General features: G+C 34.7%; 4 protein-coding genes across 4 annotated transcripts; all 4 read left to right on the top strand.

Moving 5' to 3' along the window:
• The first annotated feature begins 274,514 nt into the window (after positions 1 to 274,514).
• On the top strand, positions 274,515 to 275,837 carry LOC138705678 (uncharacterized). The gene has a single exon (XM_069834259.1). It carries the CDS (start codon positions 274,550 to 274,552, stop codon positions 275,828 to 275,830), a length of 1,281 nt encoding a protein of 426 aa, XP_069690360.1. The 5' UTR covers positions 274,515 to 274,549; the 3' UTR covers positions 275,831 to 275,837.
• A 30,977-nt stretch (positions 275,838 to 306,814) lies between these two features.
• On the top strand, positions 306,815 to 996,551 carry LOC138706233 (uncharacterized). Its single transcript, XM_069835277.1, has 4 exons — positions 306,815 to 309,559; positions 720,946 to 721,097; positions 984,868 to 985,216; positions 989,291 to 996,551. The coding sequence occupies exons 1-4, from the start codon at positions 308,839 to 308,841 to the stop codon at positions 989,626 to 989,628; spliced, it is 1,560 nt and encodes a 519-aa protein (XP_069691378.1). The 5' UTR covers positions 306,815 to 308,838; the 3' UTR covers positions 989,629 to 996,551.
• Positions 996,552 to 1,005,833: 9,282 nt separating this feature from the next.
• On the top strand, positions 1,005,834 to 1,034,075 carry LOC138706232 (probable citrate synthase 2, mitochondrial). Its single transcript, XM_069835276.1, has 9 exons — positions 1,005,834 to 1,006,013; positions 1,007,075 to 1,007,227; positions 1,010,775 to 1,010,972; positions 1,016,382 to 1,016,567; positions 1,017,446 to 1,017,645; positions 1,022,097 to 1,022,229; positions 1,024,001 to 1,024,201; positions 1,027,696 to 1,027,800; positions 1,033,627 to 1,034,075. Exons 1-9 carry the CDS (start codon positions 1,005,942 to 1,005,944, stop codon positions 1,033,963 to 1,033,965), a joined length of 1,587 nt encoding a protein of 528 aa, XP_069691377.1. The 5' UTR covers positions 1,005,834 to 1,005,941; the 3' UTR covers positions 1,033,966 to 1,034,075.
• A 6,996-nt stretch (positions 1,034,076 to 1,041,071) lies between these two features.
• On the top strand, positions 1,041,072 to 1,057,971 carry LOC138706231 (uncharacterized). The gene is made up of 3 exons (XM_069835275.1): positions 1,041,072 to 1,041,335; positions 1,044,787 to 1,044,956; positions 1,055,699 to 1,057,971. The coding sequence occupies exons 2-3, from the start codon at positions 1,044,907 to 1,044,909 to the stop codon at positions 1,057,524 to 1,057,526; spliced, it is 1,878 nt and encodes a 625-aa protein (XP_069691376.1). The 5' UTR covers positions 1,041,072 to 1,041,335; positions 1,044,787 to 1,044,906; the 3' UTR covers positions 1,057,527 to 1,057,971.
• Positions 1,057,972 to 1,127,500: the final 69,529 nt, after the last annotated feature.

Below are 1,127,500 nucleotides of genomic sequence, written 5' to 3'. Positions count from 1 at the left end.
AAGTTGCCATTCTTATTACTGGCGTTACGTAGTAGTATATATCACCTATATAATTGAAGTATATTTCGATTCTATAAAGATAGTAAATCTACATGTTTAAGGGCAAAACGTATTTTGAGAGCGGAAAGTATTTTTTTCTACTTGCTATTAAATATAAATAATGGAACTGGGACAGGAGATTAGATGCTTTAAAAATGTATGGCCGAGTCTGTTGCTTTCATCTGTCCACTGACGTCATAACGGAAAATATGTGTAAATATTAATGTTACGTTTGTCATTGCAAATAATATACGTATTGACACAATTTTAATAAATTTAAGTGTTGAAATATAGACTATCATTTATTCTGAACATTCTTAATCGCCCTTAAATTGAATTTAGCAAATTTTCGGTGTTCAATTGAAATATTAAACATTTAATTATTATTGCTGAATTGTCCTCTTTGTACTATTGAAGTTACGGATGGTTTCACGTCTATTAAATACAGAGTGAACACAAAGTCTTTCCCTGGCTAGAAACATATAGACTATTATTGGAAAACTACGTAAGATACAGGGATGCGGTTTTCAGCAAATTAGGTACAGACCGATTATTTAGTCCTGACAGCTCATCGACGCAAAGAGGGGAAGTAATAGGAGTAGTGGGGAGAGTTCCGAACTAGACATAAGGGCGAGCGGTCGGTAAAGGAATGCAGTACAGCTTAACTGTACTGGAAACACAACGCTATACCGTATGCGTGACATCCGATCGCTCTGACTGGAGGCAACAGACTAACCTGAACATCCCTTGGCGTAACTTAATGGACTCGCCTGACCCAGGCGCACATTGCCGGCGACTATCAGGACTAAATAATCGTACTGTATATCTCAACTTTCAAAATAGTTTTGTATACACTTCAAAACGTGTTCTGTTTGTTGTCCGGAGAACGTCTTATCGATATCTGATTTCACATAATGTTTTCACCAACATCTCGATTTTCTCACCCCCAAATCGGAACATTGTGTCTGTTGACTTTTTCAGAAGTGTGAAAGATTGCCTCATCAGAAAAATAAACTTGTTTAAAGTAGTTACTGTGGTTCAGCAAATGCAGCGTTTCTGGGACGAATGTCTGGCAACAAAGCTTGCATAATTTGCACTTTGTACGCGTCGAACTGCAGCCGTTTGTGCAAAATTTTAACCACAGTACTCTGAGATATGCCAAGATTTTTAGGGACGACGCTTCAATTTTTTCGGACAGTGTCCAAAAGCTGTACGAACAGTATCAGCAGTCTCATGTGTTACTCCAGGTCCTCCACTTCTCTGATCTCCAACACTATCAGTATTTTTAAACTTTACATACCACCCTTTGATGGTTTTCACATATGGATTTTGCCCATACTTCCTCCGGAAGTGTCGCTGAACTGTAATGTGTACCTTCTTTCGTGATACCACAAAACGTACTGAGATTTTTCATGCATAGATACCACTTTGATACTGAATTGTACTGTACTGCAGTGCTACATGTAAGGAAAGAAATCGCTGTGAGTCAAACAATATCATGCTGTAACTTTAATTTTTCTGCCTTAAATAGTTTCTAAGTTACAATTGTTCATAATCAGTGAAAGACTTTTATTTTATTGGGTTATTTTACGACGCTGTATCAACATCTAGGTTATTTAGCGTCTGAATGAAATGGTGATAATGCCGGTGAAATGAGTCCGAGGTCCAGCACCGAAAGTTACCCAGCATTTGCTCGTATTGGGTTGAGGGAAAAGCCCGGAAAAAACCTCAACCAGGTAAATTGCCCCGACCGGGATTCGAACCCGGGCCACCTGGTTTCGCGGCAGACGCGCTAACCGTTACTCCACAGGCCAGTGAAAGACTGTATGTACGCCTTGTACTACATTGACATTCAGCAAATTAATATTCTGGCACATATTATCACGACGCCACGGTATCTTTCTAATTACCTATCAGTCCCTATTGCGTACAACCACTCTCTAAGATTACTGGATGGCTATGTGTGAAATAATGACATTTCCTCCTCTGTAGTTCAAGTGGTAATTTACTTTGTTTAATATTATCTCTGCATTTCGTACCGATTTACAAGCCAATGCTTTGTAGGAAGACATATTACACTATATATCTGGAAGGATCCTAGACTCTCACATTGCGGTTCTCCCCGAGCGTGTGGTCAGAATGATGGAGGACCACCGCAGACATGTTACAATACAAGGGGCAAAGAACATGTCGTGAGGAAGGGTGATGTATCTCCACCAATGTCGGTAAGAATACTGATGATGATGATGATGATGATTGTTATTATTATTATTATTATTATTATTATTATTATTATTATTATTATTATTATTATTATGGTAATAAAATGGTACTGATCATTATACTGGACGATAAAAGTGTTTACCTTCTGCTCTTAAACATGGTAATATAATGGTACTGATCATTACACTGGACGATAAAAGTGTTTACCTTCTGCTCTTAAACATGGTAATATAATGGTACTGATCATTATACTGGACGATAAAAGTGTTTGCCTTCTGCTCTTAAACATGGTAATATAATGGTACTGATCATTATACTGGACGATAAAAGTGTTTACCTTCTGCTCTTAAACATGGTAATATAATGGCACTGATCATTACACTGGACGATAAAAGTGTTTACCTTCTGCTCTTAAACATGGGTCAGTCCTTTGAAAAGAATGCATGAGTTCATTTTGCTGTATTATAGTTATCTTTCAGGTTACATGTATTGTTTGCGTATTTTTCATTTAGGGGTACCCTAGAAATAAAAGTCACAGATTTAAGTCCGGGGATCTAGGAGGCCACAAATACATGCCGATTATTGTAAAGCTGAGCAGCTCGCGTAATACATATATATGTTTTGGGATGCATGCGGGATCGTATTGTTCTGCATAAAATATTAATTTATTCTCCTCCAGCCGAATTAAAGAAAATTGATTCAATATTTCATTTGAATAACGTTCTGAATTAATAGTAGCTTAAAAAATCGGGATGTGACTGTGTCGGGGACAAGGTCATGGGTTTTACGTGAATACGTCTGACTTAAATCGACAGATCTAGACGAGATCTGTCGCTTGGCACAAAAATCGGCGCAATAGCGTATCGGAGTCGCGAGATATACTACCAGGAATTATTTTGCCTATGCCCCAGATGGCCATCAGTCGCCGCGGGCGCCTCGCGCATGCGCGGCGCCAACTCAAGGTCATGTTTGCATTATAGTTGTATAGCTGAGGCCACATTTATTTCAATTTTATTATTATTACAGTCCTCAGTTTGGTTACTTTGAATTAAAGTTAGGTGTTCTCGATCACACTAGCTTCGTACGGAGAGCAAGTTGCAAGTCAACAGTTCACGCTCCAGTAAACCAATTAGCCTTCCCGGTTTCATCGGAACTGTGTGTTTACATCTGTTTATTCGTGTATCTTTGTGTGTAAGTTGGTGAAGAACAGGAACAGTAATCGTGTACAAAATAGTACTTGGATTTAATAACAATAATAACGAAGTATATAATTTAAAGGCAGATTATATGCAATAAAAATAATTTTTACTAGTGATAGACGGAACTTAAAACAGAAAAAGTAAACAAATCAGGAGTCAGTTCCTTTATTTTCAGGAGCTATCACATTTCGTACCATACATGCAATGCGAAAATCATTCGAGCTAAGAGAAAGATATATTTACTCAAATATTAAACTATATCAAATATCTATACAATGCAAACAGATGCTCTCAGAGACGTTCTGAAGCAATATAGGTCAATATCGTGAGATGCGGAACAAATGTAGCGATAATATTAGTGTAAAAAGCACATTGTAATATCTACCAAGTCGTAGGGACATAACAGAAATCGAAGTCTTAAACAGTTTTGAACTCAATAAACAATTCAGGCTCCACATAGAATTTTTAGTCGCCATGGCTGGCTGTCGCCCGGAATTTGTCTACCCCTGAATTTTACAATAATTAAAACTCGTCTAGAAACTTCAGATCTAATTAAAGTTTGAAATTAACAAATGATAAATATAAACACAAACTTAAAATGAAACAAATTAAGAGTGCGTGTTTCACGAAACTCTACAAATTATTATCAATGACTGTGAACATTTTGTGTTTCAAATGAGAAAGTTTGTCTACTTCTTTCTGATAAAATCAGGGTTGCCAGATGTTTTCAGACCCATGTCGCCAACAATACATCAACAAGGAGGCAGAAAGTAGCTGATTATGTCTGAAGTTGATAGTGAAAAAAGTAATAAACTTAAAAAAACCTACAGTGTAATCATTAACATAAATTTGTAATAATTGTATTGTTAATATTATTTAATACAAAGATGCAGGATCATTAAATGACATTGTTCAGGTATGATGTGTATCTTTGATAGGCCTACTGAAGAATCAAACTTTATCATTTCTTCATTTGATGCAAAATCAACGCAGCACATTTTGTGAGCTTGAAAGTTTAGGCTTACTCTAATCCTTAGTATGCTGTCAAGCCTGTGAAAGTTTTGTACGCAACATTGAACGTTACTTTGACATCTATTGAAAATTAACGACACTACAATAACTGACGAATATTACGAATACTTACGTTCTAAAGAATATTACGTATGCTTTGGATCATAGTTTTGAGAAAAAAATATGCTTTAATTAAATTATTTTTATAATTTTAACATTAAAGACGCCAGAAACGTAGCCATATCGCCAAGTGGAAATTTTCATCGCCATAAGGAACATAAAAGACGCCACATCTGGCAACTCTGGATAAAATACATTTTCTTCTTTCTTAATAAAGTGCTCGCTACCAAATTTTCCTATTAAAGTACGAACTCATTTCCAGCCGTCTAGCTTTGTTTTATTTTCGCATGTTCACTGAACAGCAGACCTGAAATAAGCAGCGTTGGAAGACGTCAAGCTATACTCCATACATACCTTCGCTGTTGTGGGTTACTTGGAGAATTTAGATAACCAAATGCAGGAATCTAGTTATTAGCCACGCATTTGGAGTGTCGGAATGTAATCGTTACATCTTCGTTTCCATCCTGGTACCTCATGTGCCGGTCTGATTTTAAAGATGTATTCACATCAAAAATAGGTCCATGATACGGTCTGTACTATCAGCTAACATAGAGCGTATTCCGAATCTCAGCGCTGATGGCATCACGATGTTCCAAATTTCACCGATGGCTTCACTGATGCTCCACCGGTGTCGCACCGGTGCCATCACCTTGCAGAGGTGGTGGCAGTCTCCATCAGCCGCCATCAGTGAACCTGATTGGTTCTTGTGTAGGGCGGGAATTGCAGACGAATGACATCGTGCACTGTTGTGTCATGGAGGTGTGTTCTGCTTTGGTTTTGCTGTATTGTTTATAATGAGCACAACGTAAAAACAATATGTTAATGGTTTATGAGCGAACATGTCAACAGACCAGTTATTACTACCGGTTCAAGAAATAAATTGTTTATGCTCTCTTTTCTTTGAACGAGATGGCAGTACGGAAAATGTTCATGAAACTTGCGTTAGCTAATCATGCAAGAATGAGGGTATACGTATTTATAAAATATTCAGATGTCGTTAAAGTTTTGGTAGAAGCTGTATTATAATTACAGTTCCTGCATTGAAATGACGACGTTAATTTTAATTATATAATTTTGCAATAATCTTGTGAGACTTTCTGAAAATCGAACTAAGACCACCACTGTGGAGTAACGGTTAGTATGTCTGACAGTGAAACGAGAGGACCCGGATTCAAATCCTGGTTGGGACGAGTTACCTGGCTGAGGATTTTTCCGGAGGTTTCCCTCAACCCATTGAGAGCAAATGCTGGGTAACTTTCGGTGCTGGAATCTGAACTCATTACGACTGAAGATAGTTAACCATCGCAGTTGATAAAGACTTGTAAAATAAACCAATTTAAAAAATCGAACAATATTTAGAGTAACCTGTCTCTGAGAACGAAATAGGGACTCCCACATATAAAACCTGTAAACCTGTTCGTAAGATACTAAGAGAGAAAGGACGGTGATGATGACATTGTGACTTCACTTAAAGGTCTGCAGAGGGATCTGCATTGTCTGTATAGTTACGTTGTTATAGTTGAGGAGAATGCTGTCTCTGGGGTAGCATAGAGAATTTTATGTGCTTTCGAAGAGATGTTCAGAAACTTTCTCTGTTGAGCTCAATAGAGAAAGGGATTTTAGAACTTACGTCATGGTCCCTCATCAAAAATCACGATCTAAGCTTAAATAAATTCATATCGGCCTCAAGAATTCTTTATTAATGACTTATCATCTGTAATTTGTTGATAATTGTCATTACTTTGAGATCCCTGCAGTTGGGCATCTGTGATGCACGTTAAATCTGTTATTTATCCAAGTCAAGAACTATACTAATGTATCACAATGTACTCTTCTATTATTTACACGATCACAACACAAAAGAAACACCGATGTATGGTAAAAATTAAGAACTTAACAACTTTAGTAGGTGATGAAAAAATATCAGTGAAACTGAATTCAACAAGTGGAGAAGATAAACAATGACAGACTATCCATACTTTACATTGTAGACTGACAATAAGATCGTTGCAGGCCCAAAAAACAAGACGATAAGAGTTTCATGGAAAAGGATGAACACTTTTGGAATGTTGTACTGCTGATTATTATTATTATTATTATTATTATTATTATTATTATTATTATTATTATTATTATTATTACCATCAACTGTAACAAATATAAATGATACTCAGGAGGAAATTAAAAGCAGAATAAATATGGGAAATGCCTGTTATTATTCGGTTGAGAAGCTTTTGCCATCTAGTCTGCTGTCAAAAAATCTGAAAGTTAGAATAATTACGCATATAAAAAGTTATATTACCGGTTGTTCTGTATGGTTCTGAAACTTGGACAGTCACTTTGAGAGAGGAACAGAGATTAAGGGTGTTTGAGAATAAGGTTCTTAGGAAAATATTTGGGGCTAGGAGGGATGAAGTTACAGGAGAATGGAGAAAGTTACACAACGCAGAACTGCACGCATTGTATTCTTCACCTGACATAATTAGGAACGTTAAATCCAGACGTTCGAGATGGGTAGGGCATGTAGCACGTATGAGCGAATCCAGAATTGCATATAGTGTGTTAGAGCAGAGGGAAAAGACCTTTGGGGAGGCCGAGACGTAGTTGGGAGGATAATATTAAAATGGATTTGAGGGAGGTGGGATATGATGATAGAGACTGGATTAATCTTGCACAGGATAAGAACCGATGACGGGCTTATGTGAGGGCGGCAATGAACCTGCGGATTCCTTAAAAGCCATTTGTAAGTAAGTATTATCTTCATCTTCATCATCATCATCATCATCATCATCATCATCATCATAGTATGGTAATGTGAAACTCATGGTGGGCAAATTTTGTCATGTCCCTTTTCCCTACATAATTTGTCCACATTTCAAAGCTCCCTATTTCATCGTTGCAATAAGAAAGGGGAAAATTCTTCCCTGTAACAACCCATGGGGGTCACATTTATCGGATGTTTTACCGAACAAGTAAGTACGAAAATTTTGAACTTGAATCAAGTTAAACGTTTAATTAAAATTATTATATATATTATTTCGTTATGGAAGGGAAATAAAATCGTAAAATTTGAGCCAACCGAGAGAAAATATATATTTTCCTATGCATGAATTTAGGACGTAGACAGAGAGATGATCATGTTTGTCTTCTTCGATTAGAGCAAACAGATGAAGACTGTCACTTGTTGGAGTTGCTGTCGCTTTGCCATGGTAACCATGTGAGTGGCGGGTGAGACACAGTATCGTCTTCACATTCCCCGGCCGAAGGGTTGGGATCCTCCTGCATTCTTTCACTTCAGATATAGAATAAGGGAAGGCTCTGGTCGCAATATTTGGAATTTCTGAACTGAATATTATGTGATCTTTTTATGTTATAACAGAAACATTGTCAATGCATTTCTATCACAAATGTTCACAACATTTAGCCAGCTTAGTTCGAGTTGAACACTGTTATGATCACTGGTTCCAGGTAATACTTGTGAAGAGAGTAATAGTTGTGAAGAGATTATTAAATAAATAAATAAATAAATAAATAAATAAATAAATAAATAAATAAATAGTAATTTCTTCTGTGCATAGGTACTGTATGTTCTTTTGTTTCCTTATGAGTACCCGCTAAACAGAAATGTTATGCGTTTTTCGTTTGAATACGTGTAACAAGTTTGGTCCAGAACTAGTGTGCCATCCCAGAAAGTCGATCAAAACATTTTCAGGCCTGTTTTGACGCGTCTATAATTTCTAAAGTGCACAATATATTCCATTGAAGTAAATGGCGATCGACAGACGAAGAATCAGTGTATCCGACGTGACCTTGATTTGATGCGGGTGACGTCATCTAGCGATACGCGGGAGGAGAAATTGAGGGTCGAATTAATGGGCCGCGTGGCAGCGGAGACAATTAGAAGAAATAGGACGTCCGCAATGGTGTCTAAACGATTCGTAATGAACTAGGGTACAGTCTTAATTGAGCATTAATCAGCAGTCGACAAGTTAAATTGAAAAAATTCGCGAGTGAAATTGAGTGAAGAGAAAAAAAAATTCACAATGTCGAGGCAATGTCTATGTTTTTCTTTTTCTCTTTTTACTTATTACCATAATATTAATTAATGAAACGACTTAAAAGTTTGTAGAATGCCCCCTGAGCACGAGTATATACTCTTTTGGAAATGCTAGAGTGATTTTCATATGTAAAATAATATGTAACTTATCTTTGTTCTATCAATAAATTATTATTATTATTATTATTATTATTATTATTACTTACTTACTTACTTACTTACTTACTTACTTACTTACTGACTTACTGGCTTTTAAGGAACCCGGAGGTTCATTGCCGACCTCTCATAAGCCCGCCATTGGTCCCTATCCTGAGCAAAATTAATCCAGTCTCTATCATCATATCTCACCTCCCTCAAATCCATTTTAATATTATCTTCCCATCTACGTCTCGGCCTCCCCAAAGGTCTCTTTCCCTCCGCCCTCCCAACTAACACTCTATATGCGCTTCTGGATTCGCCCATATGTGCTACATGCCCTCCCCATCTCAAACGTCTGAATTTAATGTTCTTAATTATGTCAGGTGAAGAATATAATGCGTGCAGTTCTGTGTTGTATAACTTTCTCCATTCTTCTGTAACTTCATCCCTCTTAGCTCCAAATATTTTCCTAAGCACCTTATTCTCAAACACCCTTAACCTATGTTCTTCTCTCAAAGTGAGAGTCCAAGTTTCACAACCATACAGAACAACCGGTAATATAACTGTTTTATAAATTCTAACTACCAGATTTTTTGACAGCAGACTGGATGGTAAAAGCTGCGCAACCGAATAATAACAGGCATTTCCCATATTAATTCTGTGTTTAATTTCCTCCCGAGTATCATTTATATTTGTTACTGTTGCTCCAAGGTATTTGAATTTTTCCACCTCTTCGAAGGATAAATCTCCAATTTTTTTATTTCCATTTCGTACAATATTCTCGTCACGAGACAGAATCATATACTTTGTCTTTTCTGGATTTACTTCCAAACCTATCTCTTTACTTGCTGTTATTATTATTATTATTATTATTATTATTATTATTATTATTATTATTATTATTACTATATGCGTCGTAAATGAAAGCGGACGTATAAGCAACGGATATCTTACATTTAACATCCTATCCCAAGAAATGTATTCACGAATAAAACTTGCGACTGTGTCTCTGATACAGCCTACTTTAGTTCGATTTTCTTAATGACCCCCTGCGTACACGTGATCAATCATTAAATGGTAACAATATCCAGTATTTATTTACTTTCTTCTGTTTGTATATAACTTCTTCCTTTATGATTCCTCTATATGTTTATTTAATCATGTAGTTATTTATTTACACGCATATGAATTACATTTTGGCAATGCCTCCCTTTGTAGAGAACGCTTTGACATACATAACATCCTGTTTATTCGGCTTCCTGTGAGTTCATTGCAAACAAATACACATGGAGTTTGAATTAATTTATTGTCCACAGCCATCATGCCCACAATAATGTTTGCTTCAGATGCATAAATAAGCTAGTGCATGTCCCTTACACAATTGTAAATGCGCTGATACGCTTTAATCTGGCGCTATGCTCTGCTATTTCTGTGCACTTTGATCTACTCGGCACAGACCCGAGTTGATTTGTTGCCATGGGAACGTGCGTCGCTCGCTCTTTAAACCTGCTCTCTCTTTTTTTTGGGGGGAGAGTTATTGAAAAATTTAAGAGGCTACATAGGAGTACAGTCTCACTTAAAATATTGTAACTACAAATGATAATATAATTTTTGTCAATCTACAAGGTGAGTAAAAAGTGTGGATATCTCCATGTAGATGTCCTAATTTAATTTTATATTAAAATAAAAAGTTATAGATGGTAAAAAGGAATATTTTGAACTTATTTTCAGAAACTTTGTTTTTTAATTATGACTGCGCCAAGGAGTATTTTTTTAAGGTACCATGTACACTACATGGTGCTTATTTTAAAGAGTTAGATATACTTATTTTTCTACTTTAGAATCTTTCAGGCCTCAGAAAGCACAAAATACAAAAACATTTTTATAAACTAAAAAAAAGTATTTATGGCTTAGAAAATAGATAACATTAACTCTAGAACACTATCCATGAGTAAATTTTACTCACTTCGCACAATTTCACTTTACTCGAGAGCCCTGATTACTTTGAATGTCCATTGTAATATTCTTCTTTCTGAATTTCATGTTCAAATTTACAGAGATAATGTGCTTCAGCAATAGAGTAAATACTGCATAAATTGATGTTTGAATCTTAATTCACACAATATCAAATGCTCAAATTTCTTATCCACATGAGAGAAACATGAAGGTAATCATAAAGTACTCTCAAGATTTTAGTGGTGATTGAAAAATATATGAGTAAATTTTACTCATTATTAGTAGGCACGGGTGTAGTATATCGTTAGTATTCTAGGGTTACATATCGCATAGAATTTAAAGAAGGATTTTTAGTAGGTTATTTTATGACGCTTTATCAACAGCTTAGGTTATTTAGCGTCTGAATGAGATGAAGGTGATAATGCCGGTGAAATGAGTCCGAGGTCCAACACCGAAAGTTACCCAGCATTTGCTCATATTGAGTTGAGGGAAAACCCCGGAAAAAACCTCAACCAGGTAACTTGCCCCGACCAGGAATCGAACCCGGGCCACCTGGTTTCGCGGCTAGACGCGCTAACCGTTACTCTACAGGTAATCTATGGCAAATTCTCGGCCTCATTTCGCCGAATACCATCTCGCTATTACCAATCTCATCGACGCTAAATAACCTAGTAGTTGATACAGCGTCGTTAAATAACCAAGTAAAAAACAGCCTTCACGGAACACTTTCATCCATCGCTCCACCGTACGATATGACTGCTTCACGCAGTCTCTGATAACATTCTTGTGCACTACGTCCTCGTATCACTTCAATTTTGATCAACGAACGTTGTTTCAGCTTCGTAAACGTGTCGTCAGGGCGCTTGTACTATCCTTCTGTACTTCAAGGCGTCACAGTATTTACTGAATATCATCACAGTCTAGTATATACAGTCACGAAGCTTAATACGTAGGGAGTATGCATCCATAGATAGTTGGTAACCACTAGGATCGCTACTATTGCCTCATCGTAGATAATGCGAAATAGTATCGGCACAGTCTATTGTTCCTAGTACTGTCATCAACTCAAGCTTCGTGACTGTATATACTAGACTGTGATATTATCATACAACAGATAGGCTAACACTCGTTACACTAGCTCGTCTGACCTCCCATTCTGTTCCAGACTATCTGACTTACGTGCCTGACGTAGCAGTAGTATTCTATTACTTTTTATTGGAATTCAAATTTTGCAAACTTACGCTGGTTGCATATTGAAAATATTACCTAGGGCCTATATACGAGTAATATCATAATAGGGACGGTATCATGAAGTTTATAATAATGTTGAAAATATGCACAAAAAATGAACATTAAATATAAAACTGTTATAGATTTTTAAAAGGCTGTATATAATCAATACTATGTAACTTACCATCATATTTCACATGGCCCTTTACTTGCATATTTATGGAAATTTTTTGGTATTTTGCTACGAGTTTCAATATTTATTTTGCATAAAAAACTGGTCTATAGAAATCAGTCGTTTTTCTGAATCAACGTCAATCCATAATACTCACAAGATCGCACATATTGTTTGCATGCTGCAACTGATTAAAAGGGAACGAATTTCTTTCGAAGTTAAATGCAGTTATTCCTCAGTGTAATAATATTTGTCTGTTCATTAGGCCATATTATATACTGTGCAATAATTATTAGATTTGGGCTGCTTCTGTTACCCTAAAATATTCCGGGATTTTTAATACCGCCATAACATGCCTGCGGCTTCGAGAACAACCCAGTCTCATATTATACTGTAAAATTGCATATTGTATGCTTGGCGGAGAGATAAAATGTTGCATGGACATGATGCTATAATTATATAAGCCCATTTCAGTGGGAAAATCCATAGGACGTATCTGCATTATTTGTCTCTCTCTTGTGCGAGCACGTACTGATACGGAATTAGCGAGTCTTGATGGAAGCTCACCTGTATGTAGGCAACAATTTCGTACTACTGTCCACAAGTAGCATATATAGGAGCTCTTGTTTACTGCATATGTGCAGTGTGTTGTAAGCGAAACATACTATAAGGGAGCTCCAAATCTTATTTCCGTAGGCCTATCTGTACATTTAGCTGTACATGTAATTGTCTACTGTAGCATATAATAAGTAGGCGCTTTGAGTGGCTATTTGAACGGATAGGATGGTGCTAACTGCCAGCTGTGAGCAATGAATACCGAGCAAGCTGCTGGAACAGAGGCAGCGAACACAGAGGTCAGTCCGTCTTGATTGATTTTATTTCAATCACTCTCCGTCCTCGGGGAGCGCACTGGAGTCTGTATAGTGAGGCGATCGGCATCAGTTTTGCGTCATTCTGGGAAATTACAGTAACAGACGAAAAGCAAACTCTGCAATATATTACAACTGAGAACAATTCTCTGTGTGTGTATTGTACAGAGACATCATTTTATTTTTACTTCAATTTTTATTGTACCTGAGTTTTTGAATGTACTTCACTCCCACCCCTTCTACTAATGAAGTTCAACCGTCCTCCACACAGATCCAAGACCGCATATACAGTCATAGTAGCCTTACTGTCATAGTTCCAAAAAATATGTTCACGTTTTCCAGTGACGAAAGAGCTTTCAATATTGCAACATTTTCCATTTGCCTACGTCGCCTCCCGGTTTCCCCCACCTGCTTCTATTCGCCTCTATATAAATGCTAGTGGCTGGGCTGTCTTAGCTCTTTTCTGAGAACATTAATTTCTGTTAGGAATTGGACGTCTAAGTAATGTTCAACCAATACAATTGTTTAAAATAACTTAAATAAAAGGGCCTCGTTAAGTAATTAACTGTCACGTGATTTCCTCCTTTTCTACGACGCTGCGACGAAGCCACTTTGGACGGACAGTAGATAGCATGTCTGAGTAATTTTATCTTTTCGGATCGGGCAGAAGTGAAGATTGAATTTACAGTACGTAAGGTCTTTTTTTATAGAGTATGTACAGGATTATTTCAACATGAGTTACTGATAGGAAGTACGAACCTGGTAATTGGAATTACGTACAATAGTCTATAGTGCGATAATATGCACATTAGAACTGAAGCCTGTATCGAAATGAACGGCCACCATTTAAAAAAATGTTTTAAATATCCATATTATGATTATTTTTCAATTTAACTTCATTCTCTATAGGCCTAGGGCACACTAATGTGTTGTAGACAGTATAATATACACTGCATAATGAATGGGTCCGCATGGAAAGCTCAGTTCGTGAGTAAAATCACTCATTGTTAATACTGTACTGTATGTTGATCAAACAAAATCCTAATGAAAATTATCAAACTCAAAATATCGATATTTCCTACTTTACATAAATGGATGAACTACTTTTCTTCCCTTCTATACCTAGTAAAGTGATTTGTTTGTATATTATGCCAGTATCATCAAACTCCAGTCGTGGAAGGGGGTAGTAAACGGTGTTTCCGGTTCTTAATCGTTGATACAAAGGTATAGCCAGGTTAATATTAGAAATGTTAGTAAAAATATAATGATGTCCCTGTATATGTATTTTAAGTGTGTGCGTTCTTATGTCTGTGCGTTTTTTTGAACTTCTAAAGTTGATATTGGTAATAAATTAATAGCTACTACATTTTATTTATATTAAAGATTTATACGTTCCATATCATGGGTGCCCAAACACTGTCAGAAGAAGGGAAGGTGGACTCACCTCCTCCTACTCTCTGCAAGAGAACGACGCGCTCATGCACGCTTTACGTATGTTTAAAGTCGTCTCCACTAACTCATTTCTTTCAGTGGCGGATCTGCAGGTTGCAATATCTTTCTTGATTTATGAAAATAATAGCCAACATTCACTTTTGCACATGGGAGGAGTGGTAGTAGGAGGAAGAAGAATAAAGTGCATAAGATTTGCCAATGATATGGCGTTGTTAGCAGAAGAGGAAATTATACTAAAGGATATGCTACTGGAGCTAAATGACAGCTGTGAGCAGTATGGGATCAAGATAAATGCAAATAAAACGAAGAGCATAAACATAGGAAGAAAAATAAAGAAGATAAACTTGCGAATTATGAATGAGGCAGTAGAGCAAGTGAACAGCTTCAAATGCTTGGGGTGTACTATAAGCAGTAACATGAGCTGCAGTCCACACCTGTGGAGTAACGGTCAGCACGTCTGGCCGCGAAACCAGGGTTCGAATCCTGGTCGAGGCAAGTTACCTGGTTGAGGTTTTTTCCGGGTTTTTCCCTCAACCCAATACGAGCAAATGCTGGGTAACTTCAGGTGCTGGACCCCGGACTCATTTCACCGGCATTATCACCTTCATTTCATTCAGACGCTAAATAACCTAGATGTTGATACAGCGTCGTAAAATAACCCAATAAAATAGAAAAAAAATGAGCTACAGCCAGGAAGTCAAAAGGAAGATAGCAGTAGCAAAGGAAGCTGTTAATAGAAAAAGGAGCATCTTCTGCGGGCCTCTGGAAAATGAACTAAGGAAGAGACTAGTGAAGTGCTTTGTGTGGAGTGTGGCATTGTATGGGGCAGAAACATGAACATTACGACTAAATGAAGAGAAGCGAATAGAAGCATTTGAAATGTGGATATGGAGAAGAATAGAACGTGTGACGTGGACAGATAGAATAAGAAATGAAACTGTGTTGGAAAGAGTGGGTGAAGAAAGAATAATGCTGAAACTGATCAGGAAGTGGAAAAGGAATTGGCTGGATCACTGGTGTTGAGAAGAAACTGCCTTTTGAAGGATGCCCTGGGAGGAATGGTGAACGGGAGAAGAGTTCGAGGTAGAAGAAGATTATCAGATGATAGACGACATTAAGATATATGGATCATGTGAGGAAGCAAAGAGGAAGACAGAAAATAGGAAAGACTGGAGGAAGCTAGGTTTGCAGTGAAAGACCTGTCCTTGGGCAGAAAAATGAATGAATGAATACACCTTTGCTTTTGTTTTTAAACTAGCTTAACTTTCTTGGATTGAATTGTATGGCATGATTTACCGTACGTTTACTTAATTGTCAGTGCCACTCAGAAATATTGGCAATTGAGCCTTACCTGTTCTGTCGGATGTTTCGTTTAGAACCGAGAGAAAAATAAGGTGGTGACTTAATTTTTTCCTTTGAATTTCGCGAAAGACTTTCAGATTTAAACATATCTACTAAATTAAGGCATACTTCCTCACCTCCTATTATGAAGCAATCTTTGATAAATTCTCCTCGACTAAATGACTTCATAGTTTTACAATAATTTCCGCAATCCTATATGAAAACTTGACAACAATCTCAATATTAGGAACATAATAATAATTTTCTGGTTTCAAATTTTTAAGTTTCTATGATCTGACTTCGTCTGAAAATAAACAATGCTGAATAATAATATAACTGTATAAATTAGATTAAAATGTAATTAAGTCATAATGTACACATTAACAATTTACAGTTCAACGTTGCTCTTTACATACCGAGAGAATATTTTTTTCCATAGGTGGTATTTATGAACTGTCTTGCAATGTTATAACGGGAGACACATGATAAATGTTTATTGCAAATAAGATACTTAATACTATCGCAATCTAGAATACAGAAGTATTCTTCTTCCCATGCATTATGAAAGTTATGTCTTGATGCTGAAGACTGCATTGTTACTCATTTACGTCCGTCCTGATCTTTCGTTTAGAAGTACGAATACAGTGCAGCTCACAGTTGCCTAGTACGTTGGGAAGAGAGAAACTACGGTTTAAGGAGAAATTCACTCACAGGTCTCAAGTGGGCACCGCTGTTCTGTACAGGGTGATTCACGAGGATTTACCGTCCCTTACTGAGCTTATTTCCGAAGACATTCTGAGCAACAAATGTCATATAAACATTTGTCCTAATCTCAATATTTTCAGAGCTACACTAATTTGAAGTTGTTTGTAAAATACTATTATTCTTGAGATTTAAGGGTAAAAGAATATTACAGATAAAAAATGAACTATTCAGGAGTGTCATTTCTTTTCTTAGCTAGTATTCTGAAGCCAAAAATATGTTCTGAATTCCATAGTTGCTTCGTACAGTTTTTTTTTTTCAATTTTTATTTGTAAAATTACATTTTCTTACGCATTTATCACAACAATTGTTACAAATCACGCTGTTCTTGTAAATTCTTCAAGACTGTACATTAGGATACATAATTAAACTGTAAAGAATTAAGTTCCTAAAGTCGTATGATTTGTAACAATTTTTGTGATAAGAGCGTAAGAATGATGTAATTTTTAGTTAAAGATTGAAAAACAAAATATGTACTAAGCAATTAACAATACATTTTTAGCTTCAGAACACTAGCCTATTAAGGAAATGATACTCCTGAATGGTTAAGTCTCTATTTCTAATGTTTTTTTTACCCTTATAACTAAAGAAAACAAATATATTTTACTAACAACTTCAAATTAATGTAACTTTGAAAATATTGAGATTAGGAAAAATGTTTATATGACATTTTTTGCTCAGAATATCTTCGGAAATAAGTTCCGTAAGTGACGGTAAATCTTCGTGAATCGAGTTCGGCTTCTTCATAGGTCTAATTTTATAAAAGTTAGAGTTAACTTTAAACACATTAATTTTATCAATTTTATTAAGTGACAAGCACAAGAATGAATTCTTTTCTATTTACGCAAATATGAATAAAAAGTTAATTTTCTATATCCAATCCCACATCCAAATACACAATGAAGAAACACGCATACAAAACAACACATAAAACACTTATATACAAACACTAAACTTAAAAAAACATTCACACAAATAAAACCACACTAAATACCCTTTTTATACTTTGTATGTTTCTATGCGTGTGTGCGTTTGTGTGTATGCTTTTTATGTCTGTTTGTATTTATCTGTGTGTATTTTAATGTGTGCGTTTATGTGTGTGTGATATTTTATGTGTGTTTATGAACACAGTGTTTCTGTGTGTATGCGTGTGTTTCTGTGCGTACGTAATTGTTTCTGTGAGTGTGTCTGCTTTTGTGTGTGTGTGTATGTATGGGGATGTTTATGTGTTGTATGTGGCTGTGTATTTATATAAGCATGAGTGTGGTTTTATGTGTAATGATTGTGACTTCACGTGTGTGAGTGTGGTTTCATTTTTGTTACTGTGGTTTATTTGTGTGAGTGTTTTTTTAAGTGTCAGTGTTTGTATGTGTGGTTTTGTGTGAGTGTGCTTTTGTGTGTGTTGTTTTGTGTGCGTGTTTCTTTAATGTGTGTGTATGTCAGGGCTGGGGAGCGGGAGCGAATCCAAACTCTAAACTGGGATGCTTGTGGGTAGTATTCATCCGTCACGGCATCAACGCTGCACGGTATTCGGCGGGGAAGAACGTGGTTAAAGAGAAGTCATATGGCTCTCCGTGAGAGAGTAGAATTCGCTCTTGGTGCCCAGCTCTGGTGTATGTGTATGTGGGGTTGGGTACAGAAAATTAATTTTATATTCATATTTGCGTAAATAGAAAAGAATTCATTCTTGTGCTTGTCAATTGAATTAAATCGATAAAATTAATGTGTTTAAAGTTAGCATTAATTTTTATAAAATTAGACCTATGAAGAAAACCGAACTGTTGCAAAACACACGAAGTAGCCTCTGTCATGGGAAACTGTGTTTTATTTCAATGACACTCATTCCTTTTATCTTGGATAAATACTCAAACCTGTCTTAATTTTCTTGTATTTTATTCACACATTCTACAAGGTTGTTTCCGATCTCTGATAACGAATTTGTGAATGATATCATGTGCGTCAGGAGTCACACGACAGCTCAACTGTGGCTCGAGGTGACAGACCAGTAGTGAGTGATCTCATAGTCAGAGTGCACGGCGACTCACAGCAGAAATTCCCAAGAAAATCAAGCTTTTTTGGTAGGGATACATAACAATCCTTTCCGGTGCCAAGTACAGTTAAGTGAAAATGAAAGAAGCCTGCAATAAACGAGGCTTCGTTATTTCCAAGAAAGGCATCTTCTGTGTACTTAATAAGATTGGTAAAGCTCGAATGGAATTAATTTGCATCATCTCGTGGGGTGCGGCGACTTGTGACGGGGAGTGGAATTGCTTGCTTTTTCCACTCTGGAATTAATCCCATCCGAGCTTTGCCAGTCTTATTAGGTACACACAAGATGTCTTTCTTGGAAATAACGAAACCACGTTTTTGCAGGCTCCTATGATTTTCACGTAACTGTACTTGGCATCGAAAAGTGTTGTTATGTACCCCTTGGGCATTGCTACTGTGATACACCGTGCACTCTGATTATGAAATCACTCACTACTGGTCTGTCACCTCTAGCTGCAATTCAGCTGTCGGTGTGATTCCTGATGCACATGACGTCATTCTTATTCGTTATCAGAGATCGGTAACAACCCTGTGTATTATATTTATTTAGAATACTTAAAACAGAAATTGAAACTTCATCTGTAAACATGAGCATTTTTGAACTGGCTACAGTAAGCCTGAAATAACTTCAAGCTTGCTTACAGCAGCAACTTTGGACAGTGATTCAAAAAACTTTCCAAGATGCTGTCGGCGCATGAAAACTGACAGCAAGAATTTTTTCAGCCACGATGACGTCACGAAGAAGATTTTAACATGTGGTATTTAAAGAACCCGTATCCAAACGATTCTGCTCAAGTCCAGAGTTCGTTACCGGCCCAGTACATCTGCTTTGAATGGGTCAACAACCCTACTTTCGCAACGCCTGTCGAACTATTGATCCCAAGACTCAGGGAAGATTAGCATCATGTAACTATACCAGCGTAGCGTTTTGCTGCATACTCGGAATGTTCAGTATTGTAAAGCAAGCTCGGATCCAATTGATTATATATTATATATTTTTATTTTCTATGTCATTCCAAGGAGCCAGACACTCAGATAAACATACACACTTGATGTGTGTGACATTTTATAATTACAACCTCTGCGGATAATTTTTACTCTTTTCCGTACATGTAAGAAATACGTTTAGGTATATTCTTTCCCTACAGTCCTATATTTCAGTACCAATTTTAACTACAGCTTTGGTCCCCCCAAGAGCAGATACTATCTACTCGCGAGTTTTCCTGGTGATCCGGAGTTGTACTCGGGCGCGGGTTCGATTCCCGCTTGGGCTGATTACCTGGTTGGGTTTTTACGAAAGTTTCTTCAACCGTAAGGCTAGTTTCAGATAATCTGCAGCGAATACTCGGCCTCATCTCGCCAAATACCCTCTCACTATCATCCTTTCAATCGATGCTATATAACCGAGTAGTTAATATGGCGTCGTTAAATAAGAAAGTTAAAAAAAAACTATTATAAGCTTTCTATTATTGGCAGCACTAAACACGTCAAGCTTTAAAATACAATACAATAATAATTATATATATATATATATATATATATATATATATATATATATATATATATATACATTTATGTATGTAACATATGCATGGATTAACCTCTGAACGGGAACTCACCTGAGACTCAAGTAAGTTTCATACATTTTTTTTTTCAAACAAGAAATAAATGAAGTTCAAACGTGACAAAGAAATCTGTTGTATTTTCGGGACAAAAAAATTCAAATCCACCATTAAAAATAATCTATGGACGAAAGAGAACTAATAATAATAATAATAATAATAATAATAATAATAATAATAATAATAATAATAATAATAATAATAATCTTTATTAGTCATTAAAGAATACAATTATAATTGGCTTCGTCATTATTGAGATACACGAAATAAACAATTATTATGTATTACGAAACTCATCTACGCTATAAAAACTACTTTCAATTAGAAAAGTCCTAATACATTTATTAAAATTAATAGCTTCTTTTAAGTGTCTTGGTAATTTGTTATAAAATTTAACACCTAAAAGAACAAAACTATCAAGTGTTTTAGTTAATCTGCAAGCAGGAATTGCCAAGTTAATTCTAGTGTGTTATAATTATGTATATCTTCAGTTATTTGGTACATCAATTTATTCATATGTACATATTTTACACATTGAAATATATATAAACTAGGAAGAGTTAATATGGATAATTGTTTAAATAAGGGTTTACAAGACTCCCATGGAGTACATCCAAGAATAATGCGAATAGCTCTTTTTTTGTAGAATAAAAATATCTTTAGCACCACTATTGTTTCCCAATAATTAATAATACTGAGGAAAATGCATAATATGCACTTAGTACAGTTTTCATTGTGGTACAATGTTTAAGATTTCGTAACATAAAAATGTCCATACTTAACTTTTTAGAAATTTTATTAGTATGATTAATCCAATTCAACTTACTGTCAATATGAAAACCCAGTAATTTCACTACAGTAGAAGGTTTAACATCTCTTTTTAAACTAAAACATATAGTCTGGGTCTTACTTAAATTTAAACTTAATCTACTTGCCCTGAACCAATATTGGTAATCACATTAAAAAAACACAAATTTCCTAAATTATCGTGTAAATAATCAGTTTGAAATTAATTCACATTCAATTTTTATGAAAAGTTTTTTTTTCCTCCTGTAAAATTATCATATGTGGACTTGACCGTTTTTTACACCAAGGTCTTCAATTTAAATACACACTCCTCTGCAGACTGTCTTCAGGTGACCAACTTCTTACCCTAAGCTATGCATTTTCTTCCTCTTCTCTGCCAGAGCTTCACTCACTCATTTAACATCATACATGAAATGAAATGTGTATTTAAAATCGTGTCTTATGCCACGCATATCATGATCGTTTAAAGAAGATATGCCCACGCACCGAGTATACAAAGAACCTATATGCCCTGTGCCTCATTCAGACATACACAGGAAGTGTTAGAGACACTTCTGCTTTAAAGAGCACCTGAAGATGTAGTCACAGCATCCGGGGATTCACCGCGCGTTATCCCCAGCATTGCACGATATCGATTTCTCAGGCCAGGGTCGGTGCAGACTAGTGACATGGCTTTTGTGGGCAATTCCTCTCAACACATAAAAGCTGAATTGCTTCTTGTCATCACGAGACTATTTATATTCCACGGGTTTTGTTAAAGTTATTTATATATTGAGGGAGGTAAGTAGTTTTTTACTAGTCTAGGGCGAGTTTAACAAGAAAAAAGTGACCCAGAAGATTCTTTATGGAGATGCATGTTCTATTATATATGAAGAGGTACAGTTATTATGGAGGATTTAGCTAACATTAAAAAAATTGAAATAACCATAAAAATAAATCGTGATTGTACTTATCCGAATATTGCGTGTAATACGAATAATTGTAATAACTCTAATATTAATACAGTATACATTCTAAGTAAATTGTATGATATGAAATATGAAAAATCTGAAATCCCATAAGGGCAACGGCCTCCTACAAGATTGTAAGGTGAGCTGAAAGTCTACTACACTTTGGGAGCCAATCCAAGAAAGCTTAGACTATACTTACAAATTAAACACATAAACAAACTGTACCAACTAAACACGAAAAACTATACAGACTAAACACATAAATTATACAAACTAAACACCCACAAAAAACTAAACAAACTGAACACAAAAATTATAGTCTGAACACACAACTATCCACACTAAACGCATAACAAATTTTACAGAAACTAAACACACAAAAACCTATACAAATTGAACACATAAATTATAGTCTTAACGCAGAAGATTTATACAAACTTCACACATAAATTATACAGTCTAAACACACATACTATCTAATCTAAACAAACAACAGCCATACAATTAAACACAAAAATTATACCAACTAAATACATGAACTACTATACCAACTAAACACGGACTCAAACTATCCAAACTAACACACACACTAAGAACTATGTATAAACAATACAAAACTATACACAGTTTATATAGTGTTAATAATTTCTTCCAATCTTTTCCATGCCTGCCTGTCCCTCTCTGTTCTCGTCCACTGCGCTCCAGTCTCTCTCCGGAACACGTCCGACCACCTTTTCCTTGGACGTCTTCTGCTTCTTTTCCCAATGCGTGGGTCCCACATGGTCGAGACATACGTCCACCTGCTGCAGTCCATCCTACTCACGTATATAAAAGGTTAAATAAACTGTCATATAAGTAATAGAGTCTGGGAATATGTAGATTTTTATTCTCCTACTAGCCATGTCCGTGCACTTCGTTGTACTTGTTAAGAGTTAATATTGACTTAAATCTAAATACAGTTTTATAATTACCTAGTGAATAATAAATTTTTATATGTTGTAAGTCGTTTGCTCCTGAATCATTTTGAAAGTTGTATTTAAAACTATGAATTTAACTGTTATTTTAATGCAAAACTTTCTGGAATTGTTCAGTCAATTCTACTTTCAAGATTGATACTATATTAGACCTAATAGACAATAATTGGTCAGCGTCTGAAATGAAATATACTTTTAAGAACCTGGGGCTCTTATTCTCATCTGTAAGAAGATTTTCAATTATATGATAAGCCTATGCTTGAACTAGAGCTGGGGACGGAGCGAGTGGAACTGTTGAGTAACTAAGTTCTAGCGGTTTAATGTGCGTCCAGCGGAGCACCGAATTTACTCTGTTAATCGTAGCCGTTACCGGTCAGTTCAAAGAGAGTTCACGTGTTTTACTTGGTTCTAGAAGACAACACGTAGGTACTATTATATTTCAATATTTTCTGCTCCAAGACAAATTATTTCCGAGAGGAGATCATTCTTATCCCCAAGGCGGGATGAAACCCTAGTATTGAAGAGGAATTCCTCCTATATATGACCTGTCAAGTGAGCCTAATGAACACTAACAGTCTGTACATATTACTGTATATAATAATAATAATAATAATAATAATAATAATAATAATAATAATATTATTATTATTATTATTTTATTATTATTATTATTATTATTATTATTATTATTATTATTAAAGTTGAGAATAACAGAGAAGGCTTGGAATTGAACGAGTTACATCAGCTCCTTGTTTATGCGGATGACGTGACTATGCTAGGAGAAAATCCATGAAATATTAGGGAAAACACGGACATTTTAGTTGAAGCAAGTAAAGAGATAGGTTTGGAAGTAAATCCCGAAAAGACAAAGTATATGATTTTGTCTCGTGACCAGAATGTTGTACGAAATGGAAATATAAAAATTTGAAATTTATCCTTTGAAGAGGTGGAAAAATTCAAATATCTTGGAGCAACAGTAAAAAATATAAATGATACTCGGGAGAAAATTAAACGCAGAATAAATATGGAAAATGCTTGTTATTATTCGGTTGAGAAGCTTTTATTATCCAGTCTGCCCTCAAAAAAGTAAAACTTAGAATTTATGGAAACAATTATATTGCCGGTTCTTCTGTATGGTTGTGAAACTTGGACTCTCACTTTGAGAGAGGAGCAGAGGTTAAGAGTGTTTGAGAATAAAGTGCTTAGGAAAATATTTTGGACTAAGAGGGATGAAGTTACAGGAGAATGGAGAAAGTTACATAACGCAGAACTACACGTATTTTATTCTTCTCCTGACATAATTAGGAACATTAAATCCAGACGTTTGAGAAGGGCAGGGCATGCAGCACGTATGAGCGAATCCACAAATGCATATAGATTGCTAGTGTGTACGCCGGAGGGAATAAGACTTTAGGGAGGCCGAAACGTATATGGGAGAATAATATTGAAATGGATTTGAGGGAGGTGGGATCTGATTGTAGAGAGTGGATTAATCTTGCTCTGGATAAGGACCGATGGCGGGCTTATATGAGGGCGGCAATGAACCTGCGGGTTCTTCAAAATTTTCTAGAGCTCCTTCAGTAGAGCAGCGTAACCCGGAGTGAGACTAGTGGCCAACAGGCTTGGAGCCCACATATTTAGTTTCTTGCAGCCCCGAACCCCTTGTAAGGACGCGTTTTGCGTACCTTTTAAATTTGTCCTCCCAATTCTCCTCTTTCAATTCAAATTCAAACCTGCGGGTTCCTTAAAAGCCATAAGTAATTATTATTAATTTTATTATTATTACTATTATTATTATTATTATTATTATTATTATTATATTAGAGTATTTGATTAATATTGAAATATGTTGAAAAAAGGAAGTGCATTATATTTTTGTATTTGTGTTTATTGGATATATGCTACCTCATCAATCATCATTTTATTTATATTTATTTCTATGATTCATGTTACCTAATTACTTCAATTTATCAATAATATTACTCTTCACCAAAGAGAGCATGGTTGTATGGAAGGTTAGTCGTATTATAAAATAAATAAACATTACGTTCTTCAGTTCAAGGTTCCACGTTTTGTAGATTATTTTATCCACTTTCCGTAATAGTAAATAATTCTGTGTGTTATTTTTAAGTGCTTTAGGCATCGCTGCATGGAGTCCGTTTCTTTTTTTATCTTCATTTTTATTTAGCTGCAGCTTTTAACGTTTACGTCAGATGTTAATTTATTAACCGTTAGTATTATAAATTATTTTATCAATTTTATTTTGTCTGTCATATATAACAACACTGAAGGTTAAATAGGTCTTTCATATAACATAACTCCGCAAACAGCTGTAATCACGCAAATAAAATTTGCAACTGCCATTTTGTAATGAAGAGAAGCACTTTTTTTCTCGTGAATTGGCAAAGCGAAAGCGCTTTACTACAACGCTTTTAAAAACACGCTTGGTTTCACTTTCAAAGTACGTTCTAAAATCGACTTCATCTATCCGAATTTTAAATCTGTCTCCATAAATTTGTACTCGGTACTGTACTCGGATCAGCCGAGTAATGACGTCACAGTACCTGCTCCGAACCGAACCGCTCCGTTCCCAGTCCTAGCTTGAATTTTTAATGATTGCGTAAAATTTACTTTATGTATTTCTTTTACATCAAACGATGCCACTTGAAATAAGGTGTTGTACTGTCTTATATTATTTAAAAAGTGTGTTGATAAGGAATGTACCCCTATAACTAAGTTTTTAATTGGTTGTGCGGGCTCTTGAATCTCAGGAGGAACAACGTTTACAGCAGCACAACATAATCCATTTGGCTCATTACCATTTTTTGCATTGCGTTTATTGCATGGTTTATTAATTTTAACGTAATTCAAATGAGCATAGTTAGGCCTAATATTTGGGTTATAAAATAATGGAATGCTAAGCTAACGTACTATTACTGCATACTAAATCAATACACTCTCGTTGTTCGTTAATTCTCTGAGATGAAAAATGAATGTGGTACATAAATATTATTTTAAGAAACACTGGAAACGGATATGGGTAAATTATGAGTGCAGGAACACTATTTCGTGACACTTTGTAAAATAACTCAGCTCCATTGAGCTCGAGCATAATCCCCCCCCCCCCGCCATGGAACTGTACAATCATTAGGGATAGAGATCTTGCGAAACATTGGCAGATATTAATAAAACTGCTTGAGAGTGAGTGAGATGTATCGGACAACTCAGTGAGTGGTAAAGGGTCGAGTGAGTGATTAGTCTGAATTTCATATTAATAAATATTTTCCCCTCCTGGACATATCTCACTCGTGACTCTGAGTTGTCACTCGCATTTTATCGCCTAGACATAGCTGTGCAAGTTATCAATGTTTAAACTAGAGCTCCTTGCAGAGGGAAGTCTTCGTCACATTCGATTTGTAAATATACTTTTGTTTCGATCCTAGAGGAGGAAAGTGTGCAGTTTCAAACTTCATTTGTTAATACTTTGAAACAACACCACATATTATTCACTAAATCAGTTACCGGAAATGAGAAATAGGAAGTCTTTTCCTCTTCACAAAAAAAAAAAAAAAAAAAAAAAAAAATCTTATGAATGTGTATCAATATAATGTGATGATAAACTTACCTATATGTGTACGCTGTATATTATTAGTATTTCATGTCTAATGACTCGTCTGAGTGATACAACCTGTTCGGTAATTCTACTCTATCTTCCTTCACTTCGTCCTACAGCAATGAAACTTCATAATCTTCAAATAGGTGTTTAGTTACATCGTGCGATATAAGGCAGCACAATATGATCAAAGACACTTTCCATTGTAACTCTTATTTTGCTACGGAGAATTGGAAATTGTTGCTTCACTTGGCCGAAACACCTCTATAATCGCACGTTATTTCGTTACCGTATATATTTATTGTAGGCTCTTTGCTGTGGAGTGATGGTAAAGTAATAAGCCAAGGAGCAATTCTGTGGCTCCAAGGCAAAATGTGTTAGGCCTCTATGTCATTTCTTTCACTTTTCAAGAGCGAGCATGTACAGATATAATTTGAACAACCTTATAAAATCGTAGGAATCGTGTTTCATAACAATGGATTAGACAAAAAAAATAATAGAGATATACATGTTATCTTTTGCCACAATAAAGATACCAGCAGGATGCACACATTATCGCAAAATCTCATTTTCAACAAAAATTTAAATATCATGTTTTGCCTTGGAACCACAGAATTCCATAGCCCATATCACCTAGAAGAAGTGCATTGGCATTATTGCCAATCATTACTCTAGAAACATCCGAATTTCTCCACATAGGCCTAATATAGAAATAATTATCCACGCTTGTGAATTCTTCCTTGACATTGCAGGTAGCTCGTACATTAAGGCTATCAACACTTTTTTGTTTTGCTAAAATACTCATCGGCATGTTGATTTTTTAAAATAAAAATATTGGTATAATTCACAGCTTCAATTGCGTCAGGAAATGAATACTTCCTTTTTGCATTCTGTAATTCTTGGACAGTTGTTGGAAATTGAACGCAATTAAATGCTTTTAATTTCAAAGAATCTGCAACTTCCCAGCAGTTAGAATTTGTTTTATAAAAGAAAGCTATAAGGATAATGACTAGGGTACATAGAAGGACATCATGTAAAAAGATATTCCAAAATTTAGAAGTCTTTACTGTACATTGTGAGTAGGTCTACACTCTTTCACTGAGTTCACACCTGTGGAGTAATGGCTAGCGCGTCTGGCCGCGAAACCAGGTGGCCCGGGTTCGAATCTCGGTCGGGGTTGAGGTTTTTTCCGAGGTTTTCCCTCAACCCAAATTTGAGCAAAAGCTGGGTAACATTCGATGCTGGACCCCGGACTCATTTCACTGGCATTATCACATCTCATCTCATTCAGACGCTAAATAACCTGAGATGTTGATACAGCGTCGTAAAATAACCTACTCCAGGGTAACTTACGTTAGTCGGCAGACTCGCTAGCTGCTGATCAGGAACTGCACTCGGGCTTGGGTTAGATTTTTCCTTGGACTGATTACCTGGTTGAGTTTTTTTTCCGAGGTTTCCCCAAACGTAAGGCAAATGCCAAATAATCTATAGCGAATCCTCGGCCTCACTTCATCTCACCAAAAAATTGTTTCACTCTTGTTTCGTATCTTGAAGCTTTAATGCTAACACAAGATCTATGGAATACAATGAAATGAAAAGTGACACGGTACCATGGGAAATGTCCATATCCTCTTGAACGCCCATTTGAAAACCTGGATCGCCCACAAATAGTAAGAAAATGCTCATTTTCATTTCATTATCGAGAGCTCTTCCTCTTCTGTCATTTGAATCTTGCAAGAAATTCCGCGCTGGTCACTGTACGGTCTCCTTCTTAAATTTGTACAAATCTTTGTAACTATGTTTACAAGCTTGTCTACGATGTTTATACCTTTTCTTCTGCGTTATACAACAATAATATACCTCGTCATTACGATTTTTTAACTTCACTCAACCGCTTTGAGTCACCTATTCAGTTAAATCAGAAAGTTGATAGTATAAACTCAATTATATGAGTGAGTAGTAACGTTTATTAATATAGAATGGTGACTTGTCTCTCGTCTGTTGCGTCATCGAGAGTTGTAACTCAAGGATCAAAGGTCAGTGCCAGACTGATTGAGAGATAAGTATGTTTATTAATACACATGCGAGTTAGAACTCGGAATTGTCGAGTGATAAGTAACAACTCAAAATTATTAATATCTCCCATTATCTCTGTACTTTTCGAAATGGAAACGAGAACCCATCTGGCATTTGCCTTTTAACTATCTAAATACCTAGTTATGAAACCACTAAAATTCCCTAGTGAAAATTTCATTGCAATATATTTGTTCTAAGTTAGAAATTCAGTTTATCCCATATAAATGCATATCATAAAGCTAGCGAGTGATTTATTTGTGTAAATAATCTTGTAGTTAGTATTGTAGCACAATCTAGCATATAAAGTCACGAAGCTCAATACGTAGTAAATATGCATCCGTAGATAGTTGCTAACCACTTGGATCGCTATTATCGCCTCATTACAGACAGTGCAAAATAGTACTGCACAGTCTATTGTTCCTAGTACCCTCATAAACTCAAGCTTCGTGACTGTATATAATAGATTGTGATTGTACTTAAAATTATATTTTTAATTTCAGGGAATATTTTATTTAAAATATTAATTTTCGGGATTAATGAGAGATATGAACATCCAGTTGGTACTAATTTATTTAAAATTACTTGACATCAGTTGACAGCTTCATGCCTTCTCTTATATCTCTATAGGCTAAATTCTTCTGCACTGGAAAACGTCCAATAATTTCACATAAATAAAAATAATTTCTACTTCGTATGCTAAATTGTTGCATGATAATTTGCTATAAAATTATGAGCAACCTTCATTACAATTTTTAAAGGCATAAAATTGTCGACATCTGAAACCGAAAACAATCACAATCAATTTTTGTCGATCAAATTGGTTAATCCTGAGGTCTCCCAATAGCAAATCCAATGATTTACCACTGAGCCACCTTGCTTGGTTCTTTTTTTTTTCTCCTATTACTTTATTTCTCTTAGGAAAATATTTGGGGCTAAGAGGGATGAAGTTATAGGAGAATGGAGAAAGTTACACAACGCAGAACGGCACGCTTTATATACTTCACCTGACATAATTAGGAACATTAAACTCAGACAGAAAGAAGATAGAGGCTGCAGATATGAGATTTTTTAGATCTGTTGCGAGGTTTACTCTCTTAGATCATAAAAAATCTGAAGACATACGTGCTGAACTTAAGATTTTTAACCTCAATGATAAATTATTACAATGTAAAGAAGACTGGAAAGAACATATTGAACGTATGCATGAAGATAGGTTCCCAAAATTACTTTTGGACTATTCCCCAGTTGAAAGGCGGGGTATATGTAGACCTTATAATAAATGGGAAGATCAATTTCTCTGGGAAGCAACGGACCAAATGGCCCGAACCTTGATGATGATGATGATGATGATGATGATGATGATGATGAAATCTAGACGATTGAGATGGTCAGAGCATGTGGCATGTATGGGCGAATGCAGAAATGCGTATAGAGTGTTAGTTGGGAGGCCGGAGGGAAAAAGACCTTTGGGGGAGGCCGAGACGTAGATGGGAGGATAATATTAAAATTGATTTGAGAGAGGTGGGATATGATGATAGAGACTGGATTAATCTTGCAGAGGATAGGGACCACTGGCGGGCTTATGTGAGGGCGGTAATGAACCTCCATGTTCCTTAAAAGCAATTTGTAAGTAAGTAGGCCTATTACTTTGTCTCTGTTCTCCTTTTTTCCTTATTTTATCCATTCATATTTCATTTCCTTCTATTTCTTTTTGTCTGTCTTCATTCGTCATCTTTTTCTACATTTTATTTTTCTTAATGTTCGGTGTTTGAATCTTTCAAACGACTTTCAACTTATGGCCTAGAGACGCAGATATGGCTGCTGTTATATTTGAAGTTAGCTGGATGTTGGGTCTCAATCTATGACAAGGTTCTAATAATCATGGCAGAGATGTTAATCGAACTTATATCAGCATTTTATTTCCGAAATTATTTTGAAACTAAGTGAATGTATTCATTTATTGGGATGTAGGGCGGGTGTAGTCATCTAAATGGTTTCCTACGAGGTATTGATTGTATTTTATGTGGAAGCGCTCTCGTTTTTTTTTATTCCGCATATCTCTCATGCAGTTGAATTATATTTGTCTATTGAAGGGGCTTGAACGGCGTGCGATGTGCAGGTAGCAAGTGACCAGTACTCGCGGAAATGTAAATATTATTGTTCACAGTCTGACCGCAGAACGGAATATAAATTCATGGAATCGAATTTATTCTGTCTAAGTAATGATTACAAAAATATATTTCAGTGTGTAAATGGAAATACGAACTTCATTACTTTTTATGGATCTGTATGTGTTTAAGCTCTCTTGAAAATCTGTAGGCCTAAAGACAATAATTTAGTATTCTATAAAGAGTAGGAGTAATGTGCTGTAGATTTTAACAGTTTATTCTCTGGATAGAGTAAAAAAAAATCTAATACCATATTAGTCGAAAATGAATATTTTTCCCAGAACAAATAATTATCCTTCGAATGTTAGCATTGTCTATTCCATAAATACATACTATCCGTACGATTCTGATTTTTACTTTTATCATTAGAGAAACTAAAGAGCAATGATTCATACATTTCTAATTTTTCAATAAAATGAACGGTTTTCTTACAAACTAAATATAAATAATAACACGTATCATTATTTCCTGTCATTAGTAAATCTGACAACTCTATTGCAGTGGCTAAGGGACGTAACTCTTCTGTTGTGATCAAGTGCGTGTATGCTTTCGTACGTAAGCCGGCGATGAGCTGTTGCCAAATTTCGCAGACTTTCAGCCTAATTTTTAAATTAATCATGTGCTTAATTATAAACTACAAAATAGGATTTCTATTTATTTGAATATAATTGTATTGTCTCCTTCAATCTATACAGTTATATCACTTCCACTCTGTATAGTCGTCAATCATTATTATTAAAGGAGCTATAATCATTGGTGCCTGGATATATGTTTACGATAACTTGTACGTAAGAACATGTAAAAAACATAAATCTAGTAATATTTCAATGCAGGTACAGAGTGTTGCAGCCATAATTTTATGTAATTTTTTTCAGTTTCATAATATATTATATAGAAATAATTTAATGGATGAGACGTAAGTTCTAGGTGTATAGATTTTTTTACTCATTATTAGCTATTGTAATATATATTTTTTAATTTGTATAGGCCTTCAGGGTGTTTCAGAAATACTTTTACAAACCTTGGGGGCATGTTCCTCACACCAAAACAAGAAAAAATGTTCATGTAAACATATGTCCGAAAATCCTTAGTTTTTTTAGTTATTAATGAAAGAACATAATGAAACATCTGTTAGATATTGTCAGCTTGGTATCAAGTTGTAGAGTGAAAATATTCCGAAGAACTTTAAATATAGTATTTTAAAGTAAAATATGACCTGCATTTGAGATCGTCTTCAAATCTGTAACAACTTCGTAACATAGTTTAAGAAATGAGATTTCAGAGTCAAATTGCTTTGATGGAGGGGAGTATAAAAAATATCGACATCAAACAGATTACACTTACGTCTTATTGTACGTTCAAAGCGATCCTCAATAATTCACTTCTTTATGATTTACTTATGAGATTCCTGTTTACAGTGTTTCTTGAATTATCAGTGAGTAGCGAGCCAGTTTCCGAATCTAAATTCAAGAATTTTGATGTCGATTTATTTACGGGATCATGGCTCTCAAGTGAAGATATTACGGGATTGATATTGTTGAAGAGGTTCTGATAGAATTATGTAGATGCTTCGACCTGCACGAATAGTAGGTCTATATTAAGAAATAGCGTCTCTAAATCTTCATATTACTGAACGGTTCTGGTGAACAAATCATTGTCAGACACAATTCGAAGAAATTTGACGAGGCGTTCTGCGAAGATGTCTGGAATTTCACGAGAAGTTCAGTAGAAACGTCTATTACCTCGATAAGGCTGGCCTGTGGAGTTATCTACCTACAAGGAAAGGAAATTGGCTTATAAGAAAAACTGCTCAACGAATTTTTACCTCTTATTCGTTACAAGTTTCTTTAACGTGCAGTAAACCTAAGACTAGTGCCGCTTATGATTAGGTTTTCTCCGAAGCGGTTGTTTGCGCGCTTTCAATCGGAGACCTCCTGTTACCTCCGATTGATGCCGCGCAGGTTGTATATGTGCTGTGGCGCAGACATACACTTTGTGCTGAGCATTCCTTTAATCGGATCAGGTAGTGATTCGAGTCCGCTGACGTCCGCGTATCTTTTAAAATAAGTTGTAATTTGTTGTTGTTTATTCTTTCTTTTATGTCAATCTCTCTCTCTTTCTTCGGCTCTTTTTTTCTTGTGTTGCTTAAAGTGCTACGCTAGCTGACAGATTTTTTTTTCTAGTTTATATGTGGAAAGACGTATTAGTTTTATGTCATTGATCAAATTAATAACAATCAATCTAACTGCAAAACTAACGCAGAAGTAAAGCTTTTCAGTAGCTAATGTAAACATTTATACTTTCATTCTCCTAGAAACTCTCGTTTAATCGGAAACAGGGTTTGTCAATTATTATTCTAATCCGTTTAGTTTAACGTAAAATATATTAAGGGAGCTTCAGAATGGAACAAAAGAAACGTGGGCTATCAATGGGATAAAGTTTAATGTCCAACATAATTTATTCAGATTCTTCACCGGACAGGATTATGATTATTGTGTTAAAGGGTGTCAGAATTTGAACTGCCTCTTCTAAAACGCGCCACTCTTGCTCTGTAATAAAAATATAAGTGGATATCAACTTAAGGATAATTGTAATTATATTATTACCACATGTTTCTTTACTTTCATTCAGAAATATTTTAATCCAAACAGCAAAATATAACTCAAGTCGTCTTGTAAATATTTCAAATTATTTTTTATTGCCTCGAAAGTTACGTTTTAGAGAAATTTGAAGACTTTTTCCTAGACTGTGAGCCTTTGGGAACAATAGCACTAAAACAATTTAAAAAGAAACCGTATCAAATGTTTTGCGTAATTGTTTTCATCAAGTTCGCGATTGTGTGATCGCTTCAAATGGTCTAACAAATTCGAAGTTCCACCACCCTTAGAGTAAATTCACCCACAAAGTTTACAGTGTACGACTTTATTATTATCTTCAACAAAATTAAAGAGTTTCCATGCGACGGATATCCGATTTGGTGCCATTTTATTCCATTCAACTACCGTCAGTCCGTACGCGCCGGTCGTCCTTGAGCTAACTGTCACTTCGCTCCGAACCACCGCATCCCTCCGTATGTCCCCTGTTCCAGCTACGATAGTACCGGAGATCACCGGTGGAGAGCTTTATTCGTAATCTCCGATTCCTCCGCGGTAGTAGTCAATCCGACGAGCAGCACTGCCGGCGTAAGAGACATAAGAGATTAGACTTCAAATTTTCTCCGAGAAAATCATGCTGAGTATTTCATCGCTTCTTCAGAATACATAATCTGTTGCTGGTTTTGAAAGTGAGAGCTTCGTGACCAGTCGACGATCAGTCTAGGTAGACAACCAATGGGGTTAAACGAATACGATGTTGACGGAGACAAAACCTTCCATTTTGTGCACAGCTAACTTGATATTTCTGCTTTAAGCTCGTGTAAATCCGCTTGTGTGGCTTTTTATTCAAACCGCTTTCAGGATTTAATATCCCTGCGCTGTCATGCGGACTTATTTATAAAAGCTCATAATGCTGACAGTTTTAGATTATTAACGTTGGATTTTATTACCTTACTTACGGCTTTTAGAGAACTCGGAGGTTCATTGTCGCTTTCACATAAGCCCGCCATCACTCCCTATCAACAGCATGATTAATCCAGTCCCTATCATCATATCCCACCTCCCTCAAATTCATTTTAATATTATCCTCCCATCTATGTCTCGGCCTTCCAAAAGGTTATTTTCCCTCTGACCTCCCAACTAACACACTACAGGCCTATGCATTTATGGATTCGCCCATACGTGCTACATGCCCTACCCATCCCAAACGTCTGGATTTAATGTTCCTAATTGTCAGGTGAAGAATATAATGCGTGCTGTTATTAGCTTCGTGTTACACAATTAAATACGAAAAAAAGTATCTTATGCGGAAATTAAATATAGATACATGAACTAAAAATTGGAAATAAAGAAAATGAAGGAAGCAACAACTTCGAATTTTGGCAAAATATATTAAGGTAAGGGCGAGTCACAAAGATATCGAAAAGTGTCTAAAATAGACAATATAATTATTATTTCGTACTTTATTGCGTGCATAAGAGTGGAAATTAATTCATTAAAGTTTATATGTAGAGCGTTCGCTTAGGGTCAGGGCTGAGAATGCGAGTCGAAACGGAATCTACTGATTTCACGCCACCTCAAGGTCACGTAATGCGCGTGTAAGTCTCGCAGTTTAGTTCTGTAGTTGTCTTTATCGTAAGAGTGATAAACTGATACGTCTCTTCGAGATGAGTACATCGTGTCTACAATATGCATAGTCTCTTAAAGATCAAGACGTATTGTTACGTTTGTTGTTATTTCAAATGTAATTTCAATGTACCTTCATTAAATTAGATTGTTAGACCATTGAAATGCCAGCCGAAAGATTCACGCTATAACAGTAAATTTTTATGTATAATACATATTATTATGTGAAAAATAAACACATATCGATGTCTGTAGGCAATTTAGAAAGATTCCCTGGCGTTCTAATTCCAAGCAGAGAAATAGGCAACTTGTTATTAACTTAAGGAAAACGGGATGTTAAAATAAAACGCTCTAATTTCTGAGCCAAAACGAGAGGTCTTAATAATAATAATAATAATAATAATAATAATAATAATAATAATAATAATAATAATAATAATAATAATAAATGAATATGAATTAATGAATAATCTCCAAAGAGATCTCTGCGTCGTGTTTCACAGACAGTAAGGGTTTCCAACACCTCAACCCACACAGCTACTAAACGTTGAAGACTGGAATCTTATTATAGTCCAAAAATTATGTCCTCATGACAACGTATCCAGAGTAAATTTCAATAATTGAACTTTAAATAAATTCTGTAACACAGGTTAATTCACATTATGAAATAAAAATGCAATTGTGTGCATATTAGTATTATTGCACACAATAATCATGGACATATTTAATATAGGCTATCGTCGTTGTTCCTGCAATAACTCCTATGTCCAAATATGACAATTTTCAGTAGAAAGAAAAATATATTTATTCTTCTATGGCAGTAGTGCATAGGAGATTGTGAATTCTTACATTTTCGAAAGAAAGAAACATAATTACATATAGGAGATTTTATTATTTGCTGTATCACTATTTAAGTTATTTAATAGGGCAAAAATCTGAAAATCGATAGATATGTCACATAGGAGTTATTGCAGGAACAGCGACGATATGGGTTATTTAAAAATGGAACTTCTCTTAACGGACACTTCGAAATTTGCCCACAGAGTTACATGCACTTTTATAGAAAAATACCGGATATTCTTTGTAACGGAAAAGGACACCTAATAAATACAATTTCTACTTGAAAAGTTCTCATTAACAGACACGAGAAGCATTAAAAACATCGTTAGTCATCTTCTAATCATACTTGTAATTTCTTAGATCTTAGGACAATAGGCCTACGTCACTCGTGCTTATATGTTAAACGTTTCAATCAAATGATTCACTTCGGATTTTTTGGTTGTATTTTCATAATGTAAATAACAATAATAATAAATAATGAAATTTAAACATTCCTTATTCAGAATTATCATTACTATGAAATTAAAAATAAATAAGGCATGTATCTAAATGCCGGTAGTTTCTTTTATTCCATTTTCCTATAGCGGACACTTTTTATCTGATATTTTTTAATATCTACAGTGTTAAAGAAAGCACACATTGCATTTAATTGGACCATATTTTGCAGGAAGGAACCAATCTACATGGTACCTAAGCTGAGAAAAATGTACTCCAAAATTAAACGTAAATAATAAATTCATAAATAAATAAAGCTATATATGCTTATTACTTTAACCAAAAGCATATTATAGGACATAGTTTTCATCAAAATACGCACCTTTGGAATTATTTAATTACTGAGATATTACATCTGTTTGTGGTTTGGTTCCTTTCTGCAGAATGCGGTAAGATTCCAGTTATAGACGTTTCACGCAATCATTTGGTTTTCCTTAACCCTTTGACACCTGAATTTAAACATTTCTGCGATACGTAGCTGACAAGGATTTAAATTTCAGAATATGCTAGTTTAATGCATGTATCCGAATATAAACTCTTAGGCGGGCGCGTCTTTTCTGGTAACACGACTAGTAGCGCGGAGCATAATGTGCGCCACTTACTTACTTACAAATGGCTTTTAAGGAACCCGAAGGTTCATTGCCGCCCTCACATAAGCCCGCCAGCGGTCCCTATCCTGTGCAAGATTAATCCAGTCTCTATCATCATACCCCATCACCCCCAAATCCATTTTAATATTACCCTCCCATCTACGTCTCGGCCTCCCTAAAGGTCTTTTTCCCTCCGGTCTCCCAACTAACACTCTATATGCATTTCTGGATTCGCCCATACGTGCTACATGCCCTGCCCATCTCAAACGTCTGGATTTAATGTTCCTAATTATGTCAGGTGAAGAATACAATGCCTGCAATTCTGTGTTGTGTAACTTTCTCCATTCTCCTGTAACTTCATCCCGTTTAGCCCCAAATATTTTCCTAAGCACCTTATTCTCAAACACCCTTAACCTATGTTCCTCTCTCAGAGTGAGAGTCCAAGTTTCACAACCATACAGAGGAACCGGTAATATAACTGTTTTATAAATTCTAACTTTCAGATTTTTTGACAGCAGGCTGGATGATAAAAGCTTCTCAACCGAATAATAACACGCATTTCCCATAGTTATTCTGCGTTTAATTTCCTCCCGAGTGTCATTTATATTTGTTACTGTTGCTCCAAGATAATTTAATTTTTCCACCTCTTCGAAGGATAAATCTCCAATAATGTGCGCCACACAATTTTTAATTAAAAAACGGCCTTTTCTATAATGTTAACTGAATATTTTTAAGAGCGTTCTTATACACTTTATTATTATTATTATTATTATTATTATTATTATTATTATTATTATTATTATTATTATTATTATATTTTAATTTTAATACAAAGCGAACACTGTGGAATGGAGGAATAGGCGCGCGGAGAAGAAATAGGAACTTTTCACCTCCACACCCAACCGGAAAATCACGGTATGGCGCACACCAGCTGGAGGGTTAAAGTCGACTTCCGGTAAACTCCTTTTAATTTCATGCCATATTTGCTCCATACCTGGAGCACAACTTTCACTGTAATCCTCCGATCAGACTCACCCACTCTAATCTTAGGTCATATATGGATTTCACGAAATTAATGTAAATTAGTTTAATCACGGTTTGTGATAAAGATTTACGTTTGTGTATGCTTTGCATGGCTATATCTTTTTTTATTCTAAACCCATTGCTTTACGAACATCTCACGTGGGAACTATCTACTGTGCTAACCCCTTTACCCTTAGACGCATTCTCATACACATGAGCTTGCCTTCCGTGTAGGTCGCAAACCCACACGTCTCTAGGCCAGTCATATCCGTGGGTCGCTAGCGGGCGATCGTAGTTTGCTATGGATTTTAGAACGAAATGGAGAGTTGACCGAATCGACATGACTGTGAGGATCGTAATTATACTGAAGATGAACGAAATATGTGGAAGACGTGCTTGTACTGACATCACAGAATAAAGTAGGATAAGTGTGGTGATGTCTCAAATACTCTTCTCAAGATCTACTCGTATGTGTTGTGCAGCAAAGGAAATATCATTAAAAGTCAGGTAAGACAATCAAAATATCGAGCCAGTTTGTTAGTCATTTTGGCTAGTCTCATAAATTGGAACAACTTATCCTGCATGTAGTTTTCGTAAAGTGTTAAGACAAATTTCCGTATGAACTCTAAAGGAAATAGACCACGAAGTTTCATGATCCGCGTCATACATTTCGGCTTTTTCCTAATTAAAGCTCCATAAATCGGAGACTTGGCTTTCGCGTGTTTCCTTGGGTATTTCTGGGAGAGCGTATTTCACTCGCCTAGTCTAAGGACTAGCGAGGATAGCGACGCCCGCATCTCACCAACCGCCCGTGCTGCTAATTACGCTCTGCGACATTCTTCCTCCTTATCTGGTAGGTACGCTGGCGTTCAGTCCCGCGCCTTGGGGACGTGGACTAAGGCATCCTGCCTAGGACTCGCGTTACAGAATGCGCGCTGGTTCGAGTCCTAGTGAGGGAAGAAATTTTTTCATGAAATTTTGGCCAGTGTGGGACCGGTGCCTACCCAGCATCGTGATGCACTTGGGGAGCTAAGATAGGTAGCGAAAATCCGGTTTCGCAAACCTGCTATAACGGCTGGGGATCATCGTTCTAACCACACGATACCTCCATTCTGGTTGGATGATCGTTGACCTCTGCTTCTGCATGTGGACGTGAGACCAGCAGCCGGCTGGTCGTTCTTGGCCCTTCATGGGCTGTAGCGCCATGGATTTACTTTATGCTGGCGTTCACAGATATGTAACCTCCAATTTTCTGATCGTGTAAGCAAACTTTCTAGCAAATTGACAAACTTTGAAATAGTTCCGCTAATTGAGGAGTTTGGGGGAAACCAGGTAGTTCCAATTTAGTACTTTTTGAGATAATAAAGAAAAACTTACCGCCAAACATTAAGCATGTACAGAAGAGGCAGATCCAAAATGCATTATAACTGTGAATGTAATTCTTGGAACTTCTTGATTCTTCGACCAAATGATAGAGCGTATTTTTTTGTCCTCTGTGCATAAATAACTCAAAGACGAAAAAAAATTATTTCGGAAAATGTTAATGTAGCCTATTGTAGATTAAATATAAATTATTCTCATAATAACAGTATCAGTGGTTTCCTGTTAAACTTAGTGCTTTTTATAATAATTAGAGATGAGGGATGAAATTTTGAATTTTATACTGCGGGCATAATTATTATGTACTATTGGTGAATCTCACTTATGTTTGCCATCTATTCACATAGATAATAAATAAAGAAACGACACTTACAGGAACAAATTATCGATCACTATCCATAGGTGGAGATCAGGTATCTTTAAACGCTAGTGCTTCCTATTAGGTTATGTCCGGTTTTGACTCCCTCCCCTTCAATTATTTTTAAGTTCCTTCAACGGAATGGCGAAAAACGGAATGAGACAAGTAACCAACCGGCTTAGAGCTCACATAAAGTCCTTTTCAAAGCCGCAAATTTCCTTACAAGGATGCGCGATCATGTATGCCTCTCCACTCACTCACTCACTCACTCACTCACTCACTCACTCACTCACTCACTCACTCACTCACTCACTCACTCACTCACTCACTCACTCACTCACTCACTCACTCACTCACTCACTCACTCACTCAACTTCCCACCCACCCACCCTCCCTTCCTCCCTCCCTCCCATTCATTCATTCATTCATTCATTCATTCATTCATTCATTCATTCATTCATTCATTCATTCATTCATTCATTCATTCATTCATTCATTCATTCATTCATTCATTCACAATATTAAAAGTGAGACCAATGGCAGAATAAGTCCGTAAGAATCGAATAAGAGATAAAAGAAATGAAGAGAATGTAGTTACGCGTCTGTCTGGCCAAACTTGTTTTTATCAGCCCAATGGCAGACCGAATGTCTGGCGCCCTATAACTGAATTGGAAGTAGTTGAACTCGTAGCGAGAAAAAGAGTTGGGCGCACGGTCATGCATAGGAAAAGGGAAATGGAGTTGAAGCGAGGAACCATTTCATTATTAATTTTTAGAAAAAAGGATGTACGTTTTTTTCTTTGATCTGAACGGAACTAGTATTCTTCTGCAGACATAACATAATATCTTAACAAAATTCATTAATACAGGTTATAACAAACTCATATAAAATATCAACTAGAAACGACACTGAACTGCGTCAAATGAGATACTCCTTCATACTGTTACTAAAGTTTAGAGGATATATTAGACTCATTAACTGATCTAATTAAGAGATAAAACTACATCACTTCAAGTAACTTACATAAACAGAATTATTATTAAGTTATTTATTTTGTATGCACATATTATACAGAGCGTTCGCTTCGGATCTGGGCCAAGAGAGCGGGCCGAATCGCAGTCGGCGAATGTCTCATCAAGGCTTCGTAATGCGCGTTCGCAGTTCCCTTCGTCGTGCGTTGTGCAAGTGATAAGCATGTTAGAGATGATGACGTGCCCTGCAGTGTGGTAAGTAGGCCTATATTAAAGAACAAGACATGTCGTTAGCTTTTAGTGTTATTTTTTGAAAATGTAATTTAAGTGTATGTACATTAAATTAGAGATTGCTAGACCATTGAAATACCAGCCGTAAAGTTTACGTTTACAGCAATTTTTCTGTATGATACATACTACATGAAAACCGAATCATGTCGATACGTCTCTAGGAAATTTAGAGAGAGATTGATTTGTGTTCCAATTCCAAGTATAGACACAGTTCCACTACTTTTTCTTATATTATTTATTTATTTATTTATTTATTTATATAACAGAGCACGAAATGGAAATATAAAAATTGGAGATTTATCCTTCGAAGAGGTGGCAAAATTCAAATATCTTGGAGCAACAGTAAGAAATATAAATGACACTCGGGAGGAAATTAAACGCAGAATAAATATGGGAAGTGCGTGTTATTATTCGGTTGAGAAGCTCTTATCATCCAGTCTTCTGTCCAAAAATCTAAAAGTTAGAATTTATAAAACAGTTATGTTACCGGTTCTTCTGTATGGTTGTGAAACTTGGACTCTCACTCTGAGAGAGGAACATAGGTTAAGGGTGTTTGAGAATAAGGTGCTTAGTAAAATATTTGGGGCTAAGCGGGATGAAGTTACAGGAGAATGGAGAAAGTTACACAACACAGAACTGAACGCATTGTATTCTTCACCTGACATAATTAGGAACTTAAAATCCAGACGTTTGAGATGGGCAGGGCATGTAGCACGTATGGGCGAATCCAGAAATGCATATAGAGTGTTAGTTGGGAGACCGGAGGGAAAAAGACCTTTAAGGAGGCCGAGACATAGATGGGAAGATAATATTAAAATGGATTTGGGGGAGGTGGGGTATGATGATAGAGACTGGATTAATCTTGCACAGGATAGGGACCGCTGGCGGGCTTATGTGAGGCGGCAATGAACCTTCGGGTTCCTTAAAAGCCATTTGTAAGTAAGTAAGTAAGTTTATATAACAGAGCAAAGCCCCAATTACAATAGACAGTACAAATATTTCCTTTAAACATAAACTTGGAGATAACATGAAAAAGAGATAAAAACAGATACAAATGCACCATAAAAATGTCAATACAAATGAAAATTGAGAAAAAAATAGACAATGGGAAACAGAATCACTAAAACGCTCGAATTCCTAAACCAAAGCGAATGGTTATGACGAAAAAAGATATTATGGAATCGGTACATAATTAGGGCGTTCTCCATGGAAGCATCTACAGTCTCTATCAAAAGTTTAAGAACACCCATTCAAAAGTGATGTTTTACTCCTGTTCTTATACTTACAGTAGAGCGTCTCATTTAGGCAGTGCATTCGAAAGCTCGAATTCATGACCTGCGCCCGGTAGAGCACTGTCTGTCGGGGCTGTCCATTCCGCTTGACAGTGCAGTGTATACTGGTGTACGTTGAGTAGAGGACATGGGGAACAGGAAACGCAGTCTTACCGTACAACAAAAGTGTGACATTATAAAGTGCTTACAAAATGTTGACGTTGTGTCTGACATAGCGAGTAGGTATGGTATAGGTATGAGGACAATATTAAGAATAAAACAAAATGGAACGGAATTTCTAGAAATAGCAGAAAGAATCAAGAATAGTGATGGTGATGCAGGAAGACGAAAAGTAATTAAAAGTAGTACATCTGCTTTCCACGAATTTGACAGTGCAATGTTACAGTGGTGTAAAGTACAAAGGGCACGGGGAATTCCTGTGTCTGGACCACTACTATGTGGAAAAGCTCTAGACTTGAATAGAAAGATGGGAGGTGATACAAATTTCAATGCCAGCAGTGGATGGCCGAAGACTTTTAAATCACAGCATGGCATTCGAAAACTTAACATACAAGGTGAAAAACTAAGTGTCAATAGTAAAATTTGATTTGTTATAATGAATTGTTTCAACGTTACAATTGCTTGTTTGTTAAAATGTGTATATGATAACGTTATGCAATTTGTGTGTTTTTGGAAAATATAATTTCAATTAATGTTCCGCTATATATGTTGTAACTACGAGTAAAACCTTGTGCATTCCTCGTGTTCATGGTACGGCTCGTCCTTCCCCCACACGTTACCTGCGCTTTGTTTACGTTTTCACTGTGCCTAAACGAGACGCTCTACTGTATATGAAATTCCCTGATGTTTATACAAGGATGTAGGGGAGAGTCGGGTAATATCGGACAGTGCGTTTCTTTCATCTACCACGATATGGTAGTACCTGAATGACATGGTTACGTTTCTCTATGCGACATCACAGAAACGTAACCATGCCAATCAGGTACTATCATCGTGTGGTAGATGAAAGAAACTCGCTGTCCGATATTATCCGATGTCCGATACTACCCGACTCTCCCCTAATGCCTGTGAAAAAATAGTTTTTTTTATTGCAAACACAATTTCTCTATCTTTCAAGCTGTAGATTATGTAATAATTTTTTGCTATGAAAACACATTGAAAAATTACGTTTTTTGTACGAGAAAAATTAATTACTCTAGAATGAATGAACTCTTAGATCAATGAATTTTGGGAAAGAGTTAGAAATATCGGAAAGGCTTCTTGTGCATATATTACTTTATGTTTAAACGAATTGTGATAGTCGTTCACGCAGTAAAATCCAGATTTTTATTTATTTTCTTTAGAAGACAAATTGTCATTTTCTAAAATTCTATTGAGTTTGAAATTCCCAGCAAATCCACCCAGGACTGCCACTGCCACTTATATCATAACATTGGGAGTTGTTAATGCTGGTCAATCTGCTTATTCCCTCCATTTTAGTGAACAATTATGAAATTTACTATAAGTGTGAAAAGTTAGATTTCTACCTTGGAAAAAAGTGAAAATGGGTCGAAATTCAGGAGTGTGGACGTGAGGTGATAGATTATTGTAATGTGGAAGAATGACTTGAAATAATATCTGACTCTTTTCGAAAATTCATTGATCAAAATACATCCATTCTGGATTAATTAATTATTCATACAAAAAAATGTAATTTTCCAGTACGTTTTCATAACAAAATAATATATTGTTATATAATCCACAGTTTGAAAGATAGAGAGAGAGATTGAATTTGCAGTAAAATAATTTCATTTTTCACAGGCTTTTGGTCTGTTTATAAACAGTAGAGGATTTTACATAAGTATAAGGACAGAAGTGGAACATATCTTTCGAAGGAGTGTCCTTAAACTTCTGGTAGAACCTGTACAATGTACATCTTGTTTCACAGGGGGCGTTTCACAAATTACAGTCCATATGGCTACTAAACTTTTAAGACTGGAACCTTACAGAATGTCTATAGCCCAAGAATTACAATAAATCCCCACAATATAGACGAACTTAAAGACAATATTAGGCTATATAAACAAAAATTGAAATTATAAAATTACGAAAGAATTTCTGCGAGTCAAGTATAATTTCATCGAAAGGTGTTGGGGATATGTCATATGGAAACAGACACTACTTTGACAACTTATTTTACACAGGTTAAATATTGTGTGCATGCTATTATGGTTAATAAAAGTTTTGTTTCTAAATAACGCGACAAGTTGCAAATCGAAATTGTCGCTGTCTATGTAGCGCACCCTTCTCCACGCATACCTGTGCTTTATCGGCCTAGAACCAAGCCGAAAGCCATAGAAATAATATAATTGTGCAAAGTCTAACAGCTTATTGCTTGGATATAGCACAACAAAGAATCATAGCCTACACATATTGTCGCTGTCTATGTAGCGCACCCTTCTCCACGCATACCTGTGCTTTATCGGCCTAGAACCAAGCCGAAAGCCATAGAAATAATATAATTGTGCAAAGTCTAACAGCTTATTGCTTGGATATAGCACAACAAAGAATCATAGCCTACTCATATTGTCGCTGTCTATGTAGCGCACCCTTCTCCACGCATACCTGTGCTTTATCGGCCTAGAACCAAGCCGAAAGCCATAGAAGTAATATAATTGTGCAAATTCTAACAGCTTATTGCTTGGATATAGCACAACAAAGAATCATAGCCTACTCGTATTGTCGCTGTCTATGTAGCGCACCCTTCTCCACGCATACCTGTGCTTTATCGGCCTAGAACCAAGCCGAAAGCCATAGAAGTAATATAATTGTGCAAAGTCTAACAGCTTATTGCTTGGATATAGCACAACAAAGAATCATAGCCTACTCATATTGTCGCTGTCTATGTAGCGCACCCTTCTCCACGCATACCTGTGCTTTATCGGCTTAGAACCAAGCCGAAAGCCATAGAAATAATATAATTGTGCAAATTCTAACAGCTTATTGCTTGGATATAGCACAACAAAGAATCATAGCCTACTCGTATTGTCGCTGTCTATGTAGCGCACCCTTCTCCACGCATACCTGTGCTTTATCGGCCTAGAACCAAGCCGAAAGCCATAGAAATAATATAATTGTGCAAAGTCTAACAGCTTATTGCTTGGATATAGCACAACAAAGAATCATAGCCTACTCATATTGTCGCTGTCTATGTAGCGCACCCTTCTCCACGCATACCTGTGCTTTATCGGCCTAGAACCAAGCCGAAAGCCATAGAAGTAATATAATTGTGCAAAGTCTAACAGCTTATTGCTTGGATATAGCACAACAAAGAATCATAGCCTACTCATATTGTCGCTGTCTATGTAGCGCACCCTTCTCCACGCATACCTGTGCTTTATCGGCTTAGAACCAAGCCGAAAGCCATAGAAATAATATAATTGTGCAAATTCTAACATCTTATTGCTTGGATATAGCACAACAAAGAATCATAGCCTACTCGTATTAGTCCCAAATATAAATTTTTATTCAGAAGAAAATAATTTTACATTAAATGCTAACGCCTTTACTCGACAGGTAATTACCTTTCGATTATTTTAACCTTGTGATTAGAGACACTGGGAGGGAATTATTTCTTCTTTTTCAATTTTTAAATAAACATTCTATGCGTGTATAGGCCTATATGCTACTGTATGTAAATATTTAAATCTGTACAAAATGGAAATACCTACTGGTATAGTAATTCCAAATCAATGCCGTAGGATTGAGATTACATCTAATTATTATAGATACTCATGGACATATTTTATAAAAAAAACGGTCAACAAAATTTTACCTGATAAACTTAAAAAAGAAAGAAAAGATACATAAGAATAGGCTACATGTGAAGCATTCATTATGCATTTTTCTCGTCTAAGGATATAATACTTCATCTGATATAATTAGCAATATTAAATCCATACGTTTGAGATGGGCAGGGCATGTAGCACGTATTGGCGAATTCAGAAATGCATATAGAGTGTTAGTTTGGAGGCCGGAGGGAAAAAGACCTTTGGGGAGGCCGAGACGTAGATGGGAGGATAATATTAAAAAGGGATTTGAGGGAGGTGCGATATGATGATAGAGACTGGATTAATCTTGAACAGGATAGGGGCCGTTGGCGGGCTTATGTGAGGGCGGCAATGAACCTGCGGGTTCCTTAAAAGCTGTAAGGAAAGATATAATACTGTGTTAGTTATCACTTTCGTTGCATAATAATAATAATAATAATAATAATAATAATAATAATAATAATAATAATAATAATAATAATAATAATATACCTAACACTAATAATAATAATAATAATAATAATAATAATATACCTAATACTAATAATAATAATAATAATAATAATAATAATAGACCTAATAATAATATATTATTAGTACAATTCACAGCCAATCAGATTTTAGTAACGTCAAGATCAGGGCCTGCAATACTTATTTCGTTCAATCATAAACACCAAGTACTGACTTCTTTCGTCCCAACCTCGCACCTAATTAATGTATATACAGTAGTTTGCTGTGTACGGAAGGAGCAGAACGTGGCGCTACACGACGGCCAAATCAATAACATTTCTGACCTAGTTTCGCTCCACTCCATGAGAGGACAGTATAAGCTCACAACGTGCTGCCATCTGTAATACCGTTTTGGAACTTACACGTTTGTGTTCATTGTGCCATGCAACAAAATGTAAGGACAATCAATGACAGGTAAAACCGCGAATGTTTACGAAACTTTAGCGACGTTTTCTTTTTGAAAATTGAAGATTTTTATTAGTAGTAGGGACAGGAACAAAATTGAATAAGTTGTTATGGATTTTTTCTCAGCTGGATCATAATTAAATCATAATTAACATTTCTACCAGGAAATATGAAGTATTTCCCTATGCCAAGAAGGCGCTTGGAGGGCATAGAACTAGAAAATATAAATAAATGCATATTGTCAGTTCAGTAACACGCTTTCGGGACAGGCTGTTATCTTTCAATGTAGCAATAAGTGGCATTGTTTAGGGGACGGATTGGAAGGGGATTAATAATAATAATAATAATAATAATAATAATAATAATAATAATAATATAGTATTATTATAATTATTATTATTATTACTAGCCGTACCCGTGCGCTCCGCTGCACCTGTTAGAAATAAATACAAAGTAATTACATAATTAAAATAGGACGTTTGATCCAGGGAACAAATTTTACAACAGCGCAAGATAATCTGCTTGGCTCATTACCCAACTTTTTTTGCATTGCATTTATTGTATATATATTTTATGTATTTTAACACGATTCAATTGAGCATAGTTAAAATTTGAATTATAAAATAATGGATTGCTAAGCTAACGTATTATTACTGCATACTAAATCAATACACTCTCGTTGTTCGTTAATTCTCTGAGATTAAAATGAGTGTACATAAATATTATTTTAAGAAATACAGAAAACGAATGTACAAAATAGCCTATCAAATTTTCTGTGCATAAGAAGCTATTTTAATCTTACCTGTCCTCGATTTACTCAGACGTTACTGTAATAACATTATAGCATTATGTCCATCTAGAGAAACTACACTTTCCAATGGTGAAATAATAATTAATTATACAAATCGGTTAATCTAGCTTCTGATATTACTTCATACAAAAACAGAAACATTCTCTGTAGGCTATGTGTAATAGCTTTCGATTGTCGATGTCCAAGGCCCCTGTTTCGATTGTTGTTGTCCAAGGCCCCTTATAGACGAAGTCATTTGTTCTTAATTCATTGCACCGTCTTAAATGGCGTTATTTTTAATTTTAAAACTCATTTATCTCATTAAATATGAGTCCTATCAAAATTTTGTAAATAATAAAACTTATCGGCAATCATTTTTAAAGAAACTTTTGTTATGTAACATTTTTCACAAAAATTAATAATAAGCGAGATATTTCGATTTATTTAATTCAGACCCCCTTATAATCCCCCTTTTAAATAAAGTATTTTGAATGCCATGTAGCCTAAAATCTAAGTTACAACGAACTTAATTTATATTCCAATTTTCATATAAATCGGTTCAGCCATTATCGCGTGAAAAGGTAACAAACATACAGACAAACATACAAACAAAAATTTCAAAAATACGATTTTCGGTTACAGGGTGGTTAATTATATATGTTGGGACCAATTATTTTTGGAAAATCGAAAATTACCAGAAAAAGTTTGGCTACAGATTTATTATTAGTATAGATTATTACTACTACTATTATTATTATTATTATTATTATTATTATTATTATTATTATTATTATTATTATTGAGGTAAACATTAACACAATTCTAGAATATACAAATGAGAAATAGAAACAATGCTTTTTAGTAAACGATTACGCAGCAGAAAGTGCATTTAAAAGTGAGTATGGTGTTCATTTCCAATCCCAGTAAATCTATTTTTTTGCACTTTTTTCAGGAAATGAAAAAATGTTTTCTGGCAAAATATTCAATGCTTGGTTGGACATCTTGTTGGTAATGTCTCAAATAAGAATCTGTTGTTCCCGTGTCAATGAAATGGGCATCATTCATAAGAACTAACAAGGAAAAATTAAGTTTCGTTATGGATATAGTGACTTATTGAACTGTATATGGAATGTAGTGGAATATGGAAAACAATAAAATGGATGTGTTGACTTTTCTAATTGCAAACAATACTTAAACAGACTTTGCTTTCTAGACAAAATACTTTTTCTGTTCTTGGAGCACAATTAAATAAGATAAGAGCCTCTGTAAATATTTTTTTAATAAATGATATAATAAAATATCGTAAATAGGAAGAACATGTTGACCGAATGGAGAAAGGTAGATTGATTCCCTAAAGAAAAACTTTCATATTACCCAAGACGCAGAAGGAATGTTGGTAGACCTGTTAGAAGATGTTTTGATAGTAGTTAAGCTAATCTTGAAATAATTATATTATTATTATTATTATTATTATTATTATTATTATTATTATTATTATTATTATTTTACTGTCTGATCGTGTATTGTCATGAATCCTTCAATCTCCGTATAAGTATTATTATTATTGTTCTTATTGCTATAAGAGTGACTGCTGTCAACATCGCTGACTATAAAGGACTCAAATCAATTGGGGATTGAGATGTAGGGCCTATAATATAAGAATACTTTACTACATCTGTCTCATCTTTTATTCATTTTATATGGCAAGAACTTCGCTACTTTCCAGTGCTTTCAAAGCGACTCTGGGGGCCAACTAACCCCCTCCCAGTCAACGGGTATAAATGGAGCCATCCCCAGGAAATGAAGACGCAGAAATGCAAAGTTAAAACCCTTCAGCTCCAGGATTGTATGACAGTCTGGCCCCAGGCTCGCTTGCCAGGGTCAATTCCTTTTTATGCTCTCTCCTTTCTTTATTACAACATTACCGTTCCTCTTTACTTACCTTTTTACAATGCCTTTCGGTATTTATGTTCTTACAGTGTCTTTTTTTAGTTTCGTTATATGTATTTTTTTTACTGCATCTTTCTCTTCTGTGGCAAGTAGAGTTATCCAGTCGGCGAGCTTCACGGCTGCGGACTGTAAAGGTTTCTTTTTGATCCTCGGAACCAGGCCAGGATTTCTTCACTGCAACTATCATTAGTAATAGTTCTACCAGAGAGCGTAGGTAGCTCTTCTTCTTAAGTAAAACTACCAGAGACCCGCCTTGGTAGTTGAGTTGGCAGAGCGCTGGGTTAAAACGATGGTGGACCCCAGTTTAATTCTCGGCGATGGCGGAATTGTATTTGTAGTAGACAAAGTCAATGTGTGTGTGTTTTTCTTGGAGTCTTCCGTCTTTCCATGTCATTATACCAACACGCTCCACTATCCCAGTTTCATTATGTCCTTTTCGAAAACAGGGCATCTCCTATGTTTGCTTGATGCAGAATCGGCCGTCCGTCACACTGTGGGTATCCCTCGCGTTTTGTCCTAAGATTAGTAGATGGCAGTATTTGTGGATTATAGACGAGTTATAGAACTGCATAACTGTAACCTTCTAGATTATTAGCTCACTCCTGTAAGAGATATAGCAGCTTATATACTATATATCTGTGAGGTAAGGCAGACCTCCAGGTGTTTGGTGTACGGATTTGAAGGCTGGGTCCACACCTGTGGAGTAACGGTCAGCGCGTCTGCTGCGAAACCAGGTGGTCCGGGTTCGAATCTCGGTCGGGTCAAGTTACCTGGTTGAGGGTTTTTCCGGGGTTTTCCCTCAACCCAATACGAGCAAATGCTGAGTAACTCTCGGTGCTGGACCCTGGACTCATTTCACCGGCATTATGAGATGTTAAATAATCTCAGATGTTGATAGAGCGTCGTAAAATAACTCAATAAAATAAAGAAAAATTGAAGGCTGGAGAAGAATGCGTTGTGTGATGCGAATGATGAGAAGCTGGACAGTACAGTCAGCACGTTACTCACTTCATCACGGGTGCACGGAAACCCTTTTTGAGTTGCTGGGGTGCAATTAGTGTCCGCCAAATAAGAAGTAAATCAAACTATTTCCAAAAAAAAAAAAGTCCATAGAGCTTAGTAATGCTCCGTGTGCAGCCCGATAAGAATCTTCACCTGTACCATGATTTAAGCATGGCAACTTTATTCTACTTGACTATTCAGCTCGCAGTTTCTTACCAAAGGGAATAGTAGTTCGATCCTCGACAAATGCAGTAATATTCGTAATGGAAAATTTTAGCAGTCAAATTTAGATAACTTCCCTTTCTTCTCTCATCCTTATTTTGCTGCTGTTTGCTTATCCGCACGTGCGATTTAACAGGGTGTTTAAAAAAAGTGTTCAATATTTTAGGAGGTGATAGTATGCAACAAAACAAGAAAATGTCTCATAAACATGGATCCTACAACACATACTTTCTGAGATCTGAACACTTGTTCATAGGAGGTGCTCAATATGAAAATTCCCATGCAACACCGATTCTCAATCAACTTATGGGCAGGCGTTCTTGGTGATAGATTAATAGGGCCATACGTGCTACCACAGAGATTAACTGAGGATCGTTATCAGGACTTCCTTATTAACGTATTAAAACAAATTTTAAAGAGTGCATGATTCCTTATGCTGAAGGGCAGAGGAATGCATTGCTATGAATGGACGTCACATTGAGCACCTCCTATGAACAAGTGTTCAAATCTCAGAAAGTATGTGTTGTAGGACCCATGTTTATTAGACATTATTTTCTTGTTTTGATGCATACTAGTACCTCCTAAAATATTGGATACTTTTTTAACACTCTGTATATCGATATCTCTGCCAAAACTGCCAATAATTCCCAAAAGCCAGTCTCTAAATAAATGGTATGTCGAATGAAAAAAATGTACGTACAACATTAATACAACTTACTGGATACAGTTTTATAAGTTAACGGTGGGATCAAGAAATAAACATTATCTTTGTAACCATGTGTCGAAATTGCTTTGTTACCAAGTTACATGGCGTCAAGTTGGAACTTCGTCCCAACCATCGAGATCACCGAATTCGAGACTATTTGATTATTTGTTGTGGAGAAACGTAAAAATTTCTGCACTGTATCAGTGGTACACCAGCACGTAGGACACGTCACCCAGATCGTCAATCCCATGCTAAGTAATCTAGTAGTTGATACAACATTGCTAAATAATCAACTAAAAAAAGTCACCCAGTTCGGGAACGAAACTACAGTTGTATTGGTTTGAATAGAGTATGCATCTGTAAATTAAGGATATGCAATATAATTATTTCTCGTCATATAAAACGACATTCCGAAATTAGTTCCAGCTCACAACACATTTTTCATTATCATTCGCTCAAAGTGTATCGTACATGTCTCTTATCGCTTTAATATCGCAGAACTCGCGATTAAAAACAAAACTAGTTGTTACACAGGTCTGTAGCCACCAGAGTGCTGCAGAACAGCGCTTAGAACCGGTTTATATTCGACCGGTTGCAGATCAACCGGTGAGGTTGGACATTCGTTCGAATATCCGGCCTTGAAGCGGTTGCGTGTGGCTAGACAGAACCATAGATATATAGGGCAGAATACCAAGCGCATTTCACCATAAAGGAACTGTGATGACATTTTGTAACTACACAAATGGAGTACTTGAAGGAAATGTACTTTTCCTAATTAAAAAAAGAAGTTAGCTTGAAATTCGTAGGAAAGAGGGATGAAGTTAGAGGAGAATGGAGATAGTTACACAACGCAGATGCACGCATTGTATTCTTCATCTGACATAATTAGGAACATTAAATCTAGACGTTTGAGATGGGTAGGGCATGTAGCACGTATGGGCGTATCCAGAAATTTATATAGTGTGTTAGTTGGGAGGCCGGAGGGAAAAAGACCTTTGGGGAGATCGAGACATATGGGAGGGTAATATTAAAATGGATTTGAGGGAAGTGGGATGTGATGATAGAGACTGGATTAATCTTGCACAGGGTAGGGACCGATGGCGGGCTTATGTGAGGGCAGCAATGAACCCGCGGGTTCCTTAAAAGCCATAAGTAAGGAAGTTAGCTTGAAATAGAGTTATAATAATTGATTGGACACTTTGGTACATTTATCTTCATAACTAAAATATAAATCAACTAATGGACACCGGTAACAAAAATGCATAGATGAAATCTGACGTGTAAACAATTACAAGAATAAAATAAATTACAATTACTTACAAAAGAGAAGAGCAAATAAGTTACTCTCTATTGTAACGTTCATACTTTAAGCTCAAAATACTTAGGCTACCTCTGAAAGAGTAGTTGTTAATAGAGCCTAGGTCTTTTAATTATTCTAAGTGGATGTATTATTGTTTCTCTAATAAATCGTTTTTAGGGAGATAAGTTATTAACAATAATAAAGTCCACACCTGTGGAGTAACGGTCAGCGCGTCTGGCTGCGAAACCAGGTGGCCCGGGTTCGATTCCTGGTCGGGGCAAGTTACCTGGTTGAGGTTTTTTCCGGGGTTTTCCCTCAACCCAATAGGAGCAAATGCTGGGTAACTTTCGGTGCTGGACCCCGGACTCATTTCACCGGCCTTATCACCTTCATATCATTCAGACGCTAAATAACCTAGATGTTGATACAGCGTCGTAAAATAACCCAATAAAAAAACAATAATAAAAGCACTCTCAAGTCTAATGATTGTAGTATCATGATGCGTGCTTCAATCAATGAGGAGAGAGGAGGAAATATCATTTGAAAGATACACTATGATAATCGCGTCCTTGCAACGATTCTTGGAACTCCTAGATGGCTCAATACTATCTATCTTTCATGATCCAGAGCCGTCCAACCGAGTGAGACGCGGACATTCGTTAAATTAAACATTGGACCACTCAGCGAGACGGAAGAGCTTCGCATACTGTCTATAGCGCCAGGCGTTCAGTAGCAATCTGTCTGTTCTATCTTTCGTAACCGGTTATGCAGGACTCTAGTAACGACTCTCAAAGACGAGATATTACTGAGCACGGCTAATTTTCGGTGTCCTCATGCCCGGAATTGGTTCATGGCCTAACTACTAATGACATTAGCATTAGTTATGTGGCTCATAGTGTTGTCATAGTAAACGTTTGAAATTATGTTATTTTTATTTCTCCACGGATCCTGCAACAGGTGCTCATATTTGGTGCGGGGAAAGACGTGTTCTGCGAGAAAATTTCATTTTCGATGCGCTAGCGCAGGACGAAGTAGATTTTGTTGCGTCTACTATAGAAGCAGAAACAGTCGTCAGAGGATGTATGAGGAGCAACTAATCAAATCATACCAGTATATCCTTGAAAGAAATTCGTAACACACAAAATGTAAAATTAAATCTGATGATGAAAATGCTATTTGTTGTAACTTCTGATTATTGAAATGTTTTCTGAGAGAGAGAGAGAGAGAGAGAGAGAGAGAGAGAGAGAGAGAGAGAGAGAGGGGGGGGAGTGGTAGGGGTGTGAGTGGGGTGGGGGTGAGGGAGGGTGAGAATACGTTTTAAAGCAATTTAAATTAGAAAAATGATGAAGTTGTAGAATAGTATGAAATAAAAAAATTCACACATTTTTTCCTACATTTTTATTAGTTGCTCCTCATTTGATAATCCCTGTCGCTTTATTTTCATAATATGAAAGTTGATATCATGAGGTTGAACATCTCCACCAACTACCATAAAATGAATAAATTTTAAGTACAATCAATATTAGTTTATTTCCGAACTGCATTTGTATTTATTGTACAGTAGGCCTACCGTTGAACATACATGCTCGAGTGACTGAAGATAATTGCTTACATGCCTGCTGAATGAGTTTATCAAAAAGATTATCTTTAAGAATTGGGCTTCTACACGTGATTTTGTGCAGAATTGTAAACGATCTATTGCTATTTATTCTGGAATCTCTCCATATACGCCTTATGACTAGTCTCCTTTGCCTTTCAAGTGGAGCATTTAGTATAGACTCCAGGCGTTTCCCTGGTTCGAGATAACTTGTCTATATCCTATGTCATGTGTATTGCATACACTCAGGACAGTCCAGAAACTTACTGATTGCCCCTTGTATAAGTGGTTATTGGTTCTCATGAACTACATCCTAACGTAAGGAACACTTATTAATGTGCTGAATTGTTGTAAGGAAGCAATTACGAAGTATAATAATTAAAATTATGTTCTTTTATCTCACCTTTTGCCTTGGAAATTGACCTTTTTAAGATAATTTTTCTTCACTCTGTGTTTTAAATATAATTAATCCTGGGCCTATATATATATATATATATATATATATATATATCCGTAAAGGTCTGTGTTTTTTCAGAGGGATAAAATAAATAACAATTGGATTCTGTGTGGCTCATAACGCGCCCAAAGCAGCTTTAAATTGTCACATTTCTGAGATGGAGCGGTATTTTATACATGCAATAATTCAGTCGTAAAATAACCAATAGAAAAGAAAAACATCTCTTACTGCAGTGACTGACCCGTACTGAACCATACGATATTTCATAACAACAGAGACTGTCCTTGTATAAGTGGTTATTGGTTATCATGAACTACGTACAAACGTAAGGAACACTTATTAACGTGCTGCATTGTTGTAAGGAAGCAATTACAAAGTATAATAATTAAAATTATGTTCTTTTATCTCACCTTTTGCCTTGGAAATTGGCTTTTTTAAGATAGTTTTTCTTCACTCTGTGTTTTAAATATAATTAATCCTGTATATACTCGTAGACGTTTGTGTTTTTTTTTCAGAGAGATAAAATAAATACCATTTGGATTCTTGTGGCTCATAACTTGCGCCCAAAGCAGCTTTAAATTGTCACATTTCTGAGATGGAGCTGTATTTTATACATGCAATAAGTAAATCGTAAAAGAACCAATAGAAAACAAAAACATCTCTTATTGCAATGACTGAACCGTATTGTACTAGACCTATACGATATTGCAAAACAACAGAGACTGATGACATCCATCGTGTCTCACTGGAGTCAAGTTCACTGTCTCTTTCGCTTGTGATATATGATTTGCCGCTTTTCATATCGTCCGTAAACCGGCAAACGATATCTCTCCTTCCGCCAAATGAAATAGCAGACAGATATCGGGGCGACATATAAATATGAGACTGCCTCGATGCCACATTTTTCATAAACTCCTATAGGCCTAATATGTACTCGCCTACAATGGAAGTCCTATCTTCCACGTAGAAGCTCTATTCACTGGCCACTCTGTAACTGTTGTGTAGTTGAGCTTGCTGATCTGGCGAATCACGTACACTTCATCGACCGCTTACACTGATTAACGTTCATGGATTAGGTAGCAGATGTATGGAGAAACTCCCTTAATTGTGTGAATAGTTCTACCGGCTTTGCGAAGCTATACATCGTTCAACCGACGTTCATTTGTTTCTGTACGCTGTAGGCTACTATTTTTCTTTGCTGCGAGATTAGCTGCGTTGCTATTGGCAACAGATTGAACTTGATCTCTTTAGCTTAAGAGACCGTGCGTGCGTGACTGATAATGGATTAAATTCTGATGTGTTGCACATGGTTGGAATCCCTGTGGATGTTGTGATGGCATGTTATTATAATTCAATTTTCAAATTCAATTTTATATCAGAACTGAGATGATAAAAACGAGAAATAAGTGTGAATAAAATTGTTTAGATAGACGGGAGGTTGTTATCAAGAGTACAGCGTTCAAATATTGAAAGTTGATTTTGTGTAGATTATGCTAAGAAAATTGGAACCATTCTGAGGAAATTAGAATTATTCTGAGCAAATTTTAACAATTCTGAGAAAATTACAACTTTTCTGAGCAAATTAGAACAAGTTTGTGAGCAAATTACAACAAGTCTCTGAGCAAATTAAAACAATTTTCTGAGCAAATTATAACTAATTTTCTATGCAATTTAGAACTAATTTTCTGACCAAATTGGAAGTAATTTTTTGAGCAAATTAGAACTAATTTTCTGAGCAAATTAGAAGTAATTTTCTGAGCAAATTAGAACTAATATTCTGAGGAAATTGGAACAATATATTCTGAGCATGTTAGAACATTATATTCTGAGAAAATTAGAACAATATATTCAGAGCAAATTAGAAGAATCCTTTGAACAAATTAGAACAATTTTCTGAGCAAATTAAAACTAATCTGAGAAAATTAGAAAAATTGTGATTAAATTAGAATTCTGCTGAGAAGAATTAGAATTATTCTGAGAAAATTAGAACTATTTCGAGTAAATTAGAACAATTCTGAGAAAATTACAACTTATTGGAGAAAATAAAAAAAATAACTGAGAAAATTAGAACAATTTACTGAGAAAATTAGAACAATATTCTAGGAAAATTAGAACAAATTTCTGGAAAAAATAGAACAGTTTTCTGAGAAAATTAGAACTATTCTGAAGAAGTTAGAATTCTGCAAGGAAAAATTAGAACTTTACAGAGAAAATTAGTACTCTCCTGAGCAAATCGGAATTCTGTTAAGATAGAATTGCTGAGAAAATTAAAACTCTCTTGGGAAAATTAGAACTCTGTTGAGAAAATTAGAACTCTGCCGAGAAAATTAGAACTCTGCTCTGAATATTAGAACTCTGCTGAGAAAATCAGAACTCTGCGTGAAAATTATAACTCTTCTGACAAAAGGAAGACTGTGCTTAGAAAATAAGAACTAGACTATGCTGAACAATTTATGTCTAGCCTACCCTGAAGAAATTACGAAATTACGAAAGCTGCTCCGAGCAACTTCATATTACGCCTACCTTAATGAAACAGTAAATTGAAACTATACTGAGTATATTGAAATTATGCTGAGCAAAATGAAAACTATACTGAGCAAATTTAAATTATACTGAGCAAATTGAAATGATGCTGAGAAAATAAAAACTCACCTGAAAGAACAAAATTAACTTAACTCAGAACTAATCCAAGAAAATCACAACAAACCTAAGGAAAGCGATTAAACCTTTGCAACTTTCCTTCCATTGCCTTTTTCTTTTTTCATAAATGAAATGCATATAAGCAAGTTGCAAGATTTAACTGGGTAGCTTAGTTGGTAGAGCGTTGGTACGTTTAACCAAAGGTCCCGCGTTCGATACCCTACCCCGGAACAATTTTTCCCTCGAAAATTATTCAAATAAACTTTACAGGGAGTTATACCTGAAAGCTCGATTTCCGCTATATGATTGAATATTGACATTAAGTATGAAAAAATAATATAAAGTTTAATTTAGTTTTGAATTTGCATACCGGAACTATTCTCGTAAATTCAGAACTAAATTAAACTTTATATTATTTTTTCATGCCTAATGTTTAGTCAATATTCAATCATATAGCGCAAATCGAGCTTTCAGGTATAACTCCCTGTAAAGTTTATTTGAATAATTTTCGAGGGAAAAATTGTTCCGGGGTCGGGTATCGAACCCGGGTCCTTTGGTTAAACGTACCAACGCTCTACCAACTAAGCTACCCAATTAAATCTTGCAACTTGCTTATATGCATTTCATTTATGAAAAAGGAAAAAGGCAATGGAAGGAAAGTTGCAAAGGTTTAATCAGTGAATATATCATTTACGATGCCAACTAGATTATACACTATCTACCAAAAAGTAATTGGGCACTGTTTTTGCCCCTTTAGAACCTCGTGATACCACCTCTTGTTGCTATAACAACAGCCACCCTGTCAGGCATTCTCTTCACTAGTTTGTATAGGATATCCACTGGAATGCGTCACCATTCCTCTTGCAACATGGCACTCAGTTGGACAATGGAAGTTGGCCCCATTTTTCGGCGGATACTATGCAGTGGTATGCAGACAATATTGTTCACCGGTTGGACAGAGTCCTGATCTCAATCCCATTGAGCACCTTTGGGACGAATTGGACCTGCGATTGAGGTCTCGGGAAATGCGGCCAACTTCCATTGTCCAACTTAATGCCATGTTGCAAGAGGAATGGCGACGCATTCCAGTGGATATCCTACAGGTGGGGAGCATGCCTGACAGGGTGGCTGCTGTTATAGCAACAAGAGGTGGTACAACGAGGTTTAAAGGGGCAAAAACAGTGCCCAATTATTTTTTGGTAGATGGTGTACCATGTTTATGAGAAATCATCAACGTTTGCAACAAAACTTCAAAAGAATGGCTTTGAGTTCGATTCTTGCTGGTTGCATTGACTAACAAAACTAGGCTTGTAACTACCAAACAGAATGTTTCCGGACATAGATTCCTACAGTATATGAAAGTTGTTCATAATAACTCCAATATCATCCCTAAGAGTTTGTAACATAGTCACTGAATCACCCTGTATGTCGTAACATGGGCCTTACGAAAGTTTCGTTCCTAGTGACTAGACCTAGAATTTTAGGCACCTCAAATAGGCCTGAATTTATAAAAATAGACGCTAAAACATAGATTTAGGCACCTAAAAATAACATTTCAAACAGCTAAAAATAGTATTTTATGCAGCTAAAATGTAATTGCTATCCACACAAACCACAGTAACTATAAAAATAAAATGCCATTAATTAGTGACTATTATGCATTACGGTATACAGTATAGTAACAAAAACAGTAAACAAATATTGCGGTTAGAAACTTTATTTTTGTTAAGTCTTACGTTATGAATACCGGAACGTAATTTTTAATGAATTCATCGGACCCAATGGTCTGAGGCTGCTGATACATAAGTGCTTATATTACAATTTAATTAATTAACTTACCAATGAATTTACAATTAACACATTATTCATAATTGGCATTGAAATTACATAACAATATTTTTCTCTAATTTTCAATTGTGAAACTCTGCCTTTTCTTAGAGAAAACCATTTTAAGCCTATAAGCGAAAAAACGCTACCCAGCGATACCGAAGCAATCAATGGATGCATATTTAAATCTAGCAATATTTTCCATGCTGATTTCTTCAGGGAGAACTACATCCTCCCGATTCATCACATTTCTACTGTCTGCTCAAGTGCTCAACAAAACCAGACATCTTCCATGAATTTCTTCATTTCTACAACCATACTATTACAAAACATTTAAAACATACCCACTCCATTACATTCAAAACTTTCTCTTTCACTGCTACAAGAAAGTTTAAAAATATATACACAATGGGCAATTTTAGGTTCTAGAAACCTTAAAAATAGGTCTCAGGGCAAAATAGTCATTTTTAGGCACCATAAAACCGCTTTCAAATTTCTATATTGTATATAAAATGTGAAGATATTTAACTAGTTTTAGTTTATATCTACAGAAAAAATAGGCATTTAACCTAAAATCCGAGGCCTACTAATAACATAGCAGCGTTGTCTTTTGTCAACCCTAGAACCCGTATTGAGTCATTACTTTATCACGTAACCTAAGCTGACTCAATGAAATAGTTAATTAACCAACTTTGTCTTCCTTTACTAAGAAAGTAGATGGATAAGGAAATGTGTAGCAAATAGTTACAAATTACAGGTAAAGATGAAGCCTAATTACATGGCAGAGTGTTGATAATTAAGGGATTTTCGTCTTTACTTGGTGTGGCGCCAGATTGCAAGTCTCAGCATATTTTTCTCTTTCTTTTTCTTGCCTGCATCTGATTTTCCCCATTAATATAAAGAGTTAATTAGTAGAGCTCTGGCTGTGAATGGTGCAGTGTTTGCGTTTCTTGCTCCAATTAGGCTAATTGCACTTTACTCCCAAAGAAACCTCATTTTCGAAGTTTCGTAGCGAGAGATGATACATTTTCAGTTATGAATTATCTGAATAACATGCAGTATTATTTTAAAAACACCATCGTTACAAACAATATGATGATAATTATTTTTATAATAATTACTATGGAAAATATATTATATGTCTTTCACGTGTTAAATTTTATGTTATCTTGTTAACATGTTTCGGCCTACTATTGGCCATCATCAGAACTGGTTGTTGCTGGTCTTGGCGCTTTTTGTGTTGTTTCCTCTGGGTGTGGATTTGTGTAGTATAATATGGAGTCAAAGAGTGTGCGTGTTCTGAAATTGAGTTGTGTGTTGAGAATTTCATTTGGATGTGTTTCTGTGTGTTTATACACATATCTGTGTATGTGTGTCGATAGGGTACACTTAAATAAATGGAAAACTTATATTATGTTTTGTAATTAAATGCATGGTTAATTAGAAAATGAAGTTAGAAGTTTCAGCAGTCCGGCAACATCGCCGCTAACACAGTAATCTTTCTTCTAGTAATAAAGATGTAAGAGGCCAACGAACTTAGGTCTGTCTCTATACACGAAAAAAAAACCCTCTGAAATCTGCTGAGTTACTTCACTTGCACTATATATAATACACCTTGAACCGTAAGTATTCAGGGGGCTATTCTTTGAGCTATTTCAAACAGAAAAGTTCAGTGTAATTTTGCTCGTTTCTTCTTTCTTTTGGAGATGAAAATTGTTTTATGTGAAATATTGTATAGCGTGTTTTGGGAAAGCCATTGATTTAATTCCCAATATGCTAAGTCACTTTAAGAGAGCAGTGTATTGTTGTAATAAATGATTTTAATGATTTTAGTTTTGTCCTTTAAATGTGTAGATTAGATCAAAATTTAACTATTCGTTCTGCAAAGGAATGTTAAAATATAACGTCATAAAGATCACATACAAAGTTGAGAAATTACAGAGCAGCTCAATCTATTCAATCTAAATAATAGAATCCTAGGGTGCTATGCATAGACATTTCGCTAACCCGCGCTATGAGCGTACTAAACTAGCCCCGGCTATCGACTGATTACTTGTACAGGATTCATATCACGTCACGTCACGTCACGTCACGTCACGTCACGTCACGTCACGTCACGTCACGTCACGTCACGTCACGTCACGTCACGTCACGTCACGTCACGTCACGTCACGTCACGTCACGCCACGCCACGCCACGTCACGTCACGTCACGTCATGTCACATATATCGCTAACACTGGTTTATGAATACGAAAAACGTTAGTTCGCTGATCATCCACCGGAAGCCTGCGCTAAGAAAGTCTATGAATATGGCCCTTAGAGAACAAATAGAACCGATTCCATCATGAACAGAGACCAACAAAACAAGTATTGCACTACCACCTAAAAAGAAAACGTGACTAAGGAAAACGTGAAGAAAGAAGCCCGAGACGTCACTGGAAAGATGATTTTTGAGACGACAAAGGTGTAAAAATGGCCTATCCTGATTGTTGATGATGATGATGATGATGATGATGATGATGATGATGATGATGATGGTCTGTTATATGCAGGAACGCCTGAAATGTTCAAACATATGAACGATTAGCTTTGCGTATTTCTCATCTCATATTTTCAAATGTTTTTGCACGACTCTGAATTGAACAAAAATATACAGTTTCATAAGAATCCTGGCCCTAGTTATAATTATTAGGGTACGGATAATAATACTGATAATGTTCATAATTGCAAAAATAATATATTTTCCCTAGTTATAAATAAAATTGAGTTAATATGTGAAATTATTGAATGTGTTCTTCTGGAGACTTTTTCCCGTTTTACAGGAACTGTGGACGTTACGAAGACGTATTTCCTCTTCTAAGGAGTCCATGAACTGGAGCTTTGCGCAAATGTGACATTCCCAAACCATTTTTCAGTCATGTTAAAATCATTTCACTTCGCCAAACTACTCACAATGACGGGCGGATATCGAGCTACAATTTTATATTCTTTGACCAGGAAATCCGCTGCTTATTATGTCATCACATCTCCGCTTTCAATACTGATAGCGTTCAATTTTCAATACGTTCCTGTTGCAGTTTAGCCCTGATGCCTGTAGTGTTTCAATGTAATTATTACTTTTTTCTGTGTAGTAATATGTATGATTTTAGGGTGAATTATAAATGTAATTAGCGCGAGTGATAACGTCAGTGTTTTTAAAATACGAGAAGAGAGTAGTATACCATTAAATAAATACATTTTCGATTTATATATTTATAATTTTACTTATTGCTATAAACCATTCATAAGATCTTTTTACACGTATTTTCTGTTGTCGCAGTGGTTACTTTATCCTGAAATATAAATGATAACGTGGATATATTTGTTAATACAGAAAAATGACCTCTTCTCATATGAAGCAGGCATTTACTTGAGCCCAATAGAGACTTGAATTTTAGAAGTAGGAGGCAATAAGTCTCGAGTGTAGTTTATAATAACTAACAATTATGTCTATGTAGTAATAACAATAGAGTTTTTAATTAAACTCTTTGCATCATAATAACACTGATTATATTATATTGACGTCACTGATTTAAATATTAAATTTCAAACAAAGTTACACTGTTATATCACAAACAGTGTAATAGAATCAGTAAAGTAATGTCATTAATACATATATGTTGTAAAAATTACATATTCATGCGTGCAAAAGAATTACTTATTAAAACAGAAACAGATGGGTTAACATTTCATGAGCAGGAAATAAAATTCTATTTCTATATAATACGTTGTGCATTTTACCATGCGGTGTTTTAAAGAAATAATAAAGTCTCCATACATCGATAAATTCCCTTGTTGATTTACGCTTTCTGGAGCTCATGGGAACCCTGGTTCAGCAGGAAACAAATTGCCTCGCAGGTCCCTGTCCAGCTCCATCGACAGCTGGAGTATGCGTATATGTATGTATTTATTCACACTGCAAATGGGTATATACCTGGTGGCAGTAGTAACTAATTACACTCAGTAATGACATTAATAATTAACAAAATAAAATACAATTAATAATAAATTAATAATAATCATAATAATTAATATGAAGCACGATCACTAAAAATAACATTTAAAGTAAATCTAATTTGTATCTTAACCCTAAGTTCGAGCTAAAACCCACGAGTATGATATGTTCATATCTGCACAAGTACCTTTCAGCACTACACTCATTTCGCTGTCAACTCACCCACTGCACTGGAACTGCGACACATTTCACTGATTCTATCCTGATGCACTAACACTTCAAAAAGATTTCACTGTTTAAATACTTTGCACTGCCACTATAAACTATAAAACTTCACTGACACTAACACACTTCATTTACATAATACACTTCACTGACACAACACACTTCTTCACTGATACAACACTTCAATTAACAAAATATCAATTACACAGTTTAAAGACTGTGTATAATATACTACCGTCTATTAATAAAGTCCTTAAGCCTATTTTAAATACATTTTTGGTTATTAGTAAAGCCTTTAGTAAGTTTGCAGGTAAAGTAGTGAAACCTGCTGTGGCAAAAACTTGATTTTACATGCCAGTGCGGATGAAACGCTCTGACGGGTAGCATTTTCCGGTACTGAGACTTATTGCGGAGAAATCTATAATCTTTATCCACCGCAGGGTCCACACCTGTGGAGTAATGGTCAGCGCGTCTGGCCGCGAAACCAGGTGGCTCGGGTTCGAATCCCGGTCGGGGCAAGTTACCTGGTTGAGGTTTTTTCCCGGGGTTTTCCCTCAACCCAATACGAGCAAATGCTGGGTAACTTTCGGTGCTGGACCCCGGACTCATTTCACCGGCATTATCACCTTCATTTCATTCAGACGCTAAATAACCTAGATGTTGATACAGCGTCGTAAAATAACTCAATCCACCGCAGGTAAATTCGTTCACAAATCAAGGAACATGGCGATGTAAGAAAGTTAATCGATTATTTTGGCTTTGTCAGTGTTCTTTTATGTCGTGTAAATATACGACACATTCCCCAGCTATACTTTTCCTTCAGACAAAAGTAATGCTAAAAATGTGCAATCATCGGCGATTTAGAAGGCCTGAACGAAAATTTAATAACCATTAAACCACAGGGAAGGAGAAAAATTGCAATTTTACATCTAGAAATATATGGCATCTGCACATGAAACATCTGGCGGATTATCTGAAATTGTTATCGCTTTAATCCCTTTCTGTAAGAACTATAATGATGGAGATGCTGTGATCAAAAGAATACAGAGTGGAAGGGAACATTTCAGGGATGAATCAGTGCAGTTAGTTAAACGCAAAAGTATAATATCACTTGAGGTCTTTTGTGAGCGGATTTTGAGGAAAGTAGTACTCTTAATTGTATTTTGGAATACGTATTCCAGGAAAACGAAATACGCTGGAGAGGTGATTTTGAGGGATTTTTAGAACAAATATCAACAAATGTATCCTTAGTTCAGGGATGTCAAGGTCAGAGCACGTGAAAGACTACGTGCTCCGAAGCGCTCACTGGTTCCAATGAATCTATTCTGCAGGCAGTAGCAGTGAAAAAGAAGGGGTGTGCAAAATGAAGTCTATTGGCCTAGCACTGCAAGATGAATTAAACTGCTCCTCAGTAGTAGATAATGTGTTACGCTCATACAAGAAAAGAAGAAATAAAGGCATGTTTGGAACATGTACCTCTCTAACAAATGCAATTAATTATAAAATAGTAGGATATAACATAGCTTCTCTTTAACTTAAGTAGTTTTACATAATGAGGCTTATAATTAGCCTAATTATTGTTATTTATTGTTACATAATCATGTAGGCTACTACTTATATGAGCATCATCACACTTCTAGAAACAATTTTAAATTCCTGACTTGTCGCATAATTCAGAAGTGTTTTTTTCTGATTTTTTTTCCGACACCAGCCTTCTTATGTCCGATGAAATGTTGTTTCCAGAGCAAAATAATTTCTAGTGGGAGACCTGAATTGGCTAACATTCCAAGTCCATTGAAGTACATTTTCCAGGCCTGCAAAGAAACTAGTATCCTTAGTTGGTTTGTTGCATAACATTGACGGTTTGGCCTAAGATGATCGGTAACAGTGTGTAACAGTAACATATTCCAGCTTTGCGTTCAGTGAAGGTAGATGCTAGACTGAAGCGAAAAAAAAGGTTTCTTTAACGATGCTCACAACTGCAGAGGTTATTTCAGCGTCGTCGGTGTGCCGGAATTTTGTCCCGCAGGAGTTCTTTTACATGCCAGTAAATCTACTGGCATGAGCCAGTCGCATTTAAACAACGGAAAAGAGGAAATGCACAGCGACCAATGTTCCACTGTGACGCTTTAGTTTACTGACCCTTTCGTGCAGTTAGTGCATAATTATGACGTGTTGTCTTGCGACTCAATCGCCACTGTGACACCAAGACGTGTTGCAATGTTGTCATCTATTCATTTTTTTTGTAAATACTTTAAAAGGTAAAGGTAAGGGCAACCCCATGGCAGCCAGGACGGCCCAGAGGGCGGGTGGCGAGAAGTTAAGGCTCCCACCTTTACAGACAATCAGCAAGTTAATGGCAGTAGGGATGTCAATCCTACATGCATGCCGCCTTTATCCCCAAGGAAATCCACCTGGTACTCATTTCTGTGACAGGCTGAGTAGACCCCAGGGCCATAGTGTGGCTGGAAGGATTATATCAATGGAAAAATCCATGAACGCGTCGAGAATCGAACCCGGACCTTCCGGCTTTGTAGCGTTGCGCCTTAACCGTGACGCTACCTCGAAGCCGTTGACAAATGACCAGAATGATATTACACTTTTATGTTTAATTATTATCACGTCATCGTCTTTGAATAGTATCTTGTAAATGGATGTTAAGCAGGAAATTAAAAATTACAGTCTAGTTGTGTTTGTGGTTCGTACACCATCGCCATGTTGCGCAGAAAAGTACGGTCGGAAAGCAATGTGAATAGGTTGGCTCAGATTTGCATGAGGCAGGCAGAATAAAACAGAATAGCTATTACTGCGCCACTCAAGTACAGGCCGAGTTCATTAAATTTAGCGCAAGTGCCTCTTAACGAGTTTTCCGCATCTACAACTGCGAAATTAATATTAATTTCCGATTTATTATACAGCGGAAAGTTCTGCAATCAAGATAGGAAGCACAAGTATAATTGATATGACGCTCCGTGGAAATTCGCTCTTGCATTTTCTGTAATCAGCTTCGTTTGCTCTGAAAATAATAATAATTTTACAGCATTCTCAGACATCTGTGATAAAATGTATTGAAAACTTAAATAAGATTAAGATTAATTTATTGTCCACGAAACATTTTTGATCTTAGAATTTTCTTCTTAATATGGTCTGAAAATCTGTTAATATTGCAGTTTATAAATAGAAAATGAAAATGAGTAATGAAAAACAAAATTGTAACAAAATGAAAATAAAAGAAAAATGATAAAAGAACAGAATTAAGGTAAAAGAAAAGAGGCGAAAGAAATAGAGAAAATACATAGTGGAGATCCGTTGTCGAAATCATCATTTATCAACATCATTGTCTCGTCACAGATAATTTTTGCACAATAGCCTTCGTTTGAATTTCCTGACAGGTTTATCTATTCAGTGTCAATATTTGTTAGTTTCTTTTCCCAAGAGTGTAGTGTTTATAATTTACTTGTCGTCGGATCTTATTGCATGTCCAATCCATTTTAGCCATTTTTTATTTTATACGGTACAGATAGTAAGGGCGCTAAATAGGGATGTTTTGATTGATGAAGCAGGGGAGTAAGTTAAATATATACGTTTGAAATCATTTTGTTCTTTTTTGAACGGGTTTTGAGAAGGTAACATTTTTACTGCAATTTTGGAATGCATATTCCGGCGCTGGAGGAGTGATGAATTTTGTAGACCAAGTACCAATAAATGCCTACTTACCAGTTTGGTGCGTAATTTCATTTCGTGTCGTTCATAAGATGTGTGAAAGGCAAGTGTGGATTTAACGGATAATCGTACAGAGTCGTGTCCTTCCCGAAGCGCTTCCAGAAGAACTTTTGTACATAGCAATTTGCCCTTCCGGTAGGACAGATTCTTAAACAATATTTTCCATATGCTGTCCTTCTAGCAGGACTTATTTTTATAACGTCCTACAAAGGACTTTCCACTAAAAATGACAAATTTTTTCCTAATAATTTTTCTGAACCAAATTTTGAGAGCATATTTACTATGTAAAGAGCTAACAAAATCCAGATCCTGAACTCCCGAATGTTTTTGACTTTTTAAAATTTTTTTCTCTTCTTTTTAGAAATATATTCAAATTTAAGTTTTTAATAGAAAATCTCAATTTTTAAGCTTATTTTTTGGTTACATTTACAAGACATAGAGCAACATTTTCATGTATTTATTATATGAAATATCTCACTTATTCACTTTGAAAAAAAAAATTGAAATTTGTAAAATATTACTTTTTCTATAATCATGAAAAAAAATATTTCGTAATAAAATAAACTAGCATCATTTCTCACAAAATAAATACATAGAAACATGCAGCACACTTTAAACAATACTTGCAGTGAAATTTCAAAACCTAGTAAACCAATTGCTAATATAGCAAAGATTATTCATAGATTTCCGAATGCTTCCTTTTTACCTCTTTCATGACAAATAATGTGTGTAATTATTTCGAATTCTGGTAGAATTAAAATATATACTTCTGGGTGTCCAAAGAAGCGGAATAGGTGTTGATATAGAATTGGATCACCTCCTCAATCATCTGTTGATTCATTTATTTTTAGAATACAGTTAATAAAAACATTTGTTGAAAAACTTTCAATTACGATAGGTATAAATCTGCGATTTGCTCCGCAAATTGATTAATATTTGACATAAAAATGTCTGTGTTAGTCCAGAAAAATAAATTTACATAAAAATCGATATGAAAGTAAAATGAATATTTATGTAAATTAAAATTTTTCTAAGCTACATTCATCTAGTAACTTCAGGGAGCCAAATTTAGAACAAGAAGTTACTACATTTGTAATCAGAAATTTGTAAAAAGAAAAATAATAAAATTTTTGATGAAAAAGTAATTTTGATAGCCCTCTAAATGCCACGTCCCAATTACTGCTTTAATTAAAAAACTTATTTGCAATCAGAATTGAACAAAATTCCATTTGGGGTATGCAAATATACATTCTAAAGAAGTGAAATAGTCAATAAAAATGTTTTGGTCAATTTTCATGACTTTCAGTGGAGTCTTCCCTTAATGACTGGTGAAACAAGCGGGTAGAAAGAAATGCACAGCCACCAATGTCTTTCTGTGACGCAATGTCGCGATCAGTTCGTTTTTATTTCTGTGGATATCTAAATAGACTGTCCACAAACGGCCACAATAATATATTGCTTTATGTTTAACTCCCCTTCCCGATTCAAATATCAAAAGGACTATATTTAATCTCCTTCCAATTGAAATAGGTTAACAATTAACTTTCTTTTTTCTTTAATGTTTCAAATCACATTATATTCTACATGTTTATAGTATTCAGGACCCTTGTGGTCACTCAAATTCTTTGACCTCATGTCTTTAACGAATAAATAAGTAAAATTGGTAAACCATGTACCTACTATTGTATCTTATCTCCACTCTCAAATTATCTTTACTAGCAAAAAATATGACTGTCAATATATTTCTTTAAAAAATCTGATCAATTCTCCATCGGTTTTCGTTAATGCCTCCATTTCCATTCGAAATGAATTGAAAATCACTCCAGATTTAGTTAAAATTCGATAATAAAAATTGATAGGTTTGTAAATGTTTACCAAATGCCACAAGAATATCTCTCAAAATAATGAAATATTGTCAACCTAGAGAGATAAGACAAGGAAACATCTAATACGGGCATTAGACAATTGAGACCGGAAATGATCAACCAATGATCCAAATTAATATATAGTCATATGATGATGATGATGATGATGATGATGATCATGATGAGGACGACGACGGTGACGATGACGAAGATATTAAGATGGGTTTGAGGGAAGAAAATACAAGGAAGTTGATCGAGTTAACAGATTAATTGGTTCACAGCGAACTAAAGAAATATGAAGCGGAAAAATAGGAAATAAAATGAATACAAAAATATTAAGGTAGATGCAAAAAGAAATAGAATAGGAAGAGAAGAAAAATTATATGTAAAAAGAAGAAAAATGAAATGTAAAAGAAAAGAAATAACGATGAAGGAATGTGAGAAATGAATTAATGGAAGGAATGAGTGAAAAATATAAAAAGGTAGAAAATATGTAGAAGGGAGGGAAAACAAGAGATTGAAGAGTAGAAGAAGAAAGGTACATGAAGGAAAAAGAAGTAATAAATAAGCAGATAAAAAGTGTAAAAATAAACGACAGAGAAGGACATAAGAAAGAATGAATTATATGAACTGAACATTAAGGACAGGATTGGAAACGAAAATAGAATAGAAAGATACAGAAATAAAAGATGTAATATAGACGGAAAGAGATATGGAGAAAATATTCAAGGACAACGAAGAAATGGGACATAAAAATATCTCTACTTTATCAAGGATACACCTGCATGTAGAATACGTCACCCACTTTCTGAAATGAATTTAAATTGTGTTGGTTTGAATGTTTCATTTTTGTTTCGGTTTAGAAATGAAGAGAATTGGTTTATGACAAGACTAATATTTCATGAAGGGAAAACTATACTTTCTATTCATATGAAACGACATTCCAAAATTAGCCCAGCACACAACAAATTTTTCACTATGGTTAACTCAGAGCTCAGAGTATATCACTTTAATATTGCATAACTCGCGGTTATAAATTGAATGAGTGGTGTCAAAGACATGTAGCTGCTCTCGATGCCGAGATGTTACTGAGAGAGACGGCGCGACACGTCTAATTTTATACCCAAGTACGGCACTCTCATGCTCGTAGCAAGGAGTTTTGACGTCATTGGATGGGATCAAACATGGTACCGGTATATTGGTTCATGACACAACTACTAACAACATTAAGATCGGCTGTGGCTCATTAGTGTTGTAACAGTAAGCGTTTTAAATTCTATCCTTTTTGTTTCACTAGGGGTCCGGAAAGGATGCCCATACTCTCTGCGGGGAAAGATGTAATAAGTGCAAGTTTGTGGAAAGTGATAGAATAGAATAATGAAAGAGTATAGCGATATCAAATTAAAGAAAGAAAACAGACAGCTAGAAAGAAAGAAAGAAAGAAAGAAAGAAAGAAAGAAAGGAAGAAAAAAGAAAGAGAAAGAAAGAAAAAAACGGAAAGAAAGAAAGAAAAACGGAAAAAACGAAATATGGAAGAAAGAAAGAAGGGAAGAAATAAATACGGACAGAAAGGAAAAAGAATGGGAAATGAATTGAAAGGTAAAGATAAAGAGGAAAAAGAAGAAATTGGAGATGGTAGTCAAGAGAAAATAAAATAAACACGAAGAAAGAAGAAGAGTATGGACAGCAGAGGAAAGTAGGCCTAAATAAATAGAGGAGTGAATTAAAAAAAAAGATAAAATAAAAGAGAGGAAAAAGAGAATAATTTTAAATATAAAATATACAGGTGAAGAGAAGGGAAAGTTTAGAATATGGAAGAGAAAGTTAAATTAGAAAGAAGAAAGGAAGAAAGTAAAAGTGCAGAGAGTTTGATAATGAAAAAAACAGGGATGAAATAACAGAAGTTAGAAGTTAAAGAAGGAAATTGGGAATGAAAAGAAGGGAAGAAGAGAGTGAAGGCAAAGAAAATTGCGAAAAAGGAACTAGAGGAAAAGTTAAGAAATCGAGATAGGAACATTCATATGGCCACCAACATGTAACATAAAGGAAGCGTTGTGTACATCGTAGGAACCTACATAAGAAGAAAACATAACTGAATTTTCAGAAAATTGGTTGAGATAAAGTTGATGTACTAGCTTCGAATATATGAATAGTTGAATCTGTATTCAAAAAGTATGCATCTGCTGGTAGTGTCATGTTCTGGATGTGGGATACTCTTAAATTCAAGGAAGTCTGAGTTTATATCCTTGAATGCTGTTGTCACTTCTCATGAAACCAAAAAGAAACGATTTCGTCTGGAAACTGGGATTAGGATCCGATCCAGAAGGAAAAGGCATGAATACAAGTCACCGCGGGTCGTAAGACGAACGGAAATGACTTCAACGCGACTGAGAAACGTCTAGCAAACGTGCATGGAAGAGTGTCGCAAATTGCGCAGAACTGCAGTTCAGTCTGATGGAAACTTCTCAGAGTAAGGAAGCAGTGGCGTGTGTCTAGCTTCCGCAGATCCTACGAAATTGAAAATTTTCTTAAATTGAAACACGTTTCATAAATTTTCATCCATTTTCAGTTTCTTGTTATGCGAATATTAAAATTGATTTTGAAAGTTTCAACAAATGAATATTATTGGCATTACAAATATCCTATGAGTGTTTTTGGGTGTGCCGTTGATAGTGACGAAAATATTCTTCGCCATCAGACTTCGATTCCAAGTAATGACATACCGAAGTGTCGTCGATTGTCACAGCTCTGTGAAAGAACTGGTGATTCGTTTGGTTGGAAATGATGGTTTCAAAGTTGAACCATTGAAAGATTTTTGGACACTCATCTACTACATACTTTCGAAAATCTAGTGTTGACGAACAGGTTTTTCGGAGCTGTATGCTTCCTTGAACAAGTACTATCCAAATTTCACGAGAGGATCCCTGCGGAGGGGAGTATGGTCCTTGCGGGGTAAGAGAAGAGTAAGCCAGTAACTCAGCGTTCTTGAAGGAGCAGGTGGATGGGAGTGGTGCCATTGGCCGGTTGAGACATGCAAGGCTTAATCAATGGCCGACCGGTTCCGTGTCGGGGATAGGTTATAAGAGTGGGGGAATACGAATAACTCGCATTTCTTGCTGGGATCTTCCCGTGAAATGCAGACTGTATTAATACTCGACCGTATTAACTTACTTTCAACCCGGAGAGGGGAAGCGGAGCGCTGTCAGTCGGCTCTCTTTCACCAGTTGCAGAAGCGATACGAAACAAGGGAAAGTGACCGTACAGTTCTTCTTCTATCACTAGACAAGAAACCGTCATTATAATGAGAGAGTAATAGAGCCCGACAATAATAGAAAATGTAGTTGAAAAGTAGAATAGGTCTGCTTACGTTCATCTACCTGGCAGAAGGTGAAGTCCGTCTGAAGGCAATGTTAAATCTCGTTAAGATCAGAATCTGTGACGTTACACTGCACTTCGACTGTTATTAGAATTGTCATTTCGAACGATGGGTTTCTTTGATTCGACTGTATTTTAGTCACATGGTCCCATTATTTTTTCCATCACAATAACAAGTAATATTGCCTTCTAATGTGGAATGCTTTACGTTGCAATAGGCAATAAAATTCATTGACTTCAATTTTCTTTGGAGATTTAATTTTTAACATAAATATTGCTAATGTTGGCTCTATAAAATGTGAATTAATACTTTCCAGTTACTTAATTCGGTTCTCTGCGAGTTCATCTCCAACTGCAAGGGGGAGGTCAGGTATTCTATGCTGAATCCACGATCTTACTTTCAACTATATTTTACCGACAGTAAATAACTTCTTAGTTGATACAGCATTGTTAAATAACAGATTACATTCTTACTCAATATTTAATTAAGTTTGTCATTTTGTTGCGATTCCGAAATGATGTCGGATAGATCTAATATAGTGCAAACGCTCCGTTAATGATTTATAAAACACTCTGTAACATTGTCAGATAAAAGCTGGGTCCTCATTAATATTTTATTACTTTGGTACAGTCGGCGACCTCCTAGGGATCTGTCACAACCACACGTGAAAATAGATTGCCTTGAATTTAAATACGATGACCTCTTTTATAGGTTAACATTAACATTTGCGGTAACAACGCCGGAAAGGAGTTAAGGGGTCAACATACGTCAACAATAAATTTGTGGTTGTTTTGTCTCCATTTAGTAAATGAGTTAATGATTACCTACTAACTGCAAAATATGTACCGGGTGGGCCACTTATTTTCCCCTTTATCCAAAGTTATAAAATTGCTCACATTTGTAGTGAATTTAACAAAAGCGACACGAATACTCTCATCTATTCGTAATTAAAAAAAAATTATAGTTTGCCTGACATAGGGTCACTTAGAGATATCACGACACTATAAGAAAAAAAAAGTAAATTTTTGGGACCAATTTACGCAAATTTTATTCTAATTTTTCCTGTAATACGTATGGACATGTTTTACGTATATTTTACGTATCTGGTGCCAACGTGATCATTTTATATCACTGTATTTAAAAATAAATACAAATTGATGCCGAAGTGTCGACTTCTCCCATAACGGGGAGATTTCGACATAGTATGACAAACATAGAAAACATTTTAAAATCCATCATTTACAACATAAATTTTGTTCCTGAAATATAAATATTTTATAATACCTACCCTTACTCGCGTTGGCCACGTGTGAATTTTTCATCTATGCAATTTTCCACACATACCTCGCGGAACCATTATTTTTTGACATTCTCCAACACTCTGAACACAAAGCTCTCTAGCATTGTCATCTTCGAAATAAGGCCCACTACACGCAGAACAATAGTTTTTTTTTGTATTGTTCAGTTTGTTTGATGAACTAGCTCCCTCCCTCTACACGCTGAGCATTAAATGGCTTCCTTCTGTGGGAAAGCCTAACTTCTGTTTGCTGTTTAGTCTCCTTTAGCTGTTTATTATATTTGTCAGACATTATTACGTCTAGTCTTGCAGTTTCTTCCTTTTTTGCCACCAGATGGAAGTGTTTGCAGCGGAACAGGCGACATTTCTTCAAAGGAAGTATTAGTAGGTGAGGAATTAGGCAAGCCTAAATATATCCTTGTGCACATGGTGTCTGTGGTGTTTTTGCGGAAGTGGTATTGTCTTCTTCAAAGAGAATTTCACATCAATTTTCGGCTGGAAGTAGGTCGTACTCAAACATGTCATCCTGCAGTACGTCAGAATGTCAATTCTCTTAGGTCGTTAATAATTGTTAAACCATATATCCTTTAAAATGAAGACGAAGGATATGCCGAACTAAATTGTGCTTCGATGTTTGTATCGAGAGTTGTGCCTTTTCTTACTTCTCCGATAAAAATTAAAATCAAAATATAGGCTAAAGTATAATTAAGATTCGTTGAAAGAATAGTTTCATACATGCCGGCACACAGACACAGACACAGACACAGACACAGACACAGACACAGACACACACGAGTGATGGCGACAAGTATAGTTGTGCTGTAGTTTGTGCTTGTGAAAAACAGTGAAAAGTGTGTGAAGTGGGTGAATAGTGGGTTACAGGTTCGTCCAGGCGAAGCTTCGGGGAAAGTTGCGTGTGATATATTGTTCGTAGTATTAGACATGCAAGTATAATAAGAAAAATAAAATGTTAAATTAGTCGTTCGAGGGATTGCCGAGTGACCTAGGCGACGTTGATCGCACGAAGGGAATCTAGGTGGCATTGGTGGAGGGAGAAGCTGCACACCTGCAACTGCTCACGGGCTGGAGAGAAGATGTACGTGTGCAGGCGAAGGACCACTCTAGTGCGATATTCACATTAAAATAGACACACACACACACACACACAGACATTGGGAATAAGACCGTAAATGTGTAAAAATGGCTGATCCAGTGGGTTTAGAAATTGATAATGCTCTAAATAAAATAGTGAGTACTCTGGAATTAAGTGGTAACATAAAGAAGGAGCTGAAGAAAACTATATTAGAAAATGTAAGCACCCTAAGGAATCAATTTGTAACACTAAGGAGTAACCTGGAAAAGGAAAGTGACCAAATCAAAGTACTAAAAAGTGAAGTTAGTGCGACTAGAGCGGAACTGGATGCGTACCGGAAAGCTAACAGGAGGGGCCCAGCGATTAAATCTCCCGGGACCATTAACAATACACCTGGCAATGGCAATAATAACGGGGAGGGTTTGACATCTAACGGCGCGATCCGTAAGTCATACTCGGAAGCGGCAAGTGGCAGGGCAAGCGAACGACGGTATAGGCTTATAGTTAAATCCAAAACTGACCTTTCGGTCGACGCAATAAAGAATGTAATAAGGACTAGCATCAATCCCACCGACATGAAAGTGGGAATCTGCTCAATGAAGGCCTTTCGAGACGGCAGGGTAATGATTGAAACGAGAAACCAGAAAGAAATAGAGCTGGTTAATACTGCGATTAATGAAAAGTGTTGCCAACAGCTGGAATCGAACATCCCTCAGCTAAGGAACCCGAACCTAATAATTCGCAACATTCCTGAAAATATCACCCTAGAAAATGCCGAAGAAGTCATCACCACACAGAATCCTGAACTTAACATGAATCTAGGCGATATAAAGCCTAAATTTATCTACAATACCAAGAGGAAGTTTAGGAATCTGGTAATCGAAGTAGGCTCACAGACCAGGAAAAAGCTGTTGGAGACAAGATTGAAAGTAGGCTGGCTCATATGTTATGCGGAAGATTACCTTATAGTGACTCGTTGCTTTAAATGTAGTCGTTTCGGGCATCGAGCCAGCGTATGTAAAGGTGAATTAACTTGCCCTAGATGTACAGGAAACCACAGCTTAAAAGACTGCCCAGTTCAGGATACCAGTAAATTCAAGTGCATTAATTGCATTAATTATAACAGATATTGCAAAAACCAATCTGTCTGCGTGAACCATTCTTCGATGGACACGAGCTGCACTAGTTACATAGCAGTTACAGAGAAATACAAACAAAATATAGATTACTAGTATGGCCAGTAACATTGCATACTGTAATAGGAAAGCGACAACACATATTCTATTAAATTGCAGACAGGCCAACTTACAACATTCCAAAGCCGCTATGTACAACCTTGACCAACAGATCGTGCAACAAGGTGTAGATTTAGCGCTTGTACAAGAACCATACCTGTATCAAAACAATATAATGGGAATATCGCGCGGGCATAGAATATTTTCTTCAGGCACAGGAAAGAAGAGAGCTTGTGTGATAATTTCTAATAAGCAACTGGGTGCCATATTAATACACCAGATTTCAGACGAAGATATGGTAGTTCTGGAAGTTTCTTTAGGTAAACAACGCATCTTAGCAGCAAGCGTGTACTTCGACATAACTAACGACATAAACAGGGATCTAATAAAATTAGAAGCACTTCTACAATACGCAAAGGGTAAAGCAACCTTAATAGCGATAGACAGTAACGCTAGATCAAAGACATGGTATGATGTAATAACAAACCAAAGGGGAAAAATCATGGAGGAATTTATACTAGGATCGAATCTGCACATACTCAATTGCAATACAAACGTTACTACATATGAGTCAAGTAGAGGAACTAGTAACGTAGATCTGACAATCACCAATAACATGATGCTTCCACTTGTACGTAACTGGACCTGCTCTAATGATGTTAGCTGTTCCGACCACAGACTGATCGAGTTTAGTATAGAATATGGGAACAGACTTACCAATGTATATAGTTATTCAGGGAAGAGATACAGGTGTAAAAAAGAAGACTATGTCAAATTTGAACTAAATATACAAGGAGAGATTAAAAAAGCATTTAACGTCCAAAACCATGCTGATGGAACAGAAGACCTAGATAATATATTACAAATAATAATATCAGATGAGACGGATATGGAGACAGTAGCTGAAAATTACGAGAACGCCATCACATCAGCCTGTAATAAGTCATTCATAACATGCAAGACATCGAGAAAGCCTTTACAACACAAATCAGTACCCTGGTGGACACAACAGCTATCGATACTGAGGAAGAAAACCAATGCTATGCGCCGGAGATATCAGAAGACCAGAGGCAATGATCAACTTAGACAGCAACGCAAACTACAATACCTCGGCGGGAAAAGGGAGTATGAGTCCGCCATTAGGAAAGCCAAATTTGAGTCCTGGAAAAAGTACTGCAACGTAACCAATGCGTCAAATCCGTGGAACGCTATCTATAAAGTGGCAGCCGGGAAAATGAAAAACAATTACACCTTATCAACATTAAGGAAACCAGATGGCACGTACACAAGCGACCTCGAGAGCACAATAAACTACATGATGGACTCATTCATACAAGATGACGTCGAAAGCGATGACGAAGTCCAGCACAGGATGACAAGAGCTGGGACAGCGGTCTTACCTAACACGGTGGATCACAGGCCATTCACACAGCAAGAAGTAAGTTCTGTTATAGAGAAAATGAACACAAATAAAGCTCCTGGAGAAAATGGTATTACAATGGAAATTTTCCGCCTTGTGTTCAGATCACTACCCAAGACTACCACAGCAATATATAATGGATGTTTACGGACAGGATGTTTCCCCCGGATATGGAAAACAGCGAAGATTATCCCGATCATAAAGCCAGGAAAGGAAAACGCTGATGACATCTCCAAATTTCGACCCATCAGTCTGGTAAACACAATAGCAAAAGTCCTAGAGAAACTGGTCATAGCACGGATTTCGCACCACTTGTATTCTAACAATCTAATGAACACAAACCAATTCGGTTTTACCCCACAGACAGGTACAATCGATGCGCTTATGTGTTTGAAGGAAAATGTACTGCGAAGCATGAAAGACAAAATGCCTGTGGCACTTATCAGCCTAGACGTGAAGGGGGCCTTTGACGCCGCGTGGTGGCCAAGTATTTTGACTTCCTTGAAATCTATGGAATGTCCCAGAAACCTTTACAATATATCTAAAAGCTATCTTAGTGACCGAAGAGCTACACTAACAGTTAACAGCGTCACAGCCAGTAGAGCCCCAAGTAAAGGTTGCCCACAGGGGTCTTGCATTGGCCCAGGCTACTGGAATATACAATATGATTCTCTTCTTAACCTAAATTACAGTAAGAACACTAAGGTAATAGCCTATGCTGATGACCTTCTGATGATTATTCAAGGAAAGAGCCTCCCTGAAGTAGAAAACTATGCTAATATTGAAATTCAAAAGGTAGCAAACTGGGCCAGGAGTAACAAAATAGAATTCAATGACCAGAAATCCAAAGTACTTGTTATTAATGGAAGAAGACGGGTGGGTGAAAGAGGGATTAACATCTACATAAACAACAAGAAGTTAACACAAGAAGATAGCATAAAGTATCTGGGAATTACCATAGACAAAAACTTCAGCTTCACCGAGCACATAGAGAATGTAACTCAAAAATGCATTAAATTAATTCACGCCTTACGTAAATCGGCAAAAATCAACTGGGGGCTTAATACCGATGTACTAAGAATTATTTACAAAGGGGCAATTCTACCTTTGATTTCATATGGGGCACCGATGTGGATAGAAGCAATGAACAAGTCACACAACTCAGCAAAAATAAAGAGAGTACAGAGATTAATAAACATAAAAATGGCGAGAGCCTACCGAACTGTATCTTACGAAGCACTGTGTATCTTAACTAAGGCTACACCTATCTTAATAGAGATTCACAAGATCGCTAGCTGTTATACATTTAAAACTGGACATCGATTTCAAGGATATGAGATAGATACAGCACTGCATTACACCAAATGGCCGCATCCTGCAGATATAGTTGAATTCAACGACAAGCAAGAAGATATGAACTACACAGTAGAAGTCTTTACAGACGGAAGCAAAAGTAATTCTGAAGTGGGGTCGGGAATTGCTATCTTTATAGACCAAGAGCTCGCACATCAAATGCAATTCAAATTACATAGCCAATGTTCGAACAACCAAGCTGAGCAGATAGCTATTTTGAAAGCACTTGAAAAAATATCCACAATCGACAACCTACAGGATAAGCAGAAGTCAGCTATAATCCATACAGATAGCCTCATAACATTAGATTCGCTACGGAATACCAACAACCACAAAAATATCATTGAAACAATCAGAAAACAGGCCAGAAAAATGAAGGAGCAGAGATGGACTATCCACTACACATGGGTCAAGGCGCATGTCGGTATTGCAGGCAACGAACTAGCAGACAAATTAGCCAAGAGAGCAGCAAGGAATAAAGACCTAGAAGTGTGCTACGAGAGGATTCCTGAAAGTGAGTGGCTAAGAGTACTACAAGAGGAAAGCATGTCTCAATGGGAAAAGGACTGGCAGACAACAACTAAAGGACCAGTCACCAAATCATATTTTCCCAGTGTAAAGGACCGACTCCGGGTCAGTATCCCCTTGAATAATAATCTTACGACATTCCTAACCGGCCACGGAAAACTAAGGGCCTACTTCCACCGTTTCCACATATTGGACAGCCCCGAATGCCCTTGTGGGAAGGGCGATCAGACAGCTGAGCATCTAATCTTCCAGTGTGCTATTCTTGATAAAGAAAGAAGTGTGTTCAGAAACAACATCCTAAAACTAGGTGGTCACTGGACTAACACATTGAGTGAACTAATGCTTAAATATAAGAAACAATACATAGAATTTGTTCAATCTGTAAATTTAGAAAAGCTATAACCCCAAAAGGAAGAAGAAGAGAGCAAAGAAAGAAACAGAGTTGTAAATAGTGTATACTCGTATAGTAGTGTAATAACAATATAACAAGTGCAATCAGTAGCCATAGTGAAAATTGTGTAACTATACAACACTCATCTCTTAGTAATACTAGCGATATAGCAGTGTATCAAGTATAAACATAAATGGGAAGGAACTAGATAATTATGAACCACACTCAAAGTACATTGAAGCCATATGTGACATTTATCTAATAGTGATTATCTAATAGTAATTTAGAATTGTATCGAATGATCAACAAGGCATGTAGTATTACTAACCTTGTAATGGAACATGCTGTCCAATAAAAAAAAAAAAAAACACACACACACACACACAGAGAAAAACTGATGGACGGTCAGATGGACAAAGTGGCACTAAAAAGCTCTATGAAGGATTGCGAACTCTCCTAACACCAAACACACAAAAAATTTAATAGACGTCCCCTCAGGTCATGTGAGGAGGACTGCAAGCGAAATTAGGGAGAACTCAGCACATGTCGAAATTTCCCTAAAACACAGTGCCTATTGAAATCTCCCTGAGTTACACCTTCATTCGAAGATGACAGCATATCCGAAACAAAGATAATTGTTTGACGTCTTCACTAACCAGTAAAATGTAGCATATATATTTTACAATAATTTGTGCATTTACTAATAACACGCACATCCAGTGAAAGTACAGTAGTGGCAAAAAAAAAAAAAAAAAGAAAGAAAACCGGACCGACCCTTGTAGCTAATTTCAGAGCCTTGATCACTCCAGAGCACGATAGACTGGAAACTAAGATTTTTGTGGTTCGAATCCTGCCTGGGAAGGAAACGTTTTTTTGTTCCTTATTCAAATTTATTCCCAATACTTTTCCAATACAGCTTCGTTTCTCTCTGTACACTTCACACACTCCATTCTTTTCCATATCCACATTTCAAATGCTTCTAGTCAGTTGTCTTCACTTCGTCGTAATGTCCATGTTTCTGCCTCATATAATGCTACACTCCACACAAAGCACTTCACTAGTCTTCCTTAGTTCTTTCTCCAGAGGTCCGCAGAAAATGCTACTTTTTCTATTAAAAGCTTCCTTTTCCATTGCTAAACTCCTTTTGACTTCTTGGCAGCACCTCATGTTACTGCTTACAGTACACCCCAAGTATTTGAAGCTGTGCACTTACTCTACTACCTCATTCAGAATTCGCAAGTTTACCTTCTTTACTTTCCTTCATGAGACCATAGTCTTCGTCTTGTTGGCATTTATCTTCATTCTGTATTGCTCTCAGCTGTCATTTAGCTCCGGTAACATATCCCTTAATATTATCTCCTTTTTTGATAACAACGCCATACCATCGGCAAATCTTATACACTTTATTCTTCTTCCTCCTACTATCAGTCCTCCCATGTTATGAAAACAGTTTTGCACTAAATTCTCCAAGTAGATGTTGAACAGGGTAGGTGATAAAGGGCATTCTTGTCGTACTTATCTCCCTATTTCACTTGCTTCTGACATTTCTTCACCTATATTACGTATTTATTTATATAATCAAATGAAATGTGTACTTAAATAGGTAAGATATGTAGAAGTTTGGAGTAGTCTATGTGCTGACAAACGGTATATTTTATATTTTCTATACGTTACAATATTTAGCCTACATATTTGTTAATGAAGAAAATTTTTTTCCGGCACAAGGAATCGTATCCAAGACCCTCAGCTTAGCGCGCTGAGTGCTCATAGTATCTTATATATGTTACAGTGACCTAAACTATTGTTGAAATGGCCATAAAGTCATTAAAATATTCGCTCATGTATATACTGTTCTCCAACCAGGAGATAAACCGTGGAAGGAATGTTCTTACTATTGCGTCATCTATTGGAGCGAAGTAGATAGGTAATATCAGAGTTATAACGTCAGTTTAAAAATCATGTGCTCTCCTGCATATGTTATTTCCTGTATGGAGGGATTAAAAGATCAGGAGATTAACCGTGATCTAATTTTGTAACTAGGATAGTATAAAAAATGTGTATATCAGTGTTAATGGTTTGTGCTTCGAGAGATAGCCAATAGAGATACGAGTACCCACGTGTGTGACCTTATGACATCTTATGACATCAACATTCATTCACAGCATCACCCCGCTCCGACTCATTCCCTGGAGACTTTCTCCTGGTTGGTGTACAGTATAATATACATGTCTAAAATGCAGGTAGTAAGGCCACCGACGATATAAAGGAGGAGAGTTCGGCCGGCACTGTGGATCGGTTTTCGGCATAGCTCAGATGGTAAGAGTACTCAGCGTGCCAAACTGAGGGTCCTGTATTCGATTCCCGGTGTAGGAACACATTTTTCTCCATTAAAATTATCTACGTAATAACTACGTAAAAATCATTTGCTTACACAATATTCAATAGAGGACGGTGAGGTCCTCTAATAAGAATATATATTTAGCCTAAACTCGTAAAACTTGACATTTATCAGAATGTAGGCTATGCTACTCCGTTCAACCAGAAAACAAACTCTAGTGTAAAATCTTTGCTCAACATTAAGAATGCATGTGGATAGGATATGACACAGCGCGGTATGTAGAGTTCCGACACTTTATCTTTATCTCCGATGATGTCATAGCGGTGGGAGTGGGGGGCTCATTACAACTCATAACAAAACTATCAGTTTAAGCGTGCATGCTTAACATTGGTATCGGAGGAGTTGAGAGGAAAGTAGACTTTATAAATTATTATTATTAATTTTTTTTTATTTTCTCTTTTTTTTTTCAATATAGTCTACATCTGATACTTAAAAATGTATAATTATGTAATTTATATAACCGCTATTTCTGGAAATGCAATAGTGCAAGGAGTGCTATTCTATGCATGCGAAACCGTATTTGAGAGAGAGAGAGAGAGAGAGAGAGAGGGAGAGAGAAAAGAAGAAGTAGGAAAGACAGAGACGGAAAACTCTCTCTTCATTGCAGAGTATTCCCCGACTAGGTGATTTGTCAAGTTTCAAATTATATTTTATTCTCTTTTCTGTGGTGCACAGTTAACGACTCAGAAAACTTCACTTTCAGAATTGGGGTGTTACGTGTTGATTGATACTTCTCCCCTTTCGCTACGGAATGTAACATTAGAGTAGTCTAAAGGAAGTAGAGAGGAATGAAAGTGACTGGGACAAATCAACTGCTTTCACATGCAGATGACGTTACTGCATTTCAAGGGAAATAAGATATTTGCTTTGCGTTCTGAATCTGTTGGTGTGGAACGCTTAATATTTCTCTTCCGGTTGCGAATTCGCTCTGAATTTTCAACAGATCTGACGCTGGTGATGAAGTACTTGGAGATTTGAATAACAATTTTTTTCATAGCACATACTCGACTGTGTAGGTGTTAGACTACTTCCATTTTTCATACATCATTATGTGAAAAGTAACTCCATTAAAAAAAAAACTTATGAACTTGAAGGAACTTATGGAATAAAGCTTTAATTACAATAACAATACATTTCCATGTGATATTAAGAAAAATGAACATGTAAGTATGTAAGTTAGTGGGACCCGTCGATCATATTGTCAGCATGGCACAAGACAACCACTTACAAAACCAGATATACACAGGACATGAAAGACATTCTTTCTTATAAAAATAGAGAAATCTACATTTTCTTATCGAAATCGAACCCGGGATCATCGTATTTGTATCCACAATAGAAGATATGAACGAATAAATAAACAAGAGTCCACACCTGTGGAGTAACGGGTAGCGCGCCTGGCCGCGAAACCAGGTGGCCCGGGTTCGATTCCCGATCGGGGCAAGTTACCTGGTTGAGATTTTTTCCGGGGTATTCCCTCAGCCCAATATGAGCAAATGCTGGGTAACTTTCGGTGCTGAAACTCGGACTCATTTCACTGGCATTATCACCTTCATCTCATTCAGACGCTAAATAACCTAAGATGTTGATAAAGCGTCGTAAAATAACCTTAAAAAATAAAAAAAAATAAAGAAGAAGTGATTAAGGGCCGGTTTCACCAACAGATGTTGAAACTTAAGAAATTAATAGACTGATTTAACAATAAATTTAACACAACTATTTCATTGCACAGTTGTTAAATTTGAGAATTTATTAAACTGTTTGTTAAGTGAACATCAGAATTTCATGTGTTAAAACCTCAGCTATGGCTGTTATAAATTACGCTGTAGATGCAGAATTGCTGTCAGCGTATTCCGAATCTCACGGGACTGGTGGATATCAATGAGGTCACGCCAAAGAGTTTGTAATACTTACTAGAGACACATACCCGTGAGTGGCAGGCAAGGAAAATGTCACAAATTGAATCGGCTAGCATCCGCCATTAAAGGGAGTGTTTGTGGCGCAAAATTCAAAAACAGTACCATAATACATTGATGTAGCCTGGTGATTGACACTGTTTTAAACATCTTTTACAAATGATGAGTCGTGATGAAATAAACATGAATGCAGAGGAGCGCTATATTTATTAAAGTATTATAATGGTTCATCTTTGCGATATTCTAAAAAATAAATTAAATCACCCATATACACACGGGACAATTATGTGAAATATTGAATAATAGCAAAGTCAGCATTAATTTTCAGTGTTACTAGTATTGTTTTAAGGACATAATAATGGATATTTACTGTAATATTTAAAATGATCTATATTTCAGTCCTTTCATGCAAAGGAAGAGGAAGATATATGGTGCTGAGAAAATTTTTAGTGGTGAAATATGAGATCATAAAAATTCTGGAAACAGATTTAAAATATAATGAGAATAAATTTTATCATAAAACAATCTATTCATTGTGTAGTTGATGACCACCAAGTTAGAGGTCAGTACAGGCTTTTTAATGCAATTGGTAGCGGTAATAGTACGCCTAACAGAAGTGGTAATAGTAGGCCTAGTAGTAGTGGTAATAATAGACCTAGTAGTAGTGGTAATAATAAACCTAGTAGTAGTGGTAATAATAGGTCTAGTAGTAGTGGTAATAATAGACCTAGTAGTAGTGTGGTAATAGTAGGCCTAGTAGTAGTGGTAATAATAGACCTAGTAGTAGTGGTAATAATAAACCTAGTAGTAGTGGTAATATTAGGTCTAGTAGTAGTGGTAATAATAGACCTAGTAGTAGTGTGGTAATAGTAGGCCTAGTAGTAGTGGTAATAGTAGGACTAGTAGTAGTGGTAATAGTAGGCCTAGTAGTAGTGGTAATAATAGACCTAGTAGTAGTGGTAATAGTAGGCCTAGTAGTAGTGGTAATAATAGGCCTAGTAGTAGTGGTAATAATAGGCCTAGTAGTAGTGGTAATAGTAGGTGTAGTAGTAGTGGTAGTAGTAGGTCTACTTTTTGTGGTAATAGTAGGTCTAGTTTTTGTGGCAATAGTAGGCCTAGTAGTAATGGCAATAGTAGGCCTAGTAGTAGTGGTAATAGTAGACCTAGTAGTAGTTTTAATAATAGGCCTAGTAGTAGTGGTAATAGTAGGCCTAGTACTAGTGGTAATAGTAGGCCTAGTACTAGTGGTAATAGTAGGCCTAGTACTAGTGGTAATAGTAGGCCTAGTACTAGTGGTAATAGTAGGCCTAGTACTAGTGGTAATAGTAGGCCTAGTAGTAGTGGTAATAATAGGTCTAGTAGTAGTGGTAATAATATATCTAGTAGTAGGGGTAATAGTAGGCCTAGTAGCAGTGGTAATAGTGGGTGTAGTAGTAGTAGTAGTAGTAGTAGTAGTAGTAGTAGTAGTAGTAGTAGTAGTAGTGGTAGTATTCGGTCTAGTTTTTGTGGCAGTAGTAGGCCTAGTAGTGGTAATAGTAGACCTAGTAGTAGTGGTAATAATAGGCCTAGTAGTAGTGGTAATAGTAGGCCTAGTATTAGTGGTAATAGTAGGCCTAGTTTTTGTGGTAATAGTAGGTCAAGTAGTAGTGGTAATAATAGGCCTAGTAGTGGTGGTAATAATAGGCCTACTTTTGGTGGTATTAGTAGGCCTATTAGCAGTGAGACCTAGTTAGTAGTGATAATAATAGACCTAGCAGTAGTGGTAATAGTAGGCCTAGTAGTAGTAGTAGTCATAGTAGACCTAGTAGTAGTGGTAATAATAGGCCTAGCTAGGCCACCAGCTATATTTGCACTAATTTCTTTGCATTTAATACAACCAAAAACAAGTACATACTGTACAATACGGAAATTACATGATTAATTCATTTATTGTGGAACAAAACAGATATAGCCTGAGGATTTTCTTATGCACTCTGCCATTATAATCCACTGTAATATGTCACCTAACCGTTAGAGACATTGTTGAAACCAACTTTATAAACCTGATTAATGTGTTTCTGGGAAAACTTTATCCAAGAAATATTCCGACATTCTGTAAACACATTCAAAGGAGGAACTGCATTTGGAACATTCTTCCAAATATTAAGATATGCATGCTTTCCTGGGCATCCTACAATATTAGCTATGTTCGAACAATTGTTTGCGGCGCAGTATTTCACCATTTTCTTATTATTTCCCTTCAAGTGTACTTATATTTATTCGTACTCTTCAATAAGCATGAACTGCTCGCACTCCCGGCGAAGCATCAACTCCCTTTAATGGCGGCCGAACAGCGGTTCAATTTTGAACGCGAAACTAGCGCCGTTGGTGTCTCTAGTTATATATTACAAACTCTTTGAGTCACGCTGCAGCGAAATAGGAACAAAACTGTTGGAAGGTTCAATGGCTAACATGGCTGCTGTACAAGTTGTCTGTGCTACTCTAGCAAGATTTTGCGAAATTTCCATACTGTCATCTTGTTCAAAGAAAAGAGAGCATAAACAATTTATTTCTTGAACCAGTAGTAATAACTGGTCCGTTGACATGTTCGCTCATAAGCCATTAACATATTGTTTTTACGTTGTGCTCATTACAAACAATGCTGCAGTACACACCGCCATGACATAACAGTGCACGATGTCATTCGTCTGCTAATTCCCGCCCTATACAAGAACCGATCAGATTCATTGATGGCGGCTGATGGATACTGCCACCATCTCTGCAAGCTGATGGAACCGGTGCGACACCGGTGGAGCATCAGTGACGTCATCATTGAAATTCGGAACACGTGATGCCATCAGATTGCTCAGCGCTGAGATTCGGAATACGCTCTGTATTAGACCTTTTAAATGTACCGTATGTCGAGAGGTGTAAATGATTAATGATTTCGAAAAACTACCTGAGGACGAATGTTTACTGAAGTTTAGACTCTCATAAACGGTTTAAGGAAGATAGTAGACGAAATTCGCGAGATGTTAGAACACACAACGAAAATACGCCTCCTTTTCTCATGTTATAGATATTAATTACATTAGTTTCTAATGCTACAACTAGAATGAGAAGATAATAAGTAATGTTTTAATCAATTGAAGAGAGGCCGCAAGATGTTACGTTGATTAGTTCTTGTGGAACTTCCCCATAGCAATTGAATGCTCGCCATCAGTGGCTTGATTTTCACACTGTTGTCTTGTATTCGAAACTGTCTTTATATTTGGTTACCAATTTCATCAACAAAGGATTTTCTATACTAGTAAATTTGAACCCTTTATTTCTTTTCACACTGTCACTTTTGAAGTTAATTTTCAATAGTGGATAATAAATGTGAAATATATTGTAATATTGCACAGTTTTTCGCGTTCAGAAAAGCTTTGGTTGTGACATGGCCTCCCTTATTGTACTACTTCAAATTTTAGCGAGAGTTAACAAAATATCAGTTAACATCCATCTGGAAATCATTGGTGGGAGTCTAATACACGAAAGAAAGCTAACATACTGCTAAAAATATGTTAGAGGATTTTAAAAATTTATTGATTAAACCAACCCTTGTTATTTTTTAGATCTTTACGTTGTTTTCAGAGGAGTATAGTAAAGTACAGTACAGTTTCTGATTTTGTCATTCAATAATTAATTTCATACCCATGGTCATTTAACAAAAATGTTTTTTTTGGTCTCTTCCACCATTCCTGAGTATTGAATTTAATACACCCCCTATTTTTATATACTTTATTTTGTAAATTCTTTCATTTTTGCTTAAACTACTTCAATTGTACTGTTGAATGATTGTAACAAAATAAAATAAATTAAAATTTAATAGAAACGTCAGAGATTTATAGTGATTTCATATCATTATATTTCTGTAGTCTAGCTTCGCATACATATAAAAATATCTAAATGATAACAGAAATGATTTCAAAATAAATTACAGTTCTTTCCAAACCAGGAGGTGGAATGAACTATGACGTAAAAGAGATACTCCAAAGAGCTATAGTTGTGCGTGTTTGAGTCACACGCCTGTTAAGGATTTAAGAGTATTGAAATAGCTAAGGGACACACGATGTCTATCGAAAATACTGTATATTATCCTCTATGTCTCTGTCTCTTTCACACACAGAGCACACGTACAAACTTCATCATTCCATTTACATTACTGGACCACTGCAGTATATTAAAGGATTCTATACATTAAAGCATTGGCTTAAAAACAATAGAATTATTCCCCACATTAAATCCCTTGGGTCAGAAAATCTCTTAAGTCTTATAGGAATTCCACTCAGTGCGGAACGCGTTTAGCTGGCAGTATTTATTAGGGATTAACCATAATAATCCGTGAAGCATAGTTCAGAATTGAATGGGTCTTCAACGAAGATAATTTTACACAGTGATGAAAGTATTGCGATTTTATCAGAAGAAGGAATTAATAAATCTTCTGGCAATATTTCGTACGAATATCTGGTAAAAATGCGTTAATATTAGAATTTAATTTATATTTAAATGCACTGCCCTATAGGCGTCACATGGGTTCTTGGTGGTTTGTATTTCGGATGTGGAATGCGAGAATGAACAAAAAGCTTCTCTATCAGAAAAGAAATCAAGATAAACCGGTACCTTAAATTTGTTAAACATATAATAAAATAAAGGTCACATTAATCAATTGACGTCCTGTTTGTTACTTGCTTATGAATTTTATTGTCAAAAGTTGGAAGATTTCATTTTATTAGAGACTACTAGATTACTACTCCCGCTATTTTAAGTTCAGTGTAATTTCATTTGGAATCTTAAAACATGTCATAAATATAATATATTTAAATTTTGAAGCAAGTTCTAATATGTCTTTAATAAATTCATTGGACCTACTGGGCGCGCCAATAAAATGTACCTGATTTCAATATTTGATATTTCATTATGTGGTACGACACTGTTCTTTTGTTTTTTGGCAATTGTTGTGCAAGCTTGGAAGAATTCATTATGGTTTTCGATACGGTAGAGAGAATTATAATTACTACATTTAATTTAGAAACAAAATTAGTGATAGAGACACAAAGTAGATATCGGAATCACTTTAATTGCCGATTAGCACCAACTCCAAAGACAATACTGAATATAGCAAATAAATTCAATGAGAAAGGGACTGTTCTTAACCTTAATAAACGAAATCTAGGAAGACCGAGGACGGAGAGGACACCAGAAAATATTGAAGCTGTACAGTTGTCAGTCAAACAGAGTCCAAAAACAGGATACCGAAGACGTGCGAAAGAACTGAGTCTGCGTCCAACATCCATCAGGAGAATTTTGAAAGAAGAACTCAAACTGACCCGGTGTAAATTGCAAGTGAGACAGTCACTAACACTTCAAAACAAGCGTGAACGTTTTGAAATGTGCAATGGTTTTAGCCGAGTAATGGAAGATAATGAGGAATGGGTGAACAATGTGTGGTTTACAGACGAAGCTCATTTCCATTTTCATGAATTAGTGAATTGCCACAATGTGAGGTTTTGGAGTTCAAATCCACCAGTAGAAATCATGGAACAGCCTCTCCACAGTCTAAAATGTACTGCATGGTTTACTCTGGGTGCAAAGAGCATTATTGGTCCTGTATGGTTCTCAGATGAGGATGAAAATACGGTGACAATCAACAAGGAGCGCTATCAGAATGCCATCAGGTCATTCGTTGCTGACTTGGGCGCTATGGGAATGTCGATTTGCAGTGGTTCCAACAAGATGGTGTCACTCCACATACTGTTAATACAACCATGGCGCTGCTGCAAGAACTTTTCGACGATCGGATCATCCCCAGAAGAAGCGACTTACCTTGGGTTCCCCGTTCACGGGATCTCAGTCCTTTAGATTTAATCTTGTGGGACTATGTGAGAGACAATGTGTATGCAGAGAAAATTAATTCAATTTTCCAGCTGAAGAGAATAATTAAGCAGTTTGTCCGTTCAATTCCTGTACAGATATTTGAGAGAGTGATTCAACATTTCGGCATACGCTTAAATCTGTATCTTGCTCTAAGAGGTGATCATGTTAGGAATGCTGTTGTGAATGGATAACTCTCCCATCTCTCTTTTGTAACTATATTCATAAAATACATCAATTTTTAATAGTTTGGAAATAATGTAAGTTTTAAATCCAGTACATTTTACTGGCGCACCAAGTAAGTCCGATTCCCTGAATTGGTTAAGATTTTTCCTTCCATAGGGACAGACTGTATAGGTACAAGTAAAAAGTATGGGAAACTGCTAATAGTTTTATTATTTTGAATTTTATCACATGGAGTTGCACTGGGGCGTGGGTTCGATTCTCACTTGGGCTGATTACTTGGTTGGATTTTTCCGAGGTTTCTCAAAATGCAAGGCGAATGTCAGGTAGTCTATGGCGAATCCTCGTCCTCATGTCACCAAATATCATCTCGCTATCACCAATCCATGAACGCTAAATAACCGAGTAGTTGATAAATAACAAACTTAAAACAATACAGAGAAATTTATTGAAATATTTTACTTACCGTATACAATGTACTGTTACAATTTAAAGAGTAGCGACTTTGTAATTGCAAGATATTGCTAAAAATGTGAAATACTTGATATTAAACCTATAAATTCTTGGGATTTAAGTGTGCATATCACGACAAATTTGGCAAAATAATTTTTAACAATACGGAGGAAGTACATGTTTGAGAAGTTTGCGTTGAAATAAATCTATGCTCAGTAGCTTGGTGACTTGGTAGTGCAGCTTTAATGCTGAATGGGGGATAATGGAGTTTTATATTTATAATGACGGGGGAGGCTTCCGATTGAGCAAACATGGATATACCCTGAGGAATCCTCGAGTCCCTCTTCCTCCCTACCACAATTCTCTGTGAAACAAAACAGCTTTGCAAAATACGATGTGCGAAATTTAATAAATCAATGAGCATGCCGATGCTGCTTTGTCTTCATTAAAATTTTATTGTTGGATGAGACGGAGAAAATGGAATCGACAAAGGAGGTTATGAAGACGAACACAAATCAGTCTGCCTGGATGAGAGGCATTTTCCATTTTAAACGTGCATTATGGTCGTAACCACCAATATCACTAACACCGCCATTACGCCATTTTTTTCTACTTATTCCATTTTAACTTCTTATTCTGTGCTGCTTCTGTTTTTCTTACGTTTCTCATATTCCCCTTTCTTTTATTGTTGCTATTAGTTATCTGTTCTTACATTTTTTTATTGTTTCTGATTAATACATTTCTTATATTCTTCCCTTATCCTTGAGTTTCTTACTTTTCTTTCGTTGTTCTCCTCTTATTACATATCTTCTGCTTTAATTTTCATTCTTTTCATTCATTTCTTCTTCTTGCGTTCCGTCCTTATGTTTCTCAATCGTTTCTAATTATTTTCTTGTTACATTTCTCTCGGCTTTTAAATAATAATTTCTTCTATTCCTTTCTTCTTGCCTTCTTTATGTTTAGATTAATCTTTACATTGTAAACAATAATATTTTAATAATTTTTTATTAGGTTACTTAGAAATTTCTTCAATAGAGGTGTTTTTTCCCTATTATTTAAGTTCACATTAAGTAATACAGCAATGTACCAGTAGGTGATATTGTACACCCATGATGGACACTATTAATTTATGTTTGATGTGTAAAATTATGCACATAACTACAGAAAATAATATGAAAGAATATGAAAGTGATTATATCAGTCTTGAAGAAGAAGGAACTAGTAATAATAATAATAATAATAATAATAATAATAATAATCATACAGGAATAAATTGTGAACTAATTAGACGTGATTTCAATACGATGTCAGGACACTTACAGCAAGACAAACTTCACATTCTAAAATGTAGAAAAAATTAATCTAGAGTCGTTACTGTCAATGCGACATAGTTGGTAGACAAGCCTGCAGATTCACTGGTGCTGCAATGTAGTTGCTGTAGATCAGTTGCCGACATGTTCCGTGCTCTGTGACGCCATACGATGGAGCCGCCTCGCTCATTGCTCGGCAATTTCTGCATACTCAGCACAGCGAGGAGAGAAAGTTCAACTGAACAGTGGCGGTACTGCGCCTTTGCACTGTCAGAGTGCCTTCCATTCCTCTGAGATAGTATGCGAACAACACTATTGCAATACATTTGTACGAAAACAAAACTGTACAACCGTGATAAATGAATGTAACAAAATATTTTGCTTTGTAATCAATTTAATATAGTTACAATAACATGAAATTTATAATACAGCCAGCTGCAGAAGCGTTAGCATATATAAATGAGGCTCCGAAACTGCTATAAACATATAGAAATAAATACTTTAAGACAGTTATCGGTAGAATCAGTCCTCTGTGACTTTATCCCTCAGAGCAATCGTACTTTCTTTTAAGAACATCTGCATCCAGAGCTCTGAGGGCGAAGCTGATAAGCTTCAATACTGAACTCTATAGTGACGACCTATAGGCCTACATCTAATTTCATGTTTATGGTTATTTTATACAATTTTGCTCGCTTTTGTTTCTTTTTCGAGACAAAAATGGTTTTATTCCTTAGCGTACTTTGGGAAAGCCATTGATTTATTTCCCAATATGCTCAGTCGGTTTAAGAGAGCAGTGTATTATGATAACAAATCGACCCTCCCAAGTACTAACATTGTAACTCAATTTTTTATGGTTTTGAGTTATGCTAGTTAATATGGTCTTAAATTGTTTCTTTTTCTTCCAGTACTATCACTGTAGCTCTAAACCTTCCCAGTGGTATGTAAAATCTTGTTACTATCTGTGTACACTGATTTACATAAGCATTTTAAAACTTCATTTGTCCTGAAAATGGAAGAAAGTGAGTTACAATGTTAATACTTGTGAGGGTCGAAATGATTGAAATAATTTTAGTTTTGTCCTTTAAATGTGTATAAATTTGATCCTAAGAAATGTAACTTTTCGTTTAGCAAAAGGAAATTTACAATGTTTACGTTTGTTCGGATCAAATTTCTGCACATTTAAAGGAGAAAACTAAAATTCTTTCAATAATTATTAATCATAATACATCGCTATCTTAAACTGAGTGAGCATATTGGGAATTCAAATTCAAATTTCAAATTTATTTACAATTTACATTTGAATTGAATACATATGAATAGATACCCGAAATGAGCATAATGCTCGTGCTCGGGTACAGTCCGGTAGTCTACATAAATTTTACAGGGTTCAAATAATAATGCTGATGATATAAATAATAATAATAATAATAATAATAATAATAATAATAATAATAATAATAATAATAATAATAATAGCATAATCGTGACAGAAATGATACAAAGATTGTAATAGAAAATAATTCATTAATAATAATAATAATAATAATAATAATAATAATAATAATAATAGTGATAAAACAAAAATATTTACAATAATAAATCATATACTAAGACGGATAAAATAAAATATAAAACCACTAGCGAGAGTTAACACAACTTAAATAAGCATATAATAACCGGAAAAAATGCCAAACTCGAAAATCAACAGAAAAGTTCGTTGTATCGCAGACCACAGCAACCGCCGTATTGACATTGTGTTGTGCATATAGTAGTGGGGAGCTGAAAGTCTACGTAAGTGCCGTTCTCTTCGAATCTTCTAGTAAAATCATGGGAAGTTAATGCTGAAAAAACAAAATATCTACGCGTCAAACTGTTCATTATTACCAGGATAAATACAAATAATACTGAAATATATTAATCGAGTTTCAGTTATAGATCTCTCCTTTTGTGCAAGAGGTATCATATCAAAATATTTTATGAATGGCGGGGAAAATATAAATTTCAATAACTTTCTAGTGACAAGATATAGTGACAAGTACAATCAAGAGTATCTGTGGCGATGCTAAGGAATCATTTATTGGAGATATACACTGTTATTAATTAAGAAAATGATCTATTTATAAACCAATGGCTCTCACAAGAATCCTATTAAATATTTCATATATTTTTTTATCTCGATAACGAAGTAAAAACGAGCAAAATTGTATTTAACTTGTTTGTTTGAAATATTTCAAAGAATAAGCCCCTGAAATCAATGACATTACGTACGGGTCATCCTGTATAGATACAATACAACGTATAAATAAAACTAGAACTTAACCAATTCCCATGAACCACTTATTATTATACAACTGTAATAGTTTGCCGTTGTGCGATTGCTGTGCTCCTCTTCAGGAGCTCATCTAGTCCGACCTTGCTCCGACGTCACAAATACACAACCTGCCGACCACTGCTCTAGATCCTTCAGCAGTTGTGGCTTTAATGGCTAACGAGGTTGCAACATGACTGCGACTCCTGAAGTGTTCGTAACAATCCACTGTCTGAGCGCAGTAAGGAGACCCTTTGTGTACGATGTGAAGAAAATGTGTAATGATACTGTGGCAATACTATTATTTAGATGGGAATTCGGAAGATGGAATTATTCAAGGATGCTGCTTTACTTCCTTGTTGACCTATAGCATTGAACTTGTAATGATAAATAGATCAGTACTACTCAGTCGAGATATGCGAGGGTTGTAAATAAAATAGTGGCAACATAGACACTACGAACATATTATTGAACTTACATGGAAAATACATTTACGTCTCTTCAATATAACCACCAGCGTGTTCCTGTATATTTTTCCAAATAAGTGGTAATCGTTCAGTGCCGTTAGCGAGATCATTTCTGTTGATCTCTCTGATGGACTGTCCTACGGCATGAATCACTGATGCAATATATGGAAACCTCTTGCCTCTAAGCGGTTCTTTCAACCTTGGAAACAAGTCGTAGTCACAAGGACTCATACCAGGGGAATACGTAGGATTTTCCAATACTTTCCATCTTCCATTCTAATGACATGTCCCAACCATTTCAGGCTGCGAACTTTTATTTTCGCAACAATGTAAGCTGGTTTATATTGTATATCCATTTCAGAATTACATCTTATTCTCCACTCGCCATTTCTTATCTGTTAAGGCTTCTCGACAGGCTGATTTTTACAGATGCGAAATTTTGAATCCCACTATCCAACCCGCAACTTGGAGGACGAGGAATCTATCATCGAGGTTATTTCCCCGTAGCCTTTGGAGAGCCAACTTCCAATAATGCAAGGCAGCAGCAGCTGGTCTCTTGTCCACCCCGAGTATTTTATTTATGCTTCTCATCATATACGATGAGCATTCCCCTATCTCCCATCTGGGGAGGCACCCGAATGGGAGACCAGCAACGCCACACTTTTTAGATGTTGATAATTAATAATTTATTAAGTCAAGATTGCCGACGATATCGGTACGCTTACTTCATGACTCAGAATAGAATAAGGAATTAAAATATAGCCTAGTTCTCGTGATTGGAAGCGGATTTTATTGTCATTATGTATCGTGATACCTTTTGTAAGGTTTGCAGAAAATAAGAAACTCCGATATATGAAATGATGAGCTGGTGTAAAAATGTTTTGTGTAAGAATGTCTCTATTGGTACAGAAAATTTTACAGAATTTTAATTAATATGGCATTACAACAATTGCTTCGCAGTTTGTGTGACGAGAAAGTATGAATAATTTAATGAAAACTATTTTTATATTGTCTTCGAATGCGAAAAATAATGATAATAGCCAGTGGGTTGCAAAAATATAATTAATCGGACCTCAGACGATTCATGAGCAAAGTTTTCTCTGCTCGATATAGAGGTGTAGTTATATTTATGAGTGTCAGACCTCTCTCCACTTCTACCTAATGGAGCCTAAAAAGCATTCTCTGGTAGCCGACTGAACTTTAAATAATTTGTTCGCTCTCTGTGAACATGGAAATTTATCCCTCGCTACATAGTTTGAAGCGCACTTCTTAGTATTCGAATTTTAATTAATTCAATTATTAAACTGCAAACAGTCGAGTGGACTTTAACGGTTAAGTTGGATACATCCCTTTAAGAGTTTAATCATGTGTGTGTTCCTGCAAAAGCGGTCACAGGTACATGCAATTTTTCAGTTCGTTTACTTTCAAAATTTTCGAGCGGCCAGCTGACGGACTCTTAACACATGTATACCTATAAGTCATCCATTTTTTATTGCTTATGATCGCTGTGACGTTAGAGTTGTGATTGTGTCCATTGTACTGACATTTTAAAAGTAGGGGCATGAAGGATTAGTAAGGTAAATGTACCTAGTGGTAATTTCCCGACGTATATAACATTGACATGATTAGCTTTCAAGCAAACATTCTAATGGGGCAGATAAAGAAGTAATTTCTTTCTTTCACCATATTAATAATCAGGCTTCGAGACTTTGGACCCGATACAATAAGTTAACTGTGGATCCACTATAGGTTGTTGACTCGCTGCAGGTAGATAGAGATGTGTTGAGGTAACAACGTTGCTATTTAGAGTAGGTACTGTAGTATGGGGAAACACACATATGTAAATTCTGAAAGTAAATATACATTACACAATGATAATGTGAAAAGAATGTGAAAAGAATTTATTCTCCTGTCTTTTATAAGCATTTGTGTTTAATTATACACAGTGTTAATGGTGGAAATAAGCATGTAGCAATTTTAATTTTTTCATTTATCCTATTGGTCGTCTTTAGGAAGTGCAGTTACAGTACCGAATTACAATGTACTACAACATACATTCTCAGTCTCTCAAACGTAAATCTTTTTCGGTTATCTGCCAAAGTTTGTACTGTAGAAAGATGCGCTCTACGTCGCATGACGTGATAGGAGCAAAACGAAAAAAAACCTAACATCATTGCAGTCTCTAAGAGACAGTCCTTCATTATCGGGTGACTCTATGTCCACTAATTTGCTGTTTATGTTACACAATGTTCCATATCCGTTATTTTTACATGAAACCGATTTCCACTTCTGTTTTACACGTTCAGTAACCGGTGTACTTGATGTTTCATTAATTCTCTGCATCATTTTCTAAATTAATTTGAGGGCTTCCGGCATCTCTTGCTCTGACTTTTCTAACCGTGTAATAGTTTCAGACACAGTTAGTATGAAAACCAAATCATTCGTCAGAACCTTCAAATCCAGAGCGTTTTCCTTTGCGTATTTGTTGGCATTCATTCTACAGTACCTCCACTCACTGTACGCTTTACCACCACACTCAGTACGCCGTTATGCGGATTTCCCACTGAACTGCTCTATTGGGTCTGAAGTCTCGAAGCCTGTTAATAATGTAGAAACAAGTGCCTTTACAAATTCTGACCACTGGAGCGCAATTACGAGGGCCCTCAGAAAGTAAGTTTCTCTGGCGCTGTTTTCCAGAAAGAAAACACAATTTCATGGAAAGATTTATTGAACCAGATATAGCAATTTTTTAATCTATTTTTTTTAACATATTCTCCACCCGAATCGAGACATTTCTCATACCGTGGGATTAACAGAGAGCTGTAGACGACTGTCACACTGGTTCCGGTTCTAGGCGGCAGTCTTCTATTACTCAGGGATACAAAAGTTGATCCTGCGGTATGACAAATGTCTCATTTTTTTATGGAGAATATGTTGAAAAATAGTTCAACAATATCTGTATCCGGGTAACAGGATGAGACACTCTTTGAGTTAGCTCATCCCAGGGGGTGGTCGTCCCTGCCCATATTTGAGCCCCAGGTCACACTGGCCCGGTGTGTAGTACCTGGCAAGGGCCTCTTGCACAGGGTGACGTGTAAAAGCCTCAAGAGACAATATGGTGCCGAGGAGGCACCCATTCTTCAGGGATAATATGAAGACCCATCTCCGGGGAAACAGGGGAAAGTCCTCAACGGTCCTGGAGCGGAAGAGGCAACCCTCCTATTTGGGGGATAATACAATAGGAAGTTATGATGAGTAACCTTGAGATGACAACCCCATCACTTATCTTACCCTGCGGGATGCCAGTAACATACTCAGGGGACAATATTACTACTAAAGTTCTCATGAAATTTTAAAATTTATATACTTCATGAGACCGGAACGAGCCAAACAAGGCTTAAACCATGTGGCTGATGATGAATATATGTATTTGTTCCAATAAAACTTACCATGAAACTGCGTTTTCTTTCTGTAAACGGCGCCAGGGAAACTTACTTTCTGGGGGACCCACGTAATTGCGCTCGAATGGCCAAAATTTGTATAATCACTTGTTTTGACATTATTAATATTATGGAAGAAAAATAATATCTGCCCCCATGAGAATGTTTGCTAGTTAGTGGCAAAATTTTATATATCCCACTGAGTGCATTTTTTTTCTCTGACTGTACCCAGGGTCGGCAGCATGAATTACTCGATAAATATTTTACGACGTTCCATCAACTGCGATGGTTATTTAGCATCTGTGTGAAATGAAGGTGATAATGTCTGCGAAATTAGTCCAGGATCTGCGCCGAAAGTTACCCAACATTTGTTCTCGATGGGTTGAAGTAAAATTCCGGAAAGCTTCAACCAGGTAACTTGTTCCAGTCAGGATTTGAAACGGGCCCGCTTGTCATTGTCAGACATACTAACCGTTACTCTACAGCGGTGGACTATTTTACGTAATACATGTTATGCCTATGAGCAGGTCCTTCACCGCAAACCCAGCATTCTCCAATCTTTCCTATTTTCTGTCTATTACACGCAAAATTCTGTATGTCGTATAGAGAATCCAACTTGTATACGATTTCCTACGCGGCGCAATAAATTATTTTCATGGAATAAAGTAATAAGTTACATACTCTCCCATGTGCTTCTAGTCGCTGCGTTGCTGATTGTTTTAATTATCGAGCCACAGAATATACATTTTTCGTAGCTTTTTTTTGGGGGGGGGGGATGAAACCAAGTTTGTCATATTCGCTGTGCAAAGGTTTTCTGATTATGACCTGTCTTCAAGTTTTCTTTTTAATACAGGTTCTTATTAACCTTAAAATCACTGATTGCGATTATAAACTCTTTCTGATGTTCAAAACTATGCTGTGAATTGAAGTTGATTATGTCATCCCATCCTTTTAAAATGTGTAGACTATCAGGTTACAATATGATAACGAACACTCTAGAAGTGTGCAGTAAAATTCAAAGGTGCTGCGTCTGGGAAAGTGCCCACAGAGAGCTCTCAGTATAAAAAATATGTTTTAATTTTTAGTATTGGCCTCTGTGAACGGAACGACTTTTTCGATGAGCGGATGGAGGGAAATAAATGAAGTCAGCATTACGCACAAAGACATTATCCATTACTGCCATAGTATAAGGAGTTTGGCAAAAAATATATATGCTGGTTGGAACTGTGGAAAACAATAACAAACTGCGCATGGTGACTAGTCAAGTCTAGGATCTGTCTTGGCGCGGCAAGTAGCTAAGCAACACGCGGAAAGAATGTGTGGTGTACATATGTATTTTCAAAAAATTAAATAAATAGGACTTAATATGAATATCTCGAACATATTACCGCACGTAAAGTAGGCGTGTAGCCTAGGAACTCAAATAACGATTTAACAATGTTTATTTTGTGTATTATAATAAGTTTTCAATTTATTATATTTTGTACATTTATTATACTCATATTTATTAGGAATTTTTGGCCCATTTTACGCGTCACGTAGAAATTAATTTTTTACGCGTAATTTTCCAACTCTGTCATACCTTTATATCACAAAATTGGATTTCCTCACAACAGTCACTTGCTTGGCAAGTACAGTAGTGGCAAAATATGCGGACCGACCCTTGTAGCTGATTTCAGGGCCTTGTTGACTCCAGAGCTCGATAGACTGGTAACTAAGACTTTCGTGGTTCGAATCCTACCTGGGAAGGAACCTTTTTTTTTGTTCCTTATTCAAATTTATTCCCAATACTTTTCGATTGCTGATAAAATTCATGTTGTGGGAATAATAAGCTAATTAAGTAGTAAAATATCGCTACAATCGAAAAGTATTGGGAATAAATTTGAATAAGGAACAAAAAATAGTTTCCTTCCCAGGCAGGATTCCAACCACGAAAGTCTTAGTTACCAATCTATCGTGCTCTGGAGTGAACAAGGCTCTGAAATTAGCTATAAGGGTCGGTCCGATTTTTTTTTGCCACTACTGTACATTGTTTATCAAGTTGGAATTCCAAAAAGTCGTATGATATTTATGTTGAATTAGGGTTATACTGGAAGTTTCCTACAAATACATTTTGCACTTTCTGAAAAAGAACGTGATAACATTTGAAACGTTCAGTTAGTATAATTTACCTTACTTAGACTGTATTCGTATGCGTGCAGTCGAAGAGTTATCTGAATTTTAAAACAAAACACTGATGATTCGTCGCCTTATTTCAGGGGTGGGATATCTTTGAAAAAATCGAAATTGAGATAAATATGCCAATTTTTTTGACAAATTGAAGATTTTTCAATGCTTTCATGGAAATAAACTAAAACTGACATGTCTGTAAATGCAATAAAGAAATATGTGTATGTCTCAGTATTATCCTTGGTTTACGATCCTTCATAAAGCTGTTTTCCTGTCTAACCGTATGTGAGTTTTAACAAACTGTTTCCAAATCGTCTTTCAGTTCCTGCTTCGATATTTCATTTTAGTGTGGTTAATACTGTGAAGTTTGTCTAATAAATACGAGTAATTATATAGTCTTCTCTTTACATATGAGGGGAAGGAACTGCCACCCTACTCCATTATCTCCTGACTTAGCTGCGTCATAAGTGATGCCTTGTTGGTATCATTTGTAAGGTTTAGCCCTGTCTTCGGACGATTGACTAAACAACGTCTTTGTGCTATCTATGAAAAAGGGCACGTATCCAATAGGAATGATAATTATTTCTTCTGTCACTCTTAAAGCTATTGAATAATTCATTATTATACTGGCATTGTGGATATAAAGGCTCTAAAACGTAGCCTATCGACATGATAACCTACTTATGTTATTCTTCGCCTACAGAATAGATTTAATTAAAAGTTCTTTACATTTTTGTAGTTTCGGAAGGAATCAGAAATGAGATGTGCCATGTATACGTGTTGTGTGACGTTTATTGCTTTAATGTAACTTAACGTTGTATCCCCTGTGAATAACTAAAGCTGATATCCATAACGAAGTACACGGATATCCCATTTGCCATCTACTAGCGAAATGCTTGTACATGGCGAGGAAAGACAGGGTAATACAGATGTATGGGATTATGATTTACAATGTGAAACAATATGTGACACTCTAATGTTCGCACATAGCGATACACCATTGTGTGTTCGATGCTGATATTTCATCCGCAGCTCTTTATCGTGATGACAATAGTTTCTAAGTCCAGACACAATATGTAACTATGGTAACATGTAGGTAGAAACAGGATTCTGGAAATGTTATAATATATTTCCTACTAATAAACTAGTAATTCTTATATTTCGGTATTTGTACATTTTATTTTGAAAACGTGCCTGTATACTTTGATGAAATAAAACTACAGTTTTCGTGTGCGAGAAAGAGATTTACTTACGTACACAGATCTTGGAAAATCTCATTTAGGGGGTTAATCAGATTTATTTGACTCCATTCTCAAGATATATTTAAATTAGGTTTAGGCGTTTTCGCAAGAATCTAATTCGTCACCGATGTATTTCGTCACCGCAGGTATCTTGAGTTAATATTTTCGCATGATGTATGATTCGAATTACACTTCCATATCATTTCACAAAACAACTGGTACTGAAACATACAGCGTATTCCGGATCTCACCGGTCCGGTGGCATCAATGACGTCACGTTGCAGCGAAATAAGGAACAAAACTGCTGGAAAGATCGATGGCTGTCATGGCGACTGTACAAGTTGTTGTCTGTGCTACGATAGCAAAATTATGCGAAATTTTCGTACTGCCATCTCGTTCAAAGAAAAGATAGCATAAACAATTTATTTCTTGAACCAGTAGTAATAACGGGTCCGTTGACATGTTCGCTCATAAGCCATTAACATATTGTTTTTACGTTGTGCTCATTACAAACAATACAGCAGAACTAAAGCAGAACACACCGCCATGACACAACAGTGCACGATGTTATTCGTCTGCTAATTCCCACCCTATACAAGAACCAAACAGATTCACTGATGGCGGCTGATGGAGACTGCCACCACCTCTGCAAGTTGATGGCACCGGTGCGACACCGGTGGAGCCTCAATGACGTCATCGGTGGAATTCGGAACACCATGATGCCATCGGATTGCTCAGCGGTGAGATTCGGAATACGCTCATAGATAACTCTGGTTGTGCATTAAGTTCCGTTATGTGAAGAAATGATTGATGTATTGTGTGATGTGGTTCGAATGTATAGAGAATAATAGAGCCTATGTCTTATGAACACACTTCAAGTTTACAAGAAATCGAGCAGGAATTTTAAAACATTTTTTCAAAAGGACTAACAAACATTGAATGCCAGCAATCACATTTTCAGCAGAATTCTACTGCTACATACACTGCTGACGAATCACTAGATCTTATTTAAGAGATTGCTGAGGTTAGAGTTACCAACACATATCCGAAAATATACATGATTAATTTTTTTTCATTAAATCCAGACATTTGAGATGGGCAGGGCATGTAGCACGTATGGGCGAATCCAGAAATGCATATAGAGTGTTAGTTGGGAGGCCGGAGGGAAAAAGACCTTTGGGGAGGCTGAGATGCAGATGGGAAGATAATATTAAAATGGATATGAGGGAGGTGGGATATGATGATAGAGACTGGATTGGTCTTGCTCAGGATAGGGACCTACGGCAGGCTTATGTGAGAGCGGCAATGAACCTGCGAGTTCCTTAAAAGCCAGTAAGTAGTAGTAGTAGTAAGTATAGGCTACGTGATTAATTAAAAATTTGTTGGGATTAATTGGATAGATGCAATGCAGTTGCTGACTTTAAATAGCGTCGTTCTTACTGTTCTATCTAGCTGTTTGCATCCTTGCTGTTGGATCCAAGATTCGCAGGTCGATTATAAAATCTCTGGCATTTGTTCCTTTTTGAGAGAAATAAAGCCGTCTCTAATAGAGAGCTCAAGACAACAGTATTCTGCCCATCCTCGTCCATGTAGAATAACCTCCTCAGTTGAAGAGGTTTTAGAAAATACCACGACTGCGACGACTACATATTAAATCGTTGGTGTTTGGGTAAAGAGGATTAAGTTATTTTTTATGCAAGTGGAGTTTTGTTCCCCAGGGGAATAAACAAGGTAAATTCTACGTGTGGGTGTGCAAAAAAAAAAAAACAAGAGAGTACTGGCATTTGATGTATTTTATATGTGTAGAAAATTATTTGCAATAAGACTCTGATGTTTAATTTTTATTTAATTCAAACTCATTTCTATTAATTATCTCGCTGTAGCCAAACACCATCGAAATAGCTATGAACACTTTTTGTTTTAAAGTACCGGTATTTCTAGTTTTATACAGGTGTCTGGAATGAAATTAAGAATTGTGTCCGTTTTAAAAATAAAATAAAATGACACTACTACTATTATTGGGTGACAGCTAACACAATATTGTGTAAATAGAGCGGTAACCCTCCAGATAAGCGTATTCCAAAGAAGTTGAGTAATGTAGGTTCGCCGAGTATCCAAGTTTTCGAGCATGCAGCTCCACTCGTCCCTAACCAGCCTCCTCCGTGCGTAGCCAGCCTTCCACAATTATCTCTAGATTTTTTATTGAATAATGTAGGAACTGAACGAAACAAGAATCCTGACAGCCTGAGAACAGACCTAAAGTGTAAACCACTCAGCTACCTCAGGAATATTACAATGTCATACTATAGAGGATTAAGAAAAAAAGCATTGACCCGGGGCTATTCCATCAAACGACCAGTTACCATAGAAACGTCTATCTACCACATAGCTTCTACAACAGGGGTCGTCAACTCACTGCACTCTCGAGCTAGCGTCTCTTACCCATAGGTCTCTTACAGCACCAGGGTGCAATCGTGACTGCTGATGGGTACGGGCTATTCCATATGAAATCGATCAGTAAAAAACCTCGCATTTTTTATACCCTAATTTTTTCCCTGTTTATACAAGGTGCTGAGGAGAGTTCATTTGCAAAAATATACTATCGAAAGTCAAACTGGTTTCGTATTGTTGAGCGACAAATTTAGCGTATTTTAGAAAAACAAGCCTCTTTCAGCGCTCAGAACTCTGGAACCATTTACTGCAGAACATTGAACTAGAGCTCATTTTGAAGCTGACAATTGGTAGGTTATGATAAGAAGTAATCCTTATTTTTATTGTATACAGAGAGACAGATAATCTGATTTTACTTACTTTTAGGCTTTTTGCCAATTTGTAAACATGTAAAAAAATATTGAGAAAAAACTTTGCATTATTAAGAGGGATTCGGCATTGTTTGCTTAGTGCCACGGCAATAAGTTTCGGGGGTATTAAATAAATTATTTTCACACGCCTGGACTTGAACGGCGCAGTATCGGACGCACTGGCCGAAAGATGGAGATAAGCTAGCGTTGGGCGCCATTTTACTCCTGTGTTTATGAAAACCTGTGATAAAGCTAGCCCAGCTATGCGCTACTAGACGATACGTCACGTGTTTATGTCTCCTGGCCGTGGTTCCCTCGGCTAGCTCCCGCCTCACAGTCAGCTGGTTAGCTCACGCGCGTACTATTTATTTTCTTTATTTGATATTTTCAATACTTTCTTATCAACGTTGCACCAGTAAAAAATATGTGTTTATTGTACTTTCAATGCGGAGTCTAACCATATATTTTAAAAATATTTTTTTCGTGGACAAAGGGGTCTTAATGAAGAAAAATTTTAATTTCTCCAATTCCATAAAAAGTAAGAAAAACTGTTTACATGTCAATATAAACTATAATCTTTCAGCATCAAAATAAACCATGATTTTGATCATTGGGTTAAAGGGTTTCGGAGCTACAACAGTTTAAAGTTGCTAATTTTATGAAAATACGATAAATTTAAATATTTTTGATTTAAACACTATGAAGTTCTGATGCCTCAAACTTTGCACAAAGCATTGTATCACAGTTGTCTACGAACAGAAAAAGTTTCATTGTATTTAAAAATTGCAAGGTCAATTTTCTCTATATTTCGATCGATTTGAGTTGGAATAGCCCGTATGCTCTCTACCTGCAAATCATGTTGCTCCGCTTACCCTTTATCCATTTCAGCGAGTGCTGACGACACTGTTCTACATTGTACTAGGCAAGGCCCATAAACCAATGGTTTTTTTCTTAACGTGAAATTCTCTATAAATAGCATTTTTGTTATTAAACTATTTGAAATGTTAGGAATAGGGCCTATTTACAATAAATAGGCATACAGATCTTCTTCAGAACACTCGATTCTGTGTCCAACATTACCAACAAAACTACTTGCAATACGTTATATCGTCTTGAAAAGCCAAATAAGTTTCCGAGGTGTGTGCTATAATACCTACGAAGGAATTGAGTGACTAAGAGTTTTATGTTCGACTCTCAGACATTTCGGATGCGATGCCACGTACAGGCCGTTATGTTATGAAGTGGAATAGAAATGGGGCCCTGATCGATAACTACAGAAAGTCAAGTGCCAATCCTTGGCAAAGACCTCAGCCACAAGCAACTGTCGTATTCTTAAAAGAGGAGAGTAAAAGCTTGCTGGAGTGCCTTAAATAGCAACGGCGGATTTCTATAGAACCAATCATTTCAGAATCTCTTCCTATGACAGTCCTCTCAAACATACAGACTCTGTCTCCTCTGTATTCTGTCTCTTTCCCCCTGCCTCTGAAGTACTCTCCATTTCCATTAGCTCCTCTCTCTCTCTCTCTCTCTCTCTCTCTCTCTCTCTCTCTCTCTCTCTCTCCATTATTCACATCTATATCTGTCTTCTTCACAAATTTGTTCTTTCATTTCGTCTGTGAGATTTTCCTGAATCGTAATACATCGTAATATGTGTTTACATTTGAATCGCCTTTTTATACTTGTATGTTGGAAGATTGTAAACATATTATAATTCAATACTTTGTATGGGTGAATTTCTTTTAATACCTTGCTTTAAATGCTTTGCCACAAAGAAATTACAGACTTTTGTCCTTTTCTTTGCTTTTCTCTTTCTTTATCCTTTTCGCCTCTCCTAAAGTAACGATATTCCATTATGGTGAGGGAGGGAAGATATTGTCTCTGAGTGAACACATAATCTACAAATTTTGGGTCTCTCTGTATGTGAGGTAGGCACAACGGAAGACCACCGCAGAGACATCACAGAACAACGGACAACCATTCAGTTCCGTAGGCAGAAGATAAATTTCTTCCATACTGTGACTTAAAACTGAGAAATCCTACAATCATGCATAGACTTACGTACACCTCCAAGATACGGACACTCCTCATATACGGACAGATTTTTATGTCCCAACTGAAATAATATAGAAATAATGATAAATTTTACTCTCGTTTACGGACACTCTCAGACACGGACACGGACAGCTGTTTCACAGTCCTAAAGCTTGCTTTACCTTCTGACTGCGGACAGAACATGGATTTCAATACATAATGTGTTACAAAAATGGAAAATTTAGTTTTGAGAACTGTACAGAAATTCCTTAACATGAAAGGAGACAGTAAGGGTCTCGTAGGCTACCACTAGCCAAGTCGGCTACCCCTTGTTAGCTGGAAGCGGGTGGATAAACGAAGTCATAAAATTTAACCTGTCTGATGGGTCCAAGATTTCCGCGATCGTGAAATTGCATTCGACACACGATAGGGTTAGTAGGATTATTCTCTTTACTTCAATCAGGTGTTCTGTTTCGAGAGACATGGCACCTGAACGTAAAGGTTAAGTTGAAAATTGTAAATTATAGTACTGCTTAACTGTAAACCTAGAATAAAATTGCATGGCACAGTACTTTATTTTCCTTTTTCGGTCTCATCTACTGTAGTTTAAAGTTGCAAAGAATTTACTGTAGTACAGTACAATGTATTTAGAATTAAACTACAGTAATACATTTAATTTAAAGCGTGAAGGGATACATAATGCATATTATAAATTTACTGTTAGATTGGGGAGCCTCCCTCCCAATAAAGGACACCTCCTAGTTGCGGGTAGATTGTTACGTCTCTTCGATGTCCGTAAATGAGAGGTTTCACTGTATACAGCTAAATGCAAGTATATACAGTATGTACGTGCGTACATACATACATACATACATACATACAGTACATACATACATACATACATACATACATACATACATACATACATACATACATACATACATAAACGTACAGACATCTTAACGGTATGGTATTGATAATTTTGTCATCTATTTGGCATGAAGAGCGGATGGAGCATCCCTCTTTGTTGGGATGGTACATAAAGAAACTGGCTTAGAAGCTTAGAGATGGTAGCGCCCTCACTAATCTTTTGCGTATAGCAAATAATAATAATAATAATAATAATAATAATAATAATAATAATAATAATAATAATAATAATGAATTAAACATTTGAAAATGAATCAAATTTAAATTCATAGGCAATATTTGATATAGTAGGCCTATCACAAGTTCACTCCTTACGTCAACGTAGGGAAAATTCAAGCGAAGGGAAATATACAGGCTGTATCACGAGGTTTTCCCCGGTTTATGGAGGCGATTTCTGGTGTTATTTGGAACAAAAATGTAAGTACAGTAATGGGGTGACATTCATAATTAAGGAGTTACAACAGATTTTCGAAACACGCCATGGTGTAAGTAGCGCAGGACTAACGATGTGTGGGGGGAGGATTGGAACGATAAAACAGTAAGCAGTAGATAAGTGAAGCGAGTGGTACGTTCCCATAACAAGCACGTTGTTGATAATGCAGTCGCTGTTTATATATGAATTTACGAAATGCGACACGTGCGGTGCACACCCATGCGAATCTTTGCATTCAAATGCAGGGAAGAAATTTTGAACATTTGCTATAAATTCACTCTACATGCAAGAGCGTGGTACAAAATGAAACACTTGTTTGTATTCTAACTATGATTTCCATTTTTGTCAGTGACATCCTCAAATAAAAAGTTTTTTTCTGCTTTTTTTCTAATTGCCGTAACTCCTTAATTATGAATGTCACCCCATTACTGTATTTACATTTTTTGTACCAAATAGCACCAGTAATCACCTCAATAAACGGGGAGAAAACCTAATGATACACCCTGTATATATTTTCAATAAAATAGGTACAGTTACCCTTAAAAAGAATGAGACGATTCTTGGTTGTCGGAAGTTAAAGTTCTACAGCGCGGTTCACTCGATATCGACGTATAACGATAAGTACCATGACAAATAGAACAAGAATTGTTACAAGGACCACAACAAGGACAAGGATCAGAATAAGGATCACGAATAAGACAGCCATTTAAGGCCACTTCACAACATAGCTCGGGTAACAAAATATCATTGCTTCTCTGTACCGAATGGCAAATGCCTGCTATCGGATCTACATTCTGGACTTCTGCTGTCACTGTCTTGTCTCGGTAGCTCATATAGTAGCGTGTCGGTTCCACCATATAACCGAAACGTTTCGTGTTCGATCCCAGGTAAAACTTTTTTTTTTATTGAGGTGTAATTAATTTGTTAAGAGTTCCTCGACTGTATAATTTGTCGAAAAATATGGAATAATTTATGCTCAATTTTTGGGTCTACAAGTGGGCTGAACCTCGTCAAAAAATAAATAAATCTTACTTGGAAGTTAAAAGTATTCTTCCTGAAACAAAAATCATAAAACACAAAAAGAGGCCTGTTAATTTAAAATCTTGTCCACATACCATCATACATTTCTCCAATCGAAATCCACTCGATTGGCAGCGAAGGCAAGACGGTTGACAGCTTGTGCTTCCCCCAATATTTCCATTTGCGCAGCCCTCCGGCTCCTAATACCGCGGTTCCTCAACCTGCTGATCACAGTCTGTGAAGAACCGGGAAAGTTAGATGCTGCTCTTATTTCGTTAGCAATCCGAAAGGGGTCCAGTCGAATTGTCTCGAATAAGAGAGCATCCTCTTCCAATGAAGAAATCCGTGGACGCCCAGAAATAGGGTTGATTTTCGACCTCCCCTGAATCTTGGTAACGATGAACACACCTCGCGGCTGTATTTCCAAGAACACCGACCAAACGGCCAGCAGATCTAGCCACATATCCAGCCTCAACTAGAGCTATAACTCGCTGTCTCATGTCACGTCGGTTCGCCATTACGATGAGAAATGAGGGATGACGATAATGCTTTAGTGTAGGCAATGACTATTTAACGTGATATAGAATTATTGAAATAAGGGGCATCTTGCATAGTAAGAGTTAATAAATCAACCCTAAATTAAATATTTAAATAACAGGATATAACAGAAGTCCAATTATTGTTGCGAAACTAATCAAATTAAATCTAATTACATTAAGTAATCAAATCCCAAGCTATGACATCACATTGCTACAGCTAAATTGTATGTTATTAACATAAGCATTGAATAGGTCCGTGGTTGTGCGTTGGACGACAAAACCAAACATCGAAAGTTCGAATCTTGCCGAGGAATGTAACTTCTTGCTTTTTATAATGTAAATCAGACTTCTAACTACATTAATTCATATTTCTTACATTATTTATTAATATTTATAGCCAACATTGAATTTGTAAAGAAAAGACTTTAGAAATCTCATATGGAATTTGTGATCTGTAGTGACGGAACTTTTCCGTAAAAGTAAATTAAATTCACTCCTTGAAACTGGAAACCTTAGTCGTAGAGTCGTTTTCCCACCAGCATACAAGATGAAGTAGCACAGCAATTGATAAAAGTTTTGTACACAGAATTAGACTGAATTCCTATTCGACAGAACCTATAATCAATGGCTTGTCTGAACATGATAAACAAATCCTAAGTGTTTCCAATCTCACTGAACAATTTCAAAATATTAATTTAAAAACTAAAAAAGGGTCGTAAATGCTGTATCTAGTGACTACTTACATTTATGTCTACAAAATGAATCTTTGAAAAACGTATATGATACTGGTACTACTGATATTAAGAGTAAATGTATTGTATTTTTCACTTAATTTCAGAATCACTTCAGTGGATGTTCTCCACTCAATATGAAAAAATTCAAAAGTAAAAACATGTAGATAACGCAGGGACTTCAAAATCTCATGTATTAAAAAGAATAATCTCTATGTAATGAGTTGCAATGTAATGATCCTCATGTTCTTAAATACTACAAGAAGTACAGTGTAATTTATCAAAAATTATGAAAGAGGGAAATAGAATACATTTGAATAGAAAAGTACAAAATTCAGATAATGCAATTAAAGCTATTCGGAATATAATTAAAGTTAAACTTGTAGATATCCTAAGAAAGAAAATATTTTTTTCATTAAAACCAGTGATTATAAAGTAGAGGATCCCAAATCTATTGCAAATTCTTTTAACGTCTTATAGTATATAGTACAGAAATATTATTGACAAATTAAACATTCAAGGTTTTGCAAAAGATACTGCAATTTGTTACTTAACACATGCATTTAATAATTAATCTGAGGACTTTGTAAAACTCTATTTCAACATTATTTAGCAATTTCAAAGTTATTTAGACAAAAAAAAATCGTTGTGTAGACTAGGAATCGAACTCGCACTCTTCTACACGACACGCAGAAGTCTTAGCGTCTGAGCTATTGAAACGACACGAAAGCGTTCCTTTCTGTGCGGAGTGTCAATCTAATCATGAAGGTCCATTGTCGCTTTAACTACACGATTTATGTATATATTTACCTTTTATTTACGTAATACTGTCATATTTTTTGCAGTTTTTGAAGTGAATTTCGGAACGATGCTAGTAACAAACCAAATAGCCTGAATTTAAGTAACTCAATATTCGTTATCTTGTGTATCAGTGCTCTGGTCTCCCATCATGCGCAGTGTCTTGCATCTGAGACTTAGGAATACTCAATCGTCTCATCCTTTTCTAGGGAAACTGTACATATCTACACTTCACTTACAGGAATCAAATCCGAACCTCTGGATTTGTAGTCAGCAAGCCTATGAGACAAATTTGATTAATATCAAGTGCTTTAAAATGATAGAGAAATTATTACGAAGTGCGTAAACGCCAGAAGCTGAACCGTAACGGGAGCAATCCGTATGCACAGAGGTTCTCTTGCATGATATTGATTGAAAATGCAAATAAAATTACGATATATGAATAGCAGGAGGCTTTGAAATCCCAATAACTAAATCAAAGCGTCCCTCTATCGTTATCAGAGTTTTTGACAATACCTTCTGTAACAGAAGCGGTTTAATTATGAGTCGGCAGATCCTCTGACGGCAACTAGGTGCGGAGATTAAAGTCATCGTGTGATCTGAAACAGTTGACGGATGTCTGCCATATATAGATATATTGATTTCGACATCACGCCTCGAAGCGCTCTGAAAACCTAGTGCGTTTTAATTTCAGGCCGAAGGTAAAATCTGTATGATGAGATTGCAGCGCGAGTATTGTACAGGTACATCATTTTATATTTATTAACATTTCTAATACTAACGTGGCTATATCTTTGGATTAACGGTTGAGAACCGGAAACACCGTTTGGTACCTCCTTCCACGACTGGAGTTCAATGATACTGGCGTAAAATACAAACAAATCACTTTACTAGGCATAGGAGGGAAGAAAAGTACTTCATCCATTTACGTAAACTAGAAAATATCGCGATTTTGTGTTTGATCATTTTCATTACGTTTTCGTTTAATCAAAATACAGTACTGTATTAACAATAAGTGTTTTTACTCACGAATTGAGCTATCCATACGGACATATTCATTATGCAGTGTTTATTATACTGTCTATAGCACATAGCGTATAATATAGAGAATGAAGTTAACTTGAAAAATAATCATAATATGGATATTTAAACACATTTTTGAAAATGGTGGCCGTCCATTTCGATACAGGCTTCAGTTCTTTTGTGTATATTATCGCACTATAGACTATTGTACCTAATTTCAATTACCAGTATCGTCCTTCGTACTAGTAACGCATAATTCTATACCTTACGTACTGTAAATTCAATCTTCACTTCTGCCCAATTCGAAAAGATAAAATTATTCAGAGATGCTATCTACTGTCCAAGTGGGTTTGTCGCAGGATCGTAGAAAGGCGGAAAATCACGTGACAGTTAATTACTTAATGAGGCCCTTTTATTTCAGTTATTTTAAACAGTTGTATAATATTACGTAGACGTCCAATTCCTAACAGAAATTAATGTTTTCAGAAAATAGCTAAGACAGGCTAGCCACTAGCCTTTACAGAGGGGTGAGCAGAAGCGGATGCGGGAAACCGGGATGCGACGTAGGCAAACGGACGACAGTACCTGTGCGAAAATATAATTCAATATTGAAAGATCTTTCGTCACTGGAAATCGCGAACGTATTTCTGGAATGTACTATACTCAGAACTCAGTACTGTTTACTGCGACTTCATACGCGGGCTTGGTTCTGTGCGGAGGGCGATTGGAAGTTTACTATTAGAGGGGGTGAGAGTGAAGTACGTACATTCAAAAACTCAGGTACAATAAAAATTGAAGTAAAAATAAAATTGTCCCTTTATTTTATCTGTACTCTATAAGAGTCAAATACAGGTGTCCTCTATGGACTTGCGTTTATCATTCTGACCGTTGGATCCAAGAATCGCGACTTTAAACCCTGTCGAGAACAATGGATTAGGATGATGAAGTCTTTAGCAAGGCCTCCTCCAGGAAATGTGATTAATGAAACCAAGGTAAGAATGAGTTTTTAATTTTATTTCAGCATATTGTCGGGATAATTATGCGTACACACTTTCAGTTATTTCCGTGATCATCATCATCATCATCATTATCAATGGATTTGCATGTACTCAAAATTAAAACTGACATCGACAATACGTGAGTGAATGTCATGTGGTTTAGAACCGTTTAAAAGCTGTGTTCACTACACTTTGAATTCTAACAAAGGAATGATGAATACAAAGACTGGAGAATGTATCTAATGAAGCGCGCTTGTTAATTTATTACTAACGATTCAGAGCGTTCAGTTGAACTTACGTTTGAAAAGCGAAGACCATACCACATTAGTCCACGTTATGGAATCTGTAGCTAATTACAATTAATGGCTTTAAGTTAATCAGTTACACAACGATCAGTACTCACTACTCTTGATTGGTAAATCTTCGTGAACCGCCCTTATTTATATTTATGTGTGAAGGTTGAAATGGATAAATTTTAAAGGCGTCCGTGCCAAAAAAAAGTGGTAAAGAACGTGTGAAATAATGAAGACAACACAAAACGAACGACAAACAATTTTGTATTGTATTTATTTACATTCCATTGTATTCGTACATTGCTTCACAGCTAGAACATGGAACATGTCAAACGGAAAAAAAAAATCTTAATATTTCTATAAAATCTTAATTATAGTCACAGTCTAGTTGAAGTACTGTATGTAGGGTATAGATGCCTAATTCCGTGATACCCCTAATCCTGTGATAAAATTTCAATTGACTGTCATGGAGTTGTGGTCAATGACTTTTAAGTTTTTGAAATACCTAACATATGCCAGGACATCTTTTCTTTTCAATTCTATTGACTACTTTTGAATAAAAGTAATTGACTGCAGAAGCTTTTGTTCAGTGAAAGGTGGTTGACCATTAAGTTTTTTTTTCTCTTGTGACCGCTCCTGAAGAAACATTTTATATTTGAAGTAAGAATTAATATATCATTATAAAAGTGATATAGTACTATAGATCATAGTCAGCTGAATCAATGTGTATGATTATTTAAACATTGTGAGACAATAACAATATTACAGGAGCTTTTCCATTTTCGAATTTATTTTCATATTTCTCCTTCTTGGCTCCCTCGACCAGTGATGCCAACACTAAATTGTGAAAATTAATGTCTATGAAAGAAAATAGTTTGTGGAAATAACGATAGAAATAAGTTATAGAAAACATCAATTATAATTTTAATAAAATAATAGGGCATATATTTAACTTAATTACTGCTGTTGTTAGGAATATAAGTAATGAGTAGACTTCGTGGAATTACCACGAGAATCGCAAGGTTTACTGCGCACGCGGTATAGACTGTATGAGAAGGGGGCGTGCACAGGATGGAGTATGCCTCTAATGTAAACACTGAGCAGTATACTACGGTTACAATAAAACCTGTATCCTGCATTCAAGAAATGAAGTGAATGATCATTGAAGTAGGAAATGTCTAAACATGTAAATACACAATTATTTTATAGTGAGGTATATTATCTCTTAAAATTTAATGTAAGATACTCACATCATCCTTGAATATGTGCATTGGAGTGAAGAGTTACGTACATTTCCAGCGACTGCAAAGTAACCTCCTCCGATGGACACTTAAACAGTTTTTATTTTGGAAAAATGTACGTTCAACATCACACGATGTAATACGTACATATTTGAAGAAGTCACTACTTTTTAGTACACCAACTTCAGACGTCTTGTCGTGACCTGATGGTACATCATTTATAGTACAAAGTTGTGAATAGGCAGAATTTTTAGCAATAATATTTCTCAACTTACATTTCACTTTTTCTGAAATTAGTGAATTGTTATTTTGGATAACGGTTTGTGATACTTTATCCACCATATTAAGGGCTTCTGAGAGTTGTAGTTTAGACGATTCTAACAGGGTGTTGCTTTTGCACACGATTTTAAAATTAGAATCAATGAACAGAATATCTTCCAATAGCTGTTCAGAAGGCAATGATTTTACAGCTGCAACAGTGGAACTGTCTGTGCATAAATTACCTAAATTATTTTGCCGTAATGTTCTGCATAATAATTAATAGCATCCAACCACGTTCCCTAACGGGTCAAGACTGGCTGCGGAGGTAAGGGTATTCCAGGGGCAATTATTTGCAACAGCAACACTCTCATTGTATCATTGATTGAATTCGTGTCTGCACTGAACAAACGTTCAGCTTTGACTAGTCCAACCACAGTAATGCGAAAACAAGTGCTTACATAGGTATACATTAGCTGTAGCTGCTCTATTTGGACCGGTCAACTCTTAACATGAACTGCTTATACTACGAGACCGGGCGGTCGCTCACCTCCTCTATACTACCGTACATCGGCAACCTGATTGCATGTTGCGCGCGGCAATTCAACTAAGTCTAGTAATGAGAAATAATTGCATTATAATTCAATTTATTCAAGTTTAATTTTGTATTGAATTTAACTTTCAGTTTATTTAGTTTATAATATATTAATAAGTAATATGTATTCTCGTAGTTACAAAAGTATTTTCTATGAAATTTGTCACTTAGGCCCTTTTTCTATGTTGTAATGTCTTGCTTAATCCAGGTTATAATAATATACCATGACTTTAAAGTGTTTTTGCAAATACACATTTGTTTTCCGAGCAGTTAATGAGGATTATTTTGGTATCACGGATTTAGGATATCACTCACGGAATTAGGAAACCACTATCACGAAATATGAATCCCTGTCACGGATTTAGGAGCCACTGTATAACAATGAAGGTCCAAATAACGTCATTTTTAGCACAAGTTTGGCATAAATATAGAATTTATTAAATATGTCACGGAATTAGGCAACCTTACCCTACAGAAGAGTTTTACAATATTAGTAGAACATAAAGTTTTAGTATCAATACTTAATACTACAACACAGAAATATTCATGAAGTGTTGTTGAATGTTATGAATTCATCTACAGAATAGAAGAGTGAGAAATTAGGTACTTCTTTAATTTGGCTCTAAATAATCTTATGTTTTGAGTTTGATTTTTTATACCCATAGGGAGATTTTTTAAAATTATTACTGCCGTATAACGCAATCTTTTTGATAGTACGATGGACTTGGTGATGGAGTATGAAAGATAGAGTAGCTATAAATAGTAATGCATCTACATCAACTGTAAATGTGCAAACTATAAATTTGATCAATGTTTAAAAAATATGTTATTATGAACCTTTTTTATTTTAATAAACATTTTATTAACACTAAATCTTGTCACATTTGCAATGTGTGTGACAGGCTGTGACACGAAGATGGTCTGAAGCCTGCAAACGTGCGTATTTTTCCTGTCTTACTTCATAACAATTTCACTGATCGCTATGGGTGAAGTAACATTAGGACTGGAACAAATCACTTTGTATTCAATTAATCCTTTATAATCCCTATTGGCCATTGCGTGCAGGAAATAAACCAAGTGAAAGTTCATTCCGGCAATGCGATTACACACATTTTGCAGCTCTAATAACATTTGCAATCACCCGATACATCCGTAATGTTAGTACTTCACACAAATTGCAATTAGACCTAACCATAACAGTCCCAACACATCATTTTACGAACAATGAGATATGTAATGCAGTAATTTACAGTTGTATAAACCTCGTAGTCAAATATTTATGAATGCAACAGGGGCAGATCTCCATGTCGAATTGTGCTAGGATTCTTTAACTCCTTGCATTCGTACATGAAGGGGCTATAAAATGTCATGAACTCATGAGTATATTTTCAACACGATCAATGAAAACGATTTACTTAATTATTTCGTGAAGAAAATTCGTACTTCTTTCTGCTTAAAAGTAATTTATTGTCGTAGCGTTTTTACCGAATTTCCAAAACGTGAAACATGTTTTTGTTAGAACTGTTCTTGCTCTGTTTATGCTCTTTGTCATAAGAAGCCGACAGCTTATCATAATTGTATACAAAACAAGAACTACTGAGAAAATAAATGTGCTGTATATTTTATATTTTGAATTTCTAAACTGACTGAGTTTCAGTTCAAAAACTTTTCTACCTCCTTCTCTCTCTCCCTCTCTCTCTCTCTCCTCCTTCCTCCCTCTATCCCTCTCTCTACATCTCTCCCTTCCTCTCTTCCCTCTCCTCTCTCTCTCTCTTTCCCTTTGTCTCTCTCAAATGTTCAGATTTTCTGGAATTTCGTATTAGCACAGTCTACTATATACAGTCACGAAGCTTGAGTTGTGAGGGTGCTAGGAACAATAGACTGTGCCGGTACTATTTCGCATTGTCTGTAATGAGGCGATATTAGCGATCCTAGTGGTGAGCAACTATCTATGCATGCATATTTACTACGTATTGAGCTTCGTAACTGTATATACTAGACTGTGGTATTAGCGCGGTTCGGATAACCGGCTTCGACTATACAGAAAATTAATGTCGCGTTGGATAAACTAAATTCGCATTTTATCAGGTAGACCTCTCCGAGCGATATACGACGACACCAAACTCGATTATGTGACATCAACCGGATGTCAAGCTCACAAGCAAACATTCTGATGGGAGCAGATAAAAAAGTTAATTTTTTTCTTTCATTGTTAATAATGTCAAAAGAAGTGCTTATACAAGTTTTTGGCCACTTGACCGCAATTACGAGGGCTATAAAAAATAAGTTAGCCAGGGGCCGTTAACAGAAAGAAAACACAATTTCATTGGAAAAATTTGTTGAAACTGACACAGCAATTTTTTAGCTATTTTTAAACCTATTCTCCACCAGAATTGGGATCGACAGAGAGGTGCAGACGGCTGTCAAACGCTGGTTCCGATTCCAGACGGCTGACTTCTACGACACAAGGATACAAAAATTGATCCCATGATATGAGAAATGTCTCAGTTCTAGTGGTGGATATGTTGAAAAATAGCTCAAGAATTGCTGTATCTGTTTCAATATATCTTTCCATGCAATTTTGCTTTTTTTTCTGTAAACGACCTCAGTGAAAATCATTTTATGGGCGGCCTCGTAATTGCGGTCGAGTAGCCAAAATTTGTATAAGCACTTCTTTTGACATTATTAACATGGTGGAAGAAAAAAATTTAACTTTATCTGCCCCCATCAGAATGTTTGCTTGTCAGATATTTTCGTTCGTTGTAATTTCATACTGGTACGACCCTCGTATACAATGTTCAATAAATCTTATTCCCCTAGGGATAATTTGTTGCCCATAAACAATAAAAAAAGCTCCATATATCATTCTATTTATTCTGAAATTATGACACTGCATGCTGTATAATGGAAGGCTGGGAAATAATGATGACATTATCGGTGTTTCGTTTGGAAGTAGATACTGTCGAACGTACTGATTTAAAATCCGTTATTCACACGTTGCAACAAAATATAAACGTATTGAATATTAAAGTCTGAATTCTCTCTAATAGCATTTTGTTACCTAATTTCAGAGAAAACGAATTCAACTAACACATTAGCTTATGAATAGAAACAGTGAAGCGAATTTCAATGTATTGTGACGTCATTGAAATTGAAATATATAAATATTAATTGACTTCTGGGTATGACTAAATCAATACGCTATAATAAACAAGCAGTGATGTAAATTAATTTAATGATATACTATTTTAACAAACTGAAATATTGATTTCTTTACGTATGATGGACTCTCTTCTAGAACAAACTAATGAACTCAATATAAAGTATATTAATTGATTTTGCACCAATGTGAAATTAGTAAACGTCGCGTCGCATCGTACAAAACAATAATTACATTTAGTGTAACAAACGTTGGTGGTAGAGAAAACTGAATCATTAACAATAAATTACTTGATGAACATAAATAGAAATGAACAGTGTCATTTCCTGTCTGCACAGCGCCCCAGGGTTTAGCTGTATCGAAGCGATGGTCAAACATTGAAGGGTGAGAAGTAAAAGCGAAGAGAAACATAAAAGTTCCAGTAAACATGGATCTGCAAATTAACAGTTTACGAGATAATGCCACTTTTTTCGCTGGTTGGGGCCGCCAGTGAACGCGAGCGCCTCGATGTGGAAAAGCGGGAACATTCATACTTCGTACTCATACCACAGTTTAGTATATACAGTTGCGAAGCTTGGGATGATTTTTTGCATTTCTAGCGATAGTTGCTAGCCGCTTGGAGCGCTGTGAGTACTAGGAATAATAGACTGTGTCACTGCCATCGTGATCTAATACAGGCCGTAAGGCAGACCATGTAACTCGCTTAACCTGATAACGAAGGTGGGCGTTTCAACCATATAAATTAGTTGGAATGCATAAAGAGTAACATATATTTCTCTAAAATGTAGTGTAATTGCATTAATAAAACTTAAAACTACGATTATGAGACACTTCAGACATAAATCACTTGCGAGTTAAGATGAAATATTATTTTTGGTGTGAAAATTACGTTGTTCGTATGTGTAATACTTGCCTTTATTTCGATTAAATATTGCGAAATTCTTGTACATTCATTAATGCACGATTCAATAATTTTCAGTTTCACCGCACGGATATTTAGATATGTTGAAATTATAGGTTATGTTTACTGTCCCAGTTGCCCCTTTCTGTCTAATTTTAGTGGTCTCCAATGCCCTGCCATTCATATGGAAATATTATAGGTTATGTTTACTGTATCTTATATTCCTAAATTCGCAATTATACATTATAATTAAGCATAATGTCATGTATGATACTCCGCACATTCAATTTGTCTGTATTTTAATATTACAATTGAGTATTGAATTATTGTATTTATCTACTACCTAAGAGACGAAGTAACAATCGTACGTACACTAATTTCAAAGGAGTGGTATGATAAATTTTCTGTCTTTATTAAGGAAGGTAGATGTGCTATATTAAATCACAATATAAATTCTTTTTTATTAAACCTCAAAATAGCTTCCATTCTAAACTTAAAATGTTGATGCGAAAAGATTATGTTAACATGTAAAATTCTCTTCACATTAAAATAACACAGTTTTGTAATTATTTCTGCAATATAGGCTATTATGCAACAAGAAGTAAAGGGAACTTATGGACACATTACACTAAGTAAAACTTAGTTATGATACGCAATAAAGTTATAATATAATAATTCACTGAGCTCCTACACTGAAATAGAAAACCCGAACATACATTTCGGCTTGGTCTAGATCGAAAAGGCATTGACTGTGCCGTATATCGCATTGTTGTGAAAAGTTGTGTAAACTGTGAATTGTTCGTTATCGGTTGTAATAACTGTAAGTGGCTAAAATACAATAATTTGAAAGGAGACGTTTGTAGCACTATAAATTCTAAGAAAAAGAGGTCAGCGTTATCCTTCTTCCGAAAGATCCAGGAAGGTGAGTTTATAAAATATAATATATACTTTATGAAAATAATATAATATCGTATTTCAATAGTGGAAGGAAGGTGTTAATTTTTCAAAAGAACACGATATCAAAAGCATAATACATTTTATCGTCTGCTAGGGAAAGAGTCTATGATGAGGCGATAGTATCGATCCTGGTGGCTAGCAACTATCTATGGATTCATATTTCAACTGTCTATGTTTGCATATTTACTAAGTATTGAGCTTCGCAACTGTATATACTAAACTGTGCTCATACCGTACTCTCACCATCCCATTTCCTTCTAGTGTGAGATGATATGTATAAACAGACGATATGGATAGGTAGAGAGGTACAGGAGAGCGTGTACCTAGAATACCGGATTTAAATCTTTTAGATTTCTGTCTATGGGATTATGCAAAACGCGTAGTTTACACAACATCACCACGCCTGAAGGATTGCAGCATCAAATTTTAGATGCCTTCCAGCAAAATTAATGAAGAATGACTCAGGATTGCTCTTTCTACACTTACAGGAACATATTTTAGAAAATGGATCCCAGATTCCTCGCGAGAATCATATTTTTTTAAATTGTTAAACTGACCATAAATGTAAATAAGTATCTACTGCCGTAGCTCAGTGGGCTAAGGACTGTTGGTCCGGAGTCGCGCTCGGTCGCGGATTCGATTCCCGCTGATTTCTTGGTTGGGTTTTTTTCTTATATCCCCAACCGTAAGGTGAATGTCAGGTAATCTATGGCGGATCCTTGGCCTCGTCTCGCCAAATATCTCGCTATCATCAATACCATCGATGCTAAATAATCTAGTAGTTGATACAGCGTCATTAAATAACCAAATAAAAGAAAGTACTACATAAAGAGCAGATGTCTTTTTTATTTATTTATTTTATTTATTTTAGTATGTTATTTTACGACACTTTATCAACAGCTTAGGTTATTTAGCGTCTGAATGAGATGAAGGTGATAATGCTGGTGAAATGAGTCCGGGGTCCAACACCGAAAGTTACCCAGCATTTGCTCATATTGGGTTGAGGGAAAACCCAGGAAAAAACCTCAACCAGGTAACTTGTCCCGACCGGGAATCGAACCCGGGCCACCTGGTTTCGCGGCTAGACGCGCTAACCATTACTCCACAGGTGTGGACTTAGAGCAGATGTCAGCACACAGCTTAAGGTTACCAGTACAACACGACTTTACATAAAAATGTTGTAATACAATATTTAACGGAGTCAATAATAATAATAATAATAATAATAATAATAATAATAATAATGAATCAATAGGCAAGATGTTCTGTACACTAGGCCTAAGTTCTATTACATAACTAATTGACTAATTCATGCATGTGACGTTTATTTCATACTACAGCTTTGATAATAAGCTATTGCACATAGGCCTACTTATATTTCTAACTAAAACATTAGGTACGTGTTTCTATTTTACAGGTGTAGGCCTATATTATGTGATATGGAAGCGAATAAATAATAATTGTTCATTTCTCGTGCACATCAAAACAAACGTATTTACAATATAGGCCTAATTTAACGTCTTATACAGACAGTGTTTTGTTAATAATAGTTAATACTAATAATTTTCTTTTCATCTGAACTATTACTACAATATGCATTTGTATTTCTGTTGTCAAATAACTATACAACATCTTTAGTTACGGTATCAAATTGTTACAGTTTTCTTTCGTTTCATGTCAAACTAACGGTAACCAAGCTTGATTATGTCTTTAACGTGGTCGCTTTAAATGTTATTAAGATTTTTTTTCATTTATCCATTCAGATTGACTTATAAGAGACACCAAACATATATATTAAACATTCAGCATTGTATAGTGCAGCCGTCTGCTAGCCGGTGCTTCTCCCAAAGCATGGCGGCGGACGCGAGCTTCAATTTGTCCCTACTCTAAACTTCTGCGCAGCCTCGGCTGTAGGGGCTCGTTTGTAACTGAGATACACTATATTCTGTTGTTTCTCGTGTTAGAAATTCCTCCTTCAGTTTTATATTATTAACTTTCGGAAATTTCTTTTTCAGTTAAAAAGTGAGTTTCTGATGAACAGCTTACTTTGAATGCAGAATTACTTCTCTCTTCTCTTTCTTCTACTGTATGAGTTGGATCGGAGTCGAAGTTGGAGTTACCACTTAAGGTCCCAAAATCTGGACACTTTGGTACAGGATACTCTTCACTATGTATTACAGGGCTTATTACAGATGGCAGATTGTATTAGATAACTGTATATACAGAGTGGAAGTGAAATAATCCTGCAGCTTTGCAGAGCGATTTGGTCATATTGAATATAACAAAAAAGTCTAATACCATATCGGTGAGAAATTTATAGTTTTCGAAATAAAAAATGTTTTATCCGAAAACTTGAACGTCGTCGTTGTGGATAATTACTATTCATATAATCTTGATTTCTGCCAATACCAATAGAGAATGCATTAAAGAATTTTTTTTCCTTTGTCGTATTTCAGTACAATGGACGGTTTTCGTGTAAATTAAGTGAAAAATATTGCAAATTTATTGCCTGACTAACATTTATACACGTGGCAAACTGATCAGCTGTTCTCGATTCGATAGTCAAGGTGGTATTGTCCCAGTATTACGTGATCCCCGATCTTAAGTGAAGTTGGCGTATCGTACGTAACTGGCGTGTCGTTCTACGCGCGTATGCAGAGAGGTTTCAGGTAGGATATTAAATATTGTAAATAGTGAACTTGGTGATTTTGAAAGTTTTGGTTGAAAATAGCAAAAATACGAATAAAAATATTGTAAATAGTAAACTCATTGTTTATGAAGAGCTAGTTAAAATATTGTAAATAATAGTAAAGTCAGTGTTCATGGAAGTGCTAGTTAAAATATTGTATATAGTAATATCAGTGTTTGTCAAAGTACTAGTTGTAGCAATACGTGAAGAGTGCATAAGAGGAGCAAGGAACAAAGTGCTGAGCCACACCTATAAAGGGGCCCTACCGGCAGCACAGGAGGCCTTTTGCCAACATGGAACATTGCGGCTATATCATTAATTCATTACCCAATGCAGAGATATTCACTGTATGCTAGCTGGTTAGCGGTCAACGCAATTCCAACGTTTCGCAATGGAGGTGACAATAACCTGAAGAAATTGTTGACAGGGAAGAGGAGATTTTAAATTTGGTCGAGGAAAACCTGGGCTGAAGCAGTTTCTTGATTTTGCAATATGAAGCCTTTGGTTAATATCTCACTTCGGAAAAGTTCAATGTCTCCGTGTGGAATCTTCGGCACTGCGACGTTGCCAACGAGTTTATAATTTCGATACAATTATTTAATTAACAACACAGTTAATCTGAAAACGTATATTAGATTTTTGTTTATTTTCATGTAATCTATCCCTCCTTTCAATGCGCAGGGTTATATCGCTTCCACCCTGTATTGTTTTAGGTGTGATTCCTTTAATGTTAGTTAAACACAAATAGCAATCAGTTGAATGGTCCTTCTATTCCTATTCTTCTTTGACTTTCCCCTTTTAGGAGTTAGTCTTTTGTTTCCAAAATTGCCGGTCATTCCAGTCTCCTATTTGTAGTCCACGTTCTTCCATAGCATTAGCTATGTGAGATTTCCATTTCATAGCTAATCTTCCTCTTCTTCTCTTACCTCTCGGAGAGTATTGTAAAATTTTGTTTGGGCCATCGTGTTTCTGACATACGCTCCACATGTCCGTACCATTGGAGTTGTTTGTTTTCCAACTTTTTTGTTACTGAACAATTAATTTCCATTTTGTCCCAGATATGTTGTGGTTTTACTCTGTCTTGTCTTGTAAGTTGTAAACTTCTCACAAAATCCAATTCCACAGTTTTTATTCTATCCTTTGTTTTTTGTGTAATTGGCCACATTTCCGCCCCATACAACATTATATTTTCTACTATACCTTGAAACATCATTTTTTACTACCTTTGATATGTTCTTGCTCCATAATAATCCATGTAATATTTTTGTGGCCTGTTTACCTAAAGCAATTTTACTATCTAGATCCTTTTGACATGTTCCTGTTGAGGTTATATGTGTACAAAGATATTTAAAACTATCACATTTCCTTATTATTTCATTATTTATAACTATGTTGGAAACTTCCTTTCCTACACACAGATATACTGTTTTGTTATAATTAATATTTAGACCCCACTTACGATATTCTTCATCAGTTTTCCTCACCATATATTCCATATCCTCTTCATCTTGTGAAAATATCACCTGGTCGTCGGCAAATAACAATGAATGTAATGTATTGTCTCCTATTAAAAAAACCCATTCCAGCACATTTCTTGTACCATGTTTCTAGTGCTTGGTCTATATATACATTAAAAAGCATTGGAGACAGAGTACATCCTTGTTTCAAACCTTTCGTCAATATTATTTCTTGAGTAATTCTCCTACCTAGTTCTCTCCAAATAATAATAAGAATTACAAATTGCATTTGATGTGTACAATTTTTCAATCCAGTGAGAAGCCCACAGTGCTGCCAATCCAATCATATTAAAATTTCTACATTTCACTAAACATTCTCACTTTTATAAGTTACAAAAATTAGAACAAAGAAAGCCTGTTATATAGAAGTACATTAAATAAAAGTGAATGTTACAAAAATATTATGACTGATGGAAAAATTCTGATTAGATATTTGATTGAATATAGGATAATAAAACTGCACTGGAATCAGTATTATGTTTTCTTGTGAAAAAATCATGTTCACCAGTGTAATTTAACAAATATAGCTATAACAGACAGATGAAATGTCCGAAATAACTTTTCCATTATCAGTAATGAAAAAAACGTGCACATGCTATTTGATACAATACTACCGATCATAAACGCACCCCCACCAAGACACCAAAAAGAAGAAGCCGAAAACAAGCACAGGACTTCAATAGAAATGTGAAAATGGCCGAAATGAAACCAAACTAGTCATTAAGTAAGGTAAAATACGAAAATATTTTCTATTAACACAGGGAAATTATATATTAAATGAAGAATTTACCATATCACTGGCGATAAAAGTGTTAAAAGTGAATAATCAAGATGTATATTCGAGAATAAAAGTTAGTTCACGTATAAAGTTATGTATTAAGATATATTCACAAATGTTCATTCATAGGTGTCTGTCGTATAAGACTCGCTTTCATCTCCGGAAAGCGACGAGATGCAAACGGGTTAATGTAGAAGGTATGTTTTGTATCTAGCGTCGCATATTCAAAGAAGAGGCGTATTCTAATCCATCATGTGGAGTAGATTATAAGGGTGATCGTTCAAAACTTTGTCAGGAAACAAGTATGCCGAGCAATCTCAAAGTCATTACTCAATCCTGACAGACAAGAAACTACACAACACGTTTTTCTCAACTTCTGTTCAAAACATTACGCCAGTAATAAACAGACATTGAGTTCGCTATACTATGTATAGTGTTCAATCAATGCCACATTTGTAACATTACAACCACGAATGTGTTTAAGACAGATTATATTTCATCACGAGTATAAAATTATAGATCTCTGCTTCAACATGAAATAACTTGAAGAAAAATAGTTTTCATTTTAATTTAGCTCGATTCTAACCCCATGATATAATATATGTTATTGGCTCATTTTGTCCGTCTCATTTTTTTTACTTCGTTCCCTGTATTATTCACCACAGGTTTTCGTTGTATCGCTAAACATTCTGCAGTTTTAATTGAAACGTAAGCCTGCAAGACGTCTTTTGCAAAGGCGGCAAATAGAGATGACTTGCTGGTAATTTTTCCCTGAGATATCTAATTCTAGGAAAGGATTTTTTTATTAATCTGCAAATATTCCTACATAGCTTTTCATTCCTTCTTAGCAACTATATGATATAAATTTGGATCTTTCGAAAAAATCCATAGCTGAATGTTGAGATTGAAACTGGTAACTTGGGTTATAATAGTAAACACTGTATCACAGAGTACGAATACCGCGATACTACATTTTCAGCCAGAGTAATTCATGTGTTACCCTGTTTCATTCGATGTGAAGGAATGAAAGAAAACTAATAATTCAAAAACTTTCACTGGGAAAAATTAAAAATTTCACTATTATGAATATAGTTAAGCCCTGATGTGCAGTGAGTAGTATATAATAATAATAATCCGTGGCGCTACAGCCCATGAAGGGCCAAGACCTACCAACCGGCTGCTGGCCTCACGGCCACATGCCGAAGCAGAGGTGGACGATCATCCAACCAGAATGGAGGTATCGTGTGGTTAGCACGATGATCCCCCCAGCCGTTATAGCTGGTTGAGTAATATATAAGATAACCTAAAATCTACCGAAAAATTTGTAGTGGTTATAGAATACACTTAACTAAACAACGTGAGATAGGAAAAATGTTCTTTATAAAGTAACAGGATTTTAATATTATTGCACTTGCACTTTATCTCTTTGCTTTAAGAAATTAACAAAAAGCATAATTATTTGAAACAGTAAAATACAAGGTAGAATGTCATATCTAATAATGAAATAAGTAAGCCTGCATGATACAAAATTGAACTAATCTAAGAAAATCAAATTAGTGCACATTTAGTTCCAAATGTATTCTTCCTCCTTCAAAACAGGCTCTAGATATAATTGGTCAGTGAATCCTTATTCTTATTAAATTTAAATTATTATAATTATTCATGTTTGTTGCAATTCCTCCAAAGCAAGATACAAAGCGCTAATAGCTTTAAAATAAGAATATATTAAAAACCAAATTACTCTCCTACTTTGCGGAAAAGGATGAGCTGTACCGGAAGCAGGTCGCTACTGTAGATTTGTTGTCATCAGTTCGTGATAAAATTACAAACGTAAGAAATTTCATGAATAATGCGCGAGTCACCCGCAATTATCTCATGACTTCCGTTCTTTCGCATTGACATGATAATCTCCTTGAATTACAGGCGATTGCATAACTTTCGTGTTTAATGTTACGTTTTCATTCAATTATTATTATTATTGTTATTATTATTATTATTATTATTATTATTATTATTATTATTACTAGTACTACCATTATTATTATTATTTTCGTAAACCTTGGTTTACCTTCACCGTGCTACCTTCAACATTCATGTTAAATTGTACAATCCAAGTAGATGCATATGTCTTTTTTTTGCGTTAAAGACAAATATTTACCTGGACCAATGGTCCTGTAAATTTGTGAATAAAATGTGTTTCCCTTGTGTCAAGAATACAATAATAGTGGAATAAAGATTGGTATTTTACGGTGGATAAAAAAGAATACAAATTAAGTATTTTTGCTCGATATAATCAGAGACATGTACAGCCTTAGGGCCGTATTCAGGAGCGTTACTTCAGCTTCAGTTTCACTTACATCTGATTTTGTAGGTAGAAAGCGCAAAATTTGTTTTCAGAGTTACAACTTAACTTACACTTTAGTCTCAACTTAAGCTTGTAAGATTCAAGATACGTGAGAACCAACTTTATAACTCATTTAGTGCTATAATTTTCCTGAACAAATATTGGGCTATTTGTTTACTATGATAATAATATTGATGATAATAATAATAATGATGATAATAATAATAATAATAATAATAATAATAATAATAATAATAATAGTAATAATAATAATAAATTTTATCACTGGAACAGAGATACATATTTTTCATATTAAAAATCTCTCTAGTACGCTAAAAATATTATATCGTCGTTGTTCCTGCAATAACTCCTATGTGATATATTTATCAATTTTCAGTTTTTGCTCTATTAAATAGCTTAAAAAATAATAATACAGCAAATAATAAAATCTCCTATATGTAATTATATTTCTTTGTTTCGAAAATGTAAGAATTCACAATCCCCTATGTACGGCTGCCATGGCTGCCATAGGATAATAAATGTTTTTTTTCCTCCTACTGAAAAATGGTATATTTTCACATAGAAGTTATTGGAGGAACAACGACGATATACTCGTGCTCTCGGGACATTCCACAAATATTATGAAGCAGAGTTTAAATAATTAAAAAAAATTAGGGATTTTCAGCCCTTTTTTCCTGCTTATTACTGTTGGACAATTATTTATTCTTAAAACAGAATAAGGAATCTAACATACTCAGAACCTCCAAGCTTCGTGATCCAAAACAGCTAATCTTCTATTGTTCTGTGAGCACAATTGCCTTCACTTTTATGTTCAGAGTAATGAAATAAGCATTCATTGATTTACCAGCCTTTCAGGAATCTCTCCACCTCTGTCTGCCACTCTTAATCATGCAATCACGTAAGAGCTTGTCTGCTTCTCTATTTACAGAGTCAGTTACAGACTACAGTCATTTTGTACCATTTCAGAATTAATTTTTGACTTAAATTTGTTGATTAGGGGCTGAAGTAAAACACTTTATCTTTGAACAATCTTATTTACGTTTATGTTCAATTTTTTCTCCGCCGAAGAAAAATCGCCGTAATTATTTAAAGTTGTCAATTCTGGAATTTTAGAAAGAAATTGAGGAATGACAAAATTTTAACTCTCAATTCAGCTTTCAAAATATACAGACATTTACCAAAACTTATTTTTCTGTGCTGCACTCTAATGCTTCTGTGGAATGCATATTTTCTATGGTGTCTGACATTAAAAAAATAAGCAAATAAATAATTAACAGACACACCACTTGTGCGTATCAAACTAGAATGCGCAGCATGAAAAAGGTGTGCTATGACTATCCTGTGACACAAGAAATGCTTAAAATTATTCATTGAAATCATGTACAAACGTGACAAGAGAAACGACGCAATTATTTCACTTGCAGTGGGCGAAAGAGAAGTGGAAAATAACGAGGAAATACAATTTCAATTACGAGTTTAAATGTAAATTCAAACTTTTTTTTTAATTTATCGCATATTGAATAGGCGTAATTAATACATGCATACCAAATGGAACCGTTGAGCTTTGATTTGACCAACGGATTTTTTTACTGATTGTGGGGATTTTTTAAACAACTGTAGGGATTTCCGTCTGTAAAAACCTGACAACTCTGCCGATACGGTTGAACGCGTTGCCTTAGTGTACTTCATACCGTTTAGTTAAGTGCACTCAATAAACATGAGAATTTTGTCGATACGCTTTCGGTTCATCGTATATTTTCTTGAACATACTTATACAGTATTAAAGAAAGAAAAGTCTGTTCTGGTTTTTCAGAAGTTATCAGTTGTTACTTGATTGTACTAACAATATGTCTAACTTCTGTGTACATCGAAGTTGAAAGATTTCCTTAAAATTTATTTGTAAGTAATGTTAATGAATATTTTTTCGATGTTTGTTAATAAAACCACAAGGCTATTAACTTCTCTGCTTTGCTGAGGAACACGTTTTCATTAACGTCAGTTTAATTGAACTTTTCAACTGTTTAAATCTGCGTTAAGAAGATATGTAAGGCAGCTATAATTCAGCCCCGTTGAGAAAGTGATGTAAGTAAAAAGGGTAATGAGGGTTAAAGTAAACATTCTGTAAAATACAGCGCAAAGTAACAATTAATATTCAATTCATTTAAACTATTAGTAGTCAGTGCATAGCACGAAAGACATATTAATGCTACTTTGCGCTGAATTTTACAGAATTTTTACTTTAAACCTCATTACCAGAGGGCGGATCAGAGTGACCAGGTTCCGTGACTTCATGTTACTGATGCAGAGAGCAGAATGTCTCGGCACGTGTTCCCTAGGTACAGACAGTGGGTAAAGAATTATACAGTATGTAGTAGGAACATCGCAAACAGGTGGCGTATGCTACTACTAGTAAGAGTAAATGCGAAGTTATTATGTGGGAATACGACTATCCGATGTAGTGGCCTACTGGAAAGAAATATTTACTAACGTGTGAGACGATAGAAAAGGTGAACCACACAACAATGGCAATTGTATTTTCTAATGCCATGGATATTTTTTGGCCTAATGGTATCAGGTATAATAATGTATTTCTTTTAACCACAGATGCTAAGCCCTATATGATAAAGACAGCCAAGGACACAAAAATAATGTATCCTAAGTTGGTTCACCTAGCTTGATTAGCACATGGACTCCATAGAGTGGCGGAAGTAATTCATTCTTCTTATAGTGACGTCGATAGCTTTATAGGTAATGTTAAGAAAATTTTTCTGAAAGCACCTTCCCGAATACAAAAATTCAAGGAAATCGCTCCCGGGGTTCCCCTTGCACCAAACCCCGTAATAACAAGATGGAGTAGTTGGCTGGACGCTGCCTTCTATTATGCCACACATTATGTTCAAATTGTGGAAGTGATCAATAGTTTATATTCTACAGAGGCAAATGCAATTGAAATAGCAAAATCCCTAATTTCAGTTGATCTTTCGAGCAATTTAGATTTCATACGGAAGAACTTTTGTCACTTACCGAAAGCCATAACGTTGTTACAAACATCTGATTTACACATGTCAAAGACTATAAACATAGTGGAAAAATATCTATAAAACTTAAGGAAACTAAAGCCGGAGAAGTTACGAAAAAAGTGAACGAGAAACTTCAGAATGTGTTAGCAAAAAATAATGATTTTTCAATCATGTGTGGTGTGCGAGATGTGTTGCTGCAAAAACAAACAGAGCCCTCCAGATCAAAAAGTGAAAGAAATATATGAGATATTGAAATAAGTTAGTATATTATTCGTATTCACCTATTACGTCTTACGATGTCGAAAGGAGTTTATCACGATATAATTTTTGTTTAAGTAAGACGCAGAAACGTTCACTTTCGACAAACTCCACATGTACATTATTGTCCACTGCAATGCACAGACTACGTAGTATTCACTTTACACGTAAGTACAATGTAGTGTTTTATAACGGAGTAAAAATTCACAACGTCATGTACAGCACAGTGTACGTATTCTTTTGATACAACTGTACGGACATTGCAGGTACGCGCCCGTTGTGTACTTCTGGAGTCACCGTCTCTGCTTCAACATAAACAGACTATAGTAAATGGTTAGTAAACTTGTAGGAACAGTCACTCTGATCCGTCCTTTGCTCATTACCCAATTTTGACTTACACCACTTGCGCTGTGAACGGCTCAATTAATGATATAGCCATTGTATTCATTGTTGTTATATTTTAACTTATTTCAGGGTCTCCTATAAAGTTTAACAGATTTACAGTATATTTCTGGAATCGCTGGTTTCCAAATGTTTCATATCTATATCAGAGAAGTGAATAAATAACCACCTTTTATGTGTTAAAGAAAGTTGTCCTCTCACTCACCTCAAATATAGAGTATTTTCAATAGTTCGTAATATTTTCTCTTATTTTAGGTAAAATATTTTGTTACACATTCAGAAGTACAAAGTGATTCGTAAAGGAGTTACGAAAGCCTTCAGGATCTTTAGGCGTAGGTAATTATTAGGCACAACGAAATTATCTCTAAGCGTTTCAGTGTAAGTAGATCTATTGTGAATCCGTCATAGAATGAGTTGGGTGCCTATTGCAAGGATGCAGAACAGAGCGCCAGTTGTGGCATAGCCTACGTCATAAGCAGGATTACATCATTCATCCCTTCCTTCAACCTCACGAGTCATTTACGTAATAAGGTGGAGGGAAATTTGTATTCACTATCTAGTGGTGGAATTCAACGCAATGTCTTTCGGAAAATACCAGCTTAAAGAGAAATAGAAAAATGAATATTTCTGCATTCAAGACAAATACAAAGCAAGCGAACCTTCGCTGCACGTATGAGTTCTGTGTTTGGTTTTACATAGCCTGTGTATGTGAGCACACATTCTGGAAAATTAACTTCATTAAGAGCGATCATCGTTCTAAATTGACATGCACATCTGATTTCCCGACTCAGGCTATGTTCGAATACGGAATTAAAAAATGGGTCAAGTCTTAGCACTCTTCCTCTATGTAGGTAACAAACTTCGCAAGATTGTCCACAAGTAGCATACATTTAGGCGCTTTTGTTTACTGCGCCTGCGCAATGTGTTGTATCTGGAACTTAGTAAAATTAGATGGCTCAAATTTTGTTTCTGGGTTTGTACAAAGTTGCATATATATATAGGGGCTCTCTTTACTGCACATTCGCAGTATATTGTATAACCGAAACTTGTACAATACGAGAGCACCAAATTTTATTCCTTATTTGTATGGAGGATACCTGTGAATATATTTAATAAGCAGTCGCGAACAGCCGATGAGGGGTGGTTCTCCAGCTTGGGGGTTGGGCGAAGGGCTAACAACCCATCACCGTAAAAAACAGCTTGTTACGAAACCTTCAAATAAGGTCAGTTTCTGTCAGATGCGTTTCCAATTCACTGTGAGCTAAAGCAAGGAGATGCACTATCACCTTTACTTTTTAACTTTGCTCTAGAGTATGCCATTAGGAAAGTCCAAGATAACAGAGAGGGTTTGGAATTGAACGGGTTACATCCGTTACTTATCTATGCGGATGATGTGAATATTTCAGGAGAAAATCCACAAACAATTAGAGAAAATACGGGAATTTTACTTGAAGCAAATAAAGAAATATGTTTGGAAGTAAATCCCGAAAAGACAAAGTATATGTTTATGTCTCGTGACGACAATATTGTACGAAATGGAAATATAAAAATTGGAAATTTATCCTTTGAAGAGGTGGAAAAAATTCAAATCCCTAGGAGCAACAGTAGCAAATATAAATGATACCCGGGAGGAAATTAAACGCAGAATAAATATGGAAAATGCCTGTTATTATTTGGTTGAGAAGCTTTTATCATCCAGTCTGTTGTCAAAACATCTGAAAGTTAGAATTTATAAAACAGTTATATTACCGATTGTTCTTTATGGTTGTGAAATTGGACTGTTACATAGAGAGAGGAACATAGGTTAAGGTTGTTTGAGAATAAAATGCTTAGGAAAATATTTGGGGCTAAGAGGGATGAAGTTACAGGAGAATGGAGAAAGTTACATAACACAGAACTGCAGGCATTGTATTCTTCACCTGACATAATTAGGAACATTAAATCCAGACTTTTGAGATGGGCAGGACATGTAGCACGTATGGGCGAATCCAGAAATGCATATAGGGTGTTAGTTGGGAGGCCGGAGGGAAAAAGATGTTTGGGGAGGCCGAGACTTAGATGGGAAGATAATATTAAAATGGATTTGAGGCAGGTGAGATATGATGATAGAGACTGGATTAATCTTGCTTAGGATAGGGACCAATGGTGGGCTTATGTGAGGGCGGCAATGAACCTGCGGGTTCCTTAAAAGCCAATAAGTAAGTATTTGTACAAGCGTGTGGCTTAAGTGCATTGCGGATGCAACTGCTCAGTAGCGAATTTTAGGAGGAACTTTGCACCATTTTACAAACTGGTCATCACAGTTAACCATTTTTTCTTCTTACATTAGTTGTAATTTTCATTTTTGAATATTCTCTCAACATTCTTAAACACTTTGTATATGGAATCGTTCAGAGTAAATGTCGTGTAAGTTTTTAATTCTCATTTTTAAGGAATCTAAATGAATAATATTCTTTTCTGTAAAATATATTGTTCCATTTCTTATTTTTGTTATTGCATAATTTGTATATGTTAAGTATAAACATTTATGCAGTGTTGAGAAAACATCTGTGTACAACTTTGAATATATATCTTTTTTTGGTTATTATTGCGCTCCAATTTTACATGGAACTTTATTTAACTGAGATAAGAAAGTTTTGATTATTATGGATCTTATTCCTAGTTTATATTATATGGACGTATCTGGTATACCACAGTGAGTCGATATCAAGTTTAAGACCATACGGATTTCCTATAAATTCCGTTGTTGTCCGGAGTGTGGGAGCGCCTGTGATATTGAACACAGCACAATTTTCGATATTTGTTGGAGACGTTCATTTGTGCTCCTTTCTGCTTAACAATTGACAGTCGACGTCGTGTCCACATCCGCAAAGAAACTTCGACTTCTTGTCACAGACGTAATTACGAAGGCTTCTGTGGAGCTCAGAGGCTTGGATCTGTGAGCGTTCGCGGAAGCCTGGCAAAATGAGTTACCAGCTTTGAGGGGGAATTTGGCTTCGTCTTTACAAACCGCATATGAAAGAAGACTACGAAAGTCGAAATTAAATTTTGTTTATTTTAAATAAGATGTGCGCAACTTTGAAATTGTACATGTTACAAAACAATATATACGGCTTACGTAGTAATATGTGTGTACTTTTCTGAGAATCCCAGTACGGAATTTTTCTTTGTTAACTAAAACGGTGATTCCATAAGGACTATACAACTTTGTAAGCTTATAGAAACTTATTTAGAAAACCTACAGATTTGGTTTTAATGCCATGTAATAGCAAAACTCACCAAGTTTTCACTCAGTATGGTTCAATGTGACTTCCGTGGGCCATGCGACAGACATCCCACCTGAACTGAATTTCTTGCCAAACTCACTGCAGCATATCCGGCGTCACTAACTCAACTGCGGCGGTGATTCAGTTTCTGAGCTCAGCTAGATTGGCAAGTAAGGATGGAACGTACACTTGATCTTTAAGGAACCCCCATAAGAAGAAATCAACCGGTTTCGAGTCGGGAGACCGAGATAGCCATGATATCGATCCTCCACGACCAATCCACTGACGAGGAAACCTCAAGTCGAGAAAATCACGGACTTTTGGAGGAAGTGTGGAGGTGCACCACCCTGGTGAAATTGGATTTTTCCTTCTTGATCATCTGCATCTATCTGCGGATGGGAAAATTTAGTAGCATATTCAGATAGACAAAACCATTAATAGTTTTTTCCTGGAAGAAGAAGGGGCCGTACACTTCAGTTTTACTTAAGGCACAAAACACATTCACTTTCGGGCTGTCACGAACATGTTGCAGATGGAGATGTGGAGGTTCAGAGCCCCAGATCCTGCAGTTATGGGTATCTACTTTACCAGTGACATGGAATGTCGACTTGTCGCTAAAGATTACGTGGTTCAATAATGTCTCATCTTCAGTCCTACCAAGCATTTCTACACAAATCTCGTCGACCCATCTTATCTTCATCAGTAATTTGTTGCACCATCGTAAATCAGTATGGTTTTAAGTGCAAACGTCTCGTTAAAATGCGCCACGTGGTTGGTTGTGGAATCCCAGTCTCACGAGAAGCACGCCGCGTTGATTTTCTAGGACTTCGAACAAAGCTTTCCCCCACTTGTTCGATCACAGCATCAGCCACACGTGAACGTCCGAGAGATTTGGCATGGGTAATACAACAGCCACTCTCAACAAAAGTACGGTGCCAAGAATAAATTGTTGCCCTGGCAGGAGGATCCTTGTCATACTGGGTACGAAATCCACGTTGAACCACTGTCGCAGATTTCGTTTCTTCAAACAAAAACACACAGCGAGCTCGCTCTGCACATGTGAAAGTTGCCATTTTGAAATTAACGACGTTAGCGCACGCGGTGACAGAACTAGGTACTACAAAGCTATGCCAGAGAAAACTTGGTGAGTTTTACTATCAGATGGCATTGCAACCAGCTTCGTATGTTTACTAAATAAATTTCTATAAGCTTACAAAGTTGTATATAGTCCTTTTGGAATCACCGTGTAATAGTCGATCGAGGCGAGTGGACGGATTATGAACTACTATCACGATGACAGTATGGTGTAGGTTGAAGTGCGTGTATGTCCACTGTATTTATGACGGAGCGTAATGACATTAAAGTTATTCATGAAGAAGCTCGGCTTGTTTACGATGTCAAGTTCTGTGATAAAGAGAAGGTCTGGAGGTAGCTACCTATTTAACCATGCAGTAGATACGTGATTATTTGTTACTCGATTAAATGCATTTTCACGACACAATTTTTATTGTTTTGAACTGGAACTTCTTTATTATATAATTCAGTAATAGTATAAAAATGTAATATAGGCTATGCTACATTCTGCACTCGTATTGTTGCTTGCTCAACCTCAGATAGATAATATGAGTTAATATTGCTTTCTTACATTATCTTCATCATTATCACTTTCATATGAGTTAATCATCTATTGTTTCATTGACCTGATTATAATGTCATTCGAATGTTTGCTCTTCTTCAATTTCGTCACTTAGTTTATGGTACTTTGCTGCTATAAAATACATTAAAATGTCTGAAAATCATATAGAAAAGCAAAGGAGAAGTACCTATTACCAAATTACAAATATAGCCGTCGCGGCTGTCTAGTAGCTAGAGCGCTGGACTCACAAACCTGTGGACCCGAATTCGATTCTCAACGTACCCCGATTTATAACGCATGTAGGACAAACCCGTGATCAAGGTAACACAAGGTTTTTTTTCTGGGAGCTCCGGATTCATGTGGGTGAATACGAACAGAGAAGTACCCGCCATTACTATATACACACACACACACACACACACACACACACACACACACACATATATATATATATATAATCGGAAAGATTGGAAAATGCTGGGTTTGCAGTGAAAGACCTGCCCTTGAACAGAACACTATGAATAAATGAATATGAATATTGTATGTATATATATATATATATATATCTGTGGTCGGGAGGAAAAAGGTCTTAAGTCATTTTTTTGTGAAAATGAGGTTGTTATATATTCTGAAAGCGGAAGCAATTCTCTACAATCTGGTAAAACGGTTAAAGTCAAATAAGACTCCTGACTGGATTTATGGAGCGTTACCAAATGCCCTAAGTACTTTTTGAATCGAGCACACACAGAATTAAGGACTTAAGAATATTTAATACTTCATTCCTTACAAACAATCACATGTTTACTTTCTATGCTTCCCTATTTAAAAGGTCTAACTTGTATTTTAGCCACTTTATCACATACTGATGCCCTTTCCTTTTAAAACTTTAAGCACCAGGGTAAACAGTCCTATAATTGTTTAAGACCCATTTTGCATTCCTAATAATTTATATTTCTCATTTATTTTAACATGAAAAACGTCTTATGTTCAAATAGTCCCTTCTACTCAGTTTGGGTTCTAGTCTTAAAAGGACTTAAGTGCGGCTATTTTTGGAAATACTCAAGAAAATTATTAAATGAGCAACATTACCTATTTTAGAAGAAATAAATAATATCCAGGAAAAACTTCTTAATTAAAAAACTCTATAATTGACACCAATTTCAATCTTTCTACTGCTCTCCTGGAAAGCATAAAATTTTTACTTAAGACCTTTTTCTTCCTGGCCACAGATATGTGTATAATATTGGTTAAAAACGTTAATAGGATAAGACGGGGAAAATAAAAATGAGCACGTCTTTGTTATTTTCATTCACCTGAAAATTGGACATACTTAAGCTCGTGGGTGACGGATGTCCCTCAGTTGAGTTTGCAGGTCGTTTTTGCTACATTACACAAAGATCGAACATAAGGGTTGGTCTCATGAACAACTATTCAGAATGGCGAATGCGTAGACCAAAATGGAACCACGTAGCGATAGATCGAAATTCACTGGATGAAAACTGACCCCCGCTCTCGTGTACAGCAGCGTTAATCATTCGGACAGCATTTGTGAATGTAATGGATTGTAACGGACTTAAGAATATACAATTAAAAAATACAGTGGCATAATGTTTAGACAATTTTTCTCCGTTTCCTTGACAACTCTGTCGCTCTCATGTTAGAAGAGGATATTTGACTGCGATCGCGTCGTGTTCTTTTAGTTTTGTATTTTATTTGTGTAATCTTGTGTGTTTGTATGTTTGATACTGATATAATATATTTAAGAGGGAAGGGAATTTAATTTTGACTGAAATTTTTATTTATTTTCATTTTTCCAATTTAGCCTAATATTTGGTTTTCCCTCTTCAAAACTGTGTAATATATTACATAGACTATCCTAAAATCGTAGGTCTATCCATTTCAACTTTTTTATATTTTGAGAAGAGGTATACAAGTTTTAATTTTAACGCTCATTTTCTAAACAAATTGAAGATTTTTGGGAGAAAATTATGCTTTCTTTATTCCTGCAATTTATTCTTTGAAAATTTTCTCTTTAAATGGTTTATAAATTATCACATATGATTAGGACTACACAAAAATTATATCTATGTCATTTCTTCGTAGTAGGGGTGGCCATTGCATATAGCCTATAATCTTATTGTAACGCTAATTTTCCAGTATGGTTATTTACGCACAAATTGAATCTTTTCTCAGCTTATATTTAATCTAGAAAGCTAAAATTTTCAGAACTTATTATTTCGATGTTTTGAATGTTTTTGTAATTTGTTAAATTTTGAAGACGGTATCGAGTGTAATGTACTGAAAATCGTTGAAAAAATATAGTACGAATAGAGAAAAAATGATTTCTCTCTAAGGAAATAAAATTTAAAAAGCTATTGTTTCAGCATAAAATCTTTAAGCTGTAAGAAATGAACTTTACACTCTAACTTGAAGAATTTTTGAGAAAAATTTCCTTATGTAAGATATAATTTAATAATACTAAATTTGCAATTCCGTATCCTCTTAATGTATTGGCTTTTGGGTGCAGTATGTAGTAATCCATGTCTTTTCTTTGTTACTATACTGTGGCTGAGGTTGACTGTGTGCTCCACATAATTGGATTTATTGTATGGTTCTTGTATTGCTTTAATGTGTTCTTTGTATCTAGTTTGAAATGATCTACCTCTTTGTCCGATGTAAAAATAGGAACAATTACTTTGATTTTGTATAAGCCTGTTACGTTGCATTTCTTGTTTACTTCTCTCTATTGTTTTTATATTTCGGTAATGTGTGTTTTGTTATGTAGATTGCATTAAATTTTAAATTTCTGCAAAACGACAAAATTGTTTGTGTTCTTCTGTTGTGATCTTATATTAGTGTAATGAATTTGTTCCCTTTTTGTGCTTTGTATCGTTGATTATGTCTTTTTACTTGACTGTTTAACGACGCTGTATCAACTACGAGATTATTTGACGTCGATGAGATTGATGATAGCGAGATATTTGGCGAAATGAGGCCGACATTTGCCTTAAGTGTGGCTTTTTCACTATTGCGTTAATTATTTCAAAATTATATCAATTTTCATGGGCTATTTATTTTACAGCATTCAGTTCATTCTTGTAATCATTTTGGCGCATTAGATATTTATTAATCGGTGTACCATTGATCGCAATACTGTGTTTTTGTTACATTGAGATGTTCGTTGTAATATGTACAGTATGTGTGATGTTTTTGTTGGTTTCTCTATATTTTCAATTTATGGATATGTTCTGTTTTTGTTATTGTTACATAAAAAATGAATTATTGTTTCCTTTATAGGTTCAATAAAAAGAAGAGAGAGTTGTAAATAATTGAATCCAATGTTTTCATTAAAAGTTTAATAAAAAAAGAGACATTTGTACACAGTTGAATGGAAACAAATACAGTAGTCACTCCTGAGCTAGAAATTGAATCTAGGACCATAGACAGTCTATGTAGCCATATATACTACTAAGTAAGAGACAGAGAGAAAATCTGCAAAATTTTTGTTTGGAATTTCCTCGTCTTTAATTCAAACAGGATTGGAAATTGATGGAAGGCACTAGTTTGCGTAGCTAGAATAACAAAATGCTTGACGTAGCCGCCAAGTCTGCTTAGCTCTATTGACAGAAATCTTCCTGCATATTTTGCAAGCGCAAACGAAGAGGCTGTACGTGGAATACAAATTATTATCAATACGGGACGTACGGTATGTCAGGACTTCGTTGTGTTTAACCCTGCAGAATCTAATATTGAAATCAACCTGGGAATGATCGACATCTGTAAACAAGGTTCTGTGCAAACAGATTTCTGCGTTTGATTTGAACTCCCAGTCCCGAGCTAATAAAAATCAATAGACGAGCGCTTCGAGTGATACGTTAACAGTATTAAAAGGCACCCTAAAATGAACAGGCTCAACTGGAAAGAGAACACTGCCTGTGAAGTACACAAGGCAGGAAAATATGAGATTTTGAACTAGAAAACTATCCCTACTTTGTTGAGTTATTATCGCTCTAGGGTTCGTGATCTCAACCTATACAGGGTGATTCACGAGGATTTACCGTTACTTACGGAGCTTATATCCTCTGATTGAGGTTCTGGCTGGTATGTACAGTAGTGGCAAAAAAAAACCGGACCGACCCTTGTAGCTGATTTCAGAGCCTTGTTCAGTCCAGAGCACGATAGACTGGTAACTAAGACTCTCGTAGTTCAAATCCTGCCTGGGGAGCAAACTTTTTTTTGTTCCTTATTCAAATTTATTCCCAATACTTTTCGATTGCTGGTAAAATTCATGTTCTGGGAATAATAAGTTAATTAAGTACCGGTAGTAAAATATCGCTGCAATCGAAAAGTATTAGGAATACATTTGAATAAGGAACAAAAAAAGTTTCCTTCCCAGGAGGATTCGAACCACGAAGTCTTAGTTACCAGTTTATTGTGCTCTGGAGTGAACAAAGCTCTGAAATCAGGTACAAGGGTCGGTCCGACTTTTTTGCCACTTCTGTATATCTATTATCAGGCAGTACATCTCACTTGACGATATGTATCAGAGGAAGAACAATTGTTTGTATGCATCTGAAGTCTGATATATAGTGATAGTGCAATATGTAGCTAGTGGGTGATGTACCTACTCTATTGTCTCCTGGTTTATTGCCTCTTGTTATCACTTGTGAGGTTTAGACCTGTGTCGGACAGTTGACTAAACGATAACAGTGGAGCTTATTTCCGAAGACATTTTGAGCAAAAAACGTCATAAATAGAAATATTTGTCCTAATCTCAATATTTGCAAAGTTACATTAATTTGAAGTTTTTAGTGAAGTACTATTTTTCTTTAGTTTTCAGAGTAAAACAATATTAAAAATAGAGAATGAACTACTCAAAGATCTCATTTCTTTTGTTTCTCATATGCAAGGAATAACAAAAATGTCAACAGATCACTTGTGCTCCAAGCCTGTTGTTTGAGACAGAACACACCCGCTGTCATGCTGATAAGCAGAGCTAGGAAGTTGGTACCAAAACTGTTACGTTATTTCAGCTTGGACTATATCTCTACCAAATGAAAAGTAGAAGCACAACTCTCATTGTCAGTGAGCCAGAACGACAAACACGTACAGCCGGGTGGTAACCAAACTTGTGCCCTAATCGTCCACGGCCTTAGAAAAAGGAAATAATAAGCGAATAATATGGAAAACAATAATGTGTAATATATACTTCGTAACTCTCAATCTAAGATAATTTACTTACATATAAAAATAATATGCAAAGTATGCAATCTTGATTCTAGCCTCATTATAACAAATAAGAATGAACACGTTCATTTTATCAAAAGAAACACTTTGTGTTCAGAGAAAAAATAGAAACAATATTTTGTACTCTGAAAATATTTATTCTACGTCACAAAGCGTTACTGGAGCAAAACTGAAATATGATACAGTATTTCTTGCTATCATCAGGTGAACAACTACTATTTTGTGAATCTAATATGTGGCACATAATATTACTCCCCTAATTGTTTTCAAGAAAAATTTTCATTTCTATTGTAATGACAGCTAGGAATTTCGTATCGTAATTCCGATGTTGAACTTGGACTGTAACGCAACCGAATGCATAGCAGCACGAGACGTCAACTTTTAATAAAGGATAATCCGGGGAAAAAAAAAAAACGTATTACACATTCCTGCTTGCATAATTATTTAATAACAGATGAATTTACTTTTTTTTAAATCATGCATAATATTAACATTACGTAAATAATCTATACTAATAATAAATCTGTAGCCGAAATTTTTCTGGTAATTTTCGATTTTCCAAAAATAAATGGTCCTAACATATATAATTAACCACCCTGAAATCGAAAATCGCATTTTTGAAATTTTTTTTTGTATGTCTGTCTGTATGTTTGTTACCTTTTCACGCGATAATGGCTGAACAGATTTATATGAAAACTGGAATATAAATTAAGTTCGTTGTAACTTAGATTTTAGGCTATATGGCATTCAAAATACATTATTTAAAAGGGAGGTTATAAGGGGGCCTTAATTAAATAAATCGAAATATCTCGCTTATTATTGATTTTTGTGAAAAGTATTATATAACAAAAGTTTCTTTAAAAATGATTTCCGATAAGTTTATTCTTTACAAAATTTTGATAGGACTGATATTTAATGAGATAAATTAGTTTTAAAATTAAAATAACGCCATCTAAGACGGTGCAATGAATTAAGAACAAATGACTTCGTCTATAAGGGGCCTTGGACAACAACAATCGAAACAGGGGCCTTGGACATCAACAATCGTAAGCTATTAAACATAGCCTACAGAGAATGTTTCTGTGTTTGTATGAAGTAATATCAGAAGCTAAATTAACCGATTTGTATAATTAATTATTATTTCACCATTCGAAAGTGTAGTTTCTCTAGATGGACATAATGCTAAAATGTTATTACAGTAACGCCTGAGTAAATCGAGGACAGGTAAGATTAAAATAGCTTCTTATGCACAGAAATTTTGATAGGCTATTTTGTACATTCGTTTTCTGTATTTCTTAAAATAATATTTATGTACACTCATTTTAATCTCAGAGAATTAACGAACAACGAGAGTGTATTTATTTAGTATGCAGTAATAGTACGTTAGCTTAGCAATCCATTATTTTATAATTCAAATTTTAACTATGCTCAATTGAATCGTGTTAAAATACATAAAATATATATGCAATAAATGCAATGCAAAAAAATGGGTAATGAGCGAAGCAGATTATCTTGCGCTGTTGTAAAAGTTGTTCCCTGGATCAAACGTCCTATTTTAATTATGTAATTACTTTATATTTATTTCTAACAAGTGCAGCGGAGCGCACGGGTACGGCTAGTACAATAATAACAGAATAGTTCACTTTGTTCAAAACCTAAACTATTGATATAAATTAACAATATTCTTCAAACTATTCACGACTGTACACAGCTCCACAGAATGATACTGTTGGATATGTGAACTGTGTATCGTCTGTAGCGAGCGCGAGCAGGGCGAGGCGCGGGTGACATCTGTATTCCTCACTCTAATCAACTGAAATCTACTATTTTGCTACGAGCTTCCTATCTATGCTGATAAGCAGGGAAAGGATTTATATGTAAATACATATTTACTTATAAAGCTAATATAATTTATATTTTGCATTATCTTTATGTTTCACAATGTGTAGGGTTGAAAAATCCTACTTTTATTTTCCATATTTTTCCATATTTTAGAGTTTAGTACATATTTTCGTTAATTTCCATATATTTTCCATATTTCATATAAAACAGTCCATATTATATTAGGTTTAACAATAAAACAAAACAAAATTCCATTAACTTTTAAAAATACATTTCAACAATAGAGATTTAAACACATGTTCAGTAATCCCTTTAACATCAGAGTTATTTGAAAATTAGCAGTCCTATCAACAATGGGAAAGTAAGTTACAAAACTGTATTAATTTAATTTAAAATTTTTAACAGACTTCAGTTGTGCAGCTCAACAGTTAAATGCCAGTCAGAGTACACATAGGTTCAGTTTTGTAAATCATACTATAAAGACGGTAAATATGCCAAAAGTACGTCATTCAGTCAATTTAAAATCAAAACTAACAAGTTACATTTCAGAATTTAAAGAAGATGGTTTATCAACTGACAATAAAATATTATTTTGTAATTTGTGTCAGTGTGCAGTATCATCTACACAAAAGTTGCTGGTGCAACAACACATTACAACTAGTAAACATCAGGCCAACAAACAACTAAATTCCAAGCAGAGACAATTGTTTTTAACACAACCAACAACATCGAATGTAAGATCTGAGTTTAACATCGACCTGTGCCGTTCTCTCATCTCTGCTGATATTCCTCTCTACAAACTAAAGAATAAGGTCTTCAGGGAATTCCTTGAAAAATATACTCAACATACAATCCCGGATGAGTCAACACTTAGGAAGACGTATGCTCCATCCATCTACGATGAGACAATACAGAAGATAAGAGATGAAATTAAAGATAGTTCAATTTGGGTTTCCATTGATGAGACTCCCGACAAAGAAGGTAGACTTGTTGGTAATGTAGTTATCGGTTTGTTAAGTGAACAATATTCTGAACGAATTCTTTTACATTGTGATGTTCTAGAAAAGTGCAATAACAAAACTATAGTTAAACTGTTCAACGAAGCTATGGGTATCCTGTGGCCAAAGGGTATTATGTACGATAATGTGTTATTCTTTATTAGCGATGCTGCCCCTTATATGGTCAAAGCTGGACAAGCATTATCTGTTGTATATCCTAAATTGACTCATTTTACTTGTGTGGCGCATGCATTTCATCGTGTGGCAGAAGTGGTCAGAGACAATTTCCCTAAAGTAGATTTGTTGATTTCATCAGTGAAAAAAGTATTTCTCAAAGCTCCCAGTAGAGTTAACGTGTTGAAAGAAATGTACCCTGAAATTCCATTGCCACCAAAGCCAATTTTAACTAGATGGGGTACATGGCTAGAAGCAGTTGAATATTATGCCGAACATATAGACTCTATTAACAATGTTCTCCTTGCATTGGACTCTGAAGATGCAGTCTCAATTGATACTGCGAAAACAGTTACCTGTGACATAAGTGTGAAGAATGACTTAGCTCACATTCAGCATACATTTTCATGCATCATAAAAACGCTCAAAAGTCTCCAAAATAGGCACCTTTCACTATCTGAAAGTTTTGAAATTATAAATAGTACTGTGGAACAACTGAATCGTGGTAGAGGTAAAGTTGCAGATGCAGTAAGAGCTAAGGTGGACACTGTACTTTCAAAAAACCCTGGATATGAAGAACTACAAAAGGTTGTTGCTGTGATGAGTGGTGAATCAACAGTGAAGATTAACTTGGACTTATCCCCAGCAGACATTGTGAAATTGAATTATGTACCAGTTACTTCTTGTGACGTCGAACGCTCTTTTAGTCAGTATAAATCTATCCTCAGAGACAATAGAAGAAGATTCACTTTTCAGCACTTGAAAGAAATGTTTGTAACCTATTGTTATGGTAACAGACAATAAAAATTGTGTTTTGTTGAAACTACATTGGAAGATAAGGTACGTCCATTATATTTTTTGTTTAGTTTGATTAAAATGTACCAATATTTAACGTACATAGTCATTTTTTTATAATTTTAAGTCCATATTTAATTCCATATTTTGGTAAAAATCCATATTTAATTCCATATTTTGGTAAAAATAACTACATATATATTTACATATTTCATATATTTTTAGTCCATATAAATCCGTTCCCTGCTGATAAGTAAACACGGCAGAAGAAGGCAGAAAGTGGAAAAGAAAAGGAAAAACGTGAATCTCAGGTAAAAGCAATGGAGGACAATAAGATAGAAGCTAGTCTTTGCGTATTACCTCTTCAAAGATTAACTCCATTCCTTTGTTCGTCACTGTCTCTCCCGTGTTTTTATGAGAGTAACTGGGGGAGGGGTGTTCCGTCTCAAACAGTACGTTTGGAGCGCAAGTGATCTTTTCACATTTTCCGGCCATTTCTGAGCATGAGTGTACATAGACCAGTGATCTCTTGCCCCGTTTCTGTTCACAGGTTTGTTTTATAGCTTTTGTTTCGGAACATGATGTCATTATAATCATCATGGCCTCATTTTCACAAAACTAAGCCATGAATGAATTTAAAATATCTAAAACTATATGTACAATATATAATTTACAAATATCCTTCAAAATGAAATTGATCGCTGGCATGTAACACATCTCTTTACCTCGGGGGTTGCAGCCTTTTCAATTTGGTGCGTGGACGTTTAATAAAAAGGCAATCTGTTACATTAGCTGTGTTAATCTGTAATTTATGTTATGAAATTCTCTTCATTAGTAGTAATGCAGCAATTTACAAGAGCGCCATGTAATTTTCCTCTAATCTAGTGGGCAGGCATCTCTTCCCATATATGAATTCAAAATAGAAAATGCATTAATATATAACATCAAGTACATCAAAGCCGATTGAATGCGCATCAACGCTTGTAGAATTATACATTATAAATTTACATTCATGTAATTTCCTTTCGACACAAAAATGAATTACTCCAAAACATTTGTGTATGTTTTATTCTGTGACTCTTTTCGTATGATACACACAAATAAACAAGCACGAGTACCGTGTTGCGTTGTTTCGTCACGTTGATAAAGTCTGCGATTAGGAATAAAATTGTATGTATCACATATGTACTCAGAAAAGCTAAATTTTATTGTTCAGAGAAGAACTAAGTCTTTCATTTAAATGTTTTTTTTTCCTCTGTTCCTGATATTCTTCATATATTTTACAATATGATTTGCTCTTCGTTCATTCATTCATTCGTTCATTCATTCATTCATTCTTAATTTGTTCTTCCGTTTACCCTCTCTCTCTCTCTCTCTCTCTGCACATCTTTCTTCCTGTCGTTATTTACTATTTCATTTATTTCTTCATATTTTCAATTTTTGCTTCCCGTTTTACTCGAATCTTAACATTATTGCTATTCCATATTTCTATTTTTATAGTTTTGCTTTTCCTTATACAGCTTTCGTCTGTTTATTCGTATTAGGTTTCCTTTCTGAGTATCCATCTTTAGCTCTACCTCTTTCTTTTCTACCCTTTCCTTTTTCTCTCTTTAGTTAGGCTTTACGATATTTTCTCTCAATCGATATACTATCTACGTTACTTTCTAAATAACTCTTCTCTTCTCTTCTCTTCTCTTCTCTTCTCTTCTCTTCTCTTCTCTTCTCTTCTCTTCTCTTCTCTTCTCTTCTCTTCTCTTCTCTTCTCTTCTCTTCTCTTCTCTTCTCTTCTCTTCTCTTCTCTTCTCTTCTCTTCTCTTCTCTTCTCTTCTCTTCTCTTCTCTTCTCTCCTCTCCTCTCCTCTCCTCTCCTCTCCTCTCCTCTCCTCTCCTCTCCTCTCCTCTCCTCTCCTCTCCTCTCCTCTCCTCTCCTCTCCTCTCCTCTCCTCTCCTCTCCTCTTCTCTTCTCTTCTCTTCTCTTCTCTTCTCTTCTCTTCTCTTCTCTTCTCTTCTCTTCTCTTCTCTTCTCTTCTCTTCTCTTCTCTTCTCTTCTCTTCTTCATTGGATGTGCCTTTTTTACTATTGCCTCTTTCTTTCTTTCCTTCCTTCTCCAGTATTTGTTTGTTCATTTATTTCTTTATTACTCTTCTCTATTATTCTACATTTTATATTATTGCTCATTTCTGTAATTTACGTCTGGTTGTTCAGTCCTTTGATATTTCTGTCTTTATCATGAACAGAATGGAAGTTCTTTTGGAAAGTGTATGACAGAATTCTCAAGAATCGAAGCCCATCTCTTTTGCGATATACTTCGCCCAGAAAACCTAATTTTGGCTTCTGTGGAAGACTCCTGGGACCGGCCTGTCCACAAGAAGACCTATCGCTTGTCACAACGCATCAACAAAAACAGATGAACATCGTCCCTTGACGAATGAGACAATTTCTTGGCAAATTGAGTTACGAACAAGAGCTTCCTGAAATACAATAAGAAGAGGACTGGGCTAAGAGATACAAACACGCGAGATCTGGGGGATTTACTAGAAGGCAGGACTGCTTTAGACAAAGCTTATAGCCTTCGTGTGAGGAAAGTTTCAGGTTTGATGAACGTATTTCGGAAGAAATAGCTCGGAAACAGTTTCAGGTAAACACGCGTTGAAATAAAGTTTTCAACTCCCGTATTCTCTAAGCTATAGATTTGTTAACTTATTCGTTGGTGACTGAACTACTTATCCCTAACTTAATCGCTAAATCACTCACACGCTGACTCACTCATTCATTCACTAACTTGCTAACTCACTCAGTCGCTAACTCGCTAACTCCCTTGTTAACCCGCTCACTCGCAAACTTGTTCTATCACTCGGAACTCTCTAAATCGCTCGCTCACTCGATAGCTCACTGTCTAATTTTCTAACTCACTCGCTAACTTCCTAACAACTCGCTACCTCGCTCGTTAATCCTTAAATTGACAATGTATCCTATAGGATACAACAGGTTAATAGGCTATATGCTATAATTTTAATAGAACAATAGAAAAAAATTGGTAGGAAAATTAAAGTTTCACAGTACTATAATATTGCACAACATATAAAATATGGACATTGCGATAGTCGTTTTCTTTACAGTCCGACACGGTTTAATAAACTAGTCTGAGAAAAGAAGTTTGCCAATTCAAGGGTTAACACGCTCACTCACTCGCAACTTGTCTACTCACTCACTTGCTAACTTTTTTAATTCATTCTCTAACTCGCTAACATGGTCACCAGCAGTATGGACACTTCGCGTCGGTACCGTTGATGTAGCTGGACTGATTTCAATGACCTTCAAACCAGTTTGAGCGTGAGATTCTGCTTTCTCCCAGGAGTTGGCACTGACATCACACCAGCTAGCAGTCGACACAGCGGAAATATAACACATACTATTAATACATCTAGGTACATATAAAATAAATTGGACTGATGAAATAATAAATCCTTCATTAACTGTAATGTGTAGACTGTAGAGTTCCTTTATAATGAGAGTTGAGACGTTGACCCCAACAACAATTAAAATATGTAATGATTTGATAGCGCTGAAAATGGAAAAATAAAACTCCTATGAGAAGTAAAACCATATAGGCTACCTAAATTATATTGTATACAAATATTAAACGAATTTGATACCTAATTTTATAATGTATTATATTATTTTATAATATAATTTATTATATATGAAATATAAAAATATATTATTACAACTAGTTTGTCACTGAGAAATAAGGAAAAGCTGTTAACTTAAATTTATTTTAAGCAAAGCGTTACTGGATTATGCAATAACGTAGGCGATGTTTGGATCCTGTGTCTCAACTCTATACTCAGTTATTATCTTAGGGTGTGCTCGGTTACACTAACCTCTAGCGCCGGCACGCAGAGAAACAAAACACAGGCAAATTCGCTCAGTGTACATTCTTTGTAGGCCTAATCCCTATTCTCTGTGCTCACTTACTTGGTCCCTCGCTCACTCACTTCCTAACTCACTCGGTAGCTCGCTCAATCACTCTTTCAATCGCTCACTTTCTAACACGCTCCCTCAACCGCTCAGTTATATTCTTGCTCACTCGCTCACTCATTCACGCACTCGTTAATTCGTTAACTGAATGGCTGCCTAGAATAACGTTGTAAGTCAGTTTTTACAGTTTGTCAGGAAATTAAAAATATGTTTATTCCATACTAACATTGTTAAATATTACAAAATATGACAGTGTTAAGTGTGTATTAATACTTCAGTAAGTGTTCACACCATTTATATATATATATATATATATATATATATATTTATTTATTTATTTATATATATAGTGCCTTCATCTTCCAAATAACACAACTTTTTGAACATTTACAGTAGAAAAATGTTGTATGTCAATCCAGAAGAACAACGTTGTAAAGTAAAGAAGCTTAAATATACTGTTCATAATTCCTGGTAGATTCTTTATGGTTGTTACATTTGAGAACATTAAATAATAATAATAATAATAATAATAATAATAATAATAATAATAATAATAATAATAATAATAATATACATATTTATATCATAAGAACTTGAAACAAATTACACAACTTAGATGATATGTTTAGGCATACAATATCAATATTACACACACAAGAATCCTTTTTTTCTTTATTCTGTTATTAGGCCAGGGTAGAATTCAGACTAACCATGACCTTATTACTTTTAACTATTCTCCTTTAGCACTCTATAGGCCTACATTGGCTTACAACCTTATTCTAATCACCGGTCCAGGTCGTTTAACAGCTGGTTTAATGTCATCTTTCTTAGAAGTATATTCTTCCTCTGATCCTTTAGTGCCTAACTTACATTGTCCTTCCATTGCATGATATTAATCTTACGTTTTCTTTTTTTATTTACGTTTTTATGAAACCATGTGACAAGCTACAAGTATGATTTTCCGCCATTTTATTTGCTTTACAACGTTATTCAGCTCAGCAACACATTCAAAATACTACAGCTCTCGAAGTAGTGTGAATATCAGCAAGACGATGGCAGCACATGATGCAAGATGTGCGATACAACATTTTTCAGCAGAAAACTCAGTTTGGCCAAAAACGGACTTACAACGTTATTCTAGGCAGCCATTCAACTTTCTTCGGACAGTTGACTAAACAACAACAAAATGCAATAAATAAACATCAATGTTTATTTAATTAATTTTTTAGTAGTTATTTTACGACGCTTTATCAACAACTTAGGTTATTTAGCGTCTGAATGAGATGAAGGTGATAATGCCGGTGAAATGAGTCCAGGGTCCAACACCGAAAATTACCCAGCATTTTCTCATATTGAGTTGAGGGAAAACCCTGGAAAAAAACCTTAACCAGGTAACTTGTCCCGGCCTGGAATCGAACCCGGGCCACCTGGTATCGCGGCCAGACGCGCTAGCCGTTACTCCACAGGTGTGGACTGTTTAATTTATTTTGATATGATTTTTACATGACGAATTATTATGAGGATATAAATTAAACATGGACAAAGCATTGGTGTAAGAAAGTCAATGCATAATCAGAAAAGTGTACAGAAATTTAAAGTGCACAAAATATGTCGGAGGAGAATATGGCATTGAACGAAATGTATGTCGTTTTCGGAGTGTTCGTAAGAACTTCCACCTCTCTGACATATAATTTAATTTAAAATAAATACATTTACAAACCTTTCTCCTGTGCTGCGTCGCAGTGACACACACTTCCGCCAGACGTCTCTTCAGACACACTCAGCAGAAGCTCTTGGAACGACTTTTACACATCTGACAAAATGCGTTCTTCACTCTTCCCTCTCTTAATGCGCCTCGGGCTTTTTCCATTTTCATAGTCTCGTTTGTGGCTTTCTCGCTCCTGACTCGAGATATCTCTTGCACTGAAAGAAAAGTCCTCGGTCTCACTGTATTTTTTTTTTTCACCTACCAAGTCGCGAAGAAAAAAATTCGCTATTTGTTTACACTCAGTAATTCCTGCAGAACAAACTGTTCTATGTAAATGGCACATATTAGCTCATTATCTATTTGTGTATTAATTTTAAGCTTATAATTCACATAAACATGTGTTTTCAGATAATGTTCTTTACCGAGGCAGAAATGACATTTTTTTTCTATATAATATTTATTTATTGGGTTATTTTACGACGCTGTATTAACATCTCAGGTTATTTAGAGTCTGAATGAAATGAAGGTGATAATGCCGGTGAAATGAGACCGGGGTTCAGCACCGAAGGTTACCCAGCATTTGCTCGTATTGGGTTGAGAATTTTATGTTCATTTTATGTAGAATTTCTCCCTATTCCGCTGAACTAATATAATAATAATAATAATAATAATAATAATAATAATAATAATAATAATAATAATAACAATAATAATGATTTATTTTAGCTGGCAGAGTTAAGGCCGTAAGGCCTTCTCTTCCTCTCAACCAGCAAAAAGTATACGTACATATGTATGAACTTACAAAGAATTCAACAATTTGATTTAGATAAGAGTTACATGTATACACGCTCCATTTACGAATTAAAGAACAAAATACCATGAGCTATTAATTGAACACTGAAATACAAACTATGTAGCAGAATTATTAAGCTAAAATACTGTACATAGAATGTTAATATATTTCAGATAATGTTACATAATAGAAAGAGATTATTATGAGACAATTTTGAAAATACAGCACTATCAGGATGCATGTCTAAAGGAAGAGGTAATAATGTAGTCAGTGATAGTTTAAGTCAGTGTGATTGGAGTGAAATGTTAAGAAGGTTAAGTTTTAAACTGGTTTTAAAAGTGTTTATTGTCTTGCAGCCCCTAATACTTTGTGACAGGGAATTCCATTATCTCGAAGTGGATACTGTAAAAGATGATGAATAACTAGATGATCTATGAAGAAGTAGACTTAACGCGCCACAGATAAGTGATCTGGAATTTACGTCGTGGTTAGAGTATAGATAAGAGAAACGAGACGAAAGGTAATTTGGTGTTTAAGTGTGCAGAATTCGAAAGAGTAAAGACAAAGAGTGTAAAGTTCTACGTTCTTTAAGTCGGAGCCACGAAAGACTTGCGAAGGACGGTGATATGTGATCATATCGTCTGATGTTGCATACGTATCTGACGCATACGGAGATATACTTTCAGAGGTTTGAACTCGGTTGCTCAATGTGAAAAGTCGACGTTCTAACTAACCTTTCGACTTACGTTGCGCCAATGTGTCTCTTCCTGTTTTTGGAGGTAGGCTCTTTTATTAGTTCCTGTAATTGTAATAAGTAGTGAAACATAATTTACTATCACATGAGTCCCTCCTATATTTTAACTCATTTCGTCACATTTGAATTGCTTTATATCAGTTAATTTCAAAGGCATATTGGTTCCGTTAAGTTCAATGTTAATTGAAAAATGAGTTCTATATATTGCCACCTTTTCTAATAATAATGATAGCCCGCTCCTTAACGAACAATACCCAAATTCAAATAACCCGCTGTTTAAAATCACACGCAAGTAACGGTCATTCATCCACTAGTCGTGCAACGTATACAGGTTTCGTCATACGCTACCACTTAATGTAAAGATCAGTCGTGTCGCCGGCCTCATGGATTTCAAGACGTTCTTCCATTTTTTGTAAGTATTGTTTTAGAAGATTTAAATAATACTTAAATGCTTCTAAATATTCTTTCATTCTATCCTTACAATTTACAGGATTTTTCCTGCTCTCCATAACGGCCACACGACCGACCTGTTCGTAGCATCTTCAAATCTATCTTGAAAACTGTATCTGCAATGACAGAAGAGTTTTGCTGTTTTCTTGGTTCACACACGCCTCTTTCAACACAGTGATTCTACACACATCGTGGAGGCTTTTTGCTACATTCTATTCTCTGTTTTTAAGTGATATTACAGTTGTAACTTTGGTTTTTAACGTCATATACCTAATGTTCACATTTTTATAACATGTTCCATTCGACCTACACGACCTGAAGATGCCAATCAAAATTGGCGAAAACGTTTGTTTTTAAAATCTGTGTAAATGTTATTATAACATGTTTTATTGTGTTTATGTTAAGTATTGACTGAATAGAACTCATTTTTCAATTTATATCAGTTGATTACCTTAACAGTTACGCAATAACCTTTCCGAATGCTTATGTTCCCGTATTTACGTTTCTTCTGTTGGCAACATCCTCTCCCTGTTTCTGTCGTGTTAAAAAGTTTTGATGCAGCTGTTTGTGTGTCATTATGCAAAAGAGGAAATTAAATGGGCTGTAGTTGCACATTTAAAAAGTTCGCTGCTGTAGTCAGCAAAGTGCGAAGTTCTGTTACAGGCGCGTAACACAATGAAACTATCGGATTTCAGTTCTGTGTGGAATTGTGCCGCTCTCACAGGCTGACACTGTGCTGTGGACACAGTTGTACCAGCTGAATATGCAACTTCTGTGTGTATTAATATCATATCAGTATGAATTTTCATTTTGTGGACTACCAAGTACAAATTTTATTGGCTACATGTTCTGAAATATGTTTCCCATGCAAGTTAATGTTACTGCAGAGCATTTCCGATTATATAGTGGGACGAGTCAGACTGGATTAGAACATATCAGAGTAAGAAGGGAGAATGAACACAATTTCAACATTCGTTTTTCAGAACAGTTAGTAGGTCCTAATATCATTTGAAAATTAAAAATTGACCAGAGATTCCGTAAAATATGGGCTTACATACACAAATTACAGTAATAAAATTCGATATTAGGCCTACTTACTTTCTTCATCAGTGTATTGTATTTTATTTTATGCTCTACCATGCCGAAATGTAGTAATTATACACCTGGTAGCAGTCCTTTAATGCATGTCGTTAAAGTACACCTATTCATTAAAGTTCAGGTGTTCAGCCAATGACAAGTCAGCTTTGTACCGTTATAAAACCGCAAGTATTAATATCATATCAGTATGAATTTTCATTTTGTGGACTACCAAGTACAAATTTTATTGGCTACATGTTCTGAAATATGTTTCCCATTCAAGTTAATGCTACTGCAGAGCAGTTCCGATTATATAGGCCTAATGGGACGAGTCAGACTGGATTAGAATATATCAGAGTAAGCAGGGAGAATGAACACAATTTCTATATTCGTTTTTCACAACAGTTAGTAGGTCCTAATATCATTTGAAAATTAAAAATTGACCAGAGATTCCGTAAAATATGGGCTTACATACACAAATTACAGTAATAAAATTCGATATTAGGCCTACTTACTTTCTTCATCAGTGTATTGTATTTTATTTTATGCTCGACCATGCCGAAATGTAGTAATTATACACCTGGTAGCAGTCCTTTAATGCATGTCATTAAAGTACACCTATTCATTAAAGTTCAGGTGTTCAGCCAATGACAAGTCAGCTTTGTACCGTTATAAAGCCGCAAGTATCGATTATTCTCGGATATGCAATCGAAAGACAATTAGCGAAAAGTCATTGAGGCTGGAAATCCAATACTGTCGCAGAAGGTTATGTTTTGTTACTATAATAATTAGCGTTAATTGTAAATAATATTCAAATAAATTCAATTTGTCATCTCGTTTTTCAATTCTAAATCAATTTCCAAGTTATATCAGACTAATGTTCATCTTATTCTCTGTCAAGGCCAATGACATTCGGACTCGGAAAAAAATCAATACTTTCGCGTCTGCGCACACATCTCACAATTCAGGTCAGTTCGCACATAGCCATAAGAAGACCTGATTTTGAATAATTTCAAGTTAGAAATATGGTCGAGCATAAAAAGTCGTATGAAACTTGCCTATAATGGTAATTAAGACGCTCGTATGAAAATTATGAAAATCGCTTGCGCTCGTTTCATAAAGGAATATACTTGCGTCTTAATTACTACCATTATAGGCTCGTTGCATAATGTACTATTACATTACTATATATAAATGTGTCTCAGTGAAACGTACAGCAAAGTCCGTATAGGCCAATTTCTGTTTAAAGCATTTCCAATTCACTGCGGACTAAAACAAGGGGATGCACTATCCCCTCTACTTTTTAACTTTGCTCTAGAATATGCCATTAGGAAGGTTCAGGAGAACAGAGAGGGTTTAAAATTTAACGGGTTACATCAGCTGCTTATTTATGCGGATGACGTGAATATGTTAGGAAAAAATCCGCAAACTCTTAGGGAAAACATTGTTGCAGTGCTCTGGAGTAATCTCCTCCAACATGAAGAACCCGCCTCCACACCTCAGGGAGACGACGCATGCCATCCACAGCTAATCTTCGAACAGACTGCTCCACTGCTGCTATAAGTGCCTGTTTGGTTCTAAAGCGAACTCTTCTAAGTGGTAATGCACGGCACGATATGGTGAAGTCCCTCTACCACAAGCTTCCAGTAATGCTGTATGGCGTTGTCGAGCATTCTTGCCTCTTACAATCTGAATTTTAATGAATCTGAATTTTGTTCGTATTTCTAAACATTTTAGAGCGCTACAGACAGCAGTCTACAAATTAAACTCACTACAAATATCTCATAACTGATATTCTTGTCTTAAAACTCACAGATAACATATATCAGATGCTCTTCTTTCTCATTGTTATCAGCTTGCATAATTTACCTCTGATAGCGCCACATACAAACATTGTTGCCACTAAGTATTGATGATCCATGCATTAATCTTTGTGTTTGAATATGTAGTCTTGCAGATGAAACTTTTCTTGGTGTGTGAAATGCTTCCTCTTAGACGTAATCATTTGATATGAATTCAATAATATATTGTTCATCTACAGATAAATTTAGGTGCTGTTACCGCTCGGTACACTTTTTTCAAGGGCAGTTATCCTTTTTGCATTTCTTTTTCTCTTTTATATGTTGCCATTTCATAACATGGGAATGGTCAATCACACACACACACACACATCTGGTTCGAGTCCTCATAGGGGAAGAAATTTATTTTCTCCTGAAATTTCGGCCAGTGTATGGGACCGGTGCTTACCCAGCGTCGTGATGCACTTGGGGAGCTACTATATGTAGCGAAATCCGGTTGCGGATACCAGCTATAACGGCTGGGGGGGATCATCGTGCTAACCACACGATACCTCCATTCTGGTTGGATGATCGTCCACCTATGCTTCGGCATGTGGGCGTGAGGCCAGCAGCCGGCTGGTCGGTCTAGGCCCTTCACGGGCTGTAGCGCCACGGATTGTGTGTGTATGTGTGTGTGATCAGGGCTAAAAGATAACAAACAAGAATTGACCAAGAAGAAATAGCTTGTTGCGATGTTTGACTAATCTTTATTATTCCACAAATATATATATATATATATATATATATATATATATATATATATATATATATGTAAAGAACTTAATACTACAAGTATACAACAAACAGAACATTACAAAGAAACACTGGAGAGAGAGGTTTAAGTACGTTGTGAAAACAGAACAGGCTAGTAGGCAGAAACCGTGCGGTTTACGATGATAACTATAGATAATAATAATAATAATAATAATAATAATAATAATAATAATAATAATGATAATCACCACGGCATGGCGCGTCCTCAGGTCATGGATAGAGGAGACGGCCTCCAGATATGGAGGGTAGCTGCGAATATATTGAATAAGCAGTCGTGGACAGCCGATAAGGGGTGGTCCTCCAGCTTGGGGGTTGGGCGAAGGGCTAACAACCCATCACCGTAAAAAACAGCTTGTTACGTATCCCTATAATAAGCCTCGGAATAGGACTGATTCTCTGGCACGACCACAGCAAAGGAATAAGGATTTGAGATTTGACACTTGGAACGTAACTAGTCTTTATAGAACAGGAGGGGTAACATTAGTAGCAAAAGAACTAGCTAGATATAGAATAGACTTCGTAGGAGTACAAGAGGTTAGGTTAGATGGGAATGGCACATCACAAATAGGAGATTACTTGTTGTATTATGGGGAAGGAAACAATAATCACCAATTAGGAACAGGGTTCTTTGTTCATAAAAGAATAAAATCAGCAGTAAAAAAGGTAGAATTTATCAGTGACAGGTTATCATATTTAGTACTTAAGGGTAGATGGTGCGACATCATAGTTATAAATGCTCACGCCCCTACAGAAGAGAAAGACGACCATATAAAGAATAGCTTCTATGAGGAATTGGAACATACTTTTGATCAGTTCCCTAGATATCACATGAAAATTTTATTGGGGGATTTCAATGCTAAAGTAGGACGGGAGGATATTTTTAGACCAACTATTGGAAAAGAGAGCCTACACGCAATTCGTAGTGACAATGGAGTTAGATTAGTCAACTTTGCCACATCGAAAAATTTAATTGTCAAAAGTACAACATTCCCCCATAAGGATATACATAAATATACTTGGACTTCTCCAGATGGATTGACACACAACCAAATAGATCACATCTTGATAGATAAACGGAGACATACTAGTATAGTAGATATTCGAACTTTCAGGGGTGCAGACTGTAATTCTGACCATTATTTGGTGATTGGAGAATTAAGAGAAAGATTATCAGTAGGCAAGCGAGTAGAGCAACAAGTTAATATTACTAAATTCAATATTTTGAAATTAAAGGACGAGGAAGCTAAGCAAAATTATCAGGTCGAAATTTCGAATAGGTTTGCCACTTTAGAAAGTTCCGACGAAGTTGAGAAAGAATTAGATGTTAATAGCGTGTGGGAAAATATCAGAGATAGTATCAAAATTGCAGCTGAGCAGAGCATAGGTTATTATGAAACTAGGAAAAAGAAACCGTGGTTTGATGAAGATTGTTGCATGGTAGTAGAAAGAAGGAAACAGGCAAAATTGAAATTCTTACAGGATCCAGTTGAGGAGAAGAGAGATAATTATTTCAATGAAAGACGGGAGGCAAGTCGTACACTTAGGAATAAAAAGAGAGGTTACTTGAAGGAAAAGCTGAATGAGGTAGAAACAAATAGTAAGAATAAAAACATTCGAGATTTATATAAGGGTATAAAGGAATTTAAGAACGGATATCAGCCAAGGGTAAACGTGATCAAGGATGAGAATGGTGACTTGCTTGCAGACTCTCCATCAATCCTAAACAGATGGAAAAACTATTTTGCGCAACTACTAAATGTACATAGGCCAAATAGAAATGATCGGGACGAAATTGAAATACAAACTGCTGAGCCATTTATACCCGAACCCACGCTTTCAGAAGTCGAAATTGCGATAGAAAATCTGAAAAAGTACAAGTCTCCAGGTATCGATCAAATTCCAGCAGAATTAATACAAGAGGGTGGGAGTGCATTATATAGCGAAATTTATAAACTTGTACTTGCTGTTTGGGAAAAGGAAATTGTACCAGAACAATGGAAGGAGTCCATAATTGTACCTATTTTTAAAAAGGGGGACAAAACCAACTGTGATAACTTTCGAGGAATATCACTTTTGTTGACGTCGTACAAAATTTTGTCCAATATTCTTTTGAGAAGATTAACTCCTTACGTAGATGAAATTATTGGGGATCATCAGTGCGGTTTTCGGCGTAATAGATCGACTATTGATCAGATTTTTTGTATTCGACAGATAATGGAGAGAAAATGGGAGTATAAGGGTACAGTACATCAGTTATTCATAGATTTCAAAAAGGCTTATGACTCGGTTAAGAGGGAAGGATTATATGATATTCTTATTGAATTTGGTATTCCCAAGAAACTAGTTCGATTAATTAAAATGTGTCTCAGTGGAACATACAGCAGAGTCCGTATAGGTCAGTTTCTATCTGATGCTTTTCCAATTCACTGCGGGCTAAAGCAGGGAGATGCACTATCACCTTTACTTTTTAACTTCGCTCTAGAATATGCCATTAGGAAAGTTCAGGATAACAGGCAGGGTTTGGAATTGAACGGGTTACATCAGCTTCTTGTCTATGCGGATGACGTGAATATGTTAGGAGAAAATACACAAACGATTAGGGAAAACACGGAAATTTTACTTGAAGCAAGTAGAGCGATCGGTTTGGAAGTAAATCCCGAAAAGACAAAGTATATGATTATGTCTCGTGACCAGAATATTGTACGAAATGGAAATATAAAAATTGGAGATTTATCCTTCGAAGAGGTGGAAAAATTCAAATATCTTGGAGCAACAGTAACAAATATAAATGACAATCGGGAGGAAATTAAACGCAGAATACATATGGGAAATGCCTGTTATTATTCGGTTGAGAAGCTCTTATCATCCAGTCTGCTGTCCAAAAATCTGAAAGTTAGAATTTATAAAACAGTTATATTACCGGTTCTTCTGTATGGTTGTGAAACTTGGACTCTCACTCTGAGAGAGGAACATAGGTTCAGGGTGTTTGAGAATAAGGTGCTAAGGAAAATATTTGGGGCTAAGCGGGATGAAGTTACAGGAGAATGGAGAAAGTTGCACAACACAGAACTGCACGCATTGTATTCTTCACCTGACATAATTAGGAACATTAAATCCAGACGTTTGAGATGGGCAGGGCATGTAGCACGTATGGGCGAATCCAGAAATGCATATAGAGTGTTAGTTGGGAGACCGGAGGGAAAAAGACCTTTAGGGAGGCCGAGACGTAGGTGGGAGGATAATATTAAAATGGATTTGAGGGAGTTGGGGTATGATGATAGAGACTGGATTAATCTTGCACAGGATAGGGACCGCTGGCGGGCTTATGTGAGGGCGGCAATGAACCTTCGGGTTCCTTAAAAGCCATTTGTAAGTAAGTAAGTAAGATAATGATAATAGTAGTAGAAATATAATAATAATAATAATAATAATAATAATAATAATAATAATAATAATAATAGTAATATAATAATAATAATAATAATAATAATAATGATAATAATAATAATAATAATAATAGTAGTAGTAATAATAATATTTATTTTATTTATTTAGAATATTAACGTGCAAAAACAAGAGCACAAGGCCAATTACAGTTTAGCACGATACAAAACAGAACAAAACAAGAAATGATGATGAGAATGAATGATAGAAAATGGCAATGAGATGAAATACAAACAATATAATAGTCTACATCAATCATTGATAAATAATAATTATAAAATTATAAATTTAGTACAATGAGATAATTGAAATAATGGAATAGTTTACATTAATTAATTGACCAAATGCAAGAAATAAAATGGGCAAATAATTATAAAATTAGATCAGTGAGTTAAAAACTCAAAGTTATACTACACATTAAATGGATCCAAGTTGAATCCATGCAAATTAGCATATTTAATGCATCTGCAGACCGGAGAGAGAGATTTAGGATTCTTATTATAAAACAATTTATGAAATCTTAAACCATTAGCAGGAATACGAAGACTGATATTGCTTACGAAAGATTCACAATCAATATCACCCTTAATGACTTTACAAAAAAATAAATAGTCAAGATCCTGACGTCTGGTGAACAAACTACCGCAATTGAAATAATTGCATTTAATCTCATAGTTATAATCGGAATTTGGTAAAAATCTATAAGAACACAAAGAAATCAATTTTCTTTGAATATTCTCCAATTTAGCCGAGTCAGTGGAAGTAATGGAGTTCCATACAACAGATGCATATTCAAGCTTGGATCTAACCATCGTATAGTATAAAATTAATAAACACATAGGAGTGGAAAAAGAATAAGTTATAAACCTAATTAGACCAAGCATTCTTAACGAATGGGTATAAATATATTGCACATGATCATGGATATATAATTTAGAATCAAGTAGGACACCAATATCTCTAATACAATCTTTCTTAGTAATTACGACATTACTGAGAGAATAGTTAAATTTTAGGGAGATAGTTTTCCGTGAAAAGGAAATAACAAAAGCTTTGGATTGATTAATTTTCATTCCATTTTCAACAGACCATTGTGAAATTGAATTAATGTCATTTTGAAGAATTTGACAATCGACCAAACTATTAATTTTGCGAAAGATTTTGAGATCATCCGCAAATAAAAGGCAGCTAGAACTTATTCTTTTACTTATATCATTTATAAATAATAAAAATAAGAGAGGTCCCAATGTAGATCCTTGAGGAACACCGCATAAACTATTAAATGGAACCGAGAGAGAATTACCTAGTCGAACACAAGACTGTCTATCTGCTAAATAATTTTCAAACCAATTAACGTAGTTAGTGGAGAGACCAAAATTACTTAATTTATTTAATAAAATTTTGTGAGGAACAACATCAAATGCTTTGCTAAAATCAAAATAAATTGAGTCAATTTGACCTTGATTTTCAACTATAGGCATTATGAGATTAAGATAGGAAACTAAATTAGTAGTAGTAGATTTCCCTCTTGTAAATCCATGTTGGGCCGAATTGATCTTATTTTTGACATAAAATGAAATGTGTTTGTGAATAATTCTTTAAAAAATTTTAGAAAAATTGTTTAGGATAGAAATGGGTCTATAATTAGTAACACTGTTTTTATTACCATTTTTGAAAACTGGAATAATGGATGCTTCCTTCCAAAGTGACGGGTAGATTCCTGTTTTTAAGCTAAGATTGAATAAAAAAGTTAAAACAGGCAAGAGAATATTAGAGCAACCCTTGATTATAAAATTAGGAATGCTATCAGTACCTTTACATTTATTAGGCTTTAGCTTTTTAATAGTTTTATTTACTTCATCGAATGTAATATTAGGCAGGGACAAACAGTCAGTGATATTAGAATCATAAGTAATGAAATTAGAGTTACAATTTTGTTGAACAGATTTAAATTGACTAGCAAATGCATTTGCAATTTCTTTTTCATCTGTGATGTGAACGCCATTTATTATTAGTTCTGTGGGATTACTATTAGCTTTTCGAAAAGTTTCTACATATTTCCAAAATTTATTTGGTTCGTGCTTTAGGTTATCATCAATTGATTGTAACCATTTGAATTTATCAGATTTAATCATGGCTTTGACTTGTGTTTTATAATTAGAAAAAATTTTATAATGACGATCAGTTTTATATTTTTTGTAATTTTTATGAGCTTTATTTTTTTTCTTTATAAGCTGACGTAAATCGTTCGAAAACCATTTAGGATAGTGCGATTTTTTAACAAAGGTGACAGGGACACAAAGGGATATAGCATTGTTTACAATTTGAGACAAGGAATTTGCAGCAGTGTTTACATCAGTAGTCTGATATATGCTAGTCCAATCATAATTGTATAGAATAGAATAAAGATTCAGATAATCACCTTGAGAATAATTTAAATAAGAACTGATTAGAGAGTGTTCCGGTAACGATAATTTTACTTCAGTATAAATAGAGATAGATGGATGATAAGTATCCTCTAAAACTAGAGAGTGATCGGCAAGTTTAACTGTACTGTTTTTATCATTAGTAAAAACCAAATCAAGAAGCTTTTTACTCGTAACGGTAGTGTTAATTTGAATTAATCCAAGAAGGCAGGACGAGGAATATAAATCCTTAGCCTTAATTTTAGAGTAATAATGAGTATCATTAAGATTAGAACCAGTTGTCCAGTCCATACCAGGAGTATTAAAATCACCAAGGATTACTATTCTAAAATTATGAGTGTCGAGATTTTTTTCAAGAAAATTAAGATAAGATTTTAAGTGAATATGATCTGTATCAGGAGAGAAATAATGGTTACCTAATAACAGATTAAAACCGTCAGTCATTCTAAGTTCAACCCAAACGCATTCACTAATAATTTCTAAGTCAAAACGTCTTTTAGTAAAAGGTAACAGGTTGCTAATCGCTGTTAGGACACCACCACCTCTTTTTTTGTTAGTGTCTTCAAACAGTCTATCTGCACGAAACACAGTATAGTTATTTGGAAATAAATTAGAATTAATAACTGACTCAGATAACCATGTTTCAGTGAGACAGATAATGAGATCATTATTACTCACTATATTCTGAAAAATTTCATCAACTTTAGTGTTAAGTCCTCGAACATTTTGGTAGAAAATCTCGAGATGATTAATAGAACTGAACATTGAAAATGAGAGCGAGCAAGACTAAGACTAAGAGGCATTTCCCTGAGAATCAACAGAGTTCAAATTAGCAGAATGCGCAAAGTGCTGCTCAGGCTTTAATTTACCATAAAATGGTGCAATTAGGCAACCAGCAGGCCAAACTTCAGGATTGTTAATGGAATCGAAATCCCTCACATCAACAGTGATGTGAAAGGAAGAATATGATTGATATTTGGTTTTTAGTTTAGTTACAGCAAGAGATCTTAGCTGAAGTTGATTCTTCAGGGAGTCCTCTATACTGTTTGTGTTGACTTTGGAACTAAATCTCGAAACAAATAGAGATTTAGTTTTAATTCTCTCAGGGGCCATTTCAATGCTACTCATGGCCAATGTTCCAACTTTAGGTTCTCTTTTTTATATTTTTTTGCGAGTAACTAATTGAAAACCAATATAATAATAATAATAATAATAATAATAATAATAATAATAATAAAAGTAATAATAATAATGATAATAGTAGTAGTAATAATAATATAATAATAATAATAATAATAATAATGATAAAAGTAATAATAATAATAATAATGACAGTAATAATAATGTGCATCATACATATATTTTTCCGTCGATTTATTATTTGTGCAGCATAATGTATCTGAAAATAATTATTTTTATTCTGTGTTCCATATACGAAGAGAATCAACATGATTTTAAACCTGTGAGCATTTTAATCCTCGTCCTATATTCATTAAGTAAATAGAATTTACGTGTATTGCTCCGTTTCCATGGCAACACGTGGACAACTTCCTCGTTATATCTCAATTAAATGGAGAGTACTTCACCAAGCCAGTGCTCTCGTTACAGTCGCTTGTTTAATGACGATGACGTGCACATTGTTATGTAAGCTTATTATATCGCGTCAAACAAAAAAAAAACCTTTTTTTTCAGCTCCATTTGCTTTTAAATAGACTTTTGAAGAATCGAGAGCTTTCGTATTAACAACTATACATTGAAATACTTGAGTTATAATGGCTTAAGTTTATTTTTAACGGTAATGAGTGCAGAGTATTTAAGTGAAAGTGTACCTAGGTTTAATATCGTGCGAGGGAAGCAGTAAATGAGTATATTGACGTAAAACCTCTTGTAACTCAGGGCAGAATGACGGATGCATAGGTAATAACGAAGTCTGAATACATGTGACATTCGCAGGAAGACTAGCGATATAATTTATGATAATAAATTAAGTGATTTTGGTGTAGGACAAACGCTCATTCTCTGTGCAAAATTACCTTTACAAATCACACAATATTTTATATAGCCTACTATGAGAGTTTTTAATTTTGTGAAATGGTGTTTATGTTTGCAAGGTGGAAGTGAAATAATCATGCAAATTTTCAGAGGGAATTCCTTATGTTGTATATAACAAAAAAGTCTAATGTCATATTTTTTTAGGAACTTCGTATTTTTCTCAGACAAACATTTTTTTTCTCTCAAATGTTTACACCCTCAAATTCGATAACTATTGCGAGTCGATGATGATAGGAAATCGAATAAATAATTATTTATGGTTTTGGCGTATTTCAATAGAATGTATAGTAGTGGCAAAAAAAAACAGACCAACCGTTGTAGCTGAATTCAGAGCCTTGTTCACTCCAGAGCACTATAGAGTTTGCTGGGCGGAAGAGAAGGTCTACTGGCCTTAGCTCTGCCAGATTAAATAAATAAATACATTATTATTATTATTATTATTATTATTATTATTATTATTATTATTATTATTATTATTATTATTATTATTATTATAGACTGGTAACTAAGACTTTCGTGGTTCGAATCCTGCCTGGAAAGGAAACTTTTTTTATTTCTTATTCACATTTATTCCCAATACTTTTCGATTGCAGCGATATTTTACTACCTACTTGATTAACTTATTATTCCCAGACCATGAATTTTACCAGCAATCGAAAAGTATTGGGAATAAATTTGAATAAGGAACAAAAAAAAGTTTCCTTCCCAGGCAGGATTCGAACCACGAAAGTCTTAGTTACCAGTCTATCGCGCTCTGGAGTGAACAAAGCTCTGAAATCAGATACAAGGGTCGGTCCGGATTTTTTTGCCACTACTGTAAAGTTTTCGTGTAAATTTGATTTTAAAAGCCAGACACTTGAATTTAGCGTACAATGCAGAGAGGTTACAACGTTGCAGTTAGAGAGTGAGTGGAGGTGATGTTTACCGTATAGCCTGATAGGCAGAGTTCGTTTCCCTCTTGCACAAGTAGCCTATTGCGAGAAAAAACCAGCACAGTGTGTCTTAGTGTCTTGGCAGCCTTCATACCGATTTTTGATATTCAGTGTGGATGTGTATCGGGTACCTGAATGTCGAAATTTACGAACACGGGATATCTCGATATGCAATTAATTTACTGGAAAACAAGACGTGAAGCTCAAAAGCTTTATGCCGAACGATATCAGGAGAGAAATGTGTCAAATCCAGATAAATTTATCGCTGTCTTTCAGTGTGTCCGTGGTAGCAGCAATGTAGGGAAATACCACGCTGTCGTAATCGTGGACCGTAAAGGTTAGAGGCGGTGTTGCTAGACGTCTAAAACTTGCAAATTAATTATTTAATGAACCGTACATTTAATCACATAACGTATTTTAATTTGTTTATTCATTCCAATGTGCTGTATCGTTCCCGTTAATTTGCATGGTTATTCACTTCCACTCTGTATAAGAGGAAGCCTGTTTAAGCATAATATTTAAGGGATTAAAATAACCACAACAGGTGAATTTTTTGGGAAAGATGACGATGTAGTGAAAATGACGATAACTATGATGGTTATGATGATGATGATGATGATGATGATGATGATGATGATGATTTCATGAGCTCGTTGGTGGTAATGATGATAGTTATGGTGGTAGTAGTAACGGTGGCGTGGATTATGTTAGTATCGATTATTTTTAGGGTCGTGTAGATGCGGGTGATTGCTATGAATTTGGTGGAGGTGACGAATAGTGATAACGTAATAAAAATGGTGACCATGGATACGATAATGATTATGATTATATTTGTCAGTGGCGTATACTGGTTAAAGGGTTTGGGCTACCGCTGACCCCATTATTACACAAAATATATCTAACAATTACTTTAATTTTAATTACTATGGTAAAACTAATAATACAAAATTATTACATTATGTTATATTATAAACTTTTTCTTTTGTAATTTCCTTGGGCTACCGCCGGTAGCCCCGGTAGCCCGCAAAATACGCCCCTGATATTTGTGGTAATGAGTTGACTGTGATAATGGTAGGCCTAGTCATGAAAATGACAATGACTTTGATTTTGATGAAAGTGATAACGATGATTATTTTGTTAATGGTGTGATGATGATGATGAAGATAGTGATAGTTGGTAATATTACTAATGGTGATGGTGGTAATTGGGTGATTATGACATTCACTATAATGAAGAATTTGATAACGATGATGTAGTTAGAGAAGATTTTGATTACAGTGATGTTTGTAATGGTAATGATTTTTATGTCACTGTTGATGGTAGTGGTAATGAGGGCAGTAGTGATAGCAATGTTTGCAACTGCAATGTGAAACTATCAGAAAAGAAAAAAATATATAATCAAGATTTTAAGTAGAGGCAATTGAAACCTGTAAATAGAGCTTCCTGTTTGTCATAATTTTCTTCACAGTAGAGCAGGTTTAGCGTGGCTAAGATTGGAGACATGGAAGGGTAATATAATTGTCAACGAAGAACGAGAGCGCCTTTGTCCACTGTGCGGAGAAAAGGACTCCTGGACATATATTTTATTGCAGTGTGACGAATTGGAATATTTCCGGAGAAAATATCTACTACCCTCGATGCTAAGTCAGAATAGGAGTTCACTTTCATGTCTTGACCTCATGGGGAATAGAGAATGCGAACAAAATACTTGCGAGACAGATTAGAACTTCAGCTGTTGAAATTTGTGATGCGAACTGACGAAGGGATAATGGTAGCTACTCAATTATACACTTTTGTGCCTGTTTTAGGTTAGGATATATTATGTGTTTTGTTTGTGCCATTTGTGTGTTTTTTGGAGAGTGGTTGGATCTAATCATAGGTGAGGGGGGTGAAACCTACAAAGTAGGACTTGTTTTACACAGCACGTACGGTCAGAAGACCAGTGCGTTGGATTTAAGAGAAAATTCTGATAATATACTACATCGTATGTATAATATTGCTCAATAAATCCAATAATTTTCTTCAGAATATTAATGATTTGAAGATTATGATCTTTATGATTATGGTGTTTATACAATTGTTTTGAATATGATAACGACGGTTATGTTGGTTATAATGATAACTGTGATGGTTCTGATTATGATGTAACGTTTATGATTACAATGTTATGATGATTATGATGGCAATTGTTATGGCAGTTATGATTGTAATGATTACGGTTGTGATTACGATGTTTATGTTTGCGGTTATTGTGATTATGATGGTTATTATTGTTATGATTACAATGATGTATTGTTACGAACATGGTGATTATGATTATAATGGTGATGTTTACGGCTGATGTGTATATGATCATTATTGTGGTTATGACATGATTATACTGAGCATTATGTTTTGTTGCGGTTATGATTATAACGATGATGAGGATGATTTTGAGTACATGATAAAATACTATCAAGTTTCGGACCTTGTTGAACATTTCCAATACAGGGTTAATGAAAGTTATGAATGAGCATTATGGATATTCAGAAGATAGACTCTTTGTTCGCGGGATCAAAATGGCGGACTTGCATCGACGATGAAAATGGGGTCACATAAAAGACGAAATTTAGATCTAACATTAGTTTATTATGGAATTAATATGGATGATCATTTTTATTTGTCGGGAATAAAGTGTACGATATTTCTATAGTTTTGAAAGAGAATATAAAATAATTTCTATTTATAAGTATTTGCAAAAGTAAGAAAAACTTTGAATATTGTGTTCCTCTTTTTGTGCTTTCCTTAATGATTGTTAGGAATCACCGTGGCGACGGAAATCGTGTGAGTGTAGTGTAGCTACCTCCACTAGCTGGCGCCAGTCGTGTCTCGGATGAAAAGACTGAGGTCTCTCACTCAACTGTTTTGCAGTGCGCGTCTTTCTCACAGTGCCGCCACTGTCTGGCTTTCTCATCTGTTTTGGTTTTGTTAATTTTCGAACCTTGGATGTTGTTTAAATCCGTATAAACGGAACATTGAGCAAACACTACCATTTGAGTTCATGAGCAAAAAGTGGAACATTTCCTCTCTCTGGATGTTATTGTTTTGTTTCTATTTCTTTACGAATCGCTTATAGCCGCATAGAAACACAACGCATTCAGGAGCATCGAGTTCAGGAAAAGCAATAAAAGACGATCTGAATGCTTTTTGAACTAGAAGACGTTCTTTTGTCTGTACGTATGTATCTGAATTTGTACCGTTAACACTTGGGAAGCCACAGATAGGACTTTCGAACAGGATTCGTATTCCAACGCTGCGAGGGCTTAGGTTCGAATCCGCCTTTGAATTATTACTTGCTTGGATTCCTTTCTTGGTTTTGCCAACTGTAAAATGGGAATCGTTTCACCAAAGTATCGTACTTCAATCACAAATTCCATCTAAGATAATCACGCACTTGACACAGCGACGTAAAATAAACGATAAATATCTTAACTAGCATACGGTGGAATTCTCATAGTGTGGGAAGAGAAGGACGCACGTTCTCCACCTAAGAAAAAGTGACGGGATTTATGAAATCCGTTGATTGCGTGAAGCGTCTTAGTTCTAGGTATGTAATGTTTAGGTTATGTAAAGCTGGATTTAAGTATTAACTAAATTCTACTATAGTCAGGATGAGTACATCCTATCCAATAACACTAGGAAAAAAAAATGTTGCATTACCTCCGGAGTGAAAATAGCTGATTCATATGGAAATCCATGGACTAATTCCGGAAATGCCTTTGGAGATTTCATAACGGGCTTAATTCTTAAGATATCGAAGACAAATAAAATAAAAGTAAATTATGCCATTTTTAATTGCCAATTTATGAAATTTTGGTATTTCTAAGAGCAATGTACTACTCTTCTTCAACTTTGAGCATATTAACTGGGAGCTAGTTCTTGCAGGTAACAAAAATCACTGCATTCTCTATTGTAATGTATTGCATTTATTAACATTCCATGGCATTCTTACATTGCTTCACAACTAGAATATGGAACAAGTCAAAAAATGTAATACTAAGTACTATAAAGTCTTCATCTATAATCACAGTCTAGTTGAAATATATACAGAAGAGGTTTACAATATAGTCCACTAGTACATCATAATCAAATACCCTATTGCTGAATCCTAAGAACTAGCAGTTCATTTATTTCCTCTCTTTAAATTTTCGTTTAATTATTTATTAAGTGAGATAAGTAATGAATTATGTTAAGCATGCTTAGGGTAGTCCCCAGTGTGATTTATAACTTATTATTAAGGGAATCTTTAAGTTATAGTGTTTTAGTAAAAATATCGTTACAATTAAATTTTATATTGTGAGCACATCAAGAGCCTGGAGATGGTAGGTCACTCTGCAAATAACAGGATCTGTCGCTGAACCAATGTTCGAAGTACGATTCGAACAAAGATTGTGGTCATCGATAATTTATAAATATAATCTAAGAAACTAGGGGACAAATTTAAAGAGAATGTAATAGGTTCCGTCCATGGTCCATTTATTTTAGATTTCATCTCAATATTTGTTTTACCGCCAGAGAAAAACCACGGAAAAAAAAGTTGGGATGAGTTGTTGTGCTTGGCTTACTGTGTGACTTTAATGAATTCTCGGGAAGAGCCATCAAATCGGCTTCTAAGAGGAATTTCTCAGTTGAATAACATAAAATTCAAATTTACAATTTATTTTCAGTGCGATAAAAGTCCGCAGTGCAGTACCATTATTTACACTGTAATATTATTTCATTAACCCTCGGATTCAGCGTGTTGTCGTTTCATGCTAGCACGTACAACATGCGTTTTGGCCGTTTATGATTATCAAGCGCATTAAAGCCGGTTGTTTAGGCATTTATAACAGTTAAAATAGGAAGGCAAAAAAAGGCAATAAAACATAAAAAGGGCACAATAATTTTTTAAAAAGGCGTTATAAATTTAAAAAAGACATAATATATTTTAGCAATAAATTTAAATTATATCAACATAACTCACATATTTACTTCGTAGGTGACGCATGTTGACTTATAATTATAAAAGATTTTTTTCGTGATTAACTAACTTTTCACAAACCTTACATAACAGAAGAACCGAAGAATTCCAAATCTAGGAGTAGACGTTTCTCTGCGGATGATGCTGCATCAATCAAACTGACCAACAAATTCAGTGCTCTTCAAGCAATGAATGTTGATCAGGAGAACTCAGACCCAGTATCGACACTAGTAAAGGTAAGTCAGAAAACAGATAAGGTTAATGATTGTAGGAGTAAAGTATTGATTTTAGGAGGCAGCCATGCAAGAGGTATTTCCTCACTTTTGAAGTCGAAACTGGGCGATGAGTTTGAAGTATCTAGTGTATGTAAGCCTAATGCTCCTCTCAAGAATGTTGTTCAGGATATGATGAAATTGAGTTCAGATTTTTCTAAGAGGGATCATGTAGTTATAGTGGGTGGGCCAGGTAATAGTATTGATAACGATTGTAACTATTCTATTGAGAAAGATGTCAACAACATAATTGAGATGAGCAGCCATACCAATGTGGGATTTCTCAGTCTTTTCAGCAGGTACGACAAGCCGTATCTTCACAGGAGGGTGCGGAGTGTGAATGTGCGGCTTGAGCGGGCTCTGATGAGGCCTGGGGCATCACACATTGGTTTGATAGATGTAAGCCCTATAAGAAGATATGAATATACGTCACATGGCCTGCATCTGAATGGTAGAGGCAAGGAGCACCTTTCGGTTCTTATTGCTAATAGCATCAGAGGCAGCCATGTTAAAAAGCAGAGTTGTAATATTCCTGTGTTAGTTAATGCTAGGGCTTCTCCTTTTTTAGGTTAAACCTCCCACCAGTAAGGTGTTTGAAACAAGTTCAACTAAATTGTAAATGCTCTGATGTTTCTAGTAATGAACACAGTAACTTCACTATTTTTCATCAAAATATTAGGGGATTAAAACAAAAAACTGATGAATTGATCACTTCTTTAGCAACTCAAAAGCATAAACCTCAGATATTATGTATAACTGAACATCATATGAAGCAACAGGAAATACTACAACTGTCTTTACATGGATATGTATTAGGTTCTCATTTCTGTAGAGATGTCTTCCAAAAAGGGGGTGCCTGTATTTTTATCAGAGAGGATCTATTATTTAGTAAAATTGATATATCTGATTTTTGCCTTGAACAAGATATTGAAATCTGTGGAATACAAATTGGTTATGAGATATCAAATTTAATTATCTTATGTGTTTATAGGGCGCCAATGGGAGATTATAAGAAATTTACAACTAACTTAGATTCATTATTGAAAAGACTTTATAAACCACATACCGAATTTGTAATCTGTGGTGACATAAACATAGATTATCTATCAGAAAGCTCACGTAAAAGAAAATTAAACTCACTTCTTGAAACTTATAATCTTAGTCACACAGTAAGTTTTCCAACCAGAACACAAGCTGGAAGTAGTACTGCCATTGATAATATATTTATAGATAAAAGTAGATTGAATTCCTATTCAACAGTACCATTAGTCAATGGCCTGTCTGATCACGATGCACAAATTCTAAGTGTTTTCAATATGAGTGAAAAATTCCAAAGTGTTAATCTAAAAATAAAAAAAAGGATTATAAATGCTGAATCTCTTCATCATTTAAATACATGTCTACAAAATGAATCTTGGGAAAATGTATATAGTACCGATACCATTGATATTAATACTAAATTTAATGCATTTTTCACTACATTTACGAATTATTTCAATGAATGTTTTCCAGTCAAGGTGGTGAAAAAATGTAAAAGTAAAAACATGTGGATAACTCAAGGAATTAAAATATCATGTGCTAGAAAAAGGAATCTGTATTTAATGAGTAGGAATAGTGATGATCCTCATGTTCTTAATTACTACAAGAATTACTGTAAAACTTTGACAAAAGTTATAAAAGATGCAAAGAAAATGTATCTGAATGAAAAAATACAAAATTCAGATAATAAGATTAAAACTATTTGGGATATTATTAAAAATGAAACTAATCGATATTCAAAGAGTGAAAGTATTACTTGCATTAAAATCAATGATAGTAAAATAGATAACCCAAAATCAATTGCAAATCATTTTAATGACTTCTATATAAATATTATTCAGAACTTAAACATTCAAGATTGTCCAGAAGATGCTGCACTTGGTTACCTAACTGATGCATTTAACACTGAGTTTTTAGGTCTCAAATTTATTCCCACTACCGCAGCAGAAATCATGCATGTGATAAAACAACTAAAAACAAAATATTCCTCTGGATATGATGAAATTCCAAGTAAAGTTCTGAAAGCTTGTTCTGAAATATTATCCCATCCGTTAAGCTATCTATGCAATTTGTCAATGCAATGTGGTATTTTTCCAGAAAGACTCAAATATTCAATAGTAAAACCAATATACAAAAAGGGAGATAAATGTACTATTGCTAATTACAGACCCATATCATTATTAACAACATTTTCAAAAGTGTTTGAGAAAGTTATGTATAATAGATTATATCATCACCTGGAGTCCAACAATATATTAGTTTTAGAACAGTTTGGATTTAGAAAACAAAAATCGACAGAGAATGCTGCTTTTAGTTTGGTGGATGAAATACTAAATTCATTAAATTCGAAACTACATGTAGGTGGGATTTTTTGTGACTTGGCTAAAGCATTTGATTGTGTAGACCATAGTATATTAGTAAAAAAATTTAAATTTTATGGTATTAAAGATGAGATGTTGGGTTGGTTTACATCGTACTTATCAAATAGAAAACAAAAAGTAGAAATAAATGTACCAAATAGTCATAAAGTTACTTATTCAGAATTTAGAAATATTAAACATGGTATTCCGCAGGGGTCAATTTTAGGTCCATTGTTGTTTCTAGTTTATATTAATGATTTAGCCTTGACCATAAACAATTCATCCCATGTAATTTTATTTGCAGATGATACAAGTGTAATTATTTCAAGCAAACAATACGATCATTTTATAAACACTTCTAATACAGTGCTGAATCTAATGAATGAATGGTTCCATGCAAATAAACTAGCACTTAATGTTGATAAAACCAGTGCAGTCAAATTTAGTACACACAATAGTGCTCAGGTTTCCTACAGTATTCGATTAAATGGAACTCATCTCAAAGAATCTATAAGCACAAAGTTTCTTGGTTTAGAATTGGATAATCACTTGAACTGGAAAACGCATATAGAATGTATTACTCGTAAATTGAGCTCTGCCTGTTATGCATTAAGATCCTTATCTACTATTGGTGATATAAACTTACTTAAAATGTCATACTTTGCATATTTTCACTCTGTAATGAAATATGGATTAATATTCTGGGGTAACTCGTCTGAAGCTAAACATGTTTTTGTTTTACAAAAGAAAGCTATAAGAATAATGGCCGGTGTGCATAAAAGGACCTCATGTAAAAATATTTTCCGAAACTTAGAAATCTTGACTTTACCTTGTGAATACATTCTTTCCCTAATGATGCTGTATATTAAGAACCAAGATAAATTCAGTACTAATCAAGACATTCATCATTTTAATACAAGACATAAATCAGATCTTCATCTACCCTCTGTTAGTCTAAGCTGTTTTAAAAAAGGAGTTCGCTATTCATGTATAACAGTCTTCAATGCACTGCCTAATTATCTTAAAGATTTGAAGAACAACGAGAAAAGGTTCAGAAAAGAATTAACCAAATTTCTACATACTCATACCTTCTACACAATTGATGAATTGTTTATGCTTGTGAATTGAATTATTCTACTTAAATGACATGTACAATTTTATATAGGTCAACTACAATATGTTTTTATATTGACTTAATCTGTTTACTATGTATTGTATTTTTTGTTTAGCATAACTGATGAATTGTATGTACTGTATACGTCAACTGATGAATTGTTTAAGCTTATAAATTGAATTAATCTACTTCATATGAATTGTATAGCTTAACGAAAATAAGTTTGTAAATTGAACTAATTTGATTGTATATGTTTGTATAGTTTGGCTGATGAATTGTATATGTTCTTAAAATGATTACTAGTCTGTGTAGCTCTACTGATGAATTGTATATAGACCTACTGTAAATTGAATGGTAATATGTATAGCTCAACTGATGAATTGTTTATGATTATAAATTGAATTAATCTACTTGATATTAATTGCACAAATTTGTATAGCTTAATGAAAGTATGCTACTTTGTATTGTATATATTTGTATAGTTTTGGCCGATGAATTGTATATGCTTTAAATTGAATAGTAATCTATATAGCTCTACTGATAAATTGTTTGTGTTTGTAATTTGAAGTAGCTTGCATTATATGTATTATCAATTTCTGTATATCACAACTGGTTGAATTGTTTATACCTTAAATTTAATTAAATTGTTTTGTATTATAATATAGCTCAACTTATGAATGATCGTTTGCGTTTGTAAATTTAATAATCTGATTGGCTATGTATTGTATACTTTTAGTAGAGCCATCGATGTAGCTCAGTCGGCAGACTCGCTGGGCTGCTGTTCCGGAGCTGCGTTCGGGCTTGGGTTGGATCCCCCTTTGGACTTTGGTTTCTTCCGAGGTTTTCCACAGCCGTGGGACTGAAGCCGGATGGTCTATGGCGAGTCCTTGGCATCAACACCTTTGAGTTGATTACCCCCTTTGATTTGATTACCTGGTTGGGTTTTTCCGAGGTTTCCCCCACTGAAAAGGCAAATGCCGGGTAATATTTTGGCGAATCCTCGGACCTCATTTCATCTCACTACATCTCGCCAAAATGTAAAAAAATTTGTACAACATTGTAAAAATTGTAGAAAATTACTAAATTGTAAAACTATAAAAATTTGTAAAAATTGTAATTGTAATATTGTAAAATGTTGACATGTTCCACATCTTAAAGCTTCATTGCTCATGTAAGATCTATGGAATAAAATAAATGAATGAATGAATGAATGAATGAATGAATGAATGAGAACTGTCCCATCGGTTGAAAACACATGGGCACCAGATTCACTAACATAGGCATGAAGTTTATTTTGCAATGGTTTACTGAATTTAGGCTTTCTAGCTATCCGATCTTATACCTTCTGTCACCCGACAATAATGGTGGGTTTACACATGCATGGATTCATTGGCGCCAATAGTTATTGGCACGCAAGTAAAATCAACTTTCACGTTTAAACCTTTACTGGCGTGCAAGTTTAGACACTGCATGCAAGGTTTCGAAAAGTTAGTGGCATTCTAATTTTTCCATGGGCCAGTGGCGACGCATGCGCAAGGGGACATTTCTGTTGCACGTGTAAACATGAAGTTTCTCATTGGCACTCCAGTATTGTACAGTACATAGTCCACTGATGTCTTTGCATCTGAGTAAGCGGAATTTTGAGATAGTCACAGAGTTTCTTTACATATATGAAAAACACCGACGTTTGTGGGATCTGAACTCTAATATTTATAAAAAAAAAAAGAAAAATAGATAGAGATGCCAGAATAGAGGCTTACAAAAACATAGCAAGGGCAATGAGAATTGATGGATTCGAAATGCCGAAGTGAAAGCAAAAATAAAATTCATACCAGATGCGTACACTCCGGAGGTAAGGAAAGTAACACGAAGCATGAAATCCGACGATGGTTCAGATGACATCTACAAACCTAAGGATTTTGTATCAAGTGGTACAAATAATATAAAGACAGTCTTCAGAAATTTTGAGAACTTTGTATAAAAATATTACAATCTTAATTTATATACAATTTAAGACTGGAAATTCAAAAGGGGCTAAGTTCCATCTACTGAAACATGAGATTTTAACGTATGTGCGTGCTGTTTATCTATGCAAATACTATATTCATTCATTTATTCATAGTTTTCTATCTAAGGGTAGGTCATTCACTGTAAACCCATCAGTCTCCAGTCTTCATTATTTTCAGCCTTCCTCTTAATCTCCGCACATGATCCATACATGTTAATGATGTCTATCACGTGATTTCTTCTTCTGCTCCGAACTCTTCTCCCGTTCACCATTCCTCCCAGTGCATCCTCCAATACGCAGTTTCTTCTTAGCCAGTGACAAAGCCAAATTCTTTCTCTCTTCCTCATCAGTTTCAGGACTATTCTTTCGTCACACGCTTCATCCTTCTCCATATTCAATTCCAATTGCTTCTCTTCATGTCGCCGTAATGTCGATGTTTCTGCCCCATATAATGCCACATTCCACACAAGCACTTCACTAGTGTCTTCCCTAGTTATTTTTCCTGAGGTCAGCAGAAGATACTAAATTTTTTTGTCAAAAGCTTCCTTTGCCTTTTGACTTCTTGGCAGCACATCATGTTACTACTCATAGTACACCCCAAGTATTTTGAGCTGTCCGCTTGTTCTACTTAGCGCAGTGTAGATGATATCTGAACTTCTGACTAGAAGTTTGATATTGTAACTTACACTTTGGAACAGAATACAAATATTAATGATGATGATGATAATATAATAATAATAATAATAATAAATTTATTTATTCTGGTGGTGTTAAGGCCCTTCCACGCCACTAGATATATGTATACATACAGCGTAAAAACGAATATTTTATAATGAAGCAAAATAATTTCCAGGTGCTAAATATACCAATGTAATTTCCTATTTCAATTTTGGAAGTAAAGCATCTCGTATGTTGGTAGCAAACTTTTGAATATAATGGTATTACTAGATGTTGTAGTAGTCTAAGGCGTCCTGCTTAGGACTCGCGTTACGGAATGCGCGTTGGTTCGAGTCCTCATGGAGGAAGAAATTTTCTCATGAAATTTCGGCCAGTATATGGAACCGGTGCCCACCCAGCATCGTGATGCAATTTGGGAGTTACGATAGGTAGCGAAATCCGGTTGCGAAAGCCAGCTATAACGGCTAGGGACTGTCGTGCAAACCACATGATACATCCATTCTGGTTGGATGATCGTCCACCTCTGCTTCGGCGTGTGAACATGAGGCCAGCAGCCGACTGATGGTCTGGGCCCTTCATGGGCTGTGTCGCCACGGATTATTATTATTATTATTATTATTATTATTATTATTATTATTATTATTATTATTACACATTGTAGTAGATTATCAGAATGTTGTCATTTGTAACATTAGTAGTTATCTGTTGTTGAAAATTCTTTTAGAATTCTCGCAGATGTATCTCAGTTCTCCCTCTGAACAATCCACTTTTTCACCCATAATATGCAATCTTCTTTTAAGTCTTTTCTTTATTCCAAGTTAGAAATCCTCTCCTCAACCAACAAAGTTACGACTATTAGGCAAGCGCTATGAACAAGTTCAACTTCACTTGGCATGCTATGTCCTCGTGCAACATTCAGGTATAGTAGCCTCACTTGAAAATGGCACTGGCGAGGTAAAATAAAGAAACCCGTGTAAACCTTTACTGGCGCAAAAGTACGACTGGCGTGTTAACTGGCTCCAGTAAATCCATGTACGTGTAAACCCACCATAACTGACTGTTCCTCACTCAAATTTGTTTCTCCTACAATAATAAGCACGTGTAGCACGAATTTGTAACAGTAAGATTTGAAAATATGAAAGCAAACAATTGGAAATGCTACGTGACAACTTCTATGAGAAAGAGTTTAATATTTAAAAATATAAAGCTGATTGTTGGTATCGTGAAGACATGACAATATTATATTTTTTGTAATTGTAGATTGTCGATCATTATTCATATTACACCAATAGTATTAAAGCACGATTATTAGCAGATTAAGCACCGAAATACATTACTTTTATTTAGGCCTACTATTGTTAGTAAAGTTAGTCATTGTTTAAAATATTTAAATTTCATACACATTATGTTACAATTAATTAGAACATTGCAAATAAACAAAAAATATTGTTTTAAAATGACAGAAAAGGCATCTATTATAGTCCCGTCGCTCTTATTTCCGGCAGTCAATCGCGTTGCAGGTCGGCTACATTTAAACGTGTGCGTCTTGTGATTCACTGAGGAAGATGTTATTCATTTCTTAAGGCTCGATAAATACTTAACATAATCGCCCGCCATTTTGGCTCTTTTTGTTGGCGTTCGCATAAAGCATACGAAGACGTTATTTGCCGCTTAGTTATTTACTGAATTACAGTGCGTTTGATTTATTATCATAGGAGCTACGATATGATAATGTTTAATGGTGTGGCAAATAGATTCGTCGTATGGTAGCTCGGCAACGAAAGAACAAAAATGGCGAACGATACTACCTACCTAGACTTTATAGAGACTTCACTTCCTAAGACGTAAGCAAAGAGGAGGAGTCACGCCGGGAATAACAGCGTCGCAACTATAGTAAGAAAGATCATAAAAAGGCAAAATAGGAAAATAAAAATTTGCCTTGTCACTTTCATTTACTCCAAATCACATTTATATCTATGCAAATAATGATTTTCTTCCACCCAGTAAAAAAGGCATTTTGCCAAACTTCCGGGCTCTAGTTATAATTCTCTAGGATGGAGATTAGAATGTTTTTGCTAGTATATAACATTTGTTGTATGTTCGAAATGTTGAGTTGCTTACGAAGTTCATTAAAGTTGAAATTTTCACTTTACTATGAATTAATGTCACGTGGGTGACATAAGGTAGCCCAGAAGTTAATTCTAAAGTTTTGTTCTGAAAACTTGTATTTCTGGTAAGTGTGTCCCAAAGTCGGTAAGTGTGTCCCAAAGTCGGACAGAGATCTATGTCGAAATTGGTATAATTAAACTTCAGTATACTATCTGTCTTTATATTTATGACTTTTATTTAAGATAGGATGCAGTTCCGCAATAATAGCATGGCCTCATTGAAATTTATTTTTAATGTGGGACGAGAATTTTCTTCTAATTGGCCTGATTCAAGGCACATTAAATAGAGAATAGAGCTAGAAAGGCCGCTTTGAAAACCAGGAAGTACGAAGGTTATCTTACACATTATCACGAATCTCATCGGACCGGTGGACATCAATGACGTCACGCTGCAGCGAAATAGGAATAAAACTGCTTGAAGGTTCAAGAGCTATTATGGCGGCTGTGAGAGTTGCTTTATATGCTATGCTGACAGGATTTTGCGAAATTTTCATAGAGTCATCTCGCTAAAATAAAAGACAGCACAAACAATTTATTTCTTGAACCAATAGTAATAACTGGTCCGTTGTCATATTCGTTCATAAGCCAATACATTTTTTTACTTTGTGTTCATTACAAAGAACACAGCAGGCCACACCACCATGACACAACAGTGCACGATGTCATTCGACTGCCATTCCCCCATTAGAAGAATCATTTAGATTCAATTTTATTGATGGCGGCTGATGGGCACAGCCACCACCTCTGCATGCTGTTGGAAGCGTTGGAGTATCAATGACGTCATCGCTGAAATTCGGAACACAGTGATGCCATCTGATTGCTCAGCGCTGAGATTCGGAATACGCTGTTACACTCAGGTTTCCATGGTACCACATCTGACGTCGGAGCAAACTTTTCACATCAAAACTTACAATTTTTCTCTCCTTGCAGGTCGAATATAGGCGTTTCACGTCAAAAACTGTATGATTTAAAATTATTTCTCTACAATAGATCTGAGCAGTGTTTTTCTTTGTTTTTCAGGGTAACATCTCCCGAAAAATGAATTGAAGCTGTGTCGCGTGCACTATACGTCGATTGCTGTTAACAGGGTGAGTACATACCTCTTTTGAAATATTTAAATTGTTACAGATTTTCTGCTGCTGATAAAAATTACTATGCTAAATTTTACTTCTGCTTCTATATAAATTTCCCGAATCGTTTATTAGGCGATCCAGAGATCTTTTTGATATTATCATTGCGGTTTTCTTCATAACACTTTTTTATTTCTTGCGGTGCTGTCATCACTCGTCCTATCCTTTATGGGCTTGATGTAGTTTTCCAATGCGATATATTTTCATAACATTTATAGTTTGCGAAATTAGTTATGTGCTATTATTAGCTAATTAAGTTCTAAGCGGATCAGATGTTATTCTTAACATTTTTTTTCTTTTCAAACTGGTTTAATTTTGTTTTTGTTTTTATTTTTTTGTTTTATAAACTTCTTCACTTCTGACATGATTTTAATTCAATTAATTGTATAGAAAAAGGCGTATAGGTTCCATAAATATTTCTCAAATTAATTGCATATTAATAGGCCTGCATAGTATCTCTATATATGCCCGTCGTTCTTAAAACTATTGACATTATTATAAGCATTATGATTTTCACAAGTAATGGGTGGCTTTTCATGCACACCGAATCGGACGCCACCTACTTGTTGTAAGACCAGAGGTTGGGAATCGTGCTTGAAGGCTGTGTTTGGGTGTGGGGTCAAATGCTGCTTGGATTGATTACATAGTTTTTCTGAGGATTTTTTTCCAACTTGAAATCGTACAAGTAAACCAAGAGCGAAACCTTAGACACATTTCGCCAATATATAGTCTCGATACCACCAGTTCAATCGACGACAAATAACCACATTTCATACAGCGTCATTAAACAGCAGGTTAAAAGGAAATATATTTTATTGTTATGTCCGTATTTGTTAGTTGTTTGTTGTGAACAGTTTAAAATATATTTTCACAATTAATAACACATTCCAATCATTGTCTCCGAATGCACTTTCTTCTTTATATATTATTTTTATTTATTGTAATATTCACGTTAATGTACCATTGAGAACTAAACGTTACGCGTAATTTTATGAAAGATTGATAAAGAATGTGCGACAGGAAGACGAGGCATACGTGCATTCAGAGACTGTGGAAGGAAGTTGGAAGATCACTAAAGCGGAAAGGAGGAAATGCACATTCACCAATGTCCCTCTGTGTTGCGATAGATACCTAAACCTTCAGTGCAGTTACATACAGACTCACAGCTACTGTACGTGAGTATGTGTTGCAATGTTGCTACCTATTCGCTTTTACTTGTATGAACATTTCAAAATCCATTCAGAGACGACAATGATATTAGATTTCTATGTTTAACTTTCTTCTCTGATTCTTCTCTGAAAGAACTATACAGTATTTATTCTTCTTCTACCAGGTATAAAGATTTTTAGAGTTGCTCATGAAATACTTGGAACTTTGTACAGTATAGTTTTCATATCTTATTTTAGGTACCAAAGAAAATTCCTTTCATTTTTAAATTCTGAAGAGTATAGAGTATGGAAGTGTTAAATTGATTGTAGTACATTTTCCCCTATTTTTTTCAGGGACATTTTTTTTTTAATTTGTATTCCCGATCGTTTGGAACTCCCAATTCTTTCTTTCTCAATCCAATATTCACATTCATTTCTTCCCTAAAGAAATACGATTTGTACCAACCAAAAATGCAATTACAACCCTATTGAATTTCTTCCTGTGGTCGAATACTTTCAAAAACTGTATGTTCGAGGAACTCTTGCTCGAGAGAGAAGAATGGCAGTACCTCCACAGTTCCCTCCACCTTTATGGAATCACAATGATTCTGTACTATGAAGTCTTAGTCGAACCAATAATTTAATTGAACGCTGGCATAACAGGTTTCAGATAGTTGTAGGTCATTACAACCCAGGTTTCGATAAATTTTTGAATGAACTCCATAAAGAACAAGCAGGTACGGATACTACGATCCATCATCTAGAACTAGGTCAGAAAATTAGAAAACTGACAAATCTCCAACAATAATTTCCCTAGGGACGCTTATGTAAATCTCACATTGTGGTGAAGTATGAAGAATAGGATCACAATATTTAAAATTATCTATGAACAGTTAATTATAATGTGTACATTCTTTGTTATTACTTTTATTATGTATTAATAAAATATTACTTTGGGAAAAAGAAAGAATTGAAAAAACTGTAATTGAGAATTCATTCTTTGGGAAATCAAATTTGTTGGAAAAATAAGCATTGGAAATGAAATGGATTGGAAAAAATTGGTTGGGAAAACTGTTCCCCTTCAATTAAATTTAATCCTAAATTACTGTCTGGCTGAAAGAAAATTTAAAAGATTTTTTCACAATTACATCTTAAGAAATTTTACTTCTTAGCCAATGCCTAAGCTGTATATTCATTTTTATAACAGAAAATTATCCTCTGATTAAGGTTCTGGCGTCGGCCTGGTTGGCGCAGTTGATATAGCGCTGGCCTTCTATGCTCGAGGTTGCGAGTCCGATCCCGGGCCAGGTCGATGGCATTTAAGTGTGCTTAAATGCGACAGGCTCATGTCAGTAGATGTACTGGCATTTAAAAGAACTCCTGCGGGACAAAATTCCGGCACACCGGCGACGATGATATAACCTCGGCAGTTGCGAGCGTCGTTAAATAAAACATAACATTTTTTAGGTTCTGGCTGGTATGTACATCTATTATCAGGCAGTAGATCTCACTTGACGATTTTTCAGAGGAAGAACAATTGTTTGTATGCATCTGAAGTCTGACTAGTGTAATATGTAGCTAGTCGGTAATGTATGCAATGGAGGGGGAAAGGAAGCGGCCACCTAACCCATTATCTCCTGGTCTAGTTACCTCATAAGTGGTGTCTCCTTGGTATAACTTGTGAGGTTCAGACCTGTCTTCGGATAGTTGACTGAACAACAAGAACATTAGAAAATTAACCAAAATTAGTTTCAGTAAAAAGAAATGCCCAGCTGAATTTTTTATAAATATACTTGCATTAATACAGACATGAAGAATTTAGTTCCTCTGAGCGACTGCCTTCGTACCCCTTCTACCCCACCCATCTTTTATGCCAGTGTGGTCATAGCGTTCTAGTTGCGCTTGGCTATATCAACATTCATTCTTGCGGCGGCAGGTACACAATATTCTATCAAGAATTACAAATGAACAGATAATAAAATTCTTAGAAACGAACCTTTGGAAAGTAAGAGAAAAACGAATGAGGGAAATAAATAAGTTAAAAGACATGTAAAATAAAATTTTAAAATGTATGTGTGCATATAATGTAAGAAGGTCTACGTAAGTGTATATATATATATGTATATATATATATATATATATATATATATATATATATATATATATATAAATTGTATATTGATAAGTGAGTGATAGATATATGATCGAAGATCAATGCTATCATTCAACATTGTAACGCACTGCAGCCAAATAAATGAGTGAGTGAGTGAGTGAGTGAGTGAGTGAGTGAGTGAGTGAACAAATATTCAATACGCGTACTGCAGTTTGAAGAGAACTGGGATATGGCAAACTCTAAATTCGTGAAGAAATACTACTTCCAAAAGAAAAGGGAATATGATTATGTTGTTGAAGAGGAAAGAACTGCTTGTTTACTGCATCCCATCCAATTTATTTCTACTCGATATTTCAATATTAACATTTCAACAAAAACCCATATTAAGAATTATGAAATGCACAAACTTTCGGGTAAGCTCATTATTACGAACTGTATAGTGAAGATTTATTTATATACTGTTAAATTAAGGATATCACTCGCTGTGTTCATTTTGTATTGAAATGAATAGTGACATTTATATTAACTTTCAATGTTTGCTATTTAAATAGTAGGTGCCAAATCTAGGGAATCGGGTAGGACTATTTTCAAAATACTACAAATAATGCCTATGGCTTGTCAGAATATCTTTTCATTAATAATCTTCCTCGTATGTAATCGTGAAAACTTTGTAACTAATTCAACAGTTCACAGCATAAATACACGTCAAAAAAATGATTTTCGTACTCCATCGTGCTATCAAAAAGGAGTGCGTTATATGGCAGTAAACATTTTTAATAGCCTCCCTATCGATATAAAGAATGAAACTCAAAACTAAAAATTATTTAGGGCCAAATTAAAGAAGTACCTAATTTCTCATGCCTTCTATTCTGTAGGTGAATTCATGACATTCAATAACACTTCATGAAATTGATACTAAAACTTTGTGTTGTACTAGTAGACTATATTGTAAATCTCGTCTGTATATATTTCATCTAGACTGTGACTATAAATTAAGATTTTATAATAGTATTAAGTTTTTTAACGTGTTCCATATTGTAGCTGTCAGCATATATGAATACCATGGAATGTTAATAAATACAATACAATATAATACAAAATGCTACAAATTTATGTTTCCGTAAGTGATGACAGGAGGAAAGTTTTGGAAAATCTAAAACGCAGGCTAGGTGCAAAGAAATCTCAGAGAAACTACCGACAGAAAATCTACTATAATCGTAAATCTTGAAATGACATAATGCATTATAAATACAATGACTTTATTACAATCCATTTGAATATTACAGTGTCTCCACTGATGGACCTTTCACACGCAAACAACTCTAAGCAGAAGTCGATCATCCCCGATCATGAGATTGACGTTATATTTCCCCTACTTACGGGTTCTGCAGGCCTACATTAATACATCACTTTGTTTCCAAGAGAACTGTAATGTTGTATCTCTAAATAAGTAGATTACATTGAAATCCTAATAAAAGGAACGTTTCGAAGTATAACAAACTATTGGTCCATGCCTCAACAGCAATTTATTTTCTGCACTGCTGTAAGCAGAATTTTACATTCCAATATTTTATGAGACAGACTCTTTAAAGAAGAAATGGCATAGTTATATGACTATAAAGTGTTCGTGTTTTAGTTACAGTTTTGTGCTGAGCATTGCTACGAAGTCTATGATTTAATACAGTTGAAAATTTGTTCAACCTGGAATTATGTCGGACATTTACGTTTGTTGAAGTGAATTTAGATTCTCAAGCTGCTTACCGATCGCAGCGGAAGAAACTGCTTTCACATTACAGCAGCAAACTTTCCGGGAAATTGAATGACTGGAGCTTCTTTCATACCTGTATGTATGAACTCCATACATTATCTTCAAAAGTACCATAGGATTCTTCTGAAGATGTGGGAAATAGAATTCTTAGATTGTTTTGCAAGTCTTATGTATTTTTGGAAATATTTGAAAGAGAATATTTTACTTTTATGAATAATTCTCTGCGCCGAAGAATTCAGTAATAAATTATCTAGAAGAATATTTGTAGCCAAATAGAGTATAGATTTATACAAAATATGCGATCTTATATTTCTATCTTTGCTTTATGAAGATTATCTTTTACGAGTAAAATTTAGAAATTCAGGAATATAGACATTTGATAAATGTTTTATTGATATTTTCTCGGTTTGATATAGTTTTCTGTCATGATTGCGAATTTTTTTATACGTACTTGCACTCAACTTCTAAAAATTTGAATATTTTTCTCCCTCCAGTGGCGTATATTTGTGTGCCTGTGTCATCCACCGAAGCATTATCATTCAGAAGTGACGCTCTAAAACTGTACTTCTTTTTGCCGCCGCTCTAGCGTTTCCTTCTCTGAACTATCAGCATATTCCGAATCTCACCGGACCGATGGACATCAGTGATGTCATGCTGCAGTGAAATAGTAATAAAGCTGCTTGAAGGTTCAAGGGCTGTCATAGCAGCTGTAAGACTTGTAGCTATGTGCTACTCTAGCAGAATTTTGCGAAATTTTCATACTGTCATTTCGCTCAAAGGAAAGAGCGGTAAGCAATTTATTTCTTGAAACAGTAATAATAACTGGTCCGTTGACATGTTCGTTCATAACTCATAAGCCATTAACGTGTTTTTTTACGTTGTGCTCAATACTAACAATACAGCAGAACTCACCGCCATGACACAACCAGTGTTGCCAACTCAGAAATCCATTTACCGCTGCACAAGCTTAAAAAAACCGCTAAACTCTAGCTGAAAAACTCAAGATTTTTCTTAACACATTACTTCCAAATATAAAATACAACCTATGCAGTTTTAAGAACTGGAGAATTTTATAAAAATGTAGACTAAATTATGGAAAGTGTGTATGATTTTGTAGGCTCTATGTTCTTTGCAAAATCGTATGGACAATTAAATCTGAATATTTTGCATTCAATATCACCTTACACCATTTACATCGAGCTTTCCAACTAACACCGGCAACTTCTTCCACCCAATCTTTCAACACATTGTTTTTTTACGCGGCATATTTCTTCAAAATTGAATGAAGTAGATCAAGAATATACTGGACACTTCGGAAACAATCACATTCACAATCACACCAGTCGGTTCGAAATCTGATTTCACACTGAGCTGGAGACGTGCCTGCCAACAACGAGTTTGGTTTTAAGTTTTAGGCGTTGCTTACAAGATTATAAGTATGTCTGCGTTACATAAACTACTATACTGCGGAATGATAAATTAAATATATCATAATATACTGTAAGTTAACATAAATTAAAATAATAATTCAGTTCATTCTCTACTCTTTATGATTAAATATATAAATTCATTTACAAAAAACAATGCATACATGACTAGACTAAGAGTTTAACGAATGTGGCATACCTTATTTGTGCAACAACAATGAATGAGACAGGAAATGGACGTGGTTGTACCAAATCGAGTTAATATAAAACGTCGATATTTTATACTCTCACAATGAAAAATTGTGACAATACCGTACTAAACTCTGGTTTATGATTAACTAGTATTGTTGTCCGCAAGTACATTTGTAAAAAAGAATTACAGAATATCTTTACAGAAAAAAAAATTTCAAGATGTCGTCTCCCTCTGCCAGAATCATAAAAAAACGCCAAATAAATAGCTAGCCGCTGTCGGTAAAATTTTGTAGCTAATCGTAGTCCTGAAAACACCAGATTTAACTACAAAACCGCTGACTTGGCAACACTGGACACAACAGTGCACGATGTCATTCGTCTGTCAATTCCCGCCCTTTACAAGAACCAATCAGAGTCATTGATAGCCGTTGATGGACACAGCGACCACCTCTGAACTTTGATATTAGTCACTTTACTCAGAAAAAAATTTCCCTCTATATATTATTAACAACGTTATACTGGATAAATGCTATCCGTACGAGTCTGATTTTTACTCTTATCGTTAGAGAAACTGATAAGGACTGATTGATCCCTTTGCAGTCTTTAATAAAATGTACTTTTCAAAATTAAATAAAAATATTAACACGTATCGTTATTTCCTGCTGTTAGGAAGTCAGCAACCCTACTGCAGTGTAAGGGACGGAATACTGCTATTCAGACCGAATGCGTGTGTGTGTTCGTGGGTGAGCCGGCGATGAGCTATTGCCAAACCACACATACTTTCAGCCTATTTCTCTAATTAACAATTCACTTAATTACAAAACACGTAATAGCTTTTTAATTTATTTTAATGTATTCTATTGCCCCCTTGACTTTTCTGATTTATGTCAGTTTCATATTGTAAACATACTTCACTCGTCTTCGTTTGTACCAACGAGTAATTTACTGCTGGTATCCAAGTCTGTTTTCCAAGTTAAACAAGACTAAAGATTTTGTTTCGGGAAGTGCAAGATTATTGTTAAAATCGAGACGTCAACAAATTTATTATTCTTTGTGATGATCTTCTACGGCTTTGAAGTGTAAGCTAATCGTATATAAATGTGATTCAAGGTTATGTGCGCACTTTGAAAACTTTTCTTGTAGCCTACCTATAGTATTCTCTTTGTTCTCTGCTGCACAGGACTGAATTAAGCATTCCCTTTTCTGCTTTATTTTCTGCAGTCCTCTAGCTTAATTTAAAATTTGATGCATCAGTTGCTTGTGCTGTGGACAAAACTACCATTTGAATAGAGTTACCGATACTCTCCGATTTTTAGTTAATATACTCCAATTTTACAGAGAACTCTATTTTACCTGAGATAGGTATGTTAGGGTTATAAATACATAATAATAATAATAATAATAATAATAATAATAATAATAATAATAATAATAATAATAATAATATGATATTGATGAATGAAGTCTCCTATTGAATTAATCTTACGTTTCAATTATGAAATTAATAAAATTTTACTAATCCATAAATTCAGCAAATCTGTATAACGTTTTATAATTTATACACATGAATGAATGAAATGCAATGAGATGAAATTAAATACTAAAATACAATCTTACAGTATATTTCAATTAACAAGTTTCATGAAATGTATACTATATTATAACGTAATTAATCCTAATATTCACTAGAATGTAGTTTAAATTTCTGTGGGTTGAAATCTCTGAAGATGTTACACAGTTTTCCGTTAAACAATGTTGTTACAAGCAGCTTCTAAATTTTATACAAATTTATCGTGAATCTATTTTAAATTATTATCATAATTTATTTCTATCAATTGTTAATTAAAATATTTATAGCAAAATATATAAAAACTATAGAAAAAATAATTCAGTGGATATATACAAATTTTATCATGTGTTCAGATTACAACTTTTGTGAACGTAATTTATATCTCATAAAATCTTGATAACAGCATTTATTTCGGAACACTTGTATTGGTGGGGAGTACTTCGTATCGCACCTGTCTAATCGACAAACTAGTTCAAGACGTTGCAGTTCAAATTTGTGACACTCAAATAATAACAAATGTTGGACTGTTTGCAGGGAGTCATCACATGCACAAATATTTTCACCTTCTGTTTTTATCTTTAACCTTTCGAAATAGCTACCAAACTTGCCATGTCCAGATAAGAACTGAGTAAGAACAAAGTTTGGTTGCATTAACTTAGAATTTACACTATCGTAAATCGTAGGGAAGAATAATTCCGTAGTTAAAGCTCCATTTGTGCTGCGAACCCTATAATAATCATTCCATTCATTAATTACACGTTCTTTTAAACGCTTCTTTACATAAGACATAGGGCATTTTGTGTACATATATTCCAGATCCGAAGGGGCAGCCTGTTTCGCCAACACATCAGCACGCTCGTTTCCAGTTGTTACAGCGTGTCCACGAACCCAACATACACAGACATGCGTTATATTTCTGATGTTATTTCTTATTTCAATTGTGAGAGGATCCAAGATATAGTTATTGTCTACTGCATGGATTGCTGCCTGAGAGTCGCTGTAGATGCGAGCACTACGATTTTTTTAGTTAATGCTAATGCAAAATTATGACGACAAAAATGAGTGCATTTAATTGGCCAGAAGTAGCTTTACCTTTTCAACTCCCAAACTACTTTCTGAAATTTAAATTTTGAATGAACTGCAGACGGAAGAAGAACTGTGTATATTTTCATGACAACTCACTATAAAAGAAACTGAGTCGTCATTGCGTAGAGGACTGTATGGTTGACATAATTATGGAGACGCTAATATTTTTCCTCTCCTTCCACTAGTGAGTGAAGCTCAAACCCCAGTGTATTCGATTCGATTTGTATTGATTGTGTTTTATAGCTGCATACCGTACTGTTCAATCAGAGTACATATACAATCAAATAGAGTGCAATTAATTTTACATTTCATTAATGCCAACTGTCAAGTATTGAAATTATGTTGCTATACATTTTATTTATTGTAATCATGGATGCATAAATGAACATGTTTTCTGTATTAATGAATTTAATTTGTTTTTTTTTTCCATTCCTCATATTTTGTTTATTTCAGCTGACACTGAACAGTTGAATAAATTGTTTATATTAGGCCTACTGTTTTAAAGAATAGCATGTGTTTACTATGTGCTAACAAAATATAATTTCCAAAAAAATAATGAAAAAGCTCTCCAATTTTTCCTCTACCGGTACTGCTTAGTATGAATTTTATGATATTAAAATATCAACAGACGAAATTAAAATACGCCTAATGAATTTTGAGAAATTTTGTACTGAGATGAAAAATTCCGCATGATAACACAGTTATTCAATATGTAAGAAATTTTAATCAATCTAGAAATGTATAAGAAGATATAATATTAATATACAGGATGATTCACGAGATTTACCGTCCCTTACGGAGCTTATTTCCGAAGACATTCTGAGTAAAAAAATGTCATATAAGCATTTGTCCTAATCTCAATATTTTCATAATTACATTAATTTCAAGTTGTTTGTAAAATACCATTATTCTCGAGTTTTAAGGGTAAAAGAATATTACAGATAAGGAATGAACTATTCAGAAGTATCATTTCTTTAGTAGCTAATATTCTGAAGCTAAAAATGTTTTGTGAATTCCATAGTTGCTTCGTACAGAATTTTTTTTAATAATTTTTAACTACAAAATTACATTTTCTTAAGCATTTGTCACAGCAATTGTTACAAATCACGCTACTCTTGTAAATTCTTTAACACTATATATTAGGATGCATAATTAAACTGTAAAGAATCAAGTTCCTAAAGTCATATGATTTGTAACAATTTTTGTCATAAGTGCGTAAGAATGATGTACAATGCAATTAACAATACATTTTTAGCTTCGGAATACTAACCAATTAAAGAAATGACACTTCTGGATAGTTCATTCTCTATTTGTAATATTTTTTCACCCGTAAAACTAAAGAAAAGAGGCATTTTACTAACAACTCCAAATTAATATAACTTTGAAAATATTGCGATTAGAACAAATGTTTATATGACATTTTTGCTCAGAATATCTTCCGAAATAAGCTCGTAAATGACAGTAAGCCCTCGTTAATCAACCTGTATTTACCTAATGATAAGTAAAGACGGAATATTGTAAAGAAACGTGTTGTACAAATACTTATCCGATCAAAAAAATGACATTTTAACATTTTGCAAAAAAAAATAAGAGAAACTAGACTGAAATTCTAGAAAAAAATTGTTCTACGAACTCTAGGGATACGAAACATAGATAATAACAAAAATATTAAAGTAAAGTACATAGTTTTGAAATAAGAAGAGATAGAAGGACAAGAATAAAATAGTACCTGTTAAGAGAAACTGGCAATAAGCCTAACACATGAAGTGGAGAAAAAGAAGAAGGAATAGTTTAGGAAGTGTGTGAAGTGATGATGAGTGTAAAATAATATTACATTGAATCAGCCTTAGGAGGCTTAGTCCAATTTCGAAGGGGGAAGTCAGCATTCTGTGAGGCACACAGAACCCCTAAGACAGTACAAGAGTGCGATCGTTCGGACTTCAAAAATAATTACCGCTATAGGAGAGTTAAACATAATACATTCACTGGAGGGTGCAGTGTAACGGCTGGTTCACAATAAACCGGGAACGGAATCGAGAACGAGAATGGAAATACATTTCTTTTAACAATATTTTCGTTCTCGTTTTCGTTCCCGGTTTATTGTGAACCAGCCTTTAGTCTTCATACTAAAAATGTATTAAATATAAATAACCTTAAAAATTATATATGTATAATAATCAGATTGTATGCGAAAAACGTTGCGACAGAATGTAATACACATGTATAGAAACAAAATTATAAAGAAAAGAATACAATGTAATTGATAGTTGAAACGCTTTACACATCGATATGACGCCAATGAGTTGTTTGGATTAATTTCAGACATTTTGTTCTATCTGCCAAGAAGGAAATAAGGCTAAAGGCTCATCCACAATAAACCGGGAACGAAAATGACAACGAGAACGAAAAAGGAAATATTGTTAAAATAAATGTATTTAAATATGAGCATTCGCAATTAACGAGAAGCTTATCGGAGCCCGGGAACGGGAACATGAAAATTAATTGTGAATGCTCACATTTAAATACATTTATTTTAACAATATTTTCGTTCTCGTTCTCGTTCTTGTTGTCGTTTTCGTTCCCGGTTTATTGTGGACCCAGCCCTTAGATTTCTAGAACGTTTACAAAGAAAAACCATGCATTACCGGAAACAGAGCAACTGAAGTTGAACCCAAGACTTGCCGACGCTGTTAACTCTGTTGTTAGCATTTTTTATTTCACTATTGCTGCACTATTGTCGTACTGCTGTTTTCTTTTCTGATTACACTGAAGTTTTAACGTACGTGTTGTAAAAGGATAAAAATAAGCGTCATCATGTCTGATCCATTTCCTTTGAAACTTGTCTCCTAGTTCTCGGATTCCGGACAAAAATGCCGATGAAAGCATTTCGACTTTTTATTTTCTCTGTCAGTTTCATGTCTGTGAACTTGAAGCTACCGAGCTTCCAAATGGAATTTCCGCCTCAAGGAATATAATGCAGACTTATAAGTCCAGTGGTTGAAGGAAACAATATCTGTACTTTGTTTTATGACGGAATTTCTTCCTTACAAAACCCCAATCTAATAAAACAATTTCCGAGAACAAATGTACGAAATCCGTATTTGTTATGTTTTTTACTCGAGTTCTTTTATGTTCCCTGTAACGTGGCTTGAATGGCTTATAGAACTCTGTTTTCTTATTTTCTCTCTTGTCTGTTTATCTGAGTTGAACAGAAGTACACGGTGAAATATTATCTTATTGAAGTTTGAATTATTTATTGTGATTTATTGCAAAGTTGGCCGCTGGGTTTAGTGGACACGGTGAAATGAATCTCCAGGTTTTGTGAAATATTGACATAGCAGTCGGAGGTTAGATGAAGAAACCTGATCTAAACATAGTTTTACGTTACAATCCTGCAATTGGTTAGATTGATTTTAGAGCCGAAACTGCGAAGTTGAGGATCCACCAACAGACAACAATGTTATTATATTAGAACATAGGCCTATTATACCTTATATATTGTATCATAACTGTATAGAGTAAACATTTATTATTGCAGATGTGCCAAAGGAAGTAATTTTAATAAAAATATCACACCCCGAAGTGTCGCGTTTTATCGTTGGAGGATGTCTAAGAAGACGGTTTAGACATCCCATTACACATTGTACCCAAGTCTTATACCTGAAAGAACACGATATTATTTTGGAATTTTGTGCCGCAGTCGAATATTTAAAAAACTCTAAAACGAATACACTACCTGGATTTTCTATTAAAGGTTTATGATATGTATTGTGATAATTGGAATTTGTTTTCGAATTTTGGATATCCTATTAAGGAATTGTTGTAAACATTTTAATCATCGGAAGTTGTTTTTATTTAGTATTAGAGATGTTTAGCCGTAATAAAAAGTCGAAGACTACGTTGACTTGGACACGTTATACGGCGTGATGAAGACTCTCTTCTACGAAAAGCTTTCGACTATTCTCCAAGATGTACCAGACCTCTTGGTAGACCTCGTATCCGTTGGCAGGACCAAGTATATGATAATCTTTGTACAGTGGGAGGACGACAAGAAGATGCAGAGAACAGAGATGAATGGCGATATATCGTGAATGAGGCTAAAAACCTCTTAGGCTTTGAAATGCCCTAAATTGATTGATTGATTGATTGGAGATATATAGGAAGAATTGTTATAATCGGAAGTTGTTTTCATTTTTCTTTTGAAAGTTTAAGTTACTGAGATAATCTAAAGAATTTTTCGATATCCTATTAGACGTTTATAGTTTTTGCAATACTCGGTAGTTGTTTTTGATTTCCTTTCAAAGCTTAATTGCAACCATTGTAATCATGGCAAGTAGTTTTGGATTTCCATCTGAAGCTTTATGTTAAAGTAATCGCCGGATGTTGTTTTCGATTTCATATTAGAAGATTATTATAAGCATTACAATAATAATCGAAAGTTGTTTTAGATTTCCTTATAAAGGTTTAGTTTAAGTATTGTAATCTTCAGAATATACTTCCATTTTCTTGTAATGGTTTGCCGTAGGTATTATAGACATTGGAAGTCGTTTCGGGTTTCCTTCTAGAGGTTTATGTTGTAATGTTCAGAAGTTGTTTTCAATTTCACATTAATTTGTTACAATAAACACTGCAATAATAAGATGTATGTCAAATATAGACATTATATGTCGAAAACAATAATACTAATACAGAATAATGAAACAACGGTATAACCAATCAGATATTCATCTGGTTTACTAGACATTTCGTAAGAGTCACACAAATTTCTTAACATACTTTCACACCAGGGGTATTCAAATGATGGATTCCGGTCCGGATCCGGAGTCCGAAATCTTTTCCTTGGTACCTCCACGGTTTATACGATGTAAAGGTTAGAAGAAAGGAAAATAATACAATAATAATTAAAATCAGTAAACATATTTCTGAGAATACTGTACGGTTTAAACATCCCTAAATCCGGAAACAATATTTGCTCCAACGATGCATAAACATCAGTGTAACGTTGTGAATTATTTTAATGAACGCCTTTGACTCTCTCCTGATAGTGATTCATACCCTAACTTGTGCAAGTTTTCAAAATATGTGTTGACAATATTTGGGTCGCCGACATGTTATATGTACGAAAGTACTTTTTCCAACAGTTTCAGATCCAAAATAAGTAATGAACACTTGCGGGACTGGTTAACCATCGCTGGAACTTCGTAGACTTCGGTCTTCGAAAAGATTTCACAGTAAAGGACATGCCACTTCACTTACTGATAAAATGAGGTTTGGTGCATCAATTTTATATTTCAAAAATGCATATTGCAATTGAATTTAAATTGTTATTGATTTAAAAATTTGTTTCTGTGTGAATGTATTGTTTATAGATACTCCACTAGTTGAAATACAAAAATAAATAAAAAGTAGATAGAAGTACAATGTTAATTCGTGATAATATATGCCGTAGTTACTTTTTCTGTAATTAAATGTTCATAATTACTTTTAAAAGGTATTATTGTCACAAAACACAAGAAAAATTATGAATTAAATCTAGTAACAAGCAGACGTGTTGCTATAAAAAAAACTTCTGGCAATCTGATGACGAGAATATACCACGAGAAACAATGTCTCCTTCCATAAAAATCACTCCGTCACATTTCAACGTTGGCGTCACTGCAGTATGGTTGTGGGCGAGTCTACTGAGGCAATCGACGTGGGTATATGATGCGAAGCACTGCCAGTTGGATCATTGAATGCGCATCCTCGGGTCCAGTGATGGCGGTCATTACCATGTATTTCCATATGTCACAGAGTAAAAAAGTAGCTATGCGTTATGGGAAATATATAATGTGGGCCTTGAACTGTAATTCGAACTCATTTCCAAATATGCGTCAATAACCACTGGACGTTTACGACCCCCCCCTGGCCTCGGGGCCCCCCGCAACGCGGAGTCTGTCGGGATGTAAGTTACGCCACTGGTTTCATTTATTATGGTTCGTTTTGTTGCTGATAAAAATTGTCTAAAAAACTGCTCGCATGAATCTGAGTAACTTTTTTCCTTAACTGTTCAATCTCTGAATTTTCTATGTTTACTGTCTGGAATACCGACACAATCCGAATAGTCTGATCACAGAAATCTGGAATTTATCACATAATATCTTGATTGGGCTGTATAATATTCTACTACACCATATATGTTAAATGTTATATTTTATTTAACGACTGCAGAGGTTATATCAGCAACTGCAGAGGTTATATCAGCGTCGCCGGATGTGCCGGAATTTTGTCCCGCAGGAGTTCTTTTACATGCCAGTAAATCTACTGACATGAGCCTGTCGCATTTAAGCACACTTAAATGCCATCGACCTGGCCCGGGATCGAACCCGCAACCTTGAGCATAGAAGGCCAGCGCTATACCAACTCGCCAACCAGGTCGACTACACCATATATATCATACCATCAAATAATATATCGGTGTGTATCCTATCGCTTATCATATATCATACCATATACTGTAATGTACTATATTAATATACCATATCATTTATATATATTATATATCATATGATAAATATATCTTATCACATATTATGTAATCTTCATATGAAATGAGTCAGAGACAGGATTGAAGAAATGAAGAGTTCAGAACCATATTGGGCCAAATGCCATTTACTAAACACGGATAAAACAAGGGTTAAAGTTAAGTGAATACCATAGTTGAATGAAAAGTGATATATCATTTAGTTTTAATGTGCATACTTTGTATTATTTGCTATATAATTCATTGAATTACGGTATTTACTTAACTTTGACCATTGTTTTTTTTCCGTTTTTAATATATGGCGCTTGGCCCACTATGGCTCTGAACCCTTCAAATGTCAGAGGGAGGTAAAATAGTAAGAGAAGTACGAAAAGAATGTCCTTCATCACTTACCATTTTCAACATTTACTCGGACAATTTAGTTAAGAAATGTTTGCAGAACATGGGAAAGATGTAGTAGGAGGAAGAAGAAAAAAGTGCGTAAGATTTGCTGATGATACGGCGTTGTTAGCAGGAAAGGAGAGACACTAACATATATGCTACTGGAGCTAAGGTTAGTTGTGAGTTATATGAAAATAAATGGAACCAAGACAAAGACATTGGTTAACGAAAAGAAAAATAAGGAAGATAATCTTGCAAATTTGAAAAGAGGCAGTGGAACAAGTGGACAACTTCTAAAACTTGGGTTGTGCTAGTAGTAGTAATATGGGCTCCTGTCAGGAAGTCAAAAGGAGGATAGGAATGGCCAAGGAAGCTTTTAATAGAAAAATAAGCATCTTCTGCGGACCTCTGAAAAAAATAATTAAGGAAGAGATCAACAGAACTGCTTTGTATGGAATTTGGAATTGTATGGAACAAAACATGAACACTGCGAAGATGTGAAGAGAAACGACTACAAGCATTTGAAATATGGATATGGAGAAAAATGGAGCGTGTGAAAAGGACAGAATGAGAAATAAAGCTATGCTAGACAGAATGGATAAAGAAAGAATAATATCAAAACTTATCAGAAAGAGAAGAAGAAATTGGCTATGTAACGGGCTAAGAAGAAACTGCAAACTGAAAGATGCAATGGAAGGTATGGTGAACTGGAGAAGAGTTCGGTGCAGAAGAAGATATTAGATTGTAGACAACATTATGATATAATAGGATGGATTGTATGCGGAAACTAATAGGAAGGTGGAAAATAGGACAAATTAAAGAATACTGGATTCGCAGTAAGATAGAGAGCTATGAGTAAACGAATAATGCTGTGATCTAAGTTTCTTACCAGTCCTGCTATCTCATTTGTGTTCGTTAAATTACTTGAAGCGACATTATGCGTGTAAAAACACGGGAAAAACTACTGCTTTCTACAGTGTTTTTACTTTTTTTCCAACCACAAGTTTCTCTAACAGTCGTCAATATTTGAACCCAGTTTTCCGGAGTGGAAATGCGATGCGCTATAGACGTTCGTTACGCTCTGTTAACGAACCTTATCTTGTGCATTAAAATGTCAAGACAACTGCCTGTCTCGCTACATACCGGCAGCTGAGACAGAATAAAACCCATGTCACGTAGGTAAGGAAGTAGATCTGTCCGGAACTTCAAAGCGATGTCTCGTCTCTTCTCGGATCTCCTCTCTCTAGACCTGCTGAAACTGGAGTTCGACCCAGGAGGCAAAACGTCGCCACTGAATTCGGAAGGCTCGTCAACGCTAGAAAAGGGTTTCTTACAAAAAGGAGCTGAAATTCGACTCCCGTGAGAGGTTGTGGAATTTACAGAGGACAAAGAGGATGCGAAACAAGTTTTCTCCGCATTCTTATCTTCCTCTTTTCAGCAAAGCTCCACAAACAATAAAAGATTCAACAAAGCAATGAATTACCTTGTATGAAAAATTTGTGCTTAGTAAGGCGTTTGTATGGGGACAGCATGTTTACGGAAGGACGGCTAATCAGGAGGATTAAATCACAGCCAGTTTGCGTTGGTTTTGGAGGATCCGATTGCGGAACATCGAAAAACATCTTTTAACCCTGATAAACTGAAAAGATGTCCGAAAAGTAACTTTAGCTTAATGCAAAAACTAACATTTAAACTATCGATAAAGAAAAAGAATGTTGATATTTCTGAACTAAGCTTATAAATTAAAGTTGGCACCACTGATATCGTAACGTTCGCTTAACGCAAAAAAAAACTTAAACTATCCAGTCTACATCTGTGGAGTAACAGTTAGTGCGTCTGGCAGCGAAACCAGGTGGCCCGGGTTCGATTCCCGGTCGGGGCAAGTTACCTGGTTGAGGTTTTTTCCGGGGTTTTCCCTCAACCTAATATGAGCAAATGCTGGGTAAATTTCGATGCTGAGCCCCGGACTCATTTCACCGGCATTATCACCTTCATGTCATTCAGATGCTAAATAACCTAAGCTGTTGATAAAGCGTAGTAAAATAACCTACTCCTAAAATAAAAAAATAAACTATCCATAAAAAAAGGAATGTTAATATTTCTGATCTAAGCTTATAAATTAAAGTTGGCACCACTGATATCGTAATGCTCCTTTGTCTGTTTCAGTAGGCCTACCTGCATCTACTCACGAACGTTTTCTACAGCAACATGGACGTAAAAATTGACAGTTATTGAAACCAAAAGAAAAAAATAAGTGTTAATTATCGAAAATTATAAATTTGGTAAAATTGTAAATTTTTATGAACGTCAAACGACGTACCATTTCTGTCACTGAAATATAGCCATATTTTTAACCAAGCCGTGTACAGTCCTAGGCCTATGAAAATTGGAAAGGAAAATGTGGCTCTATGTTACAACAATAATTTACACACTCCTAAGTCAGTCACCACGTGTTGCCGCAAACATGCCCTTAAAACTAGCAGAACCATTTGCCTTTTTTGACGCAAAAGGATTACGTTTCTAGAAAATTACCACAAACGTGATTCTCGTTCTTCTCCATCAGAGCCTTCATAGTCCTCTTGGTATTTCAACTCGTAATGTCGTTTTATAGTGTACCTTCTAATAAAGAAGTATTATTTGCATACGAAGCATTATATATGATTTACTACAACCCTACATAAGAACACATTCTTCCATTCTACGTATATTAAAAAAATCTGCTCAAAGTAGGTGATTCAGCGCGGTTCATATCTACGGATTTAAACACAGTTTTTTTTTTTCTTGGACTTCAAATTCTTACGTCTCCGCCTGCCAAAGCACTGTGCTAGCAGTTCAGGGCACGAGATGCCCTAGGCCCGAGCTTGTGGCTAACCTGTGGCAGCTGCCACCAGTGGTCGAGCTTGACATGACTGACTTAAAATATTAAAGTTATTATACATAACGTTTCTAATTAACAAGTTTCTTTTTTATTTTCCACATAAAAACCCTATTTTACATGAGTATATTAGGGTTAAATTTTTCTTTCAACTTGAGATAATATAATATAAATACGCTTTTAACATTTTTTTCTGTCGATGTTATAAATAAGAGAAATATAAACTTAATTTTACGACAGTTACAACTAGCAACACAGACACATGAGAAGTCTACATCAATCATAAAAGAAAGCGCTTAATTATACAAAATACATTTAAAGAATGATATCTGTAGATACAAAACATAATTGAATAACAATAACATAGAATCTGGCGTGAAATAATACATATAGCGTCCATAAGTGAACAAATATTATTATACATACTAGAGCAATGTGGAATATACAGACATAATCATACAAACAAATATTTCATACACAAGTAAATTTGTAATTTACACACACCCTTTTATAGCTTAGCATAAATGGACAATTCATAGTACTTTAGGGTTAAAATTTTCAAATAATACACACAAGACAAGAACAATAGTGACACTTACAATTTTCTGTTGATGAGGTTAATAAAATTAATGAATATTTTGCGACAACAATTTCTACTGAAAATGTTGTACAATGGCTTATTGTAGCTCATATTACATTTATTTAGGTGCATTTCAATGCTATATATTCTATATCCATAAAGTGGGCAATCAAATAACAAATGTTCTACTGTTTGTTCACTTCCACAAACGCATTCATTTCCGTTGTCTACATTAATATGAAATCTCCTGAAATATGAAAGAAATTTACCATTGCCGGATACAAATTGTGTGAGTATGAAATCAGGTATAAATAACGTGCACTTTAAGCGACTATGTACATCGGGGAAGAATATATCTCTTGTGGTTGAGCCATTATTACTATTTTTCCACTGTGAATTCCACATATTCATTATTTGTTTTTTATACTCAGCCTTTGCACGAGATAAAGGACACTTTTTGTATGCAAAACCACCTTCGCTGGATGCTGCTAATTTCGCCAGTTCATCAGCTCTTTCATTTCCAGTGTGACCATCATGTCCCTTTATCCAAGAGAGACAAATATGGTTATTATATCTTGAGAGTTTGGTTCTTATTTCTGAGGCCATCGGATTTAAATTGAATTTATCTTTAATGGAGAGCAATGCTGCTTGAGAATCTGAATATATGTGTAAATCAGTTCTGTTGTCTATGCACCATGTAACTGCTTGTTGAATGGCATAAAGTTCACCTTGAAAGATAGTGCATATTGGAGCCAGTCTGTATGTAGATGTAAATTAACAAGTTTGTTTCTGAATTGATTACCGGAACTTTTCTTAAGGTGAAAGGCGGCCGTAGCATGATATTTACTACTTCATTCTATGGAGAAATTAAGAAATTCTACAAGCCTCACTAGTTCGCGCACAAATATTTTAATTACAATCTTACCTCACTTGCTTTTCTTCATCTCATTTTATTTTATTTCATATTACCTTAGTTCGACTTACAATAGTCTTATATCTTCCTTCACAATATATCAACTCACCAGGACGTTAAAATATGTCAAGCTTAGCGAAGGTAGAAATTAGGACTGTCTCGAAACTTTCCTCCTCGGTCATAGGAGTAATCAAGGATTTCAGCTGAAAACATAAAAGTTGTCGCAGAAGTGTCTTTATTTCACACGCCGTGGCACCGTGGAAATCCACATGGGACACATGAAAAAAGCCATCAAGTACGTTGAAGTATTTATGTGAGGCTGGTATTCTTGACGCCAACTCTGTAGGGCAGCCTCAAAGGACCAGCTTATACGGACTTGCTTCGAAATGTTCTCTCTGTTTTCCTAGAATATATTCCCTTGGAAATTCTGAGCAACATGATGTATCAGCATGGTTCATTACTGCTTAACACCCAAAAGAGAACTCGACAGAATGTTTCCTCAGTGATGGATCGGTAGATAGAGATAGAGTACTGTGTCTTTGTCAGTAAGATATCCGAATTTAAATCCAGAACGCTTCCGTTTGGTGCCATGAAGATAACGTAGGGTCAAGTAGGGCTAATAATGATGATGCAGTAAACAAAATGGGGCTAATTGGATACAGACTTTAAAATGTACCTAATGCTCAGTTTGAAAATGTTTAGAACTGCTATTATGTAACTACATTTTATGCTCTTTAAGGAGCAATATTGAACGAAGTTTAAAACAAAATACTGTATATTATCAGCCACATAAATGCATTTTTAAAAAAGGTTGTTTTATTTGTTGAAAAACTTTGATGTGATGCTCGGTTGCTTTTGTTATTGCTCATGAATGCGTAAAGATAAAACAATTTTTAAAATTTCCTTTTACTCAAAATAGTGTCAGCTTCATTTTCTAAAGAAAAGCTGTGAATGTTGATCAGTTTAGCAGTAATTTTGTCAATGATAATGGCTATTATGGTACCATAGAAGGACTATTACGATAATATTTTGTTTGCAATGAAAGTAATTGACCAAATTTAACAATTTTCTAACTTAAAGTAATTTATTACCTCTCGAGGAGTATTTAATAACTTCTCAGGTCCTGAGGGATGATAAAATTGACATGTGAGCACCTACAATACAGTGTAACTTAAAAAATTACACATGTAGGCTTATTTTTACTTATTTACCGAACAATTTTAGCTTAATACTCATTCTTCGTAATCCAAATAAATGTATGAATAAATAAATAAATAAATATTTAAATAAATAAATAAATAAATAAATAAATAAATAAATAAATAAATAAATAAATAAATAAATAAATAAATAAATAAATAAATAAATAAATAAATAAATAAATAAATAAATAAATAAATAAATAAAATTTAATAATCATTATTCAAACTGCTAAATTGAACACAAGTTTACAAAATAAATTGATCATTATTAAAAACGTATTTTAATTTATTTTAGGAGTCCAAAATGTATCACAATGTTCTTAATTTACGTCCGTACACATAAAAAGAAATTATTAGAATAAGCAGAAATTTTCTAGCATCTGCTGCAAAGTATTAAAGTTTCGGTAAATTACATAAATTTTTTAGTGGAAAAGAGGTCATTACAAAAGTTATTAAATCTAAGTCAATTTTAATGTGATTTCAACTAAACTTTTACAGGTGATACATTAATAATTTGTGTATATCTCAGTAGCCTTACTTCATTGCGTTGTATGATATGGCCAGATTTATAGTCTTCTGAGTGTATCACAATAACCAACATAGAAAGTTATTATTATACGCTGGTTTTGTTTTAATCTTAACTATTAGGCTATTACAAATAAAAATTAATTTAATCCCAAATCGTTCATATAGGCCTATGTCTATGTTGCACATGACTTAATTTTCTCAGATTTGTATGGGTATTATGTTTTGATACAAAAATTACAGCAAAAGATTGATTTTTTTTAAATCATAATAGGTATCCCTACTTGACCTTATGCTTTCACATTAGGCTATAGACTGCACACGTTTTGTAAAGAATGCATTTCTTTACTATGCTATAAATTAGTGTTTACAGTTCTTCTTGAGCTATCATTCTATAGACATATGTATATAATTCTTGTTCGTTATTTAATACTTCCGCATCAAGTGAACGGTTTTCTAGCGCCGATAGAGTTGATGATAGCGAGATAAGTTTTCGTCATTGTATTACGAGTACATTGTTGAAATGTTTGGCTTTGCTTATATCCTAAATTCTTAAATGTGTGCAGGGGAAATATTTAGCCATTGTAATGGACTAAAACTTAAGTTTCGATAAAAATGTAGATTATCTGTAGTCATTGCACGAGTGCTGTTTCATCTTACTGGTAATTTCACGAACCCGAGAGACGGGTGAAATTATACTAAGGTGAAACCACGAGTGTAATTTAATAAGATTATTAAAATAAAAAAAATTGAATAACTTGCAAAACCGAATTACTTACGTAAATGATGATAATTATTATACAATACAGCAATAAGATAGCAGTTTGTTCTTCAATATTTCATTTCAAGGAAACATAAATATCTTTCACAGCATACTAAATACAGTACTATTGCCAACCACTCAGAGCGGAAATGCGAAACATCACTGTCTTAACCTCAAAAGTAAGATAAGCTGAAATGTTACATTCATCATCATCATCATCATCATCATCATCATCATCATCATCATCATCTCCTTCATGGATTAGATCATTACTGATCTGTTCCGGCTCCAAAGTATAGTTCATCACTCCATCTTTTGGTTGGTCGTCCTACACTTCTGTGACCTTGAGACTTATAATTTAGGATCGTACGGGGCAGCCTTTCTTCACTCATTCTGCTGACGTGTTCAAACCATTTATTTCTATATTCTTCTATTTTTGTTAGTATGCTGAGTATTTGTAGTTCTTTGCGGATATCTTCATTCCGTTTCCTGTCTAAATGATACATTAACAGAATAAAACCACGAAATGTTTTTACGGACATTTATTTACTACTTGAATTTACAGTTATCGAAAACACAATTTTCGAAGTTAAATTTCGTTGGCAATTCTTTATTTTCTGTTGTTGACACTGAAGTATTGTACGAGACGTCTTATCAGATAAGATGCTTCCTTACAAAGAGTCTTATAAAAATGACAACTGTGATTGGTTGATTTTAATGGGTTCTGAAACGTTATTGGCCAACGTCGCAAATTGATCCTGTAAGTTGAATAATCTTTGTCCTAAACCAAGAAAATTTATATATATATAAATTTTTACCAGCTGCCATCCCATCTGACATGCAATATAATTATTATTTATTTAGCTTTAATCCAGTTCTTTATTCATTAGTCGGCCTGGGTAGCGTAGTTGATATAGCGCTGACTTTCTGTGCTCGAGGTTGCGGGTGCGATCCCGGCCCAGGTCTATGGCATTTAAGTGTGCTTAAATGCGACAGGCTCATGTCAGTAGATTTACTGGCATGTAAAAGAACTCCTGCGGGACAAAATTCCGGACACTGGCGATGCTGATATAACCTCGGCAGTTGCGAGTGTCGTTAAATAAACCACTTTTTAATTTAATTTATTCATTATAAAACAATAATTTAGGAAGGTACAACTAAATATATTATGTTGCACCTGAATCGCCTTAATAAGGGAATAATTAAAATTTGTTTAAATAACCATTTAAATTATCTAACGAATTTCATATATATAAAGTTTTCAAAGTCATAAGAATAAAACTGAAGTACTCGTCAAATTAACACAGGCTACTTATTACACAACAAGGCATTCTATTTCTCTCCGACTAACAAAATTGAACCTGAGTGTAATACTGAATCTGGTTTGAGGTATAGCTCTAATTTCGGTCTAAGACTATATAATTCTTTTATTAATAATTATCCTCACTTAACATTAATGAATAATTTTGTGTTTACAATGGAAGTATTCAAATTTTTGCAAACTTTTATCCAACAGAAAAAATTATTTTTAAGAATATTTCATGCTTTTTATATTCCAATTGATTATTTTATTTGGTTTTGTAATGTACGCCGTTTTATATTTGTGCATTATCTTGTTGTGCTTAGTGTACATCATTTTGCTTTTACTCGTAGGTTTGCAAGAACATTCACTAACACAGGCTTTGGCTTTTACGTAAATGAGCTAATTATAAATTGTATAATTTTAATTTTGTGATACGTGTATTATAGAAAAGGTAATGGACTTTTTTTTTCCGAATAGATGCCCATTTAAACGTTCCAAGTTAAAAATAAAGTACAGAACAGTAAAAAGAAAACGTGTATACACGCAATCCTTTGGATTCTATGAATTACAGCCACTCCTCAAAAGTAAAGCAATACCAAACATTCAAAGGTTTACTCGATAGTTTTTTCTTGTGTAGCCAATGGTATGATTTGTAGTTAAAGCCGCAGCAGTAGTCTTAATTCTAGCAAGTGCTTGAACTTTGCTCTCTGCGATGCCTAGCATATCAGCAGCATTGTAACACATACAACTGTTACACTGTAACAGATGGCAACATCATCATTCTTTTCTGCTTGGATGACTGTCATGTAATAGAGTAGGTCATGCGTGTGTTAACAGAAACAGAGGGTCGGTTAAATAGTTTTTCAGACAAGAGTCTGAACGCTTCAGGGATGTGACATCACAATGCAACGCCTTCATCAAACAAACGTGTTGTTATATGTTTGATTAATTGGTTTCCATAGAGACAGATGTCCACAGCTTAGATTAGTATTGTGCTCATACGTACTGGACAAGTATAATAGTGGATTTTTCTTTTCTCTGTTTTGTCCCTCACAGTAGTATCTAACACGTCGCTAATGCATAATTATGATATGATTTTCGTGAACTTTTCATTGCATCAAATAAAAATACATTATTTTGATCTTTTAATTATTTTATTTATACACTTTCATCGAAATACGCTATAAAGTAAGTGGTCATAAGTGAAAATGTATACGACAGACAGAAATAAATGTACCGAGGTTTGGTAGTGCATCTCTTACAATTTATGTAACAAAGAAATCTTCCTCACAATTACATTACTTCTGCTAGAGAACTAACGGAGCTCGCGACCCAGTCTTGATGGTGTAACCATTCCACAAAATACAGGGTGTTCATTTCAAAGTGTGCCATGACGTCACTGTTGGTGAGTCAGCGATTTGAAGCGAGTTTCAGCTTTTATGTCAGAGAAGTTGCCTATTAATCAAGGCCTTCAATCTGAACTTGAGAACGTGTACGGTATAACTTGAACGTCGTAGCAACAGATGGCGGTCTGTACGGTCTGTGTGCTAACATAACCTCTTTCGAACCGTGTTTTGCGCGGGTAAGTCGTACCCAGGGTATTTGCTATCATCGGTTGCGTACGGCAACATTCCACAACACAAATCAAATTCTCCGTGTCCATGTTGACCGTCGAAGTTAATGCCAACAAATACTGTACGTAAGTAATCATCTTAACTCTCTCCCCATATCCCGACAGTAAGAAAAAAAACTCACCTCAGTACGTGTTTCCAAACAGTTCACATTCCTGCCACTACCGGCGTTACCGTATGTATCGGTAAGTACTCTTCTGAATGAACGCTGTACTTGCCAGGCAACTTCTCTGGTACACAGGTAATACGCCTCTGAGTAAATGTAGGAAGATTGAATTCTCTAGGCTCATCGGCTAGCCACATGACGACATACAGGGAGCCATGACACACTTTGAACTGAACACGCAGTGTAGAGAGTGTGCTGTAACACCAACACGCCTGTCCAGAGGCTAAATTGGCAGCCCCACCATCGAACTTACTTCCTCCAGGGAGGATATCTTTCTACTAAAATATCTCTAAAAGTATTATATCGTCAAGGAATGGAAATAGAAACCATATGGCATATTACCACTCAATAGAATGTATCACAGATACTTTATTTACATTCGCTCGAATAGAGTTCCTGAAACTGCGGTCGAAAAACAGAGCTGGCGCCACTCGGCGACGAACCACTGAAGTAGAGGAAGTATCGTCACTTGTTGCTATAAACACTATGCCAAATGACTGATCTATTCCATCTCATACATACCTACAATGGACTGTTTTCGTGATAGACTGGGATATTGTTTAGCTGTTAATGGTTATTTTGAGCATTTGTGGTAAAGTTTGGTTAGTCATATGTTTTTTTTTTTTTTTTACTTTTATGACTTACTCAACATGATTTTACATACTTATTTATCTCAAGTTTGAAGACCACGAAACAAGTTTTATAAATAGTTAAAAGACATGAAACGAGTGACTGGGTAAAATTTATAAAGGAAATTCGGAATATGTTAATTTTGATATAGGGTGTCATTTAAAAAAATTAAGTTTACTGACACATCGTGTATGCCAGAATAACTAACGTTTTTGAACAATGGTATCATTTTGTATGGTTTATGTCCAACAGCTCTTGTATAAAACTTCTTTTTTGCAAAATTAAATTTTAAGAAGTTATTATTCTATACTTATTGTTCACTCTATATCCTAATTTGCTTTTCATAAAAATGCTCATTTTTGTATAAATGATAAGTATTTTAATGAGAAGTAAAATATACATATTATTATACGATTACTATTTACCGGCACTGTTAGAAATGTGGTTGATTTCAATGAAATAAATACAATTTTCGTGCTGTCTAGATCTAGAACGTTGTAAATTTCCCCGTAAGAGTTACTTCCACATTTATTTTGAAAGTATGGGGCGTGTAGGGATTACTGTTATAAATTTGAACGAAACGAAATGAAGAATTGTCAGCCATTTCCTCCTCCGTAGCTAGAGTAACATAAACTTCAGACTTTGCTGAATCGGATTGACGCTTTTGCAACTTTATCGACCCGATTCCAGGCCAGAGTGGGACATACATGTTTTATGGCACCATTTTTAGAGAAGAGGCGCCACAACTATGGATACAGACGGGAGTTTGACTACACACGAGGGGAGGAACTGAGTTCAATCATACTTATAGAATTGTTATCAGATGTGAGATTTGCTTTTCAGTGGTATATGAAATTACTTTACATAAATTTCTTGGATAATAATAATAATAATAATAATAATAATAATAATAATACTATCATCTTTCTATGTATTGGGCCTAGTGGCCCGATACAGCCTCTTTGCCAACGTTTTAATGATATGCTCAAGGATCTCTTGCCCATAGGACGATAATGAAACATTTGGCTTGAAGTTCTAGATCGATGCATTCTGTTTACATGCAATTTCCAGTTAATCTCTATATATCAATATTACGCATTGTCCAGGCTTCACTGGCATAACATGATATATGTCTGGTCAATGTTTTGTAAATTCTAGTGAGCGTGGGTTTCTGTAACAGGTAGGTTTGAATATCATACTATTGGTACCTACTGTTATGTTAATTTTTTTACTTAATATGTGATTTAGTATCAAAGATAACTATAGTGTTGTACTTGCTCCAATAGTTTATAATTAATGTAATGAGGACTAATTATTTTGCTAGAAGAGGCCAGTAATGTAGTAATATTTAAACTGACTAAATAATATCATGCTGAATTACATGATTGAAAAAAGCCGTAGTCAGCAGTGTTCTTAGACAATATTAAAAAGAATACGTAATCAGAAATAATATGGTTGAGGACAATTGGGATGGACTTTTTGGGCTTCTACAGTTTTCAAATTCCATTATGAATTTTTACCGCGTAATTATGCAATCAGTACAAGCTTTACTAATTGCTACAGCTAATTAGGTGTTAATACATTTCAATTACTGGTTTGTTTAAGAAGTTCCTTCCTTAACACTTCTAATCTGATTGAGTTATAATTTTACAGACAACTAAAATAAGTGTAAACAAAAATGTGTCTCTGTTTTAATATCGTATGTATATTTTAGAGTTGACAAATTTTTATACTTTTACTTTTGTTATTTAATAAAGATAGCATTACATTATTATTATTATTATTATTATTATTATTATTATTATTATTATATAAATTCAATCTGTCGAATTAGTATTATAGAAATTCAACCAGTCGAACTGTATGCTAAAACTCAATAGTTACAAAACTAAGATCAAATTTTAATTATTTTCTTTCTTTAAATATTTTCAGCGGTTAAAAACCTTATGAAAATGAGAATTTTATACACGGCAACATACTGACATGGAATTATAAAACAGCAAGGGAAGCTTGTATTTAAGTTTAATTACGATGTGCATGCCTTTTTGATTATGACAGCTGAACACATAGAGAAGGGTTGGACAGGAACACTGATACCATTTTCTGATAAAGGGAGAATTGAACTATTTACTGATGGAAAAAATTAAAACTGGATATTTTGTCCAAATTCCTATGTACTCAGTCGAGGCTGTGCTTCAATAAAATGTTAGAAAATTATTATAACCAATTACATTATGAAATTAGACTTAAGACATTGCCACGAAAGGTAATATTAATTATTAGTAACATATCTGTGAACCTTAAAATATTGCCGACAATAAATGCGATCAAAATTTGCCATTATTATGTGTTCCGCTTGCTGAGATAGTTAGCTTTATTATGTTTAGCTAAATGTTGTACTTGCAAAGCGCAACGCAATAAAGGAAGAGGCTAATGACAGGAAGGCACAATTTCCCCTACAGGATATGGCTGTCCTGTTGCAGGTAAAATGGATCATACAAGCAATTTCCTCATCTAGATTTCATGTTTACAGTACCAAAAACATAAGAGCCAAAGTATAATGTTCTAATAGAACCTCAGTCTTGCAATGTGAATTCAGTATTTCAAATACCATATGTTACGACTTTGTGAAACACAAAGAAGAAGAGATAAAATACTTTTGATGTAAATAATATTATTTACAACATAGGGAATTAAAGAGATCCTACAACGAAACACGACAAATTTAATTTCGATATTTTAGCTTAACTGTTGGTTCCCTCCATTCAGTTTTAATTTTTCATTATCAGTATTTGAAAAGCACGTATTTATAATACAACGCCTAAAAGATATTTATGAATAATTTTGAAACAGGAAAACAGTTTCAGGATTATAGACCATATTGGATATAAATGGATTAATAATACAGAACGTAGCAGACACAGTTTCAGGATCATATTTAACATTGAATATAAATGTATTAGTAGTTTCTAAAATAATAAACACAATTTCAGGATTATATTACATATTGGATATTTGTTTAAATAAATGCCAATGTGTAAAATTGAACCTTCTAATTCTCATTAAATTAGCGTATGTATTACGATATTTAATTTAAATAATATGTAATCGTGCGTATTCAATAACCCTATGCAATGTAATTCAATATTATCTCCAAATTGTTCATTTGTTAGCGAGTGCTAGGAAGTTCTTGGTCGAAAGTCAGTAATTATTTTGTGCATATTAATGTGAGCAAAAAGTAGGGAACATTGCATGCAGCTTCACATACGAAAGGTATAGAGGATGAAAAGGAATATTTTGAACATATTTTCAAGACTATTTGATTTTTAATTTACAAAGGAATGCCACAGAGTTTTCTTCTTAATGGTACCATGTGCTTATTTTTTTTATTTTTATTTTTTTTTTCAGTTTTTTATTCTTCAGGTCTCAAAAGTTATTAAATATAAAAACATATTTTGTTTGTAAATAAAAAGGATTAGAAAATGTATACACAAACCATTGAAATTTAGCTACGATATTAAAACGAGACAGAAATTAAAGAAAGAAAAATAATTTAAAGCAATTTAACAATGTTCTAATTCTGTCACGTGTTGATACCAGTTCATTGGTGCTCCAAATAGTCCCATGGCTAGTGTATTAGAATTGCGTAGAAGACAGTGTACAAAAGCCTCAGAAGTTATGCTATATTTGTGGGCGTTGGAAAGTCATAAAATAGATTCGTTTGTATAGCAGCTATATTTTACATACTTCAAAGTCAACGTTGGTGATGTGGATGAATCAATTGCGCCTCATAGTGCATGTAACAGTTGTGTAGGAAGATGGCATTATTGGTATGCAGGGAAATGGAAAGCAATACGATTTGCTATACCAATGATATGGTCTGAGCAGAAGAATGATTATGATGACTGTTATTTTTTAATGTGTAGTGCTACTGCTTATAACAAGAAAAACAAGAAATCAATTAAGTATCTGTAGGGAAACGAACCATGATAAATAAAATTAGCACGAGGTTATCTTCTTTTGTGTTTAATCAGTAGCCATCTTGGAGGTTTTTCTTGATACACAGAAATTTACAAATAGTACAATATGGCGTTTGTGGCACATGACAGCAGAAAACTGTATAACAAAATGGCCTTGCTTCCACTGAAACAATACAGGTGGAGACATCCATACTATAACATTAAAAAACACAAAACAATAAAAAAAACAGCGGAAACTTGTAATGCGCAAACAATATTCAAAGCTTCATTCGGTTTTGAGGCCTGTTCCTCATGGACTCGACTTACCTGTACCTACACCACCAGCAAACTTGAGTGACAAAGAATCTGAAAGCAGTTTCCCGGATGCAGCCGCTGAGGAGATGTGTTCCAATCCAGAAAATTTTAATTTCACCGAAAATATTTGCCGAATTCGAGGTGATTAATTTGGTAAGGGACAGAGGACGGACAAAGACAGAGGACGGACACTGGAAAGATTTCTTTTCTCAATCGAACTATCAGGGACTGGAATGCTTTACCTGCAGACTTACTAAAGGCTTTACCAACAACCAAAAAGTATTTAAAAATAGACTTAAGGACTTTACTAATAGACGGTAATTATACACAGTATTTAAAGGGTGTAAATGATATTTTGTTATTGAAGTGTTGTATCAGTGAAGAATTATGTTGTGTCAGTGAAGTGCGTTGTGTCAGTGAAATGTGTTGTGTAAGTGAAACGTGTTCTTGTCAGTGAAGCTTTATAGTTTATAGTGGCAGTGCAAAGTATTTGAACAGCGAAATGTTTTTGAAGTGTTAGTGAAATCAGGATAGAATCAGTGAAATGTGTCGTAGTTACAGTGCAGTGAGTGAGTTGACAGCGAAATGAGTGTAGTGTTGAAAGGTACTTGTGCAGATATGAACATATCATACTCGTGGGTTTTAGTTCGAACTTAGGTTTAAGATACAAATTAGATTTACTTTAAATGTTATTTTAAGTGATCGTGCTTCATTTAATTTAGGATGTTCCCTGTTATTATTATTATTATTATTATTATTATTATTATTATTATTATTATTATTATTATTATTATTATTATTATTATATATTGTTAGTATTAATGTATATATTGTTAGTATTAATTAATAGTATTATTATTATTAATTGTATTTTTAATTAATAAGTTTATTATTGTCATTATTGAGTGTAATTAGTTACCACTGCCACCGGGTATATACCCATTGCAGTGTGAATAAATACATACACATACAAAAAAAAAGGTGAATTGTTGAGCTCAAGTCTGCATGAGAAGAACATGTTGATACTTGGAGTAACATTTTCGTGGTACAGAAATCGTGAAAAATTTTTCCGAAATCATTATAGACAGAAAAATAGGCTATATTAAACTAATGTGAGAAATTTCTTAAAAAATTGGAAGAGGAGGTATATGAGCCCAACAGTTGGAAACGTTTTACTAATTCTTCGAAAAGAAGTCTTACGGAAGTTTTATTTCATAATGACTATAAATGAGCGTCCATACCACTTGCAAATTCTGTAGTCCTATCAGAATCATATGAAACAATAAGGTTTGTTCTTGATAAAATTAAATATCCTGAGCATAAGTGGCAAATATGCAGTGACCTGAAGGTTATTGGTCTACTATTGGGACAAGAAGTTGGGTACACAAACTTTAGGTGCTTCCTGTGTGAGTGACGCTATCAGGGACATTGAAATATAAATAGGACGGCAGATTACTGTTGGATTTTTTCACGCGATGAACCTTCCAAACATTGTCGAGGACTTCACACACGCACTAAAGTTCCATGGAAAGAGACAAATGGAAATCCAGGTCTTCTAACATAACTATATTCTGGGGTAAGATTCTTACTCTTTCTAATTTCTTTTAATAAGTTCTTTCCTTGTTTACAATACGAGTATTCCTATGAATACTTTAATGTTTTGTTTATTATTATATAACTTATATAAAATTGATGTAATGTGTTAACGATTCAGATATAAAAATTACATAATGTCAGTGAACACATTGCAACTCCTAATTTTATGTTGCGGCAAAATAACGTTTTGCTAACTTAAAAAAAACACTAACGTAATAGGGAAAAACAATATGCATTTTTGAATTCAGCATACCAAAATTAGTCAAAGTGACGTATTTTGATCTATGACACAAAAAGGTTTTCATTTATTCCATAGTGTAATTAATTAAAATTAAGTAGAGGAGTTTAAAAATAATATTTTTCATTCGTTGGTTTAATATAAAATAAGCATATCGTATTTTCTCTTCTTTTTTCTGATGGAGTTTTAAATGGTTTAAAATTTTGTTTTAGAACATGAAACAAGAATTATTATTGTTTATTTTCTCTAGAACATTAAATTCAAATGGGATAGCGTAAACGTTTCTTAATCTTTTAAATTTACTTTAAATAAGCGTATATTATTGTCTGTGTTCACTGAACATTTAAATAAAATAAAGTTATGGAACTTATTTTAAATTCAAAGTTCCTTTCTTTAACGTGGAATGAATATTCTTCAGTCTCTGTTCCTTAAAAAAATTTAAACACAAAAATTATACGGTATATCATCTGCATTTTTCTTACAATCTTAAAAACAATGTACAAGACAATGACCTCCCACTTTCATATTCAAAGTAAGCCAAGTGAAGGAGCTGTCCAAAGAACACAAGAATCTACTAGGAATTCCTTACTGATTACAGCGTTACACGATCGCACAATTCATGCCTTTTCAAATGCACGTTTTTCTGGAAAACTATTCAAAATACAGGAAAGTGTTATTTGACATTTTTTGTTGCTCTTTAAAAAGGGAATCATCCACCAGAATAAATGGCATTGCTCATGGTTCACCTTGTATATTGGAATCGTAAATTTTGGGCAGTTTTTACAAAATAATAGCTTATAGGGAGTAAGAGCAGCTTGATTTTGTACGTTTTGAGACCTGCAAAATAAAAAATGAAAAAATAAGTACATGGAGTAATTAAAAGGAAAATAAACTCTTTAGCACATTGTTTATAAATTTGAAAAACATGGTTTTTGAAAACATGTTCCAAATGTCCCTTTCTTCACTCTCATTGACTTTTGTACAGTATATAGAGTATCTTTATAAAATTAAAAATAGGAAACCTACATGCAGTGTTTCATACACTCACATTGCATACTATGTATGAACGTTATTATTGAATCTTTTATGTTACTTACGTCTAAAACTTAGAGTGACGGATTTTGTTAAATAAATAAATAAATAGATAAATAAATAAATAAATAAATAAATAAATAGACGAATGAATGAATGAATGAATAAATAAATTTAATAAACATTTAAATAAATAAACATTTTAATAAATAAGGAAATAAGTAAAGGAATAAGTAAATAGATAAATGCATAGAAGGATGGATATGGATGGATGGATATATGGCTTGATGGTTGGATACATAAATACATGGATACATAGATACATGAAGACATAGATGCATGGATACTTGTATACATGGATACACGGATACTGAGATAAAAATTAAGTTAATACATACCTGACTGTTTCTGGATATGTGTTTCAGAAATGCATTAATGCGGAAATACGAGACCTGAATCAGGAATTTTTGTACATTCCTATAGGTATACTCGTATTATATATTAGATTTATAGGAATACCGTACAGGAAAGAGAGGTATAATATTGAGAGACAGAAAGTAGGAATGGGGAAGGGGAACAGGAAAGGTGAGGAAGAATTGAATTGAATTTCTCTGAGGCTTGGATAGGTATCAAATCATTATGTCGTTTTATTTTATCGCGTACATATTGAATTTATCTATGTCAGACCATGTAATACGTATATCGAAAGTGCAATGAAAATAGCAGAGGGAAACTAGAAGCCCCGTCCATAATCCTGACATCTCAATTCTCTTCCCAACATGAATATCGTTTTCTTCCTCTGTACAATTTTCTATCTTGCTAACCTATATTCTGTATAGGTAACATAGCAACGTTACGAGCACAACATATTGTGGAAAAATTTTTATAATACGATTTCCTTCTGTATTTCTAACTGCGGAGTAGATTATGGTGCACTTTCTCCTCTCTCCACAGAGTGTTTGAGAAGTGGTGGGCAAAAATTTAGGGACGAAATTTGAAAATAAAAAGAATAAAAAAAGTTCCAGTAAACATGGATCCGTAAATTAACCGTTTAAGAGATAATGCCATATTATGCTGGTTGGGGTTCGCTGAATACTAAGTACTAATTCCAATAAAAGCAGTGATAATTTTATTTAATTTATCAATCACAGGCGGTAAAATTCATGCTTTCGGATTTAACTCCACATAAATGTGATTAAACATACACAAACGAAACATTTTGTTTCAGCAACAGTAATGTTTGTGGTTAAACAATATACAGTACAGTATGAACATTTTAACTGAAGAATTTTACAGCAGGTGTTCAAAACGCTGATCATGTACTTGAATATATCTGTCTAATCTTCTCCGCAATGACCCATGAATGCGCTCGAGCAATCCTGGAAAATTCTTCATTTAATGGAAGGCATCTACAATCCGATGCTGAAATTTTTCAGGTGTGTTCATGTTTGTCGTGTAAACTAGGCTTTTGTAAAGGGTTTAAATCCGATGGTTAGTTACAGATCCTCCTCTACCTACCCAACGTTCAACATATCGTCTGTTTAGGTATCGCCTCACACTTAAAAGGAAATGGAATGGGGAGCATGAATGTTACCGCTTTACCGTATCCAGGCGCTCAGTTCACTGGCGGCTCCAACAACAACAAAAACTGTGTGTGTAATTGGAAGTAGGTTATTGTAATACTTGGTAAAGTAGATATTTTGTTTTTATGAATTCCATTCTGAATACTCGCTTAAAACTTTACGTTATGTATATTTCAGATTATTCATGCTGGTGTTGGACACTAGCTAGATAGATTGGTTAGTTGATTGCTGACCATCTATAGTCAGTTTATGCCTTCTTGATCTCTGCTGAAAGACTGGAGAACATAATATAATTATTTTCAAGATGTGGATGCCTGCAGTCCCAAACAAATTACTGCTTAAGATAGAGTAATAACACAATACTATAAACAGCAGAGTTGAAAATTTTGTTTGAACTCTTCTATTTAGATGTTAGTTCCTTTCACGAATTTAATTTACGAAACAGACCTTTTTGTTGAGTTTTGTCATTTCTGCAACTTTTATTAAATTTTCTTGATCATTTTATGCTAAAATATTTTTTCACAATTTTTTCAGATTTTTATTTTGAAAAATATGCTCAAAATGTTTATATTTTTCATTTAACAACAAGTTATATTACTAGTAAACATTTAACTGGGACTCACGACAAGATAGCCAATTTCCTAAAAGTTTAAAACGAAGATACGATTCCCTATAATAAAATGGTCCGTTGGTTTTTTCCTGGCCAATATACAGAGGATTTGTCTCCATTAGGGTGCTTATTTTTGAAGACATTCTGAACAAGAAATGTCATATAAACATGTTTCCTCAGTATTTTCAGAGTTATACTAATGCCTTTTTATTTAGTTTTAAGGGTAAAAGAATATTACAAATAGAGAATTAACTATTCAGAAGTATCGTTTCTTTAATTGGCTAGTGATCTGAAGCTAATAATATGTTTCGTCCACAGATTTGTCTACACGTGAAATAAAAAAAAAGAATGAAAGTAAAAAAAAGAGAGAGAAAAAGAAGGAAAGTAAGAAAGTGCTGTTGATATTCTAACTGGGCGCCAATTGTGACATACGTCACAAGCCGGAATATGTCATTTACCTCTTCCTTCAACCTCACGCGTCATTCACATGATAGGGCAGAAGGGATTTATATTCACTGTCTAGTAGTGGAATTCAGCGCAGTGTCGTTCGGAAAATACCTTTATAAAGAGAATGGGAAATGAATACTTCTTTATTAAAAACAATCACAAAGTGCAAATGAATTATATATTTGGTTCTTCAGGCGTATGTGAGCAAACATTGTCGAAAATTAATTTCATTTAGAACGACGATCGCTCTAAATTGACAGATCACAGATGCACATCTAATTTCCATCCTCAGGCTGTAGGCCTGTATATCTTCAGTATACCTTAATACAGTGGTCGTCAGCACTCGCTGAAATGGGTAAAGGGTAAGCGGAGCAACGTGTTGTGCCCCGTCGTGCAGCAGAAAAAGGTAGAGAGCATACCCGCCAGCAGCTACGAATGCACCATAGTGCTGTCTTCTCCGCGGGTAAGAGACGCTAGCCCGAGGGTGCTGTGTGCTGAGGATCGCTGCCTTAATATAACGAAACTGGTGAAGAAAACAAGAATGCAGGCAGAGATGTGGCTCACGTTGATATTCTAATTGGGAGCCACGTTGTAGTTGAAACTAAGTTAATTACAACAATGATTTTCCTTTATATTCACATGTGAAATTAGATTTGTTTTAGTTTTTATTATGAGATCACTGTAGTCAATTTTATGTGAAATAGAATATATATATATATATATATATATATATATATATATATATATATATATATATATACTTTTCAAAAATGTTATAGCTGTCTTAATTTTTACATACAATCATATAGGCTATACAGGCCTAAATACTAATACAAGGATAAGTTATTTAATCTGTTTTTTTATAGCAGTATGTTTTGAAAGGAAACAGGGCATGTCTCCCTAATCTGCTAGGACTACAATAAGGATATTTTTTGTTTAAAAATTTAGTATTATCTTCAGTTCACTTTAACCAATTTAATTTAAAAGAGAAATTGTACATTTAAGTATTTACAAATGTCCTCCTTTTTTACATATAGACGTGTTATATTTGTTTATATACCATTAGGTATGTAAATTATTTAATTCGAGTATATTGGTTAAGTTTAAGTGTTGCAATTACTGTGGTCGGAAATATATTTTCGTCATTCTGTTCATGAGCACCAGTCTGTTGCAATCCGCCACAAGGTTGCGGACGGATCACGGAGACGACATTCAGCGCCGCTATAAGTATTGTGGATGGGGAACAGATGCTTTCTCCATGCTTCCACCCCTCTATCACCAAGTTCTTCCCTGTTCTAACTTATATAGAATAAATCAAGTGGTTTAAGCACAAAGCCAGTCGTGAAGTTGATGACATTTGTTACAAAATAAAGAACGAATTATCTCATTTTCACTAGGAAGCATAAACTTTCATGGCAGAATATATCACAATGCCCTACATACATACGATTAGCATATCAAAAAGATATCAGTCATAAACTAAATGCTTCTTTATTCATAAAATGACAAATATTTACAAAAATTTTGCTTCACTTTCACTTTTTTATATCGAACGTAAAGAGATAAATTATGATGACATTAGTAATTATTAAACATATACAAATACTGGCTTTACTTGCAATCTAAGATACTTTTATATTATACTCTAAATAAAGATAATGAAGTCCATTTCGCTTACTTATTTATAGCATGCGTACTGTATATTATTGCTATAAACTTTTCTGAATTAGGCTTCTAGATTCTGACAATCGTACAGCTGTATATTCTTCCTCTAAATTTCTTCTAATCTTATATCTATAGCCTATATTATTCCTCCTAATTTTTCTTAAATAGGTTTCTTGAATCTGATAATCCTAGATTAGTATATTTTCACTTCAAACTATTCTGAAATAGGTTTCTAGAATCTGATAATCCTACATTTGTATATTTTCACTTCAAACTATCCTGAAATAGGTTTCTAGAATCTGATAATCCTACATTTGTATATTTTCACTTCAAACTATTCTGAAATAGGCTCCTAGATTGTGACTATCCTATATCTGCATATTTTTACTCCAGACATTTCTGGAATAATCTCCTGCAACAACCACAAAATCTATTGGAATAATAGAAGTAGAGTACATATCAATATTGGGTTATAAAGATATTATTTAGCAGTGCATGGCAAGAAATTGTAAAATAAGGTTATAGACCTACCCATTGAACTGAATTTTTCTCTCACTGACGGAACATCAATATAATTATTATTAACATATATGTCAGAAATGCTTTGAACTCATACGTTCGCGAGTTCAGTGACGAGCGGATTTATCTAGAGAAGTTAAAAATTACGAGTTTTATTAGTTATGACTGTTTCACAAATAAAGGGAAATCAATACAACTAATGGAACCCAAAAAATGAGATTATATTTCAAATCAACTGAATGGTATCTTAATCTCACAACACTAGTCACTGCAGTTATTATCTGTAGGGTATACTCGTATGTACGTGAACGACCACAATTATTATCAGAAAATTCAGGCTCTAAATTTCTAAAATTTTGTGATGAAATGAACTCACAATTGGACAAAAATTACAAGATACCACAACAAGGCTTATTAGAAATATCTGATAAAAATGTTTAAAAAGGTTACTAATAATATTTTTAAGAATTCACTTTTTACTTTAAATTAAATTTTCTAAAATTTGAAAATTTCACACATATTATCTTATAACTCCAAACCATTAGAGATAGAATTTTGAAATTTTGTACACTGATTTAACATGAATTTATGCAAAAGATAGACTACAATAATTCCCACTTCTTTGAAAGTAGAAAAATTAGGTCCCAAAACAGTTTGTAAATTTTAATATATTTTATATAGGACAAAAAAGAAATGAATTGTACTGAAATTAACAACTCTACATGTCTGAGAATAGTCTACTTTTCAGAAATAAGTGTTTAATACATGCAGGAAAATATTAAAGATGTCAGAGAGACCATAACAATGTTATGGTTACCAAATTATGTAAGTGCAAAATTTCTATGTTTTTATCATACTCTGATAAAACTGGTTTGAAGAATATTATTAGTAACCTTTCTTATACTTTTAACAGATATTTAAGTTCTAATAAATTTTGTTGTGGTACGTTGTACTTTTTGTCCAATTCTGAATTCATTTTCTTATAAAATTCTAGAAATTAAGAGCCTGCATTTTCTGATAATATTTGTAGTCGTTCACGTACTTCTATCCTGAAGGCCGTGAACATATTTACCAAATATAAATTAAAAGTGGCGCTGGAGATTGTAATAAAGAACAAAATTTAATAATCGAGTATAATATATTTTTATATCCATTTCGGATTTTTGAGGCATAGTTTCTAGTATTATTTTATTTCCTAATTTGTTACTTGATCAAGTACTTCAAGTGCCATATTGTTGTCCGAATCTAGCGCTTGTTTTCACAGCTGTATGCCACAATCGCGATTATGTTTATTATTTATTTATTTATTTATTTATTTATTTATTTATTTATTTATTTATTTATTTATTTATTTATTTATTTATTTATTTATTTTATTTAAATTTAAATATACAGAATAAAGAATATATAATTACAAACAAACAAGAGAAATAGAAATAAAATAATACAAACAATATAAAAAAGAGATACAGTAGTATTAACAAAATTTTAGACCGAATGAGCAGCGCTCGTGTTCGGTCGCAGTTCAGATATAATATTAATAGGCCTATAAGAGAATATAAAATAAAATAAAATAGGAAATAGAATTAAAATTACAGTTACAGAAATTATATAATACAATATTAATATAAAAGAAATATAGGAAATAAAAATAATAATAAAAATAAATAAGTAAAATAAAATAGGAACTAAAATTTAAATTACAGCGGCAATGGAATTATATAATATAATATTAATACTAGAGAAGAATAATATTGCACGTGAAAAGTAGGACTATATATTTCAAAATTATAGAATACAAATATAATATAGGTTGATTAATTCATACACATAGGCTATAAATTTATTTAATAAAATTGAAGATATTAACACGTTTTTAATTTTTTTGTTATATGTTAGTGGGTTACATGTTAGAAGTTCTGGGTGTAATTTAGTTAAAGCATTGTACAACCGAGGGCCAAAATTAATGCTATACTTTAGACCAGCAGATGTGAGACATTTAGGTTCTACTAATGTTGAATTAATATTTCGTCTTGTGTCATAATTACTCGTATGTGTCTGTAACACAAACTTATTACGATTTTTATGATAAAATTTTAACAGCGTATACTTATAAATTTGTTCAATATTAAATACATTAAATTCAGAATAAATTAATTTAGTTGGATAATCGAAATGATTCTTCAAACAAATTTTAATTATTCGTTTTTGTAGTAAATTTAACGGACTAAGATTAATTTTTGTACTTCCACCCCAAACAATTATACCATTGTGAGAAAATATTGTATAAGCGCCTATGACCTTATTACAAAAACGTCAGATTTTGGGAGGAACAGGAAGAGATATTTCCTTCTTTTCAGAATGGATGTCAAACTCAACGAAGTATTTTCTATCGTACTTAACTGCTGTAGTGTTGTCTTGCTTGGTTTCTTATTTATTTCATTTTTTTTTTTCATTTCATTTATTATATTAGATCTTACATTAGCAATGATGCTTTAAGATGTGGAACAAATCAAATTTTTACAAGTTTACAATAACAAGTTTTACAATTTTTTTTTACTATTTCAATTTCATTTTTTACCATTTTTGGCAAAATGTAGTGACATGAGGTGAGGCCGAGGATTCGCCAACATATTAGCTGGCGTTTGCTCAACTAGCTAATTCTCTGCTTTAGGCTTACAACTGTTTCATAAAACATGGCTGCCCAGTAACCTGTGCGTTTAATGCTTCATATGCATAATTTCCAGACTAGTTTAAATCATCTGTGAAATTTTCGTTAGTTACAATTGTACTTGAAGCCTGTAGAGTTCACCTATATGATATTTCACCATCTCCTGCCCCGTTATACGTATTTTTCGATATTTGAAAACTTCTCGCATTATGAACGGCATACTTTGTTTGCTGTCATAACAGTCAACATTTGAACCACAGTTAACAGTTATGGAAGTTTTATATGATAACTTATTCTTATTGAATTTGGTATTCCCAAGAAACTAGTTCGATTAATTAAAATGTGTCTTAGCGAAACTTACAGCAGAGTGCGTATAGGCCAGTTTCTATCTGATGCTTTTCCAATTCACTGCGGGCTAAAGCAGGGAGATGCATTGGCACCACTACTTTTTAACTTTGCTCTAGAATATGCCATTAGGAAAGTTCAGGATAACAGAGAGGGTTTGGAATTGAACGGGTTACATCAACTGCTTGTCTATGCGGATGACGTGAATATGTTAGGAGAAAATCCACAAACGATTAGGGAAAACATGGAAATTCTACTTGAAGCAAGTAAAGCGATAGGGTTGGAAGTAAATCCCGAAAAGATTAAGTATATGATTATGTCTCGTGACCAGAATATTGTACGAAATGGAAGTATAAAAATTGGAGATTTATCCTTCGAAGAGGTGGAAAAATTCAAATATCTTGGAGCAACAGTAACAAATATAAATGACACTCGGGAGGAAATTAAACGCAGAATAAATATGGGAAATGCCTGTTATTATTCGGTTGAGAAGCTTTTGTCTTCTAGTCTGCTGTCAAAAAATCTGAAAGTTAGAATTTATAGAACAGTTATATTACCGGTTGTTCTATATGGCTGTGAAGCTTGGACTCTCACTTTGAGAGAGGAACAGAGATTAAGGGTGTTTGAGAATAAGGTTCTTAGGAAAATATTTGGGGCTAAGAGGGATGAAGTTACAGGAGAATGGAGAAAGTTACACAACGCAGAACTGCACGCATTGTATTCTTCACCTGACATAATTAGGAACATTAAATCCAGACGTTTGAGATGGGCAGGACATGTAGCACGTATGGGCGAATCCAGGAATGCATATAGAGTGTTAGTTGGGAGGCCGGAGGGAAAAAGACCTTTGGGGAGGCCGAGACGTATATGGGAATATAATATTAAAATGGATTTGAGGGAGGTGGGATATGATGGTAGAGACTGGATTAATCTTGCTCAGGATAGGGATCAATAGCGGGCTTATGTGAGGGCGGCAATGAACCTCCGGGTTCCTTAAAAGCCAATAAGGAAGTAAGTAAGTAAGTATGTTAACAGTTATGGACGTGTAATTTACACATCTGGCAGTCGATATAAAATATTTATAACATGTTATAATTATAATGTTTTAGTAAATGAGAATTACCAATATAGCATGTTCTTTAATATTAGCTATGAGAAATTCAGGGCACTCGAATCCTAAAATATAGGCTAATTAAATTTTTATCATGATATTTTTGTAACTAGCAAAACGGTTGCAACTGCAGTTAACTGAAACCCGGTCAGCATGCCATTACAGCGATTATTTTACGTGGGTCCTCCCTATCCTTCACCACAATTTGACTGCAGTCGCTGATATTCCAACTGACTGTCTTTAGCAAAATATGTTGGCAGGATATATATATATATATATATATATATATATATATATATATAATAATAATCACAGTGACTTTTGTATACTCGTACAAGAAAGGTGTTGCTAAATCTTACTTAGGAATGCTTTCATTTATCGCTATTATCGTGTTTACTTTGGCGCTTTAGTTATGTCGTCATTGGCGATTATGATAGTTCTTGTAAATAATATTTGACGGAAAAGTAATCCACCGGTTTTCACTACATACTGTATAAGCAGTTATGTTTGTTACACCTGTTTTATAAGAAACATGAAATAAAATATGTTCATCGATAATGCAGTATGATCCACAATTATCGACGTAGAAGTCATGATTGGTTGGTAGCTAACATTTTGTCAAAAACATATTGCAGTGGTACAGCAGGATTTCTTCACATGAAGAAAATATATAGCAAACTGTTAGAACTGCAGCTGTTGAAGTTTGTGACACGAACTGAGGAAGGGATAATAGTATCTACCCAACTATACACTTTTATGTCTGTTTTAAGTTAGGATATATTATATAATATGTTTTGTGTGCATTTTCATTTTAATATCTGTGTTATTTTAGAGAGACGGATATAATCATAGGTGGGGGGGGGGGGGTGAAAGCTACAAAGTAGGGCTTGTTTTAGGTACAAAGCACGTACGGTCAGAAGACCCGTGCATTGGATTTTAGAGAAAACTATGATAATATAAAAATCTGTATGTATAATATTACTCAGCAAATCCATCTATCTATCTATAACTAACATTTTGTTGCATATCATTGTCCTATATGAAGTGACTAACGTATAAGTGAAAAAGTCAAAGTAATTATTACTATTTCTTGTATAAAATTTCCAAGATTTCAATTGCGACTTCGTTTTTGTTTCCAAGCCGTAACATAGTGATAAGTATTAAAAATTTCCCACTTTATCGATCTTTGATGGTTTAAGGCGATTATCCGAGACGCTCCGGCTACTCCGAGGCAGGTCTCAGCGGAGTTGGCTCCATTTTGCTTTCCACAAGTGAGAACTGATAAATTGAAAAGGAAAGAAGCCTTACTTCAGTGTTAACAACTTTCGAAAATAAAAAGTCAGATGACGTTCGAAGTAGTAAGTGTAACATGGGTATATATCGTAGTAGAATTCAGACCCATTTTTATTATTCTAAGTGTTTGTAACGGACAAATTCCAGTATTAACCCTGCGTAGAGGCCAAGAGGTGTGCGAATATTGCCTAGGACGGAGATTATAAAATCAACTACTCGCGTAAATCTGTTTGCGCTGCTGTGTCCATGACAAGGAGGAGATCAAAGCAGTTGAGGCAGAGTGTTTCATTGGAGTTAAATCGCTCGCTTGAACTCGGTCGAGTGTCGCACCCTCGAGTGAAATAAGATTGGTCGTGATACGCTCGCAATAAATAGAAGCACAGTACAAGGTCATCTCACCGACATGTCTTATCTTGTATGGAAGGCGACAGATAAGATACATTATGTTTTGCTCACACGGTAAAAATAAGGCTTTATTTTCTGCGTTTATGACAAACGTTTATTGGAACAGTCAATAGAACGTACCAAAATAGTAACACGAAGTTATAAATAAAATAGTATGAAAAACTTCGATGTACAGTTATTATTGCTAATTAATAATTGTTCAATATTTGATTTACCACATAATGATAGGTCCATACATAGTGTTCCGCCTATATACTGCGACAATGTAGAAACGTTTTACAAAATATTATTGCTATACCAGTAGCCTAGATTAATAACAATATTAGTACAGAAAATACAATAAAACGAGTAATCATTCTGCAGGAACTGTTACAGACGCAAAGATTGATTCACTAATTATTATTATTATTATTATTATTATTATTATTATTATTATTATTATTATTATTATTATTATTATTACTAGAAAACTTGATACGGTTCTTGCATTATCGTGATTGTATTCTCCGTTTATAATAATTACATTTACATCCAATAACGTCTATCAGATGTGGCAAAAACAAAATCAATCATGTGTGGGGGAAAAAAAAAATACATTTACCTACAACATTTATATTCCAATTTAAAGCAAGTTTTGTAGTTGTACTATGGAGAGGTTAGTTAAACACTGCGAAGTTTTGAAATGATAAACATCTATGATGTTACTATACAGTTCATCACTGTAACAAGAACGAATGTTTAACTCTCGGCTTATACCTTTCGAGGATTTATCACTCGCGACAATTTTACCCATCATGCATGTGCGCTACCTATCGGATTATGCTATGAACTACTTGGCGCTCGAGCGAAAATGTCCGAAGCAGACCTCTGAGTGGAGGACTATTTGCTGCACATTTAAAATATCACTTCTGGGAAATTATAAATTTTAATCGAGGTGGGTGGGCAGGCAGGCAGGCAGGCAGGCAGATAGATTTATTGAGTAATATTATACATACAGATGTCATATTATCATAATTTTTTCTAAAATCCAGTGCACGGGTCTTCTGATCGTACGTGCTTTGTACCTAAAACAAGTCCTACTTTGTAGGTTTCATCCCCCCTCACCTATGATTATACTCACCCACTCTCTAAAAGAACATACATATTAAAATGAAAATGGCACAACAAAACACATTATATAATACATTCTAACCTAAAACATCAGCAATATAAACACCAGGGGACTGTGAAGCTTCACCTCAGAGCGATATCATACCACTTAAACCGAAACATTACGGTTCCTCTTGAGCAGGGATGATGTAATTTTCTTAACTTGATGAAATCGTGTAAATTCTGTGACTCCTCATTTACTTGCACACATTTAGTAACCATTATCATTAATAAATTTATACTGCAACCGCTATTAAATAATTTAATTTTCTAATAAGTTTTTGTTAATATCGAATTGGTTAAAAAAATGGACGTTGATGGACATTATTGCGTGGACATTTTGGTATAAGAAAACTGGACATATTTTTAGTGTGGACATTTTTGTCTGTGGATCTATATTTAGTGTAGACATTTTTGTCCTTGGACCTAGTATTGACTGGACATTAATGTAATGAACATTCTACTATGGACATTGTAACCTGCAAGCAATAATTACAGTATGTAAAGATGAAGATGCCTTACTATTACATTATATTTAATATTTTTAATTTTTTTACAGACATGGACTTAATAATACCTTGTAAAATGATAAAATGTGCCAAGTAATTTCATAATTTTATCTAACGATAATCATTTATATCATAGAAGCATTTATACTTTCAGAATTATTTTATTTATTTATTTAACCTGGTAGACATAAGGCCATCGGGCCTTCTCTTCCCCAATACCAGGGGATTACAATTACAATATTAAGAATACAATTACAATTAATATTAAATTTACAGATACAATAAAAATCAAAGTACTGAAAGATTAACTGATTAATAAAAGCTAGACAGTTTATTGTGAAAGTTAAGAAGAGAGAAGCATTTCTCTTATTGGTTAAGTACAAATTAAACGTATTTTACGCAGTAAGAAAATGCTTGATAAGCTTGCTTTTGAACGCTACTAAATTCCGACAGTCTCTGATGTCACTGGGTAGGGCATTCCACAAGCGCGAGAGCGAGATTGTGTATGATGATGAATACGATGATGTCTTATGTGTTGGTATGGCTAGTATGAGACTATTTTGCGTGCGTGTGAAGAGATTATGATATGATGACAGGTTACTGAAATGGGAGGCAAGGTAGGTAGGTGTAAATGTGTGAAGGACTTGGAAAAGGAGAACAAGAGAATGAAAATTTCTGCGTTCGTTAAGCCGTAGCCAGTTTAGAGTTTGGAAGTATGGGGTAACATACAACGTTGTTGCTCTAGACTCCTCTCTACCTGTTTCAAAGTGCCTCCGGAGCAAACGCGGTTTGAGGGTGAGTGGTAGAGACATTTGTGTTAACGGAGTGAGTACGGGGAGGCTGGTTTCGTTAGCATAATGGCTGTCACCTGCGAGTTCAAACCTCCCCGACCCCCTGATTTCCCTCATAATCTAACTAAACTATTAATTTATTACACATAATTGTATTCTGTCCCAGCAGCGACAAAACAACGAACAAGTGGTTACGTTCATGAATGCAACTGCTGTCTGCCCGCATGCAAGAACTGGTTTTAAATTGGTTTTGACTAAAGAAGAGTAAAACCAACGAGAATTGTTTCTTAACTGAAGAAATCAATGTTGCCAGAATTTGCAAGTCAAGGACATAGTGTTTGTATGTGATGCGCGTTCTCAAGTGACAGGAGAACAAATATATTTTACGATGAAAGAGTAATGGAACGGAGAAAATTTCTCTCCGGCGCCGGGATTTGAACCCGGGTTTTCAGCTCTACGTGCTGATGCTTTATCCACTAAGTCACACCGGATACCACCCCGGCGTCGGACAGAATTGTCTCTGATTAAGTTCCAACTCTTGGGTTCCCTCTAGTGGCCGCCCTCTGCACTACGTCATAGATGTCTGTGAACATACGACCGAAGTCCACACCTGTGCTGAGTTGCACTCGTTATGAGTGACTAGTTGGCCGGGATCCGACGGAATGAGCGCCGTCTTAAATCACGAAGTGATTTACGCATATCATATCGTATGATGACGCAGAATATCTGCATGGAAAATATCATTTGTACTTCGGTACATTAAAATAATATATATAAAATATATTTTAGTTCGTAATCTAAATATTTTTGCTATAATATGTCCGGCAGATTTGATACCAAAAACAAATTACATATATATCTCGCAAATCATTTACCGACATAAAAATTTTCACTTATAAGAACTTAGTTTCCTAAAATAATATTATTTTCATATATATATTGTTCTCATTGTTGACTTTATTGTTGGAGAATTTCTAACTTTTCATGTTCTTGCCATTTTGAAATGTTGTAACTGTGAGATTGGGGAAGTGAAACCCACTGTGTGTTATCAACAGTAATCTCACTAGAGGTTTTGATTTATCTAAAGAAAATCAAAACTCGAGTGCGATTTAATTGACTATTACACGATTAAAAGAAAGTATATATATATATATATATATATATATATATATATATAAAGATTAGAAGTAACAAAGTACTCCAATACAATAAAATATTAATTGGCTTACGAAAATACAACTGTCTTCAAATGTATTATTGTACCATCTCAACATTACAGATATTACGCTAGATGCATGCTAGATGGCAGTAGTGAATTATGATTACTAGCAATGCCTTCTTGTCGAGAAGTTCTCGATCTATATCACGATGGCAGTGTTACTAGTCACGAAGGCTTTGTTGATTCAGTTTCATTTTTATTAAAACAGTTTCATTCCACTTCGATTATCCGAATCCCAGTAATCAACGTCACTTGACAGATGATTTTCAATAAATCTTAATATTAAACAATCTCTGATACGTGACTATCCATAATATCATATAGCAGAAGCTATAACATAACTTAAATAATATACATGTGTTAGAAAAGTTTTAATTAACGACGATGACAAAAAATAGACATGAATAATTTTAAAAGGAATAATTATTGAATGTACAATTTTCAAATTTGAATGTGGTTGGTGGTTCAATTGATGTTATATTGGACGTGTGCGTAATAGAAGTGGAACTCGTTGATGTAGGCCTACATAGTGTATTCGACTTATTCAGGATTTCCGAATAGTGCTCTTCATTTATTTGTAAATAGGATTTCAGAAGATGCATAGGTATGATCAGTGATTTTTATTAATTCTTGTTCTTGAATGCCAATGCGAGTCATATTTGAAACTGCTGTGCATCGACTGGAGTGGTTTGTAATTTTCTATGTTTTTTTTTTTTTGACGTCCAGACCAGCGCAGTTTCAAATGTTGGCAAACAAAGAAACAAATGCTAGGGACGCGATAAATTAAACAAATGCTAGGGACGCGATAAAATTAATCAAATGCTAGGGACGCGATAAAATTGTGCGATAAGCAGCCATGATTGGTTGAAATACGTCCTTTCGTACCGTTTTATTGGTCAAAAGTAGTATGGCGTAGTAAAAGTGTAATAGTCACTAGTAATACTCCAGATCACATATATAACAGATTGTTCATCCGTTTGTTAAAATCGGTAGCACTTTGAAGAGAACAACTGCCAGGATCACCACCCTTAAGCAAAGCAAATGTCAAGTAATCTATTTTCTCGGCCTCATCTCGCCAAAAAATTTTGAGTAGCGACTATCTTCAAGTAATTTCTATTCTTTCTTAATATTTATCTCGTTTTGACCCCCATCTAAAGTGAAAAATAAAGTTTTCCGCAAACCAACTTTTGAAGGTGTAAATATTTATTCTGAACAGATCACTTCGAAGTTAGTATTTTTTTCTTACTCTCCAATAAAGATTTTTAATTCGAATTTTTTTCCTTTTCTTTTCTTAGACATTGAGATATCTATAAAAAAAGTTACAGTACGATTGATTTACTGTCTTAGAAGCTAGGACATGGTAAATGCTAACGGAGAGAGAAATTCCGTCCTCATCTCCTAGCTACAATAGGCGACGAAATAACCAAAATGGTGGATGATACCTAGCCTTTAGATAGCCCTAGTTTCCATGAGAAACGAAGTTCTGTTCCATGAAATGAATTTTTATTTTTATTAGTGTAGGTCGAATATAAACGTCACACGAAATTCAAGCAGAATTATTATAGCTTTAGACACTGCCTTGACGTCTCTATTTCAGTACATTTAGACCAGTATGGTGCAACACTTGTGCTTCACAGTGCTCTCCATCACACTTTCTATCTTCCCTTATTTCTCAACACACTAGACGAAATATAAATATTTGTATTGAAACTAGTAATAAAACTTTTGACTTATATTTATAGAGAAGATAGTGAATTGCTCAGAAATTTTCAACTACAGCAAGACACTCAGTTCATAGGAAGCACACATCTAGTTCAATTTATATATTAGAAATTGCATGAATCTAACTTCTGTTATTCTGCAACATATGATGCAACTTCACTTTGTTAACCAGTCGAAAGTTTATTCAAGTTAGAGTCACACGAGAACTTTTACGGCATCCATTCCGTATCTTATACTTTATACTTTCAACTACATATTTAAGAAGAACTTTAGTTTATAGTAACATTTAACGAAGTGAATATTTACGAAGAGTGTTTCGCTGTACGTTGTCTTGTGAATAAATTTCAAGTAACAGAATTTTCTGATCGCATATTTCCGAAACATTCATGCATAGAATGAAATTTACCTGCTGTCTGGCCATGTTTGCTTGTGGCACTATGACAATAGAATACCCGCCGCTTCCGATTGATATGGTTACACGTGAACGGATAAATGACGACCATTGCAGCGTGATTCCATGCCTGCAGGTGTGTGCGGAAATAGCCTCTCTCATGCATGGCAACCCATCAAACCTACAATCAGTGCTTGTGAAATGTTTCATCCTGGGGTGACAACGCTCTTTATTGGTTAATTTCAGAAAGTTGTAGTTACAGTATCGGCACACTTAAAGAAATAAAATATATGCATTTTTATCTGTTACTCTGTCTAAATTATATCTTATTGTTATAAATTAATTTCAGAATCAATAGAACAAGTCCACACCTGTTTGGCCGCGAAACCAGGTGGCCCGGGTTCGATTCCCGGTCGGGGCAAGTTACCTCATTGAGGTTTTTTCCGGAGTTTTTCCTCAACCCAATATGAGCAAATGCTGGGTAACTTTCGGTGCTGGACCCAGGACTCATTTCACCGGCATTATCACCTTCATCTCATTCAAACGCTAAATAACCTGAGATGTTGATAAAGCGTCGTAAAATAACTTACTAAAATAAAAATAAAAATCAATAGAACAATGAGTAAAGTTGTATTTTACGCACCAAAATCATAATGCATACCAGTTTTAGTTTCTCGTGAATAGCAATGTATACCACGTGCTTAGTCTAGGAGAATTAGCGATGGGACTCATAATTCGTTGCTTGAATTATTTCTTGGGCTGAACACCAGGTTAGGATTTTTTCCTCAAGTTTTCTCCAACTGCAAGGCGAATATCATGCAATCCCACGATGAATTCTCGATATCATCTCGCCAATCCCATTTCACTATGACCAATTCTATAAACGCTAAATTACAGCGTAGTTGATATGGCGTCGTTAGAAACTATTAAAATAGTGATATAATATTATTAGCTATTGGTATTTTGTGAAATAATAATTATTACTACGTCTACTTAAAAGTAAAATTCATAACTGAAATGTCTTGCCATTTGCATTTACGCAAAATGTTTTTTTCTGCAATTTTGTTAGGTGAGTACAAAGTTAAGTAATATTAATTGTGTACCCTACGTCTTTTGAATAAAGAAATAAACCACAGTCTGGAATATCATCGATAACATGGGGTCTTGTAAAGAAATCAGATGTTGAAAATTTCAATAAATACAGCGTGTCCACACTAAGAATATACAGAAATAATAGCTTATAATTTCACAACTGTATCTTACAATTCCTTAAGATAAAGCTCAATCAATAGAAAAACTCTCCAAGATTTCGTTTCATACCTTTTCCAATGGCCATTGTTGTGTGCAAAGTTTTGTTTCAAGTTATTGTTGCATGGCCATTGTTGTGTAAACTGTTTCGTTTCAAGCTTATTGTTGCATGAATGAAAATTTGCATTTATCAGTCTACTTCCTTGTCAATAGAGATGTGGACGGTACAGCAAAAGTTCAATGCGTGCTCTGGTTTGCAGAATTGAATTCAGTTACGCGTGTTCAGCGGCGCATATGGAAGGAATGGAATGTGGATCCTCCTACAAGAAAATCCATTTACGGGTGAGATAGAACTCTACGTGATAATGGAAGCTACATTTCAAAGACATGGAAACATTCTAAAAACATGTGGTCGAAATTACTGTGATCAGGTGCGTGAATCATTTGCTAGAAGTCCACGTAAATCAATTAGGTAGGCAGGCTGTTATTTCTGTATACTTGTAGTGTAGACTCAGTGTATAATAGAATAAGTAACTATTTAGCATCTTCACAGATTTCTATGAACTAAAACGATATACATAATATCATTGGATCACACGTGTGAATGTGACGAATACCGAATCACTGCAAATGAAATGAAAATCTTAAAAACTGCCTGCGGGCTATACTAAATTAGACAAGAAGAGAGGTAGGCCTAGTATAGAAATACTGAAAGAATTAAATTTTGTCCTATGTTAGAGAATATTCAAAATTATAAACAGAAATAAAGAACTCATGTACCTACAAAAATATCATGCCAAATACTCATAACAAGCTACCAACCTTTAGGAAAACTATCTTCGTGCCGTCATGAGACGATGGATTCAGATCGTCACAGGTCACTAGGCTGAATACATGATGGGAAGAAGAAGATGCATTGATTGTGTCTAACTTTTCAATGATGAAATAATAATGAGGTTCATTGCCGCCCTCACATGATCCCTCCATCGGTCCCTATTTTGTTTGAAATAATAATAATAATAATAATAATAATAATAATAATAATAATAATAATAATAATAATAATAATAATAATAATACAGTACAACCCACAATATATAATCACAGTCTTGTATTTTTAACTATATTATTATTATTATTATTATTATTATTATTATTATTATTATTATTATTATTATATTTTAATGACGACATTAGGGAATCGATTAATCTTTTACAATTTCACACTCACAACTTGGAAAATAAGAAGTGTGTAACCATGATTCTCTTTGCTATTGATAAATGGATATTTAGTAGTAGGGAAGGAAATCTACAAAGAAATAATAGGCCTATGTCTTAAAATATGACTTGTGAAGAAAATAATACCAAAATTGTTTTGCATCATAATGTTCTGTAGCAGATCATCAGATTAAAATTCTTAGGATGCAAATTGTCTTATCTTCGAGATATGAATTTAAAAGAAAAATAGAAAAGGTTTAGTTATATTGGAACAGTATTAAATAACATGTGGGAGAGGATAACATGATTATATTTTATAAAATACTCTCAATATTCTGCCTTTTGTATGGATGTGAGTCACGGATAGTTAAGGATAACAATGTATTCACTTCAGTGGAATGACATTTTTAAGCCAAATTCCAGGATATAATCCTATGCTAATGGATCAGAAACCAAATGAGAGAACAAGAAGTGAATTGGGTATAATTTTAGTCTTAATGATGAAATTGAAGACTACAGGGACCAGGAAAGATTACGTAAGTAGAAGATACTCTATTATAGATTGAGAAGCCTAAAGCGATTTATGAAGACGTAAGAGAAGATGGAGCGAACAATAGTGGGTAATATAGACGTATGGCCATCATGATAGAAGATGAAGGGAAAGAAATGTTTAATAACGAACCAAGTCTTTGTGCTTCCAGTCCCTATTACTACTTGTTCATAGAAGTTCGGGCACATCTCCTCCCGTCATTTTCTTCCCAGTTCCTTCTCTCCAGGTTTTCCGTGTTCTTCCTGATTAGCTTCTCCCCAGTGCTGAACATTGGTAGTGTTCCCTCACCCATTATTCGCACATGTCCGAGTCATTTCAACTGTGTATTTTAGGTATCGTCTGTCATATTACGAAAGACAGTCATGATTTATTTATTTTTTTCTATTTTCGGTTTTCTGGCAGCTCTCCTCCATAAATACATCCAGGTGCCTGATAGCTGGTGTCATAATTTCAATTTCTGTCATCTACAATAACTCACTGCTGTGCGCCAGAGTAATTTATTATTCCATAACATATTTTATGTTTATTTCTACATATTGATTTACGAGTACGAAGTAACGTAATATCTTTAGGATATAATTCCTGAAGCGTTTCGAGTAAAAATTTCATATAAACAGGGGTACAATACAAAAGGATTACGGAAACAAGCTAGAACTATGTTCCCATTAATCTAAAATGGTATTCTTGAAGTCGGAGGCGATATTTACTGTATTTCTCCAAAGTATCACCCTTTGCTTCTGTACACTTTTACGATCGCATGTGAATAGCGCGCGTTACTCCAGAAAGTTTTTCGCGACTATCACTTATGCGTGTTGTGGCATCCGAAGTCAAACACGAGTAGAATAATGCTCGTATATTTTGTTTTCACTTCTTTATGGCAGACAAAGTCTTTTATGCAGTCGAGAACACAAAATCTTAAGATATTTAGGTCTGGAGACATGGGCGGCCAACACGATCAACTCATCGCTCTAAGATCATAGAAACTATATCGACATATTCAACATTTTGATATTTGTACGGGTATTGAAAATAGAGCAATCAACTGTCCACACATAAGTATTTACGTTATTATACTGAGCTTCCAGTTAGAAGCTGTTTTCCAATAGCTGAAGTAACAATTTAATCTTACAATCTAGTGGTTCGCTTATTTGTACCAAACTGATAAAACTTTTGAACCGTATGGAATTGGAATTACATTGTCAGGAACGATTTAAAATAAGCTACTTTGTGAATTATTCTGTGGCTCAGTCGGCAGACTCGATGGAGTTGCGCTCGGGCTTGGGTTGAATCCCCGTTTGGTCTGATTGCCTGGTTGTTTTTTCCGAGGTTTCCCTCTGCCTTGGGGCGGATGCCGGGTGGTCTCTGGCGAGTCCTCGGCCTCACCTCACTTCATCTCGCCAAAAAATTTATAATCTTGTAAAATGTTGACCTGTTCCACATCTTGAAGCTTCAATGCTAATATAAGATGTATGGAATACAATAAATGAAATGGAAATGAAATATTTTCGTATCATAGTATAGTCTGAGTTGAATAGTTTTAGTTTAAAAAATAACAGTACGTAGTAAAAAAATAATCTGTGGCGTGGCAGCCCATAGAGCGCCAAGGTCTCTTGTTCACATGCTTCAGCAAAGATGAAAGATTATCGAAACAATACTGGAATAACATGTGGTTAGCATGATGATTCCACAGCCGTTACAACTTGCTTTCGAAACCTGATTCGCTAGGTACTCACTCTAGGTCGCCGAATTAGTGATGATGCTGGGTTGGCCGAAATTTCGTGAGAAAATGTCTTCTTCTATCATGGTGAGTACATCGTTCCGGTTTATGCTATGCTGCTATGCTATGGACAATGATAGCAGAAGTAATATTTGGGAAGTAGAAGTATAAAAGCAAATGCAGTGAATGTGTAATGAAAGAAGTCGTTAAAAATATTACCTACATCTTTCTAGAATCAATACAGCACAATGAAACTCAAATTATTTGCACAAACTCAATGAAGTTGCAGTTATATATATCATAAAAACATATTTACCCAACATAATTTGATTCATTATAAAAGTATATATCCGTTCAATAATAATAAAAATAATAATAATAATAATAATAATAATAATAATAATAATAATAATAAAATAAAACTGATGATTGCTAGATAATATATAAGCATAGCCTATATATATGCTACAGAAATGGAAAAGAATAACCCAATAAAAGGACAAATAAAAGCAAGATGATAAGTGGAAAACAGTGAATAAAATATTATTAAGAATTAAAGTAAATGAAGTGAAGAAAAGTGATTGAAAGTGAAGAAAGAAAGAGTGAAATGGAATGCTAATAAAGATAAAGTGGGAAATTCAGAATATATGGCAGAAGTAGTTAAACAGAAGAAATAAGAAAGCAAAGAGATGGAAGAGAAGAAACGCGAAAAAAGTGACTGAAAAGGGTAAAAATAAGAAGGAAAGAAAATAAAGAAAATTGAAATAAAAAGAAATTCTGAGGGAAAAATATGAAGAAAAGGAAGGTTAAGGATAGAAAATAATATGGAAATGGAAAATAGACAAGCTAACGGAACAAAAAACAGGGTTAATATGTAAAGATGAACTACGATGAAGATGAATATAATAGAATGAAATAAAAATGGAGGAAAGAAAAAGAAAACAAGAAATAAAATAAGTAAAAAAGAATGTGTGTAAATAAGAAATATAATAAAAGAGAAGAAAATGAGAGAATGAAAGACAAAGAAAGTGAGAAGAAATGGAGAATACATGGGGATTGCGAAGGACGCAAAAAGAGTTGTAATACTCATAAATGAAAAGGGAGTGTGAAGAGACAGAACAAGGAGCAGATGGGACTAAAGAAGTAGGAAGGATAACAAGAGGAATCTTTAGTGGAAAGAACAGAAGAGTGGAGGAAACAGATGTCATAAACAAGAAGAGAAAATATGAGTCTGAGGACGTCAGGAATGAAGAGAGCAAATGGTGAAACTTCCGAAGAAAGAGAAGATAAAACTAGTCGGAAAATAGTGGACAGAAGAGAAAACGAAAATAAGCAATACAAAGAGAATGCTGTGTGAAACAGGAATTCTTTAGATAACATATGGAAATAAACGGTAAATGGAGTCGGAAGTGAAACGCACAGCGAAAGCAAGACTTAAGAAATCCCTTGACCAACCCAAGAGCGGGCACAGGATGCGACGAGACCCAGCAAGTGGCACGGAAATTACATTTTGCAAGCAGAAAGACTCAAAGGAAATAGACCTTGACGTCACATTCCTTCTTATTTGGGGACAATTTCCTCAGCACTGCCTGCCTGCATTCTGATGCCCTTTCTGTAAAGTTGTTAATTTCTCATGTAATTCAGCTGGAAAAGAAAAATACTGTTATGAAGGTGGAACGTTATCATTATACATTTTAATCATTCCGAAATTGCTCAGATTTATATTTTTAATAACATTTCTCTCTAGTTACATAACGGTATTCTGAAATACACATTATATGAAGAGTTCAGAGCCATAGTGGGCCAAGCGCCATTTATTAAAAACGGAGAAAACAAAAGTTAAAATCAAGTGATTATCATAATTTAACGAAACATTTAGCAAGTAAGAAAAAGTATGCACATTAAAATTAAATTATATGTCTATCTACATTAAATTATGGTAGACTGAATCGGGGGGAGATGACTGTCGGGGGAAGAAGCTTATTTTTTTTTGTAGTTTTACGTTCTTCCAAGAGAGAACGCCACGCGCATGTCTTAATGATCACTGCGACAGTTGAATGTCTGTAGAGTGGAAGCTAACTCATTTTTCCACATGTTCTTGTTGTGAGAAGAAGAAAAGCAAGAAAACAGCTCATTTTTCTGCTATAAAATAATAGCAAAGGTATGTTAAAATTTTAATACATCCTTGAATTCGTAATAACTGTCAAACTTTTGTAATGGATATTGTAGCAAAGGTCTAAAGTTTGTATTGTTAACAACCAACGACCTTGTTCCGCCATCTTAGGTTGCGTCACAGCACTAGGAATCGTACCCCGATACTTGGGGAAGATGATCACTTTTTTCGGGGTAAGATGGCAACTTGTTGTAAGAGTTTATTTTTTGTTTTATTGCAGGGAATGTGTAAACATTACGTAAGATCCTCTGGTAGAAGTCAGTGGATTGAGGACAGTGTTTAACTTGCGATGGAACATGTTATAACCAGAGGGTATGAACTGTTTTAGAGCATCGCAAGCATGCGGGATTTTTTTTCCGTACTCTTAAACGCCTCCTAAGAAGGACTGATGACAAAAAATGTACCGGATTGAATTAATTGTGTGCAAGAAGTGATTTCACGAGTCTTGCACACGGCAATAGGCTAAAATATGTGCAATGACTGTGTTCCTAAGTAGTGATAAACGAGTGAGAAAGTGTCCATGAGCTTTAAATTAAGTCAATTTTGTTATATACATGTGTATCAAAACAAGTTCAGGTAAAATACATATCAGTAATGTGTTAATTGAATTTGCCATCTTACCCGACTATCGGGGAAAGATGCCTACAGTGCAGGTAAGGAGAAAACCTGTATCTATAAACAAAGTAATTAATGTTTTCTGTTTTGTACCAAAAATATAGTTTCAAAATACCTTCCAGACTCTGATATTTCAATATGAAATTCAAATCTAAATGAACAGTATCTCAAATATTCAATCAAAGAAACAGTCAGGCATCTTCGCCCCGATCCACTCTATTTACTTAACTTTAACCCCTGTTTTCTCCGTTTTTAATAAATGGCGCTTGGCCCGCTATGACTCTGAACCCTTCATATTCGGTCCTCATTACTTTGCTCGACAGGCGCATGGGCACATCCTGACATACATCCGAACGCTCACACAGCCTCGCAATTTCACATGGAGCAGATATTCATATGACAATAGAAATAGGAGAGGATGGAAGAACGAAAGAAATGAAGGAGATAAAATTATAGAAAAGTAAAATTAAAAAGGGAATAATATAAAAATGACCGAGCGAGTTGCTAAGACGGTAAAGTTTCAGACACGCATTTGGAAGGTCCGGGGTTCAAACCCCGTGGCCGATCATTCTGACTTTCCATGGTTTCCGGATGGAAATTTACGTATTATGTATGACTCATCACCATCACAGTCACCAATATTATAAACATTAATCAAAATCTGAAATCAGTTACATGAAAAAAAGCCATATACAGGGTGTATTTAAATTCCCATTACAAATTTTTAAGGCTTGTAGTGGGGACCGAGAAGATTAAATTTTGCATAGGAATTCAAGTCCGGAAACGTAAGTACCGTTTCTCTGCTTCAAGTGAAATACCACCACAGCACACGTTGAACTCTCCCACTTCTGCTGCTTACTTTACGTTGTTCTTACAGCTTCTGCGTCCATTTACAAGAAGGGCTTGATGTGGCGACAATAAACCTTGGCAAAGTGTGTGTGCGAAAGTGTCTGACGGTGTGGAAAACGCTCCTCATATAGCTGACGAGCAGCCCTCCCATTACACGGATTTCGCCGTACAGTAACACCATATCGGCATATTCTCTAAACGTGTAGTCAACCATGTTCAACAGTATGAAACTGCCAACGCATTACAGCTCGACGCCTTAAGCACTAAAGCAGGTACGAAAGTCAAGTAATCAGCGCTTCTCTGGGCAGTAAGTAAATGACATTGCAAACAGACCTGTAGCGAACACGTGACATCAGGTAATCCTCGAATGACGTACGTACACCCTGGCCATTGGCACAGAAAACACGGGAGAGTTCAACGTATGTTTTGGTATTGTTTTGCTTGTAGCGGAAAAACGGTACGTTTCCGGACATGAGTTCCTATGCAAAACGTAACCTTCTCAATTCCCACTACAAACCCTCAATACGTCCTTATAACACACGGCAATAGAAACAAATTATTTATTTATTTACTTATTTATTTATTTATTTATTTATTTAGTCTGACAGGATTAAGGCCATAAGGCCTTCTCTTCCATCCTACCAGATAGCACATATAAATACAAAAAAGAAATACAAACACTGATGAAAATAATACGTATTAAATTAAAGCCCATTAGAGGATCAACACTATATAACTGTCATCGAGCTAATACAAGAAAAAAAGAAAGAAAAACAGAGATAGCAATGATGATAGTGATAACTGATAATAATAATAATAATAATAATAATAATAATAATAATAATACTAATAATAATAAATACATTACATATTAATTGTCAATTTTACAACAGCATAGTTACAATATTTACTATATGTCATGGGTTAAGCCGAAGTTACGCAACCTGACAGGTGTTCAACAAGCAATTCCATGAACTAGAATGTGATTTTTTAATTTAAATTTGAATTTTGATATTGTCCGACAGTCTCTGACATGGTCAGAGAGAGAATTCCAGAGGCGTGGAATCGATATGCTGAAAGATGATGAGTAGAAGGATGTTCTGTGCAGAGGAATAGAGAGAAAGCACATGTTCCGGGTTCGAGGTAGTGAAAGGTAAACAAGACGAGATGCGAGGTAAGAGGGTGTGGAGGTGTGGATGATTTTAAATAGTAATAGGAGGGAGTTGAAGACTTCTTTCTTTAAGTGGATTCCAAGACAACAATTCTAGTGACGTGTTACGTGATCGAATATTCAACAATACTGAAAACGGATCACTGATATACCAAAAGATCCTGCACACGCGATATGACCACAGATGTTAAAACGTGTATGAATATGCTAAACGTATGTGTGCGTGCGTGCGCATGCGCTTGCAGTGACACTGTTTTGTTTAGCCGCGGGTTTTTCATTTTCCCGCCGTCCGCCAATAGGAGCTTATCTGCGGCCAAGCGTCCAGCCGGCCACCCGGTCTGCCAGCACTGAAACATTTAGTATAGACCTATGAATTTGTACTTAGCCAGCTCAGAGTAGGTGTTGAAAATGTTTCCCACTATCTGTTACACACTGTTGACACCGTCTTATGAAATAATTTTTATAATATAATCTTTAAGCTGATTTATTCTATGCGGGTTTTTCCCATAAATCTTATTTTTAAGTGACTCCATAGATAGAAGTCGCATTTGTGTTAAATCTGGATTTCGTGGGACTCACAACTTTTACTGATAAATCTCCTTCCGGAAATTCAACGAAATTCTCTATGGATTCTTTGGCAGTTTGAGCAGTGGTGGAGTCTTGTTGGAAATATACTGAGGAACGTTCTCCGTAAGTCAGTTCATCTAACACTGGGTCAAGCAAGGATCTCATTCACATAACGTTCGCTGCTAATTGTGCCCTGAGTGGAAATAGTCCGTTCATTGCACACCACACGCCTATTTTTTCACCGCAGAAAGGTGTTTCGATTACAAGATTGGGTTTCTCATGACTGTAATACCGATGATTTTGTGAGGATACGTGTACATTTAAATGAAAATAGGTCTCATTACAAAAATAAATTAATGTCGGATGAATTTCCTTAGAATTTATTTTCTCTAAAATCCAATTACAAAAATGCAATCTCTTGTTTGGATCTTGTTCATTTAACTTTTGAAATGCCGGAATTCTGTTTGGCTTTAATTTAGGTAAGTAATTTTGTTGCTTGACGAGCGGACTCGTAACTCACTTCTGTTTCCTGCGCCAGAGGCTTAAGAGATTTTTGCGAGTGGTGTTCTAGTCTCTGTCCTATCTCGTCTGTAGTATATAAGCAGAGGTAATGCGGCGTGACTGAAATTCTTGCATTTTCATTTTAAGTTCATAGCGTAAATCTTCACTTTCCTTATCCACGACTCGATTCGTATGCTTCAGCACTCAAAACCCATTGATAGTGAGTCGTATAATAAACATAGCGGGAATAGTGGTATGTTAATAGATAATTTTCTCACCCTACTGCCCTTTAAACGGTTAAAACTATGTTGACGTTATTGATGAAAGAGCCTATCAGAGCCACTCACCTCACATTATTTCAATAGCGGACCCGCTATCTTTAAACGGATAACATGAAGTGAACGAAGTTTACCGTATGCCTAATTCGGTGTTAAAAATGGCATTTCGTTTGAAATTTACCACTGTGGGTGATATTAATTTATTTAGAACAGCTCAAGATGGATAAATTATTCAGGCCGAAGTACAGGAAGACTCAAGAAAGAATTTTTCGTTGAGATTCAAACAGACAAAAGATTGAGTCGCGAGTCCTCCGCCAGGCAAAAACGCTCCTTTGTTTAACTCGCCGCAACTCGGAAACCAGTAAAGATTTTGAGTAGCGACCTCCTTTAAAAATAATTTCCATTCTTTCTCAACATTCCTCTTGCTTGGCCCTCCATACATAGTGAAAAATATAAATGTTTGCCGCTTACCAAATTCTGAAAGTGTGATTGTCTATTCTGAATAGATCACATCGAAGTTAGTACTATTTTTCCTCACTTTTGAAAAAAGATTTCATTTACAATTTTTTTCTATTCTTTCCTTAGACAATGAGCTATCAATTAAAAAAAAATATAGCGCGATTGATTACCATAGTACCTGTGATATGATAAATGTTTAACAGAGTGAGATATGTCGTATAATAGTCTTATTTTAAAGGAACACGAGAGCCGAACTCTTACTACTCTTTCTGAAGTTTTGCGAACGTGAACATACGTCACCAAATACGTCACTACTGACGTCAACATAGCGTTAGCCGTTTAGTGGGCAACAAGAGTGCGAAAATTCTCTATATGTGAGAAGTTTTGAAACAGCTGATTGTAATAAATTGTTTCTCATCATCGCGTCGCCATAATCTGCGACAGACGGCGGGTTTTGAATTTAGTGCAAAAAAGATTGACATGCCTTTAAGTTCTCTTCCTCCAATAATTTTGTTTTCCACGAGTCAAAGTTTAAAAATATTACATGTTAGAGAAAACAAGACCGACAGTTCGTACGGTAAAACGTGGATAATGTACGTAGATGTGATAAAATGTGGATAGATAGAATGAGGAATACAATTTTAGGGTATAGATTCTCATTATTTCCTGGCCTAGTTTTTTTTATAAATGGTGCCTTGTGGGTATCACTTGTGAGGTTCAGACCTGTTCTCGGACAGTTTACTAAACAACAACAACAGTAACAGTCTCATTCTTGGCGGAATAAATTACTAAAACTTGAAGGTTCTAAAAATATAGTGAAATAAATATTTTAGGCATTAAACCTTTGAAATAGGTATTAACAATCTAAAAAAGTTTTTTTTTGGATAATACAAAGCTCTATCAAATTGCATAGATAAAAAAATTTGATTTACTCATCTCTGAATCATATTATATAGTGCTTGTTGGTTTGGTTTCTACGAACATCTTGAGGCATGCAGCGACTTTTAGGATGGTAATTTTTCACCAAAATTGGAAATTTTGTTTTCTGTCTCATATTATAGTCTGATTTTTCTAGTTTTTAAACATATATAACATGTTTAGGTTTTTCCACTATTGATAGAGGAAATTTAATTTTCTCATACTCCATTCGCAGCTGCTTGCGAAGAAGTGAGTTAAATCAATCTACGAAAGGCTTACAGATCCCAGTATGCAGAGCAGGTGTTTGCAAGACAAGACTCGGAATGCAAACGAGTCTTTCAATGGTTAGATTTGGAGACGTTGCCCCAAAGAAAGGTATATAGGTCGTACAACCCTGAAACTTGGGGTCATGGATGCTATCTGTCACTTCAGTTGTGCCAACGAAGTTGAATTGGACATATTCCGGAAGATGAACATCACCCAGGAAAATACACAGTGGCTGGTGTGAATGCTGCAGACGAGACCCGAACCCTAAAGGTCAATATACAGTGCACTCCTGAGCAACAGCAGCGAAGACGGTACCGGAGGGCTGTGAAAAAGAGGAAAATTGACCTCAAGACAGAAGAAGAGGGCCTCACCTATGTTGCAGGAAGGTTTTAAAAGCATAAAATTATGTTATTTGTTACCTAGCTAGAACTTAAACTTTAACTTCATTTTTACCCTATTTAATTTTTTTCAGCATTTTTCAGTCTTTGAGCAAGTAAAAAGTACGCTTAGAATTGAGCTACCGACTTCACTGAAACACAAAATTTAAACTTAAACATAGAGCTACGTTGTAATCTAAAATCAACTAATTTAGTTCAAAGCAAAAGCATTGCCTCCCTATAAAAAATAATAAAATATCTTTTTTACATGGTAGAAAAAATCCATAATAAAATGTGATAAATGCTATTAAGTTCATTATTCACTGTTTAGGGATCAATTGAAGAGTTTAGAGCCATAGTGGGCCAAGCGCCATTTATTAAAAACGGAGGAAACAAGAGTTAAAATTGAATGATTACCATAATTTAACGAAACATATAGCACGTAATATAATGTATCTACGTTAAAATTAAATTACATGTAAATTTTCAGTAAATTGTGGTATTTACTTAACTTCAACCCTTGCTTTCACGGTTTTTAATAAATGGCGCTTGGCCCGCTATGGCTCTGAACGCTTCAATTAGGTGTGAAAAGAAATGAATGCTCTAGGTCACTTGGAAGCGAAGAAATGCTTGCCGAAGGAATATCAGATTTTTTAAAAAATTTTGCCCTGTACACCCAAAATTTCTTTTATTTTCTGTTCCCTTTTGCATTGCTTTCATTTAACTGTAAGAAAGTAGTGAGTGAATTTTGAATTATATTGAGGGGAAATTGTAGGCCCCCTAAATTTTTACTCCAAGAGTCGATGCATACCTTAAAACTACTACATAATTTAATTGTCCTACCTTTATCGACTACATCAACAACTTGTCGAATAATTCTGTAATTTGTTAATTCTATCAAGTTTAGTTACTGTTCTACACGTTTTGTAAATATGCCAAGGCTTCAGCAACACGCTGAATATCTGTATGCTTTCTAACACCTTATTACCAATAATACACTTCTTATTCTCTGATACAATACCTTTTTTTTAATCCTTTCATTATACACCAGCTCGGAAATTCTCTGCAGTCGAATTTTATTCTAAATGCTTAGTGATATCCTTTGTTCGATAAAATCGTTTCACAATATATACAAGTTGTTGTAATATGTTCACATTATTTGTCATTTTGCATTGTTACATCATGATTACGCTTACTGATCGCAGAAAATACCAGACTTATTGTGTAGTTTATGAAATAAAATAAAATTAAAACTGAAGCCTCTCCTTTTTTGAAGACCCGTATTTTTTTTCTTTTTGTTGCAGTTCACTGCCTTTACTTGTGTGCTCTGTCTCTGTAGTGAATGTTGAGCGAACTGCGGAAATGTATAGAAATGTTTGCCTTTAGCAAATGTAGCAATTAAAGCTGTCCATATCGCTATTGTGATGACGGGAAAGGACAAATGAAATATCTGAAGCGACAGGATATTCCATATCCTGGAACAGCAGCTGATGTATACAATTTTACTGGTTCAATGTAAGCCATTCAGACGAGTTTGCAAGCTGAAAACGAACATATCACACAAATATCAGTGACGAAATAATTACACCATTATAAATGATCTGACTGTACCACATAGTATCTTATTTTACATTTTCGCAGCAATTTATTTTCAGCAGTTTATTTTATTTTCGTCTCTGCTTGGAATCTCCATCTTCAAGTAAACATTGAAATAGTAGTTTTCAGGGATTAAGGTAATGTGTCAGCGTCGTATATTTGACTTAAATCTCGTCTCTTTTTATAGCCGTATTGCAGGGTAATGTTGCCTAATTTCGTGACATATTTAATAAAGTCTATATTTATGCCACAATTGTACAAAACTTTTGCAAATAACACGTAAATGACGTTATTTGGACCTTTAGCTACAGTTTTTACAACATTCGGTGTCAAGTTTCACAAGTTTGATATATAATATATGATTCTTCATTGTTATACAGTGGCTCCTAAATCCGTGACAAGGATCCAAATTCCGTGATACTAAAATAATCCTCATTAAATGCTTAGAAAACAAACGTGTATTTGGAAAAACACTTTAAAGTAATGGTAGGCTATATTGTTTTAATATAAATCAACTTTAGTTCTTTTTTCGTTAACAGCTGCCAGTGTTCAAAATTTAAAATTTAGCGATAAATATAGACTAATAATACACAGTGAAAATTGTTTAGATCCCAAAAGTTGTAAATGTCCACCTTTGAAAGAAGCCACGCATGTCAAATATCTGGGTATCATTATTGATCAGAATTTAAAATGGCCTCATCACATTACTTATCTTTGTAAGAGGCTTCGTAAAACAATTTATAAATTCGTTAATCTTCGATGCTACTTACCTATTAGAGTTCTACGAAATGTTTATTTGGCCATTATTCAGTCTATCATTCAATATGGTATAATTTTTTGGGGTGGAAATACAAAAATTAATCTTAGTCCGTTAAATTTACTACAAAAACGAATAATTAAAATTTGTTTGAAGAAACATTTCGATCATCCAACTAAATTAATTTATTCTGAATTTAATGTATTTAATATTGAACAAATTTATAAGTATACGCTGTTAAAATTTTATCATAAAAATCGTAATAAGTTTGTATTACAGACACACAATTATGACACAAGACGAAATATTAATTCAACATTAGTAGAACCTAAATGTCTCACATCTGCTGGTCTAAAGCATAGCATAAATTTTGGCCCTCGGTTGTACAATGCTTTAACTAAATTACACCCAGAACTTCTAACATGTAACCCACTAACATATAACAAGAAAATTAGAAGCGTGTTAAAATCTTCAATTTGATTAAATAAATTTATAGCCTATGTGTATAAATTAATCAACCTATGTTATATTTGTAATCTATAATTTTGAAATATATATTAGTTCTACTTTTCACGTGCGATATTATTCTTCTCTAGTGTTAATATTATATTATATAATTCCATTGCCGCTGTAAATATATTTTATTTCCTATTTTATTTTACTTATTTATTTATATTATTATTATTTTTATTTTAATATTATATCTGAACTGCGACCGAGCGCGAGCGCTGCTCATTCGGTCTCAAATTTTGTTAATACTACTGTATCTTCTTTTTATATTGCTTGTATTATTTTATTTGTATTTCTCTTTGTTTGTTTTGTAATTATATTTCTTTATTCTGTATATTTAAATTTAAATAAAAAAACCCGAAAATGGAAAAGCTCTTGTAGCAATGTCATTATCTCACAATGTTTAAATAATCATAGAAAGTGATTCAGCTGACTATAATATACAGTAATATATCACTTTTATAATGCTATATTAATTCTTACCTCAAATATAAAATGATTCTTCAAGAGCGGTCACAAGAGAAAGAAAAACTTACTGGTCGACCACCTTTCACTGAACAAAAGCTTCTGCAGTCAACTGCTTCTATTCAGAAGGCGGGGTAGTCAATAGAATTGAAAAGAAAACATCTCCCGATTTTTAGAATATTAATATATTGATTGTTAGTGCCATCTTTAATCAATGTAATTTTATTGGTGTAGTGTTATTACCATGACAACAACCAAAGAAAAATAAGCTACAGGCGCATTATAACGCAAAGGACTGTGGGATGAGGAGAAGCTACAAAATGCCGTGTTTATTAAATTTATCTATATCACTAGACCACTAAGTAAACATATTCTCATTAAGTTTACTAACCTTTCTGTTATGAGGAGGGGTGGTTTGTTACCTGCGGGGAGACTACCTGCCGCCTACGCTACTGTCCTAGAGTCGAGGGCAATTCGGAAGGCGGTAGTCTGCTAGCGTTTACGTCGAGAGAGACAGATAGAGAGAGCAAGGCAGCGTACAACATTGTCACATCGTAATTCACGCGCACTTGCAATACAAATAGTGCAGGAGAGAATTTAAATTATCGAAAGACAATAATGACCTTAGCCGTTGATTACTGTAAGTATGACAACAAACAAAGCCTCTTCCCTTCACTAACAATATTCTTTGTACGTTTCTCAATCCCACACCACATGCTTCTGCAGTCGTTTCTTGTACGTTGGCAACGTTGCAGTCAGCATCAAGATGGCCGGCAGCGTTCTGCTCGTCAACGTTTTTAAAATAATTATACACCTTAAACGCTATTTTCCGCGCCTACCTGTGCAATACTTGTATTTTTACACTCTCTTCTTCCATTTATTTATCTTACACACACACACAGTAAATGTTAGTTTTACTTATTCAATGTATTGAAACACTCACACGCGAACAAACGAATTCGGGATGTACTTGTTATAGACTGGTTCCGATTGGTTCTAATGTACAAACTTGTGATGTCACATACTAGAAATGCTGCGGCGCATATAGCAGCCGACCGATTTCCGAACTGCCGTCTAATTCTAGAGTAAGTACAAATACCAATTTAAGAACGAAAAGTACTGTACAGTATATCGGACAAAAGTTTTGCTAGTCAGTGTACGTTATCCTACTTGGAAAGGTCATGATCTATTTCAAATTAGGCTCGTAATAAATTCATTTTGAATAAACTATATACGTTACCCTACTTGGAAAGGTCATGCAATGCTTTTAAATAGAGTATAAGCTTATAGTGCACGTTCCTTCATTATAAATTTATATATACTCCTGCAATTTGTGACATATATAAATATTTCACGTATAACGAGAGAAGAGTTTCTCATCTAGAGGATAAAATATTTTTAGCTTTAAACCAAAACTACCTCCGAAAACCCACCCGTCCATGTATCAGCATCAGTGGATCCTAACAGAATGAACTCAGTGAAGCAAGAAAGGAGGATCCTTTATATCAGGATATACACTGCTCCATTTGTCAACTGTTAGATGAAATGTGAGGAAAGGAAAGACCCACATTTTGGAATTGTTACTTCTTCTTTCGTTTTCCCAATACACTGCGGTGAAAAGTAGGGTAAAGTAGAATGATTGCCACTTGAAAGCTCCGGTTACATTTTGAGAAAGCTTATTTCTACTCCCTTGCTGCGATGTTACTTGTTATTCGTCATCTTTATAACACACTACAGCGATTTGCAAAGTAAAGTAAAATTAATAATATGATGTGTTAGTGTCCCTATTTTGCCATTAAGTGAAAAACATAATAATTGAATTTTGCAGTAAAGTGAGGTAAATACTACCTCATTGAGTTGTATTTTGATAAACAGTGTTGAAATAGTACTTTTAAGAAGTTATTGTTATTTATTTCTTAATTAGATTTAAGCAATTCACAGAATTTGGGGGTGAAACGAGTTTGCTCTAACCTAAAATTGAATGGCTGATTTACAAAAGGAAAATGCTAGTGCCTGAACAGAATTTTATGGAAAAAACTGTTTGGAGGAGAACTGAAGTGATATACTTTAGAGAAAATATAATTTTTCTTGGTTTGTAGAACTAGTTGAAGTTAATATATTTTTCTAATCCCCACAACATGTTTATTGTTATTTCATAATTAAAGCCCAAAGTATATGCGATGTTTTCCCTTTGCATCTCACCGATTTTTAAAAAATAAGCTAAAGTAAATATTTTCAATGAAATTCATATATGTTACAATCAAACATTCAAAGAAAGTGTCAGAATAATATTTTAAAACATCTATTTACTTGAAAGGAAGAATTCAGCAGAAAAAAAAAACAACAGAACCTATCCTCCAGTCCTCTTTCCTTTCACTCACAAAGTACAGTCAGTCAAGCTCTCCTGCATCTTTATTTGCAGACCACAGCAATATATGGTTGTAGAACTCCTTGTGCTCATCTGAAATATACTGAACTGTATTGGCCAAATCTCCAAGTTTCTTCTGGTTAATCGAAATTTTATTATCATAGGTATATGCTGCTGATAGTATCACGTCCTCGCAATCTGTTCAGTCCATTTTTTAATCTGAATGTTTGGACAAACCGTTTACAGTTTTCCTTTAGGCGAGTTGACTGTAATGACTAATCTGAAATCATTTCGATATTGAAGACTTATTGTTTACTTCTTGAATATAAAAGGCCAGTACTCCTTGTAATTGATTATCTGCTGAGTTTGCACAGATCTCACTTCAAAGGCTGGTCCGTTCTTTTTTGCATTCTGGATAATGTTATTTTACAGGGCTAATAAGTGCAGGACGGAAAACATTATTGAAATATTTTCGTTCTGGATGTCATTGGAACATACAAAGATTATTTTAACAGAGTCTAAGTGAAGGAAAATTTTCTTTCTTTATACCAATAGATGGGGTTTGTATTAAGGAACAAAATGCCTATATCAGTTTGAAATGACCAAAAAGTGGAATGTTTTCCTTTTACATCTCACCGGATTCAATTAACTTGCATATTACAAACAGCGTAATAACAGTCTAGTATATACAGTCACGAAGCTTGAGTTGTTGAGAGTACTAGGAACAATAGACTGTGCCGGTACTATTTCGCATTGTCTGTGATGAGGCGATAGTAGCGATCGTAGTGGTTAGCAACTGTCTATGGATGCATATTCCCTACGTATTGAGCTTCATGACTATATACTAAACTGTGACGTAATGTTACTCGTAGTTATTCAGTAATTATTATCTGTATCGCTCAACTCATTGAGCTACTGGGAGTGCGTTGTGAAAATTTAGTTAATTTGAAGGTTCCATATATGGAACATTTTTATCAGGTCCTAATTTAACTGCCACCTTGGTCATACAACACATTGTGTCTTAAAGTGCGATGATAACAGCGACTCAAGTCCTGAAACGAAAGTTTAGTTTTCAGAAGTAGTGTTGATATATATACAAAAGTATTTGGGAATTGATTAGAGGACCTAAAATGAAGCAACAAAGTTCATTATGTATATAGTCGATTTCTGTTTGTGTTTAATTACAGATAAGCCTACATTTAACTTCATGTGGTTCAGTCATTACACTAGTGGATCATTTTTATTAAATCAGTAGGCCTAGTAAAGAAAAGAGGATCTACTCATTTATTGCCACTTGGTAAGTGAAAATTAGGGATAGTTTAATCTTCGAGATGCATGACGCACATTTTTCTCTAGCTGTTAGAAGAGTTCAATGTTATCGATTCCATAATAAATCGATAGTTTGTGGCGAACTAACATGCTGATCTGCTCGTTCCCCAGATCTTAATCCATTAGATTTTTACTTTTGGTGACATGTAAAAGCAATTGTGTATTCAAGACCGAGTGAGAGCGTTGATATCCTTTGCTATAGTGTTGAAAAAGAATATCACCAGATGAAACAGGCACTTGGAAGAGCAAGACAGTCAATGATGCAGCGCTTAGGAGCCTGTATTAGAACTCATTACGGCCATCTTGAGCACTGTACAATTATGCACACACGTTGTAAAAAAATATGTAAAAATGAAGTTGTAATAAGCAAGCATGTATGAAACAAAATATACCTATAATTTAAAAAAAGCAAAATCCACTATGCATTTACATGCAATTTTTTGCTTGCTTTTAGGTTCTCTATTCATTCCCGAAAACTTTCCCATTATGATCACTATTGAAATTAAAAATGTATGTTTCAAAATTAATTATGATTTTCCTAATAAAATAGTATATTAAATTATAATTTCTTCATTTTACGATAATTTGATGATCTAATAATGCTGTAGAGTAACAGTTTGCAAGTCTGACCTGAAACAAACTGGCTCGTATTTAAATCCTGGTTGGGATAAGTTATCTTGTTGTTATTTTTCCGAGGTCTTCTCTCAACTCATTAAGAGTAACTTTCAGGGCTTGACTTTAAACTTACTACGCTGACATTATCACCTTCATTTCACTCAGAGCTAGACAATCATCACAGTTCATAAAGAGTCGTAAAATAAATCAATTTAATTATATGACCGAGCATAGTGGCTGAGTAGTGAAATATAATAATTGAATTCGGGAAATCCCGGGTGCAAATTCCTTGCCAAGCCGATCTCGTGGTTTTTTTTTAGTCTTTTCTCGTTTATAAAATAATTATGAGTTCAGATATTTAAAAAGGTTAATGTCCGAGTGGTTCCTATTTCCACTAAGAATCTACTGATATTTCGCAAAATAACCCCTGATGATTGTGCGAGTACATGGTAAGCATCTCTATATAAATCTACTAGATGGTGGTTCGTGGCGTTCTGACAGATGGTAGCAATTCAGTCCCAGTGTATCGAAGATCTAGTAGATCTTGATTGTATCACCAAGAACATATAGACATTCACTATAAATCTAGCAGTTAAAAGTCATTATGAATTAAACCAATTACAAAAAAGATATTATAAGGTTAATATTTTCAAAGTTTATGTTGTTTTCTATACAATGAAATGATGGCAGTTACAATTAGAAAGATAACAAACATGAAAGAATATATATATTGAAATCGAGTGCATTTTTTAAATCATGTATTACACAATTAAAGAAGTATACAATAGAATAAAACAAGTTTAAGTATGGAAAACATTAAATTTAGTAGGCCTGGCGTGAAACCTTGCAAACACTGCATTTCAGATATCTTCACCTACACGCAGTCTGCCATAAAACTGCTGATTTTAAGCAGATTTTCTTTCGCAACCATTTTGTAGAAATTTTAAAACTAATATATGGCTTACTGGAAAATTTTCTGGGTTTCTTCTACATATATCGGCTGACCCTTTTGCCTGCATCTCTCCCTCCCTCTCGCCCACAATAATAAATTATTTCCACTCGGTGGTCTTTCGTCAGTAAAATGGCTCAACTGTAATCGGAAAACGATACTGTCATTACTTCTATACTTTATGGCCAATAAATGCAATATTATCTCTTAACAACCGTAAATTTTGTGTTGTAATGCCTCCTGAGAATATCATGTTACAATGTTAAAGACATATCACGAATATCTTCTTCATAATTGACATATTGTCAAGCATAAGTCGTAACAAAACAAGAAAGAAACGGATAAGACATCTTGTACAATCAGTATTAGCTCACTCGGTGCAAGCATTGAACGCGACGTAAAAGTTTCTCACTTGAGGTGTGTAGTTAGTGGTACCGAATATGGCAAAACAAATGTTACACAATCAATTACCTACAGAATATCTTCGTACAATAACCAGATCTATACTAGAGGAGCTTGAGTTCGAAATTCAAACTATGAAACTGAAAGTGTTACAAATTAAAGCTTCTTTATGGACCTCTTCAGTATTCAAGGTTATGGCCGAAGATTCTACAAAGAAAAATTTATACATCAAAAGTTTTCCCTTAGAATCAGGAAGACGTCAAAAAAGTTATTGTAATGTTTTGTTCAAGAATGAAGTCATCTTCTATACAGCATTTGTTCCGGCATTCAATTCTTTTGTGAAAGAACATCTTCCAAATCTCCAGCATTCATTCCTACCAGTTCCCAAGTGCTACAGAGCCATGTCAGATGGTGAGAATGATGTCGTTGTCATGGAAGATCTGACTTCCAAAGGATTTACTACACCCGATCTCCGGACGATTTTGGGAATACCTGAACTCTATTTAGTAATGGGGCAACTCGGACGGTTTCATGGTGTGTCTCTAGCTATGAAAACACTAGATCCTACAAATTTTCAGACGATAAGAGATTCTGTAGTAGAAGCAGTATTTTGCAACTCCGTGTTGGACGAATGGGGTGCTGTGTTTGAATATTCATTCCATGATGCACTGAAAGAAGCCGAAAAACACTTTCCTGAAGATAGTGATTATGTGTTAAAATTCAAGAGATTTATTATAGGGCTTCTAGATCGGATGACTGCCTTATGTCACTCTGATCCTAAAGATGAACCTTATAACGTCTTAACACACGGAGATATGTGGAACTGTAACTTCATGTATCATTACCCCTCGTTACCAGAAAACCATGGTCCGGATGACATGCATTTAATCGACTTCCAGCAAATAAGGTATACATCACTTGCAATGGATGTTGAGCGGATACTTTTTATATGTATGGACAAACGAACAAGAGACACTCATCGTGAAGGTCTTCTCCATTGTTACCATGACAGCGTGTGTAACACTTTGAATCAGTTTGGTTGTACTGCTGAAGGAGTCTTTCCTTTTGAAGATTTGGAAGTACTTCTCAGGAAGTGTGCAGCTTACTCAGTTGGAGTCACCATATTTACTCTACCACATGCTCTAAATGAATGCGAAGGATGTGAAGAAGACTTTAAATTTGAAGGCGATGAGTCAGTATTGTCTATTTTAATGTCTACATTCACTAATAAGACAGATGAATGTCGTCGAAGAATTTTGGAAGTAATAGAAGAAGCAGTTGACCGTGGCTATATGGATGACTATGAAGTGTGAAGAACAAACAGCGTGCATTAATTTCGTGCTTTTATGTGGCATTTATACACATATAGATTGTTGAGTAACCAATATCGGAAGTGCTCATATACGATATTAGATGCAGTAAAATTGAAACTAAATCTTGGTCTTAAAACCACGGAATATTGCACCATTAGGTTTTAATGAAACGATTACAGGAAATATTGCTCTCGATTGCAAATATTCGGCACGTATACGAATCCTGTCCCTGAAATAGGATGACTCCAGAAAAAAAAATATCAGCTAGTTCTTGCCCTCTAATATCGAATCTGAACAAATATCATGTTATAAATACCACTGTTTCATCCTATTATCGCGTACATTTGCAGAAATGATTATGTTATTAAAATCAATTTCGGTTTTGGTCCTCAACATAACAGGTGGCGAGCCAATACCTTACACACCTAGTGATTCAGCTACCAGAGTAGTGACACTTATGAAATATATGCTGTGTGTTGGTGTTAATGTAAGGACCAGTATTGTTTTTTTTTTTTTCCAGGAATAGGGGGTTTTTATTTTTGAGCATGTCTCAAGGCGATCATATGCATATTATGTTGACTGGATTTATGAAATTTGGAATAATTATACCATTATAAAAATCATAAAGCGCTCGCTTAATAAGTTATGGGAAGTGTTTGGGCTAGGAATAAGAATAGACGAAAGTTAAATTGTAGGAGATGGTTGTCGCACTACAGTATTTTTCTGTACGCTGGGATACCCTTACTGCAATAGTCAGGTGACTATAAGGAAATTACGTCCCCATATATATCATGTCCAATGTGACCAGGAACTGAAACAACGAGATGTATCAAATCATACGGAATAATCTACATGGTTTTCTTCACATTCTGGAACAACATGGAATAACGGTGTTAGATTAATACTTTTTAGTCACGAAGCCAACTTTCGCCTTACCGGACACACAATTAATTAAATTAAAGGTTATTGGTTCTCTGTAAACCCACATTTGACAGATGAATTAACAAAGTGAGCTGTTTTAGAAAATTGTTGGTTATTAATAATCATTTGTTAACTAACAGGCCTTTTAGGCAAAATCTCAGTCGAATACATTATTAATTGAATTGTTAATTTCGTATTATTATTTCCGCTTGGTCATACTTACGACTATTGATGATCTATCACACTAGTTGATTGATTTCAACTGATCTGAAAAATGTGGAGCATAAACAAAGAGTTGAAGTCACCGTTGCACTATGTGTGGGGGATTCACCGATCTTAAATGCAGGAAGGAAGAAAGGGAGGGAGCATTTAGAGTTTTGTCACTAATATGTTCATTGCAACAGGTGATCCCTCAATGGATTTGAAATAACTATTTTTGGCATATATTCTAATTCATCTTTCAAACAAATTAATTACCGGTATTTTATTTTCAACAAGATGAAACTCCCTTCAAATTATTTGGAGGGGTGAGGTCCCTCTATTAATTTCACAGGGGTTGGCGAAGCCTCTGGATTATAATTTGAGATGGCAGAAAGTGCCTTGCCCTCTCCCAAAGTCGGCGCCTATGAGCTGCAGGGACGCAGTTAGTCTCGATAGACAGCGTGCGGATACCATAGGTGAACGAGCCGTCTACTATTAGAAAATATCGTTGTTACAAAATGGCGCTATCGAAACCTCAAAGAGCTTTGTATTGTACTGCCAAAGACCAAAACTTGATGAACTGACTCGTACTCGCCTGACCTAGCACACTGTGACTTCTTTCTATGGGGTTATGTAAAGAACAATATTTATATTCCTCTTGCGAAGAATGTCCTACAGGATGTACGGCGTCGCATTACTGTTGCGGTGTAGGCGATAAATGGTGACACGATGGCCCAGAGTGTGAAAATGAAATATCTACTTGATGTATGCCGTGTGGTCAGGGTTCACATACCTTTAATTTGTAAGACATCAAACAAAACTTGAGGAGATTACCTGTCCATTAGTACATATTACTTTGCTGTATCATAAATATAGTTTATACAGTACATTTACTTTTTCCACGCTCGCGAAGGTAGAGCGGAAGGGCTAATGCACATAGCAGCTGTTCACATGAGGGCGTGGAAATATACATTGTATGTACTGTATTTACAGAGATAAATATTCTTAAGTCGGTGCAATAATTTTGAGACAAAGTATAGTTGGAAAATGTATCATATATTAGGATTGATTTATATGTGCAAATAATTATTTTGTGCAAACTTGGGTGTATTACCGTTAAAAAAAACATTTTAAAATGGAGATAAATATATTTACTTTTCGGGGTATATTATTGGTGCACAATAAAGTATACATTATAAGGGTTCAGAACCATAGTGGGCCAAGCGCCATTTATTAAAACCGTAGAAAACAAGGGTTAAAATGAAGTTATTATCATAATTCAATGGAAACATATAGCAAGTAATATAAAGTATACATATTAAAACTAAGTGATGTGTCAATCTTCATTAAACTATGGTATTCACTTAACTTTAACCCTTGCGTTCTCCGTTTTCAATATATGGCGCTTGGCCCGCTATAGCTCTCAACCCTCCAATTACATATTTTTTAACATAGCTAAAAAAATACATTGCACATGAGTATCACTGTCAAACATAAAATATTTATTTATTTAATGCAGCAAGCACTTGATACAAAGTCATTCGCTTATAAATGAATAAGAAAATACCAAACAGAACATAGTTAATGAAAGGTAACACAAGGAGATCAAGAGTCTTGGAGTAGATTCTTGCTTCCCAGTACTTTTCCCATATGTTGTTCTTAGTCAAGGCTGGGCATATCTGAAGGTGGCGTAGATCCATAGGAGATGATAGAGTGCAGAGTGTGCAATTGGGACTATTCTTAATGCCGATACGATGTAGGTGCCTAGCCAGGCAATCGTGTCCTCTGCAGAGTCGAAACATGGCTACAGCTTTCTTCCGCGGCCAGTCTGGAAGATTGCTGATTTCAGTCATCCATTGGCTATTCTGGGATCGCTGATTCAAGAGTTGGACATGTTCGGTTTTATATGCTTAATGTATAAAGTGGGTTACATTATTGTATATAAAATTTATGTGAATTGTTACGAACGTGCGGAGCGTGCCATGAAAAGTAGTTTTTTTTTTTTTTCATAATCCTCACATTAACTCCCAAATCTATATTGGCTATTTCTATACTGTATCTTACCTTTGAAATCATAATGAATATTAAGATGTGGTGGGAGAACAATATTGCATTAATAAATGTTTAATAGATTGATGGAATAGTGAGTGATAATAGTGATGGAAGAAATAGTTGTTAGAGTTAATAATTTTTAATCTAATTTCAGATATTATTCCTTTGTTGCAAATTTTTACAACTAAATGCATGTTTACACTGTAGAATGCCCACACTGAATAGGACTTTATATCTTTAAATATCTGAATAAGATTTGTGATTAAGAAATACGTTCTTTGAACAGCTTTTATTATTGAAATGCCTTTGGTTGTACCAAAATTTCATAATTTCTTTATAATTCATAATCATTCTTATCACCAGTGCAGTACCAATCCTAAACTATTGCATCGTATCCCATTTCTTAAAGAACCTGCTATGGAACAAGTCACCACTGGAATTGCAAAGTTTTCAAGAATGAAGATGTCTCAAGCAATTGGTCAATTATGAACAATGCCATATATGTCTGAGAATATGTTGTGTTAGATTTTAAGACTGTAAATATTTTAATAGAAATGGATAGAATGATGAATATAATTTCAAAATGTATAGAACAGGTGACTAATATAGGGATATATCCTGCCACTGCACAGCAGAAAACTGCCAAATCCAAGAACGGATTTGAACACCATTTGGTTCCTTGTCAACTGAAATTTCGACACAGTGGTTATATGTTGCTACAAGTGTAAAGTCTGAAGCAAATTTGTTATGTATATACTCTTAACTTCTACATGGTCATTCTGATTTATGTAGAAATTTTAGGTCGTTCTTCAATCATTATAATATACACATGTACGATACTCTATGGCTAAGGAATTGCTTAATAAATCTATTTATAAATATGAGTCTTGCTTGCTATTTATTCATTTTTCAAATTCAAAATAGGGTTCTGTTTCAGAATAAAAATCTTTGCAAATTACAATTTATACATTTTAAGTTCTGCAAAGTTAGTTTTTGACATTCACCACAAAATACAAAGAACTTTAATCATTGGGCTTTATGTATTCCCATTTTGAAAAAAAAATATATTCCACGAGATTTGTGTTAATGATGGGGAATAGTGATATATTACTTCATTAAAATTTTTTTAATAACTTATTAAGTATTACAACTCTAAAGAAAAGACTCGAAACAAATTCAATAAAAATTTTAAGGAAAATAAAACAGAAAATAGTTGAGGATGTAGGTATACCTAACATAACTAAAATATTTGACTTAAAAATGACAAAATAAAGGAATAGAGGTGTGGTTATCATGGCGCTCGTTATAGAGTTGCCAATAGTTAGGTACATATTCTGGTTGGAAGGATGTTTCTGGCATCATTTTTCTAAACGATTAAATTTTTATGGGTGCTTTAAGAAACTCATCTTTATGAGAAGAAATTATGTTATTAATTGCAGAAAAATAATTCGTATCTTCCTTTACAAAGAGTCCACACCTGTGGAGTAACGGTCAGGGCGTCTGGCCGCGAAACCAGGTGGCCCGGGTTCGAATCCCGGTCGGAGCAATGTGCCTGGTTGAGGTTTTTTCCGGGGTTTTCCCTCAACTCAATACGAGCAAATGCTGGGTAACTTTCGGTGTTGGACCCGGACTCATTTCACTGGCATTATCACCTTCATATCATTCAGACGCTAAATAACCTCAGATGTTGATACAGCGTCGTAAAATAACCCAATAAAATAAAATAGAAAACCTTTACAAAGAGCTATAGACCATGACCAAGGCAGATTGCTTCGATCATATCGCAATATAAATTTTCTTTAAGCATGTAGGCAGAATTGTCTGTCACCAAGAACATAAATTTCTCATGTCTATCTTCTCTTGGCCAAAGGAAGGGTATAGCATCTCCAGCAAGATAAACTACAGTAATTCGTCTTCTCCAGCACTTTATATAAGATTAGTTGCGGTCTTCTGTTTGTATGGACTGTAATTTACCCAATAGGCCTATGACGTTATTAATGAGAGCTAACAACTATATTTTTACACAGTCAACGACTGTGAAACAAAAGCAGTGGTTACCATTTTCTATTTTAATATCTTCAAAATTGTTTTCGTGTAATTGAGTCAAACAGTTATTGCACAACATCTATTCTTGTGATATATTCGGTCGCTAATGTCCTCAAGGAAGCCTTAAAGTTGCAGTTTCGTAGTAGCCTACGTTTCGTGGTACATTTGCCGACGCTGATATCTCACATAAATTAAGATTTAAATCTCCACTACACTATCTACCACAGTAGGGATAAATGGTTATACCTCTTGTTTGTTCTACTTCTTTTTACATTTCCTAGATTAGCTGCAGAATAATTGTGTTGAAGTGAGTGCTACTACTTGACGTCACTTGTGTCAAATCTCCATAAAATTACCTTATTGCAGGAATAGGGCCTTTTCAAAAGTTTTAGAATATTGCGAAGCTTTTGTACATTTTAATAAAAACATGAAACAATGCCATTTCTTAAGGTATATGTACACCCACAAAACGCAAAAAGTGATGAAAAATTAGAATTTTCGAAATATAACTATTTTAATAGTGAATTTTCTCCCCTTAAATTTGATATAAGAATTTTCGATTTATGCCTTATGGTTTTTCAGATAAGTCCCATTTTCCAAAATTCTGCTTCATCAGCCACGGTCACTTCTACGATGATCACTCCAAAAGTAATGCGCAACATTTTTTAAAACTTATTTTTTTTTCTAAACCTTTGCAATTTATGGAGCTCATAGATACATCCTTCCTGCATAAGGAAGTTGAAAGGTGTGGGGATTATGTGAAAAAGTGATGTATTGTTCCTGAAGGATGTATCTACATTCTATGAAAATAGGAAAGCTGTAGGATAAAAATGTAATTTTTAAATAAATATTGTGGATTACTTTTGGGGTGATCCTTGTAGCAGTCAAGCATTGCTTGTAAAATAAACTTGTTTCTAGTCTCAAAATAGATGCATAGATATCAGGGCATGGTCATTAGATTAAAAACACTTTTTTATATAATAAATTAATTTATAATCTTTTACTGTTAGTCATAAAACTGTAAATTTCTGTCAGTGATGTTTTACGTCATTTTAATGAGTTCAAAAGTAGGAATTAAAATTCTGAGGAGGATGGGCATAAACCCTCGGACAAACACCATCGCAGGATTTGTAGCATCAATGGACAATAAGGACAAAAATGCAAAAAAAATTCAACACCTGAAGTTACAACAAGGAGGAGGTATTTGAGAGGCAGAAAGAAGCTGAAACTGGACCGACATGAAGCTGCTTAAGGGGTGACATATGATGATGCAGTCTTCTAGGCTCTGAATGTTTGTGGTTCATTTCCTGTAAATAGTAATTTTAGAATATTTAATTATTTTAAACATGATATCTCGGTCAAATGTGGTGATACCAAGAAAATATTTGTGTCATTTTGAAGCTTGAAATGTCCCCCAGTGCCTGACAATGAGTAAAATAACATTAATATAGTTAATAATGATCTATGGAATTTTTACATGATTTATGTAACATAAAATATTAGTATAAGTTGCATATATGGTAATATTTAATTAATGTAAATAAAAATTAAAATTGCTCTATGTCAGGCACTAAAGAATAGTTTTAGCTATAAAACAGTGAAAAAACTGTGACTCTATCTTAAAAACTGCATGGGCTATCATGTTTCAAGTTGTATGTCAAAATTATAAACAAAATAATTTTTATAAACAATTTAGACATAATTTCAAGGGATCTGTTCACGTCATTCTCTTTCTGGTACCATTCTTAATTGTATAAAAATTTTACAGAGGAAAATTATGCAAAACAAATTTTTTTGTATGTAAAGGTGTACATATATATTAACAGACAGGTATATTGAAGTCAGAAGAATACGGTAACTTTACTAAATGATTTTGTCAAAAAATGGAATAAAGCAAATTTCAGAACTATATGGATTCCAATATACCGCCCCATATTCCATTAGTGGGCGAACTAGAGTTCCTTGGCCCTATCGCTTCCCTTCTTCAGTGTTGGTGTTATGAGTCATTCCACGTCAAATCGCACAGCAATAAAACAGGACCTTCTCGTAAATGGTAGAATTTTTTTTCATGAATTCCAGACATCAAACAAGGAGACCCGTATTGTTTTATTTGTAAAATTATTAATTATTTGTGTAGTTATGACTATTTGAAATTACGCAAATTATGCGCGCACTGTTACAAAAACTCACTTGGAACTCTGTGTCTACATATAATTGAGATTTTCTGTTTGGCGCATTTGAAAGACTAAATACAACACTTTTTTATTACTTTAGGCTTATCACAAATAAATTTAAAATTTGGCCTAATTTTTTAATCATTTATTTTTCAAAGCAAATATACTATATTATAGAGCCAAGTTAAAAATCTGAAAGAAATATGGACTTGTTCCCTGATGTATTATCTGTAAACTACTGCATTTAGAAATATGGGATCTGCACACATACATTTGTAACAATTTATTTTCCGGAGGCATGCACGCACTCGCGATCCCCAGCTAATGAACTGCTTGTGGCCGTGGGCTAGAAGGCTGCATTCATTCATCAAATAATTAATACCTTAAGGAACAGTAAATATCTTATCTAAAGTTATTTTATTATTGTCAGCTCAGCTGAGAGGGGGAGCCCTTCACAAAGCTGTATGTTTATACTGTAATATTGCCAAGTGTTTAACGATAGCAAGGCTGGGTAAGGCAGTAAACTTTATGACAGTAAACAGATGGCAGGAGACAAAATATAGAAGAAAAAAATAATCAGTCAGGGTTTGAATTTCATGGAGTGGTGTGACTTTTATACAACATTAGTGACAGCAAAGATCGCGTAATATATAAGAAGTGTTTAAATCCATTTGACCTTCCTTATCACGCTTTTAAAAAGAAAAATACACTAAGACGCGTAAGTCGCGACTTATTGATAAAGCTCAATTTAAAGGAGTCTTTGAATGTGCAAATATGTGATTCGTTCCGTAAAAATCAATCAATTTCCAGATAGGTCAGGTGAAATTACATGTGAAGCCGGTTGTTCTTGTGATATTAAAAAACATGAATCAAATGAAAATGCGGACAGAGAAAGTGATTATGCCAGTTCTTCTTCTAGCAGTTATATGGATAAAGCGCTAGAAATCAGTAATATTGAGGAATTAAACAAGAGTGTGATGTCAATAGAATCCCTTATTAAGAAAAGAAAACTACAACGAAAACGATACCCCCGTGGAAAGTTTAAAAAAGTAAAAGACTCCCTAGAAGTAAAATTTTTCATGTAGAAAATGCATCGTCATCCCTTCAAAAGTCAGCCATATTTTATTTTTGACGGAATGCAAAGAAAATATACAACCAGAAAATTACATAGTTATTGCAGACTTTTTTGAAAATTATTCATTTGTAATAGAAGATTAAGTACAAGGTGTGCATTGGAACAAATGCCAAGCCACAATATATCCTTTCGTAGTATATTTCAAAGAAGATACAGAAATTCGTCACAAAAGTATTGTTATCTCAGAAAGCATGAAACATGACACCGATTCCTTTCACTTTTTTCAATCCGAAGCAATCAATTTCTTAAACCAAGAATTCAACGATATGAAAAAAATCATCTACTTTTCCGATGGATCAAGTTCACAATACAAAAACAAAATAATTTTAAAAATAATTTTTTACATGAAGAGGATTACGGAATTAGCGCCGAATGACACTTCTTTGCAACGTCGCATGGTAAAGGTCCATGTGATGGCATTGGAGGAACTGTTAAAAGATTTGCCACGAGAGCCAGTCTATACAAGATCCTATAACAACACAAAAAAAAAAAAACTGTTTGATTGGTCACAAAAAACATTTCTAACGTGTCATTTATATTTTGTCCATTGAATAAGCACAAAGACCACACAGCAAATTTGCAGGCCAGATACATAGCCTAATCAAAAACCAATAACTGGTACATTAAAATTGCATTCTTTCACTCCGTTGTCAGAAACTGAAGATTTAGTAAAACAATTTTCTTTCGAGAAAGAAAGTAGGCGAATGAAAATTTAAAGTGTAGTGTGAATGAAAACAAACGTTTAAAAAGCATAATGTACAAATATTTGAAGATATAACAAGTAAATTAGCAGTATTTTCTCGAGTGACTTGATCCATACTGGGTGTAATGTTGCAACATTCACTCGATCATCCAGCGCCGATAAACCTCCCAGCGCGCTTCAACGCTTCCCTTCCACTGCTGCTGCACCGACCGCTACACATTTTGTCGTGAGTAATTAAATTTCCATTAAACTATTGGAGATCCCATTGTGATTTTTTCTGGAATTATTAAGAATACTTCAGTGCACCTAGTAGGCATTTTTTTAGATTTTTAATAGGGCTATTTCACATTGATATCTAACTTCTAAAAATTGAATCATAAAAAAATATTTGTAATAATTATATTAAAATTAGTTAGTAAATATTTAACAAAAGACGGTACTTTAAGCTTTTAAATTCATTAAAAAAAAATTTAACATCAATATCCTCAGAAATATGACACTTTAAAATATGTTGCATTGTGCGTCATTTTTAACGAATTTTAGCATGCAATATTTTAAAAACATGTGGACTTAAGAGGAAATAAAAACACACTTGTTGCTTTATTAGACCCATAGACTTTGTAAAAAAATATAAATGCAATCAGAAATATGAAGGTCAAAATTTGTATAATTTTGTGCGATTTGACGTGGAATGACTCTTATACAGGTTGAGTCGTAATTGTGTAATATAAGAAGTATTGTATATTCCAATATAAACAGAGTTTGTCACATAAACGTATAGCCTTGAAGGCTTTGTTATCGATATATGGGATCACTGTGGAATGCGCGATTTGGTGTTACGTCGAAGCTATATCAATTGCTCTGACTGCACTCTACAGTACACAGTAAGCACAATTATTGTTATTGAAGAGAGAGAATGATGGTGTGACATTTTGATTTTAAGGTAACGTTTACATTCTTTAGTTAACTCTTATGTTATGTTTCGTTTTCATTGTGAATGGGCTTTAAGGCTTCCCATACTTTCCCAGTTATGCGCATAATTGGTTTCATACTCCCATCCAAGGTTGGAATGGAATATAATGACTGTTAAGTTAAATTCCTAAGTATTTAAAATTTCTCTCTTAGGGAACCTTTCACCATCAATGTAGTAGTGAATACCAATTATTTATTTCGTTAGGCCACCGATCCACGCCTTGTTCCTATTTTTATATTGTTTATCCCACTCTTACCCACATCATGAAAATCTCTCTGTAATGTCACTCTGTTTCAAGAATCTTATTTTTTGTCCATCTCTTTTGAGGTCTGCCAATGGATATTTTTTCCCTCGGTCGATAATTTAGAATTGCCTTTGGAAATCTGTTGTTGCTCGTTCTGTTGACGTGATTTTTCCAGTTTTCTTGATATCGCCAAAGGTTTTCCACTGGTTCAGCTTCGAGTTCCTCCATGATATCCTCATTCCGCTTGTGGTCGAATTTAGTATATCCCACAGTCCTCCTCATGAATCTCATCTCAGTTCTGTGATTCTGTTAATATCATGAGCTCTTACGGTATATGCCTCAATTCCATAAAGAGAGAACTGGTCTTGCGAGAATATTATACAGGAGGATAACTAATAATTCTGTATATGATTGTTATCAGCAAATAGAGTAACTTGAAACTTTATACGAATAAGTAAATTATTTATATAAATTAGAAAGAGTAGAGGCTCGATGACTGGCCCCAGACGCACCTCCTAGTTTACATATGTACGAAAAACCTTACCGATAGTTCATTGCCAACTTTAACTTGCTGAGATCGCCCATCTACAAATTCACGAATCCAGAAGATTATTATTCTATCTACCGTAAATCTATAAACAATTTCATTTATTGAACGGTGCAAATAGCTCGGAACATTCTCTATTAATTAAAAACTTAATTTTTAAAACATGTTCATACAGTAATATTCCTTTTTCTCACCCCCTGTAACTGTTGTATATAGGGTTTCTTTATAAAATTAAAAAAAAAGAACTACAAGCAGTGTTGAATATTTTTCACTCCATTTGTATATCAGATACCAGTGATAATTATTGCAGAATAGTGATTCATATTAAGATCTCGATTACGAAATCCTTTCAGAAAGGTTATTGGATTATGGTTCATGACTCATTGGCAATTCTATTACAGTAGCTGTCGATTACAAAGACACATGGAATTGAAGTCATGGGTTATCATTTAACCCAGCACATCACAGTAAATGTATTTGGATTTGATATTGGATATCGTTTTGAAGATTCTTCTAAAAATCTTTTCAAGGAAAAGCACATATTTTACAGTTCTGTACGAGTTTCTACGAAATTGTTTTACATTAGTAGTTTGAGGTGTACCAAATTGCCGATTCTCCGTTGAGTTTCACCGATACTTACAGCCGAGAACCAAGTTGCGTGTTTCGTCTTTTTTAATCTATATTATTCGATACCATTTCGTAATGCTTATGACAACCCATTTTTTACATTATTATCTCTTAGCAACTGTAAATTATCTTCTGCTTGATTTGTTGGGAAGATAAATGTAACACCAAATGAATTATTACGGATTTGTTTTAATAATTGTTATGACAAGGAATTATGCAGGGCGTAATGGTTAAAAATGTCACGAACAAGTAACACAGCTTAAATAAGTAGGAGTCAGTGAAAAAAATTCATACACGTGTGTCAGAAGTTAGTGGTACCGATTAAGGCACAAAAAATATTGCACAGTTAATTACCAACAGAATTTCTTTTTGCTAGAATAAAATCCATACTAAAAAAGCTTGAGTTCGGAATTGTAACTGTGAATCTGAAGGTATTACTCGTACAAATTAAAGCACCTTAATGGACCTCTTCAATATTCAAGAGCTTAGCAGAAGATTCTAAACAGATTATCAAGTTACACATTAAACATCTTGCCATAAAAATAAAAATTTTGAAAAAAAAAAAGAGTTTATTGCAACATTATTCAAGAATGAAGTATCGTTCTACACAACAGTTATTCCGGCATTAAATTTTTTCTTTAAAGAACATCTTGCAAGTTTCCAGCATTCATTTCCTCCAGTTCCCAAGTGCTACAGAGTCATGACAGATGATTAGAATGATGCCATTGTCATAGAGGACCTGAGTTCTGAAGGATTCACTACACTCGATCGCCTGAAGATTTTGGGAATGCCCGACTTCTGGGAAGATTTCATAGTATGTCTCTAGCTACGAAAAGGGTAGCCTATATCCTGAAAATTTCCAAAGATAACAGATTCTATTATGAAAACTACATTTATGAAGTCTGTGATGCAAGAATGGCGTGGTGCGTTAGAATTTTCGTTTGATGTTGCACTGAAAGAAACCCAAAAATACTTCCCTGAAGATAGCATCTCATAAAAATTTCTAAGTCTGTGATACATTTTTGAATTTATGGAATAGGTAATGCTGTGAGATATACTATCAGAATACTCGTTTCATTGAATCAAAGACTTCAATTGGAATTGGTTTCTTGTTTCAGTTATGAATTTCAGTAAATTGGACATTTGTTCTGTGTTACTAAAAGTGTAAAGTTTGTAGTGTATCAAGTTTGTTATAATATGTTAAAACTTATGGTATTTCTGGTTTTATTGTGGATGTAAGGTTGCTTTTCTTTACTCATTATCTTGAATTGATTGAATATATCTATGCGGTGTTCAATGCTCTGTGTGTATGGAATTACAATTGAGGCGGTAGCCGGAAAAGGGGTCCATAGGTCTATAGGCCCTTTTTCGGGAGAATGTTTAATTCGTTTCTCCGTGTTCAAATCTACTTGCTTACGTAGTTTCGTTTCAATATCTCGTACACAGAGGGCAGGGTAGCTAATTGAATGAACCCATGCACTCTTGCGTAGTTGTGGAATGCAGTAAACACGAACACAGTCAGTTTGATTATTAATTGGATGAACATAAAATTCTCTCCCTTTCCTAATTCGCGCTGTTCTTCTTACATAAGAATTGCCTAAAAGCAAACATTGCTATGATCTCATCGCCACTCACCGACTCTGCGCTATATGGCCGCACCAACAAACTTTCCACTCCACTCCACTCCTCAATTTTTCGAAAGGGGTAAAGCGCCGCTCGACGCTTCCATTGTAGCCGCAGACGCTAGACATGATAAAGGAGTAAAAGTTTAATAGAGTGCATCACTCGACCTCATGCTAGAGAGTAAGGAACATTGAAGTCATAATAATGTCCTCAATTACTTCAATTTTTAATTTTTATTTTCAATACTAAACAAATAATGTATGTCAGAAATAATATCAATGTTCGGTAGTACGTGTAGGTGTAAGCAGCTTTCTTTTCTTTCACGAATCTTAACAAATCTAGCCTAAGGAGTCGACTGATGGACAGTCTTTTATGTTCAGTTTTCAAGGATTGCAACTGCTAATGTAATATTACCTGATACAGAGAATGGTATATCTAAAAATAAACTTCAAACTTTTACAGCAGATCCTTCAAGTGAGAAAATGGTCTCCTATTTTTCAGTTTGTGTATGTATTTACGTATCAGTATTTGTTTTTTTCTTCCAATGCTTCGTGACGCAATATAGTATGGGTACATATTATTTTCCCTTAGAGGAATATATTATATTATTTAACGTGAAGTATTGTTAATTTATAAATAAATAGTCATAAAATCATAACTATATAACACAAATATTTCTAATTTCAAATAATGTTTGTTCCTTATTTCTTTGTTTTCATACAAGTTATTACATAAATTCATTACAATTTATTTAATTCTGATGATTATTATTGTGCATGACGTATAACATAAATTGTCTCATTGTATGATTGTGATTTTTCCCTACAACTACAATTTCTTCCTTACTGTAACACTTTCTACATCCCTGCCTAGGGTCTGTTTCATAAAAGGTAATAGTCTTGTAAAACTAGCGTTTGATTTGATATCTTGTCTAGTTTTACAAGATTGTAGTTCATAAACTACTCCTGTACGTTGCAAGTAACAAGTTGCATCAGGTATTGTTGCAAGTCTTTTCAGGACAGTGTACAAATGCCTTGTTTCATAAATAACTACTACTTTTAAGATGCAATGATAATAATAGCTAAAGCGTACTAGTCCGAAGTTAGTAGATACAAGTTTACGTTAAGTTTTCTGAAAGTGGTCTAGTGATTCAGAAAACAATGAGTTTGATGTTTTTCAAGGGCGACATGGAAGGTTGTATAGCTTAAGAATAAACGTTATATTCGATACTTATATCAATTTAATGAACAAACGATTTGCTTTCTTTTGTAAAAGTTGAGACTGCGGGTGTTTCCTGTAACCCATGTTCTTTTATTTTCTAAAAATTGTTTGTAAAATAATAATAATAATAATAATAATAATAATAATAATAATAATAATAATAAATTTAATAATGGTAATAATTAGAACAATAATGACAATAATAATGATGACGATAATAATAAAATTACAACTAAACACTCAAGCTGATTATAATCAAAGCTTAAATGTGATAAATTAATATATATATATATATATATATATATATATATATATATATATATATATATATATATATAAACCATAATGTCAGTACAAAATTAATTTAGACATGTCTAGGGTAAAAACATACTCTATTCTTGTCTATGATTGAATCCGTAGGCGTACGTTTGCTGCTTGAGTGAGGTATGAAGTAGCTTCAGTACCTTCAACTGCATCATTATTTTCATCATCAGTAATTTTTCCAGGGAATCAGGCATCTTCAAACTAGTTTGATGGTGACCCTTTCCATACAATGTCCAAAACCAACTTCTAAATTTCATTCAACACTGCCACAGTTTTCTGTTTCGTTTATGTTTATACATATTATGTTGTAGGGTTATGGTGTTTTACTTAACTCTGCCTCTATGCATCTCCACAGCTTTGCACTACTGCTAGTATTTATTCCTTGGAACTGGCTCTGTACTTGAAGTCAGTTCATGCATCTCTTTCCACTTCTCGGCTATAAGTTGTTTCATCTTTTCCACGGTAAAAGCCTAAAAAAGAGTGTATTTATTTTCATTTATTTTGTGTAGTAATATGACATTCGCGTGCTGTTTCCCAGCCATGTTAATTCGCGCTCTGTGTTGTGCTGTGGTGCTTATTTCTCAATTGACGTCACGGGTGTTGTAAGACGGCTCTAGTCATACAAGTGTACGGTGCATTTTTGTGAAACAGGAATAACAAGAATTTATTCCTTGTATCCCTTACATTAATAACTTGTTGCTTGTAGCTTTGTAACTTTCATTAAACAGGCCCCTGAACGCTGATTAGTCGTATAGTTACATCCAGACTTACAGAGCGGAGAAGGTGGTATATCCAGTAACTTCAAAATCATAAGTAGCCGTGCTGATTTCGTGACATCAATACACTAATATATTACTGCTTTAATTTATTAGTAGTAAATTTTTAGTTTATGGAAATCAGTGTGGTTATTTAAAGGAAGGCTTTAGACTGAACCGACCAAAAATGACACTTTTCAATTTTAATAATCCATTTAAATTTTTCCGTTTTTTTTCTGAAACAGAATAGGCCTATATGTATAATTGAGTAAAATTACCATTTACGCCCTTGTATGACATGTTTTGAATCGTGTTACACGACATGGCACCGAAAATAAAATTTATTTTTATTGCTGTTTTTCTCAAAACGATATTTTGCGATCTTCAATGTTCCTTTTCTCAGACTCTACAAGTCTAGGGTGACCAGATTCACATCGATAAAAAAGAGGACACAAAGCTTCAAAAAGGAGGACATTGTTCGAAAAAAGAGGACAGAAAATATGTATTTAGGTTTAGGCTTATTATACTTTAAATTACGTCAATATCTATTTTATTACAAAATATTTACAGTACAGATTTAGGCTTACATCATATTTAAAAGTATATTAATATCCTGTTCATTACAAAATAATTATGAAAAAACTTAATAAAGATTTTACAGTTAGCTACATATGAAAGTCAAGTTAACTATAATTATTGAAGAGGACCGACAATGTATATTTAGATTTAGGTTTAGGCCTGCATTATACTTAAAATTATGTCAATACTTTATTACAGCATGCTCGTGATAAAACTTAATAATATAAAATGATTTTATAGTTAGCTACATCATATGAAAACAACGACTATAACTAGGGGCAAAGAGATTTATAATCGTTATATTCCGTCAATGCTGCTACCACCTACAACCAAATTGCTTGAAAAAACGTCAAATCAGATAATTTCAAAATATCAGACATACAAGTTACGAAAAGGAGAACATTTCTTCATTTTTTTTAAATCCGCCCGGACCACGGACAAAGACCTAAAAAGGAGGACATCTCCGGACAAAAGTGGACGCCTGGTCACCCTATAAAAGTCCCATTTGATTCAAATTGTACACAGATACTTATTATACTGTACTTATATCAAATAAAGAACAATTGTATTAATATGTCATAATACTCATTCATATTGCATTTTAATTTTTTTTTTCGATTAGAAGTGTTGAACATTGCAAATAGACCTAATGTTTTATGTAATGATAATAAAGAAATGAGGTTCTCTCTTCTAAGATTGTCACGTGTGGCTCCTAACATGTATGAACGAATATTCACACTTCTGATTGCGATAATTTTTTAGAAAAGATATAGTAAAGCCAATGTTTTGAGTTACCAAAAAACGCAATTTTAAAGAACTTATCAACATAGCTAAAGAGTTCAGCCAATCATAATGTAATTCATTTGACATACGAAAGACATACGTACAGTATAAGCATTTAGGAAAATTTGGTCATTATTTGTTGAGCAATTTGGAAGAGAAAAAATTAAATTGTAACCTGTGAGTTTTGGTCACTTCAGCCTTTAATCTCCCCGTAACCCCCATAAATCAGTTTTCCAAAGTCGAAACCTAGCTCAATCGCTTTCTCACAACCGGAAACGGTACATCACCCTACTTCATGGAAATCTTTACTGCTATTTACTTACTTACTTACAAACTTACTTACTGGTTTTTAAGAAACTCGTAGGTTCATTGCTGTCCTCACCTAAGCCCGCCATTGGTTTCTATCCTGAGCAAGATTAATCCAGTCTCTATCGTCATATTCCACCTCCCTCAAATCCATTTTAATATTATCTTCCCATCTACGTCTCGGCCTCCCCAAAGATCTTTTTCCCTCCGGCCTCCCAACTAACACTCTATATGCAATTCTGGATTCGCCCATACGTGCTACGTGCCCTGTCCATCTCAAACGTCTGGATTTAATATTCCTAATTATGTCAGGTGAAAAATACAATGCGTGCAGTTCTGTGCTGTGTAACTTTCTCCATTCTCCTGTAACTTCATCTAAGCCCTTAATATTTCCCTAAGCATCTTATTCTCAAAGTGAGAGTCAAAGTTTCACAACCATAAAGAATAACCGGTAATATACCTGTTTTATAAATTCTAATTTTCAGATGTTTTGACAACAGACTGGATGATAAAAGCTTCTCAACCTAATAATAACAAGCATTTCCCATATTTATTCTGTGTTTAATTTTCTCCCGAGTATCATTTATATTTGTTACTATTGCTCCCAGGTATTTGAATTTTTCCACCTCTTCAAAAGATAAATTTCCAATTTTTATATTTCCACTTCGTACAATATTCTCGTCACGAGACATAATCATAGAATTTGTCTTTTCGGGATTTACTTCCAAACCTATCTCTTTACTTGCTTCAAGTAAAATTCCCGTGTTTTCCCTAATCGTTTGTGTATTTTCTCCTAACATATTCACGTCATCCGCATAGACAAGCAGCTGATGTAACCCGTTCAATTCCGAACCCTCTCTGTTATCCTGAACTTTCCTAATGGCATACTCTAGAGCAAAGTTAAAAAGTAAAGGTTATAGTGCATCTCCTTGTTTTAGTCCAAAGTGAATTGGAAACGCATTTGACAGAAACTGACCTGTACGGACTCTGCTGTACGTTTCACTGAGACACATTTTAATTAATCGAACTAGTTTCTTGGCAATACCAAATTCAATAAGCATATCATATAAAACTTCTCTCTTAACCGAGTCATATGCCTTTTTGTCTCTAGTGCTGTTTTCAAGATAAAATTATTTAGAAATGTACAAGAATCGCTTGTTTGATAATATACGATTTTTCTCTTCGAACACGTAGTAGGTGCTTATTATGTTAGTAATTACTAGGAAAGAATGTGTGCTATTATTATACTGGATTAGAGTCCTGATAGCAACTTGTGACATATTATATTGGATATCAATCATAAGGTCAAGTAGAAATAAATACATTAATTTTGATTTGATCCATACAGCACAGTAAATTCATCTGTATGATATTCGACATCAAACATCACTAAAAAAATAACTTTTATTTTTCGCCGGAGACGCTTATGTCTTACAGCTCTGTGCTAATTTCTACAAAGTTATGTAAATCTTATTAATAATGTTGTAATAGTTGCAACTCGATCATATAATCAGCATAATATATTTTGTCAATTGTTTTTAAAATGGTTACGTTTAACGGCAAAATTAATCCTAAATTCATGTTTCCGAATAAGGATTAGTTTTTATTCTCCATGCAGATGTAGAGTCCATAAAGAAAGTCTCTATCAGTAAGTTAGAATTGAGGTGCACTATGAGTATTGAGTCGATTAAATGTCTCATTTTTTTTTTTACACAAAATACTCGAAAGTTAAGAAATGTTGACAAATTTTTTTGGTGAGATACCGGAGAGGGAAAGTGCATTTCCCTCTATTCAACTGGATTTTGCGACAGCAAAGTAGCCAGTTATTCTAAGGACGAACCTTATAGAGTACTTTAAGATAAAACTATCAGCAGTGATGTGTGACTCCCAAGATATCCCCAACTAACCTCTTGCGAACTCTATCTCCGGTAAACTCTAAAAATGTGTATGTACAAATACAATCCATACATCCTAGAAAAAAGAGAAAATAGCATCAGTTAAAGAGCGCTACATTTCTCAACCGCAGAAAGTGTTTTAGCACCTCTTGTACACATGCGAAAAATGTTTGGAACAAGAAGAGAGACAGTTTCAGCATTTTCTTTCTTATTTGGGTTGAATACATGATGACTTTACTCCTTTAACAATATTTTACGTTAATAATTTGGGCATGTATTGTGGGTCTTTATCACCATGGCATGGCGCGTCCTCATGTTGCGGATCGAGGAGACGGCCTCCAGATATGGAGGGTAGCTGTGAATATATTGAATAAGCAGTCGCGGACAGCTGATGAGGGGTGGTCCTCCAGCTTGGGGTTTGGCAAAGGGTTAACAACCCATCACCGTAAAAGAAAAACAGCTTGTTATGCAACCTTCAAATAAGCCTCGGAATGGGACTGGTTCTCTGGCACGACCACAGCAAAGGAATAAGGTTCTGAGATTTGATACTTGAATGTTACAAGTCTATATAGAACAGGAGGGTACCATTAGTTGCAAAAGAATAAGGTGCTTAAGAAAATATTTGGGGCTAAAAGGGATGAAGTTACAGGAGAATGGAGAAAGTTACACAACGCAGAACTGCACGAATTGTATTCTTCACCTGACATAATTAGGAACATTAAATTCAGACTTTTGACATGGGTAGGACATGTAGCACGTATGGGCGAATTCATAAATGCATATAGAGTGTTAGTTGGAATTCCGTTGGGAAAAAGACCTTTGGGGAGGCCGAGATGTAGATGGGATGGGAAGATAATATTAAAATGGATTTGAGGGAAGTGAGATATGATGATAGAGACTGGATTGATCTTGCTCAGGATAGGGACCTATGGCGAGTTTATGTGAGGGCGGCAATGAACCTTCGGGTTCCTTAAAAGCCAGTAAATAAGTAAGTAAGTAATAATTTGGGCTCTGTCATAGCAAAAGTCTACGAAGGTCTCCTCCGAGAGAAAGGTGCCGCGTTGCGGTTTTTCCACAATCTAATCTACAAGCCGTTAATGTCGTAATATTATGTCAGCAAAAACATTTCTACAAGGCTATCTATTAGCAATCTTAAAATTTGATTGTTCTTAATCTATTTTTAGGAGAAAATATTACTCTTAATAACGTATTACGGCCTACATATGCTTTTTGTGATAAATAAGACAATGAAATATACCACGTCTAATAAATCATTGTAACGAACAGGTAATATATAGTTTCGACAAAATACATTGGTTACTCAGTCCAAGCATTCAACGTGACCTAGACGTGTGTCGCGTGAAGTGCGTAGTAAGTGGTTCCCAAATGGCAGAAGAAATAATCTCTCTCAATCAATTACCAACAGATTTTCTCCGTACAAAAACCATATCCATACTAGAAGAGCTTGACTTCCAAATTGAAACTCTGAAACTGAAAGTATTAAAAATTAAATCTTCTTCATGGACCGCTTCAGTATTCAAGGTCATGGCCGGAGATTCTACAAAGATTATCAACTTATACATCAAGAGTCTTCCTATAAATTCACAAAAACGCCAAAAACAATATTGTAGCACGTTTTTCAAGAATGAAGTCCTATTTTACACAATAATAGTTCCGGGATTCAGTACCTTCTTGAGAGAACATTTTCCAAGATTCCAACATTCGTTTCTGCCAGTTCCAAAGTGCTACAGTGCCGAGTCAGATGGTGAGAATGATGTCGTTATCATGGAGGATCTCACTTCCAGAGGATTTACTATACCCGATCGCCTGAAAGTTTTGGGAATACCTGAACTCTATTTAGTAATGGAACACCTGGGAAGATTTCATGGTGTATCTCTAGCTATGAAAATAATAGATCCTGAAAATTTCCAAAAGATAAGGGAGCCTTTGACAGAGTCAGCATTTATTAAGAGCACGTTGGACGAATGGGGTGATGTTTTAGAATTTTCGTTTGACGATGTACTGAATGAAGTTCAGAAACAATTTCCTGAAGATAGTGATTACGTCTTAAAGTGGAAGAGATTTAGGAATGGTCTCGTAGATCGGATGACTGCGTTATGTCACTCTTACCCTGAAGATGAACCTTATAACGTCATAACACACGGAGATATGTGGACCTGCAATTTTATGTATCATTATCCCTCATTACCAGCAAACCATGGCCCAGATGAGATGCGTTTTATCGACTTTCAGCAAATGAGGTATACATCTCTTGCTATGGATGTTGGGCGAATATTTTTCATATGCATGGACAAGCAGACAAGAGATGCTCATCGTGAAGGCCTTCTTCGTTGTTACCACAGTAGTGTGTGTAATACTTTGAATCAGTTTGGTTGCATGCCTGAAGGATTCTTCCCCTTCGAAGTTTTGGAAGTCCTTCTCAAGAAGTGTGCTGCTTACTCAGTTGGAGTCACCATGTTAACTCTGTCACATGCACTGAATGAGTGCGAAGGGAGCGAAGAAGATATTAAAATTGAAGGAGATGAATCATTAGTATCCATTTTAATGACTATATTCACTAGGAAGTCAGAAGAATGTCGTCGAAGGATATTGGAAGTAATACAAGAAGCAGTTGACCGTGGTTATATGGACGACTATGCAGAGTGAAGATGAAGCGGTGAGGCAAGCAATTCATACTTTTATGTGGTGTTTGAAAAGCATATTTAGTTAAATAACAATAAATTGTTAGTATTTCTTTACGAAAGCAGTGACAGTGCACTACTACTATTTATTGTTATAGATAGGTTTTACATATAAAGGGCTAACAACTTACAATAATAATTCTGGATGGACACAATTTGGCACTTTGGGCTGCAAGAGTTTTTAAAATAGCCTTACGTAATACCTTATTCTATTTTGAAGTTAGTTTTTCTAAATGATTATTATATTCTTGAAATTATCTCCACGACCTTTTTGTATTTACTCACATTAGTTGCATACTGTCACCCTCTATAAAGTCACTTAAAGTACCGCGTTTCATAATTACTACTACTACTACTACTACTACTACTACTACTACTACTACTACCACCACATGCACCATTATTACTACTGTCACTATTACTGCTCCTTCCACCATTACTATTATTACTTCCATAATTACTACTACTTTTACAATTACTACTACAACAATCAATTACTACACCTTCCACCATCTAATACTCCTCCTTCCACCATTACTCTATTACTACTCCTCTTCTCACCATTATTACTAATCATTTCACAATTACTACTACTAACTTTCCACTAGTACTACTACTGCTCCTACCATTATTATGACTATTACACCTCCCACCATTATTAATACTAATCCTACCACTATTATTGCGACTACTCCTACCACCATTATTACTGCTACTCCTTCCACCATTACTACGACTATTCTTTCCACTATTACTACCACCATTATTACTGCTCTCCTACCACAATTATTACTACTACTCTTTCCACCATTACTATGATTACTCGTTTCCCCATTACTACGCCTACTCCCTCCACCATTACTACGATTACTCTTTCCACCATTACTTCGACTACTCCTTCGACCATTACTACGACTACTCCCTCCACCATTACTACGACTACTCTTGCCATCATTACTACGACTACACTTTCCATCATTACTACGGCTATTCCTTCCACCATTTCTACGATTGCTCTTTCCACCATTACTACGGCTATTCCTTCCACCATTTCTACGATTAATCTTTCCACCATTACTACGACTATTCCTTCCACCATTTCTACGATTACTCTTTCCACCATTACTACTACTCTTTCCACCATTACTACGAATACTCTTTCCACCATTACTACGACTACTCCCTCCACCATTACTACGACTACTCTTTCCACTATTACTACGACTACTCTTTCCACCATTACTACGACTACTCTTTCCACCATTACTACGACTACGCTTTCCACCATTACCACGACTACTCTTTCCACCATTACTACGACTACTCTTTGCACCATTACTACGACTACTCTTTCCACTATTACTACGACTACTCTTTCCACCATTACTACGACTGCTTTTTCCACTATTACTACGAATACTCTTTCCACCATTACTACGACTGCTTTTTCCACTATTACTACGAATACTCTTTGCACCATTACTACGACTACTCTTTCCACTATTACTACGACTACTCCCTCCACCATTACTACGACTACTCTTTGCACCATTACTACGACTACTCTTTCCACTATTACTACGACTACTCTTTCCACCATTACTACGATTACTCTTTGCACCATTACTACGACTACTGTTTCCACTATTACTACGACTACTCCCTCCACCATTACTACGACTACTCTTTGCACCATTACTACGACTACTCTTGCCACCATTACTACGACTACTCTTTCCACCATTACTACGATGACTCTTTCCACCATTACTACGACTACTCTTTGCACCATTACTACGACTACTCTTTCCACTATTACTACGACTACTCTTTCCACCATTACTACGACTACTCTTTCTACCATTACTACGACTACTCTTTCCACTATTACTACGACTACTCCTTCCACCATTACTACGACTACTCTTTGCACCATTACTACGACTACTCTTTCCACCATTATTACGACTACTCTTTCCATTATTACTACGACTACTCCCTCCACCATTACTACGACTACTCTTTCTACCGTTACTACGACTACTCTTTCCACTATTACTACGACTACTCCTTCCACCATTACTACGACTACTCTTTGCACCATTACTACGACTACTCCCTCCACCATTACTACGACTACTCTTTCTACCGTTACTACGACTACTCTTTCCACTATTACTACGACTACTCCTTCCACCATTACTACGACTACTCTTTGCACCATTACTACGACTACTCTTTCCACCATTATTACGACACTCTTTGCACCATTACTACGACTACTCTTTCCACTATTACTACGACTACTCTTTCCACCATTACTACGATTACTCTTTGCACCATTACTACGACTACTGTTTCCACTATTACTACGACTACTCCTTCCACCATTACTACTATGAAAATATGAATTGTTTGAAAACTTCATATATTTGCTTAACGCTCAAATTTTAATTACAATTTTTGAGAAATAACTTATTCTTTGTGATACTGAAAAAATCCGTCTCCTGAGAAATGTAGAAAACGGATTTTTGTACTTTCCATTTGATGTATATTCTGGATTGCGGTTATGAATGTAACTTGACAAAGGAATTGAATCATTGCTTTACGCGTAAAGGGTATCACTATAAATTATGTGTGATTCTACCAACAATATATTTTAAAAATTACTGAATATCAGGCATTTACATATTACTCTTTCATTTTACCTTGATAAACATAATATATATAATGTCAGTGGTTCCCAACCTTTTTTGACTGGCGACACACTTCATTGAAGGCCCACTATATCGCGACACACTTATTTCTTTTTATTGATAATAATAATACAATAATCACAACCAGTGCCTTTCTTCTGGAGAAAAATGTGGTGGAACTCTGTGTAGAATATTTTATAGCGGACGGGGAGATGATTAGACCTACTGTTCACTGCACGGGAATTTTGTCGTTTTTAAGCTTCTTTTCGTCCAACTAAGACTTTCAGGGTGCTATTCATAGACATTTCGTTAGCCCGCGCTACGAGCGTGCTAAACTAGCTCCGGCTATCGACTGGTTACTTGTACAGGATTCATATCATATCATATCATATCATATCATATCATATCATATCATATCATATCATATCATATCATATCATATCATATCATATCATATCATATCGTTAACACTGGTTTATGAATACGAAAAACGTTAGTTCGCTGATCATCCACCGGAAGCCCGCACTAATAATGTATATGAATACGGCCCTAAAGGTCTAAGCGAAATTCAAAGAAAAATTATATTAAAAACAAAATTATTCACACGTATTTCGGTCTCATCACGAAAAATGCAAGAAGGTGCCGGAACGCCGTTTATGCGCTTTCCGCCAGAAAAAAAAGCACTTATAACTCCTTTGTAGTGTCGGACATCCAGTGTTGTAAATAGGTCGATGTTAACAAGCAATCGAAAATTCTGAAAACACAAGCAGCAACTTGAGCGGCATTAGAAGAAAACAAAGTTATGTGTCAAAACTCCCAACCTATCTATGCTGGACGTCCGATAAAAAATTTTTATTACGGTATCGTTTTTGAAAACTCACCTGTTTAAATTAATGTTAATGTGGGTTGTACAGAGTTATGGTTGACAAACCAACACGTAAATCATCTTCAAGGTGCAGCAGTCTGTTCCTTGTTTAGATTTCACTATTTTCATGGTAAAAATGCTGACTCACTTATTATGGCGTTGAAAACGGCAGTTATAAATATATTCTAGTTTATTCGGCACCATGGACTGATTTGACAAAAATTTCCATATATAACATACTCAGGATTTTCTGTACATTCATTGCCACGCCACGTAAAACCATATTGCAAGTATTCATCTCTAAATTTAAGAAGCGCAGTACGTTTTTGTGAACCCTGAACGGAATTTTCGCTCACATTATTTGAATTAGATCTGTTGTCATCTGAAGCAGTAATTATGAGAGGGAGAGACCGATTTATTAGCGAAGTGATATCTCCATATTTTTATTACATGTATTCGCGGGGATGTTCTGGCGACTTCGTTAGAATTAGCTTCCCACACAGGTGTTTCGTCACTTGTCAGAATCGGACAGATTTAGGGCCACCTTGGGCAGGGTTCTGCATTGACACTCGTCGAGGCGTAAAATCAGAGAGTTAGACTGGACCCGTGGGAAAGCAACTGCAAGCTTGGGTTTTCCAAAGAACGGGTATTCTTGTGAGATATACAAACTAATTAGATGTTATGGGAAATCCAAAGTTTAAATTTAGAGATGACGTATTTCGCGCCCAATAAGGAGAAATCTTGGTCCAGCTTATGAGGTCACTTTGGACCAATAGAGACTAGATTTTAGGCCGGTTAAGTGACGTAGTTTTTAACCAATAGGATAGTTAGTTTTAGCGTAGGATAGGTTTTTATAAATAAGGGTGACGGGGAGCGGAGATGAACACACAAGATCACATCGTGTCGGCGGCCCTACATACAGGGCGCGAAGGACAACATCTCATCGTGTCGGCGGCCCTACATACAGGGCACAATCACTACTGCTTTTCGTGTCGACGGCCCTACATACAGGGCAGAATAACTACTTCGTTTCATGTCGACAGGATAACTACTTTTCTTCGTGTAGACATCGCGACATCTTTTTTTTTTGTGTCGGCGGCCCAACTTAATAGTCTTTCTTCCGGCGAAGACTCGATAGATAGAACTTTGTCATCGGCGAGACCACTCGTCAACGTTTAGGAGCTTCGATCATAGTGTACTGGACAGAATATTGAATTTATAGTATCGGACAGAGCTTATTCAGAGCCGCCATCGAGTCGATACAGAAGTGCGACCAACGATTGAATGATAAGTCAGCCGGAAATACATACTCTAGGGTTTACCAAGTGAATACGACAATAAACTTATAGTTTTGGAGTTTACACTGCCTTTTATATAAGTAGCCGGCTTGATATTATTCCCGACATCATCCTACACCACAACCGTACCTCGGCTACCCTGAGCGAATCTCACGCAACACCGAGACGCACCCACCCTCAAATGGCGCCCAACGTGGGGCCACAATAACCACCCACCCTCACATCTAACACAGAACTTGATTCCGATTGTCTTTTTCGAATTAAAAATTTGTCCATGATAAAATCTGAATAAATCACTTTTCATAAAATAGTCGCACTATCATCTGCTCACACGTATATACTGAAACTGACTAATACGTTCTGACGATTCTAAACTGTTTATTACTAAGTGGGAAGAGTAAACGAAATATTAAACGTTGCTGCAGTGATCACTTGCATTCGAATTATCGCCAGGCAGAAAAATTAAACCGAGCATTGTTGCAGGTGTTTATGTTCCATTGGTAAAGTCTGTCTGAAAGTAAAGATTTCGTTCTAAATTAAAAAATGCGTTGTAAATAGATTTTCTGGATTATATAAAATGTATTTTTCAATTTCAAAATTTCGCGACACACTCCATGCAGCTGCGCGACACACCGGTTGGGAACCCCTGTATTAAGTGATAATCAATTTGGTTTTCGAAAAAAAAAATTAAGTCCAAATAATGCACTAGGCTATATCAAATTACTAAAAAAATTGTTAGAGTATTATTTGATCATTTGATACAGAGAAACACGCTCTCTTAATTGAGAAATTAGACTTATTAGAAATCAAAGATAATACTTAAAATTTAATAAAATTGTATCTCAGCGACAGAATTCAAATAAAGAAAATTGACAGTTATTGAAGTGAACCTTCAGTTATTATTATTGTTATTAATATAGGTCTTCCCTAAGGCACAGTTCTTGGCTCTATTTTATTTTTAATATAGAGAGTGTTTTTGGGCTAGTGTTACTAACTTTCAGGGATGATGGGGAAGGGCACATGTATCAATTTGAGATAAGGAACCCTAGTCCGGAAATGACTGAGTCGAAAGTTACAAGCAAAAATAGTTGTGAGGAAATGGAATAATTTTATTCCTCTGTACACCTTATTTATGTGTATTCATCTTTACACATACTGTACTCATCTGACGTTGTTCAAGTTATCTGCAGTACTTACAGTATTCCGTTGAGTGCGCTGTCTGAGGGGTGGGGACAGGAAACTGCAGTAAAGCAATGCAGATAACGTAATGTGTAACGGACATGGTTGGTCCTGATATGCACGTCTATAGACAGCAATGTATGTGTACAAGTTGCAGTGTCCAGTCGATCAGTCCTAGTGAAATGGAGGAGTACACGAGAACGGAATAAGCAGACCTGAATTTCGAATACGGATGAGCCAATGGGAACAGTAGACAAGCTCACAGATTGTATCGATCAAAGTATCCACGTTGGATACATCGGGCCCATACCATCTTTCCACGACTGCTTCAAATTTTAAGGGAAGGAGGGTACGAGATGCCAAATTACAATTTAATTTCCACACAACTATTTTTGCTTATAACTTTCGACTCAATCATTTCCGGACCATGGTTCCTGATCTCAAATTGATACATGTGCCCTTCCCCATCATCCCTGAAAGTTAGTAACACCAGCTCGGAAACACCCTGTATATTAATGACTTATTAAAATTTGACTTACAACAATGGTTTTCATTATTCTTGTGCAGATGACACAGTTTTACTTTTTGGTGGAGAAACCTGGTATGATGCATATACTAATTCAAATAATGACCTTAAATTAATAAAAATGGTTTGACATAAATTATCTTTTTATCAACGAAAACAAAACCATAATTATCCCATTCTATTATCTGAAAAATGTAACAAACATCCTACATCTATATTAAGTATTAAATTACATAACTCTGATTGTTGCCTTTAACATTGTATATGTCCGATTATTATTAAGGATTCCTTTGAAGTTAAATATTTAGGCAAAATTTTCAATTATCATTTAAAATGAAACTAACACATACTCGTAATTACCTTTGTAATAAATTACGTAAACTAATATATATTTTTTTCTTTCATTGAAGAATTACTTGTCAATAAGTAGTTTATTACGCAATCTGTAATTATGTATGGAATTATATGATGGGGTAGCAAATTTAAAACCTATTTCAATCCACTTTATTTATTATAGAAGAAAATAATTAAAGCATGTCTTCATAAACCTGTTGATTATCTACTTCAAAAATTCGTTTTAGAGTTTAAGGTTCGTAAAATAAGACACATTTATTACATTGTATTAATAAAATTCATACATAAAAATCGAAATAACTTTGAATTATATTCTAATAGTTATGAAACAAAATGTATGAATTCTTTAACATTGTGTGAACCAAAATGCAACATTGCTACATTATTTAATCTTAGTAGTAATTTATGCCGAAGAATATATAACAAATTGATATTTAAATAGCCTAATCTTGTCAATTGTAATAGTTCTAGTATTAAATTTAAAAAGTTATGTATGGATTTTATAAATGATGAAAAACTGTAAATTTACATTTATATATTCTTATTGTGTAGCAGACATGAAACAAATTGCATTATATACATCCTAATATAAAATCAGGAATCCGCCCCTGAGCAAGAGTTCTACTCTTTCAGAGGTGAGCTAAAATTTTATCTGTGTATACTATTTTTATGTTACAAGTATTAGCAATATATATATATATATATATATATATATATATATATATATATATATATAAAAGTAATTCTGTGTGTAGAAAATGTTAATAATTTTTAAGCTGATAGGGCTACGCCATAATGAAAATGGCGATCTTAAAATTTTTTAACAATTTTTTTTTTGTGATTGTGATTTTATAATATATATTTAGATACTTATATATCGCATACATAAAATCGGGTGAGACTTTTGTTAATTTATTATGTAAGTATAGCAAATAATTATAATATAACTGCCATTAAATTGTTATGAAAATAAACTCAAGTTTGTTTCCACATCACATCACTACGTTTCAATGTGGGAACAACGTATAACACGGGAGATAGCCACACGGTAATTAAAATATTGCCATATTGTGAACCTTAAATAATATCATTAATTTCAAGGGATTATTCTCTGAGATATTTCAAAGCAAAAAGCTTCAATATAATTTTGCTCGTTTTTGCTTCCTTTCCGAGATAAAAACTATTTTATATTAAATATTTCACAGCATGTTTTTGGGAACGCCATTGTTTGAATTCCCAATATGCTCGGTCAGTTTAACAGATCACTGTATTATGATAATAAATGATTGGAAGAATTTCAGAGTTATTCTTTAAGTGTTCAGATATTGTAACTTTCCGTTCTGCAAAGGAATTTTAAAATGTTACATTTATTCGAATGAAATTTCTGCACATTTCTAGGACAAAACTAAAATTCTTTCAAATATTTCTTATCTTAATACACTGCTCTCTTAAATTGACTGAGCATATTGGGAATTAAATCTATGGCTTTCCCAAAACATGCTATGAAATATTTCACATAAAACAATTTTTATCTCGAAAAGGAAGCAAAAACGAGCAAAATTGTGATAAACGTATTTGTGTACTCTGTTACAGTGATGGCAGCTTCTTGAATCGTACGTTTGAGTTCCTCAACATTCCTTAGATAACGTGCAATCTGTTATCTAGCCCAATGATGCCATGGAGAGCGCAATCGTGTCGCCCATATGCGCTGTTCAGAACACGTAGGGCACGCAGGTACAAGTCACTGGTGAACACAACGGTTGTACATTAACATTGACGAAGAAGTCGTTCAGTAAATTTCAGGCTGACTAGACTCTTGACTATTTATGTAGTGAAAGATGAGGTGATGCTTTTTGTTTGGCATGTGTAAATTATTTAGTTACAAAAAGAAGCAGTGTGAAATGCCTGAAATAAATTACTAGTCGATCTACAGAATGATGTAGCCTATTGAAATGTTGTTTTTATTGACTGTAAATAGTATGAAATATATGTATAGACGTACTGCAGAGCTTCTTCCTCACAGCATTTTATTTAAGTTTACAGAATGAAGTACACACAAAAGGGTGTGTTGCTAATAGCGTAGATTCGTTACATGTTACTTACGAGTTCCAAATCCAAAATTTACCGAATTCGACTATTTATCTGACATGTCGTGTTTTGCATAGACTACAATTCTGTAAAAAAAAGAATATCCAAAGTCCGAGTCTAAGTCTGTGTTTTCGAATTATACAAATATTTATTTCAATAGGTATTTTTATATTGCAAGTCTATATAGTTTCTTTGCTCTCCTGAAAAAAATTATTTCAATGGACTTTGGATGTTTGCCAATTTAGGTCTTCCGTTAGACAGTATTGACTTCAGCAATGACGCACCAGCAAAGACACATTATGGTCGTGAAGTTCTTCCCACATTTTCAAAGCTTTTAATACTGATATATTTGGGTGGAGGAAGATTTGCGGCGCAGTTTATTTTTATATTTAGCAGTATGTATATTTGTGAACAATTTTGCTCACTTGTAAACCTCACAAAACCAAGACTAAGATCAGGATTATCAAATGATAATATGCGGGCTAGGCTACATCTCGCTGCACAAAACAACATTTCGTCCGACATAAGAAGGCTGGTGTCGGCAAAAAGCAGAAAATGCACTTCTGAATTAGGTGAGAATTCAGGAATTTAAATTTGTTTCTAGAAGTGTGATGTTCATATTATAAATACATGATTATGTAATAGTTACATAATTACATTACTTTGATAGGCCTCATTATCTAAAACTATTAAAGTTAAAGAAAATATGTTGTTATTATTAATTGTTGTAGTCTATTATTTCATTTTACCTTATACAGAATGCACTGTGATTTATTTTTTCTTTTTTTGTAAGTTTGAAACAGAAAAGCAGCGTTCATGTACTATTTGTATTATTGGATAACTATATAACAATAATTAATTAGATGTTACTTATAATCTGAAAGTATATAAGTTAATTATTAAATTGTACTTCTTAATAATTAATTTAATGTTTTAGAGGGGAATATGCTGCAAAACATGTTTTCATTTCTTGTTGTCTGAGATAAGTTAACATATTATCTATTGCTTAAAATCAGTTAATTCACCTAGCAGTGGTAGGCGAATAAAATTCGTTTTGCTCACCCCTTCTTGTTCATCTCTGCAGCCTGCACAATAGTTTCATTGGAACTAGTGAGCATTTGATAGCACGTAGGATCGTGTACGTGCTTTTGAACTTGACATCCCTGATCTAGTCCTTAGGTAGAAGTCACACGGAGTCAAATCTAGTGACCTTGGAGATCATGTCCCAAACGTTCATCCCTATCTTCAGCAAATCTTTGAGGAAAATTGGTGTTAATGTAATTACCATAGGTAGGAAATTCATACAAAAACAGTAGATTTCAGTTGAGTACAGAGATGAGTATAGATGTCACCCACGAGAATCTATGGAATTGGCTTCTGCACCGGGATATTCGATGGCCCCTCATATTAGAAGGTAATTACAAGTAATGGGTCCGATATGGAAACTCTCCGAGACTTCTGAGGAAATGCTGTGTTAACTATAACTTCTAATAATTTTCTCGTTGGAAAGGTGTAAATTTCTTAACTGATAGAAGAGAGGAAAATAAAACTTATTCTGAGTTATCCTACCACAGAGCTGTCTTTGTTGAATCGAAGTCTAGAATTGAATTTTATTAAGTAAATTTCTGATATGCACTGGTATATACAATATTTCGTTTGTTTGTTTAGACATTAAAGAATGTGTTTCTTAGGTGATTATATGATGGTGTAACTGAATTTACCTCATTATATTTAATACTCTATTTGCAGAGAATAATTTGTTATTTAGATTTTCAGTTATAATTATTGTCATTTGTCATTCAGTCAACATAGCATACTGGTGTCCTATTTCACAAAACATATTTTCGACTTTTCATTTTTAAACGTGTATTTTCTATAATTTAATACATTTGTGTTTCATTCTAAAATGCAAAGAACTTTAAAAATTGAGATTTATGCATCACCCATTTTACCTGTGTATGTAATAACAATTGTAATAAGTGCAATGAATACAAATAAATTTAATTTATATTCTTTTATTTACTTATTTTATTACCTATTTATTACTCGCCTATAATTTCTTTTTTGTATAAATAATGAATTTTTATTTACATTCACCTTATTTTTTTTTAATTTTGAATTTGAAGATAGTTCTATTAATAAAATTATTTTTGTAAAAATGCATGAATTCTGAAGTATTGCAGTTGTCTGCTGTTATTCTGCATTGGAAAACTTAAATACTTAATTCAAAATATATATTCTTTAATCAAACTAATTAATTTAAATCTTTATATCCCACTCACATATTAAGCTGCAAAAATTGAATGTTTTTTTAAGTTTTACTGTCTCTTCAAGTATTAATTGTGCACTTTATAATTATTCTAATACTGGGTGAACAGTATAGAGCAGAACAGGTTTCACGCTTCGCGCGCCTTGAGTCCCCCACCTCCGCGCGCATAGCCGGCCGGCCGTAAAATGTGTTCTGCTCTAAACTGTTCATCCAGTAGTATCACAGAAGTAGTATTTTATTTGAAAAATAACCTTCATTTTGACTCCGCAAACCAGAAATGAAAAAGTGTTTTTTTAAATACCTTTATGCTCAACCATGCCGAAATGTAGTAATTATACACCTGGTAGTAGCCCTTTAATGCACCTCATTAAAGTACACCTATTCATTATAATTCAGTTGTTCAACCAATGAGAAATCACCATTGTACCATTATAAAACCGCAAGTATCGATTATTCTCGGATATGCAATCGAAAGACAATAAAATTAGCGAAAAGTCACGGAGGCTGGAAATCCAATACTGTCGCAGAAGGTTATGTTCTGTTACTATAATAATTAGCGTTAATTGTAAATAATATTCAAATAAATTCAATTTGTCATCTCGTCTTTCAATTCTAAATCAATTTCCAGTTATATCAAGCCTAATGTTCATGTTATTCTCTAGATTATATCAAGGTCAATGACATTCGTGCCTCGGAAAAAATCAATACGTTCGCGTCTGCGCACATCTCACAATTCAGGTCAGTTCCGCTCCTCACTTACATAATCATAACATGAATACTTATGACTAATTTCAAGTTAGAAATATGGTCGAGCATAAAAAGTCGTATGAAACTTGCCTATAATGGTAATTAAGACGTGAGTATGAAAATTATGAAACTCGGTTGCGCTCGTTTCATAAACAAACCTACTCTACTACTAATACTACTGTATCTTCTTTTTATATTGCTTGTATTATTTTATTTGTATTTCTCTTTGTTTTGTAATTACATTTCTTTATTCTGTATATTTAAATTTAAATAAAGAAATATATAAAAAAGTGTGCAGTCTCGTGTCTTAATTACTACCGTTATAGGCTCGTTGTATAATGTACTATTATAGAAAAGTAAAAGCATAAATCGAAAAGATGCCAAATTATCTTGCGATTTTATGCCAAGGTTATAAATAGATCGTAGCCATGTTTTATTCATTACTTACATGTTGATATTGTTGGTATATATTAATAATTTCTACTGGCACATAACGTTCTCTTATTTCTGCCGTGACAAGTGTGTTTATTATTGAGGTGTACGTAGGGGAATCGACAGAAATTCCAATATTTTCTTTATTATTTATTTTTGTAATTATCAGATTTTCATATTGTGAAATTACTCAAGGAATACCCCAGTTAAACGTTAAAAACACGAAAATGTACGTGCAAGATATCTGAAGTTTTGGACTGCGTCATAGCTTACAAAATTGAAGGAGAGTGTATTTCTGTAATACTTGTTCAATATTATCGGATGTAAGATGGAAATGCATAAAAGTTTTCAGTGTGTGAAACGAACAGCTTTGCAATTTCCATCTATACAAACAATGTAATGTTAGTTTTTCGAACTATAAAACTTCATATGCATATGTGTGGAGAAACATGGATTAAACCATTTTTAAGTAACTGTGAAAAACGCTTGGAATCAATAACTTTTATTAATACTTTCATTATTTAAATATTTTCTTAAAAGCTAAGCATTACAACAGAGAATATTTCCATAACATCTGTTCAAATAATTAAATTAATTAATTAATAATAAATAAATATGTAAGTATGTAAATAAATAAACTAACAAATAAATAATCAATAAGTAAAGGACTTAGTGAATGAGTATGAATGAATAAGAAATGTCTGTTTAATTTAAATGTTTTCAGTAATTTTAATTAACTGGTTGTAATGCTAATTAGATATTGATTAAAATGGGAATCCAAAATCGTTGTTTTCGGCGTCTGAAACGATTTTCTTATTTACAATACTAACAAAGTAATTTCGAACTGTGAAACTTTGATAGATATGTGTGCAGAAACATGGATTTGACATTTTTTAATTAATTACAGAGGTTGTTCGAAATATGTAACTTTTATTAATACTTTCACGATATAAATTGTTCCCTAGAAGCTGAATAGTATAACGATAAATATTTTAATAATCTCTGTTCGAATAGGCCCACACGAAATTGGTACAAGTATGTGTTTATTTTTACTGTTTTCAGTAATTTTTAGATGTTAGTTGTAATATTCATTAGACTTATTAACCTAATTTAAGATACCACGCACACACAGAACTCACTGTTCATCGATAAAAAATACATCTGGCATACATTTTCCACTGAAAATAACTGAGAAGTAAACAAATTTATCACATTCCTTTCACATGTAAATCTTCGCAGTGCGTCAATATAGCTACTTAACCGACTACTGCAGAGATTTAATGCGCGGATGTAGACGAATTCCTGGATTTCCTTACATTTTTTTTTTTCCTCCTGTTCGTAACTGCTGGGGAGAAACTCTTATCTTGCGTCTTCAATGCCGCAACTTTAATGAAAAACGTTGAATATATTTTCATGAATGATAATTAACAAATTTGTTATTGTTTACTGTATACATATAGATTTATTGTAACATGAAATTTTGCTACAATGGGGACCGATTTTTTAAACCGAAGTAAGCTGATTTTACATTACATCGGCCTGTACAGTATGTAGTAATGACTAACTGCTCTCAGCATGTAACATCAGTCGATAACAGTACTATATTGCACTGCTGTGAAAAAGAGAAATGTAACTTAGGCACTGACGGTTGAGGGTAATGTAAATTGCCTCCAAGGTGGCTGTTTACCTTTTCACAAGTACATAAATTACCTCCTGTTTACTAGCGATGTTCTACGTAAGTTGCCTCTTATTTGCCTAGGACAGTGGGTGCAAAGTGAACGCAACCCACAAGACAGGATTGAAATGGCAACTACATACTGTGGGAGGGGTTGCACTCTACAGTGCATTGACGGATTTACAGACAGTTGCGCCACTACACTCCTACCTACCATATGTAATTAGAATAGTCCATTCACGTGATATTTAATTAATCATTTTTCAAAGCAATTTCTTGTAAATTGGGATCTATATCTGTGCATGCTATTTTCAGTTGCCCAAGGAGATGAGCATCGCTTAAGCGGGATCTGTTTCTGGACTTTATAAATTTTATTTTAGAAAATAGCTGTTCCCACTGGTAGGTTGATGAATACATACCATTATTTCCCATAACTATGGTCCTGGAACACAACTATGGTCCACGATACAACCATTCAAAGATCATTATATAAGTAACATAGACCATTTGTAGATAGCTGCAGTGACTTGAATTCAAACTACAGTACAGCAAAAATATAGATAAACGAGGTACTACGTTATGGAGTACAAAATTTGAATAGTTGTATCGTGGACAATAGTTATTTTCCAGGACCATAGCTATGGGAAATGACGGTACTCATTATTTTTGAAGCAAACTATCTAAGCAGTAGATATGTAGTACTGGACATCTTTTAAAAAAAATTAGCCCCTAGTAGACCTTCACATTCTGCTTTCAAGAAGCCAGTACCTCTAACTGCAATTCTGGGATAACATTTTCAATTTAAACATGAAAAAGAGTGGCAAAAATATTGAAATCTTTCTCCATCCTTTGAAAATCATTGAATCTGTGTTCTTTGAACTCGTATAACAGGTGATCTAATTTAAGAATGTACATATTTAAGTTCGCGTCCTGAATATTTGTAACTTATCCTAAACATGAGAAATGAAAGAACCGCCTTTCTTGTGAGTGTGATATCCTCTCGATTCATATGATTCTGCGAAAGACATTATATCACTAATGAAGCTCCGAAGTACAGCAATCCAGTATAATCCGCCACGTACACGCGCAATATTTTCATGGAGTGGGGGAAGGGGAAGGTAGGGGGTACGTTTGATGCTTCGCTGAGGTCTGACGTCACTGCGGCAATGCCGCAGGAATGCCCACCATTGGCTTAGGACGTCGAAACTTCAAATCCGCATCTCATACGGTACTACATGTTCATCCGTCTAATTGACGTCATTTCATAGAAAACTTAAGTCTTTTCGATGTCGACTATCCAAATGTTTATCACTTCATTGAAGTCCTTAAAGCAGCGATGACCAAAATTCGAATTGCAGTGATTACATGCGACAGACAGCCTGTGAAATAAGGAGACGGAGGAAAGGTACTTGGCATGAAAACTACAACCAGTGGTGGTTCCTGTACTAACATTTTGATCAATCCCGCGGATAAAAATCTCAGGCTTTGCTGCATCAATAATGTCACTGCTGTCGTCAAGATCCAGTGAATAATATACGATTTTTCTTGCTGTTTTTTAACTTTCCTCATGAATACTGTACAATCTGTAATTTTCTAAATTCTTCTCTCGATACTTGATCGAGAAATTCGTAGTTTTTCAAAATTAAAAACTTCTTATGGACAAGTTATTTAAGCTATTTTAATCATTACTCTTTTGAGAAATTCTTAGCATGGCAATTAATGCTTCTGTTTACTCCTAATTGAACCGTTGAGCAAAGTAAACATATATTTTGTCTGACAGAATAACAAAAAAGTTCTCCTCATTCTTTACGAAACCACCTCTTACTGCTTGTAGAGACAGAGTTTGTAGAGCGACATGATACCGCCACTGCTTGCCTTCAGTACGTGAATGGAAAACACAGCAATGCACAGGAAACTCCGCGTACCTGTTTGAATGTCTGTGATTACACGATGTAATCACGACACCCGCTTTGATCACCGCTGCTGTAGGTGGAGTTGAGCTATTGCATATCGCTGCCATTTCTGTGCTTCTGCAAGGTTATGAAGAGTCCAGAGTGCTGCAATTTTTTTCATGTGAAGGATTTTCTTCAGACTGTGCTACACAGCTTGAAGATTGAGTCCAATCTGAATGGATAATTATTCTCTTACAGTACAGCGATGGTCAACAGCAAGGAGACCTCGCACTAACTCCACTTGTTCGTCACATATGGACGGGCGACCTGTGTGAGTCACATGTCCGTCTCATTCCGATACGTACGAAATAGAGACCCATCTTGCAACTGTCCGACATCGTGCCATAAGCTTCAAGTAACTCTTATTTACAGTAAACGTTCACGAAGTAAAATTCTTTGAAAAATTGGTACAGTTTTTAGGAATTTAAGAATTGAAACAATTAATAATTTTACTGCTCCCTCAATTGTTTTTTCATTTTTTTATTAAATTGTGGAATTCAAGGGTAGAGATCTTCTTTCAGCAATTAAAAGTATTATCTAAAAAATGTAGGCAAAATATTACTTACAGAATTTTAACACAATTAACGGGGGTTCCTACATTTTTTATTGGCATCGTATTTCTTTTTATTTGATCCATTCGAAGTCTCATTTGAAACTTGCACTTCATGTATTCTCTTTACTCCCTATCCTAGTCCATAGTCCTAGTAAGCTTATATTAAATTAATTTTCATCATTTTACTAGCTATCTCAAATATTAAATTAATTATAATTCATTGAATTAAATTAGCTCATAAATTAAGTTACTACTTTACCTTATAGATTTATCTAAATTTAAATAAATGTGTAGTGAAGATTATTGCTGGAGAATCTTTTAAGTGTAGTGAAAATATTTGTAATTTAAATTTATGTATTGTATTGATTAAGGCTGGTTGAGTGGAAGAGAAGGCCTTATGGCCTTAACTCTGCCAGCGAAAATAAAACATTATTATTATTATTTTTTTTCTGCCTCCTCTTCCTTCTCCTCTTCCTCCTCCTCCGCTTTATTCGATTTTTTTTAAATTTCTCATCATGATCTTCCTATCGTGTTCTATTTTTCTTTGTTCTTTGGTTTGGAAAATTACTTCGTATTTTTCATGTACAGTAGTGGCAAAAAAACCGGACCGACTCTTGTAGCTGATTTCACAGCCTTGTTCACTCCAGAGCACGATAGACTGGTAACTAAACTTTCGTGGTTCGAATCTTGCCTGGGAAGGAAACTTTTTTTGTTCCTTATTCAAATTTAAACCCAGTACTTTTCGATTGCAGCGATATTTTACTACTTAATTAACTTATTATTCCCAGAACATGAATTTTACCAGCAATCGAAAGTATTGGGAATAAATTTGAATAAGAAAGGCAAAAAAGTTTCCTCCCCAGGCAGGATTCGAACCACGAAAGTCTTAGTTACCAGTCTATCGTGCTCTGGAGTGAACAAGGCTCTGAAATCAGCTACAAGGGTAGGTCCGGTTTTTTTGCCATTATTGTACTTTTCACAATCTTAACACTTTCTTCTTCCTCCTACATGTTCATCTCTTTCTTTAATGGCGGTAAGAGAAGTATTTTAGTCAGTTATTAACGACTCCATATCAACTACTGTGTTATATCTGTGGTGTTTGGTCAAAACATGATAACTCCAAAAAAACCTGTTTTGAGATACAAACATTATTATTCCCACTTTTCCTATACAAATTATAACTGTAGTTTAAATACAAATGTAAATGAAAATAACATAAGATTAGATTGAGATATCACGGCTATACCAAACGAAACAGAACTGTTTTTATATAGGGCTGCGCTTTCAACTAAAAGGCCATTTTTGGAGTTAAGTTCTGACCAAACACCACAGATATAAGCTACCATGAAATTGATAATGGTGAAGTGGTATGTGGTGAGATGAGGCGGAATACCTGACATTTGCCTTATAGCTAGGGAAAATATCGAGACAAGCAGGTATAATTGAACTCGCTCCGAATCAGCAGGCAAACGCGTATAGTGCCTGATATACGTCGTGGCTAGTGATGGAGGTATCCGTACTATGAGGATACAATTAGAATGACTAACTAAAACGAAAAAATTCTGGAGGACATTTCCATACACACATCTTCGCATAAACCTCGCAGAAACTTCTTGGAATTTCAATCTAATTGCTTTAGTGAAAACTAAAAATTCATGACCTTATTAAACAACTCCAGAGCTAACTGGTAAGTTTTAACAATACGTAATCGATAGTAGCATGACAATGCTTACAGTAAATTTAACATTATGTGATCTGAACAGAACTGTTCAAATAGCCTCTATCGATCACTGTTACTTCATGAAAGTTGATCTATCGTTTTTTTTCGGTCTGTCGCAGAGAGTAACTTACGTGAGGTTTCCAAGGGAACGAAATGTAATTTAGACCACGGCTACCAGATGTCGGTAAAGTAATCAAGGTACGTATACGTGATAACAGAAAGGAAATTCGAAATGAAAATTTATAACCTACACAGAGCCCAGAAGCATTCATGAAGAATTATTGACGGGAGGGATGAGACAGTTTCTTAATGAGAATGAAATATTTTTTAATATCTCACCAACTCTGTGTATTACGTAAATACTCTTTCCCCAAAAATGAAAATAGTTTGTATGTTGCGTTAGTGTCGAACGATATTATCCGTTAATAATTTCGCCTTATAGAAAGGTTCGTAACGGTGGAAACCTTTCATAATGAGAATTACATATTTTATAATTCCTAGTTAACGTTTTGTATAGTATGCAGTATCCATTTTCCAGAAAATAAAGATTGTTTAACCTATATTAAAATAGTGTTACAAGACATCATTCGTAATCATTTTCGCTTATTCTAGCCTTTCTTTCTTTGTGTGTTAACAGGTTAATTCCAATAATTGTATCATTTTTTTGTTGCTGAATTCCACAGATACGAAAAATATTATAACTAGTGGCTTGTGCAGCAAATGCTGGAAACTAAGTTCATTAGACGTTCAAATCAAAATTTTTCAGATTTATTTTCAATGAAAAATACCAGACATTTTGAAAGTTATTTGCTTCCATAATAATGAAACGTACTTCCTCTGAATGGTTTTTTATGCCAAATACTTTTTCTTGAATCTATCCACCTTCAGTTTTTGAGTTTCAACGCGAAAACGCAAGTAACAATGTCAGGACAATCAGTGGGTTTTTCATATGAGAGTAAAGAAATAGCTATTTCAGGTCATTGTGGATTGTAGGTGAAAGTTAAAAAAGTCAAGTTTGCTATGCTTTCGAACAATAGACATAGGATCTTGGTATAGTTGCTGTATGTAGACCTTGAAATGTAAGAGATCTTGCTGAAATTATCGGTAAATAATACCGTCTTTTCTTAGGAATTGTAATTTTTGCGCTCTCTCGAGCCAATACTGAAGAGAATGACGCATATAAGTACCTACACCACACCGCCATTAAGTATAAGAAAAAGACCCAACCCCACTTGATTAATAACTATAAAAATATTTGATTTTTAATAACAATAATATTATCTTACGCAAGTTTTTATTTCTAATGGTAAAAATGTCATGAAACCATATTAAGTTTTGTAGATTTTAATATCTAATACATAGCTGTACTCAGAAAATTACACACCGCAGAATCAGACCTGTAAATTATTTTAGTAAGTGTCGAAGTTTTTAATAACCAATTCAATTTGAACTCTAAATATGTCAGCAATCCCTCAGGTCATGGTCTTCGTGTAATAGCCTATTCTTTATTGTAGTATGTGTTTTGTTTTATTTTGAAATGCAATTAGTTTTCAAAACTGACGAAAGATGGATTTTTTAAAATAGGAAAATGATGTAGAAAAATTGATATTTCACTGAAAACTGCTGTTTTTCTGAAAAACGTTGGGTTCTAAGCTTCAAAATGAGGGGTCATATATTAAAATCCGTTCAGCCGTTTTCCGGTAATTTCCATTACCAGTTCAAATGATATATATATATATATATATATATATATATATTTAATTCGCCGTTCGTGATCTTGCACATATTTAAAACGACGTGGTCGGCGCGGCGTGACCAAATTGTATTAAACAGCAAAAGTCAATTACAGACAGTTATCGACACAAAAGTTAAATCGTTCGTTACTACATAATATACTACGCTAGTGGAAATTTTAATAAAAGTCAACGAAAAGTTAAATCTAATAAGTTAACAAAAAATTGTTCACATATTATGAGATAAAAATGTTAAGTAACATCGTAAACTCCGCAACAATAGGCTATCATTTAACAAAGTTAAAAAAAAAAACTTACCACATTGGATATAGATTAATTATAATTATATTAAAAACTGCATGTAGCTAGGAAACAAATCACACACTTCAATTAAATTAATTGATGTATCACTCTTCGCTGTCGATGTGTAATATTCCTCTACGCAAGTTTGCACAGTAGGCTACATGTTTGATTGGTGTACGAAACCGACAGCAATATTACATGGTGTGTTTATTTACACATATTTCGTTGAATATGCGACATGAAATTGAGTGTGCTTATAGTACGATGCGGATAGATTATAAAATAAGATAACGTAAAACAAAATCATACAATTCATAATCCATAGTGCTTTATTTTTCCCTCCCATTGGCTCGATTGGCTATTGGTGGTGTTTGTAATTATAAATTCAGGGAATCTGTATTCGATTGTTTGCAGAAAATTGAAAAAAAAAATGTTTTTCTGATTCAAAATGCTTACAGAAACTAATATGGAGGACTTAAAACCATCGCTTAAAGACAATACTCTTTTTACTATTTTTTAACAATAATTTACTGTTATGAAAATATGCAGTTCTTGAGTAATATTTCAGTCATTGCATGCTCACAAGTGTAACAGTTATAATCCTACTCATTTTTTCAAGTTCAGAGTGTAGATTGTAATATTAAATTTCATTAAGGAGTGCAAAGATCTCAGTAATTCTAAATATAACACATTAATGTCCGTAAGTAAAAATTGTAACTATCTTCCGTTATGCAAAACTAGCTTTCAGGTAAAGATCCCTGTGAGGCATAATTTAATAATTTGAAGGGAAAAATTGTTCTGGGGCCAGGTATCGATCCCGGGATCTTTGGTTGAACGTACCAACGCTCTACCGACTGAGCTACCCAGGAACTTCACCCGGCACCGTCTCAATTTTCCCTTTATGTCCACATAACTCGAGTGGGCTGACAAGACGCCAGAAACGCATATCGAGTGCACACAAACTCTGTGTGACTTGAAATTGTAGTTTTCTGTTAACGTACCTACAGTAACGTATATATTATGCAAATCTAGCTTTCAGGTAAAGATTCCTGTGAGACACTATTGAATAATTTCAAGGGAAAAATTGTTCCGGGGCCAGGTCTATCCCGGGATACGTATCAACACTCTACCGACTGAGCTACCCAGGAACTTCACCCGACACTGTCTCAATTTTTCCCTTTATGTCCACATAACTCGAGAGGGCTGACAAGACGCCAGAAACCCATATCGAGTGCACACAAACTCTGTGTGATTAGAAATTGTGGTTTTTCGTTAACGTACCTATAGTAACGTATATATTATGCAAACCTAGCTTTCAGGTGAGGCTCCCTATGAAGCAGACTTGAATAATTTTAAGGGAACAATTGTTCCGGAGGCCCTGTATCGATCCCGGAAACTTTTGTTGAACGTACCAACGTTCTACCGACTGAGCTACCCAGGAACTTCACCCGACAACGTCTCAGTTTTTCCCGTTGTGTCCACAAAACTCGAGTGGGCTGACAAGACGTCAGAAACCCACATCGAGTGCACACAAACTCTGCGTGACTTGAAATTGTGGTTTTCTGTTAACGTACCTACAGAAACGTATATATTACGAAAATCTAGCTTTGACGTATAGCTCCATGTGAAGCAAAATTGAATTATTTCCGTTGTATTACACTTCACAAACAGATCAATTTCAGGGGAGTGCTAGAATTTTGTATATTCACAATTTCATTGTATTATATTTGTCTGGAAATATGATGATGATGATGATGATGATGATTATTATTATTATTATTATTATTATTATTATTATTATTATTATTATTATTATAGAAACAAGCTTTTAGATACAATGAAGTTCCTGAGAGGAGATAAAGGAAGTATAATATTAAATACTTATAATAATTAGAAACTATACTTATGATTGAGGTTATGATTGATATTATCAGAGAGTACATCTCACTTGACGATGTATCAGAAGAAAACCATTTGTATGTATACATCTGAAGTCCATATGAAGTCTGATTAGTGTAATATGTTACAAGTCAGCGAAGAACATAAGACTCGAAAAGAACGAATATACTCGGACCTTCCGAATAAAAGTTGGAGTCCCCTGTGCAGTATTATATCCCCCACTCTGTACAACATCTATGTGGCAGATATTCCCCTCCCTACTAATCCGCTAGTAGGACTGGCACAATATGCAGACAACGTCGCATATTGGTCCATCCACACCGACTCCCCTCCGTTAGAAAATTACAAAACGCAGCACTCAGGCGGCATCTAAATTGGACCAATACGTGGCGGGTCACAGTCAACACAGACAAAACCAGATATGCGTTTTTCGTCCAGATACTCAACTTATAGGCTACTCCGGCGAAATCTCACATATCTAGGAATACCGCTCACCTCCAAACTCTCCTGGACCAAAGTAGCCAAAGAAACCTGGAGGAAATGTAACGCAGCCACCAGAGTAATAAGCTACCTAAGTGGTATCAATCAACCAGGCTGTATAACCGAAACACTCATCTACCCTTACAAAGCATTCCTTTTTCATACATCCCTCCATTTTCCTTACACAAGCCCCTCCAACGATCCAATCAAAATTCGAAGCCCGAGATATAAGAATCCTTCGCCACATCTTCCACCTACACAGACGCACCAGAAACAACACAGTTTACACTGCAACAAAACGAAGCCAATCTTCACATGTCTAAACCACATAAACAAGAAGTGCACACTTTCGGCAATAAACCGTCTTTATACACAACACATCTTCGCAAAAGCCATGGAACACAAACAACATAACAACACTGGAGAAACTGCGCTAAAACTACCACCAGCCCCAACCACCAAAGCAAAACATACACACAAACAAAACCGCAAACACGTGTTAGAAATTTGAATACTGTCTGAGAGGACGCATGACAGTAACAGAGAGGCAGGCCAATAAAATAGATTTGCCCCATGAAAATCTCCATAACCACCCAGACACGTGTGTGTGTGTGTTTTTGTATACATTCCTACTCACTAATCCCCTAAAAATTGCCCAAATTACAAAATTAGACCTACAGAAGAATAAACCAAATCAATCACTCCATTCTGTTTCACCCATTTACCTACTGGCACTTTTGCAAGAAATAGTTTCGTAGCCTATGTACGTATGTGTAGCTTCCTTTTGAAAGTAATAATATTGATAATACAATTTATTTTTATTTGTTTAGTATGCTGTATCTTTTGGCAACCCTTACTGAAAAACAGCTATCATTGTGGGATACATGCATGCATGCATACATACATACATACATACATACATACATGCATAAATATATACATGCATACATGCATACATACATGCATACATGCATGCATACATACATACATACATACATACATACATACATACATAGGTTATTTATGTACAATGGCTCGAGAGGGCGTCCTGAGTGTGTAAGACTTAGCGGCCTCTGGCTCAAAGCCAGAAATGTCGATAAACAACAACAGTCAGTGATGTATGCAATGGAGGAGAAAAGAAACTGGTTACGCTACTCCATTATCTCCTGGCTTAGATGCCTCATGAGTGATGTCTTATTGGTATCACATATGAGGTCCAACCTGTCTTCGGACAGTTGACTAAACAATATTATAAACGAAATAATGAGGCAGGAAATGAAAACTGCCGCAATTTAAGGGCTTATACAAAATAAATTTGGGAACGTCATATTCAACATCTGGAGTACAAATGATTGCCAAATATCCTCTATGATAATATACCAATAGAAAGACGAGAACCATGAAGACTAAGGGAACTATGAAATATTGATCATGAACTGGACGACGATATTATACCATGATGATGATGATGATTATTAGTGATGGGAGTATTCGAATAAAAGAATAGAAATTATTCGATTCTTGTAAGTTCTCAACATCTTTATCTTAAGTTTCAGATAGCTACAGCACATGATTAGAATAATAAAAATACATTGCTGTCACAGGGCACTGCTTTCGTTATCGCTGTCATGCTGGATGTTGGCTGAGAGAACCGAGAAGCGAGAACCTGTTGGTGAGTAATCAAATCGTCATTCGAAATTCAAGAACTTTTATTCGAATAAATTATTCGATACTTAATATTATTCGAGAATAGATTAATCGATTCTTAAAATTATTCGATTCTGCCCAACACATGATGATGATGATGACGATGATGATGATGTTATTAACTAAATTCCCATTTCCCACATCTCATCTATGGTCGTTTGTCAGATATAATGTTACTTACGCTTTGTAGTTATCAGAAATGACGTAAATATTCAGTTCAGTATTTTACAATTACAGTTGGACGCTTGGTTGCATTAAATCATAATTAGTGTATCGTGTTACGGCAGTCTACTACAATTTTATCTTTGATAACTATCTAACAAATAATGTATACATTTCATGTGGCGACAGCATAATTTTATTTTCTTTACCAAATAACATACCTTCGTGTCTGCAGCTCTGCTTTAAAATGTAAATCTTATGAGACGAACCCCATAGACCGAAGACCGGATATTTCTTCAAGAACCATATAAGGGAACATGTCACAAGAGACCTAATTCACACAAGTTGATGATGATAGCCCAGACCAACGATCGGCGCGCGGGCATAGAAAATGGGTAAAGGAAGAGAGCAGCGAGCCCTTCGAGGAGCAAGTGAGCTCTTTACGTCATCTGAAGGCAACAGTGGCGGGCCAGTGATCTTCTTATAATATTTTGATAAAGGGATACATTTTGCAGGAACGTGCAGTAACAGAAGATATAGTGAGACGCATCTTACGATGTAAGATGAAGTTTACATTTACAATGTTTCTTTCCAACCATAAGCAGTGCTGACTAGATCAGACGCTATGGACAGTACTCTATAACAGAGTCGCCAGTATGAGAGGAGAATTTCAAGCCTTTGGCGTGAAACGAACTCGATAGCTCGGTTGGTAGAGCGCCTGACCGGAGTACAGGAAGTCGCAGGTTCGAATCCCTCTCGAGGTTGTGAAATTTTTCTTTCATACCATGGCATGATTGTGACTATATAAGTATTTAAATATTCAGCATATTATTAATTTCAATTTTCCAACCATAACTACATTTACTATGCAATAATAAAAATATATTAATACAATTGTTGATAACAATAATACAGATGAGAGGCTGGAGGGAATAAGACCTTTGGGGAGGCCGAGACGTAGATGGAAGGATAATATTAAAATGGATTTGAGGGAGGTGGGATATGATGATAGGGACTGGATTAGTCTTGCTCAGGATAGGGACCGATGGCGGGCTTGTGTGAGGGCGGCAATGAACCTCCGAGTTCCTTAAAAGCTGTAAGTAAGCAACAGTGATACATAAATGCACATGATAATGTGATAAATATTGAAATAAAATATTTATTAAAAGCATGACTCTTTACGCATATATAATAATTATGCAAAATAAATATTGTAATTTGATGTATTCTGTATTTCACAAAGATTTCAATGAAAACTAAAAATCAGAATTGTAAAGAAATCCAGTAGGCCTACATCACTTTCATATGATTAAAATATATATAAAGACAACATACTTACATATTTCTGAATCCTATAAGCATTTATTCATGAAATGCAGCTTGTGAAATGTTTTATTTATATTTATTCATTCATAGTTTTCTGGCCACGGACATTCTTCAATCTTTCCTATATTCTACCTGCTTCTTAGTCTCCGCATAGGCATGATCCATATATCTTAATGTAATTTATCATCTGATATCTTCTTCTGCCCCGAACTATTCTCTCGTTCACCATTCCTTCCAGTGCATCCTTCAGTAGGCAGTTTTTTCTCAGTCAGTGACCTAACTAATTTATTCCATCTTCTCTTCCTGATCGGTGTCATCATATTTTCTTCACCCACTCTTTCCAACAATGTACAATTTCTTATTCTGTCTGTCAATTTCACACGCTCCATTCTTCTCCATATCTACATTTCAAATGATTCTATAGAGACTAGTAACTTCATGTCTTTACATCCCTGTGAAAATAGAAATAAGTTGCCTTAACTATAACTTACTTCATTTATTTAAGTTAAAGTTCAATGTAATTTTATGCATGTGGACTTTTAAAATTTGAAGACTTGAAAAAGTTCAATACTAACTAGTTTAATACAAACCTCTAATTCAGCGAATTGTTTTTCCCATAATATTTAACACGGGCGGCATTAAAATGACGTCTTGTATTACAATTCCGTATATAACGAAATTGAACGGAACGTAAAAGACAATTGGCTTTATCATTTTTTAAACAAAATAATAGCTTCCCCATTCCTTATTGCAGCTGTATCTTTATACTTTAGACCAGTGGTCATCAGCACAGTGCACCATCTGGCTAGCGTCTCTTACCCGCGGATAAGAGATGCACGCTAATGCATCCGTGGCTGCTCCCTCTTGCTTCTGCAAGACGGTGAATATTCCGATAAACTCCTTACCCTTTACTCATTTTAGCGAGTGCTGACGACCACTGCTTTAAACAGTGCCCTTTTGAAATATTCTGCAAACCGCTCGCCATTGATTATTTACGTTGCACAGCTAACGACTGATTAGAACAGAATGAAAACAGAGTCGTGGTCTGGGAGTGGAGGAAATAGGGATGGTAATGTTTGCGCTCTAGGAAGCGCATGTTTGGCATCCGTGGCAGATATAAAGTATCTATCATGCCACGGACTATCAGGTCGGGTCTCCTCATCCCTCCTTGCTATGTTGAATACGCCACTGATCCTATATAACTGAGAGGTACTCTAGTCTCATCGCTTGCCCAGCCCTGACACAGAGCAAGCAGCGTGTACCCCCACACAGAATATGCTCTTATGTAGACAAGCAGTTTGAAAAGATGAGTATACTGTAAGCAATAAATTCTGCATGAGATAGGAAACACTGTACATATAACTCCCCATTCCAGTAGAGAGTAGAGATTCTGAACAGAAGAATTATTTCATCGCATAATCTGAATTTTTGCGGCGTATTTCTCTGGAATACAGAATGTAGAATATTTCAATAGATTCTCAAATAACCACAACTTCGATCTGTAACGCTCATGTTCACGCCATAGTTTCCCTCGAATTGTTCGTAGTTACTTATACAATTTTATGAACTCTTGTGCAGTAATTACGTAACAATATAGGTCTGCAATCGTACCCGCATTCCGAACTATGATAATTGTATTGCGGCGACATTCTGGATTGTTCTGGTTACGTCAGGAGTGTGCGCGCGCATCTAGCGAGAAGGAAGGACGGGGAAACGGAAAGTTGAGCTTCGGTAGGAGCTGTAGCGCGGTACGGAGCGAGGGGAGAAGGCTACGGTGACGGCGTGGAGCGGAGAGAGCAAGGGAAACATCTAGAAGCATATTTCTCTCGAAGGTTCTGAAAACCACGCGAATCGAAGATTCTGGAAAAGTTACGGTGTAATAAATAACACCGTGAGTGCCTATAGAAGAGTCAGCCATCTTCAAGTCTTGTCTTGGACAGCAGCGAGCAAGGGGGACCTGAGTTCGACGTGCAGTGAAATTGAACAGTGAGCTAGAAGAACTAGCCAAGGCAAGCGAACTGAGAACTGACAGTTCTGTTCTGCATATAGTGCTTGTGGACCTTAATTGAAATTAGGAGTACATTGTTGTTCTTCTCTATAATACACATCATGTGGAATATTCATTGTTGTAGGGTGAATTATTAAAAAAAAAGTCACACTGTTGCCGGGTGTGTGGTGGTTAAAGTAGAATAAAAGTCATAGTATTATTAATATGCTCATATTTCTTTTCTTCGGTTGATCGAAAGGATTGCTCACAACATGGGGCACAAAATTTATTAGAAATGACTGCGTCTTCATTGTAGGCGGAAAGACACAACGAGAAAAATGTCACGTTTTATGTGTAACAGGAAGCAAGGGATGTTATGCCGTCGAATTATGTAACAGTAGGCAATGACGTCACGTATTGAACAAACAAAAGTATAAGACGAGTACTTATCAAACGACAGTGGTACCATGAAAACAAATGAGAACGTAGGACTATAGTCTGTGCATTCAGAACTGACTGATCAAGGTGATTTCGCCTCCTCCGCACTGTACCCCTTTTCCTAAGCTATGTTTGGTCCCCTTCCCCTCTAACATGTATAGTATAACTTTTTAAAAATCGATCAAAACTCAATCTATCGTTGATCGATTTAATATTTTTATCGACTAATATATTATCTACTGAGCTACCATGTGGGACCCCCTCATAAGAAGGAGACTTCAGGGCAGACCTCGGCGCAGATGGGCAGACTTCTTCAGAGAACAGGCAGGTCAACAATGGTCCAGAGAGGCAAGAGACAGAGGAAAGTGGAAACTACTCGAGAGATATTTGTGCATAGACAGGAAGTTGTGAAAGGCAGTAAGAGAACCATTGTTAAAGGAATTCAAGTTCTTAGACTTAAATATCACGTCTAACGTGAACTAGCTCGTCACGTTAGACAAATAGAGCTTTCCCTTATTTAAGGAGGCCTTTGCCCTTCACGGGATACAATAGGCTATCTTTATCGTTATCTTTATCTTAATATATTATGTGTCTATATAGCATTTTGAAATCAATAAACTGCAATGTAACAGGTTGGAGAAGAGTTAGTCGAACACGTGCGCGAAATAATACGTACATATTTATGTTCAGAGCGGGACTAATATAAGATAAATTAACAATACATATAATATCTATAAACTGTACAACTATAACATAGCACATAGCATCAATTATAATCCACAACGGGGTATTATATTAGTGTAGTTATTAATATAAAACTAATAATAAAAATTCCCCAGAAAATAAAGACGTAGTACGCAGATAATGGGATTTAAATGTATGTTGCTTTTTTGTGAATAAAATAAGCAGTCCAGATGCGAACAAATCTTCATTTTCGAACGACGATGAATTGTTATAACTTTTCTTCTCCGTTTCATCTCTACTCCATAATGATATTATTATTATTATTATTATTATTATTACAGTTATTATTATTATTATTATTATTACTGTTATTATTATCATCGTAATCATCAAAACCATCATTATCGTAACGGTTTTCTTCTTGGTTGCATCTCCATAATGCTGGGATTATCATCATAATAGTTTTCGTCTCCGTTGTATTGGCATAAGGATATAATTATTATCATAATAATAATAATAATTATTATTATTATTATTACTATTACTATTATCATCATAATCATCATCATCATTATCGTAACGTTTTTCTTCTTGGTTGCATCTCCATAACGTTGGCATTATTATCATAACAGTTTTCGTCTACGTTGTATTGGCATAAGGATATAATTATTATCATAATAATAATAATAATTATTATTATTATTACTATGACTATTATCATCATAATCATCATCATTATCGTAACGTTTTTCTTCTTGGTTGCATCTCCATAACGTTGGCATTATTATCATAACAGTTTTCGTCTACGTTGTATTGGCATAATGATATCATCATTATTATTATTATTATTATTATTATAACAGTTTTCTTCTCCATAATGATATTATTATCATACTAACGTTTTTTCTTCTCCGTAATGATGACATTATTATCATAGTAACGTTTTTTTTTTCTCCGTTGCATCTCTATAACGATGGCATTATTATTATCATAACGGTTTTCTTCTCCGTAATGATAACATTATCATAATAACGTTTTTTCTTCTCCATTGCATCTCTATAACACTGGCATTATTATTATCATAACAGATTTCTTCTCCATAATGATGACATTATTATCATAGTAATGATTTTCTTCTCTGTTGCATCTCTATAACGCTGGCATCATCATCATCATCATTATTATTATTATTATTATTATTATTATTATTATTATTATCATAACAGTTTTCTTCTCCATAATGATGACATTGTCATAGCAAAGTTTTTTTCTTCTTCGTTGCATCGCTATAAAGCTGGCATTATTATTATCATAACAGTTTTTCTCCATAATGATGACATTATTATCATAGCAACGTTTTTTCTTCTCCGTTGCAACTCTATAACGCTGGCATTATTATTATCATAAGAGTTTTCTTCTCCATGATGATGACATTGTTATCATAGTAACGTTTTTTTGTTCTCCGTTGCAACTCTATAACGCTGGAATTATTATTATTATTATTATTATTATTATTATTATTATTATTATTATTATTATTATCATAACTGTTTTCGTGTCCTTAATGATAACATTAATATCATAGAACCTTTTTTTCTTCTCCGTTGCATCTTTGTAATGCTGACGTACTACAATTTTGTACGCGTAGGTTTTATTTTAGTTTATATCCTCACTTTCTTGCCATAAATCGCAACGACCCCCGCTGGATCGTTGTCATAGTTTTCTACTGGATGCACGGAGCTGTGGAGTCTGGGAATCACCTCACACCTGATAGGTTGCCTAGCTACATCACCTCGTGACTGCAGCGAGCAGGCGCAGCATGGACGTGTACAGACGACGCTGGTGTCTGGGCCACGGGACGCGTGGTGGTCAGTTTGCTCCCGGTGGAGACGGCAGACGCCACGACGCGGATGTCTCTCGCGTAGGTCACAACTCCGTCGGCAACGTGCGGACTTGTAGAACGTGGTGATCTAGATAACACGCTCCAAACCTCTTGTGTACTTCCTTATTTTGGAATTTTCAATACAGAATTCTCTTGTGGGAATGATTATAAATGATTAAAGCTGTGTTATAAACTTTTAAACTGTGACTTACTTTGTACTGAAATGCTAAAAATCGCCCAATATTAAACAAAAAAAGACTAAATGCGTTTATTTTTAAGGAACTTATAATCAGAATTCGTGTGTAAGAAAATATCTGAGACTATTTACAACATTTATAAATTGGATGTTTTTAATGTGCTATTACTAAACGTCTGGTGTTTCGAAGAAATTTGATTATAAAATACTTCATAACATCTATTATTTGAATATGAATGAATTATATCATTCCTTTTTTAAATTCTGGAAGTGTATAGCGTTTTAGGTTATAACAAAGTACAGTATCAAAAGTTTGTCTTATTTTATGAAAAATATATAGCTTGCTTATCTACCCATATGTGCTTGAGGTGGAAGAAATAATAAACATTTATTGTGAAAGTGTTCCGATTTTGTAGAAACAAATGAAAGACTTATCTCATGCATAATTCATTAAGAAATTGTGAAAAATTCTAACGAATATATATCGAGAAGAACTTAGAATGTTTGTGTTAAACCTGTTAGAAGATACATTTCTCAAGAGAACGACTAACTATACATAAATAAATAAGACTTTAGTCTCAAGTGTGACAGCTATGAACATTCCATTGAAACTGTCTCTCAAAAGAAACACACATTCATTAATCTGCTTCTGTTTGTAGACGAAGAAACACATGTAATAATATTTTGTGCGATTGTCCTCGAAAATTCAGAACTGAGGAAGAATATCGTTATCTATTTTCTACAAGAACGATATACTGTATTTCATTAAAATATTGAAAATATTTGTGGATTTAGATCTTGAAATTATTCGAAATTTTATATTTGGACCGTACAAGGAACACAAATCTTAAATAAATGTCAACTCTATTAAAAGTATACACAACTATTTATTTAAAATACTCATGTGTTTTACTTAAAATAGAGAGTAGAACGACATTTAACGTTCTTTATAAACAGTGCAAATGGACACATATTTTGTACTAAAAATTTCGTAATCTGTACATATGTTCTTCCAAACGATTTATGTTCAACTCGCATTGTGTTTTACAGTAAAATCTGATGTTATATAGAATTATATGTTTGCCAGATTAATCCTGAAATTGCTGAACCGCTTCCCGTGGATTTCAATGCTAATGTGTTTGATTGATGTTATTTGAAATCTGCCAGTAGTTTGTACATTGCTAACGGATGGCTCAAGCGTAGACACCACGACAAGAACAAACTCTCTAACCTTCCTGATAAATGACGTGTGATTTGTCAAGAGTGGTCGAGTAGGAACAGTCATTTGTTACGTGTCTCAGTGGAATGTATTGAAAAGTAACGTTTGAGTTCAGTGTCGCTTCATAAAGTGAAGAGCTTCCAGATATTATATCTTCCGCGAAATTTAAAATTATTTATTTATTTACAGATTAAGAGTAATGAAATTTAAAAAGAATTTGTCATGAAAAAGACAAATTAAAATTAAATTACATTTTACTACAGTTAAAATTATAATACATAAATTTATGTTACCTTACCATCATGCAGGATTAAAGGTTGTAAATCCTGTATAGCAGTTTTGACACTAAAAAGGCGAATGCATTAATATGTTCACATATAAATGACTCCTATTCGAATGAAGCACAGAAACAAATATTCGATTTTTTCAGCTCTGTCTTTCTCTGGATGGTATTAGTTGTTAAATTAACTTTTTTAGATATAAAGTTTTAGTATATTTATAATATAATAACTGAAATATTAATGTCAGTTGATTAAAAAACCTCTTGTTGATAAGAAGCTAGAATAAGGGGCTTGTATTTGTAATGTCCGACAACGTTAGGACATGTTATCAGGAGGCCGTCTTAAGGACGACAAACAAGACTTATTCTCTGTTAGCTTTGATGAGAACCATTTTGGTGACAGTCAGGATGCTCCTGTATACCAAAATAATGTATTTTCTAATTCTCAAGAGGTTAGTTCAGTTCAACAAAGACACACATTCTCAAAACACGAGACCTCCAGTCTTGTTCAGGATGAATTTTCGGAAGGTACAAAACAAAACGGAAGTCATCGAAATGATGAAGATAATCTCACAAGGGACCCCTTCTCCCTTTGTTTTGGTCAAGAACTGCCCTCAACAGAACAAATCAGTCAAGACTTTACTCCAGATGACGATTATAACGAGGAAGAAGCTGTTTTTGCAGAACAAGTTAGTGATGCTGTCGGTGATACTTCTGCGCTGTCAGATAGTTACACTTCTCAGTCCGAGTCCTCTGAAGAAATGCCTAGCCAGAGACAGGACGGGGCTGAAGACTCGGAAGGCAGTGACGGCGACGAAAATGTCAAGGACATTATTTCTGGCGGTTTTGTCGGCCATCATGTTGACGACGAGATGTTTCCCTGCGGCCAAGACTTGTTCGCAGGAGGCGTTAGTGTTCAGCAATGTGTGTTCCCAGAAAGCTTATCGTCGCAGCAAGATCACAACATTGGAAAGGAAATGCTTCCAGGAGGTCGAACTGCACAAAGACTCGATGCTAGACTCCCTCCCCGCCAGCTAGACATGGGTGAGTCATTTATCACATTCATATTCACTCGTAGGTGCAAATAATATTTTCATATGAAGTCATGTACATTTTAAATTAAAATACTTATATTGGTTTGCATGTCAAACTTTATATAAAAGTTACTTAAACAACTCTGAAGCTATTTCTAATATTACTATAAACACTAAAAGCATTTTAATATGCAGTAAGATCCGAAAGTCTTGTCATCCCTCCCCCTTTGTTTGTATGTTGATGTGAATCCATTTTGAACATGTCATAGCAGATGAGCTATTCCATCTCAAATCGACCGAAATATAGAGAAAATTGACCTTACAATTTCTAAATAAAATGAAACTTTTTTTGTACGTAGAGAACTGTGATACAATGCTTTGTGCAAAGTTTGAGGCATCAGAACTTAATAGTGTTTAAATTAAAAATATTTAAATTTATCGTATTTTCATAAAATTAGCAAATTCAAACTGTTGCAGCTCCGAAAGCTTTTCACTCAATGATCAAAATCATGGTTTATTTTGATGCTGAGAAATTAAAGTTTATATTGACATATAAACAGATTTTCTTACCTTTTATGGAAATGGAGAAATTTAAATTTTTCCTCATTAAGACGCCTTTGCCAAGGAAAAAATATTTTTAAAATATATAGTTAGATTCCGCATTGAAAGCACAAAAAAACACATATTTTTTACTGATTGTATGTTGATAAGAAAGTATTGAAAATATGAAATAAAGAAAATAAATAGTACTCGCGTGAACTAACCAGCTGACTGTGAGACGGGAGCTAGCTGAGACAAGCAAGGCCAGGAGAAAAACTCGTGATGTTTCGTCTAGTAGCGCATAGCTGGGCTAGCTTTATCACAAGTTTTCATAAACACTGGAGTAAAATGACGCCCAACGCTCGCTTATCGTCAGCTCTCAGCCAGTGCGTGCGGTACTGCGCCGTTCAAGTCCAGGCATGTGAAAATAATCTATTTAATACCCTCGAAACTTATTACCATACCTCTAAGCAAACAATGCCGAATCTCTCTTAATAATGCAAGGCTTTTTCTCAATATTTTTTTACATTTTTACAAATTGGCAAAAAGCCTAAAAGTAAGTAAAATCAGATTATCTGTCTCTCTGTGTGCAATAAAAATAAGGATTACTTCTTAACATAACCTACCAAATGTCAGCTTCAAAATGAGCTCCTGTTCAATGTTCTGCAGTAAATGGTTCCAGAGTTCTGAGCGCTGAAGAGGCTTGTTTTTATAAAATACGATAAAATTTGTCGCTCAACAATACGAAAACCGTTTGACTTTCGATAGTATATTTTTGAAAATGCACTCTCCTCAGCACCTTGTATAAACAAGGAAAAGTTAGAGTATAAAAAATGCGAGGTTTTTTTACTGATCGATTTCATATGGAATAGCTCAGATGTGTGACAATGGTTGATACTTAATGTTCCAGCTTGTTTAGTGATCGAGAACATCAGTATGGGCACCATCATTATCACGGCACAAAATGATACAGTGCCATTTTCTGTGTGAAATTTTCCGCAGCAAAGACGGTGTGATTTCCATGAATGCCTCCCTAACAGCTTGCTTTAAATCTTCAATCGTCTGGTATCGATGTTTCGAGATGTTGCTGCTTAATTATTCCCCAAAGGGAAATCACACCGCCTTTGTTGTGGAAAATTTCACACAGGGCATAGCGCCGTATCATTTTGTACCGCGACAATGATGGTGCCCATACTGATGTTCTGGATCACTAAACAAGCTGGAACGTGAGTATCAACCATTGTCACACATCTGCTATGACATGTTCAAAATGGATGCACATCAACATACAAATAAGGAAGGGGGTGATAAGACTTTCGGACCTTGCAGTACAGTGTGTCCATACAGTTATTTGGTGTGGTTTTAAATGATTATACAGGATGTAAGGGGTATAACAGTCATTATTTTAATTGATCATTGTTCATGTCATAAGGAAGAAAAAAGTCCTCACAATTTTTTTTCTAGTTGGAACATTGAACTAATTATTAAAGTTTACAATATTAGGCGTTTAGCAATGTTGCTGGGTGGGGACGAGGGAGTTTACAAGTATACGGTACAGCTCAAGCGGATACAGACATACCGGTACAAAACAGATGCTCTGTTCTAATGCAGGGGCGGGCCGTTGTTTACATAAAACGAACAGCAAATACAAACTTTCAATGTCGTTAATAGAACTTAATGGTAAATTTCCATTTTATGTAACAATATTGGGAAAATTGGTCCTATTTTATTGTAATTACGTCTAAAAAATAAACAGTAATGGTTTACTGCCCAAAATCAAACGAATTTTTTTTTAATGCAACATTTCAATCTCTCCCGCTTCCACAAAGCAGTATCATTTTTAAAGAAATTTCTGTTTCTGTGATTTTCGAAACGAGGTAAGAGACTCATAGTTTCTAATAATCGTTGAGAAACTGCTACAAAAATTTGCCGATTAGGTAACCTTCATTGCGGAAAACATTGACGGTACATCTTACTGCCTCACTTGAATTACGACGACTTTCTCCATAAATGAATAAATATCATGATATTCCTAAACTGTGAATGACATTGTAAGTTGTTTATTGAATACTCTGTACTGAACTGCTATCAGTTCAGCAGTAGAGCTATGTACAGGGAGCTTGAACTCAGCTGACATGTACACTGGCTCGCAAAACTTTTGTCCGATATACTGTAGAGTCTTCCTCGTTCTTAAGTTGGTATTTGTACTCACCCCAGTCGGCAGGTAGCCAACCATGACCCACCCCTCCTCACAACAAGAAGGTTGACGACACGTAAGCTAGTTGATTCTAAACTGAAAGAGAATCCTAGTGTCATATTTGAATAAACATGACATATTGTAGATCCTCCTCTAGCCACAGTTCTTTGCGTTATGATGCGCGTATAGTTTATTTTCGTTGACTATTTTCATAGAAATAACACTACGTAAATTACATTAATTAAAGTTGGCTCTAACAATCGACAGATTAATATCCTAAAAAAATCGTCTAAATAATTATATTAAGACAATTTTTTTTGGGACTGTCTATAATTTAAACCTTAATTGTCAATTGTATCCCGTGGAATATGCAGTTTAATTTACATTTTTCACACAAAAAATAGGTATGCAGATTAACTCTCATATATATAGTAACGGAACGAAAATGTGGATGTAACGAACAAAAAATAAACAAATCATATAGAAAATAGCAAATGTCTGTGCTTTCAACACCAAACATGATATTAGCTGACTGCTGATTTAGAACATGCAAAACATTTCTCCATCTGTATATTTTTATAAATAATAGAACGGAGAGGAAATTAGTGAAAATTTTTAATTTCAAGTAAAATCAAATTATAGTATGCCAGAAATAAACTTCATTATTTCGTTTCTTCGCACTCCAGCTGGGTTTATGACATTTATTTGAAAACTGAATTTTCATCAATTTAAGTGTTAATGAAGAAACATTTTTGTAATGAAGAATGGTAGCTAATACAGTAAATGAAATACAGCTTTCCTTTTTAATTTGTTATGATTAATATAATCAATAGCCACTCCAGTTACCATCATATCGTATAATGTTGTCTATTCTTCTCATGGAAGTTACCAACCCATTTATATAGCATTCAGACGTAAATACATCATCCCGAGCATCCTGTAGTATTTCCCATAACTGTTGTGACGTTTGGGATCCTGCGTTATCCAGGGTATCATTCACCGTACGCTGAACTTCGGCCCAAACATTTTCCAATGATTGAGATCACGACTTTTTGGAACCCAAGGTACGAGTGAAAGATTAATTATTACAAACTGATGTTATATTGTATTTATACGTGCAGGAAAGATGAAAAATTATCCTGGAATGTTCTATAATACTCAAGATAAATAAACAACATGTTTTAAACATTTCGCTGCAAAATTGACTTAATTTTTTCATTTATGTTAGGTTACATATACCGTTATTGCTCTAAAATCTTTTGGGTTCGATTAGCTCGGTATACCTGGGACTCAGAATTCGAATACCTCCCTCCCCAGAACATATTGAGTGGGGTATGTAGGTATATTGCCAACATAACGTCTCCCAGAGTTCACTTCCACGTTATTTCATAGGACAAAAGTTTTGCGAGCCAGTGTACGTACGTCTGTGCAGAGTACTGCCTGCTGAACACGTTGCCACGTCTCTCAGGCCAGAATATTAACAAATTTAAGCATGCATTTTTATTTAATTTCACGAAAACGTAATAGAACACACAAATTATGTATTTAAACTAGTATTAACTCTTTGTTAGATATGCCTACCGATGTAATTGTTTTAGTAATTTTACAAACGATATAAGCAGTATAACGCGAATAAAATAAGAGAAGAAATATTTTTATCTGGGAAAACTATCAAGTTTTGACCCTATGTTGTATGGACATTTTTTTATTCTGCAGACCGTCCCCGACGACTGTGAAAAGGACGACACTTATATTCCTTACACTGTGTATAATAACAATGGAACACAATAAATATATGAAACAATCACTAAATGAAAGAATAACGCTCCAGAATTTTACTTTGTATACATTGAAATTCGATATGGTTCATCCCGTAGCCCTGCGAATATCTATGTGCTATTCTAGTTCCTTCCACACACGATCAAGAAAATCAGGACTGACAGATGAATATAGCTTCGCCGATTCGCTGTTCCAAATTGTTAATTTTGTTAATGACTACACTGTACACTCTTTGCTTAACATACTTAATCACATCAATAAAGTAAGAAAAATAACGTCCGAAGATCGTAGTGGTCATGCTTTTCATCCTTCACTCCCGATTCTTCTCTGTAGAAATTATTCGTGAGCTGTAGACGATGAGCATGTAAGTACTTGACTCACAGTCCACGAGACTCTTGTTTCGTCAAGTGGGGCAGAACAAAACTTGGACCACTTTAACAATTACACTAATAGTTACAGTTTAAATTATTTACACTATGTGCACTATAATACGCTATTTTTACTATTTACACTATATCGAAGAATGTAGGTCTACATTGATCAAACATGATTTACAGTATTTAGCTTATGTACAGTATTGTGTATTGTAACGGAAGATATTTTATTTCCTAATACTATATCATATTTTGTAAATTCTATACAATAGTGTAAGTAATGTTTGATTAATGTAAGCCTTCAATCTTTACGATAGCGTAATAGTGAAAATAGCATATTTTAATGTGCAAGTGTAAAGGGCTGACAGACATGGATTACTTTCAAAAGTCGATTGTCAGACAGACTGTTCTTCGTCTCCACAATATGAACTTTCTTCAAATATTTGTAGAATATTTATTTTTAATGTATCAATTTTCCTTCATTATGTTAATCATTCCTTCGATCCAAATTGTCTTATTTATTGAAATGTGGGCTACTTGTTCAGCTCTTAGAATTGCATGTAACTAAACACATCTACATTTCGCTCTTACTATTATCACTGTTTTTATTATTATTATTATTATTATTATTATTATTATTATTATTATTATTGTTGTTATTATTATACCATTGTTTTCTCTATTGATGTAATTTATATTTGATAATGTATTTTTATACTGGTTGAGTGGAAGATAAGTCCTTATGATCTTAACAATGCCAGTAAAAATAAATGAAATAAATAAACGAATAAATAATTTAAATTGTAGGAAAGGTCATCGTAATATCAATCTCTATCAAATTTCCAACAGTCTTCGAGATCAAGTTTTAAATCACTAATAGAACATGAACTGCTACACAAGATGCAAGTGTTCCCTCAATGTACCTTTGTCACGTGCCAGAATGACGTCGCTCCAATATAGTCTATAAACAACTAGCCTTATCTCCGTACGCCCTGGGACAGAAGACGTTATTAGTTTACATCTCATTTAGTTTAAGTTACCTTGATACTTTGGAGCCCTTTTGCTATTCTGATTCACTAGAAAGGTAGTGCACTTCATGAACTGTCAGATAGGACCAAAAACAAAAGTAAAGAAAAAGTGACTTAGCTTCTTTTTTCCGTGGACTTTTCATTTTATTTCTCCTTTCTGTAGACATCTAAGAACAGAGAAATTCTTTTCGCCCATTGCCACTGGAAGTAGGTACGCTATAACGTTAGTTAAAAGGAGCATTTAGCCAATACAGTTCACAGTAGAACAAGAAAGCGGGCAAACACTGAACCGAGATTTAACAACACGCTGCTCCAAAGCAAATCTCACAATATGACGTGTACAATATTATTTATTTAATGTTTTCATTTAATATTTTGTTGCTTGTGGAACTACCTCGATCCCTCTACAAGTTAACTAGTCTGCGGCATTGGACGTTTGGGTCGATGGCGGAATGGATTACCTGTACCTGAATTATAGAGATCTTTGGGGTGCATGTTTGTCTACCTGGTCCAGTTCACCAGACAGACAAGTCAACTTAACCTGTTTTGTTAACTTGCTTGTTTTCTATGAAGTTGAGATAAAGAGAGGATATTGATATTAAAATTAACTATGTTATTTCCCCCAAACTCAGTAATGTGTGTCTTACATGATTGATTCAAACTTAGAGAAAGTTACGGGCTTAATATTGTCAGATACAGCTTCATCGAACTTATCGAAAGTGTGATTTTTTGCTGTACAGTGATATTAGAGATTCCAGAGTCATAAGTGTGAAAGTAGATCATAATTAAGCATGAACTAGTGACTAAAGGGAGTGGTAGGCTTATAATTATTTTTTTAAATTATGGTTCATTTAACGACGCTCGCGACTACAGAGATTATATCAACGTCGCCGGTGTGCCGGAAATTTGTCCCGCAGGAGTTCTTTTACATGCCAATAAATCTACTGACATGAGCCTGTCGCATTTAAGCATATTAAATGCCATTGACCTGGGCCGGGATCGAACCCGCAACCTCGAGCACAGAAGGCCAGCGCTATACCGACTACGCTACCCAGGCCGACGGTAGTAAACACTTTACGTTACAACAAAAATAGTCTTCTTCCCACACTGTACGGAATGATCGTTTGCTTACAGAAGGTTTTGACTGAGTCATTGTTCCCCACTGTTCGTGCGTGTACTAAGTACTTGAACTACCTTCCGCAGTCATCCATCGAGCTTCGGACGAGGAACAGCACGCTCTTCATTGGAAGGTTGTGATTACAGATTATAGTCGGATGTCAGAGAATGAGCATACCTGTAACAAAGTTTATGTCGTACATTTTGTTGTAGAAATACATGTTTCATATACATTGCCGAGAACTTCACTGTTCCGTTGACTTCTCTCACTTGACATAGGCTATTCATTTTCAATTGTATAGCCTTACTTACTTACTTAAAAATGGCTTTTAAGGAACCCGCAGGTTCATTGCCGCCCTCACATAAGCCCGCCAACGGTCTCAATCCTGTGCAAGATTAATCCACTCTCTATCATCATATCCCACCTCCCTCAAATCCATTTTAATGTTATTCTCCCACCTGCGTCTCGGGCTCCCCAAAGGTCTTTTCCCCTCCGGTCTCCCAACTAACACTCTATACGCATTTCTTGATTTGCCCATACGTGCTAATGCCCTGCCCATCTCAAACGTCTGGATTTAATGTTCCTAATTGTCAGGTGAAGAATACAATGCGTGCAGTTCTGCGTTGTGTAACTTTCTCCATTCTCCTGTAACTTCATCCCTCTTAGCCCCAAATATTTTCCTAAGACCTTATTCTCAAACACATTTAATCTCTGTTTCTCTCTCAAAGTGAGAGTCCAAGTCTCACTAACATACAGAACAACCGATAATATAACTGTTTTATAAAGTCTATATTCAGATTTTTTTGACAGCAGACTAGATGACAAAAGGTTCTGAACCGAATAATAACAGGCATTTCCCATATTTAATCTGTGTTTAAATTCCTCCCGAATGCCATTTATATTTGTTACTGTTCCTCAAAGATATTTGAATTTTTCCACCTCTTCGAAGGATAAATCTCCAATTTTTATATTTCCATTTCGTACAATATTCTGGTCACACATATAATCATATGCTTTGTCTTTTCCGGATTTTCTTTCAAATCTATCGCTTTACTTGCTTCAGGTAAAATTTCCGTGTTTTCCACAATCGTTTGTGGATTTTCTTCTAACATAATCACGAACTGTATAGGCCTACTTGATAAATATAGAGTCAGTGGGTATTATTACACATTGAACGTTATAGACTGCTGAGATATCGAGTAAAAATATTTAAACTATTTTTTTATTAGAGACATTCAAATTTTATAGTGGTGACATCTGTTATTAAGAGTTAACCACAAAATATTGGAGAGACGTGGCATAAAATATGCCTTCCATCAACTGAATTTGTAATAAATGAATTAATTACAGATAATCAATCTACTAGAGGACAGTGACATATTTACGGAGCGCGTCAGCTGCTCTATTTGCGCTCTTTGATTCAAGTTCTGTGTAAATTAAAGGCCTTCATTAAGCAAAAAATATATTGAATGGTGACATATTTATAATTATTCATAATTTTAGAGCCGAAAATGGCAAAAATTTAATTCATAAGTTAAAAAAAAAAACAGCAAATGCTGCGGCGTAGCTCAGGCGGTAACGCATTTGCCTGCTGATATGCAGTTACTCTTGAGCGTGGATTCCAGTCCCGATTTGGCTGATTACCTGGTTAGGTATTTCCGAGGTTTTCTCCAAGAGTAAGGCGAATATAAGGTGACTTATGGCGAATCATCGGCCTCGTCTCGCCAAAGACCATCTCTGTATTATCAATTCTATCAACGCTAAATAACCTATTAGTTGATACAGAGTCGTTAAATAACCAAATATAAAAACATTACCGCCGTTATTCTCTACTGTTAATAATGAAATAATATTCAAACATACCTATGAGATCTGAATATTAGTTGTGAAATAAAATTTTGTAAATTAAGAGTTTCGTGATATATCTTACAAAATCCGTAGACAAAAACGGCTATTATTATTCTGAAAATTATATATCCTTCGTTAAACGTGTCTTTCCAAAAAAATTTGAAACAGCGCTTACGCAATTAAAACAATTGCCACGAGCGTCATGTAGCATCGGGCTCTATGTTGATGGGATGCACCATGATTTTCAATACAGTGAAATAAAATAAGTTCTACTGTAATTGGCAAAAACAGGAGACTAATTACCATGACTACCACATGAAGGAGTTCAAAGAAAAACTTTATCTGAACTATATCAAACTCACATATTGTGTGAAATCATCTACAAAGATAATATCTTTAAAAAACAGTTTTTCATTTTCATATGTTGGTAATGTTGTATGCAACATGCATGTATCTCATTTATATTGTACTGTACTTTTTCCCTTTCTCATAGGATACTAAAAATATCGAAACGCGAACATCTTGTCTTATTTTATTACTTTCTTCAACTACTGTATTTTGCGCTAATATTAGTTCATGCGTTCGCCAGGAAGTTCAACAGGTGAGCTCCGTGAAGCTTTGTTTGTGCTTTGATATAATTATTTGTCTCCCTTCATCAACATTAACTGGTAATTTGGTTGAATTAGTTGGTACGGTGAACTCCAATTGAGGTAGGCAGATGTTCAAAGGGAAGCAGACGAGGAATACTATATCAAACCAACATTATGTCTTACATACTACGCATACTCCACATTTATAAATTAGTTACTCGTATCAAATTCGTAACAAGTACCCGGAAATTGTACACAAATATATAGCTACGTAGGCCTACTGCATGTGCAAATACATATGATTATATTATATGTATACAATCTGCATGCACATCTATACAAATATGTATTAATGAATATATGCATACATACTAATTAATTTCTTAATACCTTGTCCGATTTCACCAATCAGTGTAATGTAAATAATTTAAGAGCAAATAAATAAGCAAGAATAAAACCCATTAAATAAATTACAAAACAAAAATCGGTTCTAAATAAAAAAAAGATAATATACAATAAGAAAAAAAAGTAAAAAACGAATTTCTTCAGTTCTACCAAATTTATTTATCTTTTGTTAATATTAATTTAAAAATACATATAATGAAATATAATGTATAATGCAAGATAAGATAACACAGCTCGGTGCGCAACGGGGAAGTGAAACTCAACTCAGAAACCTCTTTTTCGCTTACACTACCTTATAAAGAAACGCACAGTAGGCACTGTGCATCTACGATGGATTTCAGGCGACCAGCGAGAGCCGAAAGTTTGTGAAAGCTATGATGCCCGCTTAATACTAAGTTATCCGTCATTGAGCTATGCTTACTTTCCAGTCTACTCGTTTCAACCGGGAAAGGTGGAGTGGGGAGTTTGGGTGGATGAAATGGAATGAAATTAACGGGGGGGTCCACTATAGTCCATGCTATTTACTGAAAAATCTTTAAAAATTAAAAGAAGGTCATTATTACAAAATAAAAATTAATAAAAAGAATTGAAGGCGATTGTGAAGCTAGAATGTAAATTAGCTTGCTTTAGTTAATTTATTGAAGGGCTTAGTGGAAAAAGGGGCTATCTCCCTTCTTTGCCCAAAATATTAGATGGCTGCGTATTATGTAAGCTCAGACATGTAGCCTTAATTCTTGATGCTGTAAAGTATGAGATAGCCACTTTTGATTATTTAAAGATGAAAATATATAAGCTCCTGAAAGTGATTTTAAAATATTCATGTCCACCGCTGTGGAGTAACAATCACATTGCCTGACCGTGGACGAGCGGGTCTGGGTTTAAATCCTGATTGAGACAAGGTACATGGAGGTTTTTCCGGAGTTTTCGGTGCTGAACCCTGGAATCATTATGCCGACATTATCACCTTCATATCATTCAGACGCTAAATAACCAGAGCAGTTGACAAAGCGTTATAAATTAACCTACTAAATACCGGTATATATATATAAAAGGCATTCCGGGCCGTTCTTTAAAATATCGCTCCCGATTTGCTAAATGTTTTTCGATGTGACGAAGAGTATGACAGCTTTTTTCGACCTCTAAATCAATGAAGGTCTGTAATTTGTGGAAATTAAAAAAAAGAGATAAATGAAGGCAAAAAATCTCGAATGTTAGGACAAAAGCAAGGAAAACACGCACAACGTTGGGCAGTAATAATATGTACTTCAAGAGGTGGTAAAATTGTGCTTCGTAAAGTACTGTAAAACAAAATTTTATGTACATAAATATTTATGTATTTATTTTTGTTTATTTATTTACTTATTTATTTGTTTATTTATTTATTTATTTACTTAGGCCTATTCATTTATTTGTTTTCTCTGTGTATTTATTTATTTATTTACTCATTCAATCGTTGATTTATTTATTTATTTATTTATGTGTTTATTTATTATTTATTTATTTATTTATTTATTCATTTATTCACTTATTCAATCCTTGATTGATTTGTTATTTATTTATTTATTTACATACTTGGTTACTTACATACTCTGGTGGAGTTAAGGCCATAAGGCCTTCTCTTCCACATTTATTAGAAGATGAGGTAAATAGTTGCTGATTCTTATGAACTATGGGAGAGAAAATTGATTGAAAACCGAATAGACCTTAGGGAAACAAGAAAGCGCAATAGAAATACGGCATTAAATCACGATGTACAATGACCATCAGGACATGCAAAGTTGCATTTTTATACTTGGTTGATCTATACGACGGGAATAGTTTGATTTAGAGACTTACAATAGAAAGTCTTGGTTTCAGCACATACAACTTCATTTATTCTGCAGATAATGGAATTGAGCTATAGAAAAGTACTCAAAAGGTATATAATTAAAAAAATGGGCAAATCTAATCAGGAATGCAAGGAAACAGAAGCAGATTCTGTACGTTTAACTACTTCAAATGTTAACTAACAAGAATGAACAAAATTCGTTTTACAATAGAAGTGAACTTCAGAAGTGTGTTTACTTTACATTCCAGTTCGGATATAAATTAGACCTGCGTACCTGTACAACAGAGGAGGCAAGATCTATCCTGTGACCTTATCAAGTGCCGTGGCTATATCGCCAATGAGTATGGAGGGGGAAGATAGGTTTTTGTCCAAGATGAACTTCCGTGTTTGTAGATTCGTATAATATTAATAATCGTAAAACAAAGTCTATTTCTGATAACATATTCTTTTCACTCTCGCACAGTTCATGCCAGGTCTCGCCTCCTCATCTATACAATGTTATTAGGCTTTCTGAGGCTGTCACCTTCCAGCAGAATGTAGGAAAGCCACCGAAAATAATAGGCACAGAAGTGGAACCTAAATATTCTGAAAAGAAGATGTATCACACCTGTAAAACTAAGTGGCATACGATCAGTGTTACCTTATTTTGTGCGTCTCTTTTCCCGTGATTTTTATTTAAATTTTAAAATCATATAATAGTTGTTGTGAAATAGAAGGCAGCGATAAACTTGCTGATTAGAGTGGCATATGATTCATGCTTTTAAAAGTTGCTATTGCTCTTTTGTTGTGAAATGTCATACTGTATCACCGAGAACGATGGTGTGGTGGTTAACACGCCCGCCTGTATTTCTGAAGTCCGCAGTTCGATCTCAGGGTCGGGCATTCTGACTTGAGTTTTCGTGGTTTTTTTATGTGTCTCCAGACGAATGCTGGGATATTATCGATTACAAGGGCCAAGACCCGCTTTCTTCCTAATCCTACAATCCTTCATAATGTCATTACGTTTTATCTTTTCACCTTCCGCGACAGGTCTGCTATCTCTCAGTGAAGTATCGCAGCTAGCTGAGTGTGCTCCCTCTATCGAAGGAAAGGGTTCTAGAGCCAAGCCTCTGGAGAGTAGAAGAAGTCTAACTAAAAGTGTTATATGTTACAATTAAGTAAAATTTCCCAAAACATTTAAAACCAAAATATGCCGAACATTCTTAGTAATTTACTTAAATATTTAACCAATGCGGTATTACGATTTTTCAATTTTTAATATAATCGTTGTCGAGATGCAGGAAATCTCACAAAAGAAAGTTTTTCTGGTATACCTTCATGTTTCATGAAGCTCTTCAACTGTACACAGCATGTGTGTACGTGCAGGGTCTCCCATTGTCTTATTATATTGTGATACATTTTTGAACTCCCCTTAATGTGTGTAATCAATGTAACATGATTAAAGTATGTAGTGTTATTTGAAAAATTGATGACGTCACGTCTATCTTATACCATAATGTAGTTACATGCACCAAATCTCCACACTCATGTTAGCCCCTAGTTCTAACAAATCGCTCAAAAACAAAAATTCCAATACCTATCCAAACAAAAAATGTTATAGCCTAATAGGTGCAGAAGATAAATGGGACATTCTGTGTATATGTATATATGCCCCGCGCCGCGGCGTCGTAGTCTAAGGCATCCTGCCTGGGACTCGCGTTACGGAATGCGCGCTGGTTCGAGTCCTCATGGGGGAAGAAATTTTCTCATGAAATTTCGTTCAGTGTATGGGACCGGTGCCCACCCAGCATCGTGATGCACTTGGGGAGCTACGATAGGTAGCGAAATCCGGTTGCGAATACCAGCTATAACGGCTGGGGGGATCATCGTGCTAACCACACGATACCTCCATTCTGGTTCGATGATCGTCCACCTCTGCTTCGGCATGTGGGCGTGAGGCCAGCAGCCGGCTGGTCGGTCTAGGCCCTTCACGGGCTGTAGCGCCACGGATTATTATTATTATTATTATTATTATTATTATTATTATTATTATTATTATTATTATTATTATTATTATTATTATTAGCCGTACCCGTGCGCTCCGCTGCACCCGTTAGAAATAAATATAAAGTAATTACATAATTAAAATAGAACATTAGATCCAGTGAACATTTGTGTTTGATAGAAGGATAAATCGTTTAATATGTTACTTAATTTAATTTGCATCCAAATAATTAAAATGCGATCATTTTTGTCCAGAGACCACTCATTTGGTGCAATGACAATTCCTTTAACATGTTCTTAATTTTTATTACATGCAACCATAGTTTAATGAACATTGACATCATTTAGATTTAATGTGTATACTTTATTTTACTTGTTATATATTTCCATTTAATTATGGTAATAACTTCATTTTAACCCTTGTTTTCTACGTATTCAGTAAATGGCGCCTGGCCCTCTATGGTTCTGAACCCTTCAAATAACTTAAATTATATTATATAATATTACATATTATATTATAAATTATATTATATTATATTATATTATATTATATTATATTATATTATATTACATTATATTATATCAGAAGTTACTGTAATAACATTATAGCATTATGTCCATCTAGAGAAACTACACTTTCCAATGGTGAAATAATAATTAAACAAATCGGTTAATTTAGCTTCCGATATTACTTCATACAATCACAGAAACATTCTCTGTAGGCTATCTTTCATAGCTTTCGATTGTTGCTGTGCAAGGCCCCTTATAGACGAAGTCATTTGTTTTTTAATTCATTACACGGCCTTACATGGCAGTTTTTTAATTTTAAAACTCATTTATCTCATTAAATATCAGTCCTATCAAACTTTTTCGAGGAATAAAACTTATCGCAAATTATTTTTAAAGAAACGTTTGTTATGTAACATTTTTCACAAAAATCAATAATAAGCGAGATATTTCGATTTCTTTAATTCAGACCCCCTTATAACCCCCTTTTTAAATTATGTATTTTGAATGCCATATCGCCTAAAATCTAACTTACAACGAACTTAATTTATATTCCAATTTGCATCGAAATCCGTTCAGCCATTATCGCGTGAAAAGGTAACAAACATACAGACAGACATACAAACAAAAATTTCAAAAAAGCGATTTTCGGTTTCAGGGTGGTTAATTATATATGTTAGGACCAATTATTTTTGGAAAATCGAAAATTATCAGAAAAATTTCGGCTACAGATTTATTATTAGTATAGATTATTATATATATATATATATATAGATATATATATATATAGATATAGATATAGATATATATAGATATATATAGATATATATATATATATATATATATATATATATATATATATATATATATATCTGGTCGCCCTCGTAGCGTAGTCGGTAGGCCTATAGCGCTGGCCTTCTATGCTCGAGGTTGCGGATTTGATCCCGGCCGAGGTCGATGGCAGTTAAATGTGTTTAAATGCGACAGGCTCATGTCAGTAGATTTACTGGCATGTGAAAGAACTCCTGCAGGACAAAACTCCGGCACACCGGCGACGCTGATATAACCTCTGCAGTTGCGAGCGTCGTTAAATAAAACATAATTTAAATTTTAAATGTACAGACAGGGTGGCCCATTTAATAGCGTTTGAAATATCTCAGATATACACAAACCGACAATTACAAATTAACTTACGTCGAAGGGGACATCTGATACACGAGATGTATCTTTTGTACATATGAAATACTTTTCAAGATATTATTAGAGTCGATTTTCTTTTTTTAAATGGGAACCAACTATGTTTTGTTGTGCAAATGTTGCGTTAGCTCTGTCTAATAACAACTAGCTGCTTTACCGACTGTTTGAATGTCACCAGTAAGAGTAAAGATAAACAACGTCTGACCAAGGATCGAACAGAGGGAGGACAATTCTGGTTAAAGTTGTGCGTCAATTAAATCACAATCACAATGTACTGTACATTTTAATACTATGTAAATGTTGCACATGGTGAAGTGAGACATAAAAGTATTGACGCACAGCTCTAACCAGAATTGTCCTCCCTCTGTTGGACCCTTAGTCAGACTTTGCTTAGGTTTTCCTTTATCTGTGACATTCAGACAGTCAGTAAAGTAGTCAGTTGTTATTGGACAGAGGTAACGAAACATTTGCAATACAAAACATAACTGGTTCTCTTTAAAAGGAAAAGTTGACTAATATCTTGAAAAGCATTACGTATATCAGATGTCCCCTTCGATGTAATTTAACTTGTAATTGTCGGTTTGTTCATATCTGAAATATTTCAAGCGCTATCGGAGGTGAAAGAGTTAAGTGGACCACCCTGTATGTATATATGTATGTATGTATGTATGTATGTATGTATGTATGTATGTATGTATGCATGTATGTATGTATGTGTGTATGTGTGTGTGTGTGTATATATATATATATATATATATATATATATATATATATATATATATATTCTGCATAAAATCAATTTATTGATACGAGTGTTTTCTATAGTTCTGTCCCAAATGTGCATTGTTGTACATATTTGTGTGCCTTGTTGAAAAATGTTCGCTAACGTCCGAAACGTAAGAAATGGTTGGCGAGAGAAAATTTCATACGTAGATAATTTAACGAAATAATATAAAATTATTGATTAAGAAGTACATTTTACGGGAACGGAAAAACATTAGTTTACGTAATTTGGGCACATCCAGATTGTTGACCAGGATTTGTATTGAAGTGCAATTTAGTGTTCGTAAAAATTCAATTCTTATATTTGTGAAGAACACTTTTATAAAATGTCTTTCGCTGTTTTGTTTATGATTACCCAGTTACAAATCTGCATCATTCTTAAATTGATAAATGACCACATGTTTATTATTTATACTTCTACAGTACTTTTAATTTTGATTCTTCATCACTTTATTTTGTCTCGTACAATGTAAGTAGAAAAATGAGATACTGAGTAATTGTATGAAATGTCATAAATCTCGCAATTCCTGGCCTTAATTTGAGTTTAATTTGAAAATAAAACAGTAAGAAAAAGAGCTGCAAGAACATCATACCTTAACCTTCAAATTATTTAATTTTAGCGTCTGCACGTGAAGGGAAAAAAAGAGGATGACAGGAGAGAGGGGGAAATGTTGGTTTAGTGAAGGCAAAGTTTTTGAATTAGACAAGATTATATCCGCAGATAGAGGAGGGACAAATCTTCTTCCTGCTAGCATACTTCGTAGAAGTTAACCAAGAAATTATGATAGGAGATCTAAAAGAACTTTACTTCAAATTCGCTTTCTCTTTCCAGAAAATAAACATACAGTATTTTAGAGATATGCGCCTTCGTATATCAGACTATTAATTTCTTGAAATACCTTCTCTTCCTAATTATTTTCTTCTTATCTTCACGTTCTAATACTGTGCATCGTTCCCAATTTTATTTAATATATTAAGGATCACTTTTTTAAGTTTATTAATTAGAGTATAATGTGATATTTTAGAGTCCACATCAAATCTACGTGACATTCACTCAATTTGTTATATTAAAAGACTTTTCAAACTATGTAACGACTTGTAAATAAACCAGATAGAGAAGGAAACTCTTGCTACCTACACTTAAAGTACATTTTGTGAATCTTTTTGAACATCAGACAGATATGAACCTACAGAGAATTACTTTCTGTATACAGAAATTACTTTATGTAGATATATGGTTTTATATTAAATTTCCTGGGCCGTGGAAACTCAGTAAAATCATTTCATATTATCACAAATATTATTTAATGGTGTTGATGGCAGAACCTGTCTAATAATAACCTATTAATTCACCCATTCACTCATTAAGACAGAGTGTAATAACTTCTATTTCTTTTAAAAAGTTACGTAGGTAACAATATTTTAATGTAACAACTAAATGGGGCAACTAAGACAGTTTCTTGGACTTTTATATTATAAAGTTTGGCAAAACTGCAGTAGAGTGGATTCTAGCTAATAATACACAACTTTTGCTCTGCGAATTTGCCTTTAATTAGCGTTGCCAATCATGCGATATACAGTATTATCTCGTTCTGCGATATTTTTAACCCAAGTGCGATATGCGATAACACTTTTGGGATAATGCAATAATTTTATTTTAATCGTATCATTACTCACAATTCATTCCACCTAGTTTTGCGTAGGAATAAATTATCACATTAACAGAACACATTTGAGTTTATTTCATTCTTTTGAATAAAGGTTTCAAATAAGTTCCGCTTTCTGTCACAATTCTCAGGGGAGGGCCCGAATTCTTCCCCAGTCAGTAATGGTAAGCTTGGGTAGTAGTTTGCTAATTAATCACAATAGTCCGTTCGTAGCTGCTGTTGGTGCTTTTTCCTGTATGAGAATTGATTGAAATTTTATTTAGTATTGTGTAAAGTTTTGATAGTATATTATTATTATTATTATTATTATTATTATTATTATTATTATTATTATTATTATTATTACTTAGGCCTACTTACTTACATAGCTTTTAATGAACCCGGATGTTAATTGCCGCCCTCACATAAGCCCGCCATTGGTCCCTATCCTGGGCAAGATTAATCCAGTCTCTACCATCATATCCCATCTCCCTCAAATCCATTTTAATATTATCTTCTTATCTACGTCTCGGCCTCCCCAAAGGTATTTTTCCCTCCGGCCTCCCAACTAACAATCTATTTGCATTTCTGGATTCGCCCATACGCTACATGCCCTGCCCATCTCAAACGTCTGGATTTAATGTTCCTAATTATGTCAGGTGAAGAATACAATGCGTGCAGTTCTGTGTTGTGTAACTTTCTCCATTCTCCTGTAACTTCATCCGTCTTAGCCCCAAATATTTTCCTCAAACACCCTTAACCTATGTTCCTCTCTCAAAGTGAGAGTCCAAGTTTCACAATCATAAAGAAAAATCGGTAATATAACTGTTTTATAAACTATAATTTCCAAATTTTTTGACAGCAGACTGGATGATAAAAGCTTCTCAACCGAATAATAATAGGCATTTCCCATATTTATTCTGTGTTTAATTTCCTCCCGAGTACCATTTATATTTGTTACTGTTGCTCCCAGGTATTTGAATTTTTCCACTTCTTTAAAGGATAAATTTCCAATTTTTATATTTCCATTTCGTACAATATTCTCCACACCTGTGGAGTAAAGGTCAGCGCGTCTGGCCGCGAAACCAGGTGGCCCGGGTTCGAATCCCGGTTGGGGCATGTTACCTGGTTGAGGTTTTTCCGGGGTTTTCCCTCAACCCAATACGAGAAAATGCTGGATAACTTTCGGTGCTGGACCCCAGACTCATTTCACCGCCATTATCACCTCAATTTCATTCAGACGCTAAATAACCTAGATGTTGATACAGCGTCGTAAAATAACCCAATAAAATATAAATAAATAAGTAAATAAATAAATAAATAAATAAATAAATAAATAAATAAATTCTCGTCACGAGACATAATCATATACTTTGTCTTTTCGGGATTTACGTCCAAACCTATCTCTTGCTTCAAGTAAAATTGCAGTATTTTCCCTAATCATTTGTATTATTATTATTATTATTATTATTATTATTATTATTATTGTTATTATTATTATTATTATTTTGTATTTAGAATAATTTTTGGAAAATCCGATAATTTTTAGACTACAATTCCGTAGTTTGGTCCTTAAAGGATGGTAACGCTGTCATTAATACTTCGAAGTAATGTTATCGGAAATAGCGAATTAAAACAATATTACAACTCTGTTCACTTCAATTGTTGCACTTTACGTTCGGTTACTAATTGTGCGATAGTCTGTAGTCTCTGTTCTTCAGGCCTGCAACAAATCGTAAAGCTGTTTAGAGAACTGTTCTCATTCATTTGAGAATGTTCCGCATGACTAGAAATCTTTTTGCATTTACAACTTCTATAGAAAAATATGAAAGTCTGTATTACAACATGACAAAGGCCCTTGTGTTTTGTTTCAAACCAATCGCAATTATTTTTCCAGTTCATTTTAAAAAGCTTCGTATGTTTCATTAGACGGAGTATTGGAAATGCTCTCGTCTCTGGCAATACAAATAATATGGACGTATGAAACACAAACAACGCAGTACAAATTTGTTGTTTGTTATTTAATAATTGAATGGGTATCTGTAATTTCACTTTCTGGAAATCAATATTTACTCACGCATGAGTACTTCAGAATATTCATTACGGATGATAATGTAGAGATATATGATAGTAAATTAATTTCAGAACACTGTTCATCTATAACAAGATCAATGGCGAATGAAGGACGAATCAAATACAAAACATATTTTCTATAAGTAAGAAACCATGGAAATGTTTCATACATTATACTCGTACGGTCGTCGTAAACAGCCCAACAGATGGACTACATTTAACAAAAAAATTAAATAAAATTAAAACCTAATGTAATGTAGATAAGTATTTACACTGCTAGTAGACAGTGGCACCTTAATTACACATAATATATTGTATTGTATTCATTAACATTCCATGGTATTCATGCATTGCTTCAGAGCTAGAATATGAAACAAGTAAAAAAACTTAATACTATTATAAAGTCTTAATTAATACATAATATTAATTAATACATAATACATTTGTGTAGGCCTACATAAATTTCATATTGGTACTGATATTCTGTCACTTCACTTTCATCTCACTCACTGCACTGGCACTATGACACATTTCACTGACACTATAGAACACATTTCATTGACACTATAGCTTATCAGTGATCGAACTATTCACTGCCACTGTAAACTGTAACTAATCTGACTCACCTCGCCTCACTGATACAACAGTTTAAATAAGACAAACAATCGTAGCCTTATTGTTTCGTGGAATCATACTTGTAAACAGAAATACATTAAACTAAACATTTCGGGCCATATTCATAGATATTTTTAGCGCGGGCTTCCGGTGGATAATCAACGAACTAACGTTTTTGTATTCATAAACCAGTGTTAGCGACATGACATGATATGAATCCTTTACAAGCAAACAGTCGATAGCCGGGGCTAGTTAAGCACGCTCGTAGCGCGGGCTAGCGAAATGTCTATGCATAGCACCTTCTAGTCTAAAACCATTTTACATGATATTTTAAACTAAATTACAATTCAAACCAACTGAATAACTGTTCAGGCTAAGTAAATACATGTTACCTTAAGTAATGTAACGTATAATTTTTTTAATTTACACATTTTACATAACTTTTTAAAGTTATTTTGAATCCCCTTAAGGAAGGACAACCTTCAAAGACCGCTGCAGGTAGGTCATTCTAATCACTTATATTTCGATTAAAAAATGAGAATTTACCTACATTCGTTTTCTGTTTCTTACATTTTATTTTAAAATCATGATCGTTTCTACCATAGTACGTTGCCTTCTCCAACCGAGCAGTTATGTCTACCCATGCTTTTTGACCTAGATGTGCTGTATACAATTACGTTATTCTAGGTTTTCTACGTCTGTTTTCCAATGTTTTCCACTTAAGTTCTTTTATCATATGATTTCCGTGTTCTCTTTTCCCTTTAACAAATTTAGCTGCTCTATACTGGATTCCTTCTAGGAAATTTATTGATATATTCTATAGGGATCCTAACATGTAGTTCCGTATTCCATTAACGGTCGCACTAAAGTTAGGTATGCTATTTCCCTCGATTTGGGGCTAGCCTTTTTCAAGATTCTCATAATAAAGTGAAGTGCCCTCCATGCTTTACCGTAACATTATCAACATGCACTCCCCAAGGAAGTCTGGAGTTTAAATATTATATTCCTAGGTATTTCAGCAGTAAAAAAGATCGAATTTATCAGTGACAGGTTATCATATTTAGTACTTAAGGGTAGATGGTGCGACATCATAGTTATAAATACTCACGCCCCTACAGAAGAGAAAGACGATCATATAAAGGATAGCTTCTATGAGGAATTGGAACATACTTTTGATCAGTTACCTAGATATCACATGAAAATTTTATTGGGGGATTTCAACGCTAAAGTAGGACAGGAGGATATTTTTAGACCAACTATTGGAAAAGAGAGCCTACACGCAACTAGTAGTGACAATGGAATTATATTAGTCACCTTTACCACATCGAAAAATTTAATTGTCAAAAGTACAACATTCCCCCATAAGGATATACATAAATATACTTGGACTTCTCCAGATGGATTGGCACACAACCAAATAGATCACATCTTGATAGATAAACGGAGACATACTAGTATAGTAGACATTCGAACTTTCAGGGGTGCAGACTGTAATTCTGACCATTATTTGGTGATTGGAGAATTAAGAGAAAGATTATCAGTAGCCAAGCGAGTAGAGCAACTAGTTAATATTACTAAATTCAATATTTTGAAATTAAAGGACGAGGAAGCTAAGCAAAATTATCAGGTCGAAATTTCGAATAGGTTTGCCACTTTAGAAAGTTCCGACGAAGTTGAGAAAGAATTAGATGTTAATAGCGTGTGGGAAAATATCAGAGATAGTATCAAAATTGCAGCTGAGCAGAGCATAGGTTATTATGAAACTAAGAAAAAGAAACCGTGGTTTGATGAAGATTGTTGCATGGTAGTAGAAAGAAGGAAACAGGCAAAATTGAAATTCTTACAGGATCCAGTTGAGGAGAAGAGAGATAATTATTTCAATGAAAGACGGGAAGCAAGTCGTACACTTAGGAATAAAAAGAGAGGTTACTTGAAGGAAAAACTGAATGAGGTAGAAACAAATAGTAAGAATAAAAACATTCGAGATTTATATAATGGTATAAAGGAATTTAAGAACGGATATCAGCCAAGGGTAAACGTGATCAAGGATGAGAATGGTGACTTGCTTGCAGACTCTCCATCAATCCTAAACAGATGGAAAAACTATTTTGCGTAACTACTAAATGTACACAGGCCAAAATAGAAATGATCGGGACGAAATTGAAATACAAACTGCTGAGCCATTTATACCCGAACCCACGCTTTCAGAAGTCGAAATTGCGATAGAAAATCGATCAAATTCCAGCAGAATTAATACAAGAGGGTGGAAGTGCATTATATAGCGAAATTTATAAACTTGTACTTGCTATTTGGGAAAAGGAAATTGTACCAAAACAATGGAAGGAGTCCATAATTGTACCTATTTTCAAAAAGGGGGACAAAATCAACTGTGGTAACTTTCGAGGAATATCACTTTTGTTGACGTCGTACAAAATTTTGTCCAATATTCTTTTGAGAAGATTAACTCCGTACGTAGATGAAATTATTGGGGATCATCAGTGCGGTTTCAGGCGTAATAGATCGACTCTTGATCAGATCTTTTGTATTCGACAGATAATGGAGAATAAAATGGGAGTATAAGGGTACAGTACATCAGTTATTCATCGATTTCAAAAAGGCATATGACTCGGTTAAGAGGGAAGTATTATATGATATTCTTATTGAATTTGGTATTCCCAAGAAACTAGTTCGAATAATTAAAATGTCTCAGTGAAACATACAGCAGGGTCCGTATGGGTCAGTTTCTATCTGACGCTTTTCCAATTCACTGCGGGCTAAAGCAGGGAGATGCACTATCACCTTTACTTTTTAACTTCGCTTTAGAATATGTCATTCGCAAAGTTCAGGATAACAGGCAGGGTTTGGAATTGAACGGATTACATCAGCTTCTTGTCTATGCGGATGACGTGAATATGTTAGATTAAAATACACAAACGATTAGGGAAAACACGGAAATTTTACTTGAAGTAAAGCGATCGGTTTGGAAGTAAATCCCGAAAAGACAAAGTATATGATTATGTCTCGTGACCAGAATATTGTACGAAATGGAAATATAAAAATTGGAGATTTGTTCTTCGCAGAGGTGGAAAAATTCATATATCTTGGAGCAACAGTAACAAATATAAATGACACTCGGGAGGAAATTAAACGCAGAATATATATGGGAAATGCGTGTTATTATTCGGTTGAGAAGCTTTTATCATCCAGTCTGCTGTCAAAAAATCTGAAAGTTAGTATTTATAAAACAGTTATATTACCGGTTCTTCTATATGGTTGTGAAACTTGGACTCTCACTCTGAGAGAGGAACATAGGTTAAGGGTGTTTGAGAATAAGGAGCTTAGGAAAATATTTGGGGCTAAGCGGGATGAAGTTACAGGAGAATGGAGAAAGTTACACAACGCAGAACTTCACGCATTGTATTCTTCACCTGACATAATTAGGAACATTAAATCCAGACGGTTGAGATGGGCAGGGCATGTAGCACGTATGGGTGAATCCAGAAATGCATATAGAGCGTTAGTTGGGAGACCGGAGGGAAAAAGACCTTTAGGGAGGCCGAGACGTAGATGGGAGGATAATATTAAAATGGATTTGAGGGAGGTGGGATATGATGATAGAGACTGGATTAATCTTGCACAGGATAGGGACCGATGGCGGGCTTATGTAAGGGCGGCAATGAACCTTCGGGTTCCTTAAAAGCCATTTGTAGGTAAGTAAGTATTCCTAGGTATTTACAACATAATATGAAACTGGAATTATTACAGAGTGAATAATAACTTTCAAGGAAATCAACCATATTAGAAACATCTATATCATGAAAAACCATAGAAAAATTAATAACATTGATGACATTGGTTTCGTCCACACCTGTGGAGTAACGGTTAGCGCGTCTGGCCGCGAAACCAGTTGGCCCGGGTTCGATTCCCGGTCTGGGCAAGTTACCTGGTTGACGTTTTTCCGGGGTTTTCCCTCGATCCAATATGAGCAAATGTTGGGTAACTTTCGGTGTTGGACCCCGAACTCATTTCACTGGCATTATCACCTTCATTTCATTCAGACGCTAAATAACCTAAGATCTTGATATAGCGTTGCAAAAATAACCTAATAAAATAAAAAAAATGACATTGGTTTCAGCATGCCATGTATGAAATTCGTGTAATTAAAAAATGTGCATTTTCACATTGTCATTATCCGCGAAGTGAAGTAAGCTTTTAATTAAACAATGGTTAGTTTAACTTTCCACGATGACACTTCATACAGATAGCTTACTCTACAAAGTCATCAAATTCGAAATTTCGTAGCTCTCTACTTACTCTGACACCTACTCCGGGAACCTATAACACAAAATCGATTATGAAGAGTGCTTCAAGCTTCCATCCCAAAATCCACTGATGCTGGATCGGGTTCAAAATTATTGCCTGCCAGTCGGCATGTAAGTTCCTAAGTTAACCTGTGAACACATTTAGGTCATATTAACTAGCAGCTGTATCTCTATAACGGTTGGTCACAAAATATTGTAACTCTTATTCAAAACAATAATGTAATTTTATTCTCACACCAATAATAATCACTTTCTACAATTTAATTCTACTCTCGTCAACAATGGGATTTGCACTCCACACAGCAACACAGTATTCGTTATTGCACTCCACAGACGACAATGAAAAATTACTTGGATTATTGAGAACAACAATGAACTGTTAATCTTAACTAACGTTCACAGAGCACTATTTACAAATCAGAACTGTCAGTTCTCAGTTCACAATTCGTTTGCCCTGGCTAGTTCTTCTAGCTCAGTCACTCAAGTTCACAGTATCTGGAACCCCAGACCTTCAGAGACAGTCCACTGAACTTCGAACTCAGGTCCCCCAACTGCGGTCCACTGCACTCAAACTCAGGACTTCGGACGCTCAAACATTGCGGACACACTCAAGTGGAACTCCGGTCTCGAAGCTGGCTTCACTGCTACACAAGACTGGCTGGCTTGCTGTCCACAGTCTATAACAACAACAACTGCTCAAGTTCACTCGAGTGTCGTAATTTATAACCAAACCGTAGCTTCGAGAATGTACAATGCTAGAGCTTTCCACGGATGTCCAGAGATGGCACTCTCGAATTCTCTGAATATCTCCCCTCTCTGCCACGGTCGCTCTCTCCTCTCCTCTCTACGCCACAGCACATGCCCTAGGAAGCAGATGCGTGCGCAACTTCGCGTCTCCCGATCCTTCTACGCGCGCTCTGCCCTCTGTGGGACGCGTGATCGACCCTCGGCTGTCACAATATTTTGAAACTCTCATATAAGCGTAATTCGGTATTATATTCTGATTCCTCCGGCAACCTTTCATTTGACACTTTATATTATGTAGAATTAAACTGGGAGCAACACTAACACTAACAATATAAATGATACTCGGGAGGAAATCAAAAACTGAATAAATATGGGAAATTCCTGTTATTATTCGGTTGAGAAGCTTATATCATCCAGTCTACTGTCAAAAAATCTGAAAGTTAGAATTTATAAAACAGTTATATTACCGGTTGTTCTTTATGGTTGTGAAACTTGGACTCTCACTTTGAGAGAGGAACATACTGTAGGTAAAGGCTGTTTGAAAATAAGGTACTTAGGAAAATATTTGGGGCTAAGAGGGATGAAGTTACAGGAGAATGAAGAAAGTTACACAACACAGAACTGCACGCATTGTATTCTTCACCTGACATAATTAGGAATATTAAATCCAGACGTTTGAGATGGGCAGGACATGTAGCACGTATGGGCGAATCCAGAAATGCATATAGAGTGTTAGTTCGGAAGCTGGAAGGAAAAAGACCTTTGGGGAGGTCGAGACGTAGATGGGAGGATAATATTAAAATGGATTCGAGGGAAGTGGGATATGATGATAGAGAGTGGATTAATCTTTCTCAGGATAGGGGCCAATGGCGGGCTTATGTGAGGGCGGTAATGAACCTACGGGTTCGTTAAAAGCCAGTCAGTAAGTAAGTAAGTAAGTGTGGAATAAAAAAAGGTAGGGTTTTAAAGCTAATTTTGAGCAAATCACCATCTCGAGTTATATATTTGAAAAGAAAACCATTTATTTTAAAACAAGAACATTTCATGTCATACATATTAATTATGCATTAATTTACTCGTAGGTTTTGATTATGGTAAAAATTCGGGTATTAATTAAAAATAAATCATATGCGTTCAGGCAGACAAGTAGATAGTGCGCGAGGTACCAACTTCGCATTATGATGGGTGCAAATCACGTGTATTTCAGTAACAATTTTGAAGTACATTTTCTGCAACTTCACGTTTTACCTGTGTGTACGGAATCCGTTGTTGAGAGAGAGAGAGAGAGAGAGAGAGAGAGAGAGAGAGAGAGGAAGATTTCAAAGAAAGTATCTGTGCATGCATAGGACAGCATTCCTCACACTCTATTGCATTTCCAGAAACAACAGTATTATATATAATGTGTTATATTATAATATGTAACAATTATATATTTTGAAGTATTAAAGTATGAGTAAAGCAAGACATGTTAAGAAAAATATTCCTCTTACAAATAATTAAACTTATTCTATATCTCCTCTCATGTTGTATGTACATTATTAGGTTACGTCCATTTTCGGCTTTCCTTTTTAAAATTCTCTATTGCTCCTTCAAGCGGAACGACGAAATTCGGAGACGAGGTCAATATGCTTCTAGATTACATAATCACTTCATCTCGTTCCCAATTTCCCTTGCAAGGATGCGCGAGAACGTATATTTTAAATATATTTCTCGTCCTATTTCCCCCTTTCATTCGTTCGTCTTTCTTCCTTTCTTTTGTTCGTTCATTTGTTCATTCACTGGCTGCTTATAATCTGAGAGTATAAACTGTGAAACAATTCGAAAAAATAAACGAAGTAGGAATAATCTTGTATGTAACAATAATTAATGTCCCTTAAAAGAGATTTTTTTTTTCCTTGTTTGTGACTCAACCACCTCATGGGTCACTTTATCCCGCTTGATTCTTTAAGTAGGTCTTTTGTTTTTTGGTTGTTGATTTTAAATCGATACCTATCAATTTTCTACGAAAAGTTAATGTATTGTTCATGTATTTTTCCTTATACATATATTTATACAATGGTGTTCAAAGATACGTGACCCCTACTAATCGATAGTGTTCGATAATTTGTTCATGTAAGTGTAGCTTCTTTAGTTATTACTTCTATCCCAGATTACATATACATTGCTCGTTCCTATGTTAAAGTCGGTTCCACTTGAAGAGAACAACCACCAGGAGCGCCACCTGTCCGTCGTAAACGAACACGAGATGGCAGTACAGTCGCTAATGCAATTCAAATGGGAGTTATGACGTGACTCCTTATGTAACAACTAGATGGCAGCATAGTAAACCTGACAAAAGTTGTTACCGTCAAAGCCTATAACGCCGAGCAGTCTGGGTATATATGATCTAGGCTTCTATGAACAGATGATGAAGGTAATAGTCAGTGTTGCGTGTTGCCAATCTTACATAAATATACTCTCATTATGGAATTAAAAAATCTTCATCTCCCTCTGATGATTGTAAAGCAAAACTGGATTTAGCGGAAAATGGCTGATACTGTCAATTATGAGAATAATTTCTGCTTAATCTACATCGTCATTTTTCCCAACACTTTTTAACCATCCCAATAGTAGTGTCACCTATTGAGAACTAGCAGAACTATTTCAAAGTTTGTCAATTTGTAATATCTTTGGTTCTGACTTATCCCGTTGTTACAAAGTTCATTTACACGATAAGAAAATTCTAGGTCAGATATATTTGGACGCCAGTGTTAACACACTGAATATAAACAAAATCCGATATATGGTTGAAAAATCGTTGTAGACAGAGATATAGACTGCCAAACTGTATACACACAACCAGTTCTTTATACCTTGACTGCCGATATCGTATTTTTGTGAAATTATCGGAATCTGCTTGTTGCAACGTTGAAGTAGTTTCTCTTCTATTTCATATAATAATGAAGTAAAATGCATTTATCACTTAATCCTGTGAGCTACGTGGTTGAAATGCATACCTATATAATTGGTTCTGGGGCATGCTGTGCGCGCAACTTCTTTCTTTACTCTGTTTGTAACTATGAGCTCATGAAAGAATCGTAAGTGAAGTGGCAACATATAAGTTACATGATCCCCATTTCTAAACTTCTCCATGAAATTGAAGACGAGTAACTCAAACAGGAAATACCTGGATTAAATTACAACTTCTCCGTCGCAAACGAAGCTACGTTCATTCGTATTGTATTTCATAATTTGGTCACATAATTATGGTACTAAAATTCAGAATGTTGTTTCTCAGTGTTCGTGAAATTCAATGTCTGCGCATTGTCTTACTGAAAATGAGAATACTTTTAAGACATTTTTTAAATTATAAAATACAGTGTTAGGAAGAATGGCCGAAATGTTATTTTAGATGGCAGGCCTAATAATTTCTACAAGACTACTCTGACGCTATACCTGCTATTTAGCAATACATTGAGCTTAGATTTTTCATTCATTCATAATTTTTTGCCCAAAGATAGATTCTTTACTGTGAACTCAGCTTTCTCCAATCTTCTCTTTTCCGCTTACCTCTTAGTCTCCACATACTTCCCATATATCTTATTTTTTATCAGATATATTCTTCTCCTTCGGACGTTTTTTTCCGTTCATAATTTCTTCCAGTGCATTCTTCAGTAGATAGTTTCTTTTTACCCAATGGCCCAGCCAATTTTCTTTTCTCTTCTTGATCAGATTCAGCATTATTCCTTCTTCACCCACTCTTTATAGCTCAGCTTCATTTCTTATTCTGTGTTTCTGCCTGTCCATTTCTCTATATTCGCATTTCAAATGCTTCCAGTCGTTTCTCTTCGCTTCATATTTATATTTCATACAATACCACACTTCACACATAAAGCACTTCATTACTGTATTCTGATTCGCAGAGCATATTCAGTAGGTAAGAGCGTTGATGCGTTCAACCAAAGATTCCGGGATCGGTAACCGGGCCCGGAACAATTTTTCTCTTGAAATTATTCAATTCTGCTTCACAGGAAGCCTTACCTGAAAGCTAGATTTGGAACTTAAATTAAAGTTAATAGGTTGAAATGAAGGAAAGAATAGAAGTATTATTTGGGATAGAAATAGGTTATAGTTAAAATGAAGGGAAATACGAAACTGTTGTAGTATGAAAAATTACTATACTCAGCGCATTTCGAATTGACGGATCATGGTTACGTAGAAACATACAAACTACGCACGAGTCGCTGAACTGTGAAGTGGAGTATTGGTAATCTCGGCTGTTCCAGCTGATTTTAGTTGAGGAGAATGGTCCAGAAATAGGGTAAGCACGCGTAGCATAGGCAGTCCATTGCTTGACCTTGATCCTCCAGTTCGAAATGCGCTCACAATAGTGATAAGTACGGGTATTAGTAGATAAGAATAGAACATAATAAATGGAACTGGGAAGAAGATCGACTGAAGAGTAACTAAAATTGATAGTAATTATAATATGAGAGAGTAAAATCTAAACTCTCATGTGCTACAGTCTACATTATTTTATTCACTAATGGTATATAAATTTAATTACTGACACTATCTAAAATTAATTTTAAATTGCACGCCCTTTCTTTGCAATTTGTAATTTGTAATGAAGATACAAATGAATGAATGTAGAGTTTCATTGTTGCTAATGTGTTGGTTGTTGTGGACAGAGAGATTTGAAAAAAATTAATTCACTTCTGTGAACTAAAAACTTTTAATTAACTGCTCTGATTAAAGTCAATGCTTAGATTGCTAAGGATAGAGAAGGAAAGACCAGTTTAGAATTTAGATACCAGTTAGGGATAAAATATATTGTGTTATAATGAAGAATAGTATAGAAAAATAATCTATGAGAGAAATAGAAGGATATAGCAGTCTAGTATATACAGTCTCGAAGCTTGAGTTATGAGGGTACTAGGAATAATAGACTGTGCCGGTAATATTTCTCATTGTCTGTAATGAGGCGATATTAGCGATCCTAGTGGTTTGCAACTATGTATGGATGCATATTTACTACGTATTCAGCGTCGTGAATGTATGTACTCAGTGATGTCAAAGCAAGCGCTTTTTTCTGACCTTGACGTCGTGCGCGGGCATCAAGCGCTAAGTATGGAAAGAGGAAGGGTTGTGTATATGAATAAGCAGCCTGTTGGATTAAGAGCAGTGGTGCACAAACTTCAAACGGAACGTGAAATTTGATGTCATTTTTATATGGCTTCTTCTTGTCCACACCTGTGGAGTAACGGTCAGCGCGTCTGGCCGCGAAACCAGGTAGCCCGGGTTCGAATCCCGGTCGGGGCAAGTTACCTGGTTGAGGTTTTTTCCGGGGTTTTCCCTCAACCCAATATGAGCAAATGCTGGGTAACTTTCGGTGTTGGACCCCGGACTCATTTTACCGGTATTATCACCTTCATTTCATTCAGACGCTAAATAACCTAGATGTTGATACAGCGTCATAAAATAACCCAATAAAATATATAATATATGGCTTCTTTCTGTTTGATATTACCTATATTGTCTGTAAAACAAATGTACTAACACCAATGTTTTAATATTGCAGTTGTGTTTTAAATGCTAATAACATAATAAAGAGTTAAAAAGGAATACTCACATAAATTCCATAGTAGTACAACTACACCGTACTAAGTGGATGAAACACATCATTCACAAAGAAAGTGATATCCCAAAAAAAAGAGACTGAGTATGACATGATAAGTTGGAATTGATATTAATGGTAACTTTAGCCTTATAAAAATTATCAATAAAGTAATCAAAACAATATTACAGTACAAAGCAAAGTTACCTAAGTGCTGTATATGTTTCAAGTGTAATTAAATTCCATAACAAAACCCTTACCGCATTATGCTTTTAAGATGATATTTGTGAGCAACTTCCTATCATCAGAATATTAAATTATTTTCTCGTAATGTGCTGAAGCTATAGAGCTGACGTTTTTACAACACATGGACACATATCTTTTACTTATGATGAAACAGTAGTTGCTTTGTTAATTCATTTCCTTACAAACAATTTCCATGCGAGTATTTTCAAAATTTTCAGTACACTATCTTCAGTAACATTTATTTACGGTATATTAGATTTACGAAAAGATTGTGTAAGGCTACTAAATAAATAGACCTATGTCTGAAAATTTCACTTTTCTGTAAAAAAAAAAGTTGAGAAAATATTTATTTTGAATAAAAAAATCAAACTTGTGAAAAATGAGCATTATAATTAAAACTTACATTCTTATAATGCACTTATACTTCTCAGACAAATCTAAAATTTAACATGGATACAGTTTTAATAAGTTCTCTTCCTTTATCTATTGAATCAGCGCTGGCCATCCCTGAATATAGCTCGACCAAGCGACATATACTACCTCGTTCGTCTGTCTCTTTCCTTTCCGCTGTAGAGCGCTCAGGCTCTCCTGGGCTCTAAAGCGCGCGCTTGCTCCTATGGGCATCAATTGACATGACTGTACTAGACTGTAGATATAGTTAATAGTTAAGGGACGAGTGAAAGAGACAGACAGTATTGTAGCAAGACAGAGATAGATAGCGAGTATTAGGCATAGTGTCAAGCAGTGATTAATCGATAAGATGGAATGACAAGTGCAAGAGAGAAAGGATTATGACGCACTTTACAACAAGAGGATATAAATGTATTAGTGTGATCTTAGGTATAAAGAGCGTTGTGCAAGAAAGTGTATGCATACCTGTAATTTGGCACCGTATAAGAAAATGTGAGGCCCATTGTTATGTGAAAGAAATTATAGGTATGAAATTTAATGATAATAATTATGTAGAAATTTGATGGGTATAGCGTTAGACCATCGTTTGACAGAACACACAATAAACACACGTGGACAGAGAAGCATCCATTCTCAATAATTGTGTAGATAAATATTCACATCTTAAAAAAAGATGTGAACTATTTTTGCTGAATTTAAAGTCAACTCAATGTTCGGTGAATATTTACAATTAATTTTCAATGAATTAAAAGTGAACCAATATACTGTAAGTGATACATGAATTAAGGGTATTCAATTAAAATGAAGAATTCATCTCACCTCAACCGTTTCTGCAGCTTATTTGAGCATATTTCATTTTATTAATGACATCATAATTACGCAAATGTGCAAGACAACCAACTTATCAATATTACGAGGAGAAATTCGTCTCCTCAGCCTTGTGACTAATACTGCGGACGATTCTTCTTTAGACGAATTTCTTCGCCTCGGAGAAGAAAGATTTCCTGTCTTCATGAATATTAAAAGAACAAAAGATGATCAAATTAAAAAAAAAAAACAAAGAGGGGAAATTTGGTGTGAGCAAGAACATAATATCATCGTGGCTGTCTCCATGGCAACTCTTTAAGAGCTTAATTTCTGTTGCTCTTCCAGAGAATGGTAAAACTTTATGCAGGTTAGGACATGGCTGCCATGTTTGTTTAGACTCAGAAGTTTCTGTTTTCTAAATACAAAATCCTTTGTAGTTATTTCTATTTCAGTGAATATGATTAAAGCTTAACTCGTGCTCTGACTTTTTGTCGTACTTTTAGAGAAGTTAAAAAGAAAGAGCGAAAGAAACAGAAAAAGTCTAGTGTAAGGAGATTAAAGAAAATAGGGTATAAAACTGATTTTAATTCTGCGGAATAGTCTTCATGCATACAAATGATTTTAAATGATCAGATTACCAGCAACTTTTGAATACTTAGATTAACTCTCTTTTAAACTAGTGCTTTCTCGTCCCTACGTCTTTCGGATTAGTTTACAAACTGGAAATGTTACCGGGTTTAATTTTAAAAGCATTTTAAACAAGTTTTGCATTGTATTCAACTTCAAAGAAAATACAGCTTATATTATAATTCCCTTTATTACGTATACTATAGAAACGATGTTCTTTAGTTTTATGACATTCTTAAGAGAAGGTCCTACGGCCTTAACTCTGCCAGGTTAAATAAAGCCATTATTATTATCATTATTATTATTATTATTATTATTATTATTACTATTATTATTTTAAATATACTTCAGTAATCATAGAATGTTGCGAGATATTGTTGAAATTATAATTAGAATATCACATTTAGGAAAAAGTAATGGTCTTGAATGTTTCAAAATATTTTATTTTCCTTTCATTATTACCAGAATTTCAGACGCGCTTGAAGAATTTAAAATAATCTTCAAAGTTCAGTTAGCATCAGATTTTAAGCAGTGTCTGTTATTCAAAAGGAGTGAGGTACATGACATAATGATTTTACAGTCCTTTGAACAGTCCAGAGCTGCGTTCGGGCTTGGGCTGGATCCCCCTTTGGTCTTTGGTTTCTTCCGAGGCTTTCCACAGCCGTGGGACTGAAGCCGGATGGTGTATGGCGAGTCCTTGGCATCAACCCCTTTGATTAGATTACCCCCCTTTGATTTGATTACCTGGTTGGGTTTTTCCGAGGTTTTCCCCAACCAAAAGGCAAATGCCGGGTAATATTTTGGCGAATCCTCGGACCTCACCTCATTTCACTACATCTCGCCAAAATATTGTAAAAAATTGCACAAAATTGTAAAAATTGTAGAAAATTACTAAATTGTAAAACTATAAAAATTTGTAAAAATTGTAATTGTAATATTGTAAAATTTTGACTTGTTCCACATCTTAAAGCTTCATTGCTCATGTAAGATCTATGGAATAAAATGAATGAATGAATGAATGAATGAATGTATGAATGAATGAATGAATGAATGAATGAATGAATAATAATAATAATGTTTTATTTTCGCTGGCAGAGTTAAGGCCATAAAGCCTTCTCTTCCACTCAACCAGCCTTAATCAATACAATACAGAAATTTAAATTACAAATATTTACACTACACTTAAAAGGTTCTCCAGCAATATTCTTCACGAATGAATGAATGAAAAATTGGTTTCGGCTTGAAGTATATTATATTTGTGTAAAGCCTATGATCTGTGGAATATAGTTTTAAAGGTAGATGACCCAACGACTTTACACTTCGTTGAATTGCAAACATGAATATCAGCTTGAGGTCCATTACATTAATTTGTGGAAAATCTATGGATCTAATTTCCTAAGAGGAAGAACCTTGTCTGAGTATTAAAATAGGTAATTTGTTAGAAATTAATGTATTAGTAACATTTATAACAAAGGATTAAGTGTCCCAGCGTTCTTGAGGAGTTGGTAGATCTTTCAGTATCGGCATCATCGCCTTCAATCGGCAATACTCTTGGTACAATGCATCACCATTTTCAAAGTCCAGTTCTGTAATAACTTGCAATATATTTACAACTTCAGTAAGGGCACAGAATGTGGAAGTATTATTAAGGCTTAGAAAAATGATTTTCTTAAGAACTGAAGAATCGTAATCGAACAATTTTTGCAAACAGTCAATGATCCTCTGATACACATTCAGTGCTTACTTCTTAAAGAGATGCATATCAGAATCACTCAAGTTATTCAAATATTGATTTACTACCAAGCCTTGCAAACACCGTCTCATCTCTAATAATGAAATATCAGTATGAACTTTCAGAATATAATATTGCAATGAGCAAAATTCCGGACATTAAGCGTCCTGAAAAGAATTTAAGTTATTTTTTTTTCCTGCATGGACGACTGATTTCCTGACAATCTGGAAAAATTCCGAACGATTGGCAACCCTACTCAATTGCAATTATAGTCAAGATGTATTGTATAACATTGCCTGGTGTTAGTGAAAAGAATACAACCGTCATTTCAGAAATATTTAAAGAGAGTAAATTTGAATCTATCAATTTTTTCATGAGATGCTTACTAGAAATTGTAGCCTACACTGAGCTGCAGAAGAAATGCCGAGTCGAAGACGCTATCGATTTGAAATATCGTGTTACGAGGACTTCGCTTAGGAAGCAATAGAAATAGAGCTACACAGAAGGCATTGAACATAAACTCTAATATTTCTCTGTTATCATTACATCATGCAACTTGTTCATATGTATATGTCACCAATAAACTATAAATAAATTATGTATAAAATAATTATAGCCTACAAACACATCTGAACTGGCATGCATTTTCTAAAGAGTTTTCATTCCCTAAAAGGGAGAAATGTGTAATTAAATGTTTCAATTAGATTCAATTTCCAGTTCTGTATCTGTATTTATAATAAAATTTTATATTTCCGTTCCAAACTTACCGTTAAATAACTTTATGTTCGACCATGCCGAAATGTACTAATTATACACCCGGTAGCAGTCCTTTAATGCATGGTATTAAAGTACACCTACTCATTAAAGTACAGGTCTTCAGCCAATGATAACTCAGCTTACATGTGTTCAGCCAATGACAAGTCAGCTTTGTACCGTTATAAAACCGCAATTATCGATTATTCTTGGATATGCAATCGAAAGAGAATTAGCGAAAAGTCACGGAGGCTGGAAATCTAATACTGTCGCAGAAGGTTATGTTCTGTTACTATAATAATTAGCGTTAATTGTAAATAATATTCAAATAAATTCAATTTGTCATCTCGTTTTTCAATGTCGAATTCAATAATCAAGGTTATAATATTATAATACAGTATTATCGAGTTTAACGGGACTACGTCAAGGCCAATGAAATTATTGTTCCTCGGAAAAAATCAATACTTTCGCGTCTGCGCACATCTCACAATTCACGACCTAGAATAAGGTCACTTCCGATCTTGTCAGATACCTACAAATAAAATGTATACATCTGAATACCGGAAATTTCAAGTTAGAAATATGGTCGAACATAAAAAGTCGTATGAAACTCGCCTATAATGGTAATTAAGAAGCTCGTATGAAAATTATGAATCTCACTTGCGCTCGTTTCATAAATATCCATACTCGATTCTTAATTACTATCATTATAGGCTCGTTGCATAATGTACTATTATGTAATAATATTCACATATAAGTACATAGAAACAAGTACATAGTATCCTTAGTCTCCCTAATATTATTATAATTTTTTAGAATGGTGAAAAATTAATATCTTCTCATACAAAGATTCTGTTCATATTAAAGTCTAATTGGCTTAGTTTTAAAGGGAAGATGAATTTGTCAACAAACTTACAATAGGTCTACTCATGCACACAAATGTACATATTTCTTACTTAATTTTAAATATATTATTTACTTAAGTCACAAATCACTTCACACCGTAATCTCATTCCCCTGCATTTGAATGTTTGAGCAGTAATAAACTCAACCAATATAATTTTAGTTTTGTCCTTTATATGTGCAGAACTTTGACCAGAACAAATATAACATTGTAAAATTCCTTGCAAATCAAAAAATTACATTTCAAAGAGAAAATTAAAATTCTTCCAAACATTTACTATCATAATACATTGCTCTCTTAAACTGACCGAGCATATTGGGAATTAAATCATTAATAGATTTCCCAAAACACGCTTTGAAATATTTCATACAAACAATTTTTTTAAAGAAGGGAAAAAGGAGCAAAGTTGTATTAAACTTCTTTGTTTGAAATATCTCAAAGAATAACCTCTGAAATTAATGACATTACTTACGGTTCACTCCGTATTCACTGTAAGATGTAGGTAGCGTTCACAAAACATTGCTTAGTCATTTATTGCTGGTGTTTTTGTAGTTTACAAATTTGCTTGCTGCTTTGTCGTAGACTTTTTAGTTTTTCGAAATAACCTGCAGAAATGTCTCCAGTAACAATCGAGTTGATTTATCCGGAAAAAAGTACAATTTCGTGGTTCGATTAACAGCTGATCAGTAATTTTGTATCATTCGATTAAATTTAATATGCTTAAATTTAAGAGTTAGTATCACTGGTGTTATTTCCCTTCAGAAGAAAAGACTGCTGAGAAGTTCAGTAACTCCCTAAAATTCAGTGCCCGAGTCCGAATCTGAAAATATGAACTTCTAAAGCGACAATGTACTACCAGAGTCTAGTATATATAGTCACGAAGCTCAATACGTAGTAAATATGCATCCATACCTAGTTGATAATCACTAGGATCGCTACTATCGCTTCAATACAGACAATGCGAAATAGTACTGGCACAGTCTAGTGTTCCTAGCACCCTCACAACTCAAGCTTCGTGACGGTATACACTAAACTGTGATACTACTCAGAACGAATAACTTGCTTCTTCACATGACAATTAACATCTCAAGTTTATACTCACCAACTAGTTGTCGTGCTTAAATTGGCTGAGCTAACATTCATATTCAACTCACCGCTAGCTTAACGGATTTCTGTGCCGGATATTCGGGTTCAAATTTAGCAGGCTCCCATATGAATGTGTGGTGGACAGGGAATTAGAGTTTGTGTTGGAGCTCACATGAGAAATTTAATATGCACCACCAGCTGGAGGAGCATCAGTGGGGTTGCATTGGTGTGCTAGTGGCCATACAAAGTCACTCTGTGCCCAGATTTCTGTACTACCGCTCCACACAAGCACTGTAAATGTTGCTAAAAGTTGTTTCAGAATACAGTGGATTCCGCTTAATAGGACTACGTTAGAACTATGTGTTTTAGTCTAATAAACCGGCTGGTCCTCTTAACCGGAATTAGATACATACATATTGACGTGTACTGTATTTTGTTCCTCTAAGCATGGTCCTACTAACCGCAAGACATATTACGCGGAATCAACTATAGAGGATGTTAAAAAAGTATCCAATATTTTAGGAGGTGCTAGTATGAATCGAAACAAGAAAATAATGTCTAAGAAACATGGGTCCTACAACACATATTTTCTGAGATCTGAACACTTGTTTTGTTCATAGGAGGTACTCATTGTCACGTCCATTCATGGCATTGCATTCCTCTGCCCTTCGGCGTAAGGAATCACACACTCTTTCAAATTGACCTGGTAGTTCTTGATAACCAAAAGTCTAGGGGATTTAGGTTTGAGGAACAAGCAGACCAAGGCGTGGAGCCTCCCCAATCAATCTAGCGGTTCTGAAATGTCAGCGTCAGATGTTCACGTTCATTGCGGAAAAAAATATGCTGGTGTGCCATCACGCATTAACCACATCTGTAGTCTTTGCTGACATGGCACATACTCCAGCAAGGTAGACAATACGTTAGTAAGAAAGTCCTGATAACGAGCCCCAGTTAATCTCTGTGGTAGCACGTATGGCCCTATTAAATTATCACTAAAAACACCTGCCCATAAGTTGATTGAGAATCGGTGCTATACCTTGTTTCTTCAACTCCATGGAGATTTTCATCAGCCCACACATGCTGATTACGAAAATTCACAACACCATCTCTGCTGAACGCCGCTCAAATCCGCAACCAGACTTTTGTCTTCAGTATTCCTTGCTACGTGTCAATATTCCATGCCACAGGTGTCAACTACTCTATGATTATCTGGTAGTCTGCTGTATTGTAAGGCACAGAAATGCATTACCATGAATGGAAGTCACATTGAGTACCTCCGATTAACAAGTGTTTAGATCTCGGAAAGTATGTGTTGTAGGACCCATGTTTATTAGACATTATTTTCTTGTTTTGATGCATACTGTCATCTCCTAAAATATTGGATACTTTTTAACACCCTGTATATATAAATCTATCTATCTATTGCACAAAATAAGTTCGACGTTGTTTGAATGTGTAATAAATGAGGGGTTCACAACCAGAGTGGACCAAGTCCTACTGGAATAGTTCTGAGACATTGAGTCTTAAAGTTCCTGGGTCACGCTTAGCAACCTTCACCTTCCATAGGAAATGCTGCCCTCTGTGGAGTAACAAATGAGTTATGGACTTTGTTTGTTATGGCAATGAATAAATCTAAGTTTTCTTCATCCGAGATTGTATTAATCCACAAACTGATCACTGGTGAACTTGGTCCACTCTGGTTGTGAGCCCCTCAAGTGGAATTTCGGGGGATGAAAACATGATTTATTTACATGTTCTTAAATTGCTTGCCATTTGTGACTATTTAGGATAATAAACTTATCTCTAAATGTTATATAATTATATACAAAAATAAATTATTTTCATTGGTAGACAAAGTTGAAACAATAACGTACAGTATCTTCTTATTTTACTTGAGCTGTATTGCAAAGTTTTGTAGTACCGTATGTTATTTTTTTTTTCGGAAAGTAGACTTTATTTTTAACATGTTAAGAGGACTTGCACGTATTGAAAGTAATTACTTTTATTTTGTTACTAATGGTGGGTATTCGAGTTTTCGCCATTCACTCTTATGAAGCCAATTCTATAGACCAATAAAATTTACCGACAGAATCGTTGCCCAGGGTGCGCCATATAAGGCTTGTCTACACTATATGTACTCCCTATAAGATGAGTTGATAATGGAGATTTGTTGAGATGCCATAGATAGGGGAACCGGAGCTTCCGGAGGAAACACCTGTGCTGAATCAATCACGGGCCTGTCCAATAAAAGTTATACATCGGGGGTACAACGAGAATCGAATCCAGGTCACAGGTTTATAAGTTCAGCGCTCTAGCCACTAAACCACCATGGCGGCGTAAAATCATTACAGGGTTGTTTCCGATTTCTGATAACGAATTTGAATGACGTCATGTGCGTCAGGAATCACACGACAGTTGAATTGCGCCGAGAGGTGACAGACCAGTAGTGAGTGATTTCATAATCAGAGTGCACGGTGTATCACAGTAGTAATGCCCAAGAAAATCGAGGCTTTTTGGGAGGGGTACATAACAACAATTTCCGATACCAAGTAGACTACAGTTACGTGAAAATCATAGGAGCTATCAAAAAACGTGGTTTCGTTATTTCCAAGAAAGGCATCTTGTGTGTATCTGGTAAGACTGGCAAAGCTTGGATGGGATTAATTCCAGAGTGAAAAAGCAAGTAAATCCACCCCCTGTCACAAGTCGCCGCACCCCACGATATGATACAAATTAATTCCATTAGAGCTTTACCAATCTTATTAAGCACACAGAAGATGTCTTTCTTGGAAATAACGAAACCTCGTTTATTGCAGACTTCTTTTATTTTCACTTCACTGTACTTGGCATCGGAAAGGGTTGATATGTACCCCTCCCAAAAAGGCTCGAATTTCTTGGGAATTTCTGCTGTGAGTCGCAGTGCACTCTGAATATGAGATCATTCACTACTGATTGTCACCTCGCGCCACGGTTCAGCTGTCGTGTGACTCCTAACGCAAATGATGTCATTCAAATTCGTTATTAGAGATCGGAAACAACCCTTTATAAATCTGTCAATATTTAATCCGTAGATGCAGAAATAGTACTGCCATAATTTAATGTAATTTTTACAGCCTTATAATGTATCATTTAGAACTATTTTAAGGCGTGAAACGTAACTCATAGGTTTATAATTATTTGAGTCACCATTATATACTACAAAAATTGTTTAAATTTGCATGCATGAGTATGAGAGCACATCTAAAACCAAATTAAGAAGGTCGATGAAGAAAATTATTTTATATATTTTTAAGTACGGACTTGAGATTTTGTAAACATAGTCCTTTTGATATCTGTAATGATGTGTTTAAGGTTCGTGTTTATAGGTTCAGTAGTTTAAGAATTATTTAAAATAAATAAATATAATTTGCATATTTTAAAATTTTTCATATCCCCCAAAATTTAAGCATTATGTCTAAATGTTTTACAGTACCTTCCATCTCTTTAGAAAGTTTCTATGTTCTTACAGTTTTTCGTTTTACCTTGTCAAATTAGTGAAAGAAATTAAACCGATTCTTATTCAAGTTTATAAAATTTACAGGGTGTAAGCACATATTTTATTTTGTATCCAATTTTTTTTTAATTCTAAAAAGAAACTTTAAATAATAATAGACTATAGTTTAGAGAGCAAACAGTAAACATTTCAGGCTTCCTAGCATATAATTTGTGGAATCCTTAGCAATGTGCATGCAGAGAAGTGGAATGAAAAAAAAACACTGGAAAATGAGTTCAAAAGTTTGCATGCATTTTAGACTTAATGAGTGCAGCCTTTTTAAAGACGGTGTAATTAATTATAGAACTGCCGTAGGATTCTAAAACTTCGTCGGAGTATAAAGTAGGCATCATAGATTTATTTTCTGCAAAAAATGAGAAATTGAATTTTGACGAAAAATTACCAAAGTTCTACCAATATCCTTCCTTAAGTAAGAAGCTAGTCTTTTCTGACAGTATAAAACAGAAAATTATAATAGTGTTTCTGTAATGAGTAATTTTGAAAAGATAAATATTGTAAAAATCACTAATTAAAATTTAATAATTTCTGTAACTGCAGTAGAAACCGGTACTCTTACAACAATATCATAATAAATATCCATTTTATCGTACTAGTTTTCTGAAAGTGTACACAAAATTTCAGCTTTCTAACGTAATTTGTATTCCACCTTTGTGTACTGTATACACATATATGAATACTTTTCACATAGAAGATAGCCAAAAGTCGATTTCCCCATATTCGTTCTTAGATTTCATACTTGTAGACATATACAGCTGCCATAACTTCAATAAACGAATATCTGATGTAATGAGTGGTGGGTTGACAACCATGTTCGTGCGTCAACTATTTGCCAATGTCATGTCTTGTTATTGTTGTTGTTTTGTTTTTTGTTGTGATATTTGGCCTCATGGGAGAACATAACCTATAAAAGCTGTTGCTATTGTTAGGAATAAAATAATTACACCTACTGATCAGGTATATAAGAATTTATATGATCCATAATATATTCCTCGTCCAATGTGTAAATAAATGCAAATAAAGAATATAGATGCTCCATTTGCATGTAAAGTTCGTAATAGTCAACCATAATTTACATCACGGCAAATGTGAGCAGTTCTTGAAAAAGCTATTTCTCTGTGCAATAACTGGTAGTTTCTTGTTTCGAATCGCAAATTAACCGCAGAACAACGTGTTTTTATGCTACAACGTTAGTGGAAGCACAGCAAGAACACATTGTGTATCGAAAAACAGGGCTCCATTTTGAACAAAATCTGTAAAAGGTTATGTAGTCAAATATAAATTGAATGTAATTAAATGTAAGGAAGTGTTAGGGAAAGCGCCTATTAACCCGTCCTGTATAATAGTAAGTAACGAAAGTACTATGCAACCATGTAATTCATAATTCTCTTCTTAAGGGCTGGAAAAGTTGAATCAAATAATGCTTTAAATTTTTGTACCTCTGCAGTTTATATATTAGTAAATAGGTATGTAAAGATTTTTTTTTTTCATGTGTTCACGTACAAGTTGCCTTAACAATGTACAGAATGTCCGAAAATATCCCACAATAGGACTAATCACAGTAGCCTATGTGTTACTATGTTATTCACAGTAGGTTTCCTGTGGATGCTCCACCGAGCTCCACACGTCTGGAAGAGAAACTGTACTTGTTTAAAATACGGGCCACAAGCCGGGGATATAGCGCGGCACTTACCATCGATCCTTCAGCGTAGATGTTCCATGTCTCTAAACTTGACGCTTTAGATCCGTGTCTTCACAAAACGCAGACAGCAAAATCCAGGGGAGTCAAGTCTAGTGGCCGTGGAGTACATTCGATGGAACAACAGTGACCAACCCAACGGTGAAAATTAACGTCCAAGCAATCGAGCACTTGTATGGCGTAATATGGCGGGTAGTCACCTGGTATGAACCGCGCAGGCCGATTCGGCATTACTTGACAAACTTGTTGCTATGGCGATGTGAGTCGATATATACAAGATTATAACAATTGACATGATTATATACCCAGATTACTCGCCCTTATAGGCTTCGACGGCACCAACTTTTTTCAGATTTACTATGCTGCCATTTAGTTGTTACATAAGGAATCACGTCATAACTTCCATTTGAATTGCATTAGCGGCTGTACTGTTATCTCGTGTTCGTTTACGGCGGACGGGTGGCGATCCTGGCGAGAGTTCTCTTCAAAGTGCTGCCGATTTTAACATAGGGATGAGCTATCTGTTATATATAGGCTATGATCTAGAATTAAACATTGTGTGTGGAGCCTGACGAAGCACGTATAAAACACTTAATCTGTTTTGTTATATGACGCGGCTCTTTTCTGACGTACTGATTATTGCCACATATTGTAACAGAGCTCGAGGAAAGTAAAGGGACAATATTCATTGTTTTTAATTCTGCTTAAGTTATGTGAAGTATTTCATTTTTGTACCTAGTTTTGTAAATTAGGTAATAAGTGTATTTTAGTACTATAAATTAGATACAAATAGAATACTATAAATAAACATGTAAATAGAGACTAATAGCTTCATTCCGCAGTAATCTCTTTTAGTTAGATGCCGACTCGGCGACAAATTTATTTTGCACTGAACTGTACTTTAACATGACGTGTTGTTGCTGAGAAGATCTGTTGGTGTTGACGTCCCTCTGCTATTGTGAGTCGATTCCTCTATAGTCAAAGTTCATCCAAATCCTGGATAAAGGTCCCAACTTCCCAGGTCTACTTACAAGTTGCCAGTCTGCATCAACTGTAGAATGCATAACGCTAACGGCAAGTAGAAATGCTTACGCAAGTATCACTACATCGTCAACATATTAGCTATACAGGGTGTTAGGGGTCTGAATACACAAATTTTAACAGGGGTTTCTTTGTATGAAATAGAACCAAAACTTCTAAGGAAATTTTTTACAACGCATAGTTCAACCAATAAAGAATAGATTGTGTGGAAAATTTCGTTGCCGATGTTTTCATATCTTTTTAAAATTTTAAGGTTTACTATGAATATCACGATAGATATTAATAAAAGATGAACAATTTATGTCTTCGTCTTTTTTGCATAAAGTGAACCGTTTATTCACAAATGAATGCTACGTACAATAGTAATGGTTTAGTTACACGGAACGTAGGACTACACATAATACAATTTGAGCAATAATTTGTTAATAAACGGTTCACATTATGCAAAAAAAAAACAAACAAAAACATAAATTGTTAATCTTTTTAATATCTATCGCAACATTCACAGTAAACTTTAAAGTTTTAGAGAGATATGAAAACATCGGCAACGAAACTTTCGACACAATTCATTTTTTATTGGTTGAACTATGCGTTGTAGAAAAATATTACATTAGAATATTGGTTCTGTTTCTTACAAAGAACATACTGTTAAAATTTGTGCACTCAAACCCCTAATACTCTGTATTTAAAACCGACTTTTGGCGTCTTGCAGTTGGAATTACTTTATTTATTAAATACAATGCGTACAATTCTGTCATTTTTATTTGTTCTGGACGCCTGGCTCCTGCCTTGGTTTTTCTGAACCGACACCTCGCACGCATCGTTTCAGAAAAACTAATTCTTAAGGATGATAGTGAAGTATTGGTGGAAAGTGAAATGATGATATTAATGATGAGGGAAAACGGGAGAACTTCGAGAAAACCCGCTTTGTTCATCACAAATTTCTTTATGACCAGGACGGAAATCGAACCTGGTCGCCATGTTGGAAGGCAAAAAGGCTAACGACTCGGCCACACGGACGAGGTTCTTACAGCTGGGTTTGGAAAATTTGTAGGTAACTTATTTTCTATTCTATTTACTTGTCTAGTACTTTAAACTCCCACAGGGGTTTGAACTTCGTGTTGTAGAAAGTTAATTCGTTAAAATTAGTTCAAGACCACAACAGGTACCGTCATTTCCCATAACTATGGTCCTGGAACACAACTTACTATGGTCCAAGATACAACTATTCAAAGAACATTGTAGAAATAACATAGACCGTTCGTAGATAGCTGCAGTGACTTGACTTCAAACTACAGCAAAAATATACATAGACGAAGTAGGCTACTGCGTTATGGAGTACAAAATTTGAATGGACCATAGTTTTGTTCTAGGACCATGGTTATGGGAAATGATATATGAACACCAGATACAAAGAAAAAAAACATCTTTTATACAGATCGTCCTTCATAATGGTTGAATCGATAGCGTTTCTAGGTACAAATCAGACAGGAACATGTTTCGAGTCCTGTCAGGAATTTACGTATTTCCGTTTATTTAGCCATTGACGTACATTAGGAACAATGAGCTGGACTTGTAACCAGAAGTGCGCTCTCATATGGATTTGAATCCCACTTGAGCTGATTGGGTTTATTCTGAAGTTTTTTTCAATTGTAAGGCGAATGTTAGGTACTCTCATGATGAATCATCAGTATCGTCTCGCTGTCACCAATTCCTCTGACGCTAAATATCCTCACAGAAGCTACAACATCGTTAACCCTTTGATGCACGCATTTGGGAGGAAAATAAAAAATTGTGTTTGCAATGAAATTAAACTTTTATTTGTCTAAGAGAAGTGCCTCAAATTTTAAAAACTTGAAAAACTTCCATTTTTGACACAGAAAATGGGTGGTTTCACGGTAAAACCAATATGCAAAACTGCAGAACACGAGGCCTTCAGACTTATTGTGAATGATACAAAAGGAAACAGTTTCTGGTCTCATTAAGGCTAAGTGCCACTTCACATGTATTGCAGGTCCATTTACTCCTGTGTGGTTGAACTTTAGTCCTACAATAAGCACAGTCTTGAAGATCCACGCACAGGCATATGTGCCACCTTGTCGAATCTTTTTTTTTCATATGGGACCGTTGGCTTGAAGTTGTGCACAGATTTCAGTAGGCCTACTGTCTTTCTCCCTCTAGGTTTTGCAATATTAGCTGCGACCAAACCAATAACAACAGCCAACCTGGAATTCTTCAGAGTCAGTTCTCTACCTTCACCTCTCAACGAATATACCAAGAAGGCATTAGTCACAGTGACATCAACAAAATGCCAAAAAAAAAAAAAAAAAAAATGCGGTGCCACTATTTTCTGCATTTTCTATCAATCTCGTAGAAGAACTTAACATATCAGCTTTGCCAACATAACCCATATGTTTGTTGTAGTCCTTCACGACTTATGGGCAAGCAATTTCAGTGGTTGTTCCATTCTTCTCTTTCCTTGAAACAGTGGCGACAATAGATGGATCGTGGTAATTAGAAAGGAAAAGAATGGACCTTCTATCCTTCCACTTGAGCCAGGACACTCCAGAATATGAAGTACGGCTATCACTCTCACCACGTTTCATGTCGCGGTCTCTTCTTTCGTCGTGTGGTAAACCAATTTGCCCATGTATAACTGTACCACATGCATAGGCCTACATATTTTGCTGCCTTAGAGATCATCAGATTCAAACTTGTGAAAAAGTTGTCAAAAACAATTTGTGATTGTCACTAACCATCTCTTCCTTGTATTATGAACGAGGTGACACAAAAATGAAACATTTTGTTGGATGTGGTAAGCATAACTAGCCTGTTTGCATGGTGGTTACGTTTTGAAACCACCACATTATTTCTACATTGACGCCACGAAATTACAATCTTGTTACTGAAATATGTTCTACAAGACCGAAAGGCAAATAATACTAAATAGAGACTTCCGTAACTGTGATATTTTAGCATACAACTGAAATAAAAAAAAAATCACACTCCAACTATACACACCAACATTGGCTATCTTAGTGAACAGGCTGAGCAACATAAATATAGGGAAAATAAAACTCTTCTACAGTTACTAAGGATCAGTGAACGCAGCGCAGTAGTTTTGAAATAAAAACCACCCTGTAAGTAGGCGGGAAACTCAAATTTAAAAGGTGGTTACGTACTGTAACCACTGCACTTCAAAGGGTTAAATAGCGATACATGTTGCTTCCCTTCAGTAGAAAGAGTGTGTGTCTTTTCCTTCCCTTCTCCCCGTGTAAAGAGGTGATTTTGAATTAATGAACGCTGTTCTAGTGTTGGTACTTCCATGGGAATACGGTATGAGTAAACTCCAATTTAAAGTTTAATTGCATGTAAGCCGCTAAGTTGTATGAAAATGAAGCTGATAGTGACGAACCTGTTGTGTACTAGTAGAATCATCGACGTTTTCCTGCATTTGCTGCAATTTGGAATTATTCTTAACCTGAATCCTCACACACTATTTTCGTTGCAGATCTGCTGACCTTTCGGTACGTTAGAAAGACTCCGTACCATACCTCGAGAACAGAGATTTTCTCTATATGTGGTTATCTGTTTTTTGTTCAATCATTGCAAGAATGAGTATAAAGGAAGTCATAAACGAAATAATAAAAGTTATTGTAATGTTAGTAACATTATCATCAAAATAAAGTGAACAAGTACACAACTTTACTATTCTGTATATATTTAGGCAGAACTTTGCATGGATGTGATCACCTGTGGGCAGGTATATAGCTTTACTATGCTGCGTATCTTTAAATAGAACTACGTCTGAGTGCGATCAACTAGCAACAGATATTCTGTGCTGCATACGTGTGGGTTGTGCGAGAATTGAAACAAGAAGAACATAAGTAGATCAAAGAGAACACAAGGTTAATGGGATAACAAGATGGTCAAAGAGAAGGCATAGAGAACAAAGGGAAAGAAATGAGAACGTTAATTTGCAAGACAATAAGAATAAGGGGCATACGAGAACAAAACTAAGACAAGGAGAACAAGGGAATGTTAAGGTGAAGAAGGGATAGATAAGGGGAACATGGAAAATAGGAGAAGAATAAGGGTAACAGAAGGAAAAAAAGGGGAGCATAAGGATAATTAATGGAACACAAGGAGAACGAGGGATAGATAAGGAGATGAATGGATAGATAAGGAGAACATGGAAAATACGAGAAGAACAAGGGTAACAGAAGGAAAAAAGGGGAGCATAAGGATAATTAATGGAACAGAAGGAGAACGGGGGATAGATAAGGAGAAGAAAGGATAGATAAGGAGAACATGGAAAATAGGAAGAGAACAAGGATAACAGAAGGAAAAAAGGGGAGCATAGGGATAATTAATGGAACACAAGGAGAACGAGGGATAGATAAGGAGATGAATGGATAGATAAGGAGAACCTGGAAAATACGAGAAGAACAAGGGTAACAGAAGGAAAAAAGGGGAGCATAAGGATAATTAATGGAACAGAAGGAGAACGGGGGATAGATAAGGAGAAGAAGGGATAGATAAGGAGAACAACGGATAAAACAAGAACAAGGAATAGATAAGGAGAATAAGAAATAAATAAGAACAAATGATAGATAAGAATAACAAGGAAAACATGAATAGAAGAGCAAGGTGAATAGAAGGAGAAGAAGAGGAACACAAGGAGAACGAGGGGAACACAAGAGGAACAACTGGGAATACTAGGACTACAAGGGGAATAGCAGGAGAGTAACGAAGGGTATTGCATTTTTATATGAAGGTTAATTTTCCAAGTTATGTTTACCTTATACCTATTGAGAAGAAAACGTAATTCTATTTGTAAGCCAAAATTAAAATTTATTTTACATAAATACCATCATACTTGGTGTTACCATTCCAGCCGTCCACCGCCGTCTGAGCATGAAACGAGCGGACTCGAGTTAAAATCCTGGTTGGGACAAGTTACCTGGTTGAGGTTTTTCCAGGCCTTTCCCTCAACCCTTTAATAGGAAATGATGGGTTACTTTCGGCGCTTGACCCTGGACTCATTTCGTTGGCATTATCACTTTCATTTCACTCAGATTCTAGGTAACCATAGCAGTTGATGAAGCGTCGTAAAAGAATCAAATAAAAAAAACCATGCCAGTAGATGGATCTGAGGTTCGCGGGTTTGAAACCAGCCGAAGTCATTGGATTGTAATTTGCGGCAAAATCCTTCGTACAGCTTCCTTCTGCATGGGGGGTAAATCTGTCATCCTTGTTGTAAATTCACGGCACGTGAAAGGACCATGTCGCTCACAGATAGCTCCAGAAACAAAAATTATCTGACATTCTTCCCCACGTTGATTTACCTTTGCAATAGAAAGAGTCGCTAAATGAAATACCACTACAATCACTACTTAAATATCCTCATTTCATTAAATAAACTGCAATAAGGAACTTTTTTTTCAAGGCAAATGTAATTTCTTTCTTAAATCGCGTTTCCGTCGTCGTTTTTCTTAATTTTATTTTCATTAGATGACTTTGTTTTTATTTTTCTCAGATTTCTTTTTACTCCCACATCTGTGTTACAACGCGTACAAACTTTGAGTGCTATAATAACGTACCATGCTGTTTCTTCTTTAACAAACTTAAAATATTTCCATACTTTTCTTTCCCAGTTGAAAACTTCATTATCATGCTAGAAAGGTATGTGAAGGGTAGAATTACATTTTTTTTTCTGAGAATGACGAAGAGAATATGAGAACTCTTATAAAATTAACACTGAGTGATGGAGAAATATGAATAGGCTATATGAACAACCGGTTCAATTTTTGTTCTCAACCGTCATAAAAACATTTAAGGACACATTCGACTTTCTGATCCAGTATATATTATAAAACTCAGCAAAATCAATAAGCTTAAAAATTGCTTAACAAGGGCAAACGCTTTAAAGATAATTTATAATTATATCAGTACAATTATAAAACTTGGCGAAATCAATGAACAGAAAAAACAGCATATGAGAGAGAAAATTTTCAGGACATATATTTATTACATCAGTACAATAAACAAATTAAAAAAAATAGCAAAAGAAATAAGCTAAAAATAAATGTTAAATATGGGTAAATATTTCATGAAAATTTATAATCCCATCAGTACAATTGTTAAACTTGGAAAAAAAAAATGAATAAGATAATAAAATACCCTAAGGATAAAATTTCCGGAAAATTGTCATAATTATGAAATAGTAAAACGACGATTGGATTCGACAAAATGTAGAAAGGAATAAAGCGATTCGGGTTCTATCTGGTGAGCAATTTATCTCCCGAATTCTTATTCAAAACATTTGTGGCAACTTCTTCAGAAATGGAACGTCACTCACATGAGATCCTTTTGAAAAATGGAGACGATATTTTTCCGAATGCCATTTTTTCACTTTTTTTCATGATATTTGAATGATTATTGCTTTTAAACCCTTAACTTTTAGGATTGTTCACAGATAAAACTCATTGGGGTGGCTTAGGGAAATGAGAGTTCGACACATTCCTGTTGTCCTTGAACACTGAATGGAGTCTGTCATAGAATATTTGACTGTACGCGCCATAGCAGAATAATGTTGAGAAAAAGCACAAGTGTTCTTTCTCCGCGAAGGTAGACAGTTTCAGAACCTCCTTTATTAATTTGGCTAAGTAACTATATTGTTCGTATTTAATAATATTTTACATTGTTAGCTTGACATTTCTCGAATCTGCGATACTGTGCTGTCTCCGTAACTAGTTTCTGATAGTGCGCCCACGATGACTAAATGTGCTTGTTCCCGGTCTGGAGATAATTTACTCACCTTGTAGGACTTCAATCGTGCTACTCTCTAATATACAGAGTGGGCCATTGATTACTGTACCCCCACGAATAGCATATATATCGTCATTAATATAACTTGTAAAAACAGATATTACCATCTAGGCCTACTAGGTAACTAGGACATTCGATAAGTAATGGCAACAATGCTATAAATGAATGCTCCTAGCGGTGACCATTGAAATCTTGTACTTGATTATTTCATAAATTTACAATATTGAAAGTCTAGAAGTAGCCATATTTTTTAAATACAGCAACTGTTTCTGATTTATAGTAAACAATACAGCCCTAAACGTACGAACAAAAGTGACTAATAAAAATCCAAGTTGCAAGAGAAAAACATGCAACTCAGTGCTTTAGGGCATTACAAGAAGCCTGTGGGAGAGACGTCCTATCATACTGAACTATTGCAAGTTGAGTGAAAGCGAGGCATTTGCTTTCAATAAAGTTTGACATCCGAAGAGCTTTAGATTCATCAGTGGGAGATATATCCAGAAATCATGCTGCAGATGGGTCCACCGTCTTCCAAGATAATTTGACAACGTATTGTTGACATGGCAGGAGACTATACGAGTATTTGATGTATGTAATGTCAAAAGTAACCTAAATAAATTTAGTGTGAAACAGTAGGCTTAACTATGTTGCCATTATTTTTCGAATGCCCTTATATTAAGTGTGTTACAGCAACAATAAATAATGGTGAGAGATTTGTACAATCCATATATTTGTGTGGAACGTTAACGTGATTGTGGTTGTGTGATTGTATGGGTTCGGATGTTTGTGGTTATGATGTATATGTAATAGACGGTAAAAGATGTAATCGTAAAAAACCTTTGTTTTATCAGTTTCAAATAGTTGTAGATTCCCACTTGATGAGAATAATCTTAGCATAATCATACAAAAAAGAACTTCAACTTCTAATGAATATGCAACCAGTGCGAGATATTAAATACAGCATTTGTTGCACAAGCCACTAGCAATAATATTAGCTGTGATACATAAAGGATTATATTCAAACCACATTAAAGGGTTAGGTACAGCTTAAAGGAGTACAATTTTGTAAATATTCAACTTTTTTCCTCCATTACTGTATCTTGTACAATAATGAAAATTAGTATGTGTAAAACACTACCCTTCTGCTATACGATAAACATAATTTTAAGATTAATTTTTTTTTTTTTTTTTTCAAAATTTAAAATTCACTGTGCAGTGTTGAAGCGTTTCACTCATAACTAAAAAAGTGTCCAACATTCTGTGATGAAACTTTTTGTGTGTATTTATGCATATATCTACAATATGATGCAAAATCACTTCTCTGCCTTTGACAGATTGTCTGATAAAAAATAAATTCACTTTTAAAAATAGTCAAATATCAGTATTTTCTTCTAACACAAAATAAAAAGATATTATTTATTAAGGAATGTAGTTTAAAGAACATGATATTGTAAACATGAGTTTCAGCAATAAAATAAAAGAGAGTCAACCTGAAAAAATTAACAAGTTTATGAGTTATGAGGAAAATCCTTCATCACTGCACAGTATAAATATTTTTTGTCTTAAATATATTTTTTTCACATAGCAGAAGGAGAGTGTTTTACACAAAGGCCTACCAATTTTCATTATTGTACAAGATGAGCAGCTGACTACGGACTGGAAGGTCCGGGGTTCGATCCCAGGTGGTGACAGGATTTTTTCTCGTTGCCAAACTTTCAGAACGGCCCCGAAGTTCACTCAGCCTCCTATAAAATTGAGTACCGGGTCTTTCCCGGGGGTAAAAGGCGGTCAGAGCGTGGTGCCGACCACACCACCTCATTCTAGTGCCGAGGCTCTACCTCCATGCCCTCCAAGTACCTTCATGGCATGTTACGGGGATACCTTTACCTTTTTTACAGTAATGGAAGAAAAAATGTTGGATATTTACAAAAATTTTACTGTTGTAAGCAGTACCTAACCCCTTAATTTTTACAATAGTATATTGGGGAATAATATCTTGAGAATCAGAGCGGCCAGATACCGCTAAGGATTAATGACTTATAGGCTGAATTGGCGTGCTCCCGCTAAGAACCAAGATACGGGTAGAAGAGTACAGAAACTTAACGGACTTTCTCCCGCATAGGTGTCCACTTAAACATTCCGTGTTAATAATAGACAAACGGTTGGCAGCAGTGACTGGAAAAATAAATAATCTCGCCAATATAACGATGTGTTTTCCAGTTGCACGGTATCTTGGACTTAAAGAGATCGTAAAACGGCAGATAAGAGAAGCTTTTCGACATAAGATCGCTTAGTTACGTTCAGGAAACACGAAAGATCTAACACTAAGTAAACAATGCTATAAATTATGATACAGTTCCAACTGAGATACGTCTTGGTAGGGCGTGTTAATTACTTTTTATAGTATAGGTTGTTCAGGTTGGAAGAAATGACGAAGTTAATATTCTGTTCTTTTCACATATTCAACTCAAATGTTCAATCTATCATGCAACTCACTCTGAATGAGATTTTCAGTAAAATTTTGTCACACTCCTTACATGGAAATTATCCACAGAAATATAGGTTCGCATGGTCATTTTAATTCCATCATGACTTCGTTATTCTCGGATCATTTCGTCCTTCATGTACAACATATCCAGTTTGAAAGGGTCGTTAAATAACCATTTCACACCTAAAGATTAACTATTACTCCGAACTCTGCGAAGCTGTTTTCCAAGTTGAGCTATTAATTCTCTCTCTAATGCAGTGTGTATACCGCCTCTGTCTGCCTCAGCTTACATTTAGCAAAATGGACTGATTTATATTCCCGTTCATATATACCGCGGTAACGAGTTCGAAACAGCTTCACCATAGCGCGGGGTAGCGATTTTTTAAAATAACAACTGCAATGCTGTATCAGTGGGAACCAGGCCATATGTATGCAGATATTATATCAACATTCATTTTTCGATAAAACGAGCATTATATTTTTGTTCACAGCAACAGTCCAACTTTTAGTAATTATGGTGGTATTCTAGGATTTTGAAACTTATTTTTTTTTCATACTTTATATACTTAACTTATTACCTGATTCATAAACAAACTAAGTAAAACACAAAAGAGTACAGGGGTAAAACAATCAGTCACTATTCTCACAAGGGTGATATTGTCATCATCTAATTCGGTATATAACTGCAAACTTTAGTGTTTTTCTTATCAGAACTGGTAAAGGAAAATTATCATCACATCACGGGTACAATCACCTTTACCTATTTTTTCATTAGGAACAGCAATAAATTTTGCAGTAATATACTGAATAAGAAGATGACATTATCCTTAAGAAAATTGTTTTTGACTTTGTTTTTCCCCTGTACTCCTCAAATGTAGGATTTTAATTTTTAAGTTAATTTTTTTATTTTAATCTTTTTATTTACATTTATGGTTCACAGAAAAAGTACATATATAATCATTTAAAAAACTTACATATACACACTTTATAATTTTACATATATATACGATTATTAATACAGTTTCTAAAATTAATGTTTAATAGGGTAAACATTGGTAATTTCGTGGCAGTGGTTATTTCGTGATAGTTTTTCTTTGCTCTTTTGTGAACTAACCAATGGTGTTACGAGATCCAAATTTCCGCCAAGGGATTGCATATGTTGTCCAGTTTCCAGAAACATACAGCTAAGCTTTGTGTGATTATTGTAGTTGCTTCAGTGAGCTTTTATGTTTGGAGAGAGCAAATTTGCGTCGACTTCTCAGGCATACAAATTTTGTGGATGTTTGTAATTACATTACAGGCTTATTACTAAAGGTATGCATATGATATTTGGTACAAAGATTTATTGTATCTTCATGAAATTTTAGGAAATGTTTTTGGAATTTTAGATACATCTGTAGTCGCCATATAGGCTTAGCTTTACTGATAGAAATCTTAGCTGTTTGAGGCGAAATTTTGTTGAGCATTAAGTGTTACATTTTATACCATTTTAAAAATTGTATTACAATAGGAATTTTAGAAATTTGAAGAGAAGATGTGATAACAAAAAAGAAAACGGAGACGCAATGGGTTCAGTGTAGCTTCTGTTTGATTTGTTATCATGCTAAATGTCAATGATAAGTGCTAGATGACTTACTTGCAAGAATTGTGACAGAAGATGGAACATGGCTCCACCATTTTGGACCGGAGACAGAGGCAGACAATGGAGTGGCATCATGCAAATTCACCAAAGAAATAGAAATTCAAAAGTACACCTTCGGCAGAAAACGTTATGGCTACTGTGTTTTTCGATTCAGAAGGACTCTTGCCTGTGGACATCATGCCACACGGAACCACCATTAATTCTGACGGGTATGTTGCAACTCTCAAGAAACTTCAAGTTAGACGGAGTCGTGTTCGACGACATCGGGAGAAGCAGGATGTTCTGCTATTGCACGACAACGCACAGCCATATGTCAGTCACAAGACCACAGACCAGATCAGAAAATTCAGATAGACAACACTGAAACATCCGCCTTACAGTCCTGAACTGGAACCGTGCGATTGCCATCTCTTTGGTAAACTGAAGGATCCCTTCGCGGAACGAGGTTAAAAGATGACTCCCTTGTGCACGCTGCTAAAGAGTGGCTCAGACGTGTTGGTCCAGACTTTTACCGTGCTGATCTACAGGCCCTCGTTCCTAGGTTACATAAGGCAGTTGAAAGGGACAGGGATTATGTGGAAAAGTGACATTTTGTTCCTTAAGGATGCATCTACATTCTGTGAAAGTAGCAAAGCTGTAGGATAAAAATATAATTTTTAATAAACGTTATGCATTCGTTTTGGAGTTACCCTAGTAATATAGGCTATAGTAAAGTCCGTAATAAAAGTGTTCACCCTTTCAAGGCAAAGAAGATCCCTTTTCAATTTCAGTTTTTACTTTGATTTCATTCTTATTATGTGTTGATATGTATTTCTATGTTTTCTTTCTATGAATATTAGACGGAATTGCTATGTTTGAAGTCTTGTAACAATAAATGAGAATTTCATTTGACTTTAATGACTTTTTCCACAATTCTTCTACCTCTCACGAAATTATCAATCCAAAATCACGAAATTACCAAGGTTATCACTAAATAACCAACCTTTCAGCTTAAGTTGTAAAAGTGGTTTTTGGCACGTATTCAAGAACGTATCCAATCTTTTACTCGTATGTATCCAGATTTGTACAGCAAGTTATCGTTTTTTAGATGAAAAAATCGGAATAAGGATATATTTACACATTTGCATTTTAAATTAGTTTTCATGAAATTATCACGAAATTACCAATGTTTACCCTATAAGATGTTTTATCTTGCACTTGCGTCCAGTTTTAGTGTAAGGCTCAATTCCCTTTAGTACTGTATAGCCTATTCTTACAATTAGTATTTGTTCACTTGCTTAAGTTGTACGTCACGTTTCAATCTACAATGTACAACTAGCATATATAAATCTTCTATTATTCTAGTAACTTCCATTCCTCTTTCGCTACAGAAATACTTATATAATTCGTATAAGCTCTCTCTGGTTGGTAAGCCTTCATTTTTAAATTTAATTTCATAGTATTCTTTTGACATTCCTTTAAAACTATTAAATTTAGAAATAAAAAAGATAGCTAAGTAGTTTCTAACTAAGTCGAAAATGTAATTATTAGTGAGTCTAGAAAATGCGTACCCGCGAAAATTGAATTTACTTTTTAACTCAGTAACTTTATTTCATTCAATATCTCCTTCCTTTTATTTTTTATTTTTGCAATTTTCTCTGGGTTTTTAGTTTCAGTGTAAGTTAGGTTTATTTATACACGCTTTAACATCTAGGTCGTGTCGCGTGTGTAGGATATTTGCGTATTTCAGTAGGCCTTGGATTATTTTTGTGATTCTGTTTCTCTTGTCATTTATGTTACAGAGTGTAGACTTATGCCCCTATAGCTTCCATTCATTCAACTGATTTAAATTTTTAATGATTATGTTGATATTAATAGTGGTGAATAAGACGGTAGTCAATCGTCTATACAAATTTCCAAACTGGTATTTGCCTTTGTGACTGAAGGAAACAATGAAAAATCAATCAGATTGCCAGGCCATTGCATTTGAACCTGAGACTCCTGAATGGAGTCTCGTTATAACTGAGCCACCTCGTACATTCTTGATTTGAAATTTTTTCAGAACTTTAAACAACTCATATGTTTAATTTTATTATAATTATTAGACAGTATTTATTTCTGATAAGAAGTTTCGAGCTTTAGCATCATGTCGCATATTAAGACATCCAAAGTTTGAGAGCTAGGCATCGACTCTGTCATCAAGAAACGGGAGAAAAAATAGACCTACTTTTAAACAGTGAACTATAAGATATTCATACCATGCGTTTCTTCGGCTCCATTCTGAAATTCCATTTAATATATTTTACGTTAAACTCTATCGATTATACCAATATTGACAGTAACTATTTTGTGAACAAACGAATGTTTCTAGAAAAACAATAATTGTTTACATTAGCTATTGAAGAACTTTACTTTTGTTGTAGATTTCGCAATAATTGAATTTAATGACATTAATTTGATCAATAACATAAAACTGACACGCTCTTCCATAAATGCTATGAATTTAAATGCAGAAAAAACCTGCAGGCTAAAGTGTACTTCAAGCAAAGAAAAAAGAAAGATAGTCAAAAAATAGAGAATAAACAAAAAATTACACAGTTATTGAAAAAATACTCGGTTTCGAACAGCTACATGATCCGAATAAAGGAATGCTCAGCGCAAAGTATATATCTGCGCCACAGAACATATACAACCTGTACGCCATCAATGGGAGATTATCCGGAGGCCTCCGATTGAAAGCGCGCAAACAACTGCTCCAAATACAACCTAATCATGCGTACTACTAGTTGTTGGTTTCAAAACAGTGCTTCATACCTTACAGTGGGATGTACTACTGTGTTGCCAGTTCTCTCGACCACATACAAAAATGTTTCAAAATTTAACTTAAACCTCTCATTGTTTCGTAAGTTTATCCTATATGATTATAAGACATTCTTGGCCCAAAAAGTTTTTGGATCAAGAATATATACTCCCTCTTCATCACTATTTGAATCAGAATTATCAATTTGGATTATTTGACAGTTTTTGTTCTCAAAATATGATCCTACACTGCATTTACTTTTTACCAATAATTAAATTATTGCCTAAAATACACTCATAGTACTAACGCTATTAATATTAGTAAATTTTATTATCTTTGCTGCCTTATGAAAAACATTATTAATATTATGAAATATTGTTAACTACTAATTTTATAAAACAGAACACCAATAATATTTACATAATATTAGTAAATATTATTTACTTTTACCAATAAAATTTATTGACTAATATTATGAAACAGGCCCCTGGAGTTAATTTTCTACTGGTGTTTCTATACTGTATAATTCTGGTTAGAACAAATATTGACATCTTCTTTTCTCCATTATGTGCTCAAAGTTTGTCTCCGTGATTGCGATCAAGGGCTCTTTAATAGTCTGTGAAGGGTAGGTGTGTCTCTAAACTAAATTCCCTGAGATACTGGATTACCTGTTTTATGTAAAAACATCGTCAATACACGATCGGTCTTTCCGGAACTCAGTTTGTTTTTCAATAATTTCGAGATAATTTGAAACCCTTCATTGATCATTCTGTTCTGTTATAGTTTATAAGCAGCTTGTATAAGATTAGTGTGTACTTCGAATTTGAAGAGCAATTCTCAGAGTCGTTAAATTTGTCCCAGCGCTCAGTAAACCAGCTCAAAATAATGTTGAGCTTAGTGTCTTATTCATAAGTGCTCAATGGGCAAAAGAACGAAATGAGGTCGATGTAAACAGTATAGAAATTATGTCACAATGCAAGTAGAACTTAATCTGCATCTACAAGAAACTTGTAAGTAAATTTGTCAAAACAAGGAACTCTTGTGAACTGGGAAATACAGGGTGTTTCCGGGCTAGTGTTACAAACTTCCAGGGATGATGGGGAAGGGCACATGTATCAATTTGAGATAAGGAACCCTGGTCCGGAAATGACTGAGTCGAAAGTTACAAGCAAAAATATTTGTGTGGAAATTAAATAATTTTATTTCTCTGTACACCTTATTTATATGTATTTATCTGTACATCTTACACATACTGTATTCATCTGACGTTGTTTACGTTGGCTACTTACAGTATTCCATTCATTGCGCTGTCTGAGGGATGGGGACAGGAAACTACACTAAAATAATGCAGATGGCGTAATGTGTAACGGACGTGGTCGATCCTGATATGCACGTCTGTACACAGCGGTGTATGTGTACAAGTTTGTGTCCAGTCGATCAGTCCTAGTGAATGGAGGAGTACACGAGAGCGGATTAAGCAGATCTGATTTTCGAATACGGAGGAGCCAATGGGAACAGTAGACAAGCTCACAGATTGTATCGGTACAAGTACCCACGTAGGAGACATCCGGCCCATACCATCTTTCCACGACTGTTCCAAAGGTTAAGGGAAGAAGGGCACGTGGTGCCAATTTACAATTCCATTTCCACACAACTATTTTTGCTTATACCTTTCGACTCAGTCATTTCCGGACCATGGTTCCTGATCTCAAATTGATACATGTGCTCTTCTCCATCATCCATGAAAGTTTGTAACACTAGCTCGGAAATATTCTGTATAATGAAAGAAAGAGGTTGGTTGTATACATATGGATATCGATATTTATATTTTAAGGCAATTACTTTCAATACAACCATGTGGCATATGATGTAGTCGTATCTCAATTAATGAATACAAAAGTATTAATAAATAATTCAAAATTTAATTAGCTGCCATCCGTTTATATTTGTTAATTTTCTTACTAGTTTATTTTATGACACTTTATTAAGTCCTACGTTTATCTAGCGTCTGAATGATATATAGTTGATAATGCTAGCAAAATGAGTCCAGGGTCAAGTGCCGAAAGTTACCCAGCATTTGCTCTTAATAGAGTGAGGAGAAAAACCCGATAAAACCTCAACCAGATAACTTGTCCCAACCAGGATTTGAACCCGGACCCGCGTCTTTCACAGTCAGGCATGCTAATCGTTACTCCACAGCAGTGGATCTGCTAATTCTGGAAAGTCTATTTCTGCGAAATACTTAAGAACCTTCTCTTAAACTTGATATAATTTCCAGAAGAGAGATGTGTACGGTACCGGATTTACGTTGATGTTAAATTCAATTATGAAACGACTGCACCGATACGGCTGCAGATTCAATTTTGCTTCATACTCGTTTCTTCCCCACACAATGCACGCTAAGAGAGAGTCAATTAATTCTCCTTACTACCACGAAGAGCAGCACAGTCGTTTAGAACACGCAACAGTACAACTCGGTTCCTAGATACTTCAAAAAGCATGAAAATACGTTATTCACTTTTTCTTTACTTTAATGTCTGTACTACTAGCGAGGATTTAGTTCTTTGCCAAGTATTCAGCAAAGAAATGAGGAGAAAAGCCCTGCGAACATGATGAGTTCGTCTTGGTCGTTACTGTATGCCGCCATATGGAAGAGCAACTACAGCTTATAAGATACTCTAGTTTACCCATTCATTCCAAGTTTTCTTCCCCAAGGACAGGTCTTTTATTGTAAACCCAGCATTCTCCAGTTTTTTTTCTATTTTCTGCAGTCCTCTTAGTCTCCGCATATGATTAATGTATCTTAATGTTGTCTATTCATCTGATATTTTCTTCTGTCCCGAAATTTTCTCCCGTCCACCATCCCTTCCAGAGCACAATTCCTAGGCAGTTTCTTCTCAGCCAATGACACAACCAATTCCGTTTTCTCTTCTTTATTTGTTTCACCATAATTATTTCTTCACCCACACTTTCCAACACAGCTTCATTTCTTATTCTGTCCATTTCACATGCTCCATTCTTCTCCATATTCACAATTCCAATTCTTCTAGCCTCTTCTTTTCACTTCGTCGAATGTCTATGTTTCTCCTGATACAATGTCACACTCCACACAAAGCATTTCACTAGTTTCTTCCTTTTCCAGAGATCCGCAGATGTTCCTTTTTCTATTAAAAGCTTCATTTGTCATTGGTAGTCTCCTTTTGATTTTCTGTGAACAGCTCTTCTTACTTCATCCCAAGCATTTGAAGCTACCCACTTGTTCCACTGTGTTATTTAGAATTCACACTTTTACCTTCTTTATTTATTTCCTGTAACCTTGGTATTCGTATTGTTTGACTTTATCTGCATCCCATATTGCTCACAGCTGTCATTAGCTCCAGTATCACAGCCCTTAGTATTACCTCCTCTTCTGCTAACAATGCCCTATCATCAGCAAATCGTATACAGTTTAGTCTTCATCCTCAGGGGCCCAAATAGGCATAGCCGCTGACGTGGCCTTTTTAAACCACACTGAGTAACTATCACATCTCCCATGTTCTGAAAATATTTCTTTAGTAAATCCTTCAAGTAGATGGTAAGCAGGGTAGGTGATAATGGGCATCTTTATATTACTCCTCTACCTATTGAACTTTCCTCGGACATTTCTTCGCCTATCTTGACTTTGTATCGTTTCATACAAAGATTATCGAATAGTCGCCTCTTTTATCAATCCACGCCAATTTTCTTCAGGATCCCCATAAGTTTATTCCAATTCACTCTGCCAAAAGTCTTTTACAATTCCAGAGTACTACATATACCGTAATTTCCCATAACTATGGTCCTGAAACACGACTATGATCCACGATACAATCATTCAAATTTTGTACTCCATTACATAGTGCCTTGTGTATCTATATTTTTGCTATACTGTACTTTGAAGTCAAGTCACTGCAGCTATCTACGAACGGTCTATGTTACTTCTACAATGTTATTTGAATGGTTGTATCGTGGACCATAGTTATGGTAATGACGGTACGTCTTTATTCTTCTCTAGATATCTTTTCATAGCAGTCCAGTTGCATCTTTCGTACCTTTTCCCTTAGTGAAGCAAAATTGCTCTTCTTGCACTCTCCTTTCATCTTAGAATATGAATATAGATTCAGTGTTCGCAGAAGAATCTTCGCTCAGTGGGATGTCAGTCTGATAATCTTGAACTCGTTAAATTTTTTAGTATTATTTTTCTTCGGTATTGGCAGCAACACTGTCTTCATGAAATCATCAAGACATTCGCCTTTCTCATATATTTAATTGTTTACTGTGTTTATGAAATGTATTCTCATATCGACCAAAATTTCGTCTGTTTCGTACCTGTGTTTCTTATTAAATAAAATTAGTTTAGCAGAATTCCATATGTGTTACTTAGTAAAACTTGTATTTAGTTTATATGGTAGAGAGTACGTATGCAAATCTTAAATTTTGTCAATAATGCTTGAAACGTTACTTGCGTTTCAAAGCATATGAAAGCATATTGGGTTACGTATACATCATCAGATGTTAAAGGTGAATGAGTATTTGATCATTATGACGCAGTGAAAACGACAAAACAAACCAAGGCTGAATATAAGTTAATAAATAATTTAATATAATTAAATAAAGAATACAAACACACATAAATATAATGCATAATAATAATAATGCAATAAATAAGTGAATAATAAATAAGTAAAGATGATTAAAACTAACAAAGACTATAATGAGAATCAATCCAGCACAGAATATTCCAGAATACTCGTTCAACTGTGATCAAGTACAGAAGATAGAAATTGTAGTATCTGCTAATTCTGTACGGTACTTTACAATTATTCATTAAACGAAATCAGTAAACGAGAGGAGGAGTCATTCCAATAAGTTACAATACATTTTCATACTTCATCTCTGAACGAGTCTCAATTTTTCACGAAGTCACATATAATATCAAATACTTAGGGTTAGATTTCAGTGATAAAATAATTATATTCATCAGTTTCGAAATAGCATTGAACTATTCATTTTACTGTTCTGCTTATGAATAATCAAAAACTATCTATCATCAGGCAATACATTTGGTCAACCTTAATTTATCCTTTCTAAGGTGCTCCATTAAATCGTCTTCTGTCCAAATTTAATTTCAGTAAAAGGAATTTTAAATCTTCCACTGATATTCCACTTGTAATATTATACTCTTCTAGGAAGTTTCGAGGTCTTGGTCTTATGAGAGTCCCATGGGAAGCTTTTCTACAGCATTTTAATATTAGGAAAAATGACGTGAAAACATGGTTAATTCCAAATAAAATCGTCTTTAGTGAAAATTAATGAAAAAGAAAATTTTATGATATAGGCTAATTAAAACTCATTCGGCAGCTCATAAAATAATATTAATTTGATCGACGAGTTCCTATCAGATAAGTCACAAAGCTCTTATGTTACCGCCTTATAACCTGTATTAAATCCTATCGAAATAATGTGAGTGGATGCCAAGCAGTGAGTGTGAAGTAGCAAAACAATTTTCAAACTTCGGGACGTAGAGCAATACTGTGTCATCAGTGATTTGAGGAAATTGGTAGAACAGAATGGAAGAAAGTGTGTCACCACGATGAAAATTTTGAAAACCATTATTATGAAAATGACAGAGGTTTTAAACGGACCATCAGAAAAATCCTCATTTAGGGCAACAGCGATACCAATGATGAAACAAGTGACAAGAGCGACAAAATATATAACAAATGCGTATCAGGGGCGGAAGGATTAGGAAGTTACTATTTTTAATAATTTTGAGTTCTCTTTCATGTCATCCATGGTAAAGAAGTAAAATTAAATATATTTATTAGACGTTAATCTAGGCGTAGCGAATAATAACTGTATAATATTTGGTAGTGACTGTACACTCTAGTGCAATCAGATCCAGTCACAGACACAACACTTCAGTTGCGATAAGGAAACCCAGGCATGTGATTAATTAGTAACTCGCTTTCAAGCTTTCATTAACAAATTACACGATTCAAACGAACCGTTATAAAAAATTGTATCAGAATGGCGCAGTAAGAATAGTATTTGACTGCACGCGTTAATTACTTTATCAGTCTATTGATAGGTCTTACTTAGCAGTCAGCTCTGGTTACGTGTCTCATTCGCAAGATAAATAATACATCGCTACAAGCATGCTTTCACTCGGAATCTGTTGATTAACACCATAAAACCACCTGGAAAGAAAACATTTCTTTCTCACAATAAACGGTTCCCGATATTGCACAACATGCAATGTTTACGTTTTCTTTGCGTGTATGGAAGTACATAGTGAACCGTACTTGTGTTTTATGATGCTCAGAATTTTCCAACAAAAGAATATTGTGTATGTTAACCTCTTAGTTCAGCTTCAGTAATATTAATGATTGTAATATTTATGTGAATAAATAAAAAATTTTGTGGATATCAATCAAATCGAAATGATAGCAGTCCAAATCTTGGATTTAAAATATTTCGCATCCTAATCAATTCAAATAAACAAAATAGAAAATGTAAATTAATGTTAAAAATACATAATTGAATTTTAAAAAAGAATATTCTGCGACACGATGTGGTAGCTATCAAAACGATACAAATTTATTGAAAATAAATAATATATATTGAATATTATAAAGATGAAAGGAGATGGTGATTGATGATGTTCAATGAAGATTTTAAAATGGTTGATGCAATTGTCTGAAGAGTCTTTTCAGGAACCTTTAATTTTCTGTACTATATATTTTATAAATTTCGACATCTAAATACCGAGAAAGTGAATAGATTTTCCCGGTGTCAGAATTGTAAATCGTCAACATTTTGCAGTAGAAGCTGCTTTGCTATTTATAAGTGATTTAGAATTTCATGACGAATATGTTACTAAAAAAAGCTTTTAGATTAAGGGCCGAATTCATTGTGAACACTTATACATGAGTGATACTTATATCATTAGTCATTGTCAGACTCATTTCCCAGCTGCCCCTCGTTCATAAGTGAGTAATCAAATAAAGCCTAGATCATCTTGGCGATTTTCTCGTTGGTTCTATAGCTGCGAGTTCCCGCTGATAGTAAAATCACTGAGATAATCATTGTCAAATTGCGAGTTCCCGCTGATAGTAAAATCGCTAAGATAATCATTGTCAAATTGCGAGTTCGCGCTGATAGTAAAATCGCTAAGATAATCATTGTCAAATTGCGAGTTCCCGCTGATAGTGAAATCGCTAAGATAATTATTGTCAAATTGCGAGTTCCCGCTGATAGTAAAATCGCTGAGATAATCATTGTCAAATTGCGAGTTCCCGCTGATAGTAAAATCGCTAAGATAATCATTGTCAAATTGCGAGTTCCCGCTGATAGTAAAATCGCTGAGATAATCATTGTCAAATTGCGAGTTCCCGCTGAGAGTAAAATTCGCTAAGATAATCATTGTCATATTGCGGGTTCCCGCTGATAGTAAAATCGCTAAGATAATCATTGTCAAATTGCGAGTTCCCGCTGATAGTAAAATCGCTAAGATAATCATTGTCAAATTGCGAGTTCCCGCTGATAGTAAAATCGCTGAGCTAATCATTGTCAAATTGCGAGTTCCCGCTGATAGTAAAATCGCTAAGATAATCATTGTCACATTGAGAGTTCCCACTGATAGTAAAACCGCTAAGATAATCATTGTCACATTGAGACTTTCCGCTGATAGTAAGTCACTAAGATAATCATTGTCACATTGAAAGTTCCCGCTGACAGTAAAACCGCTAAGATAATCATTATCACATTGAGAGTTCCCGCTGATAGTAAAATCGCTAAGATAATCATTGTCACATTGAGAGTTCCCGCTGATACTAAAACCGCTTAGATAATCATTGTCACAGAACTCTGGCGTCTTGTAAATAGAAGAGTGAGTAGGGAAACTACAGTATTTTATTTTTGTGTATTGTGAATGCAGTTCTTAATGGAATTTTAGCGTCTTTCAGATTTTTAGATTTTTTGATAACTAATGTAAGTCACATAATTTTAGAATATGCACTGTCTTTACGCTCTCGTTTCATGAAATTATTGCTCGAAGCATCACACGGAGCTTTGTACTTCTGCAGCGCTTTAAAAATGTTATTAACTGATCACCTGACAACTTAATCATTTTAAATGTTGAAACATACTTTAAAAAATGTACAATCACAAATACAGTTCACAATTTCAACAGTCTACACAGCTAGTGTAGCCAGACGTTCTGTATAAACAGTTGATGTCCTATACTTTTATTGATTTTGTCCTGCGTTCTATATTGACTTTGTCGAAATGTCTGTATTTATATACATCCAATAAATTACACAAATTCTGTCATTAGACATCGTATAAAAATAACTGTTGAAGAATAAAAAAGAAAAGCATGTGAACGATTCGCTACTATATCCTTCTCTACCAGCATTTTGGGCTGTTATACAAGCCGAATAGTTGCTGCATGTGTATCACGTGACTATCTAGCAGCAAGAGAAATTGAACATGCCCATCTCTTCTCGCTGCGAAATTTCATCTCGCTTCGTATACGACAAGTAACGATTTTTGTTATACTGAGCGATTTTGCCAGCGAGTTCTCGTTGCTACTTCGCTCGCTGCTATAAAGTAGCAAAGTGTTACCTAAGCTTAAGTTAGCACTCATTCCAATAAGCGAGCTGCTGGTAGGATGCCCACTTAAGTGCCATTCGTATTGATTTCTGACCAGACTAGTTGTTCTTTAGAAAATAATAATAGTGACTCCGTGAAATATCTTGAATTTTATGCCGGACATACACTGCGCAAAGAAAAACGATATTTTTAGGTATATGGGGAATGACTTAGATCAGCGGTCATCAGCACAGTGCACCCTCGGGTTAGCGGATAAGAGACTGCAATATGGTGCATCTTTGGCTGCTGGCGGGTATGCTCTCTCCCTCTTTCTTCTGCACGACGGGGCATATTACGAAGCACTACTTACCCGTTACCCATTTCAGCGAGTTCCCACGACCACTGCCTTAGATGTTATGAATATAATTTAAAAGAAAAAGTTTTCGTTTCATCAAACGGGCTATTTTGAACATTTTGGTGACACCAGTAATAGATATTGTGACCAGCAGATGTTTACTAAACTCTCTCAATTCTTGTAACAAAGACAGTAAAGCAGGTTTAGCGTGGCTAAGATTGGGGGCATGGAAGGGTAATAAAATTGTCAACGAAAAATCAGAGCGCCTTTGTTCACTGTGCAGAGAAGAAGTCTCCTGGAGAAATATTTTGTTGTAGAGTGTCGAATCGGAACATATCCGGAGAAAATATATACCACCCTCGATGCTAAGCCAGAATAGGAGTTCGCTTGGATGTCTTGACCTCATTGGGAATAGAGAATGCGAACCAAAGACTGGATTGTTCCTCTTGAAGGACAGACAGATTATAACTTCAGCTGATGAAGTTTGTGATGCGAACTGACGAAGGGATAATGGTATCTACTCAATTATACCCTTTTATACCTGTTTTAGGTTAGGATATATTATATAATGTGTTTTATGTGTGCCGTTTTCATTTTAATCTGTGTGTTCTTTTGGAGAGTGGTTGGAACTAATCATAGGTGAGGGGGATGAAACCTACAAAGTAGAACTTGTTTTAGGTAAAACACGTACGGTTAGAAGACCCGTGCATTGGATTTAAGAGAAAAATTTCATAATTTAGTACATCTGTATGTATAATATTGCTCAATAAATTCATCTATCTACTAAACTCTCATCTTACTAACATTATTGTTCTGAAGTTTTAAGCAACTTCATCTTTTCAGGTGAATATGTACAATGATTTGCATTAGTATTAATCTTCAAACCTCTGTAATGTGAAATATTTATTTTATTTTATTAATTAAATACAAGGAAATTTTTCCCATATCTTTCTTTCAGTTTGTTTGTTTTATATTATTTCTTTGTATTTGCATACTTAATTCTGTAGATGAAATCTTTCTTGTTCAGTGAAATGCTTCCCCTTAGGCACAATTTTAGATTAATAAGACATGTTATAATAATATTCCTTACAAAGATGAACTCAACACTGCAATAATTAAAACCTGCCCATGATCTTCTGTTCAGTAATATAAAAAACAGTGATGCAAAATGCTGCAACATCACAGGGTGCAATGCTGTCATATGAAATATTGTTAATTGTCACTCATTGTATCAGTGTAACGTACATCTGCTATACGTGTCGTTTATGAATTATAAAAAGATATTAGTAATTCGCTTATCACTTACAACTTAAGCATTCCAGTCATTTATAACTCTTAACTATGAATTCGGCCTTTGGTCTACACCGTTAGTTGGAGCTTTTCATATCTTGTAGGCCTACTTGTTTTGACGGATTATAACCAAATGTCAACGTTACGACAATTTTTTCACAGACTATAGGTGAGAAGACGTACCATGGGCACCACGGAAGGAATCCACTTCGGTATTATTTTCCTTTGCAGAGGGATTATTTGTTCTATTTGCACAGGACGTAACGGCTCGTAATCTCGTTAAATATAAAACTGAGCTCTTGTTCTTCAAATTGCTGGCTCCCTTAAAACTGCCAGCAGGAATGGCTCTCACGCTCATTAGATGGAATTAAATGCTGCTGAAGAACGCACGAGGCCGATTTAGACATTGTGTCGGTTACTTTCCTTCATTTCCTTTACGAGCATTACTGTGTCTACTCATTTATCTTTTCACGTAATTTGTTGCACACGGTTTCCTTACTCAGTTTCCTGTTTTCCCCTTTATTTTATTTTCTCTCTTCTTTATTTTCTTGCAATATTACCATGCTACTTATTTTTCTACCTACTTTTTCTCTGATTTAGTCATATATTTCCCTTCATTCTCATCTATCTTCCTTCTTTCCTCATTAGTTATTTTAATTTTTCTCCCCTTTCTTAACTGTTATTCACATTTTACTTTATTTATTTTCTTATTTTACTTTTCCTTACACTTTTCTTCCTTTGCAGAATGCATTTATTAGTTGTTATTATCTTATCTGCTTCCAGGTTATAATGTCCATAACAAAATGTCCACAAGTACAAAAGGTCCACAAGAAAATGTCTATAAACTAAATAGTCCAACATTTGATGTCCTATATAGAATTTATCCATGGAGTAGAAAAGCCCAACATCTATCTGGTCCACCATAGTGCATGGGATTTTTTGAGGTTTTGTATTTCCTTTAGTATATTGCCTAATTGCAATAAGACTGAAGATACTTACGCACTGTATATAATGAGATAAAAAATTATTCAGCACATTTAAATCTCACTTGCAATCCTACATATACAATGTCTGATTTTGAAATCGCCAATATGAAGCTTGTCGACTGGCATTCCATTAGGCAGTAGTGAATGGGTGTCTTTTCCACTTCAGTCAACAGGGATCTGAGGGCACAATATTTGGATATTGAGAACCCTGAAGTAAGAAACCAAATACAGGAAATTATGGGAATGCCGTTTATTCCGCTAAATGATTTGCAATTTATTTGGGATTTATTAAATGAAAGATTTGTGAACGATATCTTGGACTTAGCATATTACATTGAAATTACATATATTACTGGTCATCCGGCAAGAGGGCGAAGGCAAGCAGTTCCCCCTAGATTTTCTCCTGAGACATGGAACGTCTATGAATTAGTAATTAATGGAAGACAGCGTACGAATAATGTGGTTGAAGGATTCCACTCCCAATTACAACGACTTGCGGTAGCACATCACGAGAACATTTCGCGATTCGTTAGCCATTTGCAACAACAGAATCTGAAACAGAACATTTAGTAAGCCTGGTCCTTGGTGGGCATACAAATATTAAGCGGCCAGTAAATAGACGATATATCAATAAATCAAACGAGAATTTTCAACATTGTCGGTAATTACCAAGATTACAAAGATAGGAATGAAATTTTTCGATATCTTAGAGCGACATCATACCATTTGAAATTATATAGTGGCCCTCAAGGTGAACAATAGATGTATCTTTTGTATTACGTAACATAATTGAAATGACAATAAATTTCTCGGCACATTCTGTGCAGTTTTCCTTTTTAGACATTTTAGGGAAATGGACGAATTTATTTGTGGACATTTTAAAGCGTAGGACATTTTTAAGAAGAGAACTTGCTGACAGTGGACCTTTTTAGGTAAGGACATTTTTATGGCATGGACGAATTTTCTATACGGACATATCTAAACGTCGGACATTTTCGTAGAGAGGACTATTGCAAAGTGGACCATATCTCACTTAACCCCTTATCTTCTTATCTTCTTTATATCCCTTGTTAATTTTTTTGCGTGTGCATTTCTTCAACTGTTTACTCACATACCTTATTTCAAGTTATCTTTCGTTTCAATCTTGCTTGCTCATTAATTTTAATCGCATATTTTTTTATTTTTCTTCCTGTCTACTTTTAAATTTCTTCTGTTTTCTTTTCTTAGTTTGTTCTTCCCTACACATTTTCTCCAAATATTTTTTATATTCTTTCGCTTAATAACTTTTTAAATTTTTCATTTTCCTTTCTATTTATTTTTCCTTTATTTTCGTACTTTTTTCGTGACTTTTTTATTCTTATATATGTTTTGTTATTTTCTATTCTATAATTTGCCTTGCTGTTTTTTTTTCCATTTTATTTGTCTTTCTCACTTTTGTGGCTATTTAACGACACCGTATAAACTGTAGGTTATTCAGTGTCGACGGATTTAGTGATGGGTATGATATAGTAGGTCTTTTTATCGAGCTAGGACCGAGAATTTGTCGTATGATTACCTAAAATCCGCCTTACAGTTAAGAAAAACATCCGAAAATAATCAGTCCAAGTGGGATGCGAACCCACACTCGAGTGCAGCTCCGAACCAGCAGGCAAACGCATTACCGCCTCTTTCAAATGCTTTTTCTTACTTCATTATTTGGAAACATATTTTTTTCGTTCTCCGGTCTTTTATTTCCTACTTTTTTCCAACTGTATTTAATAATTGTTTCCTTCTTGATTTTATTTGTATATTCAGTTTTTATATTTATTTAGCTGTGTTTATTTTGATTTTTACATTTTTAGCTTGTTTTTCTTTAGGCTATATTTCTTTTTGTATTTCTCTCTTTCTTTCTTAAATTATGAAGTATTTCGGATTTCTTTACGTCCTTATGTTAATTCGGTTTACAGATAAGATTTTTAACCCCTTACCGCTTAGGACAGTTTTGCACACTCCGGTTTTATATTCAGATAACTTAAGTAGTTCTCTCTTTCTCAACTGATGTCACATATGGTCAAATCCAGTTATTGACAGTGTGCCATATCTGTCCCAGTATGCAGTTTGAAATATTATACGCTTATATTATAACTTATATGAATATAAAACCGGTATGTGCCATATCTGTTCCAGTATGCGGAAAGTAATTGTTAGACTTAGAACGTTGAATTTATTGATTGTGAATATGTTTTCCAAATTTTGACATTTCTTTTACAAGAAATAGTTTTTAAATGATCCACAACTGAAGAATCGACTAAGGCTTTTGCTACAGGCGAATAATAATACATCACCGTTCATCGTTTTAACCCAGTTGGTGTAAGGCCACAGAATAGAGTATGAAGTATTTCTGAACAATGACTAGCAAAATGTTCATCAATCTTTTGCCTCCGATGATTATTCTTTTTTCTCAAATAATTATCTTATTCTAGGGCTCATAATTATATGTTGTATGACTGCATTCCTTGTTTAACGAATCTCAGATATTTTTATGAGAAAATATTTCAAAATATTTTGGAGAAAAGAAGTACAGTTAGGTGCTTTCGTCATGATGAAAGCTGAAACTCTCTATTTTCCTGCAATATCGGATTGGGTATTAATATCAACACATTCCATCGGCAAATATATCGTACTATCAAAAAGGATTGCGTTATATGGCAATAAACATTTTTAATAGCCTTCCTATCGATATAAAAAAATCAAACTCAAAACACAAGATTATTTTGGGCCAAATTAAAGAAGTACCTAATTTCTCACATCTTCTATTCTGTAGGTGAATTCATGACATTCAATAACACTTCATGAAATTGATACTAAAACAATGTGTTGTACTGTTAGACTATATTGTAAACCTCGTCTGTATATATTTCATCTAGACTGTGACCATAAATTAAGACTTTACAATAATTTTAAGTTTTTTTACTTGTTCCATATTCTGGCTGTGAAGCAATGTGTGAATACTATGGAATGTTAATAAATACATTACAATACAATACAATAGTTTATTTATAGGCCTTCTGCATATGAGACAATAAGAGAAAACTTTCGGAAAATAATTATAAAAACCTCCATGAAATTAGTACAAAATGTTATTTTCGTGTGTGTGTGTGTGTGTGTGTGTGTGTGTGTGTGCGCGTGCGTGCGTGTGTGTATGTGTGTGTGTGTGAACACTACAATTGGGTATACACCCGGTGGCAGTGATATATATATAATATACAATAATTACAATTACAATAATACAATAAGTACAGCAATAATAAAGAATAAAATAAAATAAAATAAACGTAAATTTATTTCTAACTATAAATAGGTAGATGCAATAAACCTAGGACTATAAAAAAACTATTCTATGATAACGCCTACGATAAGGAAAAGTAAATCTAACTTTCATGTACTTCTATTTCACCCAACTATTACCAATTTAAGTAATTACATATCACCTTAATTAATTGCATACCAACTTAATTACATATCATCTTAATTAATTACATATCACCTTAATTTATTTACGTATCAACTAAATTACATATCACAATCAACTAAATTGCATATCAATGTCCTGTCTGATTCAGATATTGGCGATGAGTAGATTTTGTTCTATTACTTTCGTACTTCATGAAAGAAAACGTCATCGAGGAATGTAACGAAGCGACATTATTTTGCCTTGTGTGTCAGTCGATTTATTTTAAACCTGTTCAGCTGCACTAACTCACGTAGCCTATGTGGTAAGTCTCAAAACAACGTTATTCCAGTTTACCTTGGATATAAACTACACTAATAATTTAATTAGTTGCGCTCATACCATTGTAATTTCCACATTTCCCACTGACACGAACCGCTATAAAGTACCTAGTCAAACGATTAGGAACGCTAACCTGATTTACTTCATGCACAGAATAAATCAAATAATCTGGCCTAATGCAGTCGATTTCAAACTGCTCTATTTCGGTTAAAATTAGTTTATTTAAATACAGTTCTTGTCGAAGGATATGAGGAAAGCTAACCTAATTTACTTTGAGAATAAATGACATAATTATTAATCAGAGAGTGAGACAACCGGCTCGAAAATACTCTTCCTGTTACGAAAATATATTTGTAAGTAGAAAAAAGTCTTCTTTGTTTGTTTGTTTGTTTGTTGTTTGTTTGTTTGTTTGTTTGTTTGTTTGTTTCTTTCTTTCTCTCTTTCTTTCTTTCTTTCTTATTCTTTTTAACCTGACCTTTTTTTCCGAATTACACATTATTACTAGTAGGGGAGAGACATGAAATAAAAAAAATATTTATTTAGTTCTCACTGCACGTGCAGAAGTAGGCTAATTATGGAAGAAGAAACGATAACTGATGAAATGGCTCAGGTCACGGAAACTGCAACCATTTACACACCAGACGTTATGCACAGCCTGACAGTCTCGACAATTTCGATCATAAACCTGATTTTTAACTAATTGCGTTTGGTGGAACCGCGCTTTCTGCCCTCATCAGCAATTCTTTGTGCAACAAGTAGTTACGGTTGAATGCCAGTTCCAGGCAGCGCAGCTGCAATTTGTCCAAGTCATAAATTGATGCATCAGATACATTTACAGGGATTTATGTAACAGCTGTAGTGAGAAATGTGTACCGCACATAATAATTGCAATGAGAGAAAATATATTGATACGCGCTTGTCGTACACATGTATAATTTAATGCTATCATCCTTCCGCAATGCAGTTCTGGGCATGAGAAGGGAAGTAAAAAGGTCGGAGAAACCCCCGCCCACGTACTTTTCGTTCACACCGCCATATAAAAAAACTCATAGGAAGGCTCTGTGCTTCAGTGGTGGATTTTAGGTAACCGGGGAGATCCGAAAGTTCGTAAAAGCTATGATGCCCCCCTGATACAATCCGTCACTGACTTTGCTGCCTGCTCGTACCGCATCAAAACATTAATGTCTCAGTTGGAGAAGGTGGAGTGAGGAGTTGAGGGTTGTCTGCATGACTCAATTGAGGTATTAGCGCCCAGTTCTGGTCTTTTGGCTACTTCTGCTATTCCTCAAGAGAAGAATAGTGCATTTAAACCTGGATAGGGGCGGTTTGTTCTTTCGGATAAAAAAGAAAAAGAAAACTTAAGCCGTGTTCTATATCGCACTAAGGGCCGGTTTCGTCAATAAATGTTAAAATGCACTAATTGTTTGTTAACACATGCTAGAGTTTAAAAATTATGTTAATTCTTCGTTCATTTCGGCTCCACCAACCATTTTCAGATGGATGTTAACTAATATTTTAATTTTCTCGAAAACTGGGACTTCTCGCAGTATGGATGAGGGAGACCGTGTGAGAATCTAAAGCGTTTCTGAACACATTTCAGTCGCTTCACATAGAGAAAACCTGTGGAATATTACGATCTTTTTGGCAGTTATTATCTATTATTGAAATTGAACCGTTAATCCGCGGAACTGTTGTTGCGAAAAGAAATAAAAGGTTCAATTTTACTAATATGCAAAAATCTATGTTAGTTGAATCGATAACTGAATATTAAGGTAGTTTAGAATGCAAGAAACAGATGGTGTCAAAATCATGGTCAGGGATGACGAGTGGATGCGGATTACTAATGCATGCAATTGTCATGGAAGGTTACCGCAAGAACTAGGCAACGCAACGTAACATTTTGCGCCTGCTCTTTAGTTGATGGAAACGTTATATAGGTATTTTCGTCTCATTCTCACTGCAACATTAGAAACTAACGTAATATCTGTAACATGGGACAGAGAGAGAGAGAGAGAGAGAGAGAGAGAGAGGGGGGGGGTATAGGCTAGATTCATTGTATATTACAATCTCTCGCGATTTTAGTTTATAATCTTCCTCACAACTATTTTCGAGAATCTATATTTCATTAAAACTTCATCCTGAGCTATTATTTCGAAATTATTTATCATTTAGACCTATACCAGTTGTCGTCAGCAAAGGGTAAGCAGAGCCGTCCCGTGTGGCCCTTCGTGCAGCAAGAAGAGGTAGAGAGCATACCCGTTAGCAGCTACGAGTGCACCATGGTCCACTGTTCTCCGCGGGTAAAAGACGCAATGTACTGACGACTGCTGACCTATACTCTCTCCCGACGACGACGTACGGTATACAGGCTGTTTCAAAGGTGATGGTCAATAATTAACAGCTGAAAAGCACAAACTGAAACAAGCAAAAAAAAAAAAAAAGCTCCAACATTGGTCCGCAAATTAACCGTTCATGCAATATTCCGTAAAACAGAGAAGGTTCTGGTTGTTAGCTTCAACAATTTTTTTAACTATTTATTAAGTAAGCAACAGAATTTTCTTCTGTTAAAAACTGAACTATGACTGATTGATAAAATTACACTGTAGATGCAAGATTATAATTAAATGATCGGACCAATAAGTATTCCGGATATGATAAATTAATATACTATGTATAGCTGTTAATAAATTACAAATAGAACTGTAACACATTACAATAATTATAATAGTAAGTAAAAAAGACAATTATAATTATAATAAATTACAATAATTAAATAAAGGATATAAAGGATATAATTGAAGAATGGGAATGAGAAAGGATAAATTAAAGAATGGGGATGAGAAATGATTTACTTTAAGAAAGGGGATAAGAAAGGATATTATTAAAGAACGGGAATGACAAAGTATATAACTGAAGAATGGGAATGAGACAGGTTATAATTAAAGAACGGGAATGAGAAAAGATATAATTAAAGAACTGGAATGAGAAATGATATAGCCTTATTGAAGAATGGGAATGAGAAAGGATAATTGAAGAATGGGGAAAAGAAAGGATATAATTGAAGAATAGGAATGAGAAAGGATACAGTTGAAGAATGGAAATGAGAAAGATATAATTGAAGAATGGGAATGAGAAAGATGAAAGATATAACTGAAGAATGAGAATTAGAAAGATATAATTGAAGAATGGGAATGAGGAAGAATATAATTGAAGAATGGAAATGAGAAGAGATATAACTGAAGAATATAAATGAGAAATGATATAACTGAAGAATGGGAATGAGAATGGATATAACTGAAAAATGGGAATGAGAAAGATATAATTGAAGAATGGGAATGAGAAAGATATAATTGAAGAATATAAATGAGAAATGATATAATTGAGGAACTGTAATGAGAAAGGATATAAGCGAAGAAAAGAAATGAGAAAAGATATACTTGAAGAATGGGAATGAGAAGGGATATAACTGAAGAATGGGAATGAGGAGAGATATAACTGAAGAATGGGACTGAGAAAGGATATAAGCGAGGAATGGGAATGAGAAAGGATATAACTGAAGAATGGGAATGAGAAAGATATAATTGAAGAATGGGAGTGAGAAAGATATAATTGAAGAATATAAATGAGAAATGATATAATTGAGGAACAGGAATGAGAAAGGATATAAGCGAAGAAAGGAAATGAGAAAAGATATAATTGAAGAATGGGAATTAGAAGGGATATAACTGAAGAATGGGAATGAGAAGAGATATAACTGAAGAAAGGGAATGAGAAAGGATATACGCGAAAAATGGAAATGAGAAAGGATATAACTGAAGAATGGGAATGAGAAAGATATAATTGAAGAATGGGAATGAGAAAGATATAATTGAAGAATATAAATGAGAAATGATATAACTGAAGAATGGGAATGAGAAAGGATATAAGCGAAGAAAGGAAATGAGAAAAGATATAATTGAAGAATGGGAATGAGAAGGGATATAACTGAAGAATGGGAATGAGAAGAGATATAACTGAAGAATGGGAATGAGAAAGGATATTACTGAAGAATGGGAATGAGAAGAGATATAACTGAAGAATGGGAATGAGAAGGGATATAACTGAAGAATGGGAATGAGAAGGGATATAACTGAAGAATGGGAATGAGAAAGGATATAACTGAAGAATGGGAATGAGAAGGGATATGACTGAAGAATGGGAATGAGAAATAATATAGGCGAAGAATGGGAATGAGAAAGGATATAACTAAAGAATGGGAATGAGAAGGGATATAATTGAAGAATATGAATGAGTAATTATATAGTTGAGGAACTGGAATGAGGAAGGATATAATTGAAGATTGGGAATGAGGAAGGTTAAGAAACGGCGTAACTGGGGAATGAAAAGAAGGAAGAACACAACTAAATGTTGGAAATGAGAAGGGATGTAACACTGGAAATGAGCAAAGTTATGAATGAAGAATAAAAATTGGGAAAAGATGTAACGGAAGAATAGAAATGAAGTGTGGAAATAAGAAAGGATAGAAAAGTGGAAAAATGGAAATATAAAAGGTTGTAATTAAAGAGAGAAAATCGAAATGGACGTGACTGAAGAATACAAATGAAGATATAATTTAAAAGTGTAAATGAGAAATGATATAAATAAATTACAATGGAAATGAAGAAGGATGTAACTGAAGAATGGAAAAGAGAAATGACACAAATGAAGAAGAATAATAGAAAATGAGAAAAACTATAACAAAGCAGTGAAAAAGAGAAATTATATTACTAAAGAGTGGAAATGAGGAACGATGTAACTGTAGAGTGAAAGTGGGAAAGGATGTAAGTGGAGAATGAAAATGGAAAAGGATATAAGAGAAGTGTGAAATGAGAAATGATATAACTGAAGGGTGCAAATGAGAAGAGATATAACTGAATAGCAGAAATTAGGAAGGATAGAAAGAAGGAATAATATAATAGAAAGAGGACTGTAATTACGATGGATGTAACAGAAGAATGAAAGGAAGAAATATGCAACTTAAATATGAACATGTGAAAGAAATGTAATAAAGAAGAATAGGAAGAAAGAGCAATTGAAGTAATTGCAAGGGATTGTTGGAAAATGTGAATAGTGCCTACTATAGGTGGAATATAAAAAGAAAGGAGATAGTTTCTGGTTAAAGAGAGATGGAAAAGAAATATGATAGATTCATGTTTGGAAATGCCCATGATTACATGTCACACAGACACTCACTCCAGGATATCTGAGCATTTCCACAGATGTTATTAAAGTTTGGCGCACTCTAAAATCCTATGATAAAATTAACAGAATTGTGGAGATTTTTACTTCTAATGTCAGTAAAATGCTATATTGTTGCGAAACGTAAGAAAAACACATAAAGGTTGAGTGGTGATAATGGGCTATATGTAAGAACTCTCTGCCCAGTTCATTGGAACAGAGAAATCCATAAAGTTGCAGATGGGAAATAACATTACCTCATAAAGGCAGACTCCCAGCTGTCATAAAAGCTCTTTGTACAACCCCGAGTGTCACGAGTTAAAATCCGTGACTGCGGTAGTTCTGAATGAAGCCGGAACACCAACTACGGTGGTATGATATTAAAGGAGTACTTACGGTTCGTATTTTGAATGTTATTGCATCTCTTACGTATGATCCAAAATATAATATACAGTGTTTTGAAAAGTATCCAATATTTTATGTGCTAGTATGCATTAAAAAAAGAAAAAAAAGTCTAATAAACATGGGTCCTACAACACATATTTTCTGAGATCTGAACACTTTTTCATAGAAGGTGCTCAATGTGACATCCATTCATGGCAATGCATTCCTCTGCCCTTCGGCGTAAGGAATCACGCACTCTTTGAAACAGACCTGGTTCTTCTTGATAACCAAAAGTCTAGGGGATTTAGATTTGATGAACGAGCAGGCCAAGGTGTGGGGTCTCCCCAATCAATCCAGCAGTCCTGAAATGTCAGCGTCAGGTGTTCACGCTCATTGCGGAAAATCTGTGCTGGTGTACCATTCTACATGAACCACATCTGTAGTCTTTGCTGACATGGCACATACTCCAGCAAGGTAAACAATACTTTAAGAAGAAAGTCCTGATAACGAGCCCCAGTTAATCTCTGTGGTAGCATGTATGGCCCTATTAATCTATCGCCAAGAACGCCTGCCCATACGTTGATTGAGAATCGGTGCTGATGCCTTGTTTCTTCAAGTGCATGGGAATTTTCATCAGCACACACATGCTGATTACGAAAATTCACAACACCATATCTGCTGAACCCTGCTCATATCCGCAATCACACTTTTCTTTTCAGTATTCCTTGCGACATATCAGTATTCCATGCCAGGGCTGTCAACTACGGTATGATTATCTGGTAGTCTGCTGTATTGTAGGGCAGAAAAATACATTGCCATAAATGGACGTCACATTGAGCACCTCCTGTGAACAAGTATTTAGATCTCAGAAAGCATGTGTTGTAGGACACATGTTTATTATACATTTTTTCTTGTTTTGATGTATACTATCACCTCCTAAAATATTAGACCTCTATCATTATAATTTAAGCTTCTTTTCTTCCAAAACAAAGCCAATCCTTTTATAAAAGTTTGTGTTATTTTGCATGCCACTTAGTTTTTAGAACGGTGGATAAAGAGACTAGCCCACTCCTTTCATGAAAACGGACTGAACGCGTTTTGGGATCACATTCTTCAATTGTACGAATTGTAATATCATTATTTATAAATTATAAAACTGGTTAAATGGATTGAGTGAGTTTTGGGATCACACTCTTGAATTATCGGTTATTATTAGGACAGTATGGGCCATAGTTTTTAAGGTGAGGGTTTCATTTATTTCTCGAGATGTTGATGGTACTGCTACATCTTCGGAAGTTGAACGAATGTCCTCTCTGTTGTGCAAATACCTCGTGCACATTTTCCTATCATCTTTTCATTTTCCCGGCATTAACTTAGCACAAACGGTCCTCCATGCTTCTTCAATCTCTTATGCTCTAAATCCTCAACTAATCTTTGAGTCATAATAATTAACTGATTACAAAACTTGTAATTAAACTCATATTTTGATCGTATTAATACTAATTTATTTACCACAAACAACAATGATGTTTACACTGAAACAATATAACGTACAAACTGCCTTGGCGTTGTCCTGGGTAGCATAGTAGGTATAACGCCGGCCTTCTGTGCTCGAGGTTGCGGATCCGATCCCAGCCCAGGTTGACGGCATTTAAGTGTGCGACAGGCTCATGTCAGTAGATTTACTGGCATGTAAAAGAACTCCTTCGGGACAAAATTCCGGCACACCGGCGACGCTGATATAACCTCTGCAGTTGCGAGCGTCGTTAAATAAACCATAATTAAATTTTTAAATTGCCTTGGCAACGAAGTTCAAAACTTTCTTATAGGAGAAATTTGTACTTGTCAAAACAAATTTATACAGTATTAAAAATTAAAAACAAATTTACTTAAACGACGGTCGTCCAAAAATATTACGCAATACACATGCGTTAAGTGCTTCACCTAGTTTTTTTCAAAATGTTTCCTCGATTCTGCTATAATGCTCTTATCACACTTGTATCGTAATATACTATTGTCCAACATAGTGATGGTTTTTCTTCTGTCTCAAATATTATAATATTTACAATCCTTTAAAGTTTGAATAACCCTGTATGTAGGCTGTTAGGATTGGTCCGCAAGTACACATGAATATCAAAGTGTTTTTCCCCTTTCTTCGAAATACAGATTTAATAATCTAGCAAAGTAAGTTTAATTGAGCTATTTTCAGCTCGAAGCTTGAAATTGTTGGAATATATTACTTTGTATTTTGACGTCAGGTACTACCACATTCTCTCTTGTGTTGTCTGAAAGTCATTCTAATTTAATGATCCAGGCCGTTGCATTTGCTTTGAGTAATAAACTGCAGCGTCCAACAAAATGTGTCACTCCCTCTTTTAAAAGTCATGCGTTACGAAGTGTCGGCCTCTCATCTGCATATTTCACTACTATACGACACTTTCTCAAGTTCTTCTATGTGCAAAATTGCTTTAAATCTGTACAGAATTGCGGTGGCTATTCTGTTCTTGCTCTACCGGCAAGGTAAATTAACGTATAATGAAAGAAGTGTCGCCTTACTGCTTGTCATCAAAGGTTAGAGATTCGATTCTATGTGTACATTACTGTATATTGTCTGTTGTTTGAATGACTCTTCAGTAGAATTTTGCTAATATCATTGTTTAGTCCAATTTATTTTATCCAATTTGGGGAAATGAACATGGAACAGTGACTTGGACTATATCTACAAAAATTGAGATAGAATCTTCGAATCCAATAAGTCTGATGTATCAAATTAGCAATATTAAACATCCTTTGCAAAGTATTTTTCATTATTGATCATTATTTGACAAATTTTCTTGTAAAGCATTGAATTGGAAGAAAAATTTCACATGTACGTACATGTATGTACACTGTACAATACATACAGTATGTGAGACAGGAAAACATAAGGCTTACTATTAGATTACAGGACGTTACTGAATAACACATATATATTAGGGTTGACAAAAGGTGATGAGATTAACACTTTTCAATTCCACCTACGATAGAAGAGAAAGTCGGCCTCGGTAGCGCAGTCGGTATAGCGCTGGCCTTGTGTGCTAGAGGTTGCGGGTTCTATCGCGGCCCAGGTCAATGGCATTTAAGTGTGTTTAAATGCGACAGGCTCATGTCAGTAGATTTACTGGCATATAAAAGAACTTCTGCGGGGCAAAATTCCGGCACACCGGCGACGCTGATATAACCTCTGCAGTTGCGAGCGTCGTTAAATAAACCATAAAAAAATTGAAGATGAGTTCGCCTTCGCCTATAGCAGCCACAATTTGTAGATTATCATAATGGAACCCTGCAGGCAGGATACTGGACTTCCATAGAAGGTAAAAGAGAGAACATCATGAATGACGTTGATGAATTTTGAATTAGGAGCTGCCATTTCTATAGATTGTCATTTATGAAATACTTTTCGAAGTGCCAATATGGAATAATAAACGCTACAGAAATAAATTTTAGAATTTCATATAACTACACTGTCTGAAACATGATGATTTTAAAATGCTTTTATATCAAACTGAGTCACATAACTTGATACTTACGGATTCATCCATTATAGCGACATCAATCACGTCTAATTCACTGCCCGTCAATTTTTGCGTTGACAACATGCATTTAAGTTACGATATCGCTACATTACTAAGAGCCGGAAATTAAAAACACTCATTGAAGCTACGAATTTTGCGTGTTTAGTGTACCTTATAAAAAATTCATATTTACCGAATACATGTCAATGCAACTTTCTTAGTTGCTATTTCTTCTAAAGTATGCAGATTTCGCCGAATGGCTGCAGCGTCAACATTCACTTCCGTACACCTGGCTTCAAATTACATGAAATTCAAGATTTTAGTACTCTTTTATGTTAATGTTATGAATCTCATTAATTTCTTGAAATCATTATTTAATATTGTGTACAAATTTACGTTGTTGTTGTTCAGTCAATTGTCCGAAGATAGGTTTGAACCTCATAAGTAACACCAATAAGACATCACTCATGAGGCAACTAGGCCAGGAGATAATGGAGTAGGGTGGCCAGTTCCTTTCCCCCTCAAATGCACACATCACCGCTTAGCTACATATTCCACTAATCAGACTTCAGATGAATGCAAATAATAATTGTTCTATGAAACTTTTTAAACATAGATATCCAATTGTAACTCGTACGAGGTAACCCCTGGCGTAAGCAACCCGCATCGCATATTCTATAAGGTCGTTTTTCCTATTTTATATGGAAAGTTATTGACTTTAGCAGAGCATGCTTGACGTGCAATATCTCCTGGTTCTACAGGCGTTTGGACAGCCATTATTTAAAACATCTCTCTCAAGAATGTTTGGATTTTAAATATAATTTGTATAAAAATGTTATTGATTTCGCTTACGGAAACTGTTATTGTAGACGAACTCTTTACCTGTCTCTATTATCCTATGCAAGATAAAGTATATTACATTGAAGCGATTTTGAATTAGTCACATGAAATAGAAACGTTTTATAGTAGTTGATTATTGAATATAAACATTCTGTATTTAGAAGGCATTGCAAAGTGTAGACCGAGTGGCAAACATACGGTACGAAAAAAAAAACACTTTTTGGCATTAATGAGACATGCCAAACACGTGTGTCTTCCTGAAAATCTCGAATTCTAATGTTTTCCAACAAAACAATACTTTCCTGTGTACTTCGAGTAGTGGGAAGGTAAAAAACAAACCACGATTTCAGCTTATAACAGTGCTATACTTTGTTCTTTGCTTGTTTGCTTTTTTTGTTTTTGTAAGCGATGAGTAGGGTACGCTAGAACTACTTGTTGGAGGACTTGGACCCTTTTAATCAGCTTAGCGGAATGGAAGTTTCCTAACTTAAAGCAAACATTAAAGAGGGCTTTGTAATTCTTGTAACACACAAAGACTTTCAGAAATCAAATACCGCTCCGTTCATCTCCCTCATTGTTTACTTAATTCCTTCGTTTATCATTTTATATTCTTCTCATCTACCCGGTGCTTCTCATTTTGTCTTTGTTCCTCTTCTTCGTATCATTAATTCATTCTAGTAGACAGAGTTTTCTTTTTCTGATTACGTATATTGTTTCATTTATATTCTACATTTTCTATTATCCCTTTCATTATAATTGTACGTAATTATTTCTACATGTTTTCATTGTTTTTATTATATTTTTCTTTATTTTTAGCATTTTGGATACGCCTTAATTATGTATTTAATTTTGTAGCTCTCCTATTTTTACATATTTCACTTTTTTTCTCTTTATTTTTGATTCTCGCATTGTTATTCTATTAATGTGTTTCTATTTAGCTTTCTTTCATCGCATCTTACTTTCATATATATATATATATATATATATATATATATATATATATATATATATATATATCAATCTTCCTCTACTTGGTGAGGTTGCCAAAGACAAAGAATGTTAAACAGTAACATTGGGCAAAAAAGGCACAAAATTATATATACTCTATTTTCGGAAATGAAATGATGAAATGATTAGCCTAAAAATGTCTCGTTAAGAACAAAGGCCTCCTCCTATAGAGGGAGAGCTCTATTTGTCTCACGCGGTGAGCTACTCCGCGTAAGAGATGTTTATAACCTTGGAATTGTTCACTGGGTTCACATTCTGCACTGTTTGGTATTGTTCGCTTGTTTCTGTCGCAATGGTTTTAGTCGCTGTTCACTTGTCTTCTTAAGTTTCTCCAGTCTTCTCTATGTATTGCTCTGCTTGACCAATGGCTTCCTACAAGTTCACTGAAGAGGTCGGCCCATCTTCTTCTTGATATTCCGCGTGATTTCTTGCCAATGCGTGGATCCCATAGTGTGACTTTCTGCGTCCATCTTCCGTCTCTAAGTCGTGCAACATGGCCTCCCCACTTCCATTTGGTGTTGGTTGCTTATACATAACATTAATTTATAATGAATATACTTTTGGAAAGAATAGACTTTAAAGATGAGCAGTACTTTTTCTTATGTTTTCTTTTAGGCTCACTTAAAATGTCATGGAGATCAACATGCTTTGATGCGAAAAATGTGGTTCTTGAAGACAATTCATTACTTCAAAATGCAGAAACTGAATGTTGGTAAAATTAATACTCCCTCTGTCCCATAATAATTGTCCGGTACGCTTTTATTTCTTGTCCCATAATAATTGTTCAATGTCCATAATTTTACACTGGCGTTTACATAGGAGCAAAATGAAACACATGAATGAGTAATACAACTGTATTACTCCAGAATCAGTACAAAATTGTCACTCAATTAGCAAAAGAAAAAATTATTAGTCCGGAATCTGTAGAAATTGGCCAATCATTGAGCCAAAATAGAACATGAATATTACTTGTACAACTTTATGACTCGAAGATCAGTACAAATTGGCTAGTCTTTGAGCCGAAAATAAATACTTCTAGGAGTGCAACTTTATTAACTCCAGAATTAGTACAAATTGACCAAGAAGTGAAACAAAGAAAAATATTCTCCTATGAGTAAAGACGAAAAAACTGCCTGTTAGACCCGGAAGGTTGTCATTCTAACAGTTTGTCTAGAACCGCAGACCTATTGCTGCAGTGCTACTGTATCCTCATCGTAAATGTTCCGAGGACACTCCAAGCGAGATGGCGGGATCTTGAGGTGGTCCAGGTGCGCCTTTTGCATATGGGGAATCTTGTTTTTGTACCCGTTATTGACTTTCATTATTTCAACGAGACAGGACTGCAAAGTGAGGAAGACGTTGTTGAGCCTGTCGCGTGTCAGCTGAGAGAAAGCTGTTCTAATGGCGGGGATCAACTCATCAATAGTTTGAGGAGCTGACTGATGCTGGAGAGACTGAATTCCCGGAAGTAACCCAGGTCTAAATCATTCATATCCGGACTGTTTGGCGGTTGGCACACGAGTTCCAAAGTAATTCCACTGGCTGCTGCAGCGTCCATCCAGGTGCGGTCATTGGGAGCGATATGCGGACGCGCATTGCCCTGCTGAACTGATACCTGAATTCTCCCTGTGCGCGGTCCAGGAGGCAATTTTGCATTTATTGCTGGGATTAATTTGGTGATGAGCATGGATCCACTTTCCAAAGATTGCCGCCCCCGTTGCCAAATGCAGCGTGCTGTTCTTTTACTGACATGAAATTTCTCGGCCGCACCTGTTATGGCATCTTTCTTCACTACGTCAGCCGTAGTGTTTTTCAACAAAAACTCCTATACCGCCTGCCGTTCACTGTCTGTAAGGTTCTTGTTACCCCTGTCACTCACTACCGCCAGTTGTGTTCCCAGGATGTCCATGTGTGTTCAAACATACGTACTCACTGCAGGAGTATGCTCTACTAACGATTTCCAGCTTGCTTTGCTACTCTGGTTTGTATATAGTGCCACACCGGTGAGTTGAAAACCAATACCTACTTTCGGTGATCTTCTGGGTGGTGTGTGTTGCTTGTTTCGATAAGATCACGCCATTGCTGTGCATAACCTTGTGCACTGATCTACTGCGCTTCTCCTCATGCGTGCACTTCTCATTTGCCCCGTCGTCTATAATTACTGTAATACTATTTCGACGTACCGGACAATTATTATGGGACAGAGGGAGTAATAGTTAATGATCCTTCAAATAATCAAAATTAAAAATGATGCTCTATATGACCGCCATTTACTCGCACAACAATTTGTAGGCGTCTTCTCCATTGTCCAATAGATCTGGATATCTGTCTTTGATCAAGCCGGTCCTAACATTCAAGAAGGCGTTGTCTTAAATGTTCAGTAATACGAATTCTTGTTTTGTAGTAAACTGCTTTTTGTAGCTGACTCCATACAAAATAGTCCATAGGATTAAGATCTCGTTTGAAACTCCAGCGAAAACCATCAGAGAATCTGAGAAATGCGATTTTTCACGTAATAATCTCTCAGGAGGGATATCATGTCCTTATCTTGCTAATCAATCGTACACTTGAAACAGCCCATTCTCGCTGAGCGTAGTTCCTTACAATTTGATAGGCAGATAAGTTTATCATATTGGTGCAAATGTTTAATAAAAATCTTGTCTGCGTTCGTTAAGCGACCCATTATTCACAAAATGAGAACTCCAAACGGAAGAGAACAAATGATGATAGCACAACAAACGGCTTGGCCTACTAAACTCGTAAGACCATAATGCTTATTTCGCCATAAACGATTGATTTTGCACTACCTTACAAAAAATAAAAAAGTAATGTTTAATAAATGATAAAAAATTAAATATTACAGTACTTTCCCGGTCTACAAGGAATGTGAAATTTGCCTGTGAAATAAACATTCAAGTGAAATATAACCATTTAAATTTTGTACCTTTTTTGGCCCACTGTAGTATGTGTGTATATACACACACAGAAGCAGCAAAGTTATATATATATATATATATATATATATATATATATATATATATATATATATATATAAACTTGCTGTTTGAAAGGGACGACAGAGTACACGTAAATGAATAAAGAAAACTATATTACGTTTTGTGATTAAATGCACGGTTAATTAGAAAATTAAGTTTGAATTTTGAACAGTCTGGCAACATCGTCGCTAATACAGTCTACTCGTGATATAAAAGTAAGAGGTCAACAAACTCTGTGAGCCTCCGTACGTATGCTGCATTCTGCCGAGACGTTGCCACAAGTTCGCTTTAGATGTTTTTTAAATTAAATTTTGCACGAAAACTGTTCACGCTTTTGAAATACGACAAAGTAATAAATTATTCATTATTAGTTTTCCTATAGATATGGACAAAAATCACATCCTCCTCGCAATAGTTACCCAATAAGAGATTGTTAACCATTGGCAAGAAACATTTATTTCTGAAAAAAAAAACTATTAACTTTCTACCAATCTGATATAGTTTTTTGTTACATACAACATAAGCTATTCACTCTGGAAATCTGCAAGGCTATTTCACTTCCAGCAAGTATATAGGCTACATAGACTGATATTTCTCTAATAATTCTTCTTCCTTTCGAAATGTTTGCCTTATTTCTTACTCCTTTTGATATTATCTTTTTACTTCAGTAGTGTAATTCTTTACTTGCTTAATTTCTTTCTTATTTTGTCCCCTTTATTGATTTCGAATTCAATTTTAAGTTTAGTTATTTTCTTCATTACACTCCATTCTACTTCCGCTCTCCATTTTTACTCTTGTTTACTTATTATTTCTTCTGCTTTCTTGGTGTACCTTTAGTTTTTCTTTTCTATTTTCCTTTGTCGTTTCACTGCACCTTCCTTTATTTTTTCTAATTTGTTTATAATTCAACATTTCAGATAATTTTCAAGTGAAACGTTTGTGTTCGGGTGTCAAATGAATAAAATATTACGAAAGTTTCAACATCTCATTTAGTTAGTTTAGCAACGGTAATGAGTTACAGCACACTATTCTGACGTCATTTTCTTAATAACGGATCAGACCCTTGCATTGATATGATGTTTGCTAGAAAGATAGACTTAACTTTCTTGCAAAAATTATATTTATTTCTCTTATAATGAACCCATACTAATGGCTCTCCAACAAATCAATTCACGTAAAACACATTAATTCCATTGTAAATAAATGTCTTGTGTAGATATGATATGTGGTATATATTCAATAGAGGAAAAATAATAAATTTAATTGTATTATATTTATTTCACTCCAGTCATATTCACAATCCTTATAATAAGAACCAGTTCCTTAACACTGTAAATATCACAAAAATAACCAACGGAATGCATAAACGTTTTCCGGAATTACAGATAATACTGTGAATCCCCTTCCACTTTTTCTCTAGTTATTTCTTAGTTTTCGCCACGTATTTCTTTTCTTCTGTCTTAATTTAATTTAGTTTCAGCATATCTTTGTAAGACATGTAGAGTAATTCTCATTTAATTAACTTATATTTAATTTCTATAGAGTCTATTTTGTATTTCCATTTAGCTATTGCAGCTATGCATTTTGTCTTTCTTTTTCTGATTCTTTGGCCTCTCTAACTTAATTTATTTCTTAATTCCTACCCTCCCCTCTTTATTCCAACTTGCCATTCTTGTGTTATTGCTTGTGTTTCATTTATTTTCTAATTTATAATTTATTTCCGTTTTCTATTTTTATCTGTATGAATTTTTATTTTCTCTATATTTTATCTGCAATTGTTTCTACTGTATTTCACTCCTATTTCATTTTTCTTTCATTCCCCTCTCATTTTATCTCTCTGTTTATTGTAGAAGTAGGTAAAACTCCCTCTCTTTCTGTAATAGAGAAGTGAGGGAATAATACTAAAATCGTTGAACTAATTTACTTGTGGTTTCCTCTGTAAAATCGTGTGTTCACAGCAGACATGTTGCATAAATATTCACTCGTAATGTTTCCTCCTCCTAAGACCCTCGTGGAGTACATGAAGCACGGAGCTGAAACCACCTACGGGATGGAAACCCTTGTAACTCTGAAGTTATAGCTTTCAACAAAAACAATGACACAAGGAATTGTACAATTCAGATGCGCTTGCGCTTCCTACTTTTATTATGCCATTTAACCTAACAAACAAATTACATAGTATGAGATAAACAAAGACTGTACCCTATTATTACATTTATATGCATACTTATATTTATACGGTATGCGGCAAAACAAACAATACTGAAATTATTCCTCATCTGCTATTCAAGTTCCCCTAGCAACAAAGTATTTATTTATTTATTTATTTATTTACTTATTTATTTACTTATTTATTTATTTATTTTCTTGCTTGCTTGCTGGCTTGCTTGGCTTGCTTGCTTGCTTGCTAGTTCAGTGTTCTGATGATTTCTGCAATAAAATTATGGTTCTCACAACAGAGAAGAAGGTGTTTATTGTGGAACAGTATTTCCGGTGATACGGAGTAGGACGCAGGATAGGCTTAGTTTGCTTCACGTTAAGGAACAGTATCAGGATCCACATGCAACATATGGTTTTCAGATGAAAGCCATATTCACCTTGATGGCTACATCAACCAACAAAACACTCGTTTTTTAGGGTTTCAACGGGCTGTCGTTATACAGAAACCACTGTACAGTGCGAGGGTTACGATTTGGTGCGCCGTGTCCGGTCATGGAATATTGGGCCCTTATTTCGCCGAGGATGCTGCACAGAATCCAAAAACAGTAAATCAGGTACTTTACAGAGGCCTCATTACTTTCTCATTCGTGCGGGATTTGCGCCGTTTTTGTGAGGCCAGAAACTTACCCCACCAACGACAATGGATCCAGCAAGATGGAGCTACAGCCCACACCGCGGGGGAGTCATTTGCCCTTCTGCAACGACACTTTGGAGATCGCTTAATTTCTCGTGGAAATCCATTCCCGTACCCTTCCTGCTCCCCAGATCTCACGGCCCCAGATGCCTACATATTGGGCATGTGATAGAATCAATTTTCAATAAGCATGACCTACCTACAAACATTCCCGAATTACGGGAGAAGAAAACATAATTTTTTGTGTCCTTGTAGCAACCTTGTTCATCAACATGTTCAATAATATTCAGAAATATTACGAACAATGTGTGACACGTGATGGTACACATTTTGAACACATAGTATACCAACGCAATTAAAGCACATTTCAGTGTCGTTTGTTTTGTCGCATATTGTATTACATTTATATGTATATTCACTTATACGCTCCATGAAAAAAAAAACTGACGAGAAGTAATACATTCTGCAGCTCCTTAAATATTAATTGCATAATACAATTATTCTTAAACTATTGACATTTAGCAGCAAAATCTAAAAATAATTTTCGAACTAGTTTAACTACTATAACACCAATTTTGAAACTATAAAATGCATTATCAAAATACGTTACTGACTTTATTATTTAAAATAACTCCCTATTCTCATATCTCTACAGTTTAATAAAATGAAACCCCAGCAAAAAAGTAAGAAATAGAAAGAATATATAATATAATAGCAAGCCTAATACAATTCTTCTATAAGCTTACACTTGTGAAATTCAACCATGGCAAGATCATTATAATATGTTAAACATTAAGCAGTCTAAACGATGTTTTTATTATAGTAGGAGATATAAATTATTGTGTATTAAATAGAAAGAGGAGAATATGCGAAGAAAGAAATTTGCCATTGGAACTTTAAAGACCTAAATTCAGCAGTAGAAAAGTTTAATTAACATAATACATTTCGATAATGCCAACAATAAACCATCTTTCCTGCCAATAAATAAGCGATAGACTAAGTTCATACTTGACTGTTTTCGGGATAAATAAACATGAAGCCGACATTTGAAGTTCGTAATAAAAATGTGGTAACTATAATTTTAACATGGAACGTTTTAAGCGGGCATGTATTCGGAAGAAATGTCCCTTATCATTTTTCTAATACTGAGCGCGTATCTTTCTCCTTTTAGGGAGCGCGCCGATGCAACTCGCAACATATCGTAAAGGATGCAAATACTCGTAAATTAACTCTTAATATTACGACATGCATTATGACTTTTAATTTATTTCACATGCATCAAAACCCTCAAAACCGTGACGCATTCAGTCACACAACCACGAACGGCTTAAATATAAAAGCAATTACAGACTGCCATCTTTTTTGTGATACTAATTCCTAATGATGATACAGATAATTATTAATTGTTTAATTTTGACTTCAATACAGGTACAGAAATATATTTATATCCAAAAGCTACCACTTAAAACATTATTAATAAAAATGCTTCATTTCCGTTTGTTGTTCTTCGCTCAGAATTATAGTTCACGCCGTTACGTTTTTATGCGAACATTACTTTGAAAAGAAATTATCTGTTCTCTTTACAATATATAAAAAAACTATGAAACCTTAATTATTGTCATTTTAAGGTTATGTAATTATAGAAGAAGCATATTAATCCATAGATTTCATTATGCAATTCATAACTAAATTGTTTTCGTAATCATTTTACTTTTAGACTTATGGAATACCTATGTCTGGATTATTTTTTGTATTTATTTTCTATTACAGGTTTAAAATCATAATTATCTGCCATTTTCAAATTGAAGACTTAATACATATTCGTTTTATAATGTCGGTCTTAAAAATTCAGGAATATGTAGTTAATTTTAGGGAGTGAAGACTGAAATGTTTAATGGATAACTTGTAGACGAAAAATACGTAAAACGACGCACACCAGTATTCATTAATCATTGAATACTTCTATTTGATTTCTAAAGTTCGTAATTAAGTAAAATAGGTTTTCCTTCAACAGTAATTGAGTAAATATCCAGCATTACATTGCAATGATTTGGAAAATTCCATAATGTTGAATCGTGCTCAGTAACTACAATTCACAAGCATAAAGTAGAAGACAAACTCTAAACTTGAGCTTAGATCTATTCATGTCTTTGAACTTTACATCATTGCTGTAGGGGGGAAGCAATAATATCAAAACGTGTCTTCTACAAAGTTGCCTTTGTCTGAATACTTCACATACGTCTGTTCATTATTGGATTAATTTGGCGTTTGTATGATGTTGTTTCGAACAGGGTTGGTTTATTCTTACCTTAGCAGTCAATATTACGATACTGACAATGAAACGAGTATTATAATTGTTGATGGAAGAAAAATATATTATATGAAAATTTTGTTATGCAAGTTGAAGAAATAACCATACGAATATCAAAAGGAATCTATTTCTAGACCTTCCATTTGCAAGTGAGAAAGTATGACTTAAAAATAACAATATTGAATGTGCAAAAGCAGTAGAAAAATCACGTAAAATAATAAATTGTTATTTTGTTCTGAAATATTCAATTTGGTCTGTTAGTTTTGTGCTATCGTATGTATAATTCTTTTCATTTGATTATCACTTAAATCTTAGTAATAAATTTATTGATTTGTAATTGTTTTATTAAATTTTGTGATTTCATTGAAGTTTGTTGTGCTGTATTTTAGTACAAAATTATTATTAATAGAAACTGCCCCGAACACGGACTTTCTCAGACGAGTGTGTGCTATGTTTAGTCTTTGTATTCCTTTTGCATTATAGTATGTAGCAAAGAATTCAAAACTATGCGACAAAGGAAATTGGAGAATAAGAATATATAAAGAACTTGCAGAGCTTTGTGAAGACTTAGACTTCGTAACCATGATATTTAAATTGCGTAAGTAAATATAGCCCAATTGATCTTTATTAATCATTCTGGAAGAATGTATGCGTAATTAAAATTGTAGTTTGATCCAAAATTTAATTTTGATTTGTTTGAAGATGCATAGGTGAGAGGAAAAATTTCTGAAAAGATGGGGAGATGACGTAGAAATAACTGAATTTTGTGGGGAAAGAACGGAGAGCACTCGGTTTCGAAAAAAGAATAAAATAACGAAGAAATTTAAATTTTCAGTAAAATCTCGAATAATGGTTCCAGCATTATAATGATACATTTTAGATATTATATCTATGTAAATATCGGATTCATTTAAAAAAATGCTGATAACTAGATTTCGACGTATATATAGAAATGTATTAATATGCATTATAATCAAGCATTACAACTACCGTAACTCATGCCAATAAAATTACTTTAATGTACGCTTAGTATACCGTCATTTCCCATAACTGTGGCCTGGAACACAACTATGGTCCACGATACAACCATTCAAATTTTGTACTCCGTAACGTAGTACCTCGTGTATCTATATTTTTGCTGTACCTACTGTAGTTTGAAGTCAAGTCACTGCAGTTATCTAAGAACCAGAGATGAACAACGATCGAGAGAGCAAGACTAACAGCGCCCGCAAAGCCGAAAACCCGCACAACAATGTTGTATACGTCGCGTCGTTGACGTAAAGACTGCTTGTGAGTGTTTCGAGACGCCGAGATTGATCACTCCCGAAGTCCCGAACGTCAAACACCTTTCAATCGCCACAGTTGTTTACACTTGACTGAATTTTTATCTACTTTGGCAACTGTTATATAATATGTATAAATAATCAAGTAGCCTATTTGGAACATCATCTCTACCTTTCCGTGTATAATAATCCGTTTCTCAATCTTTATTTGATTACTAGGTCATTATTAAAAGGCTAGAAATGTTCTTTTCATATGTTTGAGATCAAGTGCGCAATCTAAAATAAAAATATATTAACGTTATGTTTTATGTTTCTTAGAAATGCAAATTTATTTGAGAATTGTTTTTTTTTTCTATTTATATAACCATAGGTAACATATAATAGTACCAGAACATTTTGATAACTAAGAGTTCACACCTGCGGAGTAACGGTCAGCGCGTCTGGCCGCGAAAACAGGTGACTCGGGTTCGATTCCCGGTCGGGTCAAGTTACCTGGTTGAGATTTTTTCCGGGGTTTTCCCTCAACCCAAGATGAGCAAATGCTGGGTAACTTTCGGTGCTGGACTCCGGACTCATTTCACCGACATTATCACCTTCATCTCATTCAGACGCTAAATAACCTAGATGTTGATAAAGCGTCGTAAAATAACCTACTAAAATAAAAAAATAAATAAGATACTGTTCTGTTTTGTCTTTTTATTTCAGTCATATATGTTATTCATTGTTACGAAATCTTTCCACGCCGACCAAATGCTATTTGGAGAATGATGAGCGAGACTCGAAGCGCACGAGAATAACGAGAACACAGCGAGCGAGAGCGGCAGTTAGTTTTGTTCATCTCTACTACGAACGGTCTATGTTACTTCTACAGTGTTCTTTGAATTGTTGTACCGTGGACCATAGTTGTGTTCCAGGACCATAGTTATGAGAAATGACGCTACTTTACAGTGAAATCAATATTAAATTTTTATCTGTGAAGAGTCTCACTTTGTTATTGAATAATTAAATAACTTATTTCTCAGGACATAATTCTCTTCAGAAATTGTTACAGATAGCCACCCGTTTTATAAATGAAAATGATTAGGTTTCCAAATATACTTTTCCAATGGTAGTCCGAGTAAATCAAATTGCGACTTCGTTCACAATTCGAGCTTGGTATAAATAAATGTCATTAAAATATGCAAAGTGCGCTATATATTTTCATTTTGTTATATTCATTGCATTACATACACTAGCACTGCGGGTATGAGATGTGAAACAAGTGAAATACAGGAATATGTAATACACAATCGTAAATACTCTAGTGTGTGTATGAATAGAAAACATGTAAAGGAGAATGAAATATGCAGTAGCATCGACAAGTAAATGTGTATATTAAGTCGTTGAGTAAGGTATAATTTCAAAGCATGATACTTTCACATGTTCCGAAACACCTTATACAAAGTTCAATTTGCATATAAATTTGAGCTAAAACTATGACAAAATTAGAGCGAAATGTTTCCCAGTTGCAAAATTGGTAATGTGAATTTAATTTCAGGCAGTAATTCTCTTTGAATCACTATGTGGAACAATAAGGTTACTGTTGCGTGAATTCATCTCTCAACTTGAAGCTTCCTCGTGACATTTACCTCGTACTGTTACCTCTAATCCTAGTTGATGATGTGATAGAAGAAAAGCGATCTAAGGAACAAAGCTTTTGATATTTGACAAACCGAGGTATAGCGTACGAAAATTTGCCGTGTCATCTAGCCTAGCAAAGTGTGTTTTATTTCTAAAATACTCCATGATGACACTTCACTTCTACATTTCACATACTCGTTATATTCTTCTATGAAATATTCTGTATAATTCATTCTTCCTACGTACATAGGTGTTTTGTTTTGGATGTATCTTAAATTTTTATTTTATTATTTATCATGTAGAACGATCCCAACGAGTATGATCTCCCTCTCACTACTGGCGCATTATGGTGATTTTTGAGCAAGAAGCTACTTGCATACTGAAGCCCATATATGTGATGATTTTAGAACTGTAATACTTTTCACTTCGTTAATGAATATCTGGTTAATTATGTCAGGGGAATATAATGAGAAACCCATATGAGAACAGTGCCATCTGGAATGTCTTAATTTCAGACACACACTTCAGAAAAAAAGATCAGTTATAAAATTGTGTTGTATGTGTTTGATGTGATGTGTATATTTACGTGTAATATATTTGAATAGCAGATTTTTGTGTGTAATAAATACAATAGTCGATGCATTTTATATTTCTATACAGGCTGTATCTATATATGTGTCCATAAATGTGAGGGCATATTCCTGACACCAAACCATAACAAAAAGTTCATATGAACATGGGTCCGCAAACTCTTCGTTAGGGAGTTATGGGTTTATTGGTAATGGTACATTTGATACATTTAACAACACACATTTACAAAAATTGCTCAAAGTGACCTCTTCCTGCTTCGATTCCTGCCCTGAGCCTGCGTTCCATGCTTTTCCGTATTCTGTGCAAATGTCCTGGTGTGTTACGGATTTGACATGATAAAGTTGACGTGCTGCTACCGTATTCCCATCTGCTAGGCCATATATGTAGTGCATGTCCGTCATTTTTCTCACGGAATACATCTTGTGGTGTGATGAATGTTACTGTGAATAACACACAACAGATAAAAGGCAATCAGGCAAAACAAAACAAATGTTATGACCAACTGTAATGAAGAAGTGGGGAAAAATGCAAGTTTGAGGTGAATTACATAATCAGGGGTCACTACAGGAAATTCCTTTCATAACTCCCTAATGAAGAGTTTGCGGACCCATGTTCATATGAACCTTTTGTCATGTTTTGGTGTCAGGAATACGCCCCCACATTTATGGACACATATATAGCTACACCTTGCATACAACGGAATCATTTCGAAAAGTCTAGACTAGTTCTTGAAAACTTCAATAATGATTTCTTAATATGTATTCTGAGATAAAGATAATTCAAATAGTAAACGACAAAAAGAAGTTCGCATTTCTCAAATCAACACTTTTTACTACCGGTACCTACATAAAATTAGCTTTCAGGAAACGATGACTAGCTGGTAAGATACTTTACTGAAGTAACTGAACGCTGTGATCATGTTTGGAATGCAAGTATACTCAAATCGCTATCGCTTCTCTGGAAAGAGAGTAACAAAATATTATCACGGAAAATTTAAAGATTGTCACATGTAGGTAAAGCTATGTAAAATTTTGTAACCATTAATTTTAATTAATTTATTTATAAATCATCTCATCATTGGTGAGCTGTCACAAGGGGCAAAGAGTACTTAACCATATAAGTTCATTGAACCATTGATTTTGTTTTAACAATGAAACTCCTACAAGTACATAGCCGCAAACACATTTTGAGATTAGTGGAAATATAACTAGTTTTAGAGAGGTAAGTGTTACAAAAAAAGTAAAGAATGCTAATGAATTTAGTTTGATTTCGAATATAGGTGATGGTTCAGGAAAGCAATTGATCCTTTCAATGTAGCTAAGGTTACAACCAAGCCTCTTAAACACATCTTTCATGAAGAGAGTAGCGGTACCTCTTGCTCCAAACAGAAGTCTGAATACTTCAAGCTCTTTTGGCTGGTATATTTGGAGGTAATAGGGAATGGTAGGATTGTAGATATTCTTTTTCTCTTTACCCATTATTACAGAATAATAATTAATCATGAAATTCAAAATCTAAAAATAACGATTGTGCTCTTCATGATCCTTAGTTAAATTGAAAAGTTAAGGTCTGCTGTTATGGAATTCATGTTTTTCTGTACGTATGCAATATATATAGGGAGGGAGGTAGGATATTAGAATACGATGGAAGGGAGTGGATTAATCTTGCTCAGGGTAGGGACCGATGTCGGTCTTATGTGACGGCGGCAATGAACCTCCGGTTCTCTAAAAGCCATAAATACGCAAGGAGAAGTATTGTCAATGGAATAATTTTATTTTAGCAGTTATTATTTAAGTATGTGTAGTGTCTTATCATATTCTGAAAATGTTTGTCTTTTGGTTGCAGGTATGTCAACTTAAAACTTCCTCTTCTTTTTGACTCACTTCATATGAAAGTATCGACTCAGGAGTAAGTACAGTCGCCACTATGTTATATCTTATAGAAAAACGCACTAAATATTTTCAAAATGATATTTGTTTGATGAAATCTTATGGGTACCATAATTCAATTAGCAATTAACCAGAATTCGTTTAATTTTTTATGACATTTTTAATGAACGGCCAAGGCCTGATTACTTTGTGCCATTTTATTCCAATCTGTGTGTTCTTTTGGAGAGTGGTTGGATCTAATCACAGGTGAGGGGGATGAAACCTACAAAGTAGGACTTGTTTTACACAGCACGTACGGTCAGAAGACCCGTGCATAGGATTTAAGAGAAAATTCTGTTAATATAGTGCATTTGTATGTGTAATATTGCTCAATATTGTGGTAAATGCATCCTTTGAGATCATATTAATATGTTTTGAAGTGTATCTCATAATTACTAAAGCTGAAATAATGACTAACAAAAATCAATATCCTTCTTGAAATCACGACTTACATAGTTATTTTCTGAAGATAAAGTGAGCTCTTTCGAACATATCTTAACACTTTTCACAGTGGTGATTATGTATTGAATTTTTGCGTCTACCAGAAGTTAAGCAGTAAGTGGCCAACATTTCAGAACCCGGTATAATTACAGACATAAAACATTTATTAAATATTTTGATTTTAAAAAGAAGTAAATGTTTATTTTAAAGTTTCATTAACACGTTTTGAGTATTTTAATGTCGTCTATGTTTTAAATTCGTTTCAATAACTGAAATAGTAATAAAATATTTTTTTCGGGATTGAAAATCCTCATGGAATTTTTTCCATATAATTATTTTGTGGCTCTTATGTGCTTTTCAGTTTCCTAAACACATTCTGAATATTTTCATAATGATAGAATGAGAACGAAGAGAAGTTAGGCCGATGGAAGACGGCTGGAATTAGATATAAAATGTTAAATTACCATCCTCTGGCAAACCGACAAAGAATGATTAAAAAAGAATTAATTTCTGGCGAAATAAAAATGTCGTAAGAATTAAGGATATATTTATATATAAAATAATAGACATAAAACTATTTTCTTCTTACATATGATAGATACTGTAAACGAAACCGGAAGTTACAAATTGCTGCCTTCGTATGTTATTGAAGTAGAGCTTGTAGCAGGCTCTGGAAGTCGATATCGAATTGCTTTGTAGGTTATGAGTTGTGATTCAGCAAGCAGAATGTTCAAAATATTGGGTCCTGTTATGTTACGGTCCGATGGAAAGAAATATAGAAACATTTCAACCTCAGTTTCTTTTCTCCTTTTTATTGAATGCAGACTTTATTTCTTTCTTGTAGCAGTACATTATAACCTGCTTTCTTTCAAGAGGAACTGAAGCTTAGGGTTTTCTAGAAAGCTCTTCACATATATCGGCGTTTCTTTGTACAAAAAAAAAAGTCTTGTGTTATTCAGGACATTTTATTGTTCGCCACATTGATATATTGATAATTCCATCTAAAGTCTATAATAACTCACTATTTATAAAAGAAAGAATTTAACAATCTGCTTTCAGAATATATCTAGCGCCGTACGTAATAGCTTTGACGATGAGTGGAATTGTGTTACGTTTGAATCGTGTCTAAAACAGATACAGTTTTCCTTTTTAATGTGATGTTCTGTGTTGTTTAAAGTAGATATCCTCCTTTTTCCTGGCCTCAAAACTTAATTTGTGTGTCCAGCGCAGATCCAAGAAAAACTAAATATTTTATTATGATGAGTTTTTATTTAACGTTCATAAGAAGAATTTTGGGTTCCTATCTCAATGTTTAAACTTAATATCTCAGTTATTTGCACTAATCAAGTATAAACACAGATTAAGAGAGCCTTTGTCTCTGATAATTATGATTAATGAAATATGCAAACAATTCCGGATGATACCGTCTCATCATACATTCATAAAACTAGAGTTTATCTTCGCAGTGCAATCAACTTACATAAGCTACTTACAAATGGCTTTTAGAGAACCCGGAGGTTCGTTGCCGCCCGTATATAAACCCGCCATCGGTCATATCCTGAGCAAAATTAATGCATTCTCTACCATTATATTCCACCTCCCTCAAATCTGTTTTAATATTATCATCTCATATACGTCTCGGCCTCCCCAAAGGTATTTTTTCCTCATATCTCCAACTAACACTCTATACGAATTTCTGAGTTTACCCACACGTGTTACATGCCCTGCTCATCTCAAACGACTGGCTTTAATGTTTCTAATTATGTGAAGTGAAGAATACAATGCGTGCAGTTCTGCGTTATGTGACTTTCTCCATTCTCCTGTAACTTCATTCCTTTTATTGTTAGCCCCAAATATTTTCCTAACCACTTTATTGCCAAACACCTTTATCTGTTCCTCTCTCAAAGTGAGAATTCAAGTTTCACAACCATATAGAAGAACCGGTAATATAACTGTTTTATAAATTGTAACTTAAACATTTTTGACAGCAAACTAGATGACAGTAGCTTCTCAATCTAATGATAACAGTTTTTTCCCATATTTATACTGCGAATAATTTCCTCCCGAGTGTCATTTATATTTGTTACTGTTGCTCCAAGATATTTGAATTTTGCCACTTCTTCGAAAGATAAATTTCAAATTTTTATATTTCCATTTCGTACAATATTCTGGTCACGAGACATAATCATATAATTTGTTTTTACGGGATTTACTTCCAAACCTATGGCTTTACTTGCTTCAAGTAAAATTTCTGTATCTTCCCTAATCGTTGTGGATTTTCTCCTAACATATTCACGTCATCTGCATAGACAAGAAGCTGTGGTTACGTGTTCAATTCCAAACCCTCTGTGTTATCCTGAACTTTCCTAATGGTATATATTCTAGAATCTAATTGACTATGCTAATTGATATTATATCAGAGGTTCGATGGTGAAATCCTGGCTGTCTTTTAGCTGAAATCGCCTACTATTTTTCGCGCAAGTCAGATAACGAACCTCATCTACAAAGACTATTTTTAAATTCATGTTGAACTGCTAGATATGTATAATGAACTCCCATTTTTCATAACAGAGACTCTCATTGTAAATAGCCTCTTCGATGCAAGTTAACACAAAATGTTGCAGAAGTAATCGACCATTTCAACATATGTTAGCAGCAACACCAGATGCCATGCCTAAACGATAAATAGAGAAATCCTGTACTTAATCGGAATGGAGAATTAATACAAAAAATTGTTGGTAATTCACCACGAAAACATTTAAGAAAGCAATGCGGTAGACAATTAGCTGAAAGATTAAAACGTAGGCTTTGTACGTTGGTAACTCATATTCAAAACTATGTAAATTCAAAGCAATAAGATGGAAAGAAGCAGTGTTCGATAGTAGGTTTTAACAAAGTACTGTTTCCTTACTCCATATTAAACTAATGCTCTATTAATCATCGTGAATCTGGTGCCAAATAGATCCTTCTTCCATGGCGTACGATGGACAACGCTATGATGACAGAGATCTACGTCATCATTCCTAGGTGAAGAAGCTTATGTCATTTAAAATTGGTGAAAATCGGCTTACTCATATAGGTATTTTACGAGAGATTCGTCTCCGCCTGTGATCTAATGGTTACTGTACTAGTAGTTAGACCCTACGTTTGCGGATTCTGATACAGCTGAGAGGATGTGTCTTTTAAAAGGCAATACGTTTTGAGCATGCTTCCTTCGAAAGAGCAATAAATGTTTGATTCTCTTGTCGTAGATTAGAAGCGGGTAAAGGAAAAATGCCTCTATGAGAGGCTACAGGTAATATTTGCCAACTATTACTCTCTATTTTGTATTTCGACACTAGGTAACGTCTGCATTTGAAAGCGTTATTAAATACTATTACTGGTTACCGGAGTAGCTCAGGCGGTAACGCCTTTGCCTGCTGAACCAGGGTTGCGCTTGGACATGGGTTCGATTCCCGCTTGGGCTGAGTACCTGGTTGGGTTTTCCCCAACCATAAGGCGAATGTCGGGTAATCTATGGCGAATCCTCTGCCTTATCTCGCCAAAATGCTATTTCGCTATCACCAATTATTCCTTCGCTAAGTAACCCAGTAGTTGATACAGCGTCGTTAAATAACCAAATAAGGACTACTACCACTACTACTACTACTACTACTACTACTACTACTACTACTACTACTACTACTACTACTACTACTACACAGCGTTCCATTCTGCTCCTAATTATTTGATAGGCACGCACTAGCCATGCTTACTTGGGCGGCTTATGTTGCATCATTATCTCTTAATCAGTGAATTCATTGAGGTAGCACACACAAAATTTAGCTTCGATTGAAGTGGAGGTGATGACGATGTGATAATATATATTTTATGTCAACATTTACATCCATGTAATGTGGACCTCAGAATTTTGTACCCAGTGCCACAATTACATTCATTACAATATATCTTCTGTAGACGCTCTTATAATTTAGATTCATACCTCTTACTTAAATTCCCTCATTATTTTATCCTCCTCTTTCCCTTACACTCATTCACTATTTACTAAAATCTCTTACTTTTGTCCTCATCTAAAGTGATCAGTATTCCCACCTTTAAAACCTAACGACTTAATTTAAATAATTCAAAATTGACACTTTTACAACTCCTTTCTTGATTTCCAGTTCACTTATATCGAACACACTCTGTTTCTAATAATACTTGTTGCTGATCTTTACTACGTCACTATCCATTCGGATCGTTATTACGTCTATTTCTTAAGCGCATTACATTTTCTGTCTCACTTATTTTCTTCATGCTATGCTTCACTATCCAGGCTAGCCTCCTCGCCTATTTTCATTGCCTCTGTCTTCTCACTTATCTTCCTACGAAACTTCTCAAATGTATTATCTAATCTACTTACCATATCCTCAGTCATCACTAGACCAGACACTTTCACTTCACCCACTTTTGTCATCTTCTCTTCAGTTCTCCCCATTTCAGCCCTTGCATTCACAGAAACACTTGAAGTGGAGATGGAGAGATGAATTCGAATAGGGCCTAGGTGCTATTCATAGACATTTCGCTAGTCCGTGCTACGAGCGTGCTAAACTAGCCCCGGATATCGACTGATTACTTGTAAAGGATTCATATCATATATTATATCATATCATATATCATATCATATCATATCATATATCATATATCATATATCATATCATATCATATCATATCATATCATATCATATCATATCATATCATATCATATCATATCATATCATATATCATATCATATCATATCATATCATATCATATCATATCATCATATCATATCATATCATATCTCGCTAACACTGGTTTATGAATACGAAAAACGTTAGTTCGCTGATCATCAACCGGAAGCCTGCTCTAAGAATGTCTATGAATATGGCCCATAGATTACATTTTTTTTCAGTCCATATTTATTTTATTTATTTATTTATTTATTTATTTATTTATTTATTTATTTATTTATTTATTTATTTATTTATTTATTTATTTATTTCATCAATCTTTGTTCACGTCATGGCGGATTAGATGTATTCCAGTTCTTAATCCGCCATCACTCTCAATACAAATATAACACAAACTAATACATAATGAACCTATAAGTATCCTCTGTTTACAATAATAAAACTAATAATAATAATAATAATAATAATAATAATAATAATAATAATAATAATAATAATAATAATACACAACTAATACTAAGTATAGCTCTTGTATTTAAAACTCCTACCTTAGCTTTTTCATTTTATACTCAATCTCTTAAAAATTATTCTGTTAACTTCATTGACTACTCTTCGTAGTTTCTTATCGTGTGACTACTCAAACATTTATAATTCCATCTCCGTTAGAGCTTTGACTTTCTCTTCCCATCTAATTTTAACTCTAAAAATAAATTTTCCTAATTTATGCAAATTGCTGGCGTTTAGGTGACCATTCATATAGATTACATTATATTCATCTAACAGTTGAGAAAATCAGAGAAAAGATCGAAAAAATTAATTATTCTAAGCGGAATTTAGGCCCGGTCCAAAGCAAAATTATATGACAAGAGTGCCGCTTGGTATTTACACGCATGTAATATTGATATTGCTGTATTGCCACATTTTTCAACAACTAGTTAAATTATTGTATTGATTTTACTGTTGCTTTCTAATTTCATGAAACGTGAACTCTGTAGAGTGACATAACAAATCCCAGGAGTTCCATCACATGAAATTGTTTTGTTCTTTGATTTTCCATTTATATTTTAATCCTCTGCACTTTACAATACAGAAGCTTACTGCTGTTTTATCGTATGTGGGTATTTTCATTCGATATGTTTTAGCAATTTCATTCCAACTCATGCGTTTCTTTTTTGTAATCAATTTGCAGTTGCTAGATTGAACTGAATGCTGACTGAATAATTCTCGAGGCCAACTGAATGCCATATTGCACGTACGAGATTAATTTCAGTCCCTTTGAAGGTTTCGACCGTATGTTAAACAAATACGAGTATGACGACAATCTTCATATTTATCTTCTTACTCTCTTGCCGAAAATTAAGCGATTATGACATTCGATATGGATGTCATAATCACAGTGCCACTCCAAGACATCCTGACGCTATATGATTTCTAGTATTTTACATATTCTACAGCGATTCTCTGTTTATTGAGTTCGAGTTTACAGTATTTTATGTAAAAATAATTATGGTTTATTTAACGACGTTAGCAACTGCCGAAGTTATATCGTTGTCGCCGGTGTGCCGGAATTTAGTCCCGCAGGAGTTCTTTTACATGCCACTAAATCTAGTGACATGAGTCTGTCGCATTTAAGCATACTTAAATGTCATCGTCCTGGGCCGGGATCGAACCCGCAACCTCGGGCACAGAAGGCCAGCGCTATACCGACTGGCCACTCAGGGCGACGTATTTTTTTGTATGAAATGTCCACGTCTGTGTTGCAATAATTCAGCTTCAAATTGCAGGTTTTCAACCTTCTGATACATGTACCTTATGTATTTTTCAATCTTTTTTTTAATTATTTCGATTATTATTACTATTATTATTATTATTATTATTATTATTATTATTATTATTATTATTATTATTATTTGTAATTTTTGTCATTTGTGCTGAACTGTTATTGGCCTCTGGTTGTTGTACAGCACACTAAAATATTAGTAAATGAAAAAAATAATAATAATAACAATAATAATAATAATAATAATAATAATAATAATAATAATAATAATAATTATTATTATTATTATCATATACCATTATAATGTACTCTATTAAAAAGTTGTTCGAAGGGGGAGGTAAATATTTCGCTAGTTACGATTTTACTGGAATTTCGACTTTTTCTCTCATAATCTTCAGTCCCTTCAGAAAGAAAAATTGGCATGCTTAATATACACCATTCTTAGTCACTAAGTAATTTTTAATGTTTTTTTAGAACTTATAGTTTTTGTTTTAAATTATGAAAAGTTGTGGTGTATTTTGTGGTCGGAGAATTTTGCATATTCGATAAGTACTTGAAGATATGTTTATGAAACTTTGCATGCATATATAGTTCTTCCATATGATCAAGATAATCTGAAATATTTAATGTGGAATGTAATAGTTTATTTGAAAAGTGATATTGATCTCTTTTTTAAATTTAGTATGAAATAAATATTTAAAAAAATAAACTATACATTCGACATTACACATTTTAGAGAATGTTGTTAGCATGAGAGAGCTATACATGAATGCAAGGTTACAATAAAAGATTTCAAGTACTTTTTGAATTACGATGTACCTAATTGATGTCGGGCTGAACAAATTTTTCAAGAAAAATTCATAATCAATAGAGTATATCTAGGCTATTAGATTTTAAAGTACATTAAATTTGCATATTGAAGTACAGATAGGCTATATTGAGCATACCAATTTTTATTTCCAAAGAACCAAAAGCAAAAGATACTGTGGAAAAAATATTGAAATATAGTGTACTTCTCCCCACTTAAGTTACCATTGGACAAGTAAATACTCTACAGGTATAGATGACGCAAATTACTAGTATGGGGTAATAAAACCTTAGGGCTTCTCTAGAAGGAGTCTATAACTAATCTCCACTCAGAATCTGTCGCAAAAGATAATGACACTTTCCTCGGAAAAGTAAGGAAGTAATCGTAGCTCACCGTATTTGGATAAAAAAAAAGACAAGCTTCATCCACAGAAGCTAAGCTAAAAGCTAAGAAGTTTACGTAAATGCTGTCATAAGTATAAATATTTCTTGTTTCTTGAACATTTTAATAACGATTTCGATTCACTGTTTTCGTTACAAACTTTCCCTCCTGAACCACTTTCTTAAGATTCAGGATATGAGAATATAGCCTACTATTCAAAAGTTTACTTGCCATTGGTGCTGGAACTTCGGATCCATGCAGAACTGATCTGATGGCAGAGAGAGAATATCAGAATATGCTATTGTTTTATAGTCTTTGAGCTATCTCTTTCAACGTTCACAAGATAAATGTTACAGTCGTCCAAGTGATTTTTCGGTTCTCAATATCATGGGAGGAAAGGAACTGGCAACCCTACCCTATTATCTCCTGGTTTAGTTGTCTCATGAGTGATATCTTATTGGTGTCCTTTCTGAGGTCGTCGTCGTCATCATCATCATCATCCTCTCACGAGTATAGATTTAGTAGTCTCTTTCGATCTCTAGGTGGATATAATCTCTTAAGTGTTTTACAGGTCCGTAAAGTTTTCTTTTTCTTCTAATTTTATATTCGAAAATAATTTGCGTGAGTACAAGGTGATTGAGTGGTCAGTAGTGGAGCGGCATAACTGGTTTAAATGATTCAGTAATGGAGATCTAAGATAAACCTCACTCAAGACATAACTTTTCTAGAGAATGAGGCTATATCCACCAAACTGGAACAGCAGCCACTCACCAGTCGCAGTTTATTGTTAATAAGGATTGGTGTTTCTAAGTCCACAGTCTGTCGTCACTTCACCAATTTGAATTATGTGTAAGTAATGATTACTCGATCCGCATGAATTCACCGAAACAGTTTTGAGAAAAAAAAAAGCTTTTGAGACGACCTAGTAATTGCCTATTTAGTTTTCCTTAGAAACTTGTAGAAAATTATAAATGTGTGGATGATGGTATTAATTTGAATTGAGAGAATTCATAAGCGTATGCAATATACAAAATTCAGAGGACAATTTTTGTGTAGGGTTCATGTTATTTTCATAAATGTGAACCTCGATAGCTATCTCCGATAATGGTAAGATAATTTTCCAAGTAAAAATTTGCGTATACATGTTTAGAAAGTTTTTGTATTGTACACTATCTACCAAAAAGTAATTGGGCTCTGTTTTCGCCCCTTCAGAATCTCGTTGTACCACCTCTTGTTGCTATAATAGTAGCCAATCTGTCATGCATGCTCTCCACTAGTTTGAGTAGGATATCCACTGGAATGCGTCGCCATTCCTCTTGCAACGTGGCACTCAGTTGGACAATGGAAGTTGGCCGCACCTCCCGAGACCTCAATCGCCGGTCCAAATCTTCCCAAATGTGCTCAATGGGATTGAATTCAGGACTCTGTGCAGGCCAGTCCAACGGGTGAACATTATTGTCTGCATACCACTGCATAGTAGCCGCCGAAACATGGGGCCAACTTCCATTGTCCAACTGAGTGCCATGTTGCAAGAGGAATGGCGACGCATTCCAGTGGATATCCTACACAAACTAGTGGAGAGCATGCCTGACAGGGTGGCTGCTGTTATAGCAACAAGAGGTGGTACCACGAGGTTCTAAATGGGCAAAAAGAGTGCCCAATTACTTTTAGGTAGTTAGTGTATTTACTCAGTCGTGTAGGAACTACAACGGACAATGGGGTATAAATCTTGAAGGGAAAACAAGAAGAATCTGAATCCCACTCGTAGTTAAGGAATACCAGGGAAGAATCTTCATTTTTAATACTCCTTATGCCACTTATGCTGTAGTAGGAGTACAAGAAGCTATGATCATCCTTTTAGCCAGCCATTCGAAATAAGTAAATGCTCACAATGTGGAATGGAGGGAGAGGAACGTAATATCGCTATTCCCGTCTTCCATAAACTCTCGCTTTTGTTGTTTATATTCTCTAGTCCATCCATAAAATCATAATATTAAAAGCATTATGCATTGCTATATACCTACTTTTATGGAAACGGGCAACTCCTTAACCTGTAAAGTCCTTGCCGCGTTAGTATTAAAGCGGGCTATATCCCATTTGAATCAAACGTAGAGATATTGCGAAATGGAATAAATGTGTCCTACGAAAATCTGTAAGTTCCTTTAAGTGCTATTCAAACGGCACTCACCTTCAAATTAATATATAAAACATTACGTAATAAGATGTTTCCTTTATATTACTCACAGAGTCGCTTTCGATTATTTATTACAGCGTATTTCAAACTAAGGGTAGCGATTCCCAGGGGGATTCACTCATTTCATTCATTTATTCCATATTGCAAAGTCGGGACATAGGTACACCTCTGGCAGAGGTTTCAATACCTAAAAGAAATTTAATTGAAATTATATGCGGACAGGGGACAGAGACAACTGGTAAACTTATCGCCTCAAACGCCACCTAGTATGCAATAAGATATTACTAGGACGCGAAAGAGGAGAAATTTAGTTCAGAGGCTCTAATTAAAGCTTAGAGGTCTTTAACGTGCCGAAAAACTTCGAAAAAGAACACGCGACTTAAGGCTTACGAAGGAACTTGGCTCCAAACTTTTGCGCCCTGAAAAATCCATCGACCCCAGCCGGGTCAGGGGCACTTGTGGTGTCATATCACTTTGCCAGCGAAATAAAAATAACCAGACATACGAGTATATAAAACATGTAGAATAACAAATCTAACAAAAGAGCACGTAAATGTTATGAACACATAGATTAGACATAACATATTGCATTAAATCTTACACACACCATAATACTTTGTTTTTAACAGGCTATACAAAGCTTTAGCTTTCAATGTATGAACTCGGTAGCTAGCAATATATTGTTACTTTCTGTCACTGTTCCTCTACCCTTATTAAGCGATTTTAGCCTTATGCATTCTGAGCCTCTATCATTTGCAGACATATTAACACTAATGTTAAACTCTCCTAAGAATATCTCTAAAAAGGAATTATATAACCTGCAGAGCTTCCTCTCATTGTAAGCTTTCCAGAGCATTATTTTTCTATTCTGATCTTAAACAAATAAAGTGAAAATGTAAGACAAAATATTCAATAAAATAAAAAAATATTCTCGAGTATACTGTATACCAATTCACAGTATCAGAACCATTCCTACACATTATATATCAACCTCATAATATTTAATATTAATGGGTTAGTGCATGGCTGGACGATTCGTGTTCGCTCGAGCGACCTATAGGTACCTGTCTCATCCTACTCCCGCAATTCCATGCATCATAGAAAATATTGTCCCTCCCATTGAGGGTTAAACGCAGTAGCGCTCAGAGAGAGGCTAAACGCCCGGACCTGGGAATGTGTTGATGTAAATCATAACATAATATGATATATAACATGGGCCATGTCTCAACAGATATTTGTTTCCGGCACATGTTTATAGGAACTTTTGTTCTAGTTTCGACCTATACTACCTCCTATAAAATATGCGACATTTTTTAAGCACCCTGTATATATCATATACTATAATAAATGAAGATGTAGGTCACACATTATATACATAATACAATATAACATGGGCCATATCTTAACAGATATTTGTTTCCGGACACATGTTTCTAGGAACTTTTGTTCTAGTTTCGAACTATACTACCTCCTATAAAAATATGCGACACTTTTTAAGCACCCTGCATATATCATATACTATAATAAATGAAGATTTAGGTCACACATGTAAATAATACAATATAATATGGGCCATACCTCAACAGATATTTGTTTCCGGACACATGTTTCTAGGAACTTTTGTTCTAGTTTCGACCTATACTACCTCCTATAAAATATGCGACACTTTTTAAGCACCCTGTATATATATCATATCTATACTAATAATAAATCTGTAGCCAACATTTTTCGGGTAATTTTCGATTTTCCAAAAATAATTGGTGTTAACATGTATAATTAACCATCCTGAAACCGAAAATCGCTTTTTTTGAAAATTTTGTTTGTTTGTTTGTCTGTTTGTCTGTCTGTCTGGATATTTGTTACCTTTTCACGCGATAATGCCTGAACTGATTTACAATATATGAAAATTGAAATGTAAATTAAGTTCGTTGTAACTCAGATTTTATACTATATGGCATTCAAAATACTTTATTTAAAAGGGGGAGGGGTCATAAGGGGGCTTGAATTAAATAAATAGAAATATCTCCCTTATTATTAATTTTCATGAAAAATGTTACATAACAAAAGTTTCCTTAAAAATGATTTCCGATACGTTTCATTCCAAGTAAAATTTTGGTGGGACCAAATTGCACCAAAAACGGATGTTCTCTGAACCAAATGATCATATTTTAATTATTTGCATGTCATAACAATTAAGAAATATGTTAAAGGAATTATCATTGCACTAAATGAGTGGTCTCTGGATCAAAATGATCGCATTTTAATTATTTAAATACAATTTAAATTAAGTGACATATTAAACGATTTATCCTTCTATCCAACACGAATGTTCCCTGGACCAGATGTCCTATTTCAATTATGTAATTACTTTATATTTATTTCAAACAAGTACAGCTAGTACTATAATAAATGAAGATTTAGGTCACACATTATATAAATAATACAATATATTAAAATACTCGTAAATATTGATATAATTGATAATTATCAATTATTAATTATATAAATATTTACCAGTATTTTCTATTTCTTCTACAGTTTTTCTTCAATAAACACAACGGAATATCTAGCACCGTACAGAAAGAAGACTTGCTGCGCCAGCTGCAATATTATCTAACTTGATCATGCCAGAAGGAGGTAGCGCCAGACTTTCCTTATCGCCTGTGTAGCCTACACGGCGCAAGGATCGTATTGCAAGTTAGAAGTCATTCGTGCGCTTTTTCCTTATAGACTCTGCAATCTAGCAGCTTAAGGACAACACATGATGACCACGAGAAACACAGATAATTCTCCCTCTTGGAAAATCCGATTCTGTTGTATTCGTAGTTATCACTTGAGCCAGAGCATAGAGGATAGTGGTTATGATCGCTAGAGTTAATACTTGTTCGGTATTCTAGAATACATCCAGTTTCCTGTCTCACAGCGGGAGGGTCCTTGATTACCGTTCTTCAAATAGTCTGTCGCTGGCATTGTTGAATATGCTAATGCGGCGTGCATTGTCTGTGTCATTTATCACCCGTACCGTTATATTGATTGTCTTGTAGTTGGCAAGACGCAATGCTTGCATTCATGCCAAATTACTCCCTTGTTCCTGTCACACAGCCAGTAACTGGAACACACCGGCTGCATTGTGCTCGAAACAACACAGTTTAGAAAGAAAGCAATCAGTTCACGTCTGGACTCCCGGCCCGATTACGGAACTATAACAGACGCTAATAGGTTCTTTCTTGTCTGTGTTCATTTGAAGTGACTGTGTTGCAAAGGAGACAATTATTCGTGTAGCATTAATTTATTAATTTTCCTACATTTATTAATAACTGTAATACGAGTAAATTACGTACTTGAACTTAAAGAGAATTATTCCGAATATCATAAATATGGTAGGTTAGAATTAGGTAACGGATTTCTAGATGATAAGATATATATATAAAATTCAATGAAGGACACTTAGATGTTAATATAAAATTAACAATTAATAATTTAGTAAATATTCCATACATAAATGTTCTGCCCATGGGCAGGTCCTTCAATGCAAACCCAGTACTCTCCAATATTTCCTATTTTCTATCTTCCTCTTTGTCTCGCATATGATCCATAAATCTTAATGTCGTCTATAATCTGATATCTTCTTCTGCCCCGAACTCTTCTCCCGTTTACCATTCCTTCCAGTGCATCTTTCAGAACATAGTTTCTTCTCAACTAGTGACCCAACTAATTCCTTTTTCTCTTTCTGGTCAGTTTCAGCATCATTCTTTTTATTCAGCCACTCTTTCCAACATAACTTCATTTCTTAATCTGTCTGTTCACTTCACACGCTCCATTCTTCTCCATATCCACATTTCAAATGCTTCTATTCGTTTCTCTTCACTTCGTCGTAATGTCCATGTTTTTTGCCCCATACAATGCCACACTCCACACAAAGTACTTCACTAGTCTCTTCCTTAGTTCTTTTTCCAAATTTCGGCAGAAGATGCTCCTTTTTCAATTAAAAGCTTCCTTTGCCATTGCTCTTCTTCTTTTGACATTCTGGCTGGAGCTCATGTTACTGCTTATAGTAGGCTATATTCCAAGTATTTGAAGCTATTCACTTGCTCTACTGCAGCGATGTCAGACAGGGACTAAACGGAGCGGAGCGCTCCACTAGACTAGTTGCGTGCTCCGGTGTTTCCACAGACATAAGCAAGTTCAAGCTCCGATCTAGCTCCACAACCCGTATTGGAGCTTACAACTCTGGCACTACTGCTCTACTGCCTCATTTAGAATTCACGCGTTTACCTTCTTTATTTTTCTTCCTATGACCATGGTCTTCGTCTTGTTTGCATTAATCTTAATCCCATATTGCTCACAGCTGTCATTTAGCTCCAGTAGCATATCCCTTAGTATCTTCTGCTAACAACGCTAAATCATCAGCAAACCTTACATACTTTATTCCCCTTCCTCCTACTTTTACCCCTCTCATGTTCTGAAAATAGTTCTTCGCCAAATTCTCCAAGTAGATGTTGAACATGGTAGATGATAAAGGGCATCATTGTGGTATTCTTCTTCTTATTTCGCTTCCTTCAGACATATATCTTCCTATCCTGACTTTGACTCGTTGTTTCATGTATAGGTTACTGAACAGTCTCCTGTCTTTTCAATCCACACTTATTTTCTTCAGGATGTCCATCAGTTTGTTCCAATCCACTCTGTCAAACGCCTTTTCTAGGTCCTAAGATACTATGTACACTTCTTCATTCTTCTCTAGGTGTCTTTCGCCGATTGATCGTAGTAGTCCAATTGCATCCCTTGTACCTTTTCCTTTTATGAATCAAAAATGTTCTTCCAACTGTCCTTCCAACTTAGAATATAAACGGCGATTCAGTATTCGCATGAGAATCTTCGCCGAGTGCGATATAGTATAATATACCTGCATTTGTGCCCTAACTGTAATCTGCAGAAATTTTTCAGCATTTTTCCTCATATCAGTGACTTTTTTTTTTAAGCGTATCCCTGTCGAATGGGTTCTAACCCCATTGCAGGAGGCCTGTGCCCAACATGGGACATCATGGCTAACATTCATTCATTCACATTCAGAATTATATTGAACTTTAAAAAAGAAAATAAAAACAAATGTTCCAGGACTCAGAAGACTAAACTGCAAAATGCATTATTGTATTTTGTTTAGAAAGGGTTAAGTTGCCTGACGAAATACCTGCATTCAAGAAAAAGGTTAAGGAACTTTTAAAAGCAAATGATACGTCCTAATAAGATTAGAAAATCCATTCACTTTATAAGGGCATGACAATGATTATTCGCTTGGGCTGATTACCTGGTTGTGTTTTTTCCGAGGTTTTCCCAAACCGTAATGTGAATGCAAGGTAATCTATGGCGAATCCTCGGTCTCAACTCTCCAAATATCTCGCTATCATCAATCTCATCGACGCTAAATAACCTAGTAGTTGATGCAGCGTCGTTAAATCAACTAAAATAAAAAACAATGATTATTCCATCATAACTGAGCTACTGGTCTGAAAAATATTTTCTCTGCAAACTACAGTGTATTGTTCGAAGAAAATACTTCTGGTAGGTAATGACCAATACTTACAAAGAGCGTATTCCGAATCTCACCTGTGAGCAATCCGATGGCATCACGGTGTTCCGAATTCCACCGATAACGTCATTGATGCTCCACCGGTGTCGCACCGGTGCCATCAACTTGCAGAGGTGGTGACAGTCTCCATCAGCCGCCATCAGTGAATTTGATTGGTTCTTGTATAGGGCGGGAATTAGCAGACGAATAACATCGTGCACTGTTGTGTCATGACGGTATGTTCTGCTTTAGTTCTGCTGTATTGTTTGTAATGAGCACAACGTAAAAACAATATGTTAATGGCTTATGAGCGAACATGTCAACGGACCCGTTATTACTACTGGTTCAAGAAATAAATTGTTTATGCTATCTTTTCTTTGAACGAGATGGGAGTACGAAAATTTCGCAAAATTTTGCTAGCGTAGCACAGATAACAACTTGTACAGTCGCCATGACAGCCATCGATCCTTCCAGTAGTTTTGTTCCTTATTTCGCTGCAACGTGACGTCATTGATGCCACCGGACCGGTGAGATTCGGAATACGCTGAAAGTCAGTTAGAAAGAGGGGAAAAAACTTGCAAACCATTCCATTTGATGCGACTTCACTTGAATTTTAGTGAACACGTCGGGTTAATAGTGAAATGTCTGTATGGGTTTATCCTCCGGACCCTTTACAACCGCAGATTACATTTGTTGTTTTATATTCGATTTCATATATGTTATTTGACATTTGGAACCCTATACACCCGAATATGTTATAAAATGTTATTGTTTTAAAATGTGATATACAATTTTATTAATTTATTGGTTCGTTTTGAATACTACCTAGAGTCGGAGAACTGCTTACTTTTATGATTTTTTACAAATCACCTTGTGTATACTACATTTGTGTGCCTCGTTTTCCCGTGACAACGCTTTTCAGTTCTGTTAGCACTTTGATTATTGTATATTTGTGTCTTTGTTTAATGAAAAATTTTAGATAAGGGCGCAAATAGCCATAGTAGCTGACGCGCCCTTTTTAAACCCCACTATCTATCTCTGTAGGAGTAACGGGAGTACCTCACTAAAACACACCTCGAAATACCATCTTTGTCACCATAAGGGTGTATTCCTAATAAATTATGCTTTCATCCTTGTTAAATATTCTCTGATATAATTTTTTTTATCGCAATGAGGATCTTATTTCTGTATTTATTTGCCCTTTCTTCTTGTGAAGGTTTGTCAAAATCTCCATTGGGCCATTTCTAGTCTAGCCTTGTCCTCAGATATCAGTATTCAGTTTTCACCTCTATATTATTGTGTAAGCTTTGCAGCTATATATTTTGTATGCTTGGTCAGTTACCTCTATTAATATTTTTGCTGACATTTTTATCGGTACAGACATTTACAATATTACATTTGTTAACTTTCTTGTCTACGTCTGCATTGCTATCAACTATTCCTATTTCTCAGCCTAGATACAGTATGTAAATGTTCTTACTTGCGTAATAACTTACATATCCCTTCAAGGAGAATTTTTACATAACAGCACATGTCCTCTTGCCCTCATTGCCATTATTTATCTTTAACATTATGGATTACACGACATTAGTATTTTTCTTTGAAAGCTATCTTATCTTTCCATTTTTCAATTTTGCCATTTAACATGATAGCGTACGGAATCCGGTGTCCTAGATGGATATGATGAGTCACAACTTTCTCTGTAAATTTTATGATTATCAATAATAACTTCAGTTGCGAGTCCGAAATTGAACAAATCATCCTGTACGGGACTGTTTCTTAAACCTGATTACTGATAGGTAACTCTTTTGAATTTACGTAAAGATTTTTTTTGTTGCTACAGAATACGTCTGTTACGGTATCAATTAATATTAGAGGAGAAAAATTCGATCCCGCGCCGGGGATTGAACCCGGGTCCTTGGTTCTACGTACCAAGCGCTCTAACCATTGAGCTACGCCGAAGTTCAATCCATAGCACCGGATCGAATCCCTCTCCTCCAGTGTTTTTCCCATTATGGCCTGATTCCAAGTTCGAATGTAAGTTGATACTCGTATTTTTATATTAAGTCAACTGCCATTATACAAGGAGCGCACTCAGTTGAGTGACTTGGTGGCCGGCATTCCATAGTAATTACACATCTGAGTTAACAACGTAGTATCATTTTGTACTTCACAAGAAGTGCTCGAAATGGAAATGACGGCCACCAACATTAAGTACTTATATTTATTATTTTCATTTAGTAGGTATATTTATTTTTCTTAACAGAAAATTATCTTTCTATGTCTCTGATATCAATGTTCTCTGGATTTCCCTTCGCTTCTACTAATAGTTACACTTAAGTATTTACAAACTTATTACAGTATTTACAATAATTATTTTCATGTAGGCAATCCATCATCTTTTATTTGTTGACCCATCGTCCACAAGGTGGTCCTCTCTATCGTGTATGTATGTATGTATGTATATATATATATATATATATATATATAACATGACATGAGTCAACGACAGACCCTTATAAACCACTCGAAGAATTAAACACAGTACGTGCAGTATGTTGTTAACTCTGACATTTAAATTATATGAAAATAACATAAGAATGTAAATAAATGTAAATAATAATTCTGCAGTGCTTGGGAAAAGTGACATAAGTCAGTTTCCACAAACTTTTTTTGATAATTTATTGACAACTTACACTGGTTTATGTCGATTTGATTTTTTTTCTGTATGAATTATTATATTGAGAGAAATACTTAAGTATTTTTTTCCAAGCGAGCAGATGTCAAGTTGTCAATAAATTATCAAAAAAGGTTTGTGGAAACTGACTTGTGTCACTTTTCCCGAGCACTGCAGAATCGTAAATGTAAACAATGCGCTATAGCGCTAGATATCTTCAAGCTCATATCTCTTAATCTAACTTCGTACACCTCAATCAAGAGTATTTTTCTCAATTCCCTATCTCAAAATATTCTGTAGAGCATCCCATATTTCCTGTTTATTTTTTGCACGATTTTACTTAATTAGTCTATATATTAAAGGCGAATATATATAGTAAATGTAGATTATGCCAAGAACATGAAAATTCAAGAAACCATGAAATTTGAAGGCGTGTTATAGAGGCATAACCCGAACGACTCTTTAAGCACAACAATTTAATGTTTATAGACAGAGGTTTGTACCTTTATGATTACTTTTCTTCTACTAAACACATTCCTTGGAAAGATATGGCCTTTACATAACGCTCTACCCTCTTCTGAAACACATATTAGATACTATACTTTCCAAATACAATAGGTAGTTGCCCAAGAGTTTCCAGTTCTCGATCACTTTGTGAGATCTGGTCTGTGAAAATTATGTTGCAGCGAAGAACCGAAGATTTCGATGAGGGCTTCACTTCCGTTCCAACAGTAGGTGGACTACGTAGACTTGCAACGTCTTGAAGCAGAAATCAATTTTCTACCTCAGTGAGCTCTTTAAATCTCTTCTAAGGGAACTGGTTTTATATTTGCCATTAATATTTTGATTCTCGGATACTCACTGCTGCAGAATAAATTGTCTTCATTCAAGAAGGAGAATAATTATGATTTTAACAGAAGACGAATTCATATGAATATTTTTTCTGAAAGAAAATTTGCTCTGTGTTTCAAAGTCGAAGGCTGCTGCCTATTTTCAGGAAATAATAACTCCCTCAACTCTGAATATATGTTATAATAGTGTTAGGAAATTCTGTATCAGTTCGTGATTGTGCTTCAATTTTACTCGTATTCTTTTCTCGTTTTCAAAAACAACAAATCACACTTAATTTTATGAGATTAGGTTGCAATATAATAGGATATAGAAAACTTCCGTTAAGAAGATATTTAAACTTCAATCAATAAATGCACTGCACTTCTCATATCTCCATTTGTAATTGCTGAACGTCAGCGAAGCGTGCCGGTATGAGGCTTAATTTTCGCATTCGTTTTCCTATTGTTATGTTTCCACCACTTGAAAACCGCTGATCATGCCAGTGAAACTTTTCTATAAGCCTGATTAATGAGATGAGTTTTTGCACCACTTTTCCCAAGTGGAAAGCACAATTTAATACAGCAACACTGGCGCTCCTCTCACGGAATAATATCTAATTGCTCAGCCAATCTAGAGCAGTTGTATTAAAATTGCAAGAGCAGTATTGTACCTATTGAAAATGGTATATTATACATATGCATATTTATTATATTATAGTTGACAGAATAACTACATACATATAATCATTTAAAACCTTACATTAAGCAATTTATAATTTTACACATAGATATATAAATTTTAATAAAATATATATAATTTAAATACTTAAAATAAGATGTTTTTGTTCTATCTTGCACTTGCGTCTAGTTTTTGCAAGAGTCAGCTCATTTTAGTATGTTTTTAAAATTAGTATTTGTTCCCTTGCTTGAGTTGTACTTCGCGTTTAATGTGCAACTAGCATATATAAGTCTTCCCTTTTTCTAGTATCTTCCATTCCTCTTTCACTACAGAAATACTTATATAGTTCGTATAAGGTCTCTCTAGTTGGTAAGCCTTCATTTCTTAATTTTACTTCTTAGTATTCTTTTTTCGTACCTTCAAAACTATTACATGTAGAAATAAAAAATAGGGCCTATAGCTAAGTAGTCTCTAACCAAGTCAAAAATGTTATCGGTGAGTCTTAAAAATGCATACCTGCTAAAATTGAATTTCCTTGTTAACTCAGTAACTTCACTTTAATTTAATAATTCCTTTCCTTTAGTTTTTATTTTAGCAATTTTCTTCGGTATTTTAGTTTCAATGTATTTGTTCATTAATAAGAGATACTGGCTTTCCTCCAGTTTATACTGCAACACTTGATACTTCTTTCCATGCATAATTCTACATCTATAACACAAAAACAAGCGTATAAACATATTTATCTAATTATTACTTTTTTTTAAATGGTATATTGTAATACAAATGCGGAAAGTGGTCTAGGTCTATTGAAGAATGAGTATGGAAGTTAGAGCACTAAGTTTGAAATTTATTGCGATAGGCCTATAAGCACACTATTTTTTTATATGAAAGTGATAGAATTAAACAGATCACGGAAAAATTAATATAAGTCAAAATTACAGTCTTCATAATTATTTATCTAGAAACGTGAATTGTAAGAAAAGTTTCGAGAAGGCGGTGATCACGAAGCAACAATAGTGTTTTGTTAATGTAAACGATAGTTATAGTAAGTAGAACTAGAACTTAACTGTTAAGTATGGAATTCAATTCTTTAGCCACACTTTGAATAATGGGTAAAAAGTTATTAATTCTGGTGATGAATATGAAACCAATAGTCAGGGTGCGAATTAACGAGAGGGATGGTGGGGATTTTCCTCCTGTTAGAAAGTTATCACCCTCTCATAAATTCATATCAACATCCCTGCCAGGAATAACTTCTATGCCCCCTCACAAATTATAATTTTATAGTTTTAATACGAATATACAGTACTTTACAAAGTATGAAGTAAGCAAAGGAAATTATATGGATGTATTGTCATCACCGGCAAGCTGACAACAATCAATAACTTACTTAGGAATTACACATATTATCTTAAGCCTACTCATGGATATAATTGTTAATTATTATTATGATCAAGATGCAAGACAAGCAACTCAGTGCGACCAAGCGTTGAGCCGTATTGAATGAAGATAATAATGTTATGTATGGTATTCTCTATCTAGGATTCTTTCCCTCCCTCATCAGAAATCTTAATTCACACCCTGCCAACGGTTAATATTAATGCTAAACACCAATAATAATTTGCAAACAACTGTAGAAGTGTTTCATTCGAATAGTATTACTAAAAAAGATTAATTATTAAAAAGTTTTTCTGTAGATTCATTTAGTTGGAAGCGTGCGGAAAGTGAATGAAGATATTTTGAAAGTTTTTGTAAAAAAAAAAATCTTACTTTCAGTCCCAGTTTTCTTGTCGGAAATGCCGTCTTTCCATACTTTCATAGAAAAATAAATGAACGCTATCATAAGAATGCAAATACTTTAGTTACCAAATGAGGCTTATTCAGAAATGAAGTATGGTAATCTACCAATTTGAAAAAATCAGCAAATTATTTTTCTACCACAGTATGTAAATTACGTCACACACACAGATATCAGTAGGTAAAATAACTGTTCATAGCACTTACACAAAAAAACTATGGCTATTTACTTTATGCACCGCAGAAAAATACAAGATTCAATGTACGGGTACATATTTCATTCGGTAACAAAATCTATTATAATTATAAATGATGCTACACAAATATCCACATACATTTTGCTATTACTGCAAACAAATATTATTTATTTAATCAACACAGCGGTTAGGAAAAGTTGAATGCTAAATCTTGTTGCAATGAGTATACTACAGATGTAACTTCAGAATAATAGAGCTAAAATGTAAATGCGAATGTTACTTAATAATTGTGTTACGTGTAATATTTACGTAAAGAAAGATCGAGGCAGTGCATTAATTTTTTATTGAATGAAATTTGCATATTGAATATTGCATTTTCTTCGTAGTGTGTAAAATGAATAGCAGTGCATATTACGATTACTTACTTTTTTATGCACTTGTGTTTTAAATGCTCACTTGACGCACTGTTAAGATTAGGTAAGATACCACTTTACGTACTATTGTTGAAAAAATATTTTATGAAATTATTGAGTGTTGTGGTCTCGTATAACTAAAGGACTCGGCGTTATTTAAAACCACCATCTACCGATAACAATGTCCTTACCTCATTAGCTGCATAAATAACTAATATTTATCTCTTCTGCTATCAGATTCGACAGACGTGAGGGAGGTTTCGGAACTTCCTATTCCTCCTATGTTAGATTTTTTCACTCTACCGTATAAAGGAATCTGTAATTTTTTTTCAACAGTTTTAACAATTTTTTCTAATGTGTGAAATGAGAATATTGTAATTTTATTAAAAATGTGTGGGATATAATATTTAATGAAATACTGAAAATTAAAATATAAATTATTCATTTTATAATATTTTCTTTCCAAATATTGAGTGTAGAAGAAAATCTCCGTATTAAATTTGAGGACACTGTGGTAAGATACAATGTAGTAAAATTATGTGAACCTGTCTTTCATAGAAGCTGAGGAAATTAAGTATAATTGAACATTGTAGAAATAAGGCGTTCCGAAATTCTTTAAGCTATTTTCTCAGACAGTCGCTGGAATTATTGAGGCATTTCTCATAGCCGGGAACAATTTGTACACCTTCTTTACGAATCTGGAATTTTCGTCCCCAAAAACTCGCACCTGGGACATTTCGTCATACACAATGAAAATGTCACTGAAACATTTCGTCCACCAAAGGAAAATGTCACTAGGACATTTCACAACATAAAAGAAAAAAGTCACCGGGATATATTTGTAATAGTAACTTTACAGGATCTTACTGTTATACGTTTTCTAAGTTGCCTACTTTACAGATTTAGACTCCTAAATCATGAGTGACGTTCCACGATTTACTCCGACCAGTACAGAAAGGAAGAGAATCATATACAAAGGTTTTATGATCGCAAAGCACAGGAAACTGAAAGCAGGTATATCATGGATATTTATTAATAGAGATGGATGCAACGGGACATTAGTAACATCATCAAACGAAGAGGAGGCAACAGTTTTATCGGAGGAGAAGCACATCATGCACCAGACTGGGGACCTTGTAGAGCAGCAGATGTGAAGTATGTTTGAAGAGAGAGGCAACTGAATCCAGTAGCAGAACTGCAACACAAGTACAAAATGCAATTGCGAGTTCAAGTAGTAAGACAAATATATTTTCAAAGAAGGGTTTTTAAGAAGACGGTTAAACATATTACAAGGATTAATATGCCTCCAAAACCACACTCAGTGGAGAGTATCATCAATCTGCCTGTGAAATACAGAACTACGACAGATGGTTTACGTTGATTACTTCGTGTAGACACAGAGAAGGGGATCATATTTTTTTTTTCTTCCGATGCCCATATAACCAAAATTTCAGTGGTTTTTATTATGACCAATTGGTGCGTTGTGTCTTAGGCATATGACTAAAAGTACGCTGGTACCAACTATTAGTGTGACGAAATGTCGGTGACGAAATATCCATGGTATGAGTTTTCGGGTAGAAAATGTTCTGGAATCCTTATTTACTGATTTCGACCAGATATAATGTTCGTCACTTCTGGACTATGTCTTAGAAGTAATCTTTCTCCTCAAAGTGCTGGTGGACCAGGCACTTCTTCAGGTATAGAAAAAAAAAGTTATTTGGCCAGAAGTCAGGGCTTTACGAAATAAGGTTAATTTGTTCCCATCCAAATGAGGTGATGGTGTTTTGAGCTCAGGAACAGATGGCGATCGAAAGAATCCCACAAGCACAGTCTATACTCGTTTATGAAGCAACCGAATCCATTTCTTAACCGTGCCGCCATTCATCGAGTGTTCAACATATTTCACGTAGTGCAACTATGGGGAAAAAATGGCTCCGAAGGGCCACTTCAATCAAAGCCTCCTTATCTCACTCCACCGACCATCCCCTCCATCAACCATCCCCTCCGCCTGGTGCTTCGTACAGACACGCTTCATTCAGTGGCGGGTATGGCTTCGATCTCGGGACGTCAGTTTCAGAAAGAGTGACAGAAAGAATTTTTTGTTACTTACAAAAAAAAAAAGTCTGCTGCCTAACATGTGGGTTTAAAATTGCGCATATAAAACGCTTCAATATTAAACGCCACTTTGATCGGAAGCATGAAGCGGACTGCGATGATCTTATTTGTTTACAATTTTAAAAGCTATTTTCGTAATATTTGTGAAAAGATAAAAAACAAGATATATTTATGGTATTTTCGGGGTTTAGTTACTTATTATTTTATTAAGTATCTGGAACTGAACTTGCTTATTTAAATCTTTGAGTGCATATTAGGCCTACTTGATGCGTCCTCTTTCCAAGAAAGATTTTCAGAAGTAACTGCAATGGACAAGGAGATGTGTCTGTTCAATAATTAGTTTGTATTTGATGTTAGTCAAGCAGCAGAGCCACTATACAGCTGCAAACGAGCACGCCAGTAAAGTCTTTAGGAAAAAATGGATTAGATCTTTTTAAATACCTACCAGAGAAGCGATTCCCTAATCTGCGCACATTTTCATGCGTATTATATATATGTTTGGCTCAACTTACTGTTGTGAGCAGTTTTTTCTTCCACAATGAATATGACCAAAAGTATCTCCAGGTATAGGATCACAGACATGCATTTTAGTCTCAGTATTACTGTTGAGTTCTACTTCAGAGCTTGAGTTGAACGTTCTAATTTAGAGCCAAATATATCCATTTTAGTTAATAACAAAAAACTCCGAGAGCCAAAAAAAAAAAAAAAAAAAAAAAAACGAAATTTAGCAGTATAGGCCTACAATAGTATTTAGTTTCATTCATATCTCATATATTTTGTTTAATATGTTTTAAAGTTAAATGACAATGGAGTTTAGTTACTTTTAGTGTTTTTACAAAGAAACAATTGATTATGTTAATCATTATATTGTGTTTAATATGTTTTAAAGTTAAATAACAATGGAGTTTAGTTACTTTTAGTGTTTTTTACAAAGAAACAATTGATTATGTTGATCATTATATTGTGTTTATTATGTTTTAAAGTTAAATTGCAATGGAGTTTAGTTACATTTAGTGTTTTTACAAAGAAAGAATTGATTATATTGATCATTATATTGTGTTTAATATGTTTTCAAGTTAAATGACAATGGAGGTTAGTTACTTTTTTATTGGTTAAAAACAATTTATTACATTGATCATTATATTTTTTAATATATTGTACAGTTAAATGACAATGGAGCTTTTTTTTCTGTATACTTTTTAAAAAGAAACAATTTATTATGTCGATCACAAGGCAGTTCAAGAATTTTTCGTGCACATGTAAAGAAATGCTTATACAATTGAAGAATATATAATTTGCCTGATGACAGTGGCTGTAATAATTATTGTATGACACATGTACTTCATATAAACAAAAGACTGTAAAGATTTTGAAACAAGAAATAACAGCGGAGAAATTACTGATGCGCAAGTGTGTCGAACCCACCACTGCACTTGACTTAGCAAAACAACTGCATTACCCCTCGCCTGCGAATCAAACGAATGTGGGGTGAGTAGGAAACTTCCCTCCCTACTTTGGTGATAGTCCCCATAGCTGACGTAGTGCATAGTGGTAAATTTTACATGACTGTAAATTCCGAACTTAAAAAATGAACTTATTAAATACCTCATCACAGCCTGCAAACCATTTAACTGATAGAAAAAGTTCACCGCTGTGGAATAACGGTTAGCGATCTGACCGTGAAACGAGCTGGCTGGGACAAGTTACCTGGTTGGGACAAGTTACCTGATTTGCATTTTTCCGGGGTTTTCCCCTCAATCAATTGAAGAAGAATTCACCATAATTAATTGACATATCATCGTCCATACCATAGCCCGGATTCAGTTCACGGTTCGGCGTGCTGTACTTGTACAAGAGAGCGGCCATTCGGCTACCCAGTCCTTCGCAGAATAGGGGTGGTAAGCACAATACACCTCAGGCTGCAGTGTAAGCCTTCGGGCTCCTCCTATGTACCAGAGAAAAAAAAATTGACAAAAATGTACACATAAAGTGATTTTCACCAAATTGCTTCTAATGATTACTAGGGAGCAACATCGGCATTGCGGGAGAGGGATGCGGAACGATACCTACTTTGTGAACAGGATTCGGATATTTTAGGGGATATTAATATTTTATTTTTAATCCCACTATTTTAGCACATCAGTAAGTTTCTCGAATTTTTACAAGAGAGCTAAGTGACTTATGAAATATGAACAAATTTTGACAAAAATTGTAATTGGTACTATAGGGGAACAACTTAGAAAACTTCGTTTGTCTGCGCATGCATCAATCTTAAAGAGTAATGCAATATATTATTCACCTCCTCCTTTCTAATTGTCAGCCAATTACGGGAGAAGGCGTTACTTACGTAGGCTTTTAATGAAGCTGAATGTTATCCAATTTTTTATACTTTATAATAACTAAAAAAATAGTAGTCAGATTCTAATGAGGAAAAAAGCGTGTTGAAGAGAATTGTTTGCAGATTTTTAAGGTGTTTGAGTCACCGCAATATAACAAATGTAAGATTCCTTAATTAAGGTTAGTTTTCTACTACTGTAGTGTGGGAAAATATGTTTTTGAAGTAGAAAAGCGATCAGCGATAAACTTCTTTCCTTGAATAGATAAGTGGGTAGTTGCAGTGTATGAAATCGTCTAAATATATTTTACTTTATGTTGAAAAAACCCATGTTAATAGAATCAGTTAACAAGATATCATCACTTGTTAAGTTTATGTGTGACTGCTCGCGGTCCATCAAGTAGCGCGTACATAAACATTATTTATCTTCAGAACCCAACCATGCTTCAAAAATAAGCATTTATTGTTTTGATTGGTTTTATTTAGTTAAAGGGACAGATTTAAATGTTTAATGAGTTGTCTCCAGTCCTTTCAATTGAAAGCAGTATCTAGGCCTAATACTTATAGAACGATAGGAGAAAGTGTTACGATGGTGATATTGCTTGTTTTTCTTGCCATAAGCCTTAGAGCAGTGCCTAGCGAGGAGTGCTAACAGGACCGCCAACTATTCTTCTGGGGTTTGGTCAGCCTGCATGTGAATATTAATGCGTTCTGATAAATATTAATACTGAAACGACAGAGATGCAAATCAGGACACGATCCACCTCCCCACGGATATCGAATTAAATCCGTCTCTCATCTGGTGTCCCTGTCCCTGTCCCTTGAAGCTTATACCGCCACAGTCGGACTGATGATGCTAAGCTGCACCCGGCACAGAACATTTCAAGTCACTCCCTGCTGATTTCATGAATACCCACATTATAGTTAGCCTGTGTGTATATTTTTGGTTACTCATCTTCACATCATTTATTCTTTTCACTAGTACGAGTATTATTTATGTGCTTATTTATTCATTTTATTATATGAAGTAGGTAATTATTTCCTTCTTTATTACTGGCTCATTCCCAAATACAACGAATCACTTTCTTTGCCCAATGACGTAACAAAGAGTATGTTACTTAATTGCTTACTGACTTATATTAAATTAATAAATATTTCATTCAATAAATTATTTTATTACTTTATTTTGTATTGCACTTTTACCTAATGATTTTGTTAATTAATTTTTTATATTCTACATATTAAAAATATTCCTTATTTTCTTACAATTTGCATAGTAAAGAATTTGCTGCTTTTTACTTACTCCAGCGGTGACCAAAACTCGAACAGTAGTGATTGGATGCGACAGACAGCCTATGAAGTAAGGAGATGGAGAGAAGGTAGTTGACATGAAAACTACAACCAGTGGTGGTTCCTGTACTAACATCTTGATCAATCTCGACGATAAAAATCTCAAGCTTTGCTGTATCAGTAATGTCACTGCTGTCATGAAGAGCCAGTGAATAATATACGATTTTTATTGCTCCTTTTTCAACATTCCTCTTGAATATAATCAGGAATTTTTTCTAAATTCTTCTCTCGATACTTGGTCCAGAAATTCGTAGTTTTTCAAAATTAAAAACAAGTTATTAAAGCTATTTTAATCATTACTCTTTTGAAAAGTTCTATTCTATTAAAAGGCTTTAGAGCACGAGATATTTCAAATCCCATTAGGTAGCTGACTTCCTTACATTTACTTATCTCATCTTCCTCTTCCTGGCTATGATTTAAGACATGTCAGTTCCTGGCGTTCAACAGTTCGTTGGCACATAATATTCAATCAGTTTTTCTACAATATTATTATTAAATGAATAACTAATAAATAGTCACCCTCATCTAAAGATTAAGAAGATTAAAATTGAGATAAAACCTAACAATTTTATCCTTCTAGGTAGAAGATCTAAAAATATCAATATTCATGCAAGTACAGAAGAATGATAGAAACACCTACTTAGTGGCCAGTAGTAGTAGTAGTAATAATAATAATAATAATAATAATAATAATAATAATAATAATAATAATAATAATAATAATACATTATTCAGCGTACCAATTATTGTTTCTATATATTTATAATTGAACATTTGAGCAAAGTAAACATATTACATACAGTATTGTCCGACAGGACAACAAAAAAGTTCTCGTTTTCATTTTTACGAAACCAACTCTTACTGCTTGTAGAGAAATAGTTTGTAATAATAATAATAATTATTATTATTATAATAATTATAATAATAATAATTATAATTATAATTCATCGTGCAGTTATTTTCATATCTTTTATTCTAGAGAGATGTTTTCTCTAACTTTGTGCTGTTGAATCACAGCCAATTGACTGTGAACGTGCCACAACTCTTTTATCTTTTTTAAAGCAAATTTAAGAGAATCAATGACCCATTTCCATTCCGCATTATATCTTCCTCTTTAACGAATTTCAGTTTCTTTGTCTTAGATGAGGAGGAAGAGAAATTGAAAATGTCTCAAGGCGAAGTAGAGAACAGATTATTTTGTCCTGCTTTGTGGAGGGGAGTGTTGCCCTCTATTGATCTCGCAACACTATCCTTGTCTCAATGAGTTGAGGAAGATGAACGAGAGAGAAAGCGTTGAACTACTGTACAGCGTTCATGACTTGATAACGAGAATGAAGGAAACCTCTACCATAGTTGATGAGATATTTTTAATAGAATTACGTGTTACTTTTCAAATCATGTGGAGATATACCAGCGTACATTTTGACTACCGGGAGTGACGAAATCTTGTTAGAGGGGTTTCATGGTCGAAACGAGAGAGTGGGGGCAAGTTATATAATATGATTGAAAGGTATCTGCGAGTACTATACCATCCGTGGGTTTCATTCACTAATGTTTCGCAATAACAAAATGGCGGTAACCTTCAGTAATGGGTGTAGTGTTAACTGTTAAGGGTTTTATCTCCAGAACGAATGAATGTAGCTCAACGAAACAAAAACGAAATCGTAGGTAATGAGTATCTGTATAATAACAAAACGTGATATGTAGGTTTGAAAAAATAAGTAAATTGTGTGTTAAGAGAAATTATTTTTAAGACGGTCACAAAATCAAAATGACTGACAAATCAGCGAAAGAAAAGCAGCGAGCCTACAGGAAACGTGAAAGATAGAAAGAAAGGAAGCCACTGAATCCTATATATATCTTTGTATCTGTAGTAAAAGTTTAATTGAATAAAAACACTTACCGAAACAAAAAGGGAAGCACTTCAGTTTATTTTAATTTAAAGCATTCATACAAATGGCTGTATATTTGCAAATAGAAAATATTTCAATTGTTAATTAAACTAAAAATCGGTAAAAAAATATCGGTATATTATTGTGGTGATCATAATATTTTCAGTAGATATGGTTACTAATAGTATTAACTTAGATAATATAACTAATGAAAAGTAAGAAAATTGAAGTGTTTCGCCCTCTCTGCCGGTGAGTGTATTATGAAATTAAATTCCTTTTTCATTCGTGCACACTCCAAATATCATCGCACTCTCTCACAATTTGTATACATAATATAAGCATATATGTGTAGCTGGCATTCAAAATGCAACATAAATAATTCTACCCTCACTTTCTCACATTTTTCAGGAGATGAAAATGAAGTTTTAAAATGATCGTGTAAATTAGTGTATACTGATATGTAGAGTAACAATAAGATTTTACATACAATTGGGGAGGTTTAAAGTTACAATGATAGTACTAGAAGAAAAAGAAACAATTTAAGACCATATTAACTAGGATAACTCAAAACCATAAACAATTGAGTTACAATGTTAGTACTTGGGAGGGTCGAATTTTTCAGGAATGGCGAAATACATTTTATTACCAAACTACACAACAAAATTATTTGCTTTTATATTATAATGTATTGTTTCCTGTTCAGAAATCTGTTGTATGTGCATAAAATGAAATTAAGACTATTTTTCATGACTTATAATGAAATATAAGCGGGACATATTATTTTTTGTAAGAAATGTTTGGACATACTAATTTATGACAGGATCATTTATTTAATATTACACAAACCATTTATCTAAATGTGAATTAGATATTGTATATTGATATATGTATGAAAAATTATAAAAATATAATACGGGAAAATATTTGTTGTGCAATGTTACACATTAAAAATTACAAAATTACAACAGAAGCAAATATTTTTAGTGCAATCTTACACATTATGGTTCTGTTCAGGCATAAAAATAAAGCAAATTACGAATTCGTTTTTTCATGTCTAAGATACAAATATTGTAAAATTGAATTTGTCTACTATAATATGCTTTCTGAATAGATGTCTTGGGCAGAGGTTGGACCTGATGCATGTCAAAGCAAAGACTGGGTGTGTTCGTAAATGTTTCTTTTTTCAGAAGATCATAGAAACACTTCAATCTATTAGTGTGATTTTTTTCTATTAAAAACTAACATTTCCTTAAAATGTTTAGAACTCTGCTTTCTTCTTTCGGAATCCACAATTTTTGTCTCCAACAACAACAACAAACAATCCTTATCATAGTCCATTTTGAACAGAAAGAACTCAGAAAGCTGCTGCGGAACTTTCTCGTTGGCTGACAAGGACACGTTGCATATTGTTTCAATCATGACAGTGGGTGGACATATTACGAATAGAATGAACATCATCTCGCGCTTTAGAAACTAGGGGATTTGATGCGATATGTAAGGAGTATAATACGTTATCGAATGGAGAATGAAGAGAATTACGTGTTCCATTTGTTATATAAAAATATACTATGTTGGACATGTTGCGTTATGAAGGCCAGATTCACACACACATGTATATCTCGGGACTCGTGATCAGATCACCACGACCACACCATATAAAATTTAATTGTACGTAAAATTTTGCGGAACGATTCGCAACACACCCTTCGCTTATTTTTCCGTAGAATTACTCTTTATCCGCACTACTTATTGCGAGCAGGGGTGACTTGAGAATTGACTGTCACTTAAAAATGCAACTCAATCTAGCCGCCATTGCTCGCAAATGAATATATGAGGATCGTTTTTGCAAAACTTGCTAACTGAAAAAACTAAATGTTACAGGAGAGACAAAAAACTGAATGGAGACAAGTAGGTTATAGATACAACCATCACACTTTGACACACTATAATGAAGGGAAGTAATTCAATTTTACTAAGATGTCTTTAACATCGTGTAGAGGCCTGCTTTATGTTAATGAATCCTCCAAAATCTCAATTTTGCAAATTTTGTAGTTAGCAAGTTTTGCAAAAATGGTCCTCATATGAAGACAGATAGTCCTTACTATATCGTTGAATTGAGCAAGGAACACCGTATCAAATGAAATAGGCCTATGAACGATCGCTGCCGGATGATCCTGAGTGAGCTGGCAACGTCGCGAAAGTTATGCAGCACAGTAAATCAGTGAAGCTGTCGACAAGCGATCTTAGACACAAGTAGTTCTTTTTACTGGATTATTTAACGACGTAGAATTAACTACTGGATTATTCAGCGTAGATGAAATTGGTGATAGGGGATAGTATTTGGCGAGGTGAGGTCGAGGATTCGTCATGGATTACTTGATATTTGCCTTACGGTTGGGGAAAAGCTCGGAAAAAACCAACTATGTAATCAGCTCAAGCAGGAATGCAAGTCACACACGAGTGCAACTCCAGATCAACAGGCAAACGCGCTACCACCTGATCTACGCCAGAGGCTCACACGTAGTTATACGTAAATGTGTGCACCATAGTAAGCCTATTCACCAGCCGATACGTGATGGCACCCACACGTAGTTCTACGTAAGGATATGCAAGTATAGTAAAGCTATGAACTCGTCAACAAATGAATGCACCCATGCTTAGTTCTACGTAAAGATATGCAACACAGTAAAGTCATGCATCTGTCGACAAGTGATCGCACTCACACGTAGTTCTACTCATAGATACATAGTGTAGTAAAGCTACGCATCTGTCGACAAGTGATCGCACTCACATGTAGTTCTACGTAAAGATACATAGTGTAGTAAAGCTACGCATCTGTCGACAAGTGATTGCACCCATACGTAGTTCTACGTAAAGATATGCATAGTGGCAAAGATATACAGCATAGTAAAGCTATGCACCTCTCGACAGGTGATAGCACCCAGAAGTATTTCTATGTAAAGAAATGCAGCGTAGCAAAACTTTGCACCTGTCGACAGATAATCGTGCCCACACGTAGTTCTACGTAAAATATGCAGCATAATAAAGCTGTAATATCTGTCGTTATTTTTGTGCTTTATCATAGATGTAAAACCAACCAACATTTCGGTACTACGTATCGACTTCATCAAGAAAGGCCCACTAAAGAGGGATCCATCTCTTGGAGTGCAGTTTTGGAAAACAGTGGGCCAACTTTGTGATGGGTTGAAAAATAATAGATTTTCCTTTCTTACTTGTCTTTCATGATAACTGAGTCTGTAGCTCCTAAACGTCGAATGTTTCTCCACTTGTGACAAGTGTAAAAACCCAAAAATATCGTACCATATTGAATAACGTAGTCTCAAACCATAGGCCTACTTCTCTCACATGTTGATCTTCAACGACAAATCTTTTAAACCAAGTCCAGATCTCGGAGAGTTCACTGCGGTAAAGTTGCTCATTAGAATCCTCGTTTCAATGCTGTTGTTATGTTTCACTTTACGTTATCGAAGCGGATAAATAATTACTATCGTTAATAAATATCGTTCATAATATGCCACGTTATTGTATCAGTGCCGTAAAATATTAAATTTGATCCAGCAAGAAATTCAGAACGCGTTACGAAATAATACCGAACATATTTAGATGCATGCGCGTGTTGAGTATGTTATATTTGTAGTTGAGTATTTATGATATTCATACTTGTATATTGCTGTAGTGTTTTGTTTGACTCTAGCTTAATGAGCTTCGAAATCGACATTGCGTGGCAGTCACATTTCTCATCACTCCTCATTCAAAGCTTTCGCGTAATAAAACTTTATTGGATACCAAGCTGTAGACAGGGCCATATCAACAACGCAAATATCATTACGTTACGGATTTGAGGCAATATTTCATCTCTTTCATGTTTGCTCTGTGAAAAAAAAGAAAGGAAATATGATTACTTTTTGACAACCCTTATGTTTTACACATCATATCTTGCATCAGATTTGTTGCAAGATCACCCCGGATTTATTTGAAAAATACGTTTTGACATTCTGAACTATATCAAAGCTATTATGTCCCGAGGACCACGATGATCAATGAATTTACATAATGCTATTAGGGTTGTAAATTAAAACTTTCAATAAATAAATAAGAATGTGTGAATTTTACTTTATATCGATAGTGAGTTCTGTTAGTCTGAAATGTAATATAATTCTGTAATAAAAATTCGCAAACTTAAAGAACATTTATTATTTTTTATTAAATGCAAATAATTCGTGATAAAATTGTGACATAATATGTAACTCGAACCTTTAATTTCATTGTTGTGGCATCAAACAGTAATACGAGGCGCTTCCAGAAAGTAAGTTCCCGATTTTTTCCCCTTGAAAGTAAACGTAATTAACCCTGTCAATTGCGCATGCGTAACATCTATGACGTATCAATCATATGCCAGCCGGACAGGTCCCGCCTGGTGCCAGTAGCGTGGCAGCAGTGGTCCGAAATGGAAGCTCTTATTCCTTCTCCCGCCGCCTGCGAGGTTCGGTCGGTGATAAAGTTCTTTAATGCACAAAGCATTGCGCCAATTGAAATTCATCGGCAGCTCTGTCAGGTCTATGGGCCGAACATCATGAGTAAGCAGATGGTGCGTCGCTGGTGTAGGCAGTTTTCCGAATGTCGTCAAAGTGTCCATGATGAAGAGCGCAGTGGGCGACCGTCCCTCATCAATGATGATAGTGTTGAGCTGGTGCGGCAGTGCATCAAGGAGAACCGTCGCTTCACGATTACGGAGCTGAGCAGCCATTTTCCGTAGATATCGCGATCCTTGTTGCATGAGATTGTCACTAAGCACCTGCTGTTCAAAATAAGTGTGGGTGCCGAAAAACCTGACACCCGAACACAAAATACAACGTTCAGGAGCAGCACTGACATTTCTGCAATGGTATCACAATGACGGCGACGAGTTCCTCGACAGGATCGTCACGGGCGATGAGACTTGGATTTCGCACTTCACCCTGGGAACCAAGCAGCAGTCAATGCATTGGCGGCATAGTGGATCTCCAGTCAGGACTAAATTCAAACAGACGCTGTCGGTACGGAAAGTGATGTGCACTGTGTTCTGGGACAGGAAGGGCATTCTGCTCATTGACTTCCTTCCAAGAGGTGAAACAGTGAACGCTGACCGTTACTGTGAAACACTGCGAAAATTGCGACGTGCCATTCAAAACAAGTGGAGTGGAATGCTTACTGCAGGTGTTGTGCTCCTCCATGACAATGCTCGTCCACATACGGCTCGACGCACAGCAGCTGTTTTGACGGAATTTGGCTGGGAGTTGTTTGATCATCCACCCTACAGTCCTGATCTTGCTCCCAGCGATATGCACGTTTTCTTGCACCTCAAGAAATTCCTGTCCTCCGGTGAGCGTTTTGGCAACGACGAAGAGCTGAAGACGTCTGTCACACGCTGGTTCCATTCACAGGCGGCAGAGTTCTACGACAGAGGGATACGAAAGTTGATCCCACGATACGACAAGTGTCTCAATTCTGATGGTGGCTATGTTGAAAAATAGCTGAAACATTGCTGTACCTGTTGCCAATAAATGTTTTCCTGAAAGTGTGTGTTCTTTTTTTAAAAAAATAGGGAAACTTCCTTTCTGGATGCGTCTCGTATTTATCATCAAGACATGCACTTAAACATTATTTTACTTCGTATTTACGTTCCTGCTGGCTGCATATTCGTCAGTCTCTTTAGAAATTAGCTATGATACTCTATATATTTCTAATAAATGATGCACGTGAAGACATTTTGTCTGATGTATTGTGTGAATGAACAACAGCTATGGTTTTCGTTGTTTGTGCCCAGGACAATAAATATGACTGTATCTCAGCCAAATATTCATTTAAAATTACAAGATTTGAAGCTGAAAGTCCTCAGACACAACAGCACTGGTATTCAAAATTACATTTGAATATCTCTATTTTAGAATAATGACTGAGTAAAATGTATCATATAAATATGCATAATTAATCAATTAGCAACCAATATCTCTGAAAATAATAAAACCACGGGATTGAAACTTCTGGATACATATAACAACATATTCAGTAACAAATCAGTGCAGCTTCGAGTTTCTGGGCAACAAAAACATAATTTATATTAATTTTCTTTTACGCAGCTTAATTTTCATAATGCTTTCTTTCAATATTGACACATACTGGCACAATTTCTTAAGTCTGCTTAGTGTAATATGTAGCTAGTCGGCAGTGTATGCAATGGAGAGGAAAAGGAACTGGCCGCCCTACCCCATTATCTTTGGCCTAGTTGTCTCATGAGTGATGCCTTGTTGGTGTCACTTGTTGGGTCTAGGTCTTTCTTCGGACAGTTGACTAAACAACAACACTGGAACAGTTATCCATGAAAATATACTCATGAATTTCATCATGCACTAAATTCTTTCCCAATTTACTTGTAAATACCTGTTGAAAATTACAAAATGATAGGCTTAATACTTTCCGACATAACTGTATCTAAAGTACAATATGAGAGCTGCGATGGTTTGTCTTGTGCGATACCTGATTTATGATCGAGTGGTTCTTCCAATCTTTGAGAGTAATGAGGAAGTATATGATATCTATCTCCGAGGTTGCAGATTACAAATCCGTCCGTGGAAAGTCGTTCCTCTTTGCAAGGAATCATATTAGACGTTACAGGAGCAATGCATAAGAAATTCGATTCAGTTTTTGCGATTAATAAAATTAGTTTATATCAGTTGAGGGCTCCCAGAAGGATAGCGATTAAGGTGATATGTTACACAGCCGAAAGTTGTGGGTTCGATTCGTGATGGAGTAATGAATTTTTTAAAGTGACCTAATCTTTCAGTCATATTGAAGTTAGTAATTCAGATAAGTTGTAAGTATATATAATAAAGAATTGTTTTTAATTTCAGTCGACAACATATCGAATAATACAGAAAACATTTTTTTGTTTGTAAGTTTCACATCATTATATATTTTAAAATATTTCCGATTTTTTGAAAATCATCATCAGGCGAAGATACAAAATAGAACAATTGAACATAGGTGAAATACAAAAATATATAAATATGCATACATTATTAATAAAACTGTTTAAAACTAACATGGCATAAAATTTGTTTCTAAAATAATGTCTGTATAATAAAACATTTTATAAAATTTCAAGCTAAAAGTTATTCAAAGTGATAAACACACTATAGCATTTCTTGATGTTATAAATTAAGTTTCAAATATAAAATGTGTGTATGTGTTGATAATTAAAATTTAAAATTTCAAAGCCATTAGTGATGCCATGTTCAGACGAAGGTTACAAATATTGGTACTTTTAACATCATGTCGCACACACGATTCGAGTGACTAATAACTTATAGAACACCAATATTTGTAACCTTCGTCTGAACACGACATCACTAATGGCATTGAAATTTTAAATTTTAATTATCAACACACATATATTTTATATTTGAAACTTATTTTATAACATCAAAGATGCAAATAGTGTGTTTATCACTTTGAATGACTTTTAACTTGAAATTTCATAAAACTAGTGGCTTGTGCAGCAAATGCTGCTGCAAACTAAGTTCGTTAGACGTTCAAATAAAAATTTTCCAGATTTATTTTCAATGAAGAATACTTGTCTTTTTTATAGTTATTTGCTTCCATAATAATGAAACATACTCCCTCTGAATGGATTTTTTTAGGCCAAATACTTTTTCTTGAACCTATTGAACTTCAGTTTTTGAGTTTCAACGCGAAAACGCAAGTATAAATGTCAGGACGATAGCAGTAGCTATTTCAGGTCATTGTGGATTGTAGGCAAAAGTTAAAAAAATGTCAGGTTTGCTAAGCTTTCGAACAATAGCATTTTCATATAGCTGCTGCATATAGAACTTGAAATGTAGAGCGTAAAATCATTTTATCCTACTAAGAGATCTTGCTGAAATGATCTGGAGGCTACAAACATTTCTAGGCCTCTTATTTTATCAGTAAGTAATACCTTTTTATCTTTCATTAGGAACTGTAATTTTTGCGCTCTCTCGAGCCAATACTGAAGACAATGACACATATCAATATCTACACTACACCACTATTAAGAATATGAAAAAGACCCAACCCCACTGGGTTAATAAGTAAAAAAATATTTGATTTTTAATAACAATGTTATTATATTACTTAAATTTTGTAGTTATATATAGCAGTCACTCATTAAATTATAGAAATGAAGATCTAAATTAAGATATTCTCTACATTTACTTACATAAACTCAAAACGTTTCACTTTCATGTCATCAATATTATGTACAATTAATGAAAAATTGATGCATCATAATATTAACTGTAATAATATTTAATTTCTAATGGTAATAATGTCATCAAGTTTCAAGTTTCGTAGATTTGAATATCCAATACACAGCTGTACTCAGAAAATTATACACTGCAGAATCAGTTTTTAATAACAAATTGAATTGAGCTCTAAATATGTCGGCAATCCTGCAGATCATGGCCTTCGTGTAATAGCCTATTGTTTATTGTAGTGTGTGTTTTATTCTGCAATTCAATCAAGTCGGCCGTGATTCAATAAAATTAGTTCTCAAAACTGACAACAGATGGATTTTGGAAAATAGGAAAATTATGTAGGAAAATTGACATTTCACTGAAAACTACTACTTTTCCGAAAAACTTTGGATGCCAGGCATGAAAATGAGGGATAACTCATTAAAATCCGTTCAGCCGTTTTCCCGTAATTTCCATTACCAGTTCAAATTATATATATATATATATATATATAATGTTTTATTATACAGAAATGATTTGGAAACAAATTTTATGTCATGTTAGTTTTAAATAGTTTTATTAATAATGTGTTAATATATATATATATATATATATATATATATATATATATATATAGTTTTGTATTTCACCTATGTTAAAGGATTTTTTAAAAATCGAAAATGTTTGTAGATATATAATGATGTGAAAATTAAAAACAGAAAATTGTTTTCTGTAATAATCGATAATTTGTTGCCTGAAATTAAAAACAATTCTTTATTATGTATACTAATCTTTCAGGCTGTTTAGTGAGTTTCAGGGAGTTGTACTTTAAGGTAAAAGTGTTAACTATGCAGAATTAACATCCTTACTGCTATCCTGCGAGCCTTCCTGGTCTGTAATGAGGAAAATTTACTTCTATTTCTAATTTAAAATCATGCCACTCTGATTGCAAAATTGTACAGAACTAATTAATAAATTGCTTTTTATTTGTTTTTGTTATTTCCGACCAATATATATTTTGTAATTATATTTATTTTTCAGACGTTATTGCTTTCATAATTTACTGTTACTTTGAATTTTGTTCAAGTGCAGTTTCTATCGTTCATTATAGAAATATACACATCGTTCTAACTAGAACTGAATATAACGCCACAGCTGTACGAACAAAAAATACACAAATAGTTTTAATTAAAGTACACATGAAACACTAAAAGCTCGTGCTTCAAAACATGGCCACAAGTGTCCGCAAATATAATTGGCTTCATTGATAGAGTTTAAAACGAGTCTAGTGTGTTGACAACAAGTAATGTCAATTGGAGCTGTTTTGTATTTCTTTGTGCGAGTACAACGTGCAGAACAGTACTGGAAGAGAGAGATTCAGGGCTACAGCGCAAGGCTTAAATTAGAACACAGGTTATACTTTTTATTACATGAAAATTTCGTCCTTGCTCAGGTTTCTCTCCAATAGAGCAATATAAAAAATTCAAGTACATTTATAATATAAATAGGGGAAGGAGGGGTAAGTTAACGAACGGGGTAAGATGACGAACGGCAAAAATACACGATAATTTCGAGAGATGGCAACAGCTACTAGAACCATAGCACTTCTCTTCTCAATATGTTTCCAGTCGTTTCTCTTCACTTTGACGTAAAATTCAGGTTTCTGCCTTACATGGATTTTATGAAAAATGAAAAATTGTAGCTAAATTTAGATTTATATATTCTTATTGTGTAGTAGACATAAGACAAATTGTATTATATATACTTCCTAATTTAAATTCAGGAATCCGTTCTACTCTTTCAGGAGTGAGCTAAAGTTTTCTCTGTTTATATTATATTTTGTTACAATTATTAACAAAATAAATAAATACATACACACACTACATACATACATACATGCATGCATGCATGCATACATACATATATAATGCACCATTCTCCTGCATGCATACATACATACATGCATACATATATAATGCACCACTCTCCTCGCAAACCTCTAGTCTCTTCCTTTTTTCCAAAAGCTCGCAGAAAATTCTTTTGTTCCTACTAAAAACTTACTCTGTCATTGTTAACGTTATGACAGCAGTGTAAGTGTATAATTAAATAATTAATGGTGTCATAATATGAAAATAATGTGAACTAAAAGGTCTCATTTTGTGAAAAGTAACAATAACGAAAGGTGTCAGATTATGAAAAAGTATTAATTAAAATATGCCTAAGTACATACACACACAGATATATATATATATATATATATATATATATATATATATATATATACACTATACTATAATAACACGTGTTCGACTGTTAAAACAGTATGCAATAGAAGCCTATAAACTTCAAAAGTAACTAATGCAGTTACTTATTTGAACATATGAAAATAATCTGAAATAAAAGGAGTCCGAAAGGAAAATGCAAACAATATATTGTTATAGGTACTTTTAAATGGATTCAGAATATGAAAACTTTCTGAAATAACCAGTGTATGAAATAACGAACTGTCTAGAATTGTGTGTATTTTAAATGGAAAGTAACTGAAATAAAAGGAGTCGCTACATCAAAGCTATCTGAAATGAATCGAGTTCGAAAAAGAAGAATAACTAAAAATAAATAGATTAATGTGAAAACTAAATAAATTAGAGGTGTCTTAATACGAAAATAATCTGAAGTAAAAGGAATGTAAATGTTAAAAAAATTGATATAAGAGGAGTGTAGGCCTACACCAGAAAAATCTGAAATTAGAGGACATAAGATTTTAGAATGAATTAAAGTAATACTTGTTAGAAGAAGATATGCCATGAAATAACAGGAATCTAATAGTGAAAAGTAATTACAATGGAAAAGATACCAGTTTATGAAAACAACCTCAAATAAAATTACGCTACATTTCAAAACTAACTACAATAAAGGAAGTCTGAATATGAAAACAATATGAAAAGAAAAGAGTCCGAAGGTACGAAAGTTAGCTACAATAAAAGGTGTTACAAATAACTGCTATAAAAGTTGTAATAATATAAACATAATCTTAAATAGTGGGAGAGTAAGTGCGAAACATTCTAAAAATGAGTCGGAAAACTGCAGTTTGTAAATAGTCGCTGAATACAATATATTAGCATCTTTGAACAGCTAAAGAAAACAAGCATGACAGGAAAACGCATGAGGAGGAAAGGAAATTAACCAGCAGAAGTGACGACACACTTCTATGTCTGTTTGTCATTATGGTTCACCGCTTCTCTCTCTCAGCCACCGTCCGATGAAATGATACCGAGCTACGTGTATCAACAAACAGAATTTATTACGGTTGTAGCCACGTTACAAAAAAGTTTAAACTGTGCTGTAGTGTGTAAGCAGTCTTTTTGCACGCTGGCAAGAACTATGCAAGAGAAAGCTTCACGTCAGCTCTAAAGCGTCCTTTGAAAGTTTTGACACTACTAAATACTGTAAAAACGAGTGACCTAGGAGCATGTTCTGCCAGTACAAACTGTAAAGGCCCATTCACAATGAAAATTAAACATAACCGTAACATAAACACAGAAGTTTGCGGCCAGGTTATCAAATGGGATCATTCACAATGATTCACATAAACATTGACATAAACATTACCGTTAGACTTTAACATGAAAGTTTGCAAATTCCAAACTTTCACGCCTATGCTTACGTGATTTGCAAACAGTACACAATCGTGGAGCGCTGATGTACATATACGACAGAATATGAGGAAATGACGTCGTTGTTATGTTTCCATGGCTACCAAGTATCTTTGCGATTATGTTTATGTTCCCATCGTGAATGTTCTTGATTTTACCGTAACGTTTACATTTTTAGTTAACGCTTACGTTATGTTTAATTATCATTGTGAATGAGCCTTAAGACGCAAAGAATTGCGTAAAATATTCTGTTCTACTGGTGCTTGTGCAACTTTTGCAATTTCTTTTAACGAAATCAAGACAAATGCTTCAGATGTATAACTACAGTAGAGATAGTGTTAATTTCATCATCATCGTCATCTTTCAAGGTTTGAACTTTTAAAGTCCATTACGTCCTCATCAATCAGAGTCATCCATCCAACGTCTTCTGGGTCTTTCCACATCTCTTCTCCCAGTTGGATGGTAGTCGAACATAACTTCCGTTAGCCTTGAGTTATTTGTTCTTCCTACAAGTTTTTTTTTTCCAATATGCCTTATTTTCTTTAATTATTTCCATCATATTATATATTTCTAATGCATTCTTTACATCTTCACTTCTTTTATGATCTAATAGGGAGTATCCTGGAACTGAGCGTAGGAATCTCATATATGAGCTCTTCCTTTTGCCCATGTTTTACTGGAATAGAGTAATATGAGGATCGCCATTGTCTTATAAATACGTATTTGTTTACTATTAAAATATGTAATCACATGTCTTCCCCAAACGTTCTAATATAAATTGTAAAACTATTCTTCAACCATCAACATTTGCGCACACGTGTCTTTAAGCTTCTTTACAAAGATACAAAAGTATCTAGGGCAGTTCCACCAGGTCTTGAATTTGTTTGTGGAGAAATCTAAAATTGTGAGAGATTATTTTTCTTGCATAAAACTTTTTGTTTAGATAGTTGTAAGATTACTTCATGTTTAGATCTCATTTTCCACACCATGTTAAATTATTATAATATAATTAATTCCAGAATTGTATACCATAATTTAAAAGTAGTAATTTTTTGTTATCCTCTCTTATGAAATTAAACACTTGACACTTTCGTAAGCATCGTGAAGGGGTTAATATAAAAATTGTGACATCAAAATAAAAATTTAGAAATTTGTTCGATTAAACTGATGTGTTTTAACCCATTAATATAATATTATAAAATAATTTAATCATGCAGACATATTTGGGCTCAATAAACTTTTGTGTGAAGTAATTTTAGGCTTCAGGCTTAATTTGGGACTTGATAATTTATCTGAATTAATCATTATTGTCTGTGATTGTTCTGGACAGTTTTATTTTTTATTTAATAGACTATATTTACGAAAATAATGAAAAATAAAAGTAACTGGAAGCAATTTTGAGTGACTCTCTATTATTAACCGTTAATTTTAAGTAAATAACTACTAACTTTTCTTTTCAGCCACCGGCGTGGCTCAGTGGTTTAAGGCGCTTGCCTGCCGGTCTGAAGTTGCGCTCGGGAGCAGATTCGACCCCCGCTTGGCCTGATTATCTGGTTGTTTTTTTCCGAGGTTTTCCCCAACCGTAAGGTGAATGCCAGGTAATCTATGGCGAATCCTCGGCCTCATCTTGCCAAATATCATTTCACTATCACCAGTCTCATCGACGCTAAGTAACTTAGTAGTTGATACAGCATCGTTAAATAACCAACTAAAAAAAAACTACTAACTTTTTCTTAAGATCGTCCACCTCTGGTTCGGCATGTGGGCGTGAGGCCAGCAGCCGGCTGGTCGGTCTAGGCCCTTCACAGACTATAGCGCCACGGATTGATATTATTATTATTATTATTATTATTATTATTATTATTATTATTATTATTATTATTATTATTTTAATTTAATTGGGTTATTTTACGACGCTGTATCAACATCTAGATTATTTAGCGTCTGAATGAAGTGAAGGTGATAATGCCGGTAAAATGAGTCCTGGGTCCAGCACCGAAAGTTACCCAGCATTTGCTCGTATTGGGTTGAGGGAAAACCCCGGAAAAAACCTCAACCAGGTAACTTGCCCCAACCGGGATTTGAACCCGGACCACCTGGTTTCGCTGCCAGACGCGCTGACCGTTACTCCACAGGTGTGGACATTATTAGTATTATTATTATTATTATTATTATTATTATTATTATTATTATTATTATTATTTTTATTACAACTTTTTCTAAAAAATATTATATTTCAAGTGAATTATTCACTCATTGTCTCATCCATAATGTTTGTACATAATTTCATAAAATAATTCGTAAGGAATTAATTTAGGCCAGCGTTCTTGAACATTTTTCAACATGTGGCACACTTAAGTTGTAATTTAAAATCTCGCGGCACACTCAAAATCTAAACCAGTGGTTTCTAAAATATTATGGTTTATTTAACAACATTCGCAACTGCAGAGGTTATATCAGCGTCGCCAGTGTGCCGGAATTTTGTCCAGCAGGAGTTCTTTTACATTCCAGTAAATCCACTGATATGAGTCTGTTGCATTTAAACACGCTTAAATGTCATCGACCTGGGCCGGGATCGAACCCGTAATCTCGAACATAGAAGGCCAGAGCTATACCAACTACGCTACCGAGGCCGACAGCGGTTTCTAACGAGGTGGGACTTTTTACTTTAAAAACATATAAAATACCCTATTTTTTAAAGTTGGTTCATAGTCACAATTGTGGCGGAAGAGGTCGCAGTTGGGATTGGCGATTCGTGGAGGGGGCCGACCTGAAGACAAGTGAGGGTTTCCTGCTCAAATCTGGGTACGCAGCGAGCCTTAGTGTGGTCAGCCAGTGAGGATTGGGAAATGCGCATAACTTGAGGGTCAGCGAAATAAATCTAACAAGCTCACAGTGGTGGGTCATATGTCCTCTCCCTTAAATTCAAATTCAATTCAATTCAAAGTTGGTACCATATTCTAACTTTACTGACCTGGTAATCCCGACCCCGCGTCAGTCATTCTCTTCTCTGCCGCTCGCACACCTACACTGCGTTCACTGAAAGTTGACTCTTATCGATTCGCTTTTTTTTCTACTATACTTTTTCATTTTTATTTTTTCATTGCTTGTTACTACAACCTTTAGCCTAATAGTTTAATTTTCTCGCTGCACACCAGCGGATCATTCACGGCAAGTGGCTGTACAAATAAACTGGCGGTCTGAAACTGAAATTACTAAAATAAACAAATAAATAAATCTTCCTCAACTTGGTGAGATTGCCAAAGACAAAGAATGTTAAACAGTAACATTTAAAATGACATTAAAAATGTTTTACGAGAAATTCATTTACAAGAAACTAAAATTTGCAGTAGATAATATTTCACATAATGAACATTTATAAGAGTACAGATAAAAAATGGACTGAGCAAATTCAACTGTAATTTGAATTGAAATACAAATGTCAGCGTAAAATCTGCAGAGAACCCTTCAAAGCTATAATAGAAATTTCCTTAATTGTTGCTGTTGGGACTCCAAATTTATGACACAAATTGTTACGTTATGGTCCCTCTAGCGCCCACCATTAATCCGATGACTTCTACATCCCTGAGTTTGTATGATGTTTTGTAATAAGGGATAGTGGGTTCATAAATTCTCCTTTTCTCTAGATTAACCTCCTCAGGTTGATTCTGATCCGTCTCGAATCTGATGGTCGGATTGAGAATATAACCTTTTGTCTCTCCAGGTTTAAATGTTATAATATCAATGCCCCGATGACTTCCAGTACCTGCTATTCCATGGACTTCTTCATAGGTAGTGTAGTCATTGAACTTAAGGCATGTTGCGATTACAGACCTGATTTTGTGATGTCTGCTGTTACGAAGAGTTTCTCCAAATGGGCATAAACCCAAGACATGAGCCAAAGTTTCAACATCACTGTGGCATCGCCTACAGTGGTTATTGTCTTGAGTTCTGCCTGGAACAGCTCGTACAGGAGCAACATTACCGGTCATCTTCAGCGCATCTCTCCACTCGGAGCTAGAAAGGCCTGTATGATGTCTGACCCAGCTGTTTTCGGGAGTGAAGTCTTGATATAAGCTGCTTTCTTTACCTTTCTGTGGCAATTGACACCATTTATTAAATTCTTCAAAGCGCAAAATTTTCCTGAGTTTTCTTGAGTTAATTAGACCCCTTTTGTTCTTAAGGTGTCTGGGGAGATCAAATTGTTACCCAAAGGTAACTTGCCGAGGTTAGTTTTCAGTTCACTCTCTAAATCTTTTGTATTTCTGTACTAAGACTGCTAAACGTTCTCTTGTAACAAAAAATGAACAAATAACGAATTAAAATAAAACGAAAAATAAACATTAAGCAGCATTGAAAAAGTGATGTATTTTACGTTTTAAATTTCATGATTGGCATGTAAGTTATACACAGGAACATATTTTGTATTTATTAATTCTACATTTCACAAAATTTAATACATATAGATATCGTTACACTAAACATTTATCTGCAATGAAGATATCTGCATAGATGTAGCACACTTGTCGCAACCAACCAGCAATATAGTCTAAAAATTATATGACGTATTTTAAGATCTCATACGGTGATTGATGTACTAAGGTGGCACGCATCACAGTCGTCTTAAGAAGACAGCTGACTGTTTTATTATCTTCTCCACTGCCTGCTGCAACTTCCGTGATAAATCGCGAAACCATCCAGTAGGCTTAAATAAATCCCAAAACGTCTTGCAAGCCGAAAGGGATGTAGATACAAGCTTTCTGGTATCAAGTGAAACTAGATTTATCTTCCTTGGCTAAGACTTTCTCACGCTGCTTCCTAAGACATTAAACCACGAATTGCCCCTGCATTCTAAGGATGGTTCGATTCGGCTATATTTCTATTCTGAGCTGGCGTTGTTGGGTCGAGTGGTTATCATGTTTGTCACTGTATTCGAGGTACGTAGATTCAAACTCTTTTAAGGAAAAATAAAATTTTTGATAGTGATAAAAGCCGATGACATTACTTCTCTGACAAGGACGTGAACTTAAGAAGGTTCTTGTTACGCCTCTACTGTGTACATAAATCCTGACCCTGAATGAGCGGACTCCAAATCAAATAAATTAAATTTTCCGCTTATGTTGAACTTTATATCTACATAAAGGACGTTAAAAATAACGTTTACAACGTTTCAGGGATAATAGAGCAGGTAAAAACAAATATCTTTTATAAGTGACAAAACTTTGGCAGATGCGCCGTTTATTGTGTACGTAAGTTTTAGTATAATCCATAAGGAACAAGACCAATTGTCGTTTCAGAGGAGGTGTTCAAACTGCCGTCCATTGAATGCATTACACAACTGGTATCTTCGTACTATGGATGTCTGCAACGCTCAAAAAGGCCATCATTGTCTCGAATAACATGTGCAGCTTCAACAACGCGAGCAACTAAGTCCTCTGCCGTATCGTTCAGTGTCTCATACACAAAACGTTTCACGTCTCCCCACAAAAAGAAATCCTGTGGAGTTAGGTCCGGTGATCGAGGTGGCCACGGTACCGGCCCACCCCTGCGAATCCAACGATCGGGGAATGTGGCATTTAGGTGGTTCCTGACACGACGATAAAAGTGTGGAGGGGCACCGTCATGCTGAAACCATATTCGTTCTTTGATGTTCAATGGGATATTTTCTAAAAGTTCTGGTAGGACGTCGCGTAGAAAAACAAAATAACTATCACCACGGAGACTGTTAGGCAACAGATAAGGCCCTACAAGATGGTCGTGCACAAACAGAACTAATCAGTGTGTATTGTGACGGAAGTCATCTATCCTTCAGTCCATCTAGCGGCAAAACGGCGCATCTGCTAAAGTTTTGTCACTTACAACAGATGTTTGTTTTTACCTTCTCTATCATCCCTGAAACGTTGTAAACATTATTTTTAACACTCTGTATACTGCCTTCCATAATGTCTTACAGGCAAAGTAAACATTGTCAGCGGAGAACGGGAGAATAATAATTGCTATTCAACTAATGTCAGAGGTCACATCCCACGCTTATCCTCAAGTTGGGCGGTCTGAAGCGTTCTAGCTCCGCCCAACTTCAAGACAAGTCTGGAATGTGACCTCTACCATTGGTTGAGTAGCAACTATCTTTCTCCTTTCCTTGCCTGTCAGATATTATTGGAACACAGTGTAGTGTAAGTCAGGAGGCGAGACCTGGCATGTGAGCTATGCAATAGGGGAAAGAATGAGCTACCAGAAAGAGAGTTTGTTTCGTGGTGGTTAATATTATACGAATCTACCGACACGTAAGTAGTTAATCTCAGACTGAAACCTATCTCCCTTCTCCATATTCATTGATGAATAGCCACGGCACGTGATAAGATCACAGGACAGGTCTTGCCTCCTCTTGCCTGTACTAGTTAGTCTTCTTCGTGCATCATGGCTTAACAAGTTACTTGTTATATTAAGATATTACTATTTAGTTAAAATCAATCCATGAATTATGAAATGTAACGTATCTAAGGTTAGGTCTACGAAGTCTATCCGGAAAGCATCCAGCGATTTAATAAGAAAAGGAACTTAAACAGGATAATAACGTGATGATGATGATGATGATGATGATGATGATGATGATGATGAGAACAATAGTGAGTCGGCCTGGGTAGCGTAGTCGGTATAGCGCTGGCCTTCTGTCCTCGAGGTTGCGGGTTCGATCCCGGCCTAGGACGATGGCATTTAAGTGTGCTTAAATGTGACAGGCACATGTCAGCAGATTTACTGGCATGTAAAAGAACTCCTGCGGGGCAAAATTCCGGCACACCTGATGCTCATTATAACCTCAGCAGTTGCGAGCGTCGTTAAATAAAAAAGGTAAAAGGTATCCCCGTAACATGCCATGAAGGCACTTTGGGGGCATGGAGGTAGAGCCCCATGCTTTCCATGTCCTCGGCAATGGAATGAGGTGTTGTGGTCGGCACCACGCTCTGACCGCCTTTTACCCCCGGGAAAGACCCGGTACTCAATTTTATAGAAGACTGAGTGAATCTCGGGGCCGTTCTGAAAGTTTGGCAACGAGAAAATATCCTGTCAACACCTGGGATCGAACCCCGGACCTTCCAGTCCGTAGCCAGCTGCTCTACTAACTGAGCTACCCGGCCGCCCCGTGAAATAAAACATAATTTAATTTTAAACAATAGTGATAACAGTAAGTAATAATAATAATAATAATAATAATAATAATAATAATAATAATAATAATAATAATAATAATAATAATAATGTTTATTTCTTAGTCTATTTAATTTCCCGTTTTCCGTCTTACACGCCACTGTAAATAGGGAAGGAAGTATCTCTGAATCGCATACTAGACATCTCACAAGTGCGGGCCTCCCTTGTCAAGGGATTAGTATAGCAAAGGGCCACCGCAAAGGCATCACAGGACAATCGCAAAACAACGGACAAACACCAGTCCCGTGGAAGAAGTTATATTTTTTTCCATTGACCACGCCGGGAATCGAACCTTGAACCACAACGGCGGAAATAATAATAATAATAATAATAATAATAATAATAATAATAATAATAATAATAATAATATAACTGCAACAACAACAACAATATTCCATAAATTCTCTTCCAGAGCAAGGCCTCTTGCCATAAACAAGACAGTTGGATTTATTACGATCTCGGGAAGCCAAACCGAAAATGTCCAACCAGTGGCTGTCAAAGTTTCTCCATTTTCTTTACCCTGCGAACGTCCCTGATTCCAATTCTTGCGTCTCAGGCTGTAGTTCTTTAGCCTCATTCTCGTAACGTGTTCTGCCCATTTCCACTTCAGAAAACTGGCTGTGACTGTCTTTAATTCTTGTTCTTTTCCTGAATTCTTGTCAGAATAATACATCTGAGACTGAAGTTTTGCCCATTCTGCTGATATTCGCTGGAGAATTCCTTCTCTGCTGCTATTGCTAGACGAGACTATTTGACCTAGATCTCGGCAATCCTGAATGCATTGTTAGCACTCGTTGTTTGTTATTACATATTCCTCCATGTGGTTTGTCATTTTTTCTTGTGTTTAGTGTCAAGCTTACTTAAATGTTGTTGTGAAGTTCAGTCATTTCTTCTCTCAGACTTTTCTGAAGTTGCTAGAAAGTAGACGAAAAATTTCATAACAGTAAAAATGTTGCTACCCCACATCACTAGAGACCTACGTGTGTCTAATATAGATTAGAAAGGCCCAAAATGGGCTTAGACTTACATGGACACAGGAGTATACAAATTTCACACATAGAAAGAAAGAGTTTTATACCTGAATAAGAGGGCTTCAAGTACAAATTGGCCATCGCGTTTTAGTCTTATTATATTTGAAATGCGATAGCAATACTTTTCTCGTCTATCATCCGAAACATCTCATTGGCAAACAATAATATTTTAAATTTAAAATGTTGTCAAATGTAACAATATTGTAACTATGATTATTACGCAATTAATGTGTTTTATTGCGTATGCCCCAACGAGTATAACTCATATAGGCCTATAGGGGCTATACAAGAACACATACATATGTTGTACACTTTAATTTAAGAAGTCATGAAACTACAGTCTATGAAAAACATACGATATCCCATTAAATAAAAAAACGAATAAGAACAAACAGTAAGATAATAAAATTTGGGGCAAAAAGAATAAAAATTTCGAAACCATATGATATATTAATTCAGGGGTTCCCAACCGGTGTGTCGCGACACACTGATGTATCGCGCAGCTCCATTAGTGTGTCGTGAAATTTTGGAATTGAAAAATAAATTTTATTGCATCCAGATAGTCTCTTTACAACGCATTTTTTATTTGCAACGAAGTCTTTGATATGGTACATTTTAATTTGAGACAGACTTTACCAATGAAACGTGAACACTTGCAACAATGCTCAGTTCAGTTTTTCAACCATAAGGCCACGCATAGAGAAACTCTGTGCAACCCACCAAGCGCAGACTTCAAGTTATTTTAAATAAGCGGGTTTTTAAAAACAGTAATAAAAATCTTTTATCGGACATCCAGCATTTGGTTTGGATTTTTGACACATAACTTTTTTTTAATGCCACTCATGTTGCTACTTGCTCTTTTAGAATTGTCGATTGCGTTTTAACATCAATCTATCTACAATACTGGATGTCCGACACTACATAGAAGTTGTTATCAGTGCTCTTTTTCTAGCGAAACGCGCTAGAACGGCAGCTTTTTATTGCATTTTTCATCATGGAACCGATATACATGTGTGAATAACTATGTTTTTAACATAATTCATCTATGAATTCCGTTTATATCTTGGAAATCTTAGTTGGACGAAAAAGAGGTTAGAAACGACAAAATTCCCATGCAGTATCTCTCTTGATCCTAAAATTACAGCAGAAGTTTAACGTTTTTCACACAGCTCAGGACTAATTTTGAAAATGTTGATCCCCATCTCCCCGTCCACTATAAAATATTCTACACAGACTTCGACCACGTTTTTCTCCAGAAAAAAGTAGTAGTTATTATTATTATTATTATTATTATTATTATTATTATTATTATTATTATTATTATTATTACTACTACTAAAATCAAGTAAGTGTGTCGCGATATCGTGGGCGTTCAGCAAAGTGTGTCGTCTGTTAAAAAAGGTTGGGAACCACTGTATTAATGAACTGATAATGAAAATAAATTATTTTCCAAGAAACGTATTTTTAATAATTCTTAAAAGACAGGAAACTTGGCAAAATTCTGTGTTCTGAGGGAAATTGGTTAAGAGTTATTCAAAATGCTTAAACCCTTTCGTTCCATAAGATAATGCTCCATGCTGAGAAAAAAAAATATTTTCTTTTTTCTTGTTAAATAAGTATGTATATCTCTATTGAATTGAAATTATTATATTGCTACCTATTAAATTGTTAGTAACTTTGTACGTACATAAGCAACACTTAATTTGATAATTAATTCTGTTGATAGAACGGAGCAAAACTGACATAGATATTTAACTGGAATCAAATAATGAAAACCTAATAGATTTCTTAAAGCTCTTTTTTAATAATTTGTAAATGTCTCAAAGCAGTTTTTTTTATTATTTCCCCAAATGAATGGCATATACATTAAATGGGAAGGATAAAACCATAATATACTGTAAATTCAAGAGACAAGATGTAGGCAAATATATTTTTAAGTTTTTTCAAAATATCAGAAATTGGAGCAATTTTGTTAGAGGCAGCCAAAATATGCTTACCCCATGCTAAATGTTCATCATCACTCAAACCTAAACATTTAATTAAGAGAAAGGTGGAAATACCGGTAAATTATATAAAAATATTCCAGATTTTCAAAATTCAGTTCAATTACTTCACAACTTTTTAAAGAAAATGGAGTTATATAGGTTGTTTGAGAATTCTTCTTTTAATTTTGTTTATATCCGAATTTGCAATTCAATTCGTTTTTGTTTGTGGATCGAACACGTGTCGCCTGAGCCAGGACTCCTACTGTATATTTACCAGGGGGAAGCATGCAACACTGGGGTGGGAGAGAATGTCAATAGGGTGTAATTCACTGTGATTGCTCAAGGGACAGATTTAAAAGCAACTTGCCAGGTACTTACCACAGAGACAAATAGACTCTGAAGGCAAATAATAGAGTTATATTTGCAAATAATTTCTGCATATTAAGCTTACTCTGTATATGTGCGGAAGTTGTACAGGTATGTATGTACTCGTATCTTATGTCCTTTTCGACAACTTAATTAATTAATTATTTACAAGAAATAATAAACGGACGTATTATGATATTGCAAGTGATCTATTTTGTTATAGTCACTGACATTTCTATTGTACCCATCCTATCATAATGACATTTTTTGTATGTAGTTGGTGTGTCCAATATTCTTTAGAGAAGATTAACTCCATATGTAAATGAAATTATTGGAGATCATCAGTGCGGTTTTAGACGTAATAGATCGAATATTGATCAGATTTATTTTATTCGACAGATATTGGAGAAAAATTGAGAGTATAAGGGTATAATACATCAGTTATTCATAGATTTCAAAAACGCATATGACTCGCTTAAGAGACAAGTTTTATATAATATTCTTATTGAATTTGGTATCCCAAAGAAACTAGTTCGATTAATTAAAATGTATCTCAGTGAAACGTACAGCAGAGTCCGTATAAGCCAGTTTCTATCTGATGCTTTTCCAATTCACTCAGGACTAAAGCAAGGAGATGCACTATCAACTTTACTTTTTAACTTCCCTCAAGAATATGCCTTTAGGAAAGTTCAGGATGACAGAGAGGGTTTGGAATTGAATGGGTTACATCAGCTTGTTGTGTATGCGGATGACGTGAATATGTTAGGAGAAAATCCACAAACGGTTAGGGAAAACACGCGAATTTTAGTTGAAGCAAGTAAAGAGATAGGTTTGGAAGTAAGTCCCGAAAATACAAAGTATATGATTATGTCTCGTGACCAGAATATTGTACGAAATAGAAATATAATAGTTGGAGATTTATCCTTCGAAGAGGTGGAAAAATTCAAATATCTTGGAGCAACAGTAACAAATATAAATAACACTCTAGAGAAAATTAAACGAAAAATAATTATAGGAAATGTCTTATTATTCGGTTGAGAAGCTTTTATCGCCTAGTCTGCTATCAAAAAACCTAAAAGTTAGAATTTATAAAACAGTTATATTATCCTTAAACTCTGTTCACCTCTCAAAGTGAGAGTCCATGTTTCACAACCATACAGAACAACCGGTAATATAACTGCTTTATAAATTCTAACTTTCAGGTATTTTGAGAGCAGACTGGATGACAAAAGGTTCTCAGCCGAATAATAACAGACATTTCTCATATTTCTTCTGCATTTAATTGCCTCCCGAATGTAATTTATATTTGTTACACAGAAAAGTAGTAGTAGTAGTAGTAGTAGTAGTAGTAGTAGTAGTAGTAGTAGTAGTAGTAGTAGTAGTAGTAGTAGTAGTAGCAGCAGCAGCAGCAGCAGCAGTAGTAGTAGTAGTAGTAGTAGTAGTAGTAGTAGTAGTAGTAGTAGTAGTAGTAGTAGTAGTAGTAGTAGTAATAGTAGTAGTAGTGGTGGTACAAACTACGGTATAAGACTGATCCAGTTAAGCGAAAATGCAGAAATATATTTTATCAGGTTTATATTAAATAGGCCCTAATTTATTATTTGGAGAATAGCAAGTGGAACTGTTCAAAGTAATTTTCATCACTGTGTTCTATATATTTACAATAATGTTTTGTACCTATACTCATAGCTGTGAAAATTACACAGATGGATCTCATAAAGAAGAAGTATCAGGCTACACAGATGTTGTTTGTGCTTTAGTTACTTAGTTGGAGGTTTAGAAGTTCACTATAAAAACTTTAAACTTTCTCGGAAGTGTTCTACGAGTATATTCCAGACTGAATGATTTGCGGTCAAAGCAGATGTAGAAGAGCACATAAAACGAGGGAGGTGCAGATGTGTGTAATCACTCCTAGTTAATTTTGATGTGCATGGAGAAATACATATAACTTAAACCCTTGACTACAAGCATTAGAAAAAATCATGTTTTAAATACGTATGATTAAGATAGATCCGAAGTCAAACGGCAACATTAGGAGCTGATAAAGCTATGATCTGGCCAAACAGGCCGCCTGCTGTGTTTAGTAATCGTTCAGTCGGATCGGAAAAAACACTGAACTAAAAGTTTTACGTCATCCTTGACGATCGCACAGCGCATGTAGCCTAACATTAGATCTACCAACCTACGAGAGATGAATTACGAGAGGTGTGAATTTAGTAGGGATATTCTCTTTATAGTAGTAGTAATAATAATAATAATAATAATAATAATAATAATAATAATAATAATAATAATAATAATAATAATAATGGGATAAAACATATCATTAAATACGAGCCTCTAAAAGTCTAAATCCCGGAGATTATTGTGTCAATGCGGGAGAGCAGAAGTCATGAGCTAATTTATTGCGGGTGACTCTCTCATTATGCATGAAATTTGGTTGCTCTGTAATTTTTAGCACAAACTGGTGAATCTACAGTAGCGACCTGCTTCTGTTACGGCTCGTCCCTTGGCCGTACTATACGAGTAGTTATGCTTTCGTCGATTGTCTGTCTCCATTCGTTTTAGGAAAACTTTGGAGGCGAAATCACGATCTTTCTGGATCAATTGAGTTGAATAATAAGTTATGTTTCAATTTATTAGCCTAAATATATAATACAAGGTTGTTTCCGATCTCTGATAACGAATTTGAATGACAACATGTGTGTCAGGAGTCACACGACAGCTGAACTGTGGCGTGAGGTGACAGACCAGTAGTGAGTGATCTCATAATCAGAGTGCACGGCGATTCACAGCAGAAATACCCAAGAAAATCGAGCCTTTTTGGGAAGGGTACATAACAATCCTATCCGATGCCAAGTACAGATAAGTGAAAATAAAAGAAGCCTGCAATAATCGAGGTTTCGTTATTTCCAAGAAAGGTATCTTTTGTGTACTTAATAAGATTGGTAAAGCTCGAATGGAATTAATTTGTATCATCTCCTGGGGTGCGGCGACTTATGACGAGAGGTGGATTTGCTTGCTTTTTCCTCTCTAGAATTAATCCTATCCGAGCTTTGCCAGTCTTATTAGGTACACACAAGATACCTTTCTTGGAAATAACGAAACCACGTGTTTTGCAGGCTCCTATGATTTTCACGTAACTGTACTTCGCATCGGGAAGGGTTGTTATGTAGCCTACCCTTCCCAAAAAACCTCGATTTTCTTGGGCATTGCTAATGTGATATACCGTGCACTCTGATTATGAAATCACTCATTACTAGTCTGTCACCTCTCGCCGCAATTCAGCTGTCGGTGTGATTCTTGACGCACATGACGTCATTCAAATTCGTTATCAGAGATCGGAAACAACCCTGTATTGAACACAACACGTTTATATGTTTCTGCTGGCTATACGAGATGAGTTCTCCAGAGAAACGGGATAGCTTAAAAGAATTAAAGATTGAACCAGTTCTAGGATTCATCACATTAGAGAGAAAGAATACAGGAAGAATCCCTGACATGCTCCTGCGTTATCTTCGGTGAGGAAAGAGATCTGCTGGACGTACGGTTAAGAGATGGCATGAAACCTTAATGGACCACTTGGTCTGATAATTGGCTGAAAGAAGAAAGGGATAAGGATGATATTTATGTGTAGGCCTACTATAAAATATGAAATTACCTGTACCTATAGAAGTAAAATCCTACTATATGCACTATAGAATAGGGTTAATAAAATAAGGAATTAAGGAAAACATTGTTTAGCAACTTTATTGCTTTGCATGTTTCGTTGCACAGTACGGCATTGCCGTCATAATCGCTTTCAAACTTCACCTCAATCTTCTCCTTATGTAGTGGCCATCATTCCTTAGTTTGGTTTCATACACAATGCCTTTCTTTGTCCCCACATTGAGAAATCACAAGATGTAATATCCGGCGAACGTGCTGGCCACTCAATAGTGCCTCTTCTGCTTGTACATTTATTATAATGTTGATTTAGGAAATAGCGTAGAATTAATCTAATGAGATGAAGCGTCTCATTTTACCGAAAATACGACTGTTGTCTATTGCGATAACTATTTTAACACATTTTTAGTGAAGTTATAGTTCTCTCGTAAAAATTATACCTATCACGTAAGCACTGCGTATATTCCTCCCACTGAGTGATTGCAGGTACTTTTCACTCCTCTTTGATTAGATATGTGGATTCTCGGAAGACTAGTAAATACAGTTACGCATATTTATCCTGCCATTTAACTTCAAAGTGGCTCAACAGACCAAAATGTAGGTTTGTAAAAGTTAGGATCAACTTTTTAGTCCTACGCCATTCGCAGAATTTAGGCGTCAGTCGTAACCGTACTCATGTACTGGTTGTAATAGAATAAGCCTCCAAGGTTTCATGTGCAAGAATTTTAATGTTCTTTCAGTATTCTATGAGAAATGTTTAATTACTTTTCATCAGCAACTCTGGGCGTTTTATTGGATACTGGATGAAAGACTGCTGCAGCTTGTAGGTTTCTTTGTTGGTAATTCACCTTGGCCGGTCCTATAGTGGTAAATATGCAGCAAAACCTTCATTTAGCTTATAAATTAATATCCTGCATGTGGTTCGTCTCGCACCATAGCTACGTAATCTAAGGCGTTATGTCATGGCGTTATGAAATGAACGCTATTTCGAGTCTTTGTGGGGGAAGACTTTTTCTCATGAAGTTTTGATCTCTAAAAAGTTGTGTATCGCGACTTTCTGTGTATGGAAAAGGTGGTCGGAGTATGGTGCTGATAACACCACTTCATTTTAGTGCTCAGTTCATGAAAACATGGAGTTCTAACTTATGCCTCTCATACACCTTCAAGGTGTCTACATGAAACAATATGTTTTATTTTTTTGTAGATTACATTGGATTATATTTTATTGAAGTCATGAGTATTATACAAATACTATAGACATTGTCATAATAAAACAAAACAGAGTCAATAAGGAGGAAGGCCGTAGTCACGAATTGGCTTACTGTAACTTAAATCTCTTTTAATTCGGAAATTTGTTGGCAGTTGTAGATGTCATTATTGAAGCATGGGATTCGATGAAGTGCTACTAGTGTGTCCTTTCACTCCTTCAAAAGAATAGCCTACTAGGCATCCTTATAAATCTATTGATACCATCTGTAAGCGAATCGCGATGTTATAACACGCCTCATCTATTGAGTGAAAACTATTGAAATTATAATAAACTATTACTCCAGTAATGAATATTGAAATGTAATTATGAAGAGATACAAGAGATCCCATGGAAAAACCATCACGAAACTTGAATTTTTCTACCATAAATACAACTCCTCCATGACCGGAAAAGGGCACGTTTAATTTTATACTGATTCTCATGCACATTATTTATATTTCCTTACCATCCAAAAAAAAAAAAAAAAAAACGTAAACCAAAATGAAGTTTAGTGAAGATTTAATATATTTTATGCATAGATATAAAAAAAAAATCTGTCAAAATATTTTTGAGAAAATTATGTGAGACAAACATAATATTAATTAAATAAATAATGATGGTGTTTTGAAACACTATCCAATTTGAATGTTATTGAGGGCCTTGGGCGTAAAACATGGTAACTGATATTTTTGTCAAAAATGAGATATATTATGCTATCTTACATTTTGCGTATAATGAAGTAACTAGTTTTTCAGTATCTCAATAGATGGCATAAGTATCCAGATTTTACTCTCCTGGTAACTATACAAAGTGTATAAAAATATTTATCTACCTAATAACTTCAAAAGACTAAAACGTCTTTTGCCATGTTTTACTTCAAACTCCTCATATGTGAAGTTGGGGGAAGGACTAGTCCTGGATCAGCGCCAAGCTAGGACAACGCTTTAGATAACACAGGACAAACAGAAAATAAAACACGCACAAAGCCCCAGTAGGAAAAATAACCATTTTATTTTCCTGTCGGGTATTGAACGCTGGTCCGTTGGTTTTGTAACTTTAAATACTGCTGTTGGAGTACTAAATTAATGATACTTAATAGTATTTAGTACAACTATAAATTCAATACGGTTCTGGAGGGCGTATTGTGTTTTTTAAAATTCAGGGATATAAATCCCTCCTAAAACATTTATCACGTTAGATGTATTGTTCTAGCCTTTTGTTTCGCTCTTAGAACATTCTGCTCCTACACAAGGGAATCTATTGGGATTTAGTACTGCGTCGTTAATCCACATACATTAGAGCCTTAGTTACATCTGCAACCACGTCCTCCACTCCCAAAGCTAGGAGTCAAAGCCCCTTTGACTGACACGAATTCAGCAGTTTGTGTTTGGCTCGCTGGCTGGCTCCTGATAAAAGACTACAGTAAACGCTATTATTTTGTTTCTTTGAGAGTACAGATTCAAATAAAATATAACTTTGTTATTCCGTGAATCTTGCTTAATATATCCTGACTTACAAGCATTATTTCCGAAGATTTATTAACTGCCATATTGTCATTGGATCGGAATTTTGAGAGCTCTAATCCACTTCAGAGAGATGGGATTTTACAAGGCGATTAAAATCTTCAGTATGGCTTTCTTCTGATTAAAAATTCTACCGAAGGCGAAAGATTTCAAAGAATTATTCATTCATAGTTTTCTGCCCAAGGGCAGATCCTTCACTGCAAACCCAGCATTCTCCAATCTTCCCTATCTACCGCCTTCCTCTTACAAGCAAACGTTCTGATGGGGCAGATAAAAAAGTTAATTTGTATCTTCCACCATGTTAATTATGTCAAAAGAGTTGCTTATACAATTTTGGCCACTCGACCGCAATTACGAGGGCCGTAAAAAAATAAGTTCTCTAGGGGCCGTTAACAGAAAAAGAAACACAGTTTCATTTGACAAATTTATTGAAACAGATACAGCAATTCTTGAGTTACTTTTCAACATATTTTCCATCGGAATTTAGACATGTCTCATATCATGGGATCGACAGAGAGAGGTGCAGACGCAGTCAAACGCTGGTGGTTCCGATCTGAGTCGGCTGACATCTACGACACAAAAATTTATCCCATGGATGACAAATGTCTCAGTTCCAGTGGGGGATATGTTGACAAATAGCACAACAATTGCTGTATCTGTTTCAATAAATAATTCCATGCAATTGTGCTTTTTTTCTATAAACGGCCCCAGGGAAAATCACTTTCCGGACAGCCTCCTAATTGCGGTAGAGTGGCCAAAACTTGTACAAGCACATCTTTTGACATTATTAACATGGTGGAAGAAAAAAAAATAACTTTTTTATCTGCCCTCATCTGAACGTTTGCTTGTTAGTCACCGCATGCGATGCAAATAATAAAAGGATGATGAAATTCTTCACATGGCTTCAAAAAGGAAAGTGATAAATCAGGGAGATTCGTATGTTATATTTAGAGCATGGAAAAGATAGAGGGCTCCAGGCAGAATTTGTGTGTTGTTTTTCTCCTACGTAGAAAACCAATATCATACCTAATACAGTAGTATTGTATCATACATTCCATAGGAAGAAAGGTTAAGATTGGGTTTCAATTTTGTACATTAGAGCAGGGCGCGAATTAACGGGGGGATATGGGGGGATTTCCCCCCGTGTTGGAAAGTTATCACCAGGGAAAGGGATTTGGAGTATTATAACGAATGGTGAAACGTAGTATAGATATTCGTAGCTCAGTGACTGTCAAGCGAGCTGCATGGACGAGTACAGTCCACTTCATACAAACTTACACGCAACGTGCTGTAAACGTATTTCAGAATAAACAATTGTTATAGTTTAATGACATATAGTGGTCTACATACATAATCTGCATTTCATTTTGAACTACATGTGTTTTTCTTGGCAACGCACAAGACACCAATAAGCAACATTACAAATATACATAATTAAATACCAATCTCTACGTTCTCGCGTGTCAGTGGAAATGTTGATGCCTGATAGACAGTTGTTTTCTGTACGGAACTCGCCTCTGTATATGTATGTTTTTCTGTCAGGAGCGTGTTAAATTAAAACCTTTATTTACAATATCATGAAATACGTTAATATGTATACAACGTATACTACAGTATTTACAATATATACATTATACTACAATATTTACAACATAGCCTATTACAGTATCATTAAATGTTGATCAAAATGTAGAACCAAACGAAATGGCATTTTCAATTAATGCTATGTTTTGTTGATAAAACAATTATTCCTGTTGTGCCTTGTTATAATAAATTGTAAATATAATTTCCAAATTTTCAAAATACAACTTTGCTCTGTTGCAAGGAAGGAAATTTTTTAACATGGAAAAACTCCGCTCTACATCTGCAGAGACAATTGCAGAGAACTTGAAACAAGATACGTCAATTAAATTCACATGTTGAATTACGTCATTGGGACACGTCTTTGTTAGAACATCTGAAATCCGACTAAGAATACTATACCTATCATTTTTAATCAAACTATGTTCATTTTTTCACCAACACGTTTTCCTACTTCACATTCTACTGCACTCAGTTTATTTACAATAGTCCTCATAATATTTATTTGCTCAACTAGTTCTACTCCTAACTTTTCTAACCAAATAATGGTATCCGGTAAATATAAAAAAATTGGCTTAATATCCATGACTTCTTTTTAGATTGCTCTATCATTTAGCAGTTCCTTGCGTATTTGAATCGCAGCCGCGTCATCGGGAATTGTTTCCTGAATTTTGATAATCGATCTGGAGCTTTTACAAATATAGGCTAGTCTTTCAATTTTGCATTGTTATTTGGTTTCACTTTCGGCATTGTACCTGCACTTCACTACTCTGAACTGCAAACCTGCACGTTGAAGTTCTTATGCGACAACTGTCCCGTTCACCTGTTGTTGACGTGCAGAGAGCTGCGAGTATGTCACGGAGGGGAGGACTTGGTATAAAGGGTTGTAAACAAATGGCTGTGTAGATGCCAATACTAGCTTTTACTACTCCAAATTCCGTTCCCTAGTTATCACCCTCTCATAAATTCATACTAATATCCCTGCCAGGGAAAACTTCTATCTCCCCTCACAAAATATAATTATTTTAATGCGAGTATATGTACTTTATGAAGTATAAAGTAAGCAAAGAAAATAATATTGATGTAATCGCCGGCAAGCTGACAACAATCAATAACTTAGGAATTACACATCTTATCTTAAGCCTGCTCACGGATATTATTATTATTATTATTATTATTATTATTATTATTATTATTATTATTATTATTATTATTATTATTATTATCATCATCAAGATACAAGACCAAGCAACTCAGTGAGACAAGCGTTGAACTGTATCGAATCATAATAATAATTTGATGTATGGTATTCTCTATCTAAAATTCTATCTTCTCCTCATCAGAAATCTTAATTCGCACCCTGCATAACAGTACATGGAAGAAGTCTGCACTTATTGAGAGAGGGGTTTAAGTGAAATTATTAACCCTCTACAAAGTTACTTGACTTGCGGACCAATGATTCTGCAGGCAATCATCTCGAATTTTATTGCAGACTTCTTTGCAGAAGAATCGGCAAATAATTAAATTAAAATTGAGGATATAATGCGGTATATTACAAAGACGAACAAATTAAACCAACAGGCTGCACTTTATCCCAAGCTAGATAGTAGATGAGTCACCGAAATAAAGTTACACCTAGTTATAAGCAAAGCGGAATTTTGAAAATATTCCTTCTTTATTCGGCTGCATATATCAGCAGATTCTCAATTAATAATTGGTTTTATGTTATTGCCAGTCTCTTACACGTTATTTTTCATTTTGCCACTTTTAAATTCTCTACATTATTTTTAATTTCAATGTATTTCTGCCACTTTTAAGGAATTTGTGTGTTTAGAAATAAACAGAGCATATTTCATATTACTTACGGCTTTTAAGAAACCCGGAGGTTCATTGCCTCCCTCACATAAGCCCTCCATCTGTCCCTAACCTGAGAAAGATTAATCCAGTCTCTACCATCATGTCCCACTTCCCCCAAATCCATTATTATAATATCTTCCCTTCTACGTCTCAGCCTACCCAACCATCATTACAGAAAATCAGTAACAGCCCATTAATGTATTTGCGTCTGTTTAATTCTAAGTACAGGCTCTACGTAAATATCATTTAATGAAAGACGGAGTAAATACAATAATTCTCTGTAACAGAATTTAATAGTATCAGTACAGGGATAGGCTTTCAGGTGTTATGTTTTTTTACTTTTTCTACCATATATTTTGCAGCGAAGCACATGTGTGTAAAACGCGTTAACTGATGTTACTTTATGTTATATTTTATAACATAACGAAATGTAAGGAAAAAGTAGAAATCTAAAAATACAATATTTAGTTTTATTCAGTTTTCGTTTCTTTCCTAACTTATCAAACAATTGGTTTCATACACATAACTACCAAGATTAGGCATTCACATTATTCTAAGTTTAATTTGATTAATATGAGAAACAATTATCACAAAAAAGGAGCCACTACCGCTAGCCGCCTTTGTGTCCGCGGCAAAGAAACATGAGTGAAGCCTTGAGCCACGATTGTGCGTTATTGACGATGACTGCGAATAAAATATATATACAATTGCGCACTATAATTTTTAGAAACTACACAACGATTGAGCAGCCTATTAGCGTTATTTTACATTTCATTCGGTAAATAGTTTTATTTTATCATATTGTGACAGCGACGTGAGATTCGAACTCACGACCAGCGTCCCGCGAGAGAGAGCATATCGCGCGGGCTTCATGAAGCATGAGGGACAGCGCGACGAGGGGAAAGGGAAAGGCCCACGCGACGAGGGGAGAGTGCACGCGCAACTGCTGCATGCGGAGTAAGGGGGAATGGACCTTCCCGACCCTTCCAGAAATGCGTCGAAGTGGAGATATCCAGATAATTCTCTACACACCTGTAGAAGGTTCTCGCAACTATGATTTTGCTATAAAAGAAGAAGCGCCAGCGAACTCGAGCAGAGTTTTTCGGTTATTCAGTCAGTGAGTAAGCCAGAGCAAGCAAGCCAGCCGGAGTTCGACTCGAGTGTGCGTCCGCATCTGCGTCAGCATCCGAAGGCCTGAGTTCGAGTGCAGTGGACCGCAGTTGGAGGGACCTGAGTTCGAGTGCAGTGGACCGCAGTTGGAGGGACCCGAGTTCGAGTACAGTGAACTGTCTCTGAAGGTCTGTGGTTCGAGATACCGTGAACTCGAGTGACTGAGATAGAAGAACCGTGAACTGAGAAATGGTAGTTCTGATTTGTAAATAGTGCTTTGTAAATATTAGTTAAGATTAACAGTTCATTGTTGTGCGTAATAGTCCAAGTAAATTGTCATTGTCGTCGGTGGAGTGCTATAACGAATACTGTGTTGAGTGAAGATCCAATTGTTGACGAGAGCGTTTAAGGTGAATTGTAAAAGGAATTATTGTTGTGACGAATAAATTACATTGTTGTTACTAATAAAATTCACACTGGTGTCAGAATCGGGACATTATCGACAATGGAGAACCTACAGCAAATCCTGCAAGCCATCGCGGAAATGAAAGCTGAAATGAAAAACGACATAAGTGCAGTAAAAGCAGAAATGAAGAACGATATCAGTGAAGTAAAAGATAACATGAACGACATGAACAGGCACATCAGTGAGGTTAAGAACGACATAAGTGATGTGAAAACGGAGATGAAAAGTGACATAAGTGAAGTGAAGGGCGACATAAGCGGAGTGAAAGATGACGTCACTACGCAAATTGAAAGCGTTTCAGCCCACGTAGATGGAATTGTCGCCATCGTGAAAGACGAACTCAAAGCCGACCTTGACAACCTAAACAAGAATTTTACAACTATAAACGAGGCAGTAACCGAATTGAGACAGGAGGTAGACCATTTCGACGGCAAAATCCGCGATCTCGAGCGCCGTCAAGAGCAGACGAGCGAGTTGCTGGACAAGACGAGTGAGGTGATGGAAAAACATGCTGAAGAAAACAAGCACATCCTCGCGTTGGTGGATCGCCAGGCTAGAGAACATAAACAGATAGTTGCCGAGGAGGTTCGACGTGCCATACAAGAAGCGGCCACAGAGTTGAGAACTCCATATAGTGGCCCTGCAGAATCATCGCCTTCAGCCAGACATCACAACGTTAAGACGCCGAAGTTCGACGGTACGACGTCTTGGGCGATATTCCGTCGCCAGTTCGAGGCCACCGCAGCACATAATGGGTGGACCCCAGCGGAGAAGACTACTCAGCTGCTGACCGCGCTTCAAGGTCAGGCGTCGGAGATTCTTCACAGCGTTCCAGAAGATGGGACAGCCGCTGAGATAATGGCGGCTCTAAAGGGACGTTATGGTGATCATCAACTTGCTGCAGCATTTAGGACCCAACTAAAAACGAGGGTCCAACAGTCAGGCGAGTCCCTACAAGAATTCGCGATGGCGGTGGAACAACTGGCCCATAAGGCCCTCAGGGGCCTACCTAATGATTTCATCGCTGGAGAGGCGGCCTACACCTTCGGTAGCGGAGTTCGAGACCCGGAAATAAAACAACAGCTACTCTTAGCAGAGCATCGCACCATCAACGCAGCTCTGGCGGCGGCCCTCAGGATGGAGGCAGCCAAGTTGACTGCGAACGTCTCGGCATCGCACCGGATTAGGAGCGTCGCGGCGGCCGACGTCGAGGAGCGTCAATCGAAATCACCAGAGCGACGAAGACGAGGAGTGCCTACCTGCTGGTCCTGCGGCGAGCCTGGACACCTGAGGAGGGACTGTGACCGATCTGGTCACAAACAGGAAAACTAAAAGGGGCCGATGCGATGAGGGGCACGTCGGCGCCGTCATCACCATCCCCTCGGCTGATCTTGAAGACGGTTAACAGAAGATGCGACGATGGGCTGATTGCTGACGGATGGATAAGAGGCCGCCCATGCAGAGTACTGGTAGACACCGGGGCGTCGCTCACTATCGCCAGACCGGAAGTCGTGCGTGGACTACCTGGGAGGACGCCGCTGCGCCGGTATAAGCTATGTACTGCCTCAGGCGAGAACCTGCCCATCCAAAAAGAGGTTTTCCTGGACTTGACCTTGGGAAAGAGGAGACTGGAGATGTGGGTGTTCGTCGCCAACATCACTGAAGACGTCATCCTGGGACTCGACGCCATGCGGATCTTCGATGCAACGGTGGATGTCAGGCGCCGTATCCTGCGGTTTGGTCAGGATGAAGTGTTCCTGAGGGACGTCGAAGACCAACCCATTGCAAGCAGACTCACCTTGGAGAATCATGTGACAATCCCGGCAGGCTGCGAGATGGTGGTGACGGCAAGACTGGACGGACAGCCGAAGAGAAACCTGCTCCTCGATTCGCAAACAACTCCGATAGATGGGGTTTATGTGGCCAGATCCCTACTCCCGAAGCAGAAGGTGGTACCGGTGAGGGTCCTGAATGTCACCAATCGGGACAAGGAGGTGCCTAGTGGAACTGTACTAGGTAACGTCGAGCCGGTGGTATCTGTGACGTCGCTGGCAGAAAACGAGGAGTGTCATCGACCACGTCCAGATCTAGACCCATTACTGAAAGAGTTGGCTCGAGAATTGCCGGCGAATTTAAGCAAAAAAGAAAGAAGACAAGTCCACGATCTACTGACAGAGTTTCAGGACGTGTTCAGTCTGTCTGAAAACGACTACGGGAGAACGGAGTAAGTTCAGCACCGCATTGACACCGGAAATGCTCGCCCAATCAGACAACCTCCTCGACGCGTCCCTCTAGCTAAACAGAGGGAGATTGACAGCCAACTGGAGGGCATGAAAGCAAGAGGGTTCATCGAGGAATCCGACAGCCCTTGGTCATCACCTGTAGTGCTGGTGAAGAAGAAGAATGGGGACCTGCGTTTCTGCGTGGACTACAGAAGACTGAATGACGTCACCAGGAAAGACTGCTTTCCCCTCCCACGAATTGACGACACCTTGGACACCCTGGCCGGAGCAGAGTGGTTCTCGACGTTGGATCTCAAGTCAGGATACTGGCAGGTGGCGCTACATCCTGAGGACAAGGAGAAAACGGCATTCTCTACAGGCCAGGGACTATGGCAGTTCACCGTTATGCCGTTCGGCCTCTGCAACGCCCCGGCTACATTCCAGAGACTAATGGAGTCCGTAATGAGAGGCCTGACATACGACACCTGTTTGCTGTACCTTGATGACGTCATCGTGGTGGGCAAGACTTTCGGCGAACAGCTGTTGAACCTGAGGAAAGTGTTCGAAAGACTGCGACAAGCCAGACTGAAGTTGAACCCGAAGAAATGTCATCTATTCCAGAAGAAGGTCAACTACTTGGGACACGTAGTAGGGACCAACGGAGTGGCCACGGACCCGGATCAACGACGTGGTGTACCGCATCCAGCGACAAACTCGAGGGAAGATGATGGTGGTGCATCTGGACCGATTAGCAGCCTACCAAGGGACTGCCCGGGACGAGCAGCCCTAAGGAGGGAGCAATGTGACAGGGACGTGAGATTCGAACTCACGACCAGCGTCCCGCGAGAGAGAGCATATCGCGCGGGCTTCATGAAGCATGAGGGACGGCGCGACGAGGGGAAAGGGAAATGCCCACGCGACGAGGGGAGAGTGCACGCGCAACTGCTGCATGCGGAGTAAGGGGGAATGGACCTTCCCGACCCTTCCAGAAATGCGTCGAAGTGGAGATATCCAGATAATTCTCTACACACCTGTAGAAGGTTCTCGCAACTATGATTTTGCTATAAAAGAAGAAGCGCCAGCGAACTCGAGCAGAGTTTTTCGGTTATTCAGTCAGTGAGTAAGCCAGAGCAAGCAAGCCAGCCGGAGTTCGACTCGAGTGTGCGTCCGCATCTGCGTCAGCATCCGAAGGCCTGAGTTCGAGTGCAGTGGACCGCAGTTGGAGGGACCTGAGTTCGAGTGCAGTGGACCGCAGTTGGAGGGACCCGAGTTCGAGTACAGTGAACTGTCTCTGAAGGTCTGTGGTTCGAGATACCGTGAACTCGAGTGACTGAGATAGAAGAACCGTGAACTGAGAACTGGTAGTTCTGATTTGTAAATAGTGCTTTGTAAATATTAATTAAGATTAACAGTTCATTGTTGTGCGTAATAGTCCAAGTAAATTGTCAATGTCGTCGGTGGAGTGCTATAACGAATACTGTGTTGAGTGAAGATCCAATTGTTGACGAGAGGGTTTAAGGTGAATTGTAAAAAGGAATTATTGTTGTGACGAATAAATTACATTGTTGTTACTAATAAAATTCACAATATCTAACATAATAGGTCAGTTGATTAAATTTTACATTTCATTCGGTAGGTAATTTTATTTTATCATATCTAACAGAACAGGTCAGTTGATTAAATTTTACAATTCATTCGGTAAGTAGTTTTATTTCATCATGTCTAAAAGAACAGGTCAGTTGATTAAATTTTACATTTCATTCGGTAGGTAGTTTTATTTTATAATGTCTAAAAGAAAAGGTCAATTGATTAAATTTTACATTTCATTCCGTAGGTAGTTTTATTTTATCGTGTCTAAAAGAACAGGTCAGTTGATTAAATTTTACATTTCATTCCGTAGGTAGTTTTATTTTATCGTGTCTAAAAGAACAGGTCAGTTGATTAAATTTTACATTTCATTCGGTAGGTAGTTTTATTTTATAATGTCTAAAAGAACAGGTCAGTTAATTAAATTTTACATTTCATTCGGTAGGTAGTTTTATTTTATGATATCTAACAGAACAGGTCAGGTGATTAAATTTTACATTTTATTCCGTAGGTAGTTTTATTTTTCCACATCTAACAGAACATGTCAGTTCATTAAATTTTACATTTCATTCGGTAGGTAGTTTTATTTTATAATGTCTAGAAGAACAGGTCCGTTGATTAAATTTTAGATTTCATTCAGTAGGTAGTTTTATTTTATGATATCTAACAGAACAGGTCAGGTGATTACATTTTACATTTTATTTGGTAGGTAGTTTTATTTTTCCACATCCAACAGAACATGTCAGTTAATTAAATTTTACTTTTTATTCCGTAGGTAGTTTTATTTTATCATGTCTAAAAGAACAGGTCAGTTGATTAAATTTTACATTTCATTCGGTAGATAGTTTTATTTTATAATGTCTAACAGAACAGTTCAGTTGATTAAATTTTACATTTCATTCGGTAGGTAGTTTTATTTTATAATGTCTAAAAGAACAGGTCAGTTAATTAAATTTTACATTTCATTCGGTAGGTAGTTTTATTTTATGATATCTAACAGAACAGGTCAGGTGATTAAATTTTACATTTTATTCCGTAGGTAGTTTTATTTTTCCACATCTAACAGAACATGTCAGTTCATTAAATTTTACATTTCATTCGGTAGGTAGTTTTATTTTATAATGTCTAGAAGAACAGGTCAGTTGATTAAATTTTAGATTTCATTCAGTAGGTAGTTTTATTTTATGATATCTAACAGAACAGGTCAGGTGATTACATTTTACATTTTATTTGGTAGGTAGTTTTATTTTTCCACATCCAACAGAACATGTCAGTTAATTAAATTTTACTTTTTATTCCGTAGGTAGTTTTATTTTATCATGTCTAAAAGCACAGGTCAGTTGATTAAATTTTACATTTCATTCGGTAGATAGTTTTATTTTATAATGCCTAACAGAACAGGTCAGTTGATTAAATTTTACATTTCATTCAGTAGGTAGTTTTATTTTATGATATCTAACAGAACAGGTCAGGTGATTACATTTTACATTTTATTTGGTAGGTAGTTTTATTTTTCCACATCCAACAGAACATGTCAGTTAATTAAATTTTACTTTTTATTCCGTAGGTAGTTTTATTTTATCATGTCTAAAAGAACAGGTCAGTTGATTAAATTTTACATTTCATTCGGTAGATAGTTTTATTTTATAATGTCTAACAGAACAGTTCAGTTGATTAAATTTTACATTTCATTCGGTAGGTAGTTTTATTTTATCGTGTCTAAAAGAACAGGTCAGTTGATTAAATTTTACATTTCATTCGGTAGATAGTTTTATTTTATCTTATCTAACAGAACAGTTCAGTTGATTAAATTTTACATTTCATTCGGTAGGTAGTTTTATTTTATCGTGTCTAAAAGAACAGGCCAGTTGATTAAATTTTACATTTCATTCGGTAGGTAGTTTTATTTTATAATGTCTAAAAGAACAGGTCAGTTGATTAAATTTTACATTTCATTCGGTAGGTAGTTTTATTTTATCGTGTCTAACAGAACAGGTCAGTTGATTAAATTTTACATTTCATTTCGTAGGTAGTTTTATTTTATCGTGTCTAACAGAACAGGTCAGGTGATTAAATTTTACATTTTATTCGGTAGGTAGTTTTATTTTTCCACATCTAACAGAACATGTCAGTTCATTAAATTTTACTTTTTATTCGGTAGGCAGTTTTATTTTATCATATCTAACAGAACAGGTCAGTCGATCAAAATTTTACATTTAATTCCATAGGTAGTTTTATTTTATCTTATTTAATAGAACAGTTCCCTTAATTAAATTTTACTCCTAACTTTTTTATTAATATTATTTGAGTATTGACAAATTGAGATTGCGTTATTGACGAATAAAATGTTTAATTTCTTTGTTTGTTTGTTTGTTTGTAAGTTTGTATTACAGACACACAATTATGACACAAGACGAAATATTAATTCAACATTAGTAGAACCTAAATGTCTCACATCTGCTGGTCTAAAGCATAGCATAAATTTTGGCCCTCGGTTGTACAATGCTTTAACTAAATTACACCCAGAACTTCTAACATGTAACCCACTAACATATAACAAGAAAATTAGAAACGTGTTAATATCTTCAATTTGATTACATAAATTTATAGCCTATCTGTATGAATTAATCAACCTATATTATATTTGTATTCTATAATTTTGAAATATATATTAGTCCTACTTTTCACGTGCGATATTATTCTTCTATAGTGTTAATATTATATTATATAATTCCATTGCCGCTGTAATTATATTTTAGTTCCTATTTTATTTTACTTATATATTTATATTATTATTATTATTTATTTTAATATTATATCTGAACTACGACCGAGCACGAGCGCTGCTCATTCGGTCTCAAATTTTGTTAATACTACTGTATCTTCTTTTTATATTGCTTGTATTATTTTATTTGTATTTCTCTTTGTTTGTTTTGTAATTATATTTCCTTATTCTGTATATTTGAAATAAATAAATAAATAAATAAATAAATAAATAAATAAATAAATAAATAAATTTCTTTGTTTCAATCGATTTTGATAAATTGGCGTAGCTTTCTTATAAATTCAAATTATTTAATGACGTCATTGTTGCTGTCGTACTATTACATTATTGCACATGTACCATAAATATGTCATTTTATGAACTACTGTGGACGACAATAGAGGTAGTTTATAGCACTGATCTGCAAAAGTAATAACATTACTTAATTGTTCATTTTTACGTGCTAACCAAAAACAATTATCCAATTACTGTAGCACAATAGTTACAATATTATCACAACAATAATGCTGAAAATAGTAAAGATTAACAATAAAAATATGTTGTGTGTTTTAAAATTATGCAACAATTAAGTTTGTTCATAAATTCAATGGATTGAATTTACTGCTGTATAACTTTGCAGTTTTAATGCATCTTGAGACAGGCAAAAGAGATTTAGAATTCCTGTTGTAGAAAAGTTTGTGAGTTCTCAGCACAGAACAACAAAACAATAGAAGTGCACGGCGCATGTTACGACAGAGAAGCAGAGAACAAATGGTGTGCTCCTGGTGGTCTGGCTGTGAAGCTTAACATTTGAAAATTTTGAGCGCGATATTGGTGGTTTTGTTGATCAAATTATGAATATTGTTAAAGATGAATGTTATTATTTTTGTGTGTTAATATTATTTAATTAAGGTAATAAATAATTTCAAGAGAACAAGTATAAATAAAACATTAGTTGTTCTGATTAAATTTTCACATATTTTCTTAATTAAATAACATAAACATACAAACGACTCATAAAACAGTTATCAGGCTCTCGTCTGAAAAGAAATATGACGGATGTTTTATTGTTCTGTGTGGCTTTCTATTGTCTACGAGATATATCTCGCATGCAACGGTGTTTCCCACTAGCATCCAATCAGAAAATTCCATTGAAACGTTTAGCGTTTCTGGTGATCGGGCAACAAAACAACGGCCTGCACAGTCTTGCTACCGGAAACTCCACTCTCAGTTTCACCCTCCCCTCCCCCTCCGGTTCTCAGTCCTTTCATAGCAACATAATAGCTAACGTTGGCTACGAATGTATCAAAGGTTATGTCGCTTTTAAGAATTTTTCTCGTCAACTGTTGCTGGAATCGAGGTGCAAAAATCTATTTGAACATAGAGGTACCAATTTCCGTCGAATACTTTATTTCCCTTATTACCATTGTTGCCAATTGTCTGTAAATCAATAGTGAATTGTAAAAACAACATAAGTAACATAAACTGAAACTTTAGGAAAACGATAAGAAACTGTTTATTTTATGCCACCTTCACCTCACATTCTTGTTGTTTTATATAATATTTAGTAAACTATAAACTAATTATGGATGTTTTTTGTAACTTTCTTATTAATAATAGCTAAACAATAATATGTTGCTGTACGTATGTTGTTTTTCCACTTAACGGAGTTTTTTAGGTAAATATTGTGTTAAATAATGGCGAAAACATTTTTTCATCTACAATTTCTTGTATTTTAACGGTTTTTAGTATAACAAATATTTTCAGTAATTAAAATATAAGAAATAGATTTTATTTCTTCAGTATGTCTTAGTCTTTGTGATCACTACTGTCATCAGGTTTGTCGGTTGTAGGCCATATCAAAATAACATTGAAGAAATTCATTTTGTCTTCAGGAATGTATGGAATCACTTTGTTGAGGTCATTTAGGTTTTAAATGTTGATAAGTATGCGTTCAATGTATGCAGTAAGAGTAGGTGCAGCTATAATTTCCTCTTGACTGCTTTTATCTGTAATTCTTAGTGTGAATGATTGAAAGGGAATGACCCGTCAATGAACTCTTTGCATCTTTTGAACGGGCAATATGGTTAAAGTTGGATGTTTTGAAATGTTCCTTTATATCTTTTGGAATATTGCGGCCATAGGAGGAGTCAGACATACATGATCTTTTGTAAAATTTTGGCCAAAAACAAAGGATATCATCCTGCTCAACAAACTTTACTGAAAATTCACTTGAAGCATTCACAACAATTTCAGCTACATCTGTTACTATGTAGATTGGATCCAAAATCTATTTTAGCCTTTTTTGTTGTCCCAAATGCTCAGTCACCTTATTAATGTGTGATTTACGCTTTTTCTTAATGGACTAAATTGTTTCTTCAGCCAGAAACTTATCCACGATAGTCGAAAACAATTTAAACAGTGCTTAATAGGAGTGTTCTAGAAACAATCTAAAAGTAACTGAGAGGTTATGTTTGTACTAGCATTTGTCAAGCCAAAATGCAAACGCCAGGTTAGCCAACTTCTACTTTGTTGTAAGAACAATATAAGTTTCGTCACTTGTGTCGTTTTTACACCAAAGCCGATTTTTGTCACTACATTTAGACTATTTTCGTGTGCCGCATAATTATATGTTGTTTTTGGACCAAAAATGCTTTTATATCCAACCTTCTAGATTCGCTAATATACAGTAACGGGCATTCTAAAAATATGTCACTTGCGTTGTTTTACACTTCACGATTCAAATATGGGTGCATTAACCTCCCGCCGCCCTCTGGGACGATTTGACCTGTAATAAGGTTGACTTTACCCTTACTTCTTAATTTATACGACTCTGTTAAAGAGAATTCCAGACTACTTAATGCATATTATAGTTTCGATCTCGTTAATGTAAATTAAAGTGTTAGAATTTAACCAGAAGTAAAAAAGGAATAAGGTACTGACCGTACTAGATCCAGCATTCTAATTACTTTATTATATGTGTTATAGATAAGTAATGCACTTGCTTGTAAAAATAAAGTTTTCTCTCGAGTACTTCAAGATCTTTATCACAATGTACTACGTTAATGCGTCTATTATTTAAGTAATAGTTTAATTTGGGAGAACTAGTTTTCCTCATGTAGATTATTACATGAACATTAATTCTTATGCCGCTATTTTCGAACCAATTTGTAGTAGCGTCAATATCATGTTGAAAAGATGGCAGTCACCACTAATTTTAATTAGACGAATAATAATCAGTCAAAATTGTCTTTTACAGATATCATGAATGAAGATTATAAACAGAAAAGTTTCTTTGTGGGGAGCTGTGGCACTCCACGGGTACAATTTGTTAAAGGAAGCCGATATTTTTTTTTTAAAACAGGCGTACGCATGTTTGCCTTTGACTTCATATTACATAGTTTTCAAAGTAATCTACGAAACTTGAAGAAAGACCACTGCATCCCAACTTATGAAGCAAGATATTATTTATTTATTTATTTATTTATTTATTTATTTATTTACTACTTAATACTTACCACTTATTTAGTATTTTAGTTCATTCATTCATTCATTCATTCATTCATTCATTCATTCATTCATTCATTCATTCATTCATTCATTCATTCATTCATTCATTCATTCATTCACTTATTCACTGATTCACCACTCACTCAGTTACTTACAAATTCAATCATTCATTCATGCGTTCGTTCCTTTATTTATTTATTTATTTATTTATTTATTTATTTATTTATTCATTCATTCATTCATTCATTCATTCATTTATTTATTTACTACTTAATACTTACCACTTACCACTCACTCAGTTACTTACAAATTCATTCATTCATTCATGCGTTCGTTCGTTCCTTTATTTATTTATTTATTTATTTATTTATTCATTCATTCATTCATTCATTCATTCATTCATTCATTTACTACTTAATACTTACCACTTATATACTTATTTATTCATTTAGTTAGTTCGTTCATTCATTCATTCATTAATTCACTTATTCACCACTCACTCAGTTACTTACAAATTTATTTATTTATTTATTTATTTATTTATTTATTTATTTATTTATTTATTTATTTATTTATTTATTCGTTCGTTCGTTCGTTCGTTCGGTCGGTCTGTCTGTCTGTCAGACACAGTCAGTCAGTCACAGTCACAGTCAGAGTCTGTCAGTCACAGTCACAGTCACAGTCAGTCAGTCACAGACAGTCTCAGTCACAGTCAGTCACAGACAGTCTCAGTCACAGTCAGTCAGACAGTCACAATCAGTCAGACAGTCACAGTCAGTCAGTCGTTCGTTCCTTTATTTATTTATTTATTTATTTATATATTTACTACTTAATACTTACCACTTGCTTATTTACTTACTTATTCATTTAGTGACTTTTTCATTTATTTATTTATTTATTTATTTATTTATTTATTTATTCGTTCACTCATTCACTGATTCACTCACTCGCTCACTCAGTTACTTACTTACATAATTATTTATTTATCTAAGCTGGTGGCGTTAAGGCCATCAGGCCTTTTCTACCTCACCATTACAATACAAATAGGCATAAAAAAGGAAAACAAACATATATGTGGAATTACGTCGAAAATTTTGCTGAAATCAAAATCATGAACCACTTTCTCCCCATACAGGTACAGATTGATTTAGGTTTAAAAGCAGTTTAATTTACTGTCGATGTACGTAGATGTAGTTAATTCATGTTGTGTATGACTTTGTTTTCACATAAAAGTAAATGTGCTTGTGAAAAATAATAATAATAATAATAATAATAATAATAATAATAATAATAATAATTTATTCTGAAACCTAAGGGGGAAAGTTAAATATTGGTTAAAGAACATTCTGTTTATTCGCAAGCAAGTTATCTAACGTTACCAAGAAACGTCGCTGCTCGAGGATTAGAATTGAGCGTGTTTGACAGCGGTAATCTTGCTGTGTACGTCACCCCGCCTGTCTGTACCTGCACTTCATAATAATGCCTAACTTATCCCAAGTTATTAAAACTTGTATAAAGCACGCAGAGCAGGACTGGATTATGTGAACTTTGTTCCTATAGCAACGGAGGAGTCGAGGTAGCTGGCTCCCTTACCGGCTTCAATCACCGATTGACTTGAGACGACATGAATTATTATTATTGCCAACGTGTCGATGAGATTCTGTGAGTTCCACTGAGAAAGGTCTAATATATTTTCACATACACGCATCATGGATATATACCCGAAATTTACAAAACTGAAGTAAATATTGTGTTAGAGAGCCTATAAAATTAGTGTTGCTCCATATGTAGGGACTGATTCCTCGTCTGCATACATACATGCATGCTGATCAGTGATTGCCTTTTACGAGTAGAGATGGGTGAGTTGAATGTGTCACTAAACTGCAAGAGAAAAGAGTAGAGGTTGCGCGCTGGCGGAAGGCACGTATTAGATAATTATACCTCGTGCTAATCAATCTGCAAATACTGTTTGCCGAATTGATTGGTTCAGGCTTCGTTTAACGTTTCAGTAATTCCTTACTTAGTAGTTAACAGTTACAAATCAGATATCGATACGTTTAAATGTTTAATTATGAATTATAATTACTTAGTTCAATTATTAGTTAAACATTTTCATAATTGATTAATGTTCCATTTTTTAAGGGAGGAGGTATAACTTTCTGGATAAAAAGTGTTACTTTTCAAATCATTCCTTTCTTTATAGTTGACATGAAACATTTCATTCTCTGCAGAGAATACATTCATGCAATCACATATGCACATATGTACACATACATACATACATACATACATACATGCATACATACATACATGCATGCATGCATACATACATACATACATACATACATACATACATACATACATACATACATACATACATACATACAGAGCGAAGATAAAAAATAAAAGCGATAGTGCATCTCCTTCCTTTAACCCGCAGTAATAACTTCTCTATTACTACTCAAAAATCATTACAGTTTCATTTTTATGGGAAGTCCACACCTGTGGAGTAACGGTTAGATCGTCTGGCCGCGAAACCAGGTGGCCCGGGTTCGATTTCCGGTCGGGGAAAGTTATCTGGTTGTGGTTTTTCCGGGATTTTCCCTCAACCCATTACGAGCAAATGCTGGGTAACTATCGGTGCTAGACCCCGGACTCATTTCACCGGCATTATCACCTTCATCTCATTCAGACGCTAAATAACCTGAGATGTTGATAGAGCGTCGTAAAATAATCTACTAAAATAAAAAATACATACATACATACATACATACATACATACATACATACATACATACATACATACATACATACATACATACATACATGCATACTGTACATACATACATACATACATACATACATACATACATACATACATACATACATACATACATACATACATACATACATACATACTGTACTGCATGATACATATATACAGGGACATAGTTTTATTTTTACTTCAATTTGTATTGTACCCGAGTTTTTTAATGTAGGCCTACTTCACTCCCACCCCTTCCGCACAGAACCAAGGCAGCATATGCAAAGTCGTCTTACGGTCACAGTAAACAGTACTGAGTGTGAATATAGTACGTTCCAGAAATATGGCCGCGTTTTCCAATTAAATAGGACATTCTTTATTTAATCATATCTTCATACAGGACTGTGAGTCTTTTTGGTTCGTCACATCCCGATTTTCCTCACCCGCTTCTGCTGGACTGTCCTAGTCCTGTTTTGAAAATATTTTCTGTTAGGAATTGGACGTCTACGTAATATTATACAACTGTTTAAAATAACTTAAATAAATGAGTCTCGTTAAGTCATTAACTGTCACGTCATTTCCCCGTCTCTAAGACTCTGCGGCATAACCACTTGGACGGACAGTAGATAGCATGTCTGAGTAAATTTATCTGTGCGGATCGGGCAGAAGTGAAGACTGAATTTACAGTACTTAAGGTACACTGTTATAGAGTACGTACAGATTTATTACAACATGAGTTACTGGTACGAAGCACGAAACCGGAAATTGGAATTAGGTACAACAGGCTATAATGCGATAATATGCACAAAAGAACTGAAGCCTCTATCGAAATGAACAGCCACCATTTTCAACAATTTGTTTAAATATCTAGATTATTTTTAAACTTTAATGCACTCTCTATAATGTATGCTAATGTGCTACAAGACAGTATATACATTGCATAATGGATACGTCCGCATGGATAGCTCAGTTCGTGAGTAAAAACACGTATTATTGTTAGGCCTATATTGTATTTTTATTAAATAAAAGCTAACGAAAATTATCAAACTCCAAAACGTAATATTTCCAAGTTTAGATACATACAATGGATGCACTAAGTTTCTTTCCTCCTATACCTAGTAAAGTGATTTTGTTTGTGTTTTACACCAGTATCATCAAACTCCGGTAGTAGAAGGGGGTAATAAACTGTGTTTCCGGTTCTCAACCGTTAATCTAAAGGTATAGTCAGATTAATATTAGAAATGTAAGTAAAAACAAAATGATGTCCCTGTACAATACAATATTAAAATCTTTGCTGCTCATTATATTTTTCAAAATCTTATCCGAGCGTAAACATTGTGAAATGGGATAATAATTGGTTATTTTAACAACGCTGTATTAACCACTAGAGCCTACTTTATTTAGAGTCGATGAAATTTTTTATAGTGAAATGGTATTTTGTGACATGAGTTGAAGGTTTCGCCATAGATTACCTAGCATTGATCTTATGGTTAGAGAGAACCTCGGGGGGAAGAACCCAATCAGGTTCCTGATCGCAAGGCAAAAGCGTTATCACCTGAACTACGCCGATGGCTAACGTTTTCAAATAGTGGGATGCACAAACCAAATAGCATAATCTCAATTAATAAAGAAGTAGAACAAACTAGGCGAATACGAAACTTGCGTATTGGCTCTTCAGCTATGCAAAAAGTTGACCTATATTTCCACCTCATATACCGAAAATCTAATCGAGTTTCATCACATAGTATAGACCTGTTATGAATGTTACAATAACATCCATTATTTATTCAGAATCTTCAAAATTTAATGTACTGTACTAGTTGCTGCAATAAAATATTCTCACAGGTCACAAAATAAACGCCTTTGTAGCTAATTGAGTTTTGAAGATTCTGAACGCGAATTCTACTGTGCAGTAAAGGAAGAACACCATTGACCTTTCGTATTCATAGAAATATTTTCTTTTCCTTCTCAGGCAATTTCTATTCAAGCGGAAGATATTTCAAAGCTAGGGATTCAGATAGGCCTTTTTATATTCTTTCACGTGTAGCTGTTGCGGCAAAACATTCATCCATACAGAATGATGCTGTGGGGTTTATATGACGCTATTTCACGCTGTGTGAATGATAGAAACATGAATCAATCATGAAATGAAAAGGGGAAAAGTAGGCAATTGCACGTCGCCACTGTTTCTGAACTTCGGGATTAGATGATATGAGCTCGTCTGTTGCCATAGAAACAGAGTTTATGCGATTTTCTATATACATTGGGCTTATTATTATTTCACAAACTAAAGCTTCCCTTAAAAATGAAACTGTAATGATTTTTAAGTAGTAATAGAGAAGTTATTACTGCGGGTTAAAGCAAGGAGATGCACTATCGCTCTTATTTTTTATCTTCGCTCTACAGCATGCCATTAGGAAAGTCTAGGATAACAGAGAGATTTTTGAATTGAACAGGTTACATCAGCTTCTTGTCTATGCGGATGACGTGAATATGTTAGGAGAAAATCCACAAACGATTAGGGAAAACACGAGAATTTTACTTGAAGCAAGCAAAGAGATGGGTTTGGAAGTGATCGGAAAATACAAGTATATGATTATGTCTTGTGATCAGAATATTGTACGATGTGGAAATATAAAAATCGGAAATTTATCCTTTCAGGATGTGGAAAAATTCAAATATCTTGGATCAACACTAAGAAATATAAATGACACTCGGGAGGTAATTAAACGCAGAATAAATATGGGAAATAACAGTTATTATTTGGTTGTTATCTAGTCTGCTGTGAAAAAATCTGAAAGTTAGAATTTATAAAACAGTTATACTACCGGTTGTTCTGTGTGGTTGTGAAACTTGGACTCTCACTTTGAGAAAGAAACAGAAATTAGGAGTGTATGAGAATAATGTTCTTAGGAGAATATTTGGGGCTAAGAGGGATAAAGTTACAGAAGAATGGATTAAGTTACACAACGCAGAACTGCACGGATTATATTCTTCATCAGACATAATTACTTACTTACTTACCTACTTACAAATGGCTTTTAAGGAACCCGAAACTTCAATGTCTCCCTCACATAAGCCCGCCATCGGTCTCTATCCTGTGCAAGATTAATCCACTCTCTATCATCATATCCCACCTCCCTCAAATCCATTTTAATATTATCCTCCCATGTACGCCTCAGCCTCCCCAAAGGTCTTTTTCCCTCCGGTCTTCCAACTAACACTCTGTATGCGTTTCTGGATTCGCCCATACGTGCTACATGCCTTGCCCATCTCAAACGTCTGGATTTAATGTTCCTAATTATGTGAGGTGAAGAATACAATGCGGGTAGTTCTGCATTGTGTAACTTTCTCCATTCTTCTGTAACTTCATCCCTCTTAGCCCCAAACATTTTCCTAAGAAACTTATTCTCAAATACTCATAAACTCTGTTCTTCTCTCAAAGTGAGAGTCCAAGTTTCACAACCATACAGAACAAACGGTAATATAACTGTTTTATAAATTCTAACTTTCAGATTTTTTGACAGCAGACTAGATAACAAAAGCTCCTCATCCGAATAATAACACGCATTTCCCATATTTATTCAGCGCTTAATTTCCTCCTGAGTGTCATTTATATTCGTTACTGTTGCTCCAAGATATTTGAATTTTCCCACATCTTCGAAGGATAAATCTCCAATTTTTATATTTCCATTTCGTACAATATTCTGGTCAAGAGACATAATCATATAGGCTACTTTGTTTTTTCTGGATTTACTTCCAAACCTATCGCTTTAGGCCTACTAGCTTCAAGTAAAATTTCCGTGTTTTCCCTAATCGTTTGTGGATTATCTCCTAACATATTCACGTCATCCGCATAGACAAGAAGCTGATGTCACCCGTTCAATTACAAACCCTGTCTGTTATCCTGAACTTTCCTAATGGCATATTCTAGAGCAAAGTTAAAAAATAAAGGTGATAGTGCATCTCCTTCCTTTAGCCCGCAGTGAATTGGAAACGCATCAGATAGAAACTGGCCTATACGGACTCTGCTGGACGTTTCACTAAGACTAAATTCAATAAGAATATCATCAGCCATAATTAGGAACATTAAATACAGATGTTTGAGATGGGCAGGGTATGTAGCACGTATGGCCGAGTCCAGAAATGCATATAGTGTTAGTTGGAAGGCCGGAGGGAAAAAGACCTTTGGGGAGGCCGAAACTTAAAAGGGAGGATAATATTAAAATGGATTTGAGGGAGGTGTGATATGATGAGAGAGACTGGATTAATCTTGCAAAGGATAGGGACTGATGGCGGACTTATGTGAGGGCGGCAATGAACCTCCGGGTTCATTAAAAGCTATAAGTAAATAATAGTGAAGTTATTGCCGTGATTGGCTCCAATGACAATATTTGTTTTACATCAATATTGCCATCATCCACAGAATCACTAGTGTTAGTCTACAACAGCAGCAGCACCAACAACAACAATAACCATATTGATTAATATATAATTAAAATAAACTACCATTGTCTCCTGTACAACAGCTATTAATATAAATATTGTTTATAAGTATGTACTGCGTACATTTGGTACTGACACTATATTTTCATCTTTATTCAAAATTATTGTAATGTAATCTGTTCCTCAGCAAGAACTACAGGGATATTGGCGCCGCTGATAATGTTGTTACCTGAAAAACAGTAATTTAACCGAAAGTGAATGTGAGGAACTGATTCAATTTCTATATAAGGCTATACAAAACTATTAAATTTACATTCGTTAATTGAATGCCTAATGCTACAATCAAGCATATTCGACAGTGAAATAAAATGAAATTATTTTAATGTGTTCGTTAATGAATACTTGCCATTATTTTCGCCCTTGCAATCATATTGACTTGACAGTGGTTCAACTTGTTGCTGAATTATTGTCAACACTTTTGAATTGGTATTTCCTGTAGAATTTTTTTTACTTGATTACTTAAGGGCTCTGTATAAACTACGAGGTTATTTAACGTCGATGGAATTGGTGATAGTGAGATGATATTTAGCGACATGAGGCCGAGTTTTCGCCTTAGATTACATGAAATTTGCCTTAAGGTTGGGAAAACGTTGGAAAGAACCCAACCGAAGGTTTTACTGACCTATGTTTTTTATACCTAGCAAGATAGGATATTTTGCATCGTAACTCATATATAGGCTATATATAATGTTTTTTTTTTCTAATTTTAAGGCGGTGGATTGATAAATTGAACGTGAAAACGGGTCAGTATTCATTTAAAAGTATCTACTCATTACTTAAATTGCAGGATGCTTTCAGCGTTGCGCTTCTAAGTATATAACTAAAATGAAGAAATTAGTTACACAAAATTGTATGGAATGAAAAATAAAACAAGTGGAACAAATTACATTACTCCTAAACTTCGCAGCGAATGAGGAAGAAGCAATTCGTAGCTTGAATATAAAAGTTACTCTGTGCTATAATTAACGTCGTGTCATTAAAAGTTATTTCAGCGACGCTTGCTGCAGGTCACAGAGATAGACAAAAAGAGAGAATGACAAAAGAAGAGAGAAAATAGTAAGAGAGACACACTTTGTTACAAAAATCCTCTTGATCTCTGACTTAATTATTTACTTATATTCTATCTTATTTTCTCTCCATACAACTAGCAATGCATTTGTATAATCATTCTCTTCTATCTTAATCTGGAATGAAGTTCGTTCCTATAAAAAAAGGTACTGTGGACTTAAAATTGATGGTAGTTGAAGTATAATTTCATCTTCGAACACAAAAACAACACTAAAATATTTCGATCAGGGGCTGATTTAGGCAGGAGCCTCTGCTCAGGGCCTTATGATTCTGGGAGCCTCAAAATGCAGATACAAGCTTCTTTTTTAAAGAATTGTGCAAATGGAATAGACAGCAAATCTGCCGACTGAAAATCAGAATTGAGAAAATAAGTAATTACCTTAAAACTAAGAAATGGAAACCTAAAGAAACAAATATTAATATGGGAGTACGACAAGGCTGCTGCACTTCACCCACTCTATTTAATCTATATTTGGACAACGCAATCCGACAGTGGAAACAGCGGCTAAGTACTTTACATATATCAAACAACTACGATACAAATAACTTTATAATAACACTCTTATATGCGGATGATCAGGGCATAATATCGGATAATGAAGATTCGATGCAGAAAGCCTTGTTTGAACTCCACAAAATAATACAGAATTATAATTTTGACATCTCCGTAAGTAAAAGTAAGGCGATGGCATTTCAGGGACTTCAACCTATAAGATGTAAATTTGTACTAAATAATATGCCAATAGAACAAGTAAATAAGTTGAAGTACCTGGGTTGCTCGTTATCATTCATTAAACAAGTAGATACAGAAAATAAAATTGAAAATATTTCGAGAATGTGTGGTACAATTAAGAGAACACTGAGGAACAAAGTCAGAAAAGACACAATGATAAAGTTCTATAAAATAAGCTATCCAGGGAGCGCTATATGGAAGTGAGATATGAACAGTGTCATCTAGAGATAAAAGTAGATTACAGGCAACAGAGATGAGGTTTCTGAGGTCGGTACTGGGCGTAACAAGAAGAGAGAGAGACTTAGAAATGAAAATATAAGAAATCAATTGCAAATTTATAATATAAATGAAAAGATAGTAAATTATAGACAAAAATGGCTGGAACACATAGAGAGAATGGGCTAAGATAGATATCTCAAACAAATTATGCATTATGTACCTAAAGGGAGGAGAAACATCGGTAGACCGAAGAAAAGATGGCTCAATCAATGAGTACAATTAATCTGGAGCCGCAACAAGCTAAAAGGCTTAAAGATTGGAGAAGAAGAAGAAAAGAAGAAGTAATTACCTAATTAATTATTATGTTAGAAAACGCATAAAAATCACTTTATTGTTTCAAGTTTAGAGTCAAACGTTCATTGCAGAGTTTAATGTGTTCAACTTGTAAAAGTTTGCTACCATGTACAATTTATTCAAATTGTGACAATAGGTCTATTTAAATAGTTAATTAATAATGAAATTAGGAAACAAATTCAACAACATTGTCAGTACCATTGTATTGAGTATTAAACCAAGTCACTAGTGCTTGTGTTCCTTGCAGATTATCTAGTGTTTATTGGCATAGGACTATTATTGGTGTGTAGTAAAATGTTTTTATAAGAATGTCCATAATTAAAAATGGAATTCCCAAGCCAATTATTTGAGTTAGGAGCCAATAAAAAAACGAAAAATTATTGAAATTCAACAACAGGAAAAACAACGCTGATCATTGAGCAAGTATGTTCGTTCAAGTGATACTAGCAGTAACTCCTTTACCCACAGAGGCCTCCAGTTTCAAAAAGTTAAGAATGATTTAACGTAGATTAATGAACATTTTGTCATACAGAGACAACAATCCGCCACAGCTACTAAATTGTGGAGAGCCAAGGTATTTATTTTTATAAACCTAAGCCGGAATGTATGAAAAATACTCTTTTCAAACTCATGAATTACTGCACTAAAGGAAACAAGGATCATTACCGCCACTACTAGTACAACCAATGCAGTCAGCTTTGATCCTGTCTTGTGGACACAAATAATCACTGATCCCTTATGGGACTACTTTATTTTTAATTCTTCTCCTCAAAATAGAGAATTAATAAAAACCTCTGTGAAATAAATGCATGGTCAAAGGAGATAGGTGACAGAATTTAAATAAAATAAGATAGTCCTAGTTATTATATATGAAAAGAAGGGGCTTCATAAAGAAAATTAAGCTCCTGGCCTCTTGTAAATCAGGTCCTCACTTCGATTTGTAGTTAGATCGCCTAATGGGGAAATACCTATCAATACAATATGTGTTTTTGTATTAAAACAACCATAGTTCGGGTGTAAAAATGAATGCGTGACACCACAGCAGTCCCTGCCTGCTGGTCGTGCTACGCTCCTGCTTTCTAGTTGTACTGTTAACCTCATGTTCGGTTTCAGTAATGTAATTACAAATAAATAAAAAAAATAAAGAGTTCAATTATCAGGACAAACGTTGTCGGTACTGGTGCTTCAGTTAATGAAGTGCAATGTAATTTGAAATTGACTAGAAGACTCGGGGTAATTGACTTGTCCGGTTTAATAATTCAATTCGGATGATTTTCTTTCTCTTTCTTTTTTCCGCTTTACCTAGCTAACTTTGATCTTATTTGAACTTGTTTCCTTTCAAGCGGTCAGTAGCACAGTGGGATAATGTTCGCGTTTCAATTACTAAATGGCGAAAATAGTTATGCTGTGTACCTGGAAATGTAGTCTATGAAGTTCTTTGAGCATTTGTTCATAGGTCCAGTCTTTGTTGGTCATAATACTTGGCCAAATACTTTGGTTGCAAGAAACCTTACAATATTAACCGAAATTTGAGTATTATTCGCACCTCGAGTAAAGTAATTCGTATGTCGAATATCACATATTACTTTCAGCCAATCAGAGCCCGTTGTTTGGAGTTGCACAACGACTTCGTTGAATGAAATACAGTATTAGTTGTGATTTATGGCATGACAAGAAAATCAAGTCATACAAAGATGCAGCGTTAAAAACTAATGTTTGGGAATCAGTTTCACATGAATTAAAATTGAGAAAATAACAATGCAAACATTTCAGCTGTTTGTGCAAGAGAAATTATCATCGAACGCTTTGAGCGACTTGCCAATAAGAGGGTTCGAACTTATCAGGCTAGAGAAATGGAAAAGATTATTTAACGTTCTCAGATAATTAACGATCAACGAGAACGTATTACTAGAATTAGACAGCGTACTGGAGAGTTAGTATGCAGTACTAGTATGTTAGCATTCCATTATAATCTAAATAGGTGTGTGTTCCTAATGCCTACTCACTTCACTTGCGTGACTTGGGTTCCGCATATTGCGGATAGATGGCAGGGCTGTGACCCATTTTCAAGTTGTACACTTCGGCGGACCAAGTTATGTATGATGTGTATCTGTGAAGAATTATGTCGTGTACTAGGGTGAGTTAATATAAGTGTAGTGTAGGCAATGGGTGAGGATGGTGAAGGTGAGGAAGGGAGAATGGGAAACCCGGTGCCGGTACGTAGCCTACTCCTGTCAAATAGCATCAAGGGCGCCGCCAGGCTTACGTCCCCATCCGACGGACGAATCACTATCAACAGTGACATAGGTCTATGCCTTCTCTTGATATGCACTGCGGAGAGATTTGGAATTTAATCCAAGCATATTGGTGCACAATTTAGTGATTAGAAGTTGTGCACCGCCATCTCTCCTAGTCCCGAAGTAGAAATTTTACATGAAAATGTGTGACCCCGCCGGGAATCGAACCCAGGCGGCTAATCTGGTGACAGACGCGCTACCACAGAGCTAACTCGGGGAACACAATGAAATATAAATATAGAAAACGTTGCTCATTTTTGGTACGTAGGCTATAGAAACCGTTAGAATAAACCCTTCCGAAAGTTCCCTACAACAGAGAATTTTATCAGATCTAATAATCAATATCTGATGCTCCTGGTACATCAAAGAAAAATGAGACACTCTCTCCAATAACAGTTTGAAGAGAGATCAGTCGCTCATGCGCCACTCACTAATTGTCATCAACAATGTAACCAGGCTTGGCGCTGGTCCAGCAAGGAGGCCTTAACGATGGCGCCACTAGTCTCTGCGGAAAAACAAAAGAAACGCTTGCAGCGTCTCCAGAGAACTTTATTTTAACGATGCGACAAGTGAAGTGCTAGAAAAACAAGAAAACAGTTGCTCCTCGTAATCCAGAGATTCTACGTCACAGAATTTCGTCACCCTTCTAAAATAAATGTGGTAAAATCCATGAGTTTAGTAGAAGTTTGTTTTATTTCTTCGTCAATAAACTTTGAAGCAGATACCCTGGAGAGTAATTTTTCGGTCTTTTTGTTCTTATACGACACAGAAATTGTTTTTTATTAAAGAGACTTGGTAATAAAAGAAACAATTGCCTCATTTTAACAAGTACAGTCAAGGCAACACGCATCCGAGCTTAGTGACGTATGTAAGTAGCCTACATGACTTTAAGACCATCATAATTTTCGTTACTTTCCCTCTTTTGGAATTAAATGTAGTTGTCATACAAAACAAAAATTAGTTCTTCTAAACAAATCGAGCATATTTGTCACACTTTAACTATTGTTTATTAAGAAATCATGGGAAAATAATTTCTCAAATTTAAAGTGAAATAAACAATTTTAAATCCAATGCAATCATTCCTGTGTCCGAATCTACATTCAAATATTGTGATCAATACTCCTCAAGATTAAAAATGAAGTTGTTTTATGATAGCTAATAAACAATTGAATAGGAAAATGCAAAAAAAGTGAGATGTTAAAAATAAATAAATTTTACAGAATGCAATGAAAACTTTATAATTCCTGCAAATAACGTTCTGTATACATATACAAATTTAGTTACCGTACCTATGCCAAAATATCTAGACTGGCGCAGGTAAGTTAATTTTTATATGTAATATACACAATATGATTTTCAGGAATTAGAACATGTTTATTGTCTCCTGTAATTATTTCTGAATATGTCATCTGTGTGCATCTTCTGATTCAATTTCAAGTCCAACACAGTCATTCCTGTGTCCGAATCTACTTTGCAATATTGTGATCAGTACTCCTCAAGATTAAAAAATGAAGCAGTTGTTTCTTGACATCTAAAATGGTTGATGAGAAATAAAGTAGGGTAGCCTACATTAAATCACATTGATTGATTATAAACTGCATGTAAAATATTTGGTAAGAACTTTGACTTTATTTTAAGATTTTATAAGGCAAAGTTAAAGTATGATTTTATTCAAAATCACTATATTATAATGCCCAAGGTTGCGGGTTCGATCCCGGGCCAGGTCGATAGCATTTAAATGTGCTTAAATGCGACAGGCTCATGTCAGTAGATTTACTAGCATATAAAGGAACTCCTGCGGGACAAAATTCCGGCACATCCGGCGACGCTGATATAACCTCTGCAGTTGCGAGCGTCGTTAAATAAAACATAACATTTTTTTAACTATATTATACAAGTTGCATCAGACATTGCTCTCGTTCATTGTTGGCGCTAAGGAGTTTTGTGTCCTGAAAAGTCCATCTACTCCAGCTGAGTATTTTCGGAATATACACTGAGTTAGTTACATATTGGACCGCAGTTATGTAGGTCTCACGCCGGGAGGTTATTAGTGTTATCATGTTAAATCCTGGATTTTACCATGCATTGTCAGTTGTTAGGTCGCGTGAGAAGTCCAGAGAATGCACTCAAAAAAAAATTAAACTTACCTGAACTACAGGTGATGCTGTAAATCAGTCATGTCAACCGATGCCCATAGGCGCAAGCGCAAGCTTTAGAGCTCAGGAGAGCCTGAGCGCTTTACAGCTGAAAGGAAAGAGACAGACGAAAGAGGTAGTGTATGCCGCTTGGTCGAGCTATATACAGGGATGACCAGCACTGATTCAATGTATGAAGGGAAGAGAACTTATTAAAACTGTATCCATGTTAATTTTTAGATTTGTCTGAGAAGTATAATTACATTATAAGACTGTAAACTTTAATTTTAATGCTCATTTTTCGCAAGTTTGCTTTTTTTATTCAAAATGAATATTTTCGCTACTTTTTTTTTTACAGAAAAGTTACATTTTTAGATATGTTTGTTTAGTAGCCTTACAGGTACTGAAACAATGTTTCTTAAATTTAATATATCGTAAATACGTATTACTAAAGATAATGTATTACAAATTTTGAAAATATTCGCATGAAAAATGTTTGTAAGAAAATGAATTAACAACGCAACTACTTTTACATAATAAACAAAGGATATGTGCCCATGTGTTGTAAAAACGCCAGCTCTTTAGCTTCAGCAGATTTCGAGAAAATAATTTAATATTCTGATGATTGGAAGTTGCGCTCCAATATCACCTTAAAAGCATACTGTGATAAGAGTTTTGTTATGTAATATTAGTTACAGTTAAAACATATAGAGTACCTAGGTAACTTTGCTTTGTATTATAATATTGTTTTGATTAGTTTATTGATTACTTTTATAAGGCTAAAGATACCATCAGTTCCGCGCCGTGGCGTAGTGGTCTAAGGGATCCTGCGTAGAATTCGCGTTACGGAATGCGCGCTGGTTCGAGTCCTCGTGGGGGGAAGAAATTTTCTCATGAAATTTCGGCCAGTGTATGGGACCGGTGTCCACCCAGCATCGTGATGCACTTGGGGAGCTACGATAGGTAGCGAAATCCGGTTGCGAAAGCCAGCTATAACAGCTGGGGGGATCATCGTGCTAACCACATGATACCTCTATTACGGTTGGATGATCGTCCACCTCGGCATGTGGGCGTGAGACCAGCAGCCAGCGCCGCGGATTATTATTAAAGGTACCATCAATATCAATTCCAACTTCTCATGTCATACTCAATCTCTTTCTTTGGGATATCACTTTCTTTATGAATGATGTGTTTCATTCACTTAACTACCATGAAATTTGCGTGAATATTCCTTCTTAACTCTTTATTATGTTATTAACGTTTAAAACACAACTGAAATATTAAGAAATTGATGTTAGTACTTTTGTTTTACAGACAATATAGATAATAACTTATCAAACAGAAAGAAGCCATATAAATATGACATAAAATTTCACGTTCCGTTTGTAGTTTGTACACCACTATTTTCTTAATTCAAAAGGCTGTTTATTCATATACAATATCCTTCCTCCCTCCATACCTAGAGCTTGATGCCCGCGCACGATGTCATGGTCAGATAAATGCGCTTGCTTTGACATCACTGCTGTAAATGCTGATCCTTCTACACAGAAGAACTCTCAGAATCTCTTGAAGATATTTATTTAACACGAACAATTTGTTCTCAGGTAATTAAAAAAAATATAGAAAAATATCTGCGAATATTGTCCTTCAATTCCTGAACCGCAAGGAGAATTATTTCATAAGTACATATTTTACCCTACAAACACACGACATATGGGATCATATTGGAGGAATATACTCGCCACGAACTAGGATACGACTTATTATTCTGCCCCTAGATATACTGTACTTATTAATTCAAACAAATATAATGTTTGTAGCTTGAGAGTGAGTGCTTGAGAATCTCCTTTCATAATTCAAATAATATTTTAAGGGGTGAAAATGATATAATCGTAAGTCACTCTGACAAACATTTACAGGAGAGCGTATTCAAGGTTTAGAGTCCAATGTTGTTAGGTGCTGTGTCATAATTTCTCAACGTATACTTATGTCATTATTGTTGAGTAATTTTTATAATATTTACTGGTAGCTTCCTCATATGAATTCGCATAAAAAATTGTCAAAGTGTGGCTTTCGACTATCTCATTCTCATTCCTTCATTTCATCTTCGTTCAGTTTCGGAAAATATTCACTCACTAGTGTATTAATATACGAAGTCGGTTTCAAAATAAATGAGGCAAAAACAAAGGTCATGATATTAAATAGAGAAAGAAGGAACCGGGATGTAGATATACAGATCTACAACCAAAAATTAGAAGTGGTAAATGAATTTAAATATTTAGGTGTAACTGTAATGCATTCATTCATTCATTCATTCATTCATTCATTCATTCATTCATTCATTTATTTTATTCCATAGATCTTACATGAGCAATTAAGCTTTAAGATGTGGAACATGTCAACATTTTACATTATTACAATTACAATTTTTACAAATTTTTATAGTTTTACAATTTAGTAATTTTCTACAATTTTTACAATGTTGTACAATTTTTTTTTTTTTTTTTTTTTTTTTTTTACATTTTGGCGAGATGTAGTGAGATGAAATGAGGTCCGAGGATTCGCCAAAATATTACCCGGCATTTGCCTTTTCGGTGGGGGAAACCTCGGAAAAACCCAACCAGGTAATCAAATCAAAGGGGGTAATCAAATCAAAGGTGTTGATGCCAAGGACTCGCCATAGACCATCCGGCTTCAGTCCCACGGCTGTGGAAAACCTCGGAAGAAACCAAAGTCCAAAGGGGGATCCAACCCAAGCCCGAACGCAGCTCCGGAACAGCAGCCCAGCGAGTCTGCCGACTGAGCTACATCGATGGCTCTACTAAAAGTATACAATACATAGCCAATCAGATTATTAAATTTACAAACGCAAACGATCATTCATAAGTTGAGCTATATTATAATACAAAACAATTTAATTAAATTTAAGATATAAACAATTCAACCAGTTGTGATATACAGAAATTGATAATACATATCATGCAAACTACTTCAAATTACAAACACAAACAATTTATCAGTAGAGCTATATAGATTACTATTCAATTTAAAGCATATACAATTCATCGGCCAAAACTATACAAATATATACAATACAAAGTAGCATACTTTCATTAAGCTATACAAATTTGTGCAATTAATATCAAGTAGATTAATTCAATTTATAATCATAAACAATTCATCAGCTGAGCTATACATATTACCATTCAATTTACAGTAGGTCTATATACAATTCATCAGTGGAGCTACACAGACTAGTAATCATTTTAAGAACATATACAATTCATCAGCCAAACTATACAAACATATACAATCAAATTAGTTCAATTTACAAACTTATTTTCGTTAAGCTATACAATTCATATGAAGTAGATTAATTCAATTTATAAGCTTAAACAATTCATCAGTTGACGTATACAGTACATACAATTCATCAGTTATGCTAAACAAAAAATACAATACATAGTAAACAGATTAAGTCAATATAAAAACATATTTTAGTTGAGCTATATAAAATTGTACATGTCATTTAAGTAGAATAATTCAATTCACAAGCATAAACAATTCATCAATTGTGTAGAAGGTATGAGTATGTAGAAATTTGGTTAATTCTTTTCTGAACCTTTTCTCGTTGTTCTTCAAATCTTTAAGATTATTAGGCAGTGCATTGAAGACTGTTATACATGAATAGCGAACTCCTTTTTTAAAACAGCTTAGACTAACAGAGGGTAGATGAAGATCTGATTTATGTCTTGTATTAAAATGATGAATGTCTTGATTAGTACTGAATTTATTTTGGTTCTTAATATACAGCATCATTAGGGAAAGAATGTATTCACAAGGTAAAGTCAAGATTTCTAAGTTTCGGAAGATATTTTTACATGAGGTCCTTTTATGCACACCGGCCATTATTCTTATAGCTTTCTTTTGTAAAACAAAAACGTGTTTAGCTTCAGACGAGTTACCCCAGAATATTAATCCATATTTCATTACAGAGTGAAAATATGCAAAGTATGACATTTTAAGTAAGTTTATATCACCAATAGTAGATAAGGATCTTAATGCATAACATGCAGAGCTCAATTTACGAGTAATACATTCTATATGCGTTTTCCAGTTCAAGTGATTATCCAATTCTAAACCAAGAAACTTTGTGCTTATAGATTCTTTGAGATGAGTTCCATTTAATCGAATACTGTAGGAAACCTGAGCACTATTGTGTGTACTAAATTTGACTGCACTGGTTTTATCAACATTAAGTGCTAGTTTATTTGCATGGAACCATTCATTCATTAGATTGAGCACTGTATTAGAAGTGTTTATAAAATGATCGTATTGTATGCTTGAAATAATTACACTTGTATCATCTGCAAATAAAATTACTTTAGATAAATTGTTTATGGTCAAGGCTAAATCATTAATATAAACTAGAAACAACAATGGACCTAAAATTGACCCCTGCGGAACACCATGTTTAATATTTTTAAATTCTGAATAAGTAACTTTATGACTATTTGGTACATTTATTTCTACTTTTTGTTTTCTATTTGATAAGTACGATGTAAACCAACCCAACATCTCATCTTTAATACCATAAAACTTCAATTTTTTTACTAATATACTATGGTCTACACAATCAAATGCTTTAGCCAAGTCACAAAAAATCCCACCTACATGTAGTTTCGAATTTAATGAATTTAGTATTTCATCCACCAAACTAAAAGCAGCATTCTCTGTCGATTTTTGTTTTCTAAATCCAAACTGTTCTAAAACTAATATATTGTTGGACTCCAGGTAATGATATAATCTATTATACATAACTTTCTCAAACACTTTTGAAAATGTTGTTAATAATGATATGGGTCTGTAATTAGCAATAGTACATTTATCTCCCTTTTTGTATATTGGTTTTACTATTGAATATTTGAGTCTTTCTGGAAAAATACCACATTGCATTGACAAATTGCATAGATAGCTTAACGGAGGGGATAATATTTCAGAACAAGCTTTCAGAACTTTACTTGGAATTTCATCATATCCAGAGGAATATTTTGTTTTTAGTTGTTTTATCACATGCATGATTTCTGCTGCGGTAGTGGGAATAAATTTGAGACCTAAAAACTCAGTGTTAAATGCATCAGTTAGGTAACCAAGTGCAGCATCTTCTGGACAATCTTGAATGTTTAAGTTCTGAATAATATTTATATAGAAGTCATTAAAATGATTTGCAATTGATTTTGGGTTAGGCATGACAATGAAGAGAATATAGAAATCCAGAATCGAATTAAAGTCGCCAATAAAGCATATTATTCACTTGTCCCTCTCATTAGGTATCGTGGAATTAATTGGAGAAGTCGAATTGATTTATACAGAGTGTTTAAAAATACGGGGCATAATTTCAGGTACAGTATGTATTTCCCACATGTAGACAATCAAAATAGTTCATTACAACATGTGTCCGGAAATACTTCATTTCCGAGTTATGGCCTTCACAACATTCCGCAGGTCGTTGTCATTACAGAAGATGTTCAAAATGTCCACCTCCTGCTTGAATACAGACCTCACATCGACGTCTCATTGACCTGCGAACACGATCCCAAACTCCAGGAGCATTGCGTATATCCTCAGAACATGCCACAATTCGATTCCGAAGGGATTCCAAATCAGGCACCGGAGACGAATAAACCAATGATTTTAAATGGCCCCACAAGTAGAAATCGAGAGGGTTCAGATCAGGTGAGCGTGGAGGCCAAGCAATTGGGCAACCTCTACTATCCATCGATCAGGAAACCTTCGATCCAAGTACCGGCGAGCTGTACGACTGAAGTGTGCAGGAGCGCCATCATGCAAGAAGTGAATGTGTTGACGATTGACCAGTGGAGTGTCTTCTAAAACATGAGGTATGGTTCCGGTGAATTTCAATGTTGTGAAGGCCATAACTCGGAAATAAAGCATTTCCGGACACATGTTGTAATGAACTATTTTGATTGTCTACATGTGGGAAATACATACCTGAAATTATGCCCCGTATTTTTTAAACACCCTGTATAAAACAATGATCCGTAGTAGAATTATATATGGAAGTGAAAATTTGAAGGTCTGCAACATTATTATTAATCAAAACAATATCGTCTGCGTACATCATTGATTGCAGGTATATAGGTCTAAGTTTCAAATTTACAATTGTATATCTTCTTGTTCTTCTTCTGCATTGTTTTATAATTTGATCATTTAATCCTGCTTAATATTGATTTTCAAAATATAATATCACTCTCTGAATACTTCTATTTTCTGTTTCAGGTAAGAGAACATACTATTATGGATGTTTTCCCTTTACATCACATGAAAATCAGCTTTCATAAGTAAGTACATCTGTGATTGCGTCATTTCTTACTTATAAAATAGCTTTCAGAGCTTGATATATTTTATCAATTTAATTAATTAAAAATTATTAGCGCCAAATTTCAGATATGTAGCCTAATATGTTTTCCTACAGATTATAACAGTAATGTCTCAAAAGTGGTTAATTTTGTTGTGTGTCATCAGCTATTACGTGCATCTCTGACTCTGTCGTAGATTATAAAATTCGGGATGGTGCTATAATTCAATTACAATTTTACATTTACTTTATTCCTATGATATTTGCATTCAGCCCATTTTACGAAAGGACTGAGCAAGTTTTCAAGTGACATGCTCAATAACACACACTTTTAGACAAGGATTGCCGTTGTTTTGGAGAAAACAAATTTAAAAAATTCATAGAATTCTAAAATATAGGTTATACATATATATGAATTATAAAAATGGCCAAAGAGATCGAGCGAGTTTTGACACCACACTCTTCAATTTTATTTTATGCATACATATGCACGCGCAATCGAGTTTTTGTTTGCTATTGCCCATAATATTCTTCTTTTATTTTTTTATAGCTTTTCTAACTAAACTACAGCTCTTTGTGTTAGAGTATAGAATTACGTTATGTCTAAATTTGCGACGAAAAGAACAAAAAATAGTCGCTAAACTGGAGAATTACGTAGCTACGGTAGTTACGACCAACTAGAACTAAATAAACAATGTCGCCAACATAAGAACATAACGTTGGCCTGTGGCATCGTTAGAAGGAGAAATTTGTTCTCTCTCTCTCTCTCTCTCCCTCTCTCTACCGCCTTCGTTCTGAACATTACAAAAGAGATAGCACCACTGTTAGTGACAAGGTTAGTTAGAGTTTGATGAGCAGATACTAGTCTAAATCAGACACACGGACAGTGATAAGGCTTATTAATATTTTGAAATATACTCTAGTTAGGATTTTGAAATGTATTCTCATTAGAATTGTGTTGTTCCTTATCAATATTTTCAAATATAGTGACGTTAGCAGTAGATATTATGAATAATATTAATGACAATATTTGCGTAGGCTGCCTCCGTGATCTCTTGGACACCATGATGGCTTCCAGATCTGGAGAGACTGGGTTCGATTCCCGGGCTAGGTTATCGAGAAATTTTCTTTGAAGAAGAAAAGTTCCCTATGTTTTGTGAAAATAAACTTTTCATTTTGATTTGATTTCTCATACTGTAATCCAAGTAATAAAAACTTTACACCTTTTCAAAACATTTTTATTTCAAATTTACCATGTTGCAACCTTTCCCAAAAATCCCATTATTATCGATGCTATCTGTTAGTGAAACGAGCGGGCTTAGATTCAATTTATAGTAGGGACAAGTTATGTGGTACAGCTTTTTTCGGAGTTTTTCCTCTATCCTTTAAGAGCAAATGCTGGGTAACTTAAGGCGCTGGAACCTGAACGCTGACATCACTTTTATTTCACTCAGAAGCTAGCTAACCATCGCAGTTGATAAGACGTCATAAAATAAACCAATGATATGAAAAGAAAAGGATGAAATGACTATCAAAGAGTAAGTGGAATCTCGATACGACACTGCAGCTGTGAGCGCCGACTACGATTATGCTATCTGAGGTGATATCGTCATTGTAGATCGTGGTGCTCTACACTCTTTTTTAATAATGTGATATAAGTAGTTAGCAGATAATTTAATATAGAAACATACATTCCCTTATGATAAAATGAAATAATACCAATATGAAGATAACCAAACAAAACGAAGTACAAAGGACTAGGGCACAATTATCAATAACAATCCAATGCCTCGTCGAAAAAATCAACTTACACTTCTTCGAAGCACACGGTAACTTTAATATTGTTATTTAATGCAACAAGCGAAATAATATTTAAAAATTCATACCCCATATATGACTAAAAATAAACCAAGTCGATGAATTTTCCTTGAGAGAAGTTTGACTCCAAGGGAGAATAAAAATGAAATGAACAGTAAAATAATCAACAGAAGTGGCAGGAACAGAGTACGGTATGTCTGGAATCAGTAACAAAGATGTGTGTAGTGGAATTGTTGGGAAAGGAGGATAAACGTGCACTGTAGGTTCATTTCAAAGGAAAGTAGAGTGTGAGAAAGTTAAAAAGAAGAAGCGGAAGACAATTTATTTTGTACAGAGATAGCGTTGGAAAGGAAAGCAGAATTTATCAAGGAAACGATTAATTAAAAATAGACCGACAAGGAAACATTGATTTCATCGCCAGAAAAATATTTCCAAAATAGTTCTGAACTGTAAACTAATAGGATAGATCAACATTCAGACATCGGACAAAGTGGTCTAAATTGTGCCGAGGAAGAAAAATAAAGAAGGAGAAGATAATAATAACAATAATAATAATAATAATAATAATAATAATAATAATAATGTAATTAATAAAGTACAGGGTGATTTAAAATCTCTGCGACAAACTCTGAGGGGTGATAGATCTATACACCATGTGAAAAGGCAGCGGAAATAGCAAACTCCCTCGAAACAAGATTTCGGCCAAATGTTTATCCTGAAGATCCAAACTTCACCAGAGATATTGAACTTCGAGTTCATCGTTATCTTTTAAAACCACCTACTGCTGTGATAGAGGATATCACTCCACATGAAGTAACCTCACTCATTAAAGGACTGCCTTCAAGAAAATCCCCAGGCTTCGATAGTGTGACCTCCTTACATCTAAAAAAAAACTTGCCAATTACTGCAGTTACACTACTCACATTTATACTTAACTTTTTCCTCTCAGCGGTAGTCTTTCCTACGAGTTGGAAAAATGCTAAAGATATCACCTTGCCCAAACCTGGTAAAAATCCTACTTATCCGCAAAACCTAAGGCCAATTAGCCTACTGTCAACTATAAGTAAACTATATGAACGTATCTTACTTCGACGTATCTGGAACCATATCAATCTACATCAACTTATTCCTCATCAGCAATTTGGTTTTCGTACTGGTCACTCCACTGTGCTTCAAATACAACGTGTTGTTGAAAATATTACAGCCTCACTTCAACGTAAACAGCATACAGTCGCTTTATTTCTAGATGTCAAAGAGGCATTTGACAGAGTGTGACATAATGGTCTCCTCTGTAAACTCATTCAGTTCAATTTTCCTGACACTCTTGTGCATTGCATTGCCGACTATCTTACTTCTCGTTCATTTCAAGTTTACCTTGAACATGAAATTTCACCCAGTACCCCTATCAAAGCTGGAGTTCCTCAAGGCTCTGTCCTTGGCCCTATTCTTTATCTTTTGTATACAGCTGATTTTCCTTTGCACAGATCTTGTCAAACTGCCTTTTTTTGCCGATTACAATCTGGTGTATTATTCTGCTAAGAGCCTTCCTTTTATAATCCGCATTCTCCAAGGTTATGTTCGTCAATTTGAAGATTGGTTTACGAAATGGAGAATTAACATTAATACTGCTAAAACTCAAGCCGTTATATTCTCTAAGAGACGATTCCAACTACCTCAAAGCATCAGTGTATTCGGAAACTACATCAATTATGAACTCGGCGTCAAATATTTGGGTATTCATTTAGATAGAAGGCTCACGTTTAAACAGCATATAGACACGATTGTAGCCAAAGCGCATGTTAAACTTTTGAGACTTTATCCACTATACCGTAGCTCTAAACTTTCACTCAAAATAAAGAAAGTCTTTTACTAATCACTCATCAGATCCGCCATCTTGTACCCCTGCGAAGCTTGGGGTTTTGCTGCCAAGACTCATCTATTAAAAATGCAACGGGTGCAAAACAGAGCAGCAAGATTGATTACCAATTCACCACGTGGACTTCTCATCGCCCAACTTCATGAGGACCTGGGTCTCGAAACCATCCAGAGCATCATAATCCGACGCATCACTCACCTCTACGGCAGATATCTACAAGAGCATCCAAATTCACTCCTCAACGCTCTTGGAAATTATAACATCATAGGCCCACACAGACGTCCAAAAGCTTTGCTAGCCAATTGATCCAATAATTTTTGTTGTGTATGTATGTAACTTTTTTGTTCAAATGATTTTGTATTATTTGAGGCTGGCCTCCTCATATTTCTTATGAAATCCAGATAAGGCAAACACCTAAAGAAGGTGTGTTACTTGAAACAAATTGCATAACTAAAGTTATGCGTCACGTCATGTGATTGGTTGGTTGGTTGGTTGGTTGGTTGGGTGATAGATCTAACAATAAGGAACGCTTTTTGTTAAACAACCTATGTCTTTTGACGCGTCGTTTCGAAGTTACCGCTGAAAATGTTTTTGCGAGGGAGTACGTCAATATATGCGAATGTTGCACCCCTGTTTGTTTTTTTGTTGAGATGTTTGTAAGAGGCGTGAAGGCTTATTGTTTGTTTACGTTTAATGTTCAATACCTTTTCCTTTCAGTTCATTCTAATCCTCAATTGAGAATGGATGTCTACGCGGTCTTCCACCAATGCGCCGGGGACGAAGAGACCCATCGTCTCGAAGGCGCTGATAAAGTCGAGCAAACATTGTGTGGTGAGGGTGATTTCTGCTTTAAAACTGTTGTTGGTACATGTGGAGAGCTCTTTTTCCGTTTCCGCGAGCCTCCTCGACTAACTCGGAAAAGGTATAGACATCCATTCTCAATTGATGATTACACTGAACTGAAAGGAGAAGGTATTGAACATTAAACGTAAACAAATAACAACAACCTTCTCGTCTCTTACAAACATCTCAACAAACAAACAGGGATGCATACATTCGCATACATTGACATACTCCCACGCAAAAAATTTTCAACGGTAACTTCGGAATGACGCGTCAAAAGACATAGGTTGTTTAACAAAAAGGGTTCCTTATTGTTAGATCTATCAACCCTCAGAGTTTGTCGCAGAGGTTTTGAGTCACTCTGTATAATGGTCTTCGTCTACGGCCTAGTGGTTGCTATGCAGGGTGGTGGATTCAGTTCACGTATTAAATCTCAACTGAGGACGATGTAATTCCTATCATGAATTCTTTCTGGAAGGAAATAAAGCTGTGTGCCAGGTGTCTCAGATTTACGGCACGTAAAGGAACATTCACTCTGTTAGAGTGCAGTTGAAAAAATTGGTCTGCTGTGTGTCGTCCATGTTTAAATTCGACACTGAATAAACTGTGGAATTTATAGCGCCTTTAAATAAACTATTATTATTATTATTATTATTATTATTATTATTATTATTATTATTATTATTATTATTATTAAAAGCAGTTACTACATTCTTACATTACTTCATCTCCACTCCTACGATAAACTGAAACGTTGTAACAACGAAAAGCTGAAAGCTTTCTTAAGTAGCATATAGCTTAAGCTATGTACAGTATAAGCTTGTATTTATTTCTACGCCCAGGGGCCTGTATACCTACACTATAAAGCCATCTGAATTTTATTCCTCGCCTTGTACAACGCGATGATATTTCATCGCAAAGTGCATCGTTAAAAGCGCGTAAAACTTGGTGTCGTTTGCACACCCCCTGAGCCAGGAATTTTAAACCTCACTCACTGTTCTTTAACGACCAAACCCGAAAGAGGGTCTTGCTCAGCAGTTGGGGCGGCTCTTCACTTACACTAACAATGCCACCCCACCCGTTCCGCACGCAACAATAGACGCTGGCATCTTATCAGGATCAGTAGGCATGGTACAGTCACAAACTAAAGTATACAGTGCGATGCAAATGACAATATATTCGGTTGTAAAATTAAAGAATTTATTATTATTATTATTATTATTATTATTATTATTATTATTATTATTATTATTATTATTATTATTATTATTATTATTATTATGTGCTGGGATCATGTCCAAAAGGCGAACTTCTCACTAATGCAAGACATCACAAAGTTAGAAGCGCATTGGCCTCTACCCTAAAATCCTTAGGATGACAAGTTCATGAAGAAATCCATTATCTCTCTACTGATGGTTCATATCCTAGAGCCGATATAATTGCATTAAACGGATGTACGTACCCCTGATTGAGGTTCTGGCTGATATGTACATCTATTATCAGGCAGTACATCTAGCTTTACGATTTGTGCTAGAGGAAGAAAAATTTGTTGTATGCATCTGAAGTTCGATTAGTGGAATATGTAGCTAATCGGCGATGTATGCATTGGAGGAGGAAAGGAACTGGCTACCCTACCTCCATATCTCCTGGCGTAGTTGCCTCATGAGTGATGTTTTATTGGTGTTACTTATGAGGTTCAAACCTGTCTTCGGACAACTGACTAAACAACAACAAACAGAAGTACACAGGAAGCAATCATTATCGATCCGACTATCAGATTTGAGAGAGGTTTACAACATGCTGATGAAGTGGATTAAGAGAACAAGTCAATCCATGAGCCCTGCATCCATTACCTGGCATTGAAGTATAATCTTTCAGAAGACAATTGGTCAGTTATTGGCTTATTATTTGGTTGTAGAGGAGGAATTTCTAAATTATCATGGACATTTCTAAAAAATCTTAAAGTTCCTTTCACCTGGTTGAGTGATACTTCCGTTTCAATAAATAAGGACTCTGAAGATTCTTCACCATCATTTATATTTCAACCAAGCTAACAATTATTAATAATTCTCTTTTTTTCAGACTTTATAATCAGTGAAAATTATTTAGTACAAATCCATATAATTTAATTTTTTGTTACTTGTTTAATTTTTTTAATCACTTACTTTGTAAATACTTTTCTGTAATTCAGGATCCCTGTGGTTACCGATATTCTTCGGCTGATGTCATTGTGATTAAATATATTATTATTATTATTATTATATTATAATATTGTTATTATTATTAAACTATTATTATTATTATTATTATTATTATTATTATTATTATTATTATTATTTCAGTGGGTTTGAAATAGCTAGGAATATTAACCAATGTAAATATCGCGTACAGTCCTACTCATAAACTTCTCAAAAACGCGTACTATAAACAAAGCAGATGTCTTCTATGCTTCAAATAGCTCTTTATTTAGTTGGTTGCTGAAATTCCTTTTCACAATTTTCTGAGCCTATACTATATCATCCATTCACAGAAATTATTATAGTAAATATTACACTGTTTAAGTTAAATACTTCTACAACTTGAAATCTCTTGAGAAGTTTGCGTTATTTGCTTTGAATTTCTATTATCATTCTTTGTAAGTTGTAATAGAATTGAGTATTTGCTTCAACAGTATGTTTATTTAGGAATGATGTTTATGAATTTAATTTCCTAATTTCTAAATAATAGATAGTAGCTTTTGAAAATATGTTTGTTTATTATTTCATCTGCAGTACACTATAGACTACTTTGCTAGATTTATTTCTCGAAATACTGATTTTATTTGTGCAGACGGGAATTGGACTTAGTAATAATTATTATAATGGACAAAGTAATAACATTTCCGGAGCCTTAAAATAATTTAGGATATTTTCAGAATTTTCTTATGAGTGCTGTACTGACCGTCGACCAAATGGCATGAATAATTTAACAACAAACTAGTACTACTTTTATTCTTTTTTAATTTGCTATAAATTATTCATATTATTTAATGAATGAAATTATGAACAGTTATTGTGTCAACCTTGTCACTCGCATTATAAGTAAGTTTAAATCAATTATGTTTTGTATTTGAATATCCTGCTGACATCATCACATAATATCCACTGCCTCGCTCACCACTTCCACCCACATAAGCCTCTTGAAGAAAGCTTTCATGCGTCCGATCCTCAAAATGAAAATCCCTTTATTTCAGGGCTGCCAAGTGTCTGCTTTCAAAGCTGATATCAGCGTTTTCTAATGTTTGTCATCTTGTCAGCGCGCAGTCCTGTTTGTCAGCTTTTTTCACAAGTATTGTGTCAGTCTTTATTATGTATTATTTGGTTTATTTCACTTTTCAATTTACCGAGATGACAAAATAAAACTCAATTTCGTTCCTCGATTAAAATAGACAGAACTCTCTCTCCCTTTGCATGCTGTAAACTGAACTATTACGGAAAGTGCTAAGAACAAGTGTTTGATGAAAAATATTTTAATAAAGCCAGATGCGCCACTGCAGAATATAATAATTAAAGTAATTCTTAGTAATCTGGTTGTGTTATTTGCATGTTTCACATTTCCATTGCTGTTATATTATAATGTATTTACTTATAATTTGTCTTCTGAAAATAATAATTAGTGATGTCAATATTTTTTTCGTTGTCAGATTTTTAATACATTTTCCAGATTATTTCAGAATTTTAACTTGGCAATCCTGTTATCTGAAAGTAATTTCCGTCCTATAACATCCCACCTGGTGGTCTGTCAAATGTTCTGGATCGAATTATTCACAAAGACGTTATGAATTTACCTAACTGAACATGCCTTACTTGACGATTACCAATCCGGATATCCACACCTGTGGAATAACGGTGAGCGCGTCTGGCCGCGAAACCAGGTGGCCCGGGTTCGAATCCCGGTCGGGGAAAGTTACCTGGTTGAGGTTTTTTCCGGGGTTTTCCCTCAATTCAATACGAGCAAATGCTGGGTAACTTTCGGTGCTGGACCCCGGACTCATTTCACCGGCGTTATCACCTTCATTTCATTCAGACGCTAAATAACCTAGATGTTGATAAAGCGTCGTAAAATAACCCAATAAAATAAAATAAAAGTAACCAATCCGGATACAGGAATGGACATATAAATTTGCAGCACTTTTTACTTAGTTACTTTACGACGCTTTTTCGACGTCTGTGGTTATCTAGCGTCTGAGTTAGAAGAAGATGATAGGTGATAATGGTAGCGAGATATGTCAGGAGTCCAGCGCCGAAAATTAGGTACCCAGCATTTGCTCTTAATGGATTGAGGGAAAACCCGGGAAAAGACCTCAATCAGGTAACTTTTCCGAAACAGGATTCGAACCGAGGTCCACTGGTTTCACAGTCAGGCGTGCTAGCCGTTACTCCACAGCGGTGGACTGCAGTACTATTTAAAATCAATGAAAAGCCTTGGACGAACTGAAATTAATATTACTGACATTACTTGATTTCAGGAAGGTTTTATTAATAAAGTAGACACAGACCTTATGCAAATTAAGACTTCTCAAACTTCCTGAAATTTCCGTTACTTTGTATGAATCCTACCTTTACGAACGTCAACAATGTGTCTTTGCAAGCGGTCATTCTTCTGAATGTCTTATCGTGTACTCTTCATCATTTATATTAATAACGAGATTAAAATAATCAAGCACTGCAGATACAGTGTTATTAAGATTCTAACCTAACACCACAGAAAAACAAAGAAATGAAACACGGAAACATAACAGCACCTAAACGCCAAAAAAGCTACACGAAAATATAGAATACCGTACGTTCGTTTCGATGTAGAAAGGAGTAAACGCAGTCGTTTTTGACGTTTATCATATTTGCAACGGTGTAGATGCTTTCCTTTCGTCACTTTGTAGAAACAGTGTACCATCACAAACTTTACCCTGGTTAAACGAGATGTCAGCTAATCATGTGTAAGTAACCGGCGATTATGAATGGTGCACAGAAGGCACATTTCAATCACCATTACTTTTAGCCGTGGTTTTGTAACTCACAGTTACTACGATTTTAATAGAAGTTAACGCACATCACCATGTTGTTCAGCAAATAGTTAGGCCTACTCCGTGTTTAGTGGAAAAAATTTAGGCGATTCTCGAATTTTTAAAGAAATTATATCTTATAAAAGAAATATACATGAAATTGATTATCGGTCTGTCATAAAGTATCTCTTTTTTAGATAGTTTTCAGGCAAGGAAGCTTAGGCGAATAGCTATAGTGTATTGTAACTACCCAAAAACTAATAGACTAAATGTTGCAGACCACCACTGTGGAGTAACGGTTCAAATCCTGGTCGGGACAAGTTACGAGGTAGAGGTTTTTCAGGAGTTTTTCCTCAATCCGTTAAGAGCAAATTTTGAATAACTTTCGGCTCTGGACCCGGACTCATTTCGCTGGCATTATCATCTTCACCTCATTCAGACGATAGCAGTTGATAAAGCGTCGTAAAACAACTAATTAAAAAATTAATGTTGCAACACTGATTGTAGTTATCATCAGCAGAGCAATATACTGTAATATCCACTTGCACATCGAAGAGGAATATTACACTAAGAAAAACCATACTATTTAACCTCTGAGCAACCCTTAGCTATCAGATGACGAAGATTATCTCTCTCACTTTTCCATGCTCGTACACATGCCATCTGGAAATAATATTGAATGAATCAAGATTAAAGCAAGATGCATGAAGATTTTGTGTCTACATGGAACACAGTTTTTAACGTCCTCTTCACTCTGTGTATATTAATTATTATTAAATACCAGTCTTGCATGCATTGTTTGATTGCGTGAAGTTGAAAGAAGAGTTAAACCGTATAGATGCACCTTTTGCATTCAGCACAATAAAGCGATCGCCACGAGCCAAATTTGCTAAGTTACCTCCATGAACCGTGTCTCCTGAAATAATCTTCTGTTTCTCTAAAGCTCTGGTATAGCCTTTGTACAGTCGATCACGGTGAGTGTGAACAGAACTAGATTTTTTTTGGATATACCGTCATGAAATCCTAGAACATCCTGTATTTATAATGTGAATAATTTTTTTAGTAATTGTGTAAATATTTCACTGAATATTTATTTGTGTGATAGTATTTTATATAATTTGCCTTGATTTATAATTTTTTTGTCTAAAGGAAATTGTACCAGAACAATGGAAGGAGTCCATAATTGTACCTATCTTTAGAAACGGGGACAAGACTAACTGTAGTAACTTTCGAGGAATATCACTTTTGTTGACATCGTACAAACTTTTGTCCAATATTTTTTTTGAGAAGATTAACTACATATTTAGAAGAAATATTTGGAGAACATCAGTGTGGTTTTAGGCGTAATACCTCGACTATTGATCAGATTTTTCTATTCGACAGATATTGGAGAAAAAATGGGAGTATAAAGGTACAGCACATCAGTTATTCATAAATTTAAAAAAGGCATATGACTTGGTTAAGAGACAAGATTTATATACTATTCTTATTGAATTTGGTATCTCCAAGGAACTAGTTCGATTAATTAAATTGTGTCTCAGTGAAACGTATAGCAGAGTTCGTATAGGCCAGTTTCTGTCTGATGTGAGGGCGGAAATGAACCTCCAAGTTCCTTAAAAGCCATAAGTAAATGTATGTGGCTTTAATTTCAAAGAACTGTGGAGCTTATTTTTCTTTCTGTCAACGATATTCTACCCTAAGAGTCTTTGTGTCTCTAAATAATGAAAAACACTGACGCTAAAATTATGCTTTAGAACGTGTCGTCCATTCTGATACATCACATTCCCTGTGAAACTCAATATAATTTATCGGATGAATTGATGTAAGATGAAATCAATTTAACTGAACACTTTCTTAATTAGAGAAAGAAGACCTCAATAGAAACAAAACCGCAAGGGTCTCCAACTGAGTTAAATTAACTGAAATCTTGCCAACAGAATCTATGTTCGAACTTTCGCTGCCAAGAAACCGACTCCGAGGACCTCTGGCGCCGAGAGGATGACAAATGACAAACTGTGTCCGTTCTATATATTATCCAATACTGTAACAAACTTTGACGCTGCCATGGAAACAGATCGAACAGACGAAGAATGGGACAGAAACGAAAACTCTGCAGATATGGCATCATAATTTATTTTATTTGGGAAGTAAAAAGTTATACTAGAACATATATTCATTTATTTCTCTATTTACTCGTGTTTTACGTCGGTAGGGATATGTGGAGGAAGATTCTTAAATACATAATTTGAAAAAAAAGACCTAATAATATTTGCACAATCGTGTTTTTAGTTGTACTTTAGCGCTATTGTTGACAACTTGTTACTACTTAAAATAGTATTTTTATTGTACCAATGAATTACAGCCTATTTTTCATAATTCTTCAATATTTAGCCTATGTCCAAGGAAAGGCCAGAATCATTGTTTTCAGTCATCTTAGCTGCGATAATGTATTCATTTGTTCATAGTTTTATGCCCAAGGGCAGATCTTTCACAGCAAATCCAGCATCCTCCAATATTTCCGGTACTAATATAGCACAGTAACTACCCTTGTGAACAACTTTCCAACAAAATTTAAAAAATAGTTGTCCTGGGTCATCAACTTTGTTGAAGGAAATATTGGTATGCTCGATCAGTTCATACAGATCCCTGCTCAATTCTTCCGCAGGCATTGAATTACTAGTTGAAAGTATGTAGATCGTCAAACTCACTTCTTCCTATCAATTGATTTTATATTCTGATTCAGGTCTCCCATAGAAATAAAATAAGCTATCATTTGTTAAAATCTGAAGGGGGACAAAATGCAGTATTATTATTAGTATCGTACAGTACTGTGCATGTTACTTTCATACTACGCTCATTAATCCTTCACAATAATTTCTGAACTGTATTCATCGTTCTTTAGCTGTAATCACCAACCACTTCCTTAGTCATCTGTTCACCTCCTGTCTTGAAGAACGAATGGAGGGTTGACTGTTTCGTTGCATTCGTCTTCTTTTCTTGCTAGATTTCTTGATAAAACCTCAGATTTTCCATCACATTACGCTGAACTTTTGAGAAAAGTTCATGGTCCGAGTCTTCGTCACCCAACATGTGGAACCCTTCCTCAATAAGCTGAAACGTTGCTGCCAACCCCTTCAGCGTCAAATGTCGCTTCGGTTCTTCTTCTTTCTTGTTGCTTCATTTTCTTGAGGATTTTGAGAGTTCTGTCAGATCCTCATTGCTAAGTTCTTCTGCAAGACTTTCTAACAGCTCTTCCATGTCACTTGGTTCCAGTTCCGGGACACCTCCCACTCTTGCTGTATTCAGAGTTTCTTGATTCACAACTGTCTAAGACATGAAATTGTGTGGCACATTGAGGCCATAGTTATTTTCACACACTATTCATGCATTTCTGGGAAACCTCCATCCAGGATTCTGTAATGTTTTCTATTTCTTTGAGGATATTATAGCTCCGCCAATATTCACGAATTGGTTTATCTTCACCGTCGGTGGCCTTGACAAGTTGATCAGATTTCGGCGTAGGTAATATGCTTTTAAAGTGGCAATGACGCCCTGATACATCGGTTATATTAGAACTGGAAAATAACCACAACATTCTCATGCAGGTCATTTAGGTTTACCGGGTGTGACGGTGAGTTGTCGATAAGGAGCAAGATCTTAAAATCAACATTTTCTTTCACGCAATATTCTTTCCATCCAGGCACGGCGTACCTTGTAAGCCATTGGCTGAAAATGTGTCTAGTAATCAAGGCCTTTTTGTTTGCCTTTTAGGTGACAGGAAGGTGTTTTTTTGAACACCCTTAAGAGCACGGAGACATTCAGCTCTAGAAATTAACAATAGCTTCATCTTGAAATCAACCATATGAATTTCCACAAAGAAACAAAGTCAGACGATCCTTCGCTATTTTAAATCCAGGAGCTATTTTTTCTTCTTGTGAAATATAGGTTCTAGAAGGAATGCGCTTCCAAAATAGTCCCGTTTCATTAACATTGGGAACTAGCTTCGATGTGTATCCACCATCTTGAATTATTTTATATAATTTTTTATACAATCATTCGCTGCAACACTGTCGGAACTTACAGCCTCACCAGTAACTTTAATGTTGTGAAAGCTATAGCGGTGTTTGAAGCGCTGAAACCATCCTCGAGCAGCATTAAATGTTTCTTCATTCTGGTCTCCTCCTTCACTTTTCACGTGTTCAAACAGTGACTTAGCTTTGCCTTGTATGACCGCTTAACTAACCGGAGCATTGCGTTGGTTTTGGTCTTCAATCCACATTGCAAGCATTTTCTCCATTTTTTTCCATTATCACATTTCGTGTACGAGTTACTTTAGAAGCACTGACAGCAGAGGCACTTTCAACAGTTGATTTTATTTTTTCTGCGTTGTTTCTCATTATATGGACAGTAGTTGGAGTCAAGTCTAAAGCAGATGCGATGTCTACAGCACGCTCACCCGCTTCAAATCGATGTATTACATCCATTTTCATCGACAAGTTTATAGATTTCCTGCTCTTCTTCGCCTTCTCTAAAGTAGAGACAGATGACGGACGTTTTGAACTCATTCTGTTACATATAACTCAGCGTAATTAAATCACTGTCGTACACACTGCACAGCAAAAAATAACTTAAACATGCAGCGTACAGACTCTCTTCTTCACGTCAAGTGTAAACTGTTTTAAGAAGTCTGTAAGAGACTGAGAAAGAAATGAATATACCTACTAAAAGTCTATAAACTTACACTTCAATGCTTACTCGTTACGAACAATAAGAAAAGAAACATTCCTACCCCCGCGCAGCAGGTATCTTTCCGCTCCATTGCATTCCCGTTATACACTAGCGACGTTAATGCGAAATCACTACCAACTTTAAAAGGGGACTGGTGGGTAAAGTGACACGACGTAATAACGAAACGACATTCGTTACGGAAACGTAAAGCAGACCTCCTGTATACGGTACTGTGTTTGTAACATATATATAGCTCAATTTATGTAAAGCTACCGGTTGTTGTTTATGGTTGTGAAACTTGGACTCTCACTTTGAGAGAGGAAGAGAAGTTAAGGATGTTTGAGAATAAGGTGCTTAGGAAAATATTTGGGGCTAAGAGGGATGAAGTTACAGGAGAATGGAGAAAGTTACACAACACAGAACTGCACGCATTGTATTCTTCACCTGACATAATTAGAAACATTAAATCCAGACGTTTGAGATGGGCAGGGCATGTAGAACATATGAGCGAATCCAGAAATGCATGTAGAATGTTAGTTGGGAGGCCGAGAGGTAGATGGGAGGATAATATTAAAATGGATTTGAGGGAGGTGGGATATGATGATAGAGACTGAATTAATCTTGCTCAGGATAGGGATCGATGGCGACGTTATGTGAGGGTGGCATTGAACCTCTGAGTTCTCTAATAGCCATTTGTAAGTATGTAATTGAACGATTCTACATGAACTGCATGATTTTCCAACATATAGAAATTAATGATAGCGATAAACTATGCTGGTGAGATGATTTTACCTCTCGCCATGGTATTACCTGATATTTGCGTTAAAGTTTGAGAAAAACTCGGGATTATTTCTTTAATTGAAATGTTCAACAAATTCAAGACATGTCTTTTGCAATAACCGTCTTAGTAACACTTATTTTTGATAACATTGAAAATAATTCGGAAATACTGTACTTCCTTTTTTTTTTTTTTAATATTTTCCATCACAGTAAACACAATTGTGGTGCTAATGTCTGTATGTTAAAATATTGCTCTAGCGTCGTAATAATCAAAACCTGACCTTTATTCACATTAACTTTTCTACTCACAATTGCCTCAGAAAGAGACTTTGTAAATTTCTGAATCACTCTGTAGTGTAGATGATATAACAAAACATGATAAATAGGAATATTATAAATCCTGACGTTCATATATCATGCAGTAACGAATGTTACATTCAACTGAAATAAATGGAGTTTGAAATATTGATGTGCAATGTAATTTAATGTTTTATACACGTATTGTGATCTGTTAATACCAGATGAAGGTTCCCCGCTGGAATTGTTTCATTGGATATCATGTGAGCTGCTCGCCATTTGTAAAACGATTTGTAATTCTCTCTCAATTTTTTGTGTTTAAATTATTAAACCATTAATACCATCCGTCCTGTGGGCCAGCCACAGTGGACTCAACTGAAACTTCCCACAGAGAGCTTAATTATTCGATAGCTGGAAGTGGACAAAACGAATATGTATTTTTTTCGTAATAATTCTACCTTTTCTGCGACTGTACTTGAATTCAGTTTTGAAAGTGCATCAAGTTTAAAATTGTACTTTCTTTTCTCATTTCGAGGCTTTTTTTTTTTTCCACTCAGTTTTATACACAATACAACCTGCTATTTTATTCCGTCTGCCTAATTTTTAAGACGTCGAGCAGAAGACGTGTTATGTATGATGAATGGAAATCACATCGAACATCTGCTATGAACAAGTTAAGTTTTAATATTTCGGATGATATCTATTAATTTCATTACACTTGTTTACTAGACTTTTTTTAATTGTTTTGATGAGTTTTGCCAATACTTAAAATATTAGAACTTTTTAAACACTGTTTGTAAATCTTTACATATAGGCCTACATACAGAATCCTCCATTTATAATCATCCCGATATACAGGATGTTTCCGAGGTGGTGTTACAAACTTTCAGGGATGATGGCGAAGGACACATGTATCAATTTGAGATAAGGAATCCTGGTCCGGAAATGACCGAGTCGAAAGTTACAAGCAAAAATATTTGTGTGGAAATGGAATAGTTTTATTCCTTTGTACACCTTATTTATGTGTATTTATCTATACATCTTACACATACTGTATTCATCTGACGTTGTTTACGTTGTCTACTTACAGTATTCCATTCAGTGCGCTGTCTGAGGAATGGGGACAGAAAACTACACTAAAGCAATGCAGATAGCGTAATGTGTAACGGACATGGTCGATCCTGATATGTACGTCTGTAGACATTAGTGTATGTGTACAAGTTGCAGTGTCCAGTCTATCAGTCCTAGTGAAATAGAGGAGTACAAGAGAGGGGAATAAGCAGACCTGATTTTCGAATACGGATGAGCCAATGGGAACAGTAGACAAGCTCACAGAGTATGTCGGGGCGGGTACCCACGTAGGAGACATCCGACCCATACCATCTTTCCACGACTGTTCCAAAGGTTAAGGGAAGGAGGGCACGTGATGCCAAATTACAATTCCATTTGCACAGAACTATTTTTGCTTATAACTTTCAACTCAGTCATTTCCGGAGCATGGTCCCTTACTCAAATTGATACATGTGCCCTTCACCATCATCGTTGAAAGTTTTAACACCACCTCGGCAACATCCTGTATACGTCTGCTGTTTATTTCTGTTGGCGGGAGGAGAAGTATCGTTTATTGTTTTACGTCCGATATAATAAGGGGCGAATCATACGTCACGAGCGTACGATATCATGAGCTTGACTCCAGTCAGACGTGTCCAAAGTCATCACTCTTTGTAGTTACTCATAACTGTACGATATACAGTCATCTCCGGACATGGTGAACCTTTGTAGTTACTCATAATTTTACGACATATAGTGAACCTCTGTGAACTTGCATATTTCATTCACTATATCCGAGGTTCACTAAATCCGAAGTGTCCTTCCCTTAAACTTAAATGACAGGAATGAATGAAATTATGAACAAGAAAACAAAATACTGTAGAGTAATTAAAATATTTTATTTTTGTAGAATGGATTACACTGTATACTGTTACTCACAGTTGATTTACTTAAACTATGCTGTCGATCCACGTCCGCTTGCGAAAGACCACGTTCAATGTCACATTTAATATTAGCCTTATCTTCCAAAGAACACACTTTACACTTCGACATTTTTATACAGTACATTCACTGTTTGAACACTAGAAGCAGACTGAACAAGTAGAAATGACAAACGCTGCTATGGTAAGACTGCGTACTCAGCCTTGGAATTTCCCAGGTCACTTAATGGAAACTGAGAGGGGGTTGATGGAGTTTGAAAGCCATCGGAATCTTACCTTCATTTATGCTCTGAAAATAATTTTCGTGCCCTTTTAATAAAAGAAGGCAATTTCATTTTCCGTTGTTTCGATGTTATCAGTCATAATAGAAATGTTTCTGAGAACAAAAGGCAACGCTCTGACGGTGGAGGATTAGAAATAACAATAGAATAGTGTGCCTGAGAACAGAATGTCAGCCTTTCGACGGTGGAGTGAGGAAAGGTCACGCTTTGCCTGGTTTTACAGTACAGCTCATTGTCTAGGAATCACTAATCCTATCTTTGTCCTTTGATTAAAGGAGTAAGAAACTTAGAATGTTGTTCTCAACACATTCTTACAATTTTATACAAGAAAGTCTGACTTCAAATAAGAATTTGTCAGGATACAACTCTTGTAACTTCAATTTTTAAGGTTAAGTATAACCAAAGCGAAGATTCACAACAAACAGAAATATTAATGTGCTTTTTAATACATGCGGGTCGGGGCCAACGATTTAGGTTCACTATAGCCGAATGTTGACTATAACCGAGTTCACTATATCCAGTGTTGATTGTATTAACGTTTGCTACAATTTGAAATCGCGTAAATTTTTTTACGATTATTATGTGAAGCTTAAGTTGCAGAAGTTGTAAAATGAAAATGGAGAATGTAATAAGAGACGTACTCGGTTATGGCATAATTAGTAGAGGATTGTGCCTGCGAGGTCGCCTTATTTTATATTCATGCGATTTTTTTCTGTGGTAACTATGAAGGGGAAAGTATATAGAAAAAAATCCGTATACAGTAGAAAAATTAAAATTCAATATATTACTTGGACTACGATAGCTAGGATTTACACCAGCGGTACTTCAGAGTGTGTCTCAGAAGGATAAGTCAATTGTTCTCTGGATTTTATGGACGGCGTTTTCAGACTGTCATGTAAACGTAGTAGTGAATTAAATATTGGAAGGATTTTCTGTTGTTCACACACAAATACACACCGGCTTCGCTCGTGGAACCTGCTTGCTTGCTTGCTTGCTTGCTTTCCGCCACAAAAAAACACAATTTATTAATTACGGCGCACGACCAAAACCGCATTTCTAATTTAAGTTTCGTACCCTCCAGAGATGTGACACCTCAGTTGTGGTACCAAACTGGTACTTTACTTGAAACGCGAACATGTTTGTTTCAATTTTCTCAAAAATGGCTCTTACCGTTTTCTTTAAATTTTGCACATGAACTACACGTACCAATATTTAAAACATTTATTTGAAACTATTTTTGTATTTACACTAATAACGGAGATGTCCTATATCGCGCGACTATTGAATAATCCTGTATATTGTTGGTTACATCACTTGTAATTTTATGAAGGAAATATTCCAAATGATACATTTACAAGTAAGTACACGTTTGTTTTAATTTCTATTAAGAAAACTCTGGATCATCTATTCTGACCACAGTGCGTCGACTGTTCTATCCTTGAAGAATAAATGGTAAAATGCAGCAAATATAATAATTACCATGTGTCTAATTTACTCGTATATAATTTTATCCGTAAAGTAACGTTTTCTTTTATCACACAGTATGTTTTATATTCTCGGACGCGGGACGTTGTGCTGCACTATGTGTCTTCTGTGCTTGCTCTTTTCTACTTCAGGATTGTCTTATTATCATCATACGAACAGAAAGTAGTGCCATTTCCAAATAAATACTATACAGAGTGAACCGTAAGTAATGTCATTCAGGAGCTTTGTTTTGTTTTCTTTTTGTGATAAAAATTACTTTATTTATGAAACATTTCATAGCCTGCTTTGGGAAAGCCATTTAATTCCCAATATGCTGTCAATTTAAGAGAGCAGTGTATTATGATATTATATGATTGAAAGTATTTTAGTTTTATCCTTTAAATGTTCAGAAATTTGATCCGAAGAAATGTAACATTATAAAATTCATTTTTAGAACGAAAAGTTACATTTTTGTTCGGATCAAATTTTGTACACTTTTAAAGAACGAAACTAAACACACTTCAATCGTTTATTATCATAGTACACTGCTCTCTTAAATTGAATGAGCATATTGGGAATTAAATCGACGACTTTCCCAAAACACGTTATGAAATGTTTCATATAGAACAATTTTGATGTCGAAAAGGAAGCAAAAACGAGCAAAATTGTAATATAATCTAATAATACTGTATTTAGAGTTCGGTCTAATTGACATTTCACAGTTTAAAATCAATAGACTGTAATATGTCAATTAGACTGAACTCTAAATAAAATATTATTAGATTATATTACATTATATTGACTATCGGAATATCTCTATCATCTTGCTTTCTAAGATAGAGCAAAATTGTATTAAACTTATTGTTTGAAATATTTCAAACATAACCACCTGAAATTAATGACATTACTTGCAATTCAACCTGTACATCTCTCGAACATCGAATCTTTGATATATCTGTTTCATTAATACTGCTATATAGCGTAATTTTCTTTGACTGCGTTTGTTTCCTCCTTTAATATTTATCGCGAAGTCAAAAATATTTATTTTACATTGGGGTTAGAAAATCACACCATGATTTTCAAGTAATTCTAAATCAGCGTTTGAACTTTTCTGTACACCCCTGACTAACAGCGACATGTATTAACTCTATTGGCAGTTTGAGAACTCTCTTACAAAGAGAATTTTGTCTCTGAAATAAACCAGAAGCAGGACGCCAAAGTCAATGTCTGTTTCAAGGAACTATTGGAAACATTTCCATCGTGTTCGGTGACAAATTAAAGTCGAACGGAATGCGGGGCGTTTAATGAAGCTTCTGAAGCCACACTATTGTTGTAGCCGGTTGAGTAATAGTTTTACTATCCCTGATTTAGCGACGCTGCTCTGCTTCTGTGTGAGAGGAACAACAAAGCCGGCGCAATCCAATTACAATAACATGCGTGCTTCTGGCATTGAGGCTCGGACCCCTGGCTATTGAGGACGCAGTCAGGGTTAATTGTACATTCTATCGATTGCACGGCCCTCTGTGACTGGGATGCTTCCTTTGTTGAACCGATTTCGAATTAAATTTGTGTAGCTAGAAGGAATTCTATAGCAAAAAAAAAATACTTTATGTGGAAGCGAATGATATTTAGTAGCAACAATCTTGGTATGTAACTTTTCATAAACGATTGAATACTTTTTCATACAAAGCAGTTCTCAACAGAACATTACATGGGTATTTAGATACAATACTGTTCATGTTACATCACTCATTACAACGATAAAACTCTTGTTACATAAGAACATCAAGAGAGAACAAAGTGTATCAAAGAAATTTTCCGTGCAGTCACTTAGTATGCCACAAATCTCAGATATGCCTAGATAACACTACAAATCTCGTTAGTAGAATAACTTATATGTTGGTTTCCTGCAAATCCCCAACACTAACATCATCGTAGTCACCACCACCACCACCACCACCACATAATTATGAGAAGTAGATTCTTTATTCGCTCTTGTAAGGCTTAAGCATCAAAACTATACTTAGATAAGTATTGATACTTGAAGAGTCCACTGCAAGAATGATGGATGTCACTTTCTTGTCGAAAATGAACCAAGACTGTCAATGCATAGCTTAAGGGTATGTGTACGTGAACGATCACAATTATTATCAGAAAATGCAGGCTTATTATAAGGAAATGAACTCACAATTGGACAAAAATTACAAGGCATCACAACAAGACTTATTGGAACTTAAATATCTGATAAAAGTATAAAATAGGTTACTAATAACATTTTTAAGAATTCACTTTCTACTTTAAATTAAATTTTCCAAAATTTGAAAATTTTCACACATATTATTTCATAACTCCACAACCATTAGAGATAGATTTCTGAAATTTTGTACACTGATTTAACATGCATTTATGCAAAGGGTAGACTACAATAATGCCCATTTTTTTTGAAAATAGAAAAATTAGGTCACTAAACATTATGTAAATTTTAATATATATTATATAGAACAAATACAAAATTAATTGTATTAAAATAAACAACTCTACATGTCTGAGAGTAGTCTACTTTTCAGAAATAAGTGTTAATTGCATGCAGGAAAAATATTAAAAATGTCATAGAGACCTTAACAATGTAATGGTTACCAAATGACGTAACTGCAGAATTTATTTGTTTTTTTTTTTTCATACTCTGATAAAACTGGTTTGAAAAATATTATTAGTAACCCTTTTATACTTTTATCAGATATTTAAGTTCTAATAAGTCTTCTTGTGGTATCTTGTAATTTTTGTAAAATTGTGAGTTCATTTTCTTATAAAAGTTTAGAAATTTAAAGCGTGCATTTCCTGATAATATTTGTGGTCCTTCACGTACATATAACCTTAAGACATATAGAATGTACATAGAGAGTTATATGGCATTAACACTGATAGTCATTGTCTAGTAATGATGGGAAAATCACAGTTAAGCTTTGAGCGCTAAGCATTTCAAACTTTCAATTGCTTCTCCTGCAAAATGTATTCCAGATGACATCAATCATTCTTGGAGTGGACTCTTCACTTATGAGCAGCGTTGCACAGAACACTTGAAACGGAGCAGGATAGACACATTACTAGAAATAAGTCCAGTCTCAATGGGATGCAGCCAAATCTCTAATTTTCTGCAAGGTATCGAACTCGGTTGCACTGAATTGGTGGCCATGAACTCTATTGTCTAAACTGATACTGAAGATTCTATATTATTATTATTATTATTATTATTATTATTATTATTATTATTATTATTATTATTATTATTATTCATTTCATTCATTTATTATCTTCCATAGATCTTACATGAGCAATGAAGCTTTAAGGTGTAGAACAAGTCAAAATTTTACAATATTACAATTACAATTTTTACACATTTTTACAATATTTTACAATTTTTACAGTTTTACAATGTAGTAATTTTCTACAATGATGAGGTGAGGTCCGAGGATTCGCCGAAAGATTACCGGCATTTGCCTTTTGTTTGGGGAAAACCTCGGAAAAACCCAACCAGGTAATCAAATCAAAGGGGGAAATGAAGTGATGCCGAGGACTCGCCATAGACCATCCGGCTTCAATCCCATGGCTGGGGAAACCTCGGAAGAAACCATTCATTGAGACCAAAGGGGGATCCAACCCAAATCCGAACGCGGCTCCGGATCAGCAGCCCAGCGAGTCTGCCGACTGAGCTACATCGATGGCTGTACTAAAATATACAATACATAGCCAATCAGATTATTAAATTTACAAACTCAAACGATCAATCATTAGTTGACCTATATGTATAATACAAAACAAGTAAGTTAATTGAATTTAAGGCATAAACAATTCAATCAGTTATGATATACAGAAATTGATAATACATTTCATGTAAACATAATAATAATAATAATAATAATAATATTATTATTATTATTATTATTATTAATTACTATAATTAGCTATTAACATTATTGCCGATAGTATTATTAATAATCTGCGAAATATCATTGATGCACTTTAGCTGATTTGCCTAATGGATTTTGGTTTTAGTAATTCCATAGAGCACAAATGAATTTCAAACCGCGAAGGTGTATTGAAGGGATTTGTTTGTGGCCAATTATGTGGTGGTGTTAGGTTATTCAGTCGGATTACATGAAGTAACCGCAGTACGATGTGATATGCTTCATGTTTGTCTGTAGAGTGTTTTCATATGCCATGAGGTTCGGAGAAGATTAACAAGGACGAAAATAATATTAAGACAACATTGCTAACATTGTACAAAATAGTATACTCATAGTAATTACTATTCCTGCCCACCGGTATGTAAAGTGACACCAAAAACTTTTTCCTTGGATTATGTCCTGATTGTACCTATGCAGTGTAAAATATTACCATGGCAACTAAGACTTACGATTAAAGAAAGCCTGCATGATATAGTCAAAGTCTAGCATATACAGCAGTAGTGTCAGAGTTGTAAGCTCCAAAACCGGTTGTGGAGCTAGATCGAAGCGTGAACTTGCTTATGTCTGTGGAAACACCGGAGCACGCAACCAGTCTAGTGGAGCGCTCCGCTCTTTTTAGTCTCTGTCTGACAACGCTGATATACAGTCACGAAGCTCAATGTGTAGGGAATATGCATCCATGATAGTTGCTAACCACTAGGATCGCTGTTATCGCCTCATCGCAGACAATGGGAAATAGTACAGGCACAGTCTATTGTTCCTAGTACCCTCACAACTCAAGCTTCGTGACTGTATATACATTTTCTCAGGAACCATGACCAAATTTTATGGTGTAGGAGTTGGTATTACTTGATTGTGGTGTGATGCAATCCTTTATTATTAATTTGGCTGAAAATGTGATATTTACCATGAAATATTTGAAAAAAGAAAAACTTTTGTTACACTCTGTACTAGACTGTGGTATAGTCAAAAAACAAGATACAATAAAAATGTAAGGAAAAAGTTTTTGATTTCACTATATATCTGCCGCTTTTATCTGTCTGTACTATAGTGATTCTTCCGCGATTCTACTATGCTCTGTTATGGAAATGTTGTATCTCCTATAAAGTCCAGCCTTAGTTGAAATAACATTCATTAAGTCGAATATTCCTCAAAGAAGAATATTTAGACTTACGAGATACTTTAAAAGGCAAATTGAATGAATCTCGTATATACCGCGGAGTATGGAATATTAAAAAAAAAACTACGAACGCTTATAATTTAATTTGTGTCCACACTTTACGGCGTTCAAGTGAAATATGGCGGCTATACATTGTAAAATGAGTTCAGTAGTTTTAACATTTTTATAATAAAATTGTTATACTTTCAACACTAGCACCAGTATAGGTACTTATATACAGAGTGAACAGTAAGTAATGTCATTATATTCAGCGAGTTATTCTTTGAGATGATTCAAACAAAATAGGTTAATACAATTTTACTAGTTTTTGCTTCCTCCTCGAGACAAAAACTGTTTTATGTGAAACATTTCATTGCGTGTTTTGGGAAAGCCATTAATAATAATGTAATAGAATTCCCAATATATACAGTCAATTTAAGACAGGAGTGTGTTATGGTAATAAGTCTTTGAAAGAATTTTCGTTTTGTCTTTTAAATGTGCTAAAACTTAATTCGAACAAATGTAACTTTACGTTCTGTAAAGGAATTTTAAATTTTTCATTTGTTCGAATCAAATTTCTGCACATTTAAAGAGTAAAACTGAAGTTCTTTCAAACATTCATTATTATAGTACACACAGGGCTCTTAAATTGACTGAGCATATTGAGAATTAAATCAATGGCTTTCCCAAAACACGCTATAAAATGTTTCATAAAAACAACTTTTTCTTCGATAAGGAAGCAAAAACGAGCAAAATTTTATTAAGCTTTTATGTTGGAATTATCTCAAAGAATAACCCATTGAAATTAATGGCAATACTTACGACTCACGCGGTATAAATGAACATAGTATATTATTAAATTTTACCAGTACTAACTGATTTATCATACGTATTACTCGACCAAGGCCAGTGGAGTCCTGCAGCCCGGAGCCGTGGCGCTACTACTCCTGCGTTCGTAATACCGCATCGAGATAGTTCACATTACGCCCGCGGCTCCATTCGCCTTGGTCGAGTAATACTTCCTTTATTAGTAGTTTTAGATCTGTAAAAATAGTCAAACATCGACTAGTGCTGACTTTCGTTTCTTGGTCATCCAATAATTTGCAAACTAGCCTATTTTCGGTAAGATAGACACTAATAATAATTACTCAACATAGTGGTGAAATGTTTCACACAAATTTGCGTTGAAATCTCGTAGTAATAAATGCAGTGCGTTCGCTTTCCCCTGCAGCCGGGCGACTGACCTAATTGCGTTCTGTTTCAACAGTGAGTTTGCTTTAGCCTACTCTTTTTTTAAGTTAATACTGTGTACTAGAATGTATTTTCTGTTTGTGATTATGTATTCAGTCTTTTTTTATTATATATTTTTTATTATTGTTATTTTAAAGTTAATACTGATAGTGTATATGTATTCAATCTCTCTTTTTTACTTAATTATGTTTATCATTATTTTTAAGTTAATATTTGTATACAGGTCTGTATTTTCCTGTATGTGATTTGATCCTGGTTGAGTGGAAGAGAAGGCCTGATGGCCTTAACTCTGCCAGGGAAAATAAAACTTATTATTATTATTATTATTATTATTATTATTATTATTATTATTATTATTATTATTATTATTATTATTACTACTACTACTACTACTACTACTGAAGCGCTTTAAAAAACGCCTCAAGGCCAAGCGTGGTGGTTTCCGTGAGCAGTCAGTTTACGCTGTCTCTGAATAATCTTCACACTATAGACGAGTTGGAAAACGATATAACGTTCACGAGGATTTTTAATGAACTTCAGCGTGTGAATGGAAATTTTATCAGAAGATGTCAAGAATGGATCAATGCATATGGATACCACTTTCAGCATCTTTTGTAACAAGGTTAGTACTCAAGTGATAACAATAAATGAGTAGAATAAGCTTGAGGATTGATACACGGCGCTAACTAATGCTCCGCGCTTGCTGGCCGACCGCAGGGGGAAGCGAACGCACTGTACTTATAAATTTTTTCAGAGTACGATTGCATAAAACTGAAAGCAAACGGACATGTAAATCACTCTGCACCTGTATGATGCATCAGCGATTATGGTGCTGATTTTTCTGAGAAGCGCACTTCTCATCGCCATTTCAGAATTCCTCAATAATTCCCAATTAGTTCCATCGTAACTCAGAATTTCCAGCAAAAAAAATGTGAACACAATTCCTAAAAGTTTCTGTAACACGCTTAATAAAATGTGTGACTGTGGTGTAGGTTTTTTCCAACTAATGCCAATAATCATATTATTTATGCTCCATAATCACCATTTTTATCCGATATCCTCCGAATAGCCCGTGTGTTTCAGGGTTGTTTGCCACATAGGTTGGGTTTCCTGTTTCTTGTCAGTCATATAGGCCTACTCTTAATGCGGGTGGCATAATCATGCTGGCGTTCACAAGCTTTGAGTTTATGACGTCACATCTGCACAAGTAAGTGTGATGACGGAGGAGGAACCCCACCGTTGCGAACTTTATGAATACTGCATAGTTTTGCGCATGACTGGTGTATGTGCTGCGTTTTGCATGTTTCATTAACTCAACAGTAAGTCTTAATGACGGCCATTTCTGGACGTTTTTGCATTTGTCCTCTTTTACTTTGTACGTCTTCTTATTTCTTCACCTGTTTCTTTCCCACCTGCCCATTGAGTTGGCCGTTTGTTTGCTGTCTTTGCATTTGACCGCTTGTTTCATTTTCTCGTCTCTCATTTTTCCACCTGTTTTTTTGTTATGCATTTGCTCGCCTGTTTCTTTTTCTCATCTCTCATACTCATATGTATTTAGTTTCTTGTTTTAATTTGTCTGTTCCTTCCATTACTTCGCCATTCATTTTTCTGCCCTTTGCTTTTTCTTTGATTTGTTCTTTTTTCTTCTTTTTCATTTCTCCGTCCGTTTCTCTTTCTCGTCTTCCACTTGTTAGCCCATTTTTTATCCTCGTCTTCGTTGTGTTTTCTGTTTTTGCTTTTCTTATTCCATTTCATTTGCCGTTCCATTCTTTTTCTCGTCCATCACCAGCTTCCCTGTTCCTTTTCCCTGCTTATCGTTTGTCAGCCTCCGTATTTTCTCATCTATCATTTACGTCCCTGTTTATTTCTTCTCCTCTTCCTATCCCTCTCTCCAATGTTTGCCTGTTATTTTTTCCGTTTTATATTTACCCACCGTTTTTTTTCGTCTTTCACTTGTAAGGTCATTGCTTTTTCAAGTCTATTATTTGTTCTTTTTTCTTGCTTTTCATTCCTCCGCCCATTTGTTTTTCTCCTCCATGTCTCTTTTATCGTTTTTAATTTTTTCGCACCTTTGTTTTTCTCGCCTTCCATGTGTAAGCTGATTCCCCTTTCTCGTCCATAATTTGTTCACCTGCTCCTTTTTGCTTGTTTAATTTGTCCAGCCCTTTCTTTTTCCATGTTCCATTTTACGTTTTCTCCTTGTTTTCGTCTTTTGTTTGTCCTCATATACTCTCTCGACTGCCATTTGTAAGCCTGATCCATTATCACACTTTTGTTATATTCGCCTGTTTTTTTTTCTCGTCTCCTTCTCCACCTCTCTCATCTCTCGTCTTTTATTTCGTTATTCTGTTTTCTCACATTTTAAAATCTAGTTACCTGTTCTTTTGTCGTCTTTCATTCATTCGCCTTTTTTCTCTTCTTTCATTTGTTCACCTGTTCTCATCTTTCATTTATTCTCGTATTTTTTCTCACTTGTAATTATTCGTCTATCCTTTTTCTTATCTTCTATTTATCCGTCTGTTGCTTTTGTAATCTTCATTTTATCTGCCTGTTGTTTTTTCATCATTCATTTGCCCACTTGTTTCTTTTGCTGTCATTCACATTTCTGCCTATTGTTTTTCTCACCTTCCATTTTTTCTCCTATTCTTTTTCTCATCTTCAATTCTCCGTCTCTTCTTTTTCTCATCTCTTATTTAGCCCCCTCATTTGTCATCTATAATTCGTCCGTTTCTTGTTTTTTCAACTTCATTTACTCACATATTCCTTTTGTCATCTTTCCTTTTCCCGCCTATTCTTTTTCTCATCTTTCGTTTATTCGCTTGTTCTTAGGTTTCGTTTTTTCGACTTATTCTTGTCTCATTTTTATTTGTCCGCCTGTTATCTTTCTCGTCTTTCATTTGTTAACATGTTTCTTCTCCCATCTGATTTGTTCGACTCTTTGTTTCTGATTCTCTCTGCTCTTTTATGTCCTCGTCTCCTAACATCTCGATATAACTATTCAATTTGCTTCAATACTTTGATATAAACTTAACGTAAAACAAATGACGTGCGAAACCTGTAAAATATGAGAGCAAGAGCAAAGAACATGAATTGGAGAATTTGTTATGATCCAGGGTTAATTAACCATATCCGTTTCCTCTGTTTCCTGTTTGTCTATGTTTATGCGGTAATTTCTTCTTATCCTCGTTTATTCCCTTGTGAATTTCTTTCTTTTGATATCCGTGTTTTTGTCACTCTTTCTTTATACATTTTCTGTATTTGCCTTGCACAAAGTACCTCTCTGAAGAAATAACTAGCGAATACCATTCAAAATGCTGCCATGATAATTTAGGTAAGAGCATGATTTGTACAGCAGTTTTTATGAGGAACTCTAGTTTTTTCACATTCATTTATATTTACGTATAATTCGTCGTCATGTGTATTTCATTTCTTCATTTGTATGTATCCAGTTCATAATTGATCTTTTTCGGCATTTCGTTAGCTACTCATATTCTATGCCTCATTAGATATGCTTGAGATTAATTAGGTAATTTTTATTGGCAACTGCAATTGGCAATAAAATTACAAACTACATGATTCTAATTGTAACGAAATAGTTCCTCGCGTCTCTCAAATTTTATTGGCAACTGGAATTAGCAATAAAATTACAAACTACATGATTCTAATTGTAACGAAATAGTTCCTCGCGTCTCTCAAATTTTTGAAAAATTAATACTGCAACTTGGAGAGCGACATGATATAGATGATGGTGATAACTTGTGTCGAAGTGTCGTATTGATTGGTTTGCACTGTTTTCAATCTGTCTTGTTTTAATTATTTCAAATGTGAAATGAACAGTTTCCGTAAATATACTTTATTGTTGTAAGTTTACGATAAACTGGAGGATAAAGTTTTCAATATGTTTTGTTAAAAAAACTAGTAAGAAGATTCTGAACGCCTCCCAGATGTGTAATTCACTGGGAGATTTCGAAACTCATCATATCTCATTAGACCTACATAAGAGGTTGTCATTATAGATCGGTGAAACCATTCCTTCCCTTTCTGTTTCGACAGTTTTTTTTTTGGCTTTCCCGCTGCATTTTTATTGAAATTCTCTAAAGCCTCTGCAATTTTAAATAATATTTTCTTCTTGCGTTCTTAGTGTTTGATGAAACGGAAAGTCAACTGCAACAGATTACATGCGAATGATTAAATAGTGAAAAATCAATTTAAGATGTGGGAATTTATATAAACATAATAATAACTGAGAACAAAAACGGCATATGGTAACACTAAAAATGTTGAGTTTCTTTAAAATTAATTTCGAATAATAGAAATATGAATTCCATGCTTTCAGTTAAAGATTTCAGTTGGTGTACATAATCGAAACCATCGATTTTTATTTGTGTGCACTTATAGTAGTAAAAGAATATATTTTTAAAGCAAAATTTTTAATAATACTGCCATGAATTATTCTTTAAATTTATGCAAGCAAGCAAACACTGAAACATTATCATCTCTCTGTATAGTTAGTTATGTGGAGAAAGTTTTATAATCACGAGATGCCTGAAAGACTATTTGAAACTACGGACAGCTATTCAAAATCTATCCATCCTCCTAAACCATCTATCTACAAACAGTCTAGCAGTTTATTCGAACATTAATTCACCCTTTATTTACTTATTTGTACCTGCCTGCATCGAAATATCAATTCACTCCACCATATATAGTACAGACCCAGAAACAAAATTTGGGACTCCTGAATTTTTCAAGTTCTAGTTATAACATACTGCGCAAGCTCAGTGCTTACTGTGCTTACTGAGTATGCGCAGTATGTTATAACTGGAACTTGAAAAATTCAGGTGGCCTAAATTTTGTTTCTGGGTCTTACATGCATTCATTTACAAGCATATACACAAACTAACGTTTGCACAGCATCCATAAGTGAATACCTATGTACGACATACATACATACATACATACATACATACATACATACATACATACATACATACATACATACATACATACATACATACATACATACATACATACATACATACATACATACATACATACATACACATAACATTCTTTGCTTCGCTTGTACAAGTAACTTTCTTTCTCATCATTTCCTCCTCTCTTCCTCCGTGTTTTTTAAGAACTGCTATTACAGACCTATTGAGCAGCCGAGTCAGGCTTGGTAGTGTGAGGGATCAACAATATCCCCAATTTTCTTCTCACTATGACAGGGTTCAGAGTGACGATACTTGAATTTTTTATGAGGAAATATTTTTTTTCACAATTTTTGTGCGAGCTATCGGGAAACCAATGAAACGTTGATACTCATTTAAATCATATGCCTCTATGTCTATATATAGACTCGATATTCGTCCACTCAATTCTCTCACATATCCACACAAGCACAAATACTGAAAGAGTAATTTTATTAATTATCGGAATGAAGATCAATTATGCACACAGAAACTTGGAGCTAACTGTAATTGCAGAGCTTTCCAGGTCTGTCAATAAAAGAGGAAATTTTGGACGAGTGGAGCACCTGATGACGTCGTACGTGCAGTCGTGGTAGATAAATTATTAGTATTGAAAAATTCATGAACGTAATGCTGAATCTCTGTAGCTAACTGCATTATAGAATAGCCCTGTCTCTTATTGATAACATTTTACTGCTCTGGGTATTTTAAATGCAGCCTGATACTTTTCTAGCGTTTCCTTTTGGGCCTACATAAACGAGATGGTGTAACGATATGACAGAGATAGAAATAAAATGAATTCTGACTGATAGGAAAACTAAAAGATACCGGGGAATTCTGATAGTGGCCGCCTTGTCCACAGATCGCACAGAATCTTGCCCATAATACCGAAGATATCCAAGAGGGGATTATCAGTTGATTAAGCTAAAATTATGCCCAATGCATGTAAACAGGTGAACAAAAGGAAATGTAGGTCAGTTACTTAGGAAGGAAAGTATACTGTACGAGTAAGTTGGTTGGTCCATAAACATGTAGGCCTAATTCAGCTACACTGGTAGATACGTCAGTGGATACTCCGATATCTAAGTACATGGATATAATAGTAGAATGTTTCAAATCAGTGGTATTGAGGGTAGGTACATAGGTTTTTGTTTTTTGTTAATACAGAACGTGCCGAAAAAATGTATACACACTTTGACAGGAGATATCTATTTAATATATTTCAAAGCTGGATCGAAAAATAACAGTAATGTGTAGTATAATGTTTTGTAAACAGATGATCTCACATAGTTACGCTAGCGTTGCTGCGCGACAGGTCAACAACAACAAAATGGAGCTAAGATCAGCAACAAATTGAACTATGACCGGACCTACAAGTAAATAGAAAATAAAAAATGAACATCAATTCATTTGCCATGATTTAGCAGTATGGTTAATGTCCACAAATCCTTGGAGAATCCTATTGCGATTTCTCACTGTTCAATGGATATCCATCTCTCTTTAATATGAGGTATTGATTGTACACAGCGAATCAGTAAGTTAAAAATTTAAGTAGAGACCTACATTCTTAATGAGGCTGCTAATGTTATCACTTCTAGATGATAGTAGTAGCCAGGTATCAAAGTTTACACAAGCAAAACAAAGAAGCAGCAATTGAAAGATGGCCGCACTCCTGAACGTGTGTACCATTTTCAAGCAGCGCTCCGTTGTGCAATTTTTCTGGGCAAAAGATCTAGCAGCAAAGGAAGAATTACCGCCAACGTATGATGATCATTGGCTGTTACGTCAAGCTCACTACAATTTAGATGAAGTTCTCTGAAGTGTGAACAAGTATCGAACACCGACAGTGGAGATTGTCACGATGAGAAATGTCCATCGAGTTGTCGACTTGATCCGAGCAGACAGGATGAAGGGGACGATATGCTAACAAGGATAATCACAGGTGATCAGTCTTGGGTGCATCATTGCCACCTGGAGACAAGGCATGTATCAATGTCTCCTATGCTACATTTGTACAGAGGTTCCGTCATCTTTCGATTGCTGTTTCTTTGTTTCACTTGTACGCATATCAATAGTATGCTCTAACGAAGACAACTTCAGACGCTTCATTCAAAATTATAGGTCGCTACTTCAATTTGTAACTTATTAACTCGCCCTCATATCGTTCTTGCATAGCGTTTACTCTACTGTAAGTATGTCTGTATACCCTTACGCCATAAAAACCATATGGCCAGAGAAGGCCGTTACTTCAGAATACCAAGTGTTGGGCTAAATTTCTTTCAATTTTGATGACTAAATATACAAAATAATCAGTTCTACGATGATGATTATGAAGATGATAGAGAAGAAGAGGAAGATGAAGAAAAACATGATCAGATAACGATGAAGAAGAAGATGATGATGATGATGATGATGATGATGAAAAGCTGTACACAATTTATAAGAATTAATTAACAAGCTAATAGGAATAGCTTCTCTACACATACGGTACGGTAATTTGCCCTTTGTTACCAAGAAGTCACTTACAGCTCCATTTTATGATCTGAGATGCAAGTACTGTACAACTAGTTTCGCCATACTTTGTCATGTGAAGGGTTTGCATATCGTATACTTCCAGACTTTCCAACTTAGTTCAGAAGCAAGCTATTGTTCGCTGTAGAAAGCGTTTACTTTCCTTGTCAAGTTGTTACAGAATAGACACTATTTGAAGTTGGTAAGTCCATTAAGACGTGTAGTGTTAGCAGAGTTTATATTTGAGTTGTATGCTCATAAAATCCTGTAATATGTTTCAGGAGGAATTTAATTCAGGCTCACACAAACTTTCTGTCATTGCAGCCGCTACTCAGATGATGCTTAAGGGCTAGAACAATGGTTGAAAGAGAAGGTCGTTCCTACCGATGTATTAATAGGTTATATTGCTATATAGAGTGAACCGTAAGTAATGTTATTAATTTCAGGGGGGGTAATTCTTTGAGATATTTAAAAAAAAAGAAATGAAATACAATTTTCATTGTTTTTGCTTTCTTTTCGTGATAAAATTATTTTACATGAAACATTTCATAGCATGTTTTGTGAAAGTCATTGATCAAATCCTAATATGCTCAGTCAATTTAAGAGAGCAGTGTATTATGATAATAAATTATTGAAAAAAAAAGTTTTGTTCTTTAAATGTGCAGAAATTGATCCAAACAAATTTAATGGTGTAAACTTTATTTGCAGAACGAAAAATCACATTTAAAGGACAAAACTAAAATTCTTTTAATAATTCATTATCGTAATCACTCTTCTCTTAAATTGACTGTATATATTGAGAATTAAATCAATGGCTTTCCCAAAACACGCTATGATACGTTTCATATAATACCATTTTTATCTCAAAATGGAAGCAAAAACGAGCAAAATTGTATTAAACTTATGTGCTTGAAATATATCAAAGAATAACACCCTGAAATTAATGATATTACTTGCGGTTTACTCTGTGTGTATATATATAAAGAGTGTTCCAGCAAAAGCGTGCAAAAATTAAACAGGACACAGGGAATGCTCTACTGAAGTTTTCGAGATATGGTGGTCTGTAAAGCCAAAGGGCTCAAACATATGGGGGAGAGCGTGAAGGCTAGGCAATCCATGGTGCATTTTTTGTATATCTATCGTCCACAAGGTATCTCTGTCTCATCACATTTGTATTGTCACATAACAGAACATGCAATGAGTCAACGATAGACCTTTTCGCAACATTTGGAGAATCCAACAATACGATGGCGCAGTACTAGTACATCTGGATACTAACATTTCCTGGTCACTGGATTGGAAGGGGAGGCCCTACTCCATGGCCTGCGACGTCACCCGAACTGAATCCACTCGATTATTTATTATGGGGGTATCTAAAATCACTTGTGCACAGTATGACACTGGGTTCCAGTGGACACGGATATGGAATTAGTTGCCAGGGTTGTAGTCTCCTGTGATGTAATTAGAAACAAGCCAAGAATATTTGAAAGTGTGCGGCAGAATCTCGTACGCCGATGTCATGCTTGCGTTGAAGTTGGTGGCAACTGTTGTGAGGTATAAAATGGTATGATAATTCTGGTTTGTTAATGGTTTGGTACTGTACTGTAATAACCGTAAATAATGTAAAAACTAAATGCAAATAAATACATGTACAAATTAGCTGTAAATAATAGGGATAACAGTAACAGTTATAGAATGTTTAAGCTCATATTTCCTTAAACTGGCTTCTCAGACCCTAAGTCCCTATGTAAAAATGTTCAGTAGAGCACCCCATATGTTCTGTTACATTTTACAGCTATTCTTTTACTGCAAACCCCGGTATATATTCATTCTTTATTTTCCCATCTATACACACACTATCTAATTACAAGTCTATCTACATATCATCAAACAATAATCTACTGGTACATATACATATATTGTCAATTTATTTCAATACCTATGCCAATATACGTGGGGTGTAACTTTAATAGTGGCAACACTGCTGTAAAGGCGAAACGAGACGGAGTTAATTGTTGTCACTTCTACCACATGTTAGTCTATGTCTGCTCTCTTCCTCCCCTAAAAGGACTCTTCCGTCCGACTCTCAGCTCAGGCGCTATGGAGAGTTGAAGTTAGTCTCCTGTTAGTTACACTCTAAGCTGTTGTGTTTCGCCATGTTTACAAGGCAGGAAAAGCGATCTTGGCTGAATGTTAATGCACAATATTTCAATAATTTTGTTTAGCATAATCTGAGACCAGAACCCTCCCATCATTTTGCAGGATAACGCAGGGGTGTACACGGCACAGCTTGTAGCTGATTTGTACTGTCGCTGGGGAGTGGGAAGTGCTTTTTTATCCACCACATTCACCGGACTTAAGCTCCTGTGATTATGACTTAATCCCAAAGATGAAGGAACCACTTCGTGACGTTCGATTCCGGACTGTTCCCGATATTCTGCAGGCAGTAGGGCGGTCCATCAGAAACATCAACAGAACAGGAGCTCCGGCAAGGATACTACGACTTCCACATCGCTGGCAACGAGTTGTGGACAATGCTGGTTACTACATTGAAGGACTGTAGACGTTTCACAGATGTATCACTTGTGTATTCGTAATAAATAAATAGTTGGAATTATTAAAGTTATAAGCTGTATATATTCCTACGTATCAAGTATTCATTTACCCAATTTTCAGGTGTCTACTTACTAACATATACATACAACGATGTACTTATTTACCAGTACAACTGCGAATAATAATAATGATATATCAACAATCCTACGTCGCTACCTGGAGATGTACCAATGTATCCAAACACAATACATCTCTCTACGTACCGATATAGAAATACACCTAAAAATACTCTTCTCTACTGCTTCTACCTATATGCCAATCTGCCACTGTACTTGTGTTTCTCAGTAAATTGTTGTTGTTTAGTCAACTATCCGAAGACAGGTCTGAACATCACAAGTGATACCAAGAAGGCACCACTTATGAGGGAACTATGCCAGGAGATATTCGGGTAGGGTAGTCAGTTCCTTTCCCCCCTCCATTGCATACATCACCGACTAGTTCCTCAGTAAGTATAGTTATGTATTTGTTTTGTTTTCCTCTATACCTGGAGTAGGTATACGTACAATTGTATTTACCTATTACATGTAGGCCTGCCAATCTTTCGTACCATTGCGCTTATGTATGCCCACTACAATACGACTACATATTATCTGTTTACAAATAAACCCATGTATATTAGTACCTTATCCAACAGCTTATGTAAATTATCACAATGAAACTATGTGTCTCGTTATCAAGGAACCTATAAATAAACATATGATTTGCGATTGTACGACAATTATACTGCTCTCCTTATATTATGTTGTCATTTTTGGTCTTTGAAGATCACATTATTTATTTTATATTCGAGTCCTCTAAACTATAATAATAATAATAATAATAATAATAATAATAATAATAATAATAATAATAATAATAATAATAATAATAATATATAATATATATAATAGTTTTATACGAAGTAAATTAGAGTACGCTTCTATAGTTTGGAACCCTCACTGTCACTCGCACTCGGTCAGAATAAAATCCTAAAACTGCTATATATGACAAAACATTCATGTTACAACATATTCCAATCTTATGAATCCATGCTGGTTGAATTTAATGTTCCATCTCTCAGTAGTGGCAGGATAAGAGCACAGAAAATGTATTTGTTCAAAAGCATAAATGGTTTAATAGACAACCCTGATCTTCTACAGCTAATTAATTTCAATATTGGTAAATCAAATTTGAGAAAGCGATCTCTCTTTTATTTACAGACTTCAAAAACACAATCTCATAAAATGTCTCCACTTTTATTAATGCTTCGAACTTACAATCATCTATCAAATAAACAGAATTTAGATTTCTCGTTATCGTACAATATGTACAAGAAAAAGTTATATACAGCAATGGTTTCATGATATGTTGGATTCTAGTTGCATGTTGGTTGTAGTTGTAGTCAGGTATCATGCTGGTTGGAACACGTATTCTGTAGTGGTGAATTTCTTAAATAAATAAATTAAGCATATTAGTACTACTATATAATACTGTATACTGAATGTATTAACATAGCGTTATATTTACTCTATAATTTGCCAATTATAGCTACATTTTACATTTTTGGCTATGATATCTATACTTAACTCTTTTGAATTTATTTTTATTTGGTATTTTTCATTTATATCTATATCTGTGTCTTTTATTTAGGTAGTATCTATTTGTTTTTTTTTTCATTTTTAATTTTTAATTTGTAATTACACTTGTATCTTGCATTTGTTTCTGTTTTATCTCTTTTTTCATGTTATATGCAATTCTGTGTTTTTTAAAACACATCTGTACTGTCTATTGTAATTGGGGCTTTGCCTGTTATAGATATAAATAAATAAATAAATAAATAAATAAAAAAAAAAATAATAATAATAATAATAATAATAATAATAATAATAATAATAATAATAATAATAATAATATTCATCATCAGTCACCGGCGTAGCTCATGCTGCAGGCGAACTTGCCTGAAGAACTGGAACTGCGCTCGGGCTTAGGTTCGATCCCCGCTTGGGCTGATCTGTTGGGTTTTATCGAGGTTTTTCCCAACTGTAAGGCGAATACCAGCATTCACATGATGAATCCTCGCCCTTATCGCGCCAGATACCATCTTGCTGCTATCTCGACGCTAGTGCTGCTTATGATTAGGTTTTTCTCCGGAGCGGTTGTTTGTGCCCTTTCAATCGGAGACCTCCGGTTACCTCCGATTGATGCCACGCGGGTTGCATATGTGCTGCGGCGCAGACATACATTTTCCGCTGAGCATTCCTTTAATCGGATCAGGTAGTGATTCGAGTCCGCTGACGTCCGCTTATCTTTTATATAATTTGTAATTTTTTGTTGTTTATTTTCTCTTTTTTTTATTTACCTCTCTCTCCCTTTCTTCGGCTCTTCTTTTTTTCTTGTTTTGCTTGAAGTACTACTGTAAGTTAGCTGACAGATTTTTTTTATAGTCTTGTCGCTGTTATTTCCGGTGTGACTCCTCCCCTTTGCTTACGTCTTAGGTAGTGAAGGCTCTATAAAGTCTGGGTAGGTAGTATCGTTCACCATTTTTGTTCTATAATTGCCGAGCTACCAGATGAGGACTCTATTTGCTTCACCGTTAAACATTATCATGTCGTAGCTCCTGTGATAATAAATCAAACGCACTGCAATTGAGCAAATAATTGAGCGGAAAATAACGTCCTCATGTGATTTCTGCGAACGCCAACAAATGAGCCAAAATGGCGGGCGATTATATTAAGTATTTATCGATCCATAGGAAATTCATTACATCATCAATAGCGAATCACAAGACGCACACGTTTAAATGTAGCCGACCTTCAACGTGATTGACTGCCGGAAATAAGAGCGACGGGACTATAGTTTAGAAATTCATAGTATATGTGGAAAAGCGTATTAGTTTAAGTCAATGATCAAATTAATAACATTAAAATTAACTGAAAACTAACGCAGAAGTAAAGCTTTTCAATAGCTAATGTAAATATTTATAATTTTCCTGGAAACACTTGTTTATTCACAAAGAGTTTTTTCAACAAACAGTTTTTTTCAATTATTATTCTAATCGGTTTAGTTTAACGTAAAATATATTAAGGGAGTTTCAGAATGGAACAAAAGAAACGTGTGGTATCAATGGATTAAAGTTTACTGTCCAAAATAATTTATTCAGATTCTTCACCGGACAGGATTGTGATCATTGTGTTAAAGGGTGCCAGTATTTGAACTGTCTCTTCTAAAACGCGTCATTCTTCCCCTGTAATAAAAAGTATAAGCTGATATCAACTTAGGGATAATCGTAATTATATTATTACCACACGCTTCTTTAGTTTCAGAATGAAACTCAATATTTTAATCTAAAAATTAAAATATAATTCAAGTTGCATTTTAAATATTCCATATAAGTGATGTATGTTTTTTATTGCCTCGAAAGTTACATTTTACAGAAATTTCAAGACTTTTTTTCTAGACTGTGTACCTTTGGAACAATAGCACAATATGCTGGATCAATCTTAGAGGGTCCTTTTTTTGCTGAAATTCTTCTGTTTTTTCAGTTTTTCATTCGCAATGTTACTATGTCTACACACCAAACCACGAAATTATTTATTAGAACCTTTATATATATAAATCAAAGTAAACACGCTTTTTAAAAGAATTCAAAAGTGTTTTGAACAGTTAAATTTACTTATTTGAAAAAAGTGACGATTGCCGAAAAGTGAGAGAGAAATTCATCCGCATCTAGGGTCTTATAAATTCCTACTTTCACGGTAAGATTCAAGATGTGCGTACCACAGCCTAGATGGCTAAAATTTAATTTTTTTAACGGCAGCAACCATATTTGGGGCATTGTCTGTGACAGTGGCAGAAACTCTGTTGTTTAGTCCCCATAAATTAATGACTTGAATTCAACCAGCAATTTTGTCGGCTGTATGACTTCCCTTGATGGTAGATAAGTCCAAAGAACAGAAGTTAATTGGTCACCTGTCACGTAGTGGCCTGTTACTGTTACGTATCCATTTTACCTGTCGGAGGACCAACAGTTTTTTAAGTCCTTTAATTCCGTTCGCAGTTTATTCTGAACGCTGTCGTATAAGTCGCCTAAAATAACTTGCAATATTCACGTAAAAGTACATACCAATTGAAAAAAGCAACTAAGAACCCTGGTTAGTTAAATTATAATGAATAGTTTTTTATGTTTTCTGCACACTATCACAATGTTTTTATCACGTAAACCACGTGCTCTATTTACTTACATGAGAAAAAGTGTTACGACACTGCAGTGAATATCTTGGGTTTAAACCCTTGACGAGATATTTAAATCCGGCATCTTCGACGACGCTGAGTGGTTGCATATCATTGGACATAAACTGAATTAAAAGTTCATACAATTTAACTTTTTCAGCACTGTTCGATAGTTGTGCTGAATGTTAGAGCTGTTGTCCAACATAATTGTCGGCGCTTTCTTCAAGTTTGCGATTGTTCGATCGCTTCAAATGGTCTAACAAATTCGAAGTCCCATTAACCTTAGAGTAAATTCGCCCACAAAGTTCACAGTGTGCGACTTTATTATTATCTTCAACTAAATTAAAGAATTTCCGTGCGACGGATATCCGCTTTGGTGCCATTTTATTCCACTCCAACTACCGTCAGTCCGTACGCGCTGGTCGTCCTTGAGCTCTACGTCCTCCAACTTCGCTTCCCTCCGAACCACCGCATCCCTCCGTATGTCCCCTGTTCCACCTACGACAGTACCGGAGATCACCGGTGGAGAGCTTTATTCGTAATCTCCGATTCCTCCGCGCTAGTAGTCACTCCGATGAGCAGCACTACTCGACGCCAAAGAAACTAGCAGTTCATACTGCGTCATTAAGTAATCGAATAAAATCATCGTTATTGTTTAGTTACATTGGAGTTTTGTCGCTTGATCCGTTCAGGCTCACGTCAGAGTTCATGTTTTATTTAATGAATAACTATAGTTTCTTTATTGATATTTGGTTTACATGCTGCATGCATTTCGGTTCCTGTTAAATTGCTGTATTTTATCTAGAATTGTACCAGAATCGTATTCAAATTGGACATTTAATATATAACTTTCTCAATGAAAAATTAGAGAAGGCTAACTTAGAGAAGATTATATTTAACTCAAGAAAATCTTTGCCTGGGGTAAGTGTAACTATACTCATTTCTTTCAATTTGCCGTAAGAAAACGTTTTTAGGAATACAAATAATTATTTTTATTTAATTTGTGTCTTGTTTTGTCATTTAAATATCTGCAGTGTATTAAATGCCCAAAATATAAAATTCTCATTCTACGTGTATTTTGATTATTTCAATTTGTCTTACGCAAAAGTTCTTAGAAATATGAAGAATATTTTTATTTGGTTTATGTGTCATTTTGCCATTTAAATATTTGCAGTGTATTAAATTCCCAAAATATAAAATTCTCATTCTACACAGAACGTAATATTCTTTCATTGGCCTATCCTTTTGCCCCAAGACATATTCTGATCTTTGCTGCAGAAAGATACTACGTTGCACTAGCCCCAGCACTGGGGGCCCTTTTCATCTAAGTTAGGTAAGGTAGTGATGGTCACCTCTTCAAAATTTAGACGAATTTTAATTTCAATTCAAATTATTAAATGTCGAAGTTGAACTAATAAATTTATGGGTTCCACTTACCCCTATTTCCCTTAAATATTTAAAAATTATTATAAAAAAATTTACATTTGATAACAATTAATCTTACAGTAAGTTTTTTCGTATATGAATAAAATTTGAGATTAGCTGAACTAATAAATGTATGGGTTCCATTTACCCCTATTCAGTGTTCTTGTATATTAATAAAATTAGAGATTCTATAATAGCCCTACTTTTGCATATATACCGGCTAGACGTGGTCCCACATCACTTCGTCCCTGAAGAAGATGGCAGAGCTAGCCGTCGAAAGCTTGGAAGCTAATCTCCAACTCACCTGGCTGAGAACCCGAGAAGAATTATTCAACGGAAATATTGTTAAAATACATGTATTTAAATTTAAGCATTCACAATTAAATTTCACGTTCCTGTTCCCGGGCTCTAGCAGGCTTCTCGTTAATTGTGAATGCTCACAATACATTTTAACAATATTTCTGTTCTCGTCGTTTCCGTTTTCGGTTTATTGTGAACCAACCTTAAAGGTCACAGGGTAAGCAACGGATTGGGTTCGTCTTGAACTACTGATTCTGCCCGTTGTTTGACCGTTAAACTGTCATAGAACTTGTCACTCTTTGAATTTTCAAACATTTCTGAACTTAAAGAAAATTATGCGGAATGTTGCAAGCTGCGACCACGTTAATCTTAAAAGTGGTAATGGCATTCTGAAATTATAAAAAAAGTACAAAGTGTGTGTGTGTGTATATATATATTTTTTTTTTTTTGCGATTCAACCATCCACAGGACATGACCTTTCTTCGTATGTATTTTTTTTATAACTGTGATATTCTTTCAATCCTCAAATATTTCTTATGCTATAATATCTTATTGACCACTAACAGGAAATAAAATTGATGTAATTTTCCTATTGTCACCAGTATCATCGTCGTAAATATAACATGTATATGAAGCATTTATCGACCCTTCGCGTTTTCAAGTCTCTTCTATATTTGGATTCAACATTTTAGTAATGTTGGTAGCCTGTTCCATGTTATTCCTTTCAAATGTTTTATATATTCTGTTCAATATTTAAGAGGCGTTTTAAATGGACTTTTTCAGTTGCTGCTTAAGACGTAACTCACGCTTTTTCCGAAGATAAATTTACCTTCATGTTTAAGTGAAACGGAGAGATATGAGCCTCTAACTTGTTCAAGTCGTTGCATTAGTCTTATCCATTAGATTCAACGAGGATTTAAGAACAAGAGGCGTAAAATTGTGGGAAACTATAACAGAAGTCTCACGAAAATTTAGTACAGTATTCCTTTGGTTTTAATTTTTTTTTTTATTTTCCACGTACAAATCCTATTTTACATAAGTATATTAGGGTTTGAAGTTTTCAACCAAGTAATGGTTTTAATTAGTAATGACATATGTTAAAATCGGAAGAAACAATTTTGTTCTCCTTTATACAGAATAATCTCTCTTTACGTTCATTTATTTATCTAAAGCTGGGTCTTTTTATAACCTGTGTATTAGACCTTCTTCTCTTTAATTGTCTAAGTATATCCTCATGCATTCTCGATTCCTTAAGCAACATTTGACAAAATTATTTGCAAGTACATGAACTGAAATGAGAATAGAATGAAAAATTATTCAAGATGTTTTTCACGTTGCGAAATAGGAAACCTACATCGTATAAACCGGAACATTAACGTATTCTCAGGAGGTGTAACCTAAGGCCAGGTGCATTTCTGACATTCTAATGGATAAAAGGAAGAAGTAGCAAAGCTTTTAAAGTAGGAATATCCATTTTAAGGCGTAGAATAGAATACCTAAACAGCTCTATGAAAGACAGTTGAAAGACGATTATGCAAATAGAAGAGAACGGAGTTCTTTCTTCTTAGACTCCAACGATGCAGGCTACATTATTCGTGCAATTCTTACAATCCTCTTTGCTAGTTTAAGAAAATCTTAAATTAGGTGCAGTAATCACTTAATGTTATGTTCTTAACTTGTACAGAACACTTTATTGGAACTAGGAAACGTTGATTTAGAGATTTTAGAACGTGTTTAATTACGAAGTAGAATAATTAAATATTTCAACAGCTGTATCTTATTATAACCTTAAATGTCTCGTAGGTTATATTTATTTATATCTTTCTTTTTCCTCGCCAAGATAACTTGGAATGTTCTTTCTATAAGACAAATGTATCAGAGGTTTTATAGAGTATTACGTATTCGAAAATGTATACAGGGTGATTCACAAGGATTAACCGTCTCTTACAGAGCTTATTTCCGAAGATATTCTGAGCAAAAAATGTCATATAAACTTTTGTCCTAATCTCAATATTTTCAGAGTTACACTAGTTTGAAATTGTTTGTAAAATAACACTATTCTTTAGTTTTCAGGGTAAAAGAATATTATAAATAAGGGATGGACTATTCAAGAGTATCATTTCTTTAATTAGATAATATTCTGAAGCTAAAAACGTGTTGTAAATTCCATAGTTCCTTCGACATAATTTTTTTTTTCGATTTTTAACTACAAAATTACACTTTCTTAGACATTTATCAAAACAATTGTTACAAATCACGCCACTCTTGTAAATTCTTCAAGACTGTACATTAGAATGCATAATTAAACTGTAAAGAATGAAATTTCTAAAGATATATGATTTGTAGCAAATTTTGTGATAAATGCGTAAGAAAGATGCTATTTTTAGTTAAAAATTGAAAAACAAAATCTGTACAAAGGAACTGACAACACATCTTTAGCTTCCGAACACTAGCCAATTAAATAAATGATACTTGTGAATAGTTGATTCTCTATTTGTAATATTCCTTTACAAATTCAAAACTTTTCTTAAAACTAAAGAAAAATGATATTTTACAAACAACTTAAAGTTAGTGTAATTCTAAAAATACAGAGATTAGGACAATTGGGGTGCTATTCATAGACATTTCGCTAGTCCGCGCTACGAGCGTGCTAAACTAGCCCCGGGTATCGACTGATTACTTGTACAGGATTCATATCATATATCATATCATATCATATCATATCATATCATATCATATCATATCATATCATATCATATATCATATCATATATCATATCATATATCATATCATATATCATATCATATATCATATCATATCATATATCATATCATATCATATCATATCATATCATATCATATCATATCATATCATATCATATCATATCATATCATATCACAACATATCATATCATATAATATATCATATCATATATCGTGTCGTGTCGTGTCGTGTCGTGTCGTGTCGTGTCGTGTCGTGTCGTGTCGTGTCATGTCATATCATATCATACAGTATCATATCACTAAGAATGTCTATGAATATGGCTCTTGATGTTTATATGACTTTTTTGCTCAGAATATATTCGGAAATAAGCTCCGTAAGTGACGGTAAATCCTCGTGAATCAGTCTGTATATGGAAATAATTGAAAGAAAGAGACAGTATTTGAATCGTCAAATTTATTAAAATTAGGCCTACTTGGTTCTTTGTGTTTGCTATATGTTTATATCAGTATGTACTCAGTTTAATGTAATTATGAAACAACTTAATAAAATTAGTGAAGCATAATTTGATTGTAATATTAGCTTAATGAATTATACCAAATTGTCATATGCAATATTATTTTTATTAAAATTTGTGCTCTGATTGTCTTCGTATATCGCGTCGCAGCATGTAAACCCGCATCGTTTTGTATGGTTTTGTCACAAATTGACTGCATTTGATCGGCACAACACAGATTGCGATCTCTTGGCTCTATTTCCTGCACATAGCTTCAATCTTCTCTCTCTCACTCTATTGCTAGAAGCCAATTTTATGGCGTCTTGTGAATCCAGGCTAAATGCTGACGCCAGAAAATTGATTTCTGGGCAAGTCATTACCATTCATAGTGGAGATTGGTATCGTCGAGAGGATCTTAAATTCTCCGAAGAAAATATATCCCTTACCAACATCATAAAAAATTTAATCTCTGTATAGAGGTTACAGTTAAAGAAGATGAACGATCCTGATGCTGAGACAGGAGTAAAAAGTTCAATTATATTTGGAACTGGAAAAGTGTGGAAAATTAATTAGCTTCGCGCCTCGCAGTGAGTAAGAACGTATTCGAATGTGACCATAAAAAAATCTAAGATGAAATTTGCGGTGTGCAATGGATTTACGACCATTCTGTTATCATAACTATAACCACTATCTTATTTATCAACATTATAATTCGTTCATTTTAGCACGATCACCACTACTACCACTACCACCAACACCATCACCATCACCATCACCATCACTACCGTCTTATTTTCGTTCACAGATTAGTTACTGCAAAAATGGTATTTCTGAAATGAATGGAGGGTTTTAAGTTCAAAAATACCTACCTCAATATGCAAAACTCGTCTTTTGGCTTTCACATTCGATAAAGATTCATTCTACTGCTCAGTCAAATGCAAATTTAACCTATAACTTTAATGGTATAGACTTGTTCTTTTTGGCCCATGTTTGTTTCACGCATTTTACTTATTTTTGAGTAATACTGACTAAGTATGTAGCTTTTATATGAACATTCTGTGCAATTATCTCGTGAATGTTTTATTCTCTGATTACGTCCGACGCATTTCCCATATTTATTCTGCGTTTCATTTTCTCCTGAGTGTCATTCATATTTGTTACTTTTGCTCTAAGTTATTTGAATTTTTCACCTCTTCAAACGATAAATTTCCAATTTTTATATTTCCATTTCGTACAATATTCTGGTCACGAGACATAATCATATACTTTGTCTTTTCGACATTTACTTCCAAACTTATCTCTTTACTTGCTTCAAGTAAAATTTCCGTGTTTTCCCTAATAGCATGTGGATTTCCTCCTGACATACTCATGTCATCCGCATAAACAAGTAGCTGATGTAACCCGTTCAATTTCAAACCCTCTCTGTTATCCTGCATTTTGCTAGTGGCATATTCTAGAGAAAAGTTTAAAAGTAAAGGTGATAGTGCATCTCCTTGCTTTAGCCCGCAGTGAATTGGAAAAGCATCATACAGAAACTGGCCTGTACGGACTCCCCTGTAAGTTTCACTGAGACACATTTTAATTAATGGAACTAGTTTCTTGGGGATATCAAATTCAATAAGAATATTATATAAAGCTTCCCCTTAACCGAGTCCTATGCCTTTTTGAAATCTATGAATAGCTTAGTTTCCCCATAAATAGAAATAGTGTATGGTGTGGAATGTAACGGAGGTCATTTTGATCTAGTATTCTTCAATTTCAAATAAGATTATCCTTAGATACATAATACGCTAGTTATGCGATACATCATTTGCAAAGTTGTAGTGCCTTGAAACAAGGATGTTATCCACGGGAGCTGGCGATCTGCCCGTCAGACTCTTGTGTCGAGAGACGACAGGAATCAGTGTGTATAAACGTAATGCTATCATACCGGGGTACCACAAATCGATGTACTTTGAGAATGTTTTTGCAGCTAATTTCAATCAATGTTATTGTTTCCTGATACGACCACACTTTATTCGTACATATGCCAGAAGGCCTACGTTGAGGCAAAATATACAATCACATTTTCGCTCTAATTTGTGTAAAGAGTGATTTTAATTAATGTATACAGAGCACATTTTGTTAATTATGATGAAAAGCTGATGGTTTATAAAAGAACATAGAACGTTAATTAATTAGTTGTGGCTAGAAGTCAAACCTCGAAATTTCCAGACAGCCAGAATTTCTTCTTTATTAGTTCATTATTTATCGACGCTGTATTAACTACTAGGTTATTTAGCGTCGATGGGATTGGTAATGGCGAAATGGTATCTGACGAGATGAGTCTGACATTCGTCATTGCGGAAAATCTCGGATAAAACCCAACCAGATAATCAGACCAAGCGGGAATCGAACCTGCGCCCAGGCGCAACTCCGGACTGAGATACGCCGATGGCTAGTCCAGAACTTGCTATAGGTAATTACTGACAAAAGAATATAGAGTTTTATTGCATATATAGAGCATTCCACTTTAAGAAAAAAAAACATTGGTTTTATGTGCCTTGCCTAGTACATTGTAGAAGCTGTGTGGTAGATAGGCGTTTCTATGGCAACTGGTCATTTTATGTAGTAGCCTCATATACTCAATGCTTTTTTCAACATGGAATCTTCCATAATAATTTCGAAATATTACTCATTTTATGAAATAACAAGTTACTTTTGAAAGGATCTCAAACTCTTGACACAACTATAACCTACAGAATTGAAAAGCCTGGGTACAACCCAGATGAGAGTAATATTTTATGTACAGTACTGTCATATATTTAAGGAATACCCCGGGGTACACTCGACTCCCATAGACTGGATTCTATATTTCCCCGGCGATAAAAAGCGATTTGTGTTGATATTGATCACATAACTCTCAGAGAAAATTAATTTCCTCCGAAGTACAAACACATATTAATTTTCTCGTACGAGATAACACATTGTTTTTGTAGGGAGAAAATAGTAATTATTATACTGTTGTAATTTCTCAGTTCCAATATAACATACTCTCTCGACTACCGTTGAGCTCCGAAAAATGTTCTAACCGGTAGGAACAGAGTAGACAGAAAGCGATAACTCAGGGATCCGTAGCAATCTCCCCTCTTTCAGGTTAAACATTGTGTTTGTCAAGTGCGATTCTTTGGAGAACGAATATCTCGTGTACAGTCGGGAGTAAAATACAAATTTCATTATCCGTATGTATTAGGCTGAGTATGTGCTTTGTTATTAGAGTTTTATTAATTATATTAAGTATATTTTAATCAGTTACTTTATGAGATCTGTGGAAAGGATACGCAAATAAAATTCTTCGAAACGATGGCCATACTGCTGCTCTGTACGGCAGTGAGACATGGAGCCTGAAAACCAATCACAAGAGTAGAATCCAGCTATGTGAAATTGAACTTTTCAGAGGAGATAAAGAATGAACAAGTTCGGACCTTATAGAAAATGAAACAACCTGAGAAGAACTGAAGATATTTGTCGTTGAGTGACAAAATCGAAGAGTGTAGACAAATATATCACCATTGTGTTCTAAGAATGGGAGATGGAAGAAGCAGCTCACTTGGACCAAATGAACAAATTAATTTAAAATTAGATATTCGGAAAACGTATTATTTGACTTTCTTGTGTTAAATGTTACTTTACCTCGTTAACATGTTTCAGCCTGCTATTGGCCATCTTCAGAACTGGTTGTTGTTGGTCTTGGCACTTTTTGTTTGTGTTTCCTGTGAAGGTGTGTTTGTGTAGTGTAATGTGGAGTCAAAGAGTGTGTTCTGAAATTGAGTTGTGTATTGAGAATTTCATTTGGGTGTGTTTTTGTGTATGTGTGTATTTCGTATTATTGTAGTGTATTTAATTTCTGGCTTATTGGTTGGATATGTAGAATTTCCATGTCTGTGTTGATATCTCTATAGGTGTGGTTAGCATTTATGATGTGTTCTGCATATGTGGAAGTGTTTTGTAATTTTGTTATGGCTGTGATGTGTTCTTTGTAACGTGTTTGAAATGATCTGCCTGTCTGTCCTATGTAGAAGTTTTTGCATTGAAGTTTGTATACGCCTGTGTGGTTGTATTTGTTTGTTTGTGTTGTTTGTGCGTTGAGATGTTTTTGTAAAGTATTATGTGTTCTGTATGCGATGTTGTAATTTAATTTCTTGAATGAGGTTGCAATTTTGTGTGTTTTTGTTTTGCATATTAGTGTGATGTATTTTTTGTGTTCTTGTGTTTGTGTTGTATTTTTATGTTTTTTGTGATTATGTTTTGTCTTTGTTATTATGTTGTCTATTAAGCTGGGATTGTATCCTTTTTCTTGTGCTAAGTATTTGATTGTGTTTAGTTCTTCTTTGTAGTCATTTTAGCTCATTGGTATGTTGAGTAGTCTGTGTACCCTTGTTCGGAATGCAGTTTGTGTTGTGTTTGGTGATTGGATGTGTTGTGTATGTGTCTTGGTGTTGTTGTTGCTGTTGTTGTGGGTTTTATGTATACTTTGAATGCGTGTTTGTTGTCTTTTGTTATTGTGATGTCTAGCTAATTTATGGATTTGTTTTCAATTTCTAAGGTGTAGTGTAGCTTTGGATATATTTTCTTTGTGTTGATGCAGGTTACACACTCTTTGACTCCACATTACACTACACATCCTCACAGGAAACACAACAAAAGGTGCCAAGACCAACAACAACCAGTTGTGAAGATGGTCAATAGCAGGCTGAAACATGTATTCGAGGTAAAGTAACATTTAACACAAGAATGTCAAATAATACCTTTTCCGAAGTGATATAATGTTAAAAGTAGTGTAATTAAGATGTAAATATGCACTAGCTGAATAACAGTAAACTACATAGGAAAACAGTATGCCACAAAGTCACTTTTTTGGAAATAATGTCACTCGTAGCTTACACAGTAGAATTAGAAGTGATGAAATTTGGAAAAAATGGCATGTCGAGAAATGGTAACAGAAATTTAAAAAAATACCAGGCCAAATGAAGTCAGAACATTCAGAATATGCCAGTTAACCGCAGATGTAACACGAAAACAAAACAGTGTAGAGACTAAATTAGCTGCATTTAATTGATTTAGATAGGAATTAAAGCAGATTGAAGTGACTAAAGAGTAGGGTTTGCGCAATCAACACTCCTGAAGAAGCTCAAGAAAATAAAAGATAGTATTGCAACTGGTAGGACTCTCACTTTGAGAGAGGAACAGAGATTAAGGACGTTTGAGAATAAGATTCTTAGGAAAATATTTGGGACCAAGAGGGATGAAGTTACAGGAGAATGGAGAAAGTTAGACAAAGCAAAACTGCACGCATTGTATTCTTTACCTGACATAATTAGGAACATTAAATCCAGACGTTTGAGATGGGCACGGCATATAGCACGTATGGGCGAATCCAAAAATGCATATAGAGTGTTAGTTGGGAGGCCGGAGGGAAAAAGGCCTTTGGAGAGGGCGAAACATAGATGGAAGGATAATATTAAAATGGATTCGAGGGAGGTGAGATATGATGATAGAGAATGGATTAATCTTACACAGGATAGGGACCGACGGCGGGCTTATGTGAGGGCGGCAATGAACCTGCAGGTTCCTTAAAACCCATTTGTAAGTAGGAAGAGAAGACCTCACGGCCTTCACTCTTCCAGAATAAATAAATAAATAAATACATAAGTAAGTAAGTAAATAAATAAATAAATAAATAAATAAACACATGGATGAGTGGGTGGCGGATGGACGGTTTGACGGACGGATGGATGGATGGACGAATGAATAAATGAATAAATGTTTCATTTTAAAAGCCCAAATTCAGAGTTCTCTCTTTTAAAGTGATACTGAATGTAGATAGAACCCTTTTATTCTCAGCCAGCAACATGTCTTTCTTCAAAACCTTTGAAAGTTCTTTTCTATGAATTAAAATACTTTCTGTATACTTCATATAATGACAGTGCAAAAAAGAGTCACTAAATAAAGGAACAAAATTCCTGCTAGCTTGCTTGAAGCGACAGACTGTTTCTCTAAACGTAGTAGAAAGGCGCGATTCCTCGAAACCGTTGAATTCAAAAGCCACGCTTCATTAGAATTCAGTTGCACTCTATTCATTCTACGGACTGGAGAAAGACTGTAGGGTGTATGTCGTATTTATAACAACTCATAAAGAAAGGATCTTAAGCTGCCACAGATGTAGTAAATAGACACACAGTCTCCAGTTCAGATGTTCAGTTGACATAGAGACGCTTCTGTTTTAAAGAAGGTTAATGATTCAGAAACCGAGAAGTAAATTCCGAAGAAAATTAAAACAGAGAGCTGAGAACCGTATAACCGATGAGACCAAGTTAAAGGTTCAGCGGATAAAGATGATGTATTTTTTTATTAGGTTATTTGACGACGCTTTATCAACAGCTTTGGTTATTTAGCGTCTGAATGAGATGAAGGTGATAATGCCGGTGAAATGAGTCCGGGGTCCAACACCGTAAGTTACCCAGCATTTGCTCATATTGGATTGAGGGAAAACCCCGGAAAAAACCTCAACCAGATAACTTGTGCCGACCGGGAATCGAACCCGGGCCACCTGGTTTCGCGGCTAGACGTGCTAACCGTTACTCCACAGGGGTGGACAAGATTATGTCTGGTACCGTTTTACTAGTGATATTCTTTTGCCTCTGCGAGGTCGGCCTGTCATGCAGGCGGTCCGAGTTCGAGTCCCAATCATGTCTGGGATTTATCATTGTGGTTGACTAGCTTGCAGTTGAGGTTTTACTTGCGTTTTTCCATTTTTTCATGTGTGTTGGGCAGTTGTGTGATTATTGTGAGTGCAGTTTCTTTTGAGATACAGCATACAGTTTCTCGTTATTTGACCTAGAAAAGAAAAAAAAAAATATTTGTGTGCAAGATATATAAGTATGACTCGGCTTGCGTCCACACCTGTGGAGTAACGGTTAGCGCGTCTGGCCGCGCAACCAGATGGCCCGGGTTCGACTTCCGGTCGGGGAAAGTTACCTGGTTAAGGTTTTTCCGGGGTTTTCCCTCAACCCATTACGAGAAAATGCTGGGTAACTATCGGTGCTGAACCCCGGACTCATTTCACCGGCATTATCACCTTCATCTCATTCAGATGCTAAATAACCTAAGATGTTGAAAAAGCGTCGTAGAATAACCTACTAAAATAATAAAAAAAAATTACTCGGCTTGCAAGATCTGTACGGAATTTATTTCGAAGTTACCTTTACTCGACCTCCGACGAGGCAGACAGTACATAAGTTAGTGAATACATTTCAGAACACGGATCTCTCTTAAACAAAAGAAAAGAACACACTAAAAACGGACCAATTTTAACAGAGAGTAGATTAGATGACAAGAAACCGCTAAAAAATTAGTTCAGTAGACTGGCGTGGTTGTGTCATCTACAAGAAACGCAAAACGTTTATTACATCTTAAAACTTATCACTGTACCCTAGTGCATGCTTTAAAAGTAGATGATCCATTTTTGCGATTAAGTATCTGTCTAAACCATATACATTTCGAAAACTGAAAGATAGTGTTGAGTTAGGAATTTTAAGAATTTCAATGGAAGAAATGGAAAGAATGAACGAGAATACACGTATATATTTACGCGATATTCCATTTGTGTGGGACAAGTGGATTAACATTTTCAGCGTCTGTTGTAAGGTAAGTGTGTTGTAGTTTAATTGTGCTATTACGGTACTAATTCTGGCGGCTGCAACAACAGTCCTCGCCGAGGATCCGTGCGCCGATACCTCGGTAAACCAAACCGATAACAACTCTGTGATATGCGACTCTCTTAGCGTACATTTAACTTACATTGTGTAGTACGTTGTTGTTTAACTTAAGATGTGCATCCTTGAAAGACGAGAAGGTAAAAGAATACGGTAGAATATTGTTTGTTTGTTTGTTTACTCAGCTGTCTGAAGACAGGTCTGAACCTCACAAGTGATATCAAGAGGGCAACTAGGTCAGGAGATAATGGAGTAGGGTGGTCAGTTCCTTTCCCCCTCCATTGCATATATCGGCGACTAGCTACATAACGCTGGCATATGCTGTACTTTAAATGTGACGTATATGAATTGTAAATTAAACTCTTTGCACCATTATACATTCCTTTAAATATTAACTTTGTAGATACTTACTTCAATCAGGTTCATCTGTACTTGAACTCAACACAGCTAGTTTACTTGTAAGACTGCTGTATCGAGGATTTTTGGAGATTCCTATAGTCGACTACTATTGAACTTTTCAGTTTTCAGCCTAAACTTTCGCTCCATAATCACACATTGTCTACTATAAGCCATGTCTGCTTCGTGAAGCATGAAATTCTATATAGTTTTTCTGTTTGATTATCAATCCCAGGTCAGTCATAGGATTATATTTGCCGTGGTTGTTTTGCACATGAAATATTGCATCAACAACCAGTAGCAATTAATTGAATTAGTGCAAATTGATTGGCTTGTCTAGTCCCTCCGGCTCCGACATATGGCTAGCGGCGAAACAAATTCGCTAGATATTCATTGAATTCGCTCGTGCAAGAAGAGTAATTAATGTATAAATTATACAGATCATTATATTTCTAGCCTAATTATGAAGTCCAATTACGACGATGAGACTACTTGTTTGAAATATCAACAAATGAAATTCTGTATTGTAATATCTGGAGTATATTTTCCGTTGAATTTAACAAGATCTTTCTGCAAAAAAAGGAATTGGATGCGGTCTTCTGTAAGTGATATGTATGTGTGATATTTACCTAAATTCCTCCAGGTCCTATTACAAAATACGGTTTGTAGGACCTATATAATTTTAGCAAAATCTGAACGTTTATTTATCAAACAAATTATAAAATTATTTAATTTCCTTACTTCAACTACTCATTTGATATCTCGTTTTCCAGTATCGTTTATTTTCTAAATTACCAGCGAAGACTCTATATAATATGCTCATAGTATCATGAATTTTAAAAGTTTTACTTCATTCGTATTCTATTCCTGTTCTGGACTATTTGCCTGCTTTTCGTGCTGTAATGTTCTGTGTTGTTATACATATTTCGACAAGTGCATATAGTACGATTATTTAGTCCTGACAGTCGCCGAAAATGTGCGCCTGGGTCAGACGAGTCCATTAAGTTACGCAAAAGGGGTGTTCGGGTTAGTCAGTCGCTTGCATTCAGAGCGATCGGATGTCACGCGTGCGGTAGAGCGGCGTGTTTCCAATACAGTTAAGCTGTAGTGCATTTCTTTACTGACCGCTCGCCCTTATCTCTACTCCGGAACTCTCCCCACTACTCCTATCACTTCCCCTCTTTCTCGTCGCCTAGCTGTCAGGACTAATAACCGTCTGCACATATATGCAGAAGATGAATCGGAATTAATAGTAAATATTTTAGAGGTGATAGTATGTATTATTCTGAGTAAAAAAGTTCATAAAATATGTGTCCAGTTTATAAACATTATGGAGATAGATCTGTTTGAATGCTGCGAATAATAAACCTTACAAATGGTATGAAGGAATCACAAATTACTACATTATTGATTGTATACAAAGGAATATTATGTATCGCACTTCTGAAATTGTCTAAGGGCACTGTTCATAACGGAGCAGAGAAAACAGTTGTTTGTAGTTCCTTTAGCTACAAGGATGGGCTAGTTCTATCAGTATGACGGAGCCTCGGTACATTTAGTCGTCAGTTGACACAGCATCTAAATCTCACATTTCCCGAACGATGGATTGGCAGCGGTGGTGACATGCATTGGCTACCGAGGTCCCCAGACCTCACTCCTGTCCATTTTTGACTGTGCGGATGAATGAAATGTAAGTGTACAGAAATAGAGTAAACGCAAGGGTCAAGTGTGAAAGCTTCCATAAAAAAAATGAAGGCATAATTAAGATGGGAACCAATCTGCATCTACACATTTGTCACGTTGGTAGAATGGAACACTTGATGATTTTAATGTTTCAACCACCTGCAGCACAATTGTTTAAATTTTAGCTCAATTTCCGGTTTGATTACATCTCACATCCATTCGTCATGGCGTTTTGATTGGTAAAGATGGCAATTTCAGACCAAAAAAGAGCTTACTAGTTAGTACCAAGGTTAACTTCTAATATAAGTATACCCACCACAAGCAGGCCAGAAAATATTTTTACCGTCTACGAAACCATGAAGCGCTATACAACAAGCGGCATTAGTCGCGTTTGCGTTTGTTGTTGAAATTAAAAATATATGTAGTACTTTATCTGTTAATTTTGCCCTTAAAATTATTTTACATAGCAAATAATAAACTAAGTATAGATTTTTTTTGCGAATTTATATGACTTCTCTCATTTCATTTATAGGTCAATTCCCTCTATTTTATTTTTACATTTAACGCTATATGACAGAAGTCATCAACACAGAGCACCCTTGGGATAGCGTCTCTTACCCTCGGATAAGAGACTGCACTATAGTGCATCCGTGGCTGCTGGCGGGTTTGCTCTCTCCCTCTCTGCCTGCTGCACGACGGAGCATGTTATGTTGTACTGAATACCCTTTACCCATTTGAGCGAGTGCTGACGACCACTGCTATATGGTAAAGTTTATTATGAAATTTCTCTTTGTACATATGAAGAAATGACCTGCTGTAGTATTACATTTTGATGTAGCTGATTATAATGAATTTTATTCATACAAATGGAATACCACATTATCGTCCTCTGAATGTTATGTTATGGTAATGGATCTCTCTTGGATCTCTACATTACACGAGAGAGAAAAACTACTTCTGAATCCGTCTGTCCTTTGGTCTGGAATAACTTCCTCTGCCAAGTAAGATAATTAAAATTTCAGAGGACGAGGGCGAAATTGGAGAGAGTATATAAAAGACAATGAAGTAAAGAAGTGGATTGTAGCGACATTTGCTGAGGTAGGGATGCACAAAGATTTTAATGTAGCCACTGAAACACATATGACATTTGGTAATTTGTTCTCTTGATTATATGAGCCATACCTGAATGTTGAGTTGTTCTATACAGCCTATATGAAGGGTTCAGAACCATAGTGGGCCAAGAGCCATTTACTAAAACCGTAGAAAACAAGGGTTAACATGAAGTGATTACCATAATTCAATGGAAACATATAGCAAGTAATACAAAGTGTACACATTCAAACTAAATGATATGTCTATCTTCATTAAACTATGGTATTCACTTAAATTTAACCCTTAATTTCTCCGTTTTTAATAAATGTCGCTTGGCCCACTAGGGCTCTGAACCCTTATATACAATAGACCTAACTAAATATCACACAAATGGTGAGTTATGTGAACTTTACTCATTATTATGAGCCATAGCAGCAGGTCTAGTGCATTTTGTACTTATGTTGAGAGACTGCTCTCGGGCGTGGGTTCGATTCCGCTTGGACTTGGGCTTTTTTCGATTTCATACAAAGACCATTTATCATTAAAGGCAAATACTGCGTCATCCTAGAGCAGCGTTTCCCAAACTGGCGCCGTGACCTCAAAGAGGCTTGTGGTGCCACATCCAAGGGGATAGAGAAATGAAATGTATTACTCTCTTACAGTCAGCAGTTACAAATTGTGATTGTTATTGTCTTCATTATTAATAAAACATACTTAACAGAAAAGTCAACTGTTGGGATGGATACAGAATATTCCGTACGGGGGCAACTTTCAATAATTTAATGGTGTCCCTACATCTGAATGTTGCAGTTATTTTGTAATAATAGTATTATTATTTGACCAGTATTGTATATTTAGCCTATTCATAATATGACATTGAGTGTAACTTTAATAAATTACATGGTGTTAATTCATATTAATACCATAACATTTAAAAATAAATATCATAATCATTTTGTTCATAATTTAATCTTTTTACAGATTTTCTCTATTTCATAATATTCTTATTGTATAAAACTGTTTATTGTCTGTATTCTCCAGCAATATTTCCGTGGATGTTACAAACTTCTGTGATGTGTAATATGACTTTCAATAACATACAATCGTATTGATGGAATAACGGTCTGTGTTGCCCGTCTGACAGTAAATTTATGAGCGAAGTTACGATGTAACATTTTTGTTCTTTCTGCACAATTAGCAGATTGTAACATAGACCGTTATTCGGCCCAACGCTTCAATTATGGATAAATGCTGAATCAATACCCTATGTCTGGCTACACGAAACAACGTAGACTATTCACATAGCATGATAGTGATGAAGAAAAACAATACGATTATTATCTTTCCTACAGTTTAAATTCTTGATTCATCTATTTTGTTGATTTATTTTTACTGACAAAGTCAAGGCCTTAAGGTCTTGTCTTCCACTCAATCAGTAGGCCTATAAAAATACATAACAAATGTCATAAATAATAGCAATAGAGAAAACAATGGAATAGTAATAATAATAATAATAATAATGATAAGAAGAAGAAGAAGAATACTAAGAATAATAATCGTAATGATAGTAACCAACGCAGAACTGTAGGCATTGTATCTTCACCTGAGATGTTTAGAAATATTGGGCCGTATTCATAGACATTCTTAGCGCGGGCTTCAGGTGGATGATCAGAGAACTAACGTTTTTCGTATCCATAAACCAGTGTTAGCGATATGATATCTTAAGAATCCCGTACAAGTAACAGTGGATAGCCGGGGCTAGTTTAGCACCCATTATATCCAGACATTTGAGATGGGCAGGGAATGTAGCAATATAGGCGAATCCAGAAGTGCATATAGAGTGTTAGTTGAGAGGCCGGAGGGAAAAAGACCAGGCCGAGACCTAGATGAGAGGATAATATTAAAATGGATTTGAGAAAAGTCGGATATGATGGTAGAGACTGAATTAATCTAGCTCAGGATAGGGACCGATGGCGGGCTTATGTGAGGGCGGTAATGAACCTCCGGGTTCTCTAAAAGTCACAAGTACCAACTTTCTAGCTCTGGTAATGAGTGTTTTGTTTTTGTTTCTGTATTTTCTTTATTTCCCTTCCTTCCTCCCACCAAAAAAGAAAAAACAAATATCAAGGTTTATTTAACTTAAAATCTTTGTTTGGGAAAAAAATTATTCGTCTGAATCTTGGAGTGATAGCTGAGATATAGGGCCACTGTAATTATATAATAACAGATTTCTGAGGCTATATTCTTTACAGAAGATCTTAGTTCATTATTTTGGTTAAAACTCCAATTTTACTCGTAGAAAATGTTTCACATCAATAATTATGCTAAAAATCAATTAATTCGGTTTAGGCCTACTTGTAATTGCGGTCTTCATGCCTTTTCTAGAACAAATCTCCCGGATTTTTGGATTTAAAGACAAAAGGAACAGTCCCTGGCTTTCAGGGACTATAAATGCCGTACTTTTCTTCCTTTCACGAAAACGTACTTTTACCTCTTAGTCCTGCCTATATTATACATAATTTTCTTTTAATTTCTTTGCAGTGTCTTGGATAGTTTTGAAAATTTAGAAAAAATTAAATTTGATAGAAATTAAGAGTATCACTTTTGCAATATTTCTATACCAGAATTGTAAATTAGAATTTAAAATTTGGGGGCATCAAGAGTCAAAATTGCTCCAAAATTTGATTTTTTGTGAAGACTTGATTTGGGATTTTTGGAACCCTAGAATGATTATGTGACCGATTTTTATTTTTCAATTTTTAAAATATATAAAGTCGAGACTGAAGAGGTTAAGGAAGCAATTTTCTTCTTCATTGCTCTTTTAACATAAATAGTATATGATCTGAGATTAAAACTTCCAGAAACTGTTCCTGATATTAAGAACCTAGTTTTATCATGATAAGGCCATGCTTCTCATTAAGAACATATCTTGTAATTCCTTAAATCTATTAAATGTAATTGTGAAATTATACCTACTTGAATTCAAGGAAAATCCGTACATTTCTTCTGGCAGGTGGTACTTGAATTTTCAATACACTGTCTTAGAGGTACTCGAAGAAAACTATGTAGTGAAGAAGCCCTGATACAGAGATTTGAGACGTTTTTATTTTTACCGGAAATATAATTTAAAAACACGGTAGAGAAGTTTAAAAAGCACTTACATTTTATATTTCGTAGGCCTACTATTTTCCAAGATAAATCTTTGTTTTCTCAATAGCAAGTTTTCTTGCGAAACCTATATGACGAACGTTGTATGGAGCGAGTGACCGTTGGACTGTTCAACGCTGTGGAGTAACGGCTAGCGCGTCTAACCGTGAAAACGACCGGGCCCTGTTCAAATCCTAGTTGGAGTTCTTTCCGGAGTTTTCTCTCAACTAACTGAAGCAGAATTGCTGATAACTTACAGCGTTGGATATCGGGCTCATTTCGCCGTCATTAATTCACATATCATCATCATCCATACAATAGCACAGGTTAAGTTCACGATGCGACGCGCTGTATTTGTACAAGAGCGCGGCCGTTCGGTTACACAATAGGAGTGGTAAGCACAATAAGCCTCAGGCTGCAGTGGAAGCCTTCGAGTCCCTCCTCCATACAAGATAAAAGAACATTGAACTCCATGTAGTTTGCGCCGAATCTTAGAATTCAGATATGACGGGATAAAACTTGTAAGAAAAATGAAAACATCGTTTATAAAGTAATTAAAAAGATTTATGAAAGCCACATTGCTATTATTACTCATTACTTCTTCTGTGGTGTTCTGTGGAAGCATATCTGTGTGCCGTAACATGTTTCTTTGCTTTGTAAGACGAATTAGCTTTCTCTTATGTCTTTCTGCTATAAATCTCTTTCAGAGTTTCAATTAGGCGGATTGTTAAACTTGCTTTTAAATGCAAATTTTCCGTTAACTCTCCGAAAGCTTTTCAACTCCTCGCAAGTTTTAAAAATTAAAAAAACTCTTTTATCCTACATGAAAACCGTTCTCCCTCAGTTCACCCTTTCTGACATTGCTCTGCTGTTATTAAATATTGTATGCTCTAGTACTCCACTTTCTGTTCTCGACGTTTTTCTTTTCCTTCGTAGTTATCACATTTCGCCGCTCTTTGTGCGTGTATATATGTTAGCTTTCTGCTTGTGATATGACTAACAAAAGACTAATTTCAGCAGTCCGTAATAGGCGTTGATTAAAAAACTTTTGCAATATACAATGTGTCAATATTAGATCACACAATGATGAAATTTTCTCTCTTAACAGAGTTTGGTATTGTCCCCAAATTAACGCGTAATACTGCGCCAACCGACCCCTCTAACGCCTGTCCGTGAGCCACTCAGTTGTTTTCATCAGTTGGATGCGAAACAAAGCCGAACAAAGTTAACCGTGTTGTTCAAACTCGTGTACAGTGTAGAGGGAGAGGAGCTCAACTTTAAAATTTTCCTGCTGTAATGAAATTTGTCACAGCTCAGAGACTGGTATTCGAAAGGTAAGAACTCTCAAACGCTCAACATTGTTGTCGTTGTTGTTATTATTATTATTATTATTATTATTATTATTATTATTATCATCATCATCATCACCACCACCATATAATTATAATTACCGAGCGACTGGCGACCTCTCGTGCCGAATACATAGACGTAGTTCTACTTTTGGTAAAGAAATACGAAACAAATCAAATACGTTTCTTCAAGGTTATATTTGACCACTACTGTGTCTCAAGGCGGACAGAATTCATTTATGTAATAAAAAAAAACACGTTTGAAATATAAGCCACTGGTCATCTCTCCCAACATGTGTGGATGAGATGGCTATAGGATATATGGATAGATGACCACCATTATTTTTAAGTAAATCCATTACAATTTTTTTGTAAAATAAAGAAGTTTTGTGCAATGGGGACACAAATATAGAGTCTAAGTGCATAATTATGATTGGAATTTTTCAACAACTTGATTTTTTTGTTTTCTTCCTGTTTTAGTGAATTTTCTTTAAAACAACACAAATAAATTGAAACGCTTATGAACATGTTATAATAATAATAATAATCCGGGGCACGACAGTCCATGAAGGACCATGACCGACCAGCCGGTTGCTGGCCTCACGTCCACATGCCGAAGCAGAGGTTGACGATCATCCAACCAGAATAAAGGTATCGTGTAGTTAGCACGATGATTCCCCAAACCGTTATAGCTGGATTTCGTAACCGTTTTTCGCTACCTATCGTAGCTACCCAAGTGCATCACGATGTTGGGTAGGCACCGGTCCCATACACTGGTCAAAATTTCATGAGAAAATTTCTTCCCCTATGAGGACTCGAACCAGCGCGAATTCCGTAACGGCTCACCTCTACCGAGTACATGTGTACTTGAGGCCAGCAATCTGATAGTATGTCTTGGATCTCTATAGACTGCCGCGCAAAGTGGACTATTATTATTGTGACTATTCTTATACTATTTATATACGTATTCATTTACATAAGTATTGCCTTTGAATTTCTGTTTCTTCATTCATTAATTTATTTATTTTCCTTATTCTTTGTTTCTTTTCTCTCTATATTGTCACGTTTTCTTCGGTGCATTATTGATTATTTATTGTCATCTTTTCTGTTATTTATTTGTCTTTAGGTCTTTTTATGTTTATTTATTTATCTATTTATCTATTTATCTATTTATTTATTTATTCCATTCTTTGTCTCCTAGTCTAGGGTCAGCCACATCACAGGCACAGTTTCATCAAGACTACACACACAGTCTTTATATGGTTTTGGGAATCAGAGTCCAATTGCGGTAGATCTGTTCATGAACAGTTTCTCTTCGATTATTACACGTTAAACAAAGAATTAATGCAAGGAAATATGTGTACAACCAATGCGAAAATGAGATAAATTTCAATTTTCGTGGCGTGAATTGAACCTGAACTCATTTGAGTTGTGAATTGGAAATGCAGCTGCAGGAATTGAAACTAGAACAAACGTCTTCAGATTCTGCTATATCTGGTTTATTGACAGGAGTGTTAATATCAGTCGGGTCGATGTCTGTCAGATCAGCTGAGTTTCCGACGATGAGAGACGAATACAGCAGTGCCACTTATCGGGTAACATTCCTTCCAGCCAGCTATCCTCGTGCTACTTGAAAGCTCTGAGTCAATATGCGGTTCAGAACGAGAAGTATCAAAATATCGAAGTACTGGTATTAATTGTTTAAACTCATCAGAGTAAGGGAACTAGGTCTGAAAATCACTTCAATTAGTAATAAATTATTTAAAGTGATTGCTATCTATGTAAACTATTCCTCTTGCATGTAAAAACATTAATGAAAAATTCCAAGAATTATTTATAGGTTCAAAAAAGTCAATAAATACAACATAATTCCATCCTATGTAGAAGAAAATTCTATTGAGCGATATTATATGTATCTATATATAAATAAACGGTTCAAACTTTGGTAAATTACTGGATTATGCAGTATTATATTTGTGTACATATTTCTGTTGCAATGTAGAAATTGCTAGAGACAAATTAAACACCCTCAGTATATGAAAATATAAACTCCTTCACACATAGTATAAACTTATTTACGCAAATATGTATAACCTTAGACAAAGAATGACAAGCTAACATACGTTAAATTCTCTTCGGAAGACTCCGGTTTATTCCGTGAAAACTTAGGTTTACCTACACGCCAAAAAATATTACGCACGACTTTGCTCCGTTTTTCCATTGTTTCGGTTATTTGTTACTTTTTTGGTCTGTATAAACAGGGTGATTCACGAGGATTTACCATCACTTACGGAGCTTATTTCCGAAGTCATTCTGAGCAAAAAGTATCATATAAACATTTATCCTAATCGCAATATTTTCAAAGTTACATTAATTTGAAATTGTTTGTAAAATAGTTTTAAGGGTAAAAGAATATTAGAGGAAAAGAATGAATTGTTCAGGAGTATCATTTCTTTAGTTAGCTAGTATTCTGACTCTAAAAATGTGTTGTGAATTCCATAGTTGCTTCGTATATATTTTTTTTAATTGTTAATTACAAAATTACATTTTTTTACGCATTTATTACAAAATTGTTACAAAATCACGACACTCTTGTAAATTCTTCAAGATTGCACATTAGGACATATAATTAAACTGTAAAATCTCAAGTTCCTAAAGTCGTATGATTTGTAACAATTTTTGTGATAAGTGTGTAAGAATAATGTAATTTTTAGTTAAAAATTGAAACACACAATCTGTACAAAGCAATTAACAACACATCTGTAGCTTCAGAATACTAGCCAATTAAAGAAAGTATACTTCTGAATAGTTAATTCTCTATTTGTAATATTTTTTTTTACCCTTAAAACTGAAGAAGAAAAAAGGTATTTTACTAACAACTTCAAATTAGTGTAACTCTGAAAATATTGAGATTAGGGCAAATGTATATATGTCTATTTTGCTCAGAATGTCTTCGGAAATAAGCTCCGTAAGTGACGGTAAATCCTCGTGAATCACCCTGTAGATCAAGTACTATAATTAATCTGTAACAAAAATATATTCAAGGGTAAATTAGATGCAAAATAAACATACTTTCCCTAGTCGTGTGAACGAAGCCGTGGCCGAAGTGTACTTAGACAAATTCACACTAAAGAGGATCGATGATTTTTTGTGTCTAAGGCTGCAGACATACATACAATTTTGATGATACACACGTACGCATATTTATGTACGTACCTGTGTGTGTGTGTGTGTGTGTGTATATATATATATATATATATATATACACACACACACACACACATATAGGTATATATATATATATATATATATATATATATATACCTATACCTATACCTATACCTATAAACACAACAACAGGGATATACAGAGTGATTCACGAAGTTCTCCTCTGGTTTATGGAGGTGGTTCCTGAGGTTATTTGGAACAATAACTGTAAATCTATACTAATAATAAATCTGTAGCCGAAATACTTCTGGTAATTTTCGATTTTCCAAAAATAATTGGTCCTAACATATATAATTAACCACCCTGAAACCGAAAATCGCTTTTTTGAAATTTTTGTTTGTATGTCTGTCTGTCTGTATGTTTGTTACCTTTTCACGCGATAATGGCTGAACGGATTTCGATGAAAATTGGAATATAAATTAAGTTCGTTGTAACTTAGATTTTAGGCTATAAGGCATTCAAAATACATTATTTCAAAGGGGGTTATAAGGGGGCCTGAATTAAATAAATCGAAATATCTCGCTTATTATTGCTTTTTGTGAAAAATGTTACATAACAAATGTTTCTTTAAAAATATTTTGTGATACGTTTTATTCCTTGAAAAATTTTGATAGGACTGATATTTAATGAGATAAATGAGTTTTAAAATTAAAATAACTGCCATCTAAGGCCGTGTAATGAATTAAAAAACAAATGACTTCGTCTATAAGGGGCCTTGGACAGCAACAATCGAAAGCTATGAAAGATAACCTACAGATAATGTTTCTGCGTTTCTATGAAGTAATATCGGAAGCTAAATTAACCGATTTGTATAATTAATTATTAATTCACCATTGGAAAGTGTAGTTTCTCTAGATGGACATAATGCTATAATGTTATCACAGTAACTTCTGAGTGAATCGAGGACAGGTAAGATTAAAATAGATTCTTATGCACAGAAAACTTGATAGGCTATTCTGTATATTCGTTTCCTGTATTTCCTAAACTAATTTTTATGACCAAATGAGTGGTCTCTGGATCAAAATGATCGCATTTTAATTTTTTAATTCAATTTAAATTAAGTAATATAATAAGGGATTTATCCTTCTATCAAACACGAATGTTCCCTGAATCAAATGTCCTATTTTAATTATATAATTACTTTATATTTATTTCTAACGGGTGCAGCGGAGCGCACGGGTACGGCTAGTAAATTAATAAGATCACATTCATAATTACGGAGTTACAACACATTTTCGGAATGCGTCATAGTGAATCGAGCGCTAGGCATGTTTGTTGCCATAACTACGTGCACTTTGTTGATAGTCACATCTGGGAGTGGATGAAAGACATCGTGTATCAGGTTAAGGAACAAACACGAGAAGAGTTGCTTTAACGTATTCTGGATGCCGAGGCGACAATAAGCAAAGAAATTAGTGAAGCTGCGAAATGCTACACGTGCGTTTCACATCCGTGCCTTGAGATGCAGGGAGGCATTTTCGAAAATGTGATTTAAATGTTTTAATTATTTTTATGCTCGACCATGCCGAAATGTAGTAATTATACACCTGGTAGCAGCCCTTTAAGGGATCTCATTAAAGTACACCTATTCATTAAAGTTCAGGTGTTCCACCAATCAGAAAACACCATTGTAGCAATATGAAAGGGCAAGTATCGATTATTCCCGGATACGCAATTGAAAGACAACTAGCGAAACGTCACGGAGGTTGGAAATCCAATACTGTCGCAGAAGGTTATGTTCTGTTACTATAATAATTAACGTTAATTGTAAATAATATTCAAATAAATTCAATTTGTCATCTCGTTTTTCAATGTATAAATCAAATATAAGGTTATATCAAGATTAATGTTCATTTTACTCTCTAGATTATATCAAGGTCAATGACATTTGTTCCTCGGAAAAAATCAATACTTTCGCGTCTGCGCACATCTCACAATTTACGAGATATTGCACAAGGTCAGTTCCGCTCCCCAGTCAGATAAGAATAACATGAATACTTATGAATAATTTCAAGTTAGAAATATGGTCGAGCATAAAAAGTCGTATGAAACTTGCCTATAATAGTAATTAAGACGCTCGTATGAAAATTATGAAACTCGCTTTCGCTCGTTTCATAAAAATACTCGCGTCTTAATTACTACCATTATAGGCTCGTTGCATAATGTGCTATTTACGTTTTTGTTAGTGAAATCCTGAAATAAATGTTTTTTTCTGCCATTTTCAAATTACAGTAACTCTGTAATTATTAATATGATCCCATTAATTTATTTACATTTCTGTTCCAAACAACCTCAGGAATCACCTCCATAAACCGGGGAAAAACTTCGTGTATCACCCTGTATAAAGAGAGCGTCCGTACATACTCCTACATACATACATACATACATACATACATACATACATACATACATACATACATACAGTCCACACCTGTGGAGTAACGGTTAGCGCATATGGCCGCGAAACCAGGTGGACCGGGTTCGATTCCCGGTTGGGCCAAGTTACCTGGTTGAGGTTTTTTCCTCAACCCAATATGAGCAAATGCTGGGTAACTATCGGTGCTTCACCTCGGAATCATTTAACCGACATTATCACCTTCATCTCATTCAGACGCTGAATAACTAGGATGTTGATATAGTGTCGTAAAAATAACCTAACCTACATACATACATACGACTGAAAGGAAAAAAATGCACGTTAGATAATTTTGAGAATCGTACGACACTATTTTCTTTAACAAATATGAAATTCTTGATAAGTTTGTACAAATATTAATCAATGTGTTTTCCTCATGGTAAATTAGACTCTATGAATAGCCCTAGAAGTTTTGTATAGTGTAGACTCAGTAATATTTATATAAAGGCTATTTTCATAATATTGTATTCTGGAATACGAGTAATAATCCTGCTGTATATTTTGTAATGTGACGTTTTGTGACAGCATAATAGGAAAGCCAATATATTCTGTTTTCTTTTAGCCCTGAGGGATATTTTGTTTTAGCTACAAAATTATAACTGGGATATTCCGCTTTATAACTGTTTACAGAACAGTGAATTTTGTTATTTGAAATCAACGATTTGCAACTTAAATGCATCATGTCGCATTGTAGCACACACGTATTAAACACATAGTGCACAATCTGGTGCCTGTTGCTCGAAGCTAAACATTGTGGTCGAAAGCAACGCTTTTTGTTTTGATCAGGGATTCATATTCTGGTTCGTTACACATGCGTGGGAATTCACAATTTACATGAATGAAAGTAATACTGGTACTTTCCATAGCCCGCGCTACGAATGCGAGTTTGATTATGGAAAGTTAAGTGTGTAGTCATCTTCATTCCTTAGTGATTGATTGTGTCACGTGTCATTATCCCGTCTTCTGCTTTATAAAATGCCTCGTTGCCGTGGCCACGTATCTAATGAGTCATGCTGAATTGGACTCATGTGTTGGTTTGTATCATGATTCCCAAAATTTCTGAAGGTGTGACAAACGTTTAGGCGAAACTTTTGTTTGAAAACCTAACCCTCCTACTACCGTGCTGTTACGTAACCCCACTCGAAACATTCAAATCTCTGTAAAAACGAAAGAAACGATAACTTTTCTCAAAACCTATGGATACCATCTAACTTCTAATATGTCGGTAGTTCTACCTGCATGACTAGTAATCGGAATATGCAAACCTATTTTCCAATAAAATTCCATTTGGCTTCTTAGACTAGCCTTCCTTGCAGATATATTTTTCTAACTCTCCAACAATTTGAATAGTGATTTGCAAGGCCAAGATGTTAACATAACTGTCAGAAATAAAATCGACTGATTTGTAAGGAAATTTAATTTCTGGTCGATATCACTCGAAAAAATAATATGTGATTCATTCCATTGCATTACAGAATTCATGGAAAATTAGCTACGTAACATACATCATAACACGAAAAATACCGAGTTTGTTTTTATGAACATGCAATTAAGTTTGCGCTACTTCAAACAACAGATTTTGGAATATTTTCCACGTAACTTTTGATGTTCTTAATCATTATTACTAGCTTAGAGGTGGAAAAATTCAAATACCTGGGAGCAACAGTAACAAATATAAATGATACTCGGGAGAAAATTAAACACAGAATAAATATAGGAAATGCCTGTTATTATTCGGTTGAAAAGCTTTTATCTTCCAGTCTATTGTCAAAAAATCTGCAAGTTAGAATTTATAAAACAGTCATATTACCGGTTGTTCTTTATGGTTGTGAAACTTGGACTCTCACTTTGAGAGAGGAACATAGGTTAAGGGTGTTTGAGAATAAGGTGCTTAGGAAAATATTTGGGGCTAAGAGGGATGAAGTTACAGGAGAATGGAGAAAGTTACACAACGCAGAGCTGCACGCATTGTATTCTTCACCTGACATAATTAGGAACATTAAATCCAGACGTTTGAGATGGGCAGGGCATGTAGCACGTATGGGCGAATCCAGAAATGCATATACAGTGTTAGTTGGCAGGCCGGAGGGAAAAAAACATTTGGGGAGGCCGAGACGTAGATGGGAAGATAATATTAAAATGGATTTGAGGGAGGTGGGATATGATGATAGAGACTAGAATAATCTTGCTCAGGATAGGGACCAATGGCGGACTTATGTGAGGGCGGTAATGAACCTCCGGGTTCCTTAAAAGCCAGTAAGTAAGTAAGCTTAACAAATATGACATTAGGAAAACTCGTAAAACTTTCCCAATTTCAAAGAAATAGTTAGTGATGAATTTTTGCATTGAATATGGCCCAGACAATGAAGAATGGTTTTAAAAGTTTGATGGAAAAAGGCATGAATGAAATAAGTTCTTTTTCCATCAAACCATTCAACTGCAAGTATTGCCTTAAACTTTATTTAATAATACGGGGGGGGGGGTAGATACACTGGTGATATCCTTAACATTAATGCAATTTTTTTTTGTGCTAAGGCAGGCTACATTTCAAACTGTTAACTTCATTAAAAGTACCTCTTTGAGAATTTACTTAGTTCGAAGATATTGGTTTTAGCGGTGGCTCTTCTAAGGGCAAATAAAATTAGTTGTGGCTTTGGAAAACGACTGATAATATGTGATTTAATTCTGTAATCGTATATTGAAAATTGTTATTGAAATGTTATTGAAACAATACATAGTCTACGAATTTAATATTCTACCCAGAGGAAGTATGCAACTTGAGCTGAACTCAGAAAAATAAATTAGACAAAATTATCTCAATTTATCTTCATTCGAAAACCAGACTAGAAATCCAAAGCTGGACTGCATGTTTAGTAGTAAAAGATGCTGACAGCAGTTACCAGTGTTTGTCGCAACGTAGTGGCGTAATTGGAGCTGGGGAGAAGGGTCTGAAGGCAAGTTGTTGCGGGCTACTTGTTCCGATTTGAATGGCCATTGCAGAGGTCTTCATTAAGAACTTGGTCACAACCGGTCATTAGCACAATGGAGCTAATCCCGGCTCATGACGTCATAGCCTGCAAGCGTCTTAAAATTCAATTGCCACACTCGACCGCTGTAATTACTGGGATTGAGGTTCGAGGGGACGTCTTCTACTTCAGGACTGTAAGGCGGAGGCTATAGTGCACAGTGTGAAACTAGGACAAGAAAGTGGTTGTTCTGTCAATCCGGTATAATTGAAACGGAGTAAGTAAATAGATCGATTAGTCAATAAGTGAGTGTGGGGAAAAAGAATGTATTTAACTTCGGTTTTATTAATAACATGTCAAATGCGTGAATGGTTAAAATGATGAAGAAGCTAGTTATTGCGTATAGGCCTATGAGAAAAAACAATTCTTGAGTTAGGAAAATAATAAACGACTTTGTGGGCCAATTCAGAAGTCATCATTGAGATTGCATCAATAAGTCAGTAAATGAGTGAATGAAGCAATGAGTTATGTAAATTATTGAGCTGGAAAGCTAATGAAAGATGTCTTGAATAAATAATGTGATAGAAAAATGATTTGTCGGGCAGAATTGTTGAATGAGAAAGTGTCTGAATGGATTATAGAACGAGTAATTGTTTGAAAGAGTTTGCGATTAAAGAAGATGCAAGATTTTTAAAGAAGTGGCTGAACGAATAACTGATTCAATGATTTAGTAAATTACATAAGCAGCAGGATTATTGAATAAGTGATATAATGGCTTATTCTACGATTAACTGATTGAGTGAGTCAGTATATAAGTAGCAGATTTATTGAATATGTAACAATTGGGTTATTGAAAGAGAAATTAATTGAATTAATAAATAAGTAAATTTCAGGACTATTTAATAAGTGACTGAATGGGTTACTGAAGGCGTAATTAATTGAATTAGTAAATACATAAGTTTCAGGATTATTGCATAAGTAACTGAATGGGTTATTGAACAAATAACTAATTGAATGAATTATTAAATAAGTAGGCCTCTAACTTGTAGAGTTATAGAAGTAGTAACTAATTTTAAACTTAACAGATATATAAACTTGTATGCAACATTTCATTGCGATATATCTTGAAAACTTGAATATTAATAACTAATTAACTAGTTAATTAATTAACTAATTGAATAAATCAGTAAATAAGTAAATTCCTGGATTATTAAATGAGTAACTGAAAGGATTGTTGAACGAGTAGCTGATTTACTGTGTCAGGAAAAAGAGAGTTAAAGGATTATTGAATAAATAGGACCAACTAAATGGGTTATTATTTGAAGTAGTAATTGTTTGAAATGTACCGATGATGAGTAATTTTTTTCTTTTAGTCAACTGTCCGTAGACAGGTTTTAACTGCATAAGTAGCATAAATAAGGCATCACTCATGAGGTAACTAGGCCAGGAGATAATGGGGTAGGCTGGCCAGTTCCTTCCCCCTTCAATGCGTACATCGTCGATTAGCTACGTAATGATGAGTATAAATATATTATGTTGTAGAGAAATGATCGGAATTGCGGCAGAGGAAACGGGTGTATTCTGAGAAAATCTGCCAATATTCTATGTTCATCAGAGATTTCACTTTATATAATTAGGATTTGAAATACAGATTCCAGTGTAAAAAATCTGTATTCTCAGCAGTGAGTCATAGTGAGTCCAAACTCTTCGGCAACCAAGATTAAGAAACTTCGCTGCAGATATAAGTCAATAAAAGAGTAAGGAATAAAACCCGAATATCCGATTTCTGAGAGAAGGCACAGGAATTCGTATTCCCACTTCAGCAAAGGTCAAGAGTTTTATGACTTGTTCTTGGGTTCTGAGAGCCTGGATATGGTCTGTGATGGATTCTAATCAAATACTCGAGAGCTTTATAAAACGAAGACAGAGTGAAGGAGTAACGTCAACTGCCAAGACTCTGCGCTCACTGCCTACTCGCCACGAAATAAAACAAAATCATATTTTAAATTTACGAAACTAGGATTCTTTAATAAACTCATTTTTTAATCGGATTTTGACGAACTTCTATTCAGTTTGTTTGTGATAATTGTACATTTTTATTTTACACATTTTTTCATGTTTTATGTTACTTTTGTAAGATACTGTAATACAATTGACTCGAGTGATAACTTCAAAGCCAGTTCCTTCCCTCCTCTATTGCATACATCGCCGACATATTACACTAATGAGATTCAGATGCATACGAATAACAATGACTGATGACATCAATAATAATAATAATAATAATAATAATAATAATAATAGTAATAATAATAATAATATTAAAATGGATTTGAGGGAGGTGGGATATGATGATAGAGACTTGATTAATCTTGCACAGGATAAGGACCGATGGCGGGCTTATGTGAGGGCGGCAAGGAACCTTCGGGTTCCTTAAAAGCCATTTGTAAGTAAATAATATTATTATTAGGGTCTAATATTGTTATTATTGCAGTGAACTCATCTGCAGAATAAAAATTGAATTCTTGAAAAATTAAAAAGAAAATTAAGAGTATTGCAATTGATTGTACGAGTATTAAACCTCCATTTCCTTGAATTGTGCTAAAATCTATATCTATACATATAATTTTCTTCTATACATATAATTTGAACTTGTAATGGAAATTACGGGAAAACGGCTGAACGGATTTTAATGAATGACACGACATTTTGAAGCTTGGCAGCCAAGGATTTTCAGAAAAATAGTAACTTTCAGTGAAGAGTTAGTTTTCCTACATAATTCTCCTATTTTCCAAAATCTATCTTTAGTCAGTTTTGAGAACTAATTGCATTTCAGAATAAAACAAAACACACACTACAATATACAATAGGCTATTACACGAAGGCCATGACCTGCAGGATTGCTGACATATTTAGAGTTAAAATTCAATTGATCATATTCAAAACTTCAAGACTTTCTAAAAATAATTCTGCGGAGTGTAATTTTCTCAGTACAGCTGTATATTCGATATTAAAATACACAAAATGTGAGGTGATGACATTATTACCATTACAAATGAAATATTATTATAGTTAATGTCATGATGTTAATTTTCTATGTTTGTGCGTGTGTGACTACAAAACTTGCGTAAGATAATAATATTGTTATTAAATATATATTATTTTTATAGTTATTAATCAAGTGGGTTGGGTCTTCTTCATATACTTGATGGCGGTGTGGTGTAGATACTTATATGCGTCTTTCTGTTCAGTATTGGCTCGAGAGAGCGCAAAAATTATTGTTCCTACGAAAAGACCAAAAGGTATTTACTTACTGATAAAATAAGAGGCCTAAAATTTTTTTCCAGTCAAGTTTATTTTTAATTTGGAATGTATCAAAAATTTTATCTTATAGTTGAAAATTAATTTTGTTAAGTATGGGAGAATTTCTTTTTAAGTTCGCTAATTTTACAACTTGTAAAGAAAATCTCATAATCTGTTACTTAGCTCAGGAAGCATATTTTTGCTCCTTAAATTTAAAAGAAACATAGGCCTACATACATAATTTCGAAACTCAAAAAGTATTAGAGAACTTTACCCCCACAGAATCTTCGTAGTTTTGAGTATAAGAAGAGCGGAGTGCGTTCACCCTCAATTGCTTCACACAAAGCGAGAGAAACACGCAAATTTAATGGTCTCTTTTATTGAAATTCACAATTTCAGTAACTCTGACCATTATAACTTTTGGATTTTCTGCAATCATTTTTACCGTAGAAACTTCTTCATGAATAACGCAGTAAGTTCATTCAGCTTTAGGTGTTAATTCTCCGAGTGAGCAATAACACAACTTTCAACACCCGCCATAGTGCGAGCAGCATCAGTGTAAGCCCCACAAAACCATGAAAGCATCAAAGACACTCTAGAGTGCATTGTGCACAAGTTGATTTAAAACTAAAGTTATTCATGAACTGCATCCCTATTTATGTCGAGTGAAAAATAATATGTTTAATTTATTTGCAAAGTCTATTTCATCATTAGGCTAAAAAAATTATTGCTTCGTTTCACTCTCGAAATTGGCTGCTTGTACATCATTTTTGTAGACTTATTATATCTTCCTTTAAGGGGGCACATCCAGCTTAACTGATCAAAAAGAAATAAATAATTTGTTTTGTCCAAAATCTGAAGTATAGAATTTCCCCCTTTTGTATGTGAGAGAATTTTCTAAATATCTCTTCATTAGTTTCCGATTTATGACCAAACATATACACCAGGAGGCAACTACAGTACACCGCCTGCCTGTTGGTAAGTTTATCGTTCGTTTTTCGAATTTTAAAATTTTCAAAACTTTTCCTTCATATCTAAAAAACTATTAAAGATAGTTTCATCAAATTTTGTATGGTTACTGTGTATTTTTCAGTGAACATTTTCAGGAAAAGTAAAAAATAATAATAATTTTTAATTACACTGCAAATGATTTACTAATTCGCGTTCTTGCCAGAACTTTCTCAAATTGGACGGACACAAACATGGGAGGTAAGAGGGAAACGGTGATTAGTTGTAAAATAAGTGCCAACATTTAAAAAATTTGAAGCATGGTAAAAAATTACGCATATTTTTAAATCCAAGTAATGGGTCCTGTAAATGAAGATGTTAATAATAACTTTGTACATTTTCAACTTAATTCAGTACATAGGACTTGAAGAAATGAAAAAAAAAATAATTTTACATAGTTTTCATGTATTTAAGCTGGATGTACTCCATTTACTTATTGTTCGAGAGCCAAATCGTGTTGATTTCTTTAGCTACTGCCGTTTTATTTGTACATATCGTGATTCAGCCATGTAGTACATTCTGTCAAATCAGCCATTTAGATAGAAGATCCGATAAAATTCCATGAAAGAGCTTACCACGCCTCCTCGGACAAATATCATCTGTACGCCAGTCACAATACTACATCACACTGCAACGTTGTCAGTGGTTACTATTAAAATTATGATGTTTATTATTGGAATGAAGAGTAACGATGGACTGAGTGAGGAAAATGGGAGTACCCTGAGAAAAACTATCAGGAGTCATGGCTTTATCCGCCACAAATACGACTCCCCAATCAGTGGAATTCAAACCCGGGTCAACATTAATCGTTTTCAGTGCTCTCTGCCACCGGCGTGGCTCAGTCGGTTAAGGCGCTTGCCTGCGGGTCTGAAGTTGCGCTCGGGCGCGAGTTCGAATACATGGTTGGTTTTTTCCGAGGTTTTCTCCAATCTTAAGGTGAATGCCACGTAATCTATGGCGAATCCTCGGCCTCATCTCGCCAAATACCATCTCGCTATCACCAATCTCATCGACGCTAAATAATATCGTAGTTGATACAGCGTCGTTAAATAACCAACTAGAATTAAAAAAAAAATTCAGTGCTCTGCCAGCCGATCTACCATTGCGACTACCTTCAAAATTGCTATGATGGGGTTCAAGCCAACGATCCGTAAGTTCATACATCATGTTATTTTAGTATTTCACTTGTCCCTCTATCCCTCGTCTGCAAACAAGTGTAACTAAATTCCTTTAATACATATCCTGCAGCGCCTGGTGACGGGTTGATTATTATCTATATTTATATTACTATTTCTGTTTTTTATACACTTCGTAGATGTTACTTATGTTGTGTCGGAAACAAATTCTATTTATACGGATCGAAATCCGAAACCACTAACTACTCGTGTTACTGAATCACAATTTCATCTTTTTCGAATGGTATATTATTTTTCCATTGTATCATGATATAAGTAGATTAGACCCGTTCATTGACTCAGAACTTAATAAATCATTGCGTTCCCTTGTTTCCAAAGCAACAAATTTATTTTACGCCGTGTAACTGCTGCACTAGACAATGTCAGTGGTGGAAACATTCACTGTGTGAACATGTGTGCAGTAATTTTGTTTCCGTAATAAATTTATAGATGACGTCATAGTCGTGCATTGCAAAATCAAGATTTATTGTAAGCCATATATCAGAGCAAAGTTAGTGATGCTAAACTTAGATATCTTTGTCACGGAAACCTTGTTATTGTTATATGAGACTACATTTACTGAACTAAATAATTCTTGGAAATACCTCTTTCATACTATTGATGAAATTACTCTTATCACAAAGAGAAACAGAATATTTTAGTCTTCTTTAATATAGGAAGAAACACTCGTTTAGATGAAAATATAAGTGTTTTGAAATTGGACGGAATGATATTAGTGTGTAACATGGGAAAACAAGAGAACCGTAAAATATCACCGAAAAATCTCAGATTTGATCGGGATTCGAAGTGAATAACCTGTGCGACAGACGATTGACCTAGAATACTCAGAGGAAATGGGATTCTGGTGTCGTTCCGAAAAGCTGAATATTTTAAATCCCAGTATCCTAAATACTTAAAAATATCTTCTGTGTGTATATTGTTAAGTGTATGTTCTAAGCTTCATTTTAACCTTTGCATTGTGTAATCTTTGGTTCAGTTACCGTAAATAGTTCCAATACGTAAATTATACACTTTTTGAGGCATTACCCAGTGTAGAGACATCACTCGATATGATCATATTTCGTACCTCGAAGGATGATGAAACCATAATCTGAAATAAAACATTAACTAGATTATTGTCTACTCTAAACTGGCCGCAAGTCGAATTATTTTGTTCTAAGCGTCTAGCCAAGGAAAAGTGAAGGATCACCGTGTCTTGTACTTGTGCTTCTATAGCCTGAGAAAGAGGATACTTAAATGCAGATTTACGTTATGTTTAATTTTGTTTTTGTTTACGGTTAATATTCGAAGTTATTTCTTCGGTTAACTATTTTTAATTTTGGATATAACCTAGTAACTAGAAAAGACCATGGCGAAAAATGAAGGTATCAAGAATTGGTTCATAAGTTTTGGATTTAATTTGCAATGGAACGTTGTCCGATTCCCAAAAGCGTTTTTTGTATAGAGCAGTTAATAAAATAGAATTAATTGGCGCATAGATGAACAGTTCAAAAAATATCCTGTCTTCATAAAAAGATGGTAAGTATTGCAGAAAATATTGACAAGGTAAGCATTGCAATGCAGCATAGCCCTAGTTGTTCAGCAAGGCGATACTTTTTAACACTAGAGCTTTTGAGAAGAAATGTTAGAAACATTTTTCATTGTGGCTCAAGATTCCATGATTACAAACTTCAGGTAGGTCAAGATTTGACCGATCTTGACAACGATAATCCCAAAGAATGCTGCTACACTTTATTTGGTATGACACAGGGACATCCAGCTCTTGTTATCTGTGTGTGATATGACCAATTTTTACTTGTCAGATTTCATCAACAAGCAGAGCCTTAGACAATGGTCAGTCGAAAATACAAGAGAAAGCCATGAAATTGAACAAATTTGTAAGGAGTTGTGGGTTCATGTAATGACAAGTTTCCAGAAGCGACTTCAGCAGTGCATTGCAAATGAAGGTGGCCTCCTGAAAGATGTGGTTTATAAAAATAATTAATTTGTGTAAATAAACAAATTCCAAAAATATACATTAGGTAATAGATTGTTTAAATACATACTTGATACTTTCCATAAAGTTTTATTACACCTAAAATTAGTTAGCTGAAAATGCTTCACTTTCTATATCCTTGCTACTTTTAAAGTTTGGCTTTGAGCTGTGAGATACAAGAACAATTCGACTATAATCTCGAATAAGATAAATCTCAAGAAATTTCTATACACATATTTACTGTAGTTTGTAAGTATGATGTAAAAAGTCATTCGAAAGCTTTGGGGAATACGTACTTTGGAAGAATACATAATGTTCAATATAGAACAACATTTAAATGGTTATCTATATAAACGTAACTGAATCGTCACAAAGAGGAATGGCCAAAGTTCCAGAAACAAAGTTTTAGAAAATTAAAAAACATTGATTTGGTAATTACCAAATTTCTGAAATTATCTGAAACCATTATTATGACTAGTAAAGTGATAAACTTTCTCAGGGCTAAGTTATTTTTAAAACCATTTTACAATTTGATAAAGTTTAAATTAATTATGAACTTGGGATCTTTCTCTCCGTTATCAGTGAAGGGAATTTTTTACTGAATATTAAATTAATCAGATGAAAGGCATGAAACAGCGAAATAAACATCTGAAAAACAAATAGAAACAGCCGCAGGATGGTTTACACCACAGTCTTGTACGCAATAATAGTATTCAACTTGGAAAGTCAAATTATTAAGAAAAAGAGAGAAAAGTGCCAAGTCCCTGGACATAGAACCTATCTCTTTGGAACAAAGACATAGGCAAGCTCACACTGCAGTTAATGTTAGTAGGACAATGTGGAGGATGTATTTATCTAGAATGATCATTTTTCTGGCGGTGACTCATTTTCGCATTTTTATGGCTTTAGATTCTATCTCTTTGGGACGATTTAATTAAACTTCAGCACTCAGGATTAACAGGCACGACTACACAAAAAGAAACGCTTTGGTGACACGTTAATTATAACTTAGCATTGGAAGAACTACATAAGTATTACTTTTCTTAACTCATAGACCTAATTAACAGAGAATTTGAAAACACTCTACTCGGCTACCATTTTTTGCATCATTTGTTTATTTTAATATTTAATAACACTTTAACATTCTGGCTTTTTTAGATCAATTAATAGTTATCTGCTCTTAAGTTGGGTCAGTAATGCGCCAGGTCGCTCAAAGACAAAAAATGACATCACATTGACATTGGTTAAACGTTTATTCGCTTGGGGCACATTACTAATCTTCTTCGCACAGTTGAAGCTGCATCTCAGTGGCTATGAATATAGTGACCGAAGGATTGGTAATGATTGCATTATATTCCACATCAGTGGAGGTGTGACGTCGGTATACAAATGGAGGACTTCAGGAAGGAAACCGCTGGAAATATAAACAGAGAGGACCAATACAAAGACCTCAGTAACATCAAAGCAACGAATATCCGGACCACAGCAGAGCGGACGATACAAACGAGGCCATTGAGTCCAATTTCCGAGCTCTCGTTTTCCCTTTACTTTCTGTTCACCACACTAGAGAGAAAGTCTAATGATGCGTGAGATGAAAGGATAAACAAATTGCACATTAAGGACAGGTACGATAGTGGGTTGTGTATACAACCTTTGCTATTATACATGCCTTCCAGACAAACGTCGGTAGTGCCTTTTGGCGTCCATGAGGTGGCTGAGAGGTCTAGATTACCAATCTATCACACAGGTGGTCCGGGGTTCGAATCCCTTTGAGACATTAAATATTTCGTGCTATTTTTAGCGGACAAGGTGGCAATTGGGGTTTTCTTGACTAATCTCCATTCCGTTCCCAACTTTTAGGAATTTCCCTGATCATAGGTTGACGCGACTTTGCAGGTAAATGAGCATATGCCTGCTTCAAACCTGGGTACGCGGGTAATGCTAGTAATGTTAAATGATGTGTGAGAATGCGCCCAGATGAATTCCGTATGATGGACGTAGCGTTGAGATTTACGATTATTATGATAATAGTAATAATAATAATAATAATAATAATAATAATAACAGTAATAATTTGAACTGCAGAAATGAAATTCCTTAGGTCTGTTAGAATATACAAGACGAGATAAAATCGAGATTCAAGAATAAGAAACAAATTAAACATAATTTCAATAAATTATAAAATAAAACACTACAGATATAAGTGAGTAGATAATAATTTACGTAGGATGGAGCATACCAGAATTTATAAATGGTGATATACAAGACTAGATGCCGAAGAAGCCCAGGACGTCCAAACCTGACTAGGACAGAACAGATTGAAAGTCCTAATCCTTAAAAGGAATAATAATAATAATAATAATAATAATAATAATAATAATAATAATAATAATTACAAATGGCTATTAAGGAATCCGTAGGTTCATGGCCGCCCTCACATAAGCCCGCCATCGGTCCCTATCCTGAGCAACATTAATTCAGTCCCTACCATCATAATTATCTCACCTCCTTCAAATCCATTTCAATATTACCATCCCATCTAAGTCTCGGCCTCCCCAAAGGTCTTTTTGCCTCAGGTCTTTCAATTAACACTATATGCATTTCTAGATTCATCCATTACGTGCTACATGCCCTGTCCATCGCAAATGTCTGGATTTAATGTTCCTAATTATGTTAGGTGAAGAATTCAATGCGTGCAGTTCTGCATCGTGTAACTTTTTCCATTCTCCTGTAACTTTATTCCTCTTAGCTTCAAATACTTTCCTAAGCACCTTATTCTCGAACAGCCTCAGTCTCTGTTACTCTCTCAAAGTGAAAGTCCAAGTTTCACAACCATACAGAACAAATGGTAATTGTTTTACATATTCTGACTTTGAGATTTTTCTGAGAGCAGACTGAATGATAAAAGCTTCTCAACCGAATATTAACAAGCATTTCCCATATTTATTTTGCGTTTAATTTCCTCACGAATGTCACTCTTGGTTTGTCTCTCCTGGTTGAGTGTTAGAGAAGGTCGTATGGCCTTAACTCTGCCAGGTTAAATATTATTATTATTATTATTATTATTATTATTATTATTATTATTTATTTATTTATTTTTGTTACTGTTACTTCAAGGTATTTGAATTTTTCCACCTCTTCAAAGGATATATATCCAATTTTTAAATTACCATTTTGTACCATGTTCTGGTCACGAGATTCCCTACATTCACAAACCTGACCAGGACTCGAACCCACACCTGCTGCGTGACAGGCCAAAGATCTGACCCCTCAGCCACCGCAGGGGAAACCATAATTGTGCCAATTCTGTAATGTTATCTTATTATCAACGTCCTATTAGAAACTGTTCCCGTTTCTCACACCATAATTGCACCATTTCTGTATCCTTATTATCGCAGTTCTATCAAAAATTGTTTCCGTTTCTGATACCGTAATTATCACCAATTCTCTTTTCCTAACTTATCTCTTAGAATTTAAACAGTTTATGTGGTATTGAAAGAGGAATAATTATAGTTCTAGGAAGAGTCTTACCTGCAAAATTTGTCACTGTTTCTTCGTCCATCAAGTATCAATCCTTCTGTCTCCACCCTAATGGAAGAGCTCACTTGCGCATAGCTGTGTCAATTCAATTGCCCACGAACAACGCGAATAATGAATGTATTTCATTATATCACAATTGCCACGTGCGATGTTATTTATACTAGAAACAAACCGACACACACCAACAAAAAAGCACGTGATTTATTTTCGAAAAAACCACGGAAATATAATATTGTATGTCACCAGGACTAGGGTTGCCATGGAAATCAAACGCAACTGAAATTAACTTTTGCATGAATTGCAATGTGTTTTACAACCTTGTGTTCGAAAAACAGCCAGAGATAAAATCTGACTGTTCCCATTTAGTGGTGTGCTGTGGAAATATATGAAAAGGATATATGATATATTTTATTTTTAATATATGTTTCTATTTATCTTAATCGGGTTCAACCGTCACGTTTCCACCGCCCCCAGTGTGTTCCACACGTAACAAATCACAGACCTTGGCGTAGCTCAGAGATAACAAACTGGTCTGGTGATCGGAAGCTGAGTTCGGGCGAAGGTTCGAAACTCGCTAATGTTTATTACATGATTGAGTTTTTTTATAAGCCTTTCCCAAACTGTAAAGCGAATGTTAGACAATCTCATGGTGAATCCCCGGTCTAGCCATGCAAAAATGAGATATGATAATGCCAGTAGTTACCGCTGATTGAGGTTCTGGCTGATATCTACGTCTATTATCAGGCAGTACATCTCACTTGACGGTATGTGTCAGAGGAACAATTGTTTACATATATATATATATATATATATATATCTGAATTCTAATTAGTTTAATATGTTACTAGTCAGCGATGTATGCAATGGAGAGGAAAAGGAACTATCCACCCTACCCATTATCTCCTGGTTTAGTTGCCTCATGAGTGATCATTTATTGGTGTCACTTAAGAGGTCCAAACCTGTCTTCGGACAGTTGACTAAACAACAACAATGCCAGTAGATTCCTGTTGGGCAGTGACCTCCTAAGGTAGGCTGGCTCCGTTGATCCCCATGGTGATCCCAGTGAGCTCTATAACAAACTGGAGGCATAACTCAGTGCTTTAAAAGCGTGACGCGAATGCTGAGCGGCAGAGCGTATTGCTATCTCTTTCTAACATAGTATTGTCTTTGTCTCTCTTGCACTGAATGCTATCTTACACTAACGGTATTTTTATTGCTTACTGCGCATGTGCAACATCAACCTCACGAAAGACTCATTGAAACACATCAGTTAGAAAGAGAGAGCAATACCCTCACCAACATGGCAGTTACAGTCACGCTTTCAAACAGGAAAGAGCATTGCGGTGGTGCCTCAAGTTTAGAATAGGACTCACTGGGTGACCCAATCCATGGAAGATGTAGTGTAGTGTTTACCCTTTTAACATTGACTATGAATTTAATGAATTAGATAATATTACTGACAGTATGACCACAAACTCCATTGTACGAGACAACTTAGCAATTGATACAGCATCATTAAGTAACCAATTAGAAATAAAATAAGTATTATTACACTGCATATTTTCTTTTACATCGTAATAAAATGGCTTCTACTTTCGTAAAAAATGCAATGACAGGGTGTGAAATTTCGAAACAGATTTTAATCAGGTTCTCCTACACTCGAATGGATATCTTCCTTACGGATTTGCAACTGCCGTCTTCTCTGGGGTGTACTTATCTCCACCCTTCACACCACAACCCGGAGTTTAGCAGTCTAGGTCATAGAGGACCAGTAAGCTGGCATGGATTGTGTTTTCATGACATCAGTTGCAAGCTTCATACAGTATATCCAGTCTGAAACGCGATTCTTTATACTACCTATTTTGTGTAACGTTTCCATGGTAACCAGAATATACCCTCGATAAATTTCCGATTCTGTAAGACACGCTCATAGTTCAGTTACCTGGCGGCTTCTCAACACAAAGGACCGAAATTCAGTTCCTGACATACATTGGAAGTTGTCGTCGTCGTCATCAGCTTCCATGGATTGGGCTAATTGGCCTGTTTCGACTTGAAGGACTTCTTATTCTTCCCGTCTTGCGTTGGGATGTCCTCTCGTTCTTTCGTTTATAGGTTTATGTTTGAAATTATTTTTCTGTAATGTACTTGTGTTCATTCTGGTTGTAATTCATAGTAGCTAGGTCTGCAAGGAAAACTCTCATTAAGAGCTGCAGCTTCAAATTATAACAGCCTCACACATCATTATTTTACCAAATGAGAAAATATGGTTCGCAATACACGAGCCAACAGATGTTCACCGAGGAGCAAGAGTACCAATTAGTTAATTATAGCATTAAATGTACAAATATTAATATTATGCGAAGACGTGGAAAAATTCAAATATCTTGGAGCAACAGTCACAAATATAAATGACACTCGGGAGGAAATTAAACGCAGAATAAATGTGGGAAATGCCTGTTATTATTCGGTTGAGAAGTTTTTGTCATCTAGTCTGCTGCAAAAAATCTGAAAGAATTTATAAAACAGTTATATTATCGGTTGTTCTGTATGGTTGTGAAACTTGGACTCTCACTTTGAGAGAGGAACAGAGATTAAGGGTGTTTGAGAATAAGGTTCTTAGGAAAGTATTTGAAGCTAAGAGGAATAAAGTTACAGGAGAATGGAAAAAGTTACACAACGCAGAGCTGCACGTATTGCATACTTCACCTGACATAATTAGGAACATAAAATCCAGACGTTTGAGATGGGCAGGGCATATAGCACGTATGGGCGAATCCAGAAATGCATATAGAGTGTTAGTTGGGAGGCCGGAGGGAAAAAGACCTTTAGGGAGGCCGAGACGTAGATGGGAAGATAATATTAAAATGGATTTGAGGGAGGTGGGATATGATGGTAGAGACTGGGTTAATCTTGCTCTGGATAGGGACCAATGGCGGGCTTATGTGAGGGCGGCAATGAACCTCCGGGTTCCTTAAAAGCCATTTATATGTATGTATGTATGTATGTATGTATGTATGTATGTATGTATGTATGTATGTATGTATGTAAGATTAATTATTGTATGACTTACATAAATATACGTCAATTAGTATATGATTATGCTCGTCATTTAGATTGCAAGTATATACCGAAGCATGAGATAATAGAATTGTCTGACTTTAGGGCTTCATGAAGCTACATTACAACTCAGAATGAGAAAACCTGAGAACACCAGTCTGTCAAGAGCTACATCTACAATGTCAGGTTTATGTGGAAATCTACAACATATAGTAGCCATAGAAGAAAATTTCATTGAGTAAATTTTTTTCTGACGTAATATGCTACAAAGGAAGCCAAAGTTATACATGTTGGACCTAGGTCTAGGTTGAACAAGAAGAAGAGGTACATGGGCAATGTTAGGTGTATGTGGAGATTTCGACAAACATGGGACTTCACATATCCTAGAACTGAAGACTGCAGTAAGAAAGTAAGACAGATGAAAGTTATATTGTCATGAAATTCACATATTTCAGAATTCGGAAAGAAGTGCTCACACTATCACAATGAAGCACTTTGATGTGGACTTAAGTAGTTTTAAGTAAAAAAAAATTATGTTACCATAGCAGTGCTCTTTACATAATATTTTTTAGCTTTAATTAGTTCTTTAACAGATGATTTGAACATTGTGCAGAAGGTAACTCATACGTGGGGCAGTTTTGAACAGTTACAAAAGTTCGTTCTGACTTAATTTACGTTTCAGATTTATGCAATTTCTGCAAATATAAAATTGTAAGTTGTTTATTGAGCAATGTCTTATAATTCTGTGCCACTTAAAGTTGAAAAAATTGGTAATGGATGTGAATAAAACATGTAAATACAAAAACTGTTAAATTGTGCCCTCTCTTCCCCTACGTAACGACAACATATTGCTATACCGTCTCTCTATTTCTGATGTGAATATAAGCTACTAAGACCTACACAGCAGTCATATTAAGAGGGATGATATATAACATGTTTTAATCGATATTAATAGCATTGTGTAATGTATTGAGGGAACAATCACTAAGCCTACTTAACCTCCTGAGTCCTGAGAGTGTAGTATAATATACCATAATTCATACATGATTATGATATAAGATGTACTCGTATGTGCAGAGACCCAAATTATAATGTAATATACCTGCATTTGTGCCCTAACTGTAACCTACAGAATTTTTACAGCATTTTTCCTCATCTCCGTGACTTTTTTTTTTTTAAGTGTAGCATTATATTTCACTTGTCTTCACGCTTTCAGTTCCTAACTGCTACACGAAATCAGCATCAATCTCTCCTTTCTATTCCTCGTCACAGAACTTCCCTATACTCATCCTCCTATATTGTATCATTGCCTCGCCTCTGGAATTCGTTATCTAATGACGTCAGGGATTGCCGGACACTGTCACAGTTTAAAAGTAAACTAGAATAGTACATTATGCAACGAGCCTATAACGAAGGTAATTAAGAAGTGAGTATGGATATTTATGAAACGAGCGGAAGCGAGTTTCATAATTTTCATACGAGCTTCTTAATTACCATTATAGGCGAGTTTCATACGACTTTTTATGCTCGACCATATTTCTAACTTGATATTATTAATTTTATTGTATCTGACCTGGAGCAATGTCCCGTATGTTGTGAGATGTGCGCAGACGCGAAAGTATTGATTTTTTCCGAGGAACAGATATCCACATTGACCTTGCTGGGCCATAAGAACTTACAGAGATAACATTGAAATAAAATTAGACATTGAAAAACGAGATGACAAATTGAATTTATTTGAATATTATTTACAATTAACGCTAATTATTATAGTAACAGAACATAAACTTCTGCGACAGTATTGGATTTCCAGCCTCCGTGACTTTTCGCTAATTCTCTTTCGATTGCATATCCGAGAATAATCGATACTTGCGGTTTTATAACGGTAGAAAGCTGACCTGTCATTGGCTGAACAGTTGTAACCTGAGTCGTCATTGGCTGAAAGACCTGACCTTTAATGAGTAGGTGTACTTTAATGACATGCATTAAAGGTCTGCTACCAGGTGTATAATTACTACATTTCGGCATGGTCGAGCATAAAATTATGTTTTATCTCACGAAATCCGTTTCTGAGAAGTTGCTAGATTTATGCCGAAGTTTTTATCTTTAGTACTTTGGCAATAATTTTCTTTTGTTGGATTAATCCTTTCTCTTGTCTGTGTGCCAGGACACTAGATCAGCTGATAACAATGATGCTGAGTGACACAGTTATGTTTTTACTTTTTGTGTGTTCATTTTTTGCATAATTTAATATGTTAGACTAATTTTTATTATTTTCAATTTCAATTTGTATGTTCAGTTGTTTTTTATGTCATATTCATTCTGTCACTTGTTATTACTGTAGATTAATTACATTCATGTAAAATTTTTTTGTAGTTGTATTTTTTGTGGTGTGGAAGAAAAGGCCTGATGGCTTTAACTCTACAAGAGTATATATATATATATATATATATATATATATATATATATATATATATATATATATATTTAACTTTAACTTTAAAAATAAAACCACAAATATCTCGGGACTTAGGAGGATATGTACTATACACCAATTTACGCTAAACTGATTAATAATAATAATAATAATAATAATAATAATAATAATAATAATAATAAAAGTAAATACATTATTCAAATGAATTTCTATTAAATATAGTTATTAATTTACAAAGATGAGGTGAGTTTTCTTGCAGATTCAGTTTGCTATGAAACAGTCTGTACCAGTTACCACGACGACCGCAGTCTCAGAACCTATTTCTAGTGGTCTAGTATAGATTCCGCCACTATACAATAACTCGCTTACATAATGGCTATCTACTACGGGAAAGAAAGGCGTATGTCACGCCTCATTACTCATTCAGCCATGTTATTAGAACCTGTGGCAACACAATCTTGTTGCATTGTTAAGAGATAGACACAAACTAAATTTGGTAGTCCAGTAGAAGCATCCAGTGCAAATTCAACTCACTGTTTCTTAGCAAGGAGTGCTGGGTTCGTTTCCAGACACTACGTTCCCGATGTTATAGTGAACACTAAGCTTGTTACTAGATCCTAGGAGTATTCCTTCAGACCTGACCTAGGGCGATAGAGTTATAGAGGCAATAACATTATTAACAAATCTCCTTTAGGAAGAAAAGCAAAGTTGAGAGGCGCGTTTCGTATAGTCACAGCTTAGACCTTATTGAGAGAACTCCAGACATCATTATCTGGTTATTCATCGCCCACATCATAATACTATAGGGACATCATTTTATTTTTACTAACATTTCTAATATTAACCTGGCTATACCTTTGGATCAAAGATTAAGGACCGGAAACACCGTTTGCTACCCCCTTCCACGACTGGAGTTCGATGATACTGGCGTAATATACAAATAAATCACTTTACTAGGTATAGGAGGGAAGAAAATTATTTCATCCATTTACATAAACTAGGAAATATCGCGATTTTGAGTTTGACAATTTTCATTAGGTTTTTGTTTAATCAAAATACAGTGCAGTATTAACAATGAGTGTGTTTACTCACGAACTGAGCTGTCCATGCGGATGTATTCATTATGCAGTGTATATTATACTGTTTACAGCACATTAGCGTACACTAGGCCTATAGAGAATGAAGTTAAATTGAAAAATAATCATAATATGGATATTTAAACACATTTTTGAAAATGGTGGCCGTTCATTTCTATAGATATAGGCTTCAGTTCTAATGTGCACATTATCGCACTATAGACTGTTGTACCTAATTCCAATTACCAGTATTCGTATTCGTATCAGTAACTCATGTTGAAATAATTCTGTACTTATTCTATAAAAGAGAACTTACGTACTGTAAATTCAATCTTCACTTCTGCCCGATCCGAAAAGATAAAATTATTCAGACATGCTATCTACTGTCCGTCCAAGTGGTTATGCCGCAGGATTGTAGAAAGGGAGGAAATCACGTGACAATTAATTGCTTAACGAGGCCCTTTTATTTAAATTATTTTCAACAAATGTATGGGTATAATATTACGTAGACGTCCAATTCCTAACAGAAATTAATGTTGTCAGAAAAGAGCTAAGACAGCCCAGCCACTAGCATTTACAGAGAGGCGAATAGAAGCAGGTGGGGGAAACCGGGATGCGACGTAGGCAAATGGAAAATGATGCAATATTGAAAGCTCTTTCGTCACTGGAAAACGCGAACATATTTTTGGAACGTACTGTTTACTATGACCGTAAGGCTACTATGACTGTATATGCGGTCTTGGATCTGTGCGGAGGACGGTTGAACTTCATTGGTAGAAGGGGTGGGAATGAAGTACATTCAAAAACTCAGATACAATAAAACTGAAGTAAAAATAAAATAATGTCCCTGTATAAAACTGGTATATGAATGTAGCCATATGTCCATGGTTTGTCTCAGGCAAAAAATCCTGCTGATGAATATTGTTCTTGCTCTAATAATATCCCACATATGCAAGGCGAAATTCTATGCACAATGCTTTGTTATTATTTATTAGTTGATGTGAAAATCATGACTAGAAACCTTGCAGTACTGAAGGATGTCATGAATAATTGGCGGGCGCTGACATTGGACACATTCGCTAAATCAGCAATGTGGCGAACGATCAAACGTCTATATTCTCTGACCAAGCCGTCAGCTCGCCGTGTTATCGTCCCTTATGGTAGTTAACAGTCTCCAATATTCTGTCACGGTGCTCGCTGTCTGATAATCTCTGCTCCAAATTTGAGACATTTCGACGTGTTACAACACACATATAATTTGGACTGTAAACGTTCGATAGTTGGGTATCAATGAATTTCCACATCAGAATTACTCCTCGTACTCAGTTTTAGACAACGTTCTGAAATTCATCGTTATTTTAAACTTCCAGTTTCTTGCCCATTGTAGTATTTCTGTGCTTTCTGTGGACATCCATACCGACTATCACGGTCACTAGAGCAGCGGAGAAACCAAAATAATTTCAGTCTTTTATTACGTAAACCAGTCTTGCGATTGTGACTAGTAATTGCGAGCGAGAGCTATTTTATGCCCGCTGCGCGCGCGCGGAACTTTTTTACCTGTAAAAATTTGCTAAAGGATGTACAGATCTTAGAACACAGCGCATCATGACGGAAAGGAAGCGCTTAAAGCTTTCAAGGAAGAGTGAAAGATACAATATTTATGCTTCGAACATGGTGATGAAGTCCTGTGTTTGTTGTGTAAAAAAATATCATTTGCAAAAAAGCAACATAAAACGGCATTATGAGACGCAACATGAAAAAAAAATATAGGCATTATTCAGGAGAAGAGAGAAATAAATTCATTTCGGAATTTACATCGAAGGTAAATTAATTTACATTTGGGTCAGTAGATAGTATCTAGATTCCTTTTATTTCTTTATTTTAAATGTATTGTTGATGTTTTATTTGTTGCTTGTTTCTGGATATTTACTTTTATTAGACTACGTGTTTCTTTAATTTAGAAATAATATTTGATCTTTGATTGCACTTTAACTTATACTATTACTAAGCTCAAAATGCTAATTCACTTTTATTCCAATAACTATTTTCAGGATTTTTAGCAAATATGAACTAAACATTTTGAAAACTTTGATGCAAGGAGCTTTTTTAGTAACGTCAATATAAAATATGCTTAAAGATATAATTTCAAAACAATTAGACCAAATTGCACCGAATTTTGTACAGATGATATTATTATAGATCTCTTTATATATTTTAATTTCACAAATTTTGCCCGAAATTGTGGAAGTTTTAAAAGTCATACATATCCCCTTACATGATTGACCCCAAAAATTACGATGGCTCTCAATATCTTAATTTAATCAATTTGTTTTTTCGTGTTACGTGCATCTCACAAATCACTCTAAGAAAACTCATTACATAATCACGACTGGAGAGTAAGGACTACTTTTTCACAAACTCACAATCAATATAGTCTATTTCAATCAATATTTCCATTATTATTTTTTCAACAAATACTCAAAAGTACTTAGAGATCACACACGTCGAGCAGGTAGACCCTATTAGTTTCTCCTAACCAATGAAGTGAAGTATTTACATAATAAATAATTGCTTTTAACAACATACAATTAAATTTCCCTATTTCTCTTTTTGTTCCTAAAAAACCCTTCCCTTTTCGATGTGTTTATATATGTACATGTATATTAAATAACTTAGTAATTAGCCCTATTACATATCCAGAAATTTAGTAACGCAAGTTATTGTAACAATTGCTGCCTTTATCCGCTGCATGTGCATGTACATCCCTGTTGTCTACGTTACGACGCCAATAAGTGGATGCGCTATGCGCTCGTGATCAAGGTCGAGTCTTCTACCATGATTGGGAGCTAATATCGTCTCGTCCCTGACGTAAGCTTTTAACACAATTGGAAATTACTATCTGACGATGATACTAATGATAAGAAGTAAATAAATCAGTGACAGAAACGGCATAAGTTATAATTATTGTTTTTATACTCACTAATCTATAAATATTAAGCCTAATAAAATTTTTAATCTATATATTTTGTTATTCATCTCCGAGCTACGCGGTAGCGTCCTGCTAAAGCCTTGGTTTTTCTGAACCGACGCATGCGATGTGCGAGGTGCAAGGTCCGCCTCGCACAAATCCGGACTACACGAGAGATAGTGAGTGGTTTCTACAACTGCGAGATGCGAGGTCTGACAGTGCGTAAAGTTATTACTTACTTTTTATACACTAGTGTTTTAAAGACTCATTTTACGCACTGACAGCGTGGGTAAAATGCAACATTACTTATTATCGTAGAAAAAACACACATAAGATTGCAACCTCATTCAAGAAATTAAATTACAACATCGCATACGGAACAAATAATACCCTACGAAAACATCTCAACACACAAACAACATAAACAAATATAACCACACAGGCGTATACAAACTCAAATGTAAACCTGCAACAACTTCTACATAGGACAGACAGGCAGATCATTTCAAACACGTTACAAAGAACACATCACAGCCATAACAAAATTACAAAACATTTCCACATATGCAGAACATATCACAAATGCTAACCATACCTCCTGAGACATCAATACAGACATAGAAATTCTACACATTCAACCAAAAAGCCAGAAACTAAACATACTAGAACAATACGAAATATACAGACACAAAAACACACCCAAATCAAATTCTCAATACACAACTAAATTTTAGAACACACATACTCTTTGACTCCACATTACACTACACAAACACATCCCCACGGGAAACACAAACAAAAGGCGCCAAGACCAGCAACAACCAGTTCTGAAGATGGCCAATAGCAGGCTGAAACATGTTAACGAAGTAATGCAAAATTTAACACGTGAAAGACACATAATACGTTTTCCGAAGTGATATAGTGTTAAAAGTTGTGTAATTAAGATGTGTAAGAAAAAATAAATTAATAAGCGATTTCCTCTCGTATTTGTTTCATTATCATTAACAAACAAAATTATCATACTATTTGGTGTTATTTCTATAATATAATCTCATCATAATATGTTGCATAGCTTCAACACTATCATTAGTTGCGGTATTGTTACCAAAGAGAAGTGTGTTATATGGCAGTAGAAATTTTTAATAGTCTTGCTATGGTTTTAAAAATCAAACTTGAAACATAAGATTATTTAGGGCTAAATTAAAGAAGTACCTATTTCTTACGCCTTCTATTCTGTAGGTGAATTTATGATATTCAACAACGCTTCATGAATATTTCTGCCTTGTATAAATATTGATACTAAAACTTTATGTTGTACTAGTAGACTATAGTGTAAAACTCTTCTGTATATATTTCAACGAGACTGTGACTATAATTTTATTAATACTTTATAGTACTATTAAGTTTTTTTTGACATGTTCCATATTCTACCTGTGTAGCGATGTATGAATACCATGGAAAGTAAATAAATACAATGCAATACAATACAATACAGTTGTGTGTAAGATCTGACATGTGTTGACTGAACAATGTTGTACGTACCATATTCGGGACCAATATTAAGTTGAGTCAAATTTTGACTTGAAAAAAATCCTATTGCATGAAATGAAAACATTTTCCTACGGGATTTAATGTTACTTTACACGATACAAGCATTCAAATATTGTATGCATTTTCCCTGTCTAAAATCGCAACGAAGCAAAAACAAAAAGCGGGATAAACTCGGTTACTCCTCAGCATCTGTCAAGTATGTATTAGTGACTAATGACTCGATTTGTTGTCAGCTTTGTATGAGATCTGTTGATATGTTGCGCCATCTGCTGCACAGACGAGTATTCCCCTGTGATACAGAGATTGTAAGTTTGCAGCCGTGGTCATTTGTTTCAGAATTAACGCCTGCTATGTGCTCAAAGCAAAGTTACTATGACAACGAGAGAAGAGAGACAGGCCGAAAGCAATTGACAAACCACAGGGATCCGGTCTCACAAGCTCAATCCTTATAGATTCCGGTAATAATATACTGTGTTTCTCGTCATCTGTGTTCGCTTCAAGTGTCTGCAGAACTATATAGTACTCACTGTTAGAGAATATATTTATTATGTGTACATTATTAGAGGAATATTTTAGGTCTGGTAAACTATTTAGCAGAAGCAAAAATATACATTTAAATTCAATTGTACTGTTATTTTTTATTTTCTATTAAAACCAAATTTTAATGTAGCGCTGGAACCAACAGTACTATTATATATCGGAGTAAATATTCTTTTGTTATTAAGTTAATTAAAGGAAATGATATATATTATTTTTATTGTACCGAAGAACATATGCTATTTCCATGCAGATATTCTGCCTCATCGTACGATGAAAGAGTAGTGGAACGGAGAAAAATTCTCTCCGGCACCGGAATACTCTTTCATCGTAAAGGAAATGATATCAAGAATACAGAAGAAGAAAACATATGTGAAGAAATAAGATAAGAGCGGCTTAAGTACCACAAATTCAATGAAATTTAGTGGCACGAGTAAAAAATCAAGTGAACTGGGAAGTGATTTAACTAGATTAATGGGAAGGAAGGTCAGTGTAGAGAGGAGAAGTGAAATTGTTTCAGTGAGTGCAAGAGCTGAAATGGGGAGAAGGGAAGAGAAGAAAAAGAATGACGAGTGTATTAAAGAAAAAGGGGAAAGTGGATGTTTCTCATCCAGAGACGGCTAAGGACATAGTAAGTAAAATAAAAAATGAATTAGAGGAGTGTAATATGAAGTTAAGTAAGACGATAGAGATAATGAACATAGGTGAGGAGTATGGTCGAGGAGGCTAGGTAGGATAGCGAAGTATAATATGTAGAAAATTAGTGAGGTTTGAAAGTGGAATGTGTACAAGAAATATAATAATAACGAACATATTGGACAATGGTGTAGTATGGTTTAGTAATAAGTATTATTAGAAACAGAGTGTCTTCGATATAAGTGAACTGGAAATCAAGAACGGAGTTGTAAAAGTGTCAATTTTGAAAGACCTAAAAAGTTTTAGGTTTTAAAGGTGAGAATACTGTTCAATTTAAATGGGGTCGAAAGTCAAATTATAAGAGCGTCTACAAAGATATATCTGTAATGAATGTAATTGTGGCACCGGGTACAATATTGTGAGATCCACGTTACATGGATGTAAATGTTGACATCAAATATATATAATATGATATATCATATCATATCATATCATATCATATCATATCATATCATATCATATCATATCATATCATATCATATCATATCATATCATATCATATCATATCATATCATATCATATATAATACCATATATCATGTCATATCATATCATATGATGTGATATCATATATCATATATCATATCATATCATATCATATCATATCATATCATATCATATCATATCATATCATATCATATCATATCATATATATCATATCATATCATATCATATCATATCATATCATATCATATATCATATCATATCATATCAATTAAAGGAAATAGTTTTTACCAAGGACAATCATAATACTATCTGTACACAGGATGATTCAACACTCAGGGCTTGTTTCAGCAACAAATTTAAAAATTCATTTACACATTATTTAACACAAGTTAAAATTTTAACATTTGTGTTAAGAGTCCGGATGGATATTACCTAATATTTTAACTCTCACAAAAATTGGCAATGTTATGATTTAGAGAGAATATATCAGAACAAAAACTTTTCTGAACGTTTTTCACCCACTTCACTGGTGCAATATTACGATCGCTTTGGCAATTATTATGTTATTGAAAGTGAACCGCGAAAAGTATACTGATTGTGTGAAACGAAATAGAAGATAAAATTTCATAATATAGAACAGTCCTTAGTAGTGGAATTTGTGACCAGATATGTACGAGTATTATAAAGAAATTTTGGAATGCAAGAAAACAGACGGTTTCAAAATCAAAGTATGACGCGTAGGTGCGTACTACTAATGAATTCAGTTGCAATGGAGATTTAAATATTGTATTATTACATGTAGAATCGCATTTAATAAAGTGTCATTAAAATATCAGAACTAAATCTAGAAAAGCAGTGTACAGAACACGTGAGAATCATGTCCTCTTCAAGTACCAAGTGCGTTACTAGCTTCTAGGTTAGGCAAGTAGTTTGTAAATTGTAGGCATATAATAAATTATACAAATAAAGGTCGTTGCAACTTGTTAGTAATAATAGCTTGATGATCTGTTTTACAAACACATGTTAAGACTTAAGAAATTGTTTTACTTGGTGTTTAACAATAAACTTAACATAAAATTGTTTCATGAACAGTTGCTAACTTTAACAACGTGTTAAAATGTTTGTTAATTTAACATCAGAATTTACTGTGTTAAATAGCCATAACAAGAGATTAGAATTATATCTCTAAGTAATTGGCAACTCCTTCATAAAATATATTCGAAGCTTAGATACTTCTATACGTGTTGAATTTTATAAGTAACATAACAAATTCTGTAGACAATTGTTATTCTTTAGAGGAAACAAAAGTCTGTTTTGTATGAATTGTACAAGGTTATGTCTAAGTATACAGTATTTTGCAAAGCAATTTCTACGGATATTTTAAAAAATAACGTATTTTTTAGGTAAAGTTTGTGATTACAGACACTATTATGTAAATAAATATTTCTGTAGAAAATATTTTTTTTTTGTATGATGGTGTGATGTCTCCTGCGGTTGCTGACTGATCATACCTTTAGCCTACGTAGACGGTCCACGTTCGAATCTCGGTCAGACTTGATACAAGATCGTAATTGTGCTTTTTCTCGGGGTTCTTCCGTTTGCTCATATTAGGTATCTACATCATTTCGTGAACATTTCTCCAGTTCGTTATCATTACATAGCATTCCCCGAACGCCGGTGGCGATGCCCGGAGAGGGCTGGCCTTTGTACGAGGGGATTTGACTGCTCTAAATCTAGGTATGCAACGAACCTTAGTGTAGTCAGTCGGTGTGGGTTTGGGAATACGCCTAGGTTAGCGCAATAGTTTGTAAAAGATCGCAGTGCTGGGTCATATTGCCCCTCTCCCGACAATTCCATTCTATTCCAATTCATGATGGTGTGTTATTTCATACTTATCGCTATTGCTGACATGCCGTATATGTTGATTACACCACATGAAGACTGGTTACTATAGAAATCCTAAAAATAACAATGTTATGATTATCCCAGGAATGTGAGATAAACAAATTTGCTTACAAGTTCTCAATCAACCAATAGAAACAAAATGGAAATTGAAACCAAACATTACTTATTTATAGTAGAATTAAATGCACAGTTAGTACATTTATTAAAGTTATCTTTTTATGCACCAATAGATTCACATTTTTATACACAAGTTGATAGAACCGCACTCTGATGCAAATAGTTTCCCATAATTACCCATTATTTTGACTTAGTAATTGTTTGAATTTGAATTAATTATGTCTTTCCATATTCTTGAATTTGAATTTGAATTAATTACGTTTTTTTCCATATTCTATTTTCGGTTTTTGGGGAACTTATGGATCGCAACCAAACTTTCACACCGGTTCTAACGCTTCATTTTCGGTTATTTCATGTTATTCATTATCACTGATATTCTTATGAGGCATGCTGAAATTAATGTTATATATATATTATTAAAACTTTGAACAAAAATGCGCACACTACACTAATGATTTATTCATTCTTAAAATCCATATACTGCAGCTCTCTATACATTTCTGTGCAACATGCAATAAGTAAATTTGCTTAGAAAATATTACATACAGCCGGTTCTAAATGCATTCAAAATATACTTCCTTTTTTCGTACAATGAAATTAAAAACTGTCTTCTTAAAATTTACGTTTATTTTAAACTGTTATTATCGTGCAAAAATTATATACGCTTCTTCTTCTTCTTCTTCTTCTTCTTCGTTAAGTGCATAATAGGATCTCGTAAAGAGAAAAAATCCATTGTGTGTTTTTTAAATTATTTTCCTTCGATCCTGTTATAATGAACTAAGCACACACATAGAGTAATATACTATCTTAGAGACATTTATAGTCTTTTATTTGTCATTTAAACTTATATTAGGAAAGCATTATGAAGTTTTATAACGCCTTCGAAGAAAGTATTTTTTTTTTTTTATTTTTAAAAGGAGTTAGTTGTTAATAAGTTAAAAAAATTTAATTTCTTTTCTTTGCTTATATTAAAAACGTTTTTCTTTCTGAATAGTTTTAGATATAATTAACATATATAGATTGTGAGGCAATTCTACACTCCACACAAAGCACTTCACTAGTCTCTGTATGTGCATGTACTGTAATTATTTATAAAACCCCAATTAGGTTATTAATTTTTTCTAGAAGTAAAGCTGTGCATCAGAATTTATGGACTATAGGACTATTTAAGAAATAGAAGGAGGAAGTATAAGCGAAAACTTAGCGTGTAGTTATATTAGAATCAAAGTTATGACACTTATGACGTAATAAAATATAGCCTAGCTATATTTTCACAACTTTCGCATGGCTTAACAACCAATAAATGCTTTATCTTTGTACTGAAGTGGTTACATTTTAGGTACATCACATTAGTTTTTCAATAAAAGATATTGACTATGAACAAGATAGTATCTAATGCAATTGAATCGGTCGGAGCTAAAAGGAACTAAGTCAAAATATGCAGTTTTGGGTTATGCAACAATTTGAATAACGGATGTCATGCGCCTCGAACGGTGGAAGAAGGAACTAAGACTTTTAAATATTCTTTTGTCTTCTATAACATAAAAATATAATATAATATTTGTGTTATTAGTGGAATGATTTTTGCTTCTCCTGGAAAGTTGTGAAAAGTGACTTCGCAGCAGCAGAAAATTGTATTTTTATAATTCGTGTAATGAGACAGGAAAAATAAAATAGAAAAGTAATTTTCTACGCTTGAAACAAAAAATGTTACAAACATGCCACTTCTTTCAAATTAATTAAAAGACAATTCCAACAACTTTTGTAGTTGTGTAATTGAATGTTAAAAATTAATATCAAGCAAAACACATACAAGCAAAATGTTTAATTTTCAACATAAGCCCACGTCAAAACTCCGTCGCACGGAACGCTTTATCTCTGATTTGTTCTGTATTTTATTACCAAAGGGTAAACGCAGAACAAAAGAAAAATTTAGGTTCAATCTTTGATGTGAAATTACATGCACTCCCTCACTCCCTCACTCACTCATTGGAAACACTTTAATCGAAAACAAATATGTAGCACAGCTACACGATGAAACTGCTGAGAATAACTCGTATATTGAGGTAAGTTGGAATTGAACATACCCATAGGCGGAGGCACTGCACCCCTCCCCAAACTTGGCCGAACTCTTTTTTTTTTTCCATTAACATTATAAAATATTGAATTCAAAATATTTTTCTTGCTTTTGTTTGTGATTAAGTTTCTGTGTTTAAATTGATGAATTAATCCCTTCAGACTATGTGTCTGGACTATAATATTTATTTTAAATTTCTTAGGGTGGTATTCATATACATTTCGCAGCACGCGCTACGAGCGTACTAAGCTAGCCCCGGCTATTCACTGGTTACTTGTACAGAATTCAAATCATAACCTATCGCTAACACTGGTTTATGAATACGAAAAACGCTGATCATCCACCGGAAGCCCGCGCTAAAAATGTCTATGAATACGGCCCCAAATGTTTAAGAATTTCTATACCTCATTTAAGGAATCGAAGCACTGTAATGTTTCTTTTTTAGTGCTGATGTGTTAGAACTCTGCAGGTGTTCAAGCAGCCACTTGGAGAAATATGAATAACATACTGCACAACAATGCAGAAAAAAGAAAAGTGATCCTGGTATAACGTGTAAACTTAAAGACGAGATTAAATAAAATAATTAGAATTTACATTTGATATAACATCTTACTTTTTTAAATAAATAGATAGAGTAAATGTAAAATTGGTCCACCGCTGTGGAGTGATGCTTAGTACGTCTAGCCATGAAACGAGCGGGGTCAGGTTCAAATCCTGGTTGGGGCAAGTTACTTGGTTGGGGATTTTCCGAGGTTTTTCCTCAATCAGTTGAAGCAGAATTGCTGGGTAATTTTCAGTTTGGACCTCGGACTCATTTCGTCATCATTAATTCACATATCGTCATCCATACAAAAGCCCGGGTTAAGTTCACGGTTCGACGTGCTGTACTTGTACAAAAGCGCGGCCGTTCGGCTACTCAATCATTCACAGAATAGGAGTGCTAAGCACAATAAGCCTCAAACTGCAGTGTAAGCCTTCAGGTCCCTCGTCTGTACAAGAGGGGGAAATAGTAAAATTGTATGTATATTTTGTTACAGTGTTACTTCACAATACCTTATTAAATGATCATATTCCGATATACTGTACCAAGGTCAAGCTATAACGGGGGAGGAGATAAATGATGTCTCCCATAATCTCATTATATCGGGATTCTATGGATTTGCTTTGCCTCTGCAAGGAAACGATTCTCTCTCCGCCTATGAACATACCAGATTTCCATAACCCAGAGTTAAAGGAAACATATTTTTGTGTTAATATCAACTAATATTTCTCGGACTTGTAACAAGAAAATTTTCGACACGAACATCTCGTGAAGGGCCAAAGACTATCAGTCGACTATTGGTCTCACGTCCACATTCCCAGTGGAGGTGAACGATCAACCAGCCATAATGGATATACTATGCGGTCATCACGATTATTCCTGTAGCCCATGTAGCTGATTTTCGAATTCGGAAGATATGTAACACAAATATAAATAAGTGCTACATGTACAAGGTTATGGGAATATGTCAAAGAAATATAAGATAAAAATACTCACCTGTAAAGCAAGAGTTATTAATCTAATGGTATTCCTAGACATTCAACATGTAAAGCGAGAAGTAAATACAGGATTCAGCTTAATATATTATATTAATTGCATGAGCTGTCTCGGCTGCAAAACAGGCTACAAAGAAAATAAGCTGGACTTAAAAATAATGAATTTGAAAATATGTATGTAATACAATTAAAATATGTATATAAATATGATATCCAGCCAAACCAAATTAAAATATATGACTTTAAAAAAATACATTTTGAAGAAATTTAATAACGTTATTTGCAAAAGACACGTTTATGAGGTTTTCATCAGATCATAAAAATTTTCTCCAAGTTTCGCATGAAATATATCATTAGTAGCTTTAAATCAGTGACCGGCAGGTTACGCTGTTGTGACGTAGGAGCAAGTTCAGTCTAGATGAGCACCTGTAGAGGAGCACTGTAATCGTATAGAAACAAACTAGTGGAGTTCAGTGCCGGCTTGTAGTCTACAATAAATTGGTTGTTCGAGAAAATTCGTTTAAATTATGATTTAAATTTATACGTGGTAATTTGTTTGTATAGTTAAAGGAATGTACCGATAAGTCTTGCGATAAAGGAGTGTACTAGTGAATGCACATGAACATTTATATCATTTTTATCTATGTGGGAATATTTATCCTCATTTGTGTAATATGGGGGTAATGGCAAAGGGGAAGAGTTTAATTCGTCAAGAAGTTCAATTTACAATGTCATTATTCAGCATATCATGCCAATGAATATGGATAAATGAGGGAGATGATCGACAGGTATTAGTAAAATGAAAGACAAGCTGTTAAGTGTTTTGTTCTCTTCCACATTATAGTTATGTCATTTTATGTTCATAGAAATTCTTCTCTTAGTATATAGTCGAATTTATAACAAAATATCTGTCCGTGTTTTAAATCAATTTACAGTGCCATTAATATTATCACGGATTACCAGGTGGAGAAAATAAAATGTACTGGTCATCACTATAGTTTTCAATTGAAGTTTATCAACCCTTCTTCGCTCACTCAGAGCTCTGGATGCCGATGCTCTTAAAACAGAGCACAATTGCTCGGAGGGATGAATCACAGAGCACTGATCCTGCCGTCCACTGTTCTAAATTTTTAGTTCCTAAAGAGCAGAATCATAGCAGGCATAGAAGGAAAGATAGGTGACATATTCGATCAAGTATGGAAGGAATATGTCTGTCGCGTGGATGTGTATGGTGTAACCATTGAAACACACCCAGAAACTCTTCGGGACAAAAATGTGGAGAGTTTTTCTACAACTACTGTATAATTAGCATAATCCTACCTGTACGAATGTACATTTGTAAAGATTTGAAATTGGTGTATCGTTTTTGAATAAGTTTTCAAAAATTAAACAGTTTTATTTTATGACTCTGAGGTGTAAAATCTTAAAACAAGCATGAAAGAATGTTCCAAGCTGCGAAAATATAATTTGTAATAGTAATGTCTGGAAAATCGCTCAGGACTATCAGTACAATCAAATTAAAACATTAGCAATAAAGTTGAAGTGAAATATATAAATAGAAATAATACTGTTTAACTACAAAAGACAAATTCACATTACATCACGAAAATAGAACGGAACAGAATTCCTAAGCTGATGCTACGATACCCCGAATGAAAGATGCGATGGAACGTTGGAAGGCCAAGACAGAGATTGAATATACAAATTAAAGGGGATGGAACGAGCAGAACTGCTCATATCACGATAAATAATGAAATAATTACCGACATTTGCGTGGAAATATGCAGTCAGCTCTGCTGAACAAATACACTTCAAATAGAATGTACCCCGTGCAAATTAATTTTACTGTAATCTCTGATAGTCCAGCATGTAATGAAGTCAACGTACATTTTTTTTAGAACTAGTACGCCTCTCACTAAGAATACAAAATACACCATTTTGTCATTATTGTAGAATACAGTACCCCATAACTTTGTGTGTATACGGATGTTGTAGAAGCGGAAAAGAGTGTACTTGTTAATTTCATGCAACCATTTAATGAGTACCATTTTTATTCCAGTTGTATTTACCGAGAAATTTATTTCTGTCTTACTGATAACTACGAATTCATATAAAAACCACTGAACTCACGAAGTAAACTAAGAAATTTTATCAGATTGAGGGTTCAATGTAAGCAAATAGTTCGCATTATGCCAGCGGGCTGTTGGTGTATCTTGCCAGCTGGTTCAGTCCACTCTTTCTACATGTTGCTTTCAATTTTTCCTTTAGGCCGATATGTCAATATGTTCAGTAGTAGAAGTGATGTTTTAATTCTTTGACTTGGAACTTTTTTATTCAACCATGTATAGACTGTATTTCGTCTTAAAATCATATTTCACAAGCTACAATTCTGGATCTCTCACAGTTGCGAATGGTTCACATTTCGTTATCGTATATTAATGTCTTATTATTGGACGAGTGAAGATTTGAAAAGTTAGTTAATGACACTCATTTGATATAATGTCCAAATAATTTCTATAGATTATGTTGTACCCAAGTTATTTAAATGAAGATACTATTTCTATTGGTTTATTTTGCACTCGCACTCGTAGTTTGTCCCTAATAGGATATTTGCCTTGTAAAGTGATAACTTTTGTATTCTTAATTGAAACTGTTATGTTGTATACCTTAGCTAAACGTTAAGGCTTGTAAATATATAGTAGAATCCCTCTTAACCGGCACCAGAGGAATCAGGCAAGTTCCGGATACGAAATTTTTCCGGATATTTGAATAAACACCAGTATATACAAAAAAGTTTGTATTTCATTATGCCAAATGTTGAAACTGCAGCTATATGAAGCTTATTTCTCGTAACTCATAACTGAATAAACATAAAGACTGAGTGGATTTTCTTTATTAAAACATATCGTACAACACAAATAATACATATTTTAGGATCGAATATTCACTGGAAATGAAAGTTCGTGTGAACTTCCTAATATGGCAACACTGACGGCCTGAACATAACTAACTAAACACAAAAACTTTTTGAATTTTCTTTAATAAAACACATCATACAAAAAAGTGCCGTTGTTTTGGTATTGCCGGTTACGGGGGATTTTACTGTACTTGATCACCACAATTTGCCCATTCTTCGACGTTTATTATTATTATTATTATTATTATTATTATTATCATTATCACTACTTTTGGAAGCAGATAGTGTAAAACTGCTCACCTTATTTCCATCTGAATTAACAAACCCGGATGACGAGACAATAAAATTCAATGTTGTCTTTATAAACCCGTACGGAGACCCCTTGAGTGACAGGCATCTTCTCTCACTGCTGCGCGTAGCGTGAAGCTTAACTGTATATCGCAGGCGTTCCGGGAAGAGCAAACAAGCAACAGAAATTTCTGCTGCGGCGGAGATGTTACATTTAGTTTTAAATAAATTTAATTAATATTAAACTAATTTGTTAATTTAATTTTTTGTTCTAATAAGTTTATGTCGTGTTGAATTTGCTTTTATGACAACCCCTGACTACGCAGTAATAATAATTTCCATCTCAAGTTGTGTTGTCATCTACAACTGCAGAAGGAAAAGGCTTTTGTTTTTTTTTTCTTTTATTCCATTAAGGTTAAGCCCATCTCAAATTTTCGTCTCTATATTTACAATATGTCCTTTATGCATGGACGGATTATTCCCGATATTTTGATTTGCTTCATTCATATCCCTGGAGCATGGTCGGGTCGATAATCCAGCCTGAAGCAAGACTCACACAACAGTTGTTAAATATCCCGCTAGAGTGCACGGCGGTCACGGCTTCCTGGATTCATTACCGCCATGACGACTTGCTCATTGTTGTAACGACTCCATGGGATTTGCATTTAAATTAATGTGGGAGACCAATACAGCTTCTTGCTTCATGCTGCACTCTTTGTTACGTTGCATGCACTGCCAAACATTGAACACAATGCAACTTCTGTAATAAATTCACGTCAAGATGTATAAGTTAACAAGCTGTCCAGAAGTGATTCTGCAGTCAGTGTACCGAATGTTTCGTACAATATATCGGAATATGTAATTGTAGGGAAATTTACATAGTTTATCGTTACCAAGCTTTAGAATTAGTTTTTGCCGTGAAGTTAGGTGAGTGGGTCGGGCAACTGAATGTTTTTTTGTCTTAAGCTTTCTCGAGCTTTAAGTCGAATGTCAGATAATCACATGGCAAAATTCTCAGTTCATATCACCGAATGCTGATTTGCTACTATATCTCCAATTTCGTCGAAGCTAAATAACATATTAGATAACACAGCGTCGTTAAGTTATTTTCAGTCGAATAAAAAACAAATATCGTGACAGCTTTGAATCAGAATTATTTATTACTATCATCTGTTACAAGCCTAAAAGATTTTCTCATAGCAAAAATACACATGTTATGCAATTGAACTAGGTTATGGCTCCATTGCAATAAACTATACCATATAAGAAAAAATACACTGAATAAAATTTAAAGAAAAAATACTCACAACATAATTACGTATTTTATACGCTACTATATTTTAATGTGTAATTATTTTATATTATCCTACAGTACTATTTTACACCGTTCATGTTTCCCTTTTATTGTTTTAAAAATGATAGGCCTATACTGGATTTTAGGAAAGAGTGAAATAGTAGAATAGGAGTAAAATACTATAATGTACAATAATTAAAGTGCATCCAGTACTCAGAATTAAAAGGAGTATATGTTAAAGGAATCCATAATTTTTTCTTCGTCAGTTTTGTCAAATACACGTACTGTATCACTGTTACCCTCAATTTCTTAACCAAACCAGACACACAACATTTTAATTGGTTATTTTGCGACTATGCCATGATTATCTAACGTTTGAGTGAGATGAAGATGTTAATGCCAGCGAAATGAGTCCAGGGTCCAGCGCCGAAAGTTATTTAGCATCTGCTCTTAAGGGGAGAGGATGGTATTTTCTTATGAAAAAGATTAAATTTTGAAAGAAATAATATTATTTAAAATACTCTGTGATATGTGTGGATCGCCATTTTTAAACTTCCTGCATTATGGATTTTTAAATCACTCGCCCACTTTTATTGTTGTTTCCGGTAAATTAAATTTTCAAACTTTTTTCTCTTTAAAATACCCTTTGATACGTGTGGAATGCATTGCATAACATTTTTTGGGTATTTGTGCCCTTATCGGATGTTGAGACGTCATTTTTAAACTTCCTGCGCTATGGATTTTTAAATCACACGCCCGCTTTTATCGGTTTCCAGTAACTTCATTTTTTTTTTTTGCTACATTGCCAGACAAAATGGATATAATTTCTGAAGTATTAAAGATACATGCATGAAATTTAGAACACACATTCTTTAGACTATTAGGAAACTTTTCTCCTTAACAGAATTTTGTTAATTGATTTTATTTAAAAAATACGTCCGTTTGTTTGCAAGAAAGGAAATCAGAAAATTGTTACTAAATTTTAATTATTTATTTTACAAACGTAGGGACAGATATCAAAATTATGTTACAGACAGTTTGTAGAACATACTTTTGAAAATACATTGCAAAAACTGTTTGAATCTATCTTTAAAAACGGTTTAGATATATCGGTTTTAGTACAATCCTGCATTGGATATATATATATATTTTTTTTTCAAATTTGGGCTCCCAAATATTTTTTTTTTCAAAATATTTTTATTTGGTTGAGTTGCCACAGCTATGAGCTCTCTACATACAAAAAATTAATAATTTCACCAAATAGGAAAAAAGTTAAAAAAATTACCATCCTCTCCCCTTAAGAGATTGACGAAAAACCCGAGAAAAACTCAACCAGGATTTGAACTCGGGCTCGCCCATTTCACGATCAGACGTCCTAACCTTTACCCCACAGAGGTGGGCACCATTTTAAAGTTTTTCCCCTATTGAAATTGACTGAGTTTTCAGGAAAATTGAAAATTTCCATATTATGTAAGAAGAAAGGAGATTATTTAGTTTAAATTTATCATTTATACAAAAGAATGGAATTAATTTAGTTCTCAAATGTATCTTTCATGCTCTTTATAGCAACAGGAATTAATAGTTTATATATATATATATATATATATATATATATATATATATATATATATATATACTGTATATGGAACTGATTTTTAATGCTGAAATTTTAACCAATTTTATCTCCATCTTATAATAATTATCATCTTGTAAAAATTGCACATTTTTTGCATCGGTAAAATTAAATCAAGCTTAACGCATGAATCAATATTATCTTTCATCACTTTGAGTTGACAAGTCAACACTGGCAAATAATACTTAACAGCACTGTACATTTGTCTGTGTATGTTATTCATTGCCAGCATTAGTCCCATATAATCAGTCGTGTTTTTATACCGTCTAGCTACAGTGCTCTGTGTTGTCAAAGTGTGTTATACATTACAAACAATAAGGCTAGATGTTAAGCTTGTGTTATTAATTTGTTCTGTTCCATTGAATGCAACAGTGAGATTAGTATCACTGTCTGCATATTTTCAAAGTAGATACTGTTTATAATCCCGAATATAACACATTAGGATTATTATTACAGTGGGAGTGTTGTGAGATGAGGAGGAAAAATGCTGATTTTTTAGATTAACGCAATGCATTGAAGTACTGAGCTGCACAGCCTGTCCGTCTGGTGAGGCCATCGCGCACCGCGTCCGATGTGACCGATAGCTACGATCTCATATTTAATTCATTCCAAACGCTGATCCTGATATAAGACACATCACACGACCAACGGCTGTGACATCGTATGTAGAGTTAACGAGGGCCACGAAATACTAAAACTGACATGAAGCAATCATTGCTAGATTCATTTCATATGCATTATTAATTACAATGACTATTCCTGTTATAACGGCTTCTATTACTGCTAGATAGACGATAACTAGCCCAAGTGCGCATGACTTTTATTTCCGCTGCACCTACAGCACTTGTGTTTCTTTTTAAGTGTCTAAGTTTCTGAGTAGTACAACTAAACTGAAACTGCCATCATCTTTAGAATTTTTAAACTATCTTCATGAACTTTTTAAAGTACCGGTAATGTTCTTTCAGAGTTTCCATTAATTATGCCTATATAAATTTGTTAGTTTGCTTCGCAAGTCGCTAAAGAATGATAAAGGAGATTAAATATTTAAATATATTCAACTGGAAACTTCTATCGTTATTATTAACTATTAGGCCTACTATTTTTGCTGTCTTTGGTTTTTTCTTACATCCAAATAAAGTTTTCTGTAGGAGTCTTTGTATAATCACTTTCTATATTCATTCAGAAAACATGATAAAATACACTCAGGGACAAAAAAAAACCGGACACTTCTATATTTGCTTGTATTTTGTTGCCAAATATTTCAAAATGAAACAAAACCCATTTAAACAAAATAATGTTCCATTTAGCACCTTATACGACAACATTTGAAAAAAATTAAAATCTCTGATGAGAAAATTTACAAAAAATTACAAAGGGCGTATAACTATGGCATCGTTTGGTCTAACTGTTTTTTCATTTTATGGTGCCTTAAACATTAAAAACTCTTTTTAGTAACGGATATTACCCCCCCTGGCTTGAATAACTGCATCCATACGTCTTGGCATGCTCTCAATTTGGTTAGCAATGTCTTCTTGAGGAATAAGTTCCCATTCTTCGGCAATTGCTCGCCTCAACTCTTGTAACGATTCTGGTCTCGGTGTCTATTCTTAACACGCCGTCCCATCATGTCCCACACGTGTTCAATTCGGTTCATGTCTGGACTCCTTGCTGGCCATGGAAGAACATGGATTCCCACTTCTTGGAGATAATCTCCGACCGCATGGACAATATGCGGCCGTGCATTATCATGCATTAAAACAAAATTATCGCCTACAAATTGGCCAAATGGCACAACATGATCAGCCAAACATTCATTTATATACCTATCAGCTGTTAGTCTTCCATTTTCAACAAAAACCAACTCTATACGAGCATCCGTACACACTCCTGCCCAAACCATCACTCCACCACCTCCATACGGCACATTTTCGGAAATGCAACACTGTGAAAATTGTTCTCCCCTCCTTCTCCAAACTCTTTCACGTCCATCAGGTGAGCACAGATTGAAACGGGACTCATCGGTGAACAGAACACAGCTCCACTGTCCATTTCTCCAATCCCTGTGATCATTTGCAAAACGCAGTCATTCAACTCGATGCATCCTGAAAAGTCTGGGACCAGTTGCAGGTCTACTTGATATCAGTCCACTTTCTTTCAACCTCCTTCTAACTGTTTTGGCCGAAATTGGGCGTCCATGCATGTTAACAAATTGCTGGGCTACACTAGTAGCTGGCAGGTTGCACTCCCTAAGAACTCTCAACACCATATATCTGTCTTCATTTGGATTTGTAGCTCTTGGACGACCCGAACCTGGTCTTCTGGGATATTCTAGGGTCTCTCTATACCGTTTTATGGCATCATGGGTTATCATGGGTTGTGCTTCTAGCCGTATTCATAACATTTGCAATGTAACGTACACTGCGTCCATTATCGTAAAGGACTACAGCTCGAGTCACATCTTCAGGTCGCATCTTGTTTTAAGACAAATGTTACAACCCCACTTAAACTCAGAAAATGTAAAAATAAAGAAATAACGAATGATAACGATAATGAAGCACAAAATGGTTAAGACAAAATTGTTATAGCTGAGACTACGAAAGCAAAATTGGAATATTTGGTTGTAATGGCTTGTTTATAAAACAAAAAACAATCAACAATGTATACACGTCTCCATAACAACAGATGGCTACCATAATATTGTATGAGAAGATAATATTTTGCAAAATACCAGCAAATATTAAAGTGTCCGGTTTTTTTTGTCCCTGAGTGTATTTTATCTACTGCTATCTAAACTGCTCTTTATTTCGTCGTTCTTAGCAAACTAATCAATGGCTTATTCAGAGTAGTGAATTTAAAGTTTTGAATTCATTCTCTCCATTAGCAACAATAAACTCCATACATATATTCACTCATTTATAACTTATTCACAAACAACACATTACATATAAAAGGCGTACAATTTAAAATGTAACTTAGATACCAGTAAAGGATAAAATATTGTATAGCTTACGAGAGTAAACAGATGCTACTTTCTTGTACTACAGGGACATCATTTTATTTTTACTAACATTTTTAATATTGACCTGGATATACCTTTAGAGAACCGGAAACACCGTTTGCTACCCCCTTCCACGACTGTAGTTCGATGATACTGGCGTAAAACACAAAAAAATCACTTTACTGGGTATAGGAGGGAAGAAAAGTAGTTCATCCATTTACGTAAACTAGAAAATATCGCGATTTTGAGTTCAATAACTTTCATTAGGTTTTTTTTTAATCAAAATACAGTACTGTGTTAAGAATAAGTTAAGTGTTTTTACTCACGAACTGAGTTATCCATGCGAACGTATTCATTATGCAGTGTATATTATACTGTCGACAGTACATTAGCGTACAATATAGAGAATGCAGTTAAATTGAAAAATAATCATAATATGGATATTTAAATACATTTTTGAAAATGGTGGCCGTTCAGTTCGATACAGGCTTCAGTTCTTTTGTGCATATTATCGCACTATAGACTATTGCATCTAATTCCAATTGCCAGTTTCGTTCTTCGTACTAGTAACTCATGTAGAAATAATTCTGTACCTACTCTATAAAAGTGTACCTTACGTACTTTAAATTCAATCTTCACTTCTCCCCGACCCGCACAGATAAAATTACTCAGACATGCTATCTACTGTCCGTCCAAGTGATTATGCCGCAGGATCGTAGAATGGGGGGAAATCACGTGACAGTTAATTACTTAACGAGGCACTTTTATTTAAGTTATTTTAAACAGTTGTATGATATTACGTAAACGCCCAATTCCTAACAGAAATTAATGTTTTCAGAAAAGAGCTAAGATAGCCCAGCTCTTACGGAGGGGCGAGCAGAAGCAGGTGGGGGAAATCGGGATGCAACGTAGGCAAACGGACGGTACCTGTGCGAAAATATAATTCAATATTGAAAGCTCTTTCGTCACTGGAAAACGCGAACATATTTCTGAAACGTACTATACTCACTAACTCAGTGATGTTTACTATACGCGGCCTTGGTTCTATGTGGAAGACAGTTGCAACTTCATTAGTAGAAGGGGTGGGAGTGAAGTACATTCAGAAACTGAGGTACAATAAAAATTGAAGTAAAAATAAAATGATGTCCCTGTATAAATTATTACCGTGGAAGGCGAACTTCCGACTTAGCCTTGTAGATCAGGGAGCTGACTCGATCAGGTGACTGTTGTTTACGTTACGATACGATGACGTCACAACGTGTTGCACATATTTTCCGTGTTGGAAGTTCGATTTGGCGGGTAGTAGTATGAACTTAAAATAGAGCGTTTGAAGAGCATTAGGTCCAGATTCCAATAGATAGTCGTAACTACATAAATATTATAAAGAAAAGAAAGATAATAAGAATATCATATCTGCCACTACGAAATATAAGCATAAAAAGGGTCCAAAATAAATCTTGGATTTGAGTAGTTTCTTCTGACATATTGTTGGCACAAGTGCATGAAAAGACCATCAAAGATGCAGTAATTCTCGTCAGCTAAACCGAACAAATATACCTATATAAACATTTGCTTTCGACCTTTTTCATTATACTGAATTATTATTGGCAGATAGTATAATTCTTATTTATAGTAGAAAATAATCTGCATTTAAACTTACAAGCTGTCAATCTGCCAATGCCGTAGTGTAGGATGTAAAGAAAGTACTGACTTGTTTTCCTTGCTGAAAGTTATTTTACGATGTTGTATCAACCGCGTCGATAGAGTTGGTATAGCAGAATGACATTTTCCGAAATGGGTCAGAGGGTTCGCCTCGGGAGGACCTAATTTTCTCCTAACAACAAAGGAAAACTTCGGAAGAAACGCAACAAGTGTTTCGTTTTCCAATAGTAAACTTGTAGGCATTATCAGCTGATTACAACAGCATAGAGTTCCCGCATGTAGCGCTCCCATGCTCGAGACATGTAGCATTCGTTGCGTGGCAACCAAACTGGAATCCAACTCGGGTAGATTTCGGTCTGTATTAATCTCTCTTTGACATGCGGACCGTGATATTCTCCACGTCTTACACAGATCAAATTGAGGCTCCAACCCTCCCCAGCGCTTTCATTATGTTGGTTTAGCGGATTCTATACCAGCAAGTTCTGAAATCCCTATTACAAGAGTTATTCGAGCCTACATACTGTACATACACATCCAGCAGTAATTAATACCCAGATGTATGGGGACCACTAATCAAACAAGAGGCGTACTGCCAACAATTCAAGAGATCGAACATGGACACTCACTTAATTGGTAGAGATATTTGTAACCAAGTAAGTCTTGCTCGCAAAGGAATTTACATTCAAAATCCTTTCTTCTGCACAGCCTTCAAAGTTTCTATTTTCTCTTTGCAGCAAATATGCTATAGTGCATACAACTACGCTTTTGCCCGCAAAGGTTATATTGCATCGAAATTTACCACTAGGAACTGCAAACTGAGCTTTCTCTCATTTTCCCCATGTTCTGCCTTCCTATTTGTGTCCGCATATGATCTACATATCTTAATGTCGTCTATTATCTGATATCTTTTTCTGCTCCGAACTCTTCTCCCGTCCACCATTTCTTCGAATGAATCCTTCAGTGGACATTTCTTCTCAGCTAGTGACCCAATCAATTCCTCTTCTTCTTCCTGATCAATTTCAGCATCATTCTTTCTTCACCCATTCTCTCCAACACAGCTTCATTTCTTATTCTGTCTGTCCACTTCACACGTTCCATTCTTCTCCATATTTCGAATACTTCTATTCGTTTATCTTCACTTCGTCGTAATGTCCATGTTTCTGCCCCATACAATGCCACACCCCATACAAAATACTTCACTAGTCTCTTCCTTATTTATTTTTCCAGAGGTCCACAGAAGATGGTCTTTTTTCTATTAAAAGCTCCCTTTGGCATTGTTCAGATCAGGGCCGAGCAATTGGAGCAAATAAGAGCACGAGTACAGTTCAGTCAATAAAAATTACACGCACCTTGTTGCGAAATTATTTCAGAACCTGCATAGCAGTTGTTCCGCCAGAGTATAAACAACTCAACACTAAAGAGTGCAGTTATGTTCAAGTGTGTCAGTCAGCTGTACGTGCACATTTCTTGCAGAGATACGAGTGTGCTGAAAAAATAGAACAAGTACAGTGTATACAAAATTAAGAGAACCTATTTAAGAATTTGATGGTATATTCATTGTTTAAAACAATAAACTAATCTCCAAATTTTGTATACGATATCTGCCAGGTTCTAGGAGTTTAATGTAAAGAGCCATATAAGTACTATTAAACACAAACGTGCTTATGAAGACAAATTATTGCGTTGTGAGACTCGAGTTACACTGCCTAGGCTGCTGCGCGACCGCCGATTCGTGCCTTAAATACTTCCCTCCCCAGCACATCGCTAGATGACGTCACCCACTTCAACTCTAGGTTATGGTGGATACATTGATCCTTCGTCTGCCAGTCACCCTATATTTCATTCGAATTTGCCGTGTAATATAGAAATAAAATTATAGACGCGACATAACTCGTCTGAAAATGTGTCGGTCGACTTTCGTGATGGAATCCTAGTACTGGAAGGAACTTACAGACATATTCACGTCAGAACAGTGGATATAGCATGTTTAGTTAAATTTCAAATGTGGTATCGAACACATATCCTGATGACGTCAATGAAGATGTATATTTAAGTGACGCGCCTAGTTTGAAGTATGCTGCAACTATGTCAGTCAACGTGGAACGCAGTTTTTCCATGTGAAGACCCAGTAAGTTTTTTCTCCCATGTAACAGGGTGTCGTTCTCAATGGAAATTTTGAAAATTATATCCACTGTGCACTATAAAAGTCACACAAGGATTGTAAGGTTTATGTTTGTTAATATTTAATGTGTAACATTGAAACATTTGCTATGTCGAAAAAGAATAGGCCTATGTATTTCTCTCTCTTTTCTCTTTTTCAATGGCATCAATCAATTGACGTAAATTCTGGGAAACTAACAAAAAACTATGTTAAGAGGTTAAGGGGTTAGGTACAGCTTAAAGCAGTAAAACTTTTGAAATATTCAATATTTTTTTCCCTCCATTACTGTATCTTGTACAATAATGAAAATTGGAATGTGTATAATACGAAAAAAAATTATTTTTACAATTTAAAAAACTATTTTTTTCTGAATTCAAAATGGTGGCAGTTCACTGTGCAGTGATGAAGTGTTTCCCTCATAACTAAAAAACTATCAAACATTCTGTGATGAAATTGTTTGTGTGTATTTATGCATGCCATATCTACAATTCGATGCAAAATCACTTCTCTACCTTTGATAGACTGTCTGATAAAAAATTAATTCTTTAAAAAATTGTTAAATATCAGTATTTTCTTCTATGCACAAAATAAAAAAAATATTATTTATTAAGAAATGTAATTTAAAGAGCATGATATTGTAAACATGAGTTTCAGCAATTAAATAAAAGAGAGAGAACATGTAAAAGTTAAAGAGTTTATGAGTTATGAGGGAAAAGCTTCATCACTGCACAGTGAATTGTCACCATTTTGAATTTAGAAAACTATATAATTTTTTTTTATCGTAAAAATATTTTTTTTTCATGTAGCATAAGAATAGTGTCTTACATATACCTTTTTTCATTATTGTACAAGATACAGTAATGGAGGGGGAAAAAGTTGAATATTTCCAAACATTTTACTGCTGGAAGTTGTACCTAACCTCTTAAAAAAGTTGTATTTTTTCTCTGATTCTTAATTATGTAGGCCTATATGATATTTTGAGAAGAATTTTTAATATAATAATTATTTATTTTTTATGAAGTCTCTTAATTTTCACACGAGGAAAATTGGTACAATGTCCTTAAAGAAAAAAAAAACTAATGGTTTCAATTATTTCGTTCGAAATGAAATGTTTATTATACATGTAGGCTAATATATTTAACTAAATTATGTAATACATTCATTTGTTCTTAAATAATTTTGTAACAAGTTGTGTGTAGTTTTCCATGACTGAACTGTACTTCTGCTTTATTAATGTAGTAGCTACGTTCCAGTTCACTAAACCTCGAGTTATACTCGTATAGGCTATACTACGTTTCATCATTACCTTATAGGCTAGTGCTCCAAATCCCTTGCCCAGGTTATTTATTTTAAATTCTATATCGTATTCCAGTTTTTTATGGATCTACGATTTTGTGTGTTGATATTTTGATATGTTAATGTTAAGTTGTGTTTTTGTTCGTTTATTATGTTCTTTGTCCCTTTTTCGTTGATATGTCTGTTATATTAGGGTTCTAATATTATCTTGTGCTAAGTATTTTAAATTGTTGTATCTTCAGTGTAGTCATCGTGGTTCATTGATATACTAATCAATTTTTTTATCCCTTGTGGAGCTCTATGTGGGTAATTTGAAGGAAAGTTTAGACGCAAGCGCATTAATAGTTGTTTAGTCATTAACGAATCACTTTTATACATCTTCAGTGAATATTGTGAGATTTCTGATATAGAAGAGAATATGTATGATAAAAACTTTCTTGTGTTAAATTTTAACGTACCTTGATAACATGTTTCGACCTATTTTCGGTCATCTTCGGAACTGGTCGTTGTTGGTCTTGGCGCCTCTTGTTTCCTGTGTGGGTGCACCAACCGAAGACCGAAAATAGATCGAAACATGTTAACAAGGTACGTTAAAATTTAACACAAGAATGTTCTTATCATACATATTCCGAAGTGATACAGTGTTAAAAGTTGTGTAAACAAGATGTAGAAGAGAAGTATTGTTATTCCGGATTACTTCGGTTTTCTGTGTGATACATATTAAATAATTTTGATTTATTGCTCATAAGACAATGTAAATTTTTGTGCCCGAAATAGTAGTGGGATCAGGCATTTGCGAAGTATTTTTGTTTCTCCTGCTCCACTAAAGAGAATGTAGATAGGTAGGTAGGTAGGTAGGTAGGTAGGTAGGTAGATAGATAGATAGATAGATAGATAGATAGATAGATAGATAGATAGATAGATAGATAGATAGATAGATAGATAGATAGATAGATAGATAGATAGATAGATAGATAGATAGATAGATAGATAGATAGATAGATAGATAGATAGATAGATAGATAGATAGATAGATAGATAGATAGATAGATAGATAGATAGATAGATAGATAGATAGATAGATAGATAGATAGATAGATAGATAGATAGATAGATAGATAGATAGATAGATAGATAGATAGATAGATAGATAGATAGATAGATAGATAGATAGATAGATAGATAGATAGATAGATAGATAGATAGATAGATAGATAGATAGATAGATAGATAGATAGATAGATAGATAGATAGATAGATAGATAGATAGATAGATAGATAGATAGATAGATAGATAGATAGATAGATAGATAGATAGATAGATAGATAGATAGATAGATAGATAGATAGATAGATAGATAGATAGATAGATAGATAGATAGATAGATAGATAGATAGATAGATAGATAGATAGATAGATAGATAGATAGATAGATAGATAGATAGATAGATAGATAGATAGATAGATAGATAGATAGATAGATAGATAGATAGATAGATAGATAGATAGATAGATAGATAGATAGATAGATAGATAGATAGATAGATAGATAGATAGATAGATAGATAGATAGATAGATAGATAGATAGATAGATAGATAGATAGATAGATAGATAGATAGATAGATAGATAGATAGATAGATAGATAGATAGATAGATAGATAGATAGATAGATAGATAGATAGATAGATAGATAGATAGATAGATAGATAGATAGATAGATAGATAGATAGATAGATAGATAGATAGATAGATAGATAGATAGATAGATAGATAGATAGATAGATAGATAGATAGATAGATAGATAGATAGATAGATAGATAGATAGATAGATAGATAGATAGATAGATAGATAGATAGATAGATAGATAGATAGATAGATAGATAGATAGATAGATAGATAGATAGATAGATAGATAGATAGATAGATAGATAGATAGATAGATAGATAGATAGATAGATAGATAGATAGATAGATAGATAGATAGATAGATAGATAGATAGATAGATAGATAGATAGATAGATAGATAGATAGATAGATAGATAGATAGATAGATAGATAGATAGATAGATAGATAGATAGATAGATAGATAGATAGATAGATAGATAGATAGATAGATAGATAGATAGATAGATAGATAGATAGATAGATAGATAGATAGATAGATAGATAGATAGATAGATAGATAGATAGATAGATAGATAGATAGATAGATAGATAGATAGATAGATAGATAGATAGATAGATAGATAGATAGATAGATAGATAGATAGATAGATAGATAGATAGATAGATAGATAGATAGATAGATAGATAGATAGATAGATAGATAGATAGATAGATAGATAGATAGATAGATAGATAGATAGATAGATAGATAGATAGATAGATAGATAGATAGATAGATAGATAGATAGATAGATAGATAGATAGATAGATAGATAGATAGATAGATAGATAGATAGATAGATAGATAGATAGATAGATAGATAGATAGATAGATAGATAGATAGATAGATAGATAGATAGATAGATAGATAGATAGATAGATAGATAGATAGATAGATAGATAGATAGATAGATAGATAGATAGATAGATAGATAGATAGATAGATAGATAGATAGATAGATAGATAGATAGATAGATAGATAGATAGATAGATAGATAGATAGATAGATAGATAGATAGATAGATAGATAGATAGATAGATAGATAGATAGATAGATAGATAGATAGATAGATAGATAGATAGATAGATAGATAGATAGATAGATAGATAGATAGATAGATAGATAGATAGATAGATAGATAGATAGATAGATAGATAGATAGATAGATAGATAGATAGATAGATAGATAGATAGATAGATAGATAGATAGATAGATAGATAGATAGATAGATAGATAGATAGATAGATAGATAGATAGATAGATAGATAGATAGATAGATAGATAGATAGATAGATAGATAGATAGATAGATAGATAGATAGATAGATAGATAGATAGATAGATAGATAGATAGATAGATAGATAGATAGATAGATAGATAGATAGATAGATAGATAGATAGATAGATAGATAGATAGATAGATAGATAGATAGATAGATAGATAGATAGATAGATAGATAGATAGATAGATAGATAGATAGATAGATAGATAGATAGATAGATAGATAGATAGATAGATAGATAGATAGATAGATAGATAGATAGATAGATAGATAGATAGATAGATAGATAGATAGATAGATAGATAGATAGATAGATAGATAGATAGATAGATAGATAGATAGATAGATAGATAGATAGATAGATAGATAGATAGATAGATAGATAGATAGATAGATAGATAGATAGATAGATAGATAGATAGATAGATAGATAGATAGATAGATAGATAGATAGATAGATAGATAGATAGATAGATAGATAGATAGATAGATAGATAGATAGATAGATAGATAGATAGATAGATAGATAGATAGATAGATAGATAGATAGATAGATAGATAGATAGATAGATAGATAGATAGATAGATAGATAGATAGATAGATAGATAGATAGATAGATAGATAGATAGATAGATAGATAGATAGATAGATAGATAGATAGATAGCTTTATTGATATTGTTCACAAAAGTACAAAACTTAATAATTTAACAAAAGATCTATATACAAATGTAGTTCTACATAATAAATATACAATTTCCTAAACTAATTAATCTATCGCAAATCTCAATAATTTATTGGTTCAAACTTGCACTTACGTCTTGTTTTAGTGCATGTTTAAACCAATCGTGATATCTCTTAAGACTTTAAACCTTAATTATTTGCTCCTTTTCAAAAATCTAATTGTAATATTTAGGTCTTATTTTACATAATAATTTATTATTCCAATTAGATGATCAGATGTCGACATACTGTAAGTCATGAACCTGAAATAGCTGAATCGGTACATTCCATATGTAGGTTAATCTTTTAAAGAGAATGTAACTAACCCCTATTTGTTTCACAAAATTTTAGATCAAAGATGTCATATTAAAAGAAAGACAAGAATGAAAGAAGTTCAAAGATTTAATGAACATCTAAATTGCGTGTAAGAAATATAATATTTTCACTGTCAAAGGATGAGAATTCAAGAACTGATATGTACAGAGTCAAAAGAAATGCGATCCGTCCAAAAGACATCGGAAAGAGAAAGATTTTCTGTTTATTAGGATCCTTTGACTAGCTTACTGCTCTTGTTACGAGTGAAAGCGAAAGACTACCAAGAAGAATTGAAATTGAACAAGTAAGGAATGGAACCATGCATGCTATTCAGGCCAGGAGACTTCAAGGGACGAACAAAGGGGCGCCAGAATACCTGCGATATGACAGGGGACTTGCTTCTCTTTGTCTCCCTCTTCTCAGACTACAAAGAGGAAGTCCTAGGATTTTCTCTTTAATTTAGTTACAATCTCTTGTTACAAACATAATGAAGCCTCCAATATCAAATGACAAGTTTACCTTCCTGGAAACCGCTTCCTATATCGTATATTATGTCTTCTAGAGTTACTGCAGAATTGATTGACTGAAACAAAATTATTCCATGAAAAGTGTAGCTATGTATTTCTCCGACATAACACAGAAATATATTCGTATTTTATATTGTAAAAACGTAATTTTTTTAAATATGATCCATGATTTGTATCTTCATAATTCACAATGCATAAAAGTTCCTTTATTTGACTATTTAGTTGAATTGTTGAATATAAGACGAGTAAGTGACCACATTTTACAAGTTAATGACCACTGATTAAAAATGAAATTTGCCAGGCTGCGATCATCTTAAGGAGCACTTATATTGACATAACATTATTTGCAACACAAGTTGCCAACAAATCGTATGAGTGTTACCAAGAAACTATTAAAACCATTTTCTGCGACATGGTGTTTAAACCAAACCAACATTCATGTCAGTTAAGTTCAGTATGTTGAGAGAGAAAAATTTGTTACAATTCAAAAGATTTTGAGAGATAAACTTCATTTCCGCTTCTTCATTGTTTTTGTCCTTCCCTATTATCGATAAAACTATACAATTTCGCCCTTCACTTTTTACTTCAACATTACATATTTTGGCACTGATATTTTTTGCAATACATCCTGTTTTTTGTTTCAATTATTAATAACAACATTAGAGACCGGCACGATATAAATAACATTTTGCCAAATATGAAATTTAGTTTATTTTGAAAAAATGTGAAAATATCAAACAAATATTTTAATGCTAAAATTGCCTTCGTTGCTAAACAATTCGGATCAGTTAACATCTTTATTAACAGATTCATTATTTTCTTTATATTTCATATACTACTAATTAAAGTAACATTTATCTTATAGTGTCACCAATCCTTATCTGAATGCAACAAGTACGTAACTTAAATTATTTAACACAGAAAAGGAAAAAAAAAACATGTTCTTACATTGTTTGGACTCAATACTAGTCACACACAATACAGCAGTGACTTTTCCATGTTTTCTGCAAAAAAGACTACACATTCTGTCAGCTATTAATTTGTACTTTGAAAAATCCATGAAGTTTAAGAAATAGGGCAAATTGATTAGTCTGCAAGATACACCGTTTAAATCAGTTAAAAAAAATTAATTTATACGTATATAAGTAAAATTGGCAACACTGAAGATACTTTCACTGAATTCCGAAGGATAAGCAGGAATCATTTGTTCTGAGGTTTCTCGAATTCACTGACGCTACGAGTTTGAAGACTTCACTTGCTCTTGGGAATCCCGGATTGTTGGTAAAAAGGATGGTCTGGGTATCTAAGTGTTCCCTGAAAAAATATCTGTTGTCTCTTCATATTGTCTGAAAAAACTTCTGTCCATAGCTTATTTTAACTGTGTTTCATTATTTCCATTTTGTATTAACCCTCGCAACCTATCTGGGTTCTTTTCTGAACCTGTACTTTTTACATACGCTTGTAAGTTGGCAGAATATAGTTCTATTCATCAGTATTTTATGCTTCTATTGCACTCTAAATTAGGTTTTATAGATAGTTTGTATTTCTTTTTTACGTGCTTATTTGTAATTGAATTTCGAATATTTGGACTTGGGGTCACAAACCACCCCAGCTAGGTAGTGCGCTACTTCCCATTTTATTTCTTTTTTTATCTGACGTTGTTAAATTCTAATGTTGTTATGACTGTACTAGTTCCAGGTGTTGCTACAATATGTAGCTGGTACTTAATTCCTTTGTTGTAACGTACGTTGCTTTAATAACTTTCTGTAGGTACTGGATAAAGTTTCAGTCATACTCATAAGGAATACCTGATTCTAGTAAATTGTGTTTTGTGCTATACAATATATTATACGATACTACGGTTATATACTAATGTTAATATAATGGAAAGCATACGTTTCGAAAAGGGATTCAGTGAGCAGTAAACCTTGTATGATAGTCTATTGATGATAACTTTGATGACGGTAGTGATGGAAGCGATGCGGAATGCGATAACACAGAAGTGATAGAAGTGGAAGAGAATTAAATAGATGTGACAATTGTCACACAGTAACATCTGTAACAATGGAGATAAATAATTGAAATAATTATTCCCGTCTGTATTATCTCTATTAATACTCTATTACCTAAACATTTACTAAATAAATATTTAATAAAATGTTTCTTATAAAAGTGGGAGGCCGGAGGGAAAAAGACGTTTGAGGAGGCCGACACGTAGATGGGAGGATAATATTAAAATGGATTTGAGGGAGGTGGGACATAATGATAGAGTCTGGATTAATCTTGCACAGGATAGGAACCAATGGCGGGGTTATGTGAGGGCTGCAATGAACCTCAGGATTCTTTTGAAAGCCGTAAGTAAGTAAGTTTCTTATAAAAGAGAAAAACAACACAATAATAATATAAATAAATATAATACAATTGTAATAAATTATATAACACATCATATGGTATACATAAAATAATTTAATTATAAATTAAAAAATTATTCGTGTCGGAAAAGACTCCAGGTAGGTTGTACGTAATTTCAGCCCTGATAGCTTGTGAGGGTTAAACCACACTACCCAGATTACCTAAAAGTGATCCTACTACCCCACAATTTCAAAGAAAATTCACTACGGAACTGCTCGACAGTATTTCAGTGTTATGAAAGCTCCAACTACCATTTTCCTCGTCGACATTACTCATATTCTTCGTAGAAGAGCTCATATTGCAAAATATTTTCATAAGGGCTGCGTTTAGTCTCCTTCTCTGAAACCATGATTCAATAACAGCGAGTACAGAAGTGGCACACCACACTGTGTATTTTCTCGGATGGAGTGGAGGGTTTTCATGATTACTTTTACTTTCTGATTTCCATATTTTCTTATATTATTTCTAAAAATTTCATCGAAATGAAAACGTGCTTCTTTGGTAAACGAAATGTTGCTTATGATACCCATATTTTTTTCAGGATGACAGAAAATCTAAGAAAAAAATGAAAAACATACTCCTGTTTGTTTAAATTTATTTTTGGATAGTCGCTGATAAATACAGGTCATGTAAGGTAACATTATGAAATCTTTAGGACGTACTTTGTAAATCGTACCAAGACATAGCCTGTGCGTGAGATTTCGCTACACAAGGAAGTTGTTTTTTGGGAATGTATAGTTAACTATTTGTAGATTTACATTGTATTGATTTAGTATTGATCCCTTGTAGTCAACCACACGGTTCGTATTGGTTAAAATGGATCCTACTGCATAACATTAGAAAAAGAAAATCTTACAGCTTTTGGAATGCAAATTTTTAACATTATGACGTGCATAACACTTGTATAATATGAGATGCGTGAGACATATAACGCCATGTATATCTTTAACGCCACCCTATTAATTCTTGTTAACGACACCTGATTTTGGTAGTGCACTACTGTAGCCTGCATTCTCTTGCCATGTAGTGATGAAATGAGTTACTAGCTGTCCGCTGACATTTACCAGTGACATGATATTCCACCATTTTGCTGTTATGTGGTGATAGTGAAAGGCTGTTCTTATAGGCCATCAGGATAAGAGACAATATTTTATTTTGTGTATTGGGCAAAAAATAACTATACCAAACTATATATTTTCTTGATCCTTAAACATTCTTCTATGCAGAGAAAGTATTTGCTATCTATAAAATTTGAAAATGTTAGAGAAACAAGCGTGTAATGTTATCAAGTACTTAGTAGCACTTTAACGCTATGTGGCGTTGAAGGTCTACACATAAAATTTTATTAGTACGGTACTCATTTCTTTAACGATAGTCCTCAGTATTTAATAGTATTTCCATTGCTGTTATATTCATATTTTATGAGGTATGGTAAATGTGGAGACGTAAGGAAAAAACACTAACCTTTCAACTTACAAATGCACCAGAATGTACACAGTGATGCTATTGGTTCGACTGTTTATCAAACTCTTATTTATTTATTTTTTTGTTTTACTTGTGGAGAACATTCATATTCAACTAAGGTTAATGCCTTTGTGTTTATAACTTTTTACTGTGTCTCTTTGTCTCTTTTTTTTTAAAGTAAGGAGTTACCGGAAAACATATTTTCCTAATCAATCTGGTGTTTCGGCTTCAGATAAAGAATATTTCATTGGTGATTTTGTAGCTTTTATTAACAGATACTGGAATATAGTTGCTTAGTTCAATTTTTGTTGCTTAGGAAAAAATAATTAATTAATAATAAGTGTATAGATTACTAGAAAATAGTTGGCGTTAATTGGAGAAGCTGTTTCTAGTAACCCCAGTAGACAAAATTTTCGTATTTGAGTTGTAATTCTTCTTCGATATATAATATGACCATTTTCATTGTACTATTTCCTAAAGATAATATTAAAGTTCCTTTGTCATAATTTTTGTGTTTGTATGTAACTTATTTCCAGAGCAACAATGACTTAAGTGTTAAGGTGGCGTTATTTGGTACGTGTACCTTATTTGTTAGTCGCTTACACTTTATAATAAATAACCGCTAATTTACTGTATACGATGATATTTTAATATGAAAAGTGTATATTCGTCCTAAAATCTGGGAAAAGTCTAACATTTTTATGTACTATGAACTCCCTAAAATTGATTATAGGGGCAATACCGTCGCTTTCGTTATTACATCAACGTGTAGATCAAAGTTTCCAAATGAACTATATATAAAAGGAACTAACGACGTTATATTCTGATAACAAAACTTATAAAAGGGACTTTCGGTACTCAGAATTCAAAAGAGGTAGCAGGAGTTCGTATAATCCCGATAATTGCGCAGAACGCTTATGTGGTTGATAGTAGAACCGTTCCAAGACATTATGTCCAAAGCAAAATGTTCAAAGTGCAAAATGCCCAATATGTAAAATTGTCCAATACAAAAATGTTCAAAGTGTGAAATGTCCGCGGAAATGTATATAAACATAGAAAATCTAGTATTATCAACGAAACTGTCACTATTAGGCCTATATCACATATTTATTGGTCGAACCATGTGCATAACTATGAGAGAATTAAAAAAAAAGTGTATTTAATTGATATTAATACGCCTATAAAAATGAACTTCTCTGATAATTTTAGGCGTTTACTAGCAACTTATAGCGTAAATAACATTCGGGTAGCTTTATTTTACATGTACAACAAATGTATATATCTATAGCTTGAGTTTTAAATTTTAGTTCATAGGAGAAACGAAATTATATTGAAAATGCTATTCAAATCTTCCGTGCATAAACATGGTTGCAAGTAACTTAATTTTTGTGTTCTAAATCAGGGAGATTTTCCTCACTTCGCTCGCGGATAGAAAAGTGGCAATCTCCTCGGAATTCATAACCCAATTCTCGTTCCTCGCCTCGTTGATTGGCACGCTACGTCTGCAGCTGGAATTCAATAAAACCTGGGAAAAATATCACAACAATTCGATTTTGGAGTTATGACAAGAATTCTGAAAACACGTATTCCATTTTTCAGCGAAGATAATGACAAGAAAATCAAGAGATTACAATCCCGATGTAAGTGACGTGACAGTGGGATTTGGGAGTTCAAGCGGAAGGCACTAGTATGAAAATCAAACACGCAGTAAGATTGATGAATGCATTATTTCATGAAAATATCGACGGATTTGTTAGCACGAATTGGTTTGTTTGTCTTTTTAAGTTTCTTAAAGTTTCTGCTGTATAGTTTTCAACAACTTCATTCCTAATTTAACACAGTTAGTTAGAATATCATTGCAGGCAGGATTACAGCCTATGCAAAATGTAGTAGAATTACGCTGAGAGATTTGATATGTAAATGTCTTTATTTTGGGTAATAACTTGAGGGAAAGTAGCCATCGGTGGACCGGCTAACGATTTCTTATTTTATCTAACAAAGGCAGTGTGCCTTAAAATTCCGTTCATAGGCTTGAACAAGTACATTACTAATAAGGTATGATAAAATAAAGTTTCAGGGTTACATTCTATTTATATCTGTTTAAAGATTAGCTCATTTAAAATTCGGCTATTGGCTTAATGAAGGCAACAGGGTTCTATGAATGGATCACCATATTCCAATGAATGGACCAAAAGAAAAACTTTTAAAATATCTCAAAATAATGTCAACAAAGGAAAAATAATAACAATGAAGAAATATAGATTCGATTAATGGATGTTGAACTTAATTTTAATTCAATTTGTAATCGTATTTTGAAACTGAAAATCATGAAAAACACAGTTCTTGTCATTTCAATATTTTAAAGTTGTAGGCTATTTCAAATTAGATAATACATAGTTAAAAATGTTAGTATACAACTTTAAATTATAAGGCAGCAACATAATATGGTTTTACATATAAAATTATTTTCTGGAGTCTGAGATTAGGCCTATTCTTCTACTGTAGATAAAAGAGTTGTTCTTTTTCAAGACATACATGGTACACAAAGTATTTCCTTTGACTCCGCCTAACATTTTCACAAACTTCATGTACCCATTTCCTACAAGACATACACTGAATCATATTTTCCTTTATGGTTTCTTGATACATGAAACAAAACCAGGAGTCTTGATTTTGATTGCTTTCTGAAGGGAATTGGTTTCCATGAATGATCTATTTTAAAATGCAGTCCATTCATGAGAACTCCAACTGGTCCATCCATAGCGACTTCGCCATTTTCTAATCACACTTCAAGAGCGCTGAAGAGGTTATACAAAATTTATGAATATACAACTAAAAATGAAGCAGACAGAACACTGCTTCCAGCTATATATGTCACTTCATAACTTAATGTCATTAAGCCAATATGCTCTGTACTTAAAGTTACTTTAACATTACATTAAAAATAACAAAAACGTGTCTCAGCTTCTTGTTCAGCCCACGTGTTTGCTGCCGCCACCAAAGACAACTCAGGAGTGACATATACTAGGGGGAAACTTGGTGACGTTTCACGCATACGCAGTCACTGTGACCAAGAATATGGCAACGGTCCATTGAAAGCAACGGTTCATCGATGGCAACTCTCCCCTAATTATACATATTTTCTAATAATATGGTTACCCTTTAAAAGCAAAGCTGTGAAAGGTGATACCCTAGTGAATTTATGAAATCCCTTGGATGGACTTCGTACAGATAATGCTTCATGTAGAGTCTGCGCAAGCATGCTGAATATAAGAGTGAATATATTGAAATATTTAATAAAACGTAAATCCCACATGTAAGTTACAAATATATTATTATACTGTTATTTAGCGATAACTTGGGAACCATTGTATATTGAGATTTCTTTCTTTAATCTTAGATCGTTAAAATCTTTCAGTAGTTCCCCTGCACCTGACAGATGTGTGTAAGAGGATAAAAATTACAACGATTCTACTGTGATCTGTTGTCTCCTATGTATTCGATTCTCTGTTGTAATTTTCATCAGTAAAAACTGAATTTTCAGTGGAAAGTGTAATAGTTATGTTTGTAGAGAGTGTCACGATAAATGTCCTGGAATGTTCTTTAATTAAAAATCATAGAAGAAAATGATTTCAATATCCTAACTCAAATAGTTTTTGAGAGATCAGATTTGTGATTAGACAGTATGTTGGTGTACATCATAAGTATTGGACATTTGTTTACTAACTGGCATCAGACTGTTCAACAAACTTGCAGCGGAATCCGAGGTTGAGTTTCCATAATTTACTCATTAAAAAGTGGAAATCATTAATTGAGCGGAAAGAAACATCAGGAATGTCTTTTCTACAAATTACATGTACTATCTTTTCTTTAAAGGGTTAGGTACAGCTTACAGCAGTAACATTTTTGGAAACATTCAACATTTTTTCCTCCATTATTGTGTCTTATATAATAAAGAAAATTGGTATGTGTAAAACACTATCCTTCTGCTATATGAAAAAAAAATTATGAATAAAAAAATTATTTATTTATTTATTTATTTTTTTTTTTTACAAATTCAGAATGGTGGCACTTCACTGCGCAGTGATGAAGTGTTTCATAAACTTATTAACTTTTTCATGGTCTCTCTCTTTTGTTTTATTACTGAAACTCATGTTTACAATATAATGCTCTTTCAACTACATTCCTTAATAAATAACATTTTTTAAATTTTGTGATAGAAGAGCAATTTTTTTAATGAATTTATTTTTTATCAGACAATCTATCAAAGGTAGGGAAGTGATTTTACATCATATTGTAGATATAACATGCATAAATTTACACAAAAAATTTCATCACAGAGTGTTGGATAGTTTTTGAGTTATGTGGGAAATGCTTCATCTTTGCACAGTGAACTGAATTCTGAAAAAAAAAAAAGTAAATATTTTTTTATCGTAAAAATATTTTCTTTTCATATAGCAGAAGGACAGTGTTTCACAACTACCAATTTTCATTATTGTACAAGATACAGGAATGGTGGAAAAAATGTTGAATATTTCCAAAATTTTACTGCTGTAAGCTGAACCTAATCCCTTAAACCTTTCAGAGGTTATCTTTCATTATCGGGCTGGGCATTAACAAATTCAAAAAATGATAACTTGCAAAAATATTTAAAATAGGACTGTGGGGTTTTCACTGGCATATTTCTTTATGGCTACTACCATAATTAATTTGTCGTCTATTTTTGGAACATTCTGTATATATCAATTAATTTCTTCTAACCAAACATTTTATCTGTAGGTACTAAAATATTCAGTCTCATTTGTCAATTTATTCTGGAGATAAAAGTAACCATGAGCCTTAAATATTTTGTATAAACACGGAAACAGCTTCATATTCCCTACAATAAAGCCATGCAAAGGATTTTATAACCAGAAAGGCAATAAATGTTGGTTGCAGTTTTCTCGTTCAGGGAGAGATCTCTTTTACATAGAGTAAATCTCTGGAATGAAACTAGCTCTGTTCACTTTTCTGAATAGCAACTCTAAGGTTTCTTACTAACATTAATATCCATCGCTGTCTGTCGGGTCTGAATTTCGACTCTATTACTAAGTACTTCGATCTCGCAGAAACTTCTTTAGCACTTCAAAATGTGTAATTTTCATGCATTAATTTTTCACTGTCAGTAACATACTGTACACAACGATAAGCTCTATTTCAGTTGTGATGAATCACAATGGAGAATCGTTTTAGTAATATGTGCAACTAAAATGCATGAGCAGTAGACATTCATAGCTCTGCTGGGACCACTCCGAAATATGCAATGATATATGGGTCATATGCAGTGATATGGCCTGCATCCCTTATATGTTGGCTCTTTGTCTTCTTAGTAGAATTTGGAACTGTTTTAGTACACAATCTACCCAATAATTTTTTTCAATTATTATACCAATAAGTAGCTAAAAGTTGTTCTTTCATTATATGTGTATTAGGAATATGTAGTAAGCCTAATTAAAATAAATGAAGTAAAATACCAGTATAACGAAATTCTAGGGACCTCTGAAATTGTTCCGTTACAGTGAAAACTTCGCTATAGCGTTGTTTCAAAAGGAAAAAGCATTTTTGTTTATTTACCTTCAGTTACACCCGTACCTTCCGCACATTTTTGCATGTAGCTCTTGAAAATATCCTGAAATAAAATAAAAAGCTGAACTTGTGTTGCATTTGAAAATAAAAATTTTAAGAACAGCACAGGAAAAGTATAAAATTCAAGTTTTATGAAGCACTTTATAGGACAAGAGCTGCCATAATTTTTGGGAAGTCATGTTGTGGGATTAGTAAGCTGTGGTTGGAGGTGACATGTTGCGAGATTAGTGAGCTGATTAATTGGCAGAAGAAACTAACAAACAATTTAGAAACATAATACGTTAGCTAGATATTTAATGATCACGTGATCACTGTGCAATGGCAGTATCATTATATAATACAAAATATGTCCTCACTTGCTAACGAATGTTACGCTATGTTTACAATAAAAAAGTTTTCGTTCAAATTAGATTTTTTCGACAATGGAGCGAAACATTTATTTTGCCGTACTGATTTTTTCGTAAAAGCGAAATTAATTAAATTGAAATGTTTTAATCATATAGGCCTACAGGAAAGTAATTAAACCGACCAACTCCGGAAGTTTATATGGAACACCAAAACAGTTTTCTCTAATGTCATATTGTGCTGTGAGGCACTATTTCCTTAGAACACTAGATCTCCCGAATCCAGCGGGCCGGAGTTCGATTCCCCACTTGGGACGAGTTGCCTGAGTGAGGTTTTTCGGGGTTTTCCCTTACTCCTGTGGGTGAATATCAGGTAACTTTATCAGGCGTGTGGCACCTCACTAATTCTCGCCACTTCCTTTCCTCCCTCATCATCCTTTCCTAATTATTCTGGTTGTCTTTATTGGTTTTCAAATCGCGCCTTCGGCGGTCCTCCGAAGCTGCTGACTCTCTCGGCCGGCCTCCGTGGATATGTCAAGCGTGGTAGCTGGTGGTCAGCAGCGGAACTCACTCCCCTCCCGACGGGAGAGGGGGCTTACACCTCAGACCGTTGAGGAGACTGTAGTTTACACCTCAGATCGTTTGAGGGGGAATGTGGGGTGTTCTTGGGGTGCAATGGTACACGAATTTAGAAGGATGGCAGGACTGGCCGTTAGGGTGTTAGCGGTTCGGTCGGTTCGGCGTAGGTGCGATCGGTGGACTTGCAGCTCATCTCAGGAGCGCACAATAGACTTCAGGTTGCGGTGCACAGGGATGTTATCCTTCCAGCCTCATAGAAAGAGAGAAAAACACAAACCATTACCATGCTTTATTTCTTGAGTCTCTTATAAAACATTTACACACCAAAATCACTGCAAAAGATGTTCAAAAACATTTACAATCAAAATCAGAGCAAAAGATGTTCGAAAATACCTCCATTGACCTGTACACAAAAGTTATATCGGCGGAATATGAATTATCTTACGCTGTGAAAGAGTTCAGGATTATCGTTTATTTCCCCAGCTGCAGCAAATATCCAAGCCACCAGACTGGTTTAATAGAGCACTGCACTGGGTCAAGACGTACAACAAAATGCGAATTTGCAGAGTCGTCATGAACTGAAGTACGCATACGCCTTCTACCGGTTTAATTACTTTTCACCATGTACATTAAAAGGCAGGGGGCAGAAAATAATTTCGTTATACTGAATATTTCATTATATTAGCTTTCGTTATAACGATATTTTACTGTATATAAAATAGAAATTTGCCAAGTTATCTACAATTATATTCTTGCAGTTTGCTCTATGTTTGTAGGCCTACCTATGTACATGTATGTGTGATGTCATCCATATTCCATGCCAAGCTAACCTTATCTTATGTAACCGCACAATTCTCCGATCTCTAGTAAAGATAAGTAATTCTTAAACTTTGAATGGAATAATCTCATTCGGGGACACGGTGAGAATGTTGTCGTCTTTGGCCGGCTTTGAACATAAGAACAACTCATACAGGGCTCACTAGCCATTCACTATCAGATGGTATCCTTTCTTTTTCTAGCTGAATTGTCGGCTTTCCTCTCTGCTTTGGAGAGTTTGTGTTTGTAATCTGCATAATAGCTGGAGAGTTGAAAGCAGTTAAAATTCTCAACAGTTTAGCTACATAGGTAACTGAATCCTTAGCTTGCAATCGTGTTCCCTCGTCACCATGGTTACAACTTCGTTCCCACACTTTTATGGTTTTGGCCGTGTTAGCTACTTGCAGTTCGTAATCGAATGGCAAATCCACTTCACCTGAGCTTCCAACTCCGTGCGGAAGTTGGTATTTCCTCAGGCTTACCAACCTGACTAATAGAGGACACAGCAACTTCTAATTGCATTCGGAAATCCTTGACTACAGGCATTCTGATTAGGTTATACCAACCTCTCACCCCTCTGTGTCTACACGGCCCCTTTCACTTGTACTAAACAGATGATGCTCAGTTGAATTTGACGACGCTCGCGGCAGAAAACAATTGAATTCTGAGCTTCAGAAGCGGCACCGGAACATCTTCCTTTTTTTCGTCTCTCTTAATAAATTCATAACGTCTTTATTCCTTTGTTTATTAAGTCGAAATATCTCTTTATAGCTTCAAGGATTTCTCATCCGCATAATAACATGTCTGATACAGATCTAATAATATTTTGTGCTGGAAGCGGTATGTGATCTTTCCATTCTACCTATCGCCTCCTTACAACCCATTGGCTAACGTTTTGTGTTTAAGAATTTTGTCTATCATACATAGTTTTCCTCACTATAATGTATTTTGAAATATTATAGGCCTAGTACAAGAATTGTTGTATGCTTTAAAGGTGTAATGTTTGATTTTTATCATTTCGTGTAATGAATTAATGTGTGACGTAGATACATAAAAAATAATAAATTAAACTGTGCTAGAAAGAGTGAGTGAAGAAACGACAATGTTGAAGCTGATCAGAAGGAGAAAAAGGAACTGGATGGTCACTGGCTAATCTAGGAGGAAACTGCGTACTGAAGATTTACTGGAAGGAAAGGTGAAGGCGAGAAAAGTACGGGGCAGAAGAAATCAGATGATAGGCAATATTAAGATAGCCTTTATGGTTCTATATGGAGACGAAGAAGGAGGAAAAAAAGAGAACATTGGAAAATGCTAGGTTTGCAGTGAAGGACTTGCCCTTGGGCAGAAAATGATATCTTTGTGAAAGAATCTTGGGATTGCAACAACTAAGATACAGTAACTAACAAAAATACTTCCAGCTTACTATTCAAATCCTTTCATCAAGTGTTGCTGCTTACGGTTCATGCGTTTGAATTCTGGCAGACCAACACTATTAGATGATTTTGTATTATTTCAGTGTTGCGATTTGTAAATCTATCATACTTCTACAAATTTTAACTGTATTCTATTTCAAATTATCTTTAAAGTAGTTTAATAGTAGAGAAGTCGGCCTCGGTGGCGTAGTTGGTATAGCGCTGGCCTTCTGTGCTCGAGGTTGCAGTTTCGTTTCCGGCCCAGGTCGATGGCATTTAAATGTGCTTAAATGTAACAGGTTCATGTCAGTAGAATTACTGACATGTAAAGGAACTCTTGCGGGACAAAATTCCAGCACACCGGCGACGCTGATATAACCCCTACAGTTGCTAGCATTGTTAAATAAACCATAATTTTTAAATAGTAGAGAACACTGTTTCCGGCAGTGTTGCCTATATTGCGACGTTCAGATTGACGTATGAGTTTAATGGATGTCGACGGCCTGTCTCAATCCCTCATAAACCCTGAAGCACGTGTTGTGATTGGCGCCTGACATCTCCGCATAATTTCATACGTTCCCTAGGCCAATGCAGCCTGATTTTATCGCTGTCCGTCAGGTCTGTAGTGGGATCAGAGCGTACCCGGTAAACATTGCTGTATCTCTGATAGAGGTTTAATCGTTGTTTAATTATTTATTTAGTCGATTAAAGATAAATATTTATTAGCTGAATTGGTTTAATTCCTGTAATTCACTTTTTACTATTCATTTAATTACAACGCTTATTTCATATTCAATCAATGGTCTATTTGCACACCTGTTTGCTACTTGTTTGCTTTTATTCCTTGGACGCTCGCCTACCTGCCTGTTTCCCATCTATATCTATCTACCCGTCTGTCAGTCCGCTCGAACGTCCGTCCATCTCTCTGTCCGTCCGCCTGTCTGTCTTTTCTTGGGGTGTCCCCCTGTCTCTCTCTGCTTGCCTGTCTCTCCTGTCTGTCTCAACTCATCTAATTTAACCTCACGTACGCTTATATAATATAATCTAACCTAATCTTATCTAATTTAATCCCACCTATTCTCATCTAATGTTATGTTATATAATCTAATCTGGCTGCATATCTTATATATTTACCACTTTTACCGTCTGCCTTCCCATGTTTCTGTCTTTCTTCCTTTCTTCTTTCTGTATTTTTGTCTTTCTGTCCTCTTTCTATTTCTTCCTATGTTTCTGTCTTTCTTTTCTCTTTCTTCCTGTTTTTCTGTCTTTCTTTCCTCTTTCTTTCTGGATATCTGTCTTTCTTTCCTCTTTCTTTCTGTATATCCGTCTTTCTGTCCTCTTTCTTCCTGTATATCCGTTTTTCTGACCTCTTTCTTCCTGTATTTCTGTCTTTCTTTCCTCTTTCTTTCTGTATATCCGTCTTTCTGTCCTCTTTCTTCCTGTGTTTCTGTCTTTCTTTCCTCTTTCTTTCTGTATATCCGTCTTTCTGACCTCTTTCTGCCTGTATTTCTGTCTTTCTTTCCTCTTTCTTTCTGTATATCCGTCTTTCTGTCCTCTTTCTTCCTGTGTTTCTGTCTTTCTTTCCTCTTTCTTTCTGTATATCCGTCTTTCTGACCTCTTTCTGCCTGTATTTCTGTCTTTCTTTCCTCTTTCTTTCTGTATATCCGTCTTTCTGACCTCTTTCTGCCTGTATTTCTGTCTTTCTTTCCTCTTTCTTTCTGTATATCAGTCTTCCTGACCTCTTTCTTCCTGTGTATCCGTCTTTCTTTCCTCTTTCTTCCTGTGTTCTGTCTTTCTTTCCTCTTTCTTTCTGTATATCTGTCTTTCTTTCCTCTTTCTTCCTGTATTCCTGTCTTTCTTTCCTCTTTCTTTCTGGATATCCGTCTTTCTTTCCTCTTTCTTTTTGTTTCCTGTCTTTCTTTCCTCTTTCTTCCTGTATTTCTGTTTTTCTTTCCTCTTCTTGTATTTCTGTCTTTCTTTCTTCTTTCTTTCTGTATTTCTGTCTTCTTTCTTTTTGTATTTCTGTCCTCTCTGTTTCTATATTTATATCTGTCTTTCTATCTTCCTTTTCTCTCTTTTTGTCTATATGCATCTCTCTGTTCACCCATCCATTTATCCATCTATCGACATATCTACTGTATCTAGCTCCGTGTCCGTATATCTGTCCTTCATCGATCCGTCAATACAATTCCTCTGTTTGCCAGTCTCTGTCACTGTTATGGACAGCCTACGTGTAGTATGTCTGCAACCCGCATGTGTCGGCTTCGTGATGTGTTTGTAACCCAATTATCTCTCCGACGCCGGACAATTCATCCGCACTCTAACCTAATCTAGGAGCAGGACGGCGGGCGGAGCCATCTATCCGCGCCTAATTGCGTTACTCGTCTTGCAATGACGTGACCTGGAACTTGTCCTCCGTTCTGCCTCAAGTGCACTCGACCCACCTCCTACGAACATGATCTTCTGTCTTGATAGGAAGCTGTAAACCCTATAATGCCCCACAAGATTGTATCCGGCGAATAACGAGCCTAATGCACACCAGGGGTTAAACAATTGTCACTCCCCATGCCCAACCTGAATAAATGCCTTAATAATAGCAATTGAATATATTGTGGCGTAATATAATGTAACAGGGGCGGGCGGTAGCGTCGCGGTTAAGGCTAAAGCTACAAAGCCGGAAGATCGCGGGTTCGATTCCTGATTGGCTCATGGATTTTTCCAATGATGTAATCTTTTTTTTTTTTTAGTAGGTTATTTTACTATGCTTTATCAACATCTTAGGTTATTTAGCGTCTGAATGATATGAAGGTGATAATGCCGGTGAAATGAGTCCGGGGTCCAGCACCGATAGTTACCCAGCATTTGCTCATATTGGGTTGAGAGAAAACCCCGGAAAAAACCTCAACCAGGTAACTTACCCCGACCGGGAATCGAACCCGGGCCACCCGGTTTCGCGGCTAGACGTGCTAACCGTTACTCCACAGGTGTGGACTCTAATCCTTCCAGCTGCACTGTGGCCCTGGGGTCTACTCAGCTTGTAACAGAAATGAGTACCAGGAATATTTCTTTGGGCGTAAAGGCGGCGGACACGTAGGACTGATACTCCTCCTGCCATTAACTTTTCCATTGTCTTAACCTCTCGCCGCACTCTCTGGGCCGTCCTGGCCTTTCATGGGATTGCTTTTACCTTTTATGCTGAGTGTCTCCCTCGAAGGTAGCCCCGATAACATTAATTTCCTGTTACAAATATTTCAAGGATTTCAACCTTCAGAAACATGCGACGACGTATTCAATTTTGTGTGTGTGTGTGTGTGTATGTATGTATGTATGTATGTATGTATGTATGTATGTATGTATGTATGCATTTATTTATTCTCACTGCAATGGGTATATACCCGGTGGCATTGGTAACTAATTACACTCAATAATGATAATAATAAACACAATTAATAATAATACTAATAATTAATACTAACAATAATTTATAATAATAATAATAATAATAATAATAATAATAATAATAATAATAATAATAATAATAACAGGGAACATCCTAAATTAAATGAAGCACGATCACTTAAAATAACATTTAAAGTAAATCTAATTTGTATCTTAAACCTAAGTTCGAACTAAAACCCACGAGTATGATATGTTCATATCTGCACAAGCAACTTTCAACATTACACTCATTTCGCTGTCAACTCACTCACTGCACTGGAACTACGACACATTCCACTGATTCTATCCTAATTTCACTAACACTTCGAAAAAATTTCACTGTCAGTTGTGTATTAACGCTCAGCGAGGACTTTTTCAGCACTTATTGTGACAATCCCATGGTACTTTTTTACGTTTTGTACTTGTACTTTAAACTAACGGGACTACCTTCGAGTGGGACACAATGTATAATGTAACAAATGAATGCAGTGAAGCATGGTATAGTATACTATACTCTCAGGACTCAGGTGATTATTTACTTCCAAATTGTTTCATCACATTTAAAAATTTGGTGCAATTCAAGCCAATCCAATCTCAACAGATTTTAAGTATGTATTTTTCTATAAATTGTTCATTAACGGCCCCGCAATGTGCATCATGCCAATAACTTAACAATTATTATTAACAAACAAATGAGACACAATAAATTAAAACAAAAATAGAATTAATCATTAATTTTTAACATCTCGTAGTACAATATTTTAGAATTGGCCTATAGCACTATAGAATAATGCAAAAATTAGTAAATAATATTTATGCATACATCTACACTATGTTTATAACGTTTATTGTCCAGTTCATGTTATCCATTACACAAAGCGGTGGAATATTACTTCTATCGATTGTGAAAGTTGCACATACCTGCGTCCCTTCTCTTTGTAAAACTTATACAAAATTTCTACCCCCTTGGATCATTCCCCCTTCGCTTCGTTGCATTTATCTGATACTTCTTTTCGAACTTCAAAATATTCATCGAAATCTCCCTCAGTGATTTTCCTTCTATCAACTGTTCCTGCATGGATAGCCTCGTAATGAACAATACACGGGCCAGTTCATTCTACCCTTCGGCCGTTAATATCTCAAATCATCCATAAAACCTCACTTTTAATCCTTGTAACGAAAATAACTATTACATGATCATGAATTTGAATTGCAAATATTGAGTGATTTTTAACGGCATTGTTTGCTTTGAAAGTGCAAAGTAAATTCATCTGCAAAAGGCTCTGCGTATTGTTTTGTCTTAAGCCAATGGGTAACTAAGTAACCCCAAGAACAGAATTTGTTAATGGTTTGTCATTTTAGTCGATGCAACAACTGTTACACATTGAAGGAAGTATTATTTTGCTAGAACATTTTTAAAAGTTGGTGTTCTAATATATCCGATGCATTATTAGCCCTGATCACATATATAACAGATTGGCCATCCCCATGCTAAAAACGGTAACATGTAGAAGAGAACAACCACTAGGATCGCCACTGTCGATTAGTAACGACCGCTAGATGGAAGTACAGTTCTTTCATGCAATTAAAATGGAAGTTATAACGTGCCTTCTTCTACTGTCGCTAGTGGCAGCATATTGAAATTCATAAAAGTTGTTGCCTTCAAAGCTCATAGTTGATCAATCTGTTATATCTTATCTGGGACAAAAGCTATGAATCTGACATCCCAGGAAATAAATATTGAAAAGCTATGGAAAATTAGCTATAATTCGTTGGTACTGTTATGCCCCATAACATCACTAGGGTCCACACCTGTGGAGTAACGGTTAGCGCGTCTGGTCGCGAAACCAGGTGGCCCAGGTTTGATTCCCGGTCGGGATAAATTATCTGGTTGAGGTTTTTTCCGGTGTTTTTCCTCAACCCAATATGAGCAAATGCTGGGTAACTTTCGGTGCTGGACCCCGGACTCATTTCACCGGCATTATCACCTTCATCTCATTTAGAAGCTAAATAACCTAATATGTTGATAAAGCGTCGAAAAATAACCTACTAAAATAAATAAAAAAACAGCACTAGGGTATATTAGTTGTTACAACAATGTTTCTCGTCCACCGTTATGGAGTGATGGTAAGCATGTCTAACCGTGCAAAGAGAAGGCCCGGATTAAAATTCTGGTAGAGACAAGTTACCTGGTTGAGGTTTCTCCGGGGTTTTCCCTCAACCCATTAATAGCAAATGCTGGATAACTTTCGGCGCTGGACCCTAAACTCATTTCGCTGCTGACATTATCAACTTCATCTCACTCGGACGCTAGGTAACCAATGTACTTGATAAGACATCATAAAATAAGCGAATTAAAGAAAAAACTCTTTCTCTAGCAGCCATTCCGCGTGTTGTAAATCCAACATACAAGACCTGTAAATAACAGAGGTACCTACGTACCTTCGTGAGAAACATATCGTGCCCCTCGTAGAACATTTGAATCATTACGCGACATGGTTCAGTTTCTCAGGTTATATCGGTATTTTAAACTTTGTTACTTTGATCATCATTATTATCATCGCAAGGCCACTGGACTGTTCCGATCTTAATGCTAAATTACCCTTTCCATCTCTTCAGTGGACGTCCTGATTGTCTCTTGCCTTTTGGCTTGTAATTTACGGTTTCTTTCGGGATTCGGTCTACATGTTCATAATATTATTATTGATAACCCCTTAATTTGTCATCTATAGGCCTATTGAATATCTTGTCTAGCAGCATTTTATGATTTATAAAGCCAAATGCTTTGGAAAAGTCACAGAAAATCCCCCTACCTTGTAACTTTTTATTAACTGCTTCCAGAATTTGATCAGTTGAACTAAATGTTGCATTTTCCGTGGATTTATTTTTCCTAAAGCCAAACTGTTCTCGAACTACAAAGTTGTATCTTTCAAGATGATATAATACGTATAATATACATTACTTTTTCAAAGATTTTGGAAAAAACTGGGAGAAGTGATTTGGGTCTGTAATTTTCTGGAGACGTTGTTTCTCTTTCTTTGAAGATCGGAATTACCACTGAATATTTTAATCTCTTGGGGAATATACTATTAAACATTTAATAGTTATATAAATAACTTGGTGGCCTAGCTATAATATATGAACTAGCATTTAATATTTTGTGTGTTATTTCATCATATCCTGACGAGTTTTTTGACCTCAGATTTTTAATAATTGCAAATATTTCTTGTTTGTTTGTTGGAGATATTTACACATATTGGAATGTTGTTGGAAAATATTGGGTTAAAGAGTCTAAACTGTTAGTAACATTATTTTGGGGGATGTTGAAGTTATCTGTTATTGAAAGAAAATATATGTTAAATAAATTTGCAATTTCATTTGGGTCTGAAGTTTTTGTATTGTTAGATGTAAGAATATAGTTTTTTTTTCCCTTACATAATGAAACACACTTGTTACATTTATTCTTCATAATGAGACAAAACAATTCTGATAATGAAAGTGTGTACAGAGTAGCAACACTTCATGATTCAAATAATAATTATGCAAATTATAATATTTAGAGACATCACATTAAATATATATTTTCAGGCTATTTAGCCATACATATGTTAACAAATGCTTTTTATTTACTATCATAACAAAAAGGATGAGATTTCCAACCAGTTTTGCATGTGAAAAGTAAGCCTTTTCTGAACACTATGAAATAAAGTTAGGGCCTACTTTATTGCATGTGTGAGACAAAGTAACTCTATCACATGTGTGAGACAAAGTAACTTTATCGCACACTTTATGACCTGCTCTATTATATCACATCACTTGCTATAATAGAATTAGAATGCTATTACTATTAATGTTAAAAATCAATCCATGACCTACTGTAACTTACTAGAGATTTTGTTCTCTTTCAACATCTTAGGATATGAAAGTAGAATAAAGTTCTTCTAGAAAATATATTTTCGTTATGGAGGTGATATAAAAGTTATAACCAAATTAACTATTTGTTTCCGTATACAAAAAACACTCCCAAAAATAATATACACAAATAGTTTTTCTTAACTTTTTCATGTCAACTTTTTTTTTCTAATTATGTTCCAAGTTAAAATGTGTATACAATAATTTGTGCATCTACATCCAATCAAAGTACATACAATAAACTAAAGACGTAAAGACGGTATATTATAATTTCATGACAAAAAGAAAAGTGTACGAGTATCTCACATTTATACTGTTTATTGCCTTCTGTGAACATAAAATATAAGTTGAAGTCACGAGATTCACTTACACAGTGTCGGCCTCGGAAGCGTAGTCAGTATAGCGCTAGCCTTCTGTGCTCGAGGTTGCGTGTTCGATCCCGGCCCAGGTCGATGGAATTTAAGTGTGTTTAAATGCGACAAGCTCATGTCAGTAGATTTATTGGCATGTAAAAGAACTCCCGCGAAACAAAATTCCGGCACAACTGCGACGCTGATATCACCTCTGCAATTGCCAGCGTCGTTAAATAAACCATAATTTAATTTAATTTTTCACTTACACAGAGATTACAAACACAGTCAACAAAGATGTCATGTAGGCTCGCAATTGCTACTTTCCTAAAAAGTGTCTAGATCTCCGAAATGTCGAGATTTCCCAAGAGACCTTATTTCCTTCCGTGGTAAAAATATGTTTCATTGCAAATATAGGAAAGATCGTGTTAAAAAAATATAAAAAATAGGAGGAAATAGGACAATTTTCCATAACCTTTATAAATCGAAAATATTACACTTATTACAAAAATTCAGTAAAATATATTTTCATTAGGCCTATATCCATAATGACGAATTAAAAAATTTCGTACTGCAGTTTTATATCGCAAAAGTAACATTTTCAGGATGGGTAGTTTTTTACAATAATCCTAAAGCAGTAATAAGTTCTCATTGGTTCATTTTTAATCCACTATTATATTACCACCTTCCAGTTAGGAAATGCGTGCTGCAGAAAGAGAAGTCATTTAGGATATCCACCATAGTTACTATTAGTTCGTGGCATTTATAGTATAATGGGGAAGAGAACCAGGGCCCGATTTTCTCCGAATACTTCGTACTTCCATTTCCAATACAATTTTCCCTCTAGGGAGAATCCATTACTGCCATTTTATCGTCTCATCGCTCTTAAATAGATCTTGCGTTTCAAAAGGGATGTTAAATAACATAATACATTAAATTACCTACTTCGTAAAATGGGCCAATACGAGCAAATGCTGGGTAACATTCGGTGCTGGACCCCGGACTCATTTCACCGGCATTATCACCTTCATTTCATTCAGACGCTAAATAACCTTGATGTTGATATAGCGTCGTAAAATAACCCAATAAAATAAAAATAAAATAAAAATTTGCCAAGTTGAGGAGGCGTTCCATGCGTTTAGACTCGACACTCGGAACATGAGATTAGAAGAATGTGCTGATGGCAAATGGTCAGTTCATACAGTGATGCTATTGTCAACTTTAACTTTTAGAAATGTAATCCAACCAGATCAACACCAATGTGTACGCCAATTTAAATGTTATTATGAAACGCAGAGATAGGATAATGTGATGAAATAACCTGTCAGACCTTCAAGCCAGATGACACTTCGTTATCAAGGAATCAATATTGACAGGTCAGGAGGCCCACATATGAAACGAGTACAGTATGCGACAAAACAAACAGCAGACTACTCAAAATGGATACTGCGCTTTTAAAATGCGCTTATAAAAAGCAGTTAATTATTGTGCTTTAATAAACTGGGACATAAATATATCTTTGTGAATAAAATTCCATGTTCACTTAAGTATTCTACGTCAAAAATCTGGCAGACTTAGACAGAGCCAAGACAACCTTCCTAAAGAAAGCTGTTCTGTCTAAACGTACGAGTATGAGCTGTCGAGAGAATTATTTTACATAACTTTTTCATCATCAACTACTGCTGCCATCTACAGCAAGAACAAACCAAAAACAACTGATATGAAGACAGAAATATGACAGAAGTTCTATGCTACAGACACAATGGTGAATAGAGAATAAATGCGAGCCTGTTATAATCTCCGACAAGGTTCGCAGTACGTGGATTCCGCCATTTCATGTGCAAGTCTACTAAGTTTCATCACAACGCTTCTGCGATCTATGCGGAAAAAACTGTACTATTTTGTTTCGATAGGAAAGTGTCTCTGACTAGCTTCTGCAGAAACGAACGATCTAGAAAACTATCATCATTGTGCAAAAGAAGTGCTTCCTCTTACAGAATACGTGACATATACAGAGTGTTTCCGAGGTGATGTTACAAACTTTCAGGGATGATGGCGAAGGTCACATGTATCAATTTGAGATTAGGAACCATGGTCCGGAAATGACTGAGTCGAAAGTTATAAGCAAAAATTGTTGTGTGGAAATGGAATTGTAATTTGGTATCACGTGCCCTCCTTCCCTTAACTTTTGGAACAGTCGTGGAAAAATATGGGCCGGATGTCTCCTACGTGGGTACTTTCCCGATACAATCTGTGAGTTTGTCTACTTTTCCCATTGGCTCATCTGTATTCGAAAATCAGGTCTGCTTATTCCGCTCTCGTGTACTCCTCCATTTCTCTAGGACTGATCGACTGGACACATACACTGCTATCTACAGACGTGCATATCAGGACCGACCATATCCGTTACACATTACGCTATCTGCATTGCTTTAGTGTAGTTTCCTGCCCCCATCCCTCAGACAGCGCATTGAATGGAATACTGTAAGGAGACAACGTGAACAACATCAGATGAATACAGTATGTGTGAGATGTACAGATAAATACACATAAATAAGGTGTACAGAGGAATAAAATTATTTCATTACCACATAACTATTTTTGCTTGTAACTTTCAACTCGATCATTTCCGGACCAGGATTCCTTATCTAAAAATTGATACATGTGCCCTTCGCCATCATCCTTGAAAGTTTGTAACACCACCTCGGAACCACCCTGTATACTTTCATACTCACTGATTTCAGTTCTCCTTCTAATAAGAACTGCCCATGAAATCCTATAAGGGCAAGGAACTGCTGTAACGCCAGTTACAGGGCTAGCTTGTTTACTCTCAAATGGAGAGCTAAATCCAATTGAGATTTTTGCCCGCTGTTCCTACCTCTGGTTAATTCCTTACTCTCCGCTCATTCGGCTTTCACAATATAATCCACCTTCAGACATTACACAGGCTTTGCATAGACTACTATTCACATGCAGTACCATATGAAGCTCAGAGGAAATCCAAGCACTGAGAGACTCGAATTTGAGCCACCGACTTAGCCCAGTCGACTAAGGCTCTTGCCTTCCGGCCCGGAGTTGCACTCGGGCGTGATTACCTGGTTCGGTTTTTTCGAAGTTCCAAACCGTAAGGCGAATGTCAGGTAATCTATTGCGAATAATCGGCCTCATCTCGCCAAAATAATTTCTCTATCACCACTCCCATCGACGCTAAGTAATATAGTAGTTGGATACAGCGATGTTAAATAACCAAGTAATAAAGACTCTAATTTTAGTACCTTCTTTTAAGTCGTTTACTTAGTCCTTAATATTTACATTATATCGGTTTGAAGAGCTCTTCTTTCTAGACTTCTCCAGTCTTCTCGGTGTGTTGCTGCACTAGACCACACCGTTCCTTCTGTTCCTCTGGACATGTCTAACCAACGCAGCTTCCGTCTGCCCTGCCCTCTCTTCCCTATTCTCGGTTCCCAATACAGTTGATGCATAGGCTCTGCTTGACTGGTTGAGTATCAGTACGTGACCACGCCTTTTCCACTTCAGTTGTAGAGTTTGGACAGCTAAATTCTTCATGACTGTCCGGGTTTTCTTGGTTGCTGATTCATCTCTGCATTGGATTTAAAGTAGTTCTATGGTGAACGACGATTTAATTCTAAATCACTGACACTATTTGGGTCAGGTGTTGCACTAGTTCATTTTGACAGTGTAGGAACGCTCACTAAATCGTTAACATTTTGTAACTGAACTTCACAAGAGAGGCTACAAAACGCCCTTTTCCTTATCCTGCATTCCCACACTCGTTCTAGTCTACTCTATTACGATTTTGTCTGAATCTTCGAATGTTCATTTGTACGTTTTCATTCAAACCACACTCTCGTTTGTTCAGCTACTGATTCCGGCATATTTTCGAGTAAAAAGCGTATCAACCGTATAATTTCATAGACTGATTTCGACTATATTTCGATTGCTGGTAAAATTCATGTTCTGGGAATAATAAGTTAATTAAGTAGTAAAATATCGCTGCAATCGAAAGGTATAGGGAATACATTTGAATAAGAAACAAAAAAAAAAGTTTCCTTCCCAGGCAGGATTCGAACCACGAAAGTCTTAGTTACTAGTATATTGTGCTCTGGAGTGAACAAGGCTCTGAAATCAGCTACAATGGTCGGTCCGGTTTTTTTGCCACTACTGTACATATCAGCCAGAATCTGTTAGAGGAACAACATAAATTTATTGAACGGTAAATTGGGGATCGAGACCCTGTTTATTTTTCTTGTATTTTCGATTGAGAACCCAAATTTCTCTCGCATATTTAAGACCTGATTTTGAAGATATGTCGTGTAAAGGAAGTTCTGTATTTGTTTCCCGAAATATGTCTTTATTAATACCATGTATTTAAAATCTTGATTTCCAATAAGAACCCATCATTCTTGACGTATTTGAACCCGCGAAACTAGTAAAGACTCGACCACCGATGATATTTACGTAAAGCTGAAATGAGTTATCAAATATCTTTTTCTTCGCTTTACGGATTACATACTACAGGGACATTATTTTATTTTTACTAACATTTTAATATTAACCTGTCTATACCTTTAGAGAACCGGAAACACCGCTTGCTCCCCCCTCCAAGACTGGAGTTCGATGATACTAGCGTAAAACACAAATCACTTTACTAGGTATAGGATGGAAGAAAAGTAGTTCATCCATTTACGTAAACTAGGAAATATCGCGATTTTGAGTTTGATAATTTTCATTAGGTTTTTCTTTAATCAAAGTACAGTACTGTATTAAGAATAAGTGTTTTTACTCACGAAGTGAGTTATCCATGCGAACGTATCCATTATGCAGTGTATACTGTCTACAGCACATTAGCGTACAATATAGAGAAAGAAGTTAAATTGAAAAATAATCATAATATGAATATTTAAACACAATTTTGAAAATGGTGGCCGTTCATTTCGATACAGGCTTCAGTTCTTTTGTGCATATTATCGCACTATAGACTATTGCATCTAATTCCAATTGCCAGTTTCGTCCTTCGTACAAATAACTCATGTTGAAATAATTCTGTACCTACTCTACGTACTGTGAATTCAGTCTTCACTTCTGCCCGACCCGAAAATATAAAATTACTCAGACATGCTATCTACTGTCCGTCCAAGTGGTTATGCCGCAGAATTGTAGAAAGGGAGGAAATCACGTGACAGTTAATTACTTAACGAGGCCCTTTTATTTAAGTTAAATTAAACAGCTGTATAATATTACGTAAACGTCCAATTCCTAAGAGAAATTAATGTTTTCAGAAAAGAGCTAAGACAGCCCAGCTTTTACAGAGGGGGGAGCAGAAGCAGGTGGGGGGAATCGGGATGCGACGTAGGCAAACGGACAGTACCTGTGCGAAAATATGATTCAATATTGAAAGCTCTTTCGTCACTGGAAAACGCGAACATATTTCTGGAACGTACTATACTCAGTAACTCAGTACTGCTTACTATCGGCGGTCTTGGTTCTGTGTGGAGTTGGAACTTCCTTAGTAGAAGGGGTGGGAGTGAAGTACATTCAAAAACTCAGGTACAATAAAAATTGAAGTAAAAATAAAATGATGTCCCTGTATAACCAGCACCAGTCCAATCCATTTCATAATTTCCAAGGTCTTTAAATTCGATATATTCTTTTTTTCATATTTAAAATATTAAATTTGTTTATCTACCTCTTGCGGGTTGAATAAACATTTATTCCTAAAGAAAATAGTCCCATGTGCCCCAGGATATTATACCGTCATTATTTTTTTTATGTTTGCTTGTAGCCTGCATTCAGCAGCAGCGGAGTGTACACACGGTGACGCATTCAGGGCACAACACGTTGTAAATCATGATTGAATACATGTCAAAAGAGAGAGACTGGCATGAAATGCGGGTGGGAAAGTCATGGTTCTGCTGCTCACTGGCGTGAAAATGAAATGAAGGCCGGAAAAATACGACCACGACAAGAAGGAGAAGGGAAGTCTTGTGGCGTGTGCGAGATTGGGAGCGAAGTCCTGGTTGTCATGGTGACGATATGCTAGTGGCAAGAAAATCATTTCAAGCTAGCCTAACTCAACAAGTGAAGCATGAAGGTAAAATGGAGCACGTAAAGAAAGGACAGTAGAACGTTGTGTGTGACATTTATTGTTGCTTTAATTTGTGGAATATACCAGAGAACCGAGCAAGTATCTCGACGAGTTCTGGGTGCAAGTGAAATTTATAGCGTACAAAATCGCTATTACAAAATCACATTATTATTATTATTATTATTATTATTATTATTATTATTATTATTATTATTATTATTATTATTATTATTATTATTATTATTCGCATTGTATTCTTCACCTGACATAATTAGGAAAATTAAAGCCAGACGTTTGAGATGGGCAGGGCATGTAGCACGTATGGGCGAATCCAGAAATGCATATACAGTGTTAGTTGGCAGGCCTGAGGGAAAAGACCTTTGGGGAGGCCGAGACGTAGATGGGAAGATAATATTGAAATGGATTTGAGGGAGGTGGGATATGATGATAGAGATTGGATTAATCTCGCTCAGGATACGGACCGATGGCGGGCTTATGTGAGGACGGCAATGAACCTCCGGGTTCCTTAAAAGCCAGTAAGTAAGCAAGTTTTATTATTATTATTATTATTATTATTATTATTATTATTATTATTATTATTATTATTAGTCTATTATTATTATTATTAGTCTATTATTATTATTATTATTATTATTATTATTATTATTATTATTATTATTATTATTATTATTATATAAGGTAGAAATGTGTGAAAATTATAGTATTATACATCTTTAAGCTAGAGACTTGATTTATAATTATGTGCTAAAAATCGGCCTGGCCGACATAGTCCCGCAATAGAGGTCCAGGGCACATACTTTCAAGTGAGAATTTAGACTGACAATATGTCAATAAAAAAAGTTGAATATTTAATGTAAATAAACATGCATTTTAAGGAAGATTATGTTGACTGTTACACTTTTACTACGTTATACTACTTTTGACCAATAAAACAGTATGGAACAACGTATTTCAACCTATCATGGCTGCTTATCTTACAATTTTATCACCTCCCTAGTATTTGTTTCTTTGTTTGCAGACATTGTACTTTCAATAAAATGATTGATGTTTATTTTATCATTCTTAATTAAAATTTTTCTATCATTTATCTTGTTTATATTATTTAGGTTATGTTATAGCTTCTGTGTTGAGATTACGGATAGCCTAGTTACGTATCAAAGATTGTTTAATATACATATATTGATAATTGAAGTGGAATGCAAATGTTTAAATAAAAATGAAACAATCAACAAAGCCTTCTTGTATAGTAATCGTCTATAGAGTTCAGTGAAGATTGTGTAGTTGGCACAACTGGTAACAAGTGAACAGCAGATTATAACACACTACTGCCATCTAGCGGAATATTTCTAATGATGAGATGGTACAGTAATACATTTTTAAGACAGTTCATTATTATAGTAAGTCAATTAATATTTTATTATATTAGAGTACTTACTTTATTCTAATTTTTATATACTTTCTTCTATTCGTGTACTAGACAATTAAATTCCACTCGGATTTTGATTTTCTCTCGATAAATCTGTTTGTGTTCCACTGGCAGGTTTATAGATAAATCAGAATTTCTAGTGAGATTACTGTTGATAAAATTTGGACAAGATATAAATGAAAATTCACTGATTATTTTTGCAAAAAAAAATTCTCTAAAAATGACAATAATTTCACTCATTTATAGCGTTCATATAAATTATTACAAATAATAGCAATGTTCACACAGAAAAGACAATCAATCAATTACGACCACTTAAATCAGAGGCATACATCTTAAGCCTGATTAGTGAAATATATTATTAGTTAGCGATATATGGATATATGTTATGGAGGGAGAAGGAACTGGCCACCCTACATCATTATTTCCTAGCTTGGGTTGCTTCATGAATGATACCTTATCGATGTCACTTATGAGGTTCCAACCAGTCGTCGGACAGTTGACTAAACATACGAGTACATACAACGAAAACCTGATTGTAGAATTTGATGAAATCCCCTTGATTGCGTATAACGTATAGTAGCCCTATGCAACATTAGTTTAATGGAATTTGGATGCATAAATTTAAGTTTCTGTAAGATTTAAGTGTGTCTTATGAGATGGTTTCTCGTATAGGATAAGGAGGTTTTGATCAGATTAGTATTTCGTGTTAATATTCTTATATGGATAGTAAGTGTGGGGCGTGTAAGAATAGTTTCAGAATGTGAGGCGGAAGTAACAGGTGGACAGGAAGGCTGAAGCCAAGCTAGGCGGACAGGAAACATGTGTCCAGGCGTAGATTTGACCGATGAGGGAATGCGTGGACTTTGCCTGCGGGTGGTCAGCAGATGACGCCAAGCCAGGTTCGACAAAGAGATGATCTGGTATATGTCAGAGAATTGTCAGAACGCCGGAAGTAATGGGAGGTTCTAGTTAACGAACAATTTTTGAAGAACGCGTCTTAAGTGACGTAAAAGTAATCATGGTCAATCAGGATTCTTAATAGAGTCACGTGATTAATAGATAGGAGGGCGAAATTGTATGTTTGGTGGTTGAAAGTAGAGGGTAGATTTGGCAGACAGAGAGAAGGCATATAGAACGCGTACGGAGAGGTTGCACTCCACATATTCTCGGCGAACCTAACTCGGAAGGATAACAATTTACGGACTTAGAATTTTTTTAGTGGTTTTAGTAAGAAGTCGTTTGTTGCATTATTATTATTATAAGTCTGAATTTTTTTCTCTCATCACGTTATCAACTGTCCGTTATATTACTGGTGTTTTATAGTACAAAATATATAATTACGTGAACTCAGAAATTAGTCTACCAACTTGTAGGAAGTGAGAGCAGTAAATTATACACTTGGACGCGCATTTCGGCTAATCTGAAACGAACACTTAATAATAATAATAATAAACGTTCTCATAGTTCTTACCAACAACTTCTGGTGTGCGCCTACGTCATTTCAATCTACGAGCACGTCTCCCAAACCCCATGTCCCGACCGTTTTTGCAGCTGACCTGGGACCTCATACTCTACCGGAGTAATCTCGAGGAGGCTGGCGCCCAAATTAATTAGTGTACATCTTTAATTATTGACATCAACGCGCCTCCTTGAGTTACTCTCCATATACGACGGAGCTGGCCGCCGAGGGCAAGGAAAGGCGTCGTGGGCAACAACGACGACGACCGACGACCGTCGCAGATTCTGGCGCCCCAACGACCACCGGCGACCACCGCATCACTTATGAACAGAAAGGCTATGAATAAGATTGTGTCTTCCAATAATAATAACAATAATAATAATAATAATAATAATAATAATAATAATAATAATAATAATAATAATAATATAATAATAATAATGATGAAATAAAACAATGTGAATAATTACGAGGCAAAAATTGTTCCGGGGCCAGGTATCGAACCCGGTTTAACGTACCAACGCTCTACCAACTGAGCTACCCGGGAACTCTACCAGACACCAAAGCTACCGGGTTCGATACCTGGCCCCGGAACAATTTTTCTCTCGAAATTATTCAAATCAACTTTACAGGTAGTTATACCTGAAAGCTTGATTTGCAAAACATAATCTATACTAATAATAAGTCTGTAGCCGAAATTTTTCTGGTAATTTTCGATTTTCCAAAAATAATTGGTCCTAACATATATAATTAACCACCCTGAAACCAAAAATCGCTTTTTTTTATTTTTGTTTGTATGTCTGTCTGTCTGTCTGTCTGTCTGTCAGTCAGTCAGTCTGGATGTTTGTTACCTTTTCACGCGATAATGGCTGAACCGATTTATATGAAAATTGGAATATAAATTAAGTTCGTTGTAACTTAGATTTTAGGCTATATGGCATTCAAAATACTTTATTTAAAAGGGGGGTTATAAGGGGGCCTGAATTAAATAAATCGAAATATCTCGCTTATTATTGATTTTTGTGAAAAATGTTACATAACAGAAGTCTCTTTAAAAATCATTTCCGATACGTTTTATCCTTTGAAAAATGTTGATAGGACTGATATTTAATGAGATAAATGAGTTTTAAAATTAAAATAACTGCCATCTAAGGCCGTGTCATGAAATAAAAAACAAATGACTTCGTCTATAAGGGGCCTTGGACAACAACAATCGAAAGCTAGGAAAGATAACCTACAGAGAATGTTTCTGTGTTTGTATGAAATAATATCGGAAGCTAAATGAACCGATTTGTATAATTAATTATTATTTCACCATTGGAAAGTGTAGTTTCTCTAGATGGTCATAATGCTATAATGTTATTACAGTAACTTCTGAGTGAATTGAGGACAAGTAAGATTAAAATAGCTTCTTATGCACAGAAAGCTTGATAGGCTATTCTGTATATTCGTTTCCTGTATTTCTTAAAATAATGTTTATGTACACATTCATTCTAATCTCAGAGAATTAACGAACAACGAGAGTGTATTGATTTAGGACGCAGTAATAGTATGTTAGCTTAGTATTCCATTATTTTATAATCCAGATTTTAACTATGCTCAATTGAATCGTGTTAAAATACATATGCATTAAATGCAATGCAAAAAAATTGGGTAATGACCCAAGCAGATTATGTTGCGCTGTTGTAAAAGTTGTTCCTCCTGAGATTCAAGAGCCCCCATAACAAATTAAAACTTACTTACCGGAGTACATTCGTTATCAACACACTTTTTATATAATATAATATAATATAATATAATATAATATAATATAATATAATATAATATAATATAATATAATATAATATAATATAATATAATATAACAATAATATAATATAATATAATATAATATAATATAATATAATCTATACTAATAATAAATCTGTAGCCAAAATTTTTCTGGTAATTTTCGATTTTCCAAAAATAATTGGTGTTAACATGTATAATTAACCATCCTGAAACCGAAAATCGTTTTTTTTTTAATTTTTGTTCGTATGTCTGTCTGTCTGTCAGTCTGGATGTTTGTTACCTTTTCACGCGATAATGGCTGAACTGATTTATATGAAAATTGGAATATAAATTAAGTTCGTTGTAACTTAGATTTTAGGCTATGTGGCATTCAAAATACTTTATTTAAAAGGGGGGTTATAAGGTGGCCTGAATTAAATAAATCGAAATATCTCGCTTATTATTCATTCTCATGAAAAATATTACATAACAAAAGTTTCTTTAAAAACAATTTCCGATAAGTGTTAGTCTATACAAAACTTTGATAGGACTGATATTTAATGAGATAAATGAGTTTAAAAATTACAATAACAACGCCATCTAAGGTGCTGTACTGAAATAAAAACAAATGACTTCGTCTATAAGGGGCCTTGCAAAACAACAATCGAAACCTATTAAACATAGCCTAAGAGAATGTTTCTGTGTTTGTATGAAGTAATATCGGAAGCTAATTAATTGTTTAATTATTATTTCACCATTGGAAAGTGTAGTTTCTCTAGATGGACATAATTCTACAATGTTATTACAGTAACTTCTGAAATATATAGCAAGTAATATAAACTATACACATTAAAACTAAATGATATGTCAATCTTCATTAAACTATGGTTGCGTGTTAAGAATTAATAAACATGTTAAAGGAATTGTCATTGCACCAAATGATTGTTCTCTGGACCAAAATGACCGCATTTTAAGTATTTAAATACAATTTAAATTAAGTAACATATTAAACGATTTATCCTTCTATCAAACACGAATGATCCCTGGATCAAATGTCCTATTTTAATTATGTAATTACTTTATATTTATTTCTAACAGGTGCAGCGGAGCGCACGGGTACGGCTAGTGTGTTATTAAGAGGGCAAGTAAAGAACTGCTTTCCAGCACAAACAATTAACAATTTACTAGTGTAGTGCATATAAACTCATGACAATAACTCGTAAATATTGTTATTTATTCATCTTTATGTGAGTAACTCAAAGCTTCTATTAACTTCCTGTGGTTGCACATATAATGTACACACTTCTGTTTCGCGTTCATTATTAACATTATTTTTAATGGTATTGCAGCTTCCCCACATGGACTATAATTAGATCGAGGATTTATATGCAGTAGAAACTTCCAAAATATGAATGCAAATATGCAATAAAAACTTTAGAAATGTGCACTTAAATATACACTAAAACGTAAAAAATAACCTTGACTATGAACCCTTAATGCACTTGTAATGAGAAATTGAGAACTTCCAGCTTTACATTTACTTTAAACAAATTCTGGTGGCAAATATAAAATAATTTCAATTCAGTTAATGCAATTGCTTTTGCCGTAGTTTAAAACGCAATAAACTAAGGGTTTTTTCCAGGTTTTCTTTTGTGGAAGAACGACTTTCTTTGAAATATAAGCTGCATGCTGAATGTGAATGTTCATTATCACAAGATATAACTGGGGAAAACTTAAAAATAGGGACCTTTGAAAGATCCCCAGTGTATATTTCACAGTTCACTTCCGCCTTCAATGCAGATGCCACTTTATATCAGTGACTTAGACCAATATTTTTCTGACACATTGTGATGAATTTTTTTTAGAGAATTTCCCCATGCTCTTTCAGTCTCTCGCTCTGCAGCTTCAAGGAGACAAGGAGAAGTAGAATCCTGGCCTCCAGTTTTTTTAGTGGCCTTAGACGGAAAAGAGTAGTATTGTAGGCTATTAGGAATTCCAGGCTGTCCTGCAGACCAGGCGTACCAGCGCCATGACATTTATAGGTATTCGCTGGAACTTAAGAGCCGGCTGTCCTTAATCGTTCATTTCTGAACTCTGAGTAAGCTGCGTCTTTTCTCCTTCTTGGAGGCTGCTCAAAATAAGCGCATAAACATCCAAACTTATTGAAATGTTTGGCCATTCTCATGGAGCCACGAATTCCTTGAACGTGTTTTTCACAATGATCACCAGGGAAAGGATTTATATGTAAATACATATTTACTTATAAAGCTAATATAATTTATATTTTGCATTATCTTTATGTTTCACAATGTGTAGGGTTGAAAAATCCTACTTTTATTTTCCATATTTTTCCATATTTTAGAGTTTAGTACATATTTTCGTTAATTTCCATATATTTTCCATATTTCATATAAAACAGTCCATATTATATTAGGTTTAACAATAAAACAAAACAAAATTCCATTAACTTTTAAAAATACATTTCAACAATAGAGATTTAAACACATGTTCAGTAATCCCTTTAACATCAGAGTTATTTGAAAATTAGCAGTCCTATCAACAATGGGAAAGTAAGTTACAAAACTGTATTAATTTAATTTCAAATTTTTAACAGACTTCAGTTGTGCAGCTCAACAGTTAAATGCCAGTCAGAGTACACATAGGTTCAGTTTTGTAAATCATACTATAAAGACGGTAAATATGCCAAAAGTACGTCATTCAGTCAATTTAAAATCAAAACTAACAAGTTACATTTCAGAATTTAAAGAAGATGGTTTATCAACTGACAATAAAGTATTATTTTGTAATTTGTGTCAGTGTGCAGTATCATCTACACAAAAGTTCCTGGTGCAACAACACATTACAACTAGTAAACATCAGGCCAACAAACAACTAAATTCCAAGCAGAGACAATTGTTTTTAACACAACCAACAACATCGAATGTAAGATCTGAGTTTAACATCGACCTGTGCCGTTCTCTCATCTCTGCTGATATTCCTCTCTACAAACTAAAGAATAAGGTCTTCAGGGAATTCCTTGAAAAATATACTCAACATACAATCCCGGATGAGTCAACACTTAGGAAGACGTATGCTCCATCCATCTACGATGAGACAATACAGAAGATAAGAGATGAAATTAAAGATAGTTCAATTTGGGTTTCCATTGATGAGACTCCCGACAAAGAAGGTAGACTTGTTGGTAATGTAGTTATCGGTTTGTTAAGTGAACAATATTCTGAACGAATTCTTTTACATTGTGATGTTCTAGAAAAGTGCAATAACAAAACTATAGTTAAACTGTTCAACGAAGCTATGGGTATCCTGTGGCCAAAGGGTATTATGTACGATAATGTGTTATTCTTTATTAGCGATGCTGCCCCTTATATGGTCAAAGCTGGACAAGCATTATCTGTTGTATATCCTAAATTGACTCATTTTACTTGTGTGGCGCATGCATTTCATCGTGTGGCGGAAGTGGTCAGAGACAATTTCCCTAAAGTAGATTTGTTGATTTCATCAGTGAAAAAAGTATTTCTCAAAGCTCCCAGTAGAGTTAACGTGTTGAAAGAAATGTACCCTGAAATTCCATTGCCACCAAAGCCAATTTTAACTAGATGGGGTACATGGCTAGAAGCAGTTGAATATTATGCCGAACATATAGACTCTATTAACAATGTTCTCCTTGCATTGGACTCTGAAGATGCAGTCTCAATTGATACTGCGAAAACAGTTACCTGTGACATAAGTGTGAAGAATGACTTAGCTCACATTCAGCATACATTTTCATGCATCATAAAAACGCTCAAAAGTCTCCAAAATAGGCACCTTTCACTATCTGAAAGTTTTGAAATTATAAATAGTACTGTGGAACAACTGAATCGTGGTAGAGGTAAAGTTGCAGATGCAGTAAGAGCTAAGGTGGACACTGTACTTTCAAAAAACCCTGGATATGAAGAACTACAAAAGGTTGTTGCTGTGATGAGTGGTGAATCAACAGTGAAGATTAACTTGGACTTATCCCCAGCAGACATTGTGAAATTGAATTATGTACCAGTTACTTCTTGTGACGTCGAACGCTCTTTTAGTCAGTATAAATCTATCCTCAGAGACAATAGAAGAAGATTCACTTTTCAGCACTTGAAAGAAATGTTTGTAACCTATTGTTATGGTAACAGACAATAAAAATTGTGTTTTGTTGAAACTACATTGGAAGATAAGGTACGTCCATTATATTTTTTGTTTAGTTTGATTAAAATGTACCAATATTTAACGTACATAGTCATTTTTTTATAATTTTAAGTCCATATTTAATTCCATATTTTGGTAAAAATCCATATTTAATTCCATATTTTGGTAAAAATAACTACATATATATTTACATATTTCATATATTTTTAGTCCATATAAATCCGTTCCCTGATGATCACTTTCACTTTTTTTAAATTTCATCGTAAAAATTTGTGGTAATCTTAGAGAAATGGCATAATAGGAAATTATATGCAATTATATGCAATATTAAATTAACATTTTCGCCAAAACTGTTGAAATATGCGCAATTTGCAAAATAAAATTTGTCTTATTCGATTATTTTTCGTCCGAAATTCAAAGATATAGGTAATATGAGTAGACTTATCTACTTCTTAAATATGACACATCAATATATACATGTAATTTCATGCAAATCGTCGGTATAAATTATAATAAATTCTACTATGAGTAAGTTGCCTATGTACATATACGGACTTCATCACAAAAACCACCGCATTTGGCGTGTAAAATAATTAACGGCAACGTTTAGAGGAGTACCTTACCTTTTTCGCAGTCTGTGGGCGATAAGCTGGCTAATGTGATTGACAGATTTCTAACGTGACGTGCATTATGAGGTGGACCATTCAAAGCCGCAATGGCAATAGATGATCACTGACTGGACACTGTTATCAAGGACACACAACTGGCATCAGCAAGCCACTGTTTTAGGAAATAAAATGATGGAAAATTAATTGTGGATATCTTACCTTTGTCTCAGTTAGCGGGTAATATGACAGAACTCTGATTGGCAGATCGCTGATGTGACGTGTGTTACGGAGGTGGTACCATTCACAACTGCAATGGCAATAGATGCTCACTGACTGGACGCTGTACCCAAGGATACATCACAGAAACACTGGTGCCAGCTGTATAGGAATGGACTCGTTCACATTGTTGAGTTTATCAGATATGATAAATACTGCATGACAACAGAATTCGAATTACGTCAGTGTAACTTCGGTTATACAATTTTTTTTTTATTTCTTCTATTAGTGCAGATCGAATATAGATAGTACACGTTAAAATTTCAAAATTCTCTTATGCTCAATATATAGGTCTATATGGCATATATGTTTAGAATTATTGTTCATAAGCCTATGTCTACCAGAACTGAATATATTTTCGGATGTGTAGTACTACAGAGAATTATTAGACCCATATATCTTCAAAAGAAGATAAATTCAGAAATAAACATCAGCATGATATTCAGAGTTCCACATGAGAGGAAATAAAACATTCACCACATGATAGTTTTGATTATATAATATTATGTTAAAAAGTTCGACAATTTTTAACCTTAAAATTCGGGGAAAAAACCTGCAGGGAGCAAAAAATAAAAGCTATAAAATTGAAAGAAAATATTTTTATTCGTCGATTTAAAAGCAAAGCTTACAGCAGTTGACTTATGTACATACAAATTGACCTCACCTTTGCCGGAATAACATTTCACTTTATGAATATTTATTAATTTATCACCGACCCTCCGGCTTTGAACACCTGACTCCTCCAGCACTGTTCTGCAGCTTTCAGAAAGCAGTAGGCTTATATTATTTACACTATAATTGTTAGCATGTTAAGTAAATGTTAAACTTTGTGTATGGAGCGAGTGATATTTTCACTCACATTTAGTTACGTTTGAAAAACAAACTTTTATTGTTCTGTGTGTACTTGTATTAAATTGTTTTCACGTGTTTCCTGAAGGTGCCGTGGAGCGGATGGAACAGTACTCGTATTTACATTACTGAAATATGTTTCGGGAAAACGAGAGCTGACAATTTTAATTCAAGCAGAATTGATATCAAATTATATAAATAACGAAATGTTTATAAATCACCGAAAAAAAACATACTTCTAAACAGAATAAAAAACGATATTTCACTATGTTAAAAGTGACTTTAATTTCATAATATTTCAATGAGATTTCAGAGATCATAATATGTGACACGAAAAGTAGGAATATGGAAAACTTATGCGTTCCTTTATGTCTGTGCTTGAAGAATGCTATGTGGCCAGCATCATAGTTTTGCATGTGAAGCTCCAAATAAAACATTTCTCTTTAATTCAATTAAATGTTTTTTTTTTCTTTAAATTTCAACACATTATTACAGATATGAAACTATTCTGTAATTCCAGATCTGAGAAGCAAAGTATCCAAGATAATTAGTTTGAAAATCCTAGTTAAAGTGGTACAGATTTAGGTCCTGAAAATATAATTGATTGATTAATTTGATGATTGATTGAATGATTAGTTTATCCATTGAATGAACTATTTATTTGTTCTTTGAATGATCGATTGATTTATTGAGCGAATAATCGATTGGTTGGTTCGTTGATTGGTTGAATGATTGATTGCTTAATTGAATGACTTTTTGTTTTACTGGTTGATTTACTGAATGATCAATTGCTTGGTTAATTGATGGGTTGATTTATTTATTGATCGATTGATTGACTATTAGTTGATGGAATGATTAATCGATTGATTGGTTCATTGATTGACAATAAACCGGAAACGGAAACGACAACAAGAACGAGAATGGAAATACATTTAACATTATTTCCGTTCTCATTCTCGTTTTCGTTCCCGATTTATTGTGAACCAGCCTTCACCTATTCAAACCCGTATGAGGATGACATATTTCCAACGGGTGTAGTATCTTCAGCATTGCTTTCCTCCGACAGGGAAGTAAACTGTGTTTCCTTGTCGAAGATTTTTGCCACGTAAAGGAACAATGTCACTGATAATTGAGCTACAGGCAAAATTTCTATTCTCGCCAACATTGAATTTCAAATCTTATTAATCCTTGCTTTCTGACATATTGTAATATAAGTACAGGCACCTTGTCAGAAGTGATGTCGGTTTTGGAACAAAATTTTAGTTGTAGTGTGTTGTGACAAGAAACTATTCTAATCTTCAAAGTAAAGGCCGTTAGATTTATGGACTTGAGCCACTTCACCGAGGATTGTTATCCTGCGACGGTACCAGTTTCTATTTTTTGATGCGAAGAGTTCGGTGATACCCATTTCAACGTCTTCAAAGTTTTAGAAATTTCGTCCACGCAAGACTTTGGCCCAGATCGAAACAGATAATATTTTGAGGATAAAATATCAGTACTATATGCCAGGGCTAGTAGCAGTTCGCTTTCTCCCATTTCATGCATTTTTTCATGGATGTTCGAGCGGTATCAGATTTCGAATTGTCCTGTTGCAATGGAATTCTATTTTGATTAACTAATACCTGGTACCTCTCTCTCAAAACTTCATGAAATCGTTCTAGCTGTTGATAATATAGATCCGCACTGACTGAGCATAAATTTGAAAAACCTTCAAGTGAATCACATATTCAAGATCCCATCACGTAACATCATTACTTTGGGACCGATCCGATTTTCTTTAACGATTTTGGAATGCTGACGGAGAACGAGCCACAGTTTCGAAGTGTGAGTGTTACAGTAACATACCCATTTTTCATCGCATGTGACAATTCTCATGATAAATATATCATCCATGGGATGAACGATAATCTGACGACAAGATATCCACTCTGCGTTGAGCCTGTTCAGGTGTCAATTTGTGAGGTATACATAACTTCTGTATGATTTTCTAAAAATGTTAATCTGGCGATGTATTGTATTTTTCGAAGCACCAAGTACTTCTGACAACCTACGAATACTTTTTTGTGGTTTTTCTTCCAAATCTCTTCGTTTAATCTCAAAATTCCATACCTTTGATCTTCCAGGACGTTGTAAACGTTCAATGTTACGTTGTCATTATTGAAACGCTAGAGCCATCGCTGTGCTACATGGTCAATTACCATATCTCCCCCCTCCACTTCAAATATATTTTAGTCGCAAAGCAGATTTAATATGTTGCTTCCGATAGTGCTCTAGAATGAATGTAATCTCAATTATACTTACTTACAAATGGCTTTTAAGGAACCCGGAGGTTCATTGCCGCCCTCACATAAGCCCGCCATCAGTCCCCATCCTGTGCAAGATTAATCCAGTCACTATCATCATATCCCATCTCCCTCTAATCCATTTTTATATTATCCTCCCATCTACGTCTCGGCCTCCCCAAAGGTCTTTTTCCCTCCGGTCTCCCAACTAAAACTCTGTATGCATTTCTAGATTCACCCATACGTGCTACATGCCCTGCCCATCTCAAACGTCTGGATTTAATGTTCCTAATTATGTAAGGTGAAGAAAACAATACGTGCAGTTCTGCGTTGTGTAACTTTCTCCATTCTCCTGTAACTTCATCCCTCTTTGCCCCAAATATTTTCCTAAGAACCTTATTCTCAAACACTCTTAATCTCTATTCCTCTCTCAAAGTGAGAGTCCAAGTTTCACAACCATATAGAACAACCGGTAATATAACTGTTTTATAAATTCTAACTTTCAGATTTTTTGACATCAGAGCAGAAGACAAAGCTTCTCAACCGGTAATATAACTGTTTTATAAATTCTAACTTTCAGATTTTTTTACATCAGAGTAGAAGACAAAAGCTTCTCAACCGAATAATAACACGCATTTCCCATATTATTTTCCTCCCGAGTGTCATTTATATTTGTTACTGTTATTCCAAGATATTTTAATTTTTCCACCTCTTCGAAGGATAAATCTCCAATTTTTATATTTCCATTTCGTACAATATTCTGGTCACGAGACATAATCATATAGTTTATCTTTGGGGGATTTACTTCCAAACCTATCGTTTTACTTGCTTCAAGTAAAATTTCCGTGTTTTCCCTAATCGTTTGTGTATTTTCTCCTAACATATTCACGGTATCCGCATAGACAAGAAGCTGATGTAACTCGTTCAATTCCAAACCCTGTCTGTTATCCTGAACTTTCCTCATATTATATTATATTATATTATATTATATTATATTATATTATATTATATTATATTATATTATATTATATTATATTATATTATATTATATTATATTATATTATATTATATTATAGTATATTATATTTTTTGTATTAAGAATTGACGACTGTCACACGCTCATAACATGCAATAATAACCATAGTGTTCTGTAAATTGCATTGTCCAACTGAAGAAAATCCTTAAAATATTATAAAACATCAAACTGAAGAAACGACATTACTTGTGGGACGACCTAATAAAATATATACTATTAATACAAGGATAATTAAATAACAATTCTCTGGAGAGGAACTGTAACATTAGCTGGAAAGTCAAGCCCAATACAGTGTGAAATGGGAGTACAATTTGTAACGTAGCTCTTCCTCTAATTTCAGTAGAAGTAAGTTATTGGGTGAACTCTTTACCTCTCGCCACGAAAGCGGCAATTTCCCTATCGTTGAGCGCTCTCCCACACTCTGGTTATGGGGAAAACATTCGAGAAACCACAAATTATTAATGTGAAATATTGTTAAAACATTTACTCGTTCAAGTTAAGGAAACAAATGCTGAAATTCTGGCTTTATTGTTCGAAATAATGTTTACATCTGCAAATGAAATGGCGCATTGCTCGAAGCACTCCCAGCAGTTCCCTTTGTGCATTTGAGGTAATGTTGCTTTTAAGAAAACGGAGAAGAACGGAAATTTCCTGCATTGACAGAGATAAATATTGCGTGAACAGAGGTGGGGATCCGTTTGACAGTGTGATCCCATTCTACAAAACAAATGCCGATCTTCACAATTCAACAAGAGTTCGAAAGCAGATCCGTGAGGCCAGACCTGCGCTGCTTGTTCATCCTTCAATCTGAAACATTTCTGCATTATCTTGCCTCTTCTCTCAGTGTTTGTAGAATATTTTATTTGAAAATGTAAACATTCCGCATGCTAACACCGCAGGCAACGTTCTCAGAGACGAAAGCAACGTTGGCACGGATAACAAAGTGATGTTATATTTTTTTGCAAGCTAAGCCTGTACCGTTTCATTTTTTTTAGCATTCTGCGTGATATTTTAACAAATGGACTGTGATGTTACAAAAAAAAAACAGAATAATGAGGCTCGTAGCTTTGGGGATTATTTACTATAGTTTCTAAATACTCATTGATAATGAATACAAATACATGCTTTTTACTGTTAACCAATGTCTTTGTTATACCACAATAATTCTATAGGATGTTCGGAAAGTCACTGTACATTTCCACTGCGAAATTATAATGGACGTTGGAAGTGACGTCCGCGTGTATTAATACAGATTTGGACCAGTTTTATTCTATTTTATTTTGAAATACTTTCTCCAGTTAATGTTACGAAATACTTCCCATATACGAGTGCAGCTTGCAGTTTATAAAGTACTGTATATGTGGACGATCTCGATACGCTACATTTCGCTGCATCTCATAATTACAAAGTTCAACAAAGAGAGGATTGGGAAAAGGGGTGGGTTTATAAAATGCAGAGAGGGCTGCATCATATAGGAATGGGATGGGTGTGGGAGAAAGGAGAGAATAGCAGAACGAATGTATGGCGTAATGTGAAGATGCGTTTAATTGATATCGAGAGGCAAGAGATTGAGCTCCAATGTTCGGAAAAGTCCTCACTACATTTACAATCAGATCTCATGCTTAACTGAGGGAGGTGTGACTACATAAATTCTTGTAACAAAGACAGCAGAGCAGGTTTAGCGTAGCTAAGATTGGGGGCATGGAAGGGTAATAAAATTGTCAACGAAGGAGACCGCCTCTGTCTACTGTGCAGAGAAAAGGACTCATATAAACATACTTTATTACAGTGTGTCGAATTTGACCATGTACGGAGAAAATATCTACCACCCTCGATGCTAAGTCAGAATAGGGGTTCGCTTGCATGTCTTGACCTCATGGGGAATAAAGAATGCGAACAAAAGACTGGATTGTTCCTCTTGAAGGCGAGACAGATTAGAACTTCAGCTGTTAAAGTTTGTGACACGAACTGAGGAAGGGATAATGGTATCTACCCAATTATACACTTTTATGTCTGTTTTAGGTTAGGATATATTATAAGTTATAATGTGTTTGTTGTGCCATTTTCATTTTAATATGTGTGTTCTTTTAGAGAGTAGTTGGATATAATCATAGGTGAGGGGGGTGAAAAATACAAAGTAGAACTTGTTTTAGGTACAAAGCACGTACGGTTAGAAGACCTGTGCATTGGATTTTAGAGAAAATTATGATAATATAAAATCTGTATGTATAATATTACTCAATAAATCCATTTATCTATCTATCTAAATAACATTCTTCTGGTGTCAGGAAGCCATAGATTTTTAGAAATGATTCTTTCTACAAAAATCTCAGCCAGAAATTGAAGAGATCTGTCACCTGTAGGTGTAGTGGCACTGCCTTTTTTTTAACCATGCGTGCTTTATTTTATCTTCTTTAACTGGCGAGTGAATTGTACAGATTATAATTATGATAATTATCAGAGCAATGCGTTTACTGTTGGTTCTTCCGTTAAAGAAAAAGTACCGGTACCAACAATATGACATCAGAAAATGCCAACCCAAATTCCAAATTGCCTTACTGATGATTATATAATTTTGTAGCATGCAAACTGTGAACATTACCGAGTACACACTTGTGGAGTAACGGTCAGCGCATCTGGCCGCTACACCAGGTGGCCCGGGCTCAAATCCCGGTCGGAGCAAGTTACCTGGTTAAGGTTTTTCCCGGGGTTTTCCCTCAACCCAATACGATCAATTGCTGGGTAACTTTCTGTGCTGGACTCCGGATTCATTTCACCGGCATTATCATCTTCATTTCACTCAGACGCTAAATAACCTGAGATGTTAATACAGCGTCGTAAAATAAGCCAATAAAATAATAATAAACATTACCGACGATCATAATCTTGTGTTGTTTGAATTGATGTAGCAGGCAAGGTAAAATTCATTCGTGTAAAAGTAATATCCAGTACATTGACACTTCTCTGTCGAATGAAATTTGGAAACTATTCGCAGTAACTTCATCGCCATTCCTGGCAGCTTTCATTTATTTTCTGCCATTACATTATATGGGAAGAGTTTTAAAGCTATATTCGAACGGCTTTATTTGATGTTGTAGGACCGATATCTGTGTGTTGTGCTAACTTGATGATTTTGATGGGCCGGACTCTGCGTCATAGAGTCAGAAATCTCCAATAGCTTGTTTTCGGCCAGTTTATGTGGTCTCCCATTCCTTTCGACGTCATCACTGAGCCTGTTTCATGGAATTTATCGGTATATGAATGTACTTCATTACGATGTGGAATTGATGCGTCTGGAAATTTGTCAGAGAATTTCTACTGCATTTATTCCTTACATCTATTGTCTTTCCGGAACACATATTCGAAAAGAGAACCACTTTATTTTCGAGAAAGAACCATGGCATCTAATTAATAGAACGCAGCAACTTCAACAGTTATTACATCGAATTGTACAGCAGTGGCAAAAAAAAAAAAAAAACCGGACCGACCCTTGTAGCTGATTTCAGAGCCTTGTGTTCACTCCAGAGCACGATAGACTGGTAACTAAGACTTTCGTAGTTCGAATCCTGCCTGGGAAGAAAACTTTTTTTTTTTGTTCCTTATTCAAATTTATTCCCAATACTTTTCGATTACTGGTAAAATTCATGTTCTGGGAATAATAAGTTAATTAAGTAGTAAAATATCGCTGGTAAATTTATGTTCTGGTCATAATAAGTTAATTAAGTGTAATATATCGCTGCATTCGAAAAGTATTGGGAATAAATTTGAATAAGGAACAAAAAACGTTTCCTTCCCAGGCATGATTCGAACCACGAAAGTCTTAGTTACCAGTCTATCGTGCTCTGGAGTGAACAAGGCTCTGAAATAAGCTATAAGGGTCGGTCCGTTTTTTTTTTTGCCACTACTATACAGTTATCAGTTCATGAAGTTAAGAATAATGGATGTAATTCATTCAGTACTTAATCAATGTGGTCGTTACTTCAGAATTGTAGCTACTACAAAAAAAAGTCTCTCGCTGGATCATACAAGTGCACAGCGATATTCTGAACTCTCTGTACCACTGCCAAAAAAAGCACTCACGTCACACTTTGGTATGCCTTACATGGAAATATATTCATTTCGTTCTGAAACCAAGAAACATACTTTTATCATCCATCTCTGTATTTAGTACCGGATTAGTAATTCATCTAATTATTTACCATATTATGATTCTATTTGTCGCTGCGACCATCTTCATCCTCTTTTACTGAACACTTGTTGTCTTCATCTTCATCGTATTTCCTTTCTTTTCGTCCATCATCTCATTGTTAACTCCATTGTCTCCACTACCAATTTTATCATCTTAACAATTTTCAATATTTTTAACTTCGACAAGATCATCTAAATTTTCTTCAGCTTCTTTGAAATCATCTCTATCTCCTTTAGTTTCTTCATCAACTTTATTACAGTTGTCTTAGTTTAACCATTAATGGTGTTCAATTACTCATGAAATAAATTTAATAAATGTGTATGTACCTCTTTCATGCATAATTTGTTGCACTCTTAAACTTTACACAATCAAGGAAAATTGTAGAACATTTGCTAGGTTTAGAAATAAAATATATAAAAAAAAATATTTTGTAAAATTACTCCTTCAGTGCGAAAGGAAACACATGTGAAGTGTGCAAAATTCCATTTGTGAAATTTCGTCTTACTTCATAAAATTTAACTTTACAAATCCAGTTTGTGTAGGACAAGTTTACAATTTATAAAATACAATTTACAAGAACTGTATATATTTTGAAACTGGTCCCAGAAAGATTACAAAGATTACGATACACACTGAGACGTTCTTAATTAACATTTACTTTAAATTTATTTGCTAGCGACTTAAGTGATAAACATAAGTTAAAGTAAAATTAAATTATTATTATTATTATTATTATTATTATTATTATTATTATTAATATTGTTATTACTCTCATTCATTCATTCAGTGTTCTGCCCAAGAGTAGGTGTTAAACTGTAAACCCAGCTTTCTCCAATCTTTCCTATTTTCTGCCCACTTTCATCATATTCTAATTATTACGCTTACCTGAAAGGAAATGTCACTCTGTGCTACTGTTGATTGAAATAGGCCTATTAGCTAAGTATCTGAACTTGTACTTCGTCGTATTTGTCAGGAAAGTAGGGATGTCTGAAATATTGCATAGGCCTATGGTCTATAATAGTTGCTTAAAATATTTTTTTTCATATTATTATTATTATTATTATCATCATCATCATTGTTATTGTTATTATTATTATCGTTATTATTATCATTGTTATTATTATTATTATTATTATTATTATTATTATTATTATTATTATTATTATTATTATTATTGTGGTTAACTGCTATTCCAATTTATTAGTAGATTCCTATTTCCCTTATACAATTTTAGCGGGTTGGACCCATCTTGCAGCACAAGCTTGACCACCTCAAGGCCTCTTTGATCATTCTGTGGCCCAATTGGGCTCTGTGGGCTTTGCTCAAGTTCGTACAGCAGACCGCTGTCTTGCGGTGTCGAGTCTGCAGAAACCCAATAAGTTATTTATATGTAACAAGAACACTACGGGCCACTTTCCAGTGTCTTTGATAAGGCAGCAGCACATAAGCGCAAATACAGATTTAATTAGAGCTCAAAAGCGCGAATATTTTAGGTGTAATACAGAACCCATAAGCTCGAACAGATCAAGTTATAAGAAAAACAAGATACTAACCTCTTTGTGCAATGTGACAGCGTCTACACTATACTCGGCTGAAACCTGTTTTAGGATCTTCCACTTTATACGGTGGTAGAAAACACAATCAAAAAAACATTTTTAGCCATATTCCAACTTCAGAGTTATGGTTTTTGTAATTTATTTTTTTCTAATTATGGTTTATTTAACGACGCTCGGAACTGCCAAGGTTATATCAGCGTCGACGATGTGCGGGAATTTTCTCCCGCATGAATTCTTTTACATGCCAGTAAATCTATCGACATGAGCCTGTCGTATTTAAGCATACTTAAATGCCATGGGCATGAGCCGGGATCGAACCCGCACGGTCTTTGTAAAGTGCTTTTAAACCATAATTATAAATGTGTCTATACAAGGATTGCCATAAATGAAATTGACAACCTTTTAAACCACATATCATTTCACTTGAAACTACGTTTTAACTGAGATATACTCAGCTATTTAAAAGTCTAGTTTCACTAATTTGGGTGTAGAGTCAAATCCAAAGGATGAACACAATGTCTTGATCATGAGTCAGATCATTTCATACCGCTGTTTGGTTTTAAATGGCAATGAGTAAAATATTAATTTATGTACCATTCCATATGAAATACGTGAATGGAGTACTTACAAATGGATTTAAGGAACCCGAAGGTTCATTGCCGTCCTCACATAAGCCCGCCATCGGTCCCTATCCTGTGCAAGATTAATCCACTCTCTATTATCATATCCCACCTCCCTCAAATCTATTTTAATATTATCCTCTCATCTACGTCTCGGCCTCCCCAAAGGTGGCCTCCCAACTAACACTTTATATTCATTTCTGGATTCGCCCATAAGTGCTACATGCCCTGCCCATCTCAAACGTCTGGATTTAATGTTTCTAATAATGTCAGGTGAAGAGTAAAATGCATGTAGTTCTGCATTGTGTAACTTTCTCCATTCTCCTGTAACTTCATCCCTTTTAGCCCCAAATATTTTCCTAAGAACATTATTTTCAAATACCCCTAATCTCTGTTCCTATCTCAAAGTGAGAGTACAAGTATCACAACCATACAGAACAACCGGTAATATAACTGTTTTATAAATTCCACCTTTCAGGTTTTTTTTAAGAGCAGACTAGATGACAAAAGCTTCTCAACCGAATAATAACAGGCATTTCCTACGAATGGCTAAGACACACCAAAACAATTACCGTCTCCTAAAATAATGACACACTTCTTGCGTAAGTGTTTATTACAAGTTAAAAAGTTACGATACGGTTATCTGTACAGCTAATAATAATAATAATAATAATAATAATAATAATAATAATAATAATAATAATAATAATATATATTATATTATATGTTATATTATATTATAAACTATTATATTATTATTATATTATATATATTAATAATAATATTATTATATTATATATTATAATATATTATAAATTATATTATTATTATTATTATTATTATTATTATTAGTATTATTATTATTATTATTATTATTAGGTGTACAGATAACCGTATCGTAACTTTTTATAATAATAATATATTGTATTATATTATATTATATTATGTTATATTATATTGTAAGTTATTATATTATTATTATATTATATATTATTATTATTAGTATTATTATTATTATTATTTTCATCGATAAAACAACGTTTTTCGTTTTTCCTTGTTAAAATAGTGGAATTTCTCAGCTGGTTTATAGCTTCTTCTACGTTTTTGGGAATACTGGGAAAGAGTTATCGGCATTGCCTGTACATGGATTTGTGAATATTCACATAGTCTTCATGCGAAATATTTCCTAATGACCTTCAACTCCTGTTTCAATATTTTACTAGGAAGTTCAAACATTGATTCATTAGCTTTACGTATGCATACATTTATGTAAATGTGAATCTGAGATTGAGCTTGCTTCAATGCAGGTTGATTGTGTAAATTGCAACTAGAGAATGTGTAATAATAATAATAATAATAATAATAATAATAATAATAATAATAATAATAATAATAATAATTTCACAAACGTCTCAATTTGTATGAAGACATCTTACATTGTTCGTACACTTCCATGACTTATTTCCACTTTTAACCATATATCGTTTTTTGTAAACTTACGTCCTAAAGCAATTAAACAGTCAATATTCTTGTTTGCTTTAGTCGCTGTAAAATCCATTTTTTGAAACACTACACCATTCGTAATGTTGATCTTTATACGCTGAAACAAGACCTTGAAACGTCTGGAACTAAGACACTGTTATTCTACGTCTCCTAAAGCCCTGGTTTTTGCGTACCGACGTATTCGATGTGCGAAAAAAAAACCGAGACTTCAATGTTCATATTGTACCGAAGTACATATGGAGTTTCAGTGCAGTAATTCTTTATTTCCATATGATGAAGAATCTGTAGAACGGAGAAAAATTCCCTCCGTCACCAGGAGTCGAACCCGGATTTCCAGTTTTACGTGCTGGCGCTTTATTCAGTAAGCTACCATATGGAAATGCAGAATTACAGCACTGAAACTCCATATGTACTTCGGCACATCATTGTAATATGACAAAGCGTCAGTAATCACTTTGTGATTCAAGACGACGCCATGTTCCGCCTGACCCCGGCCACCTAGTCACTCGTAATGAGTGCACCTTGTACTTATGATTGGACATTGTGACTACTGCCACATATACTGTGACACGGTACACGAGGGTAGGCCAACAAAGGGGAACACAGTAGGTAGAATTTAAAAATGAGAAGGATTCAATCCGGCATCAGAACTTGAGTCCGATGTGGCTTAGTGGATAAAGCGACAGCACTTACAGCTGGAAACTGTTCGAGTCCCGATGCCGGATGGAATTTTCTCCGTTCTGCCGATTCTTCAATGTTCATGTTTAAAACACAGAAATATCCCCTATCGGAAATTCTAAAAAATTTCCTTTGTCTTTGCCTACGTTCGCCACATTTCATTTCAACACTCTTAACAGAGAAATTATCAGCCCATAACCGCGGATTTCGGAGTGCACGACTTCAGACCATAAGTGCGATTTTTATTTATTTATTTACTTATTTATTTACTTACTTAGTTATGTATTTACGTATTTATTTAGTTACTCGCTCACTCACTCACTCACTCACTCACTTATTCATTTATTCATTGATTCAGTGATTTATTTATTTATTTATTTATTTATTTATTTATTTATTTATCTATTTATTTATTTATGTATTTATTTATTCATTTATTAATTCATTTATTTATTTATTTATTTATTTATTTATCGGCTTGTGGGCTCACGCAATTTTATGTCATTTCGCGCCACTGTCCGGCTCCGCTTTGATACATCATACATGACGACCAACCGACCGTGAAGTAAAATTCCAACTATTGTTACTATGTGAGAAAATTTATTTCGGCAAGGTAAGGCGGCAATGAAGTAGTGAGACACAGGTTCTTTTGACTTCGGCAAATGCAAATATATTTCTGAATAGAAATAAACTATGAAATAGTGTATTGTAGGCCATAAATATTAAGTGTGGTTTTTAAAAAAGAAAAGAGTATAATATAAATAAGTTTGGTTTTTATAAAGAAATAGCAATAGAAAATACAGATTTGAAGAAATAATAATAATAATAATAATAATAATAATAATAATAATAATAATTTATTTTAGCTGGCAGAGTTAAGGCCGTAAGGCCTTCTCTTCCACTCAACCAGCAAAAAGAGTATATACATATGCATGAACTTACAAAGAATTCAACAATTTGATTTAGATGAGAGTTACATATATACAAGAGTTATTTACGAATTAAACAACAAAATACTATGAACTATTAATTAAACACTGAAATAAACTGTGTAGCAGAATTAAGCTAAAATACATAGAATGTTAATATATTTCAAATAATATTAGATAATAGAAAGAGATTATTATGAGACAATTTTGAAAATACAGCACAATCAGGATGATGTCTAAAAGAAAGAAGTAACAATGTAGTCAGTGATAGTTTAAATTAGTATGATTGGAGTGAAATGCTAATAAGGTTATCTTTTAAGGTGTTCAGATACAACAAATCAACAAAACGGTTTGCTAAAAACATAAAAACTCAGGACAGATTTATGCCTTGTTTGGCAGTAAATAGCGGTCATTCTGAATTTCTTCTGTGAACTGATAACACGTGACACTATTAAAACATTGTTAAATTTTTTCATTATTATTCTTTCTTTAAATTCTGTGCCTTGTATTAAGGTTATAGTTAAATTTAAACTGTGCATATCCGCTTTCCAAGCCATCAATTTGTGTATTTTTAATTAAAAAATATTTTATTTTTTACGTTTTAAGACCCGAAGAAACAAAAAATTAAAAAATAATTACATGGTTCCATTAAAAAAACATTTCTTGGTAAACCCTTTATAAAATGAAAACTTCGTTTTTTTTTTTTAATGAGTAATTATATTGCCAGTTGCAAAAATGTTTCGTACTTCGTTTGACATTTTTACTATGTTCTGCGACTATAATGCATCATGGTTCGATATTTTCTTTAGCAGCGTGTTTTTGTATGCAATTCTTATTTAAAGTGCTATTCAGCAATAAAAAGCGTCGCAGAAAGTCATCGAAAGTTCTCCATTGTCTAACCTACAAGTAGGTGAGTATTCGCGAACTGGTTAATGAAGTTAGACTTACTGGGTAATTTCTGGAAAAAAATAATGGATCACTATATGTTAAGAAGAACTGGATGAAACAAAATATAGAATCTAAAATTTGTCAAAATATACGTTAAACATCGTGAAATACGAAAGCTACAAATTCCTTTCCACATAACTGATATTAATTAACTTATTTATTTATTTATTTATTTATTTACAATATCCTTCTCTTCCATTAAACCAGTATAAGACCAATATCAAATATAAAAATGACAGCAATATAGGAACAGTGTAGAAGTAATAATAATAATAATAATAATAATAATAATAAGAAGAAGAAGAAGAACATAATTAAGACAAATTTAATTACATGTAATCCCAAGAGTCAAATAATTACAACAATGTGAATCTAAGTGATTATTAAAATAAAAGAGAAGATTTATATATTAAAAATAAAAATCATATACTAGAAAAATTATATTTTAAAGAACGATCACAGTCTAAGCCAGTCTTGCGATGGTGACTAATAATTGCGAGCGAGAGCTATTTTATGCCCGCTGCGCGTGCGCGCGCGGACCTCTTTTACCTGTAAACATTGCTAAAGGATGTACAGATCTTAGAACACAGCGCATCATGACGGAACGGAAGCGCTTAAACCTTTCAAGGGAGAGTGGAAGATACAATATTTTATGCTTCGAACATGGTGATGAAGTCCTGTGTTTGTTGTGTTAAAAAAAAATATCATTTGCAAAAAAAGCAACATAAAACGGCATTATGAGACGCAATATGAAAAAAAAAATATAGGCATTATTCAGGAGAAGAGAGAAATAAATTCATTTCGGAATTGACATCGAAGGTAAATTAATTTACATTTGGGTCAGTAGATAGTATCTAGATTCCTTTTATTTCTTTATTTTAAATGTATTGTTGATGTTTTATTTGTTGCTTGTTTCTGGATATTTACTTCTATTAGACTACGTGTTTCTTTAATTTAGAAATAATATTTGATCTTTGATTGCACTTTAACTTATACTATTACTAAACTCAAAATGCTGATTCACTTCTATTCCAATAACTATTTTCAGGATTTTGAGTAAATATGAACTAAACATTTTGAAAACTTTGATGCAAGGAGGTTTTTTAGTAACGTCAATATAAAATATACTTAAAGATATAATTCCAAAACTATTAGACCTAATTGCACCAAATTTTGTACAGATGATATTATTATAGATCTGTTTATATAGTTTAAATTTCACAAATTTTGGCCGAAAATTGTGGAAGATTTAAAAAATCACACATATCCCCTTAAATGATTGACCCCAAAAATTACGATGGCTCTCAATATCTTAATTTAATCAATTTGTTTTTTCGTGTTACGTGCATCTCAAAAATCACTCTAAGAAAACTCATTACATAATCACGACTGGAGAGTAAGGACTACATTTTCACAACCACACAATCAATATAGGCCTACTCTATTTCAATCAATATTTCCATTATTATTTTTTCAACAAATATTCAAAAGTACTTAGAGATATGTACATGTATATTAAATAACTTAGTAATTAGCCCTATTACATAGCCAGAGATTTAGTAACGCAAGTTATTGTAATAATTGCTGCCTTTATTCGCTGCATGTGCATGTACTGTACATCCCTGTTATCTACGTTACGACGGTACGTAGTGGATGCGCTATGAGCTCGTGATCAAGGTCGAGCTCTTCTACCATGATTGGGAGCTAATATCGTGTCATCCCTGGTCTAAGCAGTATATTTGACAACCGACTTTTGAAAGTTGTCAACGTCTGACAGTCCCGTAAGATATGAGGTAGGGGAATCCAATGACGAGAATTACAAACGATGAATGATGAAGAATATGAGGGAATGTTATGATGAGGTATACTCAATATGCCAGTGATCTGATCGAATAGGTTATGACTGGAACATAAATACACAAGACGAGACGATAGATACTGTAATTTGGGGTTGAGGTGCGTAGAATTTTAAATAGAAGCGAAAGACAGTGTAAAGTTCTGAGGTCGTTGAGTCGGAGCCAAGATAAAGATTCGAAAAATGGTGGAATATGATTGTATCATCGGACATTGTACACATATCTTATACATAATATATTATGAACACGTTGAAATTTGTTCTAGAGTTCGGTGCTTAAGTCAGTGAACAACACGCCACAATAGTCAAAGTGCGGCATTACGTGTGTTTGAACTGATGTTTATTTGAGGACGCTAATGTTTGTGTGAGTAGCGACCAATGTTTGTTTGAGTGGCGTATATACAGGGTGATTCACGAGGATTTACCGTCCTTTACGGAGCTTATTTCCGGAGACATTCTGAGCAAAAAATGTCATAGCCTATAAACATGGGTCCTATTCTCAATATTTACAGAGTTACATTTCGTTATTGGAACGCATTGCTGTGAACGCGTGATCTTGGTCAGCGTCCAGTCAGCAGCCAGCGCGAGCGCTACGGAAATCAGTTACGTAGGGCGACGAGTGCCGTTCACAAGTGTGCGGCCAAGTGTACTCAAGCGGAAGGCGTCATTTTTAAAAATGTGTTGTAAACTCTCCAAGACTGTAAATTAGGATGCAAATTTGAACTACAAATAATTAAGCAGGTGGAAGTGGTATGATTTGTAATAATTGTTGTAATAAAGTGCGTAAGAATAATGTAATTTTCTATTTAAAAATATAAAAGATGTCTGTACGAAGCAACTAAGTATTTCACAGCACATTTTTAGCTTCATAATACTTGCCAATTAAAGAAATGATACTTCTGAATAGTTAATTATTTATTTGTATTATTCTTTTGCTAAAGAAAGTAAAGAAACAACGTATTTGTAAACAATTTTAAATTAGTGTAACTCTGAAAATGTTGTGAATAGGAACTATGTTTATATGACATTATTTTTGCTCAAAATGTCTTCAGAAATAAGCTCCGTAAAGGACGGTAAATCCTCGTGAATCATCCTTTATAGAATAGAAGTAAAGATGCTATGCCGTCACTTTATCGAGAAAGTTCAGTTAATGTTTACAATTCAATTATGATTTTTCAATCATTCTCCTATTGATATTCTTCTCATAAATGACATAGTTCCATAAAAATGTCCACTTATCTTCAAAAAATAAGATACCGATACTTGACAATCCACATCACAATACGAAAACAGTATTATAGGTCCTATATTTTATGACATAAATGTAGATTCATTAGTAGATTATATGTTGATTCAGAATTGAGTGAGATTTCCCGCAACTGACTGAAAATAAACAATATTTGAATGATTGCAATAATATTCAGTAGCTACTCACACGCTATGTCGCGTGTGTATAATTTAAAAGCTGTATTTTAGTGCAAAATAAATCTTGGGTTGTGGCCAGCAAGTTCTCGGAATTTGACGCTATGCGACTTTTATTTATGGGGTACTTTGAGAAACGAGCTATAAGAAAAAAATCCTGGTAAAATAGAATAATTAAATCTGATGTGCCGAAAAGAAATTCTGAGATTACTTCAGAATAAGTTTAATTACTAAATCGATTAAACGAAGAACTTTTCTGATACTCTGACAACGTTTGGGATTGAAGAAATAGCATTTATTTTACCACTGTCATGCAAATAAGTTAAATTCTGTTGTGAATGCATCCTCTTTATTCCTCGCGCAATCCGATTGACTAAAGCGATGGTTTTCGAGAGCCACGGATCCGACGTCACGTGCGTGAAATTCTGTTGAAGCTTGAGGTATGTAAGCATCGACTGGTTTTTGTAACAGTGTTATTGCGTCGTTATAAGTCAAGATGGCTGGCAACATGGATCTAGCAGTAACTTGTTTGCTGAACATGAGGCAGATATAGACGAAATTGTAATAATAATGTATCCATGTAACCTAAATGCATATTCCATTTTCATCATTGGTGTTACTAAATATGTAGCAACATTCTGTTAACTTTATAACCCTTTGTTTTATGTATGTTAGCCATTAAATTATACTATTATTATTTTAATCTAGTTATTTCCTGTAGAAACAGCATAAGTACACTTTATTGTGTATAAGAAGTAAACTTGTAAAAATTCAAAGAGTTAAGTTATCATCATATAATGTTGCATAAAAGTATCGTGATGTCTGATTTAACACAAAAATCATTGAAGAAGCTATGTGACATATCCAAATTGCATTTTAGATTTCACCTCCACCCCCAGTCACTCCTACTTCGAAATTTCAAAAGGCACTCCTATATTTTTATACTTAAATATGAAAGAGCATTCAATTGATTAATTATACATCTCATTCTTTTGTTTTCTATCGTCGCCTGGAAACCTGGATTGTTGTACACATTCTCTTCTAATGTCATGTTTTTATAATTATTATTAGATAAATAAAATTGTATAATATGGGATGATTCTGTACATCATCTAGCAGTTTTTCACCCCTATCATTTCTGAACTGAAATGCCATTTTTGTAACAATTCCGCCGTCAGATGCCGAAACAGTTGCCGGCTGTTCAAGCGATCCGAGACGTAATCTTGTGCAGACTTGAGTGTGTGCAGCATCGTGGCATATTAGAAACCATCATAACGTATTGTCCATAAAAAAATGTCTTTGTGTGGGAACGAAATTTCGTCCCCGCATTATCCGGCGGGACATCTTGGAAACCACCGCTTTAGTGCGTAACAATGTAACGCCATTACCACCTTTGGTGATCCGCAAATAAATACAATAGACTAAATGAAACAGACTTTGAATCTAGTTGAAAAATGTTACTATCTTGTTTATGTATGTACTGATCCTGAAAGTTAATATGAAAGGAAAATCGTCCAATAATTTTGTAATGCCTAGTACAGGGATACAGAACTGGCGAGAGAGGGGTGGAAAGCATGGAGAAAGCGTTGGTTCCCCGTCCACAGTCCACCGCCGTTGAATTACGTATATGTGGCCCGTACTCAATCACGTAAGACAGATACTGAATATACGAGTAAATCCCCTCCCCTACCAAGTCAATGACGCGGGAGTGGAAGGAAGGGGTTAGTGACGTATTCCGATGAGTGATGTAACGCCACAATTGTCGCCCAGTTCTGCAAGCCTGGCCTAGTACTTGGTACGAAAGCTCAGAGTCAAGGTTATTTTCTGTTTAATATAAAAACCGGGGGAAATCAGTTCCCAAGCTACCGTTGAATGATATTAATCTAGAAGTGGCATAAAGCAATGGTGCGTTATTAAGAAGAGATACAGATTTGACTTTTTCAATTATTGTTAACACCAATAGAATTTCTAGCGAAATGTCTGGGAACCTATCATTTGACTAACTGTTCTAAGTCTAGGCCAACTATTTTGTAATAAAACATATGCTCGTTTGTTTTATGCGATTTTCATTGTGATCACAGAACCAGAGTATCTGCAGTTCTTTAATGAACGAGAAGCAATACACAAGCAGGGTTATAATTACTACCTGGGAGAGTCCAATTAACGGTCTGTGGGTATTTATTCAGTGTAATAATGGCAAATTAGAAGCAGTCCAATAGATGTTGGTGTGAAATTTGAAATTAAAACATGCCAATTAGAACATGGCGCAGCAATCCAAATGAATTCACTGGAATCAATTAATTGATAAACGCACAGGTCCGTACAGCGTTAACCCACAAAGCATTTCGAGCAGAGTTTCCAAAATCCCTTACGCCGCTCAATCATTTAGGCCTACTTCGTGTGAGAGACTATTAATTCCCTCTCCAAACAGTGAACACGGTACCTTATTGGAAAGACTAGAAAATATTCGTAGATTATCGTCGATGAAACCTCCTATATGGCAGTACGCAACATAATTTTCTCAGGGGGAAGAAAATATTAATTAAAAATCAATGAACCTACATAAGAATATGAAGTAATTCAGAAGAAAACGGTGGTGTATATGGTGAACATAAATAACATCATCGAGGATCATGGTGGGCCTATTGATTTTTAAATTAATTTTTTCTTCCTTCTGAAAAATTATTTTCGGTACTGTCACATAGATATCATAAAATCAACGACGATATGGCACATACAAACTGGAACATAAGCCGATAATATAGCCTAACTCTTTTACAGAGAGAAGTAAAAATTTGAGATATGTTAAATTTTTCAGCTCGGCGTAGAAAACATAGTCAGTTTACACAATAAGTTCGGATCAAAAAAAATAATTATATAGGTATTTCGTGAAATAAACCGCGTTGAGAAAATACTGATGTTATTCTCTATATAGGCCCTACTCGAAATTCTGAAACAGTTCTTAGTTCATAGTCAACGAAACACCAATTGAAGATCTTCCTGCAAAAAATGGGTTGGCTCTACTTTTTGATCAAATTAATGTTTTGCTTGTTTCACACGTTATAAAGATGCCCGATCTTTTAGTGCAAGAACGCCGAACGGTGTGATTCCGAGGATTTAGTATTAAGTTACAATGAAAACGTTTCGTTGCAAAAAGAAAGTGGATTTTGGAGCTACGTATATGCAGGGATAACCGTAAGTAGTGTCATTAATTTCATAGCGATTTGCTTTGAGATATTTCAAACAGAAAAGTTCAATACAATTTTGTTCGTTGTTACTTCCCTTTCTAAATAAAAATTGTTTTATATAAAATATTTCATAGCGTGTCCTGGGAAAGCCATTAATTTAATTCCCAAACTGTTCAGTGAATTTACGAGAGCAGTGTATTGTGATAATAAGTGAATAAAACAATCTTAGTTTTCTTCTTTAAATTTGCATAAAATTGAGCAGAACTAATGTAGACCTAACTTTTCGTTCTGCAAATGAATATTACAATGTTACATTTGTTCGCATCAAATTTCTGCTCATTTAAAGGACAAAACTCAAAACTCAAATTCTTTATTATCATTAAAGCCCGATTTCTAAGCACAATCAAACAGTAAAATAAGCAAGCAAGATCAAGACGCCTGTGATAAAGACTAGAACAATTAAACTAATTACAGGTTAGCTCATAATTGAAAACAGAGGAAGTTGATAGAAATGTAAAAGAACATAAGGAAATAAATTTTCTTTGAATATTTTCCAATTTAACCGAATCAGTAGAAGTAATAGCATTCCAAACAACAGATGCATAGCATGAGTAAAAGAAGAATAAGTTATAGCCTTGTAAGTCCAAACAATCTTAAGGAATGATTATATTGAAAATAATCATGAAAATGTAGTTTGGAATCAAGTAGAACTCCAAGGTTTCTAATACAGTCTTTCCTAATTATGTTTACATTATTTTTACTTTATTTTAGTAGCTTATTTTACGACGCTCTATCAACATCTAAGGTTATTTCGCGTCTGAATGAGATGAAGGTGATAATGCCGGTGAAATGAGTCCGGGGTCCAACACCGAAAATTACCCAGCATTTGCTCATGTTCACATTATTAAGAGAGTATTCAAATTTTAAGTGAGCAGTTTTCTTGAGAAGGAAATGACAATAAATAATAATAATAATAATAATAATAATAATAATAATAATAATAATAATAATAATAATAATAATAATAATAATAATAATAATAATAATAATATCTACCGTGAACCGAACCAGAGTCCAAAAAAACACCAGCGGAGAATAAAAAAGGCACATTTTCACCTACATACTCTAGAGCTTAAGAAGTTAAAACAATAATAAATTACAAATACTGAACTGAGCTTTTCTCTTGGATCGATTCTACATACATCCTTCTAGGTCACAGCTGTCTCTCAGCAATTTGAACATCCCCATCTTCATTAAAAGAATGTTAAGTAAGGAAAATGAAAGTCATTTGTTTCTGGAGTAATTTGGCTTTCCGTAATGTGACGAGATAGTTGCTAAGCGACGCGCCGACGCGAGAGTGACAATATCTGCAATCAGTGGCTGATGAGCTGTTTAACATCAGGTGCGTTATGAAACCCAATTACCCTCTCCTCAATATTAGCATAAGGGTCCTAATTACGGAGCGCATTTATCATCATGGCCCTTTAATTCCGTCGCCATGACGACGACTCAGTTTAATTCAAGATGACAGTCGAGAGATGGTCCCTCTCTTGTCACAACGCCAGGAAATTGCTTCATCGCCAAGTATCTGCAGACAACTTCTCTTTCTTCACATAGAAACAAAAGTATTTGTAAAATGGCGGACAATTTTTCTATTTTGACTGAAATTGTCTGTAATATATGTTATGAAATGAACATGAAAATATGTTCACATCTAGATATTTAAAATGAAATTCTGTTATATCAAAATTTCGCCTAATTTATCTATAGTAATCTCAGATCTCGAGTGACATTTATTAGGACTATTTCGTGAATAAAATAAAAATGTAAATAATGTATCCCTAAAATTCGCTCACAACATGTTAATAATTGTATATTTATGAATACTTAACCTATTCAGACATTGTGAAGTCGAAATAGATGAATAACGATTACTGCAATAAAGAAATTGAATGTTATTCAGTAATGCCAATTGAAAATACAGGTTTGAAAAAATGTTAATTACATATACTTCGCTTTTCTCCTGTTATTATAACAGAAATACGTTTCCATTATCTGCTGAAATCATAATTTAATTTAAACATTTTGCAGTATAATTACAAATTACCTAATTAATACATTAAATAAATGCACAATTGTTATGAAGGAGTATTTTCTTTAGATACAATGGACATTGAACAAGATGATGAAGATGTAGAAGTGGAAGTATGATTTCGCACTTTATTTAGTACAATCGATTCATGCTCGTCGATTTACGTGGAAACAGTTGACGGCACTGACTAAACAAAAGAAAGACCATGCGATAAATTGATTGTGATAAATCAAGCTGCAGAAATTATTACGATGTATGACTGTGATTGGTTGGAATTCAAAATTTCATTACACTTCATTGGCCGAAAATGGAATGACATCATATAAACGAAATAGCCGTTGATAGATATATACCACCATATAAGCATAACAAGGATTATTTTATTAGAATATTGGAATTATTGTCATGTATAGAACTGTTTCCGCCGGAATTAAATAAAATTTTCCGGAATCTTCAATCCGAAATTGCTCTACTCGCAATGTTGGCGTTGTGATTTTATTATCGATCTCTGAACTGTTACAAGAAACAACACTGGTCACTAGTTAAGGGACACTAGGACTGAGTTTTGAAATGTTTACAATTTTAATATAATTTATTTAATTTTTTAAACGTTTGTTAGAAACACTACGAATAAGGCGTGTGGAAATTGTCAGCTCGATCTGACTGCTAGTTTCCAAGTATGGGAAATAGATAATTAATGCAAACAAGACGAAGGCCATGGTTGTCGGAAGAAAAATAAAGAAGGTAAACGTGCGAATACTAAATGAGACAATAGAGCAAGTGGACAGCTTCAAATATTTGAGTGTACTAAAAGCAATAACATGAGCTGCTACCAGAAAGTCAAAAGGAGGATAACAATGGTCAAGAAAGCCTTTACTGTGGGAGTATCTTGCGCGTTCCTCTGGAAAAAGAAGTAAGAAAGAGACTGGTGAAGTGCTTTGTGTGGAGTGTAGCATTGTATGGAGCAGAAACATGAGCATTTCGACGAAGTGAAGAGAAGCGACTAGAATCATTTGATATGTGCAGAAGGAAAGGATGGAATGTGTGAGATGGACAGACAGAATAAGAAATGAAACTGTGTTGGAAAGAGTGGGTTAAGAAATAATAATGCTGAAGCTGATCAGGAAGAGAAAAAGGAATTGGTTGGGTCACTGGCTGAGAAGAAATTGCCTGCTGAAGGATGCACTGGAAGAAATGGGGAACAGGAGAAGAGTTCGGGGTAAAAGAGATATCAGATGATAGACGACATTAAGATATATGGGTCATATGCGGAGACTAAAAGAAAGGCAGAAAATAGGAAAGATTGGAGAATGATAGGTTTGCAGTGAAAGACCTCCCATTTGACAGAACACTATGAAATGTATGTATGTATTTATGTATGTATGTAGGTATGTATGTATGTGTATTATATTGTATTGTACTGTAATATACTATATTGTATTGTACCGTACTATACTATATTGTATTGTATTATATTACATTAAATTATTGTTTTTGAATTCGTTCTCAATTGATACAGATAATTAAATAGTCGATTAAGATTAAGCAAATGCTAAGCATATTCTCGAGTACCTAAGTCTAAATTATACAGAATTTCAAAAGACTGTAAAGAATAACAAGTTGTTAGTTAATACAGATTAATGGAACACATCTCGTAAATGTCACTTTCCAAATGAGATAGATGGCTTATTTTGTTGTCTCACTGTCTCTCTCTTTCACTTTTTTTTTCTTTTTCTTTTTTTTTTTTTTTTTTTTGCTCAAATACGAAAAGCTGTAATTAAAATTCTCAAATGTGAAATGCCTACCTAGTACAAAACAAGGTGGATAATCACTTAATTATTAAATGCTGAGCAGTATGTGTATAAATGAGAGTTGGGTATAAATACGTGGATGTACATTAATTAAAAATGAAGAATCTTTGTCGTCTAAATAATGATGCTCCCTGTATACTGCAGAAACGCGGACTTGCAATATGTTAAAAGCTCAGTATGAAGTATAATCTATTTAACAATTTATTATTATCATTATTATTATTATTATTATTATTATTATTATTATTATTATTATTATTATTATTATTATTATTATCGACCCGACAGTCAGGTTCGAGGCACAGGAACAATAGCTCACTGAAGTCCACGCAGAAAAATGCAGAATTTATGAGCCCACAGTTCCATTCTATTTGGAGAAATATCTCCTCACCTCCATTGAAGTAGTTGGGCTAATGGTTGGCGCTAGGGGCACAATACCTCGCCTCTTTGTCAGTCTCTGCAAAAAGTTCAGCTGAACAAAGAATTCATTCGTGATGTTTCCCGTATTGCTATCAGAGGATCACTTGCCATTTTAAAATACCACCTGTACTTTATTTCCTAAAAAGGAAGAACTTTTGTTTGAACATCTAATCTGTTTCTTTACTATGTTTAGGTCTGTTATATACATGCTATTATCTTTCCTGTAATCAATATCCCTTTCTTGTTCGTTCCCCACATTTCTTTTTTGTAGTCTGTTTTGTTTTCACTCTGTGCGTTAGTTATGCTTTGTCCAATGAGGCAGTCCCGTTATTCGGAAATCTGAAAGAGTGTCTTTCTAATATACATATAATTATTATGATTATTATTATTATTTACTTACTTACTGGCTTTTAAGGAACCCGGAGGTTCTTGCCGCCCTCACATAAGCCCGCTATTGGTCCCTATAGTGAGCAAGATTAATCCAGTCTCTTATCATCATATCCCACCTCCCTCAAATCCATTTTAATATTATCTTCCCATCTACGTCTCGGCCTCCCCAAAGGTATTTTTCCCTCTGGCCTCTCAACTAACACTCTATATGCATTTCTGGATTCGCCCATACGTGCTACATGCCCTATCCATCTCAAACGTCTGGATTTAATGTTCCTAATTATGTCAGTTGAAGAATACAATGCGTGCAGTTCTGTAACTTTCTCCATTCTCCTGTAACTTCATCCCTCTTAGCCCCAAATATTTCCCTAGCTACCTTATTCTCAAACACCCTTAACATACAGTATGTTCCTCTCTCAAAGTGAGAGTCCAAGTTTCACAACCTTAAAGAACAACCGGTAATATAACTGTTTTATAAATTCTAACTTCCAGATTTTTTGACAACAGACTGGATATTATTATTATTATTATTATTATTATTATTATTATTATTATTATTATTATTATTATTATTATTTAGAGCATACCTGAATGTACATTTCTGTGAAAAATTCGTCTGTAAGAATGTGTAGAGTGGTCCTTAAATGACCTGAAAAAAAGTCCGGGAATTCCCACTTCCCACCTTCTTATCCAGTAGTACACCATTAAAAACGGACGTGTTCCAAAAATTGGAATGATCAGAGCACAGAGGATATGCTCAACGATGCTTAATTTCATGCAGGATCTGCCATATTGATATATGGGTAACTGGGTAATACCACAGTCTAATAGTCCACACCTGTGGAGTAACGGCTAGCGCGTCTGGCTGCGAAACCAGGTGGCCCGGGTTCGATTCCCGGCTGGAGCAAGTTACCTGGTTGAGGTTTTTTCCGGGGTTTTCCCTCAACCTAATATGAGCAAATGCTGGGTAACTTTCGGTGCTGGACCCCGGACTCATTTCACCGGCATTATCACCTTCATCTCATTCAGACGCTAAATAACCTAAGTTGTCGATAAAGCGTCGTAAAATAACCTACCACAGTCTAGTATATACAATCACGAAGCTTGAGTTTATGAGGGTACTAGGAACAATAGAATGTGCATGTACTATTTCTCATTGTCTGTTATGAGGCGATAGTAGCGATCCTAGTGGTTAGCAACTATCTATGGATGCATATTTACTACATATTGAGCTTCGTGACTGTATATACTAGACTCTGGTAATACGTTCAAGTCGTACAACCATACTCAACTGTATTTTTCTTAGTACCATATATTGCAGCCGGACTAAAGGATGTTTCCACACGTGTGAATGATTTTGTAATTAGTCAACTTGAAGTAACCCATCCACGTAATGAGAAGTATTTGAATTGGCCCTCTTGTTCTTGAGAGAAGTCTCTCCGCGAGGTGTATCCTTCAATAAGCCAGGTGCGATCCATCGAGCACGGTTCATGGCAAGATTGATCTATGCACTGAAAACATTCTTGTTTAGAGATACGGGTTTCAAGATATAGAGAAACGAGGTCTTGGGAACTTCTGTGTCTTTGGTGTTGGACTGTACGTCAAAGCCTAGTTCCTCTCCCGGCTTTCAACCTGAAGCCTACACAGCTAAATCGGCAGATAACATTACATATCTAAACTGAGACACGATATCTACCGGCCGTTTGAATTTCAACGATCGTTCTAAGGTATGGGAGTGGTAATGTAAAATAACCCTATTAGAGTTACTGTGCAGTCTTTCTCCTTCATATAGAGAGAGAGAAAAGCCCTTTCTTTAGTAACGCTACACCAGCTCCTGAAGGCCCGTAACGTACTACAGCGAGAAATATGTTTTTTTTTTCTATAAGCTAGATATTCATTACATTATTTTTTAAAAAATTCATGCATGTATATATTTTAATGCCAAACAGGCACTAACAGACGTATTATTTCGAATGTGGGTTAACATTCCTCATTAATGATATTCATAACCTCACATCTGCTAAATAATAAACTCCACAAACTTTAAACATTCTTAATGAAATAAGTATCATTCAAAACAGACATTCAGTAAATTTGTTGTTCGTAGTTAGGTTATACGAAAATTCTGGCTTTATGCTTAAGAATCAGTTAAATATTAAATGAATGAGAATAATTGTGACTCAGGTCCAAGGAGAATAATCGGAGAAAATTCTAGAGTTAAATATGAACTTAGATTCAGAAAACATTAACTTAGGTTAGCGTTTATACAACAGAAAATCTGGGTTGAACTTGCCTGACGGCCATTTTAATATTTAATCTCGGTTCAAACGCTTTATACAACCGACCCTTCTGAATCTTCTCAGTGCCTTGGAATGATCTCTATTGCATTCTTAAAAAAATAAACGGAATAAGATTAGTTTCCACTGAAGAAACAAGGAGCTTATTTTCTGATATGAATTTACAAAGAAAAAATACACATTAAGAGACTTGAATTTATTACTGTTTACTTATTTAATTTGCCATAGTAACAACAGTGAAACAATTGCAGTAAAAGTTTATCGTCGTTGTTCCTGCAATAACTCCTATGTGCAAAATATAAAATATATCAGTAGGAAGAAAAAACACATTTATTCATCCTATGGCAGCTGTACATAGGAGACTGTGAATTCTTACATTTTCGAAACAAAGGAATATAATTACATATATTAGATTTTATTGTTTGCTGTATCACTATTTAAGTTATTTAATAGAGCAAAAATCTGAAAATCGATAAGTATGTCACATAGGAGTTATTGCAGGAACGACGACGTTATGTAAAAATGAAATAAAATTTCCTGACTTATGAATTATTCTGTATTTTAAATATGAGTACAAACATACACATTAATTTATCAGAAATATGTAATGAATAAAATATGAAAAATCCGAGCATACGCACTTCAAATAAATTAATGTATAAATATAAATAGCTTGTTTTTGCAGTCTTCATGTAAAGATGTTATATACTTATAAAACTCATTGTTCCTCCGCAATACCTTGCGATCTGACTAATTTGCAATACAATTTAGATATTAAAGTTTCGTAACAAAGATACTCATTTCCTTGTCCTTTCAAAGCAACGACTTCTGCGAAATCTTTCTTTGTCCTATCTGTGCTATTGTATTGTTAAGGAATTTATATCTACTGTATAATAGTTTCCTTCGTCAAAACTAATTAAATTCCTTTCTTCATAGCTTTCTGTAGTCTTGGTCTGTGACACTACAAAAATCAATAATTTCTATAATTTCATCATCTTTTCTCAGATTTCATTCAACTTACAAAGTAGAGTATACATTTTCTGCACTCGATTTTATAATTTTGTTAGACGTTCTTGCCGTTTTACTTTATTATTATTATTATTATTATTATTATTATTATTATTATCATCATCATCATCAGCATCATCGTCTTCATCATCCTAAATGGGATGATGAACTTTTCAGAATACTGGGAGCTTGGTACCCATGATAAAAGGGTAGCATTTATCGCAAAACATGTCACCAGTATAAAGAAAAACGCATCATACCTAGAAACGAAAATTGTATAAAAAATAAAGGAATGTTACCCACGATTACAATTTCGAGATCAATGGTCAGAGAATACTTGTAGGATACCTGTTTTCTTAGCACATTGGATAAACGCGAGAAATTTGTTACACATATTATTCAGAATGAAAGGCTAAGCATTATGAAACATCTCCCAGCGGCGGATATAGAAAACATATCTTGAAATATAAAAAGAGTGAGGAAGAATTAACTGCAGTTGTGCAGTTATAATATAATATATTATAGAGGCTATGTACTTTATTGCTACAAACTACGCTTATTAAAGAGTTTTCACAGGGATAAAGTGTTATAAAAAATCACATTTAGTGAATGTAAAATGTTTTGTTTACAAACTAAAAAATAAGGTTTAAAATTTCTTAAAATTATACATATCACAATCTTCAATCAAGTCTTAAACTAAAAACATTAATAGATGATTTGTCAAAATTGAAACAGATCTCTTAATATCGATAATGGCCAATCTAAGGAGGAGTGCTTTATTTAATTCCATTGATGTCCAGAAATTAGCAAAGAAAGAGAGGCTAGATTTATACAATTCATTCATTCTGTGTTCTGCCCAAGGCCAGGTATTTCACTGCATACACATCATTCCCCGGTCTTTCCTATTTTCTCTCTTCCTCTTTGTCTCCGCACATGTCCATATATCTTAATGTCGTCTATCATCTGATATCTCCATCTACCCCGAACTCTTCCCGTTCACCATTCCTTCCAGTGCATCCTTCAGAAGGCAATTTCTTCTCAACCAGTGATCCAGCCAATTCCTTTTCCTCTTAATACAGATAAATTAATAAATACAGATAAACACAAAATTCAAGCAAAATAATATACATACCATATCTAAAAAATGGAGTATGTAATAATGTTGAATACATTTGAGGACCGAATGTGCAGTGAAAACTCATATTTTGTCTTTCCTCTCTTACGAAATTCACTAGACCAGTATGGCGAATGATCAGAAATTTGCTGAAAAAAATCCTTGTTTCCCAGGCCACCATGCCACACACAATCAGCGGATAAACTGGTGAAGATAATCAGCGAAGCTTGAGCTAGAGTTTGTGGTGAAAAAGAGAGATGTTTTTATCACATGCACACTTACTTACTTACTTACTTACAAATGACTTTTAAGGAACCCGAAGGTTCATTGCCGCCCTCACATAAGCCCGCCATTGGTCCCTATCCTGAGCAAGATTAATCCAGTCTCTATCATCATATCCCACCTCCCTCAAATCCATTTTATTATTATCCTCCCATCTACGTCTCGGCATCCCCAAAGGCCTTTTTCCCTCCGGTCTCCCAACTAACACTCTATATGCATTTCTTGATTCGCCCATACATGCTACATGCCCTGCCCATCTCAAACGTCTGGATTTAATGTCCCTAATTATGTCAGGTGAAGAATACAATGCGTGTAGTTCTGTGTTGTGTAACTTTCTGCATTCTCCTGTAACTTCATCCCTCTTAGCCCCAAATATTTTCCTAAGCACCTTATTCTCAAACACCCTTAACCTATGTTCCTCTCTCAGAGTGAGAGTCCAAGTTTCACAACCGTACAGAACAACCTATAATATTACTGTTTTATAAATTCTAACTTTCAGATTTTTTGACAGCAGACTAGATGATAAAAGCTTCTCAACCGAATAATAACACGCATTTCCCATATTTATTCTGGACACTAGACACAAGAAAGGAATTCCAATGCTGTGAGAATAAGGGATATTATATTTCACGGAAAACAAAGTGAAAATAAAAATATAATTAATAAACAATAGAAATGAATAGTAATAGGTGGGTAGGTGTAAAGGCCGGTTCACAATAAACCGGGAACAGAAACAAGAACGAGAACTAAAATTATTCCTAAAATAAATGCATTCACAATTAATTTACACGTTCCCGTTCCCGGGCTCCAGCAAGCTTCTCGTTAATTGTGAATGCTCACATTTAAATACATTTATTTTAACAATATTTCAGTTCTCGTTCTCGTTGTCGTTTACGTTCCCGGTTTATTGTGAACCAGCCTTAATTCTTAGCAGCCATCTCGCCGTGGTGAGTTCCGGATTGATGCAGCCCCTTTTATTTTGTATTCCTATCATCTCTTCAGACTTAAAAATAATACTCCATTTCTTTTATCTGTCAATAATGACAAATCATAGCACTCTGGATCAAGCGAAGTTCTGTAAACATACTTATGTTAGAAAAATTAATATAATCGAGAAGAACCCCTCTGCGATTCGGTTAAAAGTGCTTCTAGGAGTTCAAATTTTGTGTGCAAAACGTTGGCACCATTATGCAACTCTTACGAACCGTTAAATTCCTTATTTCGGGGAAAACGCACATAGCCCTACATTTATGTGGTAAACTCCTGAGTTAGCCCCAGTTTTGTATGTAATCTGTGATACCACGACTGGTTTTATCAATAATAATAATAATAATAATAATAATAATAATAATAATAATAATAATAATAATAATAATAATAATAATAATGGCAAGGACGTCTAATAAGATTATGAAATCTTAGGACTACAAACATATCGATACTCTACGTCGGTAAATAGGATGAAATGTATGAAGGGAATGATACTTGGAGTTTGCAGGATAATGAATTTCCAGGATCTCACAGACGAAGAGACTGCTTATAGGAAACTATGAGGAAGGGGAAAATTTAATTAATGTGGGCGAAGGAAGGCTATTATATTGCAGAAATTCCTCAACAATACAATAGCACAATCTGGACAAAGATAAATCTCTAGGAAGTTCTTGCTGAAAAGGGACGGAACAAATTAATTTCTTTATTACGTAACTTTAATTTCTTTATCATAGTGTGAATTATCTAAGAGGAAAGCATTTCGGAGAGACAATGAGTTTGGTAGGTATCCTATAACATATTGAACTTCAGATTGCAACGGATATAAAAACAAGGAGCAAGCTTGCCGCGAAGCAAGAAGCTGTAAAGGCAAATCCCACTTCTTGCGGCTTGTTTGCTGATATTGCACACATCCCATAGCGAGCACTACGAATAGCCAACTTGCAGCCAAGGAATTCCCACAGGGTTTTGCGAAAATAGCTCAATTGTGTCGAATTTAGGAGAAACTCGAGATTCCTGCCAATATAAATTAAAGAGAATTCGCCTATCTCCGCTTCAGTAGCTACTGCCTGCAGTGATCTTATTTCGAGCGAAGAAGTTATTAAATAAGATACATAAACTACCAATGTGCAAAGTCCGTATCAGACGTCTATTTCTTACTGAAATTACGCAGAATGCAGACTGTTCCATATTACAACTGAGCTTATAAACAAGATGACGAATCGCATTTATAGTATATTGTGTTATATTGCGATACAAGAGTGATAACTAGGCCTACATTGTAAGACAATCGAGAATTGTATATTTTCGAGATTCTGCCACACAATTGAATCATATGTAATGCATAGGCATACTACTGTTTTTTGCACAACCATATTTTTAAAACTTCAATAATTTTTACGATAGTTTTTGTATTACAAATGTAGGCCTATTGTAATAGTGTATTATAATACAAGGTTGGGAAATGGTTTTTACAAAACCGAGGAAAAGTTTGAAAAGCGAGCAGAGCGAGTTTCACAATTTTCGAGATTTTGTAATGCACTTCACAAAAGTGTATTGTACAACATATTTTGCACTATCATATTTTTAAAATTACAAATACAATATATTTTGCATTGAAAATTTAGGGCAATATTATTCCAAAGCCTTCGTAAAACTGCATTGTAATAGTAGCTAAGTACCAATGAGTCCACTGTAATGGGTCTATTTCAATATAGTTTTATGTTATGAAGTTCTATCTGTCCTTACACATTTTTAACAATTTGCAAAATTCAGTGATTTTTTTCCTTTAATAAGAAAATATTCCTTTCCAAACTTCTCTATAAGTTCATTCTGAAAGGAACGTTTGGTGCTCTTAATTTTCGACATGTTCCTCAGTAGTGTGAATTATAAAACTTCGAAATTAACACTAACACAAATATGCATGTAAAAATAATAAAATAAATAGGTAAATGAAAAAATTATATAGGCTATATACTTGTTTACTCAAAGGATCTCAAGTACCTGTGGTGATTGAAAGGACCCACGCCAAGTAGAATTAGAAAGGCGATAATGTAATTTCTTACGAAACCAACTGTACTCTCACAGTGCCATCCCACCCCATCGGTCATTATGTAATGTATACTGCGTGCGTTCCAAACTTCAGTCTCGCGAATTGGTGACCCTAATCCGCAGTCTGCTATCAGGGTACTTACATGCGGACGGGACCTGGTTGTATCAGGGACTGAGGAAGGATGGCCCACCTGTCATTGTCGAATGATCAGGACGGGCTTCGGCTGGGGTACCTGGAACTTATCAGTCTACTTATCTGCAAAACGGGACCTGGCTCTATCACGAGCTGTGGCAAGATGGCCCACCTGCCAGCGTCGGGTTCAAGAATGCCAGACTTGACAATCATCGCATATATAGGCGTACAATGGGCGGAAGCGTGCCTACATCCCTTGAATGAGGCTTGTGCATTGGTCCAAGTCAAATTCTTGGAATTATTACTTTGTGTTGTAACGTTCCATTCTGTATGTCCGCATGTGTATATACTGCATAATGACTTTCATCAGTCTTGAACATATTGTATGCATAAAGTACTTCACCAAAAGTTCTGCATTATTCACAGTGAGCTGGAGGTGTAAGATTTGCGGTCCACGTAACTGATTACCGGTGGGAAGTGAGATATGGAAAACATTACCAAAGACAATGTATGTAAAGTTAGCGGCCATAAAATGCGGAAGAAAGCTCTGCACAAATAGCAAAGGATATATAAATCATAATATTTTTGTGTAGATATGTGACAGCAGGAATAAATATTCTACGCTACAAAACCTCCACGTATGGATACGGTATGAAACTGACGAAAAGGATGAAATAGAGTGAAGATATTAGTGAAGAAAGTAATATAAGCTTAATGCTCAACACTTCAGAGATCGGCAAAAATGTAATCGTGATCAATAGCAATAATGACGTCGCAGGGGCATCGCAGTAAACTGACTTTGCTTCACCCCTTCCCTTCAATCCAACTCCCCTACAACTTCAGTCACAAACATCTATCAGTAGGATGATTCCTGTTTAGATTTAAACGAAGGATCTCTCCATATAAGAATATTTGCTCGATGTAATTGCACTTAAAGGAAATACAACAGGAGAAGAATTATTTCAAGCATGAAGGAAATGTATAGGAGAAAAGACCCTGAATGTAAAACAACTTGTATCTGTAGTAACAGACGGGGCTCGAAATATGACTTTAAAAATGTTTTCTAGGTGGACTGATGTATTATTTAAGAGAGCTGGAAGTAAGTAAGGACATGAAATGTTGCCATAGTATAACACACCAAACTAGCTTAGATTTATTTAAAATTCTCTCCATAGAAAAATATCTAAAGTCCCATCTTAGATCATTTCCCCCCTACTCTACTTAGCTGCTATGTTTGGTTCTACATTCAGTATATTTCCGAACAATTGGTTTGTAAACGAAGACAAAGATCGTGACTAACATATGAAACTTTATGAGTTATAATAAGAGTTGTAAATTGTGACATATTTTCCTAGTTGTTGTGGCACAGTAAAAATTAAGATAAAGTAAAATATAATTTGTCCACCTATAAATCATTATTGTGTAGGCTGCGTCAGATGTTTGTGTAGAGAGTCCGCCACTGGGATCCGAACGGAGTGTTCTATACTTTTCGATTGATATTACCTCATATGTATTGCGGTTTGCGTCCAGTGGTGTCATCGTGAGTACAAATATGCCGATGGCTGCTCAACTAGTATACATACAAGTAGCAAATAAAACATAAGCTGACAAGAGTGAGATATTATGTCCTAATAAATACTACTATGTGTATATTTCACGTAAGACATTACTTTCAAGGCAAGGATGTGTTAAGATCGTGCTTGACGTTACAAGTCAAGCAGTGAATGAAACAGTTTCAGGTTATATTCGTAAAGCTATTACAAGACGAAGGTAAATGGGAAGGAAAACAAACTACAGTGCGTGACATATAAAACTTACCGGCATTATAACCGGTCGTGACGTAACGTTTGTTTAATGGTGAGACCGCTCTTTGGCACGGGATGAAAACGAATCACCGGTGAATGCCTGTACAAATAATGCATCGATAAGAGGTAAGTTTATCTTACCTTTTATCAAAGCATAATATGTTGAAAATTAAGTTCATTTTTGTGGATGCAAGAATCATATAAGTGTAGAAAATTCATAAACATCTACTGCATCTCTCTATTTGGAATGTCACTCAGCAGTCTCCTGATTTCATTTTCCTGTCTTCAAGAGTGTATCGTCGTTGATTTTATGAAACCTCCTATGTGACACTACACAACATAATTTTTCAGAAGAAAGAAAAAGTTAATTAAACATTATTGAGCCTACATGAGAATATGAATTAATTGCGTAGAAAACGTTGGTGAATATGATGAACATAAGTTAAATGATATCATCGAGAATCAGTGTAGGCCTATTGGTATTTAATAAATGTTTTCTTCCTCCTGAAAAATTACTTTCTGTACTGTCAGATAAGAGGTTTCATAAAATCAATGACGGTATGCATCCTCCACATATACTCTCTCTTTTAAATTTCCCCACAGATAAAAATCACACACATTGCAATCCAGGGAAAGAGTCGATGAACGTCCATGATTAATTACGCGATCATCAAACACATTTCCTAATGCTTCTAACGATATAGCGGCTGTATGTGCAGTGTAGGTATCCTGCTGGAAGTAAGCATAGGTCAACTGTTTTTCATCTTCAGTCAAAATTTAAAATAAATTAAATAAAACAGAAATATAAAGTCGTATGTCTCGCACATAACAGTGCGAGTTCACTGTATCGTAAAAAATGGGGGTGCAATATCCTGCGTATACTAATGCCAACCCATATACCACTATCTTATCGTAAGATGAATTTCATGCACTAATTAAGGATTTTCAGTGTCTTTCCTTTTAGTTTGTTATTTAACGACGCTGTATCAACTACTAGATTATTTAGAATCTATGGTATTGGTAATAGCGAGATGGAGCCGAAGATTCGCCATAAATTACCTTACATTCTCTTTACAGTTGGGGAAAGCCTCGGAAAGAACCCAACTAGGTAATGGGCCCAAGCGGGAATCTAACCCGTGTCCGAGCACAACTACGGATCGGCAGGCAAGCGCCTTATCCGACAGAGCTACGTCAGTGGCTCCAAGTGTCTTATATTCTAAGTGCAGACATAACCGTTTAAATGGAACCAAGATTCCTCTGTCATTATTAAACTGAGACGGATCCTATTGATGTAATCGATGAACAATTGTCACCCTATAAGGATAAAAGTCCAGCATTTTCGCTCCTCTTAATGCTGATCTTTGTGACATGTCACATTCTTGTGCTAATCGGCTTGAAGATTTCATGGGAATTCGCTGTATTCCTGTCTGAATATCTGCAAGTTTCTCAGATGTGACTTGCATTCAAGAAAGTGGGAATTATTTTAACATATGGTTTGATAAAAAATAAGGCCATTATAACGTTTTCTTACTACCTCCTACCGGCGCATTGTTTGTACGGGACTTTAGGCCTAATCACCGCCGATTCATGTCCCTGCCGTGCGAGAGATCTGTCGGATTTCCCCAATGAACACTAACGCTACGACCGGTTATAATGCCGGTAAGCTGTATATGCCGCGCACTGTAGTAACTAAGATGATCATGATGATTATAATGACGAAAATGGCTGGTTATTATATTTATGAAAAGTGTGCTAAAAATAGAAAGATTGGCATGAAGCAGATTAAGTTTGTAAAGAAGCTTTAGGTAATGAAGAACATTATTAGCCTCTAAAGGTTGAGTGGAAGTTGACTTCTTTGTGACGATAATAATAATAATAATAATAATAATAATAATAATAATAATAATAAAAATAATAATAATGTTCAAATGGAAAATATTTACAGCAGGCCTAATATTAAAAGAAGTTAAGGGGTTAGGTATAGTTTACAGCAGTAAAATTTTGAAAATATTCAACATTTTCTTCCTCCATTACTGTATCTTGTACAAATGAAAATTAGTATGTGTAAAACACTGTCCTTCTGCTATGTGAAAAAAAATATTTTTACGATTTAAAAAGTTATTTAGGCTAATTTTGTTTTTTTCAAAATTCAATTCACTGTGCAGTGATGAAGCGTTTTCCACTTAACTAAAAAATTATCTAACATTCTGTGATGAATGAATTTTTTTGTGTGTATTTATGAATGTCATATCTATAATATGATGCAAGATCACTTCTCTACCTTTGATAGATTGTCTGATAAAAAATAGATTCATTAAAAATGGTCAAATATCAGTATTTTCTTTTAACACAAAATGGAAAAAAAAAATTATTTATTAAGGAATGTAGTTGAAAGAGCATGATATTGTAAACATGAGTTTCAGCAATAGAATAAAAGAGGGAGAACATGAAAAAGTTAACAAGTTTAAGAGTTATAAAGGAAATGCTTCATCACTGCACAGTGAACTACCACCATTATGAATTTTGAAAACATATATAAATAGTTTTTATTAATTCCAAAAAATATTTTTTTTTTTCATATAGCAGAAGAACAGTGTTTTACAAATACCAATTTTCATTATTATACAAGACACAATAATGGAGGAAAAAAATGTTGAATATTTCGAAAAATGTTACTGCTGTAAGCTGTACCTAACCCCTCAAGTGTTCTCGTTTTATGCTATGTTTGCTTTATTACCTAGTTTATTCTAACAGCGTTCAAAGAAAAATTTCTCATGTTCAAATTTCTCTTAAGTCTATCTCAGTATATAATAATAATAATAATAATAATAATAATAATAATAATAATAATAATAATAATAATAATAATAATAATCCGTGGCGGCACAGTCCTTGCAGGACCCAGACCGACCAGCCGGCTGCTGCCCTCACGTTAACATGCCGAAACAGAGGTGGACGATCATCCAACCAGAATGGAGGTTTCGTGTGGTTAGCACGATGATTCCCCACAACCGTTATAACTGGCTTTCACAACTGGATTTCGCTCCCCAAGTTCACGATTCTGGATGAGAACTGGACCCATACACTGGCTGAAATTTCTTGAGAAAATGTCTTCCCCATAAGGACTCGAACCAGCGCGCATTTCGTAACTCGAATCCTAGGTAGGATGCCACAGCGCGGGACAAGCCTAGCTTAGAGTTCAATAAAATTCCTGATAAAATATTTCTGTTAGTATAGTTCATTATTTGGTATCAGCACTGTAGCATGTTATGTCGAGCTATTCCCAGCATGTTCTTTACTCTAAAAAAACCTATTGAATGTTTTCCTGGAATTGATAAAAAAATGTTCATTATAATTCCTGCGGCTCCGATGATTACGGCTATCACAAAGCACTGCATGTTCCACATTCTCCGAATTTCACTACCTACATTTTTGCTTTTCCTTTTGCCCTCTCTCGTTTTTATAACATTCCAATCCGATCGCATTGGTTCATGCATCAACAAACTGGATTAATCTCGGTTTTGATTACATATTTGCTCTCTTTGCCAAACTTTTAATGTCGTTAATAAAAAATATTTAATTTCACTCTTCATAAATCATCATCGGTCTTCATCACCATCGTAATGGCCACCATTGTCAACGATTAAACTTACGAAATTTTTCTGTTGACAATATTAAAATGGAAGGAAACCATACCTTAATTTTCAACTCATTTCAGTTTCAGCTTTCTGTTTGTACGAGAAATTATTCATACCTTGTTTGGAAATTGTACTACCTGCCGTTCTATTAAAATAGATGTCGATATTGTTTTCCTCCATTTTGTCACTTACAGTAAGTTCAATGCTTCTAATAGGCCTATGTTTCTGTCATTTAACTGAATTCTTCACGTTTTGTAAATCCTTTCTTACAATATAGATCTCATTTCTAAGATTTTGAAATCAGAACTGACAAGACTATTATTACATAGAATTTAATTGGAATGTATTTTCTGCTTTCATCTAGAAGAGTCAGTTTCATGATTCATAAATACAGCTTTATAGAAATGTGTAAAATTAATAATAATAATAATAATAATAATAATAATAATAATAATAATAATAATAATAATATTCAACATTCGAATTTATTGAACTTTAATTTACTATAAGATATAAGCTATTAGGGTTATATTAAATACATAAATTGTATCGTCATAAATATGGAACTAAAAGATTCGATTTTATACGAATAGAGGAACCAAAGTGTTTCACAAGCACAGCTCTTAGCCATGGTACCTACTTTGGTCCAAGATTATATAATAAAATAATTTTAAAATACTCAAATTTGGATAATTTTAGTATCAGAAATTTCAAAAATAGGAATTTAATTGTTAAAGAATATACTATATTATATATTATATTGATTTAATATGTGTATGTATTTGTATGATTTAAATTGTTAAAATTGAAATTATATTTTTAAAGTTAATTTATTCTTATAATTTTTTTTCCTTGACCCACTTTGTCTCAAATAATTATCTTTGTTTGTGTTAAGAATGTGTTTAGAGAACTCCCTGAGCACGAGTTTTTACTCCTTCAGGGAAGAACTAAGACTGTATTTTTGTACATGTTATTTTACTAACAATAAACAACTTACAGTATACACACATATTATTTATAACAGGTGTATTGTATACAACTAAATACAAACCGATATTTAATGAAAAAAAAATCTCGCATAGAAATCACATACATAAAAGGAGACATATTACATAGACATTATATAGGACTACATACGACACGACAACAGACATATTACAGGCCTATAGAAGTATTTACATAAGACATACAAAAGAGTTATTAGATAAAAGTACATATACAGTATATTGCTAACTTATAAATGGCTTTTAATGAACCCGGAGATTTATTGCTACCCTCATATAAGCTCACCATCGTAATGTCCATGTTTCTGCTCCATGCAAATCCCACACTCAACACAGAGCACTAATAACTCTTTATAAATACTGCGTATCTCTTAGAATTTCAACATGTAGGTACTATTACACACCTTTCATTATTAATTTTTCACAGATAATTCAGGCTTTTTGGGTAACTTTATTATTTTTATAAGAATCTATTATTATTATTATTATTATTATTATTATTATTATTATTATTATTATTATTATTTCCATAAACTAGACATTCAGTACACCTATGACATAGAGAATGGGAATGAGGAAATCTAGTTTATACAATCACGAAGCTCAATACGTAGTAAATATGCATCCATGGATAGTTGCTAACCACTAGGATCGCTACTATCGCATCATAAGAGACAATGCGAAATAGTACCGGCATAGTCTCTTGTTCCTAGTACCCTCACAACTCAAGCTTCGTGACTGTATATACTAGACTGTGGTAATACTGCAAGCAATCTAGATAAATAATTTGCCTCATAAGAGTGTCGTAGTCTGGTGGTGGAGAAGAGGACTCATAACTTCAAATCTATGAATATTCGTGATTTGAAGATAATAAATCAATTGCTTACCCCTGCCGACGACGTTAATGTGTTAACGGAAAATTTATAGGGAATGAAATACACACACCTTCGATATTCTGTCAGCGCGAGAAATACTGTACGTTGGTCTGGAGGTGGCTGTAACAAGACGAACTCATTTTTAACTTGTTAGAGAGTCCGAAACCACACTTAAGGTAGATGGAGTACAGAGTAAATATATTCTGATAGTAATTATAATTAAAATATGTAGGTATATCAAATTTAACAATAATAATAATAATAATAATAATAATAATAATAATAATAATATAATAATAATAATAATAATATTATTATTATATATGGGCACAATTTAGATCCTTTTAAGGTATAGTTTCGTTTTGATTATTAGTATTTATTGTTCTAGTTCTCAATTTTATTTATGTATGTTTTTCTTTATTTAAGATATTATCTATTTGTTTTTGCACCTTTGTATCTTCTGTTTGTGTATTGTGCTGAACTATAATTGGCCTCTGGCTGTTGTTCAGCACACAAATATTAATAATAAATAAATTATATTATTATTATTATTATTATTACTATTATTATTATTATTATTATTATTATTATTATTATTATTATTATTATTATTATTATTATTAAACCTTTGCATCACAGTAAGCCACATAATGAAAACAAAATGTAATTTTTTATGTTTTTCATATCATGGACCATAACACAGCTTCGATATTTTTTTTTTTCAAAATTTTAACTCTGAACACAATTTCAAACAAATTATGGTCACTGTGAGCGACCACTATGCCACAGTAGAGATTTTCATATAATATACCAATATAACATATTGTGACATTTACAATGATTTTACGAACGTATAATATATTTATTAATCAGTCCATGTGTATAGCATAGTGATTTGTAAGTGAGACCATTAATATTTTCACACATATTCCTTCAAAATTATTTGTCCACTATTTATTGGTGTTGTATAGCTTTAGTAAATTATGTGATAAAACCTTACAGAAAAATAAGCTATTTTTAAGTAACTTCTTTGGAAAACAACACTGCAGCTCAAAACATTTAGCAGAGAAGAACTGACTGGAGTAATTAGTAATTTTTCTTGCTACAATCGAGCCAGTTCTTATTTGAAAACACAGATGTCACCTTTACGTACCCTGAAGAAGTGGTTGCATGGTGTTATAGTTGTAGAGAAAGGAAGAAAACTGCGATTCTTCTGAACAACCATTATGCTTCAAAAGGTTAACTCTCCCGCAACTTATTTAACTGTCTACTAGTTCGGAACCAAACATTTCAATCATTCATGGGAACTATACTTCCTTATTTTAGCTTGTTATTGAAAAAAATTCTGCCACTATTATTTGGGATTCATAAAAATGATTAGAAACAATTTTTACTAATAAGCGAAAATTATTGCCGATTAAATTATTTGAAACGAAGAAATGCAAACAAGACACTGACAATAATTTGATGGGTCATGATTCTCGGTAAAAAAAAAAATCGAGGGCCAGCTGCTTCAAAAATCGAATTGACGTCATTAAAATTTGAAACTTATAGTAGGCCCTTAAATATAAGATATCGTTAACAGAATTTTGGAGGAATTTCAACGATCCTTTGATTTTCCACAGAAATATAAAGCTTTAAAATGCAGGTTTCTCAAAACGTTAAAGTTTGAATTATTTCCCTTTTGAACTGGGCCGTCGAAAATGGAGCATTCATTGAATATGCAAGTCTCAAATATGAGCTATTTACAGAATGAAACAAAGCTAAATATACTTACAAAATGCTGCAAAACTAATTCTATTACACAAATTTTCAAATAAAAAAGTTGAAATAATTTTGACATACGCCTAGGCATTAACTATTGACTAATAAAAGCGGTGTATATGGTTACGTAGATTATATTATTTCAAAGAATCGCAGCCTTTATTTTCGCTTCTTGCTTTGGGTACTTCAGGGCGAGCTTCCTAGAGTGCTCTCACTATGCTCAAGAGTTCAGATCTCTTCCCTTGCGAGAACTTCGACAACCCCCCACCCTTTCCACTAGGTCGGCCGATATTATTAACATTTCTGAAGATTCTGGTCTGCTGCTTTTGTTCTGTTTCGATATTTCTCCTCATGTAATAGCTACTAGGTTAGGTCCATTTTTGTCTCTCCCTTTACAAAATTCTTTAATATTCCTCCAACTGAAATGGCGAAAATCGGAGTGAGGAAAGTAGTTAACAGGCTTGGAGCTCACAGTGACACTTTCTCTCTGCCCCAACTGCCTTTGCGAAGACGAGTGATGGTATGTCTTCTTAAACGTTTCTCCCATTATTTCCTTTCATTCGTTCGTTCATTCTATACCCTGCACATTTACAGGATTTTCTTAATTTTCCCCTGCAAAATTAATTAAATCTCTTAAGTGGGACAATATGAACGAAGAGAGACAATTTTATTGGTCTATAGATTGTCAGGAAGGTGAGAGATAATGGTGATCAGGGGAGAGAAGTGGGTGGGTTGGAGGTGGTGATGAGGCCTGTGGCGAGACGAGAATAAAATCAGTACGTAAGAAGTGAGGAAGATTCAGCTGGTGTAGGAAAGAATACAGGAGACAGGAACGCGGGTGGTTCCCTGTTCCCGGAGTGGTGGCCATGTGTAGACACGTCCGGACAAAAGTACCTTTCTGCGCCGTAGTGAGAAAGGGAGCACTGGACGAGGAGAGCGCGCCTGCGTCTCCACTCTCCTCGTCGAAGACTGCCTGGATTTCTTTTCCTTTTTTTTTTACATTGGGGAATTTAATTGAAGTGAATTTATTATGGCAAGCAGAGTAACTATCTCATGCCCCCATGTTATATTTGCTACCTATGCACTTCATTTAGAACCAGGTACCCAGCTTCGAAGCCATTAGCCCTGAGAACTTACAGTATATTTATTTTCCCCTATTTTCATATTATAGGATTATCTAAGAAATTAGCAATTTCGAAAATTAGTCCCCTTATATAGGGCTTCTCTGACGTCATATCGAAGCTTGGGGAATTTCCACAGGGTGCGTAGCTTAGCTGAAGCCACGCTTTACTCGCCTCCTCCCGTACAAAAGAGCGAAAAGCGAGAGAGAAAGAACACTTGATGTTGCTAGGAGCGGGCAGGTTTGAACCATTGACGTAGGACGCACGGGCATCGAAAATTGATATACACAACAAGGTAGGAGCACAGTTTAGTATATACAGTTGCGAAGCTCAATACTTACTAATTATGCAAACATAGACAGTTCAAATGTTTCAAATTTCAAATTTATTTACAATTTACATTTGAATTGAATACATATGAATAGATACCCGAAATGAGCATATGCTCGTGCTCGGGTACAGTCCAGTAGTCTACATAAATTTTACAGGGTTCAAATAATAATGCTGATGATATAAATAATAGTAACAATAATAATAATAATAATAATAATAATAATAATAATAATAATAATAATAGTGATAAAACAAAAATATTTACAATAATAAAATAAATACTAAGACAGATAAAATAAAATATAAAACCACTAGCGAGAGTTAACACAACTTAAATAAGCATATAATAACCGGAAAAAATGCCAAACTCGAAAATCAACAGAAAAGTTCGTTGTATCGCAGACGACAGCAACCCCCGTATTGACATTGTGTTGTGCATATAGTAGTGGGGAGCTGAAAGTCTACGTAAGTGCCGTTCTCTTCGAATTTTCTAGTAAAATCATGGGAAGTTAATGCTGAAAAAAAAAAAAAACAAAATATCTACGCGTCAAACTGTTCATTATTACCAGGATAAATACAAATAATACTGAAATATATTAATCGAGTTTCAGTTATAGATCTCTCCTTTTGTGCAAGAGGTATCATATCAAAATATTTTATGAATGGCGGGGAAAATATAAATTTCAAAAACTTTCTAGTGACAAGATATAGTGACAAGTACAATCAAGTGTATCTGTGGCGATGCTAAGAAAATCATTTATTGGAGATATACACTGTTATTAATTAAGAAAATGATATATTTATATTTATTACAATGTTTTATCTTATAGGGTACATGCATCAGATAAATACAATAAAAATTAGTACCATATAATGCTAGTAACACTTAAAAAAATTATAATAAAATTTTTCAAATATCATACAAACATTTTCACTTTATTTTTAAACTTAAGAATGTGTAAATTGCTTCGGTCTGGATTATTTTTCAATACTGAATTGTATAGTCTTGGTCCATAATTCCTACTGTGTCTTAATCCAGCTGTAGTGTGGCATTTAGGTTCTGCCAAAAGCGTTGGGACATTTCTTCTGGTGTTATGTATATGTTTTTCATTTATGAAATTCATTCGATTTTTGTGAAAATAAGTTAGTAATGTATGTTAATATATTTGCTCAATTTTTAGTACTTGGAATTCAAAATGCATCCATAGATATTTGCTAGCCGCTACTATCGCCTCATCACAGACTCTTTCCCTAGCAGACGATAAAATGTATTGTACTTTTGATATCGTGTTCTTCCTTCCACTATTGAAATACGAAATACATAAGGTTTATATATTATTTTCATAAAGTATATATTATATTTTATAAACTCACCTTCCTGGATCTTTCGGAAGGATAACTCTGACCTCTTTTTCTTAGAATTTATAGTGCAACAAAAGTCTCCTTGTCCCATATTATTACTCAAATTATTCTATTTTAGCCATTTACAGTTATTACAACCGATAACGAACATTTCACAATTTACACAACTTTTCACAACAAAGCGAAATACGGCACAGTCAATGCCTTTTCGATCTAGACCAGGCCGTAATATATGTTCGGGTTTTCTATTTCAGTGTATGGAGCTCAGTGAATTATTATATTATAACTTTATTGCGTATCATATCTAAGTTTTATTTAGTGTAATGTGTCCATAAGTTCCCCTTACTTCTCGTTGCATAATATGTTGCAGAAATAATTACAAAACTGTGTTATTTTAATGTGAAGAGAATTTTACATGTTAACACAATCTTTTCGCATCAACATTTTAAGTTTAGAATGGAAGCTATTATGAGGTTTAATAAAAAAGAATTTATATTGTGATTTTAATATAGCACATCTTCCTTCCTTGATAAATACAGAAAATTTATCATACTACTCTTATGAAATTAGTGTACGTACGATTGTTACTTCGTCTCTTAGGTAGTAGATAAAAAAAAATTGTACAACATTGTAAAAATTGTAGAAAATTACTAAATTGTAAAACTATAAAAATTTGTAAAAATTGTAATTGTAATATTGTAAAATGTTGACATGTTCCACATCTTAAAGCTTCATTGCTCATGTAAGATCTATGGAACAAAATAAATGAATGAATGAATGAATGAATAATTCAATACTCAATTGTAGTATTAAAATACAGACAAATTGAATGTGCGGAGTATCTTACACGACATTATGCTTAATTATAATGTATAATTGCGAATTTAGGAATATAAGATATAGTAAACATAATCTATAATATTTCCATATGAATGGCAGGGCATTGGAGACCACTAAAATTAGACAGAAAGGGGCAACTGGGACAGTAAACATAACCTATAATTTCAACATCTAAATATTCGTGCGGTGCAACTGAAAATTATTGAATCGTGCATAAATGAATGTACAAAAATTTCGCAATATTTAATCGAAATAAAGGCAGGTATTACACATACGAAGAACGTAATTTTCACACCAAAAATAATATTACACCTTAACTCGCAAGGAATTATGTCTGAAGTGTCTCGTAATCATTGTTTTAAATTTTATTAATGCAATTACACTACATTTTAGAGAAATATATGTTACTTTTTATGCATTCCAATTAATTTGAATGGTTGAAACGCCGCCCTTCGTGATCGGGTTAAGCCAAGTTAAGCGAGTCACATGGTCTGTATTAGATCACGATGCCAATGACAAGGTCTATTGTTCCTAGTACACACAGCGCTCCAAGCGGCTAGCAACTACTGCGAGAAATGCAAAAAATCACCCCAAGTTTCGCGACTGTATATACTAGACTGTGGTAGGAGCTTATATTAATGTTAAGGTGATTCCCAAGTAGAGTGACCAGACGTCCTCTTTTGTCCTGCTTTTTAGGTCTTTGTCTGGGGTCTGGGCGGATTTTAAAAAAACCAAGAAATGTCCTCCTTTTCGTAACTTGTATGCCTGATATTTTTAAATTATCTGATTTGACCCCTTTTTCAAGTAATTTCTCTGTAGGTGGCAGCAACATCGACGAATATACTCTTGGCCAACGATCATAATTCTCTTTGCTCATCGTTGTATTAGAAAGTAATATTAAAGTCAAATTTTGTGCTGCCTCTTTATGTATTTTGATAATAATAATTACAGTACCATTGATTTTCATATGTAGCTAACTGTAAAATCATTTTATGTTATTAAGTTTTAACATAAGCATGCTGTAAAAAATAGATATTGACATAATTTAAAGTATAATATAGACCTAAGCTTAAATCTAAGTACATTTTTTCTGTCCCCTTTCTTCGAACAATGTCCGGCTTTTTGAAACTTTGTGTCCTCTTTTTTATCACCCTATTCCCAAGAGACCCTGTAAGGACGTGCACTCGTGTATCTTTTAGTTTACTGTTCACTATTGATTGACTGATTGAGGTTTTCCATACAATATTACCTTAAATTTCTTCAACGAAACGGTGTAAAAAAAAGTAAGACAAATGACCAGCAGGCTTGGAGCTCACATATAATCTTCTTCACAGCCCCAAACTCCCTTGCAAAGGAAGCGCGATCGATTGTCTACGTTTTATTGTTCTTCCTTCCAATTTCCCCTTCCTTATTTAGGATTCATTCATACAATAGTCATTGGAAATATTAGGTATATGGGTTATGTAGAGAGGCTTACGTGACTGTCAAATAAAATACACAACAGTGCTCAAGAAGGTGCATAATGTACTTTAGTCCACACCTGTGAAGTAGCGGTTAGCGCGTTTGACCGCGAAACCAGGTGGCCCGGTTTAGAATCCCGGTCAGGACAAGTTACCTGGTTGGGAATTTTCCGAGATTTTCTCTCAACCCAATATGACCAATGCTGGGTAACTATCGCTGATGGATTCCGGACTCACTTCACCGGTGTTATTTATTTATTTATTTGTTTGGTTATGTTTTTTGCATTTCTATGTTTTATCTCTTTTTTCATGTTATCTCCAATTTTATGTTCTAACCAAAATTTTTGTACCGTCCATTGTAATTAGGGCTTTGCCCTGTTATAGACATAAACAAATATATGATTAAATAAATAAATAAATAAATAAATAAATAAATAAATAAATAAATAAATAAATAGGCTAAGTGAGTAAATAAATAAATAAATAAAAGTAAATAAATAAATAAATAAATAAATAAATAAATAAATAAATAAATAAATAAGTAAATAAATAAATCATCATCATGAACTGGTTTGTTTTAGGTCAAAATGGCCTGTGACGGTGAACCTAGCGAAGAAGATCTTGGTTTTTCCACCGACGTTTTGGTCGTCCTTGATCTCGATCTAATTTTGGGAGTATAGTTCTTTCCATTCTTGTTGGTATCTTGTTATCTCCTCGGTTAAACTGAGTACTCCAAGTTTTTCTCTGATGGAAATAAATAAGTAAATAAATAACTAAATAAGTAAGTAAATTAATAAACAAATAAATAATCACTTTCATTTCATTCAGACGCTAACCTTAGATGTTGATACAGCGTCGTAAAATAACTCACTAAAAAGGTATTTCGGTACCTAAATTTCAGTATAAACGTTTTAAGCAATCATTGGTATTTCCTCCTATTCTTTACCAGTTTTGATTATTTGTGGTTGAAATTAATTTTCGCCAGGATAGATAAAAACCTGTAAAAACCATTGCTAAAACATTCCCTATAGTGAAAACGTATCAAACCAATTTTTAACGCAACAAGATAAGCTTTCCCGTAACCATATTTTTAGACTGGGAACAGAGACATCTGTTCATATCAATGCTTCAATAATCCATTTTACCGGCAGTTCCAGGCTTGTAAATCCAGGAGATAACACGTTTCAACAGTTTTGCTTGTATTTCTTAATCGTCCAGGCGAACTTCGTAATACATTTTTATATGAGACTCGTTTAACCCCATCTTCACACGCTGCTAGTCGCACAAAGAGAGATAAATTTTGAAGCTCGCGTTACGCTGGCTTGCACAATCTTCTGTCTAACGCGATTCTGTGTTAAAACACGGATTCTCTCATCCGTTATCTTTGTCACGGCTCTTAACAGTCTCTGCATCCAGTGTTCCACGCAGTTTGATATTCAAATAAAAGGAGCAGTGTGAAATCGCACGTGCTTGTCCATTATCCATTTTATGTTGCAACTTTGAAGCCGCCATTCTATTAAGGCCGTTGTGAAAAACGTATCCATCCTGCAATAGGAATATCAATATAATAAAATAATAACAGCAATAATAATAATAATAATAATAATAATAATAATCATATTAAAGTCATGGGATTGGAAGTAAATCCCGAAAAGACAAAGTATATGATTATGTCTCGTGACCAGAATATTGTACGAAATGGAACTATAAAAGTTGGAGATTTATACTTCGAAGAGGTGGAAAAATTCAAATATCTTGGAGCAACAGTAACAAATATAAATGACACTCGGGAGGAAATTAATCGCAGAATAAATATGAGAAATGCCTGTTATTATTCGGTTGAGAAGCTTTTGTCACCTAGTCTGCTGTCAAAAAATCTGAAAGTTAGAATTTATAAATCAGTTATATTACCGGTTGTTCTGTATGGTTGTAAACTTGGATTCTCACTTTGAGAGAGTAACAGAGATTAAGGGTGTTTGAGAATAAGTTTCTTAGGAAAATATTTGGGGCTAAGAGGGATGAAGTTACAGGAGAATAGAGAAAGTTACACAATGCAGAGCTGCACGCATTGTATACTTCACCTGACATAATTAGGAACATAAAAACCAGACGTTTGAGATGAGCAGGGCATGTAGCACGTATGGACGAATCCAGAAATGCATATAGAGTGTTAGTTGGGAGGCCGGAGGGAAAATGACCTTTGGGGAGGCCGAGACGTAGATGGGAAGATAATATTAAAATGTATTTGAGGGAGGTGGGATATGATGATAGAGACTGGATTAATCTTGCTCAGGATAGGGACCAATGGCGGGCTTATGTGAGGGCGGCAATGAACCTCCGGGTTCCTTAAAAGCCAGTAAGTAACTAAGCAAGTAATAATAATATTCTAGACATGGATGTACACGTCAATTACATAATAAATAAGAAACACAATAAACTTTAAAAACATTACAAGTTAAAATACATTTAAAATAAATAATAGGCTATAATCAAGTACAAGTAGTATTGCATATATCATAACTTGTGATTTAAGAATTCTTTTACTGAATAAAAGTTTGATCAGTTAAAATCTGTTTATCTTTCACTTTAACTTTTGCATAAGGTAAAGTTTGTATCTGCAATGGTAATTTATTAAAAAAGACAATGCCAGTATTGGCAGGTGATTTTTCATATTTCACAGGTCTGTGATTTTTTTTTATTGAAAACAGATAAATTATTGAAAGAATTTTAGATTTGTCCTTTAAATGTGCAGAAATTTGATCAGAATAGATGTAACTTTCCGTTTTGCAACGGAATTTCACAATGGAACGATCACAGATGAAGCGTATAAATTGAAACTTCATGAGAAGCTCACACATGCTGATACATTTTTTAGTGGGCTATTTTACGACGCTGTATCAACAGCTCAGGTTATTTAGCGTCTGAATGGAATGAAGGTGGTAACGCCGGTGAAATGAGTCATGGATCCAGCACCGATAGTTACCCAGCATTTGCTCATAAATGGGTTGAGAGAACATCCCGGAAAAAAAAAAAACTCAATCAGGTAATTTGACCCGACCGGGTTTCGAACTCAGGCGACCTGGTTTCTTGGCCGACGCGCTAACGGTTACTTTACAGGTGTGGACACGCCGATAAAGAAAATAAATATCGCTTTTCCTGGAGTTTTCTAAAGGTTGGAGGAGAAATACGGGTTTATGAAGAGTGTCATATTCAGCGATGGGCAACATTCTCCATAAGTGGAAAAGTGAATTATCACAATTGTCGAATTTTGGGTGCTGAGAATCATATATTATCATTGAACATCAACGTGATTCAGCAGAGTTGAAAGTCTTTCGTACCAGATCACATTGCAGAATATACGGCCTGTTTCTATGAAGGCCACAGGCACTGGCATATCCTATCTCGACGTGCTCCAATCGTGGTTAATGCCGCAATTGAATCAAGATTCTAAACTCTACTAGAAACTTGGAGCACCTTCCCCTCTATCATTATGAAGTTCGTGACTATCTCAGAACGTTACACAGGACGAGTGGGAAACATCGACAATGATTTCATGAAATGGCCTATGTCTTTTTTTTTGTGGGGTTATATAAAGGACAGAGTCTATGTTTCGCCTATACCACGAGATCTACAGTACTCCGAATGAGGATTGAAGAAGCCACAGCTACGTTGCCATGTGACATATTATCAAGAGTCTGGCAGGAATTGCATTATCGAGTCTACTAAAGGCACGGTCACACGTCGCTACTTTTGCTGCGCAACTTTTGTACTGCAGCTGCAAACGTTGCGGGTCGTGTTCACACGTAAGCCAAAAGTAGCGCGCTGCACGCTACTTTTCGTGCTGCGCAACCCGAGTGCAGCAAAAGTTGCAACTGGAGGTTGCGAGTCTGTTCACACACAAGGCGCTACTTTTGCAGCCGCAGTCATGGTGCAGGTTTCCATCTCCGTGTTGACTTCTCAATGTACATTTTGTGGTTATGTTCGCATTATTAATAAACTCATGCGAAAGCTTACTTATCTATTATTTGCTTTTCTGTCCTAACTAGTATTCAGAAATTGGCGTTATTTTTACTATAAAGCTTTTAAAAACGCCTATATAGGCTTACTTAAATGATAACCAACAGCATATTCAAGTAATCAATGTTGGCAACCCTCCTATTTGAAACTACGCTACAGAAATTAAAAAAAAAATTATTATATCGTCAGCAAATATGCTCAGACTGCGTTGTGCATTTAATAACTGTTACAAATAATTTATTTTCATCACATCTAACATTAAAATACATCCAAACAATAAAAGTATCATTGGCACATATGGATGGCAACACTGGTCGCTACCGCAGCAAAAGTTTCAACAAAACCGATATGAAAAATGCTGCGGCTGTAACCCTGAGAACCCTGTTCACACGTCGCTACTTTTAAGCTGCGCGCAGCATGGAAAAGTAGCGAGCAGCAGGTTCGGCAGCCGCTACTTTTCGGGTTGCACCGTTGTTTACACCTCTCAGTACGAGAGTTGCGCAGTTTTTTGTACTCCATCGCTGCAAAGGTAGCGACGTGTGACCGTATCTTAAGTTTGTCGCGTCGCACATGACGATCAGAACGAGTCATCCAAATGAAATAAAACCTGAATGCATTGTGTATCATATGCGCCATCAAACATTGCCTATGGTAAGATATTATTTCAGTAAAGTAGTTATTGAAGTGGGACTTGCTTTAGAGACACGGACGTAATTCATAAATGCGTAAGATAAACAAATAGAAAATAAAAATGTTTTGCAAATCTACAGTACTTACTGCAGAGTTGCTATTGTTGCTAAACTGAGAATATTATTTTCTTCTTTTTGACTAGAAGGCATACATGTTGGACTTTCCATCTTATGCATATGTTTTATAAGTTTACATTGTCCCAGTAGTAGCAGCATGGAAACTGTAGACAAAGTGTTAATTTTCTAGTCTGCATATTTTCATGTCCCTCAGGGGTTTACAACTTCTCCTAGGTTCCAGCTTTATTAGCATAACTTCTAAGCAAGAGCTTATATGAGTGTTGTCTCCATAGAAACTCTGGATTAATACAACTAGCGCGAACAATTTGCTCGGGTCTTATGTACATGGACTGTGCCTCCTGTGGCGACTTCAACTAACGTAGGTTCATGGCCAGATCAGTACGTGTAGAATATTGCTGCTGAGATGAATTGACCAGTGGCGGATCCTCGATAGAAGCAATGTGTGCTACAATATATTACGCTGAGAAATATCATTTCCACATATTTTTTAGAATTCGAGTACTCGTCTTTCAAAAATGACACCCGAAGCAGTTACGTACGTTATAAGTAACCCAGAGACGGGACGTTTACTAATCGTACACAGTGCCTTTGCACTTACTACTTACATGCAAATGGCTTTTAAGGAACTCACAGGTTCATTGCCGCCCTCACATAAGCCCGCCATCTACGTCCATACAGACTAGTCCTGCCTGTCTTGTCTCGTGACTCATCTCCCCGTTCACATTACTCCGGAGCTTAACAAGTGACTCGAGTACATACGAGTACGAGCAGTGTGGACGCGCCTAAAGATGTGATATGTACTAGAGACCGGCAAATCAGACAAGAGTCACGCACGTAACTGGTTGCCGTCAGTGACGCTACAAAGCAAGTTAATTTTAAGACTGAACCCATTCAGCCCGGGTTTAACAGGTTCAATCCAGGCGGGACCCAAGAAAGCCTGCCTGTTTGCTCGTATTATAAGGTAGAGTGACTTGCATTCACGGAAGCTAGTCTGCGCTGGTTATGATGAAACAGTACTAGTTTGAAATCTAAGTTCGCAGGCTATTTAGTCACTTCAAAAAATCTTTATTTTCTGGTCCAACACGGCAGAAAATTCTTGATTAAAGAAATATAGTCTTACAATTCATTGCACTACAGAATTTCATAAAATAATAAGATAAATATTATACATTTCATTTTTCTGCAAAGTATATCTGACTCAAGAAATAACGGCAGATAATTCTTGATTAAAGAAACACAGTTACGATTTATTGCGCTACAGAATTCATAAAATAATAAGACAATATTATACAGTTCATATTCCTGCAAAGTGTATCTGACTCAACAAAATAGTAACATTCCGTATCTTGTGACTAGTTGAGAGGAGAGGAGAGGAGAGGAGAGGAGAGGAGAGGAGAGGAGAGGAGAGGAGAGGAGAGGAGAGGAGAGGAGAGGAGAGGAGAGGAGAGGAGAGGAGAGGAGAGGAGAGGAGAGGAGAGGAGAGGAGAGGAGAGGAAAATATGTTGAAAAGATATTGGTAACAATTATTATGAATATCAACAATTATTATAGAAAATATTTCATTTTAACTTTTTCCATATCAACAATTAAAAGCCTCATGAATACCTGTAAAATGTATAAAGTGTTTTTCGTTCTTCAGAATATTGATTTGCTAATTAACTTCTGAGGGACAGATTTATTTTTATTTATGAAGCTGAAAGTTTGAATGGTTTGCATTAAATTTATATTACTACGATGAAAAGGAAAGTGCAAGTAATTTATAATAACTGTTGGCATTTAATGGATATTATGTTGACGAGAAATAGTTTTCTTTGTCATTATTAACGGTACGTTTCAGAAGACAACAAATTAAGTTTTCAGTAGTTTATCTATATCTGTAGGCTTCTTGTCAGGTTTGAATGACTTGGTTGGTATTTATCATGCATCTGAAAGCAGCACATTCTGGCGCAGGTCGGCGCAACCCAACAGTCCTTTCGGGTCAATCTTAGGACTGTTTGGGAGTCGCGTGCAACCACACTGCCTGCCTGCTTGTGAGGGAAGGTTGCAGGCGGGCGAACGATACTAAGCGTAAGCCCGCTCACGGACGTAACAGTCATGGGCAAGCCGGAAAGAGATTTTGCCTGTCTCTGATACGTACGTATTTTATATACTTGGAACAAGAAGTAGGCCTACACATCTCACGGTATATCTTGAGTACCGGGTGACATCACTGAAAGTAACAATGGCCGGTGTATGCAGCGAGCTACATTCATCGATCACAATACAGTACCTTATTTCATACAACTGATGTATTGTAGCTAGAGTATAGAAATCAATATAACGCATGCGCAGTACGACCAACTACTATCAATCTAATGATCGCTATCGTTAAGATATACCGCACGATTTTAATATTGAAGTACGGTACTTTACAATAGAATGCAGCATTGTTTATGTCTTGCGGTTTTTACTACCAGTTGCATTGTTCTACATCACTTGTTTCTTAGAGTACTTATCCGTTTTCAATCGAATTTTCATTTTATGTCGCAGGCAGAAGGTTACCTTTTAGTGTCGTGTTCAGTTCCAAAGACAAACACAACGCTGCCTCATGGTTTTTTCTTACATACCATTACTTTGTTTTCTCGATTTTCTATTTTATTATATTTGGCTAATTTCATAATTATTACATAATGCAATCTTCTTTTATCCTCTATTCTTGTGCTGAAACAGTTTAATTTTTTCTCTGCTTTAATTAAATCCCTTCCGCTCTTTTCTCTATCTACTTTTTTCATTTCAACTTCCTCTTCATATCAGTCCTGTTTTAAACTTCATTTTTCTATCCTCTTCTCTTTCTATCTATTATTTTTCAAGTACCTTCCGTTATCTCTAATAGTTCACTTTTTATCCATGCACTTAGCCTTTCCAGTATTGATTTACTTAATAAAGTTTCATGACTGTAGAGGGAAAATGTGAACATCGACAACAGACCAAGTTTTGCAGTTCGGAATTAACATACACACCGGAAGACTGTGAAAATTTGCAGTCGGGAACCGAAACCTGCTATTCTGAAATACGAGGCTGAACATCCTTATCTCTACAGCAGACGCAGTTATGGAAGCTTTCCCTGCGCACTCCTCACTGCTAATTGCATTCCACCCCCACACTTCTAATCAGTTAGCGCGTTTTGAATATTGCTCCATCATTACAGCATTTTATGCGTTGTCTCTCTTTTTGTGGTTAAGCCGCAGCATTTCAGTAGCGTCGGTATTTGTTATTGTTTTTATACCGCTTTAGTTCTATTGATTCCTGTGGTTTGCTCTAATAATTGAAAACGATTTAGACCCTAACAGAATTATAAATACGGATTTTCTGCAACATATATTGGACATGCAGTAGGCTATATTGTTTAATTGAATACGTGTGAAGTATTAAAATATTTCATACAGAGACATATGAGTGGTATTGAAATACTTTATATTAAGATATGTAAGCTGTACTGAAATAGGGTAACTTTCGGCGCCGGACTATAGACTCATTTCGCTAGCATTATTATCTTCATCTCACTCAGACGCTAGATAATCATAGCAGTTGATAAAGCGTCGTAAAATAAACAATTAATATGTGCTGAAATATTATATGTCTATATTCATTCATGTATATATTAAATAATGAATGAATGAATGAATTAATTAATTAATCCATTCATTCATTCATAGTGTTTTACCCAAGGGCAAGTCTTTTATTACAAACCTAACATTCTCCAATATTTCCAATGTTTGCCTTCCTCTTAGTCTCCTCATATGATCCATATATCTTAATGTCGTCTGTCATCTGATATATTTCCTTCTGCCACGAACTCTTCTCCCGTTCACCATTCCTTCCATTGCATTCTTCAGTACGCAGTTTCTTCTCGACCAGTGAACCAGCCAATTCCTTCTCCTCTTCCTGATCAGTTTCAGCATCATTCTTTCTTTCTCCACGAAACTGTGTTGTAAAACACAGGTTCGTTTCTTATTCTGTCTGTTCATTTCACACGCTCCATTCCTTTCCAAATCCACACTTCAAGTGCTTCTAGTCGCTTCTCTTCACTTCGTCGTAATGTCCATGTTCCTGCCCCATATAATGCTATACTCCACACAAAGAAATTTACTAGTCTCTTCCGTAGTTCTTTTTCCAGAATTCCGCGGGAGATGCTTCTTTTTCTATTAAAAGCTTCCTTTGCCATTGCTATCCTCCTTTTGACTTCCTGGCTGCAGCTCATGTTACTGCTTATAGTACATCCCAAGTATTTGAAGCTGTCCACTTGCTCTACTGTCTCATCTAGAATTTGCAAATTTATCTTATTTAATTTTCTTCCTGTGACCATGCGCTTCGTCTTATTTGTATTTATCTTCATCCCATACTGCTCACAGCTGTCATTTAGCTGCAGTAGCATATCTCTTAGTATCATCATCTCTTCTGCTAACAACGACATATTATCACCAGCAAATCTTATGAATAGGGGGCGGATGTTGATGAAAAGTCATATTCTTATTTTTTACATTAGGACGATACCTATTAATATAGAAATCATTTCTATGTTAATATCAACGTAAAAAATTAATTTCTTATATTGCATTTTTCCGCGTTTTTTTTTAATATTAGGTCATTTTTATATTTTTTTCGGCATATTTTGGTCATTTTTAATACTTTGAAGAATTTTAGATTATTCGGAATGCATTATTTTACTTTCTTCTTTACCAATTGGTCTGTTAAATCATTTTCTAAGGAAATAGGTCAGTAGTAGGCCAAATTACCTACTGAATAAGTGAATAACAGTGAAGTTTGAGTTTTATAGTTTGGAACAGACTCTGAAGTCCATCCCTCATTCCAGTGTTGGCTTCACCTCACACAACAGAAGTAATATAAAATGCTTGACATCAGCTTAGTTTAAGTGAGGGCTTTTGTGGTATGAAGGTGTCTTTAGATTTTGTTTGGAAGGGGGGAAGACAGTATTTTTAACACAAAAATTGCAAGATTGTACGCTGCACCCACAATTTGTTTTGTCATCCACACTCCCCATCTGGAAGATCTGGTAACAAAAGTGAAGAGCGGAAGGAGGAGGAAACGGAGAATGAAGGCACTGACATGGACCACCCCCGATTGAAACACATTGTAAACCCTCGTTAAAGTTTATAGTTTTCCCTTAAAACCTTAATTTTTTTGCATGTCCTTTTCCTTGACCTTAGCCGAATTCCAGGAAGTTGCCTCCTCTCTCCGAGGTTTGCACGGCAGTCATTGAAACAAGGTAGCTAATTTTTAAGAAGATGTGGTGTGAGTACTTTGAATAATATTTAAATGTCAATTTGTTATAATTTTATGTCATTTTTCCATTAGTTTAAGGGCATTTTATTGATAATTTCAAGTAGAAGTTTAGGTCATCAACATCCGCCCCCTACTTATGAAATATATTCCTCTACCTCCTACTATCACTCCTCCCATGTTCTGAAAACAGTTTTTCACTAAATCCTCCAAGTATATATTGAACAGGATAGGTGGTAAAGGGTTTCCTTAACGTACTCCTGTCCCTATTTCGCTTTCTTCTGACATTTCTTCTCCTATCCTGACTTTAACTCGTTTAATATAAAGGTTATTGAACAGCCTCCTCTCCTTCCAATCCACACCTATTTTCTTTAGGATTCCTATGAGTATATATATATATATATATATATATATATATATACACACATACATACATACATAGGATACATACATACATACATACATACAACATACATACATACATACATATATACATACATACATACATACATACATACATACATACATACATACATACATACATACATACATACATACATACATACATACATACATACATACATACATACATACATACATACATACATACATACATACATATATGCAACATAGAATTCGTATGAAATTAATATAGGAAACTGAAAAATCAGTTTATCATCCTCGAAGGTGTATACAACCCCTTAAATTATTATGATTAGTTAAAAATATTTCCGTTTAAACTTGAGAAGTTCTTATTTGTAAGCCAAGGCCAGCATTCCAGTCCAGGTTAAGGAAGAAGCAAGATAGTTCTACTATCTCGAAATGAAGAACTCGTGCTTAATAATTAAAGTTTTAACTTCAGACCTTAATTGTCTTCTAAACGTCACAGAGATTGAAATGTCGTGGTTACGGTGTCCCAACCAGATGTTTGGCGTTGGGTTAATCTGCCATCTGCCGCTCTCACAGTAAATTAACTCGCGATTTCAGAGGAAGAGTGGCACATATCAACACACCTGCTCCACCATTACGTAATTGACTCTAAATGAGAAAGCGTAAAAAGGGAAATAAAAAAATCTTTTATTAACTCCACTTCAAGAAAATGTGAGATGCACTTACTAAACGAGTCTTTTACGAGAAACAACTATCAGGATCTGTGACACTCACTTGTCAGCAATAATGAAGCAAAACCTGAATGAAATTGAAAAGAAAAATGGAAATATTTCATCACAAAATTAACATACAAACAAGGGGGGGTAACAAGACTTTCGGATCTTAATGTACTATGTTCGTTGACACATCATTTACATAAACTGATAAGAGTAGCGGAGCGAGAACTGAACCCTGTTGAATCCTCCCTTTGTGGATCGCCAAGAGAAGACCGATTGCTGTCAGAGACGAAAATAATGTTAGATTAAAATCGACACCGTATGGCTACTTATTTTAATGTAGGAAATGTATAAAAAAGTTTGAACTTTTTATAAAAATGTACAGTTGACTCTCCTAAGTTCGACTGAACAGAATTGAAAGTTCAGTCCAATAAGGGTAGTGAGTGTGGCAGGTGAAATGAATACAAATTCTTATTGGTTATCCATCAACGAATACAGTACTGTACTGCATTTTCTGCCCGCCCCGAGACTTGTGTATGAGCTTCTAGTACCACAGTGGGTTTCGACAGTTCCGTCTCACAAACTGCACAATTCTCAAATAGAAAAAGAAGAGTTCATTAATTTAATCAGTGATTAAATATGGATGTCCTAATCAATAAAATATGTTGTTTTCTTTTAACAAAAGTATCACTACAAGACACAGAACCACTTCCCATTCAAATGGCAAACCCTTTTCTTAGTGCCCGTATAGAGGCGTGTCTAATTCTCCTACGTAAGTAGTCGAACTATAAGAATGTCGAACTTAAGAGCTTCCACTGTACTGTTTTTTAAGTCTTCGATTTCACGTAGAATGACTCATATGTACAAATGCATGCATGCATACATACATACATACATACATACATACATACATACATACATACATACATACATACATACATACATACAAGAACTTCAAGAAGAAAGTGTGGTTAAGTGGGAAAATGAGTGGCAAAACACGAAAAATGATGCAGTGACAACATCGTTTTTCCTCAGTGTAAGAGAGAGGTTCCGCGTTAACATTCCACTTAATGGAAAGGTCGCAACTTTCCTAACTGGCCATGGAAAAACCGGTGCTTACTTACACAGATTCAAGCTGAGGGACAACCCGTCGTGTGCGTGTGGAGCAGAGGAACAGACCGTCGACCACCTCCTTTTCGAGTGCCCGAAAATGGACAAAGAAAGACTAGCGTTCCAGCGGGAAATGTTAAGGAAAATTGGCAAGTGGACTTTCACAAAGCGTAAAATAATGCGAGAACATGCGCATACATACATAAACTATGTCAGTGCTATAAATTTAGACAAGTCAACTGAGAATAATTTAATCTAGGATAGATAAGAGTAGGCACTAGATATAGTGAAAGACTCAAATTTTCACAACAAAATAACAAACCTACATACGCCTATAGAGTTACAGAAACGAGGCATAATGTTTTATATTTTTAAACATACAGTTAGCAAGGCATGTAGTATTACCTTTATTGTAATGGGACATGCTGTTCAACTAATATTAAAAAAATACATACATACATACATAACTGAGCACAGGTGACAATTATTATTTTCATGACTAGCAGTTTTTTGTGTCTATTATTGCTGCCAGACTTAAATCTTTAAGTTTCTAGCTAAGTTCTCTAGCTAGCTGTTTCGTAGCTAGTTCAGTGTGGACCAGAAGCGTTAAAAGATTGGGATTTTCCTCCAGACGGTCCAGAGTTTTCAGATAAATTAAAGTTTTTTGGTGACGCAACATATGGTTCACCACTTTGACCTTAAAAGAAATAAAAGCCCTCATAACAGTGTAAGCGTCCTTCTTTTCCTGCCTCGGAAAAGTTCGAGCACTGAAATTAGCCGGCAATATTATGAATGTAGTTTTTTACAATGAAGAAGTTATTATCGTGGCTGAATTGCTATTACTACCTAATAATATTGAATATTATTCTAAGCTTCTAAGACGACTGGAAGAAGAACTGTTTCTCAAGAAGCAAGAAAGTCTGAGCAAAGAAGTAATATTTCAATAGATTGTTTTCAACTCGTGTGCCATACACCGCTTTCACCAGATTTTGTTTATAGGACCATTTTCTCCTTTCTGACCTTATAGGGTCCTGAAAGAAAGGGAGCTCTATTGCAGTAATGATTAATGGAAATCGTTAATCGATGGTTAAGAAGTCATACCTTATATATGTAAATTTGCAGGTGAACCGAACTGCTTTTTATAAAATAAATTTTTTCATGACAGACAAAATTGTATATAGGTTTCTGGTTTGCAAAATATTCTTTCTACTCGAGGATAAATTATTAGTTAACTGTCCAATTTTGTGAAAATAATAATAATATAGTTAATCTAAATAATAGTGTAGTTGAACTAAATGACATTTTTTGTAAATACGAGATATCCTTTACAGTCATCGAAATGCTGATTTTAATATTTTATTCTTAAATTTCATTAAATGGGAAGGAATTTGTAAAAATGTCTATTTTTTCAAAGCGTGCCCATAAGACGCCAAAAAGATAATAGACTTTTACGTTTAACTCATTGTCCTGCTTCATATCTCAAAACCTATTTAGTTCCTTTTATCCTCCTCTCTTTAGTTTTATACATAAAACTCTCCGTTATCTTATATTCCATCACATTCTCTTTTCTTTCTTTTCATTCCTTTTGTCTAGTCTTCTCTACATTTCAGTGTCTATATGTTCACTTATTTATCAACTACACATGTTCTTTGACTGAAACGAAGACTGGTAATTTGACACTTTAATGTTGTACTCGTAGTTTCGATGGCAAGTACGTATATAACATAGGCTTTGAAAGGGATGAAATATTACTATGCATTGTGCTAGTCTACACTATGCAAAACTATAGACTTCAAATTACGGAGTTATTCCGCGATCCCATGCCACTTTTCATTTTGTGTAATAATAGCCTACATTGATATTCTGTCAGGTCTACCTTGCATGCAGTATTATAGAGGGCGGATTTATATGCACTAAAACTAATGAATATATGCATGCATTTATGCGGCAAAATAGTTGGAAATATGCTCTAAAAATGGAGAAATATGCACCAAAAAAGTATTGATTTTCAATGCAATTCACAATTTTCTCATAAATTTATTCAAGTAATGTAATGAACTAATGATAACAATGGGTTGATGTTATTCTGTCATTGACTTTATTTGGTAAGTAAATTATAATTAGGCCTACTTACATAATTCTCATTACTTAGTCATGTGCTCATGTCATTAATCATTATATTCATTATAGCAAATATTATTCACCAATCACTTCATGATCATTTGATTAATTGTTTTTGTTACAATACACAACTAAATATTTTCTCCAAATTTTTTGCCAAAAAGAAATATATAATATAATAAAGGTTTATAATAAGATTAACTCACATTTTTGTCACAGACTTGGCAGAGGAATTTTCCCATCCATTGATAATGTAGCATTCCCCTCAATCCACTGTTTAAGTAAATATGTTTAGCGTGTCTGGCCGCGAAACCAGGTGGCCCGGGTTCGAATCCCGGTCGGGGCAACTTACCTGGTTGAGGTTTTTTCCGGTGTTTTCCCTCAACCCAATACGAGCAAATGCTGGGTAACTATCGGTGCTGGACCCCGGACTCACTTCACTGGCATTATCACCTTCATTTGATTCAGACGCTAAATACCTAGATGTTGATACAGCGTCGTAAAATAACCCAATAAAATGAATAAAATAAAGCTTCTTGTTTACTTCGGCATTATGTCTCTTCTTCACTCACACTTACAAAATGACAATGATCAAGAAACTGGCAAGAATTAAAAATATAGAGAAAGAAACATTTAGGCCCGATTGTATAAACCATTCAATCTTAGATCAGAGGTTAAATTGATCCTTGTTTCAGCAGAACTTGGAATTTTGTGTTGTATAAAGTCTAATCTGAGATTAATTTGTCTCAAACTAAAGTCAACTTTGACTGAAGAAATTTCTCCGATTAAGTTAGATGATCCAAGTTCAGTTATTTCTTTTCTGTTTGAAATATACGAGTGACAGATTGTGCAAATAAAATATCCATTACTATTAATATTAATAGATATGTTAGGTACATTTATATATATATATATATATATATATATATATATATATATTTCTTTCAATTTCTTGCCTTAATACACAAACATTCTTATATTTTATAAGGCTCTATCGTGTTCAGCAGTATCAAATAAAATAACCTATAATTATATTATGTTTATAACAACCATTAATTATTAATGGATATGATAGGTACATTCATAAATGTTCAATTAACTGTATTACTAAACTAAAATTGTCGTTTTATAAAGCTTTATTATGTTTAGCAGTATCAAACACCATAACATGATAACAACTTGGAGAACAGTCAACCTTCTTCTTATTGTCCGCCATTATTTACATTGCAAAAAAAAAACAGTGTCTCCAACAGAGTGTAATACGGAAAGTCGCCAAAAAGTAGTTGTAAAGTCGCTAGATTTCTTATTATCAACAAAAAAAAGATTAAATTTTGTCACTATGGGGTGCTAAAAAGGTCACTAAATCCCTATTTAAGCAATATAAAAGTTAAAAGAAACTGTTGTTGAAAAAGAGTTAAAATCGCTAGATTAGCAACACTGAAACAAACCTGTATAACATGGTCCGCGCATCACGTATTTCACCTATTTATGCGATGTTTCCAAATCCTTTTCACGTGAACTTAGATTGTATTTGAACCAAGGTAATTTGATCGCAGAAAAGTTTTATACAATAGAAGAAGTGTCTGAACTCGGTTTACTTTTCGATCTTCGATCAAAGTTGATCTTTAGTCAGGGAGTTTTATGCAATTGGGCCTTAAAGTTAAAAGGCCAGTTCCGACCACCAATAAACTGTCCATTGTTGGAAGCACGTTCTTTGTGCTTCCCTGCGGTATCAGTTTTGCTTACTGACTTGTAAAGATTTATAACTGTTGCTACCTGACGCACGCGGACATTGTCACTACGGCGCTGTTTCATACACAAAGAAATGCCGGTTTGAGTGTAAAAATATTGAATTGTCTTGAAACTAGAGATGGGTAAAAAATAACACAACAGTTATTTTGGAACTGTTCCGGTCTCGGAACTGTTGCAAAAATGAACAGTAGGTCGGAACCTCCTGTTCCGAAATAACAGTGTTCCGACTCCGAGCTGCTCACTTGCCCAGCTGTTGCGGGCTCGCAGTACCGCGTTGCACAAGGTATGTTCCGACTCCCTCGGAACTGTCGCAAAAATGAACAGTAGGTCGGAACCTCCTGTTCCGAAATAACAGTGTTCCGACTCCGAGCTGCTCACTTGCCCAGCTGTTGCGGGCTCGCAGTACCGCGTTGCACAAGGTATGTTCCGACTCCGAGATAACAGTCGGAACGTCGGAGCTTGTTCCGATGAACCAACGACAGCTGCAGTTACACTGTTCTCGTTGTTCTTTATGTTATGCTTGGAACTTCGTTGGATGAAGTTGGTACTTGAAACTCTCACGTGGTTGGAGGGGGGCGCATGGAAATTAAAATCCTTGCGGTGGCGCGAACTTTAATATCAACATTTGTAAGACTGGCCAATCATCTGTAATGTTATAGTAAGTATTTAATAATCTGTAATATTCATTCCCGCTTTATGGTTTATTTCACCATTAGTTGACTAATTCTGTTTTATAAACATTCCACAAAGTCATAAAGTACGCATACTATTATTAATTCATTGATCAGCTGATTTTATACAAAGGTTAAAGTCGTAAATGGTAATGAGTGGTTTAGTTACAATGTCTGTATGTCGTTTGTTGAGGTTAAGTCTGACAAGCACAAGTTTTTGTGCTATCTTCTCTGTTATCAAAGAACGACAAAAATGTTGTAGCATTATTTGTTGGAAACTACCCATATAAGTACTGATTTGGAGAGCGAGGTTTAATGCGAAGTTTAAATTACACTTTGGTAAAGATGCGATTCCAACATTTTACTAACCCACTGCGGGGTTTCCAGGTTTCAGCACTGCCAATATATATATATATATATATATATATATATATATATATATATATATATATATATATCTTTTTTATTTATGAAATTGTAATATATATTATTATTATTATTATTATTATTATTATTATTATTATTATTATTATTATTATTATTATTATTATAACTGTGCATTAAGAAAAGTAAAAATAAAAATTAATGATTTGTTTTTTTTTTATTATGTAATAGAGAGAACAGAAATTACATACCATATGTTTTAAATGTTATGTTATTTTTTTTTTTTAGTTGGCTACCATGTCTTTATAACTTTATGTACGAAAACAAAGTGTTGTATTCTGTCCTTGTAGTCAACAGCTGTGTAATTACTAACATTAAGCTTTTGAGTTCTGTCCGCATGCACAGCAATTTTCCAAAATCGATTCGAATGTGCATTGCAGTGCCATCTATAGATAAGAATGTGTACTATGTCCTGCCTATGAGTGCTCCAGTGTGAGCAGCATGGTGAAGAGGGAGAGTACTGTACCGTTCGTTTGAACGACTCAACGACTCCGACTCATCACCACTGGTGACTGTTATTTCGGAACTGTTATTTGGAACATAGTATTTTTTCGGAACCGGAACAGTCGGAACTGTTCCGGGAAAAGAACAACTTCGCCCATCACTACTTGAAACCCAAACTTGTGTTTTCAGTTTTATGAAATGTTATTCTCACAATTATGGAACAATTTTAAAATATCAACGATCACGAATGATTGTCGTTGCGTTGGAGTAGAGGCTTTCAAACAATGAACAGTTAACATTTAAATGTAGGTTTGAGAACTCATTCATTATTTTTTTATAGTAACGATCTTCGGGTAAAAAGTGTAATATATGCATCCACATGCAAATATTTGAGAAATATGCACTAACCCCCTGAATATGCAATTATGCACTATAAAACTTCCTTCGTTGATTCCCCATAGCATAAAACATATTCCTCTCACACATGCATATCTTTAACCTTCAAGGAATAAAACATGCAAATATGCCAAAATCCGCCCTCTAAATATTTAAGTATCAGTTGAAATATGACATCCGCACACACTGCATTACCACGATGTTCTTCTCTTTCAGAACTTGATCTCGACTACTTGGAGCGACGGGGGGATCATGCGCGGACACCCCGCTGCCCCCCACCGGAAGCGGAAGCGAGCCCCGACTCGATGGACCTGGTGAAAGTGATTCTTCTGGGGGCCCCGGCCGTAGGAAAGACTTCCATTATACAGGTAGGATGCTGTGGTCTGCTGAGATATTGTGGTCAACTGAAAGTTTAACACTGGATTCATATTGTGTCTAGTAGAGTTGGTGACGTGCAACTGATCAACAAGAAACTGCATGTCTGCGTTAAAGTTCTTCAGAGTGTGGAGTATATAGAAGTATTAAGAATTCTGCTCTGTTCAGTTTTCTTGCAGTAAATATATCCAAGCTTCATTATCGTTTGTTAAATCATTGAGGACTATATTACAGTGCCGTAAGAAATCATTCACAATTCATTCACTCCTCATGAAATACCGGACCGGTTACTCTGAGTGCATAGGAGATTCTAGGCACTAACTTAGGAATATGGTAATTACATTTCACTAATTTCCTACATAGCCTAGATATAAATTCTTTATTTTACGACCAAGATATTCACTTTGCTTTCTCTAACAAACTGTAACGAAAAGTAACTATTCAGTTATGTACTAATTTCCAAGCTATGCGCTGAGGTATCGACACCTAACAGGATACAGAGTGTAACAAAAGTTTCTGGTACAGTGAAAATTTTAGTTTTTTTTTTTTTCAAATATTTGATGGTAAATATCACATTTTCAGCCAAAATATTAATAAAGGATTGCATCACACCACAATCAATATTAGTACCAACTCCTACACCATAAAATTTGGTCATGATTCTGAGAAAATGGAAACTATAAAAGAGAATAATTTTAACATTGTTACAGAAACTTTTGATACACTCTCTATTATTGGGAAGTGAAATAAAATAATAGTGTTTTACAAATGCCTAAGATTATTGTAACTTTAATACAAAACAATAATGTAATTTTATTGTTTCAACAATAGTCACTTTATAACTTATTTTAAACACTCCCGTCAACAATGGGATTTCCACTCCACACAGTAACACAGTATTCGTTATTGCACTCCACAGACGACAATGACAATTTACTTGGATTATTGAGAACAACAATGTACCGCTAATCTTATCTAATGTTCACAGAGCACTATTTACAAATCAGAACTGTCAGTTCTCAGTTCACACTTCGTTTGCCTTGGCTAGTTCTTCTAGCTCAGTCACTCGAGTTCACAGTATCTCGAACCCCAGACCTTCAGGGATAGTCCACTGAACTTCGAACTCAGGTCCCCCAACTGCGGTCCACTGCACTCGAGCTCAGGACTTCGGACGCTCACACAGCTGCGGACACACTCAAGTCGAACTCCGGTCTCGAAGCTGGCTTCACTGCTACACAAGACTGGCTGGCTTGCTGTCCACCGACTGTAACAACAACTGCTCAAGTTCACTCGCGTGTCGTATTTTATAACCAAACCATAGTTTCGAGAAATTACGATTTCGCGATCTATCTGCAGATGCCGAGAAGATGGCGCCTATCCAGACTTCTCTGGATTTCTCCCCTCAGTCACCAGCTGCTTACTTCCCCCTCTCTCCCGCAGCCCAGAATGCCGCCGTTCCCCTTACGTCTTGCCACATCGTAGCGACCAGCGTTTCGTCTCCCGCGCGCCCTGTCGGACACGCGTTCGAATCCCGACACGGCTGTCATATTATTTTTTTTTTTTGGCGGATACTGGCGGATATGTATATATTGTCATATTTCGTTTGTCATAGTGGTAACGCCATTAAGTATGTAGATACCGAGGAGACCATAAACCGAGAATTCTTTGGAATTTCTGGATCACAGTTTTAAATACTGTGAATTTTATTAGTAACAACAATGTAATTTATTCGTCACAACAATAATTTCTTTCTACAATTCGCCTTAAACGCTCTCGTCAACAATTGGATTTTCACTCAACACAGTATTCGTTATAGCACTCACCGACGACAATGACAATTTACTTGGACTAGTACGAACAACAATGAACTGTTAATCTTAACTAATATTTACAAAGCACTATTTACAAATCAGAACTGTCAGTTTTCAGTTCACAGTTCTCTTCTAGCTCAGTCACTCGAGTTCACAGAATCTCGAACCACAGACCTTCAGAGACAGTTCACTGCACTCGAACTCAGGTCCCTCCAACTGCGGTCCACTGCACTCGAACTCAGGTCCCTCCAACTGCGGTCCACTGCACTCGAACTCAGGCCTTCGGATGCTGATACAGTTGCGGACGCACACTCGAGTCGAACTCCGGTACACAAGTTGGCTTGCTTGCTCTGGCTTACTCACTGACTGGCTGACTAATCAAATGAAAACTACTGTCGTTCCTTCGCGACCGTAATTTATAACCACAGCGACGTAGCCTCGAAAGTTCCACGCGTCTTTAGAGATGGCACTCCAGAAAAATCCGGAGCCCTCTCCTCTCTACCAGCACCAGATGCGCGCGCACTCTCTCTCCACTCTCTCGCCGCGTTGGCCCTTTCCCCTCTCCGCCGCGCGCCATCCCAAAGTGCTCCGCGCGATCTTCTCTCTTGCGGGACGCTGGTCGTGAGTTCGAATCTCACGTCGTTGTCACAATACAGTAGAATAAATCTATTCCTTGATGCAACAGCTCTACAAGAGCTAAGATCTATCAGTCTAATGCTAAGAAGTAAGTCCTTTCGGAAAAATTTTCCTCCTTCTTCACAAAAATTTACCTTTTCGTCGTAATTTTACCCCAAATAATTAATTTAGTATTAAAAATAAATCTGGATATCTCTTCGTGGTATTATGTAGCCTATAAATGCAATATAAAATCGCAACATAATTATCCTTGCTAGAACAGTGTTTCAATAATTGTTTCAGAAGATTTCCAAAACTCAAGTTACTAAAATGAAATACAATACATACTTTAATATCACTTCCGCTGCACATGCATACGCATTACAAATTGTGCAAACTAAACTTATTTTGCACATAACTTCATATTAATTTTGAGATTTCCTCTGTTACGTCCAGAACAGCGATGATCAAAACGTGAACGGATATGATTACACACGAGACACAGGTTAAGAAGTACGGAGACGAGGGAGAGGTACTTGGCATGAACACTACAATTATTGGTAGTTCGTGCACATGCTGAACTGAACATTCCATAACTCATTTCCTGTCTATCTCTAGGTAGAATGTGCTATATTTATAATCAAGCAGTATTTCATTCGTCTCAATGGCTTTATTGCACGGAAGCAAATCGTTCTATATTAATTAATGAATAATATAATAAGGAAAAAAACCAGAACTCATTTGTAAGGTTACTTAAAAATATAAGAAAACCCCTTCTTCAAACAGATAAATCTATTAACTTAATGATTGAAACAAAACTTTAAACTTCAATTATTTTTGTGCATTTTTCTGATAAGGAAACAAAGTCCGGCAGAATATTGCACACTACAATTTTCAACTGCGCTATGCTTTCGTCCGTAAGGCGGGACCTGTTTTTGCATTTAATAAATGTAACTTGTAAAAATAACTGTTAATATAATTAGAAGAAAAATACGCTAATATCTTAGCAGAAAAAAAAAACGTTTTAAGCATAGGATAATGGAGTTTAATAGCTCGTTCCATTGTTACAATGCATATAATATTGAATCAGTTTTTCTATAATATTAGGCTATTATTAAATGAAAAACTACTAAATAACTGATAATAGGTAACTTCATCTAAAGATTAAAAAGCTTAAAATTGATATGTAGCCTATACTTCGTTCCAGAATGTCTGAAAGGAGATGTAAACATTGCCTCCAGAGGAGGAGGGAAGTATAATTGCCACTGAACTAATGGCAGAGGTCTCATTCCACGCTTGTCTTGAAGTTGGGCGAGGTAAAACGCTTCAGACTGCTAAACTTCAAGATCAAAGTGAAATGAGACGACTGCCATTGGTTCAATAGCAATTTCATACTTCTCCTCTGCCGGCAATATTTACGTCGCCTATTGGACATTATGAAACGAAGTATAGTAATTTTATCCTTCAAGGGAAGGGACGTTACAAATATTCATGCGCGTACAGAAGATTAAATTTATAACATTCACCGTAAAGTGGGGCTACTTAGACATCATTTTGGCACACTTTACGATGTAAAATATGGGACTTTTATATCAGATAGTCCACACCTGTGGAGTAACGGTCAGCGCGTCTGGCCGCGAAACCAGGTGGCCCGGGTTCGAATCCCGGTCGGAGCAAGTTACCTGGTTGAGGTATTTTTCCGGGGTTTCCCCTCAAATCAATATGAGCAAATGCTGGGTAACTTTCGGTGCTGGACCCCGGACTCATTTCACCGGCATTATCACTTTCATTTCATTCAGACGCTAAATAACCTAGATGTTGATACAGCGTCGTAAAATAATAAAATAAATATATCGGATATATTTATTCTCTCTTAACCGAGCCATCTGCCGTTTTGAAATCTATGAAAAACTATTGTACTGTACCCTTATACTCTCATTTTTCTCCAATATTTATCGAATACGAAAAAAAACTCAACAGTCGATCTATTACGTCTAAAACCACACTGATGATCCGCAATAATATCATTATGTACATAATATGGAGTTTATTCTCTCAAATGAATAATGGAGAGTATTGTGTATGACGTCAACAGAAGTGATATTCCTCGAAAGTTACTACAGTAGTCTTTTCTCCCTTTTTAAAGATTTGTACAAATATGAACTCCTTTCAGTGTTCTGGTACAATTTCTTTTTTCCAAATAACAAGTACAAGCTTATAAAGTTGACTAGATAATGTGTTTGCACCCTCTTTTATATATATATATATATATATATATATATATATATATATAATTTTATTGCTTAGAATTCCAAAGAAAGTGTCATTGAAGTGATTCCTATCCCATTTGAGATTGCTAAATGGACAAACCTTGTAGAATACGTAAATGATGTAGGCATATCAGTCTGAATGTCCCTCTGGGGAGACTCGCTTCCCCTTATCCACCTGTGACTTCTGCCGACCGTTTCGTTTCCTCCTGAACAATGTAGCTATCTCAGTAGTATGTTTGGGACTATAAATTTATCTGTAAGGAATTAACTTTGTTTCTTCTCATAGGAATTGAATGCTTAATGGACCACCTATGGTATGTGTACACATCATAATCGCCTATCGATATGCACAAACACAATTTCATTTCAAGTGACGTCACTGTTTCAAATCAGACTTTTACATGTTTTTCTTATAGTAGTGTTCTAACTTTTGCAACCCTGTGAACTCTCATTCCGAACAACAAAAGGGAATTGCGATGTCAGAGTTCTCTCAATATTTCTCTATCTTCAAAATGAGATACGTTCATCTGTTTTAGATTTAAACGAAACCAATTAGCATTCTAAAGTATGAAACAAAATGTAGGTCTTTGCTTTCATATATATTTGCAAAGTATGTTTTAGCAGATACTTTCTTCCCACTTAAGGGCCATATACACCTTCGGAAGTCGGAAAAGTGATTTTACTTTTTCTTTTTGTTGAATGAACTTCTCTCAGTAATACGGTGATTTTTTTTCGAATTTTGGTCTAAAAAGTGAGATTATGTCAAGTGACTTGGCCGTTTAAATATGAATACAACTTTTCATCTTCGGATAGTTTGTCGCTCAATCGTAGTAGCTTAAATTAATTTCTAAATCCGTTTACTTCATAACTACGAAACTTTTTTGAGAAAAACATATGACATTTTCGCATGCAAGTATATTTCATACTGGACAACAATCACTGCATTTAGCATGATCAATTTTTTGTGTGTAGTTATGGATCTGAAGATAGCATCATAATGCCGAAAACGTTTATCTCTTAATAAATGTACTATAGGACCTAACGCTATATTGTACTTAGATAAGCAAACAGGCTTTCCTCATATAAATTATTCCCGCTTATCGGTCAATCACCAACAACATTATGAAATTTCCTGTAATAGAGTTTAGTATTTATTAAGAGATAAAACATTATTTTTAGCCTGCTTTTATTAATTGAAGGAATATTTAGTTAAGTTCTTGTTTTCTGCCCAAGGGCAGGTCTTTCACTGCATTCTCTAGTCTTTCCTATTTTCCACCTTCCTTTTCATCTCAGCATACGATTCATAATGTTGCCTATCATTTGATATCTTCTTCAGTCCCGAACACCATTCCTTCCAGTGCAGTTTCTTCTTAGCCATGGATTAATGACGACTCAGACTACTCCGGCATGTTCCCGGCCTTGAGCCGAGCTGAACGGTCTGAAGCTTTTAGCACAGCCATAATATCAAGTTCACAACTTTTATGTTACGTTTTAATTTTGTGAATAATCATCCTTTAGTTCTGTTCAGGTGTTATCATCTGTGCTCTTATCCACTAATATTAAATGTAGTAACGTTGCAGGAGCGACTATTGAAGAAATTTTGATGGGAGAGCAATGTAGGAACATGAGTTAATTGATTCTCTTCATAGTGCGATACAGGTGGAGGCATAAAAGTGACGAGCAGTTTCCATAGAGACGAGAAGTAACGGAAAACTGAAGCACTGCCAGTTATGAAAAATCTTACAAAGTGATACATAAACTCAATCCTGTTTGTGTTGAACGGAAGCAGGAAATTAAACCTTTGACCAAAGTTGTGGAGAACTTTGAATTCCTTCCAATGTCAAACCTCCATGCTTTACATATTTGTTTGTGAAGCTCTCTAGTATTCCAGTCGGATATCATTTCCAGAGGAAGGACGTAGCGAACTTTTAAAATTATTTTATATCTGTTTTCAGTTCTTTTTTATGTTGGTGACTATCGTATTCCTCTTTACGTTTTATTACCACTTTTTCCAACTTCATAATTATGAAATTAAACAAACTAGTATGGAGACTCCCATAACCTGTCACTTTTTATCTTTACTTGAGATAACATCGCATACCATTTTGAAAACTTTGAACAAGAATCGGAAGTAGGTGGTTGAGAAATAGCCTATCCTTAATTTGTCATTTTCAGGATTATCTTAAATGCCGTAAATGTATGATACGGAACTTCCGTTTCTATCAGAATTTTTAAAACAAAGCCAGGCTAGGAATTTTATTATTGCAAGTCATAAAAATTAAATCTAATGCTGTTGTATTAACTTAGGCAATTGTTTTCAGAAGCCTTAAGAATTCAAGAATAGATGAAATCATTAAAACATTTTCTTCTTGATGTTACATGAACTGAAAAAGTTGAAGCTGATCCTGAGTTTGATACGAATGTCTGCTCTTGAAGTTCTATTCTGTTATATCACTGTTGAAAATGAACTTCCTAATGTCGTTCTAGCCTTAAGAATTAAAACTACGATTTGCCAGTAACGACTTCAAGTTCTTCAGAACTATAATTTAGTCAATAAACCAGCGCCAGTTATTTCACTCGTGTTTTCTAATTAACTGACCAAAATAGTAATATCATAGCTATAAACTAGTTTATCTTCTATTGTAAAGCAATAATTACTCTTTTCAAGGTTTCTATACCAATAACTTTTTTCCTTGGACCTTGGTTGATTTTATATTTAAGTATTATCATTAATTTTAGCCTACTACTTTTGCTATTGTTATTGTTTCAATGTATATTTCACTTCTGGTAGTGTGGAAAAGAAAGTCTTATGGCCTTAACTCTACCAGAATAAATAAATAAATAAATAAACTAAACTAAACTAAACTAAACTAAACTAAACTAAACAACCAACCAACCAACCAAACAAACAAAATTTTTTACTCTTATTATTACTTTCACTCTTATACGTAAACTCTACGCCTTTTAATTAAATTATTCAACTCGATAAATCATTAAAGTGATATTTTCTTTCGCTACAGATCATTGATACACCAAACGGGATGGGGGTAACGTTCACCTCGTTACTAAATTCTCAGTTTTCACCACACGAGTTATGTCATTTGATGCCCACCTTTTATTAAGATCACGAAGTTTAATGTTAAAGCAAATAGGCCTACAATATTTATTTTTACAAAATGAGTTCAATTATATTATCTTTTTGTCTCTTTGTCATTTAACACTGACATATGTAACAAAATCTGCCAGGATTAACTATATACAAAACTTCTTCCAGATAGTGGTCGTCAGCATTCGTTGAAATGGGTAACGGGTAAGCAGTGTATCGTAATATGCACAATCGTGCAGAAGGGATAGGGAGAAAGCATACCCGCTAGCAGCCACAGACAGATGCACGATAGTGCAATGTCTTATCCGCGGGTAAGCGACGCTAGCCCAAGGGTGCACTGTGCTGATGATCGCTGTTCTAGATGAAGTACATACTAGGTGTTTTTCCTATGTCAAGAGAAAGTTCGAATGTAAACTCGGCATAAAACGAAATAACACGTGATTCTACAACAAAACACGCGATCTGTGTCAGCAGTATCAATATAAAAGTTCAGAGACGAAATAAGAATTCTGTCATTATAAAATGCAAATCTCCTAAAAAAATATAATATCATATGATGATGACGATAATGGCGATGACTATGACGACGTCGACGATGATGATGATAACGATGATGAATTAATCGACTGTAGGTGCAATATGATATGTCGGAACCAATACAGAGTTCATTGTATTTGCAAAATATTAATTCCATAGAATCTATATGTCATTGAACAAAAGGAGACCTGGTTTTAAAATCAGCACACGTTTTTTGCTAGGAATCAACTAAAATTACAAAACATAAAACCTTCGCAATTCACTGTTATCGATAAAAGGAAAACAAATGAATACTAACGCATGCATCGTAGGGTAGATGTAGAAGGCTGGTTAAGCATTATCCATTTTCTAGTACTAAAGGACTTCCCATTGTGAATGCAAATTCACTGAAATGCTTGTGCATTAGCATTGTTATGGAGTACTGTATAGCAGAGTGCAGTACTGCGTCATGCAGTTCGTCTTGATAGAGGGTCGCAGTCGCCCGTAAACGCCGCGAGGCTCTATGTAGAACTAACATGCACTCCACAATGCACGAATTACGATTTTTTGTTTAGAAAAGTCTAATTGTTTATTTTTGACTCCTTTTAAGTTTTTGTGAATTGTCCACAGTCTCATTTTATAGCATGATGCCTAGATTTCCAGATATGAACTGTCCACTTGAGAAGACAAGGTGGCTAAAAGAATCTGTCAACAACTGTCCATGAAGCGGCATTGAAGTTGCTGTCCTCTGTAGAGGTCGCAGTGAAAGAAAGGGTGTGCCTCATTTGACTGACAGATACTAACCGCAATAGGCTATCTCCCTAGAACAGCCGTGGCGAAAACACGACTCACGAGCACATTGTGGCTCGCAATGATAGCTGTGCATTTCCTTTGCTTCCTACCTCCCCCAACCCCCACCCTCTCACTCACTGGAGTCAAACTCCGTTCCATTTGTATTTGTCTCTGACCTGCGAGTAGCGTATCGTCGCAATGTCTCTCTCGAAACCATGTACGTCTACGAAAAACAGGATGGGAGGACGCATTTTTTTGCTGCCAATATGATGAGAATATTAAAAGTATGATTTGTTCACAAATATTACGAGAAAACGGTTGTATAACATAAAACGGCATTATAAGTTACTACATGTTACTGATGAAACATTAAAAGGTTAAGTGTTATTATTATAATTACTATTATTATTATTATTATTATTATTATTATTATTAATATTATTATTATCTCTGTACATTGATCCTTTTCCAGCAGATGTACGAATAATGCGGTTAGATTTTCAATTTAAACTCACAGATTTACAATGTGATGTTAAATGAAAGCTAGATGTAAGGACTTGACATATGTTGAACTTTTCAAATATTTGCCAAAAAATAAATATCCGAAGCTTCGTTCTTTCCCTTGCTCTGTTGAAGCCATGTTCGCTACAACTTACGTTTGTGAAAAATTATTTTCAACAATGAAAATAGTAAAAACCAAATTTAGATCACGACTGACAGACAGATACCTTCGTGATCAACTACGACTGGCAGTAAGTGACATAATTCCTGATTTTGAATCTTTGTCGCAGAGACATTCTGAAGACAGTTAATTTTAGGTTGTGATATTGTTCATTTATTGTTCATTTCTTTCTTCGTTATACGTACTAAACATGTTTGTAGCCTTGTACTGTATAAAATTATATTTAAGTGCTTGACGTAAGAAAAATGGAAATCCGTTAATAAGTCAGACAGTTTCTTCACTTCCCCTTCGGGTGTCCGCCTCCCTCCATAGGTGCTATGCACGTTGCAGGTTACACAGTGGCTCGGCGCACGATTACATTTTCGCCACCGCTTGAAAGTGATCTTTGAGTGTTGGTTCGTATGCTTAGGTTAGTCCGTATAGTAGTCTCTATCCTGGCGGTCGATTAGTTGATAGAGTTGGCTTGGCTTGGCTTTTACGTGGGCTGGACCCGTCCAGACACGGCTTAGTCCATTGTGCGCCCTTATATGAGATGATTGTCCAAGTTCGACGGATGGTCTCGGTGGCATACATGAATCCGACCAGGTAGGCCATCCTTCCGTAGGCGAAGAGAGAACCGTTTCCTTGGGGGGCAAAGCAAAATCATAGAATCCCGATATAACAAGGTTATGAGGGACATTATTTACCTTCCCTCTTATAACTTGACCGTAGTACAGTATATCAGAATATGGTCATTTAATGAAGGCATTTTCGGGGGGGGGGGTATATTTCTTACAGTGTTACATCCATATCCACGATGTTTCGGACCGAGTTGTATAGGGCTGGAACTGTAGGTCTACTACAAATTATAATAGAACATAACTTAAAAAAAATCTCCCAATTTTTCTCTCTCATACACAAACACATGTATACAGCAATACCACTACGTAATAGTGCTAGCAGAAACTTTTTTATCTGAAGCTTACCTTCTGAAGATATCATATGAAAAGTAAATTCTAATTATTTTACTTAATCTCACGTCTTTAAATTTACACATTGTACCAGGATCACTTTTCATTTTTCTGCATTATTCTGCAGTATGTTATTCATATTTCTCCCAGTGGCGGCCTGAACATCTGCAGACTTCTAACACATGAGTAGGCCTACGCGCTGTTACAAAAGAAACATTACAGTGCTTCCATTCCTCAAATGAAGTATACGAATTTTTATACATTTAGAAATTTAAAATAAATATTAATGTATAGTCCAGACACATGATCTTGAAGACATTTATTCGTCACTTTGAGTACAGAAACTAATCATAAACAAAAGCAAGTAAAATCTTTTGAATTCAATATTTTATAATGTTAATAGAAAAAAAAAGGACAGACAAGTTCGGGAGGGCCGTACCCCCCCATACTCCCCCATAACTCCGCCTATGCATCCTGCCTCTGTTTCTGATAAAGCCAGGTCCCGAGTAGTGTGATAACCGGAGTCCCAAGCCCTTTCTGATCACCCGGCGCTGACACATGGGCCATCCTGCCTCAGCCTCTAAAAGAGCCAGGTCCAGTCCGCATACAATAGCCTGATGAACCCAGGGTCCGGAGCCCCAAGTCCTTCCTATATCTGCATCGGAAACCCGTACTACTCCCAAAAATTTCACACCAGCCTATTTTTACTTTATTGCAGATTAGAGATGAATTGAGGGGGGAGGTGAAGAGTATTGATGAATGATAGAGGGAAACGGGATTATCCCGAGAAAACCCTGTGCGACGTCTGCTTTGTCCACCACAAATTTGCTGGTAAAGTGGGTGGTAGAGCAGGTTTTTGCAACGGAGTGCAGTAGATGAATTTGTCTTGTACTATGCTAGTGCTGTGTATCTGACCTGAATGAATGCGTGTAAACAAATCGGTTACATTCACCGTCAGAATCTTAAATTTAAAATAAGAATTTGTTCGGGTTATATGTTTTAAGTTCATGATTTCATAATATATTAATCAACATAGGCAACGACTCAAATTATTACATTTTATTCTCTGCAAAAATGTTGGCTTGAATGAAGAACATGAATTTTTTTTTAAATCTATCAAAACTTTCACGGTCCCATGTAGAGAAACGTAAGTTTGTTAGTGTACAACTACGAAATGGGAAAAAACACTTTTTGTATCCATCTGAAATCTGACTAGTGTAATATGTAGCTAGTCGGCGATGTATGCAATGGAGGGAGAAAGGAATTGGCCAGCCTACCACCATTTTATCTTGGCCTAGTTGCCTCATAAGTGGTGTCATCTACTCTATCCCATAGTAACCGCTTTCACCTTTGTTATTAACGAAGGTCCAAGGCTAACTAGATATACAATATCTCTATGAATTTGTTCCCAAGAAACACGAAATGGTGCTGTGGAGTAACTGTTAGCATGTATGACCTATAACAAGCGGCCCCGGGTTCAAATCCTGGTTGGCACAAGTTAGCTGGTTGAGGTTTTTCCGAGGATTTCCCACAACTCCTTTAAGAGCAAATGGTGGGTAACTTTCGGCGCTGAACCCTGGACTCATTTCGCTGGCATTATCACCATCTCTCTCAGACAAGATAACTTAACCATAACAGTGGATAGAGTGTCGTAAATAAAGCAATTAAAAACACGAAGTGAATAATTCTGTTGAAATTTGCAATAGAGAAAGCGAGACAAATAATTTAAAACCTAGAAATTGGAAGCCTAACAATTAATTTGCATTCCTTGGAGGAAGTCTGGCCTTGGTTATACTTCCCTCTTAATATCTACTTCAGTGCCTAACAAACACAGATTCTATTCCTTTCCGACTGTTGCGGAAATCTTGGCGTCCTCTACAATCAATTACATAATTAAGTCAGTGCGATTCTCAGGGGGCCGTGGAAAGGGGAGCAGAACAAACCCACGCAGCTAGGTTGGATGTCTCGGCGTTTGTTCGTCTTGCCAAAGCGTCTGACAGATCGGTCTGATTAGACTATTGATTCAGTCACGTGATTGCACTCAGTAAATCTGTTAATCCACTTAGTGCGGATTCCTAAGCTTCAACATGGGGATTGTAAACAACCGACGGACGAATTACTTTTCTTTCACGGGAACAAGAACCGGCGTTCACAGATATTTTCTGTGTTTCCCTTTCTCCTTGCAAAATAGACAATAGAGGAAACAAACACTTCTCTTATTGCGTTTAGCCACTGGAAGTAACTATGGCGGTAGCGCGTTTGTCTGCCGATCCGGAGTTAGGTTCGGGCGTGGGTTCGATTCTCGCTTGGGCTGATTATCCTGTTAAGTTGTATGTAAGGTAATATAGTCTATAGCGAATCCTCAGCATCATCTCGCCAAATATCATCTTGTTATTATCAACTCCATCTTCGCTGAATAACCAAGTAATTGATACAACGTCGTTAAACAGCCAACAAAATAGTAACGCGCTTCTCTTCTTTTCTGCTTGTAGTTCAAGACAAAATCTTAGATGCTTTTACTCCTCGTCATGATTTGATCAACAGACCAAAATTGAAAGTTAGGTATTCCTGAATGAAATCTGTAGTTGTCAAAGACGGAGCAAGAATAAGTTTTGTGAGATTAAGGATGTGTGGCATTAAACACACCGACAGTAATACAGCTTTACTATGATGAGTATCTTTAAGTACAACTACGTGTGAGTGCGCCACACAAGGGGATTACTAAGAGAACAAGGAGAATGCTAAGAGAAAATGGGAACACAAGGAAAACTAGGGGAAACGAGGAACACAAAGTAGGGTAAAGAAAAAAGGGGAATACAGGAGAACAAGAGGAATACAGGGAGATTTAGCGATTTTTGTGGTGAACGTTAAAGAATACCGTCAATGTGATCTAATCTAGCCTCTGTTAAAACCATTTGTTTCTAGGACGTATTTTGTATTTGATTCACTAAATGGTGTACTGTCTGCCTTGCCGGCGATTGTGTATTTGGAAATTTCGTAATAAACTCCGTACAGCCCCGCGAGCCGATTCATTTTTATAATATGTCATGCTAATAAACATTGCCTTTAGAGTCAAATAGCAATCCATCCTATACAATATTTCATACGAAACTGCACTCAAAACATGAGCACATATGAAGGGAAATCGGGGAGCAGATTGGGCGGCAGACGGTAGACGAGCGTCGGCCTGTCTACATGCCGTAGGTCGGTAAACCAAACCAATAACAACTCTGTATGAGCGAACACTTACCCTCATTTCGTCTGACAGAATATGACATCTCGCATAGATCTTGAGATATGGTAGACTAACACCAAATATATGGAATACGTATCTTAAGTGTATTTATTTGCATAAGTTCAAATGTCATGTTGCATCCAAAAGGTAACAGAAATGGCCATGAACTCGTGCTCGGGTACAGTCCAGTACAGCAAAAGTTAAAAATGGCATACATTTTATACAGACATCAATAACACTGGTATGCATTTTGAAACATTTTGTCTATTGTTTTGCATCTGATAAGCGATTCTTAACAGATTTCTTGTGTTCAATTTTGAAATATTCTCCAACATTTTTCACAACCACATGTGTTCATACAAATCATAAAATTGTGAACAAATGCTAATAAATTAATTATTAAAACATAGAAAGTAATGAAGTTGTACAGTAGCTTTGTAAAAAGTCATGAAAATTATACAGAGCCATCGGCGTGGCTCAGTCGGTTAAGGCGCTTGCCTGCCGGTCTGAAGTTGCGCTCGGGCGCGGATTTGATCCCCGCTTGGGCTGATTACCTGGTTGGGTTTTTTCCGAGGTTTTCCCTAACCGTAAGGAGAATGCCAGGTAATCTATGGCGAATTCTCGGCCTCATCTCGTCAAATACCATCTCGCTATCACCAATCTCATCGACGCTAAATAACCTAGTAGTTGGTACAGCGTCGTTAAATAACCAACTAAAAAAAATTATACGGTATTAAACAAGAATTTAGCGAGAAAAAAACTGGACTATAGTTTCCTATTAACCCTCGACAATTACCTGGAGTCTTTTCTGACCCCACACCCTATTTTATTATTACCATACACTCCGAAACGTTCCAGTAACGTAGATATGCTAACCTTGGGTATTTTAGTTTTTTTTACAATTAAAATTTATTTTTTCGTAATTATATATTGATTATTTTTATGTTTATTGCTTGAGTTCGTGGACGGCGTACCTATAGAACAAGTCTTTATTTTCTAGTTACAATTATTTTGCAGTAATAGTGTTTGCTGTAAGCAAAGTAAACGTGTACTTTGAAAAGTGAACAAACGAAAAAAATACAGCATAAACTGCCATGTAGGCCATGTTAAAATGTTGTAGGTTCAAGAGTAATTATTTGTATTGATAAAATTAGATTTTTGTTGTTCTTTCTATAGCAGTAGGTGGTGAGACTAAATTAATTAACAAAATTAATTAATTAATTGTTTAAGCATAATTAATTAACACTTGATGCAATAACAATTAACTTTTTGTGATTAATTTCAAGGGAAGTGTTCTCTGGTAATTGAAGAATAAAACCTCATGCAGAATAGATATTCTGCCATTAAACTAGGCCTAATTTAATTAATTAATTATTTATTTAAACATAGTGAGTAAACTAATTGCAATAAAACTTTCAATTTGTTTATATTGTTTTGACGCTCTAAAATATTCCTAATTATTAACATCAAATACTCTTGGAGTCAAAAAGACCCCAGATAAGTAGCATGAAATTCTAGAGCAGCGACGTTGCGAGGGTTAACCGTTAACAACACTTTCATAATCTTATCTCATCATTGCACTTCAAATTTTCTCCTTTTTGATTTCCTCGAATGTTATTCAGAGCAATCCCTTTTCATTACCCAACAATCAGCCCCTCCCATGTTCTGAAAACAGTTCTTCACTAACTCCTCCAAGTAGATGTTGTACAGGATACATGATAAAGGGCATCCTTGTCGTACTGCTCTCCGTATTTTACTTCCTTCAGACATTTCTTCCCATATCCTGACTTTGACTCGTTGTTTCATATATAGGTTACTGAACAGCCTCCTGTCTTTCCAGTCCACAATAATTATTTTCTTCAGGATGTCCATCAGTTTGTTCCAATCCACTCTGTCAAACGCCTTAAAATAGGTGTAACAAACAATTAAGCATGAGAAAATTAGCTCACCATTCATATAAGCTTACTGTATTCAGAAAAATAATAGCAACCGCCGTGTTGATGTTATATGCTTTAACAGGAAAAAAAATGAAGCTGAAACAATTTTCTAACGCACAATAAGAGGAAGTTGATGTTGAAAAAGAAAACATCTGCGAGTCAGCTATTCCTTATTTCCGGGATAAATACAGTACTAATATAATATTAGACTATATTAATCACATTTCCTTTGCAGGTCTCCTCTTTGTAGCTAGAAGCACCACACCAAAATTTGTAGTTCAGTTGGGAGGAAAATATAAACTTGAAAGATCTCTAGAGGTAGAAATTGTGACAAGCATAATCACGTACAGTACGATTATTTAGTCCTGACAGTCGTCGGCCATGTGCGCCTGGGTCAGGCGAGTCCATTTAGTTATGCCAAGGGGTGTTTGGGTTAGTCACTCGCTTGCCTTTGGAGCGATCGGATGTCATGCGTGCTGGAGAGCGGTAGGTTTCTAGTATTGCATTCATTTACCAACCGCTCGCCCTTATCTCTACTCCGTAGCTCTCCCCACTACTCATATTACTTCCCCTCTTTCGCGTCGCCGAGCTGTTAGGAGTCTGTATTCTGTACGGAGCATAATAGTGTTTAATTATTAAGAAATTTATTACTTACATTCTCTGTTCAATATTTTACCTTTTATAATTATTTTTCACTTCATAAAAACCATTGTAAGAAATTGTTTTAGTATTCTGTCTCTAAGGGCAAACCCCTTGTGGTCAGATGTATACTGTAAAATAAATGTTAATACCGGTAACATATGAGAGTCACATATAAAAACTTTTAAATTTTGTAACAGTTAAAAGAATAATAAGAAATAATAATATAAACAAGCGGATAATGGAGCTGGCTTAGCCTGGCAGCAGCTCATTCCGTAACGGGTGCACAAAAAAACCTAATTTGACTTAAGTGCTTAGAGATGCTCATGTCCAGCCTGGGAAGCACTTTATACCTTTTTATGTCTGTCGCTGTGTATTGAACACCTTAACCAGAGGGAAAGCTTCTCGTCACAATATAACTTCAACTTAAATATGACGCATCGCAAAAGTAAACTAAAGTTTATTCAATTTCCAATTCTTATAAAAAACCCTAAGACACAAATACAAGATAAATAAGGAACAAACTAAGCTCGTACGTGGTTATCATTATTCAGAAACGAACTTAATATTTCCTTTCGAAGTTACATTCAAAAGCTGCAGTGAGATACTGTATATGCAACTGCATTAAAAACTATGACAAGCTACGCAGCAATTACAGCAGCTAGAGCGTGTGTCCACTGAGGCAGCATATATGCAGTTAAGAGTCCAATCGTCAACTACTGCGCTGCATACCGCACCGAGTGATATTTTCTGCTGTCTCCGGGAATTTACTCTAATTATGATTTAATTCTACAGGATGAACCGTAAGTAATGTCACTAATTTAAGGAGGTTATTCTTTAAGATATTTAAAACGAAGAAGTATAAGAAGTCTACAATTTAATTTTACTCGTTTTTGCTTCATTTTCGAGATAAAAAATATTTTATGTGAAATATTTAATAGCGCATTTGAAGAAACCCATTGATTTAATTCCCAATATGCTCCCTCAATTTAAGAGAGCAGTGTATTATGATAATAAATTATTCAAAGAAGTTTAGTTTTGTCAAGATTGTGAAGAAATTTGATCCGAACAAATGTAAAATAATTTGGGTTCTGAAAATAATTTTACAATGTTACATTTTTTTCGAATCAAATTTCTGCATATTTAAAAGACAAAACTAAAATTATTTTAGTCATTTATTGTCATAATATCATGCTCTCTTAAAAACTGACTGAAAATATTTGGAATTAAAAAAATGACTTTCTCAAAACACGCTACAAAATGTTTCATATAAAACAATTCTATCTCTAAAAGGAAGCAGAAACAAGTAAAATTGTTTTAAACTTTTTAGAACTATCTCAAAGAATAACTCCTGGACATTAATATCATTACTTACGGTTCACTCGTATAAATAACATAGTTTTTCGTCGCCGTTTGTGCAGACGATGTCTAGGAAGGAAAATAAATTATTGTGTAAATTATATTATGAATGAGATAACAAAAATGAAATATTTTTTTAATTAATCGAAAATTAAGAATGTATTTTGAAAAGTGACACTAGGTATTTTGTAAGTAAATAAATTTTTGCGCCACTAAAAATGCAGGCTGATCCGTTTGGATAAAATAAAAACAACGTAAAATATTTACTACTAAACTTTATTTGTTGAAACTTTGTGCATACAACACTGAAAAATGGGAGATTCCTCAGAGCTCAACATGACCCCCATTGCGCACCCTGCAGAACTCATAATGGTGATGCAATTCAACCCATGTCCGTTGTAACATAAGAGGGGTGATTTGTTGAAAAGCTTAAGTAATTTTTACTCTCAGATCATCAGTGTTCTTAGTTTTCTGTGAATAGACAATGTCTTTAACAAAACCCCACACGAAAAAGTCAGGAGGGGTTAGATCTGGGGAGTTTGTGGGCCAAGCCAAGAGATAGCTGCTTCTCGTACTGGGTTTCGCCTGCGACCTCCTGCAAATTTTTTAAACACAGAACCTGTTTCTACAAATGTTCGATACACAACATTACACAACATTATTTATTTGCATTACGCACACCATACTCACGTCGAAATTCTTTTAAAACACTCAAATTTAGCATATCAAAGAACACATTGTGCTCGCTGTTGATTTGTAGTAGCCATTTTAACAGTAGCGGCTCGCCGTAAAAAAATAGGTGAAGTGTTGTTCATATACACAAATGCATTAACAGTTTTACCAATATAATGAGTAGGCGTACGATTCGTAAATTACGTGAAATTGTACTAGTTCTAGAACACATGCAAGCAGGAAAACTAATTTATTTCAGGACTCACCCTATTTCTTACATATCAAGTCAATCCTCCTATCTTTTAAAGCAGAAAACCTGTCGATGATGTCTTCATAAAATGTCTAAATTTAACACTGAAGGAGGACAGTATAGCTATATGCAAAACTATGGGGCTAGTGATGGAAGTTTCTCCTGTGATGTAGCATTTCGGGTGAAATTTTCAAACAAAAAATCTTCTTTCATTGGAAGAATTCTTTCAAAGTTATTTTATACAACTTCTCTATTTTCTTAGCACTTTTTGGAACTGTAGGTCGTCAAGAATTTAAAAAATATATTTTATCCTCATATTTAAATCAACAAAACTACATTTCTAATTAATTACAACTGTGTCATTTTCGAGATACATATTTCGCACTCATTTATCAACATTTTCTATGTACTGGCACCTAAGTACTCGTATTTGTATAATAGCACTATAGTATACACTTAGATGTAGGATTAATACACTATATACACTTATCACTAATATACTCTAAATACATTAAATAATAAGTTAGTATATACGTGCATAGTATTAAACTACATGACGTGTACATTTACGCACGCTTTAAACATTCAAATACAAGAACTCGAACAAAACTGGCCAGCTCATGAGAAGGAATAATACATGCCGCGGAAAACAACTTTTAAACTTTGCGAATGTATATGAGGTGTATTCCTGACTATTACACTTTTACTACGTCACATTACTTTCGACCAATAAAACGATACGAAAGGACGTCTTTCAACCAATCATGGCTGCTTATCGCACAATTTTATCGCGTTCCTAGCATTTGTTTAATTTTATCGCGTCCCTAGCATTTGTTTATTTTTATCACTACCCTAGCATTTGTTTCTTTGTTTGCCAATATTTCAAACTGCACAGGTCTGGACGTCAAAAAAAAAACAGAAAATTACAAACCACTCCAGTCGATGCACAGCACTTTCAAATATGACTCCCATTGGCATTCAAAAACAAGAATTAATAAAAATCACTGGTCATATATGAATAGCACCATTCGGAAATCCTGAATAAGTTGAGGGATACACCATGTAACATCAACGAGTTCACTTATTTTACGCACACGTCCAATATAACATCAACTGAACCACCAACCACTAAAACATTCAAATTTGAAAATTGTACTTTCAATAATTGTTTCTTTTAAAATTATTCATGTTTATTTTTTATTTCATCATCGTTAATTAAAACGTTTCTTGTTTATTTCATCATCCCTAATTAAAACTTTTCTAATATTTGTTTATATTATTTAGGTTATGTTTGTTATAGCTTCTGCTATATGATATATGGATAGTCACGTATCAGAGATTATTAAGATTTATTGAAAATCATCTATCAAGTGACGTTGATTACTGGGATCCGGATGATTGAAGTGGACTGCAACTGTTTTAATAAAAATGAAATTGAATCAACAAAGCCTTCTTGACTAGTAACAGTCCACAAGGTTCAATGATGATTCCATAGTTGGCACAACTGATACCGGTAACAAGAAAACATAATCATAAAACACTACTGCCATCTAGCGTAATGTTGAGATGGTACAATAATACATTTGAAGACAGTTGTATTTTCGTAAGCCAATTAATATTTTATTGTATTGGAATACTTTGTTACTTCTAATATTTATATACTTTCTTCTAATCGTGTAATAGTCAATTAAATCCCACTCGAGTTTTGATTTTCTCTAGATAAATCTGCTCGTGTTATCGATAAAATCAAAACCTCTAGTGAGATTACTGTTGATAAAATAACATAGAGCCAGCTAATTTACCACTGCAAGGGTGGCTGCTTGGACACAGGGAATAATAATAATATAGAGAAATGTCCACTCAGGTTTGAGTAGGCCTATTAGTTTTTAGTTTCACGTTTCAATCTTTGCTATAGTCTGTGATTGTCCTGGTTCTTATCGTGCATGTTACGATGTGGTATTTACTGCACTTCTGTCCACATAATAAACACTTGCAGTTTTCTGTCGGCTCGTGGAACTTCTTGTTGACACATACCTTTGGTGAAATCTCTGTATGGAGAGTCGTGTTGTGACGTGGCGCTGTGTGTTGCATTCTCCGGTCCATCTGTCGTCCATCATTGGACACAGGGAATGAGTCAGGTAGTACATACTGTAAAATTTCACATCCCTTAAACAATAGCCCCCGGCCTTGGAGACAGCTTCAACCCTTCTCTATTATTAGTACTGTTAGATCTGCGAACTGATTACTCCACCTACAACAAGTGTGAGAGTTATCCGTAACTGAACGACTCAGAAACGCACTTCCATCATACAATCTTTCTTTAGTACGTGACGTCACGTTACCATGGAAACCAAGTGCTGTATGAGAATGGGAACCCAAATAATTTCAACTCTACAGTATTGTAAGTTCTAATAGACACCGCTCGGCGCTCGTAACAGTTGACTTTATTCTATTCAGCTGACGGTTACAAGTACTATTTATATAACTAAACACTGTTCATAAAGACTGAAAAGAAATGTTTTTTTTATTTTAGAGACACGGTACCGGTAATAACTAGAATTAATTATTAATACGAGATAAAATTGTGTTTTACACATAAATAGGTGAAGTGCTACTTCACCTACTTCACCTGAATAACCGCCTCTGCATTTTAATCATCCTTTCAAATTATGCAGTGTTGATTGTCATATATGGAAACACCCATGTTTTAATCATAATATAACCAGCAAGAAATTTTTCCTACCATCATAATAGCTTTATAATAATAAATTAAAATTATTCATGCCCACGCGGATCAGGCTGTATAATGTTCACTGTCTACATACACATTCATTATTATGTCGTGCAAATGAACTAGAAAAAAGAAGTGCGTAGTAAATAAATTCGATTGTAGCCAGTGTTCAGTAGTGTTTGCGACTGCTGAACTGTAGCTACCTCGCCCAATACCATCAGCAACATTACCATCAAGTGCTCACGCAGAAATTCGACGCACAGGCAGCATTTTTATGTGGCCACCTGCATTCCATCAGATGTAGTGCGTTTTTCCAGATTCACTCTCCTCTAGCTTCAATCAGCATTTCCTGCTCGCCTGACCGTAACCTCACACTCCGACAGACAAAACAGTGCTCACTGAAAAGAATTGAAAATCGTGTGGGGATCGAAGTACCACATACCAGTACTACCAAATAATCGTTTTGTTTATACTGTCAGGCAGTGTTATTCGGGCTTGGTGCTATTTGATGTCCTGTGGTTTGTGGCAGTAAGTGCAGAGATTCAAAAGTATGATATTCTCGGAGCGCTCTCCATAATCTGTTTTAACAACGCTGTATCTACAATAGTTATCTATAGTCCATTGAACTTACCATAACCAGATCATATTCTTCGAAATGTGTCCTAGGATTTATTATGGAATTATCTGATACTTCTCTTTACAGATGGGAAAAACGTCGGAATAACCCAACCAGGTAATCAAACGGGATTCGAAGCCACGCCCAAACGTATCTTCGGATCAGTAGTAGGAAAACGTGTAACCATGTGAGATATGCCGGTGTCTTCAGAAAATGTTCAGGCATATTTACACCTGCGTGTGACATTGTCGGCAACAAAATAAAGTTAATAAACGTCAACAACAACGTAAAAAAGTATTTGTAAATATTGACAACAATCATGTTGACAACAAACAAAAGTATTTTTCCTACAGTGACAGGTAAACAGTAAGCAAAATGTTGGAAATATTATTTTGACAAAATTTTATTGTTAAGGCACATTTACTCCGGTGCAACGTTATGAATAGGGACCGTATACTGACGCAGGTTAGTTGTTCATAGACTATATTTGGCGTCTGGCACAGGTACTATCAGGAAACACTTGCATCTTGTTTGTGCTCCAGTTGACATTGTGTTCATGATTCAAAACTAGACCTCGAAGACTGTTGAAAATGCATTCTAGTGATGAAGATTGATATTATGATGGCATTTCCTACAATTTATATTGTTGGTTCATTTATTTATTTCATTTATTTTTACTGGTACTGGCTGAGTTAAAGCCATAAGGCCTTCTATCCATTCAATCAGTATAAAAATATATAGCAAATATAAATAACATCAATACAGGAAACAATGGAATAAGAATAGTAATAATAATAATAATAATAATAATAATAATAATAATACTAATAATAATACCAGGAGCAAAATGTAAATTTGTTTAGTTAAATGTAACTCTAAGAGTTAAACAATTACAATTTAGTGTTAGACGAGATAATTTGGATCGAAAGAATGATTAACGTAATGAAGGAAAATTGATATATTAAGAATTAATATTCCACAAAAGTTATACTTTAAAAAAGACAAACAGTCTTTCTCACAATCTGCTTTTGAAAGTAGTCAATGTGTGACTATTATATTGATCGAACATTATTTACACAATTGTACACAAGGTAAAAAATAATTAGGCTATATTATTATGAAATAAAGTACCGTGCATTAAAATACACAACATTATACGTAAGCTTAATTGTGTAAACAATGTTTGATCAATGTAGGCCTACATTACTTATTATGGTGTAAATAGTAAAAATAGCGTGTTCTAGTCTACGTAGTGTAAATAATTTTTTTAACTCTTAAGTAATTTTTTATTCATTTAACTAGCTAGCTAGTGAATACAAATTAAAATTATAAAACAAAAATGTTTCTAGCCACTACCGTAAGAGTCAGGCTCGTGTACGGTGTGGTCTTAGCCAATAATACAACATAAAATTTACAAGGACAGTTTACTAAATACAGTATGTAACTTAATTCATACCAATAAATAACAAACAAGAGCAAAATGAAGAAGAAGAAGAAGAAGAAGAAGAAAGAGAAAAAGAGAGAAAAAAATACATTTAATATAAATTGACAATCAGACAGAAGCCAGTGATATTCAATACAAACATGAATATAGTCAACAGAAATAAAAGGTAAAAAAATACACACATTTGTTAATATTATAGTATCTTGCATAATTTTACAAATTTCTTTTTTAAAAGCTTTAATTTTAAAATATTTCAATTTGGAAAATAGATTGTAATTTTATTATAAAGTCTTGGGCCGAAACTAGCACCATGTTTAAGAGCTTGTATGACATTTAGGCTCAATTAATGGGAAAGTAGACTTTTGTCTTCGAGTACGATATTCATGTCGATTAGATTTATGTTTTATTTGATTTCTGTGGTAGTAAGTTAGTAAACTATATTTATAAATTTCTTCAATAGTTAATACTTTAAATTTGTTAGGCAATCCATATTTTTGGTTAGACAAATTTTTATTAATCTTCTGTGTAAAAAAATTAATGGATTAAGTACAGATGATGGTATTCAACACCAATTTATTAGACCATATTGTATTATTGATTGTGCTAAAGCTAAAAATACTATTCTCAATGCCTCCTTAGTGATAAAATTTCGAAGTGTTATGAAAATATGAATTGTCTTTCTAATACTTGTACACATAAAATCAATTTATTTATCCCAACGTAAATGCTGATCTATAATAATTCCTAAATATTTGACTTGTGTGGAAGATGTTAGATGTGGGCAATTACAATAATTATTTGTTAATTCATTAATTAATTTAAATTCTAAATATTAATGTAATTGTTAAAATGGTCCATGTTTTGTTCTGCCCTACTTGACGAAAAAAAAGTCGCGTGAGTCGTCAGTCAAGTGCTTGGCTTGCTAGATGGATGTAAGTCGTCTACCTAAAAACTCCAGTAATACTTAATCTTGTAGCCTCCTGGGACGAAGTACGGTTCCTAGTTATGAACATAGTTATCGACATTACATTTTGATTGATGCTCAACATTTTGTGCTTTAGTCTTGTACATTCCATTTCTTGATTACTACTTAGGTATATAGTCGAAAATGTAAATTTACAGACATTGGCCGATTTTATGGGATGTTAAATGTGAAAACTATTGCAGAAATTATAGAAACATGATGCATAACCAGAAATTTCAATAGCGTTGAGTATGGAAATAGTTGAGGTATAAAACAAAATTAAATGTGTAGTAATGATAAAATTTTATCGAAAATGTAAATTTACAGACTGTGGCCGATTTTATGGGATGTTAAATGTGAAAACTATTATAGAAATTATAGAAACATGATGTATAACCAGAAATTTCAATAGCGTTGAATATGGAAATAGTTGAGGTATAAAACAAAATTAAATGTGTAGTAATGATAAAATTTTATCGTGAATTTAAAAAGACGAAACACAGAAACTATCAGGAGATGGAAAGCAAGAAGTTTATTGCTCAAAGTGTTTCAAAATGATAGCGTAGGCTATATTCCTCTCTCAGCATCCTGAATTGAGAAAAAGTCTGACAATATGATTGATTAAGTTCAAACACCTTGTTGCAGAAAAAATGTCCAAACATCAATAACATTCACAGGAAAATAAAGAACATAATTATTGCGAAGCAAGATAACCTATAATGAATAAGTATGTACTCGAATAGAGCACCAGCGAATCCAGAGCGGCATCATGTTTATCTGTTTATCTGGAGTTGAACTTGATCTGATTACCAGGTTGGGATTTTAAGGAGGTTTTACCCAACTGTAAGACGAATGTCGGACAACTTCATAGCTAATCCTCAGCCCTAATTCTCCAAATACCATCTCTCTATCCACAATTCTATAAACACTAAATAATTAACCTATAATAATTGATACATGGTCGTTAAATAACATAGGTATACAATGAAAGAAGTATGTGTACTTAATTTTTAACTTCCGATTAATTAATCTCACTTCAGTCTCAGTTTCTGTTTTCATTACTAAGTGCGCCTAAAATACAACCTTCTTTTACTCGCAAGATTTTTCTGTATAATTTTCTGTTTATCAATGACATGATATGATGGATGTTTTTGCTTTTAGGTATAACAGTACGATATTGACATTGCACTCAACATCTCTCTTAAGCTGCCACGTATAACCAAACTGACCTATATTCCCGCTTGAGGGTACTTCCTTACAAATAAACTCTGTGCTCATCCAAAACTCGCGGCTCGCCATAAATTGAAACATCTCTACAGTGAGTGGGTGCATGAAATTGAAGGTTCGCAGAGCCAAGTGTGTATTATTTTCTGAAGGAAATGTCTAACCTATCTATATCCAGTATTCTCTTCCGTGCTCCAGTTTCATTCCTCTCTATTTCCACCGATATGTTTCTAAGTTTATGGAGTGTAATAACTTACTGCTTTAAGTTTTTCATGTCTGCTTTGAGTGTCTTATTTCCCTCCTTTCTTTTTATGTCATATCCTTGATCTCTCTACTCCATAATTTATGTAATATGTAGCCTCTTATTTAATCATGTTATTTTCCCTACCGTTGCATTTCAATTGCTTCCAATATGAATATCCCGCGAGACATCTATTACAGTAGCTAAAATTTTTCTTCTATGGTTTCGTACTTCGTATAGTAATCGTGTAAACGGACGCCCACCTTTCCATATGTCAGTTCGCACTCATCTTAGACCAGGGATGCAAAACTGTGCTACAATTGAAGCACACACGTCATAAGCCGGAACATCTAACTCATCCCTTCCCTTCAGCCCTCGCGTCAATTTACGATGGGGGTAGAAGACAAGAGTGAACAGTGTGTTCGTCAGACGTCACACAAATGTCATTGAATGCTCCGGCTTTGTGAATGGGGGGACGAACTCTTACCCCAGTATTCCACCCCTCTCTTCCCCAATTCTGCAACCCTGTCTTAGACCAAATCACCTTATAATCGTCACTATCATCACTGGTACTTCCCGTGTATATTATTGGTTCTGGTTTGATTTTTCGGTCTATTTTTAGTCAATTATGTGCTTTTTTTCTGGATGGATTTGGTTCCTTAAAAGGTTTTGTTTTCTCAGACTAGTATTAATTTCTTTATGTAACTTTTTTATTCAGGTTTAACTTCCATTTTGTTTTTCAAAGTTTTGCTTACATCAGTGGTTCCGTCGACCTGGTTGGCGAGTTGGTATAGCGCTGGCCTTCTATGCCCAAGGTTGCGGGTTCGATCCCGGCCAGATCGATGGCATTTAAGTGTTCTTAAATACGACAGACTCATGTCAGTAGATTTACTGGCTTGTAAAAGAACTCCTGCGGGACAAAATTCCGGCAAATTCGGCGACACTGATATAACCTCTGCAGTTGCGAGCGTCGTTAAATAAGACATAACATTTTCAGTAGTTCCCAAATTGGGGGTTGCGACCCCCAGGGAGAGTTAATGTAATAATAAGTTAAAATGGGTCGTGACATGATTTACAAATAAAACAAAAAAACACCTTATTAACATATACTTACCATGCGTTCAGAAATAGAAACAATATTCAAGATGATAAAAAAAGGTTCAGTAGTTATTCCTTGAAGTAAAAAATAATTTTATTAACATGAAAACGTGCCTGTTTTTCAGAAAGTAGCTCTCACATGAGGACTCCGTACTCGATATATACATACACACATATATATATATATATATATATATATATATATATATATATATATATATATATATAATGATATCACTTTCAACTTCAATAAGATTTCTCGTCTTTGTTTTGAAGGCAATCATAGACGAGAAGATTATTTTGCATAAATATGAGGTTGGAAATGTTATAAAAAATTTAAGAGCTTCTTTTGCAAGCATTCTTTTGATCCACAACTGGCAACTGGTCTACACTCTACTAAAAAGCCTACTTTCAATATTCCATTAGTAGATTTGTACATATTTAAATAAATTTTTCCTTTTTTTTTTTTTTTAATTTCAGCCAGTTAAATGCAACTGTCCAAAAATGGATTTACTCGTACTATCTAACTTTGGCTGTCGTATTCTTTTGAGTGTCTTCCGGAAAATACTCAAAAAGCTATTATTTGAATTCTGAAAACTTAATTGCATGTTCGCAAAAACAAACTCAGTATTTGCCGTATCATACGTAGCTAAATTTTCCACTTAATGTGCTGGAATGCATCACATTCCTGTAGAGTTCCTATAGGAAAGTTCCTTTTTCAGCCACATGTATAAGCAATTTCACAGATGTAAATTAGTTATCAAAAAACACTTTATGTCCTTCATGCTCGGAAACTTCACCTGCATTGATTTGGAATAACATAACGCTGCCTCCAATTCTAACTCCTTTTGCCTGTTGTAGGCTAATCTTTCCCAGTGTACACTAGAAAAGTTATCATGTATCCACTAGCAAAGAGCTCAGTTCTTGAAACCAAAACGTATAGATTTCTCTCTTCTGAATTGTTTGGCATAATGATTACCATAATAATTAATCATACTCTCGTCGACATATAAGTTTTCGTCTAGTACGCAATAGGTTCTTGAAAGCATGGAGTGATACGAATTAGTGTCCTGCAATATTCGAACGTGAGAGAGACAACCATGACATTACAAACTTCGTCCTATTTCATATGAAGAAACTAATAGCAAGGTCTGTACTAAAATTCTTAGGCAGTTAAAACATGAAGAGTTGGGTGTGGAGGACAGCGAATATTTTTGTAACAAGGTGGAACAAACACGAAATGCCTCTTTTTCAGAGCGAACATAGGCGAATATCGAACTTCGCCAGACTCGACAAATTTGAACCGAACATAGCGCCTGTAATGCACGACCTAATACGAATACAATTAGTGTTTAGCATAAATAATGAGTCTGATTTTCCCCATTTAGGTTCCTAGTGAAAACAAGTTGTATAATTTGGTCCATTCCTTTCTACTTCACTTTCAATTGAGACTGTCATTGAACTAAAAGAAGCAAGTAAATCTGATATGTCGTTGTCTGTATCCGTGTTCATCAAGAGCGTCCACAGGAGGTAGCCAGTGGTAGCAATTTTTACGCGTTTTTTTTTCTCCACGTATTCGATACATGTTTTCTCAAACCTTCGGTAAAAAATCAACAAAAGCGAGTGCTTTAAACTATGAATGCGTGCACAAGGTAATTTAGATTTCCGAACTGGCCATTTTTATGTTCAATTTTCTCTCTCTCTTCGTCCATCCGTTTCCTATAATTTTCTAACCATCTTGCTATCACTGAGATTGGATCCTGCGGGCGCCCTTGGTCTCCATTCCATCATAACATAATAAATTAGCTGCTCTTCAGCCAATGTATCTTTATTTTCAATAATTTCTAAAATCTGGCTCACATTTACGATGAAAAGACTAATGGAAATAGTATAACATCTTACATATAAAAATTCCATTGTAAGTGTATACAGAACATACGGTTCGTTTTTTCGGACGTTAAAATTGAACAAGAATGAAGATTTTTATGTATTTATTCACACTGCAAATGTGTAAATACCCGGTGTCAGTGGTAACTAATTGCGCTCAATAATGACAATTAGTAATAAATACAATTAATATTAAATTAATAATAATATTAATAACAATAGTTATTAATAATAATAATAATAATAATAATAATAATAATAATAATAATAATAATAATAATAATAATAATAATAATAATAAATGAAATAACAATAGTAAAATAATGGAAGTGTTACCAGTAATGCAGTCTATTATCAAAACATTAGGCCTAAATTTTTATGAAATATTAATTTAATTTATAAATTTCATTACATCTTGCGCACAACATCGTACTGCTTGGTTCTATCTTAACAATGTGTATTCTCCCGCGCCGTGGCGTCGCGGTCTAAGGCATCCTGCCTAGGACTCGCGTTACGGAATGCGTGCTGGTTCGAGTCCTCATGGGGGAAGAAATTTTCTTATGAAATTTCGGCCAGTGTAGCCTATGGGACCGGTGCCCACCTAGCATCATGATGCACTTGGGGAACTGCGATAGGTAGCGAAATCCGGTTGCGAATGCCAGCTATAACGGCTCGGGGGATCATCGTGCTAACCACACGATACCTCCATTCTGGTTGGATGATCGTCCACCTCTGCTCGGCATGTGGGCGTGAGGCCAGCAGCCGACTGGTCGGTCTAGGCCCTTCACGGGCTGTAGCGCCACGGATTATTATTATTATTATTATTATTATTATTATTATTATTATTATTATTATTATTATTATTATTATTATTATTATTATTCTCAAGCTGAGAAAACAAAAACTGTTAAAATCAATATAGCTAATTCTTTGAAGAAGTAATATATCACATTGTAAGTGAAACAGCTCTATCACTGTAATTCGTACAAGAAAATTCTCGTATGTCCGATTTTTCTGCTACTATGCCTTAAACCATAACGAAACATAGTTCAACTTTTCAGCGTGGAAAGATCATCTGTATGTAAATAAAGATAACAATTTCTCTTTTGTCATGCATAAGCTGCTCTGATCTAGGTACCTAAAGCAAGTCTTAAACCGCACTGTGCGCTCTTTCGGTATTGTTTATCTTGGTCTGCTATAGTGACGGATAATCAGGAGAAGGTTTGAGTACGAAAAACAACTAAATTATGCCTGTTGCTTTAACAATTACTTATTCATATCGATTTTCATTTGTTACCGTACTATATTTTGATGGTAGGAAGCTTTATGATGTTCTGTGTATAAATCGCAATGTTGTGAGGGATCTAGTTTTAAATCCATGGAATAAGAAACTTTTACGATGCCCTCAAGCTATCCTTGGATACGCACTTAGTCAGAGAAGATCGCATTTCATCGTTCTGTCTCTAAACTTTTCTCCCTTGTATTAGAGTTGAAATTGCTTCCGAGTCATAAAATGAAGTTATGTCCGGCGAGGAAGAAATAGGAAGCCTTATTACAAAGAAATAAAGGTACCTTATATTACAGTGGTTAAAATATGTTATTAGCTTTGAAATTAATTAAAATTAAAGACAAATAACGGTACATATAAATAATTTTGTTGCGTGTATGATTTACCGCATATTTACTCCTTAACAAATGTTAGGTGTAAGATAATTTATTCATAGCAATCAATTTCATGAAGATCTATATGAAATCAACTTCCACAGTTACACATTTACACGTAATAACCAAGTAGAACTAACAATAAAATTGTATGCAGCTTTATTGCGGGTGACTTAAATATATACATTAGTGCTTCAGAGGAATGATCATTTACAGCAAGACTAAACTTGTAAGAACCCTTCCTGTTAGACACTACTTTTAAGCTATATAAATGTTTAACTGTTGTTTAGAAAATGTATATTCAATTGTAGCCCTAATAACTGAACTCTGGTGACAGTTTATACCAGCATACCACAGTAGAACGCTTACTGTGATTACTTTTGTAACTGAATGTTTTCGCAACATCTGAGTAACCCAGAAATCACACTCTGAAACGTACCCATCAATCTGCTATATACACTGTTTGATGAAACTGTCTTTGTTTTCTTCTTTAACTGTACAAAAGTTATAATATACAAGAATATAAGAATACATTACTTCCTTACAAATGGCTTTTAAAGAACCAACAAGTTCATTGCCGCCCTCACATAAGCCCGCCATCGGTCCCTATCTTGTGCAAAATTAATCCAGTCTCTATCATCATATCCCACCTCCCTGAAATCCATTTTAATATTATATTCCCATCTACATCTCGGCCTCCCAAAAGGTTTTTTTCCCTCCGGCCTCCCAACTAACACTCTATATGCATTTCTGGATTAGCCCATACGTGCTACATGCCCTGCCCATCTCAAACGTCTGGATTTAACGTTCCTAATTATGTCAGGTGAAGAATACAATGCGTGCAGTTCTGCGTTGTATAACTTTCTCCATTCTCCTGTAACTTCATCCCTCTTAGCCCCAAATATTTTCCTAAGAACCTTATTGTCAAACACCCTTAATCTCTGTTCCTTTCTCAAAGTGAGGTATAGGCTAACAATATATACATTAATATATATATATATATATATATATATATATATATATATATATATATGGAGTGTGATTGTAAAGCTCTGAAACATGAGAGCTGATGATTTTCGAAAAGGTGAGTAAATTTCATTGTTCCGAATTTCGTACTTATTTCAAACCTATTCCGCGATGTAAAATGCTAAAAATATACTTACAGAAATGAAGGGAGTTACAGGGAATTTCCTTTGTTCAAGAGTTCTGCGCCGAATTCTATTTTCTTTCTTTCTTTCTTTCTTTCTTTCTTTCTTTCTTTCTTTCTTTCTTTCTTTCTTTCTTTCTTTCTTTCTTTCTTTCTTTCTTATATCCGTGTAGAGATTTTTAACATTCGATCTTGTTGTTGCCAGGTAGCTAAATGAGTCAAGTAAATAATATGAGGGGAGAAGGAAACTCTCCACTTTACCCCATTATCTCTTGTTGCCTTATCGGTGTCACTTATGAATTCAGACCTGTCTTCGGAAAATTGACTAAACTACAACAACAATTATAATATCATTGCTTTTATTCTGGATCTTTATGGTCACCCTCATTGAGAACAGATTATTTTGCTAAAAAATAAAACCTCCTTGAAAAAGAATTACTACCACCCAGCACTGCAACCTTGTAGAAAGATATTTTCTGCTAATCTCGCAGCTAGGCGCATTCCCAACACACACTAGCTGAATACGCTGAAGTTCGGTGTGTACCTGGGTTTCGTAGCATGCGAATCCTCTTCTTCCTAAACTGGACCCCTCCGCGTGTCGCTAACTGGTAATCGGAGAAAGCTATGGGATAATAATGGATGGAGATAGTTCGGAATGTTGTTGATGCCTAATGTGGAGAAACGAGAGAATCCGAAGATAAGCCACAACTAAATGTATTCTTATCCGCCGCATGAGGTGTTTATGGACATTTCATTAACATACAGTAGAACCCCGATTATCCGTCATTCTATTAACCGATCGGCGGATTATCCGCCTGCCTTTCTCTCGCTCTTTACTTTCTCTTTCTTTGCTGCAGAAAAAATGTAGCACTATATTATATACATTATATTATTAGCCAATTTTTGTACAGTGTATTTATTCTTATACAGTAGGCCTACTACTGCCGGCAGTAAGACCAGTTACCTGAAGGTGTTTCTCCCAACTTGTAAAATAGTCACTACCTGCTTTCAAAAAAATGGTCCCACTTCCGCACAATTTATAGCAAACCCTTGCCGTATTCAGTCCTTGTCCTACTGTTTGAGTGTCCGGTACTTTACATCTTCTATGTAAATGTATCATCCACGGCTGTCAAAAGTGTTTACTAAATATCGAAATAAAAATACAAATAATTGAGAGCTTTGGGAAAAGAGAAACCGTGGTTCATTTCGCATCAGAATACGAGATTGGCGTTGAAACTGTGCGCGATTTAATAAAAAAACGAGGATAAAGTGTATAAAGTATGTAAATTTACAACAGGAGACCTCTGCAATTCCAACGTTTCCGCGGAAAAATATCACAAGGAATTTCCTTGAGCCGTATAAACTCATCGTTCACAACAAGAATGAATGATCGTCTGGTCCACTATCGAGCGTGTTAAACACAGCACCACGGAGAAAATTACAAAGGTGTAATATTTACTTAATTCATGAAAATATTGTATGGTAGGGATTATCCGATTTTTTCGATTAACCGTCCAGTCCACCCCCTTCATTACCACGGATAATAGAGATTCTGCTGTATCTTAGATATGATTGGGACTCGAACTCAGACCATACTATCGTTGATATGGAGAGATGAGAGGAAAATTTTGTTAACACAGCATCTAGAAGTAAATAGTACGTAACAACGCCACATTCTTATGGCACTAAAGTTTCCTTAAAGGTCATTCATTCGTCTTGTAATGAATGGTTTTTATCCCGACAGTTCCACTTATATACAGGTTGTTACAAAAGTATGGGTACAAACTGCAGATGTAAGTAGAGGACAAAATCCTAAAGGCAAAATGTCCTAATATACTTAGGTCGGAAAATCAGCCGTTTCCGAAATCGATGAGGTTATATTATGTTTCGTCAATACAGATGCTCTGGAGTAACACAACATCCGATATGCACTGGGGAAAGAGAGCGTTATAACATCATGTGTTCAATATGACCACGGTTCATGATAAGGCATCAGCACGTTTCTTCATCGACAACAGTAAACGTTCGAATATTCCTGACATGTCACTAATGCATTGACAATCATTTACAATGCGTTCCCGGAGTTCCTTAACATTATCAACAGGCTGGAATATTACATTTCAAATATCCCCAAACAAAAATCCAGAGGTTTGAAGTCGGGGGACTTGTTAGGCCATGGTGTTTGTAAGCCATGGGCGATTCACATATTGTGGAAATTTGTGCTTCATAACAACTTTCGAATGTAGGCCTACAAATGAAAGTGAGCCGATGCATGTACCACAACAGCTGCCTTTCCCAAAGAGGCACATCATCCAGAAGATCGCGTAGCTCATGTAGGAAAAATGGATTACGCACGACCATTAAGTATGCCAGGTAATAAATGAGGTTTCAAATGTATGAGATGCGTTCAGCTGGTGACCACAGTGATGACATATCTCGGAAATTGTTGATTCCTGCCTTATGTTTATTAGAACTTTTACCCTTATTTCACTCTCCTCTACTCACCCTGCTGTTTGTACCTATATTATTTTTTAAACAGCATGTATAATAACAACAAAACTTCTTCCAGTTGCATTTCAGCTAGAAGTCCAGTAACTGTCAGGTCTCTACATATTTTCCATTCATGTTTAGAATGTTTCACATCATTCACGATTTTGTGATGTAGCTTTGTTAAAATAAAAGAAATAACATGAATCATCATTTTTGACATGATACTCGGGTCATATATTTTATACACATTGTAGGTACATAATTTCGACATAAAGGTTTGTAGGATATATGAAGGATTCAGAGCCATAGTGGGCCAAGCGCCATTTATTAAAAATCGGAGAAAGCAGGAGTTAAATTTAAATGAATACCATAGTGTAATGAAGATTGACATATTTAGTTTTAATGGGTATGCTTTATATTACTTGCTATATGTTTCCATTGAATTATGGTAATAACTTCATTTTAACCCTTGTTTTCTACGATTTTAGTATATGGCACTTGGTCCACTATAGTTCTGAACCCTTCATATGAAATAATATATGTGATAGATTATAATAGTACATTATGCAACGAGCCTATAATGATAGTAATTAAGAAGCGAGTATGGATGTTTATGAAACGAGCGCAAGCGAGTTTCATAATTTTCATACGAGCTTCTTAATTACCATTATAGGCGAGTTTCATACGACTTTTTATGCTCGACCATATTTCTAACTTGAAATTATTCATTTTATTTGTATCTAACGGACCTTGAGCAATACCTCGTAAATTGTGAGACGTGCGCAGACTCGAAAGTATTGATTTTTTCCGAGGAAAAGATGTTCACATTGACGTTGATAGCCTATAAGAACCTACAGAGTAAACTAAATATTATCTTTGATATGACATTGAAATTAAATTAGACATTGAAAAGCGAGGTGACAAATTGAATTTATTTGAATATTATTTACAATTAACGCTAATTATTATAGTAACAGAACATAACCTTCTGCGACAGTATTGGATTTCCAGCCTCCGTGACTTTTCGCTAATTCTCTTTTGATTGCATATCCGAGAATAATCGATACTTGCAGTTTTATAACGGTACAAAGCTGACTTGTCATTGGCTGAGGTTTTAGAACGGTACAAAGCTGACTTGTCATTGGCTGAACATCTGTACTTTAATGAGTAGGTGTACTTTAATGACATGCATTAAAGGACTGCTACCAGGTGTATAATTACTACATTTCGGCATGATCGAGCATAAAAGCATTATTCAAATTCATTGAGTACTTAAAGAAGACAAAATGCATATTATTTTTATTTAAAGGATTTGAAGGGCGAACTAAGTTTGTGGACCGAAATTCTTCAAATTCGACTGTCTATTTCACAAATATCAGGAATAGAGAATGCTTTAATGAAAATAAACTCTTTGACATTCGTCAATTTGTCTTAATCATGACTGTTGAAACCTATCTTTGAAGTTCTGTGCTAATTTAGTTCCGTTTTCCATCAAGTGGAACTTACTAGAATTACCAACGCCAAAAAAGCATTGCATCAAATAGAGGCTTTCACATACGCAGCACATCCGAGCCACTGTCACAGTCGAGGTGGTCTCCATTGAAATCAGTGCTGCTAGTGGCGGTACTTGCAACACTAAGTTGTAGAGTGTAAAACGGTTCTTCAATTTATTCTTTTCAGCTTTGTATGAAAGATTATCATAGAATGACAGCTTCAGATCATACTGCGGCTTGTGCAACCATACGTTAATTAAAAACATAGTGAGTTTATTTCCTGTTCCCTACTATTCATCCTTTGACAACTGCACGAAATATATTGGATCCAGTACGCCGATAAGGGACATGCGTTACAAGTTACCTAATGATCCGTTGCGGAGACTGTGAATAGTTATGCGCTTGGTCGATTGCTCATGCAGTGGAACTAACGAGTTCTCACTTCCCACGTACTTTCTATTGGCGTGATGATGAGAGATAAGCACCACAACTACCATCCATGTACAGAGAATTCATACAGTAGCCAACTTGGAACTTGATACATACTTTAGAACACCAGTTTTGTGACTCATATGAGAGTGGCGTTCATGCAAAAAATTCACTCGACTTATTTCGAAAACAGAGGAAAGATAAGTTCTATAGTCGGTTTGTGATCAACATATTTTACATTTCATTCCATGTGAGGAAAGTTAGAAATAAAAATTCTTGGAAAACCAATACCATACTTGAACAATCTAAATATTGTAAAAGGTGATACTATTAACAATTTTATTGAGAAACTGAAAAAATATCCAAAGTATCAGATATTAACAGAGGTGGAGAACTTGGAAGGCAGAAGGAGTTAGAGAAGAAAGGTGAATCAACGAAAGAAGAGAGTGGGGAAAGGAGAAGTGAAACAAGTGCGGAAACTATAAGGGGAGGTTTAAAAGATTTAATCAAGTTAGGAGTGTGGAACGAGGGTAGCAGCAGGGAAGGAAATGCAGTATATAATCTGAGAAAATGGTGTATTAGTGGGGTGGAATAATATCAGGGTTAGTTATGTAATGTAAAAATGGATTTGAACGGATGCACTTTGTTAAGGTTATGGAATTGTTTTGTTTAAGACAAAGTTATAAATCAAGCGAAACCAATGTTCTAGGGTGCGAGCGCTAATGTGACTGTGTTAAAATTATTTCGACGGTGAATTTAATAATAGGTCATGTTTTCCTGAAATGGTCAACAAGTGTTAGGTCTTCTGTAGTTAATAAGTTCAGAGGTACTTATGTTATGTACAGGGGAAAATATTTAGTTATGAAAAATGTGGGTTTGAAGTTGAATGAAAAATTAATATAAATACCTATTAATGTAGCTGAGATTAAGAGAAGTGAGGTAGGTTAATAAAGTGTGATAAATTAGAAAGAGGGATAAGTGAAAGTGAAAGGACATGAAGACATACTTAAGAGAAGGTATTAAGGTCACGATTCATCTGTTTCAAGCTGTAAATATTGTAAGTAAGGGAATATTGACTCGAATTCAGAAATGCAAAGTGTCAGCAGGATCGAATGTATATATACATATGCCATAGTGTTAAAAAATTATTACATTTCCTTCAAATAATAGTTATTTATATTGTATTATTTAATAAATGAAATATCACATATCTCAGAACTTATTTGTCTGTTCGTGCTTACAAATAAAAGTGATAACTACCCTCCAAAATTTAGATAATACCTACTTGTGAGCGAAATGTAACCACTACATTTTAAATGACGAATCGTAACATTTTCATCTTCTTGTTCCTCACTAAGCGCGGTGGCAGCTACTGAAGCGACAAGATTGGCTCCTCACATAGACTGGGAATCAACACAAAAAGGTGAGTGGGTGACCAGATTCACGATGCTGCTGGGTTTGCTTTTCTGAATTTTCTCAGGAGATATAATATGTTTCGCGAGATATTGTTGCCTGATAATCCAGGATCGAAATTCGGCCGAGTCCAAGTGAATTCTATGGTTGACTATGTCGGAGAACAATTTTTCAGGCTACTTCTATTAATTGAAGCATTTCAGTAAGTTCATATTGACATGTTCTCACAAAACATGTTGGGTACGTCTGACAAGTCAGATGTTGAAGGTGAATAGAGATCTGACCAACATGGCAGAGCGGAAGCGAGCAGAAATAAAGCAAGGCTGGATATGAATTGATATATAATACAATACAATTAAATATAAAATACAAGCGAGTGTAAATATAATATATAATGTAATAGTAATAATAATTAGATAAACTATGATTGAGTAAACTGAATATAAATAACAAAACGTAATAACGGCCAAGCTACACAGAACTATCCTGGAGGTACATTTAACTGTGCCACATACAATATAAAATCTATATCGACTTGTGATCAAGAAAAATACTGTATATAACCCTGTGCAGTATTACAATACTTTAGATACTGAATAGGTAAACAAGAAGATTAATGTTTCTATCAAATTGTAGTTCATATGTCTATACATTGTCACTGGAGGAATCTCAAGCTACGATTCGAACTGAACCAGCTCCCTTTGGATTACTGTTTCGCTTGCTGTCGCCCTTTCGATTATTTATTTACAGTATCTGTTCCCTTGCTGTCAAACTTCCGAGTGACTGTAACTTAAAGTTCTGTTTTCCCCTCACCTCACTTACCTATGTGCCTGTGCTGCTACTACGTAACGGATATGAATGGAATGACCGTTGAAAAAGATAGCGTTGATGGATGTGAGCCGACTGAGCCGACTGAGCTGACTGAGCTGGCATCCACTGCTCAACATATTTAAACCTTTTTTCATATCCTCTATAATACCAGTAACCACTTCTGGTGGGCTCGTGAACTGATAGCTAAAGAAACGTATGTAAATACTACACTTGTAATAAAATCAAATGCATGCAGACTATTACACTAATACGTGGCGATGACATTGCTCACTAACCCAGAAAAGCTTCTTCGGGTGTAGGAAAGTGTACGTCTCGAATGTGCTATTCTGGAACGTGTTTCAGCGAAGGAGGTGATAAGATGACGACAGTCGTAGAGCAACAGGTTGTTAACGCTTCCTCTTACATACTAAACAGTATCTACGAGAAAGTGTTCCACATGTGTTCAATATAGCCTACAGTATACATAGCTATGAGTGTTGCAGTTTGGAAGATTTAATGTATGGACGTCAATTGGATCAGTCTCGTTAATCAAATTTAGAACTTCAGAGGTCTGTAGTTGAATCCTCAATAATGTCGATGATTATCATCAGGGAACGGATTTATATGGACTAAAAATATATGAAATATGTAAATATATATGTAGTTATTTTTACCAAAATATGGAATTAAATATGGATTTTTACCAAAATATGGAATTAAATATGGACTTAAAATTATAAAAAAATGACTATGTACGTTAAATATTGGTACATTTTAATCAAACTAAACAAAAAATATAATGGACGTACCTTATCTTCCAATGTAGTTTCAACAAAACACAATTTTTATTGTCTGTTACCATAACAATAGGTTACAAACATTTCTTTCAAGTGCTGAAAAGTGAATCTTCTTCTATTGTCTCTGAGGATAGATTTATACTGACTAAAAGAGCGTTCGACGTCACAAGAAGTAACTGGTACATAATTCAATTTCACAATGTCTGCTGGGGATAAGTCCAAGTTAATCTTCACTGTTGATTCACCACTCATCACAGCAACAACCTTTTGTAGTTCTTCATATCCAGGGTTTTTTGAAAGTACAGTGTCCACCTTAGCTCTTACTGCATCTGCAACTTTACCTCTACCACGATTCAGTTGTTCCACAGTACTATTTATAATTTCAAAACTTTCAGATAGTGAAAGGTGCCTATTTTGGAGACTTTTGAGCGTTTTTATGATGCATGAAAATGTATGCTGAATGTGAGCTAAGTCATTCTTCACACTTATGTCACAGGTAACTGTTTTCGCAGTATCAATTGAGACTGCATCTTCAGAGTCCAATGCAAGGAGAACATTGTTAATAGAGTCTATATGTTCGGCATAATATTCAACTGCTTCTAGCCATGTACCCCATCTAGTTAAAATTGGCTTTGGTGGCAATGGAATTTCAGGGTACATTTCTTTCAACACGTTAACTCTACTGGGAGCTTTGAGAAATACTTTTTTCACTGATGAAATCAACAAATCTACTTTAGGGAAATTGTCTCTGACCACTTCTGCCACACGATGAAATGCATGCGCCACACAAGTAAAATGAGTCAATTTAGGATATACAACAGATAATGCTTGTCCAGCTTTGACCATATAAGGGGCAGCATCGCTAATAAAGAATAACACATTATCGTACATAATACCCTTTGGCCACAGGATACCCATAGCTTCGTTGAACAGTTTAACTATAGTTTTGTTATTGCACTTTTCTAGAACATCACAATGTAAAAGAATTCGTTCAGAATATTGTTCACTTAACAAACCGATAACTACATTACCAACAAGTCTACCTTCTTTGTCGGGAGTCTCATCAATGGAAACCCAAATTGAACTATCTTTAATTTCATCTCTTATCTTCTGTATTGTCTCATCGTAGATGGATGGAGCATACGTCTTCCTAAGTGTTGACTCATCCGGGATTGTATGTTGAGTATATTTTTCAAGGAATTCCCTGAAGACCTTATTCTTTAGTTTGTAGAGAGGAATATCAGCAGAGATGAGAGAACGGCACAGGTCGATGTTAAACTCAGATCTTACATTCGATGTTGTTGGTTGTGTTAAAAACAATTGTCTCTGCTTGGAATTTAGTTGTTTGTTGGCCTGATGTTTACTAGTTGTAATGTGTTGTTGCACCAGGAACTTTTGTGTAGATGATACTGCACACTGACACAAATTACAAAATAATATTTTATTGTCAGTTGATAAACCATCTTCTTTAAATTCTGAAATGTAACTTGTTAGTTTTGATTTTAAATTGACTGAATGACGTACTTTTGGCATATTTACCGTCTTTATAGTATGATTTACAAAACTGAACCTATGTGTACTCTGACTGGCATTTAACTGTTGAGCTGCACAACTGAAGTCTGTTAAAAATTTTAAATTAAATTAATACAGTTTTGTAACTTACTTTCCCATTGTTGATAGGACTGCTAATTTTCAAATAACTCTGATGTTAAAGGGATTACTGAACATGTGTTTAAATCTCTATTGTTGAAATGTATTTTTAAAAGTTAATGGAATTTTGTTTTGTTTTATTGTTAAACCTAATATAATATGGACTGTTTTATATGAAATATGGAAAATATATGGAAATTAACGAAAATATGTACTAAACTCTAAAATATGGAAAAATATGGAAAATAAAAGTAGGATTTTTCAACCCTACACATTGTGAAACATAAAGATAATGCAAAATATAAATTATATTAGCTTTATAAGTAAATATGTATTTACATATAAATCCTTTCCCTGATTATCATACTCACTAACGAGTATTAAGTCCGTAAGATAGAAAAATAGCCAGCCTGCTATGATGGGAGGGACTTTTCTTATAGAAGCGATCAAAATCTTTGGAACGGTTTATTTTGAAAGAAAAGAAAAGTCGCCGAGTATCGTAACATAGATATATGTCAAGCACAGAAGCCAATTTGTTTTTGACTGGGAGAACTTCAAGAAAAATGTGCCGAATTGAATTTATAAAAAGGGATCTGTAGCTTAATTGACATAGACTTAGAATCGTACATATATACATACTACACTAAATATATAAATTTCTTAATGCAAACATATGAATACATACATACATACATACATACATACATACATACATACACCTGTGGAGTAACGTTTAGCGAGTCTAGCCGCGAAACCAGATGACCCTGGTTCGATTCCCGATTGGGGCACGTTACCTAGTTGAGGTTTTTTCCGGGGTTTTCACTCAACCCAATATGACCAAATGCTGAGTAACTTTCGGTGTTGGACCCCGGACTCATTTCACCGGCATTATCACCTTCATCTCATTCAGACGCTAAATATCCTAAGTTGTTGATAAAGCGTCGTAAAATAACATACATACATACATTTTTTTAGTAGGTTATTTTACGACGCTTTATCAACATCTTTGGTTATTTAGCGTCTCAATGAGATGAAGGTGATAGGCCGGTGAAATGAGTCCGGGGTCCAGCACCGAAAGTTACCCAGCATTTGCTCAAATTGGGTTGAGGGAAAATCCCGGAAAAACCTCAACCAGGTAACTTGTCCCGACCGGGAATCGAACCCGGGCCACCTGGTTTCGCGGCCAGACGCGCTGACCGTTACTCCACAGGTGTGGACTACATACATACATACATAGGGTAAAAGTCATCTAACTGTGCAGATTGAAGGGGCCAATAGAATACATGAAAATATATACAGGGACATCATTTTATTTTTACTAACATTTTTAATATTAACTTGTCTATACCTTTAGAGAGCCGGAAACACCGCTTGCTCCCCCCTCCAAGACTGGAGTTCGATGATACTGGCGAAAAACACAAATCACTCTACTAGGTATAGGAAGGAAAAAAAGTAGTTCATCCATTTACGTAAACTAGGAAATATCGCGATTTTGAATTTGATAATTTTCATTAGGTTTTTCTTTAATCAAAAAACCAGTACTGTATTAAGAATAAGTGTTTTTACTCACGAAGTGAGTTATCCATGCGAACGTATTCATTATGTAGTGTATATTATACTGTCTACAGCACATTAGCGTACAATATAGAGAAAGAGGTTAAATTGAAAAATAATCATAATATGAATATTTAAACACAATTTTGAAAATGGTGGCCGTTCATTTCGATACAGGCTTCAGTTCTTTTCTGCATATTATCGTACTAGTAACTCATGTTGAAATAATTCTGTACCTACTCTACGTACTGTAAATTCAATCTTCACTTCTGCCCGATCCGAAAATATAAAATTACTCAGACATGCTATCTACTGTCCGTCCAAGCGGTTATGCCGCAGGATTGTAGAAAGGGAGGAAATCACGTGACAGTTAATTACTTAACGAGGCCCTTTTATTTAAGTTAAATTAAACAGCTGTATAATATTACGTAAACTTCCAATTCCTAAGAGAAATTAATGTTTTGAGAAAAGAGCTAAGACAGCCCAGCTTTTACAGAGGGGCGAGCAGAAGCAGGTGGGGGAAATCGGGATGCGACGTAGGCAAACGGACAGTACCTGTGCGAAGATATGATTCAATATTGAAAGCTCTTTCGTCACTGGAAAACGCGAACATATTTCTGGAACGTACTATACTCAGTAACTCAGTACTGCTTACTATATGCGGCCTTGGTTTTGTGTGGAGTTGGAACTTCATTAGTAGAAGGGGTGGGAGTGAAGTACATTCAAAAACTCAGGTACAATAAAAATTGAAGTAAAAATAAAATGATGTCCCTGTATAAAAAAAGTTATTACGTGTTTTGCTATTAAGTGCATGATTAATTAGAAAATTAGGCTGAAAGTCAGTATAGTTTGGCAACAGCGCATCGCCAGCCCACCCAAGAAAACACACATGCACTCGGTCTGAATAGTAGCGCTCCGTGCGTTAGTGACCGCAGTGGGGTTGTCACACTTCCTAATGGCAGGGAAGAATGATATATGCGTTTATCTTTTTATTTAATTTAAAAGAAACTCGTTAATTTAAATAAAAACTGCAAATGTATAAATCAGTTTTTGTAATAACAAGAGTAAAATTCAGAATCATACGAATAGTACTTATCGAGTAAAACAACGTTAATGTTGAAGGAAAAGTTTTTTTTCGTAGAAAAGTAGGCCTACCTATTCGTTTGAGACTACGATGACATTATTATTATTGTTATTATTATTATTATTATTATTATTATTATTATTATTATTATTATTATTATTATTATTATTATTATTTTGTAATCTATCCAAGGAATAAACTGTTAAAATCTGCACACACATGTTAGTTTCACTCTGTATACATACATACGCACGCACGCACACACACACACACATACACACACGTACGTAGAATACATAGTCTGGAATCTCTCCGATATTCTCCTATACAGTACATAGGACCATGTAGTTTTTCTGCTAAGTGACCGTGTCACCGCCCTGCCAACACTTTGTGTGAACTGTCTGCAAGCGATAGGGAATCAGTGGAGCGCGAGACCCAGTTAATTGTTTGCGGCGGTTTGGAGCAACATTACCATAATTAGATTTATGCAACGCTTTTGTGGTAATAAAGGACAGGATACTCTTTGCAAGAGTGACCTAACTCTCTGCAAAATCGATTTCTGAATATGTTCCAAGAGATTCCGAGTATATTTGTCAAAGACGGTTACAGTTACTAGAAGTAATCTCTCCCCAATAAATTTATCTTCTTCCCTGTAATGAATCTTTTAAATTCATACATGACAGTAAGAGACAGGATTCAAGTACGTCTTTCATTCCGTGAATGAGCTCGGTATTTTTAAGCGAGATTGCGGACTGAAAATCCCGAACATAATGTGTTTTGTGGCAATACATATCAGAATAGCTCCGTGGTCCACTCAAAAGTCTATAAAATTGATGCGCTCAGAATAATAACGCAGATAGCAATCGACCTCGAATTTGGAGATATACTCCTGTCATTTACCTTTCATACGATGAAGTATTAAATTATTTGGGATATGCCAAATCTCTCATATTCCACATTGAAAATTAGTCCTTAGTGAGAAAGAAAACTTTATCAGTAAATAAAATAGTGACATCCCAACTGTGTGGTTTTCGTTTGCGCCCACTACAGGTTCAAGCCGGTGTAGTCGATATGATGGCGTCCACTAACTGTTTTACTGAACAAAACAAAAATGTTCATACTGTTGCTCTTCGGATTTACTTAAATGAATGATTTCGATTCAATCATACATAGATTTTTCGCACTAGGACACTCATACATGGCATCAATAGGGATTTTGCAGCTATTGAGAAGAGCAAAATGAAGATAAACTGTGTGTACTGTACAGTCCCGACCAGTCCTGTAATGTCATTGAAGCAGAATAGTAAAAGCCCTTTCATTCTTTATAAAATGAATGGAGACGATTTTATTCATATTAAAAAAAGTATTAGTTCCAAATTTTTATTCAGAAAAAGAGAGATATTGAGTGTGTACCTCTGCTTTTACCTGAGGCTACATCTATGATTGTAGAACATAATAATCCTGATATTGTAAAGTTCCATTCACATTATTCAGGCATTAACTTGTATCAAATTGTTAACTTTAGGAAATGACGTAAAAGTTCGGATGTTTCATTGTTTAAGTTACAGCATAAATACAGTCGGCGAAGAAAGACAAAAATATGTTAATTTCAATGATTTTATGAAAATTAAAAAATATATGTAATCTATAATGATTTTTATAAAAATCTTATTCATGATGGTGGTAATGTTGCAGAGGAATGTGAAAATGTTGAAATGGAATAAGACTAGTTAATATGATATATATATAAATAAAGAAAAACTCATCATTATTTAATTTTTACTTATTTCCATATATTTTAACGAAATATCACAAAAACAGACGAACTACTAATGACAAAGGCTCAAGAATTTACAGGTAAACATTAAACATCATATTTAAGAATTCCTGGAAAAAGTCTTAATAATAAACATTCACAGAGCTTCAAAAACAATCATAAAATATCATTTTTCTCTAAATGAACTTCGGTTGGGATCTGCCGTTATTATTCTGTGAGCGCCTCGATTGAATTCATGTATTTAAGTGGAGCAAAGGCACTATAGCCAGGCAACATTCAAAACTTAGGGCTTCGTTGTCGACTTGCGCATGACGTCATATTTCTAGCATAGAGTTCAATACTTAATCTCTACTTCAGTCTGACCGTTAGGAACTTTGGTTTCTGCGCACTATGAAATGTTTATTGCCGCGCTATAGAAAGATACTGCTGGGACATCACCTACTAATGATGAATAATGTGTGATTTATTGTCTGTTCATCGTTCATCCTTGAGTTCGATTACCTCTTTCTCTGCCTGCATCGAAAAGCTGCATGTAATATCCTTACACCATTCATTATTAAATATTGGATACCAATGAAGACAATGTCTTCTTTCTTAAATCGTGAACGTTATGTAGATCTACATACGTGACGCTCGGGTAACTCAGTTGGTGAAGCAGTTGGCTACAGACTGGAATGTCCCGGCTTCAATCCCAGGTAGTGGCGTGATTTTGCCCTTGCCAAAACTTACAAAACGATGTCGAGGTCCACTCAGCGTCCTATCAAATTCAGTACCGGATCTTTCCCAAAGGCAAAGGTGTCTGAGTATGGTGACAATCCACCACCACCACCACCACCACCACCACCACCACCACCACCACCACCACCACCACCACCATCATCATCATCATCATCATCATCAAACTATCACGGCATTTACGAATGTGACAAGTTCGTCTCTTCATAGGATGCTCATAGTTTCTTCTATCATTTGGCTTATTATTGATAATTAATTAAAATTTTATCCTTGTCCATTATTCGTATATGTTGGATCTAGTTACTTTCTTTTATATGTCTCTTATTTAATGTGTGTTCAGTTCTTGTTTTTTTGTAAATATCTGTTGTATTTAGCTATTTTCCTTTAAAATGTAACTTTCGCTGCTATGATTTTTTAATTGTCTCGTTGTTTCGAAGTCCAGATTTCGCATCCATATAGAAGAGTAGGCCTTGATAGTGTGTTTTATAATTTTAATCTAGTTTATTGTAATGTCTTGGAGGAAAGGACAATTCTATTCATGATACCTGTGCTTGCAAAATATTATGCCAGTTTATTGTTATTTCTTCCTTCATTTCATGGGACAGTGTGCACCCGAGGTAATTTAAAGTGCTTATTAGTTTTGTAATGTTGTTATTTATTACTATCCTGGGATTTATGGGACCTACTCCTCTAAACATCATTCTTTAATCTCGTCTATAGATATTTTAAAAGACGTTTATGTATACTTTTGTTATGAAGTATGAACTGTTATAATGAGTATTCTGGATCTTCCATAAAGATTTGATTATAGGTAAAAAGAGTGTTTTAAGATTGAAGTTGCTTGGGAGTCTTATTTATTTTATTTTACTGCTATCTACTCAAAGATAATCCATTCAAATAGATGTTAAAGGGTGCTGGTGATAAGGCGATCTTGTCTTTTGTCTCTGTTAATGTGTGCAGATTTTTAAATTTTCAAATACAGATTACATTTTTTCCTCTATTTTATTACCTGCTAAAGTGTATCTAGAATATTTTGTATTGTGTGGATTTTAAGTAATAGTAATACTGATCTCTTAATTAAGGTTCTCTTATAGCTTTCTTCTTCTTAATGGTGATGCTTTCAATTATTATATATGTTTCTCTTTTCAATTAGTAGCTTTAATATAAATATTCCATCTATACACGAATGGAATTTATTATACAGTGTGTCCGCAGAAACATTCCGGGGTTATTAACTACTATAATTCTGCACTATTTGTTTTACGAAATTCATACCGGTGTCATTAGAAAGAACAGCTCAAAGAATTTCAGGAAATGTGTAATTGATCATTGTTGACCGAAACAACAGATGGCAGCACAAGAGGAAATAAAAAACGCCGTTTCCACTATTTCGCTTGTTATTAAAGCATTGTTGGATACAAGCAAATTGTGTTAAATGATCTGAATGTTAAATTTTCAAGTCTTTGTGAATTCTGCAGCATTTAGAGGGTTATTTAGGTTATGGCGAATCCACAGGAACGTAGTTGGTGTGTATTGGAATATCATAGTACTCGGAGTGTATTAAGAGTACAGCATACTTTCAGACGGAATTTTCATCATGAGGCACCTTCCGACAAAACGATTCTGAAGTGGTATAGAGATTTTGTAGAGCATGGATACGTATGTGATAAAAGGAAAGTCCATTCAGGGAAACGGCCTGTCAGTGTGGTAACTGTGGAACAGGTGCAGGAGGTGTTTGTACACAGTCCTCGAAAGTCTGTGCCTAGAGCTAGCCTGCAGTTAAACATTTCTAAATCCACCTTTTCTAAGGTCCTACGTTCTCGTCTGCGATTTCACCCCTACAAACTGCAATTAGTGCATAAGTTGAAACCTGATAACTATACAAAACGACGTCTTTTCTGTGAAAATTTATTGACACTAATGGCGGATGATGAAGACCTTTCAGCCAAATTCATTTTTAAGTGACGAGGCAACGTTCCACGTCAATGGAAAAGTAAACAAGCACAATTCACACAGACTTGAAAATTCAACATTCAGATCATTTAACACAATTTGCTTATATCCAACAAGGCCTTAATGACAAGCGAAATAGCGAAAACGGCGTTTTTTTTTATTTCTTCTTGTGCTGCCATCTGTTGTTTCGGTCAACAATTATCAATTACGCATTTCCTGAAATTCTTTGCACTCTTCTTTCTAATGACAATGTGTGTATTTTATAACAGAAGTTAAGAAATTTATTCCTCTGCAACGTTGTGGATTTTTTCTATGCTCACGTTTAATATTATAGGAATAGCAGTTCGTGATAGATTTAGCCATTGAGTAGAATATATTTCTCACACTTTTGTCTATCTGAAAACGAAAGTAGATCTAATTTTTGAAACATGAATTTTTCTGTACCTCAGCAGCTATGAAGAAATTCTCAGCTCCACTTCTTTCTCTTTCATACAGAATGGTAACTAAACATTTTTTTTTTGGTAACGAATGGTAGTTATGTGTAGGTTTGAAGCTATTTCTACTGCCTGGAGATCCATTGTGTAGATACTGTACATATGAGTTTCTTTTGAGAGTTCTCTTTCAGTCTTTTTCCTCGAAACTCCTCCTTTCCGTCAATGTGTTGCTGATATACGCCTTCACTCATATTACCAATACTCTATTTACAACGCATTGGTCTTTTCTTGGGTTATTCAGACTGATGTTATCTAAAGGCAGCGATTCTCGAATGGAGGTTCGCGACTTCCAGGACGCCGTGATGCCATATGAAGGTAATTTAACGTGTACAAAAGGAATAAAACGTTCTTTCGAAAAAAAAATGAACACATTTATCAGGAACATAACGTTTAAAACATTTAGTACAAATTACATTCCAAAGTGAAAATCTGAATGTGGTGGATGCTTATGTTTCTCATTTAAATTTTGTCCGTACGTGGATTCACATTAGAAACAAAAAAGAATATTATTATGAAGAGTTAACAGACGATTTCTACTTTTAGTTTCCATTGCCACCATAGACGAAAACCCTTTTCACGTCAGCAAGACTTGGCGAAAGGGATTACTATTTTTAAGGTTTCTTTGATTAAATTTCTGTGTTTAATTTGAAGGATGAGACCAAACGTACCTAATTTTCCAATGTAAATTGTAGTTGTAATATTTTGTCTTCTGTTCCGCTTCTTTCATAACAGACACTGGTAAGCATTGCTTGTTCACGTTTGAGTATGTCAAGACTTACAAAGGCGTGGTGTACGCGGCAAGTAGAAACTCGCACACATCGACGTATACAAACATGTCGACCCATAATATACTATACGCCGTAATCAGGTCAGCTGAACAGTTTCATCTAGTCGCTTATACGATGTGCGTTATTATTATTATTATTATTATTATTATTATTATTATTATTATTATTATTATTATTATTATTATTATTATTATGTTTCGTATTCCCGCTACCTAAAGACTGAAGTTAAAGACGCATTGGATATATAGCCTAGTATGCCGAACACAGTAATGCAACGGATAAGGATATAAACAAACAGGTCATGCTGCGTGTTCGCGGAGTACAGTCAACTCCCGACATTCTGAAGCTATACTAGTAAACACATGCTTGAACCGTGATGTTCATTTTCGTTGTGATCTTTGCAGTGTATAATAACGTGCATTCGTAAGTTACGGAACTTGAACATATGTGGATGACACTTGAAATGATTTTATATTGCAAGAAATTCTTTCAATAGCACATGACGTTATTGTTGCATGATGTAGTACAAGATATTCCTATGGTCTGATATTTTTTCGTGTTTCATTAGGGTATTGCATATGTCGCTCGTCACTGAAGCCCCACTAATTTTCTACGTACTTTTATAGAAATTCCCAAAATGTATATTATTTAATCTATTGGGATGTTGGCAGTGAACATCATGATGGGCTACACAAATCCATGCTAAACGTCGAGTTAATATCTTCATAACTTTCAAATTTTCATGGTACTGGTTCTTATGGATTACGTTCAACAGACTTGCTGTGACTTTTGGTATTGCAGTGTCCTTCAATGCACTGTTTTAGTCACTTTTATGTTTATTTTACACAATTTATATGTAATGTTGTCTATATTGACAGTGAAAATATTAGTTAAAATATCCTCAACTATGCTCTACAATATTATACGTTTGAGCGTCTTACCTACAGCATTTTACCTCTCCAATGAACTTACAATCAGCCACAAAAATGTAGTTATTTAAATCATACGATTATAAGAAGCAGTGATCGATAAGATTACCCATTATGACTGCGTCCCGGTTTTGACTTTCTAGAGGAAGAGGGCAGAGGATGCGTAACTGTTTTGTATACAACATACATGTACCTGCGCTGTGACGTCACATATACTTCGAATCAGGCAACCTCATTCCACTTTATAGGTAGCTGGAATACGGAACCCAATTATTATATTTTATTACTTATTTTATTACTATTATATTTTATTAATATATTATTGTTATTATTATTATTATTCTGCTACGAACTGTCATGCGGGGTAGACGTGTTTGCTCGTAGCTGCGCTGGTAACAGTGTTTATAGTTGCGTCAATCGGCCTACATATTGTTATACGGTGAAAATCAGTATGCCGGCAAGCAAGGATACCTGCCCGGCTTGTAGTGCTGCGTTCTTCGGAAGGCAGAAATTCTTGAAGTGTGCGGGGCCTTGTGGCTTTAGATATCATATTGACTGCATCAATTTGGGAGATGCATAGTATGACTTATACATGGAGAGAGGCAACTCATCCTATAATTGTGAGCGTTGTATTAGTGCTTCGAAGACGTCGCGTGGTGATGAAACTCCTGTGGGTTCTAAAAACTAGTTTCTCCTGTGAAAAAAGTTATTTCGCCTACAAGAGAACTCAAGCTGCCTTCTCTGCCTTCTGTGGATTCTCTCTCTGTCCAGGTAGAGACTGTAAGGTTAAATAGTGTGACCATACTGGATACTCTTAGTGACATATTGGACTATGCTAAAAGTCTTCATAATGAAATGTTAGAAATTAAGAATGAGAATGCGGCACTGAAAATTCAGATGGCCGAAATTTTGGACAAAAGAATTTGCTCTACAAATTCGGATCAATCAAATCCGAAAGTAGTTCAGCAGGTTACTGCTAGTTGCATCAGAAAATCATACAGTCAGGTGTTGTCTCAATCAGCACCTGCGTCATCAAAACAAAGAAATCCAGGTACTGCGAAGTCAGCGTCTGCATCAAATGTTGTGACTACGCAACTTACGGCTAATGAGGTCGGATCCCCTTCACCTCCTATTGACGGTGAGGGATTTCAAGTTGTAGCAAAAAAGCGCAAAATTCGTAAAGTCACTCAGGGTGTGTTAACATCTAGTGCGCTGGAAACAGTTCCAGTTAGAGCTAAAATGAAATCTCTTTTTGTTTCTAGATTCAGTCCGAAAGTTAATGGTAAAAGTATTGAGGATTCTCTAAAGAACCAACTTACGCTAAGTTCTCTGGTAGTAACCAAATTAAAGACAAAATATGAAACTTATTCCTCTTTCCATATCTCGGTTGAGGAAAAAGATTTCCACTTAATTAACAACACTGGTGTCTGGCCAGTCGGGTGTCTTATCGCACCTTTCTATGGTAAATTGAAACCGGAGCAACACTATGCTTCTACTGCTAGAGAACCTGAGGGATCCAACGGGAATGCCTCTTAGTTTTACCATTGATATACAATGTATAGTTCAAGCAATCATCTTGAAATATATTATCAAAACGTCAGAGGATTAAACACTAAAATTGATTAATTTTTCGGTAATGTTGTTAGTAATGCTGACACTATTATCTGTTTGACAGAAACATGGCTTCAAGAGCTTGTTGAGTATAATAATTTATTCCCTAATTATTATTCCATTTTTCGTGGTGATAGAAAATTTGAGGATACCAATAAAACCCGTGGTGGTGGTGTTTTAATAGCTGTCAACAATCAAATACCTGTAGTATACCGGAGACATGACTTAGAATTCATTAGCGAGTGTGTATGGGTTGAGATTCCTATGGAAGATGGATTCAATTTGTTAATTGGTAATCATTACTTTCCACCTGATACTGATCCAAAGTTTCTAAAATCTTATCTAAATTTTCTTGAAAATTATCTTGATACACACAATAATAGAGTAGTTTTTCTTGGCGATTTTAATACTCATGGTATGAATTGGTCATCTGGTTGTTGTGCTAATAACATCCATTACTACTCCAAAATTAAGGCTCAAGAGTTATTTTCATCTTCTTGCTTTCTTGGATTGAAACAAGTAAATTCAACAGTTAATAACAAAAACTTACTTGATCTTGTATTTACAAATTTAACCGAGACTGAGGTCAATCTGGCCACTCACTCGCTAGTCTTGCAGGATGAATATCATCCTCCCTTAACAATAACTCTTGAAGTCACACTAAATTTTTCTCCCCAGAATCAACAAAATTATTTCCCAAATTATTCTCATGGTGATTACTTGAACTCATATTGGAGTCTATATGATTACGATTGGTCCTGTGTTTACCAAGCTGTCGATGTTAACGATGCAGCTAGCTCACTATCTTCAGTAGTTAATAGTGTCATATCCCAGGCAGTTCCTGTCACTCGAGTCAAAAGGTCTAGTTATCCACAATGGTTTTCTAACACCTTACGTAAACTTATTAGAAAGAAAGACCATGCACATAAAAAATATAAAAAATTCAAAACTGAATTTTATTATCAAACATTTTCCTACTATAGAAAACTTGTGAAATCTAAAATTAAATCGGATAAATTATCATGGCTTCAAAATATTAATGAAAATCTTAAAACGGAACCAAAAAAGTTTTGGAAATATGTTGAATCATTTCGGAAGACAGATAATTATCCCTCTGAATTAATTCTTAACGATAAACACATCACAGATCAGTTAGACATTGTCAATGCTTTTGCTGATCACTTCAAATCTGTTCAGACTAAACACAGCCATACATATGAAAACATTATTACGAATATAACAGACTCATTACCTATACCTAAAGTAACACATGATGACGTTCGTAAAGCAATTAAAAAACTTAAACCAACAAAAACAACTGGCACTGACGGTATTCCAAATTTTATAATTAAAGGATGCTCTAATATATTTATTCCTCTTTTAGCCCACATATTTAATATTAGTTTGAAAAATGGTGAATTTCCCTCACTATGGAAACAAGCTGCAATTATTCCTATATTTAAAAACGGAAAAAGAAATGATGTCAGAAACTACAGACCTATCTCGATCCTAAATAACTTTTCAAAAATTTTTGAAACCATTATTCACAGACATATATCGTTTTATGTGAAAAACAAGCTCAATTCTTCACAACATGGATTTACTAAAACTAAATCCACTGTCACTAACCTGGTCACATATCTAAATCAAATTGTACCAATAATTGAAACGCAGGGACAAACTGATTCAATATATTTTGATTTCAGCAAAGCTTTTGATGTAGTTCCGCACTATATCCTTCTTCATAAGTTAGGAAATATTGGCCTTTCTGTAAGCTACGTAAAGTGGTTTGAAAATTATTTAAGTATTAGAGTTTCATGTGTAAGACTGTTTAATATACACTCTTATTCTTATAATATAAATTGCGGAGTCCCGCAGGGATCTACTTTAGGACCTCTCCTATTTATTATATTCATGGATGATATATGCAAAAGAATAAGTTCTGACTGTTTATTATTTGCAGACGATTTAAAAATTTTTCGTACAATCAAAAGTAGTACTGACTGTCAATCAATTCAATGTGACATTAATTCAGTCGCTAAATGGTCGGAAGACAATGGTATGACAATTAACGTATCCAAAACTAATGCAATAACCTTTTCTAGAAAAACTTCTTCACTGAAATTTAATTATTATCTAAATAATGTACTAATTAACAGAACTGATTGCGTAAAAGATTTGGGAATATTCTTTGACAGTAAATTGTATTTTCATAGTCACGTTGATTACATTTACAATCACGCAATCAGAATGCTAGGAATAATACGGTCAATAACTTATTCTTTTTCCACGCCCGATTCTCTTTTAATGCTATACTATACATTGGTGCGATCGAAACTCGAATATGCATCTGTAGTTTGGAACTCGATTACAACTACGGACTCGGCTAAATTAGAAAATATACAAAGAAAATTTATATCCTTATGTTCATTCAGATTTCTGCCCATTAATTCCGGGTATAGTTATGAGAGAAAATGTGAATATTTTAATTGTCAAAATCTATTTGCTAGACGCCATGAGCTAGATTATTTGTTCTTTTGTAAAGTCCTCAAAGGTGATATATCCTGTGACTCTTTCTTAAACAATAATGCCTTACGTATTCCAACAAAAGATATGAGAGCCCACAAACTTTTCTATATTAGAAATTCGAAATTTCTTTCACCAGTCTCCAGATGCATTAAAAATGCCAACATGCATGGCTGCGAATTCGATCCCTTCAATGTATAGACTTTGTTTGCTCTTGGCAACGATTTATCATTTATGTATTCTTTTAGGCATTATACTCAATTAACATTCTCTCATAGTATTCTTAGTTATCCAATCATCGTCATTATTGTAATTGTAATTATATTTATGTGTAATAATTATTTTTGTTTTATGTTTTTGTTATATTTGTGCTGAACTGTAATTGGCCACTGGCTGTTGTACAGCACATTAAATAAATAAATAAATAAAATAAATTATTATTATTATTATTATTATTATTATTATTATTATTATTATTATTATTATTATTATTATTATTATTAAGTTTTTGTCGGAGTGACAAAGTATTAATTTTACCTCATTAAATTTTGGGAGGTCGCGAGGCTAAAGAGATTGAGTTAAACTGCTTCAAAAGAAAACAGCATTAAAAGCACTTCAGTTAGAGATTGTCTTACTTTCAATGAATCATTGTCCTCGAGTACACAAATAAACTAAATGGAATCTTGAAGTGCAAGATGAGTTTTAATGTAGGTTACTGGAGTTTTTCTGCAATTATAGAAAGTTAATTTGAGGGGTGTGTCAAATAAAGACATCAAAAGTCTTTCCATTTTTATTTTATTTCCCCTGTTTAAAAATGAGACACAGCTGAGCTAGGCGACAAAACTTGTGATTGATCTATTAACCTCCCATCTCTTACTTCGCGTTTTATGTAAAGAATGTTTAAGAACAATTTTTACATGCTTGAAGTTTCTTACTGCACTCGCGCAAATTGTAGTCTATATTAAGCAGCGTTTTCTTTAGAATTCGCTGCCAATTTTCATGGGTACCTACATGATCATTAAAGTAATCTATAAGATCATTAAAGTATGGCTCTATACGATGTTAAACCATGCATTTTCAAAATTAACAAATGCAGGACCTACCATTTTCCTCACCTGTCCCAATTATATCACATTGCCTTTAGAATGAGTAAGAACTTAAGTTTTATTTTCTTGCTATCTTATGAGTTTCCTTTACTCGCCTTACGTTGTGTGCGCTAAGATTAAGGCCTGAGATACTGCAATAAGGTTCCACAAGACAATTGAACTCGCCTAGACTCTACGACAGGAGTTATATTTTCACTTGAATTTGGCAGTTAGTATAAGCATAGTCTAGTAAATACAGTCACGAAGCTTGAGTTGATGAGGTACTAGAAACAATAGACTGTACCGGTACTATTTCGCATTGTCTGTGATGAGGCGATAGTAGCGATCCTAGTGGTTAGCAACTATCTATGGATGCATTTACTACGTATTGAGCTTCGTGACTGTACCTATATAGGCCTACTAGATTGTGGTATAAGCAAGAATTTCTTGACTGATGATCGTCAGACTGGAATGGTTGTTTCTGGGTTTACTATAGGACAGCGAAAGTTAAACTTGTGCACCCATTAACTGTGCCTGAAAGGTACAAAGACGATTTTAATTGACTTTTATGTTTCAAAGCTGAATACGCAGTATGATGAAACAATTTTATACCATTTTAAATACTGATAGGCTGTTTTTATTGTTAACGAACCTTCTGTTCTTTACTCACACAGCAGACTTTTAATGACATTCAGATCTGGAAACTGGCTGAGTTTTCCATTACTTTGGACAGTTAAGGATCCAAATACAAACTTCGAGGGCGTTGTGTACAGAATCATTGTCTCCGTAATATGAAAACTTGTGCTCAATTCCTAATTTACGCACAGATTGTTTTAAGTTGTCTGAAGAAAATTAATATAGCCTACAGGTCTTTGTTCATGATTTTATCTGTAAACTCTAAAGTTTCCGGTATCCTCAGATGGCATGCAACTTCATACCATTATAAATCCGCCTCCACTCTTAAGAGTTGTGACGAAGTTCTTCTATTGTAATTCCTTATTCACCTTTCTTGCAAACCCAAACTTTACCATGAGAATCAAATGAATTAAATTTTTAATTTATCAGTAAAAAATATAGTTCTACAAACTCAGAATCCTCATTACGATATTCTTAACAAATCCCTTTTGTTTCACTTTATTCACTGCTCTAACAAGTTCCTGCTTCCAAACTTCAGTGTACCACGAATGTAAGAATGCTCATTACCAATATATTTCTCACTCTTTCAGATGTCACAGAAGTTATAAAATCTTTTACAATAATATTTTTACTTTTCTATTTAATACTCTTCACTACATTTTGTTACGAATTCTAGAATGATTGAATATGTTTCATTAACTATTTTTCAAATATACATATCTTTATGATTTCCATATTAATAATGTTGAACTATGTTTTCACTTTTTTCACAATTTTAGTTTTTTCCCTTAGATGTACAGAACTTTGACTCGAACAAATGTAAAACTTTAAAATTCCATTGCAGAATGAAAAGTTATATTTGTTAGGATCAAATTTCTTCACATTCAGAGAATAAAACTAAAACTATTTCTGTCATTTATTATCATAATACACTGCTCACTTAAATTCACTGAGCATATTGTGAATTAAATCAATGTCTTTCCCAAAACACGATCTGAAATGTTTCGTTTACAACATTTTTTATCTCGAAAAGGAAGGAAAAGAGAGCAAAATTGTATTAAACTTTCATGTTTGAAATATCTCCTTCAAATCAATTACATCACTTACGATTCCTCCTGTATGTTTTATTCAATATTTACACACACATCCATAATGGGGTGGGGTTCATGCTTTTTACATTGCACACTTTATCTTCTTCCTCCAAAGCGATACAGAACTGCCGTAAGTAGTACAGGACTTGGACATTTCACATAGTATGCACGCTCCATTCCTGGAACTTAACGCTGCATCGGATTTTTACCAACTACATGAACTTCAATTCGCTTTTTATCGGAATATCGGAAATCGTTAGTCACTTGTTACGTATTCAGCGTCCATTACCGGAAATTTGATTCTTGCTTCTGCCCTGCAACTTGGACTTACCATTACGTTCATTTGGTTCAAAGACATCGAAGAAATAGCATGTAAAACAGTGAATGGAGTTCAATAAGATCTTTGAGCCCAAACTGTAAGCTCATTTACGAAATGAAAACACTAATATAATATATATGCGTGTGTGTGCGTTTGTGTGTGTGTATTTTTATGTGTGTGTGTGTTTTTGTGTTTTTTGTGTGTTTGTGTGTGTTTTTTGTGTGTTTGTGTGTGTGTGTGTGTGTGTGTGTGTGCGCGCGTATATATACAGTGTATAATATATATATATATATATATATATATATATATGTGTAGTAAAGTTTACTACACAAACACTTTACTAACGAATGGTAAACAAAACAAAACAAATAGTAAATAAAATCTTAGGGAGTATATTTGCATTAAGTTTAAGCTTCTTTATGTAAATTGCCTTCAAATTGCTTTGACTAAATTATTACAGAAATAGCTGCAAAATACTCTACTGTACTCACGTGACAACATTATTATAAATCAGTCCGTCTTGGCCTTGCAATATTTCTCTAAAGAATGAATTTTACTTAACAATAAAATTGTTTATTTTGAAGAATCATGACATGAAAAACAACACAATCCTCACTGAAGAATGATTTTACAACATGCATTGATTTTACTGTTTTTACAGACAAATTATTTTTCTCATCAGTCCATAGAGCGTTCATGTGAGAAAATAATTTTTCGACACAAGCATTTGTTTCAAGGATACATATAATGAACTCCACTACCCTCTTCATACTTGAGAGTTCTCCTTCAGTGATTAAAAAAAAATTCCGCCTAGGCTTCATCTAAAAGTTTGCTGTTGCCATCACTCGCCTTGAGAAATTAATAACTCATAAAATATTGTTTCATAATAGTCATCTACAGTCACCTGCATCAATGAAGTGCGATGTTTGTAATTTATAATATAGAATAGACATTGTAACTTTTCTTTTTTTTTTTTTTCTAAATTTGGAACTCTAAAATACGGGACGGAACACTGTCCCGAAGACTTTTCTCGGGTCAACGGGACGCATTAGCGAAAAACGGGACGAACCCTAATTTATACTTGTATAATATAATGTCGTGACGTAGTTACACTTGTATACATATTTTCTTACTTACTTTTTGTGTAATATATAGAAAATTTAATTATATATTAACATGAATATTAGTCTATTCGAAAAGATACGACTGACAAATATTTTATCAGTTTTGTCACGCTAATCTCATTACTAACGGTGTTATGAAAAGTAAAATTAGTCTTGACGTACTTACATTTCGAGGGCATCGTGCTTCACATAGTATTGCATATCATAGAAGAACTGATAATTATAGTGGTATTTTTTTCTGGATGTTTGTTACTAACATTCAGAGAAATGTTTCAAAACAAATCTGAAACTTCTGGGATGAATTCACTTTGCACAACAATGAATAAACTTGTTACGTGATTAGTTGATTACATAGCATCACAACATTAATACGCTTCTGAACGAAACATAGGATACTCTTCATATTGACATGCGGTTCTTGTCGTAGGCTATGGGAAAAATTATATATTATTATTATTATTATTATTATTATTATTATTATTATTATTATTATTATTATTATTATTATTATTATCCAAATATTGAAACCCTATTTTACCTTTGATATATTAGGGTTGTAGTTTGTTACATGTGAAATACATTATGTAGAGATAATACACAATTTTAAAGAAGTAGTAGTAGGCATGAGTCATAGTTACAATATAAATACACTAATTAATATACAGTAAACACTACTAAATACGTTATGCAATAATTACATTTAGTTAAAACAAAATGAAATAAAATTAGAAATTATAATCGAAGGTGTAGAGAGATTGCAAGAATATTACATAAATATGCGAATTTATACATAATTTTAAGCGATAGTAAAGAGATAATACATAAAATTGGCTTAGTTACAAATTAAATACCTATTATATGGGTGGTTTGCGATAGTAAAGAATAAAAACAAAATTACTTACGGTTACAAACTATATATTTGTCATCAAATACTGAACAATAGTAAAATCTATAATACAAACATAGTTATTGTTGTTATTACTATTATTATGTCCCAAAGAGAGACACCTTGTTTTAGATAGTGCATTAGGATTTTATATCATCATTAATTTACATACACTTAATAGCTACAGTCTTGCGTGGATGTAGTGTATAAACTCTGTGAATTGTTTATAACAACATTTTTTCCTAAGTAAATGTTAAAGGGGTGTGCAGTAATTTAAATTGCAGTCCGAGATATGATATCTTAAAAAGTGTCTTTTTCTTTCGAACACTGAACAGAAAATTATATATATATATATATATATATATATATATATAATGTAGGCATCATGGATATTAAAAAATGTGGTAGTAGTAGTAGTAGTAGTAGTAGTAATAATAATAATAATAATAATAATAATAATAATAATAATAATAATCAAACCTTTAATCTTTCAACTTACCGAATGCAGTACATTCACAATTCACTCATTTTCTGATATTATTGATATCCAAACTGCCACTTATGAAATATGTAATGTATTTACAATACACATTTAAAAGGCTAACATATTATTAGAAAGGACATGGATATTAACTAGTTACAATTACAATTGCAAGACAGAGCCAAGCCCTTTTTTCTGTTAAAAATGTGACCAAAGTTTATTCAGAAAGTGCGGAAATCACTTCAGTATTTGCTTCAAACAATGTCGCTTAGCTTTTAAGTGTTATTAACGTATAACACTTCTACTTCTGAATTTTGTGAACAATTTGTACGTAAGTGCTATGACAGCTTTCCAAACAAAACAGACCCCAAACAAGTATTTGTAAGTATTATTGATAGCGCTATGTAAATTTGTGAAATGATAGTGATTTGTCTTTGCTATAAATATAAAAAATAATAGAGTTGTGCAACTTTTGAATTAATGATACTTCTTCTTAGTTCTAAACATAAATAACAGTGTTGTGTAGATTGTGAAAAAAATGGATATTCATCTTCCTCCATTTCTGTAGAAAGAAGTCTATTTTCCACCCTAACATATATCCCTTTAGAGAAATTTTTCCAAAAATAAGTATGCTGGAACTAAGCATTGTTACACAAATTGTTATGTTGTTATCAGCCGAACAATATAGCCTACTGCTTTACATTCTCTACAAGTCTCAGACTATTGTGAGAAATGTTACAGGTTATAGAGTTTTAAAAATTAAAATTCATTTAACTTATTCCGAGTTTCTTGTGATATTGATCAGTTTTCTCATATAGAGTTCATACATTATGATATATCTTAAAAATTAGAACTCAGAATTTTGATTCATTATTCTTATATTTTTAAGGTCTTATATGTTAGGCATTATAGAATACATTAGTTGCTTTTTAATTTCACAATTTGGAATTAAAATTTTTGGGAGATAACTGCTATTTCTAAACTCTTGTTTAAAACTTGTGTTCTATTTTTTAAAACTGAAAACGGGATGTATGCAAAAAACGGATTTAATTGTTCTTTTTCTGTAACTAGACTTTAATGACTTTTAGCAGTAGAGGTAGTATTTTTAAATTTACATGGGATCTACTAAAATTCCTTGGAATTCACCACTAAACTGTGGAAAATATTATCTAAGACATCATGAAAGCCTCCTTAAGCATTTTGAATCACCATTTTTATTTAAAATCTTGATTTGTTATAGGTTATTATTTTACACTAGATTGAAATTACCTCTTGTTTTATATACGTGTAAATTATTAAATAAATTACTTTCTAAGTTTATACATATCTACTAAATATTTTATTATGTTGATTCAAAATGATAATTTTCTATTTTATTCTTTTTATTATAATATTGTGTTTTATTTCTCATTCAGAATATTCTGTTTTAAAAAATTTGGGATCTTGTGGTCTATCAAAATTGTTGGTCTGACGTTTTCAGTAAAAATCTATCTAGTCAACAGTCCGAAGACTAGTTGGAACTTCATAAGTAACACCATTAACACCGATGAGGCATCACTCATGAGGCAACTAAGACAGGAAATAATTGGTATGGTGGCCAGTTCCTTTTTCCCTCCAATGGACGCATCGCTGACTAGTAACATATTTCACTAATCAGACTTAAGATACAAGCAACCATTGTTCTTTCTGTGATACATTTCATCAAGTGATATGTACTACCTAATTTTAGATGTATCATTCAGTATCTCAAGTGGAGGGAAAAAATGTAATGATATTAAAGTATTAAATTTCAATATTTTCTTTCGTTATGTTAATAAAATTATATGACTACTTCTCATTACATTCTAATATCTCCTATTATTGTATATTCACTATTGTTATCCACCACAAATCTGAATTTCTTCCATATGTATTATGTAATAGAATACACAATCCAATTCATATAATAATCCATTGCAAATGAGGTAGCAGTGGTGCACATAAAAGTGTCATCGGATAGTTGACTCACACTCGCAGCAGCTCATAATCTGAGGAAATTTCGATTAATCCCTGCAAAAACAGTACTTCGGCCTGTAAGAATTTCTCACCACTTCGATTAGTTTCTTTCTTTCTTTCTTTCTTTATCTCTTTTCCGGTTTTATGCGCAATTTAATTTTGCCTTTTGCCTCAATCAACCAAAGTTGAAAGATTCTAAGCTTCGTGGTGTACATGATATCTGAAACATCTTGCTGGTTCCATTCTCAGAAAGCAGATACTATATACCGCAAAATATATAGTCTATCAGGGTAGCAATGTATGGGGCTTAAATACTGGATCTCATAGTAGGACTATATAAAACGGACGAATTCGTTCATTAACATCCTTTGAACCTTTGCACTAAACACGACACGCAGTTAGTTACATGTTGGTATTAACTTGTACGTTGCCGTCTGAAATTAGACCAAGATCAGAGTTTGTAGATCTTCACATTTTATCAAAGGGCACATGCAGCTAAAAGCTAGAGCTTGCAGCCACACACAGAGTTCAAAGCACCTACACGACGCCTTGATAGCAGGCCATATAGTCTAATGCATGGGTTTCTACGGCAACTGATGCTTCCTTTCACGTACTGAAAGAAGGAAAATTGCCGAGATGGGATGCAGCGTGAAATATGCAAATGCCTATCATTTGTTCTCTTTGAAATATACAGTAATGTGGAAAACCTTAATACTTTTCATACAGGGTGTTCATACTTTATTGAGGCATTGTTGTTTTCATTGAATCCGAACATTATCAAGGTTGATACAATGCAATTCATACTATTGAATAGTTTGCTTTCGTTAACATGATACTTCTGTCTAGGTATATGAGCTATTCCATATGAAATCGATCAGTAAAAACCCTCGCATTTTTTATACTCTATTTTTTTTTCCTATTTATACAAGGTGCTGAGGAGAGTGCATTTTCAAATATATACTATCGAAAGTCAAACGGTTTTAGTACTATTGAGCGACAAATTTAGCGTATTTTATAAAAACAAGCCTCTTTCAGCGCTCAGAACTCTGGAACCGTTTACTGCAGAACAATGAACGGGAGCTCATTTTGAAGCTAACATTTGGTAGGTTATATTAAGAAGTAATCCTTATTTTTATTGTGCACAGAGAGACAGATAATCTGATTTTACTTACTTTTAGGCTTTTTGCTTATTTGTAAAAATGTAAAAAAAAATATTGAGAAAAAACCTTGCATTATTAAGAGGGATTCGGCATTGTTCGAGGGTATTAAATAGATTATTGTCACACGCCTGGACTTGAACGACGCAGAACCGCATGCACTGGCCGAGAGCTGAAGATAAGCGAGCGTTGGGCGATATATTACTCCTGTGTTATGAAAACTTGTGATAAAGCTAGCCCAGCTATGCGCTACTAGGCGAAACATCATGTGTTTTTCTCCTGGCCTTGCTTGTCTCGGGCTAGCTCCCGTCTCACAGTCGGCTGGTTAGTTCACGCGCGTACTATTTATTTTCTTTATTTGATATTTTCAATACTTTCTTATCAACATACCATCAGTAAAAAATATGTGTTTATTTGTACTTTCAATGCGGAATCGAACTATATATTTTTAAAATATTTTTTTCTAAGCAAAGGCGTCTTAATGAGAAAAAATCTAAATTTCTCCATTTCCATAAAATAGTAAAAACATCTGTTTATATGTCAATATAAACTTTAATTTCTCAGCATCAAAATAAACCACGATTTTGATCATTGGGTGAAAGGGTTTCGGAGCTACAACAGTTTAAAGTTGCTAATTTTATGAAAATACGATAAATTTAAATATTTTAAATTTAAACACTATGAAGTTCTGATGCTTCAAACTTTGCACAAAGCACGGTATCACAGTTCTCTACGCACAAAAAAAAGTTTCATTGTATTTAGAAATTGTGAGGTCAATTTTCTCTATATTTCGGTCGATTTGAGATGGAATAGCTCTTATGGTCGGAAATACATACCATAAAACCCGAAATATAACTATGTTCACTAGCTTTCTTAGCAGCGAATTATAAAAGTGAAAATAGTTAATATTACTTGTGCACATATTTTGAGGAGAGATTTCATATGCATTTTAAGTGAATAAAGCAAGATATCAGTTTTTTTAGAACAGTTATTTTTTTTTAATTTTCATACGTCTTTCGTGTCATAATAATTTTCTACATGTAAAGTAATACTCCCGTTATCACAACATCACCATTATCATCAGTAGGCTTACGGTTTTTACCTGAAGGACTGTTTAGTCTTCTCATCTGTTTCTTGGGCGTTCCAGACCTCATTTTCTTATTGGCGTGTATAGATGAGGAGATGAGACCTGGCATGTGAGCTGTGTGGGAGAGAATGAACTATCAGAAAGAGAGTTTCTTCTTCTTCTTCTTCTTCTTCTTCTTTTATATAGGTCGTAACCTTTTCTTCACGCTTTATCCTGGAGATTCACTACATGTCGATTGCAGACCATCTTTCCATATTTGTTGCGGCCTTCCTATACCCCTTCTTCCTAGGGGTTTCATATCCCTGGCTGTTTTTGCTATTCTTTCATCCCTAATTCTTGTAACATGATTATTCCATTCATTTTCTTCCTTTCACAAAATTATTAAAGTCTATTATTTCACACTGGTCTCTTACTTCCTTATTTCTCACCCTATCTCTTCTCGTCTTCCCTATTATCGATCTTAATGTGTTCATTTCCACTGTTTCTTTCATAATAGTTAATATTATACGAATTTACCGACACGGAAGTTAATCTTAGACTAAAACATATCTTCCCCCTACATAACGAATGGTGATATAGCCACGGTACATGATAAGGTCACAGGACAGGTCTTGCCTCCTCTATTGTACTACAGAGCGCTTAGCTGGGCTCCCAGCCGGGAACACACATATAAGATAGGCTTGCATGGTCAGCTGCGTCATTATCGATCTGCAGTCTAAAGACTGTCAGTGCTTGAATGTAAAGTAACTGCATGATCATGATTATGATTATTCAATCCTTGAGCTGAACGACGTCACACGAATATACATAATTACTTTTTCTGTTCCAACGCACTCTGGCTCAGTGCTAGCGCTTTTGGCTTTAAGGCAGAAAGCCTTTGTTCAAATCACTCTTCACCCTGAATCTTGCGTTGTTCAAGCCCATGGTCCAGGAAACATAGTGTTTTTCTTGGTATACTCCGATTCCCCTGTGACATCCCAACAATTCTCCATAATTCATTCATTCATTCATTCATTCATTCATTCATTCATTCATTCATTCATTCATTCAAGCGTGTTTTATTCCATTCCCTACACCAACAGGACAGAGAAGAATATATTAACTAGTGGCTTGTGCAGCAAATGCTACAAACTAAGTTCATTAGACGTTCAAATAAACATTTTTCAGATTTATTTTCAATGAAGAATACCAGACATTCTGAAAGTTATTTGCTGAAGAGAACCACCCATATAAATATCTACACCACACCGCCATTAAATATATGAAAAAGACCCAACCCCACTTGATTAATAACTATAAAAATATTTGATTTTTAATAATATTATTATCTTACGTAGGTTTTATAGCTTTCAGTAACATATACGAATACGAATTCAGTAGCATATAGGCTACTATATATACTATATAGCCGCCACTCAGTAACATATAGAAATCAAAATCTAATTTAAGTTATTCTCTACATCTACTTATATAACCCCAAAACGTTTCACTTTCATGTCATCAGTATAGCATTAATATGTAGAATTAATGAAAAATAGTCACATCATGGTATTAACTACAATAATATTTAATTTCTAATGGTAATAATGTCATCAAACCATCTCAAGTTTTGTAGTTTTTAATATCCAATACACAGCTGCACCCAAAAAATTACACACCACAGAATCGAACCTGTAAATTGTTTTTAGTAAGTTAAGTTTTTAATATATGGAATATAGAAAAACACCCAACCCCACTTGATTAATAACTATAAAAATATTTTATTTTTAATATTATTATTATCTTACGTAGGTTTTATAGCTTTCAGTAACATATACGAATACGAATTCAGTAGCATATAGGCTACTATATATACTATATAGCCGCCACTCAGTAAAATATAGAAATCAAAATCTAATTTAAGTTATTCTCTACATCTACTTATATAACCCCAAAACGTTTCACTTTCATATCATCAATATAGCATTAATATGTATAATTAATGAAAAATAGTCACATCATGGTATTAACTACAATAATATTTAATTTCTAATGGTAATAATGTCATCAAACCATCTCAAGTTTTGTAGTTTTTAATATCCAATACACAGCTGCACCCAAAAAATTACACACCACAGAATCGAACCTGTAATTTTTTTTTTAGTAAATTAAGTTTTTAATAACCAATTTAATTTGAGCTCTAAATATGTCAGCATTCTTGCAGATCATGTCCTTCGTGTAATATTGTTTACTGTAGTGTGTGTTTTGTTTTATTCTGAAATGCAATTAGCTAGTTCTCAAAACTGACGACAAATGGATTTTGGAAAATAGGAAAATTATGTTGAAAAATTGACATGTCAGTCAAAACTACTATTTTTCTGAAAAACTTTGAGTTCCAAGCTTCAAAATGAGGGGTCATTTATTAAAATATGTTCAGCCTTTTCCCCGTAATTTCCATTACCAGTTCAAATTATATATATATATATATATATATATATATATATATAGATAGATAAAAAATGGCATGGCCCGTTTATTATTCCGAATTCGGACAGAGAATATATAATATAGTCATAGTATTCATAGATCTAGGCCTACTTAAAATTAAGTCAATACTTCATTTCTTCCCATTGCGAAGACTTCGACGTGCTACTAAAATTTGCAGTTCAGAACTTACAGATGCTTCACATCTTTTACAATATCAGCAACTATTCAGATATATTGCTTGGTAAATCTATATTTTTCTTTAAAATTCTTGTCGTTAAATTTAAATGGATAAAAATGTTTTGTACTGCTTTATTTTTCTATTGCCACAATCATTTATACCGTCAATATCTTCAATGCCCTCTGTACTTATTAAATAATTGTTTAAATCTACCATTTCGGCTGTATAACTTCCTTAGCACAGTTTTCGAAAAAAGCCAGCTGTTTATGGAGTCGGCCATCTTGTTCTTCTGAGCAAGGCTTATACTGGGCTTATTGTTGTTGTCGTTATTATTATTATTATTATTATTATTATTATTATTATTATTATTATTATTATTATTATTAGAGAATTGATTGCTATTTATAGCTTATTTCATTCCGTTTATTAGACAGAATTAAATATTACAGCAAATTATATTATTTTATGTTAATTATATTACCATGATTTTTATATATAGACATTACATTGAAACATGAGGATTTCCTCAAATCTTTAATCTTCCTTGGAAAACTATCTCAATTTATTTCATATGTTCAGGCTGCTAATATCGACACAATATTTTCAGTTAATGGAACATGTATTAATCACTATCTACCTCCACACAAACAAAATAGAGTTTTTTTTTTATCAACATGACTAAGCTCCTCTCCTTTAATGACATTTGATACAGGCTCTGACTGAATTTGAGAAATAATTATAATATCGAGTGGACGAGACGAAACTGCAGAAAATTAGTCGCCGGAGTGCCACTACCTGCTCCCGGGTTTATGGCCCTTATATTCTCGGATTAGATCCCACGCAAAGTGCATGTTAATTAGTTCACAAGATCTAATTGAATGATTAACATAAATCTAGTAATAATTCATAATTTTTTTACCGTTCTTGTGCGCAGTAATAATGAGTCCGCCAATTTATCAGACGTGTGCAACAATCGAGAGAATATTCTCGGACTACCAGATTCCGCGCAACAAAAATATTGCAGAAAGCAGTTAGCAGTTTTGTGCTGAGTGCCGAGTATGTAAGTTGTGTCGTGAAGTACATACAGAACAACGCACTTTTATTTATAATACTTTCGCAAAAAAGTCTTTGTGGAGAAGGTGTCGCCGTAAGTTCCGTCGTCAAAATTTCCCGATTCTCCTGTGGAGGATAAAACAACAATATACCGACTAGTAAAGAAGTTGAAAGATACAGGATCTGTACAAAATAAGAAGCCTCGTGTGAATAAACGTTAATTAACAGAAGAGAAATTTACAGAGCACTTACAAGAGTGAGGTAAGTTTTTTATGTTTTTATCGTACCGCATATTACTGTCGCTTTGGCGGTAAGCTTTTCATGTTTTTATCGTACCGCATATTACTATCACGTTTTAACGGTAGGAAGACCACTCCTGTAGCATGCGGGAGCCGCTAGACTTTCGGTTAAGCGGTGGCGTTTCGTCTCATCCACCCGGTATAAAACACTACACCTAGCTATTATGGTGCATTCCAATTGATAGACCAGTTCCTGGATGGACGTCGCTCCAGTAATTTCGATGAGATACATTGTTATTACATTAGTTTTTATGCTTCCAATCCATAAAGTTGTATGGCTGACAAATTGAACTACTAGAAACATCTGGCAGAATATTATCTAAATAAATTGAACTTACGTTGTAATATTACCTCGTGTTTCCTTGTATTTTATTTTTTGTTACGCTGTTTTGTAAGAAATTTTGAATCGATGTAATATGTTTTAGGTCCGAAATATACAGTAGATTCGTAAGTAGGAGGCAGTTAACGTACAGTGCTTTATACCAACTTGGGACATTGTTATTCGTGCGGTGATAGTCAGGAGACCTGAGACCTGAGAGATCATTAATGTTTCATTTACTGGGATAGCCACTGTGCTATTGATCTCTTTGTGGAAGGAAATACACCACATGTTCACAGGCCTTGAGTTCTGAACGCATCCTCTTGAATAGACCAAGCTTAAGACCTGCGGTAACACAATGAGATACTAAGACTTGGTACCAAGTGTTCAGATCCAACTGTGTTTCAATCTGCTGCAGTTTCTGACCACAATGGACAGTGTTCCGAACCCTTACAGATGCTGTGACAATATTGGTGAGCGAAGCTACAAGCAATTATTTTTTTTGTAAGCTTAGCAAAGTATTGGGTTTTATTGAACACAACATCCTAATTGAAAAATTAAAATATTATGGCACCACATACAACAAACGTCCCGCGCCGTGGCGTCGCGGTCTAAGGCATTCTGCCTAGGACTCGCGTTACGGAAAGCGCGCTGGTTCGAATCCTCATGGGGGAGGAAATTTTCTCATGAAATTTCGGCCGGTGTATGGGACCGGTGCCCACCCAGCATCGTGATGCACATGGGGAGCTACGATAGGTAGCGAAATCCGGTTGCAAATACCAGTTGTAACAGCTGGGAGGATCATTGTGCTAACCACACGATACCTCCATTCTGGTTGGATGATCGTCCACCTCTGCTTCGGCATGTGGGCGTGAGGCCAGGAGTCTGCTGGTCTGTCTAGGCCCTTCACGGGCTGTAGCGCCACGGATTATTACATACAACAAACGTCACTATTTAACTTATACCATATTGGAAGAAAAGAAAACAATACCTTGTAATTAATGGTAAAATATCTATTACTTAATTTACAAATTCATTTCTGAATTCATATATTCGAACTTAATTTTCATTTAATGATATGTACAAACGGTGAATGACATTCAGTCATTTAAATTACTAATTAACTCAAGCATTCCTTCATTTGCTTACAAATCCGTTCACTCATTCCCTCTATTTTAAAAATATACTAATTCATTCCTTGATACAGTATTTTCTAATAAGTTCATTTATTCTACTTTACATATAAATATTTATAGATTAGTCCAACCACGACCTGAAACTGCTACATCTCTATACGCTCATGTTTAGACAACTACAACTAGACCTGGGGCTATTCTGAACACTGTGTCCAATACTGTAAATTTTGAATCTGCTACATAAATTACCTCGACCGGTAATTAATTCCCAGGGTACCAATTACATAATGATCACGTCATTCCTGGATCGACACAGGATAGGCGCTCTAATTATCTCAATGTTGCAAGGATTCAAATCTCGTCTATGTGTCAGAATATTGCCGAGTTCACAGGAGAAGATCCTCTTGCGAGAAATTAGTAGCCATGCCAGTAGAGCTACTCCAATTTACATGCTGAACATCAAGGGCTCCAGATGAAGTTCTGCTATATTTCAATGTTGAATGAATAGCGAAACGCATTTTTAAGATGTACTTAAAATGATTATAAATTGTTCAACTTACATAAACCTACTCATACTAAATCCGTGGCGCGACAGCCGGCTGCTGGCCTCACATCCACATGCCTCAGTAGAGATAAATGATCGTTCAACCAGAAGGGAGGTATCGTGTGGTTAGAATGAAGATCTCCCAGTCATATAGCTGACTCCAAATTCATCACGACCGATTCTGGGTGGGTACCGATCCCATACACTGGTCGAAATTTCATAAGACAATTCTTTCCCCATGAGGATTCGAATCAGTGCGGATTCCGTAACACGAGTCCTAGGCATGATTCCTTGGACCACGAAGCTACGGCGCGGGACAGACACTCAAACATGCAACACAAAATAGTATAAAATTCTCAGTTTCTCAGCCATAAACTGACTTTTCAGACACTGAATACTATATTGTAATAAGTTAACAACTCTGATTTGCAGTGGTAGAAATATTCCCACATTTCTTCTGCAATTGGATGTAAAAAAATGGTTTATTTAACGACGTTCGCAACTACAAAGGTTATATCAGCGTCGCCGGTGTGCCGGAATTTTGTCCCCAAGAGTTCCTTTACATGCCAGTAAATCTACTGACATGAGTCTGTCGCATTTAAACACAATTGGCTGTATGAACTGTATATAGAAGTGCAATGTTTTGAAGCAGATACTAGTGAAAATCTGCAGCGATAGTACTTATCTCTCATTCCTACGCAATCAGCTGTCTGAACTCGGCATAGAATTGAATATTTCAATCGTAAAAAGAACGAGAGATTGGGCTGTCATTTGGCGGATAGAAGAGTAATGAATTAATGATCAATTAAAGGCGAATATATTTGAACAGTTTTCATGTGAGGTTCAGTAAATTCATCCCCAATAAATTGGTAACTAGATACTAGTACCGGTTTCTCTAGCTAGAGTTTTGACTTTCATGAAGAATTTCTGAAATCTGAATATAAAAAAAACTCCTGGTTTTTCCGATTTCATTCTATAATAAACCGAACCGTTTTCTTGAAATTCCGTAACGCACGATAAGAAATCATGGTACAAACCCAGAAGCAAATATAATATATGAATATTTATTTTGTTATTCAGGCTAAATGACTTATCATTACTTTAAAAAACATAAATAAAATTTATAAATATAAATATTCATTGAAGTTAAGGTTAAAATAATGCTAAAGTTTTCGCCTATTCGGCATATTCAGGAACATATTCAAACAATATCATATGATACATTAATTTACAGTAAATGGAATAACTGTTGAATATATACATTAATCAATCTTAAAACTAATATATTAAAATCATGTGTACAAATTAAATGATAAACTATGGTTGAGTTAATTATTGTTTTAATATGTGTGATAGTTGAACCAATTAATCCTCATCTCTAATCCCATTTACGACAATAATTAAAACAATTATAGAACAAAGGTTAAATTGTAGACGTTAAAATGGATTCAAATTATATAAAATATTTGGACCATCTGAGCATGCGTAGTATGTTAAAATTGATCTTTGGAAAATTCACCTGGCCCAAATGCATTTTCGTTCGAAATCTTCTTAATTGGGTAGTGAAGTTTCTATCACATTTATAATATTATAATGAACCGATTCATGTTTGGAGTTTGGATCCATTTTCTGAAATTTGGAAGTTATGAGTAATGAACAAGCCAAACAGCTAATAAACTTTGGTAATTTTTCAAAGCTTACTGGGCCTAATTGAAGGCGTCATCGGAAAAAAAAGGTTGCAAAATCAAATTATTGAAGCACCGTATGTGATTCAGATGCTAAAAGTAATTTTGAAGCATTCATCTAACAATTAATATTATTGCATTCAAGTTCAGCGACATACTTCACTCGTCTGTATAAAACCTTAGCACGACCAGTCCTGCGCTATGGAAGTGAAGCATGGACTCTAAGGAAATGTGGCGCAAGTGGAATCACTGCTAGTGAAATGAGATTCATGAGCCGAACAGCTGGCTACACTAAGTGGGACCATAAAAGAAATGAAGACATCTTAAAGGAACTTGAAATGAACACTATACTAGCAGACATATATCACTATCAAGATAACAGGCATCAGCATCTGAGACCTATGTCTAGGACTAGAATCCCTCGTGCAATCCTGTATTACCAACCTGGAGGCAGGAGATCGACTGAACGTCCAATGAAGAGATGGGCTGAAAATTTTTGTGGACCATAACAGTCCTTCTGGGACTACAAGCTATATGGATGATGATCATGATGATTAGGGGGCGGATGTTGATAAAATCATCTTCTTATTTTTTACATTAGGACGATGCCTATTAATATAGAAATCCTTTCTATGTTAATATCAACGTAAAAAATTAATTTCCTATATTGCATTTTTTTGCATTTCGGGGTTTTTGAACTAATAGGTCATTTTTATATTTTTTTCGCATTTTTGGTAATTTTTAATATTTTGAAGAATTTTTAGATCGTTTGGAATGCATTATACTTTCTTCTTTACCGATAGGTCTGTTAAATCTTTTTCTAAGCAATTAGGTCAGTAGTAATTACCTACTGAATAAGTGAATAACAGTGAAGTTTCAGTTTCATTGTTTGAAACAAACTGTAAAGACCATCCCTCATTACATTTGAAGGCTTCACTTCACACAACGGAAATAATATAATATGCTTCACAACAGCTTAGTTTAAGTGAGGGCTTTGACCGCTACTGTTCTTTAGTCAGTACGAGGGTGTCTTTAGAATTTATGTTTGGAAGGGTAGATACTTTCACCGTGTCCTAGACAGGACGTTGTGTCCCCATGAAAGGAAAGGGACAAACATTGCAAGAATGCACGCTGTGCCCACAATTTGTTTTGTCATTCACACTCCCCCATCTGGAAGATCTGGTAACAAAAGTGAAGAACGGAAGTAGGAGGGGACGGAGAATGAAGGCATGACATGGATCACCACTGATTGAAACATACTGTAAACACTCATTAAAATCTATAGTTTTCCCTTCATTTTTTTTTTTTGCATGCCCTTTTCCTTTATCTTAGCCAAATTCCAGAAAGTTGCCTCCTTTCTCCGTCATTTACAGGGCAGTCATTGAAACAACGTGATTAATTTTTAAGACGTTATGGTGCGAGTACTTCGAATAATATTTAAATGTCACTTTCTTTTAATTTTATGTCATTTTTCCATTAGTTTAAGGGCATTTTAATGATCATCTTAAGTAGATTTTTAGGTCATCAACATTCGCCCACTAATGATGATGATGATGATGATTATGATAATGCATTCAATATCTGAATAAACTTGTATGCTTGGCTATTCAAATGATTCTGCTAGTACAGTAAATATAATAGAATATGCTCTAGAAATTATTGCCCTTTCTTTTGAAAAATTATACATTTATTGGTTACATAGTTATTCCTGAGAGATCTTCAATTGTTACATCATTATAAATAAAGTGTTTTTTTTATATCTCATTCTTCACACATTCTATAACCGTTTAGTTGATATTTATTGATAGATTTCTTTAGAAATATATTAATTCAACTTTGTTGTTTACTGTATTAATCAGTTCTGTCATAGGAGAAAAATCTGCATTGGTAACAGTATTTTCCATAAGCCTTATATTCTTCGTCTCCAGAAAAAGTGATATTTTTTAAATCATGTTTTACATGAAACTCACTTTGTCACAAATATATTTTTGACATGTATGATAATTACATTCTTCTTGCGCATTTGATCAACTTTTCATCCTTCTCTACATTTTATAGTTTGACGTCTAATGACTCTGGAACTTCTGAGACATTGGACAAGTACTTTGTTACTCCAAAGATAAATGTAGTGTATTTTTCGGAAACGTTATTAAAATTAAATTTCGAAGAAGTTGCATAATTAAAAGACCGTATAAAAGTAATTACCTATATCAAACATTCCTCAGCACTAAATAAAGTGGGATAGACAGTAACTAAACCTTTATCAACGTTCACTTAGAAGGTATTAGAATTCTGTAATCTCATAGCAACGTTCCTCCTTCCTGACTGTTGTGTGCACATTAAAGCAACACTCTGAATCTAAAGCTTAAGGCTTTATATCGGGAATACAAAGCAAAGCAACATTTGAATAACAAATGCTGCGGAGAATTCTGCATTGTTCCCCTTTAACTGACTAATTGGGTAAACGGATACGACGTAGTAAGTTATTGAAACAGGAACATGGTTCATCACTCAAGTCTGCCGTTAGGGAAACAGTCAAAGCATACTTACGCAGCACCTGAAAATTCATCAGTGGCTTCACAATACTCCCACGTCGACAGTGTATATTCACGCAGCCCCTCAAGCATTTCAGTGTTTCGGCTTGAGCTATCACTTAGAGCAGCCATCTTCAACCGGTGTAGTGTACAGCGAGAAAATGAAAATAGTAAAGATTATCGTAGCAAAAATTGGAAAAAGTAAAAGTGAAAACAGTAGTAAAAAAGTGAGTCTAAAAGAGTCGACTTTCAGCGAACAAGGCACAAATCAGCAAACACAGTGTAGGTGTGCGAGCGGCAGAAAAGAGAATGATAGACGCGCAGCTGGTGTTGCAAGTTCAGTAAAGATAGAATATCGTACCAGCCTTAAAAAATATCATACGAGTATTCTACTCTTCTTTATGAAAAAAAAAACACTACATTACATAACCCGGCAAAAAAAAAATGTAATAATATTGCATGTTTTCATATTTAACAAATAACAAATTAAGGAAACTTTCATAGTACCGTACCATAATTATGAACAATAATCTCACTAGAGGTTTTGATTTATATAGAGAAAATGAAAACTCGAGTGGGATTTAATGGACTATTACACGATTAGAAGAAAGTATATAAAGATTAGAATTAACGAAATACTCCAATACAACAAAATATTAATTGACTTACGAAAATACAACTTTCTTCAAATGTATTATAGTATCATCTCAACATTACAAATATTACACTAGATGGCAGTAGTGTGTTATGATTAGCGCTGTTTTCTTGTTATCAGTTGTGCCAACTATGGAATCTTCATTGAACTCTGTGAAAGGTTACTAGTCAAGAAGGTTTTGTTGATTCAGTCTTATTTTTATTAAAACACTTGAATTCCACTTCAATTATACGGATCCCAGTAATCAACGTCACTTGACAGATGATTTTCAATAAATCTTAGTATTAAACAATCTCTGATATGTGACTATCCATAATATCACACAGCAGAAGCTATAACATAAGTTTAACCTAAATATTATAAACAAGTGTTTGAAAAGTTATAATTAGGAATGATGAAATAAGAAGAGTTTTAATTAAGGATGATGAAATAAAAAATAAACATGAATAATTTTAAAAGGAACAATTATTGAAAGTACAATTTTCAAATTTGAATGTTTTAGTGGTTGGTGGTTCAGTTGATGTTATATTGGACGTGTACGTAAAATAAGTGGAACTCGTTGATATACATGGTGTATTCCTCAACTTATTCAGGATTTCCGAATGGTGCTCTTCATTTATTTGTTAATACGGTTTTAGGGAAGATGCATAGCTATGACTAGTGATCTTTATTAATTCTTGTTCTTGAATGCCAATGCGAGTCATATTTGAAACCGCTGTGCATCGACTGGAGTGGTTTGTAATTTTCTGTCTTTTGACATCCAGACTTATGCAGTTTGAAATGTCGGCAAACAAAGAAACAAATGCTAGGGTAGTGACAAAAACAAACAAATGCTAGGGAAGCGATAAAATTAAACAAATGCTAGGGACACGATAAAATTGTGCGATAAGCAGCCATGATTGGTTGAAAGACGTCCTCTCGTACCGTTTTATTGGTCAAAAGTAGTATGACGTTGTAAAAGTGTAATAGTCACACTAATATTGCATGGTGATAATTTTCTGTCATTAAATTTTACATTTATACCATAAATTTCAAATAAAAATACTAAAAAGTGTTAGTTCTATTTGTGAATGTGTATTTTGCTTCGGTGCTTCTCAACCTTCTCCTGCCTCTTGCACCCCTTCCCTTTCCACTGCTATGTCTTCTCATGTTGACTAAAAAATAATGCATATAAAGTTTAAAATATTCTATTTCATATATTAATGCGTATAAATTTATCTCAATTATTTGTATTTTATAGTCCTTATTTCCTCCGAAAATCTTCAAAATTTCTTCCTGTTTGGGAACCACTGGTTTAGAACATGAGTGTGCAGTGGGATTTTAAATGCACCTTTAGTGTGCCTTATTTTTAAGAAGAAAAAGGTTTAAAATGCTGAATTAGAGGATTCGGGTTCGATGTCCGGAATTGACTGGAGAAATAGCTGTGAAGAACGAAATCGAGAAATAGGAACTATTCCGAGATTCTTCCTTTTCCTGAACTGCAGAAACCTCATACTACCAATATTTTCTACTTCATCTTGCATTCTTGCTCACTTCATAACATTCTTATATTTTAATTCGAGAATATGGTTTGGGGTGACGAGTCTATTTCAATGACATCAAACGAAGATGGTTGTGATGAGAGTTTCTCCTGTGTAATGCTCTGGTTCATTGCCCAGTGAGCAACGTCGAGTACATGTAAGTCCACCATGTATATAGGCTATATACAGGTGATTCACGAAGATTTACCGTCTCTTACGGAGCTTATTTTCGAAGACATCTGAGCAAAAATTTTCATATAATATAGCTTATTCTTTCCCCTATCACACAGCTCATATGCCATATGTCGCCTCTTCATCTGTAATACAAAAAAATTGTACAATTGTAATCTTACAAAATTGTGACTTATTCAATATCTCAAAGCTTCAATACTTATGTGAGTTCTATAGAATACAGTAAAATAAAATAAAATGAAATGAAATAAAAAAAATTGATTTTAAACGTCCTCGGAGAGGGGAAGTCAGCACTCTCACTCGCAAGTTTTCCCTCTGGAAAAGTCTTTCTAAATGGCCCGGACTATAATATTCTTTGTCAGTATTTTGAATGGGAATCTTCCTGCTGTGAGAGTAAAAAGCTGGATAAATGTCTGTCTCTCCATCTTGTCTCGGTGGCTGATACGTTTATTATTTAAATTTAGTTATTTAAAATCAATTTCTTAATGTTTGTTGTTAAAGTACTTTACATTTTCCAATTTCATTGTAATTGTTCATTTTTAATATATATGCATTTAGGCCTACACTGTATATATACAATGTATATATGTAAAATATATAAATAGTGTAATTAATTCATTAGATTAACGTTTATAATATTACAATTTGTAATTTTGTAATGTCTGTGATCATTAACACTTAATCTCAGGACTTTGTAAAACTTTGTTTCAACGTTTTCAGACAAAAAAATCGTTGGTTTAAGACTAAGAATCGAACACACTTTCTTCTGCACAATATACAGAAGACTTAGCGTCTGAGCTATTGAGATGACAAAGAAATTTCCATTTCTGCGCGGTGTGTCGATCTAATGATGAAGATTCAAATGTAGAGTGTCATTTTAAATAATAATGCACGATTTATGTATATATTTATCTGTTATTTACGTCATATTACCGTATCTTTTGTAGTTTTTGTAGTGCATTTCGGAACGATGCTAGCAACAAACCAAATAACCTGAATTTAAGTAACTCAAATATTCATTATCTTGTGTATCAGTGCTCCGATCATGCGCAGTGTCTTACATCTGAGACTTAAGAATATTTCATCGTCTCATTCTTTTTGGGGGAACTGTACATGCGCAGTATCAGTGCGAGAATTTGAGTACTGTTTGTTTTGGCGCACCGTAAATGTAGGAATAACAATAGCCTTAAAGTCTAAACTCTCAAAAGTACAATAGATTGCATGCAATAAATTTAATGAAAGTTGGGATGAGAATATTGTTGCAGTTAATTTTTAGGCTAATATTATCAGAAACGATGCAATATCGACACGATTACAGTGAGTTATAAATAATGGATTTCAGAAAACATGCTTCGAAATTTTAGTTACAATGCATTGTAAAAAAAATGTTTCATGAAAAGTAGGCTAGCTATATACAGCAACTGCAGGAAATTTTAGACAACTATTTAAGAACGATGTGATGATAATATTGTTGTAGTCAAATTATTGTGGAATGGTTATCGAAGTACAGCTTTTAAAAAATATTTTGTAAGTCACGTACCTCACAATACATGACTGGAAACGAAATTCAATGCATTTGCTGCAAAACAATTAACCAACTGAACTATGACTAGACCTAATTTCAACGATCAAAGTAAATTAATCCGATAATCTGAAGTGTTTGCGCATCCCGGAATCTGTCAGAGTTGATTGCGGTGGAGTCAAGTGATGTTACTCCATTAATTCGACAAGACATGGTTGAAACCACAGACAGGTTCATTCAGCAAATGGGAACAGCAGTATCCATGGCAACCACGTCTTTATGATAGCGCCGCAATCATGACGTGTTAATCACTGATTGAGGACAGTCAGTTTTAATCATTAATTGTGGGGATAAATTACAATGTAACATTTGATTTAGAGGAAAATCTAGTTTCAATTAGACCTGTCCATAGAGAGGTGTCGCAGTTTAGTGTCCAACTTAGGCAGATAATCGAGTTTCAGTGACCAATTTAGGAATAAGTCGGACTTCATTTATTAGTTTATTGTAACGTTGCTCTTCAATGTTCAATAGAGGAATAAGTCGAGTTTGAATGGACTGTTTTTGAATAGTTCAGGCTTTTGATGCGAAAAACATTGAGTGGTTAGGACTTCAATGATAAATTTTTGATATTGATAAGATGATGAGGTCGTTTTAGATTACGCTAATATAATTAAATAAAGGAATGAATAAATAAACAAATATATAATTAAATAAATAAATGAATAAATAAATATATAAACAAACAAAAAAGCAAACAAAAAATAAACAAATCAATAAATAAACTAAGAAATAAGCAAATAAATAAATAAATAAATAAATAAATAAATAAATAAATAAATAAATATTTACACCTTTTTTACTTAAATTTTTAGAAACAAAAATGGAATCTAATCCCAATTTATGAAGGGATCATAAACAAAATCCTTGTCCAAAAGAAAATTCTAACTTGCTGAAATATTCGAAGGTGTTCTCCAAGTAACATAATATAAATACGATAAAGGAGAGTAATGGTTTTTATAGTCGAGTTTGTAAATACACAGTAAGAATTTTACAAAAGTTAGTAGCCTGACTCTCTTACATTTTAGCTTTTCATTGTATATTTTCTAGTAAAATCTTCTCAGTAATGTAATTTCACTCACTAGTTTCGACTGTATAACGTTGCAACACTACACAGAAGACGCACTTTCTGGTAGCAGCCCACTACTTCTAATTTATGCATTAATTTTTTTAAATTGGTAGAAGACCACAAACATAAAAAAATTCATCACCATCATCAACCAAACATGGATTAAGCCCGGAGCACGTTCTCATGAATCAAACGTTTTCTAGATCTACTAATAGTCCTTCTTCCCTTTGGCCTATAAAACGGGAATTTTTTGTGGAATACGGGAGTCATCCATTCAATTGACATGTTCCATCAACAAAGATGCCTATGTCATAACTATAGCCCTGCTTTTGGTCACTTTGAATACAAGTTAGATGTACTTCGGTCATATTATAGTCCCGACGCTGTTATTTCCGGCGTGACTCCGCCTCTTTGCTTACGTCTTAGAAAGTGAAGGCTCTATAAAGTCTAGGTAGGTAGTATCGTTCGCCATTTTTGTTCTTACGTTGCCGAGCTACCATACGAGGAATCTATCTGCCGCAACGTTAAACATTATCATGTCGTAGCTCCTATGATAATAAATCAAACGCACTGTAATTCAGCAAATAATTGAGCGGCAAATAACGTTTTCGTGTGCTTTCTGCGAACGCCAACGAAAGAGCTAAAATGGCGGGTGATTATATTAAGTATTTATCGAGCCTTAAGAAATGAATCAGCGAATCACAAGACGCACACGTTTAAATGTAGCCGACCTGTATCGCGATTGGCTGCCGGAAATTAGAGCGACGGGACTATAGCTTAGCTCGATACGGAGATCACTGCGCGACAAAACAACTCGTGCTACAGTGAAGCAGTCTCCGGTACCTACTGTGCGTTCATAAAATGTTCATCTATTCCGGAAAAATATCCTTATCATTTCCGTAACAATTTACGCGCAATTTACTCATTAGTGGAAGCGCGCCTATTCCAAACCGCAACATGGCATTGCTCCTTAGCGGCTGCTGACAGATGGAATCCGCAATATAGCTTAAAGGATACTTTTTACTTACTTATAGCTTTTAAAGAACCCGGAGGTTCATTGCCGCTCTCACATAAGCCTCCCTATCCTGAGCAAGATTAATCCAGTCTCTACAGTCATATCACAGTCTACTATATACAGTCGCGAAGCTTGAGGTGATTTTTTGCAAATTTCGTGATAAAGCGCTCCAAGCGGTTAGCAGCTAGAAACAATAGACTGTCCACGGTCGACTTTGGACTGTGTCGTATTTCCATCGAGTGCTAGCTCGTTGCGTATTTCACATTGATGCTTGTGAAATGTTCGTTATTGGTTGTAATGAAAATGTTAATGGCTAAAATGCAATAATTGGAATAATAATATTTTACTAGAGACGTAGAAAAATTAAGTTTGCTTTAATGAAATTTATTGATCACATTTTATTTTCAGTTCTGGTGGGATTATTATTGCTTAGGCCTACTTTTTTTTTCAAAGAATATGTTTTTAATTATAGCTGTTAATTTTGTTGTTATTTTTATTTGTTACTTTACTAGAGACGTAGAAAAAGTCTGTTACAATAAAATTTATTGATCACGTTTTATTTCCAATTCTGGTGTGATTATTATTGCTTAACCTCATCCCACTTTGTTAACTACGTAAGCCTACACTACAAGTACCGGTACACGTAAGTTACTCCATTAATTCATATTTCCATTATTATTGTTGTAAAGAGAAATGCAAATTAATATTTATTGATTTCATAGTTAATTATCGCTATAATCTTGAATGAGTGAAGCTATTATAGTAAATTTCAGTTCGTTTTGCACAAACAAAAATTATATTAACTTATTTCTTGCAGGTATCTTCGAGTTTATGGTGGAATTTAATATACTTCATTAAAATAATAAATTAACTTTATGCATTTAATATTTCAATAATGGAAGGAAGGTGTTAATTTTTCCAAAAGAAGACGACAACGAAAGTGTAACATATTTTGTCGTCTGCTAGGAGAGAGATCTGCGATGATGAGGCGATAGTAACGATCCTAGTGGTGGGCAATTACCCATGTTTGCATTTTTACTACATATTGAGCTTCGCGACTGTATATAGTAGACTGTGATCATATCCTACCTCTCTCAAATCCATTTCAATATTATCCTTCCATCGGCCTCCTCAAAGGTCTTTTTCCTTCTGGTCTCTGAACTAACACTCTATAGCTATACATTTCTAGGTTCACCCATATGTGCTACATGCCCTGCCCATATCAAACGTCTGGATTTAATGTTCCTAATTATGCCAAGTGAAGAATACAATGCGTGCAGTTCTGCGTTGTGTAACTTTCTCCATTCTCCTGTAGCTTTAAGGATACAAATAAAATAATTATTAATAATGCAATATTAATAATGACTTTTAAAATATTTCATATACGTCATTGACACTAATTTACAAATATTAAAACCCATATAATCAAAGAACTATCAATCAGTTAAATATTCCATGGAATTATGGATTTGTAGAACATTTGCCTTCTTTTTAAGTAAGAATTATTGCATCGTAAATAGTTATAACTGTTACTCGTTCAATTATTTTATTATCTATTAAGTCTGATTAGTGAAATATCTTAATAATCAACGACGTATGCAATGGACGGGGAAAGGAACTGGCACCTTATCCCATTATCTGCTGGCTTAGTTGTCTCATTTGTGATACCTTTGTGGTGTAGGTTCCAACCTGTCTTCGGACAGTTGACTAAACTACTATTATATTAAAACTTCTATAATTCGGACCCAATTTGGCGGGCAAATCCTGTCAGAATCAGTGAAAATCCGAATTATAGACAATTTACTGCAATAGGATTATTTCGACAGTTGAAAAATAAAGATACTGTATAGTTGTTTGGGATTTAATAAATACAGTATATGTAACACAAGATATACATTTCTTTATTTGATTATTTAAGGACGCTGTATAACTGCTAGGTGAATTAGCGTCGATAATATTGGTGGTAGCGAGATGAGGTCAAGGATTCGCCATGGATTACCTTATATTCGCCTTGAGGTTGTGGAAAACCTTGGAAAAGCCAACACATAATCAGCCCAAGCGGGAATCAAACCCACGCCCAAGCGCAACTCCGGATCGGCAGGCAAGCGCCTCAGCTAACTGAGTTACGCCGATGGCTACAAGATATTAATTTAAAACATAATGAGTTTGAAGTTCTTTAGTCTAAGTGTATTATTTCACGGGAAGTAATAGCTTCAGAATAATTGTCAGACTGTGATTTAAAAAAAGAGGTAAGCGCTGTCTTTGTTTTTTTGCGTTTCTGTTCTTTATGGATATAATGGCACATTTATTTTAAGACGATACAATTTTTAATAATCCGGTTACAGCTCACAAATCAATTAATGTATCTGAATGAATCTTACGTTTGGTAATTTGAATTGATGAACATAATTTTCACTCTTTGTACTCATTTCTAACTTCATTGTATGAAATATCAATGTACAGGGACATCATTTTATTTTTACTAATATGTTTAATATTAACCTGGCTATACCTTTCTATTAACGATTGAAACAGGAAACACCGTTTGCTACCCCTTCCACGACTGGAGTTCGATGATACTGGCGTAAAATACAAGTCACTTTACTAGGTATAGGAGGGAAGAAAAGTGGTTCATCCATTTATGTAAACTAGGAAATATCGCAATTTTGAGTTTGATAATTTTCATTAGGTTTTTGTTTAATCAAAATACAGTACTGTATTAACATTTAGTCTTTTTACACACGAATTGAGCTATTCATTCGGACTTATTAATTATGCAGTGTATATTGTACTGTTACAGCACGTTAGCGTACAATATAGACAATGAAGTTAAATTGAAAAATAATCATAATATGAATATTTAAACACGTTTTTGAAAATGGTGGCCGTTCATTTCGATACAGGCTTCTTTTCTTTTGTGCATATAGACTATTGTACCTAATTCCAATTACCAATTTCGTCCTTCGTACGAGTAACTCATGTTGAAATAATTCTGTACCTACTCTATAAAAGAATACCTTACGTACTGTAAATTCAATCTTCACTTATCCGAAAAGATAAAATTACTCAGAAATGCTATCTACTGTCCGTTCAAGTGGTTTTGTCGCAGGGTCGTAGAAAGGGGGGGGGGAACCACGTGACAGTTAATTACTTAACGAGGCTCTTTTGTTTAAGTTATTTTAAATACTTGTATAATATTACGTAGACGTCCAATTCCTAACAGAAATTAATGTTTTCAGAAAAGAGCTAAGATAGCCCAGCTACTAGACTTAACAGAGGGGCGAACAGAAGCAGGTGGGGGAAACCGGGATGCGACGTAGGCAAACAGACGACAGTACCTGTACGATAATATGATTCAATATTGAAAGCTCTTTCGTCACTGGAAAACGCGAACATATTTCTGGAACGTACTATACTCCCTAAGTCAGTACTGCTTATGCGCCCTCGGCTCTGTGTCGTGATCGGTTGGAAGTTTACTAGTAGAAGGGGTGGGAGTGAAGTACATTCCAAAACTCAGGTACAATAAAATTGTAGTAAAAATAAAATGATGTCCCTGTACAAGAGTCTTTGTGTAAAAAGAGAAAAAAAAGAGCTGTCCGGTTTATCACGAATTCTGAATTAGTGAAGTCCAAATAAGCTGTTTTCCACTGTACTATTTTGGATTTTATAAGATTGAAACCAGTAAAAAGCGTCCAAGATCTTAAAATTAATATATCTCTAAATTTAATAGATAGACCTAATGTAAAAATCCTTTCTTATTTACCATAGCTAGTACACCCCTATGTGGTCAATTAGGAATAATCTGCTGAATGCGGCATTACTGGCTTGGTCATCGATAAATGTAATACAATTTAAGGGGTTAGGTACAGCTTACAGCAGAAACATTTTGGGAATATTCAATATTTTTTTACTCCAATACTGTATCTTGTACAATAATGAAAATTAGTATGCGTAGAACACTGTCATTCTGCTATATGAAAAAATATTTTTACGAATTAAAAAAAATATTTACATTTTTTTTTTCAAAATTCAGTTCACTGTGCGGTAATGAAGAGTTTCCCTCATAACTAAAAAACTATTCAGCATTCTGTGATGAAATGTTTTGTGTGTATTTATCCATATCATATCTACAATATGATGCAAGACCAGTTCTCTATCTGTGATAGATTGTCTGATAAAAAATAAATTTATTTAAAAATATTGTCAAATATCAGTACTTTCTTCTACACAAAATAAAACAAAATATTATTTATTAAGGAATGCTGTTCAAAGAGCATGATATTGTAAACACGAGTTTCAGCAATAAAATAAAAGAGAGAGAACATGAAAAAGTTAACAAGTTTATGAGATATGAGGAAAAGCTTCATCACTGCGCAGTGAACTACCACCATTATGAGTTTTGAAAAAAAATGTATATAAATAAATTTTTTAAATCGAAAAATATTTTTTCATATAGCAGAAGGACAGTGTTTTACACATACCAATTTTCATTATTGTGTAAACTACAGTAATGAAGGAAAAAAATGTTGAATATTTCCAAAAATTTCACTGCTGTAAGCTGTACCTAATCCCTAAAATTGATTTTATAATTATATTATTTAGTGTTTTCGTCTAAATGAACATTAAATGTATAGGTGAAAAGAGACATCTTTGTCGAAGCCCACTATTAATTTCTGTCATGCTTCTTAAAGTAATAATTTACTGACCTTAGTTTCTGAATAACGCTTAGAATAATATGGGAAGGTCTCATAATACGTAGAACAATATTGCAGAAGTTATTTTGTAATTTCTCGAAAAGTATGAATAACTTCTAAATTGCACGTTTACTGGGAAAGCCAAAGAAAAATCCGTTATGTTTAAGTTCACAGCACAAAAGTTATATAAGAAATTTAATGAATCACGAGAAGAGTCTCTGGAGAGGCACGCTCTAGCATCATCGCTGACGACAAAATAATGGCCCCGATCGAGACTGGCGCGAAACAAACATGTCAAAAAAATTGAGGGAAAAGCCCACGTCAGTGATGAAGCAATTTGTACACGCCTGCGAGGAATGGGAAATTTATACAAGGATGGAAAATGGGTTCCATGCAGTCTCACCGATTATCATAAAGGGCAGCTTTAGCAGTTTGCGTTCCATTGCTTGCTCGCTTTCTCCGCGAAGCTCTTCTTAACCATCTGTTTACTTACAATAATGCAAAATGGTCATACTGTTATGTCCCCAGTCACACAAGCCAAAACTTCCACTCTGACAACAGAAGATTTCGCTGAGTGTTAGATATTAACATAAATCATCAACTTGCAACTTTGAGATTCTGCCTCAAAGACAAGCTCTCATCGCATTTGAAATAAAACAATTTATTCCTCCTCCATATTTCTTGATCAGTTGTTGGTGTCTGCTACAAAGACTCCGCGATTTGTATGCCATACACCAAACATTTTACCCATATATAAATTGTATACGAATGTAAGGAAGGGATTTCGATTGCTATCTATTTGGAAAATTAACATCATTATTATTATTGTAGCTTGCATTTGTATCTGTTTTATCTCTTTTTTCATGTTATTTGCAATTCTATGTTTTAAACAAATATCTGTACTGTCCATTGTAATTGGGGCTTTGCCCTGTTATACACAAAAAAAAATAAATAATAAATGAATGAATAAATAAATAAATAAATAAATGCATACATAAATAAATAAATAAATAAATAAATAAATAAATAAAATAAAGATACAGTGCATTAATGATAAACCCATATCAGAAACAAAACGTCTTGTATTAATACTGAATGTTTAATAATTACGAGTATTATAGTCGCGACGCTGTTATTCCTGGCGTGACTCCTCCTCTTTGCTTACGTCTTAGGAAGTGAAGGCTCTATAAAGTCTAGGTAGGTAGTATCGTTCGCCATTTTTGTTCTTTCGATGCCGAGCTACCATACGAGGAATCTATTTGCCACACCGTTAAACATTATCATGTCGTAGCCACTATGATAATAAATCAAACGCACTGTAATTCAGCAATAATTGAGCGGCAAATAACGTCTTCGTGTGCTTTCTGCGAACGCCAACGAAAGAGCCAAAATGGCGGGCCATTATATTAAGTATTTATCGAGCCTTAAGAAATGAAAAACGTCTTCCTCAGCGAATCACAAGACGCACACGTTTAAATGTAGCCGACCTGCAACGCGATTGGCTGCCGGAAATTAGAGCGACGGGACTTATAGTAATTGCATCTACAGGAATGGAACGTAATATTAATTGTACCTTCTTCTAATCTAATGAAACTGAATTTGTCTTTAAGTAACAGTCACTGATGTAAGTTAGATCTATCTGTTTCTTATATTAAAGTTTATCATTTCACGGATACACCCGAGGTGTGGAAAGCTATTTATGAAGTTCTGATACTACATTAAAGGTGATGCAGTTTTATTTATCACATGTTAGACATATGAGAAATCCCGTTTAGATTACAGGTCCTATTTTTTTATTTGCTGATTCCTGATTTGTGGATTTCATTTCACTTATTTCGTTGAAAATGTGACATAAACTATGGCATTTCTTTTGTGTACTATGTACTAGTGACTTAATCATCTTAAGTGCAATTTCATTAATACCATTTTTCTTTTCTCACCCACTGACTCAACTTTGCACAAACATTCTTTCGACATTACAGAAAAATCAACATTTCTGTTATATCTCGTGCCCGTTTTTCCTAGCCATACACTGTAGTGTATAAAGTACAACATATATATAATTGTTTGCAAATACTGAAAACACCATGCTAGATTTAACACGTATTGTGGAAAATCAAATAATGGCATATTAAGTAAACACAATCACAATAATCTTGGTCATACTCCTACATATGTAGCATGTAAGTGTATTGGTGTGCAGTTGTAAAACAAAATTAACTAAATTTTCAAGCCATTTTCAGATATCGCGGTGTCACTTTTGATATTGCATTCAATTAAAAAAATTGAGCGAAATACGGGTAAAATGTGCACGGTTGTTTACATTGAGCATGTCTATTTTCTTTACTGAACTCGACATTGCAATTAATTTAAGTTACAACGGTATCTTTGGATTCTGTTCTATTAGTTCCTCTTTTGGGGATGGGCACAGGCTGGGGACTGTCTTCGCACGTAGACCGCTTGGGTGGACCCATTGTACTACTCGGAATGGAGTGGTATGTACGCATTAAGCCCCCCTGCGGACCAACACCGACTTCCCCTACAGCCTACAGAATCCCTTTACCTTTCGTCAGTGTCAGCCTACGGAGCACCATGTTTGCGCCACTTACAATAGCGCCATAATAGTCTTGCGCCATTTGCTTTTTTTTTTTTTTTGTCGCAAAGTGTTTACGCCACTAAATCACATATAAATTCAAGGACATAATTTTTTTAGGTTTTTGCCACGTTACGATGTCAGTGCACAATATTCCATCTCATTTTTCCAGACTGAGGACTGCCACACGAATTAAATCGTGGTGTGGTTAAAAATTAAGCTTTTATATTTTGATGTCTTAAACACTTCATAAAAAAGTGAAATGATTTTCTTTAACTAAAGGCAGTCATATGAAGGTTATGTTTAAATGCCAGACGTACTTCACAAAAGCAATACGAGAAATTTTGCTTTCTCTGTATATTTCTATGTAATTTTCAATCTTCAGTTGTTTGTTTTCTATTTTTCTTATTTTAACGGCCAGCATGTGCATTCTATTAAGATTGAAGTAAGCTTCTGTTTGAATATTTTTTAAAGCTGAAGTTATTTTTAAAATTTCGGGATGTGAGTTGTATAATAAGGCGTTGAAGTTTCTATGAAATGCCTCACGTGCATTGGTTGTGTGAGTGAATTCAGATATGTAGTAATCCACAAGTTAGTTGCTAAACTTTCAAATTTTTGGGCACATTGAATCACTGTCGGTCATATCAATAACAAAACAATCACCTACTTCTTGTGGAGGTAGTTTAATAGTTTAAATTACATGTCTGAAAACAAACTGTATAGACAAGATCAGTTAAATTACAAAGAGATTGTAAATTCAAAAAATTTGTCAAGATTATAAAACGGATTTAAAATTAACCAACTAGAGGTGTAAATTTTGAGAGCAGCTCTGTTTAAATTAAAAATATGGGATGGAAATTTATTTGCAACCTTCAATGACATTTGACAAAGTTTTTTTTGAGGGGGGGGGGGGATTTAGCAAGTCTACATGTTATGATAGTAAAATCATTTCCTTGTCTTGTCATAGGAATGAATATAATTTCTTAATGTTAAAGTTGGAAGATTATCATTAACATACAAAATTAACTCTAGAATATATAAATTAATTACAGTCACGGACACTGGAAAGTTTTCTTTTCTCAATCGTACTATCAGCGACTGGAATGCTTTACCTGCAGACTTACTGAAGGCTTTACCAATAACCAAAAATGTATTTAAAAATAGACGGTAGTATATTATATACACTACTTAAAGGGTGTAATTGATAACTTGTTATTTGAAGTGTTCTATCAGTGAGGAAGTGTGTTGTGTCAGTGAAGTGTGTAGTGTCAGTGAAGCCTATTGTGTAAGTGAAGTGTGTTGGTGTCAGTGAAGTGGCTGTGCAAAGTATTTGAACAGTGAAATGGTTAGAAGTGTTAGTGAAATCAGGTAGAATCAGTGCAGTGAGTGAGTTGATAGCGAAATAAGTGTAGTGCCGAAAGGTACTTGTGCAGGTATGGACCTGTCACACTCGTGGGTCTTAGTTCGAACTTAGGGTTAAGATACAAATTAGATTTACTTTAAATGTCATTTTAAGTGACCATGCTTCATTTAATTTAGGATGCTCCTTCTTGTTGTTGTTATTATTATTATTATTATTATTATTATTATTATTATTATTATTGTTGTTTTCATTGGTTGTGTTTTTAATTAATTGTCATTATTGAGTGTAATTAGTTACCACTGCCACCGTATATATACCCATTTGCAGTGTGAATAAATACATACATACATACATAAATACATACATACATACATACATACATACATACATACATACATACATACATACATACATACATGATTTTGTTTTTCACAAATAATGGTTTACAATGTTCATTAAATCTGCATTTGATAAAATTCTTATGGCTCTATGGTAAATAGGACAAACCAAAACCATGTTCAAGACATTTATCACTGTGGCACGAATTGTTATTGAACGCTCTTGCTAAGGCAATATTATACCTACTTCACATAAAAAACAACATATGCAGACAGAATGTCGTTGACACAAACCCATTCCTCTAATTGGCTGTATAAACGTATTCCTCAATTACAAACGAACAAAAATCTCGAGCAAGCGCATTACACCCTTCAGCGTATTCATAACCAGGTCATTTGACTCCGGTTCCGCGAGCTAACACTAGCTCAGGGGAGAACCCCGGTACACAGCACTACCACCAGCAACTAATGACCACATACGACGGGGTCCAAATTCGGTGGCGAGCCGCAGTCGACTAGAAATATAGAAAACAAACGGAGATGATGAAAGAGGGGAAGTGTAATTATGATGACGAATTGAGTCTGAGGTCCAACTCCGAATGTTACCCAGCAATTCTGCTTCATTTGGTTGAGGGAGAACCTCGGAAAACCAGGTAACTAGTGCCAACCAGGATTTTAATCCAGGATGATGATGATGATGATGATGATCATGATCATGATATTAATGATGAATATAATTAATGGAATAAATCTGTAAAGTTGCGCCTATCATAGCAACATCACAGTCTAGTATATACAGTCACGAAGCTCAATACGCAGTAAATATGCATCCATAGATAGTTGCTAACCTCTAGGATCGCTAATATCACCTCATTACAGACAATGCGAAATAGTACCAGCACAGTCTATTGTTCCTAGCACCCTCACAACTCAAGCTTCGTGACTGTATATACTAGACTGTGATAACATCACAATGACTTTCATGATCCTTTCGCGTAATGTTACTTCTATGTGGAGCGACTGAGCAGTTCCCGGATTTATTAAACTGAAATAAAAACATTTTTGAAGCACCAAAAGTCTGATATCTCATAACTGAGGCGTGTGGCAGGATTCTGGTAATCTGAGCGGCTGGTTTATGCTGCTACATCGCCGCTTGAAATGAATTCAATAGCTAGCTGCACACAAATTACATGTGGGACCCTGGGACGTGCAAGCTTGGGATTCCATTGCCGCGGAACTATTCAAAACTTCCCTGTCAAAGACGGATATAAAACAAGCGTACTTCGTATGTGGTTCACATTCCTTCAAAAACAACGCGAGGAATCTATCAGTACAATCGATGCTATCTTCTCATTCATATTATCTGCAAATGCAATTGAAAATTTTGTGCTGACACAGCCTGTAATCTAGTGTGGAAAAAATAAATCTTCCGATCTCTATTATTTTGCAGTTACTATTCGTAAAATATTTTGTTATGAGATTTTGGTTTGTCTCTTTGCTTGTATTGAGAAGAAGATATTTCAGTGTTCGTTTTATTTTTTGGAACTTAATATATGCAAAGTTTTGAAACTACAGGTACATCATTTTATTTTTACTTCAATTTTTATTGTACCTGAGTTTTTGAATGTACTTCACTCCCACTCCTTCTACTAATGAACTTCCACCCAAGGCCGCATATGCAGTCAAAGTCGTCTTACGGTCACAGTATACAGTATTAAGTATAGTACGTTCCAAAAATATAGTCGTATTTTCCAGTGAATAAAGTGCATTCATTATTGAATCATATTTTCGCACAGGTACGTATTGTGTCCGTTTGGTTACGTCACTTCCCGGTTTCCACGAAACGTTTCTGCAGGTCCCTCTGTAAAGGCTAGTGGCTGGGCTGTCAGCTCTTTCTGAAAACATTTGCTGTCAGGAATTGGACGTCTACGTAATATTATACAATTGTTTAAAATAATTGAAATAAAAGGACCTCGTTAAGTAACTCACATGATTTCTCCCCTTCTACGACCCCGCGACATAACTACTTGGACGGACAAAGTCAGCAATCTGAGTAAATTTATTTGTGCGAATCGGGCAGAAGTGAAGTGATTACAATACGTAAGTAAGGTACTATGCTATAGATTAGGTACAGAATTATTATTTCAAGAGGTACAGAATTATGGCCCCCCCATGTCGATGCTTTGCATTATTTCTTTTGGGGTTACTGTAAAACAGTTGTGTTTGTTAAACATCCTGCAACAATAGAGGAATTAAAGAATCACATTCCAGAAACAATACATTCAATTTCAGAAAATATGCTTATAAACGTTTTCGATAATATCCACACAAAAGAACTAAAGCCTGTATAGAAATGAACGGCCATCATTTTCAACAATTTGTTTAAATATCCAGATTTTGATAATTTTTAAATTTAAATGCACTCTCCATATTATATGCTAACGTGCTGTAGACAGTATATTATACATTACATAATGAATACTTCCGCCTGGATGGTTCAGTTAGTGACTAAAAGACTTATTGTTAAAACTGTACTGCATTTACGTAAATGGATGCACTACTTTTCTTCCCTCCGCTACTTAGTAAAGTGATTTGTTTGTATTTTACACCAGTATCATCAAACTTCGGTCGTGGAAGGGGGTAACATAGTGTTTGCGGTTCTCAACCGTTAATCCAAAGGTATAGCCAGATTAATATTAGAAATTTTAGTAAAAACAGAATGATGACCCGGTACTTGCACTTTCCATCATTAGAGGAATATAGAACATATTAGTTTCCAGTTTTATAAACAACGAGATAATTAATATTTTCATGGGTAAGATGAAAGTGTAGTATATTTGGGTGGTGAGTACACATTGACGAGGAACGCAAAGATTCACTGCGATTTATCTGAAAAAGAAAAGTTATCTATACCTGGTAAGGTTTATCTTGTCTCAGTAGCAATAAAACCAAGTCCCTTCAAATGAGGGTGGATATTATAGGAGGGTTGTGAATTTTCAGGATTCCTTTCAAAACCTTGTTATTGTACAGGTTACCGGAACTCAGTTTCTTGAAAGACAAGCTCAGTGACGGAACTACACAATACGAAGAGAGATATTGTGTTGCTTTATTTTGCGCTACAGAATGTATCAACTAGTCCCTTCCGCCACTGGCATTGCTTCGCTCCCCCCATCGCAATAATAACGCAGACGAGGTAAGACATATCTCCTTTCTCTCTCTTTTCACAGTGAGACAAGATTCATCACACAGACTTTAATAGCGATACAGTTGCAACATATTCTCGGACACAGTATAGCAAACACAACATTTTCAGATCATGTGAGATGAACATCGCTTTGCGTATTATTAGAGTGTTGTTACCACTATTCTGTTGAATAATATTAAAAATTTTCCATTGGCCTAAGGCTCATATTTAAATATACTGGCAACCACATCATAAGGCTGAATACACATTTAATCGTGAAACACAGTGTATTAGTAACCTTAACTTAAGACGACAGGACGTTGCCTCTGATTTATTCGTTGCAAAGACGTCGTCTACTTCATTAGAGTTGTAGTTTAGTCAACTGTCTAAATACACTTAATTAGTCAGAAATAACAGATATACATTTGATTATCCAGAAATAATATACATACGAGATCTGTCTGGAAACTTTCCGGCCGCCATTTCATACACAGACGGGCAAAATGTGTGTTGAAACACAAAACAAACTCTGTGATATCCTTGAAGTCAGGCTGCCCCAGTTTCATATGTTTTGACGCATATTGCAGTTTCCTGACTGTTAGTCGCCGATGTTTCTTGCAACCAGCATGTGTTCTATGTATTTTCGGGTATTTTAGCCTACTTGTTGAAAACCTTCCAAAATTTGGTCACTTTGAGCTGTTTTCCGTACACTTTTGAAGTATCGATCACAATTTTATGTATCTCCAAGATTCTCTTAATCATTAGGATATTTTTCGCGAACGAATGTTCAAGTTGGAAACTTTTTTTTTTATGCAGATTCGCTAGTCTAGTCGCTCGGTCATTATGAATATGACTATCACAAGGTACGCAATCTCACTCAACGTTGTCTCACTGCTAACTGAGTAGCCCCATGTGGGAGAAGGAGAGTTTATTCGTGCGTAGGGATCTTCTGAATGGCTGCTAAGTTACATGAAGTGCGCAATACCGGTTCTTCAGATATTACAACATGGCGAGATATTTCCGCATAGACCTCGCAGTAGACAACACGTTTGGACTTACACTATATGACGTGATAAAAGTAGTTAAAAAACGCTGTAATTCTCTGCACACAACAGAAAATTCTAAACTTTCTAGATACATCTTGATTACACAACTTTTAACTTTAACTTTCTATACATCACAATAACAAAAGTCGACAACAAACACATATTCAAAGTCTACAGAAAACCCACAAAAACAACAACACACATACACATCACACACTATTCAACATACCAATGAACCAACAAGATTACAAAGAAGAGCTGAACACAATCAAATACATAGCACAAGAAATGGGGTCCAACCCCAACATAATAGACAACATTATACGAAAGACAAAACATAATCACAAAAAACATAAGAATACATCACAAACACAAGGACACAAAAAATACATCACACTACCATACTAAAACAAAAACACACACAAGATTACAACCTCATTCAAGAAATTAAATTACAACATCGTCTACAGAACAAATAATACTATACAAAAACATCTCAACACACAAACAACACGAACAAACAAATACAACCACACAGGCGTATACAATCTCAAATATAACACCTGCAATAACTTCTACGTAGGACAGACAGGCAGATCATTTCAAACACGTTACAAAGAACACATCACAGTCATAACAAAATTACAAAACACTTCCACATATGCAGAACACATCACAAATGTTAACCACACCTACAGAGACATCAACACAGACATGGAAATTCTACACATCCCACCAAAAAGCCAGAAACTAAACACACTAGAACAATACGAAATATGCAGACACACAAAAACGCATTCAAATGAAATTCTCAACACACAACTCAATTTCAGAACACACACACTCTTTGACTCCACATTACACTACACAAACACACCCCACAGGAAACAAAACAAAAGACGCCAAGACCAGCAACAACCAGTTCTGAAGAAGGTCAATAACAGACCGAAACATGTTAACCAGATACAGTAATATTTAACACCAGAAAGACATGTAATACATATTCCAAAACTTTCTTCTGAATACTTGTTTACATTAGTAAAGTGTTGTTATTAGCTAAAATTACGCCTCTAAAACAGTAGAGGTGTATACCTCGAACTCAATAATATCATAAATTTGAGGGAAAATTGAATGTCCATTTAAACAGTGTGAGAAAAAACAAGGGACTATTTTACTTTAAAGATAAAAAGTCATAAATATAGAAGTCAACTTTCCTACCATAAATGATATACTAAAAATCTGTTACGAAATAGCGAATACTCGAGCGCTTGTGAGTTATCTAGTTTTTCCATTCATATATACAATGTTTTTTAAATAAATTATAAAATTGATAGCTTAACTATATTCTAAGTTACCAGTAGTATTTTCCTATTTTATCTATATAGACCACGTTCAAAACCGTCGGTTTACAAGCAAATTTATTAAATCAGAATATTACTTCTGAGAAAAGGGCATTTTTTCTGACAAAATTAAATCTAAAAAAATAATATTATTTTTAGTAAGTTCTTTCTCTTTAAGCGTATTTGTTTCCAGTTCTAAGTTTATGCAAATACGTTTAGGTACATTATATAGGCCTATTCGTTTTTCTCAGAAATAATATTTATGGTTTAATGTGTTTTGCTTGTAAACCGAAGAAATGTTTGTTCATTGTGTTCTAAACATGGCACAACTCTGCTACCCGTTACTGGCCAAAGACATACTTTAATTTGATAAATGGAATACTTCATGACAAATACGTGGTACAGTTCTGACTGTGACAAAATGTGGGTTATCGAACTCTTATTCCAAATTCAAGATATGCATGTACACAAATGTGATACAATCATCCATCATTGTGGTAGGTATCCAGTATTACACCTGCCTAGAAACGGATGAGGTTATTTTTAGTACACATAATTGCAGCAGCTGTCCAGAAAGAAAGCGTACAATGATTTCTACTGTACAGTAGTGGCAAAAAAAAAAAAAACGGACCGGCTCTTCTAGCTGATTTCAGAGGCTTGTTCTCTCAGATCACGATAGACTGGTAGCTAAGATTTCGTGGTTCGAATCCTGCCTGGGAAGGAAACTTTTTTATTCCTTGTTCAAATTTATTCCCAATACTTTTCGATTGCAGCGATATTTTACTATTTAATTAACTTATTATTCCCAGAACATGAATTTTACCAGCAATCGAAAAGTATTGGGAATAAATTTGAACAAGGAATAAAAAAGTTTCCTTCCCAGGCAGGATTCGAATCACGAAAGTCTTAGTTACCAGTCTATCGTGATCTGAGTGAATAAGGCTCTGAAATCTGCTACAAGGGTCGGTCCGGTTTTTTTGCCACTACTGTACATAATACAATGAATTAATTATTGTTTTTATAATTAAACTCATTTTATATAACTTATTTCTTGAGCTATTTCTCAGTTTATGTCTTCGGGGCATAAAAACTTAAAACAAAAATAGTTGATGAGACAAAATTAACTTTTTAAGAAAAATTTCGAGAAAATATTGGAAGCATCTGCATTTGGGTTGAAAAAAGTACAGAAGAAAGAAGTTTACGACGTATACAATGAACGTTGTTTAGTGACCAGAATTAAATCAAGACGATTGCAATGTATTGGGTGAGATTGAAGAGTTTCTGAAGCTAGAAGAGTTAAAATGATGTTTAAGATGATGTTTATTGACTTTTCTGGCTTTGAGCCAGAGGCCGTTTTAGGGTCTTATACGCGCAGGATGCCCTCTCCAGCCATTGTACATAAATAACAATAAATATATATTTACATACTTAAACACTATCTCTGGCTTAAGTGCCAGTAGGTGTGTGAGTGCGGTGATTGGCTTTTTATTTATTTTATTTTATTTTATTTTTTACTTTATTTTTTTTTTTGTTTTAATTATTTTGGTGTAGGCCTAATTTGTTAATTTGGAATGCTTAAGGAATGGTGAACGGGACAAGAGTTCGGGGTAAAAGATATCGGTTGATAGACAGCATTAAAGTATTATATGGGGAGATTAAGAGGAAAGCAAGAAAGGGAAATGCTGGGTTTGCAGTTAAAGACCTGCTCTTGGGCAGAACACTGTGCATACATACATATATTTTGAGTTTCCCCTTCCGGTGGCAGAAGCGTCTGAATCGTTATGGAGACTTTCATGGTGTGGTGTTATTTTATTCATCTGCCTCTCTGTTGCTGTCGTGTGTTCTCTCAGACAGTATTCAAATTTCCAACACGTGTTTGTGGTTTTGTTTGTGTGTTTTAGTTTGGTGGTGGGGGCTGGTGGTAGTTGTAGAGGAGTTTCTCCAGTGTTGTTCTGTTGTTTGTGTTCGGGGGATTTGCGAAGATGTGTTGTGTATATACGCGATTTACTGCCGAATGTGTGTATTTCCTGTTTATGTTGTTTAGGTGTGTGAAGAGTGGCTTTGTTTTTGTGGTAGTGTAAACTGTGTTATTTCTGGTGCGTCTGTGCAGGTGGAAGATTTGGCGGAGAATTCTTCTTTCGCGTGCTTCAAATTTCAATTGGGTCGTTGGAGGGGCTTGTGCGAGGAAAACGGATACGAGGAAAACACGCAAACTCAAACCACCCACTACGCGACGGACAACACATAGTATACGACACGCCTGGTAAACTAGATCTTCTCAGCCGCACACTAGAAAATATACACACCACACCAAATCACCCATCTTTCGACCCCCAACATCTAGCATACATTACACATCACATCACACAGAATCCTGATCTCTACGAGCCGCTTCCAGCGCCACTTCCTCGATCGACCGACGATCCACTCATTGACAACATCACTCCGCTAGACATATCATTGGAACTAAGATCCATAAAAAACTCTTCCCCCGGACCAGACCAAATCACTTACAACATACTACGCCAACTGCCTCCCAAAGCACTAAATTATCTTGCAGAACTTTACACAGGATCACTCAGACTAGGACACACACCAAAGCGCTGGAAACACTCTCACATACTTCTCTTTCCTAAACCAGGCAAAGACGCGTCTGACCCACAAAACTACCGACCGATCAGTTTGACATCAACATTAGCCAAATTAATGGAGAAAGTTCTCGTGTCACGATTACACGTCTATATGCGCAACCGCAATCTACTCCCGACCACTCAAGCCGGATTCCGACCGGGAGCGCAGCTACACGACCAGCTGATACGAGTGCTCACTCCCATTGAAGAGGCTTATACACGCAGACACTACAGCATCCTTATTGCCTTAGACGCCAAGAGAGCCTTTGACACAGTTTGGATAGACGCCCTAAAATATAAACTCACATCCTTAAACCTGCCACACGAAATCACACGTTGGCTCTCCAGCTTCATATCGAACCGAACAGGACAGGTGAGACTCGGAAGGAACGAACTTTCTCGGACCTTCCGAATAGAAGCTGGGGTCCCCCAAGGCAGTGTCATATCTCCCACTCTGTATAACATCTATGTGGCAGATATTCCCCTACCTAATAATCCGCTAGTAGGACTGGCACAATATGCAGACGACGTCGCATATTGGGCAACACACCCCCGACTCCCCTCCGCTAGGAAGTTACTAAACGCAACACTCAGGCAGTATCTAAATTGGACCAACACGTGGCGGATCACAGTCAACACAGACAAAACACAGATATGCGTCTTCCGCCCAAAACTCCGGACTCGGGTCCTCCAGAACAACCCAATCACAATAGCCAACACTCAACTTCCACTCCAGCGGAATCTCACATATCTAGGAATACCCCTCACCTCCAAACTCTCCTGGACCGAAGTAGCTAAGGAAACCTGGAGGAAATATAATGCAGCCACCAGAGCAATAAGCTACCTAAGTGGCATCAATCGACCCGGTTGTATAACCGAAACACTCCTCCACCTATACAAAGCATTGGTTAGATCCCTATGCATATATCCCTCCATGTTTAAGAAATTCTTATATAGAAGAGCTAGTGAGCTATATTTTCTATCCCTGACTGTATTATATTTTGTCACCAAATTTTATTAGTATAGATTAGTACTTTGTTCTGTTTTCGTATAGAGTTGTTGTTTAGTCCATTATCCGTAGACAGGTCTGAACCTCACAAGTGATACCAAGAAGAAACCACTTATGAGACAACTAGGCCAGGAGACAATGGGGTATGGTGGCCAGTTCCTTCCCCTCTCTATTGCATACATCGCCGACTAGCTACATAGGCCTATTACACTAGTCGGACTTCAAACTTATACAAACAATTGTTCTTCCTCTGACACATATTGTGGTATGATATGTACACCTGATATATAATACATGTACATATCAACTAGAACCTCAATCAGAGGATATCGTATAGAGTATGACTGTGTAATTACAATTCAATAATATAATTGTGCGATTTTTGTGGATTTGTCATAAGACAAACCTGGTCACACAACCTGTTAATACGATATCAATAAAAACAGTAAGCTTTGGATGACGAAATTTCTGTGTTTAAAACAAAGTAGTTCCGAATCCACCAGCTGTGATAAAACCATTCATTCATTCATTCATTCATTCACAGTTTTATGCATAAATGCAGGTTTTTTACTGCAAATCCAGCATTCTCGAATATTTCCTATTTTCTGCCTTCCTGTTAATCTCCGCATATGATTCATATAGGCTATCTTAATGTAGTTAAAGGGTAAAAAGAAATGTGATATAATGAATTCATTATTCTTATTAGGCCAACACAAAAGAGGGTAATTTGTAAATTCGGAGAGCAATATAGAAATGGTCGATTTAACATAGTCTAGTTCTAAAGTAATTAACTAAGTTATTAATTTCCATACGAATCCAGTTCCCTCTAATAGCATATTATTATTTACAATTTCTAACTGTTCAATCCTTCCTTGTTGCCATTATGATGTGTGAATGGTTTCGACAGTTAATTGCATTGTTGTCTCGACACAAGGTCTCACGGGATGAGAAAGCATCTACGAATTAATTAAAGAGAAAGCCCCGTCTTGTTAAATTAAAATGCTTCCCTACTTACTTTCTTACTTATTTATTTATGGCTTTTAAGGAACACGGAGATTCATTGTCGCCCTCACATAAGCCCACCATCGGTCCCTATCCTGAGTAAGATCAATCCAGTCTCTACCATCATATCCCACCTCCCTCAAATCCATTTTAATATTATTTTCTCATCACCGTCTCGCGTCCACACCTGTGGAGTAACGGTTAATGCGTCTGGCCGAGAAACCAGGTGGTCCGGGTTCAATTCCCGATTGGGGCAAGTTACCTGGTTGAGGTTTTCTCCGGGGTTTTTCCTGAATCCTATATAAACAAATGCTGGGTAACTTTCAGTGTTTGACCCCGGACTCATTTCACCGACAATATCACCTTCATCTCATTCAGACGCTAAATAACCTAAGATGTTGATAAAGCGTCGTAAAATAACCTACTAAATTAATCTACGTCTCGGCCTCCCCAAAGGTCAAAGTGAGAGTTCAAGTTTCACAACCATACAGAAGAACCTGTAATGTAATTGTTTTATAAATTCTAACTTTCAGCTTTTTTGAGAGCAGACTGGATGATAAAAGCTTCTCAACTGAATAATAACAGGCATTTCTGATACTTATTCTGCGTTTAATTTCCTCCCGAGTATCATTTATATTTGTTACTGTTCCTTCAATATATTTGAATTTTTTTTCCATCTTTTCGAAGAATAAATTTCAAATTTTTATGTTTCCATTTCGTACAACTGGAAGCATAAAAACAAATAGAAAAGTTATCAAAATTTAATTTCAAGTACCAAACATCTTTTAAATCCCAAACACGTACACGATAACAATCATGGACAGCATATAAGTTTCACGCAATTCTTGAGATTCGATGAGTTCCCTGTCACTTTTTATTTGGATTTTGATTATTCCATTTTCCAAATTCTTTAAGTATAAAGGCATTTAATTTTTATTCATATTAATGTTTTGATCTTGATTCGCAATGTATATCCTTCCGTTTATCGAGAAAATTACTATTTTATCCCTTTATTTGAAGCTTTCATCCACAAAAGTTAATTATTAGCTATTTAATTTTCTCTATTTTTTATCTCCTGTATTATGCTCCTTTTTTGGAAGCATTTATTATTATTATTATTATTATTATTATTATTATTATTATTATTACTATTATAAGTAGCAACAGGAGTAGTAGTAGTAGTAGTAGTAGTAGTAGTAGTAGTAGTAGTAGTAGTAGTAGTAGTAGTAGTAGTAGTAGTTGTAGTAGTAGTTGTAGTAGTAGTAGTAGTAGTAGTAGTAGTAGTAGTAGTAGTAGTAGTAGTAGTAGTAGTAGTAGTTGTACATGTCTTTATCATTGTCGTTATGTGATGCGGTTGCCATTTCCTACCCTCTGACATTTCTGCATTATTCTGTTTAAATATGTTCGTGCTCTAGAAAAGCTCTCAGACGTTTCTCTCTTTGACAAGTGGTCTAGAAACCAATACAACAGCCCACAAGGCAACATTCGCTAATTAAAAGCTTCTGGTTCTGTCGTTCGATGCGGATTCTTTTGTGTAGCGAAGATGCATTTTCTTCTTCTGCTTTGACATCGTAGGAAGCCTCTGATAAAGAAACTAATGTCTGGAACCATTCCTTCTTAAAGTTTTGTTATGCTTCTTGTATTACCAGTTTTCTCTCTTTCCGTTAAACTAGTAATGAGAAAGAACACGGAGACAAATTCCAGCTTTCTGAACGGAGATGAAGACAGTAGTAAGTCAGAAAGTTGTATTCAAGTCTTTCCCTTCTTCTTCTCAAGTTACAATTTCACAGAATTGTGAAACTTCTTGTTGTTACTGCTGTTTTCCTGTGTCATCATCCCCAAGACTCCTCTTATGTCTCTATCTACTCAATTCGCCTTTTTCTCCCTTTGTTCGTCTTTTTCTCTCCTTGTTTTCTTTATTGTATATTAAAGGCATTGATATTAATTTACCAACGTTGACAGCTGAATTTCATGACTTTCTTTTGTTATTACTAGAGCCCAGATGTTTAGGCATTTGTGACAGTTAAAATAGGCAGGCAAAAAAGGCAACAGAGAGGTAAAAAAGGCACAATAAATTTAAAAAAAGACATTATAAATTTTAAAAAGGCATATATTTTAACAATTAATTTAAATTATATCAACATAACTCACATTCTTACTTCGTAGTTGACACATATTCACTTATAAAATACTTCTTTCGTGATTAATTGCACAAATCTTACATAACAAAACTGTTCCATCGGTTGAAAGCATATGGACACCAAATTCACTAACGTAACTATGAAGTTTACTTTTCAATGGTTTACTAAATTTAGGCAGTCTAGCTAAAGCTAACCGATCTGAAAATACGAAAGCAAACAACTGAGAATGCTACTTGACAACTTCTATGAGAACGTGCTTAATGTTTAAAATTATAAAGCTGATTGTTGGTATCGTGAAGACATGACAATTATTATATTTGTAACTGTTGATTTTCGATCCCTATTCATACTACAAAAATAGTACTAAAGCAGGATTATTAGCAAATTAAGCACCGAAATAAATTACTTTTATTTACTATTGTTATCAAAGTGAGTCATTGTTTCATATATTTAAATATCATACATTACATTCCAATTAATTAGAAAATTGAAAATAAAAAGAAATATTGCTTCAAAATGACAAAAAAAGGCTTCTATTATTGAATCAGTAAGAAACACGTTAAAAGGACGAAATAAGCAAAATAAAAATTGGCCATATCATTTTGATTTACCACAAATAACATTTATATCTATGAAAATAATGATTTACTTCCACCCAGTAAAAAAGGCATTTTGCCAAACATCCGGGCTCTAGTTATTACATTTCTGACAAGGGATCTCTGTTACGTAGGAGATTTACGCTAACGTTTGAGCTTATTCTATCATCATTCCATGTTTCCTGAAATGTTGAAACAAATCTTTTTTTTCGCTAGATAAACGAGCTGAAATAAGGCTTCCTCAGTATCTCGATTCCTTCAATCTATTAAGTTATATTTTACGTCTAAACAGCTTCTATTTCATACAGTTATTCTATTAAATGAAAGCTCTAAAACAGGTATGGGTATCGCTTCTTGAGAAATTGAGATACCGACCCATCTGAATAATAGTATTAGTAGTAGTAGTAGTAGTAGTGGTGGTGGTGGTGGTGGTGGTGGTGGTGGTGGTGTGGGTGGTGGTGGTGGTGGTGGTGGTGGTGGTGGTGGTGGTGGTGGCGGCGGCAGCGGCAGCAGCAGCAGCAGAAGCAGCAGTAGTAGTAGTAGTAAATCAATACAGCTAGATGTTTTGAGAAGGAACGATGTTTGTAGTCCATCTGCTACAGTGGTTATTGCGGTATTTGTCTCTACTCTAAACGGAAGTGAGTCTAAAGTCATTGTAGAACATGAGGTCTCTGACACTTAACCATGTGACTCATTTTTTACTCAATTAAAAGTTTTTAATTTCGTAATTGCAAAGGGAATAGGAGGGACATTGATGACCCTAAAAACTGGCTTCACGAATGTGAGCGACTTCCTGTACAATAGAGTAACGATGAAAAATAACAATTATTCTTTCCAAGGGGCAAAAAATTTTCGAAGACGATAAATCTCGAAGTGCAGGTGAGTTGAGCGACGCGCCATGCGGGAGCGAGACGTGACTAGCAATTGTCATCCAATTTGTGCCATGTCGCATCGCTTGAATTAATTTTGTACCGTGGATTTGAATTAAAGTGGCAGCTATCACCAGAGGCTTAACCTGGCTCGATTTGTACTTCTCAAGGAATCAAAAAGAGAAAAAATGTTTAACTCCGCAGTGTTGAGAAACGATACGTTCGAAATAATTTATTAATGACTCGGAGAGGCAAAACAATAAAATTGAAGATTTCCTGGTACAGTTCCAGAAAAAAAAAATGGCCCACCTGAATTTACAAAGTTCAATTGCGTATGCCCAGTGCTCCAAAGCAATGCTACACACGAGTTCGTTTAGGCAGTTATTAAAATTCATTTTACTTCTATTGTTTCCGTAACTCGAAGGGCATTGAAGAAAATCGATGAAAAGTGATCTATTATTAATGGGAATGAATATTTATAAATCGTGCAGTAAAATTGATTAAAAACGAAAAGTAACCAGCATAATAAGGGGAGGTTGTAAGCTTATTTGGATCAAAATTAACATTTTTTGGTTTTTAGCTGAACTAATAAATTAAGAAAAAGTCGGTAGTTTAAGGAAGATCACAACTACAGGTGTGCAAATTTTCATAGATGTAGATTGAATAGTTTCTGAGATAAGTGTACCTGAAGTTGCTAAATTTAACACGGCGAGGATAGGTCTTACAACCTCCCCTTATAAAACCTCTTTGCTCAACAGTATCCAAACCCTGAACTTTGTAGCCTGCGAGAAAGCACGCTAGCACAGATTTATTGTAATGCTTGGGATGAGTTTTCAAAATCGTATTTTCTTGGAACCATTCATCCCATTATATGTATATTTTTATATTCTATATTTCTGCAGTCTATTGCACTCTATTTCACTCTTTCATTTTGTGTTCTATTCCACTCCATTCCCTACAGTCTTATCCCACTATATCATACAGCATTCTAGCCTATATTGTCTTCCTCAATCCCATTTCATCCCATCCCATTTTCTGGTATTCTATCCCGCTTCATCCTATTCTTCGGTTATAACCACGTAATATATCATTCTGCTGGTCGTATTCCACGCAGGAGACTATTCGGTCTGCAGGTGGGAGACATTTAATAAAATGATGAATACGTACTGAACTAAGTCAGCAAGTCTGCAAACATCTCAACTTGATCTTCTTCTGAGAATTCCTGTGGCTTGTTGGAGCCAGCATCTGTATTCAAGCAGGCTCCCGGTTTACTTAAATTAAATTACGTTTGCCTTAGCTTATCACAACTGTAACACAAGTTCCTTTAGAGGGAACAGGTGCATGGAATTCTAGTATGAGATTAAAAATGCAGGCTGCCACACCAACGGAGCCAAACTTCTAATTCCAGAAACATGGCCTATATTTCAGGTCGTTTACTAAACTCGTTTACTTAAAACTGTGATGTACATATTTGACTATTACTATTATAATAATAATAATTATTATTATTATTATTATTATTATTATTGTTGTTGTTACGGGGAACAAAATTAAGGAACACTAGTATTACAGAAATGATGAAGATTACGAACATAAATTCGAATGACACTGAAGAGAAAAAGTATTCGCAGGTTTGCACACGCAAAAGAATGAGTACGGATAAAATCCCAAGATAAAAAATTATGAAATGTGAAACAGAGGGAGTGCTTAGAAGGGTACCCAAAAGAGAAGTGGATGAGTGAACAGAGTTCAACGGAGTATGCAGAATTATGGTATAAATGAAGGGTACGCTTATAAGAGATATTTATGGAGATGTAAAACAATACAGTAATTCCGTATGAAACAAAACCATTGTATTGTGGATAAACTTATCACGTAATTGAAATGAATCTTCATTAGGCAGAATACTAGTCGAACTCTGTTTATACAACATACTATGACGGATGTTTTAAGAGAGTTTTGCGTGTTCTTGCTATGGGATATCCTACTTTGCTATGTTATCACGTAAATAAAGCTTTTAATGTTTCCGGTTTTACACTAATTTATACAAATAAATGCATAAACTGGTAGCATTTGGGCTGCTGTCGAGTAGTGCGTCTTCTGTGTATTGTTGCAACGTTAAACAGTCTAAACTAGCGAGTGAAATTACTTTGTTGAGAAGATTATTGCTATAGAATATGCCGAAATCATAGGCTGTAGAAGGAGAACGTTGCGTGAAAGAAAGAGTACAAATGAACCACTTAAAATTGAGCCGGATATGAACGAGATTATACTGGCAAGAGTTCAAAAATGCAGGAGAAGGAAATCTTATATTATTGAAATAGTTTAATGTAATAGTCTACTTTATTGCGTGATTAAATGTTCAGGAAACAAGTGAAGTTACTTTCCTAATTTTAACGAATGCAATAACTATTGTTTTAAGATGAATTCTGTAAAATTATCAATTATGATCAGTCAGAAACAATTTTCCACATCCCCACCAGTGGATTGGCTATAATTTAAGTCGAATATCTATCTTACGACAATATCACTCTACTGCTCCAAAATACAGGGTGAATAAGGAAGAAAGGTACATGGTTTGAGGGTTGATAATATTGGTGGTTCTAAACAAAAAAATTATGTAAACATATGTCCTGTACGTAACGGTTTCTGAGAAAACTAATCGAAACAATGAGGAACGGGAAAAGTACAAATGATAGTAAATTAAAACATTGTTACCTTATGTTCTGTTTAATTGTGTGCTTTTCTTTACAGAACATGTTCAAAAAGTCCACCGTCAACTTCAATGCTATTTGCAGTTCTTGTAGACATCTGCTGTATTGCCGATGTGAGCTGATTCGGACATTCCTTTACTTGAGCACAAACATGTAAAATTCGAGCGAGAAGTTCCTCCCTTGTTTCCACTTTGCGCTTGTAGGCTTCGCTATTAAGCCAACCCCACACACAGTAATCCAATGGAGTAGATCGGGTGACCTCGGTGGCCAAGAAATGACTCCACCACGACCGATCCAACGCCAGGATACGTTTCATTGAGGTACTGCGTCACTGGCAGTAAGAAATGTACAGAATCTCCATCGTGTTGAAAGTACGTACGAGGTCGTATTGCTAAAGGAATATCCTCTAAGTATTCTGGTAACGGTTTATGAAGGAAATCAAGATACCGTACTTCGTTAAGATGGTTATCTAAAACAAGTGGCCCGATGAGTTGGTCATCAGTTGTTGCGTCCATATGTGAGTGCTGATGAATGACATGAGACTGACGCCCGTGATGATACTGTTAAGAACAGAGCATATGTTTATATAAACTTTTTTGTCAGAATTACGAATATTATCACCTCTCACACTATGTACCTTTCCTCCTTATTCACCCTGTGTATCATAAGATCGGATAATTTGAAGTCCATTAATGATAACGAAAATGTTAACATAGCGACATTTATAATATATACAGACTTATGCTTAATAAATAGACAATCTTTAAAATTACGAATCCTGTGTCTTGTATTAATGATGAGTTCTGAGATTTGTGTACGTCTCTCTTAAGGATCGGTGGTTGTTTCGTATGCAGCAGTCGTTCATCTTATCCATTAACAAGTTGCTGGCATTACCCCTTCACCCACTAATTTCATTTCATGGATAAAAATTAACGAGAAATTTTAGCGTGATGGCAGAGAAGGCTGAAGTAACTTGAAAAAATCTGCCACAACGCAGCCTTTCTACTATATTTATTTATTTATTTATTTATTTATTTATTTATTTATTTATTTATTTATTTATTTATTTATTTATTTATTTATTTATCTATTTAATTAATTAATTAATTAATTAATTAATTAATTAATTAATTTATTTATTTATTTATTTATTGTTTTCTGCTCAACGACAGATCATTCACTAAAAATCCAGCATTATTCTATACTTTCTCCTTTTCAGTTTTAATCCATATACAGTACTGTAAAGTTATCTATAATCTGATATCCTCTGCCCCGAACTTTTTCCCCGTTCACTATTCCTTTTAATGCATCCCTTAACAGGCAGTTTTTTCTTACCCAGTGACCCAGTTAATTTCCTTTTTCTCTTCCTGATCAGTTTCAGCAATATTCTTTCCTCATCCATATTTTCTAGCACTGCTTCATTTCTTATTTCGTTTGTCCATTTCAGACGCTCCATTTCTCTCCTTAGCGATTCTCATTTCAGCTGCTTCTATTCGTTTCTCTTCACTTCGTCGTAATGTTCATGTTTCCGTCCCATACAATGTCACATTCCAGACAAAGCACTTCACTGGTGTCTTCCTTAGTTCTTTTTTCAAATTCTGTAGAAAAATGCTCCTGCAAATCTAGTCTTTCAGGTAAAGCTCCCTGTAAAGCAAATTTGAATAATTTCAAGGGAAAAATTATTAAAAAATGCTCCTGTTCCTATTAAAAGCTTCCATTTCCATTGCTATTCTTCTATTGACTTCTTGGTAGCAACTCACATTATTGCTTGTAGTAAACCCCAAGTATCTGAAGCTGTCCTCTTTTTCCACTGCTTCATTTCGAAATCGCGCTTTAACCTTTTTTATTTTTCTTTCGACAACCATAGTCTTCGTCTTGTTTCCATTTATCTTCATCCCATATTGCTCACAGCTGCCATCTAGCTACAATAGCATATCCTTTAGTATCATCTTCTTTTCTGCTAACAACGTTATATCATTAACAAATCTTAACAAATATTAATTGAAGGCGACGGGAATTAAACTAAGGACTGCAGCATGGATATCGTTTCGGCTAACAGTTCCGTTCCAAATCTTTCAAGACGTTAGTATATTAACAATTGCGTTTCGCTAACGTATTCCAAGTGAATTCTGGCAAACATTAGCGAAACCGGCCATGAGACAAGCGTTTCCAAAGTTGTAGATAAATCGGAAGCAATAAAACTGACTGTGGTGCGGATCCAATTATTTGTGGAATCTCGTGCAAGTTCGGAAGCCGGCATCAGCCGCAGGTTACATTTCCGCAGAAAAGCGCTTTAGGCTTCCTCACGTTGATTTTCTATTAAGAAACCGCAGCCCCATATATTGCAATCTGTACCCAGCGAGGTAAAAACGCTCTTCTATATCTTGCGAGGTTATATAAATTCCTACAGTCGCATTTTTAAATCCCGTATCATCTTATATAAATGTTTATTTTTAACTTCCATCTCCGAGTTTCCAATCCCAAAGACTTCCTTCTACTTTGGGATAGAAGCTCCACTGTTCTATAGAGTCAATGTTGTGATAGTGCAACAAGTCCAGGAACCTATCCATAGCCACCGTCTACCAGTGTTTCTTTACTTTTCTGTAAATCTATCCTCTCAAGCTTTCCAATATTAGGTGAGTAAGGCCATGATGTATAAAACGTATCAAGGCAGTTTTAATGTGACCATATATATGAAGACCTCGGGGGTAAATAGTGATAACCCTCAAAATTGAGATTGACAGTATTTTGGTTGTTAATAGCCTATAAGCCAAATTATCTTTGATTTGGTTAAATAATTATGTAATTATGTTACAAATGATTGGATTATGCGGCTTGAAAATTGTAGAAATTTTCTTGTGTTTGCAGTAAAAATTAAAATGTATGCAATTTGTATATGTGGGTTATCATTTTTTACCCCCGAAGTCTTCATATACAGTAGGCCTATATAAATTAATCATGTTTTTATTCAGTATTTCGAGGATAAGTGCAATTAATACCAATTTACGAAAAATGTGAAATTATAAAAGTAATATTATTTATTTGAAAGTAAACAGAAGTGCTCCAGTAATAATTTATTGTTATTTAAAATGTGACAACGGCTTTCTGAAATCTCTCACAAGCAAACATTCTGGTGGGCGCTGATAAAAATGTTAAACTGTTTCCTTCCACCATGTTAATAATGTCAAAAGAAATGCTTCTACGAATTTTGGCCACTCGACCGCAATTACGAGGGCAATAAAAATAAGTTCGCAATGAGGCCGTTAACATAAAGAAAACACAATTTCACTGGAAAAATTATTGGAACAACCACAGTAATTGTTGAGCTGTTTTTAAACATTTTCCTCCACCGAAACTGTGACATTTGTTATATCATGAGTTCGACAGAGAGGTGCAGACGGCTGTCAAACGCTGGTTCCGATCTCAGGCGGCTGACTTCTACGACATAAGGATACAAAAATTGATCCCATGGTATGACAAATGTATCGATTCCAGTGGGAGATATATTGACAAATAACGCAACAATTGCTGTATCTGTTTAAATAAATATTTCCATGCAATTGTGCTTTTTTCTATAAACGGCCTCAGGGAAAATCACTTTCTGGACGGTCTCGTAATTGCGCTCGAGTGGCCAAAATTTATATGAGACTTATTTTGACATCATTAACGTCGTGAAAAAAAAAAATAACTTTTTTATCTGCTCCCATGAGAATGTTTGCTTGTTAGATTAAGTGAAATATCTCTGTTCTTAGGGTGTAATTTTTAGGGTAGGTAAGGATGGATTTAAGAATTAAATGCGACCAGCACCAGTGAACCTTATTCAATAATTAGACAATGGAGTGATACGGGCCTTGTGAAATGACGCTATAAAAGATGGGGAAATGAGAGGATAAATATTTAAGAGGTACGCGATCGCGCATCCGTGCAAGGAAATTTGGGGTTGTGAGGATGAATCTAAGTGAGCTCCAAGCTTGTTGCCTACTAGTCTTACTCCGTGTTGCACCGTTCCGTCTTAAATGTGGGATTACAAATCAATTTAGATGGGGTCAGAAGTAAGAGATTATAGTAAATAGTGAAAAAGGTGGATATAATAATGAGGAAATGTAAGTAGAAAGTATGAATCGGAATTTTAAGAACGTCTACAAAGATATATCTGTAATGAACGTAATTGTGGCATCGGATACAAAATTGTAAGATCCATATTACATGGTTGTAAATGTTGTCATCAAATATCATATAATAAAAAACGGACCACCATTAAAAATGAACACGAAATGGAACTAAGGAAAAAAGTAAAAGATGAAAAGTCTCCTCCATGATACTTTTCATGATGATGATTATAATGTTAAAAATGATGATTGTTATCTTGATGTTGCTACAAATGCTAACTTAAAAGAATACGTTACCACAGTGGATCTGAGTGACACTTTCTCATCCAATTTATAGAAGTTACTCTTGCCTTGACTAAATGGAGTTGTTGATTTTCTAAAGAAGTATGCATTCACTAAATCTAAGATAAATCACATCTTTCAGCGTAGATTCCAAGCATGTTAAAACTTTCAGTTATCGAATAAAAGACTTGTCTGCAATCGACAACTACTTCAGAGAGTTTAAAAAGTGAGTGAGAAAGAAGCGAAGAAAGATTTCTAAGAATAAGAGCTTGTGAAGTGGCATGGGAGTGTAAGGTGGATGCATGTCAAACAGAATTCGACATTAGAGAGAAGGATTAGAATAAAAGCGCAGCGATAACCGAAATGGATCTGAGTAATGCAGAGATGCTCACTGGATCAAGAGAAGTCTTCTCTTTAAGGACGTTGAAAGTTTTCAGCGAGTCTAATTTCGTTTCCAAAGACGAATAACCGTGCATGTAAATTTTCTTTCTGGTTATTTGTATAGTATACATAGCATAACCGAAAAGTTACAGTGTAAGACTTCTCACTCAAGCCAGTGAAGTTCAAGTCAACAGTGAATCTAATTATGCGAAATTGGTTGTATTCGTAGTTGGTGCATGTTTTCTCGGGTTAGGTATATCTATAATCTCCTATCTAATTAAATCATTTCTTCGTAACTCAATCTTCTTGCAAGTAAACAAATAAATGACAAACTACTGGACTGTAACATCACCTTCATGACACCATCTTCATGTCACATTCTACAATAACGAAACAAGTAGCCTTTAGAATTATTGGAGTTTGCGACGACGCCTAAGTATCACGTATTCCGCTGTATTAACGGCATAACTTCCTTGAGAATACAGTGGAAGCTCTTAAGTTGGACAGAAATCAAGTTCGACATCTTATAGTTCGACTGCTTACGTAGGAGAATTAGACAAGCTCCTATACGGGCACTAAGAAATGGATTTGCCATTTGAATGGGAATTGGTTCTGTGTCTTGTAGTGATACTTTTGTTAAAGGAAAACAGAATATTTTATTGTTTAGGACATCCATATTTAATCACTGATTTTAAATTAATGAATTCTTCTTTTTCTATTTGAGAATTGTGCCGTTTGTGAGACGGAACTGTCGAAACACACTGTGGTACTAGAAACGCATGCACAAGTCTCAGGAAATGCAAGTACAGTACTGTATTCGTTGATGGATAACCAATAAGAATTTGTATTCAGTTCACCTGCCACACCCACTACCCTTATTGGACTGAACTTTCAATTCTGTTTTGTCGAACTTAGGAGAGTCCACTGTATCCTGTTACATGCAGACAACGCTAGTTGCTTATTAGGTAACGCTCATCGCATATTCGCTTGCATCTAGATTACGGAGCACTCAATAGATGACCGTACGCATATGCCTTAGAATTAAAGTACCTAACGGATATAGCTTTTTGTTACACTAAAAAAAATTCTAGGCTGTGTCAGGGATATATCGGCACGTATCATTCGGACGATAAGTCTTGAACCTAACAAACGATTGCGCAGACGTCTACGATGACGTAATCTCGACTTGCCTGACCTTCACAGCACGTGATATCCATTCTCTTCTACCCCTACTCCTCTCTCTCTCGCTACCGGCGGAAGAGAATCTAGCTGCCCTAGTTTGGTTCAGAATAGAATACGTAATCCAGTATCGTGAACGAAATCAAACTACAGTATGATTTGAACTGTTTATTTTTGTTTCGCTTTGTATTATTTGTAATAAAAGAAGTAATTAATGTATTGCGTACAATATATTTTCTCTTCATATCAAGCGATATTTCGAAATGAATCCCTATCCACTATAAATTTTTGACTGTGGTTCACTCAGAAGTGTGTCGTACGTGTCTTTTATCACTTTAACACCGGCCGACCGAGTGGTTAGGTCGCATCTCGATTTCTCCAACCCGTTTCTGCTGGGCCCTCTATGAAGACTAGTGATTGAGCTGTTAGACTTTTTCCTGGAAATATTTTCTGAACGAAATTAGAATTCTAAGTAATATTAATCAACTGTTTAGAATAATTCAAAGAAAAGGGTCTGGTTAAATAAATGTTACTTGATTTACTCCCTTTCGACGACCCTGCAACATAACCACATAACTATCGGTGCTGGACCCCGGAGTCATTTCACCGGCATTATCACCTTTATCCCATTCAGACGCTAAATAACCTAAGATGTTGATACAGCGTCGTAAAATAACCTACTCGATCGGGCAGTAGTAAAACTTGAGATTACGTCATATCAAACGAGTGGTCGCAGAGTTCAGATATTACTGAGATAGGCCGCGAAGCACGGATAATTTTATATGCAAATTCGGCGCTCTTATTTCCTTATCGAGAGAGGTGAGTCATTGGGCATAGTCACGAAGTTACATTGGTTCATGACCTAACTGCTAGTAACATTAGCATTTGGTTGTGGCTCATAGTGTTGTTACAGTAAGTATTTCAATTTCTGCCATACTTTTTCACCACGGAACTCTGAACGGGTATTTATACTCGCTGAGGGAAAGGAAATTATATCTGCAGTGCTTGGGAAAAGTGACACAAGTCAGTTTCCACAAACCTTTTTTGATAATTTATTGACAACTTGCACTGGTTTATGTCGATTTGATTTTTTTCTATATGAATTATTGTAATGGGAGAAATACTTATGTATTTTTTTCCAAGCGAGCAGATGTTCCGTAAGTTGTAAGATATATAATTTCCTTTTTTTTATGTCATAATTTCTACGTGTGCGAGAAATAGCTTATCAGTTTTACATAAAGGCCTCTCGTTTGGGATTCTAGTTATTTTATATACAGTAAATATAAGTCACGGGATTTCCAGCTTTACTTTCCTTCCGAAAGAAACGATGACAAAGGTTTCTATTAGCGTTGGCCGGGTTTGAACCTAATCTAGTGGAGAGAAAGAGAGCTAATAAACCACAGTTACTTGTAATTTTGCATACTATTTTATTGTTTATTTTAGTAAAATAACATGTACAAAAATACAATCCTAATTCTTCCGTGAAGGAATAAAAACTCGTGCTCAGGGAGTTATCTAAACACACATTTAACACAAATAAAAATAATTATTTAACACAAAGTGGGTCAAGGAAATAAAAAAAATAGAGGAATAAATTAACTTTAAAAAATACAATTTCAATTTTGACATTTTAACACATAGAAATACATATACATATTAAACCAATATATTGTTTAAAAATTAAATTCCTAACGCTATTTTTTTAATTTCTGATACTAAAATTTTTAAAATTTATGTATTTTTCAATTATTTTATTATATAACCTTGGACCAAATTAGGTACCATGGCTAAGAGCTGTGCTTGTAAAACACTTTGGTTCCTCCAGTCGTATAAAATCGGATCTTTTAGTTCCATGTTTGTGATGATACAATTTGAATTTATTGCGATTTTTGTGTAAAAAGTTTAACAAGGCAATATAATAAATTTGTTTAATTTTGAAAACATTAAAATCAGTGAACAAAAGCTCGGATGAGTAATCAATTGGTTTATTAATTATTCTTTTCTGAGTAAGTATTAGTGAAGTGAGATTAGAATTACAAGCATTTCCCCATCCTAGATATAAATTGTTTTACGTAATCTATTGCACAAGTATGTAATAGGCTATGTTTATTCCATCGTAAATGCTGATCGATCATAATGCCTAAATACTTAACTTTTGAGGTTTCAATTAATATGAGACATTCACAGATTTTGAGAAGAAGAATCAGAAAGATGATTTTTGAGCTTAATAGAAGATTGAGGAGATTTAAGACCATTGAACTTTAGTGAAAACGGAACAACAATTGTTTTGGATGTGTTTAAGGAAAGAGCGTTAATGTAGCATTTCTCTTAGACTGAGGCCGATCTAGATAAAATTCATGAAGCGACTTCAGAAAGCTCTTTACTTCAGTACCAAAGAAATGAGAACATTTTAAAAGAACTAGAAATTGAACATATTATCCAATACATAAACAAGCACAGAATCAATTGAAAGAGCATGTTGATAAAATGGACCCTTTCCGATTACCTAAATAAATTCTATTACACATTCCAGAAGGCCTATGAAGCTAAAAGTACGAAGACAACATTAGGAAGACACCGTAAGAAATCCAGGAGGTCTACTATGTAAAGGAGGCACATGGTGATGATGATGATGATGATGATGATGATGATGATGATGATGATATTCAGCATCTCTTAATGTCCATTCTTTTACACAATTCTTTAGGCTATAACTTTTTCAGCGATTGCAGAAAATATATATGACTTTCAGGTCATTGCAGATAGAGTATAAAATCATCTCCTATATCGCCAGGTTTATTTTATAAACTTGAAAGAAAAACACATCATAGTTTTGTTTTGTAGTATCTCTTTTCGCAGAAGCTTCATTTTATTTTATACATGTGCGTAGAAGTTGATGCGAAGTTTTCTGCATGTAACTCGAACTTTGTAGAGCAAATTCAAGAATATAAATGGAACTGTGATGTGATCCTATTTCAGGGGTAGAGTTTGCATGCACGTCTGACTCTTCAAGTTTCCGAGTTCTGCAACATGCCAACTTCTAGTCGTCCTTCATCTTTGAAGAGAGCACAGCTCCGCGAAATGCGTCAGGACGACTCTGAAATATCCTACGCTTAACAGCGAGCTCAAATCTGAAGTTTAATACTGTACATTTGTTTCGTGAATAATTACGTATTTCACGATAGGTGCAACGGTAAACAAGCTGCAACATCATCGACTTTCGCTCACACAGATTGCAGTTAAAATTCCGTCAAGTTGTTTTGAAGTTAATAGAGAAGAAAAATAAATAGCTTTGGGAAGTCTTCCCGGACACTCCATTTTCTCAGGGCGAAAGGCGGCATCGCGGTTAATGCGTTGCGTTACGATCTGGAATATCGCGGGTTCGATTTCCGATGAAGTTATTGATTTTCTCCACTGATCTAAACCTCTCGGCTGCATTATAGCCCGGGCTTTACTCAGGCTCTAACTCAAGTGAGTACAAGGTATATTTATTTGGTGGAGTATGCTACAAATACCTATAACCAAAATTCCTACTGCTTCCAATGCTGACTGTCTGCAAAGGGAGAAGCCTTTATCTCCTGCTACTCTGTGGGCGTCCATGCCATGTAATGAAGATAACTTTATTACGTTTTTCTGCTGTAATTTCACATCGTATACGTAATTATTCAACATCATTATTGTCATCATCATCTGTATTAATGTTAAAACTGAGTGGCCAGTTTCCTCTAAAATAGGCCTATGTCATGTGTCAAACTGCAACAGAAGAAGTATATTATGTAACAAAGCTTTCAAGTGCAGATATTATTTAAATAGTAGCTGTGGCTCAGCACTAGTGTGTTATTAGGCCTATAAATGTTAAATGCATGTATCCGTTCTGGGCCTGGCTCTACAAATGTAGACTAAAATTTATAGGTTACTTAGCGTCAAAATTTAGCATGGAAGAGAAACGACAGACACATTTCTCATACAGTTCTCTATTGTCTTACATTAAGCAACATCGATCAGTTTCTGTTTCAATCTAAACATAGGAAAATAGGAAAAGAATAACGTTAGTGAATCTACTATAACAGTGATTAGCGACTCTAGAGACAGTTGAAATGTGTTGGAAGTGCCTAAACCGTATGACTCAACAACTATGGTGCAATAAAATAATGTAAACCATGTACTAATTTATTGCTAACGTGAGATAAACATGTATCTGTAGTCCCTTCATTACGAATTTCACGTCTCGCATACATTCACTCACTCAGTGAAGGCATTGACTTAGTTTATAATGGATCGAAATATTATACCGATTCAGTTTTACCCTTACCAGACCCAAGTCGTTCTAATCACAGAATAATAATAATAATAATAATAATAATAATAATAATAATAATAATAATAATAATAATAATAATAATAATGTTTTATTTTCGCTGGCAGAGTTAAGGCCATAAGGCCTTCTCTTCCACTCAACCAGCCTTAATCAATACAATACATATTTAAATTACGAATATTTACACTACACTTAAAAGGTTCTCCAGCAATATTCTTCAGTTAAGTTTTAACGACTAGTAGACTTCATATTTATTTAAGTTTAGATAAACAGATAAACAGAATGGAACAGAATGGATTGTACACGGGATTTAAAGTGGGATAGAGTTTGGGTAAGTTATTATTATTATTATTATTATTATTATTATTATTATTATTATTAATATTATTATTAATATTATTATTATTATTATTATTATTATTATTATTATTATTACTGTTACAGTATATGGATGTGATAGGTCCTAAGTGAGTTAATAATAACTGACTGTAACATATGAATCTGTATTTACTCGTCCTGCACCACTGTATGTTAAACGGAACTACAACGCAGTCTTATAAAGCGATCGGTGGTTATGACGTCAGAGCTTGCAGTAAGACCTTTAATATTTCACAAACTAAAAGGCGTATAGTGGTGAGACAAACGCCGTTAATCTAAGGATTACTTAGGTAAACATCCTATAATATAATCAAAATTTAGAATTTTATCGCGGACTGCTCCTTTAAGAATGGCATGTATAGAACCATTTTTCTTCATAACATTGCAATACTTCACGCCAGAATAACTGCAGCGAACGGAACAGTAGCTCCTAATATGCTAACAAATAATGAATACAGTCTTGACGCGCTGAAAGGCACATTTGTGTACAAGCTGAAATCCACTGAGAGACATAAACTTCTTGAATTACGTAAATAATTAACTAGAAGCTTATTATTGTCTCTCTTTTAGATTTATTATGATTAAAAATTAAAGTAGGAACATGTATTTATGGACACTGTGTACTTTACGTGTTATAATCTTGTGAACAACAAAATAAAGCAAGGCATTCCTGGAGATAAAGCTAGGTTGCAAACAAAATGGACATCAAGAAGAAGAGGATGGAGAGAAGAGACATCTAGATACGGTTTTAATTAAATTGCAGCTCAAGACGTGACAGCGCGCCGGGTTCCAGCTGGGTCTCTTTGCTTTTTACCTACATCTGTAACAGTTTCTGTAAATGAGAACTCCGGCCATTGATTCAATTACAACCTGCCAATGGACGCGCTCAACAGCTGCGGGTATAGGGGGTTCATACATCCCAATGACCGAGTGAATAAAATACTAGTGTTAAGAAGTTGATGCAAACTATCTCATTACACATAAACCAAATTTAACCATTTAATATAAAGCCAAAAATGAATATAAATTCTGGATTAGACAATAATAATAATAATAATAATAATAATAATAATAATAATAATAATAATAATAATAATAGTAGTAGTAATAATACTTTATTGCTAGAATTTTTTTATATAAGAACTCTCTAGCACTCCCAGAAAGAGTAAGTTACATACTCGTGCTGAGGAGGCATTCCACATAATGTTAAGACATTTTTATTGAATAGCAGAGTAAAAAATAATAAAAGTGAAAAAGAAGAAGAAAAAACACATATCACAATAATTGAACTTTAAATTTTCTCTGTTAACAGAAATTTTTAATAGATTTTTTGAAATAAGGAGCATTAACAAATTATATGTTTGGGAATTTTTCTATTATTATGTTATAAAGCCTTGCACCGAAATCACTACTGTGATTATACAGGGTGATTCAGACCACCTGCAACAGTAATTTATTTCGGAAACTAATACATTAAAATTTTCGAGAAAAAATATTTATTACTAAACCACATGTGAACTTTCACTTGAGCTTAATTTCATAAATCAACTCTAACAGGAAGTAGAGTCAGTGGCGTATCACTTTAAAATTTCAAATGGGAGTATGGGTTAAATAGGGTACCATTTGATAGAGCTCTTCAAAACAAACAACTTTCATAGGAAACGTTTTTATTAATTCCTATTCTTTCAATGAGAAAACGTACGAAAAGACAACGGGTAATTCTGAACACACATGTCATTTATTTCGGAATCTAGTGCATTAAAATTTTCGAGACAAAAATATTTATTATAATAAACCACATGTGAACTTTCACTTGAGCTTAATTTCATCAATCAGCTCTAACAGTGGCGTATCACTTTATAATTTCAAATGGGAGTCCGGGTCAAATAACGTACCATTTGATAGAGCTCTTCAAAACAAACAACTTTCATAGGAAACGTTTTTACCAATTCCTACTCTTTCAATGAGAAAACGTACAAAAAGGTAATGCCAAACAAATTGTTTTCTAACTTATCAATGTAATTTCACATTTTTTAAACATTAATAAAATATAATACTGCTTTACGTAAATTTCCCAAGCAATAAAACTATGCTGAATACAACCAATCAAATGCTTCATTTCACAGTAGAGGTATTAATGAATAGGTTTGACAAGTTTCATCACTCTAGCTTTAACCACTGACAAGGGAAGGGTTTCGGCTCGAACAGGAATTTCGTATCCAAAATTTGTATACAGGCCCATCTTTACATCTCTGTAAAGCTCCCAAAAGCCTTCGTTTGTGTAATGTGTGGTTTGTCTGTTAGAGCACTGCACATGTTGAGGGGTGGGGAGAGCACTGCACAAATTAAGAGAATGGGGCACCTTACCCGTAAGCCTAGCCTAGCCTAGAAGCTAGTGCGAGTGGTAAAATGTCTAGAGCCCATTTAAGAACATTTTTCTCCAACGTTCTGTCTGAAAATATTGCAGCTAATCAAAAATGTACACTGTTGTGTGAGTCATTGAATGTGCACAAGGACACAATCTTAATAAATGAATCATTCGAAGGCTAAGACATGGAATGTATGATCATTCCACCTAAAAAAAAACTAAATATTTCTAGCCTCTGGATATCTATTTCCTTAGACAATACAAAATATAAATGCTCGGAGGATAACAGATTGCATAAGGACTCTTTCTGAGAATCCAGAACGTAACTTGGGAAATCGAGTGTTTACAATGAAAATGCACTCTGTTATTCATAACCAGTTGTCTGCTCCAGTATACCGCCCTATGCTTCAGTATTCCTGGCAGTCAGCTGGTTACGTGAATCCTGAATAAGTCTCGGACTTCAAAAAAGTAATTCAGGTAGAATTTGATTTTTCAGCACTGGAATGTGGTTCAGAAGATTGTTCAGGTGTTTCTTCTGCGTGTTGTGCTTATTGCTCTGTTCCATGCTGTTTCATGCATTTTATAGAGAATTCTCATGTACATTTTTAAAGAAGTGTATTCACCAATACCAACCAAACGGAGAGTTACACAAATGAAAGCTTTTACGGTCTTCATCACCATTGTGAGGTAAGCCTATGCACAAATTTATAACCAAAAATTCCTGTTGGAGCCGAAACCCTTCCCTTGTGAGAAATAAAATGAGTACTTCTCGAAAAATTAGAAAATTTCATTTTTTATATAATTAGATTTAAAGCTTTTGTTACACATAAGTCGTGCATTAACACAACTTCTACCAAATTCATTTGTAGATTTAATATATTGATTTTATGCCATAAAATTTTCACGAAAATACTCCTCATAAAACCGTACATTTTTTAGAACGAAAATTAAAAAAAAAAGTCAAAATTAGATTTTTTATTAGCGCAACGCTTTAAGACGATAGGCCTAATCGAATTGCCAACGAGCAAAAATTAAAGAAGGAAAGTGAACAAAGAATAGATTGAAGACGTAGGTAGAGCAAATTTAGATAGAAAAGAAGAAAGAAGGGACGGAAGAAAAGTGAGGAAAAGGGGATAAAAGTAAAATATATTTTGTATAGAAATGGAGAGAAGGAAGATGGCAGGCGGTACTCTGCATTAGAAAAACAAGGCATAAGCAGGGAAATTTAAAGAGAAAAAGGAAACCAAAAATACTCACTAAATGTAGGTACCTATTAGGCTTAATCTTGTATCCTGACCCTCCTCCTTACTGTCCAGAAAACTTCACAAATTCTCTATCAGGTGTGGAAGAGTTGGGTGTGGTAAAACTAAAAAGAACAGATGTTTTGGCATCATCGACCATTTATCTTCATTAGTGTGGGCAATTAATTTCGGTGAAATTGAGTGAACTAATTGATAAGTTAGTTCGACCGTGTACGACGCATTATCGCCTTGCTAACTACCAAGTTCAGGCTAGCACAACTTTCTCTACCCACTCCATCGCCTGGGATCTCATTTTTATAGGATTTTTTTTTTTTCGGAGCAAGCGGTAGCGTAGCAATTAAGGCGCTTCGTTGCAAAGCTGAAAACCATGAGTTCGACTCTCAAAGAGGAGATGCCTTTTTCCAATCGTCCTAATTTCTTCGGTTGCATTGTGGCCCGTCGGTCGACTCATACTGTGAGATCAAAGTATACCAGGGAGTTTTTCTTGGGAATAAAAGAGGCAGGCATGTGAGACAGTCATCCTTACTGCTACTAATTGTCTGGAAAGACGGAAGAATTGACCTTCCGCTACTTTGTAGGCATCTACGTCTTGTTATGAGGAAAACACTCAATTTATTTGCTTATATGGTATTACCTTTAATAAATTCCATATTATTTTTTAAGTGTTATTAAAAATTTAACTGGCAATGATTTTATGTAGACAATTTTGCCTTTTTTAGCTTAATTAATAAGACAGCGTTATGACCTACTCACGGAGGAATTAACGTCTCAGCTAGTTGAATCAAATTTTCAAAAATGAATTGTCCATGCTAATAGAGATAAAAGGGTGATAATGATTTCGACATATCTATCATTTAAAGTTTCTCCTCGACTGTCCCAAGTTAGCTAGAATTTGTCACGATACGTAATGAGTTATTACAGTATTAACATGTTATTCTTTATTCATTCTGTAACATGGTGCCGGTACATAGGCCTAATACTAAACTTATTTTGGGATCATTTCATATCACTCTTTCCGCTTTAATGTCATTCTTCCATATAATTTATTGTATTTAACATGTTCGCTCTGATATCGTAACTCTTTCAGCATTATTTTGTAATAATAATAATAATAATAATAATAATAATAATAATAATAATAATAATAATAATAATTCTTTATTTATACTGGCAGAGTTAAGGCCATAGGGCCTTCTCTTACACTCTACCAGGTCACAAAGTATACAAGCAGTGAAAATTTAACAAAAAGTTGAACAGAATACCAACATATTACAAAAAAAAAATTGTAACTGTATCGTGGAAAAAAAAAAAACAACAAAACAGCAGAAATTTGTACTAGGCCTACCCATTATTAGCACGATGTACAAAATAATTTCAAACTTAGTAAATTGAGGAAATTACGTAAATCTTCTTGTGTTTTAAATACAAATTTTGTATTGGTATGTTTGGTATTGATACGTGATGTTACTGTTAGATATTGGATAACATATGGAGTAACGGTAGTATGTATTAGGCTTGTATTTTATTAGTGCTGTTGCTTTCTGACAATAATGTAGCGTAGCGTGTAGTACGTACAGTAGCCTAGCTATATAAGTGATGTTAATTGAAGCAATTATGTATTAGTGCAGACAGCATTTTCTTCAAGCGACACGCTTGCTGTTTTGTCCTCCTTGCTAAAAAGAAGACTGTCTATTATTCCCACTTGAGAGAAGGGGAACAGACAGTGGACTGTCTTCGCATGTAGGCCGCTTAGATAGGCCAATTGCACTGCCCATAATGAAATGATGTGTATGTCGTAAGCTCCCAGCGCTACGGATTTCCCTGCGGGCCGCCCATGAACTCCCATACAACCTTCAGAATGCTTTTTACCTTTCCACTTAGGTATCACCGCGGTTCATCAACTCTCAGTCCCACGAGCTACCATGAGTCCCAGGACAGAGCCCACGGTACATAGCACTACCACCAACAACTAATGACCACATACCAAGTTCGGTGGCGACCCGCAGCCTAATCTACATCGGATACAAACCCGAAATATGGGAAAGAAACGGAGATGATGATGGAAGAGGGCAAGTGTAATTATTATGACGAAATGAGTCCGAGATACAACGTTGAAAGTCACCCAGAAATCCTAATTCAATTCGTTGAGGGAAAACCTCGGGATATAACCTCACTCAGCTAACATTTCCCAACTAGGGTTTGAACTCGGGCTCGCAAGTTTCACTTCAGATATGCATACCATTACTCCACGGCGGTGGAGGTGGTATAAGACTGATCATGCACCAGAAATTAAATACGATTAGTTAAGAATATTAATCGAAATAATTAGTTTAGAATATTAATCCATGCAAAGTTAGTAGGCTGAGATTGTAGCTTGTAGTTTGAAACTCTATTAAGAGGATGATTCTCTTCTATTAAGCCTTGTGTTCATAGCATATAATAACATCATGCAATTCCGTAGGAGCAACATTCAATTACTCAGGGAAGATAGACATTGTGCTTATAACTTGGGGCTGTACTGCACTGCACTGTAGATGGTGCTCAGTTTAACATTAAAAAAAAAATATTGCTTCAAAAAAGAAATACTAAAAGAACATGATGTCTTCCAAGGAAAGTATAGTAAGATTTGAGGATCTGATTAATATAATACATGTTTTTTTAAGAACGAACATTTTCTCAAAGTAAAATTAATACAATAAAGTATTAAATATTCATATTTGGAACACCAGTTTTACTCAAGTTTTATATTTTTATAAGAAAATGATAACGTCTAATTAAACATTTAATATAGATCCTATAATTTAATAAGTTAATTAAAATTGAATGTTTGCTTTAGGAAACCTCTGTTATATTAAAATTGTTACTAAATTGAAGAAAAAACATTGCTTTACACTACATTCTTTCTCTTTGTTTGAATTTTATTCTAAATCACATCTTTGTGTACGGCTTTATTAAATAACATGAATCAGTTGTGTCTGTCAGTAAAATTATTTTATAGGTCAATAATTAAAACCCAGACAGAGCGACTCTTACTCCACTGTAGTCATCTGAAATGAAAATATTATGCATCACGCGTTACTCTGCTTCTGATTCGTTTTGTGTTCGTAAGTACACGGGCATATTTTCCGCTTTTGTTTTTTTGCGTTCTACTTTGACTTAGACAAAATATTTTATGGGTATATTGACAAATACCTACGTACATTAGGCCTAATGTTTTACTTGCTAATGTGCATGGTAACCAATGCTGAGGAACTGAAAAGATATCTTCTTTGCAAACAATCCAATAAACTTCTACACTGTCGAACTCTTAGAAGAAATTAGAGCGGGTGTTTTTTTAGTGGTTATTTAACGACATTGTATTATTTACAAGGTTATTCAGCGTCATTAAAATTGGTGCTAGTTAGATGGTATTTAGCGATTATTCTCTATAATTATCTGAAATTCGCATTACGGTTGGGGAATTCCTCGGAAAAAAATAAACCAATTAATCAGCCCATGAGGGAATCGAACCCAGGTCCGAGCGTTGCTCCGGTTATTTTTCCTTCAGGGATAAACTTATTTATTTATACATCTCTAATAAAAAGTTATGATAGTTAAAATCAAAATTAATCTGCCTTTCTCTTATGACTTTTTCTATATACAAATTAAATAAACCGAGGGACAGTGGATATTCGATAAGAAAGTATAATGTATGTAAAAAAAGAAAAAAATTTGAGAAATACTTATAGTCCAAAATTATAAAATAAAGACACCGGCAATATTTTATAATTGCAAATTAATAGAAACTGCTTACCGTGTTTACAATTTATAAATAAATGACATTGTTTATAAAATTCCATAAGTGGTAGGCCTGATCATTGGTATACTTGAGGTAGGATATAACTTAGGCCTATATGATGCGCATTTTGTCTCAGGCTGTTAATGAAGGTTCCATAGCCTATGACTGTCAGGGCAAGCATGTTGTCCCCTTCATCCTGTCTGCTCAGATGAAATCCTGAAATCCTCAACCTGTAGTACATTTGCCTCCAAGTCAATCTCTGACCAACTCGGTGTTCCATACTTGTCGAACCTTCAGAGAACTTCTGAATCCAATTGTACCCAGAAAAAGCACACAATACACAGTCAGTATTTCTTTATGAATATCGTTTGCTGCCTAGAAAATCGCACAACGGAGCGCTGCTTAACAATGGTATAGGCCTACTAATGCAGAGGTGCCGCCATATTACAAGGCTTCTGCTTCTTTGTTTCTCTTGTGCAGCTTGTGACTTCCGTGTCAAGTAACCAATGGTACACTCGTGCTGAGTTGCCGCTATCTTAGATATCGTCGGTTTACAAACAAAACACATTAAGTCAGAATGTTTTATCTGAGAAAAAAAGGCGTTTGAATGTTATAGACAAAAATTAACCCTCAAAATATTATTTTTTACAAGTTCTTCTCTTCATGTGTGTTTTATTTTTCAATTCTAAGTTTATACACTTACATTATGTACATTAACCCGTAAGTGGTGAGGTATTTTTCTAGTCACGCAACTGGTGAGGAGGGGATTGCACTTACCCCAACTTAGAAACTTGTATCGTAGCACTCAGATAATCAAACTGAATTTTTATTTCATATAATCAAGTACTTTCATTTATTTTAACTAGGTTTTCTTCAAAATTAGGGAAGCAGGCAGCGTAATAAGCAATGAAAAAGAAAAAAAAATATCTCCGCACATCCACCTGGCACAGGATTCTTTTCTTACAATGGCTGGGGTACCTACAGTCACCACCTCACCAATTACGGGTTATATACGCCTTTTTCTCAGAAGTTGTATTTTTAGCTTAATGTGTTTTGCTTGTAAACCGACGATAAATTTTAATTATAATGTTAAAGTCAAAAAAAAAAAAAAAGTCTTGAAATTATTACTGTTCGAAATCAAGAAATCGCACTCAAGTTATACATACATATTACTGGATATATTTTTGAACAGTTAAGACTAAAATTACGTTATTCCTACAAAAGCTGTCTAATAATTAAAGTTAAAAACTTATCCCGGATAGAAAAAGCTCGCTGTCTCTCCTATTTAAAGTCTTTATCAGTGTTTAAATTAAAAATTTTGTACCTATATACCACAAATGTCAGACTGCCTATTGGAAATCGAAACCTTCACTGGATTAGAGAGGGGCTTTTATCTGACTAGAGGCTACAGATGGGTTCGTTCGGTTTTTTGTTCGCAGTTACAAAGACCAATTTAAATAAAATATTGCTCTTTTAGCAGACTGGGAGAGTCCTTAAATATCAGAAAATTACGTGATAAATTCACCCTTTGAACCTACTGCAAATTGAAACAACTGGATTAAAAATTGGCCGGCATACTAATTGTAGTTGAAAAGTGTAGTTATGGCTCAGCAGGGACAATAAAATGTAGACGGCAGTACAATCTAGCTCTCTTCCCGCTCAATTGTTAATCCAGGCTGGCGAGGTATTCTGGGTGTTCTAAGCTATAAAATGGCGGCGTTTCATCAACATGAGGGACGTATAATGCAATTAAAACACAGCTATGTTAATTTATATTTATGAAGACCTAACATAATAAAGAAATTTACTCTCCAGCTGTTAAATTTTAGAGAGGGCCTTGAAATATAATTTGAGTTGAAGTGTAAGCATGCGCTGAGTATTTCTTTTATTAAAAGAAGCCCGAGGGAGCGAGATCATTATTTATTGCAGTCTTCTTTAGTTTTGTAGTCATTTAGCCTGTATTTTATATTTCTTTCCGTAATTTTGTTATTCCTTTTCTCGGCACTGCTTTTTATTCATTTACGGTATTGCATAATTTTATGTAGATCATTTATGTGATCTGTTAATGTATCATTTTTATTTATTTTCATATTATTGATTCGTTCTATTAATAAGCTAACACTGTGTAGCATAACAAATTTTAACTTTTGTTTGACAATAAACTACGCAGTTCGATCACTATTCAACAATGTTCATTAATTTTAAAATTCATAAAATGCAATGAAATACAATAAACAATCAGAGCATTTCTATGAAAATAATTGTAATTTCTAACATATTTTAATCTTAACAAAAGGTATTAAAAATTATTGTCATTCCGGCACACCGGCGACACTAATATAACCTCTGCAGTCGCGAGCGTCGTTAAATAAACCATAATTATTACTATTACATACATACATACATACATACATACATACATACATACATACATACATACATACATACATACATACATACATACATACATACATACATAGCCACATTGACTTTTATATATAAGAAGATGTGACCATTTTGTCCTGATTGAGCATATTTTAATGTTCTATTGGTCATATCAGCATATTCTTAAATTTTGAAGGTTTTTTTTTTTTTAGTTTTGTCTATATCTAATATTGGTTTCCTTCGTTCTTTGAATTCTTAGAATCATGTTCTTCCGCTGTCCTATTCTATGAATTGTGCAAAATGGGCTTTATCGTAAATGGTTAGGAATCACGACAAATTCTGTCTATTGTTTTCACGCAGATAGAGAGAAGTGTGATTATGCATCTCACTTGCAGCAACTGGATGTGGAAGTAGGGAAAACCACTTTCTTGCCAAATTGTGTGTGAGAGACAGCGAGAGAATTAGAGTCAAGTGATATTGTTCATTTTAAATTTGCTCCCATGTTGTCAGTAGAAGTTGAAAATGCTTTTCTATTTACAAAGCTTTGTTAGCTGACGATGGACAAACTTTTTCATTTGAAAATTTGCGCCCGGTATTCATTGTACATCTCAACTCAGGTGTCATAATATAGATATAACAAAAGTTTATGAAAATAGGTTGGTATTTTTCGTTTTGAATAAATTTTGTTTCCCTTGAAATTCCTTAAATTTCACTTTTTTCTCTTCTGGTTGTCATTCTAGGTATAGTTTATAATTATTACCTCCAAAGTAAACTGTAAAAAAATATTTAAATCATTATGACATTTTTTATATTATATAGCATATTTCTGGAATTTTTAGATCATAAGTGCTTATTTTGTACTGCATATTTTCGACATTAAAAACCCTAGCCCTAATCATATATCTATTATCCAAATCTTATTCTCGTAACATGTTGTATACAGTGGAGAGAATGCAAATATGATTTTATATGTGAGTGATAACAGCTTTATAACATTTATATAACATTTCTTTTGTTAGTTTCTTCGATTGTCTGGAGATTATCTAAGCAATTATTTGTTTTGTAATTTTCTGAATTTGATTTAAGGAAGTACTTTCTAATTCTTATTTTTTTCGTCGCTTTTATATGGTCTATTTTTATGAAGCTTTAATGCATCTATCTGACATTATTCTACGTTTTTGTCCCTTAAATTCTGCACTCATTAAATAATTGAGAAAGGTCATTGCTTAATCCAAATACTTCTTCATTAAAAGAAAATTATTTCAATTATTCATTCTAGTAAGCTATTTGAAGCAGATGACATTACAACACATATGTATACAGTAAAACCCCGTTATTCCGGACCTTGTTAAGCCGGACTTCGCTTAATCCGGAAAGGCAAAAAAAAAAATTATGAGTTTGGAAAAATTAAGGAACCTTGTTTTAAGGCTTATTTTATGCATTAGAACTATGGAACTAAAATAATTACAGGTCCGTAGGGCACAACATAATTATGGGTATCACATATGTACTGCATTGTATGTATTGCTTTACATTTTACTGTACTGTATTTAGGCCTATCCCTTTAAATACACTTGAGCTCTTCTTGAAAATATCTTCATGTGCAACTTTTCACCAAGAATAGTCGTCGAAAGAAATTAATGCTTACACGGTAAGCGTTGAAGGAACTGACAGGTATGAGGGAGATTGCGCAGGAATGGTCTATTTACACATCTGACTCAGCTACATCTGTTCTAAAGTCATAATTGTGATTTGAGTAACGTCAATAAAACCCTAGAAGGAGTGAAAAATAAATTTGTAACGTTTTAACACGAAAAGTTTATTCTGGCGTCACTCGTGTTGCCATGGAAGCAGAAAACTATCCTCACTTTCTTATATAATTCATGGCCTACTATATTGCACTACATTCTGACGACGCGACGTATGAAGTCGCCTGCACTCACAACATCACGTCACAACACGTAGTTACGTCACACTCGATAGGGTATGCGCAACTGCCTGTCAAGTCCATTATTACACAGGAGTGCATGCATATGTAAACTGCAAGCTAAAATGCTACATGGACGAGTCCATTAATATGGCTGTAATGATTCGTCATGGAATCTAAATGGACAAGTGCAGAATATCAACGTGAGTGCCCGTGAATATTGAAAGCGCTAAAAACAAGCTTAAGACTGTGAAAAGGGATCCTGTAAAGAAGCTAGCGGCAAAGACCAATAAAGACGGTGTCGGGTGGAGTTCCCGGGTAGCTCAGTTGGTAAGAGCGCTGGTACGTTCAACCCGAGGTCCCGGGATCGATACCCGGCCCAGGAACATTTTTTCCCTTGAAATTATTCAAATCTGCTTTACAGGAAGCTTTACCTGAAAGACTAGATTTGCATAATATATACGTCACTGTGTACGTTAACAGAAAACCACAATTTCAAGTCGCACAGAGATTGTGTGCACTCGATGTGGATCTCTGTCGTTTCGTCAGCCCACGCGAGTTGTGTGGGTATAAAGGGAAAAGTTGAGACGGTGTCGGGTGGAGTTCTCGGGTAGCTCAGTTGTTAAGAGCGCTGGTACGTTCAACCAGAGGTCCCGGGATCGATACCCGGCTCCGGAACAATTTTTCCCTTGAAATCATTCAAATCTGCTTTACAGGAAGCTTTACCTGAAAGACTAGATTTGCACCAATAAAGAAATTACAAAATTGTGTTAGTAATCCGTGGCGCGACAGCCCATGAAGTCCACCATTGCCCTCAAATCTAAGGGCCATATTCATAGACATTCTTAGCGCAGGGTTCCGGTATTCATGAACCAGTGTTAGCGATATGATATGATAAGAATCCTGTACAAGTAATCAGTCGATGACAGGGCTAGTTTAGCACGCTCGTAGCGCGGGCTAGCGAAATGTCTATGCATAGCACCTAGGCTACATGTCTCAGCAGAGGTAGACAATCATCCAACCAGTACGGGTGATATTGTGTGATCAGCACGATGATCCCCTTAGCTGTTTTCGAAACCGGGTTTCGCTACCTAGTGTACCTGTCTAAATTCGTGACGATACTGCGTGGACACTAGTCCTATACACTGGTCAAACTTTTATGAGATAATTATTTTCCCATTTGGACTCTAAACAGCGCTCATTCCGTGGACAATGTAAATTACAAAGACAAGCTATAAGTTTGCATCTACATCTACTATAATAGACAATAGTGTAGTAGGCTAATGGAAATGTAAGCGGTAAACAAGTAGGAATAACAAATACTGAAAATGGTGAGCCTGTAAAGAGACGAGTGGCTAAAAGTAAAGAGAAATGTACAAACTTGTGTACGAAATGCAAATTAGAAACATAAGCATTAAGTCTATAGGGTGCTATTCATAGACATTTCGCAGCACGCGCTACAAGCGTACTAAGCTAGCCCCGGCTATTCACTGGTTACTAGCACAGAATTCAAATCATATCCTATCGCTAACATTGGTTTATGAATACGAAAAACGCTGATAATCCACCGAAAGCCCGCGCTAAAAATGTCTATGAATACGGCCCTCACCGACCTACTTCAGTTTTCACAGAAAAATCTTGAAGGTACTAAACAAGTAGAAAATGAACACTGTTCTGTACGTAAAGTTTAAATTGAATTGCGATAAAATCAGATATAAAGTAGACTGTAGCACTCAAAACAACAATGTATATGCTTGTTCAGTGACTCGCAGTCTGTCTTGTAATTTTGTTGGTAAACAAGCACAACTTGCGAAGAAAAACAAAATTCATGCATGTTTCCCATTACGTTTTGCAGCAGTTATTTCAAATTATTAGGCCTTCCTTTAATAATAATAATAATAATAATAATAATAATAATAATAATAATAATAATAATAATAATAATAATAATAATTTATTTAATCTTATAGGATTAAGACCATAAGGCCTTCTCTTCAATCCTACCAGATAGCACATATAAATACAAAAAAGAAATACAAATACTGATGAAAATGATACAAATTAAGTTAAAGCCCTATAGAGGGTCAACAGAGTCAAAAGAACACTATAGAGCTCTCATCGAGCTAATACAACAAAAAAGAAAGAAAACAGAGATAGCAATGATGATATTGATAACTGATAACAGTAATAATAATAATAATAATAATAATAATAATAATAATAATAATAATAATAATTTTTACACAAACAATTTGGGAAAACACGGAAATTTTACTTGAAGCAAGTAAAGCGATCTGTTTGGAAGTAAACCCCGAAAAGACAAAGTATATGATTATGTCTCGTGACCAGAATATTGTACGAAATGGAAATATAAAAATTGGAGATTTATCCTTCGAAGAGGTGGAAAAATTCAAATATCTTGGAGCAACAGTAACAAATATAAATGACACTCGGGAGGAAATTAAACGTAGAATAAATATAGGAAATGCGTGTTATTATTCGGTTGAGAAGCTTTTGTCATCTAGTCTTCTGTCAAAAAATCTGAAAGTTAGAATTTATAAAACAGTTATGTTACCGGTTATTCTGTATAGCTGTGAAACTTGGACTCTCACTCTGAGAGAGGAACATAGGTTAAGAGTGTTTGAGAATAAGGTGCTTAGGAAAATATTTGGGGCTAAGCGGGATGAAGTTACAGGAGAATGGAGAAAGTTACACAACACAGAACTGCACGCATTGTATTCTTCACCTGACATAATTAGGAACATTAAATCCAGACGTTTGAGATGGGCAGGGCATGTAGCACGTATGGGCGAATCCAGAAATGCATATAGAGTGTTAGTTGGGAGACCGGAGGGAAAAAGACCTTTAGGGAGGCCGAGACGTAGATGGGAGGATAATATTAAAATGGATTGGAGGGAGGTGGGGTATGATGATAGAGAGTGGATTAATCTTGCACAGGATAGGGACCGCTGGCGGGCTTATGTGAGGGCGGCAATGAACCTTCGGGTTCCTTAAAAGCCATTTGTAAGTAATTAATAATAATAATGGTAATAATAATAATAATAATAATACTAACAATAATAATAATAATAATAATAATAATAATAATAATAATATTAATAATAATAAATACATTACATATTAATTTTCAATTTTACAACAGCATAGTTACAATATTTACTATATGTCATGGGTTAAGGTGAAGTTGCGCAACTTGGCATGTGTTCAACAAGCAATTCCACGAACTAGAATGTGATTTTTTAATTTAAATTTGAATTTTGATATTGTCCGACAGTCTCTGACGTGGTCAGGGAGAGAATTCCAGAGGCGTGGAATAGATATGCTGAAAGATGATGAGTAGAAGGATGTTCTGTGCTGAGGAATAGAGAGAAGGTACATGTTCCGGGTTCGAGGCAGTGAAAGGTAAACAAAACGAGATGCTAGGTAAGAGGGTGTGGAGGTGTGAACTTACTCAGAATGACCGCGGAAATGGTTGCTCATTTATCTTTATTCTAATAATAGACTTGTGGGATGTGTAAATCAGTGTATGTTTAGTGTAGTAAAATCATTAAAATATTTGATTGACGAGGTATTTTTGTCGCTTGGTTGCATTCAATTACTTTAGGACCGATATAAATTGTATGCATATTTCAGTGGTTGTAATTTTTGTAGCAGGAGACTGGAACGCTACAATAACCTAGTTGATATAGTGCAGAGAATATATCAGTGTCACGTTGTAGTGGAGTGCTGTTATAGCCTCTTCTCCAGACTAGAGTGCACATGTTACAAGATACCGTGCATTTTCAACAGCTGCCACAGCCCTAGTATACCGTATAATGTTAATTTAACTGTGCTCGTGGTATGTTAAACATTTGAGGTGATGCTTCACAAAATAAATTGGAGTCTTCATTGCGACAATGCTTGCAACGAGATGAGACAAAATAAGTGTGAAATTCAGTTTACACAGCATTTACGTCGCTAGAATGATTTCACGTTCATATTCATAAATTAAGTTTTTACATTTATCCATTTATGAACTTATTAAAATGTGTCACCACATAATTAGTAGATGTAATACGATTTTGATACCATTCAAACTCTGTTTCATTTATAATTTGTAATAATTTGTGTACATAATCATTTCAGGGTTTCGGAAATTTGTTCCACAAAAATATGGTATACCTATCAATTATTTTGAAGTAAATTTGCTCGTTAATACAGTGATACAAAGCATAGGCAATATTTTCACTAAAAAATTCTTCTACAATTGTATTTTTGCTGTATAATACGTATTAGTAAAATAACATTTTCTTTCTTTTTTTACAAAAGTATTAGTATCAGCACCTAACTTTGTTTTAACTTTTCTTTATTATTTTGCTGTAATAGACAAACAATACGCAAATCGCAAATCTATACCTATATATAAGGTTATTCAAAAGTAAGTTCCCATTTTTAAACAGCTGTATCTTCTGTACATTATCAGCAGTTTGGTTTTATTAGGTACCATTAACGTTTAGAAGATTTTTTTTTTGTCGATGCGTGTTTCGTTGCTATGGTAAATGTCACGACAATAATAAATTGTTGTTCAGAATATAGACGGCAGTTTTAGGAGAGTAAAAACAAGGTGACTGCAGCTCTAGTTTTACGAGAAGTCCAGGAAGTTAGTGAAAATTCATACTATAATGTTTGTAGTGCTAATAAAGTAGCAAAGCGTCTGGGAATGAGTTATTTAACAGTGTGGCGGATTCTGAGAAGACAGCTTAGGTTCTATCTCTATAAAATGCGTTTTGAACTCAAAGAACAAAATAGGCTTTGTAAAAACACTATTTCGCAACACATTTGGTGACGTATAATTAATAGGCATTTTCCGAACAGTTGGCCTTCTAGGTCACCAGACATAAATCCAGCTGACTACTGGTCATGGGTTTAACTAAGAGAAAATGTATTTCTTAGTAGACCTACTACATGTGACCATCTGACAGTCAATATCGGATGTCATTGAAAAAATCCTTAGAAATGTGCTTACTAATGGCATTTATAACACAGAAGAAAGACTATTTCTTATTGAACAACACGGTGGTGGTCATATTTAATTTTTTGGGTTTTGATAAAATCCCATTTCTTTACAAACAAATTGGTGTTTTTATTTTTGTAGAATTTAAAAATTTGACAAACTTACTACCATTTCAAAATAGGAATTTACTTTTGAATAATATTATATATACAGGGTGATTCACGAGGATTTACCGTCCTTTACGGAGCTTATTTCTGAAGACATTTTGAGCAAAAAATATCATATAAATATAGTTCCTATTCTTAATATTTTCAGAGTTACACTAATTTAAAGTTGTTTGTAAAATATATTTTTTCTTTAGTTTGAAGGTAAAAGAATAATACAAATAGAGAATAAACCATTTCAGAAGTATCATTTCTTTAATTGGCAAGTATTATGAAGCTAAAAATTTGTTGTGAACTCCTTAGTTGTTTCGTACAGATATCTTTTCTATTTTTAATTAGAAAATTACATTATTCTTACACACTTATCACAATTATTACAAATCACACCACTTTCACCGACTTAATTATTTGCAGTTCAATTTTGCATCCTAATTTAGTCTTGGAGAATTTACAACACATTTTTAAAAATGTCGCCCTCCGCTTGAGTACACTTGGCCGCACGCTTGTGAACGGCAACTCGTCGCTCTACGTAACTGCATACGGCTATCTTTGATTTCCGTAGCGCTCGCGCTGGCTGCTGACTGCACGCTGACCAAGATCACGCGTTCACAGCAATGGGTTCCAATAACGAAACGTAACTCTGTAACTATTGAGAATAGGACCCATGTTTATATGACATTATTTGCTCAGAATGTCTTCGGAATTGAGCTCCATAAAGGACGGTAAATCCTCTTGAATCACTCTGTATATATCACAGAAAATGCATATTACTTTCGAGATTCAAATAGAACAATAATAATAATAATAATAATAATAATAATAATAATAATAATAATAATAATAATAATAATAATAATAATAATAATAATGATGATGGGGATGTAATAAGTTCACCTGCAATTTCAGGAATCTTTCGGAATCGAGCACGAAGAACATAGCAAGTTTATATGTCTATATCTAGTGACTATTAAGTCAACCTAATAATAGTTTCTAATTACATTTAAAAGCAGTTGTATGTTCGTCGATTTAATGATTTCAGCTGTCTTTATGTTACACCGCTTCGTTGTATACCTACTGTTGAATTGGGCGTAATAGTATGGGTTTAATGTTACGGCGCTTCTCTATATTATCCGTTTTCTGAAGCTGGGGATTTTTATCCGTATCTCGTATCGTTAAGAACAGAAAGATGGCGTTGTGAGTTCACTTTATTGCCAATTCCCAAGTTCCATTTCAATCTCAGACGGGTTTAATTGCTAGTAATTATAAATTGCAATTACCTTTTTCTCCTCTTCCATGCCGATATTAAGGAAACTGATTAAGCAAAATGAACTGTAAAACTCGAGAGAGATAAAATAGCGGAAATGATATTTTTTCAGACCTATGTTCATTTCTCCTTCACAAGACTTATTCAGTTTTAATCTTGCGTTTTTAACTAGGATAAAAGTTTCTAGAGTCGCAATCTCAGTTGGTAGGGTTGATGCTTGTAGGATGAAAAGACAGAGTTTGATCCCAGGTAAATGAAACAGATTTTTCTTTATACAGTAACTTAAAACAACTCAGGGATAGATTCAATTTTTCATAAATTGAGTGAATTGTTCTCTTCTTGCGTTAGAGCGATTAAAATATGGCGCTAGTCTCTGACCTAGTAATGTAAAAGTTACGACAGCATGCAGACTCTGTCTCCTTTGACATTGCAGGCCTATCATTTTACTGACATTACATACAAAAGGCTCTGTAATGTATTTTGTCAACGATCGCTTAATAATGCCTATTTATCCATACTTATTTCCGCTAAACTGGAGAATTTGCTACGGTAGCTTTGAACCGTGCAGTTATGGTTACGACCAAATTGAACTAAATACACAATGTCGCCAACATAAGGACATGACGTTGTTCTGTGGCGTCATTGGAAGGAGAAATTTGTTTTTTTTTTCTCTCTACCTCCTTCGTTCTGCACATTACTGAGAGATAGCACCACTGTTAGCAACAAGATGTATTTGCGTAAATATTGCGAGTATATTACGTGGCTTAGATGAATGGCTCACGACAGGAACAGCTTTGCTGTGGCGCATGCGCCGAACTCTCATGCAGTGGCAGCGTGATCCTTACTTGAATTTGTAGGTACATTGCAGATCAATTCTAGAAGATGCCTTCTTGCTCCTGTTACACATCTTGCATATTATACGATGATTAGATTTGATTAGTTTAGATCTTCATTAACCAAGTTCGCGCATGGGCAGACAGCCAAAATAATCCTGTAGGTCATGGTCCTTTTTCGTAATATTGATAAGCAATAGTATGATGAAAGAGGTGAATAATTTCATGGCAGCTAAAAGTTTTCTTCGCAAAAGACGAGGTATTTTCTCTACACCACAAATAAAACTGTAACGCGGTCATAATTACGTACTTAACGCTTAGGTGAACATTAACCGGAAATTTACTTTTATTCACTTGAATGATATTCCCTGAAACACACCTTTTTTCTCCCCTTTATTTCGTTGTGATAACCTCCTTTGAAATCTTACTACATCTGTATTTTCTTTCCGTGCATTCAAAACACCGCCGTTGTATTGTGTAAACCTTGCACTTGACTAATGGAGTGAATTATTTAAGAATATAGTCACGAATTTTACTACCACCATTTCGATTGTCTTATGTTTGACACGCCTCGGTACGGCCTGGTTACTAGTGGCCAGCGAGCAACATCAACTACCGACATTGGTCTACCGTAGTTTTATCATGACTGTTACACTATTACTACGTCACACTACTTTTGACCATTAAAACGGTACGAAAGAACGTGTTTTAACCAATCATGGCTGGCTTATCTTACAATTTTTATCACCTTCCTAGTTTTGATTTTTTATTAATTCCCTAGCATTTGTTTCGTTTGCCAACATTGTACTTGAAATCATTAATTGCACCTTTTAAAATGATTCATGTCTATTTCATCATCCTTAATTAAAACTTTTCTATCATCTATCTTTTTTACATGATTTAGGTTTTGTTATAGCTTCTGCTATGTGAGATTATGGATAGTAACGAATCAGAGATTTTAAGATATTGATAATTTAAGTGGAATGCAACTGTTTTACTAGAAATAAAACTGAATCAACAAAGCCTTCTTGCTTAGTAATCGTCTATAGAGTTCAATGAAGATTGTATAGTTGGCACAACTAGTAACAAGAGAACAGGTCATCATAACACACTACTGCCATCTAGCGGAATATCTGTAATGAGATGATACAATAATACACTTGAATACAGTTTAGTATTTTCGTAATTCAATTAATATTTTACTGTATTAGAGCACTTTATTTCTTCTAACCTCTATATTCTTTCTTCTAATCGTGTAACAGTCAATTCCCACTTGGTTTTTTTATTTTCTATAGATAAATCAAAACCTCTAGTGAGATTATTGTTGATAATTAACTTTTAACTTACTGAAAAACATCACACAATGGCATATAATCAACTCTCAATTTATTGAATGAAAAACACAGAAAGCTTGCATTACTTACGTACAATACATTTATCACACATCCATTGCATTTACATAAATTAACACAAGATGTCAAATTTAGTTAACATTCTTCACCGATAATTTTAATACTTGATTTTTAACGTTTACACTTCCCTCGTGACCAAGAATATTCGATGCTCCTCAATATAACCTTCTGCAAATGTCCAGCCCCGTGGCGTTTCATGGCTTATAGATCATCATCTTTCGACGTAATTTATTAGTTTCTTACTGAATTAAGTTTGCACATTGAATATTACATATTAGCTATTTGACAGTGCGTAAAGTGATTACTTACATTTTTACGCACTAGTGTTTTAAAGGCTCACTTTACGCATTGATAACATTCGATAAAATGCAACTTCTCGCACTGTCGCAGAAAAAAAAAACGTTTAATTCATTGCTGTGAATTAAAAGCCTTTTAATTCACTGATAAACCTTTTAATTTACAGATGTGAATAACGCGATAGTTTAGGTTGATTAGGACGGTGAAAAAAGACCAGTTTATTTTTATTTATGCTCGACCATGCCGAAATGTAGTAATTATACACCTGGTAGCAGTCCTTTAATGCATGTCATTAAAGTACACTTACTCATTAAAGTACAGGTGTTTTTAGCCAATGACAACTCAGCTTACAGGTATTCAGTCAATGACAAGTCAGCTTTGTACCGTTATAAAACCGCAAGTATCGATTATTCTCGGATATGCAATCGAAAGAGAATTAGCGAAAAGTCACGGAGGCTGGAAATCCAATACTGTCGCAGAAGGTTATGTTCTGTTACTATAATAATTAGCGTTAATTGTAAATAATATTCAAATAAATTCAATTTGTCATCTCGTTTTTCAATGTCGAATTCAATAATCAAGGTTATACAAAGTTCAACGGGATTACACAAGGTCAATGACATTATTGTTCCTCGGAAAAAATCAATACTTTCGCGTCTGCGCACATCTTACAATTCACGACCTAGAACAAGGTCACTTCCGATCTTGTCAGATACAAATAAACTGTATACAGTACATCTGAATAATTTCAAGTTAGAAATATGGTCGAGCATAAAAAGTCGTATGAAACTCACCTATAATGGTAATTAAGAAGCGAGTATGGATGTTTATGAAACGAGCGCAAGCTCGTTGCATAATGTACTTTTATTTATTTATTTATTTATTTAACCTGGTAGAGATAAGACCATTAGGCCTTCTCTTCTCCTCTACCAGGAGATTACAACTACCATATTAAGAATACAATTACAATTAATGTTAAATTTACAAATGCAATAAAAATCAAAGTACTAAAAATTAACTGATTAATAAAGGCTAGACATTTTATTGCAAAAGTTAATAAGAGAGAAAATTTTTCTATTCAATGAGTAACAATTAAACCTAATAGATACCAGTTGTAAACAAAAAATTTTAACTCATCAAAAAAGAATGATAATCTGAAGACATTCTCTTAATTATTTTGAAAATAAGAGAGACTTGTAATAGTTATCCAATAAATATTCTAGCGAATTCCTATCTATGGAAAATTCACAGCTGAATTCAACACGATGTTCAGTTAATGTATGTAGAAAATGTAATTATTTTTGAAGTGAATCAACTGAGCCAATTACAGGAGGATGTCTGAGACTTTGAAAATGCATGTTCGTCCAGTCATAACCAATTTACTAATACTATACACTTTCAGCTACGGCTGAAACGTAATCCACTGCCATCGTGATCTAGACCAGGCCGTAATGCAGGTTGTGTGACGTCACTCGATGAGTCGGGCTTTTCTATTTGAGTATACGGAGCTGAGTGAAATATATTACTTTATAGCGTGTCGGCGCTCAATTTTATTTAGTGTAATGTGTGTATAAGACCCCTTCACACTTCTTATTACATAATATGTTGCAGAAATAATTACAAAACTGTGTTATTTTAATGTGAACGGAGTTTTACATGGTAACATAACCTGGTTGCATCAACATTTTAAGTTTGGAATGGAAGCTATTTTGAGATTTAATAAAGAAGAATTATTTATATTGTGATTTTAATTTAGCACGTCTACCTTCCTTACTTGTAGGTACAAAATTTACCACAGTCCCTCCTATGAAATTAGTGTATGTACAGTTGTGCAAGAATTTCGTAATGAAACACGAGTGCTTTATTTCAACTAATTACAATTCTAGATACTGTAACAGTAATGAAAACTATAGGGTATAATTTTTCGTAATATAATATATGTATCTCGTTTTTAGTTCAAATTGTGTATATTATCAAACGTCGTATTATTTACTCGTATAATGTAGGTTATTCACAAATAAAAAGGGCGCAATAATTTAAATTTAATAAGACAAATACGGTAAACTAACAATAATGGATTAGACAAGAGTAACATCGGTAACGCTGCACTTAGGCCTAATCACAACTTACTTTACATGCCAGTCAATGTTTCACTTTCACGTATATATTATTACACATATTTAGCCTACTGTTTATAAGACCAACATTTCACTTAACCACATAAGGGCGCAATATTTAATCGAAATAAAGGCAGGTATTACACATACGAACTTTGCCTGCAACAACGTAATTTTCACACCAAAAATAATATTATACCTTAAATTGCAAGTAAATTGTGTCTCAAGTGTCTCACAATCACTGTTTAAAATTTTACTGACGCAATTACACTGCATTTCAGAGAAATATATGTTATTCTTCATGCACTGCAACTAATTCATATGGTTGAAAGACCGCCTTTCGCGATCAGCTGTTAAGCGAGTCACGTGGTTTGCCTTACGGCCTGTATTAGATCACGATGGCAGTGCGTAATCCCATTACCGATCTTGAGCCATATTATATTACGAACGTTATAACCCCAGACGTATAGTGTTACTATATAAAATAAAATGTCAGGAGACAATAGTGGGTGTTGATGTTTCTCCAACAACAAATTGAAGTAAACAAAAATTAATAACTCCGTTAAAGTAACAGGGGATTCATGAAGCCAACTAAGCAGAGTGAGTCGTATTTATTATTATACAGGGTGTCTGGGAGAAAAGTAAAATACTTCAGGATAATGTACTGATAATTACGGAATCACACTGTGTTGCCTTTCCAGTAATACAACACATGAGCTGCAACCCATGGATAAAGTGCAAGCACTAGTTGGATGTGTTTTATATGTGAAGAAGATCGCGTTGAGAACATGTCATTATGTTCATATTGTGCGAGGTATTTACATGATAACTGTGAAAATTTCAGGAAAATCACTAAGCTTTCAACTTACAAATGTTCAGAATGTTCAGTGATGATATTGGTTCAATTGCTTATCGAACTCTTTTTTTTTTTTTTTTTTTAATTTTACATAACTTAATTTTTTTGTATAGCTTATTGGAAAACATTCATATTAAACTAAGGTAAATGCTTTTGTTTTTAATAACTTTCTGCTGTGTCACATTGTCTCTTTTAAGTGAGGAGTCACTGGAAAACATATTTTCATAATTCATCTGGTGTTTCAGATTCATGTTAAGAATCTTTCATTAGTATTGAGTGATTTTGTATCTTTTATTAACAGAAACTGATATTTAGTTACCTAGTTCAATTTGTGTTACTTAGGAAAAATAATTCATTAATAATTATTATAAGTATATAGGTTATTAGAAAATAGGTGGCGTTAATTGGACGCCAGTTTACAAAGTTTTCCTATTTGAGTTATAATTCTTTTTCGGTATATTATATATCCATTTTCATTGTGCTATTTTGTAAAGATAAGATTATAGTTTCTATTTCGTAATTTTCGTGTTTGTACATAACTTATTTCCAGAGCAAAAGTGACTGAAGTGTTAAGGTGGCGTTATTTGGTACGTGTACCTTAGGATGATCAGCAAACCCTTGTTACGCATTCTTTCAGTTTAAGCCTAAGCATTCAGACTGTTCCCTGCAGTTGCTTACAGAACAAAGTGTCGTGTGTACAGTAGGAAAATAAGTAAAGAAAGGAGTTTTATTATTTTTGCGAGTTGGAGTCGTAAATTTGTTTTAGCTTTATACCATTATTAATTAATTACTAATAATAATTGTATCGTTTATTAAATAATCATACACTATTCGAAATTAAAACTGTGTAGGAAAACTTTTCACAGCCGGACTCGCGAAATTATTTCTAATGTGTACACCTAACTTATTTTAAATGTAAGTGTGAAATGCGAAACGAAATTGTGGTTTTATAATACACAACAGAGAGCCACGGACGTAGGTCGGTCGGATAAGGCGTTTGCCTGCCGATGCGGAGTTGTGATTGGGCGCGGGTTCGATTCCCGCTTGGGCTCGTTACGTGGTTGGATTTTTTCCCAGGTTTTCCCCAATTTTAAGGCAAATGTCACATAATCTTTAGCGAATCCTCGGCTTCAACTCGCCAAATACCATCTCGCAATCACGAATCCCTTCGAAGCTATATAACATCCTAGTTGATACAGGGACGTTAAATACTGAGCTAATTAAAAAATACATAACAGAATTGACTAAATTACAATGGAAAGTGGCACAAGCTACCAGTAATATCGAAAGAATTGTACTAAGAATTCTAACTGAATGGACTAAACATGATGCTGAGGGAACAATATTTGATACCTTAGAAAAGAACAATGTTCCGAAAGATATTTTACTGCCTTAGAAAATTGCAACAAAGTTATATTCGACACACGACTAGCATCCATAACTACGAGTATTTCAGTCAAAATAGTAGGCTACTGCCCTGAAACAATCTTGTGCTGTCCCCTGTTCTACTTAAACATAACTCAACGAACTGTTATTCATCTTTTTTTTATTTTTTATTGGGTTATTTTACGACGCTGTATCAACATCTAGGTTATTTAGAGTCTGAATGATATGAAGGTGATAATGCCGGTGAAATGAGTCCGAGGTCCAGCACCGAAAGTTACCCAGCATTTGCTCGTATTGGGTTGAGGGGAAAACCCCGGAAAAAACCTCAACCAGGTAACTTGCCCCAACCGGGATTTGAACCCGGGCCACCTGGTTTCGCAGCCAGACGCGCTGACTGTTACTCCATAGGTGTGTACTATTCATCTTGATTACACAACTTTTAACACTATATCATATCGGAATATAAAAGTGTATGTGTGTATGTATATATATATATATATATATATATATATATATATATATATATGCTTTCAGGTGTTAACTAGATTACATTGTTGACTAGTTTCAGCCGGTGGTCTATCATCATAACTGGGTGGTCTTCGCGCCTTCTGATTACGTTTCCTGTGAGGGCGTGTTTGTGTAGTGTAATGTAGAGTCAAAATATGAGTGTGTCCTGAAATTGAGTTGTGTGTTGAGGATTTGATGCAGGTATGTTTTTGTCTGCCTGTGTATTTCGCATTGTTCTAGTGTGTTTAGTTTCTTGTTTTTCGGTTGTAGATGTAGATTTTCCATATCTGTGTTTACGTTGCTGTAGGTGTGGTTGGCGTTTGTGATGTGTTCTGTGTATGTGGAAGTGTTTTGTGATTCGGTTATGGCTGTGATGTGTTCTATGTAACGTGTTTGAAGTGATCTGCCTGTCTGTTTTGTGTAGAAGTTGTTGCAGGTATTGCATTTGAGTTTGTATACACCTATGTGGTTGTATTTGTTTGTTTGTGTGTTGAGATGCTTTTGTAGAATGTTTTGTGTTCTGTATACGATGTTGTAGCTTATGTGATGTGATGTTTTTATAGCTTTAATTCGCGCGTACCTGTATTTGTGTATTGTATGACTTATCTCATCTTGAACTGTTTTTGTGGAAATTGGCTTCAAATGGAAGAAAACGAAGAGCAATAGCCAGTATTAAATGAATTAAATTAGAAGTTGATGTACGGAAAATGAGAAGATAATATTATTTGCGTCTCCTCAGACAACAAGAATGAAGGACGTCCTGCCTCCTACGGAGATGAAACTCACATTCCAGCCATTCCAAGCCAAAGAGCTAGTCTGATGACAACACTACAGGCCTACTGACAGCGGTGTATAGAGGATCGAGGCTAATCTTTCTTGTTGGCAGTTATTAAGGTTTTGTTCGCAATGTTGTCAGACAGCTGAAATAGAAATTACTAGAATTCCTTGCTTTGTGGCAACGATACCATTGTAGGCTTACACGTCATTTCGCTTACCGCGTCAGAGCTGAAGATAGAACGACGCCAATATAGTATATTTATAGTAATGCTAAGCCTCTTATACTGTACTTATAATGACACTAAGCCTATTATAATGGTCTACTGTAAATTACGAACTAGTGATATAAATATAGTAAAGTGGGAGTGGAACTGTAATGAAACTGTAGAAACTACTTCGTCTGAAAACATGCAGATTAGATTAGTGGGAATAAGTGGACAGTGAACGTTAGTGATTCAAGTGAATAAATAAGTTGATAACTATGAAAGAGTTCAACTTAATGTAAACAATGTTGGGAACAATTAGTAAGGAATTGAGAGAAATGATTGTTTAGTTAAATGAGATCAGTAAGAATAAGATAGATAACTGGGAAAGGAAGTGGTAAGTAGAAAAAGAAGGGGAAACAGAGGTGAGAGACGTGATAGAAAAGTGATCAGGGTCATTTATATGTAATAGCCGAATGTTTAAAGAAGAGTAAGCTGAATATTATGTATCCAAGGGAGTGATGGCAAAGTATGCAGAAATGTGAATGGCCATCACGACCGATGTAAGCAGATGGAATATCATATCATATCATATCATATCATATCATATCATATCATATCATATCATATCATATCATATCATATCATATCATATCATATATCATATATCATATCATATCATATATCATATCATATCATAAATCATATCATAGCATATCATATATCATATATCATATCATATCATATCATATCATATATCATATATCATATCATATCATATATTATATTATATTATATTATATTATATTATATTATATTATATTATATTATATTATATCATATCATAAATTACGTACTTACTTACTTAGTCGATCCTCTTCTACCACCTGGTATAGAGGTTTTACAAAGAGTCTTCCATTGCCTCTTTCCATTCGACCCCTCTCTCCCGCATGGTATCTTGGATTCCTTGTTCCCAGGTCTGCCTCGGTCTTCCTTTAGGTCTTTTTCCCTCCATTCTAACTTTCCACGCTATTTTTGGGTAGACTATCTATCTAATTGTGATAATTTTATTTTTTCTACGAGAGGATCAATTTCTAGACCTAGCCTTATTATTTGGTTCCGTATTCTGTCTCTTCTAGTTTTTCCTTCTGTTCTTCTTAAATATCTCATATCCATAGCTTGTAGTTGACTCTTATGTTTGGAGGTCAGAGACCATATCTCGGCTCCATATATTAATGTGGGGATACACGTGGTTTTATATACTGTTAATTTAGTTTTCTTGGGAACTTCTTTTTTATTAATAAAATTTTTGTTTAACATATAATACAGTCTTCCTGCTGCTGAAATTCTATTACTGATTTCTTCTTCTATTCTACCATCACTATTGATAATAGAACCAAGATATTTGAATTGCTTGCTTAATCTGTTCCAGTAGTTGCTTCCCTAATTTAATAGTATGTGATTTTTCTTCTCTGCTGATTATCATTGTTTTGGTTTTCTCTACGTTAATCTTCATGTTCCTTTTCTTTAATTCTAAATTCCGAACTTACTGTATTGCACTTTGCATATTCGACAACAGACATCCGGACTAGCAGCCGCGCTTGGGCGTGGGTTCGATTGCCGCTTTGGCTGATTAACTGGTTGGTCTCTTTCGAGGGGTTTCCCAACCGAATGGCAATCCTTAGCCTCATCTCGTCAAATATTTCGCTATCACCAGTTTCGTCCATGCTAAATAACCTATTACTTGATACGCCCTTGTTAAGTAACCAACTTGATAATAGATTAGAAAGGAGAATGTGACACTGCCAAATACAATAATAGAACCTCACTAATTAGGAATAATTTTGGGAGAAATACCGTCCGAATTAATGCAAGTCCGAATTATAGAGAATTTCAAGTTAGTGAAGTCCGTTTCCTTTGTAAACTAGTGGTCAAATTATTTCGCGGAACTTACACAAATTACACTATCAGTGTTATAGTCTCACAAGCAAACATTCTGATGGGGAAAGATAAAAAAGTTATTTTTTCCCACCGTTTTAATAATGTCAATAGAAGTGGTTATGCAAATTTTGACGACTTGACCGTTATTACGAAGCTGTCCAGAAAGTGATTTTCCCTGGGCCCGTTTACAGAAAAAAGTTCAATTTCATGGAAAGATTTATTGAAACAGATGCAGCAATTGTTGCGCTACTTGTCAACATATCCCCCACTGGAACTGAGACATTTGTCATATCATGAGATCAATTTTTGTATCCTTATGTCGTAGATGTCAGCCGCATAGGATCAGGATCAGCGTTTGACAACCGATTGCACATCTCTGTCGATCCCATGATATGACAGATGGCTCAGTTCCGGTGGGGAATATGTTGAAAAATAACTCAACAATTGTTACGTCTGTTACAATAATTTTTCAATGAAATTGTGTTTTCTTTCTGTTAACGGCCCCTGGGGAACTTACTTTTTTACGGCCCTTGTAATTACTGTCGAGTGCCAAAATTTATATAATCACTTCCTTCGACATTATTAACATGGTGAAAGAAAAAAATTAACTTTATCTGCCCCCATCAGAATGTTTGCTTGTCAAACGTGAAGAGTGGTTTACTCGCCTACTTTGTTGGGTTCATCGTGCTTGTTTGGATTAGTTAAGTATGACGCACCCGACGTGGTAGACAACCCTTCGCGTCTGACACTTTATAACCCCGGCAATGGAATCTGTATGTAATTCCGAAATGCTGCAGATATTAAGTCCAGTGACACCGAAACAGTTCCTGTAAATAATAATATGAATCACGTTTGTCAGATGTCTGTAGAATACAAAAATATAATATCTTGTGTCTTGTGTGTATATCCAGTTCATCTCCACCACAGCATCATGGAAGAGACGTGCAATCAATCTCGGAGCTGCGTATTACTTTATCGATTTTACATCAGGAACAGTAGGGGCCATCGTGCGTGATGGATGCGTATTATACAGTACACTCTATCTGCTGCCCGTTCTGTCAGAAGCGAACTCTCTTCTTCGGAAATTTTGTACAACTTTCCACTAAGTTCCACAGTTCATTTTTATAATATAGAAGCGCATATACTGACTACAGCAACGGCTTTCATGTTGTGAAACAAATCATTATATAACTCGGCGATGAATTCAGGAGTTTGGCCCGGGAGGGAATTCCTCCTTCCAGGATTCCAGGATCTTCCCCCGGATATTTCAGACTTTTTATCTAAAACCTATAATTTGTACAATATTGTATTTCAATTTGATATGACTTTTCAGTGACTGAAATGAATTCTGCTATGTAGATTTTCCTCGGAGGAAGATGGTCTACCGGTTAATATTGATTAGTTGAAATTTTAACCGTCTGAATTTTCAGTCTTGATTGTTACAGTTAAGAGGTCAAGTGTGCTATGTTTTTATTGGCGTTGTTTTCAGTGTTAGTTTTCTTTAAGGGGTTAGGTACAGCTTACAGCATTAAAATTTTGGAAAATTTATCATTTTTTCCTCCATTATTGCATCTTGTACAATAATGAAAATTAGTACATCTGTAAAACACTGTCCTTCTGCTATATGAAAAAAAAATATTTCTAAAATTCAAGAAAAAAAACTTATTTACATTTTTTACTTTTTCAAAAATTGAGTTCACTGTGCAGTTATGAAGCGTTTCCCACATAACACAAAAACTATCAAACATTCTGTGATTACATGTTTTGTGTATATTTATGTATATCATATCTACAATATGATCCAAGATCACTTCTCTACCTTTGATAGATTGTCTGATAAAAAATAAATACATTTTAAAAAATGGTCAAATATCAGTATTTTCTTCTAACACAAAATGAAAATAAATAGTATTTATTAAGGAATGTAGTTGAAAGAGCATGATATTGTAAACATGAGTTTCAGCAATAAAATAAAAGCGAGAAAACAAGAAAAGTTAACAAGTTTATGAGTTATGAGGGAAACGCTTTATCATTGCACAGTAAACTGCCACCATATTGAATTTTGAAAAAATATATATATAAATAATTTTTAAGTCGTGAAATTATGTTTTTCGTATAGCAGAAGGACAATATTTTACACATACCAATTTTCATTATTGTACAAGATATAATAATGGAGGAAAAAAATGTTGAATATTTCCAAAAATTTTACTGCTGTAAGCTGTACCTAACCCCTTAAAGTAATATAATAATTTTGTTTCCTATAGTTATTATAGCCTATATATAAATATAAATGATTCAGTGTAGATTGGAAAAACTAGAAACATTGTTTACTTTTCTACAAATAAAATTATATATTGAGGAGTTATGAGAAGTACATTCATTGCATTTAATGAAGAAAATTCTCAATTGGCTTTAAGTGAAGGTGAAATCTGTGAACCAGTAATTCCATCTCGATGGTCCATAACCAGACTGTTCCAAGTCGATTTTACTATTTTTTTTTCAGAAGAGCTATTTCAAGCTCCTGATATTCAAAGCTTCGTGAAACAATTTGGAATAGCTTCATAGCAACCTTATGGAGAGGACTATTTACAAGTTTGTTCGATTCATATATGCAGACAAGAACTGAAACACAATGAAACACAGATTTATTTTTTTATAAAAAGTTGGACTTAGAAGAGACTGGGTTCTCAGCCATCGATCTGTGTTACCTTCATGTAGTGCTGTTAGTGGTAAGTTAATGAATAAAACGGTTGGACGCGAAATCAAGTATCAACAACGACAAAGAGCTAAATATGATTTGTTGTATTTCCATTATACTTGGAAATGGTGTTTTCTCGTCAGATGTACTGGAAATAATGAGTTATTTTCAATTTTTCACTATTCTGGTATAATATTGGACTTGTATATTACGAGTAGCACTGACATACTTTAAAATATTAATAGCAACTACATTTCTCTTTTGTGCTTTATTTCGTTGTCTCTGACGAACATAATGCGTAGTTCGTACCTTCACAATTTCTTTCCTAAATGACAGTACCGTACTGGCTTGAGTCCTTTAGCCTGTCGTGTGGAGTAAAGATATGCATGATAAATGGGGCTAAGATCCGAATGCGGAACTTTGCTCCATGGTTCGTATTAATGTGCTGCTGTAATAAAACTACTCTAACTTGGATAGTAGATTTGTTTTTTTGAACAATTACTGTAAGCGTTAAAATATTTTGAAGAAATTACTAGGGAAAAACGAATTCTAAGCCATTTTAATATATGAGTATGTGAAGGAAAAAGTAACACAACTTTTCGATAAGGGTACATCAAAAAGAAAATCTGCCAAAATGTCAAATGTAGAAAAATCCACCTTAACAGGTTAGCTACAGCTTACAGCAGTAAAATTTTGGAAATATTCAACATTTTTTCCCTCTATTACTATATCTTGTACAATAATGAAAATTAGTATGTGTAAAACACTGTCCTACTATATGAAAAAAAAAAAAATATTTTTTACGATTTGAAAAAAATTATTTACATTTTTTTTAAATTCAATTCACTGTGCATTGGTGAAGCGTTTCCCACATAATTAAAAAATTATCCAACATTCTGTGATGAAATATTTTGTATGTATTTATGCATGTGATATCTGCAATATGATGCAAGATCACTTCTCTATCTTTGATAGATTGTCTGATAAAAATTAATTCATTAAAAATGGTCAAATATCAGTATTTTCTTCTAACACAAAATAAAAAAAGAATATTATTTATCAAGGAATGTAGTTGAAAGAGCATGATATTGTAAACATGTGATTCAGCAGTAAAATGAAAGAGAGAAAACATGAAAAAGTTAACAAGTTTATGAGTTATGAGGGAAATGCTTCATCACTGCGCAGTGAACTACCACCATTATGAATTTTTTTAATATGGTTATTTTACGACGCTGTATCAACATCTAGGTTATTTAGCGTCTGAATGAAATGAAGGTGATAATGCCGGTTAAACGAGCCCGGGGTCCAGCACCGAAAGTTACCCAGCATTTGCTCATATTGGGTTGAGGGAAAATCCTGGAAAAACCTCAACCAGGTAACTTGCCCCGACCGGGATTCGAACCTGGGCCACCTGGTTTCACCGCCAGACGCGCTGACCGTCACTGCACAGGTGTGAACATTATGAATTTGGAATATATATATATATAATTTTTTTAATCGTAAAAATATTTTTTTCATATAGCATTTACAACTACTAATTTTCATTATTGTACAAGATACAGAAAAGATTTCAAAAAAGGATTCGGTGTTTCTCCATTTGGTTCCTTTAATGATAGGTAAGAAAATGAATTGACAGAGTACTGCAGAAATTTAGATTTGTGACTTTATGGCCTGACACTTGAAACATTTCGTTAGTCTGTACATCAGTACGATGTCCGAAATAATATTTCTCAACGATTCGACGACAAGACATAGATGGCTGTCGTCAACTAGGCTACATCGTTTATGGCATGACACAAGGCCGAATAATGGGATTCAATAACACCGGAGTCAAAATATGTATTTGATAATTCCAGCCAAGTAATAATGTCCAGACCTGCAGAACTGTAGCTCTTGAGAGCGACTTCTTTCCTCCCCTTTCTTACCCCGCCCACCTTTTCTACCTGTGCGGTCACGGCGTTCTAGTTACGCTCGGCTGGATCAACATTCATTTTCGCGGCGGAAGTCGATCATCCCCAATAGAAGTGGAGTGAGGCTGATGTCATAGTTCCCCTACTTGCGAGTTCTGCAGGCCTGAATAATGTCCATAGCGACATTCGTATTTTGTTATCTATAAATATTTATTTCCCATTCTTAAGCAACTTTGCAAGTTAATGTAGTAAGAATAGTGTTGGTTTGTTTCGGGAACTATGCCCCTTGATTCGCGGATCTTTACCCCGATAGCTGGAGTAAAGATTCCAATTGTATCTAATTTAAATTACTATAAATCTAATAAAAATAACAAACACAATTTTCACGATTTTTCACAAGTCAAAGAAAACTATTAAGTATATTTAACCAACAAAAGCGCATTAAAATAATGAATAATGTGGTCAGAGGAACAAAAATCATAAAAATTGCGGAAATTTACTCCATGTTACTATAATGCGTAACATTTATATTAGTAGTATTAAAGAGGAAATAAAAGATGAAAGCACTATTTCTTTTTATTGGTCCTATTTTTCTGTTCCCTGAATACAGATCTTATGTAACAACAAGAGCCTGAACAATGCAGTACATTTAGCGTGCAGGGAGGAAATAATGACAATGTGTGAGAGATGCTTCAACTTGCGGAAACGCAGAGGAGCAAAATCTGAATTGAGTATTTTTATTTCCATATACAGCTCCAGTGTTAAATCCGTGGTGTTATGCTTGTCCGTGCAAAGACGGATTCGTCTGTTTTAAATCCTGCTGTTGAAGCTGCTGTCTGTATAGAGAATGTCATTAGAACAAGCCAACTGGAAGAAATCCAAGTCTTTGTTCATTTGTTCGCAAACGTAACATTGTTTTAGTATGAGTGGTACAGAAAGTTGTATGTCCAGACTTCCATTACTACGCGGGTAATTACAGTTTTTGCGCCCACTTCAACGATTGCACTGTAATGAAATTAGTAAAACAACGATGCAATAATTTAGAATTCGTATGCTGACATTTTATATTAATATGGGTTTCCAGTTGACAATATTGTCATACTGCGGAAAATTTATTTCGCTGTTGTAATTAGGATTTCGATTTAATAATTACATTCAATACAATTCAGTGATGCCAAAATTGCATTTTTTCATAACTTCATTGAGTACAACCCAGTGAATTTTAATCAAATGTGCCCCATTTAGATTCACGACATGAGTTTAAAATGTTACTTTAGGTCACCAATTTCTATGAAGAGAAAATGTCCACCAATGTGTGAACGAAACTATTAGCGACTGTATCAGATGCCCACAAAATAGATGGTTTTTATAACTGGAGGTGGAGATAATAGATGAGTAGAAATTTGTGTAAATTCTTTGTCTAATACATAAACTTGTTCAGCGGAGCAAAGTTTGTTTATCTGAAAAGATAATTTTATATAACTGAACGAATCAAAAACAATGGTATAAAAACTCTGAAAAACAGTACGAATGAACGAATAAATGGATAGATGGATGGATGGATGGATGGATGGATGGATGGATGGATGGATGAATGGATGGATGGATGGATGGATGAATGAATTTTTATTAACTACAAATTGGTTTTTCACTCGGTGATAGTTACAGCAAAAATAAGCATATGTAATTCGCTCATAGAAAAAAAGCGTAATTTTAATAAGATGACTTAATTTTATTACTTTTGTTATTTATAAATCAGTTTGCTAACATTAATGGAAATATTAACTAATATTTTGCATAATTAATTTATAAATAATAATTTTATGAAACACAACTACAATATTTTTAGTTGAAGTCCGCCGAGTTGGCTCTGTTGTAGCGCGTCTGTTTCCAGACTAGCCGGCTCGGATTCGATTCCCAGCGGAGTCAGAGATTTTCATGTAAAATTTCTACCTCAGGACCAGGACGGGACCAGGAGAGATGGCGGTGCACAACTTCATATTCACTAAATTGTGCACCAGTGTGCTTGGGTTAAATCCCAAATCTCCCCGCAGTGCATATGAAGGAAAGACATTATGTCACTGTTGATAATGATTCGTCCGTCGGATGGGGACGTTAAGTCTGGCGGCCCCCTTGGCGTTATTGGACAGGAGCAGCTTTCTCCCTTCCTTACTTGCATCATCATCCTCACCCATTCCCTACACTACACTTACACATACATTCGCCCTAGTACACGACATAACTCTTCAGAGATACATATCATCATGTACAGTGTGGCCCACACATTGAAAATGGGTCACAGTCCTGCCATCTATCCCGCAATATGCGGAAGCCGAATCACTCAAGTGAAATGGGTAGGCAATAGATACACACACGTAGGCCTATTTTAGTTAACAAGTTCTTATTAGTTTCATGCTGCAAAATAATTGTATTACGTACATGGCACATGACGTTATTGAGGAAAGAACGCGGCTCAAATTTAGGGGTGTACATTAAAAATCATGAAAATGTAAAAACTCAAATAATACAGGAAAATATAAAGAAATGAAGAAGACACTGAAGATACCGGGAAAGAAGAAAAAAGGAAAAGGAAAAAATTAAGTGAATAAATAAATAAATAAATAAATACATAAATAAATACATAAATAAATAAATAAATACATATATAAATGTGATAAAACTTTAAGACTTGTTATCTAACAAATTTAATTACATACTATGTTAAATATTGGAACTTAAGTAGGTACTATAACTATGTAGGTGAGTAGTTTCGTAGTGGTGTTCGTTATTTTTCATGTTTTATCTTGTTTGATATATACAAGTGTTAAAATGTTGTGAATTAAGAGTAAAAGAGAAAGTATAAATACAATAAAACTTGTTAAACTGACAGCTTTTAATTACGTACTACATCTTTGTGACAAGATTCGGCGTGGTGTGTCGGCCTGGGTGGGGTAGTCGGTGGAGTTTTGGCCTTCTGTGACCGAGGTTGCGGGTTCGATCCCGGCCTAGGTCGATGGCATTTAAGTGTCCTTAAATACGACAGGCTCAAGTCAGTAGATTTACTGGCATGTAAAAGAACTCTTTCAGGACAAAATTCCGGCACACCGCCGATGCTGATACAACCTTGGCAGTTAATAAAACATAATTTACCATTTTTTCGATGTCGTGTTTGTCACTTTTAATACTTTATCACAGGGATGCAAAACTGTGCTACAATTGAAGCACACGTCATAAGCCGGAACACGTAACACATCCCTTTCCTTCAAACCTTGCGTCATTGTACGGTAGGGGGGAGAAGAGAAGAGAGAGCAGTGTGTTTGCCAGACGTCACAGAAACGTTATTGAAAGCTCCGGCCTTGTGGTTGGGAGAACAAAGTCTTTCCCCATGCTTCCACCCCTTTCCTCCCTAGTTCTGCAACCCTGATGTATCATATCGTGGATTTACAAGAAAAAGTTGGCAAGTCTCATTGCTTTCCTTTGTAGTTACCATCTTTTTTTTTAAATCTACGATGTGTTAAAAGTATTCTGAATCATGAATGAAAACAAATAGAGTATGTTAGGAAGAAAACTATGAAAGAAAGGCTGGACCCCTGATTGTTTAGAGCAGCATGCATATTGTGAATTCATGGATTCTTTCTTGCGGACGTACGAACTCATGGTCACTGGGGCGACAGCATATAAAATATCACCATTGCACGGAATGAAAATATCGACGAAAAAAAAATGAAAAGCGTTTCTAGTATACGTTGAATTCTGTCTTGGCGACGTGGGATGGTCGTTGGTTACATACAAGGAAAATGCGCTTTGTTGCGCTGCATTCCACAACACATGCGCTTTATGATGTCGCGGCCAGGAGAAACCCATCTGGAGAACAGCAGGCAGGGTCTCTTGTCTACATTTCCTTTCTGATAGCGCGCACGTAGTCGTTACCTCAAATGTAAAATCGATACTGTGCTATAGATTTTTGCAACAGTTGGATCCTTACGTGTCTTCCAGTGAAACTTGATATTATCTTAATGTTAAACTGGAGCTGAAATCAATGAATTGAAATAATGAGGGACTTGAGAAATGTAGAGATAAGAGAACTGGAAGTTGGAAATATAAATTAAGAGAGAATTGTTCAAGTTATAATATTATAATGGGAGATCTCGGGAGTTCTTGCAACTTCGAAGCTCAGATTTAACTTCGAGTAACTTTTACGGTTCTTTATACTGTCGTTACGAACGTCATCGCCAGAATAATTTTAATCTCTTTATGAATTAGCGTAGTCCTATCATTTTCATCCCAAGGCAGCGTTTGATATTAAGGAATGTCATTATTTATCTTTTATGTTATTATTATTATTATTATTATTATTATTATTATTATTATTATTATTATTATTAAAGATTGGAGAAAATAAATGAGGAAGTGATATGTATAACTAATTTCGAAAACAATGACCAAAGAATGGAAATTAAGATGCTTAGATTATTCAAACACACTAAGAGTATGATTAAGAATATATGGTCTAGGACAATTTTAGAATGAGTACCATTTGAAAGCAAGAAAAAGGAACACGAGATGATGTAGGAGAATTGAGGTGCAAGATACAGTAGAGGTTAGAATGCTAGAAGAGGATACATATTTAAACAGAATTAAATAAGATCTGGAAACAGAGAAACGGTATAAACCATAATAATTCTCTGTATAAGACTACTACTACTACTACTACTACTACTACTACTACTACTACTACTACTACTACTACTACTACTACTACTACTACTACTACTACTACTAGTCCTACTATAGTATGCTACTACTACTACTGCTAATAATAATAATAATAATAATAATAATAATAATAATAATAATAATAATACTTACGGCTTTTAAGGAACCCGGAGATTTATTGCCGCCCTCTTATAAGCTCGCCATCGCACAGTGTGTAATTTAACGAGTCTAGCCGGCCAAAAATCATTTCTCGAAAACTAATCGTTAAATTTTCATAAAATTTGGTATGTACCTTCAATTATTGAAGTGGATAAGTATTTAATAGTGACAATGAAAATAGCAACTATTTTTACTGAAAATAAAATTAGTAATATTATAAAAAAAATTCGATTTGAGTGAAAAAATAAATTAATATTCATAATGTGGAATGCGTTTAAAATTGAAAGCGTAAGACGAAGGAATATTGCTACATATCTTACTCGTTCAGACGTCAGATGCATCCCCATCAGAATATGTATCCTCGCTGCTAGTATCTCCTTTGACAGCACCGAATATTGGAGGCTCGGAGACAACTGCAGCACTACTATTGAAATCGACCGCGATTTTCTCTCCTTAATTTCTTTAAGCTGGTGATGTAAGGGTCCAAAGAAATAAGTAGCCTGAGTAAAAGATCGGTATTTGTGTCTTTCTTGATGTTTTTCTTGCGAAGACTTCTCTGAAAAGTGTAATATATAGTATTTGTTCCTCGTTTCCTGGGCTTATTCAGATAGTTTGACAGGAAGTATAATAGTGTCCTGTGACCTTCTGTCCATGAGCCAAAGTTTGTGAAGGGTTGTAGGCATATAATACTATTTGTGTAAGCATAAATATAATTCCCTTGTCTCCCCTGAATATATGTCAAGTGCCTGTTCATCGGTATTGCAAAACCGCAAGAAAAAGGTTTCTGATATTATGTGTGTAAACGACTTATTAGATTTCCATCTATTCCCGTAATATATGCGATAGTGGAAACCTCCCTGAAAAATATTCTTGCGGTATTTGCATCGTTTTTATTGCGACTGCTTTGTTTTATCATGTCAACAAGGTAGTCCTCTTTCCTGCCTGAATATATCCTATCTTCAATGTTTCGCAATAAAACGGTGAATCTAAATTAACTGTTACAAGATTTTGCATTTCCCTTAATTCTTTATATTGATTAGAGGTCAACTGTAAATCAGTAATCAAAGCGAGATCCTTATTAGGTGACAATTGCAAAATCAATTTTCACTTTTTTTTTTCTCCATTTTGTCGCACGTTGAAATGATGCAAGTGAAAGCTCTCCTACAATATTGGCCGCATCTCTTTTCCTAGAAGTTCTGAAACTCATATGGCTAGCAGAAAGCTTTTCTTCTGGCGATATTTCTTTAAAAAGTGGACTAGTTTTCTTTCCGTTTTGACCTTTCGCTCAGTTCTCCGAAAAGTTTACGTGGACGTCCTCGACTCAGATTGGAATTGTTTTGTAGCAGATGGCAAAGCATTATATATTTTATTCTCAGACTTTGCATCTTGGTTCAAACATAGCGCATTATATTTTAAGAAAATTTTCTCATTTATGCTGTATTTTTCCCACCGTAATAGAATTTTCGAGATATAAATTTAATTCATTTTTTTATTGATTGTAAAACGTCTTCAGAGCAATCTTTGATACCAAAATGTTCAATTATATTTGAGAATTTCACTTTTCTCTCACTCTTGTTCCACATCTGGAAAATAGCTCTCCGGATTACGGAGCGCATGGTGTCTGAAAATAATTAATAGCTACTCTGTCTGCACCTGTTTGCAGAAAAAAATCACGACGTCGTATTCAGAAAAGTGTAATGAATATCTCTACAAAATTTTATCGAGGTGATAGAGGGCTACACCTTTTAAAAGTCAACTCGAAGTCATATAATAAGGTAAAACTCAAACTCTTTGCACATGTTTATCCAGACACTTATTCTAGACAATAAGATAATAATTTTTGTCACGAAAATTAGCTTATATGTAAGTACATACCTTCTTATAATATATCCACACTCTGTATTAGAAAAAATACTGTACTAACGTCACCACTTTGCAGCATCCAAATACAAACTGCACGCCTGCCTCTGCAGCGTAAATGATCTTACCGGAGACATGCAACTTTCGCTCTGTTGTGAGGGTCCCCTAACAGATGTAAGCATCTGTCTACACTTGAATAGTATACTTTGGAGTGTTATGAACACGTCTATATAAGAATTTAGCATTAAAGATAGGGTGTGAAAATTGATTTTTGGCCGGCTAGATGCTTGAAATTACACACTGTGCATCGGTCTGTACACTGAACAAGATTAATCCAGTCTACACAATCATATCCTACCTACCTCAAATCCATTTTTATATTTTCTTCCCATCTACGTCTCGGCCTTCCCAAAGATCTTTTTCCCTTCGGCCTTCCAACTAACACTCTACATGAATTTCTGGATTCGCCCATACATGCTACATGCCCTGCCCATCTCAAGCGTCTAGATTTAATGTTGCTAATTATGTCAGGTGAAGAATACAATGCGTGCAGTTCTGCGTTGTTAACTTTCTCCATTCTGCTGTAAATATTTTTAAGCACTTTATTCTCAAACACGAAGTCCAAGTTTCACAACCACACAGAATAACCGGTAATATAACTGTTTTATAAATTGTCAGCTTTTTTACAGCAGACTGGATGACAAAATCTTCTCGACCGAATAGTAACAGGCATTTCCCATATTTTTTGTGCGTTTAACTTCCTCCTGAGTGTCATTTATATTTGTTACTGTTGATCAAAGATATTTTAATTTTTCCACCTCTCCAAAGGATAAATTTCGTACTTTTACATTTCCATTTCGTACAATACTCTGGCCACGAGACATAATCATATACTATGTCTTTTCGGGGTTTACTTCCAAACCTCTTTCTTTACTCGCTTCAAGTAGTTCTCCCTAATATTTTATGGATTTTCTCCTTATATATTCACGTCATGCAGATAGACAAATAATAATAATAATAATAATAATAATAATAATAATAATAATAATAATAATAATAATAATAATAATAATAAAGCAAATAGTTAGGAATTCTTATTAAAGATGTTATTAAATGTTGATATCAATTTATTATTATTATTATTGTTATTATTATTATTATTATTATTATTATTATTATTAGCTTATTATTGTTACTGTTTCAAGAACTGGATATTACCGTATGAATTTTTAATTCAATAGCAGTAATCTTTGGGCCGGAAGTGGGAATAATATTGAATGATATATCGAATCTGGGTTATTACGGAGCTTACGTGCACTGTATTACTTTCCCCTGAGTTCCGTGTATCTACTTCTTTATTTTTAATAAACAGAATGTTGCTGCTTAACAACACAATGACTTGAATAATTAAAATATGATTTATGTTTTCTTACGTTAGTTTGTAACAGAAATTTCTAAGTATATTTATTGGCTTTAGTCATATCCAATTATGTTATGTTATATCAAAATTATAGTCTACTTCTGTAGCAACAAAAGTAGTTTACTTTGAATATCATGTTTTCAATTAATTTAAATATAAAGAACAGTATTATGTCCTTAATCCTATTTTAGGCCCTAGAAGTCGGTCAGGTATGAAGCCCCTTCTAGAAATGATTGGGATAATCAGTGCGGGAATGTTTTTTCTCCAACACTAAACCTGTGGTTTTAAATGTTATCACTAGTCTTTGTATAGCGCTTCTTGAAGGGGACACCGCACTGGGATGTTTCAATGAACTCTCCTCCTGCAAAACGAATACAGTTGCTTTTAATGTAGGCTAACTTTTACAAAAGAAAACACGAACAGTTTTACGGAAGAAAGACAGAGTGTTTCACACAATTCCGGACGCATTAAAGAAACTCCAGATTAATATTGAGCATGAAATAAGAAGGATTTTAGTTGATGAACTTAGACGAGTGAGTGACAACATATTCTCGCGATATCATGCTTGTTTACTAGAAGAAGGACGGCAATTTTAACATCTGCTGTAGGTAGGTTTCATAATACATTTCTGCTTCCGCTGTTGTAGGCAGTATTTTACCGGCTGATGCTCGACATGTCGCCCGGAGCCAGGTCTCTCGATACGGCTGTCATAATATATTAGTTATAATAACGACCCTTTAGTTTTACATCAACACAGTGAAGTGATATAAATTATTAATTAAATACGTTTAACCATATTATTAGTGAAATAATTTGCTTGTTAATTTTAATTTTGAATATTTCGAATATTTATTTCATTATTGACATGATCATCGTCATAATCCTCATACATTCGTACTTATTTTCATTGGCCTAAGAAGTATTAGGATTGGTTACTATGTGTAGGCTTTCCAATACGGTTAACATCTGTATGTTTTATAATGGCCTACATAATGAAAACTGTGATTTACAGCATTAATATTCTAAGTTTTCTTAGTATGTGGGTTGGTTCTAAGAAATCCTCTAATTAGTTTTATAGTGCATTTAGCAAATCCACTAATTTTAATTTAATTTGTTTATTAAGTTCTTCACCTCACGGTTCAAACATTAAAGCCTGGCCCGTCTTGATAATTGTGTTCAACTCCACCTTTTCCTGGGACGTCCGATCTGTCTTTATCTTTAGGATGATAATTTTAGATTATTTGTCATTCTTTTACTGTTCATTTAAGATAAGTTAAGTGTTGATTCCATTTCTCTTGATATTTGAGGCGTTCAGAGATGAAATGGATCAAGTCACAAATTTTCATAAATTTAGTTTAATTCATTTTCTGATTATTTGAAGTAGGATTTTTTCTGAGCAGCAATGGATCAAGTCTTAATTCCAAGCATTTACCGGTAGATGGCACCAGTCATTTTTGGCTCAGATTATTTGTTTACGAAGTTCTGAGTGGATCAAGTCACCGAAGCGTAGCATCAATTAACATCACAATTGGTTATATTTTATAAATATAGAATTTGAGAATGGAGCAATAAAATTATTGCTAATTAAATTAGATAATCCACTAGAGCCAGTTAGCTTTAACTCCTTTTATCTCAAAACTGCGTCTCATGGACTTGATCCACTTTAGCTCTGAGGGTCTCATTTATCTGTTTCATTATTTAGAGTATACAATTATTTTTGCTGATATTTTCAGTTTTTTAATATATTTCGTACATCCTTCTCCCTTACGAAAAAATATCATTTTCCTTTTTTGTGATTTATCCTACTTCTGTTTTGATCTTCAATTTAATCACGACTCGCTTCCATATGTTAGAATTGGAATTACCATGGTTTTTTAATTTCTTGTGGGATTCTATTAATTTACCATGTCTACACGTCAGTTGGAATAAGTTTATTATGTTATTAATCATTAGTGGTATAAGATGAAATATTCACTATTGTTATCGTTATATCCCAGAAGATGTAGGCTAACCATAAAAAGCTCTAGGAAATCCTTACAAGAGATTATTTCATCATACAACCGATAATCTAAAAATCCGCATTCTCGACAGTTGATTGACAGGAAGCTTTCATTAGCTTGTATGTAGCCCTATTACGTTTCGTGTTTGTTTTGAAAATGTCTACCGAAACACAAGCCAAGCTCTGTCATTTAACAAAACAGTGGAAGGCTAATCTGCGGTGATGGAGACTTGTTTGGCATTGTTGATAATCCTTTCGTGCAGCGGGTAAAATGAAGAGCTCAATAGCTTTTACATGGCTTTAAAATTCTACCGGAACAACTCGGGGTTCTATGCATTGTGATAACAAACAAAGCAATGGAAAACTAGTATTAGGTCTATGTCCATCTATACAGAAAAATTCATACAAATTATAGGTATAATTCAGTTACAGTTCTAGTCAATATTCCTTCAATATGCTAATCGATTAATCATAATCAATAATATACACTGGTGATGAAAATTTTCCGGAAACCCTAGTAAGCAACTAGTTTAGCGTATTGACTTTCTAAGAATTATTATTATTATTATTATTATTATTATTATTATTATTATTATTATTATTATAATTATTATTATTATACCTATATAATTTTATTATAAATATTCCTGAAGTTTTTTAGTGTAGAATTTTTTTTTCACTTATTGCTTTTGGTAAGTTTTGTATTTGAACTGGTATAAGTATGCATTTTGTGAAATGTTCTATTTCTTAAAACAGTATTTCTTATCTTATTTATTTTGCTAAGATTTACAATTATGGTACTGATACAATCAGTAAAACGCATCAGGATTTAAAAATAAATTTTGTCTTGAGATTAACTACTCGAAGAAATCATAGACTACTTCTAATACAATATAGAACTTTGCACTGTAGAAAATAAAGCGGAAATCTACAGACATAACGAGAGAATAGCGAACCACACACCATACAGCCAAATACCGTTTTAACGAATTTATAAGTACGCTGTAATGATTTATTGAAAGTTCATTTTACTGGAAAATATTGTTTTAACGAATTTCTAGGGACTCTGTCATCATTTTTGTTATACTGAAACTTCGTTATTGTAATATTGATCAATGCTACTTTTCACACAAATGTCATAACTGTATGTTTCACTTTGAGAAAAGGTCTATGATTATTTTCTGAACTGAACATTTTACAATATTCATTCTTCTAGATAATTTGCAATAATACTTGCACTTTTTGTCACATCTTCAGATAATTTTTTTTGTACAGCCAAAAATAGCCATAAATCATTAGCAGCGTTTACAGCCGGCAAGAAACTTTTTCTTTGACTGTCATTGTCACTACGTACATATTCTTCATCACTTTCACTCACACCACCTTCTTGCGTTACACTACTGACAATGTTCCCTTTTGTAACCTCATTTTCAACAGTCACTGCACTGTCGGTAGCAATTAAATCTTCTGGTTTCACTTCTGTAGGTGTGTTATTCTTCTCACATATGTCTCCAAACAGACCAATTCGTTGTAATGATCATATGTAGTCTGTCATGCAGGGAAAATTTTTATTTTCGTTATATTTTCGTTCGTAGAATTGAAATAATTTAATATGGAACCTTATGCAGATAAGGATAGGAATACAATTGTTTTTCGTTGTACTGATGAATTCGTTAAACAGGCGACACCGAATTAAAAAAAAAAAGAAAAAAAGAGAGAGAGAGAAATTTTGGTTTTTATTGTTTTTCGATCGTTCAGTATGTGTAAAATGATAATAGGATTTTATTTCTTCTAATTGTCAGCTTAACCCTATCTTCAGCAAAAATATTCTAGTAATTCGTAATGCAAAAAAAAAAAGTTATCAATGAAAACTTTTTTTTCTTGCCAACCGCTCAGTGAAATTTTAAATACAGACGTGGACAAATTATTAGGAAAATTTACGATTTTTATGGTATAATTTTACAAACTTTGACTTTTAAATTTAGACTACAGTTGGCATTTTTACATATTTCTGAGTACTGTAGTCATAAAAATGTCAACAGTAGTTTAAATTGAAAAGGCAAATTGTGTAAAAAAATGTCACAAAAATGGTAAATTTTGCTAATTATTTCTCCACGTCTGTATATTTAGTCGGTTGTATATATAAATGTATGTTACATATGCCCTATTTTTTTCTACATTTGTATCTTTTATCACTTCTGAGAAAAGTACACCCAAAAATTGCGGAATTTAAATTGGAAGATATGGAAACTTTGACACCATTTTCCTGCACTTTCTTGTTTTTTTGTGGCATTGGTACAGTTTTCTCAGAGAGTATTGTACCTTTTTCTTTATTTTACGATACTTTAACAACATCTTAGGTTATTTAGCGTCTGAATGAGATGAAGGTGATAGGCCTAATGCCGGTGAAATGAGTCCGGGGTCCAGCACCGAAAGTTACCCAGCATTTGCTCATATTGGGTTGAGGGAAAACCCCGGGAAAACCTCAACCAGGTAATTTGCCCCGACCGGGAATCGAACCCGAGCCACCTGGTTTCGCGGGCAGACGCGCTAGCCGTTACTTCACAAGTGTGGACAGTATTGTACTCAGAAGGCTGAAATTAACTGCTGATGGCATATTACACAGCATGTTAAAAATAATTTGTAGTCATTCTTAATGCAAGAAATGTTACTCAATGAATTTTTTTTTCTGCCAATCGCTCAGTGGAATTTTAAATTTATTTAACCGGTTGTATAAGGTAACGGAGAGAAAGTGTTTGCGGTCGGTTAAGAGTGCTCTTGTGAATTTTTCATAGTTGGTATGCCTACTGCAAAATTGGCTTGCATTACTCCATTGAGTATGGATTATTGACAAGGTCGAGACATACGTTGGTCGAGCCGCAGAAGATTCTATTTAGAAAGGTGTAAACGTTTTGTTTCAAATCACACGCAATTTTTTCTAAAGAAAACTTGAACTTTCTACACAGTTATAAGTCAGAAGGAACATGTTGACATTAAAATGAAGTCCTATTTGTAGCAATGAAGTGGCATAAATTAATGTCCTATGACCGTATTGTGCTGCTCCTTAGTAACACATTATTAAACTGACTCGCTGTCGGCTAAGAGTGTGTACAGAATGAGCGGGTAAGAGTGTGCGAGTTATGTTCAAGTTACAAAGGATTTGGATCATTTATATGCGACTGTTGTTCTTGAGCCCTTTTTTGTAATCATTACCTATTATTTATCGTTTCTACAATTGGAGTTAAATTTATTACTAAATCACATATTTCTACTGAGGGCATTGTGCTCTAGAATAATGAAAAAAACTCAGTTATAAGTGTATTAAAAGCCTGAAAATTTCTATGTCTGTCTCAAAAGTCTTCCTGTATAAAATAATTGTTTTGGCGTGAATTCAAATGTTTGTTTCATAACTTAATTCCTGTAAACTCTTTATGCTTACTCTTACCCGTCTGTGTGGCATTTGCCTCCTTTAAAAAAATCAAATTTCATTTGTTTACTATCTTCTCCTAAGGTCTGTCTGCTGAATTTATAATCCGTATAATATTGTAATTCATTAAACAATTTTTCAATATTTAATCTATAATGCAATAGATTCCACAGACAATGATACACTAGGTGCGCACACTTACCCTCCTTTACCTTACATAAAGGTATTTTAAATTTCAGTTTTCATTAGTGTTCTGCCCATGGGCAAGTCTTTCAATGCAAACCCAGCTTTCTTCAATCTTTCCTATTTTCTGCCTTCCTCTTTGTCTCATACGATCCATATACCTTAATGTCGTCTATCATCTGATATCTTCTTCTGTACCGAACTCTTCTCTCGTTCACCATTCCTTCCAGTGCATCGTTCAGTAAGTAGTTTCTTCTCAGCCAGTGACCCAACCAATTCCTTTCCCTCTTCCTGATCAGGTTCAGCATCATTCTTTCTTCACCCATCTTTCCAACACAGCTTCATTTCTTATTCTGTCTGTCTACTTCACACGTTTCATTCTTCTCCATATCCACATTTCAAATGCTTCTATTCACTTCTCTTCACTTCGTCGTAATGTCCATGTTTCTACCCCATATAATGCCACACTCCATACAAAGCACTTCATTAGCATCTTCTTTAGTTCTTTTTCCAGAGGTTCGCAGAAGATGCTCCTTTTTCTATTAAAAGCTTCCTTGGCCATTGCTATCCTCCTTTTGACTTCCTGGTAGCAGCTCATGTTACTGTTTATAGTACACCCCAAATATTTGAAGCTGTCCACTTGCTCTACTGCCTCATTTAGAATTCTCAAGTTTATCTTCTCTATTTTTCTTCCTAAGACCATACTCTTCGTCTTATTTACATTTATCTTCATCTCATACTGCTCACAGCTATCATTTAGCTCCAGTAACATATCCTTTAGTATCATTTAGTATAATTTCTGAGAAAAGTGTACCCAAAATTGAGGAATTTAACATTATAAGATATGGAACTACAAACTCCCCTTAAAACGACATTTGAGTTTATTAATATTTCATTTAATCAACAATAATTATTTTAGAATGATATGCATACATCAGCCCCATATGGAGCAAATACTGTTGTTACAATTTAGATTAGATCAATGAAGTTCTCAGAATACGATATTCGCTTGTTAGTCAGTATAATAATTGTTATGGTAAAACAGACGTGACAATGACGTTGTTTTGCAGTCAGTATTTACACAGCCGTCAAAGTTAGATGATTTAACGATTTATGTTTGATAAGCTGGTGGTTAATGAGAATACTGAATGAGCAGTATTTGTGCAGTTCTTGAGGCCGTAAGCAAGGGAGCGCAGAAAGCAGTAACTCGGTTAGGCGAAAAATTTTGTGGAAAAATATAGTGGAAAATGACACAATTTGTGTAAAACAGGTACAAAATAGGATATATGTAATGACGGATTAGACAAGCTCTGAACATTTCCACTTCTATGTGGCCATAGTGCTACGTGTTTCACAGAACGGAACTGATTAAACAGCCCCGAGGATTGCTATTCTCTATCTTGGATTTATGATACCATCCATTCATATCGCCTGGAATTCAGTGAACCACATTCACAGATTATACGCCAGAGGTTTCTGTTTCTAGCTCAATTGTGCCTCTACAATAAGCCCATTACAATGCATTTGGCTGTATTCCCTTCTGTCTCGAATTGATAGGACAATTTACAGGACATCTTCTGAGGATGTTGTTGTTAAATTATATGCTAGACATATAATGGTATAAATTACATGTTTTTCTAAAACAAAAATGATACACTTTAAGTCCACGCCTTGTGCATTTGTTCCCCAGTTATACGGTAGATAAATATCAAGCTCCTATTAGATACACTTTCACTGTGGCCCTTCATTCTTCTCTTTGTACAGATCGAGAGGCGAGGCATGGCAAGTGAGCTAAGCGAGAGGGGAAAGGATGGGAAATCATATACGAAGTTTGTTTCGGTTTGGTTACTAGTAGACGAATCCACCGCCACGGAAGTTCAGTTCAGACGGCGCGATGAGGTCACAGGACAGATCTTGCTTCCTCTACTATAGCCTACCATCCTATCAATACAAGTAGGATAATATTGAATTTTCTTTTAATGTTATTTTGAATCTTCGCGTAAAGAAACAAGTTTATTCAACTGACGGAATTTTAATATTGCCTACTTCCGTTTCCCCTGGCAATCTAATTCAACTGTTGCTTCATTATAGTCTTTTTTCTTCTCGTCGTTTATTAGCTATTCAAGCCAAGAACTATACTAATGTATCACTACGCCTTTGTACACATTAATGTATAGGTACATTAGGTTTCTTTTAGTCTAGCGTAATGGTTAATTGTATTGCACTGATTTAGGAAAAATAAAGGTACCTACAGAGGATGAGAAAATTATGTAATGTGGTGGGTCGTCACAAATAGCTAATCTGTCACTCACATGGGCTTGCTTATATTAAAGGCACTGACACGTAGGATATTCTTCTAGCTCTCCCTCAACTGAAGAAAATGGTCGGTCCAACCCTGGAAAAAAAGATTGCTTTTATATGTAGTAGAATCTCAATAATCCGTCCCTCAACCGTTCTGCGGATTATCCATCACCGAAAAAAAAAGGACGCGTTATTTAAGTATGCAGTAATAGCACATTCTAGTATATACAGTCACGAAGCTTGAGTTATTGAGGTTGCTAGGAACAAAAGACTCTGCTGGTAGTATTTCGCATTGTCTGTAATGAGGCGATTATAGCGATCCTAGTGGTTAGAAACTATCTATGGATGCATATTTATTACATATTGAGCTTCGTGACTGTATATACTAGGCTGTGGTAATAGTTTACATTGCGCTTTCTTTTTTTCTGAATCATGCCTACCACAATCAGCGTTCGATGAATGCGTAACTTTCCTTTGTTTTTGTGTCAAGTTTAAATAAATACTTTGGATTATCTTAAACATTTCGCTTCTCTCCACCTTTCTCGAAAATTTATTAGTAATTAGAAGACTTAGAGTATAATAGAAGGAAAAAAATGCAGAAAAAACGACATTTTAAAGAATCTTAAATTGCATCAGATAAATTAAGTCCATTATAATTGATGATATCCGGATTATCCTTTCTCCGATTAGCAAGTCACTGTGTTCGGTTCACTAAAACGAATAATCGAGGTTCAACTGTACTTCAGCAACAAAGAACAGCCCACTATACCTCTTCTAAAGTCTGTGATACAACAGTTTTGAAACTGCGACATTGACATTCGCTGTTTTTCCACAAAGACTCTTGACATATGAATAGCGATAATAAGTGACTGATGGGTACAGAGAAACTTCATTTCAGCAGCATCAATAACTCAAATTTCCAGCAGGCAGGGCTTTAAAAGCGACATCGGTAAATACCCGAGGGAGTTCGCCTTTCCAGGCAGCCTCCCTCGACCCCGGATAGGCATCGCTTTAAGAGTCCCGGATGTCCTTTACACTTGCGAACGTTCACTGCAAAAGTCCGGTGGTAGTCTTGCCAGGGGATTTGACTCCGCTCGCGCAATCAGCTTAGTCCTTTTCTCCTGAAAGTCCTCATTTCATGACTGGGTTCATTTCTCTTCCTTGTGCTACTCTTATATGTTCATTTTATTCAATGACTTCGATTTTATTAAAGTGTATCGGTTATTTGAGAAACCACTCAAGTCCATTTTTAGCCAAAACGAGTTTATTTCATTTCTGATATTAATACATACTTTTCACATCTGTAGGTGGGAGTATAAGTGATGTCATGACAGTATTTACCTGAAGAGGATTAAATCGAAAGATATTCTGAAGAGATATTTTCTTGCCCTAGTCATAAAAGACATGTCACGCCTGTGGAGTCGTAGTGTGGGACTTCAATAAGATTTTTTATTATTTTTATTATTCACTAGCTGAAAGCACCCGGCGTTGCACGGGTTTTCCTTTCTGCTTCTATTTTTAATTAAATTGGTTATTACATTTTCGGAAATCTCGGAAACCTAACTACAGACAACCAAAGCGAATTATCTTTACTAAGCTAAGATGAATCTTTACTTAACGTCACTTACATGAATTGATGAACTCCTTAGCAAAATAACTGCCAGCGTTAACTCAATCAGGCACCGAAAAGAAAACATGTCTAATGTGCCTGACGTTCAACGGTTTTTTAAATTTATTTTTTTTATTTATGTATTTTTTATTTTATTTATTTATTTATTTACTTACTTATTGATTGATTGATTGATTGATTGATTCATTCATTCATTCATTCATTCATTCATTCATTCATTCATTCATTCATTCTCGTGTAGTTAAGGCCATTAGGCCTTCTCTTCCACACCGCCAGAAATACAATTAAAATAATAGAAAAATCAAACTATGAACAAAGTAAAACCCAAAGCAAATGATTCCTTTTCCTCTTTCTGATCAGTTTCAGTATCAAATCAATACGTAGGGCCTACTTATTGCACGAATTATCTAATTTTAGCCTTCATGATGTGTATCAGGAATGTTATTTAATTTCGTGTTATAATTTCCATGGCCTCGTGAAAGTCGATGTTCAATACAAGAGACAATAATAAAAAAAAACAATTGACTATAGAAGATTGCATTTTAGTATTACACATGAATGTCTGAGCATATTTATTTTATTTTTTATTTATTTTTTAATTAATTTAACATCCATTCGCACAATTTTAATATAGCCTATGTTTTTCTCCTGGTTATGAAGGTTAAATGTACAAACTTTGGCATATATCGGTCAAAGCGTGTAGATTTGTATAGAGAACATACATACATACATACATACATACATACATACATACATACATACATACATACATACATACATACATACATACAAACAAATATACATACATACATACATACATACATACATAAATACATACATACATACATACATACATACATACATACATACATAAATAGTCTACCACAAGCCACGCATGAAAGAAACTATAAGCTGATACTTAAATCAAAGCAGAATGAATCTACAGAAGCGATGAAAATCTTGTTGAAACGGAATATCAATCCAACGCAGCTGAAAGTTGGAATTAATTCCATGAAGGCGTTAAGAGATGGTAGACTGATCATCGGATCTGGAAGGAAGGAAGATATCGACATCCTTAAGAAAAACATTGAAGATAAGTGCAGCCAACTATTGGACATTAACATCCCTAAACTTCGTAATCCCAACTTAATAATATACAACATCCCCGAAGACATCACTACCGAGAACGCGGCAGGAATTATCGTCGCACAGAACCCGGAGCTGAACTTGAAGGAGGAGTCACTAATGCCAAAATTCATCTTCAAAACAAAGCGGAACTCCCGCAATCTAGTAATGGAAGTCACACCTGAATCTTGGAGAATCCTAGTACAAAAGAAGCTGAAGTTATGTTGGCAAATTTGTAACGTTGAAGATTATATAAAAGTCAGAAGATGTTACAAATGTTCTAGATACAACCATAGAGCCCAAGAATGTCATGGAGATGAAACTTGTCCACTATGTGCAGGTAATCATAAACTGGCAGACTGCGCTGCAAAGGCAAACGAATACAAATGTATAAATTGCGTGACTTACAATAAACACAACAGAGAACAAGTAAGCGAAAGCCACTCATCCCTCGACAAAAACTGTCCGTGCATGATATCAATGATAAGGAAATACAAACAAAATACCGAATATTAAAATGGCAGGCCCAATTAACCAGAGTTACAATGCTATTCAATCCAATAATCGCACAGGGAAGACACATATTAATTGCCTTCAAATCAACTTAAAACATTCCAGGGCAGCTACTAGTAATCTGATGCACATAATAGAACTACACAATATTGACATCATCTTTATTCAGGAACCATATGTTTTGCAGAACAAACTAGCTGGAATATCCAGAAAGTACAGAATCTTTACTAAAGGAGAAAATAGGATCAGGGCGGCCATAGTCGTAGCAAACAAACAAATAGATGCTGTACTATTGAACCAAATATCTGACGAAGATGCCGTAGTTGTAGAAATATTACACAACAAATTGAAATTCAATGCAGTTAGTATGTATATGGACATCAGGGCAGATATCAACGACGACTTCCGAAAATTAGACCATATACTAGAAGTTACAAAAAAGGAGGATGGAATAATTTTAGGCGTGGACAGCAATTCGAGGTCAATAATGTGGCACGACGATATCACTAACACAAGAGGCAGAAAAGTAGAAGAATACCTGAACTCAAAACAGCTGTATGTTATGAATGAAATCAGTGAATATACAACTTTCGAGAGCGCAACAGGAAAGAGCAATAACGACCTCACAATAACCAATGACCGATTAGTATCCATGGTGAGCGAATGGAAGTGTGAAGAAGAAGAAAGCTGCTCTGATCATCGATTTATTACATTCAGTGTAACTAAAAATAAAGTGAACACTTTCAACAATTTTTTAGGGATAAAATATATAATAAAAGAAAACAAACTTGAAGACTACAACAACACCATTATTAGAATGTTTTCAGAAAGATTACCGATCAATACAAGAATTGACACAGTTGATGAATTGGACAAGGTGTTGAGTAGCATAGCTAGAGAAGAACCCGACACCGAAAAACTTGTCAGGGAGTTCGAAGATATAATCGCAGCGGCATGCAGTAGGCACTTCAGAATATCAAACAGAGCGCAAAAGCTACATCAGAAGAAATCTCTCCCATGGTGGTCAGACGAATTAACCATACTACGAAAAAGAGCGAATGCTACAAGAAGGCGATACCAGAAAACTAAAAACAACGAAGAGCTGAGAGAACAACGAAGGCATCAATACTTAGAAGCTAAAAGAAAATACGAAAGAACCATAACAAAGGAGAAAATCGTGTCTTGGAAAAAGTACTGCAGCCTAACTCCAACAAACAACCCATGGAACGCGGTCTACCGCTTAGCGTCTGGAAAAAACAAACACACAACACCTCTAACCACTTTAAAGAAACCAGACGGCTCTCATACATCCGACCTAAAAGAAACGCTGCAGCATATGATAGATCATTTTGTACCAGAAGACGACGAAACAACAGACAACAACTACCATAAGCAAGTCAGAGAAGACAACAAACATCCCCTGGAAACTCAAGATGATGTCGAATTTACCCGGCAAGAAATAGTACACATTCTAGAAAATATGGACCCAAATAAAACCCCAGGAGAAGATGGATTAACGAGCAGAATCTTACTTCAAGTATCGAAAATTTTACCAAGATTTGTGACGGCGATATATAACAATTGTCTCAGGAGAGGTAATTTCCCCCAACAATGGAAGAAGGCAAGAATAACTCCCATAATAAAGCCAGGAAAAGAGTACTGCCAGGAGGTTACTAAATTCCGACCAATAAGCCTCCTAAACACAGGGGGAAAAGTGTTAGAGAAATTGTTAATTAATAGAATTATGTATCATGTTAATTCAAAAGACCTGATGTCCGACAAGCAGTTCGGATTCACTCCTCAAACTAGCACAGTGGACGCCGCGATGGCACTAAAAGAGTATGTTGAGGAACATCTAAAGGAAAACATGTATTTGGTGCTAGTAAGCTTAGATATTCAGGGAGCTTTTGACTCGGCCTGGTGGCCGGGGATCATGCAAGCACTGAGGAAATTCCAGTGCCCAAGAAATCTGTATAGGCTTGCGGACGATTATTTTAACCAGAGAACAGCAACATTAGCAGTGAACAACGCTAAAGTAGACAAAAACGTAAGCAAAGGCTGCCCGCAAGGATCCTGTTGCGGGCCAGGATTCTGGAACCTACATTACAATTCCATTCTCAGTTTAGACTATACAGACCACACTAAAACAGTAGCATTTGCAGACGATCTGATAGTCATAACTAAGGGAAAATCAATTCTTGAAGCTGAGAATTATGCAAATATTGAAATGCAAAAAATATCATCCTGGACCCAAAACAACAAATCCAGGTTCAATGAACAGAAATCAAAAACTATGTTAGTAACACGAAGAAAGCGAAGGGAAAATAAAGAAATACACATATTTCTAAATAATAAACAGTTAGAACAGGTCGATCAGATGAAATATCTTGGAATTATAATCGACAAAAGATTCACCTTCAACCAACACATCGACTACGTCGCAGAGAGATGCAAAAAGCTTATTAACGCTCTCTCCAAAACAGCAAAAATAAGCTGGGGATTAAATTACAAAGCCCTATGGGCAATTTATAATGGTGCAATTCTGCCACTTTTATCGTACGGGGCACCAGTATGGATAAGCGCTCTGGACAAGGAATACAATATCCGGAAACTTAAACAGGTACAGAGACTAATAAGCTTACGGATGGCAAAGGCATATCGTACTGCGTCCTATGAAGCTCTCTGCATTCTGACGGGACTGACTCCTGTACATCTAAAACTAAAAGAAATTGCGATTATCCACCAAGTAAAAGGAAGTAATAATTACGAAACTCATAATGTTGACCAGATAGTTAATTACAAAAATTGGACACACCCTGCAAAATCAGTAGAAATTCACGAAACAAGACAAGGCGAAGAATACACATACGAAATATACACAGATGGAAGCAAAAGTGATGAAGGAGTTGGATCAGGAATAGCCATGTTCAGAAATCAGGCATTAACACACCAACTGAAATTCAAGTTGTACAAAAAATGTTCAAATAATCAAGCTGAGCAACTTGCAATTATGAAAGCATTGGACAGCTTAAAAGGTCTCAACATCAGAGAAGTGCCGATTGACGAGCGTAAAGTGACAATCTACACTGACAGCAAAATCACGTTAGATTCCCTAAAGAACAAAAAAAATCACAAATATTTAATTGAAGAAATTCGAAATAAGATTAAATCTGTAGAAGAAGACAACTGGACAGTGAAATTCAGTTGGGTTAAAGCGCATGCTGAGATCTACGGCAACGAGTTAGCGGATCGCCTGGCGAAGCAAGCAGCGAGAGACGGTGATCTACAGACGAGTTACGACAGGATTCCAATAAGTGCCGTGAAGAAACAACTGGCAACCATAAGCGAGGAAATATGGGAAAGGGAATGGGAGTCAACCACCAAAGGAAATTTGACGAAATCATTCTTCCCGAAGGTCAGCGTCAGATTAAAGAAGAAAATACCGATGTCTTCCAACTTGACAACGCTTGTGACTGGACACGGGAATATAAATGCCTATTTCCATCGTTTCAAAATCAAGGACAGTGCTATGTGTGTATGCGGTGTAGGCGAACAAACAGTGGACCATGTAATATATGACTGCATCAAATTTAAAAATGAAAGAAAAACTCTAGCAAATTTTATACATAGGAGTGGTGAAAGGTGGCCCATAGACAAAGACAAATTAGCTAATAAGTATACAAAACAATTAATCAAATTTGCGAATAGTATAGACTTAGGAAAACTACAATAAAAGACATAACAAAGACATAAAATAGGAATCACAACTTGTTAGAATTAGTGATGTAAGTGTAAATAGAAATAACGTAAGAGGATTGTAATATTATTTAAATGAGTGTAAATGTTAATAACAACTTGTCAGGATTAGTCAGTGTTATAAGTGTAAATAGGAATCACATCTTGTTAGGATGAGTAACGAACAATTATAATTTAAATAAGTGCAAATAAGAACCATAACTTGTTAGGCTAAGTCAATGTTATAATCAATGAACAGTATATTTCAATGAAATGTAAATAGGAATAATAACTAGATAGCTCAGGATTAGTGAGTATATAACGTTAAATGTAAGCAAGGAAGTATTCATCACATGTTAATATTGTATATAGATATATTCGTATTGTCAAATGTAAACCAAGGCATGTAGTACTGCAGGAACTAGTGGTGGAGCATGCTGTTGTATATAGACTTCATATATACATCATACATACATACATACATACATATATACATACATACATACATACATACATACATACATACATACATACATACATACATACATACATACATATATACATACATACATTCACTTCTATATATTAGATTACTTAAATTTAAATATACAGAATACAGAATATAATTACAACAAGAGAAATAGAAATAAAATACTACAATCAATATAAAAAAATAAGATACAGTAATATTAACAAAATTTGAGGACCGAATAAGCAGTTCAGATATATTATTAATAGGTCTATAAGAGAATATACAAAATAAAATAAAATATCAGTATGTTCACTTTAAAATGTTCTGGAATATTAGTTTAGGGTTTGTTATATGAAACATAATAATGCAGTGTGCGCCAAAACAAACAATACTGAAGTTATCGCTCATCTGCTGTCCATGTTTCCCTAGCAACCAAGTAGGCCTATTTATTCATTTTATATGATAGTTTGGCATAATATTGTATATTTAGTTTTGAGGTTTGTTGCTGCAATTATGGTTCTCACAACAGAGGAGAAGGTGTTTATTGTATTTCTGGTCATACGGAATGTGGCATCGTAATGGACCGAGCTTGCTCCACGTTAAAGAGCAGTACCAGGAGCGATTTAACAATGCGGCATCAAATAATACAACAGTGTTAGCTGTCGTCGTACAGGATCAGTCTTATGTCGCCTTGTCTGTTATAGTGACATCTTGATTTTCAGACTATGTTTGTGATTTCAATACTCCGTATGACCGGAAATAATTATAGATAATAAACACCTTCTTCTCTGTTGTGAGAACCATAATTGCAAAAATCAACACAACATTAAATTCACAATATGTCAAACTATTATCTATACTAATAATAAATCTGTAGCCGAAATGTTTCTGGTAATTTTCGATTTTCCAAAAATAATTGGTGTTAACATGTATAATTAACCATCCTGAAACCGAAAACCGTTTTTTTTTTATTTTTGTCTGTCTGTCTGGATATTTGTTACCTTTTCACGCAATAATGGCTGAACCGATTTGTATGAAAATTAGAATATAAATTAAGTTCGTTGTAACTTAAATTTTAGGCTGTATGTCATTCAAAATACTCTATTTAAAAGGGGGGTTATAAGAGGGTCTGAATTAAATAAATCGAAAGATCGCGCTTATTGTTGATTTTTATTAAAAATATTAAATAACAAAAGTTTCTTTAAAAACGATTTCCGATAAGTTTTATTCTATGTAAAATTTTGATAGGACTGATATTACTATGACGTACCGAAGTACATAATATTTCCGTGCAGGAATTCTGCGTTACCATATGGCGAGATATATCTGTTTTAAAATAACAATGCTTTTTATATCATGGCCACGTCAGATTAATATACGAATAATAAAGATAAAACAAATTACTGCATTTATTTAAGGGAGCCTTGGAGTTCTTGGACAACAATCGGATTAATATACGGATGCTATGCCCCCTTCGCTGTTATTTATACTCACTTTAACATCTTTGGTCATATTGCGAGAATATACGGATGATATATGTGTTTATAATATACTAAATATTATTTTATTAAGGTACACGTACCAAATAACGCCACCTTAACACTTCAGTCACTTTTGCTCTGCTAATAAGTTATGTACAAACACGAAAATTATGAAATAGAAACTGTAATCTTATCTTTAAAAAACAGCACAATAAAAATGGATGTATTATATACCGAATAAGAATTAGAACTCAAATAGGAAAACTTTGTAAACTGGCGTTATTAGGAACAGGTTGTCCAATTAACGCCACCTATTTTCTAGTAACCTATGCACTTATAATTATTAATGAATTATTTTTCCCAAGCAACACAAATTGAACTAAGCGACTAAATTTGAGTTTCTGTTAATAAAAGATACAAAATCACTCAATACTAATGAAAGATTCTTGATCTGAAACTGAAACTCCAGATGGATTAGGAAAATATGTTTTCCAGTGACTCCTTACTTTAAAAAAAAGAGACAATGTGACACAGTAGAAAGTTATTAAACACAAAAGCATTTACCTTAGTTTAATATGAATGTTTTCCAATAAGTAAAACAAAAAAAGTAAGTTATGTAAAATAAAAAAAAAAAATTAAGAGTTCGATAAGCAATTGAACCAATATCATCGCTGCACATTCTGAACATTTGTAAGTTGAAAGCTTAGTGATTTTCCTGATGTTTTCACACTGATGCTGTACTGTCAGCCTTAGTACTAACATAACCTAAAATTTTGTCTGTAGACCTTTAACGTCACATGGCGTTGAAGCGCTACTGAATACTTGATAACATGACATGCCTGTTTCTCTAGCATTTTCCAATTTTATAGATAGCAAATACTTTCTATACATAGAAGAATGTTTAAGGATACGAAAATATATAGTTTAATATAGTTATTATTTGCTTAACACACAAAATAAAATATTGCCTCGTACCTTGATATAAGAACAGCCGTTCACTATTAACACTCAACAGGAAAATGATGGAATTTAAAGTCACTCGTAATTGTCAGCGGACAGCTAGTAACTCATTTCATGACTAGATTGCAAGCGAATGCAGGCTACAGTAGTGCACTACCGAAAACTTGTGCTGTTAACAAATTTTAATAGGGTGGCGTTAAAGGTATACATGGCGTTATTTGGCTCAGGGACCTTATAAAGAGAGATTGTTTGTGTGTTTGTATGAGGCAATCTCAAGAAACTATTTAATAGATTTAAATAATTCTTTGTCGCGGCCCTGTAAGGCCCGGGTGGCGTGGGTCGTGTAAATGCACCTAGAAAGGAGAGGTTAAACTGAGAGAAAGAAAGAAAGAAATAATTCTTTCATCATTGGGTAGTATAGTTCCTTTAGATGGACGTAGGCTTTATGTCATTACAGGCTCATGAGAGAAATCGAGGACTGGGCACAAATGCATATAAAATAGACTAAAAAGAACCTTAAGCACAGAAAACTTTATATAATATCGAAACTAATAATTAGCTATATGTACTGCAGTTAAATTTAATGCTATTTGGAAGTACCATTCTGAAATTTGATGTCTGATTTGCGTTGCGTTTTCTTATGAAGGAATGAAAGCCAGAGATGGAATAATTTTACAAATATACGCGCGGTACATATTAAGTATTAATTATTCAGTAACATAACAGTACATATTGCTTAATTACGTATTTGAGTGAGCTACGGTAATGTATAGGAGGTAACTGTTCTATGTAGTGCACAATACACCATATTGAATAATTAACAAGCCAACATCTTTAGCATGACCTGTGGTTTGTAGGGCATCTCAAACCCCAAACTCCACCCCTCTGAGCGCGAGATCTTATATACTCGGTCAGCTATGGTCGAATGTTATAATAAAAACAATTAACAGCATAGGCATTTCAGTCATACAATACCAGATGAAACTATGAAGTAATTACTTAATTGAAATACGACTATTTGGCCTAGGGAGCATCCGTTTTCCTTGCAAGAATAATCCGTTTAACGTATTTGTAAATTAGTTTTGAATACGTTGCGCTGCTGGAAAAGTTTTTCTTCCTGAGGTTTAAGAGCCTCCACAAAATATTAAAAACTTAGGTAGGTACTTATAGCAGTACATCCGTTATCAACACGTTTTAAATAATATAGGGGAGTTCAACACCTTATTTCAAATGGTATCGTTTGGTGACAAAGCCTTCTTCCAGCTGAGAGTAACAGCCTTCAGTTCTTACAAATATATTCTATTTCAGACGCTGTTAGATCTAACATAATACCAAGCTTATAAGTAGAATTAATCGAACAACTCTATAAGCTTTTGCATGGTAATAACAGTTACATTCATAGTTCTAAACACAAATTTGAAAGTAATTCAGGAGCAAACGATTTATAATTGATAATAAATTAATTATTCACTAACCATAACAAAGCTGTATTTGGAAATATAACTGATTTAAGTCAATGATATTTATTTACAAAAAGTGCAGCGAAGCGCACGGGTACCGCTAGCACACAATAAATAAATACTTCGTTGCTAGGGAAACATGGACAGCAGATGAGTGATAATTTCAGTACTGTTTGTTTTGGCGCATAGCGTATTTAATGTAATAAATTTGCACATAAATAACTTTTGTTGTCATTGACTATATAGGAAGTAAATTAAACTATTACTGCAAACACTTCGGGTATTTGAGAAACAACATATGTCCACGAACTTTAGAGCACTATGGTGCTCTAAGAAAAATTAAACGCTCTTTTAAAATATGTGGAAATGTTGCATTTCATATTAAAAATTCACCCTAAAATTATAAGATGTACATTCAAACTTTTTGCCAGCATCAATTTTGTCGAAACTAAATATAACCTAGTAGTTGTTACTTCGTCGTTAAACAACCGATTAAAATAATGATACACATTCTTCTCTGGATTAATCATAGCTGAGGAGAAGTTGATCTCATTCAGCTGCCAGCAACTGCAAGTGGATCACAGTGTGACATGTTTGGAGAATTTTAGTTCTTTGAAATTGGTATATGATATCCTTCAATAAGTCCAATAGGCCTATGTAATAAAAAATTAATTTCTGATTCTGTTTTTCCCCGATCATGAGTTCGAGATAATTTAAAATAGAATTTAAAATACAATTGCAGTGGGTATCGAAGGTATGAGAATTAATTTATTCTATTTATACAAATTTATGTAAGTTGTGTGGATTACTCTCACTTTAAATAAATAATTTATCCCTAAATTAAATGCTGATGCCTCAACTACCATCATGTCTGTGTGGTTTTAATCCGACGTCTCGTCGGTTTCATGGCTCGATCCCAACACCACAAGACCTCATTAAATTCTAGCGCTGCTGCTGGGTTATGTTTACAATATGGCGGATTAGTGGTTATGAGATTAAGTTTGAAGGCTAACTCCAGGTCACTTCAGGTAACTTGGTTATGTTTAGATAAATATAGACATTGTCATTAAGTGTTGGTATTCCAGCTAGAATGTGTGCAATACATTCTCATGCAAAAATTTTATTTTAAGCACGCTTCCCTTGTTTTGGTTTAATTAATGTCCCTTGGTACTAAACTGTCGTTATAGGCTACATACTTCAATTGAGGGGTTGGGTGCAAGAAAGGCACTTCTCTGAAATGCAAGTTTTGAGAAAATTGATGTTGAAAATTCAAACCGTAATAATGTTATCTATGCACGCCTTTACATTTTGGGTACTCCTGACCTCTATGATCACAGTACTGAACTACAACTTGGTGATCATAAGCATAATAGATCAGAGAACACAATAAGGCATTTTACTCAAAAAGGGCACATCCTCTAAAATGCTCTTCTTGCACCCAGCCCCTCAATTATTGTAAACAATCATCAATTATTTTAGCAGTTTGTCAGATCTTCATGAAGGTAATTGAGGACTAGACATAAAAAGTCTGTAAGTGCTAATGAAAACAGGACTTTCTTATGCAACTAGTTTCCACATCTGTGGGAGAAGCTAGGCTCTAAATAAAAAATTACAACAGAACTTGTCATTTGTCTCGTGCATTGAGGAAGGAACATATAGCAAAAACAAATTTTCAAAGATATTGGCACTTACAGTCTTTGTATGTTCAATTTTCATTTAACACTATTATTATTATTATTATTATTATTATTATTATTATTATTATTATTATTATTATTATTGCTATTACTATTATTATTATTATTATTATTATTATTATTATTATTATTATTATTATTATTATTATTATTATCTTCTTCTTCATCATCATCATCATCATCATCATCATCATCATCATCATCATCATAGACTGCAAGGCTTTAGCATACTGACTTCTTGTGACTTCACAAATTACGAGGATTAATCATTAGAACAGTTTCCTGTTTTTCTAAAGGTTTTATATAAGCCTATATTCCAACATAAGGAGATTGCACAATAATCCTAAGGCTGCGGTGCTTACCTGCGGGTCCTCCTCCGAAGGAAAAAAAAAAAAGATAACTGTGACTTTGATTGTGTTTCCCCTGTACTCTTCATATGTATAGTCCATCTCAATTTATTTATTTTTTGAATTTGTATTTATTTCTGCATATCTTAAGCTCTGATATGTAATTTCATTTTTTATCACTTCTTCTGCAACCTTTTGTTGCTCTTAGGAACATAGCCTGTATTATTTTGGCAGCTTCAGCACCTTCTTCTCTTTTTTGTCAGAAACCATACAGCAGTGCCAATACTTCTATAGCAATTTGGTCTGATATCTTACCTTCTTAAATTTCTCAGATGTTTATGTCTGTATTATTTTGGCAGCTTCAGCACCTTCTTCTCTTTTTTGTCAGAAACCATACAGCAGTGCCAATACTTCTATAGCATTTTGGTCTGATATCTTACCTTCTTAAATTTCTCAAATGTTTATGTATATACTTTCGATATATCAAAATGTTCTGTATTTTATTTTTGGCATCTGATATGATGTATCTCACATTAGACAATAAAAGTAGGAAACTAGTTCCAAAATTTTTCATATTATTTTATTATTAACTAATGTAATTTTTATAATTATATAATTTTTGTTTATCACCTTCTTTTTATATTATTGTGATGTAACGAAGTACATAATGTATGAAGAATGATGGATGTCATTTGGAATACATTTTGCAGGAGAAGCAATTGAAAGTTTTAAATGCTTAGCGCTCAAAGCTTAACTGTGATTTTCCGGTCATTACTGGACAATGACTATCAGTGTTAATGTCATATAACTCTCTATGTACATTATATATGTCTTAAGCTATGCATTGACAGTCTTGGTTCATTTTCGACAAGAAAGTGACATCCATCATTCTTGCAGTGGACTCTTCATATGATATTTCCGTGCAGGAATTCTGCGTTATCATGTGGTGAAGGGTGGGTGGAACGAAGAAAAATTATCTCCGGCACCGGGATTCGAACCTGGGTTTTCAGCTCTACGTGCTGACGCTTTATCCTCTAAGCCACATCGGATTCCAGTTCCGATGCCGGATTTAATCCTCTCAGTTTAAGTTCCACCTCTTAGTTTCCCTTTAGTGGCCAACCCTCATGCACTGTGTCACAGATGTGTGACAGTGGCACAATGTCCAACACACTATGTGCAGAGGTGCACTCATTACGAGTGACTAAGTGGCCGGGAATGAGCGCCGCTTCGGTACATCACAGTAATATGATATGCGTAAAATAATAAATTAGTGATTTAAGACAGTGCTCATTCCGTCGGACCCCGGCCACTCGTAATGAGTGCACCTCTGCACATTGTGTATTGGACATTGTGCCACTGTCACACATCTGTAACACAGTGCATGAGGGTTGGCCACTAAAGGGAAACTAAGAAGTAGAACTTAAACTGAGAGGATTCAATCCGGCATCAGAATTGGAATCCGGTGTGGCTTAGTGGACAAAGAGTTAGCACGTAAAGCTGAAAATCCGTGTTCTAGTCCCGGTGCCGGAGAGAATTTTTCTCTGCTTCACCAAGCCTTCATCCTTTACCTCTTTTTTTAGTAATTTGAAACTTTTACCAATGTCTTCACACTGACTTTTTCTGTCTAGTTCTCTCTTTTACGACAAGATTATCAGGCGAAATAACTTCCATCTCCTGAATATGAGGCGCGAATGCCATTGTGTTAAAAAAACTATCATCGATTTTTTATAATCACGTCACTCCATTCTTTAACTTATATTGACATTTCCTTTCAGTTATAATTTATTCTTTAAATATCGCCTTTTCAATGTATTCAGAGATACTGAAATGCATTTTGATGAGTCTACATCCATGAAGTGTATCCCAACTCAATGAATATGTAATCACAGCTCGCTGCTTTACTTTCTCTCCGCTGATTTCACTCATTTTACTATCACCAGTTTTTTTTATGCCTTGTCAGATATTTCGGGTACTCAGCGATCTCCCCTTTATTCTCTTTTCTGCTTCCATTCACCGCTCTGCTCTTCTACATTGAATATTTTTGAAGTTGCAGCCAAGCATGTGTCGCCATCTCGAGAACCTGAACAAAAGTTTCATTGTTGTTCCATGTCGCATGATCTTCAAGAATTGTTATGTTAGCCACTTCACTTCGCATCCTGAATATTTTTGCATTATTTTACATACAGGGTACAGGCCTCCAATTCAGAATGAATCAAGAAAGATTTTAAAATAACAAAAATTGTCCACGAAACCAGAAATATTTCAAATTCATATACTGTTTCTGTTGATTTTAACACCGTGACAGTAGAAAAACGATTAAACGAATTTAAAAATGACGATTTTATAAAAATTAAAGAAAGATAAATCATAAGTAGAGGATGGAACCGGGATACTTTAGCAGTCAATGTACGCAAGCATTGACTATAGCTTTTACACACTCGGTAGTGGGCACACACTGCGGACATAAACAAAGGTAGTACAGTCTGGTTATTATTGAAAATAAAGTACATGAATTAATTGAATATAACAAATCAAATTTTGCTACTTATATGATGTTGCTTTCAAGCAGCATTTTTTACGGTCATAAATTTCATTCTCTGTCCGTCTTCGTGGCCTAATTAACAAAACTACAGTATATTAGTCTGAAGTGACAACACTATTTCCAAGACATAATAATTATCCTTTCTCAAAGTTCAGTTTATTCAGATACAGTACAGAAGACAGTGATATTATATTAGTCATGCAGAGAATGAAATCCATGACCGTAAAAATGCTGCTTGAAAACATTATACAGACTAAGTAGCAAAATTTGATTTGTTATATTGAATTATTTCAACATTATAATTCTTGTTTGTTAAAATGTGTATATGATAATGTTATTCAGTTTGTGTCCCTTTATTTTGTGTGTTTTTGGAAAATAAAATGCTAATTAATGTTAATTAATATAATTAATTGTAACTAAAACCTTGTGCATCCCTCGTGTTTATCGTACGGCTCGACCTCCCCCACACGTTACCTGCACTTTGTTTATGTTTCCACTGTGCCTAAACGAGACGCTCTACTGCACACGTAAACACAGTGACAAACAACCTCGACACCAACTGTTCACTATGACTAAACTACAGCCGACCAGTCTCCGGCTCTGACATTTCGCTTGGAAAGAGAAGAGAGAACGAGAAAGAAAGATAGTGACCAGCATTGCCAACCTGTGGCGTTTTGAAGTTGTGAAAAGAACCTCGAAATTCCACTGCGAACGAAACTATTCTGCTAAATTTTAACCTTAAAACACTCTGGTTCGGTTTAAAGTAATGTTTTTAATTCTATTGTAATTTGCTGTTACAAGACTTAAGTTCTGATATGCGAAGAATAATTCAATCGCAGTTTTCAATGCTGGGAGAGAGGCGGGCACTAGAGGTTAAAGTTGTCTGCTAGAATCAACCAGCTATGAGCGTCTGATGTATTTAGCGCGATGTTGCCACTTCTTTTTTTTATGCGAAGCACGTGGCGAACGAGTCGTTAGTTCTTTGTATTATAAGGCGAAGTAGTTGTTTTGAGCTTGAGCGATTTATGGTGCCTGTAAACCTTATTATTGATACAGTAATATGGCCAGTGGTCGTCAGAATCAAAGAAGGAAAAAATTCGGCTCTTTTAAGAGCTAAGTCATGAATTTATATACAGATTGCGTGAATATTTAGAGAAGGAGCGAGACAATGGAGAACCTCTTCTCCCTGTTACGAAAGTGGTACATGGAGTTTGTGACGCTTTTAAGGTGGGAAAAACAACCGTCCAAAGTGTGGCGTCTTTCCATTTGAGTATTAACAGATTCTAAGGAAAGTAGAGTCTATTTCATTTCATACACTTTCATTATAAAGATATTCCGGGTCTATATGACTATAGGATATCGGTAGTGTGTTTATGAGAATATATGTTGGCTAGATTGGAGAATGGGGTGATGTCATGTGGTCGACGTATGTGAGATGGTTAGTGGGTTGAGGTGATATCTCAGTGACATGAGGTCGACGTATGTGAGAAGGTTAGTGGGTTAGTTGAGGTGATATCTTAGTGAGCTTTATTTACTCGTCGTGTTGGTTTACGTCGGCCATGTTGAGACGTGTTAAACTTGACGAAAATTAAGCGATATCCTATAATAAAAGAATCCCGATATTCCCATAGTCTGTGGTAATATACTGTAGGCCTAAGCTTATGTATAATTTACATACATGTTCCCATTAGTTTTTATTCTGTTATAATTATTTAGCTGTGTACATTAACGAAAGATGCGATCTACGTTTGTGTAAAATAATTTACATACGTGTTCGCATTAGTTTTTTTTTTTTTTGTGATCTACGCTAGCTGTGTAGATTAACGAAGGATGTGATCTAAGCTATATGTAAAATGATTTATAGGCAAGCCTACGCGTTCGAATTAGTTTTTATTCCGCGCCACAAAATCGGTCGGCGTGCGCGTGACAGTTTTCATTCTGTCCATACGTATTGGCAACAGTCTCCCTCGGTCACGAGAAACGTCAGGGCCGGAGAACGACCGGCTGTACTGTACACACAGTACTTTGCTGGCTTTCTTACAGCGCGCAACGGGACGGCTGACAGGTCATTTTGCGTTCTTAACAAAATGTACTTACAAGAGTAACGTCACATGTCTAAGCTCCGTTGTGCATCAACCTATTGCTGCCGTAAAGGTATCCCAAGCCCGCCGCCTAATCAAAACGATTAAATTTGTATTGAGATGGATTGTGAATTGATACCACAAATAAAAGGTATTTTAAGATCTAAAAAATTGAAAGCACAAACATAATATTATAATACTAATCTAGAGTATTTTTTTTATGTCTTAATCAATTTTGTCTGAAACCTGTTTATATAATTTTTTATTTTAAATTTTATTGTGAGCTCTTCTGTGTCGCAGGGCAAACCCAAAATATTGGGTCAGACCAATAAAAATTAAAACCAGGGCTGGGCACCAAGATCGAATTCTACTCTCATATGGGGAGCCATATGGCTTCTCTTCAACCCCTTTCTTCCCCGCCGAACATCGCGCAGCGTTGATACCGTGACGGATGAATATTAAGCGTTCCCGTTTAGAGTTTCGATTAGCCCATCCCTGACGTATACATTCAAATCCACAAAAAAAAAAAAAATAATAAAAAAAAATAATTTTTGAGTAGTATAAAATTCTTATACTGCGTATTAGAAAAGATAAGTAGACTTTCCTATACTTAAGAGAAATAGTATATAGTGCTGTATTTGAACAAGTTTGAGCTCACTCAATAAATCTGAAAACGAATATGCTGAAATTATAATGAAGGGATTGAATAAAATATTTGAAGCATTGTTAGAAATGAATATTTAGGTTTCAGAAAAAGTCACTGCTGTTCTTTGTACTTACGATACATCCAAAGAAGAAGCAGATATACTAAGATATGCATATCGTCGTTGTTCCAGCAATAACTCCTATGTGCAAAATATAACATTTTTCAGTAGGAAGAAAAAAATACATTTATTCATCCTATAGTAGCCGTACATAGGAGACTGTGAATTCTTACATTTTCGAAACAAAGAAATATAATTACATACATGGGATTTTATTATTTGTTGTATCACTATTTAAGTTATTTCATAGAGCAAAAATCTGAAAATCGATAAATATGTCACATAGGAGTTATTGCAGGAACGACGATGATATACTGCTTACAAACTACATATAATGAACAATTGTTATCACTGAAACTAAATTTTAAAGCCAGAAAAACGCAGAAATGTCGTATCTTGCAAATTATTTTAGAATTATAATAGCAGCTACACAAAATATAATATAACATAAAAAATTAGTAATGACGAAACAAACCAATTTAAGTATTAAGTTCCTAATAGTCCTTGCTGTCTCATCTGATAAATATTGAAATTAGCTCTAAAATAGATAAACGAAAAGAGAAACAGAAATTTTATATTTTTTGTATTTAAAAGTGATTATACGCCAGAAATTCGATCAGCAACGTAAAAATTGTCAATCTTTTAAGAATTTTAAATAATTTATGGCATATAAAAATACTGTTACAGCAGATATGAACATATTCTCAGAAGGAACTTAGACAAGAGAACATACCAAGCACCGAATTACAAATCTGTAACACTCAGAAATGTGGGACGGCATAGGAGAAGAAAGGTCTATTCCGAGGCGGAAGGGACCTAATCCTACTGTACCTTAATAATGACTATATGGTTCATCATTCCTTCCAGTGCATCCTTCAGTAAACAGTTTCTTTTCGGTGCTGGAGCCCGGACTCATTTCACCGGCATTATCACCTTCATGTCATTCAGACGCTAAATAACCTAAGATGTTGAAACAGCGTCGTAAAATAACCCACCAAAAAAATAGACAGTTTCTTCTTAGCCTGTGACCCAACCAATTCCTTTTCCTCTTCCTGATCAGTTTCAGCATCAAACATTCTTCATCGCTCTTTCCAACACGGCTTCATTTCTTATACTCTCTGTCCATTTCACACGCTCCATTCTTCTCCATATTCATATTTAAATGCTTCTAGTCGCTTCTCTACACTTCGTCATAATGCCCATATTTCTGTCTCATTCAATGGCACACCTCACAAAAAGCACTTCACTAATCTCTTCCTTATTTCTTTTTTCAAAGTTTGGCAGAAGGTGCTCCTTTTTATATTAAAAGCTTCCTCTGCCATTGATATCCTCCTTTTGACTTCCTGGCAGCAGCTCATGTTACTACTTATAATATATCCCAAGTATTTGAAGATATCCACTTGCTTTACTGTCTCATTTAGATTTCGGAATTTTATCTTATTTGTTTTTCTTGCGATAACCATGGTCTTCATTTATTTGCATTTATCTTCTTCTCATACTGTCCGCAGCTGTCATTTAGCTACTGTATTATATCCTGTAGTATCATCTCCTATTCTGCTAACAATTCTATATCATCAGGAAATCTTATATAATTCATTATTCTTTCTCCTGCTATCACACCTCCCATGGTATATATTTTTGTTTAGTCAACTGTCAGAAGACAGTTCTGAACCCCACAAGTGACACCAAAAAGGTACTGCTTATGTCGCAAATAGGCCAGCAATATAATGGGATAAAGTGGCCAGATTAGTCAGACTTCAGATGCATACAAACAATTGTTCTTGCTCTGACACATATCGTCAAGTGAGTTGTACTGCCTGATAACGTACATATCAGCCAGAACCTTAATCAGAGGGTTTTAAAACAGTATCTTCTGTTACATCAATGCTGTGCAGTACATTAAAGATTACGTCTCACAAATATGTTTGTAATTTAAAAATACCTACTGGAAACAAACCTCGTAATAGACTTTGCCGTCAAGTGCAGTATATTGGCAATCAACCAAACAACATTCTACTGTGCTGTATTTTCCGGTACTTAACAGTAATTGTATACCGTGTTTTCCAGTACTAATGACTATTTATTGAGGCATTGGCAGTGCCAAAACCAACAACTTTACGTCTTCCAAAATCAATAACAGAACCGTATGAATAAAATGTGTAAAGTGGTTTTATACTATATAATTTGTGTTAAGTATGTACAATATATAATACACATATTTTCAAGATAATGTCCAAAAATTTATTTAAAAAAGTTTATGCTCTATGAAACTGTATAGAATAGGAGACTTAATTAAAATTCTCGCTCTAGTAATTATAAAGTTACTTCTCTTTAATTTCACAGTACTTCTATTAATCTTTCTCTTTTTCGTTATCTAAAGACATACGTAGTTGAATTTCTGTATGTCTCACTCCTAGAATAATACTGTCGTAACTCTCAAAAATTTAATTTTGAGTTACAAGCAGTTTCATAATCCATATTTAATCCTCTATCAATCAGTAGAACTGTCGTATCTCTAAGTTCAGGAGCAAAGACTGTAGGACTCATACAACAGTTCTCACTTTTCATAATGCTCAGTGGCGTAGCATGAAATTTTGAGCAGGGGAAACTAATTCAAGTTGTCTTTCATGCAATATGAGAAAACTTATTACAAAAATATAGTCTTAAAATGAATAGTAGTCAATGTCAAGTCAGCAGTCGAAGATTGGGTGGAACCTCGTAAGTAACACCAATAAGGCATGACGTCAAATGGTACGTAGTAAAATATGATTTCACGGTTTACACATATCTCTAACAAATAGACACGTATAGGTATAACATTAGCTCACTCCCTGTCATAGTTAGAGAAATCACAATATTAACGGTCAATAGTTACATTACGTAAGTATGCGTCTGTCTTTTGGTTGTGTCCTTCATTGGCAGCAAGGGAATCGGTCATTGTTTTTAAGATCATACTTTTGTTCGCAAGTCAGTCTTGATCATAGAATTGTTCTAAAAATTCAAGTAAATTGGTGTCAGGAACTGTTATTTCACTCATTATTTATTATATCAGCCACAATGCACACTAACGCTTCAACTGAACACAACTGACGAAAAGGGATAACTCGGAAACTACTTATTTTCAATGTCAAAGCTAGCTTCTTGCTAGCCTTGTGACCAGGATAGTTTAGTTAGAAAGGGATGGAAAATCTGCGGTGTGGGTTACACGGAAGAATGAGTGTAAGAAACCAGTCTGCTTGGAAGCTGGTGTGTGCAGGCTTCTTGTTTACTGCTGCATCACAAATCATCCTGAGCTGCCGCATCACAATATTTAATACGTAAATATAAATTCTATTAAAATTAATAAATAATTTTGTCCATAGACTGCAGGTGTATTATGAAATTATTATTAACTGGGGAAGCTGAGCTTTTTAGCTTACATTGACGCTACGCCACTGATAATGTTTAACTTTACGGATACAAAACTGTCGTATGTCAGTTACCGTAGTCTTATTATTTGCACATTATGCGAAAATGTTTACATCTTTTTTACTATATAGTAACTGGAGTTACTGCACTTTTATTACATAATGAATGAATGTTTTCTTTACAGTTGTTTTTAATTGATTATTTTACGACACTTTACCAACTGCTATGGTTATCTAGCGTATGATTGAGATGGAGGTTATAATGCCGACGACATGAGTCTAGCGTCGAGTGCCGAAAGTTAGGTTACCCAGCATTTGTTCTTAATGGGCTGAGGGAAAACCCCGGAAAAAGCCTCAACCAGGTAACTTGTCCCAACCAGAATTAGAACCCGGGCCCGCTCGTTTACGGTCTGGCATGCTAACTGTTAGGTACTTCACAGCGGTGGACTTCACAGTTGTTTCCCACTTTTCTCCAATAAGGTTTTCCATTCTGTGCGTTGTTTAATGTTGTGTGTATGCTGATATAACAAAGTATCGTGTAAAAGTTGTAAATTTATCTTCCAAAGTAGAAGATTACTAATAAATCATTTTCGTGGTTTGTCCTTATTCTTATTCTTATGCATCTTCAGGAATTCTATCGAAGCCATTAGTTTCACCACGTTAGTCGTGTAATCAGAAGGTATAGAGTTCAAACCCGGTCAAAATTGATGATTTTTAAAGAGTAATAAAATCCTTAGCATGGATTCCTACGAGAGGAGAGTACAGCTGTGGGTTCCACATCTTAGATTTAGGGCACGTCAAATTATCTTCTTTGTGACAGACAATTCCATAGGTACAACCTTTGTTAGAACATCTGGCCCACGTTGAATTTCGAAGCTGAATATTCTCTCAAATTGAAAGTGTTGTTGAATAAAATAGACAACTACCACTAACATTACTACTACTGCTATTTTTCTCATTGATATAATTCTTCAGGTCAAGTTATGTCCCTGAAGTTTTCCTTCAACCTGAAAAAGAAATCAGCACCAAGATGTTTCCTTGGGATCTAAGACGGTATGACTGACATCCCTACTGCTACTAGGTGCCGATTGTTGTGTGAAGTAGGATCCTCAATATCTCCCAAAACTTAAGTTTCATTCGTCTTCTTGCTACTATGCTATTAATACTATCATTATTTGAGACTTATTTAGGTTCCTTCATAGAACGACTTCTCCACGAATCAGATTATCGAACGCGACTACCAAGAAAGTAGTACGTATATATCTCCTGTATTGAGCGTAGAAATATTTTGTTTTTAGTAGTAGAATAGATATCACATGATGAAGCATTAGTATACAGCTAACTTCCATTCAGTACAGTTAAGTTTAGTCCATTGAAATACAGTAGGTGGAGGCTGGACATTGTAACAGGGATTTTTTATTTGTGACATTTAGACTATATTATGAATAAATCATACAGAAAGTGTCGCATTATATTTCTACAAAAATATCTTGGTACTCAGCAACCGCGTGGTTCAACATTCCAGAATTTAGTGAAAAAGTGAGGAAAACGGGCTAATTTTTTTTAATAAAATAGAAGACGCATAAATCGCGTTGTAGCTTAAGGAAAACACTAGATGATGTACTGTAGGCTATAGGCTATTAGCTAGAACAATCTCCCACGATATTGTTAAGAAAGTTACCTCAGCAAGTGGATGTATTCAAGGCGTCAAATTGAAAAAACGACAAAATTGTTAAAAGTACATAAATCCTTATAAGACAACAGTCGTTCATAAATTGAATGAAACAGGCCTACCTAGGTTCAATTCTATGGATAGAGACGAAATGCAGCGTATGTCTAGAAATCTTTCCAAAAGATATGAATTGCTCATTAGAGAGGGTGGTGAATAGTCCCATAACTTATTATCAGGTAAGCAAATAAATTACATTTTAATGTAAGTTATAAATCGCGAGAATTTATTATCGAAAGCTGACGCGCTAAATCGCCGCTAAGCAGACTGTTAATTACCCACGTCACATTTCGAACGGCACCGTACTAAACGAAACCTGTTTCCAGTTGGACACATGTTATTCTCTATCTACAGACATAAAATGCATTGCCATTGTTGCAGGTCGATTGCCCTCTTAGCCACTTATTTGTGGTTTTGGGCTTTCTGCTTTTTCTCCGAACATCAGCCATCTATTGCGAATTTTTTACTATTATTTTTTCAACACATGAACCCAATTAAATACCTATAAACCAATGTGCAAGAAAAAGTTGAACATTTTACTATCCTACTGCGTACAAATATTTTAAATGTTCTTTGCTGAGTCAGCTGCACTGAATAATTAAAGATCCCATGGGCACAAAGTTAAAAACGTTGCTATTTTTAACGCATAGGGATATTTATTTGGTTTTGAGCCTTGTTTTAGATATGGAAACATCCCGAGTATCGGAGTTACGTATCACCAGAAAATCTATTACTGTACTGAAATCCAACCAGTAGCTCCCCTTTAATTGTCTTCGTTGTTGAAGGAGTTCGTAGGAAGTTCCTAAATATTGGATGTTTCTGCATCTTTTATAAGTTGAGAAAACCGAAAACCTCGCACCAGATTAAAACATTTATACGGCTCCGCAGTTGTTATGTACAAGTCTTTTGGTTTAAGAGGACTTGCATGTGAACGCATGGGAAAATCATTATGAATCTTCTAAGATTTAGATTGCATATGCACAGTATAGTCCATGTAACTATTCATGTAATTTTTTGGATCATTGTAAGGGATTATTTAGAGATTTTAAGGGTATGAGATATTTTAACTTTTAGAAGCATAATTTTCTTAATCACCATTATATGAAGTGGAAGTCAGGATAGGAGAATAAATGTTTGAAGGAAGTAAAATGGGAGAGGAGTACGACAAGGATGCCCTTTATCATCTACTTTGTTCAACATCTACTTGGAGGATTTGGTGAAGAACTGTTTTCAAAATATAGGAGGGATGATAGTAAGAGGAAGAAGAATAGAGGGCATAAGATTTGCTGATGGTAAGGCGTTGTTAGCAGAAGAGGAGACGATATTAAGGGATGTGCTACTGGAGCTAAATGACAGCTGTGAGCAGCAGGGAATGAAGATAAATGCAAACAAGACGTAGGCTATGGTCATAGGAAGAAATATAAAGAAGGTAAATATACGAATACTGAATGAGGCAGTAGAGCAAGTGGACAGCTTCAAATAGTTGGGTTGTAACATAAACAGTAACATGAACTGCTGCCAGGAAGTCAAGAGGAAGATAGCAATGGCACAGGAAGCTTTTAGTAGAAAAAGGAGCATCTTCTGCGGATCTTCGGAAAAACAACTAAGAAAGATACTAAGAAATGCTCTGTGTGGAGTGTGGCATTGTATGGGGAAGAAACCTGGACATTACAACGAATTGAAGAGAAGCGAATAGAAGCATTTTAAATGTGGATATGAAGAAGAATGGAATGAATGAAATGGACAGAAAGAATAAGAAACGAAGCTGTGTTGGAAAGAGTGGGTGAAGGAAGAATGATGCTGAAACTGATCAGGAAGAGAAAAGAAATTGGTTGGATAGCTGAGAAGAAACGTTTGACTCAAGGATGCACTGAAAGGAATGGTGAATGGAAGAAAAGTTCGGGTCAGAAGAAGGTACCAGATGATAAACAACAATAATATATATTAATTATATGTGAAGGCAAAGAAGAAGGCAGAAAATAGGAAAGATTGGAGAAAGCTGGGTTTGCAGTGAAGGACCTGCCCTTGAGCAAAACACTACGAATGAATGAATCTTCTCAGTGCGTTGAAGGAATCTCTATTACAGTATAGTAACAATGAATAGAGCCAATTCGCGTTTGCAGAGGCGAAATCTTTCATTCCTGGAATGAATCTGCAAAACGAAGAAGAAGAAAAAAAGCAAACAGTAACTCACTCAAGATTAGTATGAGGGTCATTTCCGAACTGTGAAGTGAATGACGCAATACCAATGAAAATTACGTCAGTTGCAATTGCAGGATTGAGGAAGTAGCACGTGTGTTCGTTTCGTCCATAGCATACTCTGTGTGTAGGTAACGAGAGTTAGAAATGGAGTCTACGGGTACTGTGACGATTGAAGAGCAAAGATCGAATATTTATGTGCAAAGCCTCACAGAAATCCACAGCGGAGCGGAGTTTGTGGTGAGCTTACAATGGACCGTAGTCCAGTTTCTCGTTGGGCTACTAGTTTTCGTGTCAGCTTAGACGATGATGCAATACCAGAAAAGTCGAAAACATCAACACATGAACAAAGTGTGAAACTTGTGGCGGATGCTCTTCAAGAAGATCGTCTAGCGACGTTTGAGGAACTTTCAGAAGCTACGGAGATTTTACCAAATTCAGTATTCAGTATTTTGACAAAGCGAAGAAGAGAAAAATTTCTGCGCAATGAGTCTCTCACTGCTTGACTGCCGAACAGAATCAGATACGCCTGGACATTGCAAACTTGTTAGTAGAACCATAAAAAATGAGTAGTCCAACGAGAAACTGTATTACGGTCCACTGTAAGTTCACTATAAACTGCACTCAAAGAACTGTGGAAGTGTGGATTTCTGTGGGGGGAGGGTTTCCACGTAAATATTCGATCTTTGGTCTTCAATCGTCACAGTGCCCTAGACACCTGTAGGCTCCATTTCTAGCTTTCGTTATCTAAACACAGAGTATCCTTCAACTGCAACTGACATAATTTCCATTGGTGTTACGTCATCCACTTAACAGATCTGCCAATCTGTGCATTATTTATGAAATAACCCTCGTACTGTATTTTTTTTTTATTTATTTAATTTGCTATAGCAACAATACTCAAATAGTTGACACAGAAATTTATGTGAAATAATATAATTTCCCGACTTTCGAATAACTCTGTATTATGCAAGTTGTGCGTGGAGTAGACGTTTTGCACTCGTGTTAATTCACACTCGCCTACGACACGTACTGAGAAATTTTCCATTCGAGTTTCGTAGAAATTCCACTTTACACAAAACTTGCATAAATAACTATTAATAATTTGCAGACATTTCAATTGTTTTTCGTAGTAAATGTATTTTAGGTACGTTCTGTGTAAAACCAGAACTTTGCAGTCTAATAGAATGAAAGTTTATTATTATTATTATTATTATTATTATTATTATTATTATTATTAATATTATTATTGTATAATGCAGCGTTTTTAGAATTGTCATTTCATTCAGCTGGTTAAAATATTGTACACTCTTATGTAGTCATCTCTCTTAAAATCACAAATAGTATTTAATAGTATATTCGTCAAAACTCCCCTCCAAAATTAAAGCTTCTTACTGTATAAAAACAGATTAGTAGCACAGGTTTATGGAATTGTATCACTTTGCTTATATTGTTCAAACATGTATGGCTTAATAAAATCCTCTTTTGGAATGTTGCAATTGCTGCGGTTACACTTAACGCTAATTGAGAGATTAAATCCCCGCTACTCGGCAATTAAATTTAATCTACATTCCGTGTTGAGTGAGTGATTTGCGATGTCGAATCAAGATCATTGAGAAATTATATGGCGTACATTATCGACATAACAACTTGTTAGTTCTTAATAAACTTTACCAGGCAGCCTGAGTCTGAATTGACATTTGAAGTGGATAGAATGTATAGATCAAAGAAACAAAATTATTTCTTTTCAGGATAACAAATTGCAATTAAAAAATCGATTAGTACAAAAATATATGATATTTTAAGACGAATTTATGATTATTATATCATCTCTGTCATTTATTACTTATATAATTGTCCAAAATTTATTAGAAATATTACGTTACAGTTAGGGACTTAGTACTGCATTGGTGTAACCAATTTAGAGCGAAATATTGCAATAATTTACACGAATATGTTACGTTAATGCGAAAGCAATTTAAAGTATCTTATTTAGTAATTCAGTTAGTCAGCGCTTACTTCTTAATAATTGATAATGTCTGGTAAAATAAACGTGACAATGGCGTTTATATTGGAATCAGTACTAACACAGCCATCAAAGTTGATAAAACTTAATCACTAAGGGCCATATTCATAGACATTCTTAGCGCGAGCTTCCGGTGGATGATCAGCGAACTAAGGTTTTTCGTATTCATAAACCAGTGTTAGCGATATGATATGATATGATATGATATGATATGATATGATATGATATGATATGATATGATATGATATGATATGATATGATATGATATGAATCCTGTACAAGTAATCAGTCGATAGGCGGGGCTAGTTTAGCACGCTCGTAGCGCGGGCTAGCGAAATGTCTATGCATAGCACCCTTAACGTTTGATAATCTAATGAGATTATTGAGCCAGCTATACTATGCAGCTCTTGAGTCGGTAAGCTAGAAGCGAATAAAGCGACATTTTTTATGACGAAAAAATGTTCTCCAGAAATGATTCATTTCAGATATTTCCTAAGGAAAATATCCATTGTCACATCACTAGTTGAGCAAGATTTCACAAGCCTCGGGCGATGGTGTTGGTATTCGGGCTCCTCCTTCCTATAAAGGAAAGAAACTAACATTTTAACTTAGTATTTCCATAAGGATACATTGAAGTGGAATTATATTTTTTTAAGAAAAGCATAATTATTTTTGTGTTACTCTTAAAATTATCTCGATACTTACAGATGCTTCTTGTAAAATTACAGAGATTAGCGCCTCTTAGAACATTTATTTTGGCAGCCATTTTTAAAGTTTCGCACGCTTTAAATCCGCTGCATTCTCTGCTGTTTAACTCTATTTTTTGTCGACTTTTAGTCATTTGCATTTTTGGCCACGTTGAAAACATAAACACTTTCCAAAGTTTCACGTAAATCGTAGCATAACTGTAAAATACAACTGGGATTTACAACGATCCAGTAATACCCGGTACACCGTTCGTTGGTGTCTTTACAAATGCCTCAATCTACTTCGCTGGCAATGGAAAAAAATCTAACTAAATATTTTTTGAACAATATATCATAACTAGAGACGAGAATTTCATGCAGTATAAAATCTCAAAATATGCATGCATTCAAGCACTAGCCTATCAAACTATGAAACATGCACAATCAAGCGAAAAATACATTAAAATATGCATTTTCATTTCTGTTCCAAATTTCTTATTTCACTTCACTTCACTTTTTTTTGCACAGTTAACAACTAAGAACATTTATAAATTGGTTTCTGTGAAGTTCCTGCGTTTGTCAGTCAATATGTTTTTGTAGGCAGAAAATGACCTCTCTACATCACAAGAAGTTATGGATGCAAACTTGAATGAACCTTTTTCTGTTATTTGTTTTTTTTTTCCTCCTTCAATCCTGATTCCTTTAGCTAAAGTAAGGGACATAAAAACGAGAAACTTAGATGTCCACTCAAAACCATTAAAACATGCATTTAAACTGAATATAATGTATATGAAGAGTCCATTGAAAGAATGATGAACGTCACTTTCTTGTCGAAAAGAACAAAGACTGTCAGTGCACAGCTTAAGACATATAGAATGTACATACAGATTTATATGGCATTAACACTGATAGTCATTGTCCAGTAATGATCGGAAAATCACAGTTAAGCTTTGAGCGCTAAGCATTTCAAACTTTCAATTCCTTCTCCTAAAAAATGTAGCCTATTCCAAATGACATCCATCATTCTTGCAGTGGACTCTTTATATTATATGCATGATTAAGCTAAAAATTGCTTAAATATACATTATGCGTGTTTTTATCCCCAAAAAGGCAAAAACATGCAAATATGCACGGGAAAAGTATACATATTTGGAACCGGAAAGTAATGAAATGGATAAGTACTAAGTTTGAGCTATGTCTTATGTTCCTATAAAAACATGCATTTGCATGGAATTCTCGTCTCTAATCATTACATTCTCCCTCAATTTTTTTTGTAACATTTGTGTGTGTGATTTTGGGGATGTGAGTTATAGCTCAGAAAATCAGTATAGATATAGAATCAACAGAAATACAGATGTAAAATTTTATGGCAGGAATAATACTCCAAGTTAAAAAAAATGCTTTGAAAGATAGTGGGAGTCGCAACATGTGAACCAATAAAAAAAACTTGGATCAAGAAGCACCCCGGCCTGTAGAATCGAAGGGAAGTAAAATGCCATGTTACATAATAATAATGCTATAAGTAGGGTTTTAAACTCGTCTTGTCGCATCAATGCAATGTTCTGAATTAGATTTTCCGTATAAGGAAAAGTGCACTAGTAACACCTGCTTTGTATGCAGGTAGTGACTCGAAATGTTGGGCAAGACATGATGTCAAGTGAAACAGACAGAGCGCCCTAGATTCGAATAATTGAAGATAATGTCTATGAACCAGGGCAGAATAATAGTAGCATGTCAGCCTTCACTTCACCCTTCACCACCCCCCGTTGTACCAGTGATTACTGAAGTGGGATATCGCAGTCAAGCAACATCTGATGTTACGTGCTTCATTGTGCAATTTGGTAGGAAGTAATTTCTTTTAATTTCTGATTTACGCGTATAGAACATTTATTTGATCTGAATATTGGTTATTAGAAGGAAATAATAGTTGAAGGTATGTGTAGCGGTAATTCTGCAGATAGAAATATATTTCTAATTATTATTTTACGAAATATGTATGTATGTACTGTATGTGTGTGTGTGTGTGTGTGTGTGTGTGTCTGTACAAATTGTTACACTTACCTACAGACCAAACTTTATACTGTTTAGTATGTAGATAACTATATCTTACATAATATAAAAAAATACTTAGCCTACTTTGCAATTACCCCGCACTTTCCTCTCATTCATAAAAGCACCAAGCTCTTTCCGTCGATTAAAAGCTTTTGACAAACGAAGACCTTGGTTCATAACTCAACGAGTCTGAAGAAATTTGTTCTGAATAAGGACGACTTTGGTCCAAGTTTTGGAGAAATACTCACTTATGTCCTCCTGATCGAAAAGATTGCGTCCCATTCCTATTACCGCGACCGGACGACAAAGAAGAACTTCCTCGTAAATGAAATAAAAGAGATTTGCGTCTGTAATGTTAAAGACTTCAAAGTCTATCAAAAGTTATAAATCTTAGATTAAGTATAAATTAGTCTCATAATTGATAATATCAACGGTTTGTGCCTAAACCCAGTGTTGTTTTGCAATTAGTATAGTGGGATGAAAAATTGAATTCTATAATGCGGGTATATTTATCTACAATTGGCAACAGTGACTTATCTTAGCCATCTATTCATAGAAGTAATAACTAAAAAATCCACACTTATACCACAGTCTAGTATATACAGTCACGAAGCTTGAGTTGTGAGGGTACTAGGAACAATAAATAGACTGTGCCGGTACTATTTCGCATTGTGTGTAATGAGGCGATATTAGCGATCCTAATGGTTAGCAACTGTCTATGGATGCATATTTACTACGTATTGAGCTTCGTGACTGTATATACTAGACTGTGCTTATACCAACAAATTATCGATCACTATCGATTAGTAGGGTCAGATATCTTTGAACGTCAGTGTACCTCCATACCCCCGCCGGTTTAATATATCGGTAATGGTAAAAATAGCCTATCTTCATGTAGTCATAAATATAATACGGTACTATTTATAAGAGGTCTTCCATTTTTTTAGTGATGTGTGTATAAACATTAAGCTTTGAAGTAAAAAAAAAATATGGTTACTTTAAAGTAAATCTTTCCACTTAAAATAATTTTTGAATTTAAGTACCAACTCCCTTTAAGAGATAAACGAGTATCTCAGTATTCGATTCTTATTCCCAGAATTCCAGTGCCTGCGTCCCAAATTCAACACTAGATGTCACCAAAAGAAAAAAGTAATGCAATCAAAGGATAAAACCTTTGGCAAAGATCTGTGAAAACAAAAACTTGTATTTTAAGAGTGTAAACTCTATTTGTTGTTTTGCGTATTCTCTGTTTCGGCTTCAATTCGCCTCTTCAGCTAAAGAAGTGTGATGACAAAATATTCTGTCCATCACTACTCTAGGACAGAGCGGAGAAGGAAAAATGTCCAACGAGAAATTCCAAATTGTAGAAAAAAATAATTTCGAAAACCTGAAAATACAAACTAAAAGGGGGAATCTTAAAAATGTAGGCGGACGGTTATTTTAAGACCTAAAACGCGCTGACGGTTCCGCTTTTATGCGGACGTATGGTAACCCTATTTTATGATGCGCTATAGCAGGCATGTCAATTGATGCCCACAGGAGCAAGCGCGCGCTTTAGAGCCCAGGAGAGCCTGAGCGTTTTACAGCGGAAAGGAAAGAGACAGACGAAAGAGGTGGTATATGCCGCTTGGTCGAGCTATATTCAGGGATGGCCAGCACTGATTCAATAGATAAAGGGAAGAGAACTTATTAAAACTGTATCCATCTTAATTTTTAGATTTGCCTGAGAAGTATAAGTTCATTATAAGAATGTAAGTTTTAATTTTAATGCTCATTTTTCACAAGTTTGATTTTTTTATTCAAAAGAAATATTTTCTCAACTTTTCGTATAGAAAAGTGAAATTTTCAAGTATAGGCCTATTCATTTAGTAGCCTTGCAGAATGTTTTCGTAAATATAATATACAGTATATACTATTACTGAAGATAGTGTTTTGAAATTTTTGAAAATATTCGCATGGAAATTGTTTGTAAGGAAATGAATTAACAAAGTAACTACTGTTACATCATAAGCAAAAGATACGTGCCCATGTGTTGTAAAAATGTCAGCTCTATAGCTTCAGCAGATTTCGAGAAAATAATTTAATATTCTGATGATAGGAAGTTGCTCACAAATATCACCTTAAAAGCAATGCGATAAGAGTTTTGTTATGTAATATTAGTTACACTTAAAACAGATACAGTACCTAGGTAACTTTGCTTTGTACTGTAATATTGTTTTGATTAGTTTATTGATTACTTTTGTAAGGCTAAAGATACCATCAATATAAATTCCAACTTATCATGTCATACTGAATGTCTTTCTTTGGAATATCACTTTCTTTATGAATGATGTGTTTCATCCACTTAATACAGCATAATATTATACTACTATGGAATTTAAGTGAATATTCCTTCTTAAGGGGACACTCAACTTAAAAATTGGAGAAAAAGTGTCATAGATATGAAAAATTAAATTTCTACATTAATTTACATGACAGAACTAAATCAATAAGCAGAATTCTTCCCCTATTCATTGAGAAGTCACAGTCAAATGCACAAAGCCAAAAAATAAAAAATTATAATTAAAAGTGATATTTCAATTAATGATTGATTAAAAATTGAAATATTTTTTATTTTGAAAAGTATTGGATCTAATGAGCTGAGATTTTGCATGTTACTTTCCATGTGTGTATTAAACTGTTTCTCCAAATTTGAAAAAGATTGGTCAAATAGGAAAAAAGTTCCAAAATATAGTTGAGTGTCCCCTTAACTCTCTATTATGTTATTAAGATTTAAAACACAAGTGCAATATTAAGAAATCAGTGTTAGTACTTTTGTTTTACAGACAATATAGATAATATAAAAATAAAGAAGCCATATAAAAATAACGACATAAAATTTCACGTTCCGTCTGAAGTTTGTGCACCACTGTTTTCTTAATCCAAAAGGTTGCTTATTCATATACACAACCCTTCCTCTTTCCATACTTAGCGTTTGCTGCCCGCGCACGACGTCAAGGTCATTGACATCACTGCGCTATAGTCAATTAAGTTAAATTTCCTGCATAAAGACGGCCTTCCTTTCTGTGTATAGATACTCCGAGAGCTGTATATCGTGCCATCTGCTTAAACCATCTATATAGGATCGCTTGTACGTGATCTTTCCACTTCTGTATACATAGTTACATGTTATAGTGAACATGACAGCGTTACTTCTGTTACAAATTCTCAGTCCACAATAATACTCGTCACTGGTATTAGGAACGGAAAATTGCTTCATCGTGTCACATTTCTCAGTAGACCAACTCCATAACGTCCCTATTGTGAGCGTTTCATAGAGCACCAATGCTATTTTGCACGACACTATACGTGTTAAGACAACACCGGGGTAGTATGTTACTGTACATGTTCTTGTATCCTACAGCCTACCGTTGGACTGCTAAACGTAGTTTCTGCATGAATGCACGACAAATTTCTCTACGTTCTCTCATTTCATTACAGTGCCTGCGTCGTGCGATGCAATGCGGAGGAGACAGACATAATCTCTGTGGACGCACCCGCATCTGCTCGTCTTTTCATCTCGCATAGAGTAAAAAATTAATGAAATCTTTTCATACATTGTGCCTCTACATCTCTTTCTTCTACCTGGTTGTAATCTCCCGAAACACGCCGTAGCCTTCTTCGGTAGTCTTTCGAGTGCTGTATCAACAGAGAGGCTTCGTTGCACTAGTTTCAAACCAAAGTTAACTGATGGCCTTTTTCTGCTCCCCCACTCCTTGCATACATTGAAATATGTATGTTGTTTCAACCCTCAACCTAATTTACTTATTACAGTGGAGTCTCTCCTTTGGACTCTTCCGTTATGGAAACTTTTAATTTGGAAAGCTAGCTGACTCCGTTCTCTACAGGAACACCACTCAAAACGTTACTGATAAGGCGATCGCTTTGCTCATGCTCGACGTTGACATCAAAAGAAAGAGTAAGGAAGAAGAAATAACTTTTATTTTCACTTATACAGTGGAAGCTCTTAAGTTCAACAGAAAATAAGTTCGACTACTTACGTAGGAGAATTAGACACGCCCCTATACGGAGACATGTCTTGGAAAGGACAACAAAGCTAAAATGGAAGTGGGGAGGACACGTGGCAAGGCTAAATCCAGAAAGATTGGAGTACGCAGCTACAATGTGGGACCCATACACGGGGAAGAGAAGACAAGGACGACTAAGGCGCAAATGGGCAGACATACTCGCAGCGAGGGCCGGAAAACAGTGGTCAAGAATAGCAAGGGACAGGAAAAAATGGGAGGAACTAGAGTAACACTTAAGTGAAGTGAACATTGTACGATCTAAAGTGTAAATAGCTTGTAAGAGGAAAGTTAGTGTCAGTGATATATATCAGAGTGCCACAAGTCTTACTTGGAATGGCTCACCAAGTAAGTTACATCGAGCCACTCCTTTCTTAGGAGGCCTTTGCCCTAAACGGGACATTACCTGACCATTCATTCATTCATTCATTCATTCATTCATTCATTCATTCATTCATTCATTCATTCATTCTATACGGGCACTAAGAAATGGGTTTGCCATTTGAATTAGAATTGGTTCTGTCTTATAGTGATACTTTTGTTAAAGGAAAACATAATATTTTATTGATTAGGACATCCATATTGATCACTGATTTTAATCAATGAACTCTTTTTTTTGTCTATTTGAGAATTGTGCCGTTTGTAAGCCGGAACTGTCGAAACCCACTGTGGTACTAGAAGCGTATACACAAGTCTCGGGGCGGGCAGGAAATGCAAGTAGGCCTACAGTACTGTATTCGTTGATGAATAACCAATAAGAATTTGTATTCATTTCACCTGCCACACCCACTACCCTTATTGGACTGAACTTTCAATGAACTTTCAATTCTATTTTATCGAATTGAGTCCACTGTATATGAAAACACAAACTTAAATAAGAATTATTTTAATATCTGAATATGTACACATACAAATATTTGAAGATTTTTAGTAACACATACAGATATAAGAGTAAATAATTACAGTCGTCACTCCTCTAAATAAAATAATTGTTTTAACATTAGCGACAAAAATATTTTAAGTCATTTAGACTGATACCCTGACATAATACATATGGTCAGACAAAAAATTGAGTTAAAATTTGTAGGGAATCTGCTGCTTGGTCTCTCCAACGCTTAAATACAAGTACATTATCCTCAGTAATACATAGTATTAAAACAGTAAACAGTGTTTGCACACATCCGGCTGCTTACACCACGTCCTCTGTCTACGAGTCACTGAGTTCATCGCTCGGCAGTGGTTGCATCGCCGAGGTAGGGAGCGGACACGTAAGACCAATAACGTAGTACACAGTACGTACAAACGTATTAAATGACCTTTGATTGGCTAATAGTTTCTATCTCCATTTATTAAGAACGAAGAGACTCCACTTACTTCGTTCAGAGTTATAATTTTAATGACTTTATACGGAGCTATTGGAGCAATCATACGTTCTTCATTGGTTATTAAGCATCTATTAGTGATTTTCTGGTTGTGCGGATTACAATAAATGTCAACCATGTGACGCTGAAACTAGTGTTCACGTTTCTGCCCAGCGACAATTCTGATATATTGTATTTTGAAGATTGGTTACCGGTAATTAATAACCCGGCACACTCTCAACCACACTCTATTTCGTACGAATTTCCAGACTCTATACACCCAGGAACATTTTTCCTTCAGCTAAAATTACTCGAGAGTCGAACCAGGGAATCGAATCCGGGATCTTTAGATCTGGAAGCAAGTTGAAGTAGCTTATAATACACACATGCTTTCTTTTCTCTTGTACGGAGAAGGGACCCGAAGGCTTGCACTGCAGCCTAAGGCTTATTGTGCTTGCACTCCTAATCTGTGAATGATTGGGTAGCCGAACGGCCGTGCTTTTGTACAAGTACATCACGCCGCACCGTGAATTTATTTCCACCAATATATCTTTAATTAAGTTTCTTTTATAAGAATGAAACTTTCAGTGTGTTATTCTTTTAAAAGTAATTTATTTTCTTTCAGATGTTTTTCATACTGGAAGAATTTGACTACTGTACATAAATGTTCTATCACATTATTTTATTTAGTGATTTTCTTTGAAAAAAGCTATATTTAAGAAAATAAATAAATATGCAAGTATGATATAAGCGTATATATGATTTAGATTTGGAAAGCAACATTTTTTTATATCCATAAATAAAAGTAAATATTCTCCGTGCAATTTAAGATTGTAATTTACGTTTCTTTGTTCCATTGCCAGGCTAGGTTAGTTAGTGTATCCAAAGTCACTGTCGAGGATAACGCCTACCTCAAAGCAATCTGCTAAACAAGCTCGAGAAGAGCCGGGCCGCTGAAGAGAGCTCGACTCTGCTTGAGCTTTTGCTTAGGCAGGAAGTAGAGCTGGGAGCCGAGCCAAGAGCCTTGTTTTCTCATGTTTATCTTCCACGTTGAATAATCTCTTCAGTTGGAGCGTCGTTAAATAATAGGCTATACTATTACTTCACCAACACCACCACCACCGCCACCACCACCACCACCACCACCAATATAATTATAGCACTGTCCCAAGAGACCAGTGAAGTACTGTCGACAAGCAAAGGTGAATGTTGCAAACTTATGCTAGAAAGCTGTTACTGTCTAGCCTTAGGGGAGAGTCGGGTAGTATCGGAAATCGGGTAGACTAAACTATCTAGGCTACTAGTATTTTTATTTGAGTTGGTATCTTTAGGTAAAATACAAAGGCGCACTCCGCATACTTTTTCTGCGTGTGTTCTTATTTTGTTTCAAATGCAACAACGGATAACGCTATGAGTTACTAAATACACATAAATTAAACCTTGTTATAATGAGGATCACGTAAGTACAATAAAATTCCTAAAAGGCTAATTTGGTCTCTCTTCAGTGTTGCCAACTAATATCAGATATCACCAAAAGAGGGTAAAATCATAATGTCCTGTATAGTAATAATAATAATAATAATAATAATAATAATAATAATAATAATAATAATAATAATAATAATAATAATATTAATAATAATAATATAGTATAGTATTAACAATAACGATGTCTTGCTTATTTACCACATCTAATCTTTATGTTGGGGAGGTATTTTCTAAATAGTTCAATAATTTATGAAAGCGTATATTTTCCTTCTGGAGCTCTCGCACATTATGTTAGTAGTTAGAAGATTAGTGTGTGAACTAATATTGAAATGAATTTTGTCTGAAGTTCATTTCTTTGATTAAACAGCTTATGGTTCACGAGACCTAACCTAAAAATGTATTTTGTTTGATCACGTGAAATGATTAGTACGAATGCCACTTTGAAATGTATGCTTAAAATAAGAATACTTATTCCATTATTGTAATAAGAGTCTAAACACGAAAGAAATAAATTAAAATGTGAAGTGGTATTTCTATCAATTACCCAAGGGCATGTATCACACGAAATATGTTATATTTATTTACATTTAGCCTACCTGACTATAATCTTGAATTGTAACCACAAAACAAAGCAACACATAAATAATTATTATGTATTAATATTAATACTTTTTAATTAATTATTAGTATGTTCAAATTCACTAACTTCCAGTAATCGGCTCACAAATCTAGAACAATTTGAATTTTCAGAATTTAAACTACTGACAACTTGTGTCACTGCTGCCAACATGACAGTTATAAGATCACTACCAGTTGTATTATTTCTCAGTAGCGAAATTCGAAACGAAGTTGGCAAAAGAAAATTCAACCTGCAAACTAGAAAATCACCGTAATCCACTATCTTATGTAGTAATGGGGGGAAAATGGTTAGGTTTCACTCTTAGGGTATTAAGTAAGCTGATCCGGACTATTTAAGTTCCGAAACTTTCGACTTCCTGAAAGTTCAAAGGAATACTACAAGTCGTCCTTCTCGCGGTCTGAGTATAAAAACAAACATCGATGAAAGTGTTAATTAAATTCCTTACAACAACGAAGAAACGTGCTTCGTTATACGTCAAACGTATCTGAACAGAGATCCACTTTCAGAAAAAATAAAAATATTATTAATATTATTATTATTATTATTATTATTATTATTATTATTATTATTGTTTCCGGTAGAAAATAGGGTATTTTTCTTCCTTTCGTGTGAACTGAACAGGCCACGGCTTGAAGACGCCATTTTGAACAGTTACAGCTCAAGTGCCAATTTAAAAAAAATATTCGTTATCAATTGTAAATAACGTATGTTACCACTTAAAACACATAGAAACATCTCAACACCATATACAGGGTGATTCACGAGGATTTACCGTCCTTTACGTAGCTTATTTCCGAAGACATTCTGAGCAAAAAATGTCATATAAACATGTGTCCTATTCTCAATATTTACAGAGTTACGTTTCGTTATTGAAACGCATTGCTGTGAACGCGTGATCTTGGTCAGCGTGCAGTCAGCAGCCTGCGCGAGCGCTACGGAAATCAAAGATAGCCGTATGCAGTTGCGTAGAGCGACGAGTGCCGTTCACAAGCGTGCGGCCAAGTGTACTCAAGCGGACGGCGACATTTTTTACAATGTGTTGTAAACTCTCCAAGACTGTTTTAGGATGAAAAATTGAATTGCAAATAATTAAATCGGCGGAAGTGGTGTGATTTGTAATAATTGTTCTGATAAGTGCGTAAGAATAACATAATTTTCTAGTTAAAAATAGAAAAAGATGTCTGTACGAAGCAACTGAGGAGTTGCCAGCAAATTTTTAGCTTCATAATACTTGTCAATTAAAGAAATGATACTTCTGAATGCTTCATTATCGATTTGTATTATTCTTTATCTTCAAACTAAAGGAAAAACGTATTTTATAAACAAATTTAAATTAGTTTAGCTATGAAAATATTGAGAATAGGAACTATGTTTATATGACATTTTTTGCTCAAAATGTCTTCAGAAATAAGCTCCATAAAGGACGGTATATCTTCGTGAATCCCCCTGTATAGCCTATGTGAAGAAAATTAAAAATCGTCTAATATAGGGTCCGGCATTTGGTTCTGACGATTTTGAGCATGCAGTTGTAAAGAGACTATAAGGTTTAAAAATTAAAAAAATAACACAGTATGTAGCTTGAATAATGCAATTTATTGTAATGTCTTCATTTTTTGAAAATTACACTTTTGAAGTCATTCCCTTGGTATCTTATGACCTGTTGTAATCTTACACGAAAATTGTCCATGACACTTTGCAATAAACCTGGGGTTTCGTTGATTTCTTGTACTTCAGTCTATATTCTGTTCTTCAGATCCTGGATAGAGTGTGTCCCCACAAAAAGAAGTCAAGAGCTGTTAGATCTGTGGATCGAGCCGGCCAATTTGATATCTCCAAACCCAGAAATTATGCCTCCTGGAAAGAAATTTGTCAACAATTGCAGTGTGTCTCTGGCAGTGGGCGGTAGCCCCATCTTGTTGAAACTACATGTTATCCCTGTTTAGTGCGCCTCTAAATGTTTGTAACATCTGTCGATATCGTTCACCATTCACCGTAAAAGCTTTCCCATTTCCATCTTCGAAAAAATAGGGACCAATTATGATTGCAGCAGAAACAACACACCATACGGTCACCTCAAAGCAAGAGTGTTTCAAACCAGACCACACTCTATCCAGGATCTGAAGAACAGGATACAGGCTGAAGTGCAAGAAATCAACGAAACCCCAGGTTTATTGCAAAGTGTCATGGACAGTTTTCGTGTACGATTACAACAGGTCATAAGATATCAAGGGGATCACTTGAAATGTGTAATTTAAAAAAAATGAAGACATTCCAAAAAAATTGCATTATTCAAGCTACATACTCTGTTATTTTGATATTTTTAAACCATATAGTCCCTTTACAACAGCACGTTGAAACTCGTCAGAACCAAATGCCGGACCCTGTACATACAATGGGCCTTTCTTCTACATTATATCTCGTAATATCTCTGAGATATGATGTCTGCTTTTCCTTGACATTGTGTTTTTCAGTTTGTATTTTCCTCCTATTTCTTTTGGTTTTTCTGAACTTTCGAAGCGTAAGTCCCATGCTGCTTTTTTCCGTATTCTTTCTGCAGTAGGAACAAAACTCTCGGTTCTATAAAAAAAATTGAACTTTTCGTAATATACAGTAGGCCTATTATGTACTTAAATTGTCAATCATATTTACTGGTTTCTTAAGTTGGCATTTTTTATAGTCTACTGAAAGAACCAACAGTTGACTTTATTCTGTCCCTTATTTACAATACTTTCTCCTACTCTACGTACACAATGTCGCTCGTTCCTGAACATTAATTAACGGGATTTCTACTTCCCCGTTTTTCGCCTCATTCTCCATGAAACATAGAACATTACATTACTTCCCTAGTCCTCCTTCGCAAAACCAATCCCTTCAGCTACGATGTTATGGAACTCATTTTTGTACCTCACACAAAAGCATCCAAACACCCACAAGCGTACACACTGCTCTGAATTCAATAATTGCACTTCACCGTTTTCATGTATCAAATCATGTTTGTGTCTCAAACCACAAAACCTAAACACCTACACTCTTACACGCTATTTTAAATTCAATAGTAACACTTCATTATTTATTAGAATGGAAACTTTCTCCATTGACTGTCTTAAAGCTACTGAACTGAACTGAACTGAACTGAACATAGAAGACTCGATGTTTTCTAATTGGACTCGTATTCTCAACGGACCATAGACCATCGCCATCACCTTCCACTATACCGTCCACACCTGTGGAGTAACGGTTAGCGCGTCTGGCCGCGAAACCTGGTGGCCCGGGTTCGATTCCCGGTCGGGGCAATTTACCTAGTTGAGGTTTTTTCGGGGTTTTCCCTCAACCCAATATGAGCAAATGCTGGGTAACTTTCGGTGCTCATTTCACCGGCATTATCACCTACATCTCATTCAGACACTAAATAACCTAAGATGTTGATAAAACATCGTAAAATAACCTAACCTCCACTATACCCCCGCTCTAAGATCTCGTCGAAATTCTAACCGTCAACGAGAGGCACAATTGAAGGGTTCAGAGCCATAGTGGGCCAAGCGTCATTTATTAAAAACGGAGAAAGCAAGGGTTAAAGTTATGTTAACACCATAGTTTAATAAAGATTGACATATCATTTAGTTGTATTACTTGCTATATATTTCCATTGAATTATGGTAATAACTTTATTTTAACTCTTTATTTTCTACAGATTTAATAAATGGCGCTTGGCCCACTATGGTTCTGAACCCTTCAATTACTTGGTGTCTATCATCTGAGTCTTCTTACTTTCTATCCTAAGAGTGAAACTTAACCATTTTTCTCGTATTACTAGAAATGCTAGTGGACTTCAGTGACTTTCTAGTTGTCAGGTTGAATTTTATTTTGTCAACTTTGTTTCGAATTGCGGTACTGAAAAAACTACAACTTGCCGTTACTTTCTAACTATTACATTGACAGCATCGTTTGGCTTTCCGTGCTGCCAACGTTCATGAAACGAAAGTTACTAGCAAGTGTTATTTCAAATTCGAAATTAGTTATTAATAAATAATGCATTAAACATTTTATAAATAAATAAATAAACAGTATACGTTTTAAGGTGGTTTTCGGTTTTCGGAGTTCGTACTAATCATTTTATGTAGTCAAAGAAAATAAGATTTTAGGTTCAGTATCATAAATCGTAAACTGTGTGGTCAAGCGGTGAATTTCATGTTGCCAGACAAAATATATTTTAATTTTAGATCAACCATAATTAATTTATTATTATTGTTATTATTACTATTATTATCAGCAGTAGTAGTAGTAGTAGTAGTAGTAGTAGTAGTAGTAGTAGTAGTAGTAGTAGTAGTATTTCAATACATAGCGTTGTAATTTTTCTGCTTTGGTGATGTCTTCCAACAGTAGACAACATAGATAAGCTGACCATATTTGCATTTTAGAAACTAATCTTACGTGAACGCCACTATACAGTCCACTACCTTACATCCATCGCGGTGGAGAAATTCTGTAACAAAAAAATTCTTTAATCTGTACAATAAAGTATAATTGTTAAAATAATTTCAACAAACAAAAAAAAAATGAATAATAACCATAACGAAAAATGGACTCTCTTGCTATAATTATTTATTAATACACACATTCATAATCGTAATAAAATCAAACCAAAAGAAATTAAATCACTACTAAACAAGTGACTTACAGTCCACTGCCTTGGAGTAACGGTTAGCATGCCTGACAGTGCAACGAGCGGGCTCGGGTTCAAATCCTGGTTGGAACAAGTTACCTGGTTGATGTTTTTTCCGGGCATTTCCCTCAATCCATTAAAAGCTTGGTAACTTTCGACACCGGGCCCTGGACTCATTCGCTGGCATTATCACCTCCATATCATTCAGACGCTAATAACCATAGACATTGATAAAACGTCGGATAAAAAACAACAAACAGATTAATTACATAATATTGAGAAGATAAATTGAACTACTTCAAGAAAACTGAGAATCTGCTATGCACAGAAATACTATGATCGAATAATAAAAATAATTTTATTGAATTATGACATTCCTTAGGGATGATGATGTTGATGATGATGATGATGATGATGATGATGATGATGATGATGATGATGATGATGAGTTTTGTACAGTTATGAGACATTGATTAAAAAGGCTACTAACAAATTTTACTCCGTAAGCTCTTTAGATATTTTAAGAAGAAGAAGAAGAAGAAGAAGAAGAAGAAGAAGAAGAAGAAGAAGAAGAAGAAGAAGAAGAAGATACATTTGTTACAACTCAACAACGTAATATTTTTGAAGACCTATTATTGTGATTTGGCTTTGACACCTCAAGCTATGGAATCAGTCTATTTAATGACAATGGTACTCGGAAGCACTGTGAGAAAACCTCTATCCAGCCACTGTTCTCAACCATAAATCTCAGAGATTGGGCGTCAAGTATCTGTGTGAGAATCCACGAGCTGTCTGTCTAGAGTCTGGACGCGTGATTATTTAACTGCACATGTGCAATAAATCTTGCTTTGTGACGTGTGCTTGTTTACCCGTTGGTCGAAACGGAGCGACGAGCATTTAGCACCGCTTGCCGCTGCCATTGCGCTGTGTGGGTAAATGTTTACCCAGGCCTCCACTTCATACCGGCCTGCTAATATTGACTCTGTCTGGCAGCCCCTGACTAGTTTGATGCTCTGCGAAACAATGCGCAGTGCTTAGCGCAGGCCTGTCAAACTGTTTCGATAAACTTCATAAACTGATAGGGTCTTCTCGTCCCATAAATAGATTTAAGCTTTTTAACTTAAAAGTTAAATTCAACAAAAATAATAAGAAACAGTTTATTCTTCGACAGTAATATTTAATATTTTTATTTTTTATGCATTGTAAGTAGATTAGAATTTAAGTGAAGGCTGCTGGTCAGTTATTGTAACTTCGACGACAGCTAAACGAAAGAGAGTGAGTGGCTGAAAACACTCAGTTTTATTTAATTCTTCCAGATTTGGGTCACGTGTCAAATTTGCATGGTCTGACAGAAGAAGGGTCATGACGTTGCATATTGATAGTCATGGCCCCGTGATAGGGTGTCATAGTGTGAACGGTGACTCGTATCCTCGTGAGGCGATAAGATGGATGACTTAAAGCAGCCGTGGCGAAAATGTGACTCGCGGGCACATAAGTTTCAAGTAGAATGGGAGGACGCATTTTTTTTTTTTTTTTTGCGGCCAATATGATGAGAATATTAAATGTATGATTTTGTTCACAAGTATTACGAGGAAAGCGGTTGCATAACATAAAAGGCATTATACTACATGTCATACGCATTATGAAATATTAAAAGGTTAATTATTATTATTATTATTATTATTATTATTATTATTATTATTATTATTATTATTATTATCATCATCATCATCGTCATCATAATCATCTCTGTACGTCGATCCTTTTTCAGCAGATATACGAATAATGCGGTTAGCTCACATATTTAGAATGTGATGTTAAATGAAAGCTAGATGTAAGGACTTGACAAATGTTGAACTTTTCAAATCTTTGTCAAAAAATAAATATCCGAAGCTTCGTTCTTTCGCTTGCTCTGTTGAAGCCATGTTCGCTACAACTTACGTTTGTGAAAAATTATTTTCAACAATTAAAATAGCAAAAACCAAATTTAAATCACGACTCACAGACAAATACCTTCGTGATCAACTACGACTGGCAATAAGTGACAATCCCTGAGTTTGAAACTCTGTCGCACACATTCTGAAGACAGTTAATTTTAGGGTGTGATAATGTGTCCTATGTTTTCTTATTCATTTCTTTCTTCGTTACATCTACTAAACATAACCTTTGTAACCTTATACTGTAGAAAATTATATTTAAATACTTGGTATAAGGAAAATGAAAATCCGTTAATAAGTCAGAAAGTTGCTTCACTTCCCCTTCGAGTGTCCGCCTCCTTCCATAGGTGCTATGCACGTTGCAGGTTACACAGTGATTCGGCGGACGATCACATTTTCGCCACTGCTGACTTAAAGTCACGAGTTATTTTCTTAGTGATAAATCCCAGACTATATGTCTGGCTACATTATGAAACAATATGAACTAGACTGATTCCAACCCGTGAATTATAATTATAAAAAAAAAAAGGTAAAGGTATCCCCGTAACATGCCATGAAGGCACTTGGGGGGCATGGAGGTAGAGCCCCATGCTTTCCATGACCTCGTCACTAGAATGAGGTGGTGTGGTCGGCACCATGCTCTGACCGCCTTTTACCCCCGGGAAAGACCCGGTACTCAATTTTATAGGAGACTGAGTGAACCTCGGGGCCGTTCTGAAAGTTTGGCAACGAGAAAAATTATAATTATAGCTAGTAATATTAATTATTATAACCCTAGATTTTGGGCCATTGGGGCTCGTAGCTCGACCACTGGGGTCGGAATACATACCTTATATTGAAGTTTGTAAGAAGTCAGATGACGTTTCTTTAAAGCTCTATGAAATGGAAAGAGAATTCTCTAATTCTCTTCAGTGATCTTTACAAGTCAATAGGGTTCATATTAGGGAGAATGATGATAATGATGATTAGTATTTTTTTCAATAAGAAAACAATGAAAATGCTATTATCATACTTGGAGAATGTTCTTTATTTAACAAGCCGTACAATAAACTCTAATATGCGTACATATCTAGCTTCGTTATGTTTTACACATTGTGTGCAGTGTTTCGAACTTGGGCTTCTTCACGTTGGAATGGGGTGTAAACCTGACTACGGCAAACAGTCTCCGACTTCGTATCCTGCAGCGTTTCGCGGTTTGTGAGGAAAGTACACAGAGATATAGAATAGCCTTTCTCGCTCACATCTTCAATATCAGATACCGAGAGCATTGAGATACGCATCAACACACGGTTTCATAAGCTATCTTACGTTACCTACGTTAGAATACTTAGAAATGTATACATATTGTCATGTAATAATGAAACCATCCTCATTTCATTCATTTATTGTATTCCATAGATCTTACATTAGCAATGAAGCTTTAAGATGTAGAACAAGTCAAAATTTTACAACATTACTTTACAAATTTTGGCGAGATGTAGTGAGGTGAAGTACAGCCGTATCCCAATTTTGTGTAATTGTTGCATTGAATTCAGTCCTGGGCCTGTATTTTTTACAATATATGTATGCTTATGAAGCAGATAAATAATTATAACATAAAATCACTCAGTTAATTCAATTTTATCAACGAATTATATCCGATAATGGTAATCCATTCTCTGCTCAACAAACACATTTACGAGTACACAATGTCTCTTACAGTATATTGTTGAGTCAGACAAGAACCTTCTTAACAGCATTATAAGCCCCCGGGCAAAGCAATGCACTTGGCCCTGCCTACACAAACGATTCATAGGAGTAAAAATGTAAATTTTATTATCTTCAAAATAAATTTGTATTTATTGGTACCTCCAACGAAATCCGTGTTTTTACTTTAAAAAGAAACACGATGCACAGAAAATTATTGTCTAAAATACAGACGTTTGAACAATATAACATGAGTCTTGATCTTGAAAAACAAATATTTCAGCATAAAAAATAGTACTTGGTAAATCATACTGACGGTCATAACCAGGCTTCGGTCCTGGGCACAGAAACGCATGAAGTTCAGAACGCACGGTCTATAGTGTTGTGTTGGTCGAGTGGAGTGGGAGATGGAGCGCGCCTTTACTTCGTGTCCCAACATGTAAACAGTCCGTCAGAGTACGGCACAAAATATATTTCACCCTGTACAGATGCAGTATATAGGTACAGTACATTCCTAGTTTAGACAATAAATGTCTACCATTAAAGTATTAACGTGAGTTGTAACCTTCAATCAGGTGTCCCTATGCCGAAGCCTGTTACCCGTACCGCTGCCAAGCAGCAATACATACAACGGTAATGCACATTACGGACCCACCTGTGCTGTTGCAGTCACTCCTCTACACGGATCATGACATCATTTATACTCCGGGTACTCTAAACCTCATACTGGTTACTCTGTGTCCCTAGGCCGATACCTGGTGGTAACAGAGGCGCACATTATGAAATTACCATGAATTATTATTACTGATCAAGTGTTAAACACAAACATTTACAAAATTTATTTCCGGAGAATTCCTTCTGACCCCTACTATCTAATAATAATAAGACTAGATTTCCCATTCGTTCCCGTTTTTTCACGTCTCTATCATCTGAATCTGAACACCTACTTCTGGTTTTCAATTTGTACTCACAAAATTTGTGTCTAATTTTCTGAAGATAAGTTTTAGAGACTCAGGAAGATTCATCATTTGAAGCCGAAATATGTGTAAATAAAATTCTGTAGACCTATTTTTATGTTATATTCTGCGAAATGCATTAATTTTGATAAACCTCGACGCGATAGCTCATAGAGGGCCAAGGCCAATCAGCCGGCTGTCTGTCTCAGTCCACATGTCTCAGCAGATGTGAACAAACATTCGACCACAACGGAACTATCGTGTGGTTAGCACGATGATCCCCTCTCAGCCGTTATAGCTGGTTTTCGTAAGCGGATTTCGCTACCTATCATAGCTCCCCAAATTTATGACGATGCTTGGTGGGCACCGGTCCCACACAATGGCCGAAATTTCATGATTAAGTATCATCCCCCATGAGGATTCCAACTGACGCGGATTCCTTAACGTGATCTTACGCATGACGCTTGCGACCACGACGCTACGACGCGGGACAAATTTGACATATAATTTACTCGATTTAATGTCATCAGAGTCCATAAAACTTTACTTGGCTACAATTCCTATAATTATGTTGCAGTATTATTTTTTCTAGTGAGTCATAGTAGTAGCTTTTTTGTCCACTAAACTGAGACTGTGCTTGGACTTTGATTCCAGTCGCACTTCAGCTGTTTACCAGGATTCCTAGGTATTCCCCAAGTATAAGGCGAACGTCAGGTAATTCCATGGCGATTCCTCGGACTGATGTATAGTCCGGATGTTCTTACCACAATCTAGTACATACAGTCACGAAGCTCAATACGTAGGGAATATGGATCAAATGACAGTTGAACTTTAGTTCCTAGCCATTAGGATCGCTACTATCGCCTCATCATAGACAATGCGAAATAGTACCGGTACAGTCTATTGTTCCTAGTACTCTGTTGCTAACCGCTTGGAGCGCTGTATCGCGAGAAATGCAAAAAATCACCTGAAGCTTCGTGACTATGATATTAGACTGTGTTCTTACTCTAACCGCTTTCCTCATATTACTACATGTGCTATGGATTATAGTGATTTCCTAGTTGTCAGGTTGATTTGATTGGCTTTGCAAATTTTGTTTCGAATTTCGGTACTGACAAATACTACAACTGGCAGTTAATATCCGTTATTTTCACAGCTTCGTTTTTTTTTTTTTTTTCAAGAAGTTACCAAGCTGCAGCAAAAAAGTTATTAGCGAGTGTTCTTCTCCTTAAATTCGAACGTAATTAACAATTAATTTATATTAATAAGTAACATAATAACAATTAATTAAGACACATCATACAGTTTAAAGTGGTATTCGGCTTTCGGGTTTCGTGCTATGGTCCATATGTTCAAACAAAATCAATTTTTAAGTTGGAGTCTCATGAATCATAAACTGTTCCGTCAAAGGAATGAATTTCATGTTGCCAGACAAATTACATATTAATATTAGATCAGTCGAATAAATAAATTCTTATTATTGTCTTAGTTCATAGCTTTGGATTTCACCTGCTTTGATGATATGTGTTGATGATATTTTGTCAACATTGGAAAGAAGGCCATATTACACTTTTAGGAACTAATCTTATCTAAACGCCACTATAATCAAGCATCCTCTCGTCGCCAATTTCGTCCGCTGCAGCTAGGGTTGCCACCCGACTAGATTTTGTCCGAACAATCCCGATTTCAGAAAAAAAGTCCCAATTTTTCGGAACGGTGAAGTGTTCCTACTTTTCTAGTTTTAATGATTCATTATTTTCTTTTTTTTTAAATACAATAATTACTATTGTAAGAAATTAGAACCACATTCTTTCGAATGGATTTGGCAACACTGCACTGCTACTGCAACAGCTTTTAGCAATATTGAATATTGATTATGTTTATATTGAAATGAGTGTCATTGTTGCTTTGGTTGTGTTCGATGTAGTCGACAATAAGTAACAGTCTGTGTTTTGATTTTGAGAATGGAACGGACAGCAGTGAAGAGGATAGTGGCAATGGGAAGAAAAATACGTATAAGCGAATGTGCAGGAACAACAATAGCGGTATATAGTAACAAAAACATTAAGGTACTGTAAGTATACAACAAATCATTTATTTAGAAAAGTGAGAGCTTGTATATAAAACACAGAATAGTTTAATCACTAATTTATGTGTTAAATTGAAATATGCCGCTCAGATTACTGTAATGCAGATGTTACTGAAATAGTGCTAAGTTATTGGCATAGGTTGTCATATTTCTATTTGAAGTTAGTTTGTTTTTTTCGTTATGCAATGTAATAATATATAGATAATATTATTTAAATTCGTCATACTTCCTTACGCTTATATGTAAGAATCATTTTTCATAAAAGGTCTGATATTGCATATTAGGCCTATATGGAAAAATGACCGAAAACGGTATATACCGAACTGCAGGCTTTGTATTATTCATATGACATAATTAGAAACATTAATTCTAGGCGTTTGAGATAGGTAGGACATGTAGTACGTATGGGCGAATCCAGAGGTTCATATAGAGTGTATATATAAATATAATATAATATTCGCTCATACGTGCTACATGCCCTGCTCATCTCAAACGTCTGGATTTAATGTTCCTATTTATGTCAGTTGAAGAATACAATGCGTGCAGTTCTGTGTTGTGTAACTTTCTCCATTCTCCTGTAACTTCTTCCCTCATCCCTAAATATATCTGTACAATATCGTCATAGCTATAACGCGTCTACTATCTATGTTAGCAATCAACATTGTGCATTATATTTGTAAATGTTAATATTATATTACCCAATATATAGCAAGTGCAGTAGTAAATTACGATACAAGGTTGGGACGTGTTTTTTAAAAAATCGTGGAAAAGTTTGAAAAACGAGCAGAGCGAGAACATGTTACTAACATTAATCGTGTGAAAATTAAGAAAATTCATAAAAAATAAATCATTAATATATTAAAAACTCTTCTCAAAACATCACATACATAATTAAGAATCAGAAAAAAGATACAATTTTTTTTAAATCCCTTTATGTAGCTATAGTTATATAAAATACATATATATAGTTTTTTGTGGGTTTCCCAAAATTTACGTCAATTGATTCTTTCTCGACATCACAAGTGTTACAATATTTCACATTAAATATTAACAAATATAAACCTTGTAAAACTTGTGTGACTTTTTATAGTACACAGTGAATATAATTTTCAAAATTCTCATTGAGAACGATACCCTGTTACATGGGAGAAAAAACATAGGTCTTCACATGGAAAAACTGCGTTCCACGTTGACTGACACAGTTGCAGCATACTTCAAACTAGGCAGTCACTTAAATATACATCTTCATTGACGTCATCAGGATATATGTTCGATAACACATTTTAAATTTCAGTAAGTGTGTCATATCCACTGTTCTGACGTGAGTATGTCTATAAGTTCGGTCCAGTGCTAGGATGCCATCACAAAATGTCGACCGACACATTTTCAGACGAGTTTTGTCGCATCTATAATCTTATTTTTATACCACACGACAAATTCAAATGAAGTATAGGGTGATTGACAGACGAAGGATCAATGTATCCACCATAACCTTGAGTTGGAGTGGGTGACATCATCTAGCGATGCGCAAGGGAGGGAGGAATTTAAGACACGAATTGGCGGGTCGCGCAGCAGCCGAGGCAGTGTAACTCGAGTTCCAGAATTCAATTTGTCATCATAAGCACGCTTGTGTTTAATAGTAGGCCTACTCACATGGCGCTCTACTTCATAGTCCTAGAACCTGTCACATAACGTTTACAACATTTGCAGAATAGCTTATTGTTTTAAATAATACGTAAACACACCATCAAAATTCTAAAATATGTGCTCCTAATTTTGTGTACACTGAACTGTTCAATTTTTGCAGCATGTCTCTACAAGAAAAGTGCACGTACTGTTGACTGACACATTTGAACACAACTGGACTGTTTAGTGTTTAGTTATTTATACTCTGGCGGAGCAAGTACTACGCAGGTTCTGAAATTATTTCGCAAAAAGTTGCGTGTAATTTTCATTGACTGAACTGTAGTCCTGCTTCACTTGAGGAGCTACGACAGGTAGCAAAAATCCGGTTTCGCAAACCAGCTATAATGACTGGGTGGATCATCATACTAACCACACGATACCTCCATTCTGGTTGGATGATCGTCCACCTCTGCTTCGGCATGTGGACGTGAGGTCAGCAGCCGGCTGTTCGGTCTTGGCCCTTCATGGGCTGTAGCGCCACGAATTTACTTTTACTTACTTTATAGTACTCCAAATCCCTTGCCCTGATAATCACATACAAGCGATATGCAACACATCAAATGATTTCAGGTAATCTCTGTGTTAATTTTATTGGGAAACATTTCAAGAAACACTGAATCATAATTTGAAGAACATTGAGGTAGGATGTACGAAGTTTTATCTATACTCCATAGCAGACGGTAAAAACCGCTTCGAGTAATTGAACACTGGAGGGAACTCATTAAGGAAAATGAAAACAAACCCAACTTTCTGAATTCGCCTTGTTATGGGCGACGAGGCGTGGTGTTTCCACTACGTCCCCGAAAAAACGGCAGGCGGGGAGCGGAAGCCAGCCAAGAAAGTTCGTCAGGGAAAATAAAAAGTCAAAGCAATCCTAATTATTTTCCACGATGGCGAGGAAATTATACATACTATTCGTACTCTGTTACAGAAATTACTGTTGCCTAATATCTGGATATTTCGAAACTTACTCCTGGGTATTGAAGATTGGAAGGTGATTTCTGTTGGATTCCTATAACTCAATGTATTATTTACCCCTGTTCATTGCAGTTTCATTTTGACAGTTTTTCTAAATAAAAATTTATTCATTATCAATAGTTGCATTGCAATCACTGATCACGTAACAAGCACATGCCCGCGATGGTCATCATCACAAGAAACTAACACTAAAACTGAATGTTTAAAACGATTGCTTCTAAATTTCGTAGCAATCTTAATTTTTATGGAAAAATGTGAAACATAAATAGTAATTTGTTAACTGATATTGAGTAAAAATACAGTCGAATACACTGTTAATTTCCTATGATGATAATGATAATGATGATGTTGATTATGATTATTATTATTATTATTATTATTATTATTATTATTATTATTATTATTATTTTATTACATATTAGCCATACCCATGCGCTTCACTGCACTTGTTAGAAATAAGTATAAAGTAATTACATAATTAAAATAGAATATTTGGCCCAAGAAACATCCGCGTTTGATAGAAGGATAAATCGTTCAATGTGTTACTCAATTGAATTGTATTTAAATAATTAAAATACGATAATTTTAGTCCGATGAGCACTCATTTGGTGCAAGGATAATTCCTTTAACAAAGTGTCTTAATTGTTATTATATGCAAGTAATTAAAATAGGATCATTTGGATCAGGAAACATCCACTTTTGTTGCAAGGATATTCGTATAACAATTATCTAAATTAATCTTGAATGCATTCTTTAATAAATCACTCCAAATTAATGTAAATATAGAGTGGATTGTGTACGAGGATAAATTTTTATGTTGTCCTCACTGTGTATCTTTTTTTCTTTGTTAAGTTTATTTATACACTCTTTAACATCTGTGGTCATGTCGCGTGTTTTGAATGTGTGGGTATACCAGTAGGCCGTTTTTACTACTGTTGAGTTCCTGTTTCTATTGTGTGTTGTAGATGGCTTGTGTTGATGTAAATGATTATAGATTTTGATTAACGTTTATCGTATTGCTAATTGAGGCGGTGATGAATCATGGCATGTAAATTTCCAATCTGGAATTTACCTTTATGACTAAAGGAAACCATGAAAAACCCCAGTCAGATTGGTCGGCCACAGAGTTTGAACCCGTGACCTCCAGAATGCAAGTTTCAAACTGTACCGTCTGAACCAACCGTCTAGGTTGTGTATCATTGATTATGTAAATAAAAAAATGAAAATGAATGTGTAAATGTTATTTTAAGAAACACACAAAACGAATACGAGTAAATTATAAGCGCAGGAACGCCATTTCGTGACGGTTTGTAAAATAACTCAGCTGCAGTGAGGTCAACGGTAAAATACTAACTTTTACTGCATATGAGCTGTATTTTTGGTCCAGTAAAATTTTTCATCTTTACGACAAAACTGTTAAAAATACTATTATGCTCTGTGGACAAAAATAAACTGAAATGTATCAAATTAGAGTATTTTATGTGGACCAAAAAGTTTAAATAATCAAGTAATACAATATTGCGATATAATATCAAGTTTTCTATTCGTGAGGCTCTATTTTAATCTTACCTCAGTCCTGGATTCACTCATGAGTTACTGTAATGACATATACAGTAGCATTACGTCCATCTAGAGAAACTATACTTTCAAATAGTGAAGGAATTATCCAAGTCGGTTAAGTAGCTTCTGAGATTACTTTATACAAACGTATATTAATATTGATAAACATTTATACATATATATATAATCCCATGATAGAATACAATTTATATCCATATAAAAATAATGTTGAATGAATATTTTCCGTTTGTTGTGCAAGGCCGCTTTAAATAGACGGAGTCATTTGTTTTCATTTCATTATAGCCTATTAGTCTGAGGCGGCGCTGATAAAACGTGTTGTTACTTTAAAACTCGTGTATTTTGTTAAATGTCAGTCCTATCAAAATTGTGTATAGAATAACACTTATCGGAAATGGTTTTCAAAGAAACATTGACTATGTAACATTTTTCATGAAAATCAATAATAAGCGAGATATTTTGAATCATTTAATTCAGGCCCCACTATAAACTCCCTTTTAAATAAAATGTTTTGAAGGCCATATAGTCTAAAATCTAAGTTAGAACGAACTTAATTTATATTTCAATTTTCATAGAAATCAGTTTAATCATTATCGCGTGAAAAGGTAACAAACATCAAGACGACAGAAAAAAAAATGAAAAAACGCGACTTTCGGTCTCAGGATGTTAATTATACATATTAACACAAATTAATTTTGGAAAAGCGAAAATTACCAGAAAAATTTTGATTACAGATTTATTATTAGTATAGATTTGAGTCGATTTGAAATGTTTAATGTAATGGCATGCCGATTTAGTTTTGTGCATCCCTAAGAGGAAGGGAAGCGAAGTTCATGTACTGTAGCTATGTCCGAAATATTGTAGAATAAGTGAATTCACTCATATTTACCTCCTCTCCCTTATACCCATGTTTGTTCTATACAGTACTCATAAGAAAAACATTACCATAGCAACATACATAAATCTTACAGTAAAGGAAACAAAATGAAAGCTATTATTTACCAATGTTATATAGAAGTTTTTTATTTTATTGGGTCATTTTACGACGCTGTATCAACATCTAGGTTATTTAGCTTCTGAATGATATGAAGGTGATAATGCCGGTGAAATGAGTCCGGGGTCCAGCACCGAAAGTTATCCAGCATTTGCTCGTAATGGGTTGAGGGAAAACCCCGGAAAAACCTCAACCAGGTAACTTACCCCGACCGGGATTCGAACCCGAGCCACCTGGTTTCGCGGCCAGACGCGCTGACCGTTACTCCACAGGTGTGGACTATGTAGAAGTCAACCTGACCGACACACTAAAGGCCCATTCACAATGAAAATTAAACATAACGTAAGCATTAACATATAAAAGTAAACGTTACCGCAAAATCAAAAAGTCATACCATTATTCACGATGGAAACATTAACCTTGAAGATACTTGGTAACCATGGAACAGTACATTATGCAACGAGCCTATAATGGCAGTAATTAAGACGCGAGTATGTTTGTTTATGAAACGAGCGCAAGCGAGTTTCATAATTTTCATACGAGCGTCTTAATTACCATTATAGGCAAGTTTCATACGACTTTTTATGCTCGACCATATTTCTAACTTGAAATTATTCATAAGTATTCATGTTATTCTTATCTGACTGGGGAGCGGAACTGACCTTGTGCAATATCTCGTAAATTGTGAGATGTGCACAGACGCGAAAGTATTGATTTTTTCCGAGGAACAAATGTCATTGACCTTGATATAGGCCTAATCTAGGGAGTAAAATGAACATTAATCTTGATATAACCTTCAAATTGATTTAGGCATTGGAAAACGAGATGACAGATTGAATTTAATTGAATATTATTTACAATTAACGCTAATTATTATAGCAACAGAACATAACCTTCTGCGACAGTATTGGATTTCCAGCCTCCGTGACGTTTCGCTAATTGTCTTTCGATTGCATATCCGGGAATAATCGATACTTGCGCTTTCATATTGTTACAATGGTGTTTTCTGATTGGTTGAACACCTGAACTTTAATGAATAGGTGTACTTTAATGAGGTCCATTAAAGGGCTGCTACCAGGTGTATAATTACTACATTTCGGCATGGCCGAGCATAAACATAATAACGACATAATTACTTTATATTCTGTTGTGTAGTTGAGCGCTCTACGATTGTGTATTGTTTACAAATAATGTAATCATAAACATTAAAGTTTGTAGTTTGAAAACTTTCATGTTAACGTCTAACGGTGATGTTAATGCCAGTGTTTATGTGAATCATTGTGAATGATCCCATTTGGTAACCCGACCGCAAACTTCTGTGATTATGTTACATTTGTGTTTAATTTTCATTGTGAATGGGCCTTAAGGCTTATAACTGGTAAAGAAAACGTTTCCGGACATATAAATTGTTCTCCCATCCAGAAAGTTTGTAACAAAGTCGCTGAGACACTCTTTACAATTATAATATTAAAAGCATGGAATAATATTTTAATGGCCATGTTCATCTACGTTAGTGCGTGTATTGCTGTAAGCCGCGGTCTACATTGCAGTCCCCAACAACTGAGAAGATTTATTTTTCATCGCCGTCTAGGATAATTGAAGGGTTCATAGCCATAGTTGGCCAAGCGCCATTTATTAAAAACGGAGAAAGCAAGGGTTAAAGTTAAGTGAATGCCATAGTTTAATGAAGATTGACATATCATTTAGTTTTAATGTGTATGCTTTATATTACTTTCTATAGGCCTATGTTTCCATTGAATTATGGTAATAACTTCATTTTAACCCTTGTTTTCTACGGTTTTAATAAATGGCGCTTGGCCCACAATGGTTCTGAACCCTCCAATTGACGTCTAGCGTGTATGCTTGATTCATTGATCTCAGTTTGTTCGTGGAAGTATCCTACCTCACCTGGCAGTTCAGCGTGTTTGCTCTCTGCAACTTCATGTACACGGCTTTTGCCTCTAAGTTGAAGCCGTCCCATTCTACCCCTTTCCCTACCCTCGCGGGGTTTCGTAAACACCGAAGTTACAGCGGCTTAGAATAAGAGCTGCTTGCAATGGAGGAAGGTTGTCGAAACTATAGATTATGTTGAAGTTGGTAGTTTCTGGGCACCCGCTGTATACGTTTCAGGAATTACAATGATTTTCCAATAAGGACTAGCGCTATTTTATAGAAAATTTTAAAATAGCTGTAATGTGTCTGACTGCTAGTTTACGTTCGATTTCTGATACGAGAGTAGATTTTTTTATATCACATACTGGGACTGCATGTATATCTCTTCTCTCCTAAGTTCGCCCCATGTTGTCTAGAGCTTTGCTTTTTCACTTTCAAGATTCGGGCATCATTCACACTAGCGCTGGTTATCTAAAGTTGTTTACTATACAGTATGTGCACAGAAACCCTCCGTGACTACAAATGTGTATAATTTCGTAACGGTGGAGGTTTTACTGTGGAATTTCATGAAAGATCAAGTGTCTCGGACACTTGTAGCGAACTTTAACAACTTTTGATGCAAAATCCTTCAGGCTATCAACAACGCCAGACCGCAGATTAATGTTGTTCAATACCTGTTTCGAGGTGAAGTACAAGTTGGGCATATGCCTAGGCATTAGGGTGCACATATTGAAGTTCTCTGACGGTGAGTGTGACACAAAATTCATAATTTTCCGTGGGCTACTAGAACAAGTTTTCCTATTAAATTATGGTAAATTTTAAAATAATTATTATGTTAAACCTATAAACTTGACACCGGCATTTAGAGTGCTGATATTTGCGTGTGGTAATGAATCGCAGAAAAGGAAACTTGCTGATATTGTAGAATCTAAAACACGCATAACTCGTTACACCTTATATATAATATTATTTTACAAAATTTATTATCCCATGTTATTGTTGTGTGTAGATAGATACGTATTATGCATCCCCCCCCTCCCATATCTTTTTTTTTTCGCACGAAGGAGAAGAAAATAGCAGAGCATTCGAAATGTTTTTAACTTTCGGAAGTAAAAATATTACACATCTTGGTTACGCACTTTTGTGATTAAATATTTAGTTAATTTGTTATATATAGGCTAAACAACTGTCCTCTATTAATTGAAATTATGATGGTACTTTCCCAAGGTAAAAATTGTATTATTTTATCAGCAGTAGAAGGAGTTCAATCCAGAAATATTCTATATAGATTTCGTTCACGTTTTCTTTTTGAATGCTATGGATTTTATGTATTAATGTCCGAATTTCGTCACTTCAAAACAGACCGACGTCAATGTATTTAGAAAATGCTGGGTGACTATCGGTGCTGGACCCCGGACTCATTTCACCGGCATTATCATCTTCATCTCATTCAGATGCTAAATAACCTAAGATGTTGATAAAGCGTCGTAAAATAACCTACTAAAATAAAAAATAAAAATGAATGTAGTTTTCAAGGACAATAAAAATATTCCCAGAATTGCATCTTTCGTAATGGTATTATAGCTCAGTCTTGCTCACAGAGGGCTCACACCTGCACTCAGTACCTATACGTGGAGCTAGGGCAGGGCAAGATGTATTACGCTGTGATGACGTAACAGCGCGCTAGCTCGAGCTTTTCCCCAGCTGATCGACCCTTCTTGGCTTGTAGACTTGGCTTAAATGACCTAAATATTTCCTAGCAAGTTAAAGATCTCCTGGTTATCGATTTGTTCAATAAAATTAAAGTATTTCGAATGAAACTTAATTTGTGGACACAACAAATGCAAGAACGCAATTTACCTCATTTGCCAAATCTAAACAAATTTGTGTCTAATGTTACGGATTCACAATATGCTGCATTTGTGGAGTCTTTGACTAACTTAGATAAGGCATTTGAGGAAGATTCAATGAAATATAATCCCTCCAGTTGGATTTTCTAATATTCATGTTCCCATTTTCCGTTGATATATCACAGTTCCCTCCATGCTTCAAATGGAATTATTAGATCTCAAATGTGACAACTTTCTTGAGGTGAAGTTCAAAATAACTGAAGATATAACTACATTCTGTCATTATATCTCATCTGATCGTTTTCCACGTCTGATCAGGCAAGCAGCAAAAATAATGAGTATTTTTGATTACTTATGTGAGCAAGTTTTTCTCTGTTCTAAAAATATGTGAAAACAGCCACAGATCACAGCTTAGGGATAAGCATTTGACATCTATGATTCGGCTACATTCGAGTAGATCGATTGTTCCAGATATTACTCGTCTGGTGGCACAAACACACATGCAATGTCTAGCATTTTAAGTTTACGTCTGTTCCTAGAGCACTGTTTCTTCAATGTAAATGTTTTGTTTGAAAGACGATCTTACATCCTGATCTTCTTGCCCCGCTGCCTCCGCCGAGTTCCATAGCAGCGAGTCCTATACTCCATTTTATTTCAAGGAGTGCAGTTTAGTGGCTCCTTTGAACACCCACTTACAGATTTACGACTTCTACACAAACACTTCTGACAATTCCATCCTGTCCCCTCGTCCCAACATTGCACAGTTGCCACAATCCTGGTCACCCTCGAAATGAGACAGTGAGACTGACGAGATTCTTGGAATTCGGAAAAGATGCAGCAACTCTGCCTCCATGTGAATTTGACGAGAGCATGTCAATTCTTCTGAACGAGGGTTGTGATTGGTTACTGACAGGAGAAGACAAGATTTCCATCACAGTAAGGAAGACATTTGTTTATGACAATCAATTAGTAGGGGGGTAGTAGAAGGTCTGTCGGCAAAGTCCTTTCTACGAAACTGCACTCCATGAAATAAAATACAGTATACTCGTTGCCTGGTCCACTTATACCTGCTCAGTCTGCACCCTCTCGCCCCGGGAGAGGCTTCAGAGCTCTCCCTGTTATAGCTGATCGTCACGTCTATAATATTTGCGACCCGTGAGGGAAGTCTGTTCCTTATTGAGACAATTTCAAGAGTACGTAACAGTGACTTGTTCATCTTCTCATTGAGGTTCCCGCTTTCCTGGAATATTGTGTTTGGACCAACCTCTTGATTGAAACTTTATACATCAGTAGAACAATGTCCAGTGAAACCACAGAAGTCACTTACTGTTAACAGAGGCAAACAGATTAGATAATATGGGAAAGGAAAAATAATTCAATAGGGTGTGTATTGCCCTGGGATCGATTCAATCTAATGGAAATGAATACCAGTGAGTTTTCCTTGGAGGGTGAAGAAGACAAACACGTTGTACTGATATCTCTAAGATCCTTAACTTCCCGCTATCCTGGGAATCTCCATGTACTGCAATAGGAATAACTTTTTTTTTTTTCCAATAGACTGCAATGTATTCGGTCCCGCGCAGTAGCAACTTGTCCTAAGGAATCCAAGGACCATGTCTAGGATTCGCGTTACATAATAAGCACTGGTTCGAATCCTCATGAAGAAGTAATTTTCTCATGAAATTTCGGACATAGGCCAGTGTATCGGATATCGGACCGATATCCATCCAGCAGCGTGATGAATTTGGAGAGTTATTACTCAGTAGCGCTACATGAAGGAGGTAAGGGGATAAGATTTATATTTTCATTTTATGGGATTATTTTACGATACTGTATCAACATCTCAAGTTATTTTGCGCCTGAATGAAATGATGATAATGCCGATGAAATGAATCCGGGGTCCATCACCGAAAGTAACCCATCATTTGCTCATATTGGGTTGAGGGAAAACCCCCAAAAAAACCTCCACCAAGTAACTTGTCCCGACCGGGATTCGAACCCGGGCCACCTGGTTTCACGGCCAGACGCGCTGACCGTTACTTCACAGGTGTGGATGGTAAGATTTATAACTCCTACATATCTCAGAAGGATAAATAATATAATTTTTACTCTAATAGAATATTAGAGGTATTTACATGTAATTTGATTTATAACTTAGTGTAAGGTTTTGGCTTTTATTTAGTCGATCGAAAAGTCCCTCCGCAGTTCTATTAGTTCTAGTATCCCCTCCCCATTCATTTTGGTTTGACAACCTCACATCCCCAGCCCATCTTATGCTTAGTGGTCAGTGCTGCCACTTGAATTTTCTACCAAATACACTTGAATTCTATGCCTAGTGGATTCTCGGCTAAACAAGCACTGCGGAGAGACTTCTCGTTCGCACTGTATTATTCATATTGAGGTATTGCTATAAAGAGGCCCGTCATTAATTCCAACATCAAACATTTTTTTCGAAAGAAAAAGACGAATGGAAAATATTCTCTTCAATTCATTCCCACATAATTCTTAATCCCCAAAGCAAATTACGTTGTTGCGATATTGCTATGATTGGTAGCGAAATTAGATTTAGAAAACCAACTATAACGGCTGGGAGAATCATCGTGCCGACCACACGATACCTCCGTTTTGGTGGGATGGTCGTTCAAGTCTGTTAAAGCATGTGAACGTGAGGCGAAGCGTCAACTATAAGACCTTGGCTTTCCATGGACAGTCGATGTCGTTACCTTGAGAGTAGTATTGCTTTAAGGAGATGATGTGTAGAAGGTTGTTCGGGGTAAGAACTGAATATGTGCCGGATAATTAGATCTGGAAGCTGTGTCTGCAGCCAGCTCGCGTTCACTGTGTTCCGGCTTACTTGACCGTGAGGGCGCCAGTGTTTTCCTTTGGGATCTGGCTCTGACGTGACTTCCTTCTTTCTCTACTGCAAGATACATTGCTCTAATTTTAAAGCATGGTATTACGTTATGTAAGGTATGAACTGGATTCAATCTTGTTGAGCGGGAATGAATGCTGGAATTATTGAATGTTTTACGCTGAAAATTTTAATATGTATTCTATATTTTGCTCTTGCTTATTTATTTATTTATTTATTTATTTATTTATTTATTTATTTATTTATTTATTTATTTATTTATTTATTTATTTATTTATTTATTTATTTATTTATTTATTTATTTATTTATTTATTTATTTATTTATTTATTTATTTATTTATTTGTTTATTTATTTATTTATTTACTTGTTTGCTTGACTGCTTGCTTTGCTTGCTTAATTATTTATTTATTTAATTGATTTACTTCGTTATGTTTTTGTTGTGATTATATATGTTTTTGAAATTTCGCCTTACTAAGCACTTAATTTTAGCTGCTTAATTTTGATGAGTTTTATAATTTGTAGTATGTAATTCAGCATGGCATGGAAGAAGTTCTGTTCTCTAAAGTTCATACTTACCGAAAAATTCCAGAAGCTAAGCTTAAAGGTTGAGACCCTGGAAAAATGTATATTTTCTCCTTTTTATATTGATTGTATTATTTTATTTCTATTTCTCTTGTTTGTAATTATATTCTTTATTCTGTATATTTAAATTTAAATAAATAAATACATAAATACATAAATACCAGTCCTGCTGTATGGATGCCAAACCTGGTCCCTGACATCAAAACAGAGGCGTATGCTTCAAACCTGTCAACGCAGTATGGAAAGAAAAATCCTGCAACATTCTCTGAGGAACAAAGTAAGGAACGAGGAGCTACGCAACCGTACCGGCATGAAAGACGTCCTAAACACCGCAGAAAGCCTAAAGTGGAAATGGGGAGGGCACATGGTAAGGATGGACCATAGAAGATAGACGCACAGAGTCACATTGTGGGATCCCAGGATCAGCAGAAGAAGAGTAGGACTCCAGACGACTAGATGGGCCGATTTCTTCAAGAAGAAAGCAGGAGCACATTGGACGAGTAGTACAAGAGACAGACAGCTACGGAGAGATCTAGAAGCCACCGTCCTCAGTGTGTAGTGTGGTGCGATTCTTACAAGTGCTTATAGTGTTTACATTGTGTACATAGAAACGAAGTAGTGCAGCCAAGTTCGATGATATCACTCCTTAGGACCAGCTCACCTAACGAGTGAAGTCTACTGAGCCAAGCCCTGTCAATCAGGAGGCCCTTGCCCATACGGGATCTAGCAGGGTAAATTTGTTATTATTTATTATTAATTCAATTATCACTCACTTTTCATCGGGGGCGGCTTTCGAAGGGGGGCTGCGGAGCTGCAGCACCCGCAGACATTTGTGGCTCTTGTCTCGTTTTATGTGTGAAATACATTTATTATACAGTCTGTATTTAGCGGCTCGAAATTTTTAAAAAATTTCGCTCTCATTGACATGCACGCAATCGTTAGTGAAGTCACTTCCTCCCCTGGTGCTGCCAGAGCGAATCGAGAGACAAGGACGGATGGTGAATCCCCTGGAGCTGCCAGTCTCGTCCGGGATGCTTTGTGCATTAGTTTTACCCCTCCCCCTGCTGCCCCTCGCCGTGAATCCAGAGTTTCCAGGCGCTGCAAAATTTGCAGCAGTTTGTCAGTAGGCCGCAGTTTTAAATTCAATTTCTTTAATGTTGTGAGTATAACAAGTGCGACAATGTTTAATTCTGTACAATATTTACAGTCTATTTAGTTCCGTACCTTAAAAATTCAGGAAAAATATGAAATTAAATGCCCATCAGTTGAATCTCATAATGGAAAGAACCGTTAAACAAAATAGCCTACAAAGCTCGCATATTTTTTGCTAATTTATCTAGTATCCCTGCTTTCTTCTCTCGATCTCCACACAGTCTGTATTAGATTAATGTTTTTCAAAGACAATTCCATCAGCTGGGGCAACAAGATGGAGTTTTAAAATAAGAACAGTAAATTTTGCTCATGAGAAGAAGGAGCCATTGCTAGAATGTTTTCAAACCATAATGGAATCTGAAACATCTAACAACATCACAATAAATGAGGCAAGCGCCCTGGTGCTTACTCTTGAAGATCCTGAATTCAATTTCTGTCTCAGTATTTTTCATTTATTGATGTATTATGTAGATATATTATACAACCAACTACAGCATCGCCATTTAGATATTTCTAAGGTTCAAATCTGCATATAAAAAATTAAATTATGGTTTATTTAACGACACTCGCAACTGCAGGGGTTATATCAGCGTCGCCGGTGTGCCGGAATTTTGTCCCGCAGGATTCTTTCAAATGCCAGTAAATCTACTGACATGAGCCTTTCTCATTTAAACACACTTAAATGACATCGACCTGGGCCGGGATCGAACCCGCAACCGACTATGCTACCGAGGTCGACTCTGCATATCAAGCTTTGTTAATGCCATATAGACAATATGGAACAGTGCACAGTTGAGCAGCGAGATCTGTGAAAATGAAAACCCTAAAAAGTGTCGTAAGGTCGAAGAGATTCAGACAAGGGTTGCGGCAGCCAAGGAAGTGTGTGACCTCAATATCACACAAGCTAACACCCGATTCCAGTTCATAGATAATCTGGTATTATCTTCTCTTCTGTGTCAAGAAAAATTTGAATGCTACAAAAGCTCATTTCCTGAAAATGACCTAAATATAATATATTATGTGTGAAGCTTTTCCCAATGCTCGATAAAGACAAACTAAAAACGGAACTCACTGTGTTGTATCAGAGACAAGAATTCAGAAATATCAGTGGCGCAGTCAAGCTCTTGCAGTTTCTTCTGTCTGAGAACTTGCAGGCCTCATTTTCAGAAGTTGTGAAACTACTACGCATAGCTATCACTATACCAATGACAACTTCCGAACCAGAACGTTGCTTTTCGTGTTTGAAGAGAGTAAAATCCTATCTTAGAAATACGATGAGAGAAGAGAGACTGACCGCATTAGCTATGTTTTCCATTGTAAAGATTATGTTAAACGACATATCGGATTTCAATAAGATGGTGATTCAAAAGTTTGCAACCTACAAGACAAGAGGCATGGAACTAATCTTTAAATAAGGTAAATTGCGTGGTTTATTTTTGTATGCAGCCCCCCTAAATTCAATACCCACGAGCCGCCACTACTTTTCATCATCGCTAGATGAACTAATTGTTGTTCAAATGTTCACCATCTACAGAGTACAAATTTTTGTATTACATAGTGACATGAAAACTGCGCACTCGCAACTGAAAACTGATCAGGATTTGATAAAAAAAATGTTATCAGAAAATGAACTATACCAAACAACTTTTTCAGGCAATCATAGACCACATTTAATAGAACGTAGAACTTCACACTTGCTTGGGTATAGGTAAATGACAGCTCTTACAACGTTGTAATAGTTATTAATGATACAAGTTCGGGCACGAGTGTAAAGCTTGTTAGACGGGTCTTCGCCTCGTCTCACAAACTTCACTTGTGCCAAAAAGATACATTTACGAATGTCTATCATACAGTGTTCTTTCTACAAAGGCACAGATTTGTATTAAATAAATATTTCAAGTTGGAGAGGTTATAAAATCACAATTTCACGGCCATTTAAATTCAGAACCATTAAGAAATAAGTATAAATGTAATTACAGACTGTTTTATTCTTGATTACGATTTCATGGACGTCTAAACCGGCCATATAATCAACAAAACGATTAGAATTGCATAAAAGTACCTTTTCCGAAGTCTCCTTAGTACTGTAGGCCTACCATGCTACAAATTATCTGTAGATATAGTAACTAATGTTTGTATCATTATGACAGTTATCTTTAAATAACTTGAAACCGATTAGAGATATCTTGAAACAGTTTGCACCATAGTTATATTTGTCAGAAAATTTCACATGATTTTGAGTACCTACGTGACACCCTTTCCATTTAAAAATTCAAAGTTGCATCCAAAATGGCGGCTTTTGAGATAGCTGAGGGCAAGATTCGAATGTGTCACTGGTAGAGCATTTGGTCTTACAAATACTGGTAACACCTATAGTAATCGAAAATCAAGCATATGGAAGATATTTATATGGTTCCAGACTTTTGATTCAGCCTGCTTTTTATTATATTATATTATATTATATTATATTATATTATATTACATTACATTACATTACATTACATTACATTACATTACATTACATTATATTATATTATATTATATTATATTATATTATATTATATTATATTATATTATATTATATTATATTATATTATATTATATTATATTATATTATATTATATTATATTATATAAGTATTTGGTCTCTAACTATAGTACTTTTCCAGGAATATCACTTTTGTTGACGTCGTACAAAATTTTGCCCAAAATATTTTGGGAAGATTAGCACCATATAGGCGAAATTATTGGTGATCAACAATGTGGTTTTGGCCATAATACAACGACTATTGATCAGATTTTTTCTATCCGACAGATATTGGAGAAAATATGGGATATAAGGGCACAGCACATTAGTTATTCCTAGATTTGAAAAACGAATATGACTCGGTTAAGAGAGAAATTTTATATAATATGATTATGGAATTTGGTATTCCCAAGAAACTAGTTAGATTAATTAAATTGTTTGAAATACAGCATAGTCCGTATAAGCCAGTTTCTGCCTTATGCTTTTCCAATTCACTGCGGGCTACAGCAAAGTGATGCACTATTACCTTTACTTTCTACTTTGCTTTAGAATATGCCATTAGGAAAGTTCAGGAAAACAAAGAGGGTTAGAAATTGAATGGATTACAACAGCTGCTGGGTTATTTGGATGAAGTGAATATGTTAGGAGAAAATCCACTAATTAGAGAAAACACGAGAATTTTACTTCAAGCAGGTAATGAGATAGGTTTGGAAGTAAATCCCGAAAATACAAAGAATATGATTATGTCTCGTGACCAGAATATTGTACGAAATGGAAATATTAAAATTGGAAATTTATTCTTTGAAGAGGTGGAAAAATTCAAATATCTTGGAGCCACAGTAACAAAAATATAAATTACACTCGGGAGGAAATTAAACGCAGAATAAATATGGAAAATACCTGTTATTATTCTGTTGAGAAGCTTTTATAATCCAGCTGAAAGAATTTATAAAATAGTTATATTACCGGTTGTTCTGTGTGGTTGTGGAACTTGGACTCTTACTTTGAGAGAGGAACAGACGCTAATGGTGTTTGAGAATAAGATTCTTAGGAAAATATTTGGAACTTAGAGGAATGAAGTTGCAGGAGAGTGGAGAAAGTTACACAACGCAGAACTGCATGCATTGTATTCTTCACCTGACATAATTAGGTACATTAAATTCAGAATTTTGAGATGGGCAGGGCATGTAGCACGTTTGGTCGAATCGAGAAATGCATATAGAGTGTTAATTGGGAGTCCGGAGGCAAAAGACCTTTAGGGAGGCCGAGACGTAGATGCGAGAATAATATTATAATGGATTTGAGGGAGGTGGGATATGATGGCAGAGACTGGATTGATCTTGCTCAGGATAAGGACCGATGGCGGATTTATGTGAGGGCGGCAATGAACCTTCGGGTTCTCTAATGACTACCATGCTGTTCGTGGAAGGGATGATCAATCATTAAGAAGTTAGCCAAAGAGATTGGATTTTCAGAGCGATAAAATTACAAATAATTGTTTTCTTTTAAAATGAAATAAAGTCGAATTTTTTTGTTAAAGGTACACTAAAACGAATGAAAAGGCCTCCATCCATAATTATCAATGACTATCACCCAACGTTTTTACAAGATACAAGATTTTTTATTGCAAGCAAAAATTACATACAATAACAAAGTTTTTACAATACTATTGTAATACTCGTATATGAATATTCTTGAAAATTCGAAATTGATTACTAATCTTATAGTCAAATAGTCTACATATTACAAATTATTGTATAAATACAAGGTAACTGGGTCACACCCGAAAAAGCAAGATGCTTAACGTCGGGTGTGACCAATAATGAAAACTGGATAGAAGAAAAAATAATAATAATAAAATAATAATAAATAAAATAATAGTAATAATAATAATAATAATAATAATAATAATAATAATAATCTGATTAAAACTGTTAAATGTAATTACACATAAAGTTAAAAAAAAACAAGAAAAAAAAAACAAAAACAAACAAAACGGTACCATAGCCTATACATAAACATACTAAGTTAAAAATACACCATTGTTAAAGTGACAGAAAAATAAATAAGGAATAAGAATTTACATGATTATAATTTTAGAAACAGTTCAAGCACTTGTTTTTTAATAATGTATTGTTTAATAACTTTAATTTAGGATTCCTCTTTATAAAATTATTATATAGTCTTGGTCCGTAATTAGAACTGTGCCTTAGACCTGCTTCAGTCTTACATTTTGGTTCAATGAGGGGGAGCGAAATATTGTATTTTCTTGTGCTGTGGCCATGATCGGATGATATAGATTTAGCTTGATATTTATGGTAGTGATTCAAAATAGTATACATATAAATTTGCTTGATATTTAAAACTTACTTTCGTCTCGTGAACAGATAACTGCTGTGCTGTATGATTGTATTAGAACCGTAGGGTGCTATTCATAGACATTTCGCAGCACGCGCTACGAGCGTACTAAGCTAGCCCCGGTTATTCACTGGTTACTAGTACAGAATTCAAATCATATCCTATCGCTAACACTGGTTTATGAACACGAAAAACGCTGATCATCCATCGGAAGCCCGCGCTAAAAATGTCTATGAATACGGCCCTAAATGTTTTACATTCGTAAAGTGATGCCTATTGTTCTCTTTGGTGTGGGCCCTGATTCATTTTGGTCTTATGCCATGTGGAAAATAATGATTTCGTTTAGTGTCAAGTCTGAAATAAATCAAAGTTATGAATATAGCGTAAGATTTATGAAAAGCGATATGGGCCATGGAACAGTAGACCAGTAATAGTTGACCTGTAGCCTGGATACCTGACTCCACCACCTCGGCTCTTAATGCAATTCCACTGACAGATCTCCACCGCTGGGCTCTTAAAATGCTGTAATGAAATTCCGAACCTCTCGCCTCCTCTCACCTTTAAAGCCGCAAAACTGATTACGAATTCTCTCAACGAATGCCATAAAATGTATATGGGATCATGAATGCTACCAGAAATGTTCAGAATATGAATTTAGTTTGTAATCAAGAACTGGTGCACTAAAATGTATTTTTATTACTTGGTTTCAGAACAGCTCATATTTCTAACGTGTCTCTCCATTTCATCTGACAAAACACCTCACACCCTTCAACACGTAGTGAACGGATTTATAAATATTGCCAGAAAATTTTATTTCGTGAAATAGATTTTTAACTTAATGTCCTGTTCTCAATTACAGATTCTGACGTGTGTATAGTACAGAACTTTCGAATACATGTTTCAGTGAATAACATGGAGTAGTATATAGGCCTAACTGGAAGCGAATGGGTCCCAGATTCTATATGAAAGGGCCGAGACGCCGTGTTGCAGCCACTAGCTCTATATGAGGGGCTCATAACCAGAGTGGTCCAAGTCCACCAGTGATCAGTTTTTGGATTAATACAATCTCGGATGAAGAAAACTTAGATTTATTCATTGCCATAACAAACAAAGTCCATAACTCATTTGTTACTCCACAGAGGGCAGCATTTCCTATGGAAAGTGAAGGTTGCTAAGCATGAGCCAGGAACTTTAAGACTCAATATCTCAGAACTATTCCAGATGGACTTGGTCCACTCTGGTTGTGAACCCCTCATATAAGAAGGGATGTAGACCTATCTTAATAAAAGTTGCTTAGTTTGTCTCATTGGGGCTGGAGAGTTGCTAACTATGTTCCGATAGGAATGATGAGAAGAAAAGTCGTCGTTCAACAGAACTGCATTTCATAGCTCCAAACAAATATGTATTTTTAACATTAAAGTCGCCTATTTTCTAGAATGTATCAAAAGTTTTCCTGACATTATATTTACCCAATTTCTCAAAACAGTTAATAGGACAATAACAATTTGATCCTACATCTTTCTTCTGCACCACATTGCCTGTACGAGAGATATATTCCTTAATCATTTTACGCTTCTTTTGCTTCGTTTTATTCTGAAGAACGTCTGAATCTTTTCCTAGAAGATCTTTTTGTCTTTTCTTCTGCCGCTTCATCACTGATATTATTTAAAGCGGCATGTTGTTCACTTCTCCCCTGTCGTCACTTACAGCCTATAGTAAGATTAAGTGTATAAATTAATGATATAAATAACAACCATCAATCTTATTACTGCTACTAATAGTAACAATATCAATTTAACTATTATTAATAGTAATTGTGATAGTAAGATAATTTAGTAAGATAATTTTGTCAATATGATATTTTGGCATCAAGCGAATCCAAAATCCAAAATATAGTAAAGATTATTATTTTTTGGTCCTACAGAATACATCTGATATGGTAAAAATTAATATTAAAGCAGAAAAATTCGCTCCGGTGCCGGGGATCGAAACCGGGTCCTTGGTTCTACGTACCAAGCGGTCTCACCATTGAGCTGCGCCGAAGTTCAATCCACACCACCGGATCGAACCCCTCTCCGCCCGTGTTTTTTTCCTTTTGTGGCCTGATTCCAAATTGGGCATGTATGTTGACATATATTAAGTCAACTGCCATTTTACAAGGAGCACACTCACTTGAGTCACTTGGTGGCTGGGATTCCACAGCAGTGGAAGCAACAGTGCATAGGCTGTTACTGTACAGATTACTGTGGAATCCCGGCCACCAAGTCACTCAACTGAGTGCGCTCCTTGTATAATGGCAGTTGCCTTAACATAAAATGTCAACATACATGCCCAACTTGGAGTCACGCCACAAAGGGAAAAAAACACTGGAGGAGAGGGGTTCGATCCGGTGCTGTGGATTGAACTTCGGCGTAGCTCAATGGTGAGACTACTTGGTACGTAGAACCAAGGGCCCGGGTTTGATCCCCGGCACCAGAGCGAAGTTTTCTCCTCTAATATTAATCGAAATCTAGTAGTTTTTCCTTAAATAATTCAGGATCTTTGTGTTCACTGGAAGGCTCTTGATTTAATCAAATCCTTATCGCTATTATTTATTATCATAACAATAGTAGGCTATTTACAATTGATAAATCCCGAAGCCTAAACCAGAAAAAAATACAGCAATAACATCCCAGTGTACGTATTTCAGAAACATAGCCTAATGGTAACTACATGCATTTATTATTCATTATGTTAGCGAAATGAAGAAAGTACAATGGAAGGATTGAGAACCATAGTGGGCCAAACGCCGTTTACTAAAACCGTAAAAAACGAAGTTATTACCATAATTCAATGGAAACATGTAGCAAGTAATGAAAAGTATACGCATTGAAACTAAATGATATATCAATCTTCATTAAACTATAGTATTAACTTAACTTTAACCCTTGCTTTCTCTGTTTTTAATAAATGGCGCTTGGACCACTATGGCTCTGAACCCTTCAATTATATGCAAATTTACGTACCTCTAAGTAGAGTGACCAGATTGACGTCGATAAAAAAAAAGAGGATACAAAGCTTAAAAAACGAGGGCATTGTTCGAAAAAAAGTACAGAAAATATGTACTTAGATATAAGCTTAGACCTATATATTATACTTTAAGTCACGTCAATATCTATTTTATTACAAATTATTTACAGTACAGATTTAGATTTATATCATACTTAAAAAATGTTAAGTTAATGTCTATTTTATTGCAAAATAATTGTGATGAAAATTAATAATAATAATAATAATAATAATAATAATAATAATAATAATAATAATAATAATAATTTTACAGTTAGTTAAAATATGAAAGTCAAGGGAACTATAATATTAAAGAGGACAGAAAATATCTAGTTAGATTTAGGCTTAGGCCTATATTATACTTAAAATGATGTCAATATATATTTTATTAAAGCATACTTATAATAAAACTTAATAATATTACATACGAAAGCAACGACCATAACAAGTAGGAGCAAGGGGAGTTATGATCGTTGGCAAAGAGTGTATTCCGTCGATGCTGCTGCCACCTACAGGCAAATAAGTTGAAAAAGGCGTCAATTCAGATAATTTCAAAATATCAGGCATACAAGTTACGAAAAGGAGGACATTTCTTGATTTTTTTTTTAAATCCGCCCGGACCTGGACAAAGGCCTAAAAAGGAGGACATGTCCGGACAAAAGAGGACGCCTGGTCACCGTACCTCATCAGAAATATGAGCAATATATTTGGGATTCTCATTGCTGTTGTGAAATTCAATCAAAGTAGCCATCTTCTTCAAAATCGTGTAATTTGGTTACAATCACAGGAGACACACAAATGTTCTTAGCAGCAGCCATTTTACTTGTCACTTACCATTGTGTTCCTGCTGCATGCGGCAACCGATGTTTACCATATCGCCTCCCTCTGCCATCTATTGAGTAGATTCGAAATTTCTACCCATAATAGGAACTGTCAAAAGCAGCAATAGTCGAAGATCCCAAAATACATGATGATGGCGCTTACCATTATGCTCGCCCGAGCAGCTCTGTTTTGTGTGAAGCAGAATGTATTTGCTTTACTGGTTGGCAATGTAACCACGGCTAATAGAGTACAAAGTCCTTTATGCGTTAAAATTAGAAACCCGATAATGAGAGAACCCAAATATTGTCTATAAATTTCGTTTGATAGCTGGAATCAGTATTATATTATCGTATCAAAGAGACCACAATCCTATTAAATCTCTGTGACACCTGGGCTGCAGATGTACGCAGTTGATACTGTTGTCTAATGTCCCTGCCGGCCCAAAGCACTGGCATTGGTAGCCCTGTATAGCCGCATTCCTACTAAATTGATCACACAATGAGGTTCTGTCAGTAGTGGTGGCTATCCTCTGAAAATCCCAACGCCATCAATATCGGTTTGTATTTGTGGCCTAAATTACTTTGATCTGCCATTACTTCCCCACAGGATAGTTTCGCTAGTGGCTATTGTCGCCTTTGTTTGCAAAATGTGGGTCAGTTATTGCATTACTGTGTATAGTTTTTTATTACATGCATACTGTTAGGTATACAGGCTGTGAGGGAAATAAGTGCAAATGTTTTGACAGGTGATATATAAAGTCAATAAGATTTAAAAATACCACCATAATTTATTTTTCTCTACACTACCGGTTTGTTCAGTATTTAGAAGTATACAGAAATAGCAGCCTTTTCCAAAGATTATAATCAAGCGTTTACAAAATTGGCTCGGCAAGAAAGGGTTAGTCCTCTTGTCTTGCGAAGGCCTTAAATTAGTCAGTTCTTTTGTTAACTGTATAAAAAAAAAGATTTCCTTTCTTTTTTCAGTCATTATTATTACACCAGCTTTTATTTTAACTAAAAAAAGTGTTATTAAATATCGTCCCGAGTGCCAAAAATTGTGCCTATTTATTGAGACGGTTTCACTCTGCAGAATTAAATAATGCCAAGTTCTCAAATCTCTCTCAAAATCAATTTCTTTGTGACATCGCTGTTGTGTGACTATTTTAATCGATGACGTAATTGATGGCTTTGTAGCGCATTTCATCATTCTTCCTGAATACTTTACGTACCTCCCCCCCTTTGTTGCCTCTGAATGGCTTCACAGTTTCACACTAGATCGCATGAACTGACAAGCAAACATTCTAATAGGGGTAGATAAAAATGTTATTTTTTTTCTTTCACTATGTTAATAATGTCAAAATAAGTGCTTATACAAATTTTGGCCACTCGACCGCAATTACGAGGGCAGTAAAAAATAAGTTCGTCAGGGGCCGTTAGCAGAAAGAAAACACAATTTCATTGATACAATTTATAGCAACAAACACAGCAATTGTTGAGCTATTTTTCAACATATTCCCCACCGGAAGTGAGATATTTGTCATGTCAAGGGATCGGCAGAGAGGTGCAAACGGCTGTCAAACGCTGGTTCCGATCCCAGGCGGCTGACTCCTACGACACAAGGATACAAAAATTGATCCCATGGTATGACAAATGTCTCAATTCCAGTAGAGAATATGTTGACAAATAGCGTAACAATTGCTGTATCTGTTTCAATAAATCTTTCCATGCGATTTTTCTTCTTTTTCTGTAAAGAGCGCCAGGGAAAATCATTTTCTGGACGGCCTCGTAATTTCGGTCGAGTAGCCAAAATTAATATAAACACTTTTGACATTATTAATATGGTGGAAGAAAAAAATTAACTTTTTTATCTGTCCCCATCAGAATGTTTGCTTTTCAGCAATAGCAGAGCAGCGATGGACGTAGAAAAGTTTATACATTAAAAATTTCCGCGCCTAGAAATATGGGAAATATCGTTTCACGTTACAATAATCGGACAAAAAGACAGATTTCTAGTTGGAAGTGTGTCGAATAACACTCCGGGCTTGATGAGCTCTATTCAGAAAGAGGAATTAGGTTAATAATTTTATTTTTACTTGTAATATTATTTATATATATATTTTTAGAATCCTTGTGACATTATTTACAGTAAAATTACACAAATATCAGCGTCGAGTGCAAGTAAACACGCCCCTTAGCAGATCATTTAAATATAATTGAAATTGTATAATAGTCGCTTATCTAGCAACAGGCAACTCTCATGATACTTAGGCTACTTGGTCAAAACATGTATAATACTCGTACAACCTTTAACGTTTATCGTTACTTCCGAGAACGCGACAACTTATTTGAATGCTTATTACAATAAGGGACGATATTTACATACTAATACGTGACACTGTATTGTTTAGCCGCGCGGTTTTCATTTCCCCGTCGCCCGCCGCTAGGAGCTTATCTGCGCCAAGCGGCCACTTGGTCTGCCGGCACTGAAACATTTAGCATAGAAATTTGTACTTAACCCAGCTCAGAGTAGGTGTTGAAAATGCCCTCCACCAACTGCTGCATACAGTTGACACCTTATGAAATTGTTAATTACTTGCTTCACTGATTAACGCAATTTCAGCTCTTACATAATCTTTAAGCTCATTTATTATATGCGGGTTTTTCGCATGAACCTTATTTTTGCTGGGTGTGCTCTAGTCTCTGTCCTATCTCATTAATTTTTCTTCTGTAAGAACATGTCTCCTCCTCTGTATTTTACGATCATTTACTGAACCTGTCTGTTTGAATTTTTTGGCTAACCTTCTTATTGTAGTGGCATTAGGCACGGTCTATTTGAAAATTTGTTACGGAAGTTCTGTCGTCTTCTCGGACAAGATTTTCTGTATTTTATGTACATAATAAGCATATACACACACGTTCACGTAATGAAAATCGCTTTGCAACAACGCCGAACACACACACACGCAATATAACACGACTAATTCAACTTTCACGCACGAGTGCAGATGATAAACTAACCCGCAACTGTCACTGTATGGCGCGGTAGGCGAGAAACACACTAGCTGCAGAGGCTACGCGGTAAATGAAAACCCCGCGGCGGAACAAAACAGTGTCACTGTACAATATCTATTACCCTTGCGGCCGCCCCAGTGTCATTGCTTTAGCACTAGTTTTACGAAATTTTCGCTATTCATCTCATTATAGAAGTCACCTGATTGAAACATCTCTTCCTACATTAAAACATCCTTGGAATAAATCCCATATTACGACAGTAGGGCCACCCATGAGGGGGAGAAACCTCTTGAATGGGGGCCCTGATGAAGATTTATAAATGTTTTTAAGAGAGAAGACAAAGTATTCACTAAACTTAATTGCATGAAAGATGAATTCTGTTAACTCACATATTATTGAAATCATAATTAGGCCCTATATTCGAGTAGAGTAACCTACTTTTCAAGAATTTTTATAACTGTGATAATCCAATTAGGATACCACTGTACAACAATTAATTAGGCTACGCTACACTGACTATCTCTGATTGAGGTTCTGGCTGATATGTACATCTATTATCAGGCAGTACGTCTCACTTGACGATATGTCTCAGAGGAAGAACAATTGTTTGTATGCATCCGAAGTCTGATTAGTGTAATTATGTAGCTAACCAGCGATGTATGCAATACTTTTCGATTCCTGGTAAAATGCATGTTCTGGGAATAATGAGTTAATTAAGTAGTAAAATATCGCTGCAATCGAAAAGTATTGGGAATAAATTTGAATAAGGAACAAAAAAAGTTTCCTTCTCAGGCAGGATTTGAACTACGAAAGTGTTAATTATCAGTCTATCGTGCTCTGGAGTGAACAAGGCTCTGAAATCAGCTACAAGGATCGGTCCGGTTTTTTTGCCGCTACTGAACACCACAGATTTTTATTTCTCTCAGTCATTCTTTCAAAAGAGTCGCAGATACATAAAGTGTTTACTAAAAGTTTCCTTGAGTATTACTAAGAAATGACGTTCATTTATACATTTTTTTTTTAAATCTGAATCATAGTAATATAAGAATATACCCAATGTTTTCCTGCAACTTTAATAGTAAAGTTCTTATTTATAACAAGTTTGAATTTTGCACAACGTTAGCATTTCCTTCCGGTGCAATGTAGCAGTTTTTCTCTGAATAATGTCCATGTCATCTAGCTCTAATTTGTTTGGAGGTATACTTCGAGAATTATTTGGAGCTGAAATTCCGTGCCTTTGTGTCTCACAAACCTTACCCACATTCTGAATTTTGTATACAGTGTCTTTGTTGTGCTACGTATATGAATAAGTACACCATCTGTCTACCGTGAGACAAAATGTAGCTTTTCTTTCAAAATAGACCTAAATACAGCATGCATGGCTTGGCCAAATAAAACAGTATACTTCAAAGCCATTATTCAAACTCAACAGGAGACTAAAGAAGTGATAACTCTGACATTACATGTTGTGATTCAGACTGTAACATACATACATACATACATACATACATACATACATACATACATACATACATACATACATACATACATACATACATACATACATACATACATACATAATACATGCATACATACACATACATACATACATACATACATTTTTTTCTCTCTCATACGGAGGAGGAACCTGAAGACTTGCACTATAGCCTGAGGATTTTTGTGCTTACTACCCCTATTATGTGAATGATTGGGTAGCCGAACGGGCCGCGCTCTTTTACAAGTACAAAACGCCGCAACGTGAACTTAACCCGTGCTATGGTATGGATGAAGATAGACGAATAATTAATGGTGGCGAAGTGAGTCCGAGGTCCAACGCTGAAAGTTACCCAGCAATTCTGCTTCAATTGGTTGAAGGGAAACTACAGAAAAAACTCCAACCAGGTAACATGTACCAACCAGGATTTTAACCCGGGCCCCTCGTTTCACATTCAGACGTGCTAACCTTTATTCCACAGCCGTAGACTTGCATATAAATACACATACATACATATGCTACAAACATACATACATACATACAAAATTTAATAGATAATAATTTATTACCAATATTAATCAGATAAAATTATTCATATGAATAATTTTCTATTCCACAAATAATACCTCTAAGATGATTAATACTATTTTCATTTTTCTCCATTATATTTATATTATTTAATTCCATAAATTACTTCTCATATATTCCAATTAAATCATTAACAGAAAAAAATAATTAGTATAAAAATACGCACATACTCTGTTATAAGTTCCAGTCAATTTTTTTAACGAAGTAAACGAGCCAAAAATGCATTACTTAGGCCTATAACCGCGGTTAGAATTTTTATGTGCTTTTTTCATATTAGAGTTATTTGAAAGAAATGAGTGGGGGGAATGGTGTCTCCAAATAAGAATGGAAGTAATTTTCCAGTCCTTATTACTCCTTTTTTTTTGGACCTCCAGCCCGTTTTCAACTATTTGGGACCTTTATCCCTTCTTAGCATTACTCTGCCCACAAACCGATTTCTGGACCTTTACTGCTACTTTTAATATTTTCCACATCACATTTTATCATTTAATTTAATTTTTAATTTCACTATATTGCAAATTATAATACGTATGCTAGTGAAGGGACTGAAGGAAAAACACACCTGCTACAATGGAAAATTCCACCAGCTGACTGTTAAGTAAGTTGGCCCTTTTAACTATCTGTTAATCTGTGAAGCAACAATGTGTTTATAAACGAACTTTCTTTTTAATTTCACTGGGATCAGTAGTCTCCTGAGTTAAATGATTGTAAATTTGTTGCGTAAAGAGTTTAATACGAAATTTCGTCATGTCGAAGGTGTCCAAATCACGATTATATACCCTGACTCAGGAATTCAAGCTGGATTTCATCAAAACTTACGAAACTTCTATACGATGCACTGTTTCCTCGGGTGAATGATACTGGTATGTAACCTACTAAATGCTAAATATAGCCTCTATTATAGAGATGTAGTTTAAAATGAGTTCTTTTCAGTTAGTTAATATTATATACTGAAATAATTGAGCGAAACAGCGCTTATCTGTTCCCCACTTTTACCTTATATTACCATCTTTTCCCTCTTATATTCCTATGAAAATTACCCCAAAAAAACTAACCCTGCTAATGAAAATTTATTGTTCGAAAATCTGGACAGAAGTTTACTGTCTTCGAGTCCAGTTGTTCTGTTTCATTCTAGTTTCATAGTTTTTGCATTAACATCATAGCAGCACAGTCTAGCATATACAGTCACGAAGCTTGAGTTGTTAAGATGCTAGGAACAATAGACTGTGGCGGTACTATTTTGCATTGTCTGTAATTAGGCGATATTAGCGATCCTAGTGGTTAGCAACTATCTATGGATGCATATTTACTACGTACTGAGTTTCGTGACTGTATATGCTAGACTGTGATAGCAGTGTCTCCTCAGCTGTAACTTGCACCTGTAGTTTAAAGGTGACGACAGAAGAGGAATCGTCAGGTGTTCACACGCAAGGTTATCGTGGAATTTAGTTGCATCATTAACCTCAGAACTGCCATCTATCGATCGCACTGCGAAGCAGCATCTCGTGTATTTGCATAACAAGTTCCTTCTCTAAGACACTTGACGAAGCACTCGTGACGTCTCTTCCTGTTTATTCATGACAACAGACTGAATGCGCGGAATTGTTCAAACTTATACGGGACAACATTCCGACAGCATTGAAAGTGAAAGCACATTGCAGAGTTGGAACGCACAACAGTTTCCCTTGAATTGAACCCCATATTTTGGTAATGTATGCAGAGATAAAACTATGTTCTTCTTCATTACCATCACCACCATCCAAAGAAACGAATTAGCACTATTTAAGGAAATATTATCTAAACAAATATCCCGAATGAAAATTATTGCATTTGTTCTATAGTTAACCGACTTGTGTTTCCTTCAGTGTATCAAATTTTCAGACGAAAAACAATAAAAGTTTTATTTTCATCTGCCACCAATATTACATTTTTATCTCTATTTAGGGTGACCGGATTCATATCGATAAGAAAGAGGCTACAAAGCTTAAAAAAGTGGACATTGTTGGAAAAAAGAGGACAGAAAATATTATGTAAGTTACTTAGATTTAGGCGTGGGTCTATATTATACTTTATGCTCGACCATGCCGAAATGTAGTAATTATACACCTGGTAGCAGTCCTTTAGGCCTAATGCATGTCATTAAAGTACACCTACTCATTAAAGTACAGGTGTTTTCAGCCAATGACAACTCAGCTTACAGGTGTTCAGCCAATAACAAGTCAGCTTTGTACCGTTATAAAACCGCAAGTATCGACTATTCTCGTTATATGCAATCGAAAGAGAATTAGCGAAAAGTCACGGAGGCTGGAAATCCAATACTGTCGCAGAAGGTTATGTTCTGTTACTATAATAATTAACGTTAATTGTGAATAATATTCAAATGAATTCAATTTGTCATCTCGTTTTTCAATGTCGAATTCAATAATCAAAGTTATACCAAGTTTAACGGGATTACACAAGGTCAATGACATTATTGTTCCTCGGAAAAAATCAATACTTTCGCGTCTGCGCACATCTCACAATTCACGACCTAGAACAAGGTCACTTCTGATCTTGTCAGATACAAATAATCTGTATAAAGTACATCTGAATAATTTCAAGTTAGAAATATGGTCGAGCATAAAAAGTCGTATGAAGCTCGCCTATAATGGTAATTAAGAAGCTCGTATGAAAATTATGAAACTCGCTTGCGCTCGTTTCATAAACATCCATACTCGCTTCTTAATTACTATCATTATAGGCTCGTTGCATAATGTACTATTAAAGTACGTCAATATCTATTTTATTAAACAATATTTACAGTACAGATTTAGGCTTATATCATGCTTAAAAGTATGTTAATATCTATTTTCTTACAAAATAAGTACGAAAAAAATAATAATAATGATTTTACAGTTAGCTACACACAAAAGTCAAGGAAACTGCAATTATTAAAGAGAACAGAAAATATCTATTTAGATTTTGTATATTCGCACCTCGTTCTCTCGATTTACTAGCTACCTGTGAGCAACGACCGTAACAAGGAAGAGCAAAGAGAGTTATGATCGTTGGCAAACACTATATTCCGTCGATGCTGCAGCCTCCTAGAGGCAAATTACTTGAAAAAGGCTTCAAATCAGATAATTTAAATAATGTCAGGCATACAAGGGGGACATTTCTTTATTTTTAAAAAATCCTCCCGGACCCCGACAAAGGCCTAAAAAGGAGAACATGTCTGTACAAAAGAGGACGTCTGGTCACCCTATCTCTATTCATTCGAAATATATAATCCTCTGAAACCCCTCCACGAAATTTGGGACACAGTGTAATTTCAGGTGTTCGGTGCGCTTTAATTTTGTCTCCATGTACAACATATTTACATATCTTCTGTGGAATATTTTTCATTTGGGGACATGTTTAAAAAAACTGTTTTATGCTCAACCATGCCGAAATGTAGTAATTATACACCTGGTATCAGTCCTTTAATGCATGTCATTAAAGTACACCTATCCATTAAAGTTCTGGTTTTCGATTATTCTCGGATATGCAATCGAAAGATAACGAGGGAAACGTCACGGAGGCTGGAAATCCAATACTGTCGCAGAAGGTTATGTTCTGTTACTATAATAATTAGCGTTAATTGTAAATAATATTCAAATAAATGGTCCACACCTGTGGAGTAACGGTCAGCGCGTCTGGCCGCGAAACCAGGTGGCCCGGGTTCGAATCCCGGTCGGGGCAAGTTACCTGGTTGAGGTTTTTCCGGGGTTTTCCCTCAACCCAATACGAGCAAATGCTGGGTAACTTTCGGTGCTGGACCCCGGACTCATTTCACCGGCGTTATCACCTTCATATCATTCAGACGCTAAATAACCTAGATGTTGATACAGCGTCGTAAAATAACCCAATAAAATAAATTCAAATAAATTCAATTTGTCATCTCGTTTTTAAATTCTAAATCAATTTCCAGGTTATATCAAAATTAGTTCATGTTATTCTCTAGGGTACATCAAGGTCAATGACATTATTTTTCCTCGGAAAAAATCAATACTTTCGCGTCTGCGCACATCTCACAATTTACGAGCTATGCACAAGGTCACTTCCGATCCTCAGTCAGATACAAATAAAATGAATACTTCTGAATAATTTCAAGTTAGAAATATGGTCGAGCATAGAAAGTCGTATGAACTTGCCTATAATGGTAATTAAGACGCTTGCGCTCGTTTCATAAACAAACATACTCGCGTCTTAATTACTATCATTATAGGCTCGTTGCATAATGTACTATTATACTCTTGCACATCGTTTATTATACAATTTTTGTCTCTTCAATGTACTTTTGTTAATTTTTGCTTAGAATCCATGTTTCTCAGCAGTATGTTAATACATGTATGGCCATGACTTTATAACAAATAACTTCTTTACTATTTTACTAAAATTTTTCCATCAGTATTAATATTATTACAACAATTGAGGGGTCTAGAATTAAAATGCATTGTGGCTTGGAGGAAATAACTGTTATCAATTTTGTCTCTCTTTTGAATTCTCTTGAACACCACTTCTCTAGGGGACTAAATCTCTTGCTCCTATTCTTCTTTCCAGACACGTTTCTCGTTTCATTTGGCATAATTAGGGGTGGACTCGAAGCGATGAGTGATTTCAGAAGTTTATTTACTAGTAATGCATTCTGAATTAATTATTTAAATTGAAATGTTGACTCAAAAAATCCGTGCAATTAAGTTCACTTAATTAAATGGAAATTCACAGTAATGGCAGCTTTCAGTGTACTCACATTCAAAACAGTTTCGAACTTTTGTTGAAACTGCACTCACGAGACAATTGACGTGTTCGAAGTTGGATCATTATTCAGTGTTCGGTATTTTTATTGGACAATTTTTATTTCTAACATTTTAATCAAATTAAAATACTTAGTAAAACATTATTATTTATACTTCCTTCAATGAATTTATTGTCTTCAATGAATTTATTATAGCTCCAAGCATTCCAATTATTTATTGTCACAAAAAATGCTGTGGTAGAGAATGCTGCTTGCTTTATAATTAAAGCTGGACTACAGACGGAAAAGTTTAGGGAACGCTGTGCGTATTTGTTCTCTCCGCAAAAGATAGCCTTTATCTTAGATGAATTTGTACATTAGCTAGAGTTAAGTAATTTGGTGGTGTTTCACGGAACACGGAGTGTAATTAAACCTAATTAAGATCTGATATATCTTTATTTCTCTCTAACTCCACTGAAGAGTTTTCTCAGGGTTTATTTCCACCTACAGTCTCCAGCATCCCTCTACAGTATCATCTTCGGTGTGAACATACGATATTTTCTTGTGTATTGCCTGGTTGGCTGGTAGATGGCAAAGGTGACGGTTTTAGGCGACTCCAGTATCTTTTGGAAACGGAAAACTATTTTCTGATGTCTGGACGATCAAGGGATTAAGATATTGGAATGGTATTTATAATTGTTTATTTAACAACGCTTTATCAGCTGCTAAATTTATCTGACGTCTGAATGAGATAAAGGTGGTAATGCGAGCGAAATGAGTACAAGGTCCAGCGCTGAAAGTTACCCATAATTTGCTCTTATTGAGTTGAGGGAAAATCTCGGAAAACTTGAACCAGGTGACTTGTCCCAATCAAGATTTGAACCCGGGCCCGCTCGTTTCACGGTCAGGCATGCTGTTATCCCATAGCGGTGGACGGTGGACGCGAAATGTATTGCATGTATAGAAGGCTTTAGACATGCAAAGCCATTCCATAGGAATGTACAATAAGCCTACTTGAAATATACTACGCAAGGAATGGCCCAGCCCCGCTCTATAATATCATGACTGTCATGAATAACTTGAAGATTGTTGAAGTTAAAGGTGCTATTTCTTGTTTTTTATTTAAATCAATATTTGGACAATTTAAGAAATCATAAAAAATTGTAGTGCTTACATATTGAAATAAAACTACATTTTATTGTTATTTTGAGCGTAGTATTACATGAATTTGTCCCGCGTCGTGGCGTCGTGGTCTAAGGCATCCTGCCTAGGACTCGCATTATGGAATGCGCTCTGGTTCGAGTCCTCGTGGAGAAAGAAATTTTCTCATGAAATTTCGGCCAGTGTATGGGAACGGTGCCCACCCAGCATCGTGATGCACTTGGGGAGCTACAATAGGTAGCGAAATCCGGTTACGCGAACCAGCTATAACGGTTGGGGGCTCATCGTGCTAACCACACGATACCTCCATTCTGGTTGGATGATCGTCCACCTCTGCTTCGGCATGTGGCCGTGAGGTCAGCAGCCGGCTGGTAGGTCTTGGCTCTTCATGGGCTGTAGCGCCACGGATTATTATTATTATTATTATTATTATTATTATTATTATTATTATTATTATTATTATTACATGCATTTACATTGTTAATATTGTATTAATTTAATTTTCGGCTGCTAAAGTTCAGCTATTACCATTAAATGTTGTCTAGGTGTAATAACTTGATTTGGGAAGGAATTGAAGTTCCCTCTTCAAGACGCAGTGATCCTAAAGTATATGCGAATTCAGTCATAGAGTGAAATTATATTACTGAAAACAATTTTGATAGAAAATATAACGAAATCAGGGGTGAACAAACGAGAGCGTCACGTGAAAGAAAACATGTAAGTCAACCGCCGGAAGCTGACATAAAGTAAATGATTCATTTCTTAATTCTGGAGAGTATTGAATATAACAGTATTAAACGTTACCCTGAGTTATTGCCTCTCACTGCACCAATATTTAAGAAGATTACTACACATATACAGCTTAAGAATTTCATTTTTCCGCGTGTAGATGCTACACATATATAACTTAATTTTTCTGTTGATATCAGGGAGTCAGGCACATTTAGTTTTGACAAGTCTAATTATGTTATTCATTGGCTTGAGAACTTAGTGTGTAAAAGATGTTCTAACAATTTTGACTGTTACAAAATTAAAGGTCTTCCTATCTCTAGTGAGCAAATTTTTTTGTCAACGAAGACAGTAATATTATTTCAACAATTTTGTCATAATATTCAATATAGCATAGCACAAATAACATTCATAAAATGACTCCCCAATAAATTACTTATGTGTATAAGTATAAGAACAAACTTTTGTTTACATGTAATATAGCTGTATCAAGAACACTTCGACTTTCCTACAGTCGGTGTCCATTGAACTTAACGGTCTGCAAACTGAATTTCCTCTCGCTACTAAATGAATTACAAATTAAAGATGTCAAATGTGCACAAAAATCACCAATTGAAGATAGAAGACTCTAGCCACGAAAATTATCTGTGTCTTTAGGAGTGTCAGGAGAATATGCTCATCATGGCTTAGGCTAGGCCAACACTGTTGCAAATAAGGTGTTTTCGGCTGCTCGAAACAAAATGTCTTTTGCTCTTCAAACATCTTCAATACATACTGCAGCAAGCAAGTCAATACTAAACATGGTTCCTTTGATCCTTCAAGTTAAAATTGTAAGTATTTATTAAATTTGTTATTTAAACAACTTATTACTAACACAACGGTTAGCATGTCTGACCTTGAAAGGAGCGGCTGAGGTTCAAATCCTGGTTGGGACAAGTTACCTGATTGAAGTTTTCCCTCAATGCAATAAAAGAAACTGCTGGATAACTTTCGGCACTGGATTCAGGATTCATTTCACTTGTATTGTCACTAGAGCCCAGAATTTCAGGCGCTAAATGTTAATATTATTCCTCGCTATAGTTTATAAATATAGAAGCCATGCCTTCACTTCTTTGAGATTTAATTCTTGTGATTCATTATTTTTCCTTGGTACTCTTAAAGGTCTTTATGCTCGACCATGCCGAAATGTAGTAATTATACACCTGGTAGCAGTCCTTTAATGCATGTCATTAAAGTACACCTATTCATTAAAGTTCAGGTTTTAGATTATTCTCGGATATGCAATCGAAAGACAACGAGGGAAACGTCACGGAGGCTGGAAATCAAATACTGTCGCAGAAGGTTATGTTCTGTTACTATTACAATTAGCGTTAATTGTAAATAATATTCAAATAAATTCAATTTGTCATCTCGTTTTTCAATTCTAAATCAATTTCCAGGTTATATCAAAATTAGTTCATGTTATTCTCTAGGGTACATCAAGGTCAATGACATTATTGTTCCTCGGAAAAAATCAATACTTTCGCGTCTGCGCACATCTCACAATTCACGAGCTATGCACAAGGTCACTTCCGATCTTCAGTCAGATGCGAATAAAATGAATACTTCTGAATAATTTCAAGTTAGAAATATGGTCGAGCATAAAAAGTCGCATGAAACTTGCCTATAATGGTAATTAAGACTATCATTATAGGCTCGTTGCATAATGTACTGTTAATCCTCTTAACCACCATTTATAAACTAGAGCACCATTTACAACTCCATTGCCCGACTCTTTTGTAAAGGATGTGCTGTTGATGCTGCTATTGTACAAACTAAAGGCGAAGAATTTGTTACTGACATAAGTCATTTCATTAATGAACACAATTTTACTTCATAATTTTACTAAATGTGGATCAATCTAGAGTCGATAAAGAGTTACATTCTGGAAGAAACTCTTGCCAGTAGAGGAAGCAAAACTGTCTTTGGTGCCCCAACGCATTCACACATGATAATGCCAGTTCTTGTAATGGATGGTATGCTATTTCCACACATGTATGTTCTTGTCTCGGAGCCCAATAGACAGCTTCCAGATAGCATGATAATTGATTTACCTAACGTGAAAGCATATGCAAGCAAATCGGCAAACATAACAAAACGTGATTTGAAAGTGTTCCTTGAGGAGGTATTATGTCCAGGTTTACAGGATAGAGATCGAATTCTTCTTTTAATTGACTCTTGAGCATCAGACAAGGATTATAATCTTTACAGCGAGACAGCTGTGGTGTAAAATTCCTTAAGGGGAGAGGATGATAAAATTTGGCAAAAAAAAAAATGAATCAAAAAGAAGCAGAAGCCTAAAACTGTCCTTTGATATGTGCAAACACAACCTATATTATTTTATTGGCTATCTTGCACGATTGGAGGTCATTATTAGCCATTTTTAAAAGGCCTGCGAGCTGCGATTTTAAATGGCACGCTGTTTGTTGATTTCCCGCAAATTTTATTTTCCGACACAATACTTACAAAAATGCATATAATGAAGGAACCACTAAAGGAAACTTGATGAAAATTTGAACACATATTTCGCAGACTATAAGTCAGCTATTGTCTAGATTAGAATTTTGATATTTTAAGTGGGCCTATATGTGAAAATAATTTCCAATATGCAAATCACTGACCATATAATTAATCATGTTCATAAGCTTGTATTATTGTACCCAGATGAAATATTAAAAATTCAATCTATATAATTCGTACATTGTTTTTTGTGAGTGAAATGGTGAAAGAATTTTGTGAATATCTTGAAAAGTGACTTAGTTATATCAATTTTATTAAATACCTATGCGAGAGTTTTCTTTCCTTAAAAATGTGCCCCCCCTTAATTTTAAAACACTTTCGGTAGTGAATTTAATGTTCCACTTACTTAACTATGTCGTACCAAAAAAAAAATTAAAGTATTAAACAAATAACTAAGAACTTTCACCATCCTCTCTCCTTAAGAAGATTATTCCTGCAACATGTACAGCAATGATGCAACCATCTGACCTTTATTTCTTTCGTCCTTTTAAGAACATGGTAAATTGCACAAGCGATACACTGATATTGTCCTCCAACCTTGTGTGTAGCATAGCGATAATTTTCTTCTCCTTCAGTCATTTGTACATTTCCAGTTTTCAGCAAATAGTAGTTTTCACAATTTATCGTGTCTGTATGTAAGTTTAATTATTGATAGTAGTAACCATGGCAACCGCACGACCATGAATATGACACGTAAATTACATTAGTAGGTTTATTTTCTTTTTTTATGCTTTTATGAAAGCAATAATAAAAATATTTTCCTGCTGTCAGTTACAATATGGAATATATAATCTAGTTACACAGTTAATAATAAATCACATTGAAACCTTGATGCTATTTCGTGGACACATATAATCTAATAACTCTATTAATTTGACTGTCAAAACTGGGGGATAGAAACGCATAACGTATGCTATATACAGGATGATGTCTGTGGAACACAGTACGTATATTTCCAAATACCGTAAATCGTTGACACTAGCACAGACTCCTAATGCATATAGAGTCACACGATATTAGAATCATTATTTCTCTGCACATCTATACTCCGTTCCATAATGTCTGACAGGCAAGGTAGGCCTAAACTTTGCCGCCGGAGGAAGGGAGATAGATAATTCCTACTTACCAATGACAGAGGTCACATCGCACGTTTGTTTTCAAATTTATCGTTCTGAAGCGTTCTACCTCTGCCCAACATCAGGATGAAACTGGAATGTGATCTCTGCCATTGGTTGAGTAGAAATTATCTTTCTTCCTTCCTCTGTCGGCAATGTTTACTTTGGCTGTCAGACATTATGGAACGCAATATGTGTGTGTGTGTGTCTAATGCCTACCCATTTCACTTTGCGTGATTCGGATTCCGCATACTGCGGATAGATGACAGGACTGTGACCCATTTTCAAATTTCACACCACTTCGGCGAGCCACGTTATGCATGATGTGTATCTGTGAAGAGTTATGTCATGTACTAGGATGAGTGTATGTTAAGTGTTCGTGTAAGTGTAGTGGAGGGAATGGGTGAGGATGATGATGAAAGTGAGGAAGGGAAAAGGGAAAACCCGGTGGCAGCACATAGCTTATTCCTGTCGAATAGCATCAAGGAGGCCCCTATTATCTGCTTCCATTTGACAAATATCCATATTCAGACTTTTTATGCATGTGGCTTAGATTTGGTATTCCATTATGCCTTAATTTTCTTTCTTCAGAATTATCGGTCACGACAGAGCGTTCGACTTGGCTCCCGGCCTGGCACACGCGCATCAAGACATTTTTGCATGTTTAGCATAAAATCGTCATTCCGATCAGTAATCACCAGCGAATTTTCACTCGTACACCTTGCTTAATAGTTGCATGCACACAATTATAATTATTTTTATTTAATGTGTTATAGGAGTTCAAGATAATGTCCGTATGCATTCACACATTCCCGTTATGTTTTTTTTATGAAATTGCTGTTAACATTCTAAAAGAACAAAAGAAGTAATAAAGTGTACAGTAACAGCACCCACATGCCCCCGTATTATAGCATATTATAGATGAACTTAAGAGATTTATAAGGCGAGAAATTACAAGCATTATAGAAATATTATAGTATAATCTCACGAATTTGGATTAATTGGGAAGAACTGCAGTCTGAATAAGTGGAAGTCCGAAGTAAAGAGAATTTACTGGAACAGAATTATTTCAGCAGTTGTAGAAAATAATGATATTGTAGTCTATAATTGTTTAATTAATAACTTGTATTACATACATTCTTTTATTGTTTCTTCCCAAAGTCCATTATTCTCCAATCGTCCCTCTTTTCTGCATTTCTCTTAACCTTCGTATAGCATACTTGTATCTTAATGATGTTTATCATCTGATATCTATCTGCTCAGAACTTTTCTCCCGGTCACCATTCCTTCCAGTGAACTCTTCATTAGAAAATTTCTTCTTAGCAATGACCCAGCCAATTTCCTCTCCTCTTCCTGATCAGTTTCAGCATTATTCTTTCTTCGCCCACTCTTTCTAGTACAGCTTCATTTCTTATTTGTCTTCATTTTCATACTTACATTCTTCTCCATGTCCACATTTCAAATGCCTCGAGTCCTTTCTCTTCACTTCGTCCTAATGGTCATGTTTCTGTTCCATACAATGGCACACTCCCACACAAAGTATTTCACTAGTCTCTTCTTTACTTCTTTTTCCAAAGATCCTCAAAAAATATTTATTTTTTGTGTTATGGAACACAAAACATTAATTAATAAATGAGTTTCAAATTCTTTAGTCCAAGTCAATTATTGCACAAGAAGTATCTACTGAAGAAGTAAGTGTTTGTACTGATGTCTGTTTGTATTGCTGATACATCCTTTCACAGAAACTAGATGTGTGAATATTGTCTTCTATGACGTAGAACTGCCTTAAGCGATGGCTTTGTGCTATGTTCACCACATAACTACTTTTCCTCTGTTTCTGTTTTCCTTGGGTACATAGACCTTTGTTTAGCAACTGAGTACTAGGTCAAGTGGCCCATACTACGTTGTATTTGTTGTTGATAGTGATCATAATGATGATGGTAGCGAGTATGATGTGTTTATAACTTACTGCATTATTTATGTACATTTTAATACAGTAATACGACTTGTTTTATTATTAAAAGCACCTTTTAAAATATCTGTACCTAAATCCATAAAACTCAGGAGAGTTTGCATAAACTGTAGAATAAACAATCTTGAATTACATCTTGTATAAATTTTCATGTAACGTTGTTCGAGGCGTGGAGTGATGAAGGGTCTTACATCAGAAGGAATCTCACTTTGAGCTTGAATTAGGAGTTAATGAAGCTTCCGCAATGCAAATTTGCCCTCTTCTCTCTTTTGAGCGCTCCGATCCGGAATACTAGAATTTCAGCTCTCGAAGCGTGAGGTCAGGTCTGCCTCGACGACTTTGAGAAGAAATCGAATATAAAGGAACGCGTACAGATGCGAAACACTGCAGGCGTCACTTTTCCTCTCAATTTTCATGAGCACTCATGCATAAGCCAACTCCATATCTGCTGTAAGTTTGTTTACCTTTGAACCCATAATTTCACAGAATGGCGAATCGTACGATACACAAGTATTTCGAAAGTGACAAAAGAGACTTTTATTGTGCTTATGCGTTGGATGTAATTTTATGCATGAGATAAGATGAAATATAAAAGGGAACAGAAAATGTAATGTTAAAAATAGTAGTCTATAATGTACTGGGTACATAATAGCAGTAATAATAGGAGCCATCGGAGTAGTACCATTAGCAGGACTAGGAGTGCGAGGAAGAGGTATAATAAGAAGAGTAAGAGGAAAAAGAGTATAATAGGAAGGAATAAGACGGGTATGAATAACAGGAGTGGGAATATTATGAGAAGGCGCAAGAGTAACAGGAATACGAGTAGTAGTAGTAGTAGTAGTAGTAGGAGTAGGAGTAGGAGTAGGAGTAGGAGTAGGAGTAGGAGTAGGAGTAGAAGTAGGAGTAGTAGTAACAGGAATAGGAACAGAAGTAACGAGTAGAAAGTACTATAAGTAAGAGTTTGAGTAGTAGAAGGAATAATAGCATTATGAGTAGTACGAAGAATGAAGTAGTAGGAATAGAAATAATAGGAATAGTAGGAATAATAGGAGTATAAGAGGAGGAGTAGAAGAATTAAGAGTAGTAAATGGAATAATGGTAGTCGGAGTAGCAGGAAGAATAACAGGAGAAGTAGGAATAGTAGGTGCAAAAGGTGTAGCAGGAGGAGAACGAGTAGCAGAAGTAGGACGAATATGAGTAAAAGGAATAGGAGTAGTAGTAGTAGTAGTATCAGGAGGAGTAGGATTAGCAACAGGAGTAGGAGTGGTAGGAGTAAGAGAAATAGCTTTAAGAATAGCAGTAGGAATTGAAGTAGTAGTATATGAAGTAGGATGAGTAGGAAGAGTGGTAGGAGGAATAGGGGAAACAGAAGTTAGAGTACTAGGCGAAGTAGTAGTAGTAGTAGTTTGAGTAATAGGAGTAGGAGAATGTGTAGTAGAGTGAGTAGTAGGAGTAGAACAAATAGCAGTAGAGGAGTAATATAGTTAGGATAAGTAGAAGGAGTGGTAGGAGTAGGAGTAATAGTGTGATTAGGATGAGTAGGACGAGTGTAAAGAATAGTAGGAGGCATCGGAGTTGGATTAACAGTAGGGGGATGATCAGGGTAGGAATAGAAGTAGTATGAAAAGTAAGAGTAATTGGGATAGAATGAGTAGGAGTAGTAGTATTAGAAAGAGTAGGAATGGTAGTAGAAGTAGAATGAGTAGGAATTGTAGGTAGGATAAGTAGGAGTAGGATGCGTAGGAATTATTGTAAGAAGGGTAGGTACGGGTAAAATGAGTAGGAAGAGTAGTAGTGATAGGATGAGAGGAGTAGGATTGTCCTTGGGTAGGATGACGAGTAGGAGTAGACGTTTCCTGGTTATTGAGAGCCGAAATTCAACATAGGCAGGAAATAATGGTAATCATCAAATTTTGACTGGATTTCTCTGTCGGTTCTTTCTTTGTACAAAATCCAAAAGACAGACTTCCTAGCTTTACTTCTGTCCCGGAGCAAGGATTTCATCACCTTTTCAAATCCACCCCGTTTAAAATAAATACATAAAAATAATGAGCTCTATTGTGTGGAGTTCTTCAAAATCAGGATATTTGAAATAGCTGAAAATCTGTTGAAATAATTTCACGAAATATGTATATATAATATATAACAATTTCCCATATATGAACATTTCGGTCCACACCTATGGAGTAGCGGTTAGCGCGTCTGGCCACAAAACCAGGTGACCCGGGTTCGATTCCCCGTTGGGGCAAATTACCTGATTGAGATTTTTTCCGCGATTTCCCCTCAATCCAATATGAGCAAATGCCGAGTAACTTTCGGTGCTGGACCCAGGACTCATTTCACCGGCATTATCACCTTCATCACAGCCAGACACTAAATAACCTAAGATGTTGATACAGCGTCGCAAAATAACCTGCTAAAATAAAAAGAAATATATGAACATTTCGATCGTCTGGTATAATGTTGGGTATAATTTGATTATTTGTAATAAGTAAGTAATCCACCGGAGTAGCTCAGTCGTCTAAGACGCTTACTTGTCGATCCGGAGTTGCGCTCGGGCGCGTGTTCGATTCCCGCTTGTGCTGATTACCTGGTTGGGGTTTTCCGAGATTATCCCCAACCATAAGACAAATGTCAGGTGATCTGTGGAGAATCCTCTACCTCATCTCGCGAAATATTAACGCTCTATCACCAATTCCATCGATGCTAAATAACCTCGTAGTTGATACAGCATCGTTAAATAACCAAGTAAAAAATAAATAAGTAAAGTAATTAGAAATGTCAATAAAATAAATTATTAAAACAAACTAACATCCTCTTGATCTCTACCTCTTTTGATCTCATTATGTACCTAAATTGTATCAGTATGTAATTACTTAATTCTGATTTATGTTCAACTATGTAGTGACCTGGTTGGCGAGTTGGTATAGCACTGGCCTTCTATTCCCAAGGTTGTGGGTTCGATCCCGGGCCAGGTCGATGGCATTTAAGTGTGCTTAAATGCGACAGGCTCATGTCAGTAGATTTACTAGCATGTAAAAGAAATCCTGCGGGACAAAATTCCGGCACATCCGGCGACGTTGATATAACCTCTGCAGTTGCGAGTGTCGTTAAATAAAACATAACATCAATTATGTAAGCAAGTTTTAATCCTGGTTGAGTGTAAGGGAAGGCCTTACGGCCTTAACTCTGCCAGGTTAAATAAAGCCATTATTATTATTATTATTATTATTATTATTATTATTATTATTATTATTAACATCCGAGTGATGTAGTACTGCAAAATATTGTCAAGTCAACGTGACTAGAGGACATTATTTAGATTGATATTAATTCTCATCTTTTAGATTATGATTCCCTTGTTACATATTGTACGTATATCTACTCATAATAAAACATCCTCGCGATATGACCAAAGATGTTAAAGCGAGTATAAATAACAGCGAGGAAAAAAATATATAAAAAAAACATCCACTCACTCACATTCACATAGCGTACTATTTAACTTGAGTGATACCATTCTCCGTCAATGAATGAAAAGTATTAAGTCTGATTTCTTAGATTATGGCAGACTAATGTACTGTGAAAAACCAATTTTAAAATCTATATGCATGTATATATTTATGTAACTTCAATGACATGATTTTATATGAATAAATCAAATGGCATGAAACCATGTTTTTGAGGTTCTGGTGTGCTGTTGCAAACCACACAGCACTCCATGCGTTGAATTCGAAAGCAGCTCAAATGTCAGTCCATTGTGCAGTCTACCTACATTTCCTGTCCGTCCTTAGCTAAAGACATTAGCATTTTCCACTGCCATCCTCTATAATGCCTAGACGTTTTTCAGAAATGCTTTCCGTTATTCCGTCTTGACTCAGAACACATTCGATGTTCAACTGTTACATTCATGGCCGCGCTTTCCGTTATTCATTTTTCTCACCTCTACGATTCCGCTTCGCCCCAACGCCAATGCTTTTAGCGATTTTGCAATAAGAAATACTGAAAAAAGAAAATGCGATTGTAATCTGGTACATTTGGCTAACATAAAAATGAAAATCTCTTCCAATAGAAGAAGAAAAGGAGGTTGGATTCTGACTTAAGAGTCGTGCTGGAAACTCAATCTATTTTCCGCATATACTGTAAATCTTCCTTTAAGCTGTTAGAGAGCAGCTATGCATCTTAGTTAATCCTTCAAGAGTCTCGTGCAAGAGCTTGCGAATTCTCCAGGCTTACCAATTATTCATATCACTAAAATACATCTCACAAGTGCTTCCTCCGACAGAAGGCTGAAGTAGTACCGTCTTATCCGGCACAATAAAGTGGGCGAATATCTCATCTTCAAACTATTTCGAAACGGATGTTTCACTCTCTCACATTTCATACTTCGAAATTCCTCTACCGTTCTATTTGCGTTGTTAAGTTTATACTGGCATGAGTGTCTATTAACATGTCGGAACTGCGTCAGACATAATTATAGAACTTACACCATTGACAGTTTTCACTGAAATATAGGCCTAGGTATAATCTTTTCCTTTTTCCAAGCCGCAACACTATCTTTCAGAGTTCCTACGTTCGATTCAGATAAAACTAGATTTCAAGAGCACGGTACCCGAAACTACCGGCCATGTTAGTCTTTAGAGGAAGGTTTGCGGTAATTTAAGTTTAAAAACAACCTTCCTTAAGTTTAGAGACCCATAGCCCGTTACCATGAAAACTTTTTCCTGTTAGTTATTTATATGTTAGGACTGTGATTTTCTAGAATGATTATATTGCATTTTCAAGCATGTTGGCTTTACTTATCGTAATAATAACCCAAAGTTTAACTACACCTAATCTGCCCCATGCATGAGGAAATTTGGGTATAATGTTGGGGAGTTAAAGGAGTAGTCTGCAGTGACTCGTTTGTGGTATTAGTGCCCAGGGCTGGTGCAAATGGTGCCGTTTAGACTTTCGCCGTAAATGTGTCAAACAGGCCTTACTGTAACAACATTATTACAGTACGATTATTTAGTCCTGACAGTCGCCGACGATCTGCGCCTGGGTCAGGCGAGTCCATTTAGTTACGCCAAGGGGTGTTTGGGTTATTCACTCGCTTGCCTTCGGAGCGATCGGATGTCATGCGTGCGGTAGAGCGGTATGTTTCCAGTACAATTAAACTGTACTGTATTCCTTTACCAACCGCTCGCCCTTATCTCTACTCCGGAACGCTCCCCACTTCTGCTATTACTTCTCCTCTTTCACGTCGCTGAGCTGTCAGGACTAAATAATCTGTCTGTACCCACAGCAGAATGCTCAAGTTATCAGTACTTATACCAGAAATCATTGTAACTTGTGTGGCCACGCCCATTGTCACCACCTCCTCGCTACGAGCATTAGAGCGCAGAAGCTTCTATAAAATTAGCCTGCCGCGCGACCTCTCTCAGTAATATTTATATTTCATGCCCTTAATCAATTATTTAATCTTACCATAAACCCATACTATCTATAGGTGTACCGAAACAGAAATAAAACATTCAAACCAGACATAGGCGTAGCTCAGTTGGCTAAGGCGCTTGCCTGCCGATCCGGAGTTGCTCTCGGGCGCGGGTTCGATTCTCGCTTGGGCTGATTACCTGGTTGGGTTTTTTCCGCGATTTTTCCCAATCATGGGGCAAATGTCAGGTAATCTATGGCAAATCCTCGGCCTCATCTCACCAAATATTACATCGTTATCACCAATTCCACCGACGCTAAATAACTTCGTATTTGATACACCGTCGTTAAATAAACAAGGAAAAAAACACACACATTCAAACCAACACAATAATTGTGTAGTTTCATTTATTTCCGAAACTCTGCTACGTATTCTACGTTCTGGTGTATCCCTGACACAGCGCAATTTTTTTTTTATTTTAAAATGTCTGGTTTGGAAGCACTCTTTTAGACACATTTTAATGGCTGACACGTAAGACAGAGTTACTATACCTATGCAGTTACAACTTCCTTCCTGGATATGAACACGCATACCTAATTAAAAGCAAGAATGCCTTCAAAGTTGTGATTAGTTTTTTGCTCCCGACCAACCCACATCAGTATTCACAGTGTGTGGCACTCTGTAATCAGAGGGATTACTGTGATGAAAACTACGAAGACTATTCGGAATTCAGGAGACACCTGAAATGTGCTGTGAATTGATATGTCTCTTAAACCCCCCACTGTCGCTTCTGCGTTCCTAAAATTCCCTAGTCTTACATTAGCAAGGAAAACGCTACGGTGGCTCAGTGCTATCGACTTGAACTTATAAGCCATGAGGGCCAGTTTCAAATCCCACTTAGTGGTACCGTAGCAATCGAAGAAAACATCTGTGTTGCCTAGACCACGTTCTTGCACAAGTGTTTGTGACACACGTATATGTATTTGCGAATAGATTGATTTTAAAATAGATGTAGTAGATAGTTTTCGAGCTATGTATCGTTTTTATCGTAATGTATGTAATCCTAAAGAAATATCAGTTACACGCCAGGTGTTATAACTGTCATCACACCATCTTCCCGACCGAAGTTAAAAGTACACTGTACAAAACCGCACGATATTAGCAGCGTTTGAAAGTGGAAAGAAACGCTAAAATATCATGCATACATAAGCTTAATTTATTTTTTCTGTACATTATTGTTAATGTGTTACATAAGTGGCCACGATTATTTAAAAGGGAATTTTATTTTATTCTACAATTCATATAATAAAGTCCACAAAAATGTCAGTTCTGTGACGTCTCAGAAATAAACCAACTTTTAATTTGCTATTCTCCTTGTTCTCCTTGAATTCCCCTTGTTTTCTTTGTATTCCCTTGTTCTCCTTGAATTCCCCTTGTTTTCTTTGTATTCCTGTTGTTCTCTTTACATTCCCCTTATCTTTCTTGTTTTCACATTGTTCTCAATGTTCTCCCTCTGTTCTACTTGTAATCGCCTTGTTTTCTTTGTATCCCCTTGTTCTCCTTGCATTCCTCTTGTTCTCCTTATATTCCCTTCGTTCTCCTTGTATTCCAATAGCTGTCCTTGTATTTGTTTTGTTCTCCTTGCATTCCTCATCTTTTCCTTCTATTTCCCTCGTTCACCTTGTGTTCCCCTTGTTCTCATTGTATTCCCTTTGTTCTCTTTCTATTTTCCTTTGTCTCCTTGTATTTCCTTGTTCTTTTTAGATTCTTATTGTCCTTGTAATCCTCTTGCTCCTCCTTTTCTTCGAATTGTTGTTGTATTCCCCTTGTTATCCTTTACGTCCCCTTATTCTTCTTATATTCCCCCATGTGATCGTATTTTCATTCTACCTAGTCTTTATATTTTCCCATTATCCTCCTTGTTTTCACCCTCATCTCCTTGTTTTTCTATTGTTCTCCTTCTATTCCCCTTATTGTCTTTGTAAACCTGTTGGTCTCTTTTCTTTTCCCTTACCTTCCTAGTCTTCACCTTGTTCTCCTTGTCTTCCCTTTGTTTTCTCTGTATTTCTTTTGTTCTTTTTGTATTCCTCTTTTCTTCTTATATTCCCCTTCTTCTCCTTGTATTTCCCATGTTCTCTTTGCATTCATATCGTTCGCACTGTATTCGCTTTTTTATCCTTGTCCCGTTATTCTCCATGTATTCCTCTACTTTTGTCGTCTTGCTTATAGCGGCGAGAGAGGGTTAACATTTTTATGTGACGGTCCATTCCAACGTTACCTCCCCTATACCTAGTGAGAAGAAAGACGTAAACGACATTTCATACAAGTTGAGAGGCTGCGAAGGCATTTCTTTCCCCTTCTACTTGCCCTGAGTCCGTCAGTGACAGACAGGTAGCTGTTACCTTTTATACCTGCACCCCCCAAGCTTTACACACTAGCAAGTAAAATATTAAATAAAGTACATAAGTGTGACTATAAATTAGTGTCACAGATGTTTGAAAATTACATGTTAGAGTATATTTTTGTTTAGTTCTTACAATATTTTCAACTAATAATTAATTACATTTAGGAATGTCAGTTTGTATTATGAAGTCAGGGGGAGCGACACAGTACAGATTGTCTCATTGTGTATGCTTTAGAGTAGCGACTAGCGGTGGAGAAAACATTTATCTTTTGTTGCCAGTAGCTTTTTTAATGTACCAGTTGATATAAACAGCAATAAAATTCAATATAAACGCTTAGTATGGACTTTCGAAATATAGAGTACCGGTAAACACTTTCAGAAATAAAATTTGTCACTATGTAGAAAGTTAATTACTCGAACATTTGTGAGATGGACATTAGCATCTTCCCCTTCACTGATGGTAAGGAGTGTGAGTAGAGGGGAAAGCCTATCAACCAAACTGAAATGGGGTGTAGTTCTACGTCAAAATTCCATACCGTCTCTGTTTCTGTTTACTGCAGCTATTTCAGTTGTTCTCCAAAAAGTTGTTCGTTTGTTGTGCCTGCAGCAGTTCGTGTGGAACGACTTCTCGGAGGAGTACGTGCCCACGGACCGCAAGCACACGTACTACCCGTCCGTGATCATCAACGAGCACCTGTACGAGCTCAAGATCTCGGATATCCCCGTCATCCCCTACTTCCCCGTCAACTCCTACTACGAGTGGACGGACTACCGCTTCTACGGGCTGCGCAGCGCCACGGCCTACGTGCTGGTGTTCGACCTGTCCAACGCCGACACCTTCCAGTACATCCGCACCTTGCGCGAGCAGATGCTGGAGAGCCGAGACATGCGCAACGTGCCGCTGCTCGTCGTGGGCAACAAGCAGGACCTGCTCGTCTCCGCCACCGCCCCAGGAGGTACACTTACTGTACTTGCCTTCTTATTGCTTATTAGCACAATAGCTTTTTTTTCCATTCCTTTTTCATTTTTTTACTTAGAAAATTTATTTATGAGGAGCATCGTTTCAAATCGTATTAAGTCCACTGGTGGACAAAATTGAGTTTGATACATTTTCGTATAGTTTCGGATGCGCTCTTTCACGCTGTGAACTCTGATCCTATCAAATCGTATTGAGCGTATTCCGAATCTCACCGGTGAGCAATCCGATGGCATCACGGTGTTCCGAATTCCACCGATGACGTCATTGATGCTCCACCGGTGTCGCACCGGTGCCATCAACTTGCAGATGTGGTGGCAGTCTCCATCAGCCGCCATCAGTGAATCTGATTGGTTCTTGTATAGGGCGGGAATTAGCAGACGAATCACATCGTGCACTGTTGTGTCATGGCGGTGTGTTCTGCTTTAGTTCTGCTGTATTGTTTGTAATGAGCACAACGTAAAAACAATATGTTAATGGCTTATGAGCGAACATGTCAACGGACCAGTTATTATTACCGGTTCAAGAAATAAGTTGTTTATGATCTCTTTTATTTGAACGAGATGGTAGTACGGAAATTTCGCAAAATTTTGCTAGCGTAGCACAGGTAACCACTTACACAGTCGCTATGACAGCATCGATTCTTCCAGCAGTTTTGTTCCTTATTTTCGTTGCAACGTGACGTCATTGGTGCCACCGGACCGGTGAAATTCGGAATACGCTGATTCGCTAACAGTGTAAATGACTGCTTAAAACTAGCGGTTGTTTCAAATCGTATTCAGTCCTTTATAGTGTCTGTTTCATATCGTATTACGTCCAATATTCATGTTATAGAATTGGTATAAATGAAATTAATTAATTACTTTCATATGTTAGTTATACTTACAATCTGGCCCACTTTTTTCGACATTGCTACACATTCAATACGGACAACACAGTCTTTTTCTGTGTAATGGAAATTGTTTCCATTATGGAACAAGAAACTATCGTAGGTGACAGTTCAGGACGACGCCGAAAGAAGCAAAAGTAAGCAAACCATGCACATAAACTGAAATCTGAGGTAAGGTTACGTAAATAATAGATTTTAATGAAGAATGCAGGGATTATGAGACCTACTACAAACATTTATCACACCCCGGCAATATTTTAATGAATGCAGAAATCCTATAATTTTCATTTAATTTAATACAATACTAAGTCAACATTCAAATCTTCAGGTCTTCACCTCATTCTTACGCATCAGGGTATTTACCAATTCATAGGCATGGGGTTGATGTCGGAGAAGGGAAATGGGCTGAAAACTACCCTCGAATTTTTAAAATGTAAAATTACTGTTTCATTTCTTTCTGTGACCTATAGTAACTTATGGCAGAAAGTAATAGTTAAAAAAATAGCTGCTTATTTCAATAATTGTGTGAAGCTTTAGATTTCTGTGGTAACATTATCGATGCAGTTACTATGGTAACTGGCAATGAGGATGATGGTAGTATGGCTACTTGTGGCTGCTTAGAAGAATAAGGATGATTCGAAAAAAAGTGAAAAAGAGTCAAACACCATGAATCCAGCCGGATGGATGTTATGAACACCCTGTAGGCATACATAAAATTTTTAATGTATATATATTTTTTATTAATAATATATGTTTTATTTAATAATAACAATAATAATGGTTTTTATGCATTCATTTATCTCGTTAAAGACATTTGACAGTAGTAAGAAGTTATGAACACTCTGTAAATGAAAATGTTTAATGTGGAAATTGTAATTTTATATAAACAAATAATGTTATTCTTTAATAATAACAATAATGATTGGTTATTTTATGTATTTGCCTCATTAAGAATTTTTAATTACGAAAATCTGTACGATTATTGGATCAAAACGTATTATGTCCAACACATTTTCCTTCAATTTGAAGAACACAATTGAAAAGTGATTTCATTTTTTCGAGTTCCTTGAAGTACGCCTCAAGCATAATAACTTCACTTTTTTCATTTTGTGAAAAATTACCCGGATTAGGAGTAATCAGTTTTTCGTTATTCCTATAAAATTTTGTTTTTTGGACATAATATGATTTGAAACGATGCTCCTCATATATCATGTTCTCTTTTCTTCTTCTCTGTCTTTTTTTCTTTCTTTCTTTTTTTTCGTTCACCGTTTACTCTTCCTTTTTATCCTTTTTTATGTCCGTTCTGAAATTCAAGGTGTGATTCTCTCCATTTTCTTCAATAAGATAAGCGAAACATCACTTGCCAGACTGTAGTTCGTTGAAACGGCAAGAACATTATTCGCGAGAGCTGGAGATCTATTTGTACACTGTAGTGCAGGGAGACGGCAGGAGTGCCAGTCCATTAGGTAAGACTTGCTCGGTACTTTCTCAATCATTTTCTTTACCTGAGCACTAGAATTTGTTTTGTTATTCAATATTACTCCAGGATTATTCTTCGCGTCTGTGGCACTCATTAAGCCAAACATATCCTCATCCTAATGCCTCCCGAAAAACTAAAGCAAGAAGAAAATAAATGTTATAATACAGCGTTGATAGCAATGGCAAAGGAATCTACTTAAAGATTATTATTTTTGGGTCCTGCAAAATATATCTGATATGGTAACAATTAATATTAGAGGATAAAAATTCGCTCCGGAGCCGAGGATCGAACCCGGGTCCTGGTTCTACGTATCAAGCGCGCTACGCCGAAGTCCAATCCATAGCACCGGATCGAACTCTTCTCCTCCAGTTTTTTTTTTTCCCTTTGTGGCCTGACTCCAAGTTGGGCATGTATGTTGACATTTTTATATTAAGTCAACTGCCATTATATTGTTACCATAACAGATATATTCTGTAGGACCCAAAAAAAATATCTTTACGTAGATTGTTCTAGCAACAGTGCATGTTTCTGTACAGATTACTGAGCGTATTACTGTGGATTCCCGGCCACCAAGTCATTCAACTGAGTGCGCTCCTTGTTTAATGGCAGTTGACTTAATATAAACATTTCAACAACTGTTGACGCAGAAAGATTTTTCTCATAGTATAATTTAATTGTTGGTGACCGTAGGAACAGACTAAAATAAATAATATTGTGACTTCTGCTAAGCTTTCGTTCCACAAATAGAAACAACAGATGTTACATAATACAAATAACGTTTTTATTCTCTCAGCGTCATAAAGTTGTGTTTAATTTTAATATGTAGAATAAATTGATGTATGAAACCTCTTTTGTCATTATTTTGACGCTTAATACGTGTGCCTAATAAAAGGTTATTTTTATCGCCGCCTTCTATTGTACTCAGTAGAGGCACTCTAGAACAAAGTTAACCTGAAACCGCTGCCTCTCTCCAATCATCGGACACTAAAGCCTGGTTCAAACGGTGCAAGTTTCTGTGATGGATTCCAAGGTGGCTGCGCTGATGGCTGCCCTGCGTGGTCACTTGCTGGCTCCCGTGTTGGCTACGGTGACGGTAGTTGTTCACACGGAACTGGCTCTTTTCACACTTCAAATTGGAAAAGCATTTGCTCTTTCATCTGTTGCCAACACTCATGGTCAAAAAGAAACTAAACCGTGAGTGGAAAACAACTGAAGTCCTACATTAACAGCAGTAAATGTCGTAATAAAGTAATTAAGCCATAAGTGCAAAACAGCTAAAGTCGGCTATTTATTTGTTGTTTCTTAGAAAATAAAGAATATAGAAAAAAACAGGTTTAGTTGGAAAACAACGAACATGGCGACATGGTTTCAGTGGTGATATTAGCCTATATGATCATCTTTGGTTTCCAGCCTGCAAACCATCACGAAAAATAGCAAGGAACCTACCCTCGAAATCCAGCAAGCTAGCCATCCACGGAGCCACCAGAGCGCATTACTTCCGGCAAGTGACCACGCAGGCTACCCATCCCAGTAGCCACCTTGGACTCCATCACAGAAACACGCACCGTCTGAACCGGGCTTAACTTTCGCTCCCTGTTCATAATGAAAACTTTCACACTCAATTGAGTTTTGTGTTACCTGTTAAATATTCTTGCACATTTTTAAATTATACTGTTATTGTGAAGGTTCCGCTGGCGGTAACGGAGCGGCTGGAGGTTCCGGGGTCTCCGGGTCGGGTGGAGCGACAGCAGCGATCACCGGCAGCGCCACCGGAACGTCCAGCGGCAAGGACGTGGAATACCGCGAGAAGAGACGAGACATCGTGAACCTGGTGAAGAAGCACTGGAAGTGCACGTATGTGGAGTGCAGCGCCAAGTACAACTGGAGAGTGGTAGCTGTCTTCAAAGAGCTGATGAAAGCGGTGGATTCATTGGAGACTGGACAGTCCAGCAAGGAGGTTTGCTCGCCCATGATGGACAACCTACACGAGGCTCTGGACAGGAACAAGTGTATCATACTCTGAACCAGGTCAAATTTGTCTTTTTGAATAATTGGAGCCCCGGCACAGGGTCTGGAGTTCAAAACTGAGATCGATAATTCCAATGATATAGAGTTTTGTATTCACATTTTATTTGGAAGATCCTGAAAGCAGCTAATAAATTTCAACATAATTCAGAGCGTTCTCAGTTGTGTGAGAAGAATTTTGAGGTGTTTAATCTAATCATATGATTTGAGTTCTGCAGTGTTTCGGAAAACTTACAGGTTTCATTCTCTGAGTCTTGTTACCTAAGATCTGTTACTCTGTTATTTTTGGTAGAAAAATAGAAATTTTGTTCATAATTTATTGCCATGAAATTCTGCGAACTATTTTTCATAGGGGTTTAAAATCGCTCATATATCCAAAATATTTTTCCTTGAATATTTTTGGATCTCTTTTTCATAAATTTTTCTATAATTTTACTTGAAATTAATACCGCTTTTTGTTGTTGAAATGTTTGATACACGATATTAAAAATAATTACAACTCCATTTCCTGGATCAGTATTTTAAAAAGTGTTCAAATTATTATATTTGCACTTCATGTTCTACAGGGTCATCTCTTAAGACCTGCTCATCATCATCATCATCGTCGTCATTCAATTTACTATTTATAACACGTGATCGAAATAAGAGTTAAAACTAGCTCGAACGGAACCTGGTGAACCTTGATGGCGAAACCAGTTCTACGGGCGGTTAGTAGTGGAGAGGGTAACGCTTGTTCAGCCTCGCTTGCATCTCGTCACTGTAACATCGGCCGGTAACCGACCCCACACCGCACTACTACTCTCTCCCACCAAGCTTCACCAGGTTCCGCACAAGCTATAGTATTTAATATACGCGCAAAATTTTCCGGAACTTTTCTTGAACTCTTATTCGAATGAGCTAATTATGTACTGTACATAGAATTTGGTAGTATTCTTGCTGGAAATTATTTACGACATTGCATGTTGAATGGATTAGCCAGGGTATGAGGAGATGGTTTGGATCTCCCCTTCATACTATTCAAGTTATTCAGCTAATATAATGGTTATACATGCATGGGAAGTATAGGTTCTTCTTTTCGGTGCTCGGGGAAGTTGTTTTAAATGTACTAATAATTATTTGAAATCTCTAGATATATTGCAGAATGATATTGAAAGTATTTGTCTCCAGATTCCTAAGAAATCATTACTTAAACTTAATTCTCATTTTTATTCTACATATTAATATTATTGTTTCAAAATTTTATTACAATTAGTATAGTTAGTAATGCTAGTTTCCAAAATTAGTACCGTTTTCATATTAATTAGTTAAATTAAATGATTTTGTTATATTGTAATCTGGATCTGAATGGTCATCCGATTTGTCAGCTAGATGTCTCCCTTTCTTTGTGAGAAATTATTATTTGATCACAACTATCACTAGATTTACAGACTAAACTACCCTCGTCAAACTCCTAAACAAATTCTTCATGGCACCTCCGAACAGATAGGTATTTCTTCATTTATAAGTTATTTACGCGAAGCTTATACATTGAAATCTTAAAATACGAACTTATTTATATAATGCTAAAAATTCACTGAAATAAATCATATTAAGTAGTAAACATTTTCGATTAGCAAAAGTAATTATTTCATGAGTTGCTGTTTTATTCTGATCGAATATAATCCATTTTATAATATATAAACATTTTTTTTAGTAATTGCGGGTACTTGAATTTTCGTCATTCCCTTATATATGAAACCAGTTTACCGACGGAGTCGTTGCGTTGCCCAGGATGCGCCGAAAGAGCTTGTCTACACTACGCCCGCGATGAGATGAGACAATATTTGAGATTGCCACAGGGGAAGCGGAGCTCCCTGAGAAAACCCCTGTATTGCCTAGTCCATGGGCTTGCCCAACACAAGTTATAAATCGGGAGTACCTACATCGGAGATCGAACCCTGGTCCACTGAAATATAAGTTTAGCATTCTAGCCTCCGTTGCCACTTAAATTTATATTATAAATAATGTAATAGTGAAAGTATACAAATACTTACTTACTTACTTACTTACTGGCTTTTAAGGAACCCGGAGGTTCATTGGCGCCCTCACATAAGCCCGCCATCGGTCCCTATCCTGAGCAAGATTAATCCAGTCTCTACCATCATATCCCACTTCCCTCATATCCATTTTAATATTATCCTCCCATCTACGTCTCCCCTAAGGTCTTTTTCCCTCCTGTCTCCCAACTAACACTCTATATGCATTTCTGGATTCTACCATATGTGCTACATGTCCTTTCCATCTCAAACGTCTGGATTTAATATTCCTAATTATGTCGGGTGAAGAATACAATGCGTGCAGTTCTGTGTTGTGTAAATTTCTCTATTCTCCTGTAACTTCATCCCTCTTAGCCCCAAATAATAGCATAAAATAATAACAATGTTAATAATTTAATTTGCATTAAGACACACGAAAATGCAACCGGTGAAATAAATCACTAAAATTCCTTAAAACTGATACCAGGAGAAAGGAAGCCTTGTGATTGATAGCATCAGATTATGCATTTCTAAGGGCAAAAACTGTAACGAACTACGTATCCTCAGTTAAAAAACTTATTGGTATATCTTTTTCACACACTTAAATCTACAGAGATTACCTTGCAGATTTTTCAGAGCGAATAGATCATTTTGTATGTAACAAAAAAGTGTAATACCATATTTGTGGAAAGTTAATAGTTTTTCTAAAAAAATGTTCTTTACCAAATGTTTAACACCTTCTTATTCGGTAAATATTGCGAGTAGGGTCGTGATTTCTATCCATATCGATAGAAAATCTAATAAAGAATCATTTATCTCTCTGATGTATTTCAGTAGCGTGGACGGTTTTTGTGTAAATTTAATTTGAAAAAATAAACTCATTTCAAGCCACTGAACGATACGAACAGATTGCAACGTCATAGCGAGAGACGAAGGTTCGCATACAGAGAGACACCTGAGTTCGTTGACGACTTACATCTTTATTACGAGAAGAAAGACGACTGTGTTAGCGGCGATGTTGCCAGACTGCTGAAACTTCCAACTTAATTTTCTGATTAACCGTGCGTTTAATCACGAAACGTAATATAGTTTTTCTATCACTTTAAGTGTACCCTATCGTCCCTTTCAATCTCCACGGTTGTTCCACTTCCACCCTGTATACCACTTCTCAGTCACTAGAGTTATATTTTTTCTCTATCTCTCTTTTCCATTTCCACAATACATTCTTTTTACTCGACTTTTCTTCTGACATATTAAATTTCCTTCTCCAAACAATTGTTAATACCTCACTTTAACACGATTCAAAACAAAGTGAAATACAAGACACGTTTATCCAAGCGTATTAGTCTGCTATTGTGGTTAACTCAGCTGTCAAAATTAAATGAATAAATACTGTGCAAGCGATAATGGACTTCTTTTATGTACGGCAACTTCGGCACATCATTAGTTAGAAACTATTAGAGACTTCTGTAGGACAGATTACATTGTCATTGGAAGGAAGCTAACAATAGAGTTAAATCGTAGGAGTTAACGATAATATAACAACTGTTTCCCAAAAGGATTTGAAGAAGGTGAGATTGAGAAAATTCTAAGAATTCTCAATATAATAATAATAACAATAATAATAATAATCATAATAATAATAATACAGCAATAATAATAATAATAATAATAATAATAATAATAATAATAATAATAATAATAATAATAATACTTATGACTTTTAAGGAACCCGGAGGTTCATTGCCGCCCTCACATAAACCCGCCATCGGTCCCTATCCTGAGCAAGATTAATCCAGTCTCTACAATCATATCCCACCTCCCTCAACTCCATTTCAATATTATCCGCTCATCTACGTCTCGGCCTCCCAAAGGTCCTTTTCTCTCCGACCTTCCAACTAACACTCTATATACATTTCCAGATTTCCATACGTGCTACATGCCCTGCTCATCTCAAACGCCTGGATTTAATGTTCCTAAATATGTCAGGTGAAGAATTCAATGCGTGCAGTTCTGCGTTGTGTAACTTTCTCCATTCTCCTGTAACTTCATCCCTCTTAGCCCCAAATATTTTCCTATGCACCTTATTCTCATGCTGTGGTCGTGCCAGAGTATCAATTCCATTCCGAGGCTTATTTTGGAGTTTCTTAACAAGCTGCGTTTTTCACGGTGATGGGTTGTTAGCCCTTCGACCAACCCCCCAAGCTGGAGGACCATCCCTTATCGGCTGTCCACGACTGCTTATTCAATATATTCACAGCTACCCTCCATATCTGGAGGCCGTCTCCTCTATCCGCAACCTGAGGACGCGCCATGCCATGGTGATAGGAACCCACAATACATGGTGCTGTAATATCTAGTTCTCCAAAATATGTCATATCATAAAAATCAATGTTCATTTAATAATTGCTATATTTATATAGACGTACATGTAGATCCAGGTCTAATTCTAGATCTAAGATCAAATTGGAGACCATTCTGTATTCTCATTATGAACAATTTTCATACCAGATATGAGAAATATTTGTCTTTGTAAGTATCGATTGAAATAAAAGAGCAGAATTAATTCCTGAATTGGCAGCAGAATTTTCATAAATATTTTGAGAGTATTTTATTTTGCTATGAAAACCAGCTAGAAATTACAAAATTCCTCTCTAGTTGTGTGTAAGAAGAGAAACAGAGCTGAATTTTGCCTAACAGGATCTTCCAATATGTAATTGAATATTACATTTGAAATACTTTGGGGTATATACAAAGAATCCACGTGTTCTTCGCCAGTAAGAAAATGCTTGGTTGATACACCAAAGTTAAGGTTAATACAACAGAAGAGAGTGTAAAATAACAAGGACTTTATCCTGTTATTTATAACATAATTTCACATTTCAGATCTATATTTCTATGAGTATACAATATAATTTTTAAAAAGTAATTTTGAAGCACTCAAAATAGAACACCAACGTACAGCAATATGCTCACACATCGCTAGTAACGCGATGACATTATAAAGAGGTGTTATTTTGGTAATTATCGTTTGTTATGTCATATTTGCTATAGAGTGCAGGATCATTTAATAAAAGAGAGATGTTTTCTGAGACCATGTTCGGAATATCCATTTTTTGGGTACATTTACTTCATAGGAATTTTAAGAAAGTATAGGGAAAACGGAAACTCTTCCAGAACGTCATGTAACCAGAATGAAGTAACGACAATCTAATTTTTAACAGGAAATTACGAAAACTTAAACTAAACTCTAACGTATTCAACTCTTCCTTTTTTTAACGCTACACTTCTACCGTTTTATTGCATTACGTATTGCCAATAAATTTTCATTCGAAATCATAGAATTTTAAAATTTACTAAAGCCAAATATGAAGATAGTTACTGTATAAATTTCAATTTGAATCAGTCTTCAGAGGCTCTTGTTTCCCTGTAACATTTTAAATTTAATTACATATGAATATACATGCTAAACATAAATGAGACCCAATGTTTAAAGAGACATAGAATATTGACATATTCAATACAAGATTCTTGTGCAATCCTTTAGAAATGTAATGTCGGGAAGAATTGGAATTTCTCAAGGACAAACTTGTTTCATAATCTGTATGTTAAAATCACATAGTTGAAGTATCCATTACACTTTTTCTATATGAGTTGTAAGTGTACATTTCACTATTTTTAAATCATTACTCTAACTCTTGAACTGTCAAGTATACACCTGTTGGCAATACAGTATGCCATTTCGGTATGTTAGCAGTGAGTGCTGTATTGTCACATTTTGGAGATATAACTATTCATTTTTGTAGGTTACCCGTATATGATTTGAAATTATATAACAGGCACAGTATAGTTCTCTGCAGAATACCCTATGTGAGCTAGCACTCTATAGCGACCACATTGGAATACAATCATCAAATTGATAATCATTTATACAAAACCTAACATGTAAAATACAACATAATCAAGATACACTGCATGAGGACATTAACGGCATAGAATACTTGATTGAATATATTGGAAAGGAGTATAAACAATTCTACCGTTGTCAGAAGTTTAATTACTTGAAAGGGTTAATGGTGTATTATCCCTTTTTGTGAAATGTAGGAAGTTCGAGAATTTGTTCTATAAGATGTTTTAACATACTTATTTTCCGATTAGACACATCCCTAATATACTACTTCATGTTGAGTTGATTGAAGTCCAGTCCAGCTGCCAAATATATCTCCAAGAGTGTTTTGTCATTTGAACAGTTCAAAAACTGATAACAAATATATAATAGTAAAATAAATTCTGGAGTAGCATTGTGCAGCTCGAAATGAACCAACAGTGTTAACAACAACGTAACATTTTGTGAATGAACAAATAGATACATGCATACATGCATACATACATACATACATACATACATACATACATACACACATACACACATACACATATACATACATACAGTACACATACATACATACATACATACATACATACATACATACATACATACATACATACATACATACATACATACATACATACTCAGAAAAGACATGAGGTTTGTTAAAATAATTTCATATAATAATTTCCTACACGGAAATATCATACGTACTTCGATACATCACAATAATAGAATAATTTCAGTTTGTAGGCCTATAAATCAAGCTGTTGTCTTTATTTTCCTTCTCGGTTCATGTATCTCTGCTTCCTTTTGACTTTATCTCGGTCTTTCATCATCTATTCTCCAACATAAAATGTGAACTTATATACTCGGTCATATTTAATATTTTTACTAGTCGTCGTCATCATCATCGTCGTCATCATCATCATCATCATCATCATCATCATCCAAATAAGTATAAGACCCAAGGTGCGTTACGGTCTCAGTGAGTCATTCTTGTCCACCTTTTTTTTTTTTTTTTTTTTTTTTTTTTTTTTTTTTTTTTTGGACCGCCTAAAGATCTCTTCCCTTGGGTACGGTATTGAAATATGGCTTTTGGAAGTCTATTCCGATTCATTTGTTGGACATGGTTTTTCCACTGCAGCTGGTACTTGTTTATAAACTGTGAGATCGGTTGTAATTGAAGTTCTTGCATGATATTCTCATTTCTTTTGAGGTCCTAGTGTTGCTCTCATAATTTTCATTTCACAGGCATTTATTCTGCTGGTATCCGTACTTCTCATTGCTTGTACTTCACTTCCGTAACATAGTACAGGTCATAGTACAAACGTATTCTTGTGTGTTGCTGTACTAGGGAAGGCTTTACTAGTAAGAGTCAATAAGTTGCAACTTGAGGTAGTAATCTACATTTTTGAATGGCCCATCTGAAGCTACCACCGCTAGATATCGATGTGTCTACAAGGAATACAAAGAAACCGCTAGATATCGATGTGTCTACAAGGAATACAAAGAAGCAGCAGATGAAAAATGACGGCACTTCTGCATAAGTATACCATTGACGACTTATTCCGAGCATTGATGCACTCTGTGTCTGGGGCTGGTAATAATGAACCCAAGACTCAACACCTGTGACTCCGGGCTAGCATATCGTCCGTTCAACCTCTCTGCTTAGATCAAGTCGCCAACTTATTACACATTTGACTCCGTCACAATCTCCACTGGCCTAATGACCGATTCGTTGTTCGATACTTTTTCACCGTTCAGAGAACTTGTACACCTAATAGTAGAAAACTTTAAGTAGAAAGTAATGCTCACCATACAGAGACAGCATCTCTTTATGAATATTCTTCGCTGTCAAAAGTTTTCTGCCACAAAAATCGCATATCGAAGCCCTGGCACACTCGTGCAGAGGTGTCGCCATTTTGCAATTGTTGCCTTTTTGCTTTGCTTGTGCCGCTTGTGCGCATATCGATCAAATTGACACCTGAATAATACTACCATCTAGCGATGATAGCTTCACGCACCTGATTAAAAATGTAGGCCATTATTTCAATTTGTAAGTTACTTAATGATGATTAAAAATGTATGCCATTATTTCAATTTGTAAGTTACTTAATGACTCTTGTGTATTTTCTTGTTTCCGTTTCTCTTCCTCTCAGTTTTCTTTCTTTTCTAACTAAGCTTATATGTTTCATTCTTTCTTTATACCTTCCTTGAGTTTCTTTTTTATTTCCTTCAAATTTACTATTTTATTTCTTTGTATCTTTCTTTTGCTCATTTTGTTCTTTCATAATTTTATTCTTTTCACTCCTTATATCTTTCCCACTCTTTATAAGATGTGAAATTGGGAACATTAAATTTATAACACTATAAAACGTTCATAAATAAATAATGAGACTTTCCTTTAATACATATGGGACTAAATAAAGTGCAAGTTCGTAAGGCTAACGATTTCAACAGCCGAGTATCTCCTTTAAAAAGTACATTGATTAAAAAACTAACATGGAGGTATGAAATAATTACTCGGCCTGCTATTACACATCACTTTGATTCTATTTCTATCTTATTCGATTCGTTGTTAAATTCAATATAAAATATGAACTCTCTTTCTTTCCTTCACTCTTAGTGTTAAATTGAAGTTCAAAGGAAGCAGATCAATACATGAGTAATTATAGATACGTAAATATATCCGCCTAGCGGTATTCACATACACAGGCTCAAACTTCGTACTCGTACCAATCCGTAAACTTCAATTAATAAAACAACAATTGATCAATCTTTTCTTATAAACTTGAAGATACTCTGCCTTTCTGACACTCAATAAACTAGCTATACGAATGCAAACATCGCACCAAGAGTATTTATTGAATATAATTAAGTGGGATTATCACAGACAATTAGTATAGAATACCACTTTTAAATAAGACGTTCAAACAGATGAAAATACGAAGGTTGGTCAGAAAAAAAATGTCCGAGTACAAGTACCACAATACCAAACGAAAGGTTTTTGTTACAGAAAGCTTAATTGCAAATTAAGCTACTTCCCACGTGCGCCGTCTAATCAGTTAGTTCATTTTGGACTATGCAATCAATTTTGCTTTATAATCTTTGGCGATTTCATATCATGTTGAATGTTGCTTTGAAGGTGATGAAATTAATTGGGGTCCAATTCGAATAGCACTGTACAGTGAATATGCCGAAACTTTCAGTCCTGAACTTGAAAGTTTTGCGTCTCCTATCTGCGTATGAGATTGCTGTGGAGGGTATCACATTGTTGCTCAGATGGGAATACTTCTTGATTATATTTTCCCCTCGTGTTTAATTGCTACCCAGTAATTTTATTTCGACCGTATTGTAGGTCTTGGAGATCTAACAATAATACTAAATACCTTACTATGAAAATACCGGACAGCTGCATACTAGCAGCATTGACGTGAGTGCGAAATGTCGCGGAGCTGACATCTAGCGGAGAGGTGTAGTATTACTACAAATACAAAATAGTAACATAGCAGGAATCGGACTATTGTTTAAAACGTGAGGTACTAATGCGGAATAATATACGAGACAAATTAAGAAATTTTGAATAGTATTTAATGTAACATTATTTTATATCAAAGCTGCATTTATGATAAATATTGCATGCTTCGTATTACTCTCCGTAATTAATTGTTAAATATTTTTCTTTGCTTCAGGGAGACAAAATTAGTTCTGGCATTAACAATGAATTTACAATAACGCTTTATATACGCATTGCTCATAGCTTCAAAGATAAAATTGGTAGTAATCTGATGCTTGTAATAATTAGTAAAGGCATGTGGACAATAAAACTTAATTTGATAAAATCTTAAACTTTCCAATACATTTCAACTTCTACTCATTTGTTAGGCCTTCTAAAGAATGTTTTTGATTCAAGTTTTATGATTCCTCGGAAATCGAAAGTACGATTTGGAGCAATTTGTAATGCTGTAATTTTAGCAGTTATAAACATCACATATACACCCTGACATTTTAACACAGCACTAATAAAATTAATGAAACTATTTACTAGCCCAGCAACAATCTACATGATAGTAGATTACAGATTACAGCTTCCTTCGCTAGTTTCGACACACTCTGCCGCCTAGGTAGCAGCACCTACGCCGTTCGCGTGCAGAACTGCTAGCTGTCCGGTATTATTATAGAGTATTAACGTATTTGATAATACGTCCGTAGAGTTAAAAACCATTAAACAATGGCTATGTTATATAGCCTACTTATATACTCTATACACATACAAGATGAAAGTAATATAACTATGCAGATTTTAAAAGTTTATTCCTTAGATAGAGTATAACAGAAAATTATAATAAGATATCAGTCTCAAATGAATACTTAAAAAATTTTTTTCCCTAAATTTTAACACTGTTTTACTCGATAAGTAGTCTTCCCTCCGTCCGATTCTGATTTTTACGCTTGTCATTAGAGAAACCGGTAGAGAATGATTTATTCCTTCTCAGTTTTCAATAAAATGGACGGTTTTCTTGCAAATTAAATAAAAACATTAACATGCATCGTTATTTTTTTGTCATTAGGAAGTCTGACAACCCTACTGAAGTAACTAGGGAACGGAATTCAGCTGTTCAGACTCAGCGAGTGTGTGTTTTCTTACGTGAGTCGGAGTGTGCTGTTGAAAAAATATGCAGACTTTCAGCCTAATTTTCTAATTAAACATGCACTTAATTAAAAAATCTAGAATAATCTTCAGGTCTCGGGGCTGGCTGTCTCCCCATTGTAAAAAATAATCTTAGTGCTGCTTGAACCATATCTTTTATACTCTGATCGAATAGTGGTTATGATGTCCTCCACTGGAGTTGCAAATGTTGAAGTTTTAGGTAGACGAACTACTCGTTTATCTAGGACAGGGTTGCAAAACTGGGGAAAAATGGGTGAAAGCATTGGAGAAAGAGTTTGTTCCCCCACCCGCAAGGCCAAAGCCTTCAATGACGTTTCTGTGACGTTTGGCAAATACACTATTCTCTCTTCTCCTCTCGCTCTACCGTACAATGACGCGAGGGTTGCAGTGAAGGGATGAGTTACGTATTCCGGTTTATGACGTGTGCTTCAATTGTAGTACAGTTTTGCATCCTTGATCTAGGACGTGTACCACCTCATTATTACCAATGTTTTGTGTCAGTAAATCCAGATTAGTTTTGCCGTAAAGCCCAGGTTCATGCATTTGATACAAGACTATGAATATTAAACACATACCAATTAGAAGTAATGTAAATTCCCAGCTCAGATAGTTTTCTCAGTACAGTGAAGCTGTCAGAGAATTATTAGCGAGTTTCTGCTGAAGAATGTCGAGTATTGCTTGCCTAATGGCTAAAGTTTCACCAGTGAAGAGAGAGACGTTATCCAACTTGATAAATTAAGTGCGTTCATTAGAACAATAATTGAAAAGGGCAGCGTCGGTTCCCTCTGCTGATCTAGAACCATCTGTGTAATATTGGTGCAATACCATACGTTTGGCCTTATCGTCTCGTGAATTTTCCAGAAATTACTGAAGTTTTTGATTCTAGGAAAGATATCCTTAAAGACACAAGATCTGTATCTAACTTCTGCTAAAGGGTCTCCCAATCAACGATAGACTAGTTTATTTTACGACGCTGTATCAACATCTTAGGTTATTTAACGTCTGAATGAGATGAAGGTGATAATGCCGGTGAAATGAGTCCGGGGTCCAGCACCGAAAGTTACCCAACATTTGCTCAAATTGAGTTGAGGAAAAACCCCGGAAGAAACCTCAACCAGGCAACTTGTCCCGACCGGGATTCGAACCCGGGCCACCTGGTTTCACGGCCAGATGCGCTAGCCATTATTCCACAGGTGTGGACCCAATCAACGATGAAGGTAGGAAGGCTAGAAAGCTTTCATTGAATGAGGGAAAAGTATTTTTCCACATGTTAAGAGGTAGACTATGCAGATCTGATCCCACTTGTCATTCTTGTTTTTCAGCAGAAGTTCTTGCAGCAATTTTTAATTTTGTAAAGCGGATATTGGAAAAATAATTACATTTGGAGCCTATGAACGTGCTACCTAGCAAACGTTTTCTGTTGTTAAGTGGTAAAATTTTGATTTTCAAAAGTAATACCTCTTTTCGTGGGTTACCACTTATTCCCAGAATACATCTAGCCAATGGGTAAAGAATGCTTCGAAACTGTTTTTCTTTAATTCTAGAGAACTTGCTGATAATGATACATAATTTTTCAGGTTTCTTAGAACAGTATATTAATGGGCACTACACTTTCTTCGTTCTAAGTAGGTAAAGATGAAGACTGCATGAATTGATTCCTTGTCGCATTCCGGAGAAGATTACAATGTTAACACCCTATTCAAGAATATGACATTAATTTGGGACACCTTCCTAAGCCAGTATTTACTCACAGGCAAATGTATGTTGTATCTAGTCGCGTAAAGGATCCAAATGATTTACAAATAGTATTTAAAAAGGCAACTGAGATAGACTAAAATATTAGTAACGTATGTACAAGAAATATTGTTTATGAAGAGGTGTTATTGTAAGAAAATAAGAGCACAATAGCATTCGCTTAAATCTCAGCCGCAAAAAAGGATATTTCAGATAACTGTTTGATTATCCTTCCATATAGCACGCGTATCCACACAGTCTCCACTTTCAAATAGTTTCATAAACAACTAGTAACGTAGTCTCCATTCTTTAAGACGCAAATTTTCTGACAAAATGTATGGACAATTAAGTTACAGCTCATTCATTTTGTCAAGACACTCGCGATGTGCAGTACGGGAACAACGTTTCAATGGAGGGGGTAGGAGTAGAAGGGAAGGTCGGGCGTGTGAACTCCGAGTTCAAGGAAAAGACTAACTCATTCCCCTATAATTCCTAAGTAGACTCATCCGATCTCGTGCGCAGTTCTGTAGGAAGATTGGGGGAGTGTCTGGACATAATGCATGAGCTGTACGTTTGTTTAGTTCATTTGAAACTCGGTGCCCCATATCGTGCTCCACTGACATTCTTTTCCCAAATAAAGCGTAGAAGTTCTTGCGTTGTCGCACTGAAATATTACTGAAAATCTGTGATGCTTAGAATTGAAAGAAAGGAGATTAAAGCCTTCTACCAAAACACGTCGGGAACAGTCGAACATTAAGAAAATAATTATTTTGGCTCAATGTATATAACAATTTTTTCTGATCAACTTATGTATTACACACACAAGAATCTTATGTCAAATTGGTTTACAGAGAGTAGAGTTTATGCATAATTATAATGATTATAGATAATGTGTACGTGTGTAAATTACACAACAAACCTATTCTTATTTACACAGACATATTATAAAGAACATAATCATAATTAAAAGACAATAGTGACACTAGAACACTTAAACCTAGTGTACCGTAACTGTGTATTGTTGAAGTAAAAGCGTATAAAATGCTACAATTCAGAAAAATTGCGTTCCAGATAAAGTTTTTTTGTTCAGTGGTTGTATAGATAATCGGATTGTTTCGAATCGAACTCTACTCGATAAAACTCAATACAATGTCGATTTTGAAGACAATCAAACAAGCAATGATATACTGAACGAACTGATAACACAGTACGTAGCTAATTAAGAAGCAATATGTACATAGCCTGGCTTTGTGTTGTTATTTTTGTATAGATAACCCAGCACTGAAGAAAGACGACATCTTTCTTTGTTGCGTGTGTATATTTTTAAGACCCTTCTGTAGAGTTTTGTTGTGGCTTTATTGGGAAGCAATAAACATGTAGTTTTGTATAATGCGAACTGTATGGGTTGTATGTACATTGCAATAAACAATAAAAACTATTAAAATGACCGCACTTTAGGACTACTGTTGTAAACCATGTTATGGTCACGTCCTTTTGTTCTTGGTTTCATCTTTTCTGAGATTATTGTTGGTCTCTTTCTCTCTTGATGCGTGCTGATCGAACAGTTTAGTATTCTTTCGTTGTTGATTTTTTATATACATTTTCTTTTAAGTTACCATCTCCATATTTCTTTTATATCATGATCTGTGATGTAGTGTAATAATGTAAGTGTCCCTTAATTGATCACTAGTGTGTTATTACAAATTGAGGCGTGTGTGGAACAAGAACTTAACTATCAAATTTTGAATTTTAGACAAAGCATTAAACATTTTACAGATGACATAACAGCATTGCGCAGAATGACGTTCAAATGTTTCTAGAAAGCGTTGTATTTGTTGGAGGGAAATTATATTTTGACAGAAGGGAGATGTGTTACTAACGATTTCAATATTATACCGAAAAAGGAAAAATGATGTAACGACGTCAAGTTGTTATTCCAGAGAACGCCTCAATTATTGTTCTTCCTTCCATATAGCCTAGATGTCCAAGATACTTTTATATTTTTTAATCCTTCGTTTCCTGATGTTTTTCCCTTTTCATTCGAAACTGATTGACTGACATGTGATATTTTATTGCTCTCTTATTTTAAAATTTAATTTAGGATTTGTCATCATAAGAGAGTATAACCTAATGTATAATATGTTATATTTTTCCTTACTATTATTGTTGTTATTATTAGGCCTATTATTATTATTATTATTATTATTATTATTATTATTATTATTATTTTATTACTATTATGGTCGTTTCAGGCCATCTAGGGACCAAGTGAAGCAACCTACTGCGTTTATTTCCGTTTCTTCTTTTCCACTTCCTTTCTGGCTTTCCAAAATAGTTCTTCATCCTATCATCACAGTCTAGTATATACAGTCACGAAGCTTAAGTTGTGAAGGTGCTAGAAACAATAGACTGTGTCGGTAGTATTTCGCATTGTCTGTAATGAGGCGTTATTAGCGATCCTAGTGGTTAGCAACTATCTATGGATGCATATTTACTACGTATTGAGCTTCGTGACTGTATATACTAGACTGTGCTATCATCGTCTTTTCTCTTTCTCTCTTCTGTCCAGATGTTGTTTTCTTCCTTTCATTCATCTGAAACTTATAAAGTTTTTTATTAACTTTCTAAACCTTGTTTTATCCTGCATTGTTTCTTCTGTTATCCTCATCTTGTTAATACCTTTTCTTATCCCTTGGAACCATTGGTTATCGGGCTTACTCTCGTATTTGTTGGAAAATTCGTTTTGTGAGTCTGGTATCATCCATCCTCGTTAAATGGCCGAAGCATCTAATTCTGCTTTTTCTGATTGTATACGACATTATTATTATCATGTGTAATAATATGTATCCTAACACTATCAGAACCTTATTATGTGTCATGTTCGTGCTATATTAAACGATTCCAAATGATAGAAATAATTTTATAAGCTTATTACAAAGTAACTATTAACTGTAACGACCCAGAAACAAAACATGGGCCACCTGAATTTTCCAAGTTCCAGTTATAACATACGCCTACTGCGCATGCTCAGTGCTTACTGAGCTGCGTAATTTGCGTAATTAATCCATTGACTACATATTGATTTACAGTAATGTGATCGAAATGTATCTGAGGAGATGTTTTTGTTTACTTTCTCCTCTCGCAAGTCTTGCGGAATGGATGATTGCAGTTACACTCACCCCCCCTCCCCACCCTGCGGAGCAATGACCTCAAGGAGCGTATAAATGTTTCACATAACCATTGGAATTCCCTTCGTATAAATTTTTATTATTTAAGTTCTTTCGTTTTCTGCCTTCTCAATTCATTACGATTTTATTACGGAAACACTGAAAAAATATACAAACGTTCACATATTGAGAAATCTACTATTGATTATCGGGATATTTTGTTTCGCCTGTCTGAAGTATCTCGTTTCTAATGAATGTTTTACATGCTTGTCGCTTATATTAGGTACTTACTTTGTGAAAGAAACACGATAACTGAGCAGTTTGTGAACTTGTGTATAGATTTCAGCGATAAAGAATATTTATTCCCTTGCATTGAAATACTCCATTTTACATCCTGCAGAATAAATTATATACACGTTAATCACTTGCATTGTTTTAACGGCCGACTGACTTGGATTTTATAATAGCTTAGCTTTGTTTTGCTTCTTTTCTATTGCTCCTTTGTAGACTTTGTATGTAAAGGTAGCCCCTATTTAGGATAATTAAAATAAATAAATAACAACAATTAATATTTACTGTCATGAAATAAATCCTCTTTAATGAATATTTAGCATCCACAATAACGTAAGTTTTATGTCGTTAAGATACCGTACTAAATTAAATTTCCCTATTAACAACAAAATTTGGTTACGGAAGAAATGATGACGTAATAATAAAGTATTGCATACTGTTCCGTTTCTAGTAAAGAAGTTTTGAGTTATTGGAGAATATTTCATTTGTGCCTTGTGTTATTTATACTACTTCTGTGTAATATACGTAGATGGAAAAGCAATGATTTCTTCACTTTTGATCAGATGTTGGAGTCAAACAACATTGAACAGGAATCTGTTCACCTGGAAACAGGTAAGTTTATAGCATTTGCAAACATGAAATTATTTACTTCAACTATCAATAACAAACCGAACTTATTAAATTGAAAGATACCATCAGTGTGTGTGATTGAAACGCTTCTATAATTATTATTACCATAACAATGTTAAAATAAAACACGAGTGATATTTAAGTAATCCCAGTATTTTTAAATACGAGACATTTTATTATAATTATTTGAGTTCAGAGTCAGTTACAAGAAATATTTAGCATCGTAACATGTTATGCAAAATTATAATATATTGTAGGTAGGTAAATAAGAAAGTCTTGATTGAAATGATATTCAAGTTTCTTGAATCTTAAAAAAAAAATCTCTCACTTTTGTTGGTAATAATATTGTTGGAAACGTCAAAATGAGAGAAAAAATGAGTCATTTCAAGTATACGCGCACTCAATTTTCACTATGGAAAATTCATTTTCTTTTTGACACAAGAAGATCACCGCCAAGGATACATAAAATTGTAATACTGTTTTTTTTTTTTAATAATTTTCTATACGTATAAAATATTGAAGAAGGTAGAGTAACTTAGAAGCTCTCATATAAATCTACAAACCGTTCACATTTTATTACTAAATAAGGTCATTTGGTATTTGATAAAAATCAAGAACAACTTAGCCTATTTCGAAAACGAAAGTCTGATCGACCACGCAGATATATAGGTCTAATAACATTATATTCATATTATTTAACGACCCTCACATTTAAGCCCCTTTAACCTCGTCACATTTCTCGACTTCCTCCTCTTGTAACCCATTCTTAACTTTACAGTTCTCGACCTCCTTACAACTAGCTCCTTACATTTTAACCCGCTCTAACCATATCACAAACCTCGTCCCCCTGTGAATTAGCTATCTCCTTTTCTAGCACACTCAAACCTTGTCACAGAGGTAGGTACCGGTACCTCGGCCTCCTGTCACTTAGCGCTCTTGTATTGCGGTTGCTAAATAATGTAATATTTACGATAATTGTTTATCTTAATTTACTGAATATGTCATATGAATTACATGTAAAAATCCTATCGTTTTTCTTTCAGAAGCAGATCAATGCAATCTCATATGGCCGACGTAATTCGTCAAATGATCTGAAAGGCGTATTACGAGAAAAGATAAAAGTGGAAAGAGAGAAGATCGAGAAGTTCCGCAAAGAAAGCGGAAAGATTGTGATCAGCAAAGTGACTGTCGATGCAGTGAGTTTGATCATTTCATAATATTCTAATATCACTATTATCATTGTTTCGATTAGACTGTCCAGTTCTATATGCATAATTATGAGTATATGTTACACACTGAAGAAAGCTCTAGTTAGAGCACAATGTTGGCTGCTCCAGAACTGATGTGGTTCTGTAGAAGGTTCGTAATATAGATAGACTTGAAATCCCAATTATTGATAAGCACAGTACGCATTACTATTTTCTAGGTCTTCTCTATAATTTATTCAACATAAGATACTTCCAAATCCTTCATAATTACAATTAAATTATGGTATAAATGTTCATACTTCGAAATAGTTCAAGTCCACACCTGTGGAGTAACGGTCAGCGCGTCTGGCTGCGAAACCGGTGGCACGGGTTCGATTCCCGGTCGGGGCAAGTTACCTGGTTGTGGTTTTTTCCGGAGGTTTCCCTCAACCCAATATGAGCAAATGCTGGGTAACTTTCGGTGCTGGATCCCGGACTCATTTCACCGGCATTATCACCTTCATCACATTCAGACGCTAAATAACCTTAGATTTGATAAAGCGTCGTAAAATAACCGACTAAAATAAAAAAAAATAGTTCAAGAGCTTTTTTGTAAATTAGTGGAAGTCTTATCTGATGACAGTGATGTTTCGAACAAATCATACATAACTTTACACATTTCTCTATATCCTGATTAATTCCTGGCCAGTAAATTGTCATTTTAACTCTAATTACCATTCTGCTAATACTAGGCTATTCTATATGTAAGTTATATAGCATAATCTAAATTTAACACAAGAAATACTAAAATCAGAAGTAAACACTGAAATACTAAAGCAATTGTCTTTAGAGACAATTAATATTAGGTACCCTCCACAAAACTGGCTTCATTTATACACTGACGGATCCTTGATCTCCAGAGAACAAGGTGTCGGTGCAGGTGTTACGTGCTGTCTCTTTTCAATTTATAGATATCTTGGGTATGGAACAACAAGTTTTGATGGAGAAATCATTGCAATAAGTGAAAGTCTCAGGAATCTTCTATGCCACATCAATAAATTTAAAAATGCAGTTATATTGTCAGACTCCAAAGCAGCTATTCTATCAATAGTCTCTAAACACACACCTTCATCTCAAACAGCAGAAATACGGTAACTAAAATGCTCTCTCAATTAATATCACTCAATAAAAGAATTGTATTCCAATGGATACCATCCCATTGTGGAATCCTGGGAAACGAGAATGCGGATGCTTTAGCAAAGAAGGGCAGCACTGCTACTTACAGACCTGTTACTAAATCTACGTATTACTCTGTGAAAAGATTTATTAAATCTACATACTTAGACTTCAACAAACAAACTTTGATAACACAATCTCAAGGGAAAAAATGGAACTCTCTGCATCAAAATCCACAGTTAATTCCCGATTTACCACGAAAATCGTCTGTAGCTCCATTTAGATTGGCAACAGGCCATGATTGTTTGGCCAAACACGTGCATAGAATTGGAATATATAAGTCCCCTAACTGCCCATTGTGCAACTCAAACCAAGAAATGGATTCGGAACACCTCAAAATCTGTGCTTCAGTGGCTGGCCATGATAATAGCTTTGAAAAATATTGGAGTGCAAGAGGTCAAATGACTTTATTGTCTTACGCCTGGCATTAGAAAACAACAACAACATATAGCATAGTATTTCGTCGTTGTTCCTGCAATAGCTCCTATGCGCGAAATGTAAAATTTTTCAGTAGGAGGGAAAAACACATTTATTCATTCTATGGCAGTGATACATAGGAGACTGTGAATTCTTACGTTTTCGAAAGAAAGAAATATAATTAGGCACATATAGGAGATTTTATTATTTGCTGCATCACTATTTAAGTTATTTAATAGAGCAAAAATCTGAAAGTTGATAAATATGTCAGGTTTTATTGCAGGAACAACGACGATTTCTTAACATTTTTGGAACAATAATTCTATCCCAGTGAAAAAATAATAATACTTTAATTACATTCATTTCTCCTTTAAAGTCTCAACATTGCTTCACAAGAACATCAACATCTTTATAGTGTTTAGGGCAACCATACAAAACATACTCTTTCAGTTTACAAAGTACAGAGTCCTTAGTTATAGTCTATAATTTGATATTAACTGCCAGTTTTTATGAGTAACAGGCAAGTTGATATCATCATCAGTCTATAATAATATTATTGTCACATCCTGGATCCGTAAAGTCTCGAAACAAGTTTAACTTGTAAGGCTGCAAGCTTAACATCATTCTTTGGAGTCTTGTTCTTATTTTATGAAGAGACTTCTTGAACAAGTATGACCTGCTTCGATCTTACCTTTATTTCTAAGTCTATATTGTTTAAATTTTTCTGCTCCGAAACAAATACTCAGAATTTCCTTGTCAATCTGAAAGTACTTTGCACCACAGTAAGTGTTTTAGTTTATGAAGCATGAGCTATAGGCCTACACTGGCCATCTTGGAGCAAAACTGCTCCTAATCCAAATGAACTTGCATCAACACTCAAGGTTAACTCTTTGGATGATAAAACTGTAAAACTGGTGCTTCAGTTAGTTTATTTGAAAATTCTTGAAACAATTTCTCATGAGTCTCATTCCAGAAGAATTCAACATCATTTTTCATCAACTCTCTGAGAGGAACAGACAAATTTCCAAACTTAAGAATATGGATATTATGGATATTTATTAATAATGGTTCACAATAAGTACATGAACTTAACAAATTGCAATTAACATATACACAAATAGCAATTATACACTATAAATAAAAATTTGAAGGGTTCAGAGCCATAGTGGGCCAAGCGCCATATATTAAAAACGAAGAAAACAAGGGCTAAAATTAAGTGATTACCACAATTTAATGAAACATATAACAAGTAATATGAAGTATGCACATTAAAACTAAATGACATGTCAATCTTCATTAAACAATGGTATTCACTTAACAATAACCCTTGCTTTCTCCTCTTTTAATAAATGGCGCTTGGCCCACTATGACTCTGAACCCTTCATTTAATACCTCATTTTCCATCATCTATTTCAATTTATTTTGGCTTTAAGTTGCACTTACATCTAGTTTTTAGTGCAAGAAGTTAAGAATAAATATAGATGAACAATTAAACATTCCTAATATTCTTTGTAACGACTTATTATCAGTACCGTAGTTTAAGTTCCTTTACTGTTTTAATCTTATCTTTTTGAATTGGCATACACTTAGAGCTAAAAATATACCCCAATAATTAAATTTTTCAACAAAAAATTCACATTTTAAGATTAAAGTTTATACCTGTCGCTTTACAATTTATAAAGCTTGCAACAAAATTGCATGAAGCCTTTTTTTTTTTTTGCTATGAACCCAATACTAAATGTCATCTTGATATGTTATGACATGTTCACTATATTAAAATATCTGAGGTGCATATCTATGAAAAATTTAGGGTCATTGTTAAGTCAGCAGTTCAGTAGTATTGAATAAGGAAAAATCAGATGGCGATTTAATCAAGATTTAATGCGTGTGTTGTGACTGACAGGTATACGGAGGGATGCGCGGCGTCATCGGACTGGTGGGTCAGAATTCGTCGTTGGACCCGAAAGAGGGCATCTGCTACCGCGGACACACACTCCCAGAACTGCGCAAGAAATTGCCTACAGCGCCTAACTGCGCGGAGCCGCTACCGGAGGGATTATTCTGGCTACTGTGCACTGGCGATGTACCTACCAGGGATCAGGTGAGTGCAATAATAATAATAATAATAATAATAATAATAATAATAATCATCTTCCTAACAAGTATTAGGCCAAGTGGCCTGTTACGGTCTCAAACTGGAATTTAATAATAATGATAATAATAATAATAATAATAGTAATAATAATAGGCCTAATAATAATAATAATAATAATAATAATAATAATAATAATAATAATAATAATAATAATAATAATAATAGTTGTAATATATAAGGCCAAATTAATATTTATACACTAGCAGCCTATATTTTTTTAATGAATTTATGACTTTTAAAGTAAAAGAAATGCCGATGAATTTAATATGTACTTAAAAATAAATGAATTAAGCTTCTATAACAGCACGAATGCTAATAATTGTGTATATAAAATTTCATATTCCTTACAAGTTAAAGAAAAGTGGCTTGGTTGTGTTAAATCAGCTCTGAATTGCTTTTCAAAACTTATATTTAAGTTTTTCCCCTCAGACGTGCACAAATATCACAGTCGTATATAGGTAACGTAAATATATTGATGTACATTGATATTGTAACATCTCCCGTATTTTTAACAACGAATTAAATAACAGTATATTAATTAGAACACTAAAATGTAATCAATTTTTTTAAATAAATGTACTTATTAGGAGGTTTTAAAAACTCTCCTGACTTAATGACAGGAGGATGAGATTTTGAATAATTGTTTTCAAAATTGCCCTTATAAATTGAGTTTTACCTCGATATTAAACGAATATGTTCTTATCACAAAATTTAATTGCAAAGAATCTTCTTGAACCTCGTGATTTTTTTCTAAAATAATTTCCCTGCAAAATATAGTACCCATTTCATAGTTTAACAATCTTTTAAGCCCATATTTGAATATTTATTACAGGTGTGCTTAAAGGTTTTAGCAATATTTACGTGTGCAATTCACGACCAGAATTCTTTTTTTATCTGCTTTCATTTTTCCTTTGTCACGAAACTAGTACCAGTTCCTAATGAATGGTAAAAGGTTCGTTATCTCGCAACATCTAATTGGTAATTACAGTAGGCTAGTGAGTGAGTTGGGGACGGATTGGGATCATTGACAGGTAACAGTGCCAATCAAAAAATTGACATTATCTTGAGACTGGGAAGATGGGCAATGCTAAAAATGTCTCTTCTTGAAAAAGAATAAAATAAATGTTACAAAATACTTTGCTTTGCGTGACACTAGTTGAGCAAAAATGAAGCTGCATTTTATAAAATCTGTTGGTACACGTAGGCTGTATTCAATCATTTATATAATCGCATAACTAGAAAGAAAAGTGGTGTTCATATTTTAGTTGAACCAAATTTGCAGTATAATGTTACAAATATGAGTTCCTTTTCTGTCGAGCAAGTGTAACTGTAATAGTTAAGGAAATGTTTCCAAACATAATAATGACCCTTTTGATTTTAGTAAATTTTCTGGGTTTCTCCCACTTCTCCCTAGATGTCCTGGTCAGTATCGTACTTCAAGTACTTCTTTTCCTGCAATTGGGTGTACTCCATTATGTTTCTCGAGAGTGATCATTGAATTATTTAGACTGCTGGCCAATACCCTTTGTATTCTGGCTGCCTCTCGCAAGCAATTAATGTCATGACAAAAAGATTTCCAAGAGTTTCGTTTGACTAGAGAATAGATTTTTTGTAATCTGTCAGAGTGGCATGGTATGCTGTTCAGTTCTCGTTTATTTTAGCTGCAATAAAAAGAGTTCAAGGTCTTTGTACCACCACATAACTCTACTAGGTCTGGACCTTGTTTGTACTGGACAATTAATCTGCCACATTTTAGTACCGGTACGAAATCATTCACTTAATGCCCTGTACTGTCAGCGATAAAGAAATTGCGACCTCTTACTGGTATTGACCCGATCATTGTTATTAATTCCTATTTACATAGAACACTATCAGTTTTTCTCGGATTTCTGAAGGAAGTAGTTCCAACATTGACTACATTAAGTTCAAAACAATTAATCTGCCTATGATCTGGTAAGGATGGCTCGTCAGAAATAATCCATTGTTTCTCTAGATTATTGACGTATTGTGTGGATATGTAATGTCGAGAGATTCTTTCTGAATTCTGTTAACAAATTTTGGTCTATGCAAATCTGGCTTTCAGGTAGTAGCTCCCTGTAAAGCAGGTATGAATAATTTCAAGGAAAAATTGTTCCGGGTCAGGGTATCGATCCCGGGACCCTTCGCTTAGCGCGCGAACGCTCTACCGACTGAGCTACTCCAGGAACCATACATGACACCGTCAAAATTTTTTTTTTTTTTAATTATTCAAACCTGCTTTACAGGGAGCTACTACCTGAAAGCCAGATTTGCATAATACATTCGTTACTGGAGGTACGATAACAGAAAGCGACAATTTAAGTCACACAGCATTTGTGTGCACTCATAGTTGAGTTCTGGCGTCTTGTCAGCTCATATGAGTTGTGTGGATATAAAGGAAAAATTGTGACGGTGTCATGTATGGTTCCTGGGGTAGCTCAGTCGGTAGAGCGTTCGCGCGCTAAGCGAAGGATCCCGGAATCGATACCCGGCCCCGGAACAATTTTTCCTTGAAATTATTCAAATTTTGGTCTATTTTCAACATTAAGTACAATCACGTTATTGGCTAATTTAGCAGGAATTCAACACTGAGATTTGTATTCTTTCTACCCCAACTTTTATGGCGAACATTCGAATCACAACATATCAGAGATTTTGATCTCCATTCATGAAGTACTCCACACTTGTGGAGTAACGGTCAGCGCGTCTGTCCGCGAAACCAGGTGGCCCGGGTTCGAATCCCGGTCGGGGCAAGTTACCTGGTTGAGGTTTTTTCTGGGGTTTTCCCTCAACCCAATACGAGCAAATGCTGGGTAACTTTCGGTGCTGGACCCCGGACTCATTTCACCGGCATTATTACCTTCATTTCATTCAGACGCTAAATAACCTTAGATGTTGATACAGCGTCGTAAAATAACCCAGTAAAATAAATTCATGAAGTATTCCACGAGTGATTCTAGCTTCCTTCTTGGAAAAACTGTTCTGATGTCATAAGGAAGGAAAACAGATCTCATGTTTAGGTCTTTCTGTTACAATTTCCTGTCCATAAGTTTATCCTCATATTAGCGATGTCTCCAGAACATAATTGTAATAAAGCTAAGCATTCTATCGTTGACATTCATATTTTGAACATCGGTCGGAGCTAAAAGAAATAAGTCAAAATATCCAGTTTTTGGGTTATGCAACAATTTGAACAACGGATGCCATGCGCATCGAACGGTGGAAGAAGGAACTAAGACTTATAAATGTTCTTTGGTCTTCTATAATATAAAACTATTAGTATAAAAATATATACATTTGTGTTATTAGTGGAATGTTTTTTGCTTCTCCTGAAAAGTTGTGAAAAGTGACTTAGTTCCTTTTAGCTCCGACTGCTTCTATATATCAACTTACATTTTCACGCTTCCGAGACTCATCACACGACTGTTATTGATTCAGATAGAGAGCTGAAGAATAAGGCTTACAACCGGTTTAAATTCGACGGGTCAGAAACATCCGTCAAGTTCCAGCATCCGACCGAATCTTCGAATTTCAATCGGTTACACCTAATGTTGAGCAGGCTAAACAGAGCACCAGGCACACTTCATCATACATGAAACTGACATTTTCTGAATACACAAATAGAATAACAATTGAAGGAAATTTACTTTGTCTTATTAAAAAATGTGTTTGCTTAATTCATTCATTCATTCATTCATTCATTCATTCATTCATTCATTCATTCATTCATTCATTCATTCATTCATTCATTCATTCATTCATTCATTCTCAGTGTTCTGCCCAAGGACAGGTCTTTCACTGCAAGCCTAACTTTCTCTTATTTTTCCTATTTTCTGCTTTCCTCTTTGTCTCTTCATATAATCCATATACAGTATCTTAATGTAGCCTCGTCTATCATCTGGTGTCTTCTTCTGCTCCGAACTCTACTCTCGTTCACCATTCCTTGCAGTGCATCCTTCAGTAGGCAGTTTCTTGTCAGCCAATGTCCCAACCAATTCCTTTTCCTCTTCCTGAAGCTATGCAATTGATTGAACACTTTAATATACTTATCTTCATAACTAATACATAAATGAATAAATGAACACCAGTAACAAAGGGAATAAGTCTAATGCATAATATTAAATCTGGTATGTAAAGAAATGAAAGAACAGAATAAATTACAGTTACTTACTAAATAGAAGACAAAGTAAGTACAAATATTTTATTGTAATGTTTATACTTTAATCTCAAAATGCATACTTCTAAAAGAGTAGTTATAAATATATAACACCTTTGATATCAGATAATGGACGATATTAAGATATATAGATCATATAAGGAGACAAAGATGAAGGCAGAAAATAGGAAAGATTGGAGAGAGCTGGGTTTGCAGTGAAAGGTCTGCCTTTGGGCAGAACACTATGAATGAATTAATTAATTAATTTCTCTAAGAAGCTTAATTATTACTTCATTAATAATTTTTTTAAGAAGTTAGAGTGTTATTAACAAAAACGAAAATACTCTCAAGTTCTAATTCTTATGCTTGTACTTTCACGATGCATGTTGTTGCTCTTGAAGATGCACAACTGTAATACCTGGATGAATGAATGAATCAATGAATGAATCAACTAGTAAATAAATGAATTAATGAATGAATGAACCGATCAGTTAATCAATCAATGAATTCATGGATGAATGAACCAATGAATCGATGGATGAATGAAGAAATGAATCCATGGATGGATGGATGGACGAATGCATGTACGGTTGGACAGATAGATGGATGGATGACTGATTGAATATAGTTAGAGAGAAATAATTATCAGTTAAATGATAGGCATTCACGATGATAATCACGTCCTTGCAAGGGCTCTTGCAACTCGTGTCTGGCTCAATGTGGTCTGCCTTTGCCGTCCACCCACAAGGAATGAGAAATAACTCGAATATTCGTTAAACCGGACACTGAGATACTCCGCGAGATGAAAGAGCTTTACACACTGATTTCAGCACCAGACGTTCAATAGTAACATAATTATAATTTCTATTTTTCATAACCGGTTGTGCAGGTCTCTAGATCCAGAGCTCTTCGATGAGCACAATGTAAATCTATTTCTTTGCTATCCTCTCGTGTGAGACTAAAAAAAAGCCTTTTATGTTGAAGATTTACTTGTATTATCTTTATCTTTGTAGCTTTGTTCGTCTAAGATAAGCTTATTTTATTCAGGCCAGTAAAAGCTTTTCCTTTCAGACTTTTCTTTGCTCTAAGGGAAATGTCATTTTGTAAGAACTAAGATTGTTAAAAAATACAAGGTATTTTTCACTCAGACTGTAAGGCTGAAATTCTCACTTATGTTGCAGGTGGACTGCATCACGCATGAATGGAACAAACGGGCCGATCTGCCACAGTTCGTGATAGACATGCTTCTGAGCTTCCCCAAGGAGGTGCACCCTATGGCGCAACTAGGCGCCACTCTCACCACTCTCAGCACTTGCAGCCAGTTCGCCAAACAGGTCGGCAAAGTCAAGAAAGAACAGCTGTGGGAGGTGAATAATTTTAAAATTCATAATAAATACATTTTATTCTTATTTTATTCTCATAATTCTTGGGAAAAATACCGTACCATGACTTAATGTAATTAAAAGTCAAGCCTGTCGTGCCTACTAAAAGGAGCAACGTTGGAAAGCTACTAACTGGCATCTAAACTGGTCCAGCCTTAGCAACCTAAACAATGGCTTTATTCATAGCAGTGATTAAAATGTTTTAAACCACTCTTTCCACGACAATCAACACATTAGCGAAAATAAAATCCGTATTCATTCAATTATAACTTCTTCACAAACAACACATTACAAAGAAAAGGTGTACAATTTGAAATATTGGAGTGGTTAAATGTACATACTTAGACTTGAACAAACAAAATTTGTTAACACAATCTCAAGGGAAGAAATGGAACTCTCTGCGTCATAATCCGCAGTTAATTCCCGATTTATCACGAAAATCGTCTATAGCTGCATTTAGATTGGCAACAGGCCATGACTGTTTGAACAAATACCTGTATAGAATTGGAATATATCAGTCCCCTAACTGCCCATTGTGCAACTCAAACCAAGAAATGGATTCGGGATACCTCAAAATCTGTGGTTCAGTGGCTGACCATGATAATATCTTTGAAAAATATTGGAGTGCAAGAGGTCAAATGACTTTATTGTCAAACGCCTGGCATTAGAAAATAACAATAATAATTTTAAATAAAATTTAGACACCAATAATGGATCAAATAATAATGTATAGCACATGAGAGTAGACATATTTATGCGCATGTAGAAATTATGAGCCTTGACTTCTCTTCGAGCGCTAAACTTTCCACTCGCTTATAAAATCTAATTTTTCTCCCTTATATCATACTGCCTTCTTGTTGCAGTACATGTACGAAGACTGCATGGATCTCCTGGCAAAAATCACAAGCATTGCCTCGATCATCTACACGCGCACGTACAAGGAGTGCGGCCTGAAGCCCATTATAGACCCTAAAAAGGACTGGTCCTACAACTTCTGTGTCTCCATGGGCATCGACAACGAGGCATACATAGAATTCATCAGACTCTATATGGTTATGCAAAGGTGGGTATTAAATTCATATATACCATTAGTGGTGGTGGTGGTGGTGGTGGTGGTGGTGGTGGTGGTGGTGGTGGTGGTGGTGGTGGGAGCGGTGGCAGTGGCGGTGGCGACGAGATCATATTTTAGAGATAAAACAATTTCCTTAAGAGAATTACATATAATTGTGTATGTTTCTTGAAATTCTGTCGCAGTGTCGTAGACTACACAATTAGAAAAAAAATATATCAAGTATGCAAAAAGACTGCTATCGTACCTTCCTTGATATTCTTAATTTACTTGCAAAGTGGTTACAATTAAATTATGGCTACTTAACTTGCAATTCATAAAAAACTTTTGACCCTAAGGCCTGGTATTATAAACGCCGATTAAACCTTACGTTCAGTTTAAACTGAAGTTTTTCGTTCTGCTTCGTATTATAAATCTTAACTACCAGTTAATCTTGAGTTAACATGAGTTTAACTTGATCGGCAGTTTTCTGCCGTTTAAACTGTAGTTCAAGGCTCAAGAGTGCACGATGGCGGTTCCCGCAGTGCACATGGATATTGCAGATGTTTTCCAAGAACTTATAAGTGACGATGAGCGAATGATCAATATTACTGAGTGACCACGGCGCCTAAGAATTTTTCGAAATAGGGTGCACCACTTTGAAATATAAATGAACATGACTTTTAAAACAGATTGAGACTTTCGAAGTAGGTAGTCCTAACCTTCAGAATTAGGATTTATAGTGCTAATCTTGTTTCGAAAAATCTAAAATCGGATACAACATGCAACAAAAGGATGAGAAAGTGCAAAAATATGTTTTAGGGTTAGAGTTTAAAGATTATTAAAAAAATAAGCGATATCCTTTTTATTTTAAACCATAATCTTGAACCTCTGCACCAGTTACTAGTGTTGCTCTTTTTTTTTCCTCTGGTAGAAAGTATACTGAAAACAATGGGAGATTTCGGAGGTGTCCATAAATCTACTATAAGCCTATTGCGCATTATACTGTGTGTGGCAGACAGTCTTCTGGTAAGATTTACTACAGGGCCTGATTTATAAACACACTAATAATATTATCTATTTTTTCTAGACTCATAAAAGTAATTTTATTGTGACTGAATTCTGTTTCATAAACATTCTAAAGAACTTATAAAATACGCACATTAATATTATTACCTCATTAGTCAGTTGATTCTGTATGGAGTTCAGTCGCGGATGGTTATGCATGGTTTAGTCTGGTTGCATTGTGTTTGGGAGCGTTAAGAAACTATTTGAGGTTAAGTCTGACAAGCGTATTGAAGTAGGCGGTATTGGTCCTCTATAGGTTTTTTCTGTATTGTCGAAGAACAAATATGTTTCTTAATGAAGATTCCCCACGAGTGTCGGCTATTTTAAATCAATAATATAAATAAATAGCTGCGATCGTCTTCTTTTCTTTCCTTGCAGTAATACCAATCATATTCCACTAAAGTTTAACTTAACCGAGACTCTGTAATATGGTGAATTGAGTTAAATTCTCGGTTAGGTTTAACTTAAGTTTAACATAATCTTTAGATTAACCGTATTTATAAAACTAGGCTTAAGAATCCAAAATGCAGTATAAAATCTACACTATGCGCTTCATATTCTTGTGATTACTCATTGCGCAGCAGTTAAACTCACGTGGCGCACAGTGAAGTCTCGCTTTCACCCTTCGATTTCTTAGAAGGTAGAAGGTTATTAGTCTTGACTTTGGACTATTCTGTGGACTTTCTTCTTACTGGTGGGATGAACACTCAAACTTTCCGAATTTGGGGATCTGCGGCTCCAAACGAGATTCATGCTGGTGTTGCTACAGGAAGTTCCATCATTGGTTCGCTATTCTTTGAAGAGATGGGAGCCCAAGGACCATCCCAACTGTACAGATAAGATATCCTTCGAACACAACTGTTTTCAAAAGTTATTTAATGGAGTTTTGTATTCATCAACAGTCTTCTGCATGCCATCCAAATTTTCACATTCACATTCCCCAGTTTAATAGTTTTCCGTCTCAGATCTGATCAATTAGACAGAGATTAATTATAATCATACTGCATTAATTTACCTTTTAAAAGAAGAGAATGTAAACAAATATATCTTGCGAGCATTAGAATTAATAGAAATCTAAGCTGAATATATTTCTGTTTCAGAATGTAATAACACTATTAATTCCATAATAATTATTTCTACTTATTTCATTTACTTGTCTGAACACTTCAGTAGCAGTAACTTGAAATTATTAACTTTAGTCTTCCAGATTACTTTTGATTTGGTAAATGTTCAACATATCACCGCCACTTAATAGCAAAGATATATTGTATTTTTGGCCCGGGGAAAAATATTATTCTTCTTTTACGGAAACACTTATCCCTACCACTTCATAGCAACACTTTTTTTTTTTTTTGTATTTCTGGTTAAATGAAAATACTCGTTCCTTACGAAAACACTCGTATTAATTATTATAAGTACATTTATAAAAGGTGAATATATTTCCCGGATCAGAAAGAAATAATATAAGATTATCTTACAAAGTGGCGGTCATATGCTGAACACTTAATCAGATTTCTTCTTATCAGTAATAAAACCACTTTTCTCAAATCTATTGATTAAATTCCTGTAATGACGAAATGATCATGAGCATTCTCTTAAATAATTGTTGAGTTTCATACATTTTCTCAGACACTGAGAAAGACTCTATTGCTTTAATAATAATATTGGACTAGCTGTATCATTACAGTTTATGACAGAACCATGGCAATCATGGCTAGAAACAGCTTAACTCTTGTAGCTGCACAAAACAAATCATTAATGTTTCAATAAAGAAAATGTTAACTATGGGTACCGGTAATGCAAAAAGTAACAAATAGAAACCCCTATTATTTGCCGAACACAGTGAGGCTTTTTATTTCTTTTCTACCTCAAATATATTATTATATTTTAAATGATTTTAAAATTTTACTTCTAAATGACCTTATCACCATATAAATCAAAACCTATGTTGTTGTTCAGTCAACTGTCGGAAGACAGATCTGAACCTCGCAAGTGATACCAACATGGCACCACTTACGGGGCAACTAGGCCAGGAGATAATGGGGTAGGGTGGCCAGTTCCTTTCCCCCCTCCTTTGCATACATCGCTTACTAGTTACATATTACACTAGTCAGACTTCAGATGTATACAAACAAATTGTTCTTCCTCTGACACATATATCGTCAAGTGAGATGCACTGCCTGATAATAGATGTACATGTCAGCTAGAACCACAATCAGAGATATAAAAACCTATAATACTTACAAATAGCTATGTTTTTGTTAGGCAGCAAAGTTTCTATTATACGAAAGTATAGTAACACACTAAATGAAACATGGCTAGCAAAACGATTTTTTGAGATGAGTGCTGAATGCAAAAAATTAAAGTAGGATATTGATATTCAAAAATTATTGAAAGAGAAGCCGAAAATATTTCACATTTAATACGGCCTCAGTTAGTATTTTATTCCAAACTTTACAGTGAATTGAAATGAACGCAAGAGGCCTCTTTGCTTCCTGCATATTTATTTATGCTCGACCATGCCGAAGTGTAGTAATTATACACCTGGTAGTAGCCCTTTAATGCACCTCATTAAAGTACACCTATTCATTATAATTCAGTTGTTCACCATTGTACCATTATAAAACCGCAAGTATCGATTATTCTCGGATATGCAATCGAAAGAAATTAGCGAAAAGTCACGGAAGCTGGAAATCCAATACTGTCGCAGAAGGTTATGTTTTGTTACTATAATAATTAACGTTAATTGTAAATAATATTCAAATAAATTCAATTTGTCATCTTGTTTTTCAATTTCTAAATCAATTTCCAGGTTATATCAAACCTAATGTTCATGTTATTCTCTAGATTATATCAAGGTCAATGACATTCGTGCCTCGGAAAAAATCAATACTTTCGCGTCTGTGCACATCTCACAATTCAGGTCAGTTCCGCTCCTCACTTACATAATCATAGCATGAATACTTATGAATAATTTCAAGTTAGAAATATGGTCGAGCATAAAAAGTCGTATGAAACTTGCCTATAATGGTAATTAAGACGCTCGCTCGCGCTCGTTTCATAAACAAACATACTTGCGTCTTAATGACTACCATTATAGGCTCGTTGCATAATGTACTATTATATTAATTTGCTTATGTGTACACATTATATCAGATTACATTATATCAGATACCTATACGCTTGTTCGTAAATTATATTATTATTATTATTATTATTATTATTATTATTATTATTATTAATATTAAATATAGGCCTTTATAGTTTATTTGGTGCAGGACAGTACCGTACTTCATTTTGTAAGAAACTAAACCCTGGTAGTATTGAGTTTGGAAATGTGTCCAGATTACCAGATCTATTGCAGAGCAATTGATTGCTTCTGTGTTTTGTTTTTTCAGTGACCATGGAACCGGTAACGTGTCTGCGCATGCAACTCATCTGGTGGGCTCTGCCCTGTCCGATTGCTACCTCAGTTATGCAGCTGGCATCAATGGGCTTGCGGGTCCCTTGCATGGACTAGCCACTCAACTAGTTTGTTTTATTTTGCATTTATTTCTCAATAACGTTACATTTATTTCGTCAGTTTATTTCCTAGGGATTAATAGCGCGCGAGAAATAAAATAAATATCATACTACAATAATGGTTCCTTGTTTGAAAAAGAAACGCATAAAAAGGCAATTATTTTCATTATGTTGCTACTTAGAAAACGTAAAAAATTATATATTGCAGTTATATGAACACTATAGTGTTCACATAACTGTAATATATAATTTTTTTACGTTTCCTATCAAATCTATGAACACTGTATAATTGGCCCAAACATGTGTGGTTTATCTTTGAATATGAAAAAAGCTAGTGAAGAAAAATTGGTCAACTTTTACTACGACGTGCGTCTTAAAATAGAATTTTTAAATAAAAAAAATTGGTTTAATAAAACCTGCTTAAAGGAGGCCTTGAAACTCAAATACGTCAATATTCAAACGAACACAGATTCTCGAGGTTCTAGACATATTGTTAAACAATGTACAAAAACTTGGATACAAAATGAGATCAAAACTAAAAAAAAAGTATTTGTGTTCATATAACTGTAATATATAATTTTTTGCATTTCCTATCAAATCTATGAACACTGTATAATTGGCCCAAACATGTGTGGTTTATCTTTGAATATGTTGAGACGCCCTGAACCTTGGATAACGTTTCGAATTGTCTTATTGGATTAAGAAAAATGAACAATAAACACCATTTACCTTAACAATGAAATAATAACAATTTAATATAAGAACAATAAAGGTAATAAAATAAAAACCTACACAACAACCAAAATATAACTGATATTGAAAGACCTAAAAAAATACTTCTTAAGAGATAACAGAGCCAATATTCCCACACTCGCCAATCTGGCTTGACAATTAATAAATCACACACACACACACATACACACACACACACATACTCTGTCTCTGTCTCTGTCTCTGTCTCTCTCTCTCTCTCTCTCTCTCTCTCAAGGAGGTTCTTTGTCCTGCTGGGTGATATAACGACACATAACATCTTCATTATCTAAAGTGATCTCCTCAATTTAATACTCATAACTTCCAATATTATTACAATGAGAGATAATGTACATGACATAAAATGTAGCTTTAAATGCACAGAATATAATGGTATTTTCTGAACGGATCTATCGCATTTACCGCAACTGTCTGCAAAATCCAGAACTTTCGGACACCATTATACTAAAATGGGCACCACTTTTATCTGATGGTATATAAAATGAAATTAATACTGGTTAGTGAGTCGAAACGTACAGAGGTAAGAGCAAATAGAAAATACATTTTATTTTAAAATTATCAATCAATCAATGTTGGATCGCGGCATTGAATTTACCTAAATAGGAACAATAGGCCTATATTTTTAATTTTTTTTGGATTGTACGAATAATAATTATTGTATGTGAAAACACATGTTTTAGAAACCTCCAATTATACTGTATTTAAAACTGAAGTCGGTGGGTATCGTTATACTCAGAAGAATAGTTTTGGTTTTTAACAAAATTAAATTTGTGTACATCGTCCTTGTAGATCCAGAGGCATTAATAACTTTTTTATCTTATACTTGATACTGTAAACCAAGAAATCTATATTGAAATTCATCTTGTTATTATTACTATTATTATTATTATTATTATTATTATTATTATTATTATTATTATTATTATTATTATTATTATTATTATTATTACTTTTTTATTTGTATTATTATTGTTACTATTATTGAAATATTTCAACATTTTCCTAACAGGCTTTCAAATTTGTAGCCTCGATCAGAAAAGAATTCGGAGATAAGCCTACAGATGAGCAGATCAGGGGCTTCATTCAGAACTATCTGAAGACAGGTCCAATCCCTGGGTACGGACATGCTGTGCTCCGCAACACGGACCCTCGATTCACAGTACAGAAAGACTTCGCCGAGAAACATCTTGCCGACGATCCCAACGTTAAGGTAACGCACAACTCTGCTAAAAGCATATTATAAAATAGTTCTCAATGGGAGAGGTTCGCCAGTTTCAAATCACAGAATACGATAAACATTTTAGGCAAGTTTTCACGTAGAACTATATCTTTTTCCTCACTAAGTATGGGGGGCTAACTTGAAGTTAAAACTGCAAGCACCTCTTTGTTCTTCTATTCCCATTGTTCTTCTTATATTCCCCGTTTTCTTCTTGCATTCCCATTGTTCTCCAATCTCTCTCTCTCTCTCTCTCGCTCTCCTTATATTTCCTTTGTGTTCATTGTTTTTATTTTGTTATTCATGCTTTGTTCCTGTAATTCTTGTGCTCTCATTTTCGATGTATTCCCTTTGTTATCCTTATCCTCGTTATCCTTGTATTTCTCCTGTTCTCCTTGTATTTCCTTTATTCTTCTCCACTTCCGCTTGTTCTCCTTGTATTCCACTTATCCCTATTCACTTCCCATTGCTCTCCTTATATTCTCATTGTGTCCCCTTGTATTCTCATTGTAATCTTCTTATTATTCTTGTCTTTCCATTCCCCTTTTATTCCCTTTTTCTTGTCGTAATCCATTTCCCTTTTTTCCAGGTTATCTAGACCTTGTTCTCCTTTCCTTACCCTTTTTCTTCTTTTTCCTCAGATTATCTTGCCCTTGTTCCACTTATCTAACTTATTATTCTTGTATTCCCCTTGTTTTCATATCTTTCTCTTGTACTTGCTTTCCCCTTTTTCTCCTTGTATTCCCCTTAAGACTGGTCCACAATAAGTCGGGAAAGGAAACGACGAGAACCAGAACGAAAATATTGTTAAAATAAATGTATTTAAATGTGAGCATTCACAATTAAAGAGAAGCTTGTCGGAGCCCTGGAACGGGAACGTGAAAATTAATTGTGAATGCTCACATTTAAATACATTTATTTTAACAATATTTCCGTTCTCGTTCTCATTGTCGTTCCCGTTCCCGGTTTACTGTGGACCAACCTTTATTATTCTTCTATTCCCCTTCTTCTTCTCCTTTCAGCCCTCGGACCATCCACACGTAGTTCTCCGTAAAGATATGCAGCACAGAAAAATATGCACTTGTGGACAGGTGATTGCACCCACTCGTAGATCTGTGTAATATGGAGCATAGTAAAACAATGTACCTATCGATAGCAGAAAAAACACATGTAGTTCCACACAAAGACATTATTCAGCATAGTACTGTATAGCTGTGCACATGTAGATATTTTTTTAACATAACATTTTTAGATGGGATTTAATTCCGAAATATCCCATCGTGTAGTAATGGAATATATAATTTGAACGTGAATGATAAGCCTTAAGAAAAAATTTCTGACCGTATTTTTCTAACGTAAAAATTCAAATCTCCTTACCATCAACTCTACTTCCTTATTCTATCATCAGATGTAATCAATTGAACAAAATACGAGCCTCAGCCTTAAACATGAAATTATGCACACCAACAGATCAGAAATATATATAAAACTAGCCGTATCCGTGCGCTCCGCTGCACCCGTTAGAAATAAATATAAAGTAATTACATAATTAAAATAGGACATTTGATCCAGGGAACATTCATGTTTGATAGAAGGATTAATCGTTTAATATGTTACTTAATTTAAATTGCATCCAAATAATTAAAATGCGATCATTTTGGTCCAGAGACACTCATTTGGTGCAATGACAATTCCTTTAATATGTTTCTTAATTTTTATTACATGCAACCATAGTTTAATGAAGATTGACATCATTTAGATTTAATGTGTATATTTTATTTTACTTGTTATAGGTTTCCATTGAATTATGGTAATAACTTAATTTTAACCCTTGTTTTCTATGTATTCAGTAAATGGCGCTTGGCCCACTATGGTTGTGAACCCTTCAAATAACTTAAATTATATTATATTATATTATATTATATTATATTATATTATATTATATTATATTATATTATATTAACTTATATTATATTATATTATAACAGAAGTTACTGTAATAACGTTATAGCATTATGTCCATCTAGAGAAACTACACTTTCCAATGGTGAAATAATAATTAATTATACAAATCGGTCAATTTAGCTCCGATATTACTTCATACAAACACAGAAATATTCTCTATAGGCTATCTTTCATAGCTTTCGATTGTTGCTGTCCAAGGCCCCTTATAGACGAAGTCATTTGTTTTTTAATTCATTACACGGCCATAGATGGCAGTTATTTTAATTTTAAAACTCATTTATCTCATTAAATATCAGTCCTATCAAAATATTTCAAGGAATAAAGCTTATCGCAAATTATTGTTAAAGAAACTTTTGTTATGTAACATTTTTCTCAAAAATCAATAATAAGCGAGATATTTCGATTTATTTAATTCAGGCCCCCTTATAACCCCCCTTTTAAATAATGTATTTTGAATACCATATAGCTTAAAATCTAAGTTGCAACGAACTTAATTTATATTCCAATTTTCATCGAAATCCGTTCAGCCATTATCGCGTGAAAAGGTAACAAACATGCAGACAGGCAGACATACAAACAAAAATTTCAAAAAAGCTATTTTCGGTTAATTATATATGTTAGGACCAATTATTTTTGGAAAATCGAAAATTACCAGAAAAATTTCGGCTACAGATTTATTATTAGTATAGATGTTAGCAAGTCATCTGCAGGTGTTAACAATATACTGGGCATAGCAAAATATTGTCACAAATCAAACTTAATGGTTTTATTAGTGTACATAAAATTTAAGAAATCGCCAATTATTAAATTAGAAATAACTGAACCAAACAGCTACCTCATCACATAAAAATTCACTACTTTTAAAAATGTGTTCTAAATTCTATTAATTATGTAAGACATTATGGGATCCATATTTTGTTGTGGCTTATATTAAATGTTGTTGTTGTTGTTGTTTTCTAATGCCAGGCGTTTGACAGGTCATTTGATCTCTTGCACTCCAATATTTTTCAAAGATATTATCATGGTCAGCTACTGAAGCACAGATTTTGAGGTGTTCCGAATCCATTTCTTGGTTTGAGTTGCACAATGGGCAGTTAGGGGACTGATATATTCCAATTCTATGCAGGTGTTTGGCCAAACAATCATGGTCTGTTGCTAATCTAAATGCAGCTACAGACGTGCTTATATTAAATACAAACTATTTTTCATTAAAATAAAGGTAATCGATTTAATATAATATTGCTATACATTAGGGTGTATCAAATTTTCATCATCATCATTATTATTATTATTATTATTATTATTATTATTATTATTATTATTATTATTATCTTTTTTTTCGAAAAATGGAGGTGGCTAGTAATGAATGTTTCTGGCATAAGTAATTATGATTTTGTGCCTTTTGTAGATAGATGTTTCTCATTTCAAAAAGTTCCAGATTTCAGATTTGTTTACCAGTCTTTCTTCGAGGGTTTTATGGTCAGTTATAAAAGACTATAGCGATGCTTTGTCTGTGGTTGCAGATTGTGTGGCAGTTATTCAAGGAGGTTCCTCCCATCCTCAAAGGAATCGAAAAGGTTCAGAATCCATGGCCTAATGTGGACGCTCATTCTGGAGTGATTTTTGAGGTAATTTAAGAATTTATATTTATTATATGTTCAGTGAGAGTTGGCAGCATATAAAGACTTCCTTTACAATACATTGTGGATATATTTTATCTTTCCACGTTTGCGGGGGTAGGGCGAAAAAGGCAGTGCTCAGCACAGTTGCAAACATGCGACGTGGAAAGATAAAATGTACGCAATATAGATAGTCGTGGTATCATATTAAGAAAAATAATTCAAGCATAAGTCACTAATTTAGGTATTTTATTATTTTCTTCTTGAAACAATTTTCTTGAGCCCATGGTGTTCACTATCTTGTGATTTGCCTTCTGAAATTGATTTAATTAAACGTTTTAATTATTCATTATAAGTGGTAATTTAACTATAAGCACTAGAGGTACTACGTTGTCGCCATACATGCTCTCAACTATTATTATCGCGAATTCAGTTTATTTACATGTTATTAGAATAAAAATGTGCCAATTGAAATAGTGTATACTTTTTCATGGTACCGGTACGCATTTATTACAGGCCATGAAGACCTCAGAATGACAGGAGGTTAGGGTCTAATCTTCTAAGCTGTACAGATAATCGACTTTAATGGCAGTAGGGGTGTCAGGCACACGTGTCCGCCGCTTTTACACTCAGGAAATACTCCTGATATTTTATTTCTCAGAGTCTGGTGTAAACTCCAGGGAAATAGTGCGGATGGAATGAATAGATCATTGGAGAAAATCCATGATTCCATTGGGAATACAACCTATGACCATCCGGCTTGCAGCGTTGCTCTGTAACCGATACTCTGTCGCGTGTCGCAATTCAGGGGGAATATACATGTTTGAAGGCCAAAAAAAGTAATTTTTCAATTTATTTTTTATATAAAGATTGAACACTTATCTTTATGTCAGTGAAGGAATTTTTGCAATATATACAATATTCTGGTAGATATGACCATAAACGTGCGATCGTGAGCTTATTTAGCTCTCCACACATAAGGTATATTAAATCTATTTCCTGTAACTTGTATTTTTCAAAACCGTTTTTGTGATAATTCGGTAAGTAAAATTTTGCTTGCAACTGTCTTTCATACTTGCGAACAAGATGAACTACAATGATAGGCGGAATTATGGGGGTATGGAGGAGCACTGCATTACTTTACGTTATACAAATCAACTTAATGTTAAAAAAAAAACTCCGCAAACTTCGTTTGTCATACTGCAAGAATTTTCTTCAGAAAACTGTAAATAATTCCCTCCCTCTTTAATTTTTAAAGTTGTAACGATAAAGTTGCATAGAAGAATTTGAATTTCCCGAACTGTTTTTAAACACAATTATTGTCTGTTTTGTTTACATTTCTCGTTGTCTCTTCCATTCCTTTCATAGTCGCACACGCGAGTTCTTCAGAGTATCTAGGCCTACTTATCTGCCTCTCTTCAGACAATAGCCTTTACTCGTACATCGTTGTCAGAATGCTTTGTATTTTTAAATTTCTATGCAGAACGAAAAGTTACATTTGTTTGGATCAAATTTCTGCGTATTTCAAAGACAAAAGTAAAATTCTTTCAATCATTTGAGGGTGTCAGAAGCAAAGGGATATAAGTTCATTTTAGTGTGATCGAAAGTTATTCAGCTTCTTTAAACCCATGAAGTCTTAATTTGTCACTAAAATGTTATATGCTTTAGTTTACACAGGATGCACTTTACTTTTTTTTTCTCTTGCACTACTTTGCTTCTGATCCCCTCATTTATAATCATAATACACTGCTCTTTTAAATTGACTGAGCATATTAGGAATTACTTACGGTTCAACATGTATATTAAACTGTGGTGTTAATAAACTACAAACCTTGCCGAGCTCCTTGATTCGATGTCATTAAATCAATGCATATTCATTCATTCATAGTGTTCTACCCAAGGGCAAGTTTTTCACTACAAACCCAGCTTTCTCCAATTTTTCCTATTTGTCTGCTTTCCTCTCTGTCTCCACATATGATCCATTTATCTTAATGTCTATCTTCTAATATCTTCTTCTTCCCCAATCTCTCCCCCCGTTCACGATGCATATTACTGTATTTAAATAAGCTTTTTGTCAATTCACTGTTATCATGAGAAGAAATTCTATAGAAGGACATGGAATCTAAAATAAGAGGACATTGCTGAAAAAAGGAGGACTTTTCAAAAATTGGTATGAACAAAATTAAAGATAAAAACAATGGCTCACCTTCAGTTTTCTCACTAGTTGCTGGATCAGTATTACATCTGTACCCTACTTATCGGTGAAGCCCACTTTGTGCACAAGAGCCTGAAGGGACCAACTTATATCTTGTAACAAATAACTATGGAACTGTTCACAGGACATGTCCTTCAAATTATATTTCACCATGATGATACCTCTGACTGTCTCCGTTAGCATGCGATTTCGTTCTTTTGTCCATTGAGCAGATAGTAGGGAAAATACTCTCTCAGCACTTCCATTGTGACTTGGGATAAATAAATAGAATTGACATATTTTTAAGAGTTCTGAGAAAGTTTCAGTGCTCGTAGAACTATTGGAATTGAAGAATTTGCACCAATGTTTATCTGAACTTAAATCTTTGTCCATATTAACTTGATTAGCGTATCTTTGTACATTGCAGAATAAAATTGATAAAATAGCTTAGAATCATGAATAGTGACATTTTTAAAGTGTAAGACTTCAATGCATGTCAATAGGTCATCATAGTTTACGTTTTTTATGTGCTCCTGCTTCAACCATTGAAAGCAGTTAAATTCTTTCATAGGTTTTCACCATTTATTTAGATATTTTATGCACAACATCGCACCTGTCCTCATGTATGGTAGTGAGGCCTGGACTGTCCGAAACTCAGATGCTCAACGTCTAACAACCGATTCCGGACAATTGGCCACAGAAAATTGGTAACTGGGAGAATTGGCCACAGAAAATTGGTAATAGGGACAATTCGCCACAGATAGACAATTTGCCATAAATAGACAATTTGCCACACCGTCCATTATCCAAAAGTGGGACCGTAACAATTTATTTAAATGTGAATTAGTGGCAAATATGATAACTTTCACGTTGTCCTCCGGTTCAAAATACAACAACCACCTTTCTCCTTGCACGGTCTTAGTGTATCTGTCGGCTATAACGTTCAGTTTGTCAATATTCCTTGGTTCAGGTGATAGGTGCAGCTTCCTGGGACGGCGCACACTTTTTTAATAGATGGTTTCTTTGGTAGATTCACATTGGCTTCGCTTGTAATACGCTGCAACACATTTTGAATCATGACAGACGTTGGTTCTCGGGAAGTCCTCGCCCTTGCCTCCATGTTCTCTACACATTCCTTTGCCTTAATCCTTCCCCAGTCTGCAGAATGATTCTTGTGTTCAGACGGTTCTTTGACGACACTGCTGCCATCTTCTGATAACGTGACTGTTGCATTACACCCGCCACGCATATCACAGCGCCAAACAACTCCAGTCATTTTGTGAAGCGAATTTCTTCCGCCATAGTTCCGAATTAGCTTACAGCTTCTGGATTTGTCTTGTTACCATAGAAATATATTATAAATTGTTGCGAATTTGAGTATTGCCTTGAATTTTAATGTGTGGCTAATTGTCTTTGATACGAATTTCAATTATGTGGCGAGTTGCCTCTGTAGCCAGTTGTCCCCAACCCCCTAACAACTGCGGAAATGAGATTTCTAAGTAGGACTGCTGGCTATAGCTTGCTTCACCACAAAAGGAATGAACTAATTACAAAAGAATTGAAAATTACACCTATTTATGAACATGTCAACCACTATAGACAAAAATGCCTTAACCATGTCAATAGGATGGACTGTTCTAGACTCCCAAGACAAATTCTCCGCTATATAGCACATGGAAGACGATCCTTGGGACGCCCCCTGAAAAGATGGACGGAGACCGTAACAGGCCACTAGGCCTAATACCTGCAAGGACGATGATAATAATATCGCACATTATTTAATATTCATATTAATTCTAGTTGAAATGCGAAATGCCGGACATTTCAATTGTTTTTAAATGCCTGCCGGACAGGATAAAATTATTTAAAAAGAGGACAGGTGCTCCTTTTGCCGGACGGATGGTAACTCTACATTCACTAAATTAACTCGAATCACCCAAATGTAGTGGGTAGACATTAGATATATACATTCAATAAATGATTTTGAATTCCTCTTTTCTTTAGTTGTTGTTTTTGGTTAGTCAACTGTCCGAAGACAGATATAAACCTCAAAAGTGATACCAACATGGTACCTCTTATGAGGCAATTAGGCCAGGAGATAATGGGGTAGGTGACCAGTTCCTTTCCCCCCTCCATTACATACATCGCCGACTAGCTACATATTACACTAATCAGACTTCAGATGCATACAAACAATTGTTCTTCCTCTGACACATATCGTCAAGTGAGATGTACTGCCTGATAATAGATGTGCATATCAGCCAGAACCTCAATAAAAAGTATTTTCTTTAGTATGTTCAGTAATTATAATCCTCCTCTGTCCAAGGCATTTTCATAATCAATAAGGTAACTGCGGTATACGTCTCCAAATTGAACTCACGTCTTTTTAGTGAGTTCAATTTGGAGACGTGAAAAAAAATCTGTTGGCATTTTTTAAGTGAAGACGCCATCAGTACATGACCTGTCCTTTCCAAATAAATTTTGCCTTTATTATTATTATTATTATTATTATTATTATTATTATTATTATTATTTTCAGAATGGGATTTAATTTGCCAGCTACTAATTTTGCATACATCTTGTATACTGCCGATAGTAGGCTTATACCTCTATAATTGGAGCGTTCGGATATAGGCTATTTCCTACATGATCTTAATTAGTGTCGTAAATAATGTATTTCTCAATTTTTACACTTTTATCCTTGTTAAGTAAAACATACTTGTTAAATTTATAGTTTCCTTGTAATTGTTTTGAGCAGTGTATTTGTATGTTATTTTTATAAATATTATTAGATTTCATGTGCATAATGCACGCACTAATTAGCTCGTAAGTATTTAATATAAACAAAATCCATATAAACCTAATATAGAAATCACCATTTAAACACACTTCAGCTATGTAGACAAAAAGGAATGTATAATATGAAAATACCAGTACTTCTTCTTTACACCTGTATAATATAAACGTAATATTTATTTACGATATGAGTGTCGTAACGTTTCATATTACAATACGAGTTTGAAAACTAGTCGTGTATTGTAATATGAAGTTATGATAAGGATGTCCTACAGCGTTTTATCCATTTTGATAAAAAATAATTTTTAATAAAAGTAATTGTAACTTTATTAAAATTTTGAACATATCTTTTTGCGGAGAGGTCACTGTAGTATTATTAGTTTCTTCCTGCGAGAGGCGATTCATTTATATTTGTTTTATTAGTTTTGAACACGATAGGTTTTTGTTTGTAACAGAAGAACAACAGTACTAGGAGAAATAAACAAACATGGTTTAAATGAGTTCAAACGATGATTCAGATATTGAAAATGCTGAAAATTCTGCAATTGCATCGAAATCTTAAGTAAGATATTAAGTGGAATATAAAAAAAAATTGAAGATTGGTATTCCAAAAAATATCTAGAATATATCTCGGAGAAGGTAATTCTGGCATACTTTAGTGAGTACCATTGCCTAACTAGTTGCGTAATGAAGTATCATTACCTAACTAGTTACGTTATAAAGGTATCATTACCTAACTAATTGCGTAATGAATGAGTTTACTACATTTTATTAGTGATCTGAAGTCCACATTACATAATAAAAGTGGGTAAAAGTTCTAATACGCTATTCTGTCGTGTTTGCAGCACTACGGCGTCAAGGAGCTGGACTTCTTCACGGTGTTTTTCGCGCTCTCCCGCGCCTTAGGAACGATGTCGTGGTTGATCTGGGCCCGCGCTCTGGGCTTGCCCATAGAGAGGCCTCTTTCAAAGACGTTAGACGAGCTCATGAAGCTTGTGGCCGCGGCGGCCGCTGACGCGGGCAAGGTCATAGGTACCGGCGCCGGCCCAGGTGCAGGGCCGGGAGCAGGTCCATGCGCGGGTTCGGGGGCAGGCACAACCGCGATCCAGGGCGGTGCCGGGGACGGCACAGCAGCCCCTGCGGTACCAGATATCTGCAAGGGCACAAAACCAAAATCAAAGTGAATAACTTATAAGAGAAAGATTTTTGAAAGATTATCTGGCTAATTAACTCCATGTAATTAAATTTTGTAGTAACAACTGGAATATAAATAAAATTCAATTTTATTTCTTTATCGAGCGATTGAAAATAGATTACACAATGATCACAAAATGAGTGGAAGTGGTAGGTAATTTTCTATTTAACAGGTGAACAATTGAAGGACAATTTAAACACAATGCGTAGAGCGAAAATCTTGGCTATCGGCGAGCGCTTTCCCAAACACTTGTTACGGGTAAAACTCTATATATCGATGATATGCTAACCACAAACTATTAATGTATATTTTTTTGTCAAGAGACATGATCCTTAACTTACCATTATTCACATCGCCTCTACGAGCTCAGAGAAACAAATGGATTTTCTGAAACGAAAGTTTAGCATTGGAAGAAGCAGAAGAGCTAATTTCGGAATGTTAAAGAGCTTTGGACTTCAAAACGAAGCAATTCACATGAAAGTAAGAGTGGTAAAATATTGGCTAAGTACTCGTATTATATTTTGGGACCAATCATTTTTACGGCGTTTTGTTCCAGAACTCAACAGAGAGAGAGAGAGAGAGAGAGAGAGAGAGAGAGTTGGGAAAAAGGTTGCCTGTATAAATTGCAGAGGGAGATACTTCATATAGAAATAGACTAGGTGTGGGAAAGAGGATCAAATAGTAGGCGAAATGTGAGGGTAGTGATAAACGGTATTTAATTTATACTGAGAGGCAAAATATTGAGCTCTAATGTTCGGAAAAATCATCACTGTATTTACAATCGGACCTTATGCTTAATTGGGGGAGGAGTGACTGTATAAACTCTTGTAGCAAAGATAGTACACCGTGATTCAAAATGAAAGAGCAGATTCCAATTGTGTATTACAAACTATCAAAGATAGAAACACATTGCCCATGTCACTGTATAGATGAAGGTTCAAAGTTTTATCCTACATGCACTGTACACTCAACATGAGTACCATGTATTGCGCGAGAAATATCCAGACGGTAGTCCAGTTCATTCCACACACGTATCAACTGGTCCCTGTTGTTTATTGAATTGACAGCTTCAACAATTCGATTTCAAAGATCGAAAGGTGGGACAAACATTGTGTCTTTTATGTACCCTCACAGATAAAAATCACAGGGAGTAAGATCTGGTGACCTGGGAGGCCAAAAACAATGAACAAGATGTTGTCCACCTCTTCTAATCCAACGTTGTGAAATGGTGTTCTTCGGATAACGTTGCATCTCAAGGTGAAAGTGAGGCGGGGCGCCAACTTACATGAAAATGAAGTCATTGGAATCTTCATGAAATTGAGGAAACAACCAGTTTTGCAGTATATCCAGGTATGACATTCCTGTCACAGTTTGCTCCGCAAAAAAGAAAGGTCCATTCGCGAAACCAGGTGGCCCGGGTTCGACTCCCGGTCGGGGCAAGTTACCTGGTTGAGGTTTTTTCCGGGGTTTTCCCTCAACCCAATATGAGCAAATGCTAGGTAACTTTCGGTGCTGGAACCCGGACTCATTTCACCGGCATTATCACCTTCATCTCATTCAGACGCTAAATAACCTAAGATGTTGATAAAGCGTCGTAAAATAACCTACTAAAAATATTCTACGTCTCGGCCTCCCCAAAGGTCTTTTTCCCTCCTGTCTCCCAACTAACACTCTATATACATTTATGGATTCTCCCATACATGCTACATGTCCTTTCCATCTCAAACATCTGGATTTAATCTTCCTAATTATATCAGGTGAAGAATATAATGCGACAAGTTCTGCGTTGTGTAACTTTCTCCATTCTCCTGTACCTTCATCCCTCTTAGCCCCAAAAATTTTCCTAAGCATTTTATTCTCAAACACCCTTAACCTCTGTTCTTCTCTCAAAGTGAGAGTCTAAGTTTCACAACCATACAGAACAAACGATAACTGTATAACTGTTTTATAAATTCTAACTTTCAGCTTTTATGAGAGCAGACTGGCTTATTGTGTGGTTTCGTAACAAGCTGTTTTTTACGGTGATGGATTGTTAGTCCTTCGCCCAATCCCCAAGCTGGATGACCACACCTCATCGTCTGTCCGCGACTGTTTATTCAATATATTCACAGCTACCCTCCATATCTGGAGGCCGAATTTTGTCATCTTCCATATCAAAATAAATTCAGAAGCTATATTAATACCCACAACATAAACAGTGAGTTTTGTAAGAACAAAAAAGAAAATTTGTTCTTCAATGAATCCAGCTTCTCTTTTACATATTTGTTTTGTCTTCGTTTCATAAAGAAATTTAGTCGGACGGCAAAATCTTGTAGAGGAAGGGAGAAAGTTATACACTTGAACTGTAATTGAACTGCAATGGCAGCAATGCAGTGGTAAGATCCCGGGAAGCTCAAATGACTCTGACCCAGATCTGTAAGTATTCTAAAATCCACCACCACTTTTAGACTTTGGACAAATCACGAGAAACACTAGCGGACGATCGACTGGGCATTTCGCAAACATAAGTTGTGCAGTATTTTTCGAAATGGAATTGATCATGAAATGGGAACTCTGTAGAGTGCTGGTGGAGTGAAAAAGGGAAAACGGGAGAATCAGGAGAAAAACCCTCACAGACCTGGTTCTGTCCACCACAAAAACAGCTTCGCAATCGCCGAGATTTGAACTGTGGTCTGCGATTATCGTAAACTAGCGCTCTGCTGACTGAAGTAGGTACCAAGACAAGTAGCTTACAGGGTTATAGAGCTGATCCCGTCTGCTACAAGTCTGCGCATGGATGGAGTTTCGAATTTCGTTTGCAGCGATGAACTGGATGATTTTCTTTCCTCCCAAGGTTTTCCCCATCTGCAAAGTGTGGATGTTAGGAATTCCCTGGCGAATACTGAGATTTATGCCGCCAAGCACTCGCTATCACAAATCCTACAGACACTAGATAGTGTCGCACTTGATACAGCATGTTAAATAACTGCTTACAATTTAATTGAAGACTACACATTGTTGCGTGGCTGCTTTCGCATCGAACGTCGTCAAGACGAGAATGTAACTTTGTGTTTTAACTAAGCAACATCCACTCAACAACCACTGGACGAAAATTCCAGTACCGGTATTAATTATTCTTCAACTAAAGTGTGGGAAGAAGAATTTCATTTTCTAAGCGTTGACATTATGACAACGTATAATTGGTAAGTAAGATGCTAATATTTAGAATTACTTAAGACTTTAAAAATATGGAAGGAAGTTTTGTTTAAAACGCATTATATTTATATAATTGTTTTATTGAATATAATCTTCGTTTACATAGAATATTTATACGCTCTTCATTGAAATTTATTGGGCAATGCAAATAAAACGGGTGAAAAAAGACAAATCTATAATCTATGCAAAATAAGATCCGCTCTTGACGTAAGCATTGGCCGAAATACTCAGGGCAGAATTGAAGAAATACATCTTTATTTTTATTTTGGTTTGCGAAAATGTTATTTTACAGTGAAATTTGTTTAAACAAAAGCCGCCCTAAATAAGGGTTCTATAGATCGGTCTACTAATCAATTCATAAAGAATAATAAGTAAACAAAACAATTTTGTGACATTTGGAAAGAAAAAGAAAAAACATTAAGATAAGAAAACGTAGGAAATCATTTACAATAAAAATTTTGTTGGGTACAAATGATTACTAATTATAGCTAAGGATGATTTTAACACGTGAGATCCTATTGCATCAATCGTTGCATCAGAAATTTTATATTGTTTAAGTTGATTTAAAGTTTCACGTGGGATCGTGCCACTGGCACCGAACATGAGCCCAAAAACTGTCCAATAGCAAAGACGTGATGCACTCTTATTCTTCCATAAAATATTACAGGATAATGCCTCATATAATGTGAAATTTTCTATTTCATTATTGAAAATTTTACGGAAACATAATAAATGAAGAGCACAGGGACTTGATAAGTCCAAAATTATCTATTTTCTGTTTTAGATGTCATGTAATAGCTCACGTATTGTAGATGTGTGTAGTTTAACTGTACAGAATAACAATCTCATTAGTCCAAAGAAATCTGAAGAATGATAACCCAAAGATAATAGAATATAATATATATGAAACTTTCAACTTACTCTCCTGTAAAAGCAGTAAATTCAAATAGGCCTATGGTGGGAAATAATATTAGATTTGTGGAATAAATTAACAAGTGTAAAAATATATAAATAGCTGAAAATTTGTTTTATTATATCGTCAATTTTTATTTTGATGTAATATTACATATCGCAAAAGAGGCGTATAAATGCGAAAAATACGTTTGAAATAAATAAGCTGCAGCATAAATTGGAGTAGGGTTAGTCGAACACTTGAGTAGAGTAATAAATATTTGTTTATGTTAAGACCGGATCTTCTTTTGGTGGACTATAATATAGTTCGCCTTGCCTTTCTGAAATGAAACAGCTAGGAGAACGAGAGTCAGGTCTCCAAGGCGTCATCATAAGCACTAGTCAACGCCATATGATCGTGTCTAATTGTTTACTCTCTAAACTGACATAAAATTGTACTTAAAATGAATCTTAAGTAAATTGAAATATTCAACATGGAAAGACAACAAAACACCACACTCTTGACTTCTGTACTCACACGAGGATACTGAAGCAATGCTTCTTTTCCGTATAAATATCATAGCATTAGGGATTTAACACAGTACCAAAAAAATCCTCCAACAAGTTTGGCAGTTTTGATCTCATCTACACGGAAACACAAATAGGTCTATATGCAATGGTACATATCTGTTTAAACATTTAAACTTATAAGTAATTGAGGCGTTCCGTAAGAGAAGGGCGAACCCGTCAAATGTACCTGTAGAGATATCGATGTTCAAAGTATTTTACCTGTAAACGAGATAAGGGCAAAGCCGCCAAGGACACTCTGTAATGATAATTACTTTGTACACTGAAAAACGAATGCCTTTATTGAAAATTGCAATTAAATGTCCAATTTAATATTCCAGCTTAATAGTGATCATAGATGACATTATGAATTCATCAATATTATGGGAATAATTTAAAAACAGTATATTAGAAAAAGCAAAGGGCGTAGAATGAACTCAATAGTGGCAGACGTTGATAATAATAATAATAATAATAATAATAATAATAATAATAATAACAATAACAATAACAATAATAATAATAATAATAATAATAATAATAAAACACTTAATCGCACTGTGATGTGATATTTACGAAGTGTCTGAAATAATTAATAAACAAAAAGTAAAGTAGATGTCTATCATGTTATCACCGGGCTTCGAGACTTTGGACCCGATACAATAAGTTTACTGTGCTTGTACTATAGGTTGTTGACTCGCTGCAGGTAGTGAAAGGTAGAGATGTGTTGAGGTAACAACGTTACTATTTAGAATAGAGTACGGTAGTATGGGGAAACACACATATGTATATTCTGAAAGTAAATATACATTACACAATGACAATGTCAAGAGAATGTGAAAAGCATTTATTCTCCTGTCCTTTATAAGCATTTGTGTTTAATTATACACAGTGTTAATGGTGTAAATAAACATGTAGCAATTTTAATTTCTTCATTTATCCTATTGGTCGTCTTTAGGAAGTGCAGTTACAGTACCGAATTGCAATGTACTACAAGATACATTTTAAATGTCTCAAACGTAAATCTTTTTCGATTATCTGTCAAACACAGTTTGTACTGTGAAAAGCTGCGCTCTACGTTGCATGACGTGATAGGAGCAAAACGAAAAAACCTAACATCATTGCAGTCTCTAAGAGACAGTCCTTTATTCTCGGGTGACACTATGTCCACTAATTTGCTGTTAGATTACACAATGTTCCATATCCGTTATTTTTACATAAAATTGATTTCCACTTCTGTTTTACACGTTCAGTAACCGGTGTACTTGGTGTCTCATTAATTCTCTGTGTCATTTCCACAATTAATTTGAGGGTTTCCGCCATCTCTTGCTCTGACTTTTCTAACCGTGTAATAGTTTCAGACACAGTTAGTATGAAAACCAAATTGTTCGTCAGAACCTTCAAATCCAGAGCTTTTTCCTTTGCGTATTTGTTGGCATTCATTCTATAGTACCCCACCCACTGTACGCTTTGCCACTATAGTCAGTACGCCGTTATACGGATTTCCCACTGAACTGCTCTATCGGGTCCGAAGTCTCGAAGCCTGGTTATCACCCTTGCTATCAAAAGTGGTCTCACTTGTTCTGGGAACAGAGGTGCTAATAATCCATTACATCATCTTCATGAAGATGTTCCTCTGAGTCGGTCACTGCTAGTTGCACGTTTTGTTTGCTGATAACGTCATCCAGAAACGTTCTGTGGCACATAGATAAGGAGAGCTTTCAGAAGTGAGCTTTATTGGCGTGACATACTTCCTTGGCAAAACCAGCTGAGAGAGGTCGACCTGTTCTTAATGCGACATCTGTTCACATCAACACTGGTTACGAGCTTAGAAATATAGGCATTCTGGAGGTCATAATCACCCAACTCCCAGAAATTAGGAAATACAGGTTATATTTTCTCCATACCTAGTTTGAAAGTTTGCACATGTCGAGATGTTTTCGTACTAATGTACGATTCACTTTTGTTCCTTTTAATCTTTGCTTGTACGTTTATCCATTTTTCGCCATGCCTCTGACGTTTCCTACATTAACCAGATATGCCTGGTTGGTTAGCACTGTCACTATTACTCATACTAAGCTATTACAATGTCTATAAATACACGTAATTCCTCACTACGGTTGTACTCGTCTATGTGGTTACAAAACACTGAGATATTGAATAGCGCGCCTTCAGGCGGAGTGGCGTATTCGCCCTTCTCGTACGGAGTAATATGAATATGATGAACCTATCACAGACTACGCAGTTTCTCCAACCTTACAGACAATGATAATTTCGATGTAGTAAGGGAGAGCCCGCCAACGACTGCAAGTCTTAAGTTGCAGATATGAGTCTTAAATATTCGGAGGAGTAAAAAACATAAAATTCGACCCTTGGTGGGCTTGCCCTTCTCTTACGGAACGCCTCAATTGTGCAGGAAATTTATTTGATCAAGCAGCTGACGAAATTCTTGAACATTCTTCGTGCTTAAGCCTATCTGCAAATGCTCGTCTCGAACTGGATTCTTTCCTCGTACAAGTATCCCCAACCGCAACAGGAAGACTGGTCCGCTTCCCACATCCTGGCAGCAGAGAAACGGCTTCAGATAGAGTTCAGATATCAGCAACCTCACTTCTGATATCTAGTATCTCTGTACGTGAACCGTGTCACAAGAAGACCTTGTGTTTGGATACCTTAGCCGTGTCGCAACAGAATCTTCCTGTTTTGGTAAGTGCAGTTTCATTGAACTATTGCAGTTAAGGTAAGCGATCACTACATCGTATCGCACGGATCGGAAAAAGACTATCTTTGCTGTAATTATTATGTAACCGCGTTCACTACATCGTATCGGACGCATCGTCTCACGGCAAATCCGTCCACGTTTCTCGGATGGGCAACTTTTCCGATGCGTGCGATCATGGCCTTCTTTAATAAATCAATTTTAATTGGTCAACTGTTACCATTATGTTGTGCCATGTTCAGTGTCGCGCCAAAATGGCAGACGGAAAACTTATTTCGCGTGTAGAAAATTGCGAAGAATTATATAATTTGAGGCGTTCACATTACAGTAATCAAGTCGTTTCTTGCAAATATATTATGTAACCAATATTTCTTTCGTTTCTTCCTCTTCAATTAAGACGCATGAAGCAATTACAAATTCTTATTCGCTAACAGACGTAATTAATAGACCTAACCTCAACTCCTCTGCTTTCAGTAATGTCAATATCGTACGACGTCATGTTTTAAACAGCTGATAGGGGAATCCGATGAGACGATGAGGTGAAGCCGTTACAGTGAACGCACTGCACTTAAAATATCCGTTACGTGCGATTCGTACGAGGAGTGCGATACGATGTAGTGAACGCTTACCTTTAGATTGCGACGACTTAAAATATGATGTTAGATAAGTCAATATGTCGGATTAGACTATAATGTAGTTAGAGAAGTGCAATAGACATGAAATTGCATTACATTATAATAAATTGTAATTTAGTTTACATTAGATATTTAATAATATTGTAAGAAAATATTTACCGGTACTCAGGTTACAGCAGCTTACGTATATTTGTGTATTATTAAAGTTATTAAACAGTGTGAGACTGTAAATTTAAACGACAAACATTTTGTAAGTTTCGTTTGTGATGGATCGTTGGCTTAAACGTCGTCACGGATGAACATAAACTTAGATATTATTTTCCTGTACCTAATTCTAACAATATGTGGCTTCAAATTCCCTTTATCAGCATGGAGACCCACAATCTCACCGATAAGCAGGAAGATCAGCTTGTTGAGTTATCGTGTAATAATGCTTGGAAAGACATTTGAAGGAATGTCAGCTTATTGATTTTTGGCTAAAATTTCTTGCGGAACATAAAGAACTCTCAGAGCCTTGAAACATATAATGCTTTTACCACAGTCTAGTATATACAGTCACGAAGCTCAATGCGTAGTAAATATGCATCCATAGACAGTTGCTAATCACTAGGATCGCTACTATCGCCTCATTACAGACAATGCGAAATAGTACCGGCACAGTCTATTATTTCTAGTACCCTCAACAACTCAAGCTTCGTGACTGTATATACTAGACTGTGCTTTTACCAACGACTTAATTGTATGATCAGGCATGTTCTACTCTTTCGTATATCAAAACTGTTAAAAGAAACCGAATTAATGCGGCACAGACGAGATTAAAGATAACTAATATTCACCTCATTTAAAGTCATTTTAAGCACAAAAATACTTCCATCATTCTTAGGGAAACTTGTAAAAATATACTTGACTTCTTTTTTAATACAAGGATATTATACAATGGGTGTATTAAAAGTAGAGCAATGTTTTGTTTTACATTCTTTAATATCAGCTCTGTTGCAATATATTAATGAAAGCCATATACATTTTTCATATACATTATTTGAGGTGAGTATTAAATTATATCGTTAATATTTATTCCATTTTGGAAAATATAGCAAATATCACTACTCATGTTCACTTAATGTTAAATCTAACCTACCAATCATTCCAATGACGACCTACAAAGAGTCCTCGAAAATACTTATCTATGAAAAAGGAGTGCTAAGAAGTTTGAAAACACCCGAACGTATAAGTTACACAAAAAGTTTATCCATGACCATAACAAAAAACGTGCCTTTACTAAATAGTTTTGCGTTTGTAAAGTAGGCTTTTATTCAACATTACTTTATTCCACTAGTGAGATAAAGACTTTACCTCAAAGTATAAGGGAAGACTCCACTGAAAATCATGAAAATTTTTTCAAATTTTTTTTAGCTATTTCACTTATTCAGAATTTATATTTTCATATCCCAAATGGATTCAGCTCAATTCTGATTACAAATACTCGCATGTTTACACTTTTTAAATTAAGGCTGGAAGGGGCGTGGAATTTAAAGACCTGTCAAAATTGTTTTTCATCGAAGAATTCTTTTTTAAAATGTCTGATTACAAATCTAGTAACTTTTTGTTGGCTCCCTGAAGTTACTAGATGAATGTAGCGGAGGAGAATATTAATTTACATAAATATTCATTTTATTTTCAAATCTATTTTTCTGTGTTCATTTTTGTTGATTCAACACCAACTTTCTTATGCCAAATATTAATCAATCTGGATGAAATTTTTACTGCAAGTATTTATGAGGTAGCTGCATGTTTCTATGAATTTATTTTGTGAGAAATGCTGCTAGTTTATTTTATTAATATAAATATAATATAAATGCCTTGAGGCTTAGTGATACATTGTTGTTAGAGAGAAAAATAACAATTTGAATTAGATTGAAGCACATAATAATAAACAAAATAACGTCAAGAAAATGCGAATTAAAGTCACGGTCACTAGATGTCACTACCTCTACTTCTTTATTACCATTTCTTAAATCTCCATACACACAATTTCCTTCTCCTTTCTCTATCTACCACCACTACTACGTCGTAATTTGTGCATTGCATCCATATCTAATATACACACACATATATTTCTAATAATTTACTTTTTTGGGATGCGAGGAGACTTGAACCTGCGAAGTTGGGTTTTTGGGTTTTGGGTTTATAGAATTTAATAACTACACGCCTTAGTCAACTGAGTTAAACAGACACGATGATTAATTACGTTTTAATATTCCTCTTAAGTTTACAGAAGTAAAATGTGAAATTATTTCAATCACATTAGTCCCGTGAATACTTATAAATAATCCCTGAAACTTCAAAAAGATGAAAATACATGTTTAAAATGAAAAAAGTATTAAAATTATATAATTAATTATAATTTGTTATTTATCCAACGCCTTACATACCATTATTCACTATTCATGGCCTCCTACATCATGACCTACCTAGTACGTGTATCAGTTCTAAAATCCATGCCATGATATGTGATTATATGAGGACTTATTTTCAACATGTTTTCTTTTGTAAAACATAATTTTTCGTTATGGTCATGGATAAAATTACGTATGGTACTTGTGAGCGAGATCTTCATTGCGCTGGTGTAATTTAAGCACTCGGCTGACGCCTCGTGCTTAAAACTTTCTACTCGCGAAATAATGATACACTTACCTCACAAGTACCATAAATAACTATTATATTTATGTTCACTTTTATTTTTAATGTAATAAAGTGTTACTTTTTACAATGGTGCAGGTCGACGATCTAATCATTATTTCAGTTTTCAGATAACAGGAGCAACCGTACGAGAAAGAAGTCAACAAAGAGGGAATCTTGCTTCTTTAATTGGAGTGCTGATATTATCTAATAATTCTCCTCTCGTACGGATATCAGCTGTTTAATGCTGCCGGTCCTGTTGGATATTGATTCATGTTCCATGAATTTTCTGAAGTGAGTTTCTCAAATGTAAAAAATTATTCATAAAGATACAAAACTTGTAGAGGTTATACGAGAGAAAGTCAATAAGATACAAATTAAAGTAATCATCTTCATTTCTTTTATTGAGCAGGCGTCCGAACTTATCACAGCTACATGACAGTATTATCTAAGTGCATATATGCGAAACAAAGAAGCAGCAGTTGCAAGATGGCAGCATATCGTCCTCTTCATTCTGTCTGTTCGGATCAATTCGCCAATCTGTTACATACTTGCCTCCATGACCAACTTCACTGACCGATCTCGCTTATCGATACTTGTCCTCTTTTGAAAGAACTAATGCACCCAGTTGTAGACAATTTGACATGACAGGCAATGTTCACCATTCACGGGACGAATTTCTACATGAATATCCTTTGCTACCGGACCTTTTTATCAGCAATATCGAAGTGTTGCTCGACAATGGTATTTGACCTCAATAATCGATCATGTTCGAAAACTTGTTCGTGTAAGTGTCGCTTCTTTAGTTATTACTACTATGAATAGATGGCGAAGGTAACAGTCAGTGTCGCCAATAGTACATAAATATACCCTTACCTACTTCCTTATTGGCTTTTAAGGAACCCGGAGGTACATTGCCGCCCTCACATAAGCCCGCCATTGCTCCCTATCCTGAGCAAGAGTAATCCAATCTCTATCATCATATCCCACCTCCCTCAAATCCATTTTAATATTATCTTCCCATCTACGTCTCGGCCTCCCCAAAGGTCTTTTTCCCTCCGGTCTCCCAACTAACACTCTATATGCATTTCTAGATTCGCCCATACGTGCTACATGCCCTGCCCATCTTAAACGTCTGGATTTAATGTTCCTAATTATGTCAGGTGAAGAATACAATGCGTGCAGTTCTGACATAAATACACCCGCATTATAAAATTCAAAATTTCAGCCCTCTCTAATCATTGTGTAAAAACATTAGATTTAGCAGGAAACCGCTGATAATGTCAATTATGAGAATAATTTTATTTATACTTAATCTATATCGACATTCTCCCAAATACTTTTTTTACCCGTCCCAAAAATAGGGTCACCTATTAAGAAATACCGGAACTGTTTCAAAGTTTGTCAATTTCTTATATCTTTGGTTCACACTTATCCCGTAGGTAGAAAGTTCGCTTACACGATCATAAAATCGTAGGTCAGATACCTTTGAACGTCAGAGTACAAAGATATCTGAGCCTACTAATCAATCGATAGTGATCGATAATATGTTGGTGTAAATGTGGCTTCTTTAGTTATTACTTCTATGAATAGATGGCAAAAATAATAGTCATTATTGCCATTGTACATAAATATATTCGCATTATATAATTCAATTTTTCATCCCTCTACTGATTGTAAAATAACACTAGGTTTAGCTGGAAACCGCTGATACTTTCAATCATGAGAATAATAATTTGTGCTTAATCTACTTTTCCCTAACACTTTTTAGCCGACCCAATAATGGTGTCACCTGTTGAGAACTAGCAGAACTCTTTCAAATTTTGTAAATTATTTATACTCTATCTTTGGCTCTGACTTATCCCGTGGTTGAAAAGTTCGCTTACACGATCATAAAATCGTAAGTCAGATATCTTTCAACATCAGTGTACAATTGTGCAAAGGTGCCCTTATCTTGCAACTGCTGCTGTGTTCCTCTTGTGCGTACAGCGATCGCCTTGACACCTGGATAACACTGCTATCTAGCGGTGTTAGCTTCAGTCGCCTCATTTAAGAACATACCGGTCGTTACTTCGATTTGTGACTTACTGACTCACTTGTGTTTTTTTCTAAAAAAAGCCTGGAAGGAATGTTATTGGGTTTCTTCGTTCTTGGAGTGTGCTGCAACTCTTGTGTAATTTCGGCTGCTCATACAAATTACTCGTAAAAAACTGTATTATTCATATAACGTTTATTTCTATGCATCCGAATAAGAAATTTTACGGTTCAAATAGATGTATGTAATGAAGTTTTTCGAAAATTAACACAAAATAGTCGTCCTTGCTGGTCTACCGCTTACAGCAGTGGTCGTCAGCACTCGCTGAAATGTGCAATGGGTACGCGGTGCCGTCCCCTGGGCACCGTCGTGCAACAGGGAGAGATAGAGAGCATACCCGCTTGCAGCTACGAGAGCATTATACTGGGTGTTCATTTCAAAGTGTGTCATGACGTCACTGTTGTTGAGTCACCGAGATGAAGCGAGTTTCAGCTTATATGTCAGAGAAGTTTCCTATTATTCAAGGCGTTCTTCAATCTGAACTTGAGAATGTGTACGGTATAACTTGAACGTCGTAGCAACAGATGGCAGTCTGTACGGTCTGTGTGCTACCATAACCTCTTTCGAACTGTGTTCTGCGCCGGCAAGTCGTACGCAGGGTATTTGTTATCATCGGTTGCGTAGGCAACATTCCACAACACAAATCAAATGCTCCGTGTCCATGTTGACAGTCGAAGTTAATGTCAACAAATACGTAAGTAATCGTCTTAACCCTCTCCCCATATCTCAACAGTACGTATTTCCAAACAGTTCACATTCCTGTCATTGCCGGCGTTACCGTACGTATCGGTACGTACTCTTCAGAATGAACGCCGTACTTGCTAGGCAACTTCTCTGCCTCATAGATAATACACCTCTGCGGAAGTATAGGAAGATTGAATTCTCTAGGCTCATCGGCTAGCCACGTGATGGCATACAGCGAGCCATGACACACTTTGAACTGAACACCCAGTATAGTCAGCAACGGAGGCATAGTTAGAAGAAGGAGGTGCTCTCTTGGCGGGAAAAGTAGTGAGGATCAATTGTTTATCCATAATACGTCAAAACTGCGTACGACAGAAGTTTTAAGCAATGGCATTACTTCCTTGTGAGCTGGAAGAAAACAACTGTTTGATCACAATATAGAGATATGATCTCTATACTGTGGTTTGATTTCCACATATCCTACAATTTTAATACAAGTAGTGTTAAGTTCATAAAAATAACCTTAGTATCTCGTTATCATTATATTACTTTTCTTCAAATAATTGTCTACAGTTAGATGGAAAGAAGTTTGTGATTATACGTTCACGTGCATAAAATTGCAACTTCACGTTGATGTCGATGTAATAGACATTCCTAATTTATAGTCTCAACAAATGTTGACGCAACATCCGTCGATCGACCACGGTGTTACGTAAGTTTTATAGTTTTCAGTAATATATATATATATATATATATATATATATATATATATATATATATATATATATGTATGTGTGTGTGTACATATATAGCCGTTACTCGTATATTATAGAAATGAAGATATAATATAAAAGCTTCTTTCTCTGCGTCTACTTACTTAAGGCTCCAAAAGGTTTCACTTTCATATCATCAGTATACCATTATGTGTTGCATTAACTATAATAATATTTCATTTTTAATGGTAATAATGTCACCAAACATTCTTAAGTTTTGTAGTTCTTAATATCGAATACACAGCTGTACTCGGAAAACTACAGACCAGAGAATCAGACCTGTAAATTATTTTTATACGTTATCAAAAAATTACACAAATGAAGATCGACATAGTGGCATTATGATGTGAAAGAATCTGACCCATCTGAACTCTAAGTATGTCAGGAATCCTGTAGGTCATGGCCTTCGTGTAATAGTATATTGTTTATTGTAGTGTGTGTTTTGTTTTATTCTGAAATGCAATTAATTAGTTCCCAAAACTGACGAAAGATGGATTTTGGAAAATAGGAAAATGATGTAGGAAAATTGACATTTCACTGAAAACTACTATTTTGCTGAAAAACTTTTGGTTCAAAGCTTCAAAATGAGGGGTCATTTATTAAAATCCGTTCAGCCGTTTTCCCGTAATTTTCATTGCCAGTTCAAATTTTATATATATATATATATATATATATATATATATATATATATATATATATATATTAGATTTATCAGAGCACTTTCATTTTTTAGTGATGTGTGTATCAGAGACCTGCAAAATAGCGCTTACAACCGGTTTAGACTCGACCGGTTGGAGCTACAACCGATTAGGTTGAACGTCCGACCGAATATTCGACTTTCAAGCGGTTACTTCTGATGTATTGCGGGCTAATCAGAACACCAGGCGTACTTAGTCATACATGAAACTGATTTTTTTTTTAGTACACATCTAGAGTAACAATATGTTATCTTATTAAAAAAAAAAGTGTTTGCAAACACTTCTACAGTTGATTCGACACTATAACACATATATTTTCTTTATTATTTTGAACCTGCAGTAACTTCAGAAGTATCGTTCATATTTTAAACTTTTACAGGTTTACTAATAAAAGTTGGTTATAGATAATTATGTCAAATATTGGTATAGTTTTACACAGAACAAGACGTGCATAAACGCATATTTTTCTTACCAATAAACGCTATATAGCTGGTGTTTTACTATACCAGTGTTGAACAGTATACGTCATAACTTCGTCACCATTTTATTACGTCGTAACTCTTTCTCGTCACATATCGACTGAATCTCGTTCGATTTGTATAACCCGATAATCGATATTACATAACTGTTTACTGTTTATGTAAGACCACGCATGGTTTAGAGCACAAATCTCACACACAAAGAAATGGGGAAAAGGAAGAAAATACGATCTCCAAATTGGAACAATACAGAAATATTAAGTAGCATATAGGCGTACAGTATTTTAATACGTCGTTCTGTATATTAATAAACGTCTTTCATAATAAGTAGGCATTATATTAATAAGCCATGAGAATATTCAGCTAATATTTTACACGACCATAAATGTAAGTAGGACGAGATATATGCGGTACATATTCTAATTCTTAACGAAAAAAGAAGATAGGGCATTGTAGATTATTGTTTAGTCAGCTATCCGAAGACACGTCCGAACCTCACAAGTGATACCAAGAAGGCACCACTTATAAGGCAACTAAGTCAGGAGATAATGGGGTAGGATGGCTAGTTTCTTTTCCCCTCCATTGCATACATCGCCGACTAGCTACATATTACACTAGTCGAACTTCAGATATGAATGTATACATAATGGTGACTGAAAGGGAGAAGTTTCCTCTCATTAATTTATTGCAAATAGAAATTTTGTTTCCTTTACACTGAAGAAAACAACATTTAACCACTTACAATATTCAATTCCTAAATTTACAGTTATAAGCACTTAGATTTCCACTCACGCCAGAGCCCTGCTTTTTTATATTAATGAAAACTTGACACCATTTTATGATTTCTTTGATGTAACTTTTGCAGAGAATTGGTCTATAAAAAATGTTCATTCAAATTATCTGTGATCATTATTTTTAATTATTCAGTTTAGAGGCAAGTACATTTATTATCGAAAGTAAAGCGTGCTTTAATGCATTGTCTACTCCAACAGGACAGGAAAGGATATATTAAAAAAGGCATGGTCCATTCATTTTTCCGAATTAGGACATAATATATAATATAGTAACCGTATTCATAGATCTAGCCCTATTTAAAATTAAGTCAGTACTTCATACACTCTAGTGTGTAATATATTTTAAGCTTTAAAATACATAAAGAGTGATTACTCTTGAGTAAATCTTTCACCTTAACGTATTTTTTTTAATTTAAACATTTTTTATAAATTCACTACATGCCTGTGAATAGATACATTCTATTCACTTATTATAACACACATTGATTTGACATTTTAGCCACTTAAGGCTAATAGATACTAAAACACACCCTACCAGAATTATTAATATATCTGCAATATTATGAGCATAGGGCTTATAACAATCTTCATTCTTAAGCAGTTTGCTTCCACAGTACTGTTAGTTGCTTAAAACGTAAGTACACATAAGTAATACAGTTGGAATCTGAAAAAAAACCGGACGATTAATAGCTTCTAATACTTCTGTAAATTATTGATATACGGATTATTTTTAATAGCAGATTAATACTAGAAAGGTTCACATTAATTACTGTTAAATGTGAATGTGTGCGAAGTAATTATTTACAGTTCATGGTCTCAAATTGTACAAATTGTAATTAAATCAGAAAATATATTTTAATATCATAAAAATAATTTTCAGTGGGTTCCGAAACGAAATATATTTCGATTCTGCATAAATATCTTTGTTCTTATTCTAAAATCTCGTAACTCTAGAAAACAATATTACTTTTTCAGCGAAAAACAAAATGATTAATGGAGCATATGAAGGTGCTTTCATAAAATGTAACTAAATTTATCAAACCCTTGCATTGACCTTTTAAAAGATTTTGTGTTAACAGAATAAAACACCAAAGCTCGTAAATATCCAAATATTAACTATAGTACGAGGTTCTATTTTATCAACAGGCATGTGATCATTCCAATATATGTGGTTTTATATTTTGTAATTTTTGGGGAAATGTAAAATTCATTCTTCTATAATCGTCCATAAACCACTGGGAAGCGATATTTTGCAACCGTTAAGTCCGAAACAAATAATTCAGCGGCTACTGGATGTACGATGTTTTGGAATAATAGGTGAAAACATTTTTAATTTAGTTCAACATAAAACTTAAGAAGTAACATCAATACTAACATTGTAAAGAAGTGAAAATTTTCAAATTGAGTTAGAAGTGTAAAAGACAATGTATATTATCTTGGTAAAAGATTTTCTTTTACCGAAAACTTGCAGTTTCTATCAAGATTCGAACCTATACGCTTCGGATTAGTTGTCATTAGCTGAATGAGTTACTGCTGATGCCACTCCTAGCAGAAGCCACATATGTTAGGTGTTGCCTAATATGGAATTACGTATTTATTTTACTATTTCCCTTCAATGAATTCTGTTACTAATGCCGGAAGCAGCGCGGAATGCATCCTAACCGCAGCTTTGATTATTTAATGGATGACTGCCAGCCAAACTTATGCACTCCTTTCCACTATAATTTTCTTAACTGCTTCTACGATAGTGCTAGTATTTAATTCACAAGACTTAGGGCCGTATTCAGGAAAGTGACTTGAACTTCACTTTCACTTACATCCGATTTTGGTAAGTAGAAAACGCAGAATTTTTATTCAAGTCACAACTTAACTTACACTTCAGTCGTAGCTTATTCAAAAGCTAGTAAGATTTAAGATAAGTCAAGACTATCCCTATAGGGTAGAGTAGCATAAATCGCACCGCTTCCTAACTCGCACCACTCCTAGTTTAAAACAAATTACTGTAGTAGTGTGGCATCTAGTGGTATTGTTACAATCTACCATATGAACGTCCACCATGTCACTTGATTTCTGCCACTTCTTTGTGTCAGCAGCGTGGTGATAGTGTATCTAATATAATCGCTCAGGTGGATGTATATTTAGCTAACATTTTGTAACTTAATAACGGATTTATATGCAAAGAAATCCATAATCTTAAGATGTTATTCGTTTAAAGAGTTATTAAAGAATATTTAACTTAGTAGGATTTTCGAACATGTGGTGATTATTGGCTAGAATGAAGGAAATAATCACTTATGGCGTAGTTTCTCAATTCGCACCACTTTGTAGGTGCCTAATTCGCACCGGTGCGATATGAGCAACTGTACTCTAACCGTACAAAAGAAGGCCCCAAAAATTTTAACTGAACTAGGAATGCATCAGGTAGGTGCAATATCAAATGGTGAAAAGGACGTTAATAAAACAAGTGTGTGTTGTACAAGAGCACCAGGTATTTTGTGCGACCTGTGATAATTTTTAAACGTCAAACAGTGCATCCTTCATTATCAGCTGGTGCTCCTCCAGGATCGTTATTTGTTTGCTCTGAGTCAGGTTACATCAGTGAACTATTTGTCGAATAGCGCAAACATTTTATTTGCCACTCAAACCTACCATAGAAAAAAGTGCTGCTTCTGTATGTCCACCTATACGACCCATTCCAAAAATTTAGAAGCTAGATATCTCGGGAAAATGGTATGCTCCTGTTTCAGCTTCCTCGTCATAATACTCATAGGCCCAGCCTTTAGATGTTTCTATCTTCAAATTATTTCATACAGCTATATCATGAAGCAGATAATCGTGGAGAAAAGGTGACGCAGTTTACAGTCTGAACTGCCTGGTGAAGCACATGACAAATGTGTAACAATAAAAAACGCATTCAAAAAGTTTAAATGTTACGTAATTTACGCTCAATTTTTTAAATTTCATTTGAAGATGCGTTACACTCTTTCATTAATTTCAATAAACTTATAATTTGAATTTATTACATTATTCATTCAAATACTCTTCAATATGTTCAATATTACAAGCTTTCCTTCATGCAATTCCCTGCAGATAAAGAGGTGCGATTTAAGAAACCGCAGATGCTATTTAGGAAACTAGTTGCCTAAATGGCACCACTGACATGTGTTTCGAAAATGTCATTTTAATTAAAAAATATTAAATCAAATTCAAGGATTCTTTTTTACATGAAAGGTAAATGTTCTGGGAATGTACCTATCTCTGTAGAGGAATGCAGAAAATAAAAACTGTATTATTCAATAAAAATTATAAATGCTAAAGTTGTGCGATATAGGCAACCTTATCCTACCTCACTTAGCGCTATAATTTGTCTAAACAACAACTAATGGGGCATTTGTTTACTACGATAAAATTAAATTTTAGGGCTGAAATGGATTTAGAAGATTATAATTTCCAAGAATAGTACCACGTCATTATATGATCGTCGAACACCAAGTTCGCTTGCTTTTTATTTACATTTTGACTTTGTCAAAGGAAATGTAATTAAGTATTATCTTTATACTAGTATGACCTAACTTCTGAAGACGAAGTGAAGTTGGAGTGAAACTAATAATAGACTAATACAAACACCTCTCCACAAAATACATGTTCAAAAGTAATAAAAATAATGCAATTATTTTTTAAAATTAATTTTTACTTAAAGTGGATAAAACATTGTACTTATCGTAACTTCATATTACAATACTCAACTGGTTATGAAACTCGGCCTGCGACCTCGTTTGACAACTTTCCAAACTTGTATTGTAATATGAAACGTTACGATAATCATATCGTAAATAACTATAACATCTTTGTCAAAGCATTGTTGCTTGATATTAATTATTGAAAGCTTGTATACTGTACTTCTGATCCAGTCGCAAATTTATTCCTTACTTTGATACGTCTTGTTATATAACTTGTATGTTGTCATAGCCGTTGTTAATTTGTAATCATTATAAAGTGGGTGATGGCGGATTAAGAACTAAACAACTACTAATCCGCCCTGACGTGAGTACAGAATTATGTAATAAATAAATACATAAATAAATAAATAAATAAATAAATAAATAAATAAATAAATAAATAAATAAATAAATAAATAAATAAATAAATAAGTAAATAAATAAATAATAAATGGATGCATGAATGGATGGTTGGATGGATAAATAAATGAATATGTTAATAAATTAATAAATAAGTAAACAAGTAAAGAAGCAAATAAATAAGTAAATGAATACTGAATGGATGGATGGATGGATGGATGGATAGATAATAAATGAATATGTTAATAAATAAATAAATGCGTTAATAAATAAATAAATAAATATATTAATAAATAGTTCAATGCTTTAACGTTCATTTCATTACTGTAATTTATCTTTTTATTCGTGATTATGGATAATTTTGATTAATCTTTGTCGCTAGCAACGAATAAATCTCACGAATAATTTTCTTTGTTCGTAATCATTATTCGTCAATCGAATACATTTTGCCCAACACTGCTGTCTAGCTATAATACATACTTATTATCCATAATTTTTTCTTCGTGAGAATTATTTTTAAGCATATGGGAGACAAATTTTAATTTTATAATCTGTCGATGCAAAAGTACTTGGAACAATAATAGCAAGATATGGGTGAGCTCAACCTTCAATATTACGTATGAAAATTAATGATAGCTCGATATGTAGTGACAAAGCTTTGGAACACTCTAAATTCATGATCCATAACAAATGTTACATCCAATGATTTCGATTGTCTCAGATTTAAATTTGTCTCTTCTCCCTTTCTCCCTGTTTATCACTAAAAGTAATGCATTTGTTCAGATTTCGAATAAATAACAGCTAGTTTTTGAAGTCTACAGTCATACATAACATCCATTATCAAGCAGTAGGCTACATCTCACTTGACGATAAATGTCAGAGGAAGAACAGTGTTTGTATGTATTTGAAGTCTGATTAGTGTAATATGTAACTAGTTGACGATGTACGCAATGGATGGGGAAAGGAACTGGCCATCATACCCCATTATCTCCTGTCCTAGTTGCCTCAAAAGTGGTGCCTTGTTGGTATCTCTTGTAAGGTTCAGACCTGTCTTCTGACAATTAACTAAACGAACAAGTCATACAAAATTGAAGATCTTCCCGGGAAAAGGATGTAACATCAGATTCTTAAAATATGTGATGTAGGTGGAAAAAGTAATTTTAAAGCAATTGTTTATAATAATAAATTATTACGTTCAGTAGCAGAATAAACCTGTACCTTGTTTAGTCAAATGGCTGTGATAGTAAATGTACGTCTAATGAATTATGCCCCTGAAAATATTTTCCTTTCAACTGAAACATGAATTACAGTTTTGTTGATTACATTGATTACATTCTTGCCCTGTGGACTTCTTCAATTAATCCTTTTGTCTCTTACAATATAAAATTTTTCGGGTTGGAATTTTCTTAATATGCATTTACACTTCTGTTTCAGACGACGCCCACCGATGCAGCCCGCCATGAGGATTTTAATCATATTTGTGGTTGTAACTGCACCAACCTTCATGTTTTGGTTATGCTTAATGTATTATCCTGTAAAACTGATCTCTTCATATCCGGAAGACTGTTGGAGCAATCTCTTGATAAGTCACGTTGTTTGTGACATTAATTCTCTCGAAAAGTTTCCAGAAAAACTGAAGCCAGGGATTGAAGAGTTGGGCTTCAAGGGAAACATGTCTATTTTACGAGAGAATTACTTTCTTAGCAGAAACATAACAGAAATAAAGACACTTAACGTTTCAAGATGTTCCTTACTGAGTATAGAAATCGGTGCATTTAACGGTCTGATAAAATTGACACAATTGATCATAAATAATAACATGGTACGTGAACTTAAATCGGGCACTTTTCAAGAATTGAAGATACTGAAAAAATTAGAGCTTGAAAACAATGGAATCAGCGAAATAGAGCTTGGCACTTTTGCAGGCTTGACATCTTTGAATTATCTTTCTCTGGTTGGGAACAACATAACGAAATTTTCAAATTATTTGTTTCTTGGATTCCGTATCCCCAATCAAGGACGAATCAAATCTTCACTGGCATCTCATCTTCTGAACACACTGCCATCTGAACTCCCAGGTCTTCAACACTCCAATGAACTCAGAAAAGTAAATGTGCACATCCAGGCCAATATGACGCGTCTGTCGTATTTGTATCTGCACGGAAATCCTCTGATATGCGACTGCAGACTTGTAGAGTTTTGGCAGTGGTCAAAGAACAATAGCATCATGATAGAAAAGGAGAACAAATTGCCAGAATGTATTTACGAAGAGAAAGTAGTGCCTTTGTCAGCGATGAATGGCTGTAAATGCGAGAAAGGAAATGATATAACGCTGAAAAATTGTAATATTTCTCCACTTTTGAAATTCCATCGAAAAGGTATTCATAACACGAACTTGCAAAATCTTAAGACATACGTGCAGCCAGTAGTATACGCCATTCTCTTCCTCTTTGGGGTCACTCTGAATGTCACACTGGTCACAATCATCGTCACCGTCAAGGAGATGCATACATTGCCAAATATGTACATTCTGAACATGGCAATAAGCGATCTTGCCTCGCTGTTAAGTCTCCCAATTGTCCACATCGATTTTGTATTCAATCTCTCCAATGTTGGCCGCTTCTTCTGCAGCTTACTGCCCTTGTGTCGTCGCCTCGTCACCGGGGTATCCGCCTACTCTGTATGCGTACTCAGCATGCAGAGATATTACGTCATCGTACTTCCTCTGCAATCAGCACGCCCAACTTGGAAGGTTACTAGAAGAGTCATCTTGGCGGTGTGGTTACTGGCTTCAGTGATCGGTATACCATCTGTCTTCGCCTTTCAAGCGGACTTTGATAATAACTGCACTCCTTATGTGAACTTGGGCTTTTACCAGAAGGTGATAATACTGGACTTGGTGTCGTGTTGCATCTTGCCGCTGTGTGTGGTGGCCTGCATGCATATAATGGCGGCAAGGCACCTCGTCAAGGCAGGCGTCGTCGTGTCGGAGTCTGCAGCAGAGTCGAGGAGGAAGAGCGCGAGGATTGTCCTGGGGCTGAGCTTGGTTTTCCTGGTCAGCTACGGACCCTACCACGTCATAGACACCATCATCGTGTTCCACCCCGACAAGATGTCCCTGTGGTACTACGAGTTCGTGTGTTCTTGTCTCCTAGTTCTCAACTCCTGCTTCAGCCCCGTCGCTCTCTACTTATCCAGCACCGCATTCAGGAATGAGTTCAAACGGCGCCTCTTCAGGTGTAAGACGTTATCCTCAAGCTGAGAGGATGACTAATTAGTAATAGTGTTCTTACAAAACACAATCCTACGGGCGGGCGGGGACAGGTCCGTGCAGATTTCCTCTGAAGGCAATGTTATATGTTCTAAAGACAGCAACATATCAGTATATGCCACTACACTCACCATCACTAGAGCATAGGCGGAGAGACAATCGTTTCCTTGGGGAGGGGGGTAAAGCAAAACCATAGAATCCCTATATAACTTAACGGGGTTATGGGGGACATCATTTACCTTCTCCCTCCGTTATAGCTTGACCATGGTAAAATATATCGGAATATGATTGATCAGTGTGTTTTTGGGGGGCATATTTCTTACAGTGACATCCGTATCCGCAATGTTTCAGACAGAGTTATATAGAGTTTGAACTATAGCTCTACTACAAATTATAATAGGGCATAACTTACTGTAAAACAATCTCCCTCTTTTTTTCTCTCATATAGAAACACATGCATACATCAATAACACTACGTACCTGAAAGACTATATTTGCATAATATATACGTCACTGTGTACGTTAACAGAAAACCACAATTCCAAGTCACACAGAGATTGTGTGCACTCGATGTGGGTCTCTGGAGTTTCGTCAGCCCAAGCGAGTTGTGTGGATATAAAGGGAAAAGTTGAGACGGTATCGGGTGGAGTTCCCGGGTAGCTCAGTTGGAAAGAGCGCTGGTACGTTCAACCAGAGGTCCCGGGATCGATACCCGGCCCCTGAACAATTTTTCCCTTGAAATTATTCACTACGTAACAGTGTTAACAGAAACTTGTTTATCCCTTTGAAACATACATTATTTTTTTATGTTTTTCACATCATGGATCATACCAAAGCTTCAATCAATTTTTTTCAACATTTTAACTCTGTACACAATTTCAAAACATAGATGGCACCTCTATGTATACTCAAGGGGTGGTTCCTTGATGGAATATCTGTGCCATAACATTTAGAAAGAAAGAAAACGGTGGTTCTTCTGAGTAACCACTATGCTTCAAAGGGTTAAATAAAGCTTACCTTCCTGAAGATATCATACGAAATGCAAACTCTAATTATTTTATTATAATCTCGTCTTTAAGTTTACATATTATACCGGGATCACTTTTTTTCTTTCTGTATTATTGTGCAGTGTTATTCATACATCTTCAAGTGGCGGCCTGAACACCTGCAGACTTCTAACATATGAGTACAGGCTGTTACAAAAGAAAGAATACAGTGCTTCCTTTCCTCAAATGAGATATAGAAATTCTTAAACATTCAGAAATTTAAAATAAATATTATAGTACAGACACATTATCTGAAGACATTAATTCATCAATTTAAGCACAAAAAGTTAATCATAAAAACAAGCAAAAAAGATGTTTTGAATTCAATATTTTATAACGTTAATAGAAAAAAAAAGAGTTGAGACAAGTTCGGGAGGCCAGTGCCCCCTATGCCCCCCATAACTCCGCCTATGCTCTAGAGTAATCATCTTCACTATTGTCCCCGCAAATTAACTTGGTAGCTGTAAGAGAGATGCGCGGGGAGAGGACCAATCCTAGTGGCAGCGCCTGCACCCCTTTTACAAGTCGTATGAAATACATTTGCTTTGTATGGTTCAAGAGTAATTAATGTTTATAGTTGTCGTATTGAAAGACGGAAGCAATGTCTTGTGGCAAGACGAGATTCAAGGTTATTCGCAGTAAGAGGAGGAAGGTGTATGAAGTTTCTGGTTCTCTGTTGTCATGAAAAGGCGAACAACAAATGCCTAACTATAAATCCTAAGGAAAATGGTACGATGTAAAATTTGTCAGCCACGAATGAGGTGAGAGCTTTTATTAATTTAATTTGTGGGCGGAAAATTTATTGGAGGCTCAATTCCATAACATTCAGTAACTCATATACGATTTATTGTAATTGAAGATTTGATAACAATGTCTTCAGTTTATAAATTTATGTTTAACGCTGTAATTATGACTAGAGAGTTAGTACATGGTAAATTATTTTTCTTCATGTTGTTTTTATTTATTATATTTTATTAATTATAATATTATATTGCTTATTTATAAGAATGAATTTGTTTTATTTTTCTTTTGAGAAAACATAAATATCTATCTTCCAAATCCTTTCCAAACATTAATTGCGTCATAAGTGATGCCTTATTGGTGTCACTTATATGATTTCAAACCGTCTTCGGACAGTTGACTTAACATACATAGTGTCCCTTAGTAGCTCCAGGTGCAAAACATAGCAGAGAGCACTAGGGAGCACAACTGTTCAGATAAATTGTGCGAATAATAATAATAATAATAATAATAATAATAATAGTAATAATAATAATAATAATAATAATAATAATAATAAAATTTTCATAATGTCAGTGATAAGTCCTGCAGTCTACCACTACTCATTTTAAACTTTAATTAAAAGATCACGTAATTGTCTACATTATCATAACGACAGGTAACATTTCCTTTTGAGTAGGGTGACCAGACATCCTCTTTTGTCCGGACATATCCTCCTTTTTAGGCCTTTGTCCGGGGTACGGGTGGATTTTCAAAAAATCAAGAAATGTCCTCCTTTTCGCAACTTGTATGCCTGATATTTTGAAACTATCTGATTTGACGACTTTTTCAAGCATCGTGCCTGTAGGTGGAAGCAGCATCCACGGAATATACTCTTTGCCAACGATCGGACTTCCATACATATGCACCTGACTCTGAAATCATTATTAAGTTTTATCATAATATTATTTTGTCATAAAATAAATATTAACATACTTTTAAGTATGATATAAGCCCAAATCCGTACTGTAATTATTTTGTAATAAAATAGATATTGACGTAATTTGAAGTATAGGCCTAATATAGGACTAAACCTAAATCTAAGTACATATTTTCTGTCGTCTTTTTTTCGAACAATGTCCTCCTTTTTGAAGCTTTGTGTCCTCTTTTTTATCGATGGTAATCTGGTCACCCTACTTTTGAGACATTCGTTATGATAAGGCAACTGCCAATTAAGTTATTTTCGGAGTGTATTCCAACTGTCGGCGTATCCCATTCACGTGAAATATGGCATTAGTTTTACATGTATTTTATAGTATCATTCAAACTATACATTATAAATTCCAGATAAAAACGATGAGAAAGTAAAGAGAAGAGTGGAGTTTCACCACCTCCCGCACTATCATACACTGGCGTTCAAAGTTATCTGATTCCTACTAATCGATAGTGATCGATAATTTGTTCGTGTAAGTGTGGATTTTTTACTTATGAATTTTACGAATAGATGGCGAAGATAATAGTCACTATCGCCAATAGTACATAAATGTACCCGCATTATAAATTCAAAATTTCATCCTTCTCTAATGATTGTGAAAAGCACTATGTTAGAGGGAAACCTCTGAAACTATCAATTTATTATGAGAATAATTATTTTACACTTAAACTACATCATCATTTTCTCAAAGACGACTTATTTGTAGAAGTCCTAATAATAGTATCACCTATTGAGAACTTGCGGAACTATTTCAAAGTTTGTCAATTTATTATATCTTTGTATCTGACTTATACCCCTGATCACATTATATTATAACAGATTGGCCATTTGTCTACTATTTTCGAATGGCACTGACTGCGGTGAGACCAATAGTCTGCATAACTGCTTTTCTCTCCATGTCTCATGGCGGTGTCTCATACGGTGTATTTAAATGCAGTTGCTATTGTTGTTAAAAATAAATTCCTTAGTGCTTGCTATTAAAACATTTTACATTTAATTTTTAGTGTTAAAAAAAATTACCCCGATTGAAAAAAATTTACATTGAATTTACTGTTACGAAGGTAAAAAAAATAAATTTAAAAAATCATCTCTGGCCAATTCATTTCCTTTTCTTTCTTATAAAGAAACCAAAATTTAAAGATTTTCTTTAATTTAGTCGCCGATTTATCGCTTTGCTATCTGTACCGTTTCGAAAGTCATAAAAATAAATTAGATTCACATTTAACAAGAATAAGTTTCATCTAGCATTTACAACACATCAACATTTTTCTTGCAGCTTTTCAAGTGAGTTTCGGAACGAGTTCCAACAACAAATCAAAGAGAGTGACTTGAAATAACTCAATTATTCCTTATCTTGTATATCTGTACTCGTGTCCCCGATCATTTACCTTGTCTTCTATCCAAAACTCTGAATTTTCCAAGGACCTATTTTTTGGTATAATTTAAAAGTTATAAAAAATATGTACTTTCAATAATTCTATTCCCAAACCGAAATACCAAGCTGAGAATTATTTACTATTGTTACCGACAGATGTGCACTATAAATGGTAGGTATACTCTGGGAGTAATGAAATGATGTGGTATAGTATTGGATGGTGTTACCGATACAAGAGAGCTGGTTGGTAGGATAGTAAATGCTACTACTGCCCATAGTTGATTCTACGGTCGACTTGGCATCTTACGTATATAAGCTTGTACTTGCTATTTTGGAAAAGAAAATTGTACCAGAACAATTGAAGGAGTCCATGCTTATACATTGGTGGAATTGGATGAGAGGACCTGACAGCGACATCTAGAGTCCTTGGACATGCCATTCTAAAGATAGAAATTTATTTTGGATTCGGATATAAATAGATCTGACACTTGTGAAACTCTTTATTTTTTAAATATATGTTAGTTTTATTGTACTTAGTATAGTACATTACAATTTTGCTAAATTGCTATAGAAATTGAAACATGTGCTTGGGTACATATCCATTGACAGTCCCAACTTACAAAAAAAAAAAAAAAAAGACACATATACAAGAATAAAAAATAGTGATATTCCTATTACACGTTCAGTCTCAAGTAGCTGTGTGTTTTCCTTCTCAGCCTTCTCTGTGCTGAGTTTGCCGGAGATTAGCCGCAATTTCTCTGAGCAGAGGGTTAACATGTTCAGCAAGTGAATTGTATAGCTTGATGTAACTCGATGCAGGACTTCATTCGAGGGGGTCAGAAGCAAACGGGTATAAGTGCACTTAACAGAATGAAAACACGAAAGGTTTTTACAGACATTTATTATTTGAAGTTACAGTTATTTAAAACGCAATTTTCAAACTTAAGTTTTGTTAGCATTTCTTGATTTTCTGTTATTGACACTAAAGTATTGTACAAGGTGTCTTATCAGATAAGACACTTCCTTACAAAGCATCTTATCAAGAAACATAACTGTGATTGGTTGGTTTTAAGGAGGTTCTGAAACGTTATTGGCCAATATCGCAAATTCATCTTATAAGTTTAGTAGTCATAATAACAAGGACTAATTCATTCACTAGTGGTAAATCAAGTTTACTGTACCAGAATGGAATGGAATTTCGGGAGGGGGACACTACGGCCCAGCACTGCGACCTTTCAGGTCTATTGCATTAACCCTCTAGCTAGGCACATTCCCAAACCCACACCAGCTGACTACACTAAGGTTCGCTGCGTACCGAGGCTTCGAACAGACAATCACAATCCAGCTCCTCCGTGCGTCGCCAGCAGGCATTCGGGGAATGCAATGGAATGATGACGAAATAGAGACATGTTGACGGAATGATGTAATATGAGGAAACGGGAGAACCCCGAGAAAAACCCCAACTGCGACCTTGTCCGCCAAAAGTGTCACAATGGATTTTTCAATGACCGGGACTCGAATCTGTTACAGGCTGGAGGTCTGACCACTCAGTCACCGCAGAGGATTTCGGGAGGGGGCACTGTAACCCAGCACTGCGCCCTTTTACTATTTATTACTCTAATCCTCAAGCTAGTCCACCGCTGTGGAGTAATGGTTAGTTGGTCTGACTGTGAAACGAGTGGGCCTGGATTCAAATCCTCGTTGAGGATTTTTCGGGGTTTTCCCTCAAACAATTGCAGCAGAATTGCTGGATAACTTTCGGCGTTGGACCTCGGACTCATTTCGCCAGCATTAATTTACATATCATCGTCATCCACACCATATCTCGGGTTAAGTTCACGGTGCAGCGTGCTCTACAAGTACAAGAGCGCGGCTGTTCGGCTACTAATCATTCACGGAATAGGAGTGGTAAGCACAATAAGCCTCAGGCTGCAGTACAAGCCTTCGGGGCCCTCCTCCGTACAAGAGAAAAAACCCTCAAGCTAGACGCAATTCCAAACCCACACCGACTAGAGCTCTATATGAGCGTATTCCGAATCTCACCGGTGAGCAATCCGATGGCATCACGGTGTTCCGAATTCCACCGATGACGTCATTGATGCTCCACCGGTGTCGCACCTGTGCCATCAACTTGCAGAGGTGGTGGCAGTCTCCATCAGCCGCCATCATTGAATCTGATTGGTCCTTGTATAGGGCGGGAATTAGCAGACGAATAACATTGTGCACTGTTGTGTCATGGCGGTGTGTTCTGCTTTAGTTCTGCTGTATTGTTTGTAATGAGCACAACGTAAAAACAATATGTTAATGGCTTACGAGCGAACATATCAACGGACCCGTTATTAGGCCTACTACCGGTTCAAGAAATAAATTGTTTATGCTATCTTTTCTTTGAACGAGATGGGAGTACGAAAATTTCGAAGAATTTTGCTAGCGTAGCACAGACAACAACTTGTACAGTAGCCATGACAGCCATCGATCCTTCCAGCAGTTTTGTTCCTTATTTCGCTGCAACGTGACGTCATTGATGCCACCGGACCGGTGAGATTCGGAATACGCTGTATGGACAGAGCACCGCAACTGTTTTCCCTGCTGCTTGCCAACGATGTGGCGCGGCGCTCTGATTGGTTCACGTGACTTCGTGCGCTTCTCTGGACCCAAAGCCCATTAATAGTAGCATAAGAAAACCATTAAATTCAATTAAATCGCAGTTTTCTCCTTAGTTTAAAAACAGTAAAATGTCACAGTGTTGTGCATATGGATGTTACACAAGGCAAGGGAAATGTGCACATCTTATTCGATACCTCGAGGGCAGAGAGACAAGAATAGAAGAAAAATTTGATTGGCAAGGATAAACCGTGACAAATGAACATGTAAAAACTCTCGATTATGTGAAGTGAGAATGGTATTAATGCTGGTAAATATTTTCTGGAAAATGGTGATTATTTCCTATGTATAATGTAATATGTAACGTAACATATATAATGTAATATAATATCTGCAGTGGCTTGGGAAAAGTGGCATAAGTTAGTTTTCACAAACATTTTTTATTAATTTATTGACAACTTACGGAACATATGCTCGCTTCCAAAGTACTTCTCCCATTACAATAATTCATACAGAAGAAAATCAAATCGACATAAACCAGTGTGAAGACAGTTTTTTTCCTTCTCCTGTAACATTAACATTTTTGACATGTGCCACTTTTCCCGAGCACTACAGCTATAGAATATCCAAACTTTTTTTCTCACGGATCACTTTCGAATTCCAAAAAAAGTTCGGGGTTCCCCAAATTAATATTATGAAGGACTTCGTATAGATAACAACACATGGCACTTTCTTTAGGGTCTTTAAGGGGACACTCAACTTTAAAATTGGAGAAAAAGTGTCATAGAAATGAAAAATTAAATTTCTACACTAATTTACGTGACAGAACTAAATCAATACGCAGAATTCTTCCCCTATTCATTGAGAAGTCACAGTCAAACGCACAAAGCCAAAAAATAAAAAATGATAATTAAAAGTGATATTTCAATTAATGATTGATTAAAAATTGAAATATTTTTTATTTTGAAAAATATTCGATCTAATGAGCTGAGATTTTGCATGTTACTTTCCATGTGTATATTAAACTTTTTCTCCAAATTTGAAAAAAAGATTGACCAAATAGGAAAAAAGTTCCAAAATATAGTTGAGTGTCCCCTTAAGTGTTATAACACACCGAATACTCTTGTAAGTATTTTCGATAATCTTGCATAATGTGATAAGGCTGAAGAATATAAGAGAAGAGAAAGCAGAATAGATGGGGAAGGATATAAAGTCGAAAGGAGAAGGGAAAGGAATGTGCAGGATTTTACGAAATAAAAGAGCTACACAAATGTAGAGATTCAAGATGCAATATTGGTAGTACTGTAGTGTAAGACATTTAAATGTTCCGCTACACGAAGGAAGGGGAAGAATCTATGATACTATAATTTACGGAAACATACGAAATTATACAAACGCTTATGTTATGTATTACTGTTTCATTTATCATATTAGTAATTGGTATCATTTCAGTTGCCATTTTCTTGGATTTTATCACAGTCTACTATATACAGTCACGAAGCTTGAGTTTTGAGGGTGTTAGAAACAATAGACTGTGACGGTACTATTTTGCATTGCCTCTAATGAGGCGATATTAGCGATCCTAATGGTGAGCAACTACCTAATGTTTGCATATTTACTACGTATTGAGCTTCGCCACTGTATATACTAGACTGTGATTTTATTTAGTTACGAGAAGGTCTAATTCGATTATCGATTTTTAATTCGAGGCTTCGTAGAATTATACAAAGATTAACATTAAAGTTTTATTACCTGGAAGCCACATAGATAGGTGGAAAGTGTTAATATTTCCGTCTCGAACGCCATCTACCAGGACACTTTCAACTAATCAGTCATTGCTGCTAGTGTCATCGCCCAGAGAAGTCTACCTAACCGCCATGTCTGCTTGCGTCGATTCTGTACGTAAGACGTTGTTTTGTTTGAAATCTTAACACAATTTTTTTTAGAAATATCAAAATTAGCATATTCAATATTTCGAATACACACAAGACGAAGCATTTCAAGCATTTTGTTTGAGAATGTTTCATTATAAAAATAGAAAGCAACAAGTTTAATTAGGTGTAAAGTTGGTGATAAATTATTTCGTTAATAATTCTTTGTTTTATATCTCGTTACGTTTTGTATGTAATTGTAATTTGTCTTACAGATTACATTAGTGCCTCTTAAAATATTCATTGGCAATACTGATACTTGACTTCACATAACAGACCTTTACGCCATTTGACAATTAATAATTATATATAATAATAATAAATTTTCAGTCAAATACACTTTTCAATTTGTGAGGTCAGATAATCTGTTACATCACAATATTTAATACAAAGTCACTAATATTTTCGACTTTAAAAAGTCATCTTCAGGTGCATGAGATGCGTTATCCGTCCATACATCATCACTCAGTCTAAAACATGTAACGTCGGGTGAAACACGCCTCCTTGTCTGGACGCAAACAACTGAACAACTATGTAAGTATAAATATAACAAATCTTTAAAAAAACGCTGATATCAGCTCTCACAATCTTTTCAAAATTAGTAATAAGCTATTAACTTAAATATTTTCAGACAAATATGGCATTCACCACGACGAATTAGACTGCGTACTTTCCTACCAACAGCATTTGCATCACAGCTTTTTCCACTTTTTAAATTTATACATTATATTAACATTTTAACATAGTTAATATCAAACTGTACAAATTTAATTTTAATGACATGACCTAATGAAAATATTTAGCCTTTAATTGTATAAGGTTAATATCATGCTGTTCCTTTTCCTTGTTTTATATATACACGAGAATATAGCATCAGTGTTCAACTTTACTAAGTACAGTAAGAGGCACAAAACTTATATAATTGTAAATGCCAGCATGTGCATTACTTATTACATTATTAATTGTTAGATCAACTTATCACCTATTTTTAAAACTGTTTGCATCTCATGCACCTGAAGATGACTTTTTAAAGTCGAAAATATTAGTGACTTTGTATTAAATATTGTGATGTAACAGATTATCTGACCTCACAAATTGAAAAGTGTATTTGACTGAAAATTTATTATTATTATATATAATTATTAATTGTACTCACACTTTTCTGAACCAACATGTCTTTCAAAAGCCATTTGACAAGACAAGCGACTCCACAGTGTAGACTACAGTGTAGAGGTAACGTGGAACTTGATGGAATGAAAGTTGAAACTTATACCTAAACTTCTTAGTATTGCGAGTAAGTAATACGTTCGAATATCTGCCTGCATCATTTCCCAAAACTTGATTCGAATCGAATTAGTGTTAACCCATCAGACGATACTCGGGGTCTCAAGAAATCAAATTTAAGCTTCAAAATTACTCTTATAAATATTGTGTACTCAAAAATTGCAGAGGATTGTGTAACACTACTTAATTCTTAATGCTTGTAGTTCAATATAACAGTTCGCGGTATATAGCCTACAGAACTTTGCATTTGTTAACTCTCGAAAGAAATATGTAGCTGTGGTTTCCCTCACATTATTAAATTATCTATTTCTCTGAAGTTAAGAAAATCTATACGAAAACTACGCTGTTCATGATCGATTTAGAAATATAGTTGATGGAAAACACAATGGTTAGTTCTTGGGCAAATGTAATATACTAGCATAAACACAAACGCCTTGAAAAGTAGAGTTCTTACTGTAAATTATGCTTATTTTTATTTTGTGATTTCCCCCAGATTTTCTTAAATTTCGTGTAACTTCCGGATCGAGCTATTTACTTAGCAATGAATATTGTGGCATCAATATAAAAATTGATAGACTTTCTGTAAATTTCCTTTAATTTGATAAATTATCTGTTGGGTTATGTTTTCGGAAACGTAACGTCATTTCTCGAAAAAAGCTGTGAATTCAAAAAGTAAAATCAGATCTGTTCTGAGAGGGTTATCCTGGATTTGGGATAGTACTAAATACATGGAATGAGAATGTGGGGAAAAGCATATTGGTAATTGTGAATTACAGTAACTCCACTTCATAGCTTTTTTCAAAATCGCTCTAATAAATTATAAAATGAAAGTATTCATTAGTACAGATAGATGTGATCACTTGGAGAGCTGTGGGCCCCCCTTCCCCTCCCGCCCTAAATAGGTACCTTATTCATATAAGAAAATCGTCTGTGAATGAATTGAATTGAAAGAGGTGAATTGGGAGGACAAATTTAAAGGTATGCAAAACGCGTCCTTGCAAGGGGTTCGGGGCTGCAAGACACTAAATATGTGAGCTCCAAGCCTGTTGGCCACTAGTCTCACTCCGGGTTACGCTGCTCCACTGAAGGAGCTCTAGAGAATTTTGAAGGTGAAAACCGAAAATGGACGTAACCTCTTAGGTACCATATACGCGAAGGGGACGGAAATGTGATCAAAATGATCACGGGACGGGACCATTTTGATCACATTTCCGTCCCCCTCGCATATATAGTACCTAAGAGGTTACGTTGCGGCCATATTTCGTTAATTAGATAGCGAGTTTGTATCGCCAACATAGTAATAATACTACACACCTAATCAAACCTAACCTAACCTTCCGTCTGTAGCAACATTCCTCACGTTTCGTTTGCATGTATTGGCAACCCTGCTACTCGTGTCGGGGAGCCATCTAGTGGAAGTAGATCGTACTGCCAGGAAGAAAAACAGTGTCCAATATTCGCTCAGTGGCTGGTAATATACTCTACCTTGGCGTGTCCAAGCTTGATATGTTTTATTGTTGCATTAGGCAAAGTTAATTCACATTTTATAGAGTATGGATTAGCCTATGCAGTTACAACTTCACTTGCTAGAACGGCTTTTTAATCGAGACTTCAACTCCTATGGAGACATTTTACGGTCATTTGTTTTGAATTTTAATAAACCTGTTTAACCTCTGAACAATTTGACCAATTGTAAGGTGTTAAAAATCTTTATCTGAGACTAGTTTGCAACTCCCGAGTGAATTTATGGTGTCCCTAACATGCTAACATTGCGCACGCGCGTCTTGGGGTTTTCTTCTTGCATGGCCGGCAATAACTGCTTTGTAACATTACTAACGTACGCCGTACAATTCATTTTAGAGAATGAAAACTTATTCCTCGTCATTCAAAAGAATTTATTAGCGCAAGTTATCAAAGAGCGCTTGAAATGTAAAAATTCTATTAAAATTGATTCTACAAATGGCAACATTTGGAAATTGTGTGGGGAAACCTTTCATATTTTCAATATGAAGGATGTTGAGCATATTATATGGAAATATTCATTGGAAATTTAGAAATTCTCTGTTCTTTATGTAATGCATCAAATTTAATTTGTTGCGTGAAACTTGGAGGGGTTTCATTCTTGCTCTGTTAACAAATCGGTTTTATTAAGTTTTGATCCCCTATAAATGTTTTTATTTCTCCTTAAATATTACTGTAAATATTCAGCTGCTCGTTCCATACAAAACTTGCAAAAAATGAATCTGCTTCATAACGTTATGGAAGCTACAGCTTCATGTTTATTTCGCCAATTTTATTCACTGTTGATACAGGTTTGGTTGAGGAATAATTTAGGATTATTAGCAAAGCGGTTCGGGAATTTCAGGTGCTCCACGCCTTATTCTTTGCAAAATGAATTTTCATAGTAAAGAGAATTAGTAATTTTGTCATTGCATATACTAACACAATTATACAGGCCTACAGAAATTCGTGTTAGGAACTGAACGACACATTGATCATTTTATTCAATCACGGTTTCAGGTTTAAATTCAAATCTCGAGCGATTATAAGACTACATTTACGTTCTGTCTACAATGGAGACATTGCCACGGAATTTGCCATGGTTTTGAAACTCTATAATAGGTCTCCAAAGCACTGAATTTTTAGAGGACAATTCATTAGAAGTCTGAAGAAAGCAGCCAATCAGTTTTTAATAAATGTGCCTGGAATATTTCCAACTCGAACTTCACTTCGTGCAAGTTGTAGAATTTGGAATTTTGTATTATGGATCGACTTGTATAAAACTGACTTCATTACACAGAATAATACACAGATTGAACAGCATACTGTAATTACTTTTCGTAAAGTAATCTTAAACAAGACTTCGGTAGGCTAATGAAGTGAAAATTTTCTGTCAAGTTTTCGTGAGCTCCATTTTATTCTGCACTTATCGGAGGCTACTTCTGGAACTCCTGACTGCAAGATTTTCGACAAGACGACCTGGTAACAACCAGACCACTTTACTACTTCCAGACGAACACTAGAAAGTATAACTATTGCTACTTGTGTTGACTTGTAACAACTCTCCATTTTCATGGAGGACTTCGTGTGGAATATCTTGCAAGACCGGAGAAGTGTTCGATTTTAAGTTATTAATGGTACAAATAACCTTAAATTATTGGATAATTTACTTCATACGGAGATTCCGGTAATGTATTGTGTACGGTGCATATACGAAACACCGCAGGAATTACTAAGTTCGTCTCGGAAAAAATATCGTGAATCATTTTGTATTCTAATTTAATATTTTTCACGAGATAAATCACTAATTTTAATAATTGAATTAACTAGCTAGAATATTTAGGCTACTCTTGCAAAGCGATTCTGTATCTTTCCGGTATATGCAGGAATGTGAATAATTTTCATTTCATTGCATTACATATTACTCGATTATATTATGATTCCAGAAGTCTGTTGCCATTAATAAAAGTTTCCTCGTAAACAGGCATTGCACTAAGCAACAATGGAACTTAATATTCACAGGAATCGTTTCGTAAGAATTAAGCTCACAAATTTCCCTATCAACTACTCAGACTACCCGATGCCTCCTACATGGATTCATCACATATCAACTGTTAACGGTGAGCAACGTCATTTTAAAATGTGATGAAACTACCCGTTGTCTGAATGAGACTTTTAATTTCAGGATGGAGGCAGAATCTCGCCGTTAAAGTCTGAAGGCAACCCAAGAGTCGGTCGTCCCTCACTAATGGAGTCGTCTGTAAACAATGAGTAGCATAATTCAATTTTTTCGTACTCGTAGTGCATATTTAAGCTACTTGTAAAAATATTACAACGTTCTTGATCACTTACAACTATATACACACTAGCATGTAGTCTTAGAAAAAAGGTTTGCCGCACAGATATTTTCAAATACACACTAGCATGTAGTCTTAGAAAAAAGGTTTGCCGCACAGATATTTTCAAAGTCCCAGAAAGGAGGCAGTGCGCATGATCAGAGGATGAGCGACCTGGTTCACAAGTGGACTAATTGTGCAGTGCTTGGGAAAAATGGCATAAGTCAGTTTCCACAATCATTTTTTAATAATTTATTGACAACTTACGGAACATCTGCTCACTTGGGAAAGGAGACATAAGTATTTCTCCCATTACAATAATTCAAGAAAATCAAATAGACATAAACCAGTGTTAAGACAGTTTTTTTCCTTCTCCTGTAAAATTAACATTTTTGACTTGTGCCACTTTTCCCGAGCACTACAGAATTGAACTAATAAAAATTAGTTCTGTTTCGTTATCTCTGATCATATGCACTGCCTCCCTTCTGGAACTTAAAAAGTATGTGCGACAAAACTTTTCAAGGCCTGTACAATTCTATTTAGTTCAAATTTTTTTCAGAAAACATTTCTTAATTTCTTGTAAAATCCGGATTCGGTTATATAAATATCGGACAATTATTTTGTCCGCATGGTTAAGAACATGGTTTTCTTCTCCAAATGTCATACTTCATTAATTTCAAACTACAATTTTCCTAAGAAAATTTCCAAAACATGCTAGAAGTTAATCGAATCTCTCGAGAAATCTAGAAGGGTGTTTTAGGTGGAATGACTACAGCGTTAAGAATTTGAAATGAGATTAGACACCCGGAAATGAACTTCATAACAAAATATTGCATTAATCGAAATTGATACGCATTTCACATCAGATGGTAATGAACAGTGTGCTCAGTTTAGTCCCATTATGTGAGAAGAAAACAATTTTTTCTTTCACATGCAAAAATGGTAAAAGTCGGCAATTAAACGTTATATTTAACGATTCAATTTTTTTGTTCCATGGAAGAATTCAACTAAACTGCGAAGAGTACAAGAGATCTGTAAGAAATGACATGAGGATGGAGTCGCCACATCTCAACTGTAAAGAGTGAGTATTGTCGTTATTTTCTTCATTTTAATTCATCCGATATAATGATCTATAGCATAGCGCTGTTTCGGTTGGCCTACATGTTCTTGGGAGGAAGTTTAATCAGAATTAAATAAATATAATGTTTGAGTAGTAAAATTATTGTAAATCCTTACATATTCAATATAAGTTAGAAGTAAATAATGGTGAATCATTAAGTGTTCCAAATGAACTTAAATTAAATACGCAATTATCGTCACTCAGATACAAAAATGAATTATCTTTTACGTCTACAAGTTGAAATCTAACGAAACAAAAACTGCTGTAATTAGTCCTCAGTTTGAGGTACTTTTTCAAGTAACATTGAATTGAAATCACTAGTTAGCCTACGTTGCACACTGGCAATCGTAAGTGATCACAAAGATGTCTGGATGAAAAAATTGAAAAGTAAGACATATTAATGCCAATAATTTTTCGGAAACTTTTGAAGGGACAGGGATCTTTCTAGAAAGCCTATAACTGTAATTTTGATGACTATAGTAATTTTCCTAGGACAGTATAGGAATTCGAAAATTTTACCATTTCAAAATTATCGATTTCAAAACTAAATTAGGAAAATGACCTTGATTAATATATTTAAATTAGATCTTCAGACTTTATAAGAAGTCATTCAAATTCTTCCACTACTTTGTGGGGAAAATTTGGCACAATTTTAAATTTTTTCCAAAATTTTCAGAAATACTTAATGGAATTTTTTTTGTAAGTTCACTGGAACATTAAAATATAGAGGATATTCATAGTCTTTCTTAATAAGTTATTGATTTCAAATGGATAGTTTTAATTAATATTGCTGGCATACATTTTGATTTTTCGTTTGTGAGAACAGCTGCTCAAAGATACATGGTTCCAAACATGGCTTCCACAAAACTGGCGAAAGATCGAATATTTCTGTTTCTTATAAAGCATTTTATATAGTCACCAGCACTACAGAAGTACTCTTCTTCCACACTGTAAATTAATTTCTTTTTAGATGTTTAAGGCTTTCACATGGACAGGATTACTTTAGATGTGCTTTACTGTCGTCACTTCGTGTTCTAGTGATGGTAAACAGGGGATGATGCATACCCGAGCTTTGCGGAGACTCTGAAGGAATGAAACTTAAATTTGCAGGTTGCATATTGACTAAAATATGACGAATCTCAATGGACACCGATACTATATAGCAAAGAAAGGACATGACACTATGCGTTGTCTGAATGTGGCTTTTAATTTCAGGGTAGACTCTCAAGCTCGTCCGTTACCCAAGCTCGGAAGCCACCAGAATTCTCGGATATCCCACACTAAGAGATGGAGTTGTCGGCAAACGGTGAGTATAGGTCGCGCCAGGGATTTTGGCAGATGGATTTTCTTAGTGTGAACTGGAGAGCGAGTCCTCACCGCTGCAAGATCGGCTGTTATCTCTGTCGCAGTGGAATGGGTAGGACATAATAGTAAACATGCACGCCCGAGTATTTGTGCACTCTGGACAGTCACCTCCAAAAACTAAACAAATATTACAGTAGTCTATATGTGTCTTTGGTATTCCCAAGAAACTTGTTCGATTAATTAAAATGTGTTTCAATGAAACTTACAGCAGAGTCCGTATAGGCCAGTTTCTATCTGATGCTTTTCGAATTCACTGCGGGCTAAAGCAGGGAGATGCACTGTCACCTTTACTTTTTAACTTCGCTCTAGAATATGCCATTAGGAAAATTCAGGATAACAGAGAGGGTTTGGAATTGAACAGGTTACATCAGCTTTTTATCTATGCGGATGACGTGAATATGTTAGGAAAAACTCCACAAACGATTAGGGAAAACACGGAAATTCTACTTGAAGCAAATAAAGCGATAGGTTTGTGGTAGTAAATCCCGAAAAGACAAAGTATATGATTATGTCTCGTGACCAGAATATTGTACGAAATGGAAATATAATCTGTTATATATATATGTTAATCCTTAGTCAATAGATAAGACTGAGTTTTACGAAATACGAACATTAAGGATGGAAAATGGGAGGCAGTAATGATCAAAATAATTATACCGATTTATTTTTTTTTAACCAGCAGACGTGCAGCCTTTAAATTTAAAACAAAGATTCACTCATAAAATTGGGTTAGACTATTCATCTCTTCTCTCAGAATTGTTTCTAAAATGTATAAGGAAAGTAAAAAAATTCAATTTCATGTAGGCTACTCCCTTGAAATAACTTCAGTTTTTTTTTTTTTTTTTTTTTTTTACTTCCGAGTAGAGAGGAGAGAGAAAGAAGTCGACGATTTAAAAAATTCACTAAACTATATTTAACTAGAGACGTAACATTTAAAATGAAGGTTACTCTCTACAATATTGGTTAAACATTCTTAGATTTTTTAAATACCATATCCTAAGGTACTGATGAAAAGGCAGAAGGGAGTGAGAAATCTCATGTCATCTGATCTCGATGAAAGTCGATATCTGGGGATCTTTGCGATCACAGAATACGAATAAGGTATTATTTAGTCCGACTTTGTCCCTAAAGTGGTGGAGTGGGACAAAAATGGGTGAAAAATTAAATTAGATATCTTAGGGGTTTTCGAGACGAAAATTACGAATAATACAATTTGTTCGAATTCAATATAGCAGTTTCAGTACTATGAATTATATTTAAAAAAATTAAACATCGGATATCGCACAGGTAACACATGTACAGTATTTAAGGGGGCATGTAACACCTCTTGATAGTAGGTCTATACATTTAGTAAAATCCAAAGTGTAATTTCTACATATTCTGAATGAATGTTGCGCTGGAATTTAATATAGTCATCAGCCAATACCTCTAGATTAATAAACAACTTTTTAGAATCCATAAAATACAGACTTTATTGTGAATGGTAATTATATTTTTCAATTGGTGCAATTTGTGCAGGGAAAATTGGTTTCTCCGATATTTTGTACGAATTCGAATATTTTAAAATGCTTTCTTCTCTGTTCTATTCACAACGTGCGTGCGCAGAAATTATTGCCCTTGTAATATCCATTACAATCCCATTTATTATACTCTTATATAAATCTAACTTCCGCAGCATGCAATTTTACCCAATTAACCAAATTATATTTTGATTCTTAAGAAGAATCGTAATTTTATTAACTTGAATTGTCGCACCAGTAGATGATCCCTAGATTATTACTGGACAGATCTTGTATATTGATCTGGTAAGGATAGGATATATATATATATATATATATATATATATATATGCGTAATGCAATGCTTTTTCCTTTTAATTAAGAATTTATTTAATTTAGAAAATGTAGGATATGTATTGTAAAATCATTGCGAACGGTATTAAAGGTATTCTTTGAGTAGGACTGTACCGTGGTGTGTTTCATAATAAAGATAATTGATATGAGCTGCTGTTATGAAAATATGAACGACTCAGAATGTTATCGCATCTCATTCTCGCAGCTTACACAAACAATATTGGCTCGCCTATTGGAAATGTCATCGAGGTCATCTGCCAAAATCGGTGCCTCCGACTATAGCACAATTTAGTTTTCTTGTATGTCCTATTAATTCAGGGGTTCCCAACCGGTGTGTCGCGCAGCCTCATGGAGTATGCCGCGAAATTTTGGAATTGAAATAGTACATTATGCAACGAGCCTATGATGGTAGTAATTACGACGCGAGTATGTTTGTTTATGAAACGAGCGCAAGCGAGTTTCATAATGTTCATACGAGCGTCTTAATTACCATTATAGGCAAGTTTCATACGACTTTTTATGCTCGACCATATTTCTAACTTGAAATTATTCTTAAGTATTCATGTTATGGTTATCTAAGTGAAGAGCGGAACTGACCTTCTAAATTATGAGATGTGCGCAGACGCGAAAGTATTGATTTTTTCCGAGGGACAAATGTCATTGACCTTGATATAATCTAGAGAATAACATGAACATTAATTTTGATATAACCTGGAAATTGATTTAGAATTGAAAAACGAGATGACAAATTGAATTTATTTGAATATTATTTACAATTAACGCTAATTATTATAGTAACAGAACATAACCTTCTGCGACAATATTGGATTTCCAGCCTCCGTGACGTTTCGCTAATTGTCTTTCGATTGCATATCCGAGAATAATCGATACTTGCGGTTTTAAAATGGTACAATGGTGATTTCTCATTGGTTGAACAACTGAACTATAATGAATAGGTGTACTTTAATGAGGTGCATTAAAGGGCTACTACCAGGTGTATAATTACTACATTTCGGCATGGTCGAGCATAAAATAAATTTTATGCCATCCATAAAGTCTCTTTACAATGGATTTTTTATTTACAACGAAGTCTTTGATATGGTACATTTTATTTTGAGACAGACTTTACCAATGAAAGTGAGACCTGCAACAATGCTTAGTAATTCGTTTGCTCTTCCACTTAATAATAAGCAGAGCTTAGAACACTTTGGTCAGTTTCAGTATATACGTGTGAGCGGGTGACGTGCGACTATTTTATCAAAAATGCTTTATTTAGATTTTATCATGGACAAATTTTTAATTCGAAGAAAGACAATCTGAATCAAGTTCTGGGTTCAATGACAGCAGAACTAATAGAAATAATGTGAGAGAAAATTCCTTTCAGGGTTCACGAAAACGTACTGGGTTTCGTAAATATAGTGATAAATGCTTGCACCATAATTTTCCGTGACGTGGAGATGAATATAAACAAAATCCCGAGTGTCTTATATACCGAAATGTTTTTTTCCAAATAAGTCGATGGTGCCGAATAAACTAAAGACATTCATAACTGACGTTTTCTACCATGAAAATAGTGAAATCTAAATAATGGAACAAACTGTTGCATCTTGAAGATGATTACATGTTGGCCTGTCAACCATAAGGCCACGTATAGAGAAACTCTGTGCAACCCACCAAGTGCAGATTTCACATTAATTTAAATATAAGAGTTTTCAAAAACGATAATAAGAAATCTTTTATCGGATATCCAGCATTCATAGGTTGGGATTTTTAATATATACCTTAGTTTTTTTTCAAATGCCACTCAAGTTGCTGCTTACTTTTTTTTAGATATTTTCGATTGCAAGTTAACATCGACCTATCCACAACACTGGATGCCCAACACTACATAGAAGTTCTTATCAGTGGTTTTTTTCTGGCTGAACATGTTGGAACGGCTTTCCGACATCTTTTTTTGTTGCATTTTTCATCATGGAACCGAAATATGTGTGAATAACTATGTTTTTTAATATAATTTTTCTTTGAATTTCGTTTAGACCTTGAAAGTCTTAGTTGGACGAAAAGGAGGTTATAAGCGACAAAATTCTCATGCAATGAACAGAATCATCTCCCCGTCCGCTATAAAATATTCTACACAGAGTTCTACCACCTACTTCTTCTTCTTCTTCTTCTTCTATTGTTATTATTATTAATATTATTATTATTATTATTATTATTATTATTATTATTATTATTATTAGGTTTTTACCAAATTCATCTGTTTTCAATTATGAGCGTACTTGTAAAGATTTTAACTTTTCTAGCCTTTATGCCAGATGTCTTGAACTTGACTACTTATTCTTTTGTAAGCCCTTAAGGGGTGATATTGATTGTGAATCCTTCATAAGCAATATCTACCTTCGGGCCCCTTCGAATGGTTCAAGATTTCAGAAAAAAAAAATATATACCAATAATCCTAAATCTCTCTCTCTCCAGTTGTCAGTTGCATGAAAGCTGCCAATTTGCATTATATTAATTGAATGGGTTATTTGTGAAAAGGCCTAAGTCTTGAATACTAAATTGTTAGCAGTTTAAGAAAAACTGCTTAGTGGCCGAAATTTTGAAATTAAGGTTGAAATAAAAATTGTATCATAAATTCTACTAAGCATTATCGAGTGTGAAACTTAGTCCTCTTCATATCTAAATCGATGTATCTACACCCAAAGAGCAGTATTACATTACAAACTCATTTTCACAAAATTAGCGACTTAGGCCCTTTCATAAATAACCCATTAAATTCAGATCCGTTTAATGTATAGTTTGTTGTTTGGCTATTCTTATATTAAGCATATTCATTTCAACTTTATTTGTGTTGTTTTTAGCTTTTCTTTATCATGTATTTTTGTAGTTATCTATTCATTTTCATTATTGTTTATTGGTATTTGTCTCTAATTTTAATAATTATTTGTATGCACTGTTTTTGATATCTTTATTGTTTAATTGTATATGTCTCTAATTTTTATAATTTTTCTATGCACTGTTTTTGCATTCCTTGTACACTGTAACTTGTATCTTGTGCTGAACTGTTATTGGCCCCAGGCTGTCGTACAGCACATTAAATAAATAAATAAATAAATAAATAAATAAATAAATAAATAAATAAATAAATAAATAAATAAATAAATAAACAAATAAGTAAATAAATGTGTCGCGAAATCGTGGGCGTTACTTAAAGTGTGTCGTCAGTAAAAAAGTTAGGAACCACTGTTTTATAATAATAATAATAATAATAATAATAATAATAATAATAATAATAATAATAATAATAATAATAATGGCTTTATTTAACCTGGCAGAGTTAAGGCCGTAAGGCCTTCTCTTACACTCAACCAGGATTAAAACTTGCTTACACAGTTGAACATAAAACTGGATCGGAATTAAGTAAATACATACTGATACAATTTAGGTACATAATGAAATCAAAAGAGGTAGTTACATACAGTAAAATTTACCTCATGAAATAAAAATAAACATAGTGGAATACATATTAATGTTGTTAGAATCAAATACGAATCACATAAAAACAGAAGCCGACAATTCAATAAAAAAGATGTACACAGTAAAAATAAAAATAAACACATTAGTATACATATTAGTATTGGATTACAATTAAGTAGGATTTACATAATTAGACCAGAAACCGACAATTGAATAAAATGTACACAAAAAATAGATTAATAATTTAAAAAAACAACACAGTGGGATACATTTAATTCATTGGTTCGAAAATTTCTAGCAAAGAAAGCGCATAACATTACCAGAGGTCTAAATGTGACTTTCAATTTCAGGATGAAGCCACCCCTCTTGCGCCCCGGTGTCACCAGCAAACAGTGAGTTACCTCTAAGTGCGGCGGTTGGAGTTAGCGTTTGAGGGATTTACCACGGCGCCGTATCGGGGTATACACGCCATAGCACGGTTTCAAGTGTGAGCATCGAATCCGACCCTAGATTCGATGAGCGATTACTGTAACCACCGGTAGTACGACTTCGGTGCGGCGCCGGTTGGAAGCAGGGCCTAGGATTAAGGGTCACGGCGGAACCCTGTGATGGTTATTTTTTTATAGCTTCTAAGCTTTTAGTTCTAAGGTCCTCCGCTTTCCACGCTTTCCACGTTAGACTCCTTCTTCGTCTTCTTGATGTTTGAAGTTTCTAGATTTGCATCCATTAGCCCTTTGCTGGCATAATATGGACGTTCAGTGAGGAGTGTTTAGCTTGTAAGATGCTTTTTTTTTCATCACAGGGAGAAACCGTGGCGCTCTGCCGCCTGCACGACTAGTAACTTTTTTTTCGTTAGTCTGGTTAGGCGACAGCCCTCACACTTCTAAATTCACTTTCGGCGGGTTGCCGTAGGACCTCAGTGATGGGGTAGGACGGACTCTGCCACTCAGAGTTCTAGGGAAGTGGGGGTGTTCGCGTAAAATTGTAGCTAGCAGATAGAATGAGAATCAATTTACTGAAATTCATTTTCAGACTACATTGAAGTGGTCAGGTTTTTAGAGAATGAACACTGTATTATGGTTCCAGGTACATAGTGATCGATCTTCAAAGTTGCGATATATGATTCTGATTACATCCTTTTATATCTAAAGAAATTCATAAAGAACATAGTGCTTAAAGCGAATGACTAGGAAAACGAAAAATTAATGCGATGAAAATTCATAAGGATTGAAACTTAAAAATACTGAATCTACATACGTACAAATTTATTTTATTATTCGAATACTAAAGTTTTTTAGGAATGTTTTAATGAGATATGCTTTTGTTTCCTCATACACAATACTGAAAAATAAGAGCAAATGTAATGGTAAAGATAAAGATAATGTTCTGTAACAGATTGATGCAGTGAATGTAGAGTATTATATTGAACATAAATATTTAGGAATATGTATCATAAGAACTTTCTTGTGTTAAAATTTTAACGTACCTTGTTAACATGTTTCGACCTATTTTCGGTCATCTTCGGAACTGGTCGTTGTTGGTCTTGGCGCCTCTTGTTTCCTGTATGGGTGCGTTCGTAGTGTAGAGTCAGAAAGTGTCTTATGTATTCTTGATGCTGACTTTGTGTGTTTTGTATTGCTGTTTCTATGTTTATGATGTTTTGTGTTTGTTGTTTTGTACCTGTGTTGTTTTGGTGTATGTTGTGTCTTAATCCTTTTTCTAGTAGTTTTGTTTCATTGTGTTTGAATGTTATGTTGGTTGTGTTGAATATCAACCACAATGAAACCAAACTACTAGAAAAAGGATTAAGACACAACATACATCAAAACAACACAGGTACAAAACAACAGACACAAAACATCATAAACATAGAAACAGCAATACAAAACACACGAAGTCAACATCAAGAATACATAAGACACTCTTTGACTCTACACTACGAACGCACCCATACAGGAAACAAGAGACGCCAAGACCAACAACGACCAGTTCCGAAGATGACCGAAAATAGGTCGAAACATGTTAACAAGGTACGTTAAAATTTTAACACAAGAAAGTTCTTATCATACATATTCCGAAGTGATACAGTGTTAAAAGTTGTGTAATCAAGATGTATAAATATTTAATTTGATTGAAGTACTTAAATATATTAATGATGCACTTGAGTTCAGAGAGAGAGCGGTAATGCGCTTCTTGCATTGCATAAAAACTTTTTCATAGCCCTAAGCATAAAATATGTATCGTGTATGAGGAAACATTTTTTCACAGATACAATGTTGAATTAAAAACGACTGACTTGAAGATTTCCAGCTTGATTTCCTCATATACATTACTCCGTTTTATTAAGTAGAGTAAAATAAATGGTCACAAATGAACTGTCTCTGGTTGAAGTACCGACGAAGTGTACAACTTCTATAAAATACAGCAACCTACATTTTTCTCTGCATCTAATAAAATTTCAAAATGATCAGTTTGACGTTTTTGGAAAACATTAAGGAAACTGATGAATGTAACTGTAAATGCTAATGTTCTAGTGGACGTGTAAAATTTTTTCAACAGTTTTGAAAAAAATACTGTGGGAAAAAAATTGAAAACAGAGACATATTAATGCCAATTTATTTCGTAAACTTCTGCAAGGACAGGGATCTTTTTAGTCTACAACCATCATTTAATTTCAATGACTATAATTATTTTCCTAGGACAGTGTAAGAATTTGAAAATTTCACTACTTAAAAATTAGCGATTCTAAGGCTAACCTATAAAAATTATTTTGGTTAATAAATTTAAATTATGTCTTCAGGCTTAAAATTATTCAAATCCTTCCAGTAGTCTCTGGGAAAATTTGGCTGTTATTTTTGTTCTCACTTTTTTCCAAAATTTTCAGAAATATTTGCTTGAATTTTTATACGTTCTCTAGAACATTAAAATTATAGATGTTCATAGGTTTCCTTAAAACAACTTATAAATTTAAAATGGATAGTTTTAAATATTGGTAGCATACAGGGCAAAATGTGGGATAATGTATTTTTTTTAGTAGATTAAACTTTTTGGTTACCTTCAACTTGACATATATTTTAACTTTAAATGTGGTAATGTGAGAATAAATGGTAACTTGACCAATATTTATTAAATGGCAGTAAGATTTGCTTCATAATACACAAAGTAATAGAGCCCCGTAAGACAATTTATGTAATGTCTATGAGGAAAATCGGCCAGTCCATCACATATATCACCGAAGATTTTACCGCATACAGCAGGCATGTCAAGCGCGGGCATTTCTAGCTTTTAAAGAAGGCAAAATTGACATGGAGACTGATGAGAAATTGCGCAATGTCTATAACCTTGGCATTTTATAGCTAAGTACTTGAAATTCGGAATGCACTTTAAACATTTACTTCTTTAGCCCCATTTTTTTTTTTTAAGAATTTGATTACTGCTACTTTTCATTTTCAAAAATTTTAATTTTTATAACGAATATAATCACGTATTTCTCTAAAAACCCTGCAAAATCCATGACGATGTAACTTTCGATGTGACTTATTTATGCGTAAATTGACTCTTTTCTGCAGGCAGATATTTTAAATAGAGGTTACTTTATTTATAAAATGTGTTGAAAATTAAATAAAAAAATCGTAGGTTTTTTTTAAATTGACGTAAACCTTAATTCAAATATCTGACTTGGGTATGCGTAAGGCATATGGAAATTTCTTTAATTGATTTTGTTGAATTTTAAAAAGTATGTAATTATTTTAATTTGTTATGAAAATTAAAAATTTGGAAATAAAAAAAAAAGCTATCAAATTCTGAAAAAAGAAATGCTGGAAAAGTATGTTTAAATCGGTATTCTAAATTCAAACTTTCTAGTTCAAGAAGTGTAAAAGTTGCAGGCAGTAAGATCTAAGTTCTCATTTCGTCTGCCTTAAGAGCGTGCATGCTTTGAGATTTAGTAAGTAGTTCTCCAGACTTGTCAGAGGGCACTATATGACCGCGCTTGACATTCCTGGCACACAGCTACATCACTGAAGATTTCAACGCATACAGCATTATCGAAGACTTCACTGCCTACAGCGATTTCTGGCGTGCGTGAATTTTCGAAATGGTTTATTTGAAGAATATTTCAAACTTTATTTCCTCGTATACCTTACTGATTGTTAGTGAAGATAATAATACAGAATATTATCACAAATTGATATGCATGTATTAAAACATGACGTATCTAATAATCGAAGAGTCCATTGCAAGAATGATGGATGTCACTTTCTTGTCGAAAATGAACCAAGACTGTCAATGCATAGCTTAGGACATAATATAGAATGTACATAGAGAGTTATATGGCATTAACGCTGATAGTCATTGTCCAGTAATGATCGGAAAATCATAGTTAAGCTTTGAGCGCTAAGCATTTCAAACTTTCAATTGCTTCTCCTGCAAAATGTATTCCAAATGACATCCATCATTCTTGCAGTGGACTCTTCAATTGTAGATGTCTAAATAAGAAAAGTAACATAATTTAAACTGAATATTTACTTAAAAGGGCAGTAAAACTTGATATTGCACAAAATATAATTGGCCCTTTGTAGATGTATAAAAGTAACGTCTATGAGGAAAGAAGTTATTTTACCGATCTGAAACTGCGCCTCTTGAAACTTAACAGAAAACCGATTTAAAATTAATTCGAGACTTCGTTAGGATTTAATTTCCTCATATACCTTACTGGATAATATATCAACATAAGAAGTTTCTAACTGAATATATATTTGCACATAACATATAATTATGTAAGAACTAATAATGTATATACAATTCAATCTTAACGTAAACTGATGAATATATAGTGCAGTGACATAATCTTTAAACTTAATTGAAATCTGTCCTAGTATAGGTTATGTAACGTCTATGAGGAAATTCGCTTCTCGTGTTTTCAGTCCGTTGCTGAATGTTATAGCTGCGTGGAAGTTAATTCGTATGACATTTTCGTGAAGTTTACTTCTTGTAATGAAAGAAGCCCTAAGAAGATGAAAGCAGAAAATGAAGGTTAGTTTTGTTTCTATAGGCCTATGTTTGAAACTGAACAGTGTTACATCCATGCTTGTTGCCGACTTATTTTTCTTTCTCTTCTAGGTCCCCTGCCCACTGTCCCGTGCCTCAGCGTGGCGGGCTGGTGTAACGAGGAAGGATTCAATGCTCGTCTGTGCTAACGGAAATGAAAAAGATAGAAGTTGCGTCCTTCCTTGGCTAAACGGGACAACAACAAAAGTTCAGTAATTGTTTTGTGGAAATACTAGAGTACTGCAGGGAAACCAATGGTCTTGGAAACTTTAGGTTACATTGGGAAAGATCAGGGAGTAGTAGACCGTTCATATTTAACGCTAGGCCTACTTGTTTTCGCCACTAATAAAGTGCATCGAAGATCAGAGAATTGTTCACATGGCCCAATTTTCTTGCATCACTACGTACACAATGTACAGATTTGAGATGTAACGTAGCAATCCAGTGAAAATCTGATTTTTTCTCGATAGGTTGCGGCCTTTTGCTAAATAAGACAACCTTGTGATTTTGTATTTTATTCCAGACTTTCTCTACACTGATTCTTAGGTTTGTTTTAAGACTGCTATACGTAGTAGATTTAATATGAATAAATTTGCTTTGAAGTCTTGCTACTTGTGTTTCAGGTGTTGCTGTTCGCATAGCCCAAACTGGTCTAGTAGTTTCACATGGCGCATCAAATATCAGCACGCCACTGACCTGTCTCCTAAGAAGAGAGGATCTGTACGCTACTGACGTTCTTGTTCCTTACACTACGGAACCTAGATCAGCACGCCACTAATGCAATTTTTTTTAAAATTATATTTCTCTTCCAAAATGTAGATCTAGTTCAGTGTATCTTGTTTGCGGATGAATTTCATGAAATTAAAAAATTGGCAGAAAATTTATTCAAATATTATGTAGAAATGACGAGAAAATACGGATGTATGAATGTGTATTTCTCACTATTACCATTGATTCTCCATGGTCTGTGGGCTATGGTATTGTGCACTATATTGAGAAATATATGAAACTGATGCCTTGCTATTCCAAAATTGCAACATTTTCCATTTAGAGCTCTTACAACAGAGCTCATTCAACAATTTGTTGCTTTGTTTAAGATTTTCCGGTCATTGCTTTACACACGCCACTGATGAAACTATGGCAGGACCTGTTGGTAATACACTAGATGCTTTATCTTCCACCGGTATAAAATGTTGCAACGGTGAACAAACGATTGTTGTACTTCTCAAAATTTAATAAATAATCAAATATATCCTTAATTGTGTTGTTAATTATATCAGTATATTTACAGCGTGAGGTATTCCTAGAATCCACATTTCATATTTGAGCTGCTCGGGTGAAGACAATGTTAATTATATCAGTATATTTACAGCGTGAGGTATTCCTAGAATCCACATTTCATATTTGAGCTGCTCGGGTGAAGACAATGTTAATTATATCAGTATATTTACAGCGTGAGGTATTCCTAGAATCCACATTTCATATTTGAGCTGCTCGGGTGAATACAATGTTAATTATATCAGTATATCTAAAGCGTGAGGTATTCCTAGAATCCACATTTCATATTTGAGCTGCTCGGTGAAGACAATGTTAATTATATCAGTATATTTAAAGCGTGAGGTATTCCTAGAATCCACATTTTATATTTGAGCTACTCGGGTGAAGACAATGTTAATTATATCAGTATATCTAAAGCGTGAGGTATTCCTAGAATCCACATTTCATATTTGAGCTGCTCGGGTGAAGACAATGTTAATTATATCAGTATATTTAAAGCGTGAGGTATTCCTAGAATCCACATTTCATATTTGAGCTGCTCGGGTGAAGACAATGATTATATCAGTATATTTAAAGCGTGAGGTATTCCTAGAATCCACATTTTATATTTGAGCTACTCGGGTGAAGACAATGTTAATTATATCAGTATATTTAAAGCGTGAGGTATTCCTAGAATCCACATTTCATATTTGAACTGCTCGGGTGAATACAATGTTAATTATATCAGTATATTTAAAGCGTGAGGTATTCCTAGAATCCACATTTCATATTTGAGCTGCTCGGGTGAAGACAATGTTAATTATATCAGTATATTTAAAGCGTGAGGTATTCCTAGAATCCACATTTCATATTTGAGCTGCTCGGGTGAAGACAATGTTAATTATATCAGTATATTTAAAGCGTGAGGTATTCCTAGAATCCACATTTCATATTTGAGCTGCTCGGGTGAAGACAATGTTAATTATATCAGTATATTTAAAGCGTGAGGTATTCCTAGAATCCACATTTCATATTTGAGCTGCTCGGGTGAAGACAATGTTAATTATATCAGTATATTTAAAGCGTGAGGTATTCCTAGAATCCACATTTCATATTTGAGCTGCTCGGGTGAATACAATGTTAATTATATCAGTATATTTAAAGCGTGAGGTATTCCTAGAATCCACATTTCATATTTGAGCTGCTCGGGTGAAGACAATGTTAATTATATCAGTATATTTAAAGCGTGAGGTATTCCTAGAATCCACATTTCATATTTGAGCTGCTCGGGTGAAGACAATGTTAATTATATCAGTATATTTAAAGCGTGAGGTATTCCTAGAATCCACATTTCATATTTGAGCTGCTCGGGTGAAGACAATGTTAATTATATCAGTATATTTAAAGCGTGAGGTATTCCTAGAATCCACATTTTATATTTGAGCTACTCGGGTGAAGACAATGTTAATTATATCAGTATATTTAAAGCGTGAGGTATTCCTAGAATCCACATTTCATATTTGAACTGCTCGGGTGAATACAATGTTAATTATATCAGTATATTTAAAGCGGCGAGGTATTCCTAGAATCCACATTTCATAATTGATCTGCTCGGGTGAAGACAATGTTAAGCGACTAAAACTGTATTTTGACTTAACAGTCAAAATTTAACTTTAATGTTTGAAAAACTCATGCTCAAGTAGCACTGACATGTATTGACAACATTTCAAACTTCAGTATAAAACGTCTCGTATACAAAAGACAAATGGTACTGAAAAGAGCATGTGACATAACATTATGTTCATGAATAATGAAAATGTCACTTAACATAGTCTTCACCCGAGCAGCTCATTTCAAAACCGAGGCGCTCGAGTAAAAATTCACTGAAAATTTACTGAAAGAACCAGAATTCAAAATTAAGATAATATCCATAAATATTTTACTTTGTTGCATGTTATGTTTCATTTGGATTTACATTCATCCTTCCTTGGATAGCCACCTCTTGGCGTTGGGCTAATAGCCAACCGATATGGAACTTCTTGGATAGCGTCCGGTTGGAGGCTCCAGCTCGTCACTAACTAAATTTCGTCCTTTATATTGTAATTAGACTAAACATGGAGTGCAGATATTTCCACAGGATAATTGAAGACTTGAAATAAAAAAGGCTCTAAGTGCCATAATCATGAATTTGAGGAAAATGAGTTTTAAGTATACTAGGTAATTATTGGTCATAATTTCAATATTAATGTGTTTTAATTGAAAGATAAGCATAGTATGGAGCTAATGTCCAAAGGAACTTACAAACGTAATGTTGCAATATTATGAAAAACATACTGAAAGTGGAAATTTAATGAAAGGCTCTAAGTTCCATAGTTCAGAATCAGCAAAAAGATAGTGAAGAGGACAAACGAATGAAAAATGGGTTTTTGTTCATAAAATAAAAGTTTATTCTGTAATGCTTCTGTAGAACTGTTTGTGGTCATCATTTTTGTCAGGTGCTGTATCATTTCAGTCAAATTCTTCTTCTTTTCGGTTAATACCTGGATTTTCTTCTAAGTTAACGAAAATATTTCAGAAAATGTTCCTCTGCAAACTTGCACTAAGTCACCTTGCCCATCTGAAACAGAGTAATGAATAGTTGCTTGTCTCCTGCTCTGTGAAGGGTCATCATAGGTACCATGACGTCTTCTTATAACATGTGATACTTGCATCAGCCCCATCAAGTAACTCCCTCGCTTTTCAATATCTTCCAGGTCATAAAAATCTTCAAACAGCCAGACCTTGTGTTCATAGCTGAGGTTCTTGCATTTACACTTGCATGCACACCGACTCTCAAAGCAAGCTGGAGAATCCTGTGCACTATATCTCATTAGGTCTACCAGTTTTTTCTGTTGTCACAACCAACATAATTTAGTTAGACCTTATTGTTGCTTTCATGCAAAAAGAACAAGAATAAGCAGTCTGTCCAGGTATAGTGGAGGTTAGCGATCAGTAATCAGACTAGCCTCCTGTGCTGGACGAGGTTTTGCAGGAACATGTTTATTATTTGAACTTATGTATTCATTTCCTCCATTTTTAAGATTTTCTTTTATTGCAGCCGCAGTATCTTATCCTTTAATTCATCGTTTATTTCCACTCAAACTCTTACAAATATCTGCCGCATCCGCCATTTAAACTAACTATGAGGAGGAAGCGCGCGGGACATAGAGCGGAGCCTTTCATATGTTAACAGCAGCGGCACTTAAACCGCATGTTATCTGTCGATTGCATTTGGTACTACATTTTCATTCGTGGCAGTTCGAGCCTTTTATACATTATAGGGCTTGGCATATAGATCCCATTTTGCAACAATTTCAAAATTCCTTACTATGGCACTTAGAGCCTTTTTTATTTCAAGTCTTCAATTGTAAGAACAAATTTTATAGTGGTGAAATGTTTCAGAAAATACATTTTCTTGTATGTGGTATAAACCTTCTGGTTTTCAATTTTAATTTATTTTATTGTGTCTAAATTTTCGATTACTTTATTTTTTAACTTCATTTTGAATCATTGACTTCTTAGGTCTAGTGCACGAAAGTGGATATTGGCATTGTTCGAACTACTTTTTGAAAGATCTATAGTTACTATGTATGAAAAGACGTCTCTTTCTAGAGTTTTAAGTTAACGAGTTTTGCTGTCTTAGGTAGTAATTTTGACTACATCTTGCTGACATTCCCACTGACTTGAATAGGCTACTTCTGGATGTTTATGGCTTGGAGAATGTTCAAAAGTAAGAGTTGTTGATTTGTTTCACTTATTTTTAATAAGTTGCAGTATCATTCACTTCGTGTGCAGTATACTGACGTTTGGTTTCAAATTTCTTTAGATGGAGCTCCTGTCCGAAGTGAAACCCCTACACTCAACGTATCAGCTAACTCATGGGATATTGCTTTTCTAAGAAACACATTGTCTGCACCAAGATAGCAGCTTAAATAGGTACTTCATCCGCGACTTTATTCTGGTATGAGACTTGGTTAATTCTCTCATGTCCTTTCCTTTAATTTAAGACAGTTTTGAGGGAACTATTCGATAAAGTGAACAGGAGTTTGTGGGATGTAAATACATTCAGTAGGCTTGTTATAATATGAACATTGTTTTAAGTGATGTGTATTTTCCTAATATATCGTATCGCTAGCTGCACTCAGTGTTAACTGAACGATTCCTTTACTTCTGTTGTACAGGAAACCGTATGATCATTTTTTCACTCCGTTTCGCAACTTTTAATACTTTACTGTTCAAATTTTTAATCGCCCTTAGTGTAAATAGACGATAGAAACCGCAACTCTGCGAACTAGGCCCTCGGGTGTGTCGCTCGTAGGTTCTGTTTACGCGGAGACGATTATTGAACTATTATATCAAGCATTTAATGTAAGTCGAAATACTGGACCAAGTTAAGAAACTGAATACTGAAATCGCCGCCTTGTTTATTGCAAAGTTAAAGCTCATTTGGTCAAACTTCTTCGCTGATCACTCTATTTAAAAAGATTGACAAAATTCTCTTCTGATTAGGGCTGTTAAGCTAGGCGATAGTTGTGAAAATACATTCATAATAGCTAATGCAACTACATAATTTTCTTTGTTCAATATATCTTCTTTCTACTCTTTAAATAATGTACTGAAAGTTCTGATTTATAGCCTTAAATTTTGGAGAGAAAAACCGGGGAAACTTTTTCTACATTTGACTCTCTTAATGGTCAAAAACTGTCGTGGTAACTTGAAAGAATGAAACATCACTAACCTGATCTTAATATTTCAGGAAAGGTACGAAGTTTCTGGTTCCTCGACAGCCAGGTGATGGCATATCAGAAAGTTGACAGCTCGTATCGCCATGTGCGTCAACACAGGAATGTGGAACAACTCGTTGTGTGGAACCAAGATTCGTACAAGAGAAATGTGAAGTTTTCTTCATTGTGACAAAGCAGTGTGAACTGCAGAAAAACTGTCCTATGTTTTCCTGTGACATGTAAACAATGTAATTTTAAGAAAATAAATCGGTTCATGCTCGTTAATTTTGTTTGAATTTTTGTGTATTGAGATAAAAAAAAAAAGCTTTTAACTTTCCCAGAATCCGTACATCTTTAAACAGTAAGGATCGATTTCGCCAAGCTTATTTAACTGTCGCTTAAAATATTTTTAATTCACACTTAAGGGGACAATGCACTTCACAAATAAAAATTGGTCTTAAGCTCTCATTAAACTACATTTAAGTTAATTTGTCAATATCTAGTAATTTAAATAATTAATCCTGCATTGACGATTTTCATCATGATGAGAATGAACTTAGTTGAACGTGATTTGTTACCAAGACGAGCGAGGATAATTTCTGAAAGCGAAGATCATTTTCATACGAAGGACGAGAAAGATTAGCAATTGCAGTTTAGGCTAAGCAAAACATATAAGCATTGTATATTTTGAATAGAACAAAAGGTGATTCAGAATTTCCAACTGATAGTTAAGTACCTACTTCATAACATTTTTTAAATGATGAATTTATTGAAGAATAGTTTAATCAATCTTCGGTTCCTAAAATATAAATAAAGTAATACGAGTAACAAATTTATCATGTAAGCCTAATATTACATTTGAAGGAACTGGAATTATATTAAAGTGTATTAAAATAAAATTAATTAAAATAAAGTAAATTAAAATAAAATATAAAATAAATTAAAAAATAATTTAAATTAAATTAAAATTAAGAAGAAATACATTAAAATAAAATAAATTCAATTAAGATAATTAAAATAAAACGGTTTAACTTAAATTCAAATAAATTGAATGAAAATAAATTAAAATTAATAAAACTGAAATAAAGTAAATTACATTTAGCTATATTAAAATGGAATAAATTAAAATAGAATAAAATGTATCAAATTAAAATAAAATCAATTAATATAAAATAAAATAAATTAGTTGTAATTAAAATAATATAGTAAATTAATGAATTGAACTGAATTAATGTTAATTGAAATAAATAAAATTAAAGTAAATTATATTAAATTAAAATCAATTAAAATAAATTAAATTGAAATAAATAAATGAATGAATGTGAAGCACAAAATATGCATTTATGTACAATAACTATCAATCGGCACTCAATTTAGTCAATGATAATTGAAGAGTCCACTGCAAGAATGATGGATGTCACTTTTTTGTCGAAAATGAACCAAGACTGTCAGTGCATAGCTTAAAACATGTAGAATGCACATAGAGAGTTACATGGCATTAACACTGATACTCATTGTCCAGTAATGATCAGAAAATCTCAGTTAAGCTTTGAGCGCTAAGCATTTCAAACTTTCAATTGCTTCTCCTGCAAAATGTATTCCAAATGACATCCAACATTCTTTCAGTGGACTCTTCAATTGTCCCTTCTCGCACCGCATTGCGTGGTACCTGTCTCACTTTTCTCCGCACCATGAACACACTCATTCGTTTCCTGGTTGGTGATATTTTCTAATCTTACAGCCTTTGAAGTGGAATCCGTGCGTCGCGATGGTCACTGTGTGTCGCAGGTCATATAGGGGCTTTGCCCAGTCTTTGTATATCATCACTTACATGCAGTAAAAGTTGTCCCATATCTCTTCTCGTTTCAGTGGTATGACCCGTGGCTGGGGGTGGGCTGCAGGAGGAGGTGCAGTCTCAGGTCCTCTATACTGTTTTCGCTGTAAGAAAAATCCTAATGTAAACAAAAGCACGTGGCTGTCATACCCGTGATTGGCTCACAGTCGAAACACTCACATGACGCAGGAAAATATAGTCCGTATTTGGAAACTATCAAGTTGTATTATTTGAAAATAAAAAAATTGAATTCTAGTTGTTAAATACGATGAAACATATAACTTCACTCATATATAAAACGATATGTAAAAGAAAAGCTACTTTTATATTTTGTTATGTACTATGAACGCGGATGAATACAAACAGTAATACCGAAGTACTCTGTTCTTGTAATAAGCTGGCGTCACTTGAGCTTGTAGTTTTTCACGTAAGCACGTAGTACTGAAGTATCGCTTCTGCATCCTCGGTATGTTTGGTTATTAATCATAAGAGTAGAAACCCTCTGAAAATCGGAGAAAAACAAATAGTCTTAAATGTATATAATAAGTTATGTGAGTTTTAATTAGAGTTGTTGTAAAGTAAATGTTTCCTAAGCAAACGACTGCATAGTAGTGAGGTTTGGCCTACTTGACGAGTAACGAGAAATGTTTAACATGAAACAGAATGTACAACAGTAGGCGGGAACATGTACTGAGAATCTATGGCGCCAAACAGCGGCCAATGAAGCCTCACTTCAGTCACGTGCTAGTGTTTACATTAGGATTTTTCTTACAGCGAAAAGATTATACAAGCGGCGATTCTCCTGTCATCAAATGAGTCGTGAGGGGGTGAACTTGGATAGTCCTAGGGCTCGTTTCAGGTATGGGCTCTTAATCTTTTCGAGGTCGGCCAGATTCTTGTAACTTAATATAACTTGTCATATAAATTCCAGTCCCTATGATACTACCGGAACTATTTTCACCTGAAAGAGTTTCAATGCTCTCTAGTGACATCTCCCCGAGGTGCTTTATGTCGCTCATTGCTCTCAGTCCGGCGTTCACTCTCTCTTTAATGTGTGTTGTAAATGTCGTCCCTGTCGTCTGCAGCGTTACTCCTAGGTATTTGAACTGCTTTACTGATGACAGGTTTTTTCCTTTGTATACTAGGTGTGCCTCTCTTCCTCCTTTTCTGAACGTCATCGTGACCATCTTTGTCGCGTTGAGCCTTAAGTCGTTTCGATTTGCCCAATCTGCTACACTGAAATAATGTAAATAGAAATATATTAAAGTAAAATAAAATAGATTAAAATGAATTAAAATAAATTATTTTAAAATAAGTTAAAATCAAATAATGTAAATTAAACTAAATTGGAGTAAAATAAATTAAAATATAACAAAATAAACTAAATTAAATTAAATAATTTAAATTATATTGAAATGAAACAATATAAACAAAAATAAATTAAAATAAGATAAAATGAAATAAAATAAATTAAATTTAAATAAATAAAATAAAATAGATTATAATAAAATAAAATAAATTAAATCGACTTAAATTACAATAAAAGATAATTTAAAATTACAATAATTTAAATGTAAATAAAAAAATTACCTTCTAAAAATTAGGGGAGAGTCGGGTAGTATCGGACAACGAGTAATATCGAACAGTGAGTTTCTTTCATCTACCACACGATGACAGTACCTGATTGACATGGTTACGTTTCTGTGTTGTCGCATAGAGAAACGTAACCATGTCATTCAGGTACTATCATATGGTGGTAGATGAAAGAAACGCACTGTCCGATACTACCCGATGTCCGATACTACCCGACTCTCCCCTACCTTAAAAATTACCATTAAAATATATTACCTTAAAAATTACCTCCCGAAAGAATATTACATTAAAAAAACCTTCGATAATATCTTGAAAAAAATCTTAAAAAATTACGATAAACAATTTTAAAAGATTACCTTATAGAAAAGATTACCTTAAAATACCTTTGAAAGATGTGTTAATGTTATCTTTTATTTAACGACGCTCGCAACTGCAGAGGTTATATCAGCGTCGCCGGATGTGCCGGAATTTTGTCCCGCAGGAGTTCTTTTACATGCCAGTAAATCTACTGACATGAGCCTGTCGCATTTAAGCACACTTAAATGCCATCGACCTGGCCCGGGATCGAACCCGCAACCTTGGGCATAGAAGGCTAGCGCTATACCAACTTGCCAACCAGGTTGACCCTTTGAAAGAAATTGCCTTAAAAATTACCTTAAAAACCTTTAAAATATTAAAGAAGTTACCTTATAATAATTACTTTAAAATATTACCTTAATATTTACATTAAAAATCGCCTTTAAAAATTACCTTAAATTACCTGAATAAAAACAGATAAAAAAATTTAAAAAATTCAAATTGAATAAAAAATAAAAAAATAAATATAAATTCAAAACAGAATATAAAAACAAAAACAAATTTTAAAAACTTCAGAAAAGGTGTTAGAAATTAAAAAAAATAGAATAAAATATAAAAAAATGAAAAAATTTTTCAAAATGAAAATTTTTGAAAAAAAAATTAAAAAATTTAAAAACTAAAAAAAAGATTTCAAAAAGATAGTATAATTAGTAAGAGTAAAATAAATTATAATACATTACATTTTATGATGATAAAATAAAATAAATTAAATAAAAATTTATTTTAACATAAATTATATTAACAAATTTAATTAAATTAAATTAAAACGAAACAAATTCATTTAATGATACTAAATTTAAAATAATGAAAATAAATAAAATTGAAATCAAATAAATTAAAATGAATTAAAATAAAATAAAATAGAATAAATTAAAGTAATATATTAAATTTAAAAAATTAAAATAAGTTTAACTGAATTAAATGGAAATCAATTAAAATAAATAAAATAAAATTCATTTAAAATAAAGTAATTGAAATAAATAAATTATTGAATTAAAACAAATTAAATGAATTATATTCAATTAAATTTAACAATGAAATAAACGTAAATGAAATAAAATTAAAGTTAAATAAACTGAAATAAACTAAAATAAATTAAGATAAGTTATAGTAAATTAAAAAAAAAATAAATTAAATTATATTGAAATAAAATATATAACAATGAATTAAAACAAATTAAAATGAAATGAAATAAAATATATTCAATTACACTAAATAAATTAAATGAAAGTAAATTGAAATAATTGAAACTGAATTCAATTTAAAAAATTATTTTATTGGCCATGTTTGCTTGCTTGTTTGCAATTGTACGTGTCTTTTTGCTCTTGAATTCAGGAATTCATCGTTTGCAGGACTTTTACTTGTTTCCTACGTGATGAGAACTGGTTCATCTTGTTGTGGAAGTGTTAGTATATCTTGTTTTAACATATTTATGAACATTTGGACTGATTTTCATACGGCATGTGAGATAACTGTTTACAACGGTATCCATACTGCTTCAAATGTGTGGTTGTGGCCGTGTGTTTCTCCTCTAGGAATAGAATAATTATTTGTTTAATGGACTAAAACTTGTTTCTACTTGATGGAAACTGATTCATCGTGTAGTCGCAGTGTTAGTGAATTCTATTTTATCTCATCCTTGTTTTATGGACATTTTATCATGCAACAAATATTTGTCGATTTTCGTTAGCAACGCTATATTTTATTCATTTGCTTATGATTTCCAGTGATTTTCTCATCTGCTCCCTCTGTGGCACTTCTGATTCGTCTTCTAAGGGTACTTTTATATTTTGTTCTGAATGTCAATCCTGGTTTCATGGTGATTGTGTATGCTTATCTGATGAAGAAGTACAGCTACATAGTGAGTCTAATTCTTTATGGATTTGTCCTTCTTGTAATAACTTATCGGATACTACTCATAATTTTTCAACCCATACTGACGACCTTTTATCTTGCTCTCTATGTTCTGACAACACTGATAAATTTTACAAGGGTCTGAAGGGACTACGCATTCATAGCGCCAAAGTCCATTCTAATGCATCTCCCCTTTCTCAGCACCTTTCCGATACTTCTTCCGAAGACACCTTCTTTTCAACGCTCTCAAGATGTAAGAATAATATCCCCATTTTACGTCGAATTCCTGAAGGTGCACGTTGTTTCGCGGCTGATAAATTAGCACAACTTATGGATAAATGTGTCTCTCTCAATTCTGACCAATCTTGGCATCAATTATTCCTCTTTGCATATTGCTCTCAAAGTTCCTGTGAAAGAAAATCGAAAGTCGGATAAATCTTTGATCTCAAAAATTAAAGCGAACATTCAGACATTCTCACTGGAATCTACACCCTATAAACATAAATTTTCTCTCTCTACTTCTCGTCTAGTTGAAACTAAGGTAGCTGATGGTGATATCCGTAGAGCTGTTCGAGTCCTTTCATCTGATTATGGCATAGCCAAAGCTTCAAGTGTTACATACGAAGCCTTAAAATTGAAACATCCTCCACCTTCACGGCCTCTTTCCTTTCCCGTTCCGCCTTCTGGGTCAGATGTTATGTTGACTGTCTCTCAAGACATGGTTCTTAAAGCTATACAAAGTTTTCCTACTGGTTCTGCGTCTGGTATTGATGGCATCCGACCTCAACATTATAAGGACCACGCCTTTAACCACGCCTTTAACTGTATAGAACGGATTCTATGCTCGAAATCGTTCAAAATTGTGTCCCCCAATTATATGCTTTTGTATGGCAAGCCTATCGGGAACCTTCTAACTTGTATTATAATCTTGATATAATCTCCTCTCAAACAGGCGTTCAACAAGGCGACCCTCTCGGTCCCTTTCTTTTCAGTCTTACTCTTCAATCCGTAGTATCTAAATTAAACAGTCCTTTGAATCTCTTCTATTTGGATGATGGCATTTTAGGTGGTCCTCCGGATATTGTCTTATCTGACCTTTCAACACTTACTAATAATTCTTGTCAACCTATTGGTCTTGAGTTAAACCCGGATAAATATGAGTTACATTTTTGCTCGTCACAGGATGATACTGTATTTACAACTTTTAATGCTCTCACTCCTGGAATTCGACTTTCATCTCCTTCCACTTTGACACTCCTTGGTTCCCCAATATTACTGCCAGCTGTGGAAGTTGTTATGCGTGATAAATTAGATACTATGAAACATTTATTTATTGGCCTACAATCTCTTTGCACTCATACAGCATATTTCCTTTTAAAAAATTGCTTTCATATACCTCGCCTAACATACTTCTTTCGCACTACCCCTCTCTGGTTATTTCCCTCTCTTCTTCTAGAGGCTGATTGTATTTTGCGGGATTGTTTGGAATCTATTCTTAATATCCAACTTGACAATCATTCTTGGCCTTTCGCTACTTTGCCTATTTCATTTGGTGGTCTTGGCATTCGCAATGTTAGCGACATTTGTGTGCCTGCGTTTTTAGCCTCGGCTCATGGAGCTCTGAATTTCGTCAAATCTACTCTCTCTAGTCACAGTGATGAAATCAGAATCCTTCATATGTCTGAGGCTTTTGAACAATGGTCCTCCGTTACTCACATTGTGGATCTTCCAAACAGTCCAGAGTCTCAAAAATGCTGGGATCTTGGTCTTGCAACTTTTGACAGCCTTTTTGCGTCTTCCTCCTCAGATTTTGACAGAGCCCGTTTTCTTGCTTTATGAGAAAAAAATCAGGATGCTGGCTTCAAGCCTTACCTTCTTCCAACATAGGCACCTTAATGGATAATACGTCCTTTAAGATTGCTATTGCTTAAGGCTTGGTGTTAAAATTTGTTTTCCACACAAATGTATTTGTGGTGCAGATGTCGATTCTTCTGGCCTCCATGGATTAAGTTGCCTCAAAAATTCTGGACGATTTTCCAGACACGTCATGATTAACGACATCATTAAAAGGGTCCTAATTTCCGCTGGTTTTCCTACCATTCTAGAACCCATTGGCATAAATCGTTCCGATGGCAAACGTCCAGGTGGCTTAACTTTAACACCATGGTCCAAAGGCAAATCACTTTTATGGGATGCCACTTGTTATAACACTTCGTTTCTTCTTATTTGCCCAAAACTTCCAAACTCGCTGGGTCAGCCGCTGCATCTGCTGTTACAATTAAACGCAATAAGTATCTTCTGGATAGATATAATTTTGTCGTTTTCGCCGTAGAATCTATGGGCCCATGGTGTTCCGAGGCGAAGTTGTTAACTTCTGATATCGGCAAGTATTTATCAGCACTTAACGGTGACTCTCGCTCCGCTTTCCTCCGCCAAACAAAAATAGTATTGCCATTCAACGAGGGAACGCTATAAGTGTTATGGGAACTTTTCCACAATCTAAATCGTTGGAAGAAATATTTTATTTCGTGTAGAGCTGTAGAGAGTATTTCGCATCCTTTAGTTTTGTTGCTAATTTCTCTTAGTATAGTATATTAAAAACATATTCAGGTATCACACCCTTGAGAAATCTATGAGCAATGCATAAACGACCATAAATGATCAGCTGAATCATTACTGTGCCTCATTCTCACGCGTCCCGAAGTTTGTTCTTTACAGTTGTTTGTAACATTACAGCGACACTACAGGTTGTCAGTGTCTTGTGTTTATTATTAGGAACACTGGGGTGAAAATTGTTTATGATATAGTGCTTCAAATCACTTTGAAATAGTGATGGATAAGATAATAGAAGGTCAGAAAACAGACAACAAGCACTGTAAATTTTCAATTTTCTAATGTATATGTACTTATATTTATTGTCATCAAAATCATATAATACAATATATATTTATTTAAATAAAAAAAAACAAAATTTTCAATGAAATTAACTTCAAAACATTTGCAATAAATTAAATTGAAATAAAAAAATTAATAATGTGAATTAAAATAAATTAAATTGATATAAAAGTAATTAAATTGATTAAATAGGTTATATTCAATTAAATTTAATTAAATTAAAATCAATTTTATTAAAACGAATAAAATAAAATAAAATTAAAATAAAATATATTAAATTAGACTAAATAAAAATAAATTAAAATCGAAAAATTAAATAAACATAAATTAAATAAAAATGAATCTAATTTAATTCAATTTAATTGAATTAAATTAAAATAAAATAATTATACAAAAGTAAATTAAAATGAAAAATTAAATTAAAATAAATTATAGTAAATCAAAACAAATTAGAATAAATCAAATTGAAATAAACAAAATTATGAAAATTAATATATTTTAAACTAAAATAAAATAACCTGAAATATATTAAAATAAATTATTTTAAAATAAGTTAAAATAAAATAATGTAAATTAAAATAATTTAAAGCAAAATAAAATACATTAAAATATTATAAAGTAAAATAAATTTAATTGAAAGAAAGTAAATGAATTTCAATTATGTTAAAATAAAATAGTATAAATCAAAATAAATTAAAATATAAAATAAAGTAGAATCAATTAAATAGAATTAAATTGAAATGAATGTAACTAAAACAAATTAAATTAAATTAAAATAAATTGAATAACAATAAATTTAATTACAATAAATAAGAATAAATTAATATAAAATAAATTCATATTCTTTATTTGCCTGATGGTACAATACTACAAGAGGCCTCATCAATGTAATAAAAAATTACAATGTGTCAATATTAAAAAGACTGAAAACTAAAAAATAATAATTAAATAATTGAATTAACATAGGTTAAATTAAAATCAATTAAATTTAATTACAATTAAATAAAATTAATGAAAAGATATTAAGATAAAATAAATTAATATAACATAACTAAATAAAAATTGAATAGAATTAAATTAATTAAATTAAAATTAATTAAATTAATATAGAATAAATTAAAATAAACTGAATTAAAGTAAAATAAATTAAAATAAATTGAAATGAAATAAATTCAATTATAATAAATTACAACACAATAATTTGAATTAAATTGAAATAAATTAAATTAAATTTAAATAAATTAAATTAAATTGCATTAAAATAAATTAAATTAAAATAAAATAAATTAAGCTAACTTGTAATGAATTACAATAAAATATACAAACATTAAATAAATTTAATTAAAATGAAATACTTATCTCGAAAAGATTACCTTAAAAATTACTATTAAAATAAATTACCTAAATTGCATTGTAAAAATATTATCATCAGAAAAATATAAATACTTGCTTTAAACGAAAGATTATTTTAAAAATGTAATTTCAAAAGAAAATGCTTAAAAATATTATTTAAAAATTTCCTCGAAAAATTATCTTAAAAACTACATAAAAATTACCTCAAAATTTACCTTACAATGACTTTAAAAATTACCATAAAAATTACCTTAAACAATTAAGCATTAATATGACCTGAAAAAATTACCTTAAAATGTTAGGTTAAAAAATACCTTATAAAAATTAATTTAAATTATTACATTAAAAATTGTATTTAAAATTTTCCTTGAAAATTATACAAAATATTTCAGAAAATAATTGAAAACCAAAATTTAAATAAAATTGGATGAAATAAAAAATATTTTATATAAAATTAAAAAGTAATAAAAAATAAATTCAAAAAGAAAAATATTTTCAAAAATAAAAAAAGGAAAAAAAATAATTACTAAAAAAATAAAGTAAAATTAGCTGAAATAATATATATATATATATATATATATATATATATATATATATATATATATATATATATATATTCATAAATTAAATTAAATTAAATAATAATTAAATAAATTAAAATAAGTTAACATTATTAAATTAATTATATTAAAGCCTTGGTAATTTTTTTTTCTCGAAAATCAGTGTGTTCAGGATTTCCGTTTTGACGCTACTCTATCCGAAGAGAGTCAAGGGGGAATACTTCACCGCATCCCGTTCCTCGACATCGCCATTATTTCCGGAGATTAGAGACTGAAACATTTTAGGTTGGTCAGAAAATTAGACTAGAAAAAAGTGCAACGATTTGCTCGATTGTACTAGTGAATAGAAGTAAACATGCGGGGATGCAACAATTAAAAGGGTAGGTGTGTGATCCCCATCGTTCTCCTTGTGTAAAGTAAAGTCTGTTTTGGAAGATAAAAATTGCCATTTTTGAAAATTTGCAGGCCTCTACCGTCCATATGCGTGGAGTCGGAGAGTTGTTCTTCCCACTACAGATAGAGTTCGAGGAGCCCCATTTTCCAGTGCTATAAGCTTACGTCTCACTGTACATACGGCGACGTTATGGCGGCGAGAATGTCGGCGGGGTAGTTTTGGGTAGTTTTCTCGAAAATCAACTTGTGTTCGGGATTCCCATTTGATGCTAGTGTATCCGAAGAGAGTCAAGGGGGAATACAACATCGCATACCGTCATCATCGCCATTATTTCCAGAGATTAGAGACCGAAACATTTTAGGTAGGTCAAAAAATAAGGCTAGAAGAAAGTGCAACGGATTTGCTCGATTTTACTTGTGATTAGTAGTAAACAATGAGGGATGCTATAGTTAAAATGTCCCCATCGTTCTCATTATGTAGAGTAAAATTAGAGTAAAATCTATTTTGGAAAGTCAAAATTAAAATTTTTTCAAACTTTGCCGGCCTCTACCGTCCATATATCTCGTGGTAGAGGAGTGTCCGTCACATTACAGATAGACTTCTAGAAGCTCTATTCACAGTTCCTTTCAGCTTTGTTAGCACTGTGCATATGGCGGAGTTATGACGGACAGAATATTGGTACTTTTTTCTCGAAAATCAGCTTGTGTTCGGGATTTCCATTCTGATGCTACTGCATCCGAAGATAGTGAAGGGGGTATACAACACCGCATGCCGTATCTCGACATCGCTATTATTTCCAGAGAATAGAGACTGAAATCTTTTTGGTAGGTCAAAAAATAAGGCTAGAAAAAAGTGCAGTGAATGCTCGATTTTACTTGTGATTAATTGTAAACATGCCGGAATGCTACAGTTAAAAGGGCGCGTGCCTGAGTTCCATCATTCTCCATATGTAGACTAAAGTCTGTTTTGGAAGGTCAAAATTACAATTTCTTGAAATTTTGCCGGCTTTTACAGTCCATATGCCTGGTGGCAGAGGGTTGTCCTTAACACTACATAGAGTTCGAGGATCTCTATGCACCGGTACATTCACCCTTTTTCGCACTATACATAAGGCGGAGTTATGGTGGCGAGAATGTTGGCAGAATAGGGGTTGGTAGTTTTTTCTGTAAAATCACTTTATGTTCGGGATTCCCATTTTGATGCTACTGTATCCGAAGGCAGTCAAGGGGGAATACAACACCGCATCCTGTTCCTCGACATCGCCATTATTTCCGGAGATTAGAGACTGAAACCTTTTAGGTAGGTCAAGAAATAAGGCAATAAAAAAGAGTGCATTGGATTTTCCCGATTTTACTCGTGATTAGTAGTAAACATGCGGGGATGCTACAGTTAAGAGGGCGGGTGTCTGAGCCTAATCGTTCTCCTTATATAGAGTAAATTCTGATTTGGAAGATCAAAATTACCATTTTTTCAAAATTTGCCGGCCTTTACCGTATATATGCCGGGAGGCAGAAGGTTGTCCTTTACTATGAGCTTTGGTCTCACTGTACATACGGCGGAGTTCCTTTGTAGTCTTTTTCTCGAAAATCAGATTGTGTTCGGAATTCCCATTTCGATGATACTTTATCCGAAGAGAGTCAAGGGGGAATACTTCACCGCATCCCGTTCCTCGACATCGCCATTATTTCCAGAGATTTTAGGCTGAAACCTTATAGCTAGATAAAAAAAAAGGGCTAGAAAAAAGTGCATTGGCTTTGCTCGATTTTACTTGTGATTAGTGGTAAATTAACTTAAATTAAAATAAATTATAATAAAATATATTATGTAAAATTAATTTAAGAAATAGTATTAAAATAATTTAAATTAAATTTAAACAATTTAAAATAATTGAAATTAAATCAAGTTAAACACAATCAAAAAATTTAATTAGAAAAATTAATTTAAAATAAGATAAATTTAAATAAATTAAAATAATATACATTAAAACAATCCAAATTAAATTAAAATTAAATACATTAAAATCGAAGAAAATAAAATAAATTATAATAAATGTAAGTAAATTAAAATAAACTAAAATAAATTAAAGTAAAATAAAATCAATTAAATTAATATAAAATATACTAAATAAAAAGAAATTAAATTAAATGAAAATGAAATGAAATAAATCAATATAAATTTAATTAAATCAAAATAAAATGAATTAGAATGAATTAAATGAAAATAAATTCATTTAAATTAAAATAAAGCAAATTAAATTAACGTGAATTGAAATAAATTAAAATAGAATATAATAATATAAATTAAATTAAAATAACATAAATTAAAATGAATTGAATGAAAAAGAATGAAAATGACATATATAATTTAAAAAAAAATAAAAAAATAAAATTAAGATAAAATTGATTAAAATGAAATAAATATTTAAATTAAAATGGATAAATTAAAATACATTAAATAAATTTAAAAAAGTAAAATAAAATTAAAACGAAATAAATGGAATTAAAATTAATTTAATTAGAATAAAATCAATTATAATAGATTGAATTAATTTGTAATACAATAAGCTAAATTAAATAAAGTTAAATTAAAACAAAGTAATAAATATATAAGTGCATAAAAATAAATTAAATTGATTAAGTAATTAAAATAAGTAAATTAATTAAAATAAAATGTATCAATAAATGATCATAAATAAATAAATAATTATATAAAATTGTATTAATTATAATAAAATACATATATATAAATAATCAAATAAAATTAAATAAATAGATAAATAAAATAAATGAATAAAACTGAATAAATGTATTAAAATGTAATAACTGAAAAAATTAGAATAAAATAATTAAATAAGTGGATTAATTTAATAAAATAAATACATAAATATAAGATAAAATAAATAAATGTATAATGTAAGATGAAGTAAATAAGTGCATAGTGTAATTAATTAAAACAAGGTAATAAATAATTATAAGAATAAAATAAAATAAATAAGTAATTTAATTATTTAAAATAATAAGAAATAAAAATAAATAAAAGTAAATATAGAAATGAATCAATGTAAAATAAAGAAGCAAATAAAGTAATATATGGTAAATATTTTAATTGAAATAAATAAAATAATAAATTTAAAAGTCGTCGTCGTCGTCGTCGTCGTCTGACACCACTTACTGGAAAATCTCCAAGCCAATAAGATCGATCGTCTGTGCTTTCGCAGTCCCTATGTGTACTGAACATCGGGATCAAGCCAGCTTTTGCCCCTTTGCTCCACGCGAGGTTTCTGTTCTTGTTGAGCTGGTCTTAGGACACCTTCGTTATTCTTTGACAAATGTTCCGCCCCAGTCAAACTCCCCGCCCGGCAGTGTCTTCGAATCGGATCATGTGGGGCACGTTTGCGGCAGTCGTCGTCGTCTTCTTCTTCTTCTTCTTCTTCTTCTTCTTCTTCTTCTTCTTCTTCTTCTTCTTCTTCTTCTTCTTCATCTTTCGTAACTACAAAGTCTAGTAGTCACATATTATTCTGTTTCTTACTGCTTATAAGCGTCAAATAAATTCAAATAAATTAGTTTAAATTAATGTAAAATAAATTAAAGTAAAATTAATTGAAATAAGTTAAATTATATTCAATTAAATTAGAATATAAAGTACTGAATTAAATTAAATTCAATTGTAATAAATTAAATTGATTTAAAGTAAAATAAAGCAAATAAATTGCATTAAAAATTTGAAATATACTAAATTAAAATAAAGTAAATAAAAATAAACTAAATTATAATGAATTAATTTTATAATTTAGTGAAATAATATAAGATAAAATAAATTAAACATAAAATAATAAAATTAAGTTAAAATAAATAAATTAAAACGAAAAAAATGGATTAAATTAAAATAAATTAAGGTAAAAGAAATTAAATTAAGTAGAAATTAATTAAACTAAAAGAAATTAAATCAAAATAAATTAAATTAAATTAAAGTGCATTTATATGTATTGAATTAAAATAAGTTAAATTAAAATCAATAAAATTACATCAAGTTAAAATAGTTTAAAATAAAACAAATTAATATAAATTAAATTAAATAAAATAAACAAAAATAAATGCAATGAAAAAAAATTAAAGCAAATTAAATTAAATTAAAGTAAATCAAAATAATTTAAATTGACTTAAAATAAAACAACAAATTAAAATGAAATAAAAAAAATTAAATAGAACTAAAATAAATTAAAATAAATCAAATTACATTAATATACAGTAAAGTAAAATAAATTGAATAAGAATAAAATAAGATAAATTATTCTTACTTACTTACTGGCTTTTAAGGAACCCGAAGGTTCATTGCCGCCCTCACATAAGCCCGCCATTGGTCCCTATCCTGAGCAAGATTAATCCAGTCTCTATCATCATATCCCACCTCCCTCAAATCCATTTTAATATTATCCTCCCATCTATGTCTCGGCCTTTCCAAAGGTCTTTTTCCCTCCGGCCTCCCAACTAACACTCTATAGGCATTTCTGGATTCGCCCATAATTATAATAATATAAATTAAAACAAAATACGCATCAAACCATCAAGCAAAACACCCACACGTAAGCTTAGGCGTATACACACCAAATCACCCATACGTAGTTCTTCTCAAACCACTACGCTAGTACACAGCAAACCACCCACGATCAATCTGTTTTCAGCATGCATTAAACCAAGTAGAACACCCACACGTGAGCTGTACATATACCATATCACCTATTTTTAAATCTACAATCATATATTTCTGCTAACACAACGATGTTTTTGCTAATATTTGGATGCAGTCATCTATATACGTAATCAATAAATCCAAGATTGAAGAACAGCCAAATGTATTGCAAAACAACCACCTATGATCAATTGTAACAGCATGACAATACGACACATAAGATTTTATTATTTTATCATTACTATTAATCATTAATCATCTATTATTGTTTTATAAACTTTGTCTTTTAAAATGTATTGCTATTACATCACCATTTCAGTTATAATTAACAAATTCAATTTAAACCTTTTATATTGCTGATATTCGTACTTGGCAATAATTCAATGCTTGTCATTTAACCATTCACATGTGTTTGTAACATGAGTTATATGTATATGCAATTACATTGACCTTCCAAATTTACATGTTCTGAAATCATTTTATAAAAAACCTTTTACTTATAACTACATAATACATAAAACTCATGAAAATCTATCTCTCATGTATATTAAAATGTATATTCGTTAATTTGTTCAAGTTCTAGATTACGTGTTTTAACATATCTGATGATGCCGAATAGGCGAAAACGTTAATATTTTATACATATTGTAGAAAAATAAACATTTGCAAATAGATAAATCTTATGGATTGAACTCAAAATATTTTCATTATATTATATTAGATTTACCTGAACACAAAATGAATTGCAAAAAAAAAAAATTGAAATGAAATAAATTGAAATAAATTTAATTTCTAAAAAATTGTTTCAAAATTGAAAAAAGGCTTGATAAAAATTACATGAAGCCTTGGTTGCCTAGTTCTTTCTCGAAAAACGACTTGTGTTCGGGATTCCCTCTTTGATGCTGTTGTATTCGAAGAGAGTCAAGGAGGAAAACAACACCGCATTCCATTCCACGACATCGCCATTATTTCAATAGGTTAGAGATTGAAACCTTTCAGTAGGTACAAAAAATAAGGCTAGAAAAAATTGCAATGGATTTGCTTGATTTCACTGGTGATTAGCAGTAAACATGCGGGGATGCGACAGTTAGGACGGGTGTCTGAGTCTATCTACCTAATCTATTTTATCTCGTCTATTCTATTCTATCTATTCTAATCTATTCTATTCTATCTATTCTATTCAATCTAGCTATTCTATTCTATTTATTCTATTCTATTCTATTCTATCTATCATATTCCATCTATTCTATTCTATCTATCATTTCCATCTATTCTATTCTATCTATCTTTTCTATTTTATCCTATCTATTCTGTTCTATCTATCTATTCTATTCCATCTATTTTATTCCTTCTATCTATTCTACTTCATCTATTATATTCCATCTATCTATACAATTCCATGTAGTCTATTTCATCTATTCTATTCCATCTATTCTATTCTAACTATTCTATATATTCTATGCTATTCTATCTATTCTATTCTACCTATCTATTTTATTCTATTCTATCTATTTCATTCTAATCTATCTATCTATCTATCTATCTATCTATCTATCTATCTATCTATCTATCTATCTATCTATCTGTCTGTCTGTCTGTCTGTCTGTCTGTCTGTCTGTCTGTCTGTCTGTCTGTCTGTCTGTCTGTCTGTCTGTCTGTCTGTCTGTCTGTCTGTCTGTCTGTCTGTCTGTCTGTCCGTCCGTCCGTCCGTCCGTCCGTCCGTCCGTCCGTCCGTCCGTCCGTCCGTCCGTCCGTCCGTCCGTCCGTCTATCTATCTATCTATCTATCTATCTATCTATCTATCTATCTATCTACCTGCAAAACCCGGCAAGACGAAGCCTATTGTCGTCAGGTTCAACAAAAGAATTAGTCGAGACACATGGCTCCAGAAATTCAAGTTAGAAGCGAGGAAACACCCAGAAGGCCCAGGAATTCCGCTACAAAGGATCAACCCTTTGCTACCTGATGGGAGGCTGACTGCTGGTGAACATTTGACAATTGCTACCCGTGACCTACTAAACAAAACAAGAGAGGCAGCTAATCAGAAAGGGTACCGTTTTGTATGGACGAGAGATTGCAAGGTATTTATTCGTAAGGATGAAACGAGCCCTGCTTATAAGATAAATTCTTTCCAAGACTTAATTACATTGTAATTGTCTTACTGTCTGATTTTTGTTATCCTTTTTAATGTTAATATTTCTAAACAATGGATTGTCTAATAAATGAGCTAAATTATTATTCCGCTAATAATAACACTCGCACAGCAGTTTTGGAAGACTTTAACTCTTGCAACAGTTACATTGGTAACAATTTACACGATTTTAAATTATTTCACTTAAATATACGCAGCTTAAATAAACATTTCCTGGAATTCTGTGCCACTATGCAAAATTTTAATAATCCTTTCGACTTCATTATATTGACGGAGGCTTGGTTAAATCATGACTCTGGCTATGATTTACCAGGTTATAAAAAGTTCGTCAAAACGAATAAATATAATAAATGCGATAGTTTAGTGGTCTACTGCAAAAATAATATTGATGTCACAATAGTACATGTAGATATCCCACAATGTAATTCTATTCATCTTAATTTTATATGTAATAATACTCCATTCTCCATTGTGGCGATATATAGATCCCCAAACAATTGTATAAATGAATTTTTAGACAATTTTGAACTATTTTTGTTTAATTCTAAAGACACAAGCAATCAAATCATTGTTGGAGACATTAACATACAAATTCTAGAAGACAAATTAGACAGTACTGGCAATAGGTACATGAATATCTTACACGAATATGGTTTTGTCAAATTTTTACACTCTATCACTCGGCCTGATTCTAAGTCTTGCCTTGATCACATATTTTTTAAAACAAAGAGTAACTGGAAATTTGTACCTGCTGTTTTGTGTAGTGCTATTACCGACCACTATGCAGTTATTGCATTATTCGAAATTGGAATTAAAAACTCTAATACATCTCAGTATCCTCTCCATATAAAAAGAAACATAAATTACAATAAGCTAATTTCGCTTATAGAAAAAGAAAATTGGGATTCCGTGCTTAACTGTGAAAATGCTGAATTGTGCTTTCAAGTATTCCAAAATTTAATATCTAATTATATAGACATAAGCACAGATGTATCTTACTTTAAAGTATCTTCTAAATTAAGAAAAATAAAACCCTGGATCACCACAGGTATCATTAAGTCAATCCGTATAAGAGACAAATTAGCCAGAAATATTAGAAAAGAACCTGATAATATAAATCTAATAAATTATTACAAAAAATACAGAAATACTTTAACTCTTATTATAAGAAACATGAAAACTCAGTATTATCAATCTCAATTTCAGAAGTATCGAAATAATCCTAGGAAATTTTGGCAAACTATTAATGAAGCCACAGACGTAAATGTGAACCAAAATAGTATCATATCAGAGATTTTAAATGAAGAGGGAGAAATATTTAAAAACAAAAAAGACATAGCTAATGAATTTAATAAATATTTCTCAAAAGTAGGACATAGCATTGCATCGAACATCAACAAATCGGCATTTAACACGAAAAATTATTGCAGTGGCCATAATAAGCACGCATCTTCCTCCATGTTTTTATCACCAGTAACCGAAGAAGAAATTTATAATATTGTTAAATCCTTAAAAAATAATGTCTCACCGGGAATCGACAAAATTACAAATAACACATTAAAGATTATCATTAAACATATATTAAAACCGCTTGTTTATGTATTCAATCTATGTCTCACCCAAGGAGTTTTCCCAGAATCTCTGAAAAATGCTGTAGTTGTACCGGTCCATAAGTCAGGGGAAAGAAAAAGTCTGAATAACTATAGACCTATATCCTTGCTCTCTAGCTTCTCAAAGATATTAGAAAAATGTTTAAAAAACAGATTAGTAAATTACTTAGAGAAAAATGAAATTCTCTCCAAACATCAGTATGGCTTCAGAAATAAATTATCTACGGATGACGCAATTATTGAAGTCACTGGTAAAATTATGCAGGAGTTGGATAACGGTTCTAAATGTTTAGGGATTTTCTTAGATTTAAGGAAAGCTTTTGACACGGTGAACCATCGTTTACTTCTGGACAAATTATTTGATATAGGAGTCAGGGGTATTGCGCATAAGTTATTTCAATCATACTTAAACAAAAGAACTCAGGTAACCAAAATTGATGATAATATCAGTGAAAATGTAAATATTGATATAGGTGTCCCTCAGGGAACAATTTTAGGTCCTATTCTATTTTTAATATATATTAATGATTTATTAAACATTGATTTGAAAGTACATAATGGCACCTGTTATTCTTACGCTGATGATACGGTGGTGATTTTCAGTGGTTTAACTTGGGAGGACACTTATAAACATGCCAATGTAGGTATAAATTTTATCAAAAACTGGCTTGATGCAAATTTGCTATCTCTAAATATAACTAAAACTACTTTGGTGCCATTTTCTTTAACAGTCTCTGGATTGAACAAATTGAAATCACTTTCTCATTTAAAATTAATAATCCACAACTCATTTTGTAAACTCTCTACAACCTGTAAATGCCCTTGCCTGAAAGAATCTGTAGATGTGAAATACCTGGGAATTATTGTTGATCAGCACTTGAAATGGGATAGACACATCACCTTTTTATGTAACAGAATACGTAAAACAATTTACAAATTTGTAAACCTTCGCCATTACTTGCCTACTCACGTATTACGTTTGGTTTATTTGGCTCTAGTTGAATCTGTTATCCAATATGGTATAATTGGATGGGGAGGCATTACAAAAACTGCTCTTTTTCCTCTAATTATGTTGCAAAAACGTATAATCAAAATTTGTTTGAAAAGGCGACTGGATTATCCAACAAATTTGATCCATTCTGAATTGAATGTTTTTAGAATTGACCAAATTTATGAATACTCTTTAATGAAATTCTATCATAAAAATAGAACGAAATTTGTAGCTCAGCCACATGCTCATAATACGAGACGAAATGAAATTCTTAAATTAGTTGAACCTAAATATTTCACATCTGCTGCTTTACTACACAGTACAAATTATGGTCCACGGCTATATAATTCGATAATAAAATTTCATCCAGAATTGACTACTTTAAGCAATGAAATTTTCAGATCCAGAATTAAAAAATTTATATGACAGACTTCCCTGTATATATATATATTATGTACCATGTATTGTAAAACAAGTTTATTTCTATCCTAAGTGTATTTTTCTATTTTATCTTGGTTACTATGTCAACATGACCTGCACTAATTATACTACTAATAATAATTTAATATTAATCCATCAATCTAAACATCGTCTCTTTTTTCACTCAGTTATTATTAGTATTATTATTTACTAATTTTATTACAATCTTTATGTGAGCTTTTTTCTTAAGTATTTTGTCTACAAAGTATGTGTATCTATGTAACGGAACTGTCCCCGAACACGAGCTTTGCTCTTTCGGGGTATTTTAATGTAACGTTTTTATGTATATGTTATTATTAAATAAATAAATAAATAAAATAAATAAAATAAATAAAATAAATCTATCTATCTATCTATCTATCTATCTATCTATCTATCTATCTATCTATCTATCTATCTATCTATCTATCTATCTATCTATCTATCAATTTTATTATTCTATCTATTCCATTCTATCTATTCTATTCTAACCATCTATTCTATTCTATCAATTCTATTCTTTCTACCTATTCTATTATATCCTATTCTATCTATCTATTCTATCTATTCAAATTCTATCCTACCTATCATATCCCATTCTATCTATCCTAACCTACTTCTCTGTCTATCTATTCTATCTTCTGTTTACTACCTTTTCTATCTATACTATTCTAACTATTCTATTCTATCTATGCTAATCTATGTATTCTATTTCGATTTTTATATATCTAGCTATTCTATATTTTCTATGATATCTATTCTATTCTATCTATTTATGTATTATATGTATTCTCTTCTATCTATGTATTCTATTGATCAATCTATTGTCTATTCTAGCTATCTATTCTATTTTATCTATTTTATTCTATCTACTCTTTCCATTCTATTCTAGCTAAGCTATGTATACTATCTGTCTATTCCAGTCTATTCTATCAATCTTCTACTCTGTCTATTTAATTCTATCTATTCTATTCATTCTATGTATTCTATTCTATCTATCTATTCCATTCCCTCTTTTTTACAATATCTATTCTATTATATCTATTCTATCCTATTTTATTTTATCCTATTCTATTTTATCTATTGTATTCTATTCTAATCTATTCTATCTAATATATCTATTCTATTCTATTCACCCTATCTCATTCTATTCTATTTATCCTATTGTATTTTACCTATTCTATTCTACCTATCTTGTTCTAATCTATGTTTTCTATTTTATCTATCGTATTATATTCTATCAATTCTATTCTACCTATCTATTCTATTCTATCTATTTATTCTATTCCATCTATCTATTCTATTCCATCTATTCTATTCCATCTATCTAATCAATTCCATCTATTCTATTCCATTCTATCCTATCTATTCTATTCTGTATTTTTTTATTCTATCTATTCTACTCTATTCTATTCTATTCTATTCTATTCTACTCTATTTATCATATTCCATTCCATCTATCCTATTCTATTCTGCATATCCCACATTTTTCTATCTATTCTATTCTATTTTATTCTATCTATCTATCTATCTATCTATCTATCTATCTGTCTGTCTGTCTGTCTGTCTATCTATCTATCTATCTATCTATCTATCTATCTATCTATCTATCTATCTATCTATCTATCTATCTATCTATCTATCTATCTATCTATCTATCTATCTATCTATCTATCTATCTATCTATCTATCTATCTATCTATCTACCTACCTACCTACCTACCTACCCACCCACCCACCCACCCACCCACCCACCCACCCACCCACCCACCCACCCACCCACCCACCCACCCACCCACCCACCCACCCACCCATCCATCTATCTATCTATCTATCTATCTATCTATCTATCTATCTATCTATCTATCTATCTATCTATCTATTTTATCTATCTATTCTATTCTATTCTACCTATCCTATTTAGTCTATCTGTTCTATTTTTGCTATTCTGTCTATCTATTCTATTCTCTCTATCTATTCTATTTCATCTATTCTCTTCTATCTATTCTATTCTATCTATATATCTAATCTAACCTATCGTATTCTATCTATCTATTCTATCTATTCTATTTTATATATCTAACTATTCTATTCTATCTAACTATTCTATTTCATCATATTCTATTCCTTCTACCTGTTCTGTTCCATCTGCTCCATTCCCTATATCTATTCTATTCCATCTATTGTATTCCAACTATCTATTCAATTCCATCTATTCTATTCCATCTATCTATATTATTCTATCTATTCTCTTATATTCTATAAATTATATTCCATTCTACATATTCTGTACTACATAATCCTATTCTATCCTATCTATTCTATTCTAACTATTCCATCTATCCTAATCTATCCTATTCTCTCTACCCTATTCTATTCTATATATCCTATTCTATCTATATTATTCCAACACTTATTCCATTCTAACTATTCTATTATACCTATCCTATTCCATTTTATCTTTTCTGTTGTATCCATCCTATCTATCTATCTATCTATCTATCTATCTATCTATCTATCTATCTATCTATCTATCTATCTATCTATCTATCTATCTATCTATCTATCTATCTATCTATCTATCTATCTATCTATCTATCTATCTATCTATCTATCTATCTATCTATCTATCTATCTATCTATCTATCTATCTATCTATCTATCTATCTATCTATCTATCTATCTATCTATCTATCTATCTATCTATCTATCTATCTATCTATCTATCTATCTATCTATCTATCTATCTATCTATCTATCTATCTATCTATCTATCTATCTATCTATCTATCTATCTATTCTACTCTATCTATCTATTCTATTCTATCTATTCTACTCTATCTATTCTATTCTCTCTATCTATACAATTCTATCTATCTTATTCTATCTATTGATTCTATCCCCTCTATTCTATTCAATCTATTCTATTCCATCTATTCCATCTATTCTATTCTACGTATCTATTCTATTTTATTCTACCTATCTATTCTAGTCTATCTAATCTATTCAATCTGTCTATTCTACTCTATCCAATCTATTCTATCTATCTGTTCTATTCTGTCTATCTATTCTATTCTATATATCTATTATATTCTACCTATTGTATGCTATCTCTCTATTTTATCTATCTCTTCAATTCTCTCTATTCCATTCTATTTCTCTATTTATTCTATTCCAAGTATACTATTGGATCTATTTAATCAATTTCGTCTATTCTATTGCATTCTGCTCTATCTATTCTATTCTCTCCATTCTATTTTATCTATCCTTTCTACTCTAACTATTCTATACTATCAATTTTTTCTATTCTATATATTCTATTCTGTCTATTCAATTCTATTCTATCTATTTTAATCTATTTATTCTATACTATTCTATCTATTCTAATTCGTCTAATTTATTATATCCTACTTATTCCAATCTACCTATCTTATTCTATTCTATATCACCTATTCTATTCTATCTATCCTATTACATTCCAACTGTACTAAACCATCTATCTAATAATTCCATCTAATCTATTCCATCTATCTATTCTAATACATCTATTTTACTCCATTCTATTCTATTGACTCTATTTTTTCTATTCTATTCCAACAATTCTATTTATCTAATCTATTCTATTCTATCTATTCTTTTCTATTCTATTCTATTCTATGTATTCTATGCTACCCTTTCTAATCTATTCTAACCTATATTATTACTTCCTATTCTATTCTATTCTATTCTATTCTATTCTATACTATTTTATCTTGTATTCTATTCTATTCTATCCATTCTATGTCATTCTCTCTATTCTAATCTATCCTATTCTATTCTATCTATTCTAGTTTATCCTATTTATCTAATCCTATCCCTCTATTGTATTCAACTCCCTTCTACCTATTTTATTCTATGTAATCTACTCCATTCTATTCTATTCTATTCTATCTTAATTATTCTATTTTATCTACTTTATTCTATCCTCTTCTATTCTATCTATTCTATTCTAACCTATTCTATCTACTCTATTCTATCTATCTATCTATCTATCTATCTATCTATCTATCTATCTATCTATCTATCTGTCTGTCTGTCTGTCTGTCTATCTATCTATCTATCTATCTATCTATCTATCTATCTATCTATCTATCTATCTATCTATCTATCTATCTATCTATCTATCTATCTATCTATCTATCTATCTATCTATCTATCTATCTATCTATCTATCTATCTATCTATCTATCTATCTATCTATCTATCTATCTATCTATCTATCTATCTATCTATCTATCCATCCATGCATCCATATATCCATCCATCCATCCGTCTATCCAACCATCCATCCACCCACCCACCCAACTACCCACCCACCCACCCACCCAACCACCAACCCACCAAACCAACCCCCACCCACCCAACCATCCATTCATCAATCCATCCATCCATACATCTATGTATTCTATCTCTATCTATCTATCTATCTATCTATCTATCTATCTATCTATCTATCTATCTATCTATCTATCTATCTATCTATCTATCTATCTATCTATCTATCTATCTATCTATCTATCTATCTATCTATCTATCTATCTATCTATCTATCTATCTATCTATCTATCTATCTATCTATCTATCTATCTATCTATCTATCTATCTATCTATCTATCTATCTATCTATCTATCTATCTATCTATCTATCTATCTATCTATCTATCTATCTATCTATCTATCTATCTATCTATCTATCTATCTATCTATCTATCTATCTATCTATCTATCTATCTATCTATCTATCTATCTATCTATCTATCTATCTATCTATCTATCTATCTATCTATCTATCTATCTATCTATCTATCTATCTATCTATCTATCTATCTATCTATCTATCTATCTATCTATCTATCTATCCATTCATCCATCCACCTACCCACCCACCCATCCATCTATATATCTATTCTACCTATTTTCTATTCAATCTTTTCTATTTTATCTATTCTCCTCTATGCTATTCTATCTATTCTATTCCATCTATCTATTCTAATACATCAATTTACTCCATTCCATTCTATTTATTCTTTTCTTTCTATAATATTCCAACAATTCTATTTATCTAATCTATTCTATTCTATCTATTTTATTCTATTCTATTATATTGTATTCTATCTATTCTATGCTAACTTATTTAATCTATTCTAACCTATATTATTCCTGTCTATTCTATTCTATCCTATTTTATCTTCTATTCTATTCTATCTATTCTACGCCATTCTCTATATTCTAATCTATCCTCTTCTATTCTATCTATTATATTTTATCCTATTAATCTAGTCCATTCCTTCTCTTCTATTCAACTCCATTCTACCTATTTTATTCTATGTAATCAACTCCATTCTATTCTATTCTATTCTATTCTATTCTAATCTATCTTAATGATTCTACTCTATCTATTTTATTCTATCATATTCTATTCAATCTATTTTATTCTAACTTATTCTATCTATCTATCTATCTATCTATCTATCTATCTATCTATCTATCTATCTATCTATCTATCTATCTATCTATCTATCTATCTATCTATCTATCTATCTATCTATCTATCTATCTATCTATCTATCTATCTATCTATCTATCTATCTGTTCTATCTATTCCACTCTATCTATCTATTCTATTCTATCTATCCTATTACATTCCAACTGTACTAAACCATCTATCTAATTATTCCATCTAATCTATTCCATCTATCTATTCTAATACATCTATTTTACTCCATTCTATTCTATTGATTCTATTCTTTCTATTCTATTCCAAATATTCTATTTATCTAATCTATTCTATTCTATCTATTCTTTTCTAATCTATTCTATCTATTCTATGCTACCCTATCTAATCTATTCTAACCTATATTATTCCTTCCTATTCTATTCTATTCTATTCTATTTTATCTTCTATTCTATTCTATTCTATCTATTCTATGTCATTCTCTCTATTTTAATTTATCCTATTCTATTCTATCTATTCTAGTTTATCCTATTTATCTAATCCTTTCCATCTATTCTATTCAAATCCTTTCTAAATATTTTATTCTATGTAATCTAATCCATTCTATTCTATTCTATCTTAATTTTCTATTCTATCTACTTTATTCTATCCTCTTCTATTCTATCTATTCTATTCTATTCTATTGATCATATTCCATTCTATCTAACTTATTCTACTCTACCTATCCCACCCTTTTCTATTTATTCTATTCTATCTATCTATCTATCTATCTATCTATCTATCTATCTATCTATCTATCTATCTATCTATCTATCTATCTATCTATCTATCTATCTATCTATCTATCTATCTATCTATCTATCTATCTATCTATCTATCTATCTATCTATCTATCTATCTATCTATCTATCTATCTATCTATCTATCTATCTATCTATCTATCTATCTATCTATCTATCTATCTATCTATCTATCTATCTATCTATCTATCTATCTATCTATCTATCTATCTATCTATCTATCTATCTATCTATCTATCTATCTATCTATCTATCTATCTATCTATCTATTTTATATATCTATTATATTCTTTTTTACCTATTCTATTTAGTCTATCTGTTCTATTTTTTCTATTCTGTCTATCTATTCTATTCCCTCTATCTATTCTATTTTATCTATTCTCTTCTATCTATTCTATTCTATCTATATATCTAATCTAACCTATCGTATTCTATCTATTCTATCTATTCTATTTTATATATCTAACTATTCTATTCTATCTAACTATTCTACTTCATCATATTCTATTCCTTCTATCTGTTCTATACCATCTGTTCCATTCCCTATATCTATTCTATTCCATCTATTGTATTCCAACTATTTATTCAATTCCATCTATTCTATTCCATCTATCTATATTATTCTATCTATTCTCTTATATTCTATAAATTATATTCCATTCTATATATTCTATTCTATCTATTCTATTCTACCTATTCCATCTATCCTAATCTATCCTATTCTATCTACCCTATTCTATTCTATATATCCTATTCTATCTATATTATTCCAACACTTATTCTATTCTAACTATTCTATTCTACCTATCCTATTCCATGTTATCTTTTCTGTTGTATCCATCCTATTCTAGTCTATCTATTTGATTCTATTTATCTATTCTATTCTATCTGTTGTATTCTATCTATCTATCTATCTATCTATCTATCTATCTATCTATCTATCTATCTATCTATCTATCTATCTATCTATCTATCTATCTATCTATCTATCTATCTATCTATCTATCTATCTATCTATCTATCTATCTATCTATCTATCTATCTATCTATCTATCTATCTATCTATCTATCTATCTATCTATCTATCTATCTATCTAATTATTGCATCTATTCTATGCTGTCAATCCTATTCTATTTATTCTATTCTATTCTATCCTACCTATCTATTCTATTATATTCTATCTATTCTATTCTATCTCCCTATTCTATTCTATCTCTCTGTTCTATCTATCTAGTCTATTCTATCTATTCTAATCTACTCTTTTCTATCTATTATATTCTAGCTCTCCAACTATTCCATCTACCTATTTTATTCCATCTATTTTCTTCCATGTATTCTATTCCATCTATCTATTCTAGTCCTCCCATTTTATTCCATCTATGTATTCAATTCTATCTATTTTACACATCTATCTATTCTATTCTATTCCACTTATTCTATTCTATCTATTTTAGTCTCAATATTCTATTCTGTCTATTCTATTATATCCTATTTTATTCTGTCCTAATCTATTCTATCCATTCTATTCTATCTATTCTCACTATCCTCTTCTGCCTATTCCATTCTACCTATTCTATTTTAAATTATCTATCTTATGCTATCTATTCTATTCTATCAATCCCATTCTATTCTATTTATTCTATTCTACCTATCCTATTCTATCAATCTATCTATCTATCTATCTATCTATCTATCTATCTATCTATCTATCTATCTATCTATCTATCTATCTATCTATCTATCTATCTATCTATCTATCTATCTATCTATCTATCTATCTGTCTATCTGTCTGTCTGTCTGTCTGTCTGTCTGTCTGTCTGTCTGTCTGTCTGTCTGTCTGTCTGTCTGTCTGTCTATCTATCTATCTATCTATCTATCTATCTATCTATCTATCTATCTATCTATCTATCTATCTATCTATCTGTCTATCCACCCATCCATCTATCTATCTATCTATCTATCTATCTATCTATCTATCTATCTATCTATCTATCTATCTATCTATCTATCTATCTATCTATCTATCTATCTATCTATCTATCTATCTATCTATCTATCTATCTATCCAGGTTACAAACTCCGGGCTCCGGGGCCAAAACTACTAGTCCCAATCTCCGTTTCCCAAACTCCGGGTTCCGAGTCCAAAACTCCGGGTCCCGTGTCCCAAACTCCAGGTCCAGGATCCCAAACTCCGGGTTTTGAATCCCAAACTCCGCGATACGTTTCCAAACTACGGTTTCCGGTATCCAAAGTCCGGGCTCTAAACTCCGGGCTCCGGCTTCAAAACTATGGGTCCCAAACTCTGGGTTCAGGTTACCAAACTCCGGGTTTTGGGTAAAAGACTCCGGGTCCCGGGTACCAAACTGCAGATTCCGGGTACCAAACTGCTGGATAGAACCTCCGGTCTCCGGCTCCAAAGTACGGGTCCCAGTCTCCGTATCCCAAACTCCGGGTCCCGGGTCCCAAACTGCGGGTTCCGGTTTCCAAACTCTTATGTATTCCATCCATAATGGGATCACATATATAATCCACGTATTTGGATCGCATATGTAATCCATCCGTAATTGGATTACGTATGTAATCAACACACATTTGAATTAAGTATGTAATGCATCCATAATTGGATTAGGTATGTAATCCATCCATAATTGGATTACGTATGTAATCCATTCATAATTGGATTACACTTATAATCCATCCATAATTGGATTACGTATGTAATCCATTCATAATTGGATCACATGTGTAATCCACAGACATGTATCACATATGTAATCCAAATATGGATGGAAAACATATGTAATCCAAATAAGGATGGATTACATATGTAATCCAAATATGGATGGATTACATATGTGATACATGTCTGTGGATTACACATGTGATCCAATTATGAATGGATTACATACGTAATCCAATTATGGATGGATTATAAGTGTAATCCAATTATGAATGTAATCCATCCATATTTGGATTACATATGTAATCCATCCTTATTTGGATTACATATGTTTTCCATCCATATTTGGATTACATATGTAATCCACACAGATTTGGATGTCATAAGTAATCCATCAATAATTGGATTACACATGTTTTCCACACAGATTTGGATTACATACTTAATCCATCCATCCTATTCTATTCTATATATCTTATTGTATTCTATATATCCTATTCTATCCATTCTATCTATCTTATTGTATTCTATCTATCCTATTCTAGCTATTCTATTCTATGCATCCTATTCTATTTCAGTTATAATATTCTATCTGTCTAATTCTATCTATCCTATTCTATTCTATCTATTCCATTCTACTCTATCTATTGTATTCTATCTGTCCTTTTCTATTCTATCTATCCTATTCTATTCTACGTATCCTACCCTTTTCTATCTATCTATCTATCTATCTATCTATCTATCTATCTATCTATCTATCTATCTATCTATCTATCTATCTATCTATCTATCTATCTATCTATCTATCTATCTATCTATCTATCTATCTATCTATCTATCTATCTATCTATCTATCTATCTATCTATCTATCTATATATCTATCTATCTATCTATCTATCTATCTATCTATCTATCTATCTATCTATCTATCTATCTATCTATCTATCTATCTATCTATCTATTTTATCTATCTCTCTATTCTATTCTATCTATTCTATTCTAATCATCTATTCTATTCTATCTATCCTATCTATCTATTCTATTCTATCTATTCTATTCTTTCTACCTATTCTATTCTATCATATTCTATCTATCTATTCAATCTATTCAAAATCTATCCCACCTATCATATGCCATTCTATCTATCCTAATCTATTTCTCTATCTATCTATTCTATCTTCTTTTTATTACCTATTCTATCTATACTATTCTAACTATTCTATTCTATCTATGCTAATCTATGTATTCTATTTTATCGATTTTTATATATCTAGCTACTCTATCTTTTCTATGATATCTATTCTATTCTATCTATTTATATATTATATGTATTCTCTTCTATGTATTCTATTGATCAATCTATTCTGTCTCTTCTAGCTATCTATTCTATTCTATCTATTTAATCTATCTACTCTATCCATTCTATTCTATCTAATCTATTTATTCTATCTGTCCATTCTAGTCTATTATATCAATCTTCTACTCTGTCTATTTGATTCTATCTATTCTATTCTATCTATGTATTCTACTCTATCTATCTATTCCATTCCCTCTTTCTTACTATATCTATTCTCTTATATCTATTCTATCCAATTGTATTTTATCCTATTCTATTTTATCTATTGTATTTTATACTAATCTATTCTATCTAATATACCTATCCTATTCTATTCATCCTCTCTCATTCCATTCTATTTATCCTATTGTATTTTGCCTATTCTAATCTACCTATCTTTTTCTATTCTATGTTTTCTATTCTATCTATCGTATTCTATTCTATCAATTCTATTCTACCTATCTATTTTATTCTATTTATTTATTTATTTATTCTATTCCATCTATCTATTCTATTCCGTCTATTCTATTCCATTTATCTAATCAATTCCATCTATTCTATTCCTTTCTATGCTATCTATTCTATTCTGTATTTTTTCTATTCTATCTATTCTACTCTATTACATTCTATCTATTCTATTGTATTCTCTTCTATTTATCATATTCCATTCTATCTATCCTATTCTATTCTACATATCCCACCCTTTTCTATCTATTCTATTCTATCTATCTATCTATCTATCTATCTATCTATCTATCTATCTATCTATCTATCTATCTATCTATCTATCTATCTATCTGTCTATCTATCTATCTATCTATCTATCTATCTATCTATCTATCTATCTATCTATCTATCTATCTATCTATCTATCTATCTATCTATCTATCTATCTATCTATCTATCTATCTATCTATCTATCTATCTATCTATCTATCTATCTATCTATCTATCTATCTATCTATCTATCTATCTATCTATCTATCTATCTATCTATCTATCTATCTATCTATCTATCTATCTATCTATTTTATCTATCTATTCTATTCTACCTATTCTATTTTTTTCTATTCTGTCTATCTATTCTATTCTCTCTATCTATTCTATTCTATCTATTCTCTTCTATCTATTCTGTTCTATCTATATATCTAATCTAACCTATCGTATTCTATCTATTCTATTTTATATATCTAACTGTTCTATTCTATCTAACTATTCTTTTTCATCATATTCTATTCATTCTATCTGTTCTATTCCATCTGTTCCATTCCCTATATCTATTCTATTCCATCTATTGTATTCCAACTATCTATTCAATTCCATCTATTCTATTCCATCTATCTATATTATTCTTACTATTCTCTTATATTCTATAAATTATATTCCATTCTATATATTCTATTCTATATATAATCCTATTCTATTCTATCTATTCTATTCTACCTATCCCATCTATCCTAATCTATCCTATTCTATCTACCCTATACTATACTATATATCCTATTCTATCTATATTATTCCAACACTTATTCTATTCTAACTATTCTATTCTACCTATCCTATTCCATTTTATCTTTTCTGTTGTATCCATCCCATTCTAGTCTATCTATTCTATCTGTTGTATTCTATCTATCTATCTATCTATCTATCTATCTATCTATCTATCTATCTATCTATCTATCTATCTATCTATCTATCTATCTATCTATCTATCTATCTATCTATCTATCTATCTATCTATCTATCTATCTATCTATCTATCTATCTATCTATCTATCTATCTATCTATCTATCTATCTATCTATCTATCTATCTATCTATCTATCTATCTATCTATCAATCAATCTATCTATCTATCTATCTATCTATCTATCTATCTATCTATCTATCTATCTATCTATCTATCTATCTATCTATCTATCTATCTATCTATCTATTTATCTATCTATCTATCTATCTATCTATCTATCTATCTATCTATTGCATCTATTCTCTGCTGTCAATTCTATTCTATTTATTCTATTCTATTCTATTCTACCTATCTATTCTATTACATTCTATCTATTCTATTCTATCTCTCTGTTCTACCAATCTAGTCTATTCTATCTATTCTAATCTACTCTTTTCTATCTATTATCTTCTATCTCTCCAACTATTCCATCTACCTATTTTATTCCATCTATTTTCTTCCATGTATTCTATTCCATCTATCTATTCTAGTCCACCTATTTTATTCCATTTATGTATTCAATACTATCTATTGTACACATCTATCTATTCTATTCCACTTATTCTATTCTATCTATTTTAGTCTCTATATTCTATTCTGTCAATTCAATTATATCCTATTCTATTCTGTCCTAATCTATTCTATCCATTCTATTCTATGTATTCTCACTATCCTTTTCTATCTATTCCATTCTACATATTCTATTTTAAATTATCTATCTTATGCTATCTATTCTATTCTCTCAATCCCATTCTATTCTATCTATTCTATTCTACCTATCCTATTCCATTCTATCTATCTATCTATCTATCTATCTATCTATCTATCTATCTATCTATCTATCTATCTATCTATCTATCTATCTATCTATCTATCTATCTATCTATCTATCTATCTATCTATCTATCTATCTATCTATCTATCTATCTATCTATCTATCTATCTATCTATCTATCTATCTATCTATCTATCTATCTATCTATCTATCTATCTATCCATCCATCCATCCATCCATCCATCCATCCATCCATCCATCCATCCATCCATCCATCCATCCATCCATCCATCCATCCATCCATCTATCTATCTATCTATCTATCTATCTATCTATCTATCTATCTATCTATCTATCCATCTATCTATCCGGGTTATAAACTCCGGGCTCCGGGTCCAAAACTACTAGTCCCCATCTCCGTTTCCCAAACATCGGGTTCCGAGTCCAAAACTCCGGGTCCCGTGTCTCAAACTCCAGGTCCAGGATCCCAAACTCCGGGTTTCGAATCCCAAACTCCGCGATACGGTTCCAAACTCCGGTTTCCGGTATCCAAAGTCCAGGCTCTAAATTCCGGGCTCCGTCTTCAAAACTATGGGTCCCAAACTCTGGGTTCAGGGTACCATACTCCGGGTTTTGGGTAAAAGACTCCGGGTCCCGGGTACCAAACTGCAGGTTCCGGGTACCAAACTGCTGGATAGAAACTCCGGGCTCCGGCTCCAAAGTACGGGTCCCAGTTTCCGTATCCCATACTCCGCGTCCAGGGGCCCAAACTCCGGCTTACGGGTACCAAACTCCGGGTTCCGGTCCCAAACCCCTGCTTCCGGTTTCCAAATTCCGAACCCAAACAACGTGCAACAAAAAATCAGGGTTCCGGATTCCAAACTCCGGCTTCCGGTTCCCAAACTGCGGGTTCAGGTTTCCAAACTCTTATGTATTCCATCCATAATGGGATCACATATATAATCCACGTATTTGGATCACATATGTAATCCATCCATAATTGGATTACACTTATAATCCATCCATAATTGGATTACACATGTAATCCAACCATAATTGGATTACATATGTAATCCACTCAGTATCGGATTACATATATAATCCATTCATAATTGGATCACATTTGTAATCCACGTATATGTATCACATATGTAATCCATCAATATTTGGATTACATATGTGATCCATCCATATTTGGATTACATATGTAATCCACACAGATTTGGATGTCATAGTAATCCATCAATAATTGGATTACACATGTTTTCCACACAGATTTGGATTACATACTTAATCCATCCATCCTATTCTATTCTATATATCTTATTGTATTCTATCTATCCTATTCTATCTATTCTATCTATGTTATTGTATTCTATCTATCCTATTCTAGCTATTCTATTCTATGCATCCTATTCTATTTCACTTATAATATTCTATCTGTCTAATTCTATCTGTCCTATTCTATTCTATCTATTCCATTCTATTGTAGCTATTGTATTCTATCTGTCCTATTCTATTCTATCTATCCTATTCTATTCTACATAACCTACCCTTTTCTATCTATTCTCTTCTATCTATCTATCTATCTATCTATCTATCTATCTATCTATCTATCTATCTATCTATCTATCTATCTATCTATCTATCTATCTATCTATCTATCTATCTATCTATCTATCTATCTATCTATCTATCTATCTATCTATCTATCTATCTATCTATCTATCTATCTATCTATCTATCTATCTATCTATCTATCTATCTATCTATCTATTCTATTCTACCTATTCTTTTTAGTCTATCTGTTCTATTTTTTCTATTCTGTCTATTCTATACTCTCTATCTATTCTATTTTATCTATTCTCTTCTATCAATTCTATTCTATCTATATAATCTAATCTAACCTATGGTATTCTATCTATCTATTCTATCTATTCTATTTTATATATCTAACTATTCTACTCTATCTAACTATTCTATTTCATCATATTCTATTCCTTCTACCTGTTCTATTCCATATGTTCCATTCCCTATATGTATACTATTCCATCTATTGTATTCCAACTATCAATTAAATTCCATCCATTCTATTCCATCTATCTATATTATTCTATCTATTCTGTTATATTCTATATATTATATTCTGTTCCATATATTCTACTCTATACAATCCTATTCTATTCTATCTATTCTCTTCTACCTATTGTATCTAACCTAATCTATCCTATTCTATCTACCCTATTCTATTCTATATGTCCTATTCTATCTATATTATTCCAACACTTATTCTATTCTATCTATTCTATTCTACCTATCCTATTCTATGTTATCTTTTCTGTTGTATCCATCCTATTCTAGTCTATCTGTTCTATTCTATTCTATTCTATCTGTTCTATTCTATCTATCTATCTATCTATCTATCTATCTATCTATCTATCTATCTATCTATCTATCTATCTATCTATCTATCTATCTATCTATCTATCTATCTATCTATCTATCTATCTATCTATCTATCTATCTATCTATCTCTCTATCTATCTATCTATCTATCTATCTATCTATCTATCTATCTATCTATCTATCTATCTATCTATCTATCTATCTATCTATCTATCTATCTATCTATCTATCTATCTATCTATCTATCTATCTATCTATCTATCTATCTATCTATCTATCTATCTATCTATCTATCTATCTATCTATTCTATCTGCTTATTCTATCTATTTTATGTATTCTATTCTATTCTATCTATCTGTTCTATTCTATTTATGCTATACTATCCATCTTCTATACTATAGATTCTATTCTGTCTATCTAATCTACATATTCTTTCCTATCTATTCTATTATATCTATCTATTTTATTCCATCCATTCTATTTTATCTACCTATTTTATTCCATCTATTGTATTCCATCTATCCTATTCCACCTATTGTATTCCAACTATCTATTCTATTCCACCTATCTATTCTATATATTCTATTGTATTCTATCTATTCTACTCTATTCTATCTATTTTATTCTATATATTCTATTTTGTCTATTATATTATAGTCTATTCTATTCTGTCCTAATCTATTCCATCAATGCTCTTCTCTCTATTCACACTATCCTCTTCTATCTATTCCGTTTTATCTATCCTATTATGTTCTATCTATCCTATGCTACCTATTCTCTTCTATCTTTCATATTCTATTCTATCTAATCTAATCTATCTATCTATTCTTTTCTATCTATTATATTCTGTCTATCAATTCTATTCAATATTTTCTATTCTCTCTATTCTATTCTATTCATCTCTTCCATTTTATCTATTCTAATTTATCTAACTACTTATTCTATTCATTCTACACTATTCCATTTATCTATTATAATCCATATATTCTGTTCCATCTATCTAATCAATTCCGTCTAATCTATTTCATTCTATTCCATCTATTGTATTCTATGTATCTATTCTATTCCATCTATTTTATTCTATCTATCTTATCTACTCTGTCTATTCCATTCTATCTATCTATTCTAATGAATTTATCTATTTCTATTCTATCTAATCCATTCCATCTATCTCTTCTATTCTATGTATCTATTCTATTCCATCTATCTATTCTATTCTCTCTATATTCCATCTATTCTATCTACTCTAATTCTATCTATCTCTTCTATGCTATCTATTCAATTCTATCTGTTTATTCTGTTCCATCTCTTCTATTCCAGCTATCT

Source organism: Periplaneta americana, chromosome 9 (genome assembly GCF_040183065.1).
Source record: "Periplaneta americana isolate PAMFEO1 chromosome 9, P.americana_PAMFEO1_priV1, whole genome shotgun sequence".
Lineage (NCBI taxonomy): Eukaryota > Metazoa > Arthropoda > Insecta > Blattodea > Blattidae > Periplaneta > Periplaneta americana.
Note: the sequence above shows the minus strand (reverse complement) of the source record. Positions and strands in the feature narration are given on the sequence as shown.

Coding starts and splice junctions, on each gene's coding strand:
- LOC138705678 (XM_069834259.1), top strand. CDS start 274,550: ATGGCAGAAGAAATAATCTCTCTCAATCAATTACCAACAGATTTTCTC.
- LOC138706233 (XM_069835277.1), top strand. CDS start 308,839: ATGTTATCAGGAGGCCGTCTTAAGGACGACAAACAAGACTTATTCTCT. Junction 721,098..984,867: donor GAAAGACTTCCATTATACAG/GTAGGATGCTGT, acceptor TTGTGCCTGCAG/CAGTTCGTGTGGAACGACTT. Junction 985,217..989,290: donor CTCCGCCACCGCCCCAGGAG/GTACACTTACTG, acceptor GTTATTGTGAAG/GTTCCGCTGGCGGTAACGGA.
- LOC138706232 (XM_069835276.1), top strand. CDS start 1,005,942: ATGATTTCTTCACTTTTGATCAGATGTTGGAGTCAAACAACATTGAAC. Junction 1,007,228..1,010,774: donor GCAAAGTGACTGTCGATGCA/GTGAGTTTGATC, acceptor TGTGACTGACAG/GTATACGGAGGGATGCGCGG. Junction 1,016,568..1,017,445: donor AGAAAGAACAGCTGTGGGAG/GTGAATAATTTT, acceptor TTCTTGTTGCAG/TACATGTACGAAGACTGCAT.
- LOC138706231 (XM_069835275.1), top strand. CDS start 1,044,907: ATGCTGCCGGTCCTGTTGGATATTGATTCATGTTCCATGAATTTTCTG. Junction 1,044,957..1,055,698: donor TGTTCCATGAATTTTCTGAA/GTGAGTTTCTCA, acceptor CTTCTGTTTCAG/ACGACGCCCACCGATGCAGC.